Genomic DNA, 903,892 nt, shown 5'->3' with positions numbered 1-903,892 from the left:
AGGTCTCATCGGGACGACGGCTACGGCCGTTGGTCCAGTGGAAAGTCCGGGTTACCTTTAGTCGAAAATGAACCTAGACTATGGAAACCAGATTTGCAAAGTGCAAAAGTCGGATTCCGTGGGCCAGAATTGCCAGGATGACCAGGGGTACCCATATGACTCAGCAGTGATCGGACTCCTGGGTCGAGGTCTCATCGGGACGACGGCTACGGCCGTTGGTCCAGTGGAAAGTCCGGGTTACCTTTAGTCGAAAATGAACCTTGACTATGGAAACCAGATTTGCAAAGTGTAAAAGTCGGATTCCGTCGGACAGAATTGCCAGGAAGACCAGGGGTAGCCATGTGACGTAACAATGACCAGACTCCTGGGTCGAGGTCTCATTGGGACGACGGCTACGGCCGTTGGTCCAGTGGAAAGTCCGGGTTACCTTTAGTCGAAAATGAACCTTGACTATGGAAACCAAATTTGCAAAGTGCAAAAGTCGGATTGCGTCGGCCAGAATTGCCAGGAAGACCAGGGGTAGCCATATGACGTAACAATGACCAGACTCCTGGGTCGAGGTCTCATTGGGACGACGGCTACGGCCGTTGGTCCAGTGGAAAGTCCGGGTTACCTTTAGTCGAAAATTAACCTAGACTATGGAAACCAGATTTGCAAAGTGCAAAAGTCGGATTCCGTCGGCCAGAATTGCCAGGAAGACCAGGGGTAGCCATATGACGTAGCAGTGACGAGACTCCTGGGTCGAGGTCTCATCGGGACGACGGCTACGGCCGGTGGTCCAGTGGAAAGTTCGGGTTACCTTTAGTCGAAAATAAACCTGGACTTTGGAAACCAGATTTGCAAAGTGCAAAAGTCGGATTCCGTCGGTCAGAATTGCCAGGAAGACCAGGGGTAGCCATATGACGTAGCTGTGACGAGACTCCTGGGTCGAGGTCTCATCGGGACGACGGCTACGGCCGTTGGTCCAGTGGAAAGTCCGGGTTACCTTTAGTCGAAAATGAACCTAGACTATGGAATCCAGATTTGCAAAGTGCAAAAGTCGGATTCCGTCGGACAGAATTGCCAGGAAGACCAGGGGTAGCCATGTGACGTAACAATGACCAGACTCCTGGGTCGAGGTCTCATCGGGACGACGGCTACGGCCGGTGGTCCAGTGGAAAGTTCGGTTTACCTTTAGTCGAAAATGAACCTTGACTATGGAAACCAGATTTGCAAAGTGTAAAAGTCGGATTCCGTCGGCCAGAATTGCCAGGAAGACCAGGGGTAGCCATATGACGTAGCAGTGACGAGACTCCTGGGTCGAGGTCTCATCGGGACGACGGCTACGGCCGTGGTCCAGTGGAAAGTTCGGGTTACCTTTAGTCGAAAATAAACCTGGACTTTGGAAACCAGATTTGCAAAGTGCAAAAGTCGGATTCCGTCGGCCAGAATTGCCAGGAAGACCAGGGGTAGCCATATGACGTAGCAGTGACGAGACTCCTGGCTCGAGGTCTCATCGGGACGACGGCTACGGCCGGTGGTCCAGTGGAAAGTTCGGGTTACCTTTAGTCGGAAATGAGTCGAGACTATGGAAACCAGATTTCCAAAGTGCAAAAGTCGGATCCCGTCGGCCAGAATTGCCAGGAAGACCAGGGGTAGCCATATGACGTAACAATGACCAGACTCCTGGGTCGAGGTCTCATCGGGACGACGGCTACGGCCGGTGGTGCATTGGAAAGTTCGGGTTACCTTTTGTCGAAAATGAGTCGAGACTATGGAAACCAGATTTCCAAACTGCAAAAGTCGGATTCCGTCGGCCAGAATTGCCACGAAGACCAGGGGTACCCATCTGACTCAGCAGTGATCGGACTCCTGGGCCGAGGTCTCATCGGGACGACGGCTACGGCTGGTGGTCCAGTGGAAAGTCCGGGTTACCATTAGTCGAAAATGAACTTAGACTATGAAAACCAGATTTACAAACTGCAAAAGTCGGATTCGGTACGCCAGAATTGCCAGGAAGACCGGGGGTAGCCATATGACGTAGCAGTGACGAGACTCCTGGGCCGAGGTCTCATCGGGACGACGGATACGACCGGTGGTGCATTGGAAAGTTCGGGTTACCTTTTGTCGAAAATGAGTCTTGACTATGGAAACCAGATTTCCAAAGTGCAAAAGTCGGATTCCGTCGGCCAGAATTGCCAGGATGACCAGGGGTACCCATATGACTCAGCAGTGATTGGACTCCTGGGTCGAGGTCTCATCGGGTCGACGGCTACGGCCGTTGGTCCAGTGGAAAGTCCGGGTTACCTTTAGTCGATAATGAACCTTGACTATGGAAACCAGATTTGCAAAGTGCAAAAGTCGGATTCCGTCGGCCAGAATTGCCAGGAAGACCAGGGGCAGCCATATGACGTAGCAGTGACGAGACTCCTGGGTCGAGGTCTCATCGGGACGACGGCTACGGCCGGTGGTCCAGTGGAAAGTTCGGGTAACCTTTAGTCGAAAATAAACCTGGACTTTGGAAACCAGATTTGCAAAGTGCAAAAGTCGGATTCCGTCGGCCAGAATTGCCAGGAAGACCAGGGGTGGCCATATGACGTAACAATGACCAGACTCCTGGGTCGAGGTCTCATCGGGACGACGGCTACGGCCGTTGGTCCAGTGGAAAGTCCGGGTTACCTTTAGTCGAAAATGAACCTGGACTATGGAAACCAGATTTGCAATGTGCAAAAGTCGGATTCCGTCGGCCAGAATTGCCAGGATGACCAGGGGTACCCATATCACTCAGCAGTGATCGGACTCCTGGGTCGAGGTCTCATCGGGACGACGGCTACGGCCGTTGGTCCAGTGGAAAGTCCGGGTTACCTTTAGTCGAAAATGAACCTTGACTATGGAAACCAGATTTGCAAAGTGTAAAAGTCGGATTCCGTCGGACAGAATTGCCAGGAAGACCAGGGGTAGCCATGTGACGTAACAATGACCAGACTCCTGGGTCGAGGTCTCATTGGGACGACGGCTACGGCCGTTGGTCCAGTGGAAAGTCCGGGTTACCTTTAGTCGAAAATGAACCTTGACTATGGAAACCAAATTTGCAAAGTGCAAAAGTCGGATTGCGTCGGCCAGAATTGCCAGGAAGACCAGGGGTAGCCATATGACGTAACAATGACCAGACTCCTGGGTCGAGGTCTCATTGGGACGACGGCTACGGCCGTTGGTCCAGTGGAAAGTCCGGGTTACCTTTAGTCGAAAATTAACCTAGACTATGGAAACCAGATTTGCAAAGTGCAAAAGTCGGATTCCGTCGGCCAGAATTGCCAGGAAGACCAGGGGTAGCCATATGACGTAGCAGTGACGAGACTCCTGGGTCGAGGTCTCATCGGGACGACGGCTACGGCCGGTGGTCCAGTGGAAAGTTCGGGTTACCTTTAGTCGGAAATGAGTCGAGACTATGGAAACCAGATTTCCAAAGTGCAAAAGTCGGATCCCGTCGGCCAGAATTGCCAGGAAGACCAGGGGTAGCCATATGACGTAACAATGACCAGACTCCTGGGTCGAGGTCTCATCGGGACGACGGCTACGGCCGGTGGTGCATTGGAAAGTTCGGGTTACCTTTTGTCGAAAATGAGTCGAGACTATGGAAACCAGATTTCCAAACTGCAAAAGTCGGATTCCGTCGGCCAGAATTGCCACGAAGACCAGGGGTACCCATCTGACTCAGCAGTGATCGGACTCCTGGGCCGAGGTCTCATCGGGACGACGGCTACGGCTGGTGGTCCAGTGGAAAGTCCGGGTTACCATTAGTCGAAAATGAACTTAGACTATGAAAACCAGATTTACAAACTGCAAAAGTCGGATTCGGTACGCCAGAATTGCCAGGAAGACCGGGGGTAGCCATATGACGTAGCAGTGACGAGACTCCTGGGCCGAGGTCTCATCGGGACGACGGATACGACCGGTGGTGCATTGGAAAGTTCGGGTTACCTTTTGTCGAAAATGAGTCTTGACTATGGAAACCAGATTTCCAAAGTGCAAAAGTCGGATTCCGTCGGCCAGAATTGCCAGGATGACCAGGGGTACCCATATGACTCAGCAGTGATTGGACTCCTGGGTCGAGGTCTCATCGGGTCGACGGCTACGGCCGTTGGTCCAGTGGAAAGTCCGGGTTACCTTTAGTCGATAATGAACCTTGACTATGGAAACCAGATTTGCAAAGTGCAAAAGTCGGATTCCGTCGGCCAGAATTGCCAGGAAGACCAGGGGCAGCCATATGACGTAGCAGTGACGAGACTCCTGGGTCGAGGTCTCATCGGGACGACGGCTACGGCCGGTGGTCCAGTGGAAAGTTCGGGTTACCTTTAGTCGAAAATAAACCTGGACTTTGGAAACCAGATTTGCAAAGTGCAAAAGTCGGATTCCGTCGGCCAGAATTGCCAGGAAGACCAGGGGTAGCCATATGACGTAACAATGACCAGACTCCTGGGTCGAGGTCTCATCGGGACGACGGCTACGGCCGGTGGTGCATTGGAAAGTTCGGGTTACCTTTTGTCGAAAATGAGTCTAGACTATGGAAACCAGATTTCCAAAGTGCAAAAGTCGGATTCCGTCGGCCAGAATTGCCATCAAGACCAGGGGTACCCATATGACGTAGCAGTGACGAGACTCCTGGGTCGAGGTCTCATCGGGACGACGGCTACGGCCGGTGGTCCAGTGGAAAGTTCGGGTTACCTTTAGTCGGAAATGAGTCGAGACTATGGAAACCAGATTTCCAAAGTGCAAAAGTCGGATTCCGTCGGCCAGAATTGCCAGGATGACCAGGGGTACCCATATGACTCAGCAGTGATCGGACTCCTGGGTCGAGGTCTCATCGGGACGACGGCTACGGCCGTCGGTCCAGTGGAAAGTCCGGGTTACCTTTAGTCGAAAATGAACCTAGACTATGGAAACCAGATTTGCAAAGTGCAAAAGTCGGATTCCGTCGGCCAGAATTGCCAGGAAGACCAGGGGTAGCCATATGACGTAACAATGACCAGACTCCTGGGTCGAGGTCTCATCGGGACGACGGCTACGGCCGGTGGTGCATTGGAAAGTTCGGGTTACCTTTTGTCGAAAATGAGTCTAGACTATGGAAACCAGATTTCCAAAGTGCAAAAGTCGGATCCCGTCGGCCAGAATTGCCATCAAGACCAGGGGTACCCATATGACGTAGCAGTGACGAGACTCCTGGGTCGAGGTCTCATCGGGACGACGGCTACGGCCGGTGGTCCAGTGGAAAGTTCGGGTTACCTTTAGTCGGAAATGAGTCGAGACTATGGAAACCAGATTTCCAAAGTGCAAAAGTCGGATTCCGTCGGCCAGAATTGCCAGGATGACCAGGGGTACCCATATGACTCAGCAGTGATCGGACTCCTGGGTCGAGGTCTCATCGGGACGACGGCTACGGCCGTCGGTCCAGTGGAAAGTCCGGGTTACCTTTAGTCGAAAATGAACCTAGACTATGGAAACCAGATTTGCAAAGTGCAAAAGTCGGATTCCGTCGGCCAGAATTGCCAGGAAGACCAGGGGTAGCCATATGACGTAGCAGTGACGAGACTCCTGGGTCGAGGTCTCATCGGGACGACGGCTACGGCCGTTGGTCCAGTGGAAAGTCCGGATTACCTTTAGTCGAAAATGAACCTTGACTATGGAAACCAGATTTGCAAAGTGCAAAAGTCGGATTCCGTCGGCCAGAATTGCCAGGAAGACCAGGGGTAGCCATATGACGTAGCAGTGACGAGACTCCTGGGTCGAGGTCTCATCGGGACGACGGCTACGGCCGGTGGTCCAGTGGAAAGTTCGGGTTACCTTTAGTCGGAAATGAGTCGAGACTATGGAAACCAGATTTCCAAAGTGCAAAAGTCGGATTCCGTCGGCCAGAATTGCCAGGATGACCAGGGGTACCCATATGACTCAGCAGTGACGAGACTCCTGGGTCGAGGTCTCATCGGGACGACGGCTACGGCCGGTGGTCCAGTGGAAAGTTCGGGTTACCTTTAGTCGGAAATGAGTCGAGACTATGGAAACCAGATTTCCAAAGTGCAAAAGTCGGATTCCGTCGGCCAGAATTGCCAGGATGACCAGGGGTACCCATATGACTCAGCAGTGATCGGACTCCTGGGTCGAGGTCTCATCGGGACGACGGCTACGGCCGTCGGTCCAGTGGAAAGTCCGGGTTACCTTTAGTCGAAAATGAACCTAGACTATGGAAACCAGATTTGCAAAGTGCAAAAGTCGGATTCCGTCGGCCAGAATTGCCAGGAAGACCAGGGGTAGCCATGTGACGTAACAATGACCAGACTCCTGGGTCGAGGTCTCATTGGGACGACGGCTACGGCCGTTGGTCCAGTGGAAAGTCCGGGTTACCTTTAGTCGAAAATGAACCTTGACTATGGAAAACAGATTTGCAAAGTGCAAAAGTCGGATTGCGTCGGCCAGAATTGCCAGGATGACCACGGGTACCCATATGACTCAGCAGTGATCGGACTCCTGGGTCGAGGTCTCATCGGGACGACGGCTACGGCTGTCGGTCCAGTGGAAAGTCCGGGTTACCTTTAGTCGAAAATGAACCTAGACTATGGAAACCAGATTTGCAAAGTGCAAAAGTCGGATTCCGTCGGCCAGAATTGCCAGGAAGACCAGGGGTGGCCATATGACGTAACAATGACCAGACTCCTGGGTCGAGGTCTCATCGGGACGACGGCTACGGCCGTTGGTCCAGTGGAAAGTCCGGGTTACCTTTAGTCGAAAATGAACCTGGACTATGGAAACCAGATTTGCAATGTGCAAAAGTCGGATTCCGTCGGCCAGAATTGCCAGGATGACCAGGGGTACCCATATCACTCAGCAGTGATCGGACTCCTGGGTCGAGGTCTCATCGGGACGACGGCTACGGCCGTTGGTCCAGTGGAAAGTCCGGGTTACCTTTAGTCGAAAATGAACCTTGACTATGGAAACCAGATTTGCAAAGTGTAAAAGTCGGATTCCGTCGGACAGAATTGCCAGGAAGACCAGGGGTAGCCATGTGACGTAACAATGACCAGACTCCTGGGTCGAGGTCTCATTGGGACGACGGCTACGGCCGTTGGTCCAGTGGAAAGTCCGGGTTACCTTTAGTCGAAAATGAACCTTGACTATGGAAACCAAATTTGCAAAGTGCAAAAGTCGGATTGCGTCGGCCAGAATTGCCAGGAAGACCAGGGGTAGCCATATGACGTAACAATGACCAGACTCCTGGGTCGAGGTCTCATTGGGACGACGGCTACGGCCGTTGGTCCAGTGGAAAGTCCGGGTTACCTTTAGTCGAAAATTAACCTAGACTATGGAAACCAGATTTGCAAAGTGCAAAAGTCGGATTCCGTCGGCCAGAATTGCCAGGAAGACCAGGGGTAGCCATATGACGTAGCAGTGACGAGACTCCTGGGTCGAGGTCTCATCGGGACGACGGCTACGGCCGGTGGTCCAGTGGAAAGTTCGGGTTACCTTTAGTCGAAAATAAACCTGGACTTTGGAAACCAGATTTGCAAAGTGCAAAAGTCGGATTCCGTCGGCCAGAATTGCCAGGAAGACCAGGGGTAGCCATATGACGTAGCAGTGACGAGACTCCTGGCTCGAGGTCTCATCGGGACGACGGCTACGGCCGGTGGTCCAGTGGAAAGTTCGGGTTACCTTTAGTCGGAAATGAGTCGAGACTATGGAAACCAGATTTCCAAAGTGCAAAAGTCGGATCCCGTCGGCCAGAATTGCCAGGAAGACCAGGGGTAGCCATATGACGTAACAATGACCAGACTCCTGGGTCGAGGTCTCATCGGGACGACGGCTACGGCCGGTGGTGCATTGGAAAGTTCGGGTTACCTTTTGTCGAAAATGAGTCGAGACTATGGAAACCAGATTTCCAAACTGCAAAAGTCGGATTCCGTCGGCCAGAATTGCCACGAAGACCAGGGGTACCCATCTGACTCAGCAGTGATCGGACTCCTGGGCCGAGGTCTCATCGGAACGACGGCTACGGCTGGTGGTCCAGTGGAAAGTCCGGGTTACCATTAGTCGAAAATGAACTTAGACTATGAAAACCAGATTTACAAACTGCAAAAGTCGGATTCGGTACGCCAGAATTGCCAGGAAGACCGGGGGTAGCCATATGACGTAGCAGTGACGAGACTCCTGGGCCGAGGTCTCATCGGGACGACGGATACGACCGGTGGTGCATTGGAAAGTTCGGGTTACCTTTTGTCGAAAATGAGTCTTGACTATGGAAACCAGATTTCCAAAGTGCAAAAGTCGGATTCCGTCGGCCAGAATTGCCAGGATGACCAGGGGTACCCATATGACTCAGCAGTGATTGGACTCCTGGGTCGAGGTCTCATCGGGTCGACGGCTACGGCCGTTGGTCCAGTGGAAAGTCCGGGTTACCTTTAGTCGATAATGAACCTTGACTATGGAAACCAGATTTGCAAAGTGCAAAAGTCGGATTCCGTCGGCCAGAATTGCCAGGAAGACCAGGGGCAGCCATATGACGTAGCAGTGACGAGACTCCTGGGTCGAGGTCTTATCGGGACGACGGCTACGGCCGGTGGTCCAGTGGAAAGTTCGGGTTACCTTTAGTCGAAAATAAACCTGGACTTTGGAAACCAGATTTGCAAAGTGCAAAAGTCGGATTCCTTCGGCCAGAATTGCCAGGAAGACCAGGGGTAGCCATATGACGTAGCAGTGACGATACTCCTGGCTCGAGGTCTCATCGGGACGACGGCTACGGCCGGTGGTCCAGTGGAAAGTTCGGGTTACCTTTAGTCGGAAATGAGTCGAGACTATGGAAACCAGATTTCCAAAGTGCAAAAGTCGGATTCCGTCGGCCAGAATTGCCAGGATGACCAGGGGTACCCATATGACTCAGCAGTGATCGGACTCCTGGGTCGAGGTCTCATCGGGACGACGGCTACGGCCGTCGGTCCAGTGGAAAGTCCGGGTTACCTTTAGTCGAAAATGAACCTAGACTATGGAAACCAGATTTGCAAAGTGCAAAAGTCGGATTCCGTCGGCCAGAATTGCCAGGAAGACCAGGGGTAGCCATATGACGTAACAATGACCAGACTCCTGGGTCGAGGTCTCATCGGGACGACGGCTACGGCCGGTGGTGCATTGGAAAGTTCGGGTTACCTTTTGTCGAAAATGAGTCTAGACTATGGAAACCAGATTTCCAAAGTGCAAAAGTCGGATTCCGTCGGCCAGAATTGCCATCAAGACCAGGGGTACCCATATGACGTAGCAGTGACGAGACTCCTGGGTCGAGGTCTCATCGGGACGACGGCTACGGCCGGTGGTCCAGTGGAAAGTTCGGGTTACCTTTAGTCGGAAATGAGTCGAGACTATGGAAACCAGATTTCCAAAGTGCAAAAGTCGGATTCCGTCGGCCAGAATTGCCAGGATGACCAGGGGTACCCATATGACTCAGCAGTGATTGGACTCCTGGGTCGAGGTCTCATCGGGTCGACGGCTACGGCCGTTGGTCCAGTGGAAAGTCCGGGTTACCTTTAGTCGATAATGAACCTTGACTATGGAAACCAGATTTGCAAAGTGCAAAAGTCGGATTCCGTCGGCCAGAATTGCCAGGAAGACCAGGGGCAGCCATATGACGTAGCAGTGACGAGACTCCTGGGTCGAGGTCTCATCGGGACGACGGCTACGGCCGGTGGTCCAGTGGAAAGTTCGGGTTACCTTTAGTCGGAAATGAGTCGAGACTATGGAAACCAGATTTCCAAAGTGCAAAAGTCGGATCCCGTCGGCCAGAATTGCCAGGAAGACCAGGGGTAGCCATATGACGTAACAATGACCAGACTCCTGGGTCGAGGTCTCATCGGGACGACGGCTACGGCCGGTGGTGCATTGGAAAGTTCGGGTTACCTTTTGTCGAAAATGAGTCGAGACTATGGAAACCAGATTTCCAAACTGCAAAAGTCGGATTCCGTCGGCCAGAATTGCCACGAAGACCAGGGGTACCCATCTGACTCAGCAGTGATCGGACTCCTGGGCCGAGGTCTCATCGGGACGACGGCTACGGCTGGTGGTCCAGTGGAAAGTCCGGGTTACCATTAGTCGAAAATGAACTTAGACTATGAAAACCAGATTTACAAACTGCAAAAGTCGGATTCGGTACGCCAGAATTGCCAGGAAGACCGGGGGTAGCCATATGACGTAGCAGTGACGAGACTCCTGGGCCGAGGTCTCATCGGGACGACGGATACGACCGGTGGTGCATTGGAAAGTTCGGGTTACCTTTTGTCGAAAATGAGTCTTGACTATGGAAACCAGATTTCCAAAGTGCAAAAGTCGGATTCCGTCGGCCAGAATTGCCAGGATGACCAGGGGTACCCATATGACTCAGCAGTGATTGGACTCCTGGGTCGAGGTCTCATCGGGTCGACGGCTACGGCCGTTGGTCCAGTGGAAAGTCCGGGTTACCTTTAGTCGATAATGAACCTTGACTATGGAAACCAGATTTGCAAAGTGCAAAAGTCGGATTCCGTCGGCCAGAATTGCCAGGAAGACCAGGGGCAGCCATATGACGTAGCAGTGACGAGACTCCTGGGTCGAGGTCTCATCGGGACGACGGCTACGGCCGGTGGTCCAGTGGAAAGTTCGGGTTACCTTTAGTCGAAAATAAACCTGGACTTTGGAAACCAGATTTGCAAAGTGCAAAAGTCGGATTCCGTCGGCCAGAATTGCCAGGAAGACCAGGGGTAGCCATATGACGTAACAATGACCAGACTCCTGGGTCGAGGTCTCATCGGGACGACGGCTACGGCCGGTGGTGCATTGGAAAGTTCGGGTTACCTTTTGTCGAAAATGAGTCTAGACTATGGAAACCAGATTTCCAAAGTGCAAAAGTCGGATTCCGTCGGCCAGAATTGCCATCAAGACCAGGGGTACCCATATGACGTAGCAGTGACGAGACTCCTGGGTCGAGGTCTCATCGGGACGACGGCTACGGCCGGTGGTCCAGTGGAAAGTTCGGGTTACCTTTAGTCGGAAATGAGTCGAGACTATGGAAACCAGATTTCCAAAGTGCAAAAGTCGGATTCCGTCGGCCAGAATTGCCAGGATGACCAGGGGTACCCATATGACTCAGCAGTGATCGGACTCCTGGGTCGAGGTCTCATCGGGACGACGGCTACGGCCGTCGGTCCAGTGGAAAGTCCGGGTTACCTTTAGTCGAAAATGAACCTAGACTATGGAAACCAGATTTGCAAAGTGCAAAAGTCGGATTCCGTCGGCCAGAATTGCCAGGAAGACCAGGGGTAGCCATATGACGTAACAATGACCAGACTCCTGGGTCGAGGTCTCATCGGGACGACGGCTACGGCCGGTGGTGCATTGGAAAGTTCGGGTTACCTTTTGTCGAAAATGAGTCTAGACTATGGAAACCAGATTTCCAAAGTGCAAAAGTCGGATTCCGTCGGCCAGAATTGCCATCAAGACCAGGGGTACCCATATGACGTAGCAGTGACGAGACTCCTGGGTCGAGGTCTCATCGGGACGACGGCTACGGCCGGTGGTCCAGTGGAAAGTTCGGGTTACCTTTAGTCGGAAATGAGTCGAGACTATGGAAACCAGATTTCCAAAGTGCAAAAGTCGGATTCCGTCGGCCAGAATTGCCAGGATGACCAGGGGTACCCATATGACTCAGCAGTGATCGGACTCCTGGGTCGAGGTCTCATCGGGACGACGGCTACGGCCGTCGGTCCAGTGGAAAGTCCGGGTTACCTTTAGTCGAAAATGAACCTAGTCTATGGAAACCAGATTTGCAAAGTGCAAAAGTCGGATTCCGTCGGCCAGAATTGCCAGGAAGACCAGGGGTAGCCATATGACGTAGCAGTGACGAGACTCCTGGGTCGAGGTCTCATCGGGACGACGGCTACGGCCGTTGGTCCAGTGGAAAGTCCGGATTACCTTTAGTCGAAAATGAACCTTGACTATGGAAACCAGATTTGCAAAGTGCAAAAGTCGGATTCCGTCGGCCAGAATTGCCAGGAAGACCAGGGGTAGCCATATGACGTAGCAGTGACGAGACTCCTGGGTCGAGGTCTCATCGGGACGACGGCTACGGCCGGTGGTCCAGTGGAAAGTTCGGGTTACCTTTAGTCGGAAATGAGTCGAGACTATGGAAACCAGATTTCCAAAGTGCAAAAGTCGGATTCCGTCGGCCAGAATTGCCAGGATGACCAGGGGTACCCATATGACTCAGCAGTGACGAGACTCCTGGGTCGAGGTCTCATCGGGACGACGGCTACGGCCGGTGGTCCAGTGGAAAGTTCGGGTTACCTTTAGTCGGAAATGAGTCGAGACTATGGAAACCAGATTTCCAAAGTGCAAAAGTCGGATTCCGTCGGCCAGAATTGCCAGGATGACCAGGGGTACCCATATGACTCAGCAGTGATCGGACTCCTGGGTCGAGGTCTCATCGGGACGACGGCTACGGCCGTCGGTCCAGTGGAAAGTCCGGGTTACCTTTAGTCGAAAATGAACCTAGACTATGGAAACCAGATTTGCAAAGTGCAAAAGTCGGATTCCGTCGGCCAGAATTGCCAGGAAGACCAGGGGTAGCCATGTGACGTAACAATGACCAGACTCCTGGGTCGAGGTCTCATTGGGACGACGGCTACGGCCGTTGGTCCAGTGGAAAGTCCGGGTTACCTTTAGTCGAAAATGAACCTTGACTATGGAAAACAGATTTGCAAAGTGCAAAAGTCGGATTGCGTCGGCTAGAATTGCCAGGATGACCACGGGTACCCATATGACTCAGCAGTGATCGGACTCCTGGGTCGAGGTCTCATCGGGACGACGGCTACGGCCGTTGGTCCAGTGGAAAGTCCGGGTTACCTTTAGTCGAAAATGAACCTTGACTATGGAAACCAGATTTGCAAAGTGTAAAAGTCGGATTCCGTCGGACAGAATTGCCAGGAAGACCAGGGGTAGCCATGTGACGTAACAATGACCAGACTCCTGGGTCGAGGTCTCATTGGGACGACGGCTACGGCCGTTGGTCCAGTGGAAAGTCCGGGTTACCTTTAGTCGAAAATGAACCTTGACTATGGAAACCAAATTTGCAAAGTGCAAAAGTCGGATTGCGTCGGCCAGAATTGCCAGGAAGACCAGGGGTAGCCATATGACGTAACAATGACCAGACTCCTGGGTCGAGGTCTCATTGGGACGACGGCTACGGCCGTTGGTCCAGTGGAAAGTCCGGGTTACCTTTAGTCGAAAATTAACCTAGACTATGGAAACCAGATTTGCAAAGTGCAAAAGTCGGATTCCGTCGGCCAGAATTGCCAGGAAGACCAGGGGTAGCCATATGACGTAGCAGTGACGAGACTCCTGGGTCGAGGTCTCATCGGGACGACGGCTACGGCCGGTGGTCCAGTGGAAAGTTCGGGTTACCTTTAGTCGAAAATAAACCTGGACTTTGGAAACCAGATTTGCAAAGTGCAAAAGTCGGATTCCGTCGGCCAGAATTGCCAGGAAGACCAGGGGTAGCCATATGACGTAGCAGTGACGAGACTCCTGGCTCGAGGTCTCATCGGGACGACGGCTACGGCCGGTGGTCCAGTGGAAAGTTCGGGTTACCTTTAGTCGGAAATGAGTCGAGACTATGGAAACCAGATTTCCAAAGTGCAAAAGTCGGATCCCGTCGGCCAGAATTGCCAGGAAGACCAGGGGTAGCCATATGACGTAACAATGACCAGACTCCTGGGTCGAGGTCTCATCGGGACGACGGCTACGGCCGGTGGTGCATTGGAAAGTTCGGGTTACCTTTTGTCGAAAATGAGTCGAGACTATGGAAACCAGATTTCCAAACTGCAAAAGTCGGATTCCGTCGGCCAGAATTGCCACGAAGACCAGGGGTACCCATCTGACTCAGCAGTGATCGGACTCCTGGGCCGAGGTCTCATCGGAACGACGGCTACGGCTGGTGGTCCAGTGGAAAGTCCGGGTTACCATTAGTCGAAAATGAACTTAGACTATGAAAACCAGATTTACAAACTGCAAAAGTCGGATTCGGTACGCCAGAATTGCCAGGAAGACCGGGGGTAGCCATATGACGTAGCAGTGACGAGACTCCTGGGCCGAGGTCTCATCGGGACGACGGATACGACCGGTGGTGCATTGGAAAGTTCGGGTTACCTTTTGTCGAAAATGAGTCTTGACTATGGAAACCAGATTTCCAAAGTGCAAAAGTCGGATTCCGTCGGCCAGAATTGCCAGGATGACCAGGGGTACCCATATGACTCAGCAGTGATTGGACTCCTGGGTCGAGGTCTCATCGGGTCGACGGCTACGGCCGTTGGTCCAGTGGAAAGTCCGGGTTACCTTTAGTCGATAATGAACCTTGACTATGGAAACCAGATTTGCAAAGTGCAAAAGTCGGATTCCGTCGGCCAGAATTGCCAGGAAGACCAGGGGCAGCCATATGACGTAGCAGTGACGAGACTCCTGGGTCGAGGTCTTATCGGGACGACGGCTACGGCCGGTGGTCCAGTGGAAAGTTCGGGTTACCTTTAGTCGAAAATAAACCTGGACTTTGGAAACCAGATTTGCAAAGTGCAAAAGTCGGATTCCTTCGGCCAGAATTGCCAGGAAGACCAGGGGTAGCCATATGACGTAGCAGTGACGATACTCCTGGCTCGAGGTCTCATCGGGACGACGGCTACGGCCGGTGGTCCAGTGGAAAGTTCGGGTTACCTTTAGTCGGAAATGAGTCGAGACTATGGAAACCAGATTTCCAAAGTGCAAAAGTCGGATTCCGTCGGCCAGAATTGCCAGGATGACCAGGGGTACCCATATGACTCAGCAGTGATCGGACTCCTGGGTCGAGGTCTCATCGGGACGACGGCTACGGCCGTCGGTCCAGTGGAAAGTCCGGGTTACCTTTAGTCGAAAATGAACCTAGACTATGGAAACCAGATTTGCAAAGTGCAAAAGTCGGATTCCGTCGGCCAGAATTGCCAGGAAGACCAGGGGTAGCCATATGACGTAACAATGACCAGACTCCTGGGTCGAGGTCTCATCGGGACGACGGCTACGGCCGGTGGTGCATTGGAAAGTTCGGGTTACCTTTTGTCGAAAATGAGTCTAGACTATGGAAACCAGATTTCCAAAGTGCAAAAGTCGGATTCCGTCGGCCAGAATTGCCATCAAGACCAGGGGTACCCATATGACGTAGCAGTGACGAGACTCCTGGGTCGAGGTCTCATCGGGACGACGGCTACGGCCGGTGGTCCAGTGGAAAGTTCGGGTTGCCTTTAGTCGGAAATGAGTCGAGACTATGGAAACCAGATTTCCAAAGTGCAAAAGTCGGATTCCGTCGGCCAGAATTGCCAGGATGACCAGGGGTACCCATATGACTCAGCAGTGATTGGACTCCTGGGTCGAGGTCTCATCGGGTCGACGGCTACGGCCGTTGGTCCAGTGGAAAGTCCGGGTTACCTTTAGTCGATAATGAACCTTGACTATGGAAACCAGATTTGCAAAGTGCAAAAGTCGGATTCCGTCGGCCAGAATTGCCAGGAAGACCAGGGGCAGCCATATGACGTAGCAGTGACGAGACTCCTGGGTCGAGGTCTCATCGGGACGACGGCTACGGCCGGTGGTCCAGTGGAAAGTTCGGGTTACCTTTAGTCGGAAATGAGTCGAGACTATGGAAACCAGATTTCCAAAGTGCAAAAGTCGGATTCCGTCGGCCAGAATTGCCAGGATGACCAGGGGTACCCATATGACTCAGCAGTGATCGGACTCCTGGGTCGAGGTCTCATCGGGACGACGGCTACGGCCGTCGGTCCAGTGGAAAGTCCGGGTTACCTTTAGTCGAAAATGAACCTAGACTATGGAAACCAGATTTGCAAAGTGCAAAAGTCGGATTCCGTCGGCCAGAATTGCCAGGAAGACCAGGGGTAGCCATATGACGTAACAATGACCAGACTCCTGGGTCGAGGTCTCATCGGGACGACGGCTACGGCCGGTGGTGCATTGGAAAGTTCGGGTTACCTTTTGTCGAAAATGAGTCTAGACTATGGAAACCAGATTTCCAAAGTGCAAAAGTCGGATTCCGTCGGCCAGAATTGCCATCAAGACCAGGGGTACCCATATGACGTAGCAGTGACGAGACTCCTGGGTCGAGGTCTCATCGGGACGACGGCTACGGCCGGTGGTCCAGTGGAAAGTTCGGGTTACCTTTAGTCGGAAATGAGTCGAGACTATGGAAACCAGATTTCCAAAGTGCAAAAGTCGGATTCCGTCGGCCAGAATTGCCAGGATGACCAGGGGTACCCATATGACTCAGCAGTGATTGGACTCCTGGGTCGAGGTCTCATCGGGTCGACGGCTACGGCCGTTGGTCCAGTGGAAAGTCCGGGTTACCTTTAGTCGAAAATGAACCTTGACTATGGAAACCAGATTTGCAAAGTGCAAAAGTCGGATTCCGTCGGCCAGAATTGCCAGGAAGACCAGGGGTACCCATATGACGTAGCAGTGACGAGACTCCTGGGTCGAGGTCTCATCGGGACGACGGCTACGGCCGGTGGTCCAGTGGAAAGTTCGGGTTACCTTTAGTCGGAAATGAGTCGAGACTATGGAAACCAGATTTCCAAAGTGCAAAAGTCGGATTCCGTCGGCCAGAATTGCCAGGATGACCAGGGGTACCCATATGACTCAGCAGTGATCGGACTCCTGGGTCGAGGTCTCATCGGGACGACGGCTACGGCCGTCGGTCCAGTGGAAAGTCCGGGTTACCTTTAGTCGAAAATGAACCTAGACTATGGAAACCAGATTTGCAAAGTGCAAAAGTCGGATTCCGTCGGACAGAATTGCCACGAAGACCAGGGGTACCCATATGACTCAGCAGTGATCGGACTCCTGGGCCGAGGTCTCATCGGGACGACGGCTACGGCTGGTGGTCCAGTGGAAAGTCCGGGTTACCATTAGTCGAAAATGAACTTAGACTATGAAAACCAGATTTACAAACTGCAAAAGTCGGATTCGGTACGCCAGAATTGCCAGGAAGACCGGGGGTAGCCATATGACGTAGCAGTGACGAGACTCCTGGGCCGAGGTCTCATCGGGACGACGGATACGACCGGTGGTGCTGTGGAAAGTCTGGATTACCTTTAGTCGAAAATGTGTCTAGACTATGGAAACCAGATTTCCAAATTGCTTTCCTGATTATCCTTTACTGTCGCAGTAATCTTCATCCTCATTTCTATGTTTTACCGCGTTGGCATGCAAAATAATCTTAGTCGATATGGCAGGGTGTGACACGAAAATGGTAATGAGTGTTCGTTCCAATAAAGTTCATGTGTATCTATCAATGCGCGAAAATTTGTGTGATTTTGTAGGGAATTAAAGATGAGGTGACTCACGATGAACTAATATTTTAATTTCGGTATTCTTATTGCTATATCCTGTTTTGTTTTCCTTATCGGCGATATTCGGCGACTTTCGTTCCTAATTGCTAGAGGTCCCTACTTTCCTTACTTTTGGATATATAACTGTTGGATGAATGTAATGAATTTTATGCGGTTTTACAGCTACGAAATAGAATGTTTATCATTTACTTAACCTTCTTTGAAATTTTAATGTAACAAAAACGGAGTTTAATATTCACCGAAATTAATATTTTATTGCAACGTATTTAACCTTCATTTAAGTTTTATTTTGGTATGACCTGAATTTAATATTCGCTAATATGTATATTCTATTACCTTTTGTTTAACTCGAAGGAATAATAAAAGATAAAAATATGCAAATCTGAGACTTTTCGTATTTGATCGAGTAAAGGAAAGTGCGTATTTACTTATTTCGTAATAATTTATTTGGCTTTTATTTATTTTATTCATTTTAATTTTTATTCTATGAACATTAGACCGTTATTTTGTTTTTGATCGACATTTTCGGAATAGTAGAATAACAGAATGAAAAGAGATCAATTTTATAATGTAATTATATTACGTATGCACAATAATTTTTTATCTTTATTTTGTTTTCTTTTCATACTAGTATATATACATTATTTAAATGTATATTACGACTTATATTATATTATTACGTTCTTACGTTCTTATCGTCGATAGAGTAGTACCCTATCGAGGATAATGCTTGGCCGCATAATTGGGCTGCGAAATTGTATAATCCATGTTAAGATATACTGGATAGTTAGTCTTCAGCTTATTTCACTCATTTCTCCTGTTATTTGCATTATGTTAACCTGGATCGGTTAAGTAAAGTATTTAGAATTGAGAGTATCTTATGAAATTCCTTTATGTTTTTTTATGATACTTACCACCAGTCAGTTAGACACTTGATGAAATCGTAGAAAATTTCGTTATTCACGAATCGAACATTAAGAAATAACGGAGAAGATTCACATAAATAAATAATACGCTAATAAAATTATAACGTTGATGAAACTAACATTAAACTCATTTGAATAATGTATTTAAAATAAGTGTTCTATTGAAATGATATAATAAATACGTGATACCGGATATGGGATTTATAATAACTGAGAGTCTCAAGGACCACACAGATTCACAGATTTGTACAATATCACATTAGTTCATTTTATTGTTGCTGTTTCTGCATATGTCCAAATATGCGTCAATGTCTAGGTACATTGTTTACGTCTAGTTAACGCGCAGTGTATCATCTACTCGATCAAAGCATTATATAAAAAGAAAATGGTTGCTAATTATAATAATGATGTCTACTCTATACTGCACCTAAGCTTTGTGTCCTTTACATCGCTACGGTTCGATATGTCATTATCGAGCTACATGTGTTTTATTATGCCAAAAATCGACTGCATGAATTACGAATAATAAGATAATTCTATAAAATCGGCGGTAAATATTACAAAAGTATGGAATTCTTATTGGCGACAAATAATTAGAAAGTGTAAAACTAACGGTACATTCTTGTAGAAATGCAACTTCGATTTCATTGATGTTCTTTCGGATTTATTAATTGATTTTACATTCTCCATGTACTTACTTGTCCGCATGAAATTGCACTAGTTCGGCTTACATCATTCGCAGCTTATCGTTTTACAAAATTATTCTAGCTGAAACGTTTCTCCGGCGTCAGAAAACGTCTGCGCGAAACTTCATGGCATTAATTGCCACAAAATTCGTTACGAGAAATCAGCATACTAACGTGAGTACGCAATGTACTAGATGCAATGTTGCAAGATACAGCAGTGCGATAGTAACAATTTTACAACGTCCTTATCGTTTACCATAAACGTGTCAATGATTTAGTTTATCATACAACAGATATGCACACATTTCATTACAATACTGCTTTCGCTAATACAACGTTTCTCTATGACGAAAATTTGCGGAATGTTGCGATTCTCTCTAAAATTTGTTCACGTGTTCGACAGTTAAGCGTCACTATGTTTATGATGTGTTGACCGGTAGAAGAGTCGATTCTCCACGGAAATGTGTCCGGTAATTTAAAAACACATTTGTATTTTACAGAAATATTTGCGATATGTATAACGTGTTTCGAAATCAGTCCACATGTTTTACGTATCCACGAATCGTGATACAATGTTATTCGTGTTTTTCAAATTGAAAACTACTTTAACATATTAATATGTGTATAACGTCCATTTAACACGTTTTCTGTCTTGATAGAATCAAATAAATAGTTTCAGAAACAGTTGTGAATACCGATGGATTTTTTCGAAAAGTATTCTTCAAAAAAAATTAGGCCTTCCTCGTTCGAATGCAGCATAGAAATTATAATCAATTTCGCAATTCGTCTTGCTTAACGGAGCGAAAATGTTTATTTCATTACTTTAGCAAATTTTTTGAAAGAATTTCAAATTGAACTGCTGTTTCTCATAACTGGACATGGATGTTTATACAAACTAATTTCGATAGAAACTTGTAGCAAAGAAAGTTCGATAGATTTACTTCTTGTGCTGGGGGTTTTAATTAATATACAAGGTGCTTGACTTAAATAAAATATCTTACTTGTAATCGGAGAAGCTATTGTACAAATACAAAAAAACGTTTCTAAGAAGATTTTCTAAAAAATATTTGTATTTTTCCAGGTTTTTGTAATGACAAGAAGAATAAATCCATTTAAAATTATTATAAATGTCATTTCAATAACGTTATAATCAATATGGTCAATAATAATACTTATTTTCTGTAATGTAACATTGTAGTCCAAGATATGTTCAGCAATACGTGAGAGTCTGACTTTAAAATGATCTGAAATAAAGAAAAATCGTTCAAATCGAAATTCAGAAGTTCAACTTAAGTAGTACACCTTGTATATAGTTCGACCAATGCGAATAGACCCTCACCGTCTTGATTGACACCAGTAATTCACTAAATACAGAAATCTTTGACTACTTTCAGCTCTGGTATTGTACACGTGTATTCTAATAGTAGTATCTGTATATATACTTTTTATTGCATCCGCGATAAAATTATATTATTTGGTTATTTGATATTGGAGGGTTGTTGGAATTCAGATTGTCTAGCGAGAGCACGCACAGTATTGACTAGAAGTTTAATTGCAACGGAACGTTCTTCTTTTATCCTTTTTCTTTCATTGATTATTGATTTTATAGTAACGAAGAATGCCGTGAAACTACACTGTATCCATATTGGCTTGGATTACAAGGAAAAACTAAATACTTCAATAATTTCGATACACAATTTCGTTATTAACAACGAGAAAAATGTTCATTTCTTCGTTTGTAATTCGACACAGGATACATAATAAGATTTCTAACTTTTCTAGATACAGACGACAATTCGACGAACTTAATAATCTTATAAGTAAGAAGCTCTGTAAACTGTAAATATGTCACATGTCTATGATACATATTATCCACTGACTTTTTCTAAGTGTACAAAGTTCCTCTAAAATTCGTCACGTGTGTCCGGAACTATTACGAGGATAAATCTTCGTGTCTTGTATACTTTATACAAAAAAATGTTTATAAAATAGAGTATCTTGCGCAAATTATATTGGAGAAACTATTGGCGTACGTATCCTGTGTAATCATACCGGTGAATTGTCTTCGTAACAATAAACGTTCAGTTTCGTTAACCCCTTGCCTTACAATACGAAATTCAACGAGTACGAACGTTATTCGTTTCGGATCAACCGAAGAAAAAATTCTGTTACATTTTCGTTGAAGAATATTTGACATTTACAGTAAATTCCCTCTACCTTCAACGAATCCACGATTTTCTCTCGTATCCGTAAATTATTCACTTGTCGCATTGTTGCTATAAATTAACGATTGCGAGCTTAATCGAGAAGAAAAGTCGTAAAGTAAGGGGTTAAATACTTCAACTAAATCTTGTAAATACATCTTACTTGAGAAAACGGAAAAGTACATTAACGGACGCAGATGAAATTGTTACACGAAGAGTAAGTAAGGATATTCGGTGATCCCGTAAAAAAAGTTGTTTCTTTAATACTTCTTTTATTTTTGAAAATGAATCTATACTCTCCTTCGTTATCTATAGATATAAAAATATTATCTATATAGATATAGATAGGAGAACATGTTTTCAATTTTTAAAAAAATTTCCTTTATCTGTATTTTGAAAAATAAAGGAAGCATTAAAAAACTGGATTACTTATGGGTCGATACAACAAGTACGCGAATAGAAATGTGGTGACAGTGTGTGTATGAATGTGGAATACCGTTCGTAGCGGATCAAAAATCGATTCACGGCACGACTCTCATACTTTTTTTTCTACGGAGGGCGAGTTGCATACGTTGAGCGGGTTTCGCGTTCCTTTTGTCGAAAACCGAGGAAATGCTAAAGGAAAAGTTGTATTCCATCACATGTTCCACCTTCCGGGGACTTTATTTTGTTCTGGAACATGAAAATACAGCTTCTTCAACCAGACGAACGTTCCCTCCTCCTTTCTACTCTGACCACGTTCAGCGATATTAAAAGAATAAATAGACCAAAGGTTATTTTTTTATCAATATACTTTATGTACACAGGAACGTACAATAAAAAAACACATTTTACAGAAACAACCAAATAAACTGACATTAAACAAAATTGATTTTCATTCATAGCATCAATAAATAAATAGTGAAGCGAAGTTGTGACCTTTGTTTTAACCCCTTCACCTAATAACATCGTGTCAGGCTCATAATGAAAATTTTACTCCAAATTCGACGAATCTAAATGTTGCTCATTTATAATGTAAATTAAACATTACTTGTCTATTATCGATTAAACACAGAAGAAGAATGAAATTCTTTCCTTTTTCCAATAAATTATTAACGACAGAGTTGTTTTATCAAGCGCAATTGCGAAAGAAATCGTAGAACAAGGAAATAATCTCTATTTTATAATTCTCCGAAACCTTTAATGTGTTAGGATTCATAAACCGTCGCAGTAATCAATGGTTCTTACAACGAATTACCTTCTGGTCAATCGATTCCAATCATTTTAACGTGAATAGAGCGATATTCGATGCTTCGTGAAGTGTTCAAAGACAAAACGACTACGATCCGCTCGAATTATGCGACTCCTCCTGTAGGTACGTACGTTGTTTTGAGGTAGAAAGAACGGGATCCATTAAGGGGCGTCTTAACAGTTAAAAAAAGAACGTCGAGCGCTTAGAGGAATCTCGCAATGAGTTTTAATTGCTGCTCGATTCCTCGTCGATTGAGAGGTGAACGCGGGATATTTACGACTCGTTCTTAACGCTTTATAGCTCATTATCGTCTCCCTTATTTTCCGTGGCCATTAATGACTCTGCTTCATTGGTAGGCGTTAATGAAGAACGGTAGAACGAAAATTTTTCGGCACATGGGAAGAAGTACAGAGCACAGACACTTACCTTTTCCGCGATCGATCATCTAATTATCACCTACGTATCATGCGTGTTTAATCGTTAATCGTTCAACATTACGTCTACTTCTCTCTAACATTATTACGATTACTTTCTATGAATAGCATTGTTCATTGATTATGCTACACAGACGTACTATATATCTATTCACTAAGTGCTACGGCCCGCGGGCAAATTTTAATATGCAGCGTTACGGGGGCCGACCGATCGGATCGTTCGAAAGCGAACGTGACGCCAACGGAAAACTTTCTTTACAAGTGAATTTGAAAAGTTGAGCTGACATTAACCTCGCACCTTATAATGAGACATCGAGTGAAACGTTGGATATTAATTATTTCGCGCCGATAAGACTATTAATTTCGATTCGGAATTTCTTTTCTATACTGAATACATAGTTACCTTTTTACGCGGTGGAATTATTAACGAATCGGAAAGAAAAATAAGGCAAGGAGTTAATATTCAGGCTAAGCCTTGGACCATTCGTTTCGAATTACGTTTTCTTCTGTGTACTACTAAAAAGTTCATAATTACATAGACAGCAAGGTAATAATTATGAAAGATCATTAGTAAATAAAATATTTCTGCCTTAAAATTAACAACCGGGTGAAAATTAATAAATGCTATAAATTCCTTTTCATAAAATTCTTTTGTAATCGCAGCTCGTTGAACTTTTGAAAGTGAAATTGTCTCGCACGTTTATCGCGGCGCTATTGAATGTACGAGTTTAGGCTCACGAAAGTGTCTCGATGCATGCGATTCTCAAGTTTTCCTTAAAAGAAACCTTTTTCGCGCTGAAATGGTCTAAGACTTCAACGAAGAAACATTACAGGTCACTATCGTAGATATGTTATTTTTGGAACTTGTGTTACGTGTCTATGAAGAACACGACGTTCAGACGAGCACATAATCACCTTCAAATTTATTTTTCTTTTAAAGCTATTCTTACTTGTCGCTTTGCCTAACGCTAACACCTAAATATTCGTCAAAACTGTCTTTTTCGTTACTTCGATTAACAGTTCGTACTTAATTGTCTTTTAAACGTTTTACGTGCGAAAACTGCCGTCAGCGTGAGCGGGATTGTTAATTGTAGCGTAAATTACATATTGCGGCACAGGTTTGTACATGAAACGGGAAGAGTAATCGTTAATTGGGCTCAAGATTCGCGAGGACCTTACAAATAGTATGGATAGCGAAATAAACTATATAGGATGACTATCGCCATTGGCAGTGAAGTTTGAAAAGTATGCGCAGCGCCAACATTACAATTAAAGAATTCTGCCTAAGCTTTCTTCTCTTTTCCTCGAAACTAAATAGTCGGATTACCGTTTTAAAAGCAGAAATCACTGGCTACGGCCGCTTTAACACTAGATCTACCAAACGGGTTCGATTGTCCCATTTCAGAATTCCCATTTTGCAAAAATTCAAAGTATGAAGACGCTTTTACGAGAGATTGTAAAATAAATTTGTGTATTTATAGTGATACAAGAGTAAGATAAAATGTATTGTTCTAATTTTGACGATTAGAAATCAGTCGCTCTAATTGCTCGGTAGTTCTAGTGTTGATCAATTGTATCGAACGAAACGAATTCCGAGTTGCACACTTAACAATTCGCATTTGCAACACGAAGCTGATAAATTCGCGGGCACATTAATCGCAAATAATTCGCATAAAAGGTATAAATGCGTAATTTTGCTCTTGGTTCTTCGTACAAATGTTAGAAAATTAGCGAAGAATAGTAAACTTTAATATATACGATTAAAATAATCGAAAATATTCGTAGAAAATGTTATAAAACGCAAAAATTTACATACAACGTACGTTATTCTTCATTCTATAGTGACATAATTCCATATAATACGCGTGAGTTCGCGCAGATCTTCCTAAAGCATTGAACAATATACCTACACCTCGAAAATATGACAGTCTGAAAAATGATTTTGAAAAAAGCTTCGTTCATCGATCAACGATTGCATGAAACAGCTCGATTATCAGTATCAAAGCTGTACGCTTTCATTAAAAACAGTGTCGGAACCACTATTTCGCACCAGCGTCGTCAAAAATAGATTTTTAAAAAGCATGCTCAGTCAGAATGGTATTATTTTATCTTATAAAATCGTTTAAAACGTACGAAAATGCAGCGTCCGATACTTTCTTCCGAAAGAAATGTTAATAAGTGATTCGTATGTACACGCAAGCAAAGTGACTAAAAATTTGGTAAACCTGTGGTCCGGCGACAACGATGATGCAACTGTGAATAAAACGACTCCATGTGCAGCTGCAAACAGAAAATATAGAATCGATTGTTTTACAAGTCGTCGTAAAAGTTATCGTTTTCAATTGAATCGTAACTTGATTGAAATTAAGTAAATAAACTTGATTGGTATTGATATCATTATTTCAACAACGACGAAACGAACAAATCTTCATAATTTATTCAAATCTAAAACGTTTCATTGAACAGTCCCAATTTATTGTTTGCATCAGAAATTCTTCCGTTCACTATTGCACCATCAATATCGCCGCATTCTGTATACGTTATAAACAACTAAATCGTCTGTGTCTCTTTTACATGTTATGGTAATTGACTTATACAGAATGCAACGCTAACTCTTTCAGGAGCATCTTTTTTCAACGCAGTATCGACGATTAATACGATTTCTCAAGAATTTTCATTACAGTTAGGATATACTTGGTGTACGGTCTGTCTAGTTCGAGAAAGCCCGGCGAAATCGTTTCCTGTACAACGTAATCATAAAAATTCTGAAAAATGCCAGATAACTTGATTTATCCTGTACGATGCGTCACAGGTGAATTTTTTACAATTAACCTAAGTACGTATGGAAACGACGTTTTTAACGCATCAACGTTCACACATTTCAAATGGAAACATTTCAAGCTAAATTAAGAATAAATTTTACAATTTACATGAGGCGATTATTAAAATTCATTATTAGTGTTTATCAAGGGAAACGGAACTGTTATTTGAACTGTGAAACGAAACTCTAACTGCCTTCATAATAGAGGTTTACAAAATAATAATAAACCAATAGACAGACGTTGTTCTTACTAGACAGACCGTACACGAACAAAGATTTGCTTAAGGAACGAAGCCATCCTAAAAGAGCTAACGGAGAATCTTCAACTTCAACAACCTTCCGCTTTCTTGGTTTATTTGCAATGTCGAAGGACGCAGCTAAGGAAACGAAGTTTCAATCCTGGGCGAGGATTTATTGTTCACGCAAGATTAAAATGAAAAATATGGAGGATCGTGTGTTTTATTTATGGAATATGATCGGAAATAATGATACATATTGTTGTATATACAATACGTCCGTTTCGATTGTGCGAGTACACGCAATTACAGAGCTACTTTCTTCACCCTCCATATTTTCTGATTTCGACACCTAACCAAGACCCGAGAATCGTTCAAACAAAACAATTATTAAATCCCTTCGAGAAGCCAGGAGACATTCTTATTACCTATTTCGTTCGCGAAGTACCATTGTCGATTGGTGATCCAAACGAATGATTCGCAACGACAGTGCCAAACGTAACAGAATCGTAGAGAAAAAAAGGCCTGCGTACGAGTAGGCCACTCCAAGGCGATGCGTGCACTGACAACGGAGTCCTTAATTATTCGGTACTTCTTCGAGGCGATCCACAACTACACATCTGGTTCGTTGCTCGTAAAAAGTATTCCCCTTTTCATGCTCGTAAGCGAAAGAAAAGCAATTAACATCATGAAAATCTCCTGTGAGAATCGAGTAATACGATTTGGTACTTAAACTGATTCAAAAAGCTTTAAACGCCCGTAAAGTTCACAAGAGAACACACCGAGCTCGTACTCGCTAATTTTCATCAAATTTCTAAATTGATTGAGTTATTCGAAAAATATTCGTCAGCTTCTATTTGATGTATAATTAAATTTTCGATTTCAAGCTATACGATTGAACGGTTGATTTTCTCCACTTTGAAATTCTCGAGATATCTCGAAAAATATATTTTCAACTGAGTGTTAATGTTTGAATAATACATTCTGGTGTAGTAAATATTAAGTGTTTTAAATATTTTTGTACCTCCATCGCAAATGAAAAGGACTAAATCGCCGAGTCATTTCCCCGAGAACTATCTAAATTCCATAAAAATTGGCGTTTGCGTGTCCGATACGTTCCCTCGCGAGACACTCAAATATTTATCGACGTCTCGTTACATTTCCAGTCTCGCTGTCCGCGTTGACTGGAACGAGTGTTTCAGACAATTTTTCGAAATTTTCATAACCTCCTCCAGTCACGTGAAACCCTCTACGGCGAGACGTTCACGGTACGCAAGCGCGTGTCACCTAAAGCTAATCACATATGTATATACGTACGCGTTTCCGTGCGGTGCGTGCGTCCCGGCACAGAAACCGCTAAATATTCATACATATACATTATATACATCCGTGAATGCGATCTAAAACCTATATCAATGCGTCCTATTCCTATATACACGAAGCGCACGATACCCAGACCGTCGTCGCGGTGGTCGCGGCTCTTCGCTACGGCTTATTGTCCAGTTTCATCGACAATGGCGTCGCGAATACAATTCGATATTTCAGTTACGGAAGGCCCTCTCGCGACCCGGACGCTTCCTCCCGTTTACGTCATGTGCAAGTCACCCTTTAAGATTCTCGTGAAGGTCTTTTTGAACTGCTGATTGGCCAGAGCATAGCAGAACGGGTTCATAGGGCTATTAGCATAGCACAGAAAGTACGAGAACATGAACAAGTGTCCATTAGTGCAGGGTGGCTCCGAGCAGAACCCTTCGACCAACGCGACGATATGGTAAGGCGTCCAACAAACGACGAACGCGCCCAAGATGAACGAGATCGTTCTGAAAGCCTTCCTTGCCCTGTTCTCCGTTCGGGACTTCTGTCTGCCGATCAGCGGGTCCCTCCTCTGCGTCTTGCTCTTCAGCCGTTTGCCGAAAGTCTTCACGAAGTCCCTTCTAGACCCGCTGTCCCTGCTAGGTCTGCCCTCCTTTCTCTTCGACTGCTTCCTTGACTCTTGCTCGTTCCCGGTGGTCCCGGAGATCGTGGGCACCATGCTGCCGCTGGAGGACGAGTTCTGCGGCTGGCCGATTTTGGCTGCCTGCTCGGTGAACTGGTTCATCACGATGTTGAAGGACTCGACCGCCGACGTATTGACGACGGTGGTCACCGGCTGCTGTTTCGAGTCCTCCGCCTTCACGGTGACCTCCGTCTGGACTTTGCTCACCGTGGGCGACGTCTGCGACGCGACGTTCGTCTTCTGCGTGATGAACACGCGCGGTGGGTGTGTCTGGCTGGACGCGTTTGACATCGCCGGCAACGGTTGCCCCTGCTTACTCTGCGTACCCACAGAATGCTGGCTGTTCGCTGTGGCTCTGATCAGAGCAGCCTGCAACAGAGTAGTGCTCGGCACTGTCGCGACGTTCCCCAAGATCGGAGACGACGGAGTAGTGGACAAAGGATTCGCCAGACTGCACGAAAAGGAAGACGGCGGGCTCTCGTAGGATGGACTCGGCAGGATCACCGAGCTCTCGTCCATGTATCTCAGATCAGCGCTGTCCAAGCCGGTTAAGATATCGTACGTCCCCGGACCCTGAGAAGTCACGACCAACGATTTTGGCCTGTCCGTGGAGGACGAAGTCAGCGGGCTCTCGGACACGGGCGGGCTGCTTTGGAACTGCGAGGGCGGGGGGATGATGTTCTGTTGGCTGCTGCTGATGGAGCGATTAGGATGCGTGGGCGGCGAAGTTTCTGTAGATGCGACGGGCTGTTTGCCCGGGCCGTCCCCATTGGAGTCCAAAGACTGTTCCGGCGTCAGCGTCTGGCTGCTGGACTTGTCGGGTTCCGCGGGATTGTCAGTGTCCAGGAGGCTGGTTTCATGGATCTTCGGCAGTGTTTGAGCCTTCTGAGAGCCAGTTGCGTCACCCGCGGAGCTTGTAGGTAGAAGCTTCTTCGGTGCCGACAGGTTCAGGTCCGCTTTCGCTGGAACGATTCCGTTCAGTCGGCCGTTGGTGACTAGGACTTGAAGAGCGCCGGATTGAGCGACCAGATCAGCTACAGATGATCTCTTCCTAATGTGGCCATGATGCTGAGCCTGGACGAAAGTGCTTTCCTCGTCGGAGTCGAACACCGGACTGCTGGACGGCTCAGACTTCTCCGTCTCCGTCGGCCCAGCGCTGACACTCGTCTGCTTGCCCGCGGAGTCAGTCACGCCGGTCCCCGAAGTTTTCGACGATGTCTTTTGACCAGAACCGTCACCTTCTCCGGGATCATCCGTAGATGTCCCCACTTTCTGCTTGTCCTGGCTCAAAAGGGTACTCTGAGTCTTGGACATGCCTATGCCGGCCGCCATGCCGGACATCGCGCCGGCGCTCAACGCCACCATCGACTGCATCTTCCGCTGTTTCGCCTCGCTCTTCTTCTGCATGTCGTATGCGGTCTTAAATATGCAGCCGTACAGAATGAACAGAACCACCAGCGTGACCCAGTAGTAGCATATGATCAGGACGGTGTTGAATACCGGGTCCTTGAGGAATTGCACGGCGCACTGGCCGGGGCTCAGGTCCCTGCGGCCGGTGAAGTGCTCCCAGCCGAATATGCTGATGAAGAAAAGGAGCGCAGGGATGATCCAGATGATTGAGACCATCCAGATCACCCGGTTCTTCGTGCGCCAGCTGTGGTACTGCGCCGCTATCCTCACCGAACAGCACCGGTCAATCGTGATCAACAGCACCGTGTACTGGGACACCAGGCACACCGTATAGTCCACGGACAGCCATAGGTCGCAGAGCAACGGGCCGAGGTTCCAGTAGCCCATCAACACGTACACCGTGTAGAACGGCATCGAGACGGTTCCTGTTCAACAATAATTCTGTTACAGTACATTCACACTAACCGAACGAATACTCGTTCAGCCTCCACTTAAGAAAGATTGAAATCTGATAGGAACATTCCTCCATTTTTAACGAACCAAGCACCGAAAGCTCGACGAATGATCGATTTTAGAAACGTATGTTGAAGGGAGATAGAGTAATTCGTTTATGCTCTTCTTGGCACTAGAATCACCAAGAGGATCAAAATTACTGTTAATTCGAATTTTTCTTTTATATTTAGTTGATAAAAAAAAAATATATATATATATTTACTACATTGATTTAGTAATAATAATTACATTCTTATGATTAATAATTGATGATGATCAAAAATTGATCAATCGATTCAATTGGTTGATAATTCTAGTGCATAAACAAACGAGTAGGAGTTTGATAGATTGGGAGTTGAATGAGCATTGGTTCGGTTGCTAAAAATGCGCTGTATTGAAACATAAATTTTGGGTACTTGCAAAATATTTGTAAAATAAAAGGATTGTTTCAAGATTCAAGATAATACAGTTTCTGTTAACTATTCTATCAATACTTCGAATAACAATAACAAACGTTTCCTTGTTATAGTTTCATTTCATATTTTTACATGCTTATGAAGTGATAAAAACTGAAAGTTTAGAGAAACTTACCGATAAGCACATCAGTGGCCGCTAATGACGCGATGAAGTAGTTACTGGGTTGCCTGATAGCCCTATCTACGATAAACGCCAGAAGAACGAGAATGTTACCGCCGACAGTTAACAGTATACATAATGCGAGGCAGACAGCAATCAGTATCGTTTGCCAGAGTTCGAAGGGTGGTTCAGTAGGTATGAAAGTTTCCGCTGTTGAATATACAGATATCATGTCAGAATATTATCACAAAGCATTGCCTTATTTCTATCATTTCTTTCGCACCCCCGGAAATAAGAATATGATTCTTTTCACCGTAATACAGTAGAAAAAATTATCAAACACCCGCGTAAATATGGCTCCTAAGTATGCTGAAAGGTTGCACTTTCGTTGATAGAATCAATTCCAATTTATTTCAAAAACAAATTACAAAGTAAAATGTCAATTAACAAATTAGAACTACCAGTAATGCCAAATGAAGAATCCGTTTTAATTGATCGTCGAAAGAATGATTTCTTGAAAATTATAACGTTTATTAATTTAACAAAATTGAATTTCTAAACTCGGAAACGGCGTGATTCAAAATAAAATGTGTAAGAAGTCATTCACTTTGATACGCGCAGCATTTTGATGCTCGATGACTCTATTTAAGGAAAAATTCAATACAATTACCGGTCGATAAAGCTGTTGTAGTGCTAGCTATCGAGCAACAGTTGGTGTTATTTGTCGGAAATAGGTCTGACAGAACTTCAACATCATCCGGGTCAGACCATGTTCCATTAAACTGGGTGCATTCCGCTAAAACCTGGTTGGACATGCGGCAAAGACGCTCCCGTTGCCTTTCTCGTTTCCTGAAACGAAAATTTATTCTGGTTTTCATTTGCGCATCGCTAATCCGATAATCCATGTTCCAGAAAATATATATATATATATGTACAAAATACACACGATCGGGCGTTTAAGAAAGTATGAACGAATAATATGCAATGATATGTTTAATTAAGGGCCTGAAAAGAACAGAAATTTATGTTATACATTAAATTAACCCCTTGTTTTATATCAATGTGTGAGACCCGTAATGAAAATTTTAAATTAACTTCGACAAATCTAAATGTAATTTACTTCCCTTTTATACAAATTAATATTACTTTTCTGTTATCAATCTTTAATCTTTAAAGTTAATATAGACATAAAATAAGTGTCAAATTCTTTTCTTATTCAAAATTACTAACGATAAAGTAGTTGAATCAAGCACAGTCGTGAAAGAAGTCATAGAGGCAAGAGGTGAAACATGCGAGAAAATACAAATTAACAATATAAGTACAACGTTACATCTAAGCGTTGGAAAAAATACCAGTTTCCAATGTGGATCGACAAAACGAAATATTTGAGAGAAGAAGGATGAATAACGTGCAGTGATGAACGTCGAGCGTACGAGAAAACATGAATTTATAATGCACTTAATAAAATGTGAACGATGATCGTGAAGCACGAATGAACGTGTTTAGATTCATTAGGAAGGTGCGTGATACATGAGTACTGTGAATACCATGAATAATACACCTGTCACGCTGCAGGACACCGGTGAGTGACTTTGCGCGGCATATCGATTTCCTATGAATCGCAACGGAATATTGCTCAACATTCTTTCGTAATTCACGTGGAAGGTGAAGAAACAGAAAAACAGGCCATAAAATCGTGGTTGAAAAAGGGGGAGCGCCGAGACAGTATTAAAACCTCCCTTTAAAGAAGGTCATCGGTGATCGATACACCGTCGACAGGGAAATCGTGCGATTTATAAAAGCCGCTGGAACTCATTTACACGGTGAACGAAAAGTTTTCCGACCACTTAACAATTTCCACCGATTCGTAAATTCGAGAAAATTAAACGGCCAACTTCCACGCCGTTTAACATTTCGATCTAGCTCGACGTATCGGCATCAACACGTGAATCTAAAAGAATTATTCGATAATACCTTTCAACGATAATAACCCTTAATTCGCGGGCGTGGGAAATTATCGTCGAAAGTGGACCGTTAAATTTTCGCAATCGCGAATAATGGAATTCACGGATAATACTTTTGTTTGTTACGCGAATTAAACGGTATCCTCGAGAAAAGGATTTTCAGTGGTAAAACGATACATTGTACAATAATCTCTCGAATTACATGATCATAATGACACGGCTTAATGAACACGGTGTAATGTTTCGAGCGGTTGAGGAGAAAGAAATGTTGAGGAAAAATGGAAACAAGAAAAGATAAGGCAGCTGCCTTCTTCAGTAATGTTCGTTAGCGTCAAAGAAAATGTGACACTAGTATTTCCTGATTTTAGCTAGTGACACGTATGCCTCTTGCTCTCTATGAAACATTGCTGCAGTGGCAACACGAGAAGCAAGTCAAAGGCTGAATGCACCCGACGCACAATGAGCTTGAAATAAGCATGAATGGAACCACATCCATTTCCCGCTTGCGCGCTCCCGTCGCCGGCAGGGAAGAAACGACGGCCTGCACCTTAAAGAGGGTGGCTCGTTTTTAAATAATTTAGCCAGTCGATCGTGACTCCTGCAGGTTAAACACACCCTCGTGGTACACGTTGTCTAGCCTCCTGTATGTGAAATATTCAGTTACTAGGCTGCAAACGTTTATGGAAATTCAAATTTTTAAGAATGTCATTGGAAAAACGGAATTACGACGAAAAATTATTTTTTCCAACTAATATAATAATACGGTTAAACGCATCTTGATGGCACACTTGTCCAGCTTATTACATGCGAAATATGTCATTGTTAGATTGCGGTTTTTTTTGTAAATTCAAATTTTAAAAAAATAATTCTAAAAACAGAATTACAATAGAAAATTTTTTCCAACAACTATGATCGACAGAATACTACCCTTGGAATGTTTTATGTTTCTTCGTATCGTGCATACCTTCTGTAATTCTGTAATTTCAAATCTCAAAATTTCGTCAATTCGTAACAGTTTGTTTTATAGAAGCTTAAAAAATAACGTTTTAAATATTTCCTTTACTTTTAAATTATTCATTACATATGAATAATTTGGTTCGTGAAGTTCGTACTAGTTTAAAGGTTTTGTCCAAATATCCATGGCGTAATAATTAATAGAAATATTTCTGCAAGGAAGATGAATCTTGAAAGATAAATATTTGCATATCGCATATTATCTTCTGGGATTCAGGACTTTAATATACGAATCTGACATTTCGATTCATAATACAAGCAGAACAAGTTTTAGGCATATTAAGGGGAACGCATTCGGCTAGAGCTAAGATGGCTCCTTTAACTCACCGTATCACTGACTGAACTTCGTAACAGCGTGAATCAGTTTAGAAACTTCGGACGGCTTAGTTCGGTTACTTTACTTTGGGAAAGCATGCCACATTTTTGCCAATTAATCGATTCACGAGCAGCATATGGCATTAACAGTATGTTTTGTATAATTCTGAAAATCTTACCACATTAATTTAGTTTCACCGTTGTTAGTATTATAAATTACTATACATAATTATTATGCAGCATGATAATGTTATAATTACAATTACCATATCATACCTATAACACATTGAACATATTAAACGCTTAATACATTACAGTATTTTGAATATTTTTATCACTCTAAGAATTTATTTTCATTTGTAGTGATACTATAAGTTATTGTATAACCTCATACATTTGTAACTATAACTGTCTAAATCGAATTTACGATACATCCCTCGGATAAAAAGTTCAGGGTGAGCCTTCTCTGAAAGGATCCTCCTTCTACCTTCCATATCGATAGGAACAGGTAACGCTATGTTTTGATTTCGACGTCAAACATTAGCAATTCAATTCAATGAGGATCGTTCTAAGATTATTAGAACAGCCCGCTACAAGCACAGACAATGAAGCCACGCGAATAAAAGATAGAGAGATGAGATCCATTGTTTCAATGGTCTCGAGGGTAAATACTTGTCCTCGTTATAGCGGGCTTTCTCTTGGAGCTGCGTCATCGTGAAATGATTCGTAAATACCTGACCTCGTTATGGCGACAATACTTTTTTACGGCTCCACCTTGTAAGTGAAATGATTCGTAAATGGAGTGCCGACCGCCTGTAATTAGATGCAACGTACCCGGAAATAATCCTTTCAAACACACAATTCAAAGTAATATATATTCTTGCAAGAATATATCTGTAAATATTCTTTAAAAAATCTTCGTCAGGTAACAATTTAACTTTTGTATATCAGTTGAATTTAATTTATATTTAGGAATTCTATAACTCCAATATTTTATTCAGAAAATTTATTGAATTTAGTAAGACGTTACTACCAAGACAATGGCCAGAGAAAAAAATGTAGGTAGTGAACATGTTTTAATGCTTTACATACCGAAAATCTATCAATCAGTTCTTCGATTGCGAATGTTTAACAACTGATTAACAACTACTGGAATTATACTGCTTTAAAATAAAAGAAATTAGAACTACAAAATAAGATTCCCTCATACTCTAATTTGAATCCTTTAACGTCGTTTGACGAATATGTTTTTTCAATAACAAATAAATTCAATGCGCAAATAAAAAATTTTCAAATGAAATTCTTCTCAAATGTTGGTCATTTTCTCAGTGGCTGCTTGATTTGATATAGTAAAATTACAAAATCTTATATATAATATCAACCTTTGATAATGCATCAATACGTGAAACATTGAAATAAAATAATTTCTTGTATGTACCTATATGTTCTCATTAGAAAGTGTTAAAGAATGTCGGTTATATCTCATCGAAAAATGATGAATATTTCTAGTGAAAAACTTCCGAGTGCAAAGGGTTAAGGGTGGACGCATTGATAATAGGATGCGCTTATCGATGGGAAACAAAGAGCGCGTGAAAACTGTCGGGAGAGAAGCGGAAGCCGAAGCAGTTAAGGAGGCCTAGCGTTTCGGACAGGGAGAGAGGGTGTTCGATGAATCGGCCGCAACCTGCGCATCGAAACAAGGGTGAAGTACCAGTTTTGTCTAATGAGTTGTGATGCCTCCCTCGTCAAGGTCGTTCAACCGTGACTCGAGCGGCCGTGGACACCCCTTACGAGGGAGGACTCTCACTGGTTTCCAAGCCTCTGCATGGAAACATCCTTCAAACAACCCGAACGAAAAAATCTGTTCGACACGTTCGCCTCTTGCGGCTGTGCCGACTAAATATTAATCATTTCGACGACTTCAGACTTTCATATTTAAAATGCTATGTTGCAAACAAACGATTTAATTATTGAACAGCAAAAGATTGGTATACAGTTTCTTTTTCTCTATTATTTAAGCATTCGATATATCATTTGGCTTCATCTACCAAAGGTTTTGTGTACTGTGACACGTTGAATGCCACACGATTTCACGGAGCAAAATACACGAAATGATGTAATACTGAATTGTCAAATTAAATTGTGTTATTGTTATTGCACGTTTATCTTATTGAATGTCACTGCACTAGGTAATATTATATATAATATAGAAATGTTTTCAAATAGTCACTGCTGAATTGTGTGAATTATAGTGATTTGATTTGTTTGAGGGTCTCCGGAGACCCCATGGCATTCAACGTGTTAAAGAATATTCGTCCATAAGGGAATAACACGTTCGCGACCACGGTTGAATTTAAAATACCCTCGCTGTAGACCGTGTCTTCCTTGCAGTCGTTTCACGTGATACGTTATTCATATAATTTGCACACATTTACAACATAGTAGATCAACCAGACAAAGCATTTTACATAAATGTCATATAGGTATGATATTTTAATATAATCTAAGCGACAATAGGGTAAACAATAACCTAATATATATAGACGCACATACCTAACACTGGACTCTCTCAACGAATCTTTGTATCACATAGATGTCGATTGACGGTTCAGTAGTTATAGCAATAGTGACAGCTCAGTTTTGACATATTCTTCTTATTGGTCGAATCGCGTGACGAAGAACGCAAATGAAACAAAATACGATGAAATGATATATAACAATAGAGGATAAACATGGGTGTCAATGTCCCATTTGGGACCTGTGTACATGAGCGACGCGATACCACTGTAGGTCGCAGCGATTGTTTTGGAGTAACAGTAAAACAAAATTTTTCTATCTTATAAAAAATGGATAAGAGAACTTCACGTCTTTGTTGTTTCAAAATGGCACAGCGTCACCGCTGCGGTGCCACATGTATACACCACATAAACACAGCAAATTTCATCTTCCATAACATACAAATTAAAAGAATTAACATGATATTATCTAATATGATCCCCAAATAACAAAAATGGCAAATGACATAAGATCATTGTCAATCGCGCATATATTTCTTTCTTTTCGTAACCTTTTGAGTGTTGAATACTCCCATCCAAAACGTTCCGTGTGGACGGAAAATTTGTTTGTTCGTCCGAAGATCGATGAGTTATGATAAATCATACAACTAAGTAGGTCTAGGTACGGGATCGCGTCGCTCGTGCATAGGCCTTTATATTGTGACGCGATTCGGCCAATAACTAAAATGAGTCGAAACCGTGGCGTCATCGTTGCTGTTACTACAGAACTGATCGTCGTTGCTGTTACTACAGAACTAATCATCGTGAGTTGAACAGTTCTCCTTGTCTCTGCATACCTTTAGTTTGTTAATATTCGGCGCAAACTATTCGATCACACCGCTAGAAAAATTAAAACACGTAAAATCGATGGAACCCGCAACGAAGCTTGAAGTCTATCGAGCCTGTCGCATCTATAATAAAGATATTTATAGAACATACGCGGATGAAGTTGGCCTATTGGCTATAAATTGGCACAAAGTCCGTCGCGCCGTGTGAAATCGTTGGAGTGCGGTGTTCGATTGAATTCAGCTATTATTACACGTGCAAAGTCCAATCAAAGCGGTTCATTAGACGGAATGTAAACTTGTAAAATGTTGTGTCTTTGTATTATAGTTACGTTTCGAGATAAGTGTATTTCGAATGTACATGACAACTTCGAAATGCTTTCAGATTGTTCATGTCACAATTATTGGAATCATAAAGGTAATATTGTGAGTTGTTAAATCGTTTTATTACTTGTAAGACAAGATTTTATGAGTTTAATAATAAAATGGGGAAAACTTGGTTTGAATATTAATTTTTTTACTCCCATTTTGTCTCCAGTTTATCAGCGTAGCTCTCGCTGTTTATCGCGGCCCGAGACTCGGGAATGCTTTCCCTTAAGAAGATACCGATTGACTAAACGCAGACGACCAGCATTCGACTTTCCCTTCACTAAGATTATTTTACATATTGTAGGTATAAACATTAAAATCGCGTAAAATTTCAAAAACTGTAACTTTGCTCACAAATACACTTAATATACATTAAAATAATAATAAAGGTAGCTGTATTAATAAAAAGGAATGTGCTAATTAAAATAAAGTTCATTTTGTAAATAACTTCGCCCAACCAGAACATTTATATTTTTTATTTCACGCGCCGCGAAAACGATATCGATGCTTATCGATGATTCTAGGTATAGACAGAAAATGAATGTTATTTGACACGCGGCGTTATTTCATCCGATGACATGGCGAGTAGTTCAATTCGACGGTATATAGTGTACATTTCTGCGGTGAGGATTTACGCAAGAGTCTCTCTTCCGAATGAATGGCACTCGTGCGGCAGATATTCAGTTCCTCTTGAATACCTCGCGATGAAAAGAGAATTCAACGAGGAAAAAGTTTGAGAGAAGCGAAATAGGCGGAAAGGATGTAAGAAGCGATTGTTCAGCGAATGAAATAACATATATTGTTTGATTAACGAAGAATACGTTAGCCGTGGATAAGCTCGGGAAAATTTCAAGTTGAAACGTAGTTGTAGTTCCATTCCAAATGTTTCAATTACCTCGGCTGTAATGCTTGAATTATTTCGGCTGAAATCGTTTCAAATATCGCAATTTTTTTACAAAATACTCGTACTTCGTCGAACGAATTGTTAACGAAGAATGATGATCGATGATCTTGGAACATAGATTCTTCAATTCGCGTACATTCGCTCTAAAAGATAAAATATTATCATCTAAAGATATATAATTCCCTTAATTTACCAATCGAGAGGTAACGAAATACAAAGAAAGTAACATATTTAATAGTACATCTCCCGTATACATCAAAACGTCTCATTCCCAATTTCTTTCTTTATTAAACTCACTTGTTAAAAAGGTTAAAAAGATACCTCCGTTTTCCAAATTAAGTAAACCCGAAATAATACCATTTTCATAATTTCCACAAAAAACATGAAAACTAATCCAAGTACTTAACACCGATATCAAACATAACGATATGAATTGCTCAGAAGACAATTCGATTAAGTCCATTGTTTTATATTTTCTGATTTTTGTAAATTTTAATAGAATATATAATACTCTTTTCAGTTATTAAAGGATTTACTCGTTTCTTCATTTTTTTCTAGGTGAAAAAATCCTCCCTTTTATAGCTTCTGAATATGTTGTATAATAATTTCAAAATCCAAAAAATTAATTTTCCCAGTTTTTGTTTTCTTTGCGGTTAAGCATTGAGTTCCGAACGACTCATATTTCAAAACCTTTCCATTTTCCCAGATATCCACGAGAAGCCCTCAAAAGCTGCAGATCGGAAAATCCCCGGCGTTCGAGGGAAGGGTCCTCCGTCATTTGGAAGTTTCTTCTCTTCTTTTTTATCGTGTAAGGACGCGACGAGTGCAACGCCGTTCGGACGGCGCTTTGTCCGAATGTAACATCCGTTCTTCGATGCATGCACGTGTTCCGGGGGAACAGCGAAGTGATAGCTGATACATAAGCCCTGTTGAGCCGAGGATCATCGCCGTGGAATGGCACGATCATACGGCCAGATAGAGAGGGGCGGGAGGAACGGGCGAACTAGCTAGCTAGCTCATAGCTGGCGACCGGGGTGATCCGATACGGTGACGGAGGGGGCGGTTACGGGCAGCAGGGGGAGAGGAGTTGAAGCGAACGACGGGGGAAAAATTGCAAGGAAGAGGGAAGCCAAGGGTGGAATTCGAGATGCACAGTTCCAGTGGCAACAAGTACTCGGTCGGCATCGTTCCAACATTCCCTGAATAGTGGCGGTAGTTTCAGCTCGTCAAGGATGAACCGAACGCCGGTTCCTCTGTCATTGTATCGAGTCACAATGAATGACGTCAAGTATATAAGGCGGAACCGTCATTTCAGCGTGCGCCTTACAACAGCTGACGGCTGCGGCCGTATTTCGACCGACCCTGTTAGAATTCCGCTGATTCCGTCGCGGTTTTTCGCGAACCGCTTTCCCCACCCAACGCGGATTATCCAGTCCCTGACGCACCGATCGCAGGGTAATCGGTGAATTTCCCGCGAACTGGAACTAGATTAACCTGTTAACTGTGGAATTTAATTTGAAAAATCTCAGATAATGCTCGCAATGAAATCAAATAATGAAGTGTATACTCTTCAAACGAAGACCAAATACATCTACAACATATTCTAACAAAAATCTAAAGCAAAACGAAGAATAATTACGTCCTCCTCTGAAAAAAATATATAGAAATGATTAATACTAGATGCGATAATAATTATTTTAATGCCAACAAGATTTTTTATGAATAAAGGAATAATGCATTTATAGTTAGAGCACTGTGTAATCAAAGGACAGGTGTGACAATGGATGTATAGCTCTATATGAATTCATTCCGTTTTTGATAAAACATTGTGAAATGATTCTTAAATAAACGTAATTAGAATCGTCTAAAACGAGAATTTTGAACGATGGAATCTGTTAGCTGAGTAATTTACTTTCTAAATGTCTCAAAGTAGTTCGAAACACTTCAGCCTCTCCTTCATCTGTTTGGATAAGTCAGGTTCCGCACTTCGTGGCGATAAATATGTAACGGGGATGCTTTCTAAGCATGATGCCTATGAACTGCTTCAACTACGCCTTCGATTAAATAATTCTCTATCGTTCCTGTGTGTTCACCTATACATGGGAATGTATAGCTATTCCCTTTACAGTCGAGCGGCGAGCGTCTCGATGACGCTTCATAAAAATTAGCCGGCGAAAATTGGACCGATAGCACTGATGACCTCCCCGCTTTAATATTTAACTGCGCAGTTCCTACTACGATTTAAATATTCAATATGCACGCGAACACGACACGTTACGACCAGCACTGTGGAAAATACTTTTTATGCGAGTCTTAAGAATGTTTCTTATAGGTTAAAAAGTATTCCATTAGTACCTCTTATGAGACATACATATTGCATTAACGATAATAGAGGGTGTCACGGATATGGCGCCACACAAAATGGATGACAATACATAAAATAACAATTCGAGAATGTACATCGACGTTTTTTCACTTGAAACCTCATTTTTTATAAAACCCGTAATAAGACTTCGATTACGAGGTGTCCTACTCAATATCTTTAAAAACTTTGTTCTCGAACTGATAATATAATTTTGAAAGAAGTAGATAAATCTACGTGAAAAAATAATAAAAAGCTTTCGTGAATGTGTTACTAACTTCATCTCAGAGATTTTACACAGATGTTCACTCAACAGTATTTTCGATTATAAATTGACATTTATCAGTATCATTCGTGTTTTATATAAAAAAAAGGACGTCTAGTTTCGTTGATAAATCTTCGGTTCTAGCCGTCAAAGCCGTGACCAAGATACGAAAGCATATCAATCTTTTTAGGTTCGAGTGTTAGATGGTCAACAGGATCGGCTCGAATTGGTCTATCGACCATGAAAGATTGATGAAAAGTAACCCCGGAGCTATTTTTACCGGCAACTCCTAACATGACACCAGAATAATGATGCAGTTAGGATGATCTCCATGTTGAGGAAAAGCGGAAAAAATGTTCTCCGATCGCATCTTTTCGATTTCTTAACAATCCATCAATGAACACTTACATTTCCCTTCATTTTCAGACAGTTGCAGATTCTCTTTTATAATGGACACAATTGAACGGCGAACAATAAAAAGAACATCATTCCCTGTGGTCTCTTTCACAACTATACTCGATAAAGCTGCTTTATCATTAATAACGTATAATAAATTACAAAAACAAAAAAATTTAATACTTATTCTGCGATTACTTCAAAGGCATACTTTGGTTACTTCAAAATTGGTAATAGAAAAGTAATATTTAATTTATATTTAAAAAAAGATAGCATTTATATTTCTGAAATTCAGTTTAAAATGTTCGAAATCATAGGGCAGAGAGTTAAAGAAAGAAATGTTTCTTTCAGAACCCCTTGTTTCATCGTGCAATCTCGAATTATACTGTATATTCAGAAAATTTGTTAGTATATTACATGAACAAGTCTGGAAAGATTATCAAGGTACTAAATCCGCGATGAGAGACAGAAGCAAGAGGAAGTAATGACATAGAATGAAACGGAGGAGCGGGAGGAAGGGAGGGGGACAATGTCGGCCAGATTAGAATGAAAACATGAAGCTCCCTGGGGCTTGGTATTTGTCTTTTTTCGTTGGTGCCGTGTTTCGTCCCGGCCGTATTGCCCATTTAGACTCTATTTGCTGTCTGCAAATTAGAAATCCGAAGTCCCCTCGGCGGAAAATGTCACTTTCTTACCGCACTAATAAGGAAATAAAGTTTTATGTAACGGTGAATAGCTATACTGGAGTGCTCCAACCGTGGAATCCGAAATGTTTATGTCGCCTTTAATGACACGAACCAAAAAAGAGATATTATAAAAGGAAAATCTGCTTCCATGAAGTTGCGTTCCTTCAAAATTATATTTTATTATTTTTATATTATTTTGACATAAATAATGCAACCTTTCTATATATCTTTTATATAAGAATATTAAGATAAACAAAATCATTTTAAATATAAAATATATATTCCTTCGTTAGGTGTAGATCATTTTTCGTTATTTAGATTAGATTAAAAGTGGTTTCGTTTATTTTAATCTTTTAAAATAAGAGAAGTATAGAAAACCACATTATTTATAAGGTGACCCAATAAATCTAATAATAAACGAAATTACTATATGGTAATGAAGTTACTGCTCCATAGTTAATGCGCGCGAAATTGAAATAGTTTGAAATCGTAACCGAGATAAAATCTCGTCTTAATGAGTTGTGTCATTAAATATTGTATAGTGTTTTATTTCTCATATATCGACGCGATATTGGGAAGGTTAATGCAATGATCTTGCGCCCTCTTCGTTCCGCTTTGTGTCAGCTCAATTTTCTGGAGAGTGGCAAGCATCTCCGAAGTATGTTTAACCATAGGCCCTCGAAATTTCCAAATAGATATAATATTTCTAGCGAAACTAAGGAAATACGGGGCATCCTGTAATTAATGGATATTACTACACGTACTCTCGTGCACGATGCAAGTAGACGCGGCGATACCGAGTGCACATGGATGGATTGTTTCACTTAAGCGATGACAGCGTAATGTTCCCTGTCAGAAATGTTTCTGTGCGTCAGTTAATTATCGGCCTTTGTCTCGCCCATGAAGCGTAGAGATCGCGGAAGACAAATAACGATAGACAGAAGCGGAACCGCAGGACAAAGAGGTACAGATTCGTGAAACGTTACTTAATTGTATGTCCGTTGATCACAGAAATCACCGATTGATACTCGCACGGTCGACACTGTAATTTAATCCGGGAAATAGAAACGGACGCAATACTATGGGTCGTGTGCATGAAAAGATTAAGCTTTCACTAGGGATTTTACAAGTGAATACTCGATTCTAGACGCATAAAGAACGAAGTATTTGCTAGGAGCAGTATTTACTAGATTTTTTCATTGTGGAAAATTAAAAAATTCAGTTTAGTTCTAGAAGATCTAGTAACTACTTAAAATTCGTATACATAACAATTATTATTTATGTACTAAAAACATTAATTAAATACTGCTGTAATTTCAGACATACCATTCGTTTGTCGTATGATTTTCCAGCATTTACAGTTTAGTACTATGAAAAAGATTATACATAAAAAATCTAGCACTTGCTTTTACTTATACTTAATACTTATAAACTATTAATTTTTCTTTGTGCATTGGTGCCAGTGTTTTTCTAGAGACATACGAAACGAAAATGTGCAGAAAATACATCGAAAAGTGAGAGAGAAATGTGTCTTCCACATAAAAATAGAATAACGATGATAAAAACGAAAATGTGTAATTTATTTCGATATATATAAATATTATATATTAATAGTATGAAATGTATATACTTCTATACGAACAGTTCAAATTATATTTGTCATTTTTCAATAAATATTCCCTAGAGCTTAACATTTTAGATGAACTTTGATTCCTTGTGAAGATGATTTTCAAATTAATTAAAGTGTTCGAGATTTTTATTTTTAATTTTAGTATTTTGCCATGGGAAACTTGAAAAGAGATGGTACTATATTTTCCAAGAATAGCGGTTATAACCATGTAATTACAAAGGGAAGGTATTGAATTGACATTCGGAGAAATTTGACATGTACAAATTTGTTATGAAAGATGGAGCAACATTATCATGTCGCTAGGTTCACCAACCATTTATAAATGTAAAAGTCAGCACCGGTAGTCACACGCTTTAGTGTCGACTAGATAAATAAAGGACGCTATTACCAGAGTAATAGGCTGCTGATAAGAACTTTAATACCCCTGTATTATAAGTCGTGGAAGCTTGTAAAAGCTGAATAATGGATAGAACGAGCGGTGGAAGAGTATGCAAAGTATTTAGACGGCAAGGAACTCCATACGTTAAAATACACTGAAATGTGTTTAGCCTTGGACCAGTTTCGAATGGCTAATAACAGTTCATTGTTACGTTTTTTGTCATTTCTTATCTATATGTTGATTAACCATGGATAAACGTGTCGCACTGAAATTTTCACATAATATGAGCATGCAAAGTTTGAATATCGTAAGGAGTATAAACAAAAATGTAACAAATTTATTAATCGTTCACTTGTGCTGGATATATAAAGTAGATTTATAAATAAAATAGTCGGTATACAAATAATATCTTAAATAAGACGTTCAATATCATCTTCTGAATGATAATATAAAATGAGATACAAACAAATTTCAACCGCAATGTTTCATTTTATATGTTTTCAAAAATAAAATTAATGAGAGCGGGTCTACAATACACAATATACAGAATGCACCGCGCATGATGAATTACTCGCACGCGCGTTATCTAGACCTTGAAACAGCAGTTTATAACCGAATTAACTGCGACAGGAAGCCAAGAGGACGATATCTCGTATTTATATTTATTAAAATTGAATTTCAAACTAAAACCGAGAATGTAAGACTCTATATTATAAAACAAGGAACCGAAGAAGTTCAAAATCGATTATCAACAAAATATATTCGTACATAACGAAGTACCTAATGCGTAACAGTCAACTTAAACTTGCATTTCTTTTTTCGCAATTTTTAAAAAGCTACTTTCCTCTGAGAAATTTTTAAATAAATTGATTTAATGTAATGGTGACTTCAAGCTTCGATGTCCAAAATCGCAAATGAATAATTTAATATTCAAATAACAAGAATGTGATATTTGGTTTTTTTCTTTTATAGTAATATCGAAATACAGAGGTATTGAAATATTCTAGGTTTGGATGTACAATCAACTTTTTATGAAACTGTTCGGTGATTCTAGCGTTAAAGGAAGACCTTTTTGAAACCATATCCGGCATCCGGCAACTAGTTGCGCGAGATGGTGGCGGGACAGGCGTTTCCTAAATTGTCGTTCAACGATGATCGCGCGATTTGAATAACGCGCGGTTAGGTCGGCTTCCCGTGACAATATTGCCGCGGATTTCCTGCCGACTTTCGCAGAGGATCCCCGGACTCGGTCGGTTGGATGGGTTTCAGTGTCACGCCGTGGGCGATCGTATGCCAGCAGAGTTATTAAACGTGTTCGTTCACGTTCCCCTCGAGCGATTGAGCTTTTCCCCTACCCGTAAAGTCTGCTACATCGCCACCCACATCAGCGCGTCTCACCGTAATGTTGATATTTACGGATGGTGTAAACCTAAAATTGATCTCCGCTCATATTAAGCTACCAACAATCCTTAAATCAGGATGCAGGATGCACAAGGTGTCCCTCTTTGATCCGTAAAAACATTCTTTCCCAAGGATCTATCCGTTATTTAAAAAATGTCTTGAATGTAATTTCTTCTGTTTTGATGAATTTTTTGTAATAAGTATTGCAAATATGTAAAGTAGAAGTCAATACATAGAAAACTTCCGAATAGAGTACGCACAGATAGTTCAATGTGTTCAACTTCGCATAGTGAAATTATAATGGCATTACTTTAGTTGTTTCGATAGAAAAATTGGAAACAGTAGGCTTCACGTAACGAACGCATAATAATCATTCGATTAACCGATTTATTAACCTTTTTTAAATAGAATTCACGTGGCAGGTAGCTTCGCTTAAAATTATCATATATTCTAATTAGAATGAAAAAAGCTGAAAGTTTTTTTCTTGTAATTGAGATTATTTTAAGATAGTCACATTAACGGTAAAGCTAAATTAGTGACCATCAACATTTCGATACATTACTTATTACTTAATGTACGCCTCTAATGACGCAAGTGAATCTACCAAAATTCGTGGTATAAAGAAGTTTCTTCTGTCGAAAGTTTTTTGCCAAGCCAAAGAAGCCTATACAGAAGGATCCTTCTCTGTTCTTAAAGTTACCGAATTTTCCGGCAACTGGTGACCCGGCCTTAGTGCCAATCCTTCTGACCACGGCACAGTCCAATCTCGGCGAGATTCTTGTTAACTTCTGCTTTCATCTTCAAACTTCCGCACGCCGAATTTCATCTCCTGGAGAATGGAAGTAAGATAAACAGGAAACAGGAGAAAAGTCAAGGGGAAACGAAAGGAAAAATATAACCTCATCAGCTGTTACGGTTTGATTCATTTACTCCCTGCAGATGAACAAAGTTTTCCAAACGAAGCACTTGAAAACATAATCGTCCGTGCATATTTCGGTCATCAAATAATATTCCAATGGTTCAAAACGTTCCTCGGTAGGAAGCATTCTCGTAACATCTGCACTGGGTTATTAAAAAAGAAATAGTTCAAACATGTTTTTTTTTTTTTAAAGAGACTGCAGAAATTCTTAAAACCTGCCTCGAATTACAATATACGAAGGCGCTTTTAATGTTTCATTATGAAATCTGAATTAATTAATAGAATTAGAATTTAATATTTGGTACATCGGATTAATGTGGAGTATTTAAAGTGTCAGAGGTGCATCGAAATACTTTTAGTAACTATGAACAAATTGCAATTGCGCTGGAATATTTGCTGAGAAGCGTTTCAAAGTTATTCAGTGCCTCGTATAATTTCTTCTTTAGTACAGTTCCAGTAATAAGATTAGGATTTGAACAACGCGTTCTGCAGATCCAATCTTTAATTTTGAACCACTAATATCGTTAATAATAATATTAAATTCGGAAGCAAAAAATAAACTCAGTATAACATGGTTTTTATGCCTTTAGTTCGATTAAATGAGCAACAATGTTATCTTCCATTATTAACCAAACTATTTATCAGATCAAATTAAATCAGATTTGAGCCTTAACTACTGAGGTGAAAGAAACTCATACCAGTGCTTTATGAAACCAACACGTACTTTAAGGTACAATAAAAGCACTGTTTCGAGAGAATTCGAAAACCCTTGTTTATGATTGTTCCTAATACATGTACCTTCCATATCAATTAGAGGAGAAGAGCAGGTCAACAATATTTATTCTAAACAAACTTGCTCATTAACTTCGAGATTACGTTGTTGATCTCTGGGACCAACATCAATGATTACGGGTTAATCCTATAAATCTGATCTCACAGTTTTGGCTGCATATCGACTCGTTATATCGCCTCGATGGCTATCTAATGGACAAAGCGGGTAACGTAACTTCACACTCGCGGGAGCCGAACTTTCTACGCCTATGGGTTTGAACTTTCCGAGAAGGGTCTTTTTACGACAATGGTCCATTTTTCTCGGGGACGTGTCAGAGAATTTGAGGAAACGATGCCGCGTGAAGCTGTAGAGAAGAAAGCGGCAGCACTGCGCCGCGCCGCTGATATCAGCCCAAAGCTATGGGTTACGTATTTCATGCATGGCGCGACCGGGTGGAGGCAACCTTTTGAGAAGCCGCGTCCAATAGCGAAAGAAGAAAATAAGAATAAGATTTCCCTCGAGGGGATTGCGGGGAAACATCGAAGCACGTATTGCGTGACGCGAGAATTCATCGTGTCCCACTCACGTGCAAACTCTTTTCACCTTCATAGTTACTGTCGTCGCATATTAGCGTATCCGTTGACGCGTTCGCTGGCCGGTCAGCACCTATTGTAACCACTATAACGTCGAAACGACTTATTTCACTTTCCAGTTGAACGTGGCATACGTAAACGTAGGTAGTATATAAGAAATTGGATAAAAATAATAAAATAACGACTTACAATACCTATTTCCAGTTTATTCAAGATTGAGAATTCTTCCCCTACCTCTTTTTTATTCAAGATTGAGAATTTTTCGGTGCATTTTGTGTTTAATTAGTTTCAATTAGACAGTAGAATTTTATTCTTTTGTCTTGCACAAAATTTGTTGCATACTTTTGAGAGAGAAATTTTGATCAAATTTTGTGCAGCTGAACTTCAGTTTCAATTTGGTATGTTGTTTAGTGTCAGTTCTTTTTAATTTGTCTGTGGACACGCATATTTAAGTGAATTTGTAATTTAATTTCAGATTTTTAAATAACTTTTAGTTGCACACACTTGTCGGCTTACATTTCATTTAGAACGTTGAGCGTCCTATTTCCTGTCTCCGTATATCTTGTAAGAGTTCGAACAAAGCTCTCGATCAGAGGTAATAATGGCGACTGTTCGCTACGTGCCTCTCATAAATCCAACGCACAGGTCACTCGATGCTGGTACCCTTATAACATGGCACGTTTGCAACAGGATCTTCCATGTTTCGCTTTAACTATATTCGAAAATTTTCGTTGCTGTGCTTACAATGAATACAGAAAAATGAACAGTTGGATTTCTTCGTAAATGAAGCATTAAGTCTGGAATATTTAAAAAAAAATACAAAGAGAAATATTTTATAGAATTTAATACAATTTCAGTTTTTTTGTGATTTCGTTTTCGATAGCATCCACGAAGGAATTCAGTCTCAATTTTTTAAATTTATTTACAAACGAGCATATTTTGTATAAACGTTCGTTGCCACAATGATTAAATTGTTCACATTTGAAAACGTAATAATTTGTTGATATTAAAATGTTCCATATTCTACGCAATGTACAGTAGACATTGTAATAGATTTGATATTTCTTACTATAAAAAATTCTGAATATCCAAAACGAAAGAATGGAATCTTATTCATCCTGACGTAACGAGTGAACTGCACGTTCTTAGGAAGAACTTCGAAAATGACGTAATTATGGTATCAAGTTATCGAATTACGTCCTCGATGATATTAACTGAACTCCCAGCAGTAATACATCATCAGCTCCCTTGTGCATAATAGGAAATCACCTACCCTATCTGTATTTATGACAGCAGGAATTCTTGGTTCACTCCTGTGTCCTACACTGACGTATTTTATCTGCCACGTCACTGAATCTTTCCTCATTTGCTTCATTGCTAACCAAGTTCAAGCGTGCACCGTCCAATCTGGACATCTTCTTTTCCATGTAAACGTTTACTATCTAAGTAAAAAAAAAAACACCGAACTGAAGCAAACGTATCCTCTTTTCATCAAGACAGGAAGCTTTTTAATGAAGTGACCCAATTTAGGAAAATACAAGCATGTTCGTTATATTTTAAGCTACTCTACTTAGAAATGAAGCATCAGTTCTTCTCTTGGAAGACATAAATTAATATTAAATTATTAGTTCAAGCATGCAAACTGTACATCTATGTTCATTTCGAGACAATATTGAAGATTCTATGAACGATCCCTATGAATTATTATATATATTGTTATTATTATTTTATTAAATTATTCTGAATTGATGTTCACTATGCCACATTAAGTACATTTATTCATCAATAGATTCAAATTGGAAAAGTTCTAAAACAACGATGATGTCTGGCGCGTTTTTTCCAAAACACAAAATTATAAGTGAATTGAAAAAACAGCCTCGTAAAAACCTAGTCCTTAGTTTTCATCTGTTGTCCCTAGAAGAATCATTTTATAGTTATCTCGAATGTGCTCGAGACACGGTGTTATTGCTTTAAAACAGGAAAAGAACAGGAACATCGTTTTTCGTTCTATTTTAAGTACATATATATCCGAAGAACAATTAATCATGAACAGTGAGTTCGTTATGGAATAAATTTACGTGAAACGATACCGAGCCGTGATTAAGAAAGTACGGTGCGAGGTGTGGAATAATTGAGTTGGTGAAAAATGAGAGGCCCTCGTTGCTTTTCTTTCACGTACACGCTTTATCGGAGAAAGAAATTAATAAACAACACAATATGATCCCCACACCACGTAACAACACGTTTTTCTTGAAAACACTGTGCTTGACAGTTTACTGGAAATTATGTATAATATATGTATGCTTTTAATTAATTTCTTGCACTCATTTACTGTTAGATGAAATATTAATTTTATTAAAATATTTAATTAATTCCATTACACTTCGTGGTTCCGTTATCAAATAGAATCAATAGTTCACATAATGAATATTTTAGTTCATAATTAACGTCTATTGATTAATACCAATGTACGAATTGAAAACACAAGATTGAAATCCTTATTTCCACAGCTTGCATTGCACTTAGAATATTAGGATTCATAAAAATATTCACGTCAAAAATAAATGGAATAATATCACATTCCATCGATTTTCATTTTTATGCTTATCTACTATGTACTTACATCATCGAGCTATGCTATCGATTATGTCATTTTATAGATGTCAGCAAAAGACACTGTTCATATTTGGCAACAAACTGTTTTCTTCATATTTCTTTTATCTTGTTAGATCGTCCTATAAGTAAATCGTTTTTTATACTTCTTTTATCTTTATTTAAAAATTGGAATAAACAAAATTTGTTTAATCTAAAATATATTCTCGTCATTGTCCACGATGGTCTTCTATCTTCCAAAATTCAATTGTACATGACGAAAAATACAGAGTGTATGCAATTGAAAAATCGCATTATTTATAGAATAACCCGATATATAAACATTGTACAAGGATCTGTACACGATGTTCCATTCCACAGATCAAATTTCGTGGTTCGCTATGTCAGGCTATCCGTCTCTGGTAGTTAAATTAAATATTTCGTGGATTCCGATGCATACCCGGGATGCATCAAGCAAAATGCATTTCTGAGAAGATTTGAAAGGAGCATGGTTCACCTGAACGTACGGAATGCACTTTTGTCTCGATACTCTCCGCGGTGCAATGAAAATTCGAAAATCAATATATGCTCCGTATCATCACAATGTGCATACCACAGTCCCCGGTGCTCCACTTATTTTTCTCCGCTACATCTGCCCTGTGTCTGCATATGCACATCGAAGGAATATCAGTTCACGTATAAATTCACAGACTTCTTTTAATCGTTCTTCACATGTAGGAACAAATACGTGGTTTAATCAACATCTGATTCTATCCCCTATAAAAATGTAATAGACGAAGAAAACTATTTTTATTATTATTTATTGTTACTATTTTTATTATCAGGAACAAATATATGGTTTGGTCAACAAGCAAGTTGCTTCTGGCTCTATCCCCCTATGAAAAAGTAATAGATACAGAGGATTATTTTTATTATTATTTATTATACTTATAAATTTATTATTATTAATTATATTAGAAATATATACATACATTCATTTATTATTTTTCTGCACAGACACCAAGGACTAACAAACATGTTTTATGGAAAAATCAATTTATGTTACGTCCTTCGAAAAGTTTCTGTAACACTCAAGTTGTTATATCTATATTTAGTAATTAAATATAAATATTCGAAAATTCGAAAAAACAATTCTTTTGTAATTTACATAACTTTGTAAGAATGACTGATACATGCTACGAGTATTAATTAGTAATACTAATTCAACTGTTATTCTTAAAATAGAAATTAGGGGAGGAGTGTAATTATACATTCTTATTGAACAACCCCAATCCAAATAAAGAAACCTTTCACCATTTTTAAGCTTCCGGTTTCAAGCCCAAGATCCGAACAATTGAAAATTCAAGCTTCAATTTCCCAGGCATGCATTTTGAACTCCAGTCATCTGAGCTCCAGTCACACGCAGGCACACACATCGTCAAAAAAACAAAGGGCGATGCTCCCGACATAGGACATCCCTTTTAGCGAGCTGCTGTGATATTTCCAGCCTTATTCTTCGCTATTCTTGTTTTTTTAATAGTCCCGCGTACACTGTTGCTTAGTTATTTTCTGAATTGTTAGTAGGCAATTTTCAAGTATAAACAAAAAACTTATTATTATTAACAATGTTAAAGAAAGAGATTTTACAATAAATATTTGTCGACAATTGTAATTCATTTAAAATTACAAAGAACGTTCAAATATGTCTCCATTATTTTGAATATCGTTTATTATTTATTACAGCATCCAATTATTGTTTAATTCATAATTGACTGAGTGTTTCTTTTAATGTTCTTATATTTATTCGCAATATTCTACAACAAATATTTATACTTATCTCACAATAAATTGGCATTTTATTTTCTTTATTTTTATGAAAATCTACTAATAATAAACGTACATAATACTATTTTTAAAAATAATTGAGAACACTTTGAAAACTGAAAAAATCGTAGCAGAACACTGAAGGGAGAGTCCACGCATGGAGCATCGCCCTTTGTCTTTCGATTGTGTTGTGCGTGTACGTGTCAGTTTTTACTCGATTGACTGAAGTTCAAACAGTGTCTGCCTAAAGTCGATGTATCAATTTTTAATTGCGGCCGCGTCGAAAATGTAACCTCGACTTGAAAAATAATAAATAATTCTTCCAATTATATTTGCATAATGCAGACGTAGTTATTCGAAAGAGACCGAAAAGTTCAAACGTCATTTTTAAAAAACCTCAGAATAATTAAAATTGATTTAAATTTAACGTATTTTCAACATCCTTAGCATTCAAAACTTTTACTCAGTAAAATATTTAAAAAAGTTTAATGAGATAACCAGTTTTGTTAAAATATGATGGAATTCTCATTAGGATATTGTAAATAAATAGCATCCTTTTTGGAATGAAAATCTGCAGACTAGTAACAACAGAAATGTTTTTGAAGTATACACTGGTATAGAAATACCTACGTTTTTCTGAAGAAATTTATACAGCGCACGATAAAATAAAAATAAAGGAATTTCCGGAATACAGTGTTCAGTATAAATGTATTTGCAAATATATTTGTATTAAGATTTTTTTTAATATGAATCTACATTTCTCTACAGAAATGCGATATATTTTATCGTAGTCGCCATAAATTGGCTGCATTCTATTTATCCAACCGGGAATGGACAGTTCTACTCCTGTAACTGGATACAGACCTCGTTCTACTTGTCTGACTAAAGAGAGTCATAATCCACTTGCGTAGCTACAAGCGAGTCACATTTAGCTGCTGTAATAAAGGATACAAGTGTTCCTGTTGTACGATTAGAAATTGTTTTGAAACACTTATTTCATTGCAAAATATTTTTTATATCACTAATAATATCTTACACAACCTTGAAGTTATCATTACAGAATAAATATCGTAAATCTTGGAATTATACAATTATTACATACAGTCAACCAACCATAGCAAACCTTCCAAAAATCTAAAATTTTGAAAAGTAATCATTCTAAACATTTACGAATACTTTTATCCTTAATGCAATCTATTTTGAATATAATAATGAAATTATTATTTTTGGAAGCTTCGCTATGGTAGGCTGACTGTATCAAATAATTCTTCTAATTCCTGTTAAGTCGCTTCACCTTAACACAAACATAATTGTGTACTATATAATTATAACACTTACAGTATAGACACCTTTAATATCATTACAAACTATGTTCAACACAAACAACATTTATACGAGTCAACTGTAATGTTTCCAGCGTATAAAAAGACACATAGCGTGTAAATATATCATAGTTTGCCAAAGAATATTTGTCACGTTGGATTTTTTTTATATTGCCACTCTCTTTTTTAAACTCAACCGGGATCTATTAGTGTCCTGGTAAAGAAAAAGAGACAAAAATGTCACATCGCAAACACATGACTGTGGCGAGCCTATAATATAAGAGTTACCGATCGATGAAACGACGCGGCCACACGATTACCGCGTCATAATGACGCACAATGGCTCGCTAAAATGTCAAAATTGTTCTTCCGAATGTCTCCCTCGAGCGTATATTTTTGATGACGACGAAGCACAAATCGCCCGGGCAAACGCAACATGAACAATGGAAGGTTTCCCCGGCTAGGACAGCGGAACGCGGCCCTTTCAGGCAACGTAGGTCGCGTTTCAATGTTTCAACGGGCCCGCAAATCGAATGCACAAGGCTGTTTGCGCTGCTGCATTAATCGCGGTTAGGTCGATCTCTCCATTCTTCGCGCCCTTCTGGGAACTGCGCGGAGGCTGAAGCGTTGTTGGCACATCTCGGATCTGCACGTCCAATTCTTCCAGTATACATGATGCCGTTGAACACGCTGGAATTTCGATGGGCACACCAGAATTACCCGATTCAATTGCATGATTAATGGTCAATGTAAACCGAGGCTCGAGAAGAAAATTGTCCAAATATATTTGTAATACTCGACCGTATATATTTGGAAGTACAATCTAAGAAGGTAGATTATCGAATTTCAATTTAAAGAAAACTTTGGATAATCTTGATCGTAGAAAATAGATACTAGTTTAGCCAGTTTTGAGCATGTTACATTGACTTTCTTGATTACAGTTAGTTATTGTTTGAAGTTGTTGAGACAGTATGATTGTTTCTAAATTGTACAATAGACACGTTGTTTCGAATAAAAAGATTTATTATTTTATTACATATAATAATATTAATAATAATACCATTGAGTGTTAGTGAAGTTCTTGAATAATGAGTTTGCATTTAGGAATATTTTGTCTTAATAATAAGCGCAATTGTAGCACATTGAATGAAAGTTTACAGCTCCCATGCGAGAAAAATCTACATTGTTTCGTTATAACTAAAAAATGATTGCTCGCATTAGAAAAATACCTCGTTAACAGATGTGAAATATTATTAGGAAGGCCACGCCCAAAATTTCAAGTCAATTAATCCAATGTTTTATGAAAATCACGCACAAAATTCCGTTCGGCCTAACCGGTTTTATAGTTCTAAACTCGATGGAATGCTATAACTCGATAAATTCTTCGAATTTCTGCATAAAACCAGTTTTACAGTGTTCTGGAGATACCAATCGATTAAAATTTTCAAATAATTATATCTCTTTAAATAGCTACACGTACTGCATAAATACTTGTACCATTCGCCTCGAAATTCGTGTTTCCATGTTCCTGGCTCACCAGAGTAATCTCAGAACGAACTTTTTTCCATGAAGCGTCCGTCCCTCGTAAAAAGAAACCACCGTCCAATAAAAACATAAATAATGTCGTTAACTTTAGCGACTGTCAAGCATGAAATTCAATTCCACCCGCAATTCTGCTTTTCGCGTGCTTTGATGTTCTCCGAATATAAATTACTTCGTCTGCTGTCAAAGTAAAAAATACATTTCCAAAATGCGGCTCATCTTTTTTTTCTTTTTTTTTTAGTAGAACATTGCCTGCACACCATTCCACGCGCAAAAAGATTTTTATTGTATTATGCCCGGCAAAGTTTAATTACACACGGGAATCTGAAACGAGTTTCACGGGAGGTACGCACACCGTCACAAGAAAATCTCGCTGTATTTTGTGTGTCACAAGTGATATGCATATGATATGCATGTCATTAGAATTGCAAAGACTTTGGCTGGTCGTGGCGACTCGGATGACGATTCCATGACCTACACACAACACACGATGCGCGTTTCCATGGTTCGCGGCGCAACCTTGTATTCCTTTCGAAACATGTGTCAACAGTTGTTTCCAATGCGAACGAGAAAAAAAAGGAAACCACGTTTTACACTTACGCGATTCTTTGTTTTATTCCTTCGACGTGCATTTCGCTTCGTCGATCTTTCAACGATCGTGAACAGAGATTACTTATTAATCAAGCCTAAATGGTATCGTTGTAGTATCTCACGCAATGTTTCGTATCAACTTTCTCGCTCGAAATTCACGCCGCTGATTCTCTTATTATTACTATTGTACCATTCATTTCCTATTAACTTTAAATGGAACGCTTGTTACAGATATCAATGTTTTACATTCAATCTGAATATTTTAATATTTTGGCCAATGAGATAAATGAAACTGAAATAACGTTGTTGCTTCTACACGAAGATCACGTCGAAGTAAATAAATCGTTGCGATAATAAATTTAATTAGTACAATTACTAAATCCATTCTTCGCGACGGAAGATGTATTTACCGTGGAACGGCACGGTAAATAAAGGTAAAAGGAATAGGCAGTATACTTTACAGAGAGTCAGCCGTGTGCAACGCGTTCAAGTATACTAATTATTGAGAAATAATTAACCTGGATGTGGAAATCTAGGTTAAATGTGCCAGTTTTTATGCGTGCGGCATGCATTATGATTTTATCATAAATATTTATTTAATAATATAAGGTTTCGAAACGGGTGAATTTTAAATTCACGAACGGCGACACGGAGCGGCTCGGCGCGATGTGACTCGCAGGAATACGGAGGGCACACGTATGCACGTTTGCGCGAAACGTTGGAAAATTATTCGCATTGTAGATTACCAGCCATTTCGTTCTATCGAATTTCAATAACCCATGAAAGAAATGACGCAGTGATACCAGACGATACGATGTATATAAAATGGTAATGCTCAAATACCCGTGTTCGATTGCGTCACTTGTATATGATAAGAACGAGAGGTCCTGCGCCATTCTGTCAGCTGACCTGAATTTGATGGTGAAAAGGTTTTACTATGAAAGGAGTAAGATAATGGCTCTATTATCCGCTGTTCGATTTGAATTCGACTAAATCGATCAAAACTAATTTTTTGCTGCCTTATAACGAGTCGGTTCGATTATCGACAAATTCTACTGTAACTGACAAGGAAAGGTATCGAACCCGAAAATTCCAAAAATTATGAAACTTTGTGTAGAAGTAGAGTAAGCTAAGCCATTACAATTTCTTTTCTTGCCGAATTTCACTTTGAAGAAGTGAAACCACCCCTGAAAAAAATGCAATCTTCTTTTCCCCGAGAATTGTTTTGAAAATGGTAAAAGATAACAAAACAAAGTTTCAATGAAAAATACATTGTCCATTCGCGTCTATAAAATTGGAAAATAAAATTTTTCAAAATTCTGAATTTGAATTTTGAATAATTGAAGTTTATTTGTAGGTAGTTCCTTTACAACAATGTTCCATATATAGAAAAAGTCACATTGTCGCCCAGTCAAATGATCGATTATTACAAATTTTAAGGACTAAATATTTCGTAGATATCGTTTTATGTTGTGAGAATAACAAACTGGGTCATAGCAATATCGATATAAAAACCGATTGACTTAAAAATCAATCTGTACGCAGTGTGCTACATGTACACGAGGCACACTCGCTATATTGGAAATGGAGAGCCAATAGAACGGTTCGAGTATTTAATTTCGTTCAGCAAATTTGTTAATTAAATCGCTGCCTTTGCCGCTCACACACGGTTCACATTTCGAAAAATTAGTAGCTTTGTCAAACAATTATCTCCCTTTAATTTCATTTCGCTCTGCGTTGATGTGTTCTAACATTAATATATTCTGGCGTGAAATTTCTTACAACCTAACAATTCAATCTTTAATCACGAAGAAAAAGCTTGTGGTCAAAACTATTTCAACGTTTCATACGCTGACACATTACACAAAATTTAATATTAAATTTTTAATTTCACAATTTTGCTACGTTGAAAAAAACGCAATCGAACACAAAGAGTTAATAAATATAAATATTATCCCATTCTTCCTTGTTAAAATGAAGCATTGTTTTCCTATTATCAACTGTTAATCTTTGCAACAAACTTTTTATAGCGACTACTCATATACAGGAAAATTGCAATAAATGTAAATTATATACTACAGGTATATAAAAGAAAAAAGAATGTTCTAATTGTACTATTCAGAATGTTTTTTAGACTAATAAGGAAACAAAATTCTCCAATTTTACTACTCAGAATGTTTTCTAAAAGAACTTTTAAATTGTTTCCCTTTTTCCAGTGAATCGTTAACGAGAAACTAGATCCAACAAGTCCAGCTGTCGATGAAATCATAGGCCAAGGAATTAATAGTAGCAACCGTTTCGCGCACTACACACGCATATTCGTTTGTTTATTTTACCGGCGAACAGATGAAGAAATTCAAGACCTTTCGTTGGTATCGCGTGCCCAAAGAGTCGATCAACACTCTAACGCGGTTCGCGTGTTCCAATCCTTCCGCACGACATCGGCTTTTCTTTTTTGTGAAATAATGAAACCAGCACGAGCGTGTAGGTACTCGCGTATTCGAACAACTAGCCCCATCAACCGAAACTCACCTACTCACCTATATACTTCACCGAGACGGGGGATACGGGAATTAACATGGCTGGGTCAAGGGTGCAATTTTCCCCAGATTGGTTTTGCAGGATGCTCGCTCCCTTGTACGCCTTTTCCCTGCGTAACTGTACTTTCTTGAAAAACCTTCCTGTCTCGAACATGGTTGCTCATACTTGTTTCTCCTTAATTGTGACCCAGCGTACGCAAATGTGCAGCGGAAGGCAAGGACATTCGTAAGGAAACTTACGATGGAATTGATTATAACCGCCGAACGAACAACTCTCGTTTAATTGATTTCATTGAAGATTTTCTGTTGAACATCGGTATTTTTAACGAAAGTGTCAGAAGACAGCTATTAAAATTTTTACTTAAAATTATTGTCTAAGTTTAATCAGTTTTCTTCTGATAATGATTATAAAATTAACTATGGGCAAAGTTGGTAAGTCAGTTGGGGATTACAGATCTTTGCAAATGATGCTATATCACATTTCAAATGTTTGTTAAAAGTATTTATAATGTACCTTTTTGTATAATCTTGTTGCTTATAATAGTAAATTACTTGTTATAATAAGTTATAGCCGTTTTCCTTTTGAGTCGCGCGCCATATGCATAAGCCTATTTTCAGAAGAGCACTATTTTAGCACTATTTCCTTTAACAGTTTACGAGACACACACGAGCATCTATTTACAGCGTGTATAGCGGTACTCATTAAGCGCAGCTAGAAGAACAATGCTGTCTCGACGAGGAACAAGCCACCCTGGAAATTTTTGTCTTAGTTTTGGTCCTCCTGAAGGTTCATTTCCTTCAGCCTTGGTGTATTTTGAACAGGGACTCGGAAATATCAAAATACCAGAGGGAACACAGCTGATATTATGATTTTTCAATAATTTCAGAATCATTTCACGGACTCCAAGAAAACTGGTCGCATATAAAGCCATTATTACGATTAAAACTCTATCTCATAATTTGAACGTTAATTAAGTAAAATATTTGAAATTGTTTTGAATACTCTTAATTATTCACAAAGCACGTATTTTAACGTAAAAGGAAAACCGTTCCTTTTCCATTCAGTACGATTGAATTTCACCAATTCGGCGGAATGTTCATGTTGAGCATTTATTTTCAAGAGAATTACGTTAATTATAAACCTGTTCTACGTAATATAATTTTAACCAATGACTATTTCGCATAATTAGCTGAATTATTTCGTAACGTTTGTATTCGTACGTGGAACTGTTCGAAAATTTCCCGTGTTCCGTGTAGTACCTGCTTATTTGCTATATAGCAAGCCAAGTAATTCACCGAGGTTGATTGCTCCATAAATACATGCCACTTCAACCCGACGTGAGAAGTTCTATACCATAGTTGATTATAGTGATGACGAATATTAACGTTACGGAATGTTGATCGTACAAGCGTACGACATAAGTCACGCTCTCGAATGTTCGAACACCCCATAAAATCATATTAGTTTTACACACATTACGTTTTACATGTATCCAAATGTTACACTTACAGATTCCACATAAATGGTAAATTCGGTAAAAGAAAAATATTGATGAAAATATACAAATTTATTCCATCAAATAGGAAATGAAACTGTGAAATGCTTGATAATTAAAAAATAATATTTTTGAAAATTCAATTGTAAAGGAACAGTATTTTGTCCTATTTCTAATAGGAACAACAATATTTATGTAAAAGCATACACGCGTAAATTATGTTTCTCGTGAAAAGCATCAATCAATGACAATAAAATCTTCTGAAATATAAGCATAATTGTTCACTGGTATTCATTGAAATTCAAATAGGAGATCCTTGAAATATGTTGAAAGTCTCGGAATACGTTTGTACGAGCAGGGTGTATAAGTTAGAGAAAGTAATTTAAAACTGTCGAAGAAACAGCAAGAATAATTTCTTTCTATCTCTGTACAGAATATAATGTTGTTCATAATAGCCTCGAGAAGACATTAATCATATATATGTACAGAGTGTAGGTACCTCGCAAAATAGATCACTTAATTATCCAACGGTAAACTAAAAGTCTTTTGTGTACAGAAATAGAACAAGAGTTTTTTATAAATGCTGTTTTTTTAGCTTTTCTTTTAATATGTTAAAACCTTTTTCTATTTCACGTTATTATTAACATTATTGTGCAAATTAACATGTTTGTTATTGCAGCAAATGCTTCACACGATCACTCATGCTTTAAAGATGCAGATAGAAGAACAAGTAATTTGCAAATTTTTCTTCTGATACCAACTTTCATAATGTATGTAAATGCATCTAATTATTATCTAATTGCAGCTAGCAAATTCAATTCAGTTGTATTATTAATAATAAAATAAAATAAAATAAAATCGAAGTCTAAACACTTTTGGAAATTGGTATAAAAAGAAATGTCGCAAATATCTTGGTAGTATATCTGCACCTTAAAACGAACAATGGCTGATAACATATGTAGCTCTTTCAATAGTTTCGGGTTTAATGTCAGCATAAAATCTAATTATACGGTTATACTTTCCGTCGTGGTAGGTCGTTCTCCGTACAAATGATATTTGAACATTTGATCAAATAGCGATGAGCTGTAACAATGTAGGATCCTGCAGTCTGTTTCTTTGAGACACAGTAGCCATTCATCACGAATGAAAATCAGTTTAATTTCTTCCAGCTTTGAATAATGCATAATATACCATCTTCTAAAAAAGGTATTCAACTTTGTCTATTTGGTTATCCCATAAATAATGTAGTTTTTTTAACTCTTACTTATTTTTGAAAATTAAGAGTACTAAAACTTTCTCGAATTTAATTATGATATGTAGATAGACAATCCATAGATAATGCAAGAGAATATATTTTAGATCAAACAAAGTTTAGTTTATCGCAGTGTTTAAAAATAAACAATGTGTACGGGTATCGCATTATTAATTTGATGATCCGATAAAAATACACAAAGAAACCTTAAAATGAACCGAATAAAATAATATACGTAAAAAATCATCATCTTTGTCTCTTGAGATCAATCTGATCATAATGTGAGACTCTTTTCTGTACTATCAATAGTATTAATAAGGTATTTTAGTGTTCTGTTTCATATTGCACACCCTGTACACAGTATGAGAAAGACGAATAAATGGAAAACTGATGGAAACAAAGAAATCCAAAGAAATATGCTAATTAATATTTAGAAACAATGGTAACGAAAGTGCAGGATGGTCGATGTAATTGAAATCACTTAAATGGAATCATAAATGTTACCGGGAAGTGGTTTGAACCGATATTGAGTACTTTAAAGTATTCCACTTAATGGATTGATTCCATTATGCATCGGCCGTCGTCGAAAAAAAACGCAATTATTCTTCCGATATGGAAGTAACTCATTCCTTGTAAAAAGCGGTACAAACAAATTCAATTATTTGTTAATCAATGCGTAACTGAAGTCGATACGGGGATGCTGCACGATGTAATTAAATGGGAAGCAAAGGAACAAAGCCTTTTCTTTATGGAATCACGCTTCTTTAATATCATAAAATCAATAATGTTCCTTAGAAATTGTAAACTTCATAAGGAAAAATATTGTACCGTGAAATTTATCTGCAGTTTGTCACAATTATTGGATTTTATAGTCGAAAGACATGATTGTCAATTATTGGTAATATGAAGCGAGATCGTTTCATGAAACTGAGAATTTCAAATAGAATTCTTTGGTTCAAGATATATTTTCTGTAATATCTGTTACTATGGTATTCGATAGAATATAATAAAATATAATATCATCGTCAATTTTTGAATTCGAATTTTCTGTAAGTGAAGCATCAGAGTGAGATAGCTTTAACTTTGATTTTATATATTCTAGATTTGTGTACTTTGCAACGTGTCGGCCCGTTTGAGAGCAACAAGCGGCATTTCCATACCCTTCAATAAGGGTTGTTCAGTGTACCTGCGGGTGACCCATTACATGCGGGCAGTTACCTTGCTTTAACTGAACTGAATAATTGTAAACAATTACGTGGTACGGTAATCATTCTCTAAGGATACCTTCAAACAAACCATTTTTTTACAACTGAATCACATACATTGTGATTCATAGTAATAATACTAAAGTAACTACTAATCTTTCATTTATAAATAACCATTTTATTAGTAATTAATTAGTTGTTAATTATTCACTTATCGAATATAGAAAATACTTTCAATAATGATAACGGTAAATTTAATATTAATAGCGTTCATCTTTTATAGAAAATATTAATATAACAATAAATGTACTTGTTTCTTTAATAAAAGCAAAAAGTTTTAAATTGGAACACCCAAAGGAAGTATTTAATTCTCTCCAGTCCTTGACGAAATTTGTTAACAATATCATAAAAATGTACACTGTTATTTATAATTGATATACATCTGAAAATGTTCGATTCTGTGGTTATGATTCGCAGTTCATTGTCGAATGTTCAGACAGTCGTTTCTACAGCTGAGAATAGAATGATTATGATAAAGTTTGAAAAGGTTAATTAGCAATTTTGAAAATTAAAGATTCTATTTGTCACGTTATAGATTCGTGTACTCACCATTGCATCATGTAATGCGTACTAATGATGTAGACTGGCGATGAAGTTCGATTGGTGTCGGTGCCGTTCAGGCTAATATCTGTCACATTCAGCTCCATTCCTTCAGGCGAAGTCTGCGGTGGCAGTAACTAACAGAGTCACTGACACCTTCCCCTTAATGCTTAGTCATGTTCCGAACATTCTGGAAAAAGTGCAGTAATACACGTTTATAACAGAGTATTATTCAACGAGATATACAGTGTGTCTTAATGCTTCAACCAAAAAGGAGTACAAATCTGCATAAAACAATAAATTGAAAAAGTAAACTGAATCATTGTCATTTGAAAATATCGAAATCACAAAATCGAATTCGAATACGTCCATTTTACAATCAATCAAATGCTGGGAAAATTTGTAGACCGCATTTCATCGAAATGAAGATTTCAAATGAAAAATTTGATTATATATTCTTGACATATTCTTTCTTTGATAGAATCAACTTTTACCCTTTTAATGAAATCTCATTTGAATCAACGTTTCCTATTGCTTTCATTAAAATGCTTATCGTTCAATAAAGTCTTGTATTTTTAATCAAATTTGCTAACAAATATTATGGAAAACGACCTCAGACATTTTTTTCGGATGATTATTACCACCGGAACTCGTGGAAATGTATACCAAACTATAATAACTATATTGAAACACGTAGATAAAATATTTAATGAAAATTCGTAACTTCGTGTAAACGTTTTTTCCCCGATTTAAAAACATTTCTCCGTGCTCAAATGGCGGAACTTTTCGAAGTATCGTTCCCTCGCAGCTTCAGCAACTCGGTGAACGAGAAAGCGTTCGAAAGTAGCATGAATATCAATTAGCTGGATTGGACTGGTTGGTGCTTGGTGTTCATAAATTTCGTTTCATCGATGGATCATACGAATTTATCCCCGCGTTTCTGCAAATATACGAATGACGAACCAAATGATCCGTATTTTAATTATTAAGCTCTATCAAAAGTACGCAATCACGGAATAATATGCCAAGAGAGTGAGGGATCAGTTTTGATAACATATCGATTGCACGGCGAGCTATTACGGAATTAACGAAATTGCTTTTCCATTAATATTATGAATGACGAAAGTGTTGTGAACTGTGCGAAGCCCCGGCAACAGCAGTGATTCCTAATAAAGCTGCTTGTATGAGTCATGATGCCATGTTCGCGTTCGACACAATTTAATGCAGGATATTCGTGCTCGATGGTGAATTTCTTTTTTTGCGGCGGTGAAATCATTAAAGGTCGACAGAAAGAAACGTAGAAGATTTATCGTACAGCCACATCGTCGCAAATGCTTTAATTTATTGTCCTGTCGCAGGCACAAATTTGCATGGTAGAAAGTAATTTTATTAAATTTTCTTTACTTTACTTTTTCTTGTGTATTTACTGTTATTATCCATATACTTTCAATTATTGCCTCGTGTCGCCACATTGCATTTTCAAATAGAGACAGTTCATGATCTTGCTATAAAATGAAACACAGAATATGTAGAAAATTTAATAAATAAAAAATAGCATTTACGAGTACAACTGAGAAATGTGAATACTTGGGAGAGTGTAATTGAATGCATAACTGGAAATGCATTATTTATGAACGCAAACATGAAGAGTGAATTAGTATGCAAATTATATTATAAATACACATTTACATGTTGAACACTAGTTTCGAGGCTCTCCATTTTGAATTTCCATCTGTTTGCAGTATCAGAGTGAAATAAAATGGGAGATGCATATAAATAAGTTATAACATCACACAATTATTATTGTTCGTTAAAATAGTAGAAATCAGATTTGTAAGTTAAACGTGTAGGTACCATGATTAATTTACAGTGTAAGGCTAGGTTTGTGCAGATTGTATTGGTGATTCATTTGATTGAAAAGTTGGCCTCAGGGTTTCTGGAGAGAAACGCATTTTACAGAAACCACAGTTTTTGCTTCACAAGAAAAAAGAATATCACATACAAATTTCATATTTATTGAATAATACGTCAAGCTTTTGAACAATGGGTATTTTACCAATATTTTGATGCGCTATCGGAACATGGGATTGTCTCAATTACTTTCGATTATTAATGCAACTATAAAATGCTTCAAAAATAACAGAAGCCACCATTAACAATAACATCAAAATGAAAAGGGAAAGTACAATTATTTTGATTTCATAGGTTGATTAACATGTCAGTCATAAAATAAAATAAGTCATCAAATAACAAGGTTCATCATTCAAGCTCAAAAATATATTTCTATTGTAACAAAACAAATGTACAACGTATACAAATATAATACGATAGTTACTTAAGTCGTAGAGATATATTATGTAACTAAAACAATCCTCTCTTATATAAAAAATACTATCTAAAATTTCAATCTCATCTGAATTTTTCTCCATGCAAATTCTACAAATACTAATGATTCAGTGCAGCGTATTTAATAATTTCGTCACATTTTCAGTTTACGAGACACTCCCCCATTGTCGACTAAACGGAACACTCTATAAATCAATCTGTCTATAAAAGAAACACTCAGAAACCGGTTTTTTCCTTGAAAATCTCTAATAATTAAAAGCAATGAAACGACACAGAGTCGCCAGCTCTATCGCGTTCATCGTCGTTTTTCATCCCTTTCTCGGTGGTTTTCGGCCTTCGACATTTCGTGCCCCATTTTGCGTCAGCCGAACACAGGAAATATCGTGGACGTCACTGGTCACATGCCTTATCGTCGCGTGTGTCACATTCGTCGTCCGGATGCAAGCGAGCGATGCACGTATTTTTTGCCCCTACGCCCCCACCCGCCTAACATCCTTGCAGATCATACACCATTTCGGGGGTAAGGTTAAACAAGCTTTCGTGACACATGTCGTGCCTCTCCGTGTAGACGATGCGAGACGAAAGGGAGATAATGAAAATGGAACGCGGAGGGAAGACCTTCTCCCTAACGCTGCGAAAATCATAAGGTCCCCGAAGGTTCTCCATTTTGTAGGCTAATATTAACTACAGGATACAGGAGCATTTCATACTTCGATTCCAACGTTATACAAATAGAGGAACAGAATTCATTTACACAAAATTATTTGAAATCTGATCTACATGCTTCGGAGAGTATTCTTCATTGTTAAAAATCTTTATAAATATATTTAACAATGAATACGAGGGAAAAATATAAATACGCGGAAACCCAGAATGTCTGTGGGACAGTATTTGAGCATGCTAAATTTGTGGTTATTTTTCATTAATTTGTGAAATAAAAATCTTTTTGTATAGCAGAGACTACTTGGCAACAAATTGATAACTTTCAATTTTCGTTACGTGAATAATCGAATTTTTGGGCACTGTGCGACGTGTCGAAAATTTCAAAGAGGGCAGAACACGTTCGCGATCGTAACCCCGAAACAGGGATTGCAGAGGTTCCGAAAATGGCTGAAACTGTTACATATTGGTGCCGACTGAAACAATGACGGAAAACCAAAATAAAGACATAATTGTTATTCGATATATCGGCTCCGGTTCCGGTTCTTCAAATATTGGTTCTATAACTGTTATTTGTCGGTTCTGCATTTTACAATAATAAAACGCAATATTATAATAATATTAACGGAATATTAACGAAAATATATGTAAGTAGTGTTCTCTTTAACTATTTTTCATATGTAACATTTAACCTGTTTCTGCGTTACTTTTCCTTCTGGTCTGTTAAAAGTTAATTATTGGAATATATAAATTCAATATTTCATGGAAATTCGTAACTTTATGTAAACCTTTTTTTCCAGTTGAAAAACATTTCCACGTATTGAAATGGCGGAACTTTATAAAACACTCTTCGCCAATTCAATGAACGAGAAAGCGTTCCAAAAGAGCATAAACTTTAACTAGCTCAATCGTATTCGTACTAGTATTCATAAATTTCGTTTCATCGCGAGATTATACCAATTTATTCGTGTATTCCTGAAAATCCACGATGGACTGTCCAAACGAGCTATGTTTTAGTCGCTAAACCAAAAATTACTTCAAAGAATGTCGGGTACTTTCGCGATCTTAAGGCCACGAAAAAGATTCGTGCCTTTCTGGAGGTGAATTAGCCGGATCGGAAGCAGCGAACGTGATTTCGAAACTCCCTGAAAGTCTAACGCGAAAGGATATCGTACCGGTAATCCATTTCAATTTTGCGGAGAATACAGATCGTGCGAGGCGTATCTGGCAGCGAAGGTAAAAGTTAATTGCATAGGAGTTGCACTTTATTTTCGGATTTCAATGGTACCGCTTGGAAATGTTCAATTAAAGAATTTTTCATTTTTTCGGGGATTTGATTAATCTTTCAAGATTGAATATTACAGTTTTCGTTTTCACGATTCACGACCACCGGAAATTAAATAAAATCCCCTGAACGATACCGTGTTTGCTCGAACGTAGCTCGAGAAGCCTATTTTAACGAAGGTCCTATTTTATTGAATCTAATATTGATTACTACACAACGATTTATGAACGCGTATATTATGGTTCTCTGATTGAATGCCAATTGATTGTCGAACTTTCCTATAAATTCCAAGTATTCCCAAAGGCGACGGAACCTCTCATCTCTTGCTCATAATTCTTGAAATGGGGGTGTAACTTCACCTGTCCCACGCTAGGTTGATATATGGAACTTCCAAAACGAAGAGGAATTTTCTCGAAACTCCGTGATCTTCGTTAAAGATCCTCGTTTCCGAAAATCGTTGAAAATTTCCGTGAAACAACAGACACGTGCCGCTATTCAAATTCGAGACGCATTGTCCCGAGAATCGAATGCAAAACGCGGAAACAGCGTTGTTGTTATAATTCACGAAGACTGGTTTTAAACAAAAGTTCATTTCTTCTGGCAACGATTTCAATGCTACACGCGTCGACACAATGTTTCAATATTTTAATATCGATTAAAGCTGCATTGAAATTTTAATTTATCGAGAAAATTTCAATACTGCATACGCGATGTAAGTACCTATAAGGGAGTAACCGTTCACAAAAGCGTTTGCATATTAATCCGAATACATCCATTGTCGAGAATCCAAATAAATATGAAAAATGACTAGCTTCAATACAGGATTTATTAGAATAATTTGCACGCTCGTTTTCATGATTTTAAATATTGTAGACACCGAATCTTGAATTTCTTGCAGGTCCACCTTCTAAAGACTCGTTAGCCCAGTCATATTTTAATTGCAAATCAAATCAGCTACGCTTTAGAGCCAAACCGATTCAATTGCATTTCAGACAGCGAATCCTCGGCTGCATTTCAAATAAACTGTTATGCAAACCAACAACTCGCCACGTTCGCTAAATACCTTTTAATTAAATATCGGTCTTGCGAACATTCTATCGGAAGCTGAATTTATGCAGCACGTTTACCCTTATATTAAGGCAGTGTTACCAGAAGAATCGAATATCTGCCTCTAAACGACGACCATATATATACGTTCACACTGACAACCATGGAAATTGAAATGGTACACTCGTTGCTGCGTATTTTATTATAATAACTGTTAATACACACAATTTATTCTTCTTGTGGTTTTTAATGATTTAGGAATGTGTATGCTCCTTTTATTCCGTCATATTCGTTATCTTTCGTTAAAATTCCTGGATACATGGTATTCAGTTTAAAATCAATTATCGATTGTTTCTTGAGTCAAACTTTGAAAATATATGTTCTTTGATTGTTCCTAATACAAAAATAAATTGTACAAGAATTTTACAAGAATGTAGACATACACTAGTCCAAGTATTTAAAATATGATATACGATAGATAATGGATATTTTGAAATTTCTATATACACGATGCATAAGGTATACGCGAAACGTTTATTTTGAAAATGTTTTAAATCTAAAAAGAAAAACACCATTTAAAAATAGAAAGACATTGTACTATTATAACTATCACAGCATACAATTAACTTGATTGTTTTGAAAAACGGACTTAATCCATTTCCAAAACAAACGTCTGGTATGTGGATTCTCGCGATTAGTACTCGGCCCGATCTGCAGGATGAGATAATATGAATGCACTGATAAAACTTTTTTATAAGGGTTTTCTTGTAATCGAAACTTTTATTAACGCATTTGTGAAATTCTCCTGATTAAAACAAGACCAAACATGACATACTTTAAATCACAATTTATTACAAGAAAATAAATTATTGTAATTTATTAAACAATTATATATGTTCCAAAATATATCGTGTTTGATCTCGTTTTAATCAGAAAATCGTTACAATTCAATTCATAAAAATTTCAATCAATAAAAGTGAAAAATAGAAAAGTTTAACATTGTTTAACAAATTCAGAGGTTTCATACAGAGGACAGAGTGCTCGGTTCGGATCTTATCTTGACTTGGAATCAACACCACTACACGATTGTGCCTGGTTGCAGTTCCAATTTTAGGATAGTAATCACGAGAATACTGTATGTATATTTATATAGGAACTCCATTGAGATCGAACAGTATAAATTTAAGGTAAAATGATTTTATAATAAATAGGAACAATTATTAATTATTTGGCATCAGAATTCTTACATTACACTATTATTAACGTATTTATGTTACCAAATATTTTTAGTCGATAACAGTCATCTTGCATATTGTAATTTTTTTCACACAATTCAGAAGCGTCGGTCATCGATGACCGACACGGCATTTAACGTGTTAACTACTTTCGTAGACCAGTGCACGTGCTCTGATAATTGTTTCACGAAAAGATAACGGAAAGTGGATTGTTCCCTATACATAGATAGCGACGCTATTGAATTCTCGAAAATACACACGCATGACAAATTGGTCGCAACGAATGTACCACTCGTAAACGGTCCGACGAATCAGTCAACGGTCACGTTTTCGGTATTTTTCGAACGACGAGACGCCAGCCATAGATTATCCTTTAAACAAGATTCGAAATCTCTAAACAATTCCACCTCTCCGCTGGTTTAGTTCGTCCATTCGCGTTTTTTTTTCTTTTTGTTTTGTTTCCCTTTCACGGAACCAGAACAATCTGAAACCGAGATCTTTGTTTCCATATAGCCGACGCAATCCCGATTTCCTCGCGTGTATACGCGAATACGGTGAACAGCACTTTCAACGCTGAGGGACTGCGTAAAAAAATGATATCCAATTCAGAGGTTTAATTATTTTCTCGGCCGAGGGAAAATACACACGGCTGAAGTTCTACAATATTTTATCTTGGAAATTACAAGCGGAACTTTATGGTATCTCTGTAATTAAAAATCTATTCTATACTTCAATACTGAGAATTTCTTTTCATTAATAAGTCCGTTGAAATATCGAATATACAACCGAGCACATTAATTATTTTTTCAAGGATTCCGAGAATCAGTATCAAATCACAGTTTGAGAAATATAAAAATTAATTTAAAACGTATTCTATAAATTACAACCGACGCTTTATGGTATCTCTACATTTGAAAATCTACTGTATATTATGATACTGATAGTTTCTTTTTATCAATAGGTCCGTTAAAATATCAAATATACAACCGAACCCATTAATTACTTTCTCAAAGATTCTAAGAATGAATCTCGAGCTACAATTCAACAAATATAAAAATTGTTAATTTCTTCTAATCGAAACACAATACTGTTTTTCTATTATCAATTTTCTAAATCATCTAAATCTAATCTCAATTATAACAAAACAAGCAAACACAATGCAAGCAGCGTTCTTTCCCTTTATACAGCATTATTACCAATAAACTAGTTCTGCTGAGCGCATTTGCGAAAGAAATCGCGAGACAAGAGGTTAATGAAGTTTGCCTGTATAAAACGACTTCTGCGATGGAGGACAGAATATTTTAAAGGATTGCATTAAATGGAGGCCATGCGAATGGATCGCGATAATATATTTTAATTAAGAAAAGAATGGAGGGTACGGGGTACGACGAGAATTTTTCGGAAGCGGATTTAATAAGGAAACTGTGTAGGCGGTTGAGGATGACTACCATTGTTGTTGGTTACATGAATCAAAAGAAAATCGTCGTTGACTCGGTAAGTTTAATAATCGGAGCACTTTCCGGAAAGTGAAAAATCAGGACGTAATTCTCGGCCAGATCCTTTTTCTCGTGAATCTACGGAGAGTCGAGTTAATTAAATCACGTTCCTACGGGATCACGTTCTCGAAGCGAGAAATATCATTATGGAACACATTGCGCAAAGTTTTGAGTATCCAAACAACCATCACTATATTTATCATAAAACTTGTGTTTACTTTATTAACAGTTTATAAATACAATTGTGATAAATCCTGAATAACAAATGAACGTTTTTCATTTGTTAATGAACGAGCTATTAATCGTTCGTCGAATGATCTGCGTCGGTAAATAGGATACACAGGACGAAGTATGCAAAATCCTAGATGAATTCAACGTTCTCGTATCAATATTTGCTATTCATTTTTCATATTTTTCTGTGACAAGAGGTTCGTTGCTTCTACGTTTTATTTTTGGAAATGATTTCTTCGCATAGGTTTATTACTGCATTGTAACTACTATAGTAAATTGGATATCGATTTTTCACGATAAATGGAAAAAGCACGTTCTTCGATGAAGCATACCTTTATACCTAATAGTAGCTGATACACATATAACAATATTCGATGAAGCAATTATCGTACTATATCTAATCCGTTAATGGTATAATCGATGGCATAAGTTCCAAGTCGAGCAGCAGGATAGTAATCGAGGGGTCGATATTTGAGTATGAAGTGCTGTTCGAATCGTAGAATATTATACATATGTACTTATAGATGAGTAAGTACATAAGTAATATCAAATATAAGCATCAAACTAATATGAAACATTAGAATTGAGAATTTTAATATGACTGAGTAAATCATATTATTAATATGATAATAATCAGTGATCCTTATATTTCAAAAATTGTGATAATAGGATCCATAGAGCGCAATATTAATTAAAAAATTTTACTGCAGAATGAAAAATTCCCTCTTGAGCTTGTCAACTGGGCGATTTCCAACCACAAATATTCATACAGCCGCAATTAAGAAAGGATTATACCGATCTAAAGCGATTTATTCTTCAATGTAAGCTATTATAATTCAATTTATATTCCTACAGCTATTATAATCTCATATAAAAAAATAATCTCTAAAGAAATGGATAAAACGATTAACAGGTTAATACTCAGCGAATCTCAACACGCTCGCTACCATTTTTTCAAGAAATCTTCTAAATAAAATACACATTGTCACGTCTTGAAATTTTAAATACTACCATCAATAGCAATAATTTTATTTCTCATTCTTGAGAAACTTGATGTTAGCCACTTGACAACATTTTCTACAAATACCCTTCAAATGATCGATCTCCGCTTTCCCGTCATTTCTTCCGGGCAGTTTTCTTACATCGCCGACCAGAATTTTGTTTTACACGACTGGTAAAAAGTGTTCATCATTTTGTTAGTAAAGGGGAAGTTGCCACTTCCAGTCAGCTGATTGAATATCCCTCGTCGACGGAGATGGAAGTCGCTACAGTTTGGAATCAAGATCGATATATAACTACACAATTATATTTTCTCACGACTGGGGAGAGAAAAAAACCGTCGATAAACCTAGTTTAACGCCTTTTTCCCTTCCTGCCGACTCTAATAAGATTCCCAGCGATTAATCAGGATTGCTCGTCCCGTTCTTTCCTCCTTACTTTGACGGTGTGCTTGATCGATGACGAGGCGAACACCTTCCGACAAGTGTGCATCATTGACGCGCCACTATTTCGATCAATCAATCGGCTTGTTTCGAGCAGCAATTAGCGCATCCCATTATTTGCCCATCTGCGTGGCCAAATCGATGATCGAAGATTCGCCGCGTTTTCGAGGAAAAATCGTGACCCGTTCGTTTCGCGAAAATTGCGTATTCGAATCGTTTGTTTTGAAACCTGGCTTAAGTCCATTTAACTTTCTAGCTACTATACGCCACTATAGTGGCTTTCGTGTATCATCTTTTTGAACAATATACCACTATAGCGGCTCAATTCTTTCTCTGCCATCGAAAACTGTGCAGTGTAGTATATAGAATTTTCAGCATAGTTTTAGGATATTTTTAAGAAGTGCGAGTGCGAGAATGAATGTCGACGGAGGACCATAAAAGAGGGAAGCCTAATGATCGAGGAAAAGTGGCCTTGGCCTTCGTGGCAGCAAGTTGTGTGTCGTTTTAGTTGCGCGTCGTTAATATATAGTTTTCTATATTGTTATCAAACATAGTTGTCTGTTAGTTTTTTATATTCCCGTTTACATTATTCCATATTCACGTATAGTTCACTATAATAGCATGACCTAACGTAATTTCACAGTGGAAAATTCTATCAGTGCAGTTATTCTATCGCAGTGCTACATTTATAATACGCAGACCGGATTAAACCTTGCCGTGCAGAAGTATAGCTTGGAGGCTAGTTCCGCCGTAGCTAAAAGGTGAAACAGAAACAATTTAAAAACAAATAAAGGTATAATGTAGAATTGTAATTATTGTAACCAGTTACTTGATTTTTTAAAAGCTGGACTTAATGCTTAGGGAAAGAATTAAATACGTATTCCGTAGATTTTTCAAACTATTTCATCTTTTTCTTCGTCGACAACGAGAAAAATTAAGGCAATTGTCCTTTCGTGAGCATTGTTACTCATTCGTTGGTCACCCGAAATTGCTCACAAAAGATTCAAATGTTTACGATATTCAGAATCGTAAACGGTGGCAAACGAAAAAATGAATCAAAGCTTAATCCTCGCTAGGTTTATCATTGGACAAAACGAACAGAGGCTTGATATTGATTGTTATTTGCAATTTAAAATAGCCAACATCGATTTGTTACAATTTACATTTGATGTGTCGCATCGCAGTTTATCATCTGCGGTATTCGTTCGACAGAAATTCAAGAATGCGCACGCGTGCGCGGTCAGGCACGGTTGCCCGTTCTGCGCGATATCGGATTTCGATCCGCGTTAAATGCGGTAATCTATAAAATCTGGCAAACACGACAGCGATGTAACTTAATGCATTGTTGACCTGCTAGGTAATGCACGTCCTTGTTAAACCATTAAAATGCGAGTAAAATTCGAATTACCGAATCCCAATGGAAATGTTAGCGTAGACATAAACTCGAATATACACCGTCGACCACGGGAAACAACATTGTAATCAAAACGTAAACAATTTTGTACTTCAAGAATTGTTTAAGCCAGTGTATGAGCAAACACGAGTATATTCGTGACTGGTTAATAATAGTATTCAGACGTTGATTAGCTCGAGAATTTTCAATGTTTTATACACTACCTACTTACTTTATCGCAGCAAAGATGAATCGTACTAAAAATAATTATTAATAATTTAATATCATAGTTCTTACGTTACACTGTTACCTAGTATCTTATGTTACTAAATATTTTCGTTCGACATCAATACCTTTTCCATAGTTGTTTCCAAACAATGACCAAACCGTAGGTCATTTTCAACAATTCAAGCAGTGACTGTCATGGCAGTTAACGTGTTAACACTAAAACTACCGAGCAATTAGTATAATTAATATGTAATCCTTATAAAAATTGTAAGAATAGATTTTGTTTTAGTTTTTTAATATATTTATTAGAGTATTCAAATGAAACTATTTATTTTTAAAATCCTTTCGATCATTGAATGCTTTTCTTTCGTTAATTCAACTTTAGATCAATTTCTATATTGTCCAATTAATCAATGTATTAATTTTTATCTTTTTTGTTGTTTCTACGTTCATTTAAAGAAATTTGTTCATCTAACCTGTTTACCTTTCTTTTGTAGCCAGTTATGTAATTGATTTCGGTAGGAAAAGTGTCGGTACGGTTAGTGTTAACCCCTTGCCCTACGATATCGTGTCGGACTCGTGACGAAAACTTTCAACTGAATTTGACAAATCTAAATGTTATTTACCCTTTTTCAATACGAATTAAAAATTACTCTTCTATTACCAATGACTAAGCACTGAAGTAAACGTATACATAGAATACGCATCGAAGTATTTTCTTTTTCTAATCAACTATTATTGATAAAGCATCTTTATCAAGCATAGTTGTGACAGAAGTCATAGGGCAAACGGTTAACTCGATGTTTTCGTTGCCGAACGATATGCGAGGCCGTTGCGAATCTACGCCCATTTATAACGATTAAATGATCGCGCGACTCTCTGCATCCGTTTCAACCTTTCTAACCGTAAATGGAACAGGTTCGGATCTTTTATCGTGCGATAACGCGATTCACTTGATAATCATTCATAGCTGTTATCAAGTTCATTTCTATTCATCCGTGTCGTTAATATCATTTTTGATAGCCATTCACATCGGTGTCGTAGTGGAAATGCTCAACGTAGGTCGAATGCGGATATACAATGTATGCATTTCAATAATTCTCCGATACGTTCCCACATTGTGCGATAATCCCTGACAAATATATTCTCTTCACCGTATGAAGTTAATTCTCTGCGCGTCAATCGTGGCACAATATTTTAGCAAGCTCCGTTAATTAACAGCGATAGCAACAATCATAGATTATCGCCTTTTTCTGAATTGTATGATATTACAGCACAAAGGCACCAATAGTTCCCAGTGTTTTCCCGAAAATTTATTTATCACATGATTTACAGAGATACGTGGTATGCAAAATGTTCATGACATAACAGGAAACTGCCTATATATTTTTTAAATACATTTTTGTTTTTCATTATATAACGAAAATTACATTCTATGTGTCCTTTTTCATTAATCTACTCGTACTGTTTCTATTAGTTTAAAACGCAATGATGGAAACGCAATGTTCTTTTTATACAGTTACTAATCGAATCTTTATTGGCGATTTGTGTGAAATTTCATTGCTGCGTGTAGTTTTTCTACGGAATGGATGATTTTGAAAGCAATTAATTTGTTAGTTTGTTGATTTGATTGATCCCTACGAGTGTATCTCTATAAAATGTGAAAAGGTAATGCAAATTATTGGAAATTTTACATGAGAATTTTAATTATCAGTAGAAGATGTAATTACTTCATTCGATCCTCGTAATACTTAACAGAAGGAAACGTTATTTCACTAACACTCAGTCTCGAGAAATATTCTGCAGAGGCAGTTCTCATTTTCACCAGAGAAGTAATACCGACTTGTTGAAGTAGCGTTCGACTTTAAAGCAGTATTAGTGTATGCCTCAAAATTCCGAGTACGCAGAAAATGTAGGATAAGTAGTTGAGAAACCAGAGGGAGTCGGTCAGTGCAAGCGTTTTGGTTTATTTCGCTTGCGCGCACCATTCACTATCACCTAAAGAATAAAATTTCGTCTTACGTATTCATTATCTTGACCCTCCCTTCATTGGTTCGTTGAGAACATTTATTGCACGATGCGTTCAAAAAAATGTTATCAGAACATTCTTATGTATTTCTGAAAGAACATAAATAAATGCTACCTTCATATCTAACTATCACGCATTGTCCCTATTTTAATGATCCGTCTAATATCAATCAGTTGAATATTAAAAAACACGTGAAACGTTTATTTTGAAAGTAGATTCAGTTCATTAAAAAAAAACGTTAAAAAATATAAAGCTAATATAGAATTGTAAATATAATAAACACTAGCTTGATTTTTTTACAAAAAGTAGTTAAACCATTTTCAGAATAAACGGTTCGCTAAAAGGAAACTTTGCAAGTGAAATGTCAGAAATCATTCACATTTTCAAACCTATGGAAAAATTAATTGCGTTATTATCTTCGCTACCATCAAAAGCACTCTTAACGATGATACAATGTCAAAGTTAATCAATAATTATTATTAATCAATTAGAATAAATATTGTTGACTTGTTTTCTTGACTAATTCACAAAGAAGATACATGTAAAACAATCATTAATGAAACTTTTCAATTTTTCAAAATAACGCTTTTGTTACATCTTAAAGTACATGTTAGTCTCACAGTCCAACGACGATTGCAATGTAAGCTTTCTTCTCCTCAGTGGTACAGAGTCAAGAGAGATATATAAATTAATCGTTCAACGAGAATTATGTTCACCGGTAAAAACGAGGATGCTTCGCGTATTACTCGCGTTTGAAAATACAATTTCACATCTGTTGAATATTTCGTTTCCCGAAAGTTGCTGTGCACGTCTTGACAATGCTATTTATTTCAAGCCAATATACTGTTTCCTCGCGTAGAAATTCCTACACCACTTTATATTCGTCGTGACAAGTGCGCGACACTTTTCCACCTTCTTTTCCCGTTTGAATTTCTAACTCACGCTTTCAGACCTTCCATCTTTCCCACCGGCCGAGCACTTTCTCAATTCACGTCTGCATTTGTCCGTTACGTCGTAACATTGAATACGATTCGCTAATTGTCTGCCACTTACTGCCACTCAAACGCATCTCGAAGAAAATGGCGTGCGTCGTGTCGCGTCGCTTCGAAACACGCTTCGAATCGATTCACTGTTCCATGCTGGACCGACCAGAGATCGTTTACGACCCGCTGACACGACGATTTCGATGATAATTAACTCTTTTCCTTGTAATAACGCATCAGACCGATGGCGAAGATTTTAACCCTTTTGCTACAATGTTCGAATATATCCGAATCGGTGTTTTTACGTCAATTTAAATTTAAAAGTAAATCTATTACTATACAACAATGTCTAGGACATAAATAATATCATTTGCATGACACATAGCCATGTGTATTTATATGAAAGACAGAAGATAATAAAAATGTTAAGTTTTAATTTTTTCTATGGATTTGTAACAATCTAGAAGAAAAACTTAAAATCTATTACTCTTGAACAGAGTTTAACAGTAATTGAACAGTGATTTAATAGTAATTCAAGTTAAATATTTATTCTTCTGTTAACAATTATTTTATTTTAGAGCAAACATAGACATAGCATATACCTACAATTTGTTTTTCAATAGGTTATTAATGGCTACGCAGTTGTATCGATTACAGTTGAGAAATAAATCATAGGGCGCGGGATTAAAGGGAGGATGATTTTGGGGAAAATATTCGGCGAGCGTTTAATTTATCAAGAGTCGTTCAAATTAAAAGAAGAGTGAAAAGAAAATGTCATTACAAATAATTATAATAATCATGAAAAACGAAAAGTTGTACAATAATAAACGGGACATTTCGAACGCGTGTGCTATTCATAATGATTCGAAATTCATACGCATGTGATTATAATTGTTTTAATATTTAGCAGGAGAAATATACAAAAATTTCAGTTTTCAGATGGTTATTTAAACAAGTAACCTTCTGTCGTAATTTTATGCGTCACTCGTTTTCCAACTCGAAAATCACAGAATTTTTTAAAAGGAAGCTTATTACTACATCCTCCCGTTCGTTAAATAAAGTAAAAATTAAAGTGTGCTATTTTGAATTACCTCTGAAAAAATATTCAAGATTAAAACCATTCGTGTTTTAAATTAAACTTCGAAATCGAGAAATCTTTCAACTCAAAATGACGAGTAATTTTATAGATTCTTAAATGAATGTTTTTTTCATCATAGTACTTACTACAGTTCATTGCGACAAATTAGTGTCCATAGAAGTACTGTATAAATATAAGTGATAATTTGAACGCGAATCGAAAAACATCCGATGAAAGATAGAATTCTTTTTTTTTCCATTTTCATTTGTAGTTAATTCACTTCAGACTACTACCGGATCACTTTCGTTGTCAGCCGCTGGCCACAAGACATTTGACAGACAAGGACTACTGGAAATTGCTCACTTCCGTTAAACTTGCTGTGCTTGTCCGGGATCAACTCAAGTTTAAGTTAAGGTGGATAAAACGTACGACTGTACCTTGTTTCCAGATCTCAAATGAAATCCCATCAAATAATACATTCTGTTACTAGCAATAAAATTCTTGCATTCTATATCGAATACTTGTTCATTTGTTTTTCACAAATAGTACATTTTTACCGATCCTTGAATTTTCTTTAATCGTTCTTTATGTAAGGTACGTAAGGTACGTTAAAAATAAATCAATCAATTAATGATTGTACTTTCAATTTTTTCATTTATCAAATTTGTGTCCCAGAACTGCATCATTCAGGAAGCTTTTTAAAATCATATTTTAATACTGAAAACACTTTCTAATAACTTGATCCATTTCTTTTCCTAAATTAATCAATTTTTTAATAATTCTGTGCTGAAAGTATTCGAAAACTCAAGTGTATTTTAATATCATGGTTACAATTATAATATTCAATACTTAGATCAAAAGAATGAATAATCTATGAGTAAGGTATATAATTAATTCGTATTAATAATAATGTGGCGAATTTCATTATGAACTGGTCTTTGTATGAAGTATTCAAACACAGACTTCAGATGTATATAGTATACTTTTTTATTATTTCTCGTTGACAGGAACATTGTTCACCGATTGAATTATGAAAAGTATAATAACAGACGATTGAAAAATGCACGCAATACAGCGATAAATTTTTTATTTTTCCCGATAATAACGTCACCAACGTAACAATTTCCCTAAAAAAAGTGTCCCACTTTGGAATGGTATGCGAGCGACAATTAGTCCAGTCAGCATCGGTCACAATCTTTCCGTGACTTTCCATTCATGACGTCTGTGACACGTGCCACATGACACGAGCGAAATTTTGCGGCCCATTACTCGCGTAAAAACAAAACGAACTTTCGCGGCTGTCCCGTATTTTAATCATGGCGAACCATGTGTCGTTGCCGCGAACAAATTGATGTAATTAAAGTCTCTGTAAAATCAATGAAATGTTCATGTGGCAGGAGTACAGTTGTGTCATTAGTCCAACCGGCAAGGATTCGCCATTGTTCAGGAACCGTTAATTAATTTAGTAAATCTGCAGTTTAATTGTCAACCGGTAAGGTCAACTTTCATTGGTATTAAGGTCAACAAGAACAAAACCTGTCGTTCGAATATATTAGTGAATTAAACAAAACAAATAAAATCTTTTCAAATGGGACGAATAAAAAATTCATCCGGTCGATGATGAATAGTACAAAGATAAGATGAGCTTCTCATGTTTTGAAATGCGCACTTCAATGAAAGAGTTGGTGCTTGAAATGCAAGGATAAACGAATGCAATATTTCACTTATTGATTTGATACTTGACCGTGTACTCTCGTATTCCGTCAGAATAAAATTGAGAGTAAGAGAACTTGACTTATCGTGTTTATCTATTTTTCGCAGTTTATTTTGAATTTTAAGCGTTTCTCGTTGATCTTAACAATTCACTCGAAATGAGGGCGTAAGTGGTAGACAAAAGAAAATTTTGTGTTCCGTAGACAATTGTTTTTAATCCGACGGCAATTCACGAAAACTGAATCCTACTCCTTCTTTTTTAGGTGTTTTCATTTCTCTCGGCTGAAGACCTCTTGTGAAACCTCTTAAAAGTTTCTTTTTTTATAAAAAGAGAAAGCTTTCAACTATTTAAATATTCAAACTTTCGGAGCTTTCAAACTTTTAAATTTTCTAGCTTTCGGATTTTTCAATTACTAATTACAGATTATTAGATTTTTGCTTTCCAATGTTCAAACCTTCAAATTTCCTATAATTAATTTTCAAACTACCATGCAAACTGTATAATTTCAAATGATAGGTAACAATATTTTCCATTTCAAATGTAATGTAACGTTATTTTTGTCTATATCTATAGGTACAAGTACAACTAGCCCTTCAAGGCCGTTTCACCGACAGTGAATGACATCGGTAACTGCTTCCTCTATTATGGTACCGCCACGTCCTTCTTGATATTTGAGTGCTAAAGAGTCCGTGTATCTATAGCTTTATACGAAACAGGGCAGAGACAAATGAAATAGCAAACCGTAACACACAATAACCTTGAACTGCCACTTGAATTTGACTTCACTGTAACCAGCGAAACGGAATTTCCCAGAATTTCAGCTGGATGGAAATGTAAATAACTTCCGAATATTAACCAAACCCATTTCAAAACCATTGATATTATCAACGAATTAAGACAACGAATTATTACAGTGCGTGCTACAAATTAATTTAACTTCAATAAACACCAATATAAACATTTTTACGTTTCTGTTATGGAATTGTAAGAAGAAATTTTTACTCTCCAGATATTAAATTAAACTTTACATTAGTCTCCTTTTTATTATATTCTACCATTCCAACGGTCCTGAAACTTTTATAAATTACAGCTAAATATGAATATAAATATAAATATTGATAATTGTTTAGATTACTTCCGTATTACTTTTTGAGTGATGTAAAATGAAAACTAACACTTTCAGTAGCTTATACTTCTATATTAGTTTTCATTCTTCCAAGTGCTAGTACTAAATAATTTTTTTCTACTTTTGATTAAATGACTGACCCATAATTTTTAGGAAAATATATAATGGAAACCTGCTATGTACCTACTATTCGCCGTCTGATTCATTCAAATGTCACTTCAAATACACCTACAGCACTCACTCACAGATTATTTCACCATTCCTACTTTGATGTAAGATTACCTGAAACGTCGCAAAATTCGTATTAGGCTGGTGGCCGTGGTTTAAAATTAGCATGAAATACTCGGCATTCGAGCGGTTAGTGGGCTGTCCCAGATTAATGAGGAAAGGGAGACCACTTGTAGAGTAGGGGTTGTTTTATTAAAAGTGAGAAACAATGAAGAGAAATTTTATAAATTCTGAGGTACCTATATAGTTCTCGGCGATCGGTAATTACTACCTTAATCGCTTGAAATACTTCCACGTAACATTTCTTTTTTGCCTTCTAACGGACTGCGTAAAATTATTAACCTTTCAACTGCGTACTTCGCAAACGTGAATATTCATGAAAGTGCAACTCAAGACAAATTAAATTAATATGATAAAATACAAAAACGATTATCGTCTTATAAATAATCCTTAAAGAATTTTATTATTATAGTGACATATAAAATTTCTTGGATGAAATACACAAATTATTTGTTGATTGGATGCAGAAACAAGGATTTACTTAAAAATGAAATTGAACTTGAATTAGATTGTCATTCTCAGTTAATAGATTGATGTCTTTATAAAAGAAAAGTATTCTTTTAAAATTCTTTTGCTGATCTTCGTGTGCGCATAATTGAAAACGTTGGATACCGGTCGGATGATATGCTTCGTAAACACCAGTCCTCCGTATTGGAACAGCAAATCATCAACTTTGCTCTAATATACTCTAGCGACGCCGGCAACTTAGTTAATTTCTTAAAGAACATGAAATTACTCTCTAAGTTCTGGAGTCTGTACTGCACCGTCGTTAATAACTCCGCAGTGAGGGAAGTTCAGACTCGTTAAAAAATTTCTTATATAACTAACGTGAAGAAATTTTGGAACTGAATAAATAACGCCATGCAAATTCATTATTCAATTGTAATCCGAGGAACTTTTTGCGACTGATTTTCAAGCATTGAAATTTGATATTGTTTCGCGAATTTCTTAGGTGGTTGATAAGGATAGTCATTAAAATTAGTAATTAAAGAAGAATTCTTAATATTATGCCATCCCCTAAATAATACATTTTTTATACTTTTTTTATTTTAAAAAATTAATATAATCGAAAGCCAAGTCGACCCGAGCACAGTGAGAGGAAGAATCCCCTTACCCCTTTCCACCTTTAGTTTGGTGGTCGATGGAGCTAACATGAGAGACATATGAGTCGCTCAGAAGCTAATGCGGTTAAATCCAGAAAACAAAAATTGGGAAAATTAATGTTTTGGCTTCTGAAATTATTATACAACATATTCAGAAGCTATAAAAAGGAGGTATTTCTGACCTAGAAAGAAACGAAGAAACGAGTAAACCATTTAATTACTAAACAGAATATTATTTATTCCATTAAAATGTACAAAAATCAGAAACCATTAAAAAACTTAACCGCATTGCCTTCTGAGCGACTTATACAGGAGTAGTAATCGCCTATCTTAAGGCCCCGGAAATATACAGTTCGCCTCTTCCGAATTGGAACCCACTGTATCGGCTACGCATTTTAGGGGCAAGGGGAGACGTCCACTCGACGCACTTGATCTGGTTGTTATGGCGACTCAGTTTTGGGCGTTTTTGTTACTAGTCGATCCGTGGTACGAAGAAAGGTGACGGCTAATAACAAGGACGTGCTGAAACTGAGCCGCCATAACAATTGCGCTGAGTACGGCAAGTGGACGTCTCTCCTTGCCCCCCAAACTGCTGTGACATCAGGTCTGACGCCAGAACTTAAATCACACTAACTGCTCCATAATCCGACTTAACGAATTCCGATCTACTCCCACCTATGAGTAAAGCAGTCATAAATATGGGACATGAAATTAAAATAAAGTCTGCCTTGAACCACAATCAGTTACTTGTTCTTATTGCCCTCACCTACTGCGGTAGTTGAAATAATATGGATCACCTCAAATATACGTATCTCAGAATGAATATACACCTTCTCTCGTGATAGCTCACCTTCTTCGAGTAAATAAAATTAAAACTAGAATCTCAGACCGTCGTGGAAACATAGAACTCCTCGACCTTTAATTTTTTTCTGTTTGACGGTATTTGTCCCATCACACTCCGTAACCGATAGAGCGGGTTCCAGATCGGAAGAGTCGAACTGTATGGCCGTGGCTTTATCCAAAGCTCTGCCCGTGGGCAACTGAGGCCGCCCTTGCTCGCGAAGGGGCTTGTTGGACGGGCCTGATCTAAATGATTGAGTTCGATAAATCACGACTCTGAAAGATCTAAATCCCGAAGAAACAGTGACTCGATTAATCGAGGTCCCGGCGTGGCGCGATGAGAGTGTATTGTATCGAAGCTGCGGATAAAATTCGAGAAAAACACGGGGGAACGTTGTTCGAAGGGGGTCAGAAATATTTCAAGAGCGAAACACACGCTTGATACTTATTACTCAAGATGTTCGTGACGGTTTTCCCGTATTAGGTTAAACGCAATTCACGAAGGGTGGCGTGTGCTTGCAGGCTCTCGTGCTCTTTATCAACCCTTTCACGAAATGTGCTTCGTCGTGCTTCGTGATATATTGTGGTAGTCACAAGTATTTATCTAAAGCTTGTTTCTTTTTTCTAATGGCCGCGGTGTGCGTTAAGTAGATTTGACCGAAACCCTCGATAAACTTCAAATTGCGCCGGGTTTTTTTTTTTTTAGAAGTGACTTTCTCGCGAAAAATCTTAAGCTAAATTTTCTGACTACGGTAGGGGTGAAATACCGTTAAACTCTCCTTGCAGATTGAAATCTGCGATTAAAGCGGGATAAACGCATTCGACTGTGTTCTTCGAATGCGCAACTAACTGGTTTTAAAACGGCACGTTGAACTTTCGTTAGGAATTCCTCGTTCGTGCGTCGAATTAGTTTCCGCGAGGGAGGAATTGTTTTGAATATTCTCAAAGCACATTTGAACGCGATGATAATTAAGGAAAGGTATTCGTGTTTTTAAATTAACTATTTATTTACTCGCGCCCGCGTGAAGTATTACAGGAAATATTTGCATAAAATTTATCTGGTTTCCGCTTGACACCAGTAAAACCTGCGCTGGACGCTCTTTAATGACAACGGCTGCTCTTTATACGAATACATTTGTTGTATGTATGTATACATTCTACATAAAAGAAACGATAATGTGCATTGTTTACAAGTAAGCCAAGTAGAATAGAATTCGCTTCACTTCGTTACAGCGGGATTTGTTGTTAATTTCGGCAGGTCGATGATTCGAATGTATATTAATGTGTAATTAAGCCGCAATCAATTACTTATCCAAATATGCCACTAAATGTATGAGTCACCACGAAATGACAAGCATTAATGGCGTCTACCCGTTTCCCGAATTCATGGATTCGTCACTGTATCCCGAACCAGTCGCGTACCTCTCTGCGTAAACAGGATTTAAATAAAAATTAGCACGCGTTGTCAATATGAAATAAGGTCTACCTGCACGTAACATTTGAGTTACATAAATCGCAATTGGACTGTTCTCACTAATCTATCATCTAATCAACAGAACGGAAAGCAAAAGAGTATTTATAATTCAAAGAATGTTATTGGATTGAAATCATTAAATCACTTTATCATTAAAAATTTCGCATTATATGCATCAAAAAGTAGTAGCACATACGTATATGTCTCCAGCTTTGTGGTCACACTGCTCTCAGCTTATCTTCGTTTCAATGAAAAGGGACTTACTCTATGATTATGTTTGCAGAGCGCTCAATAGCGCACTTCGTGAAAGATCAGACGGACACTTTTATTATCTTTGACCACATCATTATGTCATTAGTATCCTAGTTTATAATATCAACAAATAAATGGAAACATGTACCATTATAAATAATTTTTTACGTAAACAAACAACGTGAAACGACACGAAATTCGTGCGAAATTATCATTACTCATATTCCATAAATAAATTAATTTTCCAATGCAAATACATTATGCCGACTCGAATAAATAGAATGATCAATTTTAACCAAACGTTAAATTACAAATTTAATGGAAGTTATTCAAGTTAAAATACTAAAAGAACATGGTTCAACGTATAAATTTGTAATATTAATTGAATACATTCATACTTTACAGAGAATAACGATTACAAGAAACACATGGTAGTTCTGTATGAAAAAATATGATAAACATATTACACAGAATCAAGATTAAAAATTTGTGGAGTACACACGCATCGGGCTATCTCGGCTACATGCGGGAAATATAACGGACAGGATGTTATTCTGTATGAAAAAATACGTAAAAAATGTGGAATAAAGTTTGTTCGTTTGGAACCTCGTTTTTCAGAAAATCCAGTTTGAAAATTCATCAAATACGCTAGCACATTTGCTGAACTCTAGATAGAGTATGTTCAAACACGATTTTCTCAAAAAGGAAAAGTCAAATGAAAGAACTTTTTTTAACTGACCTTTTTATACAAAATAATTATTATTATTATCATAATTATGTTTCATTCATAATATTTCAAACATTATTACTTTCCCTATAAAAATTAAATCTCGAATTTTCCTATTATCCTCGTAGTAATCATTATTGTTTTATAATTGTTTTAATTACTGTTTACATCAATTGAATAAATAATCCCATTTTCTGTTAGTTCAATAATTTTCTACAAATTTTTCTTCTCTGTTTCTTTCCTATCATAATGAAATACACAATTGAAATAAAATAGTCCTATGCGCTGAATAAATGTAATCAAAATTAAGTTCCTATCGTTGTCTACGAAATTCAATATTAGCAATTATTTTCACTTACGTCGTCGAAATTAATGAATGCTTCGTACCGTATCGCCTATTGAACGATGAGACCATAAGAGGATAATACAAGTTCCTTCATGCACGAGGAACCAACTAATCGATATTTATTGATTGTCCTTTGGAAACCCAGCACAAAAAGCACGAACCAGAATCCTTTCGCGTTTACTGTCGTTTTAAGTCTTGAACATTCACGCGGCTATATGAAATTCATTGAATAAACGGAATCTCAATTTATTTTCGCCGAGTTTAATAAAATGTATAAACGAACGATTCCACACGCACACGTTTCCCATTGGTAAAGAAAATAATTCTCAGATAATCCTGCGTATTTTCAAGTACGCACCTTTGAATCCTGAATTTATATTGTTAACTACATTTTTTTTAAATATAAATAAATTCCAATAAACTCAAAAATTCCAATAATCTGTATCAAATTTATTTTTTTCATTAATATGCATGCTCTTTTATATTATAATATTAATTTACTTGAAACATTTGACAAATGGGAACAATTTTAATCGTCGTTTCGAAAACAGTCTATCATTCCTATTCCCATATAAACGTTGTCGCTAAAACTTTGAATACAACACAGAACATAGCGTTTTCAATGCTGTGAAATCGAACTGAAACATGGAAAAGTTTGACGGACAATAACAACAAAAAAAATGGATTGTTATTAGAATAAACATACAGAAAAATAAACATACGTACGCACGAAAGGATAAACGCGAAATAAAAAAGACTTTCATGGACGTAGAAATATAAAAAATCCCCGTTACGGAAAATTCTCTTATGCGTTTGGAAAATCAATGTAAATTTCACATCAATGGAATTTCATACGAAATACATGAATCGGATTATATTGAGAAATGATTTTCACGAATAACTGCTGATCTACTGTAATTTTTGAAATGCAAATAGACTAACAAGAAACTTACAACATTATTTTTCTGATAATGAATCTCATAATATCTATAAACCCATTTGACTGAGGTTACTGACAGAAAGTTCAATTCACTTGCAACAGTAATAATACCACCTTTGAATGCTATGAGTGCATATACGTATCCGGCAGAAGTCATCGCTGTGAAATATGTACGCATATATGCGTTTTCGAAATTTTTGATCTCACGTGCGTGGTGACAATTATAAGTGTATGAGATTAACATACACACGCGTTTCTTAGTATTATTCAATTTGGCGAAACTGAGAAATTACAATTGCAACTTAATCACGCTTCGAATGAATTAACATACTTCATCGATCTTCAAACGACAAACTAAACAGAGAAATATTTCCTCCACACGGAATATGACAAAAAAATTATTGTTTTGCAAAAAGTCTTTTGAAAATTTCGCAAATTACTTGTTAGTGAATCTGCACCTTTAGGGTTGTTTCCACAAAAGTCTAATGTACGTTTTTACGTGTTCACCGTGATGTGATCTGTTACGATCCAGTATTGCCTTTAATGCTAGAACTACCGCACCCGTCGAAATGGCAGACTGCAGTTTCCTTATTTTCACACTTATTGATATCTTAGATATATTAGATATTCTTAATGATCTGAAAAATAGATAGTTTCACTTGAATAATATAATGAATACATGAAGAAATTGGAAAAAAAAATGTATTGTTACAATTTTTACATATTAAATATATTAAACGCTCGGTAAGTCTAGTGTCAACATATAATATAAACTAAAATCCATGGATTTATGTACCACATGCGATTGCTGTGGCGGCGTTCCTTTTCACGACAACGGTCTTTCTACCCAACCCAGACCTGTCAGTCATGGCCTCAGTGCCGCCTGGTCGAGCGGAATAAATGGATCTGGGGTCCGTTTACGCCGTGGTTGGCACTAGTGATGGGACCGACACGATACATACCAATGGTACTCGAACAATCTGACACCCAAGTATCCAAAGACCCGAAAACCTCGAGTATAGTGTACCAATTTTCAAGAAGTCTTCGAAACGGTAACCAATCAATACCAATTCTACGGTAGCACGCTAAGCATCTGTATCTACCATATTCACCAATAAAGTTGACTGAATCAAATGTTTCAAATGCGTCAATATAAATTTAGAGAATCATAAACATTTGTTGAGCATTTTTTCATTATTCAATGGTGTTGTATATGTTTGTAAACAATGAAAATTCATGCATTATCACGTACCATTGGTAGTAATTTGTATTATACTAGAATTTCATTTGTATACATTTCAAAGTATCATACACATAAACACATTGAGATCACATTTATGAAACTCATAAAATAATTGAAAACTCTGATTACATTGTTCATTATATTGATTTCTACTTTTTTACTATAATATTAATATAAATATTTATTTGAACGATCCAATGTTAATCATAACAATGCCAAATTGATACCGATATTTCAAAAAAGCGTCAAACGTTTATTCGTTTAAGGATTAATTGTATCGAAGAGACATTGATCAAACTTTTCTAATTATAATTTGAAAAATTTAAGATTGCATCAAAATCCGCAGTCCGATTATTATTATTCGTCGAATCGAAATTCGTGGACTGGTATCGATACCATCAATGGCGATGTCAGTCCCAACACTACGAACCCTGGGCGAATTGACGCCACTATCAACAGATCGGAAACTTACGTCCGGACTCCCTGTGCGCAGTTAACGATTTTTAAATTTTAATAAAAAAGTTCAAACTTCGATATTCTTCTCACCGTAAAATGATATTCAGTGCAGACGTCTATCTCTCCGTTTTCGAATTTACTTTTTCTCCGGCGAAGTACCGATCGTCATACAAGAAACACACGTGCAACATTGTGTCACGATCATCGATCGCCGAATTCCTTCACGCAGAGGCGTTAAAACGATCCCATAAGTATACTCATAATTACAAGAAAAAAAGAGAGAAGTAATCAATTGTAAAATCGATTCGTTCACCGCGATTTCTACCAGTAACACGTTCGCTACCTCCATTTTGTTTCAGCGACGATCTTCTCAGTGCAAACATTCCACTAAATCCAACAAATCTTCCAACTGTATAAAATATTGAAAAAATGAAACTAACAAGAATCTTTTAGTTCCTGAATGAACTGTACCGTATTGCTTCAAATAACGTGACCACGAATAACAACGGACGCGTCAAATACAAAAAAATCGCGTTCGCAGCAAATCGAAAGACACGCGTAATTCGATCGATGAAAAATCGACGCTCGAATATCGATTCCCCCGAAACCACTGGAGTTCCTATGGACCTCGTAATTACTGTTCCCTATAATCACTTCCTGTTAATCTCTCCCGCGCCTCCTTCATTAAACCGTACCTTGCAAGGATACTCGCGCGAACTTTCCGTTATAATTGAAGAACTTCTCCAGACCAATGCAACAATATACGGCCAGTCGCGTGGTAAATAATTAACACCGAAGCTCCCCGGTGAGCATTGCCAACGAAAATCCCGAATACTGGTGGAAAACTGGCTCTGACCTTGCGTGTCCTTTGTGCAGAATGGAGCTGCGTGCGTGCGACCATGCGAGCTTCCGGAGAATCTCAAACCTCGCGGTTCATCTCGATCCTTCAACTTCGTGCTTCCATCTTCCAGCGTTTCAGACGTCAGGCTTCGGTCAACGGTTCACGAAGACGAAGAACCGACGGAACAACGTGAGAAGGTCCGAAAGGGCGAAACCATCTTGCTCTGTTCCGGCAGCAACAAAGTTCTTCGATCAGCCAACTCAGACGTCACAAACGCGCCACGTACATCAGTATCTTTCCCCGATTAACCGAACCGAACTCGCGTCTCGATTACTTCTTCCCCGTGCTGCTTCTGAGCAAAACTTCGAAAACCAACCTCATCGGGAACTTAGCGACCGTTAGCATTCAGCGAGGATCCCGGTTCGCGTGCCGAACGAACGTTCGATCGCTTCGCTCGGTTTCGGCTCGGGGGATCCCATGATCGATCCTTACCAGCGATCCTGGCGCGGCTCGTGTGACGTCCGGCTCCCGCGTGATCCGATCGAGAACAGTTCCCGCCGTGTTTCGTTATCACTCACGCACCACATCACTCGGAAGCGACCAGTCATCTAAAAAGTCATGGGTCGGTTTCAAGTGGGAAAAGCGCGCGACTTCCGAGTTTGGGTCGCGTTTACAGGAGGAAGAAAAGAAGAAGAGTTGATTCGTTCCGCGTGCGGGTTCGACGGCGAGTCGGCCGACGGACATGCAGCGAGGATTCAAGTGAGCGCCGTGAGCGTGTAGCGACGCTGTGGCACCGTCGACAACCCCGTTCCGCGAGACGCTTGCGCGATGGCCGGCGCCCCGTGCGCCCCGTGCGCGGGGATGAATCGTTTTCGCCCGTGCCGGTCGTTGTTATCAATTCACCTAGTTTTCTCCATAATCGCGGGGAGCCCACCCGCGCGCGCCTCGCGACGCGACGCGTCGCGTCGGTTAGGCGTGTGAATTAACAATGAGTCACTCGATCGCGGCAACGACGCGCGAGCATTACAAAGTGATTCCGGCGTCGGCTGATCCCGCCTCGATAGGGGATGATCCCGGGCCGCCGCGCACTCGATCGGAGCGAGCGTAGTGGGCTAGATCGCGAGTTTATTGGGGGAAAGTCTTTAACGTTTCAATGTATGAGGATAGGATGATTTCTTACCGATAATGAAACGTTTTTTTGGGAATTTAAGGAAGAAAGGACAACTGTTTTGTGTAGGGTTAGTTACTATGATTAAGGATTGTTGATTTACTATTTATTTCAATTAAATTTTTAGTATGCATGGTTTAGTATACATTTATTATTTTTCGAGGAATTTATTATATTTATTAGAAATCGCAGATTTATTGATCGAGTGTCTGTAATGTTTGGATGAATGAGGATAATTTTCTGGTAATAATGAAATGTTTGTATATTACAGTAAGAGTAAGTAAAACATTCCTACTGTGTAAAGTCAGTTGTAACATTTTCCGTAAATTTAATCGAACTCGATGTTGCTGAACCTATACGATACAAGAACGTTAATAGAGCAAACTCGCGGAAAATCTGTTTCGTTTCATTCAGAAAATTCCTTTGATTGTAGTATAAGTTGTACCATCCGAATTAACGTTGAAAGTATTAGTTTTCCGACTCATCTCCATTACAACTTCTTTCTACTGTTTAACGAGTATTATCTTAAGAAGACCCTGGCCCTTTTTCCTCAACACCCTGTAATACATTCTTTCGTTCATCTTGGGGAATCTCATTGTTTCTTCTCCTTAGGATTCTACTGGAGTCGCGTATTATGCTCCTTTATGTCCTCCCCTTTTGTTACTCAGGAAATCGTTTCATTTCATTTCGTTTCGTTTCCTTCTCGTGTAACGGGAAAATCCTCGTTCCGGCTTCCTGAAATTTTATCAACCCCCACGCAACGGTCAGGTTATCCGTTACCCTGGTATCTCGTGAATCGAATTGGATCAATGTTTTCAACCAATTAAAAGAGAAAATTGATCTGTGATTCGATTGCAATGTTTTCTCGGTGGAAGTAAATTGATTTGTATTTTCGTGTTTACAACGATGTTCGCGTTTTACAGGAAAATTAGATTTTTAGTCAGATTTTGTATCCTTTGTCATTATTTGTAATCATCATAATTACGATTAACACAATAGCGCATTTTATAGAATATTTTCCGGGTTAGCAAGCTTCCTTGAAAAAGACGTTCCTTTTACTTTCTTAAAAACTGTAACTTAAGAATATAATTTATAACCGAAACGAGTTTCACATGATACAGCGAATACTTACATAACACTGGATTTGCGGAACGCGTCAATCTGGCACATATTGAATTTCATGAATATTTTGTAAACATTATACAACAATTTTACAAACATTATTTCACAAATGTTCACGTTGATTTTCATTGAATATGCATCCTGATTCTGTATTTTAAAACTTCTAATTCCCAAGATCCAAATGAACGTCAATTTTCGTATGAACAGTAAAAGAAACTGTGCAATGAAAGTCCATATAGCTAGTATTAATAGAAAAACGAAGAAGATGGAATTCATGATCAACTCCTAAGGGTGAATTCAGCATCGAGTACTATAAATGTTCGCTTATATAATTGAATCCCCCGTTACGTGCCCGCGCTAAGCTTCCAAAGAGTTCGGAACAGCTGGGCCGCCGGTTCGCACGAATTCACGTTTTCCTCTTATAATAGAGTCCAACTAATTGTACGAGTTTACACCATGGGGCGGCGTGATCGTGTCGATCGACGAACAGCTTTCGGAGATACACGACACGCCGCGAACTGTACAGCAGCAGCCAGTAGGTCAGCGCATGCAAAGCTCTATCGGTGATCCCAATCTTCTGCTTTGACGAGGATGTGTGATCAAGTACAGTCCAAAATTAACACCGTGCCACAGGATCGGCGAGCGAAGCAACGTGGCGTCACGAACAACACAGGAACCAGTTGATTTGCCCCTTTGCTGCGTGCGCTCCTAACGATTTGTCTTTTGAACTGGGTCAAAAAGATATTTAATCGAATCGATCCCATGTGCGCGCTGTTCTACACGCTCGTCGGCTATCTTCAAACGAGAATGGATAGTTTGTTTATACCGTTGTCGCCGAACAGTCAGCGACGTTTTCGGATTTCGAAATTCCGTTTTTCAATCGGAGAACAATGGAAACTGTATTATTTTCGAACGACAACAATGTACAATCAGATTGTTTGCTAGTTTTTCTAGGTACAGAGAAGACGATACAGAAAGGTGTTTTTAGTTGGCCAATTTTTAATTACTAGTTATAAAGCATATTTTTAGTGCCGTTTTAACGTACTTCGAGATTGAGACATATATCAAATAAAAAGGAACATTTTTACTAAGTATCTTAGTCGAAGATTCTTTTTTAAACTTGAATCGCTCTGAATTTTTGCCCGTACTTATAAATAGAAAGTAAGCCGATGACGATTGTAGAAACACTTTTTCAATTGTCAGCTGTTCGGAAGCTTTCGTTTGTACCGCAAGCACGTTGCAAAACGTTTCACAGAAGTCGCTTGTTCGAAAAAACCGGACCGTAAATTAGAGTACCTTTTCCGGCATTTGCGGGCTCGCGATGCGTCAATTGCCATTGAGAACAGTGCAGCTGGACCATTTTCCCGAGCAACTTAGCTGATATTTTCCAACCGAGCTAAAGTTTTTAAGCAACCATCTACAAACCAGAACAACGCTAACGATAATACCTGAAAGCTGATAGTCCTCTTTACCATTTCATCAACTAAGGACGTATACATGCTGATTCCTAACAATTTAATAAACGTTGCTTCCTTTCGTGCATTGCTATTTACCCTTAAACGCTGTCATAGACAAAATTTCATTACACCCGAATTGTATTCCTTTTGTTGTTAAAAGAATAACTGATAATTTTACGTCTTTAGGTATTTGTTCGAATTATCCGTATACTCGTACTTTACTACAAATGTAAAGACAAAGTATTCATATATTTTCCTTTGATAACAACCTTTAGATATCAATAAACAATGCACATGTTGTAATTAATTTCTCTAGTTTCTTTAATTTAAATATATAATTTAATTTTTAATTGTCACAGACAGCTGGTTGGAATTTTAAACTTATTTTCCTTCAGAACTAAATTTCTAGCATTTTCATTTTTCACTTTTCAGGCAGAATAGCCTCCTATTCAGATGCACAGACCATCCTGTCTCGCTCTAGATATCTGTCACTATGAATATACGAAATCACTGATTGTTCTCAATCACTAGTTGTTCTATGCACTTCACGTTGGTAATTGTACGAACAGTTTGTAGAATATTAATATATTTTATACTACAGACATTTTTCTCTCGTGGTTATTAAATATAAATGAATACAATAGCGCATTTATTCAAACGAAGGTACACTGATTTTTATATTGTTTCCAATAATATTTTAATAAATCAAACTTTTACATTTGAACGTGTGAAATCACCGATGAAAATTACTCACGGAATTTAATACCAAAGTATTCACAGAGTACTGAATATGCGTCACGCAAGCACTGACTCGTTCTACTGCGAACAGATTTCACTACTAACTTTATTTGACATCACCATTCCAACATTACATTATCATCTAGTTACTTACGCTATTAAACACTTTTATTCTACATTAATCATCTTATGAAGAACACAATTTAACATAGACAACAACACAATACGTTAGTATAGAACACGATATATAGAAATATAATTAAAAAACTCGCTACTGGCATTTGTTTCAGTGACGATCATCTCATTTGTAATATTCTATTCAATCCAACAAATATTCTAAATAAAATATTGAAAAAATGAAACTAAACCGAATCATTGAGCTCCTAAATATAACGTTGTATCTTATAACTTCGAATAATAATATCTATAGTGTTAATTTCATTTTCTTTGCGTGAAATATAGAATTAAAAACTGAACAGTCAAACGACCGATTCTAAAATTTAATTTAAAACTCTGCGTTCATTTAATTCATTTAACTTAATATCAATTCTTATATTGTCATTTAGACGATTAACTTGTTTACCTTTATTTTGAGGTCAGTAATTTAACTGATTACAGGAAAAATATGTACATGCTATCTGCCGGTACGTTTAGTGTTATTAATTTTACAAATAGCGGTACAAACGAGCTCGTCGAATTCGTACTTTCACGGTATCGCTGTGGCGGGGTAATCGGTTGCCAGAATCAAGTCCGTGATTCACGTTGGAACTGGAATCAGTACGAACCGCCTCGGGTTATTCGGTTAAAAGAAGCTTCTCGCTTCGAGACGTACTGAAAACTTCCACCCGTACAGTGTGAAGGAACTCAAGCACGTTTGAATAAAGGCGATATCAGAAAGATGTCTTCGGTGATGTTTTGAAAGTGGCGGGGAGGGCTGCTGGGTAAAGAAGCGGGTCTTCAGAGTGACCGGCGCGACGAGACGGCTGGAATGTATGAAGCAGGCTGGAGCGTCGAGGATGGTCAACGGCTGGACAATCACGTGAAAAGGGGAAAGAGGAAGAAAGCGTGAATGGCGGGGGATGCTCTCATCATCCTCCGCTAATATTTACACGCGCGTGTACAAAGACCAGCCTGGTCACCCAAAAGAACGCTCCCATGCGTGCTCTTCGCGATAAAGATGTGGGAAGCTACGAAAGACGCTGCAACTACCGCGCGTTACTGCGTTTAACACGTCCGCTACCACCATTTGTTTCGGTAACAATCTTCTCAATCGCGATAATCTATTAACCCCTTTTCTTATAATATTAAGTCAGACTATTAACGAAGATTTTCAACCGAATTCCACAAATTCAAATGTTATTTATTCATTTTTCGTATGAACGAAATATCAGTTGTCTATTATCAATCTAACCTTTAGAGTAAATGTAGACACAGATAAGCATTAAATTCTTTTCTTTTTCTACTGAAATATTAAGGATCAAGTGGTTTTATCAAGTACTGTCGTGAAAGAAATCGTGGGACAAGGGAAATCTTCTAAATTATAGATTCGGGAAATAGTCTATACAAAACGTTGAAAAAATCAAACTATACTTTGTTTTATGAAAGAAGAGCATTTGGAGGTCGCTTCTGACCGTGTATTTCGGTGGGAAACCAATTATGACAGCAGAACAGTCGGAGTGCATCGAGCAATCCCTCCTTTCCAGTAAATGATTAATGCCAAAATAATTGTATCGATCGTGATTGAGAAACAAATAAAAGAACAAAGGGTTAATTCGTAAATACAAATAAGTCCCTCGCAGCAACCTCCTCATGGTGGACCTGGAAACCAGCATTATCGCCGATAGAGAGTTCCTATCGAGGATCGTGCTGGGCTGATCAGCTGCGAAATTGTATGATCCATGTAAAAATATGCTGAACAATTATTCTTTAATTTAATTAACGCATTCAGAAAGAATCAAGAACTTTTTTCTTGATTCGCCCCCTTTGCTTCTTGACCCGATAATTGTTCGGCATATTGTATCCCCTCATTTCGCTCTTGTTGAATCAGAGACTACTTCTCTGATTCGTCTCATACTCGAATCAAGGACTCCTTCCTTGAGTCACCCCCTTTACCACTGCGATGATTGTATAGTTTATCCCCTTGGCATACTATTTACTTTCGCTACTAAGCTCGTGTAATATTTTACTATCAACAATATGGAAGAAATGCACCAAAATTTTCTGTTCTACATGAAGTGGAAATTTCATTTGAAGATAATAAATTGATAATAGCAAAATAGTTATTAGTTTTGATCCGTAAATAATGAACAACATTGATTGTTGTTAAATTGGTCTAGAAATCTTCATCGCGAGTCTCACTCGTCGTTGTACGGCAAGGGGTTAAGTTATTCGTTAAGTAAACTAAGTTAGAATTAAGCGTGCGAAAGAAGACATCGATCGTCCGCTGAGGGATACTTCATTTCAGGCTCAAGAAAGAAAACAGCCGCCGTGAGAGTATTACTAAGCGCGATAGTAATAAGTGCGTTGAACATAAGACTTAGAATTAGGAAGGGAGGTCGGTGGAATTCAATTTCTATCCACCTGCAGGGGTCTCCACTTTATATAATAAATATATTTATAAAAATATTTACGTTTGTGAATTAATAGAAACTGCATTGTTCCAAACTTTTATTGAATAAATAAGTAAGTTTCCTTTCACTCTTCGCGTAAAAGAGTCCGAATTCGTCAACGATTCGCCATCTACCATTCATTACATAAAAAGAGTCACTGAGTTATTAAACGCAACGTCATGTCTACATTGCGGATCCTTATACAAATTCAAATTTTTTATCATTTGTAATCATAATTAGATTAATAGTAATAAGAATAATAATAATAGATTAATAATAATTATAAAAATCTAATTATATATAATACTTTGAATACTTTATATGTTTTTATGTGTACATGTATTTTGTATAATAAAAATTCGCAATCTAGTCATGTCTTATAACTTTAAACGATAATGTCCATAGTGTTAATTTCAGTTTCTTCATGTGAAATATACAATTGCAGTAGTCACAAATATCTGATGCGCCATATTTACGGAGAAGGATTAATGAGTTTCTCCCGCTGTGCTGTACTTTTGCTTTCTGTAGTGAGTACTAGTATATCCCCTCCATTATACACAACCTTGAACTTATGAGCACCATCTAATTCCAGGTGACCGTTGGTAGAATATAGTATCTTTCGAACATGCGACTCAAACAACGCGCTGTTATCGGGTTTTTGACTGCTACAAATGCTCCTGCCCTAGGCATTGATCGCCGTGTATAGGTTACATATCATGATAAATGCATTGATATGAATAGAGTCGGATAACAAATAACAATTCAAGCAGAGAGAAGTGAAAAAATGTTTCATGAAATAAATGACGAGACTTTCTAATGATATCTCTATTATTGTTTCTTCTTTTTAATGTATACCACATTAATCTGGATACATTTTTCAAAAATGACAAAATTAAATTATTTATTCCCTCGTAAACATATATTCTTCCATTTTTCAGACTTAGTCTCTTTATTAACAAAATATTTCTTCTTTTCACATTCGAAACACGATACTCACATGCATTCTTCGAAATATGATTCCAAGCATAAAAGTTTAAGTCCAGTAGGTAACGTCGGAAACATTATATCAACACAACTGTACAGTTGATAAGGAAGGGATACGCAGCTTAAGATACGTACAGACGTTGCAACTTGGTACCATTGTACCATTTCGGTGTCGCACTCGATATTACCGATAGTACAAGATTTTAGGCTTGTTAATAGAAATTGAATTAGCTATATACTTCATTTCTGCTACATGTGTTTTACCACAGACGAGGTATAAGATAGACATTGCAAGCTTATGGTGTCACATGTTCTAAATTACCGATTGTGTAAGAAATCGGAGATTTTGCTCTGCCCTCTATACCTAGAAACCGGTCAATAAAGAAACTACATCAGGCAAAATGATCGAAGCTGACCAGGTAGTAAATATGGTAAAACAATATAGGTACAAACGTATCCGTTACAATGTTGCCATGCTCAAAACTTCTAACACACGAAGCTACAGTCTGCTTTCACGGTAGCCAAAGCGACCAGAGGTTTACAAGTGCACAGCGGTAAGGAGACTCTTCCACTCACGATGTTCGTGCTTTCGACGCATGGTCATTATTGGCGTACGGTAACCACAAAGGACGGAAGCAAAATCGAATACGACGAAATGAAACGGAATTATACAGAAATTTGTTTTCTATCGTATATATTTTCTGTCGTAAATAATGCCTCAGTTTCAAATATTTTTCATTCTTCTCATAGACTAGAGATACCTAACTTACTCCCCTCACGTTAGTAACTCGCAAGCTGCGTTTCCACACTGCTTACCACTACTCTTGGAGCTGCCTGTGTTATATATGAGAGCAGATCTATGTAGTGTTAAATACAAACAGATAAAAGCAGTATGGAGAGGGTAACTCTCCTTAAGGAGAAAGTCACTATGGAGCTCTTGATTTCCCAATTATACACTCCTATTATAAACATAGACTGCCTTCTTGAAAATAAATTTAAAACTCTAGCAATTCTAAATTAATTATTATTTGTCTTTGAACGCGACTAAACATGCTATGTATCTATGAATGTATTTATAAATTTAAAATTTATATATGAAGTATTTTTGAAATTCGTTTTTAATTGATGTAATAATATAATACTACACTATTTTAAAAGCACATTCATATGACACGGTAATAGAATAAAATTTGACACTTATATTTCACTAAATTACAATCCAATCCCAGACAACCATGTGCCAAGCAAAAAAATAAAATTCCCTAGAAGAGTTTATTAATCACCATCATGTTAGGTTTTTAAAATGCGTGTATACCAATAACTTTCTATGATACTATGCTACTTGTGTAAGATGGAAACGTTGTGATTATAGCTATAAAGGCAGGAGCGGGATTATTGTGAGTTGCTCGTTTAAGCGTTTGTTTGTAAGGATTACTGGTAGTCCGGTGTGTAGTCTGACATTTAATTTACAGCAATACTATTATTAATTATTGACATAACAGAAAATTCGTTATAAACTGTAAACATGTCTGACGAAAAGAAGGTAACGCTTTGTAACCTCAAAGCCGATACTGCAACGATGAATGATAATTGAAGAATGTACGTTTTTACAGGAAACTAAAACAGAATCGGAACACATAAATTTAAAAGTATTGGGACAAGACAGTGCAGTAGTTCAATTTAAAATTAAAAAGCACACACCACTCAGGAAATTAATGAATGCTTATTGTGATCGTGTGGTGAGTTTTATATGATTTATTATTATTCTCTGATATTAGGCAATTTGACATTGTACCATTTCATTCTTAATAAAAGTATCAAAAATATAACATTTCTTCTTTTATTCGCACATTCTTATTGCATGTGAAAAATAGAGATTAAAGTTCATGTGTTTTTATTACAATTAACTTATATTTTAACAGGGTTTAGCGATTGCAGCAGTAAGATTTAGATTTGATGGTCAACCCATAAATGAATTAGATACACCAACAACACTTGAAATGGAAGAAGGAGACACAATAGAAGTTTATCAGCAACAGACAGGAGGATTGTGTTGAGATTTAAGATTGTCCTTCAATAGTTTAAGTAAAAAGAAACTTCTGTTCCAGTGCTTACTTCGAAAAAGAAAACGTGAATTATTTTTTATCTTTCCTAATACAACAAACTACTTTGTTTTATAATATAATGTGAAAAAGTTGTTTACACTTTTACATACCAAACCTAATATTAATATGCATTTTAAATCAGTTGTTCGCTTCATCTGAATAGTAATCTACATACATATATTCTTCTGTATCATCTCATATCATAAGATGATTTAAAAATTTTTTTATATTTTTCGCACTATATTATCATGCAGAGTGTTTGGTTATATTTTGCCTTTATCCAGTCACAAGATTGATAAATTCTAGAAACATTGTAAAACATTTTTTCTATTATGATTGATAATTTGATTGAAAATACTGAAATACAGGCTTACTGCTCTGTTATTGTTAGCGATACAACAGAAATTGAGACACATCACTTGTCTCTTGCATTTGCCCCACATAGAACAAAAAACATCTACATTATACAAATACATGTATATTACAAAATATGAAATTCTTTGTAAATGGTTTTCATGAATGGCTACAATGTAAAGTCTCATATTGACGTAATAAATTTCATCTTTTTTAGGTATTTTCATTTCTTACAACAGTGTATAGGTAGGAAAATGATAAAAAGCATTATTAATATTTAATAATGTAGCTATATCTAAAACATTCATAAAAATTTGTTTTACATTTTATAACTCAATCTTAGTATTAACATTACACTTACTTTTACCTTTCATAAAATTAATATTACTTTGTATATGAACAAAAATAAATTGTGTCTTATCTTTTCTACATGAAATTATTAGTTGTTATTACTGTAGATTTTCTTTGAATGTTAACGTAATATTATAAAGTACGTACTTAATATTAAATATTACATATTATCATAGTTTTAGATTTAATATACTAAATATTTATTAATAAATATTTTAAATATAATAAAAGATAAATTAATTTATTCCTTTCATTTGTTCATTTATGATCCTTAAGATATAGATGTAAAAATATATTACAAAATTGATCTCGTTTATTGTAAACAAACAACATAAAATATATTTTCTTTTATTATAGTTTAACAGTGGCGGTCATAATTATCCCTTTCCCTCCCTTTCACGTGGTACCAAATAGTCACTAGCCCAAATGGTGCCCTTTTCAACTCTTTCTAGTACTATAACATTTTGTGTCATAGAATATTGCAACATAGATGGCAATATTATTGTTCATAGTGTCCCTTGGGTAGGAGAAGTATCTATATAGGTAGGTACCATGGATAACTGTGTGTTTCGTGCACAGACATTAAACGTGGGTATAGTATCCTATCTATGTATTGTCATGTTCGAGAACATGGCAAATGGTTGAGGTTTACGTAAACAAAACGTTAACTTACTGTAACTTTGTAATTAACAGAGCTTTGTATATAATAATAGTAATTGTAAATATAAAGCATTTATAAATATGAGATACCGTAAATAAACATATATGTATGTGATATTTTGATATATTCGCTATTAAAGCTACGAAATTGATATGTATTGTCGATGGTGATCTACTGTGCATTCAGACAGGATAATTTTATTAAATAAATTACTGATATATTAATCCGTTTGACATTTTAATAATATAAAATGGCTAATTCCGAGGAAGAAAGTGATAAGGATTTAATGTCTGGAATCAATATGACTGGTTTCCTTTTTGGCAACATTGATGACAATGGCCAATTGGAAGATGATATTCTTGATCCAGAAGCTAAACAACATTTGGCTTCGCTTAGTCGTCTTGGCTTAAGCTCGTTAATTCGAGAAATGATGCCTAATGAAAATACCACCGATGAAAAGGATAATGAACAAGATGATAAACTTTTAGAGGAAACAGAAACTATAAACGAGAAGGATACAAATTATGTCGAAAAGTCACCCAGTGCTCTTGATTTCTCTGATATAAATGAATTAGCAGATGATCTAAATGAGGAAAATAGTAAGTATGATGATTATTTAATATGTTAAAGATTAAAAATTATTTATTTTATTTTATATAATATTTATATGATCAAATTATACGAATATACAATGTTAATTCATGAATTTATTGTCATGTATTACTTTTGTATCTAGATAAGCAAGATACATTTGAACGAAGAAGTGAAAAAGAAAATGATTATGATGCTGATGACGAAGAAGTTATTAACAAATCTGATACACAATTAATGCCTCCTCCTCCAGTACCAGAAGAAAAGGAAGCACTTACAGCAGAAGAGGCGGAAGCTGCACGGCAAAGGAAATTAGAAACACCTCTTGCATCTATGCTGCCATCAAAATATTCTAATGTTGATGTTGCTGAATTATTTCCTGACTTTCGTGCTAATAAAGTATTAAGATTTTCAAGACTATTTGGTCCAGGGAAGCCTAGCAGTCTTCCACAAATATGGAGGGGTGTTAAGAAACGGCGGAAAAAAAAACGTCATCACGATGTTAGAGACTCGGATTCTGGTTCTGATCAAGATGAGAAAAAACCAAAATTTAAGGTATATAACAAGCATACAGCATGTATTATAATTTAATTTGAAAATAATAGTAGGTTTACATTTTATTATAAAATTATTGTATTAGGGTTGGGTAATGAATTATGGTCCAGATCCAACTCCAGATGTGTGTTGTTCTGATGATGAAAATAAGTTACTGTTACCAGTAGAAGACAAAGAACAAACTGGTAAAACAGGTGAAACCGGAGAAAATGGAGATATGGGACCAAAAGTAGCAGATTGGCGGTTCGGACCTGCACAGCTTTGGTATGACATGCTTCAAGTGCCAGAAACTGGAGATGGTTTTAATTATGGATTTAAGCTGACAGACAAGGTACAGAATTACATATGCTAGAAATATTATATTAGATTATTCGAGAAGTTCAATTTATCATAGAAAGTGTTGTTATTGTGTTTCTAATAGACAGAGGAGCAGAATGATAAAGATAGAGATGAAGAATTTTCTGATGATGCATTTTTAATGGTGTCACAATTACATTGGGAAGATGATGTCATCTGGAATGGTGATGACATAAAACACAAAGTATGTAATATTATTTGGATACAAAGTATTGTGCTAAATCTTATGCGGGACCTTCTAACTAAGGACCTAAATCTATTCTAAGGTGTTACAGAAACTGAATAGTAAAAATAATGCAGCTGGCTGGGTACCATCTAGTGGAAATAGAACTGCTCAAGCATTTAGTCAACCAGGAAAAGGTGCACCAGTTCCAGTTGCTGCAAACGTTCGATTAGCTACTTCACAAATTACCACACCTTTACACATGCAGAGTCAGAAAAATAAAATGTAAGGAATAGAATTTAATTTTCGACACAGTTTGAAAGTACAATATTATTTACATCATTTATCATATTTACTTGCTTTATGAAATTTCAACAGGAATATAAATAAGGGAAATCAACAACAGACACGGGAAGAAAATTATGATGATACTTGGTATTCTATTTTTCCTGTAGAAAACGAAGAATTGGTATATGGACTTTGGGAAGAGGAAGTAATTTGGGATCCCGAAAACATGAGAAAGATACCAAAGCCTAAAATTCTTACGTTAGATCCAAACGACGAAAATATTGTTCTTGGTATTCCTGACGACATAGACCCTGCACTGCTTCATAAAGATAATGGCCCTCAACCAAAAGTAAAGATACCACATCCACATGTTAAAAAAAGCAAATTGTTACTTGGGAAAGCTGGAGTGATTAATGTCTTGGAAGAAGATACGCCGCCTCCACCGCCAAAATCACCAGACAGAGATCCATTCAATATTTCGAATGATACGTAAGTTTATATTAGAACACTAAATATTATTTTATATTATAAACAAAATCTGATAATTCCCTTGGTTTTTAGATATTATATGCCACGGTCATCAGAAACAACATTACGATTGAAGGTTGGAGGTGGAAACTTAATACAGCATAGTACACCTGTGGTAGAATTGCGTGTTCCATTTGTACAAACTCATATGGGACAAATGCGACTTCGAAACTTCCATAGACCACCTTTAAGAAGATTTAGTCATGGTCCACTTGCACATCCTGGACCTCATTCCGTTTTGCCTTTGGTGAAACACATCAAGAAGAAAGCTAAAGTGTGTATTGTTTATTACTTTCATGCATTTAAGATCTTTTTTTTCATTATTTGTTACATAAAAAAATGTGGCATATTTAATTTTTCTTGTAAACTAGCAAAGAGAGCAAGAAAGAATTGCATCTGGTGGAGGTGATGTCTTCTTTATGAGAACACCTGAAGATTTAAGTGGTAAAGATGGTGAAGTGGTACTCATTGAATTCTCTGAAGAACATCCACCTTTAATGAATCAAGTAGGCATGTGCTCTAAAGTGAAAAATTATTATAAAAGAAAGGCGGGTAAAGATCAAGGACCACAGAAGTATAAATATGGTGAAACTGCATATGCGCATACCAGTCCATTCCTTGGAATTTTAACACCTGGTCAAAGTATACAAGCAATTGAAAATAACATGTACAGAGCACCAATCTATGAACATAAAATTCCAGAGACAGATTTCTTAGTCATCAGAACAAGGTATTATAATTATACTTACATTTTGATTTTGCAATTATAATCTAATATAACGAATATTTTTATGCAGGCAACAATATTATATTAGAGAAGTGGATGCTTTATTTGTAGCTGGACAAGAATGCCCACTGTATGAAGTACCCGGTCCTAATTCTAAAAGAGCCAACAACTTCGTTAGGGATTTTTTACAAGTATTCATATACAGATTATTTTGGAAATCTCGAGATACTCCTCGACGTATTAGAATGGATGACATTAAAAAGGCATTTCCTTCGCATAGTGAAAGTAGTATTAGAAAACGCTTGAAACTATGCGCAGATTTCAAGAGAACCGGTATTTATATATACATTTCCATATATATACTTATCATAATAAATTGAAAACATATTATAACAAGTTGAAAGAATGTCTTAAATTCTTTTATATTAGGAATGGATTCCAATTGGTGGGTCATAAAGCCAGACTTTAGGTTACCAACAGAGGAAGAAATAAGAGCAATGGTATCTCCGGAACAGTGTTGCGCTTATTTCAGTATGATTGCCGCAGAACAAAGATTGAAAGATGCAGGTTATGGTGAAAAATTCTTGTTTACTCCACAAGATGATGATGATGAAGAAATGCAATTAAAAATGGATGATGAAGTAAAAGTTGCACCTTGGAATACAACTCGAGCATACATTCAGGCTATGAAAGGCAAGTGCTTGTTGCAACTAGCAGGACCAGCAGATCCAACAGGATGCGGTGAAGGATTTTCTTATGTCAGAGTACCAAATAAACCAACAATAAGCAAGGTAATTGCTACATGTTTAAAAAATTTCGTAATTCTGTTTTAAAGATCTGAAATATATTGTCTTTATTGTAATCGATATTTCTTTTGAAACATTAATTAGGAGGAACAAGAAGCGCAACCAAAGAGGACCGTTACTGGAACGGATGCAGATTTAAGGAGACTATCTTTAAATAACGCAAAAGCGTTACTTCGTAAATTTGGTGTTCCCGAAGAAGAAATTAAAAAGTTATCACGATGGGAAGTTATAGATGTGGTTAGAACGTTATCCACTGAAAAAGCCAAGGCTGGGGAAGAAGGTATGACTAAATTCTCACGAGGAAATCGATTTTCTATTGCCGAACATCAAGAAAGATATAAGGAGGAATGTCAAAGAATATTTGATTTACAAAATCGTGTACTATCATCAAATGAGGTGTTAAGTACAGACGAGGGTGAGAGCTCGGAAGAAGATAGTTCCGATATAGAAGAAATGGGTAAGAACATAGAAAACATGCTTTCTAATAAAAAAACTAGTACTCAGTTGTCTCTCGAACGAGAAGAGCAACAGCGACACGAGTTACGAAAAATGTTGATGGGCGAAGTTCAAGAACAAGACAAAAAGGGTAAGGAAAAGAAGAAAGATGATGAGGAAGATAGTCCTGTGAATAACTTCAATGCACAACAGGGTAGGGTTCTTAAGATTTATCGAACATTTAGAAATCCAGAAGGAAAAGAATTTACAAGGGTAGAACTGGTTAGAAAACCGGCAGTGATAGATACATATATAAAAATTAGGAACTCAAAGGATGAAGCATTTATCAAACAGTTCGCGACTCTAGACGAGGCGCAGAAAGAAGAAATGAAGAGAGAGAAAAGAAGAATTCAAGAACAATTACGTAGAATTAAACGGAATCAAGAAAGAGAACGGATGCTGGGTGGTTCTCTGACAGGAAATAACTTGTCATCAAATAACATATTCGACCGTAGTAATACCAATACCCCGACCACCACATCATCCAGCAGTATCCTTCCATTCTGTAACTCTTTCCAATCCACATCTCCTGCTTCTAAACATCCTAAACCTGAAATTTCTCCTTCCAAACGTAAGAAACCTAAACTTAAACCAGATCTTAAATTGAAATGCGGTGCTTGTGGTAATGTAGGTCATATGCGTACAAATAAAGCCTGTCCATTGTACCAGAACAGTATAACTACAGCACCGGTAAATGTTGCAATGACTGAAGAACAAGAAGAAGAAATTGAAAAGCAGCTTAACACAGATGACCAAGACCTTGTTAATGTAGATGGAACTAAAGTAAAATTGTCGTCTAAATTAATTAAGGTACCTTGTTTAATACATATAGTAATTCTAAACAGTGTTAATGGTATAGTATATTGTTCCATAATTTTACTTCATATAGCATGCTGAAGAAATGAAGAGACGCACATTATTATTAAAAGTACCTAAAGAAGCTGTAAACTCTAAGAAACGAAGAAGAACAACTGGAGATGATCACTGTGATTATCTTAAGCGACAACAAAGGCCTGCTAATAGACGTAGAACTGATCCTGTTGTTGTTATGTCTACAATGCTAGAAAGCATTCTAAATGAAATGCGAGATTTACCTGATGTTCAGCCTTTCTTGTTTCCTGTTAATGCTAAAGTACAATTTATTTCTAATAGAATCAATTTCATACTATTTTTTAAAAATTATACTTTTAATATATATTCTCAAACTTTATTAGGCTGTTCCTGATTACTATAAGATTATTCAAAGACCTATGGATTTACAAACTATACGTGAAAATTTAAGGTTGAAAAAGTATCAAAGTCGAGAAGAGTTTTTGGCCGATGTCAATCAAATCGTAGAAAACTCAACATTGTATAATGGAGCAAAAAGTTCATTAACTGTGGCTGCTAAACGTATGTTGGAAACTTGTGTAGAAAGACTTGGCGAAAAAGAGGATCGTCTAATGAGATTAGAGAAAGCTATTAATCCCCTTCTTGATGACAATGATCAAGTTGCTTTAACGTTTATTTTGGATAATGTTGTTAATAATAAACTGAAATCTATGACAGAAGCTTGGCCATTCTTGAAACCGGTAAATAAAAAGTTGGTAAAGGATTATTATACTGTAATAAAAAGACCCATGGATTTAGAAACTATATCGAAAAAAGTGTCTGGTAAGTTTGTTTACATTATTAACAAAAATATAGCAGCATTAACTTTATTATACATAGGATATTGATTAAATTATTTTGATTTAGCACACAAATATCATAATCGACATGAGTTTCTCAGAGATATTGAACAGATCTTGGAAAATTGTACAATATATAATGGAAAAGAGTCTGTGTATACAAATAAAGCTGAGATGCTTGTAAAAGTTTGTAAAGAAACTTTAGATGAGGTAGATAAACAGATATTCACTTGCATGATTACTATACTTTATTTAAATTGTACGTCATAATCATTATTAATTTATATTTTTCAGTACGATGAACACTTGACACAATTAGAAAATAATATATTATTAGTTCAAAAACGTGCAATGGAACAAGCAGACATAGATCCTTCTTGGCTTGGTGCCGACGAAGAGAATTATACTATTGTGGAGCCGGAATTCAGAGGGGTACTTCTGTATTCGATCAAATTTGCAAATTCATCTTATTACTGTATTAATTAAATTAATTGATTGTTATCTTTTATAGAGTCAAACAAGTTCTCCAGAGAATCCGTTTGGAAAATCGAATATAGAGGACTTCGATTTTGTAGATGTAGAAGGAGATTTAGAAGGTGATGGTAGCAGAAGTGTAAATTCCAAGAAAAAAGATGTTCTCGAAGAGGGTAACGCAAACATTAGGATTTAATTATTGAATTTATACACTATTTTTGCTTCAAAATATGACACAATTGTTTTATTTTAGATTTGCAATTCTCCAGTGAAGATGAATTCGATGAAGTTCCATTTGGTACAGATGAACAATCTGAACATGCGGAAATGGAAACGCTTGAACTGAATGAAGTACGCGAAGGCGGAGTAGTACTAGCAGACGATGATAGTCAACAAGCGGCGGAAGCAATGGTACAATTGGGTAATGTCGGTTTTTATATGGCGGACCAACAATTGCTTCAACAAGGTAGGTAATATAAGAAATAAAATATTAAATTAATTAAATTTACAAATCATATTTTCCTTAATCACAGATGAAAGCATGGATGTCGATCCAAATTACGACCCTTCGGACTTCTTACTGGCTGGTTTACCAGCTAGAGATGAAAAAAGTGAAAATAAAATTCAAGATGATCTGGCTGTATCAGAAAGTGATGATGAGGCAGAAAACAGTACACAGCAAAAACAAAAAACACAACAATTGTCACAACCAGAAGAAGACGTAGGTGGTGACTTGTGGTTCTAAGGAGGTTGTTATTCGTTTTAAGCAATAATCTTGTTACTTTATTTCTAAAATCAAAAGATTTATATATATACATATATATATATAAATATTACAAAATGTAATGAAAAAAGATATATTTATTTCTCATAAGGATAATTGAATTTCAATATTTGAAATTATGTGATGTATGATTTTATTTTGTAAAAAATAGGAAAATAATGTAGGTTTTTCAATGCATATCTGTAAATGTTATGGATACACACATGTAAATACATAATGAAGATTTTTTTTAAGTTCTATGTGTACATTCATGTAATTTGTTTCTTTTATCGAAGGTAAACAGGTATGAAGATTATAAAAACAAAATAACCACATAATGTAGATAAATGTATTTTTTTATATATTGAAAACGCATCAAAACTGCATATTCAGTTATGTTTATTGAAGAACATGTTTTTAACCAAAATTATGTTTGTAACGTTTCATATTATTTAAATGTAATATCATTTCGTAATGATTACAAGTCAAGAGTTAAAGAGTAAAATAGATTACATACATAAAGCATGTTCAATTATGACTAAAAACTCATTACGAGATCAGGATAAAATACTAAACCACGTATCAAGTATAGCAAAAAGTGCATTACAAGAACAACTATTGAATTATGAACCAAACAACATAATTATATGTACTCTTAAACTTTTTTTATATTATGAAACATTATACAACACTGATAACATATGCGAATGGAAACGACGACGAAAACGTCGACTCGCTAAAGAATGTTACAACACTTTGTTACAAATATATATTCCTCAAAAGCCAAAGGAAATTTTACAAGCGGTAATCAATACAATTTATGAAGACAAACTTTGGGAGTTTGAAACTCTATGTTTCAAAATATTATGTAATTTATTAGAAAATGGTGTTAGCGGAGTATTAATGTTTCATACAATATGGGACAAAATTGAAGACCCAAACATTAATATGGAAGATACAAGAAGAATTATAAGAATATTGTATGAACTATTAGATGTATATGATTGGCCAGATACTTATGATACAATATTAGTCATTGAAAGAATTCTAAACCTTTTTTACATAAGTGTAACGGCAACAAAATCAACTAGTCATATTATGTCATATGGAATGATTAAGAAAGGCTTAGAAGTTTGCATTATAAATATGGTCAAACATCTATACAATGATCATCTTCTGGTCATAGTGCAGTATATGTGTTCATGGGCTGTCGAAACAGGAATGACTGATGACATTATCTTGGAATTTGGTAGCACGCTTGAATATACAGCTTATATGCATGAAGTTATATTATACGAAAAGACTTTAACACCAAAAGTGTTTCCATTGCTCATGGAAATGATAGCATCAAAAAGTAAAATAACAAGTTTATTAGGTAATAGAGTAATGCAATATTTACTTGATAGAAAAGAAAATAAAATGAATTTTGATACACCTAAAATATTTTTTGAGAACACTCAATTTGATTTGACAATAGGAGAGTGTCTTAAAGAAGATAAACTGTTTTGTAAGCTTCATAGGGAAATTCTACATGATAGTCTTTTAAAAAGTCTTGTAAATCATTGCACATCACGTATGAATTTAGAAACAACGTATTGCACTATTTGTTTGGTTGCAATAGAAGTTCCGTGTGGTTTTACAGCAGCAGCTATAGTCTGCCTCATAATGAATTTGCAAGACATAACTCTGAAACAACAAAAAGATCAACTTGAAATATCTTATCACTTACATGCCACAATAATAGCAATTATGTCTCTTTTATGTTGGATTCATAAAGCCAAAGTATTTTATGAATATGTAAACAAAGTTATGCTGGAAAGAGCACAATGGGCTCCACATTTGAATCCACCTATTCAATCTCAATATAATTTTGCGGCACATCATATTCTTTGGGATAAGCCAGACTTGTTTTTTGTAGATTGGGAAGCTCGTTATGGTCTATGGAAATGTTTCCGATTACGTGAAGTCGATGACGATGAAAATGAAATATAAATATATTTTAAATATAATCAGATGACAGTTTCTGATCATTAATAAATAAACTGCACTATTAAGTAATATTAATATTCTTATTATACTAGATTAAAATCTCTGTTTGCTTCGACATTTTATTTTAAAATAATAAAATATGGTTCTAAACAATAGTAGATGAAATTTAATTTAATGTTATTACCAGTTTTTATTTTCTTGCTCAAAATGTATCTTTATAATTGATATACATATCATAATACATAAATAAATTACTTTCATCGACAAGATGGCTGTTCCAATATTTATTATGTACTATGTTGCATAATTTGATATACTAAACAAAAATTATCAATAATATTAACATTTAAGTATGAAAAATATAATTTTTTACACTGTAATTTTCTATAAAAAATTATGCGGGTAAAATTAAAATTCGGATACAAATAAATGGCGCGACAATTATCCATATCTCGAATAATTCATATGTTCGTCCATCTTAGACCGCTCTAAACACTTTTTGATTCGTGAAATATTTGTTTTGTAAACTATAAATTGTAATTTTAGATTTTGTCATGAACTGTTTAAAATTAGGTGAAATGATTCTTTATACTTATTTAAAAATCGAAAAGAAGATTGTGACAATGAAATTAAAGTGATTTTTGTAGTATATGCAACTTGTAATTATTAAAATCGTATTGTTTACATAACGAACGAGTTGAAGCGTTCGGTGGATTGTTTTCCTCTTATCGTGAAATTGCGCTTTAATAAAGGTTAACTTTTTAAATGATTTATAATGTTTATTGCTTTTATTTTACATAGTATTAATACATTTTTTTATGATGACTGTAATTTCCACAGTTTTAATATAACACAGTTTTTATATAATACTTAATTCTATGGTAAATATTAGTGACTAATTATAATGCATGAATAGTAAGAAAGCTTCACTAACATAAATAGTACCTTGATGTAGTATATTAATAACAGTACAATCATTTGCTAAATAATTTTATAGAAATAATGTCTGGAGAACAGTTTTCATTGGTTTGGAATAGTTTTCCAAGAAATTTATCATCTGGATTATATACGTTATTAAATGATGAGCAGCTAGTTGATGTAACATTAGCTGCAGAAGGTCAAATATTACGTGCACATAAGTTAATATTATCAGTTTGTAGTACATACTTCAGAGAACTTTTTAAGGTATATTTCAATATATTTTATTTTTATGTTCTTAGTTTCAAAACATTAAAATTGTTCTATCAATGTAGGGCAACTCCTGTAAACATCCAATTGTAATTTTAAAAGATGTCAATTATCGTGATTTATCAGCAATGCTTCACTTTATGTATCAAGGCGAAGTAAACATTAAGCAAGAAGACATAGCAAGTTTTCTAAAAGTAGCGGAGACTTTACAGATAAAAGGGTTAACTACAGAATCTGAAGAGGTATGTTAGCGAAGATCCAACATTTAAATGTATAGCGCCAGGAACTGTTTTTTATATTTTTAGAAGTTAGGGGAGAGTCTTTCAGAAGATGCAGAACAATTGGATCACTTGTTTAATATGGACAAGAAGAGTATTAATTTTGATGTATCGGATTTAAATGCATCTGCTTTTGAGAAACCAAAAGAAACAGTGGAAGTGGATCTACAATCTGAAACTCAAGATACTTCATCGAGCGGAGAACATCATAATAAAGAATTTATACAAAAAACTGCAACAGCCAGTGATACATATTATCATCAAGATTCTACTTCTGACTTAGTTTATAATATGCAAAATATAAATATACCGCAAAATAATAATTGTAAAAGTATAGAGGTACAAAGTAATGAAGAGGAACCATTAGATTGTACAGCTGATACTGGTTATACAGAATCACCTAAACAAGAACCACTAGATTATACACTTGATATTGAACCAGAAACAGTATATACAACATATTCCAAAGAACCATTTTATAAACCTGAAGAAAATTTACATAGGAAAGGTATATAAAAAATTTGATATCAAAAATTTGATTCATTGAATTATTATTATGTTTATAGTATTTGTTACCACTGTTACCTGTACTAATAATGATTAAAATCAAAGAAAATTAAAATAAATATGTTTTTTTACAGATTGTATGCCAGATATGCAATTAGTTTCTTATGATCAGAATACGCAAACTCAATCAGTTGGTACGTTTAAATAACTAAATATATTAAGTTATTATTATGCTTAATTATTCTTTATATGATGTTGCTCAATTGTTATTTAATCATTTCTCACTATTTTGGCTCAATACGTATAATAATATTTTGCATTCATAAATATAAAAAATAATCTAAAGTGTACATTTTTCGTAAGAAATATTCATTGAATTACTTCGTGGGTAATGTAAAATAAGATAAGATTTTACTTTATTTACATTTTTTCTTCAATTAGGTCTAACTAACATGTCTGGTCTTCAAAATGAGTTCACATACGAATCAGGCTGTCATGGTAAAGGTCGACGAACAGTGAAAGGTATTTCCAATAATACTCTACCTTTAGAAACAACATTGCGTGTTGTATCCGAGCTGGGACCAACGTTGCGCATGGATAGGGGAAAAGTGATTCGAATGTATTCGTGTCCATGGTGTCTTCGTCACTTCACCCGTAAGGAAAATCTTAAACTACATGTCCGTTATATCCACGGACCTCTTGAAAGTCTGACGTGTAAGCTTTGTGGTAATAAATACAAGAACAGCAACAGCCTACGTGTACATTCGTATCTTTATCATAATGCTAAACGAGACAAACCTAATAAGCCACTCGAGTATAGTGGAGTATGAAAATGAAACGCAAAAATAACAATGACGACGTTTTACTGTGTTATAAAAATATAACATAAAAACATAACATTAAATACAAAAAATTGCGATTTGGCGTAATGCTATATTATGGGCACAGTTTTATTTATAATCGAGTGTTCTGACTACTGTGCATTAGCGACGAGAAAGATTTCTAAAACTATTTAACACTCTTTATTTACAGAATGTTTAATTAAAGGATTCTGTGAATTTAGAGAAGCGTATTATCCATTTTATTACTTAGATTATACCTCTTGACCACTAGAAATTATGAACAATGACATATTTTATATATACCAAGTTACTTTTTTTGTAAGACATCGAGTGTAAATATATACATGTATATTGGTACAGAATTTTGTAAATATACATTTTTAATAAAATATAACGATCAACCGAAATTAATTTCTGTGTTTCTTTATACAACAATTGGTTATTGATACACTTTTTCCAAACGCTAAAAGAGCCTGTTTTTAACTTTTTACTATACCGCATAAAAAAATATACAAATTACAATAATTTCGCGATGGAACGTGACATTTAAACGAACACTGTTACATCGATATGTCCCAGAAGCTACGTTATCACCAGTTCTTTTTCTTCTGTCGAACGGGGGTGGAGAGATGTCTAACAGAGCCGTAGTTGTAACAACTTTCTTTAGGTCGTTGTTGTTTATTATTAATACGGCCAGTCACAAAAATATTCGATCACCAATGTAATTCATACCCTGGATTTCAAACAAATGTATAATAACAAAGAAAACTTAACAACGTATTACATTTATTTGTGAATAACAGAAATGCAACAGTCTTACTCTATTTCACAGGATTATTTCATTCAAATCATATAAAATAAGTAAACAAGTAAAAACGTTTTTTAAACCTTCCATTTCTAAACCATATAGAATAAACAAAAAACTTAAAATGCTTACTGCAATATAAGTCATATTATACATATTCCATTTTTCAGACACTGACAAATTGAATAACTTTCGCATCATGCAACACTGTATTGAAAGATATATGCATACGCACATTTCTACGTGAATAAAACTGAATCATCGCAAACAACCGCTTTTAAGTAGTGTATCCTACAAACTCTGCATGCATCATCTTCTCACAGATTCGCTCGATCGAAAACTCCCCGATAACACCGAATCCGGATCGTCGCGTTTTATCAACCAAAACCACGGAACTTCCTTTCGCCAAAAAGGAAAGAAAAGAAGAAAAATAATGACGATGCGACGTTCTCGGGAGATTCGCTTTCCTTCTCGTCGCAATTTGTTAATCTGGACCAAAGGCCGGCGGAGATCCAGCGATTATCTGTGGCGGTCGCCTATAATTAAACCGCAATTCAATCGGGTAAGTTGGTAGTCGATAAATCAGCTCGGCTCGATTCTCTGGCGAATCTCGCGAATCCCGGATAATTCATTTGCTAGTGAGGGACGGGCGGGAAAAAGAGGGCACGGCCAAGAGGAGGACAGTGCCATCGACGGCAGCGTCTGGCTGGCGTTCTCCAAAGGGTCGGGAGGTCAGCTCATCGAACATAATCGGCCAGTGCGCCGATCAGTAGTAGCCGCGGATTCTCCAAAACGCAACGGCGATTTCTATTGAATTTCGGTCAGTCATCCAGGAAACTGTAACAGTGATCGATCCGTTTCCGGTGAATGCGACTTTGTTCAGGAGAACAGTGTTGGGTGAACACAAGGGTGAAAAAGACCACTGGGGATCATGATCGCGTTCAACTTCGTGGATATCCTCGGTATCTCGCTCCTGTTCCATCTGACCATCAGTTTGTTACTGTTGGTCCTACTGGTACCGGTCTTTCTTCTTGTTTATCCGGGTAATTATCGTCGATGACCGTTCCGCGGATAGTTAGATGATAATGGTGCGATGACATGCTCGCGATCGGAGATGAAAACATTCCTTTATTGTTCCGTTTGAATAATACAGAGTTAAGCATACACTTTTCTTCTTTTTTTTCGTTTGAAATGGAACATTGTTTTTGCACGTTGAAACTTGTATGTTTATTAAATTGGGAATAAGATACCGGTTTCTTTTCTTTAGCTTTTTATTCGAAGTTTTTGATTTAAATTGCTATTTTGCTGGTTTCTAGACTATTAAGTGTGACCTCTCTGGCTCGTTCGCGTTTGTTTCGTATGTGCGACAGAATGTCGAGTATATAAATCAAACTGACGATGTGGCGTTGGAGTAATTAAATAATTGTGCTGTCAATCGTTATTTGATATAATATTGATATGAATTTCATTTACATGTATTTTTCTGCTCCATATCCACATCAAGTTCTATATAAACAGTAGAATTTATATTTAATTGTATTCAATTTTATCAAATTACTTCGTTATCGATCTGTAATTTCATCATTTTTCTATACTTCTTTTCGCATATCACAATTCGCTTTTCGAATTGTTCAAAACCTACGAGTAAGGTAAAACTAATCAGATAATATAATTGAAACAAATAATTACACTCACGTAATTGTCATAAACAATAGCATTTATGTCGAAGTTTAACAGTGATGCGTAATGAAATTTTGTGGCGTTCGATTGTCGTTATCGTTATTGTGTAACCTTTTTCCTTTTCTCTTCTGATACTGGCTTTGTCTGCTATTGTATCAAGTTGAATTTGCCGTATTTGTGTTTGTGTGGTCGTTGTTAGCTATTAGCGGATATAAAGTGTAAATGTATGTAGTTAGGGTTGATAAACTTTCTGAGTAGCAGTTTATTACTAAAATTAATTTTTATTGTTATTTATATTACGGTACAATGTTGCTTCATTGCTAAGAAGTTGCTTCTTCGGTAGACCTAGTGCACGTGGTGTCTGGATGTTCAGTTTTGAACTTTTATACTAAAATTCACGTCGAATGATAAGAAGTGACTTGTATAACATCGACCGGTTTGTATGTATAGTTATGTCTGGTTCAGATAACAAAATATTATGGAATTTTTGTAAACACAAAAAGACAGATAATAGAGGAAAAGAATTTGTGTCTTCCAAGTTCATGATTCAATGTTAAATGTACAAGGTAATTCACCTAAATTGCCGGCTCAAAATTATTCGACAGCTATTAGCTCTGTAGAAAAAGTCTATCTAACAATCTTCGTTACTTTCTGGTTTTTTATATTCCTCAACAATATGAAATTTATTAGAATTTTCTAGTTATTTTATATTTATTAGAATCCTTGTAACAAAAAAATTTACGAATAAATTTGTTTGAGATGTCTAGTTTCAAACTTTGTAGACCATAAACATCTAAAATAATAATTAATGCGAACTAATAATTTCTCTTTCCCTGTAATTATTTAATTACTTTTAATTTCAACACATTTTATCGAAGGCGTACACAATACATCGATGACTGCATTAACTAATCGAAATAACTTTGGAATCCAGTAACTTCATTTTACACTGTATTTTAAAATTACTGCAAACTTTCATGCTAATCTGATATAAAGAAAAAACAATAAACCTCGTAGATTTTAATTTTAATTCTTTTCGTGTTCTGTGTTTTATTTAATGAAGTCATGACATGGTCGAAGCAGGCCTGGATACGTTTCGTGAAATGGAAATATCCGAACGTCGTCGTTGTGGAGGAGAACAGCATTCGAACGATTTTGGACCAGTTTCGTAATCACGTAGGTTTAAACGATCGTTGGATGACCGATTGTCGGTGTTAACGTTCTGATGTTTTGTAACTCGTGGGCTTGTCGCAAATTTAGGGCATTTATACTTTGCTGATTCAAGGCCGTTCAATCGCGGAAGGTATTCGAGGGCATTTAATGCACTTGACATCGTCCAAGAGATTCCTGCGCGCTGGCTTGTCGACGAGATGGGGTCTTTATGTGTGGAAGGATATTGATGGTTTTTCGGTGGACAATCATCTGTTGAATTCACCATGTTCTTTCCGAGGTCGCCCGATTACGGAATCAAATATTCAGGTTGGTTGAAGAAAATCTTTAATTTCAGTCTGTCTCAGTATTCAAAAAGCTAACTTTAAATAAATTTCTTACAAACCTTATTATTTAGTTTGTTGTAAATCAACCACTAAATCTATTTCTGAAGATGACTAAGAAAAAGAATAAGTTTTAATAGAATTCAATTTGTAATATTTTTAGAATCAAAGTAAGTTTGTACTCTAATTAATAGTAATTATATCGATGAATTTCAGGAGTACGTCAGCGATCTTACGTCGAAATTCTTTCCATCTGGGCAACCGCCATGGCAAGTGCACGTGATAAATTGTTTCATTCGCGGCGAAGAGTGTCAAGTCTGTCTAATAAGGGCTCATCATCTGCTTCTACGTCAAGAACATCTAATTTTGGCGGACTTTCTACCATTAAAATATTCCGCCGAAAATTGGACTTGCCAGGAGGCCGAATCACCTTTTATGAATCTTTACGCTCAACCATCAGCACTACCAAAGCTATATCAAAAGCTGACGGAAAGCTTTACCAATTACTGGAACGAGTTTCTATATAACAATGACCCGAACGAGCGGCCAGAGATTCTGAAAAAGCAGATCGGTATATTTCAGTGTACAAAAATTGGCATAATAGTACTGGTTTGCTCGCTGAAGGAGGCGATAAGGTATAGAATAAAAATTTTGATTGGGAAAAGTCATTAACGGATTAGTTCATTTTTCCTTCACATGATTTATCACAAATGCAACGTCTTCAACCTAGCATAGAATGAAAACAGCTTTAATGAAGTATTAAACAGTAAAACAGTGAAACCAATTTTCATATCTCATAAATTCTCGTCAAGTTTTAAAGAGAATTTGCGAAAATAAGATAGCGACAACATAAAACTGACTTATTTGTATCAATGGATATTATTCATACGTATTAGATAAGGCCAAGACACACTAAAAGGTGCAGTAGTGCATATTGAGGTACAAACACTTCGTACATTTTGTTTAGTCATCCATAACTCAAAGACTAAGATATATGGAGCATATGAAGTTTTTAAACAAATAAGCTAAATTATTTAATCTATTGGCATAAATAATATTTTTGATTTGCTAGTATCTCAATACGAAGAAAAGGATATAGACATAGTAATTACACGTATACAGGTGTTTAAACGCAAGAAACTATTTAATCAAAATAGTAACTTTCAAACGATAATATATTAAATCCTTTTCGTGAATTCAAATATGGAAAATAGATATTAATTCTCTTAATATCAATAGCATCAAACATTCTTGAAACATTAACAATTTCTTCTTTATCTTAGGCGGTACCAGAAAGGGGAAATGTCCGGGGTATTTAATATCCTATCCACCCTCCAAAAGGAAGCATCCAAAAGGAACTTCGGGTTTAAAGTGATCTTCCGTGCGCTACTGAAGTCCATGAACCCCGTGAATGCTTTCTTCGACGCTATCCTTTGGTTCTGGTATTTGACAGTGATAATAACCCTGAAGACACCTATACTGTTTGTAACGGAACTAAAAGCTCTAAGATCTCGCCATAAACACCATTATCCAGACACGCTAACCGCTATGCTGTGGTATTATCTTCCGTTAATGTTGCAAGCTGCTATGGAAGTGCTTTCTATATTTTGGATAACGATCAAAGCTCCGAAAATGATTTTGGAAGAATTATTTCTAAAACATCCGCAAACCAATCGCTTACAGACCACGTCTCCTTGCGGAAGAAAGGTGGTAGCCTGGTCGGACGAAGTGGAACTGGAAGTTCTCAGGAAAATTTCGAATATAACGGGTGCTACCGAGGCTGAAATTCTGTTGACTGCTACCGTGGATGCTCTTAAGGAGTATTTTCGGCACTCCAACGTCCGGATACCGGACGATGTTCTCGCTACTGGAAAGTTTGTCAGGCAACGAGCGATATTTGTGCAGAATCACGAAGCTAAAGGAATCTTGTGTCTCGCGTTGCCTACGAGGACACCGTTGCTCGAGGATGATTTGGTTGAAATTTTACAGGTTTGTAGACATTGGTGTCCACTTATTGATAAAAGTGAACATTTCCACTTTTACTTTAACAATTAATAACAACAACAACAACAATAACAATTTTTGAATAATTTTTCTAGTTAGTTATTTTTAAAAATATTATTTTCCAATAATTTAATTTAAATTTAATTGTAAAATATATTTTCTTAGGTCATCCGGAAGAATGTGCGAGAGGCAAGAGCGAAACAGCGAGCAATATATGCCATTACTGCGGCGGAAGCGTCTAACGGGCTTATTTCCTCTTGCTTACCTTCTCTTTTGCTAAAAGTAATGCTAAACCAGTTGACCAGAAGGTATTCTCTGTCTTTGACACACGTGGACGGAGATTTACTTGTGGAAGGTGTCGAGACTGTAATGTATTGGAGACCACCTCAAGGCAACTGCAGTAAGTATAGTCACAACTTGATTAATAATCTCATAAATTTGTTGATATGACATTACATTAATCCACGTAGAATTTGCAGCATACTCGACAAACAATGTACAAATCATAAACTATTGAAGTTTTCGAAAATACAGCATTTTTTCATTTTTATCTGTGTCTATGCATGTTTCACTTTGATGAATTTTTGCTTACAGCTATTCTGAAACTAAGACGATACTCTTTTTAGATATTTGATAAGACTTTCAATAGTTGTAGGTATATATAATTATGCAATTTAATAATAGGCTGATATTAATCATTTTTAGATATGTCCATTACTCTACATAGGTATGGGACAGCAATACGCATGGGTGTGATGGGTGATGCGTTGATTGGACCTGAGCATTCTATAATCACTAGGACTTTCCCGAAAAGCGTGGAGAACCTTGCAGACGTGGTCGGTGTTCCCAGGCCTCCAAGTCGCAATTCGTCTCCTAGCCCAGCTAGTCCTAACATTTCGTTTAGACACTAGAAGTAAAGAACTTTTTTGAAAAATAATTTCTACTAATTTCGGGGAAGAAATTTGTCCTCAAACGGGAAATACAATCGATAATAAAAATATGTAATTTAAAATTTTTTTTTAACTTCCGAAAATCAAAGGAAGTAGAGAAAAATATAGAATGTTACTTAATTTTTAAAAAGATTGGTTTGTAATATTAATAACAGACGGAAGTTACAGCTATAATGTCACTTGTTACGAGTTGTCGATATAATAATTGTGTTATTATAACTATAAAGAAGCATGTAGGTAAATACATGCATCTATGCAGCGATTAAAGGTTATAGAAAATAGCCACTGAACTATGCAGGTAGTCGTATATTGTATGTATATATTTATATAAATATACACGTTCGCATGTATATATACAGACATTTTAACAATTTCTTTTTCTCGCAACAATGCGCAACGTAATACAAAGTTTGGGCAATTGACAGAGTGTTCTATTGTTCGTTAAGCTTGTTAACATTTTCGACACTGCAGGTCAAGGATTATATCGCAACTGTATAACTATAATTGATTATCATTTCATGTTCATTGTTTTTATTCGATTTTTTCGAATATATTTGCCCATCGACATTCAAAGCTTTTAATTCCGTAGTAACATTATTGGACAATAGGAAAGAATATTAAATTTTGTCGCGAAAAATGGAAACACCCTCTTTCGTCGAATGTAATTCGAATATCGATTCAACGTTCCTATGAAAGATTTAACGCTATTAACGTAATGTGACAATTTGATTGCCATCGTTGACTAGTTTATATTTGGAAGCATGTTTATATACCCTTCGTTATAATAATGAAACTAATTTCACATGTACATAAATATTGTTCGTATAATACGATCATTTATACATATACATATATTTTTAATAAAATAGTGTATGCGAGAGTATATTCTTTTAGTGACGCTCACTCACTTACATTCAAGATAGTTGAGTTTTTGTCAGCAACCATTTTACAACTTAACCACGGAAGTGGAATTCAGAAATTGGGGTTTAATTTCAGTAAATACGATTTTTTACGGTCATTGGCAATTTTTGGAAAATTAACAGATATAAAGAAATTTCGTGGAGCTCGCGATCTTTACTCAAGTAAATGAATAAAAGAAAAAAAATTATAACATAACAGTGGTATCATTTTTTACCTTAAATAAAAAACACTTTTCTCAGATGAAAATTAGTTTTTCACTGATACGAGCAGGATAAATCTAGGCTAAACTTGTGTGCCATTTTGTAAAATGGTCTGTACATTCTTAGAAAATATGTTTTTATTAAACGTTAAATGTTATGAAAATATTAAGAAAATGACTACTATTTATCGATCAACCTATACCTTTAAACGAAGCCACAATAGCTAGAAAAATACGTTGCAGAAAATTCATAGCATCGTTTGTACCATTAAATTCGTCTACATTTAAATATTTCGAAAAATCTTTAAAGAAGTATGTAAACATTAGCTAGGTCGGTTCTTTTTTTGCATTTTTCAATCGCTGTATATATTCTGTAATATTAAATTCTAACGAAGAACGGATTACTTGTTTTTAATTATTGTAATTACGCGTTTATGCCGCCCTGAATACTTGTCACACAGACTTCCAAGTTCAAAATTTTCCTAACTTTTTTTTATTTAAAAATGGATACAATCACAGTTGGGACGTTCCGTTATAACAATGCAGGCATCATTATACCGTCTTTATAGCCAAGTTTCAATTCTTTGACTAGTCACTGGACATTGCAAGGCAAAAGTGTAGAATTGCATATTACTTCAATCGAGCTCTTTACTTGAAAAGTGTCATAAGTCCAACATTCACAGAAATCACGATTTCTACAGAAAATTTGTAAATAGGAAAATATCAAACATCATGACCATATATTAACTAAACGGAAGTTTATTCTTAATAAATCAAAAAAGGTACTTTGTTCAATTGTCAATTGAAGGATCTAATTATTGTCCATCGAATTCGTTTTTAATTGAATCGATGAATTCACACAACATCGTTCGAAAGTTAGAAATCACTTATTTTTTGTCCTCAAATTTATTCTTTTTTAAGATAATTACTATCGCTAAACTGCTTTACACTTACTTATTAATATACCTTTGTAGTCACATAGTTTTCTTCGAAAACTATAATTTCTACCGGTAGAAATTTGTAATTTGACCTAATTATTTGAAAAATGGACGTTTACTTCAATTCGAGTTATAATCGCATTACAAGAAAAACGTATCTTGAGTGAATCTTCAATGACTCTTTGTTCCATTGTTTTGTGTGGTAAATACCTTTTCCCAAAATATTTTCTTCTACTTTAATTTAACGAAGATGTTAATATTTACCTTTTAATTGACTACCTTCTAGGTATCGACTGGAAATGCAAAAAATTTCTAACTTTTGTTTGTTTTTTTCCACTAAAAAAATGGGAATTCATTAATCATCGAGTAAGTGACCTCCATCTTTGGAGCGGCAGTGTACGCGAGTTCAGACGCATTCGTCGCTTCCTAGTGTAGAAATAACCGAGAATTATCAGCCACTGATTTCAGACGCTCTGATGGCTGATAATGAGTACAAAGTATAATGCACAGTATGACGATTTAGTGTTTGTAAGTAGTTGGATAAACAGCTGCTCGTAATTTATTGGGAAGCGGAGATCGGCGGAATTTTCAACTAAATGAAGTATAGTGCAATTAAATTTTGAAGTATAATAACTCAAATTATCAAATTATTAAATTTTAATTCATTGAGTTACATTTCCTAATTATTCTCAATTAATTAAGATATCAAATGTAGTTTTACATACTGTATCTTTGTTCAAAGACATATGACATACCATATTATTTATATAATAAATTTTTAAATTATAAAATATTGTTTTATATGAAATGTCTGCTTCGAAATAGATTCAAGTATTCGTTTCCTTTCATATTTGTTTTATTGTTCTTCTGTTCAGTTTAGTCAATTCCGTGGTCACCGTTCTAATCCTCATAACACAATTCCAATACAATCACTATTCTCCGGTAGATACCAAAAACTCAATCAACTATGGTTTATCACATTTTAAGTACTCCTACGAGACTAATGTATTTACATTCACTGTAAAACGTTTCATAAATATCAGCACCGCTAGTAAGTACTGTTTCCACCACTGTATACAAAATGTAATCATAAGAATTAAGCAACATTTAACAAATAAAAACCAAAATTGGACGAATTACGAATATCTTTCTCACATTCATCCTACTTTCGATTTTATTTCATACCTTGTATCATTGTCTAAGAAGTTAAAAAGACTGTTATGTAATAAGAGATCAATTCACTAGTTGATTGCCTACTTGTATAATGTTAACATTTAATCGATCGATTGGGTAAGTCCATACTTTCTTGAATTCGTATCGATTTTTCCGTTACTTGTACAATATTCCGTACAACTAGACAATCAATAATTAATCAGTTAGAATTACTTAACATTTATCATTAACAGTGATTAAATAAATTTAACAATAATTTAACAATAATTAATTAAATTTAATAATAAACAAAAATCTATAATAGATCAAGTATTAACGTTAATCATTTCTGATTATAATAAATTTTAAAAAATATAGATGATAATTATTAATAACTAAATTCAATATTTTCAATTACGTTCTATGTTATTAACTATGTACACATGTAATTTATAGTATTTCTTTTACTATATATTTTTATATTGAAATTTACTTAGACGAATCTGTCGATTGTTTAAATGTTAACATCGGTCCGAAAAGAACGAAGGCAATAATGAATTTATGCTAAACAGTCTTTCTCGCGTTCCATTTCGATTGGACCTTCACCCAAAATTTTCCGGTTCTTCGTGTAAGGAATAAGCCCTACCAGAAGTCCGGAAACGATAATCCAACCACCGGCCATGTTGAATGACATGTCCCACGAATTCGTTACATCGAATATCCAACCAGCCAGCGGCGGACCAAGAAGATTTCCTATACCTTGACATAGTAGACTAAGCCCGTAGGCTGTTGTAAATCTCTCCAAAGGTATCAATTCCACGAGTATCACCGGGGTGAAGCTAAAGCTACTCGCGAAGAATAGGCCGAACGCTGCCGAGGTGACCATTAGTAAGTTGTAGTACGGTGTTAATATTGACATTAAGATCGTCGCTATACCGCAGGCAACCAAACACCAAGTGTACGTTTTGCTGACGTTCATCCAAGGTTGATCCCCAGCCCAGCCGAGACCAATCTGTTAACAAACAATGTTGAAAAATCATTACAATACAGATTTATTAAATACTCATAAATTGTATCTATTATTTTGCTAAGTGATTTAGAATTGGTTAATTCTTGGACTCTAGTCAGGTCTCGGTTATATCTGTCCTCCTTGATTACGAGTTATATACATAACTTTATAAAATTAATTTTGAAAATAATCTGTGGTTAAGGTTGAAATTGGTATACAAAAATAATTTATTTCATGTACCACCATATCTGTTAATTCTAACATAACATTTTTAACGAAGGTATTTAAACATTTCTGATGTAATTTGTTTGATTAACAAGATTGAATTACCATTCCAATTGTATTGGTGATGCCAATAATACTAAGGAGATTCGCAGCGTCAGATTCGGTGTAACTGTTCCTAGTGAGATGCTCGGCAAGGTAGAAGTAAGGCACGATAAACCAAGTGAATAACAAGATCGTTGACAAAGATAGTAATAAGAAGTGTAGTTCCAGGAACATAGAAAAGTCCATCATTCCTTTCAATAAATCTAATAGTTCGCCATACCATTTCTAGAAGTATATAAATTACATAACTGTAATAAATGACGCAAAATATTCTTAAAACAAGATAGTCTCCTTAATCGTCGGACCATATATTAAATATTACACTAGACACTATGTAGAATACCTAAAAAATATTCTAGAAACTTGTATAACGTATGTTATCATTTCTAAACTGTAAACATTGACTTTTCCTATAAATTTTTAATATTGTAAAAATTATTAGAACAATGATAATAAATAAATTATATTATACCTCCTCGTTTTCTTTTGCCAATGTAGTCATGCTGTTTCTATAAATATCTGGACAGCTACTGGCTCTTAATCTGTACTTGTGCAAATTTAAGGCAGCACCGCGGTACATAACAGAGTTCCTGTGAACTCTAATATCTTTGAAATAGTGAGTATTTGTGTTGAATTGCCTCCTTAACCACGGAAGAGAGTCCGTTCGAACAACGCCGCAATTTAGATCCCCTAAGCGTTGTTTAGAAATCGATTTCACTTTTCGTGCTTCAGCTTCCTAAAACAATTAGTAGATAATATCTGTAGGTAGAGTCAATAACGTGTAGATAATAAAATAAAAGAGTAAATAAAGAAAGAAACTTTCACGAAACACTTTACTGTTATTCTAAGTTTTCAATTATCTTAGTGTCTCTATAGAATTTTCTTAGTATTTGAAAAGAAGAAAAATCAAGAAATATAATATGTATAATTATTCACATAAATATAATACAAACATCAAAAGTGATTAGTGTAAACCATTATACTCACTGAATGTTCAAGTTCTTTGGTCAACAAAGGGTTAGCCTCTTCAGATTCTTTTTTGGATATCTTCCTAGTAGTGTGATTTTTCACGGTGCCAGACACAGATCCCATATGAACATGGTTCGTTGTATGCAAATCGTCGCATTTCGGTTCGTCGTTTGCTTGTGTAATCCTTTAAACAGACACAAGTAACATTGAAATGATTGTAATTTAAATTTTAGATTTCTCTGCTGTGACTTACAGCCACAACAATATTCGGATAGACAACGTATGTATATTTTTTGGCCGAAGCTACCACCAACCTCATAGACATTGTGACGACGCTTTTGTTGCCGACTTCCCCAGCCGAATCGTTCAGCTTTTTATCCGAATAACTTCTACACGCTAAAATATTGGGATAGTTCTCCAGAATGACCTTGTACAGTCTCGGATTACTGGAAAGCAATTCCAATACCTCTACTGGAACCTGCAATTTTCAAAAATGTATGTTTTTCAGGGCGTATTTATTTTTTCGACGATTCAGAGATATTTTGCATAAATTATACACAAATTTCGTAAATGTTTAAAGTCTATTTAAAAAAATAATTAAAATCATTAAAATATAGATCACATTATGGCGTGACATTTTATTATGTTCAGAACTCCGTAATATTGAACAATGAGAAGATTAAAAAAAATGTAGCATTTCCTGTTTCGCTTTCAATGTAAAATCCGATAGCATCAAAAATAAATATTTCACTTGGAAGTGACCCTGAAGCACCTCAGAAATCACGCAAGGAGGGTAATTTTCGACGCAAACAGGAATCACGTTTCCTATTACTTTACTTTCGTATTGATCATTTGACCATGAGTCAAGATATATTTCTGTGAGCATGATACAAACTATAAATATCTCACGCCTGCTACTGTTTCATTTAATATAACACTAAAGTGCTTTAATGTTGCAACAATTGTAAATATAAAAACATAACATAATAACCAATACTTCATACAGTCGCTAATAATCTTCACGTCAGTACGACTGAACACTTTATAATTTTCTAAAACCAATAATGAATCAAGATTTCTTAATCGATCTTTCGATTAATTACTTCCATTTATTCTTTTAAAAATTAATTAAAACACTTCCCCAGATTTCAAAGGAAATAAGTAAAACTATCGGTTCCATAATCACGAAATCTCACCTTCTCATTATGCTTGACAAAAGTGGGCAAATTAACGACGCTCCTGAATTTAACATCCCCATTGGTTGCCTGCGGGTCCTCGGTGGTAGCGCCAAGTATCTGCAACAAATACTCAGGCGCGTGGCCGTTCTTCAACATTTTCCTAAGTTCCTCGACACCTGGAAACTCATCGGCAGTGCTCTCGGTGGATCTATCGCCTTCCGATTTAGTCACAGACTTCTTCGGCGTGTTCCCGTTCTGCTTCTGTTGCTCGACGATCCACCACTCCGGGTCGCGCATCACGGTCCCGCAGACGATCATATTGAAAAAGGTGCCGGCCAGAAGCAGGCAAGTGCCCCGCCAGCCGTATTCCTCGATGAAAAAGGTGGTCATCGGCGCGTAGACAAAGGTACCGATACCAGTGCCGCACGCGCCGAGCCCTACAGCTAGCGTTCGCTTCTTGTCGAACCAGTACGCGATGCTCACAACCGCAGTGACGTAGCACAGACCCAGACCGAGACCCGCGATGACCCCAAAAGTCAAGTACATTACCTCGATGGTGTTGCTGAAGCAGCTTAAAACAAACCCAAAGCCGGATATCAGGCCGCCAAGGATCGTCATGCTCCTACAGCCGTAACGATCGACCAGCGCGGACATAATGGGACCCGAAAGAAGCGGCACCGCCATAAATAGCGAGCCGATCCAAGCCGTCTTCGACTTGGACGCGCCGAATTCGTGGAGGAACTCTATGTACAGCAAACCGAAGCTGAAGGACACCCCGTCGGCTATCATGGAGATAATCAAAGAAGCCAGCACGACCACCCATCCCCAACCGCCATCCGGTACTTTCGACTTCCGCTGCTTTCCCTTGTTCAACTCCTCATCCTCGGAATCCAGCACGCTGTCTGAATCGATGGAGTCCCTTGTATCGTCTTCTCGATAGCCAGGGTTAGAGGTGATGATTGCTCTGGACTCTGAATAATTCTTACTGTTATCATCCTGGCTTCTCCCTAACAGTTGAACGTCGAGAGAGTTCAACGCGCTTTTATTGGTAGGACTAGCTCCCAGAGTAAGATTTGGAGAGGTCAGGTAGCTGCGGTCGAGAGGTGTAGGAAGAATTCTGTCCTCGGTGCAATCGGTCCCTGGACTGAGCAAGTCGATCTTATCCTCTAAATCCTCGCCCAGACTGAAATCTTTGCTACCACCTAGATCTGGGGATGTGGTTAGAAACGTATCTTTATCTGGCGTTAGGGACTCCACGCTTCGGTCGATGGTCCGAGCCGGTGTCGATTGAAGAAGCTTCTCATCGGCCAGGCTGCTGAGATCCTCGGTGTTCCCGGAGTCTTGAAGGACGTCCGAGCTTTTTGTGGTCGAAGCGGTGCTCTGGGATCTGGACAATACCGCGGTTGGGTCGAGGGAGTCTGGATCAGGTGTATGACAAGGCGTGCTGGGGAATACTGTCGGGCTGCCATTTTGCCAGCCGACTATCGGTGCCCTTTTTGGATAGCGGTAATTTGTATTCGTTTGATCGGCCCTGTAGCTTGGTTTTTGGCAATGACTCTGATCTTGGGTGACGCTCAGCTCGTTTCTTTTGATCAAGTTAGCGGTCCCGTTGCTGAACACGTCGTTGTTGTTCCAGTTGCGTGTAGGCTTGTAGGAGTTCGACGACTCGTCCTCCTGTTCGCATAAGAGATTCTCGTTTGGGTCGGTCATGACGGTTCTTCTAAATGTAGGTGTTCGCCGAGTGGCTCCAACGGCGGGGCCAGCCCTTCAGCCCTTGGATCTCGCTGGGGAAGGATCGTCCGCGCCTCTCAGCTACCATAAGGACTTTCCAGCCGACCTTGGGTGGGTCAGAAAACGTCGGTCGCTTCAGCATGCACGCCTCGCCCGTTTGCTTATCCTGCGGGAAGAGGTATTCTTGTTAATTTCGGGATAAATCTGCACACCGATTTTGATCGAGCGATTGGAATTTTTTTTCTCTTTTTTTTAGACAAAAAAATTGAAAGTGTTAGAGGATGCAGATCGTGGTAGTCTTTTAAAGGCTATGTTAAGAACAGGTGATTTTTGGAAGCTAATAATTCCTCTGGAGCATGATTAGATGTTACATTACGATTTCATCTCCATAAGTTGACGACTTATTAGTAAAAATGATCATTCGAAAAATCATGCAGTAGGTTATTTGGAAGGGATATAATACATTTATGAAATAAGGATAGAATACAAGGAACAGAACTCATCATTTTGAACGGGGAAGTCGAATGAAGTGAAGGTCCGACTAAAAACAGTCTTATTCTACTTACAGCCTAGTCTACTATGAAATAAAAATTAGAGAAAACTTGAAATAACTTGGAACACAATGAAATATATATGTATATACCAATGACGTTAAATCTATACAAAATCTTTTAAAACCGAAAAGAAACTTTTACATTTGTCATTATACAAAGATTTTTTTTAATACTCATTGTAACAAAATTAGGGAGAACCTTGTGTAATCACGAATAGAGTTTACAGACTAACAAATGTTACATTGGTAAGGGGATACATGGAAAAAAATCAAGTACTTTTCACCGTAATAATATAAAAAACGAAAAAAACAAGACATTAAAACAGAGCTGCAATAAAAGAAAAAGACAGAAATTATAAGAGACGATTACAACAAAAAAAAAAGTAAAATCTACTACTCACCATGGAGGTAATAGAAAAATGACTGAATTCCAGGAGTACATGCGTGTCTGGGTGTGAGTGTGCATGCGACACTGAACGGTGTGAGCAAATAAAAGAAATCAATAAAACAGAAGGGGGAGGATCTATAACCATTTGTGCTAAAACGAGCTAAGCATACGGAGTCTGCTGGGTGCTCGTGAAAGCTGTAAAAAAAGAAAATGAATGCGGAAACTAAAAACGACGAAACTGTACCTGAAACAATAATAAGGTACATAAAAATATAAGGCTTAGTCTTAACCAATTAAAATAAGCGTTACAGTTCTATGAAATAATCGGAAAAGAATTTCGGTGCTTCAGTCTACAAATAATATGAATGATATTCATGATTTCGATCTTTAACGAGAATTTCGATGAGATTAAACGCGTCATCTGATTAAAAGTTATCTGCTGTAAAATCAGAAAGCTTTTGTCGTGTCCGATTATTTTAGGAAAGTGCGATTTAAGTGTGTGTATAAAGAATACGATAAAAAGCATATTTCTTCCATATGAAAATAAAATTGTTGAGCTGATTAATTAATTGGCTGGACTAACCGAACCAATTACCTGACTCAACCTCTCATAACTCGAATTCAAATACTGTAAAATTTTTATCTTTCTTTGTTTTTCCCTCTTAATTAGTTTTCCGTTTAAACTTCATTCGAGTTTATCAATTTTGGAATTTGAAAATTATTTAACTTCAGAATTTGTTAATATTGTGATTAAGGCGTTTTTAATGTGTCGTATAATAGAATAATTTTCTTTAACGCTGAAACTCTTCAACTTTCAATCTTGAAACATTGTACATTCTGAACTGCAGAAAATTTCAATGTTAGAACAATGGAATTTCGAAATATCTAATTTATTATATTTTGAAATTCCACAACGTGAACTCTGTTTAGAATTCTAAAGATCTGGATTTCCGAAATTGTGGAAATCTGAAGTTATAGTATTCTGAATTTCGAACAACCCTTAACTCTGAGGTATTGGACTTCCGAAACTCTGAAGTTACGATAGTTTAGTCGCACAATAAGAATTAAATGTTCCTTAAAGGACTTTCGAGCAATTTATAGCACGTCCTAGACGTGCGAGTATATTACATTAAAACATTTTACATATTATATCGCTTATATAAATACGAGAAGGTTGGCTTCCGTTCTATTAGCTTCGAGCCTGCTAAGAACAATAATGAATCACCTGTTAAATAACCATTGACAGGCTTCCGTGTGTCATTCATGTCTCGACGAGTGCAGTTTATAATCTACAAATTTTCTTCAATGTAAAACTCGATTTATTTGTTCATTAGACAAATTTTGTATGTAACAAATTGTAATAAATTTTCTTTTCCCATTTTCCCCGTTAGTCGTTTCAGTATTTTCCACCCCTGCAAAATGAAATTTTCAACAACGAAAAACTATCCAACGTTTTCGAAATTCTCAACGACAAATCATTCTTGAGGAACTGTAAAAATAGACTAGCAAATTGTCGGCTTACGTAAATAAGAAAGAACCATCGAATCTAGTGATTTACGGCCTCACTGAAATCGTTGAAGCTGCAATCGATGCAGTTCGGCTGCACTCTGCCATATTTAGCGTTTCATATTTAATGTCCTTATTTCCGGTCACGTGTTTCTATTAGCTACACGACCTTGAAATCCTAATATAACTTCAACTCAATGAATTTCTTTAATCTTAATTCTTTTCAAATATTTTATTCTTATTCAGTATACATTAAATTAATGTTTGCCTAAATTATATCAATTACCCGTTGTTAAGTGATTAAATTACAGAAAACTGATTTTGAAATACACCAACAATATAATTTTCAAGAAAAGGAATAATATTTTAGTGTATATGTTACAGTATACGATAACAGTTTAAACACCCAAGTAATTGAATAAACGCTTTTCGTAATGAGATTTTTTATCTCTTTGCACTCGAGAGTCACTACCTAATTTTGTTTAAAAAAATAATTGATGTCTTGTATATAATATTAAGCTTCGTATAATGCATCAATATATGACATATGAAAATAAAATAGCTCTATTTCGGAATTTATGTATGTTTCCTCATTAGTTAGCTTCAATGGATGTCGCCTATACCTTATCAGAAAATATTGAATGTTTCTAACGAAAAACTTCCGAATGCAAAGAGTTAAGTATTTTATAAAATGCTAATTATTCCGGTAAGCTTGGAGATTTTTCGAAGGTTGTGCATAAGAGGATCAAGTATAAAGTCGCATGATATAACAATGAATTAAATTTGTGTCGTTATCGTCGATCTCCACTGACCACATATTTCGTTGAAATTGTCTGACGATCGATTGTTCTTTTGACTCACCGCGTACCATGACCTACAAGGTGTGGTCGTAGTTTTAAGGTTATTAGGAAGAGAATATAAACTCGGCGTTAGCCACAGTCACGCGAACAATTCTTAATCGGCATTTCAGCCAGTCCACAATCACTTTAAACCTTAAACGCACAAATTCTTCTGGCACGTGCGCCATTCATGAATTCCGAACTCATTCTTCGAGTTGTACCTGCCCGTTTATTAAAAGAATATTAGGACCTGCGATAAATACTTTTCCTGTACGTATAAAAACCAAATGTACTATTCAATAAGCATAAGTTTGTATTATTGTTCGAAGTTTTATGTTTCAATAGATGACAAATTTTTTTAATTTTTTAGACAACCGAATAAAATGTTACATATTGGTTATTTGAAGAAAAAGAAATTCTGGAAAATGTAATATATAACAATAGCAAACGGAGAAAAAGAATATACTATAGATGTAATAAATATGCAGAATGGCATGTAACTAATGGTACAACCGGATAGAGACTGATTCTATCTTAAACAATAAGTCGAAAATATAGAATAAAATTTTTTCATGTGAGGCTTTGTTTTCGAGAAAATCGACTTCGAATATTCGATCTACAGTGAAATCCAATAACAGCACACGGTCAAGTGCACGCGTAGCCGGCGAATATTCGAAGTCGATTTTCTCGAAAACAAAGCCTCATATGAAAAAATTTTATTCTATATTTTCGACTTAGTGTTCAACATAGGATCAGTCCTTATCTGGTTGTACCATCAGTAACATAACACTCTGTATATATAGAAAATTTTGTTTTAACTGATTATACTGGACCTTCACATAGTGTTACAGTAATTGTAAGTTACATCAGATTGCACCATCAGAGTGGCAATAATGGAACGCTACCAAACTCTTTCAAAAGAGTATTTCACCTTTCCGCACAAACGGGAACTCGCCAAGGACAGATGATAATTAAGAATATAAAAATGGCACGAGAACACGCAGACTATTTTTGTCTTCGATTATACTCGAATCATTTTAAGCCATTTTGAATTCGAAGCGTTAAACAGCTTCAAATAGGTTATTACATGTTACTTGTATTGTATCATACTACATACTTATATTACATACAATTGGCCCACCACGTCCTTCTCGAGTTTCGAAAAACTTTGAAGTGTTCGAGGATAAGGAGACTCAGCCGCACGGTCCACCTCGGTCCTTCTAGAAAACAGTACTTGGGACTTTGCGTTACCGGGATTTCGTAAACATAAGAAGCCAGCGAAACGAAATCCGACAACGATGTTCGTTACTGTTCCGTCTACTTTCTTCGTCATGCGACTCGACTATTAACACGAGTATCCAGAATGGAAGAGTCCCCTTGGCTCTGTGCACTTTTAGCTTGACAGAGCTGGGCATGGACGTGGTGGGCCAGCTGTACTTGTGTCACATTGTATAAGCATCAATAATGAACCAAAAACTTGTCCTCGGATTTAACAACAGCATTTTTTTCCAAAAATCCAACCTACATCTCGATCATAACAAACTGCATTAGACAATTGTTACAAAACGGTATTTTTACCTTCCACTTTTGAAACACTTCAATCTGAATCATTCAATACGAAGCAAATCAATTTCATATCTTTCTTTAATATTAATTAATCAAATTTTCTATCCTTTCCTTATCTATTATTCTTTGGAGATAAGGAAATCATAAGGTTTAGTTTTATCAGTGTTCTATAGATATTGGCCGCTACTAGCCACTACGGTACTTAATCCCTCTTTTTCAGCTATAATAAATCTTTTTTATTTATGACAATAATAAATACTAAATTTAAAAATGTGCAATTCAATACACAATATTTTTTAATTTCCTGGTGCAAGAAGGACTGCTCTTATTTTATATTTTCTTACTTCTAGGTGGACACACCCTCTCCCAACCACATCCATAGATATTAAAGGGTTAATGTTAATGTTGAGATGTATGACATAAGATGCCAATAGAATCTGAAGTGAAGTTTATCAGCGAAAAAGAGATTAGGTCATCAGCATACTTTTCGGTGGTGCCATGGGTGCCATGGGTGAGGGGAGTCACCATGGCGACCGCCTGGTCGATTCCAGCGTCTCTGGTCGGGAAGAAAATCAACAAGCAGGATTCTGCTTTATCGCGGATTCATCTGACGATTAATCCGCAATGCGTGCTGTCTTCGATAATTCATAAAATCGAAGGCTCCACGGAATTTTGGATTTTATCCTTGCCAACGACCGATACTATTTCACTGATATCTCGCAAAGCAAGAAACGATGCAATTGATATTTTTAAGAAACTCTCGGTTTTACTTTAAACAAAATTTAAAAAGTACAATCTGTATTTTTAGGAGAAAGAAGATCTATATATTGTCTATTAAATCGGTAAGAAAACCAGTAGATTTATTTAGTGAAACATCAACTGAATAATCAAGATTTATCATGGTAATTGCTACATAAACATTCTCGAATCTCATAAAGTCTAATAAAATTTCGTTTATATGATGTTTTCCTATAAAAATTACTTCAACTTGACAGTGAGAGTGTTATAGCGATTAATTACTTTGCTAAACGGTTGGAGTCACGCGACGTTCCGGCCGTAATATTCTTCTTTAACCATTTCGGTTTTGACTTCGTTTAAAGCGCGATTATCAAAATTATCTTATTGTTAGCAGTTTGTTAAACGAAAAAAATTCTGTGTTTATTGTAAGATGATGTTTACTATGAAAATTAACCCCTTGTCTGTCGTATAATATCATTCTATGATACCATACCTTAGTATGCTATCGTACCCTAAATAATATTATCTTAGACTTGTGGCAAAGATTTCAAATAAATTTCAACAAATACACACATCAACCAATTCTTTCGAGTAATTTTCAATTTTCAACGTAAGAAAATTCAACAATATCCATCTTCATCGTATAAGTTAGAATTCTCCACAAATCCAACGCGATGCCATAGGACAAAGGGTTAAACGCAGTGGCAAGAATAGAATTCATGAATTTTCGGCGTATGACATAATTTATTCGCATCGATCGACTAACTGAAACATAAAGCGAAGTGTAAATGAAATTTTAGCACGTTTATGTGTCACTCAAAATTATTACCGGCGTTATCTTATTATAACGTATTAGAGCAACATTCGGTTTGAGAAGTTTCACACGAATGCTCGGTATACTGAAATCGATACCACACATAGTATAGAAAATAGAAGCTGACATTTTGCTCTGGGTCAAAGGGAAACGGTTCAACGGGTAAAACGAAAATGGCGCGTGGACAAGGTAAAAACAGCAACCGGAAACGCGGCGACCGATCGCCGTTGTTTCTTTCGATCGAGTATTTTCTGGCAGACAGGCCGGGACCCCTTATCAAAAAACAGGAGTAACAAGCAACGGCGTCGCCGATAACGTGAGAAGATCGAACGATATCTGAGTCACTCTTTAATCAACCAGAGTGTGTTGCTTGTTACACTCTATTTCCTTCAGAATAGTTTCTCCACGCGGCTGTACGCTTCATTCAGAGGCACGTGAATCCGCGTGAGACAATATTGCCAAGCGAATGTCGGCAATCATTGCGTCAAATAAAAAATAAACAATATCCGTTTGAATTAACACGTTGAATGCCGGACAGTCCGATATCTTGGTTTCGACTCACTGTCGATGTTGATGATCGTTGTCACGTTGGTCACTAATATAAAGGAAGATAAAGAGTGAAATAAAAGATATTCATCGCCAACGTAGCTATTCGGAGAACATATTGTCGATATTAGCAAATTCAAATTACATTTGATTTTTCGATAGAAAAGTTTTTAAATAATCCTTGTTTAATTAAATGAATTACAGTCATTTGATTTAGTTAAGAATCACCAGTAACCACCATAGTACTCAAGATTTTAAGCCTAGCAATTAAATATTCCGCGTGGCTCTTTCGCGCTGTGATTACGCTATGGTAAAATACACATGAACGGTACGCGAAACAATGTCTGAGTGGCCATTATTTTCGAATGATACAAAGACAAAGTTCTTCTGTCTCGAAAGAAGAAGGATAAGAAAACTTTATGTTTTTATTCTTTTGAAACAATCGACGCTTTTCTGTAAACCGCTTGCATGCATTTAATCTCAGCGTAAACATGGCGACTCGGCGCGAAAGAGCCACGCAGAATATTTAATTACCATGGTTAATCGAGACGGAAATTTTCTAAGCACTAAGATCGTCGAAGATAATGTATGGCGGTTTGTCGATCCATGAAACGATGAGTGAATAGAGATCGATATTGTATGCTTCGAAATAGAAAGAAAAACATGCCGAAGTACTTAACTAAAAACATGAAAATATGGAGACCGAGGATATTTTACCGCAATATAAATAATTCGGTGTCTTGGTCGAAGAAATGTTTAAGACCTCAACGACGGATGACACAATGCTGCGTCATAGCGAATACTGTCTTCCTTTGCGATGCATAAAGTTTGCATCGATGTTTGCATCAAACAAATTGGATGTGAAATGTAAAGTGTTTTATCGAAATTCGAAGGAAGGTTATCGATGAGCTATATATTTTAGAAATTTGTTATACTTGTTATAAAGGAGAACCAAGTGATTGATGTACTCAGTATGACGTCAATGTCCAGCATAACGGCTTCGACGTTATGGAATTTTTATAATTTGTTTTCGATCGAGTGACACGGTTGAAAAGTGTTCCTTTGTTGAAGACTGATAGTTATCGATAAAATCAAACTTGAAAATTCACCTGACACGTGTACTTTTGAAAACGACTAACTGATTTATCTGTGTATTAAAGATAATCTATTACCCAATTATCGCTTGTAAAAAATATTTACATGATAATTAATGTAGTAGATCTTTATGAACACATAATGAAATATCTTATAAAAATGTTGTATCAGAAATTTTTACAGAAAATGAAAACAGCGTAAATAGGACAGTTAGGATACAACACGTTAACATATTTCAATTTCACGACTTGTTTCCTAAAAATTTTTAAATTGTTGTGAAGATATCTATATCTATAATTTATGCAAATAATAATAATCCTTATCTGTTTGTATTGCAACTTACCTATGCACAGTAACAATTACATATTTGACGACGTTAATTACATTTCGTTATCGATCATTTCACTTCTTGCCAATAAAGGCAAGGATACAACGATCTAGGACAATGTGGCTATAAAATGATCTGTACTAACATCGAGGTCGTGAAAAAGTGAGATTCACATGTTTGTACCAATTTTAGTTGCCAAACGATTATTATACAATTTAAGATTAAAATTTTATTGTAAAAACTGGAAATATTATAATATTATAATAATGACCTTGTAATGTAAATGAATATTGGTAATGTAAACAAAAATTTTAATTATGTAATTAAAATTAATGCAAGTTCAAATTCTATTTTATGAAATTAAATAATTATGAATTTTCTTTTATACTATAGTTAGAATATATATTTACTCTAACGATATATATGACTGTTAATTTTTTATTTTAGAAGCAAAATGAAAATCTAGTATTAAATTGCTTCAAATAAAAAGCTTAATTGTTTCTCTCACCCTTATCCCCTTCTCCATCGCATAAAACCACATTGTTCAACGTTACGACCACTCACCTGTACCGTGTATACTTCCTTAACGGCACGCGAACCAATAAGCAAACAGTCAAATATATCGTAAACAATACGTAAATAAGGTGGTGCTTTTAATTTACTCCGAAATTCGATCGTTTCCCTCGAATCAAGTAAGTACTTACTTATACACAGTGAAGTTACTTATACTTATAGTGAAGGTCTAAATCATTCACACAGCGAGATTGTAGAAATAAAAAAAGAAAATAGTTACATTTTTTATAACTATATTATTAGTTATGCAAAAATGTATAAACGTAATACATCGGTGTAACACGGTATAATTCATTAACGTGTATTATACATACATTCATTATAAATTAATTCGTATACAATATTAATATATGTTTATATTAATCACATAAAAAATATAGCTTTTTTTATTCCCACATTTTTACTGTAAGAATATCTTTATTCCCTACCATCCAAGCAATGGACTATATATTTTTTAATGCTAATACATTAATATAATCTAAATAATCTTAACAATCTAAATAATTTAGAATGTTATCAATGCATTTATTTTTGCTAGCCTGACGTTAAAAATAAACGGTGAAAACTCAAAATTCAAGGTTGGTAGCATACATACACGGGAACTACCCGACTGTCAACTTACCCACGAGGAACGTTCTCAAGCTGTCAGGGATGTTTTTGTTTCGCGTGTTTAGCGGACCTCCCCCAAAAATCGTCGAATCCACGAACAATATCGAATCGAAACCGATCCGTCGGTCAGCTTTCAGTCACGTGATCCCCCTCGATCGATATTCGCTTCGACGTTGACGTTCAGTCTTGGTCACGAACCGCGAACTTTTTCTCAACTGAACACGCGTAACCACTTCGATTGAACGCGCCCCGTGCACTGGAATAGAGAAACGTTAGGCGTTCGCCGACTGCGCGCGCTGAACATGTCGCTGGAAACATTTCTGAATACACCTGCCGGTAAAAAGAGGGCGCGACGTATCCCTCCGACGGTGTACGTACATACAGACCGCCCCAATCCGTTTTATTAGATTTAAAATCACGATGCTAATAAGTTAGGAACTCGGTCTTTGACGAGCTACCGTCATTTATTGATTTCATGAAAGTACCTAACAGGTAATCATTCTCTAGCGACGGCGATATTACGTTCAGAGAGAAAACAATGTTGTACAGAGTGGTGATCTAACTTTACCACTTTAAATTATTCGTCGGCTGTTTATTATGGGGAAAAAGTTTCAAACGAAAGTTCTGTATTATCAAAATGAGAGTACAATCTGATAATTACTTTTCTATCGTTTTGATTTCTTATCGACAATTCGGAAGGGTATTGAACGCTGAATAAAAAAGTATGTTGGGTGGAAAATGGATGCCATTACGCTTAATGAATTCAGTAAAAATGAATTATTTAATACTTTGGACTTGTTTTGTTTTCAGAAATTCATATACAACAATATTTAGTGAAAAGAATTATTTTTTGGAAAAATTCTTTAAAAAATATCATATATTAGTAAAAGTTTAATGTTGAGTATATTCTGACATTATTTGATGTTGATTAGATATTAACCACTAAACAGTTCCTTTCACTTACCACGTGCAATTCAAAAATTGTTACTTCTTTATTTTATTATTTTTCTTATTTCACTTTCGTATGATTTGCTGTGCTTTTAAAAAATGTTAGACTTGTTGGGACCGGAAATGCTAAATTCGGGATAACTTAGTGTCTTTCGTATAGTGTGTGTTGTCAGACGCCTCCAGCATTTATCCGACATACGTTTTTGTCAGTCGGGTTGCCATCGTATAGGCGGAATCTTATTTTTAACCAAAAATCGCAACCGATATTAACATTTTTTTATCTTCTAAAATAATAAATAAATTTCTAATAAATAATGATAGAGATAATAATAATTACAAGTTATTGTAAGTTGTTCATTGTATGTACTGAGTACGAAAAAGTAATTAGATTTCAAACTATAGAAGCCGATTGTAAGGACATGTACTTTATTGTAAAGACTATACGAAAGACATGGTGACACATCACTCTGTAGATATGATCGCAATCATTATTTCTCTGTTACTCTCTGTGTAGCTCTCCACGTACGTTTACAGCTCAAGCGCCAAGTTGATGGAGAAATAATTCAATAGATTGCATAGTTCCTAATATTTCAACCTGTATGTTGAACATACTTTCTGATTGTCATGTCATATGCTATATAATACGTAAAATACAAAATAACGATGAGTATTAGAGTTTTTTAAATGAAAAAAACACAATATAATTAAATGGTCAAATTAATCAATACATATTTATCTTTAATCACGACTCGTATATACCATTCGTCATAGTACGATAACCGTAACACGTCGTGTTTGTCGCTGTAAACCGGTCATTGAATAATATTGCGCGAAAGAAAGAACTCTCTTCTTAAATGATGTCTGTGGTGAAGGTTAGTTTACTTAGATGTCGATGTAGCAAGTTCAGGTGTCGCCGTTATCGCACGTTCATTGACATGAAAATCGGATTTTATATTTTAGGCGCCCTCAAACGGATCGTACAATCCAACAGAAAAAGTTTAATGGTCACCCATGTAATTGCAAATGGCTGACATCACAGTAGAGGATGGGCCTTGATTTCGCATGCCCGAAACTAATAGTTCTAAAAATGTCGTTTAGTACCAACGCGCGGTATTTTTAACAGTGATTTTAATTGAAATTAACGTCATCATTTTACGCGTCTAAACGAAAGGTGAGTAAGTGTAACAAAAGTACGCGGGAAAAAATGACTCGTGGCTGAAGACACGCGCCCTCAGTTAAACTCATCCGGTAACCGTTTCAGAGCACGTAGCGTGTGGAAATTCGAATAAATCAATAGCATTGTGATTCTACGTGTTCGCGTTCGGAAAATTTCGCTTATTATGTGAAATGTATCGTAATATCGCCTGTGAGAGTACTTTCTACAAGCTGTAACGTACATAATCACGAGGAGAAGGTAAACAATGAATCTGTTCGCGCGGTATCTATTACACGCCGCGTGCTTTTAGTGCATTCCGTTACAGGTTTCGTACAATAACGTGCAATTATTGATCAAATTTGAAGTAATTCGACCTTTTCCTTTTTATACGGAGTAATTGTGCACCAAAATATTGATTCGTTATTAACAGTGTCTTTATAAATGAATTAATTGTAGAATTAACCCTTTCACTTCGACATCTGCGGCATCATACATCCTCAACATGCACGTATATGTTTCACATGTAGAAAGGAGAAACGTACGTTTATTGTGCCGTAAAAGAGTTTTGTTTATTCTAACACAACTAGCAAAGTGATATGTGTAATAAATAAGTTATTTTATTATCTATTGAAACGAAATGATGTGACGTTCTATATTTTTATGTGAAGGTATATGATTGATTTATTTGTTGCATTTATTCGTACGTATATTATTTGAAAGAGACAATCGTTATTAAATAATATAGGATATATATACATATATGAAATATATATATGCATGTGTATGTATATGTATGTACATATATGAGACATATATGTATAATGTATACATATACATTGAAATTAAATTAATATTGAATTTAAAAATTAAAATTCTATTTCTTTTTATACAGAAATTTGTGTGTCTACGTATACTTATATAATATTTTTAATTAAGAAGTTTAAAGCATTATGTGTATTATAAACTGTGTTATCAAATATTATTACTTCTGAAGTATTTACTTCATATCATTTAGTATATTGAAATATTTTTTTTTTTTAATTATTTTTAGGAATAATAGATAAGAAAGATTTGATACAAAAGAAAGATTAACAATGCCTGCTGTGAGCATTTGTGACCCAGTTGCAGCTACGCTCCGTCGTACTTTAGAGACAAGTCAATCCAAAACATCAGATGATTTATCAACAAATTTAGTCAGTAGTGCATCCAGAATTCTACAATCGGAAATTCAATACACGGAAGTAGATGATTATCAGACAACAATTTTGGATCAACTTAAAGCCAAATATATTGTGTTAAGCTTACCCAATTCAGAAAATTCTGAAGATAAAGTAAAGGATGGTGCAAATTATGGAAAAAAGTCTGAAAAGACATCTAAAGGGCCCAGTTTACCAGAACCAACGATTACTCTATATTCCTCAAAGAAGGTTACTTTAGGATGGAAGGGCACATTTCCAGTTGGAGCTGGCATGTATAATGTTGGAAATACTTGTTATTTAAATAGCACGCTTCAAGCATTGTTTCATGTACCAGCACTAGTTAACTGGTTATTGTCGGATGCACACCATACATCAAAATGTGAACAAAATGGTAATTTTCAAACGTTTATATATTCATAATAATGTAAACTACATTAATGAAAATTTAAATTATAATCCCACAGTTTTGTATCGTATTTTGATAGTAGGTTAGTTTTAGATGGAGGTGGAGAGTGCCTTACCTGTGCAGTGGCAAAGACTTTACAATTTAGTCATCAGAAATCTGGATGTGCTATTAAGCCATTCTATATATATAATAAATTGAAACGTGAGTATTCTGTGTCATAGGATGTTAGTAATTTATTATTAATGGTTTTATTTACTTTCATGGAAATTTGTTTAATGTGTTCATTAGTCATTTGCCGAACCATGGTGCCAGGGCAACAAGAAGATGCTCATGAATTTTTACGTTATTTATTGGAAGGCATGGAGAAAGCTTATTTAGCAAGACATAAAGCTAGCAAATTAGACAGTTACTCTAAAGAGACAACTCCTATTAATCAAATTTTTGGTGGTTATATCCGTACTGAAGTAAAGTGCCTACAATGTCGGCATGTTTCTACTACATTTCAGCATTTTCAAGTATATAGAAACTTAATACTTCAAATTATTCAATATATAATGAAAATGAAATACATTGTCAATCTTTGTAGGATTTATTGGTGGATATACGGAAAGCAAGTACTCTGGATGAAGCATTAAGTAGTTACTTTAGTCGAGAACAACTAGATAATAATGATTATAAATGCGAAGCTTGTAAAAGAAGAGTTCCTGCCACAAAACAGTTCAGCCTAGAACGACCTCCTAAAGTACTCTGTGTACAATTAAAGAGGTTTAGTGTTCTAGGTGGAAAAATATCTAAACATATAGGTTTCAAACAAATCATAGACATGGGCCCTTACCTTTGGAGAGAACCAGGAGAGCCCATACAACCTCTCACATATAAACTTATGTCAATAGTTACGCATATGGGTCCATCAGTAAATTGTGGGCATTACACTGCAGTTGCCAAGGTCTCAACAGGCCAATACTATTCCTTTGATGACCCTTGTGTGCGTACTAATAACTCGTAATTGTATTAAGAATATTCTATTCTTAATTTTTAGAAAATAGATTTTTAATATTTTCAAAATGATTTCCTTGCAGGTTCGTCCAATTAGCTTGAGTAATGTATTGGCTACAAATGCATACATAATGATTTTTGAAATGGAACAATCAACGCAATCTCAAGTTCAGATTCAACAGGCTGTTAAATTAAATGGTACATTGACCGTAAACAATACATTATCTTCACCTGGAAGTCCTATGAACAGAACTATAAACCCTAAAGCATCAACTTCAGGGCTACTTACTTTAAATGGATCAATGAATGGCTCTTCAACCATTAAAGAAAACAGTGAAAATTCAGAGACAAATTCGCAAATATCAGTAAATAAAAGTACAGAACTACAGTATTCTACACAAAAAGTAACAAACTTTATTGGACCACAGTTGCCACAAAAACTGAAGGATAAAACTCAACCAAGATTAATTATGCACATTAAAAATGGAAAAATTTTAAATGAAAATAGTTTGGTTCCCTACGATGGATCTAGCGAAGAAGAAGAAGTTACTTTTTCCGAAACATTAAAAACTAAAATAAATTCAAATACAACATTGAAAACAAGTGTTCCCCCTAATGGCTCGAATGGCATTCAAAAAGGGTCTCCGGTCAAAAGTAGTTCACCTAAAACTGTTGTTATTACAAAAGACACACAAAAATCAGTACCAAAAGCAAATGGTAGTAATATTTCTCAAAATCCAACCAATGCAACACAATGCACGAAAACGCAAAATGGTTCTACTTGTAGTACTGTTACAAGTCTGAAAAAGTATCAGAATGGTCAGTCAGAAATAAATAGTAAAACAGAGAGCAGCAGTAACAAAAGTAAGTGGCATCAATCTGTTAGAATAAAAACTGGACAGGATGAGAAAGTCATTACAAAAGCAACTAGTAGTATGAAAGGATGGCAAGTTTCAAAAGACACATTTTCTCCTGCATCAACTGCAGCACCTAATGGGTGGTCTGTTACTGATAAGTAAGTAACATTTAACACTTCTAACTGCGATTACTTGAATTTTTTATTATAATAATAAAATAATGCGACTTGACATATTTTTATAGGGAAGATATTAATAAAAATAGTCACAATAACGGTACACCCAGTGCTGCAGCTCTAAGGGATTTTAATGGAACAAATCGTTCTGAGACACTATCACATTTATTAAAAATGTCTCATCGTGGTTATGGCAGTTCCACTGGTCAGTACAGTAAAAAGATGTTATTTCAGATACTAGTGCCTATTCCCTCCAAACCCCCCCGTCAATTCAATGCGTGTGCATGCATTCGACATGAAATACCATTGCGCGAAGTAATAAGATAAATATAAAAGAAACGAGAACTTGTATTAACCCAAATATTTTAAAACATTTCAACAAGTCATTAAGTGATAATATAAAATTGATTAAAAATTACGTATCTTAATTTTCACTGGAAAAGTTTGCATGTGTAACGAGTTCAGTGTAGTTTTATGAAAGAGAATGTTTCGTAAAATATATGTTTATGTGTTTACAGTTTTAAATTGGAACGGCAATAGAACGCATTTAGATCGAGAAGTTGACAATGATAGGCGGGAAGAGCGTAAGCGTCACTTTAACACGACTGATGATGACATAGATCGAGGCCGAGTGAAGAAGGTAAAGGATCATCGTACATACGACGATAGAAGTAACGCAAGTTACAATCCTTTCCAAGAGTATCAGAACGGTAAAACGTGGAATCGATCTCTTGATGGTTATTATCGGAGACAGTATTATAATACTTCTACCCATAGTCGGCAACGACATGGGAGACAATATAGACCAGCACATTACAGATATCACAGTCATTCTCGAGCTCACTGGCAACGGGGATAAAGTAAAAAGAGAATATTTATTGCGTAAAAAACTTGAAAAGCAATCTGATATCAAAAGACTTTGTTAGTTTGAATTGCTAAAACAAATTGCAATTTTTTTCATCATGTTGAAATGGAAATGTGGAAGCGACAATGCTGATTTAGACAATTAACGTTGTAACTAATCGTTCAACATTTATTGTAACAGTTTTACATGTTCCTGACAGAGACTTAAAGTACTCTATCATTGTTTTGTAGTTCACATTATGTCTGTCGACATTGTACTACATAGAACATGGGGGATGAGTATCAGTAACTCTGCCAATCTTGTGTTCAAAATGAATGAAACGTAATTTTGAACGTTATTAATTTAGTCTTTTATGCGTAATATTGAAGGAATGTATGGATGCTTGCGAAGTTTAAAAATTATATCAATAATTTTGAAATAGTATATTATTAAGAGTTCGATGACTTTTTTAATGTTTTAGTTATAGTAAAGTTATGTTCTCGTTGTTTAATTCAAATTACGTAATTGAATTTTATTTGTATAAATATTTCACATATTGCACAATAATTACAAAAATTTGAAAGAATTATTTTATATTAAACTTATGTTATTTATCATAAATTAGAAGCAATACCATTACATTAAAGTTACAAACAAGGTATGTACATGTTGCACTTTACTTTATATATATTTATCACTTTGCACTAATTATCTGTTTCTTATAAAACATTTATACATATTCAAATATAAAAGAAAATTGCTTGCGATTATTAAAAGAAATTCTAATATTTTAATTCAGTGGTGTAAAATTACAAAAAATATCTTTTAGAATTTTCTTTCGAAGGATATTTAATCTCCTTCGTAACATAACAATCCGTCCTTTGTTTTGGTCGACAAAGATACTCCTCCCTCTTCAAGTTGTAGCCAAAACTTAAGCTTAAAAATTTAATTAAACAGCAATTCTTGATTGTTCATTGAGTCAAGAAGTATGGTTCTTCGCCAATGAGTATTAGAAAAGAAAATAAATTCATTAATAATAATGGTTATAAAACCATCAAGTGTTTAAGTGAACTATTTCTCTTAAAATATGATGAATGTGCATACCTGTGAATATACGTGAATTCTGAATTTTTTTTATATATATATATAATTCCAGAGTGACTGAGGAAGTTGTGCATAATTGAAAGAAGAGTGTTTAATTATAAAGATAAATAATAACACTGAGTTATTAAAATACTAGTTAAAACGAAATTGTAAATTACATAAATAAGTGTAGAGTTTTAATATTATGGACTTCTCATAGTGCATTAAAAATTGCAAAAGCCATAGATATATTGTTAAGCCAAGTGTAAAGAAGCCGGCATTTTTGTCAGCTTATTACATTGTAATACCTCGTTATATCATTCTACAAACTAAATACGAGCCAAAAGAAAATAACATACATTAAGATCTGGCGATTATTACAAATCTTAACGATTCCCAATAACTTTGTCTCGTATGGTACATGCATTTGATATACGCTCATTGAACGTGTATCTTAAGTATTAGATGCAATTTAATAACCATATTAGCTTGATAACGCGGTAAACATAATATAATTATCATGATGTAACCTTGTAGGAGCACGATGTTACTGCATCCGCTGAGATAGGATAATGGTCATTGGGACATGCAAATTCATGTATCATTCGTGAGAATGGATTCTGAGATTTTGTAAAAATCATTCTGTTTAATATAAACGTACGTGACACCGGTTATACAGCGGTAAACGCCAGATTTAATTTATGTATTAAGTATCGTAAAAACAAGAAACGATAAAAAGTAATAAAAAGGAAATGTCGTCTGTACGATGTTTAAAATATCAATACTAAACAGCGTAAGAATAGACGGTAAATCCATAGAAACCGAGATTCATTTACACTGTAAAAGAAAAATAAGACTATCGCGCTTTCAAGCGAAAATGTAAAGTTTGTAGACGCACGTAATCTATTTTAGCATTTTATTAATGTTATATCTCGTCGATATTATATATCTCTATTATTTGTAAAAGCATCCTGTATATTTCTGGACAATTCTGTTCATCCAGAATGGAGTTTCTGCTAAAAAAAGAAGAAATGTCCCAAAGCGAGCTCATAAACACGCTTGAGAGAAATGTGAGTATTTATACGATTTGACACTTTCATACTCTCAGAACGTGTTGATGCCAATTAATGTAATTTTCATTCACTTAATTTATTTTATAAACCAATTGAAACATCGTTATCGCTACACAAATGTATAAAAACGGAATTGTATTGCATAATAACTTTAAAGACATATTCTTGAGCCGTTTAGCATAAAGGAATTAAAGTGTGCGGTACAAAAGAACGTTTGACAACCAGAATTAATGGGTATAAAAAATGGAAAAGTGCATTAACGTTTATTTCAAAAAATGACAAAAAAAGGTATATTATAAATAAAGACAAGTAAGAAAACAAAGCTGTTGGTGTTTATTTAGGTAGCTATATTGAAAAGAGAAAATCATTATAACATAAGAATCAACTGTGAGTTGGAAATTAAACTTATGGTATTTAATGATATTTCCCGCTGTCTCCTGGATAAGCTTGATTCTTTGTGGAACTTAGCTGACGCATACCATCCCGAGGAAAATGAAATAAAACAATTTACCGATAAAATTTCAAATTCATGGACTTCAATTAATCGTCAGGTATTATTCTACGTATTTCCAAAACATTTGTATTTATTATCTGTTATACATATTTGGTTTTTGCATATTCATATGTCTATTGTTTTTATTCAAAATATGAAACATATTGCCAAAGAATGATAAAAAACTATATTGAATTATACTTGAGTGCAGATTTGTGATAAATATTCTAAGATTCGAATGGCGAGTAGAACATTACACGGAGTTCCATTATCGTTATTATTAGATAAAATGAAGAAAGAAATAATTTTATTAAAAGTATGTTTAAAAACTCATGATCCTTCCTACAACCACAAATATGTATTAGAAGGATGCAAATTAATTATTGAAATTGAGAAACTTATAAATAGTTTAGAAAAATGTGATTATAAGGTAAGGAAGTTAACTAATTTTGATTTAATATAAGTAATGATTTGATAAAATATGGTTGAATGTTTTCTTTCACTTACAGTTACAACAATATTTATCAATATCGAATATTATTCCACATATTACAAAACTAGGATTAATGGTTGACAAATATGTTTCCAGTGTTGAATTATTACCTATAAAAAAATCATTTTTATCCGATTTGAGTACTTTTTCAATTGTTGTGAAATTATTAACAGGTGAATTACTAGGTTACGAGCCCATAGATCCTCATCATATTCTAATGGAAAATATTCCTAAAAAACCTGTTTTCATCATAAAAAATGTTAAACGTAAAGCTATTTGCCCATACTATCCAACATAGAAGGGTTTACATGTATTCAGTTTAATTTCAGCACATTGTTAATTATTTATTTAATAAGAAATTTCCTTATGTACAAGCAATATACATAGTTATTGACAAGAAATAAGGACTTTTTATTATCTTAATGTCTTTATTCACTTAATGACTGATATTTGGCAACATGCTGCAAATTGTGATTAATAGCATTTACAGCAATAAGATCTTATTAATACTATACATAATATAAGTATATTACTTTACAATATGGTGTTTGATGCTTTCACGGCCAGAAATACTATGATGAGCGTTCTTCAAAGTGTCCGAGTGTAAGTCGTGTTCATTAGGAAAGATTTCCCATTTTGTTAACATTACAGTTGGTATCATCGAGAGTCTGTAGATGCACCGATACACTGATGATGCCAACTGCAATGCTAATAAAACGTCGGAAAATCTATCCTAGTCTTTCCTCATTTACACTTGAAAACTTAGAAGGATACTCATCATACCTTACAATATACAAACATACATTTGAATCTTGTTGTCAAGCAGCAGAATGTCTTAAATATCAGGATTCAAATTATTAAGGGAAATACAATATCATGGTATATACTAAAGTAACTATATAAAAAGGGATTTCATTAAAAATTATAAGAATTTAATTTATTATATGGAATATGAAAACAGTGTTCATGGAATGAAAGAAAGAGATCTAATATAATGTACATACATAAAATTCCACTGCCATTTTGTTATTATTCGAATGCTACAGTTCACTGATAGATGTGATATCGAATTTTGACATTTAAAGACTAGATTAGAAAATACCTTCAAGATCTGGTAAAGTAGGTGGTGCAAGTCTTAGAGTAAAATCATTATTGCGCATAAATTCAGGTGGTAGAATCTGTTTATGTTCCTGCAAAACAATTCCAATCTTTAGTATAATCGTATTAACGTGCAATTTATCTTAACGATGAGAAAAATTGAAATATTACATACATGGAATGACTTGGTAGAATGTGTGATGTTGGTAACAATGGGAGCCCATCCTTTTGCTTTTAAACATTTATAACAAGATCTTGGCTCGCCTATACATTCTGAATGAAAACCATGGCCACAACTGAAAATTACTGCATAATTCGTACATTGCGACAATAAATGACGACATATAGGGCAAACGAGTGATATACTGGCACATGCTTTTTCTGCCTCTCTAAAATAAAAAATAATAACATTTAAAAACTTGTCAATGTCAATTTGAAATTTAAGGCTTTCAGTATTTAATACCTTAATGACTTTTTCAATGCCTTGTGAAGCTCTAAACTGACCAAACGCGCTGTAGTTTCGACTAAAGTTTGTTCATATCGAGAATGTGTAAGTACTCCAGATAGTAATTGTCTTATATCGCCTATTGTACCACTCGTTGCAAGTGGATGTTTTAGAATCTGTTCTAATACAATAGATAATGCCGTTGTTCCACTCAGAAATTCTAACACAATCCTTAACAATTTCCCAGTCAACTTTTCGACTGAAATTTACCAATGTGATTAATATCTGTCTTAAAAATAGTACAAAATTTATATACACCACTATACTATGCACACACAATAATATGAAAAATTCGATTAAGAATATAAACAACGAGAAATTTACGTGTAATACTATGTATCTATATCGACATATCATGACAAAGCATACCTTGTTCATTGTTACATTTTGAATGTGTTCGAAGTATTGTTTCCACAAGCGGCATCCAATCTAAATTTCCAGCAGACCTTCTGCACAGTCCAGCTAGCTGTATAGTAGCATGAATCGATTCATTTTCTGAACTTTCATTCTGACAATACTAAAAGAAAGTTTTATTAAATTCGAAGAAATTAATCATAAATATTTATTTTTATAAAATATAGATATCTACCAGTTTCAGATTATTTTGAAATTCTTTAAAAAGAATCTCAAACGCGTCTTGATAATTACCCAACTTTTCTAACATAACAGCTTCTGCATCTTTGTGATTTGCTTTTTGAACTATACTTAATGCTTCGTTCAGTCTACAACCATGAACACCTTGAATATGATCAACTACCTGCTTGAAAATAATAATTAAAATAGAAAATTGTATACTTAAAAATTTAAGTGTTATTCAAGATTTTACTGACACATTCTGGTTGCAATTCACACATTAATTCCAGATACTTTTCTAACAGTTCACTTGAAAGCTCTAATGAGATATCGTCTTCTTTATATTGTAGTATTTGATATAAAGCTTCCAGCAGGGTGTATTGTACACTTGGAGTATTTGTTAGTTTTTGTATTATTTCGTCAATTTTATTTTGCATGTGTGTCGTTATAAGCATTGCGAATTGATTTGGATTGATTCCTATTAGAGCTTCAGCATTAATCATTACAACTTCCTGTAACGAACTCTGAGGAAGGTGTTCCAACCAGGGCCAAATATCATGGTGTCTAAGAGGATGCAGTATCATACATTTACAAACTGCAATCCAATCCTCCCTGGCACTATACAGCAATTCCGCAACTTGCATACTGTAACATTATGTACTGCGATACAAGTTACTATGTATGATGCTACCAGTATTAATAATGTTATAGCGTTTCTTGAAACATAATACTTGAATATTAATATTTATTTATTACATTATATAAGTGTATACTCTTATACAGACAGTAAAAACATTAAAATAGGACTTAAATATTTTCTATATATAATATATACTTACAAGTTAGCTCGCTCTGCCAAATTAAGTAAAGTATTATCTGATATATTACGCAATTTCTTTGAACGCAATAATCCCAATATTGCATTTTCTTTATCAGTCTTAAGCTCTTTTGATGATCCCATGCTTGAATCGGTACATAATATTTCTATCATTTTATTTAACATACTAGGTTCCAAATTAATCAAATTTTCTGCGACTTCATTAGCTATAAATATAAGAACTAGATTTCTTTGTTCGTCGGTGATACAATCGGGATTCCTTGGACTAAGTGGCGTACTAGGCATGACAATACTTAATAATACGTCTATGAGTCTCTGCCGTTGTCTGAGACCCATTTCAGATGTGAATTCTGGTTCTTGAAAAGCAATCGCTATCACATCAAGGAATCCTTTCGCATCGAACTGAAGCAAAATCCTTAAATACGGATATTGCCTTTCTGAATCATTAGCTAAACTTGAATGTTGTGAAAGTAAAGCTCTCAATACATCTGTCTTTGCTCTTTGAGATTTACCCTCGGGAAGCTCGTCCCTAGGAAAACCACGACCAGCAAGGCAACAACTAGCGTAAACCAGAATTGCATTACCAAGCTGTATACTATCTCGTGATAATGAATTTATCGAATTTGTTAAATAACTTTGTAAAACAGGTACTAATTGATGAATAGGTGCAGTAAAATCACCTAACGCAGTCGTTTGAAGATGTATTAAAGCTTCCCAAAGTCCTCGCTGGCGACAAATTGTTGTTACCTACAAATATTTTCCACAAATATTAAATTTTTGCATTTTGTAAATAGAAAAATAAAAAATTGTAATCAATAATTCACTCACTTGATGAATATCTAAGCAGTCAACGTCTAGTAACACTATAATTGCTTGCAAGGAGTCCACCTTTTCCTCTTGGTCATAAACGGTAACTAATTGTTGAGCAATTAACGGTGGTAGTCGAGGTCGCAGACTCCCATCTAATAAAGGACTTTCAAGAGCGTGTAAATAACTCGCTTTAAGTCCCTCGGATTCGGATACTAAATCCCATAACTTTCCAAATAATAGCTCTGTATTTTCTAATTGTATACAATAATCTACACACGTTGTGACAATTTCGAACTCTGTATTTTCATCTACAGAGCAACGATTTAATTCTTCCATATATTGAATTAAAACCTGACACACTTTATCGCGTGCTATTTGTTTACGACGTTGTTTCGAACCACGGAGACCAACGACAGCCTTTCCTTTATCTTGGTAGAAAGAGAGTCCTAATGCTAAGGCTTCTGGAAATCTTCTCTGAAATAGAGAAATATATTTCATCAAAATGAATGGATCTAATATTATAAAATTTTGTTTATCCGAACATTACTAGATTAAAAATACCTGCATTGTTAAATGTCTCAATCGTTCTGTCCACGTTCGTATGCACACAACGTGTAAACTTTTTGTACCTAACAGTAAAAGCTGGGTACCAAATGTAACTACAGTATTATAGCATGCTCGTTCACCAGCCAATGCCATTGCCTAATATTAAAAATAAAAACATTTATTATTCTCACTTTAAATAAAATGATTACTTAGTTATCTAATTTATATGCACCTTTGAAACGTTTCCACCAGTGGAAAGACCTTTAAAATGGCTGGAAGCATAAGATATGCCAACGCGACTCATATCTAAAGTTTCCAAATTATCTTGCGCTCTTACATCTAATAGATGTAATCTTTCTTGCGTATCCAGTACCGCTAATGATCTTGGATTTAACCATCTTAAGTTACTTATCGTATAAGGAAGAGTCATCCTTCTGAGAGGAGATAATTTTACTCTTGAACTAGCTTCAGTGCACACCTAGTTAAATAATTCATATGATGTGAACTCTTAGTGATGTTCATACTTAATAAGTAGAATTACTAAGAATTCCTACTTGGTAAAAGTAAACCACATCATCTCTTGCAAGTGCAAGGACAGGGTCGATTACTCGAGAAGCATCTGCTGCTTGTATAACAACAAGTTGCCAAGACAGTTGTGGCGGTGCTATAGGAGCACCAGACAGGGGATGAGTTAATACAACACGTGTTCGTGGTCTTATACAAACTACTATTACCTAAAAGCACATACATGTATAGGTAATATCTATTTGAAATGAAAAAAAGAATTATAGACAAACCTTTGATAATGTTGCCATTGCCACTAGTGTATAATTTTTAAGGGGGTGCGATGGTAGATGGTTCAATAACAAAGGTTCTAATGTACACACTTCGCCTCTAGATCCGCTAAATAAACATTTGCTATCACAACCTCGCACTCCCATAACTCTTGTGAAGTTTAATTCAAAAACTGACCCTCCACTGTCACTACATAATGCAACTTTTGGTGAATCTGTGAACTATAGAAAGAAATTAATTTTTTGATAATAAGAAAATAAAACGAGTTAACTAACAAAATATCATGTGTAAATAGATCTCACTTTAACATGTAGTACAGCTGTATCGAGAGGGTGAACATCAGAGAGTGTTCTTAGAACTTTTCCATTGGAGCTATCTATCATTAATATATGTCCCCTAGCAAAACCTGCTAATACTCTACTTCCATCGTGATTGAAACATAATGCAGATACAGAACCTTGATGCCTAGCTTCTTGATCACACCATCTTAATGTTTGTGAAGAGTCAAAACCTAATACTAATCCATGACTAGTACCAACCACTAGCATGTTTCCTCCAGCAGCAACTGCACTTGCCAAACCAGCATTAACTTTTTCCTAATCAAATATAATATATTTATTTAATGTAATACAACATTTAATTATTTTCATTGTTGCTTTGAAAAAACTCTTACACTGGCTGAGACAATCTGTGAAGATATTCCTTTGAGTATAACATGCCTCAAAATAGCACCGGAAGATGTTGATTGTGAAGTTTTATTTGGTTTATTTAAAGAATTTAATGATAAATGACTCCCAACACTTGTAGTTTCACTGCTGCCTAACTTCTCCCCTGCTGTTAAACCAAAATCTTCATCTGTTCCAGATAATGATGCACAATCAGGTTCTGTTAATATACTTTCTAAGGAAGGTAATTCCTCCACAGCAGGAATAGCATATTCAGTGTTGTCCAACTAAGAAAAATAAATTATAATACAGGATTTTGCGTAAATTTCAGTAATTCTAATACAAATTACTCATTTGAGAGATAAGATTTTTTAATTTAATTAGAAGTAGTAACTATATAGATATTTGTAAGAATTTTGAGAAAAAATTACAACATATAATAAGAAGATCGATTTAAAAAATTTAATAAAATAATTACATTGTAATAAAAATATAATATAATAAACATAATGATAGAATTATCAATTTAACTATAAGAACATAACCTTAAAAATTAAAAGTTATATAAAATTGATACACTTATTAGATCCATATTTATGAATACACGATTACCTCTTCGATGTCTAAATTAATAATCTCTGTTGCAAGGTATTCTTGAGACTCGGCATCCGATCCCAACCCATTTTCAGCCATTTTTTATCCTACCTGTCATTCCACAGCTGATGTTCATGCGTAAATATAGCGGCCTTTCATTGAACTACAGAAGAACCGTTGTAATAGGTTTTCTGTCATACTTAATATTGTAATAATGACTATAAAGTTATTCGTCCTAACACAACTGTATGAAATACACTTGAGGTCAAAGTGTATTTGACTTCCAATTGGTACAAATGTACTTATTTGACATTAGATGTATTTTATTAATCTATATCGTATATAGGATAAGATAGAATTTGTTTTATGATTGAATTATAACAATTTAGAAGAAAAATACTGGATTCGTGAAGAACAAACTATAGATCACTTTTCCTTTTGAGAAAAATTATTTAGTTTCACTTTTGAATGGTCAAAAATTAATGTCGTAACTTTGAAATAAGAATTAACTTTACATCTAACACTTGTTTTAAATTTCGCGTATTCCGTTGAGCAGAGAAGTTAATACTCCACGGATACCAATTTACATGCATTATTTCCACCAATAATCGTCAAAAGCAATAACAAAAATACGTGTGTTCAATAATCAGCAATCTTTCGTTATATTAACTTCTCAATTTTACATAATATTTTAATTGACAACTGTACATATTTATCATAATCTGTAATTACATATTTCTTACGTAGCATCAATCCCGTAAGTTGGTACATGCACAGGTAAAAGAACTTTTTGTTTATCCGAATGTACTATATATATATCTAGGGAAGTTACAAGATTATTTCTCACATATATTGAAGAAATGCATTTTCTTTAAATAATTGTGTGTAATATAAATAGAATATTCTATTCATGCTATGAATATTACTCTATAAGCTTCCTACTTAACAAGCAATACTTTTCATCACTCCAAAATGTTATATCAGTATGAAAAACTAAAAACTTTATTTATAGATTTAAATTACATACACAGTATAAATTAATACGTAGTACATAAAGATTTTACATATTTGTTCTTACATGTGTAATCAATTTATGGATTTCAGTTTAATTACCACCTGACGGTTACAACGTTTAGTGACTTTTGGAGAAAGCTACATATAGTCGCATCTGTTGATATCACTCTTATAACTTTAATCCATGGTATCTATGGTATCCGTAGCGAATATTTAGTTCCTATGTGACGTCTTAGTACTTTACGTCATACGCGCACGTTGTATCTGCATTGCGAATATATACATATAACGATAAAGTCATGAAAATTAAAGTTATCGTGGACATGATAATAACGTAAAAATAGTTACAAACATTTACTGAGACTGACATACTGATAGAGTGTCAATTACTTTTTGAACTTCATTGGGCAATACCATTTTTTGCCCAGTTTCGTTACTAATTTTAACAAATCTTCCTGTGAGCGTGTAAAGTGCCCTTTGTAGGGCACAATAAAACCGTGAAAATTGCGTACATTTCACGAGAAGATATGCCAGATAGCGGTGCTGTTTATCAGCCCACGACGGTGGGTTATACATACGACAGCGGCGGTGACGGTGCTGGAGGAGGTGGCGGGTTAAGAAGTAGTTTCTGGAGAGTCATATCCCGTCACAAACTCAGTTCTAGAAAATGGTTCGAATGGGTATTGCTTTCAGTTGCTTTATCATTTACTGCTGCCGGTTTGACAACGATGCTGATTCGTTTAGTATCAGATGACACATCAGAAGAAAATAAAACAGAGGTAATTTAAAAACTGTTTGATAACCTTTTGATACAAATATTTTTGCCTCTGTAAACATCTGTTTCTATCTTTTAAAATATTTTGTGCGAAACGAGTTTTATAACAAACATTTATAACAAAAACTAAATGTTGAAAGTAATTTAAATTACTGTTTGACGTTTTAAAAATATGACTGTATATCTTTAAATCCCCCATGGCCATTGGTCATTTTTCTGCAAGTAAAACAAATGCAAACATGAAGTGCAACTAAGGTAATATTTAGAACATAATAAATACTGGTTTGTTTTCTTATTCAGTTATACCATAGTAATTAGGTAATAAATTTAAATATACCATATGGGGTATCCATTGTATGCTTTAAAGATTTTGTGATAAGCAATACAAAAGTAACTAATATTTTTAATATTATTTTTTTTATTGTTTTTTTATTTTTTCTATATTTCCATTGTTTTTTTTAATTTAACCTTATATAGTTGTAAACACATTTGGAGAAAAAGTAAAATATAAACATAGGCATTTAAAAAGATGGGCCTTATATAAAAAGGGGCATTAATTTAACCCAGTAGAATGATTTCCAAAAATTAAAATTACTGCATCTTTAGTTGCATTTAATTGTACTCCTATATTTTTAAGTTCTTTGTAATTACACATTTTTACAACAAATGTATCTAAGATAAGAAATGATTGTAGATAAAAGTGGATGACCATTCAACAACATCTAAAACAAATATAGAAGAACATATTGAAGATGCTTCGAAAAGTTCTATAGCATTAGGTGCTGGTATTATGCTGGTAGGGCTATTGCTTGGATTTGCCTGGGGTTGGCTTCGTTTTGTTCACCGTGGTAAATCTCCAAGAAGTGGAATGGTTGGGAGCAGTGGTCAGGTAGGCATAACATTTTTTGAGTACATTTTATATTTTGAGTTTGGTTTTATTTACCGGAAGCGATGCATGCTCTGGTTCGTACATTCGTTTCTTTATCTTATATACGCGTTGCTATGAGGAAAGATGTTGGGCGGTTTGAATCCATCGACTGACTTGCTGGTGGGTTCCACTTCGCAGTACGGGCCAGTACTTACGGAGTTGCCGAGTCAACTAAAGCTGAAGCAATCAAGTTCACATGACACTCCAGCAATACCACTCTCTGATCAAGAAGAAGAAACACGCACTCTAATGCAGGATTCTACAATTCCTCCAACTGTCTCTATCGGTCCTAACACTATTACTAATCAGATTCCAGGTTGAGTACAAAGGTTAACTACATCATTGTGTAGTAAGAACACATGACATGGACACTGTTTTACGGACTTTTAATTTTATGTGAATTAATCTGGATCACAGTGTTTGCCATTTTGTCATTTACTTGATTTTCCTTTAAACGTAACATTTATCTCTTTTTTACTCTTTAATAGCAATTATCATTAATATCAATCTTGTAAATTCATTTCAACTTTTTTCTTTGCTTGGTCAATAGCAGAATGTAAAGAGTTTCATTTCTATAGAGTATCAGCACAAGTATTAATGTAAGGTTTCTATTTCCATACTTTTATTAATCTTATCCCCTTGTGTTTACCTATGCATTCCTCCACTCCGTCCATTATCATTGGTGATATGTTAGATAAGCATTGAATCCAGATACTAAAACCATTTAAACGATATGATTTAAAATATAATATAAATTATTTTCTAAAAATTAATTTTCATTTTTATTTAAATGCATAGTATGTTGAGTAATAATAGCAATACCAATACGTTTGGTATGATAGTAAGTTATATTAGTATGGTACTGGTCTTATGAAGAAAGACTAGTTACGAATGCATGTATAAATAAATAATATTTTATTCTGTCCAAATTGAATGTAATGGCAGCATTAAGTGTGATTGACAATATACATAACAAAATGTTTGCTCATCTATATGTACATGAAGAAAAATGAGCGGTATTACAAAGTAAATGATCATGTATATACTAGAGTAACATATATAATTTACGGCATAAAGCAATCCTATCTTTTCAAACTAAGATAAAAAGAGTGAGATGTGGGGCAGTGAAGGGAATGCACTGCACAATTTTTGTTATATTACTTTACCGTTTTTATACTTACATTATTTGTAACTAATACATCTAATCCCATACATTTTAATTAGTATGTATGTCTATTATAATACAGATACATTTTTTATACTGTTAATATTTTAACCCTTAAATGGAATTTTGAACTTAGTTTTACTAATTTTTCATATAAATATTGAGACTGGATCATATTATGTACATATTAGATAATCTACACACAAGGTGTTCTGATTATCAACAATTTGGCAAAGATTATCAAAGTATTTCTAAGTAAAAAATTTTTATTTATATATAGTATAACTTTATTTCATATTAAAATTACATTTATGATGAAAGACCAATTTTTTCATACGTATAAAATATAATTATTTATAAGTATTAGTATCATTCAATGACTTATAAATTTATTACAACAAATTAAAATTTGTAAGCAAAACTGAAGTGTTTTATTTCTTTATAAAAACTTATAAATAAATATATTTTGAAAATGATTGAATAATCTTTTGAAAGCTTTGTCTGGATTCAATGCTAGTATAGAATGAGTGTGTATATGTTATTACTTTTTCAACAATTTATGTAAAATTCAAGTTATATTAGTTGTATTAGTTAAGTGATTTATGCAATGATTTGTGTAAGTATTCTCCTTATATAAGAAAAATAAATAATTGGAAAAAATAAATATTTTTAATACTATGTTTTTCCTGTTGGTTTTTAGAAATTTAAATTAGATCTTTTAAACACAATATTTTATTACCATGAAAAAAGTCGATTATATATGATTTGCTTATTCTATTTGCATTGCAACTAAATTAATTTGAATGCGTGCGTTGATTCGTTAATTTTTACTTGAATAGTGCGCATGCTCAATTTTATAGAAATTCAAATTTCAAAGTGCTGCGAACTAACATAACAGGTTATGTTACTTTAAAAGCGTATGAGTAGTTTGTATATATTTATCAACTTAAAGGATAATTATATTTGTATGTTATTACATTACAACTTTTTGAAAATGAGTAAGAAATTGAAACTTGATGCTCTTACGTCGACAAGATCTTTACGTTCTGAAAGTAAAGCCGGTGATACAGATTCAACAAATACAACGTCAAAGTATTTTAATGATGAAGAGAGCGTATCATCAAAACAAAGAGAAAAAAAGAAACGTACACCGATAAAAATAAAATATGAAGAAGCAGAAGATACAAATAAGATAAATAGTTGTGAAATGAAAATTGAAAAAGTGAAAAATGAAATTGTGGATGATGTCATAATAAATGAAAATAATTGGATGCCAATAAATTGGGAAATTATTTTGGAAAATATTAGGGAAATGCGAAAACATGAAACAGCACCTGTGGATGAAATGGGTTGTCATAAGTGTGCAGATCCAAAAGCTTCTGTGAAAGTTTCAAGGTTTCAATCGTTAATTGCTTTAATGCTTAGCAGTCAGACTAAAGATCAAGTTACTCATGCAGCTATGCAAAGATTAAACACTTATGGATGTACACCAGAAACAATAGCAAATACTCCTAATGATGTTCTTGGGAAACTTATATATCCAGTTGGATTTTGGAAGGTATAATTCATGTTGTGTTAATGAATTAAAAATTTTTCTTATGTTATTATAGAAAAATATATTTTGATAAAGTATGGTTTATAATATGATGATATATTTTAGAGAAAGGCAGAATATATTAAAAAGACATCAAAGATCTTAATAGACAAATACGAATGTGACATCCCTAACACATTAAAGGAATTATGCGATTTACCTGGAGTAGGACCAAAAATGGCTCATATTTGCATGCAAATAGCATGGGGACAAGTATCTGGTATTGGTGTAGATACACATGTGCATCGTATTGCCAACAGATTAAAATGGACAGAAAAACCAACAAAAACTCCAGAGGAAACAAGAATTGCATTAGAAAAATGGCTTCCAAAAGATCTTTGGAATAAGGTAAATCATCTACTAGTTGGGTTTGGACAAGAAATTTGTTTACCCAGATTTCCTAAATGTGCAGAATGCCTAAATAAAGATATATGTCCATCCTCTACAATACGTGGAATGAAAAAGAAGACTTAATTTTGTACAAATATTTATTATAAACTATGCTTATTTACAGTTTGTAAAAAATGAAGTTTAAAAATTCTCAGCGATTTAACTTTTTCTTAAATTTCCCATTACGCTTCTGAACTTTTTGCATCCTTTTCAGTTTTCTCATACTTTCTTTCTTATTTTTTTGACGTTCTAATTTTTGCTTCTGTTGAAATGCTTTACTTTTCTGCACATGTTTTAATGCAGCTTTTTTAATTTCCCGTTTTAAATCTTTCCTATTGTCAATTGGTTTATCTTTTGTATTTTGCTTTGAATTATTTGGTTCTTTCTTTTCTTTTAATGTCATTCCCACAATTTCTTCATCATCTTCAGAATTTTGGTTAGTCTCATCTTCTTCCTCATTCTCTATTTCATTAGTACCTTCATTTTCACCAATAAACGCATCTTTTTCTGCAAGATCTGCAACATTTAACTCTAAAATGCTAACAGTATGTCCTTCTGTTTCATATTCTTTTTGAGATAATAATTGCTGAATTTCAGGAACATCTCTACTTGATACCAAGTTTTTGATACGTTCTCGTGCCTATGAAAATGATGTACATTATCATAATGTTATGGAAATTTATATTTAATAAACACTTACTTCTTGTTTAATTTTTTTTCTCTCTTCTTTTAGCTGTTGTTGTAATTCCTCTTGAGCTTTCTTACGCCGTTGTAATTTTCTTTTATGGAATCCTTTTAAAAATTCTCTGTATTTAAAAGTATTGAATATTCACAGCATTCATAACCTTTATCTATGTTGCATTAATTTATCTTAATATAATTACCGTCGTTTGTTTTCGTCAAATACAAGTGTGATCTTCTTGCGTTTCTTTGGTTGACCAGGTTTTCTGTTTACATTAAGTAATTTTCGCTGCATTTTTACACAGGATATTTTCAAATTTGATATGATCAGGTGGCCTCGTGAATCATATAATACCAAGGCGCGCCAACGTCATGTTTCTTTTTGAGAACTGCTATGTAAGATCATTCATAATTTGTGATAACACAAGGTATGTATTTCTGCGGAAATGAAAACTTTTATCAAAATTTTTGTCGCTCGCATTACTGTCTTTTTTTTTTACAAATATGTATTGTCAAAATTTTCTCTAGGTCACTAGATACATGAGACAGAAAAAGAAAGGAAAACACTGAATATTTTTCTATGAAATATAGCATGTAATTATGTTAATACTGTGATGTCACATATTTCTACGTTACCGAATACACGTAAATTTTATTTTTAAAGTATAATTGAAATAACTGAAGAATGTACGGACATCAGTTTTGAAAAAACCCGCCTTTGGTTATTTAATGATAAAACATCTTAGTAGATGGTGCTCATGTAGAGTTAACAAAAGAATGTTTTCTTCCTGCAGTTTTTCATAAATACTATACAAAGAAACATTCCTTAATATTCCTGTGCAATAAAAATTAGTGTTATGCATATATGCAATAAAATAAAGTCTTAAAAGGAAGAATTATTTTCTGGTACGTATTATAAATATTTCAAATTCTATTGGTAAAAAAAGTGACTAGGTAATGACAAAACTACAATATGAAATTTATTTCATGTATTTCATTAACAATATAGATTATACACATAAATTAAAATTACATATATTACATAAATACGTATACAGTATTTTTGAAACAGATTTATAAAATTACCACTAATAAAAATAATTGGTCACATTCAAAGTTCAAAGATACATGTGTTATATAAACAATTTGCACTCTTTAGCACTGAAAATTTTTAATCTCTAGAAAATGCTAAATTAGTTATCAGCGTGTCGTTTTCATTCTTACGTACACATTACTTAGCATAACACCAACGCATTCGTGTTTCAATAGTGCAGGCGTACAATCAGCTCGGGATGACTGAAATCTACATGAATTTACAGTGTATCTTTCTTACGATAATATATCAGATCAAATAATACTATGTAGTCCGACACCGTATCGTACAACTAACGCACACACACAATTCACGTAATTTTAGATACAAAAATACCTGAGCAAACACACCACTGATCTCACAAATCCACCGTGCCGGAGTGTCCGTTCGTTCGCGCATGCGTGGGCAGTCGGTTTCATGGAAAGAATCCCTCAATCTGGCAAAGGCGTACTATATCATCTATGGGGGACATGTGCGTAAGGAATGGTCAGCGTGGTGAGTCGCCTTGCCATTAGCAAGTGGAAAGCGTATTCGTCATTTCCAGGGAGAGAATGTATCGGGTATAAAGTGATTGGTTGTTTCCACGACGTGAAGAGATCCGTCGGTAGGCGGGCAGCCGTAGGGCGGGGACTCTATTGATTTAAATTTGGTTTGCCGGTGTGCGTGTCAATAGTCAACATACTGCCGCGAAGAGCGCGCGCTCGAGAGTACCTGCGCTTACACTTGGTCGTGTTGTGTGGACCGAAAGGTTAGGCCCTTCGCAGCACAGTCGATAGGATATGTCGACTAATACGAGAACGGGAACGCCCGAGGACTTGGAGAATTTGAATGGACCCACCCGTTTTCAGAGTGTTATACCACAGAACAGGTCAGTCACGTACCGGCGATTTCTGGTTCGCGTCAGTTCACGCGTAAAATAGAACACACGGTGGACCATCGTGTCGTGAAACGTTATCGTCCCGACACCGTGAACGCTGGTAAATTATTTATCACCACCTCGGAGCGAACGCCAGCTGACTCATCGCCGAATGTTGCCAATCCAGGGCACCCCTTTGCGCTGTTACGAGCATAGACAAGATTCGAATCGATCGATAATACTTTTTCCCCCCTTTTCCTCGAAATGTTTGCGATTCCCCATACCGGAATTTGTTCTTTTATGGAACGATGAAATTCAAAAATCTTTTACCATTGTTGTACACTGTTTTCAACGATTTGTATTGTTTTTCAAAGAAAATCGATTCGTTTATCGCGTTCTTGCTAGCTGTCCGAAAGTTCTCACTCTTACCACTGATTGGTTATTCGTTCAGTCACGTGGTGCGCGAAACGCGCGCCGAGGGGGTTCCAAATTTCAATTTAAAACTTTTCTATTGCCGTCGCTTATGTTGTTACGTTAATTTATGTTATTGTATTAATTACATTATATATAATATTATTGTATTGTTAAATCTGTTTCTCAACTACTTTTAACCCTTCGCACTCCAAAGGTACTTCACTAGAAATATTCTATATTTTCTGGTGAGAAGTACACGGTATTTTTTGAAAGCAATTGAACGAGAGATTTCTCGTTAATTTTACACGAAGCTTAATATTAAATATTACATTTTATAATTTCTCGTGTATTAAATCGAGTGCAAAAGGTTAATTGACAATGATGTACGAAAATTATTAAATTTTACCCTTTTTCTGAATGTTTGAAGGCAGGATTTACTGAAGTGGAATGGCTGGGGGTATAAGGACTCCCAATTTCGGACAAACGAAAAGAAAATCCTCGAATTTACTGGTAATAGGTGAGTCCTTTTACGAATGTTTATATTTACATATTTATTGTTAATGGGTTCATAAAAATTAATAAAAATTTTAAGTCCAGTTTAGAAGGAAACAAGAAGAAGTGAAACGAATTGTTTTTTTATCCTTGAATACGTTATTCGCACAGAGCGTGTCCGGTGTTCCTATCATTAACAAAATGAAAGGAATACTAATTATACACCGGTACATGATACAACTTGCGGTAATTATTTTAATGTTAAAAAAGGAGCAGTTATTTCGGTAGGAATAGACATTCAAGAATTGAGTTTGGAATAATAATTTTAATAACAAACAAATAACATGAACAAGTAAAGTAAGCAGTATACAAATTGAACAATATATAATAAACATTGTTTAATAACTTTGTCTTTCTAATGAATCACATTTTTGTAATTCATTGAATTTTTATTTGCTAAAACGGTTATACATAGGTCTTAGGATAAACTTCACATTTGAATAAATTCTAAGTTTAACATCCCCTTTCTTCTAGTCTTTACTGTTATAGTTTTGTGGTGATAGATCTTCCAATACGATTTTAAGGTCTTCTAATGATTTTTCCGTTTTCCATATATATTGGCGATAATTCTTCCAGTTAAATGTTGCAATATATTTTTCACTATATCAGTTAGTACTGTCTGTAATTTATCGCTCATTAAAGTCTCGATAAAAATACGATCATTAAAACTCGATAAATTGTCCGTGAGAACCATGGAAAATTATATACAGGGTGTCATGTAGCTGGTGGTACAACCGGATAGGATCTGATTATTCTATGTCAAAAAATAAATCGAAATGTACAATAAAATTTGTTCATATGAGGCTTTATTTTCGGTGAAGTACCCGGTGAATATTCAAAGTCAATTTTCTCGAAAACAAAGCCTCGTGTGAACAAATTTTATGCTTCTATCCGGTTGTACCACCAGTTACATGACACCCTTTATATTTTATTTCAAATAACTATCAGCAATTTAGAACCACTCTTTTATACTTTTTCCATTCCTCTTGGCCTATTTTTCTTGGAGATTGCAGTCTTTCTGTGACTAAATTATTTGTTACATCACTGTAATCTGTTGCACGATTGTTGACTTATTGTGTGTTATCAAGAAGTTGTCTTCTTTTCGTTTCTTAATCACATATTCTGATGATTCACAATGGTTTAAAGCTTGATATGAATTGTCTATTCCTTTTTTGCTAGACTTTATGATGTTATTATAATACTTAATTTAACGCTAAATCAACCAAACCGGTTCATATGACGGATTTCAAATTTCTTGTTTGCGGTTAAAAAAATTGCTAAAGTTTATGTTGACTTTTGTCTAAATAAAAAAAATGGGTATACATGTCAATTTTCCATTAATCATTTTCATTTCAAAATTGTGTATATGAGATATCAAATTACAGAAAAATCCGTCAATTTAACGGGTTTAGTAATTCCGTAGTTCTTTTTTCAAAAATGCAATAAACTACGGAATTAATAAATCCTCCGTTTTACTGGATTTTAATAAACTCAGGTAACTCGTATATACAACTTTGAAATAAGGGTGGAAATCTCTTTATTAAAAAATTGAATAATTGGCCAAGTGCATGTTGGGCAGGTCATAAGTTGCAGAAACTATCGACCTCTGTAATAATCGGACAAACGAGCGGATGTTCATGACTCTGTCTGTTTTCCAAATATGGTGAAGACGGTACGGTACTTCGATAGCATTATGCATTTGTTATTTAAACCTGATGAAACGAAGTTTGTTCGCAAGAAATGTTCTGGGTAGCTTCAATGTTTCATAAGAATAAAGAAACAAGTATGGAATATTAACAGATCTTGTAAACGAAATTCATTTACGTCTGAATTAAGAATATTGATAAATAACACGCAATTTTCTACTCTTAAATTTCCTATAAATGCATACAAATCCGCAGTTTATTAATAGCGCTTCACTTCCTGAATTATTTGACGTTCTCTGTTTCGTGTATATAGCTTTTATCAGCTAACATTTATCAGCCGCAGTTACGTATACTTGATTTCGTTATTCTGAAGTTTATCGTATCAAATTTCTTATTAACTTCCCATGTTTGGAAGAAAGAGTTTCTTAATAATAAAACCAAATAAATATCATTTAACAGTTGAAAGAATGGTTCATTTTCAAACGAAAATGATGTCTACTCCACATAATATCGCTTACTAAGTAAATTTATTAAGATCTAAGCTAATATTTGAATTCTGGCAAGGTTTCTACATTTATTTAATATATAACATCACACACTTTCGTACTTATCGTTTCGCGGAGTTAGTACTCAGCCAAATGAATGGTTAATTTAATGAACATTGTGACATTACGATGCATAATTTCCTTACTCCATGTACACCAGTGTTTACTGACGCATTACAACTCCCGTGAAAATATCAAGGCAAAGAAATGAAATCTGGCACCAATATTTACTGCGGATTTCTCGGAAAACCATCGCTTAGGTACCTTGACTATTTTATATTCAAATTCTGACCTTCTCGCGTCAACTGTTTGTTTTTCGCAGTAATAATCGAAAAAATCCAATCGCAAATATTATTTTTGCAATAGAACCTCACGTGATATGCGAACCATAATTCTCTGCAAACAAATCAATTTTATTGCATCCTCGTTTTCCATCGGTTCATTTTCCGAGGTCAGAAAGTCAACTGCTTATTTTTATTGTTCATTGTCTGCTAAAATGCGATGATTTATTGTATAATTTTTTGAATAATGACTGATTGTAGTCAGATCATTTGTACTCGAAGGAACGTCGTAAATTAGCGGATTTATTACAAGCCTTAATGAAACGTTCGAAGTTCGCCCCATAAAATTGTATACGATATTATGAGTTGTTTCCGGATATGGCAATTTTGCTTTTAAAAATCGACTCTCACGCTGCCTGCCTGCCGGAAATGTTGAAGCGTTAATTCATTCCGTTATTAGCATGCTCGCTGAAACGTATCGTGAACTCGAAAACATTAAATGTCATACAATTACGTATTTGTATCAGAACCTGAATAGATTTCTTACAGAATTTTATCTTATTCGCATTCGAGACTTTAAATGATGAGGTTGACAAAAAAATACAAACAATGTGTTTTTCAGAATGTTACATGAGTATGAACTTTCGGATTTATTAATTTGAAACGTGACATTTTGTTTCTCGTATATTCGAAAATATGCAAGACATGAATTGGACAGAAATGTAAACAATTTTTCGTGTTATTTCATTCGAAAAGAATTTGAACTTGGGGAAAAGCAATTTACGGTTGTGCGAAAGGAACGTATAGGGAAATCGATTTATAACCTTTTTTACCTGCCTCTAATCAAACTCGAGATTTAAACTGGCCCAACTGCGTGACTCACACAGTGATACACGCATTCGCAGATTAGATTTCGATAATTCTTCTTCCATGTGCCGCCAGTTATCTCGAAATCTTATTGTTTCAAATTGACTTCAAGTTTTCTAGAAATCGTGCTTTTCAAATCGATCGCACAAACTTCTCGGAAGTAATTGTCGAGTTCATTTGATATTTGTCGCTCGTGTAGTTTGCCTCTTTCTTTGTAGAATGAGATAAAGGAATTACGAAGTACGGGACATTTTCATTCTGCTTATAATCAAGCAGCAACATCATTTATTCACATTGAAAAAGAATTTGTAAAAAATAAGGATTGTCTTCGATGAACTTAGGATTGTTTACTGAAGAGAAAACTTCATTGATTTTCCAGGAAAAGTTTAAGCACGTTATTGTTTTAAATATTTCGTGCTTATAAAGAATTATATTTAAAGGAGAAAAAGTATTCGGATCCTTTGATAAGCTTATAAAAGAAATGATGTTGTTCGAATACAGCTTCGAATGTCAAGCTCTATAAACATAAATTCGAATAAACGTGTGCATTCTATTTAATAAGGGGGGCACAGAACTTCTAATATTCTCACTCCTATGCTTCTGCAGTGTGACGAGTGAGCGATGAACGCATTTATGCAAATGCATAAGTCTACAGAATATAGTTTACAATGCCTGACAAGTGAGAAATTTGTTTCACCTCTTAAGTATTTTAACGATGCTTATTTCATTTGACGAGTTTTGCATAAATGCATATATATTGCACTCGAGTATGTATATTATACATGCTTTTGCATGTTTTCCACATTTTTGCACGTGCAATCATTCTCGCAGAAGTTGAATGGTCGTAGAAGAAACCTAATATGACGTTTCTTTATGGATAAGAGCTTAGAAAACATCAGAATATCGATTTTCTTTATCTAAAATGAACAAAGATACAAATTTTTTAAACAAAATTCTTTGTTATTCTCTCTGAAGTACTAAATTATTTATTAATTAATTATTTATTGATTATTTAATCAGTTATAATAACTATTACGATCATTTGATTATAATTATTACCTTTTCTCAAGAAAACTTTTCGGTTGTACAGTTCAAAGGAGGTTTTTGGTAACATAAGTAATATCAATTTCCAAATAGATAATCTGTTAAAGTAAATTTATCTTTTATTTGCAAAAGAAAATCATACATCTATCAATTCTCAAAATAGTCGGTTACTACGACTTGAAACAAATCGTATCTCAAATATTTCGAAGTCATTTATGGGGATTCAGCGAGTGCTCGCAATGGAGTCATGCCTTGAAACAAGCTTGCTTTGTTTACACTTTTATCGGTTGATAGTACCATTGGCGGTTGGTGATTCAATGATGGTATTTACGGAGAATTGTTTCAAGCGCAAAGTAAAAGAAAATGCATGGTGCAAAGAATTCTCAAAAGAAAAATGTGAGAAGTTAATTCGGATGTAAAATCGTTAAATGAATTACAGTTTGCAAGACTCAAGTAAAGTGTACTACAATTCCTAGACGATTTACGAACGAGAAAAGAAACACACTTGACAAATTGACTGCTGCGGTGGTCGTGGGTAATCAGCACTTGACTTCAACAATATTTTCACATATCTCTAATTAAAGATTGAAATAAAAATATTCTAAAGCTGGTTCCTACAACTTCTGTTATTAAGATAGGGATGAACATTCAAATTTGATTTAAGAAGTCGAACTTGTGACTACGAGTAGTTGTAATTAAAAAATTTGCTAAATTATTGGACAACAATAGGATGAAAAACGATGCAAATGTGATAACACTAGTGTTGTTCAGATTATTAATGATGCCAATCGAATTAATTGATTTCATCGAATTAACGATAATTTTCAATATTATCAATAATGCAACATGACATGGTGATATTCGATAAAATAGACGCGCAAAGAATGCTAACGCAACACGGGTAAACAATTTCATTTTACCTTTTCATAATTACGTACTTTTCAATCTGTGAAAATGTCGGCTTACGCAAAATATACAAAAGTCGTCTGGCAGTCAGTGTGTTAAATTTTTGTCCCGGTTGCTCTATTAATTAACATCTCAACGGCGAGCTGGTACCCCGAAATACTCACGTTCAGTGCTAAACGCGTCAGTCATCTGACTCATAATGAATAATTAATAAATGTCCGAAATAATTTATAGTTTATTAGTAATCCTCTCATTTTCTCAGAATTCTGATGAAACATTCTGTCTTTTATATTCTAAATCAAATTTAAATTTACATATTAACACGTTTGCTACCAGCGTCGCGTATTGCAACGATCATAATTTTATATTATACACGAAGAACGTGAAACTAATGCTACGGATATTCGTATTTGAAGTTATAAGATATAACGTTATGATTTAGGAACACAACGACCCTTGTCAGCTTTACTTTTTCATTGTTTTGAAACATTGCAAGTGAAAAGATCACCGAAACGAATATTGGTGCTGATCATGTTGAACAGATTTTGTATCAACGAAAGGGACAGTGAAAATATTTTGTTCAGATTTCGCGCAATATTAAGTCATTCGTCGTTAAGGCGTGAAAAAGGGAGGATAAGGTAAAGAAGTACACCATTTCGTCGCGTGAAATATTAGCCGATATTATAAGACTTCTTGCAACTGGAAGAGACTACGGTATTTCATGCGTTTTCTGGCTTGTTTGCGGTGACGCGACAACTGAAGGTCGCTGCACATGCTTAGCGATGGCTCCTCGTGCAAACGGGTTCCGAATGTAGGCGGATTACGTAACATCCGAACGGGCGCGAAATGTGTATGTAAACGCGATCAAGCTGGCGAACACGTGGTGATCGGCAGACGTGTCGAAAATTGAACAAAGATACATATTCAAAAGAAACGAATTTAGTTCTCCCTTTTCTTTTTAACACTGACCGTACCGAGAACCGATCAAATGACTGGATTTAAAATTCTAGGTATCATTTCGTATATGTAATTTTAATATCAATTTAATATCAATTCTCTATTATTCGATTACTCAGTTTGTCAATTCTTGCCTTTCCTTCTGTGTCTGTTTTCAATACAAAACATTTATCATCTGCCTTGTTTATCTGTATTTTACAGCCAGTTATTTGACTGGTTACGGCAGAAAAAGTGTCGGTACGGTTAGTGTTAAATTATAAACTTCGAGTTTGCAACAAATTGTTGACTCTCACTTGTCCACGAAAGTATTTCAAATATTAAGGGAATTATTAACCTGATAGAATCAATTTAGTTTCAATGTATATCGCTCGATTTCAATGAAATTTATGCGCAACTCGTGTATGCTTCATTCAAATTCTCACGAAACGTTGACCCACACTTGTCCATAAAACTGTTTAAATATTAAAGAAATGATTAACTTAATAAAATCATTTTAGTTCATATGTGTATTGTTTCATTTTAGTGAAATTTCCACATACAGTTCACATTGTATGCATCATGCATGTAAAAATTGACGATTAATTGATGAAGAGACATCTGCTTAACATGCTTGCGAAGTGTTGAGACATTAGAATTATTTTTTAAAATCACGTCGACTTTAAAATAATATTTGAAGTTTTATTTACAGTTTCATGCTTTGTGACATGGAAAATGTATTTACAGATATATATTTATGTAGATTGTTAATTATTAATCGACGTGATCGTATAATGCACTTTTGTCCAGGAAAAGCTTGTTTAAAAATAGATTATATAACATAATATTTTGTAATACAATTTCTTATTCTTAGAGGAAATTTCAAAAATTGATTCTGCACGCTAAAGTATAACAAAAATCAAGAGTGATGAAATGTTGGTTTCGGCTTGGTTTTCGAGTAATTGACGATCCAATGTTTCTTTAAACTAAGGTGGGTGAATAGTGGCGCGCGTGAGGCAGGTCAGTAATGCGAACAGTGCTCTAGATGCGAAAGACGGAGACTCACCGACGCACAATTATTGACGGATTTCAATCGTTGGTACCTTGAAAACGAAGCCGAGACTGCAATTCAGATTACTTGACACGAAAATTGCAAAAATACATGTTCATCTAAGCAGTTTTCCAAATTAAATTCTGCTGTGTGTGTTTATCAAGCAATTTTTATTTCCTTTCTTCAATGTTATCACTATGATTACCGACTCAGTCGAACATGAACATCATACATTTTGCGCACTCTAGAAAATTAATGTTTATAACAGTGATTAAAATAAACCAAGTTTCTAGGTTCCGAATTCTACGGGATATTTTGCTAATCCTAAGATCTAATTTCTCTTAATTGCATTCTATAATATAAATCACTAATATTTCTGAGTTTATTATTAATTTTTATGATTTTAAGTGAATCAAATTTCAACGACCGAAACTTTGCAAAACTCACGGATGATTAAACAATCTTATAGCCCACTGTGCGATAGACTGACATTTCTTCGAATTTCTTTATCAATAGAAATGATCATTTCTATTAATTTCTGTGATTTTAAGTGACACAGATCCCATTGAGATGAATTTTGCAAAACTCACGGTTGATTGAACAAACTTACAGTCGATTGACATTGTGATATAAATATCTAGGGTAATATTAATATCCGTATCTTGGATTATCGCGGTGCATCGTAACGACTCCCAGGATCATCGAAGAATGTTCCGATAAACGCGGATAGCGTCATTGGTACGCCCGCATGACTATGTCTTCGATCCAATAGATACTTTCACCGCTCGTTTCGCGCCAATAGATCCCGGCGCAAATGAAATAAGCCATAATGGATCATGATGAACGTCTTCCTGGCCAGAACCCATTTCATTCCGGTGTCGTAAGTCACATACGAGAAATTCCATTTTCCCTTTGTTTCTTCGGATTAGGGATTTCGCACAGTCCGCCTCGTCTGCGTTCGGTAAACGAATCCTAATGAATGTAAACGACGCACGGACCGAAGATCCTCGACATGTTAATTGTGGGAAAGATGCATCCGTTCTTTATATGAGTTACCATGGTTACCATACGCTTTTCACGTAGTCCTAAGGAATCTTGAACAATAATAAGAACTGTTCGGATATAAGGGTCAAAAGTGCCCTTTAATCCCTTGCCCTGTGACTTTTTTCTTAATTACGCGCGTTACAACTACCTTATTGTTACCTCCTTGCACTTTAGAAGCTTTCCACTAGAAATACTCGATATACGACATTTTTTGAAACTAACTCAATGAGAGATCCCATTTAGATTGAGGAACAAAACTATTTTATTTCGATATTTCACATATTGATGCATTATACAAAGCTTAATATTAAATATCGAACTTTGTAATTTTGTTGTTTCTTGGAGTGCGAAGGGTTAAGAATTTAGTAGAGATACAAGGGAATTCTATGTTATTACTGTGCTTACAGTTGATAAATATTCAGAATTTGTAATGGAAAAAGAATATTCAATTTTAATTCAAATGAATGGAAAGGTAATTTTTAATTCGTTGATAATTAATGTTTTTGTTTTAACATTTGCAACTAGAATACATAATTAAAACCATTTTAAGAAAGAAAATTATCATAATGCGCATCACGCTATTACGATGAAATGATAGTAGTAATGATTATTGAGGAATTGTTATTACTTCAATTTTCATTCGTTGATAAATTAAATTAATACACTCCACCTTCTAAGGTGACATTTTTATTCTAAAAAATACTAGTTATTACACTATTCGTGAGTTAACAAGGTGATAAGGTACGCTTTTTAACGCTTATCAACACAAAAGCGTAAACATCGGAATAAACTATTTGTGAACGTATTCCGCTGTCGATATGATATCTGTTTATGTAATATAAGTGCTCGTACATTTAGTGCGTAACAATAAGTGTCACCGACTACTTTTATTTTGTACAGACGTTCAACTGTAAATTCGTAAAGAGTTCATTTTAATCATTAAAGTGGACGAATACATTGAACATTTATAATTTTCTATATTAATCAATTATATACGTCCATATTTCGATCACAATAAAAAACTAATACGTAAAATCCACAATCTAATTATCATAAAGCGAACGGAAAAACTATTATCAATTAAAGGTGGTTAGTTTAAAGGTTTAATATACTAGGTGCTTGCACAATTACTAACAATCAGCTATACGATAATATATAATACAACAAAAATATTTGCTATTTCATTGAAAAAAAGTATCTTCGTTTCTGTAAACGTATTGGAAGCAAAAGATTTGTTCACGTTGTTATGTTGTAAAATAGATTCAGTTTTTGTTTTCCTTCATTCTCAGATTGCAAAAATTGTGCAAATAGTTCCTGCTTAATGACCGACGGTCAGTGATTTAATAAACGCGAGCGTTTGTTATTCAAGGTGACAAAGTAGTGGACAAATTGTATGGCAAAGTGGTAAAATCGGTGGGTCTTCAAAATTTACATGTGTTAGCGTCGAGACCAGCAAGTATCGGATACCAGAGGCGATAAGAACTTAAAACTTGGCCAGGGTTGTACTAAGAAAAGTTTAATAATGTCATCAGTTTGTGCCTTTACTTTAACATTTTTCAATTCAATGGTACACAGGGTATATCGGTAATATTAGTAATTTCAGCGCAGTCCGAATAGTTTCAAATATTCTGATTTTTTCACTTTTATTTATTATTAATAAAAATCATTATCAGTTATTTTTCGTTTTTAAATTAAAGCACCTGTTTCTCAATAAAAAAAGAATCAATTTATAGTTTTTAATAATTTATTTTAACTTTTCGAACATTCGGTAGGCGTTGAATGCAAATTTGAAAGTTTCTTAGAAATTAAATTTTGTAAACGCAATCAAACTTTCAATTTTGAAAATTCGTTATGAGTTAACTGTGGAAATTATATAAAAGTTTCTCGTACAAAATGGTTCTATAGATGTTTCCAAATAAAACGATACAACTTTTGCAGCATTATAAATATTTGGATTCAGTTTTCATATAAGGAAAATTGTTCCATTTATTTAGGAAGCTAAAGAGTCAAGACAAAATTTAATCACAATCATCTTCGACGTTGTTCACTTGACGGTATCATCAAGCGCTGGTGCGCTGGAACTGTGAAACAGCTGTTTTCAGGTTGATAATTAAGCAACGAAAGTTGCTGTGAATTTATATTGTCGTAGAGTCACTTATAGGAATTAAAATTAAGTAGAATTCAACTTGAAAATGGAAGTATATTAACATTTGGTATACGAACGTTTATTGTACAGTTTATTCTATTGTTCCTAGGAAAATTGGTGTTTGTTCATTTAGATCTTGGAAATTAGAGATTTAAAAGTCGACAATTGGGTTACATATTCGTGTAATTACTTAAATCAAAATCGATGTAAATATTTATCAAATAATATTTATAAAATTCAGTGTGCATTATATTGACGCGTTTCGTAAATGTAGTGTTAATGAATGTTTCTTATGAAAAATAAAATAAAAGTACACTACAAACACTGTTGTATTTATATTTTATCGGTATCTAATAATCGTTGTGTAGTAAGTTCCACAATAAGAAGTAAGAAAGTTAGTAAGAAGAAATAAAGAAGAAACGAAGTACAAAGTTTAAAAAAGATTCGAAGTAATGTATGTACCTTCGTCACTGAAATTCGACAATTTTTCCAGATATCCAATTGGTAACAAGGAACTGCCATACTTCACACAATGGGTCCATGACATTCTTGACGTGGATATAGTTAAGAAAAATGAATCTCAACCAGTGCCAACGAATCTGCCAGAATCAGTTATATCATTAGAATTATTAGAGGCGATTCAGGAATTGAAAATTGATTATTCCGTGAAAGGTATTGACCGGCTGATTAGAGCGCACGGTCACACACTAAGAGACATTTTTAATCTGAAATACGGAACATTTGCGCGGATACCAGACATAGTTGTTTGGCCGAGTAAGTTTCGATAAAGATACCAATACAATTGTTTTATTTTTCTCTGAAATTATCCTCGGTAAGAGTACTTATCTTTAATTTAAACAAGTTTCTATTGTAGCCGTTCAGTTTAAAATTTCACTGATCATTTCATTTATCCGATCAACTCTTTGCTTCATAATATCGAGTAGGACTCGTTACAGAGATTTCAAACAAAAACAAATAAATGTTAATGTTAGTTTGCTTCGTTGTTTATTTGTCTTATTTCCGAGAAACACGAATATTTTTCTGTCTTTAATTACGTATGAAAAGATATTGGATCTGGACAAATTAATCTTATCCAGGGATAAATTATATCCTTTTTTTTCAACATCGATGTGCATTAAGAATGTATAGACTAATTTACGCCTCCTGCTATTTAGATGCAAAATAATACATTCCCCATGCAATTGTAGTAGCAGGTCAGGGTTACCCTAAGAATAACTACCTATGATACCTACTTGTATGGTATACAATTATTAGTAGGTGTGGTAGGAGTTCTCCGAGTTGATGAATAATTCCATTCTACTATTGTATGCGTGTATCGCTTTAAATAAATTATTTTCGCATGTGAACGATCTATTTGTAGAAATGAAAAGAAGTATCGCGGATAATGCAGGGTCAAGAGGAGACTCATAGCAAATGGCTCGCTAGAGCTGAATGTGCGTGTAAGAGTGGGCGTGCCTTTTTTCACTCTGACCTCTTACAATTATTAAATCTGCATTCCTTCCAGGGGACTTCTTTCCATCTCTGTACGATATGTACCTAGAGGCATAGCTAATTATGTAGAATTTAATTCAAACTGAAACAAGAGTGCTTTTAAAGTTTCATTAAAGAAAAAATCAAGTTGGCGAATAGAATGATTAAAAAATTATTCTAATAAATTAAATCGATTCATACAATTATTTCGTGAAGGTCGTTAATGGAACAAAATGTTTAAAATAGGATTTGTAAAGATCCAAAAGTTGTGTTAAGTCAAACACAAAACTTGATTTGATGTTTAAGTTAATTCTCTTAAAGCATTGAAAGTATAATTTGTTTGTTAAGAATGTTTGCATAATGTTTATTGTACACTTAAAATGTAAAATATTCTTAAATTTTTTTTAATTGTATAGAATTTTTAATACTTATTCATTATATTTTTAGAGTGCCACGAAGACGTTGTTAAAATCATTAAATTATGTACTCGATATGGATCAGTGTGTATACCATTTGGCGGTGGAACAAGTGTGAGTGGTGCATCGTCTTGTCCAACAAATGAACAGCGAACGATAATTTTGCTCGATACTTCACAAATGAATCGAATATTATGGATAGATAGGGAAAATTTAATTGCTTGTTGCGAGTCTGGAATCATTGGACAGGACCTTGAAAAACAATTACGTTTGCAAGGTCTAACATCTGGTCATGAACCTGATTCTTATGAATTTTCCAGGTACAATACAAATATTAAGTTTTTAATTTCTTCAAACAGAATCCTAAGTTAAACGACGATTTCCAGTAAGTGAATATCGTAGTAAAAATTCTGAAATTCTTATATATTATAAGTAATGATATGTAACTTTCTTTCAAATACCATTGATGTAATTGTTTCAATTTTTGGAAAGAATAGTTTAGGTGGATGGGTTGCAACAAGGGCAAGTGGTATGAAAAAGAACCGATATGGAAACATTGAGGACCTAGTTATACGAGTGAGAATGGTTACTGGTAGAACGGAAGATCATGAAATAACATTGGAAAGAGGTCTATTAGTACCTCGAGCTTCATGTGGTCCTGACTTTGACCATGTGATCCTTGGTAGTGAAGGGACTTTAGGTGTGATCACAGAAGTAACATTAAAAGTTAGACCATTACCAAAAGTAGTTAAATATGGTAGTGTAGTTTTCCCAAATTTTGAAACCGGTGTAGCAGCATTACGCCAGGTAAGAAATGTTTGTAACGTTGCTTCTCCTGTAATTTAGCGATAAGAAATTAATTATGTCTTACGTTTATGAATAGGTAGCCAAAGAACGATGCCAACCTGCTAGTATACGCTTGATGGACAATGAACAATTTCAATTTGGACAAGTTTTGCGACCAGAAACTGGTTGGGGTAGTTTGATTTTACAAGGATTGAAACAAGCCTATATTACAAGGATAAAGGGTTTCAAATGGGATCAGATATGTGTGGCTACGTTGCTATTTGAAGGTAGTACGGCAGCTGAAGTGGCGATGGAAGAACAAAGAATTTATAAAATTGCCAAAGAACACAGCGGAGTGCCGGCAGGGGAAACGAACGGTGAACGTGGTTATCTCCTAACATTTGTTATTGCCTACATACGGGATCTTGGTTTGGAATACTATGTTTTGGCGGAATCGTTTGAAACGTCAGTTTCTTGGAATCGTACGTTATCGTTGTGTAGAAATGTGAAATCGCGCGTGGCTAGAGAGTGTTATAAGAATAAAATTGAACACCATTTCATTTCTTGTCGTGTAACACAAACTTATGACGCCGGGTGTTGTGTATACTTTTATATGGCATTTAATTATCGTAATCTTAAGAACCCTGTTGAAACGTATGAAGCCATTGAACACGCTGCTCGCCAGGAAATACTTGCAAGTGGTGGTTCTCTGTCTCATCATCATGGTGTCGGTAAATTACGTTCCTGTTACTACTCGGACGCTGTGGGAGAAGTGGGAGTATCATTATATCGAGCAGCCAAAGCACATCTAGACCCACACAACATATTTGCAGCTGGAAATTTAGATCCAAAAAGTACATCGAAACTGTGAATCGAGAACCAACGAAGTGCGCTATAATTGTTTGAAACTTACAACATTCTGGGGATCAGTTTTAACTTGGGATAACTAAAATTCTTCTTAAGAGGAATCCAGTAATTAATAAAGACAATCGGTACTACGGTTTACCGAGACGTTTCAATGGTATATAAGCGGTGGTAAAGAAAGAGACTAGTATTATAATATATAAATAAATATGCACCCTGGTGTTATTTGGTACAAATACGGAATTGTAATTGTATCGACGTTTTTATAAGTTATTATAAATAAACAAGACTCGCTTACTTATAGTACATAATCAATTAGCAACTTATTTATGCGAGTTTCTTTTTTCTTAACATGTAGTTCTTACATTGTTTTCCTTTTTTTCTAAATAGAAGAATATTTATTATTTTCAGTCCATGAATTTAGGGGAATCCTATAATTGCCATTATAGATTCAGTTTTTAAATATACAATTTTGCAGAATAATTATGTTCAGTGAAACAGACTGTTTAAATTAAAAGCTCACTGGTTATCAGCCTTTAATGTGGATAAAAATGAGTCAAAATCGTATTCGTCATCATATTGTTGTTGCTCCCATAATTCAGGAAGAATTTCTAAGACAGAACGACTAACACCTGGAACTCCGCTAATTTTAGATGCAGTCTCTCCTTGTTTGTCTGGCCTCTTTCCCTTGCCATTGTCTAATGAGAATAAATCCAGTAACTGTAAAGAAAAAATATGAACCCCATTTGAATATAAAATTTGGATTATTTCGATAAGTTATATTAGAAGAGTGATCTGCTTGAAGTGTTGCAGGATTGTTTTTTTAGAAATTAAAGTGCTTGCCAACAGAGCTGTTATCTTGTAACATTACGTATGAACGAACCTATATTGACATTTTAATAAAAAGTTTAATTACTAGTTGTTACCTGATCGGTAGCCATTGTTTCTAAAGAAGCATTCTCTGTCGAAATCACAGTATTTGCTGTGAGAAGTTTAAATTTCTGAAGTCCCATTATTTTTTCTTCTACCGTAGATCTTGTAATAAGCCTGTACACATTGACTACTTTTTTCTGTCCAATACGATGTGCTCGATCCATTGCTTGAAGATCTTTCATAGGATTCCAGTCGTGTTCCACAAAGATAACAGTATCTGCACCGGTTAAATTCAATCCAAGTCCTCCTACTTGAGTTGTTAACAAAAGTACATCGATCGATGGATCAGCGTTGAAACGAGCCACTACGGCATGCCTTCGAGTTGCTGGTATACTTCCGTCAAGACGAAGGTATGTAACTGTTGGTAGATGCGCGCGTAGAAGATCCTTCTCTACAATATCCAACATTGCCTTCAACTGACAAAAGATTAAAGCTCGATGTTGACTGACTAATTGTTGCTGTTGAGGTGGTTGATTATCTGGTATATTGCCAGTAGATACAGAATTACGGTTTTGTTGTTGTTGCGGTTGTCCAATTCCACAATCTAATAGTAACTGTTTCAGTGCTGGCAATTTAGCTCCATGTTCTATTTCAGCCAATGTACTCTTTTGTTGTTTCAGTGAATTGCATATCTAAAAATTTGTGTATTAGTAAGTACTATTGCAAACGATTAGCTGTAACTTGCGACACTGTGGTACATACCGTCTGATATAATGGATGTCGTGGATTTAAAACTAATTTTGGATGATTACAAACATTACGTAGATATCGCAATGCTTCGAACACGTGACCTCCTTGAGGATCGCCTGGAGATGAAGTACAAGATGTAGTAGACAAGAAAGTGGCAGAATGTCTGCTACGAAAGTCTTCGTATAATGTACGTTGCAGAGGTGATAAATCACAATAGTAGTCTTGAGTAATTTTAGGTGGTAAATCTTGAAGAACATCTTCTTTATTTCGCCTCAATAGAAATGGCAATACCTATCCAGAACAGGGTAGACTTCTGGTTATATACGAATATACTTAATCATTAATGAATATAAAAATGACAGAAAAATTACTTGTCTGTGCAGTGCTTCCATAGCTAAAGCACCTGCTTCTTGTTCTTTTGGTCCGGCTTTTGGTTCTCTACAAGCTAAAATAGGACGCGAATATTTTGCTGCAAATTGTTTCTCAGTGCCCAGAAAACCTGGCATTAAAAAATCAAATAAGGACCATAGCTCAAGCACATCATTTTGAACCGGAGTTCCTGACAGTATAAGCCTATGATTGGCGTGCAATCGTTTCGTCGCTTTTGCACTTTTTGTCTTTCCATTTTTTATAACATGACCTTCGTCGAGTACACAGTAATTCCATTGCCACGTTTCAAAGTAATCAATATCTTTGCGCACTATATCGTAACTTGCAACTACCAGTCTATGGAAATTAATTTTCGGACGCAGTTTCTCACGATCGGGTGGTGTGCCGGCATATTGCAAAACTGAAAGATCTTTACTTTCAAAGAATTTCTCTGCTTCGTATACCCAGTGACCGGTTAAAGTCGGCGGGCACACTACTAGACTTGGTGGAGCATGAGGGTTTCGATGATGATCTAATGCTAATATACAAAGAGTTTGTAACGTTTTTCCAAGGCCCATGTCGTCACATAAGACACCATGAAGTCGATAACGATTTAAGAAGTTTAACCAATTCAGGCCTTGTCGTTGATAAGAACGTAACTCTGCTGCTACAGGAATTGGTAACTCGGTATCTGGAATACTGCGTGGATTTAAAAGTTGTTCTAAGAATCGTCGCTCCTGAGCTTTTTTCTCCCTGAAATACACTTAAAATTATACTGACGCATTAAAAATAATTACGTCCCTAAATGTAAATTAAATATTTTCAACTTACACTAGATCTGGCGGATCAGCTATTGCACCGGGATCAAGGGGTAAAAGTTGTACGAGGGTTGCAAACGTTGCACTGCAAGCTAGTCTCACAGCTTGATTTTGGTCACTCATACGTCCAAGTAAAGGAACCATAAAAAGCACAGCGTATGCTACAATATTAACACCTAAGCTTTCAACAAGACAAGTTAATGCTTCAGCTGCACCTTGCCTTATCGAGTCTACTTCACGTGGAGCTGTTACGGTCGTCGAATACAATTTTTCGCCGCCAGTAGCTTCTAAAAGTGGTATTACATTACGTGTGATGTATATTATTACCTGTAAGAGATGATACAATGATAAATAAAGTAAGCATTATATTAATAAAACTGAAAATTAAATGCTAATGTAATAAACTAACAATAAGAACGTTACCTTTTTTGTATCTAATGTAGCTAACACAGACATACATCGTGCAGCCATATGTCTAACAGCTTTGTATGGATGAGCCAATAATTTACACAAACATGGAAGGCAATCTAGGACAGGAGGTAGTAAAGCTTTATGGAGACTTGGAGTCATAACTTCTAAAACTTGTAAACCAGAAATCAACTGATTCACTTCTTCTTGAGAATTTTCACATCCTGTAATCCTTTCTTCTTCCCGTAATATTTTTGGGAGAATTAATTCCCATAAATGTGGTAGACGAGTTGGTAATTGATCACCAAAATGAGTAGCTATAAAAATAAATTAATACAAAATACATCCAAGGACGAATCGGTCGTATCGTCGGTAATATAAAGAAGACGCTAACAAATAAAAATAAGAAATAATAATGATTATGTAGAAATCTAACCTATAGCAGTCAGTGCCAAAGTTGCTCCACGACGACGCGTCCTAGCTGCTTTTGCTTCAGGTTCTTCGCAAGCAAGAAGTTCTTCCAAAGGAATTTCAGTAGTAGGCGGCCGACCTGGCCCTCTTCCTCCACCAAGTCCACTATTTGCTCCTCGATTATAAGCTATTCTTTCTGCGTGTTTTTGTCTATTACTTAAAGTAAGGATTCCATCAAAAAGGTCTGTATCAGTTTCACAATTAACGCGAGGCGTAAACTCAATATCAGAGCACAAGGATGTACATAAATTGATCGATATCTGTAATAACAAAATTACCATTACTGACATTTAAAGGAAACTCAAATTAATTGAATTTATTTATTATGCGCTTTATTTGCTATATGAGTATTAATTAGCGAAGAATCACATAGATGTAATAATAAATTTCAGTTTTTCTATATACCTTTGCATTAGGAGATGGTTGTCTATCTAAACAAAGTTCAACTAAGTATGACAAATGTTTTGCGGCTAGTTTCTGTAGTTCTTCATTTTCCTCGCGTTTAATAGCTTCCATCAGTGGCTTTACTAATGGATTAAGAGGCTGCGGAGATGGAGGAAGGCAATGTAACATTGTAGCAGCACCAGCAAGTGCCGACATTGACATAACATTGTAAGCAAGTTGTTGAGCTGCTGTATCATTAGCACCAATTTCCAGAGCTTTTCGTCTTTCTTTTAAACTTTCTATCACCTTTGGCTTTAATTTAATTGTGTTGGAGCTGCTGCCGATATTTCCACCGGGTCCCCCAGAACCTGTAGCATTGCCCATGGCACAAAGGTCTGTAATTGGTTTTGCAGTAAGGTTCGCAATTTGATCTAGAGTCATTACTCCCGATGCATCTGTTTCGATAGGAACAGGTAATTTATAATGTTTGAGAGTGGCAATGTAATCACGGCTGTCGTGTAATAGTCGAGTGAAAGATGCGGCGATCTCATCATAGTATACACATTCGTTTAAACACCCCAAGAGCTTGTCCCTTTTAAGCAAATACATCATTATTACATTATACTAAATAATAATCAAATAAAAAAACTCATCTCTGTACCTGAGTATGTCTGGTATTGTCGGTGGTTTATCATTTACAGTCGCCCAATGAGACATGGTCAGTCCAGCGATAGTGCGTTGCAACGCCGAACGTGAATTCAGGTGTGCTAGTAATACTTTAGCATAACAAAGTGCCGGACTAGGTATATCTGGTGTATAGGTGACATATGGAGCTGGTTGCACCACATAATGCGACAGCAATCCTAACATGCGTGCAGCTCTACAACGAGCTTGAATTACGTTTGATTTCCTTATATTCTGAGCTACAGTCTCGATCCCACCAATATAAACTTTCAATTCAGACATCGATTTTACATTTCCAGGTGTGGCGTTATTTCCACCATTGTTACTAGTGTCTGATTGTCCATCGCAGGCACTAATAAACTGATTGCTTTTACTACCTTTGTTAAGTGAACTTATTGTCATTAATAAGTTAGGATTAAATGGCACATGTTCCGGTTGCATAGCAAGGCAAAGCCATGTGCTAACAAGGGGACATGCTGCGTGCAGTAACAATTCGAGATCGCTCTGTACGACTAGATTCTCCCACACACGTTCAGCTACGTCTTGTATGGCAGTTACGTGTTCAATTAGTACACGCTGAAAGACATGACGAAGTGCATCCTGTAATACAGGTCCACCTCCTTCACCCCATAATTCTTTTTTGTTCTCATTCTGTGCTCCATCATCTCCGGTTAATGTTTGCAATGTTTGTAAAGTTGCTTTGCGTACACTTGAACTAGAGTGACTGAGAAATGGCCATAATCGTGGTAAAACCTACGATTAGTTCATTTTACATTAATGATTTTGGTAAATACCGTATAAAGAATAAAATGAACTCAGGTATGTGTTGGCTTATACCTGTGATAATGGCTGTGGTGTAAGACAAGCACGTGCAGTAGGTAATGAAAGTATAGCAGCTAATAGACCCATGAAGCTATTACATGCTGCTGCTAGATCGTCTTGTTCACGTAGAAGTTCCCATAAACGAGTTACAATAGCTTCTAATTCTGATGGTTCTAATAATCTCGGGAGAGCAGAGGCCACTGGTATGAGTGCACTAGCTGCAGCAGCGCCTACGTCATCAACTGGATCAGCTAGGCCTTTCATGGTGGCAGGGAAAATCCTTGGTAGTATGTCATCTAACAAATCATCTCGAACGGCAAGCAAATATTTTAGTGCGAGTAACGCACCATGCCTTGCTTCCCATTCATCGTGTTCTAAAAGCTTCAATATAATCGATATGATTCCTATAATATCTTTATTTTTATTTTCACTATCTCTTTGATTTGGCACTAGTAACAATAGAGAACCTAGTGCTTGGGCACATGTTTCACGCACAGGCGCAACAACTTGATCAGAAACAAAATCTCCGAAACGATCTAGTCCTAAGACACACAATAGTCGTAGCGCAGCATCAATAATCCATTGATGATGACTTTCTTCCATTTCCTCTGCAGTTTGTTCTCTTGATTTGCCTGCGCCTATATCATATATTAATAAACATTAAGTTTTCCCATTACTTTTTACTAGTAAATACAGGATAATTCATAAATACATGTCCATACTTCAGGAAGAAAATCTACACACTAAGGCAAGTAAAAAATGTCATAAGAACATATGCCAATATACCTTAGTTTTCGAGTTATGAATGATTAATGGAAATGTTCGAAATGTCCATTTCTTACCATAATACATGTTTCTGAATGCCTTAATACGTCTTAATCGTATTTAATGTTTACAAACAATATCCATCGATATGAAGCGAGTGTACGCATTCATTTTGCCGCTTTAGAATGATACTGAATTCACGAGAACACACTCTTTACTCGAAGCTTCGTCTACATCATATCAATGGATATTGTTTGTAAACATTTGATACGATTAAGACGTGTTAAGGCATCCAGAAGTGTGTATTATGGTAGAAGACAGGCACTTTGAACATTTCTTTTAATCATCCATAACTCGAAAACTAAGATATATCGGATATGTTCAAAATAGGACAGTTTTACTTGCTTTGGCATGTAGATTTACCCCTTGAAGTACCGACATGTATTTATGAATCACTCTGTATAATTCTGTGTACCTTTTCCATGAAACTTTACAAGTTCTCGTAAAGCAGTTGCAGCTCCATGTCTTACTTCCCATTTCTGACTAAATAGGTCTAGACGAAGATTTTCAGCAAATGACTCTAAAGGCCAGTCTATTGCAGAATCAGGCCAACAACCAGTACTATCTGGTACTCCATTTGTTGATTCAGTCTGTGTATTACTGTTGGGCATGTTTGTATCTGCTGAGATTACTTTTTCTAATTTTATTTTTTTACATAACGACTCCCCTGTACTATTAGTGGGAGATTGAGCATTTGAGTTACTGTGATAGTCTTCATTGCTACGATGATCATCTGGTTCTCGAGAACGTTGCTTTGAAACTGATTGTCGTGCCTGTATTCAAGAAGTTTTAATATATAAAATCTATTAAAACTATGTCTTGTATAATAATATTTGGATAATGATATCATACATTACCTTACGTCTAGCTCTGTTTATTTCACGCCTACTCAGTCCACTAGGTTGTTTCAGTGTTTCACCTATAGACACCTTTGCTTGTGTATTCGAGACAGGTGGTAACACTAGTGGTGTAAGATCTTCAGCAGTAAATAACTCTGATGTATCAACACCCATTAACTGAGGATGCAGACCTAACTTAGCAGCAATCAGTTTCTCTTCTTGATTGGAAACTGGTACTTGTTCTCCGTCAGCATTAATTAAATCATATTCACTGCCTTCTGATCCAGTTAAGTGTGAACTACATGCTAAAACTTTTTCCATATCAAAGTCTGCCAAGTTTAATCTATTATTTGGTGCATGTTTTTTTGCTTCTTCGTCTATTATTAATTAATAAAATTGATTAATCAATAGTTAAATATATTGAATTTTGTATTAACAAATAACATAAAATAAACAACCACCTGTTTTAACTTCTTTTTTAATAGGTTGTGGATCCCAAGCAGGAACTTGAGCTAATATAGCTTGTACAGCCTGTGCAGCAGAAACTCTTGTATCCCATTGTGGAGATTTTAACAGAGTAGAAACTCTTGCTAATAAATGATGTAAATCGTGAGGATGTAATTTCTGTGCTTCTCCTAATTGTTGTGCGGCAGCCTTTTTTGTTACCGCATTTGTTCCTGTTTCCAATAATATAAACAATCTATCCAACCTATAAAAGACAATTTAAATTATAAAATAAATTATTCACTTATTAGAATATGTTATAAACAGTTAAACAAATAATTATGCAGTGAGTACAAATATATATATTTTTTTCAATTCTTTTAATTTCTTACACACAAAGTTTAAAGAGTTTCAATTTTATACACGTGTAATTAAACAAATTTTTCAATTGAAAACAACATCATTATAGCTGTACAAAAAATTAAATATCAAAATTGTATAATGTTTTACCTTGATGTCATGTTTATAGGTGATACTAATTCAGGAACAACTGTGAATACCTATAATCAAAATAAATACATATGTGGTATACGTTTTTATAAATTCTGTAAAATCCAATATTTTTGAACAATAATAATATAATTATCATAGTGTTTGTAAACAATTGTTATTACGGTTATAATGAAAGTGTTTTTACAAAATAATGGTACATTGCTTGTAAAATATATTTTTCTTATGTTCTTATTTACTATAAAAATGCTATAGGAAGTGTATGAAAGACTCCAGCTGTGCAAAAGTAAAATGGAGAACAAGAAATCTTAAAATTATTTATATGTTTGGTATTGCTTTTTTGGTGAAAGTTGGTAATGATTAACATATCAAAACTTAATTGTCAAAATCATATACGAAAGTCTGTTACTGTTACGTTGATGAAGTAGAGATGAGAGATGACATCTGTAAGAACGCGTTCCTCGATCGGTCCAGGGTTTTGTAGAAACGGCTATTGTAAACTTAGATTATATAGAAGGAATCTTAATTATAGAAACATAAACACAATGCAATATTTAACTAGCTGTTACGGAGGAACGCAATATGGATATATAAAAATAAATAGTGATCTACGAGCGTCTAAACATACCTGATTTTAAAATATAATGTGTTTAGCTGTTATTCTTCAGCTAACCCGCATAGCCGTTTCCCACTGTATTGATTCTTCAAAAATCACATTACGCTGTATATTTTGGAAAAATCGACAGTTAGACAGACTATTTGTCAAATTTTTCGGAGAGAAGCGCATGTTACAAGCATCAAATTTATACTGACAGCCATATTGCAGGGGAACCTGACTTTTGTCCCCCAATTTTGCTCCTATTGGCGGAGTAAACGCATTTCACGGATCGATTGACCAATCAACGTTTTCTTCGTGCACTAATCGTATCAAATTGCGCATATAAATTATACCAATAAAAAAATCTGTATTTCTTCCTTTTTTTAATTGAATTTTTAATAAAACTCTCGGTAAAGAGTTACAAAGGTATACATAAGGTCCATATAAAGTTTTGCAATTACATTTGCTAGTATATAGATCCAGTTTTGTTAGGTTTTGTTTTTCAAATTTATGCTTCATAGAGTTTCCTCAATCTTTTAGTAATGGATATGGTATGATTTCAAATTTGCCATTGTTAATAATTGCTAATTGTTGAATGATCTTATGCACATTTGTTTTTGTGCATTGTACTGAAATGTATTGGGACTCTTTTCTGTTCTATCTAGGGTGGACTGAAGCTAGGGAATTCGATGTACTTTGCCTACACATATTCGAAGAGCGCGATATTTGTTTCAAAATTACAATTAGTATTGTATAATTTCAAAGTATTAAAAGTACTTGTTTATTTTTTAGTGAATATTACTCATATATTTCAGTGTTTGTTTATCTTATGTTTTTTTTATATAATTCCTGTAATATGATTTGTTGATCATTTCTTTTGCTTTATACATTTATATAAATAATTATTTACTACTGTTTTTATTTACAAAATAAAGCACTAAGCATAACATGTATATATTCAAGAACAAACTAAACTTAAATAAAGGTTAAAATATGAAAGGATTAATAAACTCAGAAAAAAGGAAAAATGAATAAAAAATAAGTGTTCAAATTTCGCGCTATAATTATATGCATGTATTTTTGTTTAACATATTTCCGATTTAGATGTTTACACTGTTGATACTCCACTGTTGTGTTAAGCCTACTGGCTTAATTGAGTTAAAATATTTTAAAGATATCACTTAGGATTAACAACTTGATAAAGAGTATTATAATGTTTGTTACAATTAAAAAAATTTTTTCAGTTGTTCTAATTATTTAACTACAGATATATGAATTTATGTGTGTGTACATTTATAGTGTCTTTGCTTGTTAAATGCCTTCTTTTAAAATTTAAAGTAATAAATGATTAAATTTGTTTAAGCTTGTTATAATACAACTACTGACTCCACATTGTTAATGAAATCAATGTTTTTTTTATTATAGAATATTATACTTCTGGTAGCATTATATGTTCATTGCATGCAATTTATCCTTAAATTAATTAATACCATAATATATTGAGTTACACATTTTAGGAATATTTATTTCATATTACAAGTTATTCATTTTCAAATTAATTAACTAATATAATGTATTCTATTTTGTTAGAATGTCTTCATTAATAATGTAGCATCCTAATGATACTTGTAGTTTCTGTGACCTCCTGTAAAGTGAAATATATTTTGTTATAACAGAATTTTTTAAAATATGTTAATTGAAAGTTTTTTAAGCAATAAACTTACGAATACGCAAGTAATTCAACATGTAAAATATTATCGATCCTCCAACAGCTAATTGGAAATATGGAGCTATTCCTGATTTTCTAGGATGTATATATTTGTGTTGCCAACGCCAAAAACCTATAAATCAATAATAATTTGTAAGGTATAATAAAAGAGATAGATTGTATTAATTATATATAATATGCTTAAATTAAAACATTCATATCAATGATAATAAATTCATAGCTAATAAGAAATAATTTGAAAATTATGTTCATTTTATTTACCACTACATTTATAATATTCTGTTAATAAAGTTATATATTTAAAAGCAATAGTTGATCATAATTAGTAAGTAATAGAATATAAATGAAATGATAGGAGAGTCAGAAAGAGAGGGGGAGGAAGATTCTGAAGTCAAGTAGTTATGCAATTTTTAAGGTATAATATAGCCATTTTGTCATAATAAATACCTCGTGAACATAAAGCCATAAAGGAACGAGGTCCCATATCACGCCGTGAAATCCATTCTTTCAGCTCACCAAGTTTCACTTGTCCGAAAGGTGTATCAGCTGCAAATACATAATTTACTTTGTAATTAACTTTCAGTCTAAAGGCTACCTATGAAGTCAAATAATAGAACCCACGTTTTCCATAGTACCGAGCCGGGTCATATGGACCATGTTTTGCTCGATCATATTCTGGAGGATATTCACCAATTCTTAACATAATTGAAAATTAGTAGGCAGAACGAAAGTACAATCCTATCGTGAAATACTCGTTTTGCCAAGGAAGAAGCAGTACACTGACCAGTGATATTGAATAGGTTACTGCGGATGTATAGTAAGCAACTTTGTATGAAGAAAATCCCTATGACAGTAAATTGCTATACTTACTTCATGGTATAAATCCCTTCCTCAATTACCCATAAGAAACTAAAATATTATTAATTTCAGAAAAATATTTTCATTAATTTTTATTTACAATTCTTTTAGTAAAATATTTAAATTATATTAATATTAGTGTAAAATTAAACTAAAAATTAGTATTGAAAATTCTATAATAAGACAGTTTTGGAACGATTATGACTAATAGAGAAAATTTTGTTTTGTCACAGAAAAATTAATCTTACTTTTAAAGTTTTTATAAAATTGATTATTTTGAAATTACATTAACGAAACACCTTCATTCCAAAAATTTCATGAGACAGACACATATACAGGATGTTTCACAAAGAATAATAGGAATTGATATACTGCAAAACCATGTAAATATCTGGTGATTCTAGTGAGAAAAATGATTTGAGGTCACCTTACAGATTATGTCAAGGTCATTCGACATATGCTTTACAATAATGTATTTTAGTATATGAAACGATAGAATTTGAACAGTTGACAATGTTTCTCCAGTTTGTTTATAAGCAAAAAAAGACTATAATTTCGAAAAACGAATAATTATTGTACACAAAACTGGAGAAGTAACTCAACATTCATTTTACATTATTCAGGTTACTTGTAAGTCATGACAATGATATGTGTCGATGAACTCGTTTTACTGTCATCTGTAACGTCATATTACAAAAAAATGAATATTAACTAGCTATTTCGCAAGCTTCGAGAAACTTTTTAACACTACTAGATGCTACAAAAATCATGTTAATTTTTGATTATTTTATTTATTTTCAACGAAAAACATTCAAATATTCAATACAAAATTATCCCTTAATATTTGTTTACATTCAGACTCTACTTACATTACATACAAGTAAAATAATATAGACTCGAGTAAAATAGAGTAAAATTAATACAGACTCTACTCTACTTAAAAAAGAGGGCATGCAAATAATAATTTGGGTTGATATATTTTAAGGAATCAATTTTTTATTTTTGAAAATAAGGTTTATAAATATTGCCTTCCATGAAATCACAAACAATACATAAAAATTGGCAAATGATTGCTTTTTGTTAAAAATGCTTCATTCAACCCAGTGAGTTCATTGAATTTCTGGCGAATTTGAAATTCGAAGTTTCTAGAAATCTAAACTTCCTAAAGTTGACATTGGATACTATATTCTAATGATAAAGGTTGCGGAATGGATTCCGCAATTTTATTGCGCTAAATCGATATTAATGTTATTAAGTAAGTGCCTCAAGCCGTACTGGCGTATATTAAAAGTAGTGACTCTTGTACTTTGGCTTCTATATAAGCGTATCGAGTAGATTTCAATATTCTGTAATAAGGCTGCTATTAAGTGAAAGTAGTTTATACTTGTGCTCGATGTTAATAATAATCGATGTTACTATCTTTTCCCTTATTACTATCACTAGCCTCTAATGGTCATTTATTTCCTTATACTTTTGAAGTACAAAGATCGTTCTTTTCCTTGAAACTATAAAAATCTATCGAATCTATAAAAAAATTCTTCGATCTATTATATTCTAACTACTTTGGATTCGAGGTGTGCTTATTATGCACTGTGTTTTATTTATACTACTGTTCAAAATTAATTTAAATAATTTTGAAAGGCCGGGACAACAAGCTCTAATAATCGATCTTTCTCATAGAGGCAATTCTGCAACTATGGAAAATCAATTCGCTTTTATCAGCATCTTATTCTAATCTATATGTGAATGTGTGTATTACATATAGTTGTATGTATAAATAATTATTTAAATTTTATCTATTTTCCATTAGAGAACCAAATAATTCGACTTTTCGTGAATTTAAATTAAATTTGAACGCAAAATTAACGTTTTTGTTGTTAATAATTTTGTTAAGAAAATAGTCAATTTGTTCCTTAACCGTTATTTGCAACATATTAAAATGAGACACTACGTACGGACTGTTCGTACTCTAAAGGCCACTTTAGATGAAACATTTATCTTCGGTGATTCGTGATTAACACTAGAACTAGTTAAAATTATTTCTTCGCGATATACATTGTATCACGTAAATGAAAACATCAATTTTTAAAGCAATTTTAGATGTAAAAATCCTCACGATTACAAAAAACACAACATTTAACGTTTTAACTCTCTTGTTGGAATAGTTCTAATATTAACAGCTGGAGCAAATTCGTTTTTTATTTGAATATTTCATGTTCAATTGTCTCATCGCGATGCTCCAAAGAATGGTGGCTCCGAGCATCATCGGAGCAACCAGTCACCAACCATTAACAGCGAATTTCGCCGAAAGAAATCCCAATGAAATTAATGTCTAGACAGAAGCGGCGATTTCCTGTTCCATTTCGTGTAGCATATTGTACAGTCGTGTTTTCAAGCTGTCAGGAACAGCAGCACGGGGCAAGTGCTCGATGTCGCCAGCTGGGTTCGCGCATTGCCGTAACAACACTGCCAAAGTGCTGGTGGTGTGCTCCGACATGAGTAGGCCGGGTATTATGATAGTTCCGGATAGAGTCCAACCGAGAAATATCTTCTCACACACGATCTAAAACATCATAAATACTTATGAACAACTTAGCTTTAATCCCTTGTAACCCGAAGTGTTCTTGACTTTTCACTCTGAGGCTTTTGACGTTATTTAATCCAACTATAGTTTAATATTGCGCACTAATTATTTATTTAAGAACACTTGGGAAGCACTGAAGCGGTATGCTTATAAGAAGCAATCATGATAATACAAATAATTATGGCAACTATTGTTAAAATAGTTTTAAAACAGAATTTTGAGAACGTTTTGTATAATGTTACTTATTCTTTTACAATAAAGGCAAATGGTGCTTGGGGTTAATTATTAATAATTCTATTATCTGGTTATTCGTGTAACGAAATATTTTGATTTGACAACAGTTTTCAAGTAATTTGAAAGCTCTTGTCATGGGTGACCACCGGTGGTCAACGTGTTAAATTCAAGCAATCATTGACTCATAAAACCCAAACTGTGTTGGTATCGCGACACTACCTGCAAATTATTGTTCAGCACAGGTGACTCGCATCGCTTGTTCTTCGAGCAGACCGTTCTGCAGTCGAAGTAGTCGCAGTCCTCGTGTCTCTTGCAGGCCTTCTTGTCGGACGTGATACGGCTGATAATCGTTTTAGGAAACGCGGCGTCCAGGTCGAGGAACTTGAGCTTCTGGCCGCCCAGCGGCAGACCGAAATGGTTTATCTTCACGTCGCACAGATGGATCGGCTCCGGGAAATTGGTGTCCAGTTCCTCGAGCAGGTCCAGTATCATCACAGCCAGTTTCAGACGTTTCGCCCATTCCGGTTTCGAATCGGATAGCGCGAGGACCGTCGTGGGCGTCTCGATAGGCCTTACGTACTCGACCGCGTAGAACGTACCGCACGTGCCAATCAGCTGCGGAAAAATGTCCCTGTCTTCGTAAAGGATGCTGATCAGGTACTCGTTCTCCTGCAGCAACGGCCAAAGGTTCTCCATCTCGAGCTGTCGCCTAGTCGGCTCCGTTTCTACGCGATGCGTCCGAAGACGCGTCAGCCTCTCTAATTGATGCCGAGCCAGCGTCACGTTCAACTTGCTGACGACCAGATCCCTGATCATGTTGCCGAAGTCCTCCTCCGATGGGAAATGCTTCATGCCGGACGCGTCCGTCCAGTAGAGCGACTCGAACTGCTCAGCCGTAGTCTTCGTTCTGAAATTTCAATCCATTTATTCGTGAACTTTTCTCTTGTGCTCTTTTAGTCCCTGCTGATCGGTTGATAACTTAACGATTCAACCTATGGAATACTTGAATCGACTGTTTTATATTTTCCCATACACGACAGCGCGTTTATCGGGAATTTCATTCACTTATATGTTAGTTTGAGAATCACTGAGTCTACACGTTTAATAATTTTATTTCTTGGCAAAGAATTGATATGTTTTCAACGATTGTAAAAGAAGAAATTTGAAGAGAACCATTTTGACACATTTGGAAATTTTAGTGTTAGTTGGCTGTACTAATGAAAAACAATGAAATTCGGAATAGTTCACCTGATGAATTGTTTTAAAGGATGAGAAATAGGTACCTACCTCACGTGGGGGACATTTCAAAATTCTATTCTTTTTTCCAATTGGCGTTAAAACAAAAAACTATTCAGCTGATCGGCTTACAATTTCAACATGTTTATTTTACTTTTAGGCTTTGGATAAGTGTATGAACTGAAATGATCAACGATGTACATATAACTTTTCAAACTTTCTTTATTTACCATACGATGATTTATGAAAATGTGAATCTACAATGATAAAAAATTCAAAAAAAAGAATCAAAACCATAAATCATTTTCCACACATAAAAAGAATCGTAAATTTTACCCACTTCAGAGGCTGTTTACGCGAGCGACCGAAGTTCATTACTCAATATACAGGGCGTCCCAAAAAAAAGTATAACCTGATTTTTTAAGCGTAGATAAAACGTTGCGTGAAAGCATTGGAAAGGATTCGAATGAAATTTTCATTTGAAATTACCTACTCCTTCAGATATGAATTATAAATAATTTCCTACCAAACATAAAATTTTACTTTCAACTTTCAGTGAATAAAAATAAGATCGTTATCATCTTATCTTACTGAACATCAGTATGGTACTATTATTCTTCGTTACAGACAAATAAATTTAAACGTCCAGCGCTAGAAGAACTTCCCCTTGAAAAATTTATTTAATACGAAAAATGTGTTACATTATAGGACGTTTGAAATAGATCAGGTTTTATTTCCGCATAGAGCCAGAAACACGAAAACGAGAAAAAACCCAAAAGTCTTGCTGCATCGTTCCAACAGGATTAAGTGTAACTGGAATGTAGATTTTCTAGTTGCTACTTTTATGGTAAAGGAAGAAAAAAAACGAACCTTGAAGCTTTGAATACTAGTCGCGTCGCTTCCCAGTGCGCGGAGAAAACAGCTTCTTTGCCGGCATGCAGCGTTTCGCACGCGAGCGAATGAATACCCCTTTCTGCGCATAGCGGGTCGCACAGAATTCCTATTGCGTCTCCTTTTCTGTGCGTACTGCACTAAAATTAAAATCATGATCAGCCGTTGAATGCACAGCTTCACGCTAACGGAAATTGCTTTTTTTTTCTTGTGAGGAAAAGGTCGGGATAATCTCATAGCAGGACTGAACATTATAGTAATAAAGTTTTATTCAATCACTTTAATACCTTATAATTATACACCGTGTATAATTATTTTGGGAAACATGCATTTCGCGTGGCCGAGCTTTGTAATGAATAGACAGACAGCCGGTTTTTCTGTAAAATTAAATTCGTCTGGTCTACAAGGGTCGAAGTTCAACAGGAGTTTACTGTCTTATCGATGATCGCAACGTGTCAATATTGAAATGATAATAATACGAAATTTCGCGTTTAAACGTACAACAATCCGCGGTCTAATAATGGAGTATTAGCTCTTCAAGGATGGTCATTTTTATTTTTTTATTGCTGTTTACTCCATCATCTTTTCCTACTTTATAAAATTATGTGCAACTAGAAATATCGAAAACTCTAAATTATTTAATAATTGGAAATATGCTATCATCTGTAACGGGGAAATCATTTGAAAGAGATTGATATCAAGAATTGCTCGTCGTCCTTAAAAATTCTTGGTATAATTACCTATTTACAATATCATAGCACGTATGACCGCAATGTTGATATTTGTCAAATGTTCTCAAACGAATTGCAATACAAAATAGAAATAAATTGCAATGAAATTGAGCGAGGTTGTTTTGAAACGAAAAACCGACGGTGCTCCGTGCCGCGAGGGGTTGAAACACGTATTAATTGGCAGGGGAAGAAATTTCGCGGATGGGCAGCGGAATCACGTCGTAAAAGTTTTACGGTTCGATCCGTGGACGTTCAAGCATCGCTGTAGTCGGGGCAATAAAAGTGAATTATTCTCTTGTCGCGTGGGTGGTGGCTGTGTTACGTACCATCCAGCCAGCCAGTCGACGTATAGCGCACGGCCACATTTGCACACGGTTCTCGTTCGCGTGCGCGTAAGAACGCCTTGGGTACGTGCACGCCGGATCATGCACGCGATATTTTTAGTTGTCGTGATCGCCATGATGAGAGGATTTCTTGGATAAAGGTAGCCCCCATAAGATGCGTGCCGCGCCCCGTCCACCGCGACGCATGTATAAATTCACCGCGAGCAGTTTGTACGAAAATTGACTTTTTTTACCCGAGTCATATGTTTGTTATCTAGAACAGCTTGATAGCTCGCTATAGTTAATAATTTACATTATAAAGAAACTGGAAACGTACCCTTATTAATGCATTACTTTTATTATAGTAGGTAAAAATACGCAAAACATAAAGAAGTATCAACTGAAATTTTGTACAGGGTTTTTAATATGTAATATTAAATGTACATAGTAATAAAAAATGTACTTTTAAACTGTATAGTCTTTTGATGATTATAGTATAGTAACGAGAAGCAGAAATATTTAATTTAACAATTATTTTCTTTGTTTAAGATGCACATAATGAATTTTGAAATTGAAGCATTACTCATTAGCGAGTTTGCCTTTTCCATTATTGTATACATCGTAGCATAAGGAAAAAAGATGTGGTTAGTAGTTATTTTTTAGCTGTCTATGGTTTTTCATATGAGTCCAACTTATGAGCCAAGTTAAATGAAATACGACATTCTTTGTAAAGTCTTGTTTTGTACCAAGCCAAGAACGTGTGAAGAAGAGGACGATAAAATGAGGCAAGCTGTGTCCTACATCTTGGAGAGACACATGTAAGAGCTTGGTGAATTTTGTTCTGCCTCTTTCGTTCACTGTTATTTCTTTTTCACGGAGGTGACTATCGTAAGAGAGTAGTAGGATTGGAACGGAAACCCCAAACGGATCGTTAGAGTGCGACACTAAGGAGGGAAACCACTTAAAATTATTTTATGAAATTTTAACCGGTGGTTTAGTTAAAGTATTCCAATTGATATAAAACTTATTAATAGTGATAATAGTTACGGAAGTGAGACACTAAGGGGGTCGCCAAAATGCAAAGCGAATTAAACAAAATTATTTGCAAAATATAAGTACTTCATTCGACAATTTTTGATTGCTAAGTACCCACAAGTGATTTTTCAGACAAAATTCATTTTTGCAAAGACTCGAAATTAAATTTCAGACTGTAATAAATTGTACAGTGAAAAATAAACAGTTTTTAAACGCGGACAGTGATTTTTTATCTTGTACCAAGCAAAAATATAAAGTTAATGATTAATGGTCCGACAAAGCGCGCATAATTTGAAGGGGTCCTCGGACTCGTAAAGTTTAAGAACCACTGCGTTAATTAATTCGGATGTATAAGGTTGCACTGTACGACGATTGGCTTGCAGACAGTAAGAGGCAGTTAATTAGTCAAGAAAACTCACGTTCGCTCGCTCGTGTGTGAGTTGTACACTGACGACTTGTTTTAAGTGGAGTCAAGGGTTATTGAGACTGGACAGGGCTGGCGTTAGGTGATGTCCGACGACGACATCGGGTGATTTAGCTATTATTGGGTTGTTTTATTTGAAACTAATGGGTGAGACAACTGAGGCCAGGATTTTAGACATCCCTTAAGTCTTATAATGAGACTGCGGATCATTTTATAAAAATCAGAATGATGGAGAAATTTATTTCGTTAGTTAAAAAATGTCTTATGATAGAGATGAACAGAAAATATTATTATATTTTAAATTATATTTTCTTATATATTTTGAATTTTGAATTATATTCTCTTATATATTAGGGCTTGAAGTGCTTCATTAAATCATAATTAATTTACTTTCTTAATCCACTAATTATATTGAATACTAAATTTAATTTTATTAATAGTACAGAATATTCTTTTTCATATTAAATTTAAGTGAACATTAAGTTTGAAAAATTAATGTAACATGGTAAACGGGACAGAAGACAATTTAACAAATGGATTTCGTATTAATTCATATTAGAATATTTAATCGTTTTGTTGTTAATCTATCATAACTGATACGCAAAAGAAAAGAATGATTTCGCATGAAGAATGTGCACTGACATTGTTTCATTAAATCGCGTGCATTCGGTAATGCATTACATAAACTGTTCACTTTTTAATATTCCAACATGGTAGCCGAGCACATGGATGTAATACGTATAAGCAGTGACACAGCGCACCATTCGATGTGACGGCTGTTCAATGGAATCATTCACGTCAAATTAAATTTACCATTATAATCAGTAATTCCGCTACACTTACAAATGGAAGGGGAGATGATAACGCAATTATGAGACGAAATCAAGGACGATCGTTTTTCCAGCAGTAATAATGAATAAACGGTAATTACGTAAAACGGTAATTGAATTTATTACAGTAATCAACGATTTCCTTTTTCCGAAAAATAAAATGGAAGGTAATAATACAATTATGGAATAAAATCAACTGAAATATGTTATGTTATCATTTATATTTAATAATCATTGTATTTTTTTTTAATTTAAAAATTCTACATTCTTTTATATGTCATATAAATAAGGATAAAAAGTACATAGATTATCAAATGTGTATAAATCACATATATCAATGGTAAGAACACTTCGTTTACTAAGTAAACCAAAAACAAGTTTAGACTGATTTATAGTACACAACTACTATAATCATCGGTTACAATAATTCAATTTATCGTCGATCACTTCTCAAACACTGCAAATTATCCCAAGAAACTTTCATTCCACTGTATACCACAGAATCACGCACTTTTCAAACTCAATACTCAACATCGAAACACCCCGAAATATCATTTTCCAGACACTTCACATGTGACCCCATCTTTCTTTAAACAATTTCAAGCTCCCATTCCACGACCGCTGTGAAGAGCAAATACCTCAACAGCGGCAGATTTTTCGAACAACAGTACGTCGCTTGGTCGCGTCAGCTTCGACCGCGAACTTCCCCAAAATCAAGCTCGGTCCGCGAGAGAACGACGTGGTACGCGGCGACATTGTAAACAGGATCAAACACGGACGGTTCGATTCGTGTTCTCCCGTTCGGTACCCACACAGACAGAGACACACGTGAGAGGGAAACTGACACCAATCCTCTCCCGAGTTTTGTCCCGTGCACGCTGCGAGGGCGCGTGCGTGCCCGTCGCCCCGTTCTCCCGTGTGTACCTTACTCTACTACCCTAGTTTCACCCTTCGCTGCATCCCCCGGATTCAGGGATTTGTCCGCGCGTGTAGATACGAGCGTTCCATAGAAACGTTTTCGGTACGCTTTGGGTCGGTCAGAAACGTCATCGGGTTACGCGAGAGAGGAACTCACCACGTTGGATACGTGCCGCCATGCTTCGAGGTTCGTGCACATGATGCCCCAGTGGAGGAGCAAGTAGACGATCAGCAGGACCATCGAGAACACGAGGATCGTGGCCGTTTTGTAGTGGTACATGAAACCGGGCAACCGTCGCACGTTCATGATCCTGAGCGCCAGTTGTCTCACCCGGTAAGCCGATATCACTGCTGCCGCTAGGACACTTTTTCTTTCACCCGTAGCCTCCTCTAACGAATCCTTCGACGCGTGTTACCCCCTCGGATTCGCCGAAGTCGCGACGAATTTTTTTCCTCATCGACGATCTTCCGTTGGCCGTCGTCTCCTTCCGCGGCGGCGCATCGTGTCCTTTCTTTTCTCCTCCTGTTCTTGATTCTCCGTCGTTGCGTCCGACTAATTCGATTCGGCTCGCGAGAGAACCCACTCGCGGCGAGCCTTCTCGACCGACCGGTGTCGTACGGTTGTGCCAATGCGGCATAATCTGCGGCACATGCCAGCAGCAGCGTCGCGACGCCGCGCCTCTCGCGGCGGATCTCGCTGGGTACGCGCGCGTTGCGCAGGTCCGTCGCCAATTTCGACTTAACCACGGCCGAATTCGAATAAGACCGTTAACGCGGCGCGTGCGCACCAGGGCCTCCCTCGGAAGGGATAACACGCTGACGTGCGAAATTGGAGGATCTGAATTTTAAATAGTTGCGAATATTTGAACTGTCGTAACTTTGCGAATAAAAATTGTACGACAGTCATTTTGGGCTCGTTATAAAACAAAGTATCTACTTTTGGAATCCGTAATTAGTATTTTTTTCAAATAGATTTTTATATCATGTGGAGGGTTGAGATGCATAGTGTATTTTAGGTTGTTCAGGTACCGGTAGCACACTTTTAGTACAAATAAAGGTGAAAAGTTGTACGTCAACTTTTAGAAAGTCGTTTATGATGGGAATATAAATTTTTCACTTTTAAGATGGCGTGAAATGTTTTTGAGAAAACTAAGAGAGGCTTCTGAAGAAAGACACTTCTTCATGTTCTAGAATGTGTCCAGAATGATTGCCGTATAATCTTTTTTCGTCAAGTTATACAACAGTTACTCGCAATATCACGATATGAACGCCATATTAAAAAGAAAAACGACAAACCCTGTTGGCTAATCTAATATTAGAACTGTCGGGAAATTATAATTTCTTTTTTCTCTCATGGCTCTGATTTATAACAGGACGTAAGTATTTTAAACTTAATTCGATACTTCCGACTGCTCGTCTGTTTTGAAAGACCTGATCCATTTCTTTGTTAGAGATTAGGTATTAGAAAAATTCTAATTTCGGGAATCTTTAGGTCTTTGAGAGATTTATTTCATATAAATGTATTCTTTTATTCTGGAGTGATGTCAATTTCGAAATTTATTCCTGTAGTGGCAGTAGTATATTGAATAATATTTATTTCATTGGTATTGGATATATTTCTATCGCTTTTAAAATATTATGTTCCACGGTAGCATACCTACCTACATACTTAACCAAATTTCTGCATTTAACGATTACGTCACTGCACGATTAGATCATATAACATCAATTAGTGAAGGTCAGTTCAATGGAACGTACACAATAATATCAAGCGAGAAATAATTATTAGATAAACGCTTTGCATTCACATGTGGCGTCCACTATGTCCACTAATGTCTAACTGCATCAGCTATCACAGGATTTTTTGCTGGTGTTAAGCTTATAAGCTCGTAGAATTTATGTCATGCGAACGAGCGTATAGTTGGACCAAACTTTGTTGGCCCGTAAATGCTACTGAACGTTGTACCCTCCATTTTTCTCAATTGTATACCTATTTCATTTTCATTCTACTTGGTTGACGAGATAAATTAGGCTGCTACACAATTAGTTAATATATTATTTTTTTGTTCTTTAAAAAAAGATGAGAAATACAGTGATATAAGAGATGAGATCGTGATACGTGAATGAGAATAGAGGCTCTTTCAACGACCAGTTGATTTTGTTCTGACTGTAACTTCTAATTCAGAGTCTAGCTGGTGCTGCCTCCAGGACTATATCGTGAAATAGATATAACTCCTAAAAGTGTACGATCGATGCAAAAATCAGTCAGAACTTTTTGCAAACTTTTCGAAAATTAGGTCTCTCAATATGTACATATTTTGAATCAAACATTCATTTTGTAACAATTACTGAAACTTAAAATAACATTTTAGTCAGTTTTTATTAGCATGCTAAAGACAGTTTTAAAATGTGCACATCTTTTAAAATTGCACAAATCAATTGTAAAACTGATCAATTTGGAACAATAATTTGATTTCAAATCCATTATTTTTGTTTTTGAAAATATTGAGTAATAAAGGGATTTCTCGACATCCATGTACAATCGTTTATACGTCCGAATTAGTATTCTGCATATTTAACATTACATACTTTTCCAAAAATTTTAATTTAAATCTCAATTACACATTATATTATACTCAAGTTAATTATACGATAAAGTAACACCATGATTTATTATGGGTAACTTATGTTCAGGAATAAAGGCGGTTCTAAAATGGATCGTGCAACAAAAGTTTTTACCTCATTTGCTAAAATTAACCTCAAACGATCCGTCTATTTTTTTAACCTGAAAAAAAAACTAAAATTAACTTGAAAACTTCCACCGAGGAAATGTGACACTAATACACATTATAAATGATATTAGATTCTATTATGGTGACATGAGGGGATGAGTCTGGGAGCAAGAAGTTTAACGATGAAGATTACAGATAAAAATAACAAAATAATAATAATGACCTTTCATGAAACAAAAGCAAATTTTATTAGGTGTCACTATCGCTACTATGATTCAAATCGCATATAAACAGTGCCTTGTAAATAGTGTTATATTTTACTGTGTAAAAAGTGACTCGCGTAAAAAAGTACAGCTTAAACGGAGGGACGGGAGTACTCGTTAAAATTTTAAATTTTTACCTCCAGTCCGACACAATATTGTACGGCGAGGGGTTAAATTCTCCCAAACGTAACCGGACTACACCGCAGCATCATCCCCGACCCGCTGCAAGCCGGTCGTGACGGCGATACGTCATCGCGGCGTAGCGGAGAGCGTGATACAACCCGTCCGCATTTAGCACGGGTTCACAAGCCAGTCTCTTCCGCCCTTTCCTCGCGTCCGCAGACCCGAGTGCGTCAGAGGGCTGGGTTGTTCGTGGCAGTTTCCAAATCGCGCGCGCGGTCTCGCGCGTCGCGAAAGAGGGACGCACCTGCATGCTGTTCGCTCCTCGGCGCGCAGCTGCGACCTTCGACGCCCTTGTGCCGACGGTTGTGTAGCGCGACGCACGTCCCCGTCATTTTTGCGCCGGACACACGTCGTATGGCACCGCGCGTTCCCGCCGCCGTTTCCGATTCCCCGCGTAGTGTTCACTTCGCGGACCCTTCTCTAACGTCGTGAAACTCATCTCTAACCTAAAAACCATCGGTGGTACCAAGTGGAAGCGAGTGACACGCGCGGTTTCCTCACTTTTTGCCCCTTTCACTGGCGAATTAGCTTTTGCTACCTGGAGAACAAGTGCGCTCGGCTCTAGAGGGAACGACGGGTCTGCCACGCCGCGCCGCGAGAGTGTCACGCAGTTCACGTGCGCCCTGGAAGGGGCAGGAACGAAAAGATTGCCTGGCGGAAAGTCGGTGAGTGGCCACGCGGTTGATCCCGCGCCACGCGTGCTCCTCGCCTCTTCGTTTGTGTTTACTCGCGCACCCCCCTAGTGCTAGGGTGCATGACCTGTGTATACCTGCATGCTGAGCTGGGGGTGGTGTCCTCCGCCCATTGGACTTGTCGGGTTTCTTGTTGGCCGGATTCTTTTGTTCTTTGTCTTTTTTTTGTCTTTTTTTATTTGAAGCAACGTGTTTCAATATATAAGCTTTTTTAGAGGTACGGTTTGATGAAATGGTGTTTGGGAATTTTGTTGTTTGATGTTGATGATTCATGTCGATTTTCGCGGCATTGACACGTGAGATGACATGGCGGAGATGTTGGTGGGCCGGTTGCGAATAATAGTGTATACTTAATGTTTTGATGGAAATCGGGTTTTAGGTTGATAGAGATGTTTCCGTTTTGTATTAGGTGTGAGAGCTTTGTCGAGACGTGTGAAACGGATTTGAATGATCCGGGCTGATCGCGCAGTGTGCGTTAGGTTGTAAATATTTATTGCGTCAGTTTTGGATTTAGTGAGTGCTCCGAATTTTCGCGAACGATGTGATTGATGAAGTTACTCTTCGTGTGTTATTTTTTATTGAGGTTAGGACACTTTGAGTTCTGGCGTGATCTCGTGTCGGCGATTAGGTATTTTAATATTGGGGTGATGCAATAAATGTCCTTAGCACTGTTATGCGTCTCTGCCGGTGATTGCGCGTTGTTTTATTTTTCACGTGAGTAAGTATATTTGATGTCTATTGTAAACAAATATATTGTGTTATCTACGCTCTGGCGGTACACGTTTCGTTTCACGTTATCGTGAAACTTAAAAATATATTATTGAATTTTGGGGCAGGAAGAATTGTACACGGTCTGAAGTTAGAGACAGATTGAATAACTTGATTTCAGTGAAAATAAAATCGCAAACAATTGTCTCGAATGTTTTTTTACATTCTTTATTGTGAATGTATTTTTCTTTTGACCATGGAATACAGTTCTTTCTTCCTTTTATTTTAACTGTTATCGAATGTTTAATGTGATTGAAGTATAAAACCAAAAATGCAAATTGAGATTTTAATGTTGTAATAATAAAAATATTTATTAAAAATACTTAGGTTTGTTTTATTATGAAATCATTGATTGATTAATTAATAATTTATAATCACAGTATGATATTTCATGTAATTTTTGAAAACTTTATAAGGATCGATGTTTCGATTGATTTGAATTTAACCTAATTCGAATTAAGATTTTAAACACTTAAAATAACATAATACTAATAATAATAGTAATAACAACAATAGCAACAACAATATTCATATTTTTTTGTACTCTTTTACAATTCCAATTTTCGTAGAATTTATAATACTTTACGGGAACTTCGAATAGTAATAAACATTTTCGTTTTATTAAAAAACTGCTTTAGCATTACGAATAATTATAAATTCCAATTTTTCGTTCACTCTTTCTTTTTCAAATTGTTCTTACGTGTTATCTCGATACTCCATTTACAAGACTAAAATATAAATCGACCCGCAGATTTCAAGTTATAAATAACAAGGCGCAAAGAACGCGCACGTGATCAAACAAGACGTATATTTCCGTCTGTACTATTAGTTTACCATTACGTAATAACTGTCATCGTGGATGTCATCGATGACTTTTACTGACGCGAAGGTGTACAATGCCGGACCTCGCATAGTGTTATCCGACAATGGGGAAATGCATTGGACAATTTGCCGAACACTGCATTTGTATTTTTCAAAATAGGCTTATCACGCGTTCACTCGTATTCATGATAAATTCCTGTATGTCATTCCATTATCGCTTCATATACTGCAAAATAATGCTTTGTACATTAATAACCCCTTACCCTATGATTTCTTTCATAAGCTTGCTAAATTATTAAGTCATTAATAATTTATTAACTGAGCCGTTTATTTTAAAAATCCCTTAATTCCATTTTTCAAAAAAATCAAGTTAACGGTTGTAATAATTACAATTCTACATTGTCTTTTTATTTTTAAATCTTTTTTTAGATGAATTTAAGCCACTTCCAAAATAAACGGCTCAATTAATAACTCATTAATAATTTACTGGAAACAAATAAGAATACTAGGTTCATCACAATTGATAATAGAAAAATAATATTTTTTACTTGAACCCAAAACAATTGAGTGACCTTTATTTTTAGTAATTTTCGTTTGAGATCGTGCTCACGAGTCTGACACGATAGCGTGTGTCAAGGTTCGGTTAGATTAATAAAAATGTGCAGTTATAACCGCATTTTTATCTACCAAGTTTCGCGTTTTCTCCCAAAATAACAATATAAGTTGACACAAAGAAGCGGGTGAATCCAATTGGCAGTGCAACCGACACTCGATAGCTTGTCTAATCGTTTGGACCGTTTTACATTTAGATTTGCTCGCCTGAAATCCCTTGCAATTTTTTTCAATTGTTAAAACGGTGTTTATTGAAAAGGAAATTTTCTTTTTTGGTACGGAACGAAATTACTATGATGGCGGAAGAAGTTCTTTTTTTTGTCGCAATAATTTATCGATACTTCTATTGGGTCATCCCATAAATAATACGGTGTTTGTGTACTTCCTTTATTTTTAAAAATTAAGATAAACAAAACTTTTTTTAATCTAAAATATATTCTCCTTCATTATCTACAGATTATCTAACTATACATTGTAATTAGGTTAAAAAAAGTTTTATCAAACGATGATGATTATTTTAACGATAGTAGCTATTGCTTACTGGGTTAAATTAAGCAACGAGAGGAAAGTATGCTTATAAGTAATGTTTACAAACATCTCGTGACGTTTATTAGTAATTAGAATTTTCTTTTCATTAACAAATTGTTGAAAATAATTCGAATGAAATTATATATTCTCCATTAATAATTTCAATGAATGAAAAACAAGATGAGACCATCTTCAATTGCAATTCATTTTTCGGCTGTATAAGCACGTAAAAATGATCAGTTTATTAATAAACTTCTAAATCTCTAAGCGCAAATATTTGTTTATCATTAATCTCTGATTGGTTATTGTTTATCGGTGACGTTATTAAATGATTAACTTCTTCGCGAATGAAATTGAGTATTTTAATAAACATATTAGAGGTGAAAATTTATGGTTTACAAAGAATTGAATGAGATTACAATCGAAACTTGTTATAAGTTTTTACACAGATTTAATACTCTACAGGCACGATAATAATTTTACTTTTAATTACAAGTGCTCTTGTATTTATCTTATCTTATAATTAAAGGAAACCGTGCTAATAGATTATCGTGTTACAATCCTTTGCATGTGCACACACTTTGCAGTTAACACATGTATTATGTTACGATACAACAGCTTTTTCAAGTGTCTAACAAATTAATGCAACTGATAGCCGGAGGTGTTGCATCGCATTCTTATTCCATCTAATTCTAAATCAGATAATACGACATTCAGATAATCGAATGATAATGTTTTGATTTATCAAGTGAATGTTTGTATGTTTCCTTATGTATGTCGTGTTCTATGTATGTTATGCATATGAGGTTAATCAATAGTATTAAGACGATAATTTTTTTAATTCATCTTATCTATTTATATTCTTATATTTTCTATTTACATGTTATAAGTATTTGGGTGTAAGCCACAATATTGCATAGACAAATTTTTTTAAAGATTCCAATATCAATTCTTAATAGTTTTAGAAAATGAAATTATTGCAATCTTAAGCATCATTTCGTTTATAACTAAACAAAAGAATATTCTTAAAAAGTATTTACTGATAACTATTTAACACGTTAAGTGCCCAGCCCGACTTGCTTGTCGTTCGAAAGCGACGAGCCGAAATATCGGCTTGAGGACCGGAGTTTTCTCAATGTTATAATAATAATTCCCGAATATTAGGTTCAAAGGTGGCAAAGAATTTAACACAAAAAGTTAGCACCTTCTGCAATGAATGCAAAAGCAAACCACATCTCTGTTTACCCTGTTTTAATAAACTACATTAACTTTTTTTAAATATTATATTCTTTTTTTTCAAGCCTTGAGTGAACAAAAATCAATGTCGCCTAAGCAAAATATTTAGTCTCACATCAGTGCATAAGGACCGATACGCGCGGTCGTGTAATATAAACCTAAAGTCCGCATGGACCGGCCGCGCCTGAACGAAAAGTCTAACGCCGGTCCCTAGGGACCAGCGTGGCGTTTAACGTGTTAAATATTGTAATACTTAACAACATTGTCTTAAATTATTGATTTTGTTATATCACATTCATTGTTTGCCTTACATTACAAATATAATTTCACCATTTAATTGCTATAATAATAAATGATATGTATACAATAATAACATTAAATATTGTAATATTATAATATTGTAATATTGTAATACGATACGATAGAATGGTAAATCTTACATTTTAGTTATTGTTTTGTCTATTATATCTATTTTAAACGTTTCTCGAAGCAACCAGAAATCTCTGTCGCGTATGATTGATTTGTCTGCAACTTAAGCGGGATGCAAAAATCAGTCATTGTGCTCGCGAATCTTCCCGCGCATCGTTCTATTGGCCGATCAATTAACGCGCATTCGTTCTTCCGTGGTGTTGTGTCATGTCCCGGCCGCGTGGCATTTCTTCCTAGTGCACGCATACATTTGTGCACTTCGATCGTTTAAACAGAAGATAGCATTGTTACCGCTATTCTTGGCCGTTTCGATTACTCATCGGGATTTTCCTCACAAGATTGTTACGAACATTGCAAATACTTTTGTGGCTGATCGATAGACCGGTTATTAGTACAAGCAATTGTTTTCTGTCTGATACTTAACGTTCATTGATATTTTGTAGCACAAGTTCAGTTGAAACTTCAACAACCAAACGGTCGTGTACGTATTTTTCTTCGTGTCCGCACACAATAGTTATAGTTTATTACATGATTTAAGTTCAATTGTGCTCAAATTTATTTATCCCGACAGTTATGTTTATTTTCATTGATCTGAGCATTTCATCACGCAAGCTTCAAAATATAATTAAAGAAATCAAATGAATTATAAAATTCAATGAATATTAGTTATATAATTATCGAAGATGACTCGGTAAATTGTTTTTCAGTTGTTAAGCCGATTTGCATTGTAAACGAAATAAATTAGTCAGTACCTACAACGGTTAAAAATTAAGCACGACTAACAATTCGATTTTACGTAACACGTAAGTACTGTACGCCATGTTAACTTTAAGACTTTTGGCTTTGTCCGATGAAAACACGAAATATCATATTATCAATCAATAACAAAAATATATTATTCGAGGCCATGTAAATAATTATTCTTACAATGGAGACTTGAAATGTTATTGAGACGTCTGCTCATACGGGCCGGGCAACAGCGAACAAGATCACAGATACTCAAATTTTAGTTCGGATGTCTTAAAATAGCGCGTCATATGATTATCATGCGCTGAACGCGTGGAAAGTTCATATGAATATATACATACTTAATGTAGTCAATTGTGCGTGTTCGATGGAAACGTTCAACAATACTAATCGATATGTCTTGCAACTGTGTTCCGTAGATTACCACGAGTACTGTTAAGTTCAATCTTCTTTGGCTGCGGAATGATGAGAAATAGAATTCAGATAAGAAATGTCGATAAATGAACCGCGAATATCTCCATCGAATTCATATTTTTATAGGATTGTGTACGGAGGTGGAATTTAAATGAAACATCATTCTCTGTAATACACATAATATTAACATTAATCATTTCATTTATTATGTAATACGATTACTTATTTATATGTATTGTTTAATAGAGTTATTGAAAATTAATTCTTTATGTAAGTAGAGAAGTATACCTGCATGTATGATAAATTGTTTTCCCACAGGTATTTTTAGTAATCTTTCAATGACAGTAAGAAGTGACAGTATAATAAAAAATGGAATGTGTTGCACAAGCTTTTTTACATCTTGTTACAAACTTCTTAAAGAGGTATAATTTAATTATCGGTGTCGAATGGGGTAAAAATATAGTTGTGATTTGATTAATAATCAACTTAATTAACAAGACTTATATCAAATTAAATTATTACTCTTGGAAATGTATATTTATACTTTTCCTGATCTACCCAATAATTCAAGGTGTTCATTTTGAACACTAATCTTTGGTTGCGTGAACCTTTCCCAATAATTTTAGGGTTAACGAAGTTCGTTGCGCAGGAATGAACCTCCTTGATCTTAAGATCGGTTACACACGTCTTGCGCGATGTTTGGAAAAATGTAATTGATGTTCGGCCATGAATGAGCAGCTAATTTCCTTCGACATCCAAGTATGTAGCTCGATCATTCATTAACTCCCTAACGAGAATTTTGTATGAAGAAGGCCACGATATTAAAGTAACAAATTCTGTTAAACATCGATAGCGCGTAGGAATATATTTTGTAGCGTGTTATCCAAGATTTTTCGATGGAAAAATTAATTGGTTAAGTGTTATTATTAATCGTTCTTGTATCTGATACTAACAATATCTGCGTGATTACGTGCTCGTAATATTACTCGCGACAGATTAAGCAAATTGGACTTATAAATTATTTACTAGTGTGCAGTGTATTAAAAGAATTCTTTACATTTTTAGTATTCCTATAAACGAAAAAGAGGAATTGAAACGAATTGGTTTCAACTATAAATACGGTACTTAGAGAACGGTTGAGTCAATGTTTCCGATGCGATGAATATTAAATGTAAATATTTTCACGCTTTTGTGTTCCTCTTCCTGGGGGTAGGATTATCTGCTGTACGTTTGACGATTGCGGGTACACCTCTTTTGTCTTGAGCCACCGACTGTTAAGATAGCAGGAGAGGGCAAGCGAATTCGGCCACACGCACGTCCGGCCCGGTAGTTATGGCAACAGTGACACCTCAGTTTCGGCACGTTCTTGTTATTGGCCGAGTTGCACAATAAAGAACGCAAGCGAAATGGAATGCGATGAAGTGAGATGTATGAGCATTGGCGTCGGATTTCGTTTCTGCGCGGTTTCTTTTTATGTTTAACGAATCCCAGGGACACGGCTCGACTATTATGTTCCCTGGAAGGACCCAGGTGAAGCTGTTAGCTGTCAAAAGCGAGATTAGGGACAAAAGAGTATGCAAGACAGTTGATCAATTTCAAAATCCAAAAATATTCAGTATTATTGAATGTCGCTCGGCCATTCTGATTCATCTATCGATCAGCTTCGTTTTGCAGAAATAAATTATCATGATCATAATAATTCGGTTACAATAAATAATTAAACTGTAATTATTAAAGAGTTATTTTATCTTGAACATATTTTAATACCGGATACAAAATACAGTAAAAGAAGATACATACGCAATCCTACGAGAAAACTATCGATAACTTTTATAATTTCAAAATAAATTACAAACATTCTACACGAAAAATAAATTATTTAATCAGATTCTTCGTTCAAATAAATATTTCTTCTTAAAAATGTTTTTCAGTGCAAAAGAAATATTTTCGCTGCGGACAGGATTCGAACCTGTGCGGGCATAACCCATCAGATTTCGAGTCTGACTCCTTAACCACTCGGACACCACAGCTTACATCTGAAGCACGCATTCAAGCAGTTAGATTTTTGTAAGATTCGCTGATCTTCAATTTCACTTCATTAAACCCCGAAAGAAAGAGGCAGTTTTGACATGATAATCTTAAACAAGAACATTAACTTTATTTATCGACCTTATATATAAAGACAGATTATATATCCATATTTTCCTCTGAAATTATTTAAATTATTTTTGAAACAAATATTTTATGAGACTTCCTGTCCTAAAATCAATAAATATACACCATGTCTTTCAGTACGATTATCCACTAACATGACACTCGCACAATATGCACAAGTCTTACAATTAATTGTAAGTTCTGATAAATTTAGAATCTACAAATATGAACAATTTCCATTATTTTTTCTATATACATAATTTCCACATAGTTATCTTCTAACATAGTATACTATATTGCTAATACTTAGAACATCTCATAAAACAGATGCATCAATAGCGAATGACGATGCACTTATAGTTAGAATAGGAGACCTTGCTTCATAATTGTTGCCTTCTATACATCGATTTCTAGCTTCATCTCTATCAAACTCCATCTGCTCTTGTCATTCCACAGTCCTTGATAGTTTCTTAAGTTCATCTCTACCTAATTCCTGGCTCCCATAATGTCTTGTGTCTTTCCTTTCTTTCTGAACTTCGACTTTTGAAAAATTCATTTCGAACGGTCAGACATGGTAGGAACTTGATTACATTCCAGTCGAAACATTTGTCCCCAGTTATGTTCGCGACAATGTAGCGTACAGTTAATCGCCTAACCGCGCAAAACGGCGCAGCCTCGGACTTTACGAGTGCGCGTGCAGCCGCGTTCAGGTTATTTTGATCAGGCAGGCCTATCAGGTATCCGATTCCTTGCGAATATTTCCGACTGGTCTTCGGCAAAGGGAGAGAGAGCCGCGGCAGATACCGGTAACGTGATATCGCGCAGGACGCCGGTAATCAAGAATAAAATTTGCCCGTATCTCGCCGGACCCCGGCCACGACCTACGACCATGCGCCCAGGGGTCTCCCGGGCGGAGGAATTCTTCTTAGCGTCTTCGGGTTGTCGACACCGTAAGGCCGCTTTCACACGACGATACAGGTATCGCGATACGCGTATGATGGATACCGAATACACGTGTAAAACAAAGAAACCGTTGATAGAAAGAAGATATCTAAAAGGAATACGGGTCTAATTGGTCATATGGAGGCACACCTCTTTTTACACGTATTTTCGGTACTAATGTGCTATTTTTTAACCCCCTGCCCTATGATTTCTCCTGCAATTTCGCACAACAGAGATACTTTATTGTTTATCATTCATTAGAAAAAGAGGCAGATTCTACACTTATTTTGTCTCTACGTTTACTCAGAAGCATTGTAATGAATTATAGAAAAATTATATTCAACGTGGACTTGGAGGAATGAAGTGATATTTATATTTGTTAAATTCTATTTGAAATCTTCACCGCGAATCTGACACGGTATTGCAGGTGAACTAGTTAATACGCTTATACAATAGTCAGTCACGCAGTACCGGGTGTTATTTTCGGTAGGAATGAAAACTAGTTTCTGAAGTGATTAAATTTTGATTTTTTGTTGGTGCTTTCAACTGTTCTTGCTAAAGCAATACTGCGGTTTTCAAATCAGCGCTATCGTTCCTGCGCCAATGCTGTACTCATCAAAGCGATAATGTAGTTTCCAAAGCAATTCTATAGGCCCCAGGGCAGTACTATCGTTTTCAAAGTGATACTGTAGTTCCCAAGGCAACACTGTTGTTTTGTAGGCAATACTGTACTTCCCAAGACAGTACTTTTACTTCCGGACGCTGTACCGTAGCTTCGAAAGCGGTACTTAGTTTCCAAAGCGACCATTGATAACGAATATGTATGTTAATAGAAAGAAAACGCTTGGAACGAATGCGAATTTAGTTAGTATTCAAGAAGGCATGTCTGTTCTTACACGTTCTTGTGTCTGTATGTTACATTTGTCGAAACGGTCACGCAAGTTAGTCTCATCGCGTAACATTGAAAGTAAAGAAAGCATATGGTGAAAGACTTCACCCTGTGTCGTTCCAGACGGCATATTTCTATCAACGCGTAGTACTCGCATACTTGTATTGCGATACGAGTATCGTCGTATGAAAGCGGTTTAAAAAGGAGGCACACAGGCCCAGCCATAATCCTTTGATCCTCGCGCGTGCGAGTCGTCGTGGTGGGCTCCACTTTGACCTTTGATCCTTCTTCTGCGTGAGTTCAGACTCGTGTTCACGTGGGACAAGAAGCGCAAGGAAGTGCGAACGATGACCTCGATTCAGCGTCACGTCTTTACGATCGATCGTTGCCGGTCTTTTCGTCGACCTCTAAATTGTGGTTCGCCGCGGGAAAAGATTTCTTAGATCCTTGCGAAATACAGATGGATCGTATTGGGTTGATTAGAAAGTCTTCTGTTGTTTTTGTTTCCAATATATGAATGAACATGAAACACTTGTGTGTTATTAATTAGTGGGTAATAATGAATAATACAAAATGTGGATAATTATAGTAAATATATACTTAATATAAATATTAGAAAGAAGAATATATTTAGGTATTAAGATAAATAAAGTCAATATTAAGTATTGGAAAGAAATACACTTTATCGTTGCTAAATTGAGGTTGTTGTATTGCTAATGAAACGAATATCCTCGAATCTATTTCTGTCTAGCTGAAATATTTTTTTTCGTTTTATACTTTTATTGTAGTTAGGGTCGTAGGCAATGCTGGATGATAATTGCTAGTCACACAATGAGACACGCGAAAAAATCAGGCACTACAAACACTCGGTATACCCATGTTTGAATACGACATTTCGTATTTCACATTTCCTTTACAAATGCTACTGGTTTTACATTGCAAAGTATCTTATTTACATATTATTATTTACATACAATTTAATTATATGACTTATGAATGATACATACGTAGATGGCAGTATGCATTTTATCGGATTCTATGGCAGTTGCATATATATTTTTTAATTTCTGGCACAGCTTTCGAATTTCTACTGCAGTCTAAATTCTTTAATTCTTTCTAGTAGATCAAAAATATACTATCATATGAACCGTTACGTTACTCGTTACAAAATTGAGAATTGAATTAATCTATATGAGAAAATAAGTCAGAAATCTAGAATAAAATTTGTTTACACGATGTTTCATTGTCAAGGTAGTTAACTTCGAAAGCTTGTCTGACATACAGTAGTACTTATAAGAAGTAGAAACGATCAGTTATGACCAGACACATTAAATAACTCTTATTAAAATAGCTCGAGAACTCGACGTGCGAATTGAATTAAACGATTTAACAAATTAAATGATGAAACTAAGTTGTCAGATTATGTTGTTAACAGAATTTTCGAAAAATAAAATAAAAATAAAAATAAAAGTGAATCTAAACATCAAAATACGAAACAGATTCATTTCACAAGTTAAATAATTTGTTTAAATAAGAATAAATATAAACTAATTCCTTTGGAATTTCTTTTGTAAATAATTATACATTCAATAACAACTATTTACAATTTATAAGCATTTTAAAGGGTTCTCTTGTGAATTACAGAATTAAATAATAAATATTTCATATATTTCCGAGAGAACATTCAACCACTCCAATTTTTCGATTTTCTATCGAAGAGCAAACCTTTCAAAATTATTTCTGTGATCTAATTCTTTTAATAATCCATAAATATCGTGACTGAAAGTTCAAGCAATTCAACGCACGGAAAGCGCGTTTCGGTGAAGCAATCGGGATAGCTGCCAATTCACGGGACATTTTTTAAGTCAGGATAAAAACGGGATGACATTTTGCTCGTCACGATTCCGTATTTTTAGCAGGATCTCGTGTTTTCTCTATTTTTGACACGGCCTTACCGAAAGCTGCGCGTTTGCTTACACGCATAAATATGCATGAACATCCTGAATTCGTGAGATAACGATGAAAAAGAAATAGAAGAGAAAAGTGATAAGAGTCGGTTAGTTTGTACAGTTTAAGGTGCGAAGGTTGGAGGTCTTGTAACTCAGTACGGATAAAGTCTTCATGTACCGTTAGTACGTTTACGGCTTAATTGTGGGCGTGTAGAATGCGAGACGCTAGCGGGCATAAAGTAAATTAAGGGTGAAGACGGTATGAGCTTCGTAACAAGTATTTCCTAGTAATTTAGGGTTAATGATGATTACTCTATAAAATTGCAAATTCGGTTGTTAATTTCACCGGTTCCGTTTGAATGGCGGGAATGCGGCGGAATGACTATCTGAAAGGAAGTATAGCGATATTTCGAATTACTCGAAGTTAATATCTTAATATCTTCCTCGTCATTCTTTTCATAGTTTTACGATGCTTTGGTTAATCGTTCGAAGCAACTTCTGTATGGATATCAAAATGTTCAGGCAATTTTTTCATTTTATTCTTTATTCTTCCTGTTGCTTCCTTTTACTTGATGTTATTTGAGTGATGATACACTTGAAAAAGTCAGATACTTAACTATTCACTGTTTCATTCGTTTAAGCATTTGTTGTTAGTTTCACCGAGGAAATTCATTTTCTTTTACATTGCGTGAAATTTAGTATTGTTATCCGAGGTAATCGCACATTTTCTTTAGTTAAACGCACTTATTTGTTTTCAATTAATTGTAAGCGTGTTATTATTTTTCTTTCCTTTTCTGCCGTTTCAAACAAAAAGCATTCAATCCTTCTTCCTTTCTTTGAGATAACGTCAATGTTTCGTTGTTTGGATTCAATTGATAAAATATATTTCCAGTTTCTGTCATCTACACCTGTTCTGTTCTATTTTCTGGGTATAGTTGGGTGAATGAGTATCACCTTGATATACATATGTACGCAGGGTTGTGTTCTATCGGGCATCATTTATATTTCACTAATAAGATCCTCCTACGAACCGACCTTCTACGTGCTACTTCAATTCATGTGTCCAGTTAATGCTTCAGCAATGTCACGGAGAAATGAACGTCCTTCCCTTCTCTCGAGAAAACAAAACTTTTTACGTGATGACGTGAAGATCGTCCTTTATTTGAATCTTCTTTGAACAATTAAATTGCTGTTTTATTTATATAGTACCTGTCTAGCAGAGTAGAATTGAATAATATACTTATTCCGTAAATTTTGTTGGTTTTTCAAATTTCGTAAATTTTCTTATATTATTGTACATTATACAGTAATGTATGAGCTTTATCCTTTTTATCAGTGTTATCGCTTTTTAAAGAATTATTAAATATGCGCGAAATTCTTTGATTGCATTTAATCTACCATAATAAAATTATCAAAGAAATTAATTACTTTAATTTTTCTGAGAAATGAAAATAAGTAATTAACAATTATATTTATCGGTTCGTTTGTACCGTTGATGACACTCTTGTAATGCATAAACGTATCAGAATGAATCGAAATCAGCTGCAGTCTCACTGTAGATTTCTGTTTAAATAATGCACATGTATTTCGAGGCACAGTATACGTACCTATGCATCTACATAAGTCCATTTTCAAGTGTTAAACAGAACGAACCGGTATTAGCGAGTTTCCTCTCTCCAATAATCCGGTCAACAGTGTACTCGCCTCGTTCGCGAGTTTCATTATATAATGCAACTGCATCACATTTTTCTGTTTGCATAAAAATTCTCTATTTCGTCCTTAACCCTTTGTACCCGGAATGTCATTTGTATCGATATTGTGGGCTCCTTCCGACAACTTGGAAGGTCAGTTACGCTAACACGAATGCTTTTGCATGCTCTCATTCCGTGCAATTATGCATAATGTGCATCTATTTTTAGACATTTCAATTACAGTGCCACTTATCAGTGCGTGTTTCCGATTAAATTCACAGTGTCTGAGACAGATATGAATGCCGGACTTCGATCGAGTATCGTTTAAAAAAATCCTACTCTCCGAAGAATTATAAAATGAAAATTTATAAAGCGATGCACAAATAAACAAATTCAGTGCTCCTTTCTCGCGAGGAGAACATATTTAACATTGGAATTATCGAACTTGAAATTACATTGTAAGAATACAATTTTAGTATATTATTTACAATTATTCAATTGCGCTGTGGAACTATATTTTGCAATTTCACATTTCCGAAATTCATTAATTTAAATTATAAAGTCAGTAACGTCTAAAAATTTTCAAATATATTTTATTTAAGTCTAGGACTTGAATGAATTAAACTTTCCACCAATGACCAAGATAGTTAGTTGACATGGTTTTATAATAATATATTACTATAAAGTAATTATATTATCGTAATTATAGATATATAATAATAATAATATTATATTATATATTATTATAATAACATAATTATAATATTACTTTATAATAATATATTATAAAAATATTCCAAGAATATATACGATAAAAATCCAAAGGAGTTGAAATATAGATTCCTCGCGACACATGAAATCTCTCGGCAATCCCCCCCCCCCCCCTCATTCGCCAGCTCGTGCCCCGCGCCAACGTATTTTTTTGTTTGCAAAACAGAACGAAAATCTCTCGATCACCGTGCGGTACCCGAACCCGTACCAATGGTCTCAACGCTTCATAATTCATTGAAATAAATCAATCATTGAGATTTCCAATTTTCAATGCAACGGAGTACAACCTGAGCTGGAAATTTCCTGCATCACCAACCGTCCCTGAATCAATACGAATCTTCTCACTCATACAGCATGCTAACCTTGGCACAGGATTTCCAGATTAAGAAGTTGTGGCTCTTGGATACAATAAGTATTTTCAATTAGGGGAGGATTACCCTTAATCCAGGTAGTCGACCGCGACTCAAGCACCATCCGTTGCGTGCGGACGCACGCACTCACAGCGTGGAAGCCTACTCCCACTCCCTTACGGTCTAACGGAACTAACAGTTCTGGAAGTCGCCACAAACCTACCCTTACTGCATCATCCCTCTAGACGATCAGTCAGTCCATTTCAAGTCTTAAGACCAGTCAATCTTAAATCTCAGGACAAGCAGTTGTAAACAGCAGTTGCGAACGATCAGTCGCAAACAATCGCAACTCTCAACAGAGACTCACAAATGGTCTCAAGATGAGTCAGTCGCAAGCACCCAGTCTCAAGGCTGTCTCAGGACAACTCACTCACGCAATACACCTCAGTTCAAACACACGACACAAACTCAGTAACTGTAACTCGACTCCACATATTAATAAATACAGTCTTTCTCTCCTCAAACGCAGTATTTTATTGGAATCATCCCTATCGCCGTAAAAGGTCGTAGGGATGCCTGAGAGTACATCTTCGGTGTCGATAATAATCGAAACGGAGATTTATGCCCTCCGTTGATCCGACCTACTATTGCCGTGATCACATCGTGGACTCACGCCGTTCGCTCAACGTACGAACACGAACCGAGCATACTGGTTTCTAATATTTTATGTCCTCCCGACCATGAATCTCACCCCCGTTCTCAATTACCGCGAGAGTCCGCAGCCGAACGGCAGGATCGGTAATTAATCGCGCTTCGTCCGGCTGCGCCAATTAAGCGAAACGTTCGGTGTGTTTCACTTAGGTTTTCCTCGCAGCGTATTCGCCGACGAGTTAATATTTCGTTATTTATGGTGGCTGGTGATTCTCATAAGTAACACCAATTACAAGGGCGCGGAGTCTTGTAGTTCCAGTGCGTGACGCTGCATCGCGGGGGTTGGAACCACTGCGTGCGCGGACCACGCAGCCAGGACGTACGGTCACCGCGCGTCTACACAATGTAAATATTACTGAAACTAAAAACAAGATTTGTATCCGTAGAAAATTGTATTATTTCACATATATTTTTAATAGATTGTTGATCGGTTGTGAGTTAAGCTAAATGGCTATTGTATTAGCCATTTCAATTTTTCATTCGCAGGGCAATATAGAATGTTGCAAATGCAAAATATTAAAGTAAATATATATATATTTCATATTTATTATTATTACAGAATAACAACCGGTGACTTGGGACAGAAAATTGATATTCATTTATTTATATCTTGGTATAAATATATGAAGTATAAATACTTATGTAATTCCATCAATCAAAATCCACGTAAATATTTATCCAATAATGCTTATCGAATTCAATGTACGTGAAATTGACGTGTTCCGTAAACCTAGTGTTAAATGTTAATCTTCCGTAAAGCAAGCTATTACTAGAATAATTTCACCGTTCTGGTCGTACAAAATGAAAATAATTAAAATGTAGAATTACACGTTACAAATAAAAATTGAAGAATTAAGATATTTGCTATTAAAATAATTTATATAAAATGAGAATCTAGTATTGTATTAAATTTATATGAAATTTATAAACAGATCATGAATTTCATTTGTGCATAAAATTAACATAATTTCCTTCTTCTTTTAGAACGGTTTCCTATCTAATAACTCATTTTTCAAGACCAATTTCAGAATTAATATTTAAAAATTCATATGAAAGATGGAAACTTTCTGTTGAGACTAAAAACAGTGGATTTCTTTTTAGTCCTTTTAATACATAGAACTACCGAGCAATTAAGTATCCGTTTTTAATGTTTGTATACTAACGACAAAAGTACGTTTTTTGAAGTGCACGAAAATCGATGCGCGCATTGTTGTGCTTTGTGTCTTGGGGCTTGCGGTCGCGCCACTACAACGGCCAATGACTTCTGGTTACGGTCGCTCCTTCAGCATTCCTACGTGAAATTAACGGGCCTTTCTTCAACCTTCGAAGTTTTCGTCTGCCCCGGTATGATCGGTTTTTAATACCTTGCTGATCGGTCACGAGTTGACTCGTATTTCGACGACCCGAGCAGTTTACGAATTAAATTACGTTTGTACTTTCTATATTGTACTCGTTAGATTAAGTTGATTGTATTATTTTAAAACATTATATGTAATTAAATTAGATATATTAAAGCTTGAAGGAATAATGTTCGGATAAAATTATGAGTCAGTAAGACGTTAAGCCGTGTATTGTTGGCCCACCACGTCCATGGCGAGATTCTTCAAACTATTATGAAAAGTCACAGGGTCTACGGGTCGAATATTCTAAAAGTATAATGTTATACGCTTAATTTATTGTACTTTATAGTATTCTACAAAAAATGAATTGTAATACTTTATGTAAATTTCAAGTATAGCTTTATAACTCTTTGCTGAGAGATTGAATTAAGCTTTAAGAAAAGTCACAGAGGCAAGGGTACGAAATCTACGAAATCTCGATAACACGAGAAATGTTTTAGAGATAAACGACAAATATTGGAATGAAATCTTTCATTGGTATTTTGAGTATGTTTACCTGAACACTTTCCTAACAAATCTCTATTAGAAAATTCTTGATAGATTGGTAAATAATATGTTAGCCACGTCTGGGTGAAGCAGAGCAATATGGTTTTTACCCAAGGTTTGAGTGGCACGAAATGTACTGCAAATTCTACAAAACACCGAATTTCCAATTGTAGCTTCTATAAGCTATATTCTGGGTTGCGTCTCGTTCACGGTTAAAAAGTGCAACTTACTAACAACGGCTTCAGCTCGTCACTCTTCTGCATTGTTGCAAGCCTCTCCCAATGCCTGCAGTCTTATATACCAGAATGTATATATTCTTATACCGGGTGCGTCTATTAATTCGAACTAGTTATGGATCCGTTATTATTATTATTAAAAGTAAACGTAAAACATAACATAATGTATAAGAATTAAACAATATTAAATAGTCAATTATTGTATTTTTCTAGATACTGAATTCAATAATGTGAAAGTTTTTTTGTTTTCATTAAAATTTGTGAAAGGTGTACAAAAATTATAGTCAGGTTATCAGTAATAATTTCATGTGAAATTATTAAACATTATTATGGGTTACGGTTATGGATAATTAAACTTCTAATGTCCATATAAAAGTAAGTAAAGTAAAAAATAATAACGATCACTATTTCTTACGTGTAGCATATTTTATTAGGGGTATCTTCCATTTTATTGCTCTACTTATTTCGTGTTTCAACAAACAGTAGCGTTTTAATATTTCTTTTTGCGTTTAATTTATTAATCTCGAGCGATTTCACGGATTAGGGATTTTATTGCATTGTAAGAACGATAATGCATTAGGTAATCCCCCCCCCCCCCCCCCCATGGAAAATCCTAGTTGAGAAGATCCTCATTAAGATTCCAACAAAAAGAAACATAAAATACTGTAACAATTATGTATACTTACACTTATAAATGTCAAATAATGTACAAAATCTCGAAAATATTCATTCCTATTGTCTTGAATGCAAACCTAATTTTTACATACCAAATTACATAATTATTCCAGTCTTGTCAGGTTAGGTGTTCTTCATTCTTTCAACACATTTTCACATTTGACATTTTCATTTGCAATTCAGCCTCGATAAAAACTAATTTACCGAAGGAAAAGTACAATGACACGAATTTAAAAAAGAATGAAAAATGTGAACGTAACTGTTTTATTAATATTTTTTTCGTATCTTCAGCCATTAAAGTGACGTGCCGTGTCGTGTGTTGCGTGATCCACCCTGTATGGCGCGTATAAACGAGTAGACGCGTTACGAGACGTTTATTTTCGCGGGCGATACCAGGCCTCCTCGAACCCGTCGAGGCTGAAATACGATGCGTTACGCACGATAATGCGTCTTAAGAGAGCAAAGAGATTTTTCTCCCTTTGCGCTGCGGGACCACACCCTTCGCGATCCGTATACCGGGTGTCCCTGTGAGGGAAGCCGCGTAATTGCGGCGTGATGAATGAACATCGATGAAAAGGAGGTTATTAATTAATAAGAAGAAAAAAGGTCCCAGTAAATCACAGTAGAAAGCACGATAGTTTGCTTATCGTGGATGTTAGACAGTTATTAGAGGAATATCAGGCAATAAAGATTGAACCAGTAGATGATAAAGTTGTCCTTTTTCTGAAGCTTCTGAGCAGAGCTGTGTAGCTCTTGGCGAGTCTTCAAATCTAACATAGCATGGAAGTTATATAAAACGTTTGCTAAGATTTAAAATAAAATTGTTAAAGAGTTACATGCAATACATGTAATATTGCATTATAAAATGCAATTTAAAACTTCTTAAACGTAATTTCTTAATGCAATTTTTATTTTGAAAAAAAGCTATCTTTGCCCTATGTACCCCGAGTTCCTATCACATTTTTTTTCGATAATTCTGCATCACTCTAAGTGTTTTATTTAAAATGTATTTCGAACGATAGTCGGTCGGTAGGAAATAGTGTAAACAATTCTTTTCACTATTACTAATGTCTGAACAGAGAAGAACACTAATAAACCTAACGTTGAATTACATTGAACGTAGAAGTGCAAAGTGTTAAACATCGATACGAAGTTTCGGCAGTCGGTCAGTAACTTCCGAGCCACACGATTCGCTTAAATCCGCGACGCAACGAAGATATAGGATACCGTCGCCGCGCGTAACGATTCCCGATGTAACAGCTGGCCGTAAAAGCGGCTGACAATATGCGGCTAATGTTCTACAGTTTGTTTATACCCGGCATCCTCCATAATTTGAGCCTAATCACTGGACAGCGGAAATTTATGCAAATGAACGGTTTTATGGGGCAAATACAGAGAAATTGAAATTGAACGGATTTTTGTTCCCTCATCAGCGCCGGCTACCAGTCGCGGAATCGGCAAAACAAAACGAGACCGGCGATAAATTCGATTAAATTTCGTATGTTACAATATTTAGAGGACTTTTATACGCTATAAATGGATGAACGCACCGCGGGACTGACTAATCACGTTCGGATAGTGGGGAATCGCTTAATGATCTGCCCTTGTTAGTCCGTACTCAGCTATCGTATTGGTTTACCAACTACTGTTCAGGTTCAGCGAGAACACGTGGATCCGCGAGTATATAAACACAATCGATAATGCGTTCGTAGAGAGCGTTTCCCCCGTTTCATTTCCATTACGCTCCTGATGGTTCTATTTTCCCTGATCGCAGGCTGTTTCTCGGTAAATTGTGTCGAGTGTTTTTGCGTCGCGCCCCGGGACCCTGTAACATCTTATCTAGGCAACGGGCGCGTCACGCATGATTGTGTGGCTTTCATTTTGTTCGTTGTCTTGTTGTCTTTGCCTTTTTATTTTTCGTTCGTTTCTTTTTCCACTCTTTCCGTGAAAATGATATAACTCGGTACCTGATGTTGTTGCCTCGCTCAGAGGATTCTTGCATTTTAACGAGGTTGAATGATACCAGTCGAACAAACCTTGCTAGCTCGCGTGCGTCTCGTCTTATGGGATACTTACCCGGCGGGTAGTTTGAAGGAAATGGACGATTTTTCAGTGTTTCTGGCTTCGATTAGGGCGCGGTTGTAACTTATAGTCGCTATTTACCTTGGAATGGGGTATAATTTGAAAAAAAATCGTCCGAGTTGATTTTTACAAAGACGCTGTAATAATTACGAATGAAAGGAGTTTGTAGCGTTAGGTAGAATGTTGGTAATAGAATATTATTTTACGATGACTATTATTGCGCAATCATGTATTTATTTGTTGCAATAAAGAATTATTTTAGGGTTTCAGGATGTTTCCTTCGGACTGTGTTCATAAAGTTGCCTATAAAGCATTTCCTCCGCAAGAAAATGTTATGAGCGATTCGAGGATATAAAAGATAGTAGAGAAACGACTGTTCTATTATTGGAAATCCTTTTGTTCTATTTGTATAAAGTAACATTTCCCAGGTAGTGAAGTTTACAAAGTTTGAACTTCTGTAGAAGTTCGTTTATTCAACAATACTTTCAATTGATTAACATCAGATCAGATTATTGAATTTAATTATATTTTGTATTTTATTCATTTTCGTACATTAGAATTTTCTATAAATGCTTAGAAATCCGTAATCCATTTGTATCTTTCTAATTTACACGCGGAAGTCTTCTGTAAATGAACATTCGGAAACTGCGAAGCATTCAATGCTCGATCAAAGGGAATTAAACGGAGAAAGCTGCGCGCCGTAAACATCAAAATCCTTGCGTACCTAAATTTCACGTGCAAGCTGAATGAACAGTTACAATTGATGAGTGCAGGCAACCGGCTCGAAGAACGAGACAAAGACCCGTTGTCGATGTTCGTATAAATGATTACCGCATTCCGTTAGTTATAAATGTTATCCTGTCAAGCTGCAAGTGTTTCCGTAGTTTGGCACCGCTTACCAAATAGCTTTCACACGGATTTCCCTGGAAAACTCAGCGATTCTTCGCAACAGCACGTGTAAAATCAACGAATCCCTTTTTGTTCGTGAATAGTTTAACATTTACATATTTATGATGAATTGATGGAAACTTATGAATGAATGTAACGAAGTGATGGATGAATGTGGAAGTTCTCACCGGTTAATGAATAGGAATAGGTATAATAACGTTGACGTGAAAACGTTGCTGCCATGGACTAAAGATTTAAACGAACTTTCATGAGGCAGTTAGTATTTTTAATACAGTGCAAGGAAAGATTTGCGTTGATTAAGATTAATTGTATTTATACCTGATTTTCGTTACTTGGAATTCTTTCATTGACGAGATAAATTTGATATTCTTTTTGGTTTTTGTAAAATGATCCATGGAAACGGAAGTTTGTTTTAAAACTCATTTTCTGTTAATGTAATTTAATGTAATTTAAACATTTTTAATGGGAATTAATGGTAATTGGGAAATTTATGAAAGTTAGTCCTACTACGGTTGTATTTTCTTGCAAAAGAAGACAAAATTCGCAGTTTTTACAACATATAGTAACTGTGCTTTATTTTCTATATTTTTTATTTAATAAGGTTAAAATATCTTGATAATAAGATTAAAACGTTCTTATTAATTTTATGATGTGAGAGTTGTTTGGAGAAACAACCAAAATTGCTGATTATTTCGTAAAATCCAGTTTTTTTCACAAGATGTGCGTATGATGTACATTAAGTTACCGTTTATGTTATTCAAGGATGGCTAGTGATATTTCTATGGAATTGCTGAAGCTCTGATAGCGGATTGTTTTTTAATCTAATAAAACGATGTACAGTACCACCTAAAAGTGAGAGATCACAAGAGATCACAAGTTTAACAGTATTTATAACCTGCACTTGAGAAAATATACGTTTCGCATTCATTTTATAATTATCATATTACATTGAACACTTCGTGTTCAAGTGTAGAGTATTTTTCGATATTATAAAATTTTAAAAACATTTTGTACAGTTCGATCCAAAAATATTTCACCGAAGCAAACAAGAAAAATGATTGACACGTGTTTATCGGTTATCCATGTTAATTTGTTTATTTCGACAACGTTTACCCTAAAGAAAATCATCATTTTTCAATATTTTAATCACAATATAGCTATTCATGATGGTAACCTGAAATTTCAGCGGTGCCTCGACGGTCGATTAATGGACCAAACACCACGAATTCGTTTTAAACGCATACGAGGAATTAATATCATCCAATTAAAAATTGCCGGATAACATAAACTGGATAACAGTGTATTATAAAAACTGTGTTATTCAATAATGACCGTAATATCATTCGCCTGCAGTACGATGCCTCAGTGGTCATCGGTGACACCGAGATAAACACACTATCGATAACGATGTAGTCTCATTTAATCATATTACGAAATACTTTATCATTACATGTTTATGATAATGAAAAGTCCAGTGTTCACGGTATACGTATAACACACGAAATTCGCTAGATACGTACGTCAGTGACATAGCCATTTTTCTGACTTTGTATTATGTGTTACACAATTAACGTATAAGATGTACAGCAACAAATTATAAAAAATACCAAGGTTTTAAAACGAATAATTTGATTTTTAATGACAATATAAGACAAAAATCAAGAATTGAAAAACTGTAATTTCAGTTTTGTTTTCAAATTACTAACGAATTAATAGCGATGCGTGAGTCAGCTCTCCGTCTGTCTACGGCGTAGACTCTACCTCAATGTCTATGCTCGCACTGACCTGCCTCACGCGTGCCATTATTGTCGGAGCGTCATAGTATTTAATGAAAATAATAATTAATAATGAAAATAATTTGTAAACAAAATTACGACCAGAATTCTTGTACTTCTGAATTCTATCTTTTAACTTTCTGTTTACGAAGTTTCGAGGTTTATACTTCATTGCATTGCATTTAGAAACGCGACATATTGTATTAGAGAGGGTGTTTATATTTACGAGTTTTTATTAAAGGACAACTTGTAGAACATAAAGACAGCAATCTGCAGTTGGCCCACCTCGGTCCTTAAATAGTTATACATTGATTTTCAAGTTTCCTTTTCAATAGAAAATTAAATTACTATTAAGTAACTATAATCTAAAGAATATGTAAAATGTATCGTATAAAATAGTACAATTTTGAATTATATTCAGATTCATATATATTCAGTTATTTCGTGATGCCACACCCAATAATAAGAAAGTTTATTTTAAATATAAAAAGTTGAAAGCCAGTTTAGCGATAAAATCTTAACAAATCCAAGAAGCACAGCTAATCCATTCGACCAATGAGCAGCTCATATGTACTGGGGCCCGTGTTACCGGGATTGCGTAAACATAAGAAGGCAGCGAAACGAAATCCGACAACAATGTTCGTCACATTTCACTCCGTCGCATTCTGTTCCGACTGCTTTCTTCGTCACGTGGGTCGGACAGTAACATCACTGTCGTTCTATAGCTATAGACACGAGCATCCTGAGTGCAAGAGTTCCCTTGCCCCTGTGACTTTCAGTTTGCTGTAGGTCAGCATGGACGTGGTGGGCCAACTGTATATGGCTTAATACCTTACTGACCGGTAATTTTATCCGAACATTATTCCTTTAAACTTGAATAAACCTACTTTAATCACATATAATATGTGAGACTAATAAAAACAATTTAACCCCTTGTAGAACTACTTTATTTTTCTAATTCACTAGAAGAATGAGGATAATTCATGCTCATTTTATGTCTACGTTTACTTTAGAAAATTACGATAGACAATAGAAAAATAATATTTAATTTGAATTTAAAGGGATTATTGACATTATTGTCTATTAAATTTTGTTTGAAATCATCGTCACTAATCGCAACTTATAATCGTTGTTATAACAACGTAATACTGCCTTCAGACAAATGTGAATGAAATAGAAACGTAATTTAATTCGTGAACTGCCTATTTACTAAATATGATATAATTACAGTACTACGAATAATTGTAGCGAGAAGTCACCAACTACTTAACTGTTGAAATAAATTGAACGTCGAGTCTTGCTCGACACAGGGCTGCAAAGGGTTAAGGGTCAAGTGTCGTTTCGGTGTACCCTTGTTTTTCTCAAGCGGCGTGCCCCCCGAACGTGTTCCCCGTTCCCCGACCTTCGGAAGTCGTAACTGTAAATGGCGGCGTCTCGTGGGCGCGTATCACCACCGCGAAAAAGGATGACGAAACGTCTCCTCGCGACGGGCACAATTCGTCGGTTTATTTCGCCGCACAGACCAGTTTCGCGCACGATATCCGCGCGGTCGAGTTGCTCGAATTATTTTTATTGTTTTTCTCGTTCCCTTTTCCCCCTTCCGCCAGCCCTCTCTCCGTCTGGCACCCACTACTCGCCACGCAATTTCGAAGTCTCTCCTGTGACCATGATACCGTTTCCTTTCAACTCCGGGGCTGACCCCGTCCACGTTCAGTGTCCGGACCCGATTTTTGATTCATTCCAGATCGTGTTACGTTGATTTTGTCTTCTTTTTGAATCCGGTGGATGTTTTGTTTATTTATTATTATTTTCATGCTGTTCGAAACTAGAACTAACGTACCAGTCAAAATGACTTGCTTCACTTTTCTTCATTTGAAATTATGGGTATCATAAAAGTGTTGAATATATTTATAATTGGCTTAGAAATTAATACTTTTATTTGCGTACCATTATAATAGCAGAAACTCATATAACAATAGATCTTCATAAGGATAACGTATCAGCCGTATTAAATACTCGGTAGTTCTAGTATTAAATTTGTTTATTTTGGTTCAGTTTAGTAAGATTTTTTAGTAACATCGATGTTCAGTTTCTTGAGCTTGTCGATTCTTTTGTCCCGAGAGGATTATCGTCATTATTTCAGCTCCGTCGAATGTTTTTGTTTATTTATAATTATCTTCGTTTCTGTTTACATCACTTTAACATTACATCGATATTAAATATATTAATTATATTGTTACTTATTTAAATCTTTGTACTTCTTTTCGTGTCCTTTTTATAATGATTATGAGCTTTTCATGAGGTCGGTCAACGTAGTGAATAGATTCAATCAAAGCAGAGTGAGGGGAATGGACCAGAAAATCAAACTCAATGAAGATTAATGACTGATTAACCACCAATGAACGAAAGCCTTCGCAGAGCTTCTTGAATGTTTAAGTTATGCTCTTCGGTTGGAAAAAAATATTGATACTGATAAAACATTTCGCGCGATCTGCATAGCTGTTGGCATTTTCCTTGCATTTTTCACCTGGTTCGAAGAAAAATTACACGTCGGTTTCAGACGCCGTTTAAAATTAGCTACAATTTGCAAGTTTGCGTCGTTATCTTTATCGTGTATACTATTTAGGTCAGTCCTTATCGTCAACTCATTTGATAATACTGTGCAGTGAATGGAAATTGCCTTTGTTTACAAGTAATCAATGTAGTTTCGTTATTGATTTCATTCAGCTGACGTTAATGCGTCGATCGATAAGCTATCTATAAATTGGAATGATTATTTCTTAAATCTCGAACGTCACGAAAATTGAAATAGATACCTTTCATTTCCTAGAATTGAAATGAACTACAGTGAACTGCATTTTTATGCACCCACTGAAATTCCATGAAAACTTGCTTTCTGGAGATATTGAGAAGAAACTCAACGAGAATTTTCTTCTATTTCGCATGTTACACCACATCAATACGATTCGACGAATCTAATTTTTGATTTACAAGTTCCTTACGATCGGTAAATTTGTAGACACTGACGTAATATCACAATTCTATACTGCACTTGAGAATAGTAATATATTCTCGGTATAGTGAACAATTCTCATGAAATGGATCATAAACATGGAGGTTACGAGTGTACCTCTTGATAAATGGAATGTTCTAACAAAAGATAGTACCGAATTTACGTTAAAAATTTCGAGAATACTCCAAGCAAATCGGTAAAAACGTGTTAGAACCTTTTACTGCGTCTCGCATTTTTAATCCCTTAATATTCCCCCGTTTCGAGGCTGAAATCGTAGGAAAGATCGTTCCGACCGATTCAACCGTCTAACCTGCGATACCGCAGATTTTATGGTAGAGCTTTGCAGTGTTCAAACACAAATCGCGTCATGTGACAATACTTACAGCAGCTTCGCAGAAGTTAGGATTGTCATTCAAATGGCCGCGTCAAACATACTCTTGCCGTACAATAAATCGCGATGTGTATGAGCGTTGTCCGCGACAGACAGATGCGACGGTCATCTCGCACCGATAATAATCTATAAATTCGAAATAAATTTCATAAGACACGAAATCTTCCGTGAGAAACGATTGCATTACATTTCTTTTTCTACATTTCTACGCGGAGAACTGTCGCATATACTTGTCGCGTAAAAAAGTAAATTACCTTTTGAATTCTTATATTTTCTCTTTATCGTTAGAGCGCCTCTTCCTATGATGTCTCTAATATTTCAAATGTCTGTCGAACTATCGCACAGATTTTCCACGTACGAATTCCTTTTGCTCTAACAATTCCAAACTTCTTCGATCAGTCTATTAAACTTTCGTACTTTCTATTTATAAGTTTTCTTTGTCATTTCTAATTCTTTGTTTTGCTTCAGTTTCTCATCAGAATATATTATAAGTGCATTTGTCCTGCCGTCGACGAATGTACACTTCACTGTTTGATTTTAGTACGCGTACAATAAGAGATTTTCGAAATTAAATTCCACAGTTAAATTGAACAGGTTCCTTCGTTTTCGTTGCTTTAAATTTCCACCAATATTCGCGGCGTTCGGACGTTCCGCTTGCGAGTTTCCTCTGGCAATTTCCATTCCGTAGGCTGCGTTTACACCTGATTTCACATTAGTCTCGAGCAGCGGCGCGGTTTATCTTTATTTCTTTATCTGGATGCCGCGGAATGAGCCCGTTTAGTTTCTAGCCGGGGTTGGTGTAGGTCGCGCGCACGGTGTCGGTCTGTGATTACGAATCGCGTGGGCGTTTCGCGCTGTCCCGATAAGATGGATGAAACGGGCCGATAAGATCGATAGAAAATCCACTCGGTAATAGCAGGAATCGAGAGCGTGCATGATTTAATAATATTGCATCCTTCGTTTGATTTACGGCCGCTCGACGACGCACAAAATGACCCTGCGGATTTCCTCTTCTTTATTCTCCTTTTTTTCTCTCTTTTTCTCTTCTCTTTTCTTCTCTTTTTCTTTTTGCCGGCGAACTGCTGCGCGATGTGCCAGTTACCGACGCGTCGTCCTTGCCTTTTTCGCGGGAGGTATAACAATCCCTGTTACGATTACGCTTTTTTTACGTTATTTTATGTTATAAATCGGAATTAGCCTGTCTAACGCGCGTGGACGCTGCGTACAGTCACCCACGAAACCCTTGGCCAAAGGAGAACGGCCCTTTTAGTAACTGTGGACACCGTATTTGTGTAATAAATTATTGATACGTGTCGAAACGTTCGATATCATTGTGCAGAAATGTTCGTGCGAATACGCGGGGGATGAACTATAAATTCATCTCTGGGAATTATTGAAAAGTTATTCATCAAAGGAACATGCTTACTGTAAAGAAAAATAGGCATACGTATTTTGTTCAGTTTCGTCAAGGTAACTTTTCCTATAGAAACCCCAATTGCGCATCCACTGAAATTCAATTTCAATTTCCCCGCGAACTCCTCAAAGTAGCATCTATTATCTTTTAAATCATTCTAAAACAAAAATTCCAAACTAAGTAATATCGACTCACTCAGTAGTTCCCGTGTTAACCGCTTGCCTTATAAATAACGTGTCAGACTCGTAGTGAAGATTTTCAACATGATTTAACAAACATAAATATCACTCGATTCATTCGAATTCAAAGTAAATATTAGTCTTCTGTAATCAATTATTATTGCTTAAGAGCAAACATAGGTATAGAATATGCCTAGAATTTTTCTCTTTTCCCAATAAATAATTAATGACAAAGTAGTCGTATCGATTAGAGTTGGGAAAGAAATGACAGGGCAAGGGGTAATAAGATTTTCATCAGGTAAAGATATGAATTATCATCGCATTTGCTAGAAGAAGAGAAGAAAAACCGCGCGAAACAATTTTCCATCCCGTTGTTCCCGTGAACGGTCGCGATACTAGGTATCGCCGAGAGCGCTGTTAGCGCTGTCGGCCTCTCGCCGGCGAGCCGGGACCAATCTGTCGGCCCCGGCAGAATGCAAGAACTTATCAGTGGTCTTACGAGCAGTTGCTATGCGTTATGGAAGGGGTCCCTGCAGTCACCTACTAGCTCGACCAGTCAGAAGTCAGTGTGTGGTAAGCCGGCCGGTCGCACCGGCTCCTTTTCTCTCTTTGCTCCGTTGCACTTTCGCGTCCCCGAAAAATCGTGCAAATACTACGCCCGACCGGGGTTCATTCAGGTCGACCGTCGTCGATCGATCCCTAGGCCAGTGCCAGAGTTTTCATCCGGATAAGGCATCCTTGATCCGCGAAATCGTCGCGAAACCTCTTGGACACATTCCTTGGCAGCTCGCGTTCAGAAATCATCTTGCCGGAGCTACGGTTCTACAGTGTTGACGTCTGTCTCGGAGAACTCTGCGTCGGGAGACAATCGATTTCCATCTGGAAAGTTCTCCAAAGTTCATTCACAGGGTGGACTAATTCGAATGTTGAACATTTCGTGGAAGTTCGCGAGAAGGGGCACTCGACATTCGAAGAAACTGGAAGAGCGGGTAGATGGGACCCAGCGGTTGGCGCGTCGGTTGTGTGGCCGCTTATTATGATAAAGTTCGCGCGAGAGGGACTTGATAGTGATTTTTGCGCGCTTTGAAGTTAACAATCTGGAAAATTGTTTTGGTAGCGAAGGATAAACACCGCTGGATCGATCGAGTTCGTCGGGAAGGAGATGAATATGCTCGTGGATGTAACTGCGATTTTGCGCGCTGAGAATTGAGTGCCGTTGGTTTCGCCGGGGGAACGTCGAGCGTCGGATTCTGTTTATTGTTTTGAAATAGAGGACTGGTTGTTCGTCGAGAGGTCGGTGGCACTCGGAAAGTGGGTTGCCGGCACCCGAAAATGTGAGAACGAAGATGCGTGAAGTATATCGGGCGGTGCACCAAGTATTTACGTCGAAGGCAGTTCCGTTCTGGTTGCGTTCGATTTAGGAAGGAAAGATGATCATGACGCACACCGAAGAAGCGACGACGACTTACGAGTCGAAAACGTCGACGAAACAAATGAATGGACACTCATTGGTGAATAAATAATCACTTTACTTTTCCTCTACTTTCGCGTTTCGGCTTCCTCGCGGATCCTCGGGTTTCGTTTCTTTCGGGGACGAGCGACTGGAACTACCGGTTTATTTTCATTTCTGTTAGTAATTAGTTACTTCAAGTGAGAACGTTTGGTTCTCGGGGAATTATGGAATAAATGATTTTCGAATAATTTCGATGAAAGTATTCTTTTAATTCTCAGAAGGTATTTGAATATTGCGTTTTATACGAATGAGTATTCTAAGTGAACTTTGTCGCTTAATTAACTTTCTGCTTTGTTCTTGTTACGTAAATATTTTTTATAGTTTTACAGCATTACGAGTGTTTAAAAAAATCATTTTTATCGTGAGTTTTTTTTCAAGAAATGAATCATTTTAATAATAATCTTGTTGCAGTGTATACATTGTTGAGGATGTTCCGAAGAAAACACTGATATTTCTTATTATAAATATTTTACGTTTGCTTGATTGATAGTTTACGAGTGGATCGTACGATTTCTATTAAATCAGGCGCATGTTGTATGAAAACCGTTGTTGAATGAATTTTCTATTTATAATTGGGATTTCTTGTTAGACCATCGGTTTGTCATAATTCGATTCGCGAGCATTATCGTGCGGCGTCACGTTTCGGCTGGCTGATTTACATTGGCATTTGTTGGCTTATCTCGGTATATCGAAAAAGACGTAGATAAGTGTTATTTGTTCTGAAATTAAAACACGTATCTAATAACGACCACATTTATATTTAGTTTGTTCTGTATCGTATCGCGCGTGACATTCAGCGTTCACTTCGGCCTGCGTCGCCATCGAAGCGCGTTCAGTGTTTTATACACATTTTAACTACTTTGTTGTGTTATTTTCAAATTTTCTTCTTCCTCTTTCTAAATCACTCTCAATGGAAAAGATCTCAAAATGTTTCGTTTCAGATCGTTTCAGTAAGCATAAATGTACAGGCTGTCTCAAAAGTTTTTAACGTACGATCTCTAAAAATCAAACAGAATCATAATTTATAAATACTTTACCAAAGTTTTATCAAACACAGAAATCAATTTAGCGCTTTTATTTATTTGAAATGGATTTGTAAATTGATTAAGAAATTGAACAGCGGACTGTTTCACAAAAGGGAATATAATGCAAACAATACAATATTAAATTATTTAATCAAGCTGCGTTATCATTCCGTGCATGTTCACTGTACTGAATGTTAAAATAATTATCGCTTCATTGAATTGAATTACAGGAATTTGATTTAGTTGGGGATGACCGGTGACCCCCACGGTCTTAACCCATTGCACTCGAGATGCGACTCTCGGTCACTTAATTTGATACAACAAAATTACAAAGTTTCACATTTAAATATTAACCTTTCTGTAACGCATCAATATTTGAAGTGAAATACTGAAACATAATGTCTTTCTTCCTTAATTGACGTAAATTATCGTTAAGTCAGTTTCAAAAAATGTCGCCTATATTTCATCAGAAAATATTGAATATTTCAGTGAAATATTTTCAATCTGTCATGTTTAACTGAATATTTCAATGAAAAATTCGAGTGTAAAGGTTTAAACGTGTTGAATAAAAAAGTGCAACACTGATTTCCGCACCTTATATTCGTCGCGTAGATGCGACCGATCCCGATCGATCGCGAACGGGCACGGTCTATTGGGTCCGGGCCATTTTCGGTGTCAAGGTGTTCAAGAAAACAGCACGTTATCAGCGGAGTCCTTCGTTTTCTAGTATGAAACGTTAATTCATTCATAGCACGCGCCGCGAGGGGAATAACCCGACCGACTACAATTACCATAAAAAAAACTCTCGTCGATCAATTACACCAATGAACGCATTCGTTTTTGAGAACGCGCGTGCTGTATGGTTCATTTATACGCGGTGCATCGTTCCGTTAATCAGTGCATCCATTTTTCGGTGAATCAAATAGGAACGAACTTGAGTACTGTATTGAACAAAAGAGTCTTGTTTGTAACTCGGTCGTGATATACAGGGTGTCCTGTAAGCGATCGTTCTATTTGCAAATACTATATGAAATTGTGATTTTGTCTGCCGTTTTGGGGCGATTTCTTTTTATCTAATAGATGAATTTCGAAACATTGAATTAATTTCTATATCGAATAACTTTTAGTAAAGAATTTATAGATTAGATGTGAAGGTAGAAATTTGATATTATAATTGAAGGAAAAAAACTATTTGGATCGTTTTTGACAGAATAGTGTTTATTAAACGAAAATTGCTTTTTTAAATAATAGCCTAAGGTGGAAAATTAAAAATAAATGTAGGGAAAATTTATTTTTAAGAATACATTCTGATAGAATCTTCCCTGTTCATTCATCGAACTTTCAATTTGATTTGAAATTCAATAAAGATAAACTTGAGTTTTCAATTTTTCATATGTATACAATTTTCAATTTGTGTTTCAAATTCAATGAAAACAAAATCGATCGATAAATCAGAACTGCACACGTGTTGAAATTCAACAAATGCAATATTTTCTATGAATTAGTTATCACACTAAAAATCAATGCTGCTAGACCCTATAAAACGAAACTCGTTTCGTCCAGTGGTTTCCCCTCATTCCCTCCGAAACGTCGAGATTACGTATTCATAGAATTTTCCACATCGCAGTTAGTCATTGTGTTCCTCAGCTGACAATGAATGAACGAGTCCTCCTCGTCTCTTTCTTTTTTTCAAGTTCGACTCTTTTGTTGGAGATAGTTCGCAGATTTATTTGCTGAGCGGATGCACGGAACGCTCATAACTTCGATAATTTCATTTTCTCGGCTGCGCGCGGTAGTATTAGCATTTCTCGTGTTGGCATGTGGGGTCCTCTGTTAATTGTAGTTTCAATCATCACCAACCGTTTAATATTGACTCCGAAAAACTGTCTAACGCTGTTTCAACGAAAGGAATTTTGAGGAAAGAAAAGGGAAAACTGAAGAATAATTTTAACACCTTATACATATATCCTTTGTTAAGATTGACGTACATGTTAATGCAAAAGTTCTATTTAAAATTGACATAAAAAGGTAATTAATTTCTATTAATCTTATTCTTCCATTATATCTGATAAATCTGCATATGGTACCACAGTAATATGACAGAAGTGATTAAACGAGCAAATAACAATATTTTTATCTTTCAATTAAACAAGAAAAATATCTTCTCGTTAAAGAAACTTCTTTCGATTATGTAGTAAAAGGCACACCGATTTTGCGTTCAATGTAGGAAACAATCTCAGGCAAAAGGTTAATACGCTGGTAACAGAAAGTTACGTTAAAATTCGTTAAAATTCTTGTGAAACTGCCCATTTTATTGTTATTTCATGCATTCTCGAATGTTGTATAAAATCAGCTGTCTAGTAATGACCCTCCATCGACGGGGTCGAAGGTTAAAGATTTTTCAGCCGTTAACTTCAGATTACATTTATAATTTCATTAACGTGCGAACGATTGATTTCTCGTTCACGCGATTCCGTTCGTTCGTAGTAGCTGCGTACTGAGAAGACGAGGTGATAAGCTTATTTATTCTTGACTCGTTCACTCGGATATATTAATAATATCGTGCGACTATATCTGGGGACAAAAGGTCCACATGGAAACGACGTCGACTCATTTTAAACCGTCCCACTCTCGATGGTTCATCTTGAAATCGGCGACATTATTATTGCCACATCGCCTCTGCATTCCTCTGAATACAAATTAGTCCTCGTAATCGTTTGTTTTTGCGCGACATTCGTATTGGACGGTTCAACTTTGTTATATGCCGGTCAAACAGCAAACTCGTCTTCTTCCCGGGAAGTCGAATGACGTTTCGCAAAACAAGGATAAAGGAAACAAGACTTCAGTAAGATTGAGAACAATAATAATTTCCCCTATAAACGAAATAATGAACAACTGTAGATTTCATGTTCGAACACTTCAAGATTGCAATTATTATCAGACCAATGAATTTAATTAATCATTATCTGTAAGATTAAAGTTTCTGCTTGAACGCTCGTTATTTAACGAATTATTATTAAGTATGGGATAACAGATTGCAGAACCGTGGGCGTAAATAAATGCGAGACTGTGGTATGGAGAACTATTTTACTACGGTGCTGTCGCTTCGATGGCTACAAAACGAGTGCCCTGAGAAGAGCACTGTCTAGCCTTAGGACCTAACCCAGACCAGCATTCGGCTCTTCCTTTGTTTAGGTAGATTATTATGTAATTAAAGATTAAAGAATTATTTTTGTGCCAAATCATAAGTGTCCAGGTACAGTTAGCCCACCGCGGTCATGCCAAGCTGCGCCAAGCTAAAAGTGTCCAGGGGCAAGGGGACTCTTCCACTCAGAATGGTCGCGCCAATAGCTACAGAACAACCGTTGTTGTTATTGGCCAAGCCGCGTGACGAAGAAAGCAGACGGAACAGAATGCGACGGAGTGAGATAAGACGAACATTATTGTCGGATTTGGTTTCGCTGGCTTCTCGTATTTACGATATTCCGGTAACACAGAGATCCGAATACTGTTTTCTGGAAGGACTGAGGCGTAGCGTGTCCTTTGAATCATCTTGCTCCTATGCTCTTTTAACTTGATAGAAGTCGGTATGGACGTGGCGGGCCAATTGTATATACGCTTCACGATTACATTGCAAAACAACTGAAGTCATGATTTATTTCGGAAAATTTCATTTTTTGTATTTCAGTCGAGATCTACAAGAGACTTTGATGTAATAATATCAACGTCAATCATTATTTGTCCACGAATGAAACTTTCAGCTGCAATATTTCCGAGACAAAAAACTTCTGTGTTTTCGAAAAAGTTTCTTTATATTTTGCGACTGATATCCCCAATTTCTAATTCTTCGCAACAAAATTTTTGCTTAACCCTTTATACTCAAGGGCTCCGAAGCAGAACCATTTAAAATTTGTCATTACGAACTGTACAATTTTGTATCTGTAACAGATGAAAAGACAGTAAAGTACATCTATAATTTTTCTTTTCATACGCGTATCATTTATGTATATGTTCATATACTCTTTCTATTACAATTACTTCGAGTTGCTGGCAATGTCAGTGAGAGAAAGCTTCGAGCAAAGGATCAATATTATCACAGGGAAAGGTTTCTCTACATTTTGCGATTGACATTCTCAACTTCTAATTCTTCGCATAAAACATTTTATTCTGTATTACTTAATATTATCGCAGGAACATCGACAATCCACTTATCGGCAAATGAAACTTTGAACCAGAATGTTTCCAAAATAAAAGACAACACATGACTTCTGGGCGTTCCTCGACGCAAACGCAGATTTACGGACGGCAACGTTACAGCGGACAGCTTTTATCAAGCGCGTGAACAGCATAATAAACTCTTATTCGTGTCTCACGGGATCGTTCGCGGGTCGAGACGCATTAGGGATGCGTGTAACCCACGGCAATCTCGCGAATACGAGCGTCGCGTCGAAACGTGTTTACACGAATCTACAACAGCTACGACTCGACAGTCGGCGCAGCTGGGAATCCTTTGCCGCGCGCATTTTTAATCGTCTATGATAATTTATGCGCGATACGGACGTCGGGAAGTCGGAAGGCGCAACCGCTCGCGAAGCCCCTGTTACATTTATTGCTCGGAACGTTAATGGAGAGTTCGTCGGTTGTTTATGTTCACGCTGACCGTTTAATACAGTTTGAGCAGTTTATGGACTATCCTTATCTTCGGATTGATCGTTATGTAATAATTTTGTGTATCGGCCGGCGGCGTAAACTGTCACGACCGAGGTGCCGCGGAGTGGATTTTAACCCTCTGCAAGATGATTTCTCGCTGACATGCCTCGCAATATGGAGCTGTTATAGACAAGTTTGATTTTTTATTGTTGCAAGTTCTGTAAACATCTGAAAATATTCTGATACTTATTATAGTTTCTAACTTAATATATAAATGACACTAACAATATTTTCATTTGATTTAGCAAGGAATTAAATGTCGCTGGGAAGATACGAAGAAATGAGATTTTATAATATTATCTATTGTTACACTTTGAAGTAATTGTGTTGTAGTAAAATTATTTTGTTTGTAGTAAAATTATTAGTGACAAACTGACCGCAAGTGCAATTATGAAATAAAACTCGTGTTTTGGGGTCTGCTTTTTATATGGTGTTCAACTCGTAATTACTTATATTCGTTATCCTTGTCTTATGTCTTACGTTGTCACAACGTTTCATAAGATGTCATAAGGACGCATAAGAATTGTATCGTAACGTGTCATCGAAACGGATGCACTCATATCGCATGTTTATGTGTCATATGTTTATGGTAACATGATACCGGACAACAGACGTGACAAAATAAATTTAATTCGCAGGTGTAAGTGTATTTTCATTCGAAAGAGTCAGTTATAGTTTATTGAGAAGGACCGTTCAATTAGGAACTGTTGGAAGTAATGAGAGAAGAAGAGAATATTGAATAAGCGAATTTATTAATGCTGCAACTGAATTTATAATACACTTTAATCGAAATGTAATGTTTGGGGCGTTCATCGTTATCTATCGATTGCAGCAGTTGAGAGCGAAACAGTGTTTTGGGATTTTCTTCACACAGGATTGTACTAACGATAAGTTGTGTAGATTATGTTGAATTCAGTCATCGGAATAAGAAGGAAATATAAATACCGAATGTAGATAAATATTTTGTTCCTGCTGAGATGAAATGAAAAATCGTAATTTATATTTATATTATAATTTATAAATTATATTTATAATTAAGGTGTCGAAATGAAAAATATAGATTTAGTTAAAGGATATTTTGATCCTGTTTACATAAGAAAGTAAAATTATAGTTTGCGTTGTAATCGAGTCTATCAAACTAATAAAAAATATTGCATTCGGTGTAATATTTGCCTCCAGCTGGGACAAAATTGAGGCTCGTTAGGTGTGCCTTTCTCGCAGCTCTAACCTCGCGATGCCTGAACTTTAACACAAAGTTCAAGCTGCGATTGCAACAAACTTGAAACTATACGCTTATTACGTACACGTCTTATATCTTAAATAGAAACCTGTAAAGTCCAGGCTTTATTCGTCTGTTCACGTGGTAGAATGTTGGTTGCAGCATTTTGAAGGGCAGTAAAACGGAAAATAAACAAATGCAAACCAGTCACGTTGTGCGACAACGGAACATCCCGACGTGTCATGGAAAGCGGTAGAATCCTTACGACTCGGAAATCGAAGTTTTGCCACGCATTCCCTTCGAAACTGCTTTCTCGAATAAAAAGACCGTGAAAGGAGAGCTCAAAGAATTTTTAAATTCTAGAATCAACAATTTTCATGAATTCATTGCAACAAAATAAAATGATCATCGCGAAGAATTCCCACGAAATTCTGTTAAGAATTTTATCGAAGGACACGGTATCCAATAAAAACTGTCAGCGTTTAACACTAATATTAACCAGTCAAGCAACGGACTGCTGAATACTATAATACAATTTGTCTCGTATTCTCAATAAATTATTAATAACAAAATAGACCGATCATAGTTCAGAAAGAATTGATAAAATAAGGAAATCGGACAATATAAGAATTCACATAAAATTAAACGAACAAAAGAAACCGGAAAATTGTAAATCAACTTTTCAAACCAGTTGTTCGACCAGTCCGCGGTACGGTTAGCGTTGAAGTTACATTCAACAGAGCAACAAGAAGCAACAAGAAACAACATTCTCCGCTTGTCGAAGCAGCGCGAACAAACGAGCACCGACCGAAAAATAAGAAGAAAAAAACGACGAACATTCTTCGCCCGCATAATAACAAAATTCAATTTCTCCGGGGTTTTATGATCGCGAATAATTCACGGGAAATTAGGGCGAAGTTCAGGACAGGCCCGTAAACACGATTTACGCCGGCGACGGGAGATTTACGCCGCGACGCGCGTATTATTCAATTCAATCAAGAGGCGATTAAAATTTAAGGCCCCGGGAGAAGGCGAAGAAAAAATGCATACTTACGCGGGACGCGGCGGATAACAGTAACCGGTTCCCTTTCCGAGATTAATCGTCCGCGATCCTGTCGTTTTATTATCGAAAAACCGCGCTCACCTACGGGATGGGCGCATATCCAGCCACCGCGGGGCCGGATATACACCGATCTAATCAGCTGGAAGACGTATGGCACCCGGGTTTCTTCGTGGTTCAGCGATCTCAGGGTCCACGGAGTCCTCGGGTTAACGCGCGAAACTTCTAGCGACCGGTCCAGCCGCGAAACGTGGAAACAAAGCGGGTCGCCGCTTTACTGGGCTCCTTAACCTGTTAACCCTTTGCACTCGATTTATTTTCAATGTTGTTGGGGAGTAAATTTCTATTTATTTTTAGGGAGATGAATTAAACGAATTTACAGCGGTAGAATTTAACGTTTTATATTTATTTTATTTATTATAATTATTATAGTAAGATTTAATTTTTAGAATTCTTTAAAGTGTAGATAAAGAATGGTTTTGCGCGCAATAAAATCAAAAACTGAAGCATTGTACTTGTCAAACGCTGGACGAATGCAGTTAAGGTATATTTTAATGAAAAACCAAAGCAAAACAAAGAAGAATTGCATGTCTACCTGAAAAACTAAAGAATTTATAATTGAAAGAATTAGTATCGTTTCAAGCTTTAAAATGACATGTATATTTGTCAGACACAGTTAACTGGTTAAGCTCTTGCGCTGAAAGACCCTACCATGCACGTCGAGACATTTTTGTTCGAAAATTGCCATTGGCGTTTTATACACATCGATAGTCTCGCTGCGTTACGTATGCGAGATTGTTTCGAAATTTATCACTGTATACAGAATGATTAATAAACAAGATTAGTGTGCATGACTGCGTAAAATAGGTAAAAACAAAATTCATCGCGCTATGCTTTGCCAGATCTCTGAACTAATTTCCAGTACAAGTGGTTAACACTGGAACAACCGAGCGTTCAACATGATTAATATGTAATTCTTATAAAACTTGTAACAATTGAGTTTTTTTTTTGGTTTCTTCGTATATTGATTATAGTATTGAAATGAAACTATTTATTTTCAAGTCACTTTGGATATTTGACACTCTTAAGGTATCAATCATTGCGAAATAAGAAAACTTTCATTGTGATGGGTGCCGTTGTTTTCTAGTGTTAACACGTTGGCCGTCACGAGAATTCTGAGCGTTTTGTATAGCATTACTTATCGTTTCATAACAACTGCAAATTGTATTAGGATTATTAATTAATGACTTAGTGCCATAGCTGTTAGCACTTTACCGACCGGCTTGTTGGAACGAAACGTTGGTAATACTGGCGACGCGTTACTTCAATTTATTATACAAGGGAATAATTTCAAAATATTTGATACGTATGAAGAACTTATAATAGGATATTAACATTGTTGGCCGATCACGAGTTAACTTGTGTTCGCACTTGCATTAGCCATTTAAATGTTTGAAACGTAGGGCAATATAGAATCCTGCCAAAACAAAATATTCAAAGTTATATCAAAGATATGTTCAAAGTTTTATTTCAATTCATTATGTAGAAATAACGTATATTAATGTTTATTTCAATTGTTTCACTTTCATATTTAATTGCGGAATAATAACCGGTAACATGGGATAGCTTCTGCGTAAAATTGCTTGAACAATAACATAACTTATTCAATGTTCATTTTGTTCTAAGAAAGATGATAAAACATCTAAGAAATATTATAATATAACATTGTTCATTTTCACTAGGGGTATTATGAAAATAGTGTGTGTTATACAAAGAGCCCGCCATGCTATACCGAGCTCCCCCAATCTGACCTTCCACAAGGGCAAAAGCACTCGGCCGCATGCTCCCCATCGATCCTTCTATTGTAGAAAGTAGTACTCGGGCCTCTGTTATCGTGATTTCGTAAACCTAAATTGCCGGCGAAAAGAAATCCGACGATAATATTCGTTACATCTCACTCCGTTGCGTTCTGTTCCGTCTGCTTTCTTCGTCACGCGGCTCGGCCACTAATAACACTGTGTCACACCCCACACGTCATTGTTGTTCTATAGCTATTGACGCGAGCATCCTGAGTGGAAGAGTCCCCTTGCCTCCGTTCAATTTTTGCTAATTGGAGCTTGGCATGGACGTGGTGGGCCATTGTACTTACAATAGTCGGTCAAACGAGACGAGTTAGTAAATGTAAATAATAGTAATAATAGATTACAATTATAATTGGCATAATAATATCTGTACTACAGATATTAACATTAATATACCCGAGAATGTAAAGTTATCCGAAAGTATCAAATTATTCGAAAATCTCGAGCTACCCGAAGGTTAGTAATGAGTCGTTACAGTAAACTGAACTTTACTGGTTTCATTGCCTACACGGTGTAGCCTTAGAAGGATCAACCAGGTGTAAAGAGTTAAAACGTGTAAACATTTGTTCGCGTCAATCGCGAGCATTGCTCTATCGCCGTCTGTACCAAACGAGCACGAATTCGTTGAGTAGCATCGTTCGATTGGTGTAAACGCGCCATAACAAGCTTCAGACTTGGCGAGTCCTTTAAGGACCGTCCTTCTTTTCCTTGTTGAGAGTGGAAAAGTGCACCGGCCCGTTACGAATGCAGAGGAACAGATTTATCTGGGCCCCAGTATGAGAGCCTAGCTAGCTACCTGATAGACACGCAGATAGCCGGACGTTTAAATAAATTATCCTTGAAAGGACTGCATGGACCGAGAGATTCTCCTTTGGTCATTTAACTGGAGTTTTCTTTCCTTGCTGCGCTCGGCGTACTTGTCGCTCTAGCAACCCCTTTCTGTTCTTGTTTGATCCACTTCGATACGATCTGAGTTTGCTACCCTTGAATCGCTGTTGCGTTTCTTTCGAGTAATTGAATCTTCTTCGATTCTTTGAGGTTTTGGTTCGTGATAGGTTTGGTATTTGGTTTCGTTATAATTGCTACGTGTTTTATTCATTTTTCTTTTGTTTGTTTATAATCGTGCCTCATGTAAGTACAACTTTAGAGCGTGTCAAGTGGTATCAGATGAATCAGGAAAGTCCTATATTAAACTGTAGTTGGATTAAGGGACGCTGATGCAAGTTTTGAAGCGAAAAACATTGGAAAAAATTTGAGATTAATGAATAACAACTATTTTGAACATGTTATTTTCCTTTTTATTTTGGTTGTAAACTGGTCATTAATTTAATTGTACGTGGTACGTTACATTCTTGTCTTATTTTTCGAGTTGGTTAGGTTGTTAATTTTGTTTGCTAGTCTCTTTGATCTGGTGGTTTTCGTCATCGTGTTTACTTACTGGAAGATTAGTGAATTTAATTGTTATATTTATAGTAGCGCGAATTATACAATATCTACGTTTACTTGAATTACTTGGATTTTTATTATGCCATCCGAAACGTCAGATATCGAAAATAAACAAGTTGGGCAGAAATACAAGATTCTAATGCACATTTTCAGTGTTGTTCTCGTCTGGACTTTGTAGTGGCTATCAAGACAATTGAAATTCAAACGAGATATGATTTTATCACTAGGACGCTTCTGCTGGATAAATATCTGTCGGTGTTGCTTTATCCGCTATCGTTACGTCTGCTTCGACACATTAACATTAACCAACGTTATCAGTATTGCAGCCTTGGCATGCATTGAACTAAATAACCAATAAATGGATAGATAAAGTCAATTGAAAAATAGCTATTTGCAACCGATTATTATTTTCGTCGCGCGAGTCACGTCCGGTTAAAATAGAAATGTTTTCGCTTTGTATAACACTTGTATTACTAATAGAATCTTCGCTAAGAACTCTGCCAAATTATCCGTTTACGTTCGTATATACGGGGTGTGTCATGTGTACGTAGCAAAACGAATCAGAAGATTATTCTATGAAAGATACAAATTTTTTCATTTGGTGCCTCGTTTTACCGTAGTAGAAACGGTAAGTCTTGGACAGACACATTAAACGATGCCTTTTCAGTAGCGTGCTCAATGAATTGTCGAACTTAATTATCTCGCAAGTTAATTTCAATCCAAAAAAATATTTTATTCTTTTTTATCGATTTATTTTATACATCCGAATATTATAAAATCGTTTTAACGTATTATAAGAACGTTCAGTTTCTATCTCATTTAATTTTGTACCTTCAAAGATATATTATGGGATAACCTTCGGGTTTTTCATTTAAATTTAATTGACAGCCTCCAATCTTCAAGATCAAATTGTTCGTTCCACAATCATTGAATTCTTAAAAATGCCATCGCGAGAAATCATCGAACGAATTTACATATTTACGCAGATGTAACGATAGAAGTCGCGTGTAATTTCAGAAACCGTACTCTCGTACTTTCTAGAAGAAATTCCAAAACAAGTCACTCGGACTGCTCGATAGTGCTATCGTGAAACGTTCTACATGTTCTATCGGAACGTTCGATGCGGGTATGCAATGTTCTCTTAGTCGAGCACTTTCGAGTATCTTCGAACATTCGAAATTCCACGCCACTTGACTTCATTTGGCTACTTATCCGCGGCATTATCGCGCTCTACATATCGACCTTCCCGTTTCTCGTGGAACGGAATCGTAATTAACGCGTTAATTACTGAAAAGCAGATATCATCTGGCCAGCCGCAGCCAATCAGAAAGGCCGTTTATAATGAATCGTACCACGATAACCTCACGGGATGCCTTTCTTTAGAAAATCAATTGGTTGAAAACAAAAGAAATCGGTTTGGCACAATGACTTCACCGGATACGTTCCACTGTACTGGTGATAATGTACTTACACTAACGTCTGTAAGTGTTCTGAATGTATTTGAATGGGTATCTGGAAGAAGAACGTATGTCACATTTCGCAAATGTTGCAGAAAAATTTAGAAGCGGTTCATTGTTCTAATTAGGAAAATTGAAAAAGAAATAATTATTCGATGATGAAAGTTATTTTCTAAATGTAAACGTAAAATTGGATATAAAAATGATGATGATTTTGAAGTCCTGTCTTCGAAAAAAGATCTTTTGAAAAATTTGTAATATCGACGCGAAGAAAACTATGAAAGCATTTTTTTAAAGAAATGAAGAAAAATGTTTTATTTACGATTTCTCTTAATGTATGTTCTTTTCTATCATTTTTACGATTATATGCGTTGACAGTAATAATTATGCAATTGTTTTGAACACAGTATTATTTGATGGAGTCTTAAAAGTAAATGTATCAATTTCGAATGGGTTAACGTGTTCAAAGAATGGTCAGAGTGAAATGGACACTAGAAACACGTCAATTATTACCAATATTTTTCAGTTTTATATTTAACATCAAAGAATTTCGAAAAACTAGTGTTTATGTTTATTTCTCAATTTATGGACAAAATAGTTCGATGAATCCTGCGACAGTAACAGTGGTGCTCAACGCGACTCGATGCTTGTTTCGACGCTCCTCGTAGTAGGAACGGAAATCCGTTATTTTACTAACTACAGTTGGATCTACACGTCCATGTCAAGCTTCTCCAAATTATCATAAAAAGTCGCAGGGGCAAGGGGACTCTTCCATTCAAGATGCTCGTGTTAAAAGCTATAGAACAACAATGACTTGTGAGGTGTTATACAGTGTTGTTAGTGGGTGAGCCGCGTGATGAAGAAAGCAGACAGAACAGAATCCAATGGAGTGAGATGTAACGAACATTACTGTCGGATTTCCTTTCGCTGGCTTCTTATGATTACGAATTTCCAGTAACACAGACGCGAGTACTGTTTCCTGGAAGGACCAAGGGGGAGCGTGCGGTCGAGTCCCCTTGCCCTTGTGCACGTTTAACTTGATGGAGCTCGGCATACTGTGCAGCTCTCACGTTCCGAGTTAATTCTAAAAGCTCAAAGTACACAGGGGCAAGGAAACTCGAAGGACACGCTCTACCTCGGTTCTTCCAGGAAACATAGTACGTATGATCTACCTATTAGCCAAATCGGTTAACTCCACAAAACAAAAACTAGAGAAAAGAGATGCAACCACTATACATTGATTTTTAAAGTTTCCTTTTGAATAGAAAATTAAATAATCACTATGGAACATATTTTTCTTCATCGTTATAGGTGCAGCTTTAATCTAAGGAATATGTAAAATGTATAACATACTGTAACTTTGAAGTAATTTTTATCAATAATAAAAAAGTTTATATTAAATATTAAAAGTTAAGAGCCAATGAAGCGCTTTAACGATAAAATTTTAACAAATCCAAAAAGTACAGCTAATCATTTTGGCCAATGAGCAGCTAATATGTACTTGGGCCCGTGTTATCGGGATTTTGTAAACATAAGAAGCCAGCGAAGCGAAATTCGAAAACAGTGTTCGTCACATCTCACTTCGTCGCATTCTGTTCCATCTGCTTTCTTCGTTACGCGGCACAGCCACGTTATGATTGTGAATGAGTCCCTTTGCTCCTGTGACTTTTTAGCTTTCGCGATTGACTCGGGACGTGAGAGCTGCATAGTAGCCGTGGTAGGCCAACTTTAACTACTTCAGTCACTTCAACATTAGAACTACGGATTAACATATAATTTTTATAAAAATTGTGACGATACATTTTTTAAAAATTTCTGCTGATATTCATTACACTATATAAATAAAACTATGAATTTTAAAAATCATTTCGAATATTCAATACTTTTAAAATATCAATAATTGCAAAATGAGAAAATTGGAACCAGTCACTTTGACTGGTGCGGTAGTTCTAGTGTTAATAACAAACGCAGTACTGCAGGTTGATGATATAATTGCGCGAATATTGAAGTCGTTATTGTATAAAACAGCGACAATGAAAGGTGTTCGAACACTTGTGGACGGCAGTATAGATATATGAATGCGCGAGGAGCGGAATAGACCGTAACTTATCACGTGGTTATAATTGGCAGACAGTACCAACGTCTTTCGTTTTTATAAACCCGTTTGCATATCTCAATTAATTCTTTATTGTTATATCTATTTCTTTCTTTTTATTTGATTTCGAAATATAATTTGAAAAAAATTTGTGTTTTATTCATTATCAGTATTCTTTTAATTATGCATGAAATATTCATGTAGATAAAACATTAAATCATTTTCAAATGGAGCTATCAGTCGTCACCGTTAAGTAGTTACGAGTATTTCACATGTGCGTGTAGATTGTATATAAACCGCAATAGTCAAGAGTTTATTCTCCAATCAATCAATATTTATCTGTTGTGTCAATATCTTATGTATTTCAATGTTATCACTGTGGATTGTGTTATCTTAGTGAAAATATTATCGTAGAATATTATTGCGTTGCGTTATGAAGATTCTTACCGAAGCAAATTCATGGTAATCAACGTGTTAATAGGTATTAGAATGTTTTGACTATTTCTACAGGTGTTCGCAGGTAGTTTGTTATTATAAGTATCTTATTATATGTGTTACACAGGTATTTATACATTCTATATCTATTGTAATTATTTCTATAAGATATAATAAGTATTTGTACATTTGAACTACTGTAAATATTTCTAACAGACATTTAAAAGTTCATTCTAATTTCCCCAGAATTTCTAATTTGTTCACTAGAACGTTCGGCAATCGCGAAAAAATGAAAGGAAGTCCGCGGGTCCAAAGTTTCGCGAAGAAGTTCCAACAGGAAGTTCATTCTCCGTTTCATTATTCAATCCGCACCGGTGCGAGCCAATTTTTATTCTTTGGCGCGATACTGACGCTCCCTTCAATTCGACAGCCTTGCGTTATTTTTAATTGTTCGAAGTGGGTCAAGGTACCGTCGTGGCGTCTAACACGTAAGAACACCGAAACCGGCCGTTTGATATTTCGTTCGCAGACGTTCGTTGAACCGGGATCGTGAAACGCGGAGGCAGCGCTGGAAACGATCGATGGATCGTTTCGCGTCGTTTCGGGATCGCTTTCAGGTCGGATCGACACGAGACGATTTCTATTTCAGATTCATTTGAACCAGTGGTTCCCAATTTGTCGCGAATCGAAATTTTTCAATTTCGAAAATTCTAAAACTTTATCATTAACTGTTAACCCCGACGATTCTGATTGTTATTGGGTGATTATTCAACTCGACGTACATACACGTGTCCTGAATAGTATTAGTTTCTTATTGATTATTATATTAATAAAAAGACTACTATTTTATTGATTAATATTCTGAAGGTTTTTTTCGATTCACGACAAATCAACTTACGAGTCACAGTTTGGGAACCTCTGGCTTAGGCGATTGGATTCCTCTGGTATACGATATTTTAATAGTTATGTCGACACGATAGCGCATCGATTATCTAACCTACATCCTTGTAAAAATCGTCTGCGGCTTGGCAAACGCAATACAATCCCGACGAACTTAGCCGCGGCTATGCGTTATTGCGTGATAGCGCTCGCGTCCACGAACGAACACTTATTTCACACCTATCCTTCCGGAATCGTTCACTGCTCATACTCACGCACAGAGTGCGCCAATTTTTTTCCGAATAAATATTGCGAGTACATTTTACAAATCAAAATAAGAAAACAATGTGCTACGAATATCCTAGATCACGTGCAAAATTTCAGAAAGAAATATAGAATACTGCATTGAAAAAGTCATACACAGCGGTGTATACGTCGACGATTAAAACAATCGTAAGTATTAATTTTTATTAGAAGTTAGCATAAAAAACAACATTACTTATGGAATGACCTAATAATAATAATTTTCAACAGACCGTCTATCGAAGACTGTCATATCACCTATTGCTAAGAGATCACTTAACGGCCAGATTGAGGAATGCGGGACTGATTGATCAGTTCTTATCTTTTCTCAACCAATTTTCTGTTGGTTTTGTCTCCCAATTACGAATATTTTCAATCGCCAATTTGCTATTCGTCAATACAGTTACACGCACGCAATCGAAACTATAAAAGTTTAAATTAGAAAGACATTTCTTGCCTCCGTGTCGTTCTGCTGGACATTAAGTCATCTCCCAACTATACTTTGTTGCTGATTGTTTCCTGTACCATCCTCGCGTTTTATTCTTCCATTCGTTTTGCTCACCGTTAGAGAATGTTTCTGATCGACCATCGCTGTTTTCCATTAGTCCAACGATATCCGTCTGCATTAGTTCGTCGGCCGGGCTGAGATTTATCCAATCAACCCTCGGTACGCATAAATTCGCCGCGCGACCGTTCCTGCGGCAAGACGACTCGTAAATCTTCGCGTCTGATGCGGCGAAGGAAAATTAATCCTCGTTATAAAGCCTTCCTCGCGGGACAACTATCGTAATCTTTCCCCTAGCAATGGAAATCAACACCCGTTCATTATAGGAACGACAGTGACCGTAGGAATTCGTGTCTTTCTATATTCGTGCGTTCGCGATACGATACTTTTCTTGAAATTCCGATGTAATTACGGGAGTATTAGGGCGTCGCGACTTCTTAGATTACATTCTAGAATGCGGAAGGTGGGATCGGATGAATGCAGCTAGGTTCATCTCTTGTCTAGGTGCGTTTCAGTTAATCTTTAACACTAAAACTACCGAGCAGTTCAATTGACATTTTGAACTTCAAAAATCAAAGCATGATTATTTTTCGGTCCAGTGTCTACATCAAAGGACCATCTATTTCCCTTCAACAGTTAGAATAGCAGTTTTTGTAAAGATATTTATTTCTGTTAAAAATGATAAGTCAGTTAATGTGCATTGTCAAAATAAATGTATCTTTCCTATAAGTTTTTATTTAGGAACTAAAAATTTAAAAAAATTACTCGTAACAAATGATGAAACCCTTTTGCAGAACAATATTTTCGTAAAGCGTATTCCTGAAATTCGTAATTTTAATTGCAAGAAAAATATATAAATTCTGTTCTTTCGTTTCCGAGGATTATAAATTTGAATATTTATGAAGCATCGAATTTTACTCGTGCATTAAAATATTCGTGGAAAGTACAAGTTAACTTAGTACAGTTAGTTATTTTGTAATACTTACAACCGCGAGGAAAAGAGCTTTTTTATGCGTAGAATTTAATCTTTTACTTTTCTAATATTGTAAATTCGAATGTCACGAGTCAATGAATTTTGTTGGTCTAGTAATGTACGAAAGATATGACAGAATGTATCATAATAATTGGACATGCAAATTGCTTGTTGATTTTTCTTTTCGAATAGAAACACTGTTCTCTTCTTCTGACATTGTAAACTTAAATGACACGATTTAATGAATTATTTCTTGCGGAGAAAACAGACGAAAGTATAACGAGTTCCATCGAATGTCTTGCGTCGTGCCAGAACCAGGCGTTTCTAAGACAGCAGAGAAAGTCGGCGACAAGTTCTCCGATATCTATTTCTAAGGCGCGCGAGATAAGGTCGTCGCAACTTTGCAACGCTGCCTTAGTAAATAACAAGTATCCGTGCAACGTTGAAATTAATCTCGTGCCCAACCACTTGTAAATCTATTCCGTTATTAAATCAATTTTCGTCATTTATAAAATGTCCGAACGTTCGTGGGAGAGATGACTAACTTGTAAATAACGAGAAAATAAGATGAAAACGTGGAATAACATTTTTTTCATTTGAAGCTTTATTTTTGAAAAGATTGCATTCGAACGTCTCCCAAACATATATGTAAATTGCATAACTGCTTACTAAGTATTCTACATAAAAAAGCAAGTAAAATATATACAGTACAATTTTCATATTCGCGGATTTGTTTTCGAAAGAATTAATACGCAGTCAAAGAGTGCCTTTTAAACTAAAAAATTTATCTGAAATGTTTTGTTGCTTTATGTGGAATAATTTTCTATATATATTCCGAATAAACTTTTTGCTATATAAAATATTTTTATACGAATAATTCGAGGAGTATAATGAAATGTTTGAATGTTGTGTTTCAACATTTTAACCATAGGAAATTTTAATAAGGGAAGAAAGAAGAATGATTTGCCAATGGTTCTGCATGAATACATACCTTGCACAGCGCGTATGCATTGAGTGCATGTTTGCATTGATACCGAAAAATGGATGCGTAAGAAACTCGTTTCGGTATGCGCGTGCATATATGCCTGTTTCGAACGTGCCGTCATGCATACTATGTATTCGTTCCACGTACTTTGCCAAATAAGATTCGGGGATACGTGTACATCGTGACGAGCAAAATGTCATCCCGTTTTTATCCTGACGAAAAAATGTTCTGCGAATTGGCAACTATCCCAATTGCTCCACTGAAATCTGTTTTTCGTACATTGAATCACTCGAAGTTACTTGTTAGACAATATTATCTATCCTTCGATTATTAGAACAGTTTAATTACAGACATATTTGTAACAATGTTGTCTATTATTATTTAATATCTACTTACCATTTCCACTTTGTACAAATACCACTGTGTTCGAGTGTCAAACTTTCGAAATCAATTATCTGAAAGAGGTTTTCTTTGAAATGTACAGAAAAATTTTATTTCATATTTTCGATTCATTTGCTTTCATGTAGATCTTATTGTGACACGATTTCGGAAACACCCCGTATGCGTAACTCGAAGTTTTCGTCAGAAGGCGAGGACGGTGTTGGTGGCTCCCCACATTTGAAATCATTTTTACGATCCTTGACCATTCTTGAATATAAAACGGATCCCTTGAAACTACGCGGACAACGTCACGGTACCCATCTTGACTAAATATAAACTGCGACTTTATTTATTCTTGGCAACGTGTCAGCTATCACCGGCATCGAGGCCTCGCGTTACGATATCTGGCCAGATGCGACGATGAATATTCGAACGCGTCGATCGATCGCCGTTGTTTCACTTTTCATTCCTCTATTCTACAATGAAAGAAAAAATTCTGCAAACAAATCAGAATTGATTCAGCCTCCCAACAATTACTATTAAGTAATATATAATGCAAATATTGCAATGCTTATAACCTAAAATAAATGGAAAAATATTGGAAAACAGGAGAATAATTAGGTATCAACGAAAAGTTATCATTTCGTACAGGAAGAAATGAACTTGCAAAATTGGAATTTTAGAGGCATTGATTTAATTGTACAGTTCGAATAATACAGGAATATTGAGTTTCTTAACGGTTTTACAATAATATTTTAATATTAGTTTACGTAATATAGTGTGAGTTAATATTAGTATATTTTTTAGCAACTATATTCGAGATTTACTTTGAGGATTGATTATTAATAATAAACTGACAAAGTACTTGGTTTGTCTTCAAAGAGAATGACATTTGTATCTACTCGATTCGTAAGAAATTATTAACTTCGCCGCCATTTTCGTATTTCTAGTAGACACGTACTAAAATGGTCGACGAGCGATAGTACACGTATCTTTTCACGAATTTTCGCGAATAAAGCGTGCGACGCCGGATTATTTAATGATCCCAGATATTTTTACAACCATAGACACTCGACGCGATAACGAATCACACGATTTTAAGCCGCGATAAACTTTTATCGTCCTCGCGATAAATCATGCGACAAGATAATACAATGGTATCTCACCGTCGAAAGTAAATGAATATCCATCGATCTGATTATCCGCGATTTTATCATCCCCTTCAAGTTAAAAGCCAACGAACGTTAATGAAAACACGCGGTTTTCCGTACATCGTTCGGAGGGAGAGTTCTCGCGCGCGTTATATGTTCACGCACGTCACCAATAATGAGAATGAGACGGAGTACCTTACGAGTGTACTGGAAGCTCCTATAGTACTAGAATTATTAAGTATTTTGTATGATAAAATATATGCAGTGTTAATATTATACTTGTAATATAAATTAATATTGTATAATTTTTATAACGTTACAATATTATAAATATTATAAATTTTATAAATATTATAACAATGTCACAAAATAATATTACTATAGTACTGCAAAAATTATAAGAGTATATTTTTGAAAGTTTCTACCAATATTCGTTATTCACATTATAACAATGAAACTGCTAATTTTTCAAATAGCATTCTAATAGTTAACACTTCACTCTATCGTTGATTATAAAATAAGAAATTTGAAACCAGTACTTTCGAATGAACTCGAATTCTTTGACAAATTATTGTTTCTGTCCTATCTCCTAAATCAATTATGAGAATAGACTGAAATCAAGTGTTTTTAATGAGATGTTGTTTATATCTAACACCGCTAAGAAAGGTACTCAAAATTGTTAGTAATGCTAATCTTTTGTTTAAGTGACTAGGTGTTACATCTATAAAAATTGATTCCGTCCCCGCGTGTAACACGTGTTTTACATTATTTTCTACGAATTCTGAAGGTCTTTTTCCCGTTTCGTCGTGACAGATAAATTTACAATCACGAACGCTCGAATAATCTAGACGAGCGTAGATAAACGGAAAGGTTGTTGACTCGTTGGCTCACGGCGGCGCATAGCGTCGACGGAACGTTTCGACAAGGTGAAAAACAAAAATGGCGGCTTGGTTGTCGAGTGATAACCCAAGGTACGACTTATCGACGAGCTATGTAATTAGTTTTCGATTGGCGACCGATTAAGAGACCTCATAGACGTTGGCATTATGAGAGCAATGTACGATTTATATTCGAAGCAGTTCCTTTCTCTGGATAGGTAACGCTGCTAACGTTCTATTTTATTATCGACTGTTGTTTCCATGCCATTGATAACCATGAAATAATTTGTTCTTAATGCTTATTTTGCAAAGGGCACGACTCGTTTAAGTATGTTTTAAGGCAATAGGAGCTTTAAGTGTAGAAGAACATTTACTCTTTATTTCGTTCAATATATTTGCTATAAGTATTGTGAAAATTGAAAATGATTTATGACTGGAATTTTTTAAGTAAATTTAAAAAATAGGCAAAGGGAAATTCGAATACAGAAAATCAAATTGTACCATTATTCGTTAAACCAAGAAGAATTAAGACTAGAGTATCGACAAAGAGTCAACAAACCATGAAATCTGCAAAATGGATGATTTTTCTACTTATTATTGTTAAAGGAATCTATCGAAAATTTGTCTGCATGTAACTCAGTATTCAAAGTACCCTATAAAACATTATGAATATAAGTGTGAAAATATAAAAATTATGAACAAATGATCAAGGTTCTATTCCTATTCGAGAATGTTCGTACATAAAACATCAAAAATACAATTTCACTTAATTTTCAATAATTTTATCTACCTCTCAATGGAAGAGCAATGAATTTTATATGAAGGAAATCTTCGAGGTAAAGAGTTGCGAGAACACGTCAATTAATTTTGCAAGTCATTGCCGGTTGAATAGTTAAAAAGTGAAGGGCGCGCGTTTCGTTGCGACCTACGCGCAAGATAAATAAATATATACATGTATATATCGTTACCTCGCGTGAGTTGTTGCTAATCAATTACAACAGGATTTCAGTGTTGATTGGCCGGTCGCCTTGTAGGAGTGAAGGCGATAAATCTGTCGCTATAAATTGCGACGCTAGCCTAGTCGTGGGTCAAGTAGTTACGATTTAAACTGTGCCGGTGAATGATCGGGCAAAAATAAAACGAGAGTTCTACAATAAACTGAGGATAGACACTTCTGGAATACGATTATTAAATCCGCGGCACGTGTATTCCGTTTTAACGTTAATCCAAGCAAACCCTTTCGCAACTGGAAATGTTTCTTGCACAAAGATCGTGGATTCTGTCTTCTGTGAATGATAAAAAACAATTTTTGTAAAATTATACATCAGTACATTGACTTACTCATTTGTATACGAATCAGTATTGTACAAACTCAATATTAATTTTCAATAATATGAACAATTTTGTGAAAAGTTCTTCCCTTTTCCAGTATTTATCTATCAATGAGTATAAGTTCGTTGTTACAATTAGCTGTAATAATTAATTTTTTTATACTCTACATTTTTCCCTTTTTATACAGTGTTCGATAAAAGTATTGTGATTATGAAGAATATTATACCTGACTAAATGAATTCGAAAGAATCTTATGAGACTATTAAACATTTGGAAAAGTTTCTGTCCGAGATAGTCTTTTTCGAAGCAAACAATTTGTACTGGATATTGCAGTATAAATTTCGCACGAATCAAATTAAATCTTGTACTCGGTTTGTACAGGGTGTATTAAAAATTATGGTACACGTTGAAAATGTAATTGTTGATGGTTAATTTTCGTGAAAATTGACTTTTAAGCTACGCCAAGTGAGTACTCGTGCACTTGACTGGCAACCGGGAGTCGTCTGAACGGGTTTCACCGTGCACAACTACCCTGCACAATGCACGGACAGAATAATTATGTAAATATCATTCGCATGTTCTCGAGTGCACGTTTTTGCTAGTGTAATGTTAAGAATCTAGCGAAGCCGTGTCGATTAAATGGGACATGAAAGTGTTTTATAAAACCAGCTTCGGCCGTGATGCATTTTAACGACCATATACGTTCAAAAATAAACCAAATGTATTTACTTCATTACACAAAAATCATCCAACCTCTTAAGAAAGTCACTTAAAATAGAAATCGAACCTGTCCGATAAACCATAAATGCTATGCGAAATTAATTAAAAACTGTTCAATAGACTGTAACGTAATTAGAATTAGAAAAAAATTACTCGATGCAGCTTACAAGCGATTTGCATTTAACTACAGATTGTTATTTAAATCGAAATTTTATTATTGATTATCGATTTTTTGATTACAAAGAGAATATCATTTCCATGTTATTCTATATTAAAAGTTTACAAATTGATTATAAGTACACCATGAACCTAATTCAAAGCAGAAAGGAACAAAGCGAATCCAGCAGAAAGAAAATGGCTTATTACATGAGAACGTACATAACGGACTTCCTGAAACTTCGTGAAACGACAGCACGAGAAACAGATGGTCAAACAAACGTTGAGAAAGAAAACCGGAACCTGAAAATTATGAATCTTTCCGTCTGACTTTGCGACAGGAGAGAAAACGTTCTTATTTTAAAACAACGACCGTGTGGGCGTGCATTCCTCGCCACGGCGGGGGATCGATGGAACATTACGTTAATCCTCTCAGCCACATTTTCATTACTCTATGTTCTGTTCGGAAATAGCAAAGCCCGAGGATATCGGATCGTCTCTGCGTCATCGGTCCACCATTTCTTTCAATTTCAATTATATTCTAATTATCCGCTAATTACCACCCCCACGGCTGTTGATAATGCTGGCTTCTTACCAGTCCAATCGTTGGATCAAGCGTTTCACTGGTTCGGCTGATACTCGTTTGCTATCTACATTATTCCAGTCTTTATCGAAAAATCCAGATACACGTATATGGAGAACTAAAAATTATAATGGTGTAAGTGATGTGATGCGTGTCCGTTACACTCTACATGCTCCACTCTGGCTTCACTGAATTGGCGACTGTGAGGCGTCTCTGGAGCGTAAGGGGTTAGACCAAAGTCAAGCAAAGAAATTTACTCTGAGTTATAAAAAATGAATAAGAGGAAACGACCGAATCAGATTGCTGGTTCGTTGCTGATCTCCTTAACAGTACATTTATCGAGCAATTCAATTAACTTTTCGAAATTCCTTTATAGAAACTTCAAGAGTGCATCTACCGAGACTTTAATTGATGTATAATTCAGTCTGAGTATTTCCAAATCAATTTCTTTAATAACTTCCCAGAGAAGGAGCATTTGTTACGTTTTTAACAATTGTAAAATGTAGGAATCAGAAATGGGTTATTTTGATCCGTCTGATAGTTTTAGTGTTAAAGATGACACGAATGATGGCCCTAATGTTTTTAACATCGACTGCACATTGTTTCAGTGGCAGTTCAGTGTAGGATTAGATCACTGGAGTGCTACTGGACCTATGTAAATCCAGCGTAAATTCCGTTCAGCCGTGGAACGTTCGGCGCGTCGGGCGTGGAGAAATGTCCGGGCGACCCGTTTCGTCTCGTTCCCTTCCCAGGTGCAACGTTCGCCAGCCCAGCGTGGGCACGTCACGCGAATACATCAAGTCCTACGTTCGAATCGACGACAGTAGGCCGGTTCACAGGAAGCCGACGATTACGGGCCCGTGTACCGGCTACGAATCACTGAAAATCGCTTCCGAACCGATTCAACGAGGCCACCGCCTTCGACTCGCGAATGTTCGTCAGTAAACTACGGATTTTTATACGAACTCAAATGTTCAACAGCATCGCTGGAAAAGGAGAATTACTTCTATTTTCTATAGTCATAGAAAATGGTTGTTCCTGACGAATAGAATAAACAGTGTTATACTTTAGATATTTTATATAGTTATTGGTATCGTTGCATTCTGCATTTGGCACTTCACAAAATTTCTTGTAAATGCATGGAGATCCGGAGTCTAGTTATGATACATGTCACTGAGATGTCATGAAGGTTATTATAGTTTTTTTACATATTACATATTATCAATGTAATTTTGATAATAGGTTATAGGTAACAAGTCATATAATCTCGGTCATTAGGTGCTCCATACGAACATCAATTAACAATCTTACAATTAGAAGCTATCTGACACGGTTTCGATCACGTAACACTTATGAAATCGAATTCAATTAACTTATGCATACATGTGCAGCAGTGTCTGTCCTAATCATCAAAGTTAAAGACTCGACATTTTCAATATCGATGAATTTTAAGTTGTTGGTGTTAGAAATTATTGGAAATTATCGATTTACTCAAAATTTGTTCGATTTACAGTTGTAATTATAAACAGTTCGTAGATGTATTTAGTTTGATCTTGTTTCTTTAAAAGGTACAATTCTTCAAAAGAAAAAATTACTTTACAACAAAAATAAAATTTAAACAATTTGCGTTTACGATTTATAATTATAAGCAGTTCATAGATCGATTTAGTTTGATCTTGTTTCTTTAAGAGGTACCTCTAAGGTATGAAGTTTTAGTGACTATTTAATTTCTATTCAAATTTCTATAGCTGGATTTGAAATATTAATATGTTTTGGAAAATTTGGAAAAATCAATCTGAAACGAAAATAAAATTGAACGAAATTGTGCTTACGATTTCGTTTTTAAGTTATCAAGAATTTGAAATCACTGTGAACTATGATGATGCGAGAATAGTGACGTGCGTGAGGTAGGTCGGTACGAGCGCGCGAACAGTGGCGTATCACGCAAGAAACAGATACGGAAATCTGACTCACGCGCTCTCACTGGAAAAACGTAATTCTTAATCAATTTATCTTTTATATATACAACTTTCTCACATTTCCTGTGTTTCTTCGAATACAAACAAAATTTATCACATATTAATTATCGTCACAATCAAATTTACTTGTTCCCAATTTTTTCTCAGCGTTACACAAATATACCTGTTGAAATACAGTAGTGTTTCAAACCCAATAGTAAAGAAACTTATTTTAAATATAGGGGGATAAAAGTCAATCAAGCGCTTGAACGATTAAATATTAAAAAATTCAGAAAGTAGAGTTCACCAACGAACAATCCATTTGTCCCTTTCAGTGCTGAATCTTTTCAGCCAGAACGTTCCATGTGAACGGAATATTTTCTTGTTTATCTAAAGATCAATGAATTATGTTACTTCACACAATTAATTACGTGTAATTAAATTGTAATTGTAATTCCTCAGTTTTACTAAATTGAATAACGATAAGAAACGCGTATACTAATCTCATACACTTATAATTATCACCACGAGACGCGTAAGATTAAGAAGATCGAAGAACGCATATATGCGTGCATAGTACTGAAAGGGTTAATAAACCCCCACAAAAACTTCCCACAATTTCTACAGTTATAAAATTGAAAAGAAAAGGAATCAAAATAGATGTTTTCGATTCAGATGTAGCTTCAATTTGTACAATGTTCGATTGCTGTATACTTATAGCCATCAACGAAAGTGTTTGAACAGCATGATAAGAAATAAATGACCACTAAAGAAATTGTATATCGTATATTGCTGTTTATTAAAGCAAGTCGCATTCATGGTATATACATGAAATAACATTGAAAAAATTGTTAGCAAGATGCAGTCGAATTATGGGAAATTTATTATGTCTATGTAATTATGAGCATGCATAATGTTCGAATACTTTCGTCGCTGACTGTAAATAGATCACGATCGCACGATATCAGGAGCATCTGTTCGGCGAAGATGCGACTCGCTCGCGTAGCCTTCGTTTTTACTATGTACACAATCAAAGCCTGGTTGTCTATCGGAAGTCTAGGCGTGCGCGATAGATAATCGTTATGTAAGACGAGGCTTCGAGGCTGTTGGCCTCCAAGACGCATCGGCATTATGCGAACGTTGTTCCAGTCACGGGAACGGGCTGGCATCGACACGTTTAATCCGGTGGCAACTCGGTCGTACGCGTGCCTTTTTCCATATTTATAAATTTCGAAAAAACAGACTTTGCGATTCAAATAGGATCGTTAGTGTTCACGGGTCAGTTAGTGTAAACCTGAGACGGGAACGAAATCCGTGATAGCTCCTTCTCAGGGACGATAAATAACAAAGTAAGAACAACGATCACTGGATTCAGAATTGTTTGTAATTATTCTGACTCACTGATGATGCATGTTCACGGACTTGTATGCAATACCAAATATAACTAATATTTTAATTACCGGTGGTCTATTATATCATCGTTTATAGACTTGTATGCAAAACAAAATATAATTAATATTTTCATTGCTAATAGTTTATTATTTAATTCTTTAACTATTTTATTGTTTAATTCGAGAATATTGTTATTTCTATTAAATATTTGCTTAAACAATTCTTAAATATTAATGATTGATTTTAAAAAGAATATTAAATTAATAAATGACTGTAGTAGTAAAGCTAGATATACAAAGTGTCCTGTAACTATTAATAAATCCGAAATGTGAAACAAAATTGTCTTACACGATACTTCGTTGAATAGACGAATTTGAGAGCCCTACTATACCGTAAAATGGAACACACGTGCCGTTGAACAGAAATCTGCTAACGTGTCTGGCCATGACCTACCGTTTCCACTTCTTATAAATAGTAATGCGTACCTACGAGACTAACATTTAAAATCGATTGTTCTGAAATTGTATGTTCTTCACGGTTAAACTGCCAGTTGCATGCAGAACACTCTGTACTCAGAATATTCAATTAAGGTGAACGTACTAATAAGGAACTGTTTAAGCTTATATAAATATAAATATATTAATGTAAACATTTTTTGTATATCTATATTTATAATATAAATATGGTATCGTTATAGCGTGAACTGGTTAGTCAGTGGTAGACATTTATCTTATCTGTAGTAGATAGTTTATTAGAAAGATTCTACAAATTAAAATAAGAGATAAATTAAGAATTTCAAAATTGTGGTTTCGATATCGTTTTCGAGTTATCAACGATTAAACATTCCTTTGATCTATGAGTGCGCAACTGTGGCGCGTGTGAGGTAGGCCAGCGCACGCGACAGTGACGTATTGCGTGTGAGACAGCGACAAAGGTTCACGTGCGGTCTTGGAGGACTTTAATCGCTAATACCTTGAAAACGAAGCCGAAACCACAATTTCGTCACTCTTGATTGTCGTTTTATTTTGGCTTGTACAATCACTCCTTAAAATATCTACCACACCTACTCGAACACCTTGCGTATACAGGGTGAGTCAGCTAATTTTGCTACCTTAAATTAACTACTTACTTAAAAACTGCTTTTCATAAGAGAAAATTAGCAGTGTATAAAGTATTTCATAAATTTCGTAAGATTTTGGCATTTTCAGGTGTCTTATAAATGCGCACAAATCTACGGCCTATCAATTCACAATAATACACTACTTTACATTCTAAAAATGATAAGCCACAATTATGGACTATCATACATATGGATTTGAACACATTTGCAGTTCTTATATAATGATCGATAATATTAATTACAATAAACACAAACATTTCAATTAAATAAAAGTATCACTACTTATGCGTGATCTTTGGTTTTTATGTATTCACAAGGAGAACTCAAAACTCCGCACAATGATCATCACATGAAAAAATATATAAGAGCTCCAAAGTGTAGTGATTGTCACAATATTCGTTAAAAACAAAACATTTCATCCTAATTCTATTTTTCCAGTTATATTCATTAAAATTTCAATTCCCACAGTTCGCAACAATTTGAATTTCTATAGTACTGTAACAAAGCGCGGTAAAACACCGTTGCCGCTCGTTGCTCACAGACAGCAAAGTACATCTCGACTAACGCATTGTTCTGCTGATCGACTTTCTCGATACGCCGATGTCGGTGTAATGCGTTGAATTATTTCATTGACTTTCAGCGCGTACTCTCCTTGAACCGACGCGACGCACGCCGCGAACGTCCTTAAAGTGACGTATCACGCGGAGTCGTATTACCAGTTGCCATCTAATTCGTTCATGGTTACAATCGCCGCGTTTTTTTCTGTTTTTTACCATGGCGGAGATGAGATCACGTGTCCCCGGCCATGGACATTCAGCCATTCGCATGATCGAATTGTTTTCGTCCGGCGTGTTGAGCGCTGGGACACCGTCTCCCACAATTTTCCGACGACTTTTATCGCCTCTGCGTTAAGAGGCTTGAAAAACCCGGCACAGTTACAAAGATAAATTGCCGAAGAGAACGTCCGCTGGGCGTAATTGCGATCATCGTTACTTTTACGTGTCGCCGCGCCGGCCATCTTTGATTGACGCCATGATTAAATGAAGTAACGGACGGTTCAAACAATATACCAACGTTTGCGAGCATGACACTGGTAATATTCGAATTTTTTGGGGAATTTTATAATTTTCGAGGTTCTGCGAAATGTACGGTGGAGTTCGAGTTGAAGTTTCGAAATTGTTTTCGTAGTTCTTCTGAATAATTTGTTATGATTGTCTCGTAGCGACCGAAACGAAACTGGTCATTTCTGGTCAAAATGAGACAGACATATCAGTGTACAATTTTCTAAATACTACAGTAACGATAAATGTGTACAGATTCGTAAATCACGATCATCGTTAGTTTCGACGCACTCCGGGGCGCAGGAACTACTAAATATCTCGAAATGCGCGGCAGGTTTATTCCCGTTGAAAAATTTCACGATGTCGTTACTCCGTTTCCCGGGCTTGCACAATTGCAACGATATTCCTTGTCTGTGCGTCTGCGGTTTCGACTTCAGAATGGAAATGCATGAAATATTGAGTTCCAAATGAACCGATTATTCGTTTAAGATATATTAAGTAACCATAAAACATTTGAGTTTTTCCAGGCACAACGGTGGGAATCCATTTCATCGAAAATCCAGTCGGGTTTCCTGAAAATTAACCGACACTGAATCTGTTAAGACGTACGAGGAAAACATAAACAACTTCTAGCGCACTCGAATATTCCCGCAAACCGCGGTGCGTGTTTATAATAAACGTACTGTGAACACAGTTTACGACACGGGTTTATTTTCAAACTTTACCGGCGCGATCTTGAAACTTCCCCATCGCCGACGAACGCCATATTGTTCTAAACGCTCCGCTTCGACGGTATTTACACGCGTCACTCGTCGAAAATCGTAAACGTTCGAAAAGCTCGCGCGATCCTCGCAGAAGGCACTGTACATTGCCAGTCAAATTCGCCAGGCCGAAGACTTATGGAAATGTTTATAAATATTCTTCTAGAATGTTGCTTCTGTAGCGAATGAGAGTAACCGTGCCAACGATATTTATATCGCCCTAATTCTCACACGATCTGGCTGATATTTCGAAAATATTTAATATACGCTGATTAATGGAATGAAAATTTACATTCTTCTATATTCTATATGATAACTTAGAAACATATGGATTGAAATTCCATTTTGTATGATGCGTTAAAATGATTTAGTTACATTTGCACGCAATCTGATCGAAAGTGAGCGAATGAATTCGACAGGAGATCGTTTCGTTGAAACGAGTCATGGTGGTCATCACGCTCCATTTCTTGACCAATTGGTCTCGATGATCGGCTATGGCGAGCTCGGCGCCAAAAATAATTGCCAGAGGCCCGCGATTGCAAAGCAGAAGGCGAAACGAGGGCGTTTCTTCCTCTTTATCTTTGTGTACGTTCCGCGGCTGCGTTGCTTTTGCCGGGAACCAGTCCTCCTCTGTTTTTATTGTACGATTCGTGTTCGTGTGCAAATGGAGTGGTGGAGCGGTAACGCCGAGCGGAAGGTTAGAATACAATTTTTCTTGAACGGATCGACATTTTTTTGTTTCTTTCCGCCTCCATCACGATATACGCATATATTTGCAGTTTCGAGTAACTTATCTTGCGTGTTGCACTTGGCTCTTGTTGCGTCTCGTAAATACGATTCTTTTTTACAGCTGGAGCTCGCTTGTTTCGAGAATTTGTCTTTGAAAGGTAGCTTTCTTTGAGACAGTAACAGAACTTTGAACAAATGTTTTGTCGAAAGAGTTTATACTTCTCCTGTTCGAATATTTCTCGGTGAGGGCGACAACGATAAAGGCTTTCGATACGGAGTTTCTTATTCATAAGGGAAAAGAGATTATTTGAAATTAAATTATTTCCATTGAAACGCTTAAGATATTTTTATTTTCGAATCAAAGGAGCCGATTGCGTTATATCGAGCGTTTATTATTCGCGTCAGAATTTCAACACGTAAACCGTATGACGATCATCTGTGCGTCCTCACTCTTTCTATTAGTGATATGGCCGCTGGCCAACCTTGTGATCTGTGCTGAAATTTCTCCGCGATGTCTTTAACGAGAGTTCATTTCCGCCATCTGGTTTACAAACAAGCTGCTATTTTTGATAGGTAATTAACATGTTGAGTAATTGGCGACCGAGAAAGAAACTGTCCATTTGTTGTTACTGTGCCATGTAGCTGCCAGGCTTGCATTATGACTGTTAAATATTAATCACCACCTACTTCATTAACTATTTGATGAATTAAATAGATTAATCAATTAATTAATGTTTAATTATGAATAAACTATAAATAAAATTGAATCGATCTTTTAAACTGTTAAATAATAAATACAAAGATATTCAATAAAAATACTTACAATACGATATAAGTGTCTTTTATCTCAAATACATTTCAAAATGGCAGTAGATGCGTTAGCGTCTGTCCATTTCCGAAACAAAAGCTCCTTGTTCCGTTCTAGCCTTACGCGCCAATGAAAAACCCAGGAAAACTTAATAAATTCCTCCATATGTCAGATCGTCTCGTAAATCTGTTCATCGAACTGAGAAGCTTCTAAACAATTGATTCAAGGATCCTACAGCACGAAATTACAGGTTGCTCGATGGACTCAATTCGGAGCTATTATAATATATCAACAATGTAATGGTTGCAATTTTAACAATGTAATAGTATGATCGCAGCGCGGGTAATCGTTGGGGAGGTCGACGATGCTTCCATAGTATTCTACCTAATCTGCGCCATTGAACAAAGTTATTAACAATTCCTGTTTTTTCTCGTTCATTGGCCCGTCCTTGCCAACGGACGGACGCGCGACCTGTGTCCGTTTCAATTTACTCACCGGTGTCTTCGCTGCGTCTTGCAGCTGCGCGGTCGGCCATTTTGGCGGGTAGATTAAATTAAGCCCAATCGACTTTTCTTTTCCCCGTCGCCCGGTTCTTTCTGTCGCGAACACGTGCGACGTGTTAACAACCACGTAATTCTGTTCCGCGACATCGAATCATCGCACATTGAGTATTAACCTTTCATCTGCGTGTTTTCCGAACGTTATAAATGCGCCAACTCGATACGAACTAAATTAACACATATCGCACATATTGTACGTAGCTTTAATAAGTAAAAGTTTCTGATTAATAAATATTTTTAAAATGTGCCCTTTAAATTAAATATTCAAAGTGACGATGATTTTTAACTTTGAACAAGTCGTAAGTAATTCAGGAACGTTTTATTTACATATATAGAACCATCGATCACTAAAAGTGATCAATTTAGGATCTGTTATAAAGATTATAAAAATATCTCTATTATTTCGATTACTGTAAAATAATATCTAAGCCAACATCTAGCCATTTATAGGTCTATCGTTAAACGGTGCATTTAAATTCCCTTTAGAGCATAAGCGACGAAACGAACAGGCAGAGAATGAAATTCTCGCTAAAGCGCGATCTGTTCTGTTTCCAGGCGAACAGCGGCAGCCAAAAGGCAGAAGATCCGAGTAGCAAGACGACCTCGCCCTCCGAGGGCCGGCACGCCGACGGAACATCCGGCTCGTCCGTCCTCGAGATGGGCAGCACTGACTCGGCGGGCAGCGCCCACGGTGGCGGTTCTTCTTGCGGCCTGGTTAGCTCCCTGTTCCCAAGTAGCTGTCGCGGACGGGCGGAGGCATTCGCCAGACGTCTTCATCGGCGACTGACGTCGCTGGGCACCGAGGACAGTTCTCAGAAGAATTCGGACTTGACTCCGAAGGAGACTTCTTGGCTGTGTCCGCCGTCCGCCGCGAAGCCGATAGCGAACAACTTAACCCAGAGCAACCACGTGCTGCAACATCAACCGCGTCACAGCACAGAGGCCGATCTCTGTTACGATTTTGATCTGGACATCGAAGACGGTTTGAATTCGCCGGCGGAGGAGGCCACGGCTGCCGAGGTCGCGGACCTCTTGGTGAATCCCGAGGTGTTGAAGATAAACCACCGAGAAACCTGCAACTGCTCGTCGAACGGCTCGAGCGCGATCCTCTCGACGTTGGACTTGGAATCCGGCTGCGTGTTCGCATCGCCTATCACCGGAACCTCACCCGACAGCGACTCCTCGGACATCTTCTTCGACCCGGAGTCTTCCGACGTCGAGAAGAAAAACGAGGTCTACTTCGATCCCGTGACCACCTCGGACAGCGAGGTCACCACCTCGAATCTTTCGAATGGCTGCGAGACGATGAAGGGCAAGGGCATGGTCTATCGCAGGAGACCGGAAATCAGCGTGGAGCATTCCGAAGACACGTCGGAATCGAGCGCCTCGTTCAGAAGGAACAATGTACGAGACAGTGAGCTCAGGAGTAACGAGGTGGAGGGCAACTCGGAGGACTCGAACGAAAGAAGCTCTCTGGAGACCACGTCGCCCAGCCACGAGTCCCTCTGGAGCACTTTCGACGAGAGTACAGTGTCCCTTCAAGATGATAACCCGTCTCGGGTTAATTCTACTCTGACAACCCTTCAGAATCGGCTGCCGAAGTCGCATTCCGATTCCGAGATACCTGTTCACGGGCCTAAAATACTAATCTCTCGAGAGTTGCACATACACGAGGACAAGGTGCGATACGACGTCGACGAGGTGGATTTCGTTAACGGGCTTTCCGAGAATGGCAAACTCGAAGACATCAAGAACGCAAGGAACCTCGCAAAGGACGAATCCCAGGACTCTTCGGAGAACACTGCCGAAGAGGAGCTTCCGTTTGACGATGAAAAACCCAAGGACGCAATTTTGTTGCAGCCCTTGCAGAACAATCTCAGTTTGAAGATAGACGACACCCTGGCTAACGAGTCGGACGACCACTCCACTTACAGCAGCATGATCAGTATACCGGGTGCGCTGACGTTGGAGTGCCCCTTCGGCGAGGAAGCCGCCGAACCGACGCTGAAGAACGAGGTAAAACTGCAGATCGAGAACGGCAGCGTGACGAACAGGAACGACGAGGACAAGATGTGCCTGCTGCTGCAGAAACTGACCACCAGTCCGACGGTCAGGGTCGACATTCCTATACCTAGTCAAGCGCCCTGCGAGCCCGTCCCGGAGGAGGAAGAGGAAGAGGAAGAAGAGGAGAGGCCGCAGAAGATCAGACGCTGCTCCTCGTTAAAAACCGGCAAGACACCGCCAGGCACACCTGGAAGGAAGAAGATCGTCAGATTCGCGGACGTGTTGGGTCTGGACCTCGCAGACGTCAGGACGTTCCTAGACGAAATCCCGAAAGTACCTAATTCGGCTTACAGCGACCTGATATACAACGACATCTTCCAGAAGGATTCCAGTCCAGTGAACACTGTGTCCAGCACGTGGGAAAGTGGGTACGCGGACAGCAGACGCGGATCAAGCTCTGTGATACCGCCCCGGAAGCCAGACAGAACGCTGGTGCCTTTGTTCCAACAGCCGGGCGGCATGGCCAACTTCCTGGACCTCGTTCGGGAGCGCCGCGTCTGCCTGGAGAACGTCCTCGTCCAGGACCCCATCTCCCTGTGTATCCAGGGCACCGTGCGGGTGATCAATCTCGACTTCCACAAGTCCGTTCACATCAGATACACCCTGAACTCGTGGAGGAACTTCAGCGACCTGCAGGCCACGTACGTGCCCAACTCTTGCGACGGGTTCAGCGACAAGTTTACGTTCGTCCTCTATTGTCACACGCTGACGATGGGCCAGAGGCTGGAGTTCGCTGTCCGGTTCCAGTGTAAGGGCGAGCAGTACTGGGACAACAACGCCGGGGCCAATTACTGTTTCCAGTGTCTGCCCGCGTCGTCCGCTGGCTACATACCCATCACAGCGTCGGAAACTCGGGGACACGAGTGGTCGCCGATCTTTTATTGACGGACCGCCCGATCGTTGATGTTCCGCGACGGGTTGCCGCGCGGAGGCGTGCACGTTTCACGAGGGCGATGAGACTAGAATTGGACCGGATCAAGGCCAACCCGCGACCGAAACAGCCTATGGATTCATAAACGTTCCTAAAGTGTACCTACTGTCACCGCAGGGGATTCCCACGGAAGGGTAGCTACGATTCGAGTTTTCAACACACGTGTTTCTAGAGGGATAAGCTGGAACTTCGAGTCGGCGTTACTGATTCTCTCCACTAATTATTTCGGGCTACTGGATACGAAAGGAAGGGGACTCGAGTACGCATGCCATTCAGACATGTTACCAAGTTCTGCGACTATGTTGATGAAACGCATCTTTCACACACAATACGCATTGGTTGTGCGAAGAACGCCGGAGTTTTGCCTCTGTAAGAGCCTTTTCTCCTGTCAGAGAGTACACGATAATCTTGTAGAGGCAAAACCTCTGCTAGAACCTTTGATGCTCGTGTCTATGAAGTGAGTGACCATGAGGCATGCGAGACTAGACGAAAGGAGAAAGAGAGATCGTACACGATGTCTTCTTCGCGTATTCCGTGCTGGAAATTAGTTGACGGTAAACCGACGGGGCTTCCCCCTCGCGAGAGTCCTCTGTGCCACTGTACATAACAGTCCTTGAAGAAGGAAGAACGAGTCTGATCGCAAGAGCAGGGATCACATCGGCGTCAATTATTCTTTCCTGCCATTTCCTCCTCGCGAGCTTTCGAGTGGACCGGAAGAATATGACGCGGCCGTTAGACTGATATTTTTTTACACGTTCATTGTTCCTTGTTTGCACAAGCATATCTACACGCATCTATATAATATATTATATTAAACGCGGAGGTGCCAGGAATGCGACGGAATCTTTCAGCAAGGCTCGAACAATGAGAACCACTGTATATATAATTTTCTATGTAACTTATTTTTCTCGTTTTTTTTCTCTTCTCTTTCTTTTTATTTCTCTTTCTTTTTATTTCTCTCTCTCTCTCTCTCTCCCTCTCTGTCTCTCTCTTTCTCTTTCTCCCTTTCTCTCTCTCTCTTTCTCTCTTTTTCTCTCTCTCTCTCTCTCTCTCTTTCTCTTTTTCTCTCTCTCTCTCTCTCTCTCTCTCTATCTATCTCTATCTATCTATAAATCTATCAATCTGTTTCTTTTAACGTTGACTAATTTTTTAAGGGAATTGATTTTAACTCACGGTATCGAGAATATTTTTTATTGTCGCAAACGATACCGACGCACGAATTCGTGCTCGTTTCACGGAGAAATTTTCTATTGTTTGGAGTCGAGTTTTTCGAAGACGAAGCTCGCGCCGGGAACGAATTTCTTTTTATTTGTATTAACGCGTGATGCGTGTCGATGCGAAGATTCGTCGAAAGATCGTTTCCTCTTTCTTCTTTTTGTTTTTCAAATTGTGAGAGGGAAATTTTGAATCACGTGGAAACTGTAGACAAGACAAGCCAAGTGTCAAGAATATGTCGTTTGATTCCTTGATCTCTTTAGCGGGGTGGTCCAGTTGTAAGCGTGCGTTGATTACATCGACACCCGGTATGCAAGCGGCTAAAGAGGCAGGGGAATGATGAACAGTCATTTTCATGGAACTGTATGAAATCTTGTACACATTTCTGAGCAGCCTCGGTATACAATCGGGATAAGCGATGAAAGAATTGCTCGCGCTATGATGCGCGAAAAATCGTAATAACGTTGTCGACGCAGTCCGAATTAGCAGTCGATCGTTAGCAGTGATTCGATGATCGAGAACGGAATCGAATCGCATGCCAACCAGGCATAATTTGTTCTGTGTTGTAATTCTGAAGGTACGTAATCAGTGGACTGCGGGTCTCTACGCAAGCTGAAATTTTTCAAAATATAATTAAAACAAGAAAATTACTATAGAGAATGGTATTTCCTAAGAAACATTGCAAAGATCGTTACGCCTTGGATATTTTATAGATTCTCTTCTCTTGTGCATTCCGTGCGGCGTTGAACCTCGAAATTTCCCAAAAAATGCGTAAACATCCGCAGTCTATTAATAATCAGTTATTTAGCCGAATTGAAAGGAACCGATGCCATTTGTTAACGAGTTAATCACCTTTGATCTTGTTACTGTCTCGAATTCGTAGACCGCAATAACGTTGAAACACATTTGATCGATGGTAAACATCCGACGAGACGATCGAACTCGAAAGTTCTAGCCATCATTGGAAATCACAAGGTAGTATTTCACGACGCTGTTACTCTGGTAATAATTAGTGTTTACTTCATGATCATGATCGTTGCCACTGGGTCTTGAAATTTTCACTTTTGCAACAGACAATAGGTAATATACATACTTATAAAGTTAAAACTACTGGTAAGATGACATATATGGAGAATTATCCTGATATTTTGTAATAGTTGTCCTCGTATAAAGTGCTGTCTATATAATGGACAGTGAACTGTTTATTACAAGAATGTACACTTGCCTCTGTGGATTCACACTGAGGTGATTAAGTTTTCTTCCGATAGTATTCCGTTTGTTCTATCACTTTCAGACTATCCATTTCATTCGCGTTGGATATTTAGTGGTGTTCATCTGTTTTCTTACGTAAAATATACCCATATTGTTGAAAGTGTTATCTTTGTTCTTGTGAAATGAGAACAACTGCCCCCTATCAGTGTGAGTCCACGCAACAAAGTGTACACGCACGTATGGTTTCAGTACTGGTGGTAAAAGTGTGTCTCGAAAACAAGTTTTTATACAAAGCATGCATATCAACACTCTCGCAGCTATATTTCACTTATAGCGAGAAATTTGTTAATGATTTTTACAAAGTTTTACATTTATATCGCACATGTGTTCCTAAGCGTCTTTTATATATACATATGTACGTGTTACGAGGTTATTTCAACTTTATCGATATACTTTTTTATTTCTATCGAACTGTTAGTAATATTGATGTGAAGAGTGATAGATTCAACACGAGATTACGTTTTTTTTTTAATCGTTAGACACATTGTGACCATCGTTACTGAAGCATAAGATATTTATATATTACTCGAACAGGTATTATTCAGATGATATCGAAGCCTTGTATGGTTACTTTGTATATATATCTACAATACAAAATAGATTTCTATTTTAATTAACGATAAAAACTATATTCTTCCACACGTTAAAACAATAAAGTTATCGAGAGTTTTAGAGGCAGTTTTATAGTCAGAATTAAGAAACGAGATATCTTAATTATGTTACGGAAGCTAAAGTCCTGTGTGAAATAATGGGAGTGTTTAACTAATTCTCTAATGAGTTATCATTACATTCGTGCTATCAATCTCACTTTCAGTCATTCTTTATTCGATTTTATCATAAGAAGAGATCGCGTTACGTAAAAAAAAACGTGATAAACGTATCCGAGTAAATATGATACGCGCTTGAGACTTATTTGCAAGTAACAGTTTCAAATTGTATTATTTCAAAGAAACATGACAATTTTTTTGTTTTTTAATGTATTTCTCAAGATCTCTTCGTATGGTGAAGTTCTCAATCGACACAGTGTACATAATAAAACCAAAGTTAGCGAAACACTCTGTCTAGGCAGCTTCCGAGAAAGGCTTCCGGAACAAATGTAACTTCTACTATTCAAAGTTGTTAAGGATTTGTTTATATGACATGTACAGTGTGTTTCATATGGAAAATAACAAATTCTTTCGGGGAGAAAAGTTACAGAAACCCCAGTGAATTACTGTTGCCTTTATAATTATTTGATTTCACGTAATTGCATATAATTCCCTCGAAGAAACGTCTCGTACGAAGTTTTCCCTTCGTTATGAAACACTCTACCTACGTGTTACACGATACACGAATGAAGAGAAATGACAAATTTTATAATCGTTGAATTGTCGATGCACAAGTCTATCTTTTACGAATGCAACAATGCCCGTCTTCGATGATGCCAATGGGAAGATTTATCATTCGAAACCGTTGCTATTGTGAGAAACAGTGACGCCTGGAGTTGATCGTATCCGGAAATAGATTTTTCATGATGCCATCGACCACATTTTCAAAGAATCTTGCCACGCACGATCAATTCAAATGTTCACGGATTCAAGTCGTTGAATATTCATTACAATTGTGGTCTCGAACGTAGAAATATTTTTAAATCGTGCCATTTTCTCTTTTAGATTGACCAGCGACTACAGTAATCTATTGTAAACCGATTTTAAGTATTCGAATTTTCTGCGCTTGTTTTGCCCAAAATGAATTTCCAATTACTCGTATAATTTAATATAATTCAAATATAAATGCCACGAATAAATTAACCAATATTTTCATATTACAATAGAAACGTTGTTCTTGTGGTTGTACAAACCTAAATAATATTAGAACAAAATGTTTGTATTTTTAGTCTTTCATGTTTTTTCTGTGTCTTATGTATAATCGAGAACGTTAACTGCACAAACGAGGAAATGAAAAATATGATCAAAAGTGATTTATTACGTTGTTAAAAGAAACAGGAAGTTCCTAAATGAGATCGATACATAAAAGAAAAAAGAAAGATTAAATGTTCCTTTGTAAATGAAAAACGTTTTGAATCGAACAAACCGAAATTGAATTTTTTTATTTATTCTTCTCGACTAGTCTAACATCGATTCTTCACCCTTTAAATTAACGAATGTTCTTATTCATTGACAGAACAAAAATTGGTCGTTATTTTCTTCTTCATTCGAAGGACAAGTTTCTGCGTTCGGGACGAAACCGATTCAATGAAAGCCATATAAAACTGTAGTATATTTTTCTATTGTAACGTACGCGTATGCATGTGTCGCGTCTCTAGTCTGTAAAACCGTGAGTTTTCGTCCAATTGCCGAGCCTTTTGTAATTCTAAACGGAAATGGATGATCGTTCGCTAAGGGGAACGACGAAAAATGAATAATCGAAGCGGGGCGAAGGATCACGCGTGTCGCGTGATCACGAATTCGAGTGAGAATGCGAGTGAAAAGATATACGAGAATGTTGATGATAATTGTTTCCATCCACGTGTGACAGTCTATTTTTATTTTACGGCCATAAGTTTTTTATCTGTTGTTTCTTTGCCTTCTTTTGTTTCGAAAGAAAAAACTATCTAGTACATTTCGTTTTATTTTCCTATGTTTTTTTTCCTTTATTTTTCGGCTGTGAAACAAATGAATAAACGATTAGACCCTGAACTGAAATCAGACTTTATTTGAATTGTTTCGACAGTAGCTGATGCACTATTCGCCGTCATCTGCTAATTTTGTCTCTGTCTTCATATATTATAGTGAGTGGAGAAGGGAAAGCTTTTGTGAAATTTATATCGAAGCTTTATAAAATATTAATATTACAGTTACTGACATTAATAATTAATAATAGTTAGTATTATCAACAACATTGTAATATTAGTATTTAATTAGTCCATAAACATTTCACAAGATCTTTTTTTTTGAAAATCCAGACATATATATATTTAGTTAGGTCACTATTGTTCTCAGCCACTCATACGTTTCATCATCTTGTTCGTTCCTTTTTTTTCGAAATCGACGTACATAACACACTATTTGTAGAAAAATGTGAATAAAAGATAAGACATATTATATCTATTGGATTGACGAAAGACTAATGTCGTTTTCCGATAGTACCGAGGAGACCAATTACAAGCTACCAATAAATACTTTATTACAGGGTGCAATGAAGTCAAGTTTGTTAGTTACGAGATGTCTGTTTGCGAGACACTTAACCTTCGTTGGAACTCGTGCGTTACTTTATATGAGGCTGATCCGTTTAATTAATTTATTGAGAAATAAATAGAAACGCGGCTGCTTCTGCGAGGAACATCTGTCAGACGTTTCCAACGAGTATATTGATTTGAGACGCGTGACAACGGAGATTTAGGCAGATTTCAGTCGAATAATTAATAACTAAACTGCATGATTTTTCGATGACTAATCAAATATTTCGAAATGACCGATCTGTGTACTAGGGAGCAACAGAAGAATTATGTAAAAGATCGATATCACTGTTAGAAAGTTTTCTTTATTCAAAAGAGAAATTTGTTGCAACGTGGTTTACAGCACATAAGCAATTGTAATTCTTGTAAAATCATAACAAGCTTCTAAATATAATAATATAAACAATAGATGCATTGTCAAATAACAACGCTATGCATTTAAGGGTCAACATCGTCGTTGAAACAGAATTGTTCGTCGGAAATCTATGGCGATGAGTATTCATAAATCGTACGATAAACTATAATCGGAGCTTGTAAATTACTTATGCGAATTCACGGCGCTATCGGAAAATGACATTATCATTGATCCAGTATTGTTTACCTCTCTCGCGTTCGCAATTGAAGAATAAACAAGTTCAAGTGCAATGCATCATCGAATATTATGCAAATTCATATTTTTATATAGATGACTTACAACGACCACAACGAAACAAAAATGAATTGTTATCGATGATTTTGTTGGGTTCAACGGAAAAGGAAGCCTTGTCTAATCTGTAACGAAGTTCGGATTTTATTGCATTTTATTTGCTGTGGTAACGAGTGGTCCATTATGCTTCGCAGGTTTGTTATTTGTTATCGAGAACATCAGAAATATTTGATGTTTCAATAATATTTATTATTTAGTATAATATATTTTCAGAAAAGATATTTAGAAATCTTGTCGGAAGAATAATGAATTACTTATTGCTGCATCTAATATTATTATTCAGTATTTTGTAAATTCACCTGATGATTCTACTTACTGATCATCTACAGTGAGCACAATTTTTATCGATGAATTTCATAATAAGGATTATTAATGTATATTTTTGATTACATCGTTGAACGAATTTCGCGCTTAAACAAGGTTTTCTTTTTGAGTCAGTTATGGGAAGCGTAACATTTTTAAAATTTTATTACAGATAAATTACGACAGAATGCGTGAAAAAATGTTCGAAAATTTGTTCGATTATGAGCGTTTCTTATCTCTCGAGAAAACGTCCTCGCAGATCGCCGAGTCACTGAAAAACAATGGTGTCTTCGTAAAAACGCGCCAACAACTTTAAAATCAAGAACGTCTCTTCCCCGTCATCTTTTTAAATTCAGATTTAAAAATTCTTTCTCATTCCGTATTAAAACTTACATTTTTAATATTAATCCTCCGTTTCGTAAAACAAGCAATACTCGAAGTAAGTTGAATGCTACCGATTACTCTCCAAAATATTCTGCATTAACACGTTAATCTCGCGAGTCGCAAGAAAAACGAGCACAAACGAAAGTGTATCATTGGATTAAAAAAAAAAAACGAATGTCGCATAGAGGACGGTATTGATATAAAATAATCGTCGCGTTTGATTTTTTTCCTACAACCGGTCGAAGGTCACGGTATGATAATTGTTCGCGTCAGAGTAAAACATGTTTGTTTGTTTGTTTGTTTGTTTATTTGTTTGCATGCGGTACCCACGGGTAAAAGTGTTTCCTCAAAATTCGAAGTCCGTTGTTCCTTCGTTGTTCACGATCGTGCGTCGTGAACTTGACGTAAACTCTGCAGCGAACGCGTCCTGAATCGCGAGTTACGCGACTGTCCGATTGAAAGTTACCCATCACATTTATTATTGCACGTATTTATTTATTGGGTCGTCCCATAAGTAACTCTATTTTTGATATGTCTCCCATTTTCGAGAATTGAGGTAACCACAACTTTGTTTCAATCTGATGTAGTTACGAAGAACAATCTTTAGATGACGAATAAAAATATATTTTAGATTAAAAGAAGTTTTATCTCTTTAATCTTTAAAAAGAAAATTTTTGATTTTTGACAATTAAAATAAACAAACATTTCTTTGTAATCTGATGCAGATAACGAAGAACAATCTTTAGACGACACAGAATTTTAGATTATAGATAGATTTTGTTTTAAGTTGTAAAACGAAACAGAAATATAGAGAACTGCATTATTTATGGTACGACCGAATGCAATTTTTACACGAGAAAAGCGTTAAAATGAACGCGCGACCACGAAATTCGCGGACTGTAAATGTTACCAAAACGAAGCTTGAACAGCTTCCGACATATTTTCCCTCCGATATTTAACAATACTCAACGAAGTTGTCGACGAGATGACGTTTCGCGGACACAGTTTCTTCCTGATAAGGGCGTTCTGAATGTTCAATTAACGTTTACATCACAGAAACTTCAGACCGAGCCTTCGGAGTGCCAAAAATATAAACTCTGCTGGTTGTTTATGTTCCTCAGCGATTTCAACGAATTCACATTGACGAGCTTTTTCATTGCACCGCACTGCACTCGGGGAATGCAAGTTTTCTTTTAGTTCCGTTTTGAACAGGAACAACGAGACGTCGGTTTCTTTCATGTTTTTTAAATGTTCATCGCGGAGTTTATCGACGATTGGCCTCCGAAAAGACGGGACAAGAAAAGTAATATTTACTACAGACTGATACAATGATTAACTCTTCTAAATAGTAAACTACTTGTTAATTTGTAATAGCGACTTTTGCAGCGTAGCGTTCGAACCTTCCGACCCCTAACTCCCTCCCTATTTTCTCAATTTATCCCCCCCCCCCCCTCGCCCAATTTCTTTTTTCTTGTCCTTTATCTCTTTTTTTCTCTCGTTAAGCGTTAACCAAGTCAGTGAGACTATTTTTAATCTCATTGTTTGTTTGGATGTTTCTGTAGTTAGTTAAGTTTTCGCGTTTCTTCTTAATAGAACGGTATGGCGTGGGTGGTGTTAGTTTCTAAGTGATTTCGGAATACATATTTGCAATAGAGACGAAGCGAATGATGATGGAGGAATGAAGTATCTATACATATAAATAGAAGTACATAATATATCTGTAATTCATGTTCTATATGTTATTAAGACAATAAATGGAAGATCGATCGATAGTTTCTTTTCTTTAACCCTCGATTCATTTTTTATTACTTGGTTCGTCCGATTAAAAGAAAATTTTCTGCAATTCTGGTTTTCTTTCATTGTTGGTTCGCATTTTTTAATAATGTAGAAACTGCGATTTATTTGTTGTTAGTAATTTTGAAATACGGATGAATATTTTGGAATTGTTACTTTTATAGAGCATCCGCGTTGAGTATTTTTATAGTAAAAGAAGATTTGAAAAATAATAAATGAATCTGAGAATTTTAACGTTAGTCGGTATCGGATTTAGAAAGAAAATTGAAGGTTGAATTCTAAAAAAATATGTTTGTTTATGTAGAATTTAAAAAATGTCTACTTACGCTATGATTTTTTAAAATAAATTTTGAACTGGTCTCTGCACACATGTTTTTGTTAGGTAAGACAGATTTGAAGTGGCTGATGTTTTGGGACGTTTACTTTTGAAGTTTAATATTCCTTACGAGATTAAGTAAATTTATAAATAGTTTCTTATAAAATTATCAGTGAATCAATCTTAAGTGCGCTTTATTTTGAAAAAACATATTTAAAAGTTACTTTTCAACTTGAAGAGCTATGATTAAACTCAAGCTATAAATTGAATTTACATAATTATACTTGTTTATAATAATTATTTTGTATTATTTTGAAATCAAAGTAAGACTGTAATTTCAAATTATTCGTAAGTTCATAAATCTGTAGCGTTAATCGTTAATTAGATTACAGTTCAAGCAATTAATCAGGAATAGCGTGAAATTGTTAAAGAAATGGTGTAAGTTAATCTCAGTAGATCGAAAGTTCGTATTTTCGGAAGGAAAATAATTTGGTGAATATTATCTGCACACGTGACATGACAATCTGAGGTCTTGGTTAGACCTTAAGTTTATCACATGGGCCGATGGTTTGAAGTACAACGACTGTTCCATGAATCGTACGTGGTATCAATGAAATTTTGCTTATATTAAAAACGTTCATATTGGAAAGCATATTAATCAAACCTTTGCGAAATACAGCGATATAAGTGATAATCTAAGTACTAAAGTGATCATTTAATCAGCAGAATTTATATAACTGTTTTATACAGTAGATAACACGTATTTTTGTTAATATAATGAATAAAAAAGAATCAATTAGTTTTTAATTTGAGATTAAAGAATAGCTAGATAGTTATAAGTAGATTACGGAAATTTGTCTGTTGCAAAGAATTAAGTCCTGCATAAATTTTGTATACATTTCGAATATAATTAAGAAATAAATATAGTTATAAAATTTTCTTTTTTTAATCGTGAATATGTATAACGTTTGAAGTCTAGTCATAAGAGATAGCTTAAAATAGCTGAACTGTACTTTTCGATAGGCCAAGATTCCTCGTGTATTTTTAAGACTTTTGACTGTGCTACAAGAAGAACAAGAACTCGTGTTTATCATTGTTGTACATTGCACAAACGTCTGATCCTTCAAAACCTCGTCTATATGTATGACGCTGTCTGATGTATTTCATCCATTCAGTGTATTTTTATATCAAACGTTTCGTTACTTATAGCGACGATTTGCAATAGTGAAAAATATATAGAAGTATTACTGCTTAAATTGCAATTTTTCTGTAATATGATTGTACACTTCATGAAAATAATCGAATATGTTCGTCAGTTGTATATATTTAAAGATTGATTAAGTAATGATCTCCAGTCCCATCGAAGCTTAGCTACTAATTCGTTAATTATTAGGACGATGATCTAGACTATAGTATCCACGTATCATGGAAGAAAAAATGGAGATCGTTCAACCTTGAAAGTCATCGAAGTCTTATAATATAATAATCTCTAAGAAATCAGCGATTTTTCGCATATTTCTGTAAATAACTTCTGTGACGATTACGCTTTTCAATTCGATAGAATTCTCATCGAAAGCTGTATTATAAGGTGAACAAAGAACAAACTCGTGTATTTCGAAATGGCAGCTGTTTATTATGAAAAAGAGTGAAACAGTTGGACATTTAAAAAACGCCTTATGTCGACGATAAAAAAAAGGGGCGGCAGAGTTGCCTGGAAAGCAGTATCCTACGATTACCCTGTGTGTTTCTCTCGTTGCTGTTATTTAAGTACCCACCGACAAAAACAATGTCTGTCCTTTCGATCAGTCTTGACAAGGATCCTCAAATCACCGAAGAAAAATGAATAATCTAACATCGCTACGCTCACATGTTCAGAAACACGCGCGGAAATCATGGTTTTACAAACATAAATAAAATACGACTAATGCCTCGCATCCGTGTACATCTACGAGTCTCATCGTAATCGACGGTTACATCACTGTCTTGTTAAGTTACGCGATAGAAAATATAGGATAAACGATCACAAAGTAAAAACGGCACTCGATACAAGTGTCCCGTTCGAGTTCGAATCACTCACTCTCATCAATCACAACGTATACTCGCTTATCGGAATACTTGTTCGCTAACATGGAACGTTGGTTCCTCGCGCCAGTGAATCTTCGCCGACCATCTTGAATCGCGCGAGCTTTCTTTAAAGGAAACGATTATTCGTGAATCTTTTATTCTTTCTTTACTGTCACTTTTTTTTTCTTTTTCAATCGGGGATATTCTCCTTGCGAAGATATATTGTTCCCCTTTTCCAACTTCTCTTTGAGACAATGTTGAACTTTCTCCAACCCCTTCGTCCATTTTGTCGGAGAATGACTGAATCATGTCCATTGAATATTTCACCATCTTTAATATTCTGAGACGGCGTTATAAGCTGTTGTTTTCAGGAAACTGTCCATTCTTCGACAGTTTCAAAGCCCTCAGTTGTTTGTGCAATCGTTGCTTGCAGAACTGATAAAATTCGATTTCCCTCGTGAAATTACTGCGCACCATGTCCTTCACTTCTTCGCTGACTGGGGGCTTGAAAAAGTTTCGGTTGATTCTTGTGAAAGCGTTCACCTCGTCTGAAATTTAGTTTAGCTTTGGTTAGCTTCATTACTTTTGCTAGGTGTGAATGAACTGGTAACGAATTTTCTTAAATATGAAATAATTTGAACATTAAATATTAAATAGATGTTTTCTTAAATATGAAAAAAGCCTCATCCCTTAACAAGTTCGCTACTTTACATTAGAAACTATGAAATTATTGCTATAGATACTGTTATTTAAAGTTGTAAAATATGACATTACATTTAGGAATAATTCTTTCTAGTTTCATTTGTTCAACATTTTATTTAGATTCGTTGTATTTAACAAAATATCGTAACTCAGAAGATTGTCGCTGAAACAAATGATAGCAGCAAACGCGTTAAGATATTTGCTTTACATAGTCAAACGCTCTATAGATACATCTATTATATATGCCACCGTCTTGCTGTAATTGTAAGTTACTAGATTGAACAATTGCAAACGTAACCGCAGATGAAAACAGTAGAACAAGAAGATTACCATAGTAAACGTCTGTGGCGCCGCGAAAAAATCGTGGTATGTAATTTTCCAATACTGTCAGGGTGGCGTTCACATCCTCGAGCACACCGACCACCGCATAGTCTTTCTCCACGGCCATCTTCGCTCGTTCTAAAGCGCCCACTGTATTGAACGGACTAAAAAAAAATGGAAAAAAATCATAATTTCAGGTATTCGATTAAATCAACGTCGAATTTTTCGCATAAATAATTTTAGCAAATGAAATTTCTGTTTCCCTAACCCTTGTTAATTTTAGTTATCGACTGATCACGTGAAATTTGATAGAAAGAATTAATGCAATTGGTAGAAGTAGGGACTAATTTTTTCAAATTCCTAACAAATCCTCACAAGTATCAGTTCACACTCTCTTTCTCTGATATTTTCGTTTCACGCGGTAAACAACTATTTTATATTTTGCTGCTTTTTTATCCCTTTTTACCGATGATCCTACATATTTGTCAGGAATACGTGGGTTCGTTTTGTGTATTTTTTACACGCTTCCTCTACTCCGTTGCGTATTATTATATTACCTTCATGTCCTTCCGGTATTATTCGAAATGGCAAAATATATTCATTTCATTTTATATATATAATTTGAACAGTTGTAAAAAAAGAAGGGTAGTTCTAAACGAGTGATTTTTATGCATCCGGTGGTTGAAGCGTCGATTTCCCTTTTACAAGTATTTACTTTCGATATTAAAAGGGGGATAAATAAGAAGAGCGGTATGGCAAGTAAGTATACAGGAAGTCTCGCGTTAAAAGCACGTACGTGCATCTCTCGCTGTGCCCGCAGAAGAAAAGCGTTTGTCTGCGGTGATCGCCGATCCCCTCGTGGATTTCGCCCTCCAGATATCTGCATTCACGGTCCGCCTTAAGTACACAGGACTCGAAGTCCTTCTTCAGCCAATTGGGATCCGGCAGGGGCAGGTCTGGGAATATTTGCTTTCTCTCGACGTAATACCAAGGCGCTCGCACGTAATAGTACCAGGATATCACTCTCTCGACAGGATCCCGGACTATATTGATGTAAATTGGCTGCGGCAAGTTGAACCTGCGGAGAGAAAAATACAGAGAATCAGATAGGCCGCAGGGTTTGCAATTAGAATGGTTCCGGGTAATGTTCTTATCCCTTCTCGTTTAGACGATTCTTTCTGAAACACGAGGGACACTGGAACAAATCTTCAAGGAGTCGAAGGTAAACCATAGTCTGTTGTTTTCTCTTTATTTCAGCGATTTAGAGACTGGCGAATTCGAGAATCTCAATTATTTTCGATTAGCTTTTGTTACTCTCGTTCTCTTCGAATGATCGAGAGACTGTCGAATTGGAGGATGTCGATTTTTAAAGATTTTGTCCTGTTATATTTCTTTTTTTCCCAACGATCTCGATAAATCGAGATTTAAAATAGTAATGCAATTGAGATAAAAATATTCCCATATGAACAAATGAATAAAGTATTTGGTATTACATTTCTTATTCGATTCTTTGTTTCAGAGAAGACCGATTTAGAATGATTGAATGTGAAGTTGAAAATTGAACGCATCATTCTGTTATTGGTTGTTTTTGATGTATTAGTGTTTGTAAATTGCAATCCCTTACGTTATATACAAGACCGTATTTTATGGTTCAGCGTATGAAGAAGAAAATTTAATTTTCTTTAGTAGTTTTTAAGAGAACAACACGCTACCCTCGATATAGCGCATTGTGTGCATGCATCGGAATTTAGTGGATTGCTCGGTGGATGTAAAGTACAAATGGAATTCTGATTTAATGAGCTGTAACTAATTGCAGGAAACTTACTCTGTGAAGTTGGTGAAGCACACATGCTTTATGTATACGGATGGCTCCGAGTAGCTGCTGACCATTCTGGCGAGTTGCAACTAAACAACGGAAACAATTTTATTATTGTACCAATATCTATTGTCGACTAAAAGATGTATCCCACTTAAACAATCTAATTTTACCAACAACAAATTCCCCTAATCGAAAAAATCCAAAGTTTACGAATAAAGATTTAGAAAAGTACTACCATTTCTTACAAATTATTCAAATATCCGCGATCTTCGTTGATACTTTATTAAATAATTATTTCATTATTTATTATAAAAATCATACCGAAAAGTTTTAGTTAAAATTGTATATCAAAATAACTTTTAGAAAATGAAAAGAGTTGAAGTTTTGATCACTTCAAGTTATTAAAAAATTTCTTGAATGACAGTGTACCAAAAACAAAAAGCTCATAATTGATGGATGACGTAGTTATAAAACGAATAGTATTGTAGTTACATTATAATTCTTGTTAGTATATAATAAATATTTATTATGTGTTAACATTCAGTGAATACAGATGTATTTAATACCTGTTCAATGGGCGCAAGACGTATGGTCTCGACTCTCTGCACACGATCTCTGTTAAACGAGAAGCCATTCCTCATCGACAGCCTCCTCAGCAGTTCCATAAACGTTTGCGAGCCCACCTTTGGCACGCGATTGAAGAATAGAACCTTCTTGCCCGCTCTCTTGGTGTTGTTCAACGCATCGATATCCAATATTTCCGATTCTCTGTGCTGAAATCGAACAAGAATAATTAATTAACACATTCTTCGAACTTTATAGCCGCTTCTTCACCTTTCCCAATCATGTCACTTAAACAATTATATGCACTTCAATTCGAACATTACATTCGAAATCTCTTTTAAATAAATAATTGTTCGCATTGCTTATCAAACACACGCTTTTCATCGACTTCCTACTTTTTTTATAATATTCAAAATAGAAATAAAATTATACGATATTCTAACAGTAGATACAATATTATATTATAAAATTACATTACAATAATAAATAAATTTTCGGAGAAAGTAGATGATCTCCCAGGGGAGACCAGCTAGGCAAAGTTGTATTATCGCAGCGGTACAGTAATACACGGAACCACAACATAAATTTCCATAGAAATTCCTATGGGAAAGCAGATAGAGAAAATCTTATTTTCTCCAAAATCCTGATATACGCGGCGCCGGTCGGCGTCATTCGCGTTATTCGCCGCGATAAACACGGTTACCGTAATCCGATCGGAAGACGGGTCCCCTTGTCGTCAATTATATTCTATCCCATTCCCATGATTCTTCCCCGGCGAAATAACTGAAGGCGATGTCGGACAAGCTATTCCATTTCGATGAGCGCGACCGGCCAGCGAACAAGGCGTTCGTGAACGAAAGTACGAGAAACAAATATCTTATTTCTACCCCGGGCTTCTGAATTGTTTTTGCGCTGCACAATATTCGCCACGGTTATGAACCAGCGGGGAAGTAATATGCGAGTGGTTCAGAATAATAGTCGAACTCCTATTTCTGAGCTCTCGAGTAAGAAAGTTTTTGCGGAATCTTTTTGGATTCATCAAATATAGATATTATAATATTGTTAATAATATAATTACTCTGAATTATTAGCGTCTAATTGCGATTGGTTATTACTAGTAGTAAATGCTATTAATGATTACTAGTACCATTAGTTATTACTAGTAATTGCTATTAATTATTACTAATACAATTTGTTATTACTAATAATTGCTGTTAATTATTACTGATACCATTGGTTATTACTAGTAATTGCTATTATTTACTGCTGATAATTACGATTGATTATTCGTAGTAATTAATGTTCACTATTACTGGTAACTGTTATTGACTACTGATATTAATAATCGTAATAGTAATGTTCAATTAATCCAAGAACATTTCGCAAAAGCCTTTCTTCTCGAGAACTCAGAGATACGAGTTAGACTAGTATCATTCTAAGCTGCTCGTATAAAGTGCGTCCGATGATTAGCCTAACGTTTCATTTGGAGATCTGAGAATTCAAACGTTGTAAGCAAGAAGAATTCAACGGCGTAAAAAATTCCTTTTTTAATAAGACTTTATTCGCGAATAAAGTGCTCGGTCCTTTCTCGAATACCCTGCAAATGATTCTTCAGCGGAAAAAGGGAAAGCACCGAGTTCTACGATGTTTGAATTATTTATGAATCTTATTCGCGTATTCGATCCTCTGCGTGATCCTATTCCTCTCGTTAAGCTTGACAGTTTGCGAGAGATGCTAATCTTATTTTTACGCGACGAAATCTTATCCGCGTTCGATTTATCGCTATCAGACTGTATCAGCGTAATCTTTTTAGTATTCAATCTGAATTCCCGTTGCGGAGAATAGTTTCTTCTATCTTGATCGCGATGTACGCGTGTTCTCCGACGTTGGGAAACGATTTAGTAGCGGGAACATTCGTTTAAACAATAGAAACATGGTTCCTTGAACAACATTTCTTCCATATTTCAACGAGTTTAACAGAAAGGAATATTACTGGATTCTGTCGGGTTTAAATTAAATACTATTTCACTGCCATCAATCGTTATATTCTACGGTAAACATAGGATAAAGTAAACACAACACTATTTTATGGATTGTTTAACATGGGTTATTTAAGAACAAACTAGTTATATTAGGGGAAGGAACGAAAAAACTGTTTGCTAGTTAGCGGAATGACTTTTAACGTGTCCCATTCAATCTTTTTATAAAGCCAGAAAAATTTCGATATTTTTTCGTAACCGAACATTTATGTTGATCGAATGCGCGCAATGAAATTTTACTTGTATCAAATATATTAATATTATCACCTAACGAAGGAGATTCGCAGAACCTCTGAGACTTCAGTTCCGCAGTTAAGGGTTAATCCACACTTTATAACCGTACAAAATCAGTGATTGATAGTTACTGCAGCAATTCCCAACTTTTTGCGTCTCGGCGTGCGAACGAATGGAGGATTAAAATTCTGTAGCACACTAAAAAATACATCTATTACAATAAGTACCGCATATTTTTTAAATTGCCGCAAGCATTTCCGCGGGTACGACACTGAAACGAATCAACTGAGGTGAATAGCCTGTGATATCCAAAATGTAAATAATTCATAGACAGAGTGAGATGCGGCGAACATTGTTATTGGATTTCGTTTCGCTGGCTTCTTATGTTTACGAAATCCCGGTAACACAGATTAGAGTATATACTGTTTCTTGCAAACACCGAGGAAGTGCGTGCGGTCGAGTCCCCTGCCCTTGTGCACGTTTACTTTACTGTAGGGATCTCACGTTAGCCAAGCCGGCCTGTGGCTCAAAAGTGAAGAGAGGCAAGGAGACTCGGCAGCGCGCTTCAACTTATCTCGCAGCTCGGCCAGCGTCGTGAGTGGAAGAGTTCCCTTGCCCCTGTGACTTTTCAGCTTCATGGATTGACTCAGAACGTGAGAGCTGCAGAGTATATACTAGATTATAGATGTTTCAAACTGATTGGATTGGACAGAAAGTTAAAAGAACGAATAAGTATTCATTATCAGTACTTGTTATAAATAAGTATTTAATAAATAATGAATAAATAACAAATAGTTATTGAATAAACATTTATTATTCCTCAATCTAGCTGTTTCCCCATTTCCTTACTGAAACTCATTCAAACAAAAGTTAAAAGTTTCTATTCAATCGAATATGTAAGTGACTATAATATGTAAGCGACTATACGTAAGACATTCGCATAATATCGATCATTCGTTTAATGAAAAGTCGGGTGACCAGATGATTGGATAACTGACATTTTATTATGGTTTATTTGTAAACGTCCTACAAGCAAGAAAAATATTTAACGAGACAAATGCGTTTGGCCAGCGGAAGGTTAAGTGGATATCACACGTTGCATGGTGGCCAGGTGGAATCCAACCGATCCTCTTCTTCTTCCTGTCCGCGTGACGGTGCTCTTCTCGGTTACCATGGCGCAAGTAGGTACGTTACATTATTGCATTATTACTACGCGCGTTTGCACGCTTCCTCCTCGATTACGGATTCCCTCCGCCCTCTTCCCAACCGTTTTTCCTCGGTGGATTCTTCACGGAGTCGCAATCCGTCTTTTCTGCTTACTACCCACGGTATTAAAGGATCGCGACGTAATTTGCTTCGCGGTTATCTCTATGTAATACCGAACATTACGAGGGAAATCCGCCGTGTAGCCCTTGCCCGGCACATGATCGGCGTAAACTTAGCGATGGGATCGAGCGTTCCGCGGAGACGATATCATGGTACTGTAAAAATATTAGGTCACATCGTCGTTTTAACTTTTTAGTTTCCTAATTTTATAATTTTTCAATTTTCATCTTACTGTCATTTCTGAAAATATTCGACAAAATGAATCGGCAAACGGAGAAAAGTTATACGCAATGATGGTCGATACGTGGACGATTAAAAGGAAATATATGTATTAATCGTTTTTTTATTTAGCGTTTAATTACTGTTTCTGAGTTAATATTAATAATTAGTGGTAATCAATATTATTAAGAGCATTGTAATATTGCGATATACGTAAAACCGTGTATCATTCGCCATAAGGAAAACAAAAATGAGAATTGGGCGTCGCTCTTGAAAAATTAAGACAATTTCCTCTTACTATAAAGGGAATGCAAGCGTATCTACTGTCAGTTATCGATGATTAAATCTCAGCCGCGATATCGTTGAACGAGAAACATGTGAATTAAAACAGATTTTACGCTTGTGCATTCCGGATATGCATCAGAGATGATTCATCCATGTTGAGAACGTGAACGACGAATACCGGGATATTCATAACTGTTTACTACTTGAATTCATTTTAAAAAGTGGTGAAATAGTTACAAGGATAAGACTCGAGTAAATTTTTTAATTAATTAACTCGAAGCTTTCCCAACTTTCGATACATGAAATTGAAATGTAAGTGAAATGAATTGAATGAATTGAATGAACTAGAAATGTAATTGAAATGTAATTGAAATGTAATTGAACTGTAATTGAAACATAATTGTGATGTAATTGAAATGTAATTGAAATGTAATTGAAACATAATTGTGATGTAATTGAAATGCAATTGCAATGTAATTGAAATGAATTGAATGAAATTACAATATAAAAGAAATGAGTTGAATGAAATTGCAATATAATTGAAATGAATTGAATGAAATTGAAATACCTCGAAACAATTATTTAGAAAGAGAAAATCGTGAAGTAAATATTCTGGTAACTATAAAATATTAGATAATTATTACATAATAATTCAAACATTACGACATGATAATAAAATCCAATAAAACTAAGTTAGATAAATATGATATTTTAATAAAAGACCTTCTACTTCGCCTTCTTATAAACAAATTTCACACGTGTTCCCGTAGTTTTTATTTTTTTCTTCAGGTACATTCACCTTTTCTCAAATCGTATCACCGTTCCGGAAAAACATCCAACGCGTTTGCGTGTCCACCGATTAAGGCCAGACTTCATCGCGCATTCAATCCGTCCGCGTTTTACGTTTCCCCGAATGAAACCTCCTGTTTATTTCCCCCGGACAATTGACACAAATTTTCCAGGAGACCGAGATTGCGGCAACGAAACTAGCCAAATGGAAAAAAAAGAGAGGAACGAACGGCAACGGGCGCGAATAGAGACGCAGAATGCGTCGGGAATGGGAACATCGCGCAGGCGACCGAAGAAATAACTTTAACGCTGGGTTTACGTTGGTCCAGTTGCACTTCAGTTCAGTGATCCGATCGAGCACTGGACTGTAACTGGAATCTAATGTGAATGATCATTCGTATTGTACATTGTCGTTCTAGTAATTAACCCTTAAGTTAAGGTTACCCTTAATGTTAAGGACCTTAACACTAGACTTACGGAATGCGCCAATTTGGCAGATATTGAATTTTATAAATATTATATGCTAAATGTTCATGTGAATTTTCACTTTTTTAATTTAATTTTTATTTTAAATTCCTAATTTCCATGATCCGAATGAACGAATATGAACTTTGCTAGGAACAGAATGAATTGTACAATAAACGTCGATAAGCTTAGTGTTAACCCATTGTGTGACTCACTGTAGAAAATTGTTAAAATGAAACCAAGATAACATTATAATAAAACTAAAATGAAAACATTGTTAAAATAAAATGAGAATTTTATTGAGTCGAAAAAGACCCGAATAATGTAGCAGAGTTAATCTTGAAACAAGCTTAGATTAAGGGCCTGCAAACTGCGGTTCACTAGACAATTACATTGTCATCGAAACTTTACTAAAACAAAAGAATTCCATGTTTATCTGCATCTACGTTTATTTTCAAGCATAAGAATTGATAATAGGGAAATAATATTGAACTTGATCTCAAACGAATCGAGTTACATTGATCTTTAGTAACTTTCGTTTGAAATCTTTCTCACGAGTCTAACACGATATCGTATACCAAGGGGTGATGAATAATACAGCTTTAACTGAGACAGCAAGAAGTTCAGTTTCTTATGAATGTTTCCAACGGTCATTGAGGAATTGAAGCGAAACGCGTGTCGCGTCGTGACGAAACGAGAAGATGACTCGTGAACGGTGGACCGATCAGAAAAAGAGTGAAAACCGGGAGATCCGACTTTGTCCGAGTCATTGTCCGTTATGGGGCGACCTTCTTCGAGGTCCACCCGTTACATATGTTACGCGGGCACCTGAGAAACGGTAAAATGTGGATCGGAGTCGGAGCAGAGTCGAGGCACGCGAGGAAAGAAAGAACGAGAACAATCGAGTTGTGCATGCCGCGAGGAATATCAATTCTCATCGAACTCGTTAACGAATTGTAACTGTCCCCGCAATCTCAGCCAATTACAGGACGGTGTCCGTTGCTTGAAATCGTCGGGATGGCTGAGAATTCATGGAGCATAGCTTTAAAGTGTTTAAAGTGTTTCTAGTATTCCTGGATCGATGATTTGTGTTTCTTCGCAGAAAATGTCACCGCGTTAGATTGATCATTTGCAAACATAAAATAAATCATCTTCACGTAAGAGAAGTAGAGAAACATATCTGCTTCGACACTGAAATTTGAACAAATATTCGGATTAAGGATTTTCGTTGTTTTGCCTTGCGGATGTCAAACTGATACGCGGTTTAGCAATTTCTTCTACGTCTGTTATCAACGGATTTACAAATATTTACTATACATTTTGTTCTCCCGTTCTTAGAAAAATTGATGTTCGTTCATTTAGATCTTGGAAATTACAGTTTTGAAAGTAGATAATCAGGATACATATTTGCGTAATTGCATTAATGAAAATCGATTCAAACATTTACCAAACAATGTTTATAAAATTCGATATGAGTCAAATTGACTGGTTTCGTAAATATTATAAATACAGTAATATTATTATTACGGTATATTATAGTAACATTAATTGTTTGTTATGTTCTTGCAAAAATCTAATAAAATCGCTTCGGATCTTTAACGTTCTCGCTTCGATTTGCGCCTTAGAAATAAGAAATTTACGCAAAAATGTGGGAACAATAAAGGTTGAACAAACGCAGACATTTCAGTTGCTACCGCAAGGGTTGATAAAAACGTAGTTGAATAATATCAAGAAACCGTGCTCACGCCCGAGTCAAACAGACCGAACAAGAATCATTACTATTTACCGGTATCAATATTTTTTCCCAGTCTTGGGCTACTGTCTGCTCTATTTACGTCGGTTCCTCGCCACTGATCATCAGGATGCAACCGCGTTCCGACTCCGTATCTGTTACCTCACGCTGACGAGGAGACAGCGGCCAGAAATTCCCACGCAAACGTCTTATAGTAATTCCGTAGATGAATTTCTGCGCGCGCTCGTTAACCAGAATCCTTCGAACTAGATCCACGGTTATGCATACAATCGATCTAGCGCGCGGGTATATTAGCCTCTTTCGTAGGTAAATGTTGCTTTAGGTCAGTGGTTCTTGGCACGTTCTACGCTGCCCCTGCTGGTGTCGCGTTTTTCTAGCGGTTATGATTTTATCTGTCTCGCGAAACACGTTGAATCGAGTAGCTTTATGCACGTTCTTGTTCGACGCGTTCACTGCTACGGGAGTTTTGCATATTTTATACGATACAGTTGAACTTTCGTAACTCGTAAAATATCTTCTTTCTCTTTCGTTGCGCCGTAAAAACTCCTATAATTGAACATTTGCTTTGATATTTATTTTACCTCAACGATTTGAAATATAAAAATTCTATCATTCGAATTATTTGTCTCGGGTTTAACGAGTGTTTTACCTCAACAATTTAAAACATAAAAGTTCTATAATTTGAATTATTTGCCTCGCGTTTAATGTGCATTTCATCTGGACAATTCGGATTCAGAAGATATCAGAAGATATCGATTCACATAGAAATACTATAATACAATTCTCGAATTCGGATTTTGTGCAAATGTGAACTTCGACTTGAAGGCTAACCTTCTTCTGAATTCGAGTTGTAGAGGTAAAATACATATTACATGTGAAGCACATAAGTCAAAGCCTTTAACACCGGCCACCGGTACAAACCTTTAAAAGAATTAGTATCATTTCAAACTTTAAGGTGACATGTATATTCGTCAAACGCAGTTAACTAGTTAACTCGAAGATCTTATGTCTTACTTAAAAAATAATTATCAATAATTTATAATTAATTAACGAAATTCAACTATGGAATAGTGAAGTAGTTAAGGAAATTAATTCTCCCTCTGTGCCAGTGTTCTACAAGAGGTTAAATCTCGATTCGAATTGCCCGCCACTGAGCACATTATAGAGCATGAAATGGAGGTTAACTGTAAAATGAAAGACCTTTACGGAATAAAGCATAGATTCTCGTAATAGTTGAAGATTACATAGAGTTCCAACAATGTGGAGATAACTCGAGTCTGAATGTAACGGATACGTAACACATGTACACATGGATGCATTATTCGCAGTGTACAACAATTCACGGCAAAAAGGAGAATCACAGCCGCAACTTAGGAGAAGATTTTATGTCGCGGTTACTGAACAGAAAACTTATACTTCAAATGCTCCGTGTACATCAATTTCCTTTAGATTACTGTTTTTCGATTCTTCACTGAACAGTCTACTTACCGGAAGAATATTAATAAATTTCTCAACAACCGAGACGCACTGAAGAGCAGAATAATTTCCCTTCAAATAAAAAGTCCGAAAGAAACCGTTACACTATCTTATTCAGATAAAATTATGAACTCATAGCTGTTACTACTAATACTAACAAACTATGCGTTAACAACAAATTTAGTGGGAAGTTACTAATAATTGTTTTCATGGGATTATTATGTTAATCACACTATCCACTAAATTTCAAGCTTTTCTTCGTATTCCAAAATAGACTAGCCAATTAGTAGATATTTATTCGCTGAACACAAACTTTTTTTCTTGAATCTTACATTGGCAAAAATTAAAATTAATTAGAATAAATAGATTCTTTTACGTCCACAGTTCAAAGAGTGATTCTTACAAATTTTCTTACCCTTTCACGATTTAAAACGAAAGCGGAATGGATGCAGATTCTAAACAGGTGCAGTATACTTTAAATTAACTCTAAAGTTTGAACTACTGAATTGATTATTTACAATAAATCAGCTTGGTAACAATGTAATTTCTTTCCGAGTAATCTGATACCAAGAATCATCGAAGTACACGTGAAGCGGTCAGTCAAGCGGACAGATGGTTGAAGTTTCAGCATTCGGGAAGCGTTTGTTCCCCGCAAACAACACGGTTCAGGCAACAAGGAATGGCCTCGATTTTCTTGGGAACGCTCTGTGAATGCGTCTCGTATCAAGATCAAGAGCTTATGTACACGGTAACTCGATCTAAAACTGGTACCGCCGATTCCCGGCCGCGATTACACCTGTGCTTCCCTACTTTTAGCATTTTTGCCAACGTACGGTCGCGTTTTATCGTCGAATTTATCCATTCGTTCCGTAATTAGCAATGATCTTTGTCTTTTCCAGTCCGTCCGGTTAAAGCTTATTCAACTTTGCTAATACGAAATTGTTGTATTTTAGTTTTACCACCCACACATGTATTTGTTGCATTCACGACTGAAATGTAATTGGATCAATAGCTAGTCCCAGTCGCTTTGACTAATTTCATCGCGTATTCTCGTAATAAATGTCTACAAAGACAATGAATTTATCGTGTTAAGTGTTTCAGATTTAATATACACTTTACTTTGTGATAATTTGTGATTACTATGTAATCCGCATAAAAATTGTAACAATAGGTTATTTTCAGTTTCTTCAGACATTCACTAAGTATCCGAGTGAAACTATTTATTTTCAAAATCATTTCCAATATTCAATCCTTTAAAGGTGTCAATAATTGCGACACAAGGAAACCGAGAAATCCTATATTCTTATAGGATCCAACCTTTCTTTTTTATCTTTTACCGACGCTGCAGGCGACTCAACTATTTTGCATTTTAATTGTAAATATGAAGAACGCATATACAGCGGTTAGAAAATTAAAATACAAAACTTCCCTACTGGTAAAACCGAACACGCTTTAATTGAGCAGACTGTTCGGTAGAGAAACCTTATAATATCGATTGGTATCGGAATATTTTGAAACGCAATTTCTGTAACACTTAAAATGTTTGGTATGCAAGTTATTATGCCAATTAAAAGAATATTTGTCGAAGTTTTTATGTGACATTCATTGAATTATAAAAAGATATAAATCTTGAATGCAATGATAATTGTATGAAACAGTTAATGAAACATTAATTAGATTATCGGAACTGATAGGATTATTCTGAAATAGAATTCTGATATACGCACCTTCATTGCGAACAAACGGTGTCCGTTAGAATAATGGACAGTTCCACTTGGATTAGTATCTGTTTGCGCTGCTTCTGAAAGAAGAAATGAAATTCTAATTAGTAATAAATATTAACTAATATTTATTATCGAAATAAGTAAATAGGGTTATGTGCATGAGTCTTCTGAATAAAGGAAATGAATCAAAGGAGTACATGAATATTTTAATGTATAACATACATATTTAAAATTTGAAAATTAATTAGCAACTCAAAAGTAGCATATTCAAACTCATTTTCTTTCAACCCAAAAAGAAGTTCACATTTTTACGTTGGTATTAAAATTATTTTATTCAGTCCATTAACATTATATAATAAATACCGATCAGTTAAGTCGACATTTCTTTTTCGATCTCCTTTATCAGATTTCGATTGACTTATAATTTTGTTTGCACATCGTTAAATGAATTTCTTAACTTCTCAGAGAAGAGTCTCTCATCTTTTCAGTAAATGTAAGATAATAATTCAGTAATGGGTGATCTTCACTGATCCGGTAGTTCCAGTATTAACGGGAAAAAGATTCGTGAAGGGAAACGCAGACTTCCTGAATCGACCGATTACACGTTCGCCTGAATGCAACAGCTGCTCCTTTTAAATGCTGATCGAAAGAGTATCGCGCCGATGTCCGTGCACCTGAATTATGAAATCATCATCACCGAAGACCCATGTAGAAAGTACTAATCACAAACAGCTGCAGAGACGCTCTAAATTAATCGACGTTCACCAGGAAGAATTTGGTTTATCTCGGTATTTACGTGGACGCCTTTCTCCTATCCGAGGAAAATGTTACATCTCGCAGTGATTGCACGACTCAGGATTCAGGAATTAGCCACTAAAAATCGCGGATTCCAGATCTTCGTGCTGCAAGAAACGCGTTTCGAAAGTCGTACCTTTTAAACGGCTCGAATGTTTTATACAAGGGGATGCAGAGCTACTTTGCAGTCTGCAAGTATTTCACAACCTGATATTTAATATATTCATAATATTTATAATGTTTATGATCTTTGTAATACTTATAATATTTGTAATATTTGTAATATTTATGATATCTATAATATTTATGACATTTAACATATATATATTTATAAATTCCAATGTAATTTTTGCCATCATATCTATCTGATCTTACGTAAAGCAACGCAGTAATTGATAATACAAATAAATTTTTAACGTTAGCCACAATGAATAAAAAAAGAATAATAATAAAATATCAACGAAAGCCGGTCCCACGAAAGTTATAAGTAACTTTACAAAACTATAACTCTAACAATAACCAGCCTAATATACAAATTACACAACGCTAGACGAAAATAATGCACCGAGGTCACGAAAACCACGTGAAACCCGCAGATTCCACGTGTCTCGATCAGCGTCGGGAGAAAGTGTTAATTTTCAATCAACGTTGCCCGCGGGCGTAATGAAGGAGAAAGCAGATCGAAAGGATTCACCCGGCGCGGCGCGACGCGGCGGCCACGTGTACAAAAATGTTCCTTGCGCTCGTAATTAAATCATAAAGTAGCTCGAACATTTCTCTTTAATACTTTGCGGACGAAGATTCGTTAATATTAGAGATCGATCGGAATTCCACGATCCGTGATTTGGTTATTTCCATGATCTGCGGACGGGCGTCGCCCGCCGTCTATCGTTTGTTTCTATACCGAGAGCTCTACTATACGTAGTGCGTTCTGAGTCATTAGAGATCCTTCGATATATGAACGAATCTGCTACTCTATATTAATTTTTTTCATCGATTTCACTGTAACATGTGTAACTCTCGAGCTTGAACAACCTTCATCTTTAATAATTAAAATATACAAAACCTTCTGTAGATGAAAGGAATTGGTTTACGAAAAAGCAAACTGAATAGTTAATCAATCAGTTTCTGTAGAACAATTTCGAAATGTCAGTTTCACTGTACGGTAGTTTTAGTGTCAAATAATAGAGAGAAAAGAAACTGTACAATGTTATTTTGCTGTTTGAGTAATGAAATCATTTGTTTGCAACTTAGTGTTCCCAATATGAAAGTTTGATCTCACCAAAATGTCGATATTCGTCCCCATAGGTTCAATGGTCCGTGCAGTTCGCAGATATTCCATGTTTTCGTGCGACGAAAACTAGCTAATTACAAACCGGAAAACATCGGCGACGGCCGAACAGCTTGTTACGGGTTTCGAGGACCAGCTCGATCTTGATAAGTTCCCGATGCAATCGGTTATCTTGGGTATAATAAGATACGCGCGACCCCTGCGGGAACGTTAGACAGTGGCGACTGTGTTATGTCTGATAATTAACGGAACGGAATTAACCGTTCGATGAAATCGTCGGTGGAATTGGCTCGAGCACACGAACACACAAGAAAGAGTATTAATCATTGGCAGACCGCAGGTCTCTATGGAAATTCAAATTTGTAATGCAGCTAGAAAATAGAGAGTTAGGAAGATAGGACATGGGAGAGTAGAATTATGAATATTTTACATAAATCAAAAATTTACAATTTTCCACTCTAAAATTTCCTATAAATACAGAAGAATTTATAGTCTATTCATTAGGAATTATCGTAGTGATTGTATGATAATTACTATTATGATTGAAATAAGTAAAAAATTAAATTTTTTTTTATAATACGATTGAATAAATGATATTGTGGTAGGAAATTGCTCCACCTACTGCATAGTAGTATCGTAAATGGCACAATACTTTTGTCATTTTATAGATTTTTCTCATACTACGCGTATTTTATGGAATTACTGCATTTTCAAATTTCACAGTTAGTAGCTGACAATGTAATAAATTAATATACTCGTGAGCATATGACAGTGAAACTCGCGTGGAATCTCAGGAAACGCATTCCCGCCATACTTGTAAGAATTACTTAATGCACGAACGCTTAATGTACAAGAACGTTATAACTCATACAATACGTCGCATGCGTAAATTATCTTCTTTTTGTGGTTTCCTGGTAATTTGTAATTGCAATACGGTTCATTATTACAAAAACTGATTTCAATAGAATATTTTATGAAAGCTCGAATAAAACGAATATTCTTTGCTGGTCTGAGGATTCTTTCTGGCGAGGATAAAATGAAAAGGCAATCATTAATTTATGTTAATAGTTATTACGGTTACGGTAAAGTATTTCGTTTCTTCTTACAAGATTCCGTATGGAAATAATGAAAAATATATTGAATCGATGACATAATCGCCGTTGTTTTCAATGACCTTAAATTGCCATTTTAATTAATTCAAGATTAAAATTAAGAACCCGTAATCGCGGAAATTGAAGGGTTTAAAATACGAAAAGCCTTTCCGGTACCCCTAATACTTTGTTTTTATGTGCAATACCGGGCGCGTTATAAAAACATGGGGATCCTCCAGACTTTTTACGATTAATCGCTTGCGATGCCTATTTCACGCTGTGGATACGTGATTGAAATGCAAACGGAGGACTTAAAAGGAATAATAACGATAATTCGTTCAACCTTGGCCGGATTGTACATACAGAAGCAACTAGTTTCTGTATTTTACTACCTTTTTTAATTCATCGGAGAGATCAGGTAGGAAATACAATCACCGAGAGCCTCTCTAATTATTTTGTCATCAGGAAATTGCCTTTCGTTGTACCAAAGTATTTTTCACAGAATCGAGATTCGTATTGGGACTTTTAAGGAAACTACGACTCTGGAGATAAAGAATGAATCGTCCCTTACGTCTGCGAGTAACATTTATCGTTATACAGGGTGTTGCAAACTTAAATAGCTGAACTGTGACTGATTAATATGTAGGAAAAAAACTACCAAGTAGAATAATAAATATTGTTGTAATATTTGCTAGTAATTATTAACAATAATATTATTAACTATTATTTACTATTATGTACTATCATTTACTGTTTACTATTATTTGTGTCTATGCGGCAACTATTAAAATGTAATAAAAAACAATATTTTGCGATAATGGTATATTTATCATTCTATCAGATGATGCAAGTGGATTGATTGTTATACATCAGCAATTTCTAACATGAACGTATATAAATACTACGTTCAAGATGCAGGTGCACGATGCAACAGCGGTGCACGAGTCTCCCAGTTTAGGGATGAGCCGAGGCTAACGGCACTGGTTGCTGGCAACTGTGACCCGACATCCCATGAACTCACGACACGTCAATTGCTATTAAAGTAACCCTGAGTTCTCCATTTTTCAACTACTCGATGTAGAATAATATAATATTCCTGTTATTGGAATCATAGTAATGTTTCGCTGTTATTAACCCTTTGCGGCCGTAATGGCAACTTCAAGCTTTGATATCTTAAATCGAAAACTGCAACTAGCAGGAAAGTAACATGTCATATTTTTCGTTTAATATCCTTTTAAGATATTAATGCATAATAGCATAATTCAGTTTTCTACGAAAAGATTATGGAAGTTTAAGACGGTCTCGCCCATAAGGAGTTAATAGAAAATTATCGACCGTTAAGGATTAATACATAAATCTAAAGAAATCAAATGTGTACCCATATCACTAAACTGCGGATTTCTATGCATTTACTGGATATTTGAAAGTACAACATTGAATTTCACTCTAATTTAACACTGAAACTACTAGTTAACTTGACTTTTTGAAATTTCTCTATAGAAATTCTAAGAGTGCATCTATCGAGACTTCAATTGATTTACAATTCAGTCTGCGTATTGCTAAATCGATTTCTTTAATCATTTCTTAGAGAAGCATATGTTGTCTTTCTAGTAATTGCAAAAAGAAGACATCAGTCTGGTAGTTTTTGTATCAAATATATGTAAAATATACAAAATGTAGTGCTATCTATAGTACTTTCTAGGGAAAGCCATTTTCCACCGTGATTCTGTTTTCCTAATTATACCCCTAAAGATTCGAATTTGCATAATGATCCGCGGGTCTACTTATCATCCATCATCCTCCACTATTACCATCTATTACCTTATATTATCATCCATTATCCTTTCGCGAATTATTAACAATGAAATCAATTCATATATAGCCCCATAATGGTATTGCTGCAAAGTCTAACGGCCATAGTCACGATATTCTACGGTGAAGGGTTAAAGACGCAGTTAGTCTGGACTGCGCTCAGGTGCCCCGCGCACGTAACACAATATCGTATCGAATCGTTTGTTATTTAATTGAACGCAGTTGTGCCTATACACGGTGGTTGACCGCGAGCACCGATCGAAGGAGGAATGAGCCGACCTTAATCGTGACAGGAAGTTTCGTGACCGATACAGATACGGATTCAGCTGCGAGATACGCTCGCAACGATGCTCGCCAAGAACGATGCACGACGGCGGCGTGGGCGCCGAGGGTTCATTCGCGTCATTCATGACTTGGAACACAGGGTATTAACGCTGCTAAAGAAATATGAGTGCATGTGTTCATCGCTGATTATTCAGCGTTCAATATGAATGTTGTTACTTCAGTTGTTTTTATTGCAAATGTCGGGGGGAAGAAAGAACCCTCGTTCATGATGCAAAACGCATACCGAATTCTTCGATAAATCGAATCGGGAGACTTATTGCGACCGTCGACACAGTAACACCCTAACATAGCGTAGCAAATTTTTATTGTAAAAACGATAACAAATCAATTTATTTATTATCAAAGACTACAACAAATAGTAATCGCAACTAGTCGCAACTGAAAAGTCTCTCGGGAATGCATCCCTACTCGCTTTTTAAGCACATTCCATTTACTCTGTCTTTTTGACAGCCTAACCTTTTGTTCATAGTCAGAATTCACGCGGTTACGTATTTACACGCTTGATTCTCACGGTTCCAGTCGCTCGGTCCCAAACACTGTTCTTTCGCGGTTCTCCAGACACTCGACTTTTCCAAACGCAATCACCCTTATTTCCAAACAAGCCGACGTCGCTCAGTCGCAAGGCGACCACCCACAGGCACGATTGACCATCCATAACCACAATAATCACGTCCTAGCAACACTCGGTAATTCTCCTTTGTTTACCACGAATAAAGTATCGTTTTGATTAGAAATTGCATTGAGTCGTTCTCATTTGAGGTAAGGTGGTCCTTTGAACAATTAATAAATAATTAATTGTGGTTATTGTGATTGAAATAATATTTGCAAAGGAAATAAAAAGCTTTTTGGATACTTCAAGGAGAAAGAAGAAGCTATTTGAATATTTAAAACAGAAATAAGAAAATATTCAAATGTTTGCAAGATAAACAAGAACTTTCAACGTTTCATAAACGTTCTTCGTGTATCAGCTGAAATTAGCAAGTTTCTGAAACTGCTGATTACACTAAGCTATAGACCAAAGCGAATTTCAACGCGTTTCAGCCCATCCTTCATACACACTAAACTTATGGTACATTTTACACCAGTAAAACTTTCTTTATGTCAAATGCAATATTGTTATCACTTGACGAGCAAGATCCACAGAAATCAAGAGTCTCTAGCTCAGTAATTGAAGAGTCGAACGGAAAAGGATATAGTTCGCTCTTTCTGAAGTTTCTCGATATGCTTTATCGCATTTCACGCGATCCGCTCGCCGATCGAAGGGAACGAATTGCAAATAGCGGAAACGCGAAAGTGGAGGCGTCCTGGGTCTTTCGTATTGTTCGCGTTCAATGGTAATCGGGCGTGGCCGAACAAGCAACAAACATGCGAAACGCGCCACAGTGATTTCCATAACGACGGCGGAAGTCTCTTTCACGCGGTCCCGGGCCCGAAGTGGCAGAAATCGAAAAAGGGGGAGGAAAAAAAAAGGTTCGTTGTTCCGGTTGAGAGGGAAAGGACGAACGGCAATCGTTCGAGCCAGCAGCGAAGAGAAAATCACTAGGGCGTTAACAATGCCTGGCCATGCGGTAATCGCGTTTCCTTTTTCTCCCACGCGTGTCGCGTATATGTAGATGACGAATGACTGTCGCGTGGTTTCCACCTTCGTATGACTGATATTAGAATTTACTTTCATTTAGTTAATCAATTTTATACTTTTAGGTGGCATGAAACTCATGAAATTTTCATAGTTATCATCGATAGTTTTGGTTTCTATTTTTTAATGTTGGGTTCCTGGGATTTGGCAAGTTTCTTACCCCTATAGAAAGATTACTAGAATTTTCTGATATTTATTACGTTAATTTTATACTTTTAAGTGACATCAGATACTAACGGTTATTTTCGATACTTTTGGTATTTTATTTTTTAATACTGGATTTGTATGTTTGCAAAGTTTTATCATTTTCTTTGTGTTTCTTGGGGTTATTGATAGTTTTCTAATGTTAGTATTTGTCTCAATACTCTTCTCCAGTTTTTATGTTATCGATAGCGGATAATAATATGGTCAATTGTATATGGAGTGTGGGAAGATTCACATTTCGATGATTCTTACTGTTTCATGAACTTTTTGTACTGTAGGGAGTTAGACTTCCATCAAATCTCAGTAGAAAATTAGTAAAAAGACTTCGTAACGTTCTTATTCAATAAATAAAACGTTTCGTTTAAATATATGTTTAATTAATTATAATAAATTATCTTCGGTAATTTAATAAATTATCTCCTTCAATGGAAAATACCAATTTTCACTTATTAATATTTAGTTTCACGACATTTCTTCTACATTAATTATGTAATTTCCATTCCTGCTGGGGAATTATTATAAAATGAACATTATGAAATAATTACTTTGTAGAAGGATAAATTTTTAATGAAATTTTCATTAAAAATCAACAACTCTATTCAAGCTTAACTTTCAGGACTCGAAGAAAGTTATGTTTAAATGATACAAGCACAGTGTAGGACAGTGTACACAATGTAGAACAAGCCTGCTTATTTCACAGAAATTGCAAATAATCGCTAGAATACTTAAGCATCCGAAACATTACGATACGTGTACTGCATTTCTTTACCCTTCCATGTGAAGTGTATGACAACGCTGCTTTCAATGAGAAAGCGATGTACTTTAATAGGGTATTATGTAGATGATGCTTTCGCGTCCTTCTTACACAAGCCACTTTCCCCGAAAGTTTGCAAAAAAAAAAAAGAAAACGAAAGTGTATCAAGTTTTAAACGTCGGTTCTCGATCTGAACCTGTCGAATGTATTTAAAAGATTCCAAGAAGATTCCCCTATTAAAATTAAGAAGAACATACTTTCTTATTCGCTTAATCAGGAGTTACTCCCAATCTGTCAAAAGGCATTAAAAGATTCCAAGAAAAATCTTCTACTACTTTATAAAGAGAAAGAAAAGATATAGTATACCAAGACGTTTACGTCTAAATCAATCTTAACTGGTCAAAAGACATGATAAAATCCTAAAAAAAATCTACTAGATTTCAGAAAAGAAGAGAAAATTGTATCGGGATTTTCTTGTCACAGTGCTCGTCATGTACAGACGATCCCGAAACGATGTCAAGCGGTCAAAAGGTAAAGCGTGCACGGAAAAAAAGTTGAAGAACAGTCGGATCGATCGTCGGACACTGTCTCCTGAGCGTACAAGACCAGACTGACGACCTCTTACTCCTGTTTTGGCCTGAGCCGGCAAAGAAGCGAGAGACCCGGTGACCCAGAACTTGGGAAAGCGAGCCGCTGCGAGGAACGCGGTTGTTGTAACACGCGGCCATCTTCTCTCGAGAGGCGATCTTGCGCTCTAATTGCTCGTGACGCCTGGCAGAACCTGGATAAACTTTCATCTCCGCCAGAGGTGGGACTCGCCAGGTACCCAGGGCTATCGGCCGCCAGTCGTTTCCTGCTTTCCTTCTGATCACGAGGCAAAATGACCGAGGCGAATGTGTTCGCCAGTGACGCGCAACCTACCTTCCGTGGACTAAAGTTGGAAATAAAAAAATTGAAAAGTTTACAAATTTTAATCATTTGAATTTTCCAAATTTTCCAATTTCGGAAGTTTGAAATGAAAGTTTAGAAATTTGCAAGTTTGAAGATTTGGAAATATGGAAAATTTGTAAGTTTGAAGATTTGGAAAATTTGAAATTTGTAATATCTACATTAACTTTATACAGTTAATTGCCACTGAAGATAATAAACTGCTTTCTCGTTTTCATATGTCTCTTTTTCCAGTATTTTTTCTATTTTTTCGCTTAACAATCATTTATAGAACTGGAAGTAGGAAAAATTCGTTGTAGCATGCTGTTGTATTGATTTTATATGGTTACATATGTTGGATACTGATATACACGAAATCGTCCGCAGGTTCGTCTCTGCGCGCATCGGTGATTCGAAGGAAAGTAACAGTACACCGGAAACGTCGTTCGACCGCCGTAACGTTCAGAATTTTATACTCGTAATTCAACTCCGCTGTAGCTGTATTTTAATTTACCCATATGAATATAACTGAACAATTTGTGAAATATCATATAAACACATTAAGTGAATCTTTCGCTTGCAGTAATTATTGATTGCAAATATTCATCGTTTTCTGATGAAATATTAGCAACATCCTCATTAATACATTACACAAAATTAAATATTGCATACACATTATTTCTCAATTTTACTCTACTTCATTTTCATGTACACAACTGCGGCGTTACAAAAATAATTCTACTAAAATTCAATTTTCTGTTTCATAATTATTCGTTACTCTGATATTGTTGCAATTTTAAATATTTACAAAAATACGAAAGAGTTTATCTAAATTTCCTTTGGAGATAGAAGACCGAGAGTAGAAAATAATAACTAAAATAACTTCTTAACATTACAACTCAATACTTCCATAATATCTTTCCACTAAAATGATTTAAATATCCCATCCTTTTAGTGAACATCTTACAACTCAAATATTTCATATTCATATCGATTGATCCACCGTCACCAGATATTATTTTAATTTCAGCAACGCAATTCGGTTTCTGAGAACGAATACAAGGTAAAAAATTGACGAAATAATCGATTTGAATATTCCATCAATTAGTCTGTCAATGCTTTACCTTGTATCTATTCTCAGAAATTGTATTGCGTTGTTGAGAATAAAAAAATAACCTTGATAAAACGATGATTCAATCGACACGAATATGAAATGCCTGTTTAAAATTCGAGTAGTTCGATAAATGGTTTTAGTACTGTATTTTTCACTGAAATTAACGAACTATTTTGTGTGTGTGTGTGTGTGTGTGTCAGTAATATAGTTCATAAATGGCCTGTGTGCGTTGTGAAACTGCTTGATTAATGTATCATGTGATGTTGGGAAGAACCGAACCGTAAGAAAACGAGGAAGCTGCAACGAAAAAAAGGAATTTCAAAGAGCTGCCGAACAACTTTCGCGCGATATATAGGTGTATATAATACATGTATAGGTAAGTACGTCGAATATGTAGGTCGCGATCGAGAGGCATCAAAATCTCCTCGAAACGAGAAGGTATCTCGAGGTGCGCTTTCATGCAACTTTTAAGCACTCTCTTTATTACCGCTTATTACTGTTATCTAAAACTGTAATTCACGCGTTAATACGAATTTGCATTAGTATGAATATTTCAAGCGCGATTAATAACAAAAACAATTTATTATTCAATTAATCAACATTAATTTCATTAATTCGTACGTTAATACTAATCTCTATTAACGTGAATAATTAGTGAGTAATTAGTAACAAAAACAATTTGTTGTTTCACTAATTAACATCTATTTAATTTATATGTAACATCTGATTAGTATTAGTGTTTTGATTTCATTAATCCATACAATTTATATAGATACTATGAACGGTTACTACTGTAACGAATTTATCAATATTATCATTAATTATCTTCGACAACGAATGACTTGTAGATTCTACAAAACGTATTTTTGAAGTGATTAAAAAATTTCGAATAATTTGATTACAGAATGCCTACCACGATTCGGTGAATGGAAGTTTAATGTTAATTTCAATCGCAATAAATTAACGTTTTATTGACACTAGACAATATTAATTCTTATTAAAATTGATTGGTAGCTAATCAATATTAATTGTGACTTTGAAATTTTCGTTCAAGCAATCGCAGAGCGTAAAGTATCGAGTGGTCATGTCAGTATTATGAAAATTCTGTATAACTCGTCTTTGTTGCCGTACTCTTACTGTCGTGATAAACGTCCCATTTTCTTTATCGTCGTGCGTGTTAACGTCAGCAATAAAACGCAAATGATTTCCCGTTTGCATTTTGACTCGCCATTATGCAATGAATTTTCTCTTCTTCTCGGCGCTATTCTAATGGCTTCACAGCTGAGCTGAAATTTATAGTGTCACGCTCCAACGGCGCGTAATAACGAAACATATCATTGGTTGTTACGCGTAAATATCGCATACCAGACAATATATGGCGTATAGGATTTATTTGGCGAATAGAAACGCCATCATTGTGTCACTTTACATAGTTTCAATGGATTAATAGATTTCTTTCATAGTGGACGAGGAATAATTTGATCTTTATCTATCAAATATAATTAATTAATAAAAATGTACGTATGATATTGAACTCTGTTACATGTTATAATTTATGAGTAACATTTCAAATATAATAATTTATTATTAATGATACAATGTAAATGACAGCGGTAATATCTAATTGTAATAGCAAATTAATTTATGTAATATTCAATCTACTCCTCACGAATTCTCAACAAATTAGATTATTACAGTATTATAATATTGATATAAATTATTACTATTACCATACGCTTCTTGGTATAAATAATTTAAGTTACTTGGTATAAACAATTTAAGTAATAGTAATAATTTATATTACATTAATACAAAATATTACAGTAATAATTGCTTTCCAAAATAGGAGAAATCGTTGAAGCTTACTATCTACGATACGTATTTCCTTAACAAACCACCGAATGGTCTGCGTGCAGCTTAATTTGGCTCTGGGATACTTTAGAATCCCCTTATCCGTCTACAGTGTAGACTCTACACCCTTTACTCGAACCGCGAGGACACATCAGTCAGTCCGAACAATGAGCGAATAATTATCCGAATGCTGAAGCAACGTTCGTGTTGCTCGTACGAATTCGCTAAATTAACCGATTCTTCGTTAACAATAAACAAACGAACATCCACGGTTTCCTATTGTCGTTCGAATGAAATTCCGTTCAAACGTAGACCAGTTTTACGAGCCGCGATCTCGAAAGTAACGAGGTAACATGGATAAGAAACAAGATTCATCGGAAACGTAAACATTAAGCCGCACAATTAGTGGAATTTACGATTGGCCTGGGTTAGGGGATTCCCAACGAAAGGATGGTACGCGCTTGCAACAGGATGAGCGCGGACAAAGGCGGACTACTCGCACGATTAACATCATTGGTAATTGAACGTTTTATCATTAAACTACAATTAACCTTAAAATTGAATTGAAAAACTTTTTAAAAATTTAAAGGGATTTATTTCAAAGTATATAGATACTTGGAATTTAATGTAAAATATTAGAATTGTAGCATAGATATTGTTGATAATACGAGTTAATTTAACCAGTTAGCAACTGTGATCTCTTTGGAAAGTGTGTATCTTATTCTGGTATGTGTACGTGTTCGTATCTGTTAATAATTTGTTCAAAAATGTTCATTTAAGTAATCTATATACATATATACATATAAAATTGGTTGTTTCGAAAATGAATATTCCATTAACCAGTTAGCTACTTTTGGGCGGAAAATATACAAAAACAGCTAACACTAAATCATAGGACAGAAAGAGTCTTGCGACTTATATTGAGAGAGGATTTTTCGAGATGTCAGAAAGTATAAGCCACAAAATATGGAGTAATGGCAATAACCAGCAGCATCCTAAGTGAAGTATTAGTCATAGAGCGAATTCCTACAGAAAACAGCTACAGTCTTGCCTATATCCCTTCAAACTTTACCTACTCAGACCATCGAACCCATTTACTCATCTATGACACAACGTAACCCCCTACTCCACAATTTCCCTTCTTTTCCAACTTTTCTTTATAGATTTATTTTCTGACCCACAACAGGTTTCATCGAACCGTCTTCGGACCAAGATCTAGCACACCACGCACAGCGAACGATCTCGGTCTTCTTAACCAGTTCACTGTGCTTGACGAGTATAAACGTGATCTTTAAGCTCTAAATGATAATAATTCTTTCAATGATGAATTATTTATTTTTTCAGATAAACATGTAATTCTTCTACATTTTGCTTTCGCTTTTCATTGAAATATATCCTAGGTACATTCGTTCTGCGTTCGACGATATACGCTTCATTATTGAACTTTATTTAAATTATGTTAGTTTGTAATATTCTTGTAGTATACTTACTACAATAAACGTTATACAACAAACACAATTCTAACGGAATACAACAATGTTTCCAGAACTCGTAAATGAGACCAATAAAATGGTTCATTTAATTTCTTAACTTTCTTGTATTTATTATAGTTCAATACTAAAGGCAACAGTAATTTCAGAACAAGTTATACGTACTACTGCTATGTTAATTCAATCAGTATTTCATTAGAGGACGACGAATACGTCCAACGGAACATTTTCCGCATGCAAAGGGTCGATACATTTTGCAGGTTGAAATTCATGCGTCGATGTCCCGAGCGAACGATCAGCAGCGCGTCAAAGGGCAAAACAGCACGCGCGGGAGACAAGCGTGAAGCGTTTCGCGCGATATTAGGCGGCCGATCGCGGATCCACCAACAGTAGCTCGTTAACCGTGCGAAGTTTAATGACTGTAATTTCCATCGGACGCGGGCGTGCGCTCTCGCGCGCCCGGCCACGCGTAATGGGCCCGGGCTCGCTTCGTTTCCGCGTTCGTTCGTAGATCGGTCGGACAATGTACGACGTGGCTCGTTAGCGGCTCGCCCGCTAATTGTATCGAACCCCATTGTTCGAGTATCCGTAACGAAACGCTACACCCGATCGCGTTAACCCACCGCCGCCGGTGTTTCTTCCATCAGGGAATTTCCGGACCGGGAAGAAAGATCGGAGCCCAGCCATGGGAAAAGACGCGGCGGCGATGGCGGCCATCGATCGTCTCTCGGAAGAAAACTAGAGCACGAAGTAGTGCCGCGCCGATTATTACGGGGACGCGGAACTTGTTCAGCGCTGATGAACACGGACGATTCATCGCGCGATCTTTGATACGTGGAATCGGCGCTCGTCAAAATCTCGCTTTAACGTTTAACAAAAAGTTTAATAACAAGATAAAGATGATAAAAAGGTAAAAACCTGGATGCATCAGCTGATGCTCTCTGAAGACTCTTGTGTGAAATGTCGGCATTTTTTGACACAATTTGTAGAAACGGTATGCTCTATATGAAAACAATATAACTTCTAAATCATCATGTATTTTTTAGTGAGATTTTGGAAAATTCAATAAAATTAATTTGTACTTATATCTACGTGTTTATTTGTTATTTTTTTTCAGAAAGAAAAATTCTTCCCTAATCGTTCTTTCCTCCCTTACACACGCATCCAATGGGCACGGCTTATACCCGGAAACTTTGAATACTTCTCATAGTATTTTCGGCAGTGAAAGCTTCAAACGAATCGTTAAGCATTAAAATATTCATTTAAGCATTACAATGTTCGTCGCAACTCATCAATAGACTTTTGATTGCGGGTGATCATCGCTGTCGGCGCTTTCGTCGCCGCGCGTTTCCCGTTTCTACATGTATGAACATGCTCTGATGATGAGGATTTAATTAGGGCTTACTGTAAACCGTAACTGTGATGAACAAGAAGTCGCTACTGATCTATTTAAAATCACTGTTACTTTGCCGTTTCATGGAAGTCGCAGTGCGAAAAGAATGTTCATACCCAATCGTATTTACGTTGCAAGCTGGTATTTAGTCTTTTGGTATACAATACCGAGTAAGGACTCGTCCGGTAAATGTCTAAAGAAAATTTTGAGTTTAAATTAAATGCTGGTTTGCTATTATTAATTCTCGCGCAATAAAGTATACACGGATATAGATGAATTGGGAATTCTTCCTTTTGTTTTTTGGTAAATTATTAATTTTATAGTTATCCCAACGAGCGCAACTGCGAAAGAAATAATAGGATAAGAGGTTAACGTACTATCGATCGACTGTAATAAATGTTTCTGGTTAGTTTCATCATTCATTTTCCACTCGAGGAATGATGTAACGACGTGAACAAATGGTAACTTGAAGCATCATCTGGAGTACATGTTGGATGAATTAGATGCTCTCAATTCAATTCATCAATTTTTTCTAGCGTTTGACATGTAACAGTGAGACGAGCGTTGCAGAATAATTCCTTTGTGTAATTCTTGCTGAAACTCTTGACGACGCAACCAGTTCGCAATAGCATCCCTAATTTATCGTCAAGGTATAAATCGTCAATTTAGCTACCAACCTAATATTTAAAAACATTTGAAAACTACAGTCAATTTGCATTCCAAACAAATGTCTACAAAGTAAAGTATTACGTAGCATCGTGACGGCAAGTATATATATCTGTAAAATATTTTATAATCTTCTATTATAAACCGTCCTACAGTCGCATTATACAGTCGCATCCCGACCGGTAGCTTAAGGGAGAGATTTACGTGGCTTTGAATGCCGAATGAAAAAGTCGAAATTAGATGATCGCCGGTTTTACGTCGCATTGTAAAGTGCAACGAACCATTAAATGGTCTTCTTAAGGCCGTAGTATCAGCACGTTATATATTTCTTTTAATGGCCGGCGAATTATCCAGTCTGGAGAACTCGTTCCTGGCGGTGTCCTGCGTGGAACGGAGTCATCCCCGACATGACGGGCATGAACTTCTTCGGCGGCTGCTTGAATGCTTACGAGATTCCACGGGATGACGGCGTAACCGTAAAAGGTACGAAAGGTTCGTTCGTCGGAAGTCCTAGGAAAAACTTTAAAGCGAAGTTTACGAGCGGCAACAGCCGCGAAAAATGGCGGATTCTATCGCTTTCATGGAACACCTTGGAGGTGAACCTTCAAAATGATTGTGTTCGTATCGACGCGCGCCGGTTCTGTGGGAAACAAGCGTTCCTGTCGGTTGAATTTTTCGGCGAATTCGCTGCCTCGCGATTTCTTTCGCCGATACGATTGTCGGAAGCGTTTTTATCGTGAATAATTGAATAAGAAGTTGTTTCGTGCTCGTGAATGTATCTGCACACGAAGTATTAAAGCTCTTTTTGGTCATAGAAATATTTACGCGTCTTTTTATTACAGACAGTAAACAATAATTTATCCTTTTCTTTATTTACTCTGTACTCAGACAGACGTACTCTGAAGATAGAACAAAATAAAAGAGATATTTAATTTGTATAATTATTGCTATCAGTTGTAACATCTCAAAAAAGAAAAAAGTAATTGAAAATCATCTTTATTACGTTGCTAATTATAAAACAAGGAACCATGAATGTGTCCTAAATAACATTCGAACCGTTCTAATCGCCATCTTGTCGGAATATGGCAGTGTCAAACGTAACTTCTCTTGAAATTTACATTCAAAGCAACTCGAGCATAAAAACCCAGATTATTTTATTCAGGATAGTTCTAGTTAGCAGATTTTCTTCCGTCCTCATAATCATCCTCAACCTTGTTTCCTGGCGTGTCCGTTGCCGGTAACAGTTTCGAAAACAAATGTTGAAGCGGGTTCGCCGGTTCGTTTGCGGCGATGTTCCACTCCGATTCCGCGAATACGTTGGGCACGGGTCGTTCGCCGCGTTAAATGCCCGGTGAACGATCGTCCACTGACTGCAGGACACTTGTCACATTAATTCCAGCCGTAATCATTTTTCAGATTACGCGAGTCGCGCCGTGCCGGCCCAATTCGAGCACGAACTATAACGCGTATCCGTGTAACAGTATTTCGGGGTTGACGGACGATCGAAACGAGTAGTCGAAGGATATATTGAGTCGTAACGTATTTATTTCACGTATTTGCGTTCGGATATATTAATCCATTCGAGACATATCACTTATTTACACACCAGGCATGTAAAGTAATGCAATGCTTAGCCAAAGAGATCAATCATACAGGAATAAACTAGGAATTAAGGATGCGTAAAGATTAAAATTTATATTGGTTTCAAGCTAAGTCCTGAAAATGAGTTTTGATAGGGCAATAAATATTTTTCTTTAAATTTTCAATGTAAATCGGCAAATAGTTTTGACCCTTAGGGACGGACTTTTAAAAATACTATTATAGCTTCCTGTTAGAATTTTGAGAATTTAAGTAAAATTTAATTGAAAAGGCATTTCTGGTCAATTTGTTAAGTGAAATCACAATGCTGCTTTCAAATTGACCAGAAGTGGCTTCTCTGGTTAAATTTGAATTAAAATCTCTACAATTAGAACAGGTTCATATTTATAACCAAGCTTATTTTACTCACCTTACTATTTACCTGACATTTATGGTACAAAAAGGTGTTTTATTTTAATCCCAATGAACAGTGTCAGCATATTCTATAATTAAAGATAAGGAAGAAATATTTCACAAAAAATCGCAAATGTTTATGTTTACGTCATAAATAGTTTATACAAAGTTACGAGAAGAATATAAAAAGTCTAAACGATTGCTTACCGGTTAATTAAGTTAATAGACGATTATTTTTAATCGAAGAATACGTTGACAGTGTTCGTCGTCGGTATAGAAAAGAAACACCCTGTATAATCTGCACGCTTCCCGCTTAATTAACTTCGACGATCGGATGGAGTAAATTAGTGCTACAATTGTTCATTAACTTATATAATGTGTACAGGATATTTCCGAAAGAATGGGAGTTTAATTAACATTCGTCGCTTTTTGATTTATTTAGCCAGTGACTGTTGTATTTTATCGGACTGTAACGCTTACATTAGTGTATACTATGTTGCGTCGATATTACTTAAAGCACTAATTATAATCATTATTTAATGGGCAATCAAAATCCAAATGAAAAAGATACATATAGATTTGTATACATCTAGAAATTATACTTCAAATATTTTCATTTACTTCATCAATTAATATTATAAGTTCCAAAATTATTCTACGAAATAATAAAAATTTAGTTGTTGGACTTTATTTCCCATCGTCGTTTCCCACTTTACAAAACCAATATACCATTTGAGCACCAAGCAACCATGTAATCATTTGAAAGAAACCGAACAAGCTTTCTTGGTTACCTAATGTAATACATGAACGGCGCACCGAACGAGTTCCTGGGATCGCTCGCGTTACCACTGCTTCGTTTTCATGGACATCGTAGGGTCAAGCCATCATGGCGTAGAGGACACCATAAAGGCTGTCGCCCACTTAAGTTAACAGCAACGCGCATGAACGGCACCAAAGTGACGTCAGCGCGTTTTCATTATTAGGCCAAATGCGCATGAACGGTTTGCGACAAAATGTCGTAACTGTGATTGTTTCGGAAGAACAGAGACTCAACCTTAAAAGCTGGAGGTTAAAGTCTTCGAGACTCTGCTTTAAATGCTAAAGCTTAAAGCCTTCAAGACTTAACATTAAAGGCTAAAGATTCAGGGACTCGATCTTTTCGCAACGCTAGTTCACATTATGCTAGCTCTATCTTCGTTCATCGAAACCAATAATTAAAAAAAGAATTTCAGCGAACAGGTAGTCTGTTCGAACGACTTTTTGCAAACCTTGCGACTTTTTGTCGTCACATCATTTCACTGCAATTTCAAATATGTATGTATATTGAAATTGTACAGCGACAAAAAGTCGCAATGTCGACAAAAAATTGTTCTTCTGCATCGAGCCTTATATGTAGTTCAAACGTGGATGCGTTCATGTATCCGTAACAGTATTGCCTCGAGAGCAGCAAGATTCTTAGCAAGAATGTTTTGCCGATTATAATCGCATGCCGATCACTTGTTGCTTATACGGCGTGAATGAGACTATTATAGTTGCTGCTAGCGTATCGTACGCAATGAAGAGGAAAATCGTAGTACCGCTTAATAATCAATATCTCAATATTCAATAGGTACCTTCTTTCCTTGCCTCTATTAGTTTTATCTTCCTCGAGTATCAGTGTTCTTAATATCAATTATTATCTATTATATTCCTCTATCGATATTTTGATCCGTACGCTGTAGAAACTGTTCTGCACAGATCGAACTGAAAATATTCATGAAACTTAATGAATCTATAGTAAAAACATATGCAGAGTTTCAACTAAAGAAACATCCATACTTTTTTCCATAAAACAAAAGAAAAATTCTAAACAATCCACAGTTTCTGACTCTTTGAAACTCTCTTCTATGTAATTTTGTTTTGCTCTCATACAAGTTTGACAAAATCTGATCAAATTTGACGAACACAATTTACGTAGAAATATCGTAATACAAATAAACTTTGGATAAATGCAAACATTTTGGTTACTATAACAAGGGTTGAGTGGGTAACAGCCTTAAGCTGAGTTGGTCATCCGAAGCAACGTGTTCCTGGACAGAATCGCGAAGATGAAAACGATACGCGGGCGCGAGATGGTTAATAGTCCTCGGTATCGGGGAAAAGAGTGCCGGAATTAATGGCCGATCGACCTCGTTTCAGGATAAGCGACCAGATGGGTCGACGCCGGCGGAAAGAATCGAAACGAGTCCGACCGCTGCAGCATCGGACGGTTTTGCCCCCGGTTCGGGACGCCTTGGCTTCGCGTGGAAGCCAGCAACGCCTTCCGATCCCTTTTCCCTGGCCACGATCTGCCCTCCTACGGTACCGCGAACCGTGATTCTCAGCCCTTTGTTATGCCGCACAGAACCATTGCGCCTTGAGAGAGTCTTACCCTTTGCAGTCCTATGTCGAGTCAGACCCAGCGTTCAATTTTATTCCAATATCTACTGCTAGGAGATCACTTTGATGGCTAGGATGAAGAATTCTGCTGGCCAATCAATTTTTTATGTTCCCTCTTGCAATTTTTGTCTTATTTCCTAATTCCTAATACTTTCAATCACTAATTTACTATTCGTCGATACGGTTACATGTAACCGATCAAAAGTATAGAACTGTAAAGTAGTACAATTGTACTTATTTTAACAATTTTTGAATAAATTATGAAAATGCCATGCGAAACTAGAAATGAATTAAATAACGTCGATGCAAATTTCAGAATGCAAGAGTAAGAATATTTCGGACCGCAAAGGGTCATGAAGATAAAATATGTACATAAAGTATATTTAAGGTATAGACGATAATGTAAATTTTTCTGTTTCTTATTGTTATTGCTATTTCATTGTTATTAACGTTGTTGTGTCTGTAGTTTTTGTTATTATTGTTTTGTTTCTGTTATGTAATATATCATTTAATATTTGCAAATAAAATATTTCAAGTGTGATTTGCAAAAGATAGATATTCACACTTACAGTGTACTGATTCTGGTATTATATCGCGAATCTTACGCGCCAGCTTACAACGGTCAGCAGACACTGAACAATTCGTTTCAACTAATGATCCAGTAATTAAACGCGCAATAAGTACTCATTCCAAAGCAATTTGTTACGCTTAATCGGGCCGACTAATTGACCGAAATCATTTCCTCCCGCGAAGGCTTCATAAGGAATGGTTCACTCTATTTAAATACTACTCGTTCAATCTCCTTAATTACCTTTAACTAATTCACATTTTCCATTTTCAGTTTCGAACAGTGAACTCTGTTGCAAAGAACTTCATATCTCTATAAAGAATACAATATGATAAAATAGTATTTTATTAAATATAAGAAGAAAATATCATTCTATAATTCATTTTGCACTCTCTTTAATTCCAATTTACTTTATTGGCTTTCATTTCGACAAGCAGACGTTTTTCTCGGTAAATTCACTAAATCTTTTGTTTTTTTAACAAAACCACTATGTAAATTATAGTTTGTGTGGGATAAAAATGAAACATAAGGTAGAACGTCCGGCAGATCAACGATTCCAGTTCTAGTTTCCAGTTTCCAGCGGTTCGTATCGAGATCAAATGAAACACTGTTACTAAACTTGTTACCGCTATTATTAGGTTTCGATCGGGCTGTTTCTTCCAACCAGCCGCTTCCTGGTTCGGCACAACCCTTCAAGGATACTTCCTCGTTTCTGAGGCCTCCAGGAAAATCGCTTCGTCCTTCTAATTAATCACTGAGCCCGCGTTCAATACGTTTCAGCTAACGGGCAACGGCGAACTGTAACGAGCTATTCAGGCACCGACGAACGTCCGTGAACTCTATGATCTGGCAAAACAAACATCAATACGAACAGCTAACAAATGATTCGCCAATAACCGCCGCGAGAGATTGTGAGAAATACGAAATTGCCGTTATTGTGTATACTTATGTTACTAAAGATATTAGGTTGTTCTATAAGTAACGTTTCTCATCTCACATTGTGAGATATTTGTTTTCGAAAGATATTTCGAAAAATTGTCTTGGAAGATATTAAGAAAAGATATTTCAGAAGATATCCAAGAGGGGATGTGCTTCTTTTAAATGACACTAAAACATAAATTGAAAAAAGAAGGATTCTAATGCTTCACGTTGAAAGATAATAACAAAGAAACTCATTAATTCTTGAAACCAAGCTTCTTATCTTCGTGAAATACAATTTTGAGAGAGCGTAGCTGAGTTTTAATTAGTACTTGGACATTACTCTCCTCGTAATATTTCTCATAGCACAAAGAGTAATCTAAGACAGTGAATCGCAACTTTCTAATGCGTATTTCTTTAAGTAGGTTATGTACTTCGATCCTGTACAATTAACACTGAAGTTCATTGAAATGATATACTGTTAATTTTCTTAAGAATTATTTTTTGCAATGTAAGTAGATATACAAGTACATGTATAACAACTAAAACCAAGAAAAATTGAAACATTAATTCATTATGTTTACCCAAAAAACAAAAGAATTCATTTATATACTATTCCAACAAAAAAAGCCGAATTGAAACGTTAACGAATTGTTATATTAGTTTTAAGTATTAACTTTACTGCTATTTCACTGCTCCACTGTCGCAGTCTGCATGTACATTGCAGATGATTCATCGACACCGAATGTGAAAGATGAAAGTCAGAGTATATACATTTATACCGGTTGAATAGCTGAATCCATCAGCAACTTTCAAAATGTCCGCGAGCTCAGCACCATACATCAAGATTAAAATGAACAATAAAATACTTGATCCGACCTTGTCACCATCGTTTCACTACATAAATCACCCATTCAATTCATCAAAAGTAGAAACTGGTTCTGTTGCTTGGCAAGCAATATTCTCGTAAAGCCATCGTGTGCACGTAAGTAAGTACATAGGCTCTAGCGGATTCGTTTGGTCAACAGATGCTTTCCGCATCTGTGAACCGTTTAACCGGTAAACTGGTAATTCGTAAGAATTTCTGAAGAAATCGCATGTTTCGAAAACTCAGCGCGTTTTATGTGTTTATTGCTTGTAATTCACGATTAAAGCACGCTGTCATCGTGCGTCGTCCTAGGGTAAGTCGGCACCTTAGGACGAGTTGATCAGGGTGGAATTTCCAACGTTTTATGGTTGTATTTTCTAAAACGCGACACGAAGCGTTCGAACGCCCGGGTGCAGCAGCGTATACTTGTATAGTTAATATTTATTAACCTATTATAGATTATATAATTGATGTTAATCATATATCATTACTTATTGTGTTATTATTATTCATTATATGCTATGTAATGTAACCCATTACATATATATATAATTTTTTCGACAAAATGTAATATAATTATAATCAATTATAAAGTATACAATAAATGAATAAATATTGAATATTATATTATGTATATTACATTAAGATAAAGAAAATTCTTTCAATTTAGAATATATTCCCCTTACTTAATCTATAAATAACGAAGAAGAATATACGATATTTTATATTAAAAACAGTTTTCGCCATTTTCATTTTTCAAGGTAAAAGAAGAATAGAAGAAACCGCATTATTTATGGGGTGATTCCATACAATCAACCTTGAAATAGTTAAGTCCATGACAGGGGAGGTCAGAGAGACGCTACCAACTTTCCACCACGCAACAGGTTCTATTACACTTGCTTCGTTGGCCATTTTGGATATTTACCCTGAATGCAATGCAGGTGAAAACAATCTTTCTACCTTTCACTCGGAATGAATCATCCACAATATACATTCAAAGTGTATTCTGCTAGATTATCCTCGAGCTATGGATGACGAATTGAAACACGAGGCTTCGCAAAATAGAATCGAGTTAATTAACCCTCCGCCGGCTATATGGTTTTTCACCGGTGTAGCCAGCAAATATGGACCTATCATGGCCAAGCTTAACCGGTTGACTGCGTCCGACATGTATACACGTCATCTTAAAACTCTAAATAGTGCTAACTTTTTCAACGATAGACTATTTATTTTTTTAGACAAACACGTAATTCTTCTTCCTTTCGCTTTAGGTTGTCGTTAGAAAACATTATACATGTATTACTTGACCTACATTTGACGAGCATACACTCCATTATTTGATCTTATTGAGATAGATTATTTAACCTCTTGCTCTACGACATCGTATCCGACTCGTTCTGAAGATTTCATATATAAATTCCATTAAATTCTTTCAAGTTCTAATTAAATAGTAGTTTTCTACTGTTGATTATAGTGTTTCAATGTAAACGTAGACATAGAAGGAGGGTGGAATTTTCGTCTTTGTCGAATTATGTACTTACGAGCAACGAAATGGTTGTGTCGAGTCGCAGAAGAAATCATACTGCAAATTTTATAAAAATCTGAAGAAATGTTAAAATATTAACCTCAGTCGTTAATATAATATACAAATGACACTTAGTCAAATCTTCATACCAATGTGCAACAAAAATTGAACATCTTGATGAAGTCACGAAAAAATGAGATTTTCGCCTTTAATGGTCCACATTAAATCGCCATATTATCGGCGAAGGTTTATTGTTGAATTCGCATTAATACCGCTGTTGCACTTTCTTCGGACAGTCTCCGAACGAAACGTCGCCGGAAGTTTTTCCACTTGATCGTCCCAATAGAAACGTCGTTTAACATTAATTGAACATAAAGCACCAGCTGTCTGCCTGACAAGCTTCAGTAATGACCTTACATTACACGTTGTTATTTTGACGATAATTACGAATTTGATATTCATTACGGCAATGGCTCTTTAACTAACGCGATCTCTTTGCGATTAATTTGATATAATATGCTTTTACGACTGGAGCAATATTTATGTTGCCATTTGCGGGATCGCGGAACAAACAACGTCACGGTGGGGGTTTATACGTTCGCGCACCGGTACGCACGGAAAGATTTAAATTGCGCGGACAGGAAGTCGGCCGCATCGCTTAACACTTGGCGGTTGTTATTACACATCCCTTTTTTAAGGGTCGAAGATTTATATCCAAGAATTTCTCAGTCAATTTTCCGACATCAATAGCAATTACAATTACGAGGGCATAAGATATATGGGACAAAGCGATACGCGTTACAAGCTTCGTTGAGATCGTTACGCAATGGAAAATTATGAACTTTCGATTTCTCGAATAGAAAACGTAAGGGAGAGGATAAAACAGTTCATTTAAAAACTGTATCAGAACATATTTGGTTCTTATATTTATAGTAAATTTAGAGAAACAATGGTTATCCTCAATTCTTTAAACGAAAAGCTTGAGAAAACAATGTCGGAAATGACAACTGCACTTTATTAAACTTCTCAGTTTGATTAAACTTCAAATACCTAACAATAACTATGATCATGAAACACGCAAAGAAATATGTTCTACTTTCATTTCTATCTTAAATACAATTATCGAACGAAGAATCATATCATCCACAATATAAAGAATCCTTATTTTACACAAATATCAACAAGAAATTCTGCATCACTCTTCATACATACTATCAATTATCATCACAGTTACCACTACACCCACGATCAGCTTAACCCTCGGAAAACGGATTTTGTATATACTTTGCGCATTTTTTACTATATACAATTGTATCCGCCATGCGAGGGTTAATACAATCAACAAAAAGACACATAAACGCAACACCTACGACTCTCGAAAATGGCAATCGCGGTCCCACATCGGAGCACCGGGAGCGTCGAAGATAAAACGTATTTCGAGGAAACGACCGATAACTTCACTATTCTGTTAACGCAAATATAAAGCATAAAAGTTGAAACGGTAAAAGGTTCCCTTTCGTTCTTCGCGAGTACAACGGCCGTGGCCGGCGATCGCGATCTTGACCGTGAAAAGTTCCCGCTACGTGCCGCGGAGCGGTGTACGCGAACTGGATCGATGGGTTTCAACGATATCGCAAAATAGAAAGTACTTGGAATTGCAAAGCGATCACGGCCGCCCGGAGGGCCGCGTTTCCGCGACGGCCGCGCAAGCCGTTTCTTGGATCTCACCGTGATCTTGATTCGTCGGGTAAGAGGGGCCCGTCAACCGTCATCTTTTTTCTCGAATCACTGATCAGTCGCGGTTCTCCATTTCCGCGAGCCTCCAGTATACACAGGGTGTAATGAAACGTTTGAGACCCACTTAGGATTGGAAAAAGTCCATACGAGTATGCATATTGTGGGATAGAGATTTTGAATAATTCAACATTCTTATCTGTCCGCACACTATACTTTATAAATTCAATAAGAACAATTCTTTAAAATTTTGTTAAGAAGAAGGGTATACATATTTTTTAGTTGAAAATTTGCGTATGTTTTTGTTAGATTTTTATTAAGTCTCGTGAAATTGTTCAATTAGATTTACTCGGAAATACCAGTTTCTATAGTCCATAGATCAAAGTGCCACTCATTCGACGATAAAGTAAATCGACAGATTTGTTTCAAGGAATTTTGTTTATGGAATCTAATAATAATAATTTAAATTCCATAATTTACTGGCTAATTTTAATAGAAATTTATAATTAGTGCTTACCGTTGTATCGGAAAATAAATTTTCTTTCAGTAAACTAGCCGGTCGTGCAATGGCTTAGCGAATTAAATTAAAATATGGATCCTGAATGGATTGGAACTACATGTTTTATTCGGAAGAATAATAATTATAAATTTGATCAGCGGTAATAAACCTCTTGGGGAAATTATGGAAAATTGTGAATACCAGGATATTGATCGACGATGTAAAGTATAATTATATCGTTCTAAGATACGATGTTTGTTCCGGTAAAACATAAAATTTTTCCTATAATTAAACGGAGAATTTCAATGGAGATTCAACGGAAGAATATTTATCTCGAAATTAATCAAGGAGGGATAAACTATTTGCAATATTTGTGAATCCAAAGTCATCCCAGTGGAAAGTGAAGCCACAGATCCATTATTGAAGATAAATAAAGCCTTGCACTTCGAATAGAAATCGAATACCAGCAATCATAAAGAAGTTTCACTTTCAACTAATTCCACGAGTAATGGAACACATTTAATTATTATTTTTCTTTTAGGAATTGCACAGTGAAGACACAGACGCTTCTCTAAGAAACTATTAATTGAACAGAGATTTATACCCGTGATAATAATCCAATATTCCTTTTTTCCCTAATAAAAATGTTAATCTAAACAGTATAATTTCTGTTCTCATTAATTTCGTCGGGATTTTATTGGTTTTCATTAAGCTGTTTTCATTCGGTTATTTTCTTATAGAAATCATTTTATTTTTATCTTCTATTATTGCAGCCAAACGAAAAGTGCGTACGACAGTTTGTTTATTTTATTGCTTAAAAGCGACGCAAGAAAAATCATAAAAGTAAAGTGGATAGTTATTTATTCCGCCGATATTTACTATAAGTGAGATACTTACGATCATTCCTCTGCGAAAGGGGCGGCCATAAACTATTCCTGATCTTTACCTTGACTACGAGGAAGTCACGTCTCGCATTCCATATAGTCACGCTAAGAATTATGTTGTCCTACAAATAATAGTGAACAGAAACGGAAATGCCGCGATTCTTCCTTGATCACAAAGATCGAACGCTTACCACGAGCTTCGAAAAAGTAATATAATAGACAAAGTTGAAAAGAAGAATAATAATTATAAAAATTATAAAAGTCACAGATATAATAAAAATTATAAAAATAATAAAAATAATAAAAATAATAAAAATAATAAAAATAATAAAAATAATAAAAATAATAAAAATAATAAAAATAATAAAGGTAATTTAACCACCGTTTACTTTCATTCTATTCGTCTGATGCATTTCTATGAAACACCAATTATGATAAATAAAAGACAATAATAATAAAAACTGAAAATTGGTGTAACGAAAAGCAGTCAAGCGTAACCGTTCCAAGCGAGAATACACCAGTTCATCGTCAATGTCCAAAATCAGAAAAATAGCTGTAAACCCATCTACAAAACACCTGGAGCAGGACTCACTGAGGAACATTAAAGAAACATGTTGCTCGGTTACCTCAAATCGTTAACTCCGTTATTGCTCAGTGAAGTATATACATAGAAAAATGAAATGTTTCGTAATTTTGATCTGCTTACCGATCAAACTTTTAATATTCAATGCAACCTAACGCTTCCTCGCAATGAATCACAACATCGATCACATTGAATTGACAAAGATATTTGATAGTCCAATCAACTCAAATAAAAAAGAAACAAGTGATCCGCAAACAGTTAATCTAACTGCAAGAAAAAATAAAATTACTTCGCCTGTGTCGTTTATTGAACAAAAATGATAAAGCAGATAGGTTAGACCGGGGCAAATCAGGTCAGTTCAGATTGAACAGCGAAAAACTAGATGCTAAAACTTAGAATCAACATCTTTTTTCATAAATTTTTTATTACTGGACATTCAGCTTCGGTATCAGTAAAAAAAATGTTTAATAGTTCATTTTGAATATATAATAATTTATTTTAAATAATGATTTCTCATCGTCGATTTAACTACATAATATTTGTCCAATTTTGTGGATAAACAGTAGACCAAGGAAATCGGTAATTATTTTCCGGATGGCCGTATAAAGCTGAATAATAATGAAAAACTGGCCCGATCGGCAAGAGTCGCGAAAAGAAGGAGAAACGGTAATTGTTACTGCAAACAGGATACAATTTCCGTGTTCACAGCGGCGCGCCGCGCGATATCGAGAACGGAACACCGTAGTGCATCCTCGATCTCAATCCTGACCATGAAAAGAGTCGCGGTGCACATTCCGCGCGGACGTATTACGAGTTATGGTGCGGCGATAGGATCGCGCACTGCGAAAGGTGCGAACGTAACTTCGCGGAGAAGTGGAAAGCACGTCGTTAATCTTCTTCGACCGATCACGTGAGAACACAGCTCGGTCTTTCTCCTTTCTTCTCATCTCCCGTTTATTATTCAACCGTGTCGGCTGCGATCATTGATCGGAAAAGAGCGGAAGTGACGGGATATTCCTTGGCCGAAAGGGGGTTTATAATAAGTTTCAGAAAAGTGATATTAACCTCTTACACTATAATTTACTTCTCAACTGTGATCGTTTATTTGAAAACTTTGTCATTAATGATTTATTGAGAAAAGAGAACAATTCTATGTACTTTTACGTTCACCGTTGCTCTAAAATATAATTATTGATAATAGAAAAATAATATTTTATTGGAATTCACAGGAATTGAGTCATTTTTATATTTGTTGAATTTTGTTTAAAATCTTCACTATGAGTCTCACACCTTATTGTAAGGCAAGTTAATACGAAAAATTATAGGGGGAGGTTAATTAAAAATTGATTTGGAAAGTATGAACGAGTATTAGAAATAATAATTTCTTTGTAAATGATGGGTATTATGAAAATAGTAAAGGGAAGAGACGGAAATGGCGCAATCTTTCTTGGTCACCAGGATCGAACGTTTATTATGAACTTCGAAAAAATGATATTATTACGAAACGTTATGAAAAATTATTGAAGAAATTGAAACACTGTGAACATGATGAAGATAATAAATATTATGGAAATGAGAAAAATAGTAAAAAATGTAATTAGGCATTCAAGGAAGTTTATTTAATATTCTAATGTATCGTGGGAGTTAATTCCATTTTAAGAAGAGAATTGTTTACGCCCTATCTAATCTACCAGGCTTACATATTCCTAATTATACACTATCCAATTATATAGAAACATTCTTGATCTCTTGACCTGACGCAAATCTCTGGAATTTTTTTCATTTTAAAAACAGAATTACATGTTAAAATTGGTATTTTTAATAAATCGCATTCATGATTTCATTCTGTTTCCAAGTAACTGCTGAATTATTGAATTAATTTGTTCGAGCTATTTTCATTTCTATTATTTGATAACAATTGTTAATATCCCTTGTTCCCAAATAACAACTGAATTTTATGGAATTTATTTTCTAAGGGAAACAATTATTACTACACCACAGGTAATATAATGATGAAAGTGCAGATCCTTATATAATTTAGAGAAAATGGAATTGAATAAAAATTTAGTTTCTTTGTTAGAAGTTCTATTAAGATTGAAATGAAACACGAATTACAATCCATTTGAATAAAGTTTCTACTATACTGCACTTTAAACGATCCTCTCATCTATCAATTTATAAATTCCACACTCTAATGAGAACTCAGCTAAAATTATATTTCATTGGATAAAAGATTGTTATTTGACAGGATTTAATAACCCATCAATTATGTAAGTTTCATTACTGCATAACATATTTGTAACACTCTGATTACTTTTACATTGTGTGTTCTATATTTTTATAATTTCGGAAACGTTTTCTTCAGGAAATGAATGTTACCAACGGGGAAGCAAGTAGATCGGCATTACGCTGCAGAAATACCGATGAGTTTTCTTCGAAAGTTACCTCGATTTCGATTGCAACTATTAGAAAGTACGAAAATATGAAAAGGCACGCGGATTTCTTGGATCATGATTTACATCTGTGCTACATGTACCACATTGCTCTCGCGAACGATTATAAATCATTTCTCCGTTAATATTATTTATTTCTAAGGTACGTCAATATTACTTAGTCTATTTACATAAACATTGAAGCCATTAATAAACACATTTGTACTGTAAGAATTATTTCTACCGTCCTTTGAATCCCAATGATTTTAGCAGCGACGACTACAAATAATTAACACCATTGCAAAAAGATAACTATTTATCGATTTTAAGTAGGAACATGTCTTCGTCATCACTTTTGATGACTTCCATGTTTAAAATGAACAAAATTTCTTCTGAATTTAAAAATAATTCTTTCCATGAAACAAAACTACTCCAATACTTAATGAAAATATTTAAATACTTAATATTAAGAAGCAAAGATTTTCTGCAAATAAGTATTCTCATTTATGTCCATAGTATTTTCTATTTAAATATCTATATAGATAGTGGATTTCAATGTTGATTACCATTTATCGGCAATCATAACAGAGAAAAGGTAATGAGAAAACGTTCAAATTTAAAAGGAATTTATAACTAATTAAACGAAAAAGCACCGAATTATCTTTCACACCCAATAGATCGTTCACAAAACATTCCCGTAGGAATTCTATTGTGCGTATAATAGACTACGGATATAAAACGCGCGGAACTTATGGTAATATTCGTTGCAGCTTCTTATTAATTACTGAAATTACTTCCTCTGATCCATTTAAGGGAAAGGTCAGGAGTAAAATTTTTACCCTAATCAAGCACAATTAACCGGTGCACGTGTGTTCCACCGAAGGCGCAAATATATTTTTCATCCGAGCGACGGTCTCTTCGTGCGCGACCAGAGAATTATGTATTTATGAATAATCAATAATCAATGAACAACTGGTCTCTAGTTTAATTATTAGCAGAGACTTAATCAACGGCGAGCTCGTATAATTAAAACCAACAACTTTGCTGCATACCTATTTTAATTACTGTCGGCGGGGAGGTTCGGTTTCGCCCTTGCAATATAAACTTGGAATAGTTCGCCGGCAAAAAACGTCAACGGGGAATTCACGTTACGGTCTAAGGTCGTTCAGGCTTACGCACAAACGAATTAGTCAATTTTTTTCTTTATTCGACAGAATTAAATTTTGTAAGCAGTTACTAAGTAATGTACGTATTTGTAACGGTCGCTGAAAACGCATCGGGATTAGCCGTTTTTACGGCAGTAGGTAGAACGAGGCTAAAAATCCGGCGTAAGGAGTCCTGAATGGAAAAACATTACTTGTCTATCAATTGACTGAGCGTTGTAGTGCATAATTTAGTCAATGACAAGTATTAGAAAACATTGCCATTTAAATTCAAGCATTTTTACGATTTCTACAACGATTTTGTGCTTATTTGTGCCCAAGAGTAAAACAAGTACGCCATGTGTTTTGTCATATTTCCCATAAATTATTACTTAACAGTGAATTAAGGCAAATGCATTAAAATTGTATATTTCTTTAACAATATGCGCATGCTTTGGTTTATTTCTGGGTGGTAATTTTTTTCAATGAATATATGGAAAAATCTTTTATTGAAATTTATTATTCTGTGCAGATTTATCATCCCATCATTTAAGATCTATTTATTAGATTGTTGCACTACAAAATGCAAAATAATGGCAGCAGTAAATCGTTAAATATAATGAAATACGTTGCAAAAGGGGCAACAGAAGACAAAGTAAAATTATAATACTTACTTAGAGTAGATGGAGAATAAATTGGTAAATAATAAGTCGTACATGTGAAAAAGGATTTATTTAATAAATATCCGTTGAGTAGAAAAGAATTTCTTACTTACTCAATTTTATATTACATGAAAGCCAGTTGTAAGGTAATAAGCACTTTTTGTCTCGTTTTGGGGGCAAAAAGTACATTTTGTGTTGATAGATATTTTATACTATAACGTACTAAACTATAACGGTATCAATAAAAAAACAGTGAAGAAGTAAAGCATGATAGTTACGGTTTATGAAAAAGAAAAAAGATATCTCCAGATCGTTAATAGTAAATTTTACATTTATTTATACGAAAAACGGGACTTTTTTCCCCACCCTACTCTACCTGAACGCACGGGCGACGCCATGGCGCCCTACCGCCATGACGGTCGTGAATCGCGAACGTTCTCGTATTTTTCTGTGGTTCGCTGTTATTTACGTAAGGTGACAAAAAGGGTTAACAACTTTAATCGCAGGCAGCACTCGTCAACGAGAGGAAAGAACTTTCAATAAACTTCTGTTGGAAACTTCATATTTTTGCAGTTGTTTATGTAACAATTATCACGTAACTGTGAAAGGAATATACTTTTTAAATATTTCATTTTATTCCATTTTAGGAAAATTATATTTTTGACGTGTTGCTTTCGTCGCAGGTTCCACTGAACGAACGCCTACAATCATCGAAATCCCTACATAATGGAGAAAACACAATGAAAAGTAAAATAAAAATATTATTGGAATAACTATTCAAATGAACTTCGATAATATTCAATCTTTTTCCATTAACACGTTAAATGCCGTATCGGTGACCGACAACCGACGCTTCCGAATTCGTTGAAAAAAATTAGAATACGCAAGATAACTGCTGTCGGCTAAAAATATTTAATAACATAAATAAGTTGACAATAGTGTAATGTAAGAACTCTGATGTCAAATAATTAATAATTGTCCCCATTTTCCTTTGCTACGAAGGAACAAATCACGTATAAAACATTCAAGATTTTCGTGGCACTTAACGTGTTAATACCCTATCCAAAACCTAACCAAGACGAATATAGGTTAAATTCTAATACCTAACCTGTGTTCCTATGAACATCGATTAATCACAAGTATAGCATTCCACTTACGAACAACAACCGTTTGCCTTGTTGAACACATCTTACATACGCCACGAGTCAAACTTGACCCGGCCGCCGTACAGTCGGTCGCCGCTCGAGGATCATCTAGTCCGCGAGAGATCGACAGCGATTTCGGACGGGGATCGGTGACGGGACATTCACCGACGAGAAAAAGGAAATTACGGACGCTCTCTAGTTAAGAAAATAGGAGAAGCCGGTGAATTAACCTGTCGTACGGGTAGCCAGGCAACGGGAGAAGTGAAAGGAAACGCCGGCCGTCTGGGTGGAAGAAGAAGAGGCCGCTGGAAAAATAAACGAAATGAAATATTTCACCGGGAAGGAGAAACGGATTAATCGTTCGCGGCGAATAAGTGCTGCCTTCAATGGAAATGAAAGTTCAATCGTGTCGTTTCTCACGAAACCAGCCAGATGGATAGCGCCTCGAACGTCCGAGGGTGAAAGGAAGAGTCAGAAATCGACGGGAAAAACATAAACGGGAGGGAAAAAATAGAAAGAAGAGAGAAAGGTGTTATTTTCCGAGCAACATCTTCTGGTGACCGGGCTTGTTAACATTTAAACCATAATAACAGGTTCCCCGTTTCAACTAGCTTTTTAATAGCAGAACGCATCCCCTATAACAACGGAAGACACGTTTAGAAACACATACCAATAAATTAACTCATTCGCTATCAGCAATTCTTTCAATAACAGTCGCCGTGGTTACAATACTTCATTAAACAGAACATATATCGTCTTTATAAAATACAAATAATAGTAAAGAAGAAATATCTTCGAAACCTTCTGCATATTATACCATGCGTTGCGATGTTACATGAAAACACCCGTAAATGTTTACTCTCCTTTGCACAGAATTTGAAATATTGATCGTCACAAATATGTGCGGCTGCTAACGAACGTGTTATCGTGGTAACAAATCCATATCTCTCGTTTTGGCAAGCTTATCAAATCAGGTGTTCCATATTAGGTGCCGTTACCCTAACTATAAATACAACATTTAGGAAAACGAGGGACAATTTTATTTCAGTTATATTCTACGTACTTGAAATGGTTTTGTACCGCGCTATGAATTCCTCGTCGCAGGTGTCTATGAGCGAATTTTACAGTTCCTCTGTCCAGTAACACTCGGTAGCCATTATAGTCCACAGCGGATAGACTAAAATTTCATGTAAAGCCGTTCCAGCGACGGTGCTCTTGGTTCCCACGGTATAAGAAGCGTTTTTCAAACTGGTCTGACGGCAATTGGTATTCATCTCGGAGGAAGTGGAAACCGCGTTGCGCCGCGTTTAGATCGAAACCACGAATGCTCCTCGTTTCGACAAATTTGTGCTCGTTTAGTATGAATGGCATGCGGATTATAATTGCGGCGAACGCGAGCAAACATTCTCAAATAGTTTTTATACTCACACGTGTAACAATTTGTCTTCTAGTAAACAGATCCATATTCCTTTTTCGGTTCGGAAGCAATTTTTGTATAGATCTCTTTTTTCGCTGAATTCTTTAATTTTCCAATTAGTGGGTATATTTTTTCGGAGCATCTGTTTTTTCGAGTTCCTTTTATAATTACATAATATCTATTATGGAAACGTGCATTCCTTACGTGATTTTATTCATCTTTTTCACTCGACAGAATCTTCCATTATAAATATAGAATTATTCTTTTTATGAAATATGGATTATGTTTTTCGTATCAGTGAAGACAAAAGTATTTTATCTCGGTGTTGATGCGTTACACAAGATTTGATATTGAACATCAAATTTTGATCATTTCGCTGCGTTAAATCAAGCGATAACTGATAGTTAATTAAGGAGTTAACTGTCACCCTATTTTGTATGTACTTCGTACATTTGTTTATAAAATCGGAACGATTCTTTAAACATTCCGACACGATTGATCGATAAACTAAATGAAACAATGATCAAACACAAGGATATAAACCCATATATTATATGTATAAAGAGTAAGAAACGATATAAAATCAGGAAGATTCTTTACACATTCCGACACGATAGACTAATAAAATAAATAATAATTATCAAACACATACATACATACGTAACATACTGTAACGTAGAGCACAGTGCCCGTTGATTTCTAATCATTATAAATTAATCTCAAAAAAAAATACCGCTTGATTTTCCATTCAGCGTGAAATTAGATGAACAGCCAGTTCCTTTCGAGCAGTCCGATGCATTGTATCCTACGAGCGTATCCGTGTGTAATCGACGATCAAAACGTCACGGATAATTGGTAAGAAACGTCGGCATTGTACCCCCATCGAAACGTTTTCCTCGTAGCAGCGCGTTTGTTCTCGGTATTTTTTTCGCCGCGCTGAATGAAGTCGTTTGTTCCGAGTGGAAATGAAAGTGAGCCTAATGGCGCGTCGCGTTAATTGGCAGATTGAGCGCCGATTTTTTAACGCGAAACAGCTGCGCGCTGATCGAACGACGATCACGCTTGAAATCTTTGGCCATAAAAGAACTTCTCTTTTCACGCTTGACTTTCTTCTGTTCTCGATCGAGCGAAGAAGCTGTTTTTTCTTTCGATATAAAGAACGGCTAATAAAAAAAGACGTATGGTAGAATCATTTTCTGTTTGACATCAGAAAACTAAGAGTACATACTTGAACATTAATGGTGAAAAGCGGAAACTTCAAGAGTGCATCCATCGAGACTTTAATTAATTTATAATTCAGTTTGCGTATTGCTAAATCAATTTTTTAGTAATTTCTCAGAGAAACGTCTGTTATCTTTTTAATAATTGCAAAATTAAGAAAACAGAAATGGATGATTTTGACCCACCTGGTAGTTTTACAGTTAACCTTCCTTTAGAAAATAAAAAAAAATGAGAAATATAATTTACGATACAAAAAACGTGAAATGTATTCTCATTCTAATCTAATTCGTCTGATTTATCGATTCGCCACGATCTACCCTATTCACAATATTTCTAGAAAAACTGCTGTCCGTCAAACTATTATATTATAAAAACCTGCTTACGCCGACTCGATGTTCCGTGTCAAGTTTCATGGGCACTGAAAACGCCTGATAAAATTCTAATGTATTTCACGAAGTCAATTGTGACATTAACATATTTAAACGATCGTTCGTTTCCCACGCACTCGCCGCGTTCCTCGTTTTCTCGATCGTGGGTGCGAGGATACGACCGTCTTTGGCCATTCGCGCGGAATCGCGTCGATATACCAACTCTGAATCAGCTAAAAATCGAGAATAAAACGAACTTGAAATACCCCTGCTGGATTTAACGACACGAGACTTTTGTGTTTCTATTTTTCTAATAACGTTTAACGATGCCTCGCATAGATAAACTGGGAAACGTAGCAGGGTTAATTAGCGTTCCACGCACCGAGCTAGCAGCGAAAGAGGAATGCCTCCTTCATTGACAATAAGTGGAGCACCAGGATCGGGGTCAAGAGATACGAACTCTCCGGGCACAACGATACGTCCATTCTCTCGTGGCGAAACAACGTCGCGCGTCGCGAAATGTTTAAAGATTCGTGAAAATGTCGTGACAATGGGAAATTTTCTACCGCTTGAAACGTGTCTAACCGTTCCTTGCAACGGCCTTTGCAATTTAATTTACACCATGAAATTCCTAAGGGAAAAGAAATTAAACTATTGTGCCTGATGCATTTAATTAAGGACGCTCAAATGGGAACAGTCGAGTGTCTCTCTCATTTATGGTCGCACGCAGAAACTTGTTGGAACAAAGTTGCACTACTTCAAGGGTAATACATAGTTCTATGTGGATGGAAAAATCTTTTTCTCGAGGACACGCACACACGTTGTTTCACGAGATTCCCTTAAAATCAAATTCAATGAGAGCCTTTATATTCTGATCTCATTTCCTTCTTTACTGTTCCATGGCTGCCATTTTTTATTCTAAGCGTTCAGTGGATAAAGTAAATTCAATTTCTTTCGAATTTTAAATGTAATAATAAAGTATAACTGGTGTTTCAGTTTTCTGTATTATATTTTTTACACAATAAGCGAAGAAAATATAAGAAGCAAAGACTTTAGCTATTTTCAAATTTTGCATGTAAGAAGAAAGTCTCTTAACGCGTCACGTGCTGCGTGGGCTTCTGATGGCACGCGACAAACTTTCTGTTCTGGTCACTGGCTATTTTCACTATTTACACAATAGCTCGTAATATCGATTACCTCTTCACAGTTCACTGGTGCTCGCAGTACGTAAGTACACCATTAATCATGGAAGAACCATCCCAGTATCAATACTTACAGACACTGCTAAATAATATTCATTATTTTCATTGAAATTTGCATTATCGAGAAGGTCATACGATGAATAACGAAGATCATATAAATATCTATATTTTCTAATTTGAAATTTCCAAATAAAAAGATCAATGTCTTAAACAGAAAGAAAACAAAACCAAACAATCATGGAACGTCTATACAACTCGAACTCACGGATAAAGATACAAAAACAACAACAAGATATTCACAGAAATACAAGTAAATTAATCTCTTTCAATCTCTGATAAAAATACAGAAGATACTTTTAAAAATAGGAGCTAAGCAATGAACATTTCATCCTCCAACGAAAACAAGTAGAAAGACAGTCTCAAAAGTATAAACCAATTAATTAACCTTCTCCCAGTGGCCAATTAACAATGCCTGACACAATAAAACAAACATATCTTCCGCATCTTGAAAACTTCACTTTACAAAGGGCAAGCAAGCAAATCAAATTCTCGAGTCCTTAATCAACTTCGTGTAAAAATTTTCCTAAAAATCGATCCCTTGCCATTGTTACTGCCGTGGCAAGACGCTTGAATGGTCCCGCTCGATTGAACCGTGGCCAGCGATTCATTAAAAATCCTTTTCCTCCGCGCTCGCTTGATTATCAACATTCCTAATGAACCAAACTCGTTGATTACACGTACGGTAGAATACAGCTTATTATGCGAATAGACCGGCAGGCCGCGAGCTTAATGGGAGGATCGTCGCCGGCATTCCGGCGGCGAAGCGATTCAGTTATAAACATTTCTCACCGGGAGCTATATTAAAATATTAAGACGAACCGTTCCGCCTCCTTATTACGAACCGCGTTATCCGGAGTGCCTATTCCAAATTGGCGGCTGCTCCGATTACGTTTTATCTCTGGCTGCTATCTCGACTCGCGCGAGGCACAGCGAAATCTTCGCCTCGATCGGGATCGATCGATCAATTGTTTATTATTGTTTATTAGCGTTTCGAACAATTTGCATAATTTGTAACGGAACGAAGTATAATTCTTGGTTGAAGCACTGACTCTTGGAAACTGCAGCTTTCTCCCAGTGATCCTCAAATTTGACTTCAGGATAGTAGTTTGGGACACGGTTCCGTTGGTGTTTCGTTTTGTCTTTTGAACTTGAAATTTTTTTAATTTCGAATCTTTTGGATTTTCCTCTGAAAGGATTCTTCGTTTTGGCATGTCGGTTCTATCTACAACCGAATCTGGCTAGTTGAATCGCTAGAAAGTATGTAAGAACGCCGAGCTGTAGTTTCATCGAGTTTTCGAGGGAAAATTTAATAAACGAAAATTCGAATTATTGAGATTTTCTAACGATTGGGCGTATTTGTGAATGTGAATGTCGAATAGCTGAGATGAAATACATATTAAACGCGAGAGAAATAATACGAAGTTTTATGTTACGAGTTGTAGAACTTTTTATAGCGTAACAGAAGGAAAGAAAGAAATTACACATGTTATACGTGCTTTTGAATTGTAGAGGTTAGAATCATCACAGTTCAACTGCATTCACTATTTCTATAACTACTTTCCATCATATCAAAAAGAATAAATGAATTATTTCCAAATATCCACCGAATCAGATATGTAGATTCAACTTTGGAAACTAAAAGTGATCATCGCGTATTTACATTCTAAGTACACTTTCCCTTTTTAAAACTTGATTCGCGAGAAAGAAACAGCGAAAGTTCATCAATCAACATAACGGTCGCTTAGTAATACCATTTGATGCAGATTAGAAGAAAGAGTAGCATCGTGAAAATGATACGCAGGAGACTCGACGTTGACTAATTAGCTTATTTGATATAAAATGAATTTCGCGGTCCCGTTACATAATGCTACCCACTGGAAAGATAATAATCTAATGATACACATATACGGGACCGGAGCAGACGTGAAAATACATGCTCCCCTCTCCGACGACCAACGTGTAAGTGAGTACTTACTTAGTACGTTCACTCTCACACCTTGACCTTCTTCAACCGGGAAGTCTGATCCTTCACGGAGGAACAAGGATACCTCTCGGTCGCGCGTATGAGCTCATTCGTGTCGCAAATGGAACTAAGCTCAAGTAAAATTTCTTTGGCTTGAGGACGAAAAACAGCAAATTGAAGTAATAAATCACAATAAAGTAACAACATAAATAACAGTAGATTACAATAATATGAAAGGCAACAATTTGAAATACTACATTGTAGTACATAACAATAACATAAGTAACAATAAATTACAGTAATATGAATAGCAACAATTTGAAACAATAAACCACAATAAATAACACTAATATAAATAACAATGAATCACAATAACACGATTAAGATAATTTTATTTGAAATAGAGATAAAAAATAAGAATTTAGAGCAACGAATAATTTTATAAGATGGTTGAAGTAATTTTCCACGAAATAAATGTAAAAAATAATAATTCGGAATAATGTAATTTAATTCGAAATAAGGGTGAAAAGCAATGTGGAGCAATAAATCATTTCAACCGCTTTATTATTCGCATGTTAGCGGTAACATGCATTTCGAGCGGTTTAATAATCAAGTCACGTTAACTCGAACACACCTATTATTTAAATTCAATGCGCAATCGCTACTGAAATTAATTCAATACGTGTTCTGCCGATCAATTTTTTGCTCGGATCTCTGTCAGTACCCGCAAAGAACGCGTCCCGACTCTTCGTTTGTTACAAATAAGCATCCGACGAGATAACTTTAATTAGTTACAGGAGAAAACGTTGCGTTGGTCTCAATTTCGTGACAAGGAAAGTAAGTTGACAACCGACAAATAAGGCAAACGTCCCCATTCTACGTTTCAATTACCGACCAGTTGCCTTTTTTTAGCGTTGCCCCATTAAAAAGGTGCAAATAAACATTTCAAGCCAGAGTATTTCATTTGCACGATTCACTCATTGCCGGTTAATCGTTTCATTCAGTGACACTTGCAATTAATATATTAATTAATATAGTAGCATTCGATGCAATTCACGTTAGAACTACTAACCGAGTTAAAATGACCCATTTTTATTTTCCCCGGTTTACTATCGTAGAAAAACGGTGGAAGAGTTCTTGCTGGATATTATCAGACAAACTCATTTATTCGTAAGTACACTACAATGCGAGCGCAGCTAGCTAATTACGGCGAAACTGATTTACTTTTTTCTTAAAAAATCCATACAAATGGGAAAATTTCATTGTGTATTGTTTACTTATTATTATATATAGTCACCTGTAGTCTATTAATCGCCCGTTCATTTTGTATCTTCTGTTTATTTAGTTGGTATTTAAACAATTGCACAGGTGGTCGATGAATATTCTAAATTAATTTTCTCGGAGACTCATATAATAAGATTTCATTTTATACTTTCATCTTATTTCTGTGTATAGAATTCCTAAGGTAAATGCGCCAATAATTAACCAGTTAAACTTATATAAATATAAACATGTAATACGTAATATGTAATATGTAATATGTAATATGTAATATGTAATATGTAATATGTAATATATTAATTTGAAATATGTAATATGTAATATATTAATTTGAAATATGTAATATGTAATATATTAATTTGAAATATGTAATATGTAATATATTAATTTGAAATATAAATACACTGGTCCTGTAGCCTTAACTGGTTATCTAGTTGTTTACCTTAATCGGTCTTCAGTACCATTCGAGTCACCCCGTATATCGAGTTTCACGCAGCGGCGAGGCTCTGCATTATAGCACCGTCCACTCGTCTCAACTCTCACAGGATCCAGCACCGATGAGTCCGCTGGATTTCGAAGAATTCCTATGGATGCGATGCATCACGCGATTTGTCACGGACTACAGCTATCTGTTTCCCGAATAGGAAAGTTGTCGTTCCGCGAGCAATTCGTGACTTTCGAGACATTGAAATTCTTCGATAAGTCTCACCGTACTCGCCATAGTACGAACGATTGAAGTGAAACCCCGGTGTCACACAGCCTCGAAAATGTCCAATTTCGAATTTCTCTCTTTCACGACAATCAGTTGACCAATTATTTATAGAACTGCTAGATTAGAAGCATTGCAGAAGTATGCTTCTTTGCGTCAATCACCTATGCAACGTGGACATTTTCTCTTTTTATAGGAAATGGGGAGTTGCATCGATTTATGTATCAAGATTTACGTTTCATCCTTATACCTCACTTCTAATTCCACTTGAAGTCACATTTGTGATATTAAAGTATCATGAGTAGATTTACATGAAGTATATAAATAACTATACCTGAGTGTTCTTGTTGAAAAATTTATGTTTCGTCCTATGTACGTAAAATATCTTGTACAAGATTATTCATTCTTTTTTTATCCTCCTCGAAACAATACACTTATTTGTATATATAAATAACATATAATACATAATGTACGTATATAATATTTATTATATTTTTATATATTATATACATTACATTTCTATTTATATATACTCATTTTGCAATTAATTTATTCCTCTCCCAGGATTAAAGTTACACCTACATGTTCCGGTACACTTTACATATATTATGCATCTTTCACGAACATTTACGACTCGATGCTGAGTGCAAACGCTGAACCACTCTTCTCGGAATTATCATCTGGACGATGGTTCGCCATGCGACGTCTAAGGGGTTGTAAATGGGAACGATAGCGAGCTTCCTCGAATTCAGCTACAAATAGTGTGAACTGTGGCTGGCAGAGCAACATGGACACCATTCGAAAGAATTTAACATTTCCGACAGTCTCGTTGATAAATCATGTGCTGAATAGATTGCCACTGTGACTCATTCGGTACACAAAATGCCAAAGACCGATAAGAAGAAGTCCATACAGTTTTATCATTTCTTTTCAACGATACCTTTTACCGTTTCTTCTCAGTGATATTTTTTACCCTTTTTTAAAATTATATTTTTTTACCGTTTCTTTCCAATTATACTTTTAGCGCAAAATATTTCGTGAAAATCAACGCAGTCTTATTACGTATTATAAATTAGATTTTTCTACGATTCCTTTCGAATCGTAGTTTCTTACGACTTATTTCCAGTAATATTTTTTTATCGTTTATCTTCAATTTATATTTTCACACCATTCCTTTCCAACTGCACCACCCTTTGCACTCGAACGGCAACTTTCAGTTTCTACTTAATTGGACACAGCAAAATTTTAATATTCGATACTCAATATTAATCTCCATCTAGTGCATCGATATTTAATATTTAATGTATGTTATAGCCAATTTCAAAAAACATCTGAACAAAGAACATTGAATATTTCCATCAAATCCAAAGAGTCAACTCAATCGCAGCTCGAACTCAATGTTGAACAGAAGATGACGCAGCCTTACCACTGTTCAATTATTCTACATTCTCGTCGTTCGCATTCATTTGTGTTACATCGACTGAAACGTATTCTTAATAAGTACTGTGTTTACCGGACAGCAAAGAGCCTCGAAAAGCATCCAATCTTCGTGTCTGCATTACGGGCGAAATGTTGAATCGCATTCAGAGGTATGCAAATTACATACGCGGGAGGAGATAAATCTGTAAACTCACCGTACGAGAGTTGATTCGCCGACAGCATCTCGTCTTCGCTGGGCTGAAGGCGCACCTCCATTTTTCGCAGCCGGGAATGAAGCTCTCTGGTGTGCAGGAAGAGAAACAGCGTGCTGGAAATCGCTATGAGCGCGATCAGTTCGATGGTCCTGGAAATAAGAACTGCGGTGAGAACAACTGGTGATTTGATTGGTTCGTCGGGCACGATGGAAATCAAAATCGTAAAGGTAATAATGGAACGCGTTAGGCTTATCAGTAGCTCGTAAATATAAATACTACATATAAGGCACCGTATAATCGAATGTGAGATTTGATTTTTCAATCGTAGATGTAATTGAAGTTTAACTGTAGATTTAGAAACAATGAAAGATGGAAGAGAATTTTATTATGGAACGTCAAGTGATTTTTGTATGGCGAATTATCTGGTTTATTATGTTAATTACGTGGTAAATCGAACTGTATACCTTTTTCGTGGAAATTATGGGATAGGAATATGGGATTTCGAATCGAAAATTATTTATGAGTAATAAACAATAATGATATATGTAAATCGAGAAGATGATTGGTCATTTTCTTCAAACACCAGGCCCAAAAGGAGTAATGAAATTGAATTACTAAACAGTATTTATTGATTCGGAATCGTAATTGGTTTGGCTACTGAAAAGTTCATCATGAAATCTTCACGCTTTAATCATCAATCTTCGGTACGTTATGTGCCGGCAGTTATTGAACAGTTTATTGAAGATTAATAATCAATGCCCATGGATTTCTTAATCAAACTTTCAATGGCAATAGCAATTACAAACCTGCATCGGCGAATCGTATTGAGTAACATAGTCTATCTATTATTCAAGGACTACCGACGAAAGAGAGTCATTAAGCCGCTTAACAATATCAGGTTGTAAGTCATTGAAAAGTCTATTAATATGTTAGCCGATAAATCGGCGCCCATTAAATTACTCGTACAGACAAAACAACAATCGAAATCTTCTTGCATTTGATATACAAAACTGAGTTCAGTTTGTTCGATTTATTCCGGAAAAATTCAATTTTAAATCGAAACGAAAAAAAGGAAAAATAAAATGTTATCTTTTCGCACTCGACTCTCAATCGTTACTTTTTTCCATACAACAAACTTCTAACGTTTGGTATTCAATATTAAATTTCTTTATAGTATTAATATAGGGATAATAGTATGGTATTCAATACCAAATTTGTTCACAACATTAACCCTTTGCGAACGAGCATTTTCAACAGTTTTAGAGACTCTTCCCATAAAAAATTAAAAATGCATCTCTAATACTAGAAAAGAAGAAAACCACGTATCAGTCTCTTGTTATTTGAACAATGAAATGATTTATTTGCAGCTTTCGATTTCAGATATGGAAGCTCGATGTCGCCATTATGTGGCATTTGACCGCAAAGGGTTAATATACTGACAAGAGCATGGTACTCTATATGAAATTGAATTCAGTTATTCAATTACATCGAGTAAATCAACGTTCAATATTAAATTTTGTACTTATTATCGTCAACGTACCATATTGTAACAATATCGTGCGTTACAGTATAACTCAAAATACTTTCGAGTGCAAAATGTTTAATATCGTCAACTGCAGAAATAAACTCGCATCTATGCAGCGACACGTTTCTCTTTTTGAAACCGAAAGAGTCTCGAGTCGGTTGTCATGTGGGTTGTCAGCGGGCGAGAGACTAAACAGGGCATGGCGAAGTCATCTGTCTCGTAATTGATTATCCTTGTTCACGGCTGAGATTCACGCGCGACCTGGTTTTACCGTGAGGAAGCTAAGAGTACATACATCCCGATGGCCGTGAAAAGGACGGCCAACCGCTGTATAGTAATCTACTTCGAATACTCTAGATTGTCGGATTACGAGGAAAACACTCTAAAATCATTTTTTATTGATAATAATACTGTTTTATATGTATTCTAGATCGAATGTAAGCAAAATCAAGTCGATAGGATTATAAGTTTTATAGTTTTTTCTACTTCTAAAAATAAAAATAGACCAAACTTTTGTTTAAATAACTATAATATATAGATAGACAATTTATAAACATTGAAGTAGAATATGTTTCAAATTAAAAACAGTTTTGCCTATCATTATTTTTCAAAATAAAACAAACATAAATTCGTGACCTACTAACTTGTATATGAATGGTTCAGAATAGCGGAGGTCGATCTATCATCTCCGAGTTCTCAAGACAAAAAGGTTTTTTAAACTGTTCTTGAATGAATTAAATATTAATATTGCAGTGTTATTAATAGTACTGACTGTTGCCGATCACCAATATTAGTAACTGTAATATTAGTATTCAATTACTGAAAACTAGTATTTAATTCTAATACTACTATATTATTCCTAATAATAATTATAAATAATACTAATGTTAGTAACTGTAACATTAATATTTAATTACCCTAAGAACGCTTCGCGAAACTTTTTTCTTCTCGAAATCTTAGAAATAGGAGTTGAATCACTATTATTCAAAGTTACTCATACGTGTTTTAATATCACTTTCGTCACTGTTGATTAATCTGTATAACACCAGCAATCTTTACGCATTTAAGCAGCGTGTACAGTTAGTATACGTGACGTCACTGATACTCGTATTCCCTTACCCACAATTTCCACCTGTTTTTTCCTCCTAATTATCAGATCCAATAAGTAGATCACTGTGTATATATGTACCGACAGTAGACGCGACGCCATCTTTCAAAAGGACGCCACGGAAAATCGTCGGTTTCGCAGAGTTTACGTTGCGCGGTTCATGAAGTTTATGGGACAAGTAATTAAGATCTACCTCGCTTTATTGCCCACAGAAAGAAAAGTAAAAACCAGACGATCCTTATCTCCGTTGCGACGCCGCCGCTCAAACGAAATCACGAATGTGTAGTAAACAGATTTTTCCTTTTACAAAATTAGAAGTTAGGCTGATTGTACGTAGCCACGATATAATTGGGGAGGCGAATTTGTAGTAGGCGATTAATGAAACATAAGATAACAGAACAAATATTTATATATTTAAACAGTTACACAGAATACGTAAGGGAAGAACCTCGACGCCTCGAGCGTTCACATGAAGTGACTTAAAACGACTAACTGCCTACAAACAAAATCGCACGCGACGTGTTTCCGCGCCGTAAAAAACGTACGCCTTCGAGAAGCGTCGCTGATTGTCGACGAACTAAACTAAATTGTCGATCACGATACTTCTAATATTGAGAAGTTAATTAGATATTTTTCGAACTTTACTCAAACATGTAAGAACTCTACTTTCATTGCAAGTTTGATTTTAGTACTTACTAAGTTTAGTACTTACTGACTTAAGTAAGATAGTAAGTAAGTAAGATTTTTACTATGAAAATATCAACAATATTCATGTTTTTTAAACTGAATTCGAAAATATTGATTGCAAGTCTAACATTGTTTTTCGATCGTTCGTATCACGTGTTTCGCTGGTGGTCCCGTTCGCCGCCACATTACGAAATGTTCGGACGTTGGACACGCGTAACAGTGTCGTCGTATGAAATTATACTACCGTACGATGGCCGTCGCGCGAAATTGTGGCGGTGGAAACCGGAAATTCCAGTGAACAATTTCTTATATCACGGTTGAAGTATACTGGAAACGGATTCGATGGAAATTGTTCGTTTCGTCTTCAATGAGCCAAGCAAAATGGAAAAAATTTTCCTAAAAGATACTGCAAACGCCAAAATTGGACATTTTTTACAAAAACTTTAACCCTTGATGTTCAAAATGTTCGACCATCTATTATCTTGTAGTATTTACTTACGTACAATTTCATAACGATAAAATACAGTCAACGTAACTTTATACAACTCTTCCTTTCCTTTTAAGAAATTTGAAATCCGACATTTACAATCTTTTCTATAAATACTCTTCAACTATGAATCAGATGATATACAAGTACTCTTACTCGGTCAAGGTGTAACAACGCTGAATTTCTGTTCGACCGTTGGCACATTGGAGGATACAAGAATCTTCAGCGAAACGTTAACGTGGACGTTACAGGCTGCCCATTAAAACAAAATTATTCGTTCACGGTCCATTAGACTTTTTGTGCGGCACAATTACTTTCGTCCGCCACGGTACTTATATGGAGCATTTAAATTATTTCCGCTATTATTGAAAGCAAGAGAAAGAGACCATGAGGAGTACACGTAGTTCGAGGAGGACGCACATCCGGCAATGATAAATGTCTTCCCAAGGTCATCTCCAGCGTTACTCCAAGGACATAGACGTTTCCTTGCATAGGATTATACGCTTTTTACTACGCCACGGTGTAGACGAAATCAAGACGAGTTGAACGGCCTATCACGACACAACCTTGGCGTAACTTTGTACCGCAAAATGCCAATGTTGAGTCACTTTCAGATTCTTCAGTATAATTAATTGGTACCGATGTTAAAACTACTTTTAGTAGCCTCTTTGATTGCTAGGCAACAAACCTGTAAATCTCTGGCTCGAATTTTTCTCCAAGCTTCAAGAATTCACTGAGTATTCGAATATTCTGAAAGAACTTTTAAAAGGTTCTTCATTAACATGCTGATCAAAGTGACTAATAGAAAACAAATAAAGTCGAATTTACTTGGAACAGAAAATAACGTTACCATTGTAGCCATTATTTTTTTAACTTTGACAGATTTTGTGGGTTTTAATGAAATTTGATTCATTCAATAAATCATTATGAAAATTATTCTTTAATGTTAATGAAAAAGTTGTCACCTAAATTCGAGTGATAAGACAGTCGAACTGTTAAATTTCTCCAAAGTTTATCGTAGAGAGGGTTATAAGAATATTGATTGAGGTTACATTAAATAAGAAGCGTTTCTTTCTTTCTATTCAAAGATGGCGTTTTAATTAGGGAAAGGTATGTCGATGTTGTGTTCCGTATGGAGGACAACGTGAAAGGTCAATGCCGATGAAATTCGTTTGCCTTAGATGCGGGCGCGCGGTACGGTGAAATCAAGTTTCTAGATACCTGGTTCCTCATTATTTACGATGATATCGTCCCTTCGAGTGCCACTATATATACAGGGTGTCGATCAAAGAAACCGTCTAACTCTGGAACCATGTAGACGCATTCAAAGCTATCAGTCTTAAAGCAACCATTAATCATTATATTTTAAAACGCGTCGAACTCTGTACATTTTGAGCAACTATTTCAAACAATAGAATGAGAATAAAGTTATTTGACTCAGTTTGCGAAGGTTTACGAAGATTTAGAAAAGTCGGCAGAGACATACAAAAGTCCACGGAAGTCTGCGAAAGTCTACGAAAATGTCAAAAACTTTGCGGAACGTTACGGATTCAAAGTTTGCCAAAGTCTGCGAAGGCTTAGCAAAATCCACAATACTTCGCAAAAGCCCACAAGCATTAAAAAACGTAAAAAGTGCAAATTTTAAGTCTAATAATAAAGTCTGAATACATGAAACGAGAGGAACCGGCAGACAAGTCGACTAACTTGTCAGCCTGATGTTTTAACATTTGACACTCTACGGTCATCTAATCCCAAAGCCGTTCACCCGTGTCGTGGTACACTTTGTATAGATACACACGAACACGTTGCTCTGCGGGCTTTACGGTTTCTCCGTTCGTGTGTCGTTGACACCGCGTCTCGCGACCGATACCGTTCGTTTCTCGTTTTCTTTTATCGGGACACACGCGTTCATTTCTCCCGGCGCGATTGTTGGCGAGCACGACGGCGGCGGCGGCGGCAGCGGCGCGTCGAAAAACGGTTTCCCGGTGAACAGACTGGGAAGAAGCCTCGCATCGCGCGTTTTAATCGACGACTCGACGACCACCAGTCAATGTTCGCTTTTACACGTCAGAGAAAGAGAGAGAAGGAGAGAGTATTTTGACATGGTTCGGCGAGCAGCGCTTTCAACGCGATCAAATTTGTTTAAGCTATCGCGACCGGTGTCCCACGGTTGCTCAAAAGGCAACTGACCGAGTAAACTCGTCCGATTCGCCAGTGTAAATAAGTCGTTTTCCGCGCGCGTGTTTTGATATCCAGCCACCTTTACTGGTTCCGCGGGGACGGAAATAAAAAACGAACAAACGGGGATCCATGTTTTAAGGCTGCGTTTACATCGCAGCCGCGATACTCGGCTAATGACGTGACGTCGATGACAGCGAAGTGTGGAAATATGTTCCGCCGTTTTAACCACAAATCAGGCATTCTAATTGGTCAGTAATTCTAGGGGTTCTTCTTTAACTCCTTTACATTAAAATTACTGAGCAATTAGAATTACTTATTTCTATCTTCTTTTACAAATACTTCTAGGGGTTGTGTTTTAACTCTTTAATCTTAGAATTACCGAGCAACCAGAATTACTTATTTCTATTTTTTATAAGTGGTTCTAGGAGTTTAATATTTACTCTTAACATTAGAATTACTGAGTAATTAGAATGATTTATTTCTATTTTTTTATAAAAATTAGAACAATATACTTCTTAAGATTTGAAGTGCATAATATAAAAATTCTGAAATGGTTCAATCTGATCCATATGTTAGTTCCAGTGTTAATTGTCTAACTTTCTCGGTAAACACTGTTTGGTGAACTTCATACCAAGTATTTCCCATATGTTTATGAACGTAAAATTAGGATAATTCAATTTCCAGTGACAAAAGCTTTTCGTTTTATGAAGAAGCTGAACAATACTTTTGAATTTAAAGAAATATAAGGTTTAATATTGTATGTCGTGAATTCGTTATGCTAGTATGTCACAGACTCAACAATTTATTATAAAACAATCCGTTTCAAAAGTTGCAATGTAAACGCAGCCTAACGTTTCACGCTCCCGCGCAATTTATTTATTATGACACCACCATGAATATTGACGTGAATGCCCCGAGCACTTTTTCGAAATGGAATTATAGAAATTACAAGCTGGGAATAATACGTTTTCCCTAATAAGGACCGTGTTATGCCTGTAAGGAAACGAAGGTCTTGTTTAAACACCATTGAATTGATAACGGTCGGTGATCGTGCTCGTGAAGATTTCTAATCGACAGAAATATTATTCGGTCCACGCCGATTCGAAGAATCTTTATTCGGTTCTTTCTCCTTTAGAAGATTATTCACCGTGAAATAACTTTTCTGAGATTAATAAGGGAGAAATTAGAAGGCGAGAGGTGAGATTTAAATATTCTCGTTCGCCGAGCTTCGCGAGATTGAAAACAGCGATGGAGACTGAAGTGATGGAAAATTCGAATCACTTCGAATAAAATTTGATATTTTAAATTTCATATTTTCATATAAACTCGAGATATGCCAGACATTTTTAAACAAAGATACATGATTATGAATAAACATCTATATTTCGGTCAATTTTGATCTAAAGTTCATAAAATTTGTACACAGTACTAAAAAGATGTTAGACTTGCTTTATTACTATGTAATAAAATCAAACCGAAACTTTTCGCAAGTGCCTGAAGGAGCAACATATCGCTTCTTTGCGCTCAAAGGGTTAAATGTTATATATATATATATATAACTTTCAATTATCCATCGTTATATAACTAAATGCATAAAATTTGCAGTCTGATCGCGATTAATATAACATACAAGATGCCCTATGATACAAGACGAGAGTTTCAACAACAAATAACAAATAAGAAAAAAATAAAGAAATATTTTTATTAGACATTGGAAGAACTTAACGGCTTCTACGAGATTCTACGAGATTGTTATCATTGGTTAGTGCCACCGAGCACTTTAAGTAGTGAAATTTTGTACACACGCGCGCATACTAATCCGCCATTAAGTGAAATGAAATGGCTTTAAAGTAGCCGGTGTACTTGGACGCAACGTGCCACGGAACTTTGCTTCTTCCTGATCTGACTCGCATGTTCCAACACGAAGTTTCGTTCAAGAGAAAGTTTAGAGAATCCTAAAATATTCGCTAAAGTGGGTACGACAATACATGTAAATGAACTTTTCCTAATTAAACTAACTTTTCTTCTATCTTTAGATTGATAATGTATAATATCAAAAGCAACAGTAAAAAAGTTGCATTTTTTTCTTTGTTATTAAGTTCTTAGCAACGGAAAAAGTCTTTCTGAGTTAATAACATCGTACGTGAGACAGGTCAGTCAAGCTTGAAGCGAGCAACTTAATAGACACATTACTCACGCTGCAGGATTATAATTATTAAAACCTGAAAACTTAGTAACCAGTAAGCACTACATTTCTTGCATGAAAAACAACGAAATTTGACTCATTAACATAACGATTCAGAATTTACATGAATTGTCCATTTGTCAAGAATATTTTATTATTCATTTCATTTATCAGATTTATTTCTTAAAAATAAATTTTTTTTGTTGTTTCCCGATACACGTACAAATAAAGCAACCTGTAATAAATCATGGAAAAATTGTTGTTGAATGAAAATATTTATCCCAGAGGATCTTAAAAGCGTGTTCGTAACAATTTTCCCAAAGATGATACATCTCCCCGAAGGAACAATCGGAATCAATCCTTCCCTGAATACAATACAGAAAAATCGCCGAAAGCATCGAACGTATCTGTGAAGAATGCGCGGCCCCGGCGATTGTGTGCAAAACAGTTTCCCCGGGCGATTTACGATGTTCCATCGCGCGAACGGTCCGCTTTTCCGTTACCCGTTTTTCCATTTCCTCGAAAGTTCACAGCCGGGTACAAAGACCGCGGAAGCACCGTCGCGGGTTTTCAACGGAGGTGGGGGACACTTGCATCGCGTGCTTTTAATGAGATCACCACCCCGACCGCACCACGAAAGTACGAGAGGGGCGCTGTCGTGTTCCAACACGCGAACAGCTTTAACGTAAGCACGGCGCACAGCTTGACCGCATGTGAAGCATCGAAAAAGGAAAGGGAAAAAAGGGAAAAAGGTAACTTTTTCTGATGTGATGTGATGTGATGTGATGTGATGTAACACAATTTATTGTGTGCAAATTGCACTTGATGCATCGAGAAAAAGGAAGGAAAGGGAAAAAATGGCAAAAAAGTGATTCTTTGTAATATGATGGAATACGACACTTGTACTTGGTACATTGAAAAAGAAAAGAAGGGAAAAAAGGCAAAAAGTTGTATGCACCTGGTGCGTCAAGAAAGAAAAGAAAAAAAGAAAAGATGGAAAAACGGAAAAAAGGATACAATGGTAACGGTAATTGTTCATAATGCAACATAACGTAACGCAATGGCACATAATTTGACCACGCTTGGTTCACTGTAAAGGGGGGGGGGGGGGGGGGGGAGAAAAAAGATAACAGTAATTTATTCATAACATAACGTAACGCTACGTACGCCACATAACTTCATCGCACTTGGTGTATCAAAAAAGAGGCAAGAAAAACAAAGGAATGTAAATAAAAGAAAGCAATGGCAATTATTCACAATGCAACGTAACGCAACGCACAACGCAACGTAACGCAACGGAAACTGAACGTCGTAATATCGTATTTCGTTTTGTTGCTGGCTCTTATTAAGCTTCAGATAGATTCTCGAATTTCCATCGTACTCAACAATTGTACGTTCAAAGATGAAAGCAATTGGATGGTACGTGCATAAATTATCCTTACTCGAAATTCAATCTGAAACTGCATATTCATCAGTAATAGTCAGTTATATTAGGTTATAACAGACACGTGCGTGTGCCCATTTCTTTTTCCAGTGTGTTTGTAACATTCAAAAAGTATCATTCAAGAATCCGAATTATTCCATTGGCGGATAATCAAGACTTTAAACGATCCATACCACGAACAATAGCGACTCGGTTAATTGAGATCTGTGTTTCCATTTTTCCTATATAAAGTAAAAGATTTGTCAAATCAATTAAGTCCACGAATCAGGAAGCAGAGACATCATATATCCTCGTTACCCAAAATAACATTAATCTTTTCAATAATTAATTATTTATTTTCTTAAACAAACAAATAATTCTTTTTCTATTTCCTTTTAGTTGTTTATTTTAACGCTTTACTGAACGAGTTAATTTGACTTATAATGACTTGTATTGGCTACGCAAATATGTACCTTAACACTAAAACTACTGGACGGGTCAAATTGACCTATTTCAGAATTCCTAATTCGCAAGTATTTCAATTGTTAAGGCGTTTTCGCGGATGATTTGAAATTAAATTTGTATGCTTGTACAGACACAAAACTAGGAGACTTTTCGAATCTGAAGAAACGTATTGTCTGAATTTTTATAAAGTATTAGAAATAAGTCACTCTAATTGCTAGGTAGTTTCAGTGTTAATTATCTATTTTTAAACCTCTAATTTCCAAGATCTAAATGAACAGATATTAATTTATCTAAGACCGATGGAACAAACTATACGGTAAACGTCCGTAAATCTAGTGTTAACTTCTGAACGAGGATGTACCAGGAGGTATACATAAAACGCAACACGCGAGACACTATTAGCGATCGCTTCAGCGGGTTTCCGAAGCGTACCCAGGAAGCTGGGTTTCTTCCTTTAGAACGTTCCGAGCGAGAAACGCGAATGGGAACGTCTCGCATCTTTACAAGTTGCATCGAGGCCACTGAGCATGTTCGGTAAATCCAGTCGGCCTAGAAAATGGTATCCGGTATGGTACCTGGTCGGTAAACGATCACAGCTTCGCTGAAATTGTCGGTCCCCGATCGAAAGTGCGCACGGCGCACGCCGTGCGGCGTTCCTCAAAAACAGTGAGAGTCCGCAATAATGACCAGGTGTAACGCGGCTACTTTTACAATCTATTATCACTTGCGGTGACACTGACACTGCTCCGTGACTTTCGATTCCGGCGAACGGTCAATAAGAACGACCGTCTTCTTCGCGCTTGGGTTATCGACCTGCAGCCTAGACTATTCAAGTATCGTAAGTGGACTGCGTGTCTTTACTCAAACGTCCATTTCTTTTTCTAATTACTTCGCGTAAATGAGAATTAGATGGATTGTTATTTTGGTACGTTAGCTTTCGAACATTTGTTAGTCTTCAAGTGTTAATGTTCCAATTTCGAAACTTTCAAAAGCTGAGATTGAAAATAAGATCGAGAATTAAGAATTAAATTGTCGAAATTTTTGAATATTTTGAGATTAACAATTGAAAATTTCCAATTTATGATATTCGGTGTCTACTGATAAACTAGTGATATTAAGTAACGCCAGAACTATTCAAAAAAGCTATCGTTTAAATGACATCAATTCTATTTCCGAATGTCAAAAAATTCCTTTTAAATACACAAACCGGTTGATGATCCACAATTCACGCACCAAGCATTATTCCCTCCATCCAATCAACGTGATGGATCGATTTGCTCGTAGTTTCAGAACTACGCAGACTTTGCTGAATGACCTTTCATCCATTACAGTGGCCTTGCCCACCGAACAAATATATATATCTACCCGTCATTTAGGAATGCTTCGATCCGTCTTCCTGGTCTAATAAAGTCCTTAATCGCCGACGTTGATTACAGTGGACAGTATATTGATCCGCGCACGTAAATAATTGCATTAGTCAAAATGGCTTCTTCCTTGTTCTCCCTTGGTACAGTGTTTCCATTGCTCGACAAGAACACGAAGAAACTTAACAAATGATTTGATATGCGTGCAGAGCACCATAGAACTATGATGTTTAACTATGATACAAAAGTCATGCAACATGCGATGTTTGTAGCAGTACTCCGGTAATGATCAATTGTATATTCGTTTCTCCCCGTTACTAGAAACATGTGGTTCTTCGTTTTCCGTTAGTTCGGTGGATTTTCGCAAAGGAAATCTCAGTGAATGATCACCCATAGTGTTTATAATTCACCGGTGAATGCGAAAAATCTGTATCTGAAGTCAATAAATCTGACGCAGCTGAAGGCCGCGATGACCAAAGGGACACTTATCTGTTAGCGGACGGACACATTCATCCGATGAACCCGCCGGTATTCCGGGGTTAAGCATTTTAACACGTTGAAAGCCGCTTGATAAATCGATCCGAGCCACGAGATCGAGTCTCGTGCTGTTTTAAGTGGTTAATGCATTAGCCGCCACGAAAATCTTCAGCGAAAGATGAATAGGAAGAATTATTTATTATTACTTATTCATTATTTGACGTCACGTCCCTTGCATTAGACTGTTATCAACTTACTTGCGTTATTAGTAAAATACTGTTTTTAGTCAACAGTAACATTTTTACTCAGCACTGATCGTCTTCAATTGCTTTCAAGCAATTCAGAAGCAGTTATCAATAACTGTTATGGCAGTTAACGTATTAAATAATATTTCAATATCCAGTCTTTCGTTTGGTTCTCCGAACACTAGATTTACGAAAGGGATATTGAATTTTAGTATCATTATTTGGTTATTAAATGAAAAATTTAATGTTAAATAATGTATCAAGATGTAACACGTTGATATAAAAAAGAAATGGAATTTGAATTTAGGCTAAGTAGCTATACATGCTGTTGGAGAGGGCTTGTATAATGTGTCTGATCATTACTCGGTGTACCTATTTAAAGCAAATATCTATTTGCTAGATTGCAACATCAATCTTTTTGGAAATGAGACTTTATATGAATAAATAATGCTCTACATTTTTTATTTATTTTTCATTTAGAATCTCCTTCTTTCGTCTTATACCATGAGTTCGAATGATGACACTGGTTATATATTAAAATTGGACGAATAATTAACAATTTTCACTAATTTTTTCCCATTACTAGTTCTGCAATTTTTGCATAAATTTATGCAATTATAATACAAATCTACTTTTGTTTAAAATATTTTTTCATATACGTTAGTAAATATTACATAGGGAAAGTGTATGCACATTTGTCTCCTAAACATTAGACACGTAAAACTTTCTACAAATAACAATTCAACTGTATAGAATCACTTGTTTAAAACTGATTTTCAAGAATGTCCAAGACATGACATCAAACCAAGTAATAACCACAAACATTCAAACCTCAACCAGACATTTCACCAAAAAATTCATCAGAACCCACAACTGACATAACCTAATTTCCCGCGGCGCCCCACATCGCAATGATCCAAATCCATAGAAATCAAACGCGGCGCTTACCTCTTCGGCACAGGCACCCGCCTGTGCTTCCACACGTTGTCGTTCAGCATGGTGCCCTTCAAAACCGATTCTTCTCACTAGACAGCTACCAAACTGACTTCGGATCGTCAGATCCGAGACAATCGGACGCGACTCATTAACCGAAACCGAGTGCCAATGTCACGCGACAGGTGCATCCACCTTGCTCCCTCCAACCAAATCGAAAAATCTCCGAATCAGAGAAAAACCTCCCCAATCACTGTCAACTCCGACGGAATATTCCTACTTCCAGTTCGATCAGTGGCTTCCACAAGGATATTCACAATGTCGCTGACAGCCGAAACGTCGATCAAGTGTGCGTCTCACTGGGAAAAGTGTCCTGAATCGGGAATCGACGTTGACGTCCGAATTTTCCGATGGGATTCACGAGGTTGGACAGCTCGAAGGATTTTCGAGAAGAATCGAGGATTCGTTGGCCGGTATCTGTCATCGATCGACGATCGAAGCATGCGACAGGTGCCTGTGCGCGTGTGGCAGCGACCGACCCGTACGCACGGTCGGCTGGTCAGCACGCGACTGCTCGTGTCCGTCGAACGGCCGCTCGGATATTCCACGCGCGCGAGAACCGGCGCTCGTCGACGAGGAGACGACACGCGATACACTCTGCTCCGCGCCCGTTCCGTTACTCAGCCGGCCCGTAATGCGATTCTCTACTCCACATTCGACCGGCCGACGACGACGCTCCGTCCCCACCGACCTCTTTCGCCCGCGAGAAAGGCGCCACTTTCCTGGAACATCGGGAAGGTGCTCGACCTCGAACTTCAATTCGAGCACGGGCTCAGCCACCCAGACCCTACAGCTCCGGCAGCTCCCCGCTTGCGACAGTAGGTCAGAAAAGTATTACTCTCGGTTTTACCGGTGGCTTTTCGTAATGCGAGCAGTGATAGGGCCGAGCATGGTCTTTAGCATCTACAATTGAAGACAGCGTGGTCGTTGGGGAACCGTAGTGACGGTGGCCTATGAAGACATTTTATTTTTAACTTTGAAAAAGTATTATTCTGTTTTCTATCTTAATGACTTTCTCATTTTTTAATGGAATTCAAATTCAGTCTTAATATTCAGAAATAATGGCTAACCATTATGCAAATTAACATTGATTTGTAACCACCATTTGATAGGTCTGTATCGATGTAATCATTCGAGATTTTTCCTCGACGATGTTTGCATAATTGCGCGCGGCATAATTTTATTGGCTACTAATTACCTACTTTTTAATCTAATATGCGCAACAGGTGGAGTTTGGGCCTGTCGGCGTTTAATGAGAAGCAACATGCACGTGTATCATGGAACTTTTAATTAACCGCAAAGAAAACTCGTTCGGAACACTTGAAAACGGGATCAAAAATGTATCGCCAATAGATTAACGCAGCGTGTTATTGTCGATAGCGAGATAAACTTCATTTGCTCTTCGCAAACAACAGCGAGCTCTAGTGAATTTGAATATTTCAATTGAAAAAGACTGCGGGGTTAAGTTTTTCTTTTCATTAAATTTTAAATATTATTTAATGACTATTCATAATACTTCAATATTTTTAAGAATATTCCAAATATTATTATAATTAAATTTTTATTTTACTTAAAATTTAAAAAAATTTTAATTACTTTTACAACACCCTACATCTACTCTTTATTATCGAAAGTAGCAAAAATTAATTTATATCAGTCTCAAGGGCAGTAAATTTTACATACTCGATAAACAATAATTAGTCATTGAAAAGCAAACGATGGGGATTTTGGAGAATGAATATACATAAGCCAATAAACTTCTGGGAACACGTGTCAGCAAACAGTGATTTATTTCTTACGGTTTGAGCATCAAAATTTTTTCTAGATAATGACGTAACGTTAGTGACTTAACTTCTAGCATCCGTACATAATTTTTTTTCTGCTTTTTTTGTAACATGATGGTGCTAAATTTTCTGTTACTGCGCCGATCATTAGTACGCAAATATCAAACTGCTGAAATAATGATGTCGAGTTTTTATCAAACTTTAATGAATTAACAAGTAAGAAGCTCGAAGAACATCTTATATTTTTTCTTTATCGTTCTGAGAACAAATTTTTAATTGCATGTATTTCATTACAAAAAGTTACTAGAATCAAACTGGAGAAATCTCTTAACCCTTTGTCCTATGATTTGTCGAATTTAATTTAAAATTTTCACTACGTGTCTGACATGATATCACAAGGGGTTAATTGTCGTAATTTTCAAGTAACTGTTAAATATCTTAAGAAATTATTATTTTCTACTCAGTCTAGTTACCTCAGCAAGGTTAGTCGAGGAGAGGCGGCCAACTTTGTTTGTCACTAAAACTGCCAAGCACCACAAATTAACTTTACCAAATTTTCCTGCAACAACTCGAACAGTGCATCTACTGAGATATCCTTTGATTTATCATTCAGTTTGTGTATTACTAAATCAATTTCCAATGCAATAGTTAAATAGCCCTCTGTGCAAGCTTCAGTACACAACTAAAAACGATTGAAAATATAGACATTTGACAATCTAAATGAGATCTAGACATCTCACTCGTGGAACCAATTCACCTGGAATTACCCTATGCATGCGAGCAACCAGCTGTGCATCCAAGCCCTCGGTTATTGGTTCCGTAACTCCGTAGCTATTCGAATCAAAGGGAAAGGCCTGTGCACCGTAGGACGGTCCGTGCTCGCATGATCGCTCATACGTCCTCGTCTAGAATGATATTCTTGGTAATCCATCTCAAGTCCATCTTCGCCTTCAGCTAGAACGCTGGAAATATAGGCAACAAAACTAGTGTTGGAAATATAGGCAATAACACTCTAGATTTTCCTGTTTGATGAGGACATTGAAGATGAGGGCATTAAAGCAGGACATCGAAGTTCAGGTCCAGAGTATCCAAGTACTTCTAATCACGGTGCACGTTCCTTTTTCTCCAGTTAGAGACTTCTTCTCCGAAGCATCCCTTTTTTTCCTCATTCTTCCAGTAATCCCTAGGTGTATGCTAAATTTAGAGACCGATTAGAGCACAGAATCCTCTTCACTCAGGAAACGTTCATACGCAGTTTGAGTAACGATGAAGATTACTCTGATTTCATTTCGGTATAAATGTGCGAGATATAAGTCGACGATATATCGAATCAACGAAGAAATACATTAATTATCCACTGTGAGAAACTTGTTACTTTGTAAGAAGGAAAAAGGAATTCAACGTATTTCTGAGATCTGCAGATATTTCTTAAATCTTATGGACATATTCGGAGAATTTCAACAGTTTTATTTGAAATTATTTTCTAAGTCGAATCATTTATTCTCAATTAACATCGACCTTTGTTATAACAATGATAAAATTAATTACAAAATTAATCATGATAAAATAATAAAAATCCTACATCAATTCCAAAATTAACGATTATAAAATAATAAACCTACTATATTAACTATAAAACTAATAATTAGAGTGACCATTAAATTAGTCACAGTAAAGCTGAAAATCTCACTCAAGGAACATTGGTTAAACTCGAAAAACAATTCCAACCTCCAATTTCAAAACGTGTCCTCCGACAGCTTCGGTAAGAATAATATTAACTACGAGGCACAATCGTGTTTCCCAAAACTTCCTACTTGACGTAACCCCGTGGCTTCCGCGAGCTCATCCATAAACCACACGATGTTACGCAACGACCGACCGCCAGGCAATTAAAACTACACCCACTGGAAACGGTGAATAAAGGGGAAGGAACGATCACCGTTGAAAGATAACCGATCCTTTCGGTGTACCTGGCCCTTCGTTGGCGTCCGATCTCGAGCGCGGCACCAGCCGCTCATCTAGACGCCGCAAACTTAATTAACTCGACGCGTCTGAAGCTACACCGGGCGTTGCTGCCGCTTCTTTCTTTTTTTCCTCCTCCGGATAGCTCACACCGTGAGAGAGCGACGGGGACCTGAACCTTCGCCTCTTGTGCTACGTAATAACCGCGATCCGGTGGAATTCAGTGGTTCTCACTTGAGGCGGAACCGTTCCCGAAAGTGCGACGACCCCACGACAGAGCCTCCGTCCAGGCCTGGTCACGAACATCTCAAATTGGTCGTAGAAATACCGCCCGCGGCCACGAGAATTTATTCCCAACAGGATAAGAATCTCGAACGCGACCGTTGCTGGACAAAGCCGAGAGGTCCCGAACTAGACACGGTCGAGCGTCGCGAACGGACTGCGGACGATTCGCGAGGGATAAAGGCGCTGTTCGTGTGCGATCTACGGTGAATTTAGTGTTATCACTTCCAGAATATCGTGAAATAGTTTGCCAGTTGCTCCGAAGCAATTTTGTTCGTTTCAAAAGGGAAATTCAGGTATGCATGTTCGACGAGTATACAATAATATCAAAATGCAGGAAATTAGTTTATCTCTTATCACCCCAATAATATCGTGGAATGATTGCCAGTTGCTCCGAATCAATTTTGTTTATTTCGAAGAGGAAATTCAGTTATGCGTGTTGGGTAAGCGTAAAATAATATCAAAATATGGGAAATTTATTTATACATGCTCTACTGTTGCAATTGTTTTTAATTGGTAACCTTTGGCAGTGAGACTACCGTATATAAACTTTATTGCAAAACAACATGTCAATATAAGAAAAATATAATTTTACGTAAACCGGAAAGAAATTGGTCTCACAAGCCTGATGATTTAGATCTTCTGAAAAGTATTATAAAATGCAAAAGGGGCTCGACCAAATATTAGTTATTAATACATTAATTGTATTTTTAGTATAACTTGTGTAGGTACGAATACTCTTGTGACTCACTGCGGATATCATTCAACGTTACAATCCTACCTCGCAAAAGCACCAGACGAATCAATGACAAACCCAACGAACTAAACTGACGACAACGAAGTACACCAATCTGTCTCTCCATCAATTTAATGAAACGAAAAAAATTGAATGCAACTAACAACAATAAAATATAGCAATCTTCATCCGCCACTTTGTTAATTTAATTCGCTAAAATCTCGCAAACCCGACCGCCGAACCAATTACCGGGCGCAAAACGAGCGCGCGAACGGTAACGGTCACGTTACGTACCCTTGATCCCCGCAGCACGCGAATCATTAAAATCATCGTGGTACGCCCGTCAGCCGACTCCCCGACGTTCAAATTGTATCGCACCTAATAATCATGGACTATAAAATGAAGACTTACCGAGCAATCAAGCCACGAATACAGGATACACACTTCCAGCGTCTCGCCGTAAAGGACACGCAAAGACAAAGAGTACAATGTAGATGCCATGCGATGGCAACGAAGATGGGCATTGGTGAGAATATCAATTTATCTCTGACACGTAATTTCCTCGGTTTTCGCCGAGCGGATCAGTAAAAAGACAGCCGTTAAAGGGGAATCTCATTTCTTTCGATGAAAAACATGAATATGCACTTCTCTTAGCAAAAACTATGAACGCCTCTTAGTTGAAACTTTAGCATTCGTTTTTACTATACTTCCATTAAGTTTCAAAGATATTTTCCATTTGATTTATTCGGAAATATAAATTTTACAGCTCATAGATGGAACTGCTCGGAAAATAATTAATTAGATAATAAGGTAAATAAGTTTAACTACAACTGCTAGCATGCCCTAATACTGGGAATGTAACTGTGACATATTGAAAGTGTACATAATTGCAAAGAATATGAAATCATTTTATAAAGTGTACATAAATAGAAATAATCTTCAGATTCTTGCAAAAATTTAATAACACAAAAAGAATGTTCGATACATCCGATATTTGATACTGTTTTCCACTGGTACCTGGAAGAGGATGACGTCCTAGAAAAACCATCCCTAATTCCCAAGAATTTTGCTCACAAAACATTCTGTCCAAGAAAATGTTCACGTGGACAGTCAACAAACGAAGTTTACAAGCCTAGAGTTTAGCTACTGACCTGCACGCGGACGAGTTCTTGGAAAGAAGCGTTCCACGTAGGTCTGTTGACTGGCGTTTTAACACGATCGCGCGGATCGAGAGCGGTGTCCGAGCAGCCAACAACGCAATGCCGCGCCGCGGCCAGCTCCGATCGATCGGTCATGCTTAACCGAACGTATAATTGATCGCGGGACAACCGGGACGAGGAAGAGAAGGAGGAGGTGCACCAGCGGCGGCGTATCATTCAGGCTGGTTGCATCAGGAAATGCGCGGCAAACGCCGACGTTTGCCCGTGGTGTCGATCCGAGTTGGTAACGAGCTCTCGGGGATTGGCCCGTTGTCGGTTCGCCGAACAGGTAGGCTGAGTTTCCATAATACAGAATACTGTTTCTTTATTTACCTATTTAGTATTTTACTAAATAATTACTAGACTAGTGTTTTACTAGTATTTTACTGACTAATTATTAAATATTCAATACTTTACTAGTATTTCACTAAAAAATTACTGAATATTTAGTATTTTACTAATATTTTACTGAATAATCATTAATATTTACTATTTCACTAACATTTTACTATGTACCTATTATTTACTATTATACCTATTTACAGTGGATTTATGGAAATACAAGTATTATGACTACGTCTACCGGAAAGTTCTGTCCGCTTTTTAATTAAAAGAAAACAATAAATTTGCAATAGATTTATTAAAATTACCACTTCTCAGTATACTGGTAATTTGTGGATTCCATTTCTGTAGAATGACTCATCTTCGGAAACTTGAGATCGAGCAAAACTGTCCGGTAAACCTAATATTAAGGTTGCATAGGAAATGTTACGCCGTTTTAACCTATGAACTGTCAATTTTACTTTAATAAATCTCTCATTGTGCGCGCAATAAAATCAAACAATGAAAATTAAACAATCAAATGCACCTATAATATATTCGAACGGTAAACTAAAGCGAAACGACGAAGAATTATATGTTCATCTGTAAAAAATAAATAATTGTTTGTTAAAAAAGTTAGTACTATTTTCCGTTTTAATATGACGTATACACTTGTCGAACGTAGTGGACTTTTACCTTGGTGGTCGCGGCTAAAGATGTAAGACGCGCATTTTATGTATTTACTATTTTGGTTAATACTAGGTTTACGGACATTTATTGGACATTTTATTCTATTATTCCTAGAAAAAATGAATGTTCGTTCATTTAGATCTTGGGGATTAGAGGTTTAAAAACAAACAATTATTATGATCATATAAATTATTATAGAATAAATATTCGTGCAATAACATCAATCAAAATCGATGTAAACGTTCACCCAAGAATGTTCATAAAATTCAATATGCGTTAAACTGACACGTCCTGTAAATCTGGTGTTAAAGTAGTTCTTTCCCATGTCAGGCTTGCAGCTTTAACTATTATCGTTCCCACCGGCAACTTTTTAGTAAAGGAACTATCGTAGTTCGAAACCAGTAATTTAAAGAGGCTATAGGCATTTTAAAAGTTTCTTTTAGATATCAAAGATATTTTTTAATAAACCGCTGTTCCTCACACGCAATTACACCTGTTTCATGTTACACGCTCTAATTACCCACGGTAATCAATGATTTCCTAGACTAATGAGCGTTATATCATGTGGGAGTTGACATCTGGGTCAGCGTTTAATAGTTGCGTAAATCCTTAAAACCGACTTCCTATTATTCGAAAGCGGAATTTCCAATGAAACTTTATTATTGGCGTTCATTAATTTTTAATGTCTACGGGTAAGATATCGAGTTCAGCTTGTATGGCCGAGTTCAGACGAGATATAGGAAGCTGGAAGCAAATAATTAAGGATACTTACTGTACCCTGGGATGAGCGTCTCGAAAGAAAATTGAAAGAATTATTTTCTATTAATTTCACTTATAGTTGATTCTAAATGTAACACAAATTGGTATAATCGATGTAATTAATTATTATTGGAATTAAATTCGTCACGAATGGGTTTTCTAAAGCCTAATTTGCTAATTTGCCGTGTATTAGGCACAATTGTGTTAAAAAATTTGATCGTTACTTATTAATAACGACATTTACACGGTATTATTGTACGCAATAAATAAACAGCGGATATTTACGCAAATTTACGTCTTTTAATCGCTGCTCAACAAATAATGGAACTGCACGAAGGTTTCTTACCTGAATGAATATTTTTACCGGATAAAGAAAAACATCGAATTTATGTCGCATTTAATTAAGATCTCTATCCCAATTACCATTATCCGATAGCATTTCTTATAAACGTGTTAAAAAAATCCTCGTTGCAGTAATTGACAAATTTTATTCACTCGTTATTTAATTTATTTTAATTAGCGCGAGATACGATGAAGAATTCTGTTCTCGATGATCATTAGCGTATACCATGAGCTCATCGGAGAAATTTTATAATAATTCACGCGTAAAGAATTAACGAGTCGATGGACAGAAAAAAAAATGGATTGCAAATAACGATACGAAGGTGACGCACTTAAATATATGTATATCCTTACATATACAGAGTGCCCCATTAACTCTGCTGCAATGTGATATGTCCGTTATTTTTTATGCTGCGCAAAGTATTTGAGACTCTAATTATTATCTTAATTTTCTCTCAACCCTTATGTTGACAACCAGAGTACCTGGATAACCAATTTAACACTTTTTTCTCACGCAATTTGGTTTTGTTCTCGTGAAAATTTAGCAAAATTCCTTTAAATTTCCATTTTTTTTTTTAACATTTTCACATCAATTTCCGACAAAATTCCTATGAATTCCCATTTTTCAATATTTTTACGTTGATTTCTGCTCCAAAGGTAAAGAAATCACTAAAAAATACTGTAACACTAAAATTTATATAAACGTAGACATTTTGGTCGCTAATATACCCATAGGTGAAGGCCATGCTCTACAAGATTTTAATAATGGAAGTACGCACACAACGCATCGTAACAGAATTATGTAATCGAACAGCACCCTGTGCATCCTAAATTCGTTTTAATTCGCCGCGAACGTTAAAGCATTTTGCACAATCGAGTAATCAAGTACATACTTTCCGTCGTAGATCACATTCTCGAATGTCATATTAATGTTAAGCGTCATCCCGATTCTTCTAATTAGTTGGGCATCAAACGGTGAATAATCTTGTATCGAAAGAGCTGCAGGTAAGATAAGCGATCGGTTTGTAATACCGGGAAAACATTGGAATACGCGGTTGAATTGTAAGAGGGAAAGACTGGTAGCCGGCGTAAGAAGTAATTGATGATGACACGTGGAAAAAGGCGAGGGTCGAAAATGAACCGTTAACGAGTTCACCGGCGATTACCGGGGTAACTAATAAACGACTGTAGACGGAAGAATGATAACAGTAATGAGGATGGATGACGCAGGAACGATGATCTCCATCGCGGCTAAACACTGGAAATATGTTGCATTGTTGCATATCATTTAGGCGATTCAATGTTGCCGGGAACACCGAAGTTCCGCCGTTTGCGAATAATTTTCCGCGGAATGGTCTGGGTTTATCTTAAATGTGGATCAAGCATCGTAACGATATCCAATTAACATGAAATTGATTATTTTTTCTGATGAAGCGATTCGAATGTTAATGTTTCCATAAAACGATCTTATGTGAAGGAGAACTCTTTATCAACGACGGTAAGATTTGTAATTAATTTCTTCGTCAGGGTATTAAGTAACACTTCTGCCTTCATAAATTAACTCTTTGATAGTTTGTGACTCGTAGTCATTTATCAATTTGTAGTTGTAAGGCAATTTTTCTTTTAACGTTTGAAAACGTAAGATTTTTATCTTTGTTGGTCAAGCGTTGATAGTTGTTGCACGAGTAAATTAAAAACAATCACTTTGTACTTATAGTGCTAATCGAATGTTACAAAACTGAATTACTCGTAAATCGTTTATTTCATGAAATGGTGATTTCCTGAAAAAATTTCCTTTTAAACCAATACGTATCATCTGTAATCAACGGATAACCAGTAGCAACCATTCCAATGATCGCAATATAGAGCCATGCATAATTATTTCGTAAAATCGAAAAGAATCCGTGTACAGTTAGTGACGTAAATTGAATTAAAAGAACCGCAGAGTGAACAATTTACAACACCTTTCACTGTAGCGACTGCTATCGCGAATGCGCTGCTCAATACATCACGCGTGATATTAAACCCCTCCATTTTACAGTAAATCACGCTGCCGTGGCAAGGACGAAACCCCGCGGGACGTGGAATAGATTTATGAACGCCTTTGAAATCAAAGGAGTTCTTGAACCTCAAAATTATGATAAATGGATCCTTTTGCGCGCGAAACTACATAATCGACGTAAATTGTAAGTTATGCTCGTCAATTGATTCACCGACACCCATATAGTCGAATTAACAGCTACCAATCCTGTAACATTGTTTTTACTGTTTTTACCTATAACGATAAAATAATTGCATTTGTTCTTGTACGATATAATAAAATCAATGGGGTTGCAAGGACAAGGTCCCAGGCATTATGTTCAAATACTTATAACATCGCACGAATCCTTATATTATATCATTCAAATATTATATTATATTATATTATATTAAATCACATATGTTATTAACAAAATGGTATTTCTTAGAATTCAAATTAAATGCGTCCTTTCATAGTTAAGAATGGCGCAAGTTACATAAAATGGTAGAGAAAATTGACGGATATAGAATACTATTGAGATAATAAGTGTTTTCGTAGTTTCCTGAGAACGAATATTGAATTTAACATAAAATGCTACATTGGGTGTTGACTCATAGTTGCTTCTACCGCAAAAAACAACAATAATTATGAAATATCAGTGCGTAATAGTGATTGTCAGAAGAGTAACGACACCTGTCTCGAATCGACAATCATGTGTCTGCTTGTGACCGTCGAAGCAGCTCGTCTTGTTCACCGTCTCCGTGACACGTTCGACAATCACGTATTCACAGCAAACAATTTCGAAGTTCGAAGATCCGTTTATCGAACCTCACCACGTACCAAGCAAACAAACACCGTCGAACAAGTTAGCTGCCTGCCTATAGCGCCCTCTTGCGCGTATTTCTCTGTAGAATTTAAAATTGTACGAACCACATGAGAACCATGGCAACGTATAAAGTGGTAGTTCACATTTATCACAAAAATGTGTGTGTGTTTTAGATTCTCTAATCATTACAGTATAATAATATTATTTGTAATATGATACTACGGCAATATTGGCCCAAATAAATCATAATATAGCTTAATAACTTAATAAACAGCAGCATCAACAGCAGCAGCATCAACAACAACGACGACAATAATAATAGTAATAATAATAATAATAATAAGAAGAAGAAGAAAAATGATAAACAATAACAATAATAAAGTCAAAGAAAAAAATAAATACCAACTCGAGCAAAGTGTGAAAAATAATCTCAATAGAAGTGACAAAAAGAAGACACACGTCCACGCTTGATCGATAACAGTCTAGCTGGCCAAAGAAGGCAAACCGATCGTTCCACGTGCAGCCATTCGCATGCCACCGATAAGAAACGTTCGACAGATAAAGCGAGCATCCGACGATCTCCGGTATCACGAATGAACCGGTCATCGTCTCGAGTGGCAACGGAGCGCGCGGTCATTGTTTCGGCGGACATCGCGGAAGAGCGATTATTCCTCGAAGGGGACGAATTAATAAGCGGCACATCGGGCTCGATTCGAGCCGGGCTCGATGGGAAACCTCGCCGGCCAGCGCTTCCTGCTCCTTGACAGTCAATACGTGACGGGATTTCGCTTCTAATAGCACCGCGGGGGGAGTTCAACGTAAAGTTCCACGAACCGCGCACACGTCTCCCCTTTTTTGTCCGCCTCCTACCCCTCGGGGCTCGCCGAATCGGCGAGCGGCCGCGCGCGACACGATGGTGTACGCGCATGTACGAATCTAAGGACATCTCAGACACATTCGAAATACCGCGGGGTATAAAGGCCTGCAAGACCTGTTTTCGTCCGATAGCCTACCGTCCGGAGGAATCCTGTCGCAAGGCTACATCGCCAGGAATAGACGACGCCCGAGACTACGCCGCTGCGACAGAAGCTCCACGGTTTTCGGTGATCACCCCTTCGAACGTGAGTGAACGTTTTTCATCGTTTTCATTGATCTTGGAATTACTCTAAATAAGATAAGTGTGATACAATTACTTACTTTACTGTTAACACATTGACTGTCACAAGATTTTCGAGCGTTTTCTGTAATATTACTTATTCCTCCGTAATTAACCCCTTGCCCTATAATATCGTGTCAGACTCCTAATCAAAATTTCAAACTGAATTTGATAAATTTAAATGTGTTATCTACTTGTCTTAAATACAAATGAAATATTTTTGTTTCTATTATCAATCGTTAACGTCTGAAGTGAATGTGAGTTCAGGGTAAATCAGGGTAAATGTTGTTAGAATCAATTGTTAATGATTAATTGGTACCATAGTTCTTAAGTTATATCGTTATTTAGTTACTTATGTAACTAAATATTTCTATTTGACATGAATTTTTTTATTGTAATTGCTTTCTAGCAATTTGGACACTTCGATTATTGGTGACCACCATGGCAGTCAATGTGTTAATGATTTATTAAACAATGAGGAAAATTGTGGGCATATTCTGTGTTTATATTTACTCTAAAGTATAATAGTTGATAACAGAAGAATAATATTTAATTCGAATTCAAATGAATTTAGTAACATTTGTGATTGTTGAATTGTGTTTGTGATCTTGAATGGTGTTGCGAAATTGTTTTAAATAATAATTTTAAGGCATGAGTAATACCTTTGATACCTTTGGTAAAAACAGTGTTAAGAGGAATTTGATTATTTTGTTGTGGAATATATATTGGCTTTTGGTAAAAAATGGTATGTTAAAATTGTGAATGTGAATTTTCATAGTGATTTCTAGAAAAAATTAAAACGTCCAATAAATATTAACTTTTGTTGTGTTTCGTAAGATTTAACAGATGATTCTTCTAAAAGTTTGTGCGTTGCGCGTTTCCTTCTTCATCTGTAATTTTCTAGAAACTGCGTCCCGAACATGTACGTTTGAAGAATCTCTCTTAAATAAAGAAGTGAATATATACGTTATCGAAGTAGTGACGGAAACATTGGTTTATACACTCATTCGCTTGCTATCGGAAGTCAAGTGTCAAGTAATCAGTATTAGAATACCATTCACACAAACATTTAGAAGCGAGGTTTTAAAGTTAAGATTGAATGTTTGTAACGTTATAAAAACCTTATGAATATTAAATTTTTTATTTACAAGGCGAATTAACGATTAAACGAGTTAAGGGCTTTAGCAAAAAGTTATAACAAAACCGCAAAGTAAATATAAATTTTGAAACCATCGAAGGTATTGTTGAAAATTGTAAAATAATATTATAATTATTAACTGTAAATTACATCTTGCAATGAATAACTATGAATAAATAGAAGTATATATAAGAAACATAAATGGCCTTGATCAAAATCTAAAGAAATGTATAAATAAGTACATCTAGAAAAAAAGATCATCTTCTGCGTTATTTATTCTTTGCAACTATCTATCTATCTCTATATGTATATATAAAATATTCTTATTCTTTTTATCTTATAAATGTCCCTTATATATCAGGAATATTTTCTGCTGCATCATTGCTAGTCAAGATAATTACTTATTGTGGCCCCTTTTACGCGACTTGCCCTCTGTAATTGATCGATAACGAAAGCCATCTCACGGATCATAAAATATTAATTTCGCGTAGCCAGTTTCCTCTATTTTCAGTCGCGGCAGAGCTTCCTAGCAAATGACAACTGCTTTGGTTACACGCCGCCGAGTTTTACTACCTCCGTTCATTGCATTAAGCGTATTTAGCAGCCGCAAATAGCTCAGACGGCAAATAATTACTGAACTGGCTTTATACGATCGTCACATAAGCCGCTCCGTGCATATCGTACAACGGTTATTCACTTTTTCCTGTTTCTTAAATACACTATTATTTAAAAATCCGTCCACTAACCTAGATCTTACCACATTAATGACCGGTGCCACGTAAACGCGCGTAACTTTACCAGCCAGGGGTTATCAACCAACATCTTGTATATGTAAATTCACTCTGCTAATAAGTTACCCACGGGACACCGTAATCGTATTTTTTCCCCCGACAAGGACCAATTAGAAGATTACATCATGAAATTTGAATAACTTTCCTCACATTTCTTTTTTATGTTACAATATTACAAAGACTTTATGCGTGATAATTATATCATCTTTCATGAAATATAAACATGTATTTCGGTGTCTTTTTAACATACATTTATGGTCTCTGTACGAAAAAATTATATAGGTATCTTTTAATCTTCCAAACAGTTCTTATTGCTAAGAGAATACAAATTTCAAATATCTATATACGCGAAACCATCAAAATAGTTGATTATGTTTCTTTCAAAAGGTTCTCCAGCGATGTTGTTGCCGCTGCTGTTGCTGCCTCTAGTGGCAGCCGCGCCATTGAATCCATCTTTGAAAAACTACGTCTTGGACATCGAAAACGGAATCCTCAAGAATGTCCAATACAGCAGCGACGCCTCCACAGAACTCGATTTGTCAAGCATGGGACTCCGAAGTCTCGAAAAGAACGCCCTGGACAACGTCTCTACCATACGATCCTTGAACCTAGCCAACAACTCTATAGAATCTCTACCGCAATTCATGTTCTCGAATCTGACGAACTTGGAGCAACTGAATCTAGCCGACAACAAGCTCACCACTTTAGAAAACCTCTTTGTGCGGTTAGACAAGCTTCAAATACTGAATATCTCTAACAATCCTGTGATGCATCTTCGTAGGGGACATATGTTTGGCTTGACTAAGTCCGCGACAATCCTAACAAAGAACAACGTCTTCTGGAGTATAAGCACTGGCGCGTTCGCTAACTCATTCCTAAAAACCGAGGAAGAACTAAAACAGCTGGAAAAAATGAAAGCTGAAGCCGACATCGAACAAACACACCAGGAAAAAGAGAAAGGGATGGACATGACCAAGGAGGAATCTTTGAAGATCGAATGCCCGCAGTCCAATAAAGTCATAAAACCAGGCCAAATGTTGAAACTGTGCATGTCTGACAAGACAGTGATTTCTATAGAGCCTTTAGACGATGGTGTGAAAATCGCTAAAGGAAGTTCGTGTCTAGAATTGCCGATAGACGAGAAGGAAAAAAAAGTGAGTCTGCGGGGTCTAGGAATTAGAGGCTTCCAGGAGGGTTGGTACGATATGTCGTATTTGCCAATCGCTTCTCTGGACTTGTCCAATAATGACATAACTGAGATTACCAGGGAGATGCTGAACGACCTGCCAGCGGACTTGATTTACGTGAATCTCGCAGAGAACAGGATCAGAGGCATTTACAGCCAGGTGATCGAGAATAGACATTTGAGAATGTTGAACCTTAAGAATAATCTTATAGAGAACATCGAAGAAGGTGCTCTGCAGAAAACGAATCTGACTGGTTTATACGTTCTCGGTAATCAATTGGACAATTTATCTTTCGTAGCTAGTTTGCCTCAAACTCTGACGGAGCTGGTCGTTTCTAGTAATCACATAGCTTCGATCTCCGACAACGCTTTTTCGAATCTTCCTCGATTAGTCTACCTGAATCTAGCCAATAACAACATCAAAAAGCTTCAGAACAATGTCTTTCAAGGTTTAGAGTCCCTCCAGGTGCTGATAGTTACGAGGAACAGCTTGATGGAGATCGAACGCCAGGCGTTTAACAATCTGAAACAATTAACTACTCTGTATCTTCACCGCAACTCTTTGACCAAACTGCAGAAAGGTACATTCACTGAATTGGAGAGCCTGAAAGATCTGAACTTGGCTTGGAACAAATTTGAAGAGATCACCAAGGACACTTTCGCTTGTCTGCCGGAAACTTTGGACTTCTTACACGTTGACTTTAACGAAATAAGCAGTTTGGAAGCTGGCAGTTTCGTCAATGTTCCACGATTCACTTTATCGCTCACGGGGAACAAAATTTCGAGCATTCCAAAGGGGACTTTCGATCTTCCGACGCTCAGGGATCTTCATTTAAATAATAATACTTTGACGACTATCGATGGGGATAGTTACGAAGGTCTACCGCAATTGAAACGACTTTGGCTGACTGATAATCTAATCACGGTGATACCGAAAGGTTCGTGCAAGAATTTGGGCAGCTTGAATGTTCTCGACATCTCGAAGAATCCGTTCGGGAAGCTGGAGAATGGCGCTCTGTACGGACTCAGCACAGCAAGAGGCAATTTCTTATATGTTTATGACAATCAACTAAAAGAACTTCAGGCTGGAGTATTCGACGACGTCTAATTAGAAATCGATTTTTTCTGTTGGGACACGTGATCATCATAATACAGGAAGATTAGAAAACTACGTTACATTTATGAATCTTAAAACGTCTAATTCTTCTCCCGAAACGTTTTCCATTTCCCGTCCTTCTTCTTCTTCTTCTTCTTCTTTTTTCTTTTTTTTGGTCATTTATTTTCGTCATTTGCGTAATTAGCAGCTCATTTACACCAAAAACTTATGTCGTAATTTGATATATGAAATATGTCAAAAATGACAGTGGTAATTGAATTTTCTTCCGCTTGTTCGTTTTAATATCTTAATAGTATCTTATTAATTGGTTCTCTCGTTCCGTATTTGTTTTATTATCCATTTGCTGAGAGATTATTGAATTTAATTATATCGTAACATCCTTTCGAAGATACATTCCAAGGAGCTTTAAAAGTGAATTTCCTTTCGTCTTAAAATGTTCACTTCCTGTACGATGTTAAGCTTTTAACGTTGAAAGTACCAGACGGTGAAAGTGACTAGTTCTTTATTTTGTTACGAAGATAACATTTATTAAGATTTAATTCTCGATGAATACATCTTCATGATTCCTGTAATTTTTAAAGCAAGACGTCTGGACCGATTCGTGCCAAGCAGTCTGGTAGTTGCACTGTTAATCTTATCGAGCCCGTGTAATTATATTGTAAAATTCAGACGTACAAAAGTGACATGTCGTTCGAAGGAACCTAATACGTTCATTTGTTACGATATTATGATCTTGATAAATGATGATCTCTCACGGCTGCGATCTAATTGCTAATATACTTCACCCACACTAATAAAAAGTGTTACATAATTACTTCCGCGACACTTGGTAAACGTGTACTTACACAGAAACTCGTTTTGTCGTTGCGTTCATTATCACATCTTACCGTTTTATATATTATCGATTATGATTACTGGGTTTAATTAAACGAGTTACGCAGTACCTTGGAAGAATTGATTGCTCTTTACATATGGCTTTAGAGCCGCTGATGATCATTTTCATTCTCATTTTGGCGCGCAAGACGTGCAATCTATTACGATCATCTGTGATTCCAAATCAATTATAGTTCAAATACATACAAATTTATTTCAGTAAAAAATCATTCATTATTCTTGAATACCTTCACTTCATTCGAAAATGTGTTTATATGAAAATTCATTTCAACAAAAAATTATTCGTTATTCTCGAATAAGTTCAGTCGAAACTATTGTTCGATCCTTCATTCGAATAAAATTTTACCGGAAACATTTAGTTACGTGAAAATTCGAAACTATTGTTCGATCTCTGATTCGGACAAAGTTTCGTTGGAACAATTCTAATCAAATGAAATTCGGTTGAAGTAATGGCCGACTTCATTCCCACCATACCAGGATTCTAAATATACCGTTCATCCTACAACCGGCAACTACCATTTACCGACCACCGATACAAGAAAAGAAAAATGAATAGAAAAATGGGAAGTTTCTGATGAACGGTTAAAGTGTGTCGATCCTGTTCGGATCCGGTCGCATCTCCCTGTCCCAAGGTTCGCGTGAAAGTCAAGGCCGGCCGGTTGTAAACCGCAAGCATCGTGTTTATATGCTGTACATGTTATACATATACATACGTATGGAAAGGGTTGCAGTCACGTTCGGGAGAAAGCGAACGGGCAACCAGTTTATGAAAATCGCCGCGCGGCCACTGTCTCGACGGCTTTCTCGCGCAACCGAACCCCGAAGACCTTCATTATCATTCGACGGCGAAGTTCACGGCGGCGAAACCGTACGCGTCGTTCATTGGCGTTCTCCGATCTCCAACACGTTTCAAGGAACAAAGTATTTCACTCATTTTAGCACGTTGAATGCCGCAGGATTTCATAGAGCAAAATACGCAACATGGAACGAATGTAGTATTAAATCATTTGCTTGGACTGCATTATTATTATTACACGTTCGTCTAGCTGAATGTCACCGTATTAAGTAGCATTATTTATAATATAGAAATGTTTTTAATTAATCATTGTTTCATCGAGTAAATTATAATGATTCGATTTGGTTTGGAGTCACCGGTGACCTCCATGGCATCCAATGTTTTGACTCTTTGCAGACGTATTTGTATGTGATATATAAGATGAGCAGTATCATATTCGATTCATTAGATAAGAAACTCACTGATCGAATCAATTAGCTGCATATAATAAAAAGTAGAGAAAAATGAGGCAACAATTTCAACAAGTGGAAAACCAAGATGACGAAAATTCAATGTTTCACAATTACGACTGACTTGATGACAAAAAGTCGTAATTTGAATCTTGCAATATTTTCATGGAAAAAATATATGAAATGTATGCAGATACTAGAATGTCAGCCTTCAGGTGATGTTGCCGCAAAAAATGCTGGCCGGATGTGTTAATTTCCCTGCAATTAGCTCGATATTAGCGTCGATCTCGAATAGCTGTTCTTGACATTTACTTTCGAACATCCCGCCATTGTTAGTCAATCTGGTTGTCACTGGGATGATTTTACAGTTCGTCCCGAGTTTCCGATTTATTCCTCGGATAATATGGTATTATAGACACATATTTCTGATAACTTCATTATACAGTTGTGACAAAGAGTGAAGTAATAAATAACGGATTACTATAAATGAATTATTTATATAAAGGATCTTCAGCTTCTATGGTAATCTTTAACCTTGGTCCATAACGGTTTTAAAGATAAGGAAAGAAACTGTGATTAAAATGGAGAAGACAAACTATTAAAGATTTTTAATCGGGTGAGTTATATTCAAAAGCAATAAATTAATTGGGTGTAATAATGAATAAATAAATAAATAAATTGATTGATTTAAATAATAGTAAAATTATATAAAAAACGATAGAGTGAAAACCAGGCAAAACATATTAATATAAAAATGAAATTACACCTCTTTGCCAATTATATGACTAATTAAGATATCTGCATAAATAATATACATACAATTAATGAAAAAAAAAGGAAAAAGATATATGAAATCGATAAGAACAATAGAATATTAAAATAATAAATAATGAAATGGTGTACTCTAATTAAGTAGTCAATTATATAATTTGTCGACTTTTACATCTAGCTAACAAGTAAATCTTGAAGATGGCCGGAACCAGTACCAAACGTAGACAAAAACTGTTATACAACCGTCTAGAAAGGCTAACATAAGAATCCTTTAGTATGTCATTACCTAACTATTTGCCTAATGATTTTCTTATCTACAAGGAAGTTGTATCTTAAAATTAAAGGTAGGTGCCCATCGTATAATTTATTCGAACTCACAGTTTTCTTGTACTATGCATGATTTGAAAAGAAATGCATTGAAAAGTCTCGTATTGTGTCTGGAAACAAAACTACATATGTATTCTGTTCGCGAGATTGCTCACGTGATAATGGCATTATTCACGAAACCGACTTTCCCATCGATATTATTTATTGTTCCAACAGTGACAAAGACGCGCATTCTCACATACCAGCCATTTCTCGTTCCGTGGCGAAGGTCCCGAGCAATTTCGTGGCGCTGACACTGTGTACACCCGTGTTCTCCACTTCCGGTTTAGCAACGGTACCTCGTAGGGTTATCGAACGTGTGTATGCCAGAATTACCGTCCGACGTCTCCGTAAACACACCGCGAGACAACAGGTGAGAATTTTTAGTCTACCGCTAGCGTAATCCGTCGGGCAGACCGTCTGCTCGTGTAATTTATCTAATCGAGAGCCTTCGGTGACGTGATGTCTGACATCGTAAGAGACGTCCCACAGTTCTTACAGCAGCCGATGATAAGTACATTCCTCATTTTTAATAGAAAATAAATAACACCCAGCGTGAGCTTCGCATCATACTCTTTATTAATTATTATTACGTAATCCACTTAGTTCGGTTAACATTTCGAAGCGAGAAATATTATTTGATGGATCGTCAAGTTTTGTTGTTATTTCAGAGGAAGCTAATTATTACTGTCGATTTTCGGGTAACTTATAACCGATAACACTGCGGAACAAATTTTCACCTTTGTTAGTTTTTGCAACAGCCACTATTTAATTCTTATAGAGTAACCGACCACCTAACCGACCCGCTAACCCCACCTAACAAGAGAAAATGGACTTACACGACTTTCAAAATAAACGGTCCATGTATACATATAAGAAGTGACCGGGGTCTAGGTCTATACAGCGCGTAGTCACGGCCCTGTATAGCTGTGGCCGGCGAGTGATGGCCGTGTGGCGCGAAAGTTCCGTTCGCGGACATTTTCTTACCCTGTCCCAAAGAAAAACCGATGTCACGCTTACCACGGGGGGTTCCTCTTCAGAAATGTCTGCAGAATCCAATGGTGCACAGCAAATTCGTGCTGGCCAACCCACTTTTCGTAGAAATGTAACAGAAGTGCATACAAAGTACGCGCATCTACCTTTTTTTAAACTTTGATCGCGGGCAAGTCTCCTTTATTTTTTGCGACAAATTTTAACTGCATATCGTTTTTAGTTTTCACGTAACATTTGGTTTTCTGAACAATTCGACCGTTTCTACAAAATCCCAGTTTTTTCGAAAACTGGACCTGACCCAGCAATTTGGTTTTCGGATTCGTATTTAGGGTAAGGAACTCTATAAGAATTACATAGTGGCTATTGCAAAAACTAACATAGGTCAAAATTTGTTCCACAGTGTAATTAACGACTATTGAAATCGGTAATAACATTTGTTAACGAACTCTGCATTGAAAATGAAAAGAGACGATTGTTTTCAGGAAAGACTTCGCATTAACGTTATTTACGCAGTTACATTATTTTTGATCGATTTGCTTTTTCAGGCTCACCTCATTTCCGATTGTGTTACTATATAATTATAGAACACTCTGTATAATGCAACCACATAAATTCACTTCCTCCTTTTCACAGCGTATCCTGCAGAAACTACAAGAAGTTTGTCGTTCGTAAATTACAGGGTGGAATGTAGGCCATCGAATTCGGCAGCAAGAATAAAAGAAAAAGGTTGAATCCGGAATGAACCAATGAAAAGGTATCCTCTCGCAGGAGAAAGCTCGAAATGTCAAGTTTACTGACCTTCCCCTTTAAAAACGACCGAAATTTATGAGCGACGCATGCATATGTATATACGGCTTTCGGAACACAACAATTTCACAAATATATTCACCTTCGTAACATATACGAGACATTTATTAAATTTCTTAAAGATTCGCGACGGCGATCCTTTCGCAAATTTATTCGAATGAACCAAGAGCTTTCCAATAATATCCATAATAAAAACGAAACCCTCGAATCGTTCCGACATTTAATTACGTGCATTTCATGATGTCTCGAAATTTTATTACATTTTTAAACGAGAAAACCGTTTTTTTTTTTATTCAGATTCGATACTTTCAAACAAAAAATTCGTTTTAAGACATGATAAAATTTCGAGACGTAAAAATATAAGTAATAAATAAAGGGAACTGTAATTTTATTGAATTTATCAATGATTATCGTGGGCGATTTTTTTAACTGAATTAGTAATTTTGCTCTATTATTTTAAGACAGGCATTTAGCAATTATTTGTACATAAAAAATAGAAACCAGGAATTTTGTCAATATTCTAAATATTCGTTAAAGTTAAAAGGATACGGTCCCGTTTATCGCAGACTACTTGGCAAAAAGCCTCGACATCTGAATACTTTTGAATTCGTTCCTGAAAAATTGCCTTGGCCTGTTTTATATAGATTAACAACGAAATTGCTATCCTAAATGAATATTTATAACATAGCTCGTAATGAAGTCAGTGGAACACATTATACACTACGAATCTAAATTCATAGAAATCTAAGGCTGGTGAAAGTATCGGACAATAATAAATGATTATAATGATGAATTTAATTTCGGCCGAAGTCAATGCTTCCGTTTTAGACGTTAATGACAAATTTTGCGGTTCAGTTTTTGTTTCGGACATTTGAAACGGTGTTTTGTGCGACTTACATAAACATCTACTAATTGTAACAGCTTTCGCCGTTTACAGTTGAATTTTGATAAGATTAGCACCGCAAGATACAACTGTAAATACATTATCTGAGTAATGCAAGGAAAGACTTACAATTACTCTTGAAGACATGCTATGTAATCTAAAAATAATATTTTTCATAATATTTATCTCTCTGAAAGAAGGTCATATAAGATAAATATTTTATGTTTGTCACCGTATATCATGATACCTGTTTATATTCTGGAAATGAAAATCTAAAAATAATATTCCTTGAAGATACAGGCGAAATTCTGCAATTACAAAAAACCTAATCTTTTATCAAATCAATATTTAACTTTCTTCAAACAATTTTAAGTAATCTATATTTGGAATATTTATATTTATATTTGTATTTAAGAAGTAATGTAAATTAATGGAATTATATAGTTATACTCATTTTAAACTCTAAAGTATATTGAATCTGTACTTTTGTAGCGTATAAAACATTCTGCAAACAATACATTTTAACTGCAGTAAGTACTTTTCATGGGCAGAATTAAGATTCTAATTAATGCTTCAGATTAGTAGGTAATTTTAGCGATTAGCGATTCAGGGTTAATAAGAAATTAACTTTCTTGAAATCATACTGCATAACATATTTCTATTCTTAATTACTAGACCGTGCTGTTCACAAAGATCGTACGCGTGCTTACGCGAATTTCAATTACCAGTAAGACCAGCACACTAGCGTTTAATAAATACGCACACTGCTCGCGCATCAGTCATTGAAATCACCGTTACTGCGCTATATGAGGCAAATCATTAATTATGATTAACAGACTCTACTGGAAATTAAGCGTACAGTGGAAATCTAAGTCATTGTTTTTAAATTACAAGTGTATTATAATAATCACTCATGTTAGGTTGCAAAAATAATAAAATTTACTATAAATTGATACATAATAAAATAATAAAACACGTAATCGTCGTTAAAAATTGATTAAAATCGATGAAATTGGAGAATGAAAGTTTGAACAACAACCAATTGGTTATTCTCAATTGATTATCTCTTTAACAATAATCGATTTGCTGTTCCTTATTAAAGACTATTCATTCATTATATCTATTCATTTCTTTAGACTATTCATATAAGAATAATATGTTTGCAAAAGACATGTTAGCTATGTAGATATAACGTTCTTCATGTTGTTCACTTAAATGAACTTGTAATGCTAATTGCACAATTCCAAATTATAAAATACGTACACAAATAGCCGCAATGATTCGCAAGGTTCCTCTAGAACCGATACAAATGAAAAGTTGTCGTCCTTTAACGCGAAACATGAAACTGCTTGCAAAACTGCCGCCCGGTATTTCTGTACCAGCAAAACTGGACTGAGGTTTGAATTACGCCAGACATCGTGTCGAACGATTCCTGTGATCGTAATGCATGATGGACAGCAAGCTTGATGAAACATGCTTCCGACATTTATTTCGAACGATAAGATTACGAAATCCCGTTTAACGAGCAAAAAACGTCACCGCAAATCTTCTTTTCTTATCACGCCCGAAAATCAAAAATTAAATCAAACACATCATCTATTATAACCAAAGATGCTTATCGGAATGATTAAAAATGTGGAAATAATTCAAAATGTACATTAATCAAATAATTGTTCCAAAATTTATATCCACGTGAAATATCCACGTTTCCAGTTACAAATGAAGATTTTATATTGCATTATTAAAAATTGCTAAATTTGTTAAAATCAATTTTCATACGTAATTTATATACTTATATCTGTTTTAGAATAATGTGCTTGACATTTTATAATACGAGATTAATTTCTCATGTATTTTTGAAATTAGTTATTTTTCGAGCATTGTTTCACAATTTTAATTACCAATCCGAACTTTTCAATTTTAAATCATCGCCAATTGTTCAAAAATACACGGCAATACGGCAGAAATTTTTGCACAAATCAAGTGAAAGATGCAAAGGTAGCTTTTCGTGTTTCGGCGTGTCACTAACATGAATTTTCGCAATCGCTTCCGCATTCTTTGATCGTGTACCATGGTGTTAAGTTACGCGTAGCAAAAGTTCACCTTTTTACGATAATTAATCGTAGATAATGAAGACACTGACACGATAAATCATAGATGGAACATAATTATGTCGCAACGCAACATAAGCGTTAATTAATATAGCAGTTTGCGATTACTTCCGTGTCTTGCAACGGTGAGTAAAGCTGTTCCCATTTGTGCAAAAATATCCGCCGAAGGAATTAGATTTTGCCAGAGATTGGCTGTAAAATTATAATATCTATAATTTCTCATATAGTTGGTCATTTTCAGATCAATTCCAGTTATATAGTTAATATGATAATTTCATTTTATTACGACTACATTGCACACCAGAAAAGCAACTTTTCTGAATAAATATGTAACAGTATTCTTTATACCTTAATATAATGAAATAATTGCAAATACTATAATATTTTTTCTAATATTCTTATTAAATAAATCAATAAATGTATATCGATGAAAAAGAAATCGACTATATACTTATTAAGTGTTAAATAAAAAGATTCCGTACATTTAAAATGTAATATAGAATCGATTAAAATATTACCAAATTCTGTTTAAATAAAAAACCTCAAGACATTCCAACATATTTTTGTAAATTAGGCGATTTATATTGTTGACAATGACGAAAGCTCTCGATCCTTGAGTTCAATTCCCAGGCGAATGTTTGAAACTCGACTCAACATGATTCAATTTCACTTTTAAACACGATTCCGAAAGTAATTCTAGTACATAACATTCTGGATGTTAGTTCGCGTGTTAGGTGACATTAAAAATCATATTATAGATCGACTTTCGAAGAAACACAACACCGCACAGTGCCAAAGGATTATTTACTGAAAATGTTTTTTAAAGCTATTTATAGCATGCACGATTGTGTAAAATTAGTATAACTTGCTTCTCGTTCAATTTGAAACTGTAAAAAGATGATAAACAAATTTTTATCTGATTCTATTTTCTATAAATTAACGAAATACTTACTTCTCTGTGAACAATGTAATGTAATCTAATTATTTATTGAAGTAATATTTCCTCTAAATGTCTCTGATCTTCTATTGTAAACATTTGTTTAATGGAATCACTTAATAAAATTATCACTATAATGAGAATATTCTCGAATGTTTGAAAATGTTATGTATACGAATCCTAATAAATAAAGTATAATTTGGATCTTTGTATTCAGTTTTATTTACAATACTTGTTTCTTTTCTTTACATATGTGATTGAAAGTATGATTTTAAAGTATATTATATAAGAGTGAATGCATAATATACAATTATAATGTGTAATTAAATTTTGTATGGTTTTGACTGGTTATTATGGAAATAATATTTAAAAAATTTTAAGTATATTCTCAACCTGTATAAAATTAAGATAGAAATATTTCCTGTATGAATACTAACTATGAAATATTAAATTCACATTTCATCATTATTGTAAAACAAGCATGCTTTTCAGTTTATTTGAATGGGATATCATACCATTCAAATACTTAACAAACTCAATGGTATTCAAAGAATCTGATTCATACAAAATTTATATCGTGTAGAATATTGATAGCAAATTATCACATAGTGATGCTATACAGAAACACGTCAATTGTAATCTGTACATATTCATGGAGGTTCTGAATTGTGTGTGTTATCATTCAACAACACTAAATTAGATGACGCTTCATCTTCAAATATGCCCTCATCTACTTCATCATCTGAACTGGTAAGCTCCTCAGGATATTTATGACTGTTACTCAACTGACTAGAAGGTACCACTTGCTCCTAATATTCAACACGTAAGCTTTAATTTAGTTTAAATGCATTGTATAAATATTGACTAACTAAGCATAAGATATATCATTAAACTAAAGAAATGTTACCTTTTTAGCAACAATGTATGTACCTTAGATTCACTGTTTATGTCCTGCAATGAAATGTCAGTTTCATAATCGAACATATCTTCTTCTAATTCTTCTACCGGATGAAGTGATATATGCGCAATGTCTTCATTAAAATTCACAGACAGTTCTGGTTCATCTATAAGATCATACAAATGCATGTAGCTTGTTATTATACTAACGCTTACAATACAAATTAATGCATTGTAAACATTTAACTTGCGTCTATTCTAATCCCTTACTGAGTGGATCGTCTGTACGATTATCCAAATTACGATACTCCATTAATCTACTGTTATTATTACTAGTATCAGACCTACAATGAATTAGCTCAGGGTTATTCCCATTTTGCAGTTCATCCATATTTGTTACTCAGTTCGGTTGACAGACTGCTCAAAACTAGATGGTCTGCGAAATGTCCATACACGCTAAAACATTAACACAGTTATTGGACATTTATGTCACGGGTGATCAATTAATAATTGAATGAGGCGTGGCGCATTAAATTTACGTAAAAGGATCACTTAAACACGGATTAAGAAGATTTACTTTGAATTGTTATATCTAGCTGTTGCAAGACAGCAATGAATATTTCGTGATGACAAGAATCTCGTGGATCCTTTTTCTCCTTCAAAATTCATCATCTCGCGTTGATGACTCCGATTAGATTGACGATATCAAAATTCTTCGTCCTTTGCTCTGTTATCGTTTAAAATTCATTCATCTATCAACATTTATTTTTTCATAGAATTGTGAAATCTAAAATGTGCTAAGTCATGATCAACGCCGCGACATATTCACCGAACATGAAGCTCACCTTCAACGAAACAACGTATTCGTGATTCGAACAATGTGGAATAATAGGAACTGTATTCAGAAACCGTTCACACTATTCACACAGAAAATCAAAACACAATAATGTAACACAGAACGAAAATAAAATCACACGTTTAACGATGTAACAGTCACTTACACAATATGAACCTCAACGAGCGGCTTACGCATGCGCTACGCGAAATATAGTCACTGACAAGATACAAGAATAGACTAAACACTTTATAGATTTTTCCAGTACAAATCAGACTACTTTACCGACTACAATTTCTTAATTGATTATGACGTCTCCTTTTAATAGACAATGCCAATTAATTAATCATTGAATCAGTATGGGAAGCTAAAGGAAATATACAATTCATTCGTTACAATAGTTCCTAGCAAGTTCTTTTGATTATTTCGTATAAAAAACTACTATGATAAATTTAAAGATACTAAGTAACACTAATTATTATTTATAAATGTGACACAGTAAAAGTGAAATTGATTTATTTTCAAAAAATTTGCATCTCGATTTGCATGAAAAAATAATGAAAAGACTGTTGAATTTTACATTTGAAAAAGTATTTGTTATAATTTTTAAACAAGAAGTAACAGATTTATTGATAAATCGATTTTTGATTCGCTGAATCCATCGATCAATAGTTGTACATAACGTTCTGCGCAACAGAATAGTGAAGGGGGGGTACAGTGGAAAGTATCTACTAAGAGTGGGGAGAACACAGGATAATAAAAGAAGATGAAGCTCGCATAAAATCTTCAATTTACCTGGAGCGTTTGAAGTAAGAAATTGTTCTACTATTACATGGGTATTGAAATTTCTTGCAGTAGTGTAGTAAATCTTCGTTCTTCATTTTCAAAAATTTTCTGTGTATATGCAAGTAATTTCTCTTTATACAATTAAGACCTCGAAAAGAAATTTAATTTCAGTTTTAAAATTAAGTTGTTCAAAAAGTAAAGCTGTAATTTTAATTTTCAGAATTAATATAATATAATAATAATTAATAGTTAATAACTATACATGCTTCTTAAATCTGAAAATTTTGTTTAATCGCTTAACAGGTTCATTAAATTAACAATAAATGATGAATGCTATCGATCTTGATTATATCCTTTTATTACGCAAAATTTTACATATTGATACATACTATAAATGCACAAAATTTGCAGTCTAGTACTAAAATTGTTCAACAAGTTGGTAGAGCGAAATATTGAATGAAATTGAATACAAAGTCTATTTTATTTTAAACCTGCCAAGACCCTCAATAGCATAAACAAATTTTTGTTTGAATTTAATAGTATATTAATCCGTGAAAATCAATAACATTAGCGTTAACAAAGATGATCATTGAAATAAACGTAAAGATAAACATTAAACTTAATGATAACAAACAGTATTTATAGGTTTTTAAATATATTTATTATTTGGAAAGAGAAAAACGTAAAAAACTGTAGTTGCCTCTAACTCATTCGTGTGCCCTCGTTAATGATACAAAACTAGTTGCTTGTTTTAATTAACCTTCAACGCTGAAATACCCGAAATATATGATTACCTACGCATCATAAAAAATCAAAACCGTACTTATTTATGACATAAATTATTTCAAATTAAACAACATAATAACTTTTATTCATTTAAAATTGTTGGTTGCTGGATAATGTTACAGTGACATTATAATAATGTCAATTTTTCTTATTTAAATGTACAGAATGTTACATTTGAAAATACACTCCAATTAACTAATTTATTTTTTTTTTAATTTTCCAACTTAACAAATTCGTGATATTTTTCCTTCATGTTTATAGTGCACAAAATGTTTCCAATAAAATGTTTCAGAATAATAATCGTGTATTAATAGCATATACCTTATTGCGAGTTAAAAACACTATGTTTACATTTATATCGATCTCTACATTATAATTACATTAGCGATAATCATTACGAATCGAAGGGCTGAATGGAAAATAAAAAGAAAGCGTTCACGTAATATCTAGTCTAACCAATAATCTTGTCGCTTTATTAATCGTGAAAAAAATATATGTATACGTATGTAGTACATAGAAATACAGCATAATGAAATAGCTATACCATAAACAATTTAGAATAGTTTTAAAGAGTGTGACACAAACCGAGTATCTAAGTACATATAGTCAAAAGCTACCCGAATATACGTTGTGATCAAATTCGATTGAGCTCTACAATCGAATAATCAAAATTTATTTCCGTCCAAACAACAAAAATCTTTTACAATTTGTTCAATAAGACCTGACGAAAAATGTTCATATATAATAAAACATTCGAAGACTCTCTTGGCCACATTCATCTACAACGTATCGAATTTCTCATGTTTCGAATGAGTCTGTTGCCAATTATAATAAAAAAAGTTGTTTCGAAACAATCACAGATTTATTTCTGTCTCGCCCGTTTTCCCTTTATGTATGTAGCCATTATCACGCAAAGAAGAGGAAAATAACGAAAATTAATGCGCTTACTCCGATGCTGGTATGTTAGTTCAAAAAATATCACTGGTACGATAGAAAATTTTACGATATCACCGCAGCTACATAGTTTCTTTTCTTCTTTTTTTTATTGTTATCTTATCTCTTTTTTTTATACCAAAGTAGCACGATCAACCAAAACGAAACGCAGGCGTGGCCCCGTTGTATCGTTAGGATGATTACATGACGAAGTTAACGAAACACTTTTAATCTTTGCTACCCTCTAACCGAATCGGCTTTTCTTGTTCGATGTACAAGTTGCATTTGTTGCAATCGAAGCTCGTAAGAATGCGAAATTTGAAAGGAACGAGTGCAATGGTATCCCGTTTGATTGCGTGAACCCGTCGCGTGTACTCCAGGATGAACGTCTCTTCTTTTTATAACGTTATACTCGACCGGGTGCAACGGTCCACACCCGATCCGACGTGACGAACGTGGAATTAGCAAGCGCAGTCACAGGCGCAACGACGGACGCGTTTCTCGCGGCGGTGGGTGAACGCTTCCGGAATGGATCGCACTGAACGTGGTTGCACATCTATGGACAACAAAGAAACCGATTATAAATTGATATTTCAGATATAAATTAATTTTTTTAATTCATATTTTTGTACACTAAGTTTTAATATATTATTCTTCATTTCGTTACTAACCCCCCTTGTCATAGGGTAAATACGTATACAGTGTCAGTCTAGTGAGGAAGATTTTAAACGGGAGTTAACAGCATTATATAAATGCCACTCAATTGTTTTGAGTTCAAATTGAGTATCATTTTTCTGTTATCAATTGTCATGCTTTGAAGTAAATGTTAATGTAGATGAGCATAGAATTCTTGTTTGTTTCTAGTAAATTACTAATGATAAAATAATTCTAGTGAAGGAGACACTGCGTCCGAGCTTGAAAATTAAATTTTGCAGAAATGTGCATCAAGAAAACCAAATTTTATTGCAAAGTTGAAAGCGTAATCACAGCTGCAGCATAAAAATATGCGTTGGACAGTAAAATTAAATGGTACATGAAAAAAAATTGATTTGATTTTGATTGTTGTGTAATTGAATATTTATAGGTATACAATTTTAAGTATACTCACAGTGCGGGCGGCTTTCTTCTTCCGGTTCCTGTGGTTGCTGTTGCTGTTGCTGCTGCTGCTGTTGCTGCTGTTGCATTTGTTGATGCTGTTGTTGTTGTATCATCATATGAGTCTGTTGCTGTTCCTGTTGTCGTTGCTCTGATTCTTGCTCGGAACTCTGACCGTCAGTCACTTCAGCACGAGCTTCAACTGGTATTTCCAAAGATTCCACGGGTCTCAACGGAAGAGCAAATCTTGGAATGGCGAAAGAATTCGCGTCAACAACCTGTAAACAGAAAAAGGAGAAAATTAGATATACTGAAAGTTTTAAACTTCTAAAATTTCTTTACACGCAAGAAACTGAATTATGCATCGAAATCTTAAGTATTAAGAAAGAAGAAAATTACACATTAATCTCTAATTATTTTTATAATTGAATTATTCAATTGCAACTTTCGATTTTGGGTATCAAATCTCGAAGTCACCATTAAGATGGCATTCAATTACGGTGAATTAACTCTCGCAGTACCTTGCCTGGATCCGTTCAGACCCTGAGCTGATGACTGTCATTTCTTTTAAAATTTTTGCGTTGTTCAATACTTTAATTAACATATCATTCTTTAGCAATAAAAAGGGAGCGATAAAATAACAAGATACAAGTTTAATATGTTTGTGTAAGAAAAGTGGTGAACTATATGGTCACTAGAATCGTTTTCAGTGAGGGCTAATAATGCTACAACATTAATATAAGCTAAATGAAGATTTCATATAAAGAAAAAAAAACTGGCAGCGGTGGGATTCGAACCCACGCCTCCGAAGAGACTGGTGCCTTAAACCAGCGCCTTAGACCGCTCGGCCACGCTACCTGTTACTCTCCGGCTGATGGATTTCGAATCCCGAGGTTCTCGTTTGTTTCTATGCAATAATATTTATAATACACGATAAATTCAGTGATAACTTAACATATTAAAGTATTCATAAAAAAAAAGTGGCAGCGGTGGGATTCGAACCCACGCCTCCGAAGAGACTGGTGCCTTAAACCAGCGCCTTAGACCGCTCGGCCACGCTACCTGTTACCCTCCGGCTGATGAGATTTCGAATGCCGAGATTCTCATTTGTTTTTATACTATAATATTTATAATACACTATAAATTCAATGATAATTCAACAAATTAAAAAATTTATAAAATAAAATTTCACTGTGTACTGAAATAATACTACTATATAACTGTTAAATAGCAGCAATATTAGATTACGTTGTAAACATTTAACCCTTTGCACTCCATAGGCTCCTCTCAGTCGCCACTCGATTTGGCACAGAAAAGTTATGGAGTATAATATTTAATGTCATGTTTCGTGTGATGTTCATTAATATGTGAAATATTAAAAGAAAACAGCCTCTTTCTTCAATTTATGTACGATTTTTCGTGAAGCCAGTTTCAAGAAATGTTAATTATATTCCATCGGAAAGTGTTGGGTATTTTTGGTAGAAAACTCTTGGAGTGTACAGGGTTAAAGGCTACACAGTAAGCAATATTGCAGAAATATTGTGGTTATATATTGTGTTGAGATTTAAATATTAATTAAATGAGACTTTTATATATCGTTTAAATATAGTCCCATTTCAAGTCAATTTTCGATAATTGATTTCTTTTTTAACTGTATTTAGAAATATATTAATCGATGAATACCTGGTGGATTATATTACGAATTTCCGCTGGTACAGGGAAGTTCCTCTCCTCTTCGCTTTCGTCTTCTGATTCAGAGAAAGATTTACCTTCCTGTTGTTCGTTCGACCCATCTGGCCTCTGGCGACCTTCGATGTTTCCATGTTCCAATAGATTTCGCACCTCTATGGGAAGTGGAAGTCCCAAAGGAATGGGTTGTGCTCCTTCGGGGAACGGTTTGAATTCTTGAACGTTCTAAAATTATTATTATTAAAATAATTAAGATAGGTATTACATAAGATAGGCATTAAATTAAAGTAAAAGTGCATTTTAATTCAAGTAAACCTGGAAGAACTGTATTTACGACTAAAAGATCCTTGATACCAGAAACAAAGTAAAAGTCTCATAAACTCTTTTCTCTCCATTACATGATAGACTATGTTAAACTGAACGTGTAAAGTAGCTCGTTTAATCTACCATACATCCAAAATTTCAATCATATTCTCGAAACCCAAAGAACTACTTATCTACCAAAAACTGTGCTAACTCCCTAGGCATAGCAACTAGCACTAGGTCAATCCAATTACCTCGCGGCGAGCACCATCTGGCACCTGCGCAGGAACTGGTCTCGCTTCTCCAGTGATGTGCTGGATGATATTTTTGATCTCCAAAGGCACTTGCTGGATGATCCTACGGATTTCGAACGGAATTCCTTGGAACGGTGAACGTACTCGCTCAGGAATCTGAGGCTGCGGCTGTGGCTGAGGCTGAGGTTGTGGCTGAGGTGGCATTTGAGGTGGCATTTGAGGTGGCATTTGAGGTGGCATCTGAGGTGGCATCTGAGGTGGCATCTGAGGTGGCATCTGAGGCTGCATCTGCGGTTGCACCTGAGGTTGAACTTGGGGTGGTCGTTGCTCGGTCTGCGGGATCATCATGTGCGGGATAACCCTCTGTTCGTGAACTTGGGCTTCTGACTGTGGAACTGGAGGAGGCATCATGGCTGGACCTTGTTCTGGACCGTATACACCAGGATTCTGCTCAACTTGATGGAACATTATCTGAGGCTCCTGGGGCATCGGGGGTCGCATACCTCTCACAGGGTTCACTGGGTAGTGGCGGAGTTCGATGGGAATACGGCGCACTTCAATCTAAAGAAAATTGTATTTTAATCACAACGAATGTTGCTATCTTGTTATCAGGAAAGAAGTTCTATATAGTTATTATTCTGTTATTGTTTTGCATCATAATGCGTTTAATTTGTGGATAAGTGACTGAGCTTATTTGAAATTGCATACACCTCCATCTGAAGGAAATGTTATTAGAAGAAATCGTTATGGTCGTTGTTTGATTGGGTATTTCCAGAATTATTATTTATTCGCTATATTTTTATAATTCAGTATTTAGCAGTTTAATATATTGAGAATTTAAAAATCTTTCAAAATGTTATTACTGCCAACGTACTTGCGGTCCCAGCGGTTGATTTTGAGGTCCCATCATTGGTCCTTGCGGTCCCACTCGCGGTGGCCTCATTTCGGTATTTATTTGAGGAATTTGTCGCAGTTCAGGGGGAAGTATGCCGGGCGGGATGTGGTTCAACCCACGCGGATCGCTCAGAGGCAACTGTTGCATGTCAGGAACTTGATACTGAGTGTGCACTTGGTATTGGTGGTAGCCTGGGTTGACATCCTGAGACTGAAGAGGTACTTGGACAGTTCCCAGAGGGATGATGATCGGGGTAAGCATCTCTTGTTCTTGTTGTCTGAAAATAAATTTGACGATAAGGTAATAATAATAATAATAATAATAATTTAACTTAAAAATTAATTAAAAAATTTTGATTAGAAAGTTTTGAGGTATACCAGTTTAAAAATTGTTATTTAAGATATTTCCTAAATGGCAGGTATTTACTTAGGAAGCATAGGAATTGAAACGGAACTCATTTTGCGAGTTACTTCGAATTTTAGTGGTCTATATATGTAATTAGAATATACATTATATTATTATTTTTAATTCCACTTAATTATAATTATAAGCATACGTGTACTCTTGTAGGGAAAATTGTACGAGTTTGATGATTACACGTGAACGAGACAGGTATGCAAACCGTTACAGGAATCAAAGATCTATCTAACCGGAAAACCTTAACGCTCCACTGTAATTATTTGAACTATTACTCATCCAGATTTATGACCATTTGCAGGATGTTCTAAATATACCTAACTACGTCGAAATCTTTTATGGGATAATAACGCTTCTATTTTACAGTAACAAGGTCTAGAAATTATATGGTAATGTGATTTTGGAACGTGGAGTGGTTCAAGGACACCGGTCAGATGAACACATTCGAATAGGTCAGTGACCTAGCGACGTTACCGTTATTAACCGTTCGATCAGCGTATGGGCCATTCCACGCCTAATCGATCACTTTTGTACTCAATCTTTGGAATGTTGTTGAAACTGAACTATGCTATAGTCCAAGCGAAGATATAATCATTAATTTGATGATTTAAAAGTTATACAAAATCATACTTGCTATCTTCGACACTTCGAAACAGTGAATTAATTGTTTTTTTCATTTTCATTTCTCGTAAATAATAATAACTTGGCAACGTGACTATTATACAATTTTTTCTTAATTAATTAGAACAATACCTATAAACTCAAATGAACTTATGCGTTTTTAAGATGTCCGTTACAACAACTGTTTTTCGATAACACTATTCGTGGATAGAAAATAAAATAATACTAAAATAACAAAATAAATATTGATATTTGTTAATGATAATATATTTGTATACAGTGTACGTACTCTTGATGAGGATTTCCAGATTCGCAAAGGATAGCAACGCGTTCACCGCTCAGCCTTTGATAACGAGAATCAGTACCATTCTCTATCTTATTGTCATTAGCACCGTCCATTACTTGATCAGCTCTACGTCTTTCCACCACGCAAGAAACTCTGCTACGTGCCTCTTGGATCAAAGTCTGAAAAAATCGAAACATTACAATTCTTTAAATCGACATATGAGATCTCGACTTTACCAATTAATAAATCTCGTTAACTATCATCAATGTCCATTTATTTACCCACTCATTGATAAATTTTGTAGAAAGAAAATCAATAAAGTGAAAAGCAGTTTTATAAATGAAATAGTATCGAAATTTATTTATTTAACATTTCATATTTATATCGTCTAATATTTTAAAGCCCTCCTAATCGTACAATAATTAATATTTTTGCTTTGTTTTCTAAAACTATAATTAACCCTTTGACTACGGCAGACTTTGAGACGCATCAACCGTACCAATTCCGATAAGAATTCAGTCGCGACGTACACCGAGAACAGCGAAGCATTTCCTTAGGTGCGCATTTCTGAGGAAGTATATTCAAATAATCGAAACACTGAATTCCACTACATTAAAACAATATTATATATTTATTTGTGTTCTACTTTGAATTATTAGTGTATATACTAAAAGTTTAACATTGACATTAATGTTTTTTTCACGATATATCTAAGAATCTATTGAAGCAATATTTTTAAACGCCTATAGGTACCTACAGTGCCATGAGAACAATATTTTTAAGCGCCTACAGGCGCCTACAGTAGTCAAAGGGTTAGAGTAGATGACATAATTTAATTGATTATAGATCGTAAAGGTATCAATGAACTTACGCCTGCGATATCGTCGAAATTAAACTGCAGGGGCAGTTTAATGTGCATCGGAGGGAACTCGTCGTCATCGTAGTCATCTTCATCATCGTCATGGTCGCTGCTCTCGCTGTCCGACTTCGAATTATTTTCATCTTCTTTTTGGAGTTTAATATCCTTGGTATCTGGCTCAGGCTCCTTCGTTGGCGCCTGTTCAACTAAAGTCTGTTGTGCCTCCTTCGTCTCACTCGTGTCCTGCACAAATAACAATTCAAATTAACAATTATAAATATTCGTTATCCTTGATTTTGCTTCTTGAATGTGAACCATCAAAACTCTCAAATTAATCATAACAAACACGATGGCATGTTGAACAATGAGTACAATGAAAACTCGTTCACTGTTCTTATACCTTTATTCCAATAAATCGCATTAGAAAAAATAAAATAAGAACAAAACTTGTTTCTCTAACTGAAAGTTCACATTAAATTAAAACCTATTTAAAATAACTCAATAAATCAATATAAGTTAAATATCTAAAAAACTAAAGTTTCTAGGATTTTTTTCATAATGACAATGCAACCGATAAACGTATACATCACGTTTGCATTTATAGTTGAATCTTTTTTAATGCGGTGCACGTCTTATTGAAGGAGAAAGTTCCTCGATGGTAAAACGTTTGAATAGTGGTATAGTTCAACGTTGGTGCAGTGTGCATGGTTTATTTACAACTGCCGCTGGAAAGTCAAAAGGGAAATTAGGATCTCATTCCCGTTGAATTAATAACCCATGGAAGGGAGCATTACCGCCGTATCACCTCGCGGATCGCAGAATTTACGAGTGGCCAGCGAATCTTTCTGCACTTATGGCATTCTCAAATATATAAAATGCAAAGAAACTTTCACATTAACATATGTACGTTAAAAATATCTCCGTTTTATTCTTACCATAAGGAACCGTTTTAATGTCGAAACAAATTGTTCCTTCGTTCTCGATTTTACTCAATAATCTACGAATGCATAAATTGCGGAACAGGTCCATTTTCCTACGTAACAGCTTCGTAGGCAGGTAACACTGACTGTTCGTCGAGGTAAGGTAAAAACGAAAATTACTGGAAGCATTCACGCTTTAGAACAACAAAATATTATTATATTTCCTTGGAAGAGAAGAAGAATTAATGGGAAGCTTAGTATAGATTACATAGTAACAAAATGGCACAAACTTGAGACAAAACAGAATATACGGAAAAATGTTTGCAATTTGACCTGTTAATATAAAATATTTATTATTCATTATTTAAATAGAAGTTCATGTTCTTTTGTTATCTGCCATACAATAATTTCTCCCTGAATTTCACTATCACTTCAACTACTTACGTACAATAATACTTTATACTTCTAGAAGCATAAATATTCAGTACATTTCTCGTGAATACTAAAGCAGTACTATTTTAGTAGGTACCAAAGTAGCACTAAATTTCTAAAGTTGTGTCCAAGAATCACAGTACACTTGATTTGCCGACTTATTGCTCGCGTTTAAATGGTAAATTCAACGCGCCGTGAAAGAGCAAGAAACGGTAAGAGCGTGATAAAATAGTACAATTTTAGTGGGTAACAAAGTAGCATTAAATTTCTAGAGTTACATCTAAAAATCGGTGACTCGTTGCTCGCATTCGATTTCCATCGTTTCGTCGGTGGCTTATGGCGCGATAACGTAAAGAGAGTTCACTTTCACTCGCGACCCGATGTCGCGACCAGGAAGACGGGTTGCATCAACGGATGATTGCCGCGGCGATATCTCCTCCGTCGATTCGAGGCCTCGGGGAGCATCGTTCGGCCGCGTCTTCGGATTTATCGCCGTTTTCTCCTTAGAACTAGGAAGAGATCCTCCGATAGAACGGCGATTCAACTTCGGTACAGTTCGTGAACAACTCGTACGCTGCGATCATCGCACTCCTTTAAATCGCGTTTAAATCATTTGCACCATTGGCGTGTATATATGGTTTCAAACTAAAATGTTAATGAATAATGCAATCAATATTATTACATTATATATTAATAATATATTAATAATATTAATAACATATTCATTATATTAATAATATTAATGAATATTAATTTTTATTATATTATATATAGAAATATGTAATATTATCATTATTGTTGTTATTGTTACTGTCAATCACTACATTATTATAATTCTATACTTGCTTCTACGCTTTAATCACTCAAATAAGAAAAAGATTTTGTAGATAATGAAGTACTTATTATTCTGTCGTATAATATAAATGGCATAACTCCTTAATTACCGAATTTTCTCGGTGAACAGTCCTACTCACGAACATCAAATCCAGTACTAATCTCGTTCCCATTCGCTTATGAATATAAAATCGATGCCATTCAATTCTTAGTAACAGAAGCTTTTCGTTTCACAGACAAACTAAACCGTACTCCTGAATTTAAAGTAATTAACAATCTTCAATATAATTTTTCGTTTGCCTCGACGTAGTTCCGCAAAGAGTCATAATTTTCATATCATAATTTTCTTTGGTATACAGCTTACAATGCTCAAACTCCATGTACTACCTTTCAATTGCATGGCAATGTACAATCATTGAAACTATGTATAGCTCACGTTGCTGTTTATGTTTTGGCATTGATTTATAATTTGCTAGCGGCCTGAAAAATTCACTGTAGCACTGTAGGGTTAATTACCGATGATAATAAACAATAATGATCAAGCTAGGCGACACGCTCCACTTAACGACACCTGCGAAACGACAACCACAACGCGACGCTCGATGTTCATCAGGTGGCCTTGTTGCCAATATTCACAGCGAAATCTACATGTCACAGTATACTTTGACAGCCAGGTTTCTGCAATAACAGATTTACACTCAGGAAGGTCCCCTTGCCTCTGTGCACTTTTAGTTTGGTAGCCGATGAAGCTAACGTAAGAGGCGTATAGTATATACAGTTTGTACACGAGTCGCTCAGAAACTAAAGCAGTTGAGTGCATTTTTTTATATTTTCTGTTATTTGTAAATTTTAATGGAATGTGATTTGTACGAAGCTTCAGGCGATGATTTTGAATTCCTAAGAAACATTCGAAATAAAATATGTTTCCATCGGATTATATGTTATTCTTAGTGTTTACTTTACTTTTCACATTAAAGAATTTGTTCGTGTTAACGATATTTTTTTGGCCTTGACTAGAAAGAGAGCAGCATTGAAGATGTAGGAGAGCTGCATGCGGCTCGCGGAGCCGCAGTTTGGCCAAATATGCTATATACAGTTGGCCACGTCTACATTTATCCAGCTCCATCAAGCTAAAAGTGCTCAAGGGCGAGGGGACTCGGTCGCACGCTCCCCCTCGGTCCTTCCAGGAAACAGAACTCCGGTCCCTGTGTTACCGTGATTTCGTAAACATGAGAAGCCAGCGAAACGAAATCCGACAATAATGTTCGTTATATCTCACTACGTTGCATTCTATCCTGTCTGCTTTCTTCGTCACGCGACTCGGCCAATAACACCAACTGTTGTTCTATAGCTACTGACGCGACATCCTGAATGGAAGAGTCCCCTTGCTCCTGTGCACTTTTAGTTCAATGGAGCCCGGCAGGGACGTGATGGGCCAACTGTACTTATAAACTTTCATAACGTAACATTTAATTTTATAAACAATTTTTCAAAACATTAGCACGCCAAGACTAGATTTTCTCTAAAGGAGAGCGTAGTAACATTTTGGAAAGCATTGCTCTAAAAACTTATAACATTCTTGTGTTTTTTTCTTTCGTTGTTTAATATCGCATCGACTTCTCGGTCATTAGCGACATGCTTATCTAGTTGTTAGATTTCCTCCCACAGACCCATTGTTTTGAAAAATTCTATCAGCTTGTTTCTGTTGTTTCGAGTTATTCCGATTTGAAGATTTGCTATATTTGGTTTGGTACTTTGACCTTGCTGCGGTGAGTTTCCATTTCCGTACATTCTATCAACAAATGTTTTATTGTTAGTCATTTGTTGCATGTATCACACTAGACTAGGTTTTTTGAATATTAGATGTTAGTGTGTTGACCTAGTGTGTCCAATTACTGTTCCATGTCATTTTCTCTGGTCTTGTCTCTTTTCTGGGAGTTTCTATGAGTGTAGGTTTACTTCTTGGTTTAAGTAGTGTATTCAGTCAGAGTTTTCTATGGTCCATTTATTTTCCCATTTCTCGTATGTTATTCTTTCGGTCTGTTTCTTTATGTCTTTAACTGGAACTTTTATGTCTCTATTTATCTGTATCATGGTGGCCTCGTTTGCTGCTTTGTCTGTTATATCGTTTCCATTGATTCCGTGGTGTGCTAGAACCCAGGCGAAGGTTACCTTATAGTTGTCGTTATATAATTCTGTAGTCAGTTGAATAATGTTAGTGATAATCTCATTTTCCATGGTCATTTTCTGGATTGATAAGATTACCCTCATCGAGTCAGTAAACATTATGCTATTGGTTGTTTGTTGGTTTTTTATTGTTTTTAAAGCTTGTACAATTACTATTGCTTCTGCATTAGATATACCGGTCATGTGGTTGATATTTATTTTTTGTATCGTTTAGCGTTACCTATCTTGTTGCTTGTTTTGGAAGTGTCTGTATAAATCTTATATGTTTCTCCGTAGTTATGGATTAAGTCTTCAAATTTTGTTTTATTACTGCTAGGCTTGGAGCCTCTTTTATTGTTTTTGCGGTCTATCATGTTTATATTGATGTTTTTCTCCACTATTTGTTGAACGCATACTTTCATAAAGCAAACGCATTGAAAGCAACGAAAGAGAATCCTTAAACTGGTAGCAAATGGTGCATTTACCTCCGACCAATTCGATTTCGCGTTAAAGCAACGATCCGCGGTTAGGCTACCCGATTGGATGATCTTTGGCCGAGCCAGTAAACAAGGAAGAAATGCGGAACGCATTATTTGGTAAACGTCGGTAGGAAGGAAGTTCCAAGTGGCTCGGCACTTTCAAGAATCCAGCAAGCCGCGATCGGTCAGCAGGAAACCAATAACGTGCAAGAAACGTTCATTGCATCAGGTTCTGGGTGAGCACAAACGATCCTAGCGTTTCCGTCTGCTGGTTACCGCCGAGGAAACTTACTTCATACAAAGTGACAACTTTCTACTGGGAATATCGGTGAACGTAAGGAAAGGTGGAACGGCTCGGTCTACCAGCTTCTGGTTTTCGCAATTCTAGACTGGCCGTCGCAAACTTCGATCTTTCCGCCAACGTTCATCACAAGAACCTTCAAATGGTAATTTCAGTTCTTCTTTGAAACTTTGTTCCTTGATCTATAACTACCGAGGTGGAAAAATGGTACACTTCAACCTGTTGGTCCGTGAAATGAATATACATTTCAAGATGTAAAAGTATCGTTTTGAAGAAATGGAAGACGATTTATTCCCGACTTTTATTTATGTATTTCTTTGCAAATAAAAGTAGAAAACGAGTTAATAATATTTATTCTAATCAAGATTGCTTATTATCTTTGGAATTATGTTGTTGGTCACTAATTAAGGATTAAGAATCTTTACAAAGGAATTACGATTGGTGGAGGTTGTTTGGACAACTGGCGTTCAAATAAAAAGAATCATTCTCTTTTATCAAAATATTCAACTGACAATTGACAATTCGCAGGTTTGGTGTAAAATATTCATTTTTTTCTACTTTAAAGCACCTTTTAATGAAACCTGATAGAATATGTCATCATCAGTATTTAGTATATTCTTAGTATTAAGTTCCGAATATTCTTCCATTTTGCAATGATCCCAAAGAAACAGTTTTGAAAGTCAAATATTTTGTACCATCAGAGTTATAGATTGCTTTTACATGATTAACAATAAGTAATAATATTCGCGCCTCTAAAGAATCGGGTGATCTTCGTATTAAAAAGCTGAATGATCCATTTTATATCGAAAAAGACCGTCGCAGTGTTAAGCTGTTGACTTGGCGCTTATAAAACAAAATGTACATTAACAGAGAAAAGCGCGCAGGATAGGTTCGATTAATATGATTATTAAATCGCGTTCCACTACGCATCATCGATTATTTTCGCCAGTTCTTAATACACGTTGCGCATCGAAACGATCGTAAAATCCTATCATAAATTCTGTAAACCGTGTCGCTGTTCACTTTGCTAAAAAAACGTGTTGGTGCTAACACGCGCGTATCCACATTTAAATTACGAGAAAGTTTTACTTACACATTTAAGGGCAAAACTTGGCTCATTTAGTATTCCAACTGAAAATTACACATAACGAAGAAAGAACGTAGATTAGATGCAGTGGATATGGGTTAAACCCCTCATTCAGGTGAATTCGTTTATTACCGGTAACGTCTGACTTGAATTTTATAGATTGCCTTCGTAACTAGTAATCAAACCGCGGAGGTTCGTACAAATTCAGATTATAGACGTTAAGATAAATTAAATTCTCTTCTTCAGTAGTTTCAGTAAATTAGAAGCATATGCAAAGTCGTATTAAACTTGATTAAATATTATCTATATGATCGATCCTCTAATAAAAAGCATTCTTTTTATTGCTGCGTACGTAAGTATCTGTTTGAAACTGATCGTACGATTCCGAGCATTCGCGTGTGCCTTGGAGAAATGTATTTATTACAAGTTTTAGCTCATTTTTATTAGAATTGTTAAAATGTTGCTTGTAAATTCTATTGTAGTTAAGATTAACATTTGGAGACAATGTATTGTAATAAATTTGAAGTTCAAAAATGATGTTTTTCACTCTCGATAATAAGAGAACAAGAAACTTGAAAATTGAAAATTGAAACTTGAAACCAGAAACTTGAAATTTAAAATTTAAAATTTAAAATTTAAAATTTTTACTGTTCCGATAGACCTAGCTTTAAAAGCAAAGTAAGGCTTCGATGTTGATAGATAAAGACAGTATCGTGACAGAGCCGAGTACTTTCCATTCGGGAAATTGGCTGTAGAAACGCTTCTGCGGTGGTTCAGCGACAACCTGTGTAATCGGCAAGCTAGAACGAGATAGAGTTAGTGAAACTTCTGAACCCTCGAAAGTGCAGGTAGCTGCAATTCCTGTCGTTTCCATCGCCAGCGATGTTTCTTTATTGAAAAGCGTTCGTGACGCACGTAAGGAAAGAGTAAAACTCTATGCAAGCGGACGTCGCGGTGGGAAATTTCCTTAAATTTTCTATTCGGGATTACAACGTAAGAACAGACAATGGGACGCAATGGTTACATGACGAACGTTAATCTTGCGGTATCGAATAATGATATATTAATACACTTACAGTCAGAAATATTGCTTGACAAATGACAAAATAAACAAGGAAAGTTCTTTAGAAAATGACTGAAACTTTCAACGATGTTAATTTACAATGATATTTAGAACCACAAGCATCCTGTATATTAAATATATTAAACATTAAATCACAGTTATTAATTAAAAATAATATATTATACATTAACACATAAATATTATATTGAAAATTATTATACACCATTCTAACGAAACATCAAGATAAAACATGGACAAACCGACAAATATTAACCATTGCTTTATGATTTATTTCTTAACTATGACCGACAGAAGTACTTTATCGTTAATAATTTCTTAAGGAAACAGACAATTTTAATGCTTATTCTATATCAATGTTTACTCCGAAGTTTAAGAATGAGAATAGAGAAGTAACATTTCATTAATATTTGACAAAACTAAATGACACTCTTCCTCAAATTCAGTTTGAAATTTCCATCACGAATCTGACACGGTACTGTAGGTCAAGGGGTTAACAGCATAAAACCTTCGAGTGCAAAGGGTCAACTATTTCCTACAGTCGAGTCGTTGCACAGAAAACATACTGGATTGTCAAGGGTTAATCCCATTGGAATACCGGACGGAGCGGATTCGCATTCTCTGGTTGCGTACTTTCGATGCGATTTAACGAAAGAACAGGAAGGCTTGAAAGAGGGGGGATTGAAATCGACGGCCTTTTGCATGGCACGCAGCGTACGAACGAAGAAATCGGCATTGCAATTTGCCGCGGAGGCGAGCGAGCGAGCGCGCTCGTTCCCTAGAGGCTTTCTTTAGAAATCTGGCCAACCCCTTCTGCCGGATGCCTATCAATTAGCGGGCCATTATGACAGGTAATCATCGTCTTTAGGCGACGCGCACACCGTCTGTCTTCCATTACGCCGGTTCACCACGACGTGGAACCGCGATGGCGCTCGAAAGATGGAAATCGGCGACACACTTTTGCCCCGCTGCGTGCGCGCCAGGCGGTTTTTAATTCGACCAACTGGTTCTACGTTATTCGTTAGCTTTTCTTTTCTATCGACATTGAAAGCAGGAACTTTTGATTACAGGCATGCTTCCGGAAAGAACGAGAAATTGGTGGATTATCATCGAAACTGGAACGAGCTACAGTTCTCTCCGCGGCGAAAGTAGAACGAGAATGTAGGAGGAAGATTTTTAGAACTTAATCGGCTTGCGCAATTATTTTGTTTATCGAATTGTGTTGTGGATTGTGAATAGATATGTTTGTTATACGCGAGGCGAATGAATTGTAATGATTATTATGGTCTGTCCTGTTTTTAGTCATTGGAAGAAGTTAAAAGTTCGTTTATTAACCTCTTGCACAAAAACGTGCCACGCATGTAGATGTTTTTGTTCTAAAATTGCCAGTCACGCCTTATACGTATCGATAGTCTTGCTGCATTGCATATACTAAATTGTTTTGAAATGTGTCATCTTATAAAGAATTATTAATAAACAAAATTAGTGTACATATTCGGCGTAAACAAGTGACAACAAAATTCTTCGCAGAAGACTTTGCCAAATCTTTGAATTCAGTTGCAGCGCAAGAGTTTAAACGTGTCATTTATTGTGTATGAAAGTTTGGAGCAACTAAAAACTCAATGTTATTTTCCCGTATTTACCCATGCTTCTAAATGAATGAATTTAGTAAATAAATGATAATTATTTAATTTATCTCTCTTAGTATAATAATCTCGGACAACTCTAAGTTAACGTTAATTAGCTATAATGTTATCGACTCATCAATTAGTCTCATCAATTAATATTCACGGAAACGTTCCAGCATCCTATCATGACCATCCGACTTGAAGTTTAATCATCATTCGAATAAAACGAGCGAAGTTTCGACAAAACAGATCCGCGCGAGAAGCCAACCATTCAATTCTCGTTTCTAATTACTTAAATCATTACAGAAACCGCACGTCCCGCATCCAACGATAATTACAAACGCAGAGGTAGGCGGAATTCGAGATCCGACGACGTTAAGGAAAAGTGAAATTTAGAAGATTCCCGTGAGAACGATGGAATTTTCTAATCCGCGCGCGGGTGCATCGCCATCGGCGCGCGCTCGCTGCGGGAATGATCGTTGATAATTGATAAGGGGCAGTTTCCATTGGCAACGACGAGACGCGCGCGGCCTGTGAAACGGCGAGCTGCGAGAGCAACCGGCAACAATACAGTTAGCCCGCGGAGAGAAAATCTTTTCAGAGAACGTTCACCTTGCTGCTGGTGCGTGCAACGGGCAACCCACTTTCCGTTGTGGTGCCTACCTTTCCATCGAGAGTCGCAAAAATGCAGCGACAGCATCTTTAGGAAGCTTTCATATTGTCTAAAGGTGCAGATACACTAGTGAGAAACTTGAAACACTTCGTTTCTTATATTGACTTGCACAAGTATTTACATTATTATTTTAGTTTTATTTATGTAATTAAGAAAATAGAATTACGATGGATTTCGATGGTACTTTTAGTTGAGAGTTGCAAGAATGCAGCAGCAGCTTCTTCAGGTAGCTTTCATATGGGCTAAAGGTGTAGAGGTACTAACAAGAAATTTGAAACATTTGTTTTCTAATAATGACCCGCAGAAGTGTTTAATACAAATTAGAGTAACGTTTATTAATGCGAATATTTTCTTCTATTTAACAGATTTATAGTTGCTACATAAATAAATGAACTTGCGCAATGGAATTTCGTGTTTATTATTTCTTTTTATAAAATGATACACTTAACAAGTGCAATTCTATATTTAACATTCATTATTCTATATTTAATATTCTATATTTAATTCTACCTTTAATTCATCGAAGTTTTGTTTTTGTCACGAGCTGTTGCTTTCGAATATACCGATCAATGTCGATGCCAACCAAACGTAACACCAATGAATCGTTCCCAGTCAAGACAGTGTTGTTAAAACCCGCATTCAATGTAATCTTACCACTAATTACAGTGCCACGCAAATTTACATTGCTATGAACAAGCCTCAAGTAACTAAGATCAAATGAATTTCAGCGTTCCTCGCGAGCGATTTTAGTAAATTAAACACAAAATTAAACGTTTTATGACCTCACCGTTAAAATTCTTATTTTACGATTTTCCAATAGATTTTTATGAACTATAAATACATAACATTCCGCTATCTAATTATTGTTCGTGCTTGATTTCGGCATCGATTGGATTTACCCCGGCAGGGACGCTGAACAACAGGATCGAATAGGCAGAGGAAGTAATATATCTTTTTCGGCGAAGCTCCCTTATACAGGGTGAGTCGTTTAATCGCGCTATCAAAATTGATTTGTCGAGTAAAAAAATGTTCGATGCAAAAATTGTTTAGCATCAGGGGCTGCAATTAGGCTTGACGAAAATACGATTAGTATGATCGATAAAACAACTTTCGTTTGTATTGTGAATTCTCAGCAATCGATCGACTAATTTGAAGACACATATTAACCTTAAACGGTCGACAATTTTCTATCAACTCTTTGTGGACGAGATCGTCTTAACACTATTTCCACCGAAGGTGTCAAAAGACACCTTCTGTAATTTTAACTTAAAATTGTCCTGCAAGTTCAGTTGTACATTCTGAATTGATTTTACGACTTTTCCAATAAGGATTATAAAATTAACTATAGAAAATGTCCAAAATTTAATTGAGGAAATATGATTAAACTGAGAAAATGATTTTAAGTTGAAATTTCAAAAGGTGTTTCTTAACACCTTCTGTAGAGTGTTAAACTTTAAACATTTCTTTTCATAAAAAAAACAGAATTTTGCGTGTCAGTCTCTCGTTAGTTGAATAATGAAATTATTCATTTGCAGTTTAGATTTTAGATATCGAAGTTCAAAATCGTCGAATACTTGCCAAAAAACCGAAATTCGTCCTTTCAACGGACAGTATTGCCTCAAATGCTAAATCAAGTTGTTTCTCTAAAAATCATCGCGGACTATCTATTGAATCTATTTGTATCGTGGAAGTGAAATACACGTGAATTATACTGTCAAAACTTTATTCGAATCGGCTTTTTCGAATACATCTCGTTATCTTCTCAAGAGTTTGAAGTACTTGTTTTACATGATAAATGGTCTACAAGTAAATTCAGGTGGCACAGTTGGATGACTCACCTTGTATACTTACTGCTAGCCAAAAAAAGAAGAAACGCTGGGCACGCATCGATAAAAATAACAACGATCAGGAATGGAATAATTAAAACCCGGGCAATCAGTGAGACGTGCTATCGTAAAATCTTCGATCGTCGCCGGCGCAAGAATAAGCAAACACGGGATAATTTTCTTTCGCCCGTCCGTTACGCAAAAATTAGTTCCAATCGAATGACCCGCGTACAGCGGAACGTTTCATAATGCGTTCCTCGCGAGCAACAGGAACAAAACGTTACGTCGAATCGGTTTGCTGAAGATTCTTTCGCCGTGAATTATCGTGGAAGTTGAATCAACGGACGAATTGAAAATGCGCAAATTACAGTGGACGTTCGAGTTTCTAAAAGTTCCTTTTTTAAAGAATTTTTTTTTAAATCGTTTCGATGGAGGATCGTTTGTTTGAATATGCATGAGACTTTAACAAAGAAAGAACGTATATGGCTACACTTTTTCTGAGTCGTTTCAGTTTAATTTTTTGTTTACAATAAAATTGGCATGAACAATCAAAATTGTGAATTTGAATTTCCGAACGGTTGAAAATTATTGAGAAAATAATACTAATATTAATTACGGAAATTTGAAAATTATATCATTCCCATTTGCGATCATCACTAATTATCGATCAAACTTCTACATTGAAAATTCTATTATACAGATTGTAATGTAAACGAACTTTCTTTCGCCTGGTGACAAGAATAACACGAATGTGCGATTAATGTTCAGTAATACACGTGTTATCTTGTACTTTATAAATTCGCGCGTGCTCGAAGCAAATAAAGATTCGCAGTCTGCTAGTGACAAACCAAGAAAATAATACATTTAAAGTTAACATTTGAATATTTAATTAAACGATAAGTAGCGTGGATGCGTACAGCGCCTGCAAAACGGCGATTTCTGAATGTTCTGATTTTCTGTTTTTACGTCTGAAACCTGAAACGGAGGAAGCAAACGAAGGAAAGTCGCGTCCACGCAACCGGACACCTTGAAAGTAGGTAGGAATATGAATAAACCGCGTGTGGCGGTGACTCCTTCGTCCTGGGGACTTCAATTCCTCGTCAGAATTGCGACACCGTGAAACGCCGATTAATGTCAAGGAGATGAGAACCGTAAAAAGAAGTTCGTCCTTCCCGAGACGCAAGACAGAGACAAACTAGGTAAACGACTGACGAACCAAGCAGTTAAGAGCTTGGATTCCACGAAACAATTAGTCGATAGATCTCGATCTTAACACTGAAACTACCGAGCAAACAAATCTCCTAATATGTATTTTCTTGCACAAATGACAAAAAAGCATTGATTCAGAGTTTGATTGATTTATACTTTAGAAATGCATATTAGTGAACTGATTGACGAACAAAATTTGTAAGAAAAACCACTGTGCCCTTTCGAAAATGGCAAACATAGATATCCAAGATGTATTATCTTTAGACCTACAGATAATTTCAATATCAAATAAAATTTTGAATAAGATTAAGAAATTAAATTAAATAAATAAATTCTAATCAAAAACAAAAGATGTAATAGTTGATCTAATTTATTTTTAGATCAAAGACTTGTCGAAAATATTTCTTTGTGATTTCACTAGGATTTTTCATTTTTATTGTGAATCATGTGAAGGGTTGGATAAAATTCGTATATCAAATTAGGGACTATAATAATAAATTCAAATTTTAAAAAATATAATTAGGAAAATAGAAGTGCCATGAAGAGATCTTTTTATATTGAACACTATAAAAAACACTATGCTTTGGGTATTTTATACATTTTTTCGAATTGCAGGCATTCAATTTGGCACTTTTAAATTTTTCATAAGTGCATGAAGATTCAGAGTGTAATAAGAAGTATCGCAGAATTTTTTCGAATTTTTATTGAACTCAGGACACTGAAAAATCAAGCCAGACTATAAAAGATGTATATTGCCGGCGGAGGGTTAATGTTCCGTGCATAAAAATTCGTTGTACCGGAACGTGACCAATTAAACGCATTATGTTCCATTGAATTTATGGAAATGAACTTTGTCAAAGTAAACTGGTTGAAGTTTGTTGCTTATATTCTTCTTCTTTTCGGTTCCGTGTCCAAGCATCGAAACAAAAGATGAGCGTATTCACTGAATACTATTTAGATAGAATATACAAGGTGGGCCTCTAAAAACTGTCTACACGTTTTCCTTATTAATGTTCGAGTAAAACGATTTCTCGACAAAGTTCTTCCCGGAGGATATCTTTGTTTTTGAAGAATTTCAAAATTTGCACTGTTTAATATTCGTGTTTAGTTTATGAAATATATCTATGCCCATATAATACAGCATGAAATATAAAATAAAGTATGAAATATAATTCAATAATTGAAAGAAACAATTTAACGTTTTAATTGTACTTTCGGAAACCTTCTGCCTCCCGCTGCTTTTACTGCAAATATTAATCCATGTTTCTCGCAATAATCAACAAAAACTCCTGCAAAAACAAAATACAGCCATTCAAGCGTCAATTCAACTCGTTAACCGTTAAACTCGTTTACTAAGACTCGGTTTGTGCCCTTTCATAGAAACTTACATCATTTAATGTCACAGAGAAGAATGTGTGAACTCCTCCGAACAAGCTTTCACTTGTACACAAAACAAAAAAGAACATGAAAGTTTATATCTGCGACACGTTTCAGCTGTTGAAAAACGACTCGTCCGATATGAAAATCATTTTTTTCAAACGGAATCGAAGGTATACACATACACGCGAACTCGATAAGTGTCTAGAAAAAGGTTCTATGTTACACTTCGTAACTTTTAGAAAATGACAGAAAAACAAAGTACCGCTGACCGTAGCGACTGAACAGACAATGAAAAATAAAGGTAACAATTCAATAACTGAAAAGTCATTTATTATTTTCACTAAAAATATAAGATCGAAGCAAATCTTTTTTTCTTTTTGCCAAGAAATTTTACAGTACAAAATCAGCAAATTATTAGATCCTGTCACGTTAGCACGTCAACTGGAATTTCCTTATCAGCATCTAAAGTAATAATTAACACATTAACTATCACGAAAACTTCAAATGTTTTACATAACACTTTCGTAGCAAAGGCGAACAGGAACAATTATCCATCTTACATACTATAATCGTTTCCAAGCAATCTACGAGTATCGATCATCAATGACCGCCATAGTAATGACTAAACACATTCGAGAATTCTCGTTTCCTGATGCGAATGTGTTAAGATCCTAGGATTATATATTATATTACATATTAATTACAAAAATAATTATCACAGTTCTAATACACATATATTGAAGTATTTTTATGATTTAAATATCGCGTTTTATATGAATGTTTTAGCAAAACTTGGCTGGCGCGAATGCGTTGAAAAATAAAATATTACAGAATAGTTCTTTACATCGCGTCCTGTCCTTTCCTCGCAAAAAATAGCTCTGAAAAAATTCGTGACAAAGGTCCTTCTTTTGAACACCAATTCGATCAAATGGAAAATGGTGACGGTGGATCGTCGCGAGTTCGAGCTCGTTTTTCCTGTTGTCGGTTTAAAGACTTCCCTATGTGCGTCGATCGGACGAATAACACAGCTATAAGACGGTTTCCGGTTCGCTTAAGGCTGTCGATAGAAAGTAAGATCGGCTTACGCGACTCGAATGGCAGTCGGACGCGTTCGCGAGTGGCCCCACGCCGCAGACACGCTAATGCAACGGTGAAAATCGATCGGCCGTTTAATGAAAAATCAGTGGGGAGTTCGGCAGTCATTATGTTGTTCCGCAATGTGCAATTTCAAATTACCTGGAAGTCGATTGCAGTTTACTTAACCTGTGTCGCTTTACGCGGGATCGCTAGGAACCTGTCCCTCTGAATTACCTGCGATTGCTGCTGGCCGATTGATCGTTTTATCATTCATTTTTCCGTTCATTCATATTCAGACCGTGGAGGCTGATTGATCATATCCGACACAATAAATGTTTTTATTGGGTTTAGAATTAAACTTAATTAAGCGTGGAACTCGGTTGATTAAGTTGTTAAACTTAATTGGGTTTTTAATTGAGAAATTAATTTCTCGCGACTGTCTTTTCGTTTGTTCAATTCCGTTTTAGATTTGCTTTGGCGAGTGAAGTGATTTATACGTAATTCAATTTTGAAATGAATTTTTCAATCACCTTTTGTGTTTAATAACTTTATGGAGTATTAAGTTGTTATAAGAAACTCGTATTTAAAGCGTAGTAAATAAATTGTTTATTAATAATAGAACTGTATTTTACGCGCGAGTAACTTTCTAATGTTATTTGTACTGAAGAAAGTTGCGAAATATTTTGAATTTTGTTTTGTGTACTTGTTGATTGTATGTGTTTAAATATTCATATCACATTCACAATCCGAGGTGTACATAAATGGCGACAACGAGAACGTTAACTTACGACTAATAGCTGAATCCTAATGACGTCTTGTTCAAGTAACGGTACCGATCAAATGGGATTGACGTCGTGGCATTAATTAATCGATTCTGCATTAGATGATAGAGTTTTTGTTCGATGAAAACAAACCACTGTGGAATATTATTTCTTTGGAAGATGTAATGTATAATTAATATTATTTAAAAATAAAATTTATAAGTATGTAGTCTATTATTCATACTTTCTTATTCGAATTGCAGAGTTAAATGTTTAAATTACATTTAAATGACGCAATGTAACATTGACGTTTTACATGGCGAAATAACAAAGATCTAATTATCAGCTTATATAGTTCCACCGACGCCATGCGACATCTGTTTAAAGCATTTTTTGATGCAACAAATAGCTTACAAATAATTTAAGGTATTAGAGTTCAATGACTCACTTTATACGCGCATATAAAGTTCTACGAGTTCCACAAGCGTGACTTGCCTCGACCCGAGCTTATCTTTATGATTTTATGAGTAATCGACTGTAAAATCACAGCATAATATTGTCGGGTGTATAAACTGAGCTCGACTGAATATTTCTTACCAGAGATACGGAAATATAGGGTGTTCTGACAAACTGTATACATACTTTGAATTATTAGAAGAATGTAATGTGTATTAATATGCATCGCAGACAAGCAATCGTTTAAATAAAAGATTTTGTAAGTTATAATGAGAATATTATTTATTGAATATTATTTATTGTATCATGTGCCTAATTTATTTCTGCATTAGCAGCAGATTTAATTGTAATTTAATCATTTCAATTTCAAGATTTTCATTTTAGAAATATACATTATTCAACTATATAAACATGTGTTATTTATAGAACCTAAACAACTTGTATATCATACGATACACTATACACTATTTTTCAAATCCAAATTCTACTTGATGTGACTATAACTGTTCTCCAATTTTCCAAGTCCTTTCAATGCTACCTAATAAAAAATCATCAATTTTGGTTTGATGAGATCATATTTATTCGATCCAATCAGCTTCGCTGAAAATTTTGTGCCTTCTGGGAAACGTGGTCAGAGTTTTTTACGATGATGCGTAAGCAGAAGTTTCTCTACTTTCATACGCCTACGCATCTCAACTTCTGGGAGCGTTCGATGTACTGTCTCTTCGTTAACATTATAAAGTACCACTCGTCAACGATACTTCTTGTATTTTATTTAAAATTAACCAAGGCTAACTGTAAAATATTAAATACAGTAACTTGTTCGTCTTATAAGATAAAATACCTTTATTTTGTAATATTCTTCGATATTTATATTAAATAATATTGTTAAAAATGTTTTAAAAAATTATATTCTGTTGTTTACTCAGTAAACAATTTATTCAAAATTTCAGCAAACTATCAGTTTTAGAAAACACAGTTATACTTGCAAATGATCCTTGACCTATGATTAAATTTATCCTCGCTGAGTAAGACCATTAGAGCGTTGGACCACTTACATGGAAATTTTCTACAAAGTATTATTTGCATTAACTATCGTTGTCCTTGCCCTACAACAACGCGCAGAGAGACAAAGAGAGAGAGGGAGAGAGAGAGAGAAAGAGAGAGAAACGAGACTGTACCACGGTCCAGTTGCTTCGAGAACGTTCTTATTTTAATACCGTAACACGTGTACGTTTTATCACACGTTAGTTAACTATTACCTACGTTTCAATGTTTAACGTCGAGAAACGACAACGAATAACCGTGCAAAATGGCGGACAAACAGATCGCTAATGAGGGATAACGAGCGTTGTATATTTAATATTTTCATTGCGAACAGGAATGATTACACCAGTTTTGTGCCATTTAAATTCCGACTGATGACAGAAAGACAACTGAATTAATCACTTAATGTAATGAAATATGAGAACAGACTGATTCTCAAACCATTTAATATATAAATAAATAAAGTAATATTAAACTAAATGAAAGTGTTCATAATTTTCATCTCATACAAATCATCATAAAATTTAAACGACATTTTTCTTAACAAATATTATAAAAAGCACTACACTTAGAGTATTCCATATACTGTCCCGCACCAATTGCATTCTGTGTAATTACGCGACTTCAAATTATTATTAAATTATTATTAAATTCAAATCAAGTAAATGATTTGAATATAATCAAATAAATGATTTGAATAAAAATGTAGTCCAATTATTAATATAAGAATTGTCTAGAATTAATGAAACTACACTCTCCAAAATGGTCGTGCTTCGTCCTCACAATCAGTCAAGTCTAAAGATACGGATACACTAACAATGTAAAGGCATAAAATAAAATTTTAAAAATAAAATTTTTAAAAAGTGCAAACACTACAAATTGCCATCAGTGTATTTACACTTTAACTTCAGAAGGAAAAAAAATAATCTACGGCGAAACTAGGAAATTAAAATTCCTCGATTTCATGTCATTTAACAAAACCCTACCACCTATCCTAAATGGCAAAAAGAAAGAAGGTGATTTCCTGTTTCACGTTAAGATCGTACATTGAGGAACGTAACCCGAGTTACGTAATTCACTGTTGCGGTTCTCCTTGAACGCAGCTCCTAGCACCGGCGCGTACGGTTTCTTTGAGTTTCGTTTTCTACGTTTTATTCTCCGCTCCTTACCTGTACGTATATATCTATGTATATCGTTCCTCTTCACCTAGCTACGGCGCTCGCCACGGAATTAATTGTCGTCGCTTCCTAATGATAGCTGAACATATTTTCTTTGCATACAAAGGAGATGGCTCTTCTCGGCTGTCCACGATTTGCAAACGAGACACGCTCGTCGGTGTACAGTTCCGTCGATAAGCCTACTATGTATACGATCATTTTAAAAAGGTGTAATGAAGAATTTTGGAAAATAATAAACCGAATAAATATTTTAATTCGAAGTAGTTGCCAATGTTTCAAGTAATCTTATCTGAACATTTTACTTTTGCAACAGTGATCGTAGATACGTGTTAAACAATTTTCTGCATTATTTTTGCAGAATAAAGAATTCTGAGTATGTCGTACTGTTTCAAATGTTCATTTTTATACATTTAAAATGTATATGACTACAGAAAAGCAATAAAAAAATAAGTATAAAAAATCAAGGAATTACATTGTAGAATGTAATGAAACGTTGGGGATAGAATTAATCTAAAATTAATAAATATTTATACAACCTTCGTTGATTATTTTTACTTATATGAATATATCAATGAAATGGTGTCAAGAAAGCAATGAAAAAAATATTTATACTTTTAAAATATTTATGTAATTATTAATATTGATTAAATAAATGCATTTGTGAGAATACCAATATCAAAAAGATTTCACGAAATAACGACGGTAAATGGTATTCATTTATCTAACAATAAAAAGTATAGCCGTCAAAGTGTTGAACGCGGAAGAGTGGGTCGTTTTCAATTCACTCGTGGAATTATGGATGAAAATAAAACCACAGCGTTTATCGCTATTGTGCGATGTGCCTGAAGCATATTTACACGGCGTCGCAATCTCCAAATATAATCTTCGTCGAACACCTACGAAGCGAACCAAGAAAAAAATTGAAAAACATACACCGCCGAAAATAAGTAAGTTCGAAATTATTACTCGGATGGAATAATTCAACCGTCTGTTAATAAAAAATTAGTCAGCACGTTACAGAATAATAACCAAGAAATTGTTGAAGTGAAAGGAGAACCAGCGGACCGTTAATTCAAAAAATATCGGAAGCAAATTTGTGTACAGAAGCTATTCATCTCATTTCTATTAGATTACTTGCATTTCTCGCAGATATCTCTAAGATATATGAATTTTTTCTTTTACTCCTGGTGAGTTTTTCCTACAAAATGCATTTAAATTGTCTTCAGATCATCTTATCTATTAAAATCACAGGAAATAAAAATATAAAACATTAAATAAATTCTAACGCATAGGAAAATTTCCCGACCTGACTGTACATTGGCAACGTCATCTTCAAAATTAATTGACGGAGGCACTGAAACTGCCGATAGATGAAAGAAACGCGCGGTATTGACTAATTGAGTCTTGTTCTATTCCAACGGTGATCATCTTCTGGAAAGATTTGCTTTTTACGCGAGAATTAGCCACGTTAAAAGATTCTCCGAACTGCTAATCCGAAAATTTACCAGTCATGTGTTCTAACCGTCTAAAATGGGAAAACCAGAATTTAACGGTCGATTTAATGAATGTTTCGGCGGAGACTTATAATCGGAGGCATTCTCAAGAATCTTTATTCAAACACTTCGCGTATTATTAACGAGAATGTGCGATGACCGAAACAGGAAATTCAAACAGCTCCGGAATAAAATTTACATTATATTTAAATTCTGCTTTAGCAGAAAATAAACAGCCAAATGTTTATTGCCTACGATACTAAGCTTTATTTTTAAAAAATTAATACCTCTAAGAAGCGCTTATTCCTAATGATTACGATTGTTAATCAAGGCGACATAATCGTTTGAAATTCTCGGAAAATAATATCTTCCGGATACTTTTGCTACCAACGACCATATAAAAATATTTTATTCTTCCATTACTTTAAGACAATATTGTAAGGTATTCAAACGAATTTGAGTTTAAACGAATTTTTCTTTTCAATATTTATAAGTGTATTCGTAAAATTCCTTTGTTATTTAATAAACTAATGAAATAATTAATTGAACATGTTAATAACTGTTTTTAACCATTTTTTCAAAATTTTGGAAAATCCGAAAGACGACAGTAGGTGAGGACCCAAAGTTTCTTTTAAGGAAGTCACTAAATTTAACGTTACTATAGATTCTTTTATAGGATTGACAGTAATTTCAAATTAATATCAGAAAAAAATGTACAACCTGAAAACTGTAACGATGTCACCATATGTCTATAATGAGTAATTAATCGCAAAGAGTTTAAGAACGCGCGATGAAAATGATTACATTTAAAAGAGGACAATAATTAAAATTTCATGCGAGATAAAGATTTAATTGCTGTGAAATGATTGCAATGTTGGCTCGATAATAATTGAGACAAATTACGTACCGCTGGAGAACTGTTTACATGAGACGCAGCGGGAGAAAATTCCGTAACATTGTGCATCACGTGTCTCTAAGGTACTTTCCCACAAAAAAACAGAAGCAATTTAATGCACTGCAAAGTAAGAAACAAGCTAGAATTTGCGTGCCCAATTCGGATTCGCGCCACTCTCTTTTCTTGCAAAGCTGGACGAGAATGCACTGCCCGATCGTAAATAACTCCACGCTTTCTAAATTTCTGACTTTTTATGCCTAATACACTCATTAACACAAACTCATTTTCATGGACGCGTGAAAAACCAGGCAAAAACTTTCACCCCACACGTCGCCGGGATTATTTTGTTCCTAAGCTGTATCAATCGTAACTATTTATGTACTACACTTAACACTCTGATAATCTGTAAATATTCCAAACAGTTGAACTTCACACGGTTACCGCGTGTTACATGTAATACACGCGCATAATCATCGAATTATTCTTTAATGATTACTCTTAGAGAAACGTGATGTAACGTTACCAAGTTTATCTAGATTTTCTTTGGACGAAGTTAATTTTGTATATTTTACATTAATTAAAGGAAATTTTGCATTAGAATCCTGTAATAGTATTTATGAATTATTTTTTTTTTTTTAGAAAATATTCAAAAATTTTGTTGAAGTTATTTAATTAATTCAGTTTGCATTTGTATTAAAAATTTGAAATATAGTATTTACAAGTTTTATGGTTTCATACGACACTTTCAGCTAACCGTCGCAGCACCACGCATTAAAGTCACCGCGCGATTACTTACCACGCATTCAAGTCACCTGAATAGCATTTGCATATTAAAATCTGCTCTTTATTCTACGTCCTATAATTCATTGTCCCGCGAATAAATAGATTCACGGTTTCTGTAAAAGATTATGCAAAGAACATTCTTTCTTTCAACTCTTACAATTAATATTCAACTTTTATTGCTGCAATTAAAGAACTACATATATGAATAGCGGGAAATTAACTTTCAAATCTTTAAATATTCATTCCTATTTTATCGTGCATCTAATAACGGGATATGCATATAAAGATGAACCAAAAAAAGAAATTGCTAACGATAACGTTGAAATAACCAGTTTAACTGTATAAATAGAAGATATTTAAAAAAAACTTGTAATATGATTCATGAATGAACGATGTAGAACAGATGCTATATGAATTGAACATAAAAAATGTAAAAAATACAGATGTGATTATGTAAACTTTGTTACCTAACGTCTAAGATTTTGCAGACTTAATAAAGGCAATACGAATATATTAATTATTTTACAATAGCATTCTAAAATAAATTTGATATTTAAGTAATTCATCTATTGTACACGTATTCCTAACAAAGAAATGATAAAAATGTCTGTCGTTCCAATGAATGGAGAAATTTTTCAGGTAACAAGGGAGAATAAATGAATTCAATTTCGTTTTGTTATTCAGTTAAGTCTGACGCAGTTTACAAATCTGTATGAAGCCATCAATCTGAAATTCTTCTTAAAGCAATTAATAGAACTTTCATTTTCGAGATTGAAACAATAATTGTGCAATAACGCTTCTAAATAGCCCGGTCGTGTTTACATTAAATTTTTTCGATGTTTGGAGTGAGAACGTTACGACCTCCGCGAAACACAGTCCCTAAGTACAACAGTTTTCTCGATACCGGCCGAATCGTGTGCACACAGATTATCGGTAAAACATAAAGCCTTCTCCGCGGCTTCACGGATGAAAAAGTACGCGATAAATCATGGTAAATCTCGGTAGTTCATTATTCCCGGTAATATCGGGGCGAATACCACAAAGATGGGCGTGACCGTAGATCGAGACCGTTCCTTTCTTTGCATCGAGCGCGCCGTGAGAAGCGACTTTTCACCGCTGTCTCATCAGAAAACGAACGTTTCGACCGCTGCGCTCGTATTTACAGCAATAAAATTAATTACGGATCGCGTGAATTATAGGAAAATAACTTTCCATTGATCCCGGTGACTATACCAGTAATTAATATACTCTTTTTCTATTACCTAATAATATTGCTTCGCAGCTGAAGAAGTGTAATTCTGCTTTCTCGTTTAACTTTCACTGTTACTTTTCGTTATAGTCTTTCTTTGTACCTCTATTTTATTTTATTTTATTTTATTTAATTGCAGTAATGAATACATTTTTTTGTACAAATACTGTAGATCAATATTGTATTGATAATTATATTGGTAGAAAATGATTTTAATTGATCTCTATCGGAATTTACTAAGTGCAGTTATGAATTTTTATGCGATTGTATATCTTTATTCCGACACTTCTCGATTATTCCGCCATTGCCGCGAACGTGTTACAGTCCGGGTATTAATAATTTTTCAGCCGTTTCGGACGCGGCGGATTGATTTCTTCGTTCAGCATGCGAACGTTAATCACGTTAGCGCCATTAGCACGGCGTTTCCCTTCCTCACTTTCGATCATAAAGTCAAACATCATTCGACTGGAAATAATCTTTGAGCACCGATCGATCGACAATGGCCCCGACGTAGCGGCTTCTGTGATTCGCTGAATTTCAGGTGAAAATTTAGAAACCATGAAAGCTGCATACCGATCAAGTGAAACGCCGTTAAGTGGAATTTATAACAGCAGACGAATTTCGTATGACAGAAGCTGATACGTTAAACGTGAAACATTTACCGTATATTTTGTCAAAAACAGAAATAAACAATTTTGACTGACTAATCCGAGTTTCAAAAAAAAAAAAATTGAATTATTATTCTTATATACAAACATATGTATTATACAAAGAAATATTTACATTTTATTTAAAAACGACAATGACACAGAATTTAAATTATCTCTCTGCATCTTTGAAATTGATCGCGATCCAATCATGAATTTTCAGCACTACAACCTTCGAAAGGTTAAGTGACCAAACAATGAAGAACAGTGGCCAAAATTTTACATAAACTATTTATATTTAACATTTTTCAAAATTTAGCAATTCCGTGGGGAAATGAAATCTTTTTTGCAAAGATCTCAGAATAATTACCTATTGTATTTTCATCGTTCAAGTTGCATCAAGCGTTACAAAATTTGATGATTGGAAGAATGATGGTTCCTCCAAGAATATCGAGTGGGTATTTACTTACCTGTATGAGCGCTTCTGGCTGCAAATGTTTCAAGAATTCACCTTGCTGATAGGTAACAGAAGGTTGTTGTTGTTGTTGTTGTTGTTGTTGTTGGAGCCTCAGTTCCGCTTGCATCGCGGCTATCGACTCAGGAGTACAGGACGCACGAGCTTGGACCCAGGAAGCGGCGAGGATGAAGCTTCCCAGGACCACGGACATCGTCACCATAGTAACCGCCGCGATCCTGGCGATTTGAACGGCTGTACTCTTTGGCCTCATGTATGCCTGCGGATCAATTGAATAAAAATTGATTAGAATAGTATTTGTCATTTCACACTTACGTCGGCAACCGAATACCCATTTTCAAACTTTCTTTTACATAAATTTCTATTGTTCTCGAGAACACTTCATCAAATCGCTGTGGATTTACATTTTTTTCAATATTTTTCGATTTTTAACGAAATTCCTTTGGATTTCGAATTCATTTCCTAATCATTTTCTCCATATTTCAGCAATATTTCGTTTATTCAATTTTCTCGAGCTAATTACATTCTCATTCTATCCAAGATCATTTGATTTTAAACATTTTACAGAAAAACTTGTCATTAGCCTACATCTCCCTATTTTTTACCCTAATTCACACGACTCGAGTCTCTTCCATATTCCACGCTACAACCAAAGAAATTTATTTACCTTTAAATGCGTTCAGCAAAATGTTTAATTCCATATAATCAACACACTTTCTTAACGCTACTTTTTCATGACGCGTACATTGAATGCACCATTAAAGTCATATTTATATTTTAACGAAGCATAGATTACTGGGAATATGCCTGCAAGCTATTATTCTAACTGGTTACATCAATTTAACATTCATATAAGTATTCTCAGGAACTAATTGCAAATCATCTCGTGGAAAATTGAAGAAAAATATATTTTAATGCATCACTGTACAGAAACGAAGACGTAGCTTCACGTTAAACGTGTCCTGCACAGTAACACCCGCTGAACCCCACGCGCAGGTCCGATGAATACAACAATGAAACGCGTGCAAGAATCATTATTTACACGATAATGTGGCCGATGCGATGTACCACGCACGCAGAACGCAGTTGAACGTGTGCGTGGAGCTTCATGCTGGCTAACCAACCGAGTCGAGGTCTTCTGTCGTTTCACGCTCTCCTTTCGCAGTCTCGTGGCATTCTCACTTGATAGAATGAAGCTAATTGCGGGAAAAAGTGAAAAATTCTATTGGAGAATCTCACCGTTTCCCCATAGACGCGCGCGTGCGTTTCTTTTCTCTCGCGTGAACACAGTCTGCGGCACTTTCAAAACATCGCAGGACCTCGTGACGCCAATAGCACTGCTGAAAACTACGGGCGAAACTATCGGTGTGTAATTCATAGGCATTTCTTTAACACTATGGCTAGCGAGCAGTGAAATTGACTGATTTGTATTTTCTTGCACAATTTGTAAAATTATACAATCATACGATTATACGATTATACGATTACACGATTACACGATTACACGATTTGTATGTTGAGAGTTCAATTAGCTTATGTTGTAGTTTAGGTTTACCTAATAATTTTGGGTTTATTTAGCAATTTTTAAGTCAATCGTCTATGCTTTTTTAATAATTGTAAAAGAATAGAATCGAAATTATTTGAACCCTTCTAGTTCTACTGTTAAAGGGACACAATTATCTGGTTTCAAAGAATAAATTAATTATCCGTAAATTATCTAATAGTTGTCAATGAAATAACTATATCGCGAAAAATTGAGGAAAAACGATATAACTGTGCGATCACAGAACTTTTGCGCAAAATCCATCGTGAAACTGTTGAAAGGATTCAACTTGATCGCATAACGTCGGTTAGCGAGATTCTGGTTAAACTTAGGATATCTTAAGACAAAAGCCAAATAAGAGGCATGAAAAACAGGAGAACTTCTCGGTATACTTTACTGCGTCTTCTAATCCACTTATCAAATTAATGCAAATTTACGAAGACGTTAAGCAAGACCATTAACTAAGAAGTCCTTTTTTATTACGTTTATCGTCTTCTGTAGAATTGCATTGGTAAACACATTTTCCGCCTCGAAGACCAAGATGACTATCAAAAATATTTTGAGTCGCGGCGGATACGATATGATTTACGAAACGCGGAAAATAAATAAACATTAGCAATTCCTTGAGACTACAGCCTTACAGTGAATGATTCACAAATGAGTATGTTAGAGCTGTGGACTGTGAAGTGCCTTGAAACAATACGATACATACCGGTGAAAATATGTTTACGTAAATCTTTTTAACCTTGGAAGCATACTTTATAAATTCCATTATCTTCCATTCATAGCAGTTCAAAATCGTCTTTAATAACAGAAGCATCATCGAAACAACTGTAAGAGCAAAATTGACTCATTTATACATGTGGTGTCTTTATCAAAACTAATTCTATATTCCAGAATAATATTCTTACATATTTCGAAAGTCATTTTGCAGTGACGATGAACCGTAACATATTTATTCTGCAATTAGCATTTGCTTTTTTTACAGGGAATCATTTTATTTTCTAATTTCACTACGATTGATGCAACGAACAATTTTTTATTGTTTTGAAGATAAGAATTTTAGAAGTGTTTTATACTCGACGAAAATAAGAATTTTAAAACAGTTTGATAAACAAGGAAAATAAGAATCTTAGAAAAATTTTTGAAAAGAATCTTGAAAATTTTATCGAAGAGTTTAATCGTGATCTTATGCAAGGTTAATAACACAGTAAAAACAAATGTACAGCGGAGGAAGAATTCTTAAGGAGAAATTGTATCTGTCCGCGTGACTCGTCTCCATTATTTTAACGTGATTTGCATTTCATGAATAACCAGGAAGAAGGATCTCGTGTAGGTAACGACAAAACCATGTGCGAATTACCATAAAGATAAATCACTTTGACAAGTTTCTATATCGCAATGTATGTCCCTTAAATAGATTACCTTGATTCTCGTATGATCTCCGTTCAAAAATATTTTCATTATACAGCTAAGATTAAAATAATTTTCAATTACATCAAATAACGTCTTATACGCACACGCACGCGCACACACACACACACATTATATAACACACTTATCTTTCGATTTCTTTTCCAATTCCGCTCATCAGATTTACGTTGCTTTCAATAATTTCGTTGAGGAAGAAGAAATGCTACTTTCACTGTGAGCCTACGCTTATTTCGAGCAATGAATCGATTACATGAAAATAGTACCACACTTCAACTACGAAGAACACTAAAAACATTCCTGTTTGTTAAATTGAGTTTGGAACTTCCGCCGTGAATCCTATTAGGCATTACAAGACGGTGAGTTATATAACGTAATTACCTTTATTTTGCGGAATATTTAAGGTAATCAGTGTAAAATAATCTTATCCCGAGATACACGATCCAAGATTATTTTCTTCTGAAATAATAAATGGCAGATGTCAAAGAGAAAAACAGATGATTTTTATTGGGTATGATCATGATTATTCGATTTTTTGTCGACTAGAAAAAGTAGTAAGCTTGATTAGCGAGGGTCGTTACGGATGCTACGTTAATTGTGCAGTGAATTAATGGAAAAAGGCGAACACTTGTAACAGGGACTGTACTTGTACGTATTCGTAATGACCTCGATGTGGATGGACGACTGTAAGGTGAGAGGCCTCGAGGAGATAGTAGGCCATCCGAGGCTGTCTTTATGCTGCTCGATCCGCCAGACAAAAGTAAACAGGCACTGTTGCCAGGCATTCGAAACGAAAGGATTATTTACTTACACGGATAGGCTGACTCGGTGGAAAGTTTTTGACCACTTTTCCTGTTTTCGAAAATATGTTCTAACAAACCGAATATCGCACGCCGAGAAAAGACACTCGTTCGTATCCTTTCCACGATTCGTGCCGCTGCTTCGAAATCCGTTCACATTATCTTCAATTACTCGGATACCTCGAGATCACCTGCACGAAACAATTGGACGACGTTGTTTGAAAGTTTAGATAGTGTGGAACGTCGTGTAACATGCTTTGACAAATATTTCTTACGAAACAATCAACTAACTAATTAATGAACAGTTAACTAAGTAACTCATACAATATGGAGACAACCATAATGTTAACTTCTATATATCGTTCAGCAGAATCTATAATTGGAATGCAAAGTTTAAATTAATTTGGTATTTGCAACATCTTTATTAAACATTATTAACGACTATTTTTAATGATAAACGATTAAACGTCAACGAAAGATATTATAGAGTTACTTTCAATATCATACCCTGTATATATGACAATTTTGAAACAATACTGTCCATCCGCTGTCTATTTTACTCTTCTTTATAACTAGCAAAAAGTAGTGAACTGATGATGCTAGTACAGCACGACAAAATTTCTGAACGCATCCTCTTCGATGCAACCCGACTGTTCCGAACGTTAGCGTGATACTTTTACTTTTGAAAGGAAATTCGAATGGTCCGCTCTTGTAAAATAGGCGATATCTAAGCAAGAATCGCGAATACGTTCGGTGATCGAAGAAAAAGTGATCCAAATGACTCGGTAAAAGGAACTGTACGGGACTTCGTTTTTAGTTCGTGTAGATAGCAATTGCGGCTAATTAAAATGGAGGAAGGCTACTTGAAACGCCTGTCGTCTTCCGCGAACTATATGCCGTGACGCGTATAAAATTTTAATACCAAGAAATCCCCTGACAGTTACATTTTTTAGCTTGTAAACTCGGTTCGAAGTGATTACAACACGTTTTTCACGTGGACTTTTTGGACCACAGTGTACTTTTTTCAATTATGTCACGAATTCGTCATCACGGCAAAATTATATAAAAGACCAAAATCAGTTACTATTCATTCCGTTATTACCCAAGTATTTATCTTTGGAAAACATGCACTTTCCCAAGATAGTCTACAAAGATTAATTAAAATCGCGGAAGAATAGAAAGGGTTATTTCTTTTTTCTCAGGAAAGTGAACAGTGAAGTATGCTTCGGTTTATATAAAACGCCTGGAACGCTAATCTGTGAAGTGCACAGCTAAATAATAGATGTGAATAATTCTGCAAATAATTAAGAAACTTCTACAAGTCACTTGTTGAAAAATAGTTGGAACAATTTGTATTTGTAGTGGCACAGGAAATATAGAAAGAACTATATTTAATATTAAATTGTACAACATATATTAACATATGAAGCATTGAAATAAAATAGTTCCTTAATTTATCTATAATTTATCTTTAACTCGAGAAGATATCATCTGCAACTAATCGAAAAGTATTGGATACTTTTACTGAAAAACTTTCGAGTGCAAAGGGTTAAGAACGTTGTTTATCAGTCTACAGTGGTAAAGATAGAAATAACATGAAAGAACTCTCTACAAAGCGTTGTGACACCGAACGAACTTCGTTGAGTAATTTCCTAAACTCGCGTGAAAGCATTATTCGAATGATAAATAATGGGTATAAAGAAAATCCTTTCATTGCATAATACTACAGGAAATTCAAGTTTCAATTACTCGCTGTTCAAATAATGGTAGGATGGTCGCATGATGAAATGATTACTGATATCTACGCCCTGTGTGTTCGCAACTGGGATGCACGGCTGGATTTACGCAAACCAAGCATTAAAGTCTCCGGGCACGCTCGACATGACCAGCTGAGATTGCGTTATTTGAAACCGGCGCTTTTTACTATGGAAATTCCATAATACTCGCGCATAATTAAGTGCATCGATAAGCGTGCGTTCAATGAAAATCTTACTTTGAAAGAAACTTTTATAACTGGCCTTTTGAATAGACATCTGCGTTGATGAAAAAGAGTATGGTTAAATATACAGAATTCTCAATCAACAATGTGCAATAAAGTTTTTCATTCGATCTCTCTTTTTCCGAGAAAATTGAGGCTAAACATTTCATCCACGTATCTGTATTCAATTAACTGGAAATATTGATTTTCTCGACTGCAAACACTGCACTTTTCGTTATGGATAAATGAATTTTAGAATAAATTTAAATTTTAATTCTTGAAAATAAAAGTATGAAAAGCTGTGTTATATACGATTGGATGGGATGATCCAATAGAATATATTTAAACTTAATTGTTAGAAAGGTCCTCGAATAAGTAGATTTTATTTTGTACCTTCGATTTATCTTTTCATGTATATTACCTCAATATGAAAATTGTTATTGGTAGTTAGGTTCTCATTGATATTTTAAATAATTTATGTCATACTGTTCTACAAAGGTTTGTTAATTTTCCGACAAACATGGTCATAGCGGTGTACGCGATGCATAACGTCGATGCTGAAGTCAATTCGGGTCAAATGATACGGCTTCAGTCACGGTTCAATTGAAAAAGAAACGCACCTCAAATTGTTGCTAGGAAGTCTATAAGAAATGGTTTTTCTTTTAGAGTGAGAGGTACCTGTTCACAATGGAACATTGATTGTAAGAATAAGAAGAAGTGATTATTTTTCGAAAGTAAAAGATATATTACTAAACAATTTAAAATGGTTTCTCTTCATAAAATATGAAACACGGATTATTAATGAAAGAATAGAAACTGTTTAAAATCTTGGAATCTTTTACATTTTACACGCAAGACCATTAAAAAAAATCAGCTTTATTGTCACGAATATTTATCTGAAGTGAGAAGATTTTAAAACTATTTCCACGATTTTTCAGAAACAAGAAACAAACAGTTCCTTGAATGAATGCGACGGAAATGTTTGATATCAGTGAAAAATTGGGATTCACGCACAGCGCATAGAAAGTGTCCGGTTCTCATGAAATAAACGAATGAAAAGAGCGTGGCCGGCGTAGAAAATGAAACCGCGTCGCGCATAATTTTTCAGGGCGCTCGTCGTCACGCTCACAAAATACGAAAGTTCGATTAACCGGGGAAACAGAATAAAATGATACGCTCCAAGTGAACTGATGCTATATCTATATTAAGAGAAAATCTATCGCAATTGAAACCCGAAGTTATAAAGCAGTAAACGGCCTGTCGTTCGAGAACGTTGGCTTTACCCTAATTCACGAGTCAGTTCTGCGGGGGGTTCCCACGGAATTTTCTTTTCTTCTTATACAGCGGAATTAATTATTTCTCAGAACTCTTTTCGAGAAACGACTCGCCAATGACCGTACAGTTCTAGCCAGATAGAACGAATCATGCATCACACACATGTATATAAAATATATTCTTCTAAACAAAAGAAAGTAACTCAGAACTATACAATAAAACTTGTTGGTTTTCACCTTCCAGTCAAACCCCTAATTACAGAACATTCTTTATTATAAAAACAAACCATTTCTTCGAAAAAATTCTTCTTTAATATTAATATACAATTTCTTTTTTATGATCTTTTTAACTTTACTGTTTCCTGTAAATCGTCCCTTTATGAAATTTGAAAAATTTTACTTTATTACACCTCGTGGATTCATTATATTCCAAGTGGAGTTTGATTATTGTCAAATATCAGATATTGTAATGAAGAAAAATTGAATAAAATTGTAAAAAAGGTATTAAATGAGTTACTCCTGGAAACACGAGATATAATACGCAACGAGGTTACTTTTCCCAACGTACGGTCTGTCTTCCCTGGTTTTTATCAGCCAGTTTTGATCGATCAATCTGATAAACAGGAACCGCGCGAGAGCACGCCTCATACAATTAAATATGTCCAGAAACTTTCACGGAAGTGCATTGCACGGATTTCCGCGCTCTTTTGTGAAACAGATCCTGAACACGCTCTCGATCCGAATCATTCCAAATGTAATCAAATTTCATCATTATCTCCATTGTATTGTGAAATATGTCGAACGAAGTACATACACATATACCTTTGCGGGATCTATGAAATGTATGTAATACCTGCAATCAACTATTACAATTCTATTCGTAGCTTTAAACGGCAAATTTGATTGTCTATTTTGTTTATTTCTAATAGCTCCTTAAATGTCTTCAAAAATTCATTACACGTGTTCTTATAAATTAATGAACTTAATATCTTAAAATTCCTTAAAATTGCCAATATACTTGTCAACTGCAAACTTATTATTTTAAAACATACAATGTCCACGTTACTCATACTCATTGTATATTTCAAAATTGTTACTTATAAAAATCGAAAATCTTTTATAAATTTACTAATTACACCTGCTGTCTTCGAAACTCATTTTTACATTATTTATATATTTGTTTTAATACTCTAATCGTTCATAGAACTTCATAACTTTAATCCACCGTATAACGTTAAGCATTTAACAATACATAAGAATCATTGTTGCCGATTAGTAAAACAATAAATCAACTACGAAGTTCCAGGTAAAAATTAAAGTACAATCATTAAAACAACAGTCGCGAGATATGCGTTACATAATCCCCGGTTCATGCCAAGAATACTCCAATAATTGTTTTTATCTGCATCGGTTAACAGCAAACGATCAGCCTCGAGGTACATGCGTGACAGAGTATTCTTTATGTCCCTGCAACAGCGTAAACGCTGTTGCGTGTGTAGATAACTCTGCACATTCAAAACGAAAACGTGCAAAACGGGTGTTTTATTCCGTATCCTGAATTTGTGAACCATATCGAGTCAATTTTAAACTGTAAATTCCTTTAATTCTCCGATGGTTTAATTAAAGGTGCTGTTTAAAGTTGAAAGGTAAATTTCCACGTTCGAACCTGATGTGAAACGTTCTAAACCCAAAGGATCTCTTGGTAGTGGTAATAGATGAAACATAGGTCATTAGAAAGGAAGAAGCCAATGCTCATCTTTTAGACATCTGCTGGATTAAAGGAACGGATGCTCGTTCATCTCCTCGCTTCGATAAAATTAAAATCCAATCATTTGTCTGGGTATCCTCAGTAAATTATTTGCTGAACGTGTCAAAATGGTTCAAGAGTTTCCGCTAGATTTTATAAACAAACGGAGCGGAGCAGGCGTCGCTCTTATCGCAAGGCTCGATATAAGGACTGGAGTGGGAATAACTATTAAGCATTCATCCCTGCTCGGTTTAAACTGCGCGAACATTCGCTCACATCCGCCGCGAATATAGCTCGATTACCGTATACACTAAACGAGCACGAATTTGTCGAAATGGGGGACGAGCGAGCATTCTCGTTCGTCTAGTTTAAACGCGCCATCATTGAACGACAAAGAAACGCTATTCCAGTAAATTTTCCAATTGCGACATACAAATCGTACGAAATTAACGAGAACTCCGACGATTTCGTGGAGTATTTAAATATTTTACGCATAAAAACAGAACGGTTCATTCGACTGATTAAAAAAGCACGACCATTTAAAATCTTCAGAAACAGATATGTTCTTCGAACTTCTTTTACAGCTTAACGCCTGCATAAACATTTACTTACTGCAACAATATGATATTATAAGAAACCCAAGTAAAAAGATCCACCTTAAAAAGAATCTGTTTTCTTTACAGCTTATTATCAATCGAAATTTTGTGGACAGAAGTCACCTTTTCCTTTATTCGATCCTTCCAGAAAATTACAATATTTTCTATGTTTCAAAATGCTACAACTTCATCAAATCTCAACATCCCAATCGCCACACGGTGTCTCCGAAGCATTGATCCACGGAGATACGTAAAAGAAAGGGGATCGCTAACCAGAGACCTCCAAACAGTCGTGCCCCTTTAACTCGACAAAAAGACAGATCTCCCGTAGTTCGCGCTAACGGGAGTTTCTCGCTGGGAAGTATATCTCAATGCTCACCGGCGGCGGTTCGGCAGAAGAGTAAACCTCGCTGGGCGCGTAATTGCTATGAGGCTGTGCCATCTTCTCCGAGACGACGGCTACCGTGGCCAACGAGTCCGGTTGTTCCTTCTCCATCTTCCCTGGGTGTACCTTTCCAAGCACTGATCGACAGCTAAATTGGCTCCTCTTCTTCTTCTTCACCTTCTTCCTTTCCTCCTCTTCTTCCGCGCGACAGCTGCCTCCGAGACGAAAAATCCTCTCTGAACACTCGATGTCGATCGCTCGGCGAATCGACGAGCAGTGAGCGTTCGGCACCGTCTGACACCGCTAGCTTAAGGTTACCCCCACCGCGGACGGGACTGGTGAACCTTCTGGTACACCTTTCCGATGGGTACCGTCTTCTGGTACCAAGGTGTACCTCATCGTGCTCCCGATGTCGGACTTTCTAAACACCGCGACGACGCCGGCCGCCTCCATTTGCGTCTGTGGGCGAGACCGGAGGATACGTGTATGCGTGATCCAACCGCGGGTCACGTGTGGGGGGCCAGCGATCAACATTCGTACGCTAGTTTTGCAATGTTTCTTTTTTATTTCTGGTTTCCCGACATCCCTCTGCCCAGCGATCTTCCTTCGCCTTCAGTTTTATCCTCCGCGTTTGTTCGGTCATTCGTTCGTTGCGTCAACGAAGGAACGATCAACGATCCTCTCCAAATCATTACTCTCTCACCTTTGGAGTTTTAACTCGAGCAAGAACGTTCACCGTTCAACGCCATTTTTTCTTTTTGTACTACTTTCTGATAGGTTTTTGCACTCTGCGCGTTAGAGAGGCTTTTTATGGAGATCGATGCGCGATATAAGATACGCGAGCTCGGTTGAGAACTGCTGGCCGCGGAGATGAAATTCGTTTGACCGTTTTTAGCGTTTGGAGAGTACTTTTTTGTTATTGATGTATTCTAGAATGGTGCATTGGGGACGTTCGTTCGGAACAGTTTTTCATATTTAGTGTGATTAATGAAATATGGCAAATAATTCTCACTTTCTCTTCTGGTTAAATTAGTATGTGTGGACGCGTCGCAGAACTTATCCCTGAGGTGTTCGCATGTGAATATGTTGTCGCGGATGAACGTGTAGAAAGTAAACGCAATTTCTTGGAATTGTTTATTAACTATTGGCTTCACTGAATTTTTCACGTTATAAATGAGAGACAACTACCTACTTAGATATAAATTGTAAAAAACTTAGTATAGGACATACATATAGAAGATCTAACAATATTCAACATGTGTTCTCTCATAGCTCCCGATATTCGTCACTATTGGGGGATAAGAACTCTCAGAAAATGGAGGTGAGGACCTTATTTAAGTAACATTTTGCAATGTAACGAAGAGAAAAAAAAAGTGTTAAATAAACACTGGCTGACACAACTGATGATCGTTTCGTACGACAATTTTGTTAAAAATTATTTATTTTCTCTAGAATAAAAAAGTAGTCCGTGTTATCATCTCTTTCCTTAGATTATCAAATTTGTATCTTCGGTATTCATATAATCCCTTTCTATTTAGTTAAATGATAAACATACATGTTTTATTCAAAGAATGAATATTTAAGACAATAATTAACTTCACAATTTCTGACCAAAATGTGTAAAACTGTTACAGTGTATAAATAAAACTAATAAGAAAATAACATAATAAAGAGATCCAAGGAGGGTATTAAAAATAAATGTGGAAGAAAAAATAGTTTTGAAATTACAACTGACATTTTGGAATGAAGAATTAAAGTGAAATACTACACTAAAATTAATCAATTCTTTTAGAAAATATTTAAACTAATCTCTTTTAATTAACGATCTATTAATAAAAGCCTAATGTCTCAGAGATTCGATTACAGTAAACACGTGCTGACCTCTAACAACAAGTCACATAGTAATGAACATGTGTTTCGAACGACCCAGTGTTTAATGTTATACATGTTTTTACTTTCTAAGTGAAAATATTTATTTATTCTTTAACTAAACATATTTATTTAACAACTAAACGTGTGCCGTATTGTTTCCTCGGTGGATACCATCACTGTGATATAGATGTCACTAAGGAATCATAACCTTTTAATGATCAATAAGGGTACTATTATTCCATTTTTTATTATCAATTTAAAACAAACAAATAAAAAATGTAATTATAATATCGATATTTATACTAAATATTTCATTCAAAGTATTTTTTCTCTCACACTGTAACAACTTCAGTTTAATTTTGTTTATGCTGGGATACAATGTGTTTGTAATTAATTACAAATAGATTTGAAACAAATGATTATATATGTAGTTAAATTGCCCATCATATTTGAATGTTAAATACATTAATGTAAAAAGTGAAATATGTTTACAATTTAATGAACACATTTTATGTTATTTAAATGAAACATGTGCTGCATCATTTATCAAATGACATTTTTGGTATTTAACAATGCAAGGTAAGCAATTAATGGGAAGAAAAATTGAGAGATTACCTCACAAACTTTTGTCACATGAAATCCAAGAATTTTATCCTTGAAGTTTTATGTAACCAAATGTGTACGTTTATGAAGGGTTACATCTGAATCTCATATGTATTTTCATATTCAGAAACGTGTGACATTTGTCTGAGATTATACATTACTCAAATGTTTTTACATACATTACAATTTTCAGGTAATCTTATTCAATGATATATTTTGATTATTATTTTAACCATTACTTTATATACATATATCTGTCCATGTTTTGTAAATAATATTGAAATATATTCTTTGAATTCAATTTCCTTTTATATGATCTTTTTTCTATCTGATAAATCATTTCTTATATTCACATCACTATATTATCAATTTATCATTTATTGTTACTTTACTATTATAAAAAGTATGTGAGTTTGATTTTCTTTTCAAGGTACAATACATCAATTTCTCAGAAAATAATCAAGAAAAAAATATATCATGAAGAATTTAACAACAAAGCAATTGCAAAGAATGGAAAAAAAGAAAAAGAAGATGGCTGCACTTTTGGAAATTACTAAATTAAATGATAAAGATAGAGAAGCAAAATTGCTTGCTCTTAAAAAGGCTGTTAGTATGGTTTTTAAAACACGATACTTACAATGAATTTTTGTTGTTACATGTTATTTTTGACGTTATATATTATTTCAGTCTAAAGAAGCAGAAAAGTCCAATGACTCAGAGAGTAGTGGAATTTCTATGGAAGAGAGCTCTAAACGTAAACGACCTTGTAGCGAAGATGTAACAGAAACTTATTTTGAAGATTGTACCACGAAAATAGAAGTAGTAACTACCGATGAAAAATCTAATCCACTTGCTAATAAAAAACCTAGGTTTGTAGAAATTTATGTTTAATGATTTCCAATAAAGACTACTAATTAAGATTATGTTTTCTATATCACAGATTAAGTGGAGATGAATATGAAAAATTAAAGCAAGAACTAAGAGAACGTAAAAAGAGACTTAAAACAATACCTCGATTTCATTTAAAAACAATTGGTGAAAGTGCTAGTTTAAGTATTAATATTTCAAGTGAAAACAGAATTCCTATTTTCTTAAGCGATGTGCAACATTTATTACTATATTCCCTACATGGACACCACTCACCATACATGCCAACGAGGTGGTGCCATCTTGAAAAATACAATAAGGTAATAAAGGCTTAGTTTGAATAAAATATTTGAAGTTACATTAAATGTAATCAAAATATTTTTAAAAAGGTCACGCATACTGTGGTTCTTGTTGTCGAAGGACTTTCTCTGTACCACTTCATGTCATATGAAAGCATATTTTCACATATAACAGCAAAATTAGAACATCGTTTAGAAGTAGTAACACCTTCAGCATATGGAGGATCGGTAATAGAAGATTTGGCAACAGTTCCTCTAACCGGGATACAAAGCGACAGATTAATTAAACGTAAATTCATATAAGTATAATTTTATTATTGTAGTTATATTTGATTAAAAAGTTAAGGGATTCTATACTTTTTACAGAATATGGATCTTTAGAAGCTGCTTTGCAAAGTACCGGAGATGTAATAAAATTATTAAAAACCGTTTTCCCAATGAATTGCTTAGGATCGACAAATTCTGATTCATTAAAAAACACATCTGAATTACCTAATACAGATAAATTTCCTAGGACACAATTACTTTTATCTTTATGTCAAATGATAGAAGAAAATTATCCAGTACCTTTAAAGGGAAAATTGGCGAAACAGTAAGTACTACTAATAAAATATTTTTACATAAATTTGATAAATTCTGTTGATATTTAGGTATGAACATTACATATTAACAAAAGATACATATTTGGAAGCCACTCCGAAATCTCCAATGTTTGGTTTGGATTGTGAAATGTGTAAAACAACAACTGGAGATTTGGAACTGACAAGAATATCTCTTGTTGATGAAAGTATGAACGTAAGTTTAAAATTAACATCATCTCATCAATTAACAACATACAGATTTTATAAAAATCTTATCATAGATTATTTACGATAGTCTGGTTAAACCAGAAAATACTATTATCGACTATCTCACTCGGTTCAGCGGTATAACGAAAGACATGTTGACGGATGTCACAACCAGATTATCTGATGTTCAACAAATTTTACGGAAAGTGCTTCCTGCAGATGCTATTCTTGTAGGACAAAGTTTAAACTTTGATCTTCACACCTTGAAGATGATGCACCCATATATTATTGACACATCTGTAATCTTTAACATTACCGGTGATAGGTAATTATCACCTTTTTATGTTACAATCTTCTAGAGTCGAATATTGTAATCTATTTTTCAAAAGAAGAAAAATTTATAATAATGGTAATTATTATATGTAATGTAGGTACAGAAAAACAAAGTTACAAACATTGACCAAGGAATTCCTTGGTGAAAGTATACAAACAGGTACATCTGGACATTGTCCAACCGAAGATTCAATGGCCTCATTGAAATTGACAAAATTGAAATTAGCAAATAGCGTGGATTATGGAGATGCGGTGTTACTTGGTCGATGTGATATGGAAATATTGAAAATGGGAACAGGAAACCTTGAAACTCAGGATCAGTCTTGGAAAAAGGAAATTCGAAAATATGCCACTTCACTTTTCAAACACGTGACAAAAGATCAGAAAACAGCTGCAGTTGTGGGTAATGGGAATGTTATGAACGAGTATTCTAAATATTTGTCTTCTTCTCTTAATATCATGGACGATGAAAATTTTGATAAAAATGATCAGGTATGCAGTCTAAATTGTATGATAGTTGTTAAATAATATAGTTTATTTTTAATTTTGTATTTATTTTGTATTTATTCGCAGGTGCGATTTGTAGTCGCGGATAATGATAAGCAAGCCGTGAAACGAGCCTCTCAGATAGCAATGGAACACGCTTTTACCCTATGCCATATTAGAATAGAAGAAGACAAATTGAAAAATGATGAAATGGAGAAAACATTTCGCATGGTTAATAAATGGGTGCATAAACTGTGGCAGCATATGGCAATAAATGGTTTGGCGTGTGTATTATTTACGGGAGAAAATCATGCAGCAAACGGAGCCTGTTTCTTGAATTTAAAAAGAGAAATATCTCAGGATTGTATAAACCGTATTTAGGAAAATGAATCTAATATTTGTACATTCCTTCTTAAAGGAAATTATTGAGAAACTATGATTCTAATGGTATAATATAAATTGTAGAACAAAACACAGCTAGAAAAGAATATCATATTATTTCGATAATCGTTTGCTGGAAATGTACAAATGTTGTATTGTTAATAAACTCTTTTTATCTTATGAAATCTAAATTTAAGAAAAATTGTATGAACTGTACTATATAGAAAGTATAAGTTCAGAAAACACAAATTATATTATGAAATATATTTTATTTGCACTACTTTTAATAATAATAGTCATATTTATTTAAGGGAATAAATCTATTGGTACGTCAATTTTTATAACAGTATTAGGAGAAAGAGATTATGTTATCAGTAAAATTTTTAAGACAAAACTAGTAATTTTTACTATAAATACATAATAATAAAAATAACATAGTTTGCTTATGCATTTGTATTTGCAATATAGTAATTACTATTAGATAAGTTTTTATTACTTTTTTTTTAACAGATACATATTAAAGTTACTTCAATTACTTCACTTTTAAAATATTTTTATAAAGAATAATCTATTCCCATAACAATATGACTTTTTTCGTGAAGATCTAACAATGATGTACATTGCAAAATTGGAAGTATATACCTACATAACGAGCAACAAAATAAAAATGAAAAAGTACAAACCAAAAACTGTTATCTCTATCCCTTTATTTGAATAAAATGTGATCCATTAGTTTTCGCTCAAAATATTCATCGAACAATAATAAACAGACACAGAGGTAGAAATCGAAAAATGTTTTGTATACAAACATGCCACTGTACTACATTCAAATTTAAACAGCATAACTGTTACGTTGCCGGTGGTGAAATAGGGAACTTAGGGTTGTTTCCGCCGACCGTGGAGCGCTGATTTGCTCTAGTCGTAGAAGACAAATTAAAATGAAAAGTAACATAAATAAAGGTAAGCTTAGTTTTTATTTCTCGAATTTCGTAGAAACGTATTCAATTACTGAAACTTAATGTACGTATAAAGCATAAAAGAATATCTAAATTATATTATACGTATCCATATGCATGTTTAATAGGTGAAGATAGGAAAAAAAGCTACTTTGTAAAACATCCTGAAAATTAATAAAGATAGACAAAAATATTAAAAACATAAATTGTTCGTCTTATGAGGAATGAAAATACGTAACAAAATTTTCTATTTATACTTTTTGTTAAAAATTTGATAAATACTGTGTAAATACATAGAAGTAATCAACATATTTTTTTAACGATACTAACAAAATATTTAGGATTGAAAAAAAACAAATAATATTTAAATATTAAATTGCAAATAGTATTATATGAACAAATGTTTGATTCTGCATTTTTAGTGAACAAACTTTACTGATAAAAAGTGTTTACTCATAGTTGAAGAAAATAAAAATTTTATTTGAACTGCCGGTCATGTGATATACTCATAAATATCTTTATATTCTATAAAATTATTAAATAATTATAACTTTGTAGTTTAAAACACGAATATTAGCAAGTGATTGTAAGTACGTAATATATTTGATTTGTAGTACTACTCTCAACAGCCCGGCTAGCTCAGTCGGTAGAGCATGAGACTCTTAATCTCAGGGTCGTGGGTTCGAGCCCCACGTTGGGCGATTTCATTTTTGCATACTTTTAATATATCACTTTTTCAACAATTTATACAATTTTATTTACATCTTTACACAGTTTTTCTGACAATAAGAAAACTTAATTAAACCTTGACACTAATTATTGTTCTTTATAAAGATAGCTTAAGACATTAAATGTATTCCTTCACTCCAAACCACTATATTAAAGCATGATTTATCACGTGCATTATTGTCTTATCAACTTTAAATTTAAATGAAATTTCTACCTATAATATTATTCGTTGATAATATATATGTAATAATATTTACGTATTCATTGCAATATTATTTCGAGTAAACTATGCGTTGAACAATTATATTTCTTCTATCGTTTTTTCCCAGAAAATGCGTTTTTAAATGAATTCATATAGTCCTTTCGATGTTATGTAGCATCAGATTTATGCGTTTAGTGCACAACGATTAGTAGTGATAATTGAAAAACCACCGACTTTGGCCTGAAAATCCGTTTGTCAAAATACATTCGTTGTTAGAAAGTAGACCGTGAAAACGTGAAAAACGATCCTGCGTCTGATGATTCACGTCGTTTATCTTTTTCTGTAATTGGAGCAGCGATATCGACGATGTAATATTTACAAGTGATACCACGTGTGCCTTAACAAAGGGAAAAAATCAGTTGAGTTCCTTCAACGAATAAATAAATATGAATTATATATAAGTGTAACTAATGAGGGTTCTGCAATAGTTCTTCATTTTTTCCGAATCGTTTTTTCTAAAATAAAGTACTCTAAAAAAATATTCACGTTTGCAAAATGTTAAAAGATTTTTACACGAAACCTTGTTATACAAGATAAACTGAAGAATTATTGTAAAAAAATATAATTTTTTACAACGTGTTAAAGATACTTTAAGTTTGCACAAGTTATCAATTGTGTATAATCGCAAAGCTTTTTTATCCGTCCATTCAGGATACTTCGTTCCTGACAAGGTTTAGCAGCACTTTATCGTTGAATGCGAATTGACTCAAGTTGCAAAACAGAGGGAGTCTGTTCTCATTAATGTTACGAGTCTGCGTCGTAAAATATTTGGATTTAAATTCATAGATTCACATTACAAAGTATTAGGACATGTAATCGCAAGCTTGTGACGTAAACATTAAGACGTCAAATAACACGTCCGGGTTATAAGACGTTGAAATTTGAAGTTATACCCATACAATAATATTTACTTTGATTCCAAGGCTAGAAGTTTTAAATACTTTTGACACTTTACACACCGAAAGCCTATTAATAGGCTTTTCTAAATCTATATTACGTACAAAATAATTTCCTTTTGAATAATTCTTCTAACTGAAATTGTTCAACTTTGTGAAATTTATAGATTTACGAGACTAATCGCTGTTGCTATTGGAATATTTTTATTAAAAACGTTCTTTAGATTTATTCTTATTCTTTTTCCATTTTCTTATTTTTCGTTGTGAACAAACGTTAGTTCATTTACTTTTATAATAGCTGTCGACTATCAAATAACTATGGATAAAATGTTGTTGCAATGTTTTAATACTGTTTAATGGAAAATATTGTTATAAGGATGAACCATAATGATATAAAGAAAGATTGGTCAAAATGAAAATACAAAAAATAGTGTTCAATAGATTATAATGATTTTGTTGATCTTACTTAGAATTTTGTATTGAGGTCAAAAATTTAGAGGAGGTCCATGAACTCCGGTGACCTATTTTCGCTCTCCGCTCCGGTATAAATGCTATCGACCCTGGACAACTTCTGTCCCAGGAATCTTCTAAGTTGACCTAATTTCTTTAAGTTCTACATTCGTGTACCCTTGAATCGATACCTGTTTCACAACTTCATTAGAAATAACTAGCATGCACGGTGTTATTCCTTTCCAGAAGAGAAGTGCGAATTTGATTTATTTTGAATGAATTAAATCCATTGGAATCATACTATTATTGTAAATTCAAAACAGTTAGTCTTCTCAGTTTTACTTATCATGGGAAAGAATACTAAAATGAATATGTATCTATAAATGTATATTACAATGTATTACAATTAAAATAAAATGTATCTAACGTTATATATAATAATAAGGATAATGATAATAAATATAATATAATACGTAACACAATTTTTCATGCGTTTATTACGATACAATGATAATTTCATAGAATCACGTAATAGATTACGTAACGCTCACGCACTCTGCTACATATTGCTATGGTTATACGCGGTTAAGGGTTGCTACGTTGGATCAATTAATCGAAGGACTTATTTCCTTCGTAATGGGATCAGTAACTCAATATTATTGTCTCTAGAAAATATGATTTCGTTGTTATCACAGGACTGTCACAGATCAGATCGCCTATAAGTTTACTGTATTTAACAAATCAACTATATATATCCATGTCAAATCAATTTACAAAATTCCATATTAAGAAAGGTATCTATTATGCTCGAATTAATACTCGAAAATTAGTTCAAATATTAGAAAGAAGAAAATAGTTCAAATATGAAATATTAATATTTTATTTGAACTGGACAATGTCACGTATATATATAATTGTTGTTGAAACTGATCTTGAAGTAAAAACTATCAGAAGTTTATAGGAACGCAGTATATCGCCGCACGACTATCGTTCCATGTTCCATTGACAAAGGTGCATTGACACTAGTCGTAGGTGCATTAGCGTAGGGTTGAAGGCCATCAGCTCGCGGATCGATTCAACGCAAATTTCTAGTCCGTTTTTGGCGAAACAATTAATCTTCACCGACATGAATCGAACTAATCGCCAGCTCAACGATTCTTTAATGGAATTCGAGACACCTTCGTGTGTGACAACGCTGCATGGCCCGTGACGTTTAAACAATATTAGACAGGTCATTCGGAAGACAACGCTAGGAATTCTATTCACCCGAGTTACCACTGCATAGAAATGCACAAATGTGAAAATTCCTTGTGCACCTACGTTTACAAGCAAAAGACAATTAAGTTGCCGTTTAAATTGGTCTCGAAATTTAAATGCTTTACTGAGTAAAATACATCTTTCATCGTTATATTTTAATCCTTATCTTTTTATTGTTCAGCCTGAAAATAGGATATATGTAGATCTACAATATGCACATTTATTACATATGTTTCTTTAATTTATTATGTTAGGTTTTTCAATTCATCTTTACATAAAGAATTAAAGTATCGAAACAAAGATACAGGATGACACTTAAGAAAACATCGATGATCTTGAATTGATCTTTGAAATGCCCTTGAAGACGAATTTTTTCTAACCACTATATACGATCATTATACTTCATCTAGGCATTTTTTCTAATCATAGCAAGAATATTTAGAAATATTATTTTTTATAAAAATACGTACCTCTAATTGGCGTTTTCAAAATCTAAGGAAAATTAAAATCCGATTTGAGGAAGTAATCAACAATTTTCGATAGTAATCTATATGACACAGACAATCCACATAAATAGCTGTCTGAAAGTTAATTGTAAAATTCGGAACGACTTCCATCGTTGAAACTGTATGAACTTAATGAAATACATGAATCCAATCGACAATCTCTCACAAGACTATTTTAACTATTTCACCAACTGTAAAAGAAAACATTTGAAACGGTTCATTTTGATCCAGCCAATAGGTTCCTGATGCTAAAACGGTACATTCGTGCTTTTTTCATCAACCCTGTGAGAACCTTTTCTCCGACATTCTCCGCTTAACAACAATGCAAAAAGCAAATCCAAAATTGTTTATCATACTATAGCCAAAGGGTGGAATACGCCGGCGTCTGCGCGTCGCGACGGTTTCTATGTATAGCCAATGATACAGCTGGTGTTCGGGGCATCGGTTCCTCCGTGCGAATCATATGTTCATTGCGGGCCTGGTCATCGGCCAAGGCGCACAGTACGGTGGGTTTTCACTTCGAAAGGTGAAAATCGACCAGCAGATGGACAATTTTCCACCGAGCACGACACTCTTCTCTCCAATTCGAGTGATCTTCGTTTCGCATTGATCATTTGGCGCCGGGTACCGTTCTCACTCGCGTCTGACATAGTGTTCGTAGCCGGACAAGTTAGCATTTTAGAGAATTCACCAGCGAAAAACATATATTAGATAATATATTGAAATTAATAAATCGATTCGTCGGCGAACACAGACGATGCGGTTTGCAAAAGAGTCGATTGCCGTAAAGTCAGTGTAAAATCTCGGGGGTGGCGCTGAAGACACGGGGATGACGCGAGGCTGGGAATTGTGATTGCAAAACGATTCGAGGTGCATACTTTTTCGACCGTGTGCCTGCGGCAAGCGTTCTTTCGGCTGATCTTCCAACCAATACAACCGGAGAGCAGGTAATTAATGGTGGAATGTGTGCTGTGTTTGTCCCCTTTTGCATGGAGTTCGTTGATCAGCTACCCTCCATTGCCAAGAGGATTTTCTTTGGTGATAACGATTCCTGTGACTAAACCCGATGCCGAATGGCTGTCAGTATTGGTTGAACAGGGCATACTGCAACATTGGTCGGAGTATTGTTGAAGACGAAAGAATATTCTCGAGGAAGAGGTTAATTAATGCATAGTATGGTTTATAGTATATGTTTTTAAGTTTCGGCTTTGCCTTCATATTCTATTATCATTATATGAATAATAAATTTTGTTGGAAATCATGATTGTCCTTACTCTTTTGTGTTACAGTAGTGTTGGAGAATAGTTCCAGAGAAATTCATGTTTTATGTGTTTAGTGCAGCGTATTTCACTATGTGCATAATGTTATATTCGTGAAGTAGTTGTCATCGTATTCTCGTCTCGTTTATATAGGAATATTAATGTACCATCGAGTTCCCTAGTTTCTTTAAATATCCTTTTGACATTTTTGTTGCTAAGTTGGGGAAAGGTATTGGAGAACATGGGTATGAATTATTGAAAGGACAGGAGTGTCTGACTGTTACTGGAATTAAATGTTGAAGTTCGGAAAATGTACTGCATTACTTATTCATACGATTTATAATTGCTTAGATTCTGCCGGGCATGTTATTAATCAATAGGAATTTCGATGAGCATGCAAATTTTGATACAGGACATTTCAAACAGATGACGAGAAGTCGTGAATGTAGGAACTTGCGTAAATAAGTAAATAACTAACAGAAATTATGACACCAATTCAAGCTATAAGAATAGGATAAACTTTAATGCACGCGAGTCTGTTTACTTTCCTGATAATTTTACAGATTTTCATGATTTCAGTATAAATAATGACCAATAAGAGTGTCGATAAGAAAGAATACTCTATCTGACTGTAAATGGATTTTAACATTTAAAGTCTAACCAAAAAATGAATTAAAATGATGTTCCTAAGAATTTACTTAAAAAAATCATGTTTCTAATTTCTATTTTCTGTTTTCCACTTATGCTTCTACTATCTTATCTTACTGTTAATTAACCAGTGATATATATAAATAATATAAAATCTTTTCCCAAAAATTCGAAAGATCATCAACATGTAGAAATGAATTAAAAAAATTCTAGTTAAATTCAATTGAGTAATGTAGTCGAATATTATATTCGATAAATTGTTTAATTGTTAAACTATCATCGTCTGACTATCTTTTTCCATCTGCCTGGATTATAAATTTTGTTCTGTACGGGACACCAACCGAGCGAGACTAAAAGACGCCGGTAGCGAAGATAAACATTTGATTCCCGCGCGATTATCTTTGCGTTTTATCTACCAGCTACGGAAACACTGACTGTTTAATTATCGATAATTACCCTCGCGAGCATTTCAGTCGCATTTACAATGTTTTCTTTTCGGCTCTGCCCGACGTTACTTCCAAAGATTATGATAACAAATTGTAGCCTCGTTGGGTTCGCTCTATGCACCTCTACTGTTTGGTTATTAAACAGTCCCTTCGTGAGTGGATTCAGGCTGAGCATGGCTTACGGAAGTCTGATAAAGAATTTCAAATGGCAAGAGAACAATCAAGTCGAAGATGTTCAATGATTTTTAAATTTATTTCTGATGAAGACATTTTTTTCTATAACAGTGTTGCACCGTGTTATCAATGAATGATTGGAAAGGTATCAGATCTAGCAAGTTTTAATAGTATATTTTGTATATTTATACATTAATTTTGTTTTGGTCGTGAATAGTATTACATAACAAATTAAACGAATGAACTTACTTTTGCATAAAGTAATTATTATAAAATGATATACAATTTTCGATTATATCTTTCGCTTGAAAGAAAAGGTTTTTTAATGTTGTGTTATAATAAAAGCAGAATTCTGTGTTCATTTTGCTAATGCAAATATATTTTTTTAATATTCGCCTGTCTAAATTCATTAAAATGTTCATGCATATGATAGGAACTGATGTTTACTTTTATTTCAACCATTTTGGGAAATTAAGATTTTTGTGGCGAAAAAAGTTGAGATATTTAAAGATTATGTTTATTTATACTTATATGGTTAATTGAAATTCAATTTTGTGCCTTATAAGATTGTCTACAGAAAGCTTACTGTTACGAAAATTTATAATGAAACTAAAATTTGTGAATAGGCATTTTATTATTTTCTAATTGTGAACAAAGGTGCAATCGATAATTTCAGACGTAATTTTAATTTATTGGTACCGTAAATATCGTAATATTCATAGAATCATCGATTCTTAATGTTCGTAATGTTGGAAAAATTCTTCGGAGATCGAATTGCGAATTGTTTGAGTTACACGATAGATCGATACACGTTTGCAAATACCGAGGAAATTGTATGAATGAAGAGCGTTGTCTTGTGACTGAAATTCCATTCGTTGAATTGTTATCAGCAAAGATTACATCAAATATGAAAGTTTTTAATAAGATCTCGATAATACTTTGTTTGATAATATCGAACAATTTCATCTTTAGTGATTTATTTTGCATCATGTCAAATAAAATTAACAGTATAATAATAATTGCTTTTGTAAATTGCTAGTTATGTAATGTTATTTCTGAACATACAATCTATAATTATAAATATTTCAGTTTTTTTTATATGCAGTTTTTATTATTACATGTGACATTTAGATAGATTAAAAAGTGCATTCAATTGCATGTGTCATACCGTTAAAGCCCTCTGGACGTTCTCCTGAGGTCGTAACGAGATTACGCAGAATATTTTTGCGGATTCTCGTCTGACTCGTGCATGCCTATACTACTTAAAACAATCAATGTTTCCTTCCACGTACACAAATGCAATGAAAATTGCAAAGCTCATATACGTCAGTAACAAATCACGAAATGTATATTCTTTTAAATTTTTAGCACTGCAAATTACTTCTGAAAATAGTATTTTATGCGAAAATAAATTCATATAATGAAAATAGATTAAAATGAATATTTTATAATATAGAATGTTAATATATACATATATTGTATTTAACATGATGCGAACATAATTATTGATTACGATAAAATATAGAAATTAATTTTCAATTTATTCACTAAATTTTTTTATTAAACATTGATAACAAAAATTTACACTCTATTACAAATTATTCTCATCGATTAATGACCTTTTAGACTTGCGTCAACATCATTTTCCAAAAATGAAACTCTTGAACGTTTAAATTAAAGTTTCTTTGTTTATCAACAAATAAAAAACATTTCTCAATACTATTGTAAAATGTTGAATATGTATAATAACATTAAATTACAGTCTTTCTTTATCATATTCTTTGTGCAATTTTTTTTATTAAATTTGTATTAAATTCTACGACTGTTATGTTTTTTATAAAAATATATATATATAAAAAGTGACATTCTTTTGTTGGAAGAAGTCAACGAAGTTGATGGTCTACCACGAATTTCACTGGTTTATTGAAGCAGCTTGCTGGTTTTCGAGGAAAAGGAAAAAGAAAAGTTGCAGACAGCGATAAAATCGTTGCTCGTCAATAACAGTGGTAAAACGTGGGTTTTGCGCACCGGAACGCGCACCCTCTTTTCCTCCGAGGGTGAGGGACCGACAGGGAGTGTAGATCTCTGCGGCGAACTGTAGACCTGTCAGAGAGTATTGATCACACGATGGTAGCGACGGTGGATTCTAAAGTTGGCATTACGACAATTCGAAATGTAAATTGAATTTTCGTGACTTTTTAAGGCTGCGACTACCAGACGTGTCAAATTTGCCAAATTCAACATTTTTATTTTGCAAGTATTTAAATTGCGAAGACGCCTTTGCAAGAGATTATAAAATGAATTTGTGTATTCGTACACATACAAGAATAAGAGAAATTCTTTAAATTTCAAAATATATATTAATCTAATTTTTGTAAAAAAATTAATTAAAAATAAGTCACTCTAATTACCCAGGGGTTCTAATGTTAGTCATCGTTTTCTCCTTCCGTAATTTGCTTCGTGATCTTTTTTTTGACCAGGTCCACAGGAATCATTTCATTGTTACATGAAACTACATATTCATTTATTGTAGAAATATATTTACAATAAACAGTAATTTTTAAATTAAATATTTTGTAGGCAATATGACATAACTAACCTCCGAGTAGCCGGATTACAGGAGCCGCCACACTCCCAGAAAATACCATAACAACTCAGTTAAAATAAAAATTTTATTGCTTGTAACGATGTAAGTTTCGCCAAAAACCATTTAGGATGTGGCCAGCGAGACATATATATATAGTGTACTCGGGGCCGTAATAATCAATAGCATTGTAATGATAGGAGACGAAAATCCCAGCAAATGTACCAAATCGTATTTGTATACATAGTACACATAGTAACACTACAATAAATCCAAGAAAATCATTAATTTATGTTCTACAAGAACCCACAAAATCAAGTTTGACAATCGATAAATACGATATTGAAATATTTGCTTAGAATAGGAATTAAAAAAGAAGTAACACGTGAAAATAAATATAAAATATAAAATGAATATAAAATAAATACATAAATTTGAATTCCATCAATCGACGACAGCATTTAAATCGATAACTCGCGATTCCTTCGAAAGAAAACAAATTGCATCGACGTTACACAGGATTCGACAGGTGTACCGCGAATCGATCATGTTGCTTCTCGTATACACACTTTCCAAACGTCACTGGTGAAATTACACGAGAAACATCGAACGATCAACTGGAAAAGATTTATGTAAATTGACACGCTGGTTTACGAACGGCGAGCATTTTGCCATCGTGTTACGCGCGATCGCATTTTGTTACTCGAATTGCTGAGGTACAGTACACTCCCGTATAACGCGAGTTCCCACAACGCGAATTCTTATAACGCGCCGAAGATTTTGCGACCACTGTTTCCTTATAACGTGATTCCACGTAAAACACGATATGTACAAATTAGATTAAGTTGAGCATTACATCGTTTTCTTCGCTGTTGCCGATTTCTCTTGTTCCCTAATCCTTTTATTTTTCATAAGACAGAAAATAAGAGTTACTTTTTACTATTCCTTTTATACTGTAATCTCTTATCAAAAAGTCCAAATTTTTGAAAATTTAAAAAATTTATTTAAAGTTTATTTTGCAATTCTGTAGACGTAAAAGAACAATGTAGCTTTTATATGAACCTTTTTCTCACTATCTCTTACTGTTTTCAAGACGATCCATAGGAAGGAAAAATTTGCATTTTTTCAAGGGGTGGTTTCACCCCTTCAGAGTGAAATTCTAAATCATTTTTTAAATTTCCGGGTCCGATAACTTTGCTTGTGAGTAGAGAACATTTTTATTCAAACAATCACGCAAACGAACATTCCTTCATCTGTCGTAGCGTTAGCGAAATAGAATATTTTTAATGAATCATAATGTTAGTATCAATTTTTATTCAAATGAAATAACTAAAAATATTAACTGAGTAGAAAAAATGTTCATTTAAACTATATACACAAAAATAATTGAATAGAGAACATTTTTCTTGAAACAATCGCGCAAGTAAACGTTCCTCCGTCTGTCCTAGCATTAGCGAAATAGGATATTTTAAACGAATTGCATATTAGTATCAAGGTTGTTTCGAATGTATCGCAGTCAACGGAACAGTTGTGTAATCCAACTCCTTGTCATCTTTCTCGAAACACGACTTTACTCGATATCGAACAAGGATAACTCGATGCGGACTGCCGTAAATCGTGCTTGCCGCTATGGTTTCGTACAAGAGTTCGTTGCCTTGTAATATTTTCAACTGATCTCGCGCAACTCATAACCGTTGTATACATTTTTTTAAGCACGTTTGATAGTTACATATAGCCGAGCACTATACAATCGCGCAATTAGAACTTGATAAGGATTTTAGTCAACGATGCGGTGACCACTGATAAGAAAACAAGGATGATTCTATAGAAGGGTACTAATTCGGCAGATAATGTTACGAAATTCGCTTGAATCAATGTACTTAACATTGAAATAAATTTACGACGATCTGTATTACAAAATCATTGGAACAAAGCTACATTGTTCAAAATCTTGAGCAAACTGATCAGCTGAGATGAAGAATAAGTAGTCGATTTAATGACTAAGATATTGGTGGTTCAAGAAATGTCTTATTATATATGTAAACTTATTACTAAATCGGAATATTTATAAAATAACATGTAAAACATAACATGTAAAAATCTCAATGAATCATGACATAAATATTACATTAAATTTAATATTGTTTTACTTAATTTTCGATCTACTGAAACCATTTATGAGATGAATCGTATTCCTTTAATGCCAGTTTCATTTAAAGTCTTTATAAAAATGTATAACATTAATAGGAATGCGATTAAACGTGTTTGAGTTTCAGCGGAATATTTTATAGAGAATACAGCAAGCACGCGAGTAACGGGAGCACTTTAATAATCAAACACGGAATAAATTACATTTGTCACCTGACACGTTACGAGTGGTCGAACAGTAATATTTATTACGTATCGCTGCAAGGATCTGTGGCCATTCATAACCTCGTAAAATTAAATAATGCTTCTAATAATAGTAATCGGACTGTGGATTGTGTGCGTTTATGACAAAACTGATTATCTAGAATTTTCCAAATTAAATTGAAAAGCTTAATGAAGATTTTTCTTTTCTTTTATTTGGACGCTATTCGAAACTTTTATACGTCAAATACATTTCAACGATATGTTATTTTAATCTTATAACTGTAATAAAAGAATTAATAGGTTAAATAACTCCCAATTGATTAGAAAATTAATAAAGTACGTACAAAAGTTTTCGAACCAACAATCTTAAATGTGGTTAAGATAATAAATAAAAGTATACTTTAAATTTGTGTGATGTATGTTTAAAGTGCGTAAGATTGGTAATATTGGGACGATAATAAAATCATAATATCGAGGATCTTGAATGGAAAAAGTTTCTATAAATAATAAAAAGGGATGATCTCAGCAACTTATCACAGAGTGTGTAAGCATTTGAAATCAATATTACGAGACTCTATCAATGAGACCAGAATCCCGAAAATACTTATTGGACGTGATCATGGGCTGACAGAGATTGTGAACACTATGAAGCACGTTCTAGACTTTAAATGTTTATTGATATTATGTTACATTTCATTGGCAAGGCGAGCTGAAATTCAATCTGTTGAGATTTTTTTCAGAATAAGATTGGCGGAAGAACATGCACAATATAGGTGTAAAATCATTTCTTAATTAAGCTTTTCTTACAAAAATCGAATTGTTCGATGCAAAGAAAAAATATAATGTTCCTAAGATATTATAAATTTCTGATATTAACATTCACATCAAACACAAGAAAATCATATCAAGAGGTGTTAGATATAGAAAAAATAATAGATATAGAATAATAGTAGTCTATTCACTATCATTCTTAAGTTTCCGAGAAAATTAAATACCATAAATAGTATTAAACAGTATTAAATACCATTGACTATTAAATATTAATAATTGTAACAGTAATATTTAACATCAAAACAATCGCACTCACCAAAATGGCGGATTCCAGTCTTTTTACTTCGCGATTCTTAATATCTTAAAACCGTTAAATATCCAAAATGATTTGAAAACTAGTTTCACTTCAACACTGTAATTAACATGCGAAGAAACCGAAGAAAAATTTATTATTACAATTATTATAAGGACCACGTATTAATCGTATTCAACATTCGATTGTTCTGGGGTTAATTAATCCAGGAACATCGCAAAGCCTTTTTTCCTCGAGAACTCAATAGAATTTAGCCCACTATTATTCATCATATTTCAGCTACTGAAACATAAAACTCAATGTTTTCTCGTCCACAAGAAAACAAAGCTACTATCGAGTTCGAAATATATTTTCTTTTCCCTAGAATTCTTCAAGAATCTTGCCAACGTGTATCGTCTTCCGGTCGGATCGGAGACAAAAAAGATGGAGTCGTTCGGTGATCGAGATTTTATTCCGCTAATACGTTAGAAACAACCGCGTGTACAACCACACCCACAGCTGCCTAGACCTAGCGCGTGGCCGTCTGATTGTACAAAAGATTTATCACGTGATTTCTTGTAGACGAGATACACCGGTGGTCACTTTTAAAACCACAAAAGCGCATCGACTTACTGCCGCTTGGTTCATTCTTCGAGTGTCTTTCGCGCGACACGTGTTTTGGCGCTGTTCGCTCCACGGTACCGCGGAGGCCATCTTCTTGCCACGAAGATCGACTGGTTTTATTTCGACGTGAACGATTCAGTGGACCGCGATTTCAATTAATCCGTCGACATTTCTTTGATTTCTTCGGCTATGAGATTTAAAATATAAACGCATCCTGTTTGATTTAACGCTAGAACTACCGAGCGTTTAATACATGTAATCCTTGTCAAAATTCTGACAATAGATATTTTACGATTTCTTCATACATTCATTATAGTACTCCACCGAGAAATATTATATTTTTGGATATTAATAATAATATTTACGATATCAACAAGTAATTGCGAGATAAGAAACCTGAAACCCGCCATTTTAACGAGTGCGGTAATTCTAGTGTTAAATAGTGAAACCAGGTTTGAATTGCTGGATATGGAAATTGTACTTTTAGTACCTTGATTATGTTGTTCATTTGTATTTCTGTCTGAAATAATATCATTGTTGTACACCTGCAGAACTAATGTAACAGAACATAAACAATTTTATAACGATACATACAAGTGGGAAAAGTATAGCTCGAATCAAACTTCAGAGTCGCAAGGAATGTTTATCATATATTTCATGAATACCGAAACATGTTAAACATTTAAAGCATACCTGTGTTCATAAATTGTATGCAAATTATTTAATGCATTTCAATTTCTATACAAACTAAATATTAACTAATTTAATTTCTATACGAACTAAATACTGAGAGCTCATAGAGGGGCTAACTGGGAGTTATTGGACATTTTTTCTCTCTCCCTCTTTCTCTCTCTTTCTCATAGCAGAAAAAATTCATGCGAATGTATGCCCATAGATACTGACAATTCCATTACATTCATAAAAATTGTGTTCCTACGTTGTGATGAAGTACACAAGTGTGTCGTGAAGTAACGATGCCTGAACTATTTTCGCGTCGAAGCTCCATGACATCGAAACTTCTCGACTGTTTCGCGTGCAGCTTGTTCTGGGTTGCCAGCGAATGGATCGTTTCCTGTGCGTTCAAGCTTTGCAAAAACCGGCCGACCAAAATCAACACTGACCTCGTAAACATGCGTCTACTTCCGTTTAGAAATAAACCGTTGGAAGAACTCGGGACGAAAGGTGAGAGAAACTGCATCCCTTTTTATTTCTAAAAAGAAACATTCGGATCCCCCAATTTTTAGTTGCCGAGAAGGTTTTTTTTGGAATTCTCAGGAAATTCAATTATAGAATTGTTGTTTGAACATGTTGTATAAACGTTAATGTTATATTTTGCGAATTATCGCTATGCAGTTTGTTCTATCGTTCTTAGAGAAATTTCTTAGAGTTCGTTTCGATCTTGAACATTAGAGGTTTAAAAGTAGACAATTAGGGTACATATTTACGTAACTGCATCAATCTAAATCGTCCCGAACATTTACCAAATAATATTTATAAAATTCAGTACGAGTGAAATTGACTGGTTTCGTAAATCTGATGTTAAATCTTCTGCCATTTAACGAACAAAAAGGCGTTGTATGATCCACGACTAGAAAACGTTCAAGTTCATTTGATTGGAAGAGCATGGTAGACCTTGAGGAATAGGATGGAGACTATTCAAGGCCTCATCGATACGTTGAAATTCTATTAACGACTAATTTTCACACATTTTGCCATTGTAAGGCGGCGGCTGCGCCACATGTGGCAATTGAGTTCGCACATTCTTCTTCGTTTACGCGGAGCGTTTTCATTCCTCGTCGTTTCCTGGATCCGGTGCTCGGTATTAGGTACCATTTCAGTATACTAGATGTTTAATCAGTCGAATTTTTTTAACTGATTCCAAAAAAGAACAGAAATTATAATCTTATCTCGTATCTTAATCCTTTGGAGCAAAATTCATATTAAACGTTATTATGAACATATTTTCATTTAATTAACTATACGAATTGAAATTTGTCTGAATAAATTGAAATTATTCTCCAAGTTTGATTAATTAATAAATAAATAATTGATATGTAAAAATACTCATCTGAATAATTGTCATAGTAAAAAAGTTATATAACTTAAAATTTGTATTTGAACTAAATAAATTCAAAGTTTCCTCGCAATTATATTAATTAATTAATAAATAATTGATAGATGAATATATTCATCTGAATAATTATCGAAGTATAAAAGTTCATCTGGATAGGACAGTTGTCAGGACAAATGTCGTACAAGGATGTCGATGAATTTTTTCTTCGTTTCCTTTTTCTACAAACAGGACGTGACGTGTGTGCGTGAAGGCAACGTTCGGTTCACCAAAATTAAAAGCATTGTGTATACGAGACGTTCATTACGTCCTCAAGGTTTTGTCGCACGCTCGCACGCTCTTATTTCAATTCGCCGTTTTTTTCCTGTCACCCTTTCCTTCGTTTCTTGCATACATTGTTCACTTTCCGCGCGTTCTGTCATTGTTTCCTCAGCTTTTACCGTCGGATCTAGTAGAGCATGACAAATTGATCCGAACAAAAAGACTGGACATTATCGAAATGAAGTTTCGTTTGGATAATTATTCTAGCAACATTTTTATTTCATATTTCTTTTTATTTATTTCGTTACTTGATCTCGATCGATGGCTGTTTGAGTACATGCTACAATGTACTCGAGAAATAAATTATTTCAATATTTACCAATTTATATCGATTATTATGCAGGTACTTGTTTAGTTGATAAAATAAATTTTCTTTGTAAAATTATTTACCTAGTTTAAACTTTGTGAATAAGGACGTTTCTTGTAATTTAAATATACAGATAAAATTATTAAATATAATTTTAACGGTGTGACATTGTAGAAATGAATACATAGGTAAATGAATTTATTTGTATCGTGGAAAGCATTGGTAACTGATAGAAGCAAATTAGAACGTACTGTTAGCGGTATTTATAAATTGAAGATAATTTCACGAACCATACATTAAGCACACAAGAAAGGAGTTACGTGCATGCGGGCGAAAGTAAATCAGATGGAAGTCTTTCAACTACTATGAATTTGATTGATTGAATGGAGGGTGACAAAGTCGAGCTACTGTTGTTACACCATAAAATGAATATCGAGATTTTCTATAAGTAATTTTATTCTCTACATTTTATATGGAAGTTACTTTCACTAAAAAGGTACAATTATACTATTGAAACAGTAATATCTAAAATAAATATGTAAAATAATAATAACAACTTTGTATACATTATATTTTATTACATTCTTTCAAATTATTCAACATGTTAGACTCTTGTAACCCAATTATATTGTTCGCGAGTTCAATTGTCCCAATCTTCTGTGCTATGATTATTATTACACAGTATTACATAACTAAATAGCCCATTACCCCAACTGCACATCAATTGTACTCATCGTAAGTTGCTACAAAGCTTGCCACACAAACTGGTCGACACAAGTTAGAAATGCACACATTCGCTTAAAAAAATTTTCATTAAAAGTCAATAAAGCAAGGCAATGTTAAAATTGAGAATTATCATTTTGTATTTTTATAAAATAATAATATTTCATAGATATTCTAATGAATTCTCCTATGTTTTGTAAACATTAATGACAAAGAATACACAGAAAACAGATTGTTGCCATTGTATGGTAACACAGTTCAGTTATTTTCTAACTAAATTTTTTGATAATAATATTTTCTTTTAACGATAATTTCGTCTCGTTTAGAAGCAGATTTTACGACATTCTTTGCGACATTCTCTCCTGCACGCCTAATTATTCTATTTGCTTCTTTTTAACATTTTTCTTCTATTCTGTTCATTATGTATTGTGTCGCAACGCGTGTTTTTATTATACAAATTCACGCACCACTTTTTACCGTTCACGGCGATCGGCCGTTTGACGAGAACTTTAGACACGCAATCGAGAGACAATATGTTATACGGTACCATAGTTCGAGGCTTCGAGGTCACGTGCATGGCATTTATCTACAATGAAAAATGTCGAAATATTTTTCGCAAGAAACGTTCGGTTTCATTTTTAACGCCGTTTCTTCTCCTTCCATCTTGCAAAGAAACAACTTCTATTGCAGTTTTCTTTGCCGTGTCGAACGCCATTAATTTGCAATAAAAATTGAGCTGTTACGAGTTCTTGCATTTTAATCAAAATTCATTATTTTGTTCATAAAAATGTTCACGAAAATGTATTTTCTGAAATTTCAAAGGGAGATCTTTCATTATAACCCTCGTGTCAGCAATCGAAATATTTTCGTTTGTTCAAAACTTAATATTCCAGTATTTTTACTTCATTGTTTCATTTTCGAAGCACAAACCGACGTGACAGTGTTAAAAAAAGATTGCGTACCGAAGCAGGTTTGTCAAATTCTCGCGAGAACGTCGAATTGTGTAAAAGAAAATTTCAAAATATGTACCCAGTTGCTAACACAAGCTCCAATAAAGAAATGAATATTTAAGCGATTTCAATGACTTAAGTACAAAATAGTTCAACAATTAAATGCGGAAACGAAACAACGGTTCTCAAGTGACAAGTATTTGCCTCAACGCAAAACCGCAATTACCGAACTGCCGAAGACTTCGCGCTTCTTATCTCTTCCGGATAAATTGCAGCATACGGCTGAGTTGATTCTCTGCTTGGTATTTTCAATGTCAAATAAGCAATATCCCTGTTTTAGTCCCCGTATTGCACACAAGTATTCGTATCACAAACTGAAACATAGAAATGGTTAAAAACGTAAATACTCTAGCTAAATTTTAATAGAGCCACATTCATTTTTAAAATAGGTTCTAAACATTCATAATTCTCAAAAATATACTTGATTTTTTCCTACTTTCTGCAGTACTGTCTTCATCAGATTCGTTTTCCAAATTACTTCGTAAATACGTGCTTTCTAACCTATATTCTCTCAGCCCATCCTTCAGCCAATATTCTCTTTTCCAAGTTCTTCATGTGAGAACAATACTTTTCCCAATCGTTTAGAGTAACTTCTGCTTTTGCTTCATCAGTGTACATTTCTAATTCATCATTTGTCAATTCCGAAGTATTTCTTGATCTCACGTAGCCCTAAATAAACTAAGGGTTCGTTAAAAGTGTATCAATTTTGTATACTTTCTTCAAGTTTTTATTTCTTTCGATCAGTTTGTACAACTTGTGTTTTCTCATTGTTGATGCGTGCACCATATTATTTTCTGCCAACCACTTCGACTTGTCTTCTTTCCTTCCATACTGACATGATATTGTAGGGCAAATGGTTATAATAATTCAATTTGCACTTGGTGAACACTTAATAGCCACTTTGTAGCCTTTTCTTAGCCATTTTTTGATCATTTCGTTCGTTTAATGTGAAACTTTTGATTGATTTGTTCCTATAAAAAACCTGAGACATTGTAAAGAAAAAATGTACTAAGAAATGATGACAGTATGAAAGATATGAAGTAAGTAACCATTGCAACACGTGCTGCAATCAATCTAAACGTGATAAGTATACAGTTTTCAGAAGTTCGACGATTTAAGTATGTACATAGGTATACAAAAAACGGGTATCACTTCAAGCACCTCTTGTAACACGAGAACCGTTGAAATCGTACAAGTATTCACTACTTTACTGATCTCGAAGTTTCTGAAAACTATTTGTTTACCGTTACATTGCAATCTATGCTATTTCACCACCAACAGAAAGTTAATTTAGCAAACTACGTTTGATGCTAATAATTAAGCTGCGGAACTTCGAAGTCAAACTTTCCAGGAGAAATTTAAAGAAACTAAATTTAAAGACATTGGTATATTAGTTTTACTAAATTAAAAATAGAATGAAATAAAATTGCAGTAATCTTCAGTAAGCATTGTATTTTACAAGATTTTTGCACGATACAAATGCACAATAATCTGCAGGTTATTAACGCGTTGACTGCTACGAGAATTTCAAACGTTTTGTATTGCTAAATACTTATTCTTTCATAACAAAGGCAAATACTATTAGAAACAATCATTTATTATCTGTTATCGCAGTATTCATGTTACATTATTATTTAGCTGCTTATGTTACTAAATATCTTTAATCGACATCAATTTTCTTATTGTGATCGTTCTCAAGCAATTTGGAAACTCCGATCATCGATGATGATCCCCATAGCAGTCAATGTGTTAACAATTTTCTTAACACCAACATATTACATATTTTGTACTTCATTTTTCAATTTTAAACTATTATCGCTCAGCTACAAGAAATAAAATGTTTCTATACCCATTTCTGTGAATGGAAATTTTCATCCAAATCGAAACTTTTCGTCGGTCACTCGGCAACTGAACTTTATACTCAGACCCATTAGTTTCAAGGGTCGCTCTGCGTTTGTTTATAAGTTAACACGTCCCTCTATCACTGAGCCTCTCCGCCCGGATAAATGGTACTGACGCCTAAAGGTCAATATATACCCATTTCCTATACTGCTCGTTCCGCGCAGAAACAGCCGAATCTTTTAATATCAAATCGTAGAGAAAGTTTGTGGTTTCACTCCGAAAAATCGTAGCACAGGTTACAATTTATTATTTCTTTCACAAGCAATGTATCCAATATTTTCATTTATCTTTGTCATTTCGTTCTCATATTCAGACAATTTCATTATAGAAATAGAAGAAAAAATAGTTTTTTAAGTATACGAAGACTAAGAATTGCATGCATTCAACCTGCTAATCTAGGGTATCACACCTAGGGTATACTTTAATGAAAAACAAATCAAAAGAAAAAAGAATTACATGTATGATTTCAAGTTTTAAAATGACGTGTATACTCTCCGAACACAGTTAACTGCTTAAATAAAAAATTTGGTCTAAACAAATATTCACCGATAAGTGTAAGAAAAATTTGACGCGTTACTTGTGTTACATTGTTTAAATAAATACTTCATTGACAATCGGTATGCAAATAAAGATTTTGATTTTGCACACCCACATAATTAAAGATAAATTCGAAAAATGCTGGTATTCCGATAACGGTGTTTTCTGCCGATGTTTTCTCGCTGTGCTCGGCGCAACTTAACTGAAATGCGGGCGAGCTTGATCAATCTTAATTAAATTACAAGCCCGTGTGAAAGCTTGTTTAGCTTAATCATCCATGTATGTATGGTCAGATCCTGTTAGCCTTGCTGTTATTATCGCGTAAAATTTTATTAAACAAATTGACATTGCGCAGCTCTTTGTTAAAGTTTTATGTAATAAGCCTTTCATTGATTTACATGATGATTACACGATCTTGAATTTCTCTTGATAGTACTATATAGTATTATATACTAACATTGTACATTAATATATTTGTACATAAACAAATTTAAATTACATTTTCATCGACATTTCTACATTTAATGATTTTCTTAAAAGCAGTTGAGAGACGCTTAATGTTTACAACGTTTTAATGGATATTCCTTTAAATTGAAGTTAATATAAACACTTTTAAAGCTCTTTGGTGTTCGCATTTTCAAGGCTGGACTTACTATCTAGTGGAACGATATTTCCGGAGCAAGAGAAATTTTTGCTAAAATTATTTGACCCCGGCACCATCCGCAACTCCAGTTTCTTGCCTCCTGCACCTCTAATTTTAGCGATAGCGTGATTCATAAGCAACAGGGGATCTTACAAGCATCCGCGTGCGATAAGAACATCTTTTTTTTTTAAGCTTCGCGTATTTCAAGGGATTTATACGTATGTTTGTGTTTGCACGTAAAAATTCCTGGAAATGCAAATGCAATAAAAGAGAAACGTATGCACCAGAGTGAAAGCAGATTCTCCACTATAAAGTTAATAAGAATATTCAATTATATCATTAACTCTTTGTAATAAAAAGAAAGTCACATAACCCAGTACTCCATATAAAATCGCTTAAACGTTACATGCATTACGATTTTTCTTTGTTATTTGTTGCAAGAATTCCTTGCGCCACCATTTTCTATACCCCCTCCATTTTGGCTGTATTTATTTGACTTGACCTGAAGGTGTAACCTTGGTCGAGGCTTCTAAAATAGACACGTTCACGTGTTTCTCGGAAATCCTGATGAATTAACACTTGTTAATTATTCGCTCAAAATGCAAAATGGTATTAACATCGTCTGACGGTTCTTACTGATTATACCTTCGTTTGAAAGGAGGCACGTGATCAATGATAAAGAAAAGGGGATAATATTATTTTACAACTATGTAGCTTACAATGAAATTATTTTATTATATTTCTTTCACTTCGTGTATTTTGCTTCGTGAAATCGTACGACATTCAACGTGCTGAACACTCTTTTCAAAGAAAGGTTCCTTGAAAATTTTATAACGAACGTTCTCCTTCTACACATTTATTGAAATGACGTTTCCATGAAACTTGTGGGGCGCGTAATGCTGCGCTTATAGATTTACACACACTAACTGTCGTCCAGCGTGTCAACCGCCACATCACCCCCCTGCCAGTGTAAACGATACAATGGAAACTTATAGCTATTTAAAAACTAAGATTATAATTTCGTAGAATGCTTATAATTAGTGGGATAAATTCGTTTGGTTTTAGGCTTGGTATCGTTCCGTGAATCTAACTGTTCTACCGGATCGAGTTTTAATTGTTTGTCTTTTGGATAGAGGAACTTCACTCGCACTATTCTTTTCACGCTGTACATTTTGATCCGCATCTGTTTCTTCTTCGCTTCCTAACAAATGCGCTGGTTTAAGTCTGTCGATAGAAATTTTCTTGTCCTTACCATTAATTCTTAAAGTAAATGTCTTATCGTTACGCTCGCGCACTTTAAACGGTCCGTCATATGGTTGTTGGAGCGGTCCTCGCACAGTGTCATTGCGTAAAAATACGTGAGATGTTGTTTTTAATTCTGGAAAAATAAAGGTCGATTTTGTACCGTGTCGCGAAGCTGGGGTTGGTTTTAATGTCCGAAATATTTTACGTAGTTGTATGACGAAGTCAGTGGTATCGTTATTATTATGAGTTATGAAAAATTCACCCGGTAATCTGAGATTTAAACCGTAAACTAATTCCGCGGGTGTTGCTTTAATATCTGCCTTGTAAACGGTTCGAATGCCAAGTAAAATAGCTGGTAATATCTCAGTCCATCTTTCGTTTTGATGGCACTTTATAGCAGCTTTCAACTGTCGGTGGAATCTTTCAATAAGACCGTTGGATGCCGGATGAACAGCGGTCGTGCGTAAATGAGTTGTACCTGTTAAGCGTGTTAATTCTTGAAACAGGCAAGACTCGAATTGTCGACCTTGATCCGTAGTAATTCGTGCGGGTACGCCAAATCGTGCTATCCACTCTGCGAAAAATGCTGGAGCAACCGTTTCTGCGGTAATATCTTCGATCGGTATCGCTTCGGACCAACGTGTACATCTGTCTATGCATGTGAGACAGTATTTACACCCGTTGCTAGACGGTAAAGGGCCGATTAAATCTATATGTACATGTTCAAATCTAGAATCCGGATTCTTAAATGTACCGAGTTACGGTACGCATTGTTACGTGACGCGTTATCTTGAAGCGCTGACAAGGTATACAGCTACGCGACCAATTGTTTGTATCTTTGTTGATGCTCGACCATACGTAACGCTGTGTTATTAATCTACGCGTCGCTCTGATTCCGGGGTGCGCTAAGTCGTGTATTAATTTGAAGACTGGACGACGGAATTCTTTTGTGATAAACGGTCGAATCGTACCGCCTGAGACGTCGCAGTATAGGTTTGCTACCGCTGGAGGGAAATAAATTTTTTTTTAAGTCTATTGTCGAAAAGATGCGCTTACCATTTAATGAATGCGCAAGATCCTCCATGTGAGGTAACGGGTAACGATCGGGGGTTGTTCTCGCATTGAGGGAACGGTAGTCACCGCAGGGGCGTAATCCGTCGGTCTTTTTCAGTACCATGTGCAGCGCGGAAGCCCATGCGCTCTCCGATGGTCGTATGATTCCCTCCTTCATGAGAAACTTGAATTCCTCTTTAGCCACTCGCAGTCGATCTGGTGCCAATCTCCGTGGTCTGCGATATACAGGAGGTCCAGTCGTTGTTCTGATGTGGTGTCTGACTTCATGCTTCGTCTCGTTACGGGCACCGGATGGCCGCTTGATGTCAGGAAACTCGAATAGTAGTCGATGATATTTTGATTCATCACGCACTGTCGTCTGCAGCGACGTGGTATTGTCGATTAATCGCCGGTTTTTGATATCGACTAATAGACTGAAATGTCCGAGGAAATCCGCGCCTACTATGGGTTTGTCAACGTTCGCCACTATGAATCTCCACGCAAACTCACGTCTTAAACCGAAATCGAGAGATAGGAAAATTTGTCCGTATGTTTCGATCGGTGAGCCGTTCGCGGCATACATCATATACGTTGACTTCGGCTGTCGGTCTCGCACGAAACTTGAGGGATATACGCACAGGTCCGACTCGGTGTCTATCAAGTATTCTTTTTATGTCACTCGATCTGGTATAAAGAGACAGCAATTCGCCTGACCGTCAGTCGTCGCCGTACTGTTTACTGACGGCTCGGTGCGTTTCCCGAATCAAAATTGCACGGGAATTGCACTTATGAGCGTTTGAACCAAATTCTTCGTGGTACCAACACATACATTTACGGCCAGCGTCTCGACCCTTACTTCGAAACCGCCGTCGACTCGCGGGAAAAGGGCGTCCGCGTCGCGGGTATCGCGTGTTTGCTTGGCCGATGGCTGCGACTTCTTGTCGTAGGTTCGACGTCATGGTAGTGATACTTGTCGTCATTGCTGCCATGCTGGGTGATAAGTGTTGCATCATGGTTTCCAAATGGTCGGATATGGTATAGGTTTCGCTCGGGCGCGACCGTGGGTTGGCCTCAACGATGGAGTCGACTAGTTCTGCAACCCCGTTCAATTCCGTACCCGTCTGGGTTGCTAGAATCGCTTGAACATGCACCGGCAAACGGCTGAGCCACAAGGATCGCAGCAAGTCGTCCGGTACCGCAGGGCCGGCGAGAGTGAGTAGGTGGCGGAGAAATTGTGATGGTTTTCTGTCGCCTATATCTTCCCGCTCGAGCAGCTGACGGGTTTTCTGCGCTTGTGACGCGCTCAAACGGCGTATGAGCTCCGTCTTCAGCTTTGTGTACCGATCACTAGCGGGTGGGTTTGTTATTATGTCGCGGACCTCTCTCGCGTACTTTGCTTCCATGCTGCCTACCACATAACTAAACTTCGTTTCTTCGGTTGTGATACCGGCCGCACTGAACTGGCTCTCGATTTGTGCAAACCACATCTCTGGATCATCGGGCCAAAATGGTTGGATCCGTACTGTTATTCTGTTGACCTCTGGCATTTGTGCACTTGCGGGTATACTATAACTCGTGGATTTTTCGATGTCGATAATCACGTCGGGGTCACCAATGTGGGGCGCGTAATGCTGCGCTTATAGATTTACACACACTAACTGTCGTCCAGCGTGTCGATCGCCACAAACTAATCTCGTGCGAAATGTAGAATATTTCAGATCTTGTGTTATGTACTCCGTATTATACTACCGTGCAGTATACACTTTAACACTAAAACTACCGAGCAGTTAAATTGATTTTTTGAAATTTCTCTATAGAATCTCCAATGATGCATCTATTGAGGCTTTAATTGGTTTACAATTCAGTTTGCATATTACTAAATCAATTTCTGTAATAATTTCTCAAAGAAACATCCGTTATCTATTTCATAATTGCAAAAGGAAGAAATCAGAAATGGAACATTCTGACCCGTCTGGTAGATTTAACTGGTTAAATCAAGTGGCCACTGAAAGTGGCCAATGGGGGTGCGAAAGATACATTTTATTATTAGAAATCCTCCAAATATCCTCATAAGGCATCGCTATTTCCCATTTCCTATGGACAAATCACAAAACAAACCGTATCCATATACCTCATCCTGTCGCGTATCTCGAGGACGGTTCGTAGTATCGATAACGTCCTGTCCAATGGTCCTCGAACATTCCCTGACGTCTCGGTCTGGGACCTTTACTCGTTGTTTATAAATAATCGCCGGAACGGTTGATAAACTGCGCTCGCGCACATTTGCAATCAAAGTGAATCCCACGGGACTGACTCATTCATGACAACCGCCACGAGTCCGATCGATCTCTCAGTCGAGCTAGGCTGCTCGTTCAGGAAGGGTTGGCGCGTTCCTTGCGTCTCAATCGGATTCGCTCGCAGTTTCATTCAGGAATTGTTTATAATCGAAATTGTACGTCAAACGACGAAACACATTTACGGGGACAACAGCAGAGAATTGTTTTTTATACAATGCTAATTTTACATTTCAATGTAACGTGAAAAATTCCTTTTTGAGTCAATGTTAGGAGAAGTGACGATTTCTGACACATGGACATTTTAATGTGAATTCTAATGCGGATCGTTCTAGGAAACTTTTCATTGTAAAAAGTGGCAGTTTTAATGTATAGTGACTGGAAAATGATGATGTGCTTTGGAACCTGTAGGAGACGAATTTGAAAATGAGAAGTTTCATTTTTGGGAGGATTCTTGGCGAACCAACACTGTTTTTGGACTGTTTGTTGTATTGTGCAGTGTTTCGACGTTGGATTTGTGAACATTGACATGATTCTTGTTTATTCTTCGGTGTTGATTTTGTATCGTAGTTGATCGATTTGGACGTTTTCTTTGTGGAAGAGTAGATATTTGGAGCAGGTGTTGTTTGTTTACTATTTATGACATATGCAAGCGATTGAGACGACTGGGACTCGTGTCAAAATGACTGTTGCTTACAATGACGGTGAGATGAAGTGTTTTGTAGAGTACAAGTATAAGAGTAATTTTGCGCAAGAATAATTCTATGATGGTCACTAATAACATAATATATAGGCAGCTTTTTTATTTTTATTTTTACTTTATATTACTTTTGCAAATGATATTTTAAACAATTACATTGAATAACTGTTCCTTTTTTTACTGGAAAAATTAAGCAGCATTTTTCAACAACTATAATTTCTTCAACGTATACTTTTTGACAGTAATACAATTATGTAAGTACGCACATTTCCTCCGAGATATATATCAAAGGAAAATATTATACAATGTTTTCACGTACTTATTTTACATTGCATTATCATAACAAGATCAAGGAAAGTATCCCGTTCGATGCAGTATTCCAATGTTACGTCGACCTTCGCCGTGACATGCCGCTCAATTCGATTTTGTTCTATGTAAACTGAAATTCTTGAAATATATTATTCTGAGATTTTATGAAAACGAATCGATTTGATCGATAATATTCGTATAAGAAACAAATAATTTTATTTTACGATAAAAAATTGTTGCAACAAAGAGAAAATGGAGCGAAGGAAGAGGGGGGGAAAGAAAAGGAGCAAACGATACGAATATAAATATTATTGTAAAAATAATGATGCCAACAACAATATGAAATATTATTGTTTGTATTTTACGTTCTTTACGCTTGTGCGAATTTTGTAAACACATGGATACACATTGTGTTCAGTGATCGGTAACTAGAAATAGTCGATTAATCTTCAACGTAGATAAAAGGAGTGCGATCGATGTTAATGACATTCCATATCCAACGAAAAAGGAAGAAAGATAATATCTATCGTATAGGTTGCCAAACCTTTGTATGATTTAGATACCGAGGCACTTTCGGTATTTGCACAGCAGTACACCGACAAGCTTCTCAATAAAAACGTGTAAATATAAAAATTCAACGCATTGATCCGTGCCTTTCACAACGTGACTATCGTTCGAGGATATGACTCATGGAAGATACAATAAATATGCGTGTTACATTTTCCCTTGTAAATATATGTATGTGTATGGCTGCGACACATCGATCCTGTATCAGTTCATTGAAACTTAACGGGTCAAGGAAATACTATTTATTTTGTTCAAAAAATTGAAAAAAGAAACAAGTATTATACGTGAAAACTAAAAACGATGGGCAGTTAAAATTTGTCGTAAAATATAGAGGAAAATTACCCGAATATGTAACTATACAAATCTTAAATCTTTCATGTCATTAAATACTTGGAAATGATGATCAATTTTAAAAGAAGCTATTACATTTTTACGAAAAATGCGCTGCCTAGCACGAATTTGCCCTACAGCATTGAGTTCTACAGAGATTTCTGAAATTAATGAGTACATTCAACGCTGGGGCTGCATTCATTTACCTGCAAAATATATCTATAGCGCACACGGTAACGTCATTACCGCAACCACAAATTCCCACAAGCTACCATTGGAATTCAATAAAATAATCGTTTTCCCTTTTCCGTTCCGTTGCAGGCGACAACCCGCGATGCGCTCGCCCCGAGTCTGAAAAGTTGCGGCGGAAGATTCGGGTGTGTATACGCAGCCGAATTTACTCGACAACGATAATCGTGCCTTTGATCGCGCGGCATTCTTCGAAGGAGAAAACGTTGTACCGAAGTTTACCAAAGGACATGACTCAAGTACCATTATTAACGTCCGAGGAAACCTCTCTGCACACCGCAGAATCCGCTGCCTGCAACATGGTGGTGCTCGAGGTACGATAAAACAGAAGAGTGGACTGTACAATTAGGATAAGGATGTCTAAATTGGTGCCCGCGAGCACTCTAGTGACACTCTCCTCACGAAAATGTACCCTCTCCATACCTACTTTTACCTGCCTGTGTGGAACACTAGATAGAACTGCTCATATACAGTTGGTTACTCGCATGATCCCAACCGGCCTGTGGCTTAAAAGTGAAAAGAGGCAAAGGGAGTAGAGATAGTGGGGAACGCTGTTTCCGAGTGACTAGCGTAAAGAGAGTAAGTTATGTAGACACCTTTGAATTAGGACATAACTTGCTGGCGGGAATATGGAATACGTATCCCAGTGATTAGCTTTAATCTTTATTCGTCTCGTCTTCGATACTAATTTGTTATTCGTCGATACGGTTACACGAATCCAATCAAAACCGTAAACAAAATCCCTGGTAGCAGACCCCTCTTGCTCCTGTGCCGTCCCGCTAAACATCAAGTTTTCCACCCTCTTGCCCATTTCCAAGCTAAAAGAGCAAGGGGACTTGGCCGCACGGCCCACCTGGGTCCTTCCAGGAAACAGTATTTACTCGGGCCTCTGTGTTAACGAGATTTCGTAAACATAAGAAGCCAGCGAAACAAAATCCGACAACAATGTTCGTTACATCTCACTCTGTCGCGTTCTGTTCGGCCTGTTTTCTTCGTCACGCGACTCGACCAATAACATCAACCGTTGTTCTATAGCTACTGACATGAGCATCTTCGGTAGAAGAGTCTCTTTGCCCCTGTGACCTTTTAGTTTGGAGGAACTCGGGATAGACATAGCGGTTTAATTGTGGGAACAGCCCATTTAAAATGACTTAACGTCTAGCGTTTTATAGTTTCGATTGGTTAACCATACCGACGAATAGTAAATTATCGATCGAAAACATCAGGAATTAACACTATGACTACCGAGCATTCATAAGGTTGATATATAGTCCTTCTAAGGATTGTAACAGTAGACTTCTTTCCGATTTTTCCAGACATTCGTCATAGTATTTAAGTGGAACTATTTAATTTCCAAATCATTTCGAGCATATATCGAATAATTGCAAAATAAGGAAACTAAAACTCGCCATTTTGAAGCGTACACAATAGTTCTAGTATTAACAAATGAAACTAACAGAAAATCTGTCAGTCGTCATTAGCCTAGCCATCAAATGATCTCCTAGAGTAAGTAGTACTATCCGGTTGTCGGGAATTTAACCCCTTCAGACCTGACGCACATTATAATGTACACTATTTTACTACTTTCAGTGTCTAATCAAATATTAAAACTGTGAGATAGGCCACCGTATATACACCCTATGTTTGAACAACCTATTTCTATCAGGGAAGTAGTATATTACCATTTTTTATTCAGAATATACGTCATTGCTGGTAGTACATTGAATAACAGTCTTGTAAGTGCAGATAATTTTGTATGAAAATCAGGTCTGAGGGTGTTAGCACGTCGATTGCCGTGAGAGTCACTATCTATTAGGAAAAATTGGAAAACAACGCGTCCGTAAAAAGAAGGCAAAATTTCAATGGGAGTCGTTCCTTGTGCTATCCGAAGCCTGCATCGGGCTGCGACATCTCATAATACAAATGAGAAGAAAACTTGTGTCTTTGACTCTGAATAAATATAGGCCGGTCTACCTGGTGACACATGGAGGTACTGCGTAGAAAGAGAACGACTCGCCGAGAAGTCGGAGTGGTTCCGCGCGATGCTCGTCGGCCCGTTTGCACCTGCACCGAGCGATCCTCCGCCATTACTTCAGCTGCAGCACGTCGAGAAGCGTGCCTTCGATTATTTGTTCAGGTAAACGGCGAACCGCCAATTGATCCCGTTAATCCATCGATGCATTTCCTTTTTAACCATTGATCCCTTATTACGATTGAACATTTTTTTAAAGTATTAGCTTTTCGTTTTAATCTCTTGTCTTCTAATATGAACCTCTTGCTTTGTAATATGGAATCAGATTCGCGTCAAAATTGCTAACCGAATTGAATAAGTGCGAGCATCGCCGAAGTTCTTTTTTTAATGAAAATTAATATATTTTTTTATTATATTTTATTATATTCTACGGAAATATATTTTTCTATTTTATGTAATATATTTAATAAATTGATAATAAAATAGATTTTTCTATGTTTACTCAGTGAAACAGCTTTCGTTGACATAGCTACTAAAAAGATTGTAAGCCAAGGAGTTAACATCGTTTTGACGTTTTAAGTTTCAATTCAGCCCTAATTCGACTTAACGATACAGTTGTACATTTTACCACATCCGCAGTAATACAAATATATAATAAAAGAAAAATCTTAAGATACATTATTTTTCTCATAAACATTACTGATACTGGTTAGTATTTAATTATGCAGGGTGTTCGAATAGAGATTTTTTTAAGGGATGATTTCACATGGAACAGTAAAATGAAGATATCGATACCTTTTTCAATAAATTCGTGGAATGTTTAGTAGTGATTTTACTCGGGCACGTTGTAAGTGGGGCTTTCACTAACAAGAGCTTTTTACGTGGCCCGCGAGCAAAACAGGGAAAGCAATGGCCGCTATACGGCAGAGACAATTGCGCGAGTGGAGCTCGTAAAGGGAGATTGGTTAATTAGACTCGTTCACATAGCACACTATGTAATATTGTTGATTTTCGTGAACGTATGTAGTTGGACAGTACCGTTTTTCATATTACTTGCCAATTTTTGGTGGACAGTAGATCGCCTGTGTTCAGGATAATTTAATAATAACAGCGTTTAGGATAAACGCTTCTGTTTTATTCGTTGACTTAGCTTGTTAGCGTTGACAACATAAACAGTTTCTGCCACGGTGAAATAATTGTGAAGATTACACGCACACGTGATATAATATATGATAGGGTGAGTAAAGGGTTCTCCGAACGACGCCATTTCTTTGAAATCCATATCAAAGAAAAAATCAATCAATGTAAAGACGCCAATTTATTGAGCGATATATGTAAACAAACTGGCGCGTTTACATTGATTGATTTTTTCTTTGATATGTATTTCTTTGAAATAGATCACTCAGTGATACATATTATATTGATGACGTCATTACAGTTAGTTCAGTAGAATGAAACAGTTATTTCAATTATCAAATTTCTTTAACAACCTCAGTATTTAGGTACATAGTTACTGCGTAGTTAGTTTATCGATTACTGTAAAGAGCCTTCAATTCTTTACTAATATTCTTGAAACAACTATTATATAAGTCGCAGCTGTTGCATTCGTAAAAATTATACAAAAACTTTTCATCTAAAAATGATCACTAATATAAAAAAATATTCTTCGAATATTTTATCGCAGCTCCTACGAATATGTTGCGTTAATTTTAAGGGTTCCCTTTGATACCGGTGATCTCAGGGTAGTTCTAGACACGATCAAAGGGGAGACGAAGGTCGTCTAACAATAACAGTTGATGTCGTAGTAAGAAACTGTACCCCCATTGCATGTTCAAATCACGAAGGGGGTAACATACGAAGTATCACATGCTTGGTGTACAATCAAATTACGAAGCAGTAAAATAAAATGTTGAAATAAAAATGAAAAACAAAAAAATACAGTTGGTACAATAAAATTCGCTTTGTATTAGTACACAAATTATTAAGGAAAGTAAAGTAAAAGTTAGTTAAAGTAAAAGTTTTCAAATAACAAGTTCAGTAAAAAGCTGAAGCTTCCAGGAAATGTTTATAAAGAAAATTATTAAACATTTTATTTTGAAACATTATAAATTTGTCGTTGTCAAAATAATCATTAAAAAAAGGTGTTGGGCAGTTAAAAAAAAACGACGGCGTTTGAAGGAAACCTCGATTTTCGGAAATCTTTGTGAACACATTAATGAAACACTGCAATAGTTGCAAGGTACGTTGACATGTCGCTGGTGTGTTGGTGCACGCTTATAATAGCCGGTATCGTCGCATACTTTTGGATTATTTTTCTAATCACCTACTTATTGATAGTATCTTGTACACGAGAATTATCTAGATCTCAATCTGCCAGGAAAAAATGCCGCAAATTCGAGGCACGGAAGACTAATTCCTGATACGCACGGAATCGAAACGGATCGGTACAAACAGTGTCACGAAAGTAATCGAAATACTATTCACACGGTATTCAATGCAATACTAATACTGAATAAAATAATATTAAACAATAATATACACTGACTAAACATTTATATATAAATGTAAAATATTTAAATATCAAATCGAATATACGCGAAGAAGGATTGTTAGCAATTTATATAGCATCTGTGCCACGTTTCCTCTAACTTTCTCACAAATCGATGAAATCGATGATCGAAACCCTTTCGAAGAGGATGAGATTTGAAAATTGCCTAACTGATGTAAATGAAAATAATTAAAACTACATTGGAAATAATTGGAAAGTACGGTTAAAGATTGAAGTGTCGGCTGTCTTCCTTCGCGTTGACCTGAAGCCGGCCGATTTTCTGCGCAGATATCTACTGGGTGAACCGATAAACTTCCAATCTGTGACCACTGCTCGAGCCACCCTCGACGCAGCCCACCAATACCTGTGCCCGGAATTGGCTCATTCCGCCGTCGAGTATCTCAAGAGGAACCTAAACTCAAACACCGTGCTCGAGATCTATCAAGGGCTCAGCCTCTACGCGAGTCACGCCCCTCTTAGATCGCCAAATTCGCCGACCGCACCGCCAGCACCCGGGGACGACGCTGGTGAAATAGGTATTGTATAAATATAACATATAAATTATTAGTTGATTTTTTTGGAAAATGGACTTAAGCGACCTTAAAAATAAACGATTCAAATATTGTATGTTAGTTAGAATCGTTTATTTCGAGACCGGCTTAAGCCTATTTAAAGAAAAATCAATTTAATGAATGTAACAATTTCACTCCTATATTACCTTTTCATTTTTCAACAGTTTTTTCTTTTTTTTAAATGGACTTGTACCCCTTTCAAAACGAACGGCTCATTTAATAATGAGTTGCTGTGAGTGTTTGAGTTGTTAAGCGATCTATAAAAATCTTCGGCAATTGTATACATTGAAGAGAAAAGTACACAAAATTTTAGTTTCCTTATTTTGAGGGATATGAACGATAATGACGGAGATATCGATTCGAGATAACGCAAACGGAAACGACGGAGATAACTCCACAAGTATTAAGAGAAGTGATCATGGTAATTTCAGGAACATCAGTTGTTATTTCTTATTAGACAACATTATCAAAATTTCGTTGGAATTACAATGTTAACTTCAGGAATTTCAGTTCGTATTCATTATTAGAATAAATGATCAAAATTCAGTTGGAATTTCAGCTGAAGTTTGCTCGCGGCTTCTACTCGGGTGCCTGGAGGTGATCGACTCGAATCCGGATGCTGTCTTCAGCCAGGAGTATTTCGAAGAGCTGAGCGCGATGGAAGTTGAGGAATTAGCCTGTCGCGACACTCTGAAGCTAATAAACGAATCCGTGTTGTTCAACGCGTTGGACAGGTGGGCCGTTTCCGAATGCAAAAGACACGGTGTCGAACCGTCAGCCAACAATAAAAGATCCACGCTATCCGAAAATGTTTGGTATAGCGTCCGATATCCTCTCATGTCCGACAAAGAGTTCATCGAGGTCCCTATGGCGAGCGGCATACTCACCAGCGAGGAGTCCGCCATTATTCTCGCGAAAATCCTCGGCCATACGCAAAATCAGGACGGAGAAGAGGTACGATCATAAATGTTGGCATTACATAAACAACATTATGGAAACAAAAGTAAGTACCGTCCACCGTATTCGTAAGTTAGCCGACTACCCAAAAACTAAAAAGGTCACAGGAGCAAGGGGACTCTCCCACTCGAGATATCCATCGCGTCCATAGCTGCGGAACAAAAGTTCATGTTATTGGCCGAGTCGCGAGATGGAGAAAGCAGACTTCTTATGTTTACGAAATCCCAGTAACACAGATGGAGCGAGCAGTCGAGTCCCCTTGCCCTTGGACACTTTTTCCTTGCGACTAGCCAGCCAACTTACAAATCGGTGAACGGTATACCTATAATATCTATATAACATATTAACACATTCGCGACCGTATATAATTTTTCGACGTCTATAGATGAATACCATGAATGCCTGCTAGTCAGATGTGTATGAATATAAAAATATATGATAGAAGTATGTTATTAATACTTACATAGCTGTAGATTTTAAAACGTAGATGTAGAATCAAGTGACTGATATTCTTTTAAAAAATATAAAATGTCGTTGCACTACGTTATCAATGTTATTCGAAACAAATTGAAACTGACGTAGGATTACGTTACCAATCTCGAATATGTTGAGAAGGAATTATTACGTTACTTTTACCAATATTGAACATTTCTTTCTAATTCTCATAATTTTTAAGATATTCGATTAAACCTTAGTTGTGTTTAGGATATTCGGACGAATTTCGTCTTTTATTCGGTATTATTTGATGATTTTTATATTCGTTTAAGTACGTACCTAAAACTGACTTGTGCTCGGCGTTACAGGTACTAGCCGTACCTTCCTTATCGAAAATGAGTCCGTATCTCATTATTGAAAACAGTGTCCCTAATCACTATCAGGCGCTGCTCTTTTATCTCTCCCTTGGATTACAGATCTTATATCTTACTCAAATACTGTTTTTACAAAATCCAGTTATCAAAGTACCCGTTTTAGTTGGCGATTATCTCTCGCGTTGCGCACAGTCGTTCGACCAAAGCTTCTCACGGTTTAGAATTTTAAGTGTTTCATCGAGTTCGTGTAAACTTTCGTGTGACAAACATTCGAGCAACGTTAAATATCGATTCGACTCAACGAACTGGTGTTAACGAAATTTGAAATTTCATTGTAGATTCTAAAATCGCAAATAATCATATAGAATTGTAAAGAATTATAAATATTATCGTTAAAAAGTGTACGATGACGAGCAAAGCATACAAATTAAACAAGTCCAGTGTGCGCTTAAAGAGACAAAAAAGAATGGTGTTGTCAACCATCGCGTGTGTAACAAATACATGTTTCGCGGTAATCAATCAGCAATCAACTGTAACTGTTTGTGTAACCATTCATGGCGGGTCCTTCAAAACTTCTGAGAGTTCCATAATTTTGCAAATTACGTGAAACCCTTGGTTCAAACTTCAAACAAAATCCTCGACGACGCGGTGTCTTTTGGCTTCCTCGCTGTTTCTTTCATTATTCAGTCGGTCTTCAAATTACATAAAATAATCACCGTTGTTAAATCATTATTGTTTAAAACATCTTCTCATATTTCACGAGAGTTTCAATTCAAAAATATTACGTGTGTAAATGATAAATCCAAATTATTCGTAACAGTCATGAATTATTTGGATTATTCATAATTAATCGAATGATGCGTATATAATTTAAAGATACTAACCGCAATTTGTTAAGTCAACATTTTCTGCCATAGTTCAGAAGATCTATCGGCGGACCACTGTCCAGGTTGTCGAGCACACCGAGGATCACCGATGGCGCTTACAAAGACAAAAGCTGCGCAATGTCGAAATCGGAGAAGAAAGAGCGGCAGGACAATCGGAAGAACTGGAGGAAGGAGTGCGCGACGCAAGGTCAAAGGACCTGCGCTACGATCGGCAATTGCATCGTGCGGGTTCTCGCCTGCATCTTCGACTGAATAACGTTTAGAAAGCCAAAACGATAGAGAACTGGAAGAAATTAACCGGCTCTTCCACCGAAAGTCTTTTTTTAGACGCCTTTCTTATAGAAAAAAGAAAACACTCTTTTCTACCGGATTCAAACCAGAGCTGTGACTCATGAAATACCCGGGTACCCGGATTACCCGAGTATCTCACGAAACCTTACAACTAACTAAATACTAGAACTATTACCACCCGATCTGTTGAATTTTATTTTCAAATGATTAATTATTTTACTTTCATTATTAGCCTCTTAATTGGGTATGTCAAGTTAACATATCATCAAAGTTTAATTCCATTTCCCAATAGCTCTTCGTTTGCGTGTTGATTCGATAAATAATCGTACCCAAACCGCAATATTCGGTCCAATACGAACCACGGAATATCGAAGCGTAGCCGGTGTTCACTATATTAACCCCTTCAGACCCGGCGCACATTGTAATGTACAAAATTTTATTAATTCAATATCTAACAAAATATTAAAACTGTGACAGGCAACCATGTATAGACCTTTACTTTGGGCCTATTTTTATCAGAAAAATAGTATACTACCACTATTTTATTCGAAATAATGTCGTTACTGGTGGCGCCATTGTTGTTAGATATTTGAACATAATTTTGTACAAAAATCAAGTCTGAAAGGTTTAATTGATTTCATCTGGAATCATTTGGAAAATACCTAGTTAAAAGGTTAATATAATGAATTACCGATTATGTATTAAGGCATAAGTAGGATACTTAAGTAAAATCTACTCGGGTAATTTTTGCGTGCTTGGGTAAATACCCGTTTGAGTAACCGAGTACCCAGCAGGTCGATTAGTAGTAGTAGCTCTAGTATCCAGTTATAAGGCTTTACGAGATATTTTAGTACCTCAGTGTCTCATATACCCGGGTATAAGTACTAGCCCTAATTCAAACGAGCTTTTTTGTCCAGTTGATTTTCTCCGGGAGCTGCACAGACGGCGACATAATTTATTTACAAGTAATTGCGGGAGCTTTTCAACGAACCGACCGAAATATTTTCATACGAGAAGCGTTCGAATCCGTTTCGCGCGTTACCATTCAACGACAAAAGAGCCTGCGAGAGACTGATACGTTTAATCGTGCGTTCTACGCGTTCGTTTTCTGAAATATCGAGAACTTGCAGACACTTGATTGTTATCGATTAAACCGCGCGCGTGGAGTCTTGAATCATCGTTTTGATATCGGTTTTTCTATGAGGCGTATTTTATCGTTTACAAATTTTATTACCGAGGTATTTATTTATTTTACGAACGTTGTCATTGGAGAAATGTCGCGAGTATTTCTATTGTAAGTAATCGTTTCAGTGTCCAGGTTATCAAGCCTGCCAATCGTTTTATAATTATTGCAGTTTCAACATTTTCTTTATTCACATTCGATGCCAAAGAAAGAATTCATTTAGGTCTGCATTTATAATACAAAGCAGTATTTTCACGTGAAAATTCTAAAGTGGATCAATTTACAAACAATCGTGATGGAGAGGGGGATGTATTCGATTTTATACAAATGGAATGATTCTTATTTCGAAGATCGTTTTGAAATGCTGAACGACGAAAATGTAGTATGTAAACGTGTAATTAATCTTTCTTCACAAAGGCTTTTCTTTTCTCGTGAATTGTGAGTTTGACACACGTGAATATGAATATGAATTCTCATGAATTCTCCAAGAAACGTTTAACACTAGTGCTACGCAGTATTTAATATGGTTGATATGTACTTCTTATAGAAATTACAAAAGTACATTTTTTTAAACTTTCGCTGACATTTGTTACATTACGCAAGTGAAACTATTAATTTTCTAAATAATTTCTTGACACTTAACATTTTTCATGATATCAGCATAATTGCAGAATAATTGTAAAATGTGTAAATTACGATCAGTCATTTTGAATGATACGGTAGTTCTAATACTGAAGTGTGTTCTTAATCTTGTGTTATTAGTTAAGCTCTAAAAATTCCTATAAAGCCGGCAACGCCATTAATTAAGTGAATAAGATACGGCACTTTTGGAATTTTTAGTTTCTCGTTGCCACTATTTAGCATGTATACTGTTATACGTTATTGCGGTATTTCCTACGTTCGTTATGTTCATAGTTGCTGTTCAGAGCATTTAGCATTTAAATTATCAGTTATCGCGTGGATTCATGGCTGGCCCGTGTAAATGTCTAACGTTCAACAACGAAGATCTGGTTTTCACAGAATGTTCGCAAAAATGTTCTGCATCGAAACATTATTTGAATCCGTGTGGGATCTTTCTGTTTCGGATGTTAATAAATTCATTTCTTTTTAAATATTACTTTCTTCGCACGTCGAAATATCATTAACAAATATTTCGTATCTAGTTATAAGATTTTTAATCCATAACTATAATTACTATTTACCATTATTACCATTGTTATTAAAATTATCAGTATCAGTATAATAACATGCTTTCATGAAATTTTTATGAAATAAACATAATAAATTTTCGAAATATGAAAACTCATATAGAAATAGGAAGATCCCTTCAACTACGATGGACAACGATGTAAATTAATTCTCAACTTTGATTTATCAGGCCAAAACCGAGCTAAAACTGGGTTTAAATTTTAATTTTTTGTTTTATTTTTAAACAGATTAGATCACGATTTGATAAGGACAATGTTAAATGCAAACGAATTTTAGTTCGAACCGGGAACAAAAATTTTCCCATGGTAATCGTGGATAAAAAATGTACACACAATATGTTCAAATTGTCACTCGAACAAAATGTGGATGAGGTATGTTGACTATTGTGGTAACTTATTATAATTTTTATCATCTCTAAAATAAACAATTGTTAGCTTCTAATTGCTTAGCTCATAAGGATTGTTACAAAGAATTTCTTGTTTTTAATGATTCTTATAACATGTCAAATTTATCTTCTTGCTTGTTTGTACTAATATTAATTTTCTCTAATCTTTGTAAATAATCTTTAACACGAACTTCGAACAATCTATATTTACCGCAATTTTTCGGTTAAATGGCCGATACATTATTTCCATACCTGAAAACAATTTTTGGTTCCTGACCAGGACCAACATTCGTTAACTTTCAACATTGTCCTTTCCATAATTGACTTTCTCGCCTAAGTGTGAAAACAGCCGAAGACGTGACGCTTCATGTTTTAAATGAAATCGATTTTTAAACGGAACATGTAAATTTAAGTCCGATGTATAATAGCGTTTTTCATCATCGAGCTATACTAGCGAATTGTTTGCGTGGCGACGTAAAGGACGCGAGACCGAAAAGCCTTGCAAATGTTAATTACTCGGGCAGGGGTGATCGTAATGTTTACACACACACGTGTGTTCTGTAGTTACTATTACATTTTAGTTATTAATCTCATGTTGCTGTTTGATCGGTTAAATTTTATTCGCGACGACGTTGCTCTCAGATTACGTTTTAAGATTGAACAATATTTCTCTAGTAAATGGTCATTGAGTCTATTGTGTGTTAACGATTATTTGTAAAATCGCGTGATCGTTGCGACATAACTACAGTGCAGCTCTCACCTTCCCAACCACGATCTGAAAGTTAAAACGTATGGGGTTGTTCGGAAAGTAATTTCGTTTTTTTTCTCACGAAATGAAAAACACATTTTTAATAGTATATAAATATTTTATTTAATTATATGTTGACCATTTTGGTCTAATACATTTTCCCATCTTTCTGGTAGTAGTATGATTCCACACTCGTAGAACTTCTGATTTTTGCTTGAAAAAAACTGATCCAAGTAATTTTTGACATCCCCGTTTCATCAAAGTCCTCCTCGTCAAACTTGTATGAGGTCTAATGTTATCGTGATGAAACACTACGCCTTTTCTGTTAATCAATTCAGGTCTCTTCTGTTTAATGGAATCACTCAATTTATCCAATTGGTTGCAGTACACTTCCGAATTAATTGTGGAATTGTCTGGTGGAAGCTTAAAAAAAAAACAATTCCCTTAAAATCCCACCAAACAGAGGACATCAGTTTTTTCCAGTAAATGTTGGCTTTCGATGTGCTTTGAGCTAGGAACATTGCGTAAACAATCTATTTTTCATCGCCAGGTATAATTCGCCTTAACCCTTTCGATACGGCTATGTCTTCTGCGCATATGGTTCTACTGAACGGCCAGTTAAAACGTGAATGTACATTTTATCGAGGAATGTAATGCATTATAAATATTTCGATTTGAAAAATTGTTTAAAAATTTAATTCCCTGTGATAAATTTGGAAACGAGGATACACGCATAAACCTACATCACATGATTCAAAACAATAATGGGTTATTTACAAAACTATCAGTCGGTGACTATAGTCACTGGTAGTACACAGTGAGCGTACAATGATGGGTGATTATAGTAACCAGTAGTATCGAAAGGGTTAAGAATAGATCATTTTTCTCGTGTTTGAGCAGCAAATCACATATACCAATGCGACTCTATTTCAAGTCCCTCAACAAATCTCTTTCTTTGAAAACGCGTGGAACCCAAATATCGAGCTTCGAAACGAAACCAGGTCGTTCCATGTGATCATGAACAGTCGAATTCGACAAATTCAATCTCACATCTTTAATGATCGCATTCATTGCATTCCGTTTCGCTTGCTTTCTTTGTTGCGCGACTCAGGTAATAACAAAGACATGCCGAAACTGAAGAGTCACGGTTACCATAGCTAAGTACCGAGCTAAGCGCCGCTAGACTGAGGAATTCGGCTGTTTGATCAGTTTTCAGTTTCTCTCGTCCAATTCTCTGCTGGACTGTTAATAATTAAAACTATAAAATTGTTAATTATATAGAAAGACACTTTTTGTCTCTGTGCTGTTCTGCTAGACATCAAGTCATCTCCCAATTATACGTCTCCCCTTGCCCTTGTGCACGTTTAGCTTTTTGATCGTGGTCGGGAACGCGAGAGCTGTACTGTAAATACATAATTATGTAATAAAATCGTACGGTTAGACGAGGAACAGAATCATTCATTTCGAACAACTTTTTTGTATTGATTGTGTGTGTTCAACGATTGTAAATCTGTTAATCCATTACACGAATCTGATATTACATCGGACGGATCGGAGATTTATTGAAAATTGGAACGAACTTCATAGTTGTATTGATACATGATAACGCAAATAAATTTTGCACCGGCACAATCCGCAACTGATATTATCTTTTTGTTAAATTAACAGTAATATTAATTGTTTAGGAATGAAATGGGTATTAAGATCTCGGATGTTCCGTTCTGCGTAAACTGTACTAAAGAATAAAGAAAAATTCCATTACGAATTAAATATTGACTCACCGATGATATCTTCTTCACTTCAAGGTAGTATAGAATTGAATTTTACTATTTTTAGCCCTACAAACGTGAAGAGGACATGGTCTACATAAGAATAACAATGTAAGTAATAATTTATGTTTTTATCTTTTCATTGCTTTCCTACTCTTTTTAAGGATTGATTTTGGACAGGAGTTATTTAAAAGAAAAAAATGTTTTTTTTTCATTTTTCAGAAGCGTATACTTTCATGAAGGTATTATTAAATATTGTTAATGAAATTCTAAATATTTTACCTATTGCAGCCTGTCAAAGGATGGAAAATGTACTTTACCAATATTAGTGAGATGAATCTTTTCAATAGAGCTTTCATTAGCGTAAGATTAATTATTAAAAATATATATTTATTATCCCTTTAATTATTAATTTTATTCTAAGTAAATTTAATGATTAAAGAAAAATATAAAAAATATTTTTTTTTAATTATTATATTCGCAAAAAAAGGACATTGCAAATATTGCTCAATTTTAATTCATAATAATTTTTAGTTCTAAATAATTTTTTGAAACTATATAATTAATTAAAATGATAACATTTATGAAAATACACAGCATAGATGTAAGATAAGACGAAGTAAATATGTACATAAAGATGTTCATACTCAATTTTTTATTTCAGTGTTAAATTAAAAAAATTATATACATGAAAGTTGATGTTTTGTATTTGCAATATTTTTGTTATTTGAATTTCAATTTTAACCTTAAAAAACGCCGATACCTTACCTGTTAATTAAAACAATAAATGATACGCAGTGCATACAGTTATATAGCTATAATAATAACAACATAAAGTGGAATATAAAACATTTAAGTTGATAGATTAATGTTTTCATTGTGATATAAGTACTTAAACATCATATAAACGAATCACTAAATTTATTTAATTTTTTAAATAGTATTATAAATCTTTTATACTTTTTTTTAAATATTAAGTTTTAGTTGCCTATGCGGTATGCATTCCATGTATTTAATTTGTGTATACACATATACAATTTTATATTGCATGCATGCTAAATGTATACATTACATATATATATTAATTCATTACGTATTTGTTACATTAGTTACAATACTTATTTGTACATGTACGTGCGCATACATGCACTAAAATTATTTATAAACAAGGTAACAGATTCCATGTTTACAATCCTAAAAATTGAACATGTTTGATATCACAGATATTAATTTATTACATGTATTATGTTATACTTATTAAAGGAATTATCATATTTTATAATCAAATCTGTAATAACAAACATGAATACAATTTCAATGTAACATTTTAGAACATTAATAAAATACATGTAAGTGCTTTTGTAAATCTCATGGAAAATTTACTGACAATTAAGTGAATATTTACTATACGCGATATGTACAGAAAAATATGGGCATTTTATGAGTATCTAGGATAAAACATGAAACTGTTATTTGTTTATAATATAATATACAGCATATTAATAGTTTAATATGTACAATATTTATTATTAAAATGTTCAAGCCTTTTCATCCTTAGGCAATATCATTAACACGTCGTAGAAATCATCAATAAGTTATTTTCATTAAAATGATTATAATTTTATCAATCTTAAGTTCAGAAACGATCGAAATTATTATTGAAGTATACTGGTAGAATAAGCCATACATATAAATTTAAAAAATCTTTTCTGTTAAAATAGAAGTTTATAAAAATCATTTATAATGTTCGTCGAATAAAATATCAAAAAGTTGTAAAAATGAAAAAAAAATAGAATTTAACTTTATTATAGTTATTTTGGCATCTTTATTTTTATTTTACGCTATTAATATTTTATTAGTTATATATGTATAAATTTACAAATCATTGATATTTTCTACGAATTTCATTTTTCCGATTTCAATTGCGATGCATACGACGTATGAACTGTAAGTCGAGAGAAATCAGTTCCAGTTAAAACTATTAAAAGAATTTTATGGAAAATTAACAATATTTTCAACATATTTCACTTATCGTATTTGTAGACTCTATATTGATGTTACTTAAAAAATATATATTATTACTGAGAATAAAAAGAACCAAAACATCTTGCATCATCATACTAGATTTGTTTTGATGGTTCCATACATAATTCATTATTACATTTAACAAAGCATATCTGCAATTATTCTTGACCAAAACCTTCTGTTTCTTCAATTGCATAATTTAACTTTTCTACTAACTGTTCATAGCTTTTATATGGTGGCAAATCCAATCTATTGAAGCATGTATGCGATCTCGGTAACCACGTGTCTTTTCCTACTTTCTCTATACAAAATCTTTGAGGTCCATTACTCCCTAAAAAATAATGATTAATTTAATAGTAAACATAACAAGCCTCTAGCATAAAAAATTCTACTAATTATTAAAATTTAATATTTACCCATTAATTCTGCAAAACCTCCAACAGGTACTCGACAAGTGCCCGTCACAAATTGTAAAAGGCGAGCTCGTTTTTCACTATCCGTTCTTGTCACAAACTAAATATTAAATATATAACGGCATATGATAGTAAATACATTAAATGTGCAAATGATAAATATAATAATAAATATAATAACAAACCTGCCAAAACCATAAGATTTGTTTACTATGACGTGTATAATGTCTGTAAATTGTATTACGCTGCCAGTCTTCCACATCTATTTCTTGCATTCCACAAAGCATAAGTTCTAATTCCCGTTCATCAAAATATTTTAACCATTCTAATGGTACAACTGAATTGAAACCTTCCAAGAAAGCTTTAGTTTGGTCCTCTATACCTCTTGTCATTCTCCATTCTGTCATTAACCTTATAATAACAAATAATGTTAATACATATAAAAAAAAGTTCACTATTAGAAGTCCTTAAAGAATAATATATTAAACATAAATAAAATTTTTAAAGTAACACCTGATATACTCTTCTTTATTATCTTCGATAACTCTGATTTTATCGCCGCCTTCTTTCAATTCATGATGTATAACTTGACCAAGAATTTCGAAATCAACACTGTAGTATAATTCGAGGCCACATTCATCAATATTATTTTCTTTTATCCACACTAGAGATTTATAGAATTCTGGATCGATAGATTCTATATCTTTCATAACTAACTTTTTATTTAGCATACGTTTATAAAATGGCATAGTAAAACCACTATAAATAAATCTTCCATGGTAAAGAGCCTGTAAAAATATATGTTTTATTAAATATAAAGTTGAATATGGTACTTTTAACAATAAAAATTATTAATAGAATACCATTGCTATAAACCTCCCAATAAATTTAAAGTACTGTAAGTGGTCAGGATTGACGTAAGATGCTGGATTAATTTGCAAGCTGTAATTACTTTTATTGGCATATTCAAATAAACAGTACATTGGATTTAACACTTCATGGCTTAATAAGAAAAACCATTCCCTAAAAAAATAGAATAAAAGAGTTATTGCTTATAACTTTAACAATCACTATATCATTAATTTACGAAATTTTACCTGGATACACCCCCATAATCCAATCCTTCCTCTCCTTTAAATATTATGTATAATCTACGCCTCAATACAAAAGCTTCTGCATTCATTATTTGATGATAAGAATCTTCAAACAATGTTTGTCGATTAACATTAATTTTAATATGATTTGCCACTGCATTGGTTTGACACAAAAAACGGAACTGTGATAATTTCCATCGAAATGATCTTTCATACGCTCTTGGAACACGATAAATACCTTTTGCCCTACATAGTCACATTATAACAATAAACTGAATCATTAAGTAATGAAGAAAAATAACTACAGATAAATGAAAAGAACTAACCCTTTTGGTGCACCAGGTCTTGGGTCTTGGAATGTAGTTGTTTTCGTATTATGATCTACAAAGTATCGAACTCCATCTTCGGTTAATCTTATTTCCCAACCATCTGGCAATGGTGGTTCATCGATTCCAATTTCTTGACCTTGAGTTCTAGGATCCTCCCACTGAGTAGTACGATTTTTATGATTCACATAATAAACTCTTCCCTCTGGTTGTTTACGTCTTTCCCATCCAGCAGGTAATGGTCCCAGAGCATCATCATCGTCAACTGTAGACATTGAAGGTCCTGGCACAGCTGCTTGACTTCCATGTGCCTATATACATGAAAATTAACTTTTGCAGATTTCAGAATTAAAAGAGAAATATTAATAAATATTTATATAGTAAAATAATTTGTAATACGCAATGTATCAATTATTACTTACTTGTGGATAAAGGAACCGTTGGTTACCTTGTTGTACCACATGTTGTCTTTCACCTTGCCAATGTTGGAAATGTTGTAGTCTCTCAGTATTCGGTCTTTGCCATGTTGTACTTCTTGTATTATGATCCACATAATAAATTCTACCCCTTGGATCTCGACGTACTTCCCACCCTAATGGCAAAGGTTGTGGTCTTTCCCAAGATGTACTTCGTGTATTATGGTCAACATAATATCTAATGAAAAATATATTAAACAAAGAAAAGATTTTTATATTTTATATTCTCGTAGAATGTAGAAGTTTCAACAAATTATTGAAATGAAATAATAAGTGATATATATATCATTTTTTAAAGTGATATAACCTTCTTCCATATATGTCGTATCTCATTTCCCACCCAGGAGGTAAAGGTTCTTCAGAATGATTTGAAGGTTCAACTTCAGCGAGTATTATCGATGATCCAGACTGAGCAGTTGGCTGACCACGTGCCATCACAGTTTGTCCTGTTAAAGAAGCTACACGCTGCACCACTAGGGAATTCGAAGGAGTAGTTGATGCAGATGTTGTTGATTGTTTTGGTCGGACAACCCTACGCCTTTCTGCAATAGGTACTAATGTAGACTGCTCTGCGCGCGTCATTCTACGACTATCTGGCGCGTGAAATCCTGAAGACTGCTCCGAATGAGATGCACAAGATCCTTCTGGTAATGTGAATGTTGCAGATTGATCTGTTGGAGGTTGATCTGTCCTAGGAGTTACACACGCATCTACTATAGGAGTAGAAAGTTGATCAGATCTTATACTTCCAAAATTATCTGAAAGAGGAGTAGTTAATAATTGTTCTGTTCTAGAATTGCGTCCACTAGATGTGGATTGTTCTGTTCTATTATGCGAGCGTATATCTGCATTGGTTGTTCCTAATTGATCTGATCTGCATATTCCAACTGCTCCAGACAGTGTTGACTGTTCTCCTTGTGAAGTATTACGACCTTCTGAGACAGAAATCTTTGAAAATTGATCCGCACATATAGCAATTCTTCCATCTGCTGTTCCAGGTGTAGGCGTATGTTCTATTCGAGATGCTTGACGTCCATCTAACAAAGACATTGCATGATGCCCTGATAAAGAAGCAACAGATTTATCCATAGGTGACACTACATGTCCATTTGATAAAGAATTTGATGCTACAGGTTCAACTTGTTCACTATTCTTATCAGTATTAGGTTGCTCATTTCCAGTATTATAATTAGAATTATGGTAAATATTTGATAATCCACGAAAAGCAGATGATGCAACATTTTCAGCTCCATGTAATCTCACGCGAGCACGAACTCCTCCATTAAGAATACTACGATTACTTGCAGTATCATTATTTTTAATGCCTAAAATATAGTTACTTATGTTTAAATGAAACATTTACTAATCAATATTACGTCTAGAGAAATGTACTGGAACTAAATTACATAAAATTCTCTTTTTGTATTGGTAGTATTTTTTTCTTCTACAACTAATATTTCTCTGTATAATGTCTCTAGATTTCTTTCAACAAGTTCCATTTCTTACCATCAGGAGGTGTACATTGTGTCTGACATGGTGATTCGTTAACACTTAACGATGAAACATTTGGCATATTGATCCTTAACCCATCAAATACTGTAATTAATTCTCCAACCTTGCATAACTGAGAATCATGTTTATTTTCACTCATTAAATCAAAGGTAACTTCCATATTTTCCAATTTTCCATTGTAGTGAGATAACACTTCAGAAAGATTTATTTTCTTCTCTCCTATTAATGTATCTTTACGAAATGTGCTATGATCCAATAAACGAAAATGTAATTGAGAATATGGTGTTACAAGTATTGTAAATTCTTCATTCCATTTCGGTTGATATGTAGACTTTGAAACTTCTGTTTTTCTAGGGCTTTTGTCATCAACAGAAAATTCAATATATGGATTCGGTTTTAAGAATGTTGAACTTTTTAAGATAGCGCCCTCAACTAAAACGAAATTTTATCAACAATTAATAAATATCATACATGTAAATATTAATTTATCAAAGCAAAGTTATTAAAAATTCTAAAATAGATAATAATTCAACAGTTTCTATGTAAACTTCAAGTTTATTAGAAATATATAAAAAAGTATATAAAAAAATATGTAAATATAATAAATGTGTACTTTAATTATGTCTTTTACAAATATATATTACGACTTACTTGTAATGCTTAATTGGTGAAAACCAGATGATGCCACCTCTTCTTCACAATGGGACATTGTGAAAATTTAATAAAATAATTTATACAAATTCATAATTTTTGTACATATATTATTTTCTCCTGAAATATATAGCATTTATGAACATAACTATTAATATGCATCTACCTTCACAAAGTTATCAATATTTATATTAAAAATACACAAACAAAACGAAAATAACATCATCAGATAAGATTAAATAGTTATTATGAAAACTTGATAAATATTGTGCATCAGTAGAGAACAATTAAAATTACTAAAATCGCTCAAGAATTGCGACAATTCGATCATACGAATGTCTAAACTTTAAAAACGTAAAAAAATTCTCTTAAAGATGTTTTCTTAAAAAAGTAAACAGAAATATGACGTCCCTTTAGAAAATCAGAATTATATAATTAATACTAAATACATATAATATTACACGAAATAACACATGCAAATGTAAAGTAATTATTAAAATTATCAATATCAGATTTTTAAAAAATCTTCTATGATCATTAACTTTTTCCAATAATTGAGTAATAGACACAAGTGACGAACGAATAAAGTACAATACGTACGGATACAACTGAAATGGATTGTTTCAAATGTGTCCAATTCCAATACATTGCCTGTTCTTTGCACTATTAATAATATTACTTGAAAAATCCTTCAGCAACTATGATTTTCGTTTTCACGAAACTTCTTTATCAGTAGGTCACCATCTTTTCATACGTCAAAGGTAGAAATCTCGTAATATGCAAATCACTAGGTAAACTAGATATACCTCCGAACACAATATGTTCTAGTCCATCCCACTCTTGCTTGCCGACAGACACTAGGAAAAACGGCATTCCCATCTATAATACGAGATCCTGTGGCACAGATCATAGCGCCACGCGCACGTGGCTATTGTTGGTATTCAATTCATTTGTTTTTTATACATATAGTAACACTGGTACAAAAATAATATTCTATAAAGTATTTATAAACTACAAATAAATGCCGCCACGGAATGCTTATTTCAATATTTATTTCATTCTTAATCCTAATAGTAGAAGTACCGTGTGATTATAATTACTACTAATAAATTCTATCAATGGATAAATCCACATTTAAGATATGTATTTACACTGTCCTCGATAATAAGAACAATACAAATTTTCACTAAACAGTATGGGTAATATATTAAAAACGAAATAAATTCTTCCATTATTATTTTTTCCATACACGTCCACCGTTAAACATGTTTATGAAGTGACATAAATAAACATACATTTTAAGATATAGTCGATGCAAGTATTTCAGATTGAAAATACTATTTTTATTATTGCAATGAAAATTGAATGTACTCTGAAAAAAAATTATTTTGAGATAGCCTATAAAATATTTTATATTAGCTTTAGTACAAGCCGAAATGTTGAAGAAATTTTGTTAGAATAAAAGTAAAAAATTAAAATGAATTCATTATTGACTATACAACTACCATGAACATGGTGTTATAATTCGTACCATAAATTCTTATGCTATAGATGCGAACGTGACATTTTGTAATATTACTCGGAAGTGGAATGGCCAAATGGTACTTAAATATCCCTATCAATAAATACTTCTATGGCACAAGCATATGTATTGTGTTAAATGAGATATGTAAATGTATGAGCAGTTTTTTGTTTGTTTTAATACTCATTTATAAAGGTAATGAATAAGAAAAAATAACATAAGATTTTGTGTGTATTTAAATAAGAATTAAACTTTTTTATAATAGTAGCAAACATGATTTAATTGTTTACAATGCAAACACAAAAGAGAATTAAAAGAACTGATTCATTATTGAGTATTCAAAATGAAGTACCTATCACAATATTGTTTCTATAAATTCGTAAAATTCAGGAGGTTCGGCAAGACGTTCGAGAGCAGTGAAGACTGCTTACCCCCTTATTGGTTGATATATATTGTTGTCCTTCTGTTAGAAGTCTTCTGAATGCATTACGAGACGATAACGATAGGAGCAAGACATTAAAAGTGTTATAGAAACACAAAATTACGGGAGGAACACTGTACCTAACTTTGGTAACAATGTAAACAAATTTTTGTTTAAGAGAATTCTGTATTTATGTATTATTCTATGATATATCACGTACAAAGTTACAAACGTTTATAATAAAATTGTGTAAATTTGTATGGTAAGTTAATATTTCAATATTTAAAAATGTTATGTTACAAAATGTAACAATGTTTAAAAATGTTATGTTACAAAATGTAACAATGTTTAAAAATGTTATGTTACAAAATGTAACAATGTTTAAAAATGTTATGTTACAAAATGTAACAATGTTTAAAAATGTTATGTTACAAAATGTAACAATGTTTAAAAATATTATGTTATAAAATTTATAGAATGTCTTTCCTTTTTTTAAAACTGTCACAACATTATTTAACTTAAATTTAATATATAATAAAATGTTATAGAACAACACTAATATGATATAATATCATATAATAATATAGAATTGCAAATTAATTATGATTTTATGAATTGTTAAATTATAATTTTAAAAAAGTAATTTTTTTTAATATGTATAATCAAACTTTATTTTTAGATAAGTCACAATGAAGTTTACCCAAGTATTGTATAAACAACATTTGGGTAGAGCAATACGATTATTATGGCAATTACAGAGAGAAAGAAACATAATTATAACAAAGGCAGAAGAAACTTTAACGTCTATGAGTGTAGAAATACAAGATGCAACGGAAGTAGCTAAATTACCAAAAATCTTTCAAAAGTAATAATGTTAATATTGACTTTTATTTCTTCCTAATCTAATTAGTATGAAATATTAATATGGAACACCAAACATATTTTTGAACTATTGATACATTTATATTATAGTTGTATTTTATAATGATTTTTATTGTTCTTAGACTTGATCTGCCTCCTCTGCCTTGCGCAGATCCAAACTGGAAGGAGAAAAGTTGTTTAATATTCAATGAACATAATCTTTTACAAGAAGGTATTCCACAAGCTTGTTTATTAACAAAAACATTAAAAATTGATGATGAACTTCCAATAAGAATAATAGACTTGGTCACAAACGTCCCAGAACATGTAGACAATTTAGTAAAAAGGTATGATAATGTTATGATATTACATTGTGTATAACAGTATTGTTAAATATTGCATGTAGATTAATGTTTTAAAATTATCTATTTAAAATATTAGAATTGTTAACACATCCACCATATATGATGCATACCAGAAAACATTACCAAAACTGAAAGATCCTAATAGACCAAGTTGGGTATTTCCTAGACAATATGGCATTACAAGCACAAGGAAAATGTGTGTATAAATTATTTAGTCCTATTTAATTCGTATTTCCTTATATTTACATCTGCATTATAAAATGAGGATTTTCTTGTAGGCACAATATAACATATAAGTTTTTACAACTATGTGAATCATTATGTGGATTCAACATTGTCCAAAATCGATCAGTGATACGTGATTCACCTTTATCTATATGCATAGGTATGTTGTTTAAAAGAGTTTATTATTATTACTGTATGTATATTATATTTTATTAAACACTTTATATAATATAAAAATGTAACTAGTATTTTAGGTTTTAATTTCTAATTTTTTATAGTAAGTGATCAATTTTATTAATCAATTTTATATACATCATAATTATTTATGAATAAAAATTAGCTTTTCCTAAATTTTAGATAATGGACCAGATCTTCTAAAGTTTTCCTTTTCAATGGATTTAATAACATCATTACTACCTTTAGCACCAATAGCTGATGTAAATACAAATAAGGATCAAGATATGCCCAATATATATCCATTACATTACACTATTGGTTTAACAGAAACAAATTCTTATGATACTGTTGATATATGCCGTAAGTTTTGTTTGAACTTTACACAATATAGGTGGCTATAAAATTAAATGTATTGTTTTGTATTTTATAGCCTTTACCACAAATTCTAAAATAAGGAATATTCACACAATTTTTGTAAATCATGACCCAGAAAGGGTAAAAAATATAACAGAATTGCCAGTTATGGAACACCAAATTCATGCCCGTTCGTTGCTAGCATCATTTACAGCAGCAACAGTTTACGCTCGACAAAGATTTGGGCTAGATATTAAAGAATTGGCAGAACCTGTTGTTATACAATGTATTCAGTCAGATGGACAACATTTTCATTTTTCTGTGTATCAACTGAATACATTAGATATAAATGGTATGCAGGGAATTAAAAATTTCTGGTGGACAGCACCAACATTAAAATTATATGAAAACGCTGGATATAAAGATGGAAAACCTTGTTGTGAAGGATACAACAATGAAGTATTTAAGAGATTTGTTGCTTTCTATAAAAATACATAAATTAGGAGGAACTTTTATTAATAAATGTTACTAAAAAACTAATCAAAATTTTCTTCCTACAATTAATTCTATACCTTGAAGAAACTTATTATATTATTTTCAAAGTACGAAGTCATTGTAAAGTTATTTTATTCTTTATTCTTCATCTTTTGCATTATACACACATTAAGTAATAGCTAATAAATTTTCAAAAAGTGTGGTAACTTGCGCATTTACAATAATTTCTTTTTGTTTTATTTGATTGCGATGATTATATGATGGTTTTATTAAATTATTTAATGATGTGTAAGGTTTAGTATAAAAATATACATGACATAGTGCCTAAAGTAATAATGTTTCTAATTAAAACTATTTGCAATTTTTAGATTTATTTTCTACATTTCTTGCATTACTCACTTCATTAGCTGTTAAACGATTTGACGAATCATAGATAAGTATTTTGCTTATAAGATCAATAGCTTCTGGTTGTGCATCTTCAATGATATTTTCCCATGTTATTCCTTTATGATAAGGAAATGTAATTTTATTATAATCAGGTAATGTACTTAATTCAGGCCAAGTTTCTGGAGTAGGTGATCCCAAATATTTTAACACTATTGCTAGTTGCTCAATATCTGTTTCTCCCTACAAGTACAATATACTTATAGAATTTCAATCAAATTTAACCTGAATTCTAAACACGCATTGAATCTCACTGGAAATAATGGTGATTTATTAAGTAATTCACCAAAAATACAACCAATAGACCACATATCAATAGCCGAGGTATAATATCTTGCCCCATACAATAACTCTGGTGCTCGATACCATCTGGTAGCAATTTGATGAGAATATGGTCTACACATATCTGTCCACATTAATCTCCCCAAACCAAAATCTGCTATCTTTAAAATACCCTTTTCATTTATTAATAAATTTGCAGGTTTCAAATCCTAAGAAGAATACTTTTGTACAGTTAAGAAATGTATACACTACACAAAAATCATTTTATAATTTATGATGAAATGGCTATTACTAATTTTATTAAAGAAAACAACCAAGATTTCGTACCCTATGTATTATATTTTTTTCATGTACGTAAGCAATACCCTCTAAGATCATCTTCATATACATTTTCACTTGAACCGATGTTAATACTATTTCATTATCTTTTATTATTTCCCATAAACTTATTGGCATATACTCAAAAACCATTATAAAATCCAGACCAACTGGGAAAGCATCTAGCAGTTTTATAATCTGTATTAAAATAGTTTTTTTATATATAATTTATGAATTTCAAGAATATTGAACATTTTAATACAATAAATAAAAAATCAAATATTAATAAAGCAATTAATTAGCATACATTATGATGTTTTAATTGTTGTAAAATCTTTATTTCACGCATGATAGACGTTGATATACTATTTTCAATATTTTTTAAAAGTAATTTTTTTAACGCAACATGTTTATCTGCTACTGTGTCGTATGCTTTTAAGACTATTCCTTGTGCTCCTTCACCAATTTTTTCGATAATAACATATCTCTCCATATTTATTGTTAAAATATTCTGACACTAATAATATACTTATGTATTTATATATTCATGTATTTTTTTTATTATTTTGATATAAAAAGTCCCAATTCAAGAATTTTGTTAATGACAAAAGATTAAGAAAAATTTAACAATAATGAACATAAATACGTATTTATATGTATTCTTTTTTTAATTTACTACTCTAGCAGAAAGCAATGTTTGTAACAATAGCGATGCTATACAACTGTTGCCATAGTTACGGTGAATACTCCCATGTGAAACTATACTACATAACCTTCTTGTTTTCTATTTTATAGGAATACGATGTAATCATTGTGATGTTACGTAGTTATTATACAAGTTAATTATTTTTATAAACGTTCGTAATCAATTATAAGTTTAACTTTTTTAAATGAAAAATATTAAGTACATATAAAATAATAAATAATTATGAGTGATAAAAAGACTAATGATTATTATAAAAAAAAATGGTATTTAAATAAGAAAAAGTCAACAACATCTAATAGTAAGAAACTACTATCTTTCTTTCTTTTTGTTCTCTAGGATTTTATTCTATTATACAATAAGTTATTAATAAAAACATTTCTTAAATAATTATCTACTACAAAGTAATTTTTATTGTTATATATTTTTCATCTAAAAAAAATATATTTTGCAGAACAAAGAAATAAAGATAATCAAAACAATGGAAAAGTGTATCAGTCTTTAAATCCAATTGAGGCAAACAATGCATTATATAAATATGACTCTTTTGTAAATTTCGATATACCATATTATGGATGGAAATTCTTTTTTAGTGATGAAGGTGAAAATACTTTCTTATATTTTTAATTTATTGTAATATTTGATGCAATCTATCTATATATGAATTAGTAATAATAATTGGTAAAAATGATTCTTCTAATTTACAAAATCTTATTTCGTACTACAGATTATAAAAACAATTCTGACACTGTTAAAAAGATTCAAATGTTTGAGGGATTTATAAGCAGGCATGATCGCTTAACATCCTTGCTTTCTTTAGAAAATTTAGAGAATGGTACAGTGTTTGTAATTGATATGTGTGAAATATATAATGACAAGATTTTTCTAAAAGAATGGGCTAATTTTAAAGAAGATATTTATGAGAATCCTGTGCACATATTAAATTGTTTTAAACTTGCTATTCATCAGGTACTTTTTTTAATATTTACACACATGTACCATACTTACATATAGAAATTCCATTATTTTCAGAAAATATTACATACAATACCAAGAGAAAATTTAAAAAGTTGTATAAATGTTATAAGTACATTTTCTACTATTAGATTAAAGATATTAAATTATCAACCCATTATATGTTTACAAGATTTGAAAGCAAATTCTTATGGTAAGTATGTAATTCCTTTGATGTCCAAAAGTTTTGTAATAAAATACCTACATTTTTGTGATAGGAAAATTGGTATCTATTAGAGGCTGTGTCATAAGAGTAGGGTGTGTGAAACATCTTGGAGATTGGATAGTATTTGCTTGTCGCAAATGTAATTTACAAAAAATAGCAAAACAGCCACAAGGAATTTATACCATTCCAAAAAAATGTAATATATGTGGTTCATCTAGATTTCGTCCAATATTAGATTCTCCACAAGTAAAAAGTATCCCTTTTCAAACAATTAAAATACAAGAACTTCTAAACGATGAACAGGTGTTTTATTTTATTATAAATATATATTTATATGTAATTTAAAATATTTTTATTATGGAATTTATCTCTTATGTTGTAGAATAATAAAGGTAGCATGCCTAGAGTACTTGATGTTGAATTAATGGATGACTTAGTCACTACTTGCATGCCTGGAGATGATATTACATTAACAGGAATTATAAAGGTATTTAATACATCCAACATGATATAAAAGTAAATGGTTATTTACGATTGTAATTTTAAATTTGCTTATTTGACTTCCTGTTTATATGTTTATATTTTTCAAAATTTGAAAACTGTTATATTAAAAAAATATGAAGCACAATGAAATATTATTAAACATGAGATTAAATAATTAAGTTAATATATTCCCGATACATCTTTTCATTTTTAAGTATTTCCATGTATATGTCTGCATATAAAAACATTTAAAACATTGGTTAAATGTTAACGATTATTAATATTTGTATTATAGGGTACTAATAATTGTAAAACGCATAATAAAGTATCACTTTCATTGTACATGGAAGCTATTACAGTACTGAATAATAAACAAAGATTTCAAACTAAAAATATTGTGGATAATGAAATGTCCATTAAGGATTATTTGGCAATTAAGGTATAATATTAATACACTTTTTTATTATAATGTGAAAAGTTTATTATGAATTTGTATGTTTCTCACAAATTATGCAATAGGAAGTATATAATACACCAAATATTTTTCCACTGTTGGTACATTCCCTTTGTCCAAGTATATACGGTCATGAAATGATTAAAGCTGGTTTGATATTAAGCTTATTTGGTGGAAATGCAGAACATTTAGAATTACGAGAAAATATACATACTTTAATAGTCGGTGATCCTGGTCTTGGGAAATCACAAATGTTGCAAGCATGTTCAAGAATCGCTGCTAGAGGTATAATTTAAAAAAAGTAAATTTTTATCTTTTTGCATATTTTTAAATATTACAGAATAATTATGTTGAAAGGAGTATATGTGTGTGGTAATTCGAGCACATCATCTGGATTGACGATAACACTTACAAAGGAAAATAAAAGTAACAATTTTGCTTTAGAACCAGGAGCATTAGTTTTAGCAGATAGAGGTTGTTGTTGTATTGATGAATTTGATAAAATGTCCAAACAACATTCGGTAATGTGTAATTTTATGTAAATTAATTAAATATTAATGCCTAAAGAAGTAAATTGTTTATCTTTTGCTAACTTTCAATGTAGAAAATAATTTCCTCTGATTACAGGCTTTATTAGAATCTATGGAACAGCAGTGTGTAAGCGTTGCTAAATCAGGAGTAGTTTGTTCCCTTCCCACAAGGACTTCAATTCTTGCAGCTGCTAATCCAATTAATGGTCGATTCAACAGAAGCAAAACAGTAATACAAAATTTGAAAATGAGTCCACCTCTTTTATCACGCTTTGACTTAATTTTTTTATTGCTAGATGAACCAAATAAGGTACATATTTACAATTACACTTTATAAAAGTTATCTCTGAAATAATATATATTTTATTTCTGAAAGCTTGTAGATGATTTACTATGCAAACATGTTATGTCCATTCATACTGGATCCAAAATGATTAATGAAAAACAAATAAATGCTTCTCAAGGTATAGATATATCAGATATAAACAAACTTACATTAAGGTAATGAAAAAATATTAAATTTATTAAAATAATTATTATTACTTGTATGATGTATTTTTGAAACTAAAGTATTATTAATTTTGTAGAGACAAACTTGAATCTTATGTAACTGAAAATGCTATTCCACAATCAATTCTTAGAAAGTACATTTCATATGCACGACAATATGTCAAACCAACGCTTACTACCGAGGCAGCTACAGTACTACAAAATTATTATTTACAACTTCGAAGGAAAAATAGTAAATTTAGTGGTCTATCTGTTTACAATAGACAGTTAGAAGCTATGATAAGATTAACCGAGGTTCAGTTTTACAAATATCTGTATAAATTTCAAATTTTCATTTCATTTAAAAATTAAATTTTAATATTATTATATAGGCGAGAGCAAAATTGGAATTACGCACACAAGCAACTGAAATAGATGCTTTAGATGTAATAGAAATTTTGCAATATACATTTGACAATAATATTGTTAGTTGGTCATTGTTAAACAATAAAAAAGCAACCGATAGAAAAGTAAGTAAACTAATTTACTTATACTGTCAATGACAGAATGATAGTAAACAATTGATTTTTGAAGGTCAGAGAATTTATACAATTATTGAAAAAGGAAAGACTTTCCTCTGGCAATAAAATATTTTCTACAAAAAGACTACGTGAAATTGCGATCGATGGAAATGTTACAGTAGATGATTTTTCTCAATTAATTGCAAAATTAAACGAATGTGGTGTTTTATTGAAAACTGGAAACAATACTTACAAATTTATTCCGGATTAACAGTATTAGTAATGCAACGTAAACAGATAAATATACAACTTGGATTATGTTTCGTATCAATAAATGTGATATTATTATTTAGTATAATTTTGTTATTATAACTGTAATAAAACTTATTTTATAGTTGTCAAACATTAAATTAGTGTGAATTGTTATTACTATCATTACTTATTTATTTTCACACTTCAAAACAATCTGCTTTACATGGTAAACGCCAATACGCATAAAGACAACATTTTGGGCTTGGAACATGAAAACAACCAAGTCTGCAACATGGCTCAGTGGGAACATATACTTTTGGTTGTGGAGCAGGTGGAGGAGGTATTGTAACTTTACATCTGTTTAACAGAATTATTATATATTATATACATTATTATAAAGATTAATATACGATAAATGTCAATTACTTGTTCAACTTTAAAGTCTATTGTACTGTGTATAGAATATCCGTATTCCGTATATGGTAAATTTTTACTGTATAATATTTATACAAAAAAGAAATTCGAACAAAGTAGCAACATTGAATACATCAATTTTTTATTCAGAAAAATTTGGAAAGTATTATCATATATTGTGTACTGACCCTGGTAAATACGAAATATTTTTACATACAATGTATATAATTTGCCCCTCATGCGGAATAGGGATACCTTATTTAGTTGGATACGAGGCCTGAAAATGTATTATAATCACTATTAAAGAATTGTAATTACATTAAAACAAAACAACTCGTGCCGAGCGGACAAAATAATATGCATTGTACCATATATAATGAAGAATTGCACTAGAAAAATGTTGTCCATTTAATAGGACGCGTTGTAACTCGGCCTAGGCATCTTGCTACACATGCTGGCGGGCAATATGGAACACATTTCGGTGGACTAGGTCCGCACGGCACTGATGGAGTGCATATTGTAATTTTACATGGTGGTGGACAAGCTAAGCAAGGTGATGGACAACATGGGTACGGTACACACGATAGTGAATTTGGTGGACAGCACATAGTTGTAGGCATTGGGCAATAAGGCATTGATGGATAGCATGGTAGACCTCCTCCACAAGACATTCTAATAATTTCACTTTCTCCTCTTAAAATTCTTTTTTATTTATTTATTTTCTTCTTATCGACACATGTATATACTTTAAATTTTGACAACTCCTTATGAGATAACGAGAAACATTTGAAACTTATATACATATCTTTCATTTATTATATATTTATTAATAAAACACGTTCAGATTACATCAAAATTTTACACAATTAATGATTTCGATTTCGTTGTATTTTACAAATTAATTTGTAAGAAATTTATATACAAGATTTCCTTATTGAAAAGATATTTCATTTTCAAAAAAACATGATGAATGCATAAAGAAATGCGAACATTTTAATTATCATAAAAATTGAATAAATCAAAATTCTTGTGTGGAATTACTGAAATTTAATTACTTGTAAGAATGCCGTGCGACGGAAAAAATCCGAATTGCGAAAAAAGACGAGAATTATTAGCACAATTAAAATGCTTGATCAGTTCCATGGATAAAAAGTACGATAACAATTCTATTTATATGTACAAATCTAAAGTATTCTTTTTTGTAGAAAACCATGTGAATGGGATGAACCGTTCTGTCCACCTCCTGTTGTTTGCCCTGTTTCACCTTGCAATGAATTACCCTGTTGCGTGAGTATAAATTGAATTTCGTAATGTTATGGTTATTAAATTTTCTTCCACTATTTACATAAAATGTACGAGTACATAAATTACATAGTAGATAGATATAAGTTAGAACATGAGAAAGAAAATGACCTAGTAGAATCGCTCATGTCTAGTCTTCACATTCCTATTTGTAATGTAGATGTTTTTATTTATCTTTTATTTGTTATATTCTTTATATTTTTTTCTTTCATATTTTATAATTGTAAGCGTAGAAGTGGAAAATAAAGCTAATCTATAAATTTAGTTTTTCAACACACTGACTAGTAGAAATTTATTTCTTTGTTTTAAATTTCAGAGTCCTGTAAAACGTTGTAAAAGCTTTGAATTCCGAGCAAGTATACTATATAGATGTGAGTGTATTAAAAGGAACGGTTTACAAGATAGATGCATGATGTGGGATTGCATGGGCAGACCAGAGTGCATGACAAAATTATATCCCGTTTGTAATTCTGGCCAATATGCGTTATTGAAATTAACCGATTTAGGAGATGCTGAAGTTGTTCTGAGAAAATTTTATTGTGCCGATAAAGCTCGAGAATCGGCTTTAGCAACTTATTGTAGATTAATGTGTAATAATGCTAAAGACATCTGTGGTGGACAGAAACTGCCATGTCCTTCAAGTGCTTATTGTCCATTAAATACTTCTTGTTGTATACCAACATCATCAGTACCACCCTGTATATCATATAAAATCTGTGTACCATATCCTCCACCATGTCCTCCACCATGTCCTCCACTATGTCCTCCACCATGTCCTCCACCATGTCTTCCACCATGTCCTCCACTATGTCCTCCACCATGTCCTCCACCATGTCCTCCACCATGTCCTCCACTATGTCCTCCACCATGTCTTCCACCATGTCCTCCACCATGTCCTCCACCATGTCCTCCACTATGTCCTCCATCATGTCCTCCACCATGTCCTCCACCATGTCCTCCTCCATGTCCTCCACTATGTCCTCCACCATGTCCTCCACCATGTCCACTATCATATCCACCGCCATGTCTACCACCATGTTCACCACCATACATTTTTTGTAATTCTCCCTGTGTTCCTTGCTAATTTTACGAAACCAGTGGTCAAATATTGTGATACTTGTGTGATCAATTGAATTAAGATTATCTTTTCAATTAAATAGAAAATTCAATTTGAAATAAAAATTAATATTATGTACTATATATTAATGGCATGTTTTATTTATTTTAATAAAAAATATATACAATATTTTGGGAAGTCATTTATTATCATACCCGTTTATAATCATATAGCGAAATCTTCTTAAAATATTGGTATTTTTATGTGACGTAATAACATCTATAAATAAGTATTTAATTCTTTTCCACTGGAAACTGTTGTGGATATCGACATCGAAAGAATTTTGCAGCAGGGCATACTGCCCACGGTTTAACGAGGCATTCAGATTGTCCTTGACACGAAGTCAGTGGACAAGAATTTTGAAGACCATCTCTGTGCACACAACAGCATCTTGTAAATAAAATTCCACCTCTCATTTCAGGGAATTTTAAATCAATTGCCTGAAAAGATAATACATGTTTGATAACTAATAACATTTAAAATTATTTTTTCTATTTAACTAATACAAAAGAACATATTTTTCTGTTTTAAAATTTTTGTAAGTTTTTCTCTAAATTCAAAAAAATATATTACTTGTTATAGATCATTAAAATTTTTAAGGATACATATGCTTTTAATTTTTATAGAATTACCAAATTACTGCAGCTATTCTTTCTACTAAGTTTTTTCTTTTTCTCTACTGCTTGTACATCATTCACCGGTGTAGTAGTTTTATGTGTAATATGCAATTTTTTCTTTATGTTATCTTTTTCTTCAATAGGAATCATCAGGAACATAGGTGGGTGTGTCTTTTTTCTCTTTTTCAATTGTTGTGTTCGTTTTAACAGATCCATGTTGTGATAACTATTATAAGTACAATAATTAAGAAAAAAAATTATAACTATATTTAATAAAGAATTTAATGTTTAAAATATTTTGTATATTTACATGCTTATAATAAGACATTATATCCTATTCATTAATTATTATATAATTTAAATCGTTAAACTAACCATTCCAAAGCCGTCACTGCAGCTTTTAATCCGCATATTATATTTGCTGGGTTGGTTATTTGTGTTGTAGACATTTTAATTTATTAATATTTATATTGAAGATAATAATATACTTATTAATTTATACTGATATTTTATATTTTTTAATTTTCTATTACATAGTAATTATTAAATTATAAAAGAAAATTTAGAATTTTTGTTCCATGTTGTTTATTATGTTTTTAGTTTTTTATTAATAGTTAACTTCATAGTACACAATTTAATTATGTAGATTGTATATACACTGATATATCCATGTATAAAAACTATTTTTTAATTTTGTATGTGTAAAATATTTTGAATATTGAAATAAATTTATTTATGTATTTAATGTTGAAAAATGAACAAAATTCGCAACATTAGTGAAATTAAATTTCGAATTTAATAATATATTTTTTTCTTATTCATTGGATAACAAGAACTCAAATTATTCTATCATAATTTTTATAAATACAGTTATTTTCTAATTTTGTAATATTTTTATTTTTATTGCTGTCAAAATAACAGAGTAAAGCATAATATATAATTTGTATGAAATATTGTTATTAAAAACATTTATTTTGATTTCATTAATACTTATGCGATACAATTTTTTACTTTACAATTAGAAATATGTTACATTTAAAATAAAGTTACATTCTCAGTAAGAACATGGTTTTGGACATTTTGGTGCCATACAACTTGGTTGTGGACAGCAATTTGACCCTCGTCTGTACCATTTATTTGTCTGTTAAAATCAAAATTAACAAAAAACTAACAGAATTATTTAATCTCTCTAAGTATTCACATAAATCTAATTATTAAATATTTTAATATATCACTGAAATGGTTGTACGTAGCAAGAAAATTATAAACAAACTTAATAAGTTGTTTTACATACACCTTGCAACACATAACTTCGTCCTGGTATAACGTATAATAAATCTGTGCCAATGCTATTTAAACTTGAAGTTAAAAGTATTTCTGCAGTAGAGCTATATGTAATGAGTGGTCTCTTTTCCGGAATAGACCAAGCTGGTTTACATTCTTCAGGACTAGGTTTTATGGACCAAGCTTCAGGATCATATCTACGATCATACTTTACACGCATCATAGGTTTTGTATCTTTTCTAAAAGAACATTTTAAAAAATACATTAAGTAACGTAAATTTTTGCCAGAAAAGTAACAGACATTCTTTCCTAGTTAGATAACAAAGTAAATCTTACAAATAAGCCATTTTTTCTGAAAGGTATCTTAAATATTGAAGTTCCTGTCCAGAACTTGAGATTTTATTAGAAAATCCCCAATTTCCAATTGCTTCCGCGACACCTGTACCACAGCCCCTCGAGAACTCAAAGTTACAATCCATTTTTTCTTAATAATAACAATATTAATTATATGATCACAAATAATTTAATTAATAACAACTTTGTGATATGTATGTACTTGAAAATTTCTTCAATAAAAAGAGTAAATTACATTTAATTATTAAAAATAAAAGATATATCGAGTGAAGTACACCATACATGTTACTATAGGGTCAAAAGTAAAAACAGGTTCCTTTCAAATTTTTAAACAAAAGAAATTATTACATGTATTTGTTATACTAAACTTGGGATGATTGTTACCAGTATGTAAGTAGAGTCTTTATGGACATCCTCTTAATAAGTGATTCTATCAGTCAAAATAAAATAAAAATCAAGGGTGACAAAATTAGAAATGAGTGACGAAATAACGAAAATTATTACATGCAGTAATATAAAATTATTTTAAAATGTTATTTTTGACTAAATACATTGTAGCCCTATTAAAAAAAACAAAATTTTAAATTTTACTTTCTTCGAAGAAAAATAATTTAATTATATTTTATATTATTATTCAGTACTTTTATTTATATTCAAAATAAAAGTTTATTAAAATTTCTTATTCAATTGTGTCTGTACTGCGTATTAGATACAGCTGGCTTAACCTTTATGCTGCATAATTATTTTCTTTATTAACTATTAAAAAGTTGTAACTTTGGAAAAAAAATTTGGAATAAAATTTTTAAATAAAAAAGCGTGATCCAAGTTTGTTTCCCTAATTCATTTCGATCGAAAATGTAGAATTTGATGTTATTTTTGTATCATTATTCAATATTAACGATCTCAAATTCATAAATTTCATTCAATTTAGTTAATATGATAGTACCATACAATCCAGTTAATACTATTATTACCAGATGTTCTTTATTTTATATTATTACATATACATTCTTTATCGATATTATTTTGTATGCAATTAAACAATTAAATAATTTAATATATTTATCTTTACTAACATTTACAATTTTTGAAGTTTTAACTCAGAAATGTGAGAAGTAATAGAAAATATAGAATAAGCGACAAATTCAGGTTGGAGTCGTAAATGTCAGTTTCTGTAAAAGCCAGTTTCGTTTTCTTTGCTTTGCAACTTGATTAGAAAAACACGATTAAATAATTATGTTGTATTCAATTATCTCTTCTTAGAATTTGTAAAGATTTCAAAAGTTACTTTCTATTCAGGAGTTTAATGTTGTTACGAAACTGTGACAGTTGAGGTTTGGTATTGTTTCATATGTTATATTAAAAACTACTTCTTTAAAAAGGTAAATCAAACCGTTGTACTGTTAATAAAAACATAGTAATTAATGAAATAAATTTGTTTAATATAGATTTCGTAGGTGATATAATTCCGTGATAAACACAGAAAGCAAAATGAGACAACAAATAATAGACATGAAGATGAATTCCCATCCAGTAGGAGAAGCTGATGAGTGTTTGTTCGAATATTTACACACGGAAATGGTTAATTACGCTTTGAGTAAAGCATGTAATAAAAAGGTAATTGTAAATAAAATAACTGTTTATTAAGTTCATAATAATTTCATTTGTTCAAGAACAATTGCATTAATATTACTTTTTGTTAATTTCGAATTGTTTTTATTTATATAGATTGTAATAAAAAAGAAAGTTTCCACTAAAAAGTTTAAAAATTGACTTAACATCTTTTTTTTTATTATTTAGCATAGATTTATCATTAATATAATAAACAATCCATAATGTATGATACATTATTAATATTTTAGTGATATTATAAAGGCAATCGTTCAAACATTAATGAAATTTTCATTCATCAAACATTAGAAAATCAGAAGATTTATTCACCATGTTAAAGTAAAATCAGTTTTAATCAATAAATATATTTTTTAATTTCAAATAATTAACATACAAATATTAACTCTTGTTTTTTTCTTTAATATTTATAAGCATTGAACTACAAATGAAAGTTTTACACTGAAGTTTTAGCTTTACTATAAATTCTTACACATGAAGATTAATTTTATAAAGTTAATAAATTTTTCATATTTATAATATTTAAAAAATAAAGGAAAAGGAAGAAGAACTCAGTCGACTAGAATGGATGGGATTCAGTGTTGGCTATAGAATCATTGAACGATTAACATGGGAAGGCAGCCGATTTAAAGATGAATTGGACATGATAAAATTCATTTGCACAGATTTTTGGTCTAGTCTTTACCATAAACAGATTGATAATTTAAGGACTAATCATCATGGTGTATACATATTGCAAGATAATTCATTTCGATTATTAGATAAAGTAGGTACCAGTAGCAATAAACAATATCTTCAAGAAAGTCCACGTTTATTAGCATTTACTTGTGGACTTTTGAGGGGGAGCTTAGCAAATCTTGGAATAATTAGTACTGTTAATGTTGAAATTTCTATGTTACCAAGTTGTAAATTTCATGTACAAGTACAACAAATGTAAGAATTGTATTAATTTCATCAGTTAAGGTAAATAAAAGATTTAGATTTTTTTCGGACATTACTTAAGCGAATCATGGATATTGCATAGAATTAATCTTTTGTATAGGTTAATTTATAAGAACAGAATAAAAATAGAAGAAAGTAAATAAAAAGTTATATATATATAATATAATGTATATAAATTATATATAAAGCGATCAAATACATAAGCAATATTTTATTAATTATATAACAAGTATAAAATTTATCTGTTTGATTTATTTGATTACTATAATCTTACATAAATTCGTTTAAAACATAACGTGCAGTGTGATCACGGTTATTTTACTTCATGTACATATACGTAAATACATATTCCACATGTGATTTAATGTAATATCAAGTGTCACTTAATAAACGCGAAATTGATTACATGTATTACATGCTTCTTTTAAAATTTGTGTATAGCTTGTAATGTGTTATGTATGCGCACAACGTAATTACGCTGGATTCCACTTAAATCATTAGTAATTAAAAAATTATATAAAACAAATAAGAATGCATACATCATATCTTATAATAAACTATACAAATTTTACGATTATATCTTACGAAGTATAAAACGAAGTATGAAAACAACGTTAACTCATTCGGGGTCAACGTTTTTTTAAGACAGTCACCAAGGACCAACCTTATTTTCAGTTTATATTGAAAATTTAGAAAAAATTTTTTAGAGATCTTAGTTCGAAACCAATACAAGTTTTATTTTTACTGGTTGTTTTATTTTGGTTAAGTACTGCAGTAATGCCCATCTGGTATGTAGTTGGTTTTGAATAGATCAAGACCGTATTATTAATTCTTAAACACTTAACACATAACTGTTTCATTATTTTGAATTCACAGTATTATTACCTTTTGTAATAAAATTTAATATATGGCATTGATTTAAAATAGCAATAAATGCATTATCTTGTTCCTCGTCTAAAATAACAGTGTATAATTCTCTTTCAAGAATACGCGATAGTTGTCCAAGACTTGCCGATAGTTTAACTTTGACATAATGTCTTGTCACTGATTTTTTTACGGATTCTGTAAGTTTTGTTGCACCAGATACTAAGTTTGACATGAACACATTGAAAATAATGACACCTATAACATGTTTATTGTCATTACTAATAACCAGTTGTTGAAGTTTCGTCTCTTCAAAAATACGAACGGCCTCTTCACATGTTATATTATCACTAAACATAACTGTTTTATCAAAAGATAAATGTGAAATTGGTACATTCCACCACCATTTGTTTGCTTCATTTTGGCAAACAAATTCCTGTAACATGTTATTAAACTGTGTGATTCACAGATCCAATAAAAGTGCCATAAACAATGAATTTAGTACATAATAAAAAAATAACATACTAAAAATCCTCTAGCTTCCATCCAATGATCAGATACAAATTTAGTCATATAGTTCCGTATTCCATCAGGTAAAATAACAACCACGCGTTTCCCTTCAGGAAGATCTTTAGCTATTTTAAGAGTAGCTGTAAGTGCAGCACCACTACTACCACCACACAATAAACCTTCTTCCCGTATAAGCATTCTAGCAGCATTGAATGATTCAAGATCTTCAGTTTTAATCCATTTATCGATCACATCATGATCTAAAACTGTTGGTATAAAGTCGTAGCTGAAAAAAATACATTAATGAATAAAAATTTGAATACAAATCTTATTCTCGATAGCATAAAAAAAGCGTTGTTTACCCAATTCCTTCTACTTCATAAAAATCAACAGTATCTTGTAATTCAGGTGATCGAGCTAAGATACTCCCCTTAGGATCTACAGCAATAATTTGTATGCTTGGTGACAATTCTTTTAATTTTCGTCCAATTCCAGTAACAGTACCGCCAGTACCCGCGCCAAGTATTACATAATCTATTTTTCCATCACACTGCTTCCAAATTTCAAGTGCAGTTTGATCATAGTGAGCCAATGGATTTCCAGGATTAACATACTAAGCATAGAGTGTAATAAGAATAAGAAATTAGATATAAAATTGTTATATTTACACATAATTACTTCATATTTATGCGTATAATATTTTACCTGATCAAGAACAATGCTATTCGGTATTTCCTTCTGTAATTTATAAGCAACATTAAAATGTGCTTCTGGACTATCCAAAGTTGCTTCTGTTGGCGTTCTAACGATTTCAGCACCAAGTGCACGAAGTATATAAACTTTTTCATTGGACATTTTTTCTGGCATAACAATGATACATTTGTAACCTTTAACTGCAGCAACCATTGCTAATCCAATTCCTGTATTGCCACTTGTAGGTTCAATAATGGTATACCCTGGTTTTAGCAAATTTTTTTCTTCTGCATCTTGAATCATTCTGTATGCGATTCTATCTTTTACAGATCCACCAGGATTAAGGAACTCACATTTTGCATCTAAAAATTATATATTGTGCTTATATATGTATATATATTAATAATGATGAAATAAAATTGATACTAACAAATGTCACATTTAATTCCATGGGATTTAGGAATGTTGTTTAATTTTATTAGTGGTGTCTGTCCAATAGCTGTTAATATATCGGGCAATATTCTATTACGATCAGGTATTCTAAAAAAGAGGTATTACATAAAAATATTATTTTATAGATACTTTATATCGATATTGAAAATAAAATATTTGTATATGCTTATTGCATTCTATAATGTAAATAACTTTTAATATGAAAACCTAAAATAATATTTAAATTCTTTAAACAAATAATAGTAATTCTGTTGTCACTATATTATTTATTTAATAAAACTATACGAGTATACCTTACTATCATGTAACAGATGTATAAAATTATGTCGGATGAATTGCATTTTTAATTACTTATATGTCTAACGCTTAGTAATATCAACATTATGTAAAATTTGAGTGTACAGTTTATTTTATATAGTAACAAGATAAAAATGTTATTAGTTTTTTAATTTATTTCCATTAATAGTAACTTTGTCTTGTCATCTTACTTCGTTCTAATCGTGTGTGGAGTATTTGTAACATTTGGAGTCCACGTGCAACGGCTGGGCCGGTCAGGTCGAATTAATTCATCCATTATATCACTTATAAGAAAATCTTAAAATTAGCAAGAAGTAAAAATAAAGAAAATCTTTCTTTTCGTCAAAAGAAACGGATACAAGATTTCTTTATATATTGCACTATTTTTTATACGTGTGTATAACCTATGAAATTCTTCCTAATGTTTTTCAAAATGAATATTAATTAAAAATTTAATTTTTTAAACAAATAATTCTAAAATTATACATATATCTTCCACATTTTACTCTTTTATTTAAAGTATTATATATTTAATTAATATTTTGTACAAATCATCACATATGAAACACAAACAAAGCACCTTATGGAACGGTATGGAATGAACAAATGGCAGTGTTCGCATGAATCTTTATACCAATATCGCACTGAAAACATCGTATTAGATTTTAGATATCAATCGATTACTACATATAAATTACTTACATTATTGATAATGTAGGTATATATGATATTTATAAAGTTTCCGCGAAAATTTTAATTTTTTTTATCTAACTGAAATTATATTCTGTAAATTATATCGAAGAAAATAATATTTATAAAATTAATACGTAAAGTTTTAAAGTAATCTATTCATTTTATATTGTTTGATGTTTTTATAGTCAATATAACGTGTGATCTTATTCGTAATCTTTTACAATTTTTTCTGCGTATCAGTTAACCGGAAAAAAATACGGTTAGTTCAATATGGTGGATCATTTTTGATATGCGCACTGTTTTCTATTATGTTTTAAAAAACGGTATATATTGATTGATATATTAATAAGAAAATAATAACTTAATACCTATACAAAAATATGATAATTATATGGTTTTAGATCAACTAAAACAGTCGACGTGTGTTCTATAACAATTTACGTTTACTTGAAATGAATTGTCATCGCAACGACTACACATTTTGCGAAAGTCACGCGTATGTTGTCTTTACAAAATGTAATTACTGTAAAAATAAAATATTGCATCATTGATGTGAGTTGTCAAGTTTTATTGTCAATCTTTCATAAAACTGCTATATATTGATATAAAGTTGTGACAAGTTCACAGCACTATTAACAATATTCATGATAGTACGCTATAATTATTATGTACTTTGAAGTGGAATCTCCACAGAAATATCCAATTTCAAGCATGTAAGTAATTTTGCATTACAATTTCTCTTTATATCATTTTAAAGATCTAATATTTTTATAACCAATATATTTTATTGTAAAGAATTCTTTTTAACATATTGTCATTTTTAATTTTCCATATAATATAATGCTTGTTTCTTTTATAGGAATAAGTCAGTGGAAGATTTATTAATCTCTAGTCGCGAAGTAGTTACTAACATAAATTCTGCTGGATCTGAAAATCAAAATGCAGCAGTAAATAGAGGAAATGGTATATCCGAAAATACACAAGAATCATTAACCGGAACAGGTGGTGAACAATGTAGTCCTGTTTCAAGTCCTAATTTGTCTCCACGTCCTAGTCCAAAAGCACGTAATAAACGAGATCATTCTAAATTATGTAGTGATTCAGCGACTAAAGAATCTAACAATGTAAATAAATTGGATGAACATCAGTTACATGTAAGATCTTATAATATTTATTATAAGGTTATTTTGAAATAGTTAGTCACATCCTATAAAACATAAAAAATATATATGTATATATTCATAATAGGATACAGCAAATAAATCGTCAGATTCTTCTCAAGCTTTAAAAATTGCACATGAGGGAAAAAAGGAAGCCCGTGGAGGAGAACGAAATAAAAAAAAAACATCTTGGTACAATGTTTTATATCCAACATATAAATCAAGATCTGAAGATTTTAAACGAATATTTAAAGATGTTCCTGATGATGAAAGATTAGTTGTTGGTAAGTAATTAGTTATTAACACATTATTAATAAGAAAAAATATTTTTGTTGTAATAACTACTTTTATAATATAATTTTTGTACATATGACAAAATGTCTGATATTGAGGAAGTATTTCACTCTAAAACAGTTAATGTAATATATATTCTTTTCAAAATCATAATATCTAAAATTTGAACAAATTCTTAACAATGGACTTGAATGTTTTTCTCCTTATATTACATTTTAAGATTTTATAATCTTTCTGTTTCAGAAAAGAAACAAGATTATATTCTATGTATTATTAACAAAAACTTTGAATACAGATAAAAGTTTTATTTAATATTTTTTTATATTCATTGAAAAGATAAAATTTCACTAAAATTATGACCAATTACAATTTGAAAATTCTCGAACATTTTCTCATATATACAGAAACAATAGAAATATTTTACGTTTTAATGCAAAGTGATTTGTTACATAATAAAATATATTTATTATCGATAATTAATAACATTGGTTACTTTAAATAGTAATAAATCATGCTACGAGCATTAAATTTCAAGTATATATCGAAATGCATAATTTTTAGATTATTCATGTGCACTACAACGTGAAATATTGGTTCATGGAAGACTTTATGTTTCTCAAAATTATGTATGCTTTTATGCAAATATCTTCAGTTGGGAAACTTTAGTATCTTTGCGTTGGAAAGATGTTACATCTATTACCAAAGAAAAAACTGCCATTGTTATTCCTAATGCAATGTCAATATCAACTGCCACAGAGAAGTTCTTTTTAACATCTTTTGGTGCCAGAGATAAAACATATGTAATGTTATTTCGTGTCTGGCAAAATGCTCTTATTGGTGAGGTATGAACATTTTATATAATATTTAACATTTTAATAATTTATACAAATGATTTTTATATTTGAATTTGAAAAGTGCAATGTAATGCATGCATAATTATCTATTATATCATAACACATAACATTTTTTATATAAAGAATTTTTAGTTAGCAAATAATTGCAGCATATACAATTGATATACATTGAATACTGAATAATTGCAACATCGGGGACCTCTTCATAATTGCAATGTCTTCATCCCCACCATACCCCACCAGATTTCTTTTAACACACCATAGCGCTCGACAACCGGCCGCGGTTGAAGGGTGTAACATGATCCGATTATTGTCAGACTCGACGATTTCAACGTACTCTTTCCTTTTGTATTCGCAGTCCTTTCCTGCATTCGAAACTTCAATCGCTTATAATACAAGTAATTATGGTCGTAATTTTATTGTGTTTGGTGTCATTTGAATGAGAAAAATATAAGAAACATGATGGTGAAAGTTTAATTCATTAAAAGTCACAATAAAAAAGTTTGATTTTTGAATGAATGGTCTCAAGCTCATTGCGAGTCTTTAATGTTGCTGAACGCTTCGACTCTCAGTCTTTCACTCGCGTTATTCTTTTTTACGTCCGCCATGCTAAAATTTTCGTTTCTTGGGGTTGAAATGATTCTACTTCTTCATTATTGCAGCATTTGGATCCTGATGATTGTTGCAATTATCCAATGTTCACTGTATATATATTCATGTTTCATATTTCGGTATATTTTTTCCGACTCCGACTCCGACTTCAATTCCAATTCCAATTCCAATTCCAATTCCAATTCCAATTCCAATTCCAATTCCAATTCCATGGTTCTGATTTCATACTACTGCTCCATTTTAGAACTTGTATAATGTGTAATTGATTACAAGACTTATACAGGATATCGCAGAAAGGTGCAACAAAATCATGCGACAAATGAAAAATTATAAAATCTTTACGATAAAAAGTTTATAACCTACTTTATTATTTTCTGATTGGCATCGTTTTTGAAATATAAGTAATTAAAATTTTGGGATACAACTTCCGATGTACGCTGTTTAAATATTAAACGGCCAAGCATGCGAGAAAACATTGACAAGAAATACATACAAATACATGTTTACATACATTATATCATTAATAGTAAGTATCTCAATATATTTTTAGAGTCTTGTATCAATCACATTTTTCATTATTGTCATTGATTCATGTATTAATTTAATTTTCTTTGTCTTTTTTTATTTGGTACATTTAAAATATAATCACGAAAACTCTTCTTTTACAATTTATTGAATATAAGTCGTATAAAATGTTACTCTAATTTTTTGAATATATTTTGAGTGAAGCACAATTATGATATAATAAATAAGGAAGTTTTTTTTCTTCTATAAGATAACTTATAAATGCTAGTAAAAAAAATATATAATAAAATGTTTTCATATGAGTCATCATTTTTATGTTGAAAAAATTAATATTAAACAATTTTTTATACATCTATGAAATTGGCTTACAATTGTTTAACAGATTTGTTTTTGTGTATTTATCTTGTGTGTATTTGTACTAAAGTATATAAATATCAATGGTTTTTGGTTACAAACGTATAAAGAAGAATGAGATAAAAAACAAATAATATCCTATCAACACCAATATTTACAAGTAGAAATAATATATACCAGATAGATGTATTACGCAAGTCATATTGAATATCATGCCAACAAATATTTAAATTTATTTCTCCTTTCAGTAAAACTTAGTATGACAAAATTTTAATGATTCCAACTTTATTTCATACAAGTAATCATGTTCTTTAATATTTTTAATGATCAATATATTTACTGCCAACATTTCGAGTGTTAATGTCATTCATAGAGAATATGATAAAATGATATTGGTGATAAGAATAGATAAGATTGGCAGTAAAAATACATCTTGACCAAGCTCTTGATTTATATAAGATTATTTGGAAAGAATGAAAAAATTTATGTACTTCTAAATTCTTTTAGTAATTTGAATTTGTTTATTTTATTATATTCTTTTTTTTTTTACAAGTTCTTTTCTAATAATTATTTTTTTTCTGTATATGTTATGTACTTTGAATTATTAATTTCTTAGTAGTATTTTTTGTTTTAATTGTAAATTAATACTATCCGATGATAAATACTTTTAAATCTTACTAACTTATGATTACCATAGTAATCTGTCTTTTTTTCTTATAACACAGATTTTTTTGGATTATATATCTACATTTGTTTTATAGTTTTATTATAAAATATTGAGGAAATGAAATTCAGTTCCATTATAATTTTATGAGTTTCTTTTATTTCTTTTAACATGAAGATTTTGCATGTTTTAGACTTTTCTTGTCACTTTGTGATACCTTATTCCTAGTATTTTCTCTTTTAGTTACCTATAACTGTTTCTGTTTTTATTGAATTTCTTATGTTTGTCCTTTCAATTCAGTGAAGCTCTTCAATATGTGAAGTTATATTATCAAAACAAATTCAAGAATTCAAACACCTTAGAAAAATACTATAAAAACATATCTATATATGTATTTAGTAACTAAGAAGTGCGTGTCGGAAACCGAACCACATTTAATTGCTTTTATTTCGGAAATGAAGCCTCCGATTTTATAACGGTATATTCTATTATTACATTATATTTTATATTATGCACAGAATTAAATAGTATGCAGATCTTTATTTGACTTGTGAAATATAATGTTGAAATTATAATGTTAAGCGTAACATGTTTAACTTTCTAGCCAATGAGTTCAGCTGAAATGTGGCAACTCGTTCATTCCTGTTATGGAGATGAATTGGGTTTAACATCAGATGATGAAGATTATGTCCCACCATTGCCTCCAGCTGACGATGAAAAGTTATCAACAAGATTATCTGTTGAATCGTTTTCTGAGGTAATCTAAAACATAAAGAACAATTTATAATTATAAAAATGCACAGCTGTCAGAATACAGTAAAAATGATATATTTTCATTTCACTCTAAATACTGTTTTTATGATTTTAAATACATTCTTACATACTTTGCTTCATAAACTTTTTTGTTTATTGTAATAAAGGTTGAAAGCAGTAATGTGGAGAATTTGGCAGCTGGAACAACTGAACATCGGTCTCAACCAGATCCTATTCTGGATCCGACAGATTTTAGTGATACAACAGAAAGTGATGCTGAAAAACATGGATGTATGTACTAAATATTACTTTTTTAAATTAACTTTGTATTCTTATGAATTAGTCCCTCCTTATCAATAGTCATGTTGTATATTTATTAGAAGTCACGCTTTAATTTCTACTCTCATTTTATTTTCTTAATTTTATTCTTGATTATATAACAATTGATTTAAATAAAATTTTATAATTAGTATTAAAATAAGGATTCAATATGTGAAAGAGAAAGAGAAAGGCTATGATATAGTATAATACATACAATTATTTGAAAAAACAATCTTGATTTGTTCGATAAGGAGTTTATTAGATAAAATTATAGTTTTGAAAACTATTTATTTTTATGTCCAAAAAATAAATATTTTAAAATTGTTTTATGCTTTATAATTTCTATTTTTCAATTAATTAATTAAGATAATTTTTTTAATAAATTAAGCATTTTTAATATTTTCTTGAATTACTAAAAAATATGAAATATTTATTTTAATTTGTACGAACGAAAATATAATTATAGAAAATAAATCGAAAATTTCATTTTATATGTATTATTGTATTTTTAATGATTCCAGTGAAACCAAGCATTCGAGGCAATATAGTATGTTCTTCCCCTCATGATGGACGGCAGGTTGGGAAAGCTACATTTCCTGTGCATATTGATCACCTATTCACTTTGTTATTTACAAATTCCAAGTTCTTCTTAGATTTTCAAGCAGCTCGTAAGACTACAGGTAAGACTAGTAGTTTTGTAATCGCTAATGCATGTGTAGATAGGTCAATCGTGAAATACAGTATAGAATTCAATATGTACAAATGTTTTCAATGATCTAGATTTTGTACAAGCAGCATGGACACAAAATGAAGAGACAGGTCAAAAGGTTAGAAATTTATCTTTTACAATAGCTCTGTCTCAAGCTATTGGACCAAGAACCTCTCATATTACAGAAACTCAGGTAATTATATTGAAAAGTAATTTGTTTTTATTACATGGATTATAAAAATTATAAAATATTATAAGAAAATTTCAGTTCATAAATATTCCGTTTATTCTAAATTTTATAACGAAATACTTTTAGATAATGCTGCCATGTAGTAGGCCAGGTTACTTGTACGCTATTGATGTAGAGAGTCTAAATGCTGGAATTCCATATGCAGATTCTTTTAGTGCACAAATTCATTATTGTATAAACAGTATCTCCGAAAATGAAACAAATCTTACAATTTATGCTCAAATAAAGTACAGGAAAAATGTATGGGGTATCGTAAAAGGTAAGGAATTAAAAAGTACAAACTCCATGTTTGAAATGGATAGTTAATTATACTTTCCGATAAAAATAGGTGTTATTGAGAAAAATTTTTGGGTTGGATTAGAAGAATATTTTACAAGCCTTATAAAAGCATTAACTATTGAATGCGAAGAATTTACTACTACCGGAGGGCTAAAAAGAAAAGCGAGGAGAAGACGTCGCGTTACAGGAACTGGTATCACTTTACAAACACATTCTGCAGATCTTACATCTCCTAGCTTACAAAACCCATTAAATTTGCCACATATTACTGATAATGCTGGTACGTGGATAATAAAGTGAAATCGTACTTTTATATTTTAAGTACGTATAATACAGTAATAAATTATAAATTATTCTTGATTGTATAGTTTCTGGAGTTCGAGGTGATTCAAACATTATAATTAGTTCAATGCTTTTGATTGCTGTATTATGCTTGATGGTTATTAATGGCCTATTATATTATAAACTTTGGAGTTTGGAAGAAGCTGCAGCTTATACGATTATGGATTTACATGTGTTAAAGTAAGTGTTTCGATATTTATCATGAAATACATCTAAAAATTATTTATACTTTATTGTTTTCTTAGAAATACCCCAAAGACTGAAGAAGATTGGATTCATTTATTACAACAGCAAGAAAGTTTGCATAATGTAGAAATGAGGAAATGGCAGAGAGTACTACATACTGCTGCACAATTACTTAGACAAGTATGTTATATACTGTAACTTTATTTGTTATATCACATTGTATAAACAAACTAAAATTGGTCATTTAATTTTAAAGACAGAGGAATCACTGACGGAGTTACAAATGAGTATTCATCCTACTGCAACAGAGAAAATGTTTTCAGTCTTAAAACCAAGTATAAAAAGTTTTAATTCACGTACGGAACAGCAAAGCCATTCAGAAATGTAATAACGCGTAAAGTATTTCAATGAAGTAATTATACCTAATTAAAAGTACCGTTGTAATAAAGTTTACATTTTCTTAATTATAAGGGTATTCTTAATGTTCGTTATACTTGTATATAATTTATAACGAAGCACAGAAACGCGCTGTGATGCTGATTCCTTGAGCTCTAAATTGTATGCTGCAATATGCATACAAAACATTCAACATATAGATAATGTAATTTAAAAACTTGTGTCTATTATTTTGAAGATAAATAGTGTTAGAATTTCTTTTTTTTATAAGATATTAAATTTATCAAATCTCCGTTAATGTTGACCTTACATTCATAGTGCATACATACATGTATAAATACAGGCATGTATATTTGTGTATGTGTATAGATAATGTATACTAGTCTATTGTAAAGGGAAAATAAATAAATTTTTAAAACCGTATATATTATTGTTTAATATAATTCAGTTCCCACTGACCATTTTTAATTAAAATTTGTAAGAACATTTAAATCATCTACAAAAAGAATTTAAATTAACAGACAGGTATACAAAATTATAAGTAACATATTTATTTTTGTATAAACTTTTTAATTAAATGAAGATACAAGTATTCAACTCATTTGTCTTCTGGTTTGTTAAATACAAGCGTGTAACCGCATTTTCCACAGTAATGACGATCTTCCATTGCTGCCATAAAAACTCCTGCACCGCATTGTTCTGTCGGGCATTCTCTCCTTAATCGATGAATTTTTCCATTTTCATCCACCTGAATAATAGAACGTTTTTCAAATTTAAACAAAATAATATAGCATTATATCTTTACATATACTACTCCTTTTGTTATTGTTTGTATTCTTTGCCTATTCTTTTTTTAGCTATCATTTTGTATAATAATTTTTCATTATTAGTGCTATTTATATATCTAAATATTATTTTTGTAAAATTAGATTTACGAATAGAATTTATATACCTTATAGAATTTTAGTACAGCAAGCTTAACCTTCTTCTTTTTATGCTTAATTTTTTTAGGAGTTGAGTAATTCTTCTTCTTGCGTTTCTTAGCTCCACCTCGTAAACGCAAGACCAAATGCAAAGTAGATTCTTTTTGTATATTATAATCCGAAAGTGTTCTGCCATCTTCCAGTTGTTTCCCTGCAAAGATCAGTCTTTGCTGATCTGGTGGAATGCCTGTAATGATTTTCTCATTAGTACATATAAATACTGCAAATAATATTTTACATTATTACCTTCTTTATCTTGAATTTTAGCTTTAACATTTTCGATGGTATCTGAAGCCTCAACCTCTAGGGTGATGGTCTTCCCAGTGAGTGTTTTTACGAAAATCTGCATGTTGAAATCACTGGCATGTATGACTGAAAAAAAAAGAAAGAAAAGTTATGTACCTTTATATAATCTTTAAACAAAAATTTTTCACAAAGGAAATAGATACTAATATACACGATATTGTATGTACTACTTCTGTTGTCTTCTTTTAAATGTTTAAGGAAATAATTAGACAAAATGTTTATGGCCAAATGTAGTTTTTATTATAAATGTCTTTCCATTAGTATAAATAATCTAATTAATATTATTTTACACAAGCAATACAGCATTAATGCAACCATCGTTTTCAGGATTATTTGTCACTTGGGCATATTTTCCCCAAACCACTTTTCCAGACTGCGTTACCAATCCCAATTCTGAAATATTTACTTCTATGATTGTTCCTTTGGTTATAACGCCTAAGTTTGTATACATAGTTGAAGACGGATTTTTCTTTACCCCAATGATTGGTACATGAAATGTAGCTTTTAATTCAGGATGTGTTACATGTGCTTTTTTAAATCGTAATGCCATTGGTCTAATGAATCTTTCAAATTTTGGTGGTTTTCTTGTGAAATTTTCACCGACAAATGTTACTTTTGTCACCATTCTTTTCCATGATTTACGTTTGGTTTTTCCACTTCTCATTATTTTGAAAACTTCAGATTCTGATTGTGTTTTAACTTTAGGAATTGGAACATCCCATTTGCCAACTTTTTCTTTACGTTTCTGTTTTATCATATTTGATAATACTTTGGCATCTTTCTTAATATCACGATCTAACAGGTATACCGGTAATGCACCATCTGACATGCTATTGGAATCTTTCTTCACCTTTTCCTCCATATGAGATTTAATTTTCTTTTTCATTTGAATCTTTTCATTTCGTCGTTCTTTATTAAATATTTTTGCTTTTATGCCACGTAAAGTACGAGCACGTTCAGCTCGTTTATGAGGTTCTCTAGCTTCTCTTTTCCTTTTCCTTTCTTCATAATCTAATCGGCGACCGTACAATTTACGGTGCCTTTCAATATATTCATTTTGTGGCATTATAAATGATGTTCGTCCTCACAAAATGAATAATTCCTTTAATTACAAAATTCTGAAAATGAGAAAAGTTGATCTGTAAAGTGTAATTACAAAGCGCTTTGTATAAAAACCTGTTAAGTATATTAGAATTACAGAAACTGTTTCTAAATATTTAACAGTTTCTATTTATACATCATTTCAATCAACTTATATACATACTGATTATTACATAAAATAAGAAATTTAAGAAAATTAAATATACTTACCTATTTTCCAACTTTATAAATTTTATTGTATTTAAACAAATACACTATAATTTTATAAGTTATTTATATTCAATAGGCATATACTGAATCTATTTCAATGTTCGCATATTTAATAAAATTAAACTTATGTGAACATTATTATATACATATTTTACAATATATTGAAATCTAAGCAAAATGATGCATACTCAGTTAATAACTGCACTTTACATCTGAATGCAATGTACTATAGTAAATATTAATTATATCATACCAGTATTTTAATTACATAGTATTATAAGTAAAATATTATATAATAATATTAAAAAGAAGAAACAATGATATTGTTTTACCAATGCAGCTTCATTAAGTAACATATAGCAACATTATTGCAACGTGCCATGCGTTCAGTTTTGTTTTATTCAATGCACATTGCATCAAAACGGTAGAATATATAGAAACAAATGCATAAACGCGTTCATAAATATTATTACATCTAAATCAATGAAAGTATGTCGAAACTATCATCAATTTGGGATAATTTTTGAAAATTTATAATTCAACATACCTTCAACTACGCCTCTCACACACGAAAAGGAATTGGAACCTTGAATTATGAATACAGATAGTGAAAACTCCACTCAAACTTAACAAATATTCAGCGTCATCTGGTATTCGATAAGCTATAATAAAATACCCTAGACTGCTTAGAGACTTTAAGTTTACGGTTACGACTTCATGAAAATAATTATAATGTTACGGTGATTCCTCAATTTATATATTATAGTAATATTACGAAGTCAAAACGTTGCTACAAGTTATTAACATTTTTTGGAATTTTTATCAAACAGTTATGTCTTTAACACAGGAAAATGTATTAACAGAACTTTCTAATCTTGATTGTGTTAAACAACTAAAAATTAATTCTTCTACTGCACTGAAATACGGTATGGTAGTTGGGTTAGCAACTGCTGCTTGTGGTGTTCTTGCTGGACCTGTAGGTCTTACAATTGGTAATAGCAGCTTAAATTACAAATTTTAATTTAATATTAATTTATATAGTTTATAAAGTTATAAATTTATTTAGGTTATAAATACTAAGTAGTTTATTTTTAGGTGGTGTAGTCAGCAGTTGTGTAGTAGGTTATAAATCAAATGGAAAATTTAAGTCTGCTATACATATTCTTCTATATGAAACTACTCCAGAACAAAAGAGAAAGCTGCATAAAGAAATTATGAAATATCTTAATATAAGACACATAAAAACAATTTATGATTTTGTGCGTTCAATGACAACTAATCAAGAAGTTATGAACGCAGTGATAAATATAATAATAATGTTTATAACTTCTGAATTACATTACAATGTAACTAAGGCTTAATTCTTAATTTAAGTTTAATAATAAATTACTTCAACTTAATTTTTCATATCTGTATTTGTATTTTATTAAGGTATATTGAATATTTCATTATATTTATATAATATGATATTATTATTGTCATATATATAATAAATCTATTATGTATTAATAATTTAGAATATTCTACATAATATTGTATTTTTAAGTATCATTTGTATAGTAAAATTGTTAGTAGTGCAAATCTCAAACAAATATCATTAGTTAAAAGATCAAAAATTTATATAAGATAAATATTGACAGCACAAATTTAAAATTTATACAGATATTTCATGCAATGTTATAGTCAATTAATGAATTATATAAAGTATTAAATGAAAAGTTAGATTCCCATATGTAACATCATTTTTATTAGGCTGCAATTTACTAAAAATTGTTTAAAATATCTACTTATTTTAAGATTTCACAAAAATTTGCAAAAAATATATTTTAAAATATTACATTCTTAAATTTTTGTTATTAAATATGAATTATTACTAATTAAATAGTTAATAGTTAAAAATTTCTTTTAAAATATTATAGTGAATTATTTGAAGCCATTAGAATTAGTTTTCACTAACATTGGATTAAAATAAATGATTCATATTTTTTACATTCTACAGTTGGATTATTAATTTGAATTAACAATTAATTAAAATCGCCGTAATCAAATACCTATCTTTACCTACATTACTTTTTTCAAGGCTATAACGAACAAATTTATTTGTTATTGTTTTTAGACATTTTTTCTTTTATTTGTTAAAAATTTGCTTTTCTTTATATTTTTTCTCGATGAAAAGATTAATTTTATCCGAATTTATACATGATACATAAAATAAATTTTAAACATCAAATGACAAATGCAACCATTACACGCTATGAGCTCGTTTGATTTGTGTAAAGTGAACCCCCATAGTGTGATCCTACTGTATCGTGATAAAATCAAATTTTTAGATTTATATGCGTATTAAATTGATGCTTATGTAGTAATATATATTACCACTTAAATCAATATTTGCTTAATTATTTTTATGAAATTTGTTATTTATCTTTCTGTGGTTAATTAAACATGTAACAAATGCATTGTTTTAATACGTATTGGCAACAGTAATGAAAATCTACTATAAAGTAGTGCAATGAACATGCACTTACATTTCTTATTAACTCGTTTTCTTAATTACGCATTGTTATATAAAATGTACATATAAAAAAGAAAAATATATATATTTATAAATATATATATACATATATATATATTTATATGAATATATGTACACATCTATATTGCACATAACATGTAACTGTGAACATAATATTACACGTAAGACCGAATGCATGAATAGAACATGTTCCTTCAAATTCTCATGAAAGATTGCCTTTGTTTTTGGTTATGACAATTATGAAATTATGCAAAATTCAAGGAACACACTTAACATGAATTAGAACAATAAAAATGGTTATAACAAAGAGTCACTCAATAAGTAGATCATCTAGTTGTTTACGAAAATATCGAGTACTTTTTCTATTTGGTATTACTGTGCTGTGTATACAAATTTATTTAGCACATACGTTTTTTGGTTTGGAAATTCGAAATCGAAAATCTAGTCGGTTGTCTTCAGGAGAGGTAAATTTCAGATATTGTATTATTATTTGTATAATATATGTTAGTTGTTAGTGATTAATAAAAAATTAATTCTTCCTAATGCTATTATACAGGATGATGTATCTCAACTTGAAGAAGATGAAGGTTTACCAAAAGGTTTGCGTCAATTGAAGCTTCCACCTGATAAGCAAACAAATGGGAATAAGGTTTTACAATCTCAGCGAAACCAAACTACTAGAATAAAATTAGATCATAAATTATTAAACTTTATACCATCTTGTGAATTTAATGGCAGAGAAGCAGTGAGTGCTGTAACACGTGCCCAAAGCCAAACATGCAAACAGCGCATTGTCAATGTGACGTGCCTTAATCAACAAGGATTATTATATCCAGAAAGAATACAGTCTCTATGTCCTCAGTCTCCAGGATTTATAGAGAAACCTGTCAGTTTGGGATGTTTTAAAGATGATAAAACATTGCGTGTACTCTCTGGTTATTATCATGTTTTTAAAGGGAACAATTCTCCAGATCGTTGTGCTTTCTTATGTCTACAGTCAGGATATTCATATGCTGGGACAGAATATTCGTAAGTATAATTAATTTTAATATTGGATTGTTGAACAGATAGTTTCGATTTGTTATTAATCGGGTATTTTAACAAAAACTTCTTAATTGTATATAAAGTCTTAAAAATGTAATATTACAGAAATCCTTTTACTAAGGAAAATATGCATAGCTGAAATGTAATATTTTTTCTATAAAATATATGTTAGTTCATATTTTATTTACATAATATTATTTAGAAAATAGTAATATTTTAAATGACATTGTAATCGTTTAATTATATAACAAAGTTTCAACTGAGAGTCATTCGAACAATATGAATAATTATTTAATTTAATCACTCTCAAATGATAGAATATAATAAAATAAAATTTAATTTTGATATTAGATGTTAAATACTTTCAAAATGTTCCAGTACATTTCAAAATTTTATATTATCTTTTAAATGTATTGTCTTCTATTTTTTCTAGTTATATTAAACAGAAAATTTAGTTTTCAAATTTTATTTCTTGAATTTCTTTAATTTTTAAAAAATTTCAGCTAAACTTAGTACCATGTGAAAAATACGAGATAAGAAGAAATAAAATAAAACTATGTATGTTCTCTTGAAATTATATAATTTTTGTATATTTTGGTAGATATAATTTATGAATGTTTAATTCCAGTGTCGAATGTTTCTGTGGAATAGAAAAACCGCCACAACTAAAACGACTACCAGATTCTAGTTGTAACATGAAGTGTCCTGGTAATCCAAAATATTCTTGTGGAGGATATTTGACTATTAATGTATTTTGGACTGGAATTCAAAGTAAGAAACTAAACAAATTAGTTCACTAGAAATATATAAAAGTTATTTATAGTTTTTAAAAATACAAATATATATATATATCTATATATATATATAGAACCATTATTTTGTTATTGTTAGGATTCAAAGCACAGGAAGCTAGAAATGCAAGTACAGAAAGTGAGAATGAGAAATCTGTCCGTATAGCTTATTTACTAACAGTAAATGGCAGAGCGAGTCGACAAGTTAAACGACTTATTAGTGTTCTTTATCATCCTTCACATTTATTTTATATCCATGTTGACGCGGTAATTAAATAATTTTGTTTTCAAATTTAGAAGAAATATGTTTTATTATAATTTTTATTATAATTTTTCAGAGACAAGATTATCTCTATAGAGAAATGTTAGAAGTGGAAAAATCTTGTAAAACAAATAATATTAAAATAGCAAGAGGAGAAGGATTACGGCATGCAAGCATTTGGGGAGGTGCAAGTCTTTTAACAACTTTTCTAAAGTCTGCAGAACAAATGCTTGCGCATCATCATCATTGGGATTTTCTTGTGAATTTATCAGAGTCTGACTTTCCTATAAAAAGTAATGCACAATTAGTTCAATTCCTGAGTTTAAATAAAGGTATGAATTTTGTAAAATCGCATGGGAGAGAAGTTCAACGCTTTATCACTAAACAAGGTTTAGATAAAACTTTTGTGGAATGTGAAACTCGTATGTGGAGAATAGGTGATCGAAAGTTACCAAATGGTAAAGTATTTCTTTTTATTTGTTTTTAAGATTATTCATATAATACGATTTTAATGAAAGCTCAACCTTTTTGTAGGTATTCAGATAGATGGTGGTAGTGATTGGGTAGCTTTAAGCAGAGATTTTGTGGAGTATGTTGCTAATTCAAATCCAGATGCATTAGTGACCGATCTTTTAAAAGTGTTTAAATATACTTTACTTCCGGCTGAATCCTTTTTTCATACAGTGTTACGTAATTCTAGATTTTGTAATACGTATATAGATAATAATTTACATGTTACCAACTGGAAAAGAAAATTGGGTTGTAAATGTCAATATAAAGCTGTAGTTGATTGGTGTGGCTGTAGTCCAAATGATTTTAAACTTGAGGACTTTAGTAGAATTCGGAATACCATTGATCGGAATTTATTTTTTGCTCGAAAATTTGAATCTATTATTGATCAAAGAATTATAGACAGAGTAGAAGAATGGTTATACCCTGAAAAAATAAATGAAACCGTCATAGCTAAAGGTTATGATGCATATTGGCAAAGTTTGTATCATACAGCAGATTTGAGTCCTTTGACCGATGATGCACAACTGACTGTTGCAAATTCCTTAGCCAGATTAGTTTTTAATAAATTGAAAATAAATTACAAAGATATTCATCTCCTAGAAATAACTGCTTATTTCAAACAAAATCAATTTATTGGTATATTAATCCATGCGGAGGCTGCAATAAAGCAGACAGTAGTTCAACAAAAACTTATGCAACAGATAGAAACTTTAGTCTATTTAAGACATAACTTTTCTACTAGTAGAGAATGGTTAGGAAAAATACAAAGTTTGTCAGTAAATACTGATTATGATCAAAAGGAAAAGACATTTAGAAATCTAATGGGAAGTATAGGACCATACTCATACCCAATTTTATCATACGAATTTGATTCTGGAATTACAACACCACAAAATTTATCAATACTGTGGGTGGACCCATATGGACGATTAGCGGATATTAATTACATACAACTTGAAGAAATGACATTAGTAATTATACAGATCCTTTTGTTAACAATATTTTACTCAAAGGTTTTTGTGATATAAATAATTAATATCTTTTCACGTGTTTTCAGACAGGGTATGTCAAACCACAGTTCAGTGAACACCTGGTTGTAGGTACATGGCATTTATTTTTAGTTACTGACTCTGTATCAGTAGCGAAAATGAAGTTTTTAGTAACTCCATTAGGATACTGGAAGAATAAAAAAATTGAACAAGAAAAAGCTAAAACAGTAAATAATGCATCTGGCGATAGTTACGATGTTACCGAAGAAATGAGCAAAAAGTGGTCACATTTGTTACACTCTGTAAATTTTCGTGAACGAACTGCATATAGTAATACTGGTGATGAAAATAACGTCAATTCTAATTTGGATCAATGGATAGACAAATTAGTACAGGAACATTATGAAATTGATAAAATATGTGATGCTAATGTTGTCACTAATTCTGAACTAAAAGTACAGAGGTGTATTAATACTCATTGGAGCTCATTGAGCCCAGATTCAAAGGCTGATATCAGTAATTTATGTTAAAAGTATGAATTAGTTTGTTAAATATGTGCCATTTTCAACACTTTTAAACTTTAACATAAAATCTACTAAACACGCATAAGGTTAATAATTTTTTTAGATATTTTTATATCAAGTAAATACTATATGTATATATACGTATTCATAAGAGTATTTTAAAAGTATACTACATCCTTTAAAATTAAAGAACTCTTCTATAACAAAGATAATTTTTTCACTTTCCTTTGTATATTCTATTCTAATTAATTTAAACATGACGAAAAAAGTTTTCTTATATGATTGTTTTAGTGTATGCAGAGCCTACCAAGCCTGATTCCTACATTATTAATTGTACTAAAACATGCGGAAGATATACAAACTTCTTTTGAGCATTTAACATATCTAAATGCAAAATTAAACTATGTTACAAGATTCAACTTTAATATAATATTTCTATTTCGATTATTAATATTATTCATAATTTTTATTTAAGACAATATTGAATACTATTTCTTTGTTATGATAATATCATTATTATGTAATTACTACTATTTTATGTTATATCAATTGTAACTATAGTTTCCATATATATTTACAGTGTTTATATAATATTTATAAAAACAGTGTTACATGTGCCTTCAATTTTATTCAGTATTAAAAAAATTTGAACTTCATTAATAATCACGTATATATTTTATAATCAAATATAAATAATTGTTTTTACCTTTAAGGTTTAACAATGATATGGTACTATATATCAGTAAATACATTTTATTTTATATTAACTTTTACTGTATGACTATAGTATAATTACATTTGTCCAAATATGATTCTAATTCAATTATTGTTCTTCCTTTATCATATATATCTTTCCATTCTTAAAAAGAATGACAGAGTTTTATATACTCTTAAAATCACATTGTATATACGAATATATCCCATGCATTGTACAATGAATTGGATAAATACTATGTTATGTATAAACTAAAATTAAATTCCAGCTTACTTTTTAACACATATTATGGATTATATATTACCAAAAAAATGAAAGAAGAAATTTATTTTTAATTTGTGTATAGATGCATTTCTAAAAAAGTATCATCAATATTTTAAATCTTAGATTTGGCTGTTTCGTGTTTGACATGAATTAAATGAATTGTACTATAACCTAATTACTTACTTTTTTACAAAAGTGTAAATTTTGTATTTATAGATAAAAGAATTTTCATGAAAATTTCTATTTAACTTTTATTATTTATTTAGTATTAATTATTCATATATATATTAATTTATATATTATAATTTATATATATTAATTTAAGTAGTTAAGAAATCTACTATTAAATGTTTAACCTACTACTAAGAATAAATTAATTTATTGTAAATCTTGTTTCGAGACCATAAAAAAAATACGATTTACTATTCTTTATTATTCTAATTAAATCAGAAGTTTAATATTATCACTTGAACAACTTAACCAACATTTATAAATAAAGTTAATACACGAAATTAGTTTTGTACTTTGAAAATACCCGCATATTTAGCAAGTATAATGTTTCAGTGCTCCACAAGTTCGAACAGAGCTTTTCATCGGAAAATTCTTACGAATTTGGTCAGCAAAACATGTATCATAGATGAAAATAAATATGACACATTTTTCGCGTGATTTTACATTTAACTATTAATATTATCAATTTATATCAAAAATTTCTTAAAAATTAAAAATTGTTTTACTTGCGATATAAAAATTTCATAAATAAAACTTCTTTTTGGACTAATTTAATATACTGCATAACAGAACTACTTATTAACCTCAAAAAGAAAAATATTGATAACACACAAATGGATGTTTGGAGTTGTATGATAATATTGTTTTAAAATAATTTATCATTACTTTATAAATGTGTTCAGTACAGTGTTATCTTATGTTAATTTGGAAAAGAATTAAGTAATAACAAAATATAATCACAGTTAAATAGTAAATATAGATACGTGAAAATGTATAAATTATTGTGCCAAAGATTTATTTATCGGAATAAGTCTACATTCTCTTCTACATACATTCGTATACAATATAAAAGTGAAACAAAACAAAAATTAGAGAAAAGCAGAGTGTCCAATGTGAAAACATATTGGTTTAATAGATACATAAATTATATTAAAAATTATGATCGTGTATTGGAAAAGAATTTTCCACAAACTATGCAAATATATAAAGTATTTGCTACTGGTACCAAAGACTTTATGGGGGAAGTGATAAAATATGTCACCACAATACAGAAACCAAGTACTAGTCTGACAACAAAGGAACTGCAACTAACTTATACAATGCGCAGAGACTTAATAAAAATGTGCCCCGTTTTATTAATATCTGCTGTCCCCTTTACAAATTATGTTCTATTTCCTTTAATATATTATTTCCCGAGATATTTTCTAACTTCTCATTATTGGACTCCACAACAAAAGCTTGATTTTATGGTATTGGACCACAAAAAACGATTAAAACACAATAGACCGTTATTTAGATGTATGCAAACAGAACTACTCAATATTAAAAATAAATCATTGAAAGCAAAGTGGAACAGCATTATTGCATGCCTTGGTAGCGGCACACATCCCCACGTGGAAGATATTATCACCTGTTCTGAATTATTTGCTGGTCAACCATACGCAATAGATAATCTTAAACGCAAGCATATAGTATGTTGAATACATTATTGTAATTCCTTTTGTGTATACTTTAATTGTTTTGGAATAGTATGTACATGTTCACAATGATAAAATTTTAAAAACAAAAATATAGTCATTAATATAATCATAAATATTATTAATGGTACAACTGTTCAAACAACAATGTAAATATTTTGGTCCATCTTTTAGAAAGAATTATTAGCTATACATGGTATACCCACATGGAGACCTTTCAGAAAACAGAAGTTGATTGAAAGAGGTATGTTTATAAAACAAATGGATGAATCCATACAAAGGGAAGGAGGAGTTACAATATTGTCAGAAGATGCAATATGTTGGGTGTGTATATAAAAAATACGATTTACAATTTTTAATACCTTTTTTACTCGTAATATATACTAATTTTATTTTTACAAATTGTATTATAATTATTAGGTATATGTAACTTGTGTACTCTTTTAGGCACTTTCATTTAGAGGTCTTAATCCTGCGAATATGTCGATAGAAAATATGCAAAAGTGGCTTACACAATGGTTTATAGTATCAAATAATGTTAATGAAAATACGATTTCATTATTATTGCACTGCCCCATACTATTGGCATATAATCACCCCACAAATTGGATTCTCATATATAGTTAATGTGATATTCATAAAAATTTGTTATATATAGCAATTGTAATTTTAATATTTATTTATGATTGAAAAGCACTCATAAAAATTGTTCCTTATCACATAATATTTGCTATTTTATTATTTATGAACTATTTATACATAAATTGTATATTATGTAAAATATACTAAATATATACACACAGAAAAGTATAAAACGTAAAAAAATGTTGTCTCTCATTGTTACTGATATTTTTTCAGTACATTTATTAGCCATATTTATTTTCGTAAAATAGAAATCATGATAGGAAAAGGAGGTACAATTAAAGTTAAATTCATAAAAGATAACATTATATATACAGATAAAATACTTTCATTTTAGTAAGTATACATTTTTTTTCATTTACATGAGTATATACAAATTATTATAAAATATAACTTTTTATTTTTTGTATTCACCTAAATACAGTATAATACAAATTTTAATTTGTATCAATTATAAAATATAGAATTTCATTTATATTAAAATTATAGAGTGTTTAACTAACCAAATTATAAATGTGATATGTTAACAGAAATAAATAAAATACATAATTATTACACAGAACTTTCTTAAAAATATGAAACATTTTTTATATATAATTTTATTTATTTATGTTAACCAATGGGTATATAGGAGGGTAATACACCAATTGGTGGTCGTTTCATTACTTTAGTATCAGAAACGTCTTCTGATTTGCAATCATCATCAATTGATTCTAAATTTATAATATTAGCATCAGCTACTTCTACGATTGTATTAGTCGGAATTACGGCTTTCATAAGCTTTACTTTCCTTATAAGACTTTCCCTTTTTTTATTAAAATTTTTATCTGTATCTGTTTGTTCATAATATCTAAGTCTATTTTCATTATTAGAAGAGATATCTTTTAATTTAGAGTGTGTTACTTGACTGTCACACACATCGTATTTTCGTTTCAAATGATTTTGTTTGACTGAAAATGTATGCGACTTGTGAGGATATGGACAATGCTTACCTTTACTGCACTTTTCCAGTTTTTCAAATTCTGGACATACATTTTCATGACGCTGTTTACACTGTAAAAGAAAAAAAAAACATATAGAAAACAATACAATTCAACATACTTGCATAGATATTAAGTTTTAATAAATTTTTCATTCACTATTAAAATGTATAACTATAGTTTACAATTATGATTAAAAACTTTTACTAGAGAATATATTAATACTTTCAATAATCAGCTAGAATTAGATTTACATTGATTTGTGATGCAATTTACTAATAAAGTAAATACTGATACCTTTTTTAGGGATTTTACTTCTATGAATACTGATTAAATGAGTTATTTATACAAAATAATAGAAATTGTTATCATGTACACGTGAAAATTCTTTACTATAAATGATAATATAGATGAATGTTAATACTACCTCTTGTCCTTTAGCACAATATCCTTGCAAAAATTCCCTGCAAATTGGAGTACTGGAAGAAACTTTAATATGGCGATAAGGACAACCATCTCTGGTACAACAACCTTCTAAAAAATATTTACAAGTTGGCATCTTTTCAGGGCCTACATCATGAGATAATGGACATTTATCCAATAAACAATTTCCTTGAAGAAATCTGAAAATATTTTACTTTTACTTCACTTTTTTCAGATATTGCACTAACGGAAAAAAATAAACTTACTTTTTGCAAAGGGAAATTTGCTTTTTATCATGACGTTTTAGACAAATTCCTTTTTCATGATTCGAACAGTATCCAAATCGTTGAAATATTAAACACGGCTGATTGTTTTTCTGCATTTTATTACGTAATATTTGTATACTTCTCTGTTTAACTTTATTACTACAATTAAAAATTTATTGTTACAAATGTAAGAGAAAGATACTAAGTTTTTACGAAACACAAAGATAGATTAATTCTGAAATAGTACATGTAAAGCATTGTATACCTAATGTTGGTTTTATAATTAATCTTCTGTGACAAATTAGACGAAAGTTTTGTGCCATTAGTTTTGTTAAGTATTTTCATTCTGGAATTTTCTAATGTTTCTTTTAATGGTTTTATCCTACATAACTTTTTCCCATTTGTAGCTACAATAAATTTATCACTTTTTATGTTCGTTATACGTTTTTCTATAATAAAACAAAAAATTGTTAAGCAGTTATATATCTTTCTTGAATAAGTAACACCGGAAAACACATTACTACTTACTTTTTACTCCATAGCTTTTACGTACTAACTGATTTTTGGAAGATTTATAGACAATTCCTCCAATTGTAATTAATTCCATTTTTTTATTCCTATAATTATAAAACTATAATTTATAATCTATAGTTTAATATTATCAAACCATACAAATCGCACATTATACGTACATGACTTTTTTCTGTGTTTGGTTCGAGTGCTCTTTAATGCTTATAGTTTTCGGTACAGTTCTGTCTATTCTGTATTTATTTATCTTAGATTTCACAGTCAGTGATTTTGTAGAACTTGCATCTTTGTTAACTGATTGTAATAAACCTGTTTTTGTTTTAACAGTTTTGTAGGAAGAAAATTTAATATTTTTTATCACATTCAATGATTTCTTAATTTTGTGAAATTCTGTTTGAGGAGTGCTTAAGGACTTTTTTGAATTCCGTCTTACACGTACAAGTTTTCTTTGAGATAAGAGTACAATATTAGAATTATTAGTTTTCCTAGGGCTATGGATATTTTTTAAGGAAGTCACATTTTTAACCAATTTTAATCTTGAACAAACTGGATGATTAACATTTTGTATTACTGTTTCTTCAGGTTTAACTGATTTAGGCTGTATTGAGGAAGACAACTTTTTCATTAATTTTGGATTTACGTGCACCGATTTCTTTAAGGAATTTTGATTTTGTAAGAAATTATCTTCAGTACTTGTTGCTTTGCTTATAGAATCAGTTTTCACATTTTTATTAGAATTAATAACGCTTTTCATCATTTTTGGATTAACATGTACTAAAGATGTTTCTTGTAACCTTGGATTGATATGTATGGAAGAATTTTGAGGTTTAAAGTTTGGATTAATGTATACATTAGTAGTTGTTACTTCGTTGTGTGAAGTATTATTATGATTACTGTAAGATGGTTGATATTTATGAACTAAATTTGTATAGTTCAAAGATTTTGTAAAACCTAAATGTGGATTCAAAAAAGTTTCTTTCACGCAACAAGATTTTTCTATAGATTTCTTTTTATGGTGTTCTATTAAACCTGAAACATATGAAATTATTGCTTCATTGTAAATATAAACCTAAATAAAACAAGTAATATGATAAAAGGTTCTTTAAACATTTAACACTTTTTATGCTTTGTTTTATGCAATGAATTCTGAACGAATAGGAAGTTTTGTTTTTCGTTACATATAACATTGAAACAGTTATTCAGAATTTGAAACTTACTTGTTAAATAATGAATTTCTTTTAATAAACTTTGATCCATATTTAATCGTCCAACAATATGTTTCTTGTAAAGTGTAATTAAATTAATGAACGAAAAAAATACAGGAATAACAACTTTTGTGATGCAACAATTTTCTTCACAAATTATGCTAGTTGTTACACCATGAACATTCGCGTTACTACTTTAGAAACAAATTAATTAAATACCAATCATTCATGGAAGTTGCAGCTGTAACACCACTGGTGTAGAATAAACAAACTATTTTACATTATGGTCGAATGGCGGGAACTTTTGATTTGAATTTGCATTCTTTTGAGTATTTAAATATTTTCTTATTAAAGCATTAATTTCCACCTATGCAAAAGTAAAATACACATATTAAAAGTCCCAAAATTTCTTTTTTATAGCCTATTGGGATTTGTTTTTATCAGAAAAATAGTTCCTATCGATTCGTAATCTTACCGATTAAAAAAAAACTCAATTAGTTCTGCGTTATAATGTTGTCTTTTCTTCGATTCGCCCCTTTTGCTTCTTGGTCCGATATTTACTTGGCATACTGCTACTTATGTATAGTTTAAGTTATTCGTTAAAGCTAAACTAAGTTAGAATTAAGCGTGCGAAAGAAGACGTCGATCGCCTGCCCTGGGATACTTCATTCCAGGCTTAAGAAAGAAAACTGCCGCCGCACAGTGGGGTATTTGCCCGATCTGAGCGGTTACAATTAAAGAAAGGTTTACATCGATTTTTTACAAGAAAACATGAAAATGTAATATAATAATATACAATAATATGTGATTATGTAGACCGAATTGTAGATCGAATTGAAAAATATTTACCTAACACACACGTTGCGACATCTAATAATAAAAGAGTCAAATTGTGTCTTGATTGCGTCAGAATTATGTGTTATTTTTAAATGGTTTGCTTTAAAGCTTTGTGATTTCTCGATTATCGAAATAAAGTCCAACAAATATAAATTGTTCAGTAACTTGTCTAACGACCTGAAGGGGTAAGTGCGGCAAGGAGACAGTTTCGATTGCTTTTTATTGGCTGATTCGCGTAAACGAAGATCGTAAATGAAACAGAATGTGACAAAGTGAGATACAACGATAAGGAATGAATATGGGCGTCAAACTTCTTATTTGTATCTCCCTTTTACAGAGATTATATAATTGGATAAGGTCTATCCTGTCTATCCTCTCTGTCGTAGGTATCGGTGGCCTAACCTTTCTCATGTCGGCAATTAGATGTCTAGTCTGCCTTATCACTTGTCGGTAATAAAACATCTGATTTTTTATACAATCGGTAATTTATTATAACATATCGGTATTATACCAACAATATAATACCGATGTTTTATTACCGAAAAGTGACTAGACATCTAATTTGTAAATATAAACATATTTCAATCAATCAGATTGTACGTTGAAACACTGATGATAGTACTTCCACAGTTCGTATTATTCATAAAATCAGATATTTAATGAACACATAACTTTATCAAATATTCTTATTTATTAAACTGTATATAACATATAAAAAGATTATTCACATCTATATATTGATATGTGTTGCAATAGATTACATGGTTTCTATGAAGTTCGTATAAAAATAGTAACTGATTATTGTTCCTATATTAGATTTTCCCCGGTTTTTGGCAAACTGGACTTTCCTCTTCTTTACTGGCGATTTGTTTGTCGCTTAAACTTAAGAAATGCGTCAAGTGAAGGATGGATATAACGCTGGACATATATGATTGCACATCCTCCTTCTTTACAGTCTTCAGTTGTGCTGCAACCGAATGATACACTCGATTTGCTGTTTTCGCCGATAATTGGCCGATCGTCTGTACAGCGTGCAAAACTTTGTTCTCGTCAGCAGATACAGGCACTGTAAAATAAATTTTATATATTATACATACTTACATGCATTTAATTATATGTACTATTCTACTGTGATCTTGATTATATGTATAAAATAATCAAAAAAATCCATATGCATCTTTTTATTTTTTAGATAGAAAACACTCATGTTTTAATAATATCTTGTAAATAGAGTGGAAAGTCTACTCCTCCCTTTTTCAAACTTTCTCTCCATCCTGTATCATTAAAGTCAGAGTTTATATAATTTTATTGATTAAAATCCATGTTCAGTTAAGTGTAGCGCTCTAAATTTGAAGAGGATATTTCTGAGCATTTAGACCATGTAAAATGGAAATTGGAGGAAAGTACATGTCATAAGGAAATTTACACATTAGTATACAATCTCCTAAAAAGTTGAAAATAGTTTGAATCTAACAAAAAATCATTAATTTAATCGTTTCATTTTGTAATTCCTTTAACAATGAATACAATAAAGTTTCTTTTACGCCTGATAAAACATTTTCTTTTGCAGAATTTCTGTTTATTACAGTTTCGATCATTGAATGTTTTAATTGTGTATGAGATTTTTTTAGTTTATTCTAATTAAGAGTGGCTGTATTAATCTCGCAAAGAATCTGTACCTGGTGAATCTTCTTCTTCTCCTTCAACCGGTGGGAAGTAGCGGTCTAACAAACCATTAATGAGAACACTTGTGTTATCCACACCTTGTACGGCCATAGTGCCATATTGCGTGTTCAACAATTCATTGGCTTTTGCTATACTAACTTCCTTGAGTGTCGAGGCTTGTTGTGTCGCGGTTTCTTTCGCGGCGTGGAGTTTGTCAATTGTCGGTTGTAATGAACTGCTCATTACCGCTTTCGCTGCGTCATAAATCTGCGAAGGGAAATGAGTATTTAATAGTGATCTTCGTTTTCTCTTTTCGAAACCTATAACTGCAGCCACTTATATATTTCAATCCAATAAACCAACGTGATATCAAATACAAATTACCTAACAACTAACTGTGTACATTAAACAAATCATTATTACACTATATAAACTTTCTTATGTGATAAATTTATTCCGTATAATAATATAATCGCAAATATTGTACAATTATACTTGCAGCCATTGAAAACTCGATAAATATTCTCTTTGCTAAATACACGTTCTTTAGAATCTAATTGAAGTATAAAATACAATCTTTCATGAAAATTGAATTAAAAAGATCAAAGACTAGATATTTCAAACATTTTAATTTATACAACTATGATTCTCAGCGCGAAATGTAATCTATTTATGCATTTGAGTTTCCCTAATTACCTGCTGAGGAGGCTGCTTCATAATAGGCACTTTCTGTTCAACGATATCTAAGCCTTCGCACAATTTTTGATCTACTGCTGTGATTTGGTCCTCGAATTTCTTAGCCAACGGCGCGGTGAGAGGCGCAGCTGTGGCGGTAGCATAATGAAGTCCGGCTTCGGCTTGAGTAAGGGCCCAGTTAATTAAATGATGCGAATCTTTCAAGTAGGAGTACGTGGATCCTGTTTTCTCGATCGCTGAGTGAATAACGGGAATATTTTTCACGCGATCAAACACTTCGAGATGCGGCGCGCCTTCGACTGTGATGCTACTTGTTTCTTTGGTCTCCGCCATTTTTCCTAAAAAATATAATACAACGTTTAAAATACAACTAATGATCGATCGAAGAGGAAACCAGGGTCAAAAGTAATATTGTAAACAATTCAAAATCTATTGTTGCCATATGTCCCAACTAAATGTAAATAATATACATTTATGTATATCTTCCGTTCTAATCCATAAATGTAATTATTCCCGGGATTATTTGTTGCTTGTATAATCATGATCTAATGTCAAATTGGCTACCTTTGATCCCGGCTACCTTTAACGCTTTTCGTTTGCAATATCGAGCCATTCCGTGCTACACATGTACAAAGGGTAGGATAAGGTGCATGTAAATTACATAAAGACAGTAATTTAGCATGCCGTTACGCAATTAATTTTCTAGAAGGTACATTGACCTCCAGCTGACAGTTTTATAAGAATTCCTATCTGTCACACTGTTAAGCACGTTTAAAAATAGAGGAGATCTTCCAGGAGATCTCTGTATCTTCAATAATTACGCAATTACTACGTTTTATCCGGCTTTACCGTAACTATATAATCGTAACTATAAGTTGAAAAGATTTGATCTTTTTTTTCTTTTTAATTTGATCGATATACTGGACGAGAAAAGGAAATATGACTTGTTGATCATTAAGGAAATATAAAATTGACTTAACATTTAATTTTTGTTTTACAAACATTTACATGACACTGATATTAATTGACAAATAATATCACATTAATTTTTGCTTTTCATTCAATCAATTTCTCGCTACTTCGAAATTCTCTACTTAATCTCTGTGACAATTAATAATAAAATAAAAATTGAAGTGTGAATTTCACAGGTATATTACGTAACAGAAATAAGCTCTAGCTACAGTGAGAAACGAATAAAAGGATTGCATTTTTCTTCACTTCTAGGATCGTGACATGTGCAATTACATTGTGAAATCACAAGAAATTTAAGTAAATTATGTAACTTTCGGCCGTGGCATAGTACTCAACTTGTTGCAAGATTATACGTGTAATTCATGACTCAACGGCTGCAACAGAACAGTTTTTCAGAATTATCTTTGTGTGTAGACTTCGGCCAGATGATGAATCACGTAGTAATTTGTGACAAGAAACATTCTTACGAGTGATTGATACAGTCGTATATCTGTTACAACGACTTTTTTATAACTATAATTTACGTTAATAGAGAATAACGGAGCCTTTCGCGCAAAATAGCGTAAGAGTGTTATATGAAAAAATTCAGACGAAACAGATATGTAAACATAACTCACAGGTACATATAAAATTCAAAATTATGAATAAGTTTATATTTATTTTCTGCAGTTATTTTCCGTGTACACTGATTTCAAAATATAATTTTGTAAAATAAGTACTTCTAAAAGTAGAAAAAAACTTATAACAAAAATAAAAAGTAACAGAAAACTAATTTCTCATTCGGCACGGCGCAGACACTAATTGAAGACGTTTCAGTTAATTTGAAAATCTTACGTGTTTTTACACATATAAAAGTCGAAGCTGTAAAAAAGCGAGTTCATTGCATTACGGACTTCGTTTCATCCTCTTTTATTCGAGTGAAGCCATTAAGTTTCTGTATTAATTCATGACATTAATTCTTGTCAGGTAAGTTTCTTTTTAGAGAAATCTTCGAAGTCAAGAAACACACTTTGCAGCGACCTCCGGTAGTAAACACTGATCGTGCAAACTGGTTAGATAAACATCACTGATAGGTACTATATGCTGTGTCGATCGAAAAACCTGTACGTTTTGTTCCGTATTTTTAATTTAATGTTTAAATTCTAGTTATGGTTCATATTATTGATAATTAATAAATATTAATAAAAGTCGATATATAATATCCAAATTTTATAATTAATTTTTATTTTCGATTATGCTGGCTCCGTTTTGCGAAAGAAAATTTGAACACTGTGATAGCTGAGTTATCGTGCACTCATGGGAATACAGGATTTGTCAAGTGAACATTAATTTTATCTTATCACCGTTTAATACCTCACACTTTCTTATTCAAATGTATTATATACCAAATGAACAAAACTAAAAATGTTAATTTAACGTAATCTATAAAGGTAGTTTTTAAGAAATATATCGTGCTATACTCCAAAATGGAATAGCAAAACAATTAAATGGAGTAATAAAAAGTATGTGTTTTATTTGCTTCCGATATTACCTTACTAATCTTCGTTATGAAATATACAAGCATTTTTCAACTATGTCCACAAGGGAACGACAGTTGTCCACGAAAAGTCTGAACCGCAAAAAAATTGCAAAAGAATAATACAATACTTTTCAAATATTTAATAATAATTATCAAAATTTACTCTCATTATTTTGTTTCAACACAATATTAATGATGTAATAAATTGTTTACACCGCTTGCTTCCATTATCATTTGTCACTCACCGTTTCATTTCAAACTGATAATTGTTTATCAACGTCAACAATGCAAAACATTCTTTACCGGCAAAATACTACGCGTCAGTAATTCTTTAAAAATGATTTACATAAATTAATTATTTCTCTTACGACGAATATTATGATTACGAAACAAAATGTTGAAAATGTTTTAAATTTGCATAACTAGAATTATTTGTTAATGACAGTTTGTTAGATATTATCTTGTACATGTTAGATCTTATTTTTTCGGTTTTAGTGAGTAGTTTTAATAAGTAAAAGTTTTCTGAGTAATATGTATTTTGAAAAAGCATATAATTTAAAAATATTCTTATAAGTTCAATATTTAACATGACAATAATTTTTAACTTTGGGTAAATCCTAAGTAACTGAAGAATATTTAGAGCAAAAGTAATAGATGGTTATTAAACACGATTGACGGCAAAATGTCTAGTTATCGATACGTAAACTAATTAAGGTAATGAATAATATGAGTGAAATTAGTTTGTGTACTTACCTGATGCAACAGTTAGCAGGACACGGTAACAGAAAAACTTTAACCTCGTCGACTAACTTGCACGACAGACTCAACAGCACTGATCACACGTACATACGGAAAGTTATAAAAAGAGATTGTGAATTGGTAGAGCGCAGACGCTCTTCAGGTGCGTAAAAATTGTGCGGTTCCAATATGTCTCCTCTATTCCGCGAACTTAACACGCAATTCAAAACAAGCACCAGAAAATATTACAAATACTTATTAGAATAATTTTAAAATACAGATGTAAAATATTTCATATCAACGTAAATTAAAGGTGAACATTCAACAAAAATATGTATAAAAAAAGACAAAAGACAGCAATATAAATTTTAAATCACGCGAGATTCAAAAATTCATTTCAAAATTTTTATTAAATGCGAATGAGAAGATTATTTTACTAAGAAGATTGTTTTACTAAACAATGAAAATTTACATTATTCTGTTCCACATTGATCTGCGATATGAGAAAAGTAGAACAAAAATACTCATAGATAAAAAGTAACGATGTTGATAAAAAGGAATAATCGTGTTTACAAGTATTATGAAAGGAATTTAACAAGATAATTTGTTAGTGTACAAAACTTAATTTTAGTACTGAAATTTTTTAAATAATTACTTCTAATATTTTAATAGTCTACTTCAATATACAAATAAAATCTAATTTCAGTTATTTCAAAACATAGAACAATTCGTTCCAATTATTCTAATATAAATCAATCTTTATACACAAGTTTTGTTCATACTTTGATAAATTGCAAATTAATAATCAAATTAGATTAAACAGAAGTTATTAAAGATTAATTGTGAGTTTATCTTTACGTAAAAATGAATTCATTTCTGATATAGATAAGCAGAGATCAAAGGTTAATCCACGTATTCCATACACAAAGAAATGATTACTCGTAAAACAAGGAAATAATCTGAAGACACAATGAGCGCGTGTATTTACAATAAAGGATCGAGATTTCTTAAACAATTGAATGGATTGAGGCAGAGGGTTCCTCATTTCGTATCTACAGCCGTGGCTCTTGTATGCGCCATCGCAACAGCACCACACAAACTCACGCGCGTGTGTGTCATTGATTATGACGTGGAATTTGCGGCGTCATTTTTACTCCGTTATAGAACTCATCATAAGAATGGTATTAATAGATTGCATTGATGAAACGCTGTCATCGTTCTAGTAACCATGATTCGGCGAAGCTTACGTTTGTATATTTCTGTCGTAGTACTTTGGAACGTAATGCAATCGACATTACTATTCGAAAATGACATTTTAAACTGTGATTTCTCCTGAATCAACTCGTACTAGATGTTCGTTAACGATCTGAAGTTAGCTGATTGGAAGGTTAGAAAACAGTTGAATTGTTTTGAACGAGACATTATCAAAGCCGCAATTTCATTTGAATTTGAAATTACGATTAGTAATTAAAGTATATATTTTGATAGCTAATTTAAATAATGAAAATATTCTTATTATAAACGCGATTAACAATGAAAATATAGTATTGTAATGGCAGGACGTATGATTTTGTCACTTACAATTATAGTAATAATAATAATAATACAATTATAATAGTAACAGACTTAAACTCGTTTTATTTATGTTTACGATACGTACAAAAACGTTATAAAACCATTTTACAGTTTTATGTTATGTACACGAGATGAATGCACAAACGATGTGTTAATATAAATACTCATGTGTATAATGATTTTATAAAAACTATTAATCATTAGGATAAGGGCGTTTATGGGAATTCGTCGTTACAAACTTACAAAAATGGAACTATATATAGATGTTTATCCTCTCTGTTCAACGAATTATCGTGTTAACAACGAAATAAGGTTTTCTTTCTTCTCTTACGATTCAGATCACAATTTACTAATTCCACTTGTCATTTCCTGCTGTAGGTAATGATTGACGTATTATTTATAACTTTCTTAATATAAAATTGTATCGTGATTGGTTTTTGATCTACTTTTTAACAGATCATGGGAATATAAAACATAAGGCTATGATATGTTTTATGAGATATCTTGGACGAAAAATTGTTTGAAGAATAAACAATAGCCTCGGAAACACTTCTCACTAAAATAAAATCCCTAGAAGCCTCTAAAGATATCCTGAGGTTTCGAAACCACGCAAAATAATGTTCAGACTCTTTGTTTTAAGCATCGGAGTGCAACACCATTATTACAGTTTCTTTATAATCAATAATACAGTTGCAAATTTTAATTCAATGTTGGTATCCATATTTCTCTCTTCATATGTATGCGTGTAAAAATGGCTACACGCTCATCATTTCAAAATGTATTATAAGAATTCACGTTGTACGTTATGTTTATCATTAAATGATAGTATTATTGAAAACAATATCAGGGGTAACAAAATATACTTAAAAGCTAAATTGTAATTTTATAAATCCTAATTGTTAAACTATAATAATGGTCAACAGAAAAGTCTCTCTTTTTGGGACAACAACAAAACGGCATTAGTTCTCCTTTTTTTCTACTTCCGCGTTTTCATGATTCGACGTGTGAGCTTGCACTTTCTCGTTTATCAGGTGAAGATACTGCGTAACCTGTAAAAATTCGAGTACGGAACTGATGTACGATTTTATGTTGTCCGTTTTAATGGTCCGCAGATGGTGCACTATATTCGAGTACACGCGCCGCGCAGCTTTGTTCGATAAGCGTCCAACAGTTTGCAAGGTGTGGAGAAGTTTATCCTCTTCATCGGATTTTACAGCTGAAACTGAAACAGAATGTTATTAACGCAATGATGTAACAATAAAGAAACACATTATTTATCTCGAATCTTTTCATTGATATTAAAAATACTGATTGCTATTAATGTATTATCGTTAATTTATTAACGTTAAAATATTTGATTATCAATTTGACTAATATTAATGTAAATTAATGTTTAAAATTTACTAAATTTGGTATCATTAATTTTTTTACAAAAGCATCGTTATACTTTTATTAATTGTCAAACAAAAACTTCTAAAGGAATCATATTTTGGTCATTTCATTATTAACCAGAAAACAAAATATTACGTCGAAAATTTTTAATAATATCCACCTACCAAAATGGAAAGTAGAGAATTTTCATATTTACAGACTCCGTTTGCTATGACATAATATTTTCGCTCGCGAAATATTAATCATGGTTTCATACTGTTTGCGACACTGTGTATTGACCTACCTATCGAATGTTCATTCTCAGTCGTCGCAGGAAAATATTTATCGATCAACTTATCGACAACAACAGCTGTGTTATCCAAACCCTTGACAGCTGCGCTACCATAATACGTTCCTAAGATCTGATTCGCCTTGTTCCAGCTGATATCCCTCAAATTGACGGCCTGCGCCGTTATTAAATCGTTAACGTGCGAAATGCTCCAAACAGCTGGCTGAACAGTTTGAAGAGCCAGCATGTACGCGTTCTCCAATATCTGAAATAAGAAAAAGAAACATTTCAATTATACATTTATCTTATTCGTCACAGTTTATTCCTATAATTAAATTTCTTCAAAGAAGAATATTTTCAATTTCCGGCATATAGGAAATATATATTACTTTCATTAATCTCGTTCAGAGTTGTACTTTTATTTTTCTTTTAACAGAAGTACCAATTTTTAGATCGAAATTCGATGAAACAGTGATCAACGCGGAGCGTTATTGCGAACACGTTTCATAATGAAAATAATCGAATTTATAAATAATTTGTTAAACAATCGTATACAATAAATGAAACACTAAATATATAAATTCCTATATAATAAGGGAAAATTTTAAGTTACTGGCATCCAATTAACTCTCATCAATGATCGAATTCATCCTCGAGATTATTAATAACTATTTACAGTATCCCATGATCGTAATGAATCCTTTATTTACGGGAAAAATTTTCGATTCCTAACCTGCTCGGGTTTCTCTTTGACCATTGGTACTTTTTCTTCGATTTTGTCAAGACCGAGGCACAACGTGTGGTCGACGAAGTGTATAGGGTTCTCGAGTTTCTTGGCGATGGGCACGGCGATGGGTACAGCTTGTTTCGTCGCGGTGCTTAAAGAAGCTTCAGCCGTGGTTAAAACCCAGTGCACCAGCTGATGGCAGTCTTTCACCCGAGAATACTGCTCGGCAGATTTAGAAAGCGCGCTTTCCACTATCGGAAGCCCCAGAACACGGTAAACGATCTCGATGTGAGGCAACTGGGGTACTTCGGTTGCCATTTTCGCTCGATTTTATAGAATACCAGACAAGGTATTAGACGAGACTCGGATAGGAAATCTAAAACAGAAGAACGTTCATTTTCTTTAAAAATATTTTACATCTTCGTATTGTTCATCGTCGTAGATGTATTTTTAATTAACTTCCAACAATCCAGTATGCTTTCGTAATGTGATTAATCTGTACGGAACTATTAGAATGTGACGAAAGAATTTTTATTTAGATTTTCATAACGTAATTTGAGAGACGAAGCAAGGATATGTTAGATGAAATGATATACGAATAAAATACTTGAAATGTTTTATTTTTATGCAAACAGTAATTTGAAAATGCATATTGTATAGACAAATAAAATAAAATTAATGGATTTTGAAGAGTAACAATTAATAATGGCAGATAGAATTTCTATAAAAATTCGAATTCCTTGAAATTCTAGATTGGATATTGAAAATATCAATAACTTGATAAATATTTTCAATTTATACGATGTATTCTCTAGAAATTCATTCTTAGTTTATACAAGCTTTTCAAAGTCTGTTTAAAAATCTGTTTCTTATTATTTTATATTAATTATTTATATATGTTTATAAACACTAAAGTCATAGTAAGTTCCATTTAAACGGTAGATCATTTAGTCAGGTTTCCCAGCGAATGTGGAAAACAAATAACGTACCGGTGATATCGCGGGGGTCAACGCTCTTAATGGACATAAGATGCACATTACACACACATCTATCCAGGTATCTCCTATATATAGCGCTAAAAGTACGCACGTTACTTTCCCAGCTTTCGCTGAAATCGTGATCTTAGACAAGGTTTTGTGCGTCGCAGAATGGTGTAACGCAAGGTCAAGCGTTCGAAATCGAAAGTTGTAACGCACTATTCCGAGGCAAAACAACTTTCTCCATCCCATACTATTTCCAAGTTGAATCACACCACGTTTCATCAAATATGATTCGTTCGTTAATTGATACTTGAACCACACAGAAAAAAAAGATATTCAAGTATCATTACAAAAATCAAAAATAAATTATGCATCAAATTACATACAACAAAGTAAGCCATTATAAAGTAAACAAACAAAAAAAGAAAATTTTATTCAAATCCAATGATACGTAACAGTGTCGACGATTACGAACGTTCAAAAGAATCGACTCGTGCGTACAATCAAGGCGAATCCTGACGTTAAATTTTGCAAATACGAGATTGTTCATATTTTTATTACGTCTTTTTTTTGACTGGTGAATATTATTTGGCGAAATAGGTGGTTATTGCGTGACACGATGAAATTTACTCACGGTGTTGTTTTTAATCGTGCCGGCTTCCTTCAGCTACGCGCGTAGATTCCTCGACAATCGAAACGCGAGTAGAAATGTGCCTCGTTGAATAGCACCGCCGATACTTATAACCTTGCCACCGCCTGCGCGCTGTAGTTCGTACGAGCCGACCAATGGAGATCAACCGATGGAGATCCATCCGGTGTATTCAAACATGTGCCACGGGACTCCAAAGTCCGCTCGTACCGAGAACGCTTATAATGTACGTTATCGGCAGCACGCCGCAAGTCGGAACTGTCACGCACGTACGAATTACGTGAATATAAAGAAACATTGCAGTAAAACACAACGTTGAATTCTTTTTTTCGGTAATCTCTTATAGACACAGTAAATTTTATTCGTTTCGTTTAAATTTGATTTTCTTTGATTTTATTTGAAAAATTGGTTTTCCTAATCGCAATTCTTCAATTACAAAATGATTGATGCAATGTACTTAAAATTACGTACTAGTAAATAATGACTGGTTTTGGTTTCTTTTTATTTCGCAACTATTGAGATTTTAAAGTTATTAGATGCTCGATATGGGTTTGAAAGTAAATGGTCCCACTTGGATTTATTAATTAATTTTCGTTCGGTCTTGTCGCAAAAATCTGCTGAATGAAAATCGGTAACCAACGGCAATCGTTTTGGCCTTTGTACCAACTGATTTTATTAAGGACTTTGCATCAAGCGTTTTGTAAGTGAAGAATTGCGATTAGACAAACAGTTTTTGAGACTATTTCATAATTTTTTAATGTTAGTTATGAAACCGTTTAAACGAAATTTTGTTGTATTTATGAGAGATCAATGGAAAAAAGAAATCCAATGTTGTGTTTTATTGAAATACTTATTTATTTTCATACAATTTGTAGGTAAATATATTGTTGTTGCATTAACGAATTCGTGGATGCATTATTATTGAACATAGCAATCTAGTATTTAATTTTTCATTGATATGAACTTTTTAAAAAAAAAACCAATGGTGTCATAAATTTCATTAATGAATCATAGAAGCGTATTGTAAAAATGACAAATTACATACTGATAAGTCCACGAAAAAATAGATAATGGTAACAATGTAGCTATTGGACGGTTAATCGAATGTTCATACGTTTATTCTTACAATAAATAGGAATGATAAGCAAAGAGTAAATGTATTTGGAATATTTGGACTCTTAAACAAATATTCTAGTAAATTTCTACTAAGTCATACTATATGTCATCATCTTGCTGACTTAGTTTTTCATCAAGTTTCAATAAATCGCAGTTTGGTTCAACGTTTAGTTGAAAATGGAACTTATACGAAACAAATTATATCCATAATTTTTATCATAATATTGTTCGACGTACTATTTAATATGAACACAAATCTTTCTCCATTATGCATGATCATATATTGCTAATAAATGTCTCGCTGTAGATGTTGCATTAATTATATGCAATGAAAAGGTAAACAATCTTGAAATATTTACTGCAAAAGTATCAGAACACCTGCTCGTGCAATTTTTAATCATACAGTTTATCAATTCCTTTAAAAAGATCAAATCGTTGTGTTTTTATTCGTAATTCTTGCTTAATAAGTCTACACTTCAAGAACTTTCAAATGTAGATTTCAAGAACGCAATAATGAATCATATGCAAATTCACCGTCGTTAACTTTCCCTGATAGTACCGCGATTATTTACTTCCGTTTACGGAATTCCTCCAAATAAACTGAGCCTTGAACACGAATAAATTAACATGTAATTTGTACTGGTAATAAGAATCATTATATAACAAATGACTAATAATATGAGTGGTCGAACAGAATATAACAATGAAACAAAAATAAAGAAGAAAAATTTTCTTCACTTCAGTTGTATTTCTTACCTGAATATTAGGATAAAATAATAAATTAATTTATTCCTCGATTTACTGAAGCTTAATCATAGAGGATAATTGAATTTCCTCGATGATATTACGGTACAAAAAACAAAGACTAAAGACACAATAAAAATAACTTTAAATATACAGAATAAAAAACAATTCTTTATTTCCACGTTATCCTATTTCTGATTATTACAACGTGCACCAGATATTAGCAGTAGTTGGGAAGAGATAAAACGTTACAGAAGATTATGATGACACTCATATATTGTGCCATCGATATAAAAAACAATATCAGACGTTAGTTAAACACGAGAGTACAAAGTATTGGACGTTTGTAATTCCCGATAGTTCATATCGAGATCCTTCCGATTGGCATTGGCATTGGAACGATAATAAGAGGACGCTTGCATAGGAGTGGCTGGTTATTAAACGCGCCTTTGTTACTCGATGCCATTCACCGGTGGATTAGAAGTCAGCGACATGTGGTTATTGTGGTTTTGTTGATGACTCTGGACGTGTGTGACTTTAGGAACGCTCGGTCGACCGGCTAGGAAAGCTGCAAGTTGCTCCTGTGAAAATATTATCAAACTCAGAAATTAATAACCAATGAGAATATATTTATATAGCCCAGTTATTAAACGTATTGATAAATGAAATATTTTTATATTTTTACGTAGCACAATAACACAGTTTTAATAATATCAGTACCATGCTAAAGATTAATTTGTGTTCATTTTCTGTAATTAAAATAATACGTTATCCATATGTTTATTCATATATAATTACAAAGAAAATAGTTCATAAGGTATTGGTACAATACATTAATTGAACAATTTTATATAAAATTTTTTACTGCAATATATATGTTTTCAAACGTAATACTTGTATAAATTGATTAAAAGATTTTAAACGTCTTGAAATTACGTGCAGCAATACACTTCAGAATTAGACAAATTGGTAGAACTCCAATAAATGAAATGATTTATGGGGGACAAAATAATTAACTTCTACATACCAATAAATGATTTGTAGTCGAACTAAGTCTCTGAATGATCGCGCGTATCGTGGACATTCGTGCTTTCACAGCATCCTTCTTACCGATCACTGGTATCATCTTCAAAAGACCGCGAGAAATAATCAGATTCAAAAAATGAACAATTTTACTGCAGTTGTGATTGAAGTAATAGATGAATTTCTTAATAAAAACCTGTAATGAAGCGTTTGCGACTGCGAGCAATTGATGGGACACTCGAACGAGAACTCGGCCGAGGTCACGCGGTGTTCTTTTAGCTAATGTTGCAGTGCCATTTACAAGATGAACAATGCGGCGCGCAGATTCACGTGTCAACAGAACCAACAATTGTTCCAACGTGGCTGGACGAGCTTGATTCTCCGGCTCCGGTAAACTTAATGTTGCCCATAGCTCCTTTGCTTTCTGATATGCTAATTTCGGATCTGTTGCTAACTGTAATACATAAATTTCCTCATTTTTTAAATATTTTTCCTTATTTTCGGTTCTGTTCTATCGAGGCTGGGTTAATTTTTCTATTCGGAGCTGTCCTTTATAGTAATGCATAAATTTCTTCATTTCATGCATCTTTCTTTCTTATTTTTGTTTATACTATATTGAATCATTACATAAATAATGCGGTTCTTTCTCATATATTTTATTTTTAAAAATTGTTATAAACAAAACTTTTTTTAATATAATCACAATGTATATATAAATAGATAATCTATAGGTAATGGACTAGAATATATTATAAATCAAAGAATGTTTTGTTTATCTTAATTCTGACTAACAATAAAAGTTAACTAAAATCGCATTGTTTATAGCATGATCCGATACGTTTTGATTCTTCAAAAAGAATTGTTTTCCTTGTAAATTTTCTTTATTGTTTATAGAGATATGGAGGTTTCAATTCAATTGTTTACTATTTCAAGATTTTTATTAAATTTTGAATAAAGTAGGAGCTTGATTACATTTAATTGTTTTTATTGTGCGGAATTTTGAACAATTGCATATGATATAAATGTGTTTATGTTGTCCACAACATTAATCATCAATCGATCAACAAACAATTAACGACTCCTTAACGGTTTTCCAGAATTCTTGTTAACTTATGTGTTCATGGTAAATGAAACTTACCAGTTCCACAACGTATAAAAGTACATGAATGCATTCTGTACCCTGCTCCTTCAAGGCACGAGCTTCTGCTAATGTACGACGCGTCAGTCTCTTCTGTAGTTTTCTCGAGAATCTGGCACCATGCTTAATAGTTCGAGTAGTCTTGCTTACAGGTTCTGCGGGGTTACCATCTGGAAAATTATTTTCGTTAGACAATTTTAATTATTTTATATAAATTTGAAAACATTTTTGAAGAAGCTACAAAACTAACTAATATACATATCAAACTAATTATATTATATATATATATATAATTTAAAAGAAAGAATCACAAGTGTAAATATTGTAATTTGATTAACACGAACTTCTAAATGATTTCTTAATGAGTTAAATTGAAATTATGTCAGTATCATGTTGAATATTGTGCATAAATATATTTTACAAATTACTAACAGTAATACAAAAGAAATTTATTTACCGTCTACTTTATCGGCGGGATCAGCAGGCAAATAATGATCAACATATTTGTCAGCAGCGATCAAAGCATCGTTTAATCTATCAGCCGCGGCGTTCGCTGCCTGACTTCCTATCTGTTTTACACTTCCGGCTCGCATCAGGACAGGCTTAAAGATTTTATTGTTCACGTATTCTTTCGCGTTGCTGTACATCTTAATAAAATACAAAATTAGTTAACATTCAAACGCAAAACGTCCAGTAACAATATGGTTAACTGTGAAGTAAATTACAATCTAGATCAAAATACTTCCTAACGCAGTTTCTTTTCAATTCTGCAGTTTCTAGTCATTGCCGTGTTATAGAAAAATTAAAAATTCTAATTCTAATTATTTAAAAAATATAATTATAGAAATACAATTACAATAGAAAAAGGTTTTTTTCTATTCCATGAACTTACAAGATGAGGAGGTAGATGAACAGACGGCACTCTTTGCTCAACGATGTCGATGCCTTTGCAGAGGAGCTGATCGATTGTCGTGATGGGGCCATTTAACGCATAAATCGCTGGTTTCGCGGATGCTGTAGCGATCGCTAATGACTGTTCAGCAGTGTCCAAACTCCAACTCATTAAAGAGTTTGAACGCTACGCATTGAATGCAAAAAAATTTATTAAATGGTCATGAATGTTCATTTTAAATGAAAATTATTAAATTATACAAACATTTATTTCAAATGAAAATTTTCAAAAAATTGACAATTGAATTGTAATCGTTGATATCATAATTATTCGAAACACATGAATTAAAATAAAACTTTTGCTTCTATGCATGAAAGATATTTAATTAATATAATATTGCCTGTTAGTAAGATTGTTCTTGCAATTACACTTTTGCTTCTTAATATAGTTTCCAGTGACATGTATGAACTGAAGAAAAAACAATATTGCGCATGCATAAAATGAAACAATAGTTACTTTGTACATCGTTAGACGTGAAATGTAACATGTTAATGGATAATTCTCCTTCATCGTTTAGTTACAAACATAAAAGTGTGTTCAGAAGAGTAGGTATTAGCGAGTGAAAGGTAAGAGAAAGCAATTATTCAAGGAAGTGTTAACCTAATCAAATATTGTGTACAGCCGGTTCTTACCTTTATCATATCATACACGTTACTAGCAATATGTATACTGTTCTCCACGATGGGAAGATTTGTAATCCTGATGACAAATTCGAATTGCGGCAAATCTGAGTGCCGCTTTTTCACGTTTGGCCGCGCCATTTGTAAAATCGTCGCTATAACAGAATTAACTCGTTAGATGGAGATTTTCCTTAGATTTAAGTAACAAAGATTCCTTTTATTGATTTTAAACGCAGTACCACGTATAATCGACTATAATTAATTTACATCTTTTTAATATCGAAAAGATTACTCTTTAATAATATTTTCGTATTTGACTATTGAAATTATTACTTTAGAAATTTTAGTTTTATTGTATTTGATTACTTTAGATGAACATAAGTTTCTATAATAATCTTCTAATAACTCTGATAAGTTTTATTGTAATAATAATAATAATTGCATTTTAAATGTATGGCACAGGTATTGAAGGATATAAAACAGAGCAACCTAATGTGAATTTATATAAGAATTACAATTTTGTAATCATTCTATTGTTCTTATTTCGAATTATTTGATACGGTAATCCAAGTTCAATAACTTGTGCAAGAATGTGAGTTTGTAGTACAGATTACGCGAGAAATTTCCATATAAATTGTCCAGAACGCTGAAAGCGATAAATACTGAGAAATGTTTTCATTTTGAAAGTTATGGCTTTACTTTGGTAGAAAGGCGGAGGGAGAGTATGCAGATGCGTGAAGCCGCTGATTGCTGCAGTACTGATTTTTTCATTTCTGTTTCTATGGACAGATTAACTTTCTCTAGAGAAACTCACTGTTAAGGAAAGTTTTCAGTAATATTCTTTGTACGTGTCGAATCTATGTAAGCTTATGGCTGCATGTAATCATAATGAAATAAAAAATTTGCGTATCTTATAATGTATATGTAACTACTCTCCACTGTCGTTCATGCAAAATATGATCAGTGGACTAGAAGTTTCTTCTTCATTTAATTCTAATAATTAATTCTTCTAAATAAAAATAAATAATATTCAGGAAATGTAAGTATAGAACAAAAATATTATTAATTTTTGTTGACGTATACGTTTTTTTTATATTCTACGAATTCATAAATATAATAAAGTAATAGACATTTTTTTATTCTAGTTATGTGTTAGAAATGGTTTTATTCTTAAATAAATAAAATAGTTTGAATTATGCAAAGGTTCTGTCCTTTTTTATGCAATGCAGAAGACAGGACTGTATAAAGTTTGAGCTAAATATCCGAAACAATTACATTGTAATAGAAACCGTAGGTTATATAGCCTCGGACGATTTATCAGCAGATGTGAAGATAGCACTACGTATGTACATACATTTTAGTGCGTGGTTTTGAGCGTAAACACGAACGAATTATGTAATCAGGAAGACTACAGATTGGGAATGTGAAATATAAACTGTCATGGAAATTTCTAACGTCGAGCTGATAATTATTTAATTGGATAGATACGACAGACAAAGTAATTGAAACATTTATTATTGAAGTAACGTACGAGAATATTATGTTGACAAGAAAACTCCTTCTAAATACAATGCTTAAAAAAAATCTTTATTCAAAAAAGATTTATTCGTTATTAATAATTATGTGTAATTAATTAAGTGCAATTTAATTACTTATTGAGTGAAAAATATATTTATTATTAACTTGTTATGTAAGATATTTTTTTAAAATAATTGATTATAAGCTAAATATATATGATACCATTTTATACTTCAAATGAATAATATTTAAACACATATAAGTAAAGTAGACTTATGATTTCAGATTCCTTCTAATGTTTTTGAGATTTTCATTTATAGGAAAATGTAGTAGACAAAAATAAGCACGTAGCCCATCGTGTCACGTGTGTGACGTAGAATACTCCAAAGAGAATGGTCGCGTCACGCGTGTCACGCTGGCTGCGATCGAATTAAATAAACTGGTCATTAGATTATAATTTGATTATTATTTTAAACGTTCGATAACTCGCGTCAGCAGTACGCTATTTTTAGAATAGATCGACTGTTTTGAAATCAATCGATGACTAATTGTAAGCGATAACGGTCACTTAACTATTACTTTCTTCTATTACGATAACATTGGTGAATGAATTATTATATAGATTAATACATCAAATTCTAAAAAATGCACAATAAATAAATGTGGTAAAATATGTACAAAAAATTAGTAATAATTTTATCTTTTCTAGAACATGACAGAAAAATTTGCTTGAATACCAATTTTTATAAATTAATTCATCAAAATATACATGTCCATAAATATCTGCAGTTTAATAAGTTACAAAAAAATTCATGCAGAATTCAATTAGAAAATTTTAATGCACACTATGCGCGAGTTGCCATATGTTTGTAACGAAAGTAACGATCTGCCGCAAGAAGTTGATAAATAGTGATGTAGGTAGGTACAATATTCATTAAGAAACCTTCTGTTTTATTTTACCAAGAATTTCAATGTATCAAAAATACCTTTTCCGAAAGTGTTGTTCACCATTATTTAACAATAATAACATAATGAATAGTGTGTCTTTTATTAACTATTACATACTAACGTAAATAAATTCGAGTATGAATATGAACACCTGAAACCCCGTTATTTCATCGCATTATGAAATGAATCAAACAAAAAAGAAAGCGTTGAACAAATTCGAACGTATTTCTGTTACAACCCAATATATTTTCTGCATTGCTAAACTTCATCTTTCCAGCAGAAACATGAGGCTTCTCACTGAAGCCTCTCCGCACACGCAAATCAATACATAGTTCTCATTCATGTTGACAAACGGATGACACGCCTAAATGTGCACGCATTGAGATAAGTCCGCTTTTAAACCCAGGTCGATACCCTAATCGGTATCACTGTTTATCGAAGCCACCAACATTGGACATCGCGAACAAATATCTTGCTACTCGCGAGATTCTGGACGAACATCCTTGAATGTCCAAGAGGATCAAATTTATTCTAAACGCGTACGGTTTCGACGCGAGAAAGAAGTGAATCCGCGCGCGACGAGTGTGGAGAATGACATGAATTCGTGAAAAGTCGAAGGTGTAATTGAAAATGTGCGTGAGAATGGCGCGTAACGGCTACCTTGATGAGTGAACATTTACCTCAGAACGTAGGGACGTTGCGTAGGGGTGGCCAGCGACTGAAGAGTTTGATCACGATGGGATTATATAACGTGGCAGAACGCGAAATCGAGATGGTACGAGAGAAAAGTTGGTGTTTCGCCGAAGAACATGCCGCTGACTGCACATCGCGAGATGCGAAATGGTATCTCATCGGCGTGACCTATGACACGACGATACAGTCGCGACGACTATGTTGTCTGTCGCGGATGAAACTTTTCATAGCTGCCCCGTCTCCTGGTTCAATATCGCCGATAGAATTGTCTATAAAAATTGGATTGGTAAGATTGCTGGCAGCCGGAGTCCATCTTTATCAAACGGACATTCTTTTTTTCTTTAAATAAAACGTTCATGGAATATCTTCGTATCCCTGTTTCAAACATTTCGGCCTTTCGCTTTGGCAACTATAATTGCGATTGACTATAGATTACCTTAAAATATGCGACATTATAAAAATGTTCTTTTTCATTGGGAAGTTTTATCACGTTGGTTTGTTTTAGATTTTAGCGAAATTGATCATTGTTATTTTAAACAGTTCTGCTTTTAGTAGAAATTATATAATTTGTTGGTTTTATTTCATTGGGATATAAATGTAAAAGCAACATATAAATGTAGAAGCAACATAGAAAATTACGATGGGAAAGAATATTATGCGGAAATTCGAAATTATCATCAAGAGACATCCTTAATTGCTATGCAAAGTCCACGACAGTGACGATCGATTCAGTAATGTAGTAATAAGGTATATACATATGATCAGAAAAACCTACGACTTACTTTTTCACACGACACGTTGCTCAGTTTATCGCGATTCTGGCGTGTAAACTGGATAAATACCTTCGTGATAAATGGTATGTTGTTGTCTGAACCCATTTTCTGTGACATCGTGAACATGTAATAATTTTAGCAACAATTAATTCGGGATAATATTATATGAATATTATTTAAAAATAACTTACATATTTCGCTACCCTAACGTCGTTTTATAATTTTTATAATATTCATCGTCAGCCTCTGAAAATTCAATACACCTATGTTATATTTGTAACAGACGTAATATGAACATTATTTGAAATTATATTTATTATTATGTAATGTTTAATACTCGTATGTATGAAATTATTATAAAGTATACTGTTCATAGGGAATTGAAAATGTGAAAATACTGCAATGCGTAGAAATGAACATTAAATGATGCATTGTGTAAATAGCTCTTTCTAAACAGTTAAACAGTTAAACAGTATTAATATAATCCTATACTGTGAATGACTTCCGTTATAATAGAAGGAGTCAATATAATGAACGTTTTTTTATTATAATATAGTATATTACAGGATTTAGTCTAACGAGATGCAACCATTGGTAAGTTAGGGGTCTGCGTTCTCAATTTATCAATTCGAAGCTAATGTTGTTGATAATGAGGAAGAGAGACGAGTTATTAAATAAATTGTATACGGGATAATTACTTGGTACAGTAAACGATCTGTATCTTATTTGCATAAAGTGAAGCAATCATTTTTATTTTTTAAAATACGCATTGATACGATTATTAATTGTGTAAATATATACATTCTGAATGATTATTCAATTTCTGAATAAATATTTATCAATATATTATTTACGATATAAGAATTCATTACAATTCAATGAACAATTATAAAAATGATTAATTCGAAAAATCACGTGAGCTAACATGTGCATCTAACGTCGTAAAAAGATTTGTTGGAGAAGTTATAATAAAGCACAGTCAGTCGATGATACCTATATTTAGTAAAAGATATCGCAACTTTGCGTGTTCGATTAATTATTTAAGAGGATAGTCGTCGGGCACGTTATCCCTCAGTTATTTTTTAATTTATCGCAGTTACAAGACATTTCCACGAGAAAATAGATCAGGGTAAAGCGTTTCATTGCGTTTCATTTCCTTTATTGCCTTGGTAACACGAACCAAGCGATAAACTTAATGTGATTTTAATTTTTTGTTGCTCTCACCGCTTCGCTCAATTAATATCTTACTCGTTCGCGGTCAACGTAATACGCGCCAAAGTTTGAAAATTTCCATTAGAAAGTTTCCATCGGATCCTTCCAGAACCAATTAACTTATCGATATATGAAAATCCCATCAATGAAGTAACCATTATATTCTTAGCCTACAGAGTGTACTATACGTATGGTATATGTTAACAATAAAAGTATTTATAATATCGCTTTTATTTTGTTTACTTTTCAAACATTTTTTTTTTTCGAATTTTCGAATACCATAATTAGCTAAAACCATTTTTTAATTACATTGGCATACATTTTCACAGGAATCTCAAATTTAGAAATCTAATGAATAGACTTATTGTTACGTTATCGTAATACACAGAAGGGTTTTCGTGAAAATGGTTGCATTCTTGTTCCGATCGGAGAATGACACAGCGAAATGTTTGTGTAAAAAACCACTTAATTGTTGCTATACGGATTTTGAGGACTTTTTGTACAAAGTTCGGTTTCGCAACGTTTGCGAAAGTTGTGCGTTCGTAGAGTTCTCTCTGTCAAGAGGTCTCGTAGCGTTCTGTTTGGTTCTCGTAGTGTCTTATTTTATGTAGACTTGGATTTTTTAGGATTGGCCAATCACAGTTTTGCGTGGAAGAAAATTGTGTTTTGTTATTGGTCGCGGGTCTGTCTATTTTGTGTCTTAAAGTGGGAAATTGTTAAACGTCTACGTTCGTTTCGTCATTATCATGATTTATATATAACTATTTGACAGGTTGCAGTTTATCGCTGCGTCGCACGCGGCGTCCGAATGTTTTATGGTGGAAAAGGACACCATGCTCAACGTTGCCCGACTTTCTGTTGTCGCATGTGACTCCCCACCAAAATACACGGTCAGAAGCGGACTACCTCCGATGGTTCTTCTTTCATAAAACAGACCATAATTATTTGTTAACATAATTACCACATGCTTCAATACGCTTGGTACAACCACTTACATAAAGATTCATGGTAAAAAGGTAATGAACTATTAAAGACAGAATACATACTTACCTGAAAACTTTGAAGAAAAATTGAAGAAGGAAAAAGTGAAGAAAAATTCATACAACTTTTCCAAAACATATGGAAATGTTGCGAGAAATTTGAAGAGTAAACCACGTAGTCGAAAAATGTCTAACTTTGGGGATATCTCAGCACTTTCCGAGTGAACCAAGGAAAAAAAATTGTAGGACATTCGTCCTTACATATTCAGCTACCTCAAGCAGCAAACATTATTCGGCCTGGGTGAAATTTTTAAAATGACCTTTGGGCCGCTCAGATCGGGCGAGTACCCCACTGTGCGTCGCGGCGAAACGAAACCAATGCCAATGCTCGTATTGTCCTGTTCTGACGAGATGGTAGATTACTCATGAGTGAAAAAGTCCAAGCAGCAAGACGACTTTTCTACTTACCGTGTTCGCTCCGCCTCGGTCTTCGATGCATGGTTATTATTGACGTACGACAATAACAAAGGATGAAAATGAGACCGAATGCGATAGAGTGAGACGGAAGTATAGAGAATTTTGTTTATTATCGTTACGTCTTACTACATCGCATTCGGGTTTGCTTCCGTCCTCTGTTATTGCCGAGTGCTAATAATGACCATGCATCAAAACTCAAGGCGGCCCGAACATTGTGAGTGGAAATGACCCCTTGCCTCTGTGCACTTTTAGCTTGGTAGGTGATGGAGCTAACATGAGAGGCGTTACTGACATGATCTCAGCCGGCCTGTAGCTCAAAAGTAAAAAGGGACAAGGGGATTCGGCCACACGCTCCACCTCAACTCGTGGTTCGGCCAGTAACAAAGACGTATCGGAACTAATTCCACCATTACTATCGGGCTGAGTGCCGCGAGTGGACGTCTTCCCTTGCCCCTCTTCACTTTCAAGCCACTGGCCCGCTGGGATTATGTGAGTAACGCACTGTACAGTATCCTTGTGCGTCCCTTTTGCAGTTTGCTCAGGAACTGATCAGGCCCTTCGAAGTCACAGTCGAAACCTTTGCCTTTTTCTCTAGCCGTACACAACATCGAAGTTATATATCCGGAAAATTTCTCTTTTTTTTAATATTACACTATATTTCTTTTAGGCATGACCAATGCTTAATTTGTGCATCCGGTAAAAATATTCCTCTTTTTCAAAACTCGGGGACTGCAGCGATAGGAGTCCGAGAAAACAGGACCCAAGGAGGGCTTTTCAATTTCGAATGCTTATTAATAATCGGTAACCTGTTGAAATCATGCTGGTTTAAAACAAAAGAAATCAGAACAACATTACGAGATTCCCTTAGACTTTAATTTAAAAATTACAAAGTCTTGCAAATGAAAACATACACTCCTGCGCGATAACGAAAACCATATTGGTAATTACTGATTGCCTCGATCGGGAGTGGTAGATAAAGTGTTAAAATGTATAATTCTTATAAAAATTGTAACAATGGAATTTTTCCCAGTTTCTTCATATATTTATTGCAGTATTCAAGTGAAACTATTTAGTTTCACAATAATTTTGATTATTTAGCACTTTGATGATACCAATAATTGCTGAACAAAAAATCTAATACCCGCCATTTTTTCGGGTACAGTAGTCTTAGTGTTAAAAACAGGCGAATTTCGTACGACCTATGGAACAAAGAATTTCGTTACAGGTAAACGACACAGGTAAATGAAATCGAAACGAAGCGCATCCATTGTATAATCACATTTATTGTCTTGCGCTACAATTTTCATGATTTAGGAAAGCTCTTCTCGTACTCGCGCACACGAACGCGCATATACAATGAAATACTTCTATATCGCGACACAAAGGGTGACCCGCGCGATCGCGTGCGATCGAATAAATATGCGTCTGAATACCAAATGCAGTGTCGATCGAAATAGTTCTCTTAATGGTCGAATTCGTAACACCCGTTCTCTGTACAAAGCTCCTGCGGTACTACCGTAAAAAAAGAAAGAATGAAATTATATCTGGGGTAACACAGTTATATGTATCTACTTAATCGAGGGGATTGCACTTCGATGCGCAGCCGGGGCCGCCGGAGCGTTCAGGACTTCGGAGAGTCGTTCGGAAGACACGTTCCGACACCGAGGACACGATCTAGTCCTGTTCAGTCGAGGTTTCTACTCGATTGATGAGCTGAATTGTTTGCCGAGTGCTCGCCGATTTTGTCTGTCGGTTGCGTAGACGACTGCGCCACCGCGACGTTCTAATCAATTTTTATCGTTCTCCTCGTCTGTTGAATCAGGCGGAGCAAATCGCCTTTATGGACGCGCAGCAGCGTTTTTTCACAGATTGCAAATGGCACAGCCATGTTCTCAGCTTCTCAATCAGCTCCGCGCAATCTGACCCCACGTCCGTGCACTCATCGTCCTCTGGTTCTGCAAAGAGATCGTGGGACTGAGTAGACCGTTAATGACGACGATGTAGGCGGTTTTAGAAGCAGGGAGAAGCAATTGATTGTAACGTTGGAGACTCAAGATTACTTTGTCTACTGTGAATGGTTTTATTGGATGATGAAAGGAGTGTGTGCTATTATGATTAGGTCACATAAAAGTATGTACAGCTATATAACAATATGTAGAGTTCCAGGTATTTTATTAACTAACCGAAAATGTATTTTTCCGTTTTCTGTTTAGTATTTTTATTATTCTTCTTCTAAAGGAATAGTACCTTATTTTACCTTATGAACCTACAATTTTTCGGTTATATTTTATCTACCATACGAGTTAGACATCATTTCTTTTATTTAATGTATGATAATAATATTGTATAATTTATAAACTGCAATACATATAAAGGAGTATCAGCAAATGTAAAGTATATTTCAAGCATGTTATATTCAATGTGTAAAAAGTATTGCTGTTGTGTATATTATAATTATATCAACACTGTTTCGATCGGGAAATTCAATACCTTAAAAAATATGAGTGATACAAAAAAAATGCTTCAGACAAAAGTTGCGAGGTATAGATTTAAGCATATGGTGATTATATTTTTTTTACATTATGCGAATATTATAAAGTTGCTTAAATGACAGTAAATATTTTGCGTTTCCAATCAAACGTTATATAAACAGACAAATGGAATTTATTTGCACAAAGTTTTTATTTTTGAAATGAAAATCGTTTTATATAGCAGGGATTATGTACCCGTAGTATTTTATATATTCAATTTTAATTGATTTAATAAGTTTAGCATAGATCTTTATACTTCATTTATAGTCTTGAGTATTCAACTAATTTACATCCAACTTATTGTTCGTGATCACGTATTTTTTTACGTCGAAAGTGCAATAGATTTTAAATGTAGAAAACAATGCATTTTTCAGTAACCAGAATCTGCATTTTGCGAACTATGTACATCTATGAAACACGCTATATTAAATAAATTAAACTTTTACTTTTGATTAACCACATATTATACATTATTGTTACTACCCTGCCCCCTGCCCAGGTTATTTCATTCAATAAGATGGCGTCATATATTATTTATTGCACTTGTACTTAGTTATATTGACATTACCAACGCTAATTAACTGACTAGAATTTAATAATGGCAAGTTATACTTACAGTACTTAAATACTGTTAACAACATTAACCGACCACCAAGTGCATAGTTGTTGCTGAACGCAATTAATGCACTTGCACTACTACTCGTAAGTATTTAATTACTAATTGATGAGTATTTAACATTAAAACTATTATTTATTATCTAATAAAATATTGAAAATAAACTACGAATTATTTTCAATTTTTTAGAAAAATTAGAACAATACGTTTCTGAGATTCGGAGGGTCTCCTAAATTTGTACCTGTGTTTCACTTATTCTTCTCTAAATTGTGATTACTATAAGTGATCAAATGTTGTTAAGTGGTAATAAATATAAAGAAAATGACAAGGTATTTATTTACGTCTTGTTGTCACATATTATAGTAATGCAAACAAGTCAATGTTACGCTAGTCACAAGTTTAAAATACGCTTTAAATCATTTATCCAACGGGATTTGCTAATAATTATGATATGTACTAAATATATATCAACGACTTTATTCATTAGCTCTTAGTTTCCGAATACTTTTTGTTGGCAGTACCGAAAGGTGGTGAATTATGAGTAACGTCGACTGTTACACTGCATAATAATATCAAATTATTTCATATGTATTTATTGTTACTTATAAATATTAAACTTTATATAGCAAATATAGTATTCACCAATGAAAATTTATGACACATAATAAAATATGAGGAATACTTTTCATGAACCGATTAGGAGTATTTATAACATTTATTTCCATTTATCTATCCTTTCATTTATGTTAAATAATATTATTAAAATACCGTAATACAGTGAAACAACTTCGCTAATATTTCTGTTGTAAGAATGCAACAAATTGTACAAGTGATTCCAATGAAATTATTTACATATCTTTTATTAATGAAATTTAGGAACTAACAACGTTGAATTAAACTTTATTTTTTGTTCCCTTGTAAATATCATCTGGTTTGGTTGATCTTAAATCATTACTTTATTTGCTATCGAATACTGACTAACAAAGAGATCAAATATGAAGAGAAAAACATAATAATTCAAAGAAAAGGAACACTAAGGACGAAGAGTATATTTAACGTAAGTAAATAAGAACACAGCATAGTTTGCGAACCACTGGGAAAAGTGTTAAAAATTGAAGATGCAGAAGAGGAGTACGTATTATTCACTGTTCCATAAGTGAATTGAGGGAAATGCGTTTGAAAACAATTATTCGATGAAAAGGCGACACGTCAGTCTGTCACAATTTCCTGATCCAAAGGTGGTGTAGCATTAGTAGCTACGCAGATTAATAATGACGAGAAATGAGAAGGAGAAAAAGAGAAAAAAACATCACCTGCCAAAGGACACAGAAATTCCACGAAAGAATTTCGAAAGATGAAGTAATAGGAAAGATAAAGTGAAGAAGAACCCATAGAAACTGTTATCAGGCTGATAACATTGTCGAGAATACAGTCGATATTAAAGGAGCAAGAAAGAAGAGAAGAAGTATCGTAATCTGAGGAAAAAATATAATGTCTCTGGTTTGATACAGATTTCTCTTACCCCGACCACTGGTTTGTAGCCCATTCTGATCTCCTTTGGTTGTTGCCGGAAACGACATCATGCTCACGGTACTTTTATGTTTGAACGGGCTAATTTTCGGGTAACTTAATTCGTTGGTTACTTTCGAGAGAGGGCTAACTGTGTAATACGAGTTCACGTGATTCGACGAATACCTCCTGGTAGTGGTGCTACCGTATTTGTTCTTACTATTATTATCGAGGTTATTATTTACTTTAGTCTTGTATTTGTTGGTGTATAAATAATTGGCAGTTGTGTACGTGTATTTGGTCGCCGGGGTTGTTGCGAATGGTGTGGCGCGTTTGTAAGGAGTATTCGTCGACAACGACGACGACGACGACGGGAAAAGATTCGACAACGGTGACGATTGTTTAAATTTCGATAGTAGCGCGCTGTGTGTTGTCGAGTCCCATGGATACCTGTATCAAATAGCATTTAATAATATTATCACAACGATAGCAAATGTAGTAAATCTGTTAAATAAATCTGTTATTACCTGTTTGAAAGTGAAAAAACGAAACGATTGTACTATTTATTATGTTTTATGTAAAAATAAAAAAGCGTAATTCAATTTCTGAATTGAAACGAAAGAAGCATGATCGCGCCGCCTGCCACTTTTTGCAAACACCCGCGGGTCTCGAACGGTTAAAACTATGTGTAGTACTACATAATGTAATAAGAGAACATTCAGAGTGGGAAATCTATTTTAAAACTTGAAATAGAATTACTTCGAACCATTTTTCTTATATCCTATTTGCAGTATTTGCATTATAAACCATTCTTATAGGATTAATTACATAGTTCAATACCATACGATTCCATGTTCAGATTTTTCAGTAATTGTCTCTTTATACTCGAATTTCACCTAAATAAACTATTAAATGCGTATGTTAAATGCAATAACACCAAATTTAATATCAAAATCTATGTTGTACGATTTCATAAAAGTTCAAGTTTAGTGAACGTAAAATTTGTATGACATTCTCGTATAATACTTGAAATTGCAGATTGAACAGAATTTAAATAAAAAAGCGAATGAAATGTACAAAATCGAGATGCTATACATTAAATTATTTTGTTATTATTAGTATATTTAAATATCTATGAATTACTAAACTATTACCTGTATTCTGTGTTGTTGTATTGAGCGAATAGAGGCCGATTGTGGGCAGTGGGATTATAAGTGCCGTCCCGGCGTACATACGTCGGAATATTCTGTGTGTAATCTGGTATAATGTTTTCGTGTTCAGCCACGCACTTTCCATTCAGGCAGTACTAGAATTGTTAATAAACTTATTTGTAGATACAACATACAAATTTATATAAAATTGTTACATTTAAGTTAACCCTTTATACTTTGAAGTCATACGTCAATATATTAATACCTTGTTGATTTAACAGATATTCATATATTACATATGTTACATATATTTATAAACATATACTCTAAAGAAGAACAAATAATATGAAAATGGTTAGAGTAAATAAATAATAAATAAATTATGTTCTCAACTTGATTTAAAGGTCTTGACGTTTAAGGTAATGATGAATGTAATGTAATGTAATTGCAACACGTGATTATGATAATTATTGCATTGTATTTAACGAGAATTATTTAAAAAATGAGAAATAAAGTAGTTATTTTTTTATTATTCTTTATAGTTGTCTAGGTCCAGTAACACTTATATGTGTTCAGCTGTAATGTGTTTACCTGACCATCTCCGCAAGGAGATCCCTCGGCTGCTGGTCGATATGCCACGCAATAACCCGAACCAGCATCAAAACAAAAGAGCTGTGCACAAACTCTATCATCTTTCTATAATGCAATAAAATTATTTTAATGAGTCAACGTTATATGAAACATCATTGAATATATACGAAGTAAAATTATTTATAGTATATTTTATATACTGGGTGAATTCTTTAATCGTACCATTAAAATTTATTTATTGGGTAAAAAGATGGTCGAGGTAGAAGTTGTTTGATATAAAAAGTAGAAAGTATGGTTGGTTTGATTGATACCGAATAACTTTCGTTTGGAACATTTTTTTATATGATAAATGGATTACAAGTAAATTTAGGTGGTACGATTGAATGACTCATTTTGCATGTTTCTACATTCTACATGGTATATTTGCATGACAGTACGTTCATTGCAAAATATTGCTATATATATATTAACATTTATCTGTATAAAACGATATTTCATGTACAAAAACTGTGGTAAAGTTTCTTTTATTTGTTTTTTGGTGAAACTTACGAAACAAGCACTAGTTCCACGGTCTTTTCGACACTGCGCGTCTAACGAGAGCAATTTTCCGGGTAGAACTCTAGGAAGTGCTTCGTCTTCGTGGGGAGCATTATATAAACACGTTGCTGTATCGCCACTAAAATAAATAATTTCATGAACTGCAAACTGAATTACTTTGATAGAAATAGATAATCGTGATAATTCTTGATATTACATTATTTCAACAATTACCACATGGATTCAAGTAATTTATGAAATATATAAATACAATACAATTAGTTAAGTTGTACTAAAACTTATTATGGTTATAACAAAACTTACAGTGAAAATAATGCAATATAAACATAATATATAAGTATAAACATAATGAGTTGTGTTTACTTTAAAAAATGATGAAACGACGATACGCTACAGTGAGACCATTTGAAGCCTTTCTCTGTGTGTCTAAGATCACTCATGATATAGCCATCTTCCCAGCGACATTTTTCTGCTCCAGGTCCCCCGAGATAACTGGGCGGTGGTGATCCATCGTGAACCGCACCTAGCCTATAATATTTGAATTTCAAATTAAATTCATTCTTTTTTAAATATTTCCTATGAGTATCATACATATTTTAATAAAAGTTCTTTATATTACAATGTTTATAACATATAAATATTCTATTGTAGATATGTTAGCAACTCTCAGCAACTAGTCCCTGGATTCAGTGCGACAATAAAATTGCTTTTTTTAAAGCAACATTTAATGCAATAACTAAAACCTACATATACTGCAGTAGACTCCTTTTTATTCGACTTCGCTTTAACCGGCCTCCGTTGTTGATACCTACCGTCCGTTGCAGCGAACCTGGCACTCGTGACATCATAGGGGTGGAGACAGTTGCTCCGAGAACTCCAATTGCGAGTTTGGAAACGGCTCCTCGTGCTCTCTGTCGTGCGATCCGAGTAGTATGCGTGAGCGCCTCAGCAAATCATGCACCAGAACCGAAAATCCGTGTGGGCAAAGCGTGCGCCTTCGAATCTAATCACTCAGACGAGAGTGCCAAGTTTGTTGCAACGGACGGTACTTACCTGGGATGGGACCCTATGATTTACAAACTTATCTATTTTAACATATTTTCATTTTGGATCATTTTGACTATTAAAGTGCATAAAATATACATACACTGTCGATCAAAAGTTTTGGACCAACACATCGATTAAAAGAAAAGCTTTCATTTTTTGTGAACTACTTTTATCGGAGAATTTTTGTGTATGATAAAGGAACGTGGACATATGTGTATTAGTCAAATATAAAGATATGTAATTTCTGTTATTTTATTTTATATATTTATAAGATGCATAATTTTTAATTTGTGACGTTATATATGAAGTGGTGATAAACTTTTAATCGAAAGTGTATATAATACTACTACTAATTCCACTTGTTAAAATTTCTCAAATTAAAACAGATTCATTAATAACAAAAGACAATATTTCTTTTATGAAACGAAGGTTACAGCATCTGCTCAAATTCTGTATTATAATAAAAATCTTATCAGTAGGAGACAAGAGAGATGGTAAAGAAGAACTTACAAATGACCGACTTCGTGGGCAGCAACAATAATTCCACTAAATCCGCCAGTATCCTCGATGATAGCGACCGAATTCACTTTTTCCAGACGCTTATTTACAACACAGGCGCCACCCACGTACGCAAAACCTGAATAGATGAATAAGATTAACTTATAATCTACAAAATCTCTTGTATGGAATATTTGTTAATATTAATAGAAATGTTAATGTAGCTAGTAAATTCGTTATTTGATTTAGTCTAATAAGCTACATTCTGAGCGAGTTAAATTAAATAGCGGATCAGCGAAATGTACAAACGTGTCCCCAATTTTAAGAATACTGATGCGATCACATCACGTCTTATAAGGATGGCTTCTATTAAGATTAATCGAGTAGTATAATTTTTAATTTACCATTTAGATTACATTAATGAAAACTGTGCAAGTAATGCTAGCAATAAATTTATGCTTCATTAAATTCAACAACAAACAATAAATTTGTATATTTTATTTGCAACTGTGCATATCATTTTGAAAATAAGATATTGTATTTTTTGGTAGTAATGTTTAAAAATAGTATTTAATGATAACATTTTATTTTATGAGTACTGAAGACATTTTTAATATAAAAATTATATAATATAAAATATTCCCATTAAATTTATTCTCTATCTACAAAAATTAGTTTAAGCGATACAAATTCTATTGCAATATATATTTCATTAATTTACTTTTATTACTAAGAAATATTTGAAGTATATTTTTTCAAATATAAAATTCAAATATTTCATTTTATGCTTAAGGTTGTTAAACTAAAAATATTTTACTTGCTGTCATTACGTTTCTTAAAGTTTACCCAATCTTGCTATTAATTTATCAACTGATGGAAAGAATAGAATAAGGACTCTTGCAAACTCTTTGCAAATTTTATCATATCAATAAAAAACGATTACAAGACGGAAATTCTGTACTTATAATAATATTACTTTTATTAATATCAACTTATAATAATATTTTTAATAATATTAACTTATAATAATATTATTTTTAATAATATCATTTTATAACTGAATAAATCGAATTCATTGAAATCGAATGTACACCCTGCTGAAATTAATACACCCAACAGTTACTTTAGTTTCACTTATTCTCAAAGATGAAGACAAGCATTTACTTCCCCGAGTTATTGCCTATATCTTTATTAGATATGAAATTCTAGCGGAAACCTAATAACAGTTTATTCATGTAACCAATACTTTGCCCACTAGTAAAGAAAGAGAGACAAGAGTTTAACTGTTTAACGATCAGCATGCACCTGATGTTAATTTATGTTGAATGATTAATCGAAGCAACCGGAACAGTTATTCTTTTTATTTACCATAGAATTCATTTTCAACGTTTCCCTTCAACAATTTCAAATAAACCTATAAGACTTTTTATTTCGGGGACTTCTGAGTTTTAATAACTTGTTTTTCCAGTTTGTCTTCTAATTACATCGATTTAAAGACTTACCAGAAATGATCCTTAGCAATATTGCAGCCAAAGAAACAAAAAAGGCATAAGTATTTAGTATTTAGGAGAGTACTCATAGAACGTAAACGTGACAAAGATACTTTAGTACTTTTCCGAGATATTCTTTACCCTAAAACTACCGTATTCGTAAAAATGGCGGGTTTCAGTTTTCTTGTTTTGCAATTATTGATATTCTCAAAGTATTAAATATCCAAATGATACTGTCAGGTGCAATCAATTGACGGTGCTGAGTGACACGACACGATTTTTACAAGAATCATTGGAAACAAATTTTTGTGCAGCTATGTTCAGCTGCATTTATGCACATACGTGCATCTCATATGTATAAATATACATATTATTTTATTATTATGCCCCTAACAGAGTAATATTCATCTTAATTTTCAAAGGTGTAGGTGTGAACTTAAAATAGTTTTACAGATAATTTCTAAAATCCGTTTTACAATATGATATTTTACGTTTTAAATGCATGATTACCTGCATTTTAACCGAAATAATTAAATTCAACGAGTTCTTGGAACACATTAATTTTAATGTCAAGTAAAATGATTGATTAAAAATAAAGAAATAAATAATTTTTCAAATATGTACAGTAACACGGTTAAAAATATTATATTTTCTGAAGTATTACTTGTTATTTTATTTAACGAGTAACTTATACCCACGTCTGATGAGAAGAAACCGTAGCCATTGTGCAATGGAGGGAGTAGAGAAGATTTAAAAGAGAACTTTTCGAAGTCCGGCAGGAGATAGATCAAATATGCAACCCATTCATTTTCGTTCATATGCTCAGTGTAAGAATCAGGGCGAGACACAGACAGAGAAAAATTGGAGAAAACCCAGACTGAGAAAGGTGACATTCGCAGATAAGGAAACGCGTGTGGCAAGCTGTATAGAATTGTTCACATTCAGCTCAAGGCAATTCAAACGATGGTTTAGGTGTTTGCTGTGAAAATTTCAAACGTAAAGTGTTTTGTTCAAGCTATCAGAGTTCTAAAAAAACAGAAATAAAAGAAGTCATAAGCGAGGTCAGGGTGTTCACAAAATGGTACAAAAATTCTACGCATGTTGTACACACTGATGTAATTATAAACCTGATTACTACAAATTGTTGCAGTGTACATTTAAATAATAATTAAACTTTTAACGTTTACGATTTTTAAGAAATTTCAATCTATCTATACATTTGAAATATTATTAAAAAAACATGGATACCTAGGTTATTAATATATTTTTTTAATAACATTTTTAGATTCAAATTGTTCTGGGTATAATGAGAATGTGATTTAATCAATAAATATTACATAAACAAAATGGTGCTAGAAGATGAGAAAGTATTATTAGAAAAAATTATATATAGAAAGTAATAATTTGGTCAAAAGGTCTCGAAGAATACAACTGGGTTAATAAAGAATATTGTCTTTTGAATTCTTATAGAATAGTCTTAAGAATTTATATATATATATATATAAGTAAATACTGTACAAAGTGTTTTCAAATTTATATCACGAAGTGTTGAAGCATAGTGTTGAAGCACAAGACTTCAAAGACCAAAATTTCTAAAATTGTATGCTATATACTGTTGCAAGCATAAATAATTCCTAAATAATAATAATAATTTCTTAACAGTATAATACAATTTCTGTAAACATCACCCATTTTATAATTACAAGGCTCTTGTGTTATCTTTTTATCTATTAGTAATAACTACTTAACAACAAGAAGGTAGTTCATTCAGTTGCATTTTCTTTATTAATATATTACTTTTACTATTTTACTTTCATTGTTACTATTATTATTATTGCTATTATTACTATATTGTTATTATTTTATAAATGGTACAGGTATTTACGCATTCCAGTTGGAGCATGATTAGTGTTTAATTTAGACCCGATAACAGAATGTGTTTATTTTTGTACGTGGTACACATGCGTAGTCTTTTTATCACAAAGTGGACATCCTATAATTTACAATTTTATATTTCGAGTGTGGACTATGCTTTCCTGATAAAATGTCTCGATATGCCTTCAGATGTGAGATAAAATAACATAGGAGACATTTTGTGGGATTTAATCAATATTATCAAACGATTTACGTTATTGCACTGTTTCATTCTGTATTCACAGTATCAAGCACAGCAAATTGTATTTAAAATAATGCGGAGTCCATTCGCTGGAATTTATTCTTCATCCCACAACCAACCCGCTTATACGCATGCTTAGAAAATAAAGCGCATATTTTGTTTTTGTTACTGGTCGGATCGTTGATTATATTCAACAAGTTGAGCTATTGAATTTAAAAATGACTGAAACTTTTTCTAAATTCATAGCTCTGTTATTCATTTGTCATTTAATAGTATATTGTGCATTTTAGACATTTATAACATATTTCATTTTTGAAGTTTGATATAGTGAGATGTTTAAAACATTTTACTGAAAATTATACTGTCTTGGATGATTAGAATACTTAATAAAGTAAATTTTATTAGTAGAATTTATTACTTATTTCTTTTTTACTTGAATAAACAAGTGCTGTTTTATTGTGTACAAATAACTGTAGTGTAACACTTTAACCATGAAGGACATTAGAGACCTACAAAATATCAACACATTATACATAATACTTTCTTTCAGCTTTTAAAATTTGGTTATTGTAAAAATATATCGAAAACGATTTGTTTACAATTACATTCAATGTTTTTAAAAATATTACTATATTGAAAATTAAGAAAATGTTTCGTTTATGTGTCATACGAAGGATAATAATAGTAGAACTTTGGTCGAAATCTAAAATTTGATTAACCCTTTGCATATAATATCGAGTCAGGCTCGTGAGGAAGTTCTCAAATAAAAGTTAAAAAAACTAAATGTCACTCAGTTATTTCAGGTTCAAATTAAATACTGTTTTTTTTATCAATTGTTATGCTCTAAATTGAACCTTTTTTCTTCTTGAATAAGATATTAATGTCAAAGTTATCTTAGTGTTCGCCTGTACCGGTTCGTTGACTTCCTAAAGAAGGATGATCCTCCGTTCAGGAGGCACATTACGCACATATCTTTAATCGCGCTTCTCAGCTAAGTTCATGACATTATTAGGGCCATACCAGTTATCAATTAGTCAATCCTGCTACTGCAGACAGTTTAGTTTATCTACATATTTTATGTATTACTGAAAAAGAAGAAACACATTAGTAACTATTTTCTTATATTTTTTTTTCAAATTTAAATGTGTTATTAAAAAAATGGGAATATCATTAAATCCTTGAGAAAATGGGAATATGATTAAATTCTTGAGAAAATGGGAATATGATTAAATTCTTGAGAAAATGGGAATATGATTAAATTTCAGCAAAAATAGGAATATGATAACATTTTTGAAAAAACAAAAATATGATGAAATTTTGAAGAACATAATAATATGAAAAAAATAACACGAAGAATGCAAGGGGTCGAATAATTGAAAATATAAGGACAATCGATTCCTTTAAGTGTTAATATAATTCTGAAACATACTTCATGATATGTTTTCAGGTCATACCTATAAAAATGTCGGAACACTTCTTTTGTAACCCAAAACATTTTTTAAAGTTTCTTGTGACTACTAAAGATACTATTTGACAACAGAAACTGTTTATATTTATAAACTCAGATAAGTTGAAACCACTTAATTCATAAATATGAACACGAAGCACTAAAAATGTCATAAACTGATCTAAACTTCCTCAAGAGAGAATTATCATATTAATGTTCCGCTCATATTTGCAACTTGTCAATCAGTTTTAATATATTCATTCCTATTATCGAAATTATAGGTTCGAATAATCAAGGAACCTCTGATGTATCCCTTTTTAAAAGTATCCAAAAATCGATAATAAACATTGAACAATTAATGGTAATTACCAATTCTTTAAAACCTAATAGTGCAATTACTGCAATTACCATTTAGCTTAAGCACATCTTGCTGGCATAAGTTTATTATCTCGACAATAATGATTGTACTTGTAAACATTCTTTCAGAAAAGCATAGCTTACACTCAAATGGACATTTATGAGGAGCAGGGACCTGGCCCGTGATGGACCAGGATATCTAGGATCTCTTCCGTAGAACTGTTGGTCGCGAAGAAGTACTTGATAGTAGAAAAAGAACTTTACAGAGCTGTGCACACACAGGTGAATGGTTCATATCATCACTCGACAATTTTGTGTTCGGTTTACTTTAAACCCGGAAAACGTACCTGCGGTTCCTCTATTGCACACGTCATTCGCGTATTGCCTCCTGCACATATCTAATCTGCAATGCAACAACAAAAGTTCCACTTTATCATGTAGATTCACAATTTGCTTCGTTTGGACCACGTCACAGGACAATCAACGGAGACGTATCCGCTCGTATGTTTATGTCAAAACTTTTTGCGTGATACAAGAACAAAAACAAAAACAGCGTAAAGTAAGGGAACAAGAATGTAATGATGCTTCCAACATTGATGATAATTTCGTGGTAATGATTCTCTGCAATCTTCATACGATTCTTTTTTTTCAAAAAGAGACAGATGCGTTCCAGTCGGTCTTTGAAAACTTGAAGCGTTAATGATGATGTACTTCATTAGGTTGCATCATAAACTATTCTTTACGATGTCAGTGTGTTTCGTCAAGTGTCGTGTATTATTTCATTTCTAATTTTATATTATAATTTTACGTGAATATTCTCAGAAGGACAGAATGTTAAGTGAACCAAATTAACATTTCCATTATATGGACCGTTCATTTGTCGAAGTAACTGGTTTTGAGGAAAGGTAAACAAATTGATAAAGCTATGTATTGATTTTTAAAATTCTTTTTGAAACGTCTCGAATAAAATTTTGTAAAATATATGTATTATTAAATATGAAGCTTTTATATGACAGTACATAGAATGTATAAACATGTAGTATGTACTGGCTAACATGGCTAGACTTTACTGCTTTTGTCGTTATTATCATGATGTTTTGTTTAAAAATATTTAAAAGACTATATTTAAAGTAATGCAATATATTAAATAATTTAGCACACATTTCTAGTACTGGGATAATAAAAGAAATATAATGTATTGAAAATATAATAACACGATTTTGTAAAGGAATGAAAATAATAATAATATACAACATTTAACGTGACCACAATAACATTCTAAGAAGGTTATACTTCAAAACAAACGTTATGCATTTATGATACAACTCTATAAGTTCCAGTTGACAAAAGGCAAACACAATATCGTGAAGCGATATTAAACGTCTTATAGGAAGTTTTCTTCTTGGTTCAACCATAAAAACGCGGAAGGTGACAGTGTGGAATTATGATAAAGCAAACACAGCACACGTGTAAACAATTGTCAATTAGTGATCAAATTTTGCGTCTCAGACACAAGTAGTTAGAGATTCTCGTAGTTTACAGCGGTAGTGTACAAGTTTTTATAATACTATTTTTCAGTTTCGTTCGCTCAAATACAAGGTGACAAGTTATGAATGGTGTATGTACATGAGAAAGTACTGATTGTACTTATATACGTAATTTGACCCTTGTGAAGAGATTATATCTTCGGTTTGCAAAATACTAAATACTGTTACTATAATTTCTTTGAAATACCTACTTAAACAACATATCCTAACGATCACTGATTTTATTGTAACTTTGATAGAAACTAGTTCTCACAAAGATTTTTTACGCACATGTCTTTTTGTCGATCATAATTATTGTTGAGAGGGTAATAAAACTCAAATTTGAGGGTAAGACATATTTGTTTGCTTTGAAATTCGATTTTAGAAATTATTAGAGTTGGAAGAACGTCTAAAAGGCAACGTCTATCTTTCAGTAAGGGTAAGTAAATTTTAACTATCATTTATTTACGCTGTTAGAAGGACTGTCTTGTATAAAATGCAAGAAAAATTTACAACATTCTTTGCAAAGTAAAAATAAAAATTCTATTTCGTTTGCTGTTTGCATAATGTTTGGATATATACTTTATAACAAGTAAATAATGTATAAATATATTAATATTTGAGAAGTTAATTTTTAAGTTTTCATGTATTATTTAAAGAGGTGCTGTTTCCTAAAATCTGTTGCTTTAGTGCTAATTCATGTTCTAGCTGTCATAATTTCCAATACATTCGACCAAGTATATCTCTCACTTTCAAGTTTGACGCTTGCTTTCGATTAATTTACATAATATACTAATAACATAATTGTATATTATTTTATATTATTCGCATACATATAAATATATGTATGAATTGCTGTTAATACTATTAATATATTATATTATTTACTACTTAATTTTTGTATGAACTCCTTTCTATCGAAATTACAACGAGATCGATGATTGTCACTTTGATATGTTTCCTTGTAAATTGTATTTTTCGTAATACGAACAGCAATCCAAGTTTCTAAAATCATCACGACTGTGTCGTCATTATTGTGTATTAGTTTACCATTACCTTTTTAATTTGATTTAGGTTACTACTAATTATAGGCAACTGAGTATACATTGTATGCAATAAGCCCTTCTATTTAGAGGCGACCAGTTTTTCATACAATAACAAGTCTAGTAAGTACTTGACACCATATTCAGGGAACTAGTGAACTGAAAGAGTCAAAAGAATATGCTTTCCCGTAATGTTTAGTGAGGGTGTTTCTGACATCGAGAAGATTTTACAATTATTAATATTCTGTTTGTATCATTCCTAACATTCTACGATGTCAATGCGGAAAGTTACTAGAAGCGACAAATTCTAGTAAATATACTTGTGTTTGAAAGTATTTAACTTTCTTGAAGATTATTATTAAAAATTATTAAAATTATGTATAAATAAAATCATAATAGTAATATTAAAAAAGATATAGGATTATTAAAAATTACTTACTGAAATGGCATTATCATTAAATACCATGATTATGCATGTAAAAAACGTTACACCAGTTTTGTTTTTAGAGAAGTATTAAACTTTAATATAAACACTCGACTGTTCGTTTCGAAAAAAGGACAACATGAATTAATTTGCATCGATCAAACTCATATTGCGTATGCCGTATAATTTTAGAAACTGAAACATACTACTTGAAACTAAATAAATTGATAAACATGTAGTTTATTATTGTTGTAGGGTATTATAATTTTTACGTGAAAGGATATTACTTTCGAATCATTCACCCCTACAAGTCCCACGCCCATGAAAATATGCTGTCACAGCACCGTAAAAGCCAACAACTACATTAAGGCTAGTGTAAAACACTATACAACGCTAATAGTAAATATAATATTATAAAGGAGAATAATGTATATATAAGTTGAAAAATAAAGCGTGATCGCTATGTAATAAACCATACCGGCAGTTCCCTTAGTGCAGCGGCCGCCTTTCCTACGACGGCACATATCATACCTGTTTTGCGAAATAAAAATCAAACAGTATGAAATCACCGGATACTCGTAGACTGTATAACATAATGTAGAGGGCCATAGAATGTATTCATGCTCCGTTTTCAATTAGTTTTGTTGGAAGGAAAACTGGTCCGATTAAAATATGTGCATTAAATTTATAATATCTAATCTTGTCTGACCAATTAACTGATATACAGTGTTGGATAGAGCTGCTATTGGCACAGCATGGTTATTAAGACACGAATGCGCATAGCTACTTATTTATACGCATAGCTACTAAAACACTTCAATTAGAGAACAAACTTAATCGCCTGTTCACATTTTAAATATTCTAGCTTATTGTATAGAAAAAAGCATTAACACTAGAACTACAGAGCATTTAACCAGTTAACTGCGTCATCTTAAAGCTTGAAATGATACTGTATAAGTCTCTTAACGATGAATTATTTGTTTTTTTCAGATAAACATGTAATTCTTCTTTGTTTTGCTTTGGTTTTCAGTAAAATATACGATATGTGCATTCGTTCTGCGTTTGACGAGTACACATTTATTAATATATTTTTTATAATTATCTATAAGTTACTATTAATATTGATATTACTATTCATTACTTTATTATATTTCAAACTAGAATATATAAAATTCTCTCCAATGAAATTTCTTGAGCAGTTATGAGCACTCGTATCTTAACAATCATATTGTGCCAACGTATTCGTCCAGTACTGTATGAACATCGATTAAATCATAAAATTAATAAGTATTGTAATTTTAAAATCATATCATCATTCCGTGTAATTTGCATGTATAAATGAAATGGCAACTCTTACTTCGTGACGGCGACAGCTATGTCGTAAACCGGAAGTCTTCTCTCCCGGAAAAGATATTTGCCCATATCGGTCAATGCAGCCGCCGAATCGATCGCGTCTCGTCCCACGCGATTCCTTTCTAAATACGGTGTCGCATCCCTTCCCTATCAGAAATTATATAAAATGATAATCTTTATGGAATTTCTGTATAAGGTAAATGTCCCTTGTTCATGGTTATGTTCACATCACCGAATATTTCTTTACATCATACTTTAATGAATTTAATAATAACATAAAATAATAGTTATTCCCTTTGTGCAAGGAAAAAAAGCACTAGTAATATTTTCAATAATTATTTATAACTTTACAAATATATATATAATTATAATTATTACTAATTATTTATAATTACTTATTTATTTCATTTTTGAAGAGTATTTAAATCAAAGCGTTCTCGTACTTTGGAAGTTTCAAAACAACGAACTTTTTCTAATAAAATAAATAATTTTACAGAAATCGATAATTAAAAAATAAATTTCTAATTAATCCCTGGACTTAAAATATTAATGAATATTGAAATTTGCATAAAAATCTGTAATCTATTTATGCCAAGAACTAACTTATTCTTGTATGGTCAGTAAAAGGGTCATTTACCTTAACGTTTTGTAGGACTTTATATTAGGCTTATTAATTAATTTAAATACATTACTCGTGAAATAATAATTCCTGCGATACTGATACGAATCTTTGGCCCCTTCAGCAGCTTGTACCTTAAATCTACCCCATTCCAGAAAGACACGAAGTACCTTTTAATCTGTACATTATCACCGCCATGTAACCTGCAAAATAGTACGTGATTATTCATATTTTTTCATACATTTATATTCATTTTATTATATATACAAATATCTTTTATACATGATAAAAAAATTCTTCAGTATAAAGATATAACTACTAAGTATTAGTTCTTGATTTATTATGTAATTTATTAAATAGTAATTTTTTAATTTATTTCACTTGAAATCTATTAATCGTGAATTGTCGTTTCAGTGCATTTGACACACACGAACTTATATATTATAAATGCATAACATCTACAGTATAGAAATAAGATATAAGAATAAGAAAATTTATCTCACCTATATCCATCATAATCCACGATACAAAGGATTTCCGGATAAATTACGTATGGTGCTTCTCTTTTTACTCTACTGTTGATCGATCGCCTCGATCTATACCTCTTAGGTAAATGATCAGGTTCCATCAGCGCTGAAACGAATGTTGTTCTTTCAAAATTTTGTCTTTAGAGTGACAATGTGTGTATTTACATATATTTCGTTGTATAAGTGTTCATATATGAAGGTATGTATAATAATGTTTATTGATACATTTTAATTTTACACTTTTGATAGATACTCTTTAGGAAAAAGTAAACCAAATGCAAAGTACTTATATTTTTTATTTGTTTGTATTTATAATACATACATCCATCATAATAGGTAGATGAACACTTATGTAGTAAAGTGCAAAAGATCAACAATCACTTACTGAAATCGCTGTACTCATCGTAATTAGGTTTGGGCACTTTCTTGAAGACCACATGATGACTGGTGTGCTTCAACTTTTCTTTACTTCGTGTCACGTTTGGTAACAACTCGACCCGTTGAAGAGTCGGTATCCTATTCACTACTTCGTGCAGTACACGATCTGGCAGTGGTCTAATCACTAATTCTGAACCGATGTTCCCATCCTGTTGGAAAACGATTTAAGAAAATGTATTATACGTTTGACATTTATAGGAATTTTATGGACGGATTATGTACAAGGTGTTTCATTTAACTAGACCATATTCATACTTTGTTTGGTACTTCGATTTATTTCAATCGAGCAATATAGAAGCTTTTAAGATATTTTTGTAATTAATCTAAATTATGTAGCAATGATGATTTAATTGTCTTTGATTAGTTTTTCTGCATAGTTCAAACGGTTATGCAATTTAAGATTTTTATTGTACGTATTTCATGTTTTGTTATCAAATTTCTCATTGTAATAGTCAATTAAATTTAACCACTTTATATGCATACTTTTGAATGAGTACATACTAAGGCTATTCGTGTGCAAATATTATATTGCTATTGTTTTCAGTAGTCTCCAAATAAAATATTATTCACTCGAAACATATTGCTGTAATTGGAATATTTTATATTCAAAGTTATGCAATTATCAATTTTTTATTAATCTTTTGTCTCACTGCAAATGAATAACTACTTACAACATTTTACAGAAGTTAATTTATGATTCGTTTGTACATTATATGCTGTAATTATTTGAGTATAGAATCTTCTTTCAAATGAACAAACTTTTTAAGGTAGTGTTAACTTTTTAAGTTAATTTTCTATTGTCTTTAGAACCAAAATGTGGCTACTTACAAATCTTAAATCTGGAAATTTTAAAACTTATTTTAATTACTATGATTTTAAATTTACTTGTTTACATAACATTTATTAACATATCTTACACTCCTATTTTTTAAAAATCATTTTTAAAAATGTATTTCGAGGATAGAATGAACTAGACTAGTTAGTGTTTTCTATTTGAAATAATATTTTCTCTGTCATTAAGTAAAATTGCCTGCCGCGTTGTGACCTTTATTTAACGTACATCTTCTATGGAAGGACACATTTCATGTTCGCCAGGAAGTGGTTTAAGCTGATGGAATAACCTGATCGTTAAGACTTCTGATCCTCGCACGATCAAGTTGTTGCATCTACGGTTAGGGAGGTGTAATAGTCCAGGGGTGGGAGGGAGAGTGAAAGCGAAAGGTCAGGGCACACGGGGTCGCATAGAACCATGTTTTTATGGCTTATATAATCAATCTACGTTATTTGTTTTCTTTAGAATTTCTACGGTAATTTTATTACTTTCGAAAATTCAACGACAGTTTTATTGAATTGACCTTTATTAATCAATCCAGTACGCTCATTAGAAAATGTAGTATTTTATCGTTCATTATTAACATTTCAAGATTCTTTATAGGATTCAAATTTTATAACGTATTAATTTAATAATAAAAATAATTTATGGTATGATATAATGAACTATTCCTGATCGTTATTGGACCTTTTAATTAATTATGTAATATAAGTTATATGTAACTATTCAGTATATATATTCAATGGATTAGAAAGAATTTTTATATATTTATATCTTTATGTAATCCACAAGTATCTTTAATTAGAAAATTTAAGATTATCTAGTACAAAAAAGGATTTTAATCAGGAAAATATGAATACAATTTATAAGAATCAGTGGATTTGTATTTGTTGTAGGGCCAAACATACGTAAATTTAAATGGTATAATGCAAAACGTTGAGAATTTCTCATTTTACAAGGAAAATGATTTTTTTTTAATTATCGAAAAATATATATTTATTATTAATTACAAATTTGTATCAATTTATTTGTATGTACACATTTATCATCAATTGCAGATTTCTATTTATAATTCATTGTAAATATGTAGAATCTCAGTTTTTACCTGTCTAATTATACTAATCAATGAATACATATATGCCAATATTTGGAATTTGACAGATATATGTTGATTTTGTTATTTAGCTGTATATGTATTTCATTACATATTCAACTGACCACATATATGAGCAATCCACATACAAATACAAATGTTCTGTCGTTTGTAGTTTATAAGCCTGTCAATCGTGTTTGACCAATTCTGTGCCTCGTGTTTAATGCCAGCTTTGGCAATGCCACTCAGTTCCTCTTGGTTTCGCGAGAGATCGAACTTCCTAAGTGAAATTGAGTCTCAGTTGGTTGGACGTGCAATCATCGAAAACGGCAACCTTCTTCTTGAAATTAGCAACCGTTCAGGAAGGTGGAACCGATATGGGAAATTTTATTACCTTTTTTTATCGTTCTCGTGCAATTTCATCGCAATGCATTTCGTATAAACCGCGAACGAATTGCAGCATCAGAATAGAAATGTCGAAACGATCACGGTGTTGTTACAGAGACTTTCCATCCTGATCAACAGATTTGTTCACGTAGACATTACGTGCGAATGTAAATATATTGTTGTACATTCGTTAAATTGTATGAATCCAGAAACTATAAAACGATTACTACAATCGAGGATAATAGGAATATATGTGTAATAAACTGAGTTTATAAGTTTATCTCAAATATAAGTGAATGATTTTTATTTCTATGTGTTCAGAGATGAATTGTTTAATTCAATCGTACGATAGGAATTATTATTTAGTCACAATAATAAAGATAATAAAAATTGTACTGTTATATTATATTACACAATAACAGAAATTTAATTGTTTTGATTTTATAAGCAAAATTAATTAATTGATTTCTGTATAAATTGATATTCATTTATGTTTTGATCATTTATGTTCCATGATAATAACTGATTGTTATCGTGTCTTTGTGTATTCATAAAATGTTACGATTAGTATCTTAATTTTATTATTAGTATTTTGGTATTGATCGCCACAGAAATAAACAAAATTTCTTTCTGCAAATGCTTTCAATTAAGAACTAATGAAATGGCAGTATATAATGAATGAACGTGTCATCGATGTTCTTCGTAAATATTCATTTTCATTGCTTAATCATTTAACTTTCTTCCAGAAGAATAAATCAGTTCTATCTTTTCAGTCACTTCTTAATTGAGGAACTTCATCAGTTCTTTCAAAAATGTATAGGTTCTCCATCAATTTACGTGTAACCGTTCGATCGAATATCGGTGGACGTCGAGTTTCGTAGCCGCGATGGCGAGTCATGCGTGACCAGGCATGTTTCCTTAACTCTTACCCTCGACCATATTTCTATGCAGAGTCGGTGATCAACAAACAATTGGTTCCTAACCTCAAGCCAACTAATTGCTTCTTACTTACGCATGTTTGACGAGGAATAGTGGTATTACGATAATTCATAATAGAGGGCTTAAGTAAGAGTCCTAAGTTGGTTGACGAAAGATGGGTCGCAATAATAGGAGAATGGCGAAAGGGACATTACAAATGAAAAGAATGCCTTCTTACAACGAGCACTTTCCCATTCGCGTCCCGATGCAGTAGAATGGACGCCATGTTCGTCGTATCTTGATAGATGTCACCGATATCTGTGTCGGCCTGAAAAAAGAAGAGCAAATATAATAAGCGTTTTGTCTACGCACAATGTATCAGAACTGGAAATTATTTGTCTTGCGTTTTGAATAAAATTTCTCTAAACGATAAATACAGTAAACTCTCCCTTATCCGACTTTGAATTAACGGGCCTCCGTTCGCGAAACCTACGTAGATGCAAATTCTTATTTTTCTGTTGTAATCAATTATTATACTGTTATAATACTATTGGCAACTATATTATATCTATTATATAATGCAATATATGGTATAATATTTTTTTATTATTTAGTTATTATATTATATTATATTATATATATTTATTATAGTATTTAAGTGAAACTATTTATTATGAAAATCATTTCAAATATTTAGTACTCTTAAGATATCAATAATCGCGAGATAAGAAAACTGAAACTTGTCATTTTCACTGGCACGGTAGTTTTAGTGTTAATAGCGAAATAAGAAGCGGTGACGTGGCCTAGGAAATATGTCACGGTATGTAGGTTTAGACGAGATACATAACAATCGAAAAATATCTGATGTTCGTCACTTACAGTTGTCACTTTCTCGTAATGAAGGCCGTCAGGTTGCGACGTATTCTTCGTGACAACCCACATCGGCAAGTTCGCTGTCAACAACCCTTCCGTGAGCTTCAGCGACAGACCGATGTCCTTTCCGAAGGCCTTCAGGTGTATCTCCGGCTTCTCCGTACTTCTCTTGAGTACCGAATGCAACACAGGCACAACTTCGTACGCTGGCACTGAAATTTAAATGCAATGTATTCTCCGTAAGCGTTTCCTCTTCGAAGCATTTTCTTAAAGTTACGGCAATAGATGTAACAAGAGTTTGATATCGTTCCAACATACAAAATGATTCGTAAGTACGCGTCCATGGTTTGGAGGGTAAATCTATGTACAAGATAGGAATTGAAAAAGTTCCGAAAATAACTGTTTGAAACTGTTATATGTACCCTTGATTATGAAAGTGGTCAAAGTCAAGAATCCAAAAGAAAAAATAAGTTTACCAATTATTTCGCATTGCATTCTCTTACATTCCCGTAATCTGAAATAATCTCTCCGAATTTAGAAAAAATTAAATTATTAGATAGTGTTGATTGCTGTGTCGTTGAACTGAATTCAGTTCAATTTAATTTTGACAGCGGACTGTTAGTTGCTGTACGGTTTTCTTTTGTTCTCTTTTACATAATGTAAATTTGAGTTTAAATTTTCGCGCCAACCATCGAATTCAATTATTGTTTATTGTTGCAAGTTATTTTTTAGACATTCTTTTAATTTTGTAAATGGCACATTTGATCATTTTCAACGTATCAGATTTGTATTTCTCTTCTAATTTTAATTAGTACAGATTTATAATTGCTAATAACTTGAAAATGAAATCGAAACTGCAGTCTATTATTTTTGATTGTCGTGTCGTATCATTGTACCACTTCCTAATTTTCTCTTATCTGTCAAATACTCTATGTATGCATAGTTCGCCACATGAATGTGCAATTTTAAAATAACGGCTTCTTTCTCAGTGAACACGCTGGCAAGAAAAAGCTGGCCACGCTTCCTGTTACATACTTATGTTACGTATGTTACGCCATTCAGTTTAACCATGGAACGTTCAAGTGATGGAGAATATAGTCTTGCTAGTAAAAATTTTTATGAAAATAATGAATATTTTGAGTTCGTTGGACATTAATTTCATGGATATTTTTTCATTCAGAGCAATATCTGTACGTGATTGGAGGTTGTTAGCGCAATGTTAGAATTTAAACACAAATAGTCCATTATACTTTATGAAATGATCTATTGTTCAATAATAAAAGTTAATCTTTCGTTAAGCTATTAAACTACCAATGAAATGTGATATATTGAAAGTGGATTACAAAACCTTGACTTGAGGAAATATATTTAACAGGAAACATTAAATTATTTGTATAAATTGGTAAAAACTGGCTTTAGGTTTTTATAGTACTTTTCTCTGTACAACTTTTATCATTACTAAGCTCAGCTGATATTTCATATCGACGATGTCTAATGCCTAAGATCGCGTTTAACAACATTATTTGTCGTCGTAAACAAAGTTGTCCTCCAAATATAATAGTCTCGTTGAACGGGCATACCTTGTAACGCAGGATAATTATTCCATGAGAATTCCATGCTTTATTAGCATTTAGAGAGAAAATATAGGTACTCCGCATAATATTGTTTAGATAATTCTATGTTGCTTGTAGTGTGAACTTTGTTCTTTAACAATATAACCTCTGGCGGAACCTCCAGGTACCATTTTTTAGATATTATTGTATAACGTAATCATTTAAAAATTTAACATTTTTCAAATGTTATCGATATTAGTTTTTCATGTCGTTAAAAGCAGAATTCTATTTTCTTCTAGCAAGAACGAAAATGTTGAGAAACAAGAAACTATGATCGTAGTTACTCATCAATGTATAAAATGGAAAACACAATTTCTGCAGAACATGAATGCAAATGTTATTGTTTTCACATTAAACTTGTGAAAATCCACGTATAAGATTGAATGAATGTAAATCAATTTTACACCTTGATACAAGATAATTGTTAGCCGCGAGAAACTAATTTTGTTTACAGTAATTACCAGACTCGTGTCCCGTGTGAAACACCGATAACATCTCTTCCCTTGTCATGTGTTCGTGGATCTGCAACAAACAAGAAATTCATCGTAAGCTCTTCCATTGAAAAGAGAAAACTGTTCTTGTGTATATACGAGGTTTTTTGTAAATATAGAAAGTTGAGCTTTATATGATAGAAAGTTAATCGACGTTTCAGTGAAACCTTTCAAAACCTGCGTAACTTTCATACATATAGAATTTATAGTCACTTCTTTAAATTTAAATTTTACTTTTCCTTGTTACTAAATTCCTGTCTTTTATAGCGCCGTTAACTTATCAACGTTGTATTAAATTATTAATTGATTATGATATATATGATTTTATTGCGATTATTTTGTGGTTCTGGTCAATTATCTGATACTAGTTGAAATTTGTAATAATGTAATTCCTTTATTTATTTATTTTTTGTAGAATCTTTTCATTATTTTTGTAATTTCCATTTATAAGAACAAACTTTAACCAAAAAATGAGATTTTCTTTATGTATACGTGCTGCCTATATCTACAATAGGTAAGAAAAAGATATAATATGACGTAACTGTGTAAACGATCCAGAATTACAAACCAAAAAATAGCTTACACTATATGTATTTGCATTGTGCATTCTTATTATGCACTACGACTATGCATAAATGAATTGTAATAAGATACTATTCATAAATATTTATGAAATACTCATTCATAGATGTGTTTAATAGAGTATTTATAGGCTGAGCTTTGACATAACAATAAACGGGTTTAAACATGCTTCTGTGCGTTACACGATAAAGATTTTTTTAATAATAGTTTCTCTTCGAATGTTTCATCCATACTTCTCCAATTTTGTCTATCAAAATCAGAAGAAAACTTTATGTTATCACTAAACAGAAATTCTTATTCAAAATATAAATTCTAACAAAATGTAGGTGGCAAAAGCAATAAATAATAATAACGTACTCGGCTAATACGTAACTATAGCGCAAAAAATATGTCAACCGTTGATCGCCGTTTTACAATCGTAACAGCTCTCATTTTCTGGTAGAATAATTTTCTTATTATCGACCATTATGTAATTTTCCAAATTTCGCTCCCCTGCTATTATTTAGTGCCACTAATCACGCTTTCTTCGCGTTATTAAGATATTTCTTTTCCTTTTTTTTGGTAAGTATTGTTCCTGGCCAAGAGCGTTGTGTCGAAACATCTAGGAAAAAAAGTAATTGCGGTCGTACCGTGGGAACAATAACGCGTAATAATGCCACGAACGAAGGAAAATACGGTTCCATGTTTTACGATGGTGATTTATAATCTTTTGCAGATCACTGCGCATCGATTATTTCACTCGTTCCACAACTCGATTCCACATTTGTCAGATATATTAATAATATATCTAACATTGAATTGTCTCGTAAATCTGTGGCTTTTTTCTCGGAAGAAAATTCTTTCACTGCTGAGTTCATGCTAAGTGTTATGTAACATTCAATACCTGTTTCATTCTTGTACAAGATAAGAATGCAAGATTTCTAATTTGAAATGTAAATTTAGAATCTTTCAAATGGGAGTTTCTATATTTGAAGAAATTTTAAACTATTAAACTTTTTTACACGCTTTACACTTTTTTTAACAAATATTAAAACTTCGATTGAACTCGGATAGTAAATATTTTTTTATAGTCGACAGAAGAAAGGTAATATTTAGTGTGAACACAAACGAACTGAATGACATTTAAAATTAATAAGTTTGAATTGAAAATTAGACAGGGGTTGAACTGTTACTTGTAACATTTTTAATGATTTCAAAGTTCATAAATATTTTGGAATATATGGTGACGTACACAGATGGCACTGTGAAATTGTGATTTCAAGTTATGTGCATAATTTACATGTTACTGATTTCGTATTAACATCTAACCAATCTAAATTCGGTTTATTTTTAGGAGCGATTGAAAACCGACACACAACCATCATTGAACCGATATAGACGCAATACAGAAGCTTTCTAATAAGAAACTAAAATAGAATCGTAACCAATACCTATATAGGTCAAAACCTTTATGGCTCATTATTAGCATATTGAAATATTTACAAGTACAATAAATAGTACAATAAATATTTAATAGTATTAGCATCAAGTAGTAACATGATTTTAATTTTTTCAGGAGTTAGACATTGCAGTTATTTTCAGTCGCTACTGTCTATATTATCAGAAAACTGTAAAGAACTATATTATCAGAAAATTTTTTTTGTTGAATAATTTACCAAAATATATAAAATCTTTTTAATATTACAAATATTTCCTTTTGAAACTTTATTAACCCCGTTCTGCAACAAAAATCGTTCATCAATAAATATATAATAATATATAATAATATATAATAATATATAATAATATATGATAATATATACTAATGTATAATAATATATCATACATATTGATTAATATTTACATACACCTATACAACATATTCCAAATTTCAAGAGGAAAAGGTTTAGCAATAGGAACATTCAGAAAATCACTATTTCATAACAAGTTGAAATAGCAGTACTTCTTTCCAAATTAATAACAGTTGCCAACGTCAATCCATCACGGTTGAGTTCAGGTTACAATAGAGCTAAGTACTTGCATTTTATTACAGGTTTCTTTGTTACTATGAAGTGCATGGCTAATTGGCAGTCATTGTGGGGACATTGATCAGCAGCTGTCGAAGCGCGTATACCCGCAAGTTCTAGTCGCATGTTTGGCTCTTACACGGTCTCCACAATAGATACATGTGTATTTAAAGTTTTCCAATCGCGGCCCAAGGTCTGCTTCTACCATTTAAGAGCACCTAGTCACGTACCGTGTCACAGAAATCGAGTTGCAATTAACTATCATGCTGCCTTAGACTCCTAAGGTCGATCACTTTCACTCATTACGTTAGGAAATTCGATCGTGCCTAGTGGTGCTGTTTCCTTGCTGTCCTATTAGTTCTATTTGTCGCCTAGAATACACAAAATGCATGAACAGCATAGGCCATACTATTTTTAGTCGATTAATCGAGAGGAATCGTCGTAGAAAAATCAGTTGAATTTTCTTAATGTGATTTCTCTCGATATGAAAACACTGATTAGTAATGCATCTTAGTTATCATCGGTGAACTGCCAATCTTTATGTATTTATGTCGAGTGTTGCCCAATAAGACGCAAAAATATAAAAATTCTACCAAGTTTAATGCTGATTTAATGCACTTCTTTGCCCAACGTAATCGTATGCTGGGGCAATAAACTTTTCTTTAATTCCTGTTTCAATTAACTGATCCTTAAAAATGCAGGCCTGTGTAAAGATTAGTTAACGCAATCTAGTTATTAGCAGGTGAGAGTTTTTGGCGTATATTATAATATGAGAATAATAAAATGCTACCATAAGTTTATCGTGGAAGATAAACAGCATGTTCGTGTGCATTTCCCGTATGAATAATTAAGTTTGCAAATAGTTATTTGGCTTCTATAACAAGATCATCTGGTTCTATGATCTTCATTTCTTAATTGTATTTTAAAACGTCTTAATTAGCTTTCACGGCATAGTTGTATTGTTATTGTCAAGTAAATACTTGTCACGTTTATAATAGTGACCTTAGCAAATATTTTGCCTGTTCCGAACTGTACGACGTCTAGGTACATGACGTCATAATTTTCCGAATAATTGTGTGTACTTCGATTTAACATTGAATTCCAGGAAGTACGCGAAAACAGAATCCTCTCGCGGTTTTCATTCGTAAACATAACTGCGAAGGAGGCCGTTTACTTAATCCTATTGACTACGCGTCCTTGACAAAAGTCGCGGCCGTAGACCGATTATTAAATTCGTGGAACTGATCGACGAGGGGTGGCAGTTAACGCGAAAATATTTTGTTCTCTACGCACTAGTCGATGGAACTTATATACCTTTATGATTTATTTAACTCTTTTTGAAGTTTTAATATAACAGAAACTGAATTTAACCCTTTGCACTCGGAGGTTTTTTTCTAGAAATATTTTAACATTTTCTGATGAGATAAAGACGATATTTTGTGAAACTAACTCGACGTGAACGAAGGAAGCAGATAACAAAGACGTGCCGAAATTGAGCCATCATCACAGTCGGACCGAGCGTGGCGAGTGGACGTCTCCCCATGCCCCTCTTCACTTTTGAGCTACAGACCGGTTGGGTTCACGTCAGTAACGCATTGTACTTACTAGATTCCGAGTGTAGTGATTGATTTTCGAGTCACTAATCAATATAGATATAATAAACATTTACAGAACAGAAGCCCTCCAGAGATATAATCGATACATATTAATCAATTACTGTTAATTAATCACATTAATCACTCAACGCTTTATTGACAACGAAGCTTTACAATTAAGGAAACGAGAACCATTAATTTCTAATGATTTCAACTTAGAATTAAAGATCGAATGATTAATAGACTCAAAAGCCTTACCGATATTAGTATACACCGAATCAACTATTAATCCTTTCCCAATTACGTTTGACGTGTGCACTGAACCAATTATTTCATAGTTTTTGTTGTTTTTTCGAGATCGAATCTTATTTCAACCGTTATTGCTTCAAAACTAATTTAACTTCTGGCGAATTTCCCTTATTAACGTCAACTGACAACATAACATTCGCCGTGGTCACTGTGCATGTCATTGAATTATCTTATAATTTTACTGATAAAATCTCGAGACTTTCTCCTCGCTATAGATACCGTATCGTTTCGAACACTTCGGTCTAGCATAAATATATCGTTTGTTAAAAGCTACGAACGTAAGCGTTTGAATACTTTCATGAGCTGCCGTAGCTAAAAACCGGATTAGGACGAAACTCCATTCTACCACTTTGCTTTCCTAATTATATGCGTACTACGATCGCGGGGCATGTTTTCTTTCTTGAATGGTAAAAGCAGCTGCTGTACCTATTAGGAGCCCGCCCCGTTTGTTATGTTCGATTACTAGGTAAACGCGTGCGTTTGGCTTTCGATGTGTCTTATTATCGCAGAAGGTGTTTTCGAAAGGCATGTAGCGAGTACATTTAATGACCGTAAAATGTTGGGTCGAACGTAATCGTGCGACTATTGTTAATACGTCGACTGCTACGAGAATTTCGAGCGATTTCTATAGTACACCCCCATCTCCATTTACGTGGCACTCCTTTCACACGAATTACTTATTTACGCGGTAAATTGTAACACTACTTACTGTGCAGTTCTCGTGTCCTGAGTCAATTCTAACAGCTAAAAGGTCACAGGGACAAGAGGACTCTCTCATTCAGGATGCTCGAGTCAATTAGCTATAGAATAAGTTGATCTTAGTGATTGAGCCGCGTGATGAAGAAGCAGACAGAACAGAATGCGACGGTCTGTCAAAAATAAATTGTTTAATAAGAATTAAATTTATGTAAAATAAAATTTTAATAAAAGAAGCAATCACCAATCTGAATTACAGACACAAACACAAACGTACATTTGGATGACTTGATAAAACACATAAAGAAAAGAATATTGACGAACTGGCAAATAGAGTGGCACAACACAGTCTTCAGACACAGCAGAAACTCTTCAGACAATTACTTCCGCATATTCAAATATCTAAATAAATTATTCACGGTAGAACAGGTAGCACAGAGAATTATAGTGAAACATTTACTTCTCCATTGCATCAAACACAAAAATCCTCGCAGCAAACACAACGTCAACTCACTACTAACAGAACACCTCAACAAAGGCAAACTAGGAAATCTCATAAAATTTATAAAAGGACCACACCTAATGAAGAAAATAGTATAATAGAAACGATAGTCGCTAATAACCACAGCAGTTGATGCGATTTTAAACCTGATTTAAAAAAAAGAAATGTCTATGAAACATTCATCATGTGATTGGAACTAATCAATATACAGCCAACCCACGGATAACAGGATTAATTGATTCCGTGTTATTCAAAACCGTGTTATACGAGGCTTATAAGTAGAAATCATAGAAATCTAATGATTTCATTCCGTGTTATGGAAAATCCTGTTGTTAGACGTTATAGATCTTTACATAAAAAAACCATGCAATTGAAATACAATATTATACAATTAATAATCCAGTCGTTGCAATTTTTGATCGTGTTATTCGAGATTTTGTGTAACTCAAACACCATGTTATTTGAGGATTGCTAGTACACCTTTTCAAAAATTAATTCTCTGATTTTCTGATTTCGAATGCACTGATTTAACATTGAAAGTGTACTAAAACATGGAGTTAAACTACAGATTAAATAGTCTTACAATTTTGGAAGTTCAAGCTACGTTTTAGCATAATTTATAAAAGAATTTCATTTTTATATAAACTACACAGAATATGACCGTGTTGATATATTTAATGTTATTTGCTTGATTTCTTGTATCTTTTAATTATATTAATTTGTATTGCTCCCTTACTTTTTCCATGTTTTCTTGCGAAAGTCCTGTTCTGTTCTTGCTTAATACGTTTCTTTAAAATTCTGTAGCAGTATTTATTTGTCGATTACCGGTTTAAACTATTCAGGAGAATTCTCGTCGGCACTTTACGATATTCCTGTCAGAGGTGGTAAATAGCAAGCCAAGCAATTACACGTAGATCTTAGGAGATACAGAATTTTTTCGCGCTGGTTACCTTATGAGTAAATATGTTATTCTGTTGGAATATAAAACGCTTTTTAAGATTAAACTGAATCGTTTTGTTCATGACCAGAATTTTATAGAGCATTCTGTTTAGAACTCCGTGGAGTTGAAAGAATCAGTCTTTTGTGATTAAATAATATTAATAATTAACCAACATAATTATTTGATTAATTCAGTTAATACAATTATTACGGATAATTATTATTAGGTACATTATTAGTATTGTTATTGATATTGGGTATATTAGATGTATTATATATATTAGGTATATTATATTATATTGTATTATATTATTAGGTATATAATATAATTTGATTTAGTAAAACTTTCATCATTTAAAATAAAAAAATCATGTTTTGATTCTTTCTAGACTAACTATCATTATTCTCTAAACTAAAAAAGTTACCTATGACTGTCTATTACTGTCTTCAAGCTGCAAGAAACAGTAGACAAAAAAGCAATCATTATTTAAGGTAAGGCGGAGTGAGATGGCCCATTTTAGAAAAAAACTGTTACATTATATTTTGGATCCAAGTTTTTACCCGTGAGGCGTTTAACGTATCGAATTCCACCAGAAGATACTCGATTAAACTTAGATTCGTCGAAAAATAAAATTTTTCTCTAATCTTGACTCGTCCAGTGATGGTGTGCTTTAGCGAAAGCAATTCGGAGCTTTCGATTCTGATTACTGATTACTGGTTTCTTTATTTAGAAATCTGTGAAAATGTTGCTTTCTGTCCAGGATTATTCGTTAATTAATACACTTGCGTAAACTAACGAACTGTTGATCATGTTGATTACAACTGAAACGAAGAACTTGGCTGATTGCCAGCAAAAACACGGTCTCCGATTACAGCATTCGACGTATCATTAATCGCAATTCCGCCTTTTTTCCCACGTTACACGCATAACGATTAATGCCCATACCGTTTGCATGCAAACGCACTCGCTCCTATTTGTCAGTACCGGCCACTACTGGCCAACAGTTTTCACTGAAATTACTCGATTAAAGTGAATTTTAATGCACGGCTATCCGTGGTTTTTACGCAATAAATTCGGGACAGACGATAGTGATCTTGTAACGACTGTAATCACTAAAATTTATGTTTTATTTCAAACCGCTGTAATTGTTATTATTAACAACGTATCCGAAATAACTGAAACAATTTACTGTTTAAACGAATTCTAATAAACTGAAGGTACATAAACTTCAATAATAAAATAAAAGTGATTCGTTATTTTAAGTTACAATTTTGTTGTAAGTTGTGACAGTGAAAGTGCACAGGTCAACATTTATGTAATATTTAGCAATGCATTACTGGCGTAAGTATTCTGAAAGATTCAATTTTATTCACTTTTATATTATATAAAATTTTGTTATCTTTTATATCGCATTCATGTTTTATTTCTGACCCTGAGACATGAAAGTCAACCACTTATTGACCATCGAGCCACAGCAATTATTGTTGGAGCAATATCATGCTCTTGAACGGTATCTAAAACACCAAGCGCCTGTAATAAGAGTTCAATGCACGATTTATTCCTTTCTCTTCCCACGTTACTTTTCAGGTGACGTTTATTGCAACCACTAATGCCATTGTTGTGCTACACGATTCTTTCACCATTCTTCGATTTGTTTTGTTTTAAAAAAAGTATGCAAGCATATAGCGATAATCGTAGAGGAAATAGAATTTTATAAATAATACTTTTTATAGAATGCCGGTTCCGCTTGCAAATCTTATTTCATTATATTCACTTATGTTCCCTTAATGACATTGAGTACATACCTATATAACGGTTAAACCCTTTGCACTCCAGTGGTACATTTCAGTCGCCATTTGAGTTGACCCACGAAAATTATAAAATTGAGAATTCAAACATTTTTATATAATGTATCAACACATGGAATATTGAAATAAAGTAATTATTTGTCTTATTTTATGCAAAATATTTCTTTATGTTAATTGTAAGAAATATCATTGATATTTTATCGGAAAATAATGAATATTTGTCGGAAAAGATATTCTCGAGTGCAAATGGTTAATTTATCATTCTTGTAGCTTTTCGTTTAGTTAAATGGAATTATACGCTTTTGTATTCGTGATATGTAGATGTTCCTCTTTCGTATAGACGATAAAAAAGTAAAGTGGTTTATCAAAAGTGAAAATAATGTAGGTAAATGAATACAAGCGACATAATGACTTTCACAATTGGTACACCTTGTTAATTAATGTGCATGAATAACTTTCTTTGGTGCTGTTTTTTATATAAAATAAATTCAAGGAACGATTTATATTTTATTATTAACAAATGCAATATACAAATGGTTAGGTTGGAAAATTATTAGATATAATTTGATGATAGATTGAATTGTTCCTATATAATAGAATAGAATTTATAATAAAGAAATAAGTGTTAATTATAATAAATTTTATTGGAAAATGTTATGCATTTATTGTACGTATCATGGTTCTTTTGTTGAAGAATATTAATTTTAAATTTCGCGAGTTAAGTATGTACAGTACTATTATTCAATTTTTGAGTATACATAAATTAGAAAGTGTATACTAAAGACCGCAAATAAACGAAATTTACTCGTCTGAAGCAGTTGATGTCGAATTACGTTGACAGGCTAGCAACGGACTTTGTGTTTTCAAAGGAAGTGATAGAAGAATACAAACGCCGTGTGTGTTATATATCAACCAATTAACATTTTGAGAAAATCAATCTTTCTTTTCGTTTTCGTTCATTCACTCACTGTCTATTTATAAGCTGAAAACAGATAGGCCATACTACAACGAAATATTAATTAATGAAATTTAACTGAAACATATTGTTCTACTACAATATTCTATTATTATAAAATATAAAAATTATTATAAGGAAAGAAAGAAATAACAGTAGGTTATCAATTGTTTCCACACAATACCACAGCTCGCGAAGCGAGAAAATCAGTAGCTTCACAACGAAAAAAAGCTTTCGTGATACCCTATATAATTACCGCATTAGTTATAATAAATCATAGACTCTATGATACTCGAAACACGAATTCTCGACTTCGCTAATAATGAAACTAACGTTACTAACGGAAACCGAAGTTTACGCCCCGTGAATTTACTTCATAATAAGTAGCGAATTAACAATTAGTGTCGTCTCATGCCGCGACTGCCCTGTAATTTCGAGGCAACGGCACGAACGGCCACGGTATTACGCAGGTCTCTTTGTTTTAAGGAAGTGCTTGCACGGAATAACAGTGTCCTTGGTGGTCTCGATGGTACTTGACGTGATCTTACCTTGTGGCATCGTACAACAGGTAGAACGGCCATGCACAGAAGGACAAGGGCACGAATCATTTTGCATAAAAATATTCCTGATGGGCTGCGTCACATCGCTGAAACAAAAAAAAACGGAATTTATTAATATATGGAACCGTCAAACTGGACGATGCGACGCACAGTGGTGCCTTTTGACAAAAATATGGCCAAAATTCATCATTTTAAAGGACTTTCGTCAAAGTTGATACACTTGTGCTCTTGGAGTTGCTAAATCTGAATATTTTACCAAAAATATAAAATTCAAAACTTTTAAGTAAATTTTTGTAAAAATTCATTGTTTTTTTAACTTCTGACCAAAATTATGCAAAAAGACACTAAATTTACACAAAGAAACACTGGCTTTCAATTTTTTCTTTCGTTAGAACAAGGTTCCAGGTTTCACATATACCAAGCAGATTGTGTCACTGTTTAGAAAAGTGGAAATGACAACTGATTATATACGACACAATGTAATTTTATATTATTACGTTTATGGTATTCTTAATTTTCTGTGATTAGAGCTCACTTTGCAGGCGTAAAACGGAAATTCTAACCTACGTTTCGCGACGAAACGATATTAAAACTCACTTCTATGTTTTCACAATATCTACGAAATAAATTGATTCATATTTTATGTTTAGAGAAATATTTTATTTAATTCAATACATTTATATTAAAAAAATGGACTGCATAATATTTAGCGGAAATTTAATAATATTATTTTACATAATAGCTTAAAATACATTATCAATTATTAATTTTTCAACAACTATTAAAAAATGATCTTTTACTAAGTTGTTGTTCAATGCCAAAATAAAAAGAAAAGTATTAAAACTAACCTGTACGATGTTCCTACGCATGTTTAAAGCCAGAATTTACGGTATCAAAGCGACGAAAGCGTATCAGATACGAATAGACAGCCTAGAACACGCGATGACCCGGAATGTAAGCCATATTGCATCGAATTAACGTCGATGTTGCTCATCAAAACGGAAACTTTTATCCATGACATCGTAAGAACCGCGATACAAAAAAGCTGCCAGAATGGAAGAAGAAAAGTCTATAACTAAAAGAAACGATCTATAACATATAGCATGTGACTATGTAGTTCAATATGCTTTATATAACCTGAAGTTGCAGATATCTGAATAAATCTTTAGAATTTCTTCAAAGAATTGAGAAATTGTTTAAGTATTCAGTAATTGCATAACAATTATTACATAATACATGCAATAATAATTATAGATTATATGAGAAGTATTTAAAGTTTGAGTTAATTTTTTGTTAAATTATCTAAGTATTGAAGAAGAGATTGAAAGCTGTTGAAGGTAATACAATTTTGGACTATTAATTGCAATAGATTGCAAACGTATATAAAAATATCATTTTTTAGTTTAATTCATTTAATCCCAAAAGTTTCTCTTCGGTATTATAGAATAGGAAACATTATTTAATTTTCTTATATCGCAATTTGCATAATAGCCATTAATACAGACGCAGATATTGAAATTATAAAGTATATATGACTACACCAATTATCTACCTGTTATAACGAGGTAGTACTTATGTAGTTGAATTCATGGTATAAAATTGCTTCCTGAATCAACGGTATCATGTATCATAATAAATGCAGATTTTAATAGTTTATTAATAAAGGAAAATTATTTCCCTATGGCTAGCTCCGTTGCTAAGGTATCCGAATATATTACTACGTTAAATTTACTGTACGCTTTTTGGTAAATCATTACAATTAACACTATTCCACGTTTCAAAACGAAGTCTGCTAATATTTTGCGTGTCTCATTTTATATATGTGGGTTTCTTTAACATTAGGTTTACGGCACGCGTCAATTTGACGCACATTAAATTTTATAAACATTATTTGGTAAATGTTTACGTTAGTTTTGATCGATGCAATTGCACGAATATTATCCTAATTGTATATTTTTAAACTTCTCATTTCTAAGATCCAATTGAACAAACATCAACTCTTCTAGGAACAATAGAATATAAACTTAGTGTTAAACATTGAATCCCTGCCCTATGATTTGCTTATCAAGTATGATCAATACAATTACTTTACCATTAATAATTGATAGGAAAAAGAGAAAAATTCTGGACATATTATATAACTATGTTTTCTCTAAAGTATAACTATTGATAACAAAAAAATAATGCTCAATTTGAATTCAAAAGTTGAGTGGTATTTATGCTTGTTAAGTTTTGTTTAAAATCTTCGTCGCGAGGCTCACATGTTATAAGGTAAAGGGTTAAAAGATAAAATAATAATGCAAATTGAAAACAAAATTTTATAAAATTAAAATAAATATAAGATGTACATACACTATTATTTTTCTATATATTTACTGTATATTATAAGTATTATATTAAATGTAAGAAATCCAGAAATTATACATTTTTTATTGATAAACTGTTAAAACTATCACTTATTGTTAGTTACGAAATAACTGTTATTTTATGATTATTGTCTGTTCTGTTCCGAGAACACTGTTATAAAATACTGTCGATTAACTGATTGTGAAACTTCCTTCGCTATCTTTTTGCCTAAATAAGAAAATTTTATTTTCTTGAAAGTAGGAAAGAATTCTGGTTAAACATGAACGTTAATTTCGTTCTGAAGAAGTTAAAGCTGTGATAAACAGACTTCTTGGGAATGTTGTGATAGATTTAAAGTTGAAACCTTGAACTGTTCGGTGAAGTTTTATTATATTTACAAATATGTCAAATGTGCTTTCTCTTTTACATTTGTTCTCTTTGAATTTCTTAAATAATAGTAACGAAAAAAATATTCCAAAGTTTTGTATTTTAACCGTAATTATCTGTTCGAAAGTTCTTACACATATGACTCTTTCAAATTTTTATTAACCAAATATAAAGTAATTGTTCAAGTTGACATTTTAGAATAGGATTAAACGATTCATATATGAAGTTAACACAAAAGTCACAAAATGCAATAAAAAACCATTATTTGTAAAATTTAATAGTTTCATTCGATCCCTGCTTAAAATTGAATATCATAATAACCAGTACAAGCAGTGACATATATAATCGATATAAATATTATTTTGTGCAATAGTTCAATGGCGATTTTGAATTATTTCTGTTATTTTTACCGTGTGCGATGTAGTATTATTATGATGAAACAGAATTCCTTTGCGAATCATTAATAATGGTTGTTTTCCTACGTACACTACGTCAACCGTATTTCTCTGACCCTGCATCCAACGATTACCATTTATTCCGATCATTCCGACATTTTTTACTCAATCAGAAAGAATTCGACGATAAAAATTGTTGGAAATTAGTAGTGATTAAATTTTATAATTCTAGATATTAATAATTGTTTCAATAGGGAAAATGAACTAAAAGATAGAAAACGATTATAGAAAGCAATGATTAATATAATGATAATTTAAAATAAACATAAATATTAACATTTTGCATGTGATATAAACTATACAGTACGTATATATAATACAATACTTTATGTCAATTCTACTTGAAATGTGAACGAAATTATTTTAATTTTAAGAAGTTACGTATATAATCGAGAGATCCTTCAATTGCTTAAAGAAATTTATAGATTTTATTAAAATTGCTGTTATTGGCTAGAAATTTTTATAATAATCACTAAATTGTACTGCATGAAAAACATTGAAAAAATGATAACAATTGCAAACATTTAACCATTCGCAAATAACAGAAGTTCTTTTTGTTTTAAATACAAGTAACATATCCTTGAGTTATATAACAAATGAATCATTTTCCATGAACTACATCCTTAATTACGTTTATCGTTCCACATTTACAAACGAGATCATCACAGTAGAACGTAGATTATTCGAACTAATTGAGACGAGTTTAAATCAATCAGAAATTAAACAGTTTGCAAATGTACGTTCACTACCATTTTTCTGTGGTAAGACAAAATTTGTACTAAACAAACTTTATTTAATTAATACACTCTTTTAACCGAGTAATAATAATACTATAAACTATGTCCGAACGACGAATATTTTAAAACAATGAATTTTAATTTAAACTTTAAAGGATTAATTTAACTTTCATTATGAAAAATATAGGAGTTCAAAAGCATCGTTCATTAAAATTTGTGAAAATTGCTTTTGGTGAAAGTGACTGAATTTATTTTAATCATATAGAACTCCTTTCTTATACTAACTTATATAACATATTTATTATTAAAAAGAAATTTTAAGAGCAATTCAGAAAAAAGATTAAAAAATGCTACTTCTTATTTACATATACATTTAGTTCAGAATTATGGCATGATACTCTTCAGTGTTATATAGTTGCCTTTCTATTGTTGGTTTTGCAATCACCGAAGCTCAACTCTAGATAAGAACATAAAACCAATTGTAATTTTACTGACAGATGGCCTAACTTTACTCTCTTATACAGGAATATAATTTGATTTTGTTCTATCCCACAATCACACCCACTTATTAATTTCCATTTGAGAAGTACGTTTCAAATAGGCACCTACATCGAGACGTGTTTTCTTTACTCGTTATTGCAGTATCCCTATTTTTATACAGTACAGGAAAATTACAGAAGAATATTGTACACTCATAAATAGTTTATACAACGCTCCTTTTATTTGTTAAACTAAATATTGTCAAAGACGTCATTATAAGTGAAATGAATATTTCGACGAAATACGGTTTGTATTTAGTATCTTTTTTACTTAGATATATGGCGATTCAGTGGTGTCATGGAATATATAGGCTATATTGCAAAATTTTTTTCTTTATTAATGTTACTGTGAAATGTAGAATTATTTGGATATACAAACTAGTGAAAAGGAATTAGATTATAATAAGACAAGATGTAAAATTGTATGATTCTTATTCTTTTGTTATTAGTGAATTGAATAAATTTGTTAGTACTTATTTCCTGTATAAAATCCAGAAAATATATAATTCGTATTTGTAATATGAAGTAAAATGAAAATAAGAATACGAATAACAAGATTTTTCATCATGAATATCGAACGACAAATTAAAATTTAAATTAAAGGCGATTGGTTTCTCCTTATGGTAATCTTTCTATAAGATTCATTTTAAATACAGATCAATTAATTCCATAGGTTCTAACACTATTTTTCGAATAAGAATAGTTAACGTTCAATTACTACATTCATCTTTCTAAAATTTCATGCTCTGCGGGAGATAGTCGATACACACTAGTAAAAGGCTAATGAATTCGTATTTTAAGTCTGCCCAATCGTAAAATGTTAAATCGAGAGGAATGTTTTTTTCCATTTAATGGAAGCAAATTTGTGAATCATACAATCTTTACTAGCATTATCATCAAGTTACGAGATTGTAAAATGGTTCGTTCTGGTTGTAGGATGTTTTTAATAACATTATTTAAAATCATTATTTAGATTTATTTTGTAGCGGTATAATAAACGCACATAATACAGTAACATTTAGTTTGTTATGTACATATTATTACGATACATTTTATTATACTGATAACTTAATTCTGCACATTACATTACAAAAATCCATAATATTATTGGCCAATTAGTAGTTTCAATTAGGTGGATTTCCACATATCCTACTTTTGTAATTTTTAAAGTACTAGTATTTGCAAGAAATCCGCGGAATGAATGAAATGAGATTTCTGATAGTCCCTTACTTATAAAGACCATAAAATTATCTAGAAAAATAGTATAAACTAATTAGCCGACTCTAATGCAAGATCTCTTATTTATCAGTATTTCCCTTTCACAAATTACAGCTGGAACGAAATACTTAGCACAATATGCTTAAAAGGCTGTTGATATTTGTTAATTCGAACGATTTGTTTGATTCAGAAAGAAGAACTATTTAATAAAACGACATATTGCGCAGTGAGAAATGTTCTAAATTGTTTTATGTAATTACTCCAACACAGGTCTGCTCTGAGTGACTTTCTCCTCAAACATACACCACTTCTGAATACCAAGCAGAAACTGATACAAACTACTTTCGACGCTACTCGAAGACTCTAATTGAGAAAAATAGAAATTCAGAAAGAAAAAGAAAGCACCATCTGTCAACAGTTCGATGAAACACATTTGCTAAGAACCGAAGTTCTCGATCCCGGAAATTCAAAAAATTATGAAACTTTGTGTGTTAGTAGAGTAAGCTAATCCTAATACGTTGCAATTTTTTTCGTATCGAATTTCACTTTGAATGGGTGAAACCATCCCTTGAAAAAAATGCAAATTTTTCTTCCCCTTAGATTATCTTGAGAACGGTAAGAGATAACGAAAAAAAATTTAAACAAAAAAATATATCCTTTCACGTTTATAAAATTGTAAAATAAAACTTTTTTAAATGTTCAAATTTTTCAAAATACACTCACCACCAACCTTTTTGAAAAATTTTATTTTGTAGTTTCATAGACGTGAAAGAACAATATATTTTTTTGTTTGAACTTTTTTCACTGTCCCTTACCATTTTCAAGATAATCCATGAGAAAGAAAAATTTGCATTTTTTTCAAGGGGTGGTTTCACCTCGTCAAAGTGAAATTCTGTACGAAGAGAAATCGTAATTTATCAGGCGTGACTTACTCTACTTACATACAAAGTTTCATCATTTTTTGAATTTCCGGATTCGAGAAGTTTCCTTGTAAGGTTTACTTTACTCCAAAATATCTGCGAGGCGATCAGACTTCGACGCTTCAAAGTGATAAGAGGTTTATATATACAAGGTGCAGCAATAACTTTAGACATCTGGAATATTTCCGCTTTTTTAGTCGAAAGTTATATGGAACGGAGTGGCCAAAACATTCCAATAATAAGTTTTTACTTAGTGGAAGTGTTTTCAAAGATTGCAATATTCTGCTTTGTTTTTGAGAAAGTAGAGAATATTTAGGTTATTTTGACGATTCAAATATAAAACCGCTTAACTGCAATCGTAATATATTAAAGTCATTAACGGAGTAAGTAAAGTGCACAACTCTAGTTTTTCTAAATTACACCAAGGAAATTTCATCTTTAACATTCAGCAAACTATGTCTGTCAAAAATTACTAAATTGTATATACAAATTTAAATTCACGAGTTAATGTAGGTTCTTACAAAATCGTATGCCACTTATGCGATATCTCGAATTGATCTAGCTGGTCGTTTTCTATCTGTTGTGGGGTCCGCACATTACTACTTCTCCGATTTGGAATTTGTATGGTATATGTGGGCGAGAAAAAACTATGAATGGCGAACGTTTACAGGATTTTTGCGTTTTGTCACCGCCTACCTACACGAGTTGTTATCTGCTGCAGGTATGTTTTTGCTGAGAGCGAGATGCGCGTTGCAACGGATTAGGAAACACTCCGAAAACGGCATGGGTGACTCTCTTTTGGGTCAGCGCAAGTTTACGACACGTCAAACTCTATTGAGACGCAGAAAGAACTTCGACATCTCTCAGTTTAACTGATTCGTCTCTGTTTAACCATAGAATCTAAACTTGATGATCAATAAAAATAAATTGAACTGTAAAATTAACATAGATATTTTTAAATAAAACTGTCGCTAACAGCTGACTTCTGTTTAATTATAATAGACAAAGAAGCGAACCTAAGAAATGTATAAATAAGAAAATATAGAGAATATAGAAAATATAAAAAATATTACTATACGAAATAAGATATTATTGAATCTCAAATCCATCCAAGAATTACTCTTATTAAAAAAATCCTCGTACTTCCATAGCTAGGCTATTCTCCTGATATGAACCCAATTCAGAATATTTGCAGTTTACTTATAATACTTATATTTCTAATACTTATAGTATTTATATTGTTACATATAAGTGTAGTAAACCGTTTACAATACTTATAGTAGCAGCAATCACCGCATTGGCTGATTAAAAAAAAAACATTCTACATACTTGGCAAAATCATTACAAAATTAAAGACACGACAAATGTGTACGTGTACGTTATCATTAGTATACGGTAGGATCCCCTATAATGTGATTAAAAATTCGTAAATATAATAAATAACTGAAAACGTGTTCAGAATTGTTACAGTCAAGAATAACGAAAAAATCCCATCTGCATTGTAAATTTCGCTTAAAACTTACATGTCCCTAACAACGAGGCAATTTCGTGGTCAGTAGGTTCGCCGCCGCAAAACCGCAAAATTTCTTTTTGTGGAAGGAGGAGCCGGCAACGCCAGAAGATATGAAGTAAGGAATAATTGCAACATATGCCGCAATCAAACCGGAAGTGATAAGAAGTGCACGGACCCAGCAATTTGACTACGATACTCTTACATCAATGAATACCGATGCAATATTCAGTATTTCCTATGTCATGAAAAAATCGTTGCGTCACTTTTTTATTTAACGTTGTATGGTGTTGGATTTTAGTCATTGCAACTGTCTAAAATATAGAGAAATTTCTGGTGCTACACAACTTTTTATACGTAAAATTTTTGTATACTTCCAATCATAGCGAAAAGATTCATGTTCAATGATAAATCATGAAAATGTACAATTTTTTAACTTATTTCGGAATTATTGATAATTTCAGCTGCTATTTTATTAAAAATTAAGTGTTTATTGTTTAATTCTAATACTAACCCAAACCTGACCAAAATGATTGACAAACGCCGCCTTCAATTCTTCAAAGATCAGAAAGGTGGTCCATATAATACGTAAGTACGAAAATTCTAAATTGAATTCTAAATAAAATTACAATAACTCCATAACAAATAACAAAATACTATAACTCTGTATGACACAACAAATGTTATTCTGGTTACTGAACAAAGCGTAATGGACATGCTCCCCTTCCTTTATTGACTTCTGCAAATTGTGAATGCCGATTGTTTGCCGTCTCGTGGAGCCAAAGACGAACCACACTAAAGGGCAACAACTCTCGCCGCATCAGGTCACCGACAGGAGAAGGAGACGGGCAACATTAGACCAGATTGCGCAAACTTCTGGTACGCCTCCCTCGCTCTTGTGAAAATACACAGAGATTTTTTCTGGCCAGCTTTATCTAGATAGATAGTAGATGGAATAAACTTCCATGCGCCGTGCATGGAACGGCAGTTCACTTTCTTTCTAGTTTAACCATGTTTAAACAGCTAGAAGCAATAGAAATTATTGCTCCGTCAGCGAGCGAAACTCTAAAATGATTTAAGGTGTTCCGGACTGGAGTACCTGGTTTAAAATGTGGAAAACATTTGTAGGTGAAACTGACGTATAAAAAATTTTATCACTTCCGCTTCATGATGAATGATACATACGTGTATATATAACTCTGTGTACAGTTTTCAGAACTTGGTTTGATTTATTTATTTTCAGATTATTAGCGACTATTATACGATTATGTTCGTGTTGTATTAGTTTCCTTATAATATATCGTATTTATGTACTAAAATCTGTCGATAATACTAGGTGAAATAAAAGACTTCATGCGATTTTTCTTTAGCAATATACCCATGGACACTTAATGTTCGAATGTTTTATTACTTTCACGGTTCATAGGATTACGTAGTAAATTTTAAAATGTACATTCATTATCAGTATTTATCATTTTTAATGTAAAGACCTGGTAGAATATTTGTTTTGCGAGACAAATTACAAATTACTCGCGATTACGTAGTACGATTAATATTATTTTTTTAACTTGCAATTACATAGTACTGTTAATAATACTTATATATTATAAAACGGACAATTACTTTATCGCCTATATTCTTCAGATCTTTTGTCAATTAGCTACTTGATTTTAGTAAAGTATTAATTTATTTTGCATTAATGTTACAACATAATGTAAGATCGATGTAGTGACGATTTTCTTTATCGAAGGAAACAAATTCTTTTAAAACTAATATATGGAGATTGTAATAGCGACTATACGAATGCTTAAAGGAATTGAAATGTTAATAAATTGATATGAAAACAGCACTGGTTTATTTAGCTGGCAAATAAAATTAATCAATTGCAAAATACTCGAAATATACACAGGAAGAATAACAATTATTCGAAATAATTTACAGTATCTCGGTTTTATAGACTTGATTAACGAATTTTTAATAAATAAATATTTTTATATAAATATTCCAATAACATATAATTACTGGCATATGTCAAGCTTCAACACTTTCCACGTGCATTCTTTCCCCAGTTTCATTGCTCATATCTTAGAGGAAGTAATAGGAAACCGTTTCTTCCGGTTAGAAGACCGGTCGGGACAAATTGACAGGCGAGAGAGATCGTGCCTATAGTTGTAGCTTTTCATGATGTCAGGGTACGTTGCTGTTAACCAGATCATTTTTTAGACAGTGCGTGCTTTCTATTCCTTCATTACAAATTATGTTCGACCATTGCAGTAGATTATGGAATCAAGAGAGTATTTTTATATTTCTTAATGTTAACACAAGGTTTGCGGACATTTATTATATAATTTATTCTAGTGTTCCTAAAAAAGTTGATGCTGGTCCATTTGGATCTTGGAAATTAGGAATTTAAAAATAGGCAATGAAGATACATATTTCTGCAATTGCATAAATCAAAATTGATATATTTACCAGATAAGGTTCATAAAATTCAATATGTGTCAAATCAACGCGTTTCATAAACCTACTGTTAATAAATTGACTGCGTCTAAACTTTTACTACCAGTCATACTATTATTCTTGATAGATTAAGAAAACAAGCATTGCAGGGTTAGATATTTATGAATGCAAAGTTATCAATATTTTTCGAGATTCTTTACTTTGAAGGTTCACTGAAAGTTCGCTGTTAGTAAATAAGATAGCAGAGTACATAGTTGTTCTAATATGACAAAATATTCACGCAACACTGAATATTCAAAGTGAAATATTCGTACAACAGTATATACGCATCTATGTACATGATTACTATATTAATTACTAATTAATTGAAGAATGACAAAAATAACAACAAAATATGTTTAACTTAATTGGATAGAATTGGGTTTAAGGGGATTAACTATCTTACGTATTAACTCATTAACTTATTAATTTATTTATTAATATTAAATCAAAAGTTAATAAAAATTAAGTTAAATAAAATCCGTCGATTTAAGTAAAGGTTGAATTTTATGTTACATACTTATTTTCAAGATAATATAGGTCAATGGTGAACTAGCAATTTTGTCTACATCATCTACAATCTTACCGTTTGATGATTTCATAAAGTACCATTATAAGAGTATTTTATAAGGGTCATATTTCACTCAGTATGTGCCCATAACCATAATTATTTTAACACTAAAAGTTTTTTTAACTGTAAAAAGACATTTCACACTTTTCTGTATTATATTGGCCGACATTGCTTATATTGGATTATAATTATTGCTAAGTGCACTTAGCACCTGTATGGTAATTGAAGATAATTCGTTAAAAATACTTAAGATAATTGTCGAGACTGTAAAACCTAATAAATTATAAGTTAGCAATGCAGAAAAAGCAATCGTAACTACTACACGTTGAGTGAAGGAAAAAGTCGAACTGACAAACGTAATTTTCATGTCCTATATCAATATATTTAAATGTTAAATCTCCATGAAATGTTCAAAATTATTATTTTCTTTACTTTAAATACTTAAAATTAGACAGACGCATGGACATTTTCGCAATTAATTACATTTAATTTACTCAAGTATTGAGTAACCCATTTTGTAGATAAAATGTAAATTGCAGCAGAAATTTTTATAAATACAACGTATTTAGAATACTATTGTACATATGTTACATATGCTCATTATTCGACAGTGTTTTTCGTCTTCTAAAAAAGTATATTGTAAATTTGTTTATTTTGAATAATAATATAGTGTTATTAACATATAATTGAAATCACATGAAAAAAATTAAAAGTTTAATTTGTTTCTATAAAAAAAAATCTAGTCGATAAAAACTATTGACTGGAATAGTCATATAAACATTTTGAAAACAGATGAATTATATTTTAATCAATCCAGAGAGACACAGAAAAATGATATTAAACAAAACAAAACTGTTATCGATTCATATTCGATAATATTATTATATTTCATCATGGTCGAAAAGAATAATGAAATAATAAACAATTTATGTAAATATTATATTTAACTTAAACATAATGGGGTTATAAACAAAGTTTTGTATTTTATTTGTGTAATTTTCGAGTAATTATTGTTGAGTAATAAAAGTATTAAAAACGAAAGTGGTTACAGTAAATAAATCCTAATACGAAAATGCGGTTGCATGAAGTGGTTGTAAATGCGTATTATTATTAAAATTAAAAGATGTATATCCATTTATAATTCACATGTATCCGGGTTTAATGTATTCTCAACAAAGGAACACGTTCTATCGGGCTTCGGATCTAACAAGATAAATTGGCTCACATCCTGAATGAGTTTACCTTTTCCTTCAGATTCGTTTGATATCCATGGTAAAAGGAACATGTTAAGTCTAATGTGGACATGACTACGAAATCAGTAATAGTGGATGATTGCACATACATGAAAAAAAAAGAACAAAGAAACAAGTTGACAGCAGCCTTGAAATGAAGTATGAGTACTAAAAAAATGAACTTATACCTTAGTCTTTATTTGTTCGTTCGGAACTAGGTGTCCTAATATCAGAGCTGAGTAAAATCTAGAGCAAGTATACATATTTTGAATAGTATGAAAATTATCATCTTATTTATATTCTATAATGCCTATAATTTCAAATTTTTTAAATGTATAATATTTGAAATTTCGCTGTCTATTTAAAATATCACCTTATTTGAATCCCATAATATTTATAATTTAAATAGACGGCGAAATTTCGTTAAATATTATAGAATATTTTAGTTTTAATGATCTCCAGCATAAAATAAAGTCTTTAAGAAATAAAGAAAATCATAAAGAAAGAAATATTATCATAACGTGGGAAACTATAATAATTGAGAAAATAAATTTAGTTTCACTTTTAATGAAGCTATTCACGTATCATCAAGGATACCTTCAAGCACGTGTGATCAGTATAGCGTAACTAAACAGCTATTCTGCCGAGGCAAACGGCTGAATTGCATTATTATTTCAAGAACAGAATATTTTGTAACTTTGTATTTCGTAAAAGTATCGAATAGCTAATTATTGTACGTTAAATATTATCGAGAACTATTATTATGCAGTATTACTGTCATTATGAACCATATGATGTGCAGTTTTCTTTAAGAAGAAAAACTGGTAACTGAATAAATTACGTTAAATATAATACGTTAAAGCCAATAAAAATGATTAAATCGTTAATACGAGTAACGTATTATTTCATTTTCATTCCTGAATAATTTGAATACATAGTAATTTTCTTTGCACTGGTAAACAGTTAAGTATCTGCAACTGAACAGTATATATTTGGCGAAGTGACAACATGGCAATGCAAAAAGTAACTTGATAAAATTATAGGTATAGAGCATCAATCAGGTGTTTTAACAAATATTAAAAAAAAATCCAAACATACTTAACAAGTCTAATTGGTGTTCTAACTTTGACAGTGTACTTTAAGTAAAATGTAAATGTATTCTTATTGACGTAGTCTATTACTTTTAGTACTAGATGAAAAATATTGCAAACAATCGATACTAGGTAATTTATTTCAATTAAAATCGTTCTTTAAAAATAAACTATTTCGTTTGTAGCAAAATTACCTATTTTAAAAGTTCACCTACTTTTTTATAGACTCTAAAAATAAGATAATATTTTTATTGAGTACATATTTTGAAATATTCATATCGAAATTAAGATTTTAATCGTGTTACATGTACGTAGCCGTACTGAAACTAAGAATAAATTTAATTTCTCCTTGTGTAATAATGCAATTCCTTTTCCGAATTTACTTCCATCGTTATAGAATATTGTAAGAATATATTTAAAATACGAAATAAGAATATTTTATTAAATGCTTAAGATTAAATATTCATTTCACCCGAACCGGCCTACATATTTGAAATATTCCTCCACCTGAACTGCACAATATCTAATAATTCACATCAAAACATCCTTTACCCACATTTTTATCACAAACATGTCATCAGCGAAGCGATTTATTTCCCTGCGACAGTAATTGTGGGTTCCATGGTTATAAATTAATCACACGGCGACCACGAGAAATATTTAATTGACAAAGTAATTAGGGATACATGTAACAACTCGTTCCTACCCAGACGCTCCATATTTGCCCAATATGAAATGAGAGATATTCATCGAACCAGAAAACCAGCATAAAAAGATACAGTTGTCCGTTTATTGTTCTGCAACTGCTTAGAATTTCACTTGCGGCTTTATGATTGTTATTCTTCCGAAGCTATGGACGCTCGTTTGACAAAGGATAATTAACAGGTGATGTGCAATGCATGTATATACCGGGGTCAGTATTTCACGACCTTCGAATAAGGTCTTAATTCTGTCTGCGAGGTACGAGGTAACTACGGGGCCCGCGTACCGGTTGTTAATCTCGTTCTTGGTTCACGAGCCTCATGGGCAGCAACTACGAACAAGGTAATACGGTTCATTCGGCACTAATGTACTCCACTTTCTCTCACATGTCAGTCCAGCAGAAGTCATAACAGGCAACATTTGGAACCCATGGTCATACGCGAGGGCAATTGCATTGGCGATGCATTGTGTTACCTTCGTGGAATATATTTTGACGTGTTGGAAGAGGTACGTCGTAGGTATTATTAACACTAAAACTACTGCACCTGTCAAAATAACGAATTTCAGGTTTCTCAACTCCCAATTGAAGTCCTGAATCCCAAAACAGTGTAAGTCCACTTTTTTAACGTTATCTATACGAATTATTAATTTAATTGTTTTCAGCTTACTTAGAGTTATTTAATCACGTTAAAAATGCATACGTAGCAATTCACTTTTTTCTTAAATATTGAATATGAAAATTTCAGTAAAATAAATTCTCATAAAATATTACATTACATTTATTTACATCTTCTTCCACATAAATCCAGAAAAGATCACGATTTCCCCATCTATCTAATTTCTTATTAGTTTGATATAAACTAATCCGAACTCTTATTAATTCTCTTTCTTAGTTACCTGTCTAATTTCAACTAGCAACTAAATTAACGACCACGAAACGATCGGAACCTTTGTTTCGATTATTCTGTATATTTCAAACTCGCTGAACGTATACTTCCGTGACTAACTATTGTATACGTACAATAAATAACCCAACGTTACAACTTTACGACCGTTTTAATTGGAGACAAAAAAGGTAACGTTCTTTATTAAAATGCAAATACATATTAATTATTATTTATGTGAAGCTTTATGATTTCGGATCGTAATTAATTGAGGACCTGGAGGTTAAGCGGAAAAGGAAGACACACCTGTCACTTCGCATACCGAGGATCAACCGAATTAAATTTTCATTCCATCCTTGATAGTAAGAAATCATTCGGTAGATCGTCAACGCTCTCTCGGAATGTCTGTCGTCTTCGTTCTGTCTCAGGGACACGGGCGGAACGAAACGTGCGCGACGGCTGAGTACATAAGTACATACATACGTATATACATATATACATGTCGTATGCTTGTGCTTCATTCCACACGCAACCGTAACATTACTGATCATGGGAATTTCATTACCTTGATGCATTTTTCTGGATCGCACGAAACGATGGCCGTATCTCAAGGAGCCCGGAAATCATTTTTATTGAAATCTTAAGTAGCCGTCATTACCACCGTTGTACTATGAGCCTTTAACAACCAGAAAGTTGTCGGGGGTCAATTTATGGGGAACTCCGTAAACGCGCAGATGAATATTCTAGATAATTTTGGTTATCAGATCATCATTAAATCATACGAGATATTGTGTATATTCTTTTTTAGATGTAGGTTGCGCGTGAGTAATAGGAACGTATTTATAAAGACATTTATTATTTTAAAAGCATTTATTATTTTTTATTAATGTTAATATATTTGGATAAATTTAGAAAATTTGTTTAACGATAAGTTTTCATGTTTAATCATTGTTTTACTGTATTAATAAGAATTACTTTACAAGAAACATCATTGAATGAACTTGGCTTGCTGCAGCGGTGAAAAGAATTTCAATGCATGGTTAGGAACTCAAACAGTATTTAACGTTTGTGATTATATGTATATCGCACTGTCTACTATAAAGTTTCTAATCATTTTGCAAATCTATTATGAAATTTATGTATATTTAAACTTATTTTTTAAACAAATGTTAAACGTAAAAAATTAAAATAATATGTACAGATATTAATAGGAAGATAATAAATTTCAAGATAGTAGAATCAATTTATAAAGACTTTAATAAATTTTATTATCTTGAGAATCATTTTTCTTTCTTACACTAATTGTACAAATGTTTTGCTTTTCGAACTGTGAACATTTTGACTTACTCTTATTCTTAATTTATATCTGCTAATTTTAATCTTTATATTTTTTCCAGAGTTATATATACATTTATTTTTGCTAATTCGTAATTTAATTTTAAGTATTTCATATTTAAATTATAAAGTCCTTTTATTAGTTACATATTATAACTGTGCACTTATTTATGTCATTTATTCAATACAAAAAACATCGTTGATTTTGGAAACATCGCAAAAAGCAAGTTTTGAATAAAAGTGTTCTTTGCAGTAACTAATGAATTTGTTTTGTTTATACATAACAATCGTAACAAGATAATCAGTAATTTCAAATTCAACAATTTGAAGTGGTTTATCTAAGAGAAATGTATGTACCGCTAAACAATTTACCACTGATCACAGTCTCGCAATTAAACACCACAACCAATAGAAGCGAATTAAATGAATATCCAACAGTACACGTCATTGGAGTGTTTAGAGAAAGCAGCGCTGCTCGAGGTTATTAAACTCATTCGGCGTTTAATATTGGCCAATTTACACTGTCTTGCTTGTACAGTTCGGAACATCCTTCGAACTTTTGAACAGAGGTGTTACACGTCTCTATTGACGGACACGATTTATGATGATCAGAAATTGGGAATGAAGAACATCGCTTTTAAATCATATTCTATGTCGAGGCTCCAGACTGTCTACCGCGAATCAATGTCGTCATGAAAGAAATAATCGCTCTTTTCCTTTCTGTATCTTATTTTTTGCTGCCTCGCGTAGGCTGGCTAAGGAACCGTTTCATGGAAAAATACTCATCGCGGAACATCGCGCTTCCGTTAACCTGTTCACTGTGGAATTTAATTTAAAAATCTCTCGTTTAGCTCGCAGCGAAATCAAAAAATAAAGTGTGTACTCGTCAAACGCAGGACGAATGCACCTATGATATATTTTACTGAAACCCAAAGCAAAACAAAGAAGAATTACATGTTTATCTAAAAAAAACAAATAATTCATCGTTGAAAGACTTATGTAGTATCATTTCAAGCTTCAAGATGACGTGTATACTCGTCAAAAGCAGTTAATTAGTTAATACACTATGCGTGGAAAGGTATTAACCCTTTGCGAACGAGATCAGAATTTTTATATTACGTAGGTTGTTGCAAAAGTTTCGAGAATCCACTGGTATTTAGTTGTTTGTTAGTTTTAGTGTTAAGTGACACTATTTATTTTCAAAATCATTTTGTGTATTTAATATTCTGAAAATAGTAATAATAGAAAAATAAGAAACCCAAAACTCGCCATTTTGACGAATACGATAGTTTTAGTGTACAGAATACCTCGGAAAAGTATTGAAATACCTTTGTCACTTTCACATTCTATGAGTACTCTCCTAAATACTAAATACTTCTGCCTTTTTTGCTTCTTTTGAGCCGTTTAGTAGGTTCAGTGTTTATACCAGTTGAACTGCAATTGGATGTTTCCCATTTAAAAATAACGGTGACAGCGTTACAGGCCGGGAGAGCCGAAAACGCTCCATATAAAAAATTATGTAAAATATCAAGGACCGATGTTGGCTCGTAATGAAATACTGGATGCTCGTAGAATCGAACGCGAACACGCTCGTCGAACTGGAAATAAAAAACGATGTCAACCGCGATCGTTTAGACAGGACAACGTGTTTTTCATAAATATGGAAAGCCACGGGATTATGGAAATTAAGTGTATATTCACGACTGTTCCTTTTTTTTTCTTTTCACGGTAATAGTATTATTTCACGGGGACTAACGCTTGCCCGAAGCGCGCCGTTCAGCGGAGATTTCTGGACTTTGAAATATGATTATGCAAAATCCTTCGAAGAAAATTAACTCATTTCAAAAAGTGGCCGGATATTTATGGAAATTTAATACCAGAACTGAGATCGTGAAAATAACACTAGTTTGAAGTTTCATTTGCCGAGTTTTATCGTGGCACATACGTGACGATAAAAGTTAATTATTTAATGTTTCCATTATTGCAACGATTCTGAAAATTGTGTGTATGACAGGGAATTTCAAACTAATCATTTTGATCGACGCGCTGCCGTTAATCTTCGATAGATACATTTCAATCGATTACGTTTTTTAACAAACTTATTAGTAATATGTGTATTTAGTAGTAATTTTAAACTTATTAGTAATTTTTATATATTTAATTAGATATAAGAAACAACCTGCTCTAATTGATGAATTCAGTTTCTCTTTCCGCCACCTTATTGCACACCTAGTTGTGCATCGAATGCAATCAGAGCGGATCCGATCGATGAATATTTGGAGTAGAGAAATGGACATTTACCTCCTTGTATATGTTTATTTTAAAATATGCCTGATCAGATAAGTACAATTTCCTTTGATTTATTAATTCCGTTTCTCTTCCAATCATCTTATTGTACAAGTTTTTTCAAAAATATATGCCACGACCAGCACTGTGTGATTCTACATCTTTCATTTGATAAAAAAAGATGTAAGAAAGTGCTCAGAAAATTCATCCTAACCTTGAAAAGAAGGGTTAAACATTTTTATTGCTGCACCGTGTTCTACTCATTGCGGCAGTGAATAGTCTGAAAAGAACTATACAATGTAAATAAATAGTTTACTTGCAACTTGCTGTTGAAGTTTCCATGAAAAAGAAAAGGGTTACGACATCCAGTGTCATTTTCTCTTACACGATGGGTCTCAGTGAATAAATGTTACCACGTTAGCTGCCATGAAAAACTTCAGCGTTTGGTGTATCACTTATTATTTTGCAGCAAACACAGAAAGAAACAATTATCAATCGTTTGGTACCACAATCCTTACAGTACACTATTATCTACTTATTTATTCTACAGAATATTTTTATTTGTAATTGTTTCCAAATAATTTGGAAGCTCTGATCATCGTTGACCATCGTGCCAGTCAACATGTTAAATAATGTATTTCATATCTTTGTTTTAATTAAAAGTTAAATTACACTGATACGTGGGTTGTTGCAAAAATTTCGGGAAAGCATGAGAAAAGTTACAAATAAATTTGAACTAATAGCTTTATTGTTTTCCAAAATATTCTCCTTCGACGTGATATATTTTCTATTATGTTGTGTCAACACTCCTTAACCTTAAAACTATGACTGTTTGCGAAAAAGACATAAATAACTGAATTTCGAATTCCCGAAACTCTTGCAGTAACCTATAGTGCAGCTCCCACGTCTGTAGCGGCGACCGACAAGCTAAAAGTGCACAGGAGAAAGGGGAGACGTCCACTGCGGCGGTTGAGCCAGTAGTCATGGCAACAGTTACGCCTCAGTTTCAGCACGTTATTCGTCGAGTCTCACAACAAGAAACGCAAGCGAAACGAAACGCAATTGAGTTAAATGTACGAACATTGGCGTCGGATTTCGTTTCGGTCGCAAATTGAAGTACTAGCTAGACAAAACAATTTTTTCCATACAGATCTTTCGGCCTCATCGGATAACTTTTGCATATCATATTTTTAAAAAATATATGTATATGTTACAGGCAATATGATAAGTCGGTGGTTGTATACAATTACCATTGCCGATTGCGCTTAATTTCTGGGATAATCGAATTTACAGTAACATATATAATTCATTAAGACAATTATCTTCTGGAAAATACTTCCGAACGTTGAAAAATTCCGATCGTGAGATAGCGACGCGCGTCACTAAACACATAAATATTATTAACTTCCGCATATTAAAATTTATATGAAAAAGAAGCTTAAGATTTCGTTTATCGACCTTTGTCGTATAATTTAAGTATCACATGTATGAGGAACATAACCGAAACAGTAAGAACAAGCAACAGAATTAATTAAAACAATTAAACGTCCTTTTTTATGTGTGTTCAACGTCGTCTTCATGCCGAAGGATTTTTTAGCCTGAGTCTTAAGTACCTTGAGAAACCTGTGTTACCAAATCTTCAAGAATCAGACGCCAAAGGTCACCAGGCGCTAAACCAAGCCTGCATTTTCTGCATAAAATTCTGTTACGCTTCAACATTAAGACCCCATAACATCGGTAGTCCTATTGCCTAGATATTAGTGTACGCGACATGTATTTATTTTTAATTTCCTACTAATCGTTGCCCCTGTGCACTTTTAGCAAGGGAAGTTAAAAATTATCTGCTGGTTTTACCAAAGAAACGATATATTTGAGGAAACGTAAATAAATACAAACACTATCCTTACTATATATAGTCTTTATTTGTGTGATAGAAAAGGACACTAGATATCGCAGTCTTTTACTCTCCCATAGGAAATTTAACAACAATTTCCAAATAAACTATTATTTTTTGACTCATGGTTCTTTTCAGTTCTTAACCCTTTCTCAAGGTCTGAATGAATTTTTCGAGCCCTTTTTTAGATCCTTTCCCAACAAATGATACGTGTAAAATTACATGACATGACTTTTTTAACACCCTATACATCTGCTGCATCACATACGATCGGCACAATAAAAGAACGTTTGAAGCAGAGAGACTGACATTCACTTTGCTGTGTCAGTTTCATTTCTAATATTTTTAATCAGATCAGTGTATGCACACTCTCCCATAATTTATTCATAGGATTTCTCTTACGATTATCTTAAATGTATGTCTATCTCTGCTCCAAATAAACCAAAGTCAATCTAATTAATGAACACACAGTGTTTTCATAAAAACACTCTTAGTTTTTTTTAAAAATCGGTTACCGTTAATGAAAGAGGCATTTTATTTCACTACGATAAAATTAGAGTACAGGATAAATTCAATTTTAGAAACTGAATTGATGTCGGAGCATCAAACATTCGTCTAAGAAAGGATTAAAGAATTTGAAAACTTCTTAAATTCTGTGGAATGGATATAATTACAGAAAACAGTAATCGACATACCGACGATTAAAAATAAATGTAAGTATCGATATTATAACTGAAAGTTAGTGCACTGTTAGGACGTTTAGCACTAGAACTATCGCAGAAATGACAAAATGACAGGTTGTAGTTTCAGGTTGACGAATAACGGGTTTCAGTTTTCTTATTTCGCAATTATTGATATTCCAAAACCATTTAATAATCGAAACAATTTTCAAAATATATAATTTCACTTAAATACGATACTAAATATATCAAAAAACCAAAAAAAGATCTGTTGTTACAATTTTTATAAAGACTACATATTAATTATATTAACCCTTTTAAGCTCAGTGGTGTCACGATAATACCTGCTTTTAACATTCTGTTATTACAGCGGCTCACTGGTTTTATATCATCACCACTGGCCTATTTCATAGATAGGTCGGTCTCTGGCCCAGTAACAAAAGAAACTATTCCATAAAATTCCACGAAAAAACATTTTAAGATGTATTCTTAAATTTCGTTCGAATTTGTAACTTTTGTAACAAATGAAAATTATAGTCTTGGAAAATGTACGATCGTTAGTGGTAATTACGCTTACCGATATTTACTGCAGTATAAAAAAGATATTGGCCTCTTGTAAAATTTGGACACAGTCCAAAAAATCATAAAGAATAAAAGTTCTCGGTAGTTTTAATGTTAAAAAGGAACATTATTTATGGAACGACCTGACACAAATGGTACTAAACGGAAGGCTCTATGTAATGTTCCCATTCCAGCCATTTTATTGGTCACGAAAACACGGGGAAGGATAGGTACGAAGAACGCGAAACTTGTTGATACTTTCGCGGGGTTCGATTCATATTTCTGTCCGTCGTAAATCGCGATTGTAGGTTTTCGCTTGTTCCTAGAACGAGCTCGAGCGACACAAGCAAACAGATAATGTTCTCACGCATATCGGAGAAATGGCCGGTCAAGATACCAGGGTCGTGTTTCTGGTTCACGCGTACATAGAATTTGGTGTAAATTTCCAGACCGATTGCGTGCCAATCCGCTCCCCGATTCTTGCGACAACGCTCTTGCCGACTTCCGCGATTTGCCGTAGCGCTAAACGGTTATATACACCTGGACAGGCCAATAAATTTCACTTTTTAAAAAATATTTTCCTTATCCTCGAGGTGTATTGAAACGAAATCTCGTGGAAAGAATTTATAAATGTGACGATTCCATGTAAGTGTAGGGAAAAATGTTATAATAAATGAAGATATGCTTTTGATTTTTATCGGATTTTTCAAAACCGGCAACAGGAATTTGCTGGATAGCGATCTATCGATCGAGTTGAAATTTTGTACGATTATTTTCGATAGATTTAGTACTCGTCGTGGGATTTTTTGGTATCTCTTATAACTCATTTTCAATAGTAACAGATCGTTTTTTAGTTTTGATTTTTAGAAAAGTATTTTAGGAAAGTGATGTGTATATTTTATGTATTTACATTAGAGAGATATTGTTTTTATTCAATTCATTTACGAATTTATTTTTAGAAACACGAACGCTATTTTCAGGACCTGTTACTGTTAAAACTTTGGGTGTGATTACTATTAAAGCTATATCATTTTAAATGATAGTGAGCATTGTTCAATGAAATATAATTTCCTAGTTGTCGTAATTGTATTTGCTATTGCGCATCGACGCACTTATTAGAAAAAAATATTAACATTTAAGTATGGGCGTGAATTTAACCTTTACGTATAGAAATCTGAAAATTACCGATTAATGTTAAATATTCTCGTTTGTAGCGGCTAATGAAGAAATTTATTGTATTTATTTATGTTTACTCATTTAAATATCTGTATATAACAAAAGTATCAACTATATATCGAAAATTTCACTGGTTTCAAGATTCACGATATTTTATATACAGGTCTGCGAGATCGCATGGCCATGCTTAAAGATTAATGAGCATTTTTCTTACAGCTCAGATCAATGAACTTCTGTATAAAATCCATACAAGAAATTACAATAAATTCCCAGAAACGATAAGCATTTAAATTATTGTAATGAGTTGTAAATAAATTATTTAGCAGACATACACATTTTTCCTATTTAGTGATGTTAAATTTAATTATTAAAAGAGTTTATTTTAAATATACAAAGTTATACTTACTACTTTAGACTTAAAATTTGAAAAAATTCAGGAAGTGGAGTTACTTCGATATGGGAATAGCTCGTATCGCAAGCGATTGTCTCGATCGTCGAATCATAGGTCTCGTAGAACGGCTTTGTTGAACGACGTTGGTTGCGTTCTTCAACACTTCCAAATGCGTTTATCTCTCTGAATGGAATTTGATTTCTTTCCTTTATTAAGAATCTCTGTCGCGGAACTAAATACCGGATTACCTTGAATCGAACTCGAAGCTCGAAATTATTTTGGTCACCTGTGACGCGACGGTCAAATTAGTAGAGCTGTCTGATCACTCGATACATTCGACCATGTAAAAACTTCTATTAAGTTAAAATCGAAATTCATTTATTTGTTCATGAAAAAAGGCATTACAGATACGTAAGGTCAAGGACAGTAATGGATACATAGACGTAAAGATGTTGCTTTTTATCAATTACGTACTTAATCTGAATTGTTCATTAACATTTGCACTCTGATGTTTTTCTTTAAAATTAACTTGAAGAGAAATCACACATAAATTAGAGCTATTTTATTCCACATATTGATTTATTATACGAAGTTTGACATTAAATATGTAACTCAATTTTACTGTATCAAACCAGGTGGCATCTGGGAGTCACCTCTAGAGTGCAAAGGGTTAAATGCTATAATCTGACAATCAAATGCATATTTTTAATTCGAAAACGTACAATTTGTACTTGAAGGCGACTTTAGGAAGCACTTTTACTAAAATGCCATTAAAAACTAAAATGTAATTTCTATTAATGTAACCATAATGTGCATTTACGTACATCCTAATCCTAAAAAATAAAGGAATATAATAACATAATGCGAAACATTAAAGGTCTAAATTGAAAGACATTCTAAGGTTGTTGTACAATTTTACGTCCGTTTTATTATCACTTTCATCATTGGAAACCACTACTGCAAACATTATATTTTTTAATTAAAATTATTAGAAAAGTCTGCAGTTTTACATTACCATAATGTTGAAATGTTTATCTAATATAATAATAAAAACAAAATAAAGTGAATAATAATACAACAATAATAGAAAAAGTAATAAGATATGAGATTTGTATGTATTTTTTAAAATTCAATTTTTTTAAAACGTTTCTATGTAATAAAATCGAAATTGAAAAAGTTGATAAGCTAAGTGAGATTAGGAACTAACATTCACAAAACTATATACACATCGGAATTTATGAAACTGTAATATATGTAATAATTGTTCGAAATTTTAACATTAAATATAATGACGAACATAGTTACTAGGGACATTATTATACTATACTATTTCATTTATAACAATATCTAAAACTAGACAAAAAAGCTGTAAAAATACAAAATAATATAAAAATCCGAAGAATAATTCATACATAACGATTTATTGACACTGATGTCTCGAATAATAAATGTCGCGAATTATAAATAGCAAAATGCATCCTAGCTAGAGGACTTTGTTTTAAAATAAATGACATCCACTATTTTACGTCACATTTAGAAGATTAATATTGTACATTAATATTTTAATATCTACTTTTATAAATCGATTCTCCTTATCAGTTTTCGATCACTACTGATGCATAAAAATGTTAAATACACAGAGGTATCGACCCAACTTATGATTAATTGCAATATTTGCAATACTTCCGCAATATTGATTTCGTGAATATTTATAATCACATATTTCAAATTAACTTCATACAATCGAAAAACTCGTTTTTAAATCACATGTATTTTCCATTTTAATAATCTGCTATTTAACGTCGAAGTAAGTGACAAATAACACACATCATATTCGATCATTTTGTTGATATTCTCTTTTGAATTATTTTAAGACAATATTGTGATTGAGATTCTGAATTTATATTGTAACTTTATGTTCCAAAATTAATTGAGTAATTAAAAGTTAATTTATGCAAAGGATTGAACTTTAAAAAGTATAAATTAATATTTGTTTTAAATTATTCGCTAAAATTAACTAAACGCAAATGTACTATGCTGTTTGATAAGGTTATTTGAATATCTTTTGTAAAAAAGTTGAGTTAGGCGACCATTGTTGAATTTTTGTATATATAATACACTATAAGTTCTGTTTTCAGAATTTTTCTTAATTATTTAATTAACAATAATGAATTGAGAAGATTAATTAATAAATCTTAACTAAACCATCTGTATCATGTAAAATCCGCACTACCATATTTTTTTTTGTTTAGCATCAATTTCGAAACAAATACAAAAATTTCAATTGCAGAATAGAATGATATTAGAAATAAGTCGAAAATATTACTTGAAAATATTTACAACTAAAGACAATAAATCCAATTTTTTTGACAAACACTTTTATCAAATATTTAAATTATTTCTTGTTTAAATAATGAAAATTTGTCGCAAAAAATATATAAATAGTATACTATAAATAAAATAGATACTATTAGTGTAATAAGATATAACACAAATAACACTGACCATTTATGAAGATATATTATTCTAGGTAAGAATTATACTTTAAACTAAATTTATTTCATTTACATTTAAATACTATATTTAAATACTTATATTTTAAATACTAATATTTCATATACTTAAAAACATGCACCGAAAAATAAGACACAAAATCTTAATTTGTGAACGAAAAAAATGTTAAGTAGAAAACTGGCAGAAAACCATTCAATTTATCTTAAAATATACGACCATGCAATCAAATTATTAAAACGAAAGAAATCACCTGACATCGTTGATATATCAGCCCATAACTCCTCTTTAGACAATTTCATTAACGCATATATATAAATTATAGAAGAATATTATGTAATGAAAATTCGAAACTCTAATTGAAATAGTTGATTTACAGTACTATAATTTGGCGACTCGTTTTATCTCTGAAACTTTATATATATATTTATTTATTTATTATTATTATTATAATTATTATTTATTTATTTTATCTATACTTTTCAACGTAAAGATAACTAAAAATTGAGAAGCTCGTAATAATAAAATTGCATGATTTCGTTTTTATGTAGTACTCAAACTATCTTACTAAAATTTAAAGAAGAAAGAAATCTTCCCGTCGTTTCAAATTGAATTCCTTGTCAAACTAAAATCAAAAACACTAATAATACAACAGATTACATCAATATAAAATAATCAATTAAGTGATTAATATTAGTATAAAAATACTTCTAATTTTTCTTGACACAAACGTTTTCTTACAAGTACTTTAGCAATAGAAATTTGCATTTCCCATAAATGCATAAAGATTCAAAGTTTAGCAATCGATTTAAAATGAATTATTCACATAAATAATGTCAATGGATATCCGTAACGATTAAGCGTATAATATGTATATGACGAGAGAACAATTTCTCTCAATCAATCAAGATCGATTTAATCCGAATAATCCTTAACAAATATCCGTGGTTATGCAAAGAATGGAAATCACTGTCACAAGTAAATAAGATTGATTTCTTGCAATGCTTTCAATGGTGGCTCGTATACCGATAAAGCTTATGCAAGAGCTATGTCTCGTTTCTGGAGCAGAGATTTAAAGTATGTCACTGCATTTCTTGCATCGCATCGGTATGAAATTAGACCGACCGAAAAATTTCGTAATCGTGAACTCCTGGCTCGTAAAAGATCAATGCGTACCTCATCCATGATTTTCACCTTATTAGAGCCTTTGTGTAAAAACTCACGTTTCATTGAAGCTATAACGAGACTTCGATAAAAGGAAATAATACACCCTTAGGCTTATTTTTACCACAGTTGAGAAACCTAATAATAGGCTTTCAATAAATAAAGTATTAATATTTTGAGTGAAAAGCGAAATTTCAACAAATAAGATACATTTATGTTAAGCGTCTGAAGTATGAAATGGAATACCATAATTTTATATATTTCGTACACATAAACTGCTTGAAATATTTCTCGACGATAAATGTCATTTAAGATAAGACATTTTATTTTTATATTTAACTATTATAAACTACATTACAGTATGCCTTCAATTTAGATTAAATAACATTTTTGTTAGAAAGCGAAATTTCGACAAGTACGACACAGTTATGTTATTAATCTGAAGCACGAACTGGGATAATGTAATCTTGTATTTTGTATGCATATATATGAATGCACTTAAAATATTTCTCGGCGATAAATGTCACTTGAGGGAACTCATTCCATTTTCATGCTGAAATTATAGTATATGTTCGTGAAGGTATTCTCAAAGAAAACATTCTTCTAAATGGTTATTAGCAAATCTGAGTATTTCCTTCGTAGCTCTGTGTTAGTATCTTGGTAACATTAACGGTGTTGGCAACATTAAAATATTTAAAAAGCATTACAACAAAAATTGTTTGTTAATACTAGCAACCGGATAATAAAATATTACTTTTATTTTATAAAATTAAATTGTAATATTTATTTTTAATTTTATTTTATAGTATTTATTTTTAAAGTAATATATTATTAATATATAATGTAGTAACATCGTAATATAACATTTATGTTTAAAGTGAAAACTTTACCATCGGATAAACAATAATTATTATTATCACTAATATTACAGAACATTTAATTCTTATAAAAATTATAAGAGTACGCTTTGTTAAGTTTCTACTGGCATTCATTGCATTGCGTAAGTGAAACAATGAATGTATCACTTTCATACTATCAATGATTACAAATCAAGAAAATTAAAACTAGTTATTTAACACTAGATTTACGGACATTTATTGTACAGTTTGTTCTATCGTTCTTAGACAAATTCATACTCGTTCATTTAGATTTCGGAAATTAGAGGTTTAAAAGGAGTTAATTAGGATAGATTGTAACTTCATCAATCAAAATCGACCCAAACATTGACCAACTAATGTTTACAAACTTCAATATAAGTTGAATCGACTCGTTACGTAAATCTAGTATCAAGAAAATTAAAGCCACAGTTAATAACGTTTATCTCAGTCGTAAACGAAGTAAATGGTACCTACTTACTCAGTGCACTTATTTATCTCGAAATCGACTTATCCCGACCAATTGCTATCATTATTTTAAATGATTAACAAACAGTTCAGTGGGCAAAAGTTTCGAAAGATTCCCTGGAAATCTCGATTGGCTGTTTGAAGAATTCGTTTCCAGGATACGATCGTTAAATACATCAACCATATCAATGGTCTTGAGCGTCGGTGAAAGGAATAATGCTCTGCAACCATTATCTCAATCGCGTTCTGTCGTAGAATAATGCAATTGTTGGTAGGGTCGCCGCGTTGGTCGAGCGGTTATTATATATGGACATGAATTAATTATCTGCTCGGTGCCCGTATACCTGGCAATAATTGGCCGCATATCTGTCCCCATTGTCGAGGTCGTTAACATTGCGCGAATGCTGATTACAAGCGCAACAGCTGAAAAGTTCGCCTCTGAGAATGTCCTTGCGTAGATAGGCACCGCATGAGTGATTTTCGCATCGTTACTTCTTGCATAACGAGTGTGTGATTACGGGTGTGCAGTAACACCCTTGCCTCCCCGTCTGCGCATCGCAGGTGACGATCAACCGATGACACCTTTTACGCAATCAGAGTTTCTTTCTTCATTTCCGATTACAGACGAAAAGGTCACATTATCTTGGCATGTCTACATATCAATCCTCCCGGAATCCTTTCGTATTCACGGTGTACCTCGCGAATAACACCAGCCACATGCGATTCAAATTTACTAACCACTTCCGTGTACGTTCTTTCTAAATTTCCTCGCTGTATTGTTTTCTATAACAATGTAACATATTTTCTTTAAGATGAAAGTGTTTTACCACGCCATTGTATTCGAATTAAACGTTGAATAGCGTTTTATTCGTGTTTCATTGCTCTATGAAGTCATGCTGCTAGATTTCTCGCTTTCAGTGAAAGTTTGAGTTAAACACTTTGAGAATGGAATTTCAAATGGAGTGATCAGAACAGTTTCGACAGTTGTTGTTCTTTAAGTATTATTTATGTTTTGCCGATACCGGTGCAAATATTAGGATACTCCACAAGGAAGGTTCTATCAGCAATTTCTATTATAATGACATTCAATTTTCACCTCAAATTAATTATCTAATGGTACAATGTTGTGGACAGTAGCATAAAAGAATTTCATTTTGATAAAAGATATTACAAATTTGTGATACAATTTGATATACGTCAAACTTTATGAAGGAATGCCGACTGGATACGGTGGCTGCCGAACTTTATGTCGAGGTAGACAAAAAAAGAAGCTAGCTAAGGGAAGGTACACCGAATTTAAAAAAAGTATAGGATATTCAAGGATGAAATTTTTTTCTACGGTCCAGGGGGTCAGATCCCCATTACCGGTGTCTGTCAGGAGTGCATGAGCAGGCTCCGGGACGCCGTTAACCGGTGACTACAATGCGAAGGTGTTTGACCTCTTGGCTCCCGCAGCACACAGAGTCACAAGTGATCATAACGCACCTCGCAGGACAACAGAGGTCAATGTTTTCACCCGTATTGAAGATAGGAGAAAAGAGGGCAAGAGGAGCGCGGATATCGAGCTCCAAGGTATCGCGAGGAATTCAAGGTTAACGAGATCTCCTCAGCGGAACCCCGGCCTAAGCTACACCCATGTGGCAGAAACAGGAACACCTACTCTCACAGGAAGGATGCTTCAGAAATCGCAAGGAAGCGAAGAGACAACGACACCGACGGAACCAATGTTACCGAAACGCGAATACATTAACGGGATGCGGAAGTTCGAAGAGAAAGCACTGTCGAAGATGAAGTCAACCAACTTAATGATGAAAGAAGCAACGGAACGCCAACGAAACATGTCGATGAATGTCAAGAATGGCCTGGTAGAGCTGACGGAATTCGTCTAGGTAGCTGGATTCTCTCGAGCCAGCTGGATGAGGACCGAAAATCTGAGCCGTCAAGGAGCCATCTCGATTCAAGCAGAGCTACAAACGCTAGGCGGAACGCCACGCAAATATCCCAGCCGAGAAGAAGAAGAAGAAACGAAAGAGGGACCGGAAAGGCCTGAGAAAGAATTCCGACTGATTTCACCACGGGGTGAGAAGAAGAGGAGAAAAAAAGGCCAAGAAGCGGATAAGATTGAAGTCGAGGTTACGGATGCTGTCGAAGAAGAAGAGCGCGAAGATCCTAGAAAGGGGGAAAATAAAAATAAGATGAATCTTCTGCGGGGTGAGAAAGTAGACAGTAGTACCACGGTGCTACCGATGCCTGGAAGAAAGGACACAAGCCTGGGGACCGTAAAGTACCAAGGTACTGTGTCCTATTCGCAGAGACTGGTGGTGACCAGAAAAACTTGACGCACATTCCAGAATCGGAAAGCCGTTAGGTTTTACGGGAAAACTTAGGAAAGATAAATAGGCCAAAAAGGTAATCTATTTATTATAAGGAAATATGCACAGGAGTAATATAGCGGATAACATGTTAGGCCAGATTCTATACGAACAGAAGGCTGAGCTGATGATCATTAGCGAGTAGTACAGAGATAGGGATCAACCGTCCTGGTATTGCAACCTCATAGACACTGCCAGCCGTCTGGATATCGGAACCCGGAAGAATGCTTGTGAAAAGACACGAGAGTGGGTATGATTTCGTCTGGGTCGAGAATGAGTCGGTGACTTTTTTCAACTGTTACATCACTCCAAACGAGAGGATCCAGGAGTTTAAGAACAAGGTGGACGGCCTCGAAAATGCGATCCTTAAATGTACAGGGGAAGTACTGTTGGAAAGTGATCTAAATGCCAAGACAGTAGAATGGGCATGACTGCCACGTTCCGGCGACCAGGATACAGGAAGACCATCCCTGACGTCACACTGGCCACGGAGGGGACTTCGTCCCGGATTACGGAGTGGGTGGTACTAAAGGGGTACACAAGTAGTGACCACCAGTATATTTCAAAGATCCTTGAGGTGGAACCTCAATAAAATCAAAAGGGAAAAATTCATAGGAGAACTCCGTAGAGGGACACGTTTAGTAGAGGTGCTCACGGTGGACAATGCCATATCGGCGGAGGCAGTCATGAAGCTTATCACTTCAGCTCAGGGCCACAGGTTTTACAGCTGCCTTGTCGAGCTTCTCGTAATTCCGAATGTCCGAAACGTCTTTAACACGGTAAAATGGTCGGATATGCTTGATGCTTTCAAGTACTCGTTTGAAGTTCCGGGATATCTCCTTCGGACGATAGAGTCCTACCTTGGAGATTGTATAGTGCTGTACGACACCAGGGAGGGACAGAGAAGAACAGAGCTTAGCACAGGGGGGGTTCAGTCCTCGGACCAGATCTCTGGAACGCTCCTTATGACAGCTTGCTAAGGAGAAAGATACCAGAGGACACAGTCCTAATAGGATATGCTGACGACATCGCGGTCCTGATAAAGGCGCGGACCCTCGAACACGCGCAGTTAAAGCTCGACAATATGATACGCACTGTCAATAGGTGGATGGAAGAGCATGGACTCTCACTGGCCGTGAATAAGACCGAAATTGTAGTTCTGACAAAGGCGAATCCCTACATCCTGCCTTGGCATCAATTCCAAGTTAAAATTCGGCAAGCACTAGTGTACGTTAAGCCCTCAGTACGCTGATGACAAATACTGAGGGACCCAACCTAGGCAAAAGAAAGCTGCTCACGAATGTGACCCTCTCAACCATGTTGTACGGCGCAGAGGTGTAGGTGGACGTCCTACAGAGGGAGTTCTATTGCAAGTGTCTGGCGACAGTTCAAAGACAAAAGGCCCTTAGAATAGCACCGGCGTATTGGACGGTATTCGAGTCCACGGTGCTGATGATCGCTGGGGTGATTCCCATCGCACTCCTTGCGAGCAACGGGATAGAGGAGACCCCGATTAGAAATAGAAGAAGGCGAAATTGATCTGGATACGATTATCGAAACAATCATGGCGAAGAAAAGAAATTGGGACAAAATATCCTATTATATCGAGGACATTCTCCGCGAGATGTTCGATCTGGACGGTCAATCAGAGGAGATAAAAGCCCCATGTTGGAATGTTTCATGGAAAATTGTCAATATTTTATATTAAGTGTTAAAGTTTTGTGAGAAATTAGTATATATATTTTTATATTCGTTCTGTTACTATTGTTATGCATTCAACGTACGATTACCTCCTCTTTTGCCACAGTTCTTCTATTACGATGTGACAAAGTTGTCAATATTTTCGAATGTTTTATAGAAGATTGTCAGTATTTCGAACAGTTAAAATTTTCTAAGAAAAAATTGTCAAGTACGTAAGTTTATCTCAGCTGATTTTAAGATATTGTATAACGAAGCTGACAACTGACTTTAACTTTCTTTCCGATGACTCGGGCCACCGTTTCTGTTGCGATGCCTTAACCTTGACCCGTATCGAACTAGACCGATTCTTAAGTAGGTTCTCGTGCACATTTCGCAATATTGTTTCGAACAGCAATTTCACTTCGGTCGTAACACAAGTCGGGAAGCAACGTGGCCTGACGCATTGCCACCCATTGATCGTCAGATTCATCAAGATCGGTATCAATCACGGTTCACAAATATTCGAATTGTTTTGAATATATATTTTTATCCAAGATAATTAACCGACTGAATTCCTGTCAGTCGAATACTTTATTCGAATAATAATTTAGCTCTCAATTAATTATTCTGTTTATTCATTCAAATAATTTATTCGTATGATAATGCAAATAATTTTGAGCAAGTATTCATGTATTCGACGTCTATTTCTTCGACGTCATACGTCAGTGCATACCTCTGAACCCATAAAAATATTAAAGTTATTAAAGAATAAGAAGCTCACAGATTCAACATTGTAAAAAAAATCAATTATAAACGCCAGTAAAAGAAATTTACAAACGTAACGTTTCAGGAAATTAACTAGACGTATGCACAACAGCTATAATATAAATACTTCGAATAACGAATAAATAATTCTTCGAATGAATTCTTGTTCCTGTAGGTTATTACTTATTAGTTAATTATCATCCGATTAAAATTTCCAATCCCGGTATCGTTCGATCGAATATTTCAAAAAAATGTTTTTAAGTGGTTATTATTAATAATTTTGAAATTTACAATATTTATCTATAATCATTAATGTACTTGAAGAAAGATTCTACAAATTTTAACACTAAATGCACCTATCATTGATTTAACACTAAAACTATCGAGCAGTTACATTGACTTTTTAAAATTCCTCTATAGAAACTCCAAGAGTGTATTTATTCAGAGTTTAATTGATCTTCAATGCAGTTTGCATATTGTTATATCAATTTTTTTAATAATTTTTCAGAGAAACATCTGTTATCTTTTTAATAATTACAAAAAGAGGAAATCAGGTTAAATGATATTGTACTGTTCTTTCAAATTTTTTCCAACGCCTAAAGCAAAGATTTTCAAAGTAGATGACAATAAGTTTAAAAATATGCTTTTTATGTTTATTAAGAGTGTTTTACTTATTAAAGATGTAAATAAAGAAATTGTGAAATACAGTTACATTGGCTTTACGCATGAGATACACAAAATTATTATCTATTCATCTTTCGGAGATGAATCTTGGCCAATAAAAGTTTAGGAATCATTGACTTAAACCATTCCTTTCAAATAGAAATCTTAAAATTTCCAAATTATCGCTTTTCTTGGTAACGAGACATCGCTTATTAATAGATACCCTGATCGTATGAACAGAATAAAATATTTCGGTTCTGTAGGCACGACTTCCGAGAACCATCACCGTCAAACTTTCCGGCGATAAATACACTGTCGGTCAAAAGTTTGCGACCAATATGTTGGTCAAAAGACAAACTTCCATTGTTTAAAAAGAACTTTTATTGGAGAATTTTTGTGTGTGATAAAGGAACATGGAGATATGTGTATTAGTCAAATATAAAGATATGTAATTTCTGTTCTTTTATTTTATATATTTCTAAGATACATAATTTTTAATTTGTGACGTTACATATCAAGTGGTTCCAAACTTTTGACAACAGCAGTGTATATTCTGCATGCATGTGAGTGTATTCTACGTTCTTCGATCTTCTGTCACAAACTCGTCGCACAATCGAGTTCCATTATACATACTTCCTCCTCTATTCACTGCCAATTGTAAAATTATAAAATCTTCTTTTCTCGTTCGGTATTTAAGCAGGAACTAGTCAATACTCAACTTCAGACATTTTAAAATTGAACGAAAGAATAAAATTTAAACTTCGGTAAGTTATTAAATCCGTAATTAGTTTGCACGTACCTTGGTTCTCAAGTTTTCGTTAAATTGAGCGTGTTGATCAATTTATCGAGCGTATTGTTCGATATCATTGAACAGTGTAATCGGTAGAATACGGACTTTTACGTATTTATAGGAAATTTGAAAGTGCAAAATTGCATAAAATGCACGTGATACGAAAAATATACTATAATATCTAGTGTTGTACTTCTTACAATATTTGCTAGGAAAAACTATTTTCTATCGTAACTCTTTTTATGGAATTATGTTCTTAAACGTTTGAATTTGCATAAAGATCCGCAGTCTAGTAATCAGTTTTACAATTTTAGAGTACTATTATTATACAGGGTGTTTATGAAATCATGGTACAACCGAAGGGAAAATATGCTATTTGAAAAATTAAATAGAAAGTAGAACATTTCTTTATGTAATACTTTATTCTATAGATAATCGCGTCTGAAAATTTGTCGAGCGCGTGTTATTCAACAGAAACCGAGTAATACGTCTATGCGTAACATACCATTTCCATTTCTTGTACAGTTAGTTACGAAAATTGCCGTACATGCACATTAGTATATTTCAGATATTTAAGGAAGTAAAATAATGAAAATAAGTAAAGAAAGTGAGGATACCTCTTCTATTTAACAGAACATATATATAAACCACAAATGCAAAATTATACTTTAATTTTAATATTAAATTTTATAATTTACAATTTTTACTGTGATGTTGTTAGGATTATATTACAGTACACAAAATTTGTTAGGACAATTATTGTAATTGCTACAGTAATAAGTTCTATTCACTGTGATATATTAATAGTAGATTTTCATGAAATCGTATTTCTGGTGTAGTTGCATTTTCTTAGAAAGGAATATGAAAAAACATCGTTATTTTATTAATCTGTATCTAATTTTAAAAGACAAATGAATGAATGTCTATAAAATATCAACACTAGATTTATGGACATTTACTATACAGTTTGTGCTATTATCCTTAGAAAAATTGATATTCGTTGATTTAGACCTTGGAAATTAGCGGTTTAAAAGTAGACATTTATCAAATAATGTTTATAAAATTCAATATCAGTCAAATTGACACGTTCCGTAAATCTAGTGTTAAAACGTTGCATTGTTTCCCTTTCGATTCTCAACAGCTGACAGGTGTAGGCACACCTACAGACTTTTGTGACTGACTGTAAATACCAAAGCATGCGTGTCAGACGAACTTTCAAAGTCGATTATCTCAAACACAGAATCTCCAATGATAAAATTCTATTTTACGTTTTCGATTAACTTTTCCAGAGAGATTCACCCTCGGCTGTACTATGATTTCGGAAACATCCTGTACCGTGCACACGTAGTAATGCATGATTTCAAACCACTGATAACGTACACATAGTATCAAATCAGTGTGAAAAAGGCTAAACAATTGCAAATTTCATAGGAAGTTACAATCAAAATAGAGTTACGAAACACGTGACATGTTTTTTAAAGTAACCATTGTGTACGATTTTCTTTTCCTTTTCGCTTACCAGTCAGGGGACAATATGAATGCAAATTTCAGCATTCTTGATTATAATGAGAGAATGTAACATCCACCTACAAGTCGTGTAAAAGCAGTGGTTAGGTAAATGGAAACTGATATCTGCTTGGTTATATATGTTCAAGAATTCATCGTCTATAAGAAACCACTGAACGTGCAAAGTATGACTTCTCATGGACTCATTTCAGGCTCGTCCGAGAGTCATTTATTAAATAATCGTACGTAATTCGAAGCCAATGTTTAGAGATAAATCATAATAAATGCACTCACACATGGAAGTATTTGATTGTTCGTTCGATGGTCAATAAATTTGTTTTTTTGGTGAAATAAAATTGGAATGGATCGGTTAAAGGTTACAACATGTTAGTTACTTAAATCTATCGCGTTAGATTGCTTGTAAATTAATAAACGAAATTAATTGTTTATATATTAATTGATCATTTAAAAAATGATATTCTTCGAATAATATTATGAAATCATTATGTGAGTTAAAATCACAGAGCGTCATCTAGTGTTTAGAGCAATTCATAAAATTGTTGCTGCACCGACGATCTTATGACTTCCGTGCAGTAATAAGGCACTAAACGCGACGACACGCTACTTTTACGAACACATGAACATTACCTTACGAAGGTATTTGAACACTTAAACTTGCAAATTAAACAAGTGTGTAGATACAAAAAGAAAGTGGAAAATAATATCTGAAATCAATGCTTTAAGCTTCGAAGATACTGCCGTGAGTAACATTTGGTAAGATAGCGTTTTATTTTTGAAACATGTCAAACACTTTAGCACGTTGTCTGCCGAACAAACACTCATTAAAACATGTAAATTGTCAGTTATATTTAGATCCAAAAACAACTTCGCAACAGAATTTTCAAACAATTAATACTTAACTAATTTATTTAAAATATTTTAACACTTATTTTTACACGTAACACGGTGAATAAAAACTTATTTATCTAGTCCATTATTCAAAATGCAGGCTCAGGTGAGAACACTTCCCTCGGTAAACATAAAAATTGACAGTAAATTTTTCTCTCTGAAAATCTTATAAACATAAATCTTTTTTGCGCCGTATCGCGATTCGGCTATCTGAATACGAGACATTACACTTACTTTCCTCTACAAAAATTGCGTCACTAACATTCGCGTTTCGCAGGTTCTTTGGGGAATTTTAATTTTTCGCATTCCGATCGGATAAGCATCTCATACAATTATGACGATTTTGAAGTAGTCGTCAGACTGCTTACAAATGCATTTACTTCGAAGTTTACTGGAATATCTCGGCTGTCAGTTTCGGAACATTGAGAAACGAATATTATGATATCTTTCACAGAATTCGTTTTATATCTCTATTATCGAGAGCTCTTCATCGATCAATTTGCAAAATTGATTCAACACGATCGTTCTTATTGAATCACTTTCAACGCCAATGACAGAATTATTGCTTAATTTGAACATATTTCAATTTCATAGCATAACCTGCCTCTTTCGCTTTAACCCCTTCTCCTATAATATCGTGTCAGACTTGTGATAAAAATTTTAAATCGAATTCGACGAATCTGAATATTTTCTATTTATTTTTAATATAAAGTAAATATTATTTGTTATTAGTAATGATGGAAATTATATTGTTCAGTAAATATTGAAAATGCATTATTTTCTTTTAATTCAAAAACGTATAGAAACTTTCTGGTACACCTAGTATATTTTGAGAAGAATCTTATCAAACCTCCACTTATTCAGACTATTAGACACCCAATTTAATTCGGCTATAATCTAATTATTAATGTCGTTAATAGTTAAAACGCCCAATATAATCGGGCTTAATCGGATAATCGAGATTCCACCGTCTTCTCGTTGCTCATTGTCAGCATCAGAGGTAACTCGTGCAATGGCACTGCGAAACTACAGCACCTCCGATTGTTTCCAATATATAAGCCGCTAAATGGCCAAATCAAGTGACTCCACAAAGCAGAAAGCAGAGTAAATTCGAAATGAACTCGAAAGTAAACAGTTTCACTTGAATACTATAACGAATATCCGAAGAAGCTGAAAATAATCTATTGTTACAATTTTTATACGGCTTACACATCAATCATATTAAACGATCGGTAGTTCTAGTGTAAAATTCTATTTGCATCTCAATTTCAATTGCATCAATCGAAATCAGCGTAAACATTTACAAAATAACATTGATAAAATTCAATATGTGTGAAACTGACGCGTTTCGTGAACCTAGTGTTAACCCCTTGTCTTATAACAACGTGTCAGACTCGTGGCGAAGATTTTCAATGTGATTTAACAAACATAAATATTACTCGATACATTGGAATTCAAAGTAACTATTATTCTTCTATAATCAATTATTATACTCATGGGCGAACATAAACATAAAATATGCTTACAATTTTTCCCTTGTTCCTCTACATTATTAATACAAAGCAGTTGTATCGATCAAAGTTAAAAAAGAAATCATAGGGCAAGAGGTTAAGGCAAGAGCTGCCATTGATTAGCGTACAATTTCCTACCGAATTTGACAAGGTACACGCAACCGGTTTTACGGCAAAGTACATCTGTGCAGCGGTTTCCAACCTTGACCCGTATTCAGTCGGCGTAAACCCAGGATCCACGGTGAATCGAACAAGTCGAAAACTGAAGGAGCGTGGAGGCGACTTTATCTTGTGCGCCAGGCTGCCACGGGGCCCGTTCGTGCCACCGACAGTTCTGCCGCGCGCTACGTGAAATGAAAAGAAATGAAGGACGTGTTCCGACGCCGAATTGTGTCGAGGATCCAAGATAGATATCTTTCCGAGCTGGTAAGTTGAACCAAAACGTGAGCCCGGTACGTTATGCACGGGCTATGAAAAATCCGGTGGATGGCGGCGACCATTCGACGGATGGGCCAACGATAAATTCAAAAACGGCGTGACGCACTTCCGTGAACCGGTCGAGGTTCTTGCCCTTTCCTCTTCTTCAATGACGGAATTTCAACGGATCATACAGTGAAATCATCACGCGAGAAGTGAAAAATTTGTACATAATATTATCAGATTTCAGATGTTTATGGAAATGTTAAAGCTCGCGACACTGAGGAAAGCGGTGGGGGTTAGTTCGTATGAACCATAACATATTCTTGTATGTTACTAAATTTTTAATAAGAAAAAATTAAGTAAGGAAACGGAAACCTTCTCAAATTTCTAAATAACATGTTCTTCTAAATTTATAAATTTCTAGCAATAAACAATGAAATGAGAGAATAGAAATGTTTTCAAATTTCTAAATAACACGTTTCTCTGTGTTTATAAATGACAAATATACAAATAACAATTCAATTAATGTAGTAAAGAGTATTCTTAAATATTCGCAGTTGTTTCAAGTGAAAGATTTGTTATTATCATTTCTTTTCTTTTAAACCCAGAGCTGTTAAAAATAAGATGACGAAAAGTAAAATCCTTTTCCAGACGACAGAAGTGAAAGAAAGTTGAAGTCAAACGCGAAACACGTTTTGCAAGCATTTTTGTGGACCTTGGTGCAAAACAAAATTGTTTATAAATTCTCCGCTGAGTGTGATAATAGAGACTGTGAAAGGTAAATATAGAAGTTCTGGTCAAGGATAGCGGTTAGAAAAGTAACAGTTGTAAGTGCTACTCATAAGCACAACCTGCAACTTGCCTATCATTATAACAGTAACTATTAACCTTAATGGTGGCCAAGCTGCACGAAAAATAACTGTTTTACAAAAGTCAGGACTTTTACCTTCATAGTATATTCCCAGCTCATTTCGAGATAACGGGCAAGTAGTGAAGGAAACACGAAACATCTTGTTTAACAGTACTTCAACCGTTCGAGCATGTAAATAAGTATCAAATGATAAATGACCAGTTCATTTGTCAAAATCACCAGCTCCGTGAGGCAAAATTCAGAAAATCAGAGAATCGATGAAATCGTGTAAGCACATAGATTTTTAAAATTCCTTTTGAAATTTGTGTTTAAAGAGATGTTGTAAAATTTATTATTACACGTGTAGCTTTTATATTAGGAATAATTGATATTAATATTATAATTTTCACATAAATAAAATTCAATGAGTAAAAGAATTTTATCATTGATAATTCATTATCTTATATTGTACGATCATATGTACTAATCATTATTATTACTAACATGATTATTTTTCAATTGAAAATTTTGTTATTATCATCACCATTATCATTAAACGATGTTTAATGTATTTACTGTCACTTCGAAGTATTCTTTAGTTCTTTTACTAACGAATTTTAATGGAAAAAATGTATTCCTGTAAGTTTACCACATATGTTTACCTTTATTCTACCAGAGTTCTACTTGTTTTTTCTTTATTTAGAATGTAACAAAGGCTGGCATACTTTTTTTTAAATTAATAATTTATTTGTTATCGATATATTAAATACTGATAAAATTGAATTCTGTAACTTCGTTAAAATATTGTATGAATTTGATTTGCGTTGTTGCAATAATTTAATTTTAGTCTGCGGAGTAAATCACATTGGTTCGTGAAGTCAATGATGTTTTATTTGAGTACCATAAAAAGTTTTATGGTGTTGCAATAGTTAGTTGTATTGAATGTAATTTTCATGGAATAGGACACAGCCGAATAAGGGAGTCAAAAGTGTCCTTGAACCAAATTAGACTTAGGATGAACCAGTCCATAGTTTACTAAGGAAAAATATTCTGTACCATATTTCAATCTTCTACTTTAACCAAGAGAGTAGTTACAGTAAAAATTAAAAATTTTTTCTATTTTCAATACTTAATCGTATGCAAAAACTTAGAACAGTATCTGATAAATTGTAACTATCAAAATACAATTAAAAGACTTTCAAACCTTTTGAACGTAAATGTTTAAAAAATTCAAAAATGTCATTTCCAATTTCTTTTGACTTTCGAATAATTGACTTTGAAATATATAACGCATTCTTCTATACATATTTATAAATCATATTATAGCATACATGGCAACACCATAATATTTCTGTTTCTAATCATTTAAGTATTTTTTTCAAACATTCAACTTGGTATAGATATTTAAGTCAGATAAGAATGAACGAATGTTTTTCACAATTTCTAACACAAATTTCGTCAAAACACACAACACGTGATTGCATTCGATTATTTTGCATTTACGTAACGCAGTTAGAAATTAAAAGGAAACGCAAGAAATTACGATATGAAGCGCAACACGAATAAACGATTTCGCATCTCAGCTTGCATCAAATTAATTTACATTCAGCTAATTGACTTCCATTTGTTGGCAAGGTATGAACGTACTAGGATAAACTACTTAACGTAATGTTTCTAACAAACTAATGCACTTGAACTACATTCAAATCCTTCGAGTTTATTATTAAATCCAGTTTTCCCACTTTCTTATTTCAGCCATATTTCAAGTGTAAATTAAATGCTTATAATGAGTTTTCGAATAAAATTGAATTCTGCCAAATGTCTCCCTTATCGACCTACTTAACTACTTGCGTCAACGACATTTTCATATTATACGATCGAATAACAGTCTCACTTTCATTTAGTCGACACTCAAACCTTTCTGGGGTTAAAGCAAAAGAGGAAAGTTCTACTGTAAAGTTGAAATATGTTGAAATTAACACTAAAACTATCGAGCAATTAAATTGATTTTCTGAAATTTCTCTATAGAAACTCCAGGAGGCGCATTCATTAAGACTTCAATTAATTTACAATTCAATTTGCGCGCTGCTACATCAATTTCTTTAATAATTTCTCACAGAAACATTTGTTGTCTTTTTAACAGTTGCGAAAAGAAGACATCAGGAATGGGTGATTTTGACCTGTCTAGCAGTTTTAGTGTTAAACAATAATTCTGTCATTAGTTTTGTACGGAGACTCAATGAGGATGATCGTATTGAACTAATTTTACAAATCGATCAACGAAGAGTTCTCGATAACAGTGATACGAAACGATTTCTGCAAAAGATATGACAATATTCGTCTCTGAGCGTTTCGAAACTGACATTCGAGATATTCCAGGAAACGATTTAGGTTTCTCGAATCAGCTTTAAAATTTTCATTACGAGCCTGACACGATATCAACGGGTTAATGATCCGACATGATCAGACGTGATGCAGGCCGACCGAACGCGCCGCAATAATATAAATAGCCGTATTGAGATTTAATGAGCCGCACACCCGGAAGTGATCCGCGACTGTCACGGAATTAAGCAATGCCCGGCGTAGAAAATAATTCCTCGCCGATTCGGTTCACCGGTGAGTGTCGAACGGAGGCTCGTCTCAAATTTCAAAAGCAATTTCCGCTTGGGTAAATAAAATTTTTTCTCTTGGAAATGATCGACCGTACGCTCTCGGCTGAGATCGCCGGCCACGCTCTCTTGGACAAGTACCTACAAGCGAGGCCTGCGAGCGTGAACACGTCAAGGTTTTGTCGAAGCAGCAATACCCGCCGCGTTGTGCAAATCGGCTCGCAATCGAACGGACCGACGCAGCGGCTCGCTGATTCTCGCTGATTTTCCCTGTCAACGCTATCGAAAACGAGAATGCTTTATGTAATATCGTCAACGACAAGCCCGAGTTCCTCTAACCCCAGGCAGATTACACGGTTTCTATCGGAATTAACGAAAGATATCGAAATATCGTGTTCTCCGTAGAACGGACAAGGAACTTACGTAACCGGTACAACTGAAGCGAATAAATCATTCAAACCGAGAAACGAGGCAATGAACTAAACTGTACAGTTATTCGTTGCGCTTTTCTGTGACACGGTTCTATAGTTCACATTTAATTACTAAAATTCAACCTTTAACACTAGAACTACCGTACCAGTGGAAATGACTGGTTCCGGTTCTTTTTATTTTCCAATTATTGGTATCTTCGAAGCATTGAATATTCGAAATGATTTTGACAGTACATAGTTTCACTCGAATACTATAATAAATGCCCAAAGAAACTGAAAATAATTTATTGACACAATTTTTATAGGGATTACATATCAATCGTATTAAATGCTCGGTAGTTCTAGTGTTAATAAACTCTTCGACAATTAAATCTCAATGCTCTCCACTCCACGCCACGGGGATGACTGAAAACTGCGTGAATTTATGGACATAAAGCGACTATGCCTAATGCTGTACCCCTACCTCGAGCCGAGCAATGCTCCCTTCAAATCAGGGAATTCTTTTTATCGCACCCTGTACTTTAGAATGCACGTTAATGAATAAATAACGAATAATCAAATTTGGGGGTTTTCTCCACAGATAGCCGCAGTGTGTGCCGTCTTGAGGCTTGTCTCTTGAACAACGCACAGTAAGTAGTATAAGCGCAAACAGGATAATTCTACATGAAAATATTTAGTCGAAAAGAAAGAATAAAACTATTTTGATTGGAGGCTTCGGTCTTGAGGAAATCAAGTTTGAAAGTTATACTGATACACGTAAATAAGCGATTGTATACACACTCTCGGATAATGTTCAACATTCATTTATTCAGAGATGAAGACTCGTATGACAGAACGTCGGTGTTTCTTTTTTAATTTATTTGTTCATGTACTCACATACGTATTATTACCTCCTCCCGATTACTCAATTCTGTCCAGTTCGGATTTACCCACGTTCAAGAATACTAAGAAAATGTTTTGAAAACCTCACCCTATATCACATAATAATCAATCACTTGAAACGATCTTCTAAGCCGTATAATTACATTGGCTAGATTCTGTTCAACTACCTTGAAACGGTTTTACGTTTCAATATTAATTCTTGTTGAATTATTCGTGCAAAGGTACGTTTACACAAAACGTGTCAATAACATTTTTAAACTTCCATGCAAACTTCTTACACAGATTATCACACTTAACTCTTGCATGTCAAATGGTCGACATTGACGATACTGCATCTAAACGTTTCGAACGTCATAGTAACTAATTAAATTCAACTTGTTCGAAATTCACGAATTGAAAAAAGATTGAAGACTTGTATAACTTGAAAAACATAATGATTAGAAAATAATTGTTAAAATAATAAATATAACAGTTCTCCATGCTGTTAAAAATAACGTGAAATTTTCATTTTTGTACATGTCGGTACAATTCATCTGACAGATGAGTTGAAGTGTAACATCAGAATTAGATCTGTATGAAATCGCAAATTATTACATACTGTTTCAATACTGGTTAATTGTAACTCACAAATTGAAATTTCTAATGATTAATTTATATTATGATTCAATTTATATAACATTGCTAATTATTATGTGTAATAACGTTGCATAAACGAAAATATACGTATTTAAATTTGTAAACACGTATATTAAACTTTAAATTTAGTAAACGTCCATATATACTTTTCATAAAGTTTTTATTAAAGTGTTAATGGTACAAATTATCAAAGAGAAATAGAAAAAAGTTCAGAGCGCAATAAAATTTACATTGAAGCTCATGTAACAATATTTCACATTAATTCGCATGATTATCACAAATAAAATAACTCTAACTATTTTATATCAAACCATTAAAATTCAAGATAGCTCTTTTTTATTCTACGTACTATTAATTGCGAATGAACGTTTCCTGCAGCTCGCTTTCTATTTTAAATAATTGATACTTACTATGTATTTCTTATTGCATACAAATAAGTCAATATAAAAAACCTTATATAACTTATTGAGGTAAGTGATAAATTAAAGAAGAAACAAAATTCGAGAAGGAAAGTGTTTCAAATAAAAGTTACATGACACGTATCTCTTAGCAGTATGCTTTTTGATTGGGCCGTACTTCTTAAAGCTGCGCTTATACATGCATTGTCGGATTTTTAATTGGAGCATTCCACTTTACGTGTCACATTGGAATTTCAAGGAGTGCCGAAATCTATGTCCCTAAGCGTATCGGATAAAAGATCTAGCTAATGGAACTTGCAAATATTTGCGAGTAAGAACAACACTATGCACATACTTTCTCATTCCTGTTACTAAAGTTTAGGATATTTATCTTATAAGTAAATAATTAACAATTTAATCGCATGTATAGTGAGAGACTAATATGTTGCGTTGTTTAGATGTATAAATATATAAATATCTAAATATCTAATAATTCCACCGTAAATTATATTTAAACTTACTTACACTTGTTACTTTTTTCAGCCAGGTAATCAGTAAGGGTACCATTTACATTTTTATAATACAGATTTGTCTGCTTAAGAAAACGTGAACGTTCTGCTTCAGGTTGGCACTGAAACTTAATATGCAAAAAAGACACGTCTCTCCGGCGGCAAACAGATTGCAGTTTCTAAGGTGCATGTCAAGGTCACACTCATTTTCTGACACTGCATATTTAAAGCGTGCGACTGTCAATCCGATTAACTGACTCTCGTCACAACGTCCGCACTGACCAAGCCCATTATTTCTTATTCGTCTTTGAAATGCCCAATTCAGGTATGAAAATCCCGAATGCAATAAACTACCTAATTATGAAGAAATGGCGTTTATAAAGTAAGAAAATGATTGTTTGAATGAGTTGAAGAACTACGAATTATATTATTCTTGTGAAGGATTATGTTAGGCTAATTGGTTGCGATAATTTTGTAAGTTAAATGTAACAAAGTATGCAATCATGGACGAATAAATATTTAGAAAATATTTACGTTTTCCGTGGATGATGGAGAGAGTTGTTTAACTTGTGTACTTTATAGTATATTCACTATTCTGGTATATAATTAAAATAAACGGAAAATCGCTAACCTTTCGAGGTCGAAGGCAAGGGAAATTGTTGGATGGTATATATTCACGTTATGAAATATGCACTTTACAGATTAGTGATTAAAAGTTTCTTGGGAAATAATTTAAAAATTTATATGGGACAACAGCTCTGATTTTCCCAGATATAAAAGTTAATTGTTCGAAAAATAGTAAATATTTCACCGATTATATTATGCAAGTAAATTGTGTACATTTTTAGTATTCATATTATATTGTATTATAAATTGCGAATTTGTAGGATCGAGTTCCTGCAAGCAGTTCGCCGTCGATTAATCGATGACGCGTGAATACACAGCAACACTGAAAAACATCGGGTCTACCTCGAAGGGCTTTTCTTTCATAAAACAGACCATAGATTTACGGAATGCGTCAATTTAACGCATATTCATTTTTATAAAGATTATTTGCTAAATGTTTAAGTCAATTTTAATTGGCGCAATACCAAGAGTATATATCTCAATTGTCTATCTTCTAATAACCAATTATCAAGATCTAAATGGATGACCATCAATTGTTCTAGGAACAATAGAACAAGCCGCACGATAAATCGTTTATCCGCAGAATAATTAGTCCATAGTTTCACACTAGATTTACGGACATTTACTGTACAGTTTGTTGTATCGTTGTTAGAAAAACTTATATTCGTCCATTTCAATTTTAGGATTTAACAAACCAAATTTAGGATTTAAAAGTAAAAAATTAGTATATGTATTAGCGTAACTGCATAAAAATTGACCCAAATATTCAGTAAATAACGTTTAACAAATTCAATATGTGTCAAATTGGGTTGTTTCGTAAATTTAGTGTTAAGATCTAAGTGATTTAAGGATTCCTAACATTTCTTCTTTTGCAATCAAAAAGAATTTCACAAATTTGAAATCTACGGATATAAATTACTATCATATAATTTAGGGTTGTCCGTGATATTAACAGTTTTATTATTTTTAGTGATCCTCGTCTCAATTTAGCATATAATGTTGCAATAATATCGCTCAATACTATTTTGAGGGATATTCATTATTCGACCCGATACAAGCCAAAAACAGGAAGCGGAACAACAGTCCTCGAAGTCTCTTTCTATTTTTAGACTAGTTAGTATTTACGATCCACTATCGTCCAAAACGATCTGGCTCTCTACTCCTTACAAATATTTATTCAAAGTTTCTCTTCTTTCAAAATAAATGAATATACATGACATTGAAACACAGTAATGAAATTATTAGTATTTTCTTCGACTAACTAATTAGGACTACAAGGAAGAGAATGAACCCTAACTATTTAAAAATTCACTATTCTAGTAACTAGAAAAGTAATTGTAAATGTTCTGGTTGCAAAGTACATACATATTTGTTCATTCATTTTAGTGGCAAAAATTGAATTAACATAATGATTACGTAATGATTAAACTTATTTATTTTCTATAAAATTGAAAACTATAGAAATTATAGACTACATACTACTAGCTATTAGGGACATTAGAAGATTTTCAAATCGTGACGTTTATTATTTCACCTTTAAAATAAGATAATACCTTTAAATATTATTTTTATAACTTATTCCAAGAAATAAAATATCAAAATTATACATACGACTTAAAATAAAATAAACAATTTACTATCTAGTGCTTGAAATGATAGTTTACTAATTACTAATCGTATTTTTATCAATTTTGAGTTTTGTATAGTTTATTAATTTGATTTTATGACTAAATTTTGGAAACTATACCATTGCATCATTCTCTTCTTATATGCACTTTTGAAAGTTAAACGATTAGACAATTTTGAAAGTTAGGAAGTTAGAAAAATTAAGTAGAAAATATAGAATAAAATTTTCTCACATAATACTCCAACATTGAGATAACTGTTTAAAAATTTGTCAGGCGTCCATATTGTTGTATGGGAATCAATGAATACGTCTGTCCGTGACTTACCATTTCTACTTATAAGTATCAATGTATACGCGATAGATTTTCGAAGTCTATTATCTCAGAAATGAAATTTTCTATAAAGAAACTTTGTTTATTTATTTTTACATATCGAAGCACATTTGATTTGGCTATACTGCGTTTCAGGAAACATTATATATGAATCAATCAATCACTATATCTTCTGTTGTTCAGAGTGTAAATAGAAAACGAGTATATACTGACGAACCTTAGCTCTTCGAAAAACAAGAGACTCGGATGGAAGTAAATTTTCTAGTCTAATAAGTTAGTAGCTGGAAAGTGAATACCTGATACTTGCTAACAAGAGTGTGCACTCATACGTTCCAGGAGTTACTCCTGATTCAAGTCACTAACAACACCGTGGGTCAGAGAATCTCTAAAACTATAACATTACATTCGATCATACCTACTGATCAGGTTACAAGTGTGTCATATCTTGTACTAAAATTTCTCTACATAACTGAAGGAATAGTACACCTGGTCTAAGAGATTATATTAGGTCAGTCGAAAAGTCTAGCTACATCCTTAAAAGAATTTTAAAGGCAAGTTTCGTTTAATCAAATTCAAGTTAATTGTGTCCCTAATTTTGAAAATCGTCTGAGTCATTTCAAGCATCAAAAATCACGTTTCTTTATAAGTTGCACATAATATTATACAGTTATAATAAATTTTTATTTTTCAAAACTAAAGATTTTCTGAGATATTCTGTTACCTAGTATAAAAATACTTTTTAATCTATTCAAACACAAACCTTTTGAGTTGCCTCGAAATTAAAAATGTATGACCTAGTCCACTTTCAAAATTAACAGCACAATTACGCGTTTCCCATTTTATCCGACGATTTCTTTATCTTCCATTCCATTTTTTCATAATATATTTTTTTTATACATCGTATTTGTTAATAAATAAATACTTGTTTATAATATGTATTTGTGTTTTATTACCATATATGAGAGAAAAATTGATAAAACTTCTTGTCCACTCCAATATTATACTTTGAATACACTTGCCAGGCGATGTGCGTTGGCAGTTTTTCGGAATGAAGCATATACGCGGAAACAATTCTTATCCGTTCCTCACTGCAAACGTTTCAATGTACTATTTGCGTTTCGCCCTAATCTATTGTGGGATTTTTTTAGCAAAAGTGAAAGTTTGGCGTGAGTCAGAGGATATGTCATAAATCAGAATGTGACTGTAGTAGAATGTCAGTAGTGTTGTTCGAAAAATCTGGGTGTTAATGAGGCGTGGGAGAGACACAGTGGCAACGTGAAAGAGAAATAAAGAGAGAGAGGGAGGATGAGTACTGAAAGAATGAATGTTTTAACAATGGTTAATAAGAAGTAGTTTTTGGGAGCGATTCAACAAAATAATATCGTAGAATTTGAATGCAATAACTTTTAACAAATTTCCTGTACGTTCGTAAAAGTACCCTACTTTTCTGATAATGGAAATAAGTAATATTTCAATTTTCAGTATGGATGTATTCATAAGAAAGGCTTTAAGAAAGTTCTACTGGCAACAGTTTCTTTTCATCTCTGATGAAACTAAAGCACTTTAAAGATAGTTCTAACAGACACTGACAATTCTTCTTCAGTTCATGATCTTTTTTACTGGTGAAACCTTTGTTGTTGTTACTATTAAACTATTAAGTTAGTGACTTTGTGTTATAGTATTAGTAAATAGTAACTTAGTAGTTATTACTAGTGCTACAGTATTAGTAAATAGCGACTCAGTAGTTACTACTAGTGTTTCAGTATTAATAACTAGTGATTTAATAGTTACTAATAGTGTTATAGTATTACTAAATAGTAACTAGTAGTTGCTATTAGTATTACTATTAGGTGAAGAGTCGTTTCATCTTCGAATGTCCTTTATAGCTCAAATCGTCTTCTCGTTTTCCCATAGTTGATGATTTCTCTCGTAATTTCTTCCCTTTCTTTTCCTCGTAGAGATACTCCGTCAACACTTCCGTCACTCTAGGATGCATTTACGGTGTTTGTCATCTATCTTCGTCATCGTTATTACATCCTGTAGTCGATGTTTTATGCAGAAGTACCGTAATATCGCGAATAATAAGAATAATTATGTGTTATAAAACAAGGAGAGTTGCAATAATAATTTAAAGACTGACATTAATTGATTTATAATAAATTCTATTTACTTATAATTTGCATTGAAGTAGGACTAAGGAACTAAAAACTGTAACTATGTCAATTACATGTTGTTTTTATGTATTCTACGTTCTATTTTATCTCTTTAGTACTTTCAGACCAAGAGTAAAAGAGTTCGTGAATGAAACAGAAATGTTTCGTCGAATCCACAGTTTATTTTGCGTTTATATATGCATTACAAGATTTGATTTATGTACTGAATTATAGAGGTATAGTTTAAGAATTTTGAAACAAAGAATGGATAGAAGAAATTAGTTGATCAACGCAGTTTCCCCATCTGGTTAATTAATTTCTCTCCCAGAGTAGACATGTATATTTATCACTTTGAAAACACCTCCTTTAGGACGGCGATAAAAAGGTATGTCGATGATTTTTAATTTAATTTAATGATACTTTATATAGAAGTCTGTGAGACTGCACGTTCATATTTGGCGAGTGAAAAAACATCAACTGTAATTTTAATTATGTCAATTGTTTATGCAAGATAGTTAAACTCACCAACTCCCAGGAAATACTCTAAATATTTTCTTCAATATAATACAAACAAAAAGCTCCTGAGAACCTGGGCCTAAGCAGGCCCACACAAAACGAGCCTAATCATGAACCAGAGTTCTCTGACATCTGCACATCACGAACAGAAAACTTTCTCATTTATTATTAAGCAGTTTTATTACCTTTTTTACTGAAGAGTTCCTCCACGGAATGAATCTACTTCTCCCACACTTTCACCAACACTAACAGAAACACAAATATTGTTCGCATTCAAACAACATATGGATACGAGGGGCATTCAGAAAGTTCCCAGAAAGTGATTATTACTCGTAAACAAAATGCAATATTTATAATTAATTAGTGCGAATGTACACTAGTTGAGACTCGTTTTATCAGGGATTTGTATTTAAATTAAATGAAACATACGTATATTGGAATATAAACCGCTTAATTCAATTTGCTGTGTTTTTATTTACATTTTCCATGAAATTTATAAATAACCAATGTACAATCAGATAGAACCTAATTGAACGTCGCACGGTACATATCTGGACATATATTCTTAAATTTCACTAGGTTAATTAAATATGCGTATTTAATGCATACAAAATTCCCTTTTACCAAGAACCACTACAATATTAACTCTTTACTGTCTATGGTATGCCTCAATGCAGAAAAATGGTAAAAAAACAATTATATTCATTTTTTCACAATTTTCACGTTCATTCTATAAACATAATAATGTTTACCCTTTGAATCGAGCACCAGGTGAAGAATTCATTTCACTAGAAGAGGTAATACTTTAGTAATTTAAAATACTGATGAATGTGTGTTCATGATCTTAATACTGAAAGAGTTAATTTATCAAGTATTATAGCTGTTGTATGTCAGGAATCGATCAGTCAAATATTTTACTTGTGAACTATGTAACAACAATCTTCTGAAATGTGACCGTATTTAATATTAATTGGATACAATAGTTTCTGTTAACACCGGCGAGTGATTAACACTAAATTTGCGGATATTTATGTACTATAGAGTTTGTTCTATCGTTTTTAAAAAAATTGATATTCGTTCATTTGGATTTTGGAAGTTGGAGATTGGAAATTAGATAATTAGGGTACATATTTGCGTAACTGCATCAATGAAAGAAATTGATAATTGTTATGATATTTGCTTTATAACTGCTTAATTGATTAAATTATAAGATATTTAAAATTATGAGAACAATAGATTAAAAAAAGAGTATGATTAAATACATTTTAATAAATCTTCTCATAAAAATAATACATTTCGAAAATTTCCTTTCACAGTACATTTGCTTCTTTATATCGAAAACTTGTGGCTGCTTCATTACTATTTAAGTACAGCTTAATATCTGCAGTCTATTTCCTAGCATGTATCAGGCGTTATTAGCCCCTTAAACTTGTTATCAATTTTTGCATATATTAGCCTCCAGTCAACAACCATCTAACGAGCCAACAAAAGTCTTGTCCCAAATAACTCGACACAATTCCAAAGCAAGAGTCGGTGACCATGAAACAATGTTCTCAGTAATACCAGCACACCGTGCACAACATGGCGCAACGTATGGTATTGTTACTAGAGCTGGTGATCAAGTATAAAACAATAACGCTGATTAATTGAACGCGGCACAATTTGTGAGAACAATAACAAAATATTTTCCAAATCAATCAATTTATATAAAATATAAAATATACTATACACTATCGTGTCAGACTCGTAAGAAGCATCTCACAATCAAATCCAAGTCATCGAAAATAAATTCCACTCAATTCCTTCGAACTCAAATTAAATATCATCCCTCTTTTATCAATTGTTCCGCTTCGAAGTAACCGTGAATATAGATGAACGTTCAATGTTTCTTCGTTCTTAGAAAATGATTGATGACAAAGTAATTCCAGCTAATGTAATTATGAAAGGAGTCATGGGTCAAGGGGTTGACAATGACAACGATGTGACTAGAAACAACATTATGTCAGGCAACAAACGTCGAATATTTTCTCGTTTGACCATTAAAAACTCGATTAAACCAAAGCTAAACATAACCCAGACCTAACGTGAACCTAATACAATTCCAAACAGAGTCAAGAATGGTCATCTAGAGTCTAGAGAGGCTGATCAACGTCTGGCGAGACGTTATCCCCGGGAGCTAAAATCATCGCGCAGCGCACGCTTTTGGTTCGCCAGCGGTCTACAGGAAGCTGGATCAAGGATATGAACCGCGCTGGGGCAGCGCCGGGAAACGAGAATCTCGCGGAACGTAAAACGCGAGAAAAGAGAAAAATGTATTCTGGGTGCGCCCACCATTGTGCTGCCGGCACTGAGTTCTCGCATTCGATTACGAGAGACGAGAGAAGCGAGCGAGCGAGCGAACGGCTTGCAGCGAGCAATACCGTGGAATGGAATGGAACAGAACGGAATGGCAGGAGTGTTACAAAATATCAGCTTTCACCGTATCAGCGTGCTACACTGTATATACACGCCGAGTCCGGAGTCGGTGAACAGTGCGCGACATGTTTCTCCTTCGTCCTCGACGTTCGCCTGTCATCGGTATCGTCATCACCGTCTTCTTTCAAACTATTGTCCTCTTTCGCTCCTCTTTCCGCGTTTGATACGCCCATTGATGATCCGCCCTGTCCTTCGACGTGACTACGATACGAGCTGTTCGTTTACCGATGCGATCACTGGATCACACTCCACGAACAAATGGAGAATATTCATGATGAAAGTATACACCCGTCTCTTATCCCTTTGCCGTACTTTGACGAATCTGACTCGTGATCAAAGTTTTGGACCAAACGTGAATGTAACGAGTCTGACTCGTGATACAAATTTTGGACCAAACATGAATATTAAGTATCTGGCTCGTGATCAAATTTTTGGACTAAAAATGGATATTACGAGTCTGATCCGGGGTCACAATATCGGTGAGATATCGGTCGACATAATTATGGCCCGAATTTTGCCCGGTTATATGGTACAGTGAAGCGTTAACACTTTACCTACCAGGATCCGAATAATCGAATTTTCAACACCAGCACTTAACCCTTTAGTTCCCTGTGGCATCGGTATGAAACCGCATATTTAAATATCAGGAAAATGCAAATTAGTAGACCAGTCGCGAAGCCACCAGTACAAAATCGATATATTAGGTACCCAAAAAAGTTCGTGCATGTTCTTGAATCAAAATTTCAACAGAAAGAACGATTTTGTAAAATAATTTTATTTGATTTGGTACCAACGGAGTAAAGATAACTCGTTGTTAATACCAATTTCATTCGTTAAACTAGTGAAATACTCATTGAAATCGAACCTCAATTCATTAGTAACAAGAAACTCGAACGAACTTTTTCCGATGCGTAACAGTAATAACTACCTATTTTTCGAAACTACCCATTTTTATGAAACTACATGTATTTGTCCTAAATGTTTTTATTTGAGGTACAGAGGTAAAAGATGTCATTCTAGTTACAGTTTTATAGTCTTCATTGGTTACGTATTACCGTATTGACGAATAGTAAATCTATAATCGGAAATATTTGTAATTAGGAAACAAAGCCAAAAGAAAATTAGGTGAAAGAAACTGAAAACTGATCGTTCAGCTGAATTTCTCAGCATGGCCACCAAGTGATCCAGGAGTATCTATCGGGATCCAAAGAATCGAATCTTCAATGACAACACTTATCGAGTGGAATTTTTTGAAGCTAGTGTTTATCAATTGAATTAACATTTTATAAATTATGTTATTGTTTACATATTGTATTGTTCCTAGAAAAGTTGATATTCGTCCATTTTGATTTTGAAAATTATAGACTTAAAAATAGACTGTCAGAATACACATTCGTGTAATTGAATCAATCAAAACCGATTGAAACATTTAAATGTCTATAAAAGTCACTGTTCCGTAAACCTAGTATTAACAACGTGTTTTCATTCCAGAAAGCCGGCAGGTAAAGTGTTAATTCGGCAGTGTACAATTTACACCAGTGTTTCTTAATCTTTTTACTGTCGTGATACGTTTTCCAAAGAAAACAAATTTTGCGGCACACTTACGTACTTAGTCATAGAAGAAGAAATTTCTAAATAGAACGAAAAATAATATTAACAATTATTAATGGTATTGTACGTATATTCGGGCAATGATGTTAAAGTAAAAACGATCCTTGTTTCTTTTTCAAGACTTCGCGGCACGCTTGGAAAATTTTGCGACACGCTAATGTGACACGGCGCACCCTTTGAGAAACACTGATTTATACCGATAGTTTACGCGTAATACGTTACAATCCCATTGCTCAGACTTTACAATTTACCGCGTAAAAGAAGAGACTCACGTAAAAAGGTATCGCATAATAGGGACGAGGGACGAGTGTACATGATTATAGCTTGATTGATATTAACTGTCTCTATACGGTGTTCTATTACGATGTAACAAAGTTTGCCTCTATGTTTCTTACAATTAATGATCCAGCTATTATAGATATTTTAATAGTAATGACAGTATATCTCTGTTAAAATGACATTAAATTTTACAAACATCACACTTCTCAATTGTAATATTGTACATATTGCACATAATACTATATAAAAATAATATGGAGCGTGTAATCACCCACAACTTCTAACGCGTTAAACATAATTAACAGAACTATAGTTTTAGCACCAATGTGAAATACAGTAATAAGTAAACCTTAGTCCAACAAATGAATAGACGGAGATTAGTAATAAGTTTATACGTAAGAAATGCCAAAAATGTTTTCTCTTTATGAAACTATCTTAACTATTCCAAGCACATATCCTCGCGATTCGTTTAAGTAAATACACGTACATCGATACACCTTAACTTCAGTGATATTTATGTTTCAAACTTTCGTTTCGTAGTTACGAGAACTTGAAACAAATTTCTTCTTCGTAAACTGCGTTTCTTTAAACATCAATGGCACGTGCAAATCTCTAAGATACAAAACAACGCGAGTGTTAATAAAGATTAATAGGGTTTTCACTATATATTTATTATATGGAATGTCTTAGTCGTTCAAGTAAATTATTTCCTTATTCCTGTTCTCGTTAAATAATCCATGGAAATAATAAACTACATAAGAACACGTAATCTACTTATCAGTTAAATAATTAATGTATTTAAAATACGAATACTGAATACGTCGACTGTATCTTCATCATTTCGTTAATCATTTCTGCTAACTTTAACGAAGAAACAAGTACATCCACCAGAGAAACTTTCATAGAGGAAACAACTATAGCAGGTTAAAAAATAATGACGCTTAACACCATTAATGATCGGTGAACTGTGTATTTTATACATTTATTGCCGCCTTAATAGTCCGAAACCAGTGGCGTGTCATTCTCACACAAGAGACATACCTGTCAGTCGCAAACCGAAGATTTATGTTTATGATAAAACGTGAAACGAAATTAATGTAATTAAGATTCAGAAAGGTTAGAAAAACGAGTACTATAACTAGCCTACACATGTTTATACATTTATAATGTACTCGAGTGTGCAGAACGCAATAAAATCTGTGTAAGGATAATATAATGTGTCATAAAATTTTTATATTTCTTTCGAAACGTCGAAATTATTTGTAATGGAAATAAGTTTAAATTTGATGTAGAGCTGCGGCTGTTAAAAAACACAATGTTGCATAAGGACCCGTAGGCTGACTATGACAGACCGCTAAATCAACCTTGCAATGTTCCTCCGAGGCAGATTATCAGCTCGTAGTGTTAATAGGTGAATAGAATTTTTATTCTACTTTATTTATATACTAAAATTTGTATTTACTTGAAGGCTCCCAGTTTAATTGCCAATAATTAAGTTTGAGAAATGATAAAATGTTCAAAGAGGGAAGTTAATCTTGCTGCGATCCTCAATTCAACTATATATTTAAAATATTATTAACAAAATAAAGTTTTCTAATATTGTAATTATACTTTGATTGCATCGAAAGATACAATCAAAGAATTTAATTATATAAACAGTAAAAAAACAGTATATATTTTTCTTATTTTGCAGTATTTAAGAGTTCGATATTTAATTCAGTTTTCGATGGAAAATGTTTTTAATGCTCCTAAGCATCTCCGACCACAAAGAAGTAAAAGTTTCTCTGACGAAGTCAGAACGCGATTAATTCGAAAAAGGCTTAAAGAAGTGTAATAGTGCTAAAAAAATGAAAAATTGGTTTGGTCTGGAAAGACCCAAGAAAGACAACAGAATGCTTTGAACATTTCGATGTTTGAGATTTCTGAAAACGTTGAAACGTTTGTACATTTCTATCTCCCTCCATCACATTTCCTGCTACTATAAATATAACATACTCTCTACATAATATTATCGTTACCGGCAATAATGATAAAATTGCATAAAAATCTGTAATGTATTAACAGTCTTCTGCATGGTGTAACATCAATGTTACATTCAAATTTTCCCATTTAAATGATAAATTATTGAAGTAGAAATTTTTTATTCATTTTTACGGTAACATATACATAAAAGTACACCAATCGCAATTTTTTGGGGCATTCGGGAAAAATTTAACACAGAAATTTATATAATATTTGTGAAGCTTCACATTTTTAAGGATAGAAAATGCTAATACAACTCAAGAGAAATATATTAACGTTAAAGGAGAATATTTTGAAAAACAATCGAACCATCAGTTCGAACTTATTTGTGACTTTTCTCATACTTTTCCGAAATTTTTACACGTACTAAGGTTTATTTCCTAACCGTTTTTTCCATGTTCGATCATTTTTCAGAACTAAAGATGTACCTGGATAATAAAGACAAGCGAAACTCGTTCGAGCACCGTCAGCAGCTGATAAAAAACCTGAATAGAAGCAGTTGAAGGTTGCATAAGCGCGTCGCGCGAGACACAAACCTACATAGGGAAACGTTAACGGGTGTTCTGCTAATAAGCCGATAATTACCGCTATCGGGGAGTAAGCGATTCGTTAGTGGGAATGCATTTACGTAAAAACGTTATTGGCCTGTGGTTTCAGCATGAACCACTGATTTTCCATAGAAATTTGTAATGTCAACAAATAAGACGAGTTCTGTGGATCATTACGCAAGAAGAGGTGATTCGCGTTGAGGAATCTGGCGACGTTTGAGCCACACATTCGACAAATCGATTAACTCCACACGACAGAAGTAGAAAAAAGTGATACTACACATATATATTGATTTTTAAAATTTCTCTTTGAATGCAAAATCAAATAATCATTGTAGAATGTGTTTTATTTTATTATTACAGGTGTAATTTAAATCTAACGAACATGTAAAATGCATAAAATAATATATTCTTGAAGTTGTTTTTAATATTATTACAATTTTTACACCGTCAAAAGACTTTCTATTAAACAAAATATTAGTTTAAATTAGACAAATAAATTAGTAAAGAAGAACTCCCCCACAAGGGAAAAAAGTCACTAGAGGGAGAATTCTGTTACTTCCAGAATTTTAAAGAATTTTATAGCACAATCTCGTAAACACTTTCAAGTACGACAGGTTTATCATAGTATCGATCTCGTAAACAGGCTCATCGGAGCAACATTCTCTTGTAAAGGTTAGAAAAACACATTAAAAAGAAGCACAAAAACTTCTTTAGAGTCAACGAAGTTCTTTAGCATTTATATAAGTCTGCTAGTTTTTTCCACATCAGTGGGGTGGTCTTTCAAGAAACTAATTGTTAGGTTTTCAATAAATAATAATACTATTATTAAATATACAACTCGCAAGACACCACAGACGTGTAAAATGTAAATGTAACCGAATAACATAATCGTTACATATAATTTAATATATCAGTATGTATTAAAAATAAAAATTATACAATCATAATAAAAACGAACAGTTCACTATTTAGTTTCGAAAATTGAATTATAAACGTTTACCACTACTTCTTCAACATTTCTAGGGTCACCAGATGTTCGGAAAAATTCCAAACAGTCCTGAATGGGTAATTACTTCCGGAACTATATTTAGAATTGAAAAACGTGCGGGACTTTTAAATGACTGATTATACAGGTTGAAGGAGAATAACCCAGTAATCTATGGGACCACAAAATTATTGTAAGTTGTAAGTTGAAGCCTTCATCATTAACCCCTTGCCCTATAATTTCTGCCACAACAGTACTCGATAAAGATAGTTTGTCGTTAACAATTTCTTAGAGAAAGAAAAGAATTCAATTCTTATTTGGTGTCCACGTTTACTCCAGAAGTTAACCATTGATAATAGAAAAATAATGTTTAATTTATATTTAAAAAAAAGTAAATAACATTTAGATTCACCAGATTCAATTCAAAAGTTTCATTGCGAGTCTGGCGCGGTAACATACAGCAAGGGGTTAACCAGTTAACTGCATTCGACGAGTATATACGTCATCTTACGAAGCAAAATGATACTAATTTTTTCAACGATCTATTCTTTAGTTTTCAGATAAACATCTACTTCTTCTTCGTTCTATTTCAGCTTTTCGCTAGAAAATATTATAATAAATATATTTTGACCTGTGTTAGACAAATATACACTTCATTACTTGCTTTCATCGCAAGCATTATCAGAGATTTTTGAAATTTAATTCACAGTTAACAGGTTAAAACATAACAACTCCAGTGATTTTGATTGTGAGTCCTTTCATAGACAACGGTCGTCGAGTTCGAAGTTGCCGGTCTGCAGCTACAACTTGGTACGTTCACGTGGAGTTCCACGTGACAGCTCGCCGGGAGAGCTAAATGCTACGCGATTGAAAGTAAACTTTTTTTTACCTAGCATCAATCGAACGACGCCGGAGAAACTATGAGTCTCGCAAACCGTCCCGTCGGGTTGCTGTATTCTTAATCGCGGCACACGGAGAACCGTTACGTCGTTCGCGCCACGAACACCGTGTGTATCTTCTTGTTCCCGGCATGGGGACAGTTTTAATCGAATATTCGCCATAAACTCTAAACCTCCTGGTCACCGCGCGCGCGCGTCAACTGCGCAGAAAAAGGAACAGGAAGAATTTAATATCGTGTGACTTCTTCACCGAATCGACGAAACGGGCACGTATTTGAACAGCTTAAACTGAAAATCGAATGTTTTTGAGTAGTGTAACGACAATTTTATTGAGAGAAAATGAAAATGTACAACACCAGTCTACGTAAAATCACGTCTGGATGTTTACGTAAATTTTTTAATAGAATTGAATAGAATCTGGAGGAAAAACGCTGAAAATACTGTTTCAACAATTACATCGGGTACAATAATATTTTAAATAGGAAGTAATATGGGACATAAGGTACGATTATATTAAAATTGAATTGAATAGTTTGATATTTAATAAAATATTAATATAATTAATATTGTAATTAAATGTAAATGTAATTATAATGTTTCATGATGACGAAAGTAAGTCGAGAAAAAAAATAGTATTGTGACACAAGAAAGAATAATGTTTTGCAAAGTAACTATATTTGTTGTTTGAATACAGACATTCCTATATAACAAAGTAGGTTGATGCATACAAATTTTCATTCATTAGATTGTTTCTTCGTGAATACATAACATCCAGTTTTTAATATCCTCTACATGAAATATTGTTTTTAATACTTATTTCGACAAATAACATATATTATTTAAAAAAATGTAAACCATTCACTAAAGTAATATTTTACCTGGTATTTCTTTTCTAGTGCTTGAAACTAAAGACTATTGCATAGATAAATCACGCGAAAGAATAGTTTTAAAATGAATACACTAGCTTACACATTTTTGCGAATATATACTTAAAACGAATATTACATTAATATCGTGTATATTAAATGCTATGTGAAAAAATTACAAGTTTTTTCATTTAAATTACCAATAATTAAATCATAGTGTAGAAAAACGAAACTAGAAAAGCTAAAAAAAGGCAAAAAAATTAAAAAACTAAAGAATTTAAAAGAACTGAAAAATCTTAAAAGAAATGTTTCAGTTCCAATAATTAGAAGGATATTTTAATACCAAAAAAGAAAATACACGTTTAATGATTATTAAAACAGTAGTCAGCGCGTTTGTCAATCCAATTATGTGAAAATAACAGAGACAGCGTTTTAGAAATCGATACACCGCGATGTTCCTCTTTTCAGAAAGTAAAATGACGCGCGAAATTGACTTTAATTCTAAGCCGTCGCCCGTGACTTTTCAAACGCTCACGACGCTTCCCCTTCTCGAACGCTGTCGATTAAATATGGCGAGAGTCGCCAGGATTATAGTCCGCGAGAGAGAACTTTCGATGCTCAAGAAATCGCCGATTCACTTTTGCAATCATCGAGCGTACGATCGGCGCACAGCTGATCCAAGCGTGCGTCACAGAATTTGCACGAGTACGTCGAATAAAGATTTAACGGGAAAAATTTCAAATTTCAAATTTGTACGATTCATATACATCAGCAATTTCAGCCAATTTACCTACATTTTTACAAACAATCAATCGAATTATACCGTTGCCAATCGAATTATTGTCTAATAATATTTCAATATTATTATTTTAAAAACACAATGTTTCACTTTATAATTTACAGCTTGCTTATCGAGTAATAACTACATTTCTGTCAATTAGCCTCCCGTCATCATTAAACCCGATAATAAAAAGCAAAATTTTGCACTATAATATATCGAGCTAGAAATATTCAATGTGAATATATTTTCACATTGAATACCTGAAACATAATTAATTATCAAAATCAATATATATATAAAGATATAATAAAATCGAAATAACATTTTGCAAAGCTAACTAACACCAGAGCATAACCACTAAAAATCTATCGAATAGACGGTGAAATAATTGTTAAAATAAATTCATACTCGATCATAATTATTCGCACTCATTTAATTCTTTATGATGGCGAATAAACATTTCTCCAACACTGGCGTTAACACGAAAGTTACTTTTCCACAGGCACTTTGTCAAGTGCAACATCGCTAGTCACGAGCTGCTCGTAATTTTCAATTTCCAGCCGTCTCAGGCGTCACCTAGATCGCGTCGTCCTGAAATGAGTGACATGTCCAGGGTCTCGGGCTCTCTGAATTGCCGATTGAAATTTCTCCACGGAAGTCGGAGTCGAATCGACGTCGAGTCGTTCCATGCGAGTTGGCCTGCCGGTTGCAATCACCGAATCACTATTTCACGTTGCCATGATTGTTTAGCAAACGGTCGAACGTAATCGTTGGTTACCTGTAACCGTGACCCGTTCACGAAGTTCGTTTGTACCACGTGTAATAATAATCATTTCCGCGGCTTTTGCGTTTCTCTTTTTCAGCCGCAACGAATTCAACGCGGCGATCATAATCTAACAAACCGACATAATCACGGTTGTAACTTAATAAACTAACCCGTTATATAAATGAATTATTCGCTTGAAACACAACACGATTCCACGGCTTTACTTTCCAATGGGGGGAGAACCAATTCGAAGAATACGGCCGGCCACTTCGAAAACGAGGCACAATCACTCGATCATTTTGATTTTGTCGATAATTGATTTTTTTTCAAACGTTGAGTAATATAGCTTGTGGCAATAGCGTAATAGGTAATTTATAATATAATAATGTTATAGTGATAGCGAAACATATTGTTCGAAGTAAACAAATTAGTACTAGAACTACGGCTCCCGACAAAATGGTGGGTTTCAGTGTCCTTATTTCACAATGTCGATATTTTGAAAGTGTTAAATATTCGAATTGGTTTTGAAATTAATTGTTTCACTTGAATACTATAATTAACATATTTAAATATAATTGAATACAAACGAAAAAAACATATATTTTATATTTTTATAAGGTTTACATATTAGTTGTATTAAATGCTCGGTAGTTATAGTTTTCAAGATTTCTTGTTCAGAAATTTTTGTTATTTGAAAGATTTTTTAACGTCTAACATAGTATTAAAGTTAGTATATCATTAACAAAAACAAATTATTGTATGAATGCAATTTGTCACGTTCCGAAAGTATTTCAGATGATATAACATAATCATGTCGAATATATCCTCGTTTATTATCAATAGCGAGAAATATGAATTTCCACTGCTTTCTCTGAAATTCTACAAATCCGGAAGAAAAGTGAAATATTTATGCGCATTACACAAAACCAATATACACAATGAATGTATGCGTACATAAGTATGTATGTGCATAGATATGCAATCGTACAATTACCAGAGTTTCGTTTAACATTATTAACATAAAAGCCTACATTATTATTTCAAATATACATTTAACAATATCAACAACACTCATTAGTAAGTCGATATATTTCGCCAATCTTGATTTGCACTTAAACATTATCTTATTTTTAATCACGTGTTACTTTAATCCATTTTCTCTATGACACCTAGATTACTTATAATATTTTTCACTAAATGTCTCTTACTGTTTCTCTATCGTGTGTCTCTAATACATTACCGGTCAAAGGTTTGGAACCACTGGATACGTAACGTTGCAAATTAAAAATTACATATACTATAAATACATAAAATGAAATATCAAAAATCATATATCTTTGTATTTGATTACACATATACCCATGTTCCTTTATCATACACAAAATTCTCCAATACAAGTTATTTACAAAAAATAGCAGTATTTCTTTTAACCGATGTATTGGTTTCAAACTTTCGACCGGCAGTATAGATCCAGCACATGCAACAAACGAATAATATTAAAAATAATAGTAAAAATAATAAAATTCAGCAAAGTCTCAAATCACGTGGAGACGATTCTGAGCACGACCTACTTCGATCGTACATGAACTATTCATCGTGAATACTTTATCGAAAGGTTGGTTTTCTCCGGGCGTGAAAGCGCCCTGCGAACGAGACGGGACTTTGGCACGAATCAAAAACCGACCCGAGAAACGGTACAGTAAATTTGTGCTGCGGTTGCGATCAAGGAAACGCCATCGCAGACGGAAGGAAACTGGCTGTGAATATTTCCGCGCAATTAGTAACAGCTTTGCCCACACGTGAAAGCGCTAGGAAATTAAATCAACCATTTGAGCAAAGAAGCGGAAGCCGGCCTTTGGAGTATTCTTCGAGCTACGTAATACCTGAGTAATTATATTAGCTGCTTCTAATAAAAATTCGTTCGCTGATAAACGTAAACACATCGAGAATTCAGTACTTTATGGACATCGCTTGTTTCGAATCCAACTTTTATTATCCGCATTCTGCCACGGCTAAATGACCTCCTTTCGAAATGAAATGAAACAAAACCTTTAATTGTAGTCTACAGGTTCATGAAACCTGTCCCCTCCACAATTGTTTGCATAATCAATTGTGTAATCAGCGATAAAAATGTCTTGTAGACTTTAAATTGTTTACTGAAGTGTTCTAACGAAACCTAAAACTTCTCCAACACTTGCAGATTCATTTTCATTTGGTTTTGTTTGCGGTGAGATTTGAATACTCATTTGTAAATTTAAGCTAGTTGGTTGGCAATTGAAGTTTTGCATTAGCTTGATATGCAATTTTTAATAATATCTAGTAATATATAAAAGAGATTTTACTAACTATGAAAAATATTGTACTCGTGAAATTGTATTCGATTTCATTCAACTTTCCGTTTTATGAATTTCTAAAAAGTTCTGCAGGCTATGTATATACGAGTAATAAAAGTCAACAGTCCATTAACTTTGGCAAAGTAATGTTGTACCAAACACTGGTGATAGAAGTCGCGCGCGTGACTAGATTAGAGTAGGGGACTCTTCCTCTATTTGTATGTACATCTTTCTCTCTTTATTGGCAGAAGCTTCGCCCTCGGGATTCATTTTATAGCAGGTAATCCGCCAGCTAAAGCCAAGTAAATATTTCTTATATGTACGAAATACTTAAAGAATTAAGCATTCATTAAGCAGACAGACTTTTTGCCAGTCAAAACATTCTTTTGAACATTTTTTTCATTCCTTTAGTCCATCCTGAGATTTTTTATTTTATACGGCATAATTTTTCTTTTAAATTGAACTTAACTTAAATAAATAGAGCTTGAAAGTCGGGCTTGAATTAAATAAGTGAGACTTTTAACATTAAAACTAATACAATTATAAACTGCGCGTGTCAATATTTTCTCAACTTTCCGTTCGTTCATCGCTAGTGTCATTAAACATCTTAGAAATATTGCATTTTTACTTCTTATAAATAACAAGTTGAAATAAATAAAGATTTTAAAAACTCTTCAGTGGTTACAACACTGTCACATGAAGCATTAAATAGCAGCGGAAATAGTAAGACATAATAAAAGAATAATAAAACAATAGTGAAAAATAGTAAAGAATGGAAAAAATAGTAAAAAATAGTATAAAATAGTACAAAAATAACAAAAATAGAGATAGTGAAACAGTAAAAAGGAAGTGTTGATTAATGTTGTTTCGGATATCGCTAATTCAATGATTTCTGTTAACATCTCATTAAAAATAATATAGCCTTGGTGCACGTAATACTGGAAGCAAACGTATTTGCACAATGATAAAAATTACGGACATGTCATTATTCAAGTTATACTGAAAATTTCAATGAACGTCTATCCATATGCGTTTTACACGTGTCGTTTCTTTGGCAAAATATTTATTTTATGCATTCTTTTATCACACATGAAGATAACACTGCGTCATCCGTCAACACGGTGTTAAGATTCATCAAAACATTCGTAAACCGAGGATCTTGTAGTTAAGAAGATGCAGCTTTATTCTTACTTACTTCGAGTAAGTGAAACAAACGTGTTTAATAAATTATTGCATTGATTTAAGTAGACTTAAGTATAAAGTAAGTAATACAAATTTTCTTAAATTTGTAAAAAAGTTTTCACTTTATTTACATTTTTTACCGTGGTTTCGAAGGCAATATTATAATAATAATATTTTACTCTTTTTCTAAGTTTCTAAAACATATTCCTACACAGAGATTTTAATTGATAATGTCCAGAATGTTTTCCTATATGTTTTGCAAATTCAAAAATTCAACGTGAAAGTAAGCCATATAGTGGATATAGATATGACCTTTAATATTCGATTACACCACTATATAATAAGTGTTCGGCGCGCACAATGTTTTTTAAACTTTAAATTTCAAAGTTAATTATATGTACGTTTCGAGCGGCAAATTAATGGCACTCGAATATTTGGGGTTGGTGCAAATCAGACCACACTTAATTTTAAAAATAAAATTTAATATTAAACTTAATATTTTGGTACAGTATTGTTGCACGAGCGTTTGTTTGATGCTTACTGCTCGAAGAATTTACAAGAACTGGTGAGTGTCAAAAAAAAAAATATTCTTAACGGGACTTCAATGATCTTTCATCTTAGGTATCGGTTAAGGTAAGCAGTAATAAGGGATGACCTGTAATCCCTTGATCTACCTGAAGTTTTCAGTTAGGCAAGGCCAGATCGAAGGCACAAAAAAATAGAAAATCCCGAAATTGTCAAGGTGGTACATGTCTTTACTTCGGAAAGTATAATTTCTGTCTAACGGTCTCCTCGAACAATGATGCTTCCCAACATAGCTTGCATCTCGCCGGGAACCAAACATAATATCCGAAACATATTGTTACAACGTAACAATAAGGTTAGAACAATTTTCATGTAACTTTTCATCAACATAATTTTCCACCCCATAATTCTTTAGAGTACATATTTAAATAAAAGAACCACGCTGGTGGAATGAAAACTTCAATGCAGTTGTTACAAAATCATTTTCTTACCGAATAACGCTAAATACATCGAAACATTATTATATTAAAAAATTCGGTCACATTAGCATGATAATATAAGAAATTTAAAGTAATGTAAAAAATAATATTTATGAGAAATATGACGGAACTATATGGACAATTGTTTCGATTATTACCTCTAATTTACGACGAAGCATTAACCGAACGTGCTGAAAATAAATGAGTTCATTGGCGTAGACAGTTCGAATATTTTGTTTCAATAAAATATTGTCATATATCCCACGAACATTCTGAATAATTTAGGATCCATATAAAATACCTATCAAATGCACGGTATAGGAACATAGCATACCTTACCTTCTTATAATTGAAACTTGCATATTTTAACCTGTATATTCCTCGCTATTTATTATTTCGCGAAAATATCAGTAAATTATAAATGCATAAAGGCAAATATCTATCCGTTTCGAATAGAAAATATATACATATTTTATTTTATTTATGCATTTGAGTAACAAATGTCTAGTACAAAAAAGGAAGCGATATAAACGAAGTGTAAAGAGTCTACAAAGATAGAATTTCACAATAGAATAAATAATACGATAATAAATTTCACCCAGCAATTAGTTTAGTAACTGGCCCTTTAAATCGATCTAAATAATAATTAACTATTTAAATATAATATCTAATATTTAATCATCCTCAACCGTTTCGGGGCTCGAGACCGCAGAAATTACTCGTTTCCAAGTATGACGATTAATTAAGGGAGCTGTTCAGCGGAGAGATGCAAAAGCACGTGGAACCATAAGCGGCAGCATTATACAATCGAAGCTGATTTGCCCGTTACGGTGCGTGCATACGAGGCACTCGGAGATATTGAAAACGAGAGTTCCAATCTATCCGCTGTTTCTCCTCTCGCGCGGCCGACCCGACCCCCTCGTGAAGGAAAGTGTAACACACCGAAGACTGTGCCAGAGAATAGAGAAATGAAAGTGGTCGACTGTCAATGGACCGCGGAGTTCATGCACGAAGTCGACATTTAACGGTAATTAAGAGTGCGTACGAACGTACCAGCGAACAGACGTTGCTACAAGCTGTTTCCTCGTGTTCATCGCGATATTCGTTCAACAAACATGCTACACGGGACCATACGGTCACGGTTTTTTGCCATTTTTTTCCTTTTCGTGAGTTTGTAAATCAGTTTGTAAATCAAGTTCGTAAATAATCTAAGCAAGCTTGTCGGGATTTTCTAATCGATGGGAGCGCGAACACCTCAATATTTCGAAACAAAATGAAATGAATTTACAACAGTTAAAAAGAACGGTGCATATAATGTCCATATAAGGATTGATTCCATTAAGAGATTGCATACATATGTATGTATGTAGTCTAAAGAGGATCGACATTTTCCCTTTCGATTAATAAGTTTGCAGAAGTGAGGACTTCAAGTTACACAGGAAAGAGAAGAAACTATTATATAGTCTCTGCGCTAGAATATCTCAGAAACTGAAGAATCCATTTAATTAGTTTCAAATACTTGTTATAGATAACACAGGATAACAGAGGTAATAGAAGAGACACTCTTTTTCGGGTAATAATTGCATTTTTCAGTGTAAATGTCGATTTATAACTTGAAGTAAGTAACATACTATTAACAATAATTATACATGAATGTTCACTTACAAAGTCTCTTTTAAATATTAATTTAACGCTAAACGTACCGCGACCGATCAAATGACCGGGTTTAAAATGTGTCTTAATTATATTACCTGCTTAATCAGTTTTCAATTTTTGTCTTTTCTTTTGTTTCTGTTTCCGCTAAGAAAGATTTATCGTCTAACTTGTTTACCTTTGTTTTATGACCAATTATTTGGATGGTTACGATAAGAGTAGGCATATATAAAGTGCTGGTACGTTCACCGTTGCCAATTATTGTTTTAAATAAAACCTACTAAATAAAAGAAACTTTAAATGATTATTTACATTGTAAATATCAGATTACATTACTCGAGATAACTTCTCGCTTACGAAGCTTTAATACAATAATTGAATTGAATTGCATTAGTATTATTGCACGTTCATCTAGCTGAATATCACCACATTAGATGGGATTATTTATAATATAGAAATGTTTTCAAATAATCATCGTTTAATTGAGTGAACTATAGTAATTCTATTTGGGTTCACCGGTGACTCTCATGGCACTCAACGTGTTAAAAAATTGAATAAAAACTCTTCAACCATTAATTACTAATTTTGAAAATACCATTAAGTAATTGTCGATAGATAAAATAGTAACACACTGTCGATCCGATTAAAATTTCTTACCCTGACTTCCAATACTATCAACTTAAATAAACTGTTTCCGAGATAATCGTAATGCAACTACACGAGAATGTGCGCATAAATGTAGCTTGTCCAGGCGAGTTCATAAAACTGAACATTTGCGAACGGTACGAACACTTTGAAATAATAATTATTACATAACGTCTAATTTTATTCACGGCACTAACGCCAAGCACTTCATATTGGTAGAACGGCTTACGTATCATCAGATGTAAATTGCGTTCTCGGAACGCGAGTTTTATTTATCCATTGTGACGGACATTACGGTCTCGATTTGCTAACACAGTGTAATTATTTCGGTAAACGAGAATCGGAAACCCGCATGGCATTCACACGTGTACAGGTTTTTATCGTACGAGACGAGGCTGACGCATCGCACGTGCTTAGTTTACCAATCTCTACTTGCAATTTTATTTCGAACGGGAGCACAGACGATTTCAAATCGAACCATAACCGAGCAATTTTGGATATCGGGCTGTCCCTCTTTCGTGATATGAAAGATAATGGTTGACACGTTCGCGACCACGGTCAAATTTGAAATACTCTTACGCCGTGCCTTTCTTGCAAGTGTTTCACCTGATACACCTGACCCCCCTGATTTACGCGAAAATACATTCCATCTAGATTCGTTTCACAAGAATGAAAGTCACGTGAATAAAGTCTGTCAGTGCAAAAGTAGAAATATTGGAAATAAAAAATAAACATTTATTTCAAAGAGCTGAACAATGAAAATAAGGAAAAATTAAAAGTGCACAGGGACAAGGGGAATCGGCCGCACTCTCCATCTTGGTCCTTCGAAGAAACACAGTAGCCGATTTGTTGTCTGCGGGATTCGTGAAACAAAAACTTCTAGGAAAATATATTTTCTGGCCGCGTAAGAATTTATTTGCTTGTAAGTAATAAGGAGCAAGTTTACTTGTGTAGGTGCAGCGTAGGAGAGTTTTCGGGAAAAGCCGACAGTAAGTGATAAATTTTACAATAAAATGCATGGCTGTAAAACTGTTAAAGGAGCGGTTGTATTTATACACCTACGAAAGATATGACAATAACAAACTCTCGACATGCTCCTATAACCGTTACATGTCTATGTTTGTATAATAACACTTCCGGCTTGCAAAATAGCCTTTATTTAACAGAAAAATTCGAGATTTAATCGCACTCCTCAGCGTCGTGGCCAGTGATACGGGTTCGAGGAGTGTGTAACTTTTATTTTCGAAACCCGGAGCCGACTGATTGTTTAGTAAACACTTTCATTCCTGTTGAAAACGTGAAGCGTGTTCTTGCCACGTATCATGGCGGCTCTAATTTGTCGGGAATGAAGCGTGCGATTAAGAAAGGAGAAATTAAAACTGACGCAAACTCTACAAAAAGAATGTAAGTTAGAAGAAGGAAAGCAGGTTATACATTTATGTACATAGTTGCTTCGCTATTCTTCAATTGTTCGTATAATACACAGGGGCGTGCCAAAGGGATTTGCCGACCGGGTACTATCATTTATTGGCGTCTCCTTAAACAATTGAAAAATATCATTATGATCTTTCAAGAGTTTTCTGTTTATTGCATTGGCATGTTGTTTTGCATTAAAGTTTATATAAGTTTGAAATCTTCGTAATACCAATACATATTCCTGTTGATAAGAACTTCGAATGTTGCATTATAAACGAATATCAATCGTTCGAAGTCGACAGTCCAGGAGATACGAATACTTTCGTGACTCACTGTATATAATATAGTTATATTAATATATCAATATATTATATTTTAAGCCTTAGATATACTGTAAATTCATAATTTTTCAGAATGAAAAAATTTGATGTGTACCGCGTAAAGCAATCGTAATTTCTGATATTAAATTTGATTACTGTAGCAAGGTTAATGATGATAATTAACAACTACAAAACTTCTTCCTACCGAACACATAACAACCTTTAACAAATCGTGATTGACCAAAACCTTTGGCAATTAATGTTCACGCAACGACTAAGTAGTATTTCTTTAATTACTTCTTCTCTCTTACTTCTGTCTCTGTAATTACTTCTTTGACAAGCCTTGCGGAAGTTGTTTTTTTTTATGCAAGATCCTCTCGTCTCCGTTACTAATCGATTGGAAACATTTACATTCACGTGAACAAGATTTCTTCACGTAAGACTTCACAAGATCTTTTCCGTCGCACAGGGTTTACGTGAATAATTAGTTAGTGACGGTTATTTGTAATGCTTAAGCGGAAGAAGTAAAACAATGATTGTTACGTTCGAAATAAAAGTACATTGAAACAATACTCGAAGTAATTGCACCTTAGCATCTTACGCAATTAAAGGTACACTCAAAGAAAGCGTACCTAATTATTACCAACCATTGAAATTTTCAACATTTTGAGCAGAACCTAGTAATTATCGTAACTTCCTTCTTTCTTTACAGTGCGTCTGATTGACATAATATTAATTATTTCCTTTCAATGTCTCGTCACATTGAACATACCAATTAATTATTTCTAAACTGCACGAATCTGTACGAATTTATATACATAAATTATAAAAAGATAGAAGGTAAGTAAAAGAAATCAATGGAAATTTTATTTTCTTCACTATCGATTTCAATTCATTAAAAGTGAGATTAAAGTGTACTAAATTTTATTGCTGCCTGTATTATGTAAGTTTGCCATGATTTTTATATCCTATAAATATATAAAATTCTATGGCCCACTTATTATCTCTAATGAGATTTTATTCCTTGATTGTAGTGTCGTTCGAGCGAAATCATTGTCTGTTTCAAACTAAAATAACGAACGGTGGAAAGTTACACAAACGATCTACAATCGATATTCGAGAAAGGCAACTTTTCGTAAACGTTCGAACGGTAAATTGGGTTATACCGAATAAGCGTGACATTTCTTGTTGAATCTTACTACCGTTACCACTAAATGACCAATCAGAATTTTTTCGATGTTCGTTTCCCCTTCCTGTATGGTGTCTACATTTGCAGTTGCTTGTTCCTATAACATCGTTCTATACCTACGTTACGTTACTATTAAATATATGTATAATATGAATGCCAGAATATATACACAAGATTAAACATAAATTTTGTATTGAAAAATAGAAATTTATATTCTAAATATAAATTATTATAAATAAAAATGAACTATATACGTTTTATATTGTAAACATAAATTGTTATTTCTTACTTATATATTAATTATATATATTTCTTAAATAATCAAGAAAATATTTCTATCCTTTATAATTACTTTGAAATCATTTTTTACTGAAATTAATTATTTATAATATGGTAATAGATGATCATTAAAAGAACAAAAATTTTAAATTATAGGATAAAGTTTTGTTTCTACAACAAATTTCTCGGGAAGTATTACAAAATATATAGCATACTGTGTTGCAGAATTCATAAAATACATTAAAACCTATTAGTATCTATTATATATTAGTATCTATTTACTATTTATGTGAAATACGCTGACTGATGATAATGTTGATACTCTGTGTGTACTTGATTATAACATAATACACTTCTAAGAATCTTAATTCACATACTAATGCACGTATCTCAATTTATGGTTAGAATCATCATTTTTTACTTTTTCGCTTAGTATTACTAGTATCTGCACGTTGAACTATTGTACTAATATTTAAAACATTCAAATTTTATATGTACAATATAAATATCCTTCTTTTTGTCCCTCTTTTAATTATAAAAACAACTTATATTACAATAAAACCGATTCCTGTAATAGTTCTTTATTAGTGGACAGCACATTTTATTTGTTTATGATAAATATAATAGCAAAAAACATCATACAGAAGAAACTTTTAAAAAAATGTGGAATTCTGTTATTTTACTCGATTCGGATTTCTATTTAATTCCTGTTTCTAAAATTAGCTTCAGAAAACTCTAATTATGCGTAAAAGCCCACAGTCTATTCATTAACATTCAAACATTCATTAGCAGCTAAGATAAACGACTAGTATAAGTGAGTTTTATCGTATCGCGATATATTTGGATAACATTTTATTTCATTTATCCACTTTGTACTATCCAGTTTTTATGACTAAATCTTCACGTTCGTTTGCCTGCAACTATATGTAACACGGTAATCGCCAAAGCGACGCGACGCCCATATAGCCTCCATAAAATTAGAGTGATATATTTAATAAAACGGAAACTGGAAAGACAAGATTTACAACATTGATTATTCATTTAATCCTTTTAGAATCCATCTAAATTAAGATACACATTAATTGTATTATCTAAAAGAAATTCAAGAGCTCAAATCATAGGCTTAAAACACAAAACAGCGAAACCAGAAACTTATTTTACAAAAATTCAAAATTTCAGCTGTAAAATAACAGAAATAGCAATAAAATATCTTTAATTATATTGATTAAAATTTATATCTGACGGGGTTAACCTCCTCGATTCTCATAAATACCAAAAAAAAATTTGGTTCACTTGATATGTTGCAAGAAAAATTAACTTCCAAGCTGTGATGCAAAATTACGTAATATTAAAGAATTTTAATTATAATAATACACAACCTATATATAATATAGTTATAACCTATATATAATACAACCGATTGCACTCGAGAGGTGACTCTTAATCACCACTTGATTCGTACAGCAAAATTACAAAGTCTTATGTACAATACTCACCGGAAAATATTGAATATTTCTAGTGTAAAACTTTCGAGTGCAAAGGGATAAGACAGTAGTATAATAATATTATTATGATGTATCTAATAATTTAGAACATCAAGCCATCTTTTCCTTAAATAAGTGAAACAAAAGATCGAACAGAGGACGGAATCTGCTTGAAATATGTAGTCATTCGGGAATAATCCGAATGATACGATCGCAAAAGGAAATTATCGGAGAAAGGTTCCTCGAAAAACTTACGTCATTTATGGTTGAAATGAGCGGTGGTGCGTTGATCGAATGCACGATCTTCCAGAGTCTTCATTTTTCCATCGTTGTAACCGTCGAGATCTTCTGTATCATCACGGTGACAACAAGGATCGAAAGTAGCACTGACACGCACGAGCAACGCGTGAAAAAGACAAAGGAAACGGCCACGAATGGAATCAGGAACGTTCTACAGCGAAGCGAGGGTGAAGTTGCTCGATGTAATCGTATGATCTTCTCTCCACTCGGTAAATTTGTTCGCGTTAAAAGACCTTACTTCCGGTGTAATACCAGTGCACACCAATTTCGTGATCACTGCACATCAACACACTGGCGGTTTCTTCTCCGTGCGGTCGCCGTGGAACGTGGGACTAGACATGTTTCAGGAAAACCGCAATTATTGAGAATGAGTCGACGAATAAATACCCTTTCAATCATTCTTGTTCTTGTTTGATTAAGGTGAAAAAAACTAGAATAATCTCGTATACGCAAATTCGGTTGGCGACGGAAAATCTGAGTCGGTAATTGCATTGAAAACCGGAGAAAACAGCGTTTGCGATATGCGTTCACCAAAACCTGTTGAATCGGTCGTATACAATGACCGAAATTTCTATAACAACGCTATGATTTATGAAGAAATATTAATATATCTCATGAAATTTGACGAGTTGCCAATCTGGAATTTCGTGTGCAATTCTGTATGTTTATTATGGGACGATTTGTGTCGTACGACTTTATATCTTTTGTTTGTAAACATAGAATGGCCACTCGTGATGAAATTCAATGCGACATTTATGTAGGAACATTCGCGTTTATTTAGTTTTATCTCGGCAGTTACTGAAGAAATGTCTCAGTTATCCGTAATACAGTATTTCGAAAACATCAATTTGTAGGATGTCTACAAGAATGAATTCAGAGCAACGTATAGGCATGTTAGAGGACTGCTTGATTATGTTTATTGAACAAACTCACGAAGAAAATGTTGTCTATACTTTTACGCTTCTAAAAAGATGCTGGAGTAGTTTCGACAAAAGAATTCGTAACTTATGAAGTGACCAGCTTGTTATTCCGACTTAAATACAGCAGAAAATTTGTAAAGAATTTTATTAAGAGCTATATATAAGAAGGGGAGTAGTACATCAACCTAAAGGGACTCGAACAGGCGATTAGATTTGAGTGGAGTAAAATGTGTGATGCAAAATTACAAAAATTAATTTGTTGTATAGAAAATTGAATGTTCGAAGTGATTAAACATAATGGTGGTATTACAACATGTTATAAATATAATTTGTATGTTCTTTATAGTACTTTAATACAGTGTTCCTATAGAAATTTCGCTACTTTTCTGTAGATTAAATTATTATATATAATTTATAATAAGAACGTAACGGTTTTGTTAGTTCTGAGAGCATGTTTCTTTTTCTGCATCCTTCTGCTATTATTTCCTGATCACCAATCACTTACACTAACAACTTACATAACATTTTTTATTGTAAATAGTTGTGTTCTTATAGAAATTTCTCCCACTGTACTGTGGATATTCATGCAAATGTACGGTTTCGAAGATTAATTTGCAACGATGCGAGTTTTGTAGAAATTAATTTTTCATAAACATTTATCACAGATAGATCGAATACCTAATTAGAAGAAATAATTCTATAATTTAAAAACGCTCTGACAAATAATAATTAAGAAGAATCAATGTCTCAATTTCAGAAAATGATAGAAGAATTAGATTAATTCGAATTTCCTTCACTTGACAGATGTCCACAATTTAATTCCGTCAGTAATGTTAATTGATCAAGTAATATGTTGAAGAGATTCAATAGAAAGTGAACGAAACCTTCTTAAACATTTTATTGGGGATACTTATGTACACACTAGCGTTCAAATATCTATATTATCACTTGCAGATTGTGTAATTATATTAAAGAAAATAAATATTTTCTTATATTTTTAATAAATGTTATTTCACACATTTTTAATAATTCCGACGCGAATGATCAGTAACTTTTTCCTACATTCAAATTTATTCTCTCACTGAATCGATGATGCAAAGTTGTGTCTGCAAGCACGTTTAAGTCTTATGTCATTTTTATTTTTTACTGGTACATTTACTTTAGGTGTTTTAAAGTTATTCCAGTATCACGTGTACCAAATATAAATGTTTTTAACGATCTGTAGGATATACATGCATATAGAAATATTGTAAATTAATTTAAGTTTAAGAACATCTCAGCAAATTTGATTCGTAACTTTATTTTAATGAAATTGGTACTTTAAGATAGCTTCAGGATAAAAAAAGAAAAAAAATAGTATAGTAACGTATTCATAAGAACTAAACTCAGCTATATAAATCTCTACTATATATTTAATACTCAACTCACGTATATTTTCGTTAATCCTTATAAAGTATTCGTGTCGTCATTTATATACCAATGATTCTTTTCTTTCAAAAATTACCATATATCGGTACACGTGTATCAACAATAATGAAAATAACACATTTAACAGTAAAGTCTGTTAACAACTGAAACTTAACTATAAGAACAAAATACTAAAAATAATATTAAATTAAAATTCAACAGATAGAAAGTAATTTTGCAATAACATATTTTTAATTAATGTTTTTCTTACTATTTTTAATCACAGAAGATAAGTTTCAATGATAAACAATTATATAACATAAAAAATATTTAATTATATAATTTATATTTATTAAAACTATTTAATTTATATTTTAAAAAAATTGTGATTTATTATCTATTAATAGACTTTAAATAAAAGTTAATTAATATAAGCTCGAAGTATAACGAAGCATCTAAATTGATGATATTAGTTTAAAAAATATGTAAATTGACGAACACATGTACATATAAAGATCCTTTTGCTTCAAAAAAAAGTATATACTGTATACTATTATGTAAATAAATCAGTTTAGTGTGCCATTTAGCTTAACCACTCTCAACACTAAAAGATAACTATTCAAAATAACTTGACTAATTATGATGGCAATGAAAAACTCCATGTAAAGTAAACATTGATAAATTAGGTTTTGGTAAGCGAAATACTATTTCTCAAAAATACCACATGCACTCCTTTCTTCTCGTTAATTATTTGACATTTAATTAATTACTTTTGAGACCGTGTACATTTTCTCAAATAATATGTAGTATTTTAAAATGTATAACAATAGGATATACATTTTCTTCACTTTATTCTACAATTCTCAAATATAAGAATTGATTAAACTGCAATAATAAACACCACCTACATTTATTTGATATTAGAACGACATAAGATAACACAAATTTAAGAATAATTACTTTACAAGTTTCATTATTAGACTTCAGGCCTTATGACGTTTTTAATACTCGCAAACATGTAAAAAACGATAAATCAATATATTGTAGTCATGTTCGAAAAAGTTTATGAGTTCATGATTTTATTGTCGTAATAGTGACGTCTATAGTCAATTTGATTTCGTCTAAAAAAAATTCAATAAAAGTTTATATTTGCATAAAAATCCACAGTTAATTTGTTATTACGTGATATATATATGAAAACAGTCAGAAGAATTTCGATAATTGTACGAAAATGGAAGTGAAAATGTATGTAGGTGTTAAGTATCATGCAATCATCATTAAATGCCTGGAATTTAGATCGTTTAAAAACTTAATCTAATATTAATCTAGAACTTAATCTAGAATCTAATTTAGAATCGTTTTGATTGCATACTGTGAACTTGAGTCACACTCAATAATATTTTTCATTAGTTTCATACTCAATTAACTATTTTTTGTAGAACTGTTGAAAGCAAACAAAATGACTGTATCTAAGATTTTAGTGTTAATGAGGTAAGCAATCAGCCGCATAAGACCTTCCACTTACAATAATCTCTCACTGTTTAATAGGTACACATACTTAACCATTGCATGGTAAGAGTGGCCATACGTTACGTCAAATAAACAAAACATTTGTTTACCAATATGTGTAAACATTGATAATTAAAAACTTATTCATCGGGTGGTGTAATATTGTAATAAAGTAAGTGTAAATAATAATTGAATTTAGATAATGATTTAGATACGAATAGTAATAGGTTAATTCAATCTCACAATGGCTTAATTAAAAGAGTTCGAAACATCTGACCAACTGCATTTGAACTTATTTTTACAAGTTTGTTTTAAACAACGTATTATTAATTATTTAAACCTTCAGAACAATCACATATAACTTTACCATTATTTTCAAATTACACGTTAACATTTAACACAATATATCATTTCAAAGAATACTAATATTATTTTTCAGACAAATGTACTCATAAATTATATAAAATATAAAAACAAAGATTTGAAGATCAATTTCTGTCACGTGGATTACAAACAGAAAAAAGAACCAATGTAACACATGTTCGGTAAGAATTGAATGATCCTTTATTACGGGACATTTTAAACAGTATACAACAGTTAAAAGTATTCAAAAATCTATATTCAATCATGATCATCGAAAGTTCTAAAATATCATGATGTGCCTTGGTTGCAATACGATTGGAATCTATGTTTCTCCTGTTGCTATCGCTTTCCATTTTATTTATTCGTAGCAAAGCGATCGTGGCTACCATGTGTTACCGGAATGCAACAAACGAGGTTCACTGGCAAGTTATCGAGGTTCTACCGTGAGGCAGGTTACCACGAGTGACAACATCGGAGGTTTAGCAACGGCTGTGAAACTCCCGCTTCCTGACACCAGAACCGCGTCTTGGGAGCCCGAACGCGTTCACCGTCAAAGTTTCATATTCACCTTAGACAGACTAAACAAAATAACCTGCATACACAACCATTTGATTCTGATATTTCTTTGAAAAGCAATATCATTGTCAAACTAATTTTCAAATATCAATTTCGAAGATACAAGCGAGAATAAAAATAATATTAGATGATTACATCAGTTCATACAGTCTTTGCAGCACTTTATTGTTATTCCGATTCTTATATCTTTAACTCCTTCTCCTATAGTATCTTGTTAGACTCGTGACGAAAATTCTTAACCGAATTCGAGGAATCTAAATATTATTTCTTTACTTTTAATATAACTTAAATATCACTTTTCTATTATCAATCTTTAACCTTTCGAGTACACGTAGAAACAGGATAAGTGTAGAATTCTTTTCTTCTTCTACTAAATTGTTAACGATAAAGTAGTTTTATCGGGCACGCTTGTGAAAAAAATTATAGGACAAGGGATTAAACGTTCAAATGATCAATGGTAGTTTTAACAATCTTTTCTGAATGTTATACGAACAAAATTGTTGCAGTAGTTATTTTAAGTCACTTATGCTTACATTTCGACTACTGAAATTGAATTTTCGAAGTAAATTCAGAAATACAATTTTAGGTTGTATTGCATGTTGTCCCATATTGTCAAATGGAAATAATTTTTAACGAGTTGTCAAGCTAAAAATGGTACATTAGACACGAATTCCTTCCAAACTGACGTTAACCGTCAAATACCGTAAATACATCGAAAGCAAATAAAACGTACAAACACTAAGCACCAATACGATCATACCAAGAATACCTGACAATTTTGTCCAACTATTCTACAGTCCTTCTAGAGCGAAGTATTCGACATAGCCACGCATCCTCGAACGCATATTCGCATTCATAAATCTCATTAATCACCGTATGGGAAAGACAACGACGGACAGCTGTCGCAAAGACAACCAGCAGGATATGCAAGTACACCGATCTCAAAAAACGTACTCAGAAACAGTCAGGTGTACTCAACGAAACACAGTGAACGCATCCTTTTCTCCGGTTTTCCATCGTTCTCCGTCCAGCTCGATATCTGGCACAAGTGCACCGTACGCCGTGCACATACGGAGGACGTGCACTTTCGCTGTCGTTCCGCGGCGAACTAAGTCTGATCCTGGCACAGTGCTGAGTATCCTTACGCGCAACGTATTCCCCGGTATCCTGAAGCAAGCCTGCCGCGAATGTCAGCACCAGTTGGCCTCCTTTCTATTCCGTTTCCTTCCTTCGTTTCGAAATCGAAAAACGAAAAAAAGAGGGAAAACAAGAAGAAGAAGAAGAAGAAGAAGAAGTAGAAGAAGAAGCTGAAGATGATGATGACGAAGAAGAAGGAAGAAGAAGGAAGAAGAAACGATTCGTACGAGCACCAAGTTTTCAAGCGCTTCTCTCTCTCGACCCGGAAGTTTTCGCGCTACGTAGACTCGAACTGGCGGGCATTTCTTCGCGCGTCACCCTCGCGACACCCTCGCACCGAAAACTCCGCAACCCCTGGCAGCTCCTCGATCAGACGTCGTCCCGGGGTTCGATCGTCAAAGGACCCGGGCTCGGTTCGCTCTCGCGCGCGGTATACACGGGGTTGTGAGACGCAAAAGGCGGCGGAGAGCACCGCGGGATTGGAAATTAATGCGAATGCGCGAGCGGACTCGGTCTAACTGCGGCCGACGATACCCGTCGACGTCGGTAGCAAAAGTAGAAGGTGGGGAACGGAACCCGGGAACGGGGACCACTCGGCACTGGCGATTGTGATTGTTGCACGGCCGTACACGTACCGTGCATGCTACGGGCAGAAGGTTGCCTCAGCGCCGATCACTACGCTACTGGCCATCCGTTCGTTTCAAAATCGGGAAAGTCACCGATCCGGGAGAGGTTGTCCTTCTCGAAACCCTCTTTCGGTACCGATGGCCTCAGTCGCTTTGCACGCCGACGATCGAGTTTCTGCCGATTACGTTGACATCCCCGCTTCCTCGCGTTCCTCTTGATAACTCCGCTGCCAATCGGTTTGGCTGTCTTTCGACAGCCGGAGCTTCGTGGTGTTCAGCTGACGTGGCTGTCAGTTGACAAGTAAATGTTGGTGGTTTGAGAAAAATGGGAAACGAAGCTGATCCAATTGATCGTGGTCGAAGGAACGAGTTGCACTGCGATGGATGCAGTGATTTTTATGTATTTTTGGATAGTTAACTGTGGGGGAATTTTAGGATATGTGTCACGATGAAGTTTTGGGAAATTGCTACCTATATTTGTTTCGATTTGTTGCTGTTTCGTTTGCGGAAAATGTATTAATAAAATAAACCAAGGTAGTAAAGGTTCTCCGGAATTAGGTGTTCAAGGATTAACGTTTCGCGAATAAAGATTTGTTAACAAGTTATTCGATAACAATTAAGTCGGGGAAAATAGAAGTAATACAAGCTACATTTTCTTGAAAATTGAGACATTAGTGAAACCATGCTGTTTGTATAGACAGATACAGGTACTAATTTATACAATGAGTGTAGGAACTACTTAAGTCCTTTGCTTACGTAAGCACGCCTTTGTAAAATTAATTCAAGATAATGTGGAATTCTAAGAATCCAATAATCATTATACCTTCCCTGTTTATATACAGAAATTACAGTTTTTTCCCAGACTGCATATCTATACAAATAATTTAAAGAGATACATAAAACACTAATTATGTAAATAAATGAACACCAGAAATATTCTCTTATTACACCGACTATAAGGATTACACATTAATCACATTAAACACTCGATAGTTAGAATGTTGAACAATTTTTTAATCAGAAATCCTTGCTGCCTTTTGTTGAGAATTCCCATTCTTTTGTAGGTCTTGAAAATAGTAAAATGGACTAAAATAAAAAAGATAATTGAATAAATATAAATATAAATTTCTACTTTCTGAAACAAAACTACACCCAATCCTCGATTTACACGAAAATCTGTTCCACATGGATTCGCTTTACACGAATGAAAATCGCGTAAACAGAGTCTGTTGGTGCAAGACAAACCAAGATATTGAAAACAAAAGCTGGCATAAGTTTTAAAGGTACACCTTTATTTCGCATAGCCAAACAAAAGAAATAATAGCAATGACATTTCAAAAATCAAAAGTACCTTTTACTCGGTGTTACTAAATTCAGATCACGCGTAAGAACTACCGCGTAAATAGTGTTCTAATCTACCGTGTAAAAAGGAGACTCGCATAAACAAAGTCCGCATAAATCGAGAGTCTAGTGTATATTTCTTAACACTAACCGTACCGGCACTTTTCCTATCATAACCAGTCAAATAATTGACTATTAAATGAAGGTAAACAAATGGAATCAGAAACGAAAGGGAAGACAAACATTCAAAAACTGATTAATTCGACAATGTAAAATTGATATAATATTATAATGATCGAAAGACAACGCAGAATTGTAAATCCGGTCATTTGATCGATTCCCGGTGCGGTTAGTGTTAAGAAAATCTGTTAAAATGTGTGTCAGAATTTTCATAAGGATTACATGTTAATCCCATTAAACGCTCGACAGTCCGAGTGTTAATCCACCGAACGCGTCGCGTTAGAATTGCTCCATTCGAACCCCTACCCCGCGCGTTCGCGTGTTCTCAACGGTACCAGACGCCCCACGTTCGCCAAGGGAAAAGCAAGAACGACATTGCGGATCGGACGGCCGGAAGAATCTCTAGACTCCGCGTGCCGGACCGAATCTCTCGCAATTAGGTTTAAGTTTAGTCTTGACGAGTCCGCGTCGAGCCTAGCCAAGAGAAAATGTGTATCCTGTCCAGCCAAGGGGAAGAGAAAAATCTCGCTCGTGTATCCGAGCGAGGGACAAAGAGCCACGCGAGCGGAGAAGGGAAACGAACCGGAGACTTGCGATTAGAGGCGATCGTTTTCCGGTTTTCCGTTCGCGAGCTATAAACTGCCGGCTGCTCGCTCCTGCTTTTTCCTTCCTGCTCGCTCTTTCGACCGGGCCCAGCGCGGCGCGTTCCGTTGCTCGGATCAGCTCGCCTCGTGAGAGGGAAAGTATTTTATACCACGCTTGGCTTGGCAAGAGAAAGGGGACACGGTTCGCTCCTAATTTCTGTTTTAAGTCGGTGAACCTATATATTGTGGCCGAGCGTGTAACTCGACTCGCTGGCTGGCTGGCTGCCTGGCTGGCCTGTAGGTGCTTACCTACGCGAACCAGAGAATACGGTTCGTACGGCGTGCAGTGTGTTCCACACACTGGCCTATGGTACAGGCGGCATTATTATCGTTCATATCGTCTCGTAATGGCTTCGGCTGCGATACCAGCGAGCGCAAAACGAATGAAAGAAAGGAACAGGCCGAGCGAGCGACGCGGACGAGAACGGGCCGCGTTCCTGTCGGCGAGACGAGGATGCAGCCTCTTGACTAAAAGTGAAATCGTCTGTACACCGACTTGTATCATAGCCGTTATTATATGTTATGCCAGGCTTCGGACGACTTGAAACCACGATTACACCAGCTGCGCCGGGCTACGCGAACGCGTGCGCGACCGGATATCGCGTCCCGCATCCGTTTCATCGGGAAGTAGGTAAGGATCGTCGCCGGCGAAACCGAAAATAACGCTGGCGATTACTTGCCCGTGAATACGCTCGATCCTACCGAGAAATCCGTATATTGTTTCCAGCTGGTAGCCCGGGTAAACACAAGACGCAGGTATCTGCGTTAATTACAAAAGTGAAAGTATGGGTCATTTACGATGCTAGAGACTGTGTATGGATATACACGCGTATATGAAATAAAAAGAAATCTGGCTGCCTCTTCTTTCTATTCCCTTTACGTAATTGCTCCTGATGCTCTTCCTGCGTTTCGATTATTCACGCGGTGGGACCGGGATATTCTAGTAATGAGAGCCTTGAATTATTTTATTTCTTAACGCTAGATTTAAGGACGTTTACTGTATAATTTTATCTATTGTTCTTAGAAAAATTGATATTCGGTCATTTAGATTTTAGGAATTAGAGGTTTAAAAGTAGACAATTAGGATACACATCTGTGTAAATGCATGAATAAAAATCGATCCAAACATTTACTAAGTAACGTTTATAACATTCGGTGTGAGTCAAATTGACTTGTTCCGAAAATCTAGTGTTAAAGTCCTCTGGTGATCATTTGTTTGAAGCGAAAAATATAAATTGAAGTTTGAAGTAATTTTTTATGCATTATATTCGAATATCTTTGCATAACAACTTTAAAGGTAAGTTAGAAATGGTGTCTTTACTTTGTGTCTACTTATAATATATTATTTTTCAATTGCTTTTTATTTGCATTAATGATTCAAAAAGATGAATAATCTGTAATTAAACGATGGAAATATTGAATACTTTTAAAATTATTAATACCTTATTTATTGTTCCATTAGAAAAATTAAATGAAAAGATTATTTTTTTTTTAGGTTGTATAATTGTATCGCATAGAAGCGTATTACATATCACATATCACAATTATTTTCATACAAATAGATCCTTTTAAATCAGACTTTTTGTTACTTCAATATTTATTTTGTTATTGTACGTTAAATGCTGACTAACAAAGGTATACGACAATCTAACATTGCTTTCGTTTCCAAAAATTCTTTTTTTTTAAATTGAACTAATTCAATCCTAATTTTTCATTTATTAAGAATTATATTCCTTTTATAAATCAATGTAAAGAAGAATAAAATCACCAAAAAACATTCGTTAAACAAAGGCTGTATCACTCTAATAATTTACATTAAGAAGTCATAATAATAATTTCAAAGCAATATTAAAAGTCACGTGTTTGAAGATTATTATAACTATGAGTTTTTAAAAAATGTTACGCTCGTTACGATCATAGATGACACCACTGAGGTAAACGTGTATTATTTCGTTTGATACGCGATCACAGGCTTACAAGTCAATGTCGAACGCCTCGACAACTTACTCAACGTACATCCATGTTGGTTGGGTTGCCATTGTCAAGGAGTTTTTTAATCGTAAATAACTTTCAATTAATTTATGAAAATTAAATTTTAATATTTTCTATATGTTTCTAAACATGAATCTTCAAGTAGAATATTAATTAATCGTATCTAAAATGATTATTTAATTATTTTACTGGTACGTGATATCAATTCAAAACTGACAGCAAATTATTTATTGTCAGTATCTTATTTCACAGTTCTTAAAATTAGTAACTAAATAATGCTAATCCTATTTCTATCATTTTCCTGTGAAAATATTAAAAGTGACTCTGTTTTTACTTATGCAGAGTCGTTACTTTTACAAATTGTGCAATAAAGTTCATACAAAAAACGTTTGAAAAATAGTGCACACACGCTTTCATGTAAACCTGTATTTAAAAAATCGACTGTGGTCTACCTAGTGTACGTAATCCCTTAAAACACAAGGACAATGGCGTTATGTCTAACAGTAATTGCCCTGAAAATATTTATAGTCGGCCGTAATACTATAACAATATGTATTTAAAATATAATAACAATCAACATAATATAACAAATGATCAATAATTGTTATATAACCAAGACGGTTGAACGGTGCGCTACTAATAATACATATTAAACAGTAAATTTCCCAAAACCTTGCATAATCAACATTTCAATCTGATCTATAATCATTCAAGTTGTTTCCTCATTAAAAGTACGATAAATGATTAAATTATGATTATATCTCGACATCTTTTCAATACCCACACTTTTATATATAAATTGTGATAAATCTCTCAATAATTGTTTCATAAGAACACGGCTTTATTTCGTACGTCAAATCTTGATTGATCTGTCTACCTGGCAGGAAACTCTCAGAACTTATTCATCTCCGTGGATATTTATAAATATATGAAACTCGTGGTAAGAATTTTTATTTATAGCTACTGGTTACGTGCGGATCACTTGCGTCAAGAATGATTTTATATCTAAATCAACGAAGAAAAGAAGAATATTAATTCTGTACTTATCGACTTTGAAAATTGTCGCAGATAAATCGCTATAGATAGTGGAATTAGGGAAACCCGTGTAGCTCCACCGAGATCTCATTTTAATTTAGAACATATCGATACTTGATAATGGTATACTTCAAGTAATAGGCGCAACGTAGAAATTTTTCCACATTTTTCGAATATCATCTGAAGTCATAGGACACATTTAATAACTGATAAATTCATTCTGAAAACTATCTCTGTACATCTGTTTTTGAATAAAATCTTTAACACATTGATTGCCATGAAAGGACGTCAGCATTTTTAAATGTATTCGTAAATGTTTAAGTCGGGTTTGATCGATGCAATCACACGAATATGTATCCTAATTGTCTATTTTTAAATCTACAATTTCCAAGAACTAAATAAATGAACATCATCTTTTCTAGAAAGTAAGCAGAATAATGTTTTGAGGTACAGAATGATATATTTTAATCTTGTATTTTAAGTTTGTATTACCTATTTCAAACATTTTTTAGTAAATAAAGTAGTAGTCTAACGCAAGAAATCATAATGCATGGCGAAATAAATTTATTTGTAATTTAACACGTTGCCTGCTACTAAAAACATCAGTATTTCATGTATCCCTTATTCTTTTCCTAATGGAGATAAAAATAAAAATGATTTGGTGTCACGATTCTTACGTTATACTATTATGTAGTTATTTATGCTACTGAACTATGTTATTCATGCTTACTCAACATCGACGTCTTACAAGTTATAATTATTTCCTTGTAATTTGGAAGCTACGGTCATCGGTTACTGTCATGACAGTCAACGTATTAATTGATTTTTAACTAGGTTTACGGAACGTGACAATTTAGCGCACTATTGCATTTTTTTGAGTTTTATAAACATTATTTAGTAAACCTTTACGTTGATTTTGATTGGCGCAATTACACGAATATGTATCACAATTATCTATTTTTAAACTTCAAATGTTCAAGGTCTAAATGAATGGACATCCACTTTTCTAGCAGTAATAGAATAAATTGCACCATAAATGTCCATGAACTTAGTGAAATATCTAGTCTCCAAACTTTGAAGTATTGTAAAAATGAAGCTCACCGAGACTAAGTTTGCTTAAATATACATAATTACATAATTCACTATTCCAAATCCCTGTTCTAATACAGGCCATTAAAATCAGATGTTTCTTAAGACGTCAGTATTATCCTATGAGTTGCGAAACTCTCTGAACAAAGTGATCTATCCTGTACTGCGCGTTTGACAGAAAATAGTAATTAAGAATAATTTTTAAAAATCCATGCAATTACAAACGGCATGCATGCCAAAGCACTTGAAAAAGCCCCCATCGATCAACCCTTTCAGACTTGTGTATTGTTACTTTTGTTATTTTAAAGTTGAAATTTCAATTTATGTACAAAAAGACACAAAATGATGTTGTTAGCGCCAATTTTTGGTAAAACGGATTTCTAATTTTTTTTATTTTTCAGTTGAAAATGTTGGATAATTTAATTATCGTATCGTCCTCTATTTCTGTAAAATACTAAAAGCAATATATATTACAATGTTATACCAATTGTAAGAAATTGAGAAAAACGCGTAAGTATGTAAGATACATGCAAATGTTTAGAACATTTAAAACGTTATTCTATAAAACACGCAACACGCTAAAAAAGAAATAATTCTTAAAATTATTTTAAAAGACTTTAGAGTCATAAAATATCTTTTTAAATGTCATATAATATTTTTTTCTATTATTTTATAAATGATGAAAAGAAGAATTCAGTGACTTAATAATACTTTCTGAAAGTACCACCAAGTATATACTGTAGTAATTTTCTGCTTAATATAGTCTAATGTTACAGATTTTCTGTATTGAACCATATTTACGTTTTACCTTCTTCATACAGATAAAAATATGATAAAATGAAATTGAAGGCACCAATTAGCAATAGACAACTAAAACTTACAGCTAATATTGTTTTTATAAATCTTAAGTAACATGCTGCCCAGCTGCAATATAAAAGTCGCATACAATAACATTATTTTGAAAAAGTGAAATATTTTTAATAGTAGACGTTCATAAATTAGTAAAGTAAATAAATTAGCAATAGTAGACGTTTTAATAGTAGTACGTTCATAAAAAATAGCTTTTATTTATCTCTTTCCTTTAACCATATTGAATATTATATACGTTAGTTACGTACGAAATTGAATAAATAATCATCCAAAATAAAACTGTAGCTTTTTACTGAATTTGATTAAAATGATGAAAATGAGCCAGAGAAAAACAGCAGAATATAATGCGAATTATTTAACTTTGATAGATTTATAAATCAAAATATTTTGGTTTAAATATAAATTTCAGTGATAAAATCAAACTTGATCTAATTATAAAATGCGTAGAATGATTTAATTAATACGACGTTTTCAAATTACTTATCGCGTTATCAGACAGAAGTTCGATGCTATTGCGTCTTTTAACGTTTACGTTACCGGTTTCTCGAAACTGCTTTATAATTTTTTATTCCCTGTGATATGAAGGACGTATTTACACGAGTTGGAAACCTTCATGCATACAAACCTAGTGTTTCTTGTAAAAATGGATTGACTTTCACTATACATTAATGCAATACCTTTGCCTACGCTGTGCAGTGCGGCCTTATCCGAGTAGGGCTTTCGTGAGCAAGAGCTATCTTTCAAGCTTGCGAACTATATAATTACGCGAAGAGTGAGCAAAGCTTATAGTGGATTAGTTCCACACTCATAAATTATCTCACCACAAATCTATCTTTTTATGGAGAATGGAATTACGCATTTACCTCAGCAACGTGATACCTCTGATTAACACACTTATTAACACTATTTTCAAACAGAAGCACTTATTGCCAGATTAAAATATAATACTTTCGGATTAAATTATGACGATATTTCATTATAGACCGTGTTAGTACTGACAAACTTTTCTCGGAATTCAACAACGCGTTTTAAAATCGTGTAGTGTAAAAGTCACTTTTGCATAATTATAATTGTATCGATACGTATCCTGCAGCTAATCCTTTAAGTCCTGAAAATACTTTAAAGTATCTACCAAATTTACCGAAATGCTGTGATGATCCAAATATGCTTGCGATGTATTGACGAAAATGGCCGAAATTTCATGATTTGAATTCAATTCTAAGTATTGTTCAAATTTAAACTTACTTCCTATTTCTAATGTCATTCTAAGGTCATGAAGTCATAGGTCGTTGAACTCATTTTGGCATTGACTAAAATATCGCACAATATAACGCTAGTGTTCATAGGACAAATGACGACGATAACCTTGAAATAACCTCTACATTGACCTTGGGACAATCTTTTTATCACTAAATAGACATTTTGAGTACATGTATACTTCATGTCACCCAACGCATGTCTCCCAACTGTTTCTTTTTATTTTAAGAAGTGTTGCACTTCTTCATTAAAAACTAATCATCAAAAATGTCCAATAATCCTAGAGACAATATATTAGATATTGTAGCAGAAATTCGAAAATTTTACCAACAATAAAATCAACCATTAAATAGCTCACAGCTATGTGAATACATTTAAAATACTCATACCAGATTAGTTATTTTAAAAATCTATCCTTCTTACCAAACTGTAATTGGTTAATTTTAACAATATCGTGAGTAAAGAGTTGATCAGTTGATAAATACCCCGATTGTGGGGTGTATTAAATTAGCGATTTTTCGATAATAATTCATTTCTCCGAATTTAGGGGCAAGAAATTATTTTTTTTCTCCAAATTAGTTTATCAATTTATTAGTTTTTTAAGTTTTAGCAGCTCGGCAGATTTATCCCTGTAAAGATAAAATAAGCAAATATCAGAAGGAATCAAATTTTTATGATCAAGAGTTATTAAATCGGATTTTAGATTTAGTAGAAAAGTACTTAATCTTCCCTGAGCACTTTAGAACAATTAGTAAATAATCCAAACAAGAAATAGTTGTCCGAAGTTATTCTATTATCCACGACTACTATTCATAGTGTTAAGTTAATAAATTTATTAGTAAAATTGAAAGTTTCCAGCACTGTAATTAAATGATCGCTTACAAAAAAGAAACTATTTACATCGCACATTACTAAATAACTTTCATAATAATAATCTTTTCCATATTTTCAATGTCTTTGAATGATTAAAACGCATCTAGCTAAGAGGAACATCTGGTAAGTACTATGATCGCGCAGTTTCTTGCTCGCATTCACCTGAAGTCGTTATAAATTTCAAGTTTCTTCAAAATTTCATGACATTGCCCGCATTTTTCCAAAGATCATTTTGGAGTGTAAACTTCAGCAAGTTGATTGATATTTTGTTTTACCAGATGGGATTATGAAAACAACGTCATATATAAAATTAAATGTTTATCTTCAGATATTATCACATGTATATTCAATCGTTAAAATTTGTATTATATGTATAGGAAAAACCACTTTAACTTTTAAAGTGATTGAACATGTTAAGTTATTTATTTGATATAAAGATAACAGGGATGAAAATAGATGGTGTGTCTCGTATTATTTTTTAAAACGTTATACATAAGCATGAAAAATGTGCACTTACCAGTAAATTTTTGTTTCATTATAACTACATACAGATATTTTTAAAAATACAGAAAATTTATTGAAATATTAAGTAAATTAATGGAATATCAATTTAGTTAATTCCAAAAAAATTACCAAGCCCAAAAGCCTCTAGTGGTAAGTCTAGAAAATACTGCTGTTACAAGCTTTTGAGCTTTGTTAGAATTACATATAAATAGCTAATTAAGGTATTTGAAATTACATAAGTTTATGCATAAATAAGATGCTCTTTAGTAATGTCCTTTTTACAAAATGCAAAATGAACTCAAATTCTTTGAAAATTTGCATTATTTATTTGACGCTCACATGCATTAGTGCGTCAAAATGTTTTTAATTGAAAATGTTTTGATTTTAATTGTACTATTATTTCTTACTTGTTTCATTAAAGTAATCATCATTAACGAAACTAAAATCACTCACGAAAGCTTCAGCACTTGCGCATAATTAGTACGTTCTCATTATACAGAATTTAAACCACGTATTGGATCATTGGATGTTAAAAAATTTACATCATACGTTTGTTTATCCAATATTGTTTGTAAAGCACCAAAGCCATATACAGTTTAAAATTGATCAATCATGTAATACCAAAACCTTGATCATAAAAACGAATATCAATTGCCCACGTGTCGATGTTCTTAGGAGCCAGATGTGAGGACTTCTGTATTGACTTTGATAACGAGATTCTTCAATATAGAGTTGGTAATCAGAGCATATCTTTCAGGTGATACGTAACACGAGAATGTATATAATTCACTACTTGAGATTTGTAATTTCAATACGTTTTACGATAACGTTCAAATCTTGAAATTTTTAAATCAATGAACTTGAATTTATTAACGTGTTATTGCACGCTACCGCCTTTATTTTTTACTTTTACGTCATATGATACGTTACGTTTAAATTAGTAATCAGATAAATTGAATTATCGAAAATTACCGAATAGTATATAGATTCCTGTAAACAAAGAGAGATAGGAAATGAAAGTAATTTTATAGCTCTTGTATATTTCATTACATGTATTCAAACGTTAATAATAATTAATTAACAATAATAATAGTCGACATATAATACAATAAGAGTAATAATTAATTAAGAAACTAATTATCTTCCTTTTCTGTGACAGCTGCCTCAATGCCCTAAAGTTCCTAGCAATCCTACAGAGTTCATGATCCGTTTTATTGATATTTAAAATAAACAAATTTCAGGAGAGTAGAAATATTTGTTTTCTTTCACCAGAAGTTGGACACGTACGTCATCTTCATTGTTTACTAGTTAAATTTTTCTTTCGTCTTTTTTAACATTTTTTCTTCTTTTTCTTCTAACCACGAGTTAAATTACAGTAATCGTTTAAATAGCTTTATGTATAAATAATTCAACACTAAAACCCTTTCACAAAATTACTACTTTTTATCTTTTCGTTAAATCATACGAGTAGTATTTGCATTTAAACAGATGTTAGAAAATTCGCATGAAATTGTTACCATAAGCACATGGACGTCGAATCGTTCATAAAAACACTCGCAAACATTGCAATGATTACTTTTTGTAGCTAAACCTTCCACTAACTCATACTAATATGATTTATATAAAAAACTGCGTCAATATTTATGTTAAACGTGCAAATCGTAAATACTTACGAAAAACTTTAGTAAACAGTTTCCTAATGATTATAAAAGCTTATATGGAATATATAAGAAACTACGTTTCTACAAAGATATAACGAAGGCTCTTATAGAAATACTCCAGTAAGTCATGCAGCAGAATATCGTCTACAATATTTTTATAATTATTTTTCAACAGTAATCGGAAAATCTGATTTACTTGTGTATTACTATAATTTATACACTTTATCCCTCAGCTATTTAAAAACAAGATAAACGTACTATCATTTAGAAACGGAAATAATTTGCACGTTCTATATATTGAATTAGAAAAGAAAAATATATAAATAATTTCTTTCCTCAACAATGTCACCAATTGTTAGTAATGTTCATATATATTAAAGCTTCAAATAAAGAGGGAGATCAAAAGTAGTATGTTTTTTTCCTTTTAAGCTAACAAATAATATAACATAAGCAATGATAAATGTACCAACCTCAAGAAAAATATCTAATTCGAAGCTGTGTCATGATCGTACGTTTAAAATTAAAAAAAATAATCCTTTGCAAAAATGCTGAGCACATTTCAATGAATCTGCCGTATTCACAATATGTTAATTCAGAGGATCAACTTCAACATAGTCGTAAATGAATGATGTATTAGTAGTATCAGCTAAAATTTCAGTCGACGTCAATTCAATGTTTGGATTACGCCATGCATTGATATCAGTTCCCCCAATATCCAGACCGAGTCGTAAATTAGCCGGTGTATTGCCAATAACAAAATGATCTTCAGTCAAAGGCAAAGCGTCTTTTAAAAGAAGCCTGTAAAACATATGGCATATACAATTAAAAAATATTATAATTAAAATGCTTTCAGCAACTACACATATATAAAAAAAATATAGAATTATTATATAATATCGTACCAAATGCTTTCTTCAGCGACGATGTGAACCTTTGGTACAGGGAATCCATTAAATGGAGAAGCAACAGGTAATGTGTATGCTCCCATATTTTCAAAAATTATCCAATCACCAAGATCCATTTCATGCAATAAAATATTTTCCGCAACTTGATCTAGACCATCGCAAGTGGGCCCCCAAATACTTGAAGGAATCATCTTACCATAACCTTTCTGTTAAGATCAATATGTTATTAATCATTAATAAAAAATAAATTGTTCTACAATTGTAATATCGAAATGTTATTGAAAGGATTTTTATGAAAAATACTAAATAACGGTATAATAAACAATTACACATATCTACCTTTAAAGGTATAGGAGTAACATGCTGATGATCATAAAGTAGGCAATTGAAGGAACCATAAACGCCATCATTGATATAATACATATTGTGCGTGATTGTGGTTGGTGAACTTTCCTCACCACGCACTGATCGTTTGCTATGAATATTTGTAGCAAGTGTAAATGCGGAGGCAACATAAAATCGACCAGGCTCAGCGATTACATGAACAGCATCAGCTGAAAATTATCAACTTTCAAATAATACTGAAAATAAAAACGAAACAAAATAAAAACGTTTTAAATATATTAATTACTTACTGTTAAAATACTCGTCAAGTGCTTTATTAATAACATCAGCAATTTTATCAATATTGGTACCCTTATTTCCTGGATAACCACCGCCGAGATCTAATAGATATGGCTTGAAACCAAGATCTGTAGCCAAATCGAACAATGATTTGGCGTGTCGTATAGCTCGATAAAATACTGGTGGATCTTGACAACCAGAACCAACATGGAAACTGATACCAACAACATTAAGTCCTAACATACGCGAAAGACGCAAAAGATTAGGTGCTTCATATATGGGATCACAACCAAATTTCATGCCCAATTGACACTGAGCAACTTCTGCGTCACAACGAATTCTAATAACAATCTGAAATTAATGAATTATATATTAGCTGCATTAAAAGTACATAAATCTATGTACATGAAATAATGTAGAATATTAATTGTAAAAAAGGAAGGTATATTTTATTACCTTCGCATCTAAATGAAGCTTTTTAATTTTATGTAGCTCGCTTTCATTGTCCACTGTCATTACATCAACTCCAACTGCAGCAGCATGGCGAATATGAGACGCAGGCTTAGCTGGATTGGCAAATATAATTCTTGATGGGTCTACTCCAACGCTTAATACTTTATTAATTTCCGTCTGAAAATAATTATAACAAATACATGTTCAATCTTTCTCTTTGGATAACCTATTACTACCTACAGTATTACGACTAATATTTAATAATACTATAATGTCTAATTACTTACTTTTGATGCACAATCAAAACCAATACCAAGAGCAGCTAGTACTTCAATTACAACTAAATTATCATTGCATTTCACGGCTAAAATTTAAAAGAAGACAATTAATCAAATTTTAACTTACATTTTCTTCAGAACTTAACATTATACATTTTCATCACAATATATCATAATTATTTTACCATAGTATGGATTAACACGTGGTAGTTTTTCTTTCCAGATTTGATGTTTTTGAACAATATCTCCAATATCAAGTACATAGAAAGCTTCTTCTTGCAACCCACTCAATGCAATATCTTTGATGACGCTCATAACGTTTGACGCACCGTCCAAAACATGGATACGTTCGTCCAGATTTGTGACCTTCATGTTGATTGTTTTAAATTTCTAAGAGATACTCTGTAGGCACTAGGCAGCAAACTAAAATGTTTTAATATATTAAATTATATATTACTGAAATATAGTTTGTATATTATTTCCAATAAAATACTATCAAAAATAGTTGATTATTTTAATTTTGTAATTATTAAACACATACGAGGCAGCTGTCAACGAGAATTATGTGGGTCGTGGGGAGGCGGATTAAGACAAGATCACTATGGGGGTGCTAGCAAAGCCACGGGGGCTCTGCGTTCAGGGCCAACTTCCAGTTGCCGCAGGTATTCACACACCCACCAATAGACTGGCCTACCAGCCTATCGCAGATAGAACCCTAAAACGAAACATTAGTCTTCAATGTTATTATGTAATATTATAAGGAGCAAACAATTTCTTAATATACTTTTATACTAATGTTACAAATATTTTATTTAATTTAATTTACATTGTCACTGAATTCAAAATTTAATAAGTTAATTTCCTTAAACACAGCTAACTTAACACGCAATGATGGAGATATAAGAGTCTTCAATAATTGTAGATTACTCTTCTTTGCAGAAGACTGATCTATAAATATGAATCTAGTACCTCCTGTTGAACCAATACTTCAGAAACAAAAGTATAAGATTATAATAAAATCAAACAAACCTTTGTACTTATACTAGCTATTATAAATACAAAAATAATAACTTCAATTTTAATATGAGAACTTTTGTAATATGATACTGATAGGGAAATGCTATTGGCAGAATATATAAGATACAATGAGTCAGTAAATATAATTTATATGTACTAATATTATTTTATATAAGGTATGTCATTATTTTAAATACTTTACGTAGCATTGTTAGATCACACGTTATGATGATCAGAACAAGATTGAATTTTCCATGGCCATTGTATATAGATAACATACAAATTCTAGCGACACATGCCAAAAATTTTGCTATACTTATACATTAAATTTATCTTATCATATTTTATCAGATTTACCGATATATTGTTTTCCTGAGAAGTACGTCCATCTTAAGGTTACATTAAAAAAAATTCATACAAATTGTATGCAAATACTTATTAAAATTATTATTTTTGTGCAGTGTTTAAGCCAAAATAGGCACTTCAAATCTTTTAAATTTTAGAAGTTGCAGAAATATTTGAACATATTTTACGTAATTTTATATATTCCAGTATAATCATAAATTATAAAACTTTGTTAATTTAGTTTGAATAAAACTCCATAACAAGATATAAATATATAAACTATCATATAGTTTACATAACAAGAGACAAAAACAAGTGTTTAAAGCTCACCTGATTTTGAAAAGTAATTCTCGTAGCTTTTATAAAACGTATACAGAAATAAAGTATGAATGCAAAAATTGAATAACATTAAATTCTTCGTAGAGCAACTATCTTTAGAATAATTTATCCAGAACAATAATACAACACAAAATTACAGAGTTATTATATTGTTTTCAAATTGAAATTGTTTAACGAAGATGAGTTGTGGTCCCCTGAGAGTACAGGACAATACTGAACCTGAGCTAACTATTTGGGCCACTATTTATACAAGAAAGATAAGTGCTATCAGGCAGGCTTTGCGTGGTACCAAGTCTACTTCATGGAACAAAGCTTATCTGACGACCAAGAAATACATGTTTTACACAGATCCAATTGGACATGGAGGGGTAATGCACACGCCACTCAGAGATCAAGTCTTCATTGGGGGCATGGAAATACCATGTTTAATCTATATTACGCTGCTGAAATTTTCTGATTATGATCATTCATCAAACTCATTTAACTGATTACAGATAACATCTGTGTAACACATTTGAGAACAGAAATGCATATTGTAACATTTCTTATAGAGTCTCCACGTGGATCCTTGTCTACTCTTCATAATTTTATAAAAGAAAACATAAGTTTATATGAAGTACTCAAAACTGTAATACATAATCGTTCAAATAAAGAACATATGGAAACATCTTTGGCTGAAATATATCATATACATACACATATGGGTACATCATTTTTATACATATGTTTTTATTTATTATTTCTACATCATTAATATTAAAATTTTATTATTAATAAAAGAAAAGTAACGATACAAATGTAATATTAAGCTAACAACTAAAAATTATTATATTAAAATCATATCAATAATAATGATATAGATATAAATTACGTTAACTTCTATATTTGATAACCGAATGCATTACTAAACATATGTGAATCAATTTTAAAGATGCTAATCATGTTACACTGAAATTATGTTGAAATTTCAACTAATACTGTTAAAAATATTCAAAATGGAACAAAAAATTTTTAACATAGTAACAATTATATTAATTCTTTGCAAATAAGCATTCAGCCTATACATTGAAATTTGAAAAAAAAACTGTGATTCATTATGGTTTTACTGGTTTGTACAGGAAATATCAGACCGAGTTAGGTACAAACCAGCAACTACAAGATAACGAAGAATTAAAATACAAACTTCTCCGCAAACATGATATTACGAAGATGGTAAAATGTTTGCAAATAAGCACTATAGTAGCAACATGTATTATATCAAATGAATAATTTCAACTCGACCAGTTAACGTCGCATATGACAGATAAGGTATATTAATAAAATCAAAGACCGCTGGAGATGATGCAAAGATCACGAAAAGAAATCGACAAGACGATTGCGCATAATGTGGAAACGTATCTACAGGAAAATGGTGAAAATTATGATTCATCGGTTCAAAGTTACTTAACATCTTCTCAAAGATTGTTCTACGCCCAGAAGGCAACATTGGTGCAACAACAGTATTTTGTGATTCAGTGATGAAAGAAAATTTTCACGTGACAGACGTACGCCACCGACACGAGTACACCATAAGTTCCGAGGGATGAGGGCGAGCGTGCACGTATAACGTTACATACCTTATCAAATGATCGCCACCCTGCGGGTCGGCTCTCGGTTATTGACGGAATGATGAAAGTTTTCGGTGACTGGATCTCAAAAATCAGTCAAATCGTTCGGTGAAGGTTGAATCTTCGTTTGTATGGCGACCAATGCCTATCGAAATCTTCCGCAACCGATTCTTCGTTTAAAATGTCGAGAAAAAACATTCGTTCGCTCGTTCGTAACTGCTTAAAAGTTACGAGCGAATTTTAACGCACCGATCGGATTACGTTATAATCGTTTTTCGTGTCGAAAAATACGTTAAATCTGGCGAAATCCGTAAAACCTCCTCCCACGAACACACCACCGAGCAAGAGCTCTTAGGAAGATTCGCAAATGCATCCAACACGAGCACATTCGATTTTGTAACTCGAACTTCGAGGGTTTGAACTCGATAATCGAAGCTAATAGCATGGAATCGATTACTCGGATTCAAATTAGGAATATAACAGAATAAAATTACAGAATTTCACTGAGTTGCATCAATATTTTTTATTTACACTTAGTAATTTTAATAAACACACATGGTATCAGCAAAGTAAGCACTCAGTGCATAAAATTTATATAACGCTGTGGCGAGTAAAGTTTTATCTTTTGAAAAGATGAAACTGTTTCCATTTTCTAGCTATAGGTTCACTTCCAGAACGCCACCTCGTGGTTTACCGTTTAAAGAATAAGAGTAAAAAATGGACTACTTGAATCTTTTACATCTCTATCATTAACAAAGCTTTTATCACAGGCCATCTGTGTTTTTATCTTTTTTTCATTTTATCATTAAAGTATATATATTGTATTTGAAAAAAGCTTAGATTTATATAAATCAAAAGAAGTAATATTGGAGATAATAAAATATTGAGAAATCAAATTGTGTAATTCATATTCTAAATTTGAAAACTTTGTAACTTAATATTAACATTTATCATATATTATGTAAATATAAATCTCTAACAGATCAGGACCACATACAAAACACAATAAACTATCTCAAAGAAATCAATATGTTCAACAAGATATAAGACTGAAGCAGTAGATGCGATGTAAAATTTAAAAAACGAAGAACAAATATAAATATATATTTTAAATAACAAATTATGTAGTACATAAATATCAGCAATCTATATTATTAAGTACATATTAGTTAAAATAAATAAATTTACTCAAATATATTATTGTATGTATCAGTTTACTCATCTGAGTTTACAGAATTTTGTATGAAATACATATTTAAATAAAGAAAATTTGCAGATTTATGTTCAGCACAAAATTCTATAAAAATTCCCATTGAAGGGTAGAAGTGCCATTGCTGTGCAGAGTTATTTCATCGGTATTAAACAGAGGTATCACAGGGTGTAAGAAGATATAACCAAGAATAGAATGGAATGTCCAGTTTTTATTAGAGCATATCTTTCCCATAGATTCCTACTAAGCAATTATAAAAAATTTGGTTAAATTGGTCAGAAAGTATTTTAGGGACTGTAAGAAATGTAATATATATTTACATAGCCATTCAATTATAAATGTAAATATAAATTTCACGTTTATTGAACTAAAAAGTATTAAATTATATAAAAGAAGTAATATTTCACGAATCATTAAAATTTCAATAAATTTCAGATATTGAATAACAAATAATTATAAATAATGATAAGCACATAGGAGAAATCTGCAAGTATATAAATCAACTGATAGAGTGCTATTATGATGATATGTTGATACAGATGTGTACCATATTTTTTTAAAAATAAATTAATGAAAACTATATATCTATACTGTTAACTGTAATATTACCTGAATAATATCAACACATATCTTGTTATAAAACATCTACTATTTTCATTTCTATTAATAAGAAATAAGTCATCTAATAATATAGTTGTGAATCTAGTAATATGTGAATCTTAATTGGATTACCTTATATTTGAATATAATATTTTAAACATTCAATGTATATTTTGTTTTAATAATACAATATATTATATTCCCATATACAATTTATTTTTGTAAAAAATTAAACAACAATGTACACCAATACCTATTATTTGCAGTCTATCCAAATATTATCGATGTTTTTAATCCCAAATCATAATGAAATTTAAATATTCATACTTATTATGTCTTCATAGAAGTTTTAACAAAATATCTATTTACAGTTCTGTACATCATGGCGATACTGAAAAAAATTGAATGTTATTTTAATTTCCATTAACAGATGAAATAATAAAAAAATAAGTGAATAAAAATTAATACCTAAACAAAGCAATGATTCCTGGCATAAATTTACCAGAGTTGTAATAACGATAACCCATCATTCCACCAAGAGTTGTACTAGCTCCTAAAAAGACTCCGATATTAGTAGGATCTTCTGAAACTTGATAAGCTCCATAACCCAGAATGCTTCCAAACAGAAGTCCAGCACCCAAGGATGGAATGGAAGCTTTAAAAGAAAAACTGACTTATTATAGGAAGCAATTTGCGTTAATTACTTTTGAAAATAGAGAAAATTGAAAAGTAAAAATATAAATGGTGAAGTTACATGAATGACATTTACTTTTCCATTAATTACAGATAATAAAATTATTAACAAAATTAAACTTACCTGATTTTACATAACCGATTACACCACCTACTGCTATCGCTGCTGCATATGAGTATGCAGCAATATCCACAGGCATTTTAAATTATAGGATTATAGGTTTATTATTTTCTTTCTATATGTTTTTACAGAGTAAATGCTTCAATGCAAGATACCGAACGGTAAATGATAAACAGAACATCGATTTATTTTTTGCACGTCACACTTTCCGTCATGATGTACCTATTTTATAGAGAGGCCTAAGCATCTACATTATCTTCACAGACATGAAACTTTGTTAAAAGTCATAATATTAAAATCTTTAAACTGTTGCATTTCTCGATACTATATATTTCTAAATAACATTTTTATTTTTTAATTGAGATATATCCCCATCATTTTCTACCTGCTAATAAATAAGGAAAACAAAGTGTCACAACGTTTAAAAGCGCGGCTATATTCAGTGTGTAGTATCATACAGATATAATTTTTTTTTATTAATTTTCCATTAAGAGATATTGTAATTAAATACTTTATTACAAATAAAAAACAATTAATTACACTATATATATGTAGTTTCATGAATTTCATACTACTTAAAAAATTATTTTCATTATGTTACATTGCAAACATAATAATTAATTATAATAGTAGAAATTGACTTCGGAAAAATATTTGAAAAAACTGTAACAATATTCTGTAACTACCCATACAATTTTATTTCGCTTGTATATGAATAATACTCTACTACAGGAAATTTATATAAAAGTGATACTTTGACTTTTTCACAAAATCAACTTCAAATACGCATGCGTCTTAAATCAGTATCCACGTGAAGATAGCTTTATAAAAAAGTACAGTATCAATTGTAAGATTCGAATTAAATAGAAAAATAAGTTAACATACAAAGATCGTCTTATGCTAAATATTGCGACTTTTTCAACTTGATATTAAAGATTTTATCGAAACTAAAATATACTAAAACAAATGTAAAACAGAAGAAAGCTCAATTATAGTATACTTCACAAATACAAAAATAACAATTAGAGAAAAATTTGAATAGGATTCAGTTACTATAATTGTTGCGTTACATAACAAGAGTAATTTTTTTTTAACAAAGGGGAATTCGTGAATTATGTATACGTACCTATTAAAAATATTTTTTTTAAATTCGTAATAAAATTTTTAATTACAATACCATTACTAGAAAAAATTGTATGTGTTATAATTTTATCACAAGGATATTCTGCGATCGTAATTTAATTTGTGAACCTTGAATGCAGCTTTTACTTGCAAAGACCTTATTAGAACGTATATAACTAATGCAAAGAAACTCAAAACAAATTTTACGATAACGACAAATGATATAAAACTTCTAACGTAGTAATTGAATTACATAGTTCTGTATTAAAAGGTTCAAAATTCTTAAGAAAAATACGTTACATATATTACTCACTGATTGCATACGATTACTGTCCAATTATTATTTCATTTTTATTATTATTACTTTCAAAATTTATTTTGAGTTCCTCTACAACTCTAAGACAAATGATCGATACATGTAGTTCCATGTAAAAACTTGAAATGAAAATGTTTTAAATAGTAGAGTATTCTGAATATTTCAATTACTCTAATTTTTGACATTCAAAATTAAATCAATATAATGGAACATTTTTTCTGTCAAAAAATTCTATGTAAATTATTAATAAGTTGAAACTACAAGGACCATGACATCATGTGTATCTTTCGTACTTCGATTTATAGTATCTGATATCTCTACTTGGAAAATTGCGTTGTCAGGTCCGTCATCGGTGATTAAAGTCATCTGAAACAGTTAATCTTACGACAGCCACGACTAGAATCTATGATATCACTTTCCGTTACATGTTCGGAGTACTACGCTTCAGTGCTTTTCTTTAAAATTCATGCTGCATTATGTTGTCGCAAAATGTGTTGATATATACGGGAAATATACTTTCCTTAAATGAACCTAAAACAAAAACAAGTCAGAATCCTACGGACGAGGTAAGTTTATGAATGTCCTTCCAAAATAATTTTATTTCTGGAGGTTATGTCTATACTATAATAGTAAAGTACTGTCACTATGACGTTCGTGAAATATATTTTCAGCTAATCGAAACTCTAAAGATTGTTCTCCAACATAACGAAACTAGTGGTGAAAATCCAGTGGCTGTACGTATAAACATTTTCTACTTAATTTTAGAATACAAATGTCTTAATGTTATAAAATGCTTGAAGATCTATTCTGTTTTTAGATAACAGGAAAGAAAGATAGTACTTTACAAGATGTTATCAGAGAGGAAGTTAAAATAACTGTAAAAGTTTTTATGTCCTCAACTAATGTGAATTTATTGAAAGAAAGTATAGATGAAGGTAAAAAAATAATAATTTATTATTTTGTATAATAATATTATATTATTTATTTTACAATATATTATTTTATAGTTTGCAACTATTTGAATACAAGTGCAATTGAATCTTTAGTAATTGCCTATTCAGGCAAAGAAAATTCTGAAGATCTATTATCATCTTTGAAACAGTTATGGATTGGAATAGAAGAATATGTTGAAGTTGGTAAATTATCAAGCGTTGGTTTAAGTGACATTAGTACAAATATATTTATTGACTTATTTCAATGGGCAAAAGTAAGATTCTCATAATTTTTATATTTTCTGCATAATTGGATGTATAATATTATATAAATTTTGTGTCTTTCTTTTTAATCACATAGGTGAAGCCTAACATTGTACAAATTAGCTTGGCTACATGTTGTGTAGTACCACCTGCTTTGCAGTCATTCACAAAAGAAAATGATGTGCAATTGTTGACACACAATGATTCTGATCGTAAGTTGCTTTTGTTTAATAATAAAGTTTTTTAGACCTGTATCTTAAATATCTTTTTTCTAATTACAGAAATTATTCCTGCAGAAGAATTAAATAAAATATTTAATGCTGATGTCAAGTTATATTGGGTTGCCAGATATCAAATACATGTGAAGTGTCGTGGCATTTTATCTTCAAAAGGATACTTAGTCTATATGAATAAAACAACAACATAGCATATTGTTTTATAACAATACTGTAAAATACTAGATGGGCATAAGTTTTACAATAAAAATTGTGTTTACTTTCATAATTTATACTTATCAGGATTTTACAATATATTGACTGTATACATATAATTGATATTAATTGAGTCATGTATATATAAGATTATTGTAAGATTGTTGATGTGATCAATAAATGTCTATAACAGTTAATACATTTAATGTACAAAATTTATATGTAAATATTTTATTGTACCTATATAACATTTTTTATTTTATATACTTCGAACCTCGAACACGAATAGAAAAAACGTGACAAATACGTTTAGTAGTGTTGTGTAAGTCGTGTAAACAAAATAAATAAATATTTAAACAAGTTCAATAAAGTTTTTATTCTTACATATCATTACTTTTCATGAGAAAAATAAGTTTTTCTTTTTACATAAATGTTACTTATAAGTTAATTTAAAAGTAGATGAATTTTATTCAAATGATCAAATTGAAAATTTTTTTTATTAATTTTTACATTATTGGAGGGAAATAATAAAAACATTTAATTTATTTATGAATTACGATTATACACGTCTATTAATTGTATGTATGTATGAATACGAGTAATATTTGTGTCGGTCCACATTAAAATATTTGCAAATATCTACCATGAAAGAATGAAAATGAAAACTAAAAGATTTTTTAAAAAATAGCAAAACAGAAATAAGAATGTAGCAGAGGAAAACTCAAAATGGAAATTTTGTTGCAAAAAAAATAATTTCATTTAAGAATGCTCAGTAGTGATAAAGATGAACAAATTTGGGAGCATTACTTGGTATTAATGTACAATGTATTCCAAGAATTATTAATAGTTTTAATAAATATATTGTTTTAATTAAATAAAATAGTGTTTGTTTTATTTGGAACCTAATCGTATCTTTTATTTTATAGATGCAACACGACTTATATCGCGACAATTTTAAAAGACATATCTATATTAAACCGAGGTCATTTATATTTACATATATTTCATCAAGAAACCTTAGTTTACCGCGTGATATTTTAACTAAAACCCCAAAAAATATAAAGACAAATTTTCATATTTTTCATTTAATATTAACAAAAAAAATCACTATAACGATTTCAACGTCCAACATCTTTTGTCTATGATTTATTAGGTATATACATATTTTACAAAGTCCAAAACATAATTACAATAATCTAAAAATTTCAAAACGAATAACAGTTATTAATACGTTAATAATTCTACATTGTAATGTAGATAATCTTCCGAATGAAACCGCTCGCTGTCCAGTTTATAAAACAAAAATCTCATTTCCATAAAATATAATATTTGATCGTTTCAATTGTTAAAAATCTGATTAACCACGAATCAAACCTTAATTCCAACGTTCGACTCAAAAAATAAACGGAATTGACAAAAATGTAAAGAACAAATATAAAAGGCTAAATATCATCCCCTTATTGATTGGAAATTTTGTAGTAGATAGAAGTTACAGCCATCACTAGTAGTAACCGACTGGGAGTCCACTAGGCAGCAGGAACACAAGGAATCCTTCGTTTTATATGTGTCTCCCACCGCTGTCGCCGCCGCTGCCGCCACCGCCGCCGCCACTACTACCGTCGTCGTCGTCGTCGTCGTCGTCGTCGTCCTCGTCCTCCTCATCCTCGTCGCCGCCGCCGCCGCCGCCGCCGCCGCCGTCGTCGTCGTCGTCGTCGCAGGCCGGCTCGATATATGCGGACCGATTTTTCGTTTTGCCATCGGCTGCCTTCGGATCTTTCCCTTTCCTGCGCGTTCTGTTACTCTGCTCCCGCTCTGGGACCCTTTTGCGTTAAGCCGCACCGCGTGGCACACACGAGGACAACGAAACGATGGGACGGGACTTCGGGGGACTACGAATAGCGTAAACGCTCCTCTCCGCTTCTTCGCGATCCTCTCCTTCTCCCGCATCCTTCGTTCTCCGTTTCCTTACTCCTTTTCCACGGCACGCACACCTTCCTGCGTTCATCATTCCGCCATCTCTCTCTTTCTCTCTTCCTCTCTTTCTCTCTCTCCCTCGCTCCCTCTTTCTCTGCCGTTCATGTTTTACCGTTCTGCTTGAACACATTCGACGGCCACTCCTTCCCTCTTTTTCCCCTTTTGTCCTTCTTCCCTTCTTAACCCTGCCCTGATTCTCTCTCCGTTCACCGCTTTTGGGATCGGTCTTTTTTCAACGTTCCTCTGTTCCTCCTTCTGGTCACTGCGAAGCGGGCGGGGTATGCGAACGCCGCGATACTATGTTATGCCTCCGGACCGCAGGTCTGACATACTTTGTATGTTAATGCCACATAATGTCGGTTTTGTTCCTCTTTTCAGCATTTATTTGTTCGGCTTCTCGGACCTTTTGCAGGGGCGCGCACAAACCATAGTTCGTACCGCGCTTCGATCACTGTGCTATTTCGCGATCTGGCTATTCTACTTCTTTTCTTCTTTTCTCGTCGTGGACGGTTTGTGCCCTACGCGTTCTTACTGAAATTTATCCGGAAGTTGCCACCTTGAATTTGTTTCTAGATTCATTTTAATTTATGCACGCTTGGATTTCGTTTAAATTGAATTACTCGAGTGGTTTTTAGACACTTGAGATAATGGTGACGGTGAAGACTAAGAATGACGTAATTCAAGGTATAAACGATTAAGTGTTAAGGAAATACAATGAATCACGATAGTATTTGCTCAGACAGGATTTTAACGGAAATATAAGAAATAAAGATGTAATAAAGTAAATTTTCATGTTTTTACTTAGAGAGTGCATGAAAACAGTGAAGTGTTGTAATTTCTTAGACCAAGTTGGGTCATGAAATTACTGATCTTATATTTTCCTTCTTTGTTTTACAAATTCAATATAAAGTATTCTACCGTGCTCCTAACATGTTAGTGACCAGTTCGATGAAAGTATTGTTAAACGGCATTGAAACTGATGGGAGAATTAGAGATAAAATTGCTCGTGATGGAATAAAGTTAATAAATTTATTGCGAATGACGTTTCTCCGAAGAATAAAACAGATTGAAAGAAAGAAGCCAGAAAGAAAGATACATAAATAGGTATAACAAATAGAATCTGCTAACAAATGTATAACTGACGCAATATAATATTTTTAAATAAAATGTGGTAGAAAGAAGAAATACATTTCATCAATCTTTATACATTAATTAAACATGACCGTAATAACAGTTTATATATTCGCATAACAGTTCGTAATTACATAAATTACTATGATGTAGAAAAATTAAAATTTATTATAGGAGCAATAAATACAATGATATATTTGCATGTTTCAGAAAATTTTAAAAGAATGACAAAATACTGAAAATTATTGAAAAATAATAGTGAAATTATAAACATAACGAATATCTCATGAAATAAGCATTAATTATAATAGATAAAAGTAATTTTTCGTATGCCAATCATTTTATGATCATAATTATTGCTTGTAAAGTTGGAGTCGTTAATACTTGCATAACTGTCTCTACTCCTTTTTTGTGCTAGTTTGTAAGCGTTAGTTCGAACTGCGCCGTTTATCACAAGGCAGGAAATCAGTGCATACTGCGATAGACTCAATGCAATATATCTGAATTACATAATTGTGTAATCTGCGTTAGCTGTTACGTGTTTCGACGAAATTTGCAATATCGTTGATAATGAGTCTCAGTTTACGATGATGCAAGCTTTGGAATTTAGCCCGTAATACTCATACGCGACTCACGCAGTCATTAATTTCTTTCCACTTAATCAAACGTATCCAAGTAACTACAGGTAATCACCGGTTCTGAAGCACATTGGAATCAATTTATATGCAGAATGATTTAATTAACGGTAGGACCACAACAGAACAATGAGTTGTAATGCATTAATTGGCCGTAGCAATCAAATTGGAGTATAATTGAACTTTACATGGCGCCGAATATACTTCTTCTTGGTAGGTGAGATCTGTAGTTCCTACATGATGTACAATTCATCGTTTAAAATAGCTTAAGTGTTATTTGTTTCAATTTAAGTAAATAAAATAAAGGTAACGATAAAAAATGAAAATATAAGTCAGAACGAAAGGAATTACAAAATTGTTCATTTGTATTTGTAACTGTTAACAGAATTTAGTTAGTTTCAAATTCTAATTTGATAGAACAGTCATTTTTAAGGTACAATTAAAAATAAGACAAACAGCTGTTCGAAACAAAGTATAGATTAAACAAGTGAAATATAAAAATAATTATTATTCGAAATATTGAATGAAAGAAATGAATAGCATTATCGTAGGTGAATAAAATAGCGCACTAACGCAAAGTCTTCCAGAGGCAGCTGTCAAGACTTCATGAAATAAAGAACGTTTATCCAATAAAAATGACTGCTCAAATTTGATTTAAAATAATCAAATCTTATTTTATTTCATATGTTTTATTTTGATATATTTTACATGTTTTATGTTTTAGCATTAAATTATAAACCATAATACATGAGATGAAAATGGAAAATCTATTTTCAAACATTACTTTGGTAAGATGGTCATCATTACACTTTGGAAAAGGAATTAACGTTTATAATAAACCAAAGATAAATAAGAAAATATATTTTCCATTTATCACAGTTGATATTCTGCAATTTCTTTATTTTGTACTACTTGTTGCAAATGACTTTTTATGACTTATTAGCGTAAATCGCCGGTGTCTCAAATTTGGTACTTTGAGTTTACGATGCCAGGTAACTTGTGGTCCGAAATTTTGTCAAGGTAGTGCCAATAAAGCAGATTATAATTTATACAAGGTTTAACCAGTTAACTGTGTTTGACGAGTATACACGTCATCGTAATGCTTGACATGATACTAATTCTTTCAGCGATGAAGTTTTTATTTTCTCACATAAACATGTAATTCTTCTTTGTTTCTTTTTGATCTTTCATTAAAATATACTCTACGTGCATTCGCCCTGTGTTCGACGAGTACACGCTCCATTTTCCTATTTTATTGCGCGCAGAACCAGAGGTTTTTCCAACTGAATTCCACAGTTAACTGGTTAAGTAGGTTCAATTTTTCACTCCAGAAAGAAAACCTGTTAAATCATTTCTATATGGCCCATTCATTAATTATACTATTTTTAACATGGCTTAAACTCATCATGGATCTAACATATCTTCATGATCTTCATCATCACACATATTTTTTCAAAAAATATTCGTTTCATAAAAATTAAAAAGAGAACAATACTAACTTCAGAAGAAACATTTCAAACAGCACTTCGACACTTCAAACGAATACGAAAACATTGAAAAACGCTTCGACATTCAATCGATCACTGAACCAATCAAATTTCCAACAATTAAAATCCCAACGTTCTGCATTAGCATCATTTACAGCGAAAAAAAAAACGGAAAAGAAGAGAAAGCGAAGACAGCGAGAAAAAGCGAATGTTGTCCGAAAGCAGATCTCCAGGAAGAGTAACCGTCATAAATTTCTCGGTGGACGAATTAGCAGTGGTTCCGAGTTTGGTAGCGATTACCGGGGGAGTACCCGCTAACCGCATGCAGCATGTAATATAGACCTGCTGGAACGCGATTCCGCGTTGACAGGTGATGCAGTCGCGGAATTGCCTTTCGCATTGAGTGCATCTCGCAGTGTTCGTGAGCAAAGTGTCTCGCCGTTGATGTTTTCGCTAGACGTAAGAGGGAGAGATAGAGAGTTGTCGCTGGAGCGAGGGAGAAGCCGGGCCGGTGTGTATCGGCGAAGCGGACACAGAAGCGGCGAGGGAACGGCAGTAGCGAGTAAAACGCGAAAGCGCCCTCGCTCGGTCCCGCGCGATGCAAAGACGGGGTATAAATAAGCGGCTGCCGTTTGCGGAAGCAGAAAACGGGCAAAAGGACAGAAATAAAGAAGGAGTTGAAGAAGAAAGGGAGGCAGCGACAGAGAGAGGAATAAATAAGCGGTGCCGGGAGAGCGAGAGGACAGGCAAAAGTAGAAGGAGGCTTGGAGCAGTAGCAACGGCAGAAGCACAAGCAGAAGCAGAAGCAGAAGCTGAAGCAGAAGCAGCAACGGGTCCCGCCGTTCAGTTCCTTGCCGCTTGGTCGACCAACGTCCTTCCGATCTACTACTTTTGCGGTGTACGACCGTCCTCGCATTGAAAACTTTCCAGCGTGTCCTGCCTCCTCTACGAGACCGCGGCAGGTGTACTTCTGTCTCGTTATCCGGAAGGCCTCTTCCTTCTCCACGACGATGCGTTCGAAGTGAAGATCGTAGATCACTTCGATGGTGTATCAAATGCGTTTTAAAGGACGAGTGAATTTTGTCGTGAGAGGAAACGGGAGATCAGCAACATAACCTTTGCAAGATTATTCAAATTTTCAGCTTTCTTCAATGACACTTGAACCGCTTCTCCTATAATATCGAGCCAGGCTCGTAATGAAGATCTTCAATCGAATTCGACAAATCTAAATGTTATTTATTTATTTGGAATGTAAATGAAATATTATTTGTATATTATTCATGTTTAGCATACACTCTTTTCTTTTTTTAATAAATTATGACGATATAGTAATTCTATCAAGTACGGTTATGGAAGAAATCATAGGACAATGGGTTAACTATAAGAATTATCAGTTTGCTTATAAATCTGAATATCTTTTCTGTGAAGGATCACATGATAGCAGGATTCATAGTTCACATCCTCTTTCTGGAAACTTTTGAAATATGGTCGATTGCCAACGAAGATTCTTTCACTTAACCATCGGCCGGTTAAATGTTATCGTACCTAAATCTCGGGTAAATCAATGATGTAAGTATGATTTCCTTTTCATGGTTCCGTTGCCTCGCCTTCAACTCTATTCCGATGTATTCGCTGCATATCAAGAGTTACTAGAAGTTAGTTCATGATAGTGCCTCACTTCTTTCTTCAACGAATTTATATTTTATCTACTGTATAACGCTGTTTAAACGTCTCATATACTGTATATAGAACGAGAGAGTAGAATGTGTATCGATTCTTGGAATATTCCACGATTCTTTTATTGACGAGACGAACGTGTGAGATAATCGATAGGAAGTGAGAAAGCAACTAAAGTGTACTGTACTAGATGCGATGTACACATGAACTATGTTAAATTAAAGTTTAATGAAATTGTATAGTGATTAAGTGTGATAGATAAGTAATGCCAATAATTATGATTCTAATTTAGAAATTGTATGTTAGAAATTGAATTGATTTGGTAATTCAGTCTGTATAATTAAAACTTTTCATCGCTTTTATCTACTAAGAAAAGACAAGGCTGTTCTGTTATTACCCATGACGCGTGACATCGGAATTTTTAGACACAAAGTAATCAAATGTCGGTCTAATGTCTCAGTTGATAAATCAATATAGCATAAATACATGTATCATATATAATATATGATGTATATGATATATTTAATAACAATTTTATCACGATTAGTTTACATACAAAATGTCCACACAAAGGTAAACTCGTTACGCAAATCATGATACACCTATTACAAAACGTCGAAAAAATATACAAGCCTTCAATACGTTCATAAAGTATAAAATATCTTATCTTCTTCCAATTCTACTTATCAAACCTTAATTTCCACCGCACGAGCAAGCGTACTGACAGCCTGAATACCTGACATATAAAACTCCCAGCATACCAACATATTCGCATGTCGAATGTAAATCAATGTAAAATAATCGGAAGCGTTTCAACGAAACCAGAAAAAAGTCATGAAACGCAAGCTGGAAGCAGCCGGGCACCCGGTTAATGACATAAGGAGTTAACGATCTTCGTAACGTTAATGAATGCGTTAGGGGGTAGCAAGCGCAAGAGCGCCGAGAAAAAGGGGCACCGATCGAAAGTGACGGTCTCGCGGCGGTAGCTCAGCTTTTAAACGCGTGCCCGCCTCGATTACCCGGCTGACGGATTCAAATGATACGATAATTAGGCGTGTCCTCTTTCCACTCGCTTCCTGCTCGTTACTATGGGGAAAGAAACGGCTGTTCCGGTATACGTTCGCGGCGGTTTCGAAAAATCTCAGCTCGCCGCTTGAATCTCCCGATATCGCGGGCCGCGGTTATCCTCGGCTGGATCTAGATACTATTCATGCTAAGTCGCATATCTGCATACGCATCGAGACACTTTTCGAAAGCACGTTACGCAGCGGTGCGGTGGCACGCCACGTGTGTACACGTAGAGGCAACCTGCGTCCCCGTGTGCGCGTCGGGGGTTCGAAGCGGTGCTCTCGTACCGGGCGCACACGCGCGCACATCTACGGACGCACACGTAGGATGTGTTCCTACGGTGTGCTGACTGTGAAACAGAACACAACGGAACAGAACGGAGCGGAACGGAACAGAACGGAATGGAACGGAACAGAGTCGGAGTCGGAGGGCCGGAGTCGCGACGGAGCGGAGCGGAGTGGAGTGGAGCCGAGCGGAAGCGAATGAAACGGAACAGAAGCGAACGCAGTAGAGAAGCGCAGGCTGACTGCACGGCCGCAGCATGTTTATTGGCGCATCTCGGAGTCTTAAATCTTTATGTTGTCTCCTCGACGGGGTCTGCTATCTCCCTGTCCCATTGGCGGGATGGGCGGGGAAGGGAGAATCGGCGCAACCACGGAAAGGGGTGAGAGGGACGGTTAACAAAGAGGAGAGGCGGCGGAGCGGACGCGAACCCGAGGGAGAAGGAAGTACCGGCTAAGGCTGAGAAAAAGGAAGCCAGGAGGGGTTAGAGAAGGAACGACAGGGAAGGAAATCGGGAAAGATATATCTCTCGAGTTGCGGTCGCGAAATCGAGTCAAGAGTCGGACAACCCAACGACCAAGACGCATCCACTGCATTACGCACACAGAAGCCGCGATTTTAACGTGCCTCTAGAAATGGTCGTTTGCAGCCGTATATACAGGGAGACCCACGTGGTGAAGCCGAGCTGCTAGGGCTCTGGGAATTATTAATGGCCCGTAGGTGTTACGAGCGCGAAGATTGCTGCTTTTAGCCAGATGTAACAGAAATTGCGTTTAATGGAATTGAATCGATACCGGAACCCAATTTCTATCATTTTCTATGCTTCCCTTTCGTGAAAGTGTGTTTTTGATTGGATCGAGGGATAAGGAGTCATCGAAATGACTCAGCATGAAAGGGTGAAATTATGTTATTTCGATTCAAATATATTAACTGAGCTCAGGGGTTAAGTAAATGAAAGATGTCGTATTTTAAAGTTAAAGTTGAATACTTTTTAGTCTCCTTCGTAGGAGGAAAGGTAGTCTCCTTTGTAGAAGAAGAGGAATCCTGATCTGCATAAGAGAAATGCTATTTGCACTTCGAAGATTATGGGTTGCGACATACAAGTTAGAAAATTAGAGTATAAGTTTCTATATAAATTCATAATTTTAGATACCATTGTGTTAGTAAGAAAATTAGTTGGAATTTAATGGTTTGTACGAGGGTTGTTTCATCTTGTTGAGTCTAACTTGTGTGTATTGTTAAAGTATATTATTTAAAATCGTTATTTTATTGCATTTTATGAGTTACGAGACGTTACATGTACATAATCATTTATAGTTCAGTTATAAACGATGAAGGTACCGTAAATGACTCATATGTATCTATGTTTGAATACGTTATTTGGACAGTTACGAAGTACACAAATATCCAGACTAAACGTAGTAGTAGAAACAAAATTATGTTATTCAAGGTAATAAGGGTTAAACAAACTTAACAAACTATGCAGCTTAATGGCTTTTAATTTGGATAAATTGTAAGAGGGAGGTATCGACTAAACAACTTTTTACAATAAAAATTTTAGTTTACTTATTCTTTTACAAGTATGTTTAAAGAATTACGACTAAGAAAATAAACACGATAAATTACAATCTTATATTCTACACTTACAATGGTGAATAAACTAAATTTATTTTATCATTTATGACATTATATTTATGAGAATCTAAGCGTAATATTGAAAGTATTATATCAAAAACTTCATTTATGGGTTACGTAATACATACATACATTTATAGATAATAATGAAGTGTGTAATGTTACGCAAGACGAGTCCTTGAAGTTATTAACAGCTGTGATAAAACAGATTACATTATGTTACTGCAGATAACATTGGTACTCCTGGAAAAGAGATTGGTGAAAAAGTAAGTAAAATTGTTTAATTAGAGCAGAACTGCTGTATTAGTTATAAAATTAGTCTGTGTACAATAAAATGTGTTTACTAAAAAAAACATTTATGATTTGAAGTGTCAAAGTTTTTATTTTCTCAACACGTTCGTGTGTCCAAATAGTCAACGATTAAAGAAAGTAGAAAAAATGTTAATATCTTATAAAGGAATACACTTATATAAGAATTCTGACTTTCTATCTATAGATATATTTTCAAAAAAGTAGGGTAAATTCAAATATATCCACGATAATCCTGGAACTATTCCGTTAACGTTTACCTGTTTTGAAAATTCGTCAATTTCTGAATCTTATTAAGAACAAGATCGGTTAATATAAACGAAAAAAAGAAAAGAAATTACATTTCTTTAATGTTACTTTGCTTGTTTTGTGATAATTCGTCTATTCCGTAATACTACCCTGATAAATCATTATTTTCTTTCTGTCTAATAGATCAATGTTAAATAAACATCGAAATCAATATTATAAATCAAATATTATTTCTAAATAGTTACGAATGTAACGAATAGAACAATTATAAGCATGATACGGGGTCATTTAAGATTCGAGTACTTCGAAAAGCTTCGAATCTTATCTCTACTGACATCGGATTACTTACAAGTATGGTTTTAAAACTTCTGGATAGTTATTGTAGGATTTAAAAATAGTTCCTATGAAATTAATAGATTACACGTATACGTATTAAAATATTTTTGTGTAGTATTCGATACTCATGAAATGAAACTTGGATATTAAACTTATTCTTAGTCCCATCTCTAATGATAATTTTGATTTATATTTATATATAAATGTGTGATTGTCGAATATTAGCACGGGAACTTACACACAAAATTCATTCCTTACATACTTCATCATTCTATCAAATTACTTCTAATTAATTGACTTGTTTATCACGATATAAATTAGAATATTAATACTGTCTGTTCGTTCTTTCTGGTGTAAACAATGTAAATAATGTAAATAATGCCTTCGATTCTAGAAATTATCAGTTTTAATAAAAATTCATAGCTTGATTCTCGTGCTATTTAAATATTTTACGCATTACGTCCTCGTGTATTCAATATTCTTTTGGTTTTACTCAATTAATTTTTTTCCATCCAATAATTGTTATTTATGCGTTGAAGAAAAAGAGAACGTGCTGTGAAAATCAAATTATACAAGAGTTACTATATAATAATTTTCAGATTTGAGAAAACAACAGTTGTTACAATGCTGTACATTTTTGTATTCAGAAGGATATTTTATTCAGTAAAAATCCACAATCTCAAAAGGCACCACACATATTAATTTCATTTTTATTTCATAGTATGATAGGAATGGTCATAATTCTGAAACATTTATATTTAAAGTCGATCGATCAGTAAAGTGATAGAAAAGTAAGTATTATATCTGTCATTTATATTACTTATTTGAACTATTGTAGTTCTTAATTGAATTATAGGATATATTTACGGACATCGTGAATCTTACACAGTCCGTGTGTAAGATTCACTTGTAACAATACAATCCAGTTTAATAATACAATTAAGTACTTTAAATAGTTCACATATGTTGTAGCATTCCGAAGTGTCAGCACATTATCGGTCCGCGAGTGTCAGACATTCATTTAAAACATCACATAACAAACAATCTAAATTATACAATTAAAAATTACAGTATTGTTATCACTTTGACCGCGAAGTAAACACTCATTAAAACTTCTGTGTAGGCGAAACAGTTTTCTTAATAAGTAGAAACTAAAAAGTCAAGATTCTTCGTTACGATTGTTCTGCTGTTCTTCTTATATCTTGTACATCCAATAAAATTCGGTTCGTTCGATGCGTCACCAGGAAAATGAATGTTTAAAAATATGTAGAAAATGGTGTCATCCAAGTTTGGGCGATGTGAAGGCAATTGACGTAGGAGCCAATTTGATTCATACTGACTTTTATAAATATTATATGGTAAATATTTGGATCGATATTAATTGATGAAGATGCGCAAATACCTGTCCTAATTGTCTACTTATAAATCTCTGATTTCTAAAATCTAAATGAACGAATATCAATTTTTCTAGAAGCAATAGAATAAATTGTATAGTAAACGTCTGTAAATCTAGTGGTAAGCAAACTGAATATTGTAAGATTACACAAAACCAAATATGCTTCTTCCTCGAACGATCACAAGGAAAATTACCGTGTAACAAAGTGAAAATTGCATAACGTCCGAATATTAGACTCGCCTCCCGTGTATGTTTGGTAACGGGGTCATTTGCCGGACAGTAATTACAGAAATTTGCGCGCAGTAAGGAAGACGTCAAGGTCAATAGCTGAAAATCGTTGTTTCAGGTACACTCATCCCTCCATTTACGCAGAGTATCCGTTCCACGCGGATATCTTTTATGCGAATGAAAATCGCGCAAATAGAGGCTGTCAGTACAAATGAAAACAAAATATTAGAAAGAAGGTTGGTACAAGTGTTGGAAATACATACTTATTTCACATAGCTGAACTATAACTACCAGCAGTTAAATTCACTTTTTCAAATTCCTCTATAAAAGCTCTAAGAGTACGTCTGTTGAGATGTTAACTCATCCACAAGTCACTTTGCGTATTGATAAATCAATTTCTTTAACAACTTCTTAGAGAAATATCTGCAATATTTTTAATAATTGCAAAAACAAAACATCAGGAATGGGTTCCTTTCACTCATCTGATGGTTTTAATGTTAACACACTGAGTGCGGCATCGGACCTTAGGGACCGACGGTATCAAATCTGAGAAACAATATTTTACAAATCAGATGACATTAAAAAATTTGTTCCTGTCCTTTGTAACGAATTTCATTAAAGCATTGCGAACAAGAAAGGACTTTTTCAGTCATGTCTGTTTATTCCGTACAAATGCAATGTTTACACGTCTCCTAAATGGAAAACAACGCGTAAAGAGCTCCCCGTTTGACCGTCGAATTTGAAGTACCCACACTGTGGACCGTGCCTTTATTGCAATATTATTCATATAATTTTTACACATTCAAAACATAGTAAACAAACCAAACAAAGCATTTTACATAAATGTCATATATATATATATATGTATACAATGTTGTATAACCAAAGCGAAAATAAAGTATACCATACGGCAAATATATGTTAATATCATCATAGCAACGGTAATCAACAGTGTCAAACATAAATGACGCGTGATCATGAACTTGTTAACGTGTTAACAATAAAACAATAATAATGACATTAAATTTGGATCGCGTAAACTGATATTGCATGTAAACAATATTCTGTGAAAGAGTGCTGCGTAAAAATGAAGGGACGGGTATACAAAAATTTTCGCTTCGTAAGGAAGACGTCAAGGTCAAAGGCTGAAAATCGTTGTTTCAAGTACAGTATGTTGTCGTCTCTGACGAATGCCGTGCACGATCGGCGGCATATGCGTGTACTTTCCTTCTTTCGCCGGTGTATAGAGGAACGTGGGCGTGAAGGTGCTTTTGAACCGCGGCTACTGACATAACAGTGGGTAAGGGGCCAGCCATGATAGAGTGTTATCAGCATCGTCGAAGGCGGTGGTAAGTTTATTGTCGATACGTGCCGTTTATCGGCCTATGCTACGTTTAGTTAATTAAACGGCACGGTGAAACCCCACCGCTGCCGTGGCAAACGCTCCGCCGTACGAGAACGCGAAACGTGTGTCGGTGAAAAGAAAACACGAAGAACGAAGGAAAAAAAAAACAGCTCGCGACCTCTTCGTTGCGTACGAGGCGATACCGCGACTGGATGCAATTGAAATTTTCTCTTAATTTGCAATAGGTGGCGCCACTGTGTCGTAAATTGTCAGGATAACAATGTTAATTACTTGCAAATGTCGGCATTTTACAAGATCTAGGTTGAGGTACGGTTCTGTTCCTTTGAATGATCTCAAGGATGAAAATGAAGGTCCGAATTAAAGGAATGAAACGCATGCAGTGGTTTTTCATATTAAACCGTTAAATATGTGTGTTGGAATCATTACGACAGGAGAAGTTCTTGGTTTTTTTATTGTGGAATTTTAATTAACATAATATTCGAAAAGCATTTAAATTGTATTTATAGATACAGACATTTCACGTAATAGGATTATGATATTGCGAATAATTATAGTAAAAATTTATGAAACTCCCAGCTATTGCAATAAAATTCAATGTTGAGAGCCTTGATACAGGATTGCAAAGGATTAATCTGAACTAATGTGCATAATTTATTAATGTACAACGTGGTTCAGTTCTTGAACGCGGTAACTGAATTCTATTCAGCACTGATACAGTTTGCATAGCTAGTTACGAATGGTTTTGTGACAATCATGTCAAAGTTTTCATTTTGGTTAGTGTTTTTGGTGGACATAAAAATGTCAGTATGGTATATTGTACAATACATTACCCGTGTAACTTTCTTGCGTACTGAAACTACAAAAAAATTAAGGAGAACATGTTGTATACTAATCAATACAAATTTTAATTTCTATTACATATTAACACTAAACGTACCGCAACCAGTCAAATAGCCGGTACTAAATCTGATTTAAAATTCTGCATTTTCTGTCGTCCATTTAATTTATACTATTCGATTAATCGGTTTTTCAATTGTTGTCTTTCCTTTTGTTTATGTTTCTACTAAAAACAATTTATCGTCTAACTTGTTAAGAAGATGAACAATAGTAATAATAAATCATTTCCAAACCAGTACACCTCCACGGGTTTTCAAGTCTCTTTACAACAAAAGTCAGTGATCTAATATTATTAAAAATGTGTACACAACGAAATTACATGTATAATCAATATTCACAGAAAAAATAATCAAGATCGATATTATATTAGCGAAGATATACGAAAATCATTGCTTTCCTCGGAATATTAGTTGCTGGACTTGCGCTGCTGTGGAATTCAGGTGTTCAATTGTTCATTCGATACCGAGTTTGACGACTCTAATACGCCTCGTGAAAAATGATCTACGATCGGAAATGAAGTCGAGTAGCGAGACCAGGGCAGAGGATTGATGCAGCCGGAGAAATTCCTGGTACCAGGCCCGTGCGCGCGGCGTGGACTTTGACGATCCCTTAAGTGAAATATCATCGACAATCATTCACGTGAGATCTTTATCGGTCGGTAACGTGATCTCTGACCCCACCAAACTCGGGAGCAGTTTTATGCGAGCTCCCGCGGCGCGTGAATATACACCCATGGGTAGATGGGTGCCGGTGGTTCGTGGAGGAGGATCGGCAAGATTGCTGGAGGATCGAAAGAGGAATGTATATAACGCGGTCCGTGGCTTCGGGGATGGCTGGAATCACAGAAAAGTATTCGGCCGGGTTCGCGTGGAAGCCGACGCACAACGTTTCGCACGCAGAAACGTGGCTGCCAATAAATAAGGTTCGGCATTTCCCGCGCGCCTCGCGCTTCTTATCGAGCCACGGAGGGTACCACGGTGGACGATCTTCCGATGGTACTTCCGTCCGGGACGATCGAATCGATGCACCTTACCAGCGAACAATCGAATCACTTCCAAGAAAAGATAGATATTTCATGAAAAAGGGAAACAAGGTAATCCTTGGCGCAAATCACCTGCAGCCTTTCAACGTGACTATCGGCTTAGCCTTTAACACTAGGCTTACGGATGTTTACAGTACAGTTTATTCTATCGTTTTTAGAGGAATCGATATTCATTCATTTAAATCTTGGAAAGTAGAGGTTTAAAAGTAGACAATTAGGATAATTATTTACGGATCTGCATCGATCAAAGTTGACCCAAACATTTATCAAACAATGTTTATAAAAGTCAATGTGAGTCGAATTGGATCGTTCCGTAAATCTAGCGTTAACACGTTCTATGTCACCGTAAATTTCAGTTAATATTTCGCTTATCCCTTCAGATATCGAAAGAAAGCTTATAGGAAGATACATTTGTTTTTACAATACATGGTAATTGACTTGTCATTTTTAACGAAAATACATATTTTTATGAAAGATGCTTATTCTAACTGTCAAAAAATGAGAGGGCAACTATATTGATTTTATACTGGTGGCTTCGCGACTGGTGCATTGGTTCGCATTTTACTGATATCGAAATATGACGTTTTAAGACGATGTCACCAGGAACTAAAGGGTTATAGAGTGTGTTGATTTTTTAAATAAAATATTAAGTTTTTGTTGACTTTTGTATATTTTAATTATAATTTCTTTACATTTCCACTGTTTTCTAGCGTGTAACGTCATCTGTGATCACATGTCTTGTAAAAATATTTTGTTACAAAAATGTACCATACATGTTACAAATGACACTGAAGGTGATAACACGTTCGCGACTAGCATTTGTTTCTGTGGCAATCTTCGTAGTTACAGTATTTTGTTAGCATTAGAACTATCTAACATTTAATATGATCAATATATAATCTTTATAAAAATTGTAATAACATATCTTTTTTGGTTTCTTCGTGTATTTATTATACTATTCAAATGAAGCTATTTATTCTTAGAATCATTTCGAATTGTTTAATACTTTTCAAGTATTAACACATTGAATGCCGTACGATTTCATAGAGCAAATACACAAATTGGAAAAAATATAATATTAAAACATTTTATTGAATTGCATTATTATTGCACGTTCATCCAGCTGAATGTCACCGCATTAGGTAGCATTATTTATAATATAAGAATTTTTTCAAATAATCATCGTTTAATTGAGTAAACTATAGTAATCCGATTTAGTTAGATGTCACCGGTGACCTACATGGCATTCAACGTGTTAATAATTGCAAAATAAGAAAATTAAAACCCGCCATTTTGACGGGTCTGGTAGTTCTACTGTTAAATGCGACGAATCATCTTTATAAAATGCAAGCAAAGTCTGAGAGGAAGATCTCGAGAACTTTTTACACTGTACACCATACGTTATGATTTTAGATAATAACGCACGTGAAAGTAATTTAATTTCCTTCACGCAAGGTACAACATGTTGAACGTTACAAGCATGTGACGTTGGTCAGGAATGTGTTAAACGTTTAACGTTGACATGTGGTATTTTATAATAGTGCTTGTGATCATTCAAATAATTTTGTACATTCAAAGATTTAAATTTTTCATTGGAAAATTTAACCTATTTACCTGGAAAGTGTTTAGAATATACTACAATAAAGTATTACGAAATTGCACAATTGTTTATTAATTTTTATTTAAATTTTTCGGACTCGTCATTTTATTAACCTGTTTGTTGATATTTCATTGTATGTGTCTTGAGGTTTTTTTACGTGTTATCTTTCTTTGTAGAGAACAAAGACATCATTTTTCCATAATTAACATAATTTTCTATTTTCATATATTCCTCCTTTTATAAAAATTTAATGGAATTCCAGCTCGGTAAATAAGATTTGAAACAACACAATTACAATCATCGTATAATACAATACAATTATGCTAATAAAATGTCATTTGTATTAACAATACCTTGGAACAGTAACATTTGTGACTTTAAAACGGAGTAACTTCTAAAATGTCTGTTAATAAAATAATATATTATTATATAATATATAATAAACCCTTAAAGTAATATTAAACTCCTTCTCGCAAAAACCAATATTTTAAAAAATGATATGAATTGTTTTAATTATAGTATTTAATAAATCAGATACTTATATCTCTAACTTCCCTTAAGTACACGCAATTTTAAAGGAACAAAAATCTCGGAATTTTGTAGGAGTATAAGTAATTTCAATTAAATTTGGTGGGTTAAAAAATATCCCACCATGCATTAACTGTCAACAAAAAAGTAGGACAATTTTAAATCCTCCTAACCCCAAAGTGTTACTAGACTAATTATAAATTTTTATTCGCTGAATAACAGAAAGTCATTATATTTTAAGAATTATGAATCTAGGAAAAAATCTGCTTATAACTTATAAGTTATGAGTGATACAACAAACCATTCTTACTCTTATAAGAATATTCCTTTTAAACTGAATTGGACAATTCGAAATGTTGTATACAAAACAAAGTAAATAACATTCCGATTTGTCCAAATCAGTTTAAAATTTTCATCGCGAATCTGACACGATATCATAGGGCAACGGTTAACAATTATTTCTATTCAATACCGGAGTAATTCTCAGAATGATTCCTTTGAAAGGACCATTTCCGCCAAAAATACACGAGGAAACGGTATCACCATGTAGTCGTAGATTACGGTACTTTTTGTGAAGGAAATAGGCCGATGTTTCTCGAAAGACGTAGGCTCGTTTCGAAAGATGATAATTACGCTTTTACGGTACACGGCCAAACCCAATCTACATTGTGTCTACGTGGCAAGTTCTCTCGCGCCAAGACGTAAGGAAATCGCGCAATACTTTTAGGCTCCCCTGGTACACACGTTGCGAAAAAGTGAAATGTGTTGTACCATTGCGTTTCCATTGTTGTTTCTAGAGGAGGAGTAAAATGGGGCAAGGTTGAATTTCTGATTGCCGGAAAGAGTTGCAGATTGATCGAGTGAACCTCGCATTTTCGATATTGTAACCGTTTCTGAATCTACATATTCGGTGGGTATATTATATTCCGTTTCGAGTAATGTCCAAAATATCATCAGTATTACGAAAAACATGAATGAATTACTGAGTCACTTGGATTTGATGCGACCCTAGAAGACGTATCTTAAAGGATCTATGCGCCTGCTTTGACCGTTGAAAAATAATATAATACAAAGTCTGGGAACTTTTCATGCGAAACTAGTAAGTAAGTCAAATTCAAAGTTTGTGGATTTATTTGTCAATTTTTAACGAACATTACAGAAATTTGTTGATGTATAAGTTATGATTTTGTCTTAGATTATAGTAGCTCTATTAAAACATACTGATAGGCGCTTTGATTAAGGCATCAGACAAATATTAGTGACATACTTCTTTGTTCATACTTGAAAGTTGATTTTTATGACAACATATCGAGTGAACCAAATTCCCTTAAAATCTATAAAATACGAGAAGGTTAAAAGAGTAATCGTTATCATAAATTTTGTTGTAGAGTTCCCGTTTAAAATACTCTAGAAACATAAAGAAATGTATTTACACAAGTGTGACTGTCGTTTGAACTAACTCAAATAAAACATAAAGAGAAATACAAAAGAAAACATCGTTTGAAAAGGTAGATTTCTATTTTTGTTTGCCTTTTTTTTCAAAGCCTACCTCAGTGTTAGTTATGGTTTATACGATAAAAAGTATTTTTACTAAAGAAATTCGCAGCAAATCGATTAACTGGTTTACAGAAAAATGTCGTTTCGAAAATCAAGTGTATTTAAAGTTTGCTTCTTATTTTGGATTATGTAAAACACGTTTCGTAATAAAGCTCGCAAATAAATATCAAGAATATAATTTCAAGTTATAAGACCATAAGAAACTGCAAGAAACAGAAAATTGAATTTTTGAAATCTCAAAGTAGGGACACCAGGCTCTGGTCTTACAGCAGTGACAATTCTGACCGAGAAGGGTTATTCTTTGTTACAACAGGACAGTTTACGTTTCGCGATCATCGGTTTCGCACCTCAAGATATCAGGATGGCCTGCATCTTTATGACCCGTTGTTAAGATTAAGCCTCGATACAATTGTCCTTACTTGGTGTTCATTTCATGCGGACCGTTGCTTTGCAAGAAGTATGTTCCGTTGCAATCACTAGTGAAAACTTTATTTTGTTTCGGAGAGGAGAAAACTGATAAACCTTCGTTGCGGCACCTGTCACAGAGTTTTGCAGAGAAATCAGAGTAATTCATTAAAGCAGAGATTGGTTAAAGTATTTCAATTACAGCAGAGATTCCATTAAAGCGATTGTAACAAATATTTTCTTATCTATTAACGAGGTATAAAATGACATTGAATCAACGATGGAGATCTGTGTCTATAGAGATGAATGATTGGAATATGCTATGTTTTCTAGATGTAAAATGTAATATCACCAAATAAACTACTCGCACTTACAAATGGATTTTCCATAGCATTTCTCTTATATTCAAAAATTCTTAAACACATTTCCAAGCACAAAATTCTGTTGCGTTTACATTATTTCTGAAGAATAGAGTAGAAAACAATTTGTTAAACGAGCAAATTATGTTTATCTGTAAACAGTGTCAGTTTATTACGTTTCTAGATAAACTGATTACGTAAAATCCGAGCAGTCACCCGCTTTTCACCATCTAGCCGCAGATCAAAGACATTCCTCGAACACGAAAACATCAGTGAAATGTCGCTCGTGGCATCGTTCAGTCGTCGACACCTTCTTCCCCGCATTACAAGTTGGTACCTGTTATACAACAATTCGGGTTGACGAAACGAACCCGGCGGAAGAGGGGCGCAGGTGATTAAATTACGTCGATGGGACGAGAAGATCGCCGTGCCAGATAAAATTACGGGGACACCGTGACGAATAACAGAGCGCAGGGATTGCGATCCCGAAATGACTGGCAGAAGCGTCTGAATGGGCCCGGACGTACCGATCCCGAGGAGTACATTCCGTGAACCGTGGCACGCCAGTGACGAGCAAAAGAGCAGCGACGCGTTTCTCATTGTGAAAATCTTTGGGCAGCGCCGGTGTCTCCCTGCGTTTCCTCGTTGGGTCCAAGAGGACCAGTGGTAGGGAGACAGAAATATCTGACCTCTCGGTATATATGTCTGCTTTAATTACGTTTGTCATTTTGCGGGCTGGTGTCTCATTACGAAGAAAGTTCGAGGTTTAAGTCGGCGAGCCTAGGTGGCCTCTTTCTGGTAACGGCACTAACCAACCCAACCAGACAGCCAACAACAACAACGACGAAGGAACGAACGAACGAACGAACGAACGAGCCAACCAACCAACCAACCAACCAACCAACCAACGAACCAACCAACCGACCGTCGGACCAACCAGTCATGAGTCCCCTTTTACCTTACGTATAGCCCTCCGCGTGCCTCTCTTCGCATCGCCGCTCTAGATCTTCGGATAAGAGCGAACACCATTTTAGCGGTTCCTTACACACCAGACATCCGTTCCCTTCCTATATATACGTGCCACGGGAGAACTCGCTGCATTTTCTCCGCGCGAATGTGTCAAGCGACTGGGAAACAGAAGGAGGAAAAGAGACCGGGAGCTAGTGGGAGGCAGAGAGAAAAAGGGGGAGAGCGAGCGAGAGGGTGGTTGGCTGGCTGGAGGGGAGCGAGAGAAACAGAATGACCGAGACGGAGGGGTTGGCTAGACGGGGAGGGAGGCAAAGGACAAAGAGGCTGCCGGGAACGGGAAAGGGAGAGGAACCGTGGAGAAGGATCACGAGAGGGAGAAAGACGCGAGAAAGGAGGGACAAGGAGGAGAAGAGGGAGATATGGGCATGTCAGCCGAAACCTTCTAATCCCACGTACTACAGGTGCTTAATTCGTTACGTGAGACTGGAGGAAGCGGAAAACGGGATACTGTACCGTTTTCCGTGATAACGAATAAGGTTTTGCGTTCCCTCTTTATAACCTGGCTTAACCCCTTCAGGCCTGGATTTTGTTTCGAGGAATTTCGTTAAGTGCTTCGTTAGTTTTCGTTGGTTTTCGTTGCTTTCAGGTTGGAATCGTAGCCTTTCGGTACTCGATGGAATGAAGGAGTGTATGAGTCTATGAGTAAGTCGAAATTGTTTCATGATTTATAATGCGTTTGTTCGTTAACGTTAGGGTAGTTATACAGTCCCTGATCAAAAAGTTACGCCGGAAGTCCAAACGGTAATTTAGTAATAATTTCTTCGTCGCAGTGTTAACCTTTTGTACTCCAGAAATGTTTCACTGGAAATACTCAACATTTTCTGATGAGATACAGACGACATTTTCTGAAACTAATTTGACGAGAAACTGCGCGCAAATTGAGGAATAAAAGTATTTTATTTCAGTATTTCACGTATTGATGTATTATACAAAGTTTCATATTAAATATCAAACTTCACAATTTACCAACGAGCAAGAGTTACGCAAAGAAATTAAGCCTGAGTTATAAAAACTAAATACGAGGAAACAACCAGATAAGAATTAGATTGCCGATTCATCATTTGAGGCCGATACATCGGTTTAAAGGAAAACTTCCATTTTTGTAAACAACTTTTATTTGAAAATTCTATGCGCATAATAAAGAAACGTGGATATATGCGTATTAGACAGATGTAAATGTATATAATCTTTAATTATTTTATTTGATGTAGTTGTAAAATATATAATTTTTTATTTTTGACATATCAAATGGTTCATAACTTTGGACCGACAGTGTATATGTGACACTGCTGATTACTGTTGCTATGGTGATATTAACATATACTCGGCGTTTGTACACCTTATTGTCGCTTTGGCTATATCAAAATATCATACGCACATGACATTAAGGTAAAATTCTTTTTCATTTGTTTACTATGTTTTAACCCTAGGACAACCGGGGGGAGGGGGGTGGGGTCTTTCTGAACCCAACGTGGCGAGTGTTCCGCATCAGACATTTGAAGAAAACATGAATTCTATCGTTTCAAAAAATTTCATAAAATTATTTATTGTCGATTATACACTTTCAAGATTGTTACTGTACAGATGCTTTTGGTTTGAAGAAAATATTAATAATTATTCAGATGCTAAGCTCCGTGGATCTCCTCGGATAACGACTCGAAGCTTGGTTGTCCTAGAGTTTACTGTGTAAATATGATATGAATAACTTTTGACATGAGACAATGGAGCCGCTCATTGGCCAAGTCGATTAACTACACTTTCCGAATTTTTTAAGATTTTATCAGTAACGCGTTTCATTAGCTCTGAACTGTTTGTATTTAAAATAAATTTCATTATGGCTGAGTTTGGTACCACGGAATAATAAATTTCAAGGACATACTGTTTCATAGATTTTGTAAAATACATTTTATAATAATTATTTAATTTTGCACTTAACCCTTTGAGCGCTGACTATTCCCAGCCAGAACGTTCCGCGCGGACAGAATATTTCGTTGCTCATCTGAAAATCGATGAATTATGTTACTTCATACAATGAATTAAGTTGTAATTAAATTGTAATTCCTCAGATTAACGAAATTGAGCAATGCTAAGAAACGCGTATATCAACCTTTTAGCTACGACGAAACTAGCCGCGAAGCTTTACATTTGTACAGCAAGGTTTGACGCGTTCTGCGTATCATAAGTGTAACACTACGATTTGAGATTGATAAAATTTTCCACTGTGCAATTACGTTAGATTAAACTATAATGTGCACAACTATCAATGACAAAGACAGAATTGTGCGGCTATAAAAAGATGATACACACGGAAGCCACTATAATGGCGTACAGTAGCTAAAAGGTTAATCACATACACTCATAATTGTCACCAGCGCACGTGTGAGATTAAAAAAATTGTAAAACGCAAGTATGCGCACATAGCTCACAACGATGATTTTCGTTGAACACATATATGCGTCTACGACACTCAAGGGTTAAAGTGAAATTTTAAGAATCAACATGTAACTGTTACATTACCTTTCTCTACTCTTTGTTTTGCGGAGTCACTCGATTTGTCCGACGAGTGGCTGAATTGCGAGGAAGGCACGTTTCACAGCGAGGGTACTTCAAATTCGACCGTGGTCGCAAATGGGTTGAGTGAAAAGCGGCCGGGATACACGCGAAACAGCATGCAGCGAGTTTGATGGATGTGGCGTAACGCGGAATACATAGTTTCGATGTTCCGCAGGCGTCAGCGACGTCTAGTCGCTTCGAATGCGGAACTTTGGTGTTTCTACATTGTTGTAGAGAAGACGGGATATGGGGAACGGGTCGCATCCGGGTTAACGTAATTACAAATTAATTTCGTTTTATTAAGTAGTTCGCGGTCGAGCACGCGCATCCACACGTACACCGGTCGCCCGGAGCCTGTGTTGTTTATAGAAACACCGTATTCGGGTTAATTCCGCATTTAATTGGAGGCTTAACCGTATATCCACTCTGTTCGGTACGCCGTGAGAAAAAAGATATTAATTTTTCACGTGTAACAAGGATTCCCGCAAGAATTTGCACTTTATGGAAACACGGGCAGATGAAGATAACACAGGTAATTATGTAGTGGTAACAAGGATGATTTGGAATGATTTGCTCGGCGAGCATGATATGCGGAGTAAAGCCGCGATACGATGCTATTATACATTTCACTGACCCATAGGTGAATGAACAGGATTACAGGTGCTTACGTTGAGAAATTAGATGTTGGTAGTAATTATCGAATTCCACTAAGCTAACACGTTGAATGTCGTAGTGGTCACTTATGAACGATGTTTGTCGCTTGCTTGAAAATGATTATATGTAAAGTGGTGTTGGTGATGTTGAAGAAAAATGTTCAACCCTTTACGGACGAATATTCTTGAACTCTTTGCATTCGAAGCTTTTTCTCGCTGATATATTTTAATGTTTTTTATCAATTATAAATATAAATGTTATGATATATTTAATGAGAGAATTTTTAATGGCCGTGCTCCGGAGCCCTCGAGTTCAGAGGGTTAAAGTATACAAAAGCTCCGGTAGATGAAGACAAATTATATATCGGATGTTGGAATATTAGAGAAGACAGAAACTATGTACTGATATTTTGCTCTTTGAATAATTAAATCGTTTATTTGCAACTTAGTATTCCAAATATGAAAGGCTGATCTCGTCGAAATGTCGATATCCGTCACTAAAAGGTTAATAACGTTAATAAGCTGATAATAGTGTAATGTAAGGATTGAAATATCAACTAATTAATAATCGTTTCTATTTGTCTTTGTTACGAAAAAAAAGGTATTATGTAAAACGCTCACAATTTTCGTGGTAGTTAACGTGTTAAGCAGAGACTTTAGGTTTTCATAATGCGGTACCATATATAGAATACTTTAGATTTTTCCAGCGAAATAAAGTGGTAGCAGTATGCTTTACCAGTATAAGGATAACGAAGAAACTCGAAAATGTACAAGTAAATTAAAAACAAAGAAAGCGTTATATGAAAGACTCATAAAAGTTCTGTCTAAAAGTTATAAGATGAATCAGGAAGAACGACATGGTTTTTCGTTTAAGTTGCCCCAGTAAATTATACTGTGAAGTTCGATAATATAAAGAGACGAAATAATCATGCCAATGAAAGTCCAATTTCAGTTGCTGACATGCAATACGGTTATTTATGAATTGCTTTCACTTTAATATTCAGTTGAATGTTAATAACTGTGTTTCTTAATCCTCGCACGACGAATGGCCATTTTGACCAATAATAAAATTTGCATTATACGCGTTTCAAGATGAAATTACACATTAAATTTTCTGCGTGCTGTTAACTTCATATATTACAATCATGTTCATTTCATAAATATGAAATACGTAAACACGATAAAAATATAAATAACGTATAAACACGGCAACGGTTACCGCTGGATTAAAATGACCCTGCATTCATCATGCGAGGGTTAATTTCGTCCATCACTGAGTTTATGGAAGTACCGGTGAATATCTTTGCCGAAGATAATATGAACAGATCGTATTGCACCCATTGAAACGAAAGGAAACCGACGAGCAATTGGTAATGTAATAAATTCAACATTTGCAATAGCACTAATGTAAATATTGCCAACTTGTTTCTACATTATATCAAATTACTTATATTTGGGTTTTGTCCACAGACAACGGTACTATGCGCCGTCGCCCGAATGAACCTTTCCTAATGAACCGGCAGTTCCTTCCGCGCGTCCATTACTAAACTCCTCGTGGTGGGCTCGCACGGAAGAAGTCCGATTGCAATTTGCGTACGAATCCCGGGGCTCGCCACCAGTCGATCGCACATAAAATCTAGCTTTGCATGCTGATAAGGGGTCCCCCGGTGAACGTGTGCGTCTCCGTGTACACGTAAACGCAAGTTTCCCCCCGCGGTCGCCCGTGTTGCACCTCTTCTTCCCCCTTTCTCCGCCCGCACGCTCGTTTGCCCCCCTCCCTCTCACTGTCTCTCTTTCTCTCTCTGTCTATCTTTCTCTCTCTTTCTCTCCCTCTCGCCCCCTCTCTCTTTCTTTTTCTCGTCTAAGCGTGTACACGGGAACGTAGATGCCTCGTGTCGGTGTGTGTAGGGTTATTAGCCCAGAAAGCAAGGCCCCTGCTTCCGGTGTAGGCACTTTAGTTCGAGAGTTTCTTAACCCCTTCTTACAAGACTCCTCGCTGGCCTGGCCTAGCTTGGCCTAAGACTTTGCCCCGGCCTAGCCTGTTGTCGGGTGCGGGTGGTAGAACGCCGTCAAAGACACAGCCCGCGAACGAAACTGTATATATAGCGAGTAACTTTAACGGTTACAAAAATGCTCGAAAAATGTGCACAGAAAATTATGCACCTGTACAAAACCGCACAAGAAAAAAGAGCACATTCTAAAATACGCACGTAATCAAAAATAAATAATGTATTGTACAATTATAAACCAGAGGACTGCACCCCCATCTTGTAAAAAATCTAGCCACGCATATACCGAAGCTTATTATGCAAGTAAAACTCTTCTGGATGCAATGACAGTTGCCATTAATACTTATATTAAATTAGCAGATGAACTGTTATATTTAAAAAGAATCGCAAATTTGCAATGATTTGTTTAACAATAAGAACTTTTCTGCAATAATCTGTCCGCTACGATCTTTAACACATTAGCTGCCGCCGCCAAGCCTCGATGCTTTGCGAATCTCGAGGCTAAGACGAACTACTTGGACATTTATTATTTTATTAAAATTTTGCATATAGGAATGTTACATAATATTGAATTTAGTAAAATTAGGTAAAAATGTATACACGACTATCGGCGTGTTATATGGCATTGAATGTGTCAATATTAGATTTACAGAGCGAGACAATTTGACTAATATATTCAATTTTATAAACGTTATTTGGTAAATGTTTAGGTCGATTCGTATATCCAACGGAATTTAGTTCGTTCGATACGTCACCAAGAAAATTAATTTTTAAGTTTATATAAGAAATGGTGTCACCCAAATTTGGGTAGCGTAGCAATCAAAGCGTTAATTCTTAAAAGCCTAGGCTGCATGGCCGGCGATCTCCAATGAGATCAAGTTGTATCACTATATGTAAAATATTCAAATATCTTATTGTTATTTCATAAATTTGAAATGAATAATCAGTCTTAATCAAAGTTAATATTTTTTTAAATGGTGTGGTAGTTAGCAAAGTCACGAAGATAGGTATTTATATGAAAACGAGATTTCTACTTGTTATCTACTCGTTATCTACTTGTTCCATCTCACATTTCACTGAATTCTAGTTTTTCTCATTTAACTAGAGATGTTTTGATTAATTTATGTGACGATACAATAGTCTTTATAGAATAGATGAATATACATAGTAATAACTGTAGAATAAATTACTCTAGACCACTATTATTCTACATTATTTGTGTTTGTTTGGACAGTCTTGGTCCATACATCAGCCGGTTAATAGGTTGATATTCGGAGACTGCGCTGTCTGTACACTAGGGTATTCTATAACGAACGACCTTACGACGAACGAACGCTATAACAAACGAGGTACTAGAACGAATTAATTCGTTATGGGATACCTCACTGTACTTCGTTGCAGCTGTTGCACTGTACTTTGTTCGTAACGAAGGGAAAAAACATATGTAATTAGGAACACTGGTATTATATCTACATAATTATAAATAGTATAGGTTTTATTTATCCCATGTACAAAGATGCTGTTCAATATGGTTTGAATGAGATAGGGTTCGTTATTAACCTCTTAACTCGTATAAATTACATAAATTACTACATTATGTCATTCCAATAGGAGGCATGTTTACGAATGTAATGTCAAACATTAAAAAAACAGTTGCATTTTGATATTCATTCTCTTCTGTTTAGCAAAATACGAAAGAAAGTAATTCAATTTTTCAAGAATCAGTATATTTTGCAAACATACTGTATAAGTGTTTACATACATGTACATTATTGTTAAAAAATGTTCGACAACTTATGATAATTAAAATTTGCCAAAATGGCATTAAATGACATTAGTAATTATATTAATTATTGGTTGTTAGTTTACCATTTATATTCACTTTTATATATCAATCTGTACCGTATAAAAGCTCAAGCATTTATACAGAATTTTTTTATTAGGAGAGCAAAGTTCATTGTTCACCAAAGAAGTGATGAAATATTTTTGTTCCGTAGTGTGTATGTATAGGTACTTACATGCTCGAGTGTACGTAGGGTTGATAGGTCGCCCTCGGTGGCGAACATTTTTTCACTGGACTAAAGTGGACCCAACCAGCGATGATCATAAATTTCGCGAAAGACCAAAGCCAGCGCACGATTCTGACTCTATACACGCGACCTTGCTTATCGTGCCTTGATAAATGAGACCGGTGCATAAGGCATAGGTGCTATATAGGGTGCTCTTGAATAGTTTGCACTCGTTTTTTTCCCTAGCATGATATATGATTACCAAAATTTGGAAAATGAAATTTTACTCAAGGCGTTCTTTTAACTTACATGTGTAATAAAACAAAATTACATGTGTATCTGAAAGAGTAACTAATTTATCGTGAATCAAGTTAGCATCATTTCGAATTCTAAGATGACGTGTATACTTGTCAAACACAGAGTAAATGCAGCTATAGTGTACTCCAACGAAAAGCTACAGTAAGACGATAAAATAATGAATTTATCGTTGATCAAATTAGTCTTATTTCGAGTTTTAAAATGACGTCTATACTCGTCAAACACAGTTAACCAGATAAATTACGCTCGCTATTACCAATCACCGTACACATCCAGCTGATTTATGGGTCAGATAGGAATTAGAATAACGCGATTCAATTGGTACCGAGTGGTAAGGCACCTGTAGCTACTTTCGAAAGTGATGACCCCGCGATCGGTAAAGATGCGTGCAGGTGCTTCCTCCTTGGAAAGCATTTTATACGTATGAAACAACACTAATGCGATGGAGATTAGCTTACCTGGGTTCCCATGAACTATTTTTGAGCTTAATCGTTGCGCTGATCTGCTGTTATACGCGGTACGCGCATACATACGTACGCGGCATGCTTGTAACAGATAATTACTCGTAAGAAGGGGATAGACGTTCCCGGATCGCTAATGAGCTTCTGGAATATTATCGATGCTCATGGTAGTGCTTATAACTGCTTTTCAACCGAGATTGTAAATTTTCCGTTGTTCACTGACTTCGAGGGAAAGATACGCGATTATGCATACAGAATATAATGGGGTTTTAAAGGCGCGTACGAAACGAGATTGGAAGAAGCAATAAGTGTAGAAATGCAAACATATTCAAACAATTATTTCCTATGAGCATGCGTAGGTACGTGTATGTATATACAATCCGTTGGGAATGTGGTTCAATAATTTTCAGATGTAACGCGCTTCGACGACGTTTTACGCGAAATTGTAAATCACGTGTTATGCGAGTTTTTGGGCAACTCAATGGACATTGTAAATCTTGCAAATATAAACAGGTGGACAAAATTTTAAGGCCCGTTGTCAGTACTCAAACGTGTACACTTATACGTAATATCTGAAAACAACGTGAATTCAGTGGAATCTTAGAAATTTCGTCATATTCTCGGTTTAGTCAGAATATTCGGAGTTCATTAACTTGACAACAAAAGCCTCGCAAGTTTTTGGAGATCATTGGGATCATGGTGGATTTCATTATGCAAAAGATTTTGCACTGTTTTCGGAGTCCTTTGAATTGTTTATAATTTACGAGATGTAGAGTATCCTAGCTTCTCTATTCACTAAATAACGTGAAAACAGCTTTGAAAAGTTTTGACAGCTTTCGCGTTTTAAAATGAGTCCAGGTGGGGTGTTTTGTGATTTTTTTCCTAATAAGTATAACAGTTCGAGGTACTGGACACTTTTCATACAGCGTTCGGTCACTTTTGTTTGCCACTGTCTAAATATATTCACTTTAAACAGAAGTAACTGTACAGTCTTGTTGCTGTAAGTGATTATCGACGAAGTCTGACGGGTAATTACTAATTAGGAATGTGTCCTGCGTACCAAAACAAGAAAAGGAGGTCATATCAACATGCGCCCGGAAATGCTGTTTTTCCAAAACATAGTTTCGCTTTTAATGTCAGGGGACTAATGGGCTACCTTAAAAACTTCCGTAAATACGAATCAAGGAAACACATCGCTGCCGTGTTTTGGGAATTTGTAACATCAAATTGTAATTCATTAATGAACATTCAAGATATCATAAACTGTATAGTCACTTTTTTTAAAAGTATAAGTTTAGTGAAATCTGTTCCCCTGCACATTTTATCGAATCATAATTCAATATTTAATTTGAGTTTAAGGGACATTCTTATTTGTATACGAAGATACATGTATATCGATTAACAAAACAAAAAATTAGTTAGGTAGGTAGGTCATTGAAAGTCAAGGGTTTTATAATGTTGTGCACATATTTGATCACATTTTAAGGTAACACTGTAATTTTAAAAAATGTTTTTGCGTTGAAACATGACCAAAAATGTACACAAAATAGTAAAAACCTTCATTTACGATAACCTAACAATTTTTTTACTTTGCCAATAACTTACAATCGACGTCTACAACGAGAATTCAATGAAGAAAGATTTGAATAGTATTTATATTACTTAAATGTTGTATAATACCTTTTCCGCAAGTTTGACACAATATTACAATGTAAGTGATTAAATATCATTCTCTTAAAATTGTTATCTAATTGATTATCTTCAACAAGAACACTGAAATTTTTAATCACTCACGAAGAACAATGCTGAACTTACATATTGCCAAGTTTACAAAACATACGAAATAATGATTGAACAGTAGGAAATTACTCTATTGATGGATGTGAAATATTTTTCATGCTGAAATATTCGCAGCAAGGGAAAAACTCAGTGAGGTCGAGTGTCTACCGCGTGTTTCCGCGACTTTTCAATTTATTCATCGCTGACGGTTACACATCGTGAGTTTCTCGGGTCACAGGTGAAGGATTTGAGACTCACTCCTGTGCTTCCTCTTCTTCTCTCTTCTTCTCTCCGCTTTTTTTTTCTCTCTATTATTTCGCTCGTACGGTAGCGGAGTTCACCGCGCTCGCGTTATTAAAATAGTTTTGCAGAACGCGATTTAATCGCGAAATTACAAAAATTACTGGCAAGTTAATAATACGTGACTGCACGATGAATTTCAAACAACTTCGTAAATCTTGGCGTTCGGTCGTCGTTCACGGCTGTTGAATATACTGATTTATGCCGATACGTTTGTACAGAATTCAAGTATTTCATTGGCAAAGTTCGAATTACATTGCGATGAACGTAATTATAATCCAAATATAAAAGTCTCGGCGCGAGTACTGTTATCGGTTTATAAAAATTCTCGTGTATTACTACTGATTTGTAAACTGCGAATGTTTATGCAAGCACAAACTTTGCTGAGGCAGTTTTGAGAAGTTAAAGTTAACACGTCCCCTATCAGCATTTGTTTCAGTGACGATCTTTTAGATTGTAATATTTTATTTACATCGAATGAACTATAGTAATTCCATTTGGTTGAGTGTCACCGGTGACCCCCATGGCATTAAACGTGTTAACAATTGCGAAATAAGAAAACTAAAACCCGCCATTTTGACGGGTCTGGTAGTTCTAGTGTTAAATGCGACGAATCGTCTCTATAAAACGCAAGCAAAGTCTGAGAGGAAGATCTCGAGAATTTTTTACACTGTCATTGCAAAGATGTCTTGCTGATATATTTAATAGAACTTTTAGTAAGATTTTCTAATAATTCAATTTTAAATTAATAGGTTTATTATATCTTGCTTATAAAGAATATCGATTCTTTAAACCAAATATTAAGATACATTTAAGTTTTTGATGACTTTCTTATATTTTGATATTATTTATTCACGTTTCCGCTGCTTTATGACATATCGGTTGTCACATGTACCTTACAAATATTTTCAATATGTACAATAGATACAATATGTTGTACACTTGGCACTTAACGTGTCACACGCAGCTTCTTGATTTCAATAGGTATTAGAAAGGATCAATTGCAGAATTTTAAAACGTGTTTGTATAAGTATAGTCCGTGTGAAAATCAAGTCCTACATGCGCACAAGCAACTTTCAGTCAATTCATGGAGATAAGGAATTGCAAGAATTATTCAGACGGATGCACCATGCCCTTTGAATCGATTCACTGTTTGATGGCAACACTAAGGTCAGTTTGCACAAGGATTCTTATAATTACTTGACTTACGATATACGTGGCTTTTTAAAATCTGAATTTACACACTTTGTTACATCCTTTGTGCGAAATTTATACATTTTTATATCATTTGTAATGTATCTTGATTTTCAATTTTAAATACATTTACACAGAGTTAAACTGTGATAATTGTTCCATGAATGTCTGTTTTTCACTATGTAATTTTAAAAGTGTTATTAGACATTGTTGTCCAATGTAACTATTGCGATTTAATTTAATTACGGTGTTGTATATAAAAGCATAATGAGCGTTTAGCGATATCTTAAAAACTATGCACGCGTTTATGTAAAATTGTTATATAATTTACAATAATAAATATATTATTATACTTATATTATGCTTCATTTTTCAAATGTCTAATTATCAAAACGATATTTAAGTATCTTCAAAGTTAGAAATAATCAAAACATGAATTATAATGTCTACTCCGACTTCTAGTCATTGAAAATTATCACACAGTAGACTAGTGGAGCTTTATGCACTGTTTATAAAAAGCTTCTAAAAAGTCAGTAGAATATATAGTTCATCATAGTTTAATACAATTTTAAATTATATTTTACCTTTATTTATTATTGCTGTAAAAAATACAGTTTTACTCTTTACCGGTAGTTTCTCGAAATTTCATAAACATCCGTAATCATCTATTATTTTGTCTAACGATGGAAAAGGAACGAGTCTAGGTGTCTTGATAGAGTTGGAAATATTACACGAAGAAAAGTATTGTAAACTATCGGAAGTGGCAATGCCCGGGAAGCGTACGGTTCTCAAAGGGTTAATTGGGCATAGTAACTTTTCAGGTGACCAAGCTCCATGGGAGTGGAACGAAGAAAACCCAGTTTTATGTCTTGCGTTTACCACTCTATCTACATCTTTATGTTATGTCAGTTAATTTATAAATATGTAATCGTGCATCTACGACCCTCCGAGTGCGATATTACCTTAAATGCTTTTTCGCAGATACACTATCGCATACATTTTTATGCAATGAGAGGGGAACCACATCATCATGGAAAATTAATGTTATGTAACACAGCCGAATGGTATTGTTTATAATTCTATACGAATCACGTATGTGACTAAATGTGATTTTTAAATGTCCAGTTTTTATTCTAATTGATAAAATAAATATTGGTTTATTCGACAATTTTATTGACTTGACAGTTTATCAAACAATTTAATAAATATCTTTTCTAATAACGTAGCAAATAGTATTTGACAACTCTGCATTTATAATATAAAATTATTCTTTCATAATTGTTCGGTGTATTTGAACATTATTGATTAAATTAAATGCAAAATATAGTTATTTAATTTAATATAAATTCTTTATGATGAATTATAAATACTGAAGTGAATTAAACGTTCTAAATTTTAAGATCCTCCAGCTGATAAGATTAAATAGCACCGGTTGAGATTAAATGTATGTTAAGCATTTTTTTTATAATAACCCTATAAATGGGAATCGTAAATTTTTTTCTTTGAGAATATATAGTTTTCCCCATCATCGCTTTTTTACTGTAATGACCATTTCCGGATGCTTCTTGAAGTATGTATTCATGAAATACTAAAAGTATATGTTCTCTGATAAAAACAGATTAAGTGGCATAATTCTGCAGAATTCATTTAAATATTTTTACATTTAAACAAATTATTGTTGCTCACATTCACCTGAAATTCCTTCCTACGTTTCAGGTAAATATATAATCCTCCCATAAATTTATTCATATTTATGTAGAAATACTTTATACAATATTTCATGCCTCATAATTTGTTCACATAATTAAGCCGATATATTTATTAATGTACAGTTAAAACTGCAATAGATTAAATACGTGACCTTAATCCTTCTGTCTATTCTTAGAGTATATATGAGCTAAAAGCGTTTTTCTAATTCTTCTCTGTAGAACAATAACGCAGAAAATTATTATAATAATATATGTGCAGTGAGTCACAAACGTATTTATATCTCCTGAACTGCTGAATTTAAACGTTTGATATTTGTCTACAATCCAAGTTTCAAAGTTCTTGTCAACAGGCATGTATGTTGGAATTACGAAGTTTTCAATCTTACATATACTCTATTGTAAAACAACATGTCAATATAACAAAAATGTAATTTTACGTAAACAGGAATAAAATTGGTCTCACAAGTCTGATGGTTTAGATCGTTCTCATGCCTGATCGTCTTAAAAGTATTATAAAATGCAAAGGATACCCAACGAAATGTTAGTTATTAATACTATAACTGTATTTTTAGTATAACTTGTATAGGTACGAATACTCTTCAGAGGCCAGTTTTGTTCCTGTTTACGTGAAATTACATTTTTATTATATTGACATGTTATTTTGCAATAAAGTATATATAAGTTTGAAAGCTTCGTAATTCCAACATACACGCCTGTTGACGAAAACTTTGAAACTTTCACTGCAAACAAATAACAATTGTTCAAAGTCGGCAGTTCAAGAGGTACGAATACTCTCGTGACTCACTGTATATTATTTACATACGTACACTTCTTTACGAAAAGAAAACGAAATATGAATCTGCGATTAAGTATAATAGGATTTCGATTAATTGAGTCATTACTTCCCTGAGATCTAGGTTGTTGAGACTGTTGGTTAAATTAGAATTTAATCGTTCGGATTAAATTATACCTCGTTTAATACTAAACACATCTAAACTTTGCATATATCTTCTTTTCATCCTGGACAACCTTGCATAAGCATCCCCACCCTTTGGGCAAAATTCTTACATTGTCCGATTAATCAGCTTTTCAATTTTTGTCTTTCCTTCTGTTTATGTGTCTAATAAGAAAAACGTATAGTCTAACCTGTTTACTGTTATTTCATAATCAATCATTTGACTAGCTACGGTAGAAATAGTTCTATACAGAGTGTCGGTACGTTTAGTGATAACAGAAGTTTTACCGTGCTCGGTTTCGTTTCCCAAGCAGTACCGCAAAACGTTCACGCAACTCGCGCCTATGTATACGTACCTGTTTCGTACCGATTGTGGCCTACTCGGAACCCAAGTCTTCATTATGCTCTCCGTCTCCAATCGGCTGTGACAAATTATTCCTGCGTCATATCCGCTTACGGTTCGTGAAAAAACGGTGAGTCGACGCCGAGATCCATCGTACCTATGTAACAATATACACGCGTCGTTCATTTTAATATTTCCATTTTTTGATTTGTACCCATTGACGTGTAGCCAGAACGAAGGTCGGCGTTCGCGAGTGGCTGGTGAAGTCGCTGTCGCGAAACGGAGACGTGAATTCTTATTCTTAAACCGAATGAACTAAATGAATATTCACACTTCTACGCGCTTCAGGTGCTTTAACACTAGGTTTACGCAATTTTACGCATATTCAATTTTATAAATGTCATTCGGTAAATATTTACGTTGATTTTGATTAAATGCAGTTATACGACTATGTATCCTAATAGTCTATTTTTAACCCCTTCTCCTGTAATGTCGAGTCAGACTCGCGATGGAAATTTTCAACCGAATTCGACAAATCTAAATTGTTATTTATTCATTTTTTATATAAATGAAATATTATTTGTCTATTAGCATTTTTTAACCATTAGAATAAACATAAACACAGAATAGTTACCAATATTTTCCTTTTCCTACTAAATTATTAATGATAAAGTACCTAGTTTTATCAAGCACAGTTGTGAAAGAAATCATAGGGCAAGGGGTTAAAATACACAATTGGAAACCTGTTTCATCGATAGTTAGTTTGTACAGCTCCATTCTTTATGTATCCTTTACATGAATTGAAATTATAACCATGAAAAATAACAATATATATATATATATATTATATATATATATAATACTGTGTATTTTCTAAACACGAGCACTCCTGAAAGCATAATTCGAGGAGAATTAAATTAATATAGTAAACACTGTACAATGATTCACTTCAGCATTGCATGATTTGTATAATACTAGCACGGACATTATGGGTTAACGAAATGCAAAAACCATTTATTGAATAAACACGAAAATGAACTACTACGAAACGAAACTAAATCTGAATGACGTGCCAACTTATTATTCCCAGTCAGAAAGAAAACGAAAATCCGTTTCTTTCAGTTCCTTTCTTTCGCTAATAGCTTCGATAAACTGAAACTAAAACACTCCGCCGGATTTCAAATAACATTCTACTTTCCATCTTTTTCGAGACACTTCTATTCGCTATAATGACAAGGACCCACAAACATCCAGTTCGTCCTGGACTGCCGAACCTCTCGAATCTCTCTGAAAAAAAGAAAAAGGAAAGACCGAGGCACTTTTCCAAGGCGACTTTGGTCAAAATTCTCACGGTAACACCGCTCACCGCGCGGAGGCCGCGCGATCAACATAAAAATAGGTGCAACGGGTAGGCGAGGATAGGAAAAAAGAGTATCATCCTTGCGTGTCGGCGGTCGGAGGGGCTGAGGTCGCGAAGAGTCGAGGAGCAACGCGGCCGAGGAACGAGCCCAGGTACACACGATGCGGCGTGTATAAGTCAGCACTCAGGATATTTCGTCATTTCCTGCTTCTCACGCGATACAATCTAAATTAACTATGTTCGCTTGGCTAGGCCTCCTCCCTCGCAGAGGCTCGCATCTCTCAAGAAAATTTCTTATTTCCTAGCGAGGAGGGCATACGGTTGCCGTGAAACGACGCTCTGGGACCCCTCTTGACGCGGCTGCCAGCCAGGACGAACATCGCGATCATCGTTACGACGATGTTGACCGTAAAAACGAGCGAAACAGAAGAAGGCCCGTGTACTTTACTGATGTGTACTTACACTAGCGGCGCGCGGCGACTCGATGGAAACGATTTTATCCGAATTCAGTTTACGATCGTTGTACGTAGGTTATTGCAAAAGTTTCGCGAACCCGCTGTCATTCAGAGGTTCATGTTATTGTCGTAAAGCTTCGTTTTTAAAGTTAACCTTTAAGCATGGAATTGAATTTAATCTATAAGTATCGAAGTCTGAAGATTGCCGATTAATGTTAAATACTCTCGTTTGTAGCAACTAATAAACAAATTTATTGAATTTATTTGTTCCTATTTGTTTAAATATCTCTGCATAACAATAGTATTAACTGTATGAACCGTTCATCCTGAAAGTGGCTTGAGTCTATTTAAAAAGGAAAGAAAAGACATTTACAAATAAAAAGATAATGTAGAATTGTAACTATTAGAACCATTAACTTGATTTTTTTTAAAAATGGGCTTAAGTCACTTTCGAAATAAACAACTTGCATAACGAACATTTCAGTAGTTTCAAAATTCACTATATTTTATGTAGAAATCCGTGAGATCGCATATCCATACTTAAAGGTTAAAAAATGCTGACACAACAAAATGAAAACGTGTTCATGTCGGGGAAGGATGTTTTAAAAAATAATGAAACCATTAGTTCACATTTATTTGTGACTTTTCTCATACTTTCTCGACACTTTTGCAGTAACCCATGTAGGAAGTTGCGTTCATTTCTAGAAACGTTTCAGGATATCGTTTTAGGATTGAAAATAACGAGCAAAACTTAGACTAGAGTATGATTACAATTTATTCGTGAATGTAGTTAATCGAATAAGAATTTATTTGAATATAGTAAAACCCCGTGTAACAGGTTCAAAGAATTGTTGAAAATGACTAAAAGCGAGATTCTTCATGATAAAATAATACGTAAATTCGTAAACATGACATTCTTATAACGCGAAAGTATTTTTTGCGTTATATAGGAGTATGTTGTAATTATTGTTATAATTAGTTGTTACATGGTCTATCTCTACTGGCTATATTGGTTGCGTTAATAAATGTAATTATGAATCATTGTTAAATAACAGAAGCATTCGACGAATAACAATTTTGTTCGTTTTTTGTAATTCAATTATTCGAAAGAATGAAATAGAAAATGATTAATTGTCAAACATGTTAATGAAAATATTATTAATTATTAAAAATAACATCACTGTTACAATGAATTATGGTATAGTGATTGGTAGCTAATTAATTTACAAGCGATGTTGTTATTTAACGTTAATTTCCTGAGCAAGATATTAATATTCACATTCCTTTCCCGTCTTTGGTTTTCAAACCATTATTTACAATGCTAAATAAATGTTTGATATTTAAAATAAAAAGTTATTCAATTATGGCGCCACTGCTTCTGAGTTCTTTAAGAACTAATAAATATTGGAATGATCGGTATGAATGGTAATCATTTAGCGTAATACTGGGAGCATGTTGTGGCTAAACTTTATATTGATAAAGTAACTTACGACGCGAAAAAAGAACAATAGGGTCTTTCGATATTATATGTGGCGTAGTAAAAAATGTGGACACAATATAATGTGACGAAATTTGCACGTATTTTCCAGGAAACATAATACACTGATCGAAGTGGATATGGTTACAGTTCGAAGGGGGCGAAGACCTAGACGGCTTTCACAAACAGGTACGTAAGTACTGTACACCGCACACCTGAATAGCCGTGCCCGTTTTTTTTTTGTAGTAAATTGGCAGTGATCTGATATAAAAGGACTGGTAATTTTTTATTCGTGCAGAATTTATTATACGTGTAATTGGTAATAATTGTCAGGTACATTATACGTTTGAAATAAGAATTTCAAATAAGAAAAATTTGATTTTATTGACATAATGGTAACGATAATGTAAAAAATCATATTTATAAGACGTACAGTAAAGCTATATTGAACTGTTGATGATATTTCTACTTTGACGTACGAAAGGTTAACTGAACGTAATTAAATAAAGAAGACCACTTTTATGGCTTAACATAACGTTTTAGTATCTCTTATAAATATTAAGTCTTTGCACTGGATAGGTGACTGTCACTCACTACTTGATTCGATATAACAAAATTATAAAATTTTATATATAATATTAATTATGTATAATGCATCAATACGTGATATATTGAAACAAAATAGCTTTCTTATTAATTTATGTATATTTTCTCATTACTAATGTAGTTCCAAAGAATGTCGGTTATATCTCGTCGGAAAATGTTGAATGTATCTAGCGAAAAACTTTCGAGTGCAAATGGTTAACACTAGAACTACCGAACGTTAAGTAAGATTAATCTATAATCCTAAGAAAAATTGTAACAGATTTCTTTTGATTCCTTCATATATTCATTATAACATTCAAAGGAAACTATTTAGTTTTAAAATCGTTTCATATATTACATATTGTGAAATAAGGAAACTGAAACATGTCATTGTGATTGATGCGGTAGTGCTATTATTAATTACTCACTTATTATTTCATTCAACACAAATCTGAAGTATAATAAAGAAATATAACAAATATTTGTATTCTTGAACTTGAACTTAGATATACAATACTTTTTTTAATACAAAGCTATGTAGTAAAAGAGGAGTGTACGTAAGCAATTTGCTAGGAAAATCTACTGTCAGCGTGTCAACAACCGGAAGAAGCATTGGAAGATGTTCCTCGTGTCGGTGAAAATGGAATTCTTAGAAAGAACAGTCGTCTCGAAACATTAGTCGGTCATTCGCTACATCGGGTGTGACATGCGAGAAACTCGCAGATTCTAATTCGTCGCGTTTCTCTTCAGGGAGAGGTTGCGTTACGGTTTGAAGGTACGGGCGTCGGAGGAAGTAGGGCGTAAAATGCCATGAACTTTGAACCGTACGGTTTTGAAGGGAAATGGAGTGAAGAAAACTGCGAAGAGACGATAAGTGCGAGAATTAGCGAGGTAGATCTCCGAAAAAGATAATGGAGTATATAGAAATGCGTGTATTGGTAGATACCATGTGTAATAAGTGTCAAATGTATCAAGTCAATAATAAGTAAACCAGGAATTATTATAGTTACACATTATGAAATTGAAGTAAAGTAATTGAATTTGATTCTTAAATTAACAATTTTTATAAATTATAAATAATATGAAAAATCATGAAATTTTGTTGAAGTTCTTATTTTACTCATTTTAACAGATTTCTTTTTAATACTAGATTTACGGACATTTATTGTACATTTACACTTAAATGAAAATAGTCTAATTTCGGAATTTTTCTCGCTGTTTGAACTACTGTTTCAACTAAACTTTTATCCGAATAGCATACAACATTTTAATTACAATTTAAAATACTTTTTCTCTAAATCTTGCTCAACTGTGCCACAGATACGATCTTGAATCGATTAAATTTGAATTTTTGACAGAGACCGTTCCGTACACTTTATGCATTCCGGGATGCATAATATATATATAGGTATTCGCGTTTCACAAAGTGCCCAATGACACAACGGAAATTAGTAAACGAACCTGCATTTTGAAAGTGGACCACGGATGTTTCGCCGAGTCACGGTATCGTCTTAGCGGCATTGATTACGGACAATTCGGCGGCGTCATTTAGCGACTGAAGATATTACGTCACCGATTAAACTGCCCCACGAGATACCCATCGGTTGCCATGCTTTCTGGCTCGTCACGCTTATAACCCCGCTCTTATTCCGTTAACGTAATTCTTACGTGTGAACGTAAATGTACTTCGATGAAATTAATATTAATTATGAAGTATGTATTGTTCTGTAAATTGAATCGGGTAATGAGTGGTCGCAAAAGCATGAAATTGATTGTTGAATTAGGGAAATGTACGTGTAGCTGTGTACCAGCGTACGCCGAGGGGAAAAATAGGAAAGTTCTCTTCTTACATGATCGCGATACCATTTTCGTTTTCCTTCACTTGCTCGAGTGCTTTGCTACACCGCAAATAATTTATGATTTTGCCGTAGAAGGACGTTAACCCGATAACCGGCTGATTTTTCGACCACGAATATTCATGCGGATACAAATGTAGGGGAGCGATATGAATCTGGAACGATATATCCCACGATGAATGTAATTACGATTTAATTTACATTCCTACTGACATTATGATGGAATTCAACGCAACAAGCTTTAATAAATAAATAATAAATTATAGATAATTATAAACACATTATAAATAAATTTATATTTTTGGTTTACAAATGTTATTAGTATCCTAAATATTGTTCACTTTATAAGAGGTAAAATTGTGTGTTGTATATTCACATAATACAAATGAAAGTAATTCGAGTACCACAAGGTTTTTTCTTATTTTTTTACGGCATTCTGTGAAACAGATTACTATATTGCTAAAATAAATTTGAACCAACAGAATTGTTTACATAAATAGAAAATAGGATATATTAGAAGAATATAATGTATTATAATAGAACTGTAGCTGAAGTATGAGCATTGTAAACATAAAACACTTACTTCAACTAAAATAAATGCTTGAAACATATTTAAACATAATTGTAAAATAATTTCTATTTATTTCAACAATACTTCAGAAATTAATTCATCGATTTAAAGTTCAGTTAAAATTTTAAATAGTTAGTTGCATCGACGACTCGACTAAGTTTGCCAAATTTTAGACACAGACCATATTTTACAGTTCAATTGACTTATTGTTTCGATAACCCAATGATTTTATTCGTTTACATTACATATCTACAATTGCATAAAAATTAACACACATATTTCTAATACAACAAACATTGTTTTTGAAAACATGTTCCGAGTAAACGATTAAATGTCTGCCATTTCTAAGAAAAACCTCTGAAAACTAAATCATAAAGTACACATAAAAATATCATTCGCAGACACAATTATGCTTCTACCATTCCTAGATAACCCTTTACAAGCTGAATACATTCCCAGGAAACAGAATAACCAGCCGAATTATCATAAAACCATAGCCACACGCAAAAGTAATTGACGCATCCGAAGTATTCCGCGGACTGAATTTATTATCATTATTATCTGATGTACGAAAACCCAATGTAAATTAGTTAGAACGGTCTTACGGTACTTTTTACGGGAAGAAATGAAACTGGTTAACTGAAGACAGCCAGTGACGGCTGACTTCCTTCTAGGATCGCAGGCCGTAGTCAGAATTTCGGTGAATGGCCGACCAGTGATGGACCGCATCACTGGCACCGCGAAATCCGTCCGGCCGCATTCACTGTCGAAATTCTGGACGAAAAATGATCAACGGACTCCTAACAATTACGATAAGTATCTTCGACATGCACGAAGATTGCATTCACGTTTTATCTGATAGACTCGCGGTGGTTTCAAGACAGCCCGTGGAAAGAAGGAACCGGCCGCACGATCAAATCGCCATTTCCTTAAGTATTTAAGATCAGGAAGTACCTGGCGAACTTCAAAGAACCTGCGAGGTGAACAGAAGAAAGGAGATGATATCGTGCCGCGCGGAAATGTTATGGCGTGCAAGGAACACGCGAAGAAGGTGTAAATGACCATGGTGAGCAAATGCATGCGGTCGAAGAAAACCACCGATATCGGTCTTCTTTTGCATGGGGACGACCGTCTCTCTCCCCCCGCCCCCAACTCCGTTCACGTTTCAATGCCCGCCGACGTGATTTCACCTTCTATGGAATCATGAATTTAACGAAAACATGTTTGCTCTTTGGATGAAATGATTGTTAACACTAGAACTACCGTACCAGTGAAAATGATTGGTTTCGATTGTTTTTGTTTTTCAACTATTGATATCTTAAAACCGTTGAATATCCGAAATGACTTTGAAAATAAATAGTTTCACTTGAACAGTATAACGAATGCCTGGAGAAACTGAGAATAATCTGTTATTGCAATTTTTATAGGGATTACATATTAATCGTATTAAATGCCCGGTAGTTCTAGTGTTAACACTAAACGCACCGCGACTTATCAAATGACCGGTTTTCAAATTTGACTGAATATTTTGCGTTCCCTTTCGTTCATTTAATTTTATATCAGATTCTTTATTCTCCGATTAATCAGTTTAAAAATTTTTGTTTTTAAAACGTTCAGAATTTACATGTTTAATCATTTTCATAAAAATATTCTAAGTTAAATATCCAATTCTCTGGTAGAAAAGTGGAAGATACCATAAAAGCGAAAAATAAATGAGGCTGAAGAACTTAAATATCAAAGAATTAAGACAAGCTCTAAGTTAAAAATATTCTGTCTTAAAAGTAAAAAGTCTCTTAAAAGTAAATTGTAAAGTTAAAGTATTCTGTCAGCAAATCATAATTAGTTTTTTATTTGTAACTTCGCAGTTTATACCAACGAAGGTAGTTCGACAAGTAAAGAATTTGCTACACAGTTATAGCCCGTGATAGCGACTCTCAAAGTTATTTTAGAGTGATGCATATTAAAAGAATTTTACAAAAAGGTATTCAATTAAATGATTTTTCCCTATCTGCGACCCTAGGGTAAGTACCATACGATTCAACTGTAGGAATAATATTCTTACTTTTAAGGCAACGTGACGTGGACTGCTTGTCATTCTTACTTTCACTAGCCTTTTTCAAGTGAACGTCCCTGCGACAGTCGATAGCCGAATGACCCAATGTGGCCCCAGCCATCGCTTAGTAATAGTTTTGTTTAGACTGGTTTAATTTTATTTATATGCAGATGTATTCTTCAAAATTTAATCGATCGATTAATCTCGCCGTCAAGTGGATAAACGATGCATAAAACAGAATGAGACGAATAAGGGTTATTGTAGATAAAAAGGTAATGAAGATTAGTAACTAATTTTGGAGAATAGTAATACGTACAGATTAAGTTATATATGTAATAATATTTATTACAATTCAATATTCTTGATTCGTATTAATAACAATATTATTATGTTGATAGTACAGATGTAGTACATTACGCATTTCTGCTTTGTATTCCATCTGATTGATACTTGTAAAGGTAATTATCAGTGTTTAATTTGTTGTCATAGTTTTAAGATGTTTAAAGTGGCCAGCATTCGCAAAATGGCTTGCTATCATCGGTAAGTGTTGTATCAATTAAATTATTTGATTACAATATATATTTTTTCCATTTTTACACTATCTGACAGTTAAAAGTATGAAGTACATAATTCCTGAAAATAAATAGTAATTATGTAATACGATATTTCATCGCTCATATCATATTATCCTTATCGACATTTGTTTAGTTAATTATAACAGGATAGTCAGCAAATGATTATGGTAAGTGTACACTTTTATTAACTACGCTAAATTAATTAATAGCGATTGAAAGCCTAAACTAAACCCATCGATTACTGATTTCCTTTGTTAAAATTTATCAACGAGAGAAAAGTCATTGTAAGAATTATCATACACCTCGAAACGACTGCACACGAGCGGTATTCCCAATTGTCATGCAACTCGGTAGACGTATTAGGGAAATGAATCACTTGACTATGCCTTATCAACATCAGATTCGTGTAGGGAATATAATCGACTCCTTTTTACAGTTCGTTTGATTATCTTCCGATCATGAATCTATTACGTTAGAATACAATGCCAGCAGTACGTAGACACACCGCGTTAACGGACAAAGTCAGAATACGTTGTCTTCGGTAACATTCATAGAAAAATTCGCGCGAGGGAGTCATTTCAACGACCCGCAGAACTTAAGATTCGAACATTCTTCGGCATTTTGTCACGTAAGTAAAGTCCTTTGAAAGAACTGATTCGCTCTGCCGATAGAATTTTAAACAGTACGTAATTACTAAATAACCGAAATGCTAGTAGACTTTTTTTACGAAATGGTGCCAGTATATTCGAAGAGTAAACATAAGAAAAAACTGCCATAGGAATATTATTGTGTTCTATAAACAATATTAGTGATACTATTACAGAAACTGTAACAAAAATACGAAATGACAGAAGACTGGTTTTTTGTACTAAACTTAAAGACGTTTGGAAGTAAAAATATAATACCTTTGGGTCTCAGAATTCTAGTATTGTTTTCATAATACCTAGGTACTGTACCTGAAGTATTTGATTCGGAACCATTACCTTCATCATTATTGTTCATTTTTTGTAAACTCGACGATCTTGATCGAATCTCTAAAAATAAAACACTCCCAAATGACTGATATAGTTTCCCTTATCGCGATGGAGTGTACGTTTCTACTTCTAACGCTCTATAACTTTAAAATGACGGAATCTCACTATGTCAGTCTGATTTCTCTTGTTTTAGAGCAACGTAACATTAATAGGTTGTTAGTAGCTAAGTATGCGGAGACTAAAAACCGATTAACCCTTTTCACTCGAAAGGCGACTCCCAGTTGCCATTTGTTTAAACGCAGTAAAATTATAAACGTGCAAATTGAATATTAAATTCTGTACAACGTATAAACATATGAAACACAGGAATAACATAACTCTGATCCTTAATTTATGCAAAATTCTCCTCTCCGTTAGTTTCAAATAACATTGTCAATATCTCATCGGAACATAGCAAATGTATATAATGAAAAATATTGCCGAATACAGAAGGTTAATAACCCAGCGGTAGACAAAGTGTTGAAAATCCTCTTCACCTTCTCCCGCAGTAGCAGCAGCCATTACGGTGTCAGCCATGGAGAAGAAACTCGTCTAAGGCTCTCCTTCAAAATTCCCATAACCCCGAACAAAATCAATACCTCCCCCAAGGAAATACTAGTTACAATTTACACCCAAAACCCACGTTAACTAAACCCAGAAATTTTATAATCGTTACGTTCAACGGTACCACAAAAGGAAAGGTTCCCAAAGTCGTCCGGCCTTCTACCATCACCGTAGAAAGGCCTGGTAAGGTGATCGGACAGGAGCAATACCGTGTAGAATACCCGGTGGACATTTTGTCGTGCCGGCAGAGGAAGGCGGGAGGACGAGGAGATGGAGGGGGAGGCGGGGGGCAAATTAGAAAATGTCCTTTCACATTCGATCGGAAGAGCCTGGTTAACACCGGGGCGGCGGCCGTCCGGTCGCGGGCATATACCCACACACACGACACACAGTCGCGGTGCGGCGCAATCGGCCGTGCAGGTGGCGTTTCAAACAAATTAACGGCTGATATCTCGCCGGTGTTTCTGTTCCTACCTTCTAGCTCCACCTCCCGGCGGTGCGGGCCGGTTCGGAGGAGCGAGGCAGATCCAGCCGCCGCGCCGCCGAGAGAGATCATTTTTGCCACGTATTTGCAAACTGAATAATAAATACGCAGATATACGCGAAGAGGCCGCGTTCCGCCTTCACGCAGCTCGCGCTTAGCGCGGATTGGTTGCACCGGCCGCGAGGGGACGGCGATATTCATTCGCCGTCTCTCCGTTCCCGTGGACCTACTTTGTACACGCAGACGCGCGCACGCGGTACACCGTGTGTGCACGTGCAAGCGCGCGCTCGCGCTAGGAGGGAGGCAGCGTGTGCGCCAGAATGCACGCCACTCGCTGTACCATGTCCCTCTCGAGCGGGGACTCCTCTCGCTGCTCCCTTTCCTCCTCCTCCTCTTCTTCTTCTTCTTCTTCTTCTTCTTCTTCTTCTTCTTCTTTTTCTTCTTCTTCTTTGTCTTCTTCGTCCGCTGTTTCATCTTCCTCTTTGTTCTCTTCTTCTGCTGCTTTTTCCTGCTCTTCCTAAGCCTAAGCCGTCTTCCTAAATTTTACAAATACAGTATTACCTCGACTTACGAACTCCTCTAGATACGAACTTCTTTGGTACTCCAGTTTGACCTTTAAAATATCAATTTTTTCATAAAATTAAATAGAACAATTTGTCTTTTTATCATTGAACATTTTAATTCTGCAATCAGTGTATTTACTCCGTCTTTGCCAGCTACACTTGTCATTGCTTAAAGATAAATAAGTCACGTAGATGCGCACCTTCGAAATAGATGAAATACTTAAAAGGCTAAAAGTAAAAGTTTCAAAATGAATTTTCTTGGATAAAAATTGTTGATGTGCATTTACTGCAATCACGCTTCAGAACGCTCGTCCGAAGAAACGTTTAGATGTATTCGTCAAAACGCAATTCGCATTCACCGTAATCTTAATCTTACCCCTTTGAATGCTATGGACTCATATACCACTCGAGGGTCACTTGACAGCTAGACTGAGGATGATGAGGCTGATTAATCAGTTTTCATCTTTTCTCACCTACTTTCTGTACGTTTTATTTTCTAATTACTGATATTTCCGATTACTAATTTGCTATTCGTCAAGAGAGTTACGTGTCACCAATCGACACTGTAAAACTATAAACTCGAAAACACTTATATTGCCCCTATAATGGTAGTCTTCAATATATTGGTAAAAGTTTCGTTCGTCAAAAGCCAAAAATAAAAAAGTTTGATTTTTTAGTTAAAAGTCTGAAGCTCAACCTTTTATATTGCCAAACGCTTCGGTTCTCAGTTTTTCGTTTTCCTTCACTCGCGTTGTCGTTTTCTACGTCCGCCATGCTAAAGTCTCCGTTTCTTGGAATGGAATCGATTCTATCAATTCATAACAACCCGTCTTCTTCCAATAAGGCCCAGAGAACCTAAAAGGTTGAACATTTCGGGACTAGTCGATAAGAAATAATATTTTTAGCATGTCGTCCGTCTTTAATGCACAGTGTCTCTCTTTTCTCTTTTATGTCTCCAGACGTTAATGTGTTAATTACTCCTTGCATGAATTAACGGAGTCCACCGGCCTTTAGACGGCAAATATTCCGTACACACGGGACGTTTCGGCTGGGAGTATTCAGTACCCAAAGGGTTACTCTTTGCTTCCTTGTGTATTTCTCTTTGCCTTCCTTCCATTCTTTCTTGTTTTTTTCTTTGTTTCTGGAGATGTTCAATACACCTGTCTTTTTTATTCATGAAAGAGAATCTTCCTTGTATTTCGATCTGTTTCACCTTCTCTTGGTAGAATCTTTCTATCATATTCTTATCTTTTACTCTTTAGTATTCTATATTACAGACATTTTTCACCATTCTTTTGCATGTAGCTCACCATCTTTCCGAGGTTTGGGTTCTTACTCTTTCATTTTGAGTTTAGAGTAAATGCTATTTAGTCTTTTGCGGACGAGAATTTTTTAAACTTCTGAAAACCTTTTTCATCAAAAAGCTGAGTTATACGTTGAAGTTTTAAATATTAGAAAAAAGCAAACTACATATCAATCTCTCGTTATTTGAATAATTAAATTATTCATTTGCAGCTCTAGAATTTAGATATCAAAGCTCGAAGTCTCTATTATAGTGGCATTTGACCGCAAGAGTTAACGCACTTGTTCAGTTAAAGGTCAATTTGAGTGGTTATATGTACGCAACAGCAATTGTACCGTTTGTGAATTCCCTTGATCGTGGTTAGTGTACGTTGTCTTTATAGAGTCCAATTGAAAGTCTAGAACCAGAGAACAAGAGGTGGCTTCTTTTACATAAATGTAAACGTGCATGGAAATTGACCTTTCTTCATCTTCATATAGATTGCGGTGTAAAATGTAACAAAAGAGATCAAAAGGTGATTCTTTTTACATAAAACAACCTGAATATCTAATAATCTTTCTTTCATTTCAAACTTAAGCTTGGAAAAACATCAATTTTGAAAGATTGATCTATCCATCTAAAAATCACACAATACCTGCATGACTTTTTCAAATGTCTTAGACATGTAATTTGAAATGTCTGAATAATTTAGTGCAAATAATTAGTGCATTTGAAAGCTTATAGTACTTCAACGTTTTAATGAAAATAAATGAGCATCAGTTTATATACAAAAAGAGAAAGTATAAAACGTTATTGACAAAAATTATTCATGTATCTCGATGATAACTTCACTCTGAAAATTAATTAGAGGAACCTTTCATTTATTAATCCTTTCGATACTATGGACACATGTATTTACACGTTCATCAATATATACCTATAGATACTGAAATATCATATCCAATAAATAACATAGACAGTCTCAAACTAGAGGGTAAACATTATTATGTTTATAAAATGCTTGTAAAAATCTTGGAAAATTAATAAAATTGTTTCTTCAAAGTCTTCCTGCGCTGTCATAGTACAACATGTAAATACAGGTATACTGTAGATAGTAAAGTATAATATAATACAGGATAATATAATAAATATAATAAATTATAGGATCCTAAATCCATACTTTCTATATCGAATGATAGGCTTGAGTGAGCACTTTCTTAACCGTCTACAAAAGAAGAACTAAAATTACTTTCCACTTCGCATTATATAGTTCCTAGAGGTGGGATGAAATGCTGTACACTATAAGTAGGTTTAAATTTGAGTGAACAGCTTAGATCCGATTTACAGTTCCGTTTTACTCTTGGTTTGCTCATTATTTTTTCTTTGTTTGTTGTTTATTATTAATGAACGAAGATAAAGCGAGATCGAATCGATAATGGACCAATATTCATAGTGTCAACACATGCATTATAAATACTCGAATAATATTTGATCGAACTAAGAACAGATCGTAGATCGATAGCTAACTCCTAATGTGTATAGGGCTTTATGAGTATTTTGAAAAATAAAAGTGATAGTTTTATATAGAATTGAATCTAGATGAGATGGGTTTAATGCTTTACAAGTAATTTGGGAACTCTAATAAGAAGTAACTCTAAGTTACTGAAATTATTAATGTGAAAAACTAAGTTTTGGTTTACTTCAGTATTATAATTTTTGACTAAAAAAATTTGAAATTTTTGAAAATTTATATAATTTTTCTCAAACTAATGCAATAATGTAATACAAATTCAAAGTATACATAGTGTCTACATTTTGAAACACTTATAATAAATAAAACAATTAAAATAAGATTCACAGCTTTTCAGATTGTATCATAAATTCAGAGACACACTGTAGATACTAAAAGATTTACCGGGATATACTCAGTTCAGTGTGTTTCATCTCCTGAGATTAGAATACTATAACATAGTAATAAACTAACGGTAAAACACAGAATGGTAGTAATAAAAGTATCTTTTTAGAACAACCTTTGAATGTTTTATAAAGAACCAAATCAACGTATATTTTTATATGTTCCACTTTTCATACACGTTTTTATTTATCTTGAATATTGTGAAAATGTTTTTAAAACGCCAAATTATTTGGAAGTGCGATCAAGCTTGTCCACGTTTCCTGATTTTTTGGTCGGTAGATTTACGGACATTTATTGTACAGTTTATGTTATTGTTCCTAAAACAATATCAATTGTTTTTCTACATTTATTTAAATTTCGGAAATTAGAGATATAAGAATAGATAATTAAGATACATATTCGAATTGATCTGATGACATTTCGTAATACTAGATTTACAAACGATTATTCTATAGTTTGTTATATTATTGCTAGAAAATTCGAGTTTGTTTATACTGATCGTGGAAAATGGAGTTTCTAGACCGGAGAATTGAGATATGTTTTCATATAGTTTCATCAATCAACATCGACGTAAATATTTAATAAATTATGTTTATAAAATTCAATGTGCGTGAAATTGACGCGTTCCGTAAACCTAGTGTTAATCAAGTGCAATGAAATTGAAGAAGAACACAATTAAAAAGTCAGACTATCGTAGTTTGAACCTAGAAACTGCAATGCTCTCATTTTTAGGCCACAATTTTACAAAACCACCCTCGTAATGTCGGCTTATTGTACATCCTAGTATTATGTCTACTTTTCTACTACATGATGTAAACACCATATGACTTTTTAGGATTGAAATGTTTAGTACAAATATTCGATTGTTTCGTTTAAGAGATAAGCGCAAATATGTCTAGATTATTCCGATTATATCAGTAAATATAAAATTTGATGTACAAATAAGAAAGCAACAATTGTAAACGTATACAACGACAGAAATCGCCGATATAACACAACTGGTACATTGACATACTAGTGTTTGTATGTATCTATGTGTCGTCAATTATGCTACATTCTGTTTTCTTAACTTATACAATTTTCCAAAATTATACAAACTTGTTTCAAGAATATATTTTCTAGGTACATGTACTATCTATAAATTTAATTAAATGTAAGAAGTATCAACTATCTTACATCACATTTTCTTTCATAACTCATAAAATCCATAACACAAATTTAAATTGACAAGTATACACGAATAAATAAATAAATAAATTCATAATATAAAGATCAATCTACAAACATCAGGTTTTCTTCTGAAACATATACTCATCGCTGTACTATTAAATAAAGATATATTTCTCTCTGTTAATTGTAAATTTATGCCGTAAAAGCACAGTTACGTATTAACATTAAGCTTCCAAGAATATAGAATTGACTTGTTTCATACCGCATTATAAATCATGACTCGACAGCACACTGATTTCTTACTGATAAATATTTACAAGGGGCGAATGAAATGAGTACATAATCGTTTCCCTCCAATACGCTCGTTTTCGCGTGATTTGTCATTTCTTTTTTATGACGGTTCGCATGGACGCTATAAATATTTATATTCATAGACAGACACTAGGCACTTCCTAACGCATTAACCAGCACAATGCACCTAGATACTTGTCGTTTCGTGCCCGTACAAATAAGTGAACGAAGGTCGGCCGAGCGTGATGTTTTTCTCAGTTTGCTTTACGGTTCTTTGAATGTCGCTCTTCTTCCGTTTATTGTTACATTTCGTTTGTACACGTTGACCTGCTTACTGTGCACTACTTTTATTTGCACTGTACAGTGTGACAATTTTGGAAACTAGGTGGGCGTAGCTAAAATGGTATCTGGTAATAAAACGGGGAAATTATTGTTAACGATTTCAATGAAATAAAATGTCCAATTAATCAAAAATAAATCTTCAAGACTTCGAATTCTTTGTATAAGTGAAAATCATTTTTATCTATATTTATATAGTTTAAACAAACATATTTTCAATATAAATTTAATTTATTTATAAATAAGTTATCCAATTCCTGCAAAACATATCCAACTATGATATATTAGTTTTAGTTTTACTTTGTTAATTCGTAACATATTTTAAGACAAAGAAACTTGTCAATATTATTCAAAAAAATAGAATATTATCCATATACTTTCATACAAGTATTATTAATCGATACGTACGCAAATAATGTAGTAAATGTAAAGAACACAGTTAGACAAGTTTTCAAATGCTACTAATTAATACTTATAAAAAATGGGTTAAAATACCACATTTTCTATATATTTATTATTTATCTATAATTATTTATTATTATATTGATATATTTATACATAAATTGATTATTATTATCTTGATAGATTTATATATAAATTATTTATTATGATATTTTATTATTAATCTATAATTAGAAGTCGCAGTTTTCAATATTAATTATGGCAACATGTGTAACATGGAACACGTTTAATACAACATATCTACTGGGCAAGTATGTAAACATCCTGTACTTGATAGTAATTATCCAAATTATTCATTTTAATATACATGTTTGTATATAAATACTTATCAACATATTCGTGTTTTAATTTGTATCATTTTTAACACTCTACCAACCGGTCAGAATCAAGATTGCCACTCATCAACGACCGGCCCAATTAGTGTATACATTTGTAAAGCTCTATAACTTTACAACTAAATGTGAAAAATACTGATAATATCTTTATCTTCTCTTTTTGAAACAGGAATCGCAAAGTCGATTAATAGGTTCCGGTTAGTAAAGTGTTAATATAGAGATCCCCATATATACATATAGGGTACCTACATACGTATAAGCATGCTTAAACCTTGAAGTATTTTATTTATTTTTGGAAGTGCATTGTATTTTAATCATCCGCTTAAGTATTTTTAAGCAAGTATACTCGACAAAAATAGAGTAAGTGCACTCGTTGCCAGAATCAAAATGAATGATAACAAAATTATAAACATTTATACTGAATTTTTATTATATTTTGTATAATAAAATATTTTGGAATTGTCACTGAATGTGTCAGAATGTAATAGAAAAATTCATCTTAATTCTTCTAGTACTTAAAAAAGAAGTTAGTATAAAATGGGTTTTTCTGAGAACAGCTGCTTATAACACGTGTAAAATATATAAAATTAAAAATAAATTGTTATACAAAATATTTGTAAAATATTATGCTTTTTTATATCTGGTACATTAGAAAGATGTATATAATTATAATTACTTTCATAGAAGGATTCGATTTCTTGCACGTATTGTCCTATGTTATTACAAATCTTTCGCAGTAGAACAAGGAAACACCGTGTCAATGCCTTCAGACACTGATTTAACCTTTGCGTGCTGTGCTTCAACACTAGATTTAATTGAAGATTTCAAACATAGATTACTAGATACTAATAGCCCTTCTAACATGAAATCTGTTTACAACTTCAAAGTTATCTTATGCTTTGTTCTACTATATACTTTACAAACAAATAATTTATTTAATTAAATATTTCATAATATTCCCCGTACAGAACTCTGTATGAATTAGAAGCATTAAAACAATTTTTATTAATTTATTAAATGACTGCACTAATTACGTTGTAATTACATATTGTAACAAATTATTTATACAGGAACTCTATTTACTCTGCAACGTACGGCTTTTAAGTGAATTAAAAGCATATACTACATAAAAGTTTAAAGGCATTAAATCTGAATATATTGGTGGAAAAAGAGTCCTACCATTTCTTCCTAACTTTTCGAAAAAAAAGAATCGCTATCATAACATCGACCGCATAATAAGCTAATTACAGTAATATTGAACCTCCGTATAATAGTAGCTTGAGTAACAGATATTCCATGCTTGGAAATAGAAGTGCCGATAAGTTGCACTACTTATATAAGTGATTTTCTATCGCGTGCATGACAAATTTTTGTCATAAGAAATATCACGTACATGTTTAGCAAAGAAGGAATTTAAACAATTGTACAACCCCGAATGACGTGACATATATAATATTTAATGTTTATTTAAAGTTTTGTAATAACCTTTAGTAAACATCCCTTATATCATATCAAGGAAAATGAATATTTTGAAACAGATAAATTTCATTTTAATTAATTCAAAGAACGGGACACAAGAAACGATATATGATCGATTATAAAAACAAAATAATGAATGTTCTGAAATTTGGCAGGCGTTTCGAATATTTCTAACACTAATGAATTTGATAAATCGCACCTCGCAGCTGTAAATTGTCTATGAATTATTATGCACTTATTTCCGTCGAGAAAGATCACATGATTGTCCGGCAGCAATAAATTAAAAAGCCTTAAACAAGTTGGCCTTGAAGTGCAGGACATTACTAACGGGGACTTTTTTCATGTCCGACAGAACCGCCGACAGGAACAACTCCATCTCTATCGGAAAGAATAGAAATTAAATCGCGGCGGATCGAAAGGACAACTGTTTCTCGCTGCCTTCTCGGTTTAATGTATACACTTTTAAGTATTCAGCGACTACGGTCTTGAAGTCTTACGTTCACCACCCTGTATCATGCTAGACGGGCGCACACGTGCATGCATGTGATATCCATACAAAAACAGTTACGCGGTTTCGAATTGTCAATCGGATAACGACGAGATTCCCTTCCGTTCGATTTTATACTTGATATTCCCGTGAACTGGTTTCCCGTTTGTTAAGTCGGAACTCGATCAATTTTTTTCTGTTCGTTTCATTACGCACAGACGCGTTACTGACAAATACAACGGAGCTGCTCTTAATCTGGAAGCGTACTCTTCATTCTACTCGAGTTCGGAACGAAACAGTTTAAATATTGTTTCAAATACTTTTAATGAAACACGAAATCTCGGTAAATATTTTTATTTTTCGGTGATTATCAATTAAGTCCGTATTTCTGAGCACTTTTCAAATAATTCGTTAGAAGTACTTTTATTATGTAGTCAAGATAAAAATATCTTGTATGCTATACATTAAAGCAAAGTCTTTCATTTATAACGATGGCATACCAAAATTAATTAAATTCATTCATTAGAAATGAAATGTCGTGGAAACGAAAGAAAACACAGTCGGATATGACAGACTATTTTCGATAATTACAACTGTGAATGTAATAAAGTATATTGATAAAACTGATTAATAAATTGAAAAAAAGTTTCGATGTTTTAAATGTTTTATTAAACATTGAAAAGTTTTAATGTTTAAATAACTTCTTCAAGGGTAGAGAAAGAATCCAATGAAATTACATAGACATGTTTCGAAATAGAGATACACTATTTTAAAATCCATCAAATGAATCTACTTTTAATTAATACATGATATTTTATTTATAGAGTTACGTACGAACAATAAATTACTTACTACCTATTTATTATTTGAAATAATATTTCAGCCAGGCTGAAATTGTTCCATAGGTTTTAATAATAGCAACGTACAAAAGTAGAGAGTCACTTTTTCCTCGTTTGAACTCGTTTCAAGGCCATTCTTTATCACATATTGACAATGTTTTTAGTCACCTACTTTGATACGTTGACTGCATTTATTAATGTTTTGTTGGTTGCTGCAACATACTTCATGCGGGTGTTGCCATACATCCCATAATGTATAGGTAAGTACGCTTATAATTGTAATATTCGCATCAGAAATAAATTCCTTATCAGACAAACAATTGGTTCTAACTTAGTCACAACTGTAATAGGTTACTTGATTTATTATAATACAAAAATAGCACTGACGTTGTAAATATTTCCTTCATGATTCTAATATCACACAAGTCTGTACATTCTTGTTGCATGATGTATTGCTAAACAGCAGTTTAAAGTGTCAACTATTCTACTTGTGCCACGTCGTTATATTAAGATTGAAATATGTATGTTCTAAATGGATAGCTTTGTGGACATAAAGTGTGCACTGCTTTTAATTCGAAATGACAAATAAATAATTACTTTATAAATTATACCATTTTATTTAAGTAAATTATTCTGAAAGTTTCGGAAAATAAAATTTGTGATTTCATACTGTAATAATTTCTGTAAAATAAACATCTTTTCCCAAAATATGTTCCTATGACATTAAAAATTAATTACTTCGTTGTTTAAACTCCCAAGCAAATAATCTTCATTTAAAGAAATAAATCCTTTTATACGTAATTTTTATACAACACTTATAAGATTAAGTAAGACTATTAACATAAATATTATTACCATATGAAATAGTACAGGAGGCATATGCTTTAGTTGTTTTGAGCAATAAGAAAAGGAATCAATTCTGTCGTAATAATTATTTTTGACATGACGTTCACAATAGAATTTACGACAAGTGTCTGGATGAAATAACTCCGTACTCGTAAATGGTCTAGTTTGACAGTTCATTCCGACACGATTTGTCAGTTCTGCACCCTCTATTTCTGAATTGATCTATATATGTAGCAATGTAAAATGTATAGCCATTATCCTTCTATTTACAAGAGATATAGACTTTAAAACTCTTAGTATATTATACTAGTCACTGATTGGAATTGTGAACCGACGTTGATAGAATAAATACCCAAGCAATCTGTCTCATAAATGTTTGTCAAGGGTTCTAAATAATAAACAAGTACAACTTCGATATATGTTCCTAATGAGGTATGTAACACTATTGCAAAATGTATCTACATATTAAGTTTCTGAAATCTTTAGGGTTTGTTTGTTAAAATCATAAGATTCTTTTCGTATGTTTAGCAACATACCTGTAGTGCTCATAGAACGTCAACTTCCAAGTAAAAAAAAATGTTTAAATCACCAAAACTGTATGCTTATGTAAATGTTCTTTTATCTTTTCTACAAAACAAGGTCATAAACATATACTTTAGAGATATTGAGTATTAGAGGGTTAAGTCATTTTAGGAACTATAACATCATCACTATTAATTTTTATTTGATAATGTTTTGCCCTGTGTAAAAATATATTTTATTTGTAATCATTGCCACCACATTAAATTATATACTTTTAGTAACAGTTATTCAAATTTCATTAAATCATTTCTGAAAATGGTAAAAGTTTAATAATTTTTGGTATCAAAATTATCTTCGTTCGTTTTTACTCATTCTTCGAAAAAATGACAGTCATTTAAATTAATTTTTCATGTCCAAAAAACCTGTAACACATATTAAATAAATTACATAAAGAAAATAATTTCAAGGAAAAGGCGTTTACAGTTTCGTTTATCACATTCGTATTGAAATATAACGGTACCCTGTATTGTCTTAAAATGTTCATTTCTACAAATTCTCTAACAGAACTTCTAGCAAGCACAGTTGTTAAATATATCATAGGAGTTAACACGCCGTTGATCGATCGCACCAAAGTCTCAATAATTCCACGGACGGTGACTGTACGATCGTCCATAATGATTTCGGGATCGGCTTCACGAGAAAATCACTGAGCGATGACGTTACGTCCGAATGAACCATCGAAAGTTCCGCCTCGCTCGGCCCGTGACGTCGCTCGATCGCATGAAGCAGAAGAGAAAAAACCTCGAATAGCCGTTTCCGCGATGCACACGCCGGCTTTAATTGAATTATAATTCCCCGGCGCTGTCACGGGTTTCGTGTTTCCCGATAATTATCGCGCTCGATGAGTTCGTCCTTACTTTCGTGGAACACGGTTTCTCGTAGCGGAGCGTTCAGTGTTAACAAAGCGTTAAAGCGAGGCAGGTGTGCGTCCCTTTCAGCTTTTAGCGTAAGGCGCGCGACGAGCGTGGATCGCGTGATTACCGCGTTTATTAGGAATTAAGAATAACGGGGGCGAATAATCGAGGGACCGCTGTGGCGGGGGTGAAACGATGAAAACTCGGTGCACGGGATCGGTTCGGCGGAGGAAATCGTAATTCGCGTCTCATTGTCACGTCATTCTTCCTTTCCGCGCTATTGGAGAGGCTGCACGGCTCATATATTGCAAGCCGAGACGGTGCCGGCCCGTCACGGCGCAGCGTCTATAATCTGCGCGAGCCTTTTTTTTTCACGCGGCTGTGTGATGACACCCACGTGGTCTCCTAGAATCGCTTCGCCGCGATTCGCATAAAAGCCACCACCAATCTATGCGGACCTTTCTCCTCTCGTGTGTGTTAATCAATCTGCTTCCTACGCTTTCAATTATGTAACACGGCATTACGGCCCTAAGGAAATTCAAAAACGACACTCCCGACGGAGGCCTGGTGCGTACGCGCGACCGCGAGGCCTCTTGGACCTCCTTTATATCGGACGCGGACGGTTCTTATTGTTAGCCAACCGAAGATTCATAGGTACACGAAAGTATTCGCACGCCGGTATATTTATAGTTGAAGCGGATAGAGAATGCATCGTACAGTAAAATATTTTCAACGCGTTCTACACCCGGGATCGAGCGAGGTACGCGGGGAATAGTCGTTTCGGAGTAACGCATTTTTAAATGTTGCCGATCGTTATTCCTCGATTTTTCATTTCTTACGTGAACACAGATTTTTCTGGACTGGTTTGTAGAAATTGGTACGAATAAGAAACTTTCAACTATTGTGTGAATACTGATTTTTGTGGATAGATTCGTGGATATTGATACAAATAACAAATGTTTTTCTTGGATTATTCAGGTATGACATTTTCTTCACTGGATGGTGGATATTTATGCAACATTACATTTTCGTAGATTACTTCGTAAAATTGATGTATTCAGTTCCAGTTGATAAGTAGCTTTGTTGTATTAAGACTTAAGATATCATCCATGACATACAACAAAATTTTAAATACAACATATATTATAATCATTATGAAATTGCACGATTCATATCTAAACTGTGAAATTTTTATAAAATTTGCAAATTTAGAAAGGTACGGTAAATGATTTCATAAAAATTTTAGCTTACTTTTACATTGCTGTCGTTTTAACAAAATGCTATTGTTTAAGTAAAACATGAAATAACAAAAACTATAAAATTCTTGTATGCGAATACTTAATATACTAGAAATTAATACAACCCTTTTCTTATGATTATACTATTGTTGCACAGTAATACATATCAGTTGTTTTCCAATGATTTATTATATAAGTTTTTATTTTATCTGTATAAATCTGCTTATAGCTCTTCTTACTGTTACATTATTCAATGTATTACATTGTACAATATATTCTACCGTCTCCTATCTAACCTATTTGCCATAACTTAAGGTGAAATTGGTAGTTGATAATAATATAATATAATTGTTCTTTTGAGACTGGAATGCTGAAATGACCAATGAAATTATCAAGAATAATACCACAGTATTTGAGAAAAAGCTGGTTAATACATACATTGGCTGTATTAAAAAGGCAAATGAATACGATAAGGATTCAGTAATGGAATGCATACATTTTGACGAAAACAACACCTCTCCACATTTTGTATTCCGACTTAATCATGATTTACGTAACTTTTACGTGCTTTTGGTTAAAAGAATAAAAGCGAAGTATAATTTTTCTGAGGCGTAATGATTTTCAAAAATTAATATTCGTTTTTCTATTATATAAATACCAACTGCATTGAAGTGGTGATACTTATTATACAGATTAGAATTTACATTAAGGATAAAACGAACTTGTAAATGATACATTAATGTAATTCCTTTCTCAGCAACGCATGCATTAAAACATACGTGTTATTTTTTATTATTACAAATAAACACTTTTTACCTTTTCACATAACAATAAATCATATACAATTTCCATAAAACTATTAATTCAGTATCCATAATAAATTTTCAGTTTAAACAAAGATGATATAATTTCAATACAATTTAAGCAAAAATGAAACCACTGATATATAATTCATTCTTTGGAATCCTTATTTATACATTTAGATTTGATTCTGCTACAATTTGTCTAAACGTGAAAGTTTAATTTAATGAAGCTTTTAAAATATTTCTTTTGACTCTTAGCAAAAGTACTAATCTTCCAGTCTTTTCTTTCTTCCAAAATATTGAGAATCATACAAGAAATTCCATGTAACACCGAATTTTCTTCGTCTTGACTTCAATTCACTTTCAATTTTCTATTTCTGTTTTGAATTGAAGTCTCTATTTTCTCCTAATCAATTTCATTCAATAATTTGCGCGACATATATTTAGTTTTATTAATTTTACTGAAGAAAACTTAAGTAAGCGAAACCTTCATAGATCAATTCATATGATTTAATATAATTACTATTTTTTTACCAGGGATGATAACATTTTTATTTACAATTACATTTACATTTTGTTGATTCCTGGCTCTATTATTTTCGTTTATTTTTCCACACAAACATTTCTTTGTTATACAAGGGAATATAACTGATACAAGTCGCAGTCTTCCTTAACATCGAATTTTCATGAGGTATCTGGAATTATCTTTCCTAAAACATGGTAACTCTATTTATATCGCTTTGTAGTCTAAAAACAGTCTTCTTACATTCGCTCTTCTTTGCAAACCGCGTACATTTATTTATATATACGACAGTGAGGATTGCACGAGGTGGTCGTTTTCTCTATCCCTGCAAGCATCTGAATATTCGATAATTAACATTGTAATGGTAAAACCAATGATACAAAATTATTTACAAGAAACTGTACCGGTTCGGACTGGTTCTAAATCCGCTATGCAGATAAGTTGTCTTTTAACAGCCTAGTAGAACTGCTACAAATTTGGACAAAATCACTATTTATGCATATCAAAATATTGTATACTTTTCAAAACGTTATAAGTAAGTTTATAAGAGTTTTTAAAATTTTATAGATTTTATAAATAAGGCCACTTAATAAGGCTTGAATTTCAAATATTTATTAGTTTCTTTAAAAAAGATTTCCCAGCGTATCATCTGCCGAAAGTGAAAGCGTATACTCTGGAACAACAAAGTAAAGGTTTATTTCATAAATCTTCTGAAGTGTAATAAAATCGTATTTCATTTTTAATTATTCTATTTTCAATCATTGTAATCATTTGCAATTATGCAATTCTTATAATGATGAAAGTTTATGATATTGCGTATTCGTGTGAATATCTTTAGCAGTTTTTAAATGAATAAACAATGTATTCTTTTAATTAGCTGATATTAAAAATACTATTTTTTTAACAAATGGCTGTAACAATATATAACAAATATACGTTGCAAAAGGAACTATAACGGAGACTAAAATTTCAGATGTACTGGTTTAATAGTCAGTAATTGTTTCTAGTACCGATTCCGAAAATGTATCAAGAAAAACCCGTTTAAATCCTGGTTATGTTTGCTCTTAACTACAATAACGGTTTTACACAAAAGAAACCAATATTTTTACAGACTGATCAATGCAATTTTTAAAAGAAAACCAACTTTCGTACCCAACTTAAACGTATACGACCCTTTAACCGATTCGCTGCCAGCTACGAGATATCTCGTAATCTGCGCTACAAGTTTGGATGAACTGCTACTTACAGCGAGCGGCAATTTCGGGAAGAAAATAAGTAACTAACAATAAATAATAATTAACTCTTCATGACAAATAAAGAAATGATTTTGTTTTCTTAAATCAACTTTTGCCCCTCAGCGCAAGATATTCTGAATTTCTCCAATAGCGAATGGATTCACCTGTAAACTGTGGAATTTAGTTTCAAAAATGTCTCATTACATGCGCAATAAAATCAAACAATGAAGCATACACTGATTATAACGCAGGGCGAATGCACCCGTAACACAGTCTAACGAATATCTAAAGCATAACGAAGAAATACTACGCGTGTATATAAAAAAACTAAATAATCGATCGTTGAGAAATCGTTCATTTAGATCTTAGAAATTAGAGGTTTAAGAGTAGACAATTACGATACATATATGCATAACTGCGTTAATAAAAATCGACCCAAACATTTAGTAAATAATGCTTATAAAATTCAATATGAGTGAAATTGACTCGTTCCGTAAATCTAGTGTTAAACCATGCCCGAATCGGTTTGAACTGATATTACAGATACGCCGCCTATGCATGGGCGTATCCACAGACGGCTTCGACTAGCAAGAGCGAGAGAAAGAGCGTGCAAAACGAAACAGCGCGAAGGAAGGCCGCGACAAGCGGAAAAGAGAAGGAGGGATAGAAAGAGAAAGAAAGAGTGACTCGTAGGAGACAGTAAGAACCCGGCGCAACGGAAAGAGAGAGCAACATACGGGATCAAAGAGCCGCGACGAAGAACGTTGCTGGTAGAGCCGTCGCTGGTAAATCCGTGCACACGTACACCATCGCGGCGTTGGTGTAGAGCAGGTCGCGAGACCGCGGCGCAGCACGTCGGAGCCGTGAAAAGGCCATGGCGGTCCGCCGCCACTGGCGACGGCTCGGCCCAGGCCGAGTCGAGTCGAGCGGCGTCGAGCGGCGTCGAACGGCGTCGAGGGGAGTCGAGCGGACTCGAGTCGAGTCGCAAGTCACCTCCGCTCACCTTACGCCGCGGCCGACTTCAGTCCGCGCTCGAGTCGTGCACCACGGAACACGCGAGAGAGAGCCGAGCCGGCTGCCGCGATCGAGTTGGACACACGCGCCCGACCAACCACACGCCTGATCTCGCTAGACAAGACCCGTGCGCGCCGCGCACACGGCACACGTTTCGCGCCCGAGTTTCACCCGATACACACAGAGACCACCGGAATCCCCGAGAGCTGAATCCATTCGAGAACCGTTAATCCACACGCACCAAGAGTATATGTATATATATATACATATATACTATATACCCGTGTGTATATACGTACATATATATATGTATATATACACATATTTATTAGACTTTTAAGGCGACCCCGCAGAACTGGCTAGGAAAACGGGTGCGGACCACAACGAACGACACCCCTTGTTGGCCCCGAATCCCGCGTGACAACCGATTAGACAGGCTCGAAAAGAGGCTTTTGACGATCGTCATCACCGATGCCGTCGTATTATGTCACGCTGCCTGGCGAACGACGACGACCGCACGACGACGGTGAACCGAGCGAGCCGAGTTGTCGTCGTTTGACATTTCCAGCGGCGCGGAGCGGGTAAAACGTGGGCCCAGCATTTACCCGTGCACGCGCCTCCCGGCAGGCCCCAGGTGTTTATGCTCGGTGCTGCTCGCGGTGCCGACGAACCTCGGTAGAAACAATAACGATAATAACGGCGGTAATAATCGGAAAAATCGGGCCGACGGTAATAATAGTATAACCGTGTAGACGAGGGACACTTTTCGCTCCAGTGACTTGAACGTATCTCTTGGTGACCCGCGTGGATCTTGCGATTAATGTACGCGTATAGGCGCGCACTGGCCGCGTGCGGCCAATCGGTCTCTCGCGGCTCTTGATTATGAGCGCCGATCGCTTCGCGGAACCGTGAGAGATTGCTGGTGCTCGATAGTCGAAGGACAACTTCGTGGGTGCTCGTTTCAAAGCACGGTCAGTGGAGTTTGAGGGACTTGTGAAAAACTTGGTCGGACCTGGATCCACGTACGGAAGATATTGTGGACGTGTGGGATGCCTACGAGACATTGAAAGGTAAATTGACAATATTTCGACGGTAATGGGATCTGGCTTGGACCAGGAAATGGAATGTCCTCACTGAGACCGCCGCCGCTGCACCGCGCCGCGCCGGTAGATTGCGGAATGCACGGTACGCAGAACTATTGTAATTTTTCGTACGATAAAGGCGTAACATTTGATACTTTGAAAGTTAACGGGTTAGTTTGCTTTTTGGTTTATTTTACTTTTCAGTTTGTTGGATTGTGTTATGGCGAACGGTGGAGAATAGTTTTAGAATTTGGACAGAGTCGGCTTTTATTGGTTCGGTCTTTTTAAACCACCGCTTGAGAACAGCGACGCAGGCCGGTAGTGGATTATGTTTGATCGTGCCGGAACTTTTTTTGATACAAAGTAGTGTTTAATAATGTTCACAATATATAAAGAAGTAAAATTGTGTTCAATAGCCGCAAGTATTTTGTATATATACTTTACTTTCATTTACATACGTTAAGCAAAACGTATGTAAAATATTATTTTATTTTATCTCGTGTCATTTGAACGCGTACTTTAGACATTTCATACATTCTTTTATGCTTGCAACGTGACTCGTATGTAACCCGGTATTGGTTGAGAGAGTTATTCGTTCTATTGTATTTATTGAAGCCATGGGGTGGAAAGAAAGTATAGGTATGGGATGATGAAGATCGATTTCTTTTATCAGAGTCATTTTAAATGAACACTGAATGAAAATTGAATGGATTATATGCAACTAATAGTATTGAAACTATGAAATTTGGAAAATGGCGTGGTATAAGGGTTACTGCGACATTTTGAGGGGTAGTTATCTTCAGCCTTCCGAGTATACGTTCTTATAACCAGTATAGACTTAGAGAAACGAGAGCACTTCAAACTACTTTTACTAAAGTATTATTGTGAATTAAGTATACTTAAAATTTCTTTCAAATTTCATTAAATTTCTGTTAGATCATTATATCCATTATATTAATGATTGTTAAAAATATTCATCCGTGCCGTTTGCGGTATCTAAAAAGTATTAAGGTATTCAAAATAAAGATAGCAGTAAAAGTAAAGAATATCATAATCCAGGACATAAAAGGTTAAAAACACATTTGGTCAAAGTATTGCAGACAACTTTTATTTCTTTGTAACAGAATTAATAAAATTCAGAATTAATTATAATTTGTCTAAATTAGAATCCCGTTGATCAGCATTTAATTATCAGTTATTATTAATTATTTCTCATCATTTAATTATACAGGAAAGCGTGAGAATATAAAATATTAAATTAGGCTAGTGCGAATCGGTAAAGGTTATGGTTAATTTTAGTTACAAAGGCGTTAATACACATGGCGTTGTATACCATTCTACTTACTCTTTAGGCTCAGTCTTGTCATTTTTCATTTACCATTACATTAAAATTTCATTCATTTCAATTGATGTCTGTTTATCTGAACCAATTACTGAACATGTTTCTGACTCTTTATTATCCGAATCCAAGCCACGCGACGCAACGTGTACCGTTTATATTTGCTTCGTAACCAACTTCAAAACAAAAGATAGTGTATTTGGGCAAAATACACGCTTATCGACGAAAATTAAGGAACAAAACAAATTTAACGAATATCGTATCTGTTATCCACGTTTCTACGTAATTAATGCATATTAATTTTCTGTGTTTTTCCGTTTTTGCAGACTAAAGAATGCGTTTCTTCAATCTTATTCCGATAATATCTCGCACAAGCAATAATATCATGAGGAATGTTCATTTGATTTATTTGTACATGTTTTGCACATTACATTACCTTTGATTAATTATTTTGCTCTTCAACTTCCGTCGTGGCATAGTATATCTTTGATTAAAAATCTAGTTATCACAACATCTGTAATGCTGTGAAATATTTACAATTTTTATTCACTCATCATTTGCAATGTTAAGTTTTCCATATTATGACGCAGGGAACGCATAATACACATCCCGGTTTTAACGATTTCAATTGAATAAAAATTTTGCTTAATACACTCGAGACTTTACAGTATACGAATATTACTGTTTTGAAAGCAAATAAACAGTAGTTACTGGTATTATTAAGATTTCCGTAGACCCCCAACAAACACTCTTGCATGACTTCCCGCTTCTCTGCGATGTATCGCTAGAGGTGGACAAATATTATTTCAAAATGTGTTCTATCGACTAAAAGAGTGGTTCTAAAATATTAGTGGAATCTAAGTGCAGTGTCTAAGTTGATTCGTACGAAGCATGGTTGTAATTAGTGGAAAAGGAAATTAGCAACTTTTTATTATCCGAATGATTCGGCTATCTAAATAGTCCTGTCCCTCGACAAGGTTATCACGTTTCTGGATTCATTCGTATGTGTATGTGTTATTTAAAATTAGACAGATTCTGAAGAATAATTTTTTTATTTGTTTATAAAATAATAATCATAATAATTATAACAGTGAACTATGCATACATTAATACGCTTCAGATAATTTTATAGTGGGTGCAATGATATTGTGTCTGCCATTCTTTTATGTCGTTTGATAAATTAATGTATAGAACATCAGTGTCCTGTTGTGTAATGTGTAGAATTTATCTAATCTTAATTAATTGGTCTTAATATCCATCTTCTGGAACACGCTATCATCTATTATCATCTGCGTCATTGTTAGAATCGAAGATTTTCGGTGGAAGAGTTAAGTTATGTGTATCTTCTACAAATTTTGTGAAGTGATTTAATTTTCTTCGCGCTGATACGTTTATTACAATTATAAATATAAATAAATTAGTATCCTAGCAATGAGATGTACATATAATCTTATAGAAAAATCTGCGTACATCTCCCAAATTCTTCAAATTGAAGGATACATCAGGATAAATCATACTAATATCGGAAAGTTTTATACCATAATGGTTTTTTGTTTAAAAACCGATATGTTAAGAATAAAACTGATCTTGACCACCACTCTATATTTATGAACTCTATATTTATGTTTTCTGTTTCTTTCCCACTTGTATTAGTTAGATTCAAAAGAAACCTAAACAGTCGAACCAACTATTTAAAAAAAATGATCTATATTTGTTTGTGGAGTTGATTGCAACTTCCGACGCCATTGTCTAAGCCGATACTAAATTTGCCGAGTGAATAATACTTATTTAATTTCGTGGATGTCAAGCTTCATAGCCCGCATACATTATTGTTCCAAAAACCAATTTAACATTTGGCAAACTTCCCTCGTAACGATACTCCGCATTTCCTTATTTCTATCGCATTCGCAGCCGCCGACGCGAGTGCGCGTCCTTTACGATCCTGTTTCCGCTCGCCCAGTAAACAAAAAAGATCTGTTTATTCCAAACAACAGTTAACCCTCTATGGGCCAAATTCTTTTTCGCGGCTATAAAAAAATGCATGTAGTATAAAATTAAGAAATATCAACCTGTAAATACAAATGAACAATGCATTCAATAGTTTTAATAATTGTATTAATATAAATATACCTTGTAATTTTGAAATTACAATGACGTTGAACTTTCACGGCTGAGTGTACAAAGGTTTAAGTTAATTAATTACTTGATTTTATTCGCCACTTTACTATGCAAAATGAAATAAATCAATAGGATGCCAATATATTGGTATGTAATTTCAAAGTGACACGAGCCTGCAAAGGGTTAATCGCAAACTTCACGTGTCAAAGCAAACTTGACAGTTTGTATCCTTCTCTTAACACGTTGACGGCTACGGTGGTCATTGATGGCCAGAGTTTTCAAATTACTCGAGAATTATTATAATAAGAAAGTTGATGTCGAATAAAAACATTTAGTAACAGAAGTACATAGCTAGATAATAGTGTAATGTGAACACTATGATACTAAATCATTAATATCAAAACATAACGACACTTTGTACATGCGTATACCTACTGTAACTGGTGAAATAGCTAGTTATAAAATAAAGGTAAACAAGTTAAACGATAAGCACTTCTTATTAGTAACAGGAACAGAAGGAAAGGCGAAAATAGAAAAATTAATTAAGCGGATAATGTAGGGACTGATTTAATGTTAAATGGGCGAAGAAAACGGAGAATTTTAAATTAAATTTAAAAATTGGTCATTTGACCATTCACGGTACATTTACTGTTAATAATTATTTCTAATGCCATTTGTCTTTGCTATGAAAAAATATATATTTTTACACAAAACGCTAGAAATTCTTCTGGCAGTTAATGTGTTAACACTAGAGTTACTGAGCATTTATTAGGGTTGATGTGTAATCCTTACAAAGATTCCAACAATTCATCTTTTATGATTCTTTTAGATATTCATTAGAAGATATAGCTGAAACTATTTATTCTCGAAATATTGCGGGCAATAACGTAGAAAAATGAAGTGGGTACTCGCCAAACGCAGGGCAAATGCACTTAGGGTATTTTAACGAAAAACCAAAGCAAAACAAAGAAGAATTACATGTTTATCTGAAAAAATAAAGAATTAATCGTGGAAAGAATTAATATGATTTCAATCTTTAAGATGACATGTATACTCGCCAAACGCACTTAATTGGTTAAAATAACAATAATTGCTAAATGAGATACCTAAAACCCGCCATTTTGACGGGTACGGTAGTTCTAGTGTTAATCTTTAAGTACAGACGTGAATTTGACCTTTAAGTATGAAAGTCTGAAAATTAACGATTAATATTAGACGTTTGTAGCAACCAATAAAGAAATTTATCGTGTCTATTTGTTTTTAGTTATTCAATCATCTCCACATAGCAATGGTATCAACTATACAATGAAAATTTCACTAATTCCAAAGTTCACGATATTTTATATAGAAGTCTGCGAGACTGAACGTCCATACCTAAAGGTTAACAACAAAAATGTCTGACGACCAGCCTTAAAATTTCTTTATTCGAGCCACCTCTCGTCCAGAGAGGAAAGTGAAAATATTACCAGCCGCGAATATTTTAATACACAATATTTCCCAAGGACCGATCAGATTTTTTTCTGCGAACCGGTAACCCGACCGCGGGGCACAGTTTGGGAAACGCTGGTCTAGATTATGAAGTTACGCCCGCGGAGGATCGATCGTGACTCCGGGCTATGAAATCGGTAATGAGCTGTAAATCTCCAGGGCGAGTACGCCTCGACGCGTGAGTCACACCGAGGGCACTGACGATACCGTCGATACGTACGCCACCATCCGAGAACTGTATTCTTTTTCCTTACGGTAGGAAATCGAAGGAAAGGATAATAAGCAAGAAATACACTCTCTCTCAGCCGCCGGCCGGTTTCGTCGTTGCGCCGCGTGTGGGTGGACGCGAGAGAGAAAGAGAGAAAGGGACAGGGACAGGGAACGACGGACGGAGACGCGGGGGAGAGAGAAAAAGAGAGGAAGAGAGAAAAAGAGAGAAAGAGAGGGGGAGAGGAAACAAGGCAGCCGCGCGATCCGAGTCGATTTTTCGAAAATCCACCGTGAAACCTTCGTTAATGGCGATCCCGGACCCGATAACCGAGTTCATGCATCGATCGATCGTGCGCGAGATACCCGATTTCGATCCTCCCGTTCCTCCCTGTGTCGAAAATCGAACCGCTCGCATATTAGGCGGAAACTCTTTATCAATGGCGATCGCTGGAACTATGATACCGCATTATTGACCGGCAATTTTACGCAGAAGCTATCCCACGTCGCCGATTATTATTCCGTAATTAAATACGAAAGTGAAACAATCGAAATAAACTTTAATATATTTGATGTACACATAATGAATTGAAATGAATCTTTGGATATATCTTCTATAGAATTCTGAATATTTTGCTTTCGCAATATTCTATATTGCCCTGCGTTTCTAAAATCGAAATGACTAATGCGAGTGCAAACACGAGTTAACTCGTGATCGGTCAATAATGTGATACTATGACTCGAAAAATGTTTATGCGCTCGGTTATTTCGTAATATGTTTGTGCGAGGACATTGTATGCAGTAGACTTCCGTGTAACGCGAGTCCCTATAACGCGCCGAAGACTTTGCGACCACCGTTTTCGTATGACGCGATATGTAAAAATAAGGTTAAGTTGAGCATTAGGTCGTTTTCTCCGAAGTTACTGATTTCTCCTGTTCCCTAATTCTTTGATTTTCCATAAAGCGAAATAAGAGTCGGAATGGTAATAAGCATGTGGAACATATTACTTTTTAATATTCGTATTATACCAGAAAAATCTCGTCCAGCACGACTTCCTATAACGCGAATTCTTGCAACACGTAACGCTTTAACCAGTTAACTGCGTTTGACGAGTATACACGTCATCTTAAAACGCTAAATGCTGCTAACTTTTTCAACGATGAACTATTTATTTCTTTAAACAAACATGTCATTCTTCTTCGTTTCGCTTTAGTTTTTCGTTAGAATATATTATAAGTCCACTTGGCCTACATTTCACGAATATTCACTTCATTATTTGAGTTTATTGCGCGCACAATAAGAGATTTTTCAAACTAAATTCCACAGTTAACGGGTTAACCGCGCTATACGGAAGTTTATTGTATTGGAATCTGGGATTGTTGGTACTTTGTTGTAGATGGAAACAGTGGGTTTGGTTAGGAATGTTAGTAATGCAGCGATTAAAAGATATTCGAAAAGAGTGGAAAGCTTTCGATTGGTAAATATATGTGTATTCTACTGAACCTTAACACTAACCGTACTGGCACTTTATATATGTTTATTCCTATCGTAACCAGTCAAATAACTGGCTATAAAGGAAAGAGTAAGAAGTTAAATGATACATTTTTCTTGGTAGAAACGAAAGCAAAAGGAGAGAGAAAAATTGGAAAACTGATCGGGTGATATAGGAATTGATAGAAAGTTAAATGAACGAAAGAAAACGCAGAATTTTTAATTAAATTTGAAAATTGGTCATTTGGTTAGTGCTAACATTAGAAACTACCACACAGGTCAAACTGACTAACTCCTGATTTTTCTTCTCGCAATTATTGGGAAGATAAGAGTAACTAAAGAAATTGATTTAGCAATACACAAACTGAATTGGAAATCAATAGAAATCTGAATAGGTGCGCTCTTGGAGTTTCAATAGAACAATTTCGAAATGTTAATTTACCTGCATGGTAGTTTTAAGATTAATGATTTGCTATTCTGTGATATTGCAGGAATAACGAAACTTTCTTGACGCATGAGAACTTTGCTACACGCTAAATAATAATTTACCATTTAAAAATGATGCAGAATCAACGAGTGTCTCCTGATCCGAAGAATCGTGCATTCAGGAGGGGTATGTTGCAAGAAAAACAGCAAAAAGTTCGCCTGTACGAGCTGTAAGTTTTTCCACTGCTGTTACGTAATTATCTGGAAAGAATATTAACGATTCGAATCATTAGAAATGTATCTCCTCTCTGTGTGGCGCATTTTTCCCAAAAGTCTATTGGTTTATGTAAATTCACTTTTGCGTATCGCGACTGTTCTGTATTCTTATCATTAACGAATGGTCTCTCTGGCCATTCTACCATACGTACCGACACGGAATAATTTATTTCTTATGGTTTTATGCGAACATTCCTTCCAGATAACGACGTGATTTCAGTGGATAAATATTTAACCCATACATGCGGATTTCTTGTTGGTTTTCTTGCAACGTGTCGTTGCGAATTGTACGCTCTCTGTACTAATCGGCTGTGTCCAAACGCTGTTTTGATTATAGTTTTGGATTATTTCGTTGTCTTTGCATTCCTCTTTAATAGCGAATTATTAACTATTCTAAACGAGCGTTTGTTTTTTTGCGCGTGACGAAGCACTAAAAATCCAGATCGTATCAAAGCGGTATAACTTTGCATGAAATTATTACATCTTTTTGACCCATTGTATTTCTGTAAACGACAGCTTGTTCTTTCATTTTATTATGATAATATTGTTCAACGTAGATCATACCGGTTCGTATATAGACTAGTTTTTGTAACTTTTGTGCTAGATTGTGTAGTTTGGTAACTTTTAGTTTCGCATATTATAGAATAATGTGCATATTAATTTTAAAGTTAGCCTAAGAAACCGAATTTCATGCATACAGATTTACATAAATGATTAGAGATTTTATGCACTTATAATATTTATGAGTATGCAAAACTTTAACCCCTTATAGGCCCGGGAGATTTTGAAGTCACACACCAATATATTAGTATCTTGTTGATTTACTTCATTTTGTACAGCAAAGTGGCGAATAAAATGAAGCAATTAATTAATTTACACTTTTGTACACTCAGGCGTGAAAGTTCAACGTCATTGCAATTTCAAAATTACAAGGTATATTCGTTAGGTATATTAATACGATTATTAAAACTATTGAATACATTCTTAATTTGTTTATAGTTATCAAAAAAATTCGGCCTATAGATGGTTAATAAAAATTCAGCGGAATTTTTGCTTTATTGTCAACTTCGAGAAACTTGTAACAAAGAGAAGTGAAGTTAAGAATCGAATCAGGAGAAAAATCGAAATTTTAATCGAATTTCATTCTTCTTTACATCACATTGGAAAGAAAATTCTATCGTACTTTCGATTCGTTATTTCTAATTAACTATAAAAATCTGAATTTGTACAAACACCCACAGAAAGCTTCGAAATCGTAAAATTTGTTAACCGTGTATTACATCAGGTGTTACCGTCACGTCTATTTTCAAGATACATTACCGATATATAACGTGATTCACGCAACTGGAACAAATCAGATAGATTTTCTGATTGTAGTTAGATAACACTGTTCGGGGAAAAGATTAATAATTCAAAATGAACTAAACTTTCGGGACCATACTTTCTCTGCAAGGGCAACGGTGCATCTGCAATTTGTATCATGTTTTTAAAATAGTAAATTACGTTCCTTGCGTTGATCAATCGCTTCCTTACCAAATGTAAAAAATGAAAATTAAGTAATAAACGGCTGTTTGAAAATCAATTTCTTAACGCTAGAACTATCGACCAGTCAAATGCACTTTTTGAAATTGTTCTATAGAAACTCAAAGGGTGCATCTATAGATATTTCTGAATCAATGTATTGCTAAATCAATTCCCTTATTATTATCTCAGAGAATCGCCTATTATGTTTTCCATAATTGCAAACAGAGGAAATCAGGAACGGGTCGTTTTGACCTGTACAGTAGTTCTAGCGTTAAAGCTGTAAAATATCGAAGAAACAAGTGCTACAGCCACTTTGTAAATGTTTATGTATTTATAGCATAACCGCACAAAGTAAAATAAAGATCGTGTAACGATAAAGTTTTACGAGATTTCTATATTACTTTCTGTTGTGGCAGAGCTTATGACCGTGGCGTTCGTGTGATCGACAGTTTATTCACGATATCCAGTGTTCCTTGATAAAGTAACATATTGTGTGTGAGACAGTTTGCTCGTTTCAATTTGTTTTTTTTCATTTGTCTCTTATCTAATATATTTTCGAGAGTCTTTATTACAACGAAGGATATCGTCAATCGTAATAAAAATCAAGTACTTTCTTACTACAACTAAGACAGTATATTAACACTAAAACTACTGGACGGGTCAAATTGACCCATTTCAGAATTTTTGTTTTGTAAGTACACCTGACCCTCGATTTACACGGTAGGTTAGTTTTACAATTCGAGTCTACAATTCACGTTGAAAAGAAATACACATGTAATAAATTTAACAGATTCACATGAAACACTATTACTTATTTTTGTTGTAAAATAAAAAAACTAAACATATTTTTTAATAAAAATTCATTAATTCAACAAGATTGCATATGTAATTCTCAAAGCAAACAAAAGATTAATGTAATTTTTGCATTTGTCTGATTTGTGTATTTGTGATTCGTGTTAAACCGAAATCGTGTAAATCGAGGGCTAAGTGTATTTAGATTATGAAGACGATTTTGCAAAAGATTTTCAGTTAAATTTGTGTATCTGTACACATATAAGATTAGGAAATCCTGCGAATCTCAAAAAACCTATTGTTCTGATTTGTATACAAAATTGGAAATAAGTTACTTTAATTATTCGGTAGTTATACTGTTTATAACTAAACGAGTTGCAACTTATATACATCGAGTTAATACCTCGGAGCTAGTTTGATATATGTTTAACTATATAAGCGTGTTGAATTAATTTCGTCACATTACGGTGTAATTTGTTAGAATTGGTGGATTGATAAACATTTTATTTACAATAGTTTTACACGATGTTTCTAAGCCTATAGAATAATATCAACTGTCGTTGTGGTACAGGTCAGTAACAGCTCATTCGATCTCTTCCTTTGTTTCATAGAACACTTTTTACTAAGGCTGACACGTATCAGGTACATTCAAGTAAATAAGTGTAAATCTTAAATACATAGTTTAAATTTAATACGTACGTCGACGGTTCCTTATTACTCTATTGCGTCGATGTTATTCCTCAGCATTATAGTATCCAGTTCATGAACTCTTTAATGGAAAAAGGAAATTCCTTCTCATCTATTTTTTCCTGCGATTCTTCGAAAGTTTTTCTTTGTTCTCGTATCTTGCTAGTAGTGTAAATTATATCATTTTCACGTTTATTGTGGGTAATTCACCTCCCGTCATTCTCATTAATTATTAAGTGTACGTAAGTATATGTTTATGATCGAGAAATTACCCTATCTACAGTTCAACACATTAATAACCGTCAATATTCTTACTTCCTTCCTCTGTAATCGGACGCTCTTAATCCTATCTGTAAAAACAATAGTCAAGCATATACGGTTCTCATCATTAGTGTGTAACACGAAACAGAATCAAACATTATGTAAATATTATTTTATTAAAAAAGTACGGACAAAGGTATAGCCCTTTCGAGCTTCGCTTGTTCCGTCAAATTTTTTTTAACGATAATCATTCAGTTGACGAGATCAGGAATAATATAAATCAATTTTATTTTTGCATTAAGACAGAATCCTCTTATTTATATGTAAATAATCATCTTTTCTTGTTTGTTTCTCTTTCACGGTAAAGAGTCATTCATATAGTTTCTAATCTCACATATTCAATTGTTGTTAGTCTGTTAAGAAAATTTATTACTTCTTTATCTTCAAAATTGTGGTTCTTTCAAGAGTGATAAAACAGAAACTTCATTGTGTCTTTTATGTTATTTTTAACTAAATAAAACCACGAACACGAGAAATGGGTTTTTAATTTTCTTCCGTTAGGGAAATTTAATTACGAACGTATAAATTTGCATAAAATTCCGGACTGTAGATTATGATACTATTTCATAGTTCTGCGAAACCATTGAAAATATCGACATTATAATAGAAGAAATTATCTTTTATCGATTGGATAACGCTGTTGAGATAATTATCGAGGGGAGAATTTATATTGATTGATGCTTACATAGTCATATTTAATCCCTTGTCCTACAATTTCTGTTACAACTGTATTTGATGAAACTACTTGGTCGTTAATAATTGATTGAAAAAAGGAAAAGAATTTGATGCTTGTCGTGTGTATACTTTTACTCTAAAGATTAAACATTCCTGATAGATAAGTAATATTTCATTTATATGAAAAATAAATAAATAACGTTTAGATTTGTCAAATTCGATTGAAAATTTTCGTCACGAGTGTGATTCGTTACATTTACTTACAGCAACTTCTCTTCATTATTTAATAGCAATAGCTTTCTGCTTTCGATTTACTTATTTATTAGTAGACTGCGGATTTTTATGCATTTGTGGGAAATTTGGAAGTGCGAAATCGCACATGTATACGACACAAACAAATATGTAAAATATCTACAGTTTAGTGCTTTTCATGACATTTATTAGGAAAAACCATTTTTCATTGTAATTTTGCTTCTCTAACTACGTTCTTGAAAATTTGAATTTGTATAAACGTCCGCAGTCTATTTATCAGATTCGTTGGTTGCTATTTAGATTATATTCCTTTTTTTTATTATGACAGTAAGGTAATTGGTGATAAGATAGTTAGCATATTGTTCGCAAAGACACAACGAATTTGCAAACAAGATACAAGAAAGAGGCATTCTGTGCAAATGTGATATAATTTAGAAACATTTAATTGACCCTAAATTTAACGATTTATTTATACATTGTTCGTTGGAAACAAAGAAAGAACGATTCTCGGAAGTTTCATATTAAATACACATTTAATTTGATTAAACTATCAAATACTTAGGTATCGACAGTTTCATTACATAGGTATAAAAAAGGTATCGATAGATTTTTAAAGAATTAAACGAGCATTAATTCGATATAGCGTCGCTATTGATTTGGTATCGGTTCAAGGAGAGTTAATATTGAAAACTGATACGAAGTATCTAAAACTTCTATACTTACTGCTACCTTCCCTAGAATATTTTGCTGTTGAATTATTTCTCCATAGATTCGTAAATTTGCCACATTTCGTTTATGTTCGATTTCTTTAAAACAAGTGACATTATCTTATTACTACCTCAAGTTTCATGTTGTTTAAATAAAGTTTCCCATAGAGTCAAATAAAATATTATTTAAGATGCCTAAATTACATATGATCAATTTCGTTTCTCATACTCATTCCGCGTGAAAATAAAGTATTTTATTTTTTGTAATTGCTGCGTATTGTAAATGTAGTATTAAACTTTAAACGTCTAGTGTTTTAAATAATAGTGAAACTACTTTTTCCGACTGATTTGCGATGATCCACGACTTCGTTATCGCGCGATTTGCCGCGTAGCTTATGATCGCGCGACGGAACGCCGCGGCGTTTAATGTGGCTAGCTGGACGCATTTATTTCCTTCACTCGTAGGCCCTCGAATCCGACCTGGACTCGAATCGCTGTATTATCGGTTAGATCGTTACGGCGGTACACGACGACGAGGTCGTTTAATCGACGATTAATATGACGAATGCATGCTTCGATGGCGCAAGCTTGAATTTACTACGCGTCGATAAAATTTAGGATTTCCTAGTTGCACTGGTGAACATTTCTCGGTATAATAACGAAAATGGATTCGCTATATGCTGGCGTGAATTATTGGTAATTATTATTAGGTTGTTAAATTATTCTTAAATTATTATTATTAAATTATTGGTGAATTATTATTATTAAATTATTCTTAAACTATTATTATTAAATTATTAAATTATTGTTCAATTAATAATATTAAAATATTGGTAATCATTCTTAAATCTTCATTATTATAATCGCTTGCGTAACTGTCATAAAGAAATTTGATTTGGATAGATTTGTATCGCCGCCATAAGGAAAATGTTTATCTGTTTAATACAAAAGAAATATTCGTTGAAATTTGTATAGTTTAACGATGGAGTTGTTGCACAAGTAAGTAAGTAAGTAACTGTTCTGCTTGTTGTACACAGCGTACAATATTACCACGCATACCAAACTACGAAAATGTTAAGGCAGCACCAGCGTTCTCATTAATGTTTCTTGTTTTAGACAAGGAATTACGCTTATAAAGGCGACCCCTGTAAAACACGGTATTTCTACAACACGATTTCTCTATAAAACAGTTAGAGAATTGGGTAAACCCCGACGTAACATGGTATTTCCACTGAAAGATGCACATAGCTCGACTGAGAACTTTACAAATCGGCTGTTCCTTATTGCGAAATTGATAAAAATCTTTTAAGACGAAGTAGAAAAGCAAAAACAAGGGATTTCTTTGAAAAATTGTAGTACAGGAATCAAGACAGAACAAACGAAAGCACAGGGTAAAGATAGTATGTAATATAGAAAACGGTCTCAGTTAATTGTGAAGGTAATAGCGATGAAAAAGGCAAAACTCAATTTTATTGACGCAATTACGCAATTACAAATAATACATTTTTAAACATCCAATTTCCTAGATCTAAACGAACGAACCTTAATCTTCGTAGGAACAATAGAACCAACTGTACAACAAATGTCCCTAGATCTAGAGTTAAACATATGAATAATTGCAGAATAGGAAAGGCGAAACCCGCTATTTCGTCGGGTGCGGCAGTTCCAGCGTTAAAGATTCCGAAACGTTGGATCACGAGACTTCCGCAACAGATTTCCATCGATTAAAACGTCAAATTGTCACATACTATTTAAGCAACGATTTTTTGTCAATATCTTCTTTCCACTTTTGGTCGTGCGTTCGTGTTGCGCACGAGAAGCATATGCACGTACGTTCCGTACGTGTTGCAAACGGGGGTCTCGATCGTGGCAAGGCATAACGCAATAATAATCATAATGCCAGATCGATACGCGATATTCGTTGCATCGCGCGGTGTATGTCATTACGAGGATGGAGGCACCAAAGCACATGGAATGCCGTACAGTCGCGTAACGATGTCGCGGTGAAAAATCCGCTTAAATTATCGGTTTCTAGGAGCGAGCAAGGCCTCGTTCCTCCTTTTTCCCTGTCCCTATTTTTTCCCCTCCTTTTTACCGTCGGTGACGTTCGTGTTTTCGTGCCGATACACATCTTCGACTCGGCCCGGAGACTAGACCGAACCGAGGAAAGTAAATAATATGCAAACAGCGTAATGAGCGTACAATTACCCGCGCGAGATTGTTCGATATACATACCTTGCAATGTAAAATCTGGAAATTGTAAATCAACGCTTCGTGCCGGCTGACTTTCTAACATGGCCGCGAGCCGTTACCATTTCCTTCGACGTTTTTGGAAATTCGATGGTCGTAATTGGCGACCGTTCAACGCCGCTCGAGCTTCGGGGAAAAAAGAGGTTCAGCGGAAAGCGTGTACTGAGCTTTAACGTTCGCTAACAGCGTTCCATATTTCTGACGGTCGAGCCCCTACATTTTACATAAAGAACATGAAATTAATATATTTTACATATATGAAATGAAATTAATCCTATAGATGTTGTTATTTAAGACTGTAAGATACGGTATTATATATAGGAACTCAGTGACTCGTTTTAGTTTCATTTTTTCAATATTTCGTTTAGAAGATTTGTTGGACTGAATAAAATATTACAATTGAGTGAGATCGCCATCGAAATAAACGCTGGGAACGAACGTGTTAATAATGAAAGTCTAATGGGGAAATGTACCGGGCAGCCATTCGTTGATTTTGAGAAAATTTTTGATGGAAAGTAGTTATGAAAGTAGTTATCAACAATCTTTTAATTCCCTGTCGATGCCTCTACATAATTTCAACAAAGTTTCTAAGTTTCGTGTGTATTCTTTAGAATGTATTGCTATAGATTAATTTTTTAACAATTCTTTAACCATTGCAAAAAGCATTGCAACACATTTTTAATACAAAAACTCTTTCTTTCCGTTTCTGTCTTTTGAAGTTATTGCTTCGAAGAAGAAGAATACTGCTTCGAAAACTTATCATCAGTGCCATACATTTTTCAGTTTACTAATCATCGAATAAAATATAGATTAGGAATTATGTAAAAATTTGATCGATTTTATCAAGTTTATTAATTGTAATAATTTCTTTCGTTTTATTAATTTCATTAATTTTATTATGTATTAGTTTTATTGTTAACGATAAAACTCTTCTAACGAGCGTGTAGGATAAAGGAAATAAACGAAACGAATTTCAGGTTCGTTTATATAGTTTGTGACGTGTCAAGGATAAGTGCGCGGGTCTCGTTTATAATCGAGCGCCGTGGCGCGTGGTATCTGGTTTCATAGTTTTAGGTGCTAAAACGTATGCAATTCTCCTCAGTTAATTGCATCTTAAAGATGGAGAAACCCAACGTTTTACTATGCACTCGTTCGATATATCGTGATCACTAACGTGATTAACACACGATCGTTTAAACCGCAAGGAATACTGCGTTTCTGGGCCCAACCCAGTAGTCGATGATTAATTTCTGCAAAAATAGTAATTTTATAGGAGAAAGCGGGGTAATTGTTATGTGCCGTTTAAGAGGTCTTCCTATTTTCAGTGTCGACAAACGATTCGACGTTAGGGAACTTTTTAACACGAAAAGTTGCAAAAATATTTCAAAATCCATAAGGGCAAAGGGTGGGACAAATTTTATGTGAATCGTTTCGAAAATTTATTTCACCCTTTCCCCAGTGATTTTGTTATACTATTGATTATGTAACTGAAAGTAATTCACTAGATTGAACGCAAATAAACATGTTTTGGTCAAATGCTGCTGCTTTATGTTGCAATTATTAAGAGAGTATACCACCATTTTTATATACATATATAATGTTGCTTTTCGAAGTTATAGTAGTTCTATCTGGATATCGCTTAAGTATTATAAAGTGAAAAGTTAATAACTCTTTTGGGATAAATAGAGACAGATTTTACAGATACGACTGCATTATTTTTTCATGAATAATCTATAAAACTGAGATTTAATTTGCTGGTCTTTATGCATTTTTTTTAAATAAATAGTGTCACATAGTAATGACTATCATCGATATTTAAAGTCTTTAAACACATGGTAGAAATGTGAGCTACAGAGTCCTGGTTGATATGGACTAGCCAATACTAGGCAACCTTTTGGTATTTACATTTCGAAATGAAGAAGATACGAAGAGTACTTTAAGTGAAGTGTTTCGAGTGTTAATACCTATTAGATGTGGGTACACAATAATTGAGCAAGCACTGAAAAATAAATTTACATTTGTGACTACCGTAAATAAACTGTTAGCATGTATGTTTAACTTTATTAGTATTTACTCGGCGTGGAATTCATCGTTTTCGTAATATTTCGATATTTCGACCCAATGTCCAATATTAGCGGTATACACTATTGGTAGGATCATTTGATGTCTAACGGCACAGGGGCAAGAAGGGTCTCTTGCCAGGGATTTTGTTTATGGTTTTTAATTAACTCAAATCAAATTATATAATATCGAAAATGAGATGATAAAAGATGAAAGCTGTCCAAATAAACCCCCATTCCTTTTAGTGAACAACACAGAGTAGACGATTCTCCTCTTAAAAATTCTTTCTTTGTTTGTTGTTCTCAATGTATAAAAACGGAGCGAGATCCAATCAAGATCGGACCAAGATTCCTAATGCGAACACATACATTATAAACAACTGAATGATATTTAATCGAATCAAGAGTACAGTTGAGAGATGATTTGCTAATTGTCTTTCCAATTTATAGTTTCATAGTTTTGATTGGTCACGCGTAACCGTGACGAACAATAAATTAGCGATCAAAGGTATGAGAAATTAGAGAATAGAAATAACAGAAAATTAGTAAAAACGAACGAAAACTGATCAATCAGCCAAATTTCTCAGCCTAGCCGAGTAATTCTCTAACAGTAAATCGAAGCTTGATCGTGATAGTGTGTATAGGGTTTAATAGACCCGACGAAAGAGTTGAATGAATGAAATTCAGCGTTAGAGAAATAATTCTTTTATTACCCAAAAATTTGTTTATTCGAATACATTTATCTTCTTATTAATTCGAATACTCTTGATTTATTGAGAGACTCTGTTGTAAGCGTGTAGCTTATATCAAAGAGTCTATTTCAGATTTGAAAAGGCGTTAGTGATTTCAAATCGATTACTGGTCGGTAACTCGTGCAAAGGATCTCTTAATTTAAACGGTATAGATGATAGAATAATAATAATCGATTTCATTAACGCAAGGTCTTAAGTTCCGTAAAATGCCAGGTGGATGATTAAGATTGAAATGCGAGATGTTAATTGGTGGCAAGGTGAAATTGGACCGATTTTCTGACCAGTGCATCCTCCCTTTTCTCTATCGGGGGCTAGGTGCAACCCGATGGACGTCATGGTATCGATACCGATTACAGCCGTACCATCAATTTCCCTCACAGTAGTGATTAACGCTCGATCGCTGATCTTCGAATAGAAGTCGATCGATATCGGAACTAAGATACTGATGATTATCTGGTATCGCGTTTTGAACTCTCGTCTATGAGTCGATTCATGTTACCAACTCATCGCTGTAGAAATTACCTAGACACTTTCATTAACTTTACCTCTAAACACCGATTAGTTCGAATATTTCCTAATGAACAGCCCATCTCTATTAGTATCACGATCCCATTTGTTGTCTTTCATAATTTTATTGGTGGATTATATCATGTGCCCGTAACTGTTGTTGTTTTAAAAGTGAAGTTTCCTTAAATTTTCTCACGTTATTATTTCATTCGTGTTAAATATTATCCGTGTATAATCCGATAGCTTTATTTTTCCTTCGCAGAACGGTTATCAAATCTTTTTTCAATTTAAATTTCCTCTTAATTTGAATACTCCTATTAAAAGATATGTTTAAATTTAAATTTACAGTTTGAAAGATACGATTAATTTAAATCTTTAGTTTGAAATATATCAATAAAGATAGAATATCGAGTAAAAATACGCGAATATTTCCGATATCTGTTGCTCTTCAAGTTTTATCAAGGTTCAAACGCTATAGAGCCATTGTAAATATTTAAGAAATCTATAGAAAGCATTTTATCAGAGATTTAATACATCAGACACTATTAGTCCTTCAAATGGAGCAACTTTTATTTCAATGATACTACATTTTCACCTATCGTTAGTATGCGATGACACGATCTTGTAAAACAAGTAAAAAATTTAACCGGAGTACAATAATATCGTAAACAAATTTTATTTCAAAGAGAAACGCCGCGGAATCGAGATAAAAACCAATAACGCAGGTTTTTTCTCTCAATTCTTGATGTTAATTGCTTAGCATCTAAGAGAGTAAATACTCTAAGATACGGTGCTTTTTTAAATGAATTTCTTATGATTCCATGGAAGTTATTTATAAGTCCTTTGAACTATTTCCTATTCTTGAGCCTTCATAAATCTATTTCTAATGAACTATATGATTTAATAGGCGTCACCATTTCTATCGATTGAAAGCCAGTTTCGTTAAGGTAAACGAGTATTATGTTCGGTTGTGGGCATTTATTTTGATTAACAGTGAAAGTGCTCCAAATAATGTTAATTTAAACAGTAAATGGACTATTTCAATTCGAAGCCTGTGTGTAACTTCGAAAGCATAATACCTCATTTACTACAACTATTTTTAAATCGGCGTTTTATTTGATACTGAAAATAATGGAATTTTATGATGAAATACTTCCGTTTAGCCTCATTGAATTGATTTTGCACTCACGAAACGGTAGCTAAACGGTTAAAATTGAAAGTGTTATTGTAATGTGTTCGAATAATCATACCAAGATTTTAAATGCTTCGTCGAATATACTCCTTTGTTATCATACTATTTCTTTTCTAAATGTACTTCTATTACTACGAAATTTATAATCTCCATATTTGAACATTTAATTTTATTCTTAATGTCATCGAAATCGAAATATTTTATTCGTTATAGTTTGGTTTGTTATTGAAATATATAATGGTACTTGAAATAGCTGTTTTTAAGTGTACCTCGCTTTAACTTTGCACGTGAAACCATGCTATTAGGTATGACTGAAGCGTTTCGCTGGAGTCAATAATCAAGAACAATGAACCATGAGAACGAATGAACAAGAATAGAATAAAATCACATGATCGTCTGCGGTTAACACTGTCAGCATTGTTGTTAGTTATATTTATGTGTTGTAAGTTGGGTACGCTAATCAGTATACATTGGTATAATTAATCCAATATCAATCTCAATTGAATGCCTTTGGTTTAATTCATAAACCATACTTAATTAACAAACCATTATTACAATACGTGTATCCAGTGCTTAGTGACATTAAAATTTTCATACCTATTTACAGATTTCCTGAATTTTAAAATTTGTGTAGTTCATTGATCGAAATAATTTTTTTTTATCACGTCAGAGCCTTCCATTTAATTAATTATTCTTCTATTATAATCTGTAAGGTAATAGCGTTTAAATAAATCACTGCACTTTTAAAATATATAATGTTGTTTGCTATATTTGATTATGATATTATATTTTTCCTAAATATGATATTTTACAAAACAATCACGAATACAGAGACGCAGTAAGTATCGCAGTGGTAACCTTTCGATTCTATTTTTCTATTAGAACGCACTGGATATTTCTTATTTAGATCTCTTTCATTCCACCATTGTACATACATGCAGTTTGCCATTTAGTATTCCGTCTTTGTTGTCGGTAGATGGTCTACTGTGCGATGTCAGACATTTGTCACGTGGAAATGTCAATTGTCATATAAACTGTAGGTGTAACATAACACTTTTATCTTCCTTTCTCGCTATTTTTTTCACACAGTATATAACTCCTCATCTTTAAATCGAGTAATACATTCAAAAAGAGTAATTTTCGTGGATTTCTTTGGTTCAATTTTTATTCATTTACACCTATGAAAGTATTCTTAGAATAACACAAACTATAAATTAAATTAAATTTTTAATTTCGCCTTATAAAAAATGGTATTATAATTAACCTTTTCTCGCATTCCTTTCTCGCATCACAAACGAAGTTTGTGACCTGCTTGTAAATTTCACACAAATTTACTACAATAACAGATCTTTATTTTACATGAATTATTTTAATAATAAAGACTTTAATGTTTTAACCTTTATTGAGTATTTACAATTTTATATTTTTATTATTTTCATTTTATACAACCAGACCGGTGAGAGTGTTCTGTTAAGCATAATTCGCTTCACGACCGCAAAGAGTTAACCTGTGAACTATGGAACATAGTTTGAGAAATCTCTCGTTTTGCACGCAATGAAATAAAAAAATGAAATCTGTACTCGTCAAACGCAGGGCGATTGCACGTAGGGTATATTTTAATAAAACACCAAAGCAAAACAAAGAAGAATGACATGTTTATCTGAAAAAATAAAGAAATCATCGTTGAAAGAATTGGTATCCTTTCAAACTTTAAGCTGGCGTGTCTACTCGTCAAACGCAGTTAATTGGTTAACACGTAAAATACAAAATATTGAGAGTCAGTGTAATATGCAACGCTGATCGCAAACGAATAAATGGACCCGTGCTGTATCTAATCGATCCGCGTTTCACTTTGTTCCAGTATTTCTGTGGCCAGGGAGTTGTTTGAATCGAGAAGATAGCCGTCAGTGATTACGGGGTTCAAGTGCAATGTTTCGAGTTTCGGAACGACCACGAACGGACTACAGTTGTGCGCACAGTGTCATTCGTTGCTGCGATTTCCGTTGCGACTCGCCCGTGACCGAACACACAGGGAAGTGAAATTGACAAAAGAAAAAGAACACAAGGGCGCGCGAGAGGGAGGACCAAGAAAGAGGGAGTGTCACAACACGTGTGAAATGGATGGTACGCCAAAGAATAGCGAAGAAGCAGTGTTAATATATGGATGCCCATGGGTGGAACTTGGCCGAGATGTGCCAGCGCTACCATCACGCTGTACCGCCAGCCCAAAATTCCTCGTCAGCTAGGGATCCCTCTGCTGCCATCGTGCAAGGCTTGTCAACGGCCACGCACATCGAACAGGCTAGCCCCTCTTACTCCCATTACACGTAAGTACAATCCTTATTATTGCTACCTAAAACGTATTGAACATTCGAAATGATCTCAAAACTAAATAGCTTCGCTTGAATACTATAATGAATATACGAAGAAATAAAGACAAGTATATTGTCACAATTTTTATAAAGATTGCATATTAACACGTTCGTTACCAGCGCTTATTTCGCTGACGGTTTCCTTAATTATAATATTTTCTTCAATCCAATAAATCTTCTAAACAAAATATTAGAAAAATGAAACTGAAACGAGTCATTGAGTTCCTAAGTATAATGTCGTAGTTTATAATTTATAATAACAATATCTATAGGATTAATTTTATTTTCATTATGTAAAATATAGGATTACGGCCGTCACAAATATGTGACGCTGGTACCGAACGTGTTAATGACATTATGTAAACGCTCGGTAAAAAGTATTAGGGAACAATTAAACCTAAGAACGCCGTGTTCGGATAAATTATTAGCGGGTTACAACGGTTGGTTCAGTAAAATACTCGGATATAGTTTGGATTCGTTTATTCCATGTTTTTGCAGAGACCAAGCTCTGTTTAAGTTCAAGAAGAACAAAGATTCGACTCTGAGATGCAGGCCCTGTAGTTGTCCAGAGACTTGTGCACTCTACGTACGCTTACGAAAAAACTACACCTGATCCTCCGTTTACGCGGAGTATTCGTTACACGTGGATTCGTTTTACGCAAATAAGCTACCATTAAGTCAATTAGTACAAAAGAAAACAAACCATTGGAAGAAAATCTGATACGAGTTTCAGAGATGCATATTTATTTCACATACCCGATCAAGAAAATGATAATGATGACTTTTCAAGAAACGAAAGTAAGTTTTATTCGGTGTTAACATCACGCATAAACAGTAATAACATAACAGTAAATGGAGGGTCAGATGTAGCGTTACTTTCCAAAAAATCGTGGACTTTATATACAATCTCTGAGTGCGCTCAACGAGCAATTTGCATTCCGTCTAGGGTGCATCGCAAAGGTAGAGTAGGCAGGCGACACTTGTATATATACTTACAGAGTAACTCTCACGTCTTAGCCGAGCGCCGGCAAGCTGAAGGTGCACAGGGGCAAGGGAAAACGTCCACTCGCAACACTCGGTCCTAATACTGTAATGCTCGCTTAAATTCCACAAGAATCTATTCGACTTGATTCCACTGCACCATTCCTACTCTTCTCCCTCTACTTACTGTATCGAGCTCAGTGTAACGTGATCCCAGTAGACAGGGACAGAAGATGAATGCATTGAGGGGAAGAGCGACAAACATAGGTCAAAGAGATGCCGCACGCGTCAAGTATAAACATGCAATGAAGAAAATTACCTATATACATTTTAAATTATTGAACTTTGTCCAGAAAACGGGCGTTTGGCTGCACTGTGCGGCGGCAACTGTTTATGTTTACCGAATCTCGGGGACAGGGAGCCGCAGTTACTGTTTTCTGGAAGGATCGAGGTGGAGCGGAGCCGAGTCTCCTTGCCCCGTGCACTTTTAACTTGCTGGTAGCCGGCCAAGACGCGAGAGCGACATTGTACCTCGATTGTCGTGATTATAACTCCCTTACACGTTGAAACTTGCGACGATATAAGCATCGCTACAAGCGATAGATTTGAGTTTTACAAAGTTTCATGATACATGTTGCACTCTAACGAAAAGTTAGAAAAGCTAAAACCCATCGCTTGTAGTGATACCTGCTTCGTTGCATGTTTCAACGCGTATAGAGGTCTTAACACTTTATCTATCGCAAGTCTATTAATCGGATTTTCAATGACCAGTATTGAAAAATGTATATACTGTTCAAATTATTCTGTTTGAAAACAAAAGAAATCAGAATGACATAACGAGATTCTCTCAGACTTTGACTGTATACTTACAGAACTCTGCAAGTGAAAATATAGACTGCTTTGTCTTAACGAAAACCATATTGTTAACCAGTAAGTGGTAGCCTCGATCAGGTGTGGTAGATAAAGTGTTAAGAGCCATAAAAGAATACTTTACAATTTAGCCCTGGCTGTCCCCTGCATGCGCCTTCGCGCTAATACCATTCGAGACGAAACACGCGGTGTGTCCGATAGCAATGTGTAACCGAACGACTTTAATTATCCCGATTGCGAAAGTCGGCAATTTCACAAAAGTTGGTTCGCCAGTGAGCACTAGGCTGCGTACTTTTATGCATTCATGGCTTACACAAATCTTCCCAGAACAATAAGATAGAAACTTACATGGAATTTCGTTCGTTTTTATAGACATTACTTTCAAATGATTGGAACTATTGATGGCTGGAAGTTACGTTCTGTTTTATCTGAGTTTCGCGATTCTTGACTATGAAAATGTGAGTTTGCATAGAAATTCGTGGAATAGTAATAAATTGCTTAAAAATATTCTGTAGAAAAGCGTGTGGATAAAGCGTACCAAATAATAAATTTAATTAAATATGTTCCGCAATCTGTGGCGCACCAAGCGTTTCGTTACATATTAAATTAAATTAATGAACGTGAACACGCGATATATATCAAGTTTTTATTTGAAAATAACACCGCTTCTTTAGGTTGCGAGTGTTGCGTTGTACAACTAAATAGTGCACTCTAGAAATCTCGTATTTAACTTGGTTTCACACGAGATAAAAACCAACGGTATAATTGACAATCTTACAAAAGACTGTATATGCCTATACTTCCCGATCATTAATTATAAAATTCGCATTTCATTTTATGCAGATTTGTATTGTTACTGATAAATTTAAGAAAATGAATATTTCTCCGCTGTATAATAATTTCAGTGGACAGAAGATAAAACGAATCCATATTAAGTTCTAAGTATCTTTGTCTCGTAAAAACTGTATTTATTGCTTATATAATAATATTATGATATTACTGGCAGTACTAAATAAAACCAACAATGTTTAACCGGAAAGAAACTGGAACACTCCGTACAGGGAAAGCGATTTCTTTGCAAACTTGTGAAATCTTTACATACGTAAACATGAAGTAAAAAATGCTGTTACGAATCTTGTTTTCCCACATTATAAAATTCATTAAGAATATTTTAAAAATTGATTTTCCACTTTAAACAATGGACCTTTAAGTTCCAAAAAAATAAAAATTACCAAATGTTATATTATTCTTGAATATTTATGTTACAATAAATAATTTCTTTGAAACATTCTAAACAATAGATCTGTAGATTTACGTATATATACTGTACAGTTTATTCTTATATATATATATATATATATATATATATATATATATATATATATGCTAAACTGCAGCAATCAAAATCGACCGAAATATTTATCAAATCATGTTTATCACATTCAATATGAGTTAAATTGGTTCGTACCGTAAATCGAATATTAAGTGAATACTAATACAACAATGTCATCAATTACATTAATGATGATTAATATTAGTAATTACAATGTTGTTAATCATATTAATTACTGCTAATTATTAGCATTAATAAATTTAATATTTCATTAACCCAAGAACATTTCACAAAAGCTTTCTTCCTCGAAAATTCAGAATTAATAGTTAGACTATTATTCCAACGTAGCGTTAATAAACTTGCGGCAAATAAAGTGTTAGTTGCCAACACAAGAGGTTAAAAATCAATTAAACTTTCGGCGCGGAGAAATCATTTCTCGCCCACTCATTGATTCGAAATTGCAAGGGGAAGACTGATCGGGGCCCGAAATTCGCGGGCAAAAAGAGAACCCCTTTGGCTGTGTTGTTTCGTTGCTTTCGCACGTGCCTTGGCCATGGTTGTAGCAATCTTATCGCAGCGCAAGATGTTCTCAATTGTATTATATATATATATTAATAACGATACAGTGAATTAGGGATAAGTATACGATTCCGCGGCCAGGCCTCTGTAATCCTGTTATTAGCGCGGCGATTAGGGGAAGATGATCCTCGGGCAAATTGCAGGGGCGTATACCGCGGTGTTTGGTTAACGTAATCGCCAATCACTATCGTTGATCCGCGCAAGTCCACGAGACCGGGATCGAGAGGATACGCGCTCGTTCGAAACCCTCGGGATCCACGGCATTTCCCTCCTCCGAGAATTTTCTCGTCGACGTATCCTTTCAGCCTAGCCGGCTCGGAACCTCATGTCCTCCAGACATTCGTGAGGAGAGTCGATTAAATTGCAGTTTACGCTCGGATTCAATATTTCACTGTTATTACGTCGAATTCGCGTATCAGAATGGGCGAAAAGTTCCCTCTTTGATCCTCCTTGCACCGTTCGACTTAATTTCACTCGAAAGGGAAACTTTCTTTTCGGTCGGATTTTTTTCGACATAGAAATGTGTGAATGTGTGCGGTTTAACCTTTAACCCACCGCCGGCAATATGCTTTTTCATTAATGCGGTCGGCAATATGGGCGTTTAATGGTCAGACCTGATTTATCATTGTTGCGAGTTCTGTAAATATATGAAATGAATATGAAATATTTATTGTGGTCCCTACTTTAATGGCACTTTAGCCAAATCTTCATACAAGTTGCAATAAAAATGATTCTGTTTAATATTAAAGCTACGAGACGGGTCAAAATGACCCATTCCTGACGTCTTCTTTTTCTCTGTGAAATTATTAAAGAAATCGATTCAGCACCACGCAAACTGAAATGTAAATTGATTAAAGTCTCAACAGGTACACTCTTGGAGTCTCTACATATAGAGAAATTTTAAAAACTCAATTTGACTGAATAGACATTTAATTGTGGAAATAGAATGGAATCTATATCTCAAGAAGGTCAACGAAATATCTTAGACACGCATGACAAAGAAACTTGAAAATTAGCTGACGAATTTTCAGAAGAAGCTGGCAAGATGTCTTGTTCACGTAGTTGAATAATCTGTATAATAACATTGTATTTGAAAAAATATAATTTCATACAAAGTAAAAATTGTATAGTGCCCGAATATTAAAATTATTCCGTGTATATTATATATTATTGACTTATACATACGCAAATTTTAATTAAATGTTAATTTTGATTTAATTTATTTCGTAATGTGCAAATGTAAAAATTACACGAATAATGCACAACGTTAAACATTCTAAGTATGTTGGTAGGGTTAGCGCGGAATATGTTATAACAGTTTCAACCGTCATCCGACAGATAACAACTCGTCGAAGATAAATTTTTTTCTTCTTTTAAATATTAACATCGTGACTGCTGATTCCTGATAATCTCGATAACAATGATATAATTGGAAAAAATGTTTGAGCTCGTAGTTTATATTGATTTCAAATTACATTTCATTTTCTGTGAATGGTAAATTATTAGACCTTCCGATTTATATTTTTAAAAGTGAAACAGTTATTTTGTCAACACAGTCAACGTCGAATGGTGTATTGAAATTGTAAAATTACTTGCACTTTATAAATGACAGCGATCTTGATCTTTTGATCGTGCAGTTGCATGTCATAGGGTAGTGATGTAAAATTACATGACACCAGGATCACTATTCTTATATAACACAAAGTCTAAAATTCCTATTTTTCGTGCGTTACTATATTACAATCTTTTCAAAATACAAATCCATGTTATAGTCGAACGTTTTCGAAATGAAAATCGCGAAAGAAAAACGAGGAACGACGGTCAGATTGTTGTTCGAATAATTAATGACTAATGACGTTTTGATGCAGTGAAGAAAAGGAAGAGGTAAATATAAAACAGTACTGAGATTTACTTTTCAACTGTTGATGGCGCATCCTGGCGACGAAAATCATCTTCATTAAAATTGTTCCGGTCGGTTCCATCCGTTGCTCGCGGCCGTCGCATGGATCGCGAACCATGTCACGATATTCAGTCACGTGTCCTGGCGAGTAACTCTTGTAGCCTAGATACAAAGTGTCAAGAAATGATGTATATTTTCATCGTGTTGTCTACAACACTTGGCGCAATTCACGGTACACCTACTGCATTTCCTGTACGATAAAACTTATTTCGATGTTCCAGTTCAGTTAGTCTTGCGTGCTTGCACTGTTTGTGTTATGTACTGCTTTTTATTTCTATACATTTTGTAATTGTATTAGTCTACCATTAATTTTTACAATTATAACACATTTCGGAATCACCGTCGTAAAGTGTTTGAAATTGCATCCGCGTCAAACAGCATTGCTTGCGAAGCAAAACCTTTAATTTATAGTTGACGTGACCATAAATTAAGGAAATAATATTACGAATTTTTAATTTGAAACTTCCACAGCTTTGATTATGTTGAAAGATATTATTCCTACATATTGTACGCTTGAAATTTAAATTTAAATCACATTCTGCTACATTATGGCTATGTATTAAAAATATAGGTATAATAAAGCTGAATGTGATGTAGGTTAAAATCTGTTTTCCCCATAAACAAGAAACTTAGGGAATGCTGTATTTGTTATTGATAAAATGATAGTATTATTGAGAATTATTAATAAACTCTGAATGTTAAAATACGCCGAAGAATAAGATTAGAAGCGTAAAAATAAGAATTATGATCGATAAACGCACAATAACGAAATGGATTCACTCCAATCATTATCAACTTAACGTTACCCCATAATTAACCTTTCTTTTTATTTTTAATAACATGATTTAATAACATGATGCATAATAATACGACATAAACCATTGACCCATCCTATTCTGCGCCCTCATCTTATTCCTTTCGATGTTATTTATTTTTATATTGACTGTGGTTGTTCATATTCATTAACGGCCATAGAATTTTCATCATTTAAAAATTCATTATAAAACTACATGTTGTAGGTTATAGTCTATGTAATAATATTTTACTTAACTTTGAAAGCTGCAACTAAGTAGTTAATAAATGTCTAGTTTATTTACATACGCTTTTACCTTTTGCTTCGTGAACTTGATCGACTTGACTTCAGATACGTGTATACTGATCCTTATCATGCTAAACAATGTCATTCTTACAATTCATTCGAATTAGATACGCCAGACTCCTTGTCATAGGTTATGATTTCTGAGTTGCAGTTAAAAATGTTTTGTCAGTTTTATTGGAAATGTTCGATTATTTATTCACTGTACTGATAAATAGTTCATGTTTCAAGATTCGAAACGAAGATACTACTACTCATCTGAAACAGTATATTCGTCTTTCAAAAACTGCATTGAAATATAGTTACTACAGTGTATCGTACATATGTGTTTAGCTAAATTATTAGTAGATTATTTTGTCTAATTAACAGACAGATAAGATCGATTGCAAAGGTGAACGGTCGATGACTGTATTGAGTGGATTATAGGGAATATATCTATGTGCAAATGAGCTTCATACAATGTTACAAGTAGTGTACGAATTCTTTTGTTAATTAACATTTTTAAGGATTCATTCATAAGAGTGAGAATTACATGGAAACTTGCTATTTCAATAAACATTTTTGTTAAGTTATGGAGATTATTGAATTGTATCTTCAAGTTCGTTAATTTTTTTCAAATGTATAAGGATTCAGTTATAATAACTGAAGTATATTTCTTCTAATGATGAAAGTATATTTTATACTGAAGTTTGATATCCCAGACGTAAATTAAAAAGAGAAAGCTCTGTGTACATATAAATAGTAAACATTAATTTTAGTATGATTTTAAAGGTGTATTTTATATTTTAATAGAACCTTATATGCGATATCATGAATGTAAAAGTAAGAAAATTCTAAAATTGTTAAATGTTAATTAGCAAAACATAATTATACCTATATAGACGATTACGATTAATGATTATTATTACTATTATTACTAAATACTTTTTCATACGTGAATATAAACAAAGAAAATATGTATACATAATCTGTAAGAACTTTCTATTTTCCGGTAGCTTCTTAATAATGAAATGGTTAATATGAAAATGCAACTTTATAGAAGGCAATAAGTTCACACAGAGTTTAATCTGTTTTGTCACTTGCCTGACACATTTGAGTAATTCAGAAAATCAGAAACTTAACATTTAACCTCGACGACCGATTCGCAGGTCGTCCTCCATCGGTCAAGATTGATTTGCAAACATCAATTATATCGTCGAACTCGTCGATAATTCTTTGAACGAAACGTAACTCGATACGCGTTGGTTTTTCTCGGTAACGATGCCGTGTCGGTATTCATGGAAGTTCTTCGTGTATCATCACCACGGACAATACACGTACTTCCCCCGAATTTCGAGCGGGAAATTGTTCCGTCGCGCGTACAGCTGAATGTGAAATAATAATTTTAGTAGGAGTGTAGACGATGACACTGTGGACTGCCCCCACCCCTCCCGCGTTGACTGTCCCCGTAATTTCTACAATCGCGGTGACTCAGATCAATGACTTGACGACTAGGCGATGATTACATACTAATTACGTTTAAAAATCGGTTACGGTAATTTTGTGTTCGAGCGAAACGCTCGAGCCGGCTGTCGGTCGGTCGGTCGGTCGGTCGGTCGGTCGGTTGGTCGGTTGGTCGGTTGGTCGGTCGATCGGTCGATCGTGTTCCCTTGAGCGACGTTTCCGTGAATCGCGAATATTCTTTAAATTATAGCTACGTCCAACTGCTTTGTATATTTTAATCGCAGCAGAAACTTGATTATCTGACGTAGCTAAGTAGTAACGCTAGGCTTGCAATAGTTAATCGAACCGTGGTGTTTTCGGTTGGAATGATGATATAATCGATGTAAAGTATGGCGAGTGAATTTGGCGTGTGCATGATTTATGTGTGTTTTGTATTTTATGGGTTTTATGGTTGTGTGCTGCTCTGTTGTTCTGTTCTGTGTATTTCTATAATTGCTTGTTAGTTCATTTACATCAGAAGAAAGTATGAAAAAGGAGGCCCTTCTCACCAATCTTGTTTTATTTTATTTGAGTAGAAAAATTTCAAGTAATAAAGACTTTATATTTCAGAATTTTGTAAGTTTGACTTCTACGCTGCCTTTTGATGTCACTTCAATTATGTGCTTATGCTCAGAATTTTCCAGAAAGATTTCTGTTTGTAGGAAACATGTTGCAATTTCTTGAATTCTGCATCACATTTTATCTCTACAGTGAAGATATTTTTCACCTGCGGCCAACATACACAAGTTGAAATTTTCAGTACTGTTTTATTATTACTACTATTGCATTTCTCTGAACTGGCTCACAGTGAAATATTCTATGCGACTAATTAACACTCGGTGCAAAGTAAAATTTGAATATTCAAAATTATTCATTTATTCCGATTGTATATAAGTGTTGCCACTAACTTTGAATCCATTCACAGGAATTTTAAATGAATATGTACAACTGCGTATCTTTTTTCGAAAGCTGTTTATTTAATTAAAATATGTTCCATTTGCTTCAATACATTTTTCCCAACGAGATTTTAATGCATAAATGCCCGTCTTAAAGAAATTCTGATCTTTAGAATCAATAAACTCTGATACGGAATTTTTCAGGCTGTCTTCATTTTCATACTGTTTAGCCCGTAAAAACTGTTCTAAATGTTTAAAAAAATGAAAGTCGGCTGGCGAAAGGTCCGGTGAATAAGCTGGTTGCTGTAAAATTTCATATTTTAATTCATTTAATTTCGCAATTGTTTTGTACTACGTATGCGGCCGAGCGTTGTCGTGGAGCAGTATTGGGCCATGCCGATTAACAAGAGATGGGCGTATAATTTTCGACTTTTCATGCATTTCATCAATGTACTGGCAGTACTTTTCGGCTGTAATTGTCTCCCCAGTTCGAAGGAATGAGTAGTGAATTACTCCAGTCACATTCCACCAAACTGTTATTAAAATTTTCCGCGGATGAAGTGATGGCTTTGGAGTATGAGCACAAGCACACCTTTTCCTGTTGTCGCAAAGAACCCATTTTTCATCACAAGTAATAATCCGATCGAAAAATGGCACTCGATGAAATCGGGTTAGCAATGATGAGCATGTTCAACCGATTCAGCTTATTTCGCTCGGTTAGTTCGTGCGGTACCCACTTATCTATTTTTTTCACCTTGCCAATTTCAGAAAGGTGTCGCAATATTGTTGTACGGTCAACTTTCATTCTGGTAGCAAGTCCCTTGTAGATACAGTTGGATGCGTTTCCACCAATGCTTTCAGAGCATCATTTTTCACAGACGTTTTGGATCTTCCACGCGATTCATTTTGTAGGGAAAAATCGCCAGATTGAAAATTTTCAAACCAACGCTGCACTTTTCGATCGTTAACAGTATTCTTCCCAAACGCCTGGTTTATATTGCGTGCAGCTTTTGCAGCATTATTATCAAGTTTATACTTAGGGGAACAAGGGAACTCTTAAGTCAAATCTTAAAACCGGCCATTTAACCGGTCATCGTACGTTTAGTGTTAATATTGACATAGACATAGCGAATACTTTTAAATCTAGAATTCTATATTTTTCCTAAACGGATTCCCAAATCAAAAATAGAATCCATCGGTGTTAATTCCAATTCAAAACGTTAGTAGCTACATTTGCTTTCAATCATCGTTTTAATATTTACTTTTATGTTTTCTACGATCGTTTTACATTCCTTAAGTGATTCTTTGATACTTTTTTTTTGGAAAACTTGTTGACAATTAAAATCAAAAATTCAACCAAACTTGATTCAGATAACCGAAATAAATGATAATTGTATAATTGAAGCGGAATAACAGTTAATATATTGCAAAAGTATTAGGCTTCTCCAAGATAACGTCATACTAAAACTACAGGTAATGTTAGAAAAAATTAAAAATTAAAATTAGGAATTCATTGCACTCATCACGTTTTCTTGGCCTTATAAAATATTCGACATTAGTAAAGACTTGCATTCAGTATACGATGAGTGTTTTAATTTCCACTAGCAAAGATTTCTTCAAAGAAGAATCATGATTATCTGAAAGCTACTGCTATATTATATGAAATAATCATTAAAAAAGTATAAATATTAATATTTTACTTATTGAATTGAAGCATTAACATATTGATCGCCACCGTAGTTATCGATGGTCGGAGCTCCCAAATTGCTTGGAAACAATTGCAAGAAGAAACCTGGTGTTAAATCAAATATATATAGTTACAGTGCGTTATTGACGTGAACCCAGCGGGCCAATGGCTTAAAAGTGAGAGGGATAAGAGGAGACATCCAGAGGAATTAATTTCGGCATGTCTTTGTTACTGGCCAAGTCGTGAACTGAGGTGAAGCATGCTGCCGAATCCTCCTGCTCTTCTTCAATTTTGAGCCACAGGCCAGCTGGGTTCACATCGGTGACGCCCTATCCATAGGTAACTGAATAATAGCTGCGATACCAGTAATTAATTTTAATCCTTAGCACTCCAGATGGTTTTGTAATCTATCAGCAACTGCAACTAATTTTTATAGTATCCCTAGCGAAAATGAAAAATGCTACAACATTTCTTAGATCCTTTATTTCCCTTCTTAATGCAAAATTTTGATGTGTGAAAAATCTAATAGAAATCTAATAGAGTTATATATCTAAGTAAGATTATACAAAATGTTCAAAATTCTCGTGGCAATCAACGTGTCAACCTTATTTAGGATTCAACGAAAAAGGTCGACTGCGACCGTTGACAAGCCGTTGCCCTAAAGGCTCCCACACACGTTGAAACATGCAGCGATGCAGGTATCGCTACAAACGATAGGTTTGAGTCTTTAAAGCTTTCACGACACATGTTGCACTCAAAGAAAGAGTGGAAAAGGCTCAAACCCATCGCTACAACGATAGTTTGAAGCGGCCTAGGCTTTGTTATAAAGCGAATGGAACTAGAAAAGTTTGAGGGAGAGGGAGTGAGGCGTATCGTACGGGTTCTACCAGTCGACTCGTCGGTAAGTTACCCTTTTTTATTACCATTAAATAGGGAAAATGGGACAAAAACTGATAATTCGAATTTACCCTATAACTACCCTTCTGGTTGAGATAGAAGACTAAAAATTGGAGTGCAATGTCCTCTATTGGTAAGTTACCGAAGGAAATACTGTCGGAAAAAATTGGATTAAGGGCAATTTCGACCCCTTACCCTGGTATACCCTTTATTGTATTTATTTGTCTCCACTTATTTAAACATCTTTAAGAAGCAATACTATCAACTATACAAAAATTTCACTGGTTTCAAAATTGACGTTTTCAAAATTCTGTGTAAAGGTCTGAGACCACACGGTCATATTTACAGGTTAAGAAACAACCAAGGAATACCAATGGTTCGTAAGCTTGATATTTCCAATAGTGATTATATATAAAATATTAAATTATTTCAATTACGAAACCATTTCGAAGGAGATTTACATCGCGTCAATTAAGGACGGGTCTCCTGTGAGTAATTTATCAAAGTTTCTCTCACGTGGTATCTGTGTCATCGCGCGTACAAAAATATTTATAGAGTGAAAGGAAACGTAAAAATGCGCGTATTGCATAGAAACGAAACGATGCGAGGTTAATTGCCGTACGATTTGGCACAGAATAGTTGCATGCGACGCTTGTACGATTGCATTGTTACGAATATACATATAACAATTATAGCACAAAGCCGCGGCGACGGGTAAGAGAATGATTTGTTTAAGCGACGACATGCTCGAGCACAACGGGTTCGAGGGAATTTGAAATGCCCGGGAATGACGCGGTCAGACAATGACAGTGATTTATTATCGAATCAAAATTCATTTGTGTTTCATCGAAATTTGCTTTCATCGAAAACAGTAAAGGTGAGAGTTAATGAATTGAGCTGTTTTAATGTTTCGGCCGGAAGTCAGGTATTACTTTTCGCAACCGTTCGTTCGTTCGTTCGTTCGTTCTTTGGTTAAACACGTGTAAGTAGGTAAGTATGCGGACAGTTTCAGACGTGTGCTCTTTCCGTGCAGCGCGTCGTATCGCAATGAAAATATTCAACTTCGGGAATTAATCGAATTCAGACACGATCTGTCATCCGTGCCCATTCAACAACGTGCGAACAACAATTTCCACGGGGTCTTACTGCAACAAGTTTCCAAAGTATTTCATTTTGTTTGAGATAAAGCGCCAAAACTGAGCAATAAATTCTGTTACGATCGCCCGGAACATGTTCCGTGTCCCAAAGCGCGTTACAGCGCATCTTGCTGAGGCATTGGCGTTGCTGAACATGCTCCGCCGTGAAATACGAGTGTTTGTCAACAGGAATCATTATTTCAATCATTTAACCTGTAAACTAAGATAGTTTGAAGTGGTCTATTCTTAAAATTTAATGTGTAATCGAAACATCCCATGACGTGTCTTTAAGATAAGAATCGAAACTGCTGCAAAATTATCTGAACTTCATCGTGGTAAATTCAAAACTGAAGTGTTACGTTTTTATCATGAAACACTGTATATATTTATTTCTAAGTTGTTTCATATTTATTAGAAATTGATGGATCTTGTTTTTGAGCGAGTATATGGTAAATATTGACGAAAATGTTATTATAGTTGTCGCAAATTAAAAATATGTATATACACAGTATGTGATGTAGGATATGCCTATTTAAAAAGTATGATAAAATCATGGAATTAAATTTCTTGAACAACATTTGAAGTGCTATTAATTGCGTTTCGTACGTATATATCGTAGAAGTTCGTTTATTTCATAAACCATATTTTATTTGGTCGATATAAATCTGTTAGAACGCACACTGTCTTGTATTATATAAACAAAATTTGCATTTTACATCTTCGAATATAAAATATTTTAAATTTATTTATACTTCTTAAGTTAAACGCTGGCGATACATTGACATTCAAATTATCTTGGCAATAGTATATTTAAAATTCAAAATAAAAACGACGTAATCTTCTATTTGTTTGAAACATAACATTGAATAAAATTAAGTTAAATTGTTTACAATTATTCAGTTGCGAGAGTTATATCGAATTATACGAATGTTATTCTTACGATTACTGTAGTCGTTATGATATCAAGTTTTATTAAAATTCGTACCCTGTTTCATGAGAATGAAAAAATGTTTTCTTCTTTTCGTAATTTATAGTTAATTGCGTCTTATTTTACAGAAACTTGTTAATACTTTTATTATAATAATACATCATATTCTTAGTGATCTTACAATATTGAAGTTACTTATTTACATTTCTTGTTAGCGTTCATATTTTTCGGGATACGACATAGTTGTTCACAGTCCCACAGAAAATAAGAAATGTTCACTACATGTTCACTAAGTTAAACGAGCTTTTAGTTTTCGGGAAAATATGATGATAAGGAGACTGATTTTACTGGAGATGAAAAGGTTGATGACTCAAACGAAGATGTATTGAAATTAATATGAATTACTCTAATGACTTAAGGAATACATGATAAGGACACTGAGACAAACAATCTGACAAGTCATGAAGGAATAACGAGTATAATCACCGATGTAACAATGTGCTTGGAACGTATGGAAATGTTGTCATTCCAAAATGATTTATGAAACGATGTGATATTTTCGTAATGTAGGAATGTTTATTGTTTCATGTAACGTGTATCCTCATTTTATAGCAACGTTTATAAAGAATAATTTTATAACAAGATATACCTGGAATCATTAAAATTTGCGGTAATTACTGTAAAATATTATAAAGTTTATTTTAAAGTTTCATTTTGAAGTTTCTATGCGTCACGTTTCATGTATTTATATTATTTGTTGATTTTCTTTTGACGTTTTATTTCAACGTCATTTTTGCTACGTGAACTAGAAATTTCATAGTAAAAACATTTTGCCGTGTAGCATTTTATAAAACCTACGTGGCTAGGCTATTACATAGTCGTGTACCACTTGATGGCTAGCTGGTCGATACAGGGGCAAGAGGAGTCTCTCGTTACGTGTTATGTGTTATTTTTGTATTTTGATTGGTTACGTGAAACCGTTTCGTATCAAAATCTTGATGAAAAAAGATTAGTAAAGGAAACTGATCAATTATACCTGCATTCCTCAGTTTAGTCATAGAATTATAGTTTGCAGGAGTTTCCTACAGCTTTAACCTTTAACATATAATTTTCGACTGATTAGGTTCAAAGCATTACTTAACTGATAATAATTTTCCAGAAAAAAAAACAGAAATTACGTATTCACTGTAAGAGGAAATGTACTCGTATTGGAAGGAAGGTGATCAAGATAGAAAAAATGTAACCACAATGTTAGTGAGGACTTATGTATTTATTCGATATACTTCACCAATTTGCTATACACATCCTATTCTTTAATCTTTGGAAAACGGATGCTTCGACACTCCCGTGGCAGGCGAATGCAGAGTCAAAGTGATCCACAGCAAAAATTTGTTGTTCGCGGTGTTCACAGGGGAATATTTGTTAAAAATATTACGAATATGTTTACATATGTATATAATATTTATTACAATTAAGAGCAATTGGTACATAAAGTAGTTGTACATGTCGTATGATTATGACATAAATTTTCTACTTCGCACCTTATACTATATATAATTGGGTCAAAATGACCCTGCATTCGCCGTGCGAAGGTTAAGATACATCTATCAACATGTTTCGAGATCTTGATAGAATTAAATATTATTTATATTTACAAGTGAATTTAGAACACGAGTCAATTAGTGTAACCGCTCTAGTGTTAAATGTGTGATTAGCCAATCTTGTCGACAAAGTGAAGTCTGTCGTGACATAAACATGACGACATCGCAAGAAGAGCAAAAGATTCGAGAAAAAGTAGGCACGAACTAGAACGACGCAGGCTAATAAACTGAAATTGTTCGTGCCTAGAGATTGGATATAGCGACGGCACTGGGAACGAAATGGAAACGGTGAAGTCGGAGAGAAAAACTTAAGATTCCTCTTTGACTTGATCACAGGAAGTCGTACGTAATAGCCGTACGGTCTGAGGTCAGAAGAAGGTATACGGAGTACGACGCCGACGACGTCCGTTCCGCAAACTTAAGTCTGTAAAGGTTTCGGGGATGCGCTTTCTTCGTTCTCAAATCTGAAACGCGCCGGAGCGTTAGTAGTGCAGAGGTGAGCGGCTCGGGTCGTCACTTCCGCTTACCAAGTGAACCGCGCTGGTCATTCGATTTAAAAGTTTAATCAGGGGCCTATAAAATTACGAGTTCCTCCGTTCGTGTTTCTCGGTTCGATCGGCGCCCGATGCGAGAGTCGTAAGCCTCCGCCGTTTACACATACGCACATATTAGTTAGTGATATATACAGGGTGTCCCAGGCTTTTTTCACTTTGTAACGGTGCCAGTATACCTTACCACTAGAAGTACCGCGCCGTTCAAAATGACGGGTTCCAGTTTTCCTATTTCGCGATTATTCAGATCCAAAAAGTGTTAAATACTCGAAGTAATTTGAAGAATACATCGTTTCACTTAAATACTGTAATAAATATACGAGGAAACCGAAAAATTCTATTATTACAATTTTTATAAGGATTACGTATTAATTTTGATAAACGCTAGGTAGCTCTACTGTTAAAAGTGAAACTTGGGAAAAAATGTATACGTTTTATGTGGGTGAAAATGATACAGAAGAATGTATAAGCATATCGCAAGTTTGTATTAAGTCAGAAGGACTTTATCTGTCAGCAAATGGATGTTGTATTAGAAAATTGTTGCAGAAATACTTGGAAAATAACGGACTGGATTTTCGTTTGAAAAATGGAGAAATAGATTGGAAATATTTCTGTTATAAAAGTAATATAGGAAAATATTATACAATTTTGTTTTGAATTTCTCCTTGATTTTCTTTCAATACAATAAGTGTGTTACAGATTTTTCCGTATATTTTTTTTCGAATAATATAATTAATGGAATTGATAAATGTAGTAATTTCAAGTGGTAAACACCACTTATGCAAACAGATCAGGTAACTGTCGTTATTTCGTAATTATTATTATAACTCTGTGAGAAAGAAGCTTTATTCTTATTTTATATTTAGGCATGCGTAGATATGTGGCTCGGAAACAAACAATTTTCGTTTAAATGTTTATCTGTACGTCATGTATGCATATATGCAACGATATTCAGATAAAGTATTAGAATATGTTCGAGTGCTTACGTATTTCGTTGAACTTCTCATTACAGATAAAATTCCGACGTCACTCAACAGTTAGTAATTTTCATAGTAGCACCGTCATTAATTCGTACATGGAACACTAATATTTAAATTCCCTAGACCGAACAACGGTATCAACGCTGTATTAATTGGATTTCTTTGAAGGAAAGTGATTTTTTGTCGAAGTTTCTCGATCTTTACTGTTTATAATTCACAGGGTCACGTAGTACACGAATAATATTGAAGGATTCGTCTAATTTCAAGTCTCGATAGTTTCAAATATTTCCAACTTCTCATTATGACACTAAACATTTAATGTTTCAATGAAAAAAAAGTACAAATTACTGTCTGTATTAATTTTAGACACTGATATGGTTTAAAACTTATATACAGGGTGAGTCACTTAAAACCGACCACCTGAATAACTTGGCTGCTGTTGATGATAGGAAAAATGCATCAGGACAAAATTATTTGGTATCGAGGGGCTGATCATCCGATGTTACTAATTTTTTGATAGGTGGAGGCGTCAAGGAGATATGAAGGTCATCTCTGTTTTTTTAAATGGAACGGTATAGTTTTTTTACTTACATTCTGATAGAGTATTTCAAGACGAATACAATGATCTATTGGAAACATCATTCGTGGTCTGGGTTAAGCCAATTATGATGGAAAATAATTTACTTTGAGGAAATGGTCGAACAATTCCTTGCCGTCTCTGGTTGTCGATATTACTTCATCTTTGTCTCGTAATCTCTTGTTATGGGTCGTTGAATGGAAATAAACATTCAATCACGCTGTACGTTTCATCTGTACATACTATGATTAGTCGTTTATGAGAATTTCTGCCGAGCAAAGTGTATCTCAAGTTTTCGAAATGCGTGACTCAATAGCGGAGAAAGTAGATATGGTTTTTGTTTATGGGGAATGTCGCCAAATTGTACGAGATGCAGTCCGTTTGTATGCTGAACGATTTCCCGAACGTGTCACACCTTCACGATCTGCATTTACGAATGTTATTAAAACCTTTCAAGAAACTGGAAGTGTAGATAACAAAATACGAAGAAGATCCAAAACAGCAACTGATAATCGAAATACAGTGAACATTTTAGCAGGTGTAACACAAAATCCCCATGCTAGTACAAGGCAGTTAGCACGTGAAAGTGGTATCACTCGATACCAAATAATTTTGGCCTGATGCATTTTTTCCTATCACCAATAGCAGCCAAGTTATTCAGGTGGCCGGTTTTAAGTGCTTCACCCTGTATAAAGGAATATGCAGGAATTTTAATTTGGGAGGAGTTAATTAATCGGAACTATGTGAATAATTCGAGATTATTGTTAAAAAGCGCGTTTAGTAAATTCATTGATTCACAATAATATATAAGTATACAACGTAAAAATTTATTAAAGTCATTATTTCAATAATTTTCATTGTAGCAGGAGATAGAATTTATCTTTAATGTAAATTTATGTTGTAGTGCAGTAAAGTTCAATATGCAACAAGTTGGGTATCACATTTTAATAACTAATTAGCAATTTTTATAAATTTTCATATTCGAACTACAAATCCGCAAACAGTTTATCTCTAATACTTTTAGGCTTTAAGACATTTGCTTCTGAACGGAAAATTTAATTTTCAACTGCAAATAATTTAAACAAAAATTATTACAAAATTTATAGCATACCAAGGTAAGAATTGAAAATCACTGATATTACTTTTTATAAAGGAAAGTTTAAATAACGACGGATGTAAGTTACTTGATAAATAAACATTTTGTGTTGACCTACTAACATTTCATCGTTAAGCAGAATGTTCATTAATAACGTCACGGAATAATACAGTTACTAATGTAGGTTACATTTGGTTTTTAAAGCTTATGAGCAATATTTTCATCAAATAGTACGTAAATTAATTTAAAAATATACAATAGATTTTTTATAACTATCTGATGATCTGGAAAAGTAACAAAAAATTTCATATTTTTCGCACTGAGAGTTCTCTACGAAAGAAGAAATACAAGTGGTAGAAATTTTAATTGAAATCGTGATTCAAAGGTTCATTTAAATTCCAAATGAGAAAACATGTTTTTCGCCCGTCTACCACATCCATTGTCATTTTATGTACAGGTAAAATATAGCTACGTTTCACAAGTTTTGGAAGGCTTATATTTATTAATGAGCATATATGTGTTATTAATGGAGTGTTAACGCAAATATAGGTCCATTCAGCTTTTTATATCATAACTCCGAAAATACACACTCGATTCGTGAAATTTACCACTTTGAAATAGACGGTTCATTTATATAATTTACTATAAAAACAATTTTAATCTCGTCAAAGGTATAACTGCTGTTATCACGATTAATTAGCTTTCTTTGTGTGCTCGTGTCTCCATAATAAATCCATTTGAAGTGAAAATTGTGCAAATCAAATATAATAAAGTGACTACATAATCATGTGAAGGAAATACTACTTTTTTATGGCGCACAGTGTGATATTTTACCTAGATTATTGCATCAACGGAAGACTTATCATATTTGATTTCTTACTAATAATAAACATGATTCACTAAGTATTACTCATTTTTTTTAGTCTTCGAATTCATACATTTATAACACAGTATATTGCAGACTACTTAAAATTGAATACTTACCCAGATGATAACAGTAATTTAGTAACAGAGAAAATGTGAGATATCATATTTTATTTACTTTGTGTATTAGTTATACGTGTACCGCTTAATTAAAGACAATATGAATATTATGTAAAACAATATGTAGCAAGTGTAGCTACAATTGATTGTAATAGATTGTAGCCGTATCGATGATTACGAAAATGCGAAAACTTATAATAGAAACTGACATATTCTCTTACAATCAGTATATAATATATATTGTTCTATCTAGCCAGAAGGTCCTGTCTCTTTCCAATACTGCATTTGTATCGCGATAAACAAATAAATATAACTAAATTCACTGAAAGATAATAGAAAGTCGCAGAAAGTGGTCAACATTACTAAACCCAAAGCTCAATCGAATAAACCGAAATTCGTCATGAAACAGTTCCAAAAACTGTTTTAAGGCTATCAACCAAATATAATTTCTTGATATCGACGACGTTCAATTAAATAAACGTTCTCGTCTATTACTAAAGTCGATATTTAAGTAATATTCCTGTCTGAAATAAAGCCACGCATTCCATTATAAATTTATAATACATTTCTATTCTGCGTGACCATTGCCGAAATTGAATTACGCACCGGCAGATCGTTGAAATATGACAGTGCGCGCAGCGACGGCACAATAACTGTTGCCGCCGCGAGTGTCGCGAGAGCGCACCGGTGAACCGTTGCGTTGATCGGTAGTTTTAAGGTCGCCACGCCGTTCCGTCGAGTAATGCAAGGGTGTGTTCGGTCGTCGCGATTATTTGAATAAAATGCGCCACCACGTCAGCCGTCAGGCGTCCGCGACTGACTCGAAAGCTTTCTCTACTCTCTGCTCGGAGGCTGACCCGAAGGGGGGAATAATTTACTCGGGGGACCGGCAGCAAGTGTGTGTCGCCGAAGGTACCTAACCCCATTCGCCACGAGCTTGCTCCCAGCCCGTAGCTGCGTACTGAACCGTGCCACGGGTTTTCACTGTTTCGCCAAGATTCATGAGCCTCGACGGACGTGCCGATTTAGAGGATCGCTCGGCTCGCGTGTGTCCTTTGTCTCGCCCCGCTTTCTGCGTACACCGGCCGACTCCGGCGTGTCCGTACAAATATCCACTCGGGCCCGTAGCCTCGTAATTCGTGCGGTCGGCTAACCCGCCCAGAAAAATTCTTCTTCGCGCTACGGGTCACCTTCCGCGGTGGACCGTTCCACTGGAAACGATCTCTTAACACATTATCTGCTGGAAAGGTATTAACACTATTCCTACCACGACCGGTCAAATGACCGTTTTTACAGTTTCATTTCAGCTAGGCAAATAAGATCAACCAACACCCGTCACAAATACAAGTACAGGTTCACGTGAACGGAAAACATGCCAGATACGATATTGCAAAGACAATAAGACTAACAAAATCTGTCTAAAATGTAAAAAGTACATATGTGGAAAATGTACAATCGAGAAGCCTATTTGTAAAAAAATGCGGTGAAAACGAATAAAATATACATTATATACTTCTGAATAAAAGAAACTATATTTTTATACTGTCAAATTGGCTATTATCTTCATTTTATATTAAAAAATGTAAGTTGTGCTGAAGACCAGTCATTTGACCGATCACGGTAGGAATAGTGTTAACCCCTTGAACTTGAGAAGAAACTCCCAGATATTTGGTTTGATACAGTAAAATTGGAAGCATTGATATTCAATATCAGATTTTCTATAATATATCAACGTATGTAGTAGTGAAATAAAATAGAGAAGCGCCTCTCGAGTGCAGAGGATTGAAAGGTCAGTACATTTTTTAATTACAGTAGAACCGAATTTTTCTGTGCCGCTAAACACGTTAAGAAAACAACCCTAGAAAATGTAAATTTACATAAAAATCGGCAGTCTACTTATGAGTTTGTCACCGTCGCTCCGCGAAATCTAGACAAGGTAAATGACCCCTTCACCGACTATGCGAGAATGCGATTGTTTTATGATAAGCAGGCTGAGTACGTTTATGCAAATTCCAGACTTCGAACGCTGATTTAGAGAAAATTGAATTCGATGGAATGTTAGTTTTCACTTTGGCAGTTTTGTTGTATTTATTTCGAGATTTCTGTACCGTTGAACTTCATTGGAACTTTTATTTCACTGCGTTTTATAGTTTTACAGATGCTAGGAATGTACTTCCATGGTCTAATAATTAGTAGGTTGCAATGTAGGCCCAATTAAAGCGATTATCAATCACTTACTGAAGCGAATACGTAAACTTTTGATATGAGTAACAAGTCAATGGCATATCAATGATTTGTTTATAAAAGTTAAATATATTAAAATTGGCCAGGTAGCCCGATCTCATTGTGTACTGGATGATTTGAATACTTTCGTCCTTTACAGCTAGATATTTCTCTGTTCGATTGAATTTCAAGGATAAAATAAATGTTCGTAACTAGACAATAATACTAATTCCATTCGGAAATATATTCATGGCTATGTATTTGTTATGGCACAAGCATCATCGAATACTATTCATCCCTTCATTTGATCTTATCGATGTATGCTTAATCTTTGAGATATGTGTAATCTGAAACTTTCGTATTACTTACACGTAGTGTAAAGATAATACAAATGTTTATTTGTATTTCTTTCGTCATATAAGTGATGCAACCAGCTGATGAAAGAAATATAGTTGTGAATGGGAATATTTACTTTAGTCGAAGTATTTTCAATCCTATTAAAGTTGATTTTTCAGAAAGAGAAACCTAACATATACACACTGACAGTCATAATAGCTATCCACCCTACTGCAATCATTCTAGACTGATGACATTTGTTTGAATGCTTGTCGAGTGGAGTGACTGCTATTGTGACTACGGGTGGATCTCACCTTGGATCTCTTCTTTCGGAAGAAACATTCAAATAATTATTATTATTATTAATGAAGAATATTTTATAAAATATCTTTTGCCTCCTTCTTTTCTCAAAGTTCTGAAAAATGTTTTGAAATGTACAACCAATACGTTTTTAAAGTTTTTTTTATTAGTTGCTTTAATTTTTTTTATATTTGTTACATTTAAATATTTGAAAATTATATTTTAAAAACATTGTGTTTAATATCAATCGAGTTTTTAATTTTCTTAATTCTTCTGTTGTGAGGTCTGATAAAAAAAATATAAATTTTAAAATATAACAAGGATATACTAATGTAATAAGAATCAAAATTATAAAAATCTGTATACTAATATAATACATCTTTGTTAAAAATTGCACACGATAATATCATAAAAGCTAAAATGCAAAGTTGTTATTTTATTTTTCTACAGAGTACACCACAAAATTTTGTAATTATATCTACATGAACTTTTTAGTCAAATGCCAACGTATTTATTTACTGTACTAAAACCTTTTCAATCAATAATACTCCCGACAACCCTTAATTTTTACTGCTAGGAATTTCAATTCGATAGAAATAATATAGAAACATTGTTGAATTTTACTAAGGTTATTCATTTATTGCGTTCGGTATATTAGAAGATACTATGACTGCAAAAAATCTGAAGTTCACTGACCACAAGAATGGTCCACGTATAATATTGAATCATCAGCACTAGACTTTATTTCCTCCATTTTGAAACTCATTTCTTCAAAATAAAATCTTGGTTATCTAAGGAATAGTCAGGATCTTAGCAGTGTTAATCGCAGAAATCCTCGAACAATTTGCACCACTCAACCACCCGCAGCTATAAACTTCTTCATGAATGCGTTTTGTTCCCCGATATAGGTAAAAAATTGTCTTGTCGCAACAGACATCCTTAAAATGTGCAGTTCACGTATATTAGACGGGGACCTTCGATGACGACGCCGGGATTAATATTTCCGATACGACACAAGCTCATTGCATTTGCAGTTGGAAACTGCTTCCTCTACACTTGGTACAATCACCCCATATGAATCATTAAAGAAACAATGCTGAAGGCAGTGGCGTATCTATCATATGCGTGGGTGGTGCAGCTGCACCGACGCGGTTTGAACCTGAGGAATCTTGACCGTGAGTTTTATAGTTTTTCCTTTGTCGTCGCTTGTTTTCTTTTCTGCCTGAAATGTTTTCATTATTTTCAACCGTGTTCGTCTTCATTAGAAGCTACGAATTAAGAGGGATTTTAGTATAGAATTTTTAGAAATTCGATTCTTTTTTTGCATTTTTCATTTCATTGATGTTTGAAGGATACGTACTTCAAGCAAAATTTCGAAACTTTGAAAAACAACGAAGCTATAAGCATTCTAGTAACTGTTTGCTACCGGTTGGACTTATCGCGTAACATTTTAAACGCGCTTTTTGAAATACTTTTTCCAAACTTCTTTTCTTTCTAGGTTTAGTATCTCAGGAATTCATTCACTTTAAGGATATTTTTGTTTTATTTGTCTGAGACTTATAGTTAAGGTGAAATTTCTAAGGACCATTACGGAAAGCAGCAACGTAGGTTTTAATATTTGGTAATATTAAATATAAATACAAATATAAAGTAATATTAAATAATTTCATATACCTATGTTTCAAATATTCGTAATCGAATGTCGGAAACCTTAAATAATTATCTTCTTTAATGTACCAGAAGAAGAATCCAAAGTATTCACCTTTTTCAAACACTCTAGATCTCTTTTCGATATAAATAATTTTATCACATGGCGGCCCTCAGTTGTGAATTTTTCATTTAATTTTCATATTTGCTCGACAAATCGTTGAGATATGATAGACTATCTGTTGGAAGTGGATAGAAAGAACAATTGTAATTTAGACAGAGGACCAGTAAACGTACATTCTTATATGTATACTGAGAATAAGAAACTTTGAGACTTCCCAACTTAACAATGTAAAAACTGTTTACTTTAAACTGTTTATTTCAAGAAAAAGTTCTTTATAATGCTAACAGCTTGTCATTTAGTTATAGCCTTACAACATTTCAAATAATTTTTATTTTCTTTATCGTGACAGTAAGTAATCAGTTAGAAGTGGTTGTTAAATAAATTTTAATTCTCTTATGCTGATTTAACTTATCTCCTACCGGAGATGTAGGTGAAAGATCGAATCAACCCTTATTTATTTCAATCATTAATTCAAAATGATTATCATGAATCTTATTGATTCATTGACAATTCTTTTGATACTTTGTAATAGTCCTTTAAAAAGCAATGATTAACAAGCAAGGATTTCGTCGTGTATATTTTTAGAATGTATACTTTTAGAATGTCAAATTATTCGTCACTGTCAAATATAGCAACGGTAAAAGTTCTTGCTGTTAGAAATGTGTGAAATATTTGTCAAATTAAAAGCAATTAAAGATAATTGATGGGACTTTTATTACTTGTAGCTTCAATTATTCGAAAAAATAGAAGAGAAGTACATTCAATATCTGTTTAAAAGAACAAGTCGATCCATTGAATTGATTGATTGAAAAAAATCATGGTTGAATATATTTTGAAAAAACAGCGTTTAAAATTTTGCAATCGACTATAGAACAAATCCGCGGTATGTTTATGGCCTTTAATCTAATCTTCTATATAACAGTGAGAAATCGGATTTTCTCTTTGGTAAAGTAGATCACGAAGTGTCTTGTTTTTCTCTGTGGGACATTTTTGTGGCTTTAGTGGTTTGTAAATTGTTAACATTCACAACGGTCGAAATGCTTATAGTCTTTGCGATTCATAAATTCTATTCGTTCTGATCTTTGTTCCTAGATATTTTTATTCTCTACATAAATTGTTCATTGAATATACTAAATATAAAAATGATTTCATTCGAAATACGTATATAGACTGTTTCCATGTAATTTTCACTAATATAAATGTCACTTGTTCAAATGGAAGGTTTTGTAAAATGGAAACGCAATATCGGTAATTATAATGATAGAGAAAGTTGATTTATGGCAATTGGTGTAAATACCAGCATGTCGATGATATAAAGTTCTGTAAACTTTTAGAAACAATAATATTATCAGTAAGGACCAAGAAGTTCCCCCGAATGATATTAGCCAATTATTTCCTTTATGATTTCAAAGAAAATAATATATCTCTTTTTTGATATAACACAGTAGTCTTCTGAGAGGACTATTTATAAGTTTCCAATAGGAAAAGCATTAATTTCATTAGAAAATTGAAAATTTATCTATAATTCCGAAAGTATCTGTCGACCAGTGAAACCGCAACAGTATTGCTACTGTATTAATTTCATCAATCAATTAGGCATATAATTTCAAGTACTATATACTATAATATACAATGTGTTTCGCGAATTCTGTCCACTTAAATATCTTGGTTACTTCAACCAGTACGAGAAAATGTTACAGAAGCTGTAAGGTTTAAGAAACCACAGAATATGGTATACATGGTTCTTGCAAGTCGGCGATTTGCGTATTCCGAGTATAAAAGTATTAAGGTGCCTCCGCTTCCTATCCATCGATTTCAGAATATTTCATCAAATGTACTTTTCACCCTTCGAATATAACATGTTGGACATCCATCGCGTTGATACCACGTCATTTCGAACATGCTTCATGGAATAACTCAAATATCTCAGCAACGCTAAGTTTTAGGATAAATACACCTTAGAACTTTTGTACTCAGAATACGCCATTCTATAGAAATCGAGCAGAAAAAATTGGACATTCCGTTAAAAAAAAACAAAGGTAATCGCACTTGCAGGAATAACATTTATACCACATTTTATAGTTCCTTAAACTCTACAGCATCTATAAGTAACATTTTCTCAAATTGGTTGAAATAACCAAGATATTTATGCAGACAGAGTTCGTGAGGCACACTGTAATATTTCTATATACATACATAACACATATAAACATTGCAAATATTAATCACTAGAATTCTAACACATCTAGCATAACAGAGAGCCATAACGGCATGTTCGTTATTACCAAAGAAGCCTACATCAATTGAAGAATATCAATTTCACTAATCAATCGAATGTTTACCCACAACTTTCAAACACCTTCCACGCCACAGGACCACAACCCGACTTTTGCCAAGACGCTCGGACAAAAGTAAAAGAGAAAAGAAATCCGCCTCGATTCAACAGCTCTGATTTATCGTTCTAAGCATCCCACATCGAAGCCCCCCTCCGGCCGGCGTCTCGCAGCTATTCAACGCGTCTCAAACGCGATATTAAACCGACACCTCGTATCGATCTTACTTATCGATGCTATAGCTCAACCGTCGAACGGTAGCGCGTTTCGAGCGTATCACGTCTGGCAACGTGCCGCCGTGGTCTCGGGGACTACCTACTGGCCAGCAAAAAAGTGCTCGACGCTGCCTAGTCGGGGCGAACTTTATTGAATGAAAATGCCGGCTACGTTTTTGCCCCCGTCAGCATCTTTCGCGGGGACCGAATGAAACAATGGCCATTATGTGGAACACTCGCGACGTCCATATACATATATGCATGCGCGCACGTGTGTATTACATGTTTTTCAATTTATACCGGCGCACACAGATCCGACCACGAAGTATCGCGAGCGCGCGGACACGCTTGCCGTGCATACACTCGCGTGTTTCCTATAGAAATGCGAGCGGGGGTTAGGCGGCAAGGGGATGGGGTGGGGTGGAGAACGTGCACGGGACAGCTGTTCGTACTATTATACCCGACATGGTCACATTATGCCTTAAGGACAATCGTGGGAATTCCATTAAGTGGCCTTGAATGGTTCATTCATGTCGATCAACTCTTTTCCTAACAGGGTTGACAGATCAATCGAGCCCCGAGCACGAGCGATCCGCGGGATTTCTCCTGGCCTGCACGGTTTCTCCTCGCCATTCCGCTGCGCCGCTCCGCTCCGCGCCGCGCCACCTCGTCTTCGACGAAACTGAGACGCCAGAGTCAATTACCTCGCCGTGTACGCCGTACGAATCGATCTCTTGTTCTTGCTCTGCCCCGCTCTCGTTGCCTTCGGTATCGAACGAATCGAATGGTATTCCCTCCGCATCGTTTATAGTCGTCTCTCTCTCTGCCTCTCTTTCCTGCGCGGCCGATCGCGACACTGTCTCCGTTCGGCCTGACGGAGAGAATAATTGACTTCTGCTTAATCAGAATGTCGTTTCTGATTGTTTCTCTTGAACGAGTGTGTGTTTTCTAGGGAAGTGGGATGTTTGAAATTGCCGCGTTTATGGGTCGGATTCAGAAGGACGAGTTTTCGAAAGGACCGTTCGGAAGGATTGTTCGAAATACAGTCGGGAATAAAATTATGTGGACAGGAGGGGACGCTATGTGTCAATGAATTTTAAAAATATTTATTTTATTAATTGCTTAATTCATAACAAATTTTAGTATGTGTCCACGCATTTTTGTCCACCAACGAATAGTTGAATTTTCTGTTTAATGTCGTTTACTTGTACACAAATGTAAATATTACTTCGAATTTTTCACTAAATGATATGCGTACTAAAGGGATATATAATAAATGAAACTTAATGATGTTCCGCTAATAGGAATGTGTTTAAATTGCATCGATACCTCTTACCATCGCCTGTCCATATAATTCTGTCCTCGACTGCATACACGCAGTATTTGTGTTTGTGGTTTTTATTGTCGAGATAGTAACGTATGTATTTCATTTTTTGTGAAAATTAAATGGTTTTTTTATTCGTTAAATTTATAGCTTGCTATTGTAATGTTTCAAGTATGGGAAGTTTTGTTTACTGACGGATGAATAATGGAAGGGGTAGTCATTTGTTGCAAGTGTGGTAATGAACGTATCTAAGATTTCATATCTTAACTTGATTAATTTTGCTGTAGTGATTTTCGATGTGCGTGATTAGTTAGTCAGTGATACTTATTATTGTTTTGTCAATTTCTTATTATATATATTGTATAATTTATATATAAATATAAATTTATATACATTACATTATATGTGCAGATATATAGTAAATATATTTGTGATGTTAATAAAGTTGATATTTTTATTGGGCGAGAACAATCTGTATAATCATTAATACAATCCAATAATCTATACGAATAAAAATAAATTCTACAATACAGTTATTTGAGCATGAGTTTCCTGGTTTTTCATGAAGGAAGTATTTATTTTCTTATTGCAATTCACATGTTTATTCTATGAAAGATGAGCAGTTGGTGTTTCATCGTTGATTTGTTATTCACAACTTTGTATCTAGATAAAGAATTTTCCCATCTTTATCAAGTGTGTAGAAGCAATTACTGGCGTATGAATTCCATAAAAAATAAATAGTGACTCGTGAAAATTTTATTCTTCTAATTTTAAGAACGAACGGCAATTCTTTGACGTCTACGAAAACGTTTCCTTTTAAAATCAAACCTTCCAAGAAATTATTAGATTATGTTGCTCAAAATAATTCGTTGATTTACGATTATAATTACTATTGTTATTAAAATATTTATTAAAAATCTTTAGCTGTTGAGACCGATATTGACTATTTTTAAAAGACTCTTAAATAGTCACTAAATAAAGTATTGATAAAAATTACTTCTAATTTAACAATTAAGTGGATAGTAAAATATAGTCTGACAATGTAGTTCACGTTACTGCGCTGCACACAATTTCTGATTAGAACAGATAATTAGTATTGTTTGCTAATGCGCAGAAATCGATAACAATAAGTGTTTCTGTCTGTAATCTCGTCAGCTAATCTAAGAAAAATTTATAATGGAGTTTTTATAACTTCGAAAGGAAGTATTTACGTTAAACAGCTACTTTCTTATATTAACGACAATAATTATTATGTAAATTGTGTTTTGAATATGATTCCCTTATTTTTAATTGTAAGAATATTATTCGGATAAGTTAATGTTACTGTATTACATTTATGCCATTGTATTACACAGAATATTATAAAGTTAAAGGAACTTTTATTGACATTTGTATTGTTTGCAAATATGATTGATTTCTGTCAATGTTATTAATTGATTTACTTACCATTAAGTGTTATAGTCGATACTTCGAAACCATTCCATACTAATCGCGTTGAATGCGATATATATTCTAATTATTTTGCCTTTTTTAAACTACTGCTATCCTTTACTTTGAATTTAAAATAAAAAATTAGAAACCTGTTTTATCGACAGTTGGCATTAAAAGTTTCGCTTCATGTGTTTTCTTTGCACAAATTTCAATGTTAAACCTGAAATACCAATCTTAAAGAATTCAATAAAACTGGCGTCCCAAGGGATTAATAAAACAAAACTTAAATAATTATTCCATTATATTCATTTACGAAACCATTCTAATTAGGTAAGTACTAATGGACAAGAAATGAAAATGATTGAAAAGGAATCACTACGCGTATTTATAAATATAAACGTGAATACGAACATTTCATACGAATACCTGTTAGACCACAGTCTATAATACTAGACCTATCTCACATCGATTTCTCTCGAGAACTACGTTTCATTTGCAATATCATTATTCCGAAAATCCACCTAATTCCTCAGCTACCAAACACCTTATATAAAATCAACCGTTCTTCAAACATACCGTAAACTTCGACCCACATTGTATTAACACGTGCACGCGATAAAAGGTTTACGTACCAAGATGTGACTCGAAGTTTCGGCCGCCCGGCGACTTTACATTTCCAAATAAGAACAATTTATCGCGATTCACACGAGAAGCGGGTATTCGTTCGAGCGAAACGATACACTGCGCGATTTTATTGCTCGCGCGAACGCGACCGGATGTGCAGCGATTTCACCGTTAACCGTAGGCATAAACGGGAGAACTAATGATTAATAAATCGTTTTCGAATTTATAGGATGCTGGATAATTATGACAGGGGTGAGGTGACACCACCACCGGTGAGCAGTTATGGCGGTTCACCCGGACTCTTGGCACTTCATTCCTCGCTTTATGCGACTCCCACGTCGAGGGCCTACGACATCGAGTCGAATATCGATGGCAATGACAGCTCCATGCCCATCGATACCCAAATCATTTCGGTACGTGTTCAACGTGTTTCGCTCACCGCGGAACATTGCTCTTGAAACAGGCTCCTATAATTTTTCATACGCGAAACGCTCGCTCAGCTCGAACCTGGCACGCACACCTACGACGCTGCAACTATAATACTTTACAACGTTCTTGGATGTCTTCTGTGAAACTCTATAAAACGAAGGGATTGACGCTCCCATACGAGGATGATGCACAGCCTTGAACGCGAATTTGTTACTTTTCAAAGAAATCATTGTACATCGGACAAGTTGAACGGAAATCTATAGATTTTATATATTAACCTTCGACCGTTTGTTTTCGCTCGTCTGCGTCTATTTTGTTCGGTTTTTCTATATTGTTTTCGCGTTTGCTTTTATCACATGTTCGACTTTAAGAATCAAATAGATGAATGTATTTGTGGAGTAGCTTGTCTTCGAAATTAAGATCGTTCCGTCGTTTATAGTTGGCATATTTACTATGTACGAAAATAAACATTCTAATTGTAATTTGATACGGCTATTCACATATTAGATGAACGTTGTAAATTTTCTAATGAGACGGTTAATGGGTGTGATCATGACATTTATGTGTTAATTGATGAAAATTTAGATAGACATGAATCCGATTTAATTAAATGTTTCATTGAATTCTGGTCGTGGTTTACACCTTGTTATAAATATATGAAGCGCGTATAGTATGCTTATAATTATTATTGATAGAATCAATTTTCTAATCGAGTGATTTACTTCATGTTTTACATGTTTCAGATAAAGGCAATTAATTTTTAGGTGTACCCATGACTTTTTCTCGCGTTATATTATTAAGAAAAATTAACCTGCTTCCAGCAAATATATGAGGAGACCTACCTGGTTCTTAATTAAGAGATCTCTGTAAATTAGTAATTTTATTGCAGTCAAGTTATTTTAATTTTAAGATTGAAATTATATTTCGAATTATATTTCAAAACATAAATTCTGTGACATATTTTACATGCAGGGAAATATAATTATTGAAAAAATATCATTTTCTGCGGAATAATACAGCATTTATTCGAAATCGTGGACATTTCAACTAGTTTGATGACAAAAAATCAAACATCCAAAAAAGTATTTTCAGGGGCATGATTCTGAACAACTTTTCCTCATACATGTTTTCACTGCTTTGCCTTAGTTTTCGAGATATTTCTAAAAACAAGTAAAAAATAAAAGTAAATCACACCGATTTCAATGATTCGAGAATTTGTAACGTTATATTCGAGTATGACATTTCGTTTGACAATCCACAAAAACTTTTATCTCCGGATGTTTCAGTTGTTTGCAATCGAGTTGACCAACAATCGATATGTTTTACGAAAAGAGGTTCCGAAGCTAGCGAATAACTGCGCCATTTTGTAACATTTTGACTCAGAAAAAAAATAAATACAAAGAAGAAAGTTACAACTACACAACCAAAAAAAAAAATCAAAATATTGCACTTAATAGTACTTAACAAAAAAGTTCATAAAATTTCCGTGTATTTAGACGCCCCTAGGTGGTGTCCACCCTTAAGATAAATGCACACTAACAGTTTGCGGGAAAATGTCGCAGCTGTGATTGTTTTGGAAGAATAAAGATATAAATCTTATTTTTCTTAATGTGAGACAGAAGGACTTTGTTTCTGTTACTCTAAAATAATCCTCGCTGCGACAATTTCTCGCGAATTTGTCGTGTGTATTTGGCCTTAATCGGCGCCACACGAGTCTCGTCTTAAAACCCGATCCCCAACATTATTGAATGGTAAACTGGATGGAAGGGTCACTCATTGATATCGTTTCTTAACCCTTTGCGGTCGACTGCCGCAATAATGGCGACTTCAAGCTTCGGTATCTACAAAACAAACAGCTACAAATGAATTATTAATATAACGAGTTTAATTATTCATATAACGAGAAATTGACATATGGTTTATTATTTCACAATATTTAATATTTTTTATGCATAATTTACTTTCTTATGAAAACAGCTTCAGGAGTTGAAACAATTTTCATCCGTAAAGGAGTTAATTAAAATTACTTAGATAATTATTTAAGAGTTATCGAAATCGGTTCCCTTTCGACAAGTGTACTCAAAATTAAATGCAATAAATACACCTTAAGTTACCGTGGGGCTGGTTTAATGTGTAACAGAATTTATAATTATGAAAGTTATTAGACACTTCTAACCAAAACATAACTTTCAAAATGTGATGTATAATATCAAATATTATAATTATAATGTTATATTAATATAAATTCAATCACGGTAACAAGTATATGGAAAAATTTAGAATGATAATCTTCGCAACATATTTCAAGGTCATTGCAATCAGTGAGATCGCCACGATTCAAAATAATTGTCAAAGATATTAGATCATTGTTATTCTTTTGTTATGTTCATTAACTATCTTGGACAAAATAATTTAGGGTCCCGCACGGAAATATAATAATGTTCTTTTTCATTTCTTACTTTCGTAAAAAAGTAAGCAGCAATTAATTAAAATACTATTTCAAAACATTGCGACAAGTAATTTTCTCTCGTAAACCAAATAGGCTTAAATATTGAATTTGAGTTAAATTTAGTTTACTTTAAAGTGCAAATACATTCATTATAGTCTAAAATAAAAGATAAATTAAAATATCTGAAATTAACAGCACAGTAAAGGATAAGAATAATAATCTAGGTCATAAGGGATCGAAATAAAAGACACGAAAACAATATCGATTATTTACCATATACTGCTTGAAATAACATCGTAGTCAACGTTGGTCATTACAAACTTACCGTTCTCATATAACACATAAATGTAGCTCAGCTTCGCCGTAAACCCTTTTTCCATGCGCCCCAGAGATCCGTCAATCCCACGAAGTCATCATTATCGCGCGATATATTATTTCCGTGCATCTTCTGATCACATGCGCATTATTCATTTTATTTTATTACAATAGAAGTCGGTTGGCCTCAGGATCAGCACTTTTTTTACTCAGCATTGTTGCCGGTCCCCGTCCGTTCGACCGCCATTCATTAGCCGGCCGATTAGTATCTCCCGGTAATTACCGTATTAATGGAATCGAGCGCGAATATCGAGCTCAACTTTCACCCGTTTTTGACTAATAAGCATTATTAATTATCGGGATTAGCGGAAGGATGATCGTTTTTGTCGGTGACTCATCCGGTCGATTGCTTTGGGAAACGCTTCAGATACCGGGAATGTTGTCCGGGCCGGCGCAGCAGCGGCTCGAGGACATGACATGGCTCGCTTCCGGCCCGTCCCTCGAATATCAACAAGGGATTTCGCCGATTCCCGCAGGAGTGAAGATGTGCCATCCAGGCAGCACGGCCCAGAGGAGCCTGAAGGAGCAACGGATACGTCGTCCGATGAACGCGTTCATGGTCTGGGCAAAGGTCGAGCGCAAGAAGTTGGCCGACGAGAATCCTGATCTCCACAATGCCGATCTCAGCAAGATGCTCGGTAAGTTTGCACTGGATGTTACAAACTTTGTACAGCTTTCAATTTATTCGGCTTTCAAATCTATATTAAAAAGATTATGGTTTCAAGCAAAAACTATAGTTTCAAGAGTGAAACCATAAAATATCTTCCTTTAATATTTGCTTATTACAAAGTTATGCACCTTTAAGCGGAATCGCATTTTCTTACGACGTCAACTCGATTTTTAGTTTTTATTGCAAAATTATATGAAGATTTGGCTAAAGTGTCATTTGTACATTAAAGTATAGATTATAGAATTCACAGCAATGACAAATAAGGTGTAACCATAAACATTGCCGGCGGAGGGTTAAGAATAGAACTTGATGGACAATACCATCGTCGAATGATTTGGTCAAATTTCAGGCACTTAATTATCAAAATAAAGTGGGGCGTATTCCCAAAAATTGATGCATGGAAGATATTTCGATCACTTTAATCTTTTGCGCTTGGAAGTTTCTCATTAGAAACATTCGACACTGTCCGATGAAACATAGACGACACTATTTAAAACGAACTAATGAGAAAACATACGTAAATTAAGAAATAAAGTTATTTTATATAAATACTTCACATATTGATGAATTATACAAAATTTAATATCATATATAACACTTTGTAATTTTGTTATGTCAAATCAAATGGTGACTTATTTAGATTGTATATTTTAAATTTGTATACAACAGAAGGAAGTAGAGTACACAGAATCAAGAGACGGAATATTTTTTACTGCATTGTCCAATATATCTTCATTTCAATTGCATTAAAACCACACGTTTCATTCGTGTTGTTATAAGTGTAATGATGGTAGACCTTTATGTTTTAATAAAACTATGAAATACACAATGATTCATACGAATTTTGTCCATAATCATTTTGATTTATTTAAATGAGTTTCGGTAATTCGAGATTAAAAATTTCTCCAGAATCATTCTTTTAAACTACACATTAGTACGAGCAAGAAGCAAATAACACGGCACAAGAAAATCCTCATCGAATATAAAAACCCTGAGTAGGTTTTCCCAGAGTCATAAACGCAAAGATTTAGTTTAGAAGCTAACGAAGTTAGTTTTTACGCGATAATGGGATTTTTTATGCCGTATGTTATAGAAAGTATTTAATATCGAACATATCAAACAATTTCTTAAACATGAATTCCGTAGTGCGATACACATTATACGATTGTGTAAGAGAATTCTTATCATTTAAATAATGAATTTTTCATGTCACTTTTGTTTTCGGAAGTTTGTATTTTCTTTTACGGTATGTGCATAGCAGATTCGAGTTTAGTAGAACAATTTTGCCATTTTTTATACTTTTCATAGCACATGGTAAAAAAGTATAAGACACGTTATTCATACGAGGGCTGTGTTCATCCTTCATTCTCGAAATATCAGCAATTCTAACAATCATTTTGAACTTATATTTTGTTATTTTCTCGCTCTTTCTTATTGTTTATAGGGAGCTTTGTTAACTGAATAATCTAACAATGCAAAAATTTCAAACAAAATAATAGAAAGGGTTAAACTACTATTATACATGTACATGCTGGGTTATCTGTTATGATCGTCTTAATTTACATGGTGTTATTTACAAAGGAAAACAGATTAAAGTTGCATAGTTTTAAAAAGGATATCAAATGGATCAAATGAGATTTTTATTTCTATATATCGGACTTTTCGATAAAATCAAAAGTAACTTTTGTTTTTTTAAGAAAGAATATATACGTAACTCTTTATAGCAAAGTTTTGATACATTTTTTAAAATATAAGCACTTAAAGTGTTGGTGCTTGAAGATAGACCAAAATTGAAAAATGATCATCACTCTATTCTGTAGTTAATAACTGAATATTAGCTTACTATTACTACCATTAGCATAACAATAACGATTGTATTCAGCGATGTTATGCAGCATAAACAGTTAATTACTTAATCGTTGTTATAATGCAGTGTTTCATTTGTGTTAAATTTTGATTTGTGTTATTCGGTTGTCATTAAATACATTACACAATATAAGATAACTGATATCTTATAAAAGTAAACAGTATTGTGATGTTAATGATCATCGCATTGAATTATACCTGCAAATAATCGATTTCTTTTTAATGGAATCAGTTCTGAAATGTGTTGATTACAATTAATTCAAGTTTTGAATTTACGCGGACATTTATGAAAACTGACACATTGTTTAAAGCCCTATACATTTCTAGCCGAATATATTATTTAAAATAACACTTAAGCACTGAGAAATTCCGGGATACGAAAAACGTCAAATATCGTACACTGTATGAAGTCATTTAGTGAAATTTAATTCTCTCCGATACGTTGAGAACAAGTCGATTGAAAAAGTTTACATAACATTACAGTTACTACATTAAAAATATTTGATTTCATACGTCGTAAACTAGGGAAACTTTATACAAACAAAAACGTCACTTTGACTTTACAGCACAAACAAGTGCCAATACGTGACAGAGCGTTCAAGAGTTACGAAAAAAGTAAATTATCCTAGATATATTTCGATTCGAAGCAATTTGTACAACCCCAGCAGTACATCCGTTCATAACTGGTACCCTTCGATCGTCGAAACTATGCTTCATTGAGAAGAATATTCGATGGCACGGTCGGCCGTCATCTAATGAAGTAGGTTACTGAATACAAAGAAGTTGAAGAATCGTTGAAAATAGAAACTAAACGAGCGTAGCGGCAGAAAAACCTTTTTCTCTTGAAAAACGGGTCACGAGACAGCTGTGGGAATAAGAAAGTCGGAAAAGTCTGTTTCGCGGCGCGCTGGTGTTGTTATTAATTTAATTACTCGTCGCACGATCAAACGTGAATGGAGATCCGAGCAGGAAGAAAGAAAGGGGGAGCAATCAAAGGAGACTGCCGAGCGAATTTTCTTCGCCGTGAACTCGTCGTCGCTTTGTTACGCGGCCCGAAGAGATTTGCATTTTTATAGTCACCAGCCGCGAAATTAAGCTAAAATAGAATTTTATCTGCCGCATTAACGGTTTTCGCCGAGCAGAAAAACGATAAATATGAAACGACGCGAAATACTATGAGAAGCTTTTTGCCGTATCATTTTTTTGCGGGATCTTTATAAACTGCCGCGTAAAAATCCGCGGTTTAATGATAAATTAAACCCGAAGGCGGTTCAAACGAAAGTTCAGATTGTTGGCAAAGGATCGCGACCGCGTGACTGGTTATAGTTCTGCGCGGTTTAATTAGACCTCTGGCAGCGCGACTTCAATTCCAGTCCTTCCGGCCAAGATTTCCTTCCCCGTAAGCACGCAGTTTTATGCCCATCCGAGAAAATTACAAAGATATCGAGTAGCGCAATTTAATACGTCGTAAATTCGCTGTCGCGACTCGAAGCGCATTCGCTTCCTTACGTAGGTGCCAACGCGGTGCATTAATATTAAAAGGCATATGCGCGATTGAATGTCAAGAGGTTTAGCCTTCTATCATCGTCGTTGTTTTTCGATTAAGTTGTTCGACGATTCTCGCTGCGTTTTTTCCCCCCGCTAAACTTTTAAAAGGACATATACGCGCCATCAGAAAATTGTGTTAAAATTTTTATGAGACCAACACTCGAAACTTCGTTTCTTTTATTATTCAGACGTAACGGCGGCTAGGCGATAATCGTTTTATTTTGTAATCGCTTCCTGCTGTGTTCACAATGAACAGATTGAGACTTTACTGAAATTGTATCTTGAATATTCGACTGATGAATGTGCTACAACGTTGATGCATTCCGATAAGGACTGGTTTCTTCGTGTGTTTATGTAGAGTGCAATCTTTACGTAGCAATATTAATAACATTGTCCTTTCTACTGATTTGTCCTTGTATCATATTTGATTACTTCTATTTTACTGTGTAGAATTATGAACGAAAGTTTATTTAGTTATACTTTGAAATTCATAACTCAATGAAATTCGAATTTTTGGAAAATGATACTTTATGTTCGAATTATATCATCTTGAATATTTCTAGGTAGTATTTTGTACTTGAATTCAAGTGTCTCTTTCATTAGCAGTAACGATAAAGCACGTTGTAAATTTATTCGGATGTCCCTAGAGGCTAACGTCAAATTATGTATTCAAGTAATAGCAGTACTGAAATTAAGAGAAGGTTATAATCATTTCCGTTAATATTTTACTAAATTGTTGTACACGTAGCGTGTAAAGATATACGAATGAACATACTTTTTAATACAGTATACGTTGATAAAGGTTTTTGAAGCAAAATTTTAAGTAATATTTTTTAAATGTGTTTTTTAAAAAATACATTTAAATAATCATCTTTTAAGTAACTATCAATTAGTAATAGTGTATATTATTATAATAATTTATGTATAAGACTAAAAGTCAAATATTCGTTCTTTTGTAGCTGTTTAAGTAGAAACATTATTTAAAACACTTATTTTTGAAAGGATTCATAACTTGTGATAATGTATTACAATTGATAATGAAAATCTTCTTTTGTCTGCATGGTGGTCTCAGAGCAATATCATTTTATATCTTCTTTAACATAGGAAGAACACAACAGTAATAACATAATTTTGTTAGGAAACTGTTTCGACTGAGGAAGAATGTTAATGAGTGTTTACTTGCCAATCAAAACGTTAACACGGTTCAATTAACTCCTTGCCTTATAGTAACATGCCAGACTCGTGAAGATTTTAAACAGAATATAACAAGCATACATATTACCGAATTTTAGTAAATTCGAATTAAATGTTACTCTTCTGTTATCAGTAATTATACTTTAGAGCAAACATGGACATAGAATACAGCCAGAAATTTGCTCGTTTTGTTTCAATTTTTCCAAAAGATGTATTGCGATGAAGGCTAACGATGCATTTACGTTGGAGCTGCAATGAACAATGAAAGCAGCGATGATAATAAAACGTAGAAATACAGATTTGTCGCTACTGTCATTTATTTCATGTCATTGCCACTTTTATCGGCGATGTCCTGCGAGACCGTTCTCGGCAATAACACGGCTACTCTCGCGAACATCTTCTTCAGCAATAAGAAAATTTCCTTTAAAAGTAATTAATAGGAAAATTCTCGCCACAGATAAAATAATATTAAAGAAAACCGGAATGATACTGTTAATAATAGGTTAAAATATACCGTATTATAGTATTTTAGTTTCTATAAGGGTTACGAAGATATAACCGAAAAATATCGATATAATACCGGTATTTTACATTTAAATAGAAGTCTCTGCCACTGGGTCCTTGTGATTCGATCGAACACGTTGAGACGAAGACTCGCACGCTGGGTCGCGTCAATTTTCACTATTGACAAACGAGCTCCGAAAGAGGGGTTAACGGTTAGGGAATGATTAATAAAGATGCGCGAGCACGCGCATCACCGGATATAAGGCTCACACAATTCCCGGGACGGCGGTGTACGTACGACGGCATCGTCCGTGTATCGGCTGGTTCTCGCCCGACCACGGCCGAAGAAGAGAAGCGCGTCGCGTGCATCACTGTGTACAGTTGGAAGATGACTCGATGTCTAGCGGAACGGCGCAAGGGCAAGAGGTGTCTTCCCATTTTATAGTTTTGTAGTTTCCCTCGGTTACGTGTAACCGCATCGACGAATAGCAAATTAGTGATCGAAAGTAAGAGGAATTAGAATATAAAACTAACGGAAAATTGGGCAAGGAAAGACGAAAGCTGATCAATCATCCGTGTCATCCTCAACTTAGCTATCAGTGATCTAGTCCCTCCATTTACACGGAGTATCCATTCCACGTGAATGAAAATCGTCTAAACAGAGTCTAACGATAGAAAAGAAAACGAAATATTGCAAACTTTGCTGCTGCCACTCCGCGTTGTTCACGTGTAGAGGTACAGGATGGAATAGAGGCAAGAGGGGTATTTTGCTATGTGTTTTGTTCATAGTTTTGAGTGGTTACGTGTAACTGTATTGACAAATAGCAAATTAACATTGACGATCAGATGAGGAAAGACGACAGCTGACCAATGAGATCCGTATCATTCCAGAACTCTTCTCGTGAACGACACGGTGACTGTTTGTTGCTCAGGAGATAGCGAGTGGGATAGCATATGGGCAAGAGGGGTCTATGGCCGAGTATTTTGTTTACGATTCTAATTGGCTACATATAATCGTATCAGCGAATAGCAAATTAGCATTGAAAATGGGATGAGGACGGATGAAAAATGACCAATTGGTTCCGCATTCCTTTCACTCGCCATCTTCTGAGCAACAGATTTGTAGGGCGATGGTAGGGTATTGATGTCTAGCGGTACAGCACATGGGCAAGAAGGATCTTCCACTCTGTATTCCGTTCGCAATCTTAATTGGATATATGTAATCGTATTGACAGTCGCTGACAATTGATCAATCAGACCCATAGTCTCAGCCTAACCATCAAAAGATCTCCCTACCTGTCCTCTGCTCAGAAGATGGCGAGCGAAACGACGCAGAGGCAAGAGGAGTTTTTCGCCGAGTGTATTACTTGCAGTTTTGATTGGTTACGCGTAAACTTATCGGCGAATAGCAAATCTGCATTGAAAAATAGACGAGGACAAATGAAAACTAACCAATCAGACTCGCATTCTTTTCGCTCGTCACCTCCTAAGCAACGAACGATATCTAGTAGGGCATCGTGAGTGTAAGAGTCCCCTTACCCCTGCGACTTTTCAGCTTATCGGTAGTGTGCCAACACTTCTGGGCTGGACAATACACTAGGGCACAGCCGGTAGGTGAACCGGTGTGCGCGCCGTCCGCGACGTCGGGACGCGTGCTCGTGTATCCTCTCGGGGAACCGTACGCAGCGAAACAGAGGGCGGAGGAGGTGGACGGGTAGACCACGTCCGCGTCCACGTCCACGTCCACGTGCATAAGCCCGACATAAAACAGTCTCGCTCGCGCGCAAACCACGGCCCCGTGCTGTGGTACCGATGGCCTAACGGACGGATGGATGGATGGACGCATGGACGCACGAACGGACGGACGGACAGATCGACACATAGCACGCGCGCATGAATATGTAGAATGTCGGGAAAAAAAGACGAGGGAAAAGTGGGGGCGGCAAAGACTCGGCGCGCATAGTAATCGGAGCCGCGTCATGCCAATAACATCGCACGTCGATCGCCTAATGTTCGATCGATAAAACCATCTCTCCGGCCAGAGGGTTTTCTTTTCTTCGCCGCGACCCGTAAGCGGCTGAGCCGCGTGCTCCCGCTTGATTTACGCGTTTCTTGTACCGCGCCGCGGTGAAATGGTGAAAAGGAGGGGTGGCCGGTGGGGGACGGTCCGATAGGGCGAATAGACGACGGCGGGGCGCAGGGAGACGCGTGTGCCGCGTACGAACACGTTCGGAACGCGCCGTGCTAAAACGGGCGCGGGTAGGTGGCTTACACGAGGAGGGTTTACAATTTTCTGCACGACGCTCGTTTCGAATGCCGGGAACGTTGCGGATGCCAATTGCCGATAATTCAAGGTGTACCTACCCACGATATAACGCTCGGCCACGATGCTGACAGATTGCCGGGTACCGGCGCGAAGTGTTGCGCGCCGGACGCGCGCAGGCCTTCTCTCCTATGCGAACATTTTAGCCCATCTTGTCCGGGGTATAATGGATATTTATCCCATCGGATTTGCCTACGTGGATATCGTTGCGGACATGCGCTCTTATCTCGAGAGAGACTGAGCATTAGCCTGTGGATCTTTCAGTGTTTGTAAATAGTAAGTATCGTTGAGTTAGTTTCCCTGATGTAGACGTTAGAACCTATTCGCTGCTGGGGAAATTAAGAACCTGTTGTCCTGGTCGCGAAAAATTGATTTCGAAGAAAGTAAAATTATTTCTCTTATTGCAGTTAGTTCGGTATTGTTTATTATTGTTTTTCTCTGAGATTGTAGGTCATGGAGAGTAGCAGTTAATCCAGACTTACAGTCTAAAGTGAGAGATGTGTCGTAGTTGGTAGGGAATGGGTAAATGGGTTCAATATTTCTCTTTGCCTGATGGAAACGTTTGGTCAAGTAGTATGGGTTTATCAAATTCGCATTTTTATCAATTCATCGTTAATATATTATAGTTATTGATGAGTAATGATCAACAATTAAGGATTCCTTAATAAATCAGGTAACAACAATAGACCTTATTACGGTCCTTAAATATCAAGTCTTTTTGAGTAATATAATTTGATTATCTTTTTTTTAGATTATGGATTAAAGAAAATGATTAAATAGCTATTTGATGCAAGACAGTCGTTGGTAAGCTTATTAACAGGTATCCAATAGGTAGAGTTAATTGGCATAAATATCTGTAGTTTAGGCATTGTAGCATATTAGTAACTCTGTCCCATATTCACACGATATAGAGGTTGAAAAGAAATCTCATCTTAACATATTTCGCACCGAAATGAGAACGAGAACGTAAGAATACGTACATCTATTCCATATTCTCATTAGATGGGAGTTTTCATACAAATTTTCATGCTTACAATCGAGAATCGCTATTTTGAGATAAAATATATATTTTCCCTGTATTAATTCTTTAAACTTCAAACATTTCTTGATACCATTGATTTCAGTTCACTGTTCCATTGAAACTATCGAACATTTGAAACTTTGTTTCTCAAAAGTTATAAATGTGTATACATCGATTTATTTGAATTTTTTTCCCTTCGATTAAGTTTATTAGATAAAAATAAATCAAAGTTAAATTTCGCATTTCGAAATTCTTCAAAGCATGGTACCTGTGATGCAAAGTGCCCATGTCGCCATAGTGGCGCCATCAGAGTTATGGAGCATATTACGAATGTCGACGTAGCGGCGCCAACTGAGAGAAAAGGGTTAATAATTTCAATAAGCCAAGAATAATAGAAGAAAGAATAAAATTCGAGAAAAACTTCTATCTTGCATTTTTTTAAGGATATTTATGAACATTAAATGCATCAATTAGTTATCACTTAACAAGCACGTGGTAGTTCGATTAAAAAATGTAGTGACATTCTGATGCAATGTTTGAACCGCAAAAAATATTAGAATATCATTTACATCGCAAGATATGGGAACAGAATAATTTTCTAGCTGTATACAATCAAATATATTTTGTTTTCGTTGGACAGTTTGTTTCTAAATTCTTAAAAACTTGTTTGCTTTACGAATGCGTTAGAAAATGTCTATCCAATAATTTATCCAATGCTATTTAAAGTGATTTAAGTCGTCAGTTAAAGAAACTTCGTTTCCAGGTTATGAAGAGAAGTTGAGTAGTACCCACTGTTAGAAATTGTGTCGAAATCTACAGTTTAATTGAATCTCGGTACGCAATCTTGGACGGATATAATATTATACATGATACATAAAACGACGAAAGGCTGACACATTTAAGTAGTAATAATTTGCATAGAAAATGACGTAGGAAATTATTCTTGCATAATTATATATGGAACAGTATACTGGAAATATTTCAACTTGTAAATATGACTATTTGGGATACAAAAGATTATTTCTTATGAATTTCGAGGAGTATTGATAATTTTCTGGATTTCATTAAACATTATCGTTTTAATTCTTTGTGAACGGTAATTGTTAGTCAATAGTGTTAAGTCTTGAGATAGATAAATGATTTTTATGTTAAAAAGAAAATTGAGAAAGTTATTGGGACATTTCAAAGAAAGTAATTTCAAAGAAATAAGTTTTCCAATTGGAAATTGTTATTTCGTAAAATGTCCAACTGTAAGTATTCCAATTATAATGTTTATATACTGTTAAAGTAACTTATTGCTTTCTAACAGATAAGATTTAGTCTTTTTTATCATATTGCCCATTTGTTACAAAATTACGAAAGAGTTCGTTGAATGTTTAATAACAACGTGTTAACAGACGAAGTCAGATAGTCCTCCACCGGCTACGCACCCGCATTTAGCAATTCATCTTCATCGATGCTCATGAGGAATTGCGCGTTGTTGCTGGCAGATAGGTTTTATCTATACAGTATGTTCGATTTATTCGTGCATAATCAAATATTTCCGTAATTATTGAAAATTCAAAAAAATGTTTCAGATAGAAGCTATTCGGCATGATGGGGAATATTTAGGAAACTGTTTCGATTCGATTTTTTAGACTGTTCTTTACAGATATTTCAAGGTGAATGCAATTTTTTTCAATGAAACTACATATTTTCATTAATGTCAGTTTATTGTATTTTTGTTGAAAACCGAGGCTGCCTACGAATATTTATAAAAACAGTGTGTACATTGTAGAAAAATATAACTAATTTAAATCTCAAAGTGAATAAGTATATTTCTATTTTAACACTGTTTCGTGCAATTTTATTCACTTCTAATTATTATTTTGATACCTTTTGATTGCAACCTATTTTATCATATTTCACCGCAATACATATTAAACCATGTGATAAGGTCAACTGTATCAAATTTAATTAAATCAAATTAAATTAACTGTAGATCAAATTAAAAACGAATTTCCCACTGTATCTATTGTATTCCCCTGACTTTATACCGCTTGACTACTCTTACTTCAATTTGCATACCTCAACCGACAAAGAAATTATATAGTAACGAAGAATTGAAATTATACAGTGTCGAACCAATTTTATACCTCAAAGTATCAAAATTTTGTTAAAAAAAACCTAAAAAAGATCTAAACGGTGGAAAACGATTATAGAAAATCTAAACGAAATTGAATAGTTGCTAACAGATTCAATGTCTTCTTTGCCTAATGGAAACGTTTAGTGAACCAGTATGGATTTATCAATTAATTGTTAATATATTCCTTAATAAATCTTTGAATAGCAATAGTACGTCGAAACATTAAAAATTTATTAGAAAAGGAATCCAAAAATGATCTAAACGATGGGAAACGACCATAGAAAATTTGAACAAAACTGAATCGAGGCGTGAATATTTTTCGTTAGAAGTTACCGTGAAAAAACGACATCGCTTACGAAGTGACCTGATAATTGGTCAATCGACAGAGCTCGAAGTTTTACACGTATCCACGGCGTGTTCGAATACTTTGTACCTGAGTCAACGAAGATCTACTTTCATCGCGGCTTGCGAAATTGTTCGGCTACGTAGGAGTTTCTCGAGAGGAAGCGTGTTCGATTGTACGTAACCTCCACTCCCATCGATGCTCTTTACTCCGCCATCAATCTCGTCCGCCGGTTATGACGGACGAACGCAACGAACCAATACATTGAGTTGTAACATTTGAAATCTCTGTCTGTTTAGGGTGAACTGAAACGTTTCGTCCGCTCGATTAGAATTATTGTCAATAAAATATTATAGATTATGTCGTCGAGTCGACACAGACTCCGCGATTTTTATAACTTCTCGGAACATTTTTATTGCGCACCTGGAAAGGCAAAAAGGACTAGCGTACAAAAAAAGATAATTGCCAGTGTAAATATGTACGCAACGGCGTGCGCAATTTTATCTAGATAACTGCTATCAAACGTTGATTTCGTCAAAGTATCATTGGTTTTAACATGTTCCATGCCACCGTAAATTTCAATTATATTTTGCTTATAAAGTGTATTGATTTTTTAAATGAAATATTCAATTACGTTTAACACTAGAACTACTGAGCATTTAATACGATTGGTAGGTAATCCCTACAAAAATTGTAACAATAGAATATTTTCGGTTTCTTCAGGCATTCATTATAGTATTCAAGTGAACCTATTTATTTTCAAAATCATTTCGAATATTCAGTGCTTCGAAAAGATCAATAATTGTGAAACAAAAGAACCGAAACCAGTCATTTTCACTGGTACGGTAGTTCTAGTGTTAAGTTTCTGGTGATTTTTATATATTTTGATATCATTCCTTTACGTTTTCGCTGCTTTGTAGCAAAAATTATTTTCTTATAAAATTAACATGTACCACGTATGGTAGAATTTAACACTGGACGTGTCAAATTACTTCATAGACTCGGTTAAAGCGTTCGTCACATGTTTTGAAGCAGATTTAACCCTTTACACTTCGAATTCCTTTTACATTTTCTTTTCGATAACTTTGTATTATTTTAAGCGTTTTATTTGAAATTTATTTCGCAAGACAGTTGATAGGACACAATGCAAATCATTGCTTTTGATAATACTCTTAGAAATAATATAATAATACAAAAGAATTTAAGAATGTCTCGACAGAGAAGCAGACATTTGAATAAATCTGATGTCGAGTTACATTCGACATAAAAGTTTCAAAGGGTTAAAAGCAACTTCCATCTTATTAAATTGAATATTATTATACAATACATTATCTACTTCTTTTTAACAACTTTCTGTGTGATTATGTATCCATTATTTTTATTCCTTTATTATATTGCTGATATCACATCGAAATGAACAAGAAGAAGTTTCAGTCGATCCAACAAATAATTGACGTCGCGCGTAGTCTAGAAATTAATCATATATATTTATCGCTTATATTCGCTTTTATCGTGTACCTTTATGGTTTGGGAACGTAACACCTAAGTGAATTATCAATCATTAATATCTTACGTATTGATAGAACAGTTATATAATATAGTACAGTATTGCAAAAACAGCGAATTGTTTAGTCCGTATCGTTAACCATACTGGTCGCTATTACATAAGAGATCTTACTTTTCGATTTATTTATGTATTGGAATTCATTTCGACTTTCCAGAATTTAAGTATTGAAATATTATTATTTGTAGTGTCCGTTTCAAATTGTACAAATAATTCTAGATAGTTCAGCATATAGGTACGTATGATTTTATAATTATAATATTACTTTCATTACGGTCTACGTATTGTTAACATTTTCATTTGTAGAGAAAGGGCAATGAAAAATAATAAATAAGTGAAAGGTCATATATGAAGAATTGTCCTAAACAGATGATGTTGTTAATAATAATCTACTTGCCATATCCATCAACGCAAAATTTTTTTGAACTATAGAATTTATTACATATATTAATAATAATATTATATGTATTACAGAATTATTACTCTATACATGTTTAATTACGCCATTTTGTGATAACTATTTCCATATGTAACAAAACTTGCTATTTAACAGTAAAGTGATGTGTAAAATTTTTTGTTTAATTTTGGAACAATCCAGATTAGAAGATGCAAAGAGTAAATTAAATGATCTTTTTTGCGAGCATTGTATAAATAAAAAATTGCTTTATAGTGGCAAATTGAACTTTGTGTACAATTAAAATTTAATATATAAAATTGGCCTTTGATCAATTTTGTACAGTTACTTTCCACGATTTTGAACAAACATAAACGTGAATAAATTAACCCATTTCCTTATTCCTTGAATATTTTATAAGTTTACTTAGTTTATTAGTTTATTTAAAACGATGATGATACATGTACACGAAACTACCCAGGATAGTAATCAGAATACGTAATTCAAAGTTATTGAAGTTGATAAGGTGTGGCTTGTTCTACATATACAGGGTATTTCCGAGGTCATGTTATAGTTGAAAAATATGTAAGACAGGAGACGAAATTTTTTTTTTAAGAGACTCGGTTTCCAAGTTAATCGACTTCGAAAGTTTGTTTAATATGAATGCATTTAATGTCTAACATTCTGAGATTGACTGCTACACACAGTATATTAATAACACTATAATTATAGTGAATTAAAGTATCTGCGCTCCTAATCAACAGAGTTTAATAGAAAACAATTTTATTACATGTCTTTAGAATTATATTGTAGAAGTATTAAAAGTAGAGGTAGCTAGCCATAAACAGGCATATTATCCGACATAATTGCATAATTATATATTATCAAATGGACGTATTATCTTAACTAGCAGCACTTACTTACATCACTATATATATTTGAAGGGGATGAACTGGGAAATTAACTGTCAGATCAAAATAAGTTTATTCTACTAGTTTATAATATATATGTGTTCAACTGCAAATATAAACATGTTCTAGTTTAAAGAATTTAATTACGACCCATTAGCAGATGGGCACTAACAATCAATATAATTTTACTATTATGATTATTCACATCTTATTGCCAATAAATGAAAAAGTATATTTTACATGAAAGAGACAAAAAATTAAATGGAAGCATGTTGGATTCTGGTAACTTAATAAGTAAGTTGTATTTAACATTAATTCCGTGTACTGTACTATCAATCCAGACTGGTGGCAACGATTTCAAATATATAACAATAAAAGGAAAATGACACATTCTTAGCACGTCATTCAAAAAGTAGAAAAAAAGTGCTACAATAGTGTACGTTGAAAATTTCTCTTCAAATGAAAAATTAAGTAAACAGACAAAATATACTTCACCTTGTTATTACAGGTGTAGCTTAATTTATCGAACATATAAGATACATAAAACGTTACACCTCCGAAATCACCTTGAGTATTACTGCAATTTATGCATGACCAGAAGAATTCATCTTATTTCGTGGTACTAAATTCAATAATAAAGAAATTTATACTAAATACAAAATATTAAAAGTCAATCAAGCGCATTAACGACAAATCGTTTCAAAACTCACAAAATGGAGTTGACGGATTTGGACAATAAGTGGCTCATATATTAGGTGCATCTGTCCTGCTTCCAACCTGTGCTACGAAATATCTCATAGTTACCAGTGAACGGATTAACAGAAATCATAGAAGGGGGTAACAGCAGCCCCTACCGAACACCAGCAAAATCACGTAAACGCGTTGTACAATTAGCAATGCGGGTAGGGAGTCTGTCGCGGGGAGGCCCTATTTCGGAGGTGTTCGTTATTCGCGATCGGCGGAGGAGGCGAAGGAGAACCACGGCGGGTCTAAGAGACGGCGTCGTTCATACAGGCCGCGCGACGCCACTGTCGCAAGACCACCTACGACAAATGTGGCAGCCTGCAAATAATACCGGGCGTGTTGTACCACCAACGACAGGAGAGATAGAGGCCTCTAACTGCCAGCACGGTATCGTGGTTTAGTGCCTCTGATTACCTGCGCCTCCCCCGTTCCTTCCCCCCCTCGATCCCCCCTGAGCGTTAGCCCTTCCTCTGGCCGCTAGCCAGCTCCTCCCCCGCGATGTGCCGTTGAAGCGGTCGCACGCGCAACAGCGCGCGAAAGGAACACACCGGGACGATCACGGTGTCCTGTTCCCTCGCGAGTCCTTCTTCCTCCTCCTCCAGTTTCTCTTTCCTCTTTATTCCTCTTCTTCTTCTGCTCCTTCTTTTCTTCTTCGTCTTCTACCCATGGTACCAGCTGCCGAACGCGTGAGATTCGCGGCCTGGATAGGACTCTAAACGACGGATCAGGACGTTCAGTATCTCACAATAATGGCGCACGGTGGAAGGCCTCCGATAAGGTCGGCCCGGCAACTAGATTTAAGGGACGACGCGAGCCGGCCCCGTAGCGAACGTTTCCTCCGTGCCTCGATTGAGAATTATTGGTCCATGTACGGGCGTAGCGGCGTGGCGCGGCGCGCAGCTACGTGTGCACGGTTCCGTACGCTGCGCCGCACCGCTCTGCTCGGCTCGGTTCGCCTGGCCCGCGGTTGTTGGCGTATTGCTCCCGGCCGACGCACAATACACCGCGAGGCCTTTTCAAGAGCCGTTCTTGTATCGCGCAAGCAACGGGTGTACGCGGCGCGGCGCGGGACGATTCGTTCCTGTGAATCACGGCGTCATTTCGCCAGCCGAATGACGAAAAATCACCGGACAAAAGGCGTTTCTTGTTCAGCTGCTCGTTACACACGCGGCCCCGGACGATCGGTTTTGATAACCGTGCCCCCGGTGGGCGGTGATGTTCCTTAATCGTCGGAAACGGCCCGGATACCGGCCCCGACTGGATATGATTGTTATTGGGTTATTTATTAAGTCGGCCGGGTTACGATATCGGTGTACCTATTAGGGGTGGCTCGATGGGATCGGTGTAATTGTCGGAGAAAGCGGCCCGCCCGGCGACGGACTTCCGCGCGGACCGGAGCCGCGCTCTTTTCGCGGCTGCTATGGAAATTGATGATTGCGGATGTTTCGTTTGATGATTGAGCTGCTCATCGGCCAAATCGATTAAATCCTCTTTTTTAATTTCTTGGGATTTTATCGTTAACCAGTTAATTGCCTTTGACGAGTATACGCGTCATCTTGAAGCTTGAAATTTATTTTAATTAATACTAATTCTTTCAATCATAAATTCCTTATTTTGTCAGATGAGCATGTAATTCTCCTTTGGGTTGCTTTGGGTTTTCATTAAAATATACCCTAGGTGCATTCGGCCTGCGTTTGACGAGTATACGCTTCATTTTTTGATTTTATTGTTCGCAAAACGAGAGATTTTTTTAACTAAATTCCACAGTTAACAGGTTAAAATGCTTCATTGGCTCTTAACTGTTCATATTTAACATAAATTCTCTTATTACTGGACGTGGCATCGCGAAGTAACAGAAATTCTTTTGGTTTTGCAAAGCTTGCAATAATAATAAAAATTATTTCAATATTATACTATTTCATATATATTAAGTATTCTGTATATTAAAGCTACACCTATAATAATGAAGAAACATGTGTTCTATAATGATTATAATTCGATTAATTCGAACCACTTAGTATTATTGAAAAAATTGCGAATAATTCAGTTTTCAAAAATTTAATTGTACGATAGCCTTAGTTTCTGCATTCTAGAAGTAATTTTTATATATAAGCAGAATTATGAATGTAGATATAACTTCGAGTGCACAGAATAATAGAGCATTAACTTACAGCCAATGCTATAAAAAAAAGCTACGGTAGCATTATCTAATAGAAATTATAACTACACTACATTACTGTTACATATAATATTCCATATACATTGAAATATGCGTTAAATACAATCCACATATCACTACATATTACATCCGCACAATTCACAGCCAACTGATAAGCAACCGCAGCGAGCCCACGGGCTTTCACCTGTGTTCACTTTCGAAAAACTAATCGTAACTAGGAGAAACCTCTAGCAGGGGTGAGTAAGCCAGAAAAGTTATATCATCGCGTTTCAATCCATCCGTGCAGCCGAGATGTAAAAATCCTCCCGGCACTTCCGGCGACAACGGATTTTCCTCTGAAAGAATTTCGATACGGACCCATTGTCGGGACATTGCCCGCCGATAATCGCGTACAAATGAAAACCGCGAAAGGTCACGGGGGAAACATCGGCTCCTCGGGTAAAACGATAACGATCGCGGCAATAACTATCGGAGACCCCGCGGAATGACCTTTCCGGCGGCCGGTTGCGAAATAGACTGTAACGAAAAGTTAGCTGCTGCGATTGAAATTAACGTACGCGCCGGCCGGCGGTGCGTAAGAATCGTTTGAACTCCGAGGGAAAGGCCTACTTTTCTTCGGCGTGTAACACACAACAACCGACGCTGAATGTATACGTAGACGGGTACACCTCTTTCACGATACCATCCTCCTCCACCTTCTCGGTTCGCCCGTGCTCCTCGACTCGTCTCCGGCGGCTGGCTCTCGAACAATAGCACCTCGGCTACACGGTGGATGAACTTCTGAGGCTGGAATCGGCTCTGCCCACTCTATGAATTTCGTTTCCGTAAAAATGGCTACAGAGAAGAGAGGTCGGCCGATCTAACAGGCAACCTACATCCTACCGAGGTAAACGTACCAAACTACAGACCACCGACAATGTATCGCCTCGGTTCACGTATTACTCAAAAATCCCGTGTAAATAAGCGTTTTAAACTGGCCCCTCGGGATATCGTTGCAGCCCAGCGAAATGTCAAACGTGAATTATTCGTATCACGCCGCCCGATAAAGTCCAGATAAGGCCCGGAACCTCGGTCGCCGTGTGGATCTACGTGTACGGTCCCGCGAGCTGTGAGAAAATCAATATGGCGGCCTGTTTGAGGTTAGAATTGGCGGATGCTTTTCGCGGATGTCTTTTCGTTGGTGTTTGATGAGAGATTTCCGCGAGGAGGCGTTGTTGAAGGATACGGTGAATTGAAATATCAAACAGTGAAAGTTAAATTTTTATTCTACACATCATTAATCCCTCTTACTATAATTTTTTTCGCAATTGCGCCCGACAGAACCATTTCATCGTTCGATTCGTGCAATTGCGTTACTATAGGTGATGTTCCATTATATGCGTTACTATAGGTAAAGTTCTGTAATTAAATTATAAAATTACAAAGTATAAAAATACTACAATCAAACAGCCCTGAGCAAATTCGTGCTTGTGAAATTATGGGATACGCATGGTAACGGTAATAGAAAGCCAAACAACTGGCGAAGGTAATTTATGAATGAATAAATCAACAGTTTTCAATGGGAGAAACGTATTCTTTCACTGTGGCGAAGAAAAAGTCAATTGCGCCGACTCGACTTATAAAATAGTATATCCTCCGACGTGAGAATCGGATGGTAATGATGATTGCCGTGACTTTTGCAGTAATTTGTAATACTGAAAATGTTATAAAAAGAATGTTATTGACATGTGCACACTTTCGGCGCTGCTTACAACTAAATCTAACACAATTTTTCTGGTTATCTTATTTTTTAAAAAGTTCACTAAATTAATATCTAATAGATTTCCTTTCTTAGATGTGAGTTACATGTTTTGTAACAATCTTACATAATAAATATAACATACATATTCAATATATTGTTATTTTTGCACAAATGTCCTAATGAAATTAGATATCTTCATAAGAAGAAATGTAAGGTTTGTTAAATTTAACTAGCGGTTTTCAGAAATTATATTGATTATAAAGATAAGCTTGTTTCAAAGGAATACACATAGCTCTTTTATGTTCAAAAATAATTTTGAATGTTCATTAAAAAAATGACATGATTAATTAATATTTGAGAAACTGATTAATCGAACAGTGTAGAAATTGTTCATTTGTATTTACAGGTTGATATTTCTTAATTTTATCCTACATATATTTTTTTATAATCACGAAAACAAATTCGATCTATGGAGGGTTAAATGAACGGAAAGGAACGCAGAATTTTCAATGAAATTTGAAAACCGGTCGCAGCAAGTTTAGCGTTGAAAGAAATTGTTTCAAACTATCTCAGTTAACATACGAAACGATACTTCCTGTTACTAAACATTTCTATCCAAACCGTGAATTATCTCCAATAACTGTAAGCAGCACTGGAATAGATTTGGAATTAAAAGGAAGAATTCTTTCGACCATTCGAAAGCTGTGAGTTCGAAACATATCACACGACTCGTTTCAGTCTGTTTTAACGAAATTTACGAGTCCATTGTGGCATACTGCCTCAAACTGGGCAACCGCTTTAAGAACTCGCCGCACTAAATTTTACGATATTATTCTTCACACATCATCGAATAAGTACAGATTATTAGTCTTCAAAATTGAAGATTTTTGTTGCAGTCCGCGGTACATAATTTAAGTTTTCAAGTGGATCGATACGAGAGATCTTTGCGTGCTTGTCCGTTCCTCTAACGTACTTCTGTTATGTGTTCTAGTTTGATAACGACAAACGCGAACTATTATCATATCGAATCGTTTCGATACCAGCGTATCGAGTCAGGTCTGGCACGTTTCCAAGCTGTTCGAAAACAAGACTACCTGACTCATTAGAATATCACCTAAGATTTACAAAGATAGACTTAACAAAAACTTCCACAAGAATATGAAAATAAAAGCAGAAAATAAAGATATTATACAATTCCATCGTGCCAATCGTGAATCACATTTCCTTCAAAAGGAATGGGACGGTCGATCAAACGTACAATGCTCAGGATCTAGAAAAACCTTGGCTCCGTCTGATTGGCAATATTTTTGCTAATTAGTCTTAATCTCAGTCTCCAATTAACCGCAATCTCCATCCTCATTACGAGCAACGTTTTGCACCCGAGCAAAATCTTGATACATCTTAACACATATTTATGCGCGGTTATTTAACAGTTTTACAAACGAGTGATTAACAACCAACAGCGTTTTTATGAAATCTTCGAAAAACAGCGGTGACCATGAATTACCCGGTGATCGTAATTAATGTGACTGTTTTTATTAATTTTTCAAAATAACAGTAAGCACTACGATAAGTAAGTACAATCGTCAATTATTCAGTAATCAGAATGAACGCGAGCTAATCCTCCGAGATGATCGTTTAACAGGAACTTGTTAAGTTTCTTTTCGATCTGGCGCAGGGATATAAAGCCGTTAATAAGCTTGCCGCGGGAAAAGTGTTAATTTTATTGCGCCGAGAAGAAATGGAACGAAATGATTCGAAGCGGGATGAGGCGAGGGGTACGAGGAATCGAGCAACGGGATGGTTAGCAATGCAAAAGTTTGTCCCCGGCCGTTCAAATCGAGACGCGAGGCATTATTCACCCTCGTCATTCTCTCCTCTCTCATCGTCGGCTGGTCGATTCACCCTGCGAAACAGCTTGTTCTATTCGTTTTCTGCGGCGTTGCTCGATTAACCCAAGACAAGATCGGGCTCTGGTACGATCACGAAACTCATTTGTTCCTTTATATCGTCTGCACACTCGGCCTTCGCCGTGCATTACTTACGTCCGTTTAGATCCTACCTGCTGAACCTTGTTTCCCCTATCTGCGCTTAGGATCTTTCGGGGAATATTGTGATTATGCGTTCGTGGAAACTGTTATTGACAGAAACTCCGCGCCACGATGATAGAGTTCGACGCGGGAAACGAGTTTCACGCATCTGTGCTTTATCCCGAATTAAAGGAATTCGAAACTGTCGTTCCGTCTGTCGTTGAACTCGATGGAACATGGATTTCGAGGACATTTTTTTAGCGTTCTAATAGCTTTTCTGCGGGTATGCTTGGTTTTATTCCTTAACGTTTGTAATAGATTTTTCGATAGCAATGTACTATATGTATATATCAATAGTATTTGACGAATAAAGGCAAAATTTCAAGTTTCAGGTTTAGGAATTCATCAGTTCGGAAGTTATGCGTGTATAAGGTTAACTAATAAACAGAAAACTGGAAGAAATCGCTCGTTTTCTCAGTGGAAAATGTTATTTAAAACGATCACCTTGACAACATATTTCAGAACCATCGAAATTGGTGCAGCCTATATCATTATATATGCATATTTATTAATTATTTATATTTTATGTATGCATAGCTTGTAAACTAATGAATTCCTAAGGCGAACACAGAGATATTGGATATTCATGTAATTTGATATTTATCTTGTATATTGTACATACATTAGGGTGGACCAAGCCAAATTGGATCACGAGGCGAGTCGGATCAAAATAAAAATTTCATTGACACCTGTAGCATCACAAATTATATTTCTCACTTCCTGTTGCTTGTTTGTAAATGAAAAATTTAAAAATTGTTTTCTATTTTGTCTTAAATAATTGAGGGTATGTAGGTTTATTTTTTTATTTTGTTGGTTTCAACAGTCTGGAGCAGTAAATCTTAACTACAGTTAACTCTTATTAGAATTAGATAACTTAGTTAATCGTTCTTAAAATCGATATTTTTCTAAAAAAAATGATCAAATTTTTGGATACATACTATAGGCGGTAGATTAAAATATTTTAAAGGGAATGGGAAGTTTATATAATCGTATAACTTTCGTTAACGTTGATCGTTAAGTGAGGTAATTACAGTGAGTATACAACATACTATAACATGATATCAGAACAGAATGAAGGATCAATTAACAATAAACTTTCAATTACGTTAAATTCTCTTCAGACACTGATAAGACAGATAACTTAATTCCTATCTAATACGTTTTGAATAAGAATGGAATCAAGTTCAATATGTACTCACGAACCCAAATTGCTTTTAATGCCTAAGGTTCATTTCATTTCGTTTCGATTGGTACTCATATAAAATAGCATTCTATCGATTATATCTATAATGATTATATTTATATTCAATCTAATACACTGATGTATTCCTGATACGAGCACCTGTAGATTTCGAAAATGTATGTGCTTCCAACGATTTTGACGTTAGGAGAAATTGAATCTCGTAAAATTGATATTCAGATATAACATAGTTATTACACATAACAATTCGATATAGTTCGAGTTTATTGTTTCCTTCTCGTTAAATTAACCATAAATGATCTCGAATTCACGTGGTCATGGTGCAATTATACTTGGAGGTGTCGCTTAAATTTCCTAAAGTATTTTTTTTATAAAAGCTTCGAATTTGTTGCATTTCAAGTTTACTTAAAATTGTTGTTTTCCCTTTTAGAAATTGTTTGTTAAGTTTTTGAAGCTATCCAGGTAACCTTTCCGATCTGGCTCTTGTCTGATTAAGTTAAATGTGAACAGTTTGTATGACGTCGTCTATGAGAAAAAAATTGAAAAAAATATATTCCTACGTTATGCAAGAAATAAGAACAATCGAAATAATGAAAAAATGAGGATTTGAATGATACATATAGTATTAAATAAAAATGAGAGCAAGGTATGTATCATTCTCACGTCTTTTACAGTAATATATATATTGCACAGAACTCGACTTAATAAAGAATAACAAAAACAAAAGAGAATATAGTTAAATAACAATAAATTAAACTTAAATAAATAAGAATAAAGTGAAACAAAACGCAGAATTCTAAATGAAATTTTGAAACCGGTCATTGCACGTTTAGCGTCAAGTGTGCGGTGGTTTACGAATGAAAGCATGGGCATTCGCGTTTGCCCCGTCCGATTCCAAGTCCCTCGAAAATGGTTCAGAATAACGCTAATTGCGAGTTGTACCTCGAAACGAGCCGTTAATCGAGCACAGTGCAGTGGACCGCTCGAGGCAATCTGCGGTGGCGATTGTTGCCTCCGTGATATTCCGGTGGTCGCGGTATCGAGGGTTAAATCTACGGCGGTGCCATTTTTACGAAGCCATCGGGAGCCGGCCGGGCAGATAATACCGACAAAGTCAAATCGGAGACGTTACGCACAGCCGTGCGGGGAACCAGACGCCTGGCTACCTGCTGCATAGGCGAATCGTCGACGTAACGAACGCACAGACAAGATCGGGTCCAATAATTACGCGTCCACATATAAAATGAGCAACTAAGAGGAGAGTGACAGAGGCCGACGGATGCACGTATATAGGTACATGTAAAACAACGCCGGACCACGGGCTTGGATGTAGCTGCTCGATTCATTTGGTTCCGTTGTTCGTAGATCGATCTAACAAGATGGGTAAACGTTCCTGTTCGCGGCAGTGTTCTTATTGCCTACTATACAGCTATGTCTTCCATCACACTGGAAACAAATATTTTACTTATAGTTTAGTTTAACACTAGAACTACCCGTAACAGTCAAAATCACTGATTTCGGTTTTCTTTGTTTCGTAATTATTGTTATCTTAAAATTATTGAATATTCGCGATGATCTTGAAAATAAATAGTTCCACTTGAATTCTATAATGAATGTCCGAAGAAACCAGAAATAATTTATTATTACAATTGTTATAGCTATGTTATAGTTATGTATTATTATATGTTATGTTTGAAAGGTTACACCCGATATGTAATACAGATTGCAGAGCAACACTTAATCGATATTACTTTATAAACAATGTTTGTTTCAATCGTGTTTGCGGTTTGTTGTTGCTCAGTCGTTGTTCAAACGTGTCATGAATATTACGTTTATTGTATTGGTTATTTGATTAATTATTTAATTGATACAATAAATGTATGGACATATATTTAAATTTGAATTACTGTATGTTCACATTGTTTTCTTACGTTCAGTAATTCAAATTGGAATTAACCGTGTAAACCGTTGATCGCTTGAAAAATATCGAGAATACGACAATTATTTTTACATGCAACGCACGTGTGATTCTACTTTCACGCAATTTGTTCGATTCAGCCGGAATTAGAAAAAGTTTAATTTTCTTTTTTCCCTTTTTTAATATTGTCATTCATGTTGATATTTAATTGCCTTGTTTTCACTTATTTATTTTAATATTGTTAAGTTATAAAAATTTTATTACAAGTTCTAAAAGTTGTAGAAAATAAATTAATTGTTAAACAAGAAATTGTATATTATATTAAAAAGTATACGAAAATTACGAATGTGCTTTTATATTCGCGGTTTAGTTGCTTTTTTCTAGTTAGTTTTCAAGGTAAAAGAGCAGCTTTCAAAGCATTCATATATTACCTTTTTAACAAGAAAATATTTTTCTTACTCGATTAGAGAAAATAATAAATTGCGAAATTGTGATTAACTAAAAGTCGAAGTTTACTTTTCTCACGTGCTCTATATTTGTAACACAATAAAAACAACTAACAGCTCTTGAAGTTTTTCAATTTCCCTAACAGAATGTCCAAAATTAAAAATAAAAAAATGAGAAAGCGACAAACAGAAAATATTAGTTTAGTCAAACAGTCAAGTTGTCCCACTTTTCAATACAGCGTTTATATTATAACGTACAAATAACTATTACAAATAGATAAACTGACAGTCAACAGGAAGTTTCTGAATAAAATGATCAACGCGTAATACGATTTAACGTAACGAGCCGAAACTTCTCTTCAAATCTGACTTAAAAATACGACATTCCGTCAACCCAATACAAATAAATTATGCTCTGACAAAAGCATAATTACAAAAATTTACTAATTGTAAGACTTACTAATTGTAATTGGGATCACCGTATCCACCTAAACAAACGCGACCAAACCACAACGCGCTATTCCCAGCATTGTTGCACATCCCATTCAGTTACAAATAACTGAAAATTTATCGTTCAAACAGTACAACGAACCGAATTATTACAAAAATTGAATAATACTTTACACTTCAACGGTAAACATATCAATTAATAAATGTCGTGAAACCATACATTCAAAATTCAGCCCGTCTAAAGTGGTCATTTGTTGCACCGTGCAACTGAGCAGAAAGTAAACTTCCTACAACCGCCGACGAATGTAACAGTTTCACGGATAAAAATGAAAAACTCGGATAAGGGGTTCACGAATTGACGCGGAACGGCTGCCACGTGAGAGGAACATAGACGCGGTAGAGCAAATATATATATATGTAATATATATATGTATATATACATACGGAGGTGCATATACGCGTGGACGTACGCGCGAGATGCACACGCGGAGCGTAGCGCGTACGTGTGCGACACGTACGGCACACGAGGAGCGGAGGAACCGACGGGTTGGCTAAGCTAAAGCAATAATAAGCCATAAGCGCAGTCTTTGCATAGAATGCCGGGTAATGAGGTGGAGTCGAGAGCGGAGTCTGGGCCGCACCCTTACCTTACCTTCCGACGACGACGACGACGACGACGACGCGGCGCGGCGCGCTCGCGGCCGACCCACCTATCCCAGCCGAGGAGCTACGGGAACGACGACGATGACGACGAAGACGACCGCAGAAGATTACAACATCCTCTTTCGACCGTGCGCTGGGATATATCCTCCAGAGAGAAATAAATTATTATATTTATGAAAATACACGCGGGCCCCGGGAGAAGGCAGCATCGCTGGCTGGCTTGGTCGCTAGCTCGCGCGCGCGCGCGTTGTGTGCACGGAGGTGGGACCCCTCAAGCGAGCCGACTACCTTCCACCGATGACTCCGACTTTTGTCCTTCCTGATCGCCGGTCTGCATTGCACCACGCCTGTACAGTTTCGATCAGAAGTGACGGCTCGCGATCGCGGGCCCGTTCGGGCGAAAGTTTCCGGCTCGGGTCCGGGGATCGGATTCGATCGGATCGGTGCGTTCGGCACCGACCGTTTAGCCAGTTAACCTCTTGCGCTGCGAATTAACACTAGATTTACGGAACCCGTCAGTTCGACGGATACTGGACTTTTTCAAAGATTGTTTGTTAACTGTTCCACCTGTTGACCGTGGAATTTCGTTTGAGAAATCCCTGATTGCGCGCACAATAAAATGCAACGAAGAAGTTTCTACTCGTCAAAAGAAGGGCAAATGCACCGATAATATACTCCGATGAAAAACCGAAGCAAAACGGAGGAGAATTGCGCGTGTATCTGGCAGAATAAGTAATTCATCGTGGAAATTAGTATCGTTTCTAGTTTTCAGATGACGCGTATACTCGTCGAGCGCAGTTAACTGGTTAACCTGTTAACTGGGATTTAGTTTGGAAAATCTCGCGTTTCGCGTGCAATGAAACCAAAGAATGGAGTGTGTACTCGTCAAACGCAGGACCAATGCACCTACGGTATATTTTAGTGAAAGTCCAAAGCAAAACAAAGAAGAATTATATGTTTATCTGACAGAATAAAGAATTCATCGCTGAAAGAATTAGTGTCGTTTCAAGGTTTAAGATCACGTGTGTACTCGGCAAACGCAGTTCACTGGTTAAGTCGATTTTGATTGATGCAACCTTGCGAATGCACATTATAATTCTGTGCTTTCGAAACTCTAATATCCGCGATTTGTATAACCAAAGATACAGGCTTCTGGAAACGATGGAATGAAGTGTAGAATGAATGTCTGTAAATCTAGTGTTAACACGTTGAATGCCGCACGATTGCACGCAGCAAAGTATATGAAATGAGGGAAGATATAATATTGAATTATTGAATTTTATTGCGTTATTGTTATTGCACGTTTATCTTGTGCAATGTCACTGCACTAGGTAACGTTATTTATAATATAGAAATGTTTTCAAATAATCACCGTTTAATCGAGTGAATAATAGTGATTTGGTTCGGTTGAGAGTCACCGGTGACCCTCATGGCATTCAGCGTATTAATTCTGAGATTTGGTAGTCTTGTGCGAAGAACTTGTGTTTTTCCCTGTTTTACGCGAATATGTAGGGTAGACCGAGGCGAATCAGATCATATTCTGTTTGACATTATAGAACTAAAGGTACTTGAACGTTAATGATGAAAAGCGGAAAAGAATTGTTTGATCTTCCATTAGCAAATAAGAAACAACAAATGTGGACTGGATTCTTATTCGAATCCGATTCAGTTGATTTTTTTCTTAACCCATTCGCGCGGAATAATGCGCCGGACTGGTGGAGTAATAGTAAATATTAGTTCGTTATATTTTTCATTCTTCTCTGCAATACCATACCACTATGCCAATAGTTATTTTTTCAAGTATTTCTATACTGCATCGTCTCAGCGCGTTTTGTCCATAAGATATACGAAATGACTGCCACGCGAATGAGTTAATCATCTTCTGTAGAGTAGTGTACTTGAAACCAATCTAGCATGTGTAATGCAACTAAAAACATTGAAATTAATATTCAACCGACGCAGAATCGATGTAAGATTCAGTCGTAGAATAACCAGCAAAATCTGTTCCACTTGTCTCAGTACTTTAGAAATACTATGAAGAATTCCATTTGTTACAATTGTTTCCAAAATTGGAAACGATATCGCATAAAAATTCTCAATTCTATCGGGATTTTATTCAGAAAAGTATTAACAACTGTACTGGTTTGTAAATATTACAAGAACAACTCTCTATTGTCAAACATTTCTTTAAAATCATATATTTAATTGTATTTATTACATACAAGTGTTAAAAAAGTTGTTCTTTATTTTTATATATCGATAAGATTTCGTGTTTGAAAAGTATGAATGTGTACAACTATACAACGAAGCCGACTTTTATTTTAATTAATTCAATTCGGTGCTTCTCATCCATTTAATTGTAATCAGTAACAAATTATATGATAATTGTACTCTCTATATTACACGAAATTTCCATTTAATATACATTCTGTTACATGTATATTATAACGCCGATCATACGATGTTGTAAATGAAAAAAGAAGTTATCGAATAATACGTAACATTTAACAGCACACAATGGCATCGTAAAAAATGTTATTCCTGAAAGAAATGCGCTACGGACTTATAATACAGCGCAATATTATCACGCATTGGCAATACATAGATTGTTCTACATCAGGACCAGAATCTTCAACCTACAGATAAGTCGCGTAAACGATCGCCGATCCCCGTACATACCTTTCAATGAAAACAATCGTTTTGTTTCGTTAAAATTCTTCAGCTCGTCGAGTAAATGTCCCAGACGTTCGTTATAGGAACTAGTAATATCTCCTTTTTATCCGAACCACGGACGGTGTGGACGGCATTGTATTACGTGACAGAACTTTATTGGCTAGTTTGAAATAGGTTTCCCGGTAGTTTCTTGCCGCGAAGCCCGACGCGTTAGAGAAATTGACAAACGCGTCGCCCTCCCTTTTGAATTCTCAAGCGGATTGTTCAGAAAGTATAGTCGAGTACCGGATATCTCTCTCTGACTCAGTGTAATTCAGTATATATAGAAAAAGTAATAAAAAATCTATCTTTCGTACGTATTAGTTAACAGTCTAATTTAACTAAGTAATTAGGTAATCATATTTTTGATACATCAATCTTGTTTACTTTTTAATCAATTTAATCTTGTAAGTGTAGTGAAGAAATATTATCACATAATATTTCTCTGTGATTTTTAAGACAGTAGGTAATAAATAAAATTCTAGATAATTTACAGATTTTTTCATATATTTTCAAAGTCATAATGAAATATGATAATCATCTCTGTTTATTTTTTCTTATAACCGTTATTTTTACCTTCGCAGGGTCATTTATTTTCTTTTTTAATTTATAAATAATACTTCACATTTTGTACATGAGTGGATTGAAGAGAATATTATCTGGTAGTAAACAATTCGTGGGATGCTATAAATAATAAATAATTAGTAACATGTTAGGAAACATTTTTTCAAAGATAATTCTTTGACAGTAATTAAAAATGTCATGTGCAAGCGTGAAGTTATCGAGTGTTCTCTCGGGAGATCACTTAGCAATAGAAAAAAGTTTTCTCAGACCGAAGGATATAAAAGAAACTAGTTTCCGTTACAAAATGAGACAAGTAATCGTTTCCGTTTTCTGTTTAATGCTCTATAAAAATGTGAAGATGTAACAAAAAATAATAAGAGAACTAGAACACTTTAGCTTGCTGTCATAAAAGAACAAAAGAAAGTGCCTTAAAAACATGAACATATTATTCATATTTTCAATATCAGGTGTTATCAAATTGGAAGAATGTGAATTTTACAGCCATAAGACAAAAGACGACATTTCTGAACTTAATCTTTTGCAAAATAATTATATAGCATTTAAAATACAGAAATTGAATTTTTGAAACAGCAAGTTTCACGTCTGAATTAAATCAAATGATGTGTACATGAAATATTATTCATTAAGTTACTATTTCGAAAAGAAGTAAAAGTATGAAAAGCATTTTTCAAATTTCTTTATAATTTTTCAGAATTATTTTCTTGAGATATAAAACCTTGAAATTCATCAAAGTAAAGAGACCCCCTAAGGTGATCGATAAGTTTCTAGTAAAATTACAACTTAAACGTAGCAATTCTTTGTAAAGTAGTAATGGATCAACAATATTAATTATTTTATATTAATTCAGTGACAATAAATAATTAGATATATTGGAATAGATTGAAACGATTATATTATATTAAAAGAATTTAAGTGCGGTGAGAATTTAATGGCTTCTGAAGCCGTGTCCATATATAGTCTGGAAGGAGTAATTGTGAATTTGCAATATTATTAATGCACAACGCAGCTTAAGAAGTGCAGTTTGGTAACTCGATGTTTCTTACTACGAAATGGCCAAGGTAACGCAGCTAATAGCGACAAATGATTTTCCAGGAAGAGATTCAGAGTTACGCCCGAGACGTAATTAGCCGAGTTGTAAACATTATATTTACCGTTTATGGCTTTCCTTGTGCAGTTACCGGGTACCTGAAGCCAACACTCTTCGTAATTATGCCAAATGATACTTGACTAAAGATGCTTGTAACGATTATTGATAAGTCGTCTTGTTGATAGTTATCGATATATCGTTACGATCGTTGACATATCAATAAGCTAGCTTGGAGTAATGGTAGTATTGTAGAATATAGCACATAGTAAATACAGACTGTCTCGTAACTATATAGTGGAAGTCAATCGAGAAGGTGAGGACTCGTAATTATTTCGTTAGTTCTAATTGGCTGCTTCAATTTCTAGTTAAACTATATGGGTAGGTAGGTTTAGTAGGTAGGTTAGGTAGGATTAGTAGGTAGGTTAGGTAGGATTAGTAGGTAAGTTAAGTAGGTTTAGTAGGTAGGTAGGTAGGTTAGCTAGGTTAGGTAGGTTTAGTAGGTAGGTTAGGTAGGGTTAGTAGGTAGGTTAGGTAGGATTAGTAGGTAAGTTAGGTAGGTAGGTTAGGTACGTTAGGTAGGTTTAGTAGGTTGGATAGGTAGGTTAGGTAGGTTAGGTAGGTTTAGTAGGTTGGATAGGTAGGTTAGGTAGGTAATAATATCTAGTCGATATCATTTAGTAATAAGCTATTGTGAGGAGTAAACTAATTTTCTTCCATGCTAGGATATCGATTAAAGGTATTTTGAACGATATTTATCATTTAAATATGTTTATTACTAATATTGATTTCCAAATTACTGCATGAACGTAAACAAACTTTACTGAACAATACCGAGAATATTGTAAGACATTTGAGAAGTATTCACAATAAGCTTCTGTTTAATTTTTTTATTTTCTTAAATGTTATCAGTCATGTATTTTGCTTCCAAGATCAACATTGCTTTAGATAAGTCTAATAAGCTAAAAAGGCAATAATTCCTAATACACTCTCTCAATTTGTTATTCCAACATTTCTTATATGCTTAACAAAATTAATTAGAACAGTTACTATTTACTATTTTCTAGTTAAACTATATAATGAAATTTGATTTTGCAAATAATAAACCGATGAAGAAATAGATGTCTACGGAACTAAACAACGTTAACGAAATTTTTATTTTATATTTTCATATGGAAGATCATTATTTTTGCAGTTGTACTATTAACATTATAGAACGTTTTGTATTTTACCCGCACCTACCCTTATTTCCGTTTGAAATTATTATAAACTTGCTCTTTTGCAAGTTCTCCTGTTTTAATTTCACGCGTGATTAATCAAGCTGATATATATATAATACATACTACTTTACTTACCTTTGCCTTCACTTTCGTCTTCCGTCAACTGCGGGCATCAATTATTTCATTTCACTAAACGTTCAAGTAACACAACATACCAATTCACACTTAAAACATCAGAAATGTCTCTTTACAAAATCCGACTTCTATCTGAAACACCGCAATGTCCCCAACATTTGGACATTCTAATTCGCTAAATATATCAAATGAAACATTAACCATTACGACCGCCATTATACTGTCACGAATAAAACGAAATCTGATCTTAAACTTCCATTCTCACTGCTATGTTACCAAAGCGAACTGTTAGATTCTGCACAGTCCAATATACATTCTCAACTCAACGTCGAAGAATGTTATCGGCGTTAAAAAAACGAACGTGATTGAATTAGTCGAGAAATCCGCAATTATAGTCAATCAATTTCAAGACCGATTCCGTATCGTTTCCTTGTTGAGTCGTTGTATCGCGTTGCTATCTGAACGTTAAAGGTATTCAGCGTCCCGGTCGCCGTCATTCATGAGTTACCACGAACTCGATTACGGCTACCGAACGAAGTCAAACGCATCAGATAATCCATTAAGATCAGGAGTGCTCGGGGAGAGCTGGCTGATCGCCGGGGACAGATTACTTTTCCGTCGGGCAAAACCCGGGAGCCACGAATCCGTTCGTCGAGATTGTCGAGGGGCCCACACAAGGGCTCGCTCGCTTTGTCCACGTGCCCAGCACCCACACTGTCCACCGTGCGTGTGCCGACGACTCTATACTGGATGCCTGCAATTCGATCGACACGCATTTGTGTTCGTTCACTTTTTCTCTGGTGCATTTTCCGAGCGTCAGCATTCGTAACCGCAATTCGAGAAGGATTGCATTAACCTCCGCCCGTACTTTGACGAGTCTGACCCGTAATACAAATTTTTCACTATTAACACGTTCAGTGTCGCACAATTTCATAGAGTGAAATACACAGAATGGGAAAGATGTGATATTATATTATTCGATTTAATCGCATTATTATTATTGCAGGTTTATCTAGTCGAATATCACCGGATTAGGTAGCATTATTTACAACGTAGAAATGTTTCCAAAGGGCCACCGGTGAACTCCGTGGCATTCAACGTGTTAAATATAAATATCGAGTCTGGCTCGTGATACAAATTTCTGACTAAACATAAATATCGCGTTTGATTCGAGGTCATAATATGAGTGAGATATCGGTCATAATTGTGGCACGGATTTTGCTCGGTTAAATGGGTATGGCAAGGAGTTCAACCGTTTTCCTAATGTCGAGGCACACTCGTGATGAAAATTTTCGACCGAATTCGACGGAATCTAAATGTGAGTTGTTTATTTTGAACGTGAATGAAATATTACTTGTCTATTATTAATCTTTAACCTTCAGATCAAACGTAGATACAGAATAAGCATCAAACTTTTTTCTTTTCCTACCAAATTATTGACCCTTTGCCTTACAATCTCGTGTCAGACTCGAGGCGAAGATTTCTAATATGGTTTAACAAACATAAGTGTTATTGAATTGTTTTAAGTTTAAATGAATGATCACGAACTACATTGATGATGTATTAGGTCTATGTCATGCATTACCAGCTCGACGCGAACTCCTTATCTACGAAAAACATTAGTGTTCCTTTTTATCTGTCTGTTCCGTTTTATCCTACTCACCCCTACAATGCTAGGAAAAGCGTATATTCATCTCATAAACTAATAATTGCCACTGTGGCACACGTAAGATCGAAAAGATCGAAAAATACCATATGCACATAGTATACAGCGATGACTTTCGCTGGACAGATACAGTTGGGAAATGACTTGATGTCTAGCGAAATGGCACAGCGGCAAGCGGTGTTTTTCTAGTTTACAGGTATACAGTATCGATTGATGACATGTAACCCCATTGACGAATAGCGAATTAGCGATCAAAAATATGAGGAATTGAAAAATAAAACTAATGTACACTTTTCGCGTGTATTTTCAGCGACAATGTGCTATTCGTCGGTACAATCAATTAATATCATATGATATAGTAAAAGATTCCTCTTGCCTCTGTACTATCTCGCATGCCATCTTCCCAGCAACGCAAAGTATACCCATCCCTCTATTTACTTAAAATTTAAATAAAAGCAAGAAGGGTATTCAATGAATTGTAAATAACCTCATTTCAAGATCTACCAAGTAGCAAAAGAAACAATAAACAAAATAAAAAGCAACGCGTTGCTAAGCGAAATGCGAGATATCTCCCCATTCGGTTGGCTAAGTGATAAAACCAAGGGTTAAGAACGGTTATGATATCGATTCTGGTTCTTGAAACACTTATGAACAACCGAAATAAAATCCCATCTGTTATTCGGTCTATCGGTTTCGGTTCTCGATATACCAAATAACAGCTATTACTTAATTTCGATTCACCAAAATTGTTTCAGTCGGGACCGATATGTAACAGTTTCAAACAGTTCTTATCGGAACCTTTCCAATCCCCGGTTAAAACATTCTCCTCCAAAGTGGACCCAGCCTCTAACTCCTACCCTCCGCGAACCGTCACGAGACCCTGACGTCTTTGTCCCGAAAAGCAACGATCAAAATAAAGAGTCCCCATCGTGCGCGGCCGCCACAGAGAGCGTGTCGCCGTCATCGTCGTCATCGCACGCGACGTGCATGTGCATCATGACGACCTCGTGCGTGTAATCCCTCCTCCCTTGACCCGCGTGGGCGTGGACTGCGTAAGTACCGGCACGCAAACAGACCAATTTCACGCGTAACCACTTAAACGTGTCGCCAGCCAACAAATAAACCCTAAAAAATTCACCGACGAAATAATGAAACCAATCCCAAGGGATATACAAAAAGAATCATGAAAAACTCATCTCTCCCCCCCGTCTCTCTTTCTCTTTCGCACGAGAGAGAAGCGAGAGAGTAAGAGGCTGAGAAAGGCCAAGTAGAAAGAGAGGAGATCGCGTAGCGGCAACAGAGTGAAGCTAAGCGAACGCGCGCACGTCGATGTACGAACGAATGTGCGTCCGTTGCGCGCACGTGTATTCCGTCCGCGTGTGTTCACTGTGTTCACGTCCCTGGGCGCGATGCGTGTGATCGCGCACAACCACCGCTAAACACCGACACGACAGGACACGGGGCACAACACACGACGCCAACGGAGATGAGATACATCACGAGACGGGAGACGTATTATTAATGGTGACAGTGGGCGACCCAGGTTGGGCGGGGTGCGCGATGCGGTCCCACCGATCCGTGGGCCCCGCTTTCGACCTCTTCGTCTCTAAGTCTTATCCCGTTCCTCTCTCCCTGTGCCCCTTTCCCCATGCCCCTCCGTCTTGCTCGTTCTCCTCCTCTTTCTCTTTCTGTTTGTTCCCCCGGTCCCTGCCTACGTTAACTATTACGATACGCGGACACGCCGTATCCAGAGCAAATGAGCGGATTTTCTGCTCGGTAATGTCGATTGAGAACGCGCGGCTGATCCGGGCCGATTCGACGCGGACGTCGTTTCGGCGTTTAGCAATAATTCATTCCGTAGATCGGAGCGGATTAGCGGCGTGGTTCGCGACCGGGTATCGGTCGAGATTTCACGCGGCCGAGTCGCGTGTGGTCGTATTTTGAACGCGGGTTTCTTAACGCTGGAATTACCGAACCGGTGAAAATCACCCGCCTGGACACTTTTATTTTACGATCGATCAAACTGTAAAGGTGCTTTCGCGAACAATCAGACGGATCTGTGTGTTCGTAGGAATACATTGGTACGGGGCGCTTCGGATCTCGGGGAAGACACTTATTTTATTGTTTTAAGATATCATGGAAGATCACTAGAATCGATTGGTAGCTTTAGCGTTAACCAACTCGCGAACCAAACGTTCGTCGGTTTTTCGTCGTTGTTGGTTCGCGGCAGAAATGAATTCGGCTGCGAGTCGAACGTGTTCCACTTCCGAGAATTTCGTTATGAGTCATTGCGAACGCGTATGACTGCCGATTGACCCGTTGCGGTTCCTGCGGAGAGACAGACGGTTTCGTTTCGATGCAAATGGCTGGCCGTGCCGGCGATTTTTGCTGTAATTATTCGCGATATCGTAATTGTGGAGTGCACGAATATGGGTGTTACTGAAATGTTGTCGTATTAAACTATGATTGAGCTAAGTAAGGTTGCCGCAAGTCCCCGCGTAAAAAGCCGGGTACGCTTCGGATTGCGAGGGGTTAACTAGAAGCCACTCGCAGTCGGTTTAAATCTAGCGTTGCTGTTTCGCTGTTTCGTGAAAGTTGGAATAAAAAAGAAAGTATTGGGTATGACTGAACTTATTTATGTTACTTTCGAGTGTGTTACGTATGTAATAGGCCTCGCTTCGAAAATAGTGCAACTTGTGTTGGTACAAAAGGATAACATATTTTATGTATCTTTATGCTTTAAGAGCAATCAGGGCAATGTGTTTTTTAATAAATCAGTTGTATTTTAAGGGTATTGAGATTTACGTACATCGAAAATTACATTTTCTTGTGAGAAATTTTATGAATGCAAATGTAAATATTGTAATTCACAAACTGTACAAGGTGTTAGATCGCGGAAGAACCGAATAACGGTACAAACAGTCCAATTTGTGCAAGTATTACGTGGTAGTGGAAAATGTATTTAAAACTGTGTACGAAGTGTATATAGCTATAAAATTGCTTTACGGAAATTTGTCCACTATATAAATTGCTATTGTTTTAAATAGACATAGAAAGTAATGATTCACTTATTGAAAAAGAAAACGATTACTTCGTTCAAAGAGTTCTAGTCAACCTCCTGCTTCAATGGCACGTCAAAAATATGCAGTTTCAGGGTTGTTATCCTGTTTGTGAAACGAACGAATTAAAATAGTATTATTTTAACGAATTTTGTGACAATGCGGATGCACGGGAAAAATTATAACATAAGCTGTTTTAATAGATTAACGCAAATGTGTGATTAACATTTATAAATAAAGAAATATTGATTCAGTGGTTTCAAGTTCTATTTCCATGACTTAAAAAAAGAGGAGTGATTATTAAGCCGTCGTCAAATTAATGATAACGAAAACTACATTTATCAAATGTAGAGAAAATATAGCGAAAAATAAATAGAGGAAAATATCTTATAAATCTTAATGAGAAACAAATAATCACAAAAATTACAAGACATAATTTTCTACTTTTAGAAAATAATGTTTGCATTTGCTTGATGAAAATGGTATAGATATTTTACGTAGAAAAGTATAGGTATTCAAGTTCTTCGTTGATTAAAAAGATCGCCAAATTCAATAATTTTAGGCGATTACCAGGTTAGGGATGACGAAACAACGAAAAATTCACGTCCAATCTAATAATCTGCTAAGTCCTAACTTTCGTTTCTAATATTCAACATGTATCACTTAGAAGCAACGTATGCTAGTAAAACACCATGTTGAAATCGTATTGTTTTCCTCATATTCAATCGAATATTTTTCAAACAATGTTCCCACTACCAAATAAATAAAGACCTTTGAACATGGGTACTTAAAATTGAACTCAATTTCTTATTATAATTATGAAACAATGCCAGATAGAAACAATTACTTTACATAAATGCTTTTCATTCCAATCAGAGTTATTATAAAAAAAAAACAATTCCCTTTATCTCTTTTGCAATTATCTCGAAATTTACTCAATTTTCTTTTACCGTCTTTACTGACTTTTATGTTGTGTAGAATTTTAATGAAAATAAAGATGACCTTTGCTGTGATTTCAAGAAAAACAAATTCATAATACTTTGTTTACCTTACTCTGTATATATGAAAGAAAACAGAATGTGAAATCGTATGAAGGAAGTACCGGATCTCCTTTATGTACGCGAACAACGGAAGGATCTTTTTCTACGTTCTCGCGACGCTCCTTTTCACTTTTCGAGTAACCACGCGACGTCACGCTATTGTCTTTTTTTTACGCTTCGTCAAGGGTAACACCAGCTTCACGTCGAATTATTCGTAGATACCATATTAAGATAAGCTACAAGAATAATTTTTATAACGGTGCTTTCAATGATGTATGTGAGAAAGTTGTTCTGTGAAATGATTCTAGTAATTTCATTAGAAAACTAATTTATCGAATCCAAATATTTCAAGTTTGGTCTAAGAACCTCATTTGTCTTATAAAATGTACTTGCTATTTTCTTCAGTTCAATTCAGGTTTAATAATAAGTAATTATTATTTAAAACGAAGAAGAATATTTTTGACGAACCGTCTTCATGATTAATAATATATATAAAATTAATTTATTATTTATCAGTATACAATTTACTTGTACGAAACGTTTTTTGCTTAGTGAAGGTGTTATTTCTTGAAGGAAGTATACAAAATAAATGATTATGAACACAAACAGTGGTTCTGTTACTTTTCGGTTAACATAATGTTACAAGATTAAAAGTGTATATAGTTTGAATGGTTTTTATCCGTTCTGAAGGTTATGATAAATTTAAATTAATAAGAGCACGATTGCATCGAGAAAAATCAGTAGGTTATAGAGTTTAAAATATAAAACCGTTGTTGCAAAGGAAAGTTTAATAATTGCAGAGGGATTAAATTAGATTTCACTAAAATAGTTGTGTGAAACAGAATTCTTTCCCTGAATACTTCGTTAATGCCTATCCGCTAGCCTTCACCTCGTTTTGGGCACGTTAAAGCTGAGAGATCGATATTATGTATAACACTTTAAATTACAGAAACAGAAAAATATATCTTTTAACTTCTATGTGAATAATGTTTATTTCTTTTTATTCATTTGCCTCCAAAAACGTAAGCGGTAAGAGGAAAATACATAGCCAAAAGTTTTCGAATCTACCTTTCTTTCGTATTCGAAAGTATAATCTGCTAGTCGAATTCGACCACCTTCGTCACATGCACTATAAATGGATTTAACGTCAATACCTTGCATAGATTACAATGGAGCTATAGGAAAATTTTCCCACAATCTGATATTAACTCTGAATTAGAAATTCAGTTCAGAAATGATTATTGTGACAATTTCCTGTACTATGTACAGAATGTTCTTTTAGATTGTTCCAATATTCGTTTTCCTTTGCACGAATTGTGAACAAAACCTCGTTTTCGTAAAAATCGTTCTCGGCAATTTCTTTTTCTATCAAATTAATAGTAAAATGAAATTTCTTATTCTACTTTGAAATTTAAAAGTAGTAGTAGTTTATACCTCTCTTTATGCTTTAGCGTTAATTTAGAATTTCTTAGTGGTCTGAGAGGCCAACTGTATTACTCACAGGTTAAAGGAGAGGCGTCGGATCGTCGCGATCGGTATTTGACACGTTCGCTACCAGTATTACGTATTTGTCACGATCAATATTTGATATTTTGTGTCTAGAACACCGAATTTTATTTACATGTATTTTCATCCAATATTGTAACACATGGTACAATGTGCAGGAAGTCGAGGAGATTTCTTTTCTCGAGTATTATTTATATTTTATAAAGACGATATGTTTTATTTAATAAAATATTCTGATACTTACGTATTATACAGACAACCTTTGTTGCCTAACTGAAGATCGCGCTGGACAGTTGGGTTAGATCTAGGTTACTATTTATTTAATATTATAATACATTGTTAATATATTATTGTTATTATCATCATTATTATTGTTATAGTGTTATTATTAATCTCTTCCGTTGGAAATTAACTCAAAATCTTGTGCGAAGGATTTCGTTTTTACCGATCTTACGCGGATATGTAGACTAATATTGTTTATTAATCATTTTGCATAGGGTGATACATTTCAAAACAATCTAGCACGTGCAATACTACAGGACTATCGATGCGTATAAAACGTCATTGGCAATTTTGGAGCAAAAACATTTCGACACGCGTGGTACGTCTTTTCAGCGCAAGAGGTTAACCCTTTGAGTGCTGTGGGTGCATATTTGTGTTCGTCGATCTTCTTAATTTCACACGTGCCGTGGTGGAAATTATGTATCTGCGTTTCTTAGCATTATTCAGTTTGAGTCTGAGAAATTACAATTGTAATTTAAGTATGTTTTAATTAATTGTATAAATTAACGTGATTCAACGATCTTCGGATGAGCAAAAAAATATTCCATCCGCACGAAACGTTTCGGCTGGGAGTATTCAGCATTCAAAAGGTTAACCGTTTGAGCAAGGGGTACTAATGGCCACATCAGGTTTAGAATCGAAAGTTGCAATCAAAGAATCTAATTATGTAAACAGTGAAAGATCAGTGCATACTTCTCTTGTTTTCTAATGTTTAAGAATTCGATACTTTGTGAGGGGAAATGAAGAAATTATGCACTTTTCCTCAGTTTAATAAAACTTCTACATCTATTTAACTGAATTATCGAATTATCTATTCAGCAGTAATTCTCACGCCATTACTTCCTACCATACAACTAACAACTTGAACAGAAATATAAAAACAACCTTACATATTTAATTTTGTCTTTGGAAAAGATTTCTAATGCTTTTAAAAACCTCTGTCCACAAACGTTTAATATTTTATTCCTCAAAAACGAAGATATTTAGTACGTATAATACGTAAGTACTAATATTATTACCGTGGAGGCTGCTACTGAAACAAACACTGTTAGCGAATGGTTCAATCCGTTAACTGTGGAATTCAGTTTGAAAAATCTCTCATTGTGCACGCAATAAAATCAAACAATGAAGCGTACACTCGTCAAACGCAGTTAGCAGCTGGTTTACCGTTTGAGTCTCAAGCGGCGCGATTGCCGACCGTTACGCTGCCTAAAAGTGCTAGCCTATCAGTTCATAGAATCAGATTAAGCCTATTTATTTGTCTCCCTTTGATTATTTTTATTTCAGTTATTAGCTGCTTAGACACGAAAAAATGTGGAGCGATCGCACTATTCGCACCTTCTTTATGCACAAACAGAAAATCGTAATTCAGTTTCCGAGGTGAAACGAAAGAAGCGCGACCGCGCCGCTCGCCACTGTTTTTGTTCGAAAATTACCAATGACGTTCGACACGCATCGATAGTTCTGTTGCATTACACGTGCTAGATTATTTCGAAATGTAACATTCTATGTAAAACGATTAATAAACAGAATTAGTCTACATATCCGCGTGAAATATGTAAAAACGAAATTCTTCGCACAAGACTCTGTCGAAGCTCTGAATTCATTTCCAGCGCAGGAGATTAATTACAGCGAAAATTATTTCCCCGAAACAAAGTCGAATCGGTTCGCCGAGGGGGTGGGAACCGCGGGAAGTATTCCGCGCGCCGTAGAAAAAAAATGCTTATCCTCGCATTCTACACGCTATTAAACCCCGAGCTGGTGGGGGAGCGAGTTCGTACCGCGAGCAGTAACTAATTCCCGATGGTATTCTAAATGCCGAGCGCGAAGTTTCTCGCTCGATTCTGGAAATGTCACGTTCCAGGGACGCTGCATCCGCGAGCGTAACGGAATTCCCGGAGTGCCGGGAGGGGTGCGCGAGCGGCTCGGCTTGGCGCGCAGCGGCGCGGCGCGGCGCGGCGCATCGAGGAAACGGCGTTTAATCGGCGATCAGCCGGCTGAATTAGCCGCAGCAGTCGGCGTGCGTAAATCACGCGCGGAATCGTTAATTAGCTGGCGGAACTTACGAGCTTTCTGGAAAATGTCAGAGGCCGGGGAGAGCCGGCCGGCCGGTTGACAGATAGAAAAAGGCATTTCGGCACGAGCGATCCTCGCCGATTGGCCACGTGGTTGGCCAATATCGAGTCACAGCCCGTAATTTGTCGCCATCTTTAGCCGGCGGCGTTAATTTATCACGCTTCGGAGAATTCGCGTGTCGCTTGAACCTTGCACCGCTGCGGCAGATTAGGCTGCGAGGATAAGCTACCCAATTTGCATCGAGTTGCACATCGAGTTTTTGTGGGACTGATCGGCTGGCGGTCTTCCTTCGCCTGTCGAATTTGTCATTGTGATGATACCGATGTTTTGTCGTGTTCGCCAACCGAATGGGGAGATCTCTTAGTTTCCTCTTACCAACGCGTTGCTGTTCACTTTGTTTATTGTTTCTTTTGTTATTTATTAATTTATTTATTATAGAATTTTATATAGAATTTTAGACATAGAATTTTACAATACTATCCAATAGATAATAAAGTAATAATAAGTGAAGAATTAAATTTGAAATTTCACCCAGGAAATCATTTTTTTTGTGTAGCGTTTAAAGCTATTTAAATTTCCAGGAAATATATCAATTTTGTTACTAAATCTATTAGCTTCTGTACACGTTCTGTCTGTCGCATTAAAAAATTCCAGATTGCTTCTAAAAAAGTCGATCTAAAAATTAGTGGCTTTAGAGTGGATCTTACGTTAGCGTTGAAATTAATGCATTGTAGAAGAATGGGCCGACAGATGGTATTATTGATAATATTATATAAAAATATCAGATCGGCAATGGTCCTATGGTTTTCCAACGAGAGCATGCTTAATTTGTGAAGTACGTTTTCATATTTATATTTAGTATATAAACTAAGTTGGTATGTCAATTTCAGGCATATCGAGTTTTACGAACATCATTTGGTAAATTTTTACGTTGATTTCGATCGATGCAATTACACTATTATGTACCTCAATTATCTATTTCTAAACTAACTTCGAAAATCCGACTGAACGAACATGAATTTTCCTAGGAGCAGTAGAAAATAAATCGTACTATAAATATCTGTAAACCTAGTGTTAAAGTGCCTCAAAACTACTACTTGACAGTTAATCCAATAAGCCGGAGATATATTTTGTATCCATTCTGCGGCCGCTTTTAACTGAAACATTGAAATTAATGAAGTCGTCTGACCAGGGTTGAGAGCAGGGTAAATTAGAGATACATGGCAACCATTAGAATACTTAACGAGGACGTCATGGTGGGAAGCAGTGCGCGGGTGTGATGATGAATCACTGCCAGCTAGATCACCATGAAGCGCGCCCAGGAATATTATATTAGGTTTACTTATTGTTAGCCAAAATGTTTCGGGTGTCGTCTCCTTTCCCTTCCATCCTCTGCGGTCGACTTTCTTCTTCCCTCGTTTTCGACGTCGTCCTCTGGATGACTTCACTCTTTCTACGAAACACGTAGAACCAAATGGAAAAGACTGACGAGGGTAAAATGTTCCGAGGATGAGTCGAGAGGAATTTGAAAGTAAGGAGAATTGTGGATTCTTCTATTTTTATATTTCATTCTCTTTTTTCGCTGATCATGTTTTCACATTTTATTATTGAACTTGTGTGAAAACCGTTTCGGTTAGAATGATAGATTTTTTCATTAAAATGAGACGAGAAGAACTTGAGATACAACAAAGATTTATATTTTATTGTAAAATGTATTTTGTATTATAATATTTTCGAAATATTTATCTCGAATTTGCTTCATGATATCATAGTTTTCAAGATTTTATAAACACAGATTGAGTCAGTTGTTTTGAACTTGTTTATAACCTGATGGATTATGGTTTAAATCGTTCGACGATATTAATCGTTAATTCCTTAGAGCGCATAATATATAATTGAAGTAAAAAGAAAAATCTGATAGTAAATTCAAATAATTCCAACAGTAATAATAATTATAAATAATTTCAATAAATTGATAGCTATGAAATAATAGTAATTTAAGTAATGGAACAAAATTTTTACACTGGATTTATATTTTATTTTCAACTTCATAAAATCATTGACGGTAAGATTTTATTTTTCATCGATCTCTATACCAGAATCCGTGCGCGTACATCTACCTAAATTTAATGTTAATTATATTGTAAATTACGTATATATTTTAAATTAATGTGGATGTAAAATCTTTCTTTTTATTATTTAACTATTCCTTTAATGTCGAATCGTTTTAAACGATAATTATTCCTTTAACGTTGAATCAGCTTGATGATTCTGAACACGAAACATTTGAACGTACCCATAGAAAACTAGACCAGTAATTATATACTTTGTTGAAGCATTAGTTTTTTATTGCCTGTTGGAATTTCATTGCAAACCTCTGTTTATTACTCGTAGGAGTCATTGTCTAGTGAAACAAGGCTAGTTCCTTGAAACAGACATTACCATTTTTTTTGTATAACCTAACTTTTTCTTTAATTACTAAGAGTATATTATCTCTCAACTAGCGAGGTGAAATGCTCGTTATATAAGCGATAGAGTAGAGTCAATGTAGCGCTGATCGAAAGAGTAGATATAAAACGTGCTGAAATGCGATTGACAGAATGTGCCATTAATTTACGAACGAAATTTCATTTGGTAGCTTTCCAAAATAAGTTTACCGCCTATTTTAATCCTCGAAATGTTCGCCATTACTTTCGACGGTTTTGTTTTATGTTTGAAGCAGATCGAAGATTGCAGAATAGCTGGAAAACGTTTACATTGTAAATTGTTTGATGATTGATTAAATTAGGAAACACCAAATTAATTTCTAAAGCTGATATATTCATGTGTCAATAGTAAAATGTCGTATCGTTGAATATTTAATTGAGTTCTTTAGTAAATAGCAATTAAAAATTAATTAGCTTGCTGTTACCTTACTTATGTTCATCCAGCAGTACCAGGAACAAACAAAATTGTAAACATTAAGTAAACATACCTTTTGTAATAATCTCTAAGGAACGTTGTAAAGTGTAAGAAGTATTTTTAAACTGATTCAACGACGATTCTTATTAATTTGCCAAACAAAAAATGATTTAATCCTCTCTCTTAATTTTAACCAGAATAGAATATTCCAATTCTCTTATTTTTAAATATTCTGAAATAATCTTATTTTCGAATATTTCTACTTATTTTCGTGGATTACTCGGCAATCGTCCTATTCGACCTAAAAATAACCTCCACCTTACCATACCATTTCTCTCAATTTACTCTCATTTAATAATCGTTTAATAAAACACATTTTATTCTTCCATATCACAAATGCAGTTTCATCTAACCTCTCCAAAATCCAATAACATCCAACCACCTTCGAAACATTTCTTCTCGAAACGTCATCCTTAAGTAAAACCCTCTTTACCAACGTTTTCAACAAATCTCCAATGGATCATTTCGATTCATTCGATCCTTCTTCAATCTCCCACAACCCTCTACCAAACCTAATAACCCTAAACGAGTGCAAAAACGGTCCAACAACAACACGCAAGGGAAACAAGCGACTTTACGCGATAAAAATGAAGTTCCAGGGAAGATAGAGGACCGAGAGGACCTTCCTCTTTTTTCTTGCCGTTCTTTTTTTCACCTTTCCTCTCCACCCGTTTCGTTTCCTCTTATTTTCTTCCTCCCCTTCCGGCGGAGTCCTTCGGGTTAGCGTCTCCTCCAGAGTTGAAATATACAAAATGAAATATGAAATAATGGTTCGTGCCTTGTGGCTGGCTAAAGGCACGGGCGCACCCATATCTACGCCCCCATGCACCTATGTACCTATACGGGACCCTGTGTATAGTGTTGTATGTACGCCGATCCCGTGTACATATGTACGGCACACCATATACATCCGCCTCGCTCAAGTTTTTCGTTCTTGTCGTGAACAGCTTACGTTCGTATTAACCCTTATCCTTGCTTAATGATATTCTGGCCTACCATACTGGCATATTGAACGCAACTGAGGCAGATTCCATCGTCGTCTCCGGCCGGCCAAGCCCTCCTGTAATTCGTATCTACTGCGCTCCCCCGACCATTTTTCCGCTTCCTCGGCGAGCACCGAGGGGCAATTAGGGGCCAGTCTCGTAGGATGAATTAAGAACATCGATGGCCAATCGCTCGGCCGGATTGCAGCTTTTCTATCGATCCGCGAAATAACGCTCGCGATACTTCCTCCGCGTCTCGCATCCGTTTACGCGTGCAACAATGGACACTAGGAAACGATGGGTTATCGGGTTTAGGATTTTGGATGCCGCGTACGGGGCACCATGAAAAATACTTTCCATAGTAGTTATTTAATTCTCTGTTTAACACGTTCCGTGCCGCGTGGGGAGTATATGATTCACGCTGAATTTTCCGTTCAGACCGAAAATGAATTCTCATTGAAAAACGAAGAACTTTTTCAAAATTTAGTGTAGAGTCGAAGACAGGTATTTTAATATCATGAATACTGCGTTTATTTAATTTTAATTGATTATAAAAGTGAGGGTCGTATACGCCCCACACGGCCTGAACGGAAAGTCTTAACAAAATGGTCCCGCGCGGAACGTGTTAAAGGGGAATTTTAAAAATCTATGTATTGCATCATTTTGCATCATCAACTATTGCATCATTTTTCTCTACTGTTTGTTTTGCGGAGTTAATCCATTTGTTGGCTTATATATCGGCGTATTTGACATATCGCGTTTTGTTTACTGTTCGGGTAACGATTTTGTTATTGAGTTATATTCTTCGTTTATATGTGAAGTGGTTTGTGCTATTTGCGTTTTGTGTATTCAATAAAAGTATTATTTTATTCGTTAAAAACTCAAGAATTGTTTGTTTCATGAATCGATAACAGCTGTTTCGTTTGATATTGTCTTTTGTGTCTCTCCGAATTGGTTAACATGAAATTTATCTATTTCAAAATATTTATATCTTCTGGTATAATTTATTAAATAATCACCTAGCTATAACAATGAAATAAAGTTTACTACTTCATTCCGTCGGAATCTTCGCAGCAAGAATTTCTTTTATTAAGAAATTTGCTTTGAACTTTGTCGTGACTGTAGTCAGATAATAGCGTTTATATTTTATTGTACGAATCAATATTTAAAATAAATAAACTAAAAGGAAGTAATAAAAACAGTTCCCAAATAAAATGGCCAATGTGTAATTCGGCGAAGTTTAACTTAACAAGGTGAAACTTCTCTTTAAAGCTTATTTGAAAGTACGACGAGACTTTTTGGCCGACTTAATGCATTGCAGAGGCTTAATTCTTTCCTATTGGTCCTGTAAAAGTTGGTATCTACGTTACACTATGTGAAAGTCGATCAGCCCCCAGTTCTCAGACAAACAGTTCAAATCAGTAGTCCATAACTGTGTGCATACATTGTATATACTACCATTTTAATATCAGGGTTAATGTTACCAATAACCATCTTTCACGCATCAAGGAGCATAGACTCAATCAATTATTGCCTGAAAGCCTATAAATTTTATTAAACGTGTTATCGTAATCTAATAATAGGTATTATTTCGTATCATACATTATTCTAATACATCAGAATATCCCGACCTGCGATCATAACGGTAAAACTATTTTCCGTGAAATATCCCGGGCTACGGCCGCATTTGTCGTTTAAAATTGCAAGCAGAAATTTAAATATATCGGACACAAATAATTTAACGCTAGAATTACCGAGTATTTAATATTATTGGTATGTACTTCTTATAATAATTATGAATGTAGATACATTTTTTCATGTTTTTACCGATATTGGTTATACCGTGTAAGTAACGATTTCTTATATCATTTTAAATATTTAACGCTTTTATGGTGCTAGTAGTCGCAAGAAAATTAAAGGCAGTAATTTCAATTAGCATGCCAATTTCAGTGTTAATTCTTCACAAACGATGTAGAATCACTCAGGAGTGGCAATGTATGATTTTCTTTATTATTAATTGCTGCAGCGTACTTTTTTTACAAGACACACAACTATTTTTGTAACTGTCATTAACTTAATTAAACATGTGAAAATAAGAAAAAAATATAAAACAAAATGAAGTAACAATAAAATCCCACTTGGTGAAGAATAGAAATTATTTTAGTTCGGTGTGCCAAGGGTTGAAAAGGATTAAACTAAGGTATAAGAATATTGCAATATTTTCATATGTAATCTTACACGAGGAGTGTTCAAAAAGTTCTTAGAAAATGGTTGTAGACTGTCATGTTTTAAACTTGTTGAGACTCATTTTACCAAGTATTCGCATTTAGCTCATGTTAAATAATAAAATCTATAAAATACCGACAAAAATGTCGCCAAATGCAATTTTCCATCTTTTCGTACACATTTCCCTGGAATTTCTCGAATTCTTCGCCTATCGATAAGCTTCGAAGATCTCCCGTTACTCATCTAATCTTTCTTGTCTTTCACGCTGCCCCCTGAATTCAGGAACACCGGTAAGCACGAACACGCTGCGACCATTTACCGCTACTATCGCGGTAACGCAACGGCACACAGTGGGAAGATATCGATGTCTCTGTTGCCAAAAATTAATTTTTCGGATTTCTTGAAGAAATGAAAAGATTCGTTGAATTAAAAACGAAATATCTGCTAATAATAAACATAATAAGTTTCTTAAAAAATAATAAATACACGAGTACAAGTAATAGTAAATATTGATGGTAAATCATATAATTATGTAATTTAATTAACTGGTGGTAACAATCCTAAATTATTATTACTTATTATCATCTAAAGGTATCTAAGACAATCATCATATTTTTGTGGAGTTACCGAAAAACATTTCGTTATTACTAGCAGATCAGCTCATCTACGATTATTCAAACTTACTGGTTAACCCTTCAGGTTCCATGATCAAAAATATTTGTTCATTTAGGATCTAAAGAGTTAACCAGTAAGTTTGAACAAACGCAGACGAACTGATCTTCTAGGAATAACAAAATGTTCTTTGGTAACTCCACAAAAAGCTAATAATTATCTTATGTATTTATACTATTTACAAAATAATAATCAATAATAATTATACAAAACTATTGCTATCACCAGCTAGTTGAACTGCATAATCATACGATTTACTCTCAACATTTATTATTACTTATTTTCATATACTCGTTACTTCTTAAGAAACTTATTACGTTCATGATTAACAGTCACTTCGTTCTTAATTCAACAAATCATTTCATTTCTCCAAGAAATCCGAAGAACTGATTTTTGGCTGCAGAAACATCGATATCTTCCCACTGTGCCCACTGAAAAATAGCAAAACGTTCGGCCGCTAACGGACAGGTCGGGTGTATTTCAGGAAAGAAATGGCGAGGGTTGACCCCGCAGGACAGAAGGCCGTACGTCGAGGAAGCCGAGAGGCTGAGGGTCATACACATGCAGGAACATCCGAACTACAAGTACAGGCCGCGGCGCAGGAAACACGCGAAACGGGCCCCAGGGGCACCGTCCTCGCCGCCGTCCGCGACCAACACCGCGGGCAATAGGTCCAACCCTGCCGGTACCACGATTCATCATTCCATGTAAGTCGATATTCCTCTCAGCCGCTTCGTGTCGATTTTTCAAGATCATCCGGCCACGACCGGCGAATTAATCGCCGGGCACAAGGTGCACGGCGCGGGCCAGGCCAGCGTGGTATCCAGATTAATTTCGTACGATGTAGATTTTGCGGGGCTACCTTGTAAATGCGATGACGGTTGCGGTTAATTTGTTACGGTTGCCACTCGCGAACCGAATCGAAGGGCTCGCTGCGAGAAGTGGACAGCTCCATTTTTGATGTGTATTTTCGTTATGTAATTTCAATGTTAATCCCTTGTTCTGTTACATCGTGTAAGCGATGGACGTTTTGAACTGTATTTGGTAAATCTAAGTGTTACTTTTGTTTAATGTGAATTAAATGTTAGGTGAATGTTTATATATCGTAAAGTGTATATTACATAATTGTACATTGAATATCAAATTTCTTTCTTTCGTTTGATAAATTATTAATGAGAGTAACATTATCGAGCACGGTCGTGGAAGAAGTAGGGCAAGGGGTTGAAGATGTGATCTTTTATGTGGCATGAAGGGAAATTAGGTTTAGGTAATTTGTTATTATTATTGGTAAATTATATATATTAATATTATATTTATGTTACGTAATAATATGTTTCATATGTATTATTTTTATTTATTTATTCTTGTTACATAGTCTCATTTTAAATTTTGTTTCTTCAGTTGACATTTACTTCATTTTTTTCAAGCTTAGCACAAAAAGATTCTAGCTTCAATATTGAAATTATATTTATTGGAATAATAAGAAAGATATAGGTTTTATGCTCAGTGTATAAGTTTATTAACACAAACATTAGTTGACCATAAACTTACAGAACATTTGAAGCAGTACCCGATTTTCAATTGATATTCTTTGGTTTACTAAAATAATTTGAAAATGGAGTTGTCTCGTTCTTCCGGCAAACGTTTCAATTATTAGAAGGATACGATTTAGGACGGGACATTCGTCATACAATAAAAAGGTTGGCGGTGTGTTTGCTTACAGTGAACCGCAGATAATTGCCTGTTGTTTCCAAATGAGATAGTAAAGATGTAATCGATGGTAGAACTTTTTGCAGTAAATTTTTTCCAGGCGAGCTAACGTCAGTAAATGGACAATATACCTAAACGAATCCTCAATGGAGACAAAATTTATATTTTTTATTTCTATTCTGAAAACATTAATATTGTGATAAGCAGATTTCTTGGAAAAGTTGGGGTACATTTGAAGTTAAAGTTGCTTTCAATTCCTTAAATAATGTCAATTAAAAAGATCTGTTGATCTGTAACTTCTGTTTGAAATATCTGTTCAACACTATATAGAAAAAAGTAATGTAGAAGTTAAAAGTTCGACATATATCTTTAATATATATCAGTTACTAGTATTATTCGGTCTCTGGTCAAAAGTGACTCGGCATTGAACAAAGATCAATGAATAAAAAAAAGCTGAAAGGAAAAAAAACAGCCGGATACGACTTTACTTCGATTTTCATTTTATGACACATGTTACGATACATACTTATGTATGGTGAACTATTCAAATGGGGTCACGTAAATACAGTTACTCACAAAAGTGTCCATTCATTCGCACGAATAAGTTATTTTATCAAATCGGGTGATACTTTTTCTTTAATAAACTGAATATAATTGTTTAATTATAAATATTCTAATTTAACCCTCAGTTTTGCAACTTAATAATTTCTTTGTGCGTCGAATTGACAAAATGATGAAATGAGACAAAAATAAAATTTGTTTGCTTATTTAATGACGGATTACGCATTCAATGACGGATTCTTATTCATGTCCAATTATTAATATGATTGCTTTTTATTACCAATGAGGTGATTCCCATGGTAATTCACACATCAAGCTATTTGTTTTCGGAAATATTGTTTTTATGACGTCTTACCTCTTTGGTGGTATGTTTTACCAGTAACCAATAATAATAATATTATTATATAAATAATATTTATATATATATTACACATAATCATAAAAGTATCTAAATAATTATATTATAAAAATATAAAAGTTACAAAATCTCAGGTTTTTAAATAAATAACAAAATAACAGAATATTTTAGTGGAAAAATGTGCCAAATTGCCAGAGAGGACGGGTACGAGTTAAATTATACGAATGAACGTTTATGACAATGTAAATTATACGAAGTAATTCCAATTTTAACATTCGTTAAATACGTAAAATACACTGTAGAAGTGGGTAGGTAGATACTTTTGTGAATAACTATATTTCCGGTGTTTATGAGTGCACGAAGATATAGTTCGCTATTAGTCAATGCCTTTCACGTGGCCCATCGTGTACAATTATACATTAGAAGTAAAACAAATTCTTCATATACCCATAAATATCGAAGCTATTTACGGGAACATGCAAAGTTATAGTCCCATTTATGTGGTCTGCCCTGTATACTAGTCATTCAAAGGTTATAGCCGCATAAGGGGGTCAAAAGTGTCAACCATTGCACTAACCATGTCCTTAGAAACGCGAGAGATATTTCAGGATGTAATATACATTTGTAAGAACATAAATTAGCGTATATTATTCGCATATTACTTTTTACAGTGTAAATTAGTATAAACTATTGTGAGAATATAAAGAATTACATCATTTTTAAGTTTCAGTGCAAAATCTTAATGTCTTTGAACTTTTTAGAATTTTTAATATTTTCGCAACCAAGATTTTCAACCATAAAATTGAAAAAATTGTGGAATGCATGTCACAATAATAATAGTGATAACAAATATTACAACCATCTTAAAACTCATCTTGAATTGTGTTATTATAGCTTAAAAATTTTCGATCGAACCGCTAGCAGCAGAATAATCTAAGCTGGTATGTTGTAAATATTTTAAGAGTTGATAATGCGAATCAGAATGAGACGAGAATCAGTAGTGACAGAACAGTGATTTCGGTTTCGTTTTCAAATGACGACAACGTATCAATAGTGGTACGCGTCAGACAGCTTACTAGAAAGAAACAACTCACTTTGAACGCTGACAGTGACGTAAAGTCCGAGAGACACCAGGAACCTGACTCACACGTTGCTATTGTCGAATTTTAATTGCTAATAATTTAAAACAGAAGCCGCAACCGCAGTTCCGTCAGTTTTAATTTTTGTCCTGTTTCGGCTCGTAGAATTACTCCTTAAAATATATACTACACGTAGTTGAGCAGTTTATACATAGGGTAAGTCATCTACAACCGAACTTAAAATATTTCCAATGTGTTCGATGACGTGACATCATTTTTAAAGTAAACTGTCGTTACCCGATTAGAGCAAACATTATGATTAAAAGGACTTATTGCTCGCGGTCATATTTTTCGAAATTTTAAGGTTATTGATGTTTTCCAAACGGAATGGCGTGTTTCTACTTCTATTTTAATACTTAGCCAACCGCTTAAAAGAAATTATAACTATAACCTTTTTCATTAACTTTAATTGAGAATTTTACAATAGCAAGAATGGTATTTACTGAATAGCGAATATTATCAGTTCAGTACTAAGTAAATAACACAAGAAAAAAATAAACAAGATAAATGGCAATTCGTTACTAAGGAAAAAGTGGGAGACCTCGTTCAGTTGGTTAAGTGCTAAGATAGATAAAGAGTACACAACTTCCAGAATATTGTATTATTATATGCGGTGCATCTGTATTCAAACGTACTTACACGAAAACATTTCAATTTGCTTCAGAAAAAAGTACAAAATGATAGTCTAGCAAATGTGTGATTAGAATAATGTTGTTTTACAAACATTGCTAAGTGTGAGTTAATATTTGTTCAAGGTCCAAAATGGACAATTACCAAGGCATTCCTCAGATCCCATGGGGTGGCCATTCCCCGATCTCATCTCTATATCACCAGCAACAACAACAAGGTATTCAGGAGTACAAATCGGAGAACAATTCTTTGTATGGGAGTCCTTACACGCCTATCATTCATACTCCAGACATATCTCCAGTTGCCAGTCCAGAGCCCGACGGTGAGCCTTTCATTTTATATTAATTAAGAAACTTCCAGCGCTCTTAACCCCTTGTCCTATAATTTCTTTCACACCGTTCTTGACAGAACTACTTTATCGTTAATAGTTTAGTAGAAAAAGAGAACGATGCTTATTCTATGTCTACGTTTACTCTAAAGGTTAAAAATCAACAATAGGTACGTGGTATTTTGTTTATATGAAAAATAAATAAATGACATTTAGATTTGTCGAATTCGATTGAAAATTTTGTGTCCCAAAAGTCTGGAAAGTCTGACTCGATATTATAAGAGAAGGGGTTAATGATTGATCGATGAAGACAGGGATTGAATAAAAACTGACCACTTCAATAAATATTTTTCGCGAGGAAACTTAAATATCATAAGTTAACTTAAATATCATATTCAAATATGACTTTAATTAGACAAATAAAACTAATAATGAACGCTTGAAATAAGTTTATATTCAGTAAGTAACTAAGCACAATGTATTAATTGTGTTATAATTTATATCACGCATTTCATAAACTTCTATTTTATTCTCATTTAATTTCTTGTTTTCCCTGCAGTTTGTCCTGTGGGATATTCGGCAGGATGAATTAACATTATAAGGGTAGCGCGTGTGTGCTAATCCCGTCGAAATGACGTTGTTACAAAAATAATTTTCACTTAATAGAAAGGTTAATTGAAGTGGCTGATCATAGTAATTCGTAACGTACTGGATCGAACAAAATTATAATCATACTGTCTTTTAATCTTTATCAGGCGATGGAACACATCTACCGTCTACCCAGAACCCGGATCCCGAACGAGATCTGATGGAGGGTACGTCGAAACAGCACGGCGAAATGGCCGAGCAAACGAAACGGTACACTTTTATGAATACCGACAATCAACTGCACACAGGTCATGCTGGTGGTACTAGCATATCGTCGTGTCAGAATTCTGGTGCTTACACGGATACTTTAACTTATAAAAAATCGGTAAGTAACACTTGGATCTATTGTCTAAAGCTAACGACACTGAACTTATGGGTTTCTATAACATAACAGATGTGCTCCTCGTCGTGCCGACCCAGTCAGGAATGTAGAACTGTTTATATTAAGTCGTAAACTATGATTTTACGTTTACTATAACTCGCGTGACACCCTTACTCTTAATTTTCCCATTTTTCATAGCCTCAGAAGATACTTAGAATGATTTATACGGCTACTTTGCATCCTTTTTGGGAGGATTTACTTCTAGTAACAACTTTAAAGCGTTGTCGTTAAACGTGACAGGTCTCCTTGAGTGTACACTGTCTTTGATACTAGTGTTAGCAGCACGAGAGTTTCGAAACTGATATTAGCATGTCTCCAATTTGCATTAGAACCACATATTTCGTATACAGGTATTATTAATCCCTTGCCATGCAATACCGAGTCGGACTCGTGGGGAAGTTCTCGAACGGAAGTTACAAAAATTAAATGTCACTCAATTATTGCGGCTTCAACTTAAATATTGTTTTCCAATAGAAAATTAATTAATATTATTTAATTGGTGCGTTCTGACATAAAGATGGATATAGGTGAATTGGAAATTTTTTATCCTATTTTATATAATAGGACAAATAGTTAATGCATATGGTAGCAATCAGGTAACTGGATATCCATTTATATAGTTCCCTTTACAATTTGTTGTATGCTCATGAAAATTTAACAAAATTGCTACCAATCTTTACTTTTACGTCGGTTTGTAATTCTAAAATAAAAAATTGAATACCAACGTTCCAGCAAATGCATTTTAATTCTCAACTCTGGCAATTTGAGAATTCCCTTTTTTTACGTTCATAATTCTCATGCAATGTCTTCAATTGGATTTTAGCCTCGTTTATTTGAACATATACAAATGAATATTACCAATGTAAAATTTGAATCTACAGAAATATACTTTCGAGCTGTGCATTAGTGTATAAACAAAAAGCATATGACTGTACAAGAAAATTCTCATCCGGTATATCTACTTAGGTGGTTTTTCCTAGAGTCGTAAACACAAGCACTTAACTTACTAATATCTCCTTCAGTAATAGCAAATCAGAAATATGGTTTATTATCTGACGAATAAGACCCGCATTAATTATTCCGAGTCTGAAACTGTATGTACGTTTCCGTCATTGCATGTGATTCCTGTACAAACCGTTACATTGAATGTCGCGCTAAATTCATGTAATTCTCCATTTACACAGCGTGAACCAATGATGATCCACGTTATTGTTTTTATTACATTGGACCGTAAGACGCGCCTCATGAATTTATTTTGCGATTTCTCGCAAAAGCATGTTCATAATTTTAATAATCGTAAAATAGACATTTTTACACTGGTTACTTTGAACTGTACGGTAGTTTTAGCGTTAAAAAAAAATTCTGAAGGCTAAAACTGAAAAGAATACCTTTTAAAGCATTGGAAGTACAAAAAATATGTTTAATTAAAGTTACATCTTTTTCTGGTTATTAATTTAAAAAATATGACGGTTGAGTTTCGTTTTTAAATGGAATTATATACTTTTGGTTAATTAATAGTTTATAAGATGTACGGTTGATTTTGAATGCTTTTAGAAATATTGTACGTACAAATTTATTAATGTCCAAATAGAAAATATTAATGATTCTGTGAATCTATATCTTCTGTATTTTAAGACACATTTGTTTGTTACTTTCAACTGTGGACATAGTGTAAGTATAACTAAATAAATATACAACATTCTTTTATTTAAAATCATTTTTGCATAATTCTATTTAATATCAATATTTCGCAATTCTTAATTACTTGAGTACTGAATACTTTGTAGAAAAAATTGGAAACTATTATTTCTAACAGTGTCAAAAATTTAGCAAAAGAAGAGGGTATAAAATTGTTCAAACAGTACTGCATATCCTTTCTTCTTATAGGAAATTATGAAAATAATATATGTCTAATGTGCGAACGTTTAATGTGATTCATCGATGATGTTCTCTGCATTCATTGTTACCTTATCAATCAACTGTCATAGATGATGTCTGTATCGATTTGTATAATACGACTTCGTAAACTCAAAGCGTAATTGTACTCAACAACGCAATAATTTTATGAATATCGAATACTTTAGCTACGAGATATCTCGTATTTTGTGCTGTAAGTTTCGATTTACAGCTACTTTCGACGACTGACAATTTTAAGAAAATAAATAAATAATAACAAATAATGATGAATTGTTTATAACAAATAAAGAAATACTTTTGTTTTTTTTAACATCAATTTTTGACACACTGGGCAAGGCGTTCTTAACCCTTTAACCTATAATCTCGTGTCAGACTTGCGACGAAAATTTTAAATATAAGTGTTATTGATTTTTTTTTTTTTAAATACGAATTTAATATTAAAGTTTTCTGTTATCAACTAATTAAGCGTACACATAGTATAAACATCAAAATTCTTTCTTTCCCTAATAAATCGTTAACGATAAAGTAGTCGTATCGATCATAGTTAAGGTAATAAAGTCATAAGGCAAGGGGTTAATTTCCCCGGCAGCGAATGGGTTGACCGAAGATGTAAATATATATAACTGTAACATAATCCGAGTCGAAATTTTCGTTATATTTTAGGTGAATTACCTAAATTTCGAAAGGCAACCATCGAGCATAGCTGCAGTTGGCATAGCGAACGGAATGATGGTGTCATGTAACAAATTGCGCTCTGGATTCGAAAACGTTGGCTCTGTGACGGGCACTTTTTATCCACCGGTCGCATCCCCGCACGATCAGTCGTTGCAACACTACACCAGCACCCAATCCTCGAAGACTGCCAACTATTCCATGCAGTCTACTGTTGAGAGTAACTATAATCCTGTCCAGTGTGCCAACCGACAACAATCAATGGGGCTTCGCGGAGCTGCTGAAGGTTGTTCCGGTAATACTATATTCATTTTTCCTTACGAACAGATTGCCACGCTTGGATAGGTGCCAGTAAACACGGACATGCAGATTTACTTCGGTTCTCCTATTTCTCGTTTCATTGATTTTATTTCCAAGTATACACTTTTATCTTTGACTTCTATTAATCTTTTCATTTTATATGTTATATGCGGTTTCTACACATATTATTACCGTTAATGAAAGCTGTAGCGTTGCCTCGGCAAGCCTATTATGTTTCGTAAAGGCTGGTCAAGAATTTTCAAGCATGGGACTAATAGATCATTTCATAAGTATTGTTTTTTAACGCTAAGATTTACTGCGGGATAATAACACTTATATTTACTTTTGATTATCGATGCATGGATTATTGTTTTATATTATCAGGTCCACTTTCGTAGGATGTTTCTCAATTCCTCCTTCAATAATCGGAAAATTTGTTTAATATTCTATTTCGCGTATTTTTGTACCCAACATTTTTTTCTAAAAATATTCTCATACATTACTTATATAGTAAGTCAAAAATATTTTGTTTTTATTTCTAAATGGGATACACTACAAAAGTATACACATTATATAATTGGCAACATCGAATAGATAAAAGCAAGAAAAAATTGATCGATACATACAACAGTTACTTACGTCGCCGTTTGTCACTATTAATAACTACTTACAAAGGAAAATTGCATTTAATTGTTGTATTAAAGTATTCCCGCCAGATCATAGATATTTAAACCTTTGCACTCGAAGATTTTAATATTGTATTTAAAATGTCCTCGTAAAGGGACTAATTAAGAATTCTAATACTTACGTTTTCTTTGGCAAGCTTTAATTATATGATTATTTATTATATATTATTCACTTTTCTATCCACTTTTTTATTTACTTTTCCATTAATTTATTTATTCACCCTTTTATTCGGTTGTTTATTCGTTATAATTTTTCTATTCGCTTCAGGCGTGACGCACCGGTATCAAATGAGCCACCACCAAGAGTACCAGTCCGAAGCTACCAACACAGGACAACAGCATCCAATTCTGGGGCACATGGATCCGGGGATGTCCGCGGACGACGATCAGCAACAGTCGCTTCAACTGGAGAAGTATTTCAAATATTCTCACCCGACCAGCGTGGCTCACAGCAGCCTGTCATCACAGAATCTGCTCGACAGTAATCACAATTACGCCAGCGATTTGCGCTACTATGCTCCGCAACAGTCCCAGATGGACATGTCGAACTCTCAGTGCATCGTTGACGATCAAAGCAAAGATACTCGGTGTTCTAACGTCGGAATCGGCCACACGATGGAACAGTATCATCAGAACATGGACGTGGCGAAGTATTCCGAGCACCCGTCCCAGCAGCAACAGCAACAACAGCAACCTCAGCAATCTCAGAGCATGGAGCACGTGTCGAAAGCGGACGACGACTTCAGTGTAATACTTGCCGACGTGCGCAAGACATGTTACAGTAGCTAGTGTTCCCCTAGACATTTCTTTTTCGTACGGGCGACTTATTTTATGGCTGTAGTACCAAGAATCGTAGGTATACATAGCATTCACAAGGAATCCGGTGCTTATACACATTTCGTACTCCGTACCATCCTCCGGTGCTGATTGTCGTTAACGTTAATTCCCTATACTCGGTGGAAGGAATATGGCGAGATACCAAAGACACTCGAGCAATATATGAAACAATTTCTTTGAGCACGTACTTGCATGGTCTGACATTAAAATTCTCTGGTTGCTGTGATTAAGACACAAATATTTCAAGCAATATACTATTATACTTTATTTTGTTAAATATTTTTCTTTGGCAGGAATGCATTTAATATTGATGTAAAGCTCGAGAATTGGGAATGAACATCGGGATGTTGTTTAGAGCTTATTGCACGTTTTTTTAACGTCCGTGGTGTACAGTGATCGAAATTATCTGGTGGGTAAAATTTTCTTGGTATAAAAATAATCCATTGAAAAGTGATCTTATTTTATTGGGAATTATTCTTATAACAAATGAGTATTTTTATGTATTTAATTTCACCTATTGAAATATACGAAACGTTGGTTATTCATTTATTCGATAAAAGATTATCGTAACCACGGTATGCATATTTTCATTGTAATACTTTTTGACAATTTCTTTTCTTATATTTTTGTATTGATTTTTTGTTAACTTGTTAGTAAAACGTAATGCTAATCTTGACCAGCTCCATAAAAAATCGTTTACCCTATTTGTGGAAACACAAAATCATAGAGAATATGGTTAAAAATATCACAGTCGTTGTTATGTTAGACAGACAATTCTGTTTATGAGAAAACTTAGAGAAAAATAAAATTACTTTTTGTTGATCTTGTTATGCTTTTTCCACCGAGTATAATTTAAATAACAATGAATTTGTAGTAAAGTGAATCTCTTAGAAAATATATGCGGGTGAAGTCGTATTTTTTATAAACATGGGGATATGTGATTATCTGAAATTTTTGTATATCGAAAATATAGTTAGTCAAACGTGTTTATTGATTAAAATTACTCGGTTACTTAATATTTTTTACGATCTGACAGTCGTAGAAACTATATTTGCCATGTAGAACTATCACACAACTTTTTCGTTTTTATAACAGGGATGTTATAAAAATGTGACTATAAATTGCTAATGGAATAAAAAAGGTTGAACATGAGTGAATTATCAATGAATGATGTTTGAAATGTTAAACTAATATACCAACAGTTTTTACTAAAATTATGGATACTATAAATAATAAAAAAATGTTCTACTAAAAAACAAACGACACTGAAACATTTGACATAAAACATAACTAACTTTTAAAATACAATCTACACAAATTGTTTCGTAGTATATGGGAAGTGGGAATACAGGACTGAAGTGGACTCAAGATATAAAACCAATAAAAAATGTTCAGTTGAATATGTGTTAATTGAACATATTCATTTATACGGAATATTGAAGTTTTGAAGTGATAAAACAAAATTATGAATATTATAAACTTTCTTAATAAGAAAGTTATATATTTAATGTATAATTCGAAGTTATAGTTTATGTAGTGTACGTTGGTTTTACATACGGCCATAATATAATTGGATATTTGATCAGTATTTATTCGAAAGATTTAAGACTAATGTATAAGCAGTTCTAAATAAATAGATAAAAAGTAAACAATCTATGATGCGACATTTTTACGTCTGTTTTTAAACTCTAGGTGTACTAGAATTAAAGTACATGTTCTTAGTAAAGTAATTTTTATGGAAACAAAACAATAACACTGTGGAACAAATTTAAACTTCTTTTGTCTTGTAATAATCACTAGGTGATTCTTATAGAATTCCCTGCCCAAAATACAAATCCGAAAACCAAATTGCTAGGTCACGTTCAGTTTTTGAAAAAAATGGGTTTTTGTAAACACAGTCGAATTTTTCAGAGAAACAAGTGTTACGTGAAAACTAGAAACGATAGGCAATTAAAATTTATCGTAAAAAATAGAGGAAAGTTGCCCGAATATGTAGCTATAAGAATTCTGAATATTGCCTGTCATTAAATGTTTGTAAATGATGATCAAAGTTTAAAGAAGGGTAGTTACGCGTACTTTGTACGCGCTTCTGTTACATTTCTAGGAAAAGTGGGTTGGCTAGCATGAATTTCCTACACACCACTGGAGTCTGCAAACATTTCTGAAGAGGAACCGCCCGCGGGAAGTGTGAGAACGCTTTTTCTTTCGGGCAGGTTAAGAAAATCTCCGTGAAGAGTGCGTGCACAGAACTTTGGCGCCACACAGCCATCGTTCGCTGGCCACAGCTATTCAGGGCCGTGAGTACGCGCTGTGGGGACCTGGACTCCGGTCACTTCTTATATGTATATATAATGTTTAATTGTGTTATAAATTTTCATAATAATTATGAAACGGCTTTTCACGATCAGCTTAACAGAAATGCGTACAAAGTACGCGCATCCGTTTTTCAAACTTTTATCATCATTTACAAACATTTAATGACACGCAATATTCAAAATTTTTATATGTGTTTCCAAAAACCTAATTTTTTCGAAAACTGGACGTGAACCAATAATTTGGTTTTCGAATTCGTATTTAGGGCAAAGAACGCTATAAGAATCACCTAGTGGCTATTACAAAACAAAAATCGTGTTCCACAGTGTAATTAGTATAACACAAAAATTATTGTAACTCAAAAACAAGGTCGCGATGGGCATACGTTTATATGAAATCTATTTTGTCCATTTTATCTTATATATTCACTCATTTACAGTACTTCTCATATACTATAAGACACTTTATACTTTATATAAGACATTTTAAAATAAAATATTTCATTTCAAACGCGTACTTAAAATATTTCTTGGCAATAAAAGTAAATTAAAAAAAATGATATGATGCAATTTAGCAGAGTAAATGCAATTTTAATATAAGAACAATTATTCGCGTTTGGCAAAGCATGATGTTGCTCAAAATTTTCGCTGTTTATTTCGTGGCACAGAATTAATTCAACATAGTTAAACAGAAATATTTCAAAACAAAATTCTATTTTTTTCTGTATACGTATATCCGGGATGTATATAAAAAGAGTGCGGTCTTCGAAAAGCTACGCTCAATTGCTGTCACTGTGATTTGCTCTGAAATTACGGACAAATTGACAATTTCCACAAATTTTACTAATTCTAGGAAATCTTGTTTCTAGAAAAATGAATTTAAAGTTCTGAAAGTGACTTATGTTTACTTTAATTTTGCTTCTGTTTACATGAAATCATCATTTTAAAAAAATTTGTAATTCTATTCTGCAAGATAATCTTTGATGTTTGATGTTTTTGAAAAACAAACCTTTTTTTAGCTTCCTCGGATGTATGTAACCACTTAAATATATTATATCACTACTAAACTAGAAATCCATAAAAACTTTCCGGCAACTCAATTTTTCTCGGAAACGTTGTTAATCGATATTTATAGAAAGTTACGGTTGAAATCGATTCAAATGAAAATAAAAATGTATAATATTTTAATCCCTTAATTACGAGGACAGTCTATAAACGTCAGAATTACCTTGGTCGTTATAACGCTTGATTGACTGTGAAAGGAAGGCGCTCCTTGCTTGCGATTTAGGACTTCTCACGGTCGGAAACGGGGAAATAATATAGATGCTTGAAATGAGTCACACGGTAATCGAATGAAATTCAAATTTTTCGTTGTAATTGCATTAAAACATTGGTAAAAAATTATTGAAGTTCTCCTGATGAAAATGAGTCCAAACATAATACTGTTTGGATTATTTTAAAATTCTTGTAACCCTAATTTCTGTAAAATAATCAAACATTATATATTATTCATAATTTTTCAAAGTTTCTTACTATTTTTTATTCAGAAAATAAATTTGATATAATCAAATTTTGAAGTTACATGAAGTTCTCCCCAATTATTTTTATTGTTAACGTAATAAAAAAAAATCATTTCAAAGTGAATGCTAAATAATGTTCAACATAATTATAATTCCACATTTTTCCAATATATGCATATGAAAAACAAAAATTTCGGATACACATATCCTAATAAAAAATTTACTAATAATGTTTATCTAATTTATGTAGATCGCACCGTAAGTTTCTGCAAACATATGTTCTTCGATAAATGTTATATATTTATTAATTCAGTAAAGCAAGCATATGCCACAATACTGGTTACTGTACTGCTGTCCCGAATTCCAATAATACGTACACTTCGATTGTTATTTCTGTAATGAAAAGAAAAACCAGCTTTCTTAATATTATGAAATATCAAACGAAGTCACATGACAACAGTTTGAAACTACTAACTGATGCATAACGACAATTATAAAATTACTTACTACAATACAGTTTCATTTTGAAAAATATTTTTGTTAGTGTTTAATGAAATTGTAGAGTATCATCAGCAAAAAGTGTCAATAAAAAAGAAAACGTAAACAGTTAATGTTATTTTGCAGAAACTTTTGGTGATATCCACTTGTGTCACAAGTACCATCATTTTCAGCTGTGGACCGCCGAAACCAGCGACACTATTGTTGAGTTATTTTTGTCTACCAATGCACTCATGGTACCGCATGGCACTGTATATTTAGAACATATCAATATATTTCCGTACGAAAGATGAATCGTTGAAACGATTTCCGTAGCGAATTCCAGTGTACGAATTTTTCTTACAATGATTGATTCAATGGCAAGCTACTTAAGACAGGTTAATTTATGTATTCATTAAGATTTAAAAAAGAATCCATCTTTAGCCTTTAAATCGTGACATTTAGTCATTTTATTTATAATATTCATGGAAAATATACGTAAGGAACGAAAACTTAAAATGTATATATTTTTGCAGTATATTAACGCTTAACTGGCGGGTGCAATAATATATTCAGTTCCTCGTAGAAAATTCAAAAAATATACGTGGCAAGATATCTTCGTTGATATACAAATGTTGAAATTGTCGCAAATAGAGCAGAACTTTATTATTTATCATTGTTGTACTGTACTCTATAGGTATACCTACTTACAACTCATTAATAAATGTAACTTATTTTTCAAATAAAAGAAAAATACAATATTGTAGTATAAAGTATGTACACTATACTTTATTAACTACGTTCTACAATGTAACAAATCAAATGACGTGTCTTCGAAACACTCCCTCGTTCAGTTTTACGATATATATGTTTCCGTTTAAAATGAAATAGAAGAATTCGTAATTTCGAAATCGAAATTGTGTTAATGAACATAATGAAATTTAGTTAATAACATAATTGCTGTATATTATTTATAACTCCGTAGTCATACGAAACCGAAAATTCAAAATCTCATAGGAAATATTTTCGTTTATTTATCTGTTGCTGTATTCTATTAAAAAGCGTAGCTCATTAAGTTTTTTTATATTACTTTCAGTTTAATGGAATTTTTCATAGAATATAAAAATTCCTCTTTTACTCCAGATTCTTTAAATTATACAAAATTGAACCTCATTCAACTATTGATTAATTGTAATCCCGTCAGTTAAATGTTACCACACTCACACGAAAAGTACTTACTGAAAAATTGTTATGTTCAGCGATGAAGATATTATCGAAGTACCTTGTTTTTAGCAATTGTATACTACTAAGTTTTGTTTCATTCACCATCACATGTGTATAAGCACGATCTCTTACTTTCCTCTTGTTCCGCCGACTGAATTGAAATTCACATTGTAAATGTAGCGTTATAAATAGGAAAGAATTTTTTACTCGCATAAGCTTCTACTTTCATTCTTCTACTATTTTTATGTAGCATATAATTACACGTAGCGTGGCAATAAACGAGGATATTTTATCGTTCGATATTAAATTTGAATACTTTATAAGAAATGGAATTTAGATGAATGTAATGAACGCCGGGAAAGTACTAAATTATTATAACTATTGTATCGTACTTAATAGAAATAATTATCAACTCATATAGTCCCGTGCATTTCTCGACCATTCTGATTGAATTTCGATTTTACTTGTTATGCAGCAATGCCTCAAAAATTTCGAATGTTTTACAGTATATTTGCAACAATTACGAACATAAAGATTTTTTATTTTTCATGTTTTCGTGCAATATTTATTTATATTGAGGTTTTCTTTCCAATTTAAAGTAATAATTGTAAAGCATTATAAAATAATTCTAAAGAAAGGACCGTACTATTTTATTAATTTTCAGCAGTGTAACTTTGTTTGCTAAGACATCAAAATCTTATTAATAAAAAATGAAACAATTTTTATTTTTCATTTCACCAGCAACAGGAAAAGATTGTCTTCGAACAAGGAATGATCACCCCAATTTGAAATATTCAATTGGTCAATTCGAAATTTTTCGAAGCGTTACTATATATTTAAGTTCGTAAGTTTTAAATATTATAGTGAACCGTTTTGGACCGTGTGAAAGACAGTGATTCGCGCTTTAAATCTGTTATTTAAAGATACGATAAGGACGTTTAAGAAGGTGTATGATAAATATGATCAAACATCCATATTATTTATTAATTCTTTTTATTAAATATATATATATATAAAAAATATGTGTATAAATTACAATGTTATGTGTAAAGCTGAAATCATACTCGGTGTGTTACATCGAATTCTTATTCTGTGTGTCGATAGAAAACATTTAGACGCTACAACGCATCCCCACTCTTTTCCTTATTGTACAATCACATTCACTACCCGAAAACGAAATTTCTCCCAACCCGGTTTTTAATGTTACCATGGTAAATCAGTACGTTCATTTTTTTGTTTCACAAAAGATTAACAATGAATGAGTAAGTCCTTTAAACAGGAACAATTGTTTGAAATATTTCCCTCGCATTGGACCATCTTAAAATTAGTAACTATACCCTCATTATTCATGTATGTTTCTCTTACAATTTAAACATGCATATTAATAACACATAATTTAACGAAGTACTAATGACAGTATCTTAACATTTTGCAATTAATCTACAATTCACCCAGTGACTATACGTGTATATAACTTGATTATATATATATATATACAAATTTATATTGCTGTTTACAAATGTAATTCGTTCCAGTCCACGTACAAATTGCTCCATCGAATAATCACTACGGCTTATTTTCATATGTATTTAACAAAATTCGTGACGAACGACGTGTCGCTTATGTTCTCCTAACAAATACAGCTTCTAAGCGATACCTAAAACTACCATCGACTTTGTAGCATTATCATCTGCCCTTTACATTTCAGTGGTACAAACTTTGTAGATATTTGATTAAAAGAGTAAGTATATGCAATTATTTCTTTTACATTCGAAATTTCTTTAGATACGATTTGCGTTTATAAGGAAGCGCGAAGACTGTGTCTTGTGTGTATGTATATAATCTAAGTTTATTGTTAAATTGGACAGATATTGCAGTCTTGTTTATAGCGATTTGCTATGAGATGTGTATTCTCATTCCTCTCTTTTAAATACAAAGCAATTTTTTCTGTATAAACAGTAAACACAAGCTCTACACAAATTGATAGTATCACTCACATGAATGATATTGCAATTTTTATGATACACACTGTACACAACTTAATTTTTAACAGGAGTTTTTATATACAGATCTAATTTAGGTATGTGCTTCCTGTATTTGAATTATCATTGAATCATGAAAGTATTGGAATGTTCGTAATTTAACACTTTTAGTTAATAAGATATGTAAATTAAATGCAATAGTGTAATATATTCTAAATCTACAGTGAGACTCATTAGAATTGTATTAGCAAAGTTTGAATAAATTGAATATATGTTTTGTAAGGAAAGAAATATTTCTGAAAAGTGAAATTGTACACATTATTACTCAAACAATCTGAAAACAAAAAATAACTTACTGTTTAAATATTTTTGTAGCCTTTTCTCTGTATTTGCATAAAATATGTTGTAAGTGGTATAGTATTCAAACTTTGTTAATATAATTCTGATATCGTTATCTACAATTACTAAAGTTCAAATACTTTCATGTTCAAACTCTATAGTACAATTAATATCCTGCACCATATAGAACTGAAACTTACACGAATCAGTGGCAGCTTTATATGTCATATATAAAATTCTTTACATACACGCATAATGCATTGTAGCATCAGACGTGGGTAAATTAGATACAGAGGGTTTTATAATACCCTGAATGGATTATTTGTAACTCGTGCTGTTCTCACTGTTAACTCATTTTTAACCAACAGCTGTAAACGAGAATAGAAGGCAATCGTTTTCAAACTCGTGAAAAGATTTTTAAACGATTGCACGTTATTTGTATGAAATTCTTATTTTTTAACAAAGTACGTGGATACCTATATTTCACTAAACAACCATATGTGCCTATTCATAAGAATATATGTAATGTATACTATTTTTAATACACATTGTGCACATAGTGAACTACCTTAAGAATAATTATATTCCCCATAAATATATTAAATGACAAGTTGGGAATGTAATAGAATGAAGAGTCAAATTGGAATTTATATATTATAAGATATGATATTTAAGTCTTTTAAAATGCAGTATCTTTTCTTCAAAATTTGTTTGTATTACTTACACCCTCCTTTCATAGAGTATATAAATTATTATTCTAGTGTGTTGCAAATATTGCTGTTACAAATCTATCCATTCAGTCAAATTTCTAAGTATGAGAATGCATCTAAAACTTCTTAAATGTTGATTTTAAATTATACAATCTAACCTAATTTAGTTTCTTTAAAGTATAAGATGGAGAAAATAATATATTATTAAATAATGAAAGATATTTAGCTATATCAAAGTTTAAATAACAGTTTTAGAAATATTCCTGTAATAAGTGAATCTGTATGTTCCTTTAAAAATGAGCATTATGAAAAGTGCACACTATATAAAATAATTTATACATTTATATCTAATTAAGTTAAAGGTTTCATAATTTAGCTAATTCAACAAACGTACATAGAAAATAGAAATACATTTTTAAAGAACTCTTTAATTTTATAAACATAAGAACGATAAATGTTTAATAAATTCGATATAATAAAAGTGAAATTAGAAAAGATATTAATGAAAATGTATTATATGTAGTTCTTTTTGGTGTAAAAATGTCAATTTACATTCCAAAGGATACCCAAACCTCTCCATATTTAAAACAATGTTATAATTCTTTATAAAACAAAACTTAATGCCTACAATGTTCTTATATGTCATTCATCCCACAAACAATTCTGTTTCATTTTGGAATAATATGAGAATATAAAACATTTTTTACAAGTTTTGATACCACATTTATATGGAGTAGCTGCTTTTTTACCATCGCTCTTTCCTTTACAAAATTTCAAACCACATGGATACCACCCAATGCATAATTCTAATGAACAAGTGCAAGGAGCCCACATATTTGATGTGTCTGCACATCTTGTTATAAATAATGGCTTCGAGTCATTTGTACCTTGCTGCATTAAAGAATTTGTGCTAACATTGTATACAGCTGCCATAAGTGAAAGTTCTGATGATCCTAATGGATAATGAATGATATTGTATATATAATTACTTTAAAAACCTTTTGTACGAATTACTTTTTTGATATTAAAATGTTAGTTTACTTGTAAGTATATTAAATTATATATTAATTATACTTTTTAAATTTACTTACCAGGTCGTTGAATCCATTGTTTTATGTCTTCATTTCTGGTATAAGCAGATCCTGCTGCTTCTCCACAAAGAGTAGCAATGTGTTTAGAAATATCTTTTGATTCAGAAACATCCAAAAATAAGTCCATGGTATAGTTTACATGGCCCTTATCCTCTTCCGCTACACGAACAGTCCCTGGATTTTTTTGTCGCAATTTAGACATAGCATCAGAAGATATAAAATCCACTTTGAAAAAATGATTTACAAAACATAAAACTTGATACTGATTTTGACCTCGTTCTTCTTCACCAAGAACCAAGGCTTTTATAATTTGTACTTCCTATGGAAAAATTTTGAATTATATGACTGCAAATATGTAATAATACAACATTCATTTTCAAATTACATTTTTAAAATCAATAAGCTGTGTCACCAAAGTGCCATCCGAGCACTGAAATTCTAAAGTAATTACATCTTCAGTCACATTTGATGAAATTGTCTCTAACAGAATATCACCACCCTGTGAATTAAAAATTTTATCATTACTGAAAAGTTCATTATTACTTTTACTATTTTTGAGGTTAACATAAACTATTTTAACACTAAACTATTTCGAATTTAACCTGTGGAAGAGAGTCTTATTAATAATTCTAATCTCTGTTAAGTGATGACATAATTAAATTTACAAGAATTAATCAAATCATACCTGATTTTTTACGTTTATGAGCAAGTGAGTTGTACAAACACCGTACAAATATTGTAGTAAGAAGTAAATTGTGACTAATTCGTTGAGTTTCTTCATTGTTGCATACTGTAACTGCGTCTGTTGCAGTTTCGAGTGTGATTACACTAACTGTGAAAAATCGACATTGAATTGAAAGATAAATACTTCAGATATAACCTATGCGTAAGAATTGCCTACTCCATTCAAATCATCACGATCGGAGCACATTATATATCCGCTGCGTGAAAACGTAGAGTATATATTTATGTAGTTTTAGTTTAGTAGAGTATATGTTTACTATATAGAATAATAAACAAATGATTTAAAACTGAAACATAAATATCAATACCTACATATTTTTAATTTATTTTTATATTACAAAAATATATACCCGTATATCATAATAAAAGAGAATATATAATAAAACATAAAAGTACGAATAAAATTTATTTTATAAAATAATGAAATTATTGGGAATACATCTGACAATAAGTATGCAACATTGTTTGAAAAGTAAATTGGATATTATATAATATTATACAAAATTCATGCGTAGTATAATCCAGATTTGTGGAAACCAATTAAACCTAATACTTCATACTTAGAAACGATAAGTTTCGTGTCCGAGAAAAAATATCTTCATTGAAATTGTTTAGTTTATATAAAATAAAAACAAATAAGAAATTAATGAAAGCTATGAATGTTAATAAATTAAAGTGTAAGATTAAATATATTTATTTAATTTGTTTTTGTCATATAATTGAACAATGTATACAGTTATTTTCTTAACTTTATTAAATTATATTTATCTTAAGTTTTCTTTTCCTAATTCATTTTTATTTTATTATTACTGTATAGTCATTAAAAACACATGTGAATATGATTTAAAGTTTTCAGTTTCTCGCTTTGATATTTTATTCTATTTTTAAACTTTTTCCATTTTCTTTTGACATCGGTGTACCGGAACTTTCCCTCGTATAGATTCCTTCCGTTAAGGGTGATGTTTTAGAAGATAAACAAGATTCAGTATCGTCTTTGCTACTGTATAAAGTAAATATAATTCGATACAATAATTTTTTCGCTATATATTATTTTGCGTATATTTTTCGAATGATACTTACAGAGTTTTTGATCGTAACGCATATAACAGCGGTGGAGTTTTAGGTCTTTTAACGGGTTTTAAATCATACGTTTTTAAGTGGGCATAAAGGGGAATCTAAAAATAATGTTTTCTGATGAATTATTTCACAAGTAAAAGTTAAGCGTTACTGTATATAGACGAATCTTGCAGTTACATAGTTGCATAGTATTATTTATCAAATTACTGATTAGTGAATTACTTACATAGGGTAACGACGTATCGAGAATTATGGGTTCAATATATTTTTTGGGTATATCAGGAATTTTGTAAAAATTAGCTTGAATCGCTGCTTCTAAGTTTCTCCCATAAGAATGCATCGATGATTTTTCGTTTCCCGATATATTTGTATCCGGATCATTTAGATCTTTTGATTGTAGATTTTCCTCGCAGATTATTTCCGTATTTTCCATTTAATTGGGCAGTTTCTATTAACGAATTGAGCAACAAAATCTTAAGGTGCAACCAGGCCGAACTACTTTCGCAAAAATAAAGCTGGGGACCCACTTAAAGTCGAGCACTACCCTTTAGATAATGATTCGAGGGTGCTCATCAGCGTTACTGCCGCCAAAGTGTTCACGAACTGAAGTTCCAGGAGTCGATATTTGGTCGATAAGCAGCACCCTGTTCAGTGGGGAACACCATGGCGTTGTTTCTGATCTTTTCTTCTACTAGTTTGTTTGTTGGCTATTTGTTTCCTGCTAATTTTCTAATTTTTTGTAATTCCAATTTGTTGATACAACTTCTGTAATGTAAAAATCTATACTAAATTACCAATTTGCGATCTGTAATGAACTTCTTTATTATTTATAAAATAGTATCAATAATAAATTGCTATTACAGAAAACCTATATTTTGAGGATTTTGTGCATAAATTTTGATCGTAATTTAATAAACCAATCGCATATTGTAGATATAGTTTAAAATGTAAATTTAATCTTAATATTCCAAGCTTTTTCTACTTTGTTTGGATAAAAATGATTTTTATGCAGTTATAGGCAAATACATACTATTGCAATGTATTGTTTAGTAGTTCTTTGCTTTTATGATATTGAAAATATTTTAGATCTTTAAATATTAGGTGTAAATTTTTGTTTAAAATCTTTTAGGCTCCTAATTGTGATAAATATAGTGCAAAAATGTCCAACAGTAAAATCGAAAAATGTCAGTGACTTATGAAAAGAGTAATTTACGTAAGAATGAAGTCAATCGTAAACGATAGAGGTATTTAATATAACATTTAGTAATATATCCTAACATGTGGTTCATAAATCGTTTGTATGGTAAAAACAATTTGAGATTAAAGCTTACAGATGCCAAGGTTCAGGCTTGAAAGAAGGTTCCTTTGGTATTTGCAAGTTGAGAGGCAAATTGCTTTATTGGTTTCACGCGCGTACCATCACAGGCGAAGTTCTCCATAACAAAATACTCGCAAGCCGGGAAAATCCCAAATATCGTATGCTCATCACCTTGTCAAAATGTCAGCGATAAGGGAGTTTTTCCACCGCTAAATAAGGTGGTGCCGCAGGAAGAAACTGCACCCTTGTGTCTTTGGAAAGATAATGCCTCCCCAAAGACACAGTATAAATACCGCGATAAAAATTCTTGTAACTATCAGTCGAGAATAATCAAGATTTCCACACGTTATGGATAAGACTACATAAAAGTCTGGAAACAACTTATATTGTACTGTTGAATTGTGTTAATTTTTTTAACATAAAGTTTTATAAACTTAAAATATTTACACTTTTATAAATTAAAACTTTTATAAACTAAATATTTACGTAAACTTAAACACTAATTTTCTTGGTAACGTAATGAACGAACTGAGAATTTTGTTGGATATATGAGATATAAGAAAAATACTAGAGTAATCGTTATAAAGAAGTTTTACTGGATTTTATTGGATAATCAAAGTGTTGAATGAAGATTTTGATACTGTAAGGCTAGCGGAATCATTTTACCGTAACTCATCGCATCACGGTAACTTGTCGAAAGAAACTGAAACACCAAGTTGTCGTACGTTTTCGTGTTTTCAAGTTTTACTTTTGATGGAGTTCAATGTCATATGTTTATAAACATGTTATCAAGAAGCAGTTTACTTGTCATTGGCTTTCTGAAGCAATCTATCGCGATATCAATAACTTGATGAAACAACTAGTCTGGACAACAGGAGAGTTCGAATAATTGGAGTTTGCGCAGCTATATCTCGGGAAGTTATTGGAACAGCATAACAATCCGTCACTAAACGCTGTGCTCAATCATCGTTAAGGAACACCAATTGGAACATTCAATCTTTAAATGAATTAAATTTGAAAAAAGTGATGTAATTTTTAAGTAACATTACCTTTCCATTTCATTTTATTTAAAAAATGCGTTTGTTAATAAATTCTTTTATTAAGACAACAAGAGTTTTCAAAAATAATCAAATAAGCAATGAGTGTGTTGCTAATTGATAACATTATGTATTTAAGGCTTAAATCCATTAAAATCAATTAAAATCAATTACAAATTTTTAGGCGTTAATATTGATTTACGATCAATAAATTCAAAAGCAAAAAACTGCACAGTTTTAAATAATTTTAATAGTTCTAAACAATTTTCTTTTACGTTACATGTTGCTGAATCTTAGTGAATTTAATCAATCAAAAAGTAATGTAGTTCACAAAATCAATTACATTTTAGTCTATTTATTTCATAATAGGGGTTCTTAATGTGGCAGTGCAATCTAAAAAAGTGGATTTTTATGTAAAAATAAATTGAAAATGTAGAGTAATATTTGCTTGTACAGAATGTTATTTTCAAATAAATCGATGTTGAAGAATTATCTGTTGCACGTGTATGCACGGATATGGTAAGTAGAAATGATAAATCATATTCAGACACGTTAGCTAACCTCTATTGAATAGCATCCGTGCTTGGCCGAAATTTACATTGAATTTTCTCAAATAGAAAGTGAATTACGAGCAAATTTTATTCTAGATTTTTTTTTATTTTTTCGTGCACATTCAATCCCTCTTTTCAGAGTGTACTACCGGTTCAGTGGCATTCTATATTTATTACACGTGGGTTCATCGTGATGTTATTCTGTGCACACAATAGAAGTTTTTAAATGTGTTATAAAATACAAGAAAACTGACACATTTTTGCAATTTCTGCTTTTGAAAAGCTATAATTAGTTAATAACGAATTAGAGGTTAAATTTTGTATAAGAGTGCGTCATTTATAATGTATAATACTATTTTGAATGACTCTTTATTTAATAAATATTGGATCAAGTATTATTTGAGGCAGCAAATCATAAAATAATATAAGCTTTTAAAATAATTTCCAAATTAATAATATTTCACTCGAAAGGTATTGAAAATACTGCAGCTTCATTTAAAAATATTTGTGACCATTGCCGATCAATTGATTCTGCACCCACGAAAAAGGAACTGGAACAACGAAAATATAGAACGATATACTGTGTTACACCCGGATTTTTCCTTAAATGAAAATCGAATTTACTTGATCGAAAATGTTTCATTTTGTATTACAGAGTACTGAAACAAAAATATTTTATTTGCTGTAATGTTGCATACTTTAAGGTAGCATTTCATTTCTATCATATAGCGTTTAATATTAACACAAGAACTGTTGAGCAATTAGGGTTACTCATTTATAATTTTTTTATAAAAACTGAAAATGTGCATTTCTTGTGATTCGAAAAAATTTATATTGCCATGTCTCTACGAGTATTTACACAATTAATTTTACATAACTTCAAGAAGACTCTGTTATAATTTTAATATCTGTAAAATAAAAATTCTGAAATGGGTCATTTTGATCTGTTTGATAGTTCTAATTTTAACATATTCAGCAACAGGAAGTCTCCTGATATTCTGTAACTTTTTTAGTAATTTTTATATATTGTATATACTTTTATACGTTTTTCATGCCACACAAAAATATATTTTCTCACGAAAATTGGCACCCGTAAGTTAAAAATTGCCATCAATTTGTATAGGCGGCACTGAACGTGTTAACCCTTCAACGCACAAGTTTCCCCTGTGCATATGTATATTATTCACGATATTCAAGTCAACCAACAAACTTATTCCCATTTAATTGTCAAAATAAAATCGCTACCGTTCGATTCCTTGTAACAATAGCTTTTCATTCATATAAAGAAAGTAACCCATACCATCGAACTCGAACAAGTTCGATACTGTTTTCCTGAATCCGAGATGTCCGGGATGTGTTCTAGGTTTGATCGTTCACACTATACTACCAAATGGGTCAAACCGACCTATTCCCAAATTCTACTTTCGCAATGACCAATTATTTATATAAAAACTTCTCAGAGAAGTCATCAAAGAAATGGATTTAATAGCATGCAAACTGAATGATAAGTCAATCGATATCTCAATGGACACATTCAGAAGAGTTCCTACAGAAGAATTTGAAAAAGTCAATTCAGCTGGTCGGTAGTCCTAGCGTTAAGGGGTTGAATGCCATTCGAGCCGTTCCTTCGACAAATTTCGCCAGTTTCTGACTGAGATCGCTCGGAGATCGGGATACGTACGTCAAAGGGGTGAGTTCCGTTAAACGTCCGCGGTCGAGTGTGACGTCGGGCACGATGGTGATCTCCGGCGTCCGTGGTGCCGGCGCCGGGGCGCACGCGTCGGCCATCGCATCGGACGAACGGGGGCGGACGGCGCAGAGCGTCGGCTCCGTCGAAACGGCGGAAAACGTAACGTGTTTTATCGATTTCGTCGGATCGGCCATGTTCGTGGCTTCGCCAGCGGTCAGGCGCACTCGTGTCCCACCTCGAGAGACCGTGCCACCGATAGATTTTCCACCGTCTACGTCGTCGTCGATGTCGCAGGGCGTATAACGATGCGCTTGTAAAACGCGACGTCCGTGTTTCCCTACCTCACCAAGAGATAATTACATCTGTTTTCGCATCGACTGGGTTCGCCTAACTCCACCGCGGCGAGGAACCAGCCAGGAGAGGAGAGCAACCCCCGTTTCGCAGCTAGCAGCCGACCGACAATCGCCGTGAGTAACGTTTTCCTCGACGTTGTAACCCATTCAGCCCTTGAAACCAACCCCTAACTTTGTTTCTCTTTTCCCAACTTCGTGCAATCTTCTCCTTGGTTTCGCGTATAGCAAAATAAACCGAGATTCTGAGGGTTCGGTTCGTTTCGTTTCCCGTGGCCGCCAAGGAATTCCAACGTTCGGAGCTTCTACGGTTTCCTAAGCTCCCTTAAGAACGCTGATTCTTCGTTATTCCTGCATCGTTTATATCTATGCTGCCGTTACACATTCGCGGCTTTGGCGAACGATCGAGTGCTAGCTCTTTAACCTGCTTCATCTTGTGGTCTTGAATGTTTAGCGAGACATTTTGTTGCTTAATTTGATGAAGCTGTATCTGTTCTGCTACTAATTTCGTGTAATCTCGTAGCCTTTCAAGTATCCCTGAATCGGGATGAAATGTTGCTTCTTTTATAGTCTCAGCGTGTGATCGTCTACATAAGCCAAACTCCAATGATAGCCTTGTTTTTTCTGTAAATGGTTCACTGGAGAATCGTTCGTTGCCTCTCGGCGACATTTCCTAGCGTGCAGCCAGGAAACATTCTCCCTCTTTTGCCGTTGACATCTACGTTCATTCAGGCGCACATTAGTCGGAACTGCCCTGGACTTCACGGGTCGTCACTCGTTGAAAACGTTCTTTTTCCCGTTCAGTAACGGTGAGGATTCGTCAACAGTTCTTCTTTGTGGCGGGCATCGTTTCAGCTTTCTTTTTTTTATTCCGTTCGAGTCAGTTGACCGGACTCATTGTTTCAAAATGTTGATCCTCCGTTTCGCTATGATTTTTGTTTCACCTAACCGATAGAAACTATTTCCTGCGTATCTCTCAAAACGCGTGCGAGCCGATCGATCCTTTCCCGGCATTCTCAGCGTGAAGTATTATCTTTCCAATTTTCTCCGGTGTTCGCGGTAACGCTGTGTCTCGATTACCAAGCTTGGATCTTTTTCTAAATGACTCGACTTTCTTAAACAGACATTAACGGACTCGCGAATTTTTTTTTCGCCGAGCCAGCCCTCTTTGTTGTCTCTGGACCGAATCACTGGCACGCTTTTTCGCTGTAAGTGTTCCTAGGGTAATCAGCAAAGACGAAGCTGCTGCTTATAGTTTGTCTACCAGGAATGTAGAGTGGAAATACTTTTATCTAAATACTGTTATCGTACAAATTTTTAAGAAGTCAGGCAATTTGACTTTTCTTCCGCGATTCATCCATGTGAATATGTCGTGTAATCTCGGTTGTTGTTTATAATGACTTTACGTCTTCTAAGAATATTATCCATTAATCTGTCAACATATTCTTCTGGTGGAGATCGAATTTTATGTTTTATATGTACGTTTTAATACGTTTTCAATGAAATTTAATTATGAAAGCTAGTTCAGTGATACTTTGATATCATTTGTTTGTCTTTCATTTTGTATGGAAATGGCTTCGATATTTCAATGTTTCGTTCAGTTGATTTTTGTCCCTTTCCTATCAATTTTTATCATTTATAGATAGTGCTAAGATCTTAAATCCTTGCTTGGAAATACATCTGTGAACAGACACTTGTACAAGTTTCATAGTCAGCGAAGCATAATTAATAATAGCAACTGTTATTATAATCTCATCAGTAATTAACTCAATATTTTTTGTATTCCCAAGGAGTTCTTGTTTCATTATATATTTATATACTTATTTCATTTACATCGTTTCTTTATTATGCTTTGAAATTTAATATTGTGAGAAGACAAACATATAAGAATGTCCTCACATTGTAAACATGTACTTCTTCTTAGACGTGAAACGTGTTTAATATAACAACAGCGAGGGTTTATCATAATCATATTCTCCATCAGTTTATACCCCTCATCTCTTGTTTTTCGCGTCGCACCACGTTCTAAAAGGTTATCGACGGTTATGGTCCCTTTTATATCGCTTCACTCAATTTGCTTATGAACGTTTTTTTTTTGGCCTTTCCATCCACTTTGCAGCAGCTCCGATCGACATTTTTCGTCCTTTTGTACGAGTAGACTGCTCTAAAACGTGCTGTATACATAGTGTTCGTACTCGAAAAAGTCTTCAAACAGTTTCATTGTGCAGGAAGAAAAATTACTGTAATTTTATTTACAGTGCATAGGAAGGGAATGGTTTAGCTACCCGATTTTCGAAAACTTGTATGGTATCAGTATCCAGGTAAACATTATCGTAGATGGACTTATTAACCTGTTAACTGTGGAATTTAGTTTGAACAATCTCTCGTTTTCCGCAGAATAAAATTTAAAAAATGAAGTGTGTGCTCGTCAAACGTAGGACGAATGTATCTATGGTACATTTTATTGAAAAATAAAATACACGTTTATCTGAAAAAAATGAAGAATTCGTCGTTGAAAGAATTAGTACCATTTCAAGCTTTAAAATTACGTGTATACTCGTGAAACGCAGTTAACTGGTTAAATGAGCTGTAGCAAATGAAAACTGGCGTGTGCAAACCGAACTCTCAGCAACTTGTGCCGTCCACCATGATACTTAATATTTCTGTGTTCAACTTCGTTTATGATCTCCTCGGTAGCTTCTGGCGCCGCTGAATTTAATTCTTTGTTTATTGACATCGAAGCTTCTGTGCTGTTTCACTTTTGACGCTGCATTGAGTCATATTTTCAAGTTGATTCCTATGTCCGATGATGTCTATTGTTTTCATAAACGTTTAATCTTTCAGTTGACGATTTCAATCCATTGTTGTCTTATCTGTGACAGTAAAATGTGTTTAAACGTCCGGAATTTTAGTTTCAACCTCTAGGAGAAAAAAGTGATGGTTTATTAGCGTTTAAAGAATATTTCGCGTAAACGTTTCTGTTGGTCTTCTTAATTTTTATGGTTATCCCTGGTATTACTGTTGTTATTGCATTCTACCATTTGTTTATTGTTCATTTATTTTCTAATTTAAATCTCGCTGTGAAAGTGATATTTTGAGGACTAACAATTCGTCACAATTGTATATTCATAATTGACATCAATTTCATGTGTTCGATGTAAAAGAATGGGCTTTTGGTATTTTATAGACATTTGTTCTTTTCTTAGTTAATATTAGACAGATTTTGAAAAGTTAACGATGTTTCTTCCATTTATTTCTAAGATTATATTAATAAACTGAGAACTTGACTATTATTATGAATACGTATATTAAAATCAATAAAATATATGATTATAATACTTATAACTAAAAGTTTTGTTTCCATTAATGTATCTCTAATAATTGGAAAGTCTGTTTCATTATTCTATGTCTCTTTATTATTAATTTTAATCATTAAATAGTTAATTATTTAATTAATTATAAAATAAGTTGAATAATATTTATTATTAAATCGATAATGTACATAAAATGTCACAATCTCTCTCCTTTAATATTTAAAGTTTAACAGGTATATATAAATTTTTCTGACTGACTATAAGTGATCTGATAATATTAATTCATTATTACATTAAGTCGGATATAAATATATCTGACACTAACCATTTATATCTTGCCTAATAATCTGTTGAATCAATTTTGTTTCTAATGATTCGAATTATCACAAAATATTGTCTCTAATTAAACCAATAAGAAATATGGCCATTTATTAGCTTAAATACAATGTATACCACGAAAAGAAAGAGAAGAAAGAGTTACGAGGAGAAGTTTATATACCTATAAGCTGTTTATCATTTTAAAGTTCGTGTTAAAAGAGATAATACAAGCACAAAAGGAATGTGCAATGTAAGTAAAGTCACTGTAGACACAGTGCCTAAGGCATAAGACAATTTCCAGGCCTACAGAAACAGAATTAACGAAAAATTTTGTAGGCATTACGCCGAAGAACAAAATTTCGAAATAAATTAGATTGATGAGTTCGCAAACTCCATGAGTAATTTGTAATCAGTTTTTAAGGAATAAGGAGAAATAATTATTTACGTGTACATAACGTAATTCAACTAATGTCTGGTAAAAATTCCAAAATATGAAAGTCAATAATATTTATGTAATTATATAATATATTAATATTATTTTATATGTTCTGATGTGATTAGTATTAATAATGTTCTAATTAGAACCTACAAAAATCTTAATGTGGCTTTCAGTACAGGGACTTGTGTAAGTAGAGTATTAAGAACAGAAATTGACGAATGCAACGAAGGGTTCATTTATTCGAAGAGCTTTGAGTACTTCGGACAGTCATCTTGTCGAAAATAGCCTAGACGATATCGAGGACAGACGAGTGTTCGTTATCTGTGAAAATCGAAGGAAAGGTTGAAATAAATTAGTTACATCTACAATATATTTTATATTCCAATTGATATTTAAATAAGTTAGTTATGCCGATAATATATTGTATACCTCAATTAATAGTTCAGCAAAACTTCGGTAAAAATTTAATTTTAAAAATGCTTTTCCGCTTAAAATTAAGTGTAACATAATTAGTGTTAATTAATGTTGCGTGTTGTGGGAATTCGCCTCTTGACACCTTTGCCACTCGTAATTTACAACTATATTGAAATTATCGTCGCATATTGTTTCACATGAGTTGCTGAAACTGCTTAAACTGCTGAGATCTAGGAGCAGCAATTGAATCGATTAGCAAGAGGTCTCGGTTACACACTTAATTATAGGTCAGGTTAGTTAGATTTAGTACCACGATTAACACATTTCCATTCTATGTACTTTTTCTCTATACACGTCTTTTATATATTTCAAAATGGAACAAACGTAGCGGAAAACGTGTTAGGAAATTTCTCACTTGTAACCCTTTCTCAATCGAATTTTTAAATGTATTTATTCTATTTATAGCAATTGACATATTTTTTTTATTAAATGTATAAATTTCATTTTGCTTGTTATTATAAACATTCATATTTATTTATTTTCCTTGTAGTATGCATTATATAATACGTAGATTTAACTTATAATAAATTTATCTGTTTATTTGAAGCTGTAACCCCTTAAATATTGGGTATTTAAAATTGGGTAAAATAGTGGGTAGGTAAAAACACCGTTAACACGTCAGGCCTGACACCGTTGTTCACGCCGGAATATAAAATGTGAAGTTATTTTTACATGCACTGGATGAACAAATGACTAAAAACAATGGCACAAAATTATAAATTAATTATATCTAAATATATCATCAACTAAATAAAGTACCTATTTCATAATAATTCATAACAACTTTCATAGAGCAAAAAAACAGAAAATTGTACACTTTTTACATAAACAAATGCAGTAAAGTTACATTAATCTATTATCTATTTGCATAGATATTTATATATTTATATTTGTATATATTTATATTTATATTTGATGCACCATTAAATTCCTAATACATCTCTAAAATAGGTAAATATTAGCATGAACTAAAAGAACTCGAAACTTACCATGGACTTATGTGTGAGTTTCACTTGCTGCAAGTGGAAATGATAGGAAGTACGGTATCTATCAAACATTATTTTTAAATGTGCTATAGCACATTATAGTAACAACTGTCCCGAATATGCGTTATGAAGTATTTTGGTTACGGAGGAATATAAGAATAGTGGGTAGCTATAGACGTGGAGACCGAGAATTTATGGTTAATATTATTGGACCAGCATCTATATGTGTGCGGTTGTATCGATTCAAGCTTCGACTAGACACTTGTCCACGATTATACAACGTACTCAAGCTAAGGCCAGATTCTATTCAAGTGCAGTGGCGATTGAAGACAATGGTTTCCACAATTTAATTCAGAAGAATCTAATAAAATTTCACAATGAGTGCAATTATCTGGTAATTCAATGCTTGGGCATCGTCTTTTTATTGTAACGTTATAATACCTTCACATTAATGTATACCAATTTGTTTAAACCCAATTTTACAATAATCATGATAGTCCAAGAAACTATTTTATTTTGGCAAAATGAAATTATTTTTACAAGAATTCAAAATTATATTACAACAAATAAGAGAAATTACTTCCAAAATTATATTTACATGCTGTTGTAAGCAATGTAACGGTATAGAAAATATTTCTCATTTCAAATAATATTTTACTCGACCGGTAAATACAGGGGAACTGTTTCCTAACCACCATAAATCGCATAGTGTCAAAACGCCGACCATTGAAGTTTTACAGTAGCCTTCAATTACAGATGTAATAATACGGAACGTCAGTTTCACCTTGTTTGTAGGAGAGCCGGCCACTTTACGGATGAAGTGAGAAAGTGTATACGATTTTCATGATTAAAGAGTGCTCCTCTCTCATAGATATTACCATGGATCTGTATGTTCAGTTGTTTAAAGATGACAGATCGGGGACACATATTCGAAACGATTTCGAATTTCTAAGCGAATCTGTGTCGCTTTCATCAATTCGAGCCAAACACATAACTGCTCGTATCTGAGTTACATAACGCCAGGGAACTTTTTACATTTCGTTTCACCCTTACATTTTGTACGGGTGCTATGGAAAAGGTCAAGATTGCAGACATAAATGTTTACACAGTTTGATATATATCTTTGACCTATATAACTCATATTCATAAGTTACCTTTGTTACTTCGTTGGAATTCTCTGCAATGAATGCGTTCAAGAGTAATTATTTGAATGTATTTTTACTTAATTATTTTACTTAATTGAAACTGTAATTTTATAGATAAATATAACTTTTAAAAGACAATCGAATTTCCGGACGATAAAAGTAAACCTGCACTCTCGTATACAAGGGGGAGCATGCCTTGATTTATGATAGGTTGATCCCTAATTTTTTCAGTCAGCTGTCTCTGCCTTATTTATCTGCATGTTACTATGTTTTCCTCTAATAATCGCCACTACGGAATTAGTTTCATCAATCACGAAATTTTCTTCCCCTAATGAAACATAATCGGGAACCAATTGCAGAAAAATTTGAGCTTCTCCAAAAATATAGTAATTATTACATATCTTTAAAATTTCAAGTGTGTTTGTATTCCAATTTGGTATACCTATAAAAATGTTCTATTTGTAGTATTATAATTGGATATTTGTCCAAAAAAATAATAAATGTTAGTTTTAAATTTTATCATCATATTTTTAAATAGTATATCTAATTATACAGTTAGTATATATACAATATATAGAATTGGTATATTCTTAACAGTATAAAGATTGAAAGTGATAGAACTGCTTTATTATAAAATATTTGTGCTTTTTTGTTTAGATCTACAAAAAGTATATTACTTTACCATATAAAAAAATATAATATTTTTCATTTTTAGCACAATTTTCAAATTATTCTTATAATATAAACTTTTTATGCAGATAGTTGAACAACTTTCTAAATGGGTAACTCATGAGAAAATTTGATTTTTCGAGTTTCGTTTGGCTTTGAAACTTCCATTCAAATTTATGGGGCATCCCAAAAGTAACCTACATTGATGAAAAGCAATTGGTTATCGAAGAAACACGGTAGAAGTAAATGTGTAGTTATAAATTATGTAATTACACTTCAGTTTAATTCATTAATGCTTAATTAATTAAAATGTCATTGGAATATTCGGGATAAATTCACAGGAAGTATAACAATAAATCTATCATATTATTACGTATATTTCATTACATATTTATTTCTAACAACATAATAACCATATAATTATGTCCTTTTATACAAATTACAATCTCACTAAGAAAGAAATATTTTGGAACATTTTTAAAATAATTTCAGTTCGATTTATGTACATAAATATCAACTTAATTTTAACAGTTCAATTTGCATTTAATAAATGTTCAAAATAGTCTTTAAAAATAATATTTTATTTGTGAGATAATGAAAATAGTGCTGGTTCATTTGAAATATTTCTGCTAAATTAATGCGACGCCTATGAAAGAATATCTAAGCAATGCTTTCGAACGGTGTATCTTGTTACAAACGAACAGTGGTGCTTATACTAAAAATAAATACACTTTATCAAATGTTATACTCGTTTGCACTGTACCATTTCTTTTTTTTCATTTAAATCTATCGCTCATAAATATTTTTTATACGCATCTGAAACACAGGATTAAAATGTATTATTTTATAACTTCAGATAATACTTGAAGTATTTTGTCGTTAAATTTCACCCTGTTCTAATCACTGCCGCTGTCGTATGACTAGAGCTATTTAAAAATTGTCAAATGGATGCAACCTTAATGAAATAAACTAGTTATCAAATATGAAATGCACAAACCGCCTATGAGAAGGTAGCTTTTACGCTGAGAGGTAATATTGAATTATATGAGATAACGATCGCCCAGGGAAGTGCGTTTAAGTCGGCTCTGGATTCTGGAGTGGCTCGTTTTATCAGCGCCGACATCGATTTTTTAACTAATTATAAGTTAAACCTATCCGGCCGAGTGGGAGCTTGTCTCGATAGATGAAATTGCTGAAAGAAACCATGTCGACGGGGTTGAGCATTGTTCTATTATTTAATCATTTCCGATAGGAAGAATAAGAAAAAAATCGCTTCAACTGAATTACTAATAGTTAAAGAATTTGTAATTACGCTTCCGAAAACGAAATTCTTGTAGTGTTTAACCACTTTTCGTGTACTTTATGTTCGAAGGTTTTGTAAGCGTGAGGTTGTAATTACATTACAGTTTCGGACGTTATAGAAGTACTCCCTTACAATTTGTCGGTACGTGGAACACTTTACGTTTTCTCCTTGAAATTTGTTTCGCGAACATTTCGCATACTTCAACTATAAAATGAAATATTATACTTTCTCAATGAGCTTATTCATTTTAATGATTTATACGTCATTCTTGGAGATCATTTTTTCGAGTTGAAGTTATTTTCATTCGCATTATATAATTATTATTAAATTGGATTATTTAGTTTAATGTTAATTGTGATATTGCAAAGTATTTGAAATTACAGAAATGATAAGTATTAAAAGTCTTCCAAATATAAGTGACATTTACAAAGTAATTGATTTATTATGTGAAGTATTAATTTATATTCAATTTTTATACTCACATGAATTTAACACACTTTTGAATTTCAAATATTAACAATAATTAACACTGAAAATACTTATACATATAAATACACGAAAAATTTGTAAAATCAAATTAATTCTTCATATGAAGTTTGATGTCTTAATTACATAACATGTCTGAACAGTCTCAGGAATTTATACAAGAATTTCCTTTTTACTATGGGGAATTGAAATAATTCAGTGCCTGTTGTTGCACATGTCTCCACACGTGAACTCCGTAGTGTCAGAGGTTTAAGCAAATATCTACTTTTATCTCGACCTGGTTAGAATACACATACTCACTGTTGAAAAAATTCCTCTGTATCGATCTACCCCTGTATCAACTTACCCTAGTCCACTCTAGACATTGCAGTGTTGGTCTTCCGCTCTTTCATCGGTCCTTCTTTAGCCAACCAATTATTTCTGTGCTCTAATACATTTCTAAATTAATGCGAGACTCGTCAGCCTTTTTGCAGCAATCGATTTTCTATCGTAAGCCCGTAGCGTTTTGTTTTCGAAGAAAAAATTTATCCGATGCCTTCGTAATCATATTGAATGACATTATATATTTAATAGCTTCTTTTAAATTTTAAGTAAAAGTTTAAATTAAATTCTTTGCAAATAAAAGTCATAAATAAACTTGTGGCAGTTGTTACAAATATTTAACTGAAATATAGAGATGATTCTGTTGATAATGTGACAATTAAAAACTGATTTTCGTACCTCAAAAAAGATAACCTTGATCACTACAACGATTGGACATTGTATTAAAATGATAATTAGAATGGAACAAATTAGTGGTATAATTTAAACAAGAAACTCGCGTAAAATAAGTGCCTCGTAAATGAATGGACGGGTATACTATAAACACATTAACATCAAGAAAAATATAACTCAAAAAAAAGCACTACGAGCGTAGGGTAAGTCGCACGGAGATGGTGTACTTTTTTATAAAGAACTGTTACGTCGTAAGTATCATTAATACCTAACAAAAAGAATATATATTTATTAAAATAAATACATATAAAAACAATAGTTAACACTAGGTTTACAGACGTTTGTTATGCAGCCTGTTCTACTGTTCCTAGAAAAATTGATATTCGTTTATTCAGAACTCGAAAATCGGAGATTGAAAGATAAACAATTAAGATATATACTCGTGCAATTGATTCAATTAAAATCGAGTTAATCATTTGCCAAATAATTTTTATAAAATTGAATATGCGTAAAATTGACGCGTTCCGTATACCTACTGTTAAAATAGTCTCTGTGCAAGATTCAGTACATCACTAAAAACAATTGAAAACAGACATTTGACAATTTAAATGAGATCGGGCTATTTCATCCGGAATTGCCCTATAGTGCAACTGAATAAATCGCAGTTGCTCCCATTTCAGCTGACCAATTCTTTTTCTCTGGTCTGCGGAATTGGACACGGTTCCAAATCAGCGTGTGTTACGATGGCCAGTCCCGAGCCCTAAGTGTTGTCATCTTCACGCACCACTTCTTCCGCTTGAAACATCCACGATTGTCTCCTATATGATGCCTACGGCACCCTCGGTCCTTTTCGGACGATTCTACCTCTAGTTTGTCCTCAATGTTCTTTTTTCTGTTTGACATCCGGCCTATTTAGATTGATTCCTTCTACGCAACTCGTGTTACGGTTCAGCGATTCCTTAGAGGTAGTGCGGACTAAGCACATCAATTTAAATAGTTGACTTTATTTCAACACCTTTACAGCTGGCGTAGGTTATAATGTAAATTACATTTACCGCCTTGAAGACAACCGTTGGCTAAAATTAACTCTGACATTTTAAACTGAAAATAAAAAAGTGACTGTTTTACCGATAATTGGTAGCAGCAGTTATATTTTGTGACACCGCCGAGATATAGGATATATGGATGTACATACCTGGTTATGTAATGTAAATTTTTGTCCCACGGCTGGGGGTTTACATGAACCCCTTACACTTCCTGTGTCACTTACAACGCTACCAACAGAATTCAAGTAAATATCGACATATAAATAAGAAACGTGTTCTTTTTGATTTTTTGTCTCGATATTACATTTCTCTATTTACTCGTAATATCTTATAGACATTTATTAAAATACTAAACATAATTCAAAATTTCAAAGTACAACGCAATATGAATACTGAAAATATGCATAATTTACTTGCATACCATAATCGGGAAAGTTCTTACCGTTTTTCGAACAATTTATTTCTACAGCGCGTTACTGGCATGATCCCAGCCGGCCTGTGGCTCAAAAGTGAAGAGGAGTAAGGTGATCGTGTCAATAACGCACTGTATATTTGGAAAAACCAGAACTGCTGTTTCATAGAAATGTTGAAAATTATTTTTCATGAAATATTCAGTCACTAATCTGTAAAGTACATACTTCGTAACGTGAATAAATATCATCTAACAATTTTCCTTGCTTTCGAACTAGAAAAGTTCACGATTTTCCGTTTATTTTAATTATACGCCATAATAGTAAACACACTAAACAGTACAGAAGTTAAATAACTCTCTCCATCATCTACGAAAAACGCGAATAGTGTCTAATACATTTACCTGCAGATGATTCTATATTTCACATTTGAATTGCAAAATAATCGCAGCCAATTAGCCTAACATAATCCCTCACAGGAAATATTCTACTCGGGATAATGCCAGTTGCCCAGGTCTCATCACGTGAAGGTTGCTGCGAGTGGAGATCCCGGGAGGTGGATGGAAATTGAAGTCCACCGACCACCCTTTCTAATTCTAAGTCTTATGTTTAACGCACTTATTACTATCGCACTTAATAATACTCCCACGGCGGCTATTTTCTTTCTTGAGCCTGAAATAAAGTTTCCCACGGCGGACGATCTATGTCTTCTTTCGCATGTTTAATTCTAACTTAGTTTACTTAACGAATAACTTAAACTATACAATCATCGCAGTAGAAAAGGGGTGAATTAAAGAAGAAGTCCTTGATTCGAGTATAAGACGAATCAGAGAAGAAGTCTCTGATTCAACAAGAGCAAAACGGAGGATACAATATACTGAGCAATTATTGGGCCAAGAAGCGAAGGGGGCGAATCAAGAAAGAAGTTCTTTCTTGATTCGACAATGAGAGAAATCAAAGAAGAAATCTCTGATTGAAAAGGGCAAAATGAGGGTGATGCGAAGCAAACCTCGCTCAAACTAGTCAGAATACAGTGCGAAGTTACGATGTTCCCTCATCTACGAATCAGAGAATGACCTATTGCCAGTGCCAGGAACCCGTTAACTTCCCTATGCCCTGCCCTCAGAGAGGAGCGCGGACATTTTACGAAGAAGTAGGACCCTAGAAAAGTCTCCCGTCGCAGACTGTGGTGGTGCGAACACTACCGCCCCCCAGTGTGCCCATCGTAATCTTTCGAGTTGGTCACATCGATTTACGAAGAGGCTAGAACTGCGTGATCTGACATACGGCCCGATTCATTTGCATACAAGGCTGAGTGAACCGGAGTAAATGGAGAAACAGGCATAATGTGTGAATTAAACTAAAGAATAATTACTCGGCATATTTATACGTGGATCATACAATTTCATAACCGATTGATCCAGCACGATTCTTGATAGGAACTACTCTATCGGCGATAATGCTGGTTTCCAGGTTCACCATGAGGAGGTTGCCACGAGGGATCCATTTGTATTTACAAATAAATTTAATCTTGGCACTTTTATTGATTTCTCAATCACGATCGATACAATTATTTTGACGTTAATCATTTATTGAAAAGGAGGGAAAAATTCTGAAGAAAGAAGAAGAAAAATATTTAATTGGTATTTAAAAGAATCGAGTAATATTTATGCTTGTTAAATTCTGTTTAAAATCTTCACTGTGAGTCTAACACAGTTATTATAAAGCAAGGAGTTAGTATTATATAAAGTTCTTTCCACGAGATTATCTCTCTGTTAGTAATATTGTATAATAAATAACAACATCTTGCTCTATAATACAAACGGTAATCAGAGTAAAAAAAGCATGTGACTCACCAATCGTTTTCACATTCCGGTCATAGCTCCGAAGAAACGAGAAGTATTTTTTGCCATGAATGGCCATTGGTCAGTATCGGAAGATACTGTATAGAAATATAGAAATATAGAAATATAGAAATATAGAAAACCTCGGTCAACATCTTCGTCGAAGCAAAATTAACTAAATAAATAACTACGATAAAAAGGGAATAACATTTTTGTCATACTAACTAATAGATATACTCTTCGAAGTGAAAACACCTGTTACGATTACTCAAAGAAAAGGTATTACAAGAATCCACTATGGGCAATTCACTATGGTAAAGGTACGATTATTAAAAAATCAATGCAATTGCTTTAGAACGTTACAATTAGACGCGTGCCGCGTTCGTAGTCGAAAGCTACTATTACGTTTAAGTGGTTTGTCGATCTCTGAAGGATTAAGCGACACGTGAAGCTCTGGAAACATGATACTCTTTCACACCCAAGCATTTGTAACAGGGTAGTAACTAAAGGGTACACAGACTGTCACCATTAAAAGTAGCAACGTGCTTGTAGTAAAGAAAATACGTCAACCTTAATAAAATGTTATATATTGTGCAAGATCTATTTTCTCAGGAATATTTTGTATATAATGTTGATTTAGATAATACTCGTTTTTTAACATAAATTTTTTTTAAGACATCATTGTGTCTTTTTTAAATATTATATTATCGAATACTTCTTTTCTGTCCATGTATAAATGTACATGTGTGACCATGATTTCTGATTTTTAATTTTAAGTAAAAATTGAATGCCGCATTCGAGATTTTTCACCGCAAATATAGTCTTTCTTCTCTATAAACCGCTCGAGCATTTATCATAATTTTAACACCGCTTAAACAGTAATTAACCCGAAAAATAATAAATGTCAAAGGTGTTTGCTTCTTTCAATTTAACCTTTCATTTTCCTTAAAAAGATTAATTTAAATTTGCATTTAAAATTAAAAAAATTCAATAGCTCTTAATGAAAAGGATTAACGATTTTCAACTGCCTAGTAACGATGTGAGAAGCCGACACTGGATTATTTGTGATTTTAAATGATTTAAATCAAATTTATTTGTATTTACTTAAATAGAGAAACGATTTACATTAAACACGGTGCAAATCAAATTCTGCAAATATCCAGTCAATAAAGGATCGTATTTATTACAAGGAAGTAGCCATCAATTTATTCTTATCGCTGAAATTTTCGGTTCAATAGTTCAACTAATTTCTGTGAAATTTAATCATACGGCAAACCTTTCCCTTGGTGTATAATTCAAGTTGTTATCGAAGAATATGCGTTAAGTCGCTGCGACGCCCACGTATATACACTTTCTCATTTTCTACAGTGTCAACCTCGTTATTGACTTTATGCAATCAGGTGTATTTTAGACTGTTGTTTCTTGTGGGATGTTCTGGTAAACAAGATCGTACCTCCATAATAATTTCATTCATTATGATTGGTTTTTTCTTGACTAGAAAATGTATAAATACACATACACTGAAATTATAGTTAAAATATGGATTGTCTACATATAGTTAGGAGAAAATGTTTTTGTAACCCATGAACAGAGTTAAATATAATAGACATACAAAAGACCTAAGTATTCATAAAATATAGGTTTTTATACTAAAACATCTATATTTTTTAAATTACTTAATTATATTCGAACATATGTACGTACAATAATAGTACATTTTACTTATGTTATCTTTCCTTCTTCAATTACTAACTTAATTCGCTGGCTTTATACAGTTTTAAACAGATTATTAATCGTAGTAAATATTTTTAGAAAAATTTGTGTTAGATCGTTTTGAGTAAGAAAGTATACAAACTTCCAAAAACATTCCGTGCTAGAATTTATTGATTGTGTTGTCCTAGAAACATAACCTTGCCAAGTGTCTATTTGCTGCATTTTTACGCAATGTTCTTAGTTCCACAAATGTTTGACAGTTTTCCAGAAAAATAAATCTGTCTATAACATATCACAAAAATGGGACACATTTTAAATGATTTGATTATACAAATGAAGTTCCATGGAGGTTATTAAGGACATAACGTAATAGTACATACCGAATTGTAATTTCTATTAAATATGGTGTTACTATTATGCTGTTTAGTAGTTCATTTATTTTAAAAATAATTTGTTTAGATAGCTGAAAATATACCATCGTACGATATATACTGAAATAAATGATAAATGATTTAAATCGTACATCTTTTGATTTGAATAATGTCCGTAGATTTATCAAATGCACAGAATTCCTGTGTTGTGTGGGTGACGCATGCTTGACGTCAATTCGACGTTAGCAGGGCGTAAACGATTATTTTGCTAGCTGATAAATAGTTATGCCTTGTCATTATATTATCATATTTTAATATAGGCCAATGTCAAATTTCAACAAAGATATTCCTTTTAATTCACTATATGCATTAGGGTGTATGCATTTTTAGTATGAATATATAATTTTGAGCATTCGTTACACATAACTACACAATTCTCATAGTCCTCACCATTCGTAAAACATACAAAAAGTTTTTAGTAAAAATAAGGCTTACTAACACAATACAAATCATTTTTTCTAAATTTTATCATAAGGAAGAATGTGCATAAATATAAAGGATGCTTTTGATATTTATATTTATATTTATACAAATGTCATAAGGAAAATAATTAGCATTATCTTGATTGCAAATACATGTATAAATAAGTACCTTCATATTGCACCCAATTTTCAGTAAATGACTCGTTGCAAATGATCCACTCGGTAATTTCTTGATTAAAGTCCAATTTTCTCCTTGATGATGTATTCTTCCCTTTTTACTTATTTCTTCTCCTAACGTCCTTCCTCTTTTGATGTTTTCATGTTTTCTTATTGCCTTCCCAGCTTTTCTTTTTTCTGTTTTCGTTCATTTCTTTATTAATCAACTTCTTTTTTCCGAACGTCTTTTATTAAAGATTCTGAAATTACAATTCTTAACGGATGCAATCAACCTACCCTACAGTCATTTTCTCTTCACATTGCCCAGCACTCAAAATATGAAAAAAACCTAAGAATGTTAATCAGAAATTTTCTAAAATTTTATCTGGTACTGGATGTCTATGTAAAACACTATGGATAATGGTAAACACGAGAACTGTCTGGTCAGCTTAATACTGTACTCTCCGATTTTTTACTAAAATATGATGTTATATAAATAAGTAAATTAGAAATTTGTATACAAGTACATTGCTTGTGAATTTATTTAGATAAACTGTAGTTAAACATAAACCTTTTTTATTTCGGTGATTATAGTTTACCGAACGATTGATGTTAGGAGCCATTTTAAATTTCACTAAAATTGTTTACTTTCTTTGTGTTTTACACTTTTACGAATGCTACAAGTATAATATATAAAATCTAGGGTCTGTGAATAACTGTTCTTATCAGTTCGTTACTATACGCATGCGGACGTAATCTGTGAATCCGGAAACATGCTCCTGATTGTGAAATGCCTCAGTGTTCATTGGAACGTCGTCTTTCGTATCCCTTTTTTATTGCACAAAGTAATAATTCGAATCTTCGAGAACAATAAAAATGAAATTTCTGGTGACATAACCTGCCGGTTGTTTTACGTAAATTTGTAAAATGGCACTTTGATAAAATAACTTATGATGTAATACTTTTGTGATACTTTTTATTACCGTGGCGCTGTGGTGATCAACAGAAGCATCAGAAATAATTTTTATATGCGTGTTATAACTATTTAGTACTGAACTATAATGAAATTGGTAAGGTTAGAAACTGTATAAGTCATTTTTTATCAACCTTGTATAGATTTTGCAAAATTAATAATTGACTGAACGTTTAATTTGAAATTTCGAAAAACATTAATTCCTACAATTCACATATTCATTTATGAGTGAAAAAGAAGGTAAAACGCCTTAAAAGTCAGTACAAACTAAGTTAAATAGTAACTACAGTATTAATGTTGCTTCATGAACATACGTATATTTTTAAAAATTAATTTACAATACTCGAAGTTAATTCGAAGTTAACCGTGCTCATACTTCTATTAGATTATATATAGAATACAAGTATTATTAAATTTCATTAATTTTGTTATTTTACTACTCGTTGATCAAGAATATATGCTATAAATGCGTAAAATGCATGCACCATGTATAAGTTCCGTGTATAGCATGTTATAACCGCGGATATACGATAATCGACATTGACAAGTTAGTGAAAGGCCAATGTCAGTCACAGAATTCTTTTCGTCATATAAACTAACAGACGAGTACACATGCATTTATTAATGAGAGTTGTATTGTACTTTATATTTCATATATCGAAAAATATTCATCTAAAAATATAAAACTTGTAAACCAATAAAATTGTAATTTTATAAAGTATATAATTACTACATAAAATAATATCCTTGTGACAACTCATTTGTATTTCTTTACAATAATTTAAATAACTTAAAAGATATAAAAAACAATTGAACGTTCTTTAAATCACTTTTTTATTATTTTTTAAAGAACTTCGAATGCTATGAACGCAGAAATATAATTCAATTATTTTTATAACTACATTGCAATTATTTGTTTCTATCAATTAAAGCTGCATCTGAAAATATAATGGAAAAAGAATTTTCTAATGACCACGTTAAAGTCTCCACTTAAAATTATTACAGTTTTATAAAATACAATCTAATTAATCAAGACTAATGATTAAAATTTTGATTCGATTGAAGATTACGACCTGTAAATATTAATTAGTATCCACTACAATTACCTTCATTTTAATTGTAAATTAGTTACAGTCGATGATTAAAACAGACAACTCGTAATCAAATCAGCTGTTACGTTTAAATCACAAATCAATCACGTGTAATCAGATTATATTATAATATATACTAAAAAATATACAGTGGTATAAAGCAATGTTAAAGTGACTCCAATATTAAGATAGCATAGTTTATCTAATCGAACATCGAACGATTGCATGTATATCCTTCCTACAAATTTCTACAATTATTTCTCGAATATTTATAGTTACAAGAAACACCAAAATACATTCCAGATATACCTATATACAAATATTGATCAAAGAGGATATCTACGTATAAACATAATTTGATTACTTTTTATGGTATGATATTTTCATGAATACACACTCAAAACGTATAATATAATAATATACAGTTTAGTTGAGATTATACAAATGATAATGTATAACCATGTGTAATATTGATTCCAGAAAATGCCTATCATCAAGAGACAAGCGGAAAAGATGACGGAGACCATTCAGATGGAAACGGTCGGATCGACTGTAAAATCGTTGAGTGTAGACTTCGAAGTAGATGAAGGTAAAATACATTTAAAATTCTTTTGCTAAGTTCCAATAGATTGTTATTCTTATTGTATTGTATTATATAATAAATGAACAAAAGAGTATTTATTGAAATTTCGATTGACTTTATATTTAAAAATGTTAGTAAATCAGTTTAATAATAAGAAATTCATAAACAAACCGATTTACTGATCACTGATAATAAGAAATTCATAAACAGTGATACATTTGGATCTCTTCAATAAATATGAAAGAAATCTGAACTTACCATTTTATAATAGCATATTATTATGATGACTATATTATTCTTATTGCTAATATAATTTTCATGTTATTCTTTAGTTAATCCTTACTTTCCTTATATTTAGGAGTGACCGACAGCGAAGTGGTCACCGAACCTACAGGGAAATCCTTCGAAACCAAGATGGAAGATCTTGGGAAGGAGCTCGCCGAAGAAATGGGAATACCAACATGGGGCCTCGTAACAATCTTAATAGGTATAAACGACTGTTTCCGTAAAATATGTTACCAATCTATAGGGTAGCTCACAAGTTACCACGCGATTTATAAAACTCTACGTATTCTGATTCTTTTCAGACGTAAAATACAACCATACAAATTTAATAACCTAATTCTGAATAACACTGTCCAACACTTTATATTGCATAAACTAATAGACAATCCTTGTTGATTCTAGGCTGGCAAATGCGAATCCGAAAACTACTTTTCTTTTCTATCACATACAGTTTGAGAGATTTGATTCTGAAGAATGAATATAATTATCGACTTTCAGAATTACTCGTCCGCTTATCATAGAAATAATAAATACAAACAGGTTTTGCAGAAAATAATGTTACAGATTTTTCCCGGCTCAATGATAAACGTTTTTAATAATATTCTAAACTTTGAAACAGGTTTAAACAATCTTTAAAGCAATCGTGGTACTTGTTACACATTAATTCTTGCGAGTATTTCGTCGTTTATTTTAAAAACTAAGAGGAAGCTTCAACATTGATTTCTAGGAGAACCTCGAGTGTTCGCTGACGTTAAAGATGACCTTATGGCATCTTATACGCTGCAAAAGTATTTCATTTTCTTAATCAAAAATGAATTTTGCAATTCTTTTCAGTTAAATTACTCAAAATTTGTGCTTGATGAAAAGAAACAGTTTTCAAACGTGTGTGTGAAATTCCTATTAAGTTTTGGAAAATTCTAAATAAAAAGCAGAAATTTATTAGACAATATATAACATGACATATATAAACAGGTACAGTTATTTAGATAGTTTCTTTAGAATTATTAATAATTAATATTTGTTGGTTTTCGCATAATTATGGTAGATTAAATTAAAAGATCGATTAGAAGGTTTCTTTCCTTCATAAATACTTTAAGATGAATGATATCCTGTTTTGCATTACACGAGAATCATAAAACCAGAAAATTTCGTGTAAAATATTTAACGGAAATATTTTAAATTTTAGTTTTCTTGGATCAAAGATTAAATTAACATCGTTCTGTGTAAATATGTAAATAGAATTGAATTTCCATAAAATTTAGAACACTTACTGTAAAAATGGAAAACATTTTTCATACAAATGGATTTAAATGTGTGCGTGTATATTGACAGAAATTATATTGTATTATTGACAAATTGACGAAACAAGTTACTTTTAGTGCGATCGAGGAACACAATTAAATTACAACAATTGAATTGCTGAGATCGGGAACTGTATAAATCACTTTTTCTTTATTTCTCAGCAAACAAAAGGACAATTTCTCTCATAAAATGACGAATAAAATTGAATTCAATCATTTTTACCAAAAACAATTGTTGCAAACGTTCTCTAAATTTATATTATTAATGTATAGTAACGTAAAAATGTATTATAAAACAAATGTAACAGTACAAAAGGAAACTCGTAAGTAGACAACAGACTTTTATGCATTCATGGGAAATTTAAAAGTTCAAACTTGCTCGGAACGCACGCAACGCGAAAGAATATATAAAGTCTCCAAAGTGCAGTGCTTTTTATAATATTTTTTAGAAAAAATTATTGTCTATTGTAATTTGATGATATTATAAGACATCAGAAGCTAATGTACACATGAAATGTAAAAATTTGTATGCGGACTTTTATGTAAATTCCAATTTTGTAAGAGCATAGTTAGAAAAATGTAACTACAATGCGAAATAATTCGAAAGAAATGTGAATAGTTTGTACTTCTGTCATAATATTATTTACCGACATTTCAATTTAGAAGAAAGATTGACTTACATCGTATCCGATCTCACCGATTTAATCGCGAACTCATCATTCCCAGTCATTCAACGATTACTGAAATTTACTCTTTCAGAACGTGTTCAGATACTCCAGGCTACTCCAATTTCACAGGCAGATCACAATAACCGTATAACTTACTCTGTTCCAGTTGTACCGAGTTAACATTCTAACATTTCACTTATTCACATGTCGACATGACTCTACGCTTACATTTCATACACGATAGAGTGCAGAGAATTCAGGGTGAATGTTTCCGCATTTGCGAATCGCGCTTACTAGATGCAAAAAAGCAACGCGCGCTTAGGCCAGCGTTGGGCAACAATTTATTCAAAATAGCGGATGAATGAGAAGTATAATATACAAACCTGTATTCAGTGATAACAAACTGAATAAGACAGTCAAATAATTAATAACTCGTTATTCGAAACATTTCCACTGACCGTTATAATTATCTTCAATTCAAAATATTTCTTTTAATATAATATTTAGCTAAAATCTAATTTTAACCATTTATAAATAAAATAAAATTACACTAGCCAGCGTCGAAATAGAAACTGTATCAGACTAAAGTTATTACTTATTGCACAGTTTTTTGTTTCAGTGCTGTTACTAAGAAGCAGAGAATCTATAAATCATTATTATATAATTTATTATTTATATAATAATATTACTATTATTGTATATAAATATTAATCGTTATATAATTTCACGCTACAGAATCATCAAATTCAGTCTAAATTAAGCTACATTCCCCTATCATTATTTTATATACTCTTGAATAATTCTTCAATGTTTGATATCGAAGCATTAAATCAAAAAAGCGCAAGTCGAATCGGCGGAAAATCGTTGAAAACTATTTACCTTGTTATCCGAGGAAAATCAATGATTACATATGTAGAATAACTTGTTGAGGATAACGAATAATTATTATCCGGTTAAATTATTTCGCTAATGCCGTTCATTCGGTTGATTACCCTGGACAAATGTTTATTCAAAACGATTCGAGTAACGCCCAGCTCTGACCTAGCGGACGCATTTATTCAAGCAATTCAGGCGAGCTTGTTCGAGCGCAGCATTTTAATTCGACCGAATTTTTCTTTTCGCTTGAGTAGTTGTAGGCGTAGTTGTACTCGGAATCTGCTTCTGCTGCATAAGAAGATGCTGTCGCAAAAGACGTTCCAAGGACGGGAAGAAAGGGTTGAAGGGAGCGGTGGACCTCAAGTCTGTGCAGCTGTTGGGCACCACGTACAAAGACAAGGTACGCATTCGGTGTTCCGTGATCATATGTAGATGTTAGACGCACATTCTACACTCGTGGAATCCACTTCGATTTGTTAAGGTCCAGCCGGATATGGAAGAATTGACTGACAACGCGGAGGAACCGGATGAAGCCGAAAGTAAACAGAGCGAAGTGAAACTTGGAAAACTTCAATACAAGGTACGACATTAGATTCTTCGAATTTTTAGATGTCTGACGCGGAAAAGATGATTTGATTCTTAGGGAAGATTCCACGAATATGTGTATCGTTTTTATTTTTTGTATATACCGGAGTAAGATGACACGTTGTTTAACAATAGAACTACCGAGCATTTAATACGATTAATATGCAATCCCTAGAAAAATTGTAATAATAGATTATTTTCAGTTTCTTCAGACACTTGTTATAATACTCAAGTGAAACTATTTATTTTCAAGATCATTTCGAGTATTCAATGATTTTAAGATGTCAATAATTACGAAACAAAAAAAATCGAAACCAGTCATCTTGACTGGTAGTTTTAGTGTTAACTCTAGATAACTAAACGTTCGTCTAAATAGTCTACCGATCTTTGCCATTTCTGCGAATTCAAATTCAGGAGCACACTTTTAATATATGCCGACACTGAAAATATTACTTTTCAACGTTTTTCTATGTTTTAATTGAAAACTAATAACGCATTTCTTAAGTCGTGCTTCTTTGAAACAAATAGAAAATATATGAAAATATGAAGACATATTTTCCTGCAAAGAAGTAATGAAAATTCAACTTAAAGTAATCGAGGTTAATTAAGGGACTGTATTGAGACATGATCTTAACATGATCGAATGTACTAATTTACCATAGAATGTCATTCCACAAAAGTAATTTTATAAAAAAAAGTCAAGCGAATAATTAGTTAAGAAAAAAAGATTATTCTACCTTCAAATAACGTAGTGCGAAGTTAAATTAATTCAGAATAGAAAATTTCATCCTTACCTATAAATTGTCTTTGGACAATTTTAAAAATCAACCCGCGTGTATATCTTTTACCGTAGACAATTGAAACAATTTAAATTGTCTGTAATTCCAAAAGCTTGCGTAAACCTTATATTTCAACCTGAAATAGTATCTCAAAAATATTCCTCCTTGTCAACTTGCTCCGGTCTCTACAAATGCTTTGAGAATAGTGCTCATTGCGGCTGCTACGGTATTATTTAATACTCTAGATGCCCAAGTTTTAATTTAAAAGAAACTTTAACATCGCGTAGATTTAAAACATGAGGAAAGTTCATGTAAATGTATGCTCGTTATCGATTCGTTTTCTAAAAATATTGTTTGATTCTTCAATAGTTTAGAAGTAGAGCGATTTTTTGCGTCAGTAGATTGCAGATCTTTATGGGAATTTACGATTTTTTAATCAACTTAAGGAAACCTGAATAACCTAAAATTATAGGTACACATAATAGTTCCGTATTAATAATTTCAGTAGATTAAATTATAAAAGAAGTCATTCAGATGCTTATAAGCTATAAGTGCATGAAGATCTGAGGATCTAGGTACTTATTTGAGTAGAATCCATTGCGATATAAGATTTATATGACCGATGAAAATATATGACCTAACAAAAGTTTAAAGGAAACTAATGAGATATGATAGAATTCTGATTCAAGAAATATGATCGAATACTTTCTGATGTGATAGAATTTATTTCCTCAACCTAAACACATTTCTCTTGCTCTTAAAAAATTCACACTGTTTCCTTAGCACTTCATATCCTACATATCCTTTAATTTAAATACCTGTTTAATTGAAATTCTACCACTCAATTAATGTGCTTAGATTTTTTTATAGAATGTAATTTAACCATTATATATCTTACGGTTGTAATAGTTGTAAAAAATATTTATACTTAACTCATGCATAACCTGAATTGTATTAAAGTAGCTATTTAGAATAACAGTGGTAGTAAAAACTAAAAATAACGTAATTGAGTACATAAAGGTTTAATGAATTTACAATGATACTTTCAAACAATTTCACAGCTTTGTATTTCAAAAACAAAACGATAACGAAGAAATTATGTTTACATAAACTTTTTTTCCTGTTTGCCGAATCTACATTCTCGAAGTTTTTTTTTTATTTATTTATAAAATTTCTTTTCAAATACCAGTGACAAGAAAATACAATGCAACATAATCACATAACCAGGATATTGATGTTAGTATCAGTCAGCAGATTTCTTTTACATGATAAGTACTCGGTGGCATTCATCCTTTCAAATGTGATACAGTGACCTTCAACGTCATATAAGGTCAAGAATGAAAGAAGTAGTTGCAATTATATACATACATGTCAAGTTTATCACGCTGTTTTGCTTCATTATAGATCTATTTCCAACTGCTGGCGTAAAATTACAAATGTACGACCAAATTTGTAGTTACTTAAACAGAAATCTCAATTTCGTTATGTCGCGTTTCAAAATAGGGTTATTCGCTAAATTTTTAAATTTTTATAGCTTCAAATTCTTTATTTATTATTGTCGTTTAATTTCATTAATAACTATTTGTAATTGTTACTATTGTTTCGTTAATCGATCGAAAGTGTAAAACGTCAAAACAAACTCTGAGGCTGATGAACAAAGGTTAAAAAATGATTAAAGTGTTGAGGAAAGATCTTAATCAATAAAGCTCTTTTCTTTTGATCTTTTTCACTAAATTTTAAAGGATAAACTACCGAAGTTCGAAAGAATAAAAATAAGAATCGTATAATTATCAACCAAGCAACTATGCTACTTTGTTCTTATTATTTATCTCAGTTACTTCATTAACAAAGAAAATATAAAACTAACATTTGGGATTTCTCATTCATTGTCAATTTTGAACATAAATATATACGTCGGAATTCTATAGACAAATTTTGTAATATATACGGTTATTCCAATAATAATAGTTTCATTAATAATTACAGCTCGAATATGATTTCAACACGAACAGTCTGGCAGTGACAGTGATACAAGCTGAAGACTTGCCAGCTTTGGATATGGGTGGCACATCTGATCCATACGTAAAAGTGTACTTACTACCGGACAAGAAGAAGAAATTCGAAACAAAAGTACACAGGAAAACACTTAATCCCGTATTTAATGAGACTTTCACATTCAAGGTTAGTATTTACTTTCACGGTTGTTTTTGTTCCTTAACCCTTAAGATATTATAGATGACTGTAGTCACTTATTAGAAATCAACTTTAAAGTACTATCAGCATTCAACATTTTGGCACTTATGAATACTTATTCACTCTCTGCTCGATGCTTTTTTCATTATTATTGCGATTAAACAAGTATTTTTCACAGATGGATAATTGTAAGTTAACATTTTCCGTTTCTCAAACGGTTCGAATAGTGCGCGAGAAGTATTAAAATGAAACGTGCGCACTAAATAGGTATATTAATTTTTCATTGTTAATATTTTCGTTCCACTTTGGCCAAATAATTTTTACTTGTAAACAAATATTTTTCCAAATTTGTAATAAAGTTTGAATGATTATACAAGAATATTATAATAATTTGTCTTCGGTCTGATGGAAAAATGTACTAGTCGGTTTGTTGAAGTTTTTCTAGTAAAGTAAATTTAATAATATATTAGGTGAAGTAGCAGATAAATATATTTTATCAAATAATCGATTGTACGCCTCATGAAATACAATTTTAGACAATTTTATATATTATTATTACGCTCCTTTTATCAATCCTAGAGTACATATATATGTATAACCATTTAATATAGAGTTTATTAATTAATATAAATACAATTTCTGCTATTCACTTCGTTTATTCTGGAAAATTAATAAATCATCCATACCATTTCAGGGCGTCCCGTACGCAGATGCTATGAACAAGACTCTCGTGTTTGCGATTTTCGATTTCGACAGATTCTCGAAACACGACCAAATTGGTGAAGTGAAGGTTCCCCTCTGCCAAGTCGATCTGGCTCAAACGATCGAGGAATGGAGAGAACTGCAAAGCGTAGAAGGCGAAGGTGGTCAGGTAAATAAATAACTGATTTATTTGAAAATTAAAACGTTAACACTAAACCTACCGACACTTCATGTCTACCTATTTGTACCGCGACCGATTAAAATGGCCGGTTCTTTAAAAAAAAGCTATGTCTGTTACAGTCCAGTATAAATAATAATCAACTTGGTATTGAATTAAGTAGCAAATACAACAACTATCATAAAATGACAAAATAAATAAATTTTTTTTTCATTTCAATTATAACTTTGATAAGAGACTTAACAGAGACAACAAAAATAAAAATAAAAAACTTAGATATATTATTTTACAAAACTATTTACTAAACTACCTAGAAACGTTCGTACAAAGATTGCCTGTGGTTACCGATGCGCATCGTGTTTCGCTACACATTGTTATCAACTATTTGTATAATCATCCTTCAAATAATGTAATAAAGAAACTAATCTGTTCTCAGGCCATGCCACACTTTGATAGTCTTTCTGCTGTAAATCATTTTTAATTAGGTTTTAGATAATTTTACGGAATACTCATGAATAAAATACTTACGTCACGTTGTTCGCAAAATTAGTGAAATTAATTAGGTACAAAGTATTCCTACAATTCCGATTGTGATAACAAAAAACTATTCAATAACGATGTGACTATAATATTTCTTAAAATCAACTTATTCGATTTGTACTGTTCAAAGACAAAATATGGATAGCGAAGTTGTAGGAGTACACGATCAATAAAATCGTTTAAATTGCAAAAAATAATAACCGATCCTGCACAAATTTGTGGATTACAGGACAACAAATTGGGTGACATTTGCTTCTCGCTCCGATACGTGCCCACGGCTGGTAAATTGACAGTGGTCATCCTGGAAGCAAAGAACCTGAAGAAAATGGACGTCGGCGGTCTGTCGGATCCTTACGTGAAAATCGCTTTGATGCAGAATGGAAAGAGATTGAAGAAAAAGAAGACAACCATTAAGAAATGCACACTTAATCCGTATTACAACGAATCGTTCACATTTGAGGTACCCTTCGAGCAAATAAAGGTACGAATCTTTAACTTTCATCTATTGCCCCCCTTGTTTTTTCTTACGTTCATTTGATACAGTCAAGCGACACAGGTACAGTAACAATAACAATACATATAATGCTACACGTTTTTCGAACACTTCAACTAACAATAAATTAGACAATGCACATTTCCTTTTAATTATTTTTTTAGACAGAGACTATAACATAATTTTATTTACTATTTTTTTGTATCCTGCTAGAATAAGAGATACTTGAGTAGTTGTTTGGTAATTAATTACAAACGGACATCTTGTATTGATTTATCAATTGTTAAAACAGTCAATTACACTAATTTTAAATTACGCTGAACGTTAAGACTGCATTAAGTGTAAGTAAAATAAATCCTTTTTTAAATCAGGGTGTATTATGTACGATGTCGATATTATATTTAACCCTTCGTTAATAATACGGTTTTCCACCAACATGACCTGCAATATGGACCATTCACGATCGGGCCTGATTTTTTATTGTGATTTCTGGAAAATCATTTATTTTGGAAAATAAAATTGTAAGTGATGTATAAAAATAAGTTATAAACAAATTACAAAGTATACATTCTTATCATTAACACTAGAACAATCGTACCCGTCATAACGACGGATTTCGATTTTCCTATATTGCAACTACTGATATCTTAAAACCGTTAAATATCCAAAATGATTTGAAAAATAAATAGTTTTACTTCAATACTATGATCAATATACGAGCAACTGAAAAAAGTCGATTGTTACAATTTTTCTAAGGAATAATATTAATCATGTGAAACGCTCGATTATTCTAGCGTTAAAAAGTAACGGAGATTATTTTATCCTCTACGAACTTGGAATTTGCCTTGGAAGTTAAGAGTTCTTTGAACTTAGAGTTCAACCCCTCTATGTACGAGTTTTTTTTTTAAATAGGGAACTTGGGTAAATAGTCTATCTCCTTCGCTATGGAGAAACTCAAGGTTGACATTTTTTTAATAGGACCTTTAATGGTCCATATTATTGGCGGAGGGTTAATTATAAAAAAGATAATTACAACGATGCATATTTACAAATACAGATGGACCGTGTGTAATACATTAATTAACCCTTCATAAGGTGACAGTACTATCTATAGTGCGCAATAGTTTTACTCGTCCAATTTGTGTTTTTTTTAATGAGGAAAGTTGTAACACTTTAACCCTTTCAAGAAATTAAAAATACGTCGAAAAATCATGTGACTATATTACTACAATCGATCTTATGAGGGGTTTAATATTGAAATAAACTTTTTAAAGGTACCATACTTCCGGACTGTAAGATGTGTTATTATAATATTTCATATTTTCCATTATGCATTCTTCTATAGTAATATAAGCTGATAAATAATGCATTTTCTAAAGTGCTTTGCTACGATTTTTACATATTTGCAGAAAATGCTGATTTTTTAACTAAACACTTTCAATTATTACTTACTGCTTATACAAACATTCCTTTTTACGCTCACTTTATGCTATTGTATATTCGCTTAAATCTGAAAAAATTAATTTTTTCTACAATTTCACACACACACATTCTACAGATGAAAGGATAAGTATAAGTGACAAATACATACATCGTTTAAGATTTACCATTTCGTAATTTAATATTAATAATTACTTGCCATTTGTTTATTATTGTATTTTCTTTTGATGTACTAAGTTTTCTTCTTATCGTAAAATAGTGCCTTTACACTTACCGTTAAATAATTTACCTACAGTAAAATTTTTAAGCTTGCAGAGCTTTTCTTATATTACATTTTTATACTGTGCAGAGTATTCTATAAGTGCTGGTGCAACTGAAAAAGAATTCAGTAAATGTTATCATAAATATTTACTGTATTTTTATGTTGTTGTAACTGCAATTTGTATTAAAGACATTACTTTACTATATAACCAATATATGACATAAATATTGTGATGGAAAAAATACTGTTGAAATATTAGTGAAACTGAACTTTAAATTTTGAAAATACTATTTGAATTAAAAATTTATATAAAATAATGTGTAGTTTTTTCACTGAAATTCTTTTATTCAAGTTGCATCATGTACTTTATTATGTACATACGATATAGACAACAGTACATTGAGGTGAACAAAACCATGAAAAGATGCATTTACAACAAAATCATGAAGGTAACACTTTCAAATTAATATGCCTGATGCAAAACAGGGGATCTCAAGTTGAAGAAGCACGAAATTTTCTCTAAATACCGACTAAATTTACAAAGCATGCAAAAATGCACGATTATACAAACTGCAAGTTTCAATAATTTGTGTATTTTCGCAATGTAACATAATTTTCAACCAGAATTAAGTAAAATTTAACTAACAAATATTTCAAATATTATTTACGATAGTGTTCGATTAAATAATATTTTAAATATGAACCAAAGTTCTTCACTTCAAGTACCTAAAATGTAAAAGAAATACTTTAGCCTTGCATTTCTTACATTTTTTAATAAAAGCAAATTTCAATTTCTTCAGAAAACCGGCAATGTAACGCACAAGATTATGATATTTAGTAAAATAACTTTATATCTCATATAATTTTAGAATACTTTTTATCCACGAAGACTATTAACCTAAGAAATCCGACATATATAAAGAAAATATTTGATTTCAAAATTTGAACATACAATTTGTATTAAAACTGTTCACTGTTTCATACGATATCCATACATCACTGACAATAACAACAAGAGGTCCTCTACCGGTAATTGCTTGGAACATATTTTTCATACTCGGATAGTGGTTCTCAAGTCAAAGAGGTCGTTCGACTTCTCTCTGACTTCAGAACTCCTGCTGTTCATAGTAATTACAGTCCGGAAGTGATGGTAACACATATAATATATATTTCCCCACGGGACAATATATTAATACGCAATTTCGCGTTTAGAAAGTGGAATTGGTTGTCACGGTAGTCGACTACGATCGTATCGGCACCTCAGAACCCATTGGGAAGGTCGTCTTGGGGTACAACGCGAGCGGAACAGAGTTGAGACACTGGTCCGACATGTTGGCTTGCCCCAGACGTCCTATTGCTCAATGGCATACGCTTAAGGACCCCGAGGACGGCGACAAGAAGGACTAAAACCGTTGAGCGAAATGTCCAAGTTAAGGTAATGCACACCAAATGGTTCTAAGCAGATATGAAAAATTGTACAGAAGCAGTTTTTTCCGTTTCGTTTCGTTGCGTTCGCTTTCGCCCCCCCAAAACTCGACAAACTATATATATTTTCCAACGATACTCATGGACGATGTACCGGACGTGGCAGCATTATCCTTGAACGAAAGGAAGAAACGAAAGAGGTGAAATAAAAATTTCAACAAAAATGAAAAAAATAAAGAGAGAGGGAGGGAGAGAGAGAAAGAGTGTGTATACGTGCGTGCATGCGTGCGTGCGTGTGTGCGTGGGTGTACTTGCGTTTGTGAGTGTGTGTGAGGGAGGGAGAGTGAGAGAAAGGGGAAGAAAATAATAGAAAAAAATGGATGCAACGATCTTCTCAAGTAACTGATCGTTTATTCAGTGAAGTGATCATGCATGAAAATGAATGTAAGCGAGAGAGAGAGAGAGAGAGAGAGAGTGAGAGAGAGTGAGAGAGAGTGAGAGAGAGAGTGAGAGAGAGAGAAAGTGAGGGAGAGAGAGTGAGAGAGATAGAGAGAGTGAGAGAGAGGGAGAGAGAGAGAGAGAGAGAGAGAGAGAGAGAGAGAGAGAGAGAGAGAGAGAGAGAGAGAGAGAGAGAGAGAGAGAGAGAGAGAGAGAGAGAGAACGAAAGAAAGAGAAAAAAGTGTGAGAACGAAAGAAAAAGAAAAAAGTGTGAGAAAGGATGGAATGCTAAGGGTGAGAACGATGAATGAGAGAGAGGGAGAGAACGCGGTTGAAAGTGAGAGAGAACGAGAGAGAAAGAGCGAGTAAACACGAGAACAGAAAGGAGAAAATAAATACTTAGTAGATATTAATAATCTATTACTAACTAA

At 34.3% G+C, this 903,892-nt stretch overlaps 52 protein-coding genes, 5 long non-coding RNA genes and 4 other non-coding genes across 158 annotated transcripts; 28 read left to right on the top strand and 33 right to left on the bottom strand.

Annotated features, from left to right (window-relative positions):
• Positions 1-18,624: 18,624 nt before the first annotated feature.
• mAChR-B (muscarinic acetylcholine receptor) lies at positions 18,625-90,283 on the bottom strand. Of its 3 annotated transcripts, XM_076365690.1 has the most exons (7): positions 90,007-90,283; positions 89,530-89,737; positions 87,466-87,612; positions 62,721-62,901; positions 31,109-31,287; positions 30,454-30,648; positions 18,625-29,795 (listed from the first exon to the last, which is right to left on the bottom strand). In XM_076365690.1, exons 4-7 carry the CDS (start codon positions 62,816-62,818, stop codon positions 27,550-27,552), a joined length of 2,718 nt encoding a protein of 905 aa, XP_076221805.1. In that variant the 5' UTR covers positions 62,819-62,901; positions 87,466-87,612; positions 89,530-89,737; positions 90,007-90,283; the 3' UTR covers positions 18,625-27,549. The 3 variants fall into 3 exon arrangements, with proteins under 3 accessions (XP_076221805.1, XP_031846201.2, XP_031846203.2); XM_031990341.2 differs by lacking the exon at positions 87,466-87,612; XM_031990343.2 differs by lacking the exons at positions 87,466-87,612; positions 89,530-89,737; positions 90,007-90,283 and adding an exon at positions 77,046-77,144.
• An 8,611-nt stretch (positions 90,284-98,894) lies between these two features.
• Sumo (Small ubiquitin like modifier) lies at positions 98,895-100,267 on the top strand. 2 transcript variants are annotated; one of them, XM_031990328.2, is made up of 4 exons: positions 98,895-98,989; positions 99,065-99,135; positions 99,206-99,331; positions 99,515-100,267. In XM_031990328.2, exons 2-4 carry the CDS (start codon positions 99,118-99,120, stop codon positions 99,647-99,649), a joined length of 279 nt encoding a protein of 92 aa, XP_031846188.1. In that variant the 5' UTR covers positions 98,895-98,989; positions 99,065-99,117; the 3' UTR covers positions 99,650-100,267. The 2 variants fall into 2 exon arrangements, with proteins under 2 accessions (XP_031846188.1, XP_031846187.1); XM_031990327.2 differs by having other exon boundaries at positions 98,919-99,135.
• A 695-nt stretch (positions 100,268-100,962) lies between these two features.
• Positions 100,963-109,055, top strand: Taf1 (TATA-box binding protein associated factor 1). Of its 2 annotated transcripts, none has more exons than XM_031990413.2 (18): positions 100,963-101,662; positions 101,800-102,209; positions 102,295-102,540; positions 102,631-102,750; positions 102,842-103,014; positions 103,108-103,506; positions 103,579-103,819; positions 103,917-104,275; positions 104,343-104,605; positions 104,702-105,063; positions 105,163-106,383; positions 106,463-106,705; positions 106,788-107,226; positions 107,311-107,453; positions 107,538-107,675; positions 107,755-107,890; positions 107,971-108,183; positions 108,251-109,055. In XM_031990413.2, exons 1-18 carry the CDS (start codon positions 101,314-101,316, stop codon positions 108,460-108,462), a joined length of 5,667 nt encoding a protein of 1,888 aa, XP_031846273.1. In that variant the 5' UTR covers positions 100,963-101,313; the 3' UTR covers positions 108,463-109,055. The 2 variants fall into 2 exon arrangements, with proteins under 2 accessions (XP_031846273.1, XP_031846272.1); XM_031990412.2 differs by having other exon boundaries at positions 102,833-103,014.
• LOC116432922 (uncharacterized) lies at positions 108,955-113,689 on the top strand. Of its 5 annotated transcripts, XM_031990433.2 has the most exons (7): positions 110,942-111,221; positions 111,310-111,350; positions 111,467-111,654; positions 111,723-111,899; positions 111,963-112,443; positions 112,577-112,636; positions 112,884-113,689. In XM_031990433.2, the coding sequence occupies exons 3-7, from the start codon at positions 111,472-111,474 to the stop codon at positions 113,270-113,272; spliced, it is 1,290 nt and encodes a 429-aa protein (XP_031846293.1). In that variant the 5' UTR covers positions 110,942-111,221; positions 111,310-111,350; positions 111,467-111,471; the 3' UTR covers positions 113,273-113,689. The 5 variants fall into 5 exon arrangements, 4 of the variants coding, with proteins under 4 accessions (XP_031846293.1, XP_031846294.1, XP_031846292.1 ...); XM_031990434.2 differs by lacking the exon at positions 111,310-111,350 and having other exon boundaries at positions 111,966-112,443; XM_031990432.2 differs by having other exon boundaries at positions 110,942-111,350.
• An 851-nt stretch (positions 113,690-114,540) lies between these two features.
• Positions 114,541-122,810, top strand: LOC116432919 (uncharacterized). Of its 6 annotated transcripts, none has more exons than XM_031990425.2 (7): positions 114,541-114,651; positions 116,833-116,945; positions 117,030-117,248; positions 117,479-117,897; positions 118,546-119,251; positions 119,432-119,666; positions 119,972-122,810. In XM_031990425.2, the coding sequence occupies exons 2-7, from the start codon at positions 116,835-116,837 to the stop codon at positions 120,175-120,177; spliced, it is 1,896 nt and encodes a 631-aa protein (XP_031846285.2). In that variant the 5' UTR covers positions 114,541-114,651; positions 116,833-116,834; the 3' UTR covers positions 120,178-122,810. The 6 variants fall into 6 exon arrangements, with proteins under 6 accessions (XP_031846285.2, XP_031846282.2, XP_031846283.2 ...); XM_031990422.2 differs by lacking the exon at positions 114,541-114,651 and adding an exon at positions 114,668-115,104; XM_031990423.2 differs by lacking the exon at positions 114,541-114,651 and adding an exon at positions 114,668-115,132.
• Positions 122,811-122,942: 132 nt separating this feature from the next.
• LOC116432917 (uncharacterized) lies at positions 122,943-138,472 on the bottom strand. Its single transcript, XM_031990415.2, has 7 exons — positions 138,209-138,472; positions 126,928-128,806; positions 126,046-126,209; positions 125,750-125,915; positions 125,235-125,498; positions 124,766-124,987; positions 122,943-124,438 (listed from the first exon to the last, which is right to left on the bottom strand). The coding sequence occupies exons 2-7, from the start codon at positions 128,617-128,619 to the stop codon at positions 123,986-123,988; spliced, it is 2,961 nt and encodes a 986-aa protein (XP_031846275.2). The 5' UTR covers positions 128,620-128,806; positions 138,209-138,472; the 3' UTR covers positions 122,943-123,985.
• Positions 138,473-139,884: 1,412 nt separating this feature from the next.
• Positions 139,885-147,266, top strand: scny (ubiquitin specific peptidase 36). 4 transcript variants are annotated; one of them, XM_031990418.2, is made up of 10 exons: positions 139,885-140,015; positions 140,104-140,314; positions 140,405-140,557; positions 141,351-141,889; positions 141,992-142,105; positions 142,193-142,419; positions 142,491-142,889; positions 142,984-143,915; positions 144,002-144,138; positions 144,452-147,266. In XM_031990418.2, the coding sequence occupies exons 4-10, from the start codon at positions 141,394-141,396 to the stop codon at positions 144,790-144,792; spliced, it is 2,646 nt and encodes an 881-aa protein (XP_031846278.1). In that variant the 5' UTR covers positions 139,885-140,015; positions 140,104-140,314; positions 140,405-140,557; positions 141,351-141,393; the 3' UTR covers positions 144,793-147,266. The 4 variants fall into 4 exon arrangements, with proteins under 4 accessions (XP_031846278.1, XP_031846281.1, XP_031846276.1 ...); XM_031990421.2 differs by lacking the exon at positions 140,405-140,557 and having other exon boundaries at positions 141,998-142,105; positions 144,452-147,265; XM_031990416.2 differs by lacking the exon at positions 140,405-140,557 and having other exon boundaries at positions 144,452-147,265.
• LOC116432923 (uncharacterized) lies at positions 146,800-148,217 on the top strand. Its single transcript, XM_031990435.2, has 4 exons — positions 146,800-146,930; positions 147,275-147,484; positions 147,638-147,856; positions 147,936-148,217. Exons 1-4 carry the CDS (start codon positions 146,865-146,867, stop codon positions 148,215-148,217), a joined length of 777 nt encoding a protein of 258 aa, XP_031846295.1. The 5' UTR covers positions 146,800-146,864.
• A 712-nt stretch (positions 148,218-148,929) lies between these two features.
• On the bottom strand, positions 148,930-154,907 carry Vps8 (vacuolar protein sorting 8). The gene is made up of 15 exons (XM_031990414.2): positions 154,362-154,907; positions 153,758-154,036; positions 153,387-153,680; positions 153,087-153,305; positions 152,844-153,023; positions 152,522-152,767; positions 152,305-152,445; positions 151,762-152,217; positions 150,935-151,680; positions 150,353-150,740; positions 150,112-150,279; positions 149,892-150,039; positions 149,481-149,721; positions 149,193-149,406; positions 148,930-149,109 (listed from the first exon to the last, which is right to left on the bottom strand). Exons 1-15 carry the CDS (start codon positions 154,440-154,442, stop codon positions 149,011-149,013), a joined length of 3,900 nt encoding a protein of 1,299 aa, XP_031846274.1. The 5' UTR covers positions 154,443-154,907; the 3' UTR covers positions 148,930-149,010.
• Positions 154,908-155,470: 563 nt separating this feature from the next.
• Positions 155,471-157,663, top strand: LOC116432899 (uncharacterized). 2 transcript variants are annotated; one of them, XM_031990370.2, is made up of 3 exons: positions 155,471-156,136; positions 156,827-157,021; positions 157,199-157,663. In XM_031990370.2, exons 1-3 carry the CDS (start codon positions 155,885-155,887, stop codon positions 157,379-157,381), a joined length of 630 nt encoding a protein of 209 aa, XP_031846230.1. In that variant the 5' UTR covers positions 155,471-155,884; the 3' UTR covers positions 157,382-157,663. The 2 variants fall into 2 exon arrangements, with proteins under 2 accessions (XP_031846230.1, XP_031846228.1); XM_031990368.2 differs by having other exon boundaries at positions 155,473-156,136; positions 157,145-157,663.
• Positions 157,664-159,052: 1,389 nt separating this feature from the next.
• Positions 159,053-160,367, top strand: Nthl1 (Nth-like DNA glycosylase 1). Its single transcript, XM_031990366.2, has 2 exons — positions 159,053-159,783; positions 159,886-160,367. The coding sequence occupies exons 1-2, from the start codon at positions 159,145-159,147 to the stop codon at positions 160,291-160,293; spliced, it is 1,047 nt and encodes a 348-aa protein (XP_031846226.1). The 5' UTR covers positions 159,053-159,144; the 3' UTR covers positions 160,294-160,367.
• On the bottom strand, positions 160,361-161,371 carry vito (nucleolar protein viriato). The gene is made up of 3 exons (XM_031990367.2): positions 161,094-161,371; positions 160,910-161,015; positions 160,361-160,849 (listed from the first exon to the last, which is right to left on the bottom strand). The coding sequence occupies exons 1-3, from the start codon at positions 161,183-161,185 to the stop codon at positions 160,361-160,363; spliced, it is 687 nt and encodes a 228-aa protein (XP_031846227.1). The 5' UTR covers positions 161,186-161,371.
• A 256-nt stretch (positions 161,372-161,627) lies between these two features.
• On the top strand, positions 161,628-177,995 carry Agps (alkyldihydroxyacetonephosphate synthase). 4 transcript variants are annotated; one of them, XM_031990457.2, is made up of 8 exons: positions 161,628-161,796; positions 162,308-162,455; positions 162,528-162,851; positions 163,681-163,770; positions 174,762-175,042; positions 176,207-176,495; positions 176,673-176,982; positions 177,059-177,995. In XM_031990457.2, exons 3-8 carry the CDS (start codon positions 162,763-162,765, stop codon positions 177,830-177,832), a joined length of 1,833 nt encoding a protein of 610 aa, XP_031846317.1. In that variant the 5' UTR covers positions 161,628-161,796; positions 162,308-162,455; positions 162,528-162,762; the 3' UTR covers positions 177,833-177,995. The 4 variants fall into 4 exon arrangements, with proteins under 4 accessions (XP_031846317.1, XP_031846318.1, XP_031846312.1 ...); XM_031990458.2 differs by having other exon boundaries at positions 162,308-162,478; positions 162,657-162,851; XM_031990452.2 differs by having other exon boundaries at positions 162,308-162,851.
• A 20-nt stretch (positions 177,996-178,015) lies between these two features.
• Hel89B (histone acetyltransferase 1) lies at positions 178,016-186,858 on the bottom strand. Its single transcript, XM_031990451.2, has 15 exons — positions 186,651-186,858; positions 186,023-186,072; positions 185,530-185,777; positions 185,087-185,445; positions 184,645-185,002; positions 183,420-184,042; positions 182,560-183,335; positions 181,920-182,490; positions 181,480-181,774; positions 181,059-181,360; positions 180,649-180,962; positions 179,820-180,570; positions 179,461-179,739; positions 178,752-179,390; positions 178,016-178,545 (listed from the first exon to the last, which is right to left on the bottom strand). The coding sequence occupies exons 2-15, from the start codon at positions 186,031-186,033 to the stop codon at positions 178,345-178,347; spliced, it is 5,727 nt and encodes a 1,908-aa protein (XP_031846311.1). The 5' UTR covers positions 186,034-186,072; positions 186,651-186,858; the 3' UTR covers positions 178,016-178,344.
• Positions 186,859-188,119: 1,261 nt separating this feature from the next.
• ATPsynF (ATP synthase, subunit F) lies at positions 188,120-189,174 on the bottom strand. The gene is made up of 4 exons (XM_031990357.2): positions 188,971-189,174; positions 188,797-188,895; positions 188,345-188,461; positions 188,120-188,265 (listed from the first exon to the last, which is right to left on the bottom strand). The coding sequence occupies exons 1-4, from the start codon at positions 189,050-189,052 to the stop codon at positions 188,237-188,239; spliced, it is 327 nt and encodes a 108-aa protein (XP_031846217.1). The 5' UTR covers positions 189,053-189,174; the 3' UTR covers positions 188,120-188,236.
• Positions 189,175-190,183: 1,009 nt separating this feature from the next.
• aln (divergent protein kinase domain 1C) lies at positions 190,184-201,888 on the bottom strand. 2 transcript variants are annotated; one of them, XM_076365786.1, is made up of 5 exons: positions 201,546-201,888; positions 201,153-201,198; positions 194,132-194,287; positions 192,245-192,932; positions 190,184-191,770 (listed from the first exon to the last, which is right to left on the bottom strand). In XM_076365786.1, exons 2-5 carry the CDS (start codon positions 201,155-201,157, stop codon positions 191,540-191,542), a joined length of 1,080 nt encoding a protein of 359 aa, XP_076221901.1. In that variant the 5' UTR covers positions 201,158-201,198; positions 201,546-201,888; the 3' UTR covers positions 190,184-191,539. The 2 variants fall into 2 exon arrangements, with proteins under 2 accessions (XP_076221901.1, XP_031846216.2); XM_031990356.2 differs by lacking the exons at positions 201,153-201,198; positions 201,546-201,888 and adding an exon at positions 198,571-199,151 and having other exon boundaries at positions 194,132-194,292.
• Positions 201,789-275,773, top strand: Gbs-76A (Glycogen binding subunit 76A). Of its 5 annotated transcripts, none has more exons than XM_031990306.2 (2): positions 201,789-202,256; positions 264,469-275,773. In XM_031990306.2, the coding sequence occupies exon 2, from the start codon at positions 264,571-264,573 to the stop codon at positions 266,860-266,862; it is 2,292 nt and encodes a 763-aa protein (XP_031846166.1). In that variant the 5' UTR covers positions 201,789-202,256; positions 264,469-264,570; the 3' UTR covers positions 266,863-275,773. The 5 variants fall into 5 exon arrangements, with proteins under 5 accessions (XP_031846166.1, XP_031846167.1, XP_031846164.1 ...); XM_031990307.2 differs by lacking the exon at positions 201,789-202,256 and adding an exon at positions 218,620-218,640; XM_031990304.2 differs by lacking the exon at positions 201,789-202,256 and adding an exon at positions 230,412-231,367.
• Positions 209,788-209,869, bottom strand: TRNAS-CGA (transfer RNA serine (anticodon CGA)). Its single transcript has one exon. It is a non-coding gene; the product is annotated as a tRNA-Ser (tRNA).
• Positions 275,774-277,518: 1,745 nt separating the features above from the next.
• Positions 277,519-368,080, bottom strand: pip (heparan sulfate 2-O-sulfotransferase pipe). 2 transcript variants are annotated; one of them, XM_076365787.1, is made up of 8 exons: positions 367,418-368,080; positions 334,490-334,638; positions 291,899-291,972; positions 281,588-281,794; positions 281,028-281,107; positions 279,999-280,280; positions 279,212-279,366; positions 277,519-278,727 (listed from the first exon to the last, which is right to left on the bottom strand). In XM_076365787.1, the coding sequence occupies exons 2-8, from the start codon at positions 334,548-334,550 to the stop codon at positions 278,531-278,533; spliced, it is 1,056 nt and encodes a 351-aa protein (XP_076221902.1). In that variant the 5' UTR covers positions 334,551-334,638; positions 367,418-368,080; the 3' UTR covers positions 277,519-278,530. The 2 variants fall into 2 exon arrangements, with proteins under 2 accessions (XP_076221902.1, XP_031846218.1); XM_031990358.2 differs by lacking the exon at positions 367,418-368,080 and adding an exon at positions 347,585-348,327 and having other exon boundaries at positions 277,520-278,727.
• LOC116432926 (uncharacterized) lies at positions 353,648-364,881 on the top strand. Of its 4 annotated transcripts, none has more exons than XM_031990438.2 (3): positions 353,717-353,881; positions 357,746-357,890; positions 362,023-364,881. In XM_031990438.2, exons 2-3 carry the CDS (start codon positions 357,842-357,844, stop codon positions 363,927-363,929), a joined length of 1,956 nt encoding a protein of 651 aa, XP_031846298.1. In that variant the 5' UTR covers positions 353,717-353,881; positions 357,746-357,841; the 3' UTR covers positions 363,930-364,881. The 4 variants fall into 4 exon arrangements, with proteins under 4 accessions (XP_031846297.1, XP_031846298.1, XP_031846300.1 ...); XM_031990440.2 differs by lacking the exon at positions 353,717-353,881 and adding an exon at positions 358,283-359,671 and having other exon boundaries at positions 357,757-357,890; XM_031990437.2 differs by lacking the exon at positions 357,746-357,890 and having other exon boundaries at positions 353,648-353,881.
• Positions 368,081-373,153: 5,073 nt separating the features above from the next.
• Positions 373,154-374,919, bottom strand: LOC116432928 (uncharacterized). 6 transcript variants are annotated; one of them, XM_031990447.2, is made up of 5 exons: positions 374,688-374,919; positions 374,420-374,594; positions 374,191-374,298; positions 373,876-374,009; positions 373,155-373,754 (listed from the first exon to the last, which is right to left on the bottom strand). In XM_031990447.2, exons 3-5 carry the CDS (start codon positions 374,231-374,233, stop codon positions 373,596-373,598), a joined length of 336 nt encoding a protein of 111 aa, XP_031846307.1. In that variant the 5' UTR covers positions 374,234-374,298; positions 374,420-374,594; positions 374,688-374,919; the 3' UTR covers positions 373,155-373,595. The 6 variants fall into 6 exon arrangements, with proteins under 6 accessions (XP_031846309.1, XP_031846307.1, XP_031846308.1 ...); XM_031990441.2 differs by having other exon boundaries at positions 373,162-373,754; positions 374,113-374,298; positions 374,688-374,916; XM_031990449.2 differs by lacking the exon at positions 374,420-374,594 and having other exon boundaries at positions 373,154-373,754; positions 374,844-374,884.
• Positions 374,920-376,694: 1,775 nt separating this feature from the next.
• Positions 376,695-417,845, bottom strand: LOC116432925 (uncharacterized). Its single transcript, XM_031990436.2, has 9 exons — positions 417,427-417,845; positions 407,674-407,937; positions 383,614-383,844; positions 382,746-382,921; positions 381,398-381,695; positions 380,524-381,084; positions 379,961-380,191; positions 378,291-378,555; positions 376,695-377,738 (listed from the first exon to the last, which is right to left on the bottom strand). Exons 1-9 carry the CDS (start codon positions 417,541-417,543, stop codon positions 377,644-377,646), a joined length of 2,238 nt encoding a protein of 745 aa, XP_031846296.2. The 5' UTR covers positions 417,544-417,845; the 3' UTR covers positions 376,695-377,643.
• TRNAL-AAG (transfer RNA leucine (anticodon AAG)) lies at positions 379,054-379,135 on the bottom strand. The gene has a single exon. It is a non-coding gene; the product is annotated as a tRNA-Leu (tRNA).
• TRNAL-AAG (transfer RNA leucine (anticodon AAG)) lies at positions 379,259-379,340 on the bottom strand. The gene has a single exon. It is a non-coding gene; the product is annotated as a tRNA-Leu (tRNA).
• On the bottom strand, positions 383,896-388,787 carry LOC143174357 (uncharacterized). The gene is made up of 2 exons (XM_076365788.1): positions 385,898-388,787; positions 383,896-385,598 (listed from the first exon to the last, which is right to left on the bottom strand). The coding sequence occupies exon 1, from the start codon at positions 388,155-388,157 to the stop codon at positions 387,768-387,770; it is 390 nt and encodes a 129-aa protein (XP_076221903.1). The 5' UTR covers positions 388,158-388,787; the 3' UTR covers positions 383,896-385,598; positions 385,898-387,767.
• A 1,450-nt stretch (positions 417,846-419,295) lies between the features above and the next one.
• Rexo5 (RNA exonuclease 5) lies at positions 419,296-423,610 on the top strand. Of its 4 annotated transcripts, XM_031990291.2 has the most exons (11): positions 419,296-419,531; positions 419,884-420,100; positions 420,338-420,513; positions 420,595-420,776; positions 420,848-421,094; positions 421,164-421,362; positions 421,440-421,665; positions 421,724-421,868; positions 421,936-422,186; positions 422,293-422,686; positions 422,768-423,610. In XM_031990291.2, the coding sequence occupies exons 3-11, from the start codon at positions 420,385-420,387 to the stop codon at positions 423,059-423,061; spliced, it is 2,067 nt and encodes a 688-aa protein (XP_031846151.1). In that variant the 5' UTR covers positions 419,296-419,531; positions 419,884-420,100; positions 420,338-420,384; the 3' UTR covers positions 423,062-423,610. The 4 variants fall into 4 exon arrangements, with proteins under 4 accessions (XP_031846151.1, XP_031846149.1, XP_076221441.1 ...); XM_031990289.2 differs by lacking the exon at positions 419,884-420,100; XM_076365326.1 differs by lacking the exon at positions 419,884-420,100 and having other exon boundaries at positions 419,296-419,582.
• A 257-nt stretch (positions 423,611-423,867) lies between these two features.
• On the top strand, positions 423,868-464,873 carry axed (BTB/POZ domain-containing protein axundead). 9 transcript variants are annotated; one of them, XM_031990300.2, is made up of 8 exons: positions 449,426-450,077; positions 450,271-450,327; positions 450,421-451,512; positions 451,601-451,842; positions 453,493-453,665; positions 456,337-456,584; positions 457,168-457,574; positions 459,309-464,873. In XM_031990300.2, exons 3-8 carry the CDS (start codon positions 451,389-451,391, stop codon positions 459,534-459,536), a joined length of 1,422 nt encoding a protein of 473 aa, XP_031846160.2. In that variant the 5' UTR covers positions 449,426-450,077; positions 450,271-450,327; positions 450,421-451,388; the 3' UTR covers positions 459,537-464,873. The 9 variants fall into 9 exon arrangements, with proteins under 9 accessions (XP_031846162.2, XP_031846155.2, XP_031846157.2 ...); XM_031990295.2 differs by lacking the exons at positions 449,426-450,077; positions 450,271-450,327; positions 450,421-451,512 and adding exons at positions 437,291-437,341; positions 438,163-438,449; XM_031990297.2 differs by lacking the exons at positions 449,426-450,077; positions 450,271-450,327; positions 450,421-451,512 and adding exons at positions 437,298-437,522; positions 438,163-438,449 and having other exon boundaries at positions 457,180-457,574.
• On the top strand, positions 424,646-424,718 carry TRNAK-CUU (transfer RNA lysine (anticodon CUU)). Its single transcript has one exon. It is a non-coding gene; the product is annotated as a tRNA-Lys (tRNA).
• On the bottom strand, positions 440,553-444,331 carry LOC116432862 (uncharacterized). 4 transcript variants are annotated; one of them, XR_004236184.2, is made up of 4 exons: positions 443,549-444,331; positions 442,121-442,681; positions 441,866-442,013; positions 440,553-441,497 (listed from the first exon to the last, which is right to left on the bottom strand). It is a non-coding gene; the product is annotated as an uncharacterized LOC116432862 (long non-coding RNA). The 4 variants fall into 4 exon arrangements; XR_004236182.2 differs by having other exon boundaries at positions 442,136-442,681; XR_004236185.2 differs by having other exon boundaries at positions 442,201-442,681.
• Positions 464,874-465,556: 683 nt separating the features above from the next.
• On the bottom strand, positions 465,557-472,270 carry Su(dx) (Suppressor of deltex). The gene is made up of 12 exons (XM_031990372.2): positions 471,956-472,270; positions 471,356-471,475; positions 470,699-471,136; positions 469,500-470,517; positions 469,139-469,370; positions 468,717-469,027; positions 468,394-468,636; positions 468,160-468,319; positions 467,810-468,084; positions 467,482-467,707; positions 467,300-467,396; positions 465,557-467,214 (listed from the first exon to the last, which is right to left on the bottom strand). Exons 2-12 carry the CDS (start codon positions 471,411-471,413, stop codon positions 467,042-467,044), a joined length of 3,231 nt encoding a protein of 1,076 aa, XP_031846232.1. The 5' UTR covers positions 471,414-471,475; positions 471,956-472,270; the 3' UTR covers positions 465,557-467,041.
• Positions 472,271-472,357: 87 nt separating this feature from the next.
• Positions 472,358-475,936, top strand: mRpL37 (mitochondrial ribosomal protein L37). Of its 10 annotated transcripts, none has more exons than XM_031990397.2 (9): positions 472,359-472,669; positions 472,907-473,072; positions 473,348-473,447; positions 473,978-474,163; positions 474,303-474,506; positions 474,601-474,720; positions 474,803-474,909; positions 475,107-475,286; positions 475,357-475,936. In XM_031990397.2, exons 4-9 carry the CDS (start codon positions 473,988-473,990, stop codon positions 475,776-475,778), a joined length of 1,209 nt encoding a protein of 402 aa, XP_031846257.1. In that variant the 5' UTR covers positions 472,359-472,669; positions 472,907-473,072; positions 473,348-473,447; positions 473,978-473,987; the 3' UTR covers positions 475,779-475,936. The 10 variants fall into 10 exon arrangements, with proteins under 10 accessions (XP_076222142.1, XP_031846257.1, XP_031846255.1 ...); XM_031990395.2 differs by having other exon boundaries at positions 472,360-472,669; positions 473,348-473,455; positions 475,357-475,933; XM_031990392.2 differs by having other exon boundaries at positions 472,361-472,548; positions 473,143-473,560; positions 475,357-475,932.
• A 7-nt stretch (positions 475,937-475,943) lies between these two features.
• Positions 475,944-477,312, bottom strand: LOC116432914 (cyclin-dependent kinase 20). The gene is made up of 5 exons (XM_031990411.2): positions 477,127-477,312; positions 476,829-477,017; positions 476,474-476,710; positions 476,175-476,402; positions 475,944-476,099 (listed from the first exon to the last, which is right to left on the bottom strand). The coding sequence occupies exons 1-5, from the start codon at positions 477,310-477,312 to the stop codon at positions 475,944-475,946; spliced, it is 996 nt and encodes a 331-aa protein (XP_031846271.1).
• A 363-nt stretch (positions 477,313-477,675) lies between these two features.
• Positions 477,676-481,605, top strand: LOC116432902 (DNA helicase MCM8-like). Of its 2 annotated transcripts, XM_031990373.2 has the most exons (14): positions 477,676-477,823; positions 477,977-478,123; positions 478,250-478,491; positions 478,555-478,690; positions 478,755-479,005; positions 479,085-479,189; positions 479,481-479,624; positions 479,705-479,924; positions 479,997-480,160; positions 480,267-480,479; positions 480,546-480,670; positions 480,757-480,973; positions 481,051-481,188; positions 481,253-481,605. In XM_031990373.2, exons 1-14 carry the CDS (start codon positions 477,748-477,750, stop codon positions 481,448-481,450), a joined length of 2,376 nt encoding a protein of 791 aa, XP_031846233.1. In that variant the 5' UTR covers positions 477,676-477,747; the 3' UTR covers positions 481,451-481,605. The 2 variants fall into 2 exon arrangements, with proteins under 2 accessions (XP_031846233.1, XP_031846234.1); XM_031990374.2 differs by lacking the exon at positions 478,250-478,491.
• Positions 481,606-482,242: 637 nt separating this feature from the next.
• On the top strand, positions 482,243-484,393 carry LOC116432893 (uncharacterized). The gene is made up of 3 exons (XM_031990362.2): positions 482,243-482,414; positions 483,051-483,132; positions 483,464-484,393. Exon 3 carries the CDS (start codon positions 483,557-483,559, stop codon positions 484,229-484,231), a length of 675 nt encoding a protein of 224 aa, XP_031846222.2. The 5' UTR covers positions 482,243-482,414; positions 483,051-483,132; positions 483,464-483,556; the 3' UTR covers positions 484,232-484,393.
• Positions 484,394-484,497: 104 nt separating this feature from the next.
• LOC116432909 (uncharacterized) lies at positions 484,498-485,556 on the bottom strand. 2 transcript variants are annotated; one of them, XM_031990405.2, is made up of 3 exons: positions 485,257-485,556; positions 484,897-485,107; positions 484,498-484,704 (listed from the first exon to the last, which is right to left on the bottom strand). In XM_031990405.2, exons 1-3 carry the CDS (start codon positions 485,328-485,330, stop codon positions 484,498-484,500), a joined length of 492 nt encoding a protein of 163 aa, XP_031846265.1. In that variant the 5' UTR covers positions 485,331-485,556. The 2 variants fall into 2 exon arrangements, with proteins under 2 accessions (XP_031846265.1, XP_031846266.1); XM_031990406.2 differs by having other exon boundaries at positions 485,192-485,316.
• Positions 485,557-485,789: 233 nt separating this feature from the next.
• LOC116432912 (uncharacterized) lies at positions 485,790-486,644 on the bottom strand. The gene is made up of 3 exons (XM_031990408.2): positions 486,502-486,644; positions 486,176-486,404; positions 485,790-486,022 (listed from the first exon to the last, which is right to left on the bottom strand). The coding sequence occupies exons 1-3, from the start codon at positions 486,642-486,644 to the stop codon at positions 485,936-485,938; spliced, it is 459 nt and encodes a 152-aa protein (XP_031846268.1). The 3' UTR covers positions 485,790-485,935.
• Positions 486,645-486,783: 139 nt separating this feature from the next.
• Positions 486,784-490,390, top strand: Trs33 (trafficking protein particle complex subunit Trs33). Of its 3 annotated transcripts, none has more exons than XM_031990403.2 (3): positions 486,784-486,909; positions 487,968-488,136; positions 488,684-490,390. In XM_031990403.2, exons 2-3 carry the CDS (start codon positions 488,011-488,013, stop codon positions 489,083-489,085), a joined length of 528 nt encoding a protein of 175 aa, XP_031846263.1. In that variant the 5' UTR covers positions 486,784-486,909; positions 487,968-488,010; the 3' UTR covers positions 489,086-490,390. The 3 variants fall into 3 exon arrangements, with proteins under 3 accessions (XP_031846263.1, XP_031846262.1, XP_031846264.1); XM_031990402.2 differs by lacking the exon at positions 486,784-486,909 and adding an exon at positions 487,751-487,901; XM_031990404.2 differs by lacking the exon at positions 486,784-486,909 and adding an exon at positions 487,753-487,901 and having other exon boundaries at positions 487,977-488,136.
• Positions 489,323-493,107, bottom strand: Cbs (cystathionine beta-synthase). 6 transcript variants are annotated; one of them, XM_031990380.2, is made up of 7 exons: positions 492,969-493,107; positions 492,099-492,191; positions 491,588-491,697; positions 491,170-491,519; positions 490,827-491,077; positions 490,480-490,750; positions 489,323-490,390 (listed from the first exon to the last, which is right to left on the bottom strand). In XM_031990380.2, exons 2-7 carry the CDS (start codon positions 492,182-492,184, stop codon positions 489,950-489,952), a joined length of 1,509 nt encoding a protein of 502 aa, XP_031846240.2. In that variant the 5' UTR covers positions 492,185-492,191; positions 492,969-493,107; the 3' UTR covers positions 489,323-489,949. The 6 variants fall into 6 exon arrangements, with proteins under 6 accessions (XP_031846240.2, XP_031846238.2, XP_031846239.2 ...); XM_031990378.2 differs by having other exon boundaries at positions 492,099-492,204; positions 492,969-493,090; XM_031990379.2 differs by lacking the exon at positions 492,969-493,107 and adding an exon at positions 492,610-492,758 and having other exon boundaries at positions 492,099-492,204.
• A 56-nt stretch (positions 493,108-493,163) lies between these two features.
• On the top strand, positions 493,164-500,716 carry LOC116432904 (protein Aster-B). Its single transcript, XM_076366021.1, has 13 exons — positions 493,164-493,313; positions 493,460-493,754; positions 493,849-494,044; positions 494,616-494,896; positions 497,668-497,820; positions 497,984-498,107; positions 498,659-498,817; positions 498,918-499,039; positions 499,163-499,355; positions 499,425-499,655; positions 499,744-499,897; positions 499,963-500,083; positions 500,160-500,716. Exons 1-13 carry the CDS (start codon positions 493,267-493,269, stop codon positions 500,289-500,291), a joined length of 2,208 nt encoding a protein of 735 aa, XP_076222136.1. The 5' UTR covers positions 493,164-493,266; the 3' UTR covers positions 500,292-500,716.
• Positions 500,717-500,834: 118 nt separating this feature from the next.
• On the bottom strand, positions 500,835-503,577 carry RpS27A (ribosomal protein S27A). The gene is made up of 4 exons (XM_031990407.2): positions 503,447-503,577; positions 501,529-501,654; positions 501,252-501,469; positions 500,835-501,047 (listed from the first exon to the last, which is right to left on the bottom strand). The coding sequence occupies exons 2-4, from the start codon at positions 501,629-501,631 to the stop codon at positions 500,898-500,900; spliced, it is 471 nt and encodes a 156-aa protein (XP_031846267.1). The 5' UTR covers positions 501,632-501,654; positions 503,447-503,577; the 3' UTR covers positions 500,835-500,897.
• Ip259 (NSA2 ribosome biogenesis factor-like IP259) lies at positions 501,806-503,591 on the bottom strand. Of its 2 annotated transcripts, none has more exons than XM_031990400.2 (2): positions 503,447-503,591; positions 501,806-502,706 (listed from the first exon to the last, which is right to left on the bottom strand). In XM_031990400.2, exon 2 carries the CDS (start codon positions 502,652-502,654, stop codon positions 501,875-501,877), a length of 780 nt encoding a protein of 259 aa, XP_031846260.1. In that variant the 5' UTR covers positions 502,655-502,706; positions 503,447-503,591; the 3' UTR covers positions 501,806-501,874. The 2 variants fall into 2 exon arrangements, with proteins under 2 accessions (XP_031846260.1, XP_031846261.1); XM_031990401.2 differs by lacking the exon at positions 503,447-503,591 and adding an exon at positions 502,900-503,067.
• Positions 503,592-503,623: 32 nt separating this feature from the next.
• On the top strand, positions 503,624-504,299 carry LOC116432913 (protein Nazo). Its single transcript, XM_031990409.2, has 2 exons — positions 503,624-503,891; positions 503,995-504,299. Exons 1-2 carry the CDS (start codon positions 503,732-503,734, stop codon positions 504,258-504,260), a joined length of 426 nt encoding a protein of 141 aa, XP_031846269.1. The 5' UTR covers positions 503,624-503,731; the 3' UTR covers positions 504,261-504,299.
• Positions 504,300-505,125: 826 nt separating this feature from the next.
• On the top strand, positions 505,126-510,238 carry oxt (Xylosyltransferase oxt). Of its 3 annotated transcripts, XR_004236191.2 has the most exons (9): positions 505,854-505,899; positions 505,992-506,084; positions 506,174-506,464; positions 507,108-507,250; positions 507,371-507,537; positions 507,609-507,990; positions 508,067-509,016; positions 509,103-509,644; positions 509,850-510,238. XR_004236191.2 is itself a non-coding variant. In XM_031990371.2 (7 exons), the coding sequence occupies exons 1-7, from the start codon at positions 505,729-505,731 to the stop codon at positions 509,562-509,564; spliced, it is 2,748 nt and encodes a 915-aa protein (XP_031846231.1). In that variant the 5' UTR covers positions 505,126-505,728; the 3' UTR covers positions 509,565-510,229. The 3 variants fall into 3 exon arrangements, 1 of the variants encoding a protein (XP_031846231.1); XR_004236190.2 differs by having other exon boundaries at positions 505,126-505,899; positions 505,992-506,464; positions 509,850-510,220; XM_031990371.2 differs by having other exon boundaries at positions 505,126-505,899; positions 505,992-506,464; positions 509,103-510,229.
• Positions 510,239-510,877: 639 nt separating this feature from the next.
• On the top strand, positions 510,878-513,069 carry LOC116432867 (LETM1 domain-containing protein 1). The gene is made up of 3 exons (XM_031990313.2): positions 510,878-512,240; positions 512,421-512,570; positions 512,694-513,069. The coding sequence occupies exons 1-3, from the start codon at positions 511,539-511,541 to the stop codon at positions 512,871-512,873; spliced, it is 1,032 nt and encodes a 343-aa protein (XP_031846173.1). The 5' UTR covers positions 510,878-511,538; the 3' UTR covers positions 512,874-513,069.
• A 124-nt stretch (positions 513,070-513,193) lies between these two features.
• Positions 513,194-516,527, bottom strand: ZC3H3 (zinc finger CCCH domain-containing protein 3). Its single transcript, XM_076366022.1, has 7 exons — positions 516,303-516,527; positions 515,250-516,114; positions 515,086-515,174; positions 514,823-515,006; positions 514,558-514,716; positions 514,296-514,491; positions 513,194-513,941 (listed from the first exon to the last, which is right to left on the bottom strand). The coding sequence occupies exons 1-7, from the start codon at positions 516,340-516,342 to the stop codon at positions 513,501-513,503; spliced, it is 1,974 nt and encodes a 657-aa protein (XP_076222137.1). The 5' UTR covers positions 516,343-516,527; the 3' UTR covers positions 513,194-513,500.
• A 1,272-nt stretch (positions 516,528-517,799) lies between these two features.
• On the bottom strand, positions 517,800-522,900 carry LOC143174321 (lipid storage droplets surface-binding protein 2-like). 2 transcript variants are annotated; one of them, XM_076365590.1, is made up of 5 exons: positions 522,733-522,839; positions 520,797-520,834; positions 519,489-519,826; positions 518,807-519,059; positions 517,800-518,193 (listed from the first exon to the last, which is right to left on the bottom strand). In XM_076365590.1, exons 2-5 carry the CDS (start codon positions 520,822-520,824, stop codon positions 517,940-517,942), a joined length of 873 nt encoding a protein of 290 aa, XP_076221705.1. In that variant the 5' UTR covers positions 520,825-520,834; positions 522,733-522,839; the 3' UTR covers positions 517,800-517,939. The 2 variants fall into 2 exon arrangements, with proteins under 2 accessions (XP_076221705.1, XP_076221706.1); XM_076365591.1 differs by lacking the exon at positions 520,797-520,834 and having other exon boundaries at positions 522,733-522,900.
• On the top strand, positions 522,572-524,210 carry LOC143174322 (uncharacterized). 2 transcript variants are annotated; one of them, XR_012998159.1, is made up of 2 exons: positions 522,572-522,880; positions 523,603-524,210. It is a non-coding gene; the product is annotated as an uncharacterized LOC143174322 (long non-coding RNA). The 2 variants fall into 2 exon arrangements; XR_012998160.1 differs by lacking the exon at positions 522,572-522,880 and adding an exon at positions 522,884-523,030.
• Positions 524,211-524,326: 116 nt separating this feature from the next.
• Positions 524,327-528,463, bottom strand: LOC116432872 (Lipid storage droplet-2). The gene is made up of 4 exons (XM_031990318.2): positions 528,294-528,463; positions 526,686-527,055; positions 525,968-526,217; positions 524,327-525,514 (listed from the first exon to the last, which is right to left on the bottom strand). The coding sequence occupies exons 2-4, from the start codon at positions 526,995-526,997 to the stop codon at positions 525,252-525,254; spliced, it is 825 nt and encodes a 274-aa protein (XP_031846178.1). The 5' UTR covers positions 526,998-527,055; positions 528,294-528,463; the 3' UTR covers positions 524,327-525,251.
• A 1,856-nt stretch (positions 528,464-530,319) lies between these two features.
• Positions 530,320-537,249, bottom strand: LOC116432891 (lipid storage droplet-1). 2 transcript variants are annotated; one of them, XM_076365860.1, is made up of 8 exons: positions 537,048-537,249; positions 533,914-534,056; positions 533,222-533,407; positions 532,787-532,931; positions 532,330-532,499; positions 531,388-531,645; positions 531,196-531,294; positions 530,320-530,749 (listed from the first exon to the last, which is right to left on the bottom strand). In XM_076365860.1, the coding sequence occupies exons 2-8, from the start codon at positions 534,040-534,042 to the stop codon at positions 530,621-530,623; spliced, it is 1,116 nt and encodes a 371-aa protein (XP_076221975.1). In that variant the 5' UTR covers positions 534,043-534,056; positions 537,048-537,249; the 3' UTR covers positions 530,320-530,620. The 2 variants fall into 2 exon arrangements, with proteins under 2 accessions (XP_076221975.1, XP_031846219.2); XM_031990359.2 differs by having other exon boundaries at positions 532,787-532,976; positions 537,048-537,246.
• A 4,528-nt stretch (positions 537,250-541,777) lies between these two features.
• sona (sol narae metalloprotease) lies at positions 541,778-656,824 on the bottom strand. 11 transcript variants are annotated; one of them, XM_031990332.2, is made up of 19 exons: positions 656,300-656,647; positions 656,081-656,163; positions 650,116-650,492; positions 576,492-576,589; positions 566,521-566,581; positions 564,453-564,658; positions 563,812-563,901; positions 560,291-560,492; positions 559,882-560,011; positions 559,452-559,581; positions 558,764-558,906; positions 554,761-554,816; positions 549,016-549,142; positions 547,822-547,986; positions 547,450-547,576; positions 546,901-547,005; positions 546,313-546,464; positions 545,172-545,608; positions 541,778-542,457 (listed from the first exon to the last, which is right to left on the bottom strand). In XM_031990332.2, the coding sequence occupies exons 4-19, from the start codon at positions 576,549-576,551 to the stop codon at positions 542,321-542,323; spliced, it is 2,328 nt and encodes a 775-aa protein (XP_031846192.1). In that variant the 5' UTR covers positions 576,552-576,589; positions 650,116-650,492; positions 656,081-656,163; positions 656,300-656,647; the 3' UTR covers positions 541,778-542,320. The 11 variants fall into 11 exon arrangements, with proteins under 11 accessions (XP_031846192.1, XP_031846196.1, XP_031846200.1 ...); XM_031990336.2 differs by lacking the exons at positions 656,081-656,163; positions 656,300-656,647 and adding an exon at positions 656,708-656,824; XM_031990340.2 differs by lacking the exon at positions 554,761-554,816 and adding an exon at positions 557,885-557,937 and having other exon boundaries at positions 656,081-656,649.
• A 4,566-nt stretch (positions 656,825-661,390) lies between these two features.
• Positions 661,391-674,082, bottom strand: LOC116432865 (ornithine decarboxylase). 4 transcript variants are annotated; one of them, XM_076366373.1, is made up of 11 exons: positions 673,722-674,079; positions 670,946-671,119; positions 670,590-670,827; positions 670,414-670,490; positions 670,130-670,303; positions 669,685-670,024; positions 669,389-669,603; positions 669,047-669,255; positions 667,111-668,942; positions 665,530-665,735; positions 662,432-665,386 (listed from the first exon to the last, which is right to left on the bottom strand). In XM_076366373.1, the coding sequence occupies exons 3-9, from the start codon at positions 670,774-670,776 to the stop codon at positions 668,732-668,734; spliced, it is 1,413 nt and encodes a 470-aa protein (XP_076222488.1). In that variant the 5' UTR covers positions 670,777-670,827; positions 670,946-671,119; positions 673,722-674,079; the 3' UTR covers positions 662,432-665,386; positions 665,530-665,735; positions 667,111-668,731. The 4 variants fall into 4 exon arrangements, with proteins under 4 accessions (XP_031846172.1, XP_076222488.1, XP_076222487.1 ...); XM_076366372.1 differs by having other exon boundaries at positions 662,432-665,735; XM_031990310.2 differs by lacking the exon at positions 673,722-674,079 and adding an exon at positions 672,097-672,335 and having other exon boundaries at positions 662,432-665,735.
• A 1,634-nt stretch (positions 674,083-675,716) lies between these two features.
• On the bottom strand, positions 675,717-676,580 carry LOC116432883 (transmembrane protein 14C). The gene is made up of 3 exons (XM_031990348.2): positions 676,340-676,580; positions 675,991-676,177; positions 675,717-675,913 (listed from the first exon to the last, which is right to left on the bottom strand). The coding sequence occupies exons 1-3, from the start codon at positions 676,413-676,415 to the stop codon at positions 675,853-675,855; spliced, it is 324 nt and encodes a 107-aa protein (XP_031846208.1). The 5' UTR covers positions 676,416-676,580; the 3' UTR covers positions 675,717-675,852.
• Positions 676,581-678,005: 1,425 nt separating this feature from the next.
• Positions 678,006-679,616, top strand: Gclm (Glutamate-cysteine ligase modifier subunit). Its single transcript, XM_031990329.2, has 6 exons — positions 678,006-678,340; positions 678,446-678,508; positions 678,592-678,709; positions 678,782-678,981; positions 679,068-679,182; positions 679,252-679,616. Exons 1-6 carry the CDS (start codon positions 678,251-678,253, stop codon positions 679,395-679,397), a joined length of 732 nt encoding a protein of 243 aa, XP_031846189.1. The 5' UTR covers positions 678,006-678,250; the 3' UTR covers positions 679,398-679,616.
• Positions 679,617-693,001: 13,385 nt separating this feature from the next.
• LOC116432924 (uncharacterized) lies at positions 693,002-720,841 on the top strand. Its single transcript, XR_004236194.2, has 3 exons — positions 693,002-693,157; positions 718,279-718,355; positions 720,683-720,841. It is a non-coding gene; the product is annotated as an uncharacterized LOC116432924 (long non-coding RNA).
• Positions 720,842-723,754: 2,913 nt separating this feature from the next.
• On the top strand, positions 723,755-726,388 carry LOC116432890 (uncharacterized). Its single transcript, XM_076365688.1, is given in 7 exon segments — positions 723,755-723,771; positions 725,478-725,844; positions 725,846-726,044; positions 726,047-726,079; positions 726,082-726,134; positions 726,136-726,161; positions 726,163-726,388. Coding segments are annotated over 7 exon segments (921 nt in total).
• A 15,675-nt stretch (positions 726,389-742,063) lies between these two features.
• Positions 742,064-857,439, top strand: LOC116432868 (uncharacterized). Of its 3 annotated transcripts, XM_031990314.2 has the most exons (10): positions 742,064-742,376; positions 742,457-743,194; positions 764,133-764,598; positions 795,064-795,247; positions 798,455-798,725; positions 846,674-846,896; positions 850,713-850,909; positions 851,671-851,888; positions 854,526-854,829; positions 855,789-857,439. In XM_031990314.2, exons 3-10 carry the CDS (start codon positions 764,432-764,434, stop codon positions 856,307-856,309), a joined length of 2,085 nt encoding a protein of 694 aa, XP_031846174.1. In that variant the 5' UTR covers positions 742,064-742,376; positions 742,457-743,194; positions 764,133-764,431; the 3' UTR covers positions 856,310-857,439. The 3 variants fall into 3 exon arrangements, with proteins under 3 accessions (XP_031846174.1, XP_076222170.1, XP_031846175.1); XM_076366055.1 differs by having other exon boundaries at positions 742,064-743,194; XM_031990315.2 differs by lacking the exon at positions 742,064-742,376 and having other exon boundaries at positions 743,176-743,309.
• On the bottom strand, positions 764,499-766,005 carry LOC143174382 (uncharacterized). Its single transcript, XR_012998252.1, has 3 exons — positions 765,944-766,005; positions 765,640-765,810; positions 764,499-764,624 (listed from the first exon to the last, which is right to left on the bottom strand). It is a non-coding gene; the product is annotated as an uncharacterized LOC143174382 (long non-coding RNA).
• Positions 857,440-862,875: 5,436 nt separating the features above from the next.
• oaf (BRICHOS-like domain-containing protein out at first) lies at positions 862,876-866,967 on the bottom strand. The gene is made up of 4 exons (XM_031990316.2): positions 866,698-866,967; positions 866,398-866,511; positions 866,013-866,331; positions 862,876-865,874 (listed from the first exon to the last, which is right to left on the bottom strand). The coding sequence occupies exons 1-4, from the start codon at positions 866,791-866,793 to the stop codon at positions 865,564-865,566; spliced, it is 840 nt and encodes a 279-aa protein (XP_031846176.1). The 5' UTR covers positions 866,794-866,967; the 3' UTR covers positions 862,876-865,563.
• A 581-nt stretch (positions 866,968-867,548) lies between these two features.
• Positions 867,549-872,623, bottom strand: LOC116432874 (uncharacterized). 7 transcript variants are annotated; one of them, XM_076366056.1, is made up of 6 exons: positions 872,040-872,623; positions 869,165-869,322; positions 868,361-868,598; positions 868,060-868,281; positions 867,837-867,931; positions 867,549-867,756 (listed from the first exon to the last, which is right to left on the bottom strand). In XM_076366056.1, the coding sequence occupies exons 4-6, from the start codon at positions 868,264-868,266 to the stop codon at positions 867,630-867,632; spliced, it is 429 nt and encodes a 142-aa protein (XP_076222171.1). In that variant the 5' UTR covers positions 868,267-868,281; positions 868,361-868,598; positions 869,165-869,322; positions 872,040-872,623; the 3' UTR covers positions 867,549-867,629. The 7 variants fall into 7 exon arrangements, with proteins under 7 accessions (XP_076222171.1, XP_076222173.1, XP_076222172.1 ...); XM_076366058.1 differs by having other exon boundaries at positions 868,060-868,598; positions 872,040-872,285; positions 872,421-872,623; XM_076366057.1 differs by having other exon boundaries at positions 868,060-868,598; positions 872,421-872,623.
• A 10-nt stretch (positions 872,624-872,633) lies between these two features.
• Positions 872,634-903,667, top strand: Syt1 (synaptotagmin 1). 5 transcript variants are annotated; one of them, XM_031990321.2, is made up of 10 exons: positions 889,426-889,719; positions 891,017-891,085; positions 891,194-891,302; positions 891,655-891,783; positions 894,681-894,826; positions 894,908-895,006; positions 897,777-897,971; positions 898,678-898,854; positions 899,633-899,884; positions 902,811-903,667. In XM_031990321.2, exons 2-10 carry the CDS (start codon positions 891,083-891,085, stop codon positions 903,003-903,005), a joined length of 1,305 nt encoding a protein of 434 aa, XP_031846181.1. In that variant the 5' UTR covers positions 889,426-889,719; positions 891,017-891,082; the 3' UTR covers positions 903,006-903,667. The 5 variants fall into 5 exon arrangements, with proteins under 5 accessions (XP_031846184.1, XP_031846183.1, XP_031846181.1 ...); XM_031990322.2 differs by having other exon boundaries at positions 890,989-891,085; XM_031990324.2 differs by lacking the exons at positions 889,426-889,719; positions 891,017-891,085 and adding an exon at positions 872,634-872,896.
• LOC116432875 (uncharacterized) lies at positions 887,480-889,470 on the bottom strand. The gene is made up of 5 exons (XR_004236187.2): positions 889,221-889,470; positions 888,947-889,124; positions 888,663-888,847; positions 888,021-888,131; positions 887,480-887,922 (listed from the first exon to the last, which is right to left on the bottom strand). It is a non-coding gene; the product is annotated as an uncharacterized LOC116432875 (long non-coding RNA).
• Positions 903,668-903,892: the final 225 nt, after the last annotated feature.

This window comes from Nomia melanderi, chromosome 3 (assembly GCF_051020985.1).
Source record: "Nomia melanderi isolate GNS246 chromosome 3, iyNomMela1, whole genome shotgun sequence".
Classification (NCBI taxonomy): domain Eukaryota; kingdom Metazoa; phylum Arthropoda; class Insecta; order Hymenoptera; family Halictidae; genus Nomia; species Nomia melanderi.
This window is presented reverse-complemented; position numbering and strand designations above follow the sequence as displayed.

Excerpts from the sequence above, each read along its gene's own strand:
- mAChR-B (XM_076365690.1), bottom strand. The coding sequence starts at position 62,818 with ATGGAGCTGAATGTGACAGATATTAGCCTGAACGGCACCGACACCAAT. Across the intron at positions 31,288-62,720 it reads ACGCATTACATGATGCAATG|GAAACGAGAAAGGCAACGGG; the intron begins GTGAGTACACGA and ends TTTTCGTTTCAG. Across the intron at positions 30,649-31,108 it reads TACAACAGCTTTATCGACCG|CGGAAACTTTCATACCTACT; the intron begins GTAATTGTATTG and ends TATATTCAACAG.
- Sumo (XM_031990328.2), top strand. Across the intron at positions 99,332-99,514 it reads ATGCTTATTGTGATCGTGTG|GGTTTAGCGATTGCAGCAGT; the intron begins GTGAGTTTTATA and ends ATATTTTAACAG.
- Taf1 (XM_031990412.2), top strand. The coding sequence starts at position 101,314 with ATGGCTAATTCCGAGGAAGAAAGTGATAAGGATTTAATGTCTGGAATC. Across the intron at positions 101,663-101,799 it reads TGATCTAAATGAGGAAAATA|ATAAGCAAGATACATTTGAA; the intron begins GTAAGTATGATG and ends TTTTGTATCTAG. Across the intron at positions 102,751-102,832 it reads GTGATGACATAAAACACAAA|GTGTTACAGAAACTGAATAG; the intron begins GTATGTAATATT and ends ATCTATTCTAAG.
- LOC116432922 (XM_031990433.2), top strand. The coding sequence starts at position 111,472 with ATGTCTGGAGAACAGTTTTCATTGGTTTGGAATAGTTTTCCAAGAAAT. Across the intron at positions 112,444-112,576 it reads AGAAAATTTACATAGGAAAG|ATTGTATGCCAGATATGCAA; the intron begins GTATATAAAAAA and ends GTTTTTTTACAG. Across the intron at positions 112,637-112,883 it reads TACGCAAACTCAATCAGTTG|GTCTAACTAACATGTCTGGT; the intron begins GTACGTTTAAAT and ends TTCTTCAATTAG.
- LOC116432919 (XM_031990422.2), top strand. The coding sequence starts at position 114,957 with ATGCGACTTTGTTCAGGAGAACAGTGTTGGGTGAACACAAGGGTGAAA. Across the intron at positions 115,105-116,832 it reads TGTTACTGTTGGTCCTACTG|TCATGACATGGTCGAAGCAG; the intron begins GTACCGGTCTTT and ends TATTTAATGAAG. Across the intron at positions 117,898-118,545 it reads TCGCTGAAGGAGGCGATAAG|GCGGTACCAGAAAGGGGAAA; the intron begins GTATAGAATAAA and ends TCTTTATCTTAG.
- LOC116432917 (XM_031990415.2), bottom strand. The coding sequence starts at position 128,619 with ATGACCGACCCAAACGAGAATCTCTTATGCGAACAGGAGGACGAGTCG. Across the intron at positions 126,210-126,927 it reads TTGTCAAGCATAATGAGAAG|GTTCCAGTAGAGGTATTGGA; the intron begins GTGAGATTTCGT and ends TGAAAATTGCAG. Across the intron at positions 124,439-124,765 it reads TCACCAATACAATTGGAATG|ATTGGTCTCGGCTGGGCTGG; the intron begins GTAATTCAATCT and ends GTTTGTTAACAG.
- scny (XM_031990418.2), top strand. The coding sequence starts at position 141,394 with ATGCCTGCTGTGAGCATTTGTGACCCAGTTGCAGCTACGCTCCGTCGT. Across the intron at positions 142,420-142,490 it reads CTACATTTCAGCATTTTCAA|GATTTATTGGTGGATATACG; the intron begins GTATATAGAAAC and ends CAATCTTTGTAG. Across the intron at positions 144,139-144,451 it reads TGGTTATGGCAGTTCCACTG|TTTTAAATTGGAACGGCAAT; the intron begins GTCAGTACAGTA and ends ATGTGTTTACAG.
- LOC116432923 (XM_031990435.2), top strand. The coding sequence starts at position 146,865 with ATGGAGTTTCTGCTAAAAAAAGAAGAAATGTCCCAAAGCGAGCTCATA. Across the intron at positions 146,931-147,274 it reads TAAACACGCTTGAGAGAAAT|GTAGCTATATTGAAAAGAGA; the intron begins GTGAGTATTTAT and ends GTGTTTATTTAG. Across the intron at positions 147,485-147,637 it reads GGACTTCAATTAATCGTCAG|ATTTGTGATAAATATTCTAA; the intron begins GTATTATTCTAC and ends ACTTGAGTGCAG.
- Vps8 (XM_031990414.2), bottom strand. The coding sequence starts at position 154,442 with ATGGCTGAAAATGGGTTGGGATCGGATGCCGAGTCTCAAGAATACCTT. Across the intron at positions 153,306-153,386 it reads CAGCTGTACTACATGTTAAA|TTCACAGATTCACCAAAAGT; the intron begins GTGAGATCTATT and ends TTCTTTCTATAG. Across the intron at positions 149,110-149,192 it reads ATTCTACCAAGTCATTCCAT|GAACATAAACAGATTCTACC; the intron begins GTATGTAATATT and ends ATTGTTTTGCAG.
- LOC116432899 (XM_031990368.2), top strand. The coding sequence starts at position 155,885 with ATGCCAGATAGCGGTGCTGTTTATCAGCCCACGACGGTGGGTTATACA. Across the intron at positions 156,137-156,826 it reads CAGAAGAAAATAAAACAGAG|ATAAAAGTGGATGACCATTC; the intron begins GTAATTTAAAAA and ends AAATGATTGTAG. Across the intron at positions 157,022-157,144 it reads TGGTTGGGAGCAGTGGTCAG|ATGTTGGGCGGTTTGAATCC; the intron begins GTAGGCATAACA and ends CTATGAGGAAAG.
- Nthl1 (XM_031990366.2), top strand. The coding sequence starts at position 159,145 with ATGAGTAGTTTGTATATATTTATCAACTTAAAGGATAATTATATTTGT. Across the intron at positions 159,784-159,885 it reads ATCCAGTTGGATTTTGGAAG|AGAAAGGCAGAATATATTAA; the intron begins GTATAATTCATG and ends GATATATTTTAG.
- vito (XM_031990367.2), bottom strand. The coding sequence starts at position 161,185 with ATGCAGCGAAAATTACTTAATGTAAACAGAAAACCTGGTCAACCAAAG. Across the intron at positions 161,016-161,093 it reads TTTGACGAAAACAAACGACG|AGAATTTTTAAAAGGATTCC; the intron begins GTAATTATATTA and ends TTTTAAATACAG. Across the intron at positions 160,850-160,909 it reads GAAAAAAAATTAAACAAGAA|GCACGAGAACGTATCAAAAA; the intron begins GTAAGTGTTTAT and ends TCATTTTCATAG.
- Agps (XM_031990457.2), top strand. The coding sequence starts at position 162,763 with ATGTCGACTAATACGAGAACGGGAACGCCCGAGGACTTGGAGAATTTG. Across the intron at positions 162,852-163,680 it reads AGTGTTATACCACAGAACAG|GCAGGATTTACTGAAGTGGA; the intron begins GTCAGTCACGTA and ends GAATGTTTGAAG. Across the intron at positions 176,496-176,672 it reads GATTCTTATGAATTTTCCAG|TTTAGGTGGATGGGTTGCAA; the intron begins GTACAATACAAA and ends TGGAAAGAATAG.
- Hel89B (XM_031990451.2), bottom strand. Across the intron at positions 183,336-183,419 it reads CACCACAGCCATTATCACAG|GTTTTACCACGATTATGGCC; the intron begins GTATAAGCCAAC and ends AACTAATCGTAG. Across the intron at positions 180,571-180,648 it reads GCTGATCCGCCAGATCTAGT|GGAGAAAAAAGCTCAGGAGC; the intron begins GTAAGTTGAAAA and ends AGTGTATTTCAG.
- ATPsynF (XM_031990357.2), bottom strand. The coding sequence starts at position 189,052 with ATGTTAAGAATTGGTGAATATCCTCCAGAATATGATCGAGCAAAACAT. Across the intron at positions 188,462-188,796 it reads TATGGCTTTATGTTCACGAG|GTTTTTGGCGTTGGCAACAC; the intron begins GTATTTATTATG and ends ATTGATTTATAG. Across the intron at positions 188,266-188,344 it reads GTTGAATTACTTGCGTATTC|GAGGTCACAGAAACTACAAG; the intron begins GTAAGTTTATTG and ends TTCACTTTACAG.
- aln (XM_031990356.2), bottom strand. The coding sequence starts at position 198,720 with ATGAACGTGCGACGGTTGCCCGGTTTCATGTACCACTACAAAACGGCC. Across the intron at positions 192,933-194,131 it reads CTAGTATTCAAAGCTTCAAG|AACGAAGACTACGGCTGAGC; the intron begins GTTCGTTTTTTT and ends TTGAAATTTCAG. Across the intron at positions 191,771-192,244 it reads TGCTGAACAATAATTTGCAG|ATCGTGTGTGAGAAGATATT; the intron begins GTAGTGTCGCGA and ends ATGATGTTTTAG.
- Gbs-76A (XM_031990305.2), top strand. The coding sequence starts at position 262,301 with ATGATCGGCTATGGCGAGCTCGGCGCCAAAAATAATTGCCAGAGGCCC. Across the intron at positions 262,514-264,468 it reads GCGGTAACGCCGAGCGGAAG|GCGAACAGCGGCAGCCAAAA; the intron begins GTTAGAATACAA and ends TTCTGTTTCCAG.
- pip (XM_031990358.2), bottom strand. The coding sequence starts at position 347,634 with ATGCTGAACGACAACGTGTGGAAGCACAGGCGGGTGCCTGTGCCGAAG. Across the intron at positions 281,795-291,898 it reads ACCGTTTGTTCGCAATGAAG|CACAGAGAATCGGAAATATT; the intron begins GTGCGTATATCA and ends GTTCGATTTCAG. Across the intron at positions 278,728-279,211 it reads CGCCACAGACGTTTACTATG|ACGAGGTGAACGCTTTCACA; the intron begins GTAATCTTCTTG and ends ACTAAATTTCAG.
- LOC116432926 (XM_031990437.2), top strand. The coding sequence starts at position 353,791 with ATGCGCGGCAAACGCCGACGTTTGCCCGTGGTGTCGATCCGAGTTGGT. Across the intron at positions 353,882-362,022 it reads GTTGTCGGTTCGCCGAACAG|GTTCTCCAGCGATGTTGTTG; the intron begins GTAGGCTGAGTT and ends TTCTTTCAAAAG.
- LOC116432928 (XM_031990441.2), bottom strand. The coding sequence starts at position 374,233 with ATGGATGAACTGCAAAATGGGAATAACCCTGAGCTAATTCATTGTAGG. Across the intron at positions 374,010-374,112 it reads TCGTACAGACGATCCACTCA|ATGAACCAGAACTGTCTGTG; the intron begins GTAAGGGATTAG and ends ATGATCTTATAG. Across the intron at positions 373,755-373,875 it reads ACATAAACAGTGAATCTAAG|GAGCAAGTGGTACCTTCTAG; the intron begins GTACATACATTG and ends GTTGAATATTAG.
- LOC143174357 (XM_076365788.1), bottom strand. The coding sequence starts at position 388,157 with ATGACCGGTATATCTAATGCAGAAGCAATAGTAATTGTACAAGCTTTA.
- LOC116432925 (XM_031990436.2), bottom strand. The coding sequence starts at position 417,543 with ATGGAGAAGGAACAACCGGACTCGTTGGCCACGGTAGCCGTCGTCTCG. Across the intron at positions 407,938-417,426 it reads CTTCTGCCGAACCGCCGCCG|GCATACATGAGGCCAAAGAG; the intron begins GTGAGCATTGAG and ends ATTGATCCGCAG. Across the intron at positions 382,922-383,613 it reads ATTTCGACGATATCGCAGGC|ACTTTGATCCAAGAGGCACG; the intron begins GTAAGTTCATTG and ends CGATTTTTTCAG.
- Rexo5 (XM_031990289.2), top strand. The coding sequence starts at position 420,385 with ATGAAGAATTTAACAACAAAGCAATTGCAAAGAATGGAAAAAAAGAAA. Across the intron at positions 421,869-421,935 it reads TTGTTGATGAAAGTATGAAC|ATTATTTACGATAGTCTGGT; the intron begins GTAAGTTTAAAA and ends ATCTTATCATAG. Across the intron at positions 422,687-422,767 it reads ATTTTGATAAAAATGATCAG|GTGCGATTTGTAGTCGCGGA; the intron begins GTATGCAGTCTA and ends ATTTATTCGCAG.
- axed (XM_031990295.2), top strand. The coding sequence starts at position 438,242 with ATGCCTGAACTATTTTCGCGTCGAAGCTCCATGACATCGAAACTTCTC. Across the intron at positions 438,450-451,600 it reads GGAAGAACTCGGGACGAAAG|GCGACAACCCGCGATGCGCT; the intron begins GTGAGAGAAACT and ends GTTCCGTTGCAG. Across the intron at positions 457,575-459,308 it reads AAAATCAGGACGGAGAAGAG|AAGATCTATCGGCGGACCAC; the intron begins GTACGATCATAA and ends GCCATAGTTCAG.
- mRpL37 (XM_031990397.2), top strand. The coding sequence starts at position 473,988 with ATGAAGTTTACCCAAGTATTGTATAAACAACATTTGGGTAGAGCAATA. Across the intron at positions 474,164-474,302 it reads TTACCAAAAATCTTTCAAAA|ACTTGATCTGCCTCCTCTGC; the intron begins GTAATAATGTTA and ends TATTGTTCTTAG. Across the intron at positions 475,287-475,356 it reads TGATACTGTTGATATATGCC|CCTTTACCACAAATTCTAAA; the intron begins GTAAGTTTTGTT and ends TGTATTTTATAG.
- LOC116432914 (XM_031990411.2), bottom strand. The coding sequence starts at position 477,312 with ATGGAGAGATATGTTATTATCGAAAAAATTGGTGAAGGAGCACAAGGA. Across the intron at positions 477,018-477,126 it reads AACAATTAAAACATCATAAT|ATTATAAAACTGCTAGATGC; the intron begins GTATGCTAATTA and ends ATTTTAATACAG. Across the intron at positions 476,100-476,174 it reads ATCGTTTAACAGCTAATGAA|GCACTATGTCATGTATATTT; the intron begins GTGAGTAATGCA and ends TTATTACTTTAG.
- LOC116432902 (XM_031990373.2), top strand. The coding sequence starts at position 477,748 with ATGAGTGATAAAAAGACTAATGATTATTATAAAAAAAAATGGTATTTA. Across the intron at positions 478,691-478,754 it reads TTTGAAAGCAAATTCTTATG|GAAAATTGGTATCTATTAGA; the intron begins GTAAGTATGTAA and ends TTTTTGTGATAG. Across the intron at positions 480,671-480,756 it reads ATAAACAAACTTACATTAAG|AGACAAACTTGAATCTTATG; the intron begins GTAATGAAAAAA and ends TTAATTTTGTAG.
- LOC116432893 (XM_031990362.2), top strand. The coding sequence starts at position 483,557 with ATGATGTGGGATTGCATGGGCAGACCAGAGTGCATGACAAAATTATAT.
- LOC116432909 (XM_031990405.2), bottom strand. The coding sequence starts at position 485,330 with ATGTCTACAACACAAATAACCAACCCAGCAAATATAATATGCGGATTA. Across the intron at positions 485,108-485,256 it reads GCAGTGACGGCTTTGGAATG|TTATCACAACATGGATCTGT; the intron begins GTTAGTTTAACG and ends TACTTATAATAG. Across the intron at positions 484,705-484,896 it reads AGAATAGCTGCAGTAATTTG|GCAATTGATTTAAAATTCCC; the intron begins GTAATTCTATAA and ends TTATCTTTTCAG.
- LOC116432912 (XM_031990408.2), bottom strand. The coding sequence starts at position 486,644 with ATGGATTGTAACTTTGAGTTCTCGAGGGGCTGTGGTACAGGTGTCGCG. Across the intron at positions 486,405-486,501 it reads TCAGAAAAAATGGCTTATTT|AAAAGATACAAAACCTATGA; the intron begins GTAAGATTTACT and ends ATGTTCTTTTAG. Across the intron at positions 486,023-486,175 it reads GAAGTTATGTGTTGCAAGGT|ACAAATAAATGGTACAGACG; the intron begins GTATGTAAAACA and ends TGATTTTAACAG.
- Trs33 (XM_031990403.2), top strand. The coding sequence starts at position 488,011 with ATGAGACAACAAATAATAGACATGAAGATGAATTCCCATCCAGTAGGA. Across the intron at positions 488,137-488,683 it reads GTAAAGCATGTAATAAAAAG|GAAAAGGAAGAAGAACTCAG; the intron begins GTAATTGTAAAT and ends TAAAAAATAAAG.
- Cbs (XM_031990375.2), bottom strand. The coding sequence starts at position 492,561 with ATGTTTTCAGTGCGATATTGGTATAAAGATTCATGCGAACACTGCCAT. Across the intron at positions 491,520-491,587 it reads TGGAATTAAATGTGACATTT|ATGCAAAATGTGAGTTCCTT; the intron begins GTTAGTATCAAT and ends TATAATTTTTAG. Across the intron at positions 490,751-490,826 it reads TATGAAGTAGAAGGAATTGG|CTACGACTTTATACCAACAG; the intron begins GTAAACAACGCT and ends TATTTTTTTCAG.
- LOC116432904 (XM_076366021.1), top strand. The coding sequence starts at position 493,267 with ATGTACTTTGAAGTGGAATCTCCACAGAAATATCCAATTTCAAGCAT. Across the intron at positions 493,755-493,848 it reads TGGATGAACATCAGTTACAT|GATACAGCAAATAAATCGTC; the intron begins GTAAGATCTTAT and ends TATTCATAATAG. Across the intron at positions 498,108-498,658 it reads TGATGCTGAAAAACATGGAT|TGAAACCAAGCATTCGAGGC; the intron begins GTATGTACTAAA and ends TAATGATTCCAG.
- RpS27A (XM_031990407.2), bottom strand. The coding sequence starts at position 501,631 with ATGCAGATTTTCGTAAAAACACTCACTGGGAAGACCATCACCCTAGAG. Across the intron at positions 501,470-501,528 it reads TAAAATTCAAGATAAAGAAG|GCATTCCACCAGATCAGCAA; the intron begins GTAATAATGTAA and ends AAATCATTACAG. Across the intron at positions 501,048-501,251 it reads CTGTACTAAAATTCTATAAG|GTGGATGAAAATGGAAAAAT; the intron begins GTATATAAATTC and ends TCTATTATTCAG.
- Ip259 (XM_031990400.2), bottom strand. The coding sequence starts at position 502,654 with ATGCCACAAAATGAATATATTGAAAGGCACCGTAAATTGTACGGTCGC.
- LOC116432913 (XM_031990409.2), top strand. The coding sequence starts at position 503,732 with ATGTCTTTAACACAGGAAAATGTATTAACAGAACTTTCTAATCTTGAT. Across the intron at positions 503,892-503,994 it reads ACCTGTAGGTCTTACAATTG|GTGGTGTAGTCAGCAGTTGT; the intron begins GTAATAGCAGCT and ends GTTTATTTTTAG.
- oxt (XM_031990371.2), top strand. The coding sequence starts at position 505,729 with ATGGTTATAACAAAGAGTCACTCAATAAGTAGATCATCTAGTTGTTTA. Across the intron at positions 506,465-507,107 it reads TATGCTGGGACAGAATATTC|TGTCGAATGTTTCTGTGGAA; the intron begins GTAAGTATAATT and ends GTTTAATTCCAG. Across the intron at positions 509,017-509,102 it reads AACTTGAAGAAATGACATTA|ACAGGGTATGTCAAACCACA; the intron begins GTAATTATACAG and ends ACGTGTTTTCAG.
- LOC116432867 (XM_031990313.2), top strand. The coding sequence starts at position 511,539 with ATGTATAAATTATTGTGCCAAAGATTTATTTATCGGAATAAGTCTACA. Across the intron at positions 512,241-512,420 it reads ATCTTAAACGCAAGCATATA|AAAGAATTATTAGCTATACA; the intron begins GTATGTTGAATA and ends TCCATCTTTTAG. Across the intron at positions 512,571-512,693 it reads CAGAAGATGCAATATGTTGG|GCACTTTCATTTAGAGGTCT; the intron begins GTGTGTATATAA and ends GTACTCTTTTAG.
- ZC3H3 (XM_076366022.1), bottom strand. The coding sequence starts at position 516,342 with ATGGATCAAAGTTTATTAAAAGAAATTCATTATTTAACAA. Across the intron at positions 515,007-515,085 it reads TAAAAGCTATGGAGTAAAAA|AAAAACGTATAACGAACATA; the intron begins GTAAGTAGTAAT and ends GTTTTATTATAG. Across the intron at positions 513,942-514,295 it reads ATTGTGCTAAAGGACAAGAG|TGTAAACAGCGTCATGAAAA; the intron begins GTAGTATTAACA and ends TTTCTTTTACAG.
- LOC143174321 (XM_076365590.1), bottom strand. The coding sequence starts at position 520,824 with ATGAATTACACGTATAATCTTGCAACAA. Across the intron at positions 519,827-520,796 it reads CACGTATAATCTTGCAACAA|GAAAAATGGCGGAGACCAAA; the intron begins GTTGAGTACTAT and ends TATATTTTTTAG. Across the intron at positions 518,194-518,806 it reads AGAAGAAGAAGATTCACCAG|TGCCTGTATCTGCTGACGAG; the intron begins GTACAGATTCTT and ends TTTATTTTACAG.
- LOC116432872 (XM_031990318.2), bottom strand. The coding sequence starts at position 526,997 with ATGGCAACCGAAGTACCCCAGTTGCCTCACATCGAGATCGTTTACCGT. Across the intron at positions 526,218-526,685 it reads TCAAAGAGAAACCCGAGCAG|ATATTGGAGAACGCGTACAT; the intron begins GTTAGGAATCGA and ends TTCTTATTTCAG. Across the intron at positions 525,515-525,967 it reads TGAGAATGAACATTCGATAG|TTTCAGCTGTAAAATCCGAT; the intron begins GTAGGTCAATAC and ends ATTCTGTTTCAG.
- LOC116432891 (XM_031990359.2), bottom strand. The coding sequence starts at position 534,042 with ATGGCGCGGCCAAACGTGAAAAAGCGGCACTCAGATTTGCCGCAATTC. Across the intron at positions 532,500-532,786 it reads TCCCGCCGATAAAGTAGACG|ATGGTAACCCCGCAGAACCT; the intron begins GTAAATAAATTT and ends ATAATTTTCCAG. Across the intron at positions 530,750-531,195 it reads CGACTACAAATCATTTATTG|GAGCAACTTGCAGCTTTCCT; the intron begins GTATGTAGAAGT and ends ATATTTTCACAG.
- sona (XM_031990336.2), bottom strand. The coding sequence starts at position 576,551 with ATGATTCGTGCCCTTGTCCTTCTGTGCATGGCCGTTCTACCTGTTGTA. Across the intron at positions 560,493-563,811 it reads CGAATGGGAAAGTGCTCGTT|GATGGGAACATCGGTTCAGA; the intron begins GTAAGAAGGCAT and ends GTTTTCCAACAG. Across the intron at positions 558,907-559,451 it reads CAGGAATTATTATTTCACGA|GGAAGGGATGCGACACCGTA; the intron begins GTAATGTATTTA and ends AATTTCTGATAG.
- LOC116432865 (XM_076366372.1), bottom strand. The coding sequence starts at position 670,776 with ATGAAGGTCACAAATCTGGACGAACGTATCCATGTTTTGGACGGTGCG. Across the intron at positions 670,025-670,129 it reads AGCTTCATTTAGATGCGAAG|ATTGTTATTAGAATTCGTTG; the intron begins GTAATAAAATAT and ends CATTAATTTCAG. Across the intron at positions 669,256-669,388 it reads TTACTCCTATACCTTTAAAG|AAAGGTTATGGTAAGATGAT; the intron begins GTAGATATGTGT and ends TGATCTTAACAG.
- LOC116432883 (XM_031990348.2), bottom strand. The coding sequence starts at position 676,415 with ATGCCTGTGGATATTGCTGCATACTCATATGCAGCAGCGATAGCAGTA. Across the intron at positions 676,178-676,339 it reads AATCGGTTATGTAAAATCAG|CTTCCATTCCATCCTTGGGT; the intron begins GTAAGTTTAATT and ends TTTCTTTTAAAG. Across the intron at positions 675,914-675,990 it reads GGAATCATTGCTTTGTTTAG|TATCGCCATGATGTACAGAA; the intron begins GTATTAATTTTT and ends AATTTTTTTCAG.
- Gclm (XM_031990329.2), top strand. The coding sequence starts at position 678,251 with ATGTTGTCGCAAAATGTGTTGATATATACGGGAAATATACTTTCCTTA. Across the intron at positions 678,710-678,781 it reads GAAAGAAAGTATAGATGAAG|TTTGCAACTATTTGAATACA; the intron begins GTAAAAAAATAA and ends ATTATTTTATAG. Across the intron at positions 679,183-679,251 it reads GACACACAATGATTCTGATC|AAATTATTCCTGCAGAAGAA; the intron begins GTAAGTTGCTTT and ends TTCTAATTACAG.
- LOC116432868 (XM_031990314.2), top strand. The coding sequence starts at position 764,432 with ATGGATGCCCATGGGTGGAACTTGGCCGAGATGTGCCAGCGCTACCAT. Across the intron at positions 764,599-795,063 it reads CCCTCTTACTCCCATTACAC|GATGCTGGATAATTATGACA; the intron begins GTAAGTACAATC and ends TCGAATTTATAG. Across the intron at positions 850,910-851,670 it reads TGCCAGTCCAGAGCCCGACG|GCGATGGAACACATCTACCG; the intron begins GTGAGCCTTTCA and ends AATCTTTATCAG.
- oaf (XM_031990316.2), bottom strand. The coding sequence starts at position 866,793 with ATGAAGAAACTCAACGAATTAGTCACAATTTACTTCTTACTACAATAT. Across the intron at positions 866,512-866,697 it reads TCATAAACGTAAAAAATCAG|GGTGGTGATATTCTGTTAGA; the intron begins GTATGATTTGAT and ends TTTAATTCACAG. Across the intron at positions 865,875-866,012 it reads ACAATGGATTCAACGACCTG|GATCATCAGAACTTTCACTT; the intron begins GTAAGTAAATTT and ends ATTATCCATTAG.
- LOC116432874 (XM_076366056.1), bottom strand. The coding sequence starts at position 868,266 with ATGGAAAATACGGAAATAATCTGCGAGGAAAATCTACAATCAAAAGAT. Across the intron at positions 867,932-868,059 it reads TCGATACGTCGTTACCCTAT|ATTCCCCTTTATGCCCACTT; the intron begins GTAAGTAATTCA and ends CATTATTTTTAG. Across the intron at positions 867,757-867,836 it reads GCGTTACGATCAAAAACTCT|TAGCAAAGACGATACTGAAT; the intron begins GTAAGTATCATT and ends TACTTTATACAG.
- Syt1 (XM_031990320.2), top strand. Across the intron at positions 895,007-897,776 it reads TTGGAAAACTTCAATACAAG|CTCGAATATGATTTCAACAC; the intron begins GTACGACATTAG and ends TAATAATTACAG. Across the intron at positions 897,972-898,677 it reads ATGAGACTTTCACATTCAAG|GGCGTCCCGTACGCAGATGC; the intron begins GTTAGTATTTAC and ends ATACCATTTCAG.